General features: G+C 41.0%; 5 protein-coding genes, 3 long non-coding RNA genes, 1 other non-coding gene and 4 pseudogenes across 29 annotated transcripts; 10 read left to right on the top strand and 3 right to left on the bottom strand.

Annotated features, from left to right (window-relative positions):
• Positions 1-9,578: 9,578 nt before the first annotated feature.
• Positions 9,579-111,940, bottom strand: RNF111 (ring finger protein 111). Of its 8 annotated transcripts, none has more exons than XM_012443090.3 (14): positions 111,614-111,940; positions 76,401-77,296; positions 56,949-57,075; positions 54,053-54,216; positions 51,355-51,549; positions 42,092-42,411; positions 32,956-33,217; positions 27,265-27,613; positions 23,705-23,857; positions 22,204-22,330; positions 16,707-16,799; positions 15,219-15,314; positions 13,750-13,877; positions 9,579-11,230 (listed from the first exon to the last, which is right to left on the bottom strand). In XM_012443090.3, the coding sequence occupies exons 2-14, from the start codon at positions 77,275-77,277 to the stop codon at positions 11,113-11,115; spliced, it is 3,009 nt and encodes a 1,002-aa protein (XP_012298513.1). In that variant the 5' UTR covers positions 77,278-77,296; positions 111,614-111,940; the 3' UTR covers positions 9,579-11,112. The 8 variants fall into 8 exon arrangements, with proteins under 8 accessions (XP_012298513.1, XP_012298512.2, XP_012298507.1 ...); XM_012443089.3 differs by lacking the exon at positions 111,614-111,940 and adding an exon at positions 78,086-78,125; XM_012443084.2 differs by lacking the exon at positions 111,614-111,940 and having other exon boundaries at positions 13,750-13,853.
• Positions 85,755-85,840, top strand: LOC135268705 (U6 spliceosomal RNA; annotated as a pseudogene).
• A 53,350-nt stretch (positions 111,941-165,290) lies between the features above and the next one.
• SLTM (SAFB like transcription modulator) lies at positions 165,291-220,221 on the top strand. Of its 12 annotated transcripts, none has more exons than XM_012443100.2 (21): positions 165,291-165,566; positions 166,561-166,648; positions 182,998-183,062; positions 186,338-186,535; positions 187,447-187,494; positions 197,999-198,026; positions 199,406-199,820; positions 200,428-200,477; positions 202,310-202,428; positions 205,123-205,272; positions 205,507-205,610; positions 205,713-205,879; positions 206,336-206,421; positions 206,790-206,953; positions 209,397-209,577; positions 210,302-210,426; positions 211,481-211,651; positions 212,481-212,795; positions 212,901-213,045; positions 215,157-215,317; positions 219,169-220,221. In XM_012443100.2, the coding sequence occupies exons 1-21, from the start codon at positions 165,405-165,407 to the stop codon at positions 219,275-219,277; spliced, it is 3,051 nt and encodes a 1,016-aa protein (XP_012298523.1). In that variant the 5' UTR covers positions 165,291-165,404; the 3' UTR covers positions 219,278-220,221. The 12 variants fall into 12 exon arrangements, with proteins under 12 accessions (XP_012298523.1, XP_012298520.1, XP_064217418.1 ...); XM_012443097.2 differs by having other exon boundaries at positions 199,352-199,820; XM_064361348.1 differs by having other exon boundaries at positions 165,374-165,566; positions 199,409-199,820.
• A 26,785-nt stretch (positions 220,222-247,006) lies between these two features.
• Positions 247,007-337,843, bottom strand: MINDY2 (MINDY lysine 48 deubiquitinase 2). 2 transcript variants are annotated; one of them, XM_021666210.2, is made up of 9 exons: positions 336,934-337,843; positions 319,569-319,626; positions 306,667-306,731; positions 298,133-298,291; positions 284,058-284,160; positions 273,512-273,654; positions 257,396-257,569; positions 253,305-253,499; positions 247,007-251,954 (listed from the first exon to the last, which is right to left on the bottom strand). In XM_021666210.2, exons 1-9 carry the CDS (start codon positions 337,777-337,779, stop codon positions 251,826-251,828), a joined length of 1,872 nt encoding a protein of 623 aa, XP_021521885.2. In that variant the 5' UTR covers positions 337,780-337,843; the 3' UTR covers positions 247,007-251,825. The 2 variants fall into 2 exon arrangements, with proteins under 2 accessions (XP_021521885.2, XP_064217417.1); XM_064361347.1 differs by having other exon boundaries at positions 247,007-251,951.
• On the top strand, positions 273,835-274,823 carry LOC105710680 (cell division control protein 42 homolog; annotated as a pseudogene).
• A 300-nt stretch (positions 337,844-338,143) lies between the features above and the next one.
• LOC105710614 (uncharacterized) lies at positions 338,144-342,660 on the top strand. The gene is made up of 3 exons (XR_010337063.1): positions 338,144-338,210; positions 341,176-341,301; positions 341,404-342,660. It is a non-coding gene; the product is annotated as an uncharacterized LOC105710614 (long non-coding RNA).
• A 5,225-nt stretch (positions 342,661-347,885) lies between these two features.
• Positions 347,886-348,099, top strand: LOC135268740 (small nucleolar RNA U3). The gene has a single exon (XR_010337096.1). It is a non-coding gene; the product is annotated as a small nucleolar RNA U3 (small nucleolar RNA).
• An 8,501-nt stretch (positions 348,100-356,600) lies between these two features.
• ADAM10 (ADAM metallopeptidase domain 10) lies at positions 356,601-510,033 on the top strand. Of its 2 annotated transcripts, none has more exons than XM_012443127.3 (16): positions 356,601-356,902; positions 391,136-391,286; positions 427,961-428,079; positions 430,969-431,127; positions 447,301-447,401; positions 464,461-464,610; positions 466,803-466,895; positions 469,907-470,090; positions 476,855-477,018; positions 482,247-482,430; positions 488,867-489,014; positions 495,192-495,375; positions 496,065-496,173; positions 496,661-496,881; positions 507,534-507,660; positions 509,596-510,033. In XM_012443127.3, exons 1-16 carry the CDS (start codon positions 356,848-356,850, stop codon positions 509,688-509,690), a joined length of 2,244 nt encoding a protein of 747 aa, XP_012298550.1. In that variant the 5' UTR covers positions 356,601-356,847; the 3' UTR covers positions 509,691-510,033. The 2 variants fall into 2 exon arrangements, with proteins under 2 accessions (XP_012298550.1, XP_012298551.1); XM_012443128.3 differs by lacking the exon at positions 356,601-356,902 and adding an exon at positions 371,604-371,651.
• Positions 415,417-418,127, top strand: LOC105710666 (heat shock protein HSP 90-beta-like; annotated as a pseudogene).
• Positions 506,924-507,014, top strand: LOC135268729 (small nucleolar RNA U13; annotated as a pseudogene).
• Positions 510,034-520,742: 10,709 nt separating the features above from the next.
• On the top strand, positions 520,743-535,115 carry LOC105710693 (uncharacterized). Its single transcript, XR_001105853.2, has 4 exons — positions 520,743-524,198; positions 528,762-528,803; positions 532,109-532,542; positions 534,275-535,115. It is a non-coding gene; the product is annotated as an uncharacterized LOC105710693 (long non-coding RNA).
• A 4,275-nt stretch (positions 535,116-539,390) lies between these two features.
• LIPC (lipase C, hepatic type) lies at positions 539,391-712,424 on the bottom strand. Its single transcript, XM_064361346.1, has 11 exons — positions 712,166-712,424; positions 690,189-690,306; positions 686,094-686,221; positions 577,169-577,353; positions 564,036-564,218; positions 563,363-563,480; positions 559,834-560,067; positions 557,886-558,128; positions 546,080-546,197; positions 542,932-543,150; positions 539,391-539,537 (listed from the first exon to the last, which is right to left on the bottom strand). The coding sequence occupies exons 3-11, from the start codon at positions 686,179-686,181 to the stop codon at positions 539,426-539,428; spliced, it is 1,500 nt and encodes a 499-aa protein (XP_064217416.1). The 5' UTR covers positions 686,182-686,221; positions 690,189-690,306; positions 712,166-712,424; the 3' UTR covers positions 539,391-539,425.
• LOC135268657 (uncharacterized) lies at positions 596,669-841,391 on the top strand. Its single transcript, XR_010336955.1, has 4 exons — positions 596,669-596,989; positions 597,325-597,448; positions 826,134-826,252; positions 840,419-841,391. It is a non-coding gene; the product is annotated as an uncharacterized LOC135268657 (long non-coding RNA).
• Positions 841,392-879,110: the final 37,719 nt, after the last annotated feature.

The raw sequence follows: 879,110 nt of genomic DNA, 5'->3' as shown, positions 1-879,110 counted from the left end.
TGTCTCAAAAAAAAAAAAAAAAAAAAATCCCAGTCTCTGAGACAAACAAAAAGGAACTGTCTCATTGGAAAAGCAGACGTAGGACGCCTGTGGATATTGACAAGGCCTCATCTGCGAATGTCTCTAGACGTTTGTGCTGAATAGGCGGAAGTTGGTTGACCTTTATTCCTCTTTCGGAAATGTCGAGTTGGGATTTAGGCTGTGTCGGCCAGGGTTCAGGAACCAGCCCCTCCCGGTTGCTCAGGGCTGCAGTGTGTTAGGTGGTTGAGACGCAAAAGAGTGCTTAAAGAAAGGGAATAATGGCATTTACCCAAAAACCCAAATTCTCAAGTAAGGAAAAAAGATAAAAGAGATTTGTGTGATTCGTGATTTATGTAGTTTCTCCATGTATTCCCAGCACCTAGTACATTGTTTGTATATATGGCTGGTGCTCAATAAATATTCGTCTAATAATCAGCCTAAGCAAAGAATTCATGACTAAGACCCCAAAAGCAAATGCGACAAAAACAAAAATACATAAATGAGACCTAATTAAACTAAAACACGTCTGCACAGCAAAAGAAATAATAAACAGACAACCACAGACTAAGAGAAAATATTCGCAAACTATGCATCAGAAAAAGGACTAGTATCCAGAATCTACAAGGAACTCAAATCAGCAAGAAAAAAGAAATCCCATCGAAAAATGGGCAAAGGACATGAATAGTTATTTCTCAAAAGAAGATATTCAAATGTCCAACAAATATATGAAAAAATGATCATCACTAATCATCAAGGAAATGCAAGTTAATACCACAAGGAGACACTACCTTCCTCCTGCAAGAATGGCCATCATTAAAAAGTCAGAGAAAGGACCCAGCACAGTGGCTCACACCTGTAATTCCAGCACTTTGGCAGGCTGAGGTGTTCAAGACCAGCCTGGGCAACACGGCAAAACCTATCTCTACAAAAATACAAAAATTAGCCAGGTGAAGTGATGAGCACCTTTAGATCCAGGTACTCAGGGGCTGAGGCAGGAGGATCCCTCGATCCCATGAGGCTGAGGCTGCAGTGAGCTATGATTGCACCACAGCACTCCAGCCTGGGCAACACAGTGAGACTTTGTTTAAAAAAAAAAAAAAAAGTCAAAAAATAGATGTTGGCATGGATGTGGAGAAAAGGGAACGCTTAAAGTCTGCTGATGGGAATGTAAATTAGTACAACTTCTATGGAAAAAACTTTGGCAATTCCTTAAAGAAGAAGAAGTAGTTCTACCATTTGGTTCAGCACTTCCACTACTGGGTATCCACCCAGAGGAAAAGAATTCATTATATGAAAAAGACTCTTGCACATGTATGTTTAGAGCAGCACAATTCACAATTGCCAATCTAAGTGCCCATCGACTGAGTGGGTACAGAAAATGTGGCATATAAACATTATGGAATACTGCTCAGCAATAAAAATAAACAAAACAATGTCTTTTGCAGCAACCTGGATGGAACTAGAGGTCATTATTCTAAGTGAAGTAACTCAGGAGTGGAAAACCAAAAACCATATATTTTCACATATAAGTGAGAGCTAAGCAATGCGTACACAAAAGCAAGCAGAGTGATATAATGGACTTTAGAGACTCAGAAGAGGGAGGGTGGAAGGGGAGCTAGGGATAAAACCATACATATCAGGTAGAATGTACACTACCTGGGTGATGGGTGCACTAAAATCTCTGAATTCACCACTATATAATTCACCCACATAACAGAAAACCACTTGTATCCCACAAGTTACTGAAGTAAAATTTTTAAGTGTATTAATTAAACAATATTCATCTAATAAATGATCTTATGATGTATATAAGATTTAGGAATAAGAAACAAGGTGTGACACCAGTCTTGAGCAGAAGAGTGGGAGGATTAGCGCAGTCCAAAGAGAACAACAGTATTAAGGTTGCCCTTGTAAAAAGAAGCAGGTGAAGATCAAGACAGGAAAAGAAAGCGGAAAGGAAAAAGTGAGATTAAAGGGAACAGAAAAGGAAAAGAAGAAAGGAATGATCTAACACCCATGGCAAAGAAAGTGGAATAACTCTTGATATCAGGTTCCATTAAGAATTTGAGGTCCGGGCACAGTGGCTCATGCCTGTAATCCTAGCACTTTGGGAAGTCGAGGTGGGTGGATCATTTGAGGTCAGGAGTTCGAGATCAGCCTGGCCAACATGCTGAAAACCCATCTGTACTAAAAATACAAAAATTAGCTGGGTGTGGTGGTGCAGGCCTGTAATCCCAGCTACTCCGGAGGCTGAGGCAGAGAATTGCTTCAACTTGGGAGACAGAGGTTTCAGTGAGCCAAGATCATGCCACTGCACTCCAGCCTGGGCAAGAGTGAGACTCTGTCTCAAAACAAACAAACACACAAAAAATTTGAGTAAGCTTTCCCATCACTCTTAAGTGGTTCCATTACTTGGGTACGAATAATCAGTGTGGTTGGATGAGCCTTACATAAAGTTAAATTCCTAAATTGCCTCAATCCCTAGTGGTTGGAGGGCATCTGCCAGTTCTGAACTTATTTCCTCTTAGGTGAAACAGGAATAATTGCAGCTGCATGTTAAAAGATGTTAGCCTATCCATAATCAACCTACAATTAAAAACTAGGTATCCTATGGAAAAGTCTTGGAAAAGAAAAATCCTGTTGTAGTGCACTGAAGCTGTAAAATTTCTTTGCGTTATTTTGATGTTATCAAAAAATACAATCATAAAAGTGACAATCCTTGCTTACTCTTAGGGCTTTGTAAACATGTTATGAATGTAAAGTGCTTTCTTATTTATTTTTTTTAGTCAGTGTCTTCCTCTGTTGCTCAGACTGGAGTGTAGTGGTGTAATCACAGGGCACTGCAGCCTCAAACTCCTGGTCTCACACCATTCTCCTGCCTCAGCCTCCTGAGTAGCTGGGACTATAGGTACATGCCACCACTCCCAGCTAATTTTTTAAAATTTTTGTACAGGAAGGGTCTCACTGTGTTGCTGAGATTACAGGTGTTAAAAATGAAGATAATATTGCTTGTTTTGTACTTCTCACTGCAACTAACCTAAAACCTTACACACAAACTTCTTCTTGTTGGAGACAGCGTCTCCCTATCACCCAGGCTGGAATGCAATGGTGTGATCATGGCTCACCGCAGCCTCAATCTCCCAAGCTCAAGTAATCCTCCTACCTCAGCCACCCGAGCAGCTGGGACTATAGGTGTGAGCCGTCACGGCTGGCTGATTTGTAAATGCTTTGTACAGATGGGGATCTCATTTACGTTACTTTGGCTGATCTCAAACCCCTGAGCTCAACTGATCCTCCTGACTCAGCCTCCCAAAGTGCTGGAATGAGCCACCATTGCCCATCCATAGATTTCTTTTTTCCGAATATCACTGTGGGAAATTGAAAGTTCCTTCACTGCTGATTCTTCTGAGAATATACATCACTGTGCACATGGGCTTCTCTATATGCAAAGCTTTGATTTGGGGGGAAAAGTGAATGTGTTCAGAAAGCTTGTATTCTACTAGGTATTCTAACAAAACAATGGGGCTTGGTTTTGTTTGTTTTTTTTTTAGACGGAGTCTTGCTCTGTTGCCAGGCTGGAGTGCACTGGCGCAATCTCGGCTCACTGCAACCTCCGCCTCCCAGACTCAAGCGATTCTCCTGCCTCAGCCTCCCAAGTAGCTGGGACTACAGGCATGAGTCACCATGACCAGCTAATTTTTGTATTTTCAGTAGAGACGGGGTTTCACCATGTAGGCCAGGACGGTCTCCATCTCTTGACCTCATGATCCGCCCGCCTTGTCCTCCCAAACTGCTGGGATTACAGGCGTGAGCCACCGCGCCCAGCCAATGGGGCTTGTTTTATCTCACTGTGGTGGATTAAAGATTGCCACTTTTCTTCTTTTTTTGCTATCCCTTCTGTGAAGAGCTGTCAGCTATTTTCTCTCTCCTTAAATCTGGGCTAGCCTTATTATTTGCCTTGACCAACAGAATGTGATAGAAGTGATGCTGTTCCAGTAACAGGCTTGGGTCTTAGGAAGCAGTTTATTTCTCCCTTGGAGTCCTGCATCACCACCTTAAAGAGACTCAAGCTATTCCTTTCTAGAAACAACATCGAGATAAATGCCCAATGCATCATCGCCTGTCCCAAACATCCCAACTAATGGATCACATAAGCAAGGTGATGCCAAGTGGATAGACACTCTGTCTCAGTAGAACTTGGAGCTGAATGCAGCCACATGAGGAGCCCATCATACCACAGTAAAAAATGAGCTGCCTGCCCAGCACTGCCCAAATCACACAGCTATGAGCAAATAAATGTGTTTTAAAACCCACCCAATTTGGGGGTGGTTACAAAACAGGTAATAAATACACTTACCTGGGGGTATTCCCAATCCTTGCACCAATAAGCCTTTCATTTGCTGGAAGTCTTATCATCTTGGTTTTGTATGGTAATCACAGTTTAAGAAAACATAGCAGAGTAGCTGTGACTTATGATCATTTGTAAACTCTGAATTCTCAGTAATGTTATCCTGGTAGATTTTTCATATGGGAAATTTGAGTTGCCCTGGTCTTTTCAAGATGTTTTGGCATTTGGTTGTTTCCTGCGGGCACACGAAATCATCTGGTGTTGAACCATGGATAAGATGTAACTGAAAGCCTTGGGAAGCACTGAGGCCAGTCTGATAGAATTTTTGCCCCAAATCACTTGAGGTCAGGAGTTCGAGACCAGCCTGGTCAACATGGTGAAACCCCGTTTCTACTAAAAATACATAAATTAGCCAGGCGTGGTGGTGCATTCCTGTAATCCCGGCTACTCGGGTGGCTGAGGCAGGAGGATGACGCAGAGCTGGTAAGTCAAGATTGCACCCTGCACTCTAGCCTGGGTGACAGAGCGAGACTCCGTCTCAGAAAAAAAAAGAATTTTTGCCCACAGAAGTTTACATATTTGAAGCTGGGTCTTGACATATGGGATAAGAGTGTTTTCAAAATTTGTACACAAATCCTTGGCTACTCCTTTCTTCAAATGGTGGAACCTAGTTCACCACCTCAAGTATAGGCTGCCCTTAGTGACTGTCATTTCTAAGAAATAGAATGTGGTAGAAAGGACAAAGTGTAACTTCTGAGACTAGGTCACAAAGTGGCATTTGGCTTCCTCCTGGCTTTATCTCTGGGATCATTAGTTCTGGGTAAAACAAGTTACCCTGTTGTAAAGACATCCATACAACTCTCCGGAGAGGTTCCTGTAGCAAAGAAGTAAGGTTCTTAGTAGCCAGTGAGGAACTGAGGCTGCCTGTCAGCTAAGGCCTGGGGACTGAGGAATCATAGAAATGGATTGTCCAGACCCAGTGAAGCCTTCAGATGACTGTAGCCCATCAGCATGCAGAAATGTGGATTTTAAAAAGGTAAAAATAAAAAAATAAAAGATCTGCCAGGTGCAGTGGCTCACCACAGCACTTTAGGAGGCCAAGGTGGTTGAATCATCTGAGGTCAACAGTTTGAGACCAGCCTGGCTAACATGGTGAAACCCCATCTCTACTAAAAGTACAAAAATTAGCCAGGTGTCGTGGGATGTGCCCATAATTCCAGCTACTTGGGAGGTTGAGGCAGGAGAATTGCTTGAATCTGGAAGGTGGAGATTACAGTGAGCTGAGATCTCATCACTGCACTCCAGCCTGGGCGATAGGGCAAGACTCTGTCTTAAAAAAAAAAAAAAAAAAAAAAAAAAAGACTGCAGCCCCAACAGTCACCTTGACCTTCTTGATTAGAACCTCATGAGAGACCCTGAAGTAGAAATGCAAAACTAGGCTGCTCCTGAGTGCCTCATCCACAGAAACTGAGATGTTTGATGTGTAAAGTTACAAAGCGAAAACTATTGCATAAAAACAGGTAAGGCTTTGGGGAGAGTCTGAGCATGGTGGCTCACACCTATAATCCCAGTACTTTGGGAGGCTCAGGTGAGAGGATCGCTTGAGACCAGGAGTTCAAGGCCTGACTGGGCAATACAGCGAGACCTTGTCTCTACAAAAAACTTTTTAAAAATTAGACAAGTGTGGTGGCATGCACCTGTGGTCCCAGCTACTCAGGAGGCTGAAGTAGGGACAATCATTTAAGCCCTGGAGGTGGAGGTTGCAGTGTGCCAAGATCATACCATTGCACTTCAGCCTGGGCGACAGAGCAAGACCTTGTGTCAAAACAAAACAAAACTCTGGGGAGTATGTGGCTATGATGTTTTAAGAACCCAGATAGGGGCCAGGCACGGTGGCTCATGTCTGTAATTCCAGCACTTTGGGAGGCCGAGGCGGGTGGATCACGAGGTCAAGAGATCGAGACCATCCTGGTCAACATGGTGAAACCCCATCTCTACTAAAAATACAAAAAATTAGCTGGGCATGGTGGCGCATGCCTGTAATCCCAGCTACTCAGGAGGCTGAGGCAGGAGAATTGCCTGAACCCAGGAGGTGGAGGTTGCGGTGAGCAGAGATCGCGCCATTGCACTCCAGCCTGGGTAACAAGAGCGAAACTCCGTCTCAAAAAAAAAAAAAAAAAAAAAAGAACCCAGATAAATGTTCTATTTGCTAAGCAGATACTAATGGTACAGTAGTCTAGAGGGCTTTCTAGACTTGCTGATTGATTTCATTCTAGAAATGAAAGGCATTCTTCATTCCTTGGTTAAAGGCAGGTTGGAAGCAGTGGATAGGAGACTTGCCACATCTATTCCAACTCCCTTGTAAAACAACTTTCTTACATAAAAGTTCTTCAGAACCTAAAAAACAGGATCCCTAGAATAACAAGTTTAGAGGGCTCCATACAATATGAAGGAATTCCTAGATACGTGAGAGGTAGAGCAGGCCTTTGGGTCATCTCTGAACTGCCAGACTGAAAATCTGAGCATCTTGACTTGTAGTACCAGCTACCTAGGCAATTGCAGAAGCCAAATTCTTACTTTGCAGAACACAATATAGTTAAAATGCAACAACATAGACAGTTCAGTAGTGTGCATTTATTTAACCTCTAACAGGCAACAGGTCCCTGCATAACAGTTTGGTGGTGAGAAAAACTGGAAGAGAATGAGAAATCTTAGATGTTAATTTCCCTCAAAAAAATTAATTTTAGTTCAGAGAGGGCAAATGATTCCATAGCCTGTGCCAACTCTGATCCACTAGCAGTAGCTGCCTATAGCACAGCATTGAATGGTATTGATGGTGACTTTACTCCTGCTGTGACTGCAAGGCAAGGGAAAGCAAGCACATGTGCTGGGAATCTTCCATCCCTATAGATAATGAAAAGTTCCAACACATTAGATAAAAGCTGAAGAGATGTTTCCTTATTTAGTAATTAGTTGCTTGGAATCAGTGTAAGAGAAATTAGCTGCCAAAAACTAATCTGTGGTTCAGCACCTTGCTATACTACCATTTGTTATCGAAAGCAAAGGTATTTAAGTGGTGGGGTGAAGCCAGCATAGGAAAAACGGATATTCTTACATAGGTACTATGTACAAAGTCCTTTAAATTCATTATCTCATTTAATCCTAATCACCTGAGAAACAGGTTTTATTTCTATTTGGTAGATGAAAAAATTTAGTCTCAGAGGGCTTAATTGTAAGTTGTTCAAAGTTGCACAATTCAAACTCCAAATATGAATGACTCCAAAGTCTATATATTCTTTATACTACTCTAAAAAGTGTCTGGTCTATGAATTCTTACAGAATATAGAAAAGACTAACCTCAGTCCAGCAGGCCCAAATGACAAAATATAATTGAATATAATTGGTAACACTTTTCTTAGTAAAAACGTAATTGTTTTGGAGATATATAGATATATATATACATGTTTGTTTTTGAGAGACGGACTCTTGCTCTGTCACCCAACCTGCAGTGCAGTGGCACGATCTCAGCTCACTGCAATGTCTGCCTCCTGCGTTCAAGCGATCCTCCTGTCTCAACTTCCCAAGCTGCTGGGACTACAGGCATATACCGCCACATCCAGCTAATTTTTGTATTTTTTAGTAGAGATGGGGTTTGGCCAGGCTGGGCTCAAATTCCTGACCTCAGGCGATCCACCTGCCTTAGCTTCCCAAAGTGCTGGGATTACAGGCATGAGCCACCACGCCCAGTCTTGTATATAATTCTTAAGAAAAGATATGTCTGAGAGAAAAAGACATATCCAATACTGTGACATGTGAAGTTTTCAATAATAAAATATATATATATATATATATATATATACTGGTTGGCCACAGTGGCATGGTGGCGTGTGCCTGTAATCCCAGCTACTCTGGAAGCTGAGAGACGAAAATCACTTGAACTCAGGCGGTGGAGGTTTCAGTGAGTCAAGATCACACCACTGCACTCCAGCCTAGGCAACAGAGGGAGACTGTGTCTCAAATACAACAACATCATATACATATATATATAACAACACAGTGTATCTATAGTGTGTGTGTGACACACATATACTGTGTTTCCAGAGGTTTTGGAAGTTACAAACTAGGATGTATTTTCTACAGATTTACACTATTCCCATTAATGAAACATTAATAATAAAATGTCCTCAAGACCTTATATTTTAATTTCACTGTTGCAACTAGTTACTAACAACAGTTTTTAAAACAGAAGTAGTTTTCTCTAAGTCAACTGTTACGGTTCAAATGCTGAAGTGTGCTAGCAGCTAAAATAAAGTCACCAGAGTAAGAAAAAAGTTTCAAATAATCAGTTTATCACTTGCATATTAACAACAATAAAAATAAGGATGTGCTGACAAAAGAATTTTAGTTTTTATGTATTTGGACAGCTATCACTGACATGTTCATTTTGACATATAAGATGCAGCAGGATATGGAAGTCACCAAAACAAAGCACAAAAAATAAAAATGTTCAAAGTCATTTTCTTCCTTACTTTCTTCAATACTTATTATCATACTCTTCGGTAACTAATGGCAATAGCTTAATAAGCTCCTATATTAACAATTTAGGTTTATGTCACAAATACTTTTATTAAATAAATTTTAAAGTTAACGATGCATTGCCTACATTAAAAAAAATCAGTAGCAATTATAAAACAAGTCAACAGGTAGTCGTGCATCTAAATCTGATGTTATATTCAAAAATAGAGAAATCCACCTGTGCTTTACTTATATTTGGGGGAACATCAAGAGGACTCCATGGCATACAATTCTCCCTATCTTACACTTCTTCAATCCCTTGGCACAGATCCAGGGTTTTCTAGTGGCAAAGTACCACATCCATTGCAGGCTACTTACTTAAAGGAAGATAGGCTACTTGCTCTTTTCCCCAGAGGTCACTCACTCATTCACTCTTCCCTGACCTTCTACAGTTTAACCATGTTATGCTTTTTAAACCCATCGTACATCTGCACACATACTATGTCGAAGCATGTTAACATTGATAACTACTACAGTTTCAACATTTGTTAATATAAAAAAAGGGCAAGGAGTCATAACTGAATGCATATAAATTTCAAATTATGCAAATGTCAATTTGAGTGAGATCACTATTTTTTAATTCCAAGATGTTTAATGTAAACTGTTTTTATAAAAACTAATTATGAAACACAAAGACAATAGAAATATAAGTTATTTATTAATCAATCCACTTACAAAGCAGGTGGCTTAACGCAAGCTTATTGACATCTTCACATATGATCCATGGGAACATGTCCTCCACATACAGACAGTGATATTACTGACTGGATGCATTTGCAATCTGGGGCATATTAAGTATATTTAAACAAATAAAATTAGGCTATCCTGTATATGAAAGTATCTTGATAATAATATGCATCCTGAAGTGGATTAAAACTTCCTCCAAAGGAGAAATGTTAGTATGTTAACTTAACTTTATATTCTATATTATGCAGTAAATCTTAACTATAGAAATTAAAAATTTTAAATCAGTGATCGACTTTTGGTAATGTACGAAGTGGGAGTATATAACCATAGCAACAGTAGGTTGACAGTATAATTTGTGCCTCACAGTATCTGCAGATTTACTGTTTTCAAGTTTAGAGAGAAATAAAACAAGAGACATGTAGATTCAGCTGACTTTATTTATCTTTAAACTAATAAAAATCCCTTAAAAGTGATCCTGGGACCTTTAGATGTTCTATGGATGCACAGATACCTGCCAAAGACTTAAATTCCAAATCTTAACTTAATGTGTCTACAAAATCAATATAAGCAGATATCTTAACTTTTCGTGCTTAGCAGAAGACAACAAATTCTACATGTCTTTTTCAATTTCCCTAAAATTTTGTTAAATCTGCAAGTATGTACAATCTAGCTAATTGAAATTAATATTTAGTGTTCATCAGAGCTGTTTCACAGCAGCAAAAACTGAATCAGGGAAATAAAATTCTAAATGATGTAGGAAAAAGATAAATGCAATCAGAACAGCAGTCTAAATGTATGATATTAATATTCAACTCTCATCTGCACTCTGTTGAAAGGAAAAGGATACACCAAGAAAATTTATACTGATCACTCTGGTGATGTGACTACCACCTGCATCTGATTTAATATGGGTTGTATTCTGTTCCCAGTATCAAGGATGGTATTTAACTCAGAACTCCATATAGTAAATATACAGCAGCCATTTTGTCCTAATTAAGGAATGTCTTAATACACAATATTATCATTTTCTAGAGGATCTTTATACATTAAACTAAAGTACACGACTGATTAAATTAAAGGTTAGTAATGGATAAAAAATTCATAATTATCAAGGCTTGGTACTATGTAAAAAACAAAAAGACCACAAAATTCTACTTACTAAAGCAGCTAATCTTGCCTGCAAGTTTAGGGTCACAAGCCCATAATATGTGCAAAGAAATGCAATACAAGGAACCATGCAAAAATACAGTAAAATGATACAGGAAAAATGTCAAATCTAGGAAAAAAAGCTTTTATAAATACAACAAAATCAACTGTATACATAAACTGAAGGTCTAGCATTAGTTGTACCATATAGCAGAGCCAGCACTCTTAAGTTCAATGCTTTCAAATCTGCGCAGGTAAGTCATGCCATCTTTGGTTGACTGCAGTACCAGGAAAAATGGGAATGAGAGGGAGGGCAAGAGTTCAGAAACATGGTGTCAACTTTCGCTTGGCAGCTGGGCCTCAATGTCCACTCTGCATATGGGGCACTTCTTATTGGTAATCAACCATTGGTCAACACACACTTGGTGGAAAAGGTGCATACATGGAAGACGTCTATTATTGGCAAGAAAACAAAAAGCAAAAATTAATTTTATGATAACTGCATGCGGTATTTAAACAAATTATACATGTAATAATTCAATCATGTTTTAAGTTACTAAGCATCTTTCTCTTCTATAAAGAAACACATAGATTAAATTAGCACTCTGGGCAATCTAATATATAAATGACCAAGATAACTTTCAAAGCTACAGAACAAAATTATATAAAATCTTAAAAATTGTAAGAACACAAATTAAGGCCGGGCGCGGTGGCTCAAGCCTGTAATCCCAGCACTTTGGGAGGCCGAGGCGGGTGGATCACGAGGTCAAGAGATCGAGACCATCCTGGTCAACATGGTGAAACCCCGTCTCTACTAATACAAAAAATTAGCTGGGCACGGTGGCCCGTGCCTGTAATCCCAGCTACTCAGGAGGCTGAGGCAGGAGAATTGCCTGAACCCAGGAGGCGGAGGTTGCGGTGAGCCGAGATCGCGCCATTGCACTCCAGCCTGGGTATCAAGAGCGAAACTCCGTCTCAAAAAAAAAAAAAAAAAAAAAAAAAAAAAAAAAAAAAAAAAGAACACTAATTAAAATGGCAATTATTCCAGTTTTGTTTTGGTACAGGAGCTGCCAATGCACTGCAGTTAGTAGTACGTTACTGGCCACAGAATAATCCAAGTATATTTTTAAATATCAAATCATCACTGTATTTGTAATGCCCTTTAAAAATACATATTATCTCAAATATGTATTTATTATCTCATTTAATTGTCTCTCAAAAACATTAGAATTCATGTGGCAAATATATAGTAACTATGCTCTCCACACTAAGAAATGTCTTACTGTGCAAAGCTATTTTCTATCAAGAAGATCTTTATACATTAAACTTAAGTACATAACTGATTAAAGGTGAGTAATATTCTTTTCACGGAATAATTGTTATATACACAGTATTGTGCTACTGTTTAACAGGTAGGTTAAAAGGAGATGTAATGATTTTAGTTTGTTTGCATCATGCCAAATTATCCATTAGAAATTGAGAAATAAAGCCTCCAACCAAGACAGGGTAACATTAAATCTGAGCATTAACAGTGAGATAAAAGTTACTGACTCATGTCCATTTCTACTTCTATCAACTGTTAAGAGTTTTTATACCCTTTCAGACTTTCTAATAGTTTGCTAAAATAGCAGCTGAAGAAAGTATCCCAATTACTCCCTGAACAGTATTGTCAATACTGTAAAAGCAATTAACTTCCAAATTTATAAACCTTCATTAGAAATACAGTGTGCAAATAACCTTATTTGTGGAATGATAGACAATATTTTTTTTTCTCAGTTAACTGAAGAAGTATGACAAAATTATCTTTATAAATTAGGGCAATAATTAACACGGTTCTATTATATATGATATAGAACCCATTTCATATGGCATTATGGTACATTAAAAAAATAGGAAGAAAACAAAGAAAATGCCTAAAATTAATATAGGATTAGCACACTAACATTTTCTTTTTTTTTCTTTTTTTTAATTAATTACTTTTTTTTCTGTTTTTTTTAACATACTAACATTTTCTAAACCACAAAGGTGCTAGAAGGGAATAGTCCTACTAGTTTAGAGAAAATTTTAGGACAAAACTAGTTTATAAAAGATGCTATAGCCGCGTGCAGTGGCTAATGCCTGTAATCCCAGCACTGTGGGAGGCTGAGGTGGGTGGATGGCTTCAGCCAGGGAAGTGAAGGGAGCAGTGAGTTGAGACTGCTCCCTTGCACTCCAGCCTGGGCGACAGAAAGAGATCATCTCAAAAAAAAAAAAAAGAAAAGAAAAAGAAAAAAAAAAAGATGCTGTAAAACAAACTGCATAGGGCTAATCTGAATCCCTGTTTAAGTTTCGGAGAATACATTTTAACAACTTTCTAGGATCTCCAAAGCCACTCAAATTCTCATTTCTGCAAGATTTACACAAGACAATTTTGACTACAAAATTTCCCTGGTGAAACCTTGTGTGGCCCTAAAACAAGCAGTATATTTCCCACTCCCATGTTGGTGACACACAGACTTTTAATCTTTTATTGTTTCACTCGCTAGATGAAGCCATTTCTACGTGCTATAGATGATAACGGTATATGCAAAGAGTAATCTTTGTTTGGCTTCCAGTTTACTTTTACCCTTCTTTTTCTAGAGACTGAGTCTCCCTCTGTTGCCCAGGCTGGAGTACAGTGTGGCATGCTCATAGCTCACGGCAGCCTTAAACTCCTGCTTGAGCTATCCTCCTGCCTTAGCCTCCTGGGTAGCTGGGACTACAGGTACACACCATCGCATATAAGTAATTGTTCTAGTTTCCTTTTTTTTGTAGAAACAGAGTCTTATGTTGCCCAGGTTGGCCTCAAACTCCTGGCCTGGAGAGATCCTCTGGCCTCGGCCTCAAGAAGTGCTGGGATTACAAGTGTGAACCATCATGCCTGGTCTAATTTACTTTTCAAATAAAATCCCCTGTACAGTTTTGACAATGAATTTTAGATAATATCTAGTTACCTCACATCTTCACCTTCCTCTAAAATGGACAAACAGATAGTACACTTTTCCTCTGTGTCTTCCTCAGTCCCTTCTTCCCCATCTTGTTTGCAGTGCAGTTTCCTCTGTGAGAACCAATCAGTTGTTACCTTATTAGTAGAGATGACATTATTGAACAACTGAGTAAAGCATGTGTTTACTTGAAAAACAAAACAAAAAACAAAACCACATATTCACCCACACTTATTTCCCAGGTAAGACTGTCGTAAATAAATGGATAAATTAAATGACTATCATCAATTAAGTATACTTTTAAGATCCTCTAACAATCGGGATCAAAAGCAAAATCAAACTTAACAGAAATTCATTCCCTTGAAAACTATTACTTTTAATCCACAATGAGAATGATACCCAATATAAACTCTATTTTTATCCTATCATGAGCATAGATAAGTTAGTTTTATTTTACTAGTGAATGTTTCAAATAACATCCATTAAATTAATGTTAGTTACAGTATTTAGCTTGGACAGCTGAAAACTTGAATGTACTGGTAACACCTCAATACTCTCAGAAAATAGATGAAAAATACAAAGAATAGTAATTTTCATGCTTTATGATTATTCTCTGCATAGCATAGGGAGTCTCCAACCCCTGGGCTGCAAACCAGTACCCAGATGCACAGCAGGAGGTGAGTGGCACGTGAGCGAGTATTGCTGCCAGAGCTCCACCTCCTGTCAGATCAGTGGCAGCATTAGATTCTCAAAGAAGCATGAATCCTATTGTAAATTGCGCATGCGAGGGATCTAGGTTGCATGCTCCTTGGGAGAATCTAATAGCTGATGATCTGAGGTGGAATAGTTTCATTATGAAACCATCCACCTACCCATGGAAAACCTGTTTTCCATAAAAACAGATCCTTGGTGCCAAAAAAGTAGGGGACTGTTAACACTGAGCATTATTTGTTATAAGACACTTAGTTAACATGTCTACTCCATAACTTCCAGATATTGTATAATACTATGCAAGAAATTGAGAGTAGAGTAGAAGAAAAAACATCAATAAAATGTCCGTCAAAATAATTGCTAGTTAAAAAAATTACAGCACTGTCATATGATGGAATTCTGTATAAGCTTACAAGGGTGATCTGTGGGAGCTGATATGGCATGAAAGGCAATCTGCAAACTGTGTGGTTATCTCCTTTGTGTTATTTTTTAAAGTAGACAAACAATATATATACATATGCACATTATTAGAAAATGCTGAAAAGTATCTGGAAGAATATCTAAATCCTTAACTATGATTTCACTTCTGGGAAGAAGGACTAGGGTCTGCAGAGTAAGAAACTGCAGAGTATATATATTTTTTATACTTTCCAAATTATTTAAATAATATGTATGTATTGCTTCAATAAAAATGTCACAGCTAGACTCTACAAATTCAAAGAAGGTATATATAAACATTCTAGAAGCTTCATAGAATAAATTCTTACCTTTTTATATTTATGTGGATATGTACATCTTTCAATTGTCCCCTGGGATGCTCCACGATTGACATTTCCTAGTCTTTCTTCCAAATGAATCAGTTCCTGAAAGTGAAGCATAACTAGTAGTAAAGCCAGGACGATTATTCCTTGAACAGTATTGTCAACATTGTAAAAGAAATAAACTTCCATAATTAGAAACTTGAAATAATACAGTGTTCAAAAAAACTTACATATGACAACACAAGTGGTTATTTACATACTTATATATAAGTATATATAAAAGTTTATATGTTCCCCAGGCTGGTCTCAAACTCCTGGCCTCAAGTGATCTCCTACCTCAGCCTCCCAAACTGCTGAGATTATAGGTGTTAGCCACCATACCTGTCTTAATGTTTCTCATACACAGTAAGGCAAATGGTTGTTTATAATGTTTTCCTCAGCCAACTGAAATGGTACAGCTCAAGTTATCTTTATAAATTACAACAGTATTACCACACGGTACTACATGAGTCAGTATGTATGTATGCATGGAGAAGATAAATCATTCTAGTAAATTAAGGAAACAAATCATATAGTAGTTCTAAGTCTGCAGAAGTAATTGTGGTTGGGGGAAAAAACATGAAGAAAAAAATAAAATAAAATAAAAAGTTTTAAGTCACACTGACTCCAACTTCCAAACTGACATTAAAAAACTTTAAATCACGTTTGAATGATTGTTCTTCCTGAAAATTCAAACGAGACATTTAGCCAGAAAGGTAATTACTTAGGATTCCTTTTCTCTACCAATTTCTCTAAAAATTTAGCTGAGTCAAAAAATAGGTTCCCCCCATATTTAATGGTATGGTTATTTATCTGATATTTATATTTATTTAATACATTTTTACATACTTCTATATTAGATATTTTCATTTATTCATCTTTAAATACCTGGGTAACTTTTTTTTTTTTTTTTTTTGAGACGGAGTTTCACTCGTTACCCAGGCTGGAGTGCAATGGCGCGATCTCGGCTCACCGCAAGCTCCGCCTCCTGGGTTCAGGCAATTCTCCTGCCTCAGCCTCCTGAGTAGCTGAGATTACAGGCACGCGCCACCATGCCCAGCTAATTTTTTGTATTAGTAGAGACGGGGTTTCACCATGTTGACCAGGATGGTCTCGATCTCTTGACCTCGTGATCCACCCGCCTCGGCCTCCCAAAGTGCTGGGATTACAGGCTTGAGCCACCGCGCCTGGCCACCTGGGTAACTTTTGACCCTAAGATTAATATTACTTATAAATCTTTCTGTAACTCCTAGAATCAACCTCAGAAAATCAGATATGTTACTGCCTTGTAATTCCCAGCCACTGTAGCAGTCCTACACAATTGTGTATACTAATAGTGCATATATACTCTCTGCATTAAAAATACTGTGATATGCTTGCGAAAATGCTGACGAAAGAAAAAAAATTTTTTTTAAAAATACTGTGACAAATATATTCATTTACTTTATTACATACCTCAAAATTGCCCCTGAAAGGACCTCGGAATGATGTTCCATCCAATCCTGATGAAATATAACGGATGTGAGGATAGCCTGCCATATCAGGAACCTATTTCAACAGAGGAGATAGGCTAAATCAATTAAGAATAGACTTGTGGTTTACTGTTAACATTGAATAATTCAAAACCTTCAATGTTTACCATTTGACTGCCCATAAAATTCAATTTCAGTAAGCATATCTAACTCCAATGAAGACTTCTTAGTTTAGTTGGAGAGGTTTAGGTTTCTCTCAGTAAGCATACATAACTCCAACTAAGACTTCTTAGTTTAGTTGGACAAGATTATATTTCTCTTAAAATATAATCTAACTCTCCAAAATGCCCAAACTTAACACTGATGTTCTTAGTAGCTCAAATTTGAAAAGAGTAAAATTGTCTTAAGATCCTGTCAATTTCAGAGACCTTATTAAAACAACAGAAGTGCACACAATTTTCCAACAAAATTTCACTTCAAGTTTTTATTTCAATTCCGTTTAGCTTCCAAACAGCCAGAATACCCATGCCTTTTTTTGCTTGATTCTAATAGAGAAAGTTTTAACACTGTTTTCTAGTTTTTTGTTAGGTATAGTCAATCTTCATTATTTATGGATTACATATGCGTGAAATGACCCACGGGCTAAAATTTATTAGTATTCCCATAATCAATACTTGTGCTTTCAGAGTCATCTGAGCTTATACCCAGTGGCAAAAAATTTTGAGTTACCCAACATGCAACTCTGCTCCCAGCTGAGGTAGAATAGGGCTCTGTTGTATCTGAGCTCCTATTCTAAACCAGTGTCTTGTTTGCAGTCTGTTTAATGCCATGTTTTTCACAGTTTTGTGCTTTATGTTGGTGATCTTGTTGTTTAAAATGGCCTCCAAGCATAAAGCGGAAGTGCTATCTAGTGTTCCTAAGCCAAGAAGGCTGTCATACACCTTATGGAGAGAACAAGTTTCATTCAGGCATGAGTTACAGTGTTGTTGGCTATGAGCTCAATGTTAATGATTCTACAATATTCTTTTAAAGTTGTCTTTACACAGAAATGCACACAAAAAAAGGTCATATACTGATTTAGTTGTGAACAGAGGCTTGCAATAAAATAATTTTGTATTTCTCCTAGGAGTATGGTCTCGTATTTGCTAACTCAGAGTTCCCAGCAACTGTATACATTACAACTGCCATGCAAATTGAGAAAATTAGGAAAGGGCAATTCTGAGATACGGCACCATTATTCCATCTTTATACATAAATCTCCGACATTACTTTTTAATCAGCCTACACTGAATCACAACATACTTCAAGCAGAATTTGTAGCTTTAACGGACCCTTCATATTTGAAAAAGAATTTACCAATAACTTTTAACCTTCAATAGCCTATTACTTAAATTACTTACAACTTTTCTTATAACCAAGATCAATATTAATAAGCAGATAACCCAACCTCCTAAACATCTTCGAAGAAATCAGAAAGAAACTCCTGCATCCCAAATTAAATGAATCTTCACTTACCCTGAAAACCCTCTCCTCCCTAGTCTTATTCCTCTAGCTTTTATGGATAAGCTTTTCTCCTATTCAAACTCTATCCTTATCACCTGCTCCTACCTTCACCTGTTCACTATGGATCATGTTTAATTAATTACTCCACACCAAGTATCTCTTCGGTATCTTCAAACAATTCCTCTCTAATGGTTTTCGGTCTTCAATCTAAAAATACCTTTAAGTTTCTCCAAACCTAAATTCTCTACTAATCCTGGAATTATTGCCACCAAATTGGTATTTCCTTCATTTTCCCTTCACAGTCAAGCTTATAAAGCAAGAAGTCTGTATTCATTGTCTCCATGTTTTTTACTTTCTTACCATAATCTAAGAGGTGCCCCACCTGTAACACTCACCATTATTAAACCATTCTGACACAAGACACCAATATCCACTCTAATTACTTTTTAACACAAACTAGAAATCTGGGAGTCACCCTAAATATTTCTCAAATGTGTCCCATCATTTTTATGCCAACTATGATTGCCTTCATTCAGGCATTCACCGATATTTACCTCTTCTACTAGAATGTCCTAACTGGTTTCCCACATTTAAATCTATTTTTCCACATAACTAAGGAGGTGATTTTTCTAACTATAATCTGATTAAATCACTCTAAAATCATAAATTTGATCAGGACATTTCCCCTTCAATGGTTCCTGAGTTCCAGTTTCTTGCTAGAACAATTTCTCACTGCTGCCTGACCCTCACTCCTAGGATTAGAAACACCAGCTTACTTGGAGTTCCCAGTGCCTGTGCTGTTTGCTACATCTTTTTACATGGTGTAACCTCTGCAAGAGCACCATTCCAAAATCCAAAGTCTGCTTAGAAATCACGTGTGCCAGAAAGCTTCTCTCAAAGCTTCCCTGCAGCGCCTCTACCCACAACAACACAAAACTATTCCTTTTCTGTATCACTTATACAACAAGTATGTAATACAAATAGCAAATGCAATGTATGGTTTGCTGAACTTGTTCTTTAGCACTTACTTTACAAAATCTGAACTTGCTTAAATCAGATGTAGAGAATTACTATGATCTTTCTGCAGATTAGAAAATCAGGCTGGGTGCTGTGGCTCATGCCTGTAATCCCAGCACTTTGGGACAGATCACTTGAGGACAGGAGTTTGAGACCAGCCTGGCCAACACTGTGAAACCCCATTTCTACTAAAAATACAAAAATGAGCCGGGCATGGGGGCCTGTGCCTGTAATCCCAGCTACTTGGGAGGCTGAGGCAGGAGAATCACCTGAACCCAGGAGGCAGAGGTTGCAGTGAGCACAGATCATATTACTGCACTCCAGCCTGGGTGACAGAGCAAGACTCCATCTCAAAAAAAAAAAAAAAAAAAGGAGATCGATCCAAGATGGCTGATCACTAGCAGCTAGGGCTCGTAGCTCCCAGTGAAAGCGCAGAGAACAAGAGGACGCCACACTTTCAGACGAATTTTTGTTGCTCACGGACCAAGAGATTTCCAGCAGAGGAGCCCCACGGGTCGCCAGGGCGACTCTTGTGGCCGGCGCGGCGGTTTTGCTGGCGCCTTAGTGCGGCAGTTCTTGGTGCAGAGTCCGGAGATTCCCGGGCAGAAAAGCACCATCAATCTTAACACCGCTGTTTTGGCCGGTGCAGTGGATTGCTCAGATTTCAGCGCTGGGAATCAACAAGTTGGACGTCCGCTCAGAGACCTAGTTAGAAAGTCGGTAATTACCAAGAGGACAGAGGGATAAATATATAATGAAGGGAAGAAACCAGCCTAAAAAGGCAGAGAATACTCAAAATCAGAATGCCTCTCCCTCTACAGGGGATCACAGTTCCTCATCAGCAACGGAACAAGGCTTAATGGAGAATGAGCGTGTTCCATTATCAGAAGCAGGTTTCAAAAGGTGGGTGATAAGAAACTTCTGTGAATTAAAAGAACTTGTTCTAACCCAATGCAAAGAAACTTAGAACCCTGAAAAAAGGTTTGACGAAATGCTAACGAGAATGGACAATTTAGAAAGGAATATAAGTGAATTGATGGAGTTGAAAAACACAACACGAGAACTTCACGAAGTATGCACAAGTTTAAACAGTTGAATTGATCAAGCAGAAGAAAGGATATCAGATGTCGAGGACCAGCTCAGTGAAATGAAACAAGAAGACAAGATTGGAGAAAAAAGGATAAAAAGGAATGGGCAAAGTCTCCAGGAAATATGGGACTATGTGAAAAGATCTAATTTACGTTTGATAGGTGTACCTGAATGTGACGAAGAGAATGAATCCAAGTTGGAAAATACTCTTCAGGATATCATTCAGGAAAACTTTCCCAACCTAGCAAGGCAGGGTAATATTCAACTCCAGGAAATACAGAGAACACCACAAAGATATTCTTCAAGAAGACCAACCCCAAGGCACATAATTGCCAGATTTATTAGGGTTGAAATGAAGGAGAAAATACTAAGGGCAGCCAGAGAGAAAGGTCAGGTTACCCACAAAGGGAAACCTATCAGACTTACAGCAGATCTCTCAGCAGAAACCCTACAAGCCAGAAAAGAGTGGGGACCAATATTTAACATCCTTAAAGAAAAGAACTTTCAACCCAGAATTTCATATCCAGCCAAACTAAGCTTTACAAGTGAAGGAAAAATTAAATCTTTTGCGAATAAGCAAGTACTTAGAGACTTCACCACCACCAGGCCTGCTTTACAAGAGCTTCTGAAAGAAGCACTACACATATAAAGGAACAACCAATATCAGCCTTTCCAAAAATATATCAAAAAGCAAAGAGCATCAACACAATGAAAAATTTACACCAACTAATGGGCAAAACAGCCAGCTAGCATCAAATGGCAGTATTAAACTCATATATATTTAAATTGGATAAAAAGCCAAAACCCATCGGTATGCTGCATCCAGACCTATCTCACATGCAACGATACACAAAGACTCAAAACAAAGAGAAGGAGGAAGATTTACCAACCAAACAGAGAGTAAAAATAAACAAATAAATAAAAAGCAGGATTTCTCGCCTCTGATAAAACAGACTTTAAAGCAACAAAGATCAAAAGAGGCAAAGAAGGACATTACATAAGGGCAAAAGGATCAATGTAACAAGTAAAGCTAATGATTCTATAGATCAACGAGACAGAAAATTAACAAGGACATCCAGGACTTGAACTCAGACCCGGAACAAGTAAACTTAATAAACATTTATAGAACTCTCCACTTCAAATACACAAAACATACATTACCACCTCACACCTATTCCAAAAGTGACTACATAATTGGAAGTAAATCACTCCTCAGTAATCGCATAGCATTTTCATAGGTTTAAATGAAATATTGGTTGGCTGCTTGTTTGTTATTTTCTTCCCTTATTCCTTCCTGTCTACGTCATTAAGTATAATTATTGGTATAAAAGAGGTTTTCAATACCCATTTCTAAATTGTATTCTAGCCTGGGTAAGAAAGCAATACTCCTATTCTCTCTCTTTCTCTTCCTTTTTCTTCCTCTTCTTCTTCATTCTTTTTTTCTTTCTTCCTTTTTTTTAAAAAAAAAAAGAATTGACAGTCTCATCAACAGCTTTCAAAGACAGACAGAGAGAAAAAAAAAAAGAAAATCAAGTATGACTGCATCAAAACAGACCTATTACCACTATGGCAAAATAACTGAAGCACAGTATACTCCTGACAGTGGATAAAGAGTATCTTGGTATACCAAAAAACCCACACTTTTTTGTCATTTTGTACATTATGAGTATATTTTACAATGCAAATTACACACACAGATTTTAATACATCTAATACTTTTTTACAGCACAATTTTTAGCTAACTAGATTACTCTCAAATTCTATTACAACATCTATAATAACTAATATAGTAAAATATTTCCAATAAAATATTTTATTTAGAAAATGAACTTTCAGAACACATTCAGAATTTTGAAGATTTTCCATTTTACCATTAAAGGAAGAGCTCCTAATTGTAAGTGATGAAGTCGAGGAGGTGCGTGATAATGGGCCAAGTGAGGATGCAATGCACCAGGTGTATAAGTAGCTGCAGTCACTCCAGCTTCAATTCCCAGTTCCCTGACAAAAGGATGAGAACAGTTTAATCTTCCTTAGGGTCCCTTTATCATCAACAGAAACGGGGAATTATGTTTACACTTAAAAAAGTAATCTAAGGTTTCTTAATTTACAAAGCTGAGGAAAGATAATGTAGCCCAAAATATTTAATTTCAAATTTATTTCAGAACTGAAAGCTCAGAAAACTTAAATTTTGTGACAATGAGAAGTAAAGCATTTGTACTTGGTTTCACATCTTACAAAGGAAGGAAATACAATGGATGGCTACTAAGGTCCATCATTCTAAGATAAAAGCCTGGTCCTACTTGAGGAGCATACAACATAGCATTTACTTTTTTGGTGTATCTGAATGTTACAGATGATCTCTGGGTTTTTGTTTGTTAGATATAATCTCTTGATTGTTGACATTAAGGACAATTACAACAGCAAACTCTTCCACATTTTATAAAACAAGGGTAAACAGAATTTTAGAAGGGGTAAAACTGTTATCTGCTAAATCTTCCTTTACTTATTATCATTTTGTGTTCTGCCTCAAAAGTCACTGTGGTTCAAGATCTCAATGAATGCCTACAAACAATAAATTCGGAAAAAAAATTTAATGAAAATCTGCTTTCATCTCTCTAGGAAAGATCACAAGTCTAGGAGAATGAAGGCTGAACTTCCCTTGTCAATAGCAGGTGAGGGTGGTGGAGCAAATCTGAGTACAAAGGTGGGGGTCAGTTAAAGAAGATGTGAAAAGCAGGATCAGTCTAGGGAGTTAACTCTGGTGGCACGCCTGAAAAACGGGAAAAAAGCTCTACTCCTCTTACTGACATGAGAACTCATAAGCATGTTGTTTACCAGAGGTTGGGGAGGGGGCAGGGGCTCATGGATGAGGAAAGGGGAGATGTTGGACAATGGATACAAAGCTTCAGCTAGGAGGAATAATTTCTGATATTCTACTGCACAGCAAGGTGACTATAGTTAATAATAATGTACTGTTTATTTCAAAACTGTGAAAAGAGAAGATTTTAAACTTTCTCATCACAAAGAAATGATAAATATTTGAGGTGATAAATATGCCATTAGCCTGATTTGATCATTTCACAATGTATACATGTACTGAAATATGTGGTAACTCCAAAATATATACAATTTTTATTTGTCAATTAAACATAAAAAAAAGAGTTCTACTCCTGCTTGACATGGTTCCCTGCCCCAGCTCCTGCTCTTTCTTCTTCAAATCTCTATCTGCCCAGAGGCAGTGTCTCACAGTTAAACTAGGGATTAGTTTTCTCCACATCACCATTCTGCATGGCAATCCATCACAAAGCATCTCTTCCAAAAGTTTCACCACAAGCTGCTAAGTATTGCTTTGAAATTAAACAAGATACTGACCAGGCAGACCTCTCTGGAGCCTGTCGAGGATGTGAGGACATAGTTTGAGGCACATGAATATGATGCCCATGACCATAGTTTGGGTGCATCCTATGTGGATGGGGTGGGGGGCGTTCATGTGCCCGCCTGGAAACACAGAACACAAAAAGACCACTGGAAATAATTGAATAATTGGTTATTTCTTTTCTTAATGTAGAAAAAAAAACCCTAGTATTAATACTATAAATATCTATAGACTAGTCATAAATTTTACAACAATAAATTATGAAAAATATAAAATTATTAATAAATCAAAGAAAACATAACCTCCTCTACAAATTCTAATTGGTCATTTATTCCAATGCTTCCAACTCAAATATCACCCAAGGAAAATGGTAATTTTAACATTATCTTGTATACCTTCTTTACAAGAGATATTTTAAATAGGAGAATAATAGGAATTGAATAGAAATAAAATTTTTAAAAATTAAGTATCCCAGTCGAATGTTGCAGGCACAAATAAATAATTTTATATAAACATTAAAGCAGGAAAAATTGAAACCTTAATTTTGCTTCATTTACGCTTACAATGTAAAGACATGCAACCATTTTAATGGATGAAAGTTTAAGAGAAAAACAAATTTAACCTTGTGCATTTTTTTCAAAATACATGTAGTACATGTTAACACACCTAGGAAACTTATATTTAGCACCATTCACACTTTTTATTCTGCATCCCAGTTTACTGTATTTCCTCTTCCTAAAGTCAGCTAACAAAAGACACTAAAAACAGCTTAGTTTCACGGATTCACGTTTTGTTTTTGTTTTTTGTTTTTTTTTTTGAGACGGAGTTTCGCTCTTGTTACCCAGGCTGGAGTGCAATGGCGCGATCTCGGCTCACCGCAAGCTCCGCCTCCTGGGTTCAGGCAATTCTCCTGCCTCAGCCTCCTGAGTAGCTGGGATTACAGGCACGCGCCACCATGCCCAGCTAATTTTTTGTATTAGTAGAAACGGGGTTTCACCATGTTGACCAGGATGGTCTCGATCTCTTGACCTCGTGATCCACCCGCCTCGGCCTCCCAAAGTGCTGGGATTACAGGCTTGAGCCACCGCGCCCGGCCTCGTTTTTGTTTCTTTTTTAAGAATCTTGCTCCAGGATCGAGTGCAGTGGCACAATCACAGCTCAGTGTAACCCTGAACTCCTAGGCTCAAGTGATCCTCCCACCTAAGCCACCTGAGTAGCTGGGACTACAGGTGTGTGCCACCATGCTCAGTTAAAATTCATTTTTATAGTCTAATTATTTTCTATTAGTTTTTAACACATTTGCAGATTTTGCATATTTATTCTAAATAACAATTTGCCGGGTACTGGAGGATAAGACTGTAAACTGGCAATTTTCTATATAAAAGGTTACTTTATTAGAAAGGCAACAAGAAGCAGAGATATGGGATATAATCTTGGTTTTTTGGTTTGGTTTTTTTGAGACAGAGTCTTGCTCTGTCGCCAGGGTGGAGTGCAGTGGCTCAATCTTGGATCACTGCAACATCTGCCTCCAGAGTTCAAGTAATTCCCCTGCTTCAGCCTTCCAAATAGCTGGGACTACAGGCATGTGACACCACGCCCAGCTAGTTTTTTGTATTTCAGTGGAGACAGGGTTTCACCATGTTGGCCAAGATGGTCTCAATGTTCTGACCTTGTGATCCACTTGCCTCAGCATCCCAAAGTGCTGGGATTACAGGCGTGAGCCACTGTGCTCGGCCAAGATTTGGGATATAATCTTAAATGACAGAACTAAAGCAAGAAGTTACACGAGAGCTGGATCATTAATTAGATCAAGAGTTTGGCAAACATGTTATGTGAGGGGTAAAACAGGAAATTTTTTCAGCTCTAAAGGCCATATGTTCTCTGTTGTAACTACTCAACTTAGCCTTTGTAGTGTGAAAACAGCCACAAACAACACAAACACTTCTTCAGTTTGTTTGTTACTGAAAAAGTGTAGCTGTTTTCCAATAAAATTTTGTTTACAAAAATCAGCAGGCAGAATTAGACCAATAAAGTTTGCTGCTCTGAATACGAAAATCAGATCCTGAATAATCAAAAGGAAAAAAAAGAATTTTCATAAATTTGAAGTACAATATTTTCACTGCCAGTTTTTTAAAATTCTATTAACAGTTTTCTTCCCTCTGGTTATTAACAGTCAAATCTTTGATATCTTCAGATATTGTTCCTCAAAATAATCCATTTTAACACTGATTTTCACTATGCGATACTGCAGCAACAGACAAAAGATTAGTCTGCATCAGACCAGTCTATTATTTTTTTAAAAATTGGTTTGCATAAAGAAATTACCCTTGGTCATAGGTTAAACTGGTCAGATTTTACTAAATAATCTGATATAAACTTGTTTTCTCAATACCTACAATTCAGGAAAAGGCAGGGGAATATTCTGGCTAGCAAAGAATCAATTTTATAGTGAACTGAGGACTTGGCATAGTTACTTTTTGCGGAAGGGGAAGAGACAGGGTCTCACTCGGTCACCCAGGCTGGAGTGCAGTGGCATAATCATGGGAGGATCACTTAAGCCCAGGAGTTCAAGGATACAGTGAACAATGGTTGCACCACTGCAATCTAGCTGTGACCTCCCAGGCTCAGGCGATCCTCTCATCTCAGCCTCCCGAGTAGCAGAGACCACAGGAGTAAGCTACTATGCCCAGCTACTTTCTTTTTTTAGTAGAGACCAGGTCTCCTAATGCTGCCCAAGTTGGTCTCAAACTCCTGGGCTCAAGCAATCCTCCTTTCTTGGCCTCCCAAAGTGTTGGAATTATAGGTGAATCATTGCAGTCACCTATGTTTCGTTTTCTATTGTGTTTTGCAATCCTGGCACTTTGGGAGGCCAAGGCGGGTGGATCACCTGAGGTCAGGAGTTCAAGACTAGCCTGACCAACAAGGAGAAATCCTGTCTCTACAAAAAATTAGCGAGGCGTGGTGGTGCATGCCCATAATCCCAGCTACTCAGGAGGCTAAGGCAGGAAAATCATTTAAAACCCAGGAGGCAGAGGTTGCTATAAGCCGAGACTGTGCCATTGCACTCCAGTCTGGGCAACAAGAACAAAACTCCGTCTCAAAAAAAACAAAAGACAGGGTCTCACTCTGTCAACCAAGCTAGAGTGCAGTGGCACAGTCACAGCTCAGCTTTGAACTACTGGGCTCAAATTATCCTCCTGCCTCAGCCTCCTGAGCAACTGGGGATTACAAGCAAGACACTCACCCAGCTTACAGTTACAAGTTACAATATTTCTAAAGACTTCATAGTATTTTTTTGTTGTTGTTCTTTTTCTTTTTAAAACAAAACAAAACAAACAGTATTTCACTGTGCTGCCTGGATGGACTCAAACTCCTGGGCTCAAGCAATCCTCCCAAGCAGCTGTAACTCAAACTCCTGTGCTCAAGTCTCAGCCTCCCAAGCAGCTGTGACTACAGTTGCATGCCACCATACCCAGTTAGATTGCAGAGATTTAAAGACCAAGGGAAGTAGAAGAAAAAGCAAGCTTAATTTTCTTTTTAAAAATGTAACACGTACGTTGGATGCTGCATCATTCTCCTCCTTTGAACTTCCATCCTCTGCATCACTTCATGAGGATGCAGTCTCTGTGCTGGAGGTGCTGTGGCTGGAATATGGTGCGAAATTGGCTGGTGTGTAGGAGGAAGATGCTGAGGGATTGGTGCAGCTGTACTGGCTAAGTGAGTTGGTGGTGGGGGTGCCACAGGATGAGATGTTGCATGAGAAGATATTTGAGAATGGAAAGCATGTACAGGATGAGGAATAACATAATCCACTTGAGGTGGAGGCTGAGTCTGAGGAGGGGGATTTCCATGAGAATGAGGGCAGGCAGAAGCCTGATGATGAAGTGGCCTTGTTAAAGAGGCATCTGCAAGAAAAACATTTCAATTATGTTATATAGGTACCATGCAGTTGAACATATACTGCTATTATATATTCCTATTGTACTTTTAAAGATTCTAGCACATATTTTATTTTTATGAATACTTTATCAAGTAAAGTATTAATGAAACTGTTCAAGCAACTGGCTCTCTTCTTAGAATAATCTTGGATATCTTCCTAGGTCAATATATATTACAGTATTATATATATTAACTTCAGTATTAAATATATTAATTTCACTCACAGCTTCACAACATTCTATTATATGAATATGCCAAAATGTATTGACAAAATCCCCACTGATAAAAAACTCAAATGCTGTGATACATTTGTGTATATGGTCCCTCCTGCACTCAGTCTTTCATTTACACACACGTATACACATACATAGAGATCATTTCTGTAGCATTAATTCCTGTAAGCAGCTGTGGGACAGAAAGAAAAAATTAAATTTAGATGCCAGTTGATAAAAAATACCCTTTCCAAAAGGTTGCCATAATTAACATTTCGATCAAGAGTACACAGAAAGGGCCAGGCATGGTGGCTCACACCTGTAATCCCAGCACTTTGGGATGCCAAGGCAGGCTGAATCACCTGACGCCAGGAGTCTGAGACCAGTCATGCCAACATGGCAAAACTCGTCTCTACTAAAACTAAAAAAATTAGCCAGGCATGATGACAGGTGCCTGTAATCCCAGCTATTTGGGAGGCTGAGGCAGGAAAATCGCCTGAACCTGGGCAACAGAGTGAGTCTCTATCTCAAAAAAAAAAAACAAAAAGGAGTACACACGAAGTCCTGATTACCCCTACACTACCACTATTTTTTTTAAAATAAATGTTAATCTGAGAAAAATCTTTTATTTCTTGACCACTTGTATTTCTTCTCAGAATTATCTATTTACATGCTTAGCCTATTCACCCTTTTCTTATTGACTTACAAGTATTCTTTGCATATATGGAATTTCTATCATAAAACGGTGTAAACATTTTTCCAAACTGTCTTTCTCTCCCCACCCCATGCCGTGTTTTCTGTACTACCTTATGATGGATGCATACTTGTTTCCCAACAAATATGGAAATAAAGTCCTTAATAAGATGGCTCCCCCCATTTTTTCATTCTACATCTTTATGTTTCAAAGTTACTGCTGAAAAATCCCTCTGAGTAATACATATCTTTCTTACTCTTAGAGATCTGCATCTACTTGACATGTAAAAACAAAAAAAACAGTTTGTCTCCTTAGATTTCAATCCAAATTTCATTTTATTAGAATATGTTCTTGGAAGTCTGATAGAGAGCAACAGCCATTCTCTAGTTTAATTACAGGAGGGTTTTCTTCAATTTTTAATGCTTTTGATTCATTCAGCAAGGGCAGAAGTTAGGTATCCATAACACAACTGTATTTTCAAAGTATGCCTTTGTTAACACGTAAAGGACCAACCTTCAACAAATGTAATTTTAAAAAGTTGCAAGACAAATTTTTAAACCAATTTTCTAAGCGTTCTATTTTCAAATCAATGCTTTACTCTGCAAGAAGGCATAAAGCTCAGTAGCTCTTAATCATAAAAAATGAATCTACTATTGTTTTATGATTGTTAACTATCCTTTCTCAAATTCACAGCATTTTTCTTTTTCTTTCTTTCTTTTTTTGAGATGGAGTCCTGCTCTGTCACCCAGGTTAGAGTGCAGTGGCGCAATCTCAGCTCACTGCAACCTCCACCTCCCGGGTTCTCTTGCCTCAGCCTCTTGAGTAGCTGGGATTTATAGGTGCCTGCCCCCATGCCCAGCTAATTTTTATATTTTTAGTAGACATGGGGTTTCACCATCTTGGCCAGGCTGGTCTGGAACTCCTGACCTTGTGATCCACCCGCCTTGGCCTCCCAAAGTGCTGGGATTACAGGAGTGAGCCACTGCACCCAGCCCACAGTATTTTTTTCTAGTTTCAAAGTTTTATACTTGTGTAGTCATTATGCAAGACAATATTCACAAATATTACAAAACAAGAAGTTTTGTTTCAGAATAAGTCCATTTATTTAACTACTCTTCAGACATCATTTGAATTCACTGTTTATCTAAACAAAACAGGTTGCTCACCATTATAAAAGAGTGACATATTCTACATTACCCAAAACCCTTTCCCTTTGTCTCACATTTGTGTTGTTAACAGTTTTAAAAAAATGTTATTGATATTGCTTCGCGGATGTATAACATATCACTTGCAGATGCAATATTATGATTTGTTCCAACATTTACTCTCTACATTCCTATAGCTTTACAGGGTAGACCATTCACTTCATGATTAATCATAAGTAGCCTTACCTACATATCTTTTTTTTTTTTTTTTAAGAAACAGGTTCTCACTATGTTGTCCAGGCTGGAGTACAAGGATTATTCACAGGTGTGTTAACAGCACACCACCACCTTGAACTCCTGGGCTCCAGCAATCCCCCCTGCCTCAGCCTCCTGAGTAGCTGGAACTACAGGCTTACACTACCAAGCTAGACCTTACATATCTTATCAGTACATCTTATTAATCAGATAGCAAAACTTTTAAATGACACCATTTCAAGCACAGTTGTTTTATCACTTCATCAAGACCATAAACTTTTCAAAAGCAAGGAGATATTCTTATTGCACAAGTATTGTTGTTATACATATAAATGTACTTACGAAACAGCAAACTATTCATTTGGGTACAAGTATCACAATGTATAGCCAATAGGAATTATTCCCATTTTACAAGTGCGAAGAATGTAAGGAGAGAGATTAAGTAAGTTATCCAAAGTCACTAAGCTGATTAGTCAGAGCTGGGAGGTTAACTCAAATCTATTCTATTCAATTCAAAGCTAGTGCTTTACCACACCATACTGTCTTCCCCAGTTCATTCTGGATGAAGAAACGTTTAAGAACCACGTTTCACAAGTGAACTAAAGGATACCGGAAATGTTTTTTAAAAGCGTGCGAGAGTTAGGGAGAGAATATACACAATCCTTTAGGAAAAGAAGCCCAAAAGAGTTATCAAAATGTCTCTAACATAAAATAATACAATTTAAATTTCCTACCTTCATTCTCATTAATACTCATTAAATACCCCGAATGAGGTGTATAAACTGATACAGCCCCTTGGAGAGAAATTTAACAGTATTTACCTGACAGTTTATCCCTCTGACATAGCAATCTCACTTCTAGGAAGTTATACTATACATAAACTCAACCATAGACAACTTAAATGTCCATCAACAGAAGACTGACTTAACATACAATGGGTATTACGGGGGTATTAAAAACCAATGAGCTTGACTTTTATATGCTAATATGCAAAAATCAAGATATACTGCTAAATTTAAAAACAAAAAGCAAGGAGTATAATATGTTTGATTTCCCATTTTGAAAAGGTAAGATATATACATATTTATGTGTACGAAGAAAATTTCTAAAAGTTTTTACATCACAGTTGCTACCTCTGATAATATATTAAGAATAAGCGGCCGGGCGCGGTGGCTCAAGCCTGTAATCCCAGCACTTTGGGAGGCCGAGGCGGGTGGATCACGAGGTCAAGAGATCGAGACCATCCTGGTCAACATAGTGAAACCCCGTCTCTACTAATACAAAAAAATTAGCTGGGCATGGTGGCGCGTGCCTGTAATCCCAGCTACTCAGGAGGCTGAGGCAGGAGAACTGCCTGAACCCAGGAGGCGGAGGTTGCGGTGACCCGAGATCGCGCCATTGCACTCCAGACTGGGTATCAAGAGCGAAACTCCGTCTCAAAAAAAAAAAAAAAAAAAAAAAAAAAAGAATAAGCTGTGGGAAAAAGCTTTTAAACTCTCATTTTATATCACTCTGCACAGTCTGAATGTTTTAGAATTTAACAAATGAGTCTAAAACATTTATTTATTATAACATTTTAAAAGGAATGAACTTACTTGTAAACTGCTTCAGTATATTATTTTTAAAGAGGAGGGGCAGAAAACTACATATATTGAATTTCAAATAAAAGATGATCAATTAAAAATGAATACAATCAAGTATCACAAAATAGGCCATGCATAATATTGGTGCTCATACACAGAACTGGCCCATTTGTCAATGCTTTGTAAAAAGTGTTTCTAAATCTATTTTCCAATTTATACTCTAAATTTTAAGTTGCATTACTGAGAAGGTAAATAATATATTCCAGTTTCACTGTACAAATTCTGGGTTGATTCCAGCTGTGTTGCAGAATGCAGGTTTTTAAATGACTGGAAAAGAAAAAAATCCAAGAAGATACATAACTGAAAATTCCCCTTGCCACGTAATCAGAACAAAACACAAATTTTCTTGCTGACTTCCTACTTTATTTCAGGCATGAACTTTTGGTATTTCTTAGCAGTTTATTAAGCTCCATTTGATTATTAGCTTATGATCTAACAAAATAGTAACTACGTTACACATCCTTAGGGTGTTTATTAGTTCTTTTTTTTTTTTTTTTTTAAGACGGCGTTTCGCTCGTTACCCAGGCTGGAGTGCAATGGCGCGATCTCGGCTCACCGCAACCTCCGCCTCCCAGATTCAGGCAATTCTCCTGCCTCAGCCTCCTGAGTAGCTGGGATTACAGGCACGCACCACCATGCCCAGCTAATTTTTTGTATTTTTAGTAGAGACAGGGTTTCACCATGTTGACCAGGATGGTCTCGATCTCTTGACCTCGTGATCCACCCGCCTCGGCCTCCCAAAGTGCTGGGATTACAGGCATGAGCCACCGCGCCCGGCCTGGGTATTTATTAGCTCTTATGATATCTAACAAATTTCAAGTTCTTTAGAAAAGGCATGCCTGGTTCTATTTTATTTTATTTTTATAGAAATGGGGTCTCACTATGTTGCCCAGGCTGGTCTCAAACTCCTGGCCTCAAGCAATGCTCCTGCCTTGGCCTCCCAAAGTGCTGGGATTACAGGAATGAGCCAGCATGCCCAACCGTGGTTTTATTTTAATTGCCTGCCTCAAATGAGTATAAAAACCCTTTTATAACTGACAAAGCTTGTAGTCAGGATATTCTCTCTTATGTCTCAGTTAACTGCTTGAGAATTCTTAGAATTTACTTTACTGTGCCTAGAAATACTACTCAACTTTCACATTTCTTCAGTTGTCCTGAAGAATAAATCTAAATTCCTTAAAACTTCCATTCAATATACCTGTTTCATAGTATTACAATGGGAAAAATATACTCCATGCTTAAGCCAAGTAAATACTAAAAATTTAAGAACTGGGATTAATTAAAGGTTATTTCATGAAGGAGTATAAAATGCTTCACTGATATGACTCTAGATTTTGTGCCCATTAAGTTTATACTTACAAGGGGGTGGCAGGTAATGCCGACATGATGAGAGAGAGGGCTGTGGAGGGGGCTGGGGCTGGGGCTGTGCAACCATGCTTGATCCATAGCCATCTATTGATGATAATGGTTGACTTGGGGCAGCAGCAGCAGCCTGATGGCCAAAGATTGCAGCTCGGGAAGATGAAACAGGGCAGCAGGGGTCAAATGCAGATGCTCCATGAAAACCGCCACTTCCATGACTTCTGATACCATTGTTGCTCAGGTCTACTGGCAATGCCTGCTATAGAAAAAGGAACTATATTTTATCTTTCTAAAGTTCGGTCAAACATTTCATGCTATATTATAAAAATATTCCTAACACAACCAAGAAAAACATAACCTTTAATTTGAAAACAGTAAGATTCCTAGTGTGAAGAACTAGTGAGCACCAACAAAATACTCAGTTATCTTGTGTATCTTGGATTGTGAAAACTGTAGTGGTTTTATACTTAAAACCAATTTTTAAAAATCAAGCATAAGATTATATCACAAGATGAATAAGTGTAATATATTAAAATCTTTTTGTCTTATAACATCTACATCTTAGAAACTTTAAAATCATACTTCTATATTCTCCTTTATCCCAACATTGTGACTATTAATTTAGGACTCCTTTAGAAAACATACGATCGCACTAGTAAAAACATTAAGGTTCTAGGAAAAATCTTGTCTACCCCATGTTCCAAACTGGTTGAAGAAGCAAGAATTTAACTAAAATTCTAATAGTGTAAACAAATCTACATTACTCAAAATAACAAAGGACTAAGATTTTTCACACTAAATCCCGAATTACCTTTGCCACTTAAAGCTTTCATTTGTTTAAAAAAATAAGAATAAAAAAATTAAACCACTGCTTCCTTTGACAGGCATATTTATTACACTTTGCTTTACTATGCTTTACAGATGTTTGGGGTTTTGTTTTGTTTTGAACAAACTGAAGGTTTGTCAAGCAAGTCTATCAGGGCTATTTTTCCAACAGCATGTGCTGCTGTGTCTGTCAAATTTTGGTAATTCTTACAGCATTTAAATTTTTCTCATTATTATTTTATCTATTATGGTGATATTTGATCAGTAGTCATTAAAGTTACTACTACAGTTGCTTTGGGCACCAAAAACTGTGCCCATATAAGGCAACAAATTTAATAAACGTGTGTGTCCTTAACAGATGTTCCCGACATCCTCCTCTCGTCTCTGTGGGCCTCCCTATGTCCTGAGACACAACAACATTGAATAGGCCAATTAATGGCCTATAAGTATTCAAGTTAAAGGAAGATTTGCACAGCTCTCATTTTAAATCAAAACCGATAAATGATTCAGCTTAGTGAGGAAGACATGTCAAAAGCCCAGATAGGCTAAAAACTACATTATATTGGGGTTCAGGGGTGCCTGAACGTCCTGAGAGGACGTTTCTCCAGGTTCTTGGTCTCCTGCCCTCTCAAGAATGAGAGAGGGGACCACGGTGCAGTGCACAGTAAATACGAGACTCAAAAGTGTTTGTAGAAAGTGATTTATTTAGAGAGAGAGAAACAGTAGAAGGAGAGAGAAAGAAACAGCTAACTCTCACACTGAGTGAGAGAATCCAGAAAGATGGAATCCAGGAGAGGAAAGCAGTTTCCACACTGAGTGGAAGGCAATAGAGAGACTGTGTTTAGGAGGAGAAGACAGGCTTCCACCACAGAGTGTGGAAGGGGACACCAGATGGGAAATCCAAGAGAAAGACAGCTTTCATGAAGGCAGTGTTCGTGGAAAGAGGACCCAAACATGGAGTCCAAAGGTGTGTGGAAGAAGAGGACTTTTAACCTGGGAGGAACTCCACCTTCTCTAAGACCCCAGGCCAATGAAAGGAGTTCCCTAGAACTTCTGCTGGAATGATTGACTCTTAGTTTCTTCCCGTACCCGTGAAATTTAAACATAAACTGTTAAATCTCCCAGATGGAGAGAGATGGGAGAGGGGCATAGTGCTAGGACGTTCTTGCCCTTAAAACTATGCCCCTGTGTGGACCCAGAAAGAGAACACCTTACCTAACTGGCCTCTTATACCAGTTAGGCAAGTCGTGAATGCAAAGCAAAAATTTCTGAAAGGAACTGAAAGTACTCCAGTGAACACACAAATGATAACAAAGTGAAACAGCCTTAGAGCTGATCTAAAGAAAGTTTTAGTGGTCTAGATAGAAGATCAAACCAGCTACAACATTCTCTTAAGCCAAAGCCTAAGCTAGAAGAAGGCCCTAACTGTCTTCAATTCTATGAAGGCTGAGGGAGGCAAGGAGGCTGCAGAAGAAAAGTCTGAAGATAGCAGAGGGTAGCTCATGAAATTGAAGGAAAGAAGCTATCTCTATAAAAGTGCAAGGTGAAGCAGCAAGTGCTGATGTAGAAGCTGCAGTAAGTTATCCAGAAGATCTAGCTAAGATCATTTATGGAAAGTGCTACAATGAATAACAGATTTTCCATGTAGACCAAACAGTCTAATACTGGAAGATGTCAGCCAGGACTTTCATAGCTAAAGAGAAGTCAATGCCTGGCTTCAAAGTTTCAAAGGACTAGATGATTCCTGTTAGGGTCTAATGTAGCTGGTGACTTAAAGTTCAATGCTCATTTACAATTCCAAAATCCTGGAGCCCTTAAAAGTTATAATAAATCTATTCTGCCTGTGCTCTATTAACAAACAAAAGCCTATATTGACAATGTATCTGTTTACATGGTTTACTGAGTATTTTAAGAATACTGTTGAGACTCACTACTAAGAAAAAACAATTCCTTTTAAAATATTACTGCTTAGCAAAGTGAGCTCTTGTCTCAAAAAAGAAAAAAGAAAATTGCTGTTTTTTGACAATGCACGTAGTCATCCAAGAGCTCCGATGATATATAAGGAAATTAATGTTTTCATACCTGCTAACACAACATCCAGTCTGCAGACTACGGATCGAGGAGTAAAGTCTTATTACTTAAGAAATGTATTTCATATGGCTATAGCTGCCATAGTAATTCCTCTGATCAATCTGGGCAAAAATAAATTGAAAACCTACCAGAAAGGAGTCACCATTCTAAATGTCATTAAGAACATTTGTGGTTTATTGAAGGCAGTCAAAAAATAGCAACACTAATAATTTGGAAAAAGTAGATCCCAAGCCTCATGCATACTTTGAGGGGTTCAAGACTTCAGTGGATGAAGTAACTACAGATATTGTGAAGACAGCAAGAGAACTAGAATAAGAAGTTGGACCCTAAATATATGATTGAATTACTGCAACTCATGATAAAAGTTGAGTGAGTTGCTTCTTACGGAGAGGCAAAGAAAGTGGTTTCTTTGGCCGGGCGCGGTGGCTCAAGCCTGTAATCCCAGCACTTTGGGAGGCCGAGGCGGGTGGATCACGAGGTCAAGAGATCGAGACCATCCTGGTCAACATGGTGAAACCCCGTCTCTACTAATACAAAAAATTGGCTGGGCACGGTGGCGTGTGCCTGTAATCCCAGCTACTCAGGAGGCTGAGGCAGGAGAATTGCCTGAACCCAGGAGGCGGAGATTGCGGTGAGCCGAGATCGCGCCATTGCGCTCCAGCCTGGGTATCAAGAGCGAAACTCCGCCTCAAAAAAAAAAAAAAAAAGAAAAAAAAGAAAGTGGTTTCTTTATGCCCTTTGTTTATTTTATCTTTTTTTTTTTTTTTTGAGACACTGGCTCACTCTGTTGCCCAGGCTGGTGTGCAGTGGCACAATCTCGGCTCCCTGCAACCTCTACCTCCCAAGTTCAGATGATTCTCTTGCCTCAGCCTTGCAAGCAGCTGCGATTACAGGCACATGCCACCACGCCTGACTAATTTTTGTTTTCAGTAGAGACAGGGTTTCACCATGTTGGCCAGGCTGGTCTAGAGCTGCTGACCTCAAATGATCCACCTGCCTTGGCATCCCAAAGTGCTGGGATTACAGAAGTGAGCCACTGACCCAGCCTCATTCATTCATTCATTCCTTTCAGACAAGGTCTCACAGTGTTGCCTACGATGGAGTGCAGTGTTATAAACACAGCTCACTGCAGCCTCGACCTACCGGGCTCAAGCAATCCAAGTAGCTGGGACCACAGGTGTGCGCTATTGCACCCAGCTAATTTTTAAATTTTTTGTAGAGACAGGGTCTTGCCATGTTGCCCAGGCTGGTCTTTAACTCCTGGACTCAAGCAATCCTCCCACCTCAGCCCCTCAAAGTGTTAGGAGCAAAGGCATGAACTAACATGCCCAGCCAGAAGTGGTTTTTTAAAATAAAAGCATGCAGAGCCCCAGAGACAAGTGTTTGTTGTTGTTGTTGTTTTCATTAAAAAAAAAAAAAAATGCAGAAGTGATGTCCTGAGATGGAATCTACTCCTGTTAAAGATACTGGGAACAAGATGAAAATGACAACAAAAGATTTAGACTATCATATAAACTCAGTATATTACATTAGTACATTACATAAACTTAAAGCAGCTGCAGAGTTTGAAAGGACTGACTCTAATTCTGAAAGAAGTTCTATGGGTAAAATGCTATTAAACAGCATCATGTGCTACAGAGAAATCATTCATGAAAGGAAGAGTCGATCAATGCAGCAAACTCCATTGTTGTCTTACTTCAAGAAACTGGCACAGCCACCGCAATCTTTAAGTACCACCACTCTCATCAGTCATAGCTATCAATATTAAGGCAAGACCTTCCATCAGCAAAAGGATTACAACTTGCTGAAGGCTCAGAGGACTGCTGGCATTTTTAAAAGATGTATTAACAATAAAGTATTTTTAAAATGAAGTATTTTTAAATTGAATCATGTACATTTTTTTAGACATAACGCCAGTGTGGACTTAGTATAGTACAGTGTAAACATTAACTTTTATATGTACTGGGGCAACTAAATAATTCATGTGACTTGCTTTATTGCAATATTCACTTTATTGTATTTATTGTGGTTGTCTGGAACCAATCCTGCAGTATCTTCAAGGTATGCTCGTATTAGGAATATGATTTTAGGGAAAGCCCATTAACTAAGTTGGGAAATAAACCAGAGCTAGATTCCATTTCCACTCATCAGTAATATTTTCCTCCAAATGCTTTTTTTTCCTTTTTGAGACAGGGTCTCTGTCACCCAGGCTGGAGTGCAGTGGTACAATCTTGGCTCACTGCAACCTCCACCTCCTGGGATCAAGCGATTCTCCTGCCTCAGCATCCCCAAGAAGCTAGGACTGCAGGCACAAGACACCCCACCCAGCAAATTGTTTTTTGTTTCATTTTGTTAGAGATGGGGTTTCACCATGTTGCACTGGGTGGTCTCGAACTCCTGAGGTCAAGTGATCCACCCGTCTCAGCCTCCCAAAGTGCTAGGATTACAGGTGTAAGCCACTGCGCACTGCTTTCCAAAAGCATCTGGAAAAATCCTAAGTAAAATACTTTGAACCTCCTACTCTAGAGCAGATTACAAGGCAAGAACTGCTTCTTTGTATACTTAAATCCAAGCCTACTGCTTAGGTTCAGTGGAGTCATACTTTTCAAAATGTGATTAAAGATTGTTAAGATCTGATGTTATATACGGAATGATATACAGGAACTGTTCAATACCGGAAGCTGAAGGGCTGGAGATGAAAAAACCTAGGGTAACGCATTTGTGATAGGCCCAAGTCACCCAGCAGTCCTCAGAGGAACCACGGCAGTCTTTTTACTTTCAGTGAGCTCTAGGTTCAGGGGAATAATAGAAACAAAAGGAACTCTGGGTGCTGAAAGGAAAGGCAAGTGATGACACAGAAGATGGGAAGGAGAAAAGGAAGAGTTCCTTTCTTCTGTATTATTTATGTATAATCAAGTGTATGTTTTGTCTCCTTCTGTTGAGCTGGCAAATACAACTTCTGTCCTCAATTCAGGTAAATAAGGTTTAAGAATAATGTTGTAAGACTGAATTTATGTTTATGGTTCAAATCCTTTCCCTACTGTTTAGACCCAAATTAGCAAATGGACTAGAATATCAACATCTTGTGAAGGTGACCAAATTTCACCTTATCTTCGTCTCCAGTTGGTGACTAAGAACATTCCCAGGGTAAGGTAATTCCTAGAAGAAAGTCAGGGTAAAATTAAAGAATAAGGGAAAAAAACAATAATGAGAACCCTCTTCTTCACAATTCTAACGGTTCATTCAATTCTTATTCTCGAAAGACAATCAAGGGTAAGCAAGATGAGTATAGTGATGGGACATAATAATTGCTTTACATAGATCATAAATGACGCATCACACTAATTAAACTACTGGGCACTTACGGTACATGCCTGTAGTCAGCTAATTGGAAGTCTGAGGCAGGAGGATTACTTGAGCCCCAGAGTTTAAGGCCAGCCTTAGTAACAAAGCAAGATTCTCTCTCCTTAAAAAAGCTGGGTGGGGTGGAGCTGTAGTGGAGGATGGAGGGTACTGTGGTAGGGATAGGTAGGGATGAAAGCCATATCATATCAAAGCAAGCAGTGAGGACTATTGATATGACTACTGCATCTTCTCGGTTTGCTTGTCTAAGCACTCAATCATAAGACATCTACACAATCACAAATCTCAGGTTTCTGTTCCTCTACTTTCTGCTATGCGCAAATAGGTCTGAAGTGAAGACTATATGGTTATATTATAAGCATGTAGTTAAGTTTAGAGACCTAGAAACATCAGTATGAGTCTCAAACTGTTGTCTTCAAAATCTCACTCTCTTTACCTTTCAACCCAGTATCACCACTGAATGCCTGGGATCCTGCTGATTCTTCTCAGGTTTTGTTTGTAGTCCAAATATTTCTATTAATACTTATAGGTGGGTAAATGGGTTATATTTATTAGAACTGTAAAAGAGATCCTACCTATAATTAACTCAAGCTGAAAGAAAACATTATATACATAATTGATCTCTCAAATCAGCTGTGTTATTTTATTAACAATAAAATATTCTGCAAATGAGACTTCTGGCAGCTCTTCAATGAATGTAGGAAGAGCTGGTAGACCCACCTCTTCACCATTTTCCTACAATACTTACGAAGAGTCATTTAACCAAATTTATAGCAAAAGAACATTATACTTTCAAGCAGGTCCTTTCACTGGAAAATGTTTCTTGATGTTCCTTCATTCCCCAGAGGCAAGACAGGTCTGGACAATCCGTTAATACCAAGAAAGATAACCAACACCGAAATAATATCTAAAATCTCTTTAATCACATTTTCAACTCAATTGAAACTTCCTCTTAATAGCAGTTGCATTTTTTTAAAACAATACGTCTCCTTCTTAATTATTTTTAATCTGTCAAGATGCAGAAGACATATCATCAAAATTTTTAAAGATGAGGCAAGTACTTTAGGAAAGGTCAGGTGACAACAAAAAAGCACTACCTTGGCCAGGCACAGTGGTTTATGCCTGTATTCCTAGGCAACAAGAATGAGACTCTGTCTCAAAACAAAAAGAAAAAAAAAAACTTCGGAGTCTTTCTCTTGTTGCCCAGGTTGGAGTGCAGTGATGCAATCTCAGCCACTGCAACCCCTGCCTCTCAGGTTAAAGCAATTTTCCAGCCTCAGCCTCCTGAGTAGCTGGGACTACAGGCACGTGCCACCACATCTGGCTAATTTTTGTATTTTTAGTAGAGACAGGGTTTCACCATGTTGGCCAGGCTGATATCAAACACCTGACCTCAAGTGATCCAACTGCCTCTGCCTCCCAAAGTGCAGGGATTACAGGTGTGAGCCCCCATGCCAGCCTCTTTGACTTTTTCTGCAGCACTTTTTTTCTGGCATATTATAAGTCAAAGTTACAATTTTTCTCTGAAATTACACCTTTTGATTTTTAAAGTGTGCAACACTCAGGCTTATATCACAATCATACATGGAAGTGACATAACAGAAGTTAAAGTAGCATGGAACACTAGACTTTTTTACTCTCTGTGATCGCTGACACTAATGTAATATTATTTGACATTTCGTGAACTCACTAATAATACCAAGTAATCTACTTAATCACAATTTTTTGCTGACATTTCAATTCTCCATAAACTAAAAACCTCATCTGCCCCTGAGAAAATACGCTACAGGTCTACATCTGAGAAGGTTGTTTATTTCTAGATGAGTGAGGTTACAGTGAACTCTAGAGAAGGAGGTAAAAGGGTAAAAACTGGGAGAATTAGCCTGACACTAGAGTTTCACCAATTTGTTTAAAATAAGATCCCAAAGATCAGATTCAACTGTATTTAACTAAAAACATCAAAAACCATTCCAGAATTTGTTTTTCTCTTTTTTTGAGACAGAGTCTAACTCTGTCACCAGGCGCCATGCTGGAGCGCAGTGGCACAACCTCGGCTCACTGCAACCTCCGCCTCCCGGGTTCAAGCAATTCTCCTGCCTCAGCCTCCTGAGTAGCTGGGACTACAAGTGCGCGCCACCACACCCAGCTAATATTTTTGTATTTTTAGTAGAGAACGGGTTTCACCATGTTGGCCAGGATGGTCTCGATCTCTTGACCTCATGATCCGCCCACCTCAGCCTCCCAAAGTGCTGGGATTACAGGCATGAGCCACTGCACCCGGCCCTCCAGAATTTTTAAAAAACGATTTTTACGTTAAGTATCAGTTCTGATTTCCCACATCCATGGTCCCTTCAATTAGGTGTAATAATTTAGATCATCTGAAAATCCTGGATACTTAATTAAAAAGAAATTACAGACCACTAAATAGGCCGTTTTTGAATGTGAGAATGTGACTAATTTAGTGTATATCATCTGTCCCCAGGGATTTTTTTCCTCCTCCCAAAGCCACCACAATTAAAAAAGAAAGGTGGGATGGTTTTAACTCAAGTGGTTACTCCCTCATGCTGACTATTCCAGACATCCAAAACAGAAGGGGAAAGGAAAGGAGAGAGGAAAGGGAGGGAAGGAAGGGCAAGAGGAAAGGGAAGAGAACAAAGAAAGGAGAGGAAGAGAGAGAGGAAAGGAAAGTAGAATGGTAGGGAGTAAAAAAAAGAAAGGGAAGGAGGGAGGGAGGAAAGCAGGGATGAGAAACGGAAGGAGGGAGGAGATAGGAATGAAGGGAAAGGAAGAGAAAGAAAAGGAAAGAGACAAAGGAGGGAGGCAGGAAAGAAAGACCGATTCAAATTCCACATACCTGTTCATGATAGCTGGTACCAGAACTACTATTTGCTCCACAAGGTGCTTGTACTTGTGGAGGTCTTTCCACAGGGCAAGCAGGATCACTAAAGGAAGGAGAAACTGGGACAGCTGGGTGGGGAGTATGATGGTGGTGGTGATGATGTTGAAAATGGTGACCATGCTGTTGAAAGCAACTTGTATGAGGATGTCCTAATGCATGGTGATTCTGTGATGACCCTCCACATGGTGAGTGCTGGGGACAGCAGGAAGGTAATCTTGGCATTGCAGGAGGGCCAGTTTCCGTTACAGCACTAGATGTAGTTCTCCTTGAGTCATCTTGAAACAGAAAAAAATGCACAGAATAATCAAATCGTTAAGTATCACTGTGTAAAAAATAGGTATGGGGTATAAATAATTAGGAAATGTTTAGTAAATTCAAATCTCTGTAAATAATGTGAATGTGTCACTTTTTTTTTTTTCTGAGACAGAGTTTCCATCTTGTTGTCCAGGCTGGAGTGCAATGGCACAATCTTGGCTCACTACAACCTTGGCTCCAAGTTCAAGCGATTCTCCTGCCTCAGTCTCCCAAGTAGCTGGGATTACAGGCATGTACCACCATGCCTGGCTAATACTGTATTTTTAGTAGAGACAGGGTTTTTCCATGTTGGTCAAGCTGGTCTTGAACTCCCGACCTTAGGTGATCCGCCTGCCTCGGCCTCTGAAAGTGCTGGGATTACAGGCGTGAGCCACCATGCCCAGCCAATAGTGACACATTCTTAACATACACATTATATGATTTTATGCAGTGGTCTTCACTGAGATTTTCCTGAAACTCTAAATTCTTCAGGAGGCTCATATTTACTGTGATGTGTAAGTATGGCAATTAATCATGTCTTCCTAGAGCATAACAAATGATGTATTATCAGTAAAATGGCATTTTAAAAGTTTTAAAATACCATGAGTCCTTCCACTATATGCTACAAATCAAGTGATCTTCCCCTGAGGTCCATGAACTCCTAATATCATAAATCATTCCTATATAATGCAGACAGCTATGTACTGCTTAAAATCTTACCTTCTTAAGACACAACCACCCAAGTCAGAGTATATCTATCTGGTTGAGTCTCACTATCCGCCAACTTTTTTATTTATTTTTTAAAAGACCAGGTCTCACTCTGTTGCCTAGGCTGGAGTGCAGTGGCTCGATCTTGGCTCACTGCGACCTCCACCTCCTGGGCTCAAAAGATTCTCTTGCCTCAGCCTCCCAAGTAGCTGGGACCACAGGCACACACCACCACACCCGGCTAAGTTTTGTGTTCTTTTGCAGAGACGAAATTTTGTCACAGTGCCCAGACTGGTCTCAATCTCCTTCCTGAGCTCAGGTGATCCGCCTGCCTCAGCCTCCCAAAGTGCTGGGATTACAGGTGTGAGCCACCATGTCTGGCCCAGTATCTTTTTCCCTTCCTTTGGACTCTATAGTCAGAACCAATAAAATATAAGAAATGATCAGACTCTAATACCTGTAAAATAATATGTGCTTTATAATAATCTAATGACTTAGTGTCACATAGTGGGGAAAAAAGCATGGAGTCAAATGAATCTGGGTTCTAATGTGGGACCCTTCTTTTAGCAATGTGACCTCAGGAAAGTTATTTAACCTCCATTTCAACCATAAAATGTGGTAGTAAAATTGCCTTGCATGACTGTTTGAAAAAACAGTTTTCTAGGTATGAAACACGAGTCCTGATTATGCTGCCTGTCACATGCCCAGAATTATTTTGAAGACATGTTCTTCTATGCGAGAAGAACTGCAAAAGTGACCCCTGAAAGTCTGTCTCAGTGTTTCAAACTCATTTAAAACCCAGAAACTTTTCCTTTAACTAAATATTATATGGAAATTATATAAAAGAGATTTTTTTAAATGGAAGTTTCTGATTAAATTACAAGGGTGAAAAGCCTAAAGCCAAAGCCTTGCCCAGCTGCCACCCTTAACCCCCCCACTTTGATTCTGAGGCATCTCATCAGAATCTTTAGAATTCTGGAAAATTACTGTCCCAGCCTTGATTTTAGAGTACCCAACAGTAGGGATATCCTGTTCCCATGTGGCTCAAAGTGCCTAGCTCATCTCTTCTGGGTCAATGTATCAATTAGGAATCTTTTGCCTGTTTACAGATAATATAAAAATCCTCCAACTGCCCAACAGTATTGAAATAAATGAAAAAAAAAGAATCCAACCAAAACAGCTTAAACAATAAAGGGAATTATGGGTTCACATAAATGAATCTGGGTAGGGGGGTGCTTCAGGCTCTGCTTAGTAAGATTCCAGCAAATTTCCCTATTATTCTCCTGGCTCTGCCTTCTCTTACATGTCCTATCCTGCCTTTCCTGATTCTCATCGCTTCAAGGTCCGTGTTCTAACCTCTGTCACACAGTAGCTCTAATCTACATTTCTGTATATCCGATTTTTCCAAGCTCCTAGTCTGGCCTATGGAGGCTAATCTCCCAAACCCTTTTGTAAAGGTTCTTAACCTGGGGAACTAGAATTCAGGGTTCTGTGAACTTGGATGGAAGAAAAATACAAATTATCACTAATCTCTAACTGACCCTAGAATTAGTGCTACTTTATCAGCATCAGTTGACATGAGAAATATTGTAATTTGTAACAAAAACAAAGCCAACAAATTGCTTACTTTTTAAAACAAATAATGGCAGTTTCAAAGTCAGTTCTATAATTATGTTACTTTCATTCACTTGCATTCCAAATGTCTTGAATAACCTGGACAAAGTTAAAAGTAGCATATCAGGAACTGACCATGATCAACAGTCTCTTAGGGCTACGCTGAACCCAATATCAAAGTCAGTTCTATAATTATGTTACTTTCATTCACTTGCATTCCAAATGTCTTGAATAACCTGGACAAAGTTAAAAGTAGCATATCAGGAACTGACCATGATCAACAGTCTCTTAGGGCTACGCTGAACCCAATATTAAGTAACTGTTTCCTATAAATTATAATATGTGTAACAAATTACTCATTATTTCAGTAGCTTTACTTGCTACAGCATTTTCAAGATTTTATCTTAGTCCTTATGTAAAAGTGTTAAACAAGTCAATGTCATTTATTGTGTATTACATCAGGAAAAAAAGGTTGAAAACCTTTGGGACACTAAATTCACTCACTGGGATACACTAAATGACCTTCATGGTTCCTTCCAACTCTGACACTTTAATTTTACAAACCAAATTATTTGAGGATTACCTGAGACTCTAAAAGTCAGGATATGAGTTTGCAACCATCACTAAAGTGACAGATATGACATGTATCTGCTAAGAAATAGATTGTCTCCTTTTGCCTTCGAGGATTTTGAATATAAAAATCAGATTGAGAGAAGAGTAAGCACAATGACTATAATATATTTAAGGCTGAACACATACTTAAGGCATAAAATAATTAACAGTATGACTTCAAAAAGAAGACTGATCTTATAGCTCTACTTCCTAGGCAACAGATTTGCCTTCCAGTTAAATAGTCTATTTTCCTATTGTCCACAACCTCTTTTTTTCTCAAATAGGCTTGCATCCTCAAGTAAAGACAACCAATTAGCCTCTCATTTAAGAGTTACTACCTAAATAAAACTGCCATAAATTAGAGCTGAAATACAAAGATAACAGATTCAGTAAATAAAACACTTCTTTTTGTATGAAAATTAACCCATAGAGAGCCCAGTAAAAACGAAACAATCACAAACCTGCATCAGGGAAATTAACTCCACAGCCCAGTGACAATAATTTGGTTAAAGTCCCTCCTAGGAGTGCCTTCAGTAACTCTAGCAGGATTACTGAGATGCAGGCATGAATTTAATCATTCATTCAACAGACTTACACATAATAAAGGTGTGGAAAAAGCTCTACAAAAGGCATCGGATGACACAAAGGTGAAAATGAAAGTCCTGGCCTTTGACATAACTTACATTATCTGCCTTTGCCGTTTTTATCTCTAGCAACCGGAAACACGCTTGCACAACGTAGGTGGCTCAATAAACACTTTCTAAATTTAAGTTAAATTCACAAGGGAAAAGAGGCATGCACTCATGTAGCTAAGTGCCAAGAAGAGAAACACTTGCGCTTTGGCCCTTAAGGAGCTCATCATCAAACATGGAGACAATTTAGGATACAAATCAACCAGTATTAGAACAGAAACACCGGTTTCTAGTATAGCATAAAGCAATGCTGTCCCCAATATCTGCTAATGCCTGCAGACACTTTTGGTGCCACAATTGGAAGGGAGGTGGTGTTACTGGAATTTAGAGGCTAGAACCCAAGGAGGCTGCTAAATATCCTATAATGCACAGCCCTTCCCCACCCTCCACTGTAAGTACTATCTGGCCCAAAGTCAATAGCAGTGCCAAGATTGAGAAATCTTGGCATAACGAGGAAAAGTACAGGTGCCACGCCAGACTGCCTAGGTTTGAATTCTTCTTCCACTATCATATAACCTTGGATGTGTTACTTCACCTGTAGAATAAGAGTAATAAAATCTGCCTCATTAGTTACTGCAAAAATCAGAGTTATGACAGGTAAATCCACTGGCCAACTTATTGGCTCAACATTTGTTATCTATTGTTATCCTCTAGAATGTAAGCTCTGTTAGAACAAAAACTTATCTGTTTTGTTTCCACTGCCTGACATATAGTGTGCCATCAATAAATATTTGTTAAACAAATGAATATAAAAAAAAGAAGCAAAAAAAAAATACACAAAAAAGAAAAAAGACCAAAAAAAATGAATATATAAGCTATCATACACGCATAACACAAGGACCACATGGAGAGGTCAGGCAGATAATGAGCTATTTCTGGCACACAGAGTTTGAACTGGGTGCAGATTGGTCCAGGACAGATGTCCAAGAGGCAACTGGACATGAAAGTCTAAAATGGCCATTCGTGGTGGCTCACGCTTGTAATCTCAGCCCTCTGGGAAGCGGAGGCGAGTGAATTGCTTGAGTCCAGGAGTTCAAGACCAGCCCAGGCAACACGGCAAAAATCTCTACAAAAAAGTACATAAGTTGGCCAGGTGTGGTGGAGCGTGCCTTTAGTCCCAGCTACTTGGGGAACTGATGCAGGAGGATTGCTTGAGCCTGGGAAGTGGAGGCTGCAGTGAGACTGCACTCCAGCCTAGGTGACAAAGCAAGACCCTGTCTCGAAAAAAAAAAGTTTAAAACAAATAGGGTGGTCAAAAAACACAGAAGAGAGAGACATCAGCATACTAGTGATAGATGACAACACTTGCAGTTAATGAAATGGGCTAGAGAGAAGGGGTATGAGAACGCAGTCCCGGGAAGAAAATCAATTATGAAAAGGAGACTATTGTCAGATTTTAAAAGATCGTGTTTATTCATTATGAAAGGAGTCAGAAGCCCATTAGAGGAAAGAGTTTAGTGTGACAAAAATACACTTAAAAGTACATAGACCTAACACAAGTATACATGTGCATGTACTAAGGAAATGAAACCAGAGAAGATGCTGAAGACACGGGGAAGATCACTGTTAAAGCAAGGTTAGGACAAAGAAAAGGATAAGAGGTAGAGGACAGATAAAGGAAATGGAACGGAGAGGAAGGAGTTAGGAGACTAAGAATTAGTAGAGAAGGACAGGTAGAGACCCACAAAAGTTTTTAAGGTGTTGGAAGTTGCGGGAGTTCACGCTTAAGAACTTTATTTAGTTATTTATTTAACTTTCCCCTGGGGAATGAAAACCTTGAGGAAAAGGAGAATGTTTTGAAATAGGCACTTAGAGGCAGGAAAGGGAGCTGATCAAGATACATTAATACTATGGTGATTTCCTACAGAAAGCCCACGATTAGAACCCATAAATGTATGGAGGAACTTGGGTCCAAGTGTGAAGCTAGATGGCTTGAATGTGAGGGTTGGAAATATGCAAAAAGGTATAAGGTAAGGACAGGTTGTGGAGAAAACAGTTTAACTAATGTTCCACAGCGTCCTGGAAGAAAATGGACCTTAAGAGAGGCCCATTTAGGACTGTAGCCAAGATGCTCAGAAATTAAATCTGAGTTGTGAAAGAACAAAGATTTATATATAAATGCTTTTGGACTATTCCGAAATAAAGTTGGGATTGTATCACATAAAATCTACATAAGAATAATGCTACAGATAGGCCAAGCGTGGTAGTTCACACCTGTAATCCCAGCACTTTGGGAGGCTAACGGGAGGTGGATCGCTCGAGGCCAGGAGACAGGCCAGTGTGGGCAACATGGCAAAACTCCATCTCTACAAAAATACAGAAATTAGTCAGGCATAGTGGTGCATGCCTGTGGTTCCCCAGCTACTAGGGAGGATCAGGTTGAGCCCAGGAGGTGGAGATTGCAGTGAGCCAAGATTGCACCACTGCATACCAGCCGGGATGACAGAGTCAGACCCTGTTTCAAAAAAAAGAAAGGAATAATACTACATAAAGCTGTAACAGGAGACAGGAGTCAACGAGAAGTCAAATCCTTGCCTCAAAGATTATTATGATTTTGTTCAAGGTACTTAACTTCTCAGATTTCTTCATTTCTGAAATGGCAAGAGAAATGCCAATATCAAGAATTTTTTTATTTTTTGAAACAGGGTCTCACTCTGTCACCTGGGCTGGAGTGCAGTGGTGCCACTGAGGATCACTGCAGCCTCGACTCCTCAGAATCACATGATTCTACAGACTTAGTCTCCAAGTAGCTGGGACTACAGGTGTGTGTTACCATGCCTTGCTAATTTCTAAGAGTTTCTGGGTTTTTTTTGTTTTTGTTTTTGTTTTTGAGACACACTCCGTGGCCCAGGGTGGAGTGCAATGGTGCTGTCCTGGCTCACTGCAACCTCCACCTCTCAGGTTCAAGAGATTCTCCTGCCTCAGCCTCCTGAGGAGCTGGGACTATAGGCACCCACCCCCATGCCCGGCTAATTTTTTGTATTTTTAGTAGAGACAGGGTTTCACCATGTTAGCCAGGATGGTCTCGATCTCACCTCATCATCTGCCTGACTCAGCCTCCCCAAGTGCTGGGATTACAGATATGAGACACTGTGCCTGGCCTTTTTTTTGTTGTTTTTTTGAGATAAGGTTTCACCATGTTGTCTAGGCTGGTCTTGAATTCCTGGGCTCAAGTGATCCAACTGCCTTGGTTTCCCAAAAAGCTGCGATTACAGGTATGAGTCTCACCATGTCAATGATTTTTTTTTTTTTTAAGAATTAAAATATATACAATAACATATAAGATACCCAAGTAACAAGCTAAGGAAAAAGTATGTACTCAACAACTGAAATAAAAGCCCATTTCGTTTCTGTCTACATTTTTTCAGAGAATGTATTTAAAAGACACCCTTACTGGGTACAGTGGTTCACACCAGTAGTACCAGTTACTCCGGAGGCTGAGGTAGGTGGATCACCTGAGCTCGGGACTTCACAACTAGCCTGGGCCAAAAAGAAAGACACTCCTGGGAAATCTCCTTGAGAATGTTTCTCAATTCTGCCCTCAGTTTTCCAGAGGAGAGAGTACTTCCTGATCCATCCACACATAGTTTTCTAATGCTAAATGTAAATTATATGAATATTAAAAGAATTAAATGAGACACTATTTAAAAGCAAAAAGTGATGGAAAATATAAGATGGTTTCGTTAATAATGGTGACTTAGTCAATCCACAAGCTACAGGGTCTACAGTGTCCCTATTGGTAAGCAATTAGCAAGTTCATATCTCTGTACCATTATCCAAAAACAAAAGAAAGCTATTTAAGACTCAGTTAACAACTGATATGAAAGAGCGCTAGTGGTATCACTGCTAATTGAAACATAATAACTAGTTTGATATAAGAGCTAAAACTGTAAAGAAAACTCTGGAATAAATATTTGTGACTCTGGATTAGGCAATGGTTTCTTACATATGACACCAAAAAAACAAACAATAACCAAAAAACCCCAGAAAACAGACATCATTAAAATTTTAAAAACTCCCATCCCCATTCTCAATTATTTTGGGAAAATACCTAAGGAGCAGACTTAGTGCATCCAATGGTAATTCTATTTTAACTTTCTGAGGAACCATCAGTGTTTTCCTCAGCAGTTGCACTATTTTGTATTCCTACCTCCAATTCTCAAGGGTTCCAATTTCTCTACATCTTTGCCAACACTGATGATTTTCTATTTTTGTTTGTGTTGTAATTATAGATACCCTAGTGGGTGTCAAGTGGTATCTCATTGCGGTTTTCAGTTGCATTTCCCTTATGATTAATGATGTTCAGCACCTTGTGCTTCTTGGTCATTTGTATAGCTTCTTCACAAATGTCTATTCAATCCTTTCTCATTTTAAAATTGGGTTGTCTTTCTGTTGGGTTGGGGTTTGTTTTTACTTTTTTATTTTTTAAACATAAATAGAGATGGGGTTTCACCATGTTAGCCAGGCTGGTCTCAAACTCCTGGCCTCAAGCAATCCTACCACTTCAACCTCCCAAAGTACTGGAATTACAGGCGTGAGCCACCACACCTGGCCTGTTGGGTTGTTTTAAAAGTGGCTTTGTAGGCCAGGCATGGGGGCTCATGCCTGTAATCCCAGCACTTTGGAAGGCCGAGGTGGGTAGATCACCTGAGGTCAGGAGTTCAAGACCAGCCTGACCAACACGGACAAACCCCGTCTCTACTAAAAATACAAAAAATTAGCCAGGTGTGGTGTTGCATGCCTGTAATCCCAGCTACTCCGGAGGCTGAAGCAGAAGAATTGCTTGAAGCCGGGAGGCGGAGGTTGCAGTGAGCAAAGATTGCACTATTGCACTCCAGCCTGGGCAACAAGAGCAAAACTCTATCTCAAAAAAAAAAAAAAAAAAGAGTGCTTTGTAGATTCTGGATTCTAAAGTGCTTATCAGATATATCATTTGCAATAACTGTCTTCCATTCTATAGGCTTTCACTATCTTGATAATTTCCTTTAATACACAAAAGTTTTAAATTTTGATAAAGTACAACTTAACTACTTTTGCTTTTGTTGCTCATGCTTTTGGTGTCAGCCATATACCTCTCCCCAAGCTCTCTTATTTGAGCTATAATAATCTGGTCACATATAGCACACAAACTATGAAATCAGCCTAATTATAATGAAGACTATCTTGCTGACATATGAAGTTTATTATAAAGTAAGAATACTCTCTTATTAATACAGCTAAAATCTTAGACTTAAAAACAATACTTTTCCTAACAAAAGTAATGACGAAACATCTTCTCTCCCCAACTTTTTTACATACCTCCTATAGAAGTGCCAGTGGTACTATTGCTTGTAAGAGTAGCTGAAGTCTCTGACACTGTTGAAGGTTGGCTACTGCTGACAGCTGAAGCAGTATCAGAGGCCTGCTCAGAGGTAGATGGATTTGAATTGTTAATGGAAGCGCTAGTAGCTTGTGATTCCATTCTTGCAGAAGTGGTAGGTACTACAGTAGGTTCTACAAAATACAAAATGTCAACTTAGCATTTCAAAACAAATTAGACAAAGGGGTGTATTTTAATCAAAGCTAATGCGTTTATGATAATTAATAAACAAGCATACTTTAAAAATACAAACTCTCTAAAAACATATGGTAAAGAAAGAAGGATTTCATAAAGCTAAACTGCAATATCAAACTGACATGTTACTAAAATATTACTGCATTTTTAAAAATCTAAGACTTATAACCATATTCCAATAATTTAGGTGATAACAGTTTTCAGGTAGCTTCTAAGTAAGTTCTCTGATCTATCACAAAGAAGAGTAAAAGGGAAGTAAAAGTTCCTTGCTAAGCACATACACATGGTCACAAGTTGTCAGAACAGTGTTACAAACCACACTTTGACACAATATGGATTCTAGGCCAAGACTGTCTGGATAGTAATACTGATTTCACCACTGACAGTATGAATATGAATAAGTTAACTTAACCATTCTCCATTTCCTCATTCGCAGAACTGGAAAAGTAACAGAATTTTCTTCATAGAACAGTCATTAGGATGAACTGAGATCACATACGTCATATGATGCTTTATATAGAGTAATCACTTAACCTTAGCTATGATTTCTAATATCTGTTTTAATCTTCTTTCCATGCCTTTTTGTACGTTTTCCAAAGAAAATTTTGTAAATATTAATATTCATCAGTGCTTTCTAATAAAAATTAACATTTTTCTGTCAGAAAGTAAGAGAAATTTCAGACAGACCTCAACTTGTGAGTTAACTTTCAAAGAACTAATTGCAAAATGGTTGCTTAAAATGGAGAACAATGGGAATAAATCCATCCAAAGCATAGTCACAACAATTAAATCTGAAAAGAAGGGGCTCTCTTAACATGCTGTGGAATGAGAAGATTGACTTTCTATATAATGCAGTATGGTAAGCTAATTCCTTAGGTACAAATAGTACCTGTAAGTCCATATGGGTCACTTTACTTTCAATACTACTATGTACAAACGCATATGCGAATTGCTTATACATAAAAAAGGTGGGGGGGGAAGAACTTCTGTTTATTTGTAAATAGTTTAACCAGGGTTTCTCAATCCTGGCAATACTAACATTTTGGGCTAGACAATTCTTTGGTGGGGAGGAGATGTGCGCTGTGAGTTGTGATGTTTAACAACGTCACTGTTCTCTACCCATTAGGTGTCGGTAGCATTCTTCCCTAACTGTGAAAACCAAAAATGTCTGCAGACATTGCCAATTATCACCTGGGGGAGAAAAGTTCCCCTGGTTGAGAACCACTGGTCTCATATACTTAAGTTTTAGATTTATTTTTAGTAAGAGAGAAACTTTCCACTGAGAAAAACTAGGGGAGGAAGAGGGTATCTACTGATCACTGGAATACTTTTAACCCAGTAAAGTGTAACTTTTGGTTGAACTTACTCTAGTGAGGAAAAGCCTATACTCTATCGCCGTCTCCTACTTACTGGCTAGCAGGTGTCACACTGGAACACATACAAAAAGTTTCCAAAATAGTCACCCTGTATTTAATTAACTCTGAGTAATCATTAGTTAATCCCTATTACATTAGCCACTGTCTTACATATAACTTACGGTGTTTCAAAACAAAAACCAGAGATTGTTGAATGAAATGCAAACAGCTGTTTATCTCTTCATAAACAACTCAGTACTGGTACTCTGAAAGTTATGACCACCCAAACTGCAAACAGCCCATAAAAGAGCTGATCGCGTATGGCCTCTAACTCTTTCCACCTATCAACTCTTTCCATCTACCTGATATGTTCTTTGCCCAATTTACAGCTAACTCCCAAGCCTAACAAACTTATATATGGCTTACCATTTTCATTTAGGGAAATTATGACTGACCAATTCCTAAGATATAACTAATAACACCTCAAGATGATTCAATATGTGGGCAAATTCACATATGTATTCATTCATATATTCATGAATTCTACCACTTTTCCTAACCTCTGTATTCCAACTCTGGTTTTGTTTCCTCAGTTACTTGGGTACAGCCGTAAGCCAAAATAAAACACAAAAACTGAGCAGCACAAAAAGGTACCAATAATATTAAAGAATAACCTAACTTTTAAAAGTAAAGCTAAATATTTTAAACAACCAGTATTAGTCATTTAAAATTCAGTTATAATGCTTTTGTGTTTGTATATAAAAAGTGCTGCTTCTATTTTTCACGGCAAGTCAAAGACAATCATATTACAAATCAAACTAAACTAGTTTGAGTTAAACTCAAACTACGACTTGTAAAAATATTTTTTTTTCCTGAGAAAATAGCTGTCAAGTAATGAAACAATAACCACAAAAAATTTTAGGTAAATTTACAAGCCTAGGATATCATATCAACTAAAAACGTGAGATTAAAATGTCTGACAATTTCCCTGTAGTTAATACATTACCAGTAAGTAGTAGGAGGAGTTTCTAGCATATTAAGATTTCCTTTTATCAAATAATTTGCTACTGTTACTACTTCAATTTACCATCTTCATCAACGGTAAGGTCCACAACTTCTGCTGCATTCTGCCTCAAGGGCTGTATAACAGTAGAAATCCTACTGCGGCTCCGTGGCTCCTGTGGCCGACTTGCATGAGAACTTGAACCCTGGCTCCAATGAGATCTGGAGTGCCCAAGGGTTGAACGAGACCTTAAATTACATCAATATTCGGTTAGTAAATATAAATAAATAATTTTTAGTAACCACAAAAACCCGTAAGCCTTTCTTACTAAATGTTAAGTTTTTCATACAACATTTCTCCAAAGAAATAATGGTAATAGAATTAAAAATCATGACTAGCACAATGTCCGGCACTCAGTAAACTTTGCTGTATGAATCACCAACCAACTAACCTAAGAATATAAATGCTATGTTGTACCAATCATTAGTGTAAAATATACGATTCTGTTTAAGAATGCTACTCTCTCTTCCATGGTTACTTTGAGTATTTACCTAGGTTATAATAAACTATTTATATTTTCTGTTAATAGCTAAGATTATTCACTATAGGTAAAGGAATAAAATAACACCCTACATATTTAAAAACATCCACAAGTACATATTAGTTTGGCAGCCATAAGAAATATCACTTGCATGAGCTGCTTTATGCTTTTAAAACACGTGACTGCAAACTCTAAACATCTAACTTCATTTAAGTATGTGTGTGGCATTACACAGTTCTAAATTTACTTACAGGTATGTATACTTTTAAGGACTCACTATAATGATTTAGACTAAGGATATATAGGGATAATACGTAGAACATGCAGTCCTAAGGCTCCGAGAGAAAAAAATGTATCTTTTAGAAAGGTGAGGCCAATAAAACACAAGGGCTTTCTCCTGCTCAAACTAAATATAAAACTGCTTTTAAGTTTATTGTCAGCATTTATGGAAAAGATTTGTAATATAAAAGGTCATCGAGGGTAGGAGCTTAACTACTCAGAAGAGAACTCCAAAGGTCAAAGTGGGCTGAAAATGGCCTCCACATTTTCAGTCCAACTTGAACTTCAACAATTACAGAAATTAAGAGTTTAAAAAGGAGTTCAAATTCTAAAATAAAATTCTTAAGAAGGAGTATAAAGGTTAATTACTGAGCCACTGTCAAAACAGGATAGTACATATCAGAAACAGTTGTGGTATAGCTTGAGCAGTGATAGTAAACAAATGTCTTGGGATAAAATGGTTTCATCTGAGGACAGGTATCACCACTTAAAATTCTTGAAAAACCAAGTCTATGATAAGACTGAGCAGTCTATTATCTCTGGGAAGTGTTAATAGCTGAAGGAAGTAATAGGTTCACTTTGCAGTACTTCTGTGAAAGCATCATATTCTACCAGACGGAGCAAGTGCAAAAAAAACTGATGTATGAGGAAGTCTCAAGGAGGTATTAGTAGCCACTATGATTGGTAGCAATTATCAAATTCTGACACAAAACACTCTAAAACACAGAAATATTCTCTTAAATGAAAGGGCCAAAAGCCAGCTAAACAATAACAAAGTTAATATCCCAGATAACAATAAGGAAAATAACAATGAGTCGTGAACACTTTTGGTCTTTTTCAAGATCACTATCTATTACTCAGGTAAATGAATCTGCTTGGCATCACCATGTCCAAAAGAAGACCTCCAGCCCTGTAAGGAAAAACAGGTCCGTAATTTCAGGACTCCTTACAGCTTATAAAAATTGAGTCACTGTTGTACCAAGCACTATGCACAGCCACAGGACAAGTGTGGTATATAACGATGATTATCAGTTTTCATCAGAGTTGGGGAAAATCGTATAAAAATTAAACAAGGATATGTTATAGAATGTTCACTTCCATGCCTTTGGAAGTAGCACTTTGATGCAAAAAAGGCAGTGAAAAAGCGTGTTCTAAGTGTTTGTAACAGATGTCAGAAATACTTTTAAAATCAGTAACAACATACTAAAATGCAATCAACAAATGCCCTTTTAAATTCATTACAACACAAAAATTAAGATTCATCTGTTAGATTATTAGTTTGGTGTAGCAAATGTAACAGAGCAACTCTTTATTGCTATTATTACCAACACTTATAATCATCTAAAGTATAAGATGAATGCCGTGTTAGGAGTTGATAGCTTGAGGGGAGACTTGAAGTGATTTTGCAATAGGGCAACGTCTCTTTTCCAGTTACTTATAAAAACAAATGAGGATGTTTCACTGATGTGTTATTTCAGAGCACAGAAGAAATTACTGAGTGAAGGACAAAGAGGCAAACAGTATGTTTTGAATTACAGTGCCCTAACCCAGTAACAGCACAAATTTCACTGGTATCAATGAGTAACATCTTGAAACAAGTAGACTTAACAAAAAGGGCTATTTCAACATCAGTACTTCTTAATATATTTTTCACTTTTAATTTTAGTACCATCCCCAATATTTACGTATTATTCACATCTAAATTGCAAAGGAGATCATGAATTCTCTACATCATTAAAAAATGCAATTTTATAAAACACTAAGAAAAATTATTGTTTATTTAGAGCAACAATTCTTAACTCTCACTGTATACTTGGGGTGCTTTAAAAAGACTAACCTCTAAAGTTCCAGTTCGAGTCTGGGAAAGAGTCCAGGCAACAATATATCTTTATTTTATTATCTCTCCAGGTGAGTTTAATGCAGCCTGCTTTGAAAACCAATAATCTACACGGGCTCAGTGGCATGTGCCTAAAGTCCTAGCTACTACACAAACTGAGACAGGAGAATCACTTGAGCCAAGCAGTTCAAGTCCAGCCTGGGCAACATAAAAATATTCTGCCTCTTTAAAAATTTTTGTTTAAATGCATATATTTGCAGCACAAGCATGTTTAATATTTACATTTAAAATTTCAAACATTTAACTTAGAATTCAAATCTCACCGATAGCTTTCTCCAACTGTTACAATCTCCACTTCACTGTCAGTTGAGGTAACATTAATTTCTTCATTGGCAGTAACCTGGGGAGTGGAAGAAGCTTCTATCACCACAACATCTTCATCAATACCTCCTGGAAACAAAAAGAAACAACATTTAAAGGCATCTTCCTGTCAGCTAATCATTAGGCAGAAATTTTTATTCTGACTTTGAAGACTATGAGATTCATTAAAAAAAAAAAAACTTACCTGTCAAAATAAAAAGTTTTTAAAAAAATACACAAGGAGCAAAAAACACATAGAAAAAATGGTAATCACTGTTTTAATCTATACTTCTTTGTATGTTTACTTCCTTTTTTATGAATTTTGTGCCTTTTGTTACAAATGTTCAGTGGTTTCCACATGAATTTGTAAGATCTTATATATTCATCCTGTAAAATCTGTAGTATATAATAGATCTTGTGTATGATATTCCATTATTTAAGATATTAACCCCACAGTATCTCAGATAAAGTTATTCCAGTAGCTGTATATGATTTCTCTAAGGCTGTTTTCATTTAGGTGATATACTCTTTTAAGAAACACACAGTAGCTTTTTGGTTTTATGTTATGAAATTTGTCATTTATTTATTTATTTGAGACAGTCTCTCACTCTGTTGCCCAGGCTGGAGTGCAGTGGCATGATCTTGGCTTACTGCAACCTCCTCTGTCCCCTGGGTTCAAGTGATTCTCATCCCTCCGCCTCCCAAGTGGCTGGGACTACAGGTGCACACCACCATGTCAGGCTAATTTTTTAGTAGAGATGAGTTTTCACCATGTTGCCAGGGCTTGTTTTGAGTTCCTAACGTCAAGTGATCCGCCCACCTCAGCCTCCCGAAGTGCTGGGATTACAGACATGAGCCATCGTGCCTGGCCAAAATTTGTCATTTTTCAATGCATGTTCTTTTCTAAATTACTCTAAGTTTGGAAAGTTCGTGCTTGTTTAGAAGATGAGTACATATTAAATTAGACTTGGTTGAAGTCCTTCTTTAATATGCTTTATATTACTGTATCTAGAACTTGTTTTTGTTGATATTAGACAAGATTATATAAATAGAATCCTGCTCTGTCTCTCCACAGCTGACTAGCTACCACAAAAACATTTATTAAAAATCTTTTTTTTTTTTTTTGAGACAGTCTCACTCTGTCATCAGACTGGAGTGCAGTGGTGCCATCTCAGCTCACTGCAACCTCCACCTCCCAAGTTCAAGCGATTCTCCTGCCTCAGCCTCCCAAGTAGCTGGGACCACAGGCATGCACCACCACACCTAGCTAATTTTTTATTTTTAGTAGAGATGAGGTTTCACTATGTTGGCCAGAATGGTCTCAATCTCTTGACCTCATGATCTGCCCATCTCGGCCTCCCAAGGTGCTGGGATTACAGGCTTGAGCCACCATGTCCAGCCGAAAAATCTTTTTTCACCCCATTAACTTTTGATACCTCTTCAAATTTTCAGTTATGCAAAAGAAATATGTTCTGGAAACTTACTGCACAACATAGGGTCTATGATTAACAATAATGTATTGTATGTTTAGAAATGTGCTAAAAGGGTATATCATGTTAAGTGCTCTAATGAAAAAAAGGAAACAAAGGTAAGGGGACAGGAAGAAATTTGTGGAGATAATGGATATAAGTCTATGGCATTGATTCTAATAATGGTTTTTACAGGTGTTATACCTCTTTCCAAGCACATTAAGTTATATACACTACCTTCAGCTTTTAGTACATTAATCACACCTCAATAACGCAGTTAAAATATTTTTGATACTTCTCTGAAATAGTATGCATATTTTGGTCCATTTTGAAGCTATCTATTCAACCCCTTTGATATAGAGTCTAGTTTAAGGGTAATTCTACTTTTTAAAATAGTTTTTTTGAGGTATAATTTACATACTTTAAAATTCATCCATTTTGTCTGGCCTTTCGCAGGGAACCACCATCTTCCAATAATTCACCAAGATGAAAAATAGAAAGGAAAAGAGAAGAGGCACCTGCAATACGTTCTCTAGGGCTTTTAGAAAACATGGAGTTGTTCCTTTGGCCACAGACATAGAAATCTACAAGAAAAGTGATGCTGTAGACATCAAGAAAAAGGCTACTATTCAAAAAGGAATGCCCTACAAATATTACCATGGCAAAACTAGAAGTTAGAATGTTACCCAGTATGTTGTTGGAATTAATGTTACTCATTAATTCTTTTGGCAAGAATCTTGTTTGCTGGCATTGCTGTAACAAACAAGATTCTTGCCAAAAGAATTAATGTATATAATGAGCATATAAAGCACTACAGCTTAGATAGCTTCCCAAAACACACAAAGGAAAAAGATCAGAAAAAGATGGAAGCCAAAGTGAAAGGTACCTAGGAACAGCTGAAGCACCAACATTCTCCACCCAGAAAAGTACACTCTGTGAGAACCAATGGGCAGGAGTTTGAGCTGCTACAGAACCTATTCCCTGGAAATTCATGGCTATTAGGTGGCAAAAAAAAAAAAAAAAAATCAAAGACACCTGGACTATAAACAAAACAAAATTAAACCCGAGGGCATTATACTAAGTGAAATAAGCCAGTCACAAAAAGATAAAAAGTGTGATTCCAGTTATGTGAAGTATCTAATGTAGTCAAATTCATAGAAACAGACAGTAGAGTGGTGGCAACCAGGGTCAGAGGGAGGAGAGAGGAGTTGTATAATGGTTATAGGTTCCAGTTTTGCAAAACGGAAAAGTTCTGGAGATCTGTTTCACAACAAATATGAATACACTTTTTTCTTTTTGAGACAGGGTCAAGCTAGAATTTAGTGACACAATCACAATCATGCCCTCAATCTCCTGGGCTCAAGCGATCCTCCTAATTCAGCCTCCTGAGTAGCAGGGACTACAGGTGCACACCACACTTACTAATTTCTTTCTTTCTTTCTTTCTTTTTTTTAAGAGATAGGGTCTTAGTGCATTGCCCAGGCTGGTCTTGAACTCCTGGACTCAAGTAATCCTCCTCCCACCTCAGTCCCTCAAAGTCCTGGGATTACAAGTATGAGTCACTGCACCTGGTCTCAATGTGAATTTACTTAACACTACTGAACTGTATGCTTAAAAATGGTTAAATGGTTTTTAAAAAAGTAATGCTCCATTTCTTCTCTTGCTGTATTTTTTATAAACCTGTTGCTGAATGGCTTCTCTCTTCATTACTATCACCTGTGAATACAAATGTCAGCCAACAGTTTATAATGTCTATAATTAAGATTTTTACCATAAGCCAGGCACGTGCCTCATCTCTGTAATCTCAGCACTTTGGGAGGCCAAGATGGGCAGATCACGAAGTCAGGAGTTCAAGACCAGCCTGGCCAATATGGTGAAACCCTCTCTCTACTAAAAATACAAAAATTAGCTGGGCGTGGTGGTATGTGCCTGTAGTCCCATCTACTTGGGAGCCTGAAGCAGAAGAATCGCTTGAACCCAACAGGCAGAGGTTGCAATAAGCCAAGACTGTACCACTGCACTCCAGCCTGGGCGACAGAGCGAGACTTCATCTCAAAAAAAAGAAAAAAAGAATTTTCCCATTATGACTATAAAAAATTTCACTCATTTTAAATGTACATTTTGCTAATTTTTAGTAAACTTATGGAGTGTAATCATCACCACAATCTAGTTTAAGAACATTTCGAATAACCCCAAAAGAGCTTGCAAGCCCTGTTTCAGTCAATCATCGTCCCCTCTACCCAATATCCTTGCAACAACTGATCTGCTGTCATTATGAACTAGTTTGTATTTTGTAAACTTTTGTGTTAAGTGGAGTCACATATTACATACACTTTTGTATCTGAATTCTTTTACTCGGCATATTTATCTTGAAATGTACTCATTTGCTGTATCAATATTCATTCTTTTTTTAATTGCTGAGTAGTATCCAATCATGTGGATATAACATACTTTGTTTATCCATTCATCCACTGATGGACATTTGGGTTTTTCTCAGTTTTTGCATATTACAAACGAAGTTGCTATGAATATCCACGTATGAGTCTTTGTACAAACATGTGCTTTCATTTCTCTTAGGTAAATACTTCGGAATGTAATTTCTAGGTTCTCTGTTAAGTTTGTTTAACTTTTTAAGGAATTGCCAAATTGTTCTCCTAAGCGGCTCTACAATTTTACATTTCCAATAGGAAAACGAAGGTTTCAGGTTCTCCAAAACCTCATCAATACCTATTATTGTCTCTTTTTCATTACAGTTGTTCCAGTGGCTATCTCATTGTGGTTTTAATAACCACTTTTAAAATAAGTAGGCTGGGTACAGTGGCTCAGGCCTGTAATCCCAGCGCTACGGGAGACCAAGGCAGGCAGATTGCTAGAGCTAAGGAGTTTAATACAACCTGGGCAACATGGCTAAATAGTGTCTCTACAAAAAATACAAAAATGAACTGGGCATGGTGGCACATGCCTGTAGTCCCAAATACTCGGGAGGTTGAGGTAGGAGGATGGCTTGAGCCTGGGAGACAGAGGTTGCAGTGAGCCGAGATAGCACCACTGCACTCCAGCCTGGGTGGCAGAGCCAGACCTTGTCTCTAAACAACATAATAATAAAAATAAAACAAAACAACTAATGGTGCTGAGCATTTTTTCATGTGATTATTAGTTACTTTGGTTTTGGTTTGTTTTTGCTTGAGACAGGGTCTTATTCTAAAGCCCAGGCTGGAGTGCAGTGGCATGATCACAGCTAACTGCAGCCTTGACCTCAAGCAATCCTCCCACCTTAGCCACCCAAGTAGCTGAGACTACAGGTACAGGCTGCCATGCCCAGCTAATTTTAAATTTTTTTATGCAAATGAGGTCTCACCATGTTGCTCAGGCTAGTCTCGAATTCCTAAGCTCAAGAGATCTTCCTACTTTGGACTCTCAAAGTGCTAGGATCACAGATGTGAGCCACCGTGCCCAGCCTAAAGTGAAATGTCTGTTCTTTTGTCCATGTTTAATCTGAATTTTTGGTCTCATTATTGAATTACAAGAATTCTTGGCCAGGCACAATGACTGATGCCTGTAATCCCAGCATTTTGGGAGGCTGAGGTGGGTGGATGGCTTGAGCCTAGGAGTTCAAGACCAGCCTGGCAACACGGCAAAACCTCATCTCCACAAAAGCTATTCTGGAGGCTGAGGTGGGAGGATCACTTGAAACCAGGGGATCGAGTCTGCAATGAGCTGCGATTGTGCCATTGTACTCCAGCCTGGACAACAGAGTGAGACCCTATGTCTCAAAACAGTAATGATAATAAATGAAGAGCTCCTAAATATCGTGAATACAAGTCTTTTCTCAGACATACTATTCGCAAATATTTTCTTCCAGTCTGTAACATGTCTTTTCATTTTCTTGATAGAGTCTTTTGAAGCACAAAAATCTCTAATTTTGATGTTCAAATTAGCAACTTCTAATTTCGATTGTGATTTTGGTGACATATTTAAGAAACCTCTGCCTAATCCAAGGTCACTGAGATTTTCTTCTATGTCTTCTAGAAGTTTTATCATTTACTTCTTACATTTAGGTTTATGATCTACTTTGTAATTTCCGTGTCAGACAATAGGTAAAAGGTCCATATATAATATTCCAAAGAGCAGAAATTAGCCAGGCGTGGTGGCGGATGCCTGTAATCCCAGCTACTCAGGAGGTTGAGACAGGAGAATCGCTTGAACCCAGGAGGTGGAGGTTGCAGTCAGCCGAGATTGCGCCATTGCACTCCAGCCTGGGCAACAAGAGCAAAACTCCATCTCAAACAAACAAACAAACAAACAAACACACACCTGTTTAAAAAAGACGAAAAACTAAAAAAAAAAAAAAAAAAACACTGTAGAAAAGAATAAGCTAACATTATCAAACACCTTTTACATGGCTTATGTAACATTTTGAAATCTCGATAAATGATACAAAGCTAGCTTTGCTAATGCACGAAAATTCAATTTATATAACTTTTTATGAATACAGAGATTATGTAACTAAAAGTATAAATAGCTCACTTAGGCACTCTTATTCTATTCCTTAAACATCATTATTTTTCTAAAAAGGACTTTATGCATAACTTGAACATAATACATAAAAATTATATAACTAAAGCATATTCACAATAGGCAACATTTTGGCATCCACAATCTAATGTTTCTCTAAGAAAACAGCTATTTAAAATTTCAAAAAGGGAAACATGCCTAAAATTATAAAATTAATCTTATGAAATAGCACAGCTTAAAAGAAAATCAGGAGAATAGATCCTTCTTAATGGGTCAATTTTATTTTCATGTTATCTTTTACATTTAGAAATACTAAAGGGTAAAAAAAGAGCATGGCTAAGACAGACTGGTAGGACTGTGGGTGATTTTCTTTGAACTTTTTTTTTTTTAAGGTTAGCTAAGTTGTTTATAGCTTTTAAATCATGAGAAAAATAACATATTTCTCTGGCTACCAGGCTAGAAAGAATATGAGTAGTATAACAACAATAACGAAAACGATGGTTTCTCTGAGAGAGTTCTTTATGAACTCCTCAAAGTCCATTTCTATTTTCTGGTAAGACATCACAGATTCTCTTGGCATCAGCAATAAGCAACGTTAGCCACTATACTCTCTGATGACCTTAGTCTGTCTGTGCCTTAAGACTGGAATGATGCTAACAATATGGGTTTCCATGGCTGGGCGCAGTGTCTCATGCCTGTAACCCCAGCATTTTGGAAGGTCAAGGTGGGTGGGTCACTTGAGGTCAGGAATTCGAGACCAGCCTGGCCAACATGGTGAAACCCCATCTCTACTAAATATACAAAAAATTAGCCAGGTGTGGTAGTGTGCACCTGTAATCCCAGCTATTCAGGAAGCTGAGGCAGGAGAATTGCATGAACCCAGGAGGCGGAGGTTACAGTGAGCCAAGATCGTGCCACTGAACTCCAGCCTAGGCAACAGAAAGACACTCCACCTCCAAAACAAACAAACAAACAAACAAACGAACAAACAAACAAAAGTACACCATCACTGACAGTTAGATAAACAAAATGTGGCATATCTATACAAACAGAATATGCTGTAACTAATAAAACTAAAACTAATGCTGGGCGTGGTGGCTCATGCCTATAATCCCAGCACTTTGGGAGGCCAAGGTGGGCAGATCATGAGGTCAAGAGATCAAGCCCATCCTGGCCAACATGGTGAAACTCCGTCTCTATTAAAACTACAAAAAATTACCCTGGCGTGGTGTTGTGTGCTTGCAGTCCCAGCTACTCAGGAGGCTGAGGTGGAAGAGTCCCTTGAACCGGAAGGCAGAGGTCACAATGAGCTGAGATTGCGCCACTGCACTCCAGCCTGGTGACAGAGAGAGACTCCGTCTCAAAAAATAAATAAATAAATAAAATAAAAACTAATTACTGATACCTGCTACACATGAATTAACCTCCTTAAAAAATTATGCTAACTTAGGCTGGACCCAATGGCTTATGTCTGTAATCCAAGCACTTTGAGAGACCAAGGCAGGTAGATCACCTGAGCCAAGGAGTTGGAGACTAGGCTGGACAACATGGAGAAACCTCGTCTCTACAAAAAATATAAAAATTAGCCAGACATGGTGACATGAGCCTGTAGTCACAGCTACTCGGGAGGATGAGGTAGGAGGATTGCTTGAGCCTGAGAAGAAGAGGTTGCAGTGAGCTGCGATTGCCACTGCACTGGGCAACAGAGCAAACCTTGCCTCAAATTAAAAAAAAAATTATGCTAAGTAAAAGAAGCCAGATATAAAAGACCACATATTGTATGATTTCATTTATATGAAATATCCACAAAAGGGGAAAAAAAAAGAGGTTGATGGGAATGAAGGTAGGAACAAAGACTGACAGTAAGAAAGCAGATGGGATCTCCAGGATTGATAGACATATTCTAAAACTATATTGTGGTGATGACTACACAATTCTAAATTTACTTTTAAAAATTACCGAAATTGGGCTGGGCGCAGTGGCTCACACCTGCAATCCCAGCACTTTGGGAGACCGAGGCAGGTGGATCACCTGAGGTCAGGAGTTCAAGACCAGCCTGGCCAACATGGTAAAATTCCATCTCCACCAAAAAGTATAAAAATTAGCCAGGTGTGGTGGCATGTGCCTGTATAGTCCCAGCTACTTGGAAGACTGAGGTGGGAGAATCACTTGCACCCTGGAGGCAGAGGTTGCAGTAAGTGGAGATCACACCACCACTCTCCAGTCTGGGTAACAGAGCAACACCCTGGCTCAAAAAATAATTACCAAATTTTACACTTAAAATGAATGAATTTTAGAGTAGTTAAATATACCTCAATAAAAATGTTTTTTAAAAAACATAAAACACTCTGCAAGATACAGAACTAGACCTTAACAAATGAAAAGACAGGCCATATTCTGGAATAGGAGGACTCAAAAATCCCAAGATGTCCGCTCTCCATAATGTAATCTACAAATGCAATCCCCAAAAAAACACCATCATAGACCTCCCCTACCCCCACCCTCCATATAAACAAACTGATTATAAAGTTCACTTGGAAGAATAAACAAGCAACAATATCTAGTAAAACACTGAAGACTCTAAAGTGCTTTTCCAGTACATGGACAGACAGAGTAGTAAGACAGAGTAAAAACTCCATTAACAGGACCAAATGCATATGGGAAATTTAACATGTGACAAAGGTAACATATCTCAAGTCAACAGGAAAAAGAAAGATGTTAATGACTGGTTTGCAGACAGCTGGATAGTTACACAAGAAAAACTTCAGTTAATTTTTCATATTATACATAAACACCAAATGGATCTATGCTCTAAATGTTAAAAAAGAATTAAGTACAAGGACTGGGGGAAATGGGCTAATTCTGCTAGAACTTTGGAGTGGAAAAAGTATTCCTAATTATGACTCAAAATTCAGAAGCAGTAAGAATAAAAGTTGATAAATATGACTTGCGAAAAAAAAATGTTGGCCAGGCGTGCTGGCTCATGCCTACAATCCCAGTACATTGGGAGGCCAAGGTGGGTGGATCACTTGAACACAGAAGTTCAAGACCAGCCTGGGCAATACGGCGAAATCCTATCTTTACAAAAAACATACAAACATTATCCAAGCGTGGGGGTGTGCACCTGACGTCCCAGCAACTCGTGAGACAGCGAGCCAAGATGGCAATGCTGCACTCCATCCTGGGTGACAGAATAAGATCCTGTCTCAAAAAGGGAAAAAAAAGATTTAAAAAAATCAGCATAAAAGTATAGAAGCCAGCCGGGTGCAGTCACTCACGCGTGTAATGCCAGCACTTTGGGAGGCCGAGGTGGGTGGATCACTTGAGGTCAAGAGTTCGAGACCAGCCTGGCCAACATGGTGAAACTCCATCTCTACTAAAACTAAAGTAAAAAGTAAAAAATAAAAAAATTTTAAAAAGTATGTAAGTCAAGAAATTACTAATTAATTTGCGAAAAATGTGTATATTATAAAGGATTTGTATTGCTAATATATAGAAAGCTTCTAAAAATGTACAGAAGAATAAAGACCAACATCCTGATATTAAAACAGGCAAAAAAAAAAAAAAAAAAATGAACAGACTGATCACAGGAAAAGAAATGCAATGACATAAGGTTTTTAAAACATGTGAAAAGATACACATTACACATTTAAAAAAAAAGAAATACAAATTTAAAATGTACTGACATACTATTTCTCACCTATCAGATGGACCAAATACCCCCTGACAACAATATTCTTTTGGAAAGATTTTGAGAAAACAGGCACCCTTGCTGGTAAGCATTCAAAATGGTTACAATCACCATGGAGAAAAATGTGGCCATATTTTGCAAAATAACATATGCACTTATCCTTTATTCAACAACTCCCTTCTAGAATTCTATCCTGAAGACACACTGGCAAAAAATATGAAATGACATATACAAAAAGCTATTTATTAAAGTGCTATTTATAAGGAAAAAAAGTCAGCTAATTGTTCATCAACTGGTTGAACAAACTATGGTACAACCATCCAAGGGAGTGCGATGAAGCTTAAGAACAAAAGGAATGAAAAGAAATGAGATACACAGAGATGTACACTTTCATTCCTCTACAGTATCTCTGGATACCCCAACAAAAGTATGTATTAAGTGAAAAAAGCAAGGGACACTTTTGAGTAAGAGAAGGGGGACATATTTTGAGTTTATTTTTGAAGACAAAAAAAAAAAAAAAAGAATTAACCAAAACTAAAGTTAGACCTCACTGAGTATATCTTGTTTTAAAGTTTTGACTTCGAAGCCAGGTAAATGTTTTACACAATTAAAAAGCAAAATTAAAGTTTTTTTAAAAATACCTTAAACAAGGCCAACCCTAAAATACATGAACCTAAATGCATATGAAATTGATAACATAACCACACAGAAAACTGGCCAAGGCCAAAAAGGCACAATACAAAACAAAATACTTAAACTGTACTCATTAGAATTACTGTATTAGGTTGCTGCAAAAGCAATGGAGGTTTTGCCATTAAAAGTAAGTTTTATGTTGAAACTAGTTCACTTATGTGTATGTATTTATGATTTCTCTACAATAAGGCAAGTAAGTAATGGTTAATATTGTTAAGAATCAGGGTTTTCGGTGCAAGAACAAAAACAAATATAAAACAACCACTTACATAAAAACCCTAATCCTAAACTTGCAATGGAAATATTCACTTAAATTAATGATTTATGTTGTTCTAAAATCTTTATATTCCTAGCTTTGTCTGTTAAAACAGTCAAAATGCTAGGCATGGTGGCTCACGCCATACCTGTAATCCCAGCAACTGAGGAGGATAAGACAGGAGGATAAGTTGAGTCCAGGAATTGGGAACGAAAATGGTCAACATAACAAGATCTCATCTCTAAAAAAATTTTAAATATAATTTAAAAATTAGTGGGGCAAGGTGGCATGTGCTATAGTCCCAGGTACTCAGAAGGCTAAGGCAGGAGGATCACTTGAGCCCAAGAGGTCAAGGCTGCAGAGAGCTATGAACGCATCACTGCTCTCCAGCCTAGGAAACAAAGTGAGATCCTCTCTCTTAAAAAAACAAAACAAAAAAACTAAAAGTTAAATTCAAAAAATCCAAAAGCATTGGCAACCCAGTAGAGCAAAAAACACCTTAATTCCCAGACTTTAGTCTCTATCACTTCCCAATAAAAGAAAATAAGGAGTTCTTAAAGGAATGGCTGTTTCTAGGTCTATGGCAGGAAATGTAGACTAATCTGTGCCAACTTGATATACCAGAGAGCAGGGAAGTTATCAAAGACTATTAGGATGGCATCAAAAGAACACTGACCCAGTTTGAAGATGTTCCCGATGGCCAAAGATGAAATCATTTTAAAATTATAAAAAGACTGCAACAAACTGAAACTCATCAAATATACTAAAATTCATGCATCCATAATGATACTCAAAAATGAAAAAACCTCTTTGGATGGTGCTAGAATACTAAGACATTCTGAGAAGTGGTAAATGAAGAAAAAAAATCAAGCATTCATCTTGCCTTTCCTGTATGAACAGAATTTCAGAATAACCAATTAGCTGATGAACGAAATGTTCTTCCTTTATAGAAGAACCTCAGACAAGAAACCTAAGCAAAATGATAAAATCAGAATATCAATATTTTACAAGCCCTAATGATATAATGAATCTGGGCAAGGCCATTAATAACTGCTAAAAAAAAATTACAGCAAAAGGTGAAGGGGAACTTTATAATGGAAGGATCAAGATGCCATCTAAACCCTCTGATCAAGCTCTCGACACAACAGAAAGCACACAGTGTCACCAACAAAGTATTGCCAGAACTGATCAACCTTTTAGACCTAAGTACCAGTTTACAAAAACAATGCCATAAATAAAAAAGAATTAAACCATGTGTGTTGAAGTGTCTATGAGTAAAATGATGCCTACAATTATGAAATTCTCCAGGAAAAAAAGAGGAGTCAGAGATGAAATAAGAATGGCAGAATGTCAACAACTGAAGTGAGATGTTGAGTATTTGGGAGCTAATTTCATTCTTCTGTTTTTGTGTATGTCTAAAAGTTCCCAAATAAAACCATAAAACAAAAAAATATATAACTATCAATGCTATCTGTACAAAAAGAGGGACAGAAGTATTCACAGCTTCCGATATAATTCCTGATCCTGGAACTCTACAATTCCAAGTTATCTTTTTAAGCAAACTTTTTTAAAAAAACTTAAAAAGTTAATACAGCATGGAGTACACATGAAAAACATAAATATACAGCTACTGAATAATTTTTTAAAGTCCTACTATAAGTACAATGATAATCTGTAGTTTGAGACAAAGTTTCTAGTGATGTGTCACTCATGGAGTCAGTAAGTTCCATATCTCACACAAAGCAGATGAGGATCCTATGCTCTCAAAAACTGTGATGACTTAAAAAATGGTTCTAGCAATTATCAAGACATCTATGTCTATGATGCTGTGTGAATAAAACTATTTTCAGGAAATGTAGGTAATAATCACTAATTCTAAATTAACATTTATTCAACATTTTATATGTAAATAAGTTAATAACTATAAGACATATGACTATTTTAACAGTCTTAAAACTTTGTATTTCAAAGCAAGATAGACAAAACTTCTTTTTGTCGTCAGTGGTAAAATGGGACTGACTTAAACTCTCTTACTGAGGAGCATATTTGGCATTTACATTTCCTTCAAGACTGAAGGAGATATAATCTGTAATATCTATTAATTTTAAAGCTAACAGAATATAAGGAAGTGCTAATATCCACAATTAATTGGGAAACCTAATGCTTTAGTACTATTAAATGTTAATTACTTCCAGTAATGTTTGTTCTCTGAATAGACCCTAGATATATATCACTAAAACTAACACCTCTTCTCAAACCTAGCTTCTATTAGGTTATTTTAAATATCTGAAGTTCCTGACAAATATTATAGAAACAAAACAGAATGTATAAATTATCAGCATCACTGGCAACTGGGAAAAATTCAATGTCCAACAGGCTTGCTAACAACCCAAGTGACATATCATTTCAGCTTTCTACACACAAATAGAAAGCCCTAATAAAGTGAAATGTCAATTAATAATGGGGCAGCAAGAAGCAAACACTTTCCAGAAATCTGTTGATTGTAACAAATAAACTGGTTATGTGCAATGGCTCACACTTATAATCTAGCACTTTGGGAGGCCGAGGCAGGCAGATCACTTAAGCCCAGGAGTTCGAGACTAGCCTAGGCAACATGGCAAAACCCTGTCTCTATATTAAAAAAAAAAAAAAAAAAAAAAAATTAGGTGTGATTGCATACACCTGCTGTCCCAGCTACTAAGGAGGCTGAGGTGAGAGGATCACCTGAGCCCAGAGAGGTTGAGGCCGCAGTGAGTTGTAATTGCGCCACTGCACTCCAACCTGGGCGACAGATAAGACTCTGTCTCAAAAAGCAAACAAAACCAAACCAAAAAGAACCACATATAAACTGATGTTTGCCATACAGTGTAAAATATTGACTTAACATAACTAATTCTTAGGTGATATGGCAAAGCCAGTTAATCATATAAAACTGTCATGCCTTGTTAAGATACTAAAAAAATACTTAAAATGCAAAACATTTTTCCATCAGTTCATTACAGCAATAGCCAATAAATACTGATGCACCGATATGGTTTGGCTGTGTCCCCACCAAAATCTCACCTTGAATTCTATTAATCCCCACATGTCAAGGGTGGGGCCAAGTGGAAATAATTCAATCATGGGGGCGATTTTCCTACATACCATCTTCTCGTGGTAGTGAGTAATTCTCACCAGATCTGATGATTTTATAAATGAGAGTTCCCCTGCCCAAGCTGTCTCTTGCCTGCCACCATGTAAGATGTGACTTTGCTCCTCATTCACCTTTTACCATGACTGTGAGGCCTGCCCAGTCACATGGAACTGTGAATAAATTAAAACGCTTTCCTTTATAAATTACCCAGTCTTGGCTGCTGGGTGTGGTGGCTCACACTTGTAATATCAGCACTACGGGAGGCCAAAGTGGGTGGTGGATCTCTTGAGGCCAAGAGTTTAAGACCAGCCTGGACATCATGGTGAAACCCAGTCTCTACTAAAAATACAAAAATTAGCCAAGCGTGGTGGCACAGGCCTGTCATCTCAGTTACTTGGGAGGCTGAGGCAGCAGAATCACTTTAACCCAGGAGGTGGAGGTTGCAATGACCCAGGATCGCACTACTGCACTCCAACCTGGGAAACATAGTGAGACTCTGTCTCAAAAAATAAAATAAAATAAATTACCCAGTCTCGGGTATGTCTTTATTAGTAACATAGGAATGAACTAACACAGTAAATTGGTACTAACAGAGTGGGGCACTGCTGTAAAGATATCCAAAAATGTGGAAGAAACTTTGGAAGTGGGTAACTGGCAGAGGTTGGAACAGTTTGGACAGCTCTAAAGAAGACAGGAAGATGTGGGAAAGTTTGAAACTTCCTACAGACTTCTTGAATGGCTTTGACCAAAATGCTGATAATGATATGGACAATAAAGTCCAGGCTGACGTAGCCTCAGATGAAGATGAGGAACTTCTTGGGAACTGGAGTAAAGATCCCACTTGCTATGCAAAGAGACTGGCAGCATTCTGCCTCTGCCTTAGAGGTCTGTGGAACCTTGAATTTGGGAGAGCTAATTTAGAGTATCTGGCAGAAGTAATTTCTAAGTAGCAAAGCATTCAAGAGGAAGCCAAGCATAAAAATTTGCAAAGTTTGCAGGCTCACAATGTGAGCGAAAAGAAAAACCAATTTTCTGGGGAGAAATTCAAACCAGCTACAGAAATTTGTATAAGTTATGAAGAACCAAATGTTAATCACCAAGAAAGTGGGAAATGTCTCCAGGGCAAGTCAAAGACCTTAGGCAGCCTCTTCCATCACAGGCCTGGAGGCCTAGGAGGGAAAATGGTTTCCTGGGCCAGGCCCAGGGTCTCCCTGGTCTGTTAAGCCTCAGAACATGGTGCCCTGCATCCCAGATGCTTCAGTTCCAGCTATAGCTAAAAGGAGCCAACTTACAACTCAGGCTGTTGCTTCACGTGGTGCAAGCCCCAAGCCTTGGTGGCTTACACATGGTGTTGTGCCAGTGGATGCACAGATATCAAGAACTGAGGTTTGGGAACCTCTGCCTAGATTTCAGAGGATATAGGGAAATGCCTGGATGTCGAGATAGAAATTTGCTTCAGGGGTGGGGCCCTCATGGAGAAACTCTGCTAGAGAAGTGCAAAAGGGAAATATAGAATTGGAGCCCCCACAAACAGTATCCACTCGGGCACTGCATAGTGCAGCTGTGAAAAGAGGGCCATTGTCCTTTAGACCCCAGAATAGTAGATGCATCAACAGAACTTGCACCATGAGCCTAGAAAAGCTGCAGACACTTAACACCAACCCATGAAAGCAGCCAGGAAGGGAGCTATACCCTGCAAAGCCGTAGGAGCAGAGCTGCCCAAGGCTGTGGGAGCCTACCTCTTGCATCAGCATAACCTGGATGGGAGACATAGAATCAAAGGAGATCATTTTAGACCTTTTTCTTTATTTCTTTTTTTCCTTTTTTCTTTTTTCATTCTCTTGAGTCTTACATTTTGGAGGTTTAAGATTTGACTACCTCGTTGGATTCTGGACTTGCGTGGGGCCTGTAGCCCCTTCGTTTTGGCCGATTTCTCCCATTTGGAATGGGTGTAATTAGTCAATGCCTGTACCCTCATTGCATCTAGAAACTAATTTCCTTCTGATTTTATAGGCTTACAGGCAGAAGGGACTTGCCAGATGAAAATTTGGACTGTGGACTTTTGAGTTAATACTGAAGTGAGTTAAGACTTTGGGGGACTGTTGAGAAGGCATGATTGGTTTTGAAATGTGAGGACATGGGATTTGGGAGGGGCTGGGGCAGTTTCCCACATGCCATCTTCTCATAGTAGTAAGTCTAACAAGATCTGATGGTTTTATATATGGGAGTTCCCCTGCACAAGCTCTCTCGCCTGCTGACTTTGCGCCTCATTCACCTTCTGACATGATTGCAAGGCTCCCCCAGCCATGTAGAACTGTGAGTCAATTAAACTCCTTTTCTTTATAAATTACCCAGTCTCAAGTATGTCTTCATTAGCAGTGTGAGAACGGATTAATACACGCATATTGTAGATGATTTCGTAAAGCCAGTTAAATATACACGATTATATATGAAAAAGTTGTCCCAGAAGCTCCAGAGTAACTAATACCCATTCATTCATACAAATCATATTAACATTTAGTAAATAAGTCAAATTAAAAGTTGAGATATTCCAACTCCATCCAGAAAGCCTGAGTTCAAGTTCTACTTCTACCATTTGAATTAGCTAAAACTTTTTGCCAAATCACTTTATTTGAATCATTCAAAATACGACTAGGAAATAACCTATCTCCTAAGAATCTAAGGAAGTTAATTCTTTGAAAGAGCTGAGATTTCTTAATAATAAAGTCCCATTAATATTTCAGTTTATTCTAAAAATAGTTTTAAAAAAATCATTCCAAACTGATTTTCCAAATGCTTTATCTGTAATATAAGCATCATGATAATAGAATCCATCTCATAAGAGTACTAGAAGGATTCAATAATAATACACATAAAACAGAACATTCCTGGCACAGAGTAAGCACTCAACCAGTGTTAGGTATTTTTATTATCATCATGACATTATCAACGAAGAATTTAATGCAATCTTCTTGGAAGGCATTTTGGTAACAATCACTAACAAAATCTTAAATGCATATACCCTCTGAAACACTGTTAGAAATTATTCCTTAAGATATACTTACATACGTGTATAAAATGCAAGCAAAAGGTAACTCAATGCAGCAAAAACCCACTAACAAATGCTGATTAAATCATGGAACATCAATACAAAGGGAATGCTATGCAAATGTTAAAAAGAATGAGATAACTATACATAGTGATATTAAAAAAAGCCACATAATGTATTTATTTATTTATCCTTAAATAGGCTTTCACATTTTCTGAAGGAGATAAACTGCTAATAGTGATTACTTCTGAGTAATAGTAAGACTGGAGCATCTGAAGAAGATATAAATTTTTATTACCTATTTTATACTTACTTGATACTTTTAAAATTCCACATCATGTGAATCTTATTAAATCATTATTTTTTAAGAAACTAGTTTAAAGGAAATCACTTGTCTAGAAACCAGAAAACATTGGGTGTACTTGGTTTCAACATTTTGGATTTCTGTTTCTAATGTTTGAGGGTAATATATGAAAATAATGTAGTTAAAATAATGTAATTCTCCCAAAAAAGGCAGTAAAAAATCACATGCTGCAGTAAGTATTAAATAAGATTTTAAAATGAATTAAGTTCGGACTTCTCTTTAATAGCTGAGAATATATGAACTCCTGGCAGTGATAATGACATTCAATTACTACATTCTCATTCCCCTATAAACGTCAGTTCCTTAGAACTTACGCTCCACATCAACCATCCTGTCACACTAACTTCAAGCAAAATAGAGCTCTGGTGTTCCCGCTTCCAAAACTAGTGTATTCACATTCTGATCACTTGAGAAAAATGCGACAATTAAGCAAGACAACTGATCTCTCTTATTCTCAAGAAACTTCTGGGAATGGTTTACTCTACATTCCTCTCAGCTGGCTATACATAAGCAAAATGAACTCTTCTCAAAACAAGTATTTGTATAGGTGAAAGCTGAACCTAAGCCTAAGATATGGTAACTAAAACAAGGTTACTGGTTTTGGGGTTCTGGCAAAAATAGAAAAATAAAAATGGAAAAGGAAAGAGAGTCTTGGAAAAGAAAGGGACTCATAAAGAAGAAAAGAAGCAGAAATGGCACATCCAAAAGTAGACTAGCAGGCCCTGACCTTATCACGTAAGACATAAGGCAAAATTGGGAAAGCTTATGTTAGTATTAGAAACCATGATCCTAGCTAGCCCTTTAGAAAGCTCTCCCTAAGTCCACTCCCTTATTCCCTACTTCACAGGAAATTAATCTTTTCCCTCAGTTCAGATTTAGCTCTTCAATGTTCACTTCGACAACTCCCTTTAAATTACAGCTGTAAAGATGATGCATTATCTTAGGATGGTTCGTATACATGAAACATACATTTCTGGACCGTCTGCAAATAAACTTATTCTACTTAAATATCACATTTACTGTGTATGTGTGTGTGTGTAAAAGAGAGAGACAATGAATATGACCAAGAGCACACAGGCACAAGAGCAGTGATAGGAAATAGTCCATATTAACATATGTACTGTCAGGACTAAAAGTCTCTGAGTCCTAGTATTAGAATAAAAGTTACCACTCAAATACTTGAAATTATTTTTCAGCTATAAAAACCATGATAACAGCAAACGACAAGAATAGAGTACTTAAAGAAAAAATATTGAGAGGCCGAGGCAGGTGAATCACCTGAGCTCAGGAGTTCAATACCAGCCAGGGCAACTTGAAAAAACCCATCTCTACAAAAAAATACAAAAATAAGCCAGATGTGGTGGTGTATGCCTATAGTCTCAGCTACTAGAAAGGTTGAGGTAGGACGGTGACTTGAGTCCAGGAGGCAAAGTTTGCAGTGAGCCAAGATTGCATCACCGTACTCCAGCCTGAGCAACAGACCCACATGCTGTCTCAAAAAAAGAAAAAGTATCATTTGTCTTTTTTTAGTGACTAGAATTGTTCTTACTATGGTTGAATTCATCATACAGGTAGCTGAATAAGTATTCATAAAAGTCAAACATACTAAAGAAACACAAGGAAAAAAACTGTGTACCATAAATTAAGAACACATATAATACATAATATAATCCAGTATGTATAAAATGTAATAAATGAGGCCAGGTGTGGTGGCTCACGCCTGTAACCCCAGCACTTTGGGAGGCCAAGCAGGGGGACAGAGCATTTGAGGCCAGGAGTTCGAGACCACCCTAGCCAACATGGTGAAACCCTGTCTCTACTAAAAATATAAAAATTAACCAGGCATGGTGGCGGGTGCCTGTAATCCCAACTACTCAGGAGGCTGAGGCAGGAGAATCGCCTGAACCCAGGAGGCGGAGGTTCCAGTGAGCCGAGATTGCACCACTGCATTCCAGCCTGAGCGACAGAGTAAGACTCTATTTCAAAAAAGAAAACAAAGTAATAAATGGTTATCCGCCCAAAAATCTCTGACTTATTTTTGTCACTAGAAATTTTTTAAATTTTTATATTTGAAGTGGAGTCAGGGTTCCATACTACAATTGGTAATTTATATGGCTTAAAAATAAAAGTTAATAGAGGCTCATAGTCCTTTTATATAAAACAAAATCAGTAAGATATGAACAAAAAAATAAGCACAAATACAATGTAATCAGTTCCATGTTTTACTCAGCTTAAACATTTTTACCTGAGGGAACAGCTGGATTGTTTTGGTGGTTTTCACTGGCAGAAACAAACAAATCTTCTTCTCCTTCAGTTGATGAGCTAGATGAGGATTCACTGCTGAGGTCATTCTCACTGGAACTACTAGAACTAGGTAGCAAGGCATATTTTCTTCGAGCTAACACTTCTCGTTTCTTCCTCTGCATTAATATTCTCTCTTTTTGTTTCTGTGTCCTCTGTGAGGAATTAGATTTTACAAATCTCTTTCTGCACGGAAGTCTCCTTAATGAACTGCTATGTAAACAGGGTCTTTTCATTAACAATCCTGATACAGATTCTGTCTCAGTCCGAGGCCACTTATGAGACCGGGCACTATGGCTTCTACTTTTAGCACTCAAAATGGTCTGGGAATGTCTTACAGAGACTTCTTTATCCTCATCTGAAGTCACAGTATCAGAATCTCCAAAATGCAGACTAGATGAAGGCGAAGAAAGACAATCACTAAAGGAGGAATCATTATCTTCATCACTTGGTGTTCCCAGGTGTTGCCTCAGTCCTAATATTCCCTGGTTTTCTTTAACACAATTCTGCACATAGGAAGGGCCAGCCTGCTGGCTTTTGCGTTTTTTCCTCACAACACTTTTTTCTTGTTCTTGCTGGTTACCATTCATGTCCTTCTCTTGTTTTTGAGAATCATCACACAGGTGAGAGAATTCATTCCCCACTTTACTATTAATCATCTCAACTCCTGCAGGAAAACTTTTGGCTGCCCCAATGGGCTCTGGATGCAAAAGGATCCCTTTCAGACTCTCCTGTGTCTTTGGTGCATCAGAAGGAATCTCACTCTTCATATCCACTTTTAAGGTGTAGAGCTCGTTATATTCAGGAGTCCATTGAGACATGGGAAACTTTAAGGAAAGCCTAGAAGACAAAATTAGATATTTAAAAGACTTTTAATGTGTTTTTTACACCATTTAATTGAAGAGTTCTCAAATTCCACTGAGAAGATCCCTTGTAAAGGCAGAAGTGTCTTTTCCTCATCAGTACATTATATGTCTGTTATGAATTATTTTACTGTTCTTATAAAACATTTTTCTCTGATCACTCTACTCATGCACCCAATTTTTAGAAATACAGTAAATATAGAGCATAAGCCTACTTAAAAACTTCTAATACTCAAAAACTCATCTTATCATATATCTTACTACTTTCAGCAAAATATTTGGTTAAATCAAACAATTACTTCAAAATCTATTTCAGTAAAATATAGATAAAAGGATGAGAATTCAAAAGACTAATCAGACAACATGTTTTACTCTTGGTATGACATTTTAAAGTGGTTATTATGAAATACTTTTGTACATCTAGATGTTTACATTGGATTGAAACATTAATAATGAGCTAAAGAATATAAGCTTCTCTTTCCTATTTTTTCTTTCATACTATTGTATTAATTCTCTAATGAGAATCTGAATTCTCCTGGTAGTAGGCACAATTACTGCATTTCAGTTTTAGATACAGAAAAGACTAGAGCCAAGATCATTCAGTTAAACAACAGTACAGCAGAATATAAAATCAAACTTCCTACAGCTAATACAGTATCTAAATCATTCAACCTCTTAAATTACGAGTTGCTAAAAGGAGACCTGAATTTAAAGCATTTACATCAATGCAATGTACATATGAAAATAATGTAAAACTAGTAAATACCATGACTCAAAATGAAACGTGTTCATCAGAAAGGCAGTTAATGTGACAAACGAAGAGCTTTACTACTGCAAAATATGAATAAACAATGTTAGCATACTTTTAATAAGTTTTTATTAAGTATAGCATACACACACATAGTCTAAGTATATAGATCAATGAACACTAACAAAATGAACACGTCTATGTAACTGGGACACAAATCGAGAAACATAACCAGCACCCCAGAAATCCTCTTCCCATTACTAAAACCCACCGAGTTGTTAACCACTATTCTAAATTCTGACACCATAGAATTGTTTTGCCCTTAAAATACATTTTTAAACCAGTTCCTAAAAAGAGAGTAAAACAGCTGTTTAGTAAGCAGGTTTTTTTCCCCTCTCCATAAATGGGTTACAGAAATATATAATCTTACAGGTCTGCCACGTTACTGTAGTATATAACTTTATTATCAGAACAAATGACAATAATTAAGACACGGAACGGCTTATTCCAACAGAAAGCTATCAAAACCACTGTCTTATTTTATTCTTATTTACAAAGTGAGGCAGTGCTGTATCCAAGATCAGCCATCAAGCTCTAACTTAGGTCAGGAGGATCACTAATAAACCAGGAACACAAAGATGAGGGAACATGAGCATGGTAATCAGCAAATTACAGAAGACAGTCAGTCAGACAAGGACCACCTTCATCAAAAACAAGAAAACACAAGTCACAATGATAAAACACAGGTACATGTGATCTAACAGTTGAGCGGGGCCAAAGAGGATGGCTATAATAAAGAACACAGGTAATAACGAGTGTTGGAAAGGATGCAAAAAAAAAAAAAAAAAAAATTGGAACCCTCATACATTGCTGATGGAAATATAAAATGGCATAAGCTACTTTGGGAAGTACTCTGGCTGTTCCTCAAAATTAAACACAGGCTGGGTGTGGTGGCTTACGTCTGTAATCCCATCACTTTGGGAGGCCAAGGCAGGCGGATCACTGGAGGTCAGGAGTTCAAGACCAACCTGACCAACATGGCAAAACTCCGTCTCTACTAAAAATACAAAAATTAGCCAGGCTGGTGGCACACGACTGTAATCCCAGCTACTTGGGAGAATCACTTCAACCAGGAAGGCAGAGGTCGCAGTGAGCCACAATCGCACCACTGCACTCCAGCCTGGGTGACAGATCAAGACTTTGTGTCAAAAAAATAAATAAATAAAACAAAGAATTGCTATATGACCCAGCATTTCCACTCCTAAGTATATACCCAAGAGAAATGAAAACATATATTCATACAAAAACTTGTAAACAGTAACATTAGTCATAACAGCCAAAAAGTGGGATCACAAATGCCAATAAACTGATGAATAATAAATCCATACAAAAGATTACTCAGCAATTGAAATAAATGAAGTATGGTAGTCCCTCACTATCCAGTTTCACTTTCCACGGTTTCAGTTACTCACAGTATGAGAGAGAGACAACATTCACATAACTTTTATTATAGTATATTGTCATAACTGTGCTATTTTATTGTTGCTGTCTCTTATTCTGCCTAATTTATAAATTAAACTTTATCACAGTCATGTATTATATGAAAAAAAAAACTACATACGGTTTCAGCCATCCACCGGGGGATCTCAGAATGGTTTCCCCTTGGATGGGGGTGGGGACTACTATACTGATTCAAGCTACAACACGGATGTATAATATGCTAAGTAAGGGAAACCAGTCACTAAGATGACAGAATGTAAGATTCCCTTTATATGGAATGTCTGGAATCGGCAAATCTATAGAGACAGAATGTGGTTGCCTAAGGCTGGGGATAATATGAGGATTCAACTGTGATGCCCAAAAAGTATAGTTTCTGAGGTCTGGTAGCTCATGCCTATAATCCCTACATTTTGGGAGGCTGAGGTGGGTGGATCACCTGAGGTCAGGAGTTATAGATGAGCCTGGCAAATACGGTGAAACCTTGTCTCTACTCAAAATAAAAAATTAGCTGGGTGTGTTGGCGTACACCTGTAATCCCAGCTACTGAAGAGGTTGAGACAGGAAAATCCCTTGAACCTGGGAGGCAGAGGTTGCAGTGAGCTGAGATGATGCCACTGCACTCCAGCCTGGGCAACAGAACAGGACTCCATCTCCAAACAAACAAACAAAAAAGTAGAGAGTTTATTTTCAGTAAACTGAAAATGTTCTACGATGAAATGTGGTGCTGGGTATTCAACTCTGAATATACTAAAAACCCAACGAAATTATATCTCAATAAAACTCTTGCAAAAAAGTCAAGAGGTTAAAAAAAAAGCAAAAAAGTCATGAGGAAAAGTATCAAGATTTCTGGGCATCAGAAAAACTATACAGACTCCATCAGCAACGGAAGTCTCATGACGTATTTTGGAAAGAGCTGGGGTTCTTCCAGAAATCCATGTCAGAGTTATGTTCAGGTGGATTTCAGAGGAGGAAATCTTGGAGTTTTCACTGGCTGAAGAATTAAAAATGAGACTCCTCCCTCATCCATTATTACAAAGTCTTCATGTTGATAATGGAGCCCATGGGGCAATGAAAATTTGCCAAAAAACAGTCAAATTCTGAGAATATGAAGCCACACATTAATTTACAAAGAAGTGATTCATAGCACAATTAACTAAACCCAATTTCTTTTCCATCATTTTATGTCCCAAAGCCAAAACAATCCAATTAACTCTTTATGGTTAAATCTGCTCTGATTTTTGGTCAATCTGGTCTGTCCAATGAGACAAGGGTAGAGGGGAACAACAGGGGTGGTTCGGTGATTCTGTTATGTGTGTTTGTACACCAGTAACTTCTCTGAGTTACCATGTCATGCAGTCATTAAATGGAAAATTAACAACCCATAAAACTAAGAGGTTCCCACACAGGGAGTAATTCATGCTATCTTTTTTCTTTAAAATCCATCTCTGTATTGTATCGTGCTCTAATTTTTTTTTTCTAAAATCTACTGCTGTATTGTATCATGCTCTGTTGCAAATTGAGAAAAAGAGGAAAGTTCAAAAAGAAATAAACACAAGTATTGCATTTAACTTAAAAAGCAGCAAATATAATGAGATAATATTCTAAACTATTTGCTATTTAACAAAACATATTCTAGTCTTTTATTTTTGTAAAAATTATTGGCTGATCTAATTTACAAAGGAGGCAAATATGTACAAGATGTATCTCCTTGGTGACATTATAAATGGCTTGCTGTTATACACTGTTTCAATATTGAAACCATAATACTAGTCTGTCTTTGCATAGATCAATCCAATCATTTTATTGCTATGTCATGATGACTACATGCTAATTACTCCTGATATTAGTGTAGAATACATCACTACTGCACTAAGAAAACATGATACTAAAAAAATACTTTCTTTTTTTTTAAAGACAGGGTTTCACCATGTTGGTCAGGCTGGTCTTGAACTCCCGACCTCAGGTGATCCGCCCACCTTGGCCTCCAAAGTGCTTGGATTACAGGCATGAGCCACCACATCCGGCTAATACTAACTTTCAAAACCAAAAATTAGGTTAGAATTTAGTAATCCATATTATAAACAAGTTTAAGTAAGCAAAAGGAGGGAAAACCCATTAAGATTATCGATACAACTCTGAGGAACTCTACTTCTTTTTTTTATTATTATACTTTAATTTCTGGGGTACATGTATAGATCTTGCAGGAATGTTACATAGGTATACACTTGCCATGGTGGTTTGCTGCCTCCATTCCCCTGTCTCCCACATTAGGTATTTCTCCCAATGTTATCCCTTCCTAATCCTCCCACCCCACCACTATCCCTCCTCTAGCCTCCCAACCCCCAACAGACCCCACTGTGTGACGTTCCCCTCCCTGTGTCCATGTATTCTCATTGTTCAACACCTGCCTATGAGTGAGAACATATGATGTTTGGTTTTCTGTTCTTGTGTCAGTTTGCTGAGAATGATGGTTTCCAGATTCATCCATGTCCCTGCAAAGGACATGAACTCATCCCTTTTCATGGCTACATAGTATTCCATGGTGTGTATGTGCCACATTTTCTTTATCCAGTCTATCATTGATGGGCATTTGGGTTGGTTCCAGGTCTCTGCTACTGTAAACAGTGCCGCAGTGAACATACATGTGCGTGTGTCTTTATAATAGAACAATTTATAATCCTTTGGGTATATACTCAGTAATGGGATTGCTGGGTCAAATGGAATTTCTATTTCTAGATCCTTAAGGAATCGCCACACTATCATTCACAATGGTTGAACTAATTTACACTCCCACCAACAGTGTAAAAGTGAGGAACTCTACTTCTAAACTGTGATACACTATTATTGGTATGATGCTTCACCACCTATTATAAATATGAATACTTGGTTCAAGTTTAAATAAAAATGTAATGATTGCTTACATGACTCTAAAGAAACAAGATTAAAAAAAAAAAGTCACAGATGACCTGGCAGTTTTCTATGAAAGTTTTAGAGATTATCAGAAAATGAACTAGAAATATGTCTACCGTTTAACTATCTTTTTGATATAACTAAGTGAAAAAAATAATACTTATACCATGGGGATATCACTTGGGGTGTGTATTAAATTTTTAATTCTCTTATTTTACTATGTGCCAGCTTAAGTGCATTAAATCAAATGCCTGACAGAATATTCTCTTCTACTATCTATAACTACTACTACTTGTATCTAGATGATACAGACAATATGCTTTGTTACTTACTCTAAATAGTCAAAATTTCATTACCAAGTATTTTCCCTCAAAAGTTATCATTCTGGACCCTTAAGTGCATTAGCTCATACTAAAATTTCTCAAGAGATTTCTGCTAGGTGTATACAATCTAAAAATGTACTCAATTATGAAAAGAAGAATGGGACCCTTGATAAACTTATTACCTTTCCTGGAAGAAAGGAGAAAGTTACACTCAGGATAACGGCTATGAAACTGTAAGATAAGCTCAATTTCTGGCTGGGTGCAGTGGCCCATACCTGTAATCCCAGCACTTTGGGAGGCCGAGGCGGGTGGATCATAACAGCATTATTTGCCAACAACCCGAAGGTGGAAGCATCACAAGTGTCCACTGAAGTGATGAATGCATAAACAAATGTGATACACACATAAAATGAAACACTATTCAGTCATAAAAAGGAAACCCTGACACATGTTACAACATGGATGAACCTTAAAGACATTAGGCTAAGTGAAAGAATAAGACAAATATTATATGAGTCTACTTATATGAAGTACCAAAAGTAGTCAAATCCATAGACAGAAGGTAAAATGGTGGTTGTGAGGGCCTGAGGGAAGGGGAGAATAGGAGTTAGAATTTAATGGTTCCAGTTACAGAGTTTCAGTGAGGGAAGATAAAAAGTTGTGGAAACAGATGGAGATGTTGCACAACAATGTCAGTTTACTTAAGGCCAAATTATAAACTTAAAAATGGTAATTTTATGTTGCATACATTTTACCACCAAAATAATTCAAAAGAGATATTGTTATAAAACATTATTCTGGAAAGGCTAGTAAAGTCACTCAAACAAGAGAATGGGCATAAATATGTAAAAGATGAATATTTAATCCTATGTTGGCATCTGCTTCTCAGAGAATATGGACCAAAACACACTTCACTTAAAAAACTCACCCTCTTTTTGTCATCACTCAAACTCATATTCTGTCTTTCTTAAAGTACTTGCTACTAACCGAAAAGATCTTGTTAGCCTATTTATTACACAAAGCATCTCACTAGAATATAAGTTCCAAGGAAGACAGAATCTCATCTAGGCAGATCTCTAGCAACTAAAACAGTTGACTGGAACATAGTAGGCACTCAATGAGTATTTTCTTTAATTGCATTAATCTGTAAAAGAATAGGTAAAAGGAAGGAAGTAAAACATGACTGCTGTATTTCTAGCTTGGGTAACTAAGAATATGGTGACACCAACAGCGGAGATATAAAAGAAAATATGCAGAATGAGAAAAGCAATAATAAAATAAGGAAAATAATGTCCAAGATTTCCTGAACATACACTATTGCCCAATTTCCTTTTTCAGGTACTTTGGAGCCGCAAGATATGTATCGTATAACTGGGGGAAATCAAATCCTTAAAACAGAGAAACTGACCATAGAAAAGAACAGTAGGGAGCCGAAAGACTTTTTCCTATATAAAATTGGTAAACTCATCTACATGCTCCTTCTTGAGGTACAGTAAATATTAAGTAGGAAAGTGGTCCATCTTCCAGCAAGTCTATTAAGATCACTCCTCATGTCTATTAGGGTCTCCAGGCTCAGAGTTAAAAAGTAAGTCTTCAAACTAGAAAACTGGCAGGATTCAGCTCACAGACATGATTTGTTTGGCACATATAATTGAGGGAGAAATAAAACTGATGGTTAATAGTGAAAAACTATAGGCATTCTCATAAAAATATAGAAGAAAAAAGGTATTCACTGTTATAAAACATTGTTCTGGAAAGGCTAGTCAAGTAATTTAAACAAGAGAATGGGCATAAATATTTTTTAAAAAGGTAATTTTTTTTCATTATTTGCAGATGACACTGACAAATGAGCTCAACAGTAGAAAACCACTGGCAACAGTAAGACAGGCCAGTTACTTATATATCTACCAAAAAATAAATAAATGAAAATAACACTCCAAAAAACGATGACTTTCCTTTAAACAAACGAGTTTGAAAATACTACAGAGCAACAAAAATATACTACTTACAATAGGAGTGAACAGATTCAATATCTGCTATGAAATTTAACAAGAGAGGCATAAGACCTACATGAAAACAATTATAACAATGTCACTTACGCAAAAATTTATGGGAAATTCAATTTGATGCCAAAATACTAGCATATTCTTCCAATTATAAAACAGGGTAAACCAGTATGCTATTTCCTTACTTTCAAAGATTCTCTGTCCTTCATATTATCCACCAGAACACTATCGATCTGTTCATACTTCTGCATTAAGCAGTTCAGAAATTCTCCTTACTTTTCTCAGATCCAAAGTAAAACCTAGATACCCTCTAGGTAGAGAGCAGGAAGGACAGCAATCTCCTTATTGGATGTCTCTATGATGACATAATGAGAAGTTTCCTATTATTTGCCAATGTCACCTTGGTCAGTCTTTTGGTTGCATTTAAAAGACACTGGAAGAGGAATGATTTACATGGAGTGTGAAGAGATTAAACCACCTAAATCCAAAGACATTCACTATACTCCTTAATGTATACAGATATCCACAGAACAATGACTTGCTAAAAGAGGAACTGCACAAGGGATATCTATGTGAGGAGATTAAGGGACATCCTCTGGTCTGGATATTACTGCTAACACTATTAAGAGGAATGAAAATACAGTTAAATGGAGATTAGAACTGTCAGATGCTGGAAGTCAAAGGAAAGTTACCTTTTGGGAGATCTGTCTAGGATAACTATCTCCTCTGACAAGTAAAGAGGAACTGAGAAGTAAAGATAGAACCATGCTTACATTTAGAGTTTCAATGAGTTTATTATCTCAGCTAAGGGCTTGCTCTCAATGAAGTAAAATTCTCTGCTGCCTCTGAGTACAAAGACCTCAAAACACTTAGGTAGAGAACTAGCTAACAGACAAAACCATTAAGAGGAAATTTTCAAGACTAATTAGTCTTATAAAATATTTTTAAGTGCTTGCTTCGGCAGCACATATATTAAAATTGGAACGATACAGAGAAGATTAGCATAAATTAAAAAAAAGAAAATATATATTTTAAAAATATTTTTACAAATCAACAGGAAGTTGGGAAAAAGAAAAAATATATATTTTATAGGAAGCTTGTTCAGGTGTGATAGCTCACACTTGCAATCCCAGCACTTTGGGAGGCCATGGCGGGGGGATCACTTGAGATCAAAAGTTCGAGGCCAGCCTGGAAATGGTGAAACCTCATCTCAATTAATACAGAAATTATCCAGGCATGGTGGCATGCACCTGTAGTAGTTCCAGGTACTCAGGAGGCTGAGGCAGGAGGACTGCTTGAACCTGGGAGGTAGAGGTTGAGTGAGCTGAGATCGTGTCACTGTACTTCACCCTGGTTGACAGAGGGAGACTCTGGCTCAAAAGAAAAATTTATAGGAAGCTAGAGAAAATGAAGGCAATGCAATAACCAAAAAGCTATAGTTAATCTAAGAACCATGTGAAAACATTATGGAAAATGAAATATTCAATGCATACTGAGTGATAAAGTTATGTAGATTTTCGATCCCAGAATCGAATCACTGAGTTACAGTCTTGACTCTGCCCCTAAGTAATCTTTGCCAATGCTCCTTGTAAAACCGTTTCTAGTATAACTTATATGGAATAATAACAAGTTTAAAAGTGCAATGGAAAAAAGATCACATTCCTGAAAGCAACAAAAATAACTATAAATATACAGTTATTCCAAGGTATTAAGCCCAACAAGAACTGTGTAAAACCTATATGAAAAACACTACAAAACTGTACAACAGGATGTAACAGACAATCCCAGAGAGAGACCTCATTTCTGGATGAGCAAGAACTCCAAACTGGATCCATCACAAAATAGAAGCCAAATTTTTTTTTTTTAAACTATAAAACAAACACTACCATCAGACATATCAGGCCTTTAAAAACACTGTATTTTTTCAAATGGTTTTAATACATAAACCTAAGGGCTCATTCAAATTAATATTGTTTTCATTTTGTTTCTCATTATTTTGTTCAGTGGAACTTAAAAATAATTAAAACTTAATTTAAGAAAATAAATAAATGGTGGATCACACCTGTAATCCCAGCAAGTTGGGAGGCCGAGGCAGGTGGATCACTTGAACCCAGGGGTTCAAAACCAGCCTGGGCAACACAATTGAAACCTCGCCTCTACAAAAAAAAAAAAAAAAAAAAAAAAAAAATTAGCTGGGGTAGGAGCACATGCCTGAAGTCCCACCTACTTGGGTGGCTGAGATGGGAGGATCACTTGAGCCTGGAAGGCAGAGGGTGTAGTGAGCTGAGATCTTACACTGTACTCCAACCCGGGAAAGGCCCTGTCTTTAAAAAAAAAGAAAAAAGAAACAAATGCATAGAGTTATATGCATAACTGAGACGGCAGAAACAAAAAAAAGAAAGGTAAACTCTAACTATATTTTATTCTTTTCTTATTTAAAAAAAATATATGTTCCATAAAATAAACTGCTACGCAGCCTTTTAAAATCAGGCAGGATTTGTACAAACTGTTACAGAAAGTATGGATAATTTAAACAGACAATAAGTAAACTTGCTATCATGGGATTCTTTCTTAAACAACTTATATTAATACATGCATTTAAAAATATTGAAAAATACACACTTAACAGTTTGGGAGTGAAACTATAAGGTAGAAATTTACAGCACTGGGCTGGGGTCTTTTACCCTTTATAAGCTTTTGTATACACGGTTTGTTTTTCTAAAAAGTAACCATTTACCAATTTTGAAATTGAAGACTTTTTAAGGAAATAAATTATGAGAATATAATTTATTTTATTTTTTCACTACATTAAAACACAACTTGATAAGAGCTTTTTTTTTTTTTTTTTGAGATGGGAGTTTCACTTTCGTTGACCAGACTGGAGTGCAATGGCGTGATCTCAGCTCACTGCAACCTCAGGTTCAAGCGATTCTCCTGCCTCAGCCTCCCAATAACAAATTTCTATACAAACAAATCAAATATATGCAAGCACAATTTTTACAGGAATCTTGACTAGGCATAAAATTTCTTAGTGACCAGAAATGACCACCAATCCTGAACAACTTAATGACAGAATAGGGCAGAAAACTCAGAAATGGCAGTGACTGTTAGCAAATATGAATGGAATTGTCAAATGTGAGAAATAATTTTCAGTTACTGATATCAGTCTGTAATTCTAGGCATGTTGTTTTTGAACCCATCTTTACAAATGAATTTTAATGCTCCAAAATAGTAATTTATCATCAAACCATTTCACAAAATCTTTTATCACTAAAAGTGTGGTAATTATTATTGCTGCATTAATGGAAAGCAGTCTTTAAGAGTTCAACAAGCCGGGCGCGGTGGCTCAAGCCTGTAATCCCAGCACTTTGGGAGGCCGAGGCGGGTGGATCATGAGGTCAAGAGATCGAGACCATCTTGGTCAACATGGTGAAACCCCGTCTCTACTAAAAACACAAAAAATCAGCTGGGCATGGTGGTGCGTGCCTGTAATCCCAGCTACTCAGGAGGCTGAGGCAGGAGAATTGCCTGAACCCCGGAGGCAGAGGTTGCGGTGAGCTGAAATCACGCCATTGCACTCCAGCCTGGGTAACAAGAGCGAAACTCTGTCTCAAAAAAAGATAAAAAGAGTTCAACGAATATGCCAGGTGCAGTGGCTCACACCTGTCAGCCCAGCACTTCGGGAGGCCAAGGCAGGTGGATCACTTGAGATCAGGAGTTTGTGAACAGCCTGGCCAACATGATGAAACCCCGTCTCTACTAAAAATACAAAAATCAGCTGAGTGTGGGGGCGAGCACCTGTAATTCCAGCTAATCGGGAGGCTGAAGAAGAACTGCTTGAACCCAGGAGGTGGAGGCTGCAGAGAGCCAAGATCACATCACTGTCCCCCAGCCTGGGCAACAAGAGCGAAACTCCATTTCAAAAAAAAAAAAAAAAAAAGTTCAACAAATAATGTGACACACCTGGAAGACAAAACTTCAGGGACCTTTTGTTCTTGATAATTCAAGTAATAAATCTGTCAACTTTCAAACCTTCAAACTTACAAACTACTCTTAGAGATTTGTTATTTTAAATTCCAGTTTCCAAAACTGAACTTTAAGTAGCTTCCAGATAAAACTGAACTTTAAGTAGCTTCCAGATTTTCTTGTAGATTGGAACTCAGTGAAATGAAGAGTTCTCTCTTTTAAAATGATAGAAGCCAAACTTAAAGATAATTGATGGTTTTACAAAAATATATGGAAAAGATGTCTGCTTCAACATGTCTTTAAAATGTAACAACCTGTAACCGGAAAACGTAGAATTAAACCACATTCACAAATAAGTTCTTAAACCTTTATAGCAGCACATTTTACATTCTGAACTACTAATTTTTTTGTCAATACTATTAAATGGCTTGGTCTTTGTCTTATTAATAGGACTGTCACATATGGTGAATGATGCATTTACAATCTCTAGAAGATCAAATTTAAGAATACAAAAATAAAAATTATTGTGGCCTATACAGCAACCTTTCTGGCACCAGGGACCGGTTTCATGGAAGACAAATGTTCCGTGGACCCAGGGTGGGTGGTGGTGAGGCATGGGTGTGGTCTGAGATGATTCAAGTGCATTACATTTACTGTGCACTTTATTCCTATTATCATTACATTGTAATATATAATAAAATAATTATATAACTCACCACAATATAGAATCAGTGGGAGCTCTGAGCTTGTTTTCCTGCAACTAGACGGTCCCAACTGGGGGTGATGGGAGACAGTGACAGATCATCAGGCATTAGATTCTAAAAAGGAGCACATAACTTAGATCCCTCACATGTGCAATTCACAACAGGGCTCACACTCATTTAAGAATGCTGCCCCTGATCTGACAGGAGGCAGAGCTCAGGCGGTAATGTGAGTGACGTGGAGCAGCTGTAAATACAGATGAAGCCTCACAACCCACTCACCACTCACCTACTGCTATGCAGCCTAGTTCCTAACAGGCCATGGATGGGTACCAGTCCGTGGCCCAGGGGTTGGGGAATCCTGCTACACAGAACTCTTTGGAGAAAACAATCTCACTGCAGCAGTGAGCACATCCTTGTGAGAAGCAGGACATACTGTCTGAAATAGGTAGGACAGAACAAAATTATATGGTGGGCTAAAAAGGCAAGATGAAAAATGTTGACTGATACAGTATATGCTCAATTATTCAAATAAATACAGAATAACTACCTTATATGCTGTATCTGTGGGCAGAGAGAGAAAATATAGGGTCCTATCCTTCAAGAACCTCACAATTTAGTAGGACAGAAAGAATTATAGAATAATTAACCAAAATTGGCCAGGAGCAGTGGCACATGCCTGTCATCCCAGGACTCTGGGAGGCGAAGGTGGGTGGACTGCTTGAGCCAGGAGGTCAAGAAATGACAAAACCCTGTCTCTACTAAAAAAAATTATCTAGGCGTGGTGGTATTAAGAAACTGACATCCAAATCAAACCATGAAGGATGCACAGGGTGATGATGGGCAAAGAACATTCATTTCAAATAATGCTGAGAAATGGCAAGAAATGGCAACATCTAAATACTCTCATGCTTGTGTCTGTAGGTTCTTTTGTTCTTTTTTTTTTTTTTTTAAGTGGGGGAGAATAACCTAGGGTCAAATTATTAAAGAGTGAGGGATTACAGGTTTCTGTTTAACCTAGTTTTAGGAAGACTTACCAGAGGAGCTGAAGGGAACAGGCTAAAGGGAAAGTCAAGAAAGATTACGGAGGAAGCTCTTACAGTGACGGGGGCAAAGAGAGGTTTTTGCAGTTTTACCACATTAACATGCCAATTATGACTAACAATATTATCCCCATTTTTATTAAAATGCACATCATATTTCAAGAGTATTATAAAACTATAATGAATTCATAAAAATGATAAAAGATTAAAAATGCAGAAATATACAAAACACAAAACATGACAATATCTCTAATATGCTAGTATGCAAAGAAAGCCTTCAAACTGATAAGAAAAACATAGGTGACTTCTATCTTATCCATAATATTTATTTTTATTTATTTCCCTTTTATTTTGAAAAATTATAAAGAAAAATAACAACAAAAAAAAATTCAACTTTGGTCCTAGTAAGTACTGATCTAAAATCTAAGGCTAAATAGCAAAGGCCAAACTACAATTTTAAAATATTAAGAAATTGGGTGGTCAGGCACAGCGGTCAGCTTCATTCATGTCATCCCAGCACTTTGGAAGGTCAAGGCAGGCAGATGGCCTGAGGCCAGGAGTTCGAGATCACCCTGGGCAACATGGTGAAACCCTGTCTCTTTACACCCAACATACCTAAAACTAAAAAGACCAAAGCCACTAAACATTGGCAAAAACATTCCAGAACTGGAACTCCACACGACTCTTTGGCAGCTTCTAATAATGTAAGTTATGCATATATCTAACCTATGAGCCAGTAATTACATGCCTAAGTTGGAAAACATGGATACAAACACTTGTATATGAATGTTCATTGCTTTACTCATAATGGCCAAAAATTAGAGAAAAAATAAATCTCCAAGTGAATGGATAAATTATGTTACACAGCTACAAAGAGATATCAAACAGCAACAACAAAGAAGGAATTACTGATACATGTATTAATATGGATTAATCTAAAAAATATCAGGCTAAGGGAAAACTAGACACAAAGGATCTGTATGCTTCTAGTTATATGAAATTCTAGATCGGCAAAGCTAACCTAAAGTTAAAAAAAAAAAAAAAAAATTGAAACAGTGGTTGTGTCTTCAAAGGATGGGGAAGGACTGACAAGGAAGGGCATGAGGGAAGAACTTTTTGAGGTCATGGTTGTTTGTGTTGAATATCTTCATAAGGATTTGGGTAACAAATAGATGGATTTGACAAAACTTAAATGGTACACTTAAGATTTGTGCATTTCAAGGCCGGGTGCGGTGGCTCATGCCTGTAATCCTAGCACTTTGAGAGGCTGAGGCGGGTGGATCATGAGGTCAAGAGATCAAGACCATCCTGGTCAACATGGTGAAACCCCGTCTCTACTAAAAATACAAAAAATTAGCTGGGCATGGTGGTGCATGCCTGTAATCCCAGCTACTCAGGAGGCTGAGGCAGGAGAATTGCCTGAACCCTGGAGGTGGAGGTTGTGATGAGCCGAGATCGCATCATTGCACTCCAGCCTGGGTAACAAGAGCGAAACTCCATCTCAAAAAAAAAAAAAGATTTGTACATTTCAAAATAAAATAAAATAATAAAAAAATAAAATAAGATTTGTGCATTTCACTGTATGTAAAGTTTACTTTAAAAACTGTAAACAAATATTCAACTCTACTTAATGACATGAAGCTGTAGTTTTGTTAGGGGTAAAACGCACTGATGTAACTTTTTTTTTTTAATTTTGTAATTTTAAAACGCATAACAAACAACAGGTTTGGTTGATGCATGACTGGAGGAACAGAGAGATGGTTAGACATATCATAAAGCAAAAAAATAGCAAACTGTTGACCACAGAATCTAGGTGGCAGGGAGGTGGGCGATCACTGTACAATTCTTTCATCTTTTCTATGTTTGCAATTTTTCGTCATAAAATGCTAAAGGGAAAACATTTGATGACCAGAATATCAAACACAAGAGTAATAATAATACTAATATGAAATTCTAAAACAAAGAAACTCATCTATGATGGCAAAAATCAGATGAGTGGTTGCCTGAGGCAAGAGATGCGGGTGGCTGATGGCAAAAGAGCAGAAAGGAACTTTCTAGAGTGATGTTTTATGCCCTGATTGGGGTGGTGACTGCATGGATACACACATTTGCCAAAACTCATGAAACTATACATAAAATGTGTGGCTCATACTGCATATAAATTATACACCAAACATCAACTTGGCTGGTTTTTAAAATAAGTTCACAATATAAAATCTGGAATACACAGAAAAAGAACACAGAAAGTAAGTCCCTCCAATCCCATCACCCAAATAAAATCACCAACCTTTCCTTCTCTTGACAATGACCACACCTACTGGAGATAAAAATATACCTTACTGTTTTCCTTAGAAGGAAATATAGAAATAGTGACTTTCTAAATTCTGGAATTGCTTACTCAAGCATCTCAAAACCCACTGATTTAAATCCCCACAACCCCATCACTGCTGTGACTCTTTAGCAAGTTATTAACCATTCGGTGTCCGAATTTTCTCATGTGAAAAATTTAAGTATTTACCACAAAGGGTTGTTGTAAATATTAAACAAAGTAACTTATGTTTTTAAAGATGAAGAGTCAACTAGTTTTTAGAAATCATCCAGGCAAAGAAGTCCACAAGCTTCCTCCCCTTGAACTCTTCCCTCTACCCACCACCACCCTTTTTTTTTTAATTGGCATGCCTTCAATCCTCTAACTACACCCAAACTAGTCTAACTTATTCAACGGAACCTCCAATTCCTCTTGAAGATTAGATCAAAACCTTGAGTTGTTAAAGGCCAAAACAAAAGTTGGAGTATAACAGAATACATAAAAATCAGAAAACTAAACTAAAAAGATGACAGCTGTCCTGAGAATGAAGAATCTAATGTTGGGAGCAAAACTGCCCAAGGAAACAATTATTCCTTGAATGAAGTCCAACAAGTTGATTTAGATAAAATTTGTTTTTTATATGATATATGATTTAGGTCAGTCAAAATATGTAACCTAGAGAATAGGTTATTATTATTACATATACATTATACATTATTATATTATTATTTTATTACATTATTATATATTATTACATTATATTACATTATTATTATATATACATTACACATATTATTATTACATATAACCTAGAGAATAGGTTATATGTAACCTAGAGAATAGGTTATTATGCTGGGTGCAGTGGGTCATGCCTATAATCCCAGCACTTCAGGAGGGAGGATTGCTTGTACCCAGTAGTCTGAGATCAGCCTAGGCAACATAGTCTCCAACATGACTGTCTCCACAAACAAACAAACAGTATGTACTAAAGAAAGAGAACATGAGTTTTAAAAGGAAAACAAGGAAGAATTACTGACAGTCTAATGCCTGACAGTAAAGGCATACTGAAAGTTGGAACTTGGGAGAGAACACCTCTGGATAGATCTCGTACCCATAAAGTGAATTTGACCAGACAAGAAAAAAATAATTTAAACCATGTAGGAGATTATGCTTGCCATTCTGCTCACTGATTAAATGCCCAGAAAGAACACAAAATAGGAGATTAAATTTTGCTGCTCTCTATTGGGTCTCACTTCCCAAGTGTCTCTCAAAATGTCAGATTCTAATCTTTAAAGCCATTTATTTTTCCCACATTATAGGCTATACACACAAACCTACTCTTTTGCTGATGTTTAACAATGAAAACATAATTTATTCCAATAGTGGAGGGAAAATGGTGAGTGCTGGACTTCCAGAGACTGCATATTTATACTGTATATTTTACGGGCAACTTTAGGGATTTCCAAAGTTATCTTTGACCAAATGCCATTTTTGTATTCCTTGGATCAGTATATTCAGACAATGAAGCGAAAATTCTTGTTGCAAGAAACAGAAAATACCAAGATATTAAACAATTCCAGAATATTGGTTTGGGGAAGCCAAGAATTTACTATCCTGTATGCTGATGTCAGCTACTTTATTTAACAAACCTTTTTTGATTTGAATTTTTGCTATAAATCACTGCTCAAGGTGATAAAAAAGATAGTAAGATGCTACTAATTCCTTAAAAATTTCATATTCTAGATAAAAACAGTAATCTGAATCCTAATATGGATTCCTATATACGTTAAGTCTCATCTACACACATTTACCTGTATACTTTTTTTGCAATCTTCTGAATTTTGGTTTCAGTAAACATAAACTGCAAGTTCTTTCTTTTGGAGATTAAAAAAAAAAAAAGAGTCAACTAAAGATCAGTAAAGATAATGAGAGAGAAAAGAAGGACTATTTTAAATTGAAGCTTTTTAAAGATAAAGGAAGATAACTTAAAAAAAAAGTCAACCTTAAAACTGCTAATCCAGAACTACCATCTGAGGAAAAAAAAGTATGCATTCACACTGGAATAAAATAAATAAATCCAAGAGTCTGGGAAAAGGGTATCAAAAACATCAACTCAACTATGGCAAGGAGGATAAACACAGAATAGGTCATTCAAACTTTTTCCATCTCATTCATCTGGAACGAGAACAAAACCAAGAAATGTCACTCAGGTAACAGAAATTAATTTTACAATAGCTTATTAATATTTTAGAAAGACAAAATATCACTGCTAATATGTTAATGATCATTTATTCATTTATGGTTCTCATTCAATAAATATTTATTGAAAGCCTATAATAAGCTAGGCACTTGTTTTAGTCACTGGCATCAGTCATGAACATGACATAGAAAAGTCTCTACTCTCACGGAAATTACATGCAAATGAGAGACAAAAAAAGATAATTTTAGAGAGAAACGTGTTATTAAGAAAATAGGTCAGGCGCAGTGGCTCACACCTATAATCCCAGCACTTTGGGAGGCCAAGGCAGGCAGATCACTTGAGCTCAGGAGTTCTAAACCAGCCTGGGCAACATGGTAAAACCCTGTCTCTACAAAAAATAAAAAATAACAAACATTAGCTGGCTGTGGTGGCATGCACCTGTAGTCCCCAGTTACCTCAGAGGCTGAGGTGGGAGGATGGTTTGAGGCTAGGAGGTGGAGGTTCCAGTGAGCAGGGATCATGCCACTGCACTCCAACCTGGGGAATAGAGCCAGACCCTGTTTCGAAAAAGAAAAAGAAAAGGCCAGGAGTGGTTGTTCATGCCTGCAATCTCAGAACTTTGGGAAGTAGAGGTGGACAGGTTGCTTGAGCTCAGGAGTTCCAAACTAGCCTGATCAACAGGGCAAAAGCACATCTCTACAAAAAATTAGCTGCATGTGGTGGCACATGCCTGTCCCAGCTACTCAGGAGGCTGAGGTAGAAGGATTGCTTGAGCCTGGGAGGCAGAGGTTGCAGTGAGCTGACAATGAGCCACTGCACTCCGGCCTGGGCAAAAGAGTGAGATCTTGTCTCAAAAACAGAAAAAATAAAACAGGCAGTAGGATCCCTTGAGGCCGGGAGTCCAAGGCTGCAGTAAGCTATAGCACCTGTGAATAGCCACTGCAATCCGGCCCTGGCAACATGAGATCTTATCACAAAAAAGAAACAAACAAAACAAATGGTAAAGGTTGACCATCAAGAGGATCCTCTCTAAGAAGCTAAAGACATGAATCCTGACAAGAAACTAGCCAGCAGTCAATCAAGCCACACAATTCTGGAGGAAGAGTATTTCTGGGAGAGAAAAAATAGGAAAGACTATGTGACAAGAATATGCCCAACAGGTGCAAAGAACAGAAAGAAGGGAAGTGGTAGGATAGGGAAATGGCTCACAATGAGATCAGAGGTAGTCAGGGCCAGATCAGGTAGAGCCTATAGGGAAGGAACTGTGTGCCACATTTTCATTTCATTTTATCCTTACTAAAAACATCTCCAGGGACTAAAGACTATAGAAGTGACTTGCCTAAGGCCTAACACCAAAGCCTGGATCTAAATAATTATGTAAGTTGTTGAGTTTGGTTACTCTGTCTCTAATTAAATGCACAGTTACGAGGAATTTCACTCAGAATTTCAGTTCCCATGACTTTTACATAAAATTATGACATATGTTACTCAATCATAATTTCCTGTATTTACCATGGAGATTTTCAGGAACTTGGTCCTCACAGTAGAAGAATGTTCTCTAATAAAATGTGGTATCTGCTACAAGATAAGAAAGTACCAAATACTATGGGAACACAGAAGGAACAGCTACCAACTCTAAAGGAAAAACCTGTAAGAAGTTTAAGAACTGATCTTTAAAAGTAATATTTCAAGTGGAGAATAAGGATAACAACACATCAGAGAAATGGCACGAAGATCGTCAAGAAAACAGAATGGTGAGTTTTAACCAATACTATACAGTAGTCTCCCCTTAACTACAATTTAACTTTCATGGTTTCAGTTACCTATGGTCAACCAGGGTCCAAAAATTATTAAAACTCCAGAAATAAACAGCTTGTAAGTTTTAAACGCTTATGAATGCCTACACAGTGCCCATGTCATTCACCTCACTTTGCCATTTTATCATTTTCCGTCATCACAAGAAGGATGAGAACAATACTCTGAGACAGAGAGACCGCATTCACATAATTTTTACTGAATATGTTATAATTATTCTTTATTGTTATTGCTATTAATGTCTTACTTTGCCTAATTTACAAATTAAACTTTATAACAGGTATCCATGTTGTGGTTGTAAGCATTTACTGGGGGGTCGTGGACTGTATCCTTCATAGATAAAGGAGGACTACTGTATTTAGTTCTTTAAACGTGATTTCATAGAAAATAAAATAAAATCCCATGATAATATGTTTTGTATGTGTTCTGTAACAAATCTTATATCACATGATTTTCTCCATTTAATGAAAGTATTAAGTATTTTCTATTAAAGAACGTAGCTGTCAAAACAGACTTAGGCTTTGTAAAGTGAATTTATTCACCAAATATAGAGAGCCCAGTTCCATATCACTAATATAACTTTTTCCTGGTAAAACTGTCATAATTATCAAAAGCAAAAGTTCACATTTTTAAAAACATGGTAAGTTATACAAAACCTTTATCTCAAATCTCCCTCCAATCCCCACTAAGTTGATAGTAAAAGGAATTTTTTAAAAAATCAACTGCAAAAATAGGAAGAGCAGGCAAAGTAGAGATGGCAACAGAATCCTGTTATCTGACAGAGAATCCAAAAAAGAGAACAGAGGTAAAACATGGCTAAGAAGTTTTCAAAGGTAATCTAAGTATTTCATACAACTGAAGAACTTAATACCTCTGTTCTCAGAGACTACCATTCTCCTCCTTGCCTACTCCACTAAAGCCCCAATAGTTTCTAGGCTATTTCTCAAGCAGGTCAAGCATGCAACAGCTAGCCAAGCTGCCTTCAGTGCTCTTTCCCCAGATAACCACAAGGCTCACTCATTCACTTCCTTTACATCTGTGTTCAAATGTTTCCTTATCCATGATACCTTCCTTGACCACCTTATATTAACAGTTAACACAAACATTAAGATTTTTGCGGAAAGCCAAAAAAAATAAAAATATAAAGTTAACCCCACCCTCTATATTCCTTTTCCAGCTCATTTCCATAATCACCATCTATAAAATTTGTTTCTCCATCAGAGCAGAGATTTTGTTTTGTTCACAACTATGTGCCCGAAAGCTTAAAACACATATTTGGAAGGCCATGCGCCGTGGCTCATGCCTGTAATTCCAGCACTTTCGGAGGCCGAGGCAGGTGGACCACCTGATGTCGGGAGTTCAAGACTAGCCTGACCAACATGGAGAAACCCCATCTCTACTAAAAATACAAAATTGGCTGGGCATGGTGGCACATGCCTGTAATCCTAGCTACTCGCAAGGCTGAGGCAGGAGAATCGCTTGAACCCGGGAGGCAGAGGTTTTGGTGAGCCAGGATCGTACCATTGCACTCCAGACTGGGCAACAAGAGTGAGACTCCATCTCAAAAAAAACAAAAAACAAAAAACCACATTTGGCATTCAATAGGCATTTGCTGAATTGTTGTTTAAAATAATCAAAAATTACGACATAACTGAAAGACGGGATGAAGGGAGAATAGTGGGCTCATCTACTATAAGTCATCAAAAAACTGGTTAATTCTCTGGAGCAGCAGTTTTTTTTTTTTTGGCCCTGAGGCCCTTTATAATTTTTTTTTTTTGAAATGGAATTCCACTCTGTTGCCTAGGCTGGAGCAGAGTGGCACGATCTCAGCTCAATGAAACCTCTGCTTCCCGGGTTCAAGTGATTCTCACGCCTCAGCCTCCAAGTTGCTGGAATTACAGGTGCCCGCCACCACACCCAGGTGTTTTATATTTTTAATAGAGACAGGGTTTCCCCATGCTGACCAGGATGGTCTTGAACTCCTGACCTCAGGTGATCTGCCTGCCTCAGCCTCCCAAAGTGCTGGGATTACAGGTATGAGCCACCTCGCCCGGTCCTGAGGTCCTTTATGATCTTAAAAATTGGCTGGGCGCAGTGCATCGCTTGAGCCCAGGAGTTTAATACCACCCTGGAAAACACGGTGAAACCTGTCTCTACTAAAAATAGAAAAATTAGCCAAGCATAGTGGTACGAACTTGTAGTCCCAGCTACTCAGGAGGCTGAGGTAGGAGGACTGCCTGAGCTCAGGAGGCAGAGAATGTAGTGAGCTGAGACTGTACCACTGCACTCCAGACTGGGTATCAGAGAGAGACTCTGTCTCAAAAAAAAAAAAAAAAAAGAAAGAAAAAAAAAATCACTGGAAGGTCTCAAAAAGCTTTTATTATGTGGGTTGTATCTACTGACACTTACTAAGATGGTCTAGATCTGTGTCCTAACCCAAATCTCAGGTTGAAGTGTAATCTCTACTTCTGGAGGTTGGGCCTGCTGGTAGGTGACTGGATTATCACGTGAGTTTCTTACGGTTCAGCACCATCCCTTTGGTGCTATTCTCATTATAGAGTTCTCACAAGAACTGGCTGTTTAAAATTTTATGGCACCTCCCCCTTCTCTTGTGCTCCTGCCATATAAGACATCTACTCTTGCTTTGCCTTCTACCATGAGTAAAAGCTACCTAAGGCCTCCCCAGAAGCAGATGCTGCCATGCTTCCTATACAGCCTGTAGAACCTTGAGCCAATTGAACCCCTTTTCTTTATAAATTACCCAGTCTCAGGTATTTATAGCAGTGCGAGAATGAACTAATACCCTTACCCTATTGGGAAGTAAAACTCGTAAATGCTTTAAAATGTATTATTTTAAAACTGCAGTAACAGGCCAGGTGAGGTGGCTCATTAGGAGGCTGACATGGGCAGATCACTTGAGGTCAGGAGTTTGAGAACAGCCTGGGCAACATAGTGAAACCCTGTCTCTACTAAAAATATAAAAATCAGCCAGGTGTGGTGGTCCATGCCTGTAATGCCAGCTACTCAGAAGGCCGAGGCAAGAGAACCACTTGAACTTGAACCTGGGAGGCAGAGGTTGCAGTGAGCTGAGATTGCATCACCGCACTCCAGCCTGGGAGACAGAGTAAGATTCCATCTCAAAAAAAACACCGTAAACTCATGATATCTAATATAAGTAACTTTTATTAAAATATTTTCAAAAATTTACTAAGAAGAGTAGTAATGCTATACAGTTTTCTGCAAATCTAATGACTAGCTTAAAAAAAGAAAGCTGGATTCTCACATCGGCGTCTAAATTCAATATATCATGATACACTGTTTTGGTTAAAATGTAAGAAAATCCAGGTCCACACAAATATGTGGTTGACAAAAGAAGTAGTATTTTTAATAACCTTTTCAGGTAAGTGTGGGTGTTAATCCTCTTTGATACTACCCCAAAACTTCACAAGGGCAGTTTTAACTTAGTTAATTGCAATGTGGAATCTGAAACCTTACCAATGAAATCTTGTACCATTTCAGTGAAAAATCGACTACTCTATATTGCACTTTACATAGATCTTTCACCCATACTTGACTTTGTAACATCATGCATTGGTCATCTGAAAAATATTGTTTCACCAAATTAGGCACCTCTTTCAAACATGACACATTTCATTATGTAACAGTAAAAAAAAAAACTGTTAATAACACAACCAATCTCACTGGAAAATCTGGAGAAGCTGCCAAAATTTTAGTGACTGATAGGAGTTTTCCACAATTCTAATTTTTGCTTGACAGTCTGAATTTTATCTTGGCAATAAATTCTGTCATTTGCTTTTCTTGAAGTGAAAGGCTCACTTCATTTGAGAAAACATGTACAAATATCCAAGTTTACATAACTATAGCTTGCTTCTTTCAAGTAAAAATGTATTCATGAAAAAAGAGACTAGTTTGCTAATCCAGTTCATAACTAAATTAAACAAGTTCTTTTCTGAAAATAAGCACCATATACTGGTATGCAGCGGAAGAGCCTATAACAACCTTCCCAAGAACACATGGACACATTGAGGAGAAGAACATTCACTGGGGTCTTTCAGAGGGAGGAGGGAGAGGATAAGGAAAAATAACTAATGAGTACTAGGCTTAATACCTGGGTGATGAAATAATCTGTACAACAAACCCCATGACACAAGTTTACCTATGTAACAAACCTGTACTTGTAGCCCTGAACTTAAAGTTAAAAAAAAAAAAAAAAAAAAAAAAAAAAAAACAAGCCAGGCATGGTAGCTAACGCCTATAATCCCAGCACTTTGGGAGGCCGAGACGGGCAGATCACCCAAGGTCAGGAGTACCGGAACAACATGACCAACATGCAGAAACCCCATCTCTACTAAAAACGCATAATTAGCTGGGTATGGTGGCACATGCCTATAATCCCAGTTACTTGGGAGGCTGAAGCAGGAGAATCCCTTGAACCCGGGAAGCAGAGGTTGTGGTGGGCTGAGATCGCGCCATTGCACTCCAGCCTGGGCAACAAGAGGAAAACTTCGTCTCAAAAAAAAAAGAGAGAAAAACAAAATTTCCCATTTTGTCACATGGAATATTAAAAGTACATGTACTCAAGGATCAAAATTAATAAATTAACAATTTTTACTGCTTTTTTTTTCTGAGTAGCTGGGACTACAGGCGCATCCCACCACGCCCAACTAATTTTTGTATTTCAGTACAGACGGAGTTTCACCATGTTGGCCAAGATGGTCTCGATCTCCTGACCACGTGATCTGCCCGCCTCGGACTCCCAAAGTGCTGGGATTACAGGCATGAGTCACCATGCCTGCGCCCTGCTTTTTTTTTCTTTAACTGTAAATATGTAGTCATTATTAGTGCAGTTTTGCCGTTGTCTTGATTCGTGCTACAGGGCCAGCAGTTTAATGCACCACTGTTTTTTGCACCATCAGTGTAAATGTCAACTATGTTCGCATCAGTTACATAGCAAATGAGAACTTGGTATTATTCTGAAATAGTTTCAACCTGGGAGACCTCCTGAACACTTGACCCACCTCAAGAATCCACAGACCACACTTTGAGAACCACTACTCTGGAAGTACATATAAAATATAAGAGGAAACAGATATATCTTCAGAGAAAAGAGTCAGGTCATAGCAAGACAAGAGTGACAAGGAGCCTTGTTTTTTCCCCATACATTCTTTGTACCTTATAAATTTGATACACTTTGTAGGTATTACTTGTCTCTAAAAAAATTAACTTAAAAAAAAAGACATTTAAACTGACATAAAAACTAAGTAGAAATTAAACATACTAGTAGAAATATAAGTACATAAGTAAATATAAAGAAATATAAGCATACTACTTAGAAATATAAAGGTATATACTAGAAAAAATAAGAGCTAAAATGTTTCTATTTAGGCAGTAGAACTAGAGGATTAGGAGAGTGGCATAGGAAACCACTGGGTTTCATTATAAGCCTTTTGAAGCTGACTTAAAACCATGTACAGATATTAATTGGTTGAAAATTTTAAATCTTCGAAATATTACTTTGAAAAAACACCAATTAAGTTAGGTTGAGTAAGTAAATGAAGCAAATATCCATACACAGGTGAGAAATTGTCTGTGAAATAAACCAAGATATAATAGCAACTGCCTGGGGCAAAAAAATGTACTGGTGAGTTTTCAATCACATACAAAAATTTTGTTTTATAAAAATTTTTGGCCGGGCGTGGTGGCTCAAGCCTGTAATCCCAGCACTTTGGGAGGCCGAGGCGGGTGGATCACGAGGTCAAGAGATCTAGACCATCCTGGTCAACATGGTGAAACCCCGTCTCTACTAAAAATACAAAACATTAGCTGGGCACAGTGGTGCGTGCCTGTAGTCCCAGCTACTCAGGAGGCTGAGGCAGGAGAATTGCCTGAACCCCGGAGGCGGAGGTTGCGGTGAGCCAAGATCGCGCCATTGCACTCCAGTCTGAGTAACAAGAGCGAAACTCTGTCTCAAAAAAAAAATAAATAAATAAAAATAATTTTTTTTTCTTTTTTTAGATGAAGTCTAGCTCTTGTTGCCCAGGCTGGAGTACAGCGGCATGATTTCACCTCACTGCAACCTCTGCCTCCCAGGTTTCAAGTGCATCACCCCACCTGGCTACTTTTTTTTGTATTTTTCAGTAGAGACAGGGTTTCAACATGTTGGCCTCAAATGATCCATCTGCCTTGGCCTCCCAAAGTGCTGGGATTACAGGCATGAGCTACCATACCCAGCTCAATTTTTAAAATTTATTTTAAAGCTCATTAAAAAGCAACAATTTTCTTCAGATTAGAATGTCTCATGACTTAGTTAAAAACAGTTAATAGCAGAAACTTTAGCTTTTTAATAAACAGTTAAGTGGCCAAAGACACACACGCACAAACAATTATTTTTTCCTTCATTTCATATGATCACAACTAAGAACATATCAGAACATAACTCATGTATTTGAAAAATAAAATGAATTAAAAATCACTTTATGATAATAAACTGCTGAATCTTACATGATTATTTCATAAAATCTTCACAGAAATATAAACCTAATATCAAAAATCTAATTTAGTTTCCTAGAGATGTCCCAATCCAGAAAGAAGACATAATTTCTGTATATAACACAAACGCAAACTGGATTGCCCACTAAAAGGAACCACAGTTCAATGGAAAATGGCTCATTCCAACACTGACACAGGAAAGAAACAAGATGAGCTTGGAAAATCTCACTGTGGCAGAAAGGAAATAAGAAAAAAAAAAAGAGAGAGTATGCTAAAAAGACACAAGAACCCATGTGGAGAAGCTCCTAATGGACAAATCTGGGACAATTTGAGCATTAAAATAAAGGTAATAATGGGTTATGACCCACTGTACAGGAACATACAAATCTTTATTAATAATCAGATAAATGAATGTCTCTTCCTTATAAAAGAATATCTATTAGTGAAGAAAAAGGATGAGTTACAAAATAAACACTTACCAACCATCAGAGTTAAGATCAGTATAGGCAAGAATCATCAATGGATGCTACATGGCCCTTGGGGGATGTGGGGAGTGATGAGGAACAGACAATCTGATGAGGAGCAGAGTATCTGCACTATCTCAAAGTTATCCCCACAGATTGCTTATTAGATGCGCATTACAGGAGAATAAAGAGATATGACAACTAAATGCATTTTGTGATCCTGACCTGCACCCTATGAGGAAAATGCTATACAGGCATAAATGCTATTATTAGGACAAATCGACAAAACTGGAAAATGAACTGTAGATTAGTATTATCAAAGTTAAATTTCCTGAATTTGGTAACTGGTGCAGTGATAATGCAAAAGAATACAATACACAGTGAATATTTAGAAACAAATGGGCATAATGTAATGTAATGGGCATAATGTAAGCAATTTACTTTTAAAAGAGAGAGAGTAAGGGGCCAGGAGCAGTGGCTCATGCCTGTAAACCCAGCACTTTGGGAGGCTGAAGCAGGCTGATCACTTGAGGTCAGGAGTTTGAGCCAACATGGTGAAACAGCCTGGTCAACATGGTGAAACCTGTCTCTACAAAAATACAAAAATTAGCTAGATGTGGTGTTAGGCATCTGTATTCCCAGCTACTCAGGAGGCTGAATCAGGAGAATCACTTGAATCTGCAAGGTAGAGGTTGCAGTGAGCCGAGATCATACCACTGCACTCCAGCTTGGGAGACAGAATGAGACTCCGTGAGACAGGCACATCACTTGAGGTCAGGAGTTTGAGACCAGCCTGGTGAACATAGCAAAATCCCATCTCTACCAAAAACATTAAAAATTAGATGGCTGTGGTGGCATGTACCTGTAATCCTGGCTACCTGGGAGGCTGAGTCAGGAGAATCACTTGAACCTGGGAGGCAGAGGTTGCAATGAGCCAAGATTGTGCCACCACACTCCAGCCTGGGCCACAGAGTGAGACTCTGTCACCAAAAAAAAAAAAAAAAAAAAAAAAGGTAACAACAAATTGGGATGTCAAAAGATAGTAAAATAATAGATAAAAAAAAAGATAGTAAAATAAGTGATTTATTCAAGTGCCTTATAGTACATATGAATAAAGGAAATCACTACAATACTGATTCAGACTTGACACCTAGAGGTATAAAGAATTTCTTAACTTTTCTATTCTGTAGAAAAGGAAAAATATTTTTTAAGTCTCCAACCACATAAATGCTAAACTAAGATGCTAATCCTGTATATCCTCAGGAAAACACAGAAATCTTTGATTTTCATGTTAACACAACCCACACTGCAGAATTCTCCTTTCCAACAGCAAGCCATAAGCCCTCATAGGCAGGTGTTAAGAGCCTGCCCTTTGTTGTAACTCAAGCACTGGCACAGTGCCTGAAATACAGCACTCCTGTTTGTTGAATAACTACTGAACATTTACAAATAGAAAGAAAATACTGTATTTCATCAAAATGAAAAAGGGGGGAAGGAAAGAGACACTTAAATATGGTACTTTTACAAATTTTTTTTTGAGACAGAGTCTGTCACACAGGTTGGAGTGCAATGGCACAATCTAGACTGACTGCTACCTCCACCTCCCGGGTTCAAGCGATTCTCCTGCCTCAGCCCCCCGAATAGCTGGGATTACAGGCACCCACCACCGAACCTGGCTATTTTTCGTATTTTTAGTAAAGACAAGGTTTCACCATGTTGGCCAGGCTGGTCTCCAACTCCTGATCTCACATGATCCACTCGACTCAACCTACCAACTGCTGGAATTACAGGTGTGAGCCACAGTGCCCGGTCACTTCTACAAATTATTTTAAAACATTTTAAAATATGATTGAGCTTTTTTTTTTTTTTTGAGACGGAGTCTTGCTCTGTCACCCAGACTGGAGTGCAATGGCGCAATCTCAGCTCACTGCAACCTTCACCTCCCGGATTCAAGCCACTTTCCTGCCTCAGCCTTCCAAGTAGCTGGGATTACAGGTGCACGCCACCACACCCAGCTAAATTTTGTATCTAGTAGAGACAGGGTTTTGCCATGTTGGCTAGGCTGGTATCAAACTCCTGACCTCAGGTGATCCGCCCGCCTCAGCCTCCCAAAGTGCTAGGATTACAGGTGTAAGTCACCATGTTCGGCCTAAACAGAAATGAACATTTTCCAAAAAAAATTATTTTATTTCATTTACTTATTTGAGACAGGGTCTGGCTGTGTCGCCCAGGCTGGAGTGCAGTGGTATGATCTCGGCTCACTGCAACCTCTGTCTCCTGGGCTCAAGCCATCCTCTTACCTCAGCCTCCCAAGTAGCTGGGACTACAGGCATGTGCCATCATGGCCTGCCTAATGTATTTTTTTGGTACAGACAGAGTTTTGTCACATTGCTCAAGTTGGTCTTGAACTCCTGGGCTCAAGCAATTCACCTGCCTCAGTCTCCCAAATTGCTAGGATTACAGGCATGAGCAATTGTGCCTGGCCAAAAAAACAGTATTTTACAATACGAAAATTTTCAAACCTCACAAAGGCAGAGAACAATATTGTTAACACCCATGTACCCAACACCCCAACTCAACAATTACCCAGATTGTGCCAGACCTACTTCATCTAACTCATCTCCCTCCATCGCTTTCTTTTGGTTTTTATCTGGTATCTGTTTAAAATATCAGACATTGCTGGGCACAGTGGCTCACGCCTGTAATTCCAGCACTTTCGGAGGCCAAGGTGGGTGGATCACCTGAGGTCAAGAGTTTGAGACCAGCCTGACTAACATGATGAAACCCCATTTCTACTAAAAATACAAAAAATTAGCCAGGAGTGGTGGCATGTGCCTATGATCCCAGCTTCTCTGGAAGCTGAGGCAGGAGAATTGCTTGAATGCAGAAAGCAGAGTTTGCAGTGAGCCCAGATCATGCCATTGCACTCTAGCTTGGGCAACAAGAGCGAAACTCTGTCTCAAAAAATAATAATAAAATAAAATACCAGACATCTGCAAGTTTTCTCCCTCATTCCTCAGTCTCTAAAACTAAAAAAAAAAAAAGTGAGTATTTTCTTACATAAACATAATGCCGTCTCAGCCCTAAGAAAATTACAGTAACTCCTTGATATCATCTAATACCCATCTATATTCAGATGTCCCCCAGTGTTTCAAAAATGACTTTCTATGATTGGTTTGAGTCAGGATTTAAACAATACCAACATATTGTATTTGGTTACTACACACAAAATAATTTTTATCTTTCTGTCTACATCATCTGGCAGCAAATATGAAAAGCTTAATAGACAAACCAAACAATTAATTTACATTTGTAGATTCTCTAGACTAAACCTCATCGAATACATTTACTGTTTCTGCTATCTGTAGCAGTCTTCCTCCAAATCGTCACTATGGCTGATTTTTTTCTAGTCAATGAAGTCACAAGCCAAATTACCCTCAAAAAAGGCCCTCCCTGCCAGGCGCGGTGGCCAACACCTGTAATCCCAGCACTTTGGGAGGCCGAGGTGGGTGGATCACGAAGTCAGGAGATGCAGACCATCCTGGTCAACATAGTGAAACCCCATCTCTTTTTTTTTTAAAAAAAAGGCCCTCCCTAACCACTCCATCTATAGAAAAATCACTTCTATCCATGCCATATTACATGGTCCTATTTTCTTCGCAGCACTTACCACTACCTGAAACCATTCTGTTTATTATCTTCCCCCAAACACAACAGAATGCGAGCTCCATGAAGGCAGAGTGCCTTCACTGAAGACCAGTGACAGTGCCTAGAACATGAGACATTCAATACATGTAACTACATAAAATGCAGTAGTGCTATTTAAAATGTAAGTTCAGCAAAGTATTTGGGGGTCTTTTTGTTGTTTTGTTTTGTTTTTTCGAGACAGAGTTTTACTCTGTCACCCAGGCTGGAGTGCAGTGGCACGATCTTAGCTCACTGCAACTGCCACAATAACAATGTCTTGCCAGGCGCGGTGGCTCACACCTGTAATCCCAGCACTTTGGGAGGCCGAGGCGGGCGGATCACGAGATCAGGAGTTCGAGACCATCCTGGCCAACACGGTGAAACCCTGTCTCTATTAAAAATAAAAAATTGCCAAGGGAGGTGGCTCACGCCTGTAATCCCAGCACTTTGGGAGGCCGAGGCGGGAGGATCACGAGGTCAAGAGATCGAGACCATCCTGGTCAACATCGTGAAACCCCGTCTCTACTAAAAATACAAAAATTAGCCAAGCGTGGTGGCACGTGCCTGTGGTCCCAGCTACTCAGGAGACTGAGGTGGAAGAATTGCTTGAACCCAGGAGACAGAGGTTGCAGTGAGCCAAGACTGCGCCACTGCACTCCAGCCTGACGACAGAGCAAGACTCCATCTCAAAAAAAATAAAATTAAATAAAATCAAAAATAAAAAATTAGCTGGGTGTGGTGGTGCACACCTGTAGTACCAGCTATTCAGAAGACTGAGGCAGGAGAATCTCTTGAACCCGGGAGGTGGAGTTGCAGTGAGACAAGATTGCCCCATTGCACTCCATCCTGGTGACAAGAGTGAGACTCCAACTCAAAAAAACAAAAAGCAGTGTCTTGTGGGGTTTAAATGTTATAGAATTCAAGCCATAGGGTATTCAAGTTATAGAGTTCAAGGCATCATATCTCAGCCTCCCGAGTAGCTGGGATTACAGGCATGTGCCACCACCACACCTGGCTAAATTTTGTATTTTTTTTTTTTTAGCAGAGACAGGGTTTCACCATGTTGGCCTGCCTGGTCTGGAACTCCCAACCTCGTGATCTGCCTGCCTTTGCCTCCCAAAGTGTTGGAATTACAGGTGTGAGCCAGGGCACCTAGCCTCAGCTAAGTATTTGTCTTTAAACATTTGTAATTGACTTCTCATGTAATTATATAAATGGAATACTTGTAGAAACCTGGGCCAGCTGTTACCAAGAATCTGTAGGATGTAGGAAAGAAAAAAACCGGAGATATAAGACATTCAAACGTAACTCTGGACTTTTACTGAACAATAATCACAGGTTTCTGAAAAATCATTCAGGATGATTTTTAAAATGTTATCAGGAGTAATAAAAAAATTCATTTTTAGTACCATCTGAAAGTTATTAAAGCTTGAGTAATTAATATCTACAATGTAACAGCAATAGCAATAATATGTGGAACAACAATCAGATTTTGTTTGTTTGTTTGTCTTCAAAGAGTCTTGCTCTGTCGCTCAGGCTAGAGTGCAGTGAGTGGCATGATCTCAGCTTACTGCAACCTCCACCTCCCAGATTCAAGCCATTCTCCTGCCTCAGCTTCCCAAGCAGCTGGGACTACAGGCACATACCACCACGCATGGCTAATTTTTTGTATTTTCAGTAGAGAGGCAGTTTCAGCATGTTGGCCAGGCTGGTGGAACTCCTGACCTCAAGTGATCTGCCTGCCTTGGCCTGCAAAAGTGCTGGGATTACAGGGGGCTAGCCACCATGTCTGGCACACAGTTTCATCATAGGTTTTATCCATATACCTATCATGAGGGAACTGATGCTTTCAGTACAGCGTTTCTTTCTGGGGATTGGATTATGACGAATACAACCATGAATACCAAAAACCTACCTAAATATACAAACCATTAAATTTGGAACCTAGAGAAAACCAGAGTTATCTATTCTACAATTCTCATGTAAACAGGGAGAGCTGAAGCCCAAGGAGGGTTAACAATAAACTGGGAGATCTTATGTATAGCAAGCAAAGATAGATCTAAAATCTTTATCTCCTGTCTCTAGCCCTAAGATTCATAAGATAATGTTACCCATAGAATGTTAATGTCAAGTTATAACATATTTTAACTGCTATCATATTTTAGATGGTCTCTTTTATTTCCTATTTAAGTCTTAGCCCAAAGGGTGAGAAAAACTCAAAAGAAGAGCACACATAAGCATGCCTTAAGTAAAACATGATACAGAAACTCCTTTTTAAACTACAACAATAAAAGAAACATCTAAAAATCTAAACGGTTTAATTCAATTTGTCTCTTTCACATTTTTTATTTTAAAGTAAAATAACTACTTAGGAGTATCTGATAAGTGACTATACCTTAGCCTTATACAAGCAAGGAGCTGTTCTTTTAAACATCAGTATAGCTCTCTCTCAATCATCTGTAGAAATGGCGCACCAATGAGAAATTCGTTAAGGTGTAACCTCTGCCGTAACGCATTTTTCACCAAAGGGAAGTCACTTTGTTTATACCTTTCTTCAAAAACCAATTCTCTTTCTGGTGAAATAACTACCAAACAAGTGGCCAACAGACACCAAACAAAACTTAAAAAGTTACAGAAACCTCTACACACGATACAGCACCCGTGATAAACAAGGAGAGACTCACTCTTCCTACTTTTTCCTATAATATTGTTCAGACCAATTTATAAACACCCTCACCAATTCTTACAATACTATTGTGAATCTTTGGCCACAATCAAATGAGCAGGAGAGAGATGATAAAGTCATTTGTCCAAGGTTAAACAAGAAAGCATCCTAAGTAAAATAAATCAAGTCTTAAAAACAAATCAATTGAAGAGTATTTTACAAGGGCTTGCTTCTTATCCATCTGTTTTACCTCACAAATATAATCAAAGACTTGGGTGAAACAATGTGGCTTATATTGACATGAAGATGCTTACGAAAACACATACAGTAACAAACTATCAAAAGTAATCTTTACTGTAAGTTCAGTGTTACAGAACTTGTGTTTAGTATTCTCAAAATCACATTCAAGCATTTACAAGCATCTCTCTCTCTCAAACACACACACACACACACACACACACACACACAAATGGGAAAGGAAATGGAACCTTAGCTTATCTTATTCCTAGTTTATTCTTTTGGTTGAAGAGGTCCCTCAAACAAGAAAATTACAGATAAAATACCAAATGAAATAAAGTTTGGATTAAGTCAGGTTCAAAAGCTACAGGAACTCCTACAAAACGAAGTCTATGTCAGCTGGCATCTTACCATTCAAGAGAATTCTAAATTAATGACCACATAAATCAAGAAACAGGAAAGCTTACAACAATACACTGGAGTCACCCCACACTACACACATAAACAAATTAAATGAATACCCTATACTTCCTGGTATTTTTCGAATATCAAAACTTACACTTAGGTCGAGAAATACCCATCTGCAAAGATCTACTATAACCTATTCAAGAATTGTTGTGACAAATCTATTTCTGCAGCACTGAACAGATATTCCCACTACAGCACTCCCATTGACTCTGATAAATTATCTGAGGACAAAAGTAAAAACATCAAGCTTCTTTTTAAACGACCGACAAGCCAACTCCATACAAAATCTGACGCGTCTGTATTTCAGCTGTTCCGCGGACTACGTTTCCTTGATCACAGCAGCAGCAGGCGACTCCCTAACCGTCAGGGCTGACTTAGTGCCCTCCAACTCCCCGGGTCCCGGTTACCTTCAACACTCCATTGTCAAATCGCACTCCCACGCCCCGGTCCTCAGCCCCCATCCGGAGACTCTAGGGAGAGTCGGAAGAGGGAGAGAAATCCCCTCACCCACACTCCCTCCCTGTAGGCTGTGGGTGTGTCGGTAGACGAATGCCTGGCCCAAACACAAAACGTCTGCGGAGACGCAGACCCTCAGTCCCCACCGAGCAAGCGATAACCGGCCGGTCGCCGACCCTAGCCTTCCGCGGCCGCAGCCCTTCCTCTTTCTCCCCTCCAGCCCGGCCCCTCCACCGTTGCGCGCACGCGCGGCCTCCAATGGATCCCCTCCCCCCTGTTCCCCTCACCTTAATCATTAGCCGCCCTCTTCTCTTCCAGGGTCCGGGAATCACTGACCCAGGAAGGAAGACAGAAATGTAACGCGTGAAGAGTACTGCGTCGAGAGCCGGCTAGATGCGCCTCAGACGTCGGCCTAATAGGCCCCTAGAGTCAAGAGCAGTGTCTGTCACCGCCACCAAAACTGTACGTGCGGCAGCGCCTGGACTCGGCCCAGCTAACCCGGCGTGGGTTCAAAATGCCTAATTTGGTCCCGCAAGAACTCCTTCTCTGAAGCTGCGGGCGTTTCTACGCTGCGCAGACCGAACACCTCCCCGCCGTCGCCGCCACTGCCGCTGCTCCCCTGCCGCCGCCGCCGCCGCCGCCGCCGCCTAACCAATTGCTACCCTACCGAGGAGAGCACGACACTAGGGGCCTTTACGACAGTTCGGAAAGTGAGAGCGCAGTAGCCTTCACGCCTCCATTAACATCTGTTTGTTTCTGCGCGTGCTCGATTCCCGTTTCTCACCGTTCCGCCCCCTCGGTCCCGCCCCTCCCCCTTTGTACTGGTTTTATCAGTCTGTTGGCGAAACTGAACGGTGTCACAAAGCCCATTATTTAATTTTATTTGGTGATTATGCGTTCAACATTTAATCCAAATCCTGACTACATCTTGATTCATTTTTTTCTACATAAAAAGTTAACCAACTACAGAATTACTGACTATATATTTACAGATACACGTAAACAAAAACATAATGGGTTAGTGTCCTACGCAATATATGACATCCATATCATATGCGCTAATGACATAAAGATCACGGCACCTCACTGTTAAAACGAATTTGCTTCCGGGATCAAATCAAAAGTGGTAAGAGATATCCTGCTAACTCTGGCTGTACAATCGCATAAGCTTCCTTGTTTATTTTATAAAAGTCAGTAGATAACAAATGCTTCATTATAGGCATTAGGAGGATAGAGAGAGAATGGGCTTTAGAGCCCATCAGACAGACTTCCTTTCAAAAATCTAGTTCTCGGATTTATGAGACCCTTATAAATCTTAAGTTTCCTCCTCTATAAATTGAGATAACATATTTACCTCAAAAGCTTCTTGTCAGATTAAAGGAAACAACTGATATACAATGCTCTGAATATTACTTGCCAATTAAGTGTTCACTAAACATTAATTCCCTCCCTATGCCACCAACTCATCTGTTTCAGTGCTTTTTGTATTCACTCATATTGTCCACGTCGTTCAGAAAACAAATGATTTTGGCTGGGCGCGGTGGTTTATGACGTAATCCCAGAACTTTAGGAGACCGAGGCGGGTGGATTATCTGAGGTCGGGAGTTCAAGACCAGCCTGACCAACATGGTGAAACCCCGTATCTACTAAAAATACAAACTTCTAGGCCGGGCGCGGTGGCTCACGCCTGTAATCCCAGCACTTTGGGAGGCCGAGGTGGGTGGATCACGAGGTCAATAGATCGAGACCATCCTGGTCAACATGGTGAAACCCCGTCTCTACTAAAAATACAAAAAATTAGCTGGGCACGGTGGCGCATGCCTGTAATTCCAGCTACTCAGGAGGCTGAGGCAGGAGAATTGCCTGAACCCAGGAGGCGGAGGTTGCAGTGAGCCGAGATCGCACCATTGCACTCCAGCCTGGGTAACAAGAGTGAAACTCCGTCTCAAAAAAAAAAAAAAAAATACAAACTTCTGCCAGGCGTGGTGGTGGATGCCTGTAATCGCAGCTACTCGGGAGGCTGAGGCAAGAGAATCGCTTGAGCCTAGGAGGCAGACGTTGCGGTGAGCGGAGATCCTGCCATTGCACTCCAGCCTGGGCGACAGAGCAAGACTCTGTCTCCAAAAGAAAAAAACACAAATAATTTTTAAATTACAATAATAATCAAGGATAGCAGATTGTGTGGAGAAACTAAAAGAGCATTTGACTAGGATTTTCCTCAATCCTCCTATTTTTTCACTCTTAAACATAGAATTTGCCTGGACTATCTTATCTTCTCCCATGGCTTTAACTGTTACTGCCTCATGACTTCTCAAACCTGTATTTCCAGCTCTACCTTTTTTCCTAAAGCTTTTGACCTGTGCTTTTCAATTAGGTAGGCACCAGCCACATGTGCCTGCTGAGCACTTAAAATGTGGCTAGACTCCCTCCTCTTCTCCCTGTCCCTTCCCCTTTTCCCTCTCCCTTCCTCAAAAGGAAAAAAAAAGTGAGTACAAATTGAGAAGTGCTTTAACTGAAAAATACATATCCAATTTCAAAGGTACAATACAAAAAAAGACTGTGAAAAATGTCAGTACTTTCTAATATTTATAATATGTTGAAATAATATTTTGGATATATTGGGTTAAATCAGTGGTTCTTTTTTTTAATTTAATTTTTATTTTTATTTTAAATCAGTGGTTCTGAGGCTGGGATGGTTTAGCCACATCCAGAGACATTGCTGATTGTTACAACTCAGGGATTAGGGGTGTGGCTACTGGCATCTGTCCACTAGAATAGAGGGTAGGGATGCTGGCCTCTCCACAACAAAGAATTATTTGGCCCAAAATGTTAATAACGCAGTTGAGAAACCCCAGGTGAAATAAGAGGGTGAGGCCTCAAACCCTATTGGGGTGCTGAAGGAAAAGAGTCAGTAGAAAAAAAGAGTGGAAAGATAAAGAAAATAAAGGGATGCTCAATGGAGGAAAACACCTGCGGAGGCAGAGGCAATGAGATTCGAAGCTCAGATGGAAAGTTAGCCTTGGATAGGAGAAGGGATAGCCTTTGCACTGAAACAGGTGAGAAGGAAGAAGTGATACTACAATTTAGCTATGTGAGCTTCAGGAGGCAAGTTGAGGGCTTTGCATTGAATGATCTTGACTTCTCTGTGAAACATGACATAGGGCCATCTACTAAGATATGAGGTTTGGAAAATGCTGGGTGGAGAATGACTGGAAGAGATTTTAAAAATCAGAATAGTCACTAACATAATGGCCAAAAGGGCAACAAATCAAAGCTCAGAGCAGAAGAGGAGTGAGGTTGAAAAGACAGGTGTTATGCAGTTGTATTTAGAGGAATAATGGTAGATTATAGGGGTGAGAGACAGCTCTCACCTGAATTACACACAACAATTTTCTGATTTCTATGCTTCTCCTTCCACCGCTGTCACCACACCACCCCAAACTCAGCCTTAAGCCACAGTCAGAGCATGGCAGAAACTGACTAGACATTAAATTGCTTAAAATCTTTCAATGACCTCCATCGCCTTTAAGTTAAAATCCTTAACATGGCAAATAAAGCCCTTCAAAATCCATATCCTTCAGTACCACTTCATACGAGCCCTAGCTCCCATCCTGTCCCCTGACCCTTCCTGGGCCTCGGTGGACTTCTCAAACTTCTTGTAGTTCTCCAGGAAAATATATATATATATTATTCCTACATAACTATCAATTTTCTCCCTGAAGCTGACAGACCTGATTGCATTTGTACGATCACTTCTTCCCTCTCATGTGTTTCAATGGAAAGATTATCCCTACTCCTATCCAAGGCTAATTCTTCCATATGAGCTTTGGTTCTCATTTCCTCTAACTCCATAGGAACTTTCCTCAACCGAGCACCTCTTTATTTCCATTATCTTTCTTCTTTTTCTACTGTTTCTTGCCCTTCAGAATACCAATAAGGTTCAAGACTCACCCGATCTTAACTCCATATTCTTCTAGATATATGTCTTTTTTTCCATCACCCTGCCTTTGCAGTTATTGTCTCAAAATTCACCTGCCTCCTCCACATTTCCCACCCATACTTTATCTGCTTAACAAACTCTTATTCATCCCTCCAAGCCCTCGTCCATGAAGCATTTCCTTACCTCTCTCCCCACCCCTTGAAATGGACTTAATCCAGTTTTAGTACTCTCTACAGTCTTTAAGTATACATCTAAGGATTATGATTATTTACATACATACCTGTCTCAAAACTTAAAACCAGAGAAAATTTCTCTCATTAGTAGAAATATAGCACTCAATAAATATTTATTGAACTGTACTGAATAAGGAGATTGGGATTCTAATCGCAATTTTGCCACAAGAAACCAGAAATCCTTAATCAAATCACTTTAAATATCTGAAAATTAATTTTACTCACGTGTGGAAAGATCAAGTTTATCCAAATCCACTCCAAACCAAATTCTGCCTTCCTGTAACTGCAGCCAAATAATGTTTACCAAATTAGTCTGCATATATGGGCCAGCAGTATCTAACTATCAGCCTGGCAAGAATTTGAGGAGTTTGATTTAAACATGGAAATACTGGGCTGAATTAATGAGTCACCTGCAATAAAGAGGAATAAGAAAATTTCTACAAACTACCAAAGTCAGAAGGAAAGACTGGTATGCCCATCATGTATTTCATACTTCACAACTATATAAAGTCTGCAAGTGAGAATAACTAATTATGTGGCCAGTTTTGTGAGCTCTTTGGAAGAAATGGAGAAAAGATTTAAGATTTAATAGAAGAGTTAGGAAGATCTTGGGAAATTCTTGAAAGTATTTAGTAAACTTTTTCTTTAGATGTAAAGCTTTGGAAGTAATTGAAAGTAACTCAGAGATGAACTAGTCAGAATAGTTAGTGATTCACAATATTTTACTTTCTTGTTGGCATATGAAGATATCAGTGGAACTTGACACTGAAAGAAAAATGGTATAGCCGGGTGCAATGGCTCACACCTGTAATCCCAGTAATTTGGGAGGCCAAGGTGGGCTGTTTACCTGAGGTCAGGAGTTTGAAATTAGCCTGGCCAATATGGTGAAACCCTGTCTCTACTATAAATACAAAATTAGCCAAGCGTAGTAGTGCATGCCTGTAATTCCAGCTACTCAGGAGGCTGAGGCAGGAGAACCGCTTGAACACGGGAGGTGGAGGTTGCAGAGAGCCAAGATTGCCAGTGCACTCCAGCCTGGGCAACAAGAGCGAAACTCCGTCTCAAGAAAAAAGGAAAAGAAAAGAAAAATGCTTTAGACTACATAACTGCTGATTTAGTTAAGGTAGTACAGCTCCTCATTAAATTTTTCTATATAGACTGTGTGTGGTGGCTTATGCCTGTGATCCCACCACTTGGGAGGCTGAGAAGGGCAAATCACCTGAGGACAAGAGTTTGAGACCAGCCTCGCCAACATAGTGAAACCCTGTCTTTTATAAAAATACAAAAATTAACTGGGCATGGTGGTGAGCATCTGTAATCTCAGCTACTCCAGAGTCTGAGGCTGAGGCAGACAAATCGCCTGAGCCCAGGAGGTGGAGCTTGCAGTGAGCTGAGATCGTGCCACTGCACTCCAGCCTGGGCAACAGAACAAGACTCCATCTCAAAAAATATATATTTACATAAAAAATGTGAGTTCATGCTGCCCTGCAACCTGGCCGGGAGCCCCGCGCCCAGCCCCGCCCCCGCCGGCCTGTAGGGCCCTGGTCCAGCCCACCCTGACAGCCAGGATGCTTCTGCTGTCGAGGGGTGTGGTGACGACCCACGGGGAGCCCGGGCCCCTTCCAGGGAGGGGCAAACCCTGAAGACACCCCTGCCCCCTCCAGAGAGCGAGGAGGGGGCCTGAGATTGGACCTGGGGCTGCCTGACTTCAGAAGTGGCCCTCAGGACGGGTGACCGGGGCTTGTATCTGTAAATAGCCATGATACTAACTTTCTTCCCATCTGTGCAGCGGGGGTCCCCGGGGGCAGCTAGGAGGTCCTCCCCTCTCTTCACCACCCCCTGCTGCCCCCTTCCGGGGTGGGGTTTGGGGGTGGAGTGGGCTTCTGAGAGCTGGCCCAGAGAAGGCACCCCTGCCCTGTACCTGCAGGTTGGGATGAAGTGTGCAGACAGCCATAGAGAAGCCCGGGGTTGACACGGCCCTTGCCTCTCCCCACCCCACCGAAAGCCATAGGAGTAGTTCAGGGAAATGGGTGCCGCCCGGCCGCCCCCCACTCGGGTACTCTATCTCAGGTGTCCACAGGTTCTCCCCACGGTAGGGGCTGCCCGGCCCCCAGACCTCGAGGGTAGAGCTGGGATCGGGAGGCGTTAGGATGCCCGGAGGGGCTCCAGGTCTCGCTTCTGAGATCTGGGATGGGAGGGGGGAACTCTGGATTCTTCCAAAGAACATTTGACTCACTGGGGTAGGGAGCGGGAGGTGGACATCGGGATCCGAAGGGAATGCCAGCTTATTTATTTCTCGCTCTCCTCGGGGGTCGGGCCCCAGCTCCCCCTGTCTGGGTGGGTGGATGGGTGTTAGAGAGGCTGCAGGGGAGGCTGGCATGGGGCCTGGCCCTCCTGTCGCTGCCGCCGACCTTGGCCTTTGCGGCATCATGTGACAATCAACTATCATTTTCCGAAGCCTGCAGCCGTTGGGCCGCACTGCCCTTCCTGGCCTGCAGGTGGGGCCGTAGAGCCCATGCCCGCCGGGGTTGCCTGCTCTTCTGGGCCTGTGCTGCAGCCAGGCCTGCCCCGCTCCCCCGAAGTCCCCTCCTTCTCCTGGGTGCCTGAAAGAGGTGGGCTCTGGCCAGTGGTCGAGGTCTGCCTCGTGGACTGGAAGCAAAGGGCTGGCTGTGCAGCCCCCTGGGGTAGCTCGTTTTTTTTTTTTTTTTCTTTTGCACCGGGTAGAATATTTTTTCAGGCACGGATTTCTTTCTTCTGGGCCCCCGTGGGTGGGTGGTCTGGCATCCTCAGGGGGTGTGTGGGGGGGTCTCTGAGCTGAACTTGGGTGGAGTGGGGACTTGTCCCTTGGGGGCCACCTTCATGTCCTTGCCAGGGGTCGTCCTGCTGTGGCCTGGGTTGCATTTCCTCTTGGGGGGTATTGAGGACTCCAGCCTGGAATGAGAAGGTCCCAGGTTCCATGTCTGAGACCCAGAAAGGCAGATCCCCCCCAATGTTGGCTGCAGGAGGTTTTTGGTTCCCCTCTTTGTTCCAGAACCTTCCTGCCTCTCGCTTGGGAGCAGGGGGCCTTTGGGTGGCACTGGTGTGCACTGGGACCCAGCCCCAGCCTGGCAAGATCCAGAGATGGGGGCCTGGAGGCCTGGGGGAGGGAGGCAGGGACTCTCTTCTGGAGTTCTCTATGTTCTCTGTCCCTGGCCTCAAACCCTCCTCCGGCAGCGTTAGTGAGATGCCTTAGTCTGTGGGGGTGGGTGGAGGCCTGGGTCCCCATTTTCCTTTGTGTATCTTGGTTGGCCCAGCCCTGGCTGGGGCCTGTCTGCAGCAGGGACGGGTAGGGCTGTGCGTTCCAGAACTCTGTTCCCGGGGCTCTCTCCAGTGTCCAGGGGCCTGGAGAGACCTGTGTCCACTCCTCCACTCGCCCAGGAGCTGCTGGTCACTGGGACCTGGTTCCGGCGTTTGCGGGGAAGGTGGCTCCAAGGGACGGGTGCTTTCTGTGGGTGGTGCTCCTCCTTTGCCCTGCCTAGGATTATCCTTGTATTTAATTAATTAGGCAAGCCCTTTAAAAAAAAAATGTGAGTTCAGGTTAGGTGATTGGAAATAGAGACTTTTTTTTTTTAGATGGAGTCTCGCTCTGTTGCCCAGGCTGGAGTGCAGTGGTGCCACCTCAGTTCCCTGCAACCTCTGCCTCCCAGGTTCAAGTGATTCTCTTGCCTCAGCCTCCTGAGTAACTGGGACTACAGGCACGTGCCACCACGCCCGGCTACTTTTTTGTATTTTTAGTAGAGACGGGGTTTCACCATGTTGGCCAAGATAGTCTGAATCTCCTGACCTCATGATCCACCCGCCTCAGCCTTGCAAAGTACTGGGATTACCGGCGTGAACCACAGTGCGTGGCTTATTTTTAAAGATTATGGATGTAAGGCTGGGAGGTGGTGGCTCACCCCTGTAATCCCAGCACTTTGGGAGGGTGAGGTGGGCAGATCACCCAAGGTCAGGAGTTTGAGACCAGCCTGGCCAACATGGTGAAACCCCGTCTCTACTAAAAATACAAAATATTAGCCTGGCGTGGTGGCAGACACCTGTAGTCCCAGCTCCCCTTGGGAGGCTGAGGCAGGAGAATCATTTGAACCTGGGAGGTGAAGGTTGCAGTGAGCAGAGATCATGTCACTGCACTCCAGCCTGGGCAACAAGAGTGAGACTCTGTCTTAAAAAAAAAAAAAGAAAGATTACATATGTAGCAGATACAACATATAGTAATATATACTCTTTATTATACATACATAGAAACAGAGATAGAAAAGAGTATTTAGACACAGCCCTTTATCCTACTAAACCGTTTTGCAATAAATGCAATCATAGATTCTGAAAAACTGAGGAGCTATTTAGTAGAAGAATAACATCAAAAGACAATATACCTGTGATGAGTACTTAATTTCCAATTGTCTTTAGAATCCAACTTTCAAGATATAGTAGAAATATCAAGAGGCTGGATGCGGTGGCTCATGCCTGTAATCCCAGCACTTTGGGAGGCCAAGGTGGGTGGATCGCTTGAGGCCAGGAGTTTGAGACCAGGCTGGCCAACATAGTGAAACCCTGTCTCTACTAACAACACAAAAAATTAGCCGGGCCTGGTGACACATGTCTGTAATCCCAGCAACTTGAGAGGCTGAGGGAGGAGAATGGCTTGAACCCGAGAGGTTACAGTGAGCCAAGATCAGGCCAAACAGAGCAGGACTCTGTGTCAAACAAATAAACAAAAAAATATATCAATAATTAATACTGTCTCTGTGATTCTGTTTCTAAAAAACTGAGGTGACAAATTATGGACTAACAAGGGGACAGAGAATGCCTAGAATTTTGCAGATGAGCAAAACTTCCAATATCCTAATATGTTTCTGGTTATCAGGCCAAATGCTGGGCATGTCTGAGCCTATCTCATTCTGTAAAAGTATATTTTTAAGATAAAAGTGTAGAAAAAGGAAAATGAAAGCTACCATCCACCATTGGTGATGTAAGCCTAGAATCACAAGTGAGGAGTTCCAACTGACTGATAATCATTCTCAGAAATAGTTTAGTCTGATAATTACCAGTATTTTTATACACTTGGTCAAGGTTAGCCATAGGTTTATCAGTAAGTATTTTCATTAAGTTGCTGTTAACTCTTGGAATGCTTTTGCAATGCTGTTTTTAAAATTCAGAATTTTTAATGCACTAACCTCTATTGGCAATTTTTTTTTAAATCACAAGTTTCTGGCCAGGCACAGTGGCTCACATCTGTAATCTAAGTGCTTTGGGAGGCTAAGGTGGGACAACCACTTGAACCTAGGTGTTCAAGACTGGCCTGGTCAAAATAGTGAGGCCCAATCCCTACTAAAAAAAAAAAAATTAGCCAGAAATTATGCCATGTGCCTATAGTCCCAGGTACTTGGCAGACTCAGACAGAAGAACCACTTGAACCTGGGAGACTGAGGCTGCAAGTGAACTATGAACATGTCACTGTACTCCAGCCTGGGTGACAGAGTGGGACCCATCTCAAAAAAAAAAAAAGAAAATCACAAGTTTCTGATCTTTGAAAAGTTAGACTGGATAACCTCCAAAGTCCCTTAAAGTTCTAACATTTCATGTTTTGCCTCAGACCCAATTAGATTTATGTGAACTCTATATTATAATTTCAAGTGTGATTTACATACTATTTCCTTAGTCGCAAATTCAGAACAGGAAATAAAGACATTTTGATTCATTTGCTTGTTATTATTTATAGATCATGCAAAGTTTTCCAAAAGCATGTAAGTTTCTCTAAACTACATTAGTATTAGTTTTAATTGCACAAACTAATACTTCACTATGATTTTAAGTTACAGGATTGCAGAGACTGTGCTTTAATTAAAAGATTATATAGTACATTGTTCTCAGGAGGCTGAGGCAGGAGGATCACTTGAGCCCAGGTGCTGAAGGCTGCAATGTGCTATGAACATGCTGCAAATAGCCACTACACTCCAGCCAGGGCAACTCAGTGAGAGGATGTTTCAAAAAAAAGAAACAAAGAAAACATTATAAAGTACATTTAAAACACTGATATATTGGGAGACTATTCCAAAATAAAGATATAAAAGAAGAAAGACAATAAAATGAAAGTGCTCATGTGCTAAAAAGGAATTTTTCAAATTTATTCAACAACTTGAATTCAAACACGTTTCGTAGTCAGGGCTTCTGGTAAGATTTTAATTGTTTTTGACTTTTGACAGTATACGTCACTATTATGCAACAAAAATTTGTAAAGATTAGAGATTTTAGTTTAATATCTTAATTTAAAATTTGCTTAAGTATTTTTAAATTTTGAAAATATCAAGTGATTAAGGTTGACGATCACAAAACTCTGAAACCCAATCTATTTAAAGTATACAGATACGTAAAAGATTTCTATTTTGAACCCTTCAAACACTAATTTAGAATTGAGTTAAACTAGGAAAGAGCGCCACCTACTGAATCAAAGTTGCTTAAGTTCATTTTATAAAACCTGTAAAGCTCTAGCATTTTTCTCAAATTTAAGAGAATCTTCATACAGCAAATATTATTTAATTAATTAATTTTTTTTGAGACATAGTCTCACTCTGTCACCAGGCTGGAGTGCAGCGGTACAATCTTGGCTCACTATAACCTCCATCTCCTGGGTTCAAGTGATTCTCCTCCCCCAGCCTCCTGAGTAGCTGGGACTACAGGTGTGTGCCGCCACGCCCAGCTAATTTTTATATTTTTAGAGACAGTGTTTCACCATGTTGGCCAGGATGGTCTTGTTTTCTTGATCTCATGATCTTCCCACCTCAGCCTCCCAAAATGCTGGGATTACAGACGTAAGCCAACACGTCCAGCCAGCAAATAGTATTTTATTTAATGAAATTTTCTTTTTCAGTAAAGGATAATGGATAGGCTGGCCACAAGTGTTTATCATCCCAACATCACACTGACAAATAAGAAAGGAATGAAAAAGGTACAAAACACAAACAAGAAAATGAGAGCAGGTCATTAGCAACCGAGTTATTCTACCAAATATCTGGAAGTTAAATATCAGAGAACTAGTGAGTGCTATAGCAAAGCAAAAAAGCTACACCTAGCTGAGCGCCGTGGCCACGTCTGTAATCCCAGCACTCTGGGAGGCTGAGGTGGGCGGATCACCTGAGGTCAGGAGTTCGAGATCAGCCTGACCAACATGGAGAAACCCCGTCTCTACTAAGAACACAAAATTAGTTGTGCGTGGTGGCGCATACCTGTAATCCCAGCTACCCGGGAGGCTGAGGCAAGAGAATCGCTTGAACCCGGAAGGTGGAGGTTGTGGTGAGCCGAGATTATGCCATTGCACTCCAGCCTAGTTAACAAGAGCGAGACTCTTTCTCAAAAAAAGAAAGGAAGGAAGCAGGGAAGGAAGAAAAGAGAGAAGGAAAGAAAGCTGTACCATTACTCTCAAAGAACGCTGCACCAACAAGCAAGCTGCTATGATTTGCAGAATACAAGAAAGGCTAGGGACTCAAGCCAAAGGGAAGGGAGGCTGCAAGTGAAACACAGAAATGAAACAGGAAGAGATTAATCGTAAGTTTCTCTGAGCACAGCCCAGTCAAACCTTTTCACTTCTCTCTCGTCACATAAGGAAAATACGGCATCTAGGCCTTTAAGTCCTAGGCTAGAGACAGGGGCAGGGAGTTCTGTAAAGAAACAGATTGAACTACTTGAGGAGAACCAGAACAGCTCGTGAGACAAGCAGCGATAAATACTTCGCATTCTGTGATGTATAGGCTCCACCTGCCCACACTTGCCTGGCAGTAGGCAGCACCCTTTCACACAAACATCACACTTAGGGTTTTTTTGGTTTAGTTTTAGTTTTTTTTTTTGAGACAAGGTCTTGCTCTGTCACCCAGGCTGGAGTGCAATGGCACCATCTCGGCTCACTGCAACCTCCACCCTCTGGCTTCAAGCAATTCTCCTGCCTCAGCCTCCGGAGTAGCTGGGACTAGGGGCACGAGCCGCCACGCCCAGCTAATTTTTGGTATTTTTAGTAGAGAAGAGGTTTTACCATGTTGGCCAGGATGGTCTCGATCTGTTGACCTCGTGATCCGCCCGCCTGAGCCTCTCAAAGTGCTGGGATTACAGGTGTGAACCACCTCAACCAGCCCATTTAGTTTTCATTTATACACTACATTTAAAAAAATATTTATTGACAATCAAGAAATGCCAGATAGGGCTGGGCACGGTGGCTCATAACTGTAATCCCAGCACTCTGTGAGGTCGAGGTGGGAGGATCCCTGGAGCCCAGGAGTTTAAGACTGGCCTGGGCAACATAATAAGACCCCATCTCTATAAAAATAATAATAATGATGATTTAAGAAATGCCAGTCTGGGTGCTGTGACTCATGCCTGTAATACCAGCACTTTGGGAGGGTGAGGTGGGCAAATCACTCAGGAGTTCTAGACCAGCCTGATGAACAGGGTAAAACCCCATCTCTACCAAAAATACAAAAAATTAGCCAGGGTTGGTGGTGTGTGCCTGTGGTCCCAGCTACTCAGGAAGCTGAGGCTCCAGATTGTTTGAGCCTGGGAGGTCGAGGTGTGGTGAGGTGAGATCATGCCGCTGTACTCCAGCCTGGGAACACAGTGGGACTCCATCTCAAACAGAGACAAACCAACCCAGAAATGCCAGATATTTGAAGAAAACCTGTAACACGAAAGAGTCCAAGATAAACGTTTTTTGTTTTTGAGACAGAGTCTCATTCTGTTGCCCAGGCTGGAGTGCAGGGGCACCATCTGGGCTCACTGCAGCTTCTGCCTCCGGGGTTCAAGCAGTTCTCCTGCCTCAACCTCCCGAATAGCTGGGACTACAGGCGCACCACCACCCCCAACTAATTTTTGTATTTTTACTAGAGACCAGGTTTTGCCATGTTGGCCCAGGCTGGTCTTGAACTCCTGACCTTAGATGATCCACCCACCTTAGCCTCCCAAAGTGCTGGGATTACAGGCATGAGCCACCACGCCCAGCTGATGTTTTTAAATGACAATAGAGAATGGAGATAATTCAACAAACATAAGAGGGAAAATATTTTAAATTCTAATATCCTCAGAAATTAAAAATGATACTACTGGGGGTGGGGCGGGGGTGGGCGCTGGGAAAAAAAAATGATACTGCCTTCTTACCATAGGAAAAGGGTGTTATTTTTTAAAAGCAAGAAAGAACGTTTAGAAAATAAAATACAATTCCTGAAATTAAAATTCAAGAGAAGGGTTGAAAGATAAAAGAAAAAAATATTCCAGCATGTAAGATCAAAAGAAAAATAAATATGAAGGAAAAGAGAAAAGATATAGAAGACCAATCCTAGAGGTAAAATACCTAATAGAAGCAAGGTATAGTGGCACACACGTATAATCCCAGCTACTTGGGAGGCTAAGAAAGGAGGATTCCTTGAGCCCAGGAGTTGGAGGCCAGCCTGGGCAACAAAGAGAGAGCCTCATCTCACTTAAAAGAAAAAAAAAGTCTAATAAAAGTTCTTCAAAGGGAGAACAAAAAAAAATGGAGAAAAGCAATTGTAAAAGAAAGAAAAATTTCCCAAAACTGAAAAGGAATTCTAAAATTTCTAAATTTATTTATTCATTCACCCATTGATGGACACTCAGGCTTCCATTTTTTATGATCATAAATAATGCTGCTACAATAATTTCTATAAGGAAGGTGATATTGGCCAGGCGCGGTGGCTCACGCCTGTAATCCCAGCACTTTGGGAGGCTGAGGTGGGCGGATCATGAGGTCAGGAGATCAAGACTATTCTCGCTAACATGGCAAAACCCTGTCTCTACTAAAAATACAAAAAAATCACCTGGGTGTGGTGGCATATGCCTGTAGTCCCAGCTATTCGGGAGGCTGGAGCAGGAGAATTGCTTGAACCTGGGAGGCGGAGGTTGCAGTGAGCCAAGATAGTGCCACTGCACTCCAGCCTGGGTGACACAGAGAGACTCTGTCTCAAAAAGAAAAGAAAAGAAAAGAAAAATTAGCTGGGCGTGGTGGTGCACACCTGTAGTCCCAGCTATTTGGGAGGCTGAGGTGGAAGGAGCACTTGGGCCCGGGAGGTGGAGGTTGCAGTGGTCAATGATCATGCCACTGCACTCCAGAGTAAGACCACTGTCTCAAAAACAAAAACAAAAACAAAAGTCTATATATACTCTCCCTCTACACACACACATACCATTTGTGATATTTTTGCCTTTAACTGAAATTCTATAACATTTTTTTTTTTTTTGAGACGGAGTCTGGCCCTGTCACCCAAGCTGGAGTGCAGTGGCGCAATCTTGTCTCACCACAACCTCTGCCTCCCAGGTTCAAGCAATTCTCCTGCCTCAGCCTTCCAAGTAGCTGGGACTACAGGCGCATGCCACCACACCCAGCTACTTTTTTTTGTATTTTTAGTAGAGACAAGGTTTCACCATGTTAGCCAGGATGGTCTCAATCTACTAACCTCATGATCCACCCTGCTCAGCGTCCCAAAGTGCTGGGATTTCAGGTGTGACCCACTGGGCCCTGCCGAAATTCTATAACATTTAAACCCCACAAGACACTGCTTTTTGTTTTTTTGAGATGGGGTCTCGCTCTGTCACCAGGATGGAGTGCAATGGGGCAATCTTGGCTCACTGCAACTCCACCTCCCGGTTCGAGATTCTCCTGCCTCAGTCTTCTGAATAGCTGGTACTGTTACAGGTGTGCACCACCACACCCAGCTAATTTTTTATTTTTGATTTTATTTAATTTTATTTTTTTTGAGATGGAGTCTTGCTCTGTCGTCAGGCTGGAGTGCAGTGGTGTAGTCTTGGCTCACTGCAACCTCTGCCTCCTGGGTTCAAGCGATTCTTCCACCTCAGTCTCCCAAGTAGCTGGGACCACAGGCACGTGCCACCACACCTGGCTAATTTTTGTATTTTTAGTACAGACGGGGTTTCCCCATGTTGACCAGGATGGTCTCGATCTCTTGACCTCGTGATCCTCCCGCCTCGGCCTACCAAAGTGCTCGGATTACAGGCATAAGCCACCTCCCATGGCAATTTTTTATTTTTAATAGAGACAGGGTTTCACCGTGTTGGCCAGGATGGTCTCAAACTCCTGACCTCATGATCTGCCTGCCTTGCCTCCCAAAGTGCTGGGATTACAGGCGTCAGCCACCGCGCCTGGCAGGACATTGTTATTGTTTTTCCCATCCCCTGTTTTTGCAGTAAATATTATTTAGATTTATCCGCATAATTATTTTTTTCTTTGGTCCTCATTGATTTCTGCATCTCTGATTTTTCATGCAACATCTTTTTGCATGAGGAATAATCTATAGAATATCCCTTAGTGCTTATCTGCTATTGACAATATCTCTTGTTTTTCTTGGAAATGTATGAATTCACCTTCCTTAATGAAGTATTTCTGGAGTGATAGTTAATTCCTCACTGTACCTTGAAGATATCATTTCACTGTCTTCTGTGTAGTTTCTGTGTCCCCTTGTGTAGCTTTTAAATTGACGTCTTTTTTTTCTGGCTAGTTTAAGATTTTCTTTTTGTCTTGATTATTAAAGTTTCATTTTAATATATTCCGTAGAGCGTTTATTACTATTTTTATTCTGCTTGGGCTTTGTAGGGCTTTTTGACAATGGATTATCAGCCATCATTTCTTTAAAATATAACCTGTGATCCATTCTTTCTCTTTTTCTTCTGAAACTTCAATTGCATATGTTAGATCTTCTCACTGTATTTAGTAAACTTTTACACTTTATACTGTATTGTTTAATTACTCCTTGCTTCATTCTGGATAGCTTCTTCCAAGCTTTATTCCAGTCACCTAATTCTCTCTTCAGTTCTAACTAATCTACTAATTCAATTTTTAAGAATTTCTCATATTCTTTTGCTCCTGGAATTTTTTCCCCGAATCTGCTATGTCAGTTTTTTATAGTTCACAGTTTCCTGCTGAAATTTTCTGTCTTGATTTTGTCCCTTGAACATAGTAATCATAGTTGTTTACTAGCCCATGTCTATAATTTTCTGGAGTCCCTGTGATTCTTTTTCTGTTATTTGTTTTTCCTGCTGGTTGTGACTCATGGCTTCTTGTGTCTTTGTGTTCCTTTTTATCTTTCAATGTGGTCAGGAAACTGTGCTTGAAATATTATTTATAGAAATTATCTGAGATTTGTTATGATGTTAACTTCCTCCACAAAGGATCTTGGTTTGTATCTGTATCTGCCAGGTGTTCAAGGTGGTCAGCAGTGCAGGACCAAGGTGTGTGGTTTGCTGCACTACCACATGGTGTGAAGGAAGGCCATAATCTTTCTATCTATCTATCTATCTATCTATCTGTATGGTCAGAGTCTTGCTCTATCGCCCAGGCTGGAGTGCAATGGCACAATCTAGGCTCACTGCTACCTCTGCCTCCTGGGTTCAAGCCATCCACCTGCCTCAGCCTCCCAAGTAGCTGGGACTAACAGACGTGTGCCACCACACCTGTCTAATTTTTCTGTATTTTTAGTAGAGACAGGGTTTCACCTTGTTGGCCAGGCTGGTCTGGAACTCCTGACCTCAGGTGATCCACTCACCTCGGACTCCCAAAGTGCTGGGATTACAGGCGTGAACCACCACACCTGGCCCATAATCCATATTCTTTCTCCTAAAGGATACACATTCCTGGCCCTGCCCAAAGACGCGAGTGGGTCACCATCCTTGGTGGGAACCATATATCTACCCTCATTCCTTCGATCCAGCATGACTTCTAAAACTATAGTTTAGTTTCTCATCTTCCTCCTCAGAGTGTCATATTCCAAGGATGAACGTGCTCTCCCAGTCCCATATCTTGCCTTCTAATTCCCCACTAAATGATTCTCTGTTTCATGATTTTTAGAAGACATATTTATAGGTAGTCTATATTTTTTAGTTATGTTCAATGGGAAGGTAGGTACAAATGATCTACCCCACTATAATTTAATTTGGGATGTCCTGCCCTCAAGGTTTAGTCTTAGGCTCTCCTTTATTTCTTGCCCAGATCTTTCTTCTGAGCACGAGATATGTATGCTCAACTGCCTATTCTACATCTCCACTTGAATGTCTAATAGGAATCCCAAACTGCCGGGCGCAGTGGCTTACGCCTGTAATCCTAGCACTTTGGGAGGCCGAGGTGGGTGGATCACCTGAGGTCAGGAGTTCAAGACCATCCTGGCCATCATGGTGAAACACCATCTTTGAAAAAAAAAAAAAAAAAAAAGAATCCCAAACCTAGGATGCATAGAATTAGATATGTATCTATATGTCAATGATTATAAATACATAATTTCATTCAATTTCTATATCTTTAAGGTAAATGTTATTTCCAAAGTTTTAGTTTGTGTTTCCAAAACCTAGTGAGATTGAATACTTTTCATTTGTTATCCAGATGTATGGAAAGAGAATCAGAGAGTATAAGCAATTTTCCCAAAGTCAAAATTCATGTTTTAAAAATCCAGGTTTTGGCCAGGAATTGTGGCTCACACCTGTAATACCAGCACTTTCGGAAGCTGAGGCGGGCAGATCATCTGAGGTCAGGAGTTCCAGAACATCCTGGCCAACATGGTGAAACCCCGTCCCTACTAAAAATACAAAAATTAGCTGGGCATGTTGGTGCATGCCTGTAATCCCAGCTACTCGGGAGGCTGAGGCAGGAGAATCGCTTGAACCCGGAAGGTGGAGATTGTAGTGAGCCGAGATGGTGCCACTGCACTCCAGCCTGGGTGACAGAGCAAGACTCCGTCTAAAAAAAAAAAAAATTAAAATTAAATAAAAACTCAAGTCTCAATTTTTCTGCTTTCTGCCATGATGGAATAATAGGAAATTATTGTTTTACCTTAAACAATTAGAAAATCAGACAAAATATTTTGAAACAATAGTTTTCAGAAACTGGACAACAGATGGGACAACGGGACAAATCAGTGATCCTGAGAGAATGGAAACAAACAAGAGGAGTTCTTGGACTGCCCAGAGTGAGCTTCTAGACTGCACCATAGAGAAGGAGAATCCAAATAGACCTCAAAGGTTTAATGAGTTGATAAGACAGAGATACAAAAATGCCCAGGCAGCTAGAATTTGTAAGGCAAGCAATCAGAAAAGAAGCAGCTGCACAGAGAAAGAGGGAAAGCTCGCAAGAACGAGAGAGGGGCTGCTTCAGGAATTGACTGGGGACGGATGGGGAAAGAAACTTCAGAAAACAGTAGGCAAAACATCTCCAGAGCTCCAACAATGCTGTAAATAATTATTCCCCATCAGCTAGGAAGGAAACACCTCCAAACATGGGGCATGGAGTCAGGCTGTCAAAAAGGTATTGCCTCAGTAGTGAGGCCAAATTAGGTCCAAAATAAAGGCTTTTTGGACCCAGCTGCACAAAGCATAAAAGCAAGACTGTAAAAGATGACATTTACTCCAAGTACCTTAATGAGGTCTCAGAATAAAGTCCAAACAAAGCAATAAAAATAATCCAGCACCCTAGCATGTAAAATTCACAATGCCTCAGGTCCAAACAAGATTACCAGGCATGCAAAGAAGTAAGAAAAGAGAACCCATAATCTGGCAGAGGGAAAATTAATCAAGAGAAACAGATCCAGAAATAAAACAGATGTTAGAATTTGTTGATGAGCACATTAAAACAGTTAGTATAAATGCACTCCTTTTGATCAAGAAGATGGAGAAAATCATGAGCATGATAGACAATAAAATGAAAGGGCAGGGCATGGTGGCTCATGCCCATACTCCCAGCATTTTGGGAGACATAGGCTGGCAGATTGCTTGAGCCCAGGAGTTTAAGATCAGCCTGGGCAACCTGGTAGAACCCCGTCTCTACAAAAAAAATACAAAAATTAGCCAGGCATGGTGGCACGTGTCTATAGTCCCAGCTATTCAGGAGGCTGACAGAGGAGGACTGATTGAGCCCAGGAAGTCAAGGCTGCAGTGAGCTGTGATCATGCCACGGTACCCCAGCCTGGGCAACAAAAACAAGATCCCTGTCTTAAAATAAATAAAATAAAAGGTTAAAAGATCCAATCAAATTTCTGTAGATAAAAAATATAATATCTGAAATATAAAGTGCCCTGCATGGGATTATCAGCCGATTAGACACTACCAAATAACAGATTAGTAAACTTGAAGACAAAACAGCCACAACTATCCAAAATAAGCACAGAGAAAAAAGAAAGAAAAACAAAAACAAAAACAGAACAGTCTATCAATGAGCAATGAGAAAATATCACACAGCCTAGCGTACATACAATCGGAGTCCCAGATGAAGATATGGGGAGGAGGAAGTTGAAGAAGTAATGGCCCAGAAATTTTTCAAATTTGATGAAACATAAAAACTCGTAGGTCCAACAAGTTCAATGAACCCTCAGCGAAGAATATATGAAGAAAACCATACAAAGGCACATAATAATCAAATTGCTAAAAACCAATGAACAAATCTTTTTTGATATTTATTTTTTTGAGACGGAATCTCACTCTGTTGTCCAGACTGAAGTGCAATGGCGCGATCTTGGCTTATTGCAACCTCTGCCTTCTGGGTTCAAGAGACTCTTCTACCTCAGCCTCCCAAATAGCTAGGACTACAGGTGTATGCCACCATTCTGGCTAACTTTTGTATTTTTAGTAGCGACAGGGTTTCTCCATATTGGCCAGGATAGTCTCAAACTTCTTGCCTCAAGGGATCCACCCACCTTAGCCTCCCTAAGTGCTAGGATTAGAGGCATAAGTCACTACACCTGGTCAAAAACAATGAACAAATTTTTTTTTTCTTTTTTGAGACAGAGTTTTGCTCTTGTTGCCCAGGGTGGAGTGCAATGGTGCAATCGGCTCACTGCAACCTCCACCTCCCAGGTTTAAGTGATTCTCTTGCCTCAGCCTTCCTGAATAGCTGGGATTACATGTGCCTGCCACCGTGCCTGGCTAATTTTTTTGAATTTTTAATAGAGATGGGGTTTCATCATGTTGGCCAGGTTGATCTCGAACTCCTCACCTCAGGTGATCCTCCTGCCTTGGACTCCCAAGGTGCTGGGATTACAGGCGTGAGCCACTGTGCCTGGTCAACAGTTAACAAATCTTTAAAGCAGGAAGAGGGTAAAAAAATGACATGCAAAAAAAAAAATGACATACAGAAGAAAAATATGAGAAAGGCAGCCCACAACTCATTAGAAACAATTTAAGGGCAGACACAGTGGCTCATGCCTATAATCTCAGCACTCTGGAAGGCTGAGGTGAGCAGAATGCTTGAGTTCAGGAGTTCGAGACCAGCCTGAACAACATGGAGAAACCCCATCTCTACAAAAAAATTTAAAATTAGCCAGGCATGGTGGCTCACATCTGTAGTCCCAGTGATTTGGGAAGCTGAGGTAGGAGTATCACCTGAGCACAGGGAGGTTGCAGTGAGTTGCACTGCAGCCTGGGTCACAGGGTAAGACCACATCTCAAACAGAAAAAGGAAAAAAAGAAACAATTTAAGCAAGTAATAGTGGGGTGACAAAGTACTGAAAGAAAAAAGGCTGTCAACCAATATTTCTATACCCAGCAGAAATGTCTCTCCAAAAATGAAGGAAAAATTTTTTTAAAAAGCTGACGTGAAAGATGAGATAAGTCATCCCCTGTAAAGTGACTGTATTAGAAATGTTCAAATAATCTTTCAAGGAGAAGGAAAATGGTACTAGAAGGGAATCTGAGTGTACATAAACAGATGAATTACATCATAAGTGGTAAACAGAATGATAAAAGATTGTTTTAATTTTTTTCTCTTTAAGAGATTATTTACTGGCCAAAGTAATAGTAAGAAACATATTGTGTAATTAATTACATATTCAAGTTCAATGTATGAGAAAAAGGGGAGAGAGAAAGTAGAGGTATGCTGTTATATATAATTGTTAAACAGTATATACAATGTTTCAATATTATTTAACTTAGTTAAATATTTGTACTGTAACCTCTACATCAATCAGTAAAAACACAAAAATAAGAATAGCTACTAAGCTAATAAAGAAGAGAAAATAGAATTTTAAAATTTCTCATTTAATCCAAAAACTCAGGAAAATAGGGAAAGAAGAACAAAAGATAGGTGCCCCAACTAGAAGATGGGAAAAACAGAAAACAAAACAATGGATTCAAACTCGATCATATAATACATTCAGTTAAAATGTTTTTATGTTTTGTTTTGTTTCGTTTTGTTTTGTTTTTGAGATGGAGTCTCCCTCTGTCGCCAGGCTGTAGTGCAGTGGTGTGATCCCAGCTCACTGCAACTTCTCCCTCCCAGGGTCAAGTGATTCTCCTGCCTCAGCCTCCTGAGTAGCTGGGACTAGAGGTGCGTGCCACTACACCCAGATAATATTTGTATTGTTAGTAGAGATGGAGTTTTTACCATGTTGGCCAGGATAGTCTCAATCTCTTGACCTCATGATCTGCTTCCCTTGGCCTCCCAAAGTGCTGGAATTACAGACGTAAGCCATGGCGCCCAACCCAGTTAAAATGTTTATAGTCTACATACTCTAATTAAAAGGCGGAAATTGTCACAATGGATAAAAAACAAGACTCAACCACACAGTGCCTATGAAAAACCTACTCTAAATTTAAAGATACGGATAAAAGTAAAGGGGGACCTGGTACAGTGGCTCACGCCTGTGATCCCAGCATTTTAATAAGCTGAGGTAGGACAACTGCTCGAGTTCACAAGTTCGAGACCAGCCTGGGCAACATGGCAAAACCCCATCTCTACAAATAATACAAAAATTAGCCTGGTGTTGTGGTGTGTGCCTATAGTCCCAGTTATTCAGGAGACTAAGGAAGGAAGATGGCTTGAGCCAAGGAATTGGGGAAAAAATGATAAAAGTAAAGGGATGGAAGATGATATACTATGCTAATACTAAAGAAAGAAAAGTTAAAACAGCTATATGAGATAAAGTACATTTCAGAGAAATGAATGTTACCATATAAAAAGAAGTTCATTTTATGTTAAAGGAGTTAAATTCATCAATAGATAACAATCCTAAATGTTTATGCACCTAATAAGAGACTTGAAGTAGGTTACTAAAAAAAATGATAGGACTTAAATGAAAAATGCACAAATAATTAGTGTTAGAAATTTTATTATTATTATTATTACTTTTGAGATGGAGTCTCACTCTGGGTTTTACCCTGTTGGCCAGGCTGGTCTAGAACTCCTGACCTCAAGTGATCTGCCGGCCTCAGCCTCCCAAAGTGCTGGAATTATAGGCATGAGCCACCACACCCAGCCTAAAAATACTTTTTTTTTGAGACGGAGTTTCGCTCTTGTTACCCAGGCTGGAGTGCAATGGCGCGATCTCGGCTCACCGCAACCTCCACCTCCTGGGTTCGGGCAATGCTCCTACCTCAGCCTCCTGAGTAGCTGGGATTACAGGCACGCACCACCATGCCCAGCTAATTTTTTGTATTTTTAGTAAAGACGGGTTTCACCATGTTGACCAGGATGGTCTCGATCTCTTGACCTTGTGATCCACCCGCCTCGGCCTCCCAAAGTGCTGGGATTACAGGCGTGAGCCACCGTGCCCGGCTAAAAATATTCTTAAATGAATGAAAATAAAATCACAATTACTAAAAATTTGTGGGATACCATTAAAGTAGTGTTTTCAGGGAAACTTAAAGCATAAAATATTTATATTAGAAAAGGAGAAAGCTTTAAAATCAATCACCCAAGTTTCCATCTTAAGAAATCAGAAGACCAAATTAAACTGAAAGCAAGTAGAAGGAAGAAAATAATAAAAATAAGTCACCAACCGAGAGGCAGGGGGACTCCAACTGGTTCCTGGGCAACTGCTCAGCAGCTGAGCCAGATGCCTCTCTGGCCATTCTGTTTCCTGTGGTAACAAGAACTGGCTCAAGAAGTTTGCCAAAAACCAAAATCCCATCCAAGATACTACACTGTATTTCATTGTCATGAGACATTGTCTTGTCTCATTGTAGACTCCTCTTGACAGCCGTAGTTTCTCAAACCTTCCTTGTTTTCAATGACCTTGACAGTTTGAGGAGTAGCAGTCAGAATAATGTTTTGGTATGAAGTTCTTTCACTAGGATCTCACTTTACTAACCAACCATCTAAATTGGAACTCCTGATGAAGAATACCTTAAAGAATATTAAGGAGGACCACATATGCTTATGCTTAAGGACTCTGGATGGCCTTCTCTCTAAAGCATTGACAGATTGCAGTGCACCTCTGATGTGAAGCAAGATATCTATAATCTGAATATGCAGCTTTCCAAGGCATCTCTGACTTTAGATCTCTCAGCCTATATTAGAAGACAACTCTTTTTGCTGAGCCGAATGAAGACACCAAAGCCATCTTACAGAAGAGCACTGCACAAATGAAGCATCTTTTAATGTCTCCGCAGACCTTGAGGAATGTGCTGCCGATACAGTTTGTTCAAGACAAACAAAATGCAGCTCTAGCTGAGATTGATCAGTTACTGGCAATGGACCATCAGATGAAAAAGACTTTATGCAAAATGATTTCAGGGAACTTATGACTCTAATCAGTGCATTGTCATCTGATGCCATGGAATCTGCTGTGCACTCAGGGTCTATGTGGAATCAATCACGAGGCGCTCAACAAGCAAATCATGGGATACAACAGGAAGAGAGGATTTAGAAATATGAGCCCAGTGTGGCCAAAACAAGAGCAAGAACAGTTGGCTGAGATGGCAACGCAAATGAAAAAGAGAAAGAGGAAAGCAAAGCCCCTTGTGGTTGATGACAACTGTCCCAAGAATTACCCCAAGATGTAGAATGAGTGGTGATGATCTGGATGATGAGTACCTTCTTTGAGAAGCACACACTGAAATATGGATATGGATTACCAGAGAAGAGGAATTGGAGACTGGGAAAGAAGGCGATAGGAAGGAATAATGTTAACTTGCTACATGTTAGTAGGTTAACTCCTCTCTTACAGAGAAAGTAAGTTTGTGAGGCATCAACCTTGCTGATAGATGAACTTGTTTTGAGTGGTTAAACTGACACAGACCAACAGCTGCTAAGTCTGTACTGGGTTTATGTTTATGTCCTCTGCATTATGTGTACGCATAATATAAACTCTACTTTTGGAAACAAATATAACATTTTCATGTTTCAGATAGAAAAAAACAAGTAGCAATCAATGGAACAGAAAACAAGAACAGGCCACATGATGGCTCACGCCTGTAATCACAGCATTTTGGGAGGCTAAAATGGGAGAATTGCTTGAGGTCAGGAGTTTAAGACCAGCCTGAGCAACATCGTGAGACTTCATCTCCACAAAAATAAATAAATAAATAAATAAATTTCTGAGACTAGGCCTGGCGCTGTCCCCCAGGCTAGGGTACAGTGGTGCAATCTTGGCTCACTGCAACCTCCATCTCCCCTGGCTCAAGTGATCCTCCCACCTCAGCTCCACAAGTAGCTAGGACCACAGGTGCATCCCACCATGACTAGCTAATTTTTGTATTTTTGGCAGAGACATCGTTTCCTCATATTGCCCAGGCTGGTCTCAAACTCCTGAGTTCAAGTGATCCGCCTGCCTCAGCCTCCCAAAATGCTGGATTGCAAGCGTTAGTCACCGTGCCTAGTTTTTGCTTGTTTGTTTGTTTGTTTGTTTTAACCTTTAAGCTTTGCTGAACTTGATACAGTATCTTAAGTTTCATCTAGGTCAATCATCCTATTTTCCACTAGAGAAAAGTAAGCCCCAGAAAGGTCTAGTAACTAATCCAATATCCCACAGCAAGTTAGTAGGCAATAATAATCAACCATGCCTTTTCATCAAAGAGGTACTGTCTCCTTGAACTGACCATTAAATGAAATAGGCTTTATTCCCATTATAAATGAGAAAATTATATTTGAGACAGGTTAAATTACTTGAAAGATCAACATTAAGTGTTAAAGTGAGGGGCACACAAAGACAAAAAGGTTTACATTAAAAATATTTTCTCGAGACTCCATGTTTGGGAGTCTCTTTCTCTCTCCTGGATTTCCCCTCTGGAGTCCCCTTCCACACTCTCTCGTGGAAGCCTGTCTTCGCCTCCTAAACTCCATCTCTCTCTATTCCCTTCCACTCAGTGTGGAAGCTGCTTTCCTCTCCTGGATTCAATTTTTCTGGATTCTCTCACTCAGTGTGAGAGTTAGCTGTTTCTTTCTCTCTTCTTCTCCTGTTTCTCTCACTCTAGATAAATAAATCACTTTCTACAACAATAAATAAATAAATAAATAAATAATATATTTTCTCTCATTTTGGGCCACGTCTTTTTTTTTTTTTTTTTTTTTAGAAAATAAAAAGATAACGTTTTCAGACTGGACGAAGTGGCTCACGCCTGTAATCCAAGCACTTTGGGAGGCTGAGTCTGGTGGACGACTTGAGCTCAGGAGTTGAAGACCAGCATCAGCAACATGGCAAAACCTCATTTCTACAGAAAATACAAAAATTAGCAGAGCATGGTGGCGTGTGCCTCTAGTTCCAGCTCATAGGGAGGCTGACGTGGGAGAATCACCTGAACCCAGGGAGGTTGAGGCTGCAGTGAGCCGCGATGGCACCACTGGGTGATAAAATGAGACTCTGTCACACACACACACACATTTATTTATTGTATTTATATATTATATACATATTTATATATCATATATATTTATTATATTTATATATTATATACATACTTATATACCATATACATTTATATATGGTATATATGTATGTATGTATATATCTTTGCACAGTGCTTTGTTTTGTCTTCTGTTTTGTTTTGTTTGTTCTTTTTTTCTTTTTTTTTTTTTGAGAGATACAGTCTTACTCTGTTGCCTGGGCTGGAGTGCAGCGGCACCATCAGCTTCAGTCTCCTGGGCTCAAGTGATCCTCCGCTTCAGCCTCCCAAGCAGCTGGGTCTAAGAGTCGTGCACCATGACACATGGCTAATTTTATATTTTTTATTTATTTATTTATTTATTTATTTATTTATTTTGAGACGGAGTTTCGCTCGTTACCCAGGCTGGAGTGCAATGGCGCGATCTCGGCTCACCGCAACCTCCGCCTCCTGGGTTCAGGCAATTCTCCTGCCTCAGCCTCCTGAGTAGCTGGGATTACAGGCACGCGCCACCATGCCCAGCTAATTTTTTTGTATTAGTAGAGACGGGGTTTCACCATGTTGACCAGGATGGTCTCGATCTCTTGACCTCGTGATCCACCCGCCTCGGCCTCCCAAAGTGCTGGGATTACAGGCTTGAGCCACCGCGCCTGGCCTATTTATTTATTTTTTGAGACAGAGTCTGGCTCTGTCACCCATGCTGGAGTGCAGTGGTGCAATCTCAGCTCACTGCAACCTCTGCATCCCGGGTTCAAGGGATTCTCCTGCCTCAGCCTCCCAGGTAGCTAGGACTACAGACCCACGCCACCATGCCCTGCTAATATTTGTATTTTTACACATTGTAAATTTACACGTTTCACCACATTGGCCAGGCTGGTCTCTAACTCCTGACCTTAAGTGATCCAGCCGCCTTGGCCTACCAAAGTGCTGGGATTACAGGTGAATGAGCCACCATGCCTGGCCCTGGCTAATTTTTTCAAAGGATTTTTGGTAGAGGATGGGGGTCTCACTATGTTGCCCTCGCTTGTCTTGAACTACTGAGCTCAAACAATCCTCCTGCCCTAGCCTCCTAAAGTGTTGGAATTACAGGCATGAGCCACCTCACCTGGCCCTTTGCCCAGTGCTTTAAGAGGCCAAGGCAAGAAGATTGCTTGAGGCCAGGACTTTGAGACCAGCCTGCACAACATAGAGAGACTCCATCTCTACAAAACCACAAACAAAAGAATCTTTCATCTTTGTACCAAGACTATTTTTCACAAATTCACTTTTGGTTTGTGCAACAAAAACCAAAGTTTTAAAAATGAAAAAATGAGTCAGGCACAGTGGCTCACACCTGTAACCCCAGCACTTTGTGAGGCTGATGTGGTTGGATCACTTGAGGTCAGGAGTGCAAGACCAGCCAGGCCAACATGGTGAAACCCTGTCTCTACCAAAAAAAAAAAAAAAATAGAAAAAAAACAAATTAGCCGAGCTTGGTGGTGCAAGCCTGTAATCTCAGCTATTTGGGAGGGTGAGGCAGAAGAATCATTTGAACCCAGGAGGCAGAGGTTGCAGTGAGCCAAGATTGTGCCACTGCACTCCAGCCTGGGTGATGGAGTGAGACTCTGTCTCAAAAAAAAAAAAAAAATTAAATTGAAAATAAATAAAAATAAATTGTATTGAACAGGGTGAGTCAGTAAATAAAATAAATAAATAAATAAAAATAAATTGGCCGGGCATGGTGTCTCACACCTGCAATCCCAGCATTTTGAGAAGCCCAGGTGGGCAGATCACCTGAGGTCAGGAGTTTGAGACCAGCCTGGCCAACATGGCAAAACCCCATCTCTACTAAAAATACAAAAATTAGCTGCGTGTGGTAGCTCATGCCTGTAATCCCAGCACTTTGGGAGGCCGAGGCAGGTGAATCACCTGTGGTCAGGAGTTCAAGACCAGCTTGACCAATATGGAGAAACCCTGTCTGTACTAAAAATACAAAACTAAAAATACAAAAATAGCCAGGCATGGTGGCACGTGCTTATAATCCCAGCTACTCAGAGGCTGAGGCAGGAGAATCGCTTGAACCGGGGAGGCGGAGGTTGTGGTGAGAATGCACCACTGTACTCCAGCCTGGGCAACAAAAGTGAAACTCTGTCTCAAAAAAAAAAAAAAAATACAAAAATTAGCCAGGTGTAGTGGTGCACGTCTGTAATCCCAGCTACTCAGGAGGCTGAGGCAGAAGAATCACTTGAACCCAGAAGGTGGAGGTTGCAGTGACCCGAGATCACGAAACTGCACACCAGCCTGGGTGACAGAGCAAGACTCCGTCTCAAAAATAAATACATAAGAGAAAATGAGCTTAGGGATGCAATCTAAAGATCTAAAACTATGCCTGTATTTTCAAATGTAAAATACCAATTCCTTGCCACAAGTGCCACCTTATTTTATTTTTAATTTTCTTTTTATTTTTGAGACAGGATCTCACTCTGTCACCCAGGCTGCAGTGCAGTGGCATGATCTCAGCTCACTGCAACCTCCACCTCCCAGGCTCAAGTGATCCTCCCATGTGAACCTCCCATGTAGCTGGGATTACAGGCACATGCCAACACACCTTGCTAATTTTTTGTATTTTTGTTAGAAACAAGGTTTTTCCATGTTGCCCAGGCTGGTCTTGAACTCCTGAGCTCAGATTATCCATTGCCTTGGCCTCTAAAAACACTGGGATTATAGGCATGAGCCACCAGGTCCAGCCCACAAGTGCCACTTTAAACGAATCATCTTTTATTATATTTACTTACTTATGCAAACATGCCCAGCCCTATTCTCTAACAGTATTTGTGATAACTTATATGAATACATATAATCATTAGGGTAGAAACCTAAATGAATTAAAACCCTCGGGGCAAAATAAGAAAAAAGGATGGTGAAATTCAAACAGAGGTAACTATTAATGTGACGCAAAAACACATACCATAAAATTCTGGACAATTTCTAGGCGTGGGTCACAAATTTAGCTTTAGATTCCTTTCTACCAAAGCCAATAGGGAAATGCAATCAATTAAAGGATTCATAGTGTCAGTAAAGGAATATGTCTCAGAAGAAGCATAATTGTTACTTACATCAAGACCTTAAAGAAATATCATCAGCTGGGTGTGGTGGCTCACGCCTGTAATCTCAGCACTTTGGGGGGCCAAGGTGGGTGAATCACGAGATCAAGAGATTGAGACCATCTTGGCTAACACAGTGAAACCCTGTCTCTACTAAAAATACAAAAATTAGCCGGGCATGGTGGCATATGCCTGTAGTCCCAGCTACTTGGGAGGCTGAGGCAGGATAGTCACCTGAACCCGGGAGGCGGAGGTTGCAGTGAGCTGAGATTGCACCACTGCACTCCAGCCTGGTGACAGAGCGAGACTTCATTTAAAAAAAAAAAAATTATTGCCCGGGCGCAGTGGCTCATGCCTGTAATCCCAGCACTTTGGGAGGCCGAGGCGGGTGGATTACAAATCAAGAGATCGAGATCATCCTGGCCAACATGGTGAAACCCTGTCTCTACTAAAAATACAAAAATTAGCTGGGCGTGGTGGTGAGCCCCTGTAGTCCCAGCTACTTGGGAGGCTGAGGCAGGAGAACTGCTTGAACCCAGGAGGCGGAGGTTGCAGTGGGCCGAGATCACACCACTGCACTCTATCCTGGTGCCTGGTGACGGAGTGTGACTCTGTCTCAAAAAAAAAAAAAGATCGTTATAGCAACACTGTGTGACTGCAAACAGCATTCTCAACAACATCCCTGCAATAATTATCATCCAGAGTTTCATGAAAGGAAGAAAGCTGAGGAGATATATCACAGTGAGTCCCTTCCACAACTCCTTCAGCAAGTCTGGTAACCAGACTCCCTCTCATATTGGGCTTATCTCCTTTCTTAAGGAGTTGTCTGGTAATAAACCCTCTCACAATCTCTTCATATGTAAACTTTCTAGAAGGTTTAGGGCCATTTACTTTCTCACTGAGTCAGGACAGGAGTTTTGCAAGAAGGGTTCTTCTGCAGGTATAATTTCCTGCATGCCACCTTCCTGTCCTGCTGGTACAGCTTGTCCCAAATCCAAAGGCTAGGTATGACACAAACCATGGAGTTTTAGAACACTCTACTCCTGGTCATAGAGAGATCAGTCGTTGCACGACATAAATAATCACTGCCATTCCAACAATACCATCCACATGGGGAAACTCGTAATACATGTGAGTAAGATTTCAACAGGTTTTTCCTGAGTAGCCTAGGATAAGGTTTTTTAGAGAATTAGCCTTAAGAGGTGGGAGATATATTAACCTGAGTGGTAAGTTCATTAGGGTCTACCATATTCTCTTTCCACTTGTGAATACATTTGAAATTTTCCAAAATAAAAAAATGAGAGAGGCCGAGTGCGATGGCTCACGCCTGTAATCCCGGCACTTTGGGAGGCCAAGGTGGGAGGACCACGAGGTCAGGAGTTTGAGACCAACCTGGCCAATATACTGAAATCCTGTCTCTACTAAAAATACAAAAATTAGCCGGGCGTGGTAGTGAATGCCTGTAGTCTCAGCTACTCGGAAGGCTGAGGCAGAAGAATTGCTTGAACCCAGGAGGCGGACATTGCAGTGAGCTGAGATTGCACCACTGCACTCCAGCCTGGGTGACACAGCGAGACTCTGTTTAAAAAAACATGAGAGCTGGGCATGGTGGCATGTACCTATAATCCCAGCTATTTGAGATGGTAAAGCAGGAGGATTGTTTGAGCCCAGGAGTTTTTGTGTGTTTTTTTTTCCTCTGAGACAAGGTCTGACTCTGTCACTCTGGCTGCAATACAGTGAATGATCACGGCTTACTGCAGTCTCCACCTCTCAGAGGCCAGGAGTTTGAGACCAGCCTAAGCAACTTAGAGAGAACCAGTTTCAAAAACAAAACAAAAACCCTCAAAAAAAAAACCAAAAAAAAAAGAATAATCATGTTGAAGATCTTCAGAGATAAACAAAGTAACATTTACCACAAATAACAATTATAAAAGGCAGACAAAAATAAAACGAGTAGATGGATATAAAACCTGCCAATTAGAAATTTCAGAAATTAAAAAGTAGCAATAAAAATTTAATGGAAACTCAAAAGCAACCCAATTAAAAATAGGCAAAATATTTAAACAGGCATTTTCCCAAAAAAGATATATGAATGGCTGGAGTTGGCACATGGAAAGGTGCTCGACATCATTGGTTACTAGGGAAATACAAATTAAAGCCACGGTAAGACACCATTTCACATCTACTAGTATGACTATAATAAAGAAGAAAAGAACAAGTGTTGGAAAGGACGTGAAGAAATAGAACTCTCAAACTTTGCTGAGGAGTATGCAAAATGGTACGGCTACTATGAAAAACTGGCAGTTTCTTTAAAAATAAACACAGGCCGCACGCGGTGGCTCACGCCTGTATGTAATCCCGGCACTTTGGGGGGCCCAGGTGGTTGAATCACTTGATGTCAGGAGTTCAAGACCAGACTGGCCAACATGGTGAAACCCTGTCTCTACCAAAAATACAAACATTAGCTGGGTATGATGGCACATGCCTGTAGTCCCAGCTACTTGGGAGGTTGAGGTGGGAGAGCTGCTTGAATCCGGGAGGTGGAGGTTGCAGTGAGCCGAGATCATGCCACTGCACTCCAACCTGGGTGACAGAGCGGGACTCTGTCTCAATAAATAAATAAATAAATAAATAAACTTAAATTTCCAATCATATCAAGAAATTCCACTCCTAAATGTCTACCCAAGAAAATAAAATTGTATGTTCACACAAAGACTGGTACATGTTAATAGCAGTAACAATTGCCAAAAAGTGGAAACAATCCAAATGCCCATCCACTAGTGAAGGGATAAACACAATGTGGTACATCTATATGATGGAATACTTTCAGTATCAGGGAACAAAAAACTGATACAGGCTACAAAATGAATGAATCTCAAAGAAGCCAAGTGCATAACACATATCGTATAATTCTGTTTATATGAAATGTCCAGAAAAGGCAACTATACATAAACAGAAATATATAGAGAGGTGGGGACAAAGGTAGACTGCAAATGGGCATGAGGGATCATTTTGGTGTGAAAGAAATCTAATACTGAATTATGATGCTGGTTGCACAACTTCATAAATACGGTAAAAATCATTGAATTGTACATTTAAAACTATATGTAAAATGGTAAAGATGGTAAATTATATATGTATGTTTCACCTCAATAAAAAATAGAAATAAAATTACAAGGTATATAAATTACACCTCCGTGAAACTTTTCATTTATTTTTCCTTTTTTTTTGAAACAGAGTCTCAATCTGTCACCCAGGCTGGCGTGCCATGGCACAGTCTTGGCTCACTGCAACCTTCGCCTCCTGGGTTCAAGCAATTCTCCTGCCTCAGCCTCCTGAGTAACTGGGATTATGGGCACCTACCACCATGCCTGGCTAAATTTTGTATTTTTAATAGAGACAGGGTTTCACCATTTTGGCCAGGCTGGTCTCAAACTCCTGACCTCAGGTGATCTGTCTGCCTCGGCCTCCCCGAGGACTGGGATTACAGGCATAAGCCACTGTGCAACGCCCATTTATTTATTTTTTCTAGACAGGGTCTCACTCTGTTGCCCAGGCTGGACTGCGGTGGCATGAATTTTTGGACTCAAGCCATCCTCTCCCCTCAGCCTGCCAAGTAGATGGGACAACAGGTGCCTACCACCATGCTCAGCTAATTTTAAAATTTTTTTAATAGAGACTGGTCTCAAACTCCTGGCCTCAAGTGATCCTCCTACTTCAGCCTCCTAGAGTGCTGGGATTACAGATATGAGCCACTATGCCCCATCTCCGTGAAGCTATTTTTTAAAAAATAATAATAATGGCTGGGTGCAGTAGCTGACACCTGTAATCACAGCACTTTGGGAGGCCAAGGTGGCCGGATCACCTGAGGTCAGGAGGTCAAGACCAGTGTGACCAACATGAAGAAATTCCTTCTGAACTAAAAATACAAAATTAGCTGAGCGTGGTGGTGCATGCCTGTAATCCAAGCTACTAGGGAGGCTGAGGCAGAAGAATTGCGTGAACCTGGGAGGTGGAGGTTGCCTTGAGCCGAGATTGCACTATTGCACTCCAGCCTGGGCAACAAGAGGGAAATTCTGTCTCAATAAATAAATAAATAAAATTGGGTAAACTTAAGACCAGACAAATCTGAGTAATTAGTGAACTTGCAAGATAATACTGAAGAATACATTAAAAACACATCACAGGCCTGGTGCGGTGGCTCATGCCTGTAATCCCAGCACTTTGGGAGGCCAAGGTGGGTGGATCAGCTGAGGTCAGGAGTTTGAGACCAGCCTGATCAACATGGTGAAACCCCATCTCTACCAAAAATACAAAAATGAGCCAGGTGTGGTGATGGGCCCTGTAATCCCAGCTCTCAGGAGGCCTGAGGCAGGAGAATCTGTTGAACCCGGGAGGTGGAGGTTGCAGTGAGCCAAGATTGTGCCACGGCACCCCAGCCTGGGCGACAGAGTAAGACTTTGTTACAAAAAAAAAGGCAATAAATGGTTATATGGTTATTCCCAAAAAAACCTCTGACTTATTTTTGTCACTGGAAATTTTTAAAATTTTTATCTTAGAATTGGAGTCATGGTTTAATGGGCAACAGAGCGAGACTCTGCTTCTAAAAAAAAAAAAATCACAAAAAGAGATAAAAATATGTATGAGACAGGACAGAAAAAATTACATACAATTAATTGGAGTTCCAGAGGAAGAGACTAAAAAATAATTATGGAGAAACAGCATTAAGGTGATGTGCTCACGCCTATAATCTTGGCACTTTGGGAGGCTGAGACAGGCGAATCATCTGAGATCAGGAGTTTGAGACCAGCCTGGCCAAAATGATGAAACCCTGTATTAAAAATACAAAAATTAGCTGGGTGTGGTAGCAGGTGCCTGTAATCCCAGCTACTCAGAAGGCTGAGACAGGAGACTAGCTTGAACCCAGGAGGTGGAGGTTACAATGAGCTGAGATCACACCATTGCACTCCAGCCTGGGAGACAGAGCAGGACTCCATCTCAAAAAATAGCATTGAAAGTGATAATTGCTGAGTAGATTAAAGAACTGAAGGAACATATAAATCTTCAGATTGAAAGTGCATTTCTGCAGGATAAAGAAAAATCCTACCTTTATATCCAAACAAGTAGGCTGGGCATGGAGGCTCCCGCCTGTTATCCCAGCACTTTGGGAAACTGAGGCAGGTGGATTGCTTGAGGTCAGTAGTTATAGACCAGCCTGGGAAACATGGCAAAACCTCATCTCTGCAAAAACTACAAAAATTAGCCATGTATGGTGGTGTGCACCTGTAGTCCCAGCTACTCGGGAGACTGAGACGGAAGGATAGCTTGAGCCCAAGGAGGTCAAGGCTACAGTGAGCTGAGATCATGCCACTGCACTCCAGCCTGGACAAAAAAAAAAAAAAAGTAGCACTGAAAAATGTCAAAGCTACAGAGAAATTGCTAAAAGCCTCGTTAAGAAATTATCTATTAAAAAATCATTAGACTTATAGAAATAATTGCTTCAAATTGCTGAAAGTAAATACAGTCTTTTCTCAGTACACACAGGGGATTGGTTCCAGGATCCCCCAACACACACCGGGTGTATACCAAAATCCTTACATACGCCAGTCCCACAGTCCACCCTGCAAACCTGCATATAGAAAGTCAGCCCTCCATATAAGTGGGTTTCACATCCCACTACTGCTCTATCTTCATCTGTGTTTGGTTGGAAAAAATCCCTATAGTAGTGAACCCATGCAGTTCAAACCCATGTTGTACAAGGGTCAACTGTAATTGTCAACCTAAAAATCTAACTACAGCTAAACTATCATTCAAGAGTGAGGATGGGCCAGGTACAGTGGCTCACTCCTGTAATCCCAGCACTTTGAGAAGCCAAGGCGGGCAGATCACTTGAGGCTAGGAGTTCAAGATCAGCCTGGTCAATGTGATGAAACCCTGTCTCTACTAAAAACACAAAAATTAGCTGGGTGCACACCTGCAATCCCAGCTACTCCGGAGGCTGAGGCAGGAGAATCACTTGAAGCCAGGAGGCAGAGGATGGAGTGAACCGAGATGGCGCCACTATACTCCAGCCATGGCAACAGAGTGAGACTCTGTATCAAAAAAAAAAAAAAACTGAGGACGAAATAGCATATAAAGAATGGGAGACAGTATTCTCTTCTGAGCCTCACTGAAAGAGCTACCAAAGGGTGTGAGTCAGCAAGATAAATGAACTTTAAAGGAGTGGGATGTAAGACATGAGAGAACACAGAACGTGATAAAATATGTTGTTAAGTTTAATTGAATGTGAACTACAAAAATAATTTGTAGAAAAAACTAAAACTAAACCGAAACCCTGGACAAAAATAAGAAAATAGGGATAGCAAGTGTTTGACGGATAATTACAGTAAACAAAGGTTCAGGAGAAGGGGAGAGGTACTGAAAAGCTTTACCTTTTTGGAAATTTTTATATTTAAGTAGTGTGGTAGCCAGCCTCCTATGATGGCTCCCAATATCCTCACCTTCTGGTATTGTCACTGAATTGTGGCTTCCCAGTGTGCCCAATAAAATACAGCAGAAGTGAGAAGGCTTTCACTCCTGAGGCTACTTCATCAAATATGTGGCGATTTCCACCTCAGTCTCTCTCTTGAAGCATTGGCTCTATGGCAATGATTCTCAATTGGAGATGTTTTGTCCCCCATGCTCACCCCAAGAACCTGAGGACCATTTGGAGGTGTCTTAGAGATTGTCACAACTGGGAGCACTACTGCCATCTAGTGGGTAGAGGTCAAGGATGCTGTTAAACGTCCTAAATAGAACAGCACCTCTGGCCCCTACAACAGGGAATTATGAATTTAAAAAAAGTCAGTAGTACTGAGGTAGATAGTTCCTCTAGGGAAGCTGAGATGCCATATCATGAGAACTATCCAACAGCCGTATGGAGAGGTTCACATAGTAAGGAACTAAGGCCTGCTGCTTGCCAGCTACATGGGTCCTTGAAAGTGGGGCCTCCAGGCCCAGGGAATCTTCAAATGACTGTAGGCCAGCTGACATCTTGACAAATCATGAGAGATTCCAAGCCAGAGCACCCAATTAAGCCCCTCCTAAACTTATTACCCACAGAAACTGTGTGAAATAATAAATGTTTATTGTTTTTTGTTGTTTGTTTGTTTTTTTGAGATGGAATCTCCGTCTCCCAGGCCCGCGTGCAAGTGGCATGATCTCAGTTCACTGCAACCTCTGCCTCCCAGGTTCAAGCGATTCTTCTGCCTCAGCCTCCTGAGTAGCTGGAACTATAGGTGTATGACACCATGCCAGATGAAGTTTTGTATTTTTAGTAGAGACTGGGTTTCACCATGTTGGCCAGGCTGGTCTCGAACTTCTGACTTCAGGTGATCTGCCTGCCTCGGCCTCCCAAAGTGCTGGGATTACAAGCATGAGCCACTGTGCCCAGCCAAATGTTTATTGTTGTTTTAAGCCTCTAAGTATTGGGGTAATTCATTAGACAGCCATAGATAACTGATGCAAACAAGTAAGGATTTAAGGATATGAGTAAAAGAAGAGAAATACAGTTTATAGTTCCCAAATTAGCAAATGAAAGTCAAAGGAGAACTATAAAAAATGTTAATAATCCAACATAAAGCAGAGAAAGAGAAAAAATATGAAGAAACAAAACACAGTACCAGAATTACAAAATATACACATATAAAGTTAAAGATATTGGTAATCACAATAAATGCAAATGCATTAAACCCACATACTAAAAAGGAAAAACCCAGACATTGGATTAAAAATATCAATCACATACTTCTTACAGAAGACAATCCTAAAACAACATAGAAATATTGAAAACAGGCCAGGCACAGTGGCTCACACCTGTAAACCCTGCACTTTAGGAGGATGAGGCCAGTGGGTCGCTTGAGTCCAAGAGCTTGAGACTAGTCTGGACAACAGGGCGAAACTCCATCTCTACAAAATATACAAAAATTAACCAGGCATGGTGGTGCACGCCTGTAGTCTCAGCTACTGGGGAGACTGAGATGGGGAGATATTTGAGGTGGGAGAATGACTTGATCTCAGGAGGCACAGGTTGCAGTGAGCCAAGACAGCACCACTTCACCCCAGCCTGGACAGAGTGAGACCCTGTATCAAAAAAAAAAAAAAAAAAAAAAAAGAAGAAATCTTGAAAATAAAATGGAAGCAATAACAAATTACAGAAAATACATATAAACAGAAAGCTAATAGTAATATCAGACACAATACAATTTAAGGCAAAAACAGATATAAAGAGGAGCACTACATAAAGATGAAAGGAACACAACACGTAAGTCATAAATGTATTTGTATTAGTTATAAAACTGCCTTGAAACACAAAACAATGAAGCAAAAACTGAACTATAGAGAGAAATCGACAGAAATCGCAAATGGCAGCTATTTGCAGTTGACATTTATTGGAGAAAAGACATAAATATTTCTTTATGTATTTATTTTATGTATGCATGTATTCATTTATTTATTTATTTTGAGACAGGGTTTTGCTCTGTCACACAGGCTGGAGTGCACTGGCATGATCATGGCTTACTGCAGCCTGACCTCATGGGCTCCAGTGATCCCCCCACTGGAGTGAAAGTTCCAATTCTCTAATCATGGCTTAGTCTTTCCAGTGACTAGCCCTCATCCTGAAGTTACCTAGGGGTGGCCAGCCATCAGTCAACTTGTTAGCACACAAAAAGTCATTTATCACTTTAGAGAGTTCAAGGATTTTAGAAGTTGTATGCCAGAAAACAGGAAGGAAGACCAAATACTGTATATATTTCACAATATCACAAGCCCAAATGTCCATTACGAACAAAATGAATAAACAAATGTGGTAAATTCAAACAATGTAATATTACATAGCAATGAAAAAGAACAAATTACTAATATATGCAACAATATGGACAAATCTCACAGATTTTATTATAAACCAAACAGTATCTGAGACAGGTCTCAATGAATTTAGAAGTTTATTTTGCCAAGGCTAAGGACATTCCCAGAAGACAAGAACACAGAATCATAAAAAGTCTGTGGTCTGTGCCTTTCTCCAAAGAATTTTAGGGCTTCAATATTTAACGGGGAAAAGTGATCTGGAGGGAAAAGAAGGAAGTTATGGTAATTCACATGTTGCAAGAGAAAAGAAGCAAGTAGGGAAAGAGTCAATTATGTACTGGTCTCATGCTCAGTAAATTGGTACTTCACTTAAGATAAGATGAACATAGAGTAGCTACCCGTGGAGATATTTAACCTTTTATCTGTGGCTATCTGCTTACGAACAAAAGGAAAGGCAGCTTCTTGCATGACTCAGCTTTCAGCTTATTTTTTCTCCCTTTGGCTTAGTGAATTGGGGCTCTGAGTTTTTATTTTCCTTTCACACTATGTTGCATGTTACTGTATTTTTCACAGTAATCAACACTATCTGCCAAAACTGACAAACCTCCAAATTGTAGTGAATTAATATCACAAAAGTTTATTTCTCAGTCTTGTGACACTTCTTGTGGTTCAGCAAGACTTCCACCATGTTGTAGCTATACCATCCGAATCATGAGGCCTCTGAGGTAACAGTAGTAAAGATAAGACAGGAAGATTGCCCAAGAAGTTTTTTTAGTTTTGTTTTTGTTTTGATTTTGAGACAAGGTCTCACTCTGTCACCTAGACTGGAGTGCAATGGCACAGTCACAGCCCACTGCAGTCTCGACCTCCCTTGGTCAAGCAATTCTCCTGCCTTGGCCTGCAAGTAGCTGAGACTATAGGCATGTGCCTCTACACTAATTTTTTTTTTTTTTTTTTGTACAGACAGGGTCTTGTTTTTGCCCGGGCTGGTCTCAAACTCCTGGGGTCAAGTAATCGTCCTGCCTCAACTTCCCAAAGTGCTATGATTTTGGGGTGTGAGCCACTGCCCCCCAGCCCAAGAAGTTTTTAAGGGCTAGGGCCTGAAAATGGCTAACATCAGTTCCACCCACATGTCACCAGCCAAAATTCTAGAGAGGTTGCAACCTAACTGCCTAGGCACTCAGGAAGAGAGAAGCAAAGACACAGCATTCTCTCTCCCATGGGTATCCACTTAAAGTTATTGATTGAGAATCCATAACAACTGAGGAACTTCTCCTTAAGGACATGGCAGCTATATAAAGTAATTACAAAAATATGAACAGATGGAGAGATCCTCCCAAACTCTCACACAGAACAAATTCATATTGTTTACATGCCTGTATAGAGTAGAAATGTTCTTGACCTGTGTCCTTTCAGCTAATGCACTGTAGTAAGCTGCATTCTCACTACTACCTTTGCAAAACAGGCTAAAGCCATGACATACTGAACACTTTCAACTAGTAGGCTATTTTCTAGCATAACCATGTACTTCTGCTGCCAGAGTTGGGCTGTATCTTGCTTGCTATTAGTCATATGGATTTGTTCCACAACCTGTTTTTCCAGTTGTACATGTTATACATTACTCTAATGTAATTTAATTAAATATTCCTGAAGCCCCAGAAATATGAGTTCCAAAATTCAAAGAAAAGGCTTTTCTCCTTTGAAAAAGCATGGCCAGGTCTGATGCTCTGAAACTTCAAGTAAGCTTGTTGCAGCCATTTAAACTGTAATCCAGAGTATTAAATTATGGCACTGTAGGGATTTCCTTATATAATAATAGGGTAGACTCGTAAGCAGGGCTGTGGTTGCCTCACTGCCTCACTCCACCTTTAAATGATATAAAAGGCAGCTAGCCTACTGCTCGAGCATCCCTGACCTAGCAGATTTTTCATTTCCATGGGCATCTCAGACTGTTGACCTTTGGGTGTACCACCATGAAGAATAAAGGTAGGCTTTGGGGAACCACATTTATTCATATCTTTAGTTGTGTAAATATTTTGTTCACTGCTTTTTTACAGGTTCAGTCGTGAATAAGGAATCACTTACATGATCATTCTCACCAGTCTTTGAATCTAGTCTAGACAAGTCCTTCAGTCCAGACTACTTCAATCATACATCAAAAGATTGGCGAACACTTTCATGTTTTAAATTACTTAAAAATAACGTACTAATACTAAAACTGCAATAGAGTTGTGGCAGAGATAGACCAAAAAAACAGAAGGCAGCTGATTAAAAATCTCAGCTAAAATGTGTTGATTTAGAGTTGCCTATTCGGATAGCAATAATAAGAAAGGACAGTCTTCCCTTCCAGGAATCAGGTCGAATCATGCTGGGAGCGTGGGTATTCAGGTTCCACATCCCAGTCTGAAGCGGTGGCAGTAAGTAACAATTCTACAGCCACAGACTCTTCAACCCAGAAATCTTGGCTCCCTTGAGATGACAAATCTCCACATCCACTGTTGTGTGACTTTATAGCCATCAAAAGGCTTAGAGTAAGTTTGAAGATAATTAATTAAAAATCTTAATATTTAAGATTCAGATATTAAATATTGAATGCTTTGTCTAGAAAATGGTCTCTGTATGCTTATTTAAAATGTTACACTTAAGAAAACAGATCAGCTGGATGCAGCGGCTCACTCCTATAATCCCAACATTTTGGGAAGCAGACGCAGGAAGATGGCTTGAGCTCAGAAGGTTGAGACCTGCCTGGGCAACATGCCTCAGACATATGGCAATATGGTGAAACCCCGTTTCTACCAAAAATACAAAAATTAGCCGGGTGTGGTGGCATGTGCCTGTAGTCCTGGCTACTGGTTGGGGAGTGGGGTGCCGAGGCAGGACTGCTTGAGACAGGGAGGCAGAAGGTGCAGTGAGCTCTCATCATGCCACTGCACTCCAGCGGGGCAACAGAGAAAAACCCTGTCTCAGAAAAAAAAAAAGTAGGCACCGTAGGTATCTCTTTTGAAAAGCTTGACTGTAAAAGGAGAGACAGGAATAAGAAAAGAAGTTCAGAATTTCCGTCCCTGCCAGTTCTTTTCTTCTTTTTTCATTTTTTTGTTTATGCTAGTCTGAAACATCTGAGCCCAAGTGGTCCTCCTGCCTCAGAGAATCTGAGGCAGGTGCTCACCACTGCATCCAGCTCTCTCCTTTGCATAATCCTGAACTTTAAGATTCCTAACTTTAAACTCAATTCTTTCCTCACCATGAATCTCTTTCTTGGTTTGTATTTTGTACCTCAGGCCATGTCATGATTCCACATCCATTTGATAACTAAGTCCTATGGATTCACTTCTGCAATTCATCCCTTCCCACTCCACCTCCCTTAACACACTGGTAGCTTCCTACCTGGTCTCTCTTCCTCCTTTCTTACTTCAATGCACACGGGAAACTGCGGGCTACCTCTCCAGTCTCAGCCCTCCCACTTCTCTCCCCTTGCAGCACACTTGCAATTTCTTCACTGCCGCATCCTCTAGCACGTCTCCTTGTCCTATGTGCTGATTCTTCTGCTCTCTCCTCCATTACCACTTCTGTTCATCTCATCTCGCAAAACTCAGCTTAGATGTCACCTTCATTAGGAAGTGTCCCAAATTTATTTTAGGGCCGATAGATCTTTTCTATTTTGGTCATTGTCCGGTAGTTTAGTATTTAGATTGTATTATAAATGTTAGTTTGCTTATTTCTCCACTAAACTGTCTATCCTTCGGGGCCTCCTATGTATTCATTTCTGTATCCTTACTGCTGGTCTATACCTGGCATGGAGTGGGCATTCCAATGATACACATTGAGAGCAAATGCTGAATAAAGCCTTGTTGGAGAATCCCACGTAGACTCTTCTCAATACACAGCCCTTTCTTACCCCAGTACAACTCTGAGCAATCTCCTTTTCCTTCTCTGCTTCAGTACTTCAGCCTACTTTTTGCTCCCTTATTTATCTCTTGGAAATTCTCTCCCTCAAAGTCAACTTTCAGACTAAGTCACAGATTCTTCAGTTTCCTACCTTCCTGCTTCTTTGTACTGGTTATCTATTGCTGCATAACAAATTGCTTAGGAGTGTAACATAAAAATAAACATTTACTATTATGTACAATTTTTCTGAGTCAAGATGTTAAAAGTAGCTTAAGTGTGTGGTTCTGGGCCAGTCATGGTGACTTACACCTGTAATCCCAGCACTTTGGGAGGCCAAGGCAGGTGTATCACTTGAGTCCACAAGTTTGAGACCACCATGAGCAACATGGAGAAACCCCAACTCTACAAAAAATAGAAAAAATTATATGTGTGTGGTGCCATGCACCGGTAGTCCCAGCTACTCAGGAGGCTGTGGGAGGGTGGCTTGAGCCTGGAAAGCGGAGGTTGCAATAACCAAAATTGTACCACTGCACTCAAGCCTGGGCAACAGAGCAAGACCTTGTCTCAAAAAAGAAAAAGAAGACCGACCGGGTACAGTGGCTCACACCTGTAATCCCAGCACTTTGGGAGGCCAAGGCAGGTGGATCACGAGGTCAGGAGATCAAGACCATCCTGGCCAACATGGTGAAATCCCGTCTCTACTAAAAATACAAAAATTAGGCAGGCGTGGTGGTGCACGCCTGAAGTTCCAGCTACTCAGGAGGCTGAGGCAGAAGAATCACTTGAACCTGGAAGACAGAGGTTGCAGTTAGCCGAGATTGCGCCACTACACTCCAGCCTGGGTGACAGAGAGAAACTCTGTCCCCAAAAAAATAGAAAAAGAAAAAAAAAGTGGGCGGTTCTGGCTCAGGGTCTCTTATAGGCTACATTCAAGATATTAGCCGTGGCTGCAGTCATTTAAGGCTTCTTGGGGCTGGAGGATCCCATTTCAAGACAGCTGACTCCAAGGGATGGTGAATTGATACAGGTTGTTGTCAAGAGGCCTCAGTTCCTTGCTATGTGGACTTCTCCTTAGGGCTCTTTAACTGTTTTCACAATGTGGTAGCTGGATTCTTCAAGACCAGATGACCCAAGAGAGGGAAAGATAGAGGCCACAATCTCTTTTATGGCCTAACCTTGAACTTCAACTCTTTCATTTCCTCAACATCCTATTGGTTGCACAGGTCAGCCCTATTCAACATGGGGTAGTGCTACTTGAAGCTGTCAATACTGGAAGACAGAATGATTGGGGACCATCTTGAAGGCCATCACACCATCCTTGCAGATTAGCATACAAGTATTTATTCTTTGATAGGTTTAATGGATACCAGAAAGAAATGAGGATTAACAATGGCTGGGTACTCATTACATGTTAGACACTTTATATACATTATTTAAGTTTTAAAAATAAAAGTGTATCGCCATCTGTTAACCTCAGAAGTAGAATTTAAATTCATGATTATATGGCTCCCAAGCCTATGCTTTCAATTTTAACCTTTTTTATTATGGATATAATATTCATAGAGAAATTCTAGAAAACATAAATAGGCCAGGCATGGTGGATTAAGCCTGTAATCCCAGCACTTTGGGAGGCCACAGCAAGTAAATCACCTGAGGTCAGTAGTTCAATACCAGCCTGGCCAACATGGTGAAATCTCGTCTCTACTAAAAATACAAAACTTAGCTAGGTGTGGTGGCGGGTGCCTGTAATCTCAGCTACTAGGGAGGCTGAGGCAGGAGAATTATTTGAACCCCGGAGGCAGAGGTTGCAGTGAGCCGAGATCGCGCCACTGCACTCCAGCCTGGGCAACAGGGTAAGACCTTGTCTCAAAAAAAAAAAAAAAAGAAAAAAGAAAAGAAAACATAAATATACAGGTTGAGAAATTATTATAAAGTGAACATCCCTATAACCACCATCTGAATCAATAAAGTAAAAAAAATTTCAGGCTCATGCCTGTAATCCCAGCACTTTGGGAGGTCAAGGTGGGTAGATAACCTGAGGTCAGGAGTTAGAGAGCAGCCTGGCCAACATGGAGAAACCCAGTCTCTACTGAAAATACAAAAATTAGGGAGCCTCGGTGGTTCAGACCAGTTGTCCTCGCACTTAAGGAGGCGAGGCTATGCATTCAAGGCCAGGCTGGGCAATGTAAGAACCTCTCATTCATTTAAAAAAAAAATTAGCCAGGCGTGGTAGCACGTGCCTGTGGTCCCAGCTACTTGGGAGGTTGAGGCAGAAGAATCGCCTGAACCTGGGGGGGCGGAGGTTGCACTGAGCTGAGATCACACCACTGCACTCCAGCCTGGGCAACAAAGCGAGATTTCATCTATAAATAAATAAATAAAAATATTTTTTAAATTAGCCGGGCGTGGTGGCGCGCGCTCCTGTAGTCCCAGCTACTCGGGAGGCTGAGGCAGGAGAATTGCTTGAACCCGGGAGGCGGAGGTTGCAGCGAGCCGGGATTGCGCCACTGCACTCCAGCCTGGCGCCTGGTGACAGAGCAAGACTCTGTCTCAAAAAAAAAAAAAAAATTTTCAGCTTTCCAGAAGCCTTGCACATGACTCTTCCCAGTCCCTACCCTACACCTCCCAACTACATTAAGCACCATCCTGACTTTTATGGCAATGATATCCTTGCTTTCCATTACAGATTTACTACCTCAGTGTATATCCCTAAGTATTACCATTTGTTTTTTCTTGTATTTCAGTCATATAAATGATACGATACATTATGTATTATTTTACGTAATATAAAAGAATTTACATCATCGCATTTACATAATGTAGTTTCTTTCAACATCATTATAATTGCTTCATATTAATTATTGTACAGTATTGCATTATATGACTATAACACAATTATTTATCCATTCTGCTGTTAATTGATATTTGGGTGGTTTCTAGGTTGTGACTATTACAAATAATGCTGCTATGCATATTTGTTTTCTTTTTTTTGCCTACATGCAGATGTTTTTCTATAGAGTATATATTTAAAAGCGAATTTGGGGCTGGGCGTGGTGGCTCACACCTGTAATCCCAGCACTTTGAGAGGTCTAAGTGCGAGGATCCCTTGAGTCTAAGAGGTCGAGGCTACAATGAGCCATTAGAGCACCACTGCACTGCACTCCAGCCTGGGTGACAGAGTGCAGTCCAGTCCAAAAACAAAAACAAAAACAAAAAACAAGGAAGTGAATTTCTGACTCAAAGAATACAAAGAATATGTGGTTCTATAACTTTATAAGTCTAAACTATATGTTAAAGTGGTTGCGTCCAATTTTTTTCTCCTAGTATTAAAGAGTTCCAATTATTCCATATGCTTGCCAAAACCTAGTATTATTCTTCTGATTTAGCCATTATTCTGAGGTATAAAGATATATCGTTGCAGTTTTAATATGCAATATCTTGATTACTAATGTTTGATCACCTTTTCATGTATTTAAATTATGTGCCTGTGTGTATATATATGTATATGTAATGTTATATATACACACACACATAGCATTTGAATTGGATTTTCTCTTTGGTGAAGTGCCTTTTCAAGTATTGACCATTTTTCTCTCTCTTTTTTTTTTTTTAATACAGGGTGTCAATCTGTCACTAAGGTTGAAGTGAGTGGCTTGATCTCAGCTCACTGCAGCCTCTGCCTCCTGGGTTGAAGCGATTCTCCTGTCTCTGCCTCCCAATTAGCTGGGACTAGAGGCACGTGCCACCATGTCCAACTGATTTTTGTATATTTTAAGTACAGATGGGTTTTCACCATGTTGGCCAGGCTGGTCTCAAACTCCTGGCTTTAAGCAGTACACTGGTCTTGGCATCCCAAAGTACTGGGATCACAGGCATGAGCTAGCACTCCTGGCCTTGACCACTTTTTTTCTGGATTTTTTTTTTAATGTGTTCTTTGTATATGCTGATTATGAACCTATTGTTATCTGTGTTTTGAATACCCTCCCCTTTTGTAGTTTGCCTTCTACTCTCTCAGTGGTACTTTTTAATGAGTAGAAATTCTTAATTTTACTGCAGTTATTTATATCAATCTTTTCCTTTGTAGGTGGTGCTTTTTGTTTCCTCATAAATAAATCTTTTCCTAATCCAAGGTCCTGATAATACTCTCCTAATACTATCTTTAAGGACAAACAAATATGAGGGCTGATTTCCTCCTCTCTCTGGTAACTCGGCTCAGTATAAAAGCAAACTGGTTGGGTACGGTGGCTCACGCCTGTAATCCCAGCACTTTGCGGGGCCAAGATGGGTGGATCACCTGAGGTCAGGAGATCAAGACCAGCCTGGCTAACTTGGTGAAACACTGTGTCAACTAAAAATATAAAAATTAGCTGGGTGTGGTGGCAGGTGCCTGTAATCCTAGCTACTTGGGAGGCTGAGGCAGGAGAATCACTTGAACCCAGGAGGCGGAGGTTGTAGTGAGCTGAGATTGCATCATTGCACTGCAGCCTAGGAGACAGAGTAAGACTCCATCGTAAAAAAAAAAAAAAAAAAGCAAGCTGATAGCAAAAACTGAACTCCAAAAGATCCTTCTTTGTAAAAAAGACTATTTCCTGACCCAGGAACCTCCACTATTACACAGTAGACTGATTGCTGTCCCCACTTACTGTAGAATAACGTAGAGCATGAAGGTGGTGATGTTCTTGCCAACTGGATTCCTTTCCATGCTTCACTGTGTGTGCCCTTCTTACTTCTTATCTTGTATGTTTTTCCACTTGTATTTCCCATTTTATATTTATATACTGTGACACCAGTGGCATTATTGTTTTGCCTCATATTCATGTCTACAATCCACATGGAATTGACTTTTTGGTGTAAAGTAGTAATCCCAACGTAATTTGTTGAAAAAATTGTCCTCGCATTACTACTCTATAAAGCCAGTTTTGTCAAAAAGCAGGTCCATGGATCTGCGTTGGGTCCCTCTATTCTGTTCCATTGGTCTAGCTGTCAATCTCTTTGCTAACACCACATTTTAAAATAATGCTTGATGTATCATAGAAAAAATGCTTACATCATTTTCCTCCCTCAGAAGTTTTTGCTTGTTCTTGGTCATTTGCATCCCATGTAAAATTTGAATGAGTTTCTCAAATTCCACTCCAAAAAATGGTTAGCATTTTGACTGAGACTGCATTGACAAATATATCAATTTAGGATGAACTGACATCTTTACAATACTGAGTTTTCAAAATTCATAAACCTGATACCTCTCCATTTATTAAAGTCTTTAAAATTAATTTTCCACCAGGTGTGGTGGCTCACACCTGTAATCCCAGAACTTTGGGAGGCCGAGGCTGGCAGATCACCTGAGGTCAGGAGTTCAAGACTAGCCTGGGCAACATGGTGAAACCCTGCCTCTACTAATAACACAAAAATTAGCTGAGCATGGTGGCACATGCCTGTAATCCCAGCTACTATGGAGGCTGAAGTAGGAGAATCGCTTGAACCTGGGAGGCGGAGGTCTCGGTGAGCCGACATCATGCCATGCCACTGCACTCCAGCCTGAGGTGGACAAGAGTGAAACTCGATCTCCGTCTCAAAGAAAAAAAAAGAAAGAAAGAAAAATTTCCCACTGAGTACGGTGGCTCATGCCTGTAATCCCAACACTTTGGGAGGCCAAAGCAGAGTGGATCACCTGAGGTCAGGAGTTCAAGATCAGCCTGGCCAACACAGGGTTCAAACAATTTCTCGTGCCTCAGCCTCCTGGGTACTAGAACTATAGATGGGCACCACCACACCTGGCTAATTTCTATATTTTTAGTAGAGAATTGGTTTTGCCATGTTCTCGAACTCCTGACCTCAAGTGATCTGCCCGCCTCAGCCTCCCACAGTGCTGTGATTACAGGTGTGAGCCACCATGCCTGGCCAAGAAGCAGATATTTATGGACTAAATTAACTGGCTTCTTTACTCTTACCTCTGGCTTCCAGCTGGGTTTCACCAGTAGGAGCACTGGTAGGAAATAAAAGTGTGGAAAAAGATTGAGGTTCCTGCATTTATTGCTATCACCACCTCCCTGCCCCACGCCATGGTTTCCTTGCTGTGAAGTTACCATGGCTGTATTCCTCTGTTGAAGCCATAGGTCTGTTGTACAGCCCACTTTTTCTGTGTTCTAGAAACCATTCCTTTCTTGCCTATTGAGGCTGAGAGGCAGTAAGAACTTCCACTGATTTTAACCCAAATGCACCATTTTTTTGTGATTTCACTAAACCCTGCTCACGCCTTTGTAAATAATCCCTTTATTACACTTTTTAAAAATTACTCGATTTGAGTTTGCAATCTCCTTCCTGCCAAGACTCTAAGATGCTTCTTCAATACGTTCATTTTTTTTTTTTTTTTTTTGTCTTTCCATGGTTCATTCTTGATAGTTTCTTTGGACCCATCTTCCAGCTCTCTAATTTTATCTTGAGTTCTGTGTAACTTATGCAAAGATCGATTCACCAATTTCTTAGTTTTTTTAATATCACTTTTTACGTCTAGAATTTATAATGATTCTTCCTCGAATCTATAATAGCACTTTATATATATTTTTTATTTTTTGGTTTTAGTTGTTTGCTTATGATCTCTGTTTGATATTTTTTAAAAAACAAATTTGATTGATTTATTTTTATTTGAGACAAGGTCTTACTCTGTCAGCTAAGATGGAAAGCAGTGGCACGGTCTTGGCTCACTGCAACCTCCATCTCCCCTGCTCAAGTGATCCTCCCACCCCAGCCTCCTCAGTGGCTCCTGAGTAGGTAGTTTTTTAAATTTTAGCAGAGATGGGGTCTCACCATGTTGCTCAGGTTGGTCTCAAACTCTTGTACTCAAGCAATCTCTCCGCCTTGGCCTCCAAAGTGCGGGATTAGAGGCGTTAGCCACCGCACTGGGTCTGTATCTGATAAGTCCACTATTCAGAGAACCTAGGGCCTATGTCTGTAGTCTGCTGTTTGTGCTAGTTGCCATTCATGGGATCTTGTCCCCTTGTGAGTTTGACTGAATGCTAGACACTGTAAATTTTTTTTGTGTGTGTGTGAGACAGAGTCTCGCTCTGTTGCCCAGGCTGGAGTGCAGTGGCATGATCTTGGCTCACTGCAACCTCCACTACCTGGTTCAAGTGATTCTTTTGCCTCAGCCTTCCAAGTAGCTGGGATTACAGGTGTGAGCCACTGTGCCTGGCCTAGACACTGTAATTTAAAAAATATTTGTAAAAGCAGCCAGGTGCAGTGGCTCACGCCTGTAATCCAGCACTTTGGGAAGCTGAGGCGGGCAGATCACGAGGTCACCAGTTTGAGATCAGCCTGACCAATATGGTAAAAACTTGTCTCTATTAAAAATACAAAAATTAGCCAGGCATGGTGGTGCATGCCTGTAATCCCAGCTACTCAAGAGACTAAGGCAGGAGAATGGCTTGAACCCAGGAGGTGGAGGTTACAATGAGCGGAGATCGCTCCACTGCACTCCAGGCTGGTGACAGAGTGAGACTCCATCTCAAAAAAAAAATTGTAAAAGCAACTTGTGAACATAGGTAATAGGTAATGTGCTGCATCTCCCTTCAAGGATAATTTACATTTGCTTCTGCTAGGTAGCGGTATTAGTATGCATTAATATGACATTAATGACACCGTTAGCTCTTGGAACATGACTTTATGTCACAAATCAACATGGCTGCAGTCCAAGCAAGGGTTTCCTTACTCTAAGTTCATCTTTCCTTCTAGAGAGCAGTACTTTAGTGTCTCAAAAGTAAGTTTGTGGCCAGGCACAGTGGCTTATGCCTATCAAATCAGCACTTTGGGAGGCCAAGGAGGGCAGAGCACTCGAAGTCAGGAGTTGGAGACCAGTGAGGTCAGGAGCATGAGACCAGCCTGACCAATATGGTGAAACCTTGTCTCTACTAAAAATACAAAAATTAGCCGGGACTGGTGGTGCGCACCTATAAACCCAGCTGCTCAGGAGGCTGAGGAAGGAGAATCGCTTGAACCCAGGAGGCAGAGGTTGCAGTGAACCAAGATTGGGCCACTGCACTCCAGCCTGGGCAACAGAGCAAGCCTCCATCTCAAAAACACAAAACAAACAAAAATATCGAAAACAATAACAAAAACAACAAAAACTAAGTATAGGATAGCAAATCAGGCCCCTTCCCTTTGGCAGACCCTGGGTTCCACCTTTTGTCCCTTAAATCACCCAAAAGTGGTGCTCAAATCTCACCTGCCTTTCAGCGTTAGCAAAAACCTTCTTTTACTACAAATGGTGGGCTCCTCTCTAGATTTCAGCCTTCTCTCAAATTGTGGCCCAGTGATTTCTCATTATCTTATTTCTTGGATGGTTTTGATGTTTTAAAAAGTTTTAAAATGTTTTGTCAAACATCTTCATTATCTTCAGAGAGACAGCTATATGATTTATCTCCCTTGTCACTAAGCTATGCACTCTTCATTAAGACAAGTACACAATAATATAACTATTGCCAATAGGAAATAGTTGAGTCAAATGAAGATGTTTCAAGACAGGAAAGATTTAAAAGCCTATTTGAGCTAGGTTTGATGGCTCACACTTGTAATCCAAGCATTTTGGGAGGTTGAGGCAGGAGAACAGCTTAAGCCCAGGAATTTGAGACCAGCCTGGGCAACATAGTGAGACCCTGTTTCTACAGAAAAAAAAAAAAATTAGCTGGGTGTGCTGGCACGGTACTTGAGAGGCTGAGGGGGAAGGATCACTTGAGCCCAGGAGTTCGAGACCAGCCTGGGCAACAACATGGTGAAACTCTGTCTCTACAAAAAATACAAAAATTAGCTAGGCATGGTGGCAGGTACCTATAGTCTAGTTACTCAGGAGGCTGAGGTGGGAGGATCACTTGAGCCCAGGAGGTTGAGGCTGCAGTGAGCTATGATTACGTCACTGCACTCCAATCTGGGTGACACAGTGAGACACTGTCTCAAAAAAATAAAAATAAAAAAAAGCCTTTCGGCAGGAACCACCATCTTTCAGTAATTCACCAAAATGACAAACACAAAAGGAAAGAGGAGAGGCACTCAATATATGTTCTCTAGGCCTTTTAGAAAACATGGAATTGGGGGCCGGGCGTGGTGGCTCACGCCTGTAATCCCAGTGCTTTGGGAGGCCGAAGCGGATGGATCACGAGGTCAAGAGATCGAGACCATCCTGGTCAACATGGTGAAATACCGTCTCTACTAAAAATACAAAAAATTAGCTGGGCATGGTGGCACGTGCCTGTAATCCCAGCTACTCAGGATGCTGAGGCAGGAGAATTGCCTGAACCCAGGAGGCGGAGGTTGCGGTGAGCAGAGATCGCGCCATTGCACTCCAGCCTGGGTAACAAGAGCGAAACTCCATCTCAAAAAAAGAGAAAACATGGAATTGTTCCTTTGGCCACCTATGTGTGAATCTACAAGAAAGGTGATATTGGCCAGGCGCAGGGGCTCACACCTGTAATCCCAGCACTTTGGGAGGCCGAGGTGGGCGGATCATGAGGTCAAGAGATTGAGACCAACCTGGCCAACATGGTGAAACCCCGTCTCTACTAAAAAATACAAAAATTAGCTGGGCGTGGTGGCACGCACCTGTCGTTCCAGCTACTTGGGAGGCTGAGGCAGGAGAACTGCTTGAACCCAGGAGGTGGAGGTTGCAGTGAGCCGAGATTGCGCCACTGTACTCCAGCCCGCCACCTGGTGACAGAGCAAAACTCTGTCTCAAAAAAAAAAAAAGAAAGAAAAAAAGAGGCCAGGTGTGGTGGCTCACGACTATAATCCCAGCACTTTGGGAGGCCGAGGCGGGTGGATCACGAGGTCAAGAGATCGAGACCATCCTGGTCAACAGGGTGAAACCCCGTCTCTACTAAAAATACAAAAATTAGCTGGGCATGGTGGCACACGCCTGTAGTCCCAGCTACTCGGGAGGCCGAGGCAGGAGAATTGCTTGAACCCAGGAGGCAGAGGTTGTGGTGAGCCGAGATCGCTCCATTGCACTCCAGCCTGGGTAACAAGAGCGAAACTCTGTCTCAAAAAAAAAAAGAAAAAAGAAAGGTGATATTGTAGATATCAAAGGAATGGGTACTGTTCAAAAAGGCATGCCCCACATGTGTTATCATGGCAAAACTCGAAGAGTTTACAATGTTATCCATTGTAACACTGCCAGCAGCAATGACATTGTTGTAAACAAACAAGTTAAGGGCAAGATTCTAGCCAAGAGAATAAATGTGCGTATTGAGCACATTAAACACTCTTAGAGCGGAGATAGCTTCCTGAAACACATGAAGGAAAATGACCAGAAAAAGAAAGAAACCAAAGAGAAAGGCACCTGGGTTCAGCTGAAGCATCAGCGTGCTCCACCCAGGGAAGCACACTTTGTGAGAACCAACAGGAAGGAGCCTGAGGTGCTGGAACCTCTTCACTATGAATTAACAGCATAATAGGTGTTAAAAAAATAAAAGACCTGTGGATTGTAAAAAAATAAAATAAAATAAAAACAAAAAGGAGAGAGAGAGAATAGCTATACATCCCTAGGTATATCTCTTAGAATCTTGAGAACTAGGCTGCATGATTTTTTTCTTCCTTTTTTTTTTGAGACAAACTCTAGCTCTGTCGCCCGGGCTGGAGTGCAATGGCATGATCTCGGCTCACTGCAACCTCTGCCTCCTGGGTTTAAGTGATTCTCCTGCCTCAGCCTCCCAAGTAGCTGGGACTACACGTACCTGCCACCACACCTGGCTAATTTTTTTTTTTTATTTCTAGTAGAGATGGTGATGTTGGCCAGGCTGCTATCGAACTCCTGACCTCAAGTGATCCATCCACCTCAGCCTCCTAAAGTGCTGGCATTACAGGTGTGAGCCACCACACCAGACCTTTTTTTTTTTTTTTTTTTTTTTTTTGAGACAGGGTCTCCCTCTGTTGCCCAGGCTGGAGTGCAGTGGCCAGATCTCACTGCAACTCCTGCCTCCCCAGTTCAAGTGATTCTCCTACCTCTGTCTCCTGAGTAGCTGGGATTACAGGTGCCCACCACCACACCCGGCTAATTTTTGTATTTTTAGTAGAGAGGTTGTTCTCGAACTCCCGACCTCAAATGATGGGCCAGAAGATTTCTAAGGAGTCTCTGTATTCTAAACTTCCATCACTGTGAATCCAATATCGTAGCAGAGACAGAGCTGAATTTGGAATCAGCAGGCTGGAATCTGAACACAGCTCTGTTGTGTGAACATGGGCAAGTCATTTAATCTAAGTCTCACGGAGATTTACCTCTCGGAGTTGGGAAGGATTAAGGGGGTTACTGTATGTCAAAGTGCCTTATCAACTGTAAAGAACTACCCTAGTCTCAGGTATTCTTTCAAAATGTCCAGTCTTCCTCTTTTTGAGCCAGCCAATCAGAAAAAGTAATCTAAAGTGAGTCAGATCTCAGGAATTTAAGTTGTAAAACCAGGAAATACAGTATAGTTAATTGTGCATCATACTCACCTTGTGGAATTTATAGAATCGTTTTATTCTATCAATACTTATATTTTTATAATAAATAATACAAGGTAAAATCACAAATAGGTACTCACTTGTACAGGCCGATCCTCCATAAGAAGATGCTCACTGTTCTTGGAATCCCAAATTTTGGGGGACAAAATAGTGAACACAGTATATACGGCAACGGCAACAAGTACTTATAAGCTAGTTTTCCCATTCAGTGAACAATTTCGTGTTGGGCCATCAGGTCCACTGGGAGGATAGCAAACCCGACGGCAACACGAAAGAAGTTTTCCCGTTTTTCAAGCGAGTAGGGGCAGCACTAGAATAAACTCAGCTGCCATGGGCAGGGCAACGATGTTTTCTCCTGAGACAGTTAATGAGGCATGTGTCAAAGGCCAGCCCTTCCTATTCTTTGGACTAACAGTCCCAGAATTGCTTTGAGGTCTTTTGAATGGAACTAGGGGAATCTAGTTCATTGGTGCACACCGGCGACAATTTTTCGATTATTCAGCAGAACTGATAAAGTACTTCCCTGAGAGGTTCAGCGCGCGCACGCGCCCCCGCGGTTTGTGTTGAGTAACGCGCGCACGATGTCATGCAGTGCCTGCACATCGTTGTTGCTCAACACTCAAGACGTTGCAAGAAAATGGCTAACGAAGCGACGGGGAACGGCGGCGCGACGGACGTTGTTGCGGTTGGACGTGCCTGACCTCCCAGACCACACAAGGGATTGCACCGCCCAAGTGGCCGCGGCCCGCCCAGCGGAGCGCGCCGCGGCGGGTCCCTGCGCCAGTGCGCACGCGCGGCCGTCATCCGGGTGCTGGCTGCGGCTGCAGGTTGCGCTAGGGTGGCGGGCCGGGGGAGGGGCCAGCGGCTCATTGTGCGCAGCGCTGCGCCGCGCCGGCGGCCGCTGAGGCCTGGGTGGAAGTTGGCGCTGCTGCCGCCGCCCTGCAGCCCACTCGCTACCTCGGCAGCGCGCTGCTCTTCTAAGATGGCTGCCGCTACCGCTGCGGTGGCAGCCTCGGCCGCCTCGGGTCAGGCGGAAGGTAAAAAGATCACCGATCTGCGGGTCATCGATCTGAAGTCCGAGCTGAAGCGGCGGAACTTAGACATCACCGGAGTCAAGACCGTGCTCATCTCCCGACTCAAGCAGGTGAGGCCCGGCGAGGACCGGGAAGGACCGGGAAGGGGAGCTTAGGCCGCGCCTCGGCGCCCGGCTTCCGCCTCAGCCCTCTGCCGCTTGCAGCCGCCGGGACTCGTGGGGAGGCAGGTAGGGAGGCCCGGGGCGGCTCCCGCGCGCGCGTGGAGGACGGGGACCCATCCGCGGCGCCCCCGTCCCAGCGCTCCGGGCCGGGCCGGGCCGGGCCTACGAGGGACCCTAGAGCCGTCCGCGATCGGCCACCTCAGCCTAGCGCGCCCCCGCCTCCCCGGGACGTCCCCGCCAGGCTGCGAGGGTTGCGGCCGGCCGGCGCGGCCTCCCAAGGGCGATCGTGGAGACCTGGGAGGCGCTCGGTCCCCAGCCTTTAGCCATGGTGAGCGCGTGCATTTCTTGGCCTCGGAGGGAATGGTTACTTTGGTGACTTCTGTGAAGTTACCGTTTAATTGTGCCCAACCGTTTCCTCCCCATCTTGAGGGAGAATTGGTAGTGGGAGTCGATGGGTGGGTGACAGAGAGAGGTTTTGTTTTCCATTAGGCTTTTAGTTTTTGCATCAGCGCAATAATCTACTTTTTCATTCCTGATTAGCTTTCTGGTTTATTTGAGTGAGCGTTGGAATTGTAGTAGAGGAGCAGTAAGTTTGCATTACAGAAACTAGGAAAACGCTTTTTAGTTATTTACTTTAGTAGCTGGCAGCTTTTCTGCAGTAGAACATATTTCGATTTTTGGCCAGTATAATGTGATATTTAATTATCTTGACACGGTAGAATTTAAAACTTAACGCGATTTTGATACCTAATGATTTTTTCCCCCTGAAACTTTCTCTTACTCTTTGGTGTAGTTTAATTCCTCATTTTTGAAGTCGGTTTATGAAATGACTGGCAATTCTAATGTCTTGAGGCATGAGGTTTACTAATTTTTTTTTCATTTCGTTTTTATAAAATAAGTTTAGATAGACTGTGTAGCATATTAACTTCTCTTTCTAATGTAGGCTATTGAAGAGGAAGGAGGCGATCCAGATAATATTGAATTAACTGTTTCAACTGATACTCCAAACAAGAAACCAGCCAAAGGCAAAGGTTGTTACGAGTTATGAACATATTTTAAAATCTATTTTGGTTATATAACTTGCCTCTGCTCTTGTGCCACTTGCCCTGTTTATATAGTGCTACTCTTTGCTATTTCCCTCTGGCACTCTGCCTTCTTGGGTCAAGGAAGAAAAGTTACTGTTGCCAGGCTTTGGGTGACTTGTATCCCTTAAGATTCGACTGAAGCTGATTAGAAAGTGAAAATAGCTCCTTACTGCTTCCGAAAAAATTACAAAGTCAAGTTGTGTAATGATCTTTCATAGTGTGAAGACCTGAAGAATAGAATACAGTTTTACACGTGTCTACCTTGCCCCACAATTGGCAGAGTATTGATGGAATTCCTACCAACCTTTCACCTTGCCTCCTTGCTGTTTTCTTTAGTATATTAAAATTCTATGATCTTTATGTTTAGTACTATGTTTGACTTGGTGGACTTAATTTGCATTTATGCCATTATACATCCTAATTTTTAGTGAAATTCTAAAAGACTGACCAATCATACTAACAAGGTATAGGGAAAAATCCATGAGTAATTAGCTTTAAAAAAACTTTAAATTACAGGAATGTAAAGATTCTTATTTTGTAACTTTTAAACTAGAGCAGAATATATTTCCAGGATTTAATGATTTAGTGACTATCTAAGTCTTTTTGTTTGTTTGTTTGTTTTTTGTTTTTGTTTTTGTTTTGAGACGGAGTTTCGCTCTTGTTGCCCAGGCTGGAGTGCAATGGTGCGATCTCGGCTCACCGAAACCTCTGCCTCCCTGGTTCAAGCGATTCTTCTGTCTCAGCCTCCTGAGTAGCTGGAATTACAGGCATGCTGTACCACACTCGGCTAATTTTATATTTTTGGTAGCGATGGGATTTCTCCTTGTAGGTCAGGCTGGTCTTGAACTCCCAACCTCAGGTGATTCTCCCACCTTGGCTTCCGAAAGTGCTGGCATTACAGGCATGAGCCACCATGCCTAGCTAAAAGTGGTTTTAAATAAACATTTTGTAGTATGAAAGGAACTTAGGTTTTTAAATTATTATTATTTTTTGAGATGGAGTTTCGCTTTTGTTGACCAGGCTGGAGTGCAATGGCATGATCTCGCCTCACTGCAACCTCCACTTCCAGGTTCAGTTCAGGTGATTCTCCTGCCTCAGCCTTCCAAGTAGCTAGGATTGCAGGCACCCACTACCATGCCTGGCTAATTTTTGTATTTGTAGGAGAGGCGGGGTTTTGCCATGTTGGCCAGGCTAGTCTTGAACTCCTGACCTCAGGTGATCCCCTCGCCTCAGCCTCCCAAAGTGCTGGGATTACAGGTGTGAGCTGCTGTGCCCAGCCAGAATTTAGGTATGTTTTAAAGCTTCTGGTTAGTGAAACCTTTACTTGTATAACTGCAAATTTCTCCATCCTGTAAGGACAGTGGCAGAGGGTGGACATGATATATCTGGATTCTGGTGCTTACCTACAGTTTTCATGCAGAATTTGTCATGGACGGTTGCTGCATGTTTTGTAATCTAATTTTCTTTAGTGCTTTAAGTGATCCAAATGTTTCTTCCAACCACTGAATGATTGCAAATAAAATAAAACGAATGGATTAATCTTGAAAAGAAGGGACTATTAAATGTTGATCTTAAGCACACCTAGGCATTAGAGATGAGGACAGCTTGCTATTTTGAGTCTTCCTAGGTTAGGAGAGCCCCCTGTTTGTGCCAAAGGAAATTGAAAAGGGATAAGAAGCATTCCCTGGGAGACGTGGAGATGTAGTTTAGAGGAGTAAAAAAGTTATCTTGAAGGTGACTTTTAATGTAACTCTGACTCATTGTATCCCTTTGAGAGATACATTTTTCTGTCTTAGAGAAGCTTGTCCTGAGAAGACTGCTGACAAACTCAGAGGCTTTTTCAAAATGGAAAAGAATAAAAATTCAGAAATAAGTTTAAGTGTATCAGGAATTAACCATGTGTCTTGTAGTGATTTTGATTCCTATCATTTACCTAGCACACTGTGCTAGTTTGACAGGTACTGTGTATTAATCATAGTCCCAGGTTGTTTGAGTTGACCATTATTTTAGCATTTAAAATAAACATATGATTTATTCCGTTCTTGCCAACTTTTAATTTCTCTGTATATCTGTTTTTCAGTTTTGATTAGGAATGTCGTTTATCTTACCATTAGAAATAATTGCAGCAATATAAAATTTCAAGGAGTTTTTCAGTACATTTTATGACCTATATAGGCATATATATTGTTTGTTGGTTTGTTTTAACGGACAGGGTATTGCTCTGTTGCCCAGGGTAGAGTACAATGGTGCCATCATAGCTCTTTGCAGCCTTAAACTCCTGGACTCAAGTAATCCTCCCACCTTAGCCTCCTCAATAGCTGGGACTATAGGCACGTTCTACCACAACTGCCCAGTACGTTTTTTTTTTATTCTTTTTTTTTTTAATTCTAATTCCTGGACCACTCCAATGCCGAATACATTTTTTAATTAGTCAACATTATTTATTTTTATCGATATGTTTGTTATTTTTTTCCTTTGTGTGGGTTATACGTGAACATTATTCCATAGCTCTGATGTTAAGAGGTCTTAAGATCTTCAGTTAGAATTTGTCACAAATAATCATTTGTAGCAGACCTCATTCTAAGAGATGCATGACAAAAAGCTGTAGTCTGCCTGAATTCCAGCTATCATTGTTATGAAAATCCTGTGACTTATTCTAAGAGATACATGACAAAAAGCTGTAGTCTTCTCTGGCTAACATTGTTATGAAAATCCTGTGAATTATGAAGAATATAATGTAAATCTCCAACTCTAAACATAGTTTGAATTAATTTACAATAAAGATGCTTATTGATTCAATTATTTTATTTTTTTTATTTTTAGTATGAGAGATTTTGAGCCCAGTTTACTTTTTAAAGAATGTACTTACTTGTCTCAGATTCCAAGTGCTGCTGATCATCGTTAGATCTGGTTTTGCTTTAAATGCGTCATATCAACTCAGTTCTAGTTTTTGAGATATTTTCTCTGCCAGTTTACACAGTAATAAAATTATTTTAAGCCAGGTGCAGTGGCTCATGCCTGTAATCCCAGCACTTTGGGAGGCCAAGATGGGGGGATCACTTTAGGCCAGGAGTTCAAGACCAGTCTGAGCAACTTAGTGAGACCCTATCTCTATTTTTTAAAAATTAAGATGTTTATAGAGACCAAATTATAGCTTTTAGAGACCAAATTTGTATAGGGAAACTTATTAAACTATCAATAATGAACAGATTTGAAAACCAAGGATATATTAAATACTGTTTTAATGTGATGTCAGTTTTTCTTTTTCTTTTTTTTTTTTTTTGGAGACGGAGTTTCGCTCTTATTACCCAGGCTGGAGTGCAATGGCGCTATCTTGGCTCTGCCTCCTGGGTTCAAGCAATTCTCCTGCCTCAGCCTCCCGAGTAGCTGGGATTACAGACATGTGCCACCATGCTTGGCTAATTTTGTGTTTTTACTAAAGATGGGGTTTCTCCATGTTGGTCAGGCTGGTCTTAAACTCCTGACCTCAGGTGATTCTCCTGCTTCTGCTTCCCAAAGTGCTGGGATTACCAGCGTGAGCCACCACGCCCGGCCCATGTCAGTTTTTCAGTCAAGTTGCTGAATTACTACATTCAGTTCTTTTTGCCAGATCTTGTTTTACTTACTGGTATCTACCTTTAAAATAATTTCATCTTGGTCATGCCACTTTTCCTTCAGTGAACCTGTTTTCTCTTTTGTAAAACTGGAAATTTTACTAGTTTATCTATAAGCCTCTTTTAGTTCTGAAATTTAATAATTATATAGCCAAAAATGAAAAGAAAATGCTTTCTGTTTAACTAAAATGATATTTAAGGAAGGAACAGGTAAGCTCAGAAGAAATCAATACAGTTTTTCTTCAGCACAAATTATTAGAAAAAGAAGGGTATTACTTAGAGGCAGTTAGGTAGATATCAGCAAGATATAACATATAATAGCTTGTCAGGAAAAGAAATCATTCTTATGACAATATTAAGATAGTGAATAAAAGTTAAATGACAAGAGAGAAGCTTCACGGGTAGGGAAAAATACTTAGGTGAAACATTGAGCTTATTCTCTTTTCTTTTTCTTTTTCTTTTTCTTTTTAATCCGTTTTCTTTTTTTGAACTCTATTGTGTATCAGAAACTAGTAGAGCTTATTCTCTTATAAATATAGGATAATTTTCTTTTAAAAATGTATGTTAAAATGATTGTATTTACAGAGGTTAGAGGGAAAGGAACCTAGATTTTTAAGTTTCTCCTGGAATATTTTTTAAATGCAGCTATTACAAGCACAAACAATGTCGATAATGTTATAGTGGGTTCTGACATTTATATCAACATGTTTATAAAATCTGTTTACATGTAGTTAATATAGTGGAAGTTTGTATCTTAGAATGGTTTTCCTGAGTCTTTTCACACTTTCTTTGTTACGAACTTTCAAATAAGTAACCTAGAAGAAAGCTTTCCCCATTGAGGTTTATGGTTATATTTGGGTGTATGTTAAAAAAGTAGTAAAACAGGTAGAGCTAACTTCTCATTATGTTGATTTAGAGATTATAGATTTAAAGACTTTTGGTTTACCTGACACTGGCATAGCCTTTTCTTTTAGATTTTCAACCTTTATAGTCACCAATTAACTTCAGTAAAAGTTATATGGTTAATCAGTACAGTATTTAGAACTATATGTAATAGAGTGCTTACAAATGTTAAAACTGATTTGCAATATGTGGCAACTTTAAAAACACTAAAAATGCTGTGTAAAATCTGATTTTTCTCCTATAGAAACAAGTACGTGTTGAGGTTACAGGTTTGGCCAAACATTTAACGTCTAATTTTTTGTGGAAAATACCCCAGACTACATACTTATAATTAAGTACATGTTTACTCTGTAAACCTTTCTGAAACTTTTATCATTAAACATAGTAATCAGCCATATAAAGCATATTTCACATAACACAGTATCATAGTGTATTTAATTAGCCTTTTTTCCCCCCAACTGTAGTATATTCAGATGTTAAGGAATACTTTAATCAAAACTGTGACATTGAGGAAGACTTTGGGCATAGAATTGTTATAGGTATTTCTTAGGCACCCAAAAGGCTGAAAGCTCTGTGAAGGCCAGGACATAGTTTTTCATTTGCCTCTGTCTCTGTAATGCCTACTATAGAGGATGGCACATAATAAGTGTTCAAAAATATTTGTTGAATGAATACTAAGGGCCTTTGGGGGGCTTTCCTAACTGCTTTTATAAATACCTCTTTTGGGCCAAGCACAGTGGCTCATGCCTGTAATCCCAGCACTTTGGGAGGCGTAGGCAGCTGGATTGCTTGAGGTCAGGAGTTTGAGACCAGCCTGGCCAACATGGTGAAACACCATCTTTATTAAAAATACAAAAATTAGCTGGGCGTGGTAGTGGGCGCCTGTGATCCCAGCTACTGGGAAGGCTGAGGCAAGAGAATCGATTGAACCCGGGAGGCAGAGGTTGCAGTGAACCAAGATCTTTCCGTCGCACTCCAGCCTCGGCAACAGGGCAAGACTCCGTCTCAAAAACAAACCAACCAACCAACCTACATTTGCCTTATGAAGTTGTATGTGGGGGATTATCTTTAGCACCACAGCACTTTGCTACTTTTTTTTGCTGTTTTATCATACCAAATATGGTGTGTGGCCAGGATCCTGGAAGGAAAGTAAGTAAAATTTTCTAGTACTTGAAGACAATGTGCTTCTCCCAAGTCAATCATCTACATATTCTGAATTAGAGGCAGAAGAATAAAGATTTTTCATGGACCCATGTAAAACAAAGTGGTATTTGTATAGGAATTAGACAAAAAATCATTTTTATCAGTTGGTAGCATCAGAAAAGACTTTAATGTAGAAGTTGAACAATGGCTTAGGATTTACGGATAGAATTTATTGAGTTATTTAATCAACTGTTCTCTCACATGTTACAATAAAAGAACCTCAATGTTGAGCAGTTCCAGGAGTTCACTCGATATCATAACTGGACAGCCTGATCTGAGTAGTTTTACATGGCAATCCTAGCTAGTACATTGAAATAGTAGTCTGTAAGTATGGCTTTATAGTATTGTTTTCCAGATTATAAAAGTGAAAAGTCGGCCGGGCGCGGTGGCTCATGCCTGTAATACCAGTACTTTGGGAGGCCAAGGTGGGCAGATCACGAGGTCAAGGGATTACGACCGTCCTGGCCAACATGGTTAAACCCTGTCTCTACTAAAAAAATATAAAAATTAGCTGGATGTGGTGGCGCGCCCCTGTAGTCCCAGCTACTTGGGAGGCTGAGGCAGGAGAGCTGCTTGAACCCGGGAGGCGGAGGTTGCAGTGAGCCGAGATTGTGCCACTGTACTCCAGCCTGGCACCTGGCGACACAGTGAGACTCTGTCTGTAAAAAAAAAAAAAGTGAAAAGTTTTCATTTTAAAAATTAGGTAATCCAGGCTGGGTGCAGTGGGTCACACCTGTAATCCAGCACTTTGGGAGGCCGAGGCAGGTGGATCACTTGAGGTCAGGAGTTCGAGACCAGGCTGACCAACATTGCAAAACCTTGTCTCTACTGAAAGTACAAAAATTAGCCGGGTATGGTGGTATGCATCTGTGATCCCAGCTACTCAGGAGGCTGAGGCAGGAAAATCATTTGAACTTGGGAGGCGGAGGTTACAGTGAGTTGAGATGGCACCACTGCACTCCAGCCGGGGCGACAGAGTAAGACCCTGTCTCGAAAAAAAAAATAGGTAATTCAGAAAAGTACAAAAATGTGAAGATTACCCATAATCCCACTACCGTGAATTTATTATATGTAACATTTTATGTATAATATACATATGTAATATTTATAATTAAGTATGTGTTTACTCTGAAGCTTTCTAAAATTTTTATCCATCTAATATAGTAATCATCCACATAAAGCACATTTGATATAATACATGTTGATCTAAGGTGTATGTAGGTATGTGTGCAAGTACTCACAGGATGTTTACGTTTAAGGTTTTTTTCCCCTTTCAACTATTAAAATAGATTCACACTGTACACAGTGTTTTGTTGAAGGTAGATAGAATTTAAATTTTCTGTAGTCTCGAGAATCAAAAAACAATAACCTTTTTTCTGTATTCTTCTTAGCAACTTCTGTAGATAGATTGACTTATCTTAGTGGTTCATGATCTGCACTCTGCATTAGTCATTTGTGTTTTAAAAAATACAGATACCAGGCTTTCAGTCCCCATAGAGTTGGTTTGTGTTATGTTGGGGGCCCAGGCATCAGTATGTATTTTCTAAAAACTCCTCAGATAATTCTTAAATATACCTGGAGTTGAGAACTACTGACTTGCCTAAAGCTTGAATTTGAGCATTACTTTTATTCCTCTCTCGGCTGGTCAGTTTCTAGATTGTTTTATATACTTGACAGTTTTCGAAAAACTTCCACTTTGCTTTATTTGATTCTCACAACAGTGCTGAGAGTTAAGCAGGACTATTTTCTTTTTACTGGTAGAATAGAAAGGTAACTCATTAAGAAGCCAGTTAAATTATCTTTTATAGTCTTGTGTTTGCAGGCAGACCTGCCCTGTGTGCCAGAAATGTTTATTCTGTTAATAATAATGTTTATTCTGATAATAAATATAAGACATTTGAAAAATATACGTTTGTTGGCATTTTCCAGGTGTATTATAATGAATGTGAATTATCTTTGTAGTAATTTTTCAAAGTGTCCTATTGGCCTGGGTGGGGTGGCTCACGCTTGTAATCCCAGCACTTTGAGAGGCTGAGATGGGTAGATCACTTGAGGTCAGAAGTTCAAGACCAGCCTGGCCAACACGGTGAAACCCCATCTTTACTAAAAATACAAAATTAGCCAGATGTGGTGGTGGGCATCTGTAACCTTAGCTACTCGGAAGGCTGAGGCAGGAGAGTCGCTTGAACCCAGGAGGCAGAAGTTGCACTGAGACGAGATTGCACCACTGCACTCCAGCCTGGGCAATAGTTTTAAGATCCTGCCACAAAAACAAAACACACATACACAAAAACCCAAAATGACCTATCCTGTGACTGTTGTGTTTAAAATAATGTACAAAGCCTTTCAGAAAAATGATTTTATTAGTAAAATGTCAGTTTAATAGAAGCTAAAACACTTGCAAACAACACACGGTGTGGTCTTTGATTGTTTTAAGATGCTGCATGCAATTGGGGAGAGGTTGCTGGAAACATTTCAATTTGGCGTATTTTCTCAATCTTTCCCTTCCAACAGAAGTTTTATAACTAAGCTTTTTTTCTTTTTTTAACATTTTATGATAGCTTTTGTGAATGTTTAAGGGGAAAAGTTACTCAGCCACAAACTATTTTGGTGAAATGATTTTAAAATTTCCTTAGGCTGGGCGAAGTGGCTCACGCCTATAATCCCAACACTTTGAAAGGCCAAGGCAGGAAGATTGCTTGGGCCCAGGAGGTTGAGGCTGCAGTGAACTGTCACTGCCACTGCCCTCCAGCCTGGGCAGTAGAGCGAGACCCTGTCTTAAAGAAAAAAAACTCATTATTAAGTGGGATTTGTTTTTGTTTGGGAGGTATTTCTGAACTTGGAAAATTGCAAACGTTTATAAGGACCAGTTTGCCTCTGGAGGAAAAGGAAAATTGCAAACCCTTATAAAGACCAATTTGCCTTTGAAGGAGAAGGCCAATTTATTTCTTTACTTATTCATTATTTTTATTTTTATTTATTTTTTGCCTATTTTTAGTCAGAGTCCCACACTCTCACCCGGGCTGGAGTGCAATGGAGCGATCTCAGCTCATTGCAACCTCCACCTCCCGGGTTCAAATGATTCTCCTGCCTCAGCCTCCTGAGTAGCTGGGATTACAGGTGCACGCCACTACACCCAGCTAATTTTTTGTATTTTTAGTAGAGATGGGGTTTCACTATGTTGGCCAGACTGGTCTCACACTCCTGACCTTGTGATCCACCTGCCTTGGCTTCCCAAAGTGCTGGGGTTACAGGCATGAGCTACCGCACCTGGCCAGGAGAAAGCCAATTTATGATCCAAGATCCTTTATTCAGAATTATCAAATACAAAAAGTTCTGAAAACTGAAAGTATTTTTTTCAAGTTTGGTGGCAAAAATGAGATTATAGTCTTGATTTATCCCATTTGATGTGAATCTTCATAGATTTCATTGTACAAATTGTTTCTGTGACTAATTGTAAAATACTATTCCAGAAGCCATGGGGAGGTTTAACATAGTGTATGCAACATTTTACTGTTCTTTTTTTTTTTTTTTTTTCTTTTGAGACATAGTCTTGCTCTGTCACCAGGCTGGAGTGCAGTGGAGCAATCTCGGCTCACTACAACCTCTGCCTTGTAGGTTCAAGTGATTCTTCCACCTCAGCCTCCTGAGTAGCTGGGACCACAGGTGTGTGCCACCATGCTTGGCTAATTTTTGTATTTTTAGTAGAGACAGGGTTTCACCATGTTGGCCAGGATGGTCTTGATCTCTTGACCTTGTGATCCGCCCACCTCGGCCTCCCAAAGTGCTGAGATTACAGGCGTGAGCCACTGTGAACATTTTACTCTTCTAAAATCTGAAAATTGTAAATTCTGAAACATATCTCATAGAGGGTTTCATTGAGAATTTTTGGACGTATACGAATTTATGTTGCATAAATATTTATAGTCTCGTCTTTCTCTAATTTAGAGAAAGACATTTTTACTTTGCCATTTTACTTTAGACCCCAGAATCATGCAAATAATATTTTAGGTTTTTTTTGTAATTTCAAAATAGCCATATTACTACTATGATAGTTTAGGATGTGATAGGTTAATCTTGCTTTTATTTTTTGTTATTTAGATTGTGTTTACTGCCCAATGTATTTTATAGTTTTTTTCCTCAAAGCATAAAAGGTTCGCTTCAGGCTGGGCGTGGTGGCTCACACCTCTAATCCTAGCACCTTGAGAGGCTCAGGTGGCTGGATCACTTGAGGCCAGGAGTTCCAGACCAGCCTGGCCAACATGATGAAACTTTGTCTCTATTAAAAGTACAAAAATTAGCTGGGTGTGGTGGTGTGTGTTTATAATCCCAGCTACTTAGGAGACTGAGTCAGGAGAATTGCCAAGATCGTGCCACTACACTGCGCTCCAGCTTGGGCAAGAACGTGACCCTGTCTCCAAAAAAAAAAAAAAAAAAAAAATGTTTGGCTTCAATCTGCCTTACACTTTCAGTTAGCTCCTTTATCCTGGTCATGCGACTTTCACAGTTCTGTGGTAGTTGCTAGATTCCCTGTAGGAGAAAAGAGGTGAAACTGTTTAGTTGATTTGCTGCTGGAGCTTTGATAGCACAGGTTTAAATGGGACAGATATAAATGGTTACTTGACTGTACAAAAATGTGTTGAAGATAGTGTTGCTTGTTGGAATTTAAGGGTGATTTGGTCTTTAAAATTATTTCTTGTGTGTGATGCTTAAAAAATTAGGGACCTGTAGATGTAGTGACAGGATGTATGGACAGAATGAGGTTCCACACAAAGCTACTTGAACAGCCATGTCATCCAGTTGGGTCAAATAGAAATCTAGACCTTGTTTTCTTATTTTTAATTTTTAGAAATTATTTTTTTATTTGTTTATTTTTGAGGAGCCTTGCTCTGTCACCCAGATTGAAATGGAACAGCGCAAACTTGGCTCACTGCAGCCTTGACCTCCTGGGCTCAAGGGATCCTGCCACCTCAGCCCATGTAGTCACTGGGATGGTAGGTGCACATCACTGTGCCTAGCCAATTTGTGTATTTTTTGTAGATAACAGGGTTCCACTATGTTGTCCAGGCTAGTCTCGAAATTCTGACCTCAGGTGAGCCTCCTGCCTTAGCATCCCAAAGAGTTTGGGATTACAGGCTCAAGCTACTATGCCTGACCTGTTTTCCATTAGTGTCGTGCCTAGGACTTACTCCATTATCAGTCAGAAAATATATAATGTGGCTGGGTGTGGCAGCTCACCCCTGTAATCCCAGCACTTTGGGAGGTCAAGGCAGGCAGATCACCTGAGGTCAGGAGTTTGAGACCAGTCTGACCAACTTGGTGAAACCCCATCTCTAGTAAAAATATAAAAATTAGCTTGATACGGTGGTGGTGCGCACCTGTAATCCCAGCTATCAGCCTGAGTGACAGAGTGAGACTTCGTGTCAAAAAAAAAAAAGGAAATATGTAATGCTTGGATATCTGCTGATTTTATATATGTTATATATATATGAATTTTTATATATAATAGGTTCTGGGCTGGGTGATAGACATAGCCTTTTTTTTTTTCTTGAGACAGTTTGCTTGTCACCCAGGCTAGAGTGCAATGGTGCGATCTCGGCTCACTGCAACCTCTGCCTCCTGGATTCAAGCAACTCTCCTGCCTAAGCCTCCCAAGTAGCTGGGATTACAACGATGAGCCACCATGCCTGGCTACTTTTTATATTTTTAGTAGAGACAGGGTTTGACCATGTTGGCCACACTAGTCTCAAACTTCTGACCTCAAGTGATCCACCCACCTTGGCCTCCCAAAGTGCTGGGATTACATGCATGAGCCACTGTTTCTGGCAACACTGTAGCTTTTTAAAATGAGTTATATTTTATGTGGAGGGGGAAAGTGTTTTTTTCACAAAATAAGAAATTACAGTATAGTCAGCCGGAATCAGGAGTTCAAGACCAGCCTGGTCAACATAGTGAAACCCTGTCTTTACTAAAAATACAAAAATTAGCCTGGTGTGGTGGCGTGTACCTATAATCCGAGCTTCTTGTGAGGCTGACACATGTGAATACTTGAACTTGGAAGGTGGGGATTGCAGTGGAAAAAAGGAATTGCAATATAGTTTCTAATTTGCGATGTGTAACAAGCCAAACATTACAAATTATGAAAGCATTCCAAAGCTAATGTGAGATTTCAGTTTTATTAAATACTATGTATCGATCAGGTTATTACTCTAGTTTCATTAGTGTTTGACAATCTTGTTCTAATGGTTTTTAAGATTATAAGCTGAAACATTAATTGACCAGTGTGGTTGTATTGTAACAACTTTTGGAAACAGTATGGGACAGCAAAGTTAGGCCATTTTTACATACCCAGCGCTGCCTGTGTGTCACTGTCATCAGGCAAATGAGTGTTACATTTTAAAATTTTATACATGTGGATTTTGGATCTTCTGTTAACACTAAAAGAGATAATATTTTAAACAACTGGTACATCGTAGCTCCTTAAATATCTAATAGTTTTCAGTAGTGGAAATGGGTCTGCTTTTAAACTGAAGCACTGCCATTTACTAGTTTTGTAATCTAATTTTCAGACTTAGTTTCACTTTTGTAAAGGGGCGCATAATTGTTTCAGAGTAGTTGGGAGGGTAAAATTTAAAAACACAATTACATAAATGCATATGAAGAATTTATCCTGGCTGGGCGAGGTGCCTCACCCCCTGTAATCCCAGCACTTTGGGAGGCTGAGGTGGGCAGATCACTTGAGGTTAAGAGTTCTAAACCAGCCTGGCTGACGTGGTGAAACCCTGTCTCTACTAAAAATACAAAACAATTAGACGGGTGCGATAGTGTGCACCTGTAATCCCAGCTACTTGGGAGGCTGAGGCAGGAGAACTGCTTGAACTGGGAGTTGGAGGTTGCAGTGAACTGAGATCACGTCACCGCAGTCCAGCCTGCCTGGGCGACACAGCAACACTCCGTCTCAAAAAAGAAAAAAAAAAAGGCTGGGTGAGGTGGCTCATGCCTGTAATCCCAGTACTTTGGGAGGCCAAGGCAGGTGGATGACCTGAGATTGGGAGTTTGAGGCCAGCCTAACCAACATGGAGAAACCCTGTCTCTACTAAAAATACAAAATTAGCCAGGCGTGGTGGCAAATGCCTGTAATCCCAGCTACTCGGGAGGCTGAGGCAGGAGAATTGCTTGAACCTGGGAGGCGGAGGCTGTAGTGAGCTGAGATTGTGCTGTTGCAGTCTAGCCTGGGCAACAAGAGTGAAACTCCATCTTAAAAAAAAAAAAAAAAAAGAGGCCGGGCATGGTGGCTCATGCCTGTAATCCAAGCATTTTGGAGGCCAAGGCGGGTGGATCACCTGAGATCGGGAGTTCAAGACCAGCCTGACCAACATGGTGAAACCCCGTCTTAAAAAAAAGAAAAAAAGAAAAAAATTTATGCTAGTACCTGGATCAGAGATGCCACTTCAGTAGTAGTGACTGCTGTTTTTGTTGCTGAAGTATAATTTGATTTTCCTGTTTTTCCTAAAAAAGTGAAATTCAACACAGAGTGTGCATAGTATGTAATTTGTCATTATGCCAAAGACTGCCATTTCAAAGATAATATCTTTATTTTTAAATTTTTATTATTTTTTGAGACTGAATCTCACTCTGTCACCAAGGCTGGAGTGCAGTGGCGCAGTCTCAGCTCATTGCAACCTCAGCCTCTGGAGTAGCTGGGATTACAGGTGCCCACCACTGCTCCCGGCTAATTTTTGTATTTTTAGTAGAGGTGGGGTTTCACCATGTTGGCCAGGCTGGTCTCGAACTCCTAACCTCACGTGATTTGCCCACCTCAGTCTCCCAAAGTGCTGGGATTACAGGTGTGACCCACAGCACTTGGCCAAAAAAAATTATTTTTATTTATTTATTTAGAGACGGAGTCTCGTTCTATTGCCAAGGCTGGAGTACAGTATTGCAGTTTTGGCTCACTGTAACTTCCACCTCGGGGGTTCAGGTGATTCTCCTGCCTCAGCCTCCCAGTTAGCTGGGATTACCATGCCTGGCTAATTTTTGTATTTTTAATAGAGACGGGATTTCACCATGTTGGCCAGGCTTGTCTTGAACTCCTGGCCTCAGGTGATCCACCTGCCTTGGCCTCCCAAAGTGCTGAGATTACAGGCATGAGCCACCATGCCTGGCCTTATTTATTTATTTTACTTTCAAGACAAGAGTGTCCCTTTGTCTCCCAGGCATGATTGCAATGGGGCGATCCCAGCTTACTGCAGTATCTCCCTCCCGGGTTCAAGTGATTGAACCCAGTGCCTGAGCTTCCCCAGTAGCTGGGATTACAGGCATGCATCACCATGCCCAGCTACTTTTTTTTTTTATTATTTTTTAGTAGAGATGGGGTTTTGCTAGTGGGCCAGGCTGGTCTCAAACTTGGGACTTAAGTGATCTGCCCTCCCTGGCTTCCCAAAGTGTTGGGTTCACAGGTGTGAGCCACTGTGCCTGGCCTCAAAGACAAATTGAATTATTTCACTCCTTATTAGAATAATTAGCCACTGCTTCCTGCTGGATTTGATATTTAAAAAACTTACTTCTCCCAGAAAGGAGTCTCTTTAAGGTTTTTGTATTATGGAACTTTCTCTAAACGTAAGAGAATAATTTAATTAGCTCTTTCTTCCCCCGACCCTTTGACTTTCTTTTAACAGCATAATTAGCTCTTTCTTGTTCAGTAGTTTTCTTTTTCAGGAAAAGAACATCTTTTTTTTTTTTCTTCTTAAATAGATTAATACTTTCAGATGAACAGGCTTTCTTAGTGATTGCCCTTTTAATAATTCTAGTATTAGACTTTAGGGCAATATAATCCGACAGGTTGGTTGTTGTATGAAATTCTCATATACAAATTAAGTTTGGTGAAAAAGAGAATGATGACAGTAATTGTAAAATTAGATGCAAAGCTTTAACAAAGGGAATAGTAAACCAAAAAGTTACGTTTTCCCCAAAATACAGACATCAACATTGTAAATAGGAAGTTAGCACACCACGAAGCGCCACACTTAGTTTCTTATTTGATTTTCAGAAGCCTTCAGCTACTACTTGAGTAAAAGAAAAATCTCCACTCCTAATCTTGTTTTTTGCATACTTGGAAGGACTAGCATGTCATATCCCCTTTTATCACTCATTCGTGGAAATGACTTAGAATTGGAAGTAGATGACAGGAGCTACTGAGGAGACTAGGGAAATGCATGTATCCTAACTTGTTAAATAATTATCAATAGCTGAACCTCTACTCTGATTACTGAAGCTTGAAAGAGGGAGTAGCACTGTCTATGCTGGTTATAGGCTAAGGGAAAATTTCATTCATTGGCCTTAGAAAATAACATCCATTAAGGTTTCAAAAGAAATGAAAAAAAAAATTTTACAGTAATGTTCCAGCAGATGTGTTTTTTACACTTCTAGTACATTATGGATTTCTAAGTAGGATTTTGTGGACTAGCCTGAAAACATAATAAACTTTTTGCATTGCCTCTGGAAAACTCTTTTTTTTAAAACATGGAAAACGTTTTTAAAGTTCCAACTACCAGCCAAGGGTGGTGGCTCAACGCCTGTAATCCTAGCACTTTGGGAGGCTTTGGCGGGCAGATAACTTAGGCCAGGAGTTCGAAACCAACCTTGCCAACATGGTGAAACCCCATCTGTCTCTACTAAAAATACAGAAATAAGCCAGGTGTGGTGGCTCATACCTGTGCTTCCAGCTATTCAGGAGGCTGAGGTAGGAGAGTCGCTTGAACCTGGATCTGGGAGGTTACAGTGAGCCGAGATTGCGCCACTGCACTCCAGCCTGGGCAAGAGTGTGACTCTGTCTCAAAAATAAATAAATAGATATTCTTAAAAAGAATATTCTAACTACAAGTTTGCAAAGTTTTGAAGATGAGGGTTGGGCAGAGAAGGTCTGTAGTTTGTCTGAAAGCTATTAACAGTTTTCACTGCAGTAATTTCTACATACCTTAAATCAGTATGTTAAGTGGCCAGCACTATTTATTTTTAGGCTTTTGGATAAATAAATAATTAGCATAAAAGCACTCGCCATATTTAAGGAGTTAGACAGTACAGAGCTGTATGTAATCAATCACCTAATGGATTGTAAGATGAAGATTAAAGTGTGAGAATTTTTATTTCAGAGAATGCTTGTTGAAGAGAAGAATATAGGAAAGGCTTTGTGGGAGTTACAGATCTCATAGTTAGCTCAGGTGTCTGGCTACATATATAGTTAGTAGAATGCCATTGAAAGGCACCACAACTTCTGAGATAACTGAAGATAGAAAATTTAAGTGGTGTACAGAAAAATGCATCATATATGTCAAGTCAGTTAAGCTGATGGGTTCATATGTAGGATTATGTGCACAGTGTATTTCATTGAGACAGAATGACATAGTAAAGCTTTTTATGTTTGGGACAGCTCTGACCAGGTGGTTTATAAGCGGTTGGCATTAGCTTTGTCAGATGGTTTGGGAGCGAAGAGTGCTATTGCAGGGTAAACGCTGAATATTTTTGTTCTTAAAGTACTAAAATACCAGTTGTTAGCCCATTTTCCTTCTTCCACAGGTAAAAAACAAGAAGCAGATGAGTTGAGTGGAGATGCTTCTGTGGAAGATGATGCTTTTATCAAGGTAAAGTGTTAATTACTCAGGATAAGATGTTTCTTTTAAGCCTAGTATTTTGCATTATGAATTTTGTGCATTTTATTGAACAGTGGTCTCTGAAGTATGTAGGTTAAAGATAGAGACTTACATAATATTGACAGTATGTAATATTGTCAATCTCATTAACTCTCATAATTGAAAAATAGAGTAAATGACTTTTTAGTTAAATGAGATATAAAACTAAAAGTAATAATCTGTTTTTCCAGGCCTTTAGGTAGAAAGCTGGTCAGGGATATGGCTGCAAGACAATAGATACATGTGTTAGTTCCTGGACAAAATACCACAGGGAAGGATATTGATAATTTTTTTTCTATCTGCTCATTGCATTTAGTTTTTGTGTATAATATACAGAACCTAGATTAATGTAGACCTTAAAATACAGACAGAAAATTGCTGATGTGTTACCACTTCGTAAAGATCAAATTAAAGGTCCAGCGCTGTGGCTCATGCCTATAATCCCAGCACTTTGGGAGGCCTAGGCGGGCAGATCACTTGAGGTCAAGAGTTTGAGATCAACCTGGCCAACATGGTGAAACCCCATCTCTACTAAAAATACAAAAAAAAAAGCCAGGCATGGTGGCACACGCCTGTAGTCCCAGCTACTTGGGAGGCTAAGGCAGCAGAATCACTTGAACCCAGGAAGGTGGAGGTTGCAGTGAGCTGAGATTGCACCAGTGCACTCCAGCCTGGGTGATAGAGTGAGACTCCATCTCAAAAAAAAGATCAAATTAAGAAATTTGTTTTGCCCTTTAGAGATAAATAAGCTAGGCCTTTTGGGGCCAAAAAGCAGGGTGCATTTCAAAAGTGGCTGGCCAGAAAAATTAAGGATGTAATTTTAGTTGGGGTTGTGGCAGTTCTATATACTACAGATAGAGAACAAGCTATTTTTAATTGTAATTGGGGTTTTAAAATTTGTTTTGTTTTTATTTTAATGAAAAGTGATCTGCTGCTTATTAGGTCTTTAGTATTGTGGTATTTTCAGGAATTATTTAATATAGTTTGTCTTGAATTATGTGCATTTGTGCACCCATATATTCTGTTTTCTGGGTAAAACTAGTCCATATTGTCATCATGTCTCTTTATGTTTGTGTGTTTTACCATAGAGTCAGCTCATGTTCATTTACACAGCCATCTCTCCTGCTTCCTAGCTGTCTTCACTCTTCGCACTGCACGTGTGTGCACACATGCACGCACGCGCGCGCACACACACACACACGATGTTTTGTTGAGGAGTTAACCTGAAATCAGATAATTTTAGGAACTGTTTGCCCAGGGATCCATTAAAATTGATGATTGCGTGCCTGTAATCAGCTTTTGTTTGAGCCTTTAAATTTTGCTATTCTGTTATCCTTATGATATATGTTCCATTAGGTTTACTTTTTTTTGTTCTTATTTTCTCCAGTTGTCTTCACCAGTAAGTGTATGATTAAGTTAAGATTTTCCATAAGCTGTAAAAGCATTATGACTCAGTAAAAAATCTTTTACTTTTCAAGCATGTTTGTTTTAGCTCCTCAGTTCATAAAAATGTTGCAGTTGTTTGAAGTGTCCTAAGAAGATACATACATCTATTCAGAAGAATAATAGTACTCTCTCTTATATGTGCTGCAAAGGATGCCTTAGTGTTATTATTAAATAAAAGTGGTCATAATGTCTAGAAGAACAGGGGAGCTTTTTGTTGTTGTTTGGTTTTTGGTTTTTGGTTTTTTTTTTTTTTTTTTTTTTTTTGAGATGGAGTCTCACCCTGTCGCCCAGGCTGGAGTGCAGTGGCGCAATCTTGGCTCACTGCAACCTTCGCCTCCCAGGTTCGATTCTCCTGCCTCAGCCTCCTGTGTAGCTGGGATTACAGGCATACGCCACCAGTCCTGGCTAATTTTTGTATTTTTAGTAGAAATGGGGTTTCACCATGTTGGCCAGGCTGGTCTCGAACTCCTGACCTCGTGATCCACTTGGCCTCGGCCTCCCAAAGTGCTGGGATTACAGGCGTGAGCCACCACGCCTGGTTCTAGGAGCTTTTTTAAAAAATTCTGTTTAAACATATCTTCAGTTTATTTTTGGAAGTATCAACATATATGTGATGTATTTGATAGAAATTAAGTGAATGTATTTTTCTCATCTCCCATGGTTGATAATTTTGGAATTTATACAGTAATGGCGGGTAAATTTCACCTATTGCCTAAATACAGAATAGCATACAAATTGCTTCTGTGAATAAGTGAGGAAATTAGTCAAAGGTGGCACTTCAGAATAGGTGAGATCACCTTGGTAACTTCCCTTGATCTTTCTTGTGCCTATTCTTCTGCCGTAATACAGCTATGTACTCCATTTTAAACCCCTACCGTTCCCCCACTCATACTGTAATATGTTTGGTCAAACAAGATATTCTCTGCTCCCCAAGCACTCTACATTCCAAAATAATCATATTCCTTCTCTCTGCCCACCTCTAGATAGAAATTTCAGTTTCCTCACTGCAGTTTAGCTGTGAATGATTAGTAGTCATGCCTCTGCCTCTTTCACCTTTTAACCGAGAAACCTTTTTTTTAATCTGCTGGATTTACCATAAGAACAGGAAAAAAAAAAAAAGAAGGAATATTTATTGCTCTCACTTCTTTCTCTGCACTTAATCAGAGGAAATTAGGCAGATTGCTGATTTTGTTTTCACTGAAGTACCATATATCCATAAACTTTGAAGGACAAACAGACCAATCACAACCTATGTTCCCCTTCCTAATTGGCATTTGGCACTTGGCACAGTGGTAAATTTCAAAGCAAATACATTTCAGTTAGTTATTGGCATAGTTTTCAAGAACAGTCATTGATGCAGCAGTTAGGAGTTTCTTATTATTAGAAATAAATTTTGTTTTAATATATAAGACTTCCAAGGTCTTTGAAGTTAACTCAATCTATGGCATATGGAGAAATCAAGCCATATTTTCTGGACAGCTTCTAGAGCTGGCTTGGTAAATACTAAATAACTGGAATTTAGGGTATCTCTAGTAGCAATTCAATTATTGTGCATTTTAATATGAGAGATTTGAGAACTCAGATGCGTGTTTGATTATCTTGGTATTAGACCTCCTATTTTTAAAGACACAGTTAATATATAAGGTAAAATGATTGAACTTTGAGAATATTAAAATATGATCAAATTTGACACATTTAAAGGTATAAATTACCAAAAACGTTTGGTGGATAGCCCACGCTACTTTGCCTCTAGTTGTACCAAATTTTCTTACCATTAAAAGGACTGTGAATTGGAGAATCAAGAGGCACAAGAGCAAGATGGAAATGATGAACTAAAGGACTCTGAAGAATTTGGTGAAAATGAAGAAGAAAATGTGCATTCCAAGGAGTTACTCTCTGCAGAAGAAAACAAGAGAGCTCATGAATTAATAGAGGCAGAAGCAATAGAAGATATAGAAAAAGAGGACATCGAAAGTCAGGTCTTTAGCCAGTTTTTTTTAAAACATGACACAGATACATTAAGTTTTAAATGATAAAAAGTATTTTTTTTCCTAGTTCAATTTGGAAGTCTCAGAATTTTTAAAAGATGTGTTATTAAAGCTACTTGTAAGTCATCTAAAATCCTACCACCTTAGGCAATCTTATAAATTTTTGCTTATTTCACATAATATATATTTTTACATAGTTGTTATACAGTAAGTTGCTATTTATTCTGTATTTTCATGTAACATATAATTTCATAATTTTACTATAGTTTATTAGACTGATTTCTACATATCTAATAGATACTTCTTTAATTTGACACATTTTAAGTTTTAAGGCTTTTTCCCTACTCCACGATGAATGAATGTATCAGTTTCATTCTGGCATTGCCAACATTACTTGGTGATATGCGTTTTTCCCCCTTCTGCTACCTTAGCAGGTATAAAAGATTACTTTAATTTACATTTCTTTGGTTATATCAAGGGTGGGAAATTACTTATGAAAGTTTAATTTTAAAGCAGATAATATTTCATTTATTATCTGCTTTCACTTATAGACCATTTGTCCTGCTTTAAAGTATGTTATTACATTTTAAGGAAGTCAGTGGGTTAAGGAGTCACTAATGTTAGTATTCATGGTTAAAACACTTCCCTTCTACCTACCCTGATAAATGAGAGGCTCAAGAGAAATGTTTCTAATTCTCTAGCGACATGGCTAAATTTTTTTTTTTTTTTTTTTTTTTGGCATAAGAAGTATAGTCTGAATATTAAGCAATGATTTAGTACCCATGGTATCGTAGATATTATACAGAACACAAGGCAAATGATAAGCAGGTATAAGCATAAAAGCATTCTCATGTTACCCAGATACTTTGTAAAGCAAAGCTATTGTATACCCTTTTACTTAGGAAATTGAAGCTCAAGAAGGTGAAGATGATACCTTTCTAACAGCCCAAGTAAGTTTGCATTTAGTCCTATGAATTCAGTATTGTGGGTGGAAGGGCTTGGAAAAGGAATCTTATTTTGACTTCATAATTCTTTAATTTGATCTGTGTTAAATTTAATAATGCGTTATTTACATGACATACACAAAGTGCTTAAAACTGTTGGCAGCTGAAATTTCTGTCGCCTGAAAGATAATTGGAGTTACTGAGTTTCCCATCATATTCAGAATTTTAGAAAAAAGGCCATCCTTTCTGTAAAACCTAACTCTGGTTACTAGTCTTTTGAGAAGTCTACATTTTTCTTGATTTTTTTCTTGTCACTTGGTATAAAATAAGTCATTTAAAATCACTAATATCCTTTTCAAAGCTTTATTTAAAATTTTGTTAACACTCCTATAATAAGCATAGTCTAAAAATGATTAAAAATTTCTAGCAATTTACTTGGGGTGTGTGTGTTGAAAAATTACTGCACTTCATTGTGTAATAACATTTGTTGCTGCTATATATGATACACATAGTGTATGTTTTAAAGTGACTTACAGATGCTATAAAGACATCTATAATTTCTGCATTAAAAAATCCTTTTTTTCCCTCATATCTGTAACTAAAGAACCCTTGTTTTTGTGTCCTCTTTATTTGTTTCTATTTTTAATCTTATAAAAACCAGAGACAGTTTGGTGGTTTTGATCCAAGTTGGTTTTAATCTGATAAATGCACACATCACCCTTTGAAGGGAGTCAGTGCCTGTTGGCATGTATTAGCTCTAGAATTACTGTAGTTGGATTCCAAGTAGGAGAGGATTGTGTCCTGTTTAAATGGTGTACTTTCAAATAAACATATAGCTTCCTTTGTTTACTAGATTCAGGAAAAATTGTGATCATGTCAGTTATTTCCTCTGGGTAGTGCTGCCTAGAAGAGTACTTGGGCTTGTGTTCATGAACTAGTTAGTTGATTGCCTCTGCATGCTTTCTTTTCTGCAGCATTCTTCTTGCCTTTGAAATGCTGGTGAGCCACAAATGCTGCTGAGGCTATATATTGCCTCTCTGTGTGTTGCAGTGGAGGAGACATTGCATTTTGGGGAGAAATGTTGCTAATCATTTGAAATATTCAAGAAGGAAATGTTAGGATGGTGAATGTCTGTGGGCCTGCCCCTAAGTACATTGGTTTCCTAGTGATAAAGAATGTATAAGGAGCCAGGTGCGTTTGCTAACACTTGTAATCCCAGCACTTTGGGAGGCTGAGGCAGGCAGATCACAAGGTCATCTGGAGTTCAAGACTAGCCTGGCCAATATGGTGAAACCCCGTCTGTACTAAAGATATAAAAAATTAGCCCGGCATGGTGGTAGTTGCCTGTAGTCCCAGCTAGTCGGGACTGAGAAGGAGAATCACTCGAACCTGGAAGGCTGAGGTTGCATTGAGACAAGATCAAGCTACTGCACTCTAGCCTAGGCAACAGAGCAAGACTCCCGTCTCAAAAACAAAGAATCTTGAAGAAGATTAACTCTCAAATTGAGGGAGTATTTTTTCTAGATTACTGATTTGCAAAAAGGGGAAGTTGAGTTGTTATTTGGCAGTTAGAAATTAGCTTACATCAAGGACCATTCCTAGTTGTGCATGTTGTGATTTGTATGAAGGCATCATATCTAAGGATCCCCACTTAAATAATAAACTTTATTAGGAACATTTATTTCATCTGTTTAAACAGATGAAAATAAAGTATCTAAAGGAAGATCAATTATGTATATCTTATCAGGGAGCAAGATTTTGCCACATTGTATCAAAAGATGAGGTTACATTTTTAGAGAACTTTTCTTTAAAATAACCTTTTTCTGTTTCTAAATAATGTCTAGTGGAACATCTAGAAACATAAATGTATCTATGTTCCATTATGATCTAATGTTTCTAAACATGCTTACTGAATGTATTACTTTGTTCATTCAGGGATACTGCATAGTGTAACAATCACCTAGCTTCAGCTGCTTTCAATTATGGCCAGTCTTATTGTCCTGTATGCCTCTATTTACTTTCTCCCTTCTTTTTTTTTTTTTTTTTTGAGACGGAGTTTTCGCTCTTGTTAACCAGGCTGAAGTGCAATGGTGCGATCTCGGCTCACCACAACCTCCGCCTCCTGGGTTCAAGCAATTCTCCTGCCTCAGCCTCCCGAGTAGCTGGGACTACAGACGTGCGCCACCATGCCCAGCTAATTTTTGTATTTTTTTTAGTAGAGACAGGGTTTCACCTTGTTGACCAGGATGGTCTCGATCTCTTGACCTTGTGATCCATCTGCCTCGGCCTCCCAAAGTGCTGGGATTATAGGCGTGAGCCACCGCGCCCGGCCCTCCCTTCTGCATTATTTTGAAACAAATTCAAATATATTTCCCTTGAAAAATTTCAGTTTGTATCTATAAAAGAAAACTCTTATTTTTTACATTAGCACTCCTAAGATATAAATGTTACTATTATGAAATACACAGGATTCAAATGTTCAGTTTTCTATAGGTTTTTTTTCCCTATTATGTCTTGTTTAAATCCAGATACCAGTAAGATCTGTATATTGTGATTGATTGAAATGTTTTAGGTCTCTTTTAATCTTTAGGTTTTCCCTTCCATCTTTTTTCCTCTTACTATATTATTTGTGGAAAACATGGAATTGTTTATTCCTTAGAGCAGGGGTTGGCAAAAATGGAATCTTTTGTAGTTTGCCAGTTGCTGCCGTGGCGCTTCCAAGGCCTAGATTTGCTGATTGCATTCCTGTGTTGGTGTTCAACATATTCCTTTGTTTATTGTATTTTTTGTAAATTGGTTGTAGCATCTAGAGGCTTGCTGTCAGATTCAGCGTTAACACCCCAACCCAGCACACACACAGCCACCTCATAGGTGTAGTACTGTATTCTTCTATTTGGATGCACATAATATCTGGTTGTCTTTTTGTGATAGTACCAATCATTGATGATTCATACCCCATTAGGGGTTGCAAAGGGATGCTATTCTAATTCTGTCATTTTTTCCTTATTAGTTGGAATGTTTCTAGAAATAGAAACTTTCCCTTATTTACTATTTGGTTACCCAGTGGCATTATTTACACAGGAAAGCCAGAATATATGTTTGATTCTTTCCTTTTTATTTACCAATTTTCAGAATATTGAGCTGGTTCACTGGCTTCTCTGACAGGGGCCAGTTAGTTCTTAATTTTTCCTTTTTTCTCCCTTTAGATTCATTTTGAATTCATGGATTTGAATATATGTAATGTATTTTGGTCCATTGCAGTTATTATCCTTAATGCTTAAATTGTTCCATATAGTGAGAGCCTCTTAAAGTTGGCTCTTGAGTCCTTTCAGCATGATCCCAGTAGACTTTGATTGATTCCTTCCTTGCTAGTATGTAAAGATGTGCCATTTCCTGCTCTAGACCTATAATTAAGCATTTCTTCCTTATAGTGGTAAGTAGTATTTCAAGATAACAATCTAGGTGGTGGAGGTATTCACTGCTTCTGAGTTGTTCATTGCTTCTAGGTCTTTTCAGTGTACAGTGCTAGAGAAAATGTTGGAGTTTTCTTTGTTTTTGCTTGTTTTTACTATTAAGATCAAATAGACTTTCAATTCATATGGTACTTCCAAGATAATCATTTCCCTTATCTCATGGAACACATACAACAACTTTAGAACAATAATACACCACCAGTGTAGTTACTGAAAGTAATTTAAGATTTTTTAAGACATATTTTTCGCAAGGATGTTCCCCTCTGGGGATGAACAAATCACTGTGTTTTAAATTTGTTCTATTCTGTATGGTTGTGTCACCCACTGATATATGTCTAGGTTGATTTGTTTCATTTATTTTCAGTAGTTAGGTATTGCTTTTGAAAGTTTAGTCTGGGCCACTCATACCTGTAATCACAGCACTTTGGAAGGTTGAGGTAGAAGGATTGCTTAAGGCCAGGGGTTCAAGATCAGCCTGGGCACCATAGCAACACCCTGTCTATACAAAAAAACTTTAAAAATAGCTGGGCGTGCTGGTCCATGCCTCTAGTCTCAGCTCCTTAGGAGGCTGAGCCAGGAAGATCACTTGACCCCAGGAGGTTGAGGCTGCAGTGAGCCAAGATTGTGCCACTGTACTCCAACCTGGGCAATAGAGCAAGACTCTATCTCAGAAAAGTTAGAAAATTTAATCTGGTGGGATGTACTGGCTCATGCCTATAATCCCAGTACTTGGGAAGCTGAGGCATTCAGATAACTTGAGCTCAAGAGTTCGAGACCAGCCTGGGCAACAAGGCAAACCCATCTCTACAAAAAATACAAAAGTTACCTGGGCGTGATGGTACTCACCTGTGTGGTCCTAGCTACTCAGGAGGTAGCTTGAGGTGGGAGGATCACTTCAGCTCGGGAGGTTGAAGCTGCAATGAGCTATGATTGTGCCACTGCACTTCATCATTGACAACAGAGCAAGACTGTGTCTCAAAAAAAAAAAAAGTGTTTGTGTGTGTGTACATATATGCAGCATATTTGTATAGGGATATGTCTATTTCAAGCCAGTCCTCAGGCTTTGACTTGAAGCCTAAATCTTTAGGCATTAGCCTCTAGGCAGTTACGCTAGGTAGACTTTGGTTCAGATTCTACTTCTATTACGTAATTACAATATTGTGATTGTGGCACAGGTTCTTTATTAGTCAATTTCTGTGTCTATAAATGAATATTATAATTCTTAGCTAATGTAGGGATTAATCATAGATTCTGATGTAGTATGTGTACAATTAGTGGTCATTTGTAATGTTGTTTTACTACCTTGAACATACTGCTTACTTGAGAAATTTCTGGAGCTTTTTCTCTAAAATGTTCTTGTTTGCTAATGCTTTATTTTTATTTTTCCTTTTTTTGAGATCGGGTCTCACTCTATTGCCCAGGCTGGAGTGCAATGATGTGATCTCCACTCATTGCTGGCTTGGCCTCCTGGGCTCAAGTGATCACTGCACCTCAGCCTCAGATAGCTGAGACTACAGGCGTGCACCACAACACCCATCTAACTTTTGTATTTTTTGTAGAGATGGGGGTTCGCCTTGTTGGCCAATCTGGTCTTGAACTCCTGAGCTCAAGCATTCCACCCAACTCGGCCTCCCAAGTGTTGGTATTACAGTCATAAGCCACCACGCCTGGACTTAACTTTAATTCTTTAAAATTTCCTCTAGTCTCAAGAATCTCTTCTGTCTATGGTAACATCATGTGTCTTCCTTTTTTCTATTTGCCTTTGCCCCTAATGTTTCACTAACTTCAAAAATCTTACTTTTTTTGGTCACATGAAATCTATATACCTCTCACGGCCAGATTCACCTCTATCTCCTCCACAAAGCTTTGTTTCATATCTCTCTTTTATTTAGTGCTTTACTATTCACAGACAACTTTTTACATCCATTACCTTACTCAATTCTTGATAATATCTTACATAGTTCACATGTGAACTCCATTTTATAGGTAAATTCATCTAGATAGATTACATACCACTGAGTAAAACTGTTTCAGTGATAAAGACAGGGTAAATACCTAGGTGGTATGATGCCTAGTGTGATATTCTTTTCACTAAATAACTCCATGCCAGCAAATGTTTTCTGAGAGTTCTGTTGTACTTAACATAATGCTAAAGTTAAGCCCTTCAGATACATAAAAATCAAGCAGTTAGTTCAGTCTTTCCAGCTAAAAACAGCAGTCTTAAAGTACATTTATTTAGTAAATTCATTCAACACGTAGTTTTTGAGTACTTAATGTGCCAATGTTTTGCATATTGCCAGATAGGTAAGTAGTGGTTTAAAGTTATTTTGAAGGTTTGTTTTAAATATCAGTCTGAATAGTGTTTACATTTCAAGTCAGGGGAAAGGAGGTCATTTTACTTAGCCTATACAGGTACATAGATCATAAGATAACCTATGGGAAGCAGTAGAATTGCATATGTATTAAATACTTGGTTAACTGAAAATAAATCCTAGGCTTGTCTTTGTCTCTTATTAGTTATTGCTGCTCCTAGGATGAAATGAAAATAAATAAAGGAGCTTCATGTAAGTCCTTTAGCATTTGACTAAGGATTGCAGATCCTACTATGAAGATAAACAAAATGAGTTTACAGATACTTGCTTCTTCCTCACATGTGAAGTATTCTTTTTCAGGACAAACTTGATGGTTAATTTAAAAGGATGCTTTACATTTAATAAATTAATGCTTTACATTTACTTATTTGCTATATTCCTCATTTGGGGAAAAAAACCTGTTTTCAATGGGGGATATTGTTTTCATATAGTCGCATATCATGTCTGTGCATATATATCTAAAGATGGGAAATTTCCCATTGTATTTCTTAGTTTGTTTCCTTATTGCAAATATTTTGGGCTTATTTAGGACTTACGGTTTGTGCTATGTTTGCTGCACATACTGCATAGTAAAATAAACAGGCATTTATATGGTTCATTTTTTTCTACTTAACCCAAGTTGTTTTTGTACTTCACCCGCATTGTAATTAGTTTTGTTTTCTAGAAGCTGGGTCAGGCCATTTCCCTAGCGACATTTAAGTGTATGTCATAAAGTTTCTCTTTAAATTATGAAACCCTTCAGAAGAAATGCTGAATTGCTAAGATAAATACCTAAAAATTCTGCAGCAAGTAAGACAAACCTTACTAGTTACTTTAGCAACTCGAAATAACATTATAATTGACAGGAACTACATTAGAACAAACTGTTTTACATCATAGTATTTTTAAAATTTTACTTTTTAAAATAGCCTATGATTTGGATATGTTTTTTTTTTTTCTTGAAGCTTTCAGTGTTGCGTCTCTAAAATAATAACTTGGAAGTGGTGTGCTCTTGGGATTCAAGGTAGATACGGAGAGTCAAATTGCATTTTTTAAAAAATATTTCTTTTATTTTTTCTTAAAAAATATATTTTTTTCTAAAATACAGACAGGGTTTTACTAGGTTGCGCAGGCTGGTTTTGAACTCTTGGACTCAAGCTAACTTCCTGCCTCAGCCTCCTAAAGTGCTGACATTACAGGCGTGAGCTACCACACCTGACCACATGTTGCATTCTTTAAGTTCATTTATTCTGCTTTAAAAAGCTCAGGTGTCTCAGTTTATTTATTCCCTCAAGAAAAATTACTAAACTAAAAGAGAGTTTGAAAGAAAAAGATTTATTCATAATTCAAGCATAACTCATTCTTCCCTTGCTGTCTCTGTCTACCATTCCACCTACGTTAAAATGTTTTCCTTTCCTTTCCAAATATTGCATATTGGACACATAATGCTTAAAAATATATTGTAGTAAAACAATTTATTAAGACATTGTTAGAGGCCAGGCACAGTGGCTCACACCTGTAAACCCAGCACTTTGGGAGGCCGAGGCGAAAGGATCACTTGAGGCCAGGAGTTCAAGACTAGCCTGGCCAACATGAGGAAACTCCATCTCTACTAAAAATACAAAAATTAGCCAGATGTGATGGTGCATGCCTGTAATCCCAGCTACTGGGAAGACTGAGACATGAGAATCACTTGAACCCGGGAGGTGGAAGTTGCAGCAAGCTGAGATCGCGCCACTGCACTACAGCCTGGGTGATGGAGTAAGACTCTGTCTCAAAAACAAAAAGAAAAGAGAGAGAGAGAGAGATTCTTAGAGCACAGTATAATGGACTTATTTAGTGATAGAATTTACACTGCTATCAATTGACGATTTACTGGTTCTGGACTATTTTACTTCTTATGGCCGAGTTTTTTCGTATTTTTAGTTTCTTTCATGTACTTTAGTTGTAAAATAATTGGTCATTCCCTAGTTGGCACACTTTTAAGTTAGTCCATATATCATTTATTAATAAAATAATTTTATAGAAATTATTATGGTTGGCTGGGCGTGGTGACTCATGCCTGCAATCCCAGCACTTTGGGAGGCCAAGGCAGGTGGATTGCCTGGGCTCAAGAGCTCGAGACCAGCCTGGGCAACATGGTGAAACCCTGTCTCTACCAAAAAACCAAAACAATTAACCAGTTGTGGTGGCACACATCTGTGGTTCCAGCTACTCAGGAGGCCGAGGCGGGAGAATAAACCTGAGCCTGGGAGGCAGTGGTTGCAGTGAGCTGAGATCACATCACTGCACTTCCAACCTGGGTGACAGAGTGAGATCTGCTCTCTCTCTCACACACACACACACACAAGGTAGAGAAAGCAAGAAAAAGACAAGAAGAGAGAGTGGAAGAAAAAAAGAACTTAAAAAGAGAACACAAACACGGGAAGGAAGGGGGCGGGGAGGGAAGGAAAGAAGGATGGGAAGGGAAGGGAAGGAAAAAAGGAAGGAAGGAGGGAATTTAAATAGACAAATTATCCAAATGTACTTTTGAGCACATTGTAAAATATTTGACATTGTTAAGAAGTGCATGGTTTTATATGAATCTAAAATTGTATTATAAATATGCCATTTAAAGTTCTACTTATGTTTCAGTTTTTTTTTTTTTAACTGAGAGGTTGTCATTCTGTAAAAGCAGTAATTCTCAGTGTCCTCTCTGTACCAGCAGCATTACTATCACCTGGAACCTTGTTAGAGATGCACATTCTTAAGCCTCACTCTAGACCTTCTGAATCAGAAAATCTGTGTTTTATTTTAGCAAGCCCTCCAGGGGTTGTGATGCATGCTCAAGTTTGAGAACCACTGCTCTAAGGCTTTGTATGTGGTAATTTCACAAGTTTCACATCACCTGACTTTAAACAACATACTTCTGCTTAGTTTTTCTTTTAAAAGTTATTAAAGGCCAGGCAAGGTGGCTCACGCCTATAATCCCAACACTTTGGGAAACTGAGGTGGGTGGATCACCTGAAGTCAGGAGTTTGAGACCAGCCTGGCCAACATCCAGCTCCACAAAAATACAAAAATTAGCCAGGCGTGGTGGTGGGCGCCTGTAATCCCAGTTCCTTGGGAGGCTGAGGCAGGAGAATTGCTTGAACCCAGGAGGCGGAAGTGGCAGGGAGACAAGATTGTGCTATTGCACTCCAGCCCGGGTGACAGACCAAAACTCCATCTTAAAAAAAAAAAGTTATTAAAACACTTGGTAAGGCACAGTGGCTTGCCCTGTAATCCTAGAACTTTGGAAGGCTGAGGTAGGAGGAACGCTTGAGCCCAGGAGTTCCAGACCAGCCTGGGCAACATAGCAAGACCTCACCTTCAATTAGAATTTTTTAAAAAATTAGCTGGACATGGCAGCACACATCTGTAGTCCCAGCTACTCATGAGGCTGAGGCAGGAGGGTCGAGGCTACAGTGAGCTGTGATCATGCTGCTGCACTCTACCTGGATGACAGAGCAAGGACCTGTCTCAAAAACAAAAAAAAAACAAAAACAAACTCTTAAGCCAATCTTAAGTGGTTTGCACCTGTAATCCCAGCTACTTGGGAGGATAAGGTGGGAGAATCAGGTTGAGGCCAGGAGTTCGAGACCAGCCTGAGCATCAATAGCAAGACTCATCTCTAAAAAATAAAATGATTCTTTAATTTTTTTCACTTACTGAGATTATAATGCATATTACTTTATTCTTTATAGTCTTGTATTTGGGAAAATGTTGGTTCCATGTTGGTGTGATTACTTCAGTGATTTTTGCACTATTTGCTTGGTAGAGTAAATTAAGCCTCTCCCCTTTATGAGACTTCTATTTTTAAGCTAGCACATTCCTAATTTTAATTTTAATTTTAGTGAAACTGTCAAATATTTTAAAATTAACATCATTTTTTCTTTTTTCTTTTTTTTAATCCTACTGCATTCTTAATTTATATAAGCAAAAATCATTGTTTTTTAATGTGTGGGTTTACTTGTTTTGATTCTCTATAGCACAAAGCCATTTTAAAATTGGCTTGGCCATCAGTATATGTGTGACAACTATGAACTTTTTTTTTTTTTTTTTGAGACAGGGTTTCACTCAGTCACCCAGGCTGGAGTGCAATGGTGTGATATGAACTCATTTTTAACACATTAAAAGAATGAATAATTTGAAACTGACCTAGTAACTATTCTTCTAATGTCTAATATACTTAAAGGGAAGTGCTGTTTGTTTGTTTTGTTTATTACTGTGTCTTCAAGCACTTGAAAGTTATGTCTACAGATTATACTTCCTAGTACTATTTTGAATAAAATATATCTTAGCTAAGAGTACCTGTGAACTGAGTGACATAAAATATGTCATCGGGTCAGTCTTCTTATTGACAGCTCTTTAATATGAGTAAGAATTGGGTTATGCAAACTAGTTTTGAATTCTGAAACTAATCTAGTTTTTTGTTGATCAACCATTGATAGATATACCTGTTTTCTAAAATGTACTACACTTGTACCACGTATATCTCTACATAGACTCTGGTTTTGATTGGAATAGCCTATTTATTTGTTAGTGTTAGGTAACCCTAAATAATATTAAATTACCCACCACTTTTAACTTGGCTGGTTTTGTACTGTTACTAAAATGTAGTTTTACATGAATTCATTTTACATTTGATTATTCTTTGAATTTCAGGATGGTGAGGAAGAAGAAAATGAGAAAGGTATGTTTGATGCTAAATAGAGTTTAAAAATTGCTAACATTTAGAAAACAGCAAATTATGTGAAAATAAAGCATTCCTTTTTTGAAATCTTATTTTTGAAATTAGTTTATTTTCAGATTTATCTATTTAGTGAATTAAGTTAGCATCTTGATTTTATTTTCCAATTGGTTTTAATTTTCTTTAGAAACTAAAGATATATTCCAACTTAATAGTACATATCAGTTACTGTAGTGAACAATGCTGTTTTTTATTTAGCCCAATTTTAATTTTATTTTTAAAATTACTTCTGGTATACGGTAAGTTGATTAAATTCTTAAGACTGACACTGCAGTAACTCATATGTGCTTATTGGAGTCCTAGTGCATAACTCACCGTGAATTTTACAGCTAGTCCTAAAAATGATTAATGATCAGGAGACTGACTTTGTGTTTGCTGCTTAGAGAAACTCATACAGTCATCTGACAATTTTAGTAGTTTAGACGAGCTATCTCATTCAATACAATTACAGGGGCAACAGTAGCAATACATGTGGTCAGTAGGAGGTTATGGAAGAGTCCTGGCACAGAAGTCAAGGATCCTACATTGGACTAGAAAGGACATGAAGCAGGGTTAACCAAGGCAAATAAAAAGCCGAGAAGCAATGATGAAGTAAAGCTACTGACTGAAAATCTCACATGCCCGAAGCCTTTCTATTTTGGGGGAATGCAAGACATCTTTGAAAACAGTAATTGCAGACTGACTGGACAGGATGAAGACTGGAAATAACCAATTTCCTGAACATTACGGAGCAGGAGCATCTTCGGAGCCTTCTGTACCAGTTTTCCATACGACTCTGGACTACTCAAGTGTTGAAGAGTGGAAAAGATGGAGCCCTGAAATACTTTGAAGACTGACTGATATCCTCAGACTGTGACCTTTCGAGAAGTCACCATGGGAGTTCTGAAGGTCACTAGGGTTCAATCCCAGGATAATTTGAACATTGAACAACAATCTGCACTTTTGTCACTGTCCCGTGGAGGAACAAAATCTTCCATATGCCATTAACTTATAACCAGAAATGAAGAGCTGGTATCTTCAGGATGGAACCATTTTCTCACTATTGTTGTTTGGTGTTTGTATGTAGAAATCATTTTTTCCATGAAGAATAAGTGATCCTGGGTAAAGGATTGTTTATATTAGTTAATACCCTTGTGTTTTTTTTTTTCCTAACCTTCCATCAGTGCTAATAACTGGCTTTATATTTTCTAGGTCCTATTCTAGCTTATGAGTATGAAATTGTTTAAACTTCTTGTTTTGCCATATTTATTCCTGTTAAATCCTCTTAGATATAGCAGGTTCTGGTGATGGTACACAAGAAGTATCTAAACCTCTTCCTTCAGAAGGGAGCCTAGCTGAGGCTGATCACACAGCTCATGAAGAGATGGAAGCTCATACGACTGTGAAAGAAGCTGAGGATGACAACATCTCGGTCACAATCCAGGCTGAAGATGCCATCACTCTGGATTTTGATGGTGATGACCTCCTAGAAACAGGTAAAAATGTGAAAATTACAGATTCTGAAGCAAGTAAGCCAAAAGATGGGCAGGACGCCATTGCACAGAGCCCGGAGAAGGAAAGCAAGGATTATGAGATGAATGCGAACCATAAAGATGGTAAGAAGGAAGACTGCGTGAAGGGTGACCCTGTCGAGAAGGAAGCCAGAGAAAGTTCTAAGAAAGCAGAATCTGGAGACAAAGAAAAGGATACTTTGAAGAAAGGGCCCTCGTCTACTGGGGCCTCTGGTCAAGCAAAGAGGTTTGTTTTTCTATGTCAGTTCTTTACGATACTGAATTCCAGCATTCAATAAGATCACTCTACATTAAGGGGGTGGCTTCAAGAACATGTACAGTAATTAGTGTCTTATGATCCTGCCTATAATATTTTTGACCGTCATAAGTTACTTTTAAAAATTTTCAAGATCTTCGTAATAATGCAGTGTATTCTACTGATTGCATTGTCGAATGTCAGCATATATTTGGTTTTTTTGTTGTTTTTTGTTTTTTGTTTTTCAAATTGACAATTTTTTTTGTGTTTTATTTTTTAAAATCCTTGTGATGATGGTTAATGAACAACTATCAGTTCTAAGAACACAAAATGAAGTCAAGTCCCAGTCCTGAAATCTGGAGAAGATGGCCATATTTCCACTGAATAGAATTGTCAGAAAATCTAGATCTTCAGGCATCTTGGGGAAAATCAGTGCAAGAATCCTCAGGGAGTCATTTGCTCAAATAATCTAATCTAGGCCTTTGGAATTGTTAATTTGTATGAATAGCACTAGTTCGAAATATAGTGAGTATCAAGCTGTTCGATTTTGGGTTTTTGTTTTTGTTTTCAATTTTCTTCTGGTGATTTGCCTCTTTAGCTCTTCAAAGGAATCTAAAGACAGCAAGACATCATCTAAAGATGACAAAGGTAAAGGATTTTTTCCCCTATTTGTTTCAGTGTTGACTTTGCATATTTTCATTAAAAAGTAGTATTTGTACAGTGTTTTCTTTGACATTTAGTCCTTAAACATTTTATTGACAAACTAGAAACTTGAGATGGTCATTATATAAACTATGAAATTACATAGATTACAGAAAGATGTGATTGATGCATTACTGTTTACTTACTTTGTAAACTGGTATTGGGTATGTTAAAAACCCATTGGCTAAGGGTCTGTGTTGAATATTGATAGATATTTTCTTACATTATAATTTCAGAAGTATTTTATCTTTTGTTATTCGTTTATAACTACTATATATCATCACAACCTTTTCCTTGTTCTGTCTTTAAATAATACTTGTATTTGTGAAGTCTAGTGATTTTTTTCTTTTTTAAAAAAATTCTTTTAAGTTTCAAGGTGCAATATTTAGTTGGTTTCTGGTATTGAGAAATCTTTGGTTACCTCATGCCTATGAGCTATAGTTTCATCTTGTACATGTGCTGTGTTTACTTGAAAAATACTTATTTTCTACAAAAGCATTATAAGGGAAAATAAAACATTCAGATACTGCAAAGCTTTAAAATACCTTCTAAGTGTGTAAAGAAGAATTATGTGCATCCTCTATAGTTTATTTTAAATAGTTAGAAATTGTAAGGGTGTGATTTATGAATTGGCTGGTCTTGCTTAAAAAATACCTTTTTTTCTTATTAGTAAAAAAAAAAGTTTTTCTGTAATGAGTAAAGTATCTGGGCCCAAATGTTACTGGTAACAAAAATGATACACAAACATTGAGTTAACATTTCATAAGATCCTTGATGAATGCCTTTCTTAAGAATAGAAAAGTATCAACTATTAATATTTATAATATTTGAGCCAGGTATGTGTTGTCTTCTCTCCCTCTAAGGCTACACTGACTGTAGTTTCACAACTGTTAACACATGTAATTTTTTAAAACATCTAAAATTTTTACTCTTTCATAATGTGAAGTATAGAAATTATTCCTTTTAATTGCTTGTATACTGTTTCTTTTAAAGTTAGTAAAAATTGTTTTCCAAATAAAGTCAGGTGAATGACAGTTTCCCATTTATTACAGCACATTTAAAGAAAAGGGTGACTGGCTAGGCCTGTATCCTGATATGGCCTCTATACGTATGAAGCCATAATTTGTGTGTGACATAGTACAGAAATGGTTCATATAATAATTTACCTATTCTAAAGGATTTTGAGATCTCTGATCTTAATCTTGTAGTTGTTTTGTTTTAGAAGATTGTTCCTTATTGAATCTAGAGTTATCCAGCTGCATGTAATTCCCATTTTGTTTTACCTATTCTCTAATAGGGAATGAAGATGTACCGGTTGGTTAGATTTTGTTATTAACCATATAAGTTATTGTAAAATGTATACCTTGCTCTGACTTTTTTCTTCTTCCACTTCAATTTCTCATGATCTAAAGCCAACAGCAGATGTGGCAATTAAGCAGTCTTTTCATTTCTAAATGACTGCTTCCTAGTTGCCTCTATTCAATGCAGTGGTAGAGTATAAATTATTAAAACTGAGCAGCAAAAATTCGAGACACATATTTGATTTTTTACCCTCTTAAACTTAGAACTCATACAATAGGAAATGTACATATATTCAGATTTTTTTCATCACTAGTTATGTTGTCTGTTGTTTGATTTCATTAATAGTAAACTCTCAGGATTTTGATACAGTAATGTCATACTATCAGAATTATAGTTTCAAAAGAACATGGCCCTTACAATTTTGTATAAAAGTTCTGATTGAGGTATTTAAAAATCTGATATTAAATCTATTCTAGGAAGTACAAGTAGTACTAGTGGTAGCAGTGGAAGCTCAACTAAAAATATCTGGGTTAGTGGACTTTCATCCAATACCAAAGCTGCTGATTTGAAGAACCTCTTTGGCAAATATGGAAAGGTACATTCTTTTTACCTTTTTATCTGTCTTTCTAGTGTCTGCATTTGAAATGAGGATTGTATTCTAAATAGTATTACATAAATATCTTCTAATTTATTCCATCTCTTAGGACTGTTAATAGACATAATTACTGAGTTCTGTGGGAATAGTAGATGAGAGTTAGGGAATAAATAGTGTGTCATCTTTTAATCTCTCTCTCTCCCTGAGCCTTCGGGATCTTTGTATTCCAAACCTTAAATGTATTTAAGCCAAGAACTAAGTTTATTCGTCATGATACGTTTTAGCAAGTAGCATGGGATCTAACACATTGCTGAGCCTGATTTGGACATCTTGAAAATATATTGATATTTAGACTATTATTAGGCAGTAGGATATGTAATTCATGGGGAGTTGGGAGGAGACAGATATAATGTTCGTTACAGACTTCTAGTCCAGGCCGGGCAGGCGGATCACGAGGTCAGGAGTTCAAGACCAGCCTTGCCAACATGTTAAAACCCCATCTCTACTAAAAATACAAAAATTAGCTGGGTGTAGTGGCGCAGGCCTGTAATCTCACCTACTCTGGAGACTGAGGCACGAGAATCACTTGAACCCAGGAGGTGGAGGTTGCAATGAGCCAAGATCGTGCCACTACACTCCAGCCTGGCGGCACACGAGACACCATCTCAAAAAAAAAAAAGATTTAATGTAAAACTGGCTATACATAGATAGATACTTTTAAACTATATATAAACATATTTAAGTTTTATATATTAAAACTTAATAAAACATATTAACTATATATATGAACTTTTTTTTTTCCTTTTGAGATGCGGTCTCGCTCTGCCACCCAGGCTGGAATGCAGCAGTGCAGTCTAGGCTCACTGCGACCGCTGCCTCCCATGTTCAAGTGATTGTCATGCCTTAGCCTACCTAGTAGCTGAGATTACAGGCATAAGCAACTGCACCTGGCTAATTTTTGTATTTTTAATAGAGACGAGTTTTCACTGTGTTGGCCAGGCTGGTCTCAAACTCCTGGCTTCAGGTAATCCACCTATGTCAGCCTCCCAAAGTGCTGGTATTCTAGGTAAGCCACCGTGCCAAACCTACACACACACACATAAACTTAATCAGAAGTTGTTGTAAGTGCTGTGAAGGAAAAGTATACAGGTATTACAAAGGGGAGGCTTTACTGTGATCAGTTCATCAGGAAAAGTTTCTCTGGCAGTTAAGGGGAGACCTAAAGGAAGAGAAGGACTAGTCAGAGAATACTCAATTAATAACGAATGCTTTGAATTGTGAGCTGCATCCCTGAGGGCACTCAATACTGTCTATTTACATTGTAATTTTTCATATACATCGTAATGTACTCCATCGTTAACGTAGTCCAGCTCTGTGAGGTCAGGGACCTTATTTACTGTACTTCATGTGCACATGATAGGCTTTCAAATAGTGAAATTACTGAATTAATAACCACTATGGGTCCAAAACCTGTTCTTTTGATTTTAGGAGGGTTTTTTTTCTGACTTTAATTAGTGGGTTGCCTGAGAGTAAAGGAAGTTCTTGTAGGTGTCAGATATAGAACAATGAGAATTGTAGTCCCATGATAGGCTGTGTTATATTTTTTTGTTCTATTTTTAATAATGTATTGTTAGAAATGTGAAAACAGTATTTTAATGCTGGTATTTATTAGTAGTAAAACTATATGAGGATATCATATACTTGGTAAGAAAACCTGTGGATTTTAAAATTAAATGGCTCTGGGGCAGATCAGCCCTTCCTAGGGTTGAGGTAAAAGTTGATTGGTTGTAGCCACCCAATTTTTAAGCCACCCCTGATTTCCCTGTTCATTTCTTCCCAGCTTTATTTCTTTACTTCTCTGTTTAGCACTGGATCATTCTCTCTTGCTTTTCTTCTCACTCATCCATCCCTGCCTTGTCTCTAACTGTCCATCTTACAGAATTGAAATTATTTGTCACTTTCATAGAATACACATTTTAAAAGCACATAGATGGAACGTGTTGTCTTTCAAGCTTTAGGGTGTTTTTTGGAGGGTGCGTTTTTAAGTCTGCTTTTTTTATATGTGATTGATTCTTTATTCATTATAGACAAGGGTTAATACTCATCAATGAAATACTAGAAACTTATTTTTTCTCTAAAGATATTCAGGGTGGGCCTATGATAGGGATATTTTGATTCAAATCCAGTTTATTTGCTTTTATTAATTGTGCCATCAAGTCATTTATGAGATTGTGTTTTGGCTACATATTTGAGGGGAGAAAATAAACATAAAAAGAAGGTTAAATTGCTTTTTGGCACTTTAAATTGTTCCCCCGAATATTTATTAAGATAAGTAAGGTAGATGGTGATCACAGGAATATGAAACAGGCTGGGCGTGGTGGTATATGTCTGCAATCCCAGCTGCTTGGAAGGCTGAGGGAGGGGAATCGCTTGAACCTGGAAGGCGGAGGTTGCAGTGAGCCGAGATCGCACCACTGCACTCTAGTCTGGGCGACAGCAGGACTCCGTCTCAAAAAATATATATATATATGAAACAGAATAAGATATACCCTCAATTTTTCCTTGAGGTTGGCAATTTTAAATTTCAACTCAATCTAAGTAGTTTTATACTTTTGGTTGTAAAGTTTCACATATTTAGAAGTGTATGTAGTTGTAACATTATAAAACTTTGTAAACTATGGTCTCATTTTATAGGTTCTGAGTGCAAAAGTAGTTACAAATGCTCGAAGTCCTGGGGCAAAATGCTATGGCATTGTAACTATGTCTTCAAGCACAGAGGTGTCCAGGTGTATTGCACATCTTCATCGCACTGAGCTGCATGGACAGCTGATTTCTGTTGAAAAAGTAAGCTTACCTGTTTATCAAAGCAAGTTTAATTTGATGGCTAATTCTCAACTCAAGTTGTTAACACTAGCAAGGAATAGAATTAGCAATTATTTTAAATTTTTATTTATTTGTAGTTTTTTACTTTCCTTATAATTTTCTGTGTTTTCCCAATTTTCTGCCATTAGCACACTTGTTATAATCATAAAAATGTAATCATATGTATAAATTGTTCTTCTGGTTCGAACCTTTCAGGTAAAAGGTGATCCCTCTAAGAAAGAAATGAAGAAAGAAAATGATGAAAAGAGTAGTTCAAGAAGTTCTGGAGATAAAAAAAATATGAGTGATAGAAGTAGCAAGTAAGGATTTATTTTATTTATTTATTTGATAAGCAGATAGACTTTTTTGTTATATTATGAAGTACTCATTCTGTTTTTTTTTGTCTGGGGTGGTATGGTCAGGACACAAGCCTCTATCAAAAAAGAAGAGAAAAGATCATCTGAGAAATCTGAAAAAAAAGAAAGCAAGGATACTAAGAAAATAGATGGTAAAGATGAGAAGAATGATAATGGAGCAAGTGGCCAAACATCAGAATCGATTAAAAAAAGTGAAGAAAAGAAGCGAATAAGTATGCTATACGTCTTTTCCATCCCTTTCTAATGCATTCTGCTGCTTGATTTTTACAGTGGAAGGGAAAACCTGAAATTATAATCCAGATACATAAGCTTTGTCATTAGATGTCATTGTGGTAGGAAAGGAAGTCTAGTAGAAGGAATGGTCTTCTTTTCTATTCTGGGGAAACAGAGTGTATTCTTCCATCTAAGCTCTTTTAATATTCTTGGCTGACTTAAAATGGTCATTGATCAGTAGTATTGAGTTAGGATCTTTTGCTATCACTGAAAGAATTTCTGTTAGCAGACTGAACTGTTTCAAAAACTCTTTGCATTTAAGTTCTTGTAGAATGAGTAGGTTTTTTATTTCCTGTATTGGTTTTTGACTATCAGAATTTAGCATTTTTACCTACCTGTTTTATTTTTCAATGAAAATTTTTAGCCACTTATTTTGTATAATTTTTTTCCCTTAGGTTCAAAGAGTCCAGGACATATGGTAATATTAGACCAAACTAAAGGAGATCATTGTAGACCATCAAGAAGAGGAAGATATGAGAAAGTAAGTCTCTGATCAGGATGGTTGTATACTACTTAAGCTGTTTACAAAAGAAAATCATTGTTTTTTTCCATAACCATCTTTGTGTACTTGCATGCTAGCAAACCTAAGAAAAGAAAATGTTACTAGTCATTTGAACTTCTTAAATGACCTGCTAAACGTGGAAAAAAAAAAAAAAAGCCTCTGCTGGGCGTGGTGGCTCACGCCTGTAATCCTAGCACTTTGGGAGGCTGAGGTGGGTGGATCACCTGAGGTCAGGAGTTCAAAAGCAGCCTGGCCATCATGGTGAAACCCGATCTTTAATTAAAAAAAAGAAAAGCAAAGCCTCACATTATTTTAATTTCTAGTGTTTTTATAATTTTTTTCTATAGATTCATGGAAGAAGTAAGGAAAAGGATAGAGCTAGTCTAGATAAAAAAAGAGATAAAGACTACAGAAGGAAAGAGATCTTGACTTTTGAAAAGATGAAGGAACAAAGATTGAAAGAACATGTATTTCGTTTTGAAAGGCTACGACGAGCAATGGAACTTCGAAGGTAGGAAGAGAGTCTATTTTATACCTGTCTTTAAATATAGGTAAATATTTAACACTAGTTGTAAGCCAGATTTCTGGAAATTGTAATCCCACAGAAAACTGTTTGCCAACTTAAAGAAGTACGGTAGCTTCTAATGATTTATTAAGTTTGCATAGCACTTTACAGTTTACAAAGTGCTTTTTCATCTGTTATCTCCAACTCAACAGTTCTGTAAGGTTAGTTATGCCCATTATACAGTTGAAAAAAATGGAGGCCCAGAGAGGCTAAATGACTCTTCCAATGCCACATGGCTAACAAGTGGCAGAGTCGGGACTCAGACCCAAGTCTTCTGACTCCAAGTCCAATGCTCTTTCCTCAACACCAAAGCTGCTGCCATAAAAAACATGACTTTAAAGGAAAAATTTGAGATAAGATGGTTTCAGAGTAGCTATAGTGTTCAAATTCTGTAATCTGAAATTTTAATAACAAATTTAGCAAAAATTTATTGTTTGCATTAGTGCCTAAGAGAAGGAAGATTTGCCCTATGAGCCTAATGGTATTTAGATTGTATGCCAAAGCAAGCATTCTCTTTAAAACAAATGGAAAATATAAACAAAGCAAGATGTTTCCATTTTTAGTGACCATATCTCAACAGTTCATTATGAGGGCCACTTTACTTTTGTATATCAGTGTTTGGATGACACTTAAAATAGTCTTGTGGGTGTGTTTTATAGTGTATTTTTTCAAATGTTAACCTATGTTGTCCAGGGGTTACTTGTCATGGAATTTGATCTATTCATTCACAAGAGTGTTAGGAACTACCAGAGATACTTTTAGCAACTTAGATGATACTGTACAATAATTGCCACATAACTTTACTAAAAGTAAGTAATCTTTGTAGCACACAGAACCCATTTTCTCTTTTTTAAGATGAGGTTCAAGTGTGCCTAGCTTCCTGTTTTATTTAGTTGACAACAGATTGAGAGGAGAGTGGGATTGAGGAGCAACTAGAGCAGTGATTCTCAAACCCTATGAGACCAAAGTCCCTTTTATATGAAAAAATGTTGCAATGCCTTTACTATTCTGAAATGAAATTGATGCATAACATACTTAACCTATACTAATAATTTCCAAAAAATTTAATGTAATGGCTTAGCTATAATATAAAGGAGAAATAAAAGTAATTTATAATAAAAATATATATTCCAGATATGAATATTTAGGCATGACTTAATGAAGTAGTCAGATGTTTGCACCCCTATTTAGACTCACTGAGAATGTGACAGCTCCAAATACAGACAGGTATGTCAGTTGATACATTGTATTGGTTAGTAAATACCAGAAGTAGTGTTGACCTTATGACATGATTTCCGAAATCATGAGCAACTCTTAGTAAAGGTCTCAAGAACGTATAATTTTCCTTCTATTTATATAGAGTTGTATTATTGAAATTCTAGAATATAAAAAACCATGTCAAAGCAAACAAACAAACTTAGCATTTATTAAAAATGGGGTTGAGTTCTAGACTCAGATGTTATTTTTGCTTAAGGTGTTTGGTTGTTTTTAATGGTATGAAGGTCCATTGTGGCATCTGAAAGGTGTGAGAAGTGTTGGATGGTTCTTGTTGTGTACGACTATCCTCACTATTCCATGCATCAGTGAGATACTTAGATTCCTTTATCCTCATACACTAAACACTAGTATCTGCCCCATGGTATTGTGATAATTAAAAATACCCCATCGATTTCTGTAGAAATATTATTGACTCTTTGAGAACCACTGGGTTACTAGAGGAAGACATGCTGATAATAGACAGAAAAGGATGCTAACTACCTTACAGTAAGAAAATAACATTAAAAGTCTAATAACAGTTCAGTTCAGTGAACAATTGAACTACGTCTGACTCAGAAAAACACGTTACCTGGAGGCATCTATTATAGGATAGTAAACATTCCAAAATAGCCCTTAAGGATGCCATTTTGTTATATGTAGTATATGCTATTATTGATGTTCATTGTTATGATCCCAGATCATCAAAATAGAGTATATATTTTGTTTAAGGAGATACAGTAGAATATATAATAGGCATTAGAGCTTTTTCCATCAAAAACAAGTGTCAGAAGTTGTAGTTTTGTAAATTTGTATATGCAGATTACATCCTTCTAAAATGTCAATTGATTAATGAACTATTATAGTGATTTTTATTTAAACAGGAATCATCTAAGAGACAACTACTCTCTATAAAATTTAGCTGCTTAGTTGACAGTCTCATTTACAAATAAGTGAAAATATTGGGATCTGTTTAAAGTTTTACTTTGAATTATGTTTCCAATTACATTAAAACTACTTAGATTGAGTTGAAATTTAAAATTGCCAACCTCAAGGAAAAATTCAAATTCAAAGCTATTCTCTTTCACACAGTGCTAGCATAATTTAAGTATTTCTAAATACTGATTTTTGGTAGACGAAGAGAGATTGCAGAGAGAGAGCGTCGAGAGCGAGAACGCATTAGAATAATTCGTGAACGGGAAGAACGGGAACGCTTACAGAGAGAGAGAGAGCGCCTAGAAATTGAAAGGCAAAAACTAGAGAGAGAGAGAATGGAACGCGAACGCTTGGAAAGGGAACGCATTCGTATTGAACAGGTGCAGTCAGAAAATCTTTTCATCTTAAATAACTCACCTTTTTGAAACTCTGTGATTTTTGCCCTAAAATTTGCTTTACTCATTGTAAAGCGTCTATAGAATGAGTTTAGCTAATGAGCTTTTAAGTGTCCCTGAAAGATAATAGTGAATTAGGTGCTCATTAAAAATACAATTAGTAGTGACTTTGTTCTAGATAATTGGTAGTAACTGTAGCTCTGCAATATCCTGGCAGCCTAATAGTCTGAGCATAGGACTATGAGTCCAGAGTAGTTGTAATCCAGGCTCTGTCACTATCCCAGTCTTAGAAAATAATAACAATTTCCTTACATATTATAGTGGGAATGATTTCCCAAGGCTGGAAGGAAATAATGCCTCTCTTTGCAGAATTGCACCTCAAGGTTTTAAGGCACTTAGTCTCCATACATATTAAGAACGCTGTTTCTAATTCCCTTTAGGTGCTTTTGTTTTAGTCGAATAATTAAACTAAACTTGACCTTCCCAAATACTTGCCAACTTTCACCACCCAGTCCTTGTTATTTTTAATGTTGCAGAACAACAGCTATAGCCTAGATTATTGAAATGAAATATATGTATTCCAGGTTTGTTTTGCCTGGTCTTTGCTTATGGTGGTTTCTTAGTGACAAGGTTAAAACAAGGTTGCATGTATACTTACCTTATGTTTTCATTTTGCCTTGGTTGGTTCTTCCTTCTTTGTTGTCTGAAGGAACGTCGTAAGGAAGCTGAACGGATTGCTCGAGAAAGAGAGGAACTCAGACGGCAACAACAGCAGCTTCGTTATGAACAAGAAAAAAGGAATTCCTTGAAACGCCCACGTGATGTAGATCACAGGTAGTTACTCACTTTCTTCCTTAACAGTTACACTTGCTATTTTATTCCCTTTAGGCTAAAACTAGAGAATTAAAAAGTACAGGCTCCCATCACTGGAATAAAAGTCATGATCAACGGGGATGGGAAGGATTACAGTACTAGGGTAGACCCAGTGCATTGGCGAGTGGGAACAGTCTGCATTTCTTGCCCCGTCTGCCTTTTTAGATGCCAAATGCTTTTCGTTACGAAGTTTCATTGTTGAAATATTTTGGAAGTGACAGAGCCTGGATTACAACCACTCTGGACTCATAGTCCTATGCTCAGACTATTAGGCTGCCATGATATTGCAGAGCTAGAGTTATAACCAGTTATCTAGGACAAAGTCACTACTAATCATATTTTTCACTAATACCTAATTCACTGTTATCTTTCAGGGTCACTTAAAATACAAACACATGGAAAATACATTGTCATAGTAGGCTCCAGTAATTAAAATTAAACAGATTTTGAACGTTTGTAAAAAGGTAGTGCAGCTAGTGTAGAAATGGAAGTCATAAACTTGAGGAGATTGATAGATTCCATTGTGTGTTTGCACTCATACTTCATATAGGTTTAAAAATATAAATATGCCCATTTAATTTTCTTAACATAAATTCTGTGAAATTAAGTTGATTTTAGAAATAGAGAAATAGGTGGAGTGAATGAATTGTGCTTCTGACTTCCACTCTAACATTTCCAAAGTTAAGGATAACTGAAGAGGTTGTGAACTGCTGGTTAGAATTTTATTATAAAGTGGTTTCAAGTATTTTGTTTGTCTTTTCGTTTAATAATTTTAAGACAGGCAGTTTTTCAACTATTTTCCTCTCCTGTTTAAATTCTTCTCACACTATTGACTTTTCATAATTCAACAATTAAGTCTTTGCTAGTTTGTACTCCTAACTGAGTGTGTTATATCTTGAGTTTACTAGCCCTGTTGTGTCCACAGTTCTAACATGTGGTATGTATGACTCCAAGTAAATGTTGTTTCATTACTGTGGAAGTAATTTATGTAAATGAGCAAATATTTCTCTTCAAGGCGAGATGATCCTTACTGGAGCGACAATAAAAAGTTGTCTCTAGATACAGATGCACGATTTGGCCATGGATCTGACTACTCTCGCCAACAGAACAGATTTAATGACTTTGATCACCGAGAGAGGGGCAGGTTTCCTGAGAGTTCAGCAGTACAGTCTTCATCTTTTGAAAGGTAGATAGATATGTTGAAAATTATTATATTTATTTTATGAGACTTGCTAGTGATAACTGTTTCTCCTAAAATCTTAATTATCAGGTCAGAACTGAATGTTCAGAACAAATTACATGATTTTTGTTTCTGTTAAAGTGAATGTGATTCAGTATTCCAAATTCATTAAATAGAACACCACTAAATAGGTTGACTTTATCTTCTTATGTTTATTTTATTTTTTTTGAGACAGAGTCTCTCTCTGTCTCCCAGGCTAGAGTGCAGTGGCGCGATCTTGGCTCACTGCAACCTTTGCTTCCTGGGTTCAAGCGATTCTCATGCTTCAGCCTCCCAAGTAGCTGGGATTATAGACATGCACCATCACACCTGGCTAATTTTTGTATTCTTAGTAGAGACAGGGTTTCGCCATGTTGGCCAGGCTGGTCTCACACTTCTGGGATCAAATGATCCACCCACTTTGGCCTCCCAAAATGCTGAGATTACAAGCATGAGCCACCACATCCAGCCTCTTCTTATCTTTAAAACTGTGGGAGCACTGATTGCTTTGGATGTGCCTCAACTGTTAATAACAGTAAAGCATTCTTTAGCTTGGTAGTGACTTTGAGCGTTTGGTGTCATTTCTCCTGAATGCTAAAAAACCAACCTTTTTAGACTAGACACTTAGTTCAGTTTAAAAGAAAATGAGTTGTAATAATAACTAGCTTTTTTCCATGGCTTTGCCTTAAGTTCATTTTTTGGTTTCATCATTATAGGTTATGCAGACAAAGTTAAGAAGAATTAAGCACTCAAGTAAGCACTTCTAGGACCTATATTCTTTGTTTCTACTCAATAGGCGGGATCGCTTTGTTGGTCAAAGTGAAGGGAAAAAAGCACGACCTACTGCACGAAGGGAAGATCCAAGCTTTGAAAGATACCCCAAAAATTTCAGTGACTCCAGAAGAAATGAGCCTCCACCACCAAGAAATGAACTTAGAGAATCAGACAGGCGAGAAGTACGAGGGGAGCGAGACGAAAGGAGAACAGTGATCATTCATGACAGGCCTGACATCAGTCATCCTAGACATCCTCGAGAGGCAGGGCCCAATCCTTCCAGACCCACCAGCTGGAAGAGTGAAGGAAGCCTGTCCACTGACAAACGGGAAACAAGGTAGCTGTGTACTTTGTAATGCTCTCCTGATGTTCTAATCCATCGGGGTTAAAAAAGGTAAGATTAAAGTTTGGATCATGTATGTTTTTATGTTTTGTTTAACAGAGTCGAAAGACCAGAAAGATCTGGGAGAGAAGTATCAGGGCACAGCGTGAGAGGTGCCCCCCCTGGGAATCGTAGCAGCACCTCGGGGTACGGGAGCAGAGATGGAGACAGAGGAGTCATCACAGATCGAGGAAGTGGAGCACAGGTAAATGCTGCGGGAGGTTTGCGGCCAGCCTACACACATACATTTAGAGGATTTATGAGCTACTCTGGATATACAGTAGCATTTTGATGTGGCCTAGATTAGTTAGATAGGAAAGATTGAGAGGCATTAATTTGTAAAATGAATCTATATTTTCCTCATACTTTACTGTCAGTAGTTGACCATCAGTAGTCCAAAGAGTTAAAGTACTAGCCTTGAAATACTTACTCCATTTTTTTTTAAACTTCCCAGAGAAATTTAAGAATTGTTAATTTGGTAAAGGAGCCTTTTTTTTTTTTTTTTTTTTTTTTTTTTAAGACAGAGTCTCGCTCTGTCGCCTAGGCTGGAGTGTAGTGGTGTGATCTTGGCTCACTGCAACCTCCACTTCCTGGGTTCAAGTGATTCTCCTGCCTCAGCCTTCCGAGTATCTGGGACTACAGGCACGTGCCACCACGCCCAGCTGATTTTTTTGTATTTTTAGTACAGACAGGTTTTCACCATGTTAGCCAGGATGGTCTTGATCTCCTGACCTTGTGATCCGCCCCACCCTGCCTAAGCCTTTCTAATGATAACTTTGATTTTATTTCTTTTTAAGAAATTGAGGCTTTCAAACCGGATCCAGAATCTTTGGCCCCTACTTACGTTTCCTTCTCACGTTTTCCTTTTTAAAAAAATATTCTTGGTTGGGTACAATGACTTAAACAGCTTTAAACAGAGTGTTCACTACCCTGTTTTCCATAGTTATGAATGTATCACCTTCTAAGTGCCATAATACTAACTAGTTCAATGTAAAACAAGTTGACAACTCCTGTTTCTGTGTGCTGTTTGAATGTTGTCCTGACAGGCTGATCGTCGGCCCCACCCTGACTTGTCTTAAGGTTTTGATCTCTGTCTGTGCCTTCTTACAATCAATGTAAGATCCAAGCATTTGAAATAATGAAGGGTCAGAAAGCACTTGGATGCCAGGAAATACAGAAATATAAATTAATGGCCAGGCCTGGTGGTTCATGCCTGTAATCCCAGCACTTTGGAGGCCAAGGCAGGTGGATTACTTGAGGCCAGGGGTTCAAGATCACCTGGGGCAATATAGCGAGACCTCATCTCCATAAGAAAATTAAAAAGTTAGCTGGGCATAGTAGCGCACACCCTGTAGTCCCAGCTAGACAGGAGGCTGAAGCAGGAGGATCGCTTTAGCCCAGCATTTAAGAGTTGGAGTAGTTATGGTCGCAATGCAGTATTCCAACCTGGGCAATAGTGTGATCGTGTCTCCAAAAATCGTTAAAAATTAAAAAAAAGGAATTGGCCAGGCGCAGTGGCTCACACCTGTAATCCCAGCACTTTGGGAGGCCAAGACGGGTGGATCACGAAGTCTAGAGATCAAGACCATCCTGGCCAACGTGGTGAAACCCCAGCTCTACTAAGAATACAAAAATAAGCTGGGCGTGGTGGCACGCACCTGTATTAGCAGCTACTTGGGAGGCTGAGGCAGGAGAATCGCTTGAACCTGGGAGGTGGAGGTTACAGTGAGCCGAGATTGCGCCACTGCACTCCAGCCTGGTAACAGAGTGAGACTCCATCTCAAAAAAAAAGGAATTAAAATTTGAATCATTTCCTCCATACCCTTCCCTGAAGGCTGAGTAGCTTCTTGCTACAAAATAGATATAAACTCTTTTCATATGCTGTTGCATTACTCATCCTTTTATCTTGTCAGATGTCTTACTAATTTGCTTCTGACATTAAAAGGACACCAATATAAGTAAGTTGGTATGAAACTGAGGGTGTCGTGACTTTTTTTTTTTTTGAGACGGATTTTCACTCTTGTTGCCCAGGCTGGAGTGCAATGGAACCATCTTGGCTCACTGCAGCCTCCACCTCCCAGGTTCAAGCGATTCTCCTGCCTCAGCCTCCTGAGTAGCTGGGATTACAGGCACATGGCACCACGTCCAGCTAATTTTTTGTATTTTTAGTAGAAACAGGGTTTCACCATGTTGACCAGGCTGGTCTCGAACTCCTGACCTCAGGTGATCTGCCCACCTTGGCCTCCCAAAGTGCTGAGATTATACGCAAGAGCCACTGCGCCCAGCCAAGTGACTTTTCATATGCTATTCTTTTAGCACTATCCTGAGGAGCGACATGTGGTTGAACGCCATGGACGGGACACAAGTGGACCAAGGAAAGAGTGGCATGGTCCACCCTCTCAAGGGCCTAGCTATCATGATACAAGGCGAATGGGTGATGGCCGGGCAGGAGCAGGCATGATAACCCAACATTCAAGGTAAATAACTAACCAGTTTAGACTTTTTCTGCCAGCACACAACCAATACTTTATCCTTTCCATAAAAGTCATTATAGTTTCTTCTGACATTAATGAGAGACTGAATTGCAACTAGTGAAAACCCTAGGTCTGACCAGCATTTCCCTGTATCCACTCAAAGTTTCCAAAAGAGTGTTTGCAGAACAGCTGATATTAATGTGTTTAGTTTGTATTCTTCCTTGTAAATGAATTCAGTGACATTCTGGCAAGTTGATCTAGTTATGGGTATGTATGTATGGATGGATGGCAGGATCTAGTAGATAATGAATCCTTTTTTTTTTTTAAGGTTTTTTTTTTTTTTTTTGAGATGGAGTCTTTGTTGCCCAGGCTGGAGTGCAGTGGCACAATCTTGGCTGACTGCAACCTCTGCCTTCCGGGTTCAACCAATTCTTTCATCTCAGTCTTCTGAGGAGCTGGGATTACAGGTGTGGGCCACCATGCCTGGCTAATTTTTGTATTTTTAGTAGAGACAGGGTTTCACCATGTTGCTCAGGATGGTCTTGAACTCCTGTCTTCAGGTGATCTGCCTGCCTCGGCCTCCCAAAGTGCTGGGATTACAGGTGTGAGCCACTCCACCCGGCCTAGATAATGAATCTTAACCTCACATTGGAACCATCATCTTGTTCCCTACCTAGCATTCCTCAAATTCTTAGGAAGAAAAAACTGGAAGTGTGTTCTGTTTCCTCCCTTTTAAAACTCTTGGCAAAGCTTTTAGACATTTAACACAAAATCTGTTCATATGTTGAGAAGCGAGCTTTACTTTGTCTTCACACCAAGGTCGGGTGTGGCCCTTCACCCAACACGTCTTCAGCTTCCTCATCTCTTTCATGTCCTCCTTTCTTTCCCATTCCTCTTTCATAGGAGACTCTGTGAACCAGGTCACTACCATTCCATGGTCACACTTCTAACATCAAACTTTAGTAAGCCTGCACAAGCTCAACATTCATTGTATCTGGTTTGTAAAGGTCACAGATGACTTTTCTCTTGATAAATATAGATTCCTTTATTTTCATAGTCGTCAGCCTCCTTGGTGCTTAAACACTATTTCACACGGTCACTTTTCTTTATTTTGAGGGAGTCTGTTTTCTAAGGCACCATCATTTTCTTTCTGCCCTTGTGACTGCCTTTGCATGCTCCTTCCTATGGCTAAGCTTTAGACACTGCTGTTTCTTTTCAGTTTCATGTAGCCATTGCCATGTAAGTGCTTTTCTGTTTCCATGAATTCAAGGTCACAGTCAAACTCATTTCTTTCCTATTTCAAACTTTTGTGTCCCTTTTGTTGCCTCCAGCTTCTTTTAGTTTGATAGTGCCACCACCCATTTCACTCATCCTGACTGGAAAAACAGGGGCCTCGTCTTTACCTTTCTTCATTTCTAGCATAAATTTCTAAGTGTGGTTCTTTTTTTTTTTTGAGACGGAGTCTCGCTCTGTTGCCCAGGCTGGAGTGTAGTGGCTGATCTCAGCTTTCAAGAGATACTCCTGCCTCATCCTCCCAAGTAGCTGGGATTATGTGCATACACCACCACTTCCGGCTAATTTTTATAGTTGGCCATGCTGGTTTTGAACTCCTGACCTCATGATCTGTCTGTCTCGGCCTTCCAAAGTTCTGGGATTACAAGCATGAGCCACCGTGCCTGGCCGTTTCATTGTATTTATTTATTTATTTATTTATTTATTTTTTTGAGATGGAGTTTTGCTCTTGTTACCCAGGCTGGAGTGCAATGGCGCGATCTCGGCTCACCGCGACCTCCGCCTCCTGGGTTCAGGCAATTCTCCTGCCTCAGCCTCCTGAGTAGCTGGGATTGCAGGCATGCGCCACCATGCCCAGCTAATTTTTTGTATTTTTAGTAGAGACGGGGTTTCACCATGTTGACCAGGATGGTCTCGATCTCTTGACCTTGTGATCCACCCGCCTCGGCCTCCCAAAGTGCTGGGATTACAGGCGTGAGCCACCGCGCCCAGCCCTATTTATTTATTTTTAATGTTTCTCAGGCAGTGGCTCACACCTGTAATCCCAGCACTTTGGGAGGCCAAGGTAGGTGAATCACTTGAACTGAGGAGTTCAAGACCAGCCTGGGCAACATGGCAAAACCCCGTCTCTACAAAAAATGTTTCTCATAGCTATTCTTTCTTCCTCATTTCAGCTTCTGTCTGATCTTCCCAAATTATTCTTTTCATGCTCCATTACCCTATTTCTAAATTGTTAAAACCCCCATTTTGTTATACTATTTTACTGCTCTGAAACCAAAAAAAGCAGCTGCTGCAGGTCACAGGATCAAGCCGAAATTCCTCAGCCTGGCATTTAAGCTTTTTTATGATTTAGTTTTATTCTGCCTGAACTTTTTCACTGTTTTTTTTTTTTCCCCAAGACAAAATCTCTATTGCCCAAGCTGGAGTGCAGTGGTGCGATCTTAGCTCACTGCAACTTCTGCCTTGTGGGTTCAAGCGATTCTCCTTCCTTGGCCTCCCAAGTAGCTAGGACTACAGGCATGTGTCACCACATTCAGCTGATTTTTTTGTATTTTTAGTAGACACAGAGGTTTTACCTTGTTGGCCAGGCCGGTCTCGAACTCCTGTTCCTCAAGTGATCCTCTGGCCCCGGACTCCTGAAGTACTGGGATTATAGGCATTAGCCAGTGCACCTGGCTTTCACTGTGGATTTTTATTGTGTGGTTTGTTAATGGTTTTTTCTGAGATGGAGTCTCACTTTGTCACCTAAGCTGGAGTACAGTAGCATGATCTCAGCTCACTGTAACCTGTGCCTCATAAGTTCAAGCAATTCTCCTTGGTCCTCCCGCCTCAGCCTCCCAAAGTGTTGGGATTACAGGCCTGAGCCACCACATCTGGCCTATTAATGGTTTTTTGGGGTGGGGAGAGGGTCTGCTTTTTCTTTCTTAATAACTTAATCTGCTCTGTTGCATTACAGATAAAGATTCCAGAAATATTTCTTACATTACTTCCTATAATTTAGTTCATAAGCTTTAGCAAAAAACAGAATCACCTGGAGGGCTTGTTAAAACACAGGTTGCCTGGTCATGGTGGCCCATGCCTATAATTCTAGGACTTTGGAAGGCCATGGCCGGCAGATCTTTTGAGCCCAGGAGTTCGAGACCAGCCTGGCCAACATGGTGCAACTCTGTATCTACTGAAAATAAAAAAATTAGCTGAGCATGGTGGTGCTTGCCTGTAGTCCCAGCTACTCTGGAAGCTGAGGTAGGAGAATCACCTGAGCCCAGGAAGTCAAGGGTTGCTGCAGTGAGCCATGATTGTGCCACTGCACTCCAGCCTGGGTGAAGGGAGTGAGTGCCTGTCTAAAAATATATATATATATTTTAAAACCCCCAAAAAAACACAGGTTGCTGGGGGTCCCACCCCCAGAGTTCCTTCTCAATTGTCTGAGATGGGGTAAGAATTTGCATTTCTAACAGGCTTGTTACAACTGTTGCTACTGCTGCTGGTTTGGCGTCCACACTTAAGAGATCTACTGCTATAATCCGTCCATGTGCATATCAGCAAATGGCTTTTGAAGTAGTGGCGCTTCAAAGTGAGATTGCCCAGGTTCAAATCTCTGCGCCACCATTTTATTTGCTTTGTGACCTTTGGAGTTACTGAACCTCCAGATCTGTTTCTTCATTGGTAAAGTAGGGTTAGTAATGATTCAGATCTCAAAGGACTGTTGAAAAGAGTAAATGATTTATTTTGGATAAAGTAGCAACAACAGTGCCTGGCAAATGGTAAGTGCTGTGTAAGTATTTGCAGTGATGATTTGTTCTTTGTTCTCTTACATTTTTTTTCATTTAAACCTTTTTCAGTAACGCATCCCCAATTAATAGAATTGTACAAATCAGTGGCAATTCCATGCCAAGAGGAAGTGGCTCCGGATTTAAGCCATTTAAGGGCGGACCTCCACGACGATTCTGAAAATGAGCTCTCTGCCCTGGTTTTAAGATAATTTATTGAAAACTCTTGTAAACTTTACTTGACTACTTATGAAGAGGACCTTGACTTGCTTGAGAGTTCTGTCAGACTTTTTCTTTTTAAAAATTTAACATGATCACTTTTCTCAATTTTGGAGAAGATGTTTAAATAGTTCTGTTGTAACTTTTAATAGTTTTGTGTATCATTGAACTTTTTTTCTTGCAGCACCAAGACACATTTGAAAAGATGAAATTGAATTCATTTTGTTTAACGCTGTGTGAATATAAAGAGTAGTTTGCAGCTGTGTGGTAGTGGTTTAATTTGCAGCCTTAGCTCTGTGGTGTCTGGCTCTAGAGTTACTACTTTTCACCAAGCATTTTCAGCCTCCCTTTTGAAGGCTGTCTAAGCTTAAGAAGTCTTAGCTGTCTAATTTTTAGAGAATAAGATTGTTCTTGCATTTCTGAGTATTATGTAACCTATTTTTGCAGAAGGTACTGTTACATTATGTGCATCTGTGTATCCTGGTTTAAAAAAATGTAATCTTTTTTGAAATAAACCTTCATATTCTGTATAGTTGCTAAAGTGTTGAGAACCTTTTTAATTGTAAAATGGGAACCGATTTTCGGTTTAGTGTAGCAGCACACTTGTTCAGGTTTGCGTGGTATGAAACCAAATAGATTAATGAAACCTTGGCCATGAGGTTTGTTTCACAAGGTTCTTAGACCGAGTTGTGCAGGTAAGTGCACTTTTAGGTAATCTGCACTGTTTAATGGATAAATTCCATCTCTGGGAATTGTGTGGGTATTAATGTTTCCATATTCCCAACTATGTTGAGAAGTGGAACGAAAACCCAGGTTCTAGATGGGTGAATCAGTTGGGTTTTGTAAATACTTGTATGTGGGAAGACATTGTTGTCTTTTTGTGAAAATAAAAATCCACACCTGGAAGTGTATGTGTCTTTGTTTCCAGCGTTTTGGGTGTTAGTCATCAAGTTCTTTCTGCAGTTCAGCCCAAGGTAACTGACGAGGTATAGTGCTATAAAGGCACCTTTTGGTCTTTGTATCTCAGAAATAAATCTAGCTTAGACTCTTCACCTCATTAGCTGGGCAGCATATGCTGTTCATATGTTAGAGACTTAACCACTGATCCTATGGCTTTAAAAAAAAAAAAAAAAGGCATCTCTTTTAGGAAGGCCCTTCAAGGTAAATGCTGTTCTTTCAAAAAAGCTTCCCACGTCCCTTTATCTAAATCAGTGACGAATAATCCAAATAGTCTAGATTCTTGGTAAATTCAGCAGTCTCTATGCTTGGTACGGTCATGCCCATGAGATGGCTCAGACTTCAGAGTGCCATGGGCAACCAAGGTACTGTGGTCTCTGGCCCTTTGGACAACTGGCGCTTTGGGGACTCCTCTGGATTTCTTAGCCTTTTCTGCCATTCCCAGTCCTATAGCTATGGGAGAAGGTTGGATGTGTGCATTGGTGTTTGGGAGGTCTACTTCATTTCTTTATCACAACGTTTTGTAGAGTGGCACAGGAGAAGCCTCAGTATCCATTGGAGTGAATGTTGGTGACTTTGGGTTAGAATGTCACTTCTCATTGTTTCCTCGTTTGTAGAGAGGGACTATGCTTCTTAGAAGGGATTATCATACAGCTGCTAACATTGGCTAAGCGCTTTATGTGCTGGGTAATGTGCTAAGCATTTGACGTGCATTCACTTGCCTAATACGCAAAAGAATCCTCCTAGCCATAGGTAGGATTGCTGACCTGACCAGTTTTCAGATGGGAATCTGGATAGTAACCTGCATTTTAAACATTAGATCCTTGATTTGTTTCAGTCTTTTCTACACTTACACTGAAGGGTACAAGCCTACAGACACTATAGGTAATTATTTTTTTACTCAGGTTGCCATGGTGATGGCTTTTTTAAGTTCAGAAAACCTGACAAAACCACCTGATATGCTGGCATTGAGGTTGAGTGACCGTCCATGATCCAGGACAGCAGCTAGCAGCGATATGGCTGGCTCAGGGTCAATAGTGAAAATCTAATTTAGAGGGGGTTTGTTTTGTGTGTCTTGTTTTTAAGATAGAGTCTCACTCTGTCACCCAGGCTGGAGTGCAATGGCGAGATCTCGGCTCACTGCTGCAGTCTCCACCTCCCCGGTTCAAGCGATTCTCTGGCTTTAGCCTCCCGAGTATCTGGGATTACAGGCGCCAGCCACCAGGCTCAGTTCATTTTTGTATTTTAGTATTCTAGTATTTTTAGTATTTGTAATTTTGTATTTTCACTGTGTTGGCCAGGCTGGTCTCTAACTCCTGACCTCATGATCCACCTGCCTTGGCCTCCCAAAGTGCTAGGATTACAAGATTGAGCCACTGCACCCAGTCTGTTTAGAGGTTTTTATGAAGGAAAATAGACTTCTCAAAGCCAAGAGAATGGAGGAAAATGTGCCATTCCCCATGTGCTGGATGCACAATCCGTATGTTTTGCCACAGTGTAATGTCATCAATGAGTTAGAAGCTACAGACAGCTTATACGATGCAAAAAAGATTCAAGAAAGATAGCAGCCAGTCTTTGTAAGTTGGGCAAGATGCTGACGTCAGAAACTACACATGCCAAAAATAATTGTAAAATAAAATTAAAAGCTTAGGAATTACGTAGAAAAAAATCTCAAGTTCTTAAATATATGCAGTAATTAAAACGTTTAAAACCCTTCTGCCTGGATTGTCACTTAACTTAGTTCCTCCATACTTAACACATCTTAACAAACACTGAATCCTTATTGAAAAAACTGTCAGAGTTTTTTGCATTTATAAAGAACCTCATCCAATCCATCTCTCTACCTAAAGATGAATCTCTTCTAGTACCTCCAATAATTGCTTAATTAGCATTTCTGTCAAACACCTCAAATTTACTACGTGCAGTTACATCCAGACTAATCCTCTCAAGTAATTTAATCACCACCTTCAATTCAGTAAGGGTGCCGAAAGTAAAATTAATAATATCCCTTAAAACACACCACTCGCCAGACACGGTGGCTCACACCTGTAATCCCAGTACTTTTGAAGGCCGAGGCGGGTGGATCACAAGGTCAGGAGTTCGAGGCCAGCCTGGCCCACAGGGTGAAACCCTGTCTCTATTAAAAATAGAAAAATTAGGCCGGGCACGGTGGCTCAAGCCTGTAATCCCAGCACTTTGGGAGGCCGAGGCGGGTGGATCACGAGGTCAAGAGATCGAGACCATCCTGGTCAACATGGTGAAACCCCATCTCTACTAATACAAAAAATTAGCTGGGCACGGTGGCGCGTGCCTGTAATCCCAGCTACTCAGGAGGCTGAGGCAGGAGAATTGCCTGAACCCAGGAGGCGGAGGTTGCGGTGAGCCGAGATCGCGCCATTGCACTCCAGCCTGGGTAACAAGAGCGAAACTCCGCCTCAAAAAAAAAAAAAAAAGAAAAAAGAAAAATTAGCTGGGCGTGGTGGTGGGCGCCTGTAATCCCAGCTACTTGGGAGGCTGAGGCAGGAGAATCGCTTGAACCCAGGAGGTGGAGGTTACAGTGAGCCAAAACCGCGCCATTGCACTCCAGCCTGGGTAACAGAGCAAGACTCTGTCTCTTACTTAAAAAAACACACTACTCAACAAATACTGTTTATTTTTATCTGAAACAAAGTGTTTCCTGAAATCTTTTAAGTGCTTCTTACATATAAGCTTCTATCTTTCTCTTTCCTTTTGACTTAGCCATTCTAGCCAGGCCTTAGGTGCAGGGATCATGTAGTTCATGTTCACCGCTACTGTCTTATGTTTTCTCTCTGAGAAGACCAGCTTCCCCTCTGAGCCCTCTGGTGTCTTTCCATCTATGGAATATCTTCAGTCTTTCACCTCATTTCCTGCTACTCTCCTCCTTGTTCACTTGGTTTCCACACTGGCCTCGTCTCATGTGTTAACAACAGCATCCCATCTCAAGCCTTTTGCTTTTGCTCACTCCTTCATCTGCAGTTCTCTTCCTCAGACATCCATGTGCCTCGCTTCCTCATTGCTTCAGTTCTTAGCTAAGATGTCATTTTCTCAACCATGCCTCCTCTGATTTTATTTAAAATTGCCACACTTAGGCCAGGCGTAGTGGCTCATGCCTGTAATCCCAGAACTTTGGGAGGTAGAGGCGGGTGGATCACCTGAAGTCAGGAGTTCGAGACTAGCCTGGCAAACATGATGAAACCCCGTCTCTACTAAAATTACAAAAAAATTAGCTAGGCATGGTGGCAGGCACCTGTAATCCCAGCTACTTGGGAGGCTGAGGCAGGATAATTGCTTGAACCCTGGAGGTGGGGGTTGCAGTGAGCTGAGATCGCATCACTGCACTCCAGCCTGGGTGACAAGAGTGAGATTTCATCTCAAAATAAAATAAAATTGCCACACTCCCTTTCTCGGCATTCCCCCTCCTTCCCATCTAATCTATAATCCATCTTTTCCTGCTTGAATGTAAGCTCCAGAAGGACAGCTGTTTTTGCCTGTTTTTTATTTTCATTGCTGTATCCCTGGCCCCTGGGATACAGCACTCAGTAAATACTGGATGAATGAATAACCATGTGAAGGATTCAGAATTTTTACAACAGGGACATAGGGAGAGCAATCTGGTTGGAATGGGGGAGCCTGGGCTTTGTCTTGAAATTGCATTTGTGTAACACACTTTTTAAAGATTGAATACTTAAGCCACCCCTTGGTGCAGCCACCAGTAAGAAAGGGGATTGTTTAGGGACAGGCTGCCCAGACTAACAGCTCTAAGCCTGGAATTCATGCTGTCTCAAGGTGAGATGCCTGCCCCAGGCATAAACATTAGCCATAAAGTCATCTTGGCTCCGTGCTCACCACCTGGATTTGCCAACAGGGTTAGGAAATGAGTAGGAAATCTACTCAGTGGTTAAATTTTCATCAGCTTATGAGACTGAGCCCATCAAAAGCTCAAGCAGTAACCTTTAATTTGGACAGAGACAGTTTTCCTTTTTTTTTAGATTATATCTCACTGTCACTCAGGCTGGAGTACAATGGCACAATCTCGGTTCACTGCAACCTCCGCCTCCCAGATTCAAGCAATTCTCATGCCTCAGCCTACCAAGTAGCTGGGATTACAGGCGCCTGCCACCATGCCTGGCTAATTTTTGTATTTTTAATAGAGATGGCATTTCACCATGTTGACCAGACTGGTCTCAAACTCTTGACCTCAAGCAATCTGCCCTCCTCGGGCTCCCAAAGTGCTGGATTACAGGCTTGAGCCACCACGCTGGGCCCCTTCTCTCTCTTTTCTTTTTTTTAATTTTTTTATTTTTTTGAGACTGTGTCCGGCTTTTGTTCCCCAGGCTGGAGTGCAATGGTGTGATCTCAGCTCACTGCAACCTCTGCCTCTCAGGTTCAAGCGATTCTACTGCCTCAGACTCCTGAGTAGCTGGGATTACAGACACCTGCCACCACGCCCAGCCAATTTTTAAGTTTGTAGTAGAGACATGGTTTCACCATGTTGGCCAGGCTGCTCTCGAACACCTGACCTCAGGTGATCTGCCGGCCTCGGCCTCCCAAAATTCTGGGATTACAGGAGTGAGGCACTGAGCCTGGCCTGGCCCTTCCCTTAATGTCTAGTGATGTCCATCAAACTATAAATTCATTTCCTCATCACACTTCAGGCATTTGGGAGGTGGACTGCATGGGTCAGATATCATGACAAGAAATGGTGCATCCGTCAAGGACATGGTAATGTAAGACTAAAAATTCTAAGGAATGCTGATCCAAGGAACTAACAAACACCCTGATTTTGTAAAACTACCAAATTACCTGTTAACTTCTTTAATGACTTTATTTCCCATGGATCTGCTATCCCAGACCTCTGGAGAGGTAGCCTGCTAGGATTTGCTTCACCTGGTCGACAGCTCACTCCCTCCGAACTACTCTAAGAACAGTCAAATATGTTAGGTAAGACTGTAGCACAGAGAAGGCCCTTGTAGCTGGGACAGTAGGCAGGGGCATCCAGTCTAGAAACCATAGGCTTCAGAGTGTGGAGGAATAGGGACTCAAACTATCAGTTTGCCATTTACTTGGTGTGTTCAATTACCCGGGCAATTTATCTGTTATGTCCAGAACACTACAGTCGACTTCGCTTGTAGGACAGGGTTCGCTTGTAGTAAGGGTTTAAGTGGGAAAATATGTGCCGAATACAGAACAAATTATGCTCATTGTTACTTCTTCTAGCAAACTCATCCTGTGTTCCCTGATTTAAGACCAAAGTATTACCTAATTTGTAAAAGGTCAATGATTAAATAGAGAATTATGCCAAGGGCGATGGCTCACACCTATAATCCCAGCACTTTGGGAGGCCGAGGCGGGTGGATCACCTGAGGTTGGGAGTTTGAGACCAGCCTGACCAACATGGAGAAATGCCGTCTCTACTAAAAATACAAAAATTAGAGGGTCATAGTGGCACATGCCTGTAATCCCAGCTACTCAGGAGACTGAGGCAGGGGAATTGCTGGAACTCGGGAGGCGGAGTTTGCAGTGAGCCAAGATCGCACCATTGCACTCCAGCCTGGGCAACAAGAGTGAAACTCATCTCAAAAAAAAAAAAAAGTAAACATGAAAAAAACAAGCCAGGTGTGATGGCTCACACCTATAATCCTAGCACTTTGGGAGGCCAAGGTGGGTGGATCACAAGGTCAGGAGTTCAAGACCAGCCTGGCCAACATAGTGAAACCCCGTCTCTACTAAAAATACAAAAATGAGGTGGGCATGGTGGTGCACCCCCTGTAATCCTAGCTGCTTAGAAGGCTGGGGCAGGAGAATCGCTTGAACCAGGGAGGCAGGGGTTGCAGTGAGCCTAGATCATGCCACTACCCTCCAGCCTGGGCAACAGAGCAAGACTCCATCTCAAAAGAAAAAAAAAAAGAATTAAACTGGCATAGATACTAACTGGGCAAAATCTGAGGTCTAATGGTTGACGAGTCTGGGCCACACCCCAGAGGTTCATGGATGGGGTTCCAGCATGTTTTACCTCCAAAAGTTCTCCACAGGATTCACATGTACAGCAAGGTTTGAGAATCATTCTAGAGACAAAGCTCAGAGTAAGAAAGACTAAATGATTTTTACAAGGTGCTGGCAGTTAACTCTGTTTTTGCCAGTGGAATGAGATTCTCTGATTAGTTTTCTGGTTAAATGATGTTCAATTCCTCTGTGGAGCTGAATCACTCAGGGTGGGAGTGGGGGACTTTGCCATCAGGTTTAGGAACGTGGGTCCAGAGCTTTCAGAACTGTTCTGCTTGCCAGGCATGATAGCTCATGCCTCTAATCTTAGCACTTGGGAAGGCTGAGGTGGGAGGATCACTTGAGGCTAGGAATTTAAGACCAGCCTGGGCCAAATAGTGAGACCCTGTCTCTTTAAAAACAAAAACGAAAATGAACTGCCTTGGTTAAGCTGTGAAATATTATGTATTATTTAGATAAGTAATACTTTGTTTTGATTCTATTAAGTAGAGAATTCTGTTTAAGTAGAGAATCACCTCTGAAAGGAGTGTAAGAGGGCTATTGCAAGTACTAAAGTTTAGAGACTAGATCAAGAGTCTCATTTTGCATCAACTAAAATTTTCATTCACTAAGCAAAAATATTTCACTTTTCAGTTGACACAGTTTATTTTTTTCAAGTAGGTTTTATCTGCTTGAGTATTTTTAAAATTTAAACACAAAAGCCCCAAGTGGTCACACAGAATGACAAAAGTCAACTCAAATTCTAGTTTTCAGTGTATAGGTTTTGCCCTATCTTTAGTATTTGGTTTGATGGGATTATAAATACACTTGTTGAATTTCAGTTTTCAGTTGTTCATTGCTAGCATATAGAAACAAGTATTTTGAAGTAAAATTTTCAAATATGCACACATTTTAAGTGTACAATTTACTGTGCATTGATGAATGTAGACAGCCAAGTCATTACCACCATGATCAAGATGTAGAATATTTCCATCACTAAAAGTTTCCTTGTGCCCTTTCCCGGTTATCCTAAACTACAGCTCCAGCCCCAGGCACCACTTATCTGCTTTTTACCACTGGAGACTTTATGTCTTGTAGAGTTTCATATAAACAGGATCATACAGTAATGTCTTATTTAGTGTCTGGTTCCTTTCACTCAGCAGTGTTTGCAATTCAGCCATGTTGCTTTTTGTATTAGTCATTCCATCTTTTTGTTGCTGTGTAGGTTTTCAATGTACAGATGTATCACAGTTTTTTGTGCATTCACCTATTGATGGAAATTTGGGTTGTTGACCATTTGGGGCTATTATGAATAAAACTGCTATGAATATTTGTGTACAAGTCTTTGTGTGGACACGTTTTCCTTTCTCTTGGGTAAATAGGATTGGATATATGAGAGTGTTTATTTAACATTACAGGAAACTGCCAAAGAGTTTTCTGAAGCAGTTGTACCTTTTTGCATCAGCAATGTAAAGGGTTCAAATGGCTCCACAGATGCAGCATCATTTGGTATTATCAATCTTTTCATTGCTAGCCTTTTTTAGTGGGTGTGCTGTACTATTTCAGTGGAGTTCAAATGTAGTTTTTTTGTTGTTTTTGAGAGTTTCGCTCTTCTTGCCCAGGCTGAAGTGCAATGGTGCGATCTTGGCTCACTGCAACCTCTACCTCCCGGGTTCAAGCGATTCTCCTGCCTCCTGAGTAGCTAGGATTACAGGTGCCCACCACCATGCCAGCTAATTTTTTGTATTTTTACTAGAGGCAGGGTTTCACAATGTTGGCCAGGCTGGTCTTGAACTCCTTACCTCAGGTGATCCAACCGCCTCAGCTTCCCAAAGTGCTGGGATTATAGGTGTGAGCCACCGTGCCTGGCTCAAATGTAGATTTACACGTTCTTCTGACATGATGTTGAGCATGTTTTTTTGGTTTTGTTTTTGTTTCTGTTTTTGAGACAGAGTTTTACTCTTTGCCCAGGCTGGAGTGCAGTGGCATGATCTCGGCTTATTGCAACCTCTGCCACCAGGGTTCAAACAATTCTCTTGCCACAGCTTCTCGAGTAGCTGGGACTACAGGCGCACACCACCACGCCCGGCTAATTTTTGTATTTTTTAGTAGAGACAGGATTTCACCATATTGGACAGGCTGGTCCCAAACTCCTGACCTCAGGTGATCCACCCGCCTTGTCCTCCCAAAGTGGTGGATTTACAGGCGTAAGCCACCATGCTCAGTTGATGTCGAGTATGTTTTTACGTGCTTATTGGCCATAAATATATCTGTCTTTGTGAATTATTTAAATCTTTACTCCTTTTTTTTTTTTTTTAATAGAGACAGGGTTTCACCATGTTGGCCAGGCTGGTCTCGAACTCCTGACCTCAGGTAACCCACCTGCCTCGGCCTCCCAAAGTTCTGAGATTACAGGCGTGAGCCACCACGCCCAGCCCACTGCATGTTTTAAAATTTTTGTAAATTATTTTATTTCTTCCATGATGATTTAGAGAGACTCTTTTCAAGCCAGTACAAATATTTCATAACTAGTATGTGTCCATTTTCTAACAAATTGAGTAATTTGTTTCACAATAAGCCACCTCACATCTTTCAGCAAGAAATACATTCAATTTGAAGTAAAAACATTACACACTGAATTAGAACACAACTAAAATTTGCTTAAATATTTCTTTGGGGGAGAGGACAGCACCCTCTACTCAATAAAGAGAAACATTTTAGCAGTCCAGAGGCATTTTATTTTATTTTTTTAAAGCACCTATTATGCTGTTAATTCATAGGGAAGAGGTTCCAGCACCGCAGGCTCCTTCCTGTTGGTTCTCACAAAGTGTGCTTCCCGGGGTGGAGCACGCTGATGCTTCAGCTGAATCCAGGTGCCTTTGTCTTTGGCTTCTTTTTCTGATGATTTTCCTTCACGTGTTTCAGGAAGCTATCTCCGCTCTAAGAGTGCTTAATGTGCTCAATATGCACATTAATTCTTTGGCAAGAATCTTGTCCTTAACTTGTCTGTTTACAACAGTGCCAACATCGTGGTGGGGAACATTGTAGACTCTTCCAGTTTTGCCATGGTAATAACACTTGTGGGGCATTCCTCTTAGAACAGTACCCATTCCCTAGATGTCTACATCACCTTATAGATTCGCATAGAGGTGGCCAAAGGAACAACTCCATATTTTCTTTTTTTTTTTTTTTGAGACGGAGTTTCGCTCTTGTTACCCAGGCTGGAGTGCAATGGCGCCATCTCGGCTCACCACAACCTCCGCCTCCTGGGTTCAGGCAATTCTCCTGCCTCAGCCTCCTGAGTAGCTGGGATTACAGGCACGCGCCACCGTGCCCAGCTAATTTTTTGTATTAGTAGAGACGGGGTTTCACCACGTTGACCAGGATGGTCTCGATCTCTTGACCTCGTGATCCACCCGCCTCGGCCTCCCAAAGTGCTGGGATTACAGGCTTGAGCCACCGCGCCCGGCCACAACTCCATATTTTCTAAAAGGTCTAGAGAACATATGTCCAGTGCCGCTCCTCTTTCCCTTTGTGTTTGTCCTTTTGGTGAATTACTAGAAGATGGCGGTTCTGGCCGAAAGGTTTGCTCCATTTTTAATGGTGTTTTAAAATTTTGAAGAAGTGGGCTGGGTGCAGTGCCTCCCGCCTGTAATCCCAGCACTTTGGGAGGCCAAAATGTGTTGATCACCTGAGGTCAGGAGTTCGAGACCAGCCTGACCAACGTGGTGAAACCCCGTCTCTACTAAAATACAAAAATTAGCCAGGCTGGCCGGGCGCGGTGGCTCAAGCCTGTAATCCCAGCACTTTGGGAGGCCGAGGCGGGTGGATCACGAGGTCAAGAGATCGAGACCATCCTGGTCAACGTGGTGAAACCCCGTCTCCACTAATACAAAAAAATTAGCTGGGCACGGTGGCGCGTGCCTGTAATCCCAGCTACTCAGGAGGCTGAGGCAGGAGAATTGCCTGAACCCAGGAGGCGGAGGTTGTGGTGAACTGAGATCGCGCCATTGCACTCCAGCCTGGGTAACAAGAGCGAAACTCCGTCTCAAAAAAAAAAAAAAAAAAAAATTAGCCAGGTTGGTGGCGGGTGCCTATAATCCCAGCTACTCGGGAGGCTGAGGCAGGAGAATCGCTTGAACCCACGAGGCAGAGGTTGCAATAAGCCAAGATTGTGCCACTGCACTCCAGCCTGGGTGACAGAGTGAGACTCTGTCTCAAAACGAAAATGAACAGACAAAAAATTTCAATGAAGTTAGACCGTATGCAGTGGCTCACACCTGTAATGCCAACACTCTGGGAGGCCGAGGAGAGAGGATTGCTTGAGCTCCGAAGTTTGAGACCAGCCTGGGGAACACAGTGAGACCCCACAACTGTATTAAAGTGCTTTTCAAATGAAGTTCAGTTTATCCATTTTTTTTCTTTCGAGGTTCATTGATTTTTTTGTGGGGGAGGGATCCTAGCTAGGAAATCTTCACCTACCTCAAGATCACATAGTTTTTTTCTCCTATGTTTCCTTGTAGAACTTTTAAAGTTTTAGTTTTTATATGTTATTTTTTTTAAGACAGAGTCTCCCTATGTTGCCCAGACTGGTCTTGAACTCCTAGCCTTAAGTGATCCACCTCAGCCCCCCGAAGTGCTGGGATTATAGGTATAATCCACTGCACCTGGCCTTAAATTTAGATAAAATCCATTTCAGGCCAGGCAGAGTGGCTCAAATCTGTAATCCCAGCACTTTGGGAGGCTCAGGCGTGTGGCTCACCTGAGGTCAGGAGTTCGAGACCAGCCTATTCAACACGGTGAAACCCCACGTCTACTAAAAACACAAAAATTAGCCAGGTGTGGTGGTGCACACCTGTAGTCCCAGCTACTCGGGAGCCTAAGGCAGGAGAATCGCTTGAATCCAGGAGGCAGAGGCTGCAGTCAACCGAGATCTCGCCGCTGTACTCCACTGGGTGACAAACAGACTCCGTCTCAAAAAAAGAAAAAAAAAATCCATTTCTAGTTAACTTATGATGTATGGTATAAGTTACGGATCTATATGTGTATTAGTCCATTCTCACGTTACTGTAAAATAACAGACTGAGTCATTTATAAAGAAAAGAGGTTTAATTGGCTCACAGCTCTGCAGGCTGTACGGGAAGCACAGAGGCTTCTGCTTCTGAGGGGGCCTCAGAAAATTTACAACCATGGTGGAAGGCGAAGGGGAAGCAGGCACATACCACATGGCCAGAGCGAGAGCAAGACAGCGAGGTGGGGAGGTGCCACTTTTAAACAACCAGTATCACGAGAATAGCACCAAGAGAATGCCACAGCATTTATGAAGGATCCACTCCCGTGATCCAGTCACCTCCCACCAGGCCCACCTCCAACACTGGTGATTACGGTTTGACATGAGATTTGGTGGGGACAGATCCAAAACATATTAATACAGATATCCAGTTTTTCCAGTATTATTTGTTGAAAATACTTATTTTCCTGGCTGGGCATGGTGGCTCATGCCCGTAATCCCAGCACTCTGGGAGGTGAAATCAGGTGGATCACTTGAGGTTAGGAGTTTGAAACCAGCCTGGTCAACGTGGTGAAACCTTATCTGTACTAAAAATACAAAAATTATAGCTGGGCATGGTGGCACGCGCCTGTAATCCCAGCTACTCAGGAGGCAGAGTCAGAGAATCACTTAAAACCGGGAGGCGAAGGTTGCAGGGAGCCAAGATCGCACCACTGCGCACTAGCCTGGTGACAGAGCAAGACTCTGTCTCCCAAAAAAAAAAAAAAAAAAGACATTTTCCCATGGATTACTCTGACACCCATGTAAAAAAAAGTAAAAGTTTACCCAATATGTGTGAATCTACTTCTGGACTCTATGTTCTGTTGATCTATAGGTCTATACTTTTTTGTTTGTTTGTTTTGTTTTGAGATAGAGTCTTGCTCTGTCCCCCAGGCTGGAGTACAGTGGCACGATTTCAGCTCCCTGCAACCTCCACCTCCCAGATTCAAGTGATTCTTCTGCCTCAGCCTCCTGAGTAGCTGGATTACAGGCATGTGCCACCATGCCCGGCTACTTTTTGTGTTTTTAGTAGAAACAGGGTTTCACCATGTTGGCCAGGCTGGTCTCCAACTCCCGACCTCGTGATCTGCCTGCCTCGGCCTCCCGAAGTGCTGGGATTACAGGCATGAGCCACCGCACCCAGCCTGTAGTTCTATACTTTCACCAATATCACAATATCATACTACAGTTTTACAGTGTCTTGAAGTTAGGTAATGTACTTCCTCCAATCTTGTTACTTATGTTTTTCGAAATTGTTCTGGGGCCAAGCAAGGTGGCTCAGATCCGTAATTTCAGCACTTTGCAAGGCAGAGGTGGGAGGATCACTTGAACCTAGGAGTTCGAAGACCAACCTGATTAACATAGTGAGACCTCATCTCTACAAAAATAAGAAAATTAACCTGGCCTAGTGGTGCATGCCTACAGTTCCAGCTACTCAGGAGGCTGAGGCGGGAGGGTCCCTTGAGCACAGAGGTTGGATGCTGCAGTGAGCCATGACTGTGCCACTGCACTCCAGCTTGCGCAACAGAGCAAGACCTTGTCTCTAAATAAATAAATAGCTTTGGCTAATCATTTCTTTGCATTTGCAGATAAGTTTTTAAATCGCTGTATCAATTTCTATAAATAGGCCTGCTGAAATTTTAAAAGAGATTGTGTTGGATACATAGATGGAAGAACTGACATGTTAACAAAGACTACTGAGGCCAGGTGCAGTAGCTGACGCCTGTAATCCCAGCTAATTGGGAGGCTGAGGCAGGGAGGATTGCTTGAACACAGGAGGCAGAGGTTGCACTCCAGCCTGGGTGACAGACTGAGACTCCATCTCAAAAAAATAAAACAAACAAAACAGAGTACTGAATCTGCCAATCCATAATTAGGGCCTCTCTTCATTTAGTAGACCTTCATTCATATCTCTCAGCAATGTGTTATAATTTCATTGTATAGGTCTTACACATTTTTTTGAACTCTCACTGCATCCCTGAGTGGAAGGAATTGTTTTTATTTTGCAAGAATATACATTAAAAGCAATAATAACTATCAAGTGTACTTTTACCATCTTTTCCTAAAAGGACATTTTAATGCCAAAAACAGATGGCATGACCTCAGTGTAGTAACAGTGGCTGAAATCTACCTATATGGCACCCATGTGCCGGCTCCTGTTCTGAGGAGTCACGAAAACTAGAAAGGGGGTAACCCAGAGGCCGACCAATTTCATGTTCGTTCTCTTCCACCTCCAGTTCACCTAGCCTTTATGGCAGACAGAATAATGGCCCCGAAGATGTACATGGCCCGATCTCTAGAACCTGCCACATGCTGTCTCACAGAGCAACAGCAACTCTGGACGGGAGGGAATTAAGCATTGACACAGGGAAACTGATCCTGAATTATCCTGACGGGCCCAATGTCATCACAGTCATCCTAACAAGTGAGGGTCAAAGTCAGAGGATTGATAGGGAGACAGAAGCAGAGGTTGGAGCCCAGCACTCTGAGAACAGGTCCATGAGCTGAGGAATGCGGGCAACCTCTAGGAGCTGGAAAAGGCATGAAACAGATTCTCCCCTAGAACCTCGGGAAGGAACATGGCTCTGCAGACACCTTGATTTTGGGCCATGAGACCCATTGTGGACTTCTGACCTCCAGAACTGTAACAGACTTGTGTTATTTGTAAGCCGCTGGGTTTGTGGGAATTTGTTACAACCCATTTTGGAGAACAATGACCCGGAAGGAGGGTGAGGACAGAGAAGCCAGAGTCAGCACAGAGGTGCCGGGAAGTGGGAGCAGAGGAGGGGCGAGCTGTATCCCGGACAGTAAGAGGAATTGAGTGATTGGGGGCTGGTCAGGCTGCATGAGAAGGGAGATGGACGAGGCCACTGGGTTGGGTGGTGCAGAGGCAACTGGCAGCCTTGACAGGAGCTGCTCCCTCTGGAAGAAAGGAAGGACAGCCGGCTGCAGTGGACTGAAGGCTTTTGCTCACTTTGCCTCACCTAGATGCCACACTTCTGCTGCTACATCCCAGCACCCAGCAGGCACAAGGTACGCAGTTACGATGAACACCTGACCGCTCTGACTCTTCACCCACCCACTACTCGCCGCTAACACGCCCTCACTCACGGGCCCTTCTGCGGCTCGAGGCACCTCAGGGCCTTTGCACTGGCAGCTTCCATGGCCTGGACCACTGTTCTTAGAGGTCTCTACGTGGGTGACCCGCTGCTCATCAGCCACGGGCCACTTGAGTGCCACGTATTGAAAAGGCAGTATTTTGAAGACATTAGAGTCAATGAAGGTTATCAAAACTAAATTTACCCTTTTATTTTGACCGTTTTTATTTATTTATTTATTTATTTTTGAGACCGGAGTCTCACTCTGTCGCCCAGGCTGGAGTGCAGTGGCGCGATCTCGGCTGACTGCAACCTCCGCCTTCCGGGTTCAAGCAATTCTCTTGCCTCAGTCTCCCAAGTAGCTGGGACTACAGGCGCACACCGCCACGCCCGGCTAATATTTTGTATTTTTTTTGGTAGAGACGAGGTTTCGCCGTGTTGCCCGGGCTGGTCGCGAACTCCTGAGCGCAGGCAACCCGCCTGACTCGGCCTCCCAAAGTGCCGGGATTACAGGGGTGAGCCACCATGCCCGGCCTTCTTTTGATCTTTTTTAACGTGGCGACTAGACACCTAAGATGGCTTCTGCGGCTCACGTCACACGTCCCCCTGGACAGCGTACTGTAAGCCAGGCTGCAAGCTTCCCCTACAGGGCCAGACAGTAAATGCTTCCAGCTTCTCAGGCCCTCTGTCATAGTCAAGGTGGCAAGAGTCAGCCACAGATGACGGAATATGGATGTGTCTGTGCACCAAGACTTCACAAACAAAGGTGCTGGGCTCGGCTGGGAGGGCCCCAGACAGTGAGTCGGCCCATGACTGCTGTGTGGGAAAGAATACAAACCTGGTGCCGGGCGCAGTAGAAACCCCATTTCTACTAAAAATACAAAAAAATAGCCGGGCGTGGTGGCGGCCGCCTGTAATCCCAGCTACTCCGGAGCCTGAAGCAGGAGAACTGCTTGAACCCCGAAGGCGGAGGTTGCATTCGGCCAAGATGGCGCCACTGCACTCCAGCCTGGGAGACAAGAGGGAAACTCCGTCTCAAAAATAAATAAATAAATAAAAAATAAAGAATAATCCAAACCTCCCCAGAGAGAGGCCTGGCTTTGGCCCTCCGCCCCTGCTAAGTCATCTCCAAGCCCCTGGTCCCTCACGCATGAGGAGGGCCAGCCTGCTTGGGGGCCTCAGCCCAGCCCCACAGCAAGATGGATTTGGAGTGGAGTTTGGTCCAGGTGGTATCCTTGACCTTCGGGGGACTGGAGGCTGAGGTCAGCCGCACAGAACGCGGAGGAGTCCCCAGTAAGAACCCAGACACCAAGGTCTGAGGAGGGTCCCTGGCTGGCAAGACTCCCCGCGTGCCTGCCCGGAGGAGTGAGGGGAGACGACAGCTGACAACTGCTCTCCTGGCCCTTTTCCCAGCTGGTTCCAGCGCGTCCTTCTCTGTGATAAGCCGTGACCGTGAACATGGCTGCCAGGGTCTTGGTGCCCTCCTGACTTGTAGCTGGTGTTGGGATGGAGGGCGCCCCACGTGAACTGTCCCTCCCGCTGCGCCGTGGCCTCCCCACCGTGCTCACACCGGTTTTCGGGGGTTAAGCGGAGCTCTTCCCTCGGCTTCCTCGTGGCTTCCCCGCTCCCCTCCCGCCTCGCAGCCCCGCCAGGCTCACCCAGAGCTCCTCCAGCAGGGCCGCCGCCTCCTTCCCGCGCTGCGGCTGCCGGCTGCACACCCAGGCCTGCGTGTCGGCGGGAAGCGCGCTCAGGAACTGCTCCAGCACCCGCGGCTCCAGCATCTGCTCCTCCGCGCGCAGCTCGGGCCGCAGCCAGTCCCGGCACAGGGCGCGGAGCAGCCCCGGCGAGGAGCGCAGGCCCGGCGCGTCGCCCAGGTGGAAGCGCCGGAAGCGGTCCCGCGGGCAGCCCAGCGCCAGGCCCTCGGCCTCCTGCTTCACGGGCACCGCCACCTCCAAAGGGCCTCCTGGATGGCAGGCCTGCCCCGCATGGCCGAGGGAGCGAAGAGGTCTCAGTGAGGGGCGGCACTCACTCGGGCGGTGAGGAAAGGGCGTCCCCCTCCTGGGGTCCCACGGAGTCAAGTCCCGGCTCTGCCCCTCCCTGGGCGCCCCCGCCCCCCGCGGCCCCTGTACCTCAGTCTCGCAGCTCCTCCCGCAGCTGCCCGACAGCACTAAGGCTCTGGAGAAAATTCCAGCTCTGTGTCCTTGGACAAGGGACAAGGCACCTTTTGTAATACACTGTATCTCCATTTCCTTAGCTCACTCTCTCAGGCGAGGCCCCCCAAGCCCCCGCACCTCCCGCACATGCGCACAAAGCTCACCGGGACTCCTTACACGTTTGATTAGTCGTTGCTGGTACATAGAAACACAACTAATTTTTGTGTATGGATCCTTTTATCCAGTGACTTTGCAGACTTATTAATTGTAGTAGCTTTACTTTAGAGGACTTAGGGTTTTCCATGTAGACAGTCATGTCTTCTGGGAATAAAGGCAGCATTAGATCTTCCTCACCAATTTAAATGCCTTTTCTCCCTCTTGCCTTACTGCATTGGCTAGTTTCTACAATAGGGTGTCAAAAAGAAGCGGCAAGGGCAGGCTGAGTGCGGTGGCTCACGCCTGTAATTCAAGCACTTTGGGAGGCCGAGGCGGGTGGATTACCAGAGGTCAGGAGTTCGAGACCAGCCTAGCCAACATATCGAAACTCCTACTAAAAATGCAAAATTAGCTGGGCGTGGTGGCACATACCTGTAATCCCAGCTACTTGGGAGGCTGAGGCAGGAGAATCTCTTGAACTGGGGAGGTGGAGATTGTAGTGAGCTTAGATTGAGCCGTTGCACTCCAGCTTGGGCAACAAGAGTGAAACTCCATCTCAAAAAAGAAGAAGAAGTAGTGGGGAGAGCAGATATTCTTGCATAGTTCCCAGTTTTAGGGAGAAAACATTCAGGCTTTCACCATCATCATTAGGTGTGGTGTCAACCTTGAGTTTGTCACATATCTTTTATGAGGCTGAGGAAATTCCCTTCTATTGCTAATATGCTCGGAGTTTTTATTACAAATGCATACTAAATTCTGTCAAATGCTTTCTCGGTATCTGTTGAGATTATATGATGATGTTGACAGGGCTTTTCCATCTTTGTTCTGTTAATACGGTGAATTACATTGATATTAAAATATTAAACCCATCTTACAAGCCAGGGAAAATTGACACTTGGTTATGGTTATGTATATATATATATCTTACTGGATTTGATTTGCTAAAATTAAAAATATTTTTTTCTTTTTTTTTTTTTTTAATAGAGATGGGGTGTCACCATGTTGGCCAGGCTGGTCTCAAACTCCTGACCTCAGGTGATCCACCCACCTCACCCTCCCGAAGTGCTGGGATTACAGGCGTGAGCCACCACTCCTGGCCAAAAACTTTTTTTTCAAAACCATTTTATTGGCCTGGTGCAGTGGTGCATGTCTGTAATCACAGTATTTTGGGAGGCTCAGTGGGCTCATCACTAGAGCCTAGGAGTCAGAGACCAACATGGGCAACATGACGAAACTCTGTCTCCACTAAAAATACAAAAATTAGGTGGTGCACGTCTGTAGTCCTAACTACTCAGGAGGCTGAGGTGGAAGTCACTTGAGCCCAGGAAGTCAAAGCTGCAGTGAGTCAAGATCACACCACTGTACTCCAGCTTGGGAGACAGAGCAAGACTATCTCAAAACAAAACAACAACAACAACAAAAACAAAAACAGCCAGTGCGGTGGATCATCTGCGGTCAGGAGTTCAAAACCAGCCTGGCCAACATTGAGAAATGAGGTTTCTCAACGTTGCTGAGGTTTATCTTAATCTGGGCTCAAGTGATCCTCCTGCCTCGGTCTCCCAAAATGCTGAGATTACAGGTGTGAGCCACTGTGCCACACTTACATGGTGAAACCTCGTCTGTACTAAAAATACAAAATTAGCCGGGTGTGGTGGCTTACTAATGTAGTCCCAGGTACTTGGGAGGCTGAGACAGGAGAATCGCTTGAACCCGGGAGTTGGAGGCTGCAGTGAGCTGAGATCGCGCCTCTACACTCGAGCCTGGGCAGGACAGAGCAAGACTCCATCTCAAAAACAAAACAAAACAAAACAAAACAAAAAACAAATCATTTTATTAAGCTAGAATTCACCTGCCATACAATTCAATTTACCCACTTAAAAGTATACAATTCAATTATTTTACTATATTCTCGGATACATGTAATTATCACCACAGTGAATTTTAGAACATTTTCATCACCTCATAAAGAAACTCGATCTCAAAAGAGCTATACTCTTTAGCTGTCACTTTTTACTCTCTTCCCCCAGTCATAAGCAGCCACTAAACTACTTTCCCTATCTTCAGAATTTACTATTGTAGATATTTTATTAAATAATATAAAATGTTATCTTTTGTGACTGGCTTTTTTGCCTTAGCATGATGTTTTCAGGGGTTGTCTGTGTTGTGCTATATGGCAGTACTTCATTTCCTTCTAAATTTGAATAATGTTCCATTGCATGATCTACCACATGGTGTTCATCCATTTATCAGGTGGTGGGCATTTAGGCTTTCACCTTTTAGCTATTGTGAATAATGCCATTATGAACATTCCAGTACAAGTTTTTGTGTGTACCTGTGTTTTTATTACCTTAGGGTAATAAGATCTGGGAGTGAATTGCTGAGTCGTATGGTAATGCTATATTTACTAAAATTAAAAACTTTTTTCAAAACCATTTTATTGGCCTGGCACAGTGGTGCATGTCTGTAATCACAGCACTTTGGGAGGCTGAGGTGGGCTCATTACTGAAGCCTAGGAGTTCAAGACCAACATGGGCAACATGACGAAACTCTGTCTCCACTAAAAATACAAAAATTAGGTGGTGCACGCCTGTAGTCCCAGCTACTCAAAAGGCTGAGGTGGAAGTCACTTGAGCCTTCCATATTTACTCATTGAGGGAACTGCAGGACTGTTTTCCAAAGTGACTGCACCAATTTATATTCCTATCAGTCATATATGAGGGTCTGATTTTTGTTTTCTCACCAACACTTACCTGACTTTTTTGTTTGTTTGTTTTTTTATTTGAGCCAAGGTGTTACTCTGTTGCCCAGGCTGGAGTGCAGTGACATGATCATGGCTCACTGCAGCCTCAACCTTTCTGGGCTCAGGTGATCCTCCCACCACAGCCTCCTGAGTAGCTGGAACTACAGGCATGTGCCACCACACCCAGCTGACTTTTGTATTTTTTTTTTTTTTTGAAATATTTTGTCCCAAACTCAATTCCAGGAGTTTTATATTTCTTGATGAAATAGGGTTTCTCAATGTTGCTGAGGCTGATCTCGATCTGGACTCAAGTGGTCCTCCTGCCTTGCCTCCCAAAGTGCTGAGATTACAGGTGTGAGCCACTGTGCCCCAGTTATCTGACTTTTTGATTCTAGCTGTTTAGTGGGTGTGGAGGGGTGCTTCATTGATTTTGATTTGCATTTCCGTGATAACTAATGACATCAAGCATTTTTCTTGTGCTTATCCATTTGTATATTTTCCTTGGATAAATGTCTACTCAGATCAACTTGGCTGATTTTAAAATTAGGTTATTTGCCTTTTTGTTATTAAGTTGTGAGAATTCTTTATATATTCTAGGTACAAGTCCCTTATCAGATGTATGATTTGCAAATACTCATATTCTGTGGGTTGTTGTTTCACTCTTATGGCATCCTTTGAAGCACAAAAGTTTTTTTGGTTTGTTTTATTTTTTGAGACAGAGTCTCGCTCTGTTGCCCAGGCTGAAGTACATGGTGCAATCTTGGCTCACTGCAACCTCCACCTCCCAGGTTCAAGTGATTCTTGTGCCTCAGCCTCCCGAGTAGCTGGGATTACAAGTGGGTACCACCACACCTGGCTGATTTTTGTATTTTTAGTAGAGATGGGGTTACACCATGTTGGCCAGGCTGGTCTCGAACTCTTGACCTCAAGTAATCCTCTTGCCACAGCCTTCCAAAGTGCTGGGATTACAGGCGTGAGCCACTGCACCTGGCAAAATTTTAAATTTTAATGAATTTGAATCATTTTTCTTTTTGTTGCTTACACTTTTGGTGTCATTTCTTTTCTTTTCTTTTTTTTTGAGATGGAGTCTTGCTCTGTTGCCCAGGCTGGAGTGCAGCGGCATGATCTCAGCTCACTGCAACTTCTGCCTCCTGGCTTCAAGCAATTCTCGTGCCTCATCCTCCCGAATAGCTGGGATTACAGGCCCACCACCATGCCTGGCTAATTTTTGTATTTTTAGTAGAGACAAGGTTTCTACACTCATGTTGGTCAGGCTGGTCTCGAACTCTTGACCTTGGATGATCCACGCACTTCAGCCTCCCAAAGTGCTGAGATTACAGGCGTGAGCTACCACACTGCCTTGGTGTCATTTCTAAGAATCCATTGCTAAATCATATGTCATAAAGATTTACCACTGTTTTTTCCTAAGAGTTTTATAGTTTTAGCTCTTATGTTTAGGTACATCATTCATTGTGATACTTTTTGTATATGGTTGTTAAGGGTCAAACTTCATACTTTTACTTGTGAACAGTCGGTTCTCCCAGCATCATTGTTACAAAGGATATCCTGTCCCACAATTAATGGTCTCAGAACTTCTATCAACTATCTGTTAACCTTGGATACATGATTTTATTTTTGGACTCTCAATTCTATTCCACTGATCTATATCTCTATCTTATGCCAATATCACACTGTCTTTATTGCTGTTGTTTTGTAGTAAGACTTGAAATTAGGAATTGAAATCAGGACCAGAGTCCTTATTCATTTTTTTGTTGTGGTTCTTGAAGTTGTTTGCATCTATTTTTATGAGGAATATTCATCTGTAGTTCTCTTTTCTTGTAATATTTATGAGGTTAATGCTGACCTCATACATGTCATTAAGAAACGTTTCCTTCTTTGCCTTTTTCTGAGTTGGTATAGGATTGGTATTATTTTTTCCTTCCTTTGTCCCCAAGGGAAAGGGATAAATGGGGTGGTTGTGGTTGGAGATGCAGGATGGGAAGTCAGGTGGCAAGTTTTGGTGGGGAGGGGGAGGTAATGGTGGTGGGGAGTCAGAGTTCTTCTCCCCAGGGAGTTTCGGGGTGGACTGATAGAAGGCAGTTGTCTCCCAGAGAAAGCAATAATATCCATTTATGTTTAGTTTGTTGGTGTCCTCACTTAATTCATGTGTTGAAATTCTAGAGGGATCCTGTATTAGTCCCTTTTCACACTCAGACATACCTGACACTGGGCAATTTACAAAAGAAAGAGGTTTATTGGACTTACAGTTCATGTGGCTGAGGACATCTCACAATCATGGTGGAAACGGCAGCAAGAGAAGAAAGCTTGTGCGGAGAAACTCCACTTTTTAAAACCATCAGATCTCCTGAGACACACTCACTATCACGAGAATAGCACGAGAAAGATCCACCCCCATGATTCAATTACCTCCCACTGGGTCCCTCCCACAAAACATGGGAATTGTGGAAGTTACAATTCAAGATGAGTTTTCGTTGGGGACACAGGCATACCATACCAGATCGGAGGCGGTGGTTTCCGCCTGTAATCCCAGCACTTTGGGAGGCCGAGGCAGGCAGATCGCTTGAGCTCAGGAGTTTGAGACCAGCCTGGGGAACATGGGGAAACCACATCTCTACAAAAAAATACAAAAAATTAGTCAGGCATGGTGGCACACACCTGTAGTCTCAACTACTTACTTGGGAGGCTGAGGTGGGAGAATCACTTGAACCCAGGCAGAGGATGCAGTGAGCTATGATCATGCCACTGCACTCCATCCAGCCTGGGTGACAGAGCAAGACCTTGTCTCAAAAAAAAAAAAAAAAGAAAAAGAAAGAAAGAAATCAGATCCCCCAGGATGTGATATTATGAGGTGGGGTCTTTGGTAGATGACTAGGTCAGGAAGACAGAGCTCTTATGAATGGGATCAGTTTCCTTTTAAAAGACCCTCCAGGGAGTTCCCTTGCCCCTTCTACCAAATGAGTTCACAGCTAGAAGACAGCTAACCTCATAAGAGGCTCTCACAAGTCCCTGAATCTGCTGGCACCTTGTTCTCGGACTTCCAGCTCCAGAACAAGAAATATATTGTCATTGTTTATAAGCCACCCATTCTATGGCATTTTTGTTTCAGCAGGCTGAACAGACTAAAACACATGGGTAGTAGTAACCTCTGCAAGATTTCCCATTAGACATGGGAGTGTAGGGGTGTACATTTTGGTGGACAGCAGGGAGTATGCCAGGATTATGGGCTAGGGAAACAATGAGCTCAGAAAATGTTATAGAATCCTAATAGCAAAAGAGGAAAAGCAATAAATGTCCTGTGTCGAATTTGTTAGCACCTTAGGCAGACCATGGGCATCTCTGGGCAGTGGTCTCAGTGCCTGAGGTAATGTTGTCTCCTATGCAGGGAGCAAAGTCATCTCCAATGGTGAGGTAGCCCCAGGGTGACAAGGGTGGGTGTGTACTGATCCAGATTGTGAGAGCTCAACAAGGTAGGTGATTGGGGTGTGGACTTAATTCACTGCTCAAAAAGGGAGAACTCTCGGGGCACGGTGAATGAGTCACTATGAGGCCTGTAATCCCAGCACTTTGGGAGGCCAAAGTGGGCAGACCACCTGAGGTCAGGAGTTCAAGACCAGCCTGGCCAACATGGGAAAACCCTGTCTCTACTAACAAAACAAAAAAATTAGTGGGACATGGTGGTGCACACATGTAATCCCAGCTACTCGGGTGGCTGAAGCAAGAGAATCACTTGAACCCGGGAGCTGGAGTTTGCAGTGAGCTGAGATTGCACCACTGCACTCCAGCCTGGGCAACAGAGAGAGATTTTGTCTCAAAAAAAAAAAAAAAAAAAAAAAAAGAGAACTCACTGACCTCTTACCCAGGGCCTCACAACTGGATCAAGACATCATTTAAAACAAACAAACAGGGCCGGGCACGGTGGCTCACGCCTGTAATCCCAGCACTTTGGGAGGCCGAGGCGGGTGGATCACGAGGTCAAGAGATCGAGACCATCCTGGTCAACAAGGTGAAACTCCGTCTTTACTAAAAAATACAAAAATTAGCTGGGCATGGTGGTGCGTGCCTGTAGTCCCAGCTACTCGGGAGGCTGAGGCAGGAGAATTGCTTGAATCCAGGAGGCGGAGGTTGCAGTGAGCCGAGATCATGCCATTGCACTCCAGCCCGGGTAACAAGAGCAAAACTCCGTCTCAAAAAAAAAAAAAAAAACTCTAAAAGTTATATAAGGATCTTTTTACATATTTAATTTCTTCACTGTGTTTATGTTTTCTTTTAAAATCATCTTATCTCAAGGACAGGTAAGCAATAACTACATAATATAGGTATCTTTAGAAATTCCTGTACATAGACATTTGAGTTCTGTGCCAGTAATCATGTAATGTACGAAGAAGATCAAGATCAAGAAGACATGATGTCTGTCTTTAAAAGGCTCTTAGCCTACTTTAAATGCTATGAGGTCACCAAAATAGTATGTGGAATGGTTAATTCTGCTTAGACGGCTGGGGAGTACAAGAAGGCATCACAGAGAAACGTCAGATGTTATCTGGTTTGGACATAAAATTTTTTTATTTTTTTTTTAAATGAGGTTTCACCATGTTGATCAGGCTGGTCTTGAACTCCCGACCTCAGGTGATCCGCCTGCCTTGGCCTCCAGAGTGCTTGGATTACAGGTGTGAGCCACAATGCCCAGCCTAGACATAAAATAGGTTTGGCTTGATACAAAGAAAAAGGATCCCTTCTCAGCTCTTGGTCCTCCAAGAGGAATGACATGCCAGGTATAACAAATCTACCACTGGGTCAGGTAGTTAACTATTATATGGTTTAGAATTAACTATTTACTTCCTGGAGGTGGGGAAATTCTCTCTTTGATCCAAGTATTCTGAGTTAATCCTAGGTAAATGTGAATCAGTATGTCAATTCCCTATCTCCCCGGTCATCTTAACTTTGTAGCTTAATGACATGAATATATGGAGCAAAAAGACTTTGGTCTAAATATCAAAGTTTATTGAAATAAAATATAATCTATAATAAAAAATACTACAGGTGTTATTCACTGGTTACAGTTTTAAGTATATTAACAAAAACAGCCAACATTTTAATCCAACAATGACACTATCTTTGTGATACAATAACAAACATGGAAGTAAATTTTGAAGAATACTGAATAATTCTGTCAGAAATATTTTATACTTTCCCATCTATGTATGCCTTTTTGGGAATATCCTCCCAAAGTGAAACTTTTGAAACTGAACACATTGTTTTTAAGAATTAAGTCGTTTTAGAATAATCAGTATTTAAAACAATAAATTCATTTCACAGAAATTCAGCTCAACCCTAGCTGGGGAGATGGTTTTAGGTATCTTTATTAAAAAAAAATGTATTTCAATACTATTTCCTATGAATCTCTAGGGTTGCTCTTATTTCTTAATTGAAATTAAAGCTGGTCATAAAGTAAAACAGATGAATTATTTCAAAAGTAAAAAGGGTATTAAGATAGAAAATGAAAGAAGGAGTAAAAATAGGCACTCATATACAATTTATATATTTAAATGCTTTGAGAACTCAGTAGCCAATCTCGGCCTGGCACAAAAAGATCTTTGATATGTCCCAGCAAATTGACCCAATTAGTCCAACAATAAAGTAGAGAAAGAAAACTTGCTTCTCTTCCTTGCTATGTTTCAAGATAATTTTCCACTTGCTACTCCTCAAAATATGTGCCTCAATCCAGTTGTTCTGGACAATTCAAGGAAAAAGATTCAGATGCACTAGCTTTAGGAAATGACTTTCAGGGTACCTCTGAAGTTTCACAAGCAAACATGATCCATTTTGCTGACTGCTGTGTAGCAGTCATACACCGATCTCCTGTAATGTTGTCCTACTTGTAATGTGTGAATCTGTAACAAGTTGACATTTATTAAGCAAGATAACAAAAACCTCTGAGGGCTTTTCAAAACCTCGTCTTCAAAAATCTGTAAAACAAAGATACCCTATGTACCCTGAAAAAAATGCTTATTTCACATAATATGTGAAAAACAATAAAAATTCTGACAAAATTGAGAGACATACAAGACCGGTCTTCAAGGATTAAATACCAATGTTAGTCTTAAAATATATTGCAATTATGTTTACAATGTAAGATTTGTTAAAAATTTTTAAAAAACACATTGCATTAGTTAGAACTGCTTTGTAAGGTATTTCAGTTACAAGGCCTATTTTGACAGGGGTCACTGATTTGAGAACTTAAAATGGGAATTTCAGTTTCTTGACTTTTTTTTTTTTATTTGAGTCTCATTCTGTTGCTCAGGCTGGAGTACAGTGGGGCAATCTTGGCTCACTGCAACTTCTGCCCTCTGGGTTCAAGCGATTCGCGTGCCTCAACCTCCCGAGTAGTTGGGATTACAGGCATATGCCACCATAGCTGGCGAATTTTTTTTTTTTTTTTTGTATTTTTAGCAGAGACAGGGTTTCAGCACGTCGGCCAGGCTAGTCTCAAACTCCTGACCTCAGGTGATCCACCCACCTCAGCATCCCAAAGTGCTGGGATTACAGGCATGAGCCACCGCACCTGGCCAGTTTCTTGACTTTTTATTTACAGCTATAAAATAATTATGAGAGCCGAAGGAGCCAGGATCACCTTCCGAAACATTTTATTTTGTGCATCCCTAATTTATGAGGCATTCTTGCTTCTCAAAGCAGGATATTACAGTGCAGATTAAAAGTGAATATTAAAGTTAATGGTGACAAATTATTAAGTGGCTTGAAGAAATTCTTAGAATACCAGATAAAGTAGAGAGACTTAATGGCAGAATAAGAAGTCTACTGGGGTTCAAAGCTTAGGTTTTATATTTCTGCCATGGTATCTCAACACTTTCTCTGGGATAGTATCATCGCCTAAAAAATACCTGTATTAGGCAGACAAGTCTAAATCTCCTTTCTCAGGACAATAGGACAAAAATGAACTTGAGGCAATAGTTGAAGAATTTTACCCTGTTTTTCAAGTTTAATTTTCTTGAGATCAGAAAAGTAAAGTTAGAAACTAGAATCCTTCATGTAAAAAATATGTATGCATACCACAATTTATTAAACTCTAATTTCTAACAGCAGAAACACCAGGATTAAGTAAGAACATGCATGAACTAAAATTTAGATAGATATTCAAAATAAGTTAAATTTACCAGAGTCCTGCATTTGGCCTCTCCCATGCCATTATCTCTATTTTGCAATATGTTTTGTTCAGGAAGCCTCTGATTTTAATATTTAAAGTGTCACCTGAGAAGAGTAACCTCAATTCTTTATGTTTTCTCAACAGTTTTAGAAGTGTTGGACATCATTAACAAAAGATAATAAATTATCAGAGAATATAAGAACTCTAAGATTCTGATGAGTTCCTTTACCATTTTTAGTTACTTTCTAAAAGGTAACATCACATTGTCATATAACATTTTACACTAAAAACACAATTTATATAGCCCTAAAATAATAGTAGTTGAGAGATATAAATGAATTCGACCAATGCAAACAAAGTTTATATACTGTATTAGTAATTTGATACTACTGTACTTTATTCCACGGAGAAAAAGGCAAAGAGAATCTAAATATTTAGATCTGTGAAAGATACTAGAAAAAATAGATTTTTAAATGCTTCTGATACTCCCAAAATACTCTTAATTTTGACTCTATAGTCTATAGAACACAAAAGCAACTGTAAAATCCATTTGGGAAGAGATGATGCATACTCAAAGAAAAGGTAATTCTATGAATTTTGACAGCAGTAAGAAAAAAACGGATTTAAGATATTTTGTTGAGAAAAAAGTGTGCACATTCAAGAACACAGGATGTGTAATATTTGTGATAACTTAAGTCATACTTTGTGCTTATACTATGCCCTGTATTCAGGTGTGCAAAGCACTTAACCAAAAAGAGCATCCTTCACATATTTAAAGAGTACACTGAGGCACAGAAAGTTTGCCCAAGGCAAAATAGAAAGTCAGGTTTTTAGACACAAAATGATCTAGACTTCTTCATGTCCAATTCCTTAATATACAAATTGTAGACTATTTGTAATGCCTCCATCTTATTTTATCAAACATTAGTTACTTTACTATTATAAGTTTATACATAAGTACTGTGTGATAGGTAATGCCCATAAGCTTTTTATCATGTTTTAAAATAACTAGTGCATGGAAAGGAAAAGTTAATCAAATGTAATCAATTTGCTTTTTCCTTTAAACTTAAATAAATGAGTTATTTGAGGACAGTTCTGGAAATTCTTGCCTGGATTCTTCTCCAGCAAAATTTTAGATATGTGGTTTACATGTCAACATTAATATATGAACTACAATTATTTTCTCAAATATTTATTGGCCTTCTAGTTCTCTTTCCTCTCATGATCTGTCTCTTAGTGAACTGATTCATTGAAAAAAAAAAAAAAATGCTTTCTGCTGACAAGTGGGATGGGGAAAAAAAAAAGAAAAAAGAAAAAAAATGCTAAGAAGGTTTTGTGCAAGTACAAAATGGTTTATCTTGGGTTCAGTCAACTAGCCTCTGATATTAACTTGCTTAGTTAAGCCAAGATCAAGAAGTATGAGAAACAACTTGAAACATGAGAAATAAATTTGAAACATAACATGGGATAAGTAGTCAAAATTAGAAATGTGAGACAATAAAAACAAGACATATTCCAAAGCCTAATCCTAAATTTAAATCTATGCTTCATTCAAGTCTGAAACTGACCTTGAAACATGGAAGACGTTACTTTGCCTAAGCACACCGGACCAGTGTAAAACCAATGGCAATGTTAGCTGCCTCATACTGCTTAATGTGTATATATACACTTGTATTCTTAAAACGGTGATTCTTAAATGTGAAGGAAAGTTTTGAATTCTTTTGAGAATCTAACAGAGGTCATGAAAACTTCTTCAGAAACACACACACATAGAGTAAGTACTTTTAAGTATTGATCATGTACTATAAATCACAGCATTGTGGATGCAATGGGATTAGACATGAAGAAAAATTTTGTATTTTTAATAAAGACTGGTTACTAACCTTAAGGAATAGACTTAGACTCTGAAAGTAAAAGGAAAGTGCAATGACCGCATTTCTTCATTCATCTGCCTCTTTTTCAAATCTAATGATGATCTGGTTGATGCAAATGTGTCCCTAATCTAGCCTATAAACAATAAAAACAAAAATATTTAAGTTCTAACTTTTGTTAGCACTGTACATGTAATAATTTTCAAGTATTACAAAATAGTGGGAAGGAAAGACTTTAATATACCACTATCAAAATCCTATATACCCAAACCAGCAATGAAATGCCTGGATATATAACATGTTACCTTGGGAAAAATTTAAGAAAATAAAGACAAAATCATTCTAAATTATTTTTTTTTCAGATGGAGTCTTGCTTGCTCTGCTGCCCAGGCTGGCATGCAGTGGCGTGATCTCGGCTCACTGCAAACTCTGCCTCCTGGTTTCAAGTGATTCTCCTGCCTTAGCCTCCCAAGTAGCTGGGATGACAGGTATCTGCCACTACCCTTGGCTAATTTTTGTATTTTTAGTAGAGACAGGGTTTTGCTATGTTGGCTAGACTGGTCTCAAACTGCTGATCTTAGGTGTTATACCTGCCCTCAGCCTCCCTAAGTGCTGGGATGACAGGCATGATCTAAATTCTTTATAATCTTCAAGGACATGAATTCAGTATCTCTGAAAACTTTGTTTGTTTTAATACAATTGAACATTTCATTCCCCCTCCAACAGTAATCAAAGCAAACATTTTATCATTATTTTATCATTATTATTCTTGCTATATCCAACTAAATTCCAGGAATGTAAGAAAGTCTGACTTGGAAATATTACATAGAAAAAGGCTGAATTAACAAATTAAATTTTTTAGTTTTCTCCTTGTAAGTATACATTGACATCTACTTATCTGATAGCAGCACTGCTGGTTTTGAGTGAGTTTTGTTTTGTTTCCTTCCAGAGGGAATGCAGTATGGCAGTATTATCTTTGGAACAAATTAAGAAGATAGTAACAGATAACAGAAGAAATACTTCTACACATATATTTTCCATGGGCAATAAATAGATAAGTATATAATTATGAAAAAATATGCCTCAACCATGCTTTTTAAAATTTCTCAAGGTTTACTGGTTTGTTTTTCTTATTAAAATACAATGCACTATCACCACTATCTATCCTGGGAAAAACAAACCCTGAAGTTCAAGTTTCCTCCTTCAGCCAATAGAGTGATATCAAGAGTAAACTTGGATTGAGGTCAACCTGTTTGAGTCAACAGAGAGTTCTGTAGTATATGTGGTTATTTTACTAATGTATACATATTCTAGGTTATTATCAAGATACTCATCAAATATTTTCTATCAAAGTTTTATATCCCAAACAGGTTCTTTGATGATTTATCATGCTACCACAGGAAATTTGAAGAAATAACAAATTGTGTAACAGAACAGACATGCAATATAGAGGACATAAAAGATACAGCTTGACCCTGGATTTTTCCCTTAGAATAATTCCTTCCATAAATAAGACTTTATTTTTACATATAGATTTGTCCTATAACTGCTCTTGGATCATAAAGTTAATGACATAGTTGAAAAAATCTAGACCACACATTTTTGTGGTCTTTTGTCACGCTAGACCACACACAACAAAAAAACATTCTCCAAGTGGATGCTCAGGTCAGATTATGATGCTCTTAAATAAAGAAATTTACTGAAGCTTAGAATGTAAAGAACACAACTATTTGCAGCAGCAAGTCTTTCAAAAATGACTAAAACAAACTTTTAAATATAAGGCATATAAAACGGACTATTAAGGATAGTTTTCCAAACTATATCTAGAAATACAGGAAAATATGCATTGCCTCATAATAAAGTTAAATAAATATTATTTCTGAGTTCTATAAACACTCTAAGAGGTTATAGTTTTATTTGGTTCCCATAAGTTAAAAACTCTGATTGCTTTTACATAAATTCCTCCAAAATTCTTAGCTACTATCAGATTTTTTTTTTCTTTTAAGATGAAGTCTTGCTCTGTCACCCAGGCTGGAGTGCAGTGGCGTGATCTCAGCTCACTGCAACCTCCAACTCCTAGGTTCAAGCGATTCTCCTGCCTCAGCATCCCAAGGAGCTGGGATTACAGGCACACACCACTAGGCCTGGCTAATTTTTGCATTTTTAGGAGAGAGAGGGTTTCACCATGTTGGCCAGGCTGGTCTCGAACTCCTGGCCTCAGATGATCTGCCCATCTCAGCCTCCCAAAGTGCTGGGAGCCACTGTGCCCGGCCCTCTCAGATTTTTATTAATGTCGTTTCACAAGACACAGAGATTATCTCTAACTTCCTTTCAGAAATGTGCTTTATCATTGGTTTTAATAAGTATACTTAATTTTCTACCAATGAACATGACTTAAAATTTAAGGTTCAAGGTAATTCTAGAAAAAGGTAGACACTGAACTGCTTTCTACATCTCCATATTTACAAGGCCTAGCATCCACTGTGCTTTCCTCCATACCCTCACTTAATCACATTGTCAATAAATAGTAACTGTGGTCCAGGTTACCTATGATAAAGACTCCAAAATTCCTCAAAATTTTACACTACAAGTCATTTATACTGATTTTGATAGGTTATAAGTATGAGTGTTATGTAACTTTTTGCTATTGGAAAAGAAATACAAATCTTTATTTTTGCTATCTAAATTAAATCTAAGCTCCATTTTCAGTTCTCAAGATAATATCTAAAATGTACATTCCTAAATAAAGGTAAAGCTGTTCAAGGGCTGAACTAGTCCAATATACAATTAAGGGTTATTTATTCCTATTATTTTATTTGTTTTTGCTTTTTTGAATCCCTATATTAAGCCCGTGGTTTCTCATGGATTAGATCATAATTTAACAGTGTAAAGTTTCAGAAACTATTGTGCTAATATTTAGATTTCAGGAAGGAATCAGACTAAATCAATTACCTCCATTCATTGTTAGAACAGACGATATAATAGCTTACTAACTGATGAGTTATGAATGTCACTATGACACAAAATTTGCTGTGATTTGCTTATCTGGCTACAAGTGCAGTATTTTTTATGAATGACAACACACAGCATTTCCAACTTGTAACATGAAACTCCAGCTCATAAAGAGTGTATGGTGTGACTTGAAAGTCTGATTGTAACTAAGTAACAACTTTCCCCTGAAAAAACATGAACAAAATCCATTGGGAAATCAGGCACAGACGGTATTGATCGATTTTCTTCCTTTCCTCCTGTGGTTTTGTTTATCAAGACATATAGGTGGTTCCAGCAGAAGCCAACACTTGTTACAAAATAACACAGCTATTTTTTTCCTTTTCTTTTTCTTTATCTTTTTCTCGTGGTTCCTTCCTTTTACGTTCACTATTCCCAGATTGTCTTCCACTTGATGGAGAGGCTTGTGTTGGCTGGCCCTGCTTTAAGAAAAATACACAGGAAGAAATTACTCCAACTATTCTAAGGGACTTATTTATGGTTATCTAGAAAGAAAAACAGTGAAAGGAATCACTGATGATAAAAGAAGCTATTGGTATACAGATGTTATATTGCATGGTATCTGAGCAACTGCCTCTACCATTCTGGATATAATTAATATACTCATTATTCTAAATAAATGAAATTTTTCTTTTCTTTTCTTTTTTTTTGAAAAGGAGTCTCGCACTCCCGCCCGGACTGGAGTGCAATGGTGCGATCTCGGCTCACTGCAACCTCCATCTCCTGGGTTCAAGTGATTCTCCTGCTTCAGCCTCATGAGTAGCTGGGATTACAGGCACCTGCCACCACACCTGGATTGTTTTTTGTATTTTAGGAGAGACGGGGGTTTCACTGTGTTGGCCAGGCTGGTCTCCAACTCCTGACCTCATGATCCACCCGTCTTGACCTCCTGAAGTCTAAATTTCATACAGTAAATAACATATGATTATACTGCGTAAATCATACATTTAAGACATATTTGTTAAAACTTCAGAAAATGTTAAAAAAAAGTGTTACCTTTTGATAAAGATAGTTCTTCAAAACCTCATTAAATACCATAATAAACAGATTTTTTTTTTCTCGGAAGCTAAGAGAGGTAGAGGACATCATCTAAGGGGCTGTAACTAGGAAGGAAAGACAGGAGCAGGAAATGCAAATACACATTTATCTGGCTCCAAAGTCTGTATTTTTTTTTCTAGTCATACCTCATTCTGTCCTCTAGTTGATAGAAAGGACTTTGTCCAAATTGGCTTATTTGCTTTGTGACTATTATGAATTTTAAAAATAAATTTGAAAATCAGAACCTCAGGAGAAAAAATTTTACTCAACGACAATATTAACTTAGGACAACGTCATAAAACCCATGGGTTCTAAAATCCTAATAAAATTGAAGAGTTAATACCTAATTAAAATTTTTTTTATCTCAAGCAGAAATTTATTGCTAAAGTGATCATTACTTTTTTTTTTTTTGAGACATTCGAGTCTTGCTCTGTCACCTAGGATGGAGTGCAGTGGCACAATCTCAGTTCACTGCACCCTCTGCCTCCCAGGTTTAACTGATTCTCCTGCTTCAGCCTCCTGAGTAGCTGGGATTACAGGTGTAACCCACCATTCAGGCTAATTTTTGTATTTTTAGCAGAGATGGAGTTTTGCCATGTTGGCCGGTCTGGTCTCAAACTCCTGGCCTCAAGCAATCCATCTACATAGGCCTCCCAAAGTGCTGGGATTACAGGTGTGAGTTACCGCATCCAGCCATGATCATCACATTGAAGAAGCAGAACACTAGTTTTTACCTGAGCCTGTGTAGAAGCAGCAGCAGCAGCTGCTGCTGCTTGTTCCTGTTCCTGATAGTATTGAGAAGCCCGTCTGTCCTCTTCCTCTTGAAGTTTCTTTGCTAGTTCCAAATCACTGATTCCTTCTGGGATTTGTTCCCAATTGATCTCTTGGCTCTGCTGTTCTTGTTGTAGAGATAATGCCATAAGATAATCCTAAGAAATTAAAATATAATCATCATTAGCTATGAGATTTTATACAAGAACAAGTGACTGGAAATATAAATGTTTTATCTATAAAGCTGTAAGAGTGGCTTTAAAAATTTATACCAGGCCTGGGCAATATAGCAAGACTCTGTCTCTACAAAAAAAAAGTTTAAAAATCAGCTAGGTATGGTGGTGTGCACCTGTAGTCCTAGCTACTTGGAAGGCTGAGGCAGGAGGATCACTTCAGCCCAGGAGTTTTAGGTTACAGTCAGTTATGATCTCTTCACTGCACTCCAGCATGGGTGACAGAGATAGACCCTGTCTATAAAAATGAATAAAATAAAAACAAAAAAAGGCGGCTGGGCATGGTGGCTCATGCCTGTAATCCCAGCACTTTGGGAGGCCGAGGCAGATGGATCACCTCAGGCTAGGTAGTTCGAGATCAATCAGCCTGACCAACATGGAGAAACCTCATCTCTACTAAAAATACAAAATTAGCCAGATGTGGTGGTGCATGCCTGTAATCCCAGCTACTCGGGAGGCTGAGGCAGGAGAATAGCTTGAACCAGGGAGGTGGAGGTTGCTGTGAGACGAGACTGCACCATTGTACTCCAGCCTGGGCAACAAGAGCAAAACTCTGTCTCAAGAAAAAAAAGAAAAAGAAAAAGAAAACAAAATAATAAAATAAAAATGTTTTGGGCCAGGCGCAGTGGCTCATGCCTGTAATCCCAGCACTTTGGGAGGCCGAGGCAGGTGGATCACAAGGTGAAGAGATCAATACCATTCTGGCTAACATGGTGAAACCCCATCTCTACTAAAAATACAAAAAAATTAGTCGGGCGTGGTGGCACACGCATGTGGTCCCAGCTATTTGGGAGGCTGAGGCGGAAGAATCGTTTGAACCCAGGGGGCGGAGGGTGCAGTGAGCCGAGATTGCGTCACTGCACTCCAGCCTGGCGACAGAGCAAGATTCCGTCTCAAAAAACTTAATAAAAAATAAAAAAATAAAAACATTTTATTTTAAATATTAAAATGAAAGTTATCTTCCTAATTATTTCCCTTGGGGAGCTATTAACTTATTTCAGTGATTGTATCATTGTTTTAAATATTTTTGGAGGCTCCCCACACCTATAATCCCATCACTCTGGAAGGCTAAGGAGGCAGGCTGCTTGAGCCCAGGAGTTTGAGAGCAGCCTGAGCAACATTGCAAAACTCTATTTCTGCAAAAAACACACAAAAAATCAGCTGGGCATGGTGACCATGCCTGTGGTCCCAGCAACTCGGGGAGGCTGAGGTGGGAGGATCGCTTGAGCCCAGAAAGTCAAGGCTGCAGTGAGTTGTGCTCATACCACTGCACTCTAGCCTGGGTGACTGAGACCCTGTTTCAAAAATAAATAAATAAATAAGTAAATTGGTTTAAAGAATTAAAAAAAAAAGTTCCCCTGTTTACAAAAGAAACATATGCCTACAGACAATTCAGACAAAACTGAAAACCATAAACAAGGTTTAAATCACCATAATATCATTATACAGGGATAACTACTGTTAACAGTAGTTTATTATTTTTTCTACATTCACATACAAATTCAAACCAACCCTCTATAACTATTATAATCTGTTTTCTTTTCCATTTAGTGTCATAAAAGTCTTCTGTTTTTAAAAATAAGAATTTCCCAAGATTATTAAATATTCATCTAAAATACGTTTTTTTCTTTTTTTTTTTGAAACAGAGTTTCACTTTTGGTGCCCAGGATGGAGTGCGATTGCATGATCTCAGCTCACTGCAACTTCTGCCTCCTGGGTTCAAGTGATTCTCCTGCCTTAGCCTCCTGAGTAGCTGGGATTACAGGAATGCGCCAATGTGCCCAGCTCTGTCACCTAGGCTGGAGTGAAATAGTGCCTCCTGGGTTCAAGCAATCCTCTTACCTCAGCCTTCTGAATACCTGGGGTTACAGGCACGTGCCACCATGCCCAGCTAATTTTTCTATTTTTAGTAGAGCCAGGGTTTCACCATGTTGGCAAGGCTGGTCTCTAACTCCTGACCTCACATGATCCGCCTGCCTTGGCCTCCCAAAGTGTTGGGATTACAGCTGTGAGCCACTGCACCTGGCCCAATATTTTTTTATATATAATATAAAGCTTAGAAAAATCCTGCACATTTTTCTTAACATTTAAAAAACAATACCCTTGTATAGCTTCTGAAGGAAAATAAGCACAATGACTGTCAGAACTGTTTTTCGAAGAAAAGTCCTAGAGAGATTCACATTTGTTTGAATTAAGTATTGTTTTACGTACTTACACCTGCTCTTCAAATCGCCATTATAGAACTTAACATATAACATGAGTTAGTCAAATATCTCCCTCCCCTATAGCATCTTCAAGGACAGGTTCGAATGATTTATCTTTGTAGCTCTAGGACCTAATTATAGTGCCAGGAATACAACTCCTCACTGAACACTGGCTAACTGAACAGTCTTTGTGCACTTAAATTGTTATGAGTGAAATGTATGCCAACTGTTTAATATGACCATATTTCTGCGTCAGTCAGGGAAAAATCCACATCACCATCATACTTCTAATAATAAACAGACCTGTGACGCCAAGCCTGCCCATTTATGGTAGGCAAAAATCTCACCTGTTAAAAAAAAACAAAAAAACTCATCTGTCTTAGTTCTAAATGCAAGTTCTATTCACTAGTACATCTCTTGCTATAAATGTCTACTCCTCCTTACCTTAGGCCACCTATTCTTTTTTTTTTTGAAATGGAGTTTCGCTCTTGTTACCCAGGCTGGAGTGCAATGGCACGATCTCGGCTCACTGCAACCTCCGCCTCCTGGGTTCAAGCCATTCTCCTGCCTCAGCCTCCCAAGTAGCTGGGACTACAGGCGCGCACCACCATGCCCAGCTAATTTTTGTATTTTTAGTAGAGACGGGGTTTCACCTTGTTGACCAGGATGGTCTCGATCTCTTGACCTCGTGATCCACCCGCCTCGGCCTCCCAAAGTGCTGGGATTATAGGCATGAGCCACTGCGCCCGGCCAGCCACCTATTCTTTATACAGTACATTATTACCCTATTACCCACCTATTCTTTATATAGTACATGCTACCTTCCAGATTCTCTCTCCTCTAGTTTTTCTAACTAGTCAAAATACAGCTCAAATATGTGCTCATCTCTTCATCTCTACCCACCAAGGCTAAGCCATCATCAGCTCTTGCTTGGAATGTTCGTCTCTGCTTAGACCTGTATCCTTACTATGTATTCTCCAAATATCAGTCTTTCAAAAAGGTAAAGAAGATCACGTCACTTCCATGTTTAATACTTGACATAGCCTCCCTAGTGCAGTTACAATAAAATTCAGACTTCTCACCATGACCTTCACAGTTCAGTGTGATCTGGCCTTCGGCACCAAAGTATGTAATTAATGTACATGTAGAATGATCACCAACTGGCCGGGTGCGGTGGCTCACGCCTGTAATCCCAACACTTTGGGAGGCCGAGGAGGGTGGATCACGAGGTCAAGAGATCGAGACCATCCTGGTCAACATGGTGAAACCCCGTCTCTACTAACAATACAAAAAATTAGCTGGGCATGGTGGCACGTGCCTGTAATCCCAGCTACTCAGGAGGCTGACGCAGGAGAATTGCCTGAACCCAGGAGGCGGAGGTTGCGGTGAGCCAAGATCGCGCCATTGCACTCCAGCCTGGGTAACAAGAGCGAAACTCCGTCTCAAAAAAAAAAAAAAAAAAAAAAAGAATGATCACCAACTATTCAGGAAGTGCCAGGAAAATTTCACAAGTATATTGATGAATTAATCTTTAGTTGAAAAACTCTGGAAAACTGAATTGACATTTGAAAAAAAATGCTCATTTTAAGCACTATAAAGAAGACAATACAAATTTACCTGATCTATCTGATCTTGTTGTCCTTTGTATACAGTTTCAGGATCCGAAGGAGGCCGAAGATGAAATTCTGAGTCACAGAAATTTCCATCACCATCTACGTTGTGTAGGCTTTCCCAAACAACTTTTTCTTCAGTGAGAAATCCCTGGTCTGTTACCAACAAATACAGTTGACCCTTAATAAGAGGTAATAAAAGAAAAAGGACTGTTAAATTGATCAAAACTAGTTAATATTTAAGGAAAGTTTTATAATCTGTATCTTCAGAATATATTAAACATTTCTATTGTTTAGATATGTACAACACAATAAATAGACCAAGTAGATATTTTACTTCCTCAAATCCACCCGGCTTTGAATATAGTTTATAATTGACATACTAGACTATAACAAGAAATAAGAGCTCTTGGAATGCTCAGCTAATATATAACTTATAAACAGCTTTGGGGGGTTTATAATCTTATTTCACAAAATAGAAAAATACAAGTTCCTGAAAAATACATTACAGTCACAAAAAATGATACTATGGCGCCTGTTTTATTTTTCAATTATGCCTATATGACTAATCCAATCCATACCAGTTTTTCCTTTCTCTGTACCATTAGCTGCTCTTGTTTTATACCCTAATAATACTTTGTACCTGTTCTGTAGTATCATTGTACTTCTGTTGTATACCAGTAATAGAGATACAATGCGACTGTTCTGTACTTGTTTTGTAGCACCAAACTGCGCAGTATTGATTGCATTTTCCTGACATCCCACTGAGTCTGCGTGCATATAAATATATATATTTTTAAATTTTATATTTTGTGGATACATAGTAGGTATATGTATTTGTGGGTTACATGAGGTATTTTGATACAGGCATGCAATGCATAATAATCATGTGAGGGTAAATGTGGTATCTATCCCCTAAAGCATTTAGTTTTTGTTACAAACAATGCAATTATACTTTTTTTTTCTTTAACTTTTTAACTTCTGTTTTTTGAGACAGAGTCTCACTCTGTCACCCAGCCTGGAGTGCAATGGTGCAATCTCAGCTCACTGCAACCTCCGCCTCCCAGGTTCAAGTAATTCTCCTGCTTCAGCCTCCCTAGTAGCTGGGACTATAGGCATGTGCCACCACGCCCGGTTATACACTCTTTTTTGTTTCCTCCTACTCCTCCAATCTTAGTTATTTAGAATGTACAATTAAATTATTTTTGACTATAGTTACACTCTTATGTTAGCAAAAGCTAGGTCTCAATCATTCTAAATATACATACATACATATATATATATATATATATATATATATATATATATTTTTTTTTTTTTTCTGAGACGGAGTTTTGCTCTTGTTACCCAGGCTGGAGTGCAATGGCGTGATCTTGGCTCACCACAACCTCTGCCTCCTGAGTTCAGGCAATTCTCCTGCCTCAGCCTCCTGAGTAGCTGGGATTACAGGCACGCGCCACCATGCCCAGCTAATTTTTTGTATTGTTAGTAGAGACGGGGTTTCACCATGTTGACCAGGATGGTCTCGATCTCTTGACCTCATGATCCACCCTCCTCGGCCTCCCAAAGTGCTGGGATTACAGGCGTGAGCCATCACACCAGCCTAAATATTTTTTTACACCCATTAACCATCCATCCCACCTGCCTCCAAATAGCCATCCCAGCCTCTGGTAACCATCATTCTACTCTATCTCTGTGAGTTCAATTGTTCTAATTTCTAGTTCCCAATACCAAGAAGATGCAAAGTGTGCTTTTCTGTGCCTGGCTTATCTCACTTAACACAATGACCTCCAGTTCCACCCATGTTGTTACAAATGACAGGATCTCATTCTGTTTTATGGCTCAATAGTACTCCACTGTGTATGTATACCATATTTTCTTTATCTACTTGTCTATCAATGGACACAGCTTACTTCCAAATCTTGGCTATTGCAAATAGTGCTGCAATAAACATGGGAGTGCAGATACCTCTTTGATACACTGATTTCCTTTCTTTCAGTTATATTCTTAGGAGTAGGAATGCTGGATTGTATGGCAGCTCTATTTCTAGTTTTTTGAGGAACTTCTTAACTGTTTTCCATAGTGGTTGTACTGATTTATATTCCTATCAACAGTGTATGAGGGTTCCCTTTTCTCCACTTCCTCACCAGCATTTGTTATTGTCTGTCTTTTGGAAAAAAGACATTTTAACTGGGGTGAGATAATATCTCAAAGTACTTTTGATTTGCATTTCTCAGATGACCAGTGATGTTCAGCACCTTTTCAGATACCTGTCTGCCATCTGTATGTCTTTTTTTTTTTTTTTTTTTTTTGAGATGGAGTCTCACTTTGTTGGCCAAGCTGGAAGTGCAGTGGTGCAATCTTGGCTCACTGCAATCTCCATCTCCCAGGTTCAAGTGAGTCTCCTGTCTCAGGCTTTTGAGAAGCTGGGATTACAGGTGCCCACCACCACACCTGGCTAATTTTTCTATTTTTAGTAGAGATGGGGTTTCACCATGTTGGCCAGGCTGGTCTCGAATTCCTGACCTCAAGTGATCTGCCCACCTTGGCCTCCCAAGGTGCTGGGATTACAGGTGTGAGCCAGCACGCCCAGCCCCATTTGCATGACTTCTTTTGAGAAATGTTTATTGAAATCGTTTTCCCATTTTAAATTTGATTATGAGATTTTTTTTTCCCTAGAGAGCTGTTTGAGCTCTTCATATATTCTGATGATTAATCCCTTGTCACATGGGTAGTATGCAAATGTTTCCTCCCATTTTGTTTGTGGGTTGTACCTTCAATCTTTTTTTTTTTTAAGGCAGGGTCTCACTCTATAGCCCAGGAGTGCAGTGTTGTGATCTTGGCTTACTGAGGCCTCAGCCTCCTGGGTTGAAGCAATTTTCCTGCCTCAGCCCCCCAAGTAGCTGCAACTACAGGAGCATACCACTATGCCTGGTTAATTTTTATATTTTTAGTAGAGATGGGGTTTTGCCATATTGGCCAGGCTGGTCTCAAACTCCTGAGCTCAGGTAATCTACCTGCCTCAGCCTCCCAAAGTGCTAGGATTACAGGTGTGAGCCACCGTGCCTGGTCACTTTGTTGCATGTATCCTTTGCTGTAAAGAATTTTTTTTAACTTGATATGGTCCCATTTGTCCTCTTTCACTTTGATTGCCTATGCTCATGGGGCATTACCCAAGAAATATTTGCTCACTCCAATGTCCTAGAAAGTGTTTCCAATGTTTTCTTTTAGTCAATTCATAGTTTGAGGTCTTGGATTTAAGTCTTTATTCCATATTTTCTTTTTTGAGATGGAGTCTCACTCTGTTATCTAGAGTGCAAGAGGACTGCAAGGTCAAGAGAGCGAGACCACGCTGGCCAACATAGTGAAACCCCATCTCTACCAAAAATACAAAGCTAGCTGGGCATGGTGGCAAGCGCTGGGCATGGTCCCAGCTACTAGGGAGGCTGAGGCACAAGAATCACTTGAACCTGGGAGGCAGAGCCAGTAAGCCAAGATCACTCAACTGCACTAAAGCCTGGCTGACAGAGCAAGACTCTGTTTTTAAAAAAAGAGAGAATAAATCTCATCCTAAAGCATCATTTGGGGAAAAATTATTAATAAGATTATGGTTGGAAAATAGCCATTGTAATATATGACCTATATAAACTGTAAAACAGAGATATTATGTAATATTAAATGATATGCTGAAATTAGTTGTGATAAGTATAAAGAGAAGGGTCACATGTAGTCAGTGGAAAATTAGCTGAAAAGGAATATTTGTTTTTCTCTTAAATTATCATAGGACAAGATAGACTCAAGCTGGGTATTAAAAATATGTTAGGGGTCGGGCGTGGGGCACCACACACTTACAGGCATGAGATGCCACACACAGCTAATTTTTGTACTTTTAGTAGAGATGAGGTTTTGCCACGTTGGCCAGCCTGGTCGTGAACTCCTGGCCTCAAGTGATCTGGCTGCCACGGCCTCCCAAAGTGCTGGAATTACAGATGTGAGCCACTGTGCCCGACCAATACATTACATTCTTAAATTAATGCATATTATATAAAATGTCGATATTGTCACAATTTGCAAATTTATAAAATATTACTAAATTTGACAAGTTTTATTCCACTTTATCAATTTACAAATTGTGATGATATTGCCAGTATGTTGTTAATACAAGTAACTACTCCATGTAGAATTAATGTATGAGGGTATTTTTAGATAGAATAAATTTTCATTCAATGTTCTTTTGTAATCCAATATGGAGGAAAGCACTGGCTGAATATTTTTGGTTAACTTGGATTCAAATTACTTTAACACCTCTAGACCGGGTATGGTGGCTCATACCTGTAATCCCAGCACTTTGGGATGCTGAGGTGGGTGTATCACTTGAGGTCAGGAGTTTGAGATCTGCCTGGCCAATATGGTGAAACCCCGCCTCTACTAAAAATACCAAAAAAATTAGCCAGGTGTAGTGGCGCCTGCCTGTAGTCTCAGCTACTCGGGAGGCTGAGGTAGGAGAATCACCTGAGCCCATGAGGTGGAGGTTGCAGTGAGCCAAGATTGTGCCACTGCACTCCAGCCTGGGCAACAAGCAAGACTCTGTCTCCCCACCAAAAAAAAAAAAAAAAACCACCACCAATAAACAAATTACTTGGCTGGGTGCGGTGAGTCACGCCTGTAATCCCAGCACTTTGGGTGGGTCAACAGATTGAAAACATCCTGGCCAACACGCTGAAACCCAGTCTCTACTAAGAATACAAAAAATTAGCCAGACGTGGTGGCACGCGCCTGTAGTCCCAACTACTTGAGAGGCTAAGGTAGGAGAATTGCTTAAACCTATGAGGTGGAGGTTGCAGTGAGTGGAGATAGTGCCACTGCACTCCATCCTGGGTGACAGAATGAGACTGTCTCAAAAAAAAAAAAAAACATTGAAAATTTATACATTTCTAAGAGAGTTTCTAAAGTATTTTAAGTGCTCAAAAATGAACTTCACTCCTACTTAACAAATGTAGTCTTATCCACAAAGCACTTTCTTATCCACCCAGAGAGGCAGTAAAGCACAGTTGTTGACTTGAAAGTCAACTTAAAAGTGAACTTGAATGTCAGATTGGAAGTGTGTCTAGGCTAAGTGGTCTTGGACAAGTTACTTAGGGTCTTTAAATCTTCTCTCAGCTATAAAGTGAGAATAATAATATCCACCCCTCACAGAGGAATTGTGAGGATAAAATGAGAAAATCAATATAAAATTCTTACTATAGTGCAAGGCATCAAATTCATAAACAGAAGATGTACTCATGAGTATCATCTAAATCGATCTGAGTTTCTGTGTCTATCTGCTTCTGTCTCCTTTTTAAGAGAAAAAGATGAATCTCTCTGCTTGTACTATGGAACCACCACTTTCCTTATTCCAGTTTCCACATTTCCCCACTTTCTCCTTTCAATTTAAAAAATGACAATTTTTGATTATCAACCGCTTTAAAAATAGCTAAATTTAAAGGATTGTTACTTAAGTGTAATATTCTATAGAAAAAAATTTCCACTAGAGCCTTATAAAAGAGGAAATAGAACAAATAAATTTATTTCTTTAATTTGGTTTATCCAGAACTGTACCTCCACTTTTCACTTCTAATCCCTAAACATAAAGTTAAAAAACAAACAAAACCAACCTCATGCCAACTAGCTGAGTTTACAGTAAAAAAACAAATAACAACAAAACAACCAACCTCAAAAACCTTGGGACTCAATATACTTCAGAGAGATGTCAGTAATTTAAAACCAAGAGGTAGGGGAAACAGTCAATGACATTAATATAAAAGTTGATGTGGTAAAAGGACAACCAAGGAGGCGTAATAGGTAAAGAGCTATGCAGATATCACTTTATGAACCAAAGATCTAGAAGCTATGTGATCTAGACAGGGGCTACGTAATCTTAGTTAAGAGCAAGAAGAAGTTCTTAGAGGGTGATGAAGGAGGGCCATTAAAATGAAATGGAATAACAAGATCTAGGATATAGAATTAGGTAAGGATAGGAATCCAACAGTCATGATAATATATATAATATGAGAAGCAAAACTGACTTAAAAGAGTCTGTTTCTAGGACAGAAATGGTTTATTTACAACCCATTTTTATGCCTTCAAATTTCCTGCCTGGATAAATAGTCATCTCACTTTCTAGACCCACTGGAATAGCCCTGAAAGCACTTGCTCTCTTACGGTCTCCTCACTCTAATCTTAGAAATCAATCTAGTTATGCTGTTGAAAAGCACAGATCAGCTGGGTGAGGTGGCTCACACCTGTAATCCTAGCACTCTGGGAGGCCGAGGTGGGCAGATTACCTGAGATTGGGAGTCCAAAACCAGCCTGGCCAATATAGTGAAACCCCCATCTCTATTAAAAAATATAAAAAATTAGCAGGATACAGTGCATGTGCCTGTAATTCCAGCTACTAGGGAGGCTGAGGCAGGAGAATTGCTTCAACTTATGAGGCAGAGGTTGCAGTGAGCCAAGATTGTGCCACTGCACTCCAGCCTGGGTGAGTGAAACTTCGTCTAAAAAAATGGGGGGGAAAGCACAGATCTTAAGGCAGGGCGCGGTGACTCACGCTTGTAATCCCAGTACTTTGGGAGGCCAAGGCAGGCGGATCACGAGGTCAGGAGTTCAAGACCAGCCTGACCAACATGGTAGAACCCTGTCTCTACTAAAAATACAAAAATTAGCTGGGTGTGGCAGCGGGTGCCTGTAATTACAGCTACTCGGCAGGCTGAGGCAGGAGAATTGCTTGAACCCGGGAGACAGAGGTTGCAGTGAGCCAAGACTGCGCCACCGCACTCCGGCCTGGGCGACAGAGCTAGGATCCGTCTCAAAAACAAAAAAACAAAATTAGCCAGGCATGGTGGCGTGCACCTGTAATCCCAGCTACTTGGGAGGCTGAAGCAGGAAAACTGCTTGAACCCGGCAGGAAGAGGTTGCAGTGAGCTGAGATTGCATCATTGCACTCTAGGCTGGCAACAAGAGTGAAACTCCATCTCAAAAAAAGAAAAGCACAGATCTTCATAGAATCATGAGCCTCCCAAAGTGTTGTGATTACAGCCATAAGCCACTGTATCTGGACCCCCAAATTAAAATTATTTATAAGAAAATCATGAGGATGGCTTGGTGCAATGGCTCACGCCTGTAATCCCAGCACTTTAGGAGGCCGAGATGGGTGATCACTTGAGGTCAGGAGTTCAAGACCACAGGCTGGCCAACATGGTGAAACCCTGTCTCTACTGAAAATACAAAAAATTAGCTGGATATGGTAGTGTGCGCCTGTAATCCCAGCTACTCAGGAGTCTGAGGCATGAGAATCTCTTGAACCCAGGAGGCGGAGGTTGCAGTGAGCCAAGATCACGCCACTACACTCCAGCCCAGGTGACAGAATGAAACTGTCTCACAAAAATAAATAAATAAAATAAAATAAAATAAAAATAAAATCGTGAGGTCAATGTGTATTTTGCAAAGATGATCTGCCCAGTTTAATTGTAGAAAACCAGGTAGAAGTACAAGGAAGTAAGTGATATAAATGATAGCAGAAATCAGGGGTATTCCTATTTGTTGCCAATGGACTGGTGAGGAATAAAAAGTTTAATGAAAGGTTCATGGAGGATGTTATTACAAGTAATAACTAACAGAGATGGACTTTGTTAGTAATGAAAGAAACACAGAGGTATTTGTCCAGAATTTAGCAACAGTAAACCACAAAACTAGAAATGATAAGAGGACTTTCCAAGTCAATTAATATCTGTGGTCAGAGAGAATGTTCTGTGCAATAAAAATCATTGTTTATACTATATTAGTTGGAAGTATGAGGTTGATGGTAGATAATATTTACAAAAAATGGGTCAGTTTAATACATCCATTGTGACCCCATGATGGCAGAAGGCTTACAAAAGTCTATCAAGTTAAGGCCAGACATGGTGGCTCATGCCTGTAATCCTAGCACTTTGGGAGGCTGAGGTGGATAGATTGCCTGAGGTCAGGAGTTCGAGACTAGGTTAGGCAACATGGCAAAACCCCATCTCTACTAAAAACACAAAAAATTAGCTGAGCATGGTGGCACACACTTGTAATTCCAGCTACTCGGGAGGCTGAGGCACGAGAACTGCTTGAACCTGGGAGGTGGAAGTTGCAGTAAGCTGAAATCCTGCCGTTGCACTCCAGCCTAGGTGACAGAGTGAGACTGTCTAAAAAAAAAATAAAAAAGATAAAATCAAGTGTGTTAAAAATAAATAGATAAAGATGAAATCAGGAAGTTAATAAACAGAGAATACTTTGTCCATTGACAAGTATATACATGTTTCTAAAACTTCTATATACTTTTCAATGGTTCGGTATACTGAAACCCCACTTACTGGTCCTCTAAACACCACTTTGGTGTATAGAGGGTCACTAAAAAACCTAACCCTAGGCCAGGTGCGGGTGGCTCACACCTGTAATCCCCAAACTTTGGAAGGCTGAGGTGGTTGGATTGCCTGAGGTCAAGAGTTTGAGAACAGCCTGGCCAACACGGGAAACCCCGTTCCTACTAAAAATACAAAAATTAGCCAGATGTGGTGGCAGGTGCCTGTAATCCCAGCTACTCAAGATGCTGAAGCAGAAGAATCACTTGAACTGGAGAGGCAGAGGTTGCAGTGAGCCAAGATTGTGCCACTGCACTCCAGCCTGGGCAAAAGAGTGAGACTCTGTCTCAAAAAAAAAACAAAAAACCAAAAACAACAAAACCAGACAGGAGTTAGAACAGAGATATAGTCTTAAACAATGCCATTAATAACTAGAAAGCACATATACCTCCCTTCCCCTCTTATCAAAGAAAATTCCACAGCTCAAATACCTCTACACTTTGGATGACAAAAGATCTTAACACACACTCAAAAAAATTAAATGAATAGCAAAAAAAATTTTCATAAATAGGGTTTCGTAAATTCCTAAGGAAATTGGTACAACCAGTAAAAAAACTGGAGATGACCCTTCCTCGCTAATCATTTTTGTCCTGCCATCATGGACTTTCCTGTTTGCCTAGGTCCTGATATGCTAATGATACAATATAATCATGAATACCTGGAAGCATAAAGATCCGCTCTGAAAAGTCCTAATAAAAATTAGGCTGGGCTCAGTAGCTCATGCCTGTAATCCCAGGACTTTGGGAGGTCAATGTGGGAGATCACTTGAAGTCAGGGATTTGAGACCAGTCTGGACAATATGGTGCACCCATCTCTACTAAAAAAAATTAGCTGGGAGTGGTGGCACCCACCTGTAATCCCAACTACTTGGGAGGCTGAGGCAGCAGAACTGCTTGAACCTGGGAGGTGGAGGTTGCAGTGAGCCGACACTGTGCCACGCACTCCAGCCTGGGCAACAGAGTGAGACTCCATCTTAAAAAAAAAAATCCTTAAAATGTAGCCCCACTAGGCCGGGCACAGTGGCTATCGCCTGTAATACCAGCACTTTGGGAGGCTGAGGTGGGCGGATCACAGGGTCAGGAGTTCGAGACCAGCCTGAGGTTGTGGTGAGCCGAGATTGCACCACTGCACTTCAGCCTGGGCGACAGCACAAAACTGTGTTTCGGGAAAAAAAAAAAAAAAAAAAGAGACAGCTCCACTAACAAAATAACAGAATTATAGATATTTATGTCTGATGGCCAGTTTATTATAGACTGTCAATTTATTATGATAAGCCCCTAGTTATAAACACCACTCAGGTAGAAAAGCACTCTATCTAGATGATAAATTTACTGTTTGATGAAAGTATATCTTTTTTTTTTTTTTGAGATGGAGTCTTGCTCTGTCTCCCAGGCTGGGGTGCAGTAGCACGATCTTGGCTCACTGCAACCTCCGCCTCCCCACTTCAAGTGATTCTCCTGCCTCAGCCTCCTGAGTAGCTGGCATTACAGGCGTACCAGTATGCCTGGCTAATTTTTGTATTTTTAGAAGAGATGGGGTTTCACCATGTTAGTCAGGCTGGTCTTGAACTCCTGAACTCAAGTGATCCACCTGCCTCGGCCTCCTAAAGTGCTGAGATTACAGGCATGAGCCACCATGCCTGGCCTGAAAGTATATCTTGAATTCTGTGGGATAAAATGTATTTATATGATAGATGTTCCAAAGAGAAAGAGTTCACAGTGGTAAGTAGTAGAAATATGGAAAACATGGTGATTATTATAATTTTTCCTTTTTTTTTTTTTTTTTTTAGAAACAAGGTCTTGCTCTGTCATCCAGGCTGGAGTGCAATGGCATGATCACAGCTCATTGTAGCTTTGACCTCCTGGGCTCAAATGATTCTCCCATCTCAGCCTCACAAGGAGCTGGGACAACAGGGATAGGTGTATTGGGACAACAGCCACCATGCCTGGCTAATTTTTTAAGTTTTTTTGTTCAGAAATGTATTCAAGTGAAGTATAAAAACAGATGAAAAGAGCACAATGTTAAACTTGTTAATGTAAGTCTCATTTTTCTGTAAGCTTATAATTTTTCATATTAAAAAGTAAAAAAAAAACAAACAAACAAACAATAAAAACCACAGTGTTACTGTTTTGGCTTGCTGGTCACTAGAGTTACAGTGGCATTTTCCCTGGTAACTGGCCACCAGGATAGCTGTTCCATTTATTCCTTGTACAGGAATAAGATGATAGAGAAGAATGTTTTATTTGCTCTATGTAAAATTTATCTCTATAAATCCGGAAATATTATTATGTCCACAATACTATCTTGTCTCTAAACTCCTTTGCTCTTCTATCCTTTGCTTCACCCACTTAACAAACCCTCAAACAGAACAACAACCCAGCTAACTTCATGCCTATACTGTCATGAATACTCTTGTAGAAAAATCACAAAGTGGCATATTTATTTAATCATTACCATCCTCAACATTTCCTGGTGATCTTGATTTCTACAGTCTAAGCTTTCTCTCATGTGCTGCAAGGACTATTTTAAACATTTTTTCTTCAAATTTGGAAACATACCATCTCTCTACTACTCAGTAGATAATCTTGCCTCTCACGTAATAGAGAAAACTGAAGCATTCAAACAACAGATTTTCGACTTCCTGCCATCTACAAAAAAAGATGTGCAAATTTAACTATAGCTGTACTCATAATCTATTCCTTCTTTCCTTTACAATGAAGAGGTCCCTTTTAAAAATCAATGGTCAGGCCAGGCCCCATGGCTCACGCCTGTAATCCTAGCACTTTGGAAGGCAGATAGCTTGAGCCCAAGAGTTTGAGATGAGCCTGGCCAACATGGTAAAATCCTGTTTCTATAAAAAATAGAAAAATTAGCCAGGCATGGTGGTGTGTGCCTGCAGTCCCAGCTACTCGTGAGACTAAGGTGGGAGAATTGCCTGAGCCCCAGAGATCAGGGTTGCAGTGAACTGAAATCATGCCACTGCACTCCAGCCCAGGCAACAGAGACCAACCCTGTCTCAATAAAATGTAAAATAAATAAAAAATAAAATAAAATAAATACAAAAAAATAAATACAACCAAAGGTCAATCTCCTTTACTTATAAATTTTCTATCTTTTTTCTCACCTCCTTAGGAGCCTTCTAACATTAATTATCAACCTCTCCTGAATCTTTAACCTTTCTCTCTATTAAATATTACAATATTTAACCATGACCAACTATCTCATATTAAGAAACAAAAACAGGCCAGGCATGGTGGCGTGCCTGTAGTTCCAGGTGTTTAGGAGGCTGAGGCAGGAAGACAGTTTGAGCCCAGGAGTGCAAGGCTGCAGTGTGCTATGAGCATATCTGTGAATAGCCACCATACTCCAGCCGGGACAAGACAAGGAGACCTTGTCTCTAAAACAAAACAAAACAAAGCAAAACCAAAAAACCCTCCCAGGGTTCTGTACCTCACTAATATTATAAGTCATTATGTCTCTGCCCCCCTTATAGACAAACAAAGAGTTGCCTACAATCTGTTTCCATTCCCTGATATTCTAATCATTTCTTAATTTTTTTAAAGTTGTTTTAACATTTCACAAGTTTCCATTAATCGAATCGTTTCTTGATCATTTCTTAACCAATTCAAATTGGGTTTCTTCTGCTGCCATCATTCTTTACCCCAACCTCCACTCCTATCAGCTCCATCTCCAGCATTCTTACCTTGCCCATCTTCTTAACAGCAGTTAACAAGTGACATTTCCATCCTTCTTGAAACACTCTTTCTCTCTTGCCTTCCAAGATCCTATATTCATATTCATTCTTTCTTTCTTTTTTTTTTTTTGAGACAGAGTCTTGTTCTGTGGCCCAGGCTGGAATGCAGTGGTGCGATCTCGCTCACTGCCACCACCACCTCCCAGGTTCAAGCGATTCTCCTGCCTCAGCCTTCGAAGTGGCTGGTACTACAGCTGCCCACCACCACACCTGGCTAATTTTTTGTATTTTAGTAGAGATGGGGTTTCACCATGTTGCCCAGGGTGGTCTTGAACTCCCGCTTTGGACTCCCAAATTACTAGGCAATCCACCTGCTTTGGCCTCCCAAAGTACTAGGATTACAGGCATGGGCCACTGTGCCCAGCCCCCATATTCTTTAGATTTTTCCTCTTATTTGTTTCTCAATCTGCTTTGCCAGTTCTTACTCCCCTGGTTGATCCTTAAATGTTGGCATGCCTCACATCTCTGTCCTAGGCCTTCTCTTTTTTTCTCATACCATATTTTATCTGTACACCAAAATTGTTCCACTATCGAACAATTTATCCAACATTTTCACTTGGAGAGACGCCTCAGAAAGCAGCTCTAACAGCCCAAGGCTAATCTTACATCTTCCTTCTCTTCTACTCTTCTGTTTCAATAAACAGTTACAGCTAGGTGCAATGGCTCAAGCCTGTAATTCCAAACACTTTGGGAGGCCAATGTGGGAGGACTGCTTGAGACTGGGAGTTTGAGGTCAGCCCAGGCAACATGGCAAAACCCTGTCTCTACTAAAAACACAAAAATTAGCCAGAAGTGGTGGTGTGAGCTTGTAGTCCCAGCTACTTGGGAGGCTAAGGTGGAAGGATCGATTGAGCCTGGGAGGTCAAGGCTGCAGTGAGCTGTGATCATGCCACTGCACTCCCGCCTGGGCAACAGAGTGAGACCCTGTGTCAAACAAGCAAAAAACAGTTCCCCACCATTCATCCACATCCATAACCCAGAAATCATTCTTTATTTTTCACACCCAATCACCAAATCTGGTTGATTACATTTTCTAAATGTCTTTGAAATCTGTCTACTCTCCATTCTTTTACCATCCTAGTCCAAGTCACTTAATTGGCTCCTTGCAAGAGTCTCCTAACTAAATCCCACATTCACTTTTGGCTCAAAGTTCAAAGCACCTTAATGTGCAAGGAGCAGGAAGATACACACCACTAGTGATATACTATTTAGTCATAGACTAAAGTTTACTGAGAAAAACTTAAAAGCAGAGAAATAGCAGACTCCACACATTCCCTGAGTTACTATTATCTCTTAGAAAGGTGTTTTTAGTTTAGACTTCCCCAACCACGTAAGAAGATTGAGAATACCTAGCTGACCAGTAAAGGACTTCCTGGTAGGGGATACCATTTCAAAAGAAAAGGAAGCATTTGGAAGGCTGCATAACAATCACCAATGACAGCCAAAAACTTTGTTTCCTCACTGAGCTATCTCATTTCTGCTCACTCTTGAGCCAAAGAGAAGAAAAAGAACCAAAGGCTATTTCTCCTCTTGAGACTTTACAAGATCTAGTGCCTGCCTATCTATTTAGCCTTTCTTCATTCCTTTTATTCAGCCTCCAAAGTAGCTGGGATTATAGGCGCCCACCAGCATGCCTGACTAATTTTTGTATTTTTAGTAGAGACAGGGTTTCACCATGTTGGCCAGGCTGGTCTTGAACTCCTGACCTCAGGTGATCCACCCACTTCGGCCTTCTTAAGTGCTGGGATTACAGCCATGAGCCACTGTGCCTGGCCTCAGGTATCATTTTAAATGTTACCTTCTCAAAGAAGTGTTTCCTGACACTCCCTAAGTTATAAGTCCTGATAAAAGCAATTAAGGTGTAAGTCCTGATAAAAGCATTCACAGCTTGTGGTAAGTATCATTAACAAAACATATCTCAATAGAAATATATGAATAATTATTTGTGTAACTGTTTAGTATCTGCCCCTTGTCAAACTAGGAGGTCCTCAATAGGCAGAAACCATAGCTGCCTTGCTCATGGCATACTCCCACTACTAGTGAGCACCCAGATACGATACATTCTCAGTAAATATTCATTAAATAAGTGAATAAATCCTAGACTTGAAAGGTAAGGTTAAGTAAGAAGTAAAATAATTTAGCAGTATTCACCATGTAGCAATAATTCTGATCTTGAGGTCCTGTGGCCTCAGATTTCTGAGGAGTATGGATGACTCTGGGCCCATTTCTGACATACATCTAGCTAAAATTAAACAAATGAGCTGTTGCTGTAACTAAGACAGGAACGGGAGAGCAAGGGCTTTAGGTTATTCCTACATAAGGAAACAAATCATCATTTTATACTACTCTGTGTAATTCATCGACTAAAATGTTGAAGAAAATATGAAGATGTAATTCACGACTTTAATAAGCTACTTTCATTTGGAAAAAAAAATGACACATTTACATGGGAAGAAAACTGGTAACTGGGTATTAACCAATAAGGGCTAAAAAAAAGATGATGTAGCCAATAACAGCTACAGGATGGTTAGACAATGGTACTCCTCCTTAGCTGCACATTAAAATCACCTGAAAAGCACTGAAAATTGATGCTGAGATTCCACCTCCAAAGATTCTCATTTAATGAAGCTGGTGGTAGGTTCTGGGTATTGGCATTTTTAAAAAAAGCTTCTCATATAGTTTTAGCATACAATTTGGGTTTAGAATCACTGGTTTGAGGAGAGTAGAAGTACCTTTACTAAGGACTTAGTATTTGAAATGCTTCTTAAAGGATGGGTGAAATTTGGACAGGCAAAAAGGAATGAGAAGAGCTTCCCAAATAGGGATTAAGGAGTGAGATAAGGCAGTAAAGTGCAGAATTGAGAAGGTATAATGTGTGTATGGGATGGAGGGTTATCAGTGAATAGACACCATTTTGGCTGTAGTAAAGTGCTGGCGAATAGAACGTATCTTGTATTTTTAGTATTTTTACCCCCTATGCATGAAGTGCTACTGAACATTTTTGGTGTATTACTATGGCATCAGAACAGTATTCTACTGTACTAGTGAAGAAATCTAGGTATAAGTTGAGAAACTTCTGAACTGATAGCTATAAAAACAAAAAGGATGGATATAAGAGATAAAAAGGGTAAATCAGTAAATGTTTTTCACAGAGACATAAATGGCACTATAAGAAGAATTTAAAGCTACACATTATTAAAGAATTTACTGTCTGGTCACATTAAAGTTATCAAACTTTAATAATAGCAAACATTATCATAAAGGCAAATCATCTAAATAAATACAAAAATTTATTTATTTTAAACTCCTTTAGCATTGAAACATAAACTTCCATCATTAGACATTATCCTAGTTCTGGCGGGGTGCAGTGGTTCATGCCTATAATACCAGCACTTTGGGAGGCTGAGACAGCCAGATCACCTGAGGTCAGGAGTTCGAGATCAGCTTGACCAACATGGAAAAACCCCGTCTCTACTAAAAATACAAAATTAGCTAGGAGTGATGGCACATGCCTGTAATCCCAGCTACTCGGGAGGCTGAGGCAGGAGAATAGCTTGAACTCAGGAGGTGGAGGTTGCTATGAGCCGAAATTGTGCGATTGCACTCCTGTCTAGGCAACAAGAGCAAAACTCCATCTCAAAAAAAAAAAAAGTCATCATCCTAGTTCTGTCTCTAGGGTTTATCTTTTTATTTTCTTATAAAGAAAATAATAAAATATTTCTTAATGCAATGATCTGTGAAAAAGAATAAAAAAAAGTGATTTGAGGTAACACTTCAATTGTTAATCCATCCCATCCTTAAGTACAGTATTTAATAATTACCTTCATTATTTGATAGTTAAGAAATATTATGCTAAAATCTTTTATAAGCAGATCAGAAGACATCTCTAAATCAAGCTCTTTTGTTTTAGGATAATGATTAAATAGCTATTTCTATATCATACCTTGTATTTGGTCATGGTGCTAAAATGATTATTCCGAAAGAACACACAAAGTTCTCCTTCCTGAACCGTTGAAGTTAGTTCACATAATCCATGGTATGTCAGTTGAGTGGCTGTGTTATTTAGAAACTGCTCAGCTACAAAGCCTATAGAACCAATGCATAATATTAGATAGAAGAATAATTTCAAAATTAATAAGTTATTCTTTTTCTATTTACAGTGTATTCCAAGTATGGAAAAAAGGCAAATCATTATAATACTTTCCCTACTACTTCATGATGGCTCCAAATTGGAGATTTGTCTTTTTAATTTTGTTATGAAGTATGTGTATATAGACATTCCCATCCTGAAGAAATAGTTACATCAAATTCTTTTTTACAAACAAATGCATTTACTTATACTTCACCTATCACAAAGGATTTCAAGCAGGCTGCAGTAAAAAAGCAGACACAATAAAACTAAAACCCATCAGAGCAAATAACAGAACAGGTGTTAGCAATTTTCAAGAGGTAGGAAAGAAAAATGTCAGTTAAAGCTACCTCCCCAATGGCAAGGTATTTTCAAATTAAAAGTAGCCTTAACAAATTGAGTAGTTTAAGATTTCACAAAAATCCTAGATAGGCCCCGGTGGAGAAGCTGAGGTCAACATCAGATTTGAAATATTTAAAGTGGATACAAAACTATTTCAGCAATGCAGACAATTAACTGTGTTGTTGTGGGCGATGGTGCTGTTAGTAAAACATATCTCCTGATATCCTACACAACAAATAAATTTCCATTGGAATATGTACCAACTGTTTTTTGACAACTATGCAGTCACAGTTATGATTCATGGAGAGCCATATACTCTCTGACTTTTTGATACTGCAGGGAAAGAGGATTATGACAAATTACGACTGCTGAGTTATCCACAAACAGATATATTTCTAGTCTGTTCTTCAGTGGTTTCTCCATCTTCATTTGAAAATGTGAAAGAAAAGTGGGTGCCTGAGATAACTCACCACTGTCCAAAGACTCCTTTCTTGCTTGTTGAGACCCAAATTGATCTCAGAGATGACCCCTTTACTATTGAGAAACTTGCCAAGAACAAACAGAAGCCTATCACTCCAAGGACTGCTTAAATGCTGGCCCATGACCTGAAGGCTGTCAAGTATGTGGAGTGTTCTGCACTCACACAGAAAGGCCTAAAGAATGTATTTGACGAAGCAATATTGGCTGCCCTGGAGCCTCCATAACTGAAGAAGAGCCACAGGTGTGTGCTGCTATGAACATCTCTTCAGATCCCTTTCTGCACAGCTGGTATCAGCATCATGTTAAAAGCAATGTTTAAATCAAACTAAAGATTAAAAATTAAAATTCGTTTTTGAAAAAAAAAATCCTAGACGATTCTTAAATTGTAATCTTCTCAATTCTTGCTTTAAAAGTAGGCATAAGACTGAACAGAAAGCCATAGGATAAATGACGCCATTTTTAATGTTTTTTGATGCCATTTTTATCCTAATCTCCTCCAACATATGCCACTCATGTAGATGTATCAAGTTCAGAAATAGATATTATGCCTTCTGTTTCTGAAATACAATAAAATATACAGAAGTCATTTGGGGTATAATTTAAAAGATATATATATACACAAATGATCTTCATATACACAACTGATCCTGATTGCAGGTTCACATCTGCAAGTTCATCTACTGGCTAAAATTTATTTAGAACCCCCAAATCAATACTTGCAGCATTTTCACGCTTGTTTGTGGACATGTGAAGACTGGCGAAAATTCTGAGTGGCCCAATGTGCACATTCCCAGCTGAGGTCAAACAAGGCAACATTCTGCCTTCTTGTTTCAGCTCCCTCTCATACTGTAAACAAGTGTCCCTTTCATGGTCTATTTAGTGCCCTGTTTTTAACATTTTTGTTTTCTGTTGGTGATTTTGCTGTTTAAAATGGCCTCCAGGCATAATGCCGAAGTGCTGGCTGGTATTAAGTAGACAATAATACCATGTGCCTTATAGAGAAAATACATGTGCTAGTTAAGTTTCATTCTGGCTTAAGTGATACAAGTTGAGTATCACTTATCTGAAATGCTTGAGACGAGAAGTGTTTTGGGTTTGGGATTCTTCTGGATTTTGGAACATTTGCGTTATACTTATCAGTTGAGCATCCTTAATCTGAAAATGAGAAATCTGAAATGCTCCAATGAGCATTTCCTCTTGAGTGTCATGTTGGTGTTTAGATTTTGCAGCATTTTGGATTTGGGATTTTCAGATTAGGGATATTCTATCTGTAGTGCTGTTGGCTGTGAGTTTAATGTTAATGAATTAACAATATATATTAAATAATGTGTGTTTAACAGAAACACACACAAAACAAATTTATGTATTGATAAGCTGATGAAAATTTTGTTAACAAAGATTCCTTAGAACCTAACTCTGTATTTCTCCTAGGGCCAGTGGTTCAGCATTCACTAATTCAGTGTTCACAGCAACTTTGTAGAACATACCTAACATAAATAATGAGAATTAACTGTATATGTATTTTTTAAACTTGTATTTCTCTTCTTCTTTTCCTCCTTTCTTTGGGAGTAAGGAGAGATGTCTCAGAAGCAATGGGGGAGGAGAGAAGGGAATGCCCTAAAAAGCTTTATAAGTAATTGAGAGATATAGATATAGGGAATAAAGATAAATCTGTGGTATGAAACTAACACTTCAAAAATAAATTGAAAATAAAACTTGGTAGGGCCAGAAGCAGCTAGATAACAGGTTTATTCCACTCCCTCAACATCCCTTAGTGTCAAGCCATAGTACTTCAAGCTGCAAAGTGGTTGTAAAAAGTTACCATACTATAGTTATCATACTATTTCAAGGACTTTGTTATGATAGAGGAAGTAGAAAAATTATAAAGAGGTCTACAGCCAAAATAAATTCATAGAATACTTGCAACTTCTTGGGTTTTCATATTTAGAAATAAGAGCTTTTGGCCGGGTGCGGTGGCTCACACCTGTAACTCCAGCACTTTGGGAGGCAGAGGTGGATGGATCACAAGGTCAGGAGATCGAGAACATTCTGGCCAACATGGTGAAACTCTGTCTCTACTAAACATACAAAAAATAGCTGGGCGTGGTGGCGCATGCCTGTAGTACAAGCTACTCGGGAGGCTGAGGCAGGAGAATCACTTGAACACGGGAGGCAGAAGTTGCAGCGAGCTGAGATGGTGCCACTGAATCCAGCCTGTCAACAGAGCAAGACTGTCTCAAAAAAAAAAAAGAAAGAAAAGAAAAAGAAGAGCTTTCTCCACCTAATTTTTAGTGTTACTTTACTCTGCTAAGTCCTAAGCTACTATATACTAATAAATAGCATTTATGATATATGCTAGTAAATAGCATTTACCATTATGTAGCATTTAAAAAGTAGGCATTATGCCTGTGCTGAAAAGTACCACTGATGTGTGTAATATCCATAATACTAAATGCTCCCTTCAGAAGGATGTTTTTAAATGCCCCTTCCATACCTTACTCACACAATAACCTCTCTACAAATCCCTTTCAAAAAGATACAGAAATTCAGTGGAGATATAGCACATATCTTTCATGGCAGTATGAAATTCAAAAATTCAATACTAGAAAGGTCTTTCTCAGCTACTTCTTTTTACAGAACAAGACATAGGCTCAGAAAGAGTAAGTTACTTGCCCAAGGACATAAAACTAGTAATGGCAAAGAGAAGACTGTAACCTAGGAGAATTATTAAAGGTGTTAAGTTTTAAAATTTAGTGCAGACGAGTATTATAAATGCCACCTGAATTAAGAACTAGAAAACACAATGTTTCCTAATTCTCCTGTCATCTCATAAACAATGGTTTTAGTGGAAAAAGGCTAGTTTCAACTTTTTAAACAAATTTTAGTAAACAACTCTAAGTGTTATACAGCAGTTTATTTATCTGTAAACTTATCAGAGCATCATGATGACACTCAAAGAGATGTTATTGGTTCAAATAATCCACGGTAAAGGTAAAAAAATCTTAACATAATGATAATAAAGAGTATTATTTCTCAAAATAAATTTAAATTAAGCATTATTTTCCTGAGAAGATTACTATATTTGAAAATATTTCTTACATTCAGAAATTCAGTGATAAATTAGTTCATTAAACTGTTTTCCTCTGTTACTGGAGAGTTATTAGAGAACATGAAAATAATAAATGCCTTAAAGATGGTGACGTTAGAAAGACAGGCACTAAAATTAGGCAAAAAGGAACAGAAAGTAGAAATAGGAAGGAAGGAAACTTGATTTATTTAAAAATATTGCCTGGATGTGGTCGTGTCTGAAATTTGTCTTCAACATTTTTTTTTTCTTTTTTTACATGGCGTCTGACTCTGTCACCCAGGCTGGAATGCAGTGGTGCGATCTCATCTCACTGCAACTGCCACCTCCCCAGTTCAAGCAATTCCCCTGCCTCATCCTCCTGAGTAGCTGGGATTACAGGCGTGCATCACCATATCCGGTTTTTTTTTTTTTTGTATTTTTAGTAGAGACAGTGTTTCACCATGTTGGCCAGGCTGGTCTCGAACTCCTGACCTCAGGCAATCTGCCCACCTCAGCCTCCTAAAGTGCTGAGACTACAGGTGTGAACCATCATGCTTGGCTTGTGTTAAAATTTAAACTTACTCACTGTGTAGCTTTAAACAAATAATCAATTTTTAAGAATTTAATCTACATTTAAGTTTCAAAGATCAAATACATTATATTAATGTATTTTTTCCTCAAAAGGATGGGCAAAACAATTTATTTTAATGACAAATGCCCAGATTTTATTTGAAAAGATAAAGGCTCATATGATTCAATTCCAGGAGTTGGGTAGGAAGCCCAGAACATTTTACTGTGCCAAAAAATAAGTGCTCAAGGAAAGATGAGGACATACAAAAGAACACAAGACCCAACTTGAGGGCATCACACTGGCCATATTTAGAACAATTTAAGTATCAAAAAGAATAATGATGATAATGGATTATAATGCACTGAATAAAAAAAAATCCATGAGTTTATATTGATACCATTTTTTAATGGGGAAACAGTAAAAGGAAGAGAAGGGAAAACTGTTTTGTTACAGAAGAGTATCAACTAATAAATAGAAGAAATAACAGAAATGATAATCACTACAGTAATAACAGATTCAGGCAAGAATCAATGAATGCCAAATCTACTGGATGAAAGATTATTAAGAAATAGGATATTGACACAGTTCAAAGCATAACATCACAGATGACTTATTAATTACAAAGGGAAAAGAACATCTTTACAATATAAAAACTTGGCAGATATCTTATCATATTTGAGCATCACCAATAATGAGATAATTAGGCTTGTGTGCCCCCTGATCTGACGTACTGGAAAAAACAAAATTGCACCTATGTAGAATCCTGGCCAAAAGTATGTAACCTGAATCTACTAATGAGGAAATAATCACATGAATCCAAATTGAGGAATATTCTACAGAAAAATTGGCCTGGACTATTTAAAAAAGTCAATGTCATAAATGACAAAAAAGGAAGGACAGGAGGGAGGAAGAAAGGGAGGAAAGGAGAAAGAAAGAAAAGAAAAGAAAGAAGGAAGGAAGGAAGGGAGAAAGAGAGAAAGAAAGAGAGGGAGGGAGGCGGAAGGAAGGAAAAAGGTTATAGAACTACTCAATGCTCCTCAATTGGAGCCTACACTGAAAAAAAATTAAAAGCTGTAAAGGGCATTACTGGGAAAATGGGAGAATTCTGAATATGAATAATATATTAAATAATATTTTATCAATGCTAAATTGCTTGAGATAATCATATTGTGATTATATAGGAGAATTTACGTAAGAGAATTCCTTATTCTTAGTAGACAAATGATGAAGCATTTATGGGGAAAGTGCTCTATTTGCAATTAATTCTCACAAGATTTAGGGAAAAAAGTATGTGCTATGTGCAGAAATACAGAAAAAAAGAAAACATTCAATGTATCAACAATTGGTAAATTTAGGTAAAGAGGATATAAATGTTCATTGTGCTATTACAACTAACTTTTTTATGGTTTTGAGAATTTTCAAAACACAAGTTGGAGAAAGAAAAAGAAAAGGAAACCAGTATTATTTAATTAAAAAAAATAAGAATTCAAACTGTAATGTTCGGTGTTTATGGCACATAATGAAGGCTCAATAAATATTTGAATAAATAAATAAATACACATCCTAGAAATATTTTTATAAGCATATTTTGGCCCTAGGAACAATTGTTAAAGAAACATTCCTAGGCTAGGCATGGTGGCTCATGCTTGTAAGCCCAGCACTTTGTGAGGCCAAGGGGGGTGGATCATCTGAGGTCAGGAGTCCGAGACCAGCCTCGCCAACATGGTGAAACCCTGTCTCCACTAAAAATACAAAAAATTAGCTGGGCATGGTGGTGCACACCTGTAGTCTCAGCTACCCGGGAGGCTGAGGCAGAAGAATTGCTTGAACCCAGAAGGTGAAGGTTACAGTGAGCTGAGATCATACCACCGTACTCCAGCCTGGGCAACAGAGTAAGACTCCATCTCAAAAACAAACAAACAAAACCCACACAAACAAACAAAAAAAAGAAACATTACTGAGAGCATCTGGAATTAAATGAATAGCTCTGGTGAAGTCTGGCAGCTGGTACTATGCTTTTTCAAACTTGCTGATTTTTGCTGCCATGAAAAATCAGCATCATTATAACCAGATTCAGAGGTATTGTTTCTATTCATCATTGTACTGGAAAAGAAGTAGAAAATAAAAAAATTACTGACACCCAAAAGCAGTGTATTCTACATAAAGTAAAAGTTCTGTACCATTACTTACAAGGTATTAGCATCAAAGAAAATGTCATCTAAAAGCAGTTGAACGAATACCTAACTCTATTTGACTATTTGCTAACATTTCTTTTCCCTTAAAAAGGAATTTTAGTGAATGTATTTCCTACTCTCCATACCTTGATAGGAAATAAAATATTTGAAGTTTTAAAAAGTTATCACATGTGACCAAGATTTAATTTTTAATAAAAATTAGAAATAAGTCAGCTTTGGGATATTTTATTGATTTAAAGGGAAAGCTACAATTTGCAGGCTAAACAGAAAAAGATTACTTCAACTGAGCACCACTCAAGATAATATGGTAGGCTGAGCATGGTGGCTTATGCCTATAATCTCAGCACTTTGGGAGGTTGAGGTTGGAGGATCACCTGAGGTCAAAAGTTCAAGATCAGACTATCCAAAATGGTGAAACCCTGTCTCTACTAAAAATACAAAAATTAGTCAGGCATGGTGGCACATGCCTGTAGTCTCAGCTACTAGGGAGGTTGAGGCAGGAGAAGTGCCTGAACCCAGGAGGCAGAGGTTGCAGTGAGCTGAGATCATGCCACTGCACTTCAGCTTGGGCAACAGAGCAGATTTTGTCTCAAAAAAAAAAAAAAAAAAAGGTAATATGATGAAGAAAAATGATGAAGGAAAGCTAATTGCTACAAAGTAAATATGCCTATTATGACCTTTTATTTTCCATCACTTCTTAGTGTCTTATACAAGTAACCATTGGTGTTATTTCAAACGGACTATATAGCTGTAGTTACTTATGAACAAAAATCTAGTTTAGCTTCTTAATTATAATAAACGACACATATAATTGTTCTTTAATCTTTAATATGGAAATCTGGTATGCAGAATTTCACCATTATGAAATTTACATCTCAAGGAAGTAATCAATAAATATGCCCAGTAGATAATCTCTAAAAATTCTATACCATTTTGGAAGGTTTCTTTCTTTGCTTTTACCATGATGTTCTTCCTAAATTATCAATAACACATATATTAACTATAGTTTTTCATTATCCTGAGGAATCAGTATCAAATAAATAATAACAGTTGTGACATCAGGTTAAGGAAAAAGAAGTCGCAAACGGACTGACTTTTTTGTTCATTTTGTTAATTATTGTAATACTAAGTCCTACCCTTATTGTATTTGTAGCCTGAACTGGGAAAGATGTTAACAGCATTTCACGTAACTTCATATTCCTTAAGTCAGTGTATTTGAGTACTACTTGGTGGCTAGCATTCTGTTACCACTTTTTCAATCCTATTGTTCCTTCAAGTACTACTGAATAGCATACTCTAGTATATTGGACATTACTGAAAAAGAAGGATATAGATAGAAATGTTTAAAATAGGCTTCTTTTTGGTAATATAGCTATGGTAATAAGAGCTTGTATAGGAATGCAAACTTCTAGTGAGTAGAATTCTTCTTCCTACATTCTAGCTTGAGAAGGAATTTTGTTAATTGAGAGAAAATCCTTTGTAACAGTTTTTGTTGCTTCTTTCCCTCCTAAAATTTGAACACTGCTGCCTCATGCTGTAACGAAAGAGTTGTCAGACAAATCAGTGATCAATTAGCCTACACTGTTTTGTTTTTTTTTTTGAGACAGGTTCTGTTCAGCCCAGGCTGGAGTGTAGTGGTGGCATGATCTTGGCTCACTGCAGCCTTGACTTCCTGGGCTCAAGTGATCTTCAGCCTCAGCCTCCCAAGTACCAGGGGCTACAGGTGTCTGGCTAATTTATTTTCTAGAGATGGGCTCTTGCTACATTGCCCAGGCTGGTCTCAAACTCCTGGGCTCAAGTGATCTTCCTGCCTCAGTCTCCCAAAGGGCTGGGATTATAGGTGTGTGCCACAATGTCCAGCCTGTCCCTGTATCTTTATGTGTTTATTGCAAGCAGAAGACTAGCATAAACCTCCCAGCTTGACCAATATAACAAAACCCCATATCTACTAAAAATGCAAAATTAGCTGGGCATGGTGGCACATGCCTGTGATCCCAGCTACTTAGGAAACTGAGGCAGGAGAATTGCCTGAACCTGGGAGGTGGAGGTTGCCGTGAGCCAAGATCGTGCCATTGCACTCCAGCCTGGGCAACAAGAGTGAAATTCCGTCTCAAAAAAAAAAAAAAAGAGTAGGATAAACCTCAATTAAAATACTATGTATTTTCTTATTATTTTCCTCTTTTGCAAAAATGTGTTAAACTTCTGGATAATTAAGTAACATAATTAGTTGGGTTCTGATCAATACAAATGGAATTCATGTAGGTATCTTTTATATGCTCATATATTCATGTAGTCTTTACTTTTAATTCTTAAAAATGTGATAAATGTAATAAATGTTTTAATTCTTAAAAATGTGATAATTGTAATAAACTTTTATTATATCTCATGTAAAATAATTGTGTGTCTGAGAGAGACAAAACTCATGCCCTACTTCTCATGATTTCTCTTTCTTTTGTATACCTTTCATAGAAAGAAGAATTACAGCCTCAGTATTCGTGTGTATTTTTGAAAGAGTAAAGTGGGGAGTGGGAAGGTGTATCTACATGCTATGCCTTTTGACAGCATTCTGTTTCAAATCTCCTCTTCTCATCAGTGACTGGAACACAGCTGAAAAAACATTAAACTGATTTTGGGATTACAAATTTAGGAACTCCAGTTAGCTAAGGGTTAGGAAAACTGATTTTCAGAGGTATACTCTGATCCAGAATGGGGCTTTAATATATTGTATTATACTGAAACATAAAGCAGAGGTCTACCAAAATAGAATACTTGAGCACTATAATACTCATCTCAGTCAACTGAAGTGTTCAGGATGAATGATTAAGTTTATTCTGTACTCCTAAAGAACAAACCATTTTTTTTTTTTTTTTTGGAGACAGAGTTTCACTCTTGTTACCCAGGCTGGAGTGCAATGGCGCGATCTTGGCTCACCGCAACCTCCGCCTCCTGGGTTCAGGCAATTCTCCTGCCTCAGCCTCCCAAGTAGCTGGGATTACAGGCAGGTGCCACCACGCCCAGCTAATTTTTTGTATTTTTAGTAGAGACGGGGTTTCACCATGTTGACCAGGATGGTCTCGATCTCTCAACCTCAAGTGCTGGGATTACAGGCTTGAGCCACCGTGCCCGGCCCAAGAACAAACCTTTTTTAAAAAAGTAATTATCAGTAATCTCTGGGTACCTGACCATACCAAAGTTAGCAAGTGATTCCAAAGATTTTTAATAGAATCCAGGCCTGATTTTACAAGTAAATTGAGTTCTAGGAAAAACCTTTCACTGGCATCTTTATGAATGATTACTTCTCATAAAGTCTTGCTCTGTTGCCCAGGCTGGAGTAGGAGTACAGTGGTGCAATTTCAGCTCACTGCAACCTCCATCTCCCAGTTCAAGTGATTCTTCTGCCTCAGTCTCCCAGGTAGCTGGGATTATAGGGGATTTTTTGTTGTATTTTTAGTAGAGATGAGCTTTCACCATGTTGGCCAGGCTGATCTTGAATTCCTGTCCTGAGGTGATCTGCCCACTTTGGCCTCTCAAAGTGCTGGGAGCCACTGTGGCGAGCCTATGAATGGTTACTTCTTAAAATTCCTACAAGTAATATCACTTGTGCTTTTTAGAAATCTTATTTAAGAAATTTCAAAGATATTAACTTGTAAGAAAAATTATCTTGCCAAGAATTTAAAAAGTCAGGTAATAGCAGCACTCACCCACCTTCACTAACCAGCTCACTATTGTCTGACTGCTTACAAGAGATGATCTTCTCCACTAGTTGATTGTAGCTGCAGTTACCAACAGCTTTTACAATGTCATCAATCTAGAAAACAAATGACTGTCTCACTAATCATGGTAAGATTAGAAACGAAACAAAAGAAAGCCACACCACTTTTTAGAATTTTATTCTAATATAATACTAAATATAAAACTATTTATTTTCATAAATAATAATTTTTGAAAAACAACATCGGCACTAAAATCAACACCCAACAGTTTCCAAGTTTACAGCTCAGTATGACACATTATGAAAAATACTGCATAGTTGTATTTCAATTATGCAAAAAAAGATTAAATGGGATTATTACATGCAACTTTATTTCTTAAGGTCATTAACACATATTTAAGTGATCAAAATAAAACAAAAACTATTCCAGGAGGAAAAATGGAAAAAAAAAAAACACTTTTTTCCCCCAGCATAAAGTACCAAGCAACAGTTTTTTTAAAACTAAAAAACAAATGTTGCACATTTAAAGCAAGGGAACTTTAAATATGTTAATTTATAGGATTCATAAAATTATTCTATTTTATTTATTACTTATTTCCTAGGAAAGTATAGTGGAGATATGAGTAGAGATAACTGTTATTTTCCTGAATAAAAGTTAATATGTGTTAACCAGGGACAGTATCTGCTTCATGATTCTTATTTAATCTTTGTTTTTAGAGGTACAGCAAAAGAGTGAATTTAAACTTTTAAGCTACAGGAAAAGATAATTGGGCTTCTCTACTCTCTCTCCATTATGCTTTGCTTTGACTAGAGAAGAAAAAGAGGTTCCTACTGTCTAAACAATTTATATAGTTGCATTGGCATACATAATATATTTATATTTATTTATAAATTATTCACATGTATTGCTGTATTAATGTTACATACCCAATAAAACAAATACAAATTTTAGAATAACATAAATAGAATAAGAGGGCGAATGTTTTCTTCCTACATTCAAATGATCATCTTGAAGACTTACTCTTTGAATACCACAGGTTTCAACATATATCTGCACAAGTAATACACACAGCAGTGTTTTTCAAACTTGAGGAGTTTGTTAAAAAGATGTAAAATAATTTCAGGCTTAAGTTGGTTCTCAATTCTCTAAGTTTTCGTTCCACTACCCAGGTGATTCTGATACATGGCAACATTTGGGAACCATCATTTGAGGCTGTAATTTATCTTCCTTGTTTATGAAAAATTCTACAATACTAAAAGCCTCCTAATTCATACAACTGGGACTGATGGTTGGTTGAGACAATCAGTTAATTCAAAAAGTCAAAGCAGGAAACTGTGGAAAATGTTTACAGGCATACATATCCTAAACTTTTTTTTGTTGTTGTTTTGAGACGGAATCTAGCTCTGTCGTCCAGGCTGGAGTGCAATGGCGCATCTCAGCTCACTGCAACGTCCACCTCCTGAGTTCAAGTGATTCTCCTGCCTCAGCTTCCCAAGTAGCTGGGATTACAGGTATCTGCGACTGCAACCAGCTAACTTTTTGTATTTTTAGTAGAGATGGGGTTTCACCATCTTGGCCAGGCAGATCTCGAACTCCTGACCTCATCATCCACCTGCCTCGGCCTCCCACAGTCACGCCCAGCCAAACTTTTTTTTTTTTTTTTGAGATGGAGATTCACTCCGTCGCTCAGGCCAAAGTGCAGGGGTGTGATTTCAGCTCACTGTAACCTCTACCTCCCGGGTTCAAGTGATTCTCTTGCCTCAACCTCCCGAGTAGCAGGGATTACAGGCACCCACCACCACACCTGGCTAAGTTTTGTACTTTTAGTAGAGTCACGGTTTCACCATCTTGGCAAGGATGGTCTTGAACTCCTCAACTTAAGTAATATGCCCGCCTGGGCCTCCCAAAGTGCTGGGATTACAGGTGTGAGCTGCCATACCTGGCCCATATCTGAAACATTTCATATATACATATTTTTTGTTTTGCTGCCCTTTATAAAACCAAAACATTTTATATTAACTTAAAACACAAAAACGTATTCAATTGTCAATCTTTTGACGCAGAGTCAAATGAGTTCTTTTCTGTGTGAGAGGATCCTTGGGATAAGATTCTACGTAAATCACAAGAAAAAAATTCACAGCCGGGTGCGGTGGCTCATGCCTGTAATCCCAGCACTTTGGGAGGCCGAGGCAGGTGGATCACGAGGTCAAGAGATCGAGACCATCCTGGTCAACATGGTGAAACCCCGTCTTTACTAAAAATACAAAAAATTGGCTGGGCATGGTGGCGCGTGCCTGTAATCCCAGCTACTCAGGAGGCTGAGGCAGGAGAATTGCCTGAACCCAGGAGGCGGAGGTTGCGGTGAGCCGAGATCGCGCCATTGCACTCCAGCCTGGGTAACAAGAGCGAAACTCCATCTCAAAAAAAAAAAACAAAAAAAAAAATTCATGAGTTCCAGCTTTGATTTATTTGAAATGAGAAGTTAGATCCTTAAGAAACAATTTGAGGGCACAATCTCTTCAGATGTTATTTTCCTCAACACCTTTACTTTATAGTGCTTTCGTTAGTGACTCAACTTCAGTAAGTCTTTTCAAAGAATCTGAATTTTCAATTTCAAGAAATCCACAGAAATACAACCACAATAAATTGGGTATGGTGGCTCACACCAGTAATGCAAGCAATTCAGGAGGCTGAGACAGGAGGATCTCTTGAGGCCAGGAGTTCAACACCAGTCTGGGCAACATAGAAAAACTCCTGTCTCTAAAAATAAAAAAAATTTTTTTTAACATTTTTTTCTCACTCCATCTCCCACACTCTGTCACCCACGCTGGAGTGCAGTGGTGTGATCACAGCCCACTGCAGCCTTGACTTCCCAGGCTCAAGCAATCCTCCCACCTCAGCCTCCTGCATAGCTGGGACTACAGGCACGTGTCACCACACCTGTCTAATTGCTAAATATTTTGTAGAGACAGGTCTCCTGTTGCCCAGGCTGGTTTCAAACTCCTGGGCTCAGTGATTCTCCCACTGTGGTCTTCCAAAATATTAGGATTACAGGTATGAGCCATTATGCAAAGCCTCTAAAAATATATATACATATTTTAAATTAGCTGGATATGGTGGTGCATGCCTGTAATCCCAGCTATTCAAGAGGCTGAGGTGAGAGGACCACTTGAGTCCAGGAGTTCAAGGCTACAATGAGCTATACTCCAGCCTGGGCAATGGGGCAAGGCGCTGTCTTTGAAACAAAACAAAACCCCCCAAAACCCAACTACAGTAATAAACACAAGATCAATAGGCTGGGTGCAGTGGTTCATGCCTGTAATCCCAGCACTTTGGGAGGCTGAGATGGGTGGATCACCTGAGGTGAGGAGTTTGATACCAGCCCGGCTAACATGGCGAAACCCCATCTCTACTAAAAATACAAAAAATTAGCCAGGTGTGGTGGTGGACACCTCTAATCCTAGCTACTTGGGAGGCTGAGGCAGGAGAATCACTTGAAACCAGGAGGCAGAGGTTGTGGTGAGCCGAGATCACGCCACTGCATTCTAGCCTGTGCAACAAGAATGAATCACTGTCTCTACCAACGACCTTCTTCACAGAACTGGAAAAAACCACCTTAAACTTCAAATGGAACCAAAAGAGAGCTCGCATAGCCAAGTCAATTCTAAGCAAAAAGAACAAAGCTGGAGGCATCACACTACCTGACTTCAAACTATATTACAAGGCTACAGTAATCAAAACAGAGGTATAGACCAATGGAACAGAACACAGGCCTCGGAGGCAACACCACACATCTACAACCATCTGATCTTTGACAAACCTGACAAAAACAAGCAATGGGGAAAGGATTCCCTGTTTAATAAATAGTGTTGGGAAAACTGACTAGCCATGTGCAGAAAGCAGAAACGGGACCCCTTCCTGACATCTTACACTAAAATTAACTCCAGATGGATTAAAGACTTAAACATAAGACCTAACACCATAGAAACCCTAGAAGAAAATCTAGGCAAAACCATTCAGGACATAGGCATAGGCAAGGACTTCATGACCAAAACACCAAAAGCATTGGCAAAAAAAGCCAAAATAGACAAATGGGACCTAATCAAACTCCACAGCTTCTGCACAGCAAAAGAAACAGTCATTAGAGTGAATCGGCAACCAACAGAATGGGAAAAAATTTTTGCAATCTACCCATCTGACAAAGGGCTGATATCCAGAATCTACAAAGAACTAAAACAGATTTACAAGAAAAAAACAAACAAGCCCATTCAAAAGTGGGTGAAGGATATGAACAGACACTTTACAAAAGAAGACATACATGAGGCCAACAAACATATGAAAAAATGCTCATCATCACTGGTCATTAGAGAAATGCAAATCAAAACTACATTGAGATACCATCTCACACCAGTTAAAATGATGATCATTAAAAAATCTGGAGACAACAGATGCTGGAGAGGATGTGGAGAAATAGGAACACTTTTACACTGTTGGTGGAAGTGTAAATTAGTTCAACCATTGTGTAAGACAGTGTGGCGATTCCTCAAGGACCTAGAAACAGAAATTCCATTTGACCCAGCAATCCCATTACTGGGTATATATCCAAAGGATTATAAATCGTTCTACTATGAGGACACATGCACATGAATGTTCACTGCGGCACTGTTTACAATAGCAAAGACCTGGAACCAACCCAAATGCCCATTGATGATAGACTGGACAGGGAAAATGTGGCACATATACACTATGGAATGTTATGCAGCCATCAAAAACGATGAGTTCGTGTCCTTCGTAGGGACATGGATGAACCTGGAAACCGTCATTCTCAGCAAAATGACACAAGAACACAAAATCAAACACCACATGTTCTCACTCACAGGTGGGTGTTGAACAATGAGAACACATGGATATAGGGAGGGGAGCATCACACACTAGGGTCTGTCGGGGGGAAATAGGGGAGGGACAGCGGGGGGTGGGGAGTTGGGGAGAGATAGCATGGGGAGAAATGCCAGATATAGGTGATGGGGAGGAAAGCAGCAAATCACACTGCTATGTGTGTACCTATGCAACAATCTTGCATGTTCTTCACATGTACCCCAAAACCTAAAATGCAATTAAAAAAAAAGAAGGAAACACTGTCTCAAACAAAACAAAACAAAACAAAAAACAAGTATCAAAAACATTTATCTAGAGTAGCTAGAAATAAAAAAGATTTCAAATGTTCACAAACAGAATCTATACATTAGTATTTCACTCAAGGCCAGGTGTGGTGACTCATGTATATAATTCCAACACTTTAGGAGGCCAGGGTGGAAGGACTGCTTCAGCTCAGGAATTTGAGACCACCCTGAGCAACATAGCAAGATTCTGTCTTTACAAAAAATAAAACAAGCGAGGTACGGTAGCTCACACCTATAATCCCTGCACTTTGGGAGGCCTAAACAGGTGGGATTACCTGAGGTCAGGAGTTGGAGACCAGCCTGGCCAACATGGTGAAACCTTGTCTCTACTAAAAATACAAAAATTAGCTTGGGGTGGTGGTGGGTGCCTGTAATCCCAGCTACTCGGGAGACTGAGGCAGGAGAATCTCTTGAACCCAGGAAGCGGAGGTTGCAATGAGCCGAGATTGCACAACTGCATTCCAGCCTGGGTGATAGAGCGAGACTCTGTCTCAAACAAAAGAAAAAAAAGAAAGACAAAACTAGCCAGGCATGGGAGTGTGTGCCTGTAGTCCCAGCTACTCAAGAGGCTGAGGCAGGATTGCTTAAGCCCAGTAGTTCCAGGGGTTGCAGTGAGCTATGATCATGCCACTGTGCTCCAGCCTGGGCATCAGAGTGAGATCTTGTCTCCTCCCACCACCAGAATTCCATTCATCCAATTTATTTGGATGCCTATTACATACTACTACATACAAGGGGTGCCATGAGAGAATCTGCGGACACAGCAGTGAGCGAACTAGTTTATGCTTTCATAAAGCTTATATTCTAGAGTAAAAGCAAACAATAAACCAAATCAACAAATATATAATGTAAGGCTGTTGTATACAGTGGTATGCAGATGCCAGTTTGTTTCCAATATAATATAGTATTCTATAGAATATATCATAATGTGGTTATTCATTTGTCTTTTGATGGCTATTTGACTTGTTTGCAGTTTGGCACTATGGCAAATAATACCGCTGTGAAAAATTCTAGGACATTTATCCTGTTCCAAACATCAACAGTGTATGCCTTGCCAAATTGCTGAGTCTTAAGGAATGTTTAGCCTCAACTTTAATGGATAAATCAAACTGTTTTCCAAAGTAGATGGCCAATTTCCAACCTCATCAGCAGGGAATGAGAATTCTCTATGCTGTGCATCTTCTCCAACATTTAATAATGTCAAACTTATTTAAAAATTTTTTGTTTTTTGAGACAGAGTCTCACTCTGTCACCCAGGCTGGAATGCAGAGTACAATCTCAGCGCACTGCAACCTCTGCCTCCAGGGTTCAAGGAATTCTCCCTGCCTCAGCCTCCCAAGTAGCTGGGATTACAGGCACCTGTCACTACCCCTGGCTAATTTTTGTAGTTCAGTACAGACAAGGTTTTGCCATGTTGGCCAGACTAGTCTCAAACTCCTGACCTCATGTGATCTGCCCACCTTGGCTTCCCAAAGTACTGGGATTACAGGCATGAGCCGCCGCACCTGGCCTAAAATCATCAGACTTTTCAATGTTAGCCAGTCTGAAGTATGTACAGTGGTCTCTAACACTGATTTTCATTTGTATTTCCCTAATAACCAATTCATATGTTCACTGGCCATTTGGATATCTATTTTTCTGAAGTGCCTACTCAAGTCATTTGCTCCCTTTTTTTTTTTTTTTGCTTGGCTGTCTTTTTAAAAACTATCTGTAGGAGCTCCTACTTTCTGAATATTAATCCTTTAGTCATTTTATAAGTTGCAATTCATCTTCTACTCTGTGACTTGCTTTTATATTCTCTTTGGAATATCTTTGGATAAACACAAATTCTCAGTTTTAAGGTAGTCATGTTTACCAAAGTTTCCTTATAGTTAATAGGTTTGTATCTTGTTTTTGAAATCCCTTCCTACAGTAGTAACAGAAGATCAGAAACACAGTTTCAAACTTTTGTAGTTTTATTTTTTACAGTTAAACTGCCCCTCCCCCCACCCCCACCTCACTCCATTTATAGAGCCAGGACCTTAGTATATTGCCCAGACTGGAGTATGATGGCTATCCACAGGTGCTATCATAGTGTACTGCAACCTCAAACTCATGGCCTCAAGTGATTCTTCTGCCTCAGTCTCCTGAGTAACTAACTACAGGCATGCCACCTCACCTGGCTTTTACAGTTAAACTTCAATGTACATGGAATAGAATTTTGTGGTGTGAGTTATAGGAAACAGTTTCATTTTTTTCCTCTATGTCTATCTAATTGTCTTAGAACCTTTTATTGAAAGGATTGTCTTTCCCCATTGCTCTAGTTTGCCCTAGTTCTATCTGTATAATTGTCTTTTTAGGCCTCTACTCTCTGCCATTGGTCTAATTCTTAATCACAATATTTAAAATACTTTGTATGTGAGCCAGTCATGCTGGTGCACTGTAGCCCCAGCTACTTGGGAGGCTGAGGTCTGAGGATCCCTTGAACTATCTGAGGCTGCAGGGAGCTATGATCATGCTACTGCACTCTAGTCTGGGCAACAGAGCGAGACATCGTCTGTTAAAAAAAATTAAAAAAATAAAGAACTCAGGCTTACAGTCCTCAGACTGTCATTCTTCACAATCTAAATTATCTGTCATTGTCATGTGCCAGAATCCAACCTTGGATGTATAAATTACTGGGCATGCTGAGACTTTTCAGTGCAATTCTCAGAGTTGCTTTGCTTATAGTAAACCATCTTTTCATTCTCCTGAATCCCAGCAGCTTTTACCAATGGACAGAGATGAAAAAAAAAAGCACTGCCAAGTCCTTGCCATTATGATCTCCACTTTCCTAGAGTTAATGGATGCACACATGTATGCTGCATTTCATCAGTCAATATTAACTGAGAACCTAAGACGTTCCAGGCACTGTTCCAAACACTGAGATATGAATCCAGCCCTTATAAAACCTATATTATAGTGGGAGATGACAGTTAATCAGGTAAAGAAATAATAGCCTTTCTTTTTGAGACAAGTACAGTGGCTCATGCTTGTAATCTCAGCACTTCGGGAGTTCGAGGTAGGAGGATCGCTTGAGGACAGGAGTTTGAGACCAGCCTGGGTAACACAGTGAAATCCTGTCTCAATTAGCCAGGCATGGTGGTATGCACCTAGCTACCTGGGGACTAAGAAGGGAGGATCACCTGAACACAGGAGGTTGAGGCTGCAGTGAACCAAGATTGTGTCACTGCACTCCAGCCTGGGTGACATAGTGAGATTCTGTCTCAAAAAAAAAAAAAGCCTCCATAAATACGAATAAGGATTTTAAATCTTATTTTAATTAAACTGGATGCTTTTAAGGGAAAGAGGAGGGCACAGGGTAAAGGGAACAGTTTATTTTACGAAGATCATGCCAAGTGTCAAGATAATTCAACAGGGTAAGAATAACTTTTTTAGCAAATAGTACTAGGACAACCGGATATCTACATGCATATGAATAAAGTTGAACTGTTTCCTCAAACCATAAAAATTAACTCAAAATTAACCATATTCATAAATGTAAGTGTTAAAATTATACAACTCTTAATAAAAATAACTAAATCTTGATTTTTGATTAGGCAAAGCCTTCTTAGATAGGACACCAAAAGCATAAGGGACAAAAGAAAAAGTAGATAAAATGAACTTCACTGAAATTAAGTCCAGGCACAGTGGCTCACACCTGTAACCCCAGCACTTTGAGAGGCTGAGGTGGGAAAACTGTTTGAGGCCAGGAGTTCAAGATCAAACTGGGAGTTCAAGCATGTCAAAGAGTGACACGCTATTTCTAAAAAAAAAAAAAAAAAAATTCAACATTAAAGAATATTTCCAAGTCATATATTTGACAAGAGATTTGTGCTTAGAACACATCAAGATCATTTGCAACTCAATTACAAAAAGACACAGAACCCAATTAAAAAAATGGGCAAAGGGGCTGGACATGGTGGCTCACATCTGTAGTCCTAACACTTTGGGAGGCTGAGGCAGGAGGATCATTTGAGTCCAGGAGTTTGAGACCAGCCTGAGAGATATAGCGAGACCTCATTTCTAGAAAATAATTTAAAAATTAGCAGGGCATGATGGCATGTACCCAGCTACTCAGGAGGCTGAGGCAGGTGGATCACTTGACCCCAGGAATTTGAGGCTGCAGTGAGCTATGATCATGCCACTGCACTCCAGCCTGGGTGACTCAGCAAGACCCAGTGTCAAAAAATAAAACAAAAAAACAAAACTCAACAGTAAATAACTAATCTAATTAGAAATGGGCAAAAGACACGAGGAGACATTTTACTCAAAAGAATATACAAATGGCAAACAAGCACATCAAAAGATGTTCAACATCGGCCAGGCGTAGTGGCTCACACCTGCAATCCCAATACTTTGGGATGCCAAGGAGGGCAGATCACCTGAGGTCAGCAGTTCGAGACCAGCCTGACCAACATGGAGAAACCCTGTCTCTACTAAAAATACAAAATTAGCTGGGTGTGGTGGTGCATGCCTATAATCCCAGCTACTCGGGAGGCTAAGGCAGGAGAATCGTTTGAACTGGGGAGGCAGAGGTTGTGGTGAGCTGAGATAGCGCCATTGCACTCCAGCCTGGGCAACAAGAGCGAAACTCTGTCTCAAAGGAAAAAAAAAAAGATGTTCAACATCATTAGCTATTAAAGAAATGCAAATTGGGCTGGGCACGATGGCTCATGCCTATATTCCCAGCCCTTTGGGAGGCCTAGGTGGGTGTATCACCTCAGGTCAGGAGTTTGTGACCAGCCTAACCAACATGGTGAAAGCCTGTGTCTACTAAAAATACAAAAAAATTAGCTGGGCATGGTGGCGGGTGACTATAATCCGCCCTACTCAGGAGGCTGAGGCAGGAGAATCACTTGAACTCGGGAGGAGGAGGCTGCAGTGAGCCAAGATCACACCATTGCACTCTAGCCTGGGCAACAGAATTAGACTCTGTCTCAAAAAAAAAAAAAAAAGAAAAAGAAAAAGAAAAAGAAATGCAAATTAAAACTACAATGAAATACTGCTACCTAAGGATGGCTAAAAAAAAAAAAAGTGACAACATTAAATGCTGATGAAGATGAAGATGCAGAGAAACTGGATCACTCATGTTACTGGTGATAATGTAAACTTTTGGTACAGGTACTCTATAAACAATTTGTCACTTTCTTAAAAAAAATACACAGGTTAACTGAGCAGAGGGGTGCATGCCTGCAGTCCCAGCTACTTGGGAGACTGCAGTGAGAGTATCACTTGAGCCCAGGAATTCAAGTTCAGCCTGGGCAACAAAGCAAGACCCTGTCTCTTAAAAAACAAACCCACAAACCCACAAGCAACTACGATATAATCCACCAACTGCACTCCTGGGCATTTAAACCAGAGAAATGAAAAACGTACTTATACACAAACGTTCACAGCAGTTTGATACAGAGTCTTGCTTTGTAACCTAGTCCAGAAAGAAGTGGCACAATCTCGGCTCATTGCCGCTGCTGCCTCCTGGGTTCAAGTGATTCTCCTGCCTCAGCCTCCCGAGTAGCTGGGATTACAGGTACCCAGCTAATTTTCGTATTTTTAGTAGAGATGGGGTTTTGCCATGTTGGCCAGGCTGATCTTGAACTCCTGGCCTCAAGTGATCCACCCGACTCAGTCTCCCAAAGTGCTGGGATTGCAGGTGTGAGCCACCGTGCCTGGCCTACAGCAGTTTTAACAAAATGGCCACACACTGGAAAATGCCCAGATGCTCTGTAACAAGTAAAACTGTGGTATGTCCACATCACAGAATATTATTCAGTAATAAAAAGGAAGAAACTATAGATGCAACAATCTGGATGATGCTCTGGAGACTTATGATGAATATAAAAAACCAATACAGGCTGGGCGTGGTGGCTCACACCTATAATCCCAGCACTTTGGGAGGCCCAAATCATGAGGCCAGATCACCAGGTCGGTCAGGCGTTCAAGGCCAGCCTGACCAATATGGTGAAACCCTATCTCTACTAAAAATATGAGAATTAGCTGAGCATGGTGGCACATGCCTGTAGTCCCAGTCCTAGCTACTCGGGAAGCTGAGGCAGGAGAATCGCTTGAACCCAGGAGGTGGAGGTTGCAGTGAGCCAACATCACGCCACTGCACACCAGCATGGGTGACAGAGCGAGACTACATCTCAAAAAAAAAAGGCCAATCCAAAAAGATCACACACTGTGTTGTTTCACTTATATAATATTCTCAAAATAACAAAATTATAGAAATGGAGAAAGATTAGTGGTTGTTAGGGTTTAACAAGAGGATAGAGGGTAAGGGCGTGAGAGAAGTGGGTGTGGATATAAAAGGGCATCAGGAGGGATTGTTGTGTTAGTAGAAATGTTCTGTATCTTGACTTTGTTTATTTACCTATTTATCTACTTATTTTGAGACAGGGTCTCGCTCTGTCTCTCAGGCTAGAATGCAATGGCATGATCATAGCTCACTGCAGCATCGACCTCCTGGGCACAAGCGATCCTCCCACCTCAGCTTCCTGAAAAGCTGGGACCACAGGCATATTCCACCATGCCTGGTTAATTTTTATATTTTGTAGAGATAAGGTTTTGCCATGTTGCCCAGGCTAGTCTTGAACTCCTGGGCTCAAGTGATCCTCTTGCCTTGGCCTCCCAAGTTCTAGGATTACAGGCATGAGACACCGTGCCCAGTCATGTATCTTGACTTTATTAATGTCAATTTCCTGGCTTTGATTAAAATAATCAAATTTTAAATTTTGCAAAATTACTAAATTTTTCCATTGGGGAAAACTGGGTAAAAGGTACAAGGGATCATTCTTTATTACTTCTTACACTAGCATATGAATCTATAATTACCTCAAAATGAAAAGTTTAATTTATATAAAAGGTAAATTCTCACCTCATATTATAAAACAAAATAAATTTGAAAGGCATTAGCTGGTATGATTCCTTTGTCTTTTTCTTTTAAAGTTCATAATTAACCAGTATTATTTTGAAATCTGAATCTTACTTTATGTTGAAAAATGTAAATAAGTGAAAATAATACTAAAACAGTATAGGAGTAGACATAACAGAGATCAATGTAAAAGAAAAGACTCAGGGGGCCGGGCACGGTGGCTCACGCCTGTAATCCCAGCACTTTGGGAGGCCGAGGCGGGTGAATCACGAGGTCAAGAGATCGAGACCATCCTGGTCAACATGGTGAAACCCCGTCTCTACTAAAAATACAAAAAATTAGCTGGGCATGGTGGCACGTGCCTGTAATCCCAGCTACTCGGGAGGCTGAGGCAGGAGAATTGCCTGAACCCAGGAGGCAGAGGTTGCGGTGAGCCGAGATCGTGCCATTGCACTCCAGCCTGGGTAACAAGAGCAAAACTCCATCTCCAAAAAAAAAAAAAAGACTCTAACCTACATAAAAATTTATAGTATGTGATAGCAAAATTATTTTTTCCTTTCATCCTTCCAATTAACTCTCCATTCTTCTCTATTTGAGAGACTAACCTCTACGGACTGCAGCAACTGGAATTCTAACTCTCTAGTTATCAGTTGAATTTGGCCATTAGGAGTTAATGGAGGAAATCAGTAAGTGGGAGTCAGACAGTGGATTACCTGTGCTCTTTCCCTGCTGGGCCAGAGCTTGGTGGTAACAGTATTCCTTTCCTGAAGATCACCTCTACTGGTCAGCAGCTCTGTGCTTTAGTAATTATTTTGCTGGGTTCTGCTAACTATTCCCTCTCCTTGTCTTTTCACAGTTAGAAATGGCAATCGTTTTCTGCTGTTGCTAGCTCTAGGATGCTTCACCAACCCTTGCTTGTTCCCCTTAACTGTGCCCACATCTTTGTAAATAGTCTCTTCCTTAAACTTTTGTCAGTTATCCTTAAGTGTGTTATCTACTTCCTGCCAGGACCCTGATACCCTTAACAAGAGGAAAAATCTAGATTGCTAGACTAATATACCAAAGGTCACTGTACATTTAGAAATATACTGTTAGAGTGATGGATGTATGCGGGTGCCTTTTTAAAATAAATCTTTGGGTAATACAAAATCTCTTTTCAAAGCTGTGCAATAAAGAATACAGTCTTGCCCAAAGAGAGGTTTGACCTTTGTCCAAGTTCCTATGAGATAACCTCTAAATCTTGGCATTTACATACCAATAGGAGTGACTGTGTTATTTATCATGGGCCTTTTGGGCCACACCTGCAGTTTATACTAATGATAGATCCCTTGAACCACATAATGTCAGCTCAGCTTCCAGGGAGGGAAGGATAGGAGTCTGGGTTCAACTACATGGGCCATCAATTAATCAGTCAATCATAACTACATAATGAAATTTCAGTATAAAATCCAAAAACTAAAGGTTGGGTGAACTTCCAGGATTGGCAGTACTCCATGCATATTGTCATACATCAATTCTAGGAGGGTATGATGTCCTGAGGATCCAAGGGAAGCTTCATAGTTGGAACCCTCCTAGATTCTGCCCTACGTCTCTTTCCTTGGCTAATTTTAACCTGTATCTTTGCCCTGTAATAAACTGTAATGGTGAGTATACTAGGTTTCTGTAAGTCCTGTTAGTCATTCTGGTGAATTACTCAACCTGAGGGTGGTTTTGGGAAACCTTTGACCTTGTGGTTGGTGTGAGAAGTAAGGGTGGTCTTCTATGAGCTCTTCCCTCTAACCTTGTAGTTGGGCCCTAGCTCCTTGTAGTTGGGGTCAGAAGCCTTGGGCAGACTTGGTAGTCTGGAGGACTGTGCTCTTAACCTCACAGTTTGGCTAATTCCAGGCAAAAGTACAAAAAGAGTAAGTAACAAAAAAATATAAATTTAGAATTATTTTCCAAATTAATACATTTTTCCTGCATTTGTGTTTATATAATTTAAATTCTTCAACTTACCTGAGGGTCTACTAACCACCCATGGTACAAAGGAATATCAAGAAGATCAAATACTATGCATTCCGGTGTATACTCAAACACTCGAACACCAGTGAATCTTACATTTACATCCAGTCCTGTCTGTAATTTGTGCAGAATTGCCATGGCATCACTCATATTCTGAAAATAGAAAAGGGGAAAGTTATAATTCAGAAACATCAAAAGAAGAACACAAAAGATATTCAAGTATAAGGACATTTACTTTTAATTTTCCATTTTCTCTAATAAATTCAACATATTTTTATTGTTGATAACACTTATGCAGTGCCACTGACTACATGTTGACACCTTCAAATAACTAGCTCACAGTAGTTGCTCAGTAAATATTTACTAGATTGCTGGGCATGGTGGCTCACACTTGTAATCCTAGCACTTTGGGAGGCCAAGGCAGGTGGATTACTTGAGGTCAGGAGTTTGAGACCAGCCTGGCCAACAGGGTGAAACCTTGTCTCTACTAAAAATACAAAAATTAGCTAGGCGTGGTGGCACGTGCCTTTAGTCCCAGCTACTTGGTAAACTGATGTAGGATGGTCACCTGAACCCAGGAGGTAGAGGTTGCAATGCACAGAGATTGTGCCACTGCATTCCAGCCTGGGCAACAGAGAGAGACTCTGCCTCAAACAAAACAAAACAAAACAAAACAAAACAAAACAAAACAAAACAAAACAAGACGAAGTTCATGCTCTTATGCAACTAACATTCTATTGAGAGAGATAAACATGTATATATATAACACAATGTTAAGTATTAGAAAAACTGAGCAAGATGAGGTTGTAGAGAGTAGTAGAAATGAAGGACCTATTTTAGACTAGGAAGTCTAAAGTCAAATTTTTTAAAGTCAAAGAGGAAGGCCTCTCCTACAATTGAATTTAAAATAATTGAAAGTAGGATCTTAAAGAGATAGTGGCACACCCATGCTCATTGCAACATTATTCATAATTTTTTTTTTTTTTTTGAGATGGAGTCTTCCTCTGTCACCAGGCTGGAGTGCAGTGGCGTGATCTCAGCTCACCGCAACCTCTGCCTCCTGAGTTCAAACGATTCTCCTGCCTCAGCCTCCCGAGTAACTGGGACTACAGGTGTGCGCCACCACACCCAACTAATTTTTGCATTTTTTTTTAAATTAATTTTTTTATTTTTAGTAGAGATGCACCATGTTGGCCAGGATGGTCTTGATCTTTTGACCTCGTGATCTGCCGGCCACGGCCTCCCAAAGTGCTGGGATTACAGGCATGAGCCACTGTGTCTGGCCTATTCATAATTCTTTATCTATTCTTAGTCACAACTGACAAAAGAATAAAGAAAATTAGGTATATACATACCATGGAATATTATTCAGCCTTAAAAAAGAAGGAAATCTTGTCATATGCTACAACCTGGATGAATCTTGAGTACATCATGCTGAGTAAAATAAGCCAGTCACAAAAATAAAAATACTGTATGACTCTACTTATATGAGATATTTAGAGTTGTCAAAATCATAAAAATAGAAAATAAAATGGTGGTTTTCAGGAAATTGTGGGAAGTGAGAAAGGGGAGTTGTCTGATGGATATAGGGTGTCACTCTGTTGCCCAGGCTAGAGTGCAGTGGTACGATCATGGCTCACCACAGCCTCAACCTCCTGGGCTCAAGTGATCCTCCCACCTCAGCCTCCCATGTAGCTGGGACTACAGGTGCATGCTACCATGCCCAGCTAATGTAGTTGATATTTTGTAGAGATGGGGTCTCACTATGTTGCCCAGACTGGTCTTGAATTTCTGAGCTCAAGTAATGTTCTGCCTCAGCCTCTCAAAGCATTGGGATTACAGGCATAAGCTACTATGCCTGGCAAGTTTCAGTTTTAAAGATGAAAAAGTTCTAGAGATCTGTTATACAACACCATGAATACAGTTAACACTTCTGAACTGTATGCTTAAAAATGTTTAAAATAATACATTTTATATTATGTGGTTTTTAACACAATTAAAAAAAATAGGAATGAGCCATCAAGCCATGAAAAGACATAGAGGGAATTTAAATGCATATTAGTAAAGAAAAGAAGATAATCTGAAAAGGCTACATACTGTATAATTCCAAAAAACATTCTGGAAAAGTCAAGACTACAGAGACAGTAAAAAAGATAAGTGGTTGCCAAGGATTAGGGGAAGGGAAGAATGAATAGGTAGAGTACACAGAATTTTTAGGACAGTGAAACTATTGCATATGATACTGTAATGGTAGATACGTGTCATTATACATTTTTCAAAATCCATAGAATATACGACGCCAAGAATGAATAAATTATAGACTCTGGGTGATCATGATGAGGCATTGTACTTTTATCAGTAATAAACGTACCACTTTGGTGCAGGATGTTGATAGTAGAGAAAGTTTTGTGTGTAGGGTTAGGAGGAACCGAAGGTATACAGAAACTCTCAGCACTTTCCATACTCAATTTTGCAGTGATTACACTGGGATGGATGGATGATGGAAGAAAGGGAGGAAGGGAAGGGGGAGGGAGAGAGGGCAGTGCAAATGGGAGGGAAAAGAAGGAGAGGGAGGCAGGCCTCTTTGAAAATGACACTAGAATAGAGATCACAGTGAGCACTGAGTCTTCGGAAGCTCTGGTCAAAGAGCACTGCAAAAACCCTGAGGTAAAAATGAGTTTATTAGTGTATCCATGGAATACCATGGGGTCTGGTGTGGCTGGGACAAAATAAAAGTAAAAAGTTGTAGGAGATGAAGTCTAAGAGACTGGCAGAGGCTAAACCACAAAGTCTTGTTTGTCAAATTAAGGGATAATTCTGCCCACATCAGTTTTCTCAATAAATACAGTCATATAAATCTGGAATAAAGACTATTTTAAAATGCTTTTCTATCCTTCTATGATGGTGGAGTAAAAAAAAAAAATGATTTTCTAAACATTTTAATACATTAAATATGGACATATATATAGAGGATACATTCCAAAGAACAAAGAAAAACCAATACATAAATGTTAATACACTTTTGGCCGGGCACAGTGGCTCATGCCTGTAATTCCAACACTTTGGGAGGCCGAGACGGGTCAATCACGAGGTCAGAATATCAAGACCATCCTGGCTAACACGGTGAAACCCTGTCTTCACAATAAATACAAAAAAATTAGCTGGGCATGGTGGCATGGGCCTGTAGTCCCAGCTACTTGGGAGGCTGAGGCCGGAGAATTGCTTGAACCAAGGAGGTGGAGGTTGCAGTCAGCCGAGATAGAGCCACTGAACTCCAGCCTGGGTGACAGAGCGAGACTATGTCTCATTAAAAAAAAAAGTTTTCACACACGTTTACTGAATCCCTACTGCTTATCAGACACTGTACTAGATGCTAACAAAATAGGAACAGTAGACTACATAGAGGGGTTTGATTTTAAAAAGAGAGAAAATGAAGGAAATCTTCTTACATTGAAACTATGGATTCTCTTTCAAATTTGAAAAAGGCAAATTTAGGTTACGAAGTTCTGTTTTAAGAAATAATTCATAAAATTTCATTCTAACAGACTGTTCAGACAGTAAAGAGAAATCATTCAAATGTTTTAAATTCATGAATGATGCAATTATAATAGGATAACATTGTTATACTACAGCCTTTGACCTTTGCCAGTTTCATCTCTTCCTACTATGTATGTTTCCCCCAAACAATATATTTTCTCAACCTTCCCAAAAATTGAACCCTTAAAAACAATCAGCTTACATTTTTTCCTTTAAATGTTTTAGAACTTTTCTTAAAGCTATAGCAATGATGAATCTGAGAAAACAGTAACAATAGTAACAAATCTAAGAATTACAGTTTTATAACCACCAGTTCTTTCCTCTATTTTTGTAAATTCTTGGTTGTCAGCCACCCAATTTCCTTTAGGGGCAGTATTATGTCTAATGGCTCCAGGCTCATGCTTATACCTTCATATATTTGCTACAATTATTCCCCATTATTTAGTATTAAAACAACTAAATTAACACCATTTGATATCTTCAGATAACTTGACAAAACAGGCCAGACACAGTGGCTCATGCCTGTAATCCTAGCACGGAGAGGCTGAAGTGGACAGATCACTTGAGCCCAGGAGTTTGAAGGTGTAGTAAGCCATGATCGCACCGTGGCAATCCAGCCCAAGTGACAGAGTGAGACCTTATCAAAACAAAGGCTGGCAAGGTAGCTCATGCCTGTAATCCCAGCACTTTGGGAGGCCAAAGCAGGTGAATCACTTGAGGCCAGGAGTTCCAGACCAGTCTGGCCAACATGGGGAAATGCCATTTCTACTAAAAATAAAAAAACTGGCCGGGCTGTATGGCTCATACCTATAATCCCAATACTTTGGGAGGCTGAGGTGGGTGGATCATGAGGTCAAGAGATCGAGATCATCCTGGCCAACATGGTGAAACCCTGTTATTTTAGTCTCTCCTAAAATAAAAAAAATTAGCTGGGCGTGGTGGCACACACCTCCCAGCTACTTGGGAGGCTGACGCAGGGGAATTGCTTGAACCCAGGAGGCAGAGGTTGAGTGAGCCAAGATGTTGCCACTGTACTCCAGCCTAGTGACAGAGCAAGACTCCATTTCAAAAACAAAAATTAGCCAGGAGTGGTGGCAGATGCTTGTAATCCCAGCTACTTGGGAGGCTGAGGCATGAGAATCCCTTGAACCTCAAAGGTAGAAGTTGCAGTAATCTGAGATTGTGCCACTGAACTCCAGCCTGTGAACAGAGCAAGACTCTGTCTTTTTTTTTCCCCATGAGACAGCATCTCACTATATTTGACCAGGTTGGAGTGCAGTGGCGTGATCTTGGCTCACTGCAATCTCCGCCTCCCAGATTCAAGGGATTCTCCTACCTCAGCCTCCTGAGTAGCTGGGACCACAGGAGTGTGCCACCACGGTTGGCTAATTTTTTGGACTTTTAGTAGAGATGGGGTTTCACCACGTTAGCAAGGATGATCTTGATCTCCTGATCTTGTGATCTGCCCGCCTTGGCCTCCCAAAGTGCTGGGATTACAGCTGTGAGCCACCACGCCTGGCCAGCACTCTGTCTTAATAATAAACAACAACTGATAAATGAAACAAACTTATTATAAAGGGGTTTTAAACTCTTGCTAAGTATTTTGCCACTTTGTTCCTAATTCCAAATAATACTTAATATTATAAAATATAAATGTGAGCTATGGTTGCTTACCTCACAAGAAGGGATTACTACTGGATCCTTTAAGGCGGTAAACTGTTTCTTAAAACTCTTTTCAAAACATGGTGAAATATTTTAAATTTAAATACAAAATACATTTTAAGAATATATTTGCAGTCATTTAAAAATCTGTTATGAGGCCAGGCGCAGTGGCTCACGCCTGTAATCCCAGAACTTTGGGAGGCTGAGGCGGGTAGATCACGAAGTCAGGAGTTCAAGACCAGCCTGACCAACAAAGTGAAACCCCATCTCTACTAAAAATACAAAAATTAGCCGGGCATGGTGGTGGGTGCCTGTAGTCCCAGCTACTTGGGAGGCTGAGGCAGGAGAACTGCTTGAACCCAGGAGGCAGAGGTTGCAGTGAGCTGAGATCATGCCATTGCACTCCAGCCTGGGCAACAAGAGCAAAACTCCGTCTCAAAAAAAAAAAAAAATCTGTTATGATCTCACACACACACACACACACACACACACACATATCATGTTTTCTGGTACTGTCAGGATGTCTATTACTAGGCAATACTGGAAAAATTCACTCTATGCTTACATTACAACTTCTCGTAAAGAGTTTTAGTTGGGAATATTGCAGCTCTGTGTTGGTCTTTCTAAATTCAGGTTTGAAGAGGTCTGCTCACGTAAAAGTATACAAAAAAGAACACTATTACATCACGCTTGTGGAACATTACACACTAGCTTACACTCAGTCACATAAGCTTGACATACACTATTTTCAAAACTAATAGTAATGTAATAACAACACTGCATAGTTTCAGTCTTTATTTTAAAAGCAGGATACTTTTTGACTGATATGTTTATGAGAAATGCAAGCAGTTGTTAGATTTGTTGTTAGATTTGTTTTAACTTTGAGCCAATACTTCCAATCTCTTTTCTAGGATCCTGATCACTATAATACGAGTGTATTCCAAAACTGCAAGATGGACTTAAAATGCTGATAACATTTGCAAACATTTTTCTTTTTCTTATTTTTTTGAGATTGAGTCTCACTATATCACCCAGTCTGGTCTTGAACTCCTAGGCTCAAGTAATCCTCCTGCCTCAGTCTCCTGAGTACCTGAGTAGCTAGAATTACTGCTGCAAACCACTGTGACTGGCTACCAACACCTTTCTTTCTTTCTTTCTTTCTTCTTCTTCTTTTTTTTTTTTTTTAACAGGGTCTCATTCTGTTGTCCAGGCTGGAATGCCATGGCATGATCTTGGTTCACAGCAACCTCTGCCCCCAGGGCAGAAGTGATCATCTTACCTCAGGCTCCCAAGTAGCTAGGGTTATGGGTGTCTGTAACCATGCCCAACTAATGTTTTATACTTTTTGTGAGACAGGGTTTTGCCACGTTGCCCAGGCTGGTCTCACTCCTGGGCTCAAGTGATACACCTGCCTTGGCATCCCAAAGTGCTGGCATTACAGGCATGAGCCACCACCCCCAGCAACTGCAAACATGAAAATCCAGATTTTCTCATTTCAGTCAAGATTTTCTCAGAATTAGGCAACAAAAGTAAAATAAATTTGGAGTTTGATGTCAGACTGCAACTATCATCTACAGTCCCTAATTTTAAGTGTTATTAAAATAGGCTCATGATTTCAGTAAGAAATGATATAAATTTGATAAATATATGATATAAATTGAACCTTATCACTTTATACTTATCATGTACTGGTTTTACATATTGGAAGCTGAGATAAGATTTCATTTGAAAAGAGGTTCCTATTGCTAAAAATGTTTTAATATCACTGTTTTAAGATACAAATTCCCCTGACAAAATTTAAATGACTTAGAATACAAATTTGGCTTTAACTTTAGATTTCCTATCTTCTTCTTAGCTTCTTCTTATTATTTTTCTTATTTATTTATTTATTTATTTATTTATTTATTTTTTTGAGATGGAGTTTCGCTCTTGTTACCCAGGCTGGAATGCAATGGCGCGATCTCGGCTCACCGCAACCTCCGCCTCCTGGGTTCAGGCAATTCTCCTGCCTCAGCCTTCTGAGTAGCTGGGATTACAGGCACGCGCCACCATGCCCAGCTAATTTTTTTTTGTGTTAGTAGAGACGGGGTTTCACCATGTTGACCAGGATGGTCTCGATCTCTTGACCTCGTGATCCACCTGCCTCGGCCACCCAAAGAGCTGGGATTACAGGCTTGAGCCACCGCGCCCAGCCTTTCTTATTATTTTTTGAGACAGAGACTCCCTCTGTCGCCCAGGCTGGAGTGCAGTAACACAACTTTGGCTCACTGCAACCTCTGCCTCCCTAGTTCAAGCAATTCTCATGCCTCAGCCTCCTGAGTAGCTGGGACTACAGGTACGTGCCACTACGCCTGGGTAATTTTTGTATTTTTAGTAGAGATGGGGCTCTGCCATGTTGGACAGCTGGTCTCAAACTCCTGGCCTGAAGTGACCCACTCACCTTGGCCTCCGAAAGTGCTGAGATTACAGGTGTGAGCCACCACATCTGGCCTAGATTTCCTATTTTATAAAATGATGCAATGTAAGTTGTTGGTTTTTCAAATTCCATTAGGACTAGATTATCTGAACAAACTCAAGAAATTTTGCAATACTGAAATGAGTTATGCTTTCTTTGCAAATTTAATACTGGCGAAAGTATGTTAAAAAGGTTGCTTTGAAAGTAAATATGAAGGTTCCAATCATGTCTCTTTCTTCCCTGGCTAATACTTCCTTCCACTCTAAGAAGCCAATTTCTTCTTGCCTTCTCTTGCCAAGTAAAGGAAGAATACTGAATAAAATGAAGCTCTGCTTGCTTTTTTCCAGCACCAGTAATATTGAGCCTAGTGATACCGCCTATGTTGTGGAACAGGATCTCAAAATAACATGCCAAGAAATGTGAACACTGAAACTATCAAAAGGCAAAATTTGTCCTAATGATATACACATCAATTTGTTCAACTTTCTCCTAAATATAACTTAATTGTAAAATATAAATAAAACGAGGAAAGATGAATCAATAACAAATTCACCTGGAAGTCAATTTTTCAAGAAAAACACAAGGTTTGATCTGTCACGGAATGAGAAAAAAAAGGAAAAATACCAGGTTATCATTCTACATAAATTTGTAGAATGATAATCTGGTTGTAAGGTAAAAATGGCTTTTTTATTTTTAAAGAGTTACTAAAAAAGAAAACAAAGAATATGTAATAGAGACTGACCACATGTGTGCTGCAAAATCTAAAGTGTTTACTATCTAATCCTTTATAGAAAAGGGCTGCTAGCTAGTGATAGAGACCAATGTATATATTTATACTTTAAAATTATACTTTAACAAAAATTGTGTTGATTACCTGTTCATAATTTAAACGTTGAATTTCTGAAATTTCTTTTGGCTTTGCATCAAGCATGTAATCTCCTGTAAAAAAAAACAAATTGTGAAATTGCCTTTTAAAAACTTTTTTTTTCTGATTACAAAAATAATAGATTTTAATTATAAATGTTAAAACACTGAAGCTATGGCTGACATATAAAGTTGACTTCTCAAACCTACCCAGAGAAAATAAATGTTAACTATTTGCTATCACCTCATATTTTTTTAATGTATACACTATAGTGCTTTTGAACTTTTTTGATTTTTTTGTTTTTTTTTTTGAGACGGAGTTTTGCTCTTGTTACCCAGGCTGGAGTGCAACGGCACAATCTCGGCTCACTGTAACCTCCGCCTCCTGGGTTCAGGCAATTCTCCTGCCTCAGCCTCCTGAGTAGCTGGGATTACAGGCACACGCCACCATGCCCAGCTAATTTTTGTATTTTTTAATAGAGATGGGGTTTCACCATGCTGACCAGGATGGTCTCGATCTCTTGGCCTCGTGATCCACCCACCTCGGCCTCCCAAAGTGCTGGGATTACAGGCTTGAGCCACCGCGCCCGGCCCACTTTTTTGATTTTATAATGTATTTCAGCATCATTCCATATTATTATGTATAAAGGTTCCAAAGATTGTACCAAATTTCATTGCTGTCAATGATATAACTAATTCTGATTACCTCACCAACAACGGGTATTATCAGTCTTCTAAATGTTTGCAACCCTGAGAGGTAAAAAAAAAAAAATGCTTTGGCATCTGACTGGATGTGGTGGCTCATGCCTGTAATCCCAGCACTTTGGGAGAACGAGGTGGGTAGATAACTCAAGGTCAGGAGTTCAAGACCAGCCTGGCCAACATGGTGAAACCCCGATTCTACTAAAAATACAAAAGTTAGCAGGGCGTGGTGATAGGCACCTGTAAATTTCAGCTACTCAGGAGGCTGAGGCAGAAAAATCACTTGAACCTGGGAGGTGGAGGTTGCAGTGAGCCAAGATTGCACCACTGCGCTCCAGCCTGGGCAACAGAGCGATTCTCCACCGCAAAAAAATAAAAAAATAAAAATAAAAATAAAAAGTTTTTTTTTGTGCATTTAAAAAGATGGTATTTTATATAAAAATTTTTATTTAATATCACCTTTTCAATATATACATAACCTTTTGGTATACGTGGCAACTTTTAAATATACGTGGTACCTTTTAAAAATATGGATCACAACTTTAATACTTTTAAATCTATGCATAACCTATGTATTATCTTTCAAATTATGTATTAACTATATGTATATATTTCTTTTTCTTTGAATTCTCTACCTATATAATTATCATCTTTTCTTTTTCTTTTTAAGAGATGGAGTTTTGTCATGTTGCCGCCTCCCAAAGTGTTGGCATTAGAGGCATGAGACACCACACCTGGCTTGTCTTTTCTTACTGAACTGTAAAAGCTAAACTGGGCTAGGCACGATGGCTCACGCCTGTAATCCTAGCACTTTGGGAGGCCAAGGAGAACACATCACCTGAGGTTAGGAGTTCACAACCAGCCTGGCCAATATCGTAAAACCCTATATCTACTAAAAATACAAAAACTAGCCAGGTGTGATGACGAGCGCCTATAGCCCCAACTACTCCGGAGGCTGAGGTGGGAGAATAGCTTGAACCCAGGAGAAGAAGGTTGTAGTGAGCCAAGATCGGCCACTGCACTCTAGGCTGGGTGATGGGGAGAGACTCTATCTCAAAAACAAAAATAAATTTTATTTTTAAAAAATCTTGTCAACTGGTTAATTTGTCTCTACCCTTCCACACAACTAGTCAACTGATTTTTTTGTGAGATCTAGACTTAGTGAGGTAACTGATACTGCAAATTTTAGAAGACTCTTTGTTTTTGGTTTTGGTGTTTTTTTGAGACAGACTCTTACTCTGTCGCCCAGGCTGGAGTGCAGTGGCATGACCATGACTTGCTGCAACCTTGACCTCCCTAGACTCAGGTAATTCTCCCACTTCAGCCTCCTGAGTAGCTGGGACTACAGGCATGCACCAAACCTGGTTAATCGTCTCAAAAAAAAAAAAAATGAGCATAACTTGGAATGGCAATGGGAGAAAAAGCATCTTTTGAGGGGAAGAATGAATGCAGAAAGCACATATAAGAAAGATCAAGTCACATGGATAGCTTATACAAAGATTTAATACAAAATATTTATACTGTAAAGTAGCGGCAAACAAAGCTAAATGAGTAAACCTGAACAGATTTTAGAAAATCACAAATAATATGATGATACGTCTGGCTGCATGTGAAAGATCACAGGGATCTTTATACTTTTAAGAAGAGGAGTAAAGGATGAAACTGATCCTTTAGGAAAAGTACACTGATATGTAGGCTAACTCAGAGGACAAAGAATGATACAGTTTGCAGATAAATCAGGTTGTGAAGTATCAGTATATAGAAAGAGAAAACATTTCAAAGAAAGAATTCATAAGGTCTTGCTACTAATCGGATATTCCAGATAAACAAAAAAACAAGAAACAAAAATCTGATTGCTACATTAGGCCAAAAATTGGAAGAGGTGGTTTGGCATAAGTTAGCTTATACCAGGTGAACATTTGGAAAAAAGGAAATACAGTCAACTCTGGGTGGAATTAAAATGTTTCAACATTGACCTCTCTTTATAGCATATTTATATTCAAAAGATAAAATAATTTTTCTTTTTTTTGAGTTTTACCCTTTTTGCCCAGGCTGGAGTGCAGTGGCACAATCTCGGCTTACTGCAAACTCTGCCTCCCGGGTTCAAATAATTTTCCAGCCTCAGCCTTCTAAGTAGCTGGGACTACAGGTATGTGCCACCACACCTGGCTAATTTTTGTTTCAAACCCATCTCTACTAAAAAATACAATGGGTTGGTCAGGGTGGTCTCAGAATATAAAATATATAATATATAAAATATATTTCATATAAAACATAAAAAACATATTTTTTGGTCAGGGTGGTCTCAAAATATAAAATATAAAAAATACAATATATAAAATATTTTACATAAAATATAAAAAATACAAAACTAAATTTTGTTTCAAACCCATCTCTACTAAAAAAATACAATGGGTTGGTCAGGGTGGTCTCAAACTCCTGACCTCAGGTGATCTACCCGCCTAGGCCTCCCAAAGTACTGGGATTACAGGCATGAGCCATCGTGCCTGGCCAAGATAAAATAATTTTGTTTAAAGTCAGACAATGCCACCATCTCTACTATTTTCCTTACTTTATACTATGCCAGTCTCATCATCATACTAATTTCAGATGGGTGAAGTCACAATGTACATTCCAGTTTATGTTGTTTCATATTCCTACCCATTTCCTGCCTCTTACCTACATCTCTTCTTCACCTTACTTTATTAGACTAGATATCGTGTTTCATTCTCTGTGCCAAAGCCCTCCAAAAAGCCATGCCCATGTCTGGCTCTGCTCTCGTATTCTAGCAACAGAAATTTCCAGATTGAAACTCAATTCTTCTCCTCTAACCTTTGCCAATCAAAATTCCCATTTCCTTGGGGTACTTCAGCTAGGCATTAGGAAAGCAATTATTAGTTCCTCTTACAATCCCTTTACTAGTGTTTGCTTTTTAACTCAAAAACATCTCTTGTTTCTCCAGAGAAATGGAATAATCTCAAGAAGAGAAAATCTAAACAGCTTAGAAAATTAAGCAATTTGTTCTCGCAGGATTGGCCCTGAATAAAGTTTACTTTTTGTGTGGCAGAGCTTTTAGAATTTCTTTGCTTACATCGCTCTTGTCACTTCTCCCCAACCTCCTGTTAAAATCATATTACTTTCATGCTGACCCTAGTAGCTAAGTCCTATCACCAGTGATTCCCAAACCTCTTTAGCTACACTGGCTCTAGATATTTCCTCACCAATTTTTTTTTCCTTATTAAAATTCTCTGTCCTATGTTCTGCTTCCTCAGGGCTTTGCTAGCTAAGAGTTAGATATATTTAACATAACAAGTATGTTAACTATTTTTCTTATTACTCTTTCCAAGAAAAATACCATGCTGACATTTTTGTGGTTAGAGTACACTTTTATGCAGCGACATTGACTACTTTTTGATACCTCTAAATAACTAGCTCACAGTACATGCTAAGTAAATATTTACAGGATTGCTGGGCACAGTGGCTCACGCCTGTAATCCCAGCACTTTGGGAAGCCAAGGCGGGCGGAACACCTGAAGTCAGGAGTTTGAGACCAGCCTGGCCAACATGGTGAAACCCCGTCTCTATTAAAAATACAAAAATTAGCTGGGTATGGTGGTGGGCACCTGTAGTCCCAGCTACTAGGGAGGTTGAGGCGACATAATTGCTTGAACCCGGGAGGCAGAGGTTGCAGTGAGCCGAGATGGCAACATTGCACTCTAGCCTGGGCAAGAAAAGCGAAACTCCATCTCAAAAAAAAAAGAAAAAAAAAGTTACTGGGTTAAAAAAGCAAAAAAAGAAAGAAAAATACAAGAAGAGGAAATTTCAAATATTATATCAAAAACACTTTGGAATGGTAGAGGGGTAAGAGGGACGTATTTTTGAGTACATGAGCTTTTCATCATTCTTTAAATCACACAAGGTGCCCAGATGCAGATAGCACATTAACCCCTCTGCATGTTGGTTTCCTCCTCTGTAAAACACAGAGAAGCATCACAATTTTATGATAGTTTCATTTTTGCACCAATCTCATCCTTTGTACTATTAGTACTTCTGCACTTACAACTCTGCTTATCGGTTCTCTGCCACCACAACTGTATTTCTTCATTTGCAGAATGTGGCCAAAGAGCTCATTTTGTCTCAGAAGGTATGCAGACAAAGTCAAGTAGCATGCTAGTGATAATGAGCAGGGAGGAGGTTAGGTAAATGGAATCAACTTGTGATAGCACAGAAAGTAGAGCCAGAATGAACAGAAGAGCTATGGAGTGGCAGCATAGTTTCACTGAACACTGTCCGATGAAAATATAATGCAAGCCATGAATATGAGCTCAAATGTAATTTTAAATTTTCTAGTAGCCACACTAATAAAAGTTAAACAGGTAAAATTAATCTTTTCTTCTTCTTTTTTTTTTTTTTTTTTGAGGTAGGGTCTCACTTTGTCACCCAGGCTGGAGTGCATTCGCATACACATAGCTCACTGCAGCCTTGACCTTCCAGGCTCAAGTGATCCTCCTGCCTCAACCTCCCCAGTAGCTAGCACTACAGGTAAGCATCATCACACATCTAATTTTTAAATTTTTTGTGGAGAAAGTGTTTTCCCATGTTGCCCAGGCTGGTCTTGAACTCCTGAGCTCAAGAGATCTGCCCACCTCAGTCTCTCTAACTGCTAGGATTACAGGTATGAGCCATCAGACCTGGCCAAAATTAAACTTAATAATATCTTTTATTTAACCTAGTATATGAACATTTCAACAATCAATATTTTTAAATTTCTGATGTTCTTTTTTAACCAAATTTTTGAAATCTGGTGTATATTTTACATTTACAGAACATCTCAATTCACATTGCCACATTTCAAGTACTCGATAGCCACATATACCTAGTGGCTACTATATTCTTTAGTACAGGTTTATGTGACATATAGTAATGATCTAAGAAGGAACAGTAAATGAGTTCAGTTTGATTCATCTGCCTTACACAATTGCATCTGAGAACAGGGAAAGTAAGGTGGAGAGTGGAAGGATATAGAAGAGCTGGACAGGAAACAGGGCTCAGAAATACATGTAACTATTTAAATTATATACAGTTATATATAAATGGCTAGGTGAAGTGGCTCACGCCTATAATCCAAATACTTTGGGAGGCTGAGGCAGGCAGATCACTTGGAGCCAGGAAGTAGAGACCAGCCTGGCCAGCAAGGGGAAACCTCATCTCTACTAAAAATACAAAAAGTAGCTGGGCATGGTGGTGCATGCCTGTAATCCCAGCTACTTGGGAGGTTGAGGCAGGAGAAATGCTTGAACCTGGGAAGCGGAGGTTGCAGTGAGCAAGATTGTGCCACTGCATTCCAGCCTGGGTGACCAAGCAAGACCCAGTTTCAAAAAAAAAAAAAATAAAATAAAACTACATTTAACTTGTTACTATCCCATTTAGGAAATTAAAATAGATTAAGCATCCTATTATAGCACATTCAAACTCCCTGCCTGGCTCACAAGACTTTTTTGCCACAACCAACCTAATCCAATCTCTATTCCTCTAACTATACAACCATACAACATGCAGATTTACCAACTATAGTCAAATTAGACTCATTCACTGTTCCTTCAATATGCCTTATATATTTCCACCTCTAGCTTGAGCTTAACCCAGTTTCCACCTAGCCCTGAAACAACCTTCCCAATTCTTTACAGTAGCGTAGATGCTAACTATACTTCAAAGCCTGATACAAACAACATTTCCTATGCCTCACCCACTTCCCATACCCATTTTTACCCAAACTTCTCAAAAGTTTTCTGCCCTTGAGTCTCTACTTCTCCACCTCCCAGATACTATTCAATATCCCTTCTCCTTTCTCCTAGCAATCTTCACCTTCTCTTGGCTTCATTCTACCACTGTCTCCTGGCTTTTTTCCTATCTTACCAGCTGCGTTTTCATTATGTCTCTGTCCTCTACTTTATGCATTTTAGCAAGGCTGATGTTGCGCTTAAAGGGGCAAAAACTGGTTCTTGATGCAAAAGAGAGGGTGGCAAAAAAAAAATCTTAAATATTATAATCGTTTATAGCCTTCAAAGGGCCACACACAGTACATAAAAACACATACAATATATCTACAGTATTAAAATGTCCTGAAGTGAGCCATTACTGCATGGATGATAGGTAGAATTATCTGAGTTCTAAAACTGAGGAGTTGAGGGAGGAAGTGGGGAGAGAGTGACAGTAAGGAGCAAGTGGGTACCTATTCCATTTCGAGACTCACTGGTAAAAGAAGGATGAGAGAGAACAGAACTATCACTTGAGAGAACTGCATTGTCATCAAGACAGAGCCAAATATTCAGATAAGGTGAAGGGAACATTCAGAGAAGTTGAAAACCTAAGGAATTTGCTAATGGCAGACTCAGAAAGGCAATAATGAAAAGAAAGTTGAAACACTGCTCCACCAATCTCTGCATGCTGGGAAACTTCAGGAGACAATCCTGGACCCTCTTCTCTTTTCTCCTTATTATCTCATCAACTTCCACAGATTTAAATACTATTTTTATACTGAGGACTCCTAAATTCTTATCGTAAATTTCAGCGTTCTCTGGAACTCATAATCTGCCATTAGCAAATTCCTTAGGTTTTCAACTTCTCTGAATGTTCCCTTCACCTTATCTGAATATTTGGCTCTGTCTTGATGACAATGCAGTTCTCTCAAGTGATAGTTCTGTTCTCTCTCATCCTTCTTTTACCAGTGAGTCTCGAAATGGAATAGGTACCCACTTGCTCCTTACTGTCACTCTCTCCCTACTTCCTCCCTCAACTCCTCAGTTTTAAAACTCATATAATTCTACCCGTTATCCACGCACCTTGTTGCAGTTACCTACTGACCTTCAGGCAATCCCCTTTATTCTTAGCTCACTATATTTCTCCAACACAAATCCAGTAATTTTTGGTAATTTCAATATGCGTAGGGATGTCTCTTCTAATACCCTGCCTCTCTGTTCCTTGACTTCTTCTCCAACAAAAATATTTTATTCATATTTTATTCTTAAACACACACACACACACACACACACACACACACACACACCCCTCTTTTATTCTACTTTATCTCAGAAACTCATTTCCCTTGGTAATACAGTTTCATTATTACAAAAAAATTCCTCAGCTCTTTCAGGAATCAGGACTTAAAATCCATTAATCTCATTACATTTTCCTTCAACATGGTTACATCATTTCCTCTTTATGCAGCTTAAATTCTATGGCCTGTCATTATAATCACTGTATATACACATCTTCATACCTTAGATTCCTCCCCTCCTCCCCCAGTGCACAATTCTGGCCCCACCACTGGCAACATGTAGAGCAACATACCCTAGACTCTTTCTTCAACACATTCCTCAGGCAAAAGTCCAGCTCTGGTTAAATCCTGCCCTCCCATTATTCAGGCCTGTACTCATGGCAGCTGAACGTGAGTGGAAAAGCAGTAACACCATACTAGCTGGTCTCACTAACCTCAAAGGTAACACCCAAAAATCACACCACAGCTCTCTAATCCATTCACTCTCCCATTCCTCTAAGCAATTAGTTTATACCTTCCTTCTTATTTTCAACAACTCCTCCTTCATCCTTACTCCCAGCTGATGACTTTGTTTCCTATTTCATTGAGAAAATAGAAGCACTCAAGAGACATTCCTACCTGCATCTATTTATAATACATTCTGTCTTCCCTTCTATTACTACGAATGACCTATCTAAGGATAATTTTTCTATTTGTATAAAGTACTTTCTGTATTTCCTTTTTTCTAGTTTTCTCTTTTATGAAGTAGCTTTGAGATATAATTCACATACCATACAACCCACCATTTAAAATGTACAATTCAATAATTTTTTGTAGCCTATTCACCAGATTATGAAACTATCATCATAACCTAATTTTTAAAAAACATTTTAATTTTAATATTCTGAGATGGAGTCTTACTCGGTCACCCAGGCTGGAGTGCAGTGGCATTATCTCTGCTCACCGCAACCTCCAAATGCCAGGTTCAAGCAATTCTCCTGCTTTAGCCTCCCAAGTAGCTAGGACTACAGCCATGTGCCACCATACCTGGCTAATTTTTTGTATTTTTAGTAGAGACAGGGTTTCACCATGTTGCCCAGGCTGGTTTCAAACTCCTGAGCTCAAGTGATCCCCCCGCCTCAACGTTCCAAAGTGCTGGGATTATAGGCGTGAGCCACTGTGCCCAGCCCATGATGTAATTTTGGAATATTTTGGTCCTCCCTAAAAGAAACCCTGTTCCCATTAGCAGTCAATCACCATTTCACCCCATCCCTTCCCCAGACCTAAGCAACCACTAATCTATTTTCTGTCTCAATAAATTTGCCTATGTTAATTTTTTAAATTTTCATTTTTTAGAGATAAGGTTCTTGCTCTCTCACCCAGGCTGGAGGGCAGTGGTATGGTCATAGCTCACTGCAATCTCAAACTCCTGGGTTCAAGTGATCCTCCTGCCTCAGCCTCCCATGTAGCTGGGACCACAGGCATGCACCACCAGCCTGTTTAATGGATGTTTCATATAAATGGAATCCTACAATATGCAGTTTTTTATGACTTCGCCTCTTTCACTTAAATGTTATAGCACGTATTTGTACTTCATACCTTTTTATGGCTAATATTCCATTGTATGAATTTATATTTGCTTATCTGCTCATCATTTCCATTTTTTTGACTACTATGAATAATGTTGCTATATACATTTTTATACAAGTTGTATGGACATATGTTTTCACTTCTCTTGGGTCAATAACTAGGAATGATATTTCATGGTCATACGGTAACTCTGCTTAACTTTTTAAAGAACTGCCAAACTGCTAACCAAAATAGCTGTATTATTTTACATTCCTACTGGCTAGGTGTGAGGGTTTCCAGTTTTCTCTTGTTTCCAGTCAGGTTTTCATTCCATACACTCCTTATGACTAAATCAACTTTTAGTCTTCTTCCTGCTTCAGCTATTAGCAGCACTTGATTCAGTTCATCTCTCAATCTTCCTTGAAACATTTCTTCATTAGGATTCTAGGAAATCACAGCCTCCTATTTTTCTATTTTTCTTCTAACCAGCTGAGCACGCCAGCTCTTTCTTCTTTCCCATCGTCTAATCACTGGCATATGCCAAACTCAATCCACTGACCTTTTCTCTTCTATCTACTACATTCCTTCTCTTAATGATCTCACCCAATCTAACTACTGCTTATGTACGTTGTCTGTAAATATATATTTACAGACTTGTACTGTCTAATACAATAGCCAGTAGCAACATGTGGATATATAAATTTGAATTACATAAAAATAAAAATTCAGTTCCTTGGTCACATTATACACACACGCATATATGTATATATGCATATATATATGTTTGTGTGTGTGTGTGTGTGTGTGTGTGTATATATATATATATATATATATATATATATATATATATACACACAGGGGCAGGGGGGAGTCTTGCTCTGTTGCCCAGGGTAGAGTGCAGTGTTGTGATCTCAGCTCACTGCAGCCTCTGAATCCCAGGCTCAAGCAGTCCTCCCACTTCAGTCTCCCAAGGAGCTGGGACAGGTGCACACCACCATGCCTGGCTAATTTTTTTATTTTTAAGTGGAGATGGGGTCTCACCAAGGTGCCCAGGCTGGCCTCAAATTCCTGGGCTCAAGACAAGAGCTACATTTTAACAGTTTGAGGGCCACATGTGGCTAGTGGCTACTAAACTGGACAGCAAGATATAAAACATTTCTATCATTCTAGAAATTTTAATTGTACAGTACTGATCTAGACCTCTCCTCTGAACTCGAGATATATATATATATATATGTGTGTGTGTGTGTATATACATACACATATATAGACATATATCATATATATACACATATATATGTATGATTGCTTTCCTGATCTCTCCATTTTGATTTCAATAAACATCTAAAAACAAAAATCCTGCGATTTCTCCCTAAAAACCTTGCTCCTTCCACTTTTTCCTATTTTAGTTTTTCTACCTCCATCCTTCTCCTTGTTCAAACCAAAAACCACGGGATAACCCTTTATTCCACTTTCACTCTACATCCAACTGATGAGCAAACTCTGTCAACTCTGTATCCAGAATCTGACCACTTCTTACAAACTTCACTTACTTTACCATGTTTAAAGCCATCATCTTTTGCTAGTTGTAATAACTTCCTAAATGGTCTTCCTGCTTGTCCTTACCCCTCTCTAAGGTCTATTTTCAACATAACTGCTAGAGAATTCTTACTAAATCCAAAGTTACATCATATCATCCTCTGTTCAAAATCCTCTAACAGCTGCCCAGCTTACTCACGGCAAAAATCAAAATTGCTGTTACATCCTTAGGGCCCCATGTGATCTGACTCCAATAACTCTGATCTCATCTCCTACAACTCCCCTTTGTATACTCTCTGGCAGTCATACTGGCTATTCCTCAAAATCACCAAGCATATTTCAGCCTTCTCCATAAAATAGGAATCACTAACTTTAAGAATCACTTATCTAGCAGAGTCCCATGGGGAAAAAAATAAAAATTTAAAATAATAATAACAATAAAAAGAATCACTAAGCTAGCTTAAAAGAGGGATTTTCTTTTTAAGCCAGTTTGCAGACAACTAGGTATTCAGAGTAATCTTCCCTTAACTATGAGATCCCTAGCCAGTAAATGGGTATTACATGATATAAATTATATTTTCTGAGAATGATCTTTCTCCTTGGTGAAGTGGCTCATGCCTGTATTCCCAGCACTTTGGGAGGCCAAGGTAGGAGGATCGCTTCAGCCCAGGAGTTGAAGACCAGCCTAGGCAACACAGTGAAACTCTATCTCTATTAAAAAAAAAAAAAAAATTAGCTGGGCATGGTAGCATGTGCCTGCAGTCCCAGATATTCGGGGAGCTGAAGTTGGATGATCACCTGAGCCTAGGGAGGTCGAGGTTGCAGCAAGTCATGATCATGGCACTGCATTCCAGCCTAGGCAACAGAGTAAGACTCTTGTCTCAAAAAAAAAAAAACAGTCTTCTAAAGTTTGTGGTCTCAGTTTTATCACTAAGCCTAGATCTCACAAAAAATCAGTTAACTAGTTATCTGGAAGGGTAAAGACAAGAGTTTTTAAAAATAAAATTTGTTTTTGTTTTTGAGGCAGAGTCTCGCTCCATCACCCAGGCATGGAGTGCATTGGTGTGATCTCGGCTCACTGCAACCTCCACCTCTTGGGCTCAAGTGATTCTCCCATCTCAGACCCCCAAGTAGTTGGCACTACAGGTGCACACCACCACAGCCGGCTCATTTTTGTATTTTTAGTAGAGATGAGGTTTCACCATGTTGGCCAGGCTGGTCTCGAACTCCTGACCTCAAGTCATCTGCCCACCTCGGCCTTCCAAAGTCCTGAGATTACAGGTGTGTGCCACCACGCCTGGCCTAAATACAAATTTAATTACTGAAAAAACTGTAAGAATATGAATTAAGATTTCCTATTTGGTAATAGTATAAATATATGAATTCTTATTTGCCAGATTAGATTATAAAAGGCCACAGTGTGATGTACATGCCTGCTCTCTAAACAAGTTCAATCAATGTAGCCAGTCTACAAACTGTATTAGTAGTCTGTTTTGAAATAAGAACCTTGGACAGGAATGCAATTCAATACATTACTTACTTCAAGCAGAAACTTTTCCTATAAAAAATTACAGAAGACATAAACAGTATGCTTACTAATGTAAATATTTTACATCCTAGGACAAGATTCTATCTCACTGCAGACTGATAACTAACATTTTGCAGAGTGGCATATGTCCATGAATCACACTTTGAGTAGCACTGCTCTAAATCACCTCCTTTGTCTTTAATTCAAGTCTACCCAATATTTTTAAACACTTTGTATATGCAAAGTCAGCGATTCTGTGCCATCTCCCATTCTACAATTTATTGGGATTAAGATGTATCTTGTTTTCTAGATGTTACCTAGATTCCTTGTGTGTATTACAGAATTTTAATGCAGACCAGAAAGAAGACTATACCATCTAAGAACAGTAACATACTGATAAAAATTTTTGATTAGCAGATTCAAAACTATAATTTTAACATAGATTGTATAATAGCACTTCAGAAAGGTGAGACTGGGTAATAAACTAGCTTTGAAAACATTTGTATGAAGAGATATAAAATCCACTTTCAACACCAACCTAAATATTCCATCAGCTGCTCAGCAGTTATGATTTCCATCATTGGTGGAAGTTTCACCTGAAAAACAAAACAATTCTATAAAATTAAATGTTTTAGGTGACTAAAGTGTTTCTTACAGTCAGAAACACAAATACTTATGTATATATGTATCTACTATACATATACATTAACATTCACATATAATGGAATCTTTATAACCAGCCTTTTTAAACTATAGAAAATCAGTCCAATCACCATAAAACTTACAGAGTGACTGACCTAAGGCCTTAAAGAAAAATCTGTTTTCAAAGCCAAGTGCTATACCTTTCTCCACCCACCATAATTGTTATCAGGCACCAGCAACAGTGTCCTATGAGGTAGCAAATGTAGTTAAAGGGCAGGAAGAGGTGCCAAACATGTGATGTTACCCATGGAGCAGATTTACTGAAGACAGGCTTCAATACAGCTCAGTATAACATTACTACCATCTACCTGGCCATTTTTATTACTATTATTGTATTTTTATTATCGTGTGTTGTATTAGTGACACACTGAAGAATTTGTTGTTATTCTATTAGATTGGTGCAAAAATAATTGCAGTTTTTGCTATTAAAAGTAATGCAGGCCGGGCGCGGGTGTGGGTGCTCACGCCTGTAATCCCAGCACTTTGGGAGGCCGAGGCAGGCGGATCATCTGAAATCAAGAGTTCGAGACCAACCTGATCAACATGGAGAAACCCCATCTCTACTAAAAGTGCAAAAATTGGCTGGGTGTGGTGGCACATGCCTGTAATGCCAGCTACTCGGGAGGTTGAGGCAGGAGAATGGCTTGAACCCAGGAGGTGGACGTTGGGATGAATCACGATCGTGCCATTGCACTCCAGCCTGGGCAACAAGAGCAAGACTCCATCAACAACAACAACAAAAAAAAGGTAATGCAAAGCTTAAAAACAAGCAAAATTAAACTATATAGTTTAGAGTGGTACATATAGGAGATAAAACAATTAAGAAGTAAGAAATGGGCTGGGCACAGTGGGAGGCCAAGGTGGGCGGATCACTTGAGGTCAGGAGTTCGAGACCAGCTTGGCCAACATGGTGAAACCTCTGGCCTGGGCAACGGAGTTAAAAAAAAAAATAAGAAAAGAAATGGGCTGGGCATGGTGGCTCATGCCTATAATCCCAGGACTCTGGGAGGCCAAAGCAGGTGGATGGATCATTTGAGGTCAGGAGTTCAAGACCAGCCTAGCCGACATGGTAAAACCCTATCGCTATTAAAACTACAAAAATTAGCTGGGCATGATGGTGCATGCTTATAATTCCAGCTACTTGGGAGTATGAGGCAGGATAATTGCTTGAAGGTTGCAGTGAGTCAGGATTGTGCCATTGTACTCCAGCCTGGACGACAAGAGCAAAACTCCGTCTCAAAAAGAAAAAAAAAAGGCTTTTAAGGGGATTCTGAGGTGCTGAAAACACTCTATTTCTTGACCTTCTTGACCTGCAATGGTAGTTCCACTGATGTTTGCTCTATAATAATTTATTAAACTGGACATCTCTGTTTTATGTATTTTTCTATGTGTTATATTTCACAATAAAAAGGTTAAAAGTAAATAGATACATCATAGTGATATTTAAACTAAAAACCCCAGAAAATCCATTAAAATTAATTCAGCTGCAGAAACCCATGAGTCTAAATTAATTTTTCAAATCTGTTGTCAAATGAATGATATTAGTATTATGGCCAATGATTATAAATACTTTAACTGACATTCACGAGCACACTCCAGGGTATATTTACAGAATAGGAGAAAAAAATAAATACTGTAGGATGGAAACTCAAAGTAATTACTATACCAATGACAGAAGAATAGTAATATTGTTAAAAATTCTTCAGCAATTATTTTGTGTTCAACAAAGAAAATCCTTTAAATCAGCAATTTCTCCAACAATTACCCCAAATGTTGAAAAAGGTCCTCTAGTTGTTTATGTTGTCGAATGTAATAACGTCACGATTTTATTTTAATCAATGAGTAAAATAAGTTTTTAAAAAGATCCCTATAAAACAGAATGGTTTGAAGTCTTCTGTAATCATATATGACAGTCGATAGTTGTATTCAGTCATCCAGTAGATTTACTATTCCATAAAAACTAAGAGATGTCTTTGAGGTTTGATCATCACTTCATGCTACATATTTGTATTCTCTGTTGTATTTTCTAAAAATTTCAGGCCAGGCATGGTGGCTCACACCTATAATCCAGGAGGCCAAGGTGGGCAGATCACTTGAGGTCAGGAGTTTGAGATCAGCCTGGCCGACTTGGTGAAACCCCGACTCGACTAAAAAAAAACACAAAAATTGGCCAGGCATGGTGGCGCACACCTGTAGTCCCAGCTACTTGGGAGACTGAGGCAGGAGAATCGCTTGAACCCGGGAGGCAGAGGTTTCAGTGAGCAGAGATTGTGCCACTGCACTCCACCCAGGGTGACAGAGCGAGACAATCTGTTTAAAAAGAAATTTCAATAGACTATTTTTTAAAAGCAGTTTTAGGGTTTACAGAAAAACTGAGCAGAAAGAATACAGAGTTCCCATATATGGCGTATTTTTTAACTGAAACTCTGGCAAATTACTGTCGACTGTTTTTCTAAATAAACTTTTTTTGCAGCACAGTCACTCTCATTTGTTTATGTGCTGTCCTTGGCCGCTTTTGCACTACAATGCAGAGATGAATATGGCATGCAAAGCCTAAAATATTAGTATTCACCATCTGATCCTTTACAGAAAGTTTGCTGATCTCTGCATTAGATGATTTTTTTAGAAGCAAATACACAAATATTTCAACTCATTTATTTATAAGCAAAGTCAATAGTATATTCATTTCCTGAATCTTAGCCAGTAAAGTACTTTGGATGTTTATTAAAACTAAAAATTGTCTACTTCACACTAATACTGTGGAGCCATTCACAAATCTTATTTTTTTTAACCATTTAAGATCTTCCCAAAAGCTTGCTGCTTTTTTTTTTTTTTTTTTTTTTTGGCTTTTCTTCACCACCATCACCTCAAAAGGAAGTGCCAAGGATTTTGTTAATGACCTTTGTCTTTTTAGATGTTATCAAAGGAGAAACAGGTTATGGGACAGTTGGCTAAGAATATGGAATTAACAATTGTGACAGTCTGTCTGAATCTCTAAATTTCAAGTTTTACAGTGAAAAAAGTAACAGGCTGGGTATGGTGGCTCATGTCTATAGTCCCAGCACTTTGGGAGGCTGCAGCGGAAGGATCACTTGAGCCCAGGAGTTTGAGACCAGCCTAAGCAATATAGGGAGACCCTGTCCCTACAAAAAAAAAAAAACCCCAAAACTTAGCCAGGTGTGGTGGCACATGCCTGTAGTACCAGCTATTTGGGAGGATGAGATGGGAGCATCTCTTGAGCCCAGGAATTTGAAGCTGCAGTGAGCCATTATCATGCCACTGTACTTCAGCCTGGGCAAAAGAGAGAGACCTTGTCTCAAAAAAAAAAAAAGAAAGGAAAGAAAGAAAAAAATGACAAATCAAGTATGACCTCTTTTAGCAATTATCGGTAACATAGTGTTTATAAATAAATGAGTACTTTAAAGTATACAAAGGTACTTGGAAAGCACTTTAAGTAGTTTATTCTTCCTAAAATTTGAACAAAATACCTCAACATAAATCAAAACACAGCTCACAAAAGACGTCAAATTTTTATTATTTAGGAAAATAATATCCTACCCTATAAATATTACTGTATTAACCAAATTTCCTGAGGAAGTTATTATTATTTTTGAGACAGGTTCTCACTGTCCTCCAGGCTGGACTGCAATGGGAGGATCATGGCACACTGCAGCCTTGACCTCCCGGGCTCAAACAGTCATCCCACCTGAGCTTCCCAAGTAGCGGGGACTACAGGCACACACTACACCTAACTAATTTGTTTTTATTTTTCATCTAGCTAATTTTTGTATTTTTTGTAGAGGTGGGGTTTCACCAGGTTACCCAGGCTGGTTTTGAACTCCTGGCCTCAAGCAATCCTCCCACCTCAGCCTCCCAAATAGCTGGAATTACAGGTGTGAGCCACCGTACTTGGCCCTGGAAAATTATTTATGTAAGCACAAGAATTATTTAAACTAATAAAAGAAAATAGCTACTCCAACTCCAAATATTCCACTATAAGGTAAAACCTCAAAAATTTAGTCCAGCCGGGCGCAGTGGCTCACGCCTGTAATCCCAGCACTTTGGGAGGCCGAGGCGGGTGGATCACGAGGTCAAGACATTGAGACCATCCTGGTCAACATGGTGAAACCCCGTCTCTACTAAAAATACAAAAAATTAGCTGGGCACGGTGGCGCGTGCCTGTAGTCCCAGCTACTCAGAAGGCTGAGGCAGGAAAATTGCCTGAACCCAGGAGGCGGAGGTTGCGGTGAGCCGAGATCGTGCCATTGCACTCCAGCCTGGGTAACGAGCGAAACTCCGTCTCAAAAAAAAAAAAAAAAATTTAGCCCAATTATTCTGTCGTCCAGGCTGGAGTACAGTGGCAAATTATGGCTCACTGTAGCCTTGACCTATCTGGGCTCAGGTGACCCTCCCACCTCCACCTCCCAAGTAGCTGGGACCACCAGTGTGCGCCACCATGCTCAGCTAATTTTTTTGTAGAAATGGGGGTTTGACATGTTGACCAAACTCCTGGGCTCAAGTAATCTGCCTGCTTCAGCCTCCTAAAGTGCTGGGATTACAGGTGTAAGCCACCATGCCCGGCCCATTCTGTAAGTCTTAATCATCTAAAGAGTTACTCTTTATATATAAAGAGTATATTTGCAAATAGACTCAAGCAAGGCCAAAAATAATAACAATAAAACTGTCTGTTTAAACTGTAAGTAAAATCTTAAACCGGAATGTAAAACATCCTAAGAGTGATATGCCAAGATTTTTACACCTGTGATTTTGAAAATCCAAAGGAAAAGATAAATGCAGGGGACTCGGCAATAACTAAGAAATAAGAAGCAGTTTATATAGTTGATAGCAAGTACAAAAATTACTACTGGCCAAAGAATGTTTTTAAATGCTTAACAGTTACAACACCAATCATAAGTACTCAAGAAACACACAGTTTGAGTTCCAATACCTCTTTAAAGTTGGGAAAATATTTGAGAAAATATAAAATTGAGTATTTGCCAGTCTCTGCTCTTTAGAAAAGATAACTCAGGGGCCGGGCATGCTGGCTCAGTCCTGTAATCCCAGCACTTTGGGAGGCCAACGTGGGTGGGTCACCTGTGGTAAGGAGTTCAGGACCAGCCTGGCCAACATGGTGAAATCCCATCTCTACTAAAAATACAAAAAATTAGCCAGGCACAGTGGCAGGTGCCTGTAATCCCAGCTACTCCGGAGGCTGAAGGAGGACAATCACTTGAACCCGGGAGGCAGAGGCAGCAGTGAGCTGAGATCATATCACTGTACTCCAGCCTGGGTGACAGAGTAAGACTCTGTCTCAAAAAAAAAAAAAGTCAGGAAAAAAACTTAAAATATATTAAACATCTAGTAATTACCACTCAATTTGTATGTTACGTTAATCCCCAGCAATCCTATGAAGTAGGCATTACTACCTCCAAAGACTAAACTAAGGCTTTAAAAAATTAATTTATCCAAAGTAAGTAGAAATGCTATGATGGGAAATGAGATCAGACCCCAAAGCCAGTTACCTTTTCCCTTCTACCAATCCTCACAGACTTTTTTTTAGCAACAGCAGAACACTTTTACTCCATGAAATCTTATATAAATCGTCATCTGAAACATCTTTCAAATCAGGAATTGATAGAACTCTGTGACCAGTGAAAAGTGGAGAATGACAGAGAAAGAGTAATCAAAGTTGACTACAAGGCTCGGGAAACTCTAAAAATTAAGATCCATACGATTGATAAAAATGGAAATTTGGCAAGTAAAGATAAGTTTGTAGAAGAAAATGATGTCTGCTTTGGAAGTGTTACATTTTTAGTTTGACATTCAAACAGGGAGTTGAGTTTGGAACACAGGAGATAACATTTTTATGTAGCAGTCTATTTTTGCATTGCTTATGTATGGCAAAATGGACCAACTAAATAATAGTCAAATTTCATTAATTTGAAATATGCAGTATACATATACATGTGTGTATGTATATATCTAAAGCATTCATATATCAGCATGAATATATAATATGATTTTTTAGTTGAAATTATAAAAAAACTATTGTTTAGAAAATATAAGAAGTGGCCGGGCACAGTGGCTCAAGCCTATAATCCCAGCACTTTGGGAGGCCGAGGCAGGTGGATCACGAGGTCAAGAGATCGAGACCATCCTGGTCAACGTGGTGAAACCCAGTTTTTACTAAAAATACAAAAAATTAGCTGGGCATAGTGGCGCGTGCCTGTAATCCCAGCTACTCAGGAGGCTGAGGCTGGAGAATTGCCTGAACCCAGGAGGCGGAGGTTGCAGTGAGCCGTGATCGCACCATTGCACTCCAGCCTGGGTAACAAGAGCAAAACTCCACCTCAAAAAAAAAAAAAAAAAAAGAAAGAAAATATTAGAAGTATCATTAATGGGAATCAAAGAGAAGCTTTACCCACTTTCTTCAAAATAAGGACTCAAAAACTTATGGATTCTTTCAATATGCCTTTAATTCTGGCTCTAGCAAATCAAAATGTTTGTATTACAAGCTATTACACATCATGCTTTACATTTTAATTTCTTGTACATACTATTCATTTACTACTAATAATGCTATGCTTAAAAATACTCAAATTCAGGCCGGGCGCGGTGGCTCAAGCCTGTAATCCCAGCACTTTGGGAGGCCGAGGCGGGTGGATCACGAGGTCAAGAGATCGAGACCATCCTGGTCAACATGGTGAAACCCCGTCTCTACTAATACAAAAAATTAGCTGGGCACGGTGGCGCGTGCCTGTAATCCCAGCTACTCAGGAGGCTGAGGCAGGAGAATTGCCTGAACCCAGGAGGCGGAGGTTGCGGTGAACCGAGATTGCGCCATTGCACTCCAGCCTGGGTATCAAGAGCGAAACTCCGTCTCAAAAAAAAAAAAAAATACTCAAATTCAGACTTTTTAGTAAATCTAATTGGATTTCTACTTTCCTTCTTTCCTCCTCTGTCACCCAGGTTACAGTTCAGTGGCGTGATCTCGGCTCACTGCAACCTCCACCTCCAGGGTTCAAGCAATTCTCTGCCTCAGTTTCCCAAGTAGCTGGGATTACAGGCGCCTTCCACCACGCCCGGCTCGGCTAATTTTTGTATTTTTAGTAGAGACATTTCATGAGGTTTCATCATCTTGGCCAGGCTGGTCTGGTCTTGAACTCCTGACCTCGTGATCCACCCGCCTGAGCCTCCCAAAGTGCTGAGATTACAGGCGAGAGCAACCGCAGTCAGCGGCCATTCCATCCGTATTTCAAAACAGGAAAATTTTATGAGAAAACCCACAACTTAAAAAGGCTTTGAAACCTAGAAACACTGTCACCAGTTTTTATCATAATTTATACCCTACCCTGAGAGTACGACCAAGGCCTATTTAAAACTGTCAGAAATTGCAGAAAGTCATACATATTAAATTTGCAAGAATGTCTTATTTTATATGCACTTCAAAGTGGTTTCTTTGTTTATTCATTTATTTATTTATTTATTTGAGATGAACTCTCGCTCTGTCGCTCAGGCTGGAGTGCAGTGGCGAAATCTTGACTCACTGCAACCTCTACCTCCTGGGTTCAAGTGATTCTCCTGCCTCAGCCTCCCGAGTAGTGGGGACTACAGGCACGTGCTACCAAGCCTGGCTTATTTTTTGTATTTTTTAGTAGAAACAGGGTTTCACTGTATTAGCCAGGATGGTCTCTATCTACTAACCTTGTGATCTGCCCGCCTCAGCCTCCCAAAGTGCTGGGATTACAGGCATGAGCCACTGAGCCTGGCCTTCGAAGTGTTTTAGAGCAATAAAGAATGTTGTTGCAATGAGATTTACTAATAAAAGATTTACCTGTAGGCTGGGCACGGTCACTCACACCTGTAATTCCAGCTCTTTGGGAGGCCAAGGCAGGTAGAAAACTTGAGGTCAGGAGTTCGAGACCAGCCTGGCCAACATGGTGAAACCCTGTCTCTACTAAAAATGCAAAAATTACTTGGGCATGGTAGTGTGCATCTGCAAGCCCAGCTACTCAGGAGGCTGAGGCAGGAGAATAGCTTGAACACAGGAGGCGGAGATTGCAGTGAGCCAAGACTGTACCATTGCACTCCAACCTGTGCAACAAGAATGAAACTTCATCTCAAAAAAAAAAAAACCCCACCAAAATACCCACGTATCCCAGAACTTAAAGTATATTTAAAAAAAGAACAACAACAAAAAAGATTTACTAGTAAAAGAAAGCATTTTACGTTCAGAATTCACTGCTTATATTTAAGAAGCTCAGCAAGCTTACCAGGCTGAAAAATCTCCCCCACAAAAAAACTGTTAATAAAACTTTTACATTAACGGCTTGAAAGACAGATGAGAATAGGATAAGACTAGAGACCATTCTGAAGGTGACTGAGGTAGTCCAAGTGAGAAATGAAGGCCTGAACTAGGGTAGTGGCAGTAGAAACAGAAGTTACTAGCCGGGTGCGGTGGCTCACAGCTGTAATCCAGCACTTTGGGAGGCTGAGACAAGCAGATTACCTCAGGTCAGGAGAGTGAGACCAGCATGGCCAACATGGTGAAACTCTGTCTCTACTAAAAACACAAAAATTAGCTGGGTGTGGTGGCGTTTGCCTGTAATCTCAGTTACTTGGGAGGCTGAGGCAGGAGAATCACTTAAAACCAGGAGGGGGAGGTTGCAGTGAGCCAAGATCTCACCATTGCACTCCAGCCTGGGCAACAAGAGTGACACTCCACCGCAAAAGAAAAAAAAAAAAACGGAAGTTACTAACTAATGAAAAACATCCAAGAATTTATTTAATAAACTGCAATGGGAAAGGCAAGCTTATTCCCCATAATACCCCAAAGAGACTCTGAAATTAGAAGTGTGAGACACTTCAGAAGATGTAAGATAAAGCACAGAGGGCTAAAAATGGGAGTCTGTATAAAGAGCAACTGGTACCAGATCTGCAGGATTTGATACAAGGTATTATGAAGTCTATTTCTACTTCTCTGACTTTATCATTGGCTCTCCCACCCTGTTTTGCTCCAGACCTATTGTCCCCCAGACTACTGGTCTCTTGAACTTTATCTTCCCAATCAAGCATCCTGAGTGAGAGCTCAGGTTCTAGAGTGGGTGATAATCTTACCTTGGGATACTTATTTAAACGTTATGGACTTCAATTTTCTATATACATAAAATAAGGACAACAGTCTACATAAGGATTTCATGATGTGGCTGAGAAAACTGAAAGAGAAAACACATATTATGCATATAAAATAATGCACTGGACACAAAAATAATTGAGTACTTACTATTATTATTCAAAGCCGCTATGATTGGTAGTACCACCTGTGCTGAAATGTCCTTGATCTGGGACTCAACAGACAAGGTTGAATGGGGAGTGAGAAGGTTTTTCACTAAAAGACTACTCATATGAAGGGGAGAAGAAAAAAATGAACACATCTATCACTACAGGAGGGCAACTCCTACTGGCAGTACTTATACCCTCCTCCACCCTTATCTACTTTATCTTACAAATCCAGAGATACGACACCAATTCTAATGCTTGGAAGAGACTGGGAATTAAAGCCTCAGAAATGTTACTTAAGGCTTGTGTGTAAACAAAACCCCAAAATTGTGTGAAGTTTTCATCTCTTTTTACAGGATCTATATTTAAAAACAGGGTGGGCAGAGGCTAAGATGGAACCTTTGGCTCACCATCTGTTTTTCCTTTTTTATAAGTAACAAACACTTGGAAAACCTCAAAAGAGCTCTATGCTTACTTCACGAAGAGAAAATTTGTGTGATTACAATGTTTCTGCAAGTCAGGAGAAAAAGCATAACCTAGTTGGAGGCTAGAAGTATATATGAAAGGATATAAGGAAAAAAGTCATCAAGGAGAGAGGGAGAACTAGAGCAAAAACTCACCACTGGTGAGAGGCTCACCTTCATGGTGGCTCACTTTGCAGGTGATAATCAAACAAGACAATATGTCCATTTAAACTTTGAATTTCCTGTTAATAGCCTTTTGTTCATTTTGCCATTGTGCTGCTCATCTTTTTCTAATTTATAAGGGCTTTCTGCAAATTAAGAAATTAGGGTTGGGCATGGTGGCTCGCACTTGTAATCCCAGCACTTTGGGAGGCTCAGGCAGGAGGAATACTTGAGGCCAGGAGTTCATGGCCAGACTGAACAACATGGCAAGACACATCTCTACAGAAAAAAAGAAAAAAAATTGGCTGGGCACAGTGGCTCATGCCTGTAATCCTAATACTTCAGGAGGCCAAGTCAGGAGGACTGAGGTCAGGAGTTTGAGACCAGCCCGGCCAACATGGTAAAATCCCATCTCTACTAAAAATACAAAAATTAGCTGGAAATCACTTGAACACAGGAGGCGGAGGTTGCAGTGAGCCGAGATCACGCCACCGCACCCCAGCCTGGGCAACAGAGCAAGACTTTGTCTCAAAAAAAAAAAAAAATTAGGTGGGCACGGTAGCACACACATGTGGTCCAAGGCTATAGCGAGCTATGACTGCGCCACCAGAGTCCATCCTGGGTTACAGAATTATAGCCTATCTCAAAAATAAAAAAAATTAAAAAATAAAGTTAGTCCTTAGACATATAATCTGGCAAATATTTCCCTCAGTTTAGTGTATTTTGATTTAATTTATGGTGGTTTTTTTGGTGTTTTTTTTTTAAGCTTTTTTATATTTTACAGAATCAAATATATTAATCCTCATTTTACAGTTTCTAGGTTTGGTATTTGGAGAAACCAACTTTATATAAAAAGTTCTGCTTCAGGACCCCAGCATTCCTCCCATAACTGGTAATAGGAGATAATCTCAGCTCATAGTAAGCAAAGGAAAAAATCAGAAAAAGAATTCTCTACCTAGAAGAGGAAATGTGTTTCTAGCATCTTAAATTAGTACATTCATTTTTCTACTAAAATGCTATACAATGATCAGATATTGCAATACTCTATCTTCTCTATCATAATGTATAGTATAGGTTATATGTAAGGTTTTTTTTTGTTTTTTGGCCTCAGAACCTGTAACATTCTTTCTAAAAAAAAAAAAAAGTATAACAAAGTAGGAATTCCCTCTATTATTAAATAAATCACTTGGTGAACCAGGCACAGAGGCTCACATCTGTAATCCCAGCACTTTGGGAGGCCAAGGAGGGGGGAATCACGAGTTCAGCAGTTCGAGACCAGCCTGGCCAACATAATGACACCCTGTCTCTACCAAAAATACAAAAAATTAGCTGGGCATAGTGGTGGTCACCTGTAATCCCAGCCACCCAGGAAGCTGAGGCAGAAGAATCACTTGAACCTGGGAAGCGGAGGTTGCAGTGAGCTGAGATCACACCACTGCACTCCAGCCTGGATGACCGAGTAAGACTCCATCTTGGGATGGGGTGGTGGGGTGGGAGAAAGAAAAGAAATACCTTTTTAAACCCTCAAATATATATGTTATATTATACCTTCTAGCTTAACTTTTATAAACACCTAATTACGTGGGTCACAGACCTCAAATATACCTATAAATAACATCTTTTTTTACAGTTTAAATAAGATTTTTAAAAACTATTAAAAATCAAATACAGTAAAAAAGAAGCAAACTGAAATGTATTCTAAGTCATAACTTTTGCTAAATTTACCTGGTGTAATTTGTAATTTGAGCCTAGGAGTTTGAGACTAGCTGAGACAATATAGTTAGACCCCATCTCTCTCTATAAAAAAAATAAGAAAAATGAAAACTACAGAGGTAGATGAAACTACCTTTTGAAAATGAGACGTAAATAGAATTACAAATTTGAGCTTGAATTAAATCTTGAATCTAATAAATAGATTTCGTTCTTTCTTGATTTGTTAGCTCACTTATTTAATAGGTTTTTTTTTTTATAATTAAATTTTTTTTTCTTTTATAGAGATGGGGTCTCACTATGTTGCCCAGGCTGGTCTCAAACTCCTGGGCTCTAATAATTCTCTGGCCTTGGCCTCCCAAAGTGCTAGGATTACAGGTGTGAGACACAGTGCCCGGCCAACTATTTACTAGATTATGAATGATCATCTACTCTCTAACAGTTCTGATCCAACGCTTTCAACTCAGCCCTGTTTGATCATTTTTACTGTCCCTTATCCAGAACCACTACACTTACTTCCTTTGCTCAAATCCTCTAACGTTGTTCAGTCTATTGATTTTCTAATAATTTCACCCTCTCCCAAAAGACACGATCAACTGTTTTCACTTTCAATTCTCTAATTCACCCCCCTTACACTCCAGGTGTCAGTTCTTGAGAGAAAAGCCCAAGTTTTGCTAACTCTCACTCATCATCCTTCCTGCTCCTGTTACCAGATGTAAGAGAACGAGGGAAAGACCAAAAGGAAAGCAAATCTGATATGCTAATCATTTTTAAAGAATACCTCAGTTTATCCATGCTACTTTCGGCTTGTATCTCAAATTCCCAAGCATAATCTCCACTGAAATTCTTATTTAAAATGCAATAAACTTTTCTCACAAAATTCACCCAAACGCTTTACAATCTTAATTACTGATGAGTTCGACAGCTACTACAAACTTAATTACTGATGAGTTCAATGTTATTTTGCCAAAATGAAAAATACGAGGCTCCAATTTTCATCTACTTCTCTTTTTTCTTATTTATTTATTTTTTTATAGAGATGGGGTCTCACTATAGAGCCCCAGCTAGTCTCAAACTCCTGGGCTCAAGCAATCCTCCTGCCTTGGCCTCCCAAAATGCTGAGACTACAGGCTTGAGCCCCCACACTTGGCCTACCCTCTCTATCTTAACGTGACCTTGTCTCTATGATATTTTTCTTGTCCCATTCCTTCAACTACTTCAGAAAATATGGTTGTTGTTGTTCCTTTCCTCTGAAGAGCACTGAGGAGTCCATGCTATCCCGATTTTTCATGGATATTGTCCCTACACCTGCTATTTTTGGCAGAATCTTCTCTACTCCATCAGCTCTCTGATGCTGCTGCATTTGATAATAGTAATGGACCACGTTTTTATTACATTCTTTTTCCCTGAATACTATCATGACATTGTCCTATTTCTAGTTCTCATTCCATATCTCAAATTTTCCCTATGCTGGTTTTTCACTCTCTCACCCTTAATATCTTTCCCTTCCTCCCCCAGTTTAAGCTCTTCTTCTGTTTTCTCTCTGTCTCCTGGAGAATGAGGTAGGGGAGGAGAGGGAGTAGGAAATACGAGGCAGGATGGAGAGGATGTTTCTGCTGGCAATTTGTCACTCTCACATATACTGAGATGGAAACAAGTTGAGAACTATTGCTCATTACTCTCTGGAGAATTCATTTAGTGTCAGAACTACTACATTTACTCTATGCAGTAATTCCCCAATTTGATTTTTCCCTGTCATTTTAGCCTCTTGCAGATGGATCACCTGACATCACGACTTCGAGACCAACGTGGACAACATGGTGAAACCCCATCTTTACTAAAAATACAAAACTATCCGATGTGGTGGCACACGCCTGTCATCTCATTTACTCGGGAGGGTGAGACACAAGAATCACTTGAACCTGAGAGGTGGAGGCTGCAGTGAGCTGAGATCCATGACTGCTGCACTCCAGCCTGGGCAAGACAGAGTGAGACTCTGTCTCAAAAAAAAAAAAAAAATTTAGTCTCTTTCCTGAGACCCAGTCCATGCTTCTAGCAGTATAATGAACATTTATATTTTTATGTCCCACTAGTGGACATTTCCAATTCAACACAACCAAACTTTGGTATCAGTTTTCCCGTATGAAATAATTCCCTTCATACCTTCCCTATCTTTTGAAAGATCCAACCAATCTCTATTACCCAGGTTTGAAAAATGGTGTCATCATTGGGAAGGCCACATTATCCTCATCAAAGAGAGGGGCCAAAGAACTCTCTATCTCAAGCACTATCCACATTAATTTTTCCTGCTACGCTCACTACAATCTTACCTCTAGCCTAATAACAAACTAAAAGACCACCTTCTTCATGTCATTTCTTTATCTAGCAATTTATAATAGCTCCAATATCAGCTGTATATAAAGTCTAAACACCGGTAACAATGGGTCCTCCAAAATCTGACAACCATCTTCACACCTTATTTACTATTTTTCTCTACTAAAGCATTTCTCAAACTTGTTGTTCCCAGAGCCCTTTATAGTCTTAAAAATGATTGAGGACCCCCAATACTTTCGTCTATATGAATTATATCTATCTATATCTACCTCATTATAAATTAAAATTGAGAAAAATTTAAAACACAAAGTACAGAGGCACACATTGCATTAACGGTCAGAGTAATGTCATCACATCATGCACCCTGAAAATTTCCACGGACAATTGTGAGAATGAGAGTGAAAAAGCCAAGTAACATCTTAGTATTAATGTGAAAATAGTTTTGACTTCTAGTACCCCTGGCTCACTTAGAATATTGCTCTACTTTGCTTCTCTTATCCATCTCTTTATCAATCATTAATGATTATTTATGACTGGTTTTTGCGTGCATCAATAGGCTGGAGAAAGGAAAAACACTGATAACCAGAGATTGACAAAATAATCTCCAAATTCATCAGCATGCTCGCTCATTCACAGTCTGACAAAACCTCTCCATTTAATGTCCTACTATTATCATTTCCTTTACCTCCTATGCTGTGCACTTCAACCAAGCTTGAAGGTCCTAAGTAGAACCCTTTCCTGCTTTAGTATCTTTCAATAAACTATTCTCTTTGCCCAGAAGGTCTTCTCTCACTCATCCTTTGGATCTAGTTCAGAGGTTCTCTCTTCTACAAAGTCTTCCCTTGATGTATCCCCTTCCCAATTACCCTCTTCTCTGTGCTTCCATAGCAGATTGGAGCTACTCACATTGCACTGCAATTATTGTTTATATGTCTGTCATCCCACCAGATACTCAGCTACATGAAGACAGATGTGCATCATACTCATTTTTGCATTTCTTCTTTTTTTCTTTTTTTTGGGATAGAGTTTTGCTCTTGTTGCCCAGGATGGAGTACAGTGGTGTGATCTCGGCTCACTGCAACCTCGCCTCCCGGGTTCAATCGATTCTCCTGCCTCAAGTTCCTGAGTAGCTGGGATTATAGGTGCCTGCCACCATACCCGGCTAATTTTTTGTATTTTTAGTAAAGACAGGGTTTCATCATGTTGGCCAGGCTGGTCTCAGACTCCTGACCTCAGGTCAGTCTCCCAAAGTGCTGAGATTACAGATGTGAGCCACTAAACCCAGCCTCATCTTTGCATTTCTAGTACCTCACGCATAGTGGGAACCCAAACATTTGACTTCATTTGAATCTGTCTGAATTCAATGAGTCAGTTTAATACATATCTGTCCCCAAATACTCCAGACCACAGTACTTGCTCTTTCCTCTGCATTTCTGCAGTACTATACAGAAACTAAGAAAAAAGACTAAAGGAAAATAATAGTTATTCCTTCCTACAAAAAAGATTAGGGATTCTGGCCCATTTGAACAAGTCTAACTAACTCCCTAGTTGGGGGCCTCTATCAAGTGGTTCTTCTTCACCTTTTCAAACTTATTTTTCATTACTCTCCAACATTAACTTACCACTTCTGTCATTTAATAAACATATAAACACACAATATCCATTCTATTTTCAATCCTTCAGTTTATACTCTTCCCTCCCCTAGAAATTCCATTTCCCTGTTATTCTAAATTCTCTTCCTGAAAAGATTTGTTAAATTGCTTTAAAAGTGGTGTCTTTTACAAAAAGAAAAAAAAAAAAGATTGGTTCAACCCAAAAATTCCATGAAGCTTTCTAGGACTATGCCATACCAAAGGAAAATTTCCCCTTTTTGAATGTCAAATGAATTTCCACAGATTTACCACAATTTACCTACCACTTTTCTCACAAAACCCACTATTTCTGGTTCTTAAACAGTTTCAAGTAAGTCAATGATGCCACCTCAAACAGCTTGACAGCCTTTTAAGGGCAGGTACTGTCTTCACTCAAAACATCTCAGTGCCATTATGCACCAGATAATGGCAAGGTTTCTAATTTTATTTCTTTTGTATCAGCCCTTGCTACTGACAGGAAGATCAAGACGTGATAAACACTGTTCCCTTTTCTTGATTTTCTTCCTAACTGTTCAGAAGAATCCAGGTTATTATTTTTTTCTTTTTCTTTTAATATAGGGTCTCACTATATTGCCCAGGCTGGTCTCAAACTTCTGGGCTCAAGCGATTGTCTTGTGTCACCTTCCAGAGTAGGTGAGCTTTCGGAGTAGCTGGGATTACAGGCGCACACCACCACACCCAGTTTGGGTTATTTTTTTTTCTAGGAAACATTGCCTCCATAGATATAATTACCAATTTGAAGATAAAATAGGTGCTGTGAGATGCATCTCAGCACCCTAACACTGCAAGCTTAAATAAGACACTTCATTTTACAGGTAACTCGCTCTGGGTCCTCAACATACCTATTTTTAAGGGCCCTTCCCTTTTTTGCTCCCTCACCTTAGACATATCTTTCTTTACTTTAGTTCTTACAGTTTTAGCTCCCTTAACACATTCAGATGCATGGTTACTGGTAATAATGCCAAACCATTTAAGGAGAGCCAAAGAAATGAGGCAAGTAAAAATCATGCATAAAATGAAAACAATCTTTGAAAACCAAGAAGTTCTGGTAATTGGGTCTCAGACCAATGCTTTTCCTTAAATGGAATTTGTCTAAAGAGCCACATCTTCCCCATCACCATTCTCTTAAGTATCTACACATAAATGGGGCATTAGTTGGAAATTAGACTAAACATAACCATCAAAACTTAGTCCATGGTATCATGGATTGATGGTAACTTCTGAAGATCACTTTCTCCAATTCTTCACTTTTTTGCATACGTGATAAGATCAGTAAGAAGAGATAAAGCAGGAAATTATAGTTTAAAATAACCGTAAGATTTAGGATGCTCTAAGTCCTTTTCGTTTGTAAGTGTATCAACCACAACTGAATGTTGAACTCTTAAACACTACAAGAGAAACCTGAGGTTAGGGGCAATTCTTTTTGATATATGTACACGGGAATATTCTCTCAACATGGAAGTCTTGGAATGAATTTCATGTAAGAAGGGGACTGATGAATGAGGAAAGAAATGAAGGCATCACCTGACATGCAGCAGCTCCCTCACCCCGTTTTCCTCCACCCCAAAAGCTGTAGGTAGTAGAAAGCTGCAGAATGTACCTTCCAGGCCAGGAGCAAAACATTGAGGATGGCCAGCAAGGGGCAGGGTCCATTCTCGTTCTGGGTGATGATGGGTGTGTTCTCTTCCTTCCACTGGATCCACTTGATGTGATACACAGATTGTCCCGGGAAGCGTTCCTTGGAGGCCGCCAGCACCTGAGCGGTCTCTTCCTCCTCCTCCTCCTCCTTGCACAGAGGAACAGCCCCGGGCAGCACTGCCGCACCCTCCTCCTCCTCCTCAGGGACCCTGTTCTCCGCTCCCTCCTCACTATTGAACTCGCAGCTACTGGGGAAAGAATGCAGGTTAGAGAACGACTCCAGAGAGTCCAGGCTCGGCGACTCCCCAGGAGGGCTTGGGTCGCTGCAACTGCTGCTGAGGCCGCCGGCGCTGCTGGGTTCTTCGGAGCCGGCGGCCGTCAGCTCTGCTTGGCAGGTGCTGGCAAGATCCGGGCGGACTCCCGCGTCTCCAGCGGGACCCAACTCATGACCCACTCCGGCCTCGGCGGTCTCGGGGGAGGCGGTCACCTTGTACTGCCCTCTCAGAGGCACCTCGGCGGCAGCAGGACTCTCCAAAGCACCATCCTTCAAGTCCAAACCCGGGGCGGAGCTGTAGGGTCCGGGAGCCTCAGGAGAGCCCGCGGGAGAAGCCGAGTCCGGGAGGCTCCTCCTGGCGGCCGCCGCCCCCTGCCCATTCCCGCCGCTGCTCTCCGCCGCCCATACTCCAGGACCATCCTCAGCGGCGAGCCTGGTCTCCTGTAGCCCTTCCTGCGAAGAACCTATCCCTGACGCTGGCCCGGCCGCCACCCCATGTTCTAACGGCTGCAAGCTCTCGGGGCTGCTCTCCATACCTGGCCGCCCGCCCCCCGCTCTATGGAGACCGCGGCCACCTCTCCGCAGCCAGCGCCTCGGACGCCATGATAGCTGTACTGGCAGCAACAGCGCCCTGGCGCGGCCTCGGCCAGGCACGTCACCGGGGAGGGCACTAAGAGCCCGCTCGCGCGCGCGCTACCGCGCTCTCCGCCCACTGTGAGCTTGCCTCCGCGTGACTGCGCGCGAAGGGAAGAAGGTGAACCACTCAGCAGCCGCCTATGTGGCCCCGCCCCTTCCGTGCTCCCGCCCGAGCTCGCGCTCCAAAGGCCGGGCGTGGAGGGCGTAGCTAGGAGGGCGTGGCCGGGGGGCGCGCCCCCGCGGCTCAGCTCCAGTAGAAAAACATCCTCTCACTATGTGGCCGGAAGTTGAACTCCCGGGCAGCTTGATTGTGTGCGGCTTCTTTAAAGGCAAGGCAGGCGGCGGACAGCTTGACTGTGACTGTCTAGCGCTGGGTCGTGTGTGGCCCACCCTCGGGCTCAGGCATTGTGGGGTGGTTGGAGGTGGTTGTAGTGTTTGGAAAAGAACTTGTCCCTGAAGGGCTCAGGAGACTTGTTTTCTCAGTTCCTAATATGGAAAATGGAAGACATTTCTTACGAGATGCAGATTTTAAAGCGGGCATCTACTCGAGGGGTTTGGATTACTGCACTGCACAAATTCCAGTCTCCCTCGGTTTTTGCTGAGAAGAGCTGTGCTTCTCACGAGCTACTGGGGAGACGTTCGCCCTACAGGAGGAGTCAGTGTGGTTGTCGACATTGACCTGCGCAGCAAAAGAAAGTGGCTAATTTGCGCCAGTAATAACGAATTATTAGCTTATGTTTGAATTAGCCAAGTCTTTGCGGTTTTGCTAACTTGTCTTGGCTTTGCATGGAGTGGGAAGCGCCAGCTTCTGAAAAAGTCACTTTTTTCCCAATTAGAATGGACTCCTCTTGAGGCCATGGAGTTTTCAAAGAAGACAGACAAGCTGGACGTTTTGTTAGTAACAAATAAAATGTATGTGGGTCCTATTCTAACTTGTTCCAGAAAAGGGCTTTTTTTTCCCCATTTTTTTTTCTTTCAACATTTTCTAGGCTCTTGGGAAAACAAAAATTAACAAGACAGGTCTTCCTTCGCAGACATATAAATACCTGATACATGATTAGAATGGGATATTTTTGTAACTCCGTTGGTTATAGAAGTCATACAAAATTACAAAGTAGTATTTCATTCATTCGTTTAATACATTTTAGTACCAAGTAAGTTGCTGGATGCCATCTGGCACTGGAGATGCCGTAGTGGACCACAGAGCTTAGATCTTCATGGAGCTTATTGTCTGGTGTTGGTTTTTTTTTTTCTTATTGCTGTATTTTTAATACATACTTATATGTATTACATATAATAATGTATATTTAATACTTATATTCTTGTTTACCTGAGAATGCATAAGACTATGTCTCTCTCTTTTTTTTTTTTTTTTTGAGAACGAGCTGAGAACTGGCTCATTGTAACCTCCGCCTCCCAGGTTCAAGCGATATTCCTGACTCAGCCTCCCGAGTAGCTGGGATTACAGGCTCACGCCACCATGCCCAGCTAATCTTTTTGTATTTTTAGTAGAGATGGGGTTTCACTGTGTTGGCCACACTGCTCTCGAACTCCTGACTTTGTGATCCTCATTGACATAATACTATGGTGTATGTCCAACTCTTGGTAAATAGGAAAATTAGAAAAGATAATGGAGAGTTTTTCTAGAATGTTGAATTTAGGAGTTGTGTGTGCTTTTGATCTCCATATCAATCCATAAACAATAAATCCTGTTCTTAAATTTGAATTTTTTTTCCTAAAAAAGAACTTACATTTGCAGATGTTAATAGGTTAAAGTATATGCTGCTGCTTTAAGCACTTTACAATATTTTAGGCCATGAAGTATAAATAAGAATAATACAGATTTCAGGAAATTTAGAATTTAGCATGGTACCTCAAATGTAAAAAGGAAATCTATAAAGCTGTGTTATATGAATAAATTAAACAAATGAATTATTTATAGGCCAGTGAGCCATAGGAGAGCCAAAAATCATGGTATACACTTCTCAAATAATGGCCTTTCACCATTTTTCAAAATGTTTACTTAGATAAACCTGTACTTGCTGTGGTAGTTTTTATTGGCATGTGTTTCAAATGCTCACATGGCATCATTTAATAATTTATATGTAAACAGAAACAGAATCAGTTTTTCTTTTCATATGGGGTCAACAATTACTTTAGTCTAGATAAAGAGCTGTGAAAATGTAGGTAGATATTTAAGTTCATGAAAATGTACATAGTTATTTTTAAGAGGGGTGGGGAGTGGCATCTAGGGAGAATATCAGAAGACAAACTGATATTTTATTCTTATTTTGCTTATATGTATCTTTAGGTAAACTCTTTAAAATTGCCGTTTATTTTTTGGTTTTGAGACAGACTGTTGCTCTGTCACCCAGGCCAGAGTGCAGTGGCATGATCTCGGCTCACCTTGACCTCCACCTCCGGGGTTCAAGCGATTCTACTGCCCAGCCTCCCGAGTAGCTGGGACTACAGGCGCGTGCCACCACACCAGGATAATTTTTTTTTTTTTAAGCAGAGTTTTGCTCTTGTCACTCACACTGGAGTGCAGTGGCACGATCTCGGCTCATCGCAACCTCTGCCTTCCAGGTTCAAGCAATTCTCCTACCTCAGCCTCCTGAGTAGCTGAGACTACAGGCACGCACCACCACCCCCAGCTAATTTTTGTATTTTTAGTAGAGCTGAGGTTTCACCATATTGGCCAAGCTGGTCTCAAACTCCTGATCATGTGATCCACCAGTCTCGGCCTCCCAAAGTGCTGGGATTACAGGCATGAGCCACCATGCCCAGCCAAGATTTCCATTTTTAAGTTAAATAGTTACTATCCAAATTTAATTTAATGTATTTATTTTAGACAGGGTCTCACTCTGTCACCCAGGCTGGAGGGTAGTCGCACAATCATGTCTCACTGAACTCTCAACCTCCCAGGTTCAAGTGAGCCTCCTGCCTCAGCCTCCTGAGTAGCTGAGACTGCAGGTGTACACCACCTTGCCCTGCTAGTTTTAAAAATTTTTGTAGAGTACGTTTCCCAGGTGGGTCTTGAACTCCTAAGAGTTGGTATCCTGCCTTGGTATCCCAAAATGCTGGTATTACAGGCATGAGTGACTGCCTGGCCATTATCAAAAATTTAAAAATTATTTTTCCAAATTACAGATGTAATAGTCTTAAAAGTTAAATAGTTTATATAAAAACAAAGTAGTTCCCTGTTCTGTCCTTCCAGAACCTTGAGTCCTGTTCTTTCTAAAGAGCCTCACAGTCTCTTTCAACTCATAGCTTTTTATTTTTTATTTTTGACAGAGTGTCACCATGCTGCCTGGACTAGAGTGCTGTGGCTATTCACAGTGGCTGTTGTGGCACACTACAGCCTCTAACTTAGCTCAAACAATCCTACTGTCTCAGTCTCCAGAGTGGCTCAAACTCCAGGTATTCACCATCACACCCAGCCTCATAGCTGTATTTTAGCTCTTTGTACTCATGTTTCTGAGAAACTGACTACACTCTGGTTTCTTCATTTAACAATTGTAGGCTGGGCGCTGTGTCATACTCCTGTAATCTCAACACTTTGGGAGGCCAAGGCGGGAAGATTGCTTGAGCCCAGGAGTTCGACGCTGCCGTAAGCTACAATGGCACCACTCCACTCCAGCCTGGGTAACAGACAAGACCATCTAAAAAAAAAAACCCAAAAGACTGTATTCCATTCACTGGACAGAAAAAATAATTGTAGATATTGTTTATTGATTTATTCCCATGGAAGATGAGGATTTACTTCTTTTTTTTTTTTTACTTCTTTTCTTTCATGTCATTCTTCCTCCTATTTCTCCAATCTTCCAGTTATTTCATAATTTTTGATTAAATACTCAAAGATTAAAGCATTAGAGCTATGTAAGTATTCACCACTAAGTCCAGTATTTTACTGTGATTTATTTTTGTGTTAAACTTTTTGTCTGTCTTGGAATTAACACTTCCCTCAAAGAAAAAAAAAGAACAAACAAACAAAAAACAAAAATAACCTAGTTTCCTCAATATTTTGTCTATTTGCTTAATTCTTCACTTCCCACTAACTTAGCCACAGAGTTAGCAGTGTGATGAATCATATCAAGTTATTGCTCAGGTCCCTTTTAATGCTGGATACATCCCTCCTGGAACACTCACTTCTCTTGCTCCGCTCTGGACGTCTTCTTTTTTTTTTTGAGATAGAGTTTCGCTCTTGTTGCCCAGGCTGGAGTGCAATGCTGCAATCTTGGCTCACTGCAACGTTAGCCTCCCAGATTCAAGCAATTTTCCTGCCTCAGCTTCCCGAGTAGCTGGGATTACAGGCATGTACCACCACGCCCAGCTAATTTTTTTGTATTGTTAGTAGAGACGGGGTTTCTCCATGTTGGTCACATTGGTATCGAACTCCTGACCTCAGGTGATCTGCCTGCCTCGACCTCCCAAAGAGCTGGGATTGCAGGCGTGAGCCACTGCACCCGGCCTGACTTCTTGTTTTATAAGCCTGCCACATAAGCATCATCCTGGGATTTCTCTTGATTACTTTCTGAGGAATTCCTTCTTCTCTTGTGTTGATTCCTTTCTTTCTTGGATCTCCTGTCTTCCTTTTTCTTTAATGATACATATTTCTTTCTTTCTTTTTTTTTTCATAATAGAGATAGGGCCTCCCTCTGTTGTTCACCCTGGAATGCATGACACGATCATGGTTCATTGTAGCACCAAACTCCTGGGTTCATGTGGTCCTCCTGCCTCAGCCTCCCAAGTAGCTAGGATTACAAGCACATGCCACCATGCCTGGTTCATTAAAAAAAAATATATATATATATATATATGTTTATGTTTATATTTATATTTATATATATTATATATATAATATATATATGTAAATATATATATATATTTACAAATATATATATATTTGTAAACATAGGTTCTCATTGTGTTGCCCAGGCTTATTTCAAACTCTTGGCCTCAAGTGATGCTCCCGCCTTGGCCTCCCAAAGTGCTGGGAATATAGGTGTGAGCTATGACACCCGGCCAAATGTTTTTTTTTTCTTTTTTTGAGATGGAGTCTTGCTCTGTTGCCCAGGCTGGAGTACAGTGCCCCAATCTTGGCTCACTGCAACCTCCGTCTCCCAGGTTCAACCAGTTCTCTGCCTCAGCCTCATAAGTAGCTGGGATTATAGGCACCTGCCACCAGGCCCAGCTAATTTTTCTGTTTTTGGTAAAGACAGGGTTTCACCATCCTGGCCAGGCTGGTCTTGAACTCCTGACCTCGTGAACCACTTGCCTCAGCCTCCCAAAGTGCTGGGATTACAGGTGTGAGCCACCACACTGGGCCCAAATGTATTCCTAATTAGCTTCCTGAGGAAGAGTACAAGGGAAGTAAATTTTTGTAGACCTTGTATGTTTTTACATTTTTTAGTTTGGCTGGGTATAAAAATTAAAGGTTGGAAATACTTTTTCTTCATTTTAAAGTCATTCTTCAATTGTATTCTAGCTTCCAGGTGATTATAGAGAAGTCTGATATTATTATGACTCCAGAACCTTTGTATGTAACCTCTTACTTCCCTCTGAAGTTAATTGATCTTCTCTTATTCTTGATGTTCTGACATTTCAGTATTTATCTTTGTATGAGTCTTGCTCGATTTATTGGGCTGGCTACTTGTGTGATCACATTCAATGTAAAAACTTACGTCCTTAAGTCCTGTGAAATTTTCTTTTAATTTTTATAATTCTTTTCTCAGATTTTATACTCTTCATCATTTTGTTCTACTTTACAATTTAATTTCGAATAAATCATTCTAGTATTTTTATTGTTTAATGGCATCCTGACCTTTCATCTTTTAGAATATTGATTATAATTTTGAATATATCCTTTATATTTTTCAAAAGATATCTGAAAAATATACTTAGTGAACTCCTGACCTTCAGAAAAGTATACTTAGTGAACATATATTGATTGTGCTAGAAAGTAAGATATGGGGAATATAAGTGTAAATCATTGCACTTATTCTTTGGGAGTACAAAGTTATTTGGGGAATTAGGAAGTATGTTCGCTGAAATGATTATTGAGAATAAAAGTCACTTTATAATTAACACTAAATGACTGGCACAAACAAATGTTATAAAAGTTCAGATGAAGAAAAATCTTTTCGTGTGAGATAAGGAAGAATTAAGCTATACGGTACTTTCTTAATTAAAATAACAGGCTAATTATTATCTCAAGCTTGGGGGCCGGGCGCGGTGGCTCACGCCTATAATCCCAGCACTTTGGGAGGCCAAGGTGGGTTTATCATGAGGTCAAGAGATCTAGACCATCCTGGTCAACAAGGTGAAATCCCGTCTCTACTAAAAAATACAAAAATTAGCTGGGCATGGTGGCACACGCCTGTAGTCCCAGCTACTCGGGAGGCTGAGGCAGGAGAATTGCTCGAACCCAGGAGGCAGAGGTTGCAGTGAGCCGAGATCACGCCATTGCACTCCAGCCTGGGTAACAAGAGCGAAACTCTGTCTCAAAAAATAAATAAATAAATAAATAAATAAATTATTATCTCAAGCTTAAGAAATCCAAAAACTACATCAAAATGATTATTCTTTTAAAATTCAGTTTTTCTTAGTTGAATCATAACATTTTTAGCTATCATGACAGAAAATTTGGTGCCATCTTTGATTTTTACGCTAGTTTACTGATTATCTCATTGATAAAGTCTTGCTGATGTTATACATACCCCTTTTCTTCATTCCCTCTGGGGCCACTCCTGAATCCTTACCTCCTTACCACTAGAGTGTAGCAGCATTGTAATTATTCCACAGCCTATGTTCTCTTCCTCAGCTTATTCTGCATAAACCTACAAGAGCTATAGTTCAAACATCTTACTATGTTGATGGTGCTATGGAAAATAAATTGATAGTTCTTTATTGTTAGCTGCAGCAAAATTAACTCAGAACAGGCGATTGCACAGGTACAGGGCATATATACATTTACTCCTCCTCTTTTAGCCTTCTATTTAAGATATGTGAGAAAATTCTGAGTTAAAAATCAAAGGTTTTCATGTAACTCAAATTGCCCTGGCTCTGGACTTCAATTTCTTACAGAAACTCCAGCCTCCTGCAAAGAACATCCCCGACTCAATTATTTCTGAGAGCCCCCATGGGGAGTCCCACACCTGTTTTAGAAACAAGTCCAATCCTATCATTTTCCACCAGGTGCTGCTTCTACTCCATGCTGCTTTACCAGATGCTCATCTGTCCTGGTAATGTTAAAAATACATGATGGTGAATGGAGGGAATAATTTTCTTTTCCCTCTTATTATAGCCCTAATGTGTGACAGTATTAATGAAACAGTTCTCTCAGTTTTATTTATGTAGTCCTTTTTAACAGTGAGGCCAAAATGTGATTCCAGGTAGCTTGCACCAGAAATGCATATAAAAAATATATAATATCTTCAACTTAGAATCCCTACTCCCCTACTCTTATGGCCAATGGTTAAAGTTTTGTCATTGGATCACGTATATTATGCCTGCCTAATTCTTTCCTTAGAATTTCTCTCAGAAATACTTCTGTCCTGTCAGCCCACCAGTTTGCCTGGTATCTGTCAACTCTAGTGCTCAAAGTGTGGTTTTGGGGTTGGTAGTATCAGTATCACCTGGGAACTTGTTAAAAATGAAAATTCTCAGTGGGGCACGGTGACTTACCCCTGTACTCCCAGCACTTTGGGAGGCTGAGGCAGGCAGATCACCTGAGGTTGGGAGTTCGAGACCAGCCTGACCAACATAGAGAAACTTTGTCTCTACTAAAAATACAAAAAATTAGCTGGGTGTGATGGTGCATGCCTGTAATAGTAGCTACTCAGGAGGCTGAGGGCAGGAAAATCACTTGAACCCAAGAGGCAGGGGTTGCAGTGAACCGAAATCATGCTATTGCACTCCAGTCTGGGCAACAAGAGCGAAACTCTGTCTCAAAAAAAAAAAAAAAAAAAGGAGGGCTGGGTGCGGTGGCTCACGCCTGTAATCCCAGCACTTTGGGAGGCCGAGGCGGGTGAATCACGAGGTCGAGAGATCGAGACCATCCTGGTCAACATGGTGAAACCCCGTCTCTACTAAAAATACAAAAAATTAGCTGGGCGTGGTGGCGCGTGCCTGTAATCCCAGCTACTCAGGAGGCTGAGGCAGGAGAATTGCCTGAACCCAGGAGGCGGAGGTTGCAGTGAGCCGAGATCGTGCCATTGCACTCCAGCCTGGGTAACAAGAGCGAAACTCCGTCTCAAAAAAAAAAAAAGGAAAATTATTGATCTCGCATTCCAGACCTAAGACCTCTGGGCGATTCTGATCTTTGATAAAGTTAGAGAATTTACTACTCTAGCGTTACGGGAAGCAACCTCTTCTCACTTGCATGACAAATAAATAAACCTTAGCAAGAGACTGTGAGAGGCTTTTGAATTCATCTTTTATATTCACTGTTATTTTTCATTACTTTTCCGGAACTATGCAATGCTCCAAAATTAGTCTTTTGGCCATGTTTTCCTATACACTTTCCCTTGAGGGTGTGTGTGTGTGTGTGTGTGTGTGTGTGTGTGGTGTGTGTGTGTATAGATACTTTCAAAGTAATGTCTAAGTCTATGTTTATAATCCTGATGTCAATTTTTTTTTGTTCTTGTCTGTCTCATGTTTTTTCACATTAATATCATTCTCTCAGTCACCCAGGCTTAAAACATTCACGTAGTTCTGTTTTATTTATCTCACAGTAAGTCCTATTTTGAAATTTAATTGTTTTTTTTTTTAGATAAGGTTTCATTTTTTTGTCCAGGCTGGAGTGCAGTGGCACAATCATAGCTCACTACAGCCTTGAACTCCCAGGTTCAAAGAATCCTCTCACTTCAGCCTCCTAAGTAGCTAGGACTATTGGCATGTACCACCTTACCTGGTTAAAGAAATTGGGGTCTTGCTATGTTGCCCAGGCTGGTCTCAAACTCCTGGTCTCAAACCATCCTCCCCACTCAGCCTCCTAAAGTGTTGGGATTACACTATGACTGGCCTAATTTTGTTTTCTTAAAACAAAACCTAAGTATACCCATTTTAGAAAAACTTCTTCAAAAGCTGCTATTAAATCAATGGTATATCTTACAGTTGAGGGTATCTTAGAATCAAGGAAATATATTCTCTTTTCTACTATTTTTCTATGTTGACACTGACTTTCCAGGGTTACCTGGTCTTTCATTTTCACTATATCCCTTACTGTGTTTGTTTAAAACAGTGGTTGTCAAACTTTAGTGTAATTAACCCTCAGGTGGGAAATCTATTAAAATGGGTTTCTGGGCTTTATCCCCAGGAATGCTATTCAACAGAATTAATGGAAAGCTCAGTAATCTGTAGGGTTTTTAAATTTTTTTTTTTTTTTTTTTGAGATGGGGTCTCACTGTGTCGCCCAGGCTGGAGTGCAGTGGTGCTATCAGGGCTCACTGTAGCCTTGACCTCCTGGATTTGAGAGTCTCCCTCCTCAGCCTCCACAGTAGCTGGGATCACAGGGGTGCACCATCACATCTGTCTAATTTTTAAATTATTTGTACAGATGAGTTCTCTCTGTGTTGCCCAGGATGGGGACTCTGCGGTTTTGATAAGCATCCTAAGTTACTCTAATGCAGATATTTCACGAGCTGTACATTGAGAAACTCTGACCTAGAATGATATCAGGCAAAAACTACTTGCATTGTTGAGAAGTATAGTTGTCAATTGTTAATATGCATACAGTAAGAATTCTGACCCATTTGACTTAAGATCACAATAATGAATCTCCACAATTTTCACTGACTTCGTACGATGTGGTGCTTTGGGGCCCAAAAGAGAATATAAAGCATGGTCGTACAGAGGCAACCCAATGTAGCCGAAAGTGTGATGAACGGAGACCACAAGAACCTGGTCCTGCCACTGACTAGTTTTACAAGCTTGGGTGGAGGTAAATTCATAAATTTACTTCTTTTCAGTTTTCACATTTTGTAAAAGAAAAAAAAAAAAGGAATACTATACTTTCAGGGATAATTTCTCTAGTTCATCACTAGAGAAGTTTCTCTGAAAGTGTAGAACACCAGAAACCATGAAGAGAGGTGCAGCGTCCTCTCCTGAGTGTGAAGCTGGGTCCTGGTGTTGCTTCGCTGCAACTGCCATTTGCCATTGATGATTGTTTTTCTCTTCTCTTGGGAGAGTAAGAGGGAAGGATGCAGTCTGAGTGGTTCCTATTTAAAAAACAAAGAAACAAACAAACAAACAAACAAAAACAAGAGAAAAAAAAACCAGGAGGAAAATAGCTTGGATGATGTTGCTATGTGGTACTGTAAATGAAATGAAATGGAACTTATAATAAGGAATTTATAAATTATAAAGAGATTTTCAAGTATATTATGATTGCCACTGCCCTCAAGTTGGTCACAATGTGGTTAGGAAGACAAAACCTAAGTATCTACAAGTAAAATAAAAATATGACCCCTATGGGTCATGCTTAAGGGCTAGTATGAAGTGCTTCTCAGAAAGATGATAATTAACCAAATCAACAGAATGAATCAGCTTAGCTTTTTTTTTTTTAGATGGAGTTTTGCTCTTATCATCTAGGCTGGAGTGCAATGGCTAGATCTTGGCTCACTGCAACCTCCATCCCCTGGGTTCAAGCAATTCTCCTGCCTCAGCATGCCTGGCTATTTTTGTTTTTGTTTTTTTGTTTGTTTTTTGAGACAGAGTCTCACTCTATTGCCCAGGCTGGAGTGCAGTGGTACAACCTTGGCTCACTGAAACCTCTGCCTGCCAGGTTCAAGTGATTATCCTCCCTTAGCCTCCCAAGTAGCTGGGACTACAGGCACTTGCCACCACACCCGGCTAATTTTTTTTTTTTTTTTTTGAGACAGAGTTTCACTTGGTTGCCCAGGATGGAGTGCAGTGGCACCGTCTCAGCTCACTGAACCTCCACCTCCTGGGTTCAAGCAATTCTTGTGCCTCAGCCTACCACAGTAGCTGGGATTACAGGTGCCCACCACCATGCCCAACTGATTTTTTTTGTATTTTAGTAGAGGTGGGGTTTCACCATGTTGCCCAGGCTGATCTCAAACTCCTGAGCTCATGCAGTCCACCCATCTCAGCCTCCCAAAGAGCTAGGATTACAGGCATGAGCCACTGTGCCTAATTTTTTATATTTTTGGTACAGATAGAGTTTCACCATATTGGCCAGGCTGGTCTCGAATTTCTGACCTTGTGATCCACCCGCCTCGGCCTCCCAAAGTGCTGGGATTACAGTCATCAGCCACCGCGCCCAGCCTAATTTTGTATTTTTAGTGGAGACGGGGTTTCATCACGTTGGTCAGGCTGGTTTCGAACTCCTGACCTCAGGTGATCCATCTGCCTTGGCTTCCCAAAGTGCTGGGATTACAGGTGTGAACCACCACACCTGGCCAGCTTAGCTATTTGTAATAGTTACCTTAGAAGATAGGAATCATTCCGTGTTTAAAAGAAGTGAGGATAAGGCTGGAAATAGAATCAAAGTCTGAATAAATGCAAAAAGAGTGGTCTAATCAATTATATTATTCCCAAAGGAAGGATATAATAACAGGAAAGGAGATGGTGGTCTGCATGGAGTCCAGAGACTATCCCACAACATAAGGGTTTGTTGAAGTGTGCTCTGATCACCATCTATGGTGGAGGTCCCCTGGCCATGTGAATGGTCTGGTACCTACATTCCCTCAATAGATTCTATTGTGGCATTGTAAGTTGAATAGTTGGTTGAATTAGCCAGTACAATCATTCAGTTAATTTTTTCTTCAGTGATGCCTTGCTTACTAAGCCACTTTGAATTATTATTCAGCTTCTCAACTATTGATAACAAATAATGTATTGACTTGCTAACATCAATATCTAACTCATAAAATTATAAGGTGACATTTAAAGACATAAGTCCCTTGAGAGTTTAGCTCCTATGAATTAGTCCTTGTCAGTTGATTAAATCAGGTTGCACTCAGAAAATGTAGCTTCCGGCCCTTGAAAGCTAATAGGTAGGTTCTGGACCATGGCAATGATAATAAGGATGGATTTACCCAGTAATTTAAAAGACTAGGCTACAAATTTGGAGTGAAACAAACCTGAGTTAGAAGCCTGGTCTGCCTGTTTCCTCATCTGTTAAATGAGATATATCTACTTCATAGCATTGTTACAAAGAGTAAATGGAATCATGTAGGTAAATTTCTTATCAAGGTGCCTGGAACCACGTCAGGAATATTGTTTTGGTAATCTGGAAATCCCCATAGTAGGAACAAAGTAAGTACTTGTCAAATGAATGAATGATTATTATCATTGCCACCCTGTATGGTTTTGGGGTTCCCTCTGCTTTGCTTCAGAACTTTACTATCTCTGCTCTCTTTAACACTGGCATAATAATGAGAATTTCCATAAAGTAACACATGATTAATTGCACATGACAGATATAAATAATGGGTGTTTCAGACTAAAATGTGATTGAGATTATTATGGCGAGGGGGATCTAGGAAAAAGCTTCAAGGACTATTTGGAACTTGCTCTAGTTTTTAAAACAGGGGTCATAAACTCAAATACTAACAGGGATAACTAGGCTGGGGTGAGATTAGACAAACCCAGTCCAAAGAGGGCAGCCTCTACTCAGTTTCTGCCAATTGATTCTGTGCAAGAATCTAGGTCTGCTTGACCTTTCAGTTTTCACAGAAAATCTAGAATCTTTGTTTAGCCATGAAAGCTTCCAATTATTTAATATTGATGAATACTTGAGAAAAAAATTTTGGCCAGGCACAGTGGCTCACTCCTATACTCTCAGCACTTGGGGAGGTTGAGGAGGGACAGTCATTTGAGCCCAGGAGTTCAAGACCAGCCTGGGCAACATAGTGAGATCCTGTTTCTATATTAAAAAAAAAAAATTAGCCAAGCATGGCAGTGCATACCTGTAGTCCCAGCTACTCAGGAGGATGAGGCAGGAGGATCACTTAAGCCCAGGAGTTTGTGGCTGTGGTGAGTGCCACTGTACTCCAGCCTGGGTGACAGAGCAAAACCATGTCTTAAAAAAAAATAGAATAGGAATATTTAAAAAAATACAATACAGTTTGATAAAGCTATATTAGAAGTATATAAATGGTAGATATTGAAGTCAGGAGTTTGAGACCAGCCTGGGTAACATGATGAAACCCTGTCTCTAGTAAAAAAAAAATACGAAAATTAGCCAGACATGCTGGAGCGTGCCTGTAGTCCCAGCTACTTGGGAGACTGAGGCAGGAGAATCACTTGAACCCAGGAGGCGGAAGTTGCAGTGGGCTGAGATGGCACCACTGTGCTCCAGCCTGGCCGACAGAGCAAGACTGTCTCTCAAAACAAAACAAAATGAACAACAACAACAAAAAAACCAACTCAATAATACTCAAACTAATAGCTTCAAACAGCTCACAGTTAAGGAAGCTATGCTGAATGGTTTGGTGGCCACTGAGGTGTGGATGTGATTTTCTATCCAAGAGCACACTGGGAAACATGGCATCCTTGGCTATAATCTTTGAAGACCAATCTTAAATACCTGATTGTATTTCATTTATTTTTGAGTATTCTTGGACTATGTGTGATCAGACTGCTATTTGTCCAAAAAAAAAAAAAAAAGAGGAGTGGTAAAAGATGAAGCTGGCAATTCTCCTGCCTCAGCCTCCTGAGTACTTGGGATTACAGGCATGTGCCACCACACCCAGCTAATTTTTTCGTATTTTTAGTAGAGATAGGGTTTCTCTATGTTGGTTAGGCTGATCTCAAACTCCCAAACATAGGCAATCCACCTGCCTAGGCCTCCCAAAGTGCTAGGACTACCGGCGTGAGTCACTGTGCCTGGCTAAAGGTCTTGTATTTCATCTTGCAGATAAAAGGACCTATATTTTCAAAAGACTGGTAGGAGGTCAGGCAGTGGGTATGTGAGACAGGAAGACTAAGGCTTGGGCTGTGGCAGTAAAGGTAGGTAGAGGGACTTCATACGATGGAGAATAAAGATGACTTGATGATCTGTCTATTGGGATGGGAGTTTGCGTAATTGAGTGGATGGTGTTGCCAATAACCAAAATAGGGAATTTAAGAGGAAGAGAAGGTTTGGGTGGGTTGATGTAGGGGTTTTTTTCAGTTTGGGACATGTTACTTGGTATGGCTGTGTAATTTCAGGTAGAGGATAACTAATAAGAGTTGGATATGTAATAATAACAACATCTAAAATATTTTATAATACTAATTATGTGCTATGCATTGTTCTTAGTGTTTTACACCTGTTACTTTATTTGACCCTCATAGCAACATTCTGAAGTAGGTACCACTATTTTCCCCATTGTAAAGATTAGGAAACTGTGGCACAGATGCCTTAACTTACCTAAGGTCACATGGCTAGGAAGTTGTGCAACTAGGATATGGGTTTTGGCCTTGGAGGCATAGGAAGTGTCCCAAGAAAATGTGATTGGAATAGTGTTCCAGGAAAAGTGCTGATAATGTGCTAGGCATTGTCAAGACAGACCAAACCTTTGTTTTCATGGAGTTGATAGCCTAGTGAGTCATACACATTTGGGGGTAGCAAAATATCATCATGCAAGTGAAAATGAGAAGAAAGCCAAAGGTAAAATCTTGAGGATCACTAATATTTATGGGGTGAAGAGAAGATAAAGTTCCAGGAAAAAGATGCAGATGAAAGTGTAGTTGAAGGTAAAGAAGAAAGTCAGGAGTGAGTGAAGGTTTGGAAACTATTATAAAGAGGGAGTTTTGAGGAGAGAGTGTTGTCTGAAAGGTCCAGAAAGATAAGGAGTGTAGGTGTATAGTGGTATCGATCACTGACAGGTCTTTGATGTCTTTGATGACCCCAGAAAAAGTATCCTCTTACAAAGCTAGGTGGAAACAAATTGCAGTGGATTAACAAGAAGTTTGAAAGCAGGACCAAAAAGAAGAGAGACTAGAGTAATAGATATAAGTTAAGAGTTCTGCAGCAATCTAAGCAAGATAAAATATTATAATTGAAGTAAAGCAGTGGTCCAAATTTGTAACACTGGAATACCCTCAGAGTGAAAGCCAATCAGAGCGACAGCAGTGTAAAGGGGAGAATTAAAGGCACAAAGACATTTTTAGGAAAGAATCAATATGACTTGGTGACAAAGCAATAATCTAAAATGATTCTACTTTTTTTTTTTTTTTTTTGTAAATAGAAACGAGATCTCACTATGTTGTTCAGGCTGGTCCCAAATTCCTGGGCTCAAGTGATTCCCCAGCCTTGGCCTTCCAAAGTGCCCAGGCTAAATGGTTCCAGGTTTCTGGGAGAGTGGTAGTGCCAGTATCAGAGATAAGAAGTTAAATATATTGAGTTTGGCATGACAGTGGGACACCCAGCAGGCAGTTTAGTAGAAGTTGGAAATTCACAATGTAATTGTTGAAATGTTTACCAGCATTAGCCTTTGTTCGGTGCCACAAGCATTCTCCTCTAGTAGTACTTGTCTAGTATACTGTATGTGTATGATCATTTGCTTACAAGCTGAATATCCCATTACTGAAACTTGAGGATAACTTTAATTACACTGGTAATATCAAAACTGTATTGTTTCTGAGGAAATAATGCTATTAAAATAATGACTGCTTTCAAGTGGATGTTTGCGTGTTCATGGAGTGACCATGATATTTATATATTTTTTTACTTAATAGTTATATATCAATTATTATATGCCAGGTATATTGTTACAATTGCTTTACAAATATTAACTAATTTAAATGTAATCATCAAAACAATCTGCTGAGGCAAATATTTTTTGTCATTTTATAAAAGAAATATTGTGGCCAGGTGCAGTGGCCCATACCTGTAATCCCAGTACTTTGTGGGGTCAAGGTGGGCAGATCACTTGAGCCCAGAAGTTTGAAACCAGCCTGAGCAACATGGCAAAACCCCATCTCTCCAAAAAATAAAACAAATTAGCCTGGTGTGGGGCCCCCCGACCTGTAGTCCCAGCTACCTGGGAGATTCAGGGGAGGAAAACCTCAGCCCTGGAGGCTGAGGCTACAGTGAGCTGTGGTTGTACCACCACTGCACCCCAGCCTGGGTGAGAGAGTGAGTCCGTGTCTCAAAACAAAACAACAACAACAAAACATACAAAAAAGAAAAGAAAAGGAAAATATTGAAGTTAGAAGGCAAAAAACTTGGTCAAAGTCACAGGGTTTATGGATGGCAGTGCTAAGAGTCAAACCCAGGCAGTCTTTGATAGTAGAGATGCAGACCTTTAACATCATCAGTTCCATACATTTGCAAAATATCAGTAATGAAGTAAGTTAAAATAGTGGTCCAAACACTGGAGTACCATTCATTATGATGCTGGTATGTAATGCCATTTGTGCTTTACAAATAAAAAAAATACAGTATTTCTTTTTTTTTGAGACAAGGTCTGTGTTACCCAGGCTGGAATGCAGTGGCGTGATTACAGCTCACTGCAACCTCAACCTCCAGGGTTCAAGCAGTCGACGCACCTCAGCCTTCTCAGTAGCTGGGACTACAGGTGCACACTACTGCCCTGGCTATTTATTTTTTTATTTGTAATTAATTAATTAATTTTTTTTTTGAGACAGAGTCTTGCTCTGTTGCCCAGGCTAGAGGGCAGCAGCTCCATCCTGGCTCATTGCAACCTCCGCCCCCCAGGTTCAAGCAATTCTCCTGCCTCAGCCTGGCGAGTGGCTGGGATTACTTGCCTCAGCCTCCGGAGTTGCTGGGATTACAGGTGCACTCCACCACGTGCAGCTAATTTTTGTATTGTTAGTAGACTAAAATACCATGTTGGCCAGGCTGGTCTCAAACTCCTGACCTCAAGTGATCTGCCAGCCTTGGCCTCCTAAACTGTTGGGATTACAGGCGTGAGCCACCGTGCTTGCCCCCCCCACCCCCCAAAAAATGCAGTCTTGACCGGGCGCGGTGGCTCACGCCTGTAATCCCAGCACTTTGGGAGGCCGAGGCGGGTGGATCATGAGGTCAAGAGATCGAGACCATCCTGGTCAACATGGTGAAACCCCGTCTCTACTAAAAATACAAAAAATTAGCTGGGCATGGTGGCGCATGCCTGTAATCCCAGCTATTCAGGAGGCTGAGGCAGGAGAATTGCCTGAACCCAGGAGGCGGAGGTTGCAGTGAGCCGAGATCGCGCCATTGCACTCCAGCCTGGGTAACAAGAGCGAAACTCCGTCTCAAAAAAAAAAAAAAAAAAATCATTTGTTGACAGCGCTACCACGAGAGATTAGTAAAAAGCACAGGTGATATGCAATGTAATGTCTGCAGGTAACTGTTTCCTAAGTCTGAATCTTTTAACGAAGGAAATAAAAAACCATTTGTGAAATTCTGCCATCACTCTGATGATTCCACATATCTCATATAGGACACAATTATGATGGTTTTGAAACGTCTGTTTTGAGCTTATTAATGTTGCAGTAAAACTGGAATCATTCATTTCTCAAACTGAGAAAGAATACTCTTGATTCATGTTAATGATAATAAATGGTATAAAATATACAAGGTAACAGTCCAGGAATTATAGTATTAATAATGTTAAGGCCGAGCCTGGTGGCTCGCGCCTGCAGTCCCAGCACTTGGGAGGCTGAGGTGGGAGGATCGCTTGAGCCTGGAAGCTGGAAGTTACAGTTAGCTATGATCACACCACTGCACTTCAGCCTGGGCGAGACAGCAGAGACCTTGTCTTTAGAAAACAAAACAAAACAAAACAATTTACACACACACTTCCTAATTCAGCCTACTCAAGCATGATGCGAAATTGATGAAGAATGTCTAATTAAATGTCATAAAAAGTTCTAGTTCATGACATGAATTTTTTTTTTTTTTTTAAAGATGGGGTTTCACCCTGTTGGTCAGGATGGTCTTGAACTCCCGATCTCAGGTGATCCACCCACCTTGGCCTCCAAAGTGATGACATGCAATTTTAAAGACTCAAAATGAGTTACCAGAAAACAAATACAAGCTTTAAGAAGCTGGGAGAAGATGTACAAGGATTCTCTTCAGACATGTGACAGAGAGAGAGGAAAGAGGACATTTTCTGGACTGGAGATTCAAGACTGTCTAATTCAGGCTGCATGCTTTTGCAGAGGCTAAGGCCTTAGTCTGTGACATAAATTTGAAAAGAGCTCCGAAAAGTACATCTCGGACATGGTGTCTTTTCCGCCCGCCCCTTGAAGGTCTGCATTTATGTTCCGATCACTGAGGCTGTGGCTGTTATAATTACTGCTCGTTGGGACTTTGCTTTTGTTTACTTCGTAGCTGTGTTGCACCAGGAGAGGCAGAAAAAGAAGAAACAGAACCGCTGTTACTTGTGACGTTAAGAAGTGGAAAGCAGCCCCGCTTACATCTTTCACGGTCTATTTTAGCCCCAGGGATGGTCCTCAGCAGCTGTAACACGTAGCGGAGCACTATCGCCGCGTAGGAGCGCTCCCGCCCCGGGGCGGAACCAGGACAAACCCCGCCTCCCAAGTCCAATCCCAGCTCTCCGCCGGCGGACAGGAAGCGGCGGCAGGCCCAGCAGCACGGAAACCGTCCCCTGCGCGCATGCGCGCGCCCCTGAAGCGCCCAGGGGACGGATATGGGCGGGAGGTAGGGGCGCGGTTCCGCGTGCCTGTTGGGTGTCCGTGCGTCACGTGATGAGGAAGGAGGCGGAGGTCCGAGTTTCGAGGGAGGGGGGAGAGAAGAGGGAACGAGCGAGGGAAGGAAAGCGGGGAAGGGAGGAAGGAAACGAACGAGGGGGAGGGAGGTCCCTGTTTTGGAGGAGCTAGGAGCGTTGCCGGCCCCTGAAGTGGAGCGAGAGGGAGGTGCTTCGCCGTTTCTCCTGCCAGGGGAGGTCCCGGCTTCCCCTGGAGGCTCCGGACCAAGCCCCTTCAGCTTCTCCCTCCAGATCGATGTGCTGCTGTTAACCCGTGAGGAGGCGGCGGCAGCGGAAGATGGTGTTGCTGAGAGTGTTAATTCTGCTCCTCTCCTGGGCGGCGGGGATGGGAGGTGAGGCACGACTGCGCGCGCCGGGGGCGCCGCGATCACGGCGGAGCAGCGGCCGGGCCAGGCCGAGCCGAGCCCAGTCGCGCCTCGCTGCGGGCGCGTCAGTCAGCCCAGCCGGCCAGCGGCGCCACTCTGGCGGGCCGCGCTCCCCGCTCCCTATTGTCCCCCGCGCCCCGACCGCGTTCCCTTCGGTGGCGTGCCGAGGAAGCTCCCGAGCCTCTGGCGAGGCCTTCCCCACCCCCCACCGCCCTGGCGGCCCGGGAGGCGGGGGTCGCCTCCCAGAGAAGCGAAGTCGGGGCATCCAGGTCGCCTGGCGAGAGCGGTAGAACCCAGGCTAGTGGCTGCATCCCTCCAGTCTGCTCGGCGGGCGCCGGTGCAGGCAGCCGCAGCGGGGCTGGCGGTCTCGCCGTCCTCGTTCAGCGCTCATCGGGCTCACCGTTCTTATCCCAGCCCTTGCCCCGTGGCGGATTCCGAAGTCCTCTCTGCCGCCGAGACCCGCTGCGCAGACTCGTGGGAAGTTGTGTTGTTTGTGGCTGGGCTCGTGTATTGTTCTTTACCGGGCGCGTCGATCCTGACCGACCCCATTCTGCAGAGGGGCCGCCCGTGGAGTGGCAGCAGTCATCACCAGCTTGTCTGAGACGAGTGGCCTCGGTTCTCCCTGTGTCCTGTGTTTGGAGAGAGATCACAGGAGGGTGTGTTGGTATTCAGAGAAAACGTTCTGTAGCCCAGGGGAAAGGGTTTGGCCGGGAGAAGGAGAAACCGTTTGGGGATGTTCTTTGATTTGTAGACTGGATTGGGTCTCCTAGAGTAGAAGTTCGGTCCCTGGGTGACCCAACTTGAAGAGTTTACTTAAACTCTCAGGTGGAGTAGACGTGCAGTGTAGTTAGTGGATTGTCAAAACAGTGCCCCTTCCACCCTACAAATGAAAGTTAAATTTGCTAAAAGCATGTAATTTATTGATTCTGGGTTTGAAGGCAACGATTTTTATTTCCGGTGTATCCTAGGACCAGCTGCTTCGTTTTCTTGTGTAAAGTGCTTTATTTTAGGTAAGCTTTTTGACTTGCCCCAAAGTAAACTTAAAAACCTCAAAGTGTGTCTAAAAGCAGCAAATTGAAAAAATTTGAGAAATGCTTTGGATGAGTGTCTGTAGACTTTTATAATTAAGAAAGTATCTGACTGTTTCATGAAATGGATTGTTTCTGTTTTTTTCTTTGTCAGTTTGACTTAAGACTGCAGGGCCAAGTGTAATTCTGTCCTGTATTCTACCAAGTCTTAGGGTAGTACTGCATAGACAGACTTCTGTTATAGTTTGTAGTGTTCATTTTTTTGATATGCATTTTATTTTTTCAATCCAAGTCATCAGGTAAAGAAATTTTAGATTAAGAGCTGATAATAGATGTTTGGCTTTAAAAAGGATTATGTGCCGGAGACCCTCTGTTAGAGCCTTTTCATCTGACATTTGTTATTTCTGTTCTAAACGTGGCTTCCAACAAGTCATTATCCTGTCTATTTTCACTTTTTGTGAATAAATTCAGAAGTTAAGACACTGTTATCTGTAAGGTAATAAGTAAGACAAACATATGAGGCATTTCACTGAGCAGTAGTATACTAAATATTCTTTTAAAAATAATGAAAACAGCAAACAAAAGTGATGTAGTCTGATGTTTGAAGAAAAAAAAAATCGAATAACATAATGTTTGTGGGTTAAAGCCCTTATACAAAGATTTTCTTAACTCAGATTTCTGGAGTCCTTTATTGCATTAAGCATTGATTAAAAGGCTACTTTTTGGTGTTTCTGTTAAGCAGAACTTTTTCAAAAAATGTAGGGAAAAAAGTATTTTAAGATTAGTATCAAGAGTCTAGCTTTTGGGTACTTAGACATATTTGTAATTTTATTGTAATTATGGGACATTTTTCGTCTACTGATCTGAGCTATTTTTGGTCATTTGTAAGATCTTTAATGATTATTTGTAGACATCAGCACTTTCAAATTGAATATATATTTGCTTTTGCTTATGAGAGAGTGAAGAAATTTGTGTAAATTAGAAGTTGTAGTGGAAATTTAAAGTATAAATTATTTTCAGAGAGTTAATAAACCCTTTTTGTTGTTTCCACTACTCCAATTTGTCAATCATGTTGTGTTTGAAATTTTTCTTTACATATTACTAGGAAGCAGCTGGAAGGAAGAATTAAAGTGTTTAGAATCATAAAACATAAATTTTCCTAATGGTGTCCATTTCTAGCACAGTCCCATCCTATGTTGTAGTTGTAGGCAGATACCATATTTTTTAAATTAATTGGTGTATTTGAGAGGACAAAAGGTATTTCAGCTGTAGCAGTAAATTAATCCCATAGTGTTTTGGTTTGATGGAATCATATATGAAATGAACTTTGGAGTATGATACATCTTTTATATTTAAAAATCTGTTGTAAGTGCTTACCTTTGTACCATACACTCAATATAAATAAGTTTTCTGGAAACTTGACCAGAAGCTTTAAAAGTAGTAGAGCTTACGCAATGCAACTATTTCTCTGACTCTGACTCTGAATCTGCCAGCAAATAAGAGTCTATGAAATTAATGAAAGAGACAGACTAATTTTGTCTTTATTCTTAAGGATCTCTGACTCTTCATCTTTTTTTAACATGACTTAGTCCAGTTAACTCCATCATCTTCTTTTTTTAAAATTAATTTTATTTATTGTAAAACATAGAGATGGGGTCTCAGTCTGTTGCCCAGCCTGGTCTCAAACTTCTGGGCTCTAGCGATCCACCTACCTTGGCCTCCCAAAGTGCTGGGATTACAGGCATGAACCACCCCAACTGGCCAATTCCTTGTGTTGTTAAGAATTTTTTCTTACTTTCCATATTACCTAGGATGGGAAGCTGGAAAGAATAATTAAAGTGTTTAGAATCATAAAACATAAATTTTCCTAACGGTGTCCATTTCCATCACAGTCCCATCCTGTGTTGTAGTTGTAGGAGTATATCGTTGCCTACATTAACAGTATTTTCTGTGTATGTGTATACAGCCTCTCCCAGCAGTGGTTAAGGGGAATGGACATGACAGGCACTTCTCTGATGTGCTTTAATAAGTTTTTTAAGATCTTCAAGAATGTGTATTAGCTGATCTCTTTAAAATTTTTTAAGGACCTTAAGGGTTGTGGGAGGTGGGGCAAATGGGACATTTCTGTGATATCTTTTGTGTGTCTGCTACTGTTAGGAGTTTCACTTTTCAATAGTTAATGGGAGAGGGGTGATATGCAGTTGGAAAAACAGACCTGAAAAGATAATTTTTCTAGCATCATCCACAATGTAGTGGTGAAGTAGACATTCAAACTTAAGCTGGTTCGACCTTAAACCATAATAAGCTCTTTGTCTATTGCCCCCTCATACCTTTTTGAAAGCAGCTATTAGCTCAAAGGTGGCCTCTGGACTAAACTGCCTTAGAGATATGTTTTATTTGCAGTGTCTTTAAGTTTGAGCTGATGATTAACTTTGAAAAATTGGGATATTTGCCAATGAAATTCATGGATTTCTGGTTTTTATGGGAAGACTTGGAAATCCAGGTACTGTGGGTTATCTTACCATTGTTCAGAGCTGAGCAATAGGGCAGTAGCTGCCCTTTTTTTTTTTTTTTTTACACGAATAGACGCTCAGCCTTTTAATTTTTGTTTGTTTGTTTTCTTGAATTTTTAAAAATATATATTTTGGAAAGCTTTGCTTGTCACTACATGCAGATCTGTATAATTTTTTTTTTTAATTGCATTTTAGGTTTTAGGGGTACATCTGAAGAACATGCAAGGTTGTTGCATAGGTATACACATGGCAGTGTGATTTGCTGCCTTCCTCCCCATCACCTATATCTGGCATTTCTCCCCATGCTATCTCTCCCCAACTTCTCACCCCACGCTGTCCCTCCCCTATTTCCCCTCGACAGACCCCAGTGTATGATGCTCCCCTCCCTGTGTCCATGTGTTCTCATTATTCAACACCCACCTATGAGTGAGAACATGCGGTGTTTGATTTTGTGTTCTTGTGTCAGTTTGCTGAGAATGATGGTTTCCAGGTTCATCTATGTCCCCACAAAGGACACGAACTCATCATTTTTTATGGCGGCATAATATTCCATAGTGTATATGTGCCACATTTTTCCTGTCTGGTCTATCATCGATGGGCATTTGGGTTGGTTCCAGGTCTTTGCTATTGTAAACAGTGCCGCAGTGAACATTCGTGTGTATGTGTCCTTATAGTAGAACGATTTATAATCCTTTGAATATATACCCAGTAATGGGATTGCTGGGTCAAATGGAATTTCTGTTTCTAGGTCCTTGAGGAATCGCCACACTGTCTTACACAATGGTTGAACTAATTTACACTTCCACCAACAGTGTAAAAGTGTTCCTATTTCTCCACATCCTCTCCAGCATCTGTTGTCTCTAGATTTTTTAATGATCACCATTCTAGCTGGCGTGAGATGGTATCTCAATGTAGTTTTGATCTGCATTTCTCTAAGGACCAGTGATGATGAGCATTTTTTCATATGTTTGTTGGCCTCATGTATGTCTTCTTTTGTAAAGTACCTGTTCATATCCTTCGCTCACTTTTGAATGGGCTTGTTTTTTTCTTGTAAATCTGTTTTAGTTCTTTGTAGATTCTGGATATCAGCCCTTTGTCAGATGGGTAGATTGCAAAAATTTTTTCCCATTCTGTTGGTTGCCGATTCACTCTAATGACCGTTTCTTTTGCTGTGCAGAAGCTGTGGAGTTTGATTAGGTCCTATTTATCTATTTCAGCTTTTGTTGCCAATGCTTTTGGTGTTTTGGTCATGAAGTCCTTGACTATGCCTATGTCCTGAATGGTTTTGCCTAGATTTTCTTCTAGGGTTTTTATGGTGTTGGGTCTCTTTAATCCATCTGGAGTTAATTTCAGTGTAAGGTGTCAGGAAGGGGTCCAGTTTCTGCTTTCTGCGTATGGCTAGCCAGTTTTCCCAACACCATTTATTAAACAGGGAATCCTTTCCCCGTTGCTTGTTTTTGTCACGTTTGTCAAAGATCAGATGATTGTAGATGTGTGGTGTTGCCTCCGAGGCCTCTGTTCTGTTCCATTGGTCTATATAGTAGCTGCCCTCTTTAAACTGGCCATGTGCTTACCACTTACTGCAGTCCTCATTATTCCTGATGGTAATACACCTGGCCTGTTTCACTCGTTTTTGTTATCTACCTGGATACTGTGGGTTTGTTGTTCACTTCTTTGCCTCAGCTTTATCTTGTATAGATGACTCCAACTTTTAAAACAGTGTTTGAATATGACCTCTTATCCAACTTCTAATATTTTTTTGCAGTGTTTTTTTCTATAGTCTTAAAAATTTGTTTTTTAAAAAAACATGGCATACACAGTACTTCTTATTCAGCATTAGGTTATTAGATTTTTTTTTTTAAAATCTGTTTTTATTAGTAGTAACAGTTTGAATGTCCTTAAGGTAGAATGATTGTTGCAGTCTCTCTACATGTCTTTATCTAAATGAGTAAATAAGAAACATATTTTTCTCTACCAGAATGAGAACCACAGAAAAAATTAGTGTAGGGTCATATTATTAAAAACCAATTTAAGAATGGGATACAAACATAAACTCTGCTTTTGAAATTAAGATGTGAAGTGGAACAGTAACTTTAGCAATAAGCTACATTTTCCTAACATTGTTGGGAGATCACTGGTTCAAATATGAGACGATGTCTGTATAACAAATCTGGGAATATACTTTTAAATTTTTCGTTTTTTTATTTTTTTTCCTGGTCTTGGTTAGAGATGAGGTCTGACTAGTTTGCCCAAGCTGGTGTTGAACTCTTGGCTTTAAGCAGTTCTCCAACCCTGGCCTCCCTAAATACTGAGATTATAGGTGTAAGCCATCGCGCCTGGCCAATTTTGGATGTTTTTGATGGAAGTTTTTCTAAAATGTAGAAAATTTGCTGTAGACACCTTTACTATCTCCTTAAAACGGACTGAATTTAATCTTAAATGATTGAAGTTTAATATGGAGAACAGTTGTTACTCTGGGTTCTATTGTAGTTTCTGTTTTTAATTTTTTCAGAAATGATTGAAGTGGCCTAATAGCTTATTATTTTTCTAAATTTATTCTAGATGACGGTGCATTTTATTCTTGGATCTAGTTGTAGCGGTATTTCCAACTTTTTGTTTGATTTCTTTGCTTTCTTGTAAACCTTGAAGATGTCACCTTCTAATTAGTTGTTTCTAGTATGTTTTGAGTAGGAAAACTAAATAATTATTCTTAACAAACACATTTGCATGTGAAGTGAAACAAATAAGTTCTAAATTTTCTATGGAATAAAGTACATGGGCTTTGGGTAGTTTTTCTTTCTCCCTGCCCCACAACGCTACTCCTCACCTTTCAGTATGTGTAGTTTGGCTTTGTGGAGTTTAGCACTAAGGTTGCCTGGCTCTCAACTTTGTAAACAGTTGGAGTGATGTGATACTAATGTATTTTGCTAGTTACAGTTAGGCAGGGAAGAATGGAGAGAAGAAACTGGTGAATAACCAGGAAGGTACAGCAAATAAAATGTATACTCATTTGGTTGCAGATACATCGTGTTATAGAGCTAAATCCTGAGTACTCTAGTTTCATACTGATACACTAGATTATTGGTATTAAACATACTATAAAATGTCCAACTGTAATATTCTCTACAGAAATAGAAATTGTGAATTAAAAAGTATTTTATTTAAAGGAAAGTCAGTGAAAGATGATAGAGGCTCATGGTACTATGCTTGCTTGTAGTAACTAGCTGTGTTACATTAACTGTGTTACCAGTTTGGTGATTTTTACATTTGTATGAAGTTAAATTTCTTGTCTGTCTTTGATTGTATTACATTATAATAGTTAGAAAAAAATTGCCAAAGTTAGGGCATAGTCTTGGAAGGGTCTAGCTCAAAATATGGTCTATGTGGAGTACCAAAAATAATGTCTGTGTGGAGAAGGTTGAGGGCAAGGACAGTCATTGGCCACTGCTGCCAGTTTCAGTGAGGGGCCTATGTGAAATAAATTGTGGATAGGAAAGGGAATGGACAGAAAACTGCATAATGATTGCAAATCTGAGCCCCCAAGCCGAAAATCACAGGGGCGAGCATTCCAAATTATAGGAATGATTTGCATTTGGTTTGATTTTTACATGGGCAACTCTGTGTGACACACTGGGGTAAAGATCTCCAGGTTTTTGTTGTTGTTGTTTTGTTTGTTTGTTTTTGAGACAGGGTCTCATTCTGTTGCCTAGGCTGGAGTACAGTGGTGTGACCTCAGCTCACTGCAGCTTTGACCTCTCTAGCTCAAGCGTTTCTCCCACCTTAGCCTCTCCATAGCTGGGACTACAGGCACGTGCCACTGTGCCTGGTTAATTTTTTGATTTTTTTGTAGAGATGAGGTCTCACTATGTTGCCCAGGCTGTGTTGTTCTTTTTTAAAGGAGTAATTGATTTAATTAATGGTCATTAATGATCTTCCAAGCAACCCAAAAAGGTCTGCTTCTTCTGAGCAAAAATCTAGCAGTTGTAGTTTTAACTAGTCTAGCTGTTGATTTTTATGTTAGGAAGAAGGAAGCAATGTTAAGGATAAGTGAAAAAACTATGAAACCCTATCACTTGGATTCCTATAAGGGCAGTAACGTTGCTGTACAACAATGTGAAGATTTTGCCTTAGTGTTAGTGAGGATAGTCTGACCCGGCTAGGTTGCAGGAAATAGCAGTGCTGAGAATATTTCTTAGGGAATGTAGTCTCCCTTTGATGTTGAGTGAATTCATTTTGAAGCTACTACAGATGCTCCTTGACTCATTGTAAGTTCAAAATACCGTAAGCCGAAAATGTATTCATTGTTGGCAAGAGAGATGATGGTTCTTCGTATAATTTTTTCAACTTTATGATGGTGAGAAAGTGATACACTTTTGGTAGAAAACTGTACCACTGCCGGGCGCGGTGGCTCACGCCTGTAATCCCAGCACTTTGGGAGGCCGAGGTGAGTGGATCACGAGGTCAAGAGATCGAGACCATCCTGGTCAACATGGTGAAACCCCGTCTCTACTAAAAATACAAAAAATTAGCTGGGCATGGTGGCGCGTGCCTGTAATCCCAGCTACTCAGGAGACTGAGGTAGGAGAATTGCCTGAACCCAGGAGGCGGAGGTTGCGGTGAGCCGAGATTGCGCCTTTGCACTCCATCCAGCCTGGTTAACAAGAGCGAAACTCTGTCTCAAAAAAAAGAAAGAAAACTGTACCATTGTAAGTTGTAAGGAGTGCTTTTCCACTTAATGATGGGGTTATGTCACAATAAACCCATCGTAAGTTTGAAAAATCTGAATCATTGTAAGTTGGTTACTACACGTACAGTCCACCTGTACTACTCCAGGTAAACAATGTGAGATGTGTACAGTGAGAACATTGTTGTTTAGTCACCAGGATTTATTATGTGTCTATGACTGTTAGGAGTCATGAAGCAACAGTATTGAGTGAGAAGAAAAGTAAAAAATACTGAGTTTGTTGGAGTAGATGAAATGCCAAAATATAAAAATAGACTTTCAATTATGTATTGTACTTGCACTTGAGGATTTGTTAAGCTTGAGGGATATCAGCAATTGGGGAAGGCTTTTTCAGGTAGAAGAGAATGGCATATAAGATGCTTGTAGGTTTACTTGCTTGGTATTGATAGTCTGTGTCAGGAAATAAGGAGAATTGCTAACTGGGCCATGATAACCGGGACTTTCATTATTCTAGGCCACAATAACTATGAGATAGAATATTATGGAATGTTGGTTGGAGTACATGTTGAAGAGTTAGGTTATGGTTGATGAATTAGGTGATGGAGTCTTGGATTAGAATGATTGTAGAAATAAATAAGGATAGAACAAGAAATGACATGGAAGAAAAACTGATAAAACTGGGCAAATGTTTAATGTGAAAGTAACAAAACTTAGGGTTCACTCTGTTGAATTTAAATCTTAGGCTGTTTTATTGGAGGGAGTGTGGTCTTATAAAACGTTGACGACCTCAGTCTTTGAAGTTAAAAATGTCTAAGATTTTGAGTCTAGATAGAAGCTTATAGGTTGAGGTGGGTGTCAGAGTCTGGGATTTTATCTTATTTGCATGCTAATACTTCAGAACTGGATAAAACTTTGCACAGATGTTTAATCTCTGGCTAGTTATTTGGGAAGCAGTGCTCTAGGTAGTTGGGTTATGGAAGTTTAGTGAATCTGGAGTAGAGACAGAGATTAGGTTTAAAGATACACTAGCACATCTTTTCTTTCTGTAGTTGGAATTAGGCTATTCAGTTCAAAAATATGATTGACATGTGAACTTGATTTCATGTGAACTGTGAACTTCTGTTTCAGAGACAAATGGAGAATAATGTGATCTTTCATTTTAGGGAAATGTGCATAAATGATTTTTGGAGTAGAATTTGCTTTCCATCTGTTTTTGCTTGTATTGATGATGGCAGGACACATATATACGTACATTTGAACTTTGAATTTAGCTTTCCAATAATCTTTGCATTTTAGGCAAATGTGTATATATGATTTGTGGAGCAGAATTTGCTTTGCATCTGTTTTTGCTTGTATTGATGATGGCAGGACACACGTATATATACATTTGAACTTTGAATTTAGCTTTCGAAAGAACACAGATAGAATCCTATACTTATGAATTGATAGGGTATTAATTTACTACCCCTTTTCCTAGGAATTAAGCGGGATAATTTGTAAAAGTGCCAAAGACTTTTAAGTATTATACAAATATTATTAAAATTATGTTGTTTCTAGATCTACTTTATTTGGAATCTATTTGGAATCTAGTTACAAAATACAGATGGATAAAATCTACTTTTAGTAGTTAGAATATTAGAATATCATTACCAAACATTAGAAAATAGAATTGAAGAAAATTCATAATTTATCCTCCAACACAATTTGATCACTTTTTAATATTAATCATTTAGTCCTTTAAAATACCTATTATGAATTTACATTATAGTATTTGTGTAGTTCTGTATACCTTTAAAAAAACTAATGTATAGTTAATGGTTGGGTGTGGTGGCTCATGTCTGTGATCCTAGTACTTTGGGAGGCCCAGCTGAGAGGATCACTTGAGGCCAGGAGTCTGAGACCAGCCTGGTCAACATAGCGAGACCCTATCTCTATGTTAAAAAAAAGAAAATGTGTGTATGTATATATATATATATATATATATATATATATATATATATATATATATATTTATGTTAATATATATATTTATAAATATATATTATATGTATGTTTATATATATGTAAATATATATAAAATAAACAAAAGAAAAACCTAATGTATAGTTAAAATGCATATGCAAAGCAGACACTGAGATATTTATGAGTAGTAAAAAATGAAATCATGTCATTCCTGTTTATACCATATATTTTCTATTTTATAGATATTGCTGTTCTGTTATTTTTCTCCTAGAGACAGATTCTCGCTCTGACACCCAGGCTGAAATGTAGTGGTGTGATCCTGGCTCACTGCAGCCTCTGCTTCCTGAATTCAAGCATTTTTGTGCCTCAGCCTCCAAGTAGCTGGGACTACAGGTGTGCGCCACCATGCCCTTCTAATTTTTGTATTTTTAGTATAGGCGGGTTTCACCATGTTGGTCAGGCTGGCGTCAAACTCTAGACCTCAAGTGATCCTCCTGCCTCAGCCTCCCAAAGTGTCGGAATTACAGGTGTGAGCCACCATGCCGAGACTCAATATTGCTCTTCTTTATTTCAAGCTTTGTAGTTATGTTACTCATCTGTATCTTTACTAGAATAGGAATGTTAAGAGGGAAGTAACTTTATTCTTAGTCTTTATGTTTTAGGATCTAGCACAGTGTCTCACATTAGGATTTGGTAATAAGTATTATTAAGACCACAGAATTGTTAAATACATTGCTTGGTGAGTGGACTGGACTTCTGGATACATGTTATACACCCATTTTCATGCAGCAGATGTTGGCATTAGTGAAGCAGCCTTCATAGTACTGGCTGTCAGCTATATAAAGGAAATAGTTTCATTACATGAAACTGAATGTCATAGTGATTTCTGTTAAAATTGGAATATTGGTGTAGTAAAATTAGAAAGTGACCTTCTCCAATTAGTACAGTATATTATCAGAACCCTCAAATGTATATTATAAAGGTTAGGTATTCTAATCTAGCATAACTAAGAGGACACTTTTGTTGACAGCTTTGGAGATGAATTGGCCCTGATACTTATAAATTGGTTCAGAAATCAGAATTTAATTTTGGCAAAAATTTATAAAATAATTTTCCTGGTAGCCCATAAAATTCACTTGTACCCATACAGTAGCAGAAGTCTCTTAGTAACTCTAAGATCCCTAAGAACAGTAGGCCATTTAGTAGGGAGGAGCCCTTTTTCTTTGGTGTAGAGCAAGCTCTCGCACAGTGGTTCCCAACTAGGAGGCAGAGGCAGATGTTTTGGGATACCTTGTGGGAGAAGGATGAGTTAATGACAGTGGGTTTAAGATGAGATGCAGGGTATGAGACAGATGTGTATCAAAAGTGGGGTGGTGGCTGTGTGAGTGTGAGTGATGTAGGTAGGTTGAAAGTCATATTCTCTTACTGTCTGTACTTGTGTCTTATTAGAGATTTTATAAAAGATTTAATATAACTCGTAGGTTCAGAAAAAATCAAAGAAATTGTATAAAAGAGTTTCACATCAGCATAGAAATCTTTCTTATGTACACATTTCAATTTTTTGATTTTTAAATTGTATTTTGTAAGTTAGTGGTAGAAATTTAATACATTCAAGAGATTTTAATCATTCGTGCTTAATTTATAAAACAAATTTGTTTTGTATAATTTTAAAAATTATACAATTTAAACTCTGGATTTGTGTATAATATATAAAAGAGCTGCTTTGACTTCTGAGCCAGCTTGTGTTATTTTTACTTTAGAGACTAGCTAATTTCAAAAATTGTGTGTCGAAATACGCTTTTAATTGTAGACACACCCTCCTATCTTGAACTTTCACTCGTAACTGTTAGGTGTAGATGTTTGCTTCTAGAAGATGATTTGACTTGTTTCTAGTGAAGAAATGGATACTGGGTTAAGTTTTAAGTCACATTATAGAAGTAGCTTTTCAGAGAGTGCATTAATGGCCCTTAAATATATTGCTGAAATATAGGGCATGATAGTTCCTGGAAGCCTACCCTTGTCATACACGAGAACGGTTTTGTTAGTGGCATTTAGTGCCTCAAGATTTGAGCAAATATGTATATCAAATAAAGGAAGCATTGGTCAACACAGTATGATGCCTATGATGTAGTTGATGACTCAGTAGGAAGGAAATATACTTTGATGTTGGGGAAAAATGCTCTTGGTACCTAATTTTGAAATTATACAAATGAAAAGTCTGTTGAAACAAGTTGATTACAAGTAATTTTTTTTGACGAATGCAAATATGCCAGGCTTAGCTTACTCTTACATCCTTTCATTTATTGTAATTGAGTTTTTCTGTAAATAGGAAGATCTGTAATATCAAAACATCATTGTAGATTTTCCTCTCCCATTCTTAAGATTGTACAATCAACTTTTTGGATATATATAGGAAGAAACTTTTTTATTTGTTTTACGATATTTCTGTCTCACATCAAGGTGATGATGTTGACCCACCATCAGTAAGATTTTTTTTTTTTCTCCTGATGTTAATGAAATTTTCATTCTGTATTTTTTTTTTTTTTTTTTTGCCCATTTCTTTAATTTAGATTGGAACAGAAGATTGTAAGTTTTGCATTTAAGGATTGGGAAGGAAACTAATGCTTAGAAGCATACTTGGAAAGTGAGATGCTACCTACCCATGGAATATGGAAAAAATCATAATGGCTGGCATTTGTTGTGATACTTAATGCCAGGCATTGTTGTTAGGTTGTTTTGTGTATCATGTATTAACTCAGTCTTCACAACGTCTCTATGAGATAGGTGTTGCTATTCTCATTTTATAAATGAGAGAGGAGAATCAGGGAGGCTTCCTTATCCAGAGTCAGGAAAGTCAAATAGTTATCAAGGGAAGTCAGTATTTGAATATAGTCAGTCTGGCTCCAGAATCCCTCCTCTCATACACTATACTGTCTCTAAGAAACATACCTCATGCTTTAAAAAGTTTAGTTTGGTGGGATGATTTATCATTCTTAGATCTTGCCTTTACTTGTAGGTTTATTTTACCCTCAAAGCATAATTTAGGCTCTTTGTACTTAAGTGTTTGAGCCATTTGCCTTTTAGTCAGTCAAGTTCTTTATAGAAGGTATTTTATTTTTTGGACGTGAAAAAATATTTACAATTGAGGGGAGAAAAGCACCTTACAGAAAGAACATTATGCATAAAACCATTTCAGTTTTGTCATAGATAAATACGTATGTGGGCCGGGCGCGGTGGCTCACGCCTGTAATCCCAGCACTTTGGGAGGCCGAGGCGGGTGGATCACAAGGTCAAGAGATCGAGACCATCCTTGTCAACATGGTGAAACCCCGTCTCTACTAAAAATACAAAAAATTAGCTGGGCACGGTGGCGCACGCCTGTAATCCCAGCTACTCAGAAGGCCGAGGCAGGAGAATTGCCTGAACCCAGGAGGCGGAGGTTGCGGTGAGCCGAGATCGCGCCATTGCACTCCAGCCTGGGTAACAAGAGCGAAACTCCGTCTCAAAAAAAAAAATAAAATAAAAATAAAAAAATAAATATATATGTAATCATTTTTAAAAGTCTGAAAACAGATATCAGCTTTCTGGGTGGTGAGATCCATAATGCACTTTTGTAATCAGAAAAGTAATTTTTTAAAAGGCAGATTACCTTTAATAAATAGCAGTATCCTGGTGATTTTGAGAAAAGTTATGGGAAATAAAAATACTGTTCTTAAATTGCGAAAAGGGAGAGCTCCCCTAAGCTCTCCTGTGGCAGGGAGGCCAAGTTATGTTTTCTCTGTTTTTTAGAACCTACTGGTCATTTTTCTACCACTCTTGCATGTGATTTTTTGGTATTACATTACTTAGTTTTTCCCCCTTTTTGAAAAAAAAAAAAAAAATAGAGATAGGGTCTTACTATGCTGCCCAGGTTGGTCTTGAACTCTTGAGCTCAAGTGATTCTCCCAAATGATAACTTTCGGCCTCCCAAAGTGCTAGGATTACATAAATTTTGATAAATGATCTGTTTTCTCTATCTCATAGATCCAATTTAGTTATTTTTCTGGTAATTTTTACATGTAGTCTTTGCTTGATATACTGTGTTTCTTTTTTTAATCTTGAAACTTTTCATACTTTCTGAAAGGTTGAGGGTATACATAGTAATTAATATTTGTATGCCTCTCACCTAAATTTATTAATGGTTACCTTTTACCACATTTCCTTTATTTCTCTATTTAATATATGTTCTTTTTCTTCCTCTATCATTTGAAAATAAGTTGTAGTCTAAATACTTCAGTATGCTTGCATTTCATAAGAGTAAGGACACTGCTATGTAACTAAGGAGTTTTTTTTCTTAAGTTTGGAGATGTTCAAATTTCGCATGGGACTTATAAGTGTTAGGTACCATGTGACTGTAGTATATGCTTTGTGAAGCCTAGCTTTGTGGCAACTGAAACTGAGAACAAGAAAGTAAAATGCTGTTGGTGCATTTTTCTGTGTAGGTGAAATAAAGTAACAGAAGAAAAAGAAGTCGACCTTGATACTGCAAAGTAAGTACCCTGTAGGGTGGAGCTATTTTATGTAGGAACAATAGCACAATATAGCCTTGAGCTTATTGCATCATTATGGCCCCTTCTGGTGAAGATGTTAATAAGGATAAACCTGGCTTAAGATGATGTTAAAGTAGGAGGAAAATTAATAATCCATCAAATAGAGAGAGATTTAGCAAGATATAATTACCTAGAAACTGTCCTTAGTGGAAGCTGTCATTTTCCATTGATGTCAGATTAGTAACATTTTATTGTCCTCTAGGTTGAATGTATTTTATTTTCATCATTGTCAGGTAACATCTATTTCTCCACTGCTGAGGTCTTTATCTAAAAATGCCTTTTGTAAGTACACTTGACACTCTGTATCTGTGAGTTTCGCATTCTTGGATTCAACCAACCACGAATGAAATATATTTTAAAAAATAAAATTGGGTCTGTACTGAACACATACAGACTTTTTTCTTTTTATTATTTCCTAAACAACATAGTACAACAACTATTTATATAGGATTTACATTGTAATATGCATTGTAAGTAATCTAGAGATTATTTAAAACATGCATGGGTATGTGCATAGGTTATATGGAAATACTACATCATCTGATGGATCAAATCCATGGATTCTGATAACTGTGGGAGGTTCTTGAACCAATCCCCTAGGGATACCGAAGGACAACTGTATTCTATTCTTTATCAGAAGGGATAAAATTAGGAATTAAGATTGGCATTCTTTGAGTCCTTCCCTGTTGTTTATTTTGTCCTGTGTTTGTATAATATATCTTATAGTGATGAAAGAACCCGGACTGGGAGAGTCTAACAAGTAGTAAGGATCAAGATAGAGTAGGTGTTAAGGAATCGGAGTAGACTATTAGGCAGCTTGAAACTAGGGAATCAGGAAGATCTGTACAACAAGGAAAGATTCCCACATTCGAAGGTGAGCGGGTCAGAGGCCAAGCTCTGTTCAGATAGAGATGGGTGAATAGTTAGTATGTTTCAGTGAGATTTGGTGATACCACATGCTCTGTCTCTGCTTTTTGAGCTCTTGACTGATTGCTAAAGTTTAGGAATAAATCTCAGTTGATAGGTCCAGTCTCTGCATGTGGGAACAGGCAATTTAGTGGTAGCTGACTGAGGTAACTAGTACAAGGGTTGAAGATTAGTCAGGGCTCCTGTGGAGTAAACTATGCCTATTTCAATCACTACCTGTGGAAATCAAGGGTAGGTATATATATATACCTATGTATATAAACAGGTATATATATATATAGGTATATATATATATATATATACATATGTATATAAACATATATGTATATATATGTATATATGTATATATGTATATAAACATATATGTATATATACATATATGTACATATAAACATATATGTATATATGTTATATATGTATACATGTATATAAATATAAATATATATATATATTTTGGTCTATAAAAAGTGTATTCTTCTTTGGTATTTCATTACTTGTTTTCCACATCTGAGAGGTAGACATCAGTTTAGTTTTTGAAAGGTTTTTTGCCATATGCTGTATTTTGATAATTTTTTTTTTCTTTTCAGTTTTTCTTTTTTTTGAGACAGGGTCTCACTTTGTCACCAGGCTGGAGTGCAGAGGCATGATCTTGGCTCATTGCAGCCTGGACTTTCTAGGTTCAAGCAATCCTCCCACAGGTGCATGCCACCATGCCCAACTAGTTTTTGTATTTGTTGTAGAGATGGGGTTTCACCATCTTGCCCAGGCTGTCTTTTCAGTTTTTTGTAGTCATATCAGAAATATGGTGACTTACCTTGTTTATGATGAAGGTAATTCGACTCCTTGTAGGTTATCATGAAATCAGTGAAATCAAAATTGCATTCTTGGCTTGCCTCCTATTTGCTATATGACATTGGGTTTGTTACATGTCACTCAAACCTCAGTTTTCTTCAAAATGGGCTAATTGCTCTCACTTGATTGGATGGTTTAAATGAAAAAATGTATAGCAGTACAGAGCCTGGCAGATAAGTGCTGTATACATTTTAATTATCATGACATCCATTTCATAAGCATTATTGTTTAATCTTAAACAAGAAGTTTATGTAATCAGGATATTTTTTCTGTATATAGTAAGCTTTCAGGGTACATTTAAAAAATTAGGATACTTTTTAAGGTAAAATAGGCATATATAGTTTGGGATTTTTAATTTTTCCCTTTATGTGAAATATGAAACTTAAAACATCATTAAAAAATGTTTAAGCCAGATTTTAATATGAATTTGAATATATTGGATTTCTAAAATGAGAATGAGTCGCAACAGCCTTAGTGTAATATTGTGAATCTATTGTATAATCATAAACTCAAGATATCCTATTAAAGTCAGGGACAGAGTAAACATGCCCACATTCACTGTTAATCAGCGTGGTTTGGTAGTCCTAGTTAGTGTAGTAAGTTAAAAACAAAATTATAAATAGATGAATAAAAGATTTAAATGTGCAAAGTAGAACCAATAAAAGACCAAGAAAAAAAAATAAAGAATATTTTTGGAATTATGCCTGCAAAATCTAGGGGCTCATGAATCCCCTATAGAGGTTGTGTGTTTTCTCCCTTGGTATCTGTGGATTCCATGAATCCAAGTCCGTTATATAAAAAGGCATAGTATTTGCATATAACCTATGCACATCCTTCCCTGAACTTTATTTTTGTTTTGAAGGGTTAAACAATAAAGCCTTTATCTGAACAAATCAGGGTAGAATGAGGCAGGCAGTTTCAGGATTGGCTGATTCAGAAACTGGCTGGACAAATCCATCTCAACTACCATGTGGAGAGCCAACATTGTCCACCAAAAAGGGGGACCTCTGGAAATCCACTGGAGACCCCAGCTCAGGTCTTTTGGGCAAGAGCTGGGTCATTTCCACACAGAAACCCTTTTGAGGGAGGGGACGAAGAACTACCAGCTTTTCTTCACTCATCCAGTTACAGTGGATCTGTCCATCTACATTGTGGATGAACAGAGCAGTTCAGCTACTGGCTGACAGCTCACTCTCAAAGGTCACTGTCAGAACTCTTCTCTTTTATATTCAGCTGTGTTGAACACTGAGACAGCACCTTCCATGCACTCTTTTTTTTTTTTTTAAAGATAGGGTTTCTCCGTGTGGGTCAGGCTGGTCTCGAACTCCTGACCTCAGGTAATCTGCCCGCCTAAGCCTCCCAAAGTGCTAAGATAACAGGCATGAACCACTGCACCTGGCCTTTCCATACACTCTTAAGGACCTTTCTCCATTGTGAACCCTGATGCTTAATGAGGTTAGGCCTTGACTGTATGCTTTTTTACATCTGCTGCACTTCTACACTTATAAGGCCTTTCTCTGTGTGAACTTTCATGTGCCAAGCAAGGTGGAAGTGTCTGCTTGCCCATATTTCCTGAATACATAAGGCCTTGTTCCATTTTGAATTCTCTTATGTGCTGTAAGATAGAAATTGTGGCTGAAGAATTTTCCTCATCTACAACACTTAGAAGTCTGTTTTCCAGTGTGAACTTTCTGGTGCTCAACAAATGTGTCTTTACAGATAAAAAGACTAGCCACATGATCTGCACTCATAGGCCTTTCTCCACTATCAATTCCCTGGTGCTGAACAAGATAGGATCTTTTGATAAAGAATTTATTACATTAAGCTCAGTCTTTTTTTTTTTTTTTTGAGATGGAGTCTTGCTCTGTCATCCAGGCTGGAGTGCAATGGCATGATCTCAGCTCACTGCAACCTCTGCCTCCCAGGTTCAAGCAATTTTCCTGTCTCAGGCTCCTGAGTAGCTGGGACTACAGGCACATGCCACCATGTCTGGCTAATTTTTGTCTATTTAGTAGAGATGGGGTTTCACTATGTTGGTCAGGCTGATCTTGAACTCCTGACCTCAGGTGATCTGCCTGCCTCGGCCTCCCAAAGTGCTGGGATTATAAGCGTGAGCCACTGTGCCCGACCTTAACCTCATGATCTCTTTGGATTGTGAGGGTTAGAGATGGAGCCAAAGAATTTCTCAGAGCTTTTCAAGAAGTATTTTCCACCCTTCCTGCAAGTGAAAACCTTGGAGATCTGCAGATCTTCACAAACACGAGGCTCTTTTCCTTCTAGAAGATTTCTGCCTGCTGCCTCTGGATCTGGTCAAGGTTATAATGAATCAGAAGTCTCCACCACATGACTTCCATGTGTGTGGTTGCTACTCAGAGGATGTCCCCTTTGTCCAGCTAGATGGTAAAGTGTCTTTCAAGACCAGGCAACACTTGTCATAGGGGTGGGCTTTCTTTTCTTTTTTTTTTTTTTTTTTTGAGATGGAGTTTCGCTCTTGTTACCCAGGCTGGAGTGCAATGGCGCGATCTCGGCTCACCACAATCTCCGCCTCCTGGGTTCAGGCAATTCTTCTACCTCAGCCTCCTGAGTAGCTGGGATTACAGGCACGTGCCACCGTGCCCAGCTAATTTTTTGTGTTTTTAGTAGAGACGGAGTTTCGCCATGTTGACCAGGATGGTCTCTATCTCTTGACCTCGTGATCCACCCGCCTCGGCCTCCCAAAGTGCTGGGATTACAGGCTTGAGCCACCAAGGGGTGGGCTTTCTGACCTGCCTTAGGAGTTCTCACCTGTGACACCTCTTAAAGAAACACCCTGCTTGGAAGGTGTGTGTTCATCCTCCACTCCATAGCATCTGCCTTGGGTGGGGTCACCTCAGGGTGGTTTGTTGCTTTCTGAGCCTCACCGCAAAATGCCCTCTCGTATACTTTAATTTTAATTTTTTAATTTTTTTGAGACAGGGTCTCACTTTCTCACCCAGGCTAGAGTGCAGTGGTACAATTATGATTCACTGCAGCCTCGACTTCCGTGTCTCAGGTGGTTCTCTCACCTCAGCCTCTTGAGCAGCTGGGACTACAAGTGTGTGCCACCACACCTGACTAATTTTTTGTAAGCTTTTTTTGTAGAGATGGGGCTTTGCTATGTTGCCTAGGCATGTCTCTAACTCCTGGCTCAAGCAGTCTGCCTGCCTCGACCCCCCCAAAGTGTTAGAATTACAGGCATGAGCCACTGCACATGGCCCCTCCCATACACTTTAAACCATCTCCAGATTTCTTACAGTACTTAATATAATGTCAGCACATTACTTCATTTGTGTGGATTCAACACAGTACTCAGTGCACAGCGAATTCAGGTTTTGCCTTTTGGAACTTTGTGGAATTTTTTTCCCCTTCAATATTTTGAATCCACAGTTGGTTAAATTCAATAATGTGGAACCCATGAATACAGAGGACCGACTATATCAGTGAGGGTTTTCCAGAGAGACAGAACCAGTAGGATATGTATATGTACAGGTAGATACCTGAGAGAGGATTTATTAAGGGAATTGACTTAAACGATGATAGAGACTGAGAAGTCCCATGATAGGCAGTCTGCAAGTTGGAGACCCTAGGATGCTGGTAGTGTGGCTTATTTTAGTCTTAATGTCTGGGAAGCAGGGAAGCTGATATTTTAACTCTGTCTGAGGCTGAAGCCCATAGAGCCTGGAGTCCTGATGTCCAAGGGGAAGGAGAGGGAGAATTTGCTTTTCCTCTGCCTTTTTGTTTTTTCCTGGTCCCTAGCCAATTGGATGGTACCTGCCCACAGTGTAGGTAGATCTTCCCGTCAGCCCACCTCTCCACACACCAGCCTTTCCTGGAACCCTCAGAGACACATCTTGAAATAGAGCTTTACCAGCTCTCTAGGTCTTCCGTAATCCAGTCAAGTTGACACCTAAAATTAACTACCACAGACGTCCGTGGATCTCAGGTTAGTAGTCTTCTTGTAGAGGAAAATAAGGTGGATTACAACCAAACACGGATGAAACTAAGTGTTGAAGTGACTTACGCAAGATTTGATACCTGTTCTGTAACATTTTGTAATACTTTGCTTATTCATCTCTGCTGTTGTGTGAAAGTAGAGATAGAAAATATGTAAATAAGCATAGCAGTGTTGTAAAAACAGCTGGAACTGGCCTTTGGATAATAGTTTGCCAACCCTTGTTCTGCATTATTTGGAGACTTTTTCTACTCAGTACATTGCCTGAGATATCAGTTGAAGTATTTTTTGCTTAAATGGTAGCCCCCATGGTACCTATCCCTATTAATGTGCTGTTAAATGCTCACATTAAAGCAAGTGTATAGAAGAAAAGAAATACAGGTTGAGTGTCCCTTATTTGAAATATTTGAGACCAAAAGTGTTTTGGATCTTTAAATTTTCACATTTTGGGAATATATGCATTATACTTACAGTTTCCTAATGTGAAAATCCAAAGTGCTTCAATGAGCAATTTTTTTTTTTTTTTGAGACGGAGTTTCGCTCTTTTTACCCAGGCTGGAGTGCAATGGCGCGATCTCGGTTCACCGCAACCTCCGCCTCCTGGGTTCAGGCAATTCTCCTGCCTCAGCCTCCTGAGTAGCTGGGATTACAGGCACGCGCCACCGTGCCCAGCTAATTTTTTGTGTTTTTAGTAGAGACAGAGTTTCACCATGTTGACCAGGATGGTCTTGATCTCTTGACCTTGTGATCCACCCACCTTGGCCTCCCAAAGTGCTGAGATTCTAGGCGTGAGCCACCATGCCCAGCCCTCAATGAGCAATTTTTTTTTTTTTTTTTTTTTTTGCAACAGAGCCTCATTCTATTGCTTAGGCTAGAGTGCAGTGGCGCGATCTTGGCTCAGTGCAACCTGCGCCTCCTGTCAAGTGATTCTCCTGCTTCAGCCTTTCGAGTAGCTGGGATTACAGGCGTGTGCCACCACGGCTGGCTAATTTTGTATTTTTACTAGAGATGGTGTTTCGCCATGTAGGCCAGGCTGTCTCGGACTCCTGACCTCAAGTGATCCGCCTACCTTGGCCTCCCAATGTGCTGGTATTACAAGCGTGAGCCCCTGCGCCTGGCTGAACATTTCTTTTGAGCATCATGTTGGAGCTCAAAAAATTTTAGATTTTGGAACATTTTGGATTTTAGATTTTTGGATACTCAACCTGTATAGCTACTGGTAGAAGTCATGAAATTTCTGAATGAAGAAAGGTTACAGTGCTTCTTAAACTTGAATTTGCATACAGATCACTCTGGGGTAGTCTGGGGTAGAGCCTAAGTCACTTATGGGGTCAGTTCTGCGGGGAGTCAGATTCTGCATTGCTAACACTTTCCTTGGAGATTTAACCTATGCTGTTAGTCGCTGAAACACGGTTTGCATTAGCAAGGTTCTGTGTTCAAGAAATTGCAAAATGCTAAACATGGAAAAAGATTTAATTGGATAAAGACTTAAACATCCATAAACATAATTTCCAGTTTCGGTGGTAATAGTTGAAAGAACTTGTTAGTTGAACACATGGTGAGTAGTAGGCCTCTATATTTTCTTTTCTTTCTTTTCTTTTTTTAAAAAAATAGAGACAGGGTCTCAATGTGTTGTCCAGGCTGGTCTCAAACTCCTGGGCTCAAGCAGTTCTGCTTCAGCCTCCCAGAGTGCTGAGATTACAGTTGTGAGCCACTGCACATGGCTCATATTTTATTTTAGCCTCAGTGTTGAGTTGGACCTTCAGGTCTTTTAAGAAGTTCTTGAAAATGGTTTAGTTGCTCTTTTCTCAATGAATATTTTTCCTTGACGTTGGTTTCCCCCAGTGTTCTTTTAGTACCTGTAGTCACTGGTTGTCATTTAATCTTTTATTTCCCCATCTCTTACTAGTTGTGTCCTATTAGCAAACTACAGTTATGTAGAAATACTGAATCATGACAGGCTGCTTAGTATTGGAAGTGAGTAGAAGGCTAAGTTCATTTATTTTACTAAGAAGATAAAGTGGGAATATTTTGATTTGTCTTTGTTTTCGATTCTGGATTTTAAAAAATTTTGTAACTTAGGGAAATTTTGTAACTTTTGTAACTTTTATAAATGTTACATCTTAGGGAAAAAGTAGAAAGACCAGAAACCCACTTTGATGCAACTTTTCTTTTTTCTTTTTTTTTGAAAAATAGAGATAGAATCTTGCTATGTTGCCCAGGCTGGTCTCGAATGCCTCACTTTAAGCTATTTTCCTCAGCCTCCGAAAATGCTGGGCTTATAGGTGTGAGCCACCGCACCTGGCCTCAATATTTTTATTAAAAAAAAAAATCATCTAGGCATGGTGGCTCACGCCTGTAATCCCAGCACTTTGGGAGGCCAAGGTGGGCGGAGGTTGGGAATTCGACACCAGCCTGACCAACATGGAGAAACCCCGTCTCTACTAAAAATACAAAATTAGCTGGGCATGGTGGCATATACCTGTAATCCCAGCTATTTGGGAGGCTGAGGCAGGAGAATCACTTGAAACCCAGGAGGTGGAGGTTGCAGTGAGCCGAGATAGCACTGTTGTACTCTAGCCTGGGCAGCAAGAGCAAAACTCCATTTAAAACAAACAAAAAACAAATAAAATCTAGTCAGCTTTATTGAGGTATAGTTTATATTCAGTAAAATTCAACTATTTTTTAAGTTTACAAATTTATAAATTTTGAGAAATGTATTTACTTATATAGCTACCTCAATAGTCATATATAAAACACTTACATCAATCCAAAAAGCTCCCTCTGCTATTTGTAGTAAATTCAGAATACTTTCTAAGTTCCTTTTGATTTCTTCTTTGACCCATGAAGTATTTAGAAATGTAAGTTCCCAATATTTGGGGACTTTTCTGCATATCCGTTATTGACTTAATTTTACTTTAGTCAGAAAACATACTCTAAGAATTTATTCTTTCAAAATTTATGGAAACATGCTTTGTGGCCTAGGATTAAGGTCTGTCTTTGTGACTGTTCCATGTGACCTTAAAAAGAAATACATTCTAGCTATCCAGTCAAATTCTTTGTGCTTAAGTTTTTAATAATCTTACTAAACTTTTTGTCTAGTTATTCAGAAAGGAGTGTTAACAATTTCCAACTCGAGTCACAAACTTTTCTGCTTTTTTCTGTTCTATCAACTTTTTCTTCACCTACTTTGAAGCTCTGTTATGTACATAAATATTTATGCTTGTTGCATTCTCTTCTTGAATTATGAAATGTTCCTCTTTATCCCTTATAATTTTTTTTTGTTTTGTTTTGAAGTTTACTTTTTCAGATATTACTGTAGCCACTCTAGCTTTCTTTGGATTAGGGTTTGTATGTTTCATATTTTCCCATATTTTTTACTTTAATTCATCTTTATTTTTGTGTCTGTTAGCATATATTTACATTTTCCTTTTTTAAAAAATAACAAGACTGCTGTGTCACCTCATGCCTGTAATCCCAGAACTTTGGGAGGCCAAGCCAGTAGGATTACTTTATACCAGGAGTTCAAGACCAACCTTGGCAACATAGCGATAGAAAAACAAAAAATAAAATAGATTAGCCAGGCTGGGTGTGGTGGCTCACATCTGTAATTCCAGCACTTTGGAAGGCCGAGGTGGGTGGATCACCTGAGGTCAGGAGTTTGAGACCAACCTGGCCAACATGTTGAAACCCCATCTCTACTAAAAATACAGAAGTTAGCCGGGCATGGTGGTACACGCCTGTAATCCCAGCTGCTTGGGAGGCTGAGGCAGGAGAATCACTTGAATCTGGGAGCTGGAGGTTGCGGTGAGCCGAGATCACGTCACTGCACTCCAGGAGACTGGGCGATGAGCAAAACTCCGTGTCCAAAAAAAAAAAAAAAAAAAAAAAAGATTAGCCAGGCATGGCATAGTGATGCATCAGTTTCCAGTTACTTGGAAGGGTAAGGTGACAGGGTTGCTTGAACCTAGGAGGTTGAGGGTACAATGAGCTATAATCATGTCACTACACTCCAGCTTGGGCAACAAGTGAGACCCAGTCTTTTAAAAAACAAAAAGTGAAATGACAGCTTTTGCCTTTTAATTATGTTAGATCATTTACTTTTCCTACTACTTCCCCTTCCTTCTCTTCCCCTCCCGCTTCCCCTTCCCTTCCCCTTTCTTCTTTCCTTCCCCCTTCCCCCTTCCCCCTTCCGCTTTCCCTTATTTTGGAGATAGAGAGGTCTCTCTCTGTTGTCCAGGCTAGAATGCAGTGGCCATTTACAAATGTGGTCTTAGTGCATTGCAGCTCCAAACTCCTGAGTTTAAGCAGTCCTCCCACCTCACTATCCTGAGTAGCTGGGACTACAGGTGCACACTACTGTACCTAGCTAGATCATTTACTTATTTTTTTTTTTGAGACAGAGTTTTGCTCTTGTTACCCAGGCTGGAGTGCAATGGCGCGATCTTGGCTCACTGCAACCTCCGCCTCCTGGGTTCAGGCAATTCTCCTGCCTCAGCCTCCTGAGTAGCTGGGATTACAGGCACTCACCACCATGCCCAGCTAATTTTTTGTATTTTTAGTAGAGACGGGGTTTCACCATGTTGACCAGGATAGTCTCGATCTCTTGACCTCGTGATCCACCTGCCTCGGCCTCCCAAGATCATTTACTTTTAATGTAATTATTCATATGGCTGAGTTTTAAACTATCATCTTTCTATTTGTTTTCTGTTCCATCTGTTCATAGTTCTTTTCCCCCTTTTCTTGCATTCTGGGGAGTAATATACTTTTCTTTCTTTTTTTTTTTTTGGAGACTGAGTCTTACTCTGTCGCCCAGACTAGAGTGCAGTGGCACGATCACTGCTGTCTCCACCTCACTGCAAACTCCACCTGGGTTTAAGTGATTCTCGTGCCTCAGCTTCCTGCGTAGCTGGGATTACAGGCATCTACTACCATGCCTGGCTAACTTTTGTATTTTTAGTAGAGATAGGGTTTCATCATGTTGGCCAAACTGGTCTTGAGCTCTTGACTTCAAGTGATCCACCCACCTCAGCCTCCCAGTATATACTGTTAAAAATGATTCAGTTTTATCTCTGCTGTTGGTTTTGTGATATACTTGTTGGATTTTTTAGAGGTTGTTCAGAGTGTACAATATCTATAATTTATCACTGTATACTTAAAAATATTTCACTTCATATAGAGTATATGTACACTTCGTTTCTCCTCTTTTCTGTTGTGCTGTTATTGTTACACATTTTAATTCTGTGTGTCGTAAATTCCATAGTACATTGTGTCTTAAAAAATATATTCACTCTGAAAGAGATTAAAAATTAGAAAATAAATCCTTTTTATTTTCTTATATATTCATTATTTCTGTCACTATTCTTTGCATCAATGCAGATTTCCATCTGATATTATTCCTTCTATCTGAAAAACTTTACTATTTCTATTAATGGAGGCTACTAGTGATGCATTGTAAGCTTTGAAACCCAGAAGGGCCTCGTTTCACCTCCTTTTCCCTCCTTCATGTGTGCAAGTTATTTTCACTGGGTATAGAATCTGAGGTTGATAAAGTTCTTTTTTTCTTGTAGTACTTTAAATATGTTGTTGCATTTTCTTTGAGTTAACAGAGAGTGTGCTGTCAGTTTTATCTTTGTTTCTCCTTATAAAGTGTGTCTTTTTTTCTGGCTCCTTTGGTGCTTCCCTACCCACAGATGATTTTAAGGTTTTTTTCTCACTAGTTTTTATAGTCATTAGCTTATGATATGGCTTTATGTGGTTTTTGTTTATATTTTTAATTTTTAAATTTTTTTTAGAGATAGGGTCTCACTTTTTTGCTGAGGCTGCTGTAATCATGGCTCACGGCAACCTCAGACTCCTCGGCTCAAGCGAACCTTCCGCCTCACGCTCCTGAGTAGGTGGGATTATAGGTGTGCAACAAAAATTATGCCTGGGTAATTTTTACATTTTTTTTTTTTTAGGAGACAGGGTTTTGCTTTATTGCCCAGCTGATCTTGAACCTCTTGGCCTTTAACAATCCTCCTGCCTTAGCCTCCTAAAGTGCTGGAACTGCAGGCATGCACCACTATACCTAATTTTTTCTTTTTCTTTTTCTTTTTTTGTTGTTATTGTTTTTGTTTTTAAGATAGAGTCTCGCTCTGTCTCCCAGGCTGGAGTGGAGTGGCATGATCTCCGTTCCTTGCAACCTCTGCCTCCTGGGTTCAAGTGATTTTTCTGCCTCAGCCTCCTGAGTAGCTGGGATTACAGGCATGTGCCACCAGGCCCAGCTAATTTTTCTGTTTTTAGTAGAGATGGGGTTTCACCATGTTGGTCAGGCTGGTCTTGAACTCCTGATCTCGTGATCTGCCTGCCTCGGCCTCCCTAATTTTTTATTATTTTTTATATTCATATAATGAATACTTCATTTATTTATTTATTTTTGAGATAGGGTCTCGCTCTGTTGCCAGGACTAGAGTGTGGTGGCATGATCACGGCTCACTGAAGCTTTGACTTCTTGGGCTCCAAGCGATCCTCCCACCTCAGCCTTTCAAGTACCTGGGACTGTAGGCACGTGCGACTATGCCCAACTAATTTTTGTATTTTTTAGTAGAAACAGGGTTTCGTCATGATAGCCAGGCTGGTCTTGAACTCCTGGGCTCAAGCAATCCACCCACCTTGGCCTCCCAAAGTGCTGGGATTATAGGCATCAGCTACCGTGCCCAGCCTCTGTTGGCTAATTTTACCCCACTAATAAGGTGTTATTTTTCTGAGTGCTATAGCAATGCTCCATATATTACAAGATCTTTCTTCCTTCAATGGTAGGAATATGAATATTTCCCAGCCCTTGTGTGAGCTTTGAGGATTTTGTTGTTTCCTTCTAATGGTGGTTCATTTTTTCTGAGGTGGGATAGTTTATTCTCTCACATGTTTAGATCAGTAGTCATCCAAACCCTAAGGGAACCCCAACTTGAGGTGGCTGGAGCTATCTCTCGGTTTACCTTCCTCCTTTCTGTTACTCTGGCTCATAGATTCTAAATACCTGATCTCTCTGAACTCAGAGGTCTGTCTCAGTTAAGTGGAACCTTCAGGCTCTTGGTTGCTCTTCCATGCTTTTGGCCTGGAGACTGCTTGCAGACAGTAAGCTGGGCCAGTTGTAGTAGATCTCACTTCATTTGTTTCTCTTGTCATATCTTTTGTCCAGTTTTCTAATTATTGATGGTGGTAGGTTAAATTCAGTCTCTTTTACTCCTGAAGTGGCTACTGATTTAATAATTTGCATCTTTTTTCTTTTTTACCCCGCCTCCCCCCCATCCCCCGAATCACTCTAGTGTGAGTTATGGCATCATGTCATTTTACCCCTAAATATTTAAAATGTACCTTCCAAAATTTAGGACCCTCTCCTTTTCTATAATCACAATATTGTTGTTTTGAGGAAAATTAATATGAATTTCTTTTTCTTTTTCTTTTTTTTTTGAGATGAAGACGGAGTCTTACTCTGTTGCCTAGGTTGGAGTTCAATGGCATGATCTTGGCTCACTGCAACCTCTGCCTCCCGGGTTCAAGCAATTCTCCTGCCTTAGCCTCTGAAGTATCTGGGATTATAGATGTGCACTACCACACCTGGCTAATTTTTTTTTTTTTTTTGTATGTTTAATAGAGACAGGATTTCACCATGTTGGCCGGGCTGGTCTGGAACTCCTGACCTCCAGTGATCCACTGGCCTCAGCCTCCCAAAGTGCTGGGATTAACAGGTGTGAGCCACTGCACTTGGCCAACATAAATTTCTTAATATCATCTAAGACTGATTCCACTTTGCCTAGGTTTGTTTCCAAATGTTGTTTATTTTCTTCTCAATTGGATTCTTTTTCCATTTTCCTTTTATTGTTTCTTTCATGTTGTTTTTTCTCTAGTATGATTTTACAATGTTACGTTCGTGGTTGTATGGCTCTTCTCTGCCCAGATGTTTTTATTTCTATGATATACAGTGGGTGACTTCTTTTTTCTTTTCTTTTTGTCTCTGAGACCAGTGTATTTTTTTCCCTTCAAGTGATAGTTTGAGGGGCTGATTATTTTGTTTTATTCACTTTTCTGCAGTCATGAGGCCATGATCATATATAATTTTTTTGAGAATTCCAGAACTCTGTTCTCCTGAGATTTTTAAATAAGTGAATTGTATGGCATCTAAGGGTTAGCGGCAGCATCAGAAGTCCAGTGTGCCATGCTCTTCCACATTTTCATTAAAATATTGTTTCCTTCCTTGGCTGCCTGTTTGATAGATTATATTATTAGGTTATGACCAGTGTTGTATTTAACACACTCTTTTGAAAAAAAGAAAAAAATCCTCTGATTTGACTGGGTACAGTGGCTCACACCTGTAATCCCAGCACTTTGGAGGCCAAGGCAGGAGGATCACTTGAGCCCAGGAGTTTGAGACCAGCCTGGGCAACACAGTGAGACCCTGTCTCTACAAGAAATAAAAAAGTTAGCCAGACATAGTGGTGCGTGCCTGTAGCCCCAGCTACTGGAAAGGCTGAGGTGAGAGAATCACCTGAACCCTAGAGGTCAAGGCTGCAGTGAACCTTGGTAGTGCCATTGCACTCCAGCCTGGGCAACAAATTGAGACCTTGTCTCCAAACAAACAAAAATCTAATTTGTAGCCTTTTCAGTGTTAGTTTCTGTGATGTAAATACTCCTCTCATGGCTGATTTCAAGCTCCCAACATAATGTTATAGAGCGTGAAGTTAGGAAGGGAATTGACACTCAGAAGAATGTATCAACCAAATTGCTTATCCTTTTTTAAATTTGATTTCAGTCCTTTTTCTTTCTTTTTCTTTTTTTTTTTTTTTGAGGTGGGGTCCCACTCTGTCACCTAGGCTGGAGTGCAGTGGCTGTTATCGTAGCTCACTGTGGCTTTGAACTCTTAGGATTAAGTGATATTCCCTTAGCCTCTTGGGTAGCTTGGACTACAGGTAAATGCCATCATCCCTGGCTAGTTTTCATTAATTTTATTTTATTTATCTATTTATTGAGACAGAGTTTTTGCTCTTGTCACCCAGACTGGATTGTAGTGGCATGATTTTGGCTCACTGCAACCTCTGCCACCTGTGTTCAAGTGGTTCTCCTGCCTCAGCCTCCTGAGTAGCTGGGATTACAGGCATCCACCACCATGCCCAGCTATTTTTGGTATTTTTAGTAAAGATGGAGTTTCACCATGTTGGCCAGGCTGGTCTCGAACTACTCATCTCAAGCGATCCACCTGCCTCGGCCTCCCAAATTGCTGGGACTATAGGTGTGAGCCACTGTGCCCGCCGCCTGGTTAGGTTTAATTTTTTTGTAGAGATGGGCCTTTCTATGTTGCCTAGGCTGGTATTGAACTCCTGGACTTAAGTGATCCTCCCACTTTGGCCTCCCAAAGTATCTGTATCTGACCTGATTTTTCAGTTCTTCAAGGTTGTTCTTTGTGTATGGAGTGGGAGCGGAGGGACAGGTAGGCTGCTTTGTCCTCTACCCATGGCCCCCTTATTTTCTTCTTCATTAAGTACTAGGGAAGAGAAATTATGTAATTTGATTTTAATACGTTATCTTAACGTAAATTTTTTTTCCACAATACTGAGATTACACAGTTACTGATCTTTAGACATAATTAAGATAAACATTCATAGTTCTTATATAGAAGATGATATGAGATGGACTTGGTAACTGTGTGTCCCTGGGAAGTGTTTTTAACTTTCCCAATTAAATCCTGTGAATCATATTCTATCTCAGTTATAAAGATTGAGAAAATCATTACTCAGGTCTTTTGCCAGTGAAAGTGAACATTGTGTTGCTTTATAAAATTTGTATGTGGAACAGAGAAAAGATGAGTTTGTTTAATAACTCTCCCAGTAGAATTTCAACTGTGTAAATAGTTGAGCTTTTGTCGTGAGTGCTTCACCAGAACAGCAATAGTTACTGTTTTAATTTATCAGAAGTGACAAAATCCATTATCTGAACTGACTTAAAAGCTTGACTGTTTCCTGATTTAAGCACCAGAGACAGAGATAAAAACCAACTTGGCCAGGCACAGTGGCTCATGCCTGTGGTCTCAGCACTCTGGGAGGCTGAGGCGGGCGGATCACGATGTCAGGAGACCATCTTGGCCAAAATGGTGAAACCTCGTCTCTACTAAAAATACAAAAATTAGCTGGGCATAGTGGCACCTGCCTGTAATCCCAGCTACTCAGGAGACTGGGCAGGAGAATTGCATGAACTCAAGAAGCGAGGTGGCAGTGAGCCGAGATCGTGCCATTGCACTTCAGCCTGGTGACAGAGAGAGAGACTGTCTCAAAGAACAAACAAGAAACCACCTTGAGTCCTTTAGTGCTGAAAAAGGAGTGGAACCTACAGTTTTGCAAAGCCAAGCTTGTGCTATGGCAACTCACACCACTTAAATTCAATTAGTAATCCAATGGAAATTTTCAAAATGAAAGAAATTATTCAAAAGTTCTCATACTTCCCCATTCTTGATTTCTTCTTTTTTGCTAAACTCATGTATACTACATTTATAATTAGGTTTAAAGGATATAGAAGATGCATTGATATATTTGATTCCATTATTTTGTTTTAATTTTTTAAAAGTTCTGTGCTAGTGGTTTTTATTATCTCTTAGCCATTGGCTTCACTGTAATTTCTTTGCTAGTTGTGAAGATAGTTTTGGACTCATTCCTCTCACCTCTCTTGGGAGGAGTGGGTTCAAGAGGAGGATGAAATAACTCATTATGTTTTATGATCAATATATCTGTCTACTGATGCAAGCAGTTTAAGTTGAATGGTCCTTTTATGCCATTCTTTGTGCTCATAAGCATTTTGCATGCATTTAAGGTAGACACTGTTGTCTCCATTTTACAGGTTAAAAAAAAACCACCTCCTGAGATTTAAGAAAGTTAAAAACCTAATTCATGTGTTTATGGCTAGGAAGTGTCAGAATTCAACCCAGTTTTGTTTTTTATTCCTGAATTCATTGCTTTGGTATGTGTATATTGGACTGAAAGACAAATGTGGGAGAAGGAAGAAAAGGAAGAGAGGGGGAAGAGATGATGATGATGGATAATTTTTTTTTTTTTGAGACAGAGTTTTGCTTTTGTTCTCCAGGCTGGAGTGCAATGGCACAACCTTGGCTCACCTCAACCTCTGCCTCCCGGGTTCAAGCAGTTCTCCTGCCTCAGCCTCCTGAGTAGCTGGGATTATGCTACTACTCACGTGCTACCACGCCCGGCTAATTTTGTATTTTTAGTAGAGATGGAGTTTCTCCATGTTGGTCAGGCCGGTCTTGAACTGCCGACCTCAGATGATCCGTCCACCTTGGCCTCCCATAGTGCTGTGATTACAGACGTGAGCCACCATGCCCAGCGATGATGGACAATTATTGAACCTTTTTTGTTTTGTAGGCACTCTAATTTTAATTGTCACACATGGTTTAAATCATTTTATCTGTGATAATTTTTTTTTGAGATGGAGTCTTGCTCTGTCGCCGAGGCTGGAGTGCAGTGGCGTGATCTTGGCTCTCTGCAACCTCTGCTTTTCAGGTTCAAGCAGTTCTCCCATTTCAGCCTCCCGAGTAGGTGGGACTACAGGTGCCCACCACCACGCCCAGCTAATTTTTGTATTTTTAGTAGAGATGAGGTTTTACCATGTTGGCTAGACTGGTCTGAACTTCTGACATTGTGATCTGCCCGCCTCAGCCTCCCAGAGTGCTGGGATTACAGGTTTGAGCCACCATGCTCGGCCTGTGATCATCTTGAGAGAGAGCTACTCTAGTCTCTTCATTCTGTGGATAGGAGACTGAAGCTGAGTAGTTTCCTATTCCATCTGGGAAACAACTAATAACTAAAGATAGTGGTATTCAAACCCAGATAATTTTTTTTTTAATTCTAGTAAAAAATGCTTAAGGTAAAATGTACTGTCTTAAACATTTTTAAATATACAGTTCAGTAGTTTTAAGTATATTCACACTGTTGGCCAACAAATTCCAGAAGTTAAACCCAGATAATTTGACTTCAGGGTTTGTGCCCTTAACCTCATAGTGTATAAACAGAAAATTTAGTGTTGGATCACAAAATTTAGTTTTGGATAATAGATGAACCATTATCATTTTTCAGAAAACTAACTTGTTTTATAAAAGAGGATGGTTTTCTTTAGTTAAGAATTTTACTTGATTTGTTGAAGAATCACTTTTTTTTTTTTTTAACTCCTCTTGAAGATGGAGAAATAAGGACCAAATTTACTTTCCTGCCTGGAAGGAAACAAGGAAACCAGGAAAAATACAGAGAAACAAAGTGTGTGTGTGTTTTTTTTTTTGAGACCGTGTTTCACTCTTGTTGCGCAGGCTGGAGTGCAGTGGTGTGATCTCGGCTCGCTGCACCCTCCGCCTCCCAGGTTCAAGTGATTCTTCTGCCTCAGCCTCCTGAGTAGCTAGGATTACAGGCATCCACCACCACGCCTGGCTAGGTTTTGTATTTTCAGTGGAGACGGAGTTTCACCATGTTGGTCAGGCTGGTTTCCACCTCCTGACCATAGGCAATCCACCATCTTGGCTTCCCAAAGTGCTGGGATTACAAGCGTGAGCTGCTGCATCCGGCAAAACAATGGTTTTTAAGGCATGATCATCAGGTAGTGAGGGCTCCTGAGAGGGGAAACAGTAAGATTGGCTCTTTGATTGTGCCAGCTTTCTGCCTTGAGAGATTTCTGGATTGGATTTGTAGTGCTATGAGAGAGAACCTAGGTAGAGTTCAGTGAACTCCCTCAGTTGAGGAGATGAAGCTGAGAGTCAGGGGAGACCAAAGTGGGTGGAGTTCACAGACGGAATATTAGGATGAAGAGAGAGCTGCACGGAGGATTTCTGAGATATGCAGAGCTCTAATCAGCCAATGTGAGGAAACTACTTGAAGCTAGAGAAAAGAATCATCCCAAAAGATTATCTTGAACAGTACCTGGTGCTCATATGGGGCTATGAACAGTGCCTTTTCTTACCAAGTAGACTGGAAAAACTCAGTTCATGGAGCCTTGGGTCTGAGATAGGTCTAGCCCCAGTGGGAATAATTAGCCCCAGGCTGAACACTCATTCTACATAAATTTGTCCAGAAAATTGAAGAAGAGGTAATACTTCTGAGTATATATTTTTAACCCTGATATCACAACTTAACAAAGCTGGTATAAGAAAACTGTAAGCCATTATATCCCGTGAACACAGATGACAAAATTCTAAACAAAATTATAGCAATTATTTATTTTTTATTTTTATTAGAGATGAGATCTCATTGTGTTGACCAGGCTGGTCTTGAGTTCCTGGCCTCAAGCAGTCCTCCCATCTCAGCTTCCTGAAGTGCTGGGATTACACGCGTGAGCCGCTGCACCTGGCTCTGATAGTTTTTATCAGCAAAATTTGAATAGAAGAGAACTTGGTCAGCCTGATAAAGGACATCTAAAACAAATATATGGCTAACATCCAAACTTGTGTGTGAGGTTGAAATTACCATCATGATAAGTTTTAATAATAAATATGTTAATATTAACGAAGAATTCATAATATTAGTGCTGGGATTAGGGAGAAGTTGTTTCATACATATTCATAGATATTTGAATACTTAACGGCATCATGTTAGAACTAGAAGAGGTCTTCAAGATGATACTAATTCAGACTGTTGTTTATTTTTTATAGGTCAGTATGGGAATCCTTTAAATAAATATATTAGACATTATGAAGGATTATCTTACAATGTGGATTCGTTACACCAAAAACACCAGCGTGCCAAAAGAGCAGTCTCACATGAGGACCAGTTTTTACGTCTAGATTTCCATGCCCACGGAAGGTGAGTAAATTTATTGCTGACTATGTCTGAAGTTCCCCTATATTTAATTTAAGTTAAAGGGGAAATTTATACCCTTAATTTTCCTTCTGTAATGCAAGGTCTTTATTTGGAAATTCCATTTCCATTGGAATTTGGTATATGCATTAAAAAATGACTTATTTTAAAATGGATTGCCCTTTTGTATTGTGGAGGAAACAGTCAAATTTAAATGTTTTTGAATATATGAATCAGATCTTACATTAGTAAAAGATAGGTCTTTAAAGAAGATTCTGTGTTCATAGTTTCTGACTACTTTTTATATGTTTTATGGTCAATATATCAGTCTACTGGTGCCAGCAGTTAAGGTAACTACTTGTATGCCGTTGAATACATCATTTAGTTTCTCATTAACTCAGTTTTACCAGTTCTAAAATGACAGCTGGTAGACAGATTACCTGCTGTATTGTTTAGTTCTTAAACAGAATTGTTAAGTGATAAAGGGGAGCCAAGGGAGAAAGGTTGAAAAACAAAATCACTTATTGAGTACCTGTTGTGTTCTAGATGCTTTATATGCATTTTCTTGTTTAATCTTCTTGACATCCAGACAAAGATAAATAGCTTTTTGTATCTGAGGAAGCTAAGGCTCAGAGAAGTTAAATAACTTACCCAGCACTGATTTTACCGAGACCTGGCTACACAACCCTTATTTTTTCTCTATCTATTACAGAATCTTGGAGATCTTTGTCAAGCCCTTGCTGTCTTAGGTGTAATTAGTAAATCTATTGCTTTTGTACTTTTTCTACTGATGTAACCCTGATTAATTACCGTAGTATTCACTTTCTAATAGGTTTCCCAGCTTCCACTGTGTTTATCATTAAAATTATCCTACTGCTATGAGATGACTCTTGTCTACTTTTTTCATGTCAGCTTATTGCTCTAAAGTCTTCAGTTAATGATTGTTAGTCAGATTTTCTTAATTTGACTTTTAAGTTTCTCTGTAAATTAATCCTATCATTCTAAACTTAATTTCTTTTATTTCCCATCATCAAGTGTCTGTTTCACCCACAATGATCTTCTAGTCTCTGAATATACCACATAAACTTTGTTCTCTGTGTCATCGGTCCTAAATCATGATAGTCTTTCAATGTGCAATTCAACTTCTGTCTCTTAGACACTTTACTTTTTAATTCCCTCTAAACTTTAAAATTACTTATCTTAACCATTGAAATCTTCATTTTGTGCTCTCTCTTTTTTTTTTTTTTGGTGAGTCCTTCTTATTTCTTTTTCTTTTTCTTTTTTTTTTTTTTGAGACCGAGTTTTGCTCTTGTTACCCAGGCTGGAGTGCAATGGTGCGATCTCGGCTCACTGCAACCTCCGCCTCCCGGGTTCAGGCAATTCTCCTGCCTCAGCCTCCTGAGTAGCTGGGATTACAGGCACGCACCACCGTGCCCAGCTAATTTTTTGTATTTTTAGTAGAGACGGGGTTTCACCATGTTGACCAGGATGGTCTCGATCTCTTGACCTCGTGATCCACCCGCCTCGGCCTCCCAAAGTGCTGGGATTACAGGCGTGAGCCACCGCGCCTGGCATTATTTATTTTTCTATAGCTGTGTTTTCTGTTCCTCACAGGCAGGCATCCTGGCTAGTGTTTGGTATTATTCATTATATTGCACATGTGGTACATGTGCTTAAGAAAGATTTTAATGGTTGAAAAATGAGATAATTAGGAACGCTATGAAACTTAAAGTATTTTGTACATGGAAATAAATGTGTTCCTTAAATTAGTGTATTTTCCATATTACAACAGTAATGATTATTGTTGAAAAAATTACTTTCAGGTTATAAAATCTTCTTTGATTTGAAGGAGGAAAAAAGATTTATTTCAGGGTCTTTTCTTGTAGATAAACATTTTAGTGGCAGCAGTTTATGTAAATTTTTATGACTCTTAAGATACTTTAAAATTATTCTTTATTAGTATGTACTGTGAAATAACAAGCAATCATTAGTCTTCCTGTTTTTAATGAGCATCTCAAAACATACTTAGTATTATTAATTATTTAATATACACCAAATAAGTTTTGAGTGTCAAAAGGAAAAGGCGAGATTCTAGCTGCTTCTGGCTTGAGTATCTATTCCTATTATATAATTAGATTTTTGTTAGATATGTAATTCATACTGAATAAGTGGCAAAACTGAATCCTTAGCTCTTTTGTGTGTGTGTGAGTGAGTGAGAGAGAGAGCAGGGAAAGCAAGAGACTGGGCATGAGTGAGAGGGCTGCCACATGGTTGTCCAAAAAGTGTTTATTAACTGCTAGTGAAAAGTTACTGGCTGGGTGCAGTGGCTCATGCCTGTAATCCCAGCACTTTGGGAGGGCGAGGTGGGTGGATCACCTGAGGTCAGGAGTTCAAGACCAGCCTGGGCAACATGGTGAAACCCTGTCTTTACTAAAAAAAATAAAATAAAATAAAATAATCTGGGCATTATGGTGTGTGCCTGTAATCCCAGCTACTAGGGAGGCTGAGGCAAGAGAATGGCTTGAGCCTGGGAGGTGGAGTTTGCAGTGAGCTGAGATTGGGCCATTCCAGCCTGGGTGACAGGTGATAGATGGCACTCTGTCTCAAAAAAAAAAAAAAGATACTTAGTGTAGGATGTGGGAGATTGTATAAGACACATGTCATATGTTACATTACAGATAAAATGCTGTAGATATTCAGAGGCGGGAGAACTTCTTGCTGAGCCACTAAACAAAGGACCTGAAACTAGGAAATCTTATGTAATGTGGTCTCTTGTATACTGGGTCATTTTTGGGTAGTTCTTTTTTTTTCTGAAGCAGGATCTTGCTCTGTTTTCCAGGCTGGAGTGTAGTGGTATGATCTCGGCTCACTGCAACCTCTGGGTTTAAGTGATTCTTCAGCCTCAGTCTCCCAAGTAGCTGGGACTACAGGTGTGCCGTCATCATGCCCGGCTAATTTTTGTATTTTTAGTAGAGACAGGGTTTCACCATGTTGGCCATGCTGGACTTGAACTCCTGACCTCAAGTGATCTGCTCACCTCTGCCTTCCAAAGTACTGGAATTACAAGCATGAGCCACCATGCCTGGCCCATTTTAGGATGCTTTTAACACAAATCTGTACAATTAACTATACAAACTTGCTGTATTTTCTAGACTTCGTCTAGTTTAAGATATTTTATTTTCCCAATTTTTGTATATTCACACTGTCTCAGAATTTATGCCGTAAACCTTGGTCATTGTAATTACCTTTTAAAATACTTTACGTAAAAATGTAATGGTCTGATGATCTTGTTTTTCCCTTTCCTTGAAAATATACCTACAAAATAACTGGGGGGTAGTATAATTATGGATTTCTTGCTAGGTCTTTCTTCTCCTTCTATCATGTCACAAATATTAGTCTTGGTACACTATAACGCCTCCTAACAGGATTTCTATCTACATATAAATTTATTATTTGGTTAATAACGATTTGTAATAATTTGTATTTTATTTATTTTTTTGAGATGGAGTCTTGCTTTGTTGCCAGATTGGAATGCAATCGTGCAATCTGGGCTCACTGCAACCTCTGCCTCCCGGGTTCAAGTGATTTCCTTGCCTCAGCCTCCTGAGTAGCTGGGACTGCAGGCACACGCCACCACACCCAGCTAATTTTTTTTTGTATTTTAATAGAGACAGGGTTTTACCATGTTGGCCAGAATGGTCTCAATCTCCTGATCTCGTGATCTGCCCACCTTGGCCTCCTAAAGTGCTGGGTTTACATGAGTGAGCCACTGCACCCAGCCTGTATTTTATTTTTACAAATTTTTGTTTTTTTGTGTTTAATATGAATATAAATTTATTTATTTATTTATTTATTTGTTTTTTTGTGAGATGGAGTCTCTCGCACATTGTGCAGGCTAGAGTGCAGCGGCGTGATCTCCGCGCACTGCATCCTCCACCTCCCGGGTTCAAGGGATTCTCCTTCCTCAGCCTCCCAAGTAGCTGGGATTGCAGGCGTGTGCTACCACACCCGGCTAGCTTTTTTTTGTATTTTTAGTAGAGACGGGGTTTTGCCGTGTTGGCCAGGCTGGTCTTGAATTCCTGATCTCAGGTGATCCACCTGCCTCAGCCTCCCAAAATACTAGGATTACGGGTATGAGCTACCGTTCCTGGCCAAATATAAATTTTATTTTTATTTTTAGGTAGGTTGGCTTATTACATAGTGAATATAGCTTTGAAATGACTTTGGGTTAGAGTTACTTGTAGTCCAACCTATAAGATGTATACTATCTTATAGCCCAGTGTATAAAATGTTTACTATCTTATACATTGTGGCTAGAATTGTTATTTGTATTTCACCCTTTAAAAAATATCAAGTAGAGTTTTTTTTTCATTTACATAGTAGACTTTAGTCCCCTAGAATCTGATCAGTATACTTTAACACATAATATAATATAGTAAATTTTGTGCATTTAACTTATACATACGAAGAAGAATATACTTGGAAAAGGTTTTGCTTATATAGTTATGACTTACATTTCTGTCATAATGTGACAGCCTCTGTGTGTACGCATGCGCATGTGTATGTATGTTTTAGTATTAAAGTAGTTTTTTGTGGTGTTTATATCCAAGCACGTGAACACACTTTCAACCTGGCTTCTATGTTTTCTCAGTAACTAAGGGTATATTATATGCCATGCTTATAGATGTTACTGTTAAATGAAGAAACAGTTAGCTTTTTCCAAACCAAAAGTCCATTTTTTTTTTTTTTTTTTTTGAGACGGAGTTTCGCTCTTGTTACCCAGGCTGGAGTGCAATGGCGCGATCTCGGCTCACCGCAACCTCCGCCTCCTGGGTTCAGGCAATTCTCCTGCCTCAGCCTCCTGAGTAGCTGGGATTACAGGCACGCGCCACCATGCCCAGCTAATTTTTTGTATTAGTAGAGACGGGGTTTCACCGTGTTGACCAGGATGGTCTCGATCTCTTGACCTCGTGATCCACCTGCCTCGGCCTCCCAAAGTGCTGGGATTACAGGCTTGAGCCACTGCGCCCGGCCCAAAAGTCCATTTTTAAGAATCCTATCGCCAGGTTCAGTGTCCCACGCCTGTAATCCCAGAACTTTGGGAGGCTGAGGTGGGTGGATCACCTAGGTCAGGAGTTTGAGACCAGCCTGGCCAACATGGCAAAACCCTGTCCCTACTAAAATACAAAAATTAGCCAGGCGTGGTGGTACCTGTAGTACCAGCTACTTGGGAGGCTGAGGCACAAAAACTGCTTGCACCTGGGAGATGGAGGTTGCAGTGAGCTGAGATTACACAACTGCACTGCAGCCTGGGCGGCAGAGTGAGACTCCGTCTCAAAAAAAAAAAAAAAAAGAAAGAAAGCTATGAAAAACTGCTGCTCTTGAAATAAAGCTTAAAGTTGTTTTAAAATAAAAGTACCATTTGAGCCAGTGCCACAGTTGTTAAGGAAACAACTCCAGTAATACTTATTAGAATATTAAACTATTTTTATTGTAGATATTAGGCTAAAATGCATCTCTTAGCTTTGCTCAGAAATTAAGAATCAATTTTCCAGGTTGCAGAAATTACTTCACTTGAATAATTTCTGATGAATTGCTCACTTAGCAATGCAGTGCTGTATATATGTTAGTTATGGCATTTATCACATTATATTATAACTTTACATGTATATAACCTCTGCTTCTTGTGAACTTGAAGTGCAGAGTGAGTCTTATTCACCTTTTTACATAGATGATGGTCATTTTAGTTATTTTGAGTGAGTGAATTGCTGGACGTGGTGGCTGGTGCCTGTAATCTTAGCAATTTGGGAGACTGAGGTGAGAGGATCACTTGAGCCTAGGACTTTGAGACCAGCCAGGGCAACATGGTGAGACCCTGACTCTACAGAAAAATTACAAGAAACTTAGCCGGTGTGATGGTGCATGCCTATAGTCCCAGCTGCTTGGAAGGCTGAGGTGGGAGGATCACTTGAGTCCAGGAGGTTGAGGCTACAGTGAGCCATGATTGTGCCACTGCACTCCAGCCTGGGCGACAGAGCAAGACCCTGTCTCAAAAAACAAAAAACACTGCCAGCCAAACATTTAAGTACATAGATATTAGGAAACAGATTTTCTTCTTAAATATTTTATACTGTATATCATCCCCTTTGGTAGTTGTTCTCAGTGACTAAGTAGTAGGCAGATTTGTCATATTGTGGGATGCTAGATTTTTGTGGGAAATTTGTTTTCTCTCTCAGTCCTCATGTTCATATGAAGGTATGTGATGTATCAGAGACTGTCTATTGTAATTTCCCTTCTCTTATTCTTAGATACCATGCTGTGTCCTGCTACTCCTGTCTTTTTTTTTCTTCTTTTTTTCTTTTTGAAACAGGGTCTGACTCTGTTGCCCAGGCTAGGGTATAGTGGTGATATCTCAGTTAACTGCAACCCTTGCCTCCTGGGCTCAAGCCATCCTCTTACCTTAGCCTCCTAGGTAGCTGGTACTACAGGCATATAATACACCACCATGACTGGCTAATTTTTGGATTTTTTTTTTTTTTTGGTCGAGATAGGGTTTTGCCATGTTGCCCAGGTTGCCTTGGCCTTCCAAAGTGCTGGGATTTTAAGTGTGAGCCACCGTGCCCGGCTATTTCTGTTTTAACCATCATGTACTTTGTAATACCAGCATACTGTAATTTCAGCAGAAATTTTGCTTAGGTGGTTTTTGTAAAATGCAGGTTAATATTGTTTATGTCTCGATGCTATAGTTGGAATATTACTGTGTCACCTATATTGATATAGGTGAAAATTAGAATAAATATCTGTCTTAGAGTTAACCAAGGCTATTAATGTAGCATGAGAAAAACTTCATTGCAAGATTGTATAGTAATGATCCCTTTTATAGCTTATAGTGCGATTCTTATATTGTATACATTTTTTAATTTATGCCTTTTGTTTGTACCTGTCATTGAAGAGAAGCATAAGGGATCATTCCACTCTGTCTTCTTCCTAATAGAAATTGGGGGAATTTTCTGAAACACCCTTTCAAAGTGGTAATTTAAAAAAAAAAAAAACAAGTTGGCTGGGCAAGGTGGTTCATGCCTACAATCCCAGCACTTTGGGAGGCCGAGGCAGGCGGATCACCTGAGGTCGAGAGTTTGAGACCAGCCTGACCAATGTGGAGAAACACCATCTCTACTAAAAATACAAAATTAGCCGGGCGAGGTGGTGCATGCCTGTAATCCTGGCTACTTGGTGGGTGGGGAGGGGAGGCAGGATAATTGCTTGAACTGGGAGGTGGAGATTGTGGTGAGCCAAGATCTCACCATTGCGCTCCAGCCTGGGCAACAAGAACAAAATTCCATCTCCAAAAATAAAGATGAACTATCTGAGACCTCTTATTTAAAACGATTGTCTGTTATGATATTCTTTATCTTTTTGGTAGGAAGTATATATACACTATTATGTTGAATTATTTTTGTTGTTGTATGTATATGTATGTTTAAACATTTTCATTCTTCATATCTTGTTTTCCAGATTATGTACTTTGGGGTAGGCATCTTGTCTTTATTTTCTGTTTTTCTCACTACTTTGCTAACTTGACTGTCTTTGATAGAGTTGGTAGTTCACAGCCACCAACTTTGCATTTGAGTAGGAAGCCACTTAGTAAAGAATTACATGATTTTATATATGTATTGGAGTAGTCGTAAACTGGGTAGAGGAGGAGTAGTGTGGTTACTTCAGACTAATTGACTTTCCTTCTGACTTGACATGAAATCTAGAGATGTTTTCTGAGCCTCAGTTTTCTCATCAGTAAAACCTTGACGTTTAGGCAAGATAATGTTTAAGCTCTTTTCTACTTTAAAATTCTACAAAATATATTAGTATACTAAGTTTAAAACATTAAAATACTATCTACTCAGTAATAAACTGTATCTTTCTGCCTGTGTATTTATTTGGGTACGTCAGTCCATATATCAAAAATGATTTTTATCTAATACGTGATTTGTATATAGTATAGAAGAAACCAGAAACTTTCCTTAAGTGCAGTGTAATTGTTTGAAGAATATATGTTTGGTTTTTTTCTGAATTGACAATGTAATTCTTTCTGTAGCCTTAACAGTAAGTTTCCAAACTAAACAAATGATTAGATATTTGGTTGGAAGTTTTCTTTGTGGTTTGGGATTTGAGTTCTCCCTACTCTTGAAATATGAAGGTTTCAAGAATATGGCCCAGGTAACCTGTAAAAGGCATAAATATTCTCTTCACTGTTTTTTGTTTTTTGTTTTTTTTGAGATGGAGTCTTGCTCTGTCACCAAGGCTGGAATGCAGAGGCACAGTCTTGACTCACTACAGCCTTTGCCTCCCGGGTTCAAGGGATTCTCCTGCCTCACCTCAGCCTCCTGAGCAGCTGGAACTACAGGCATATGCCACCATGCCCAGCTAATTTTGAATTTTCAGTAGAGATGGGGTTTCACCATATTGGCAAGGCTGGTCTCGAACTCCTGACCTTGTGATCCACCTGCCATTATAGGAGTGAGCCACTGCACTGGCCCTTCATTGGTTCTTAACTGGAGTTGGGTTAGTCTGGAGATGTCTTGGACTTTATCTCTGTTACATCATGAGTCAGGTAGCAGAAACCTAGGGCAGTTTTAAATCTGTAGACAAACCAGCAAACTTTGAGAAGCAGAGGTAAGAATCTAGAACGCACAAATGGATGCCTGATCATAAAGAAGAGCCAGGGAATAAATTTGGATGGTATAAAAATGCTGTTGTTATGGATGGGTAAAAACAAATTTTAAAAAATACTGATGGTAGTTAAATCTCTCCTAACAAAATTTGAGCAAAAATTTCCAAAGGAAAATAGTATTTATTTAGTACATACTTTGTGTCAGGTATAATGCAACATACATTAGTTAGTTTAGGTATATTTTACACTGCTTTTTGTCTCTGTATTGGATTTTCTAGGATATGGTATTTTTTATTTTTGCCTGTTTCGTCTTTATACAGAAATGAAAATTCCAAGAAAGCTGTTTGTAAAGAAATCTGAAGGGATAATGGCTACTTCAATTACTTACTGAAGCATAAGAAATAGGAAGAGCTGATCTGTGTTCATGTTATTTTCGTATGACTAAAAGAAACTGTAATATTTCTGACAAAAGGGTATATGAACTTTATGTGACTCAAGGTTATTAGCTGATCATTGCTTTGAGTTTAGTGTCTTAGATATAATTTTAATATGAAATACCAATTTCATTTTGCATTTTTTTTTTTTTGAGACGGAGTCTCACTTTGTCACCAGGCTGGAGTGCAGTGACATGATCTTGGCTCACTGCAACTTCCACCTCCTGGGTTCAAAACAATTCTCCTGCCTCAGCCTCCCGAGTAGCCGGGACTACAGGTGAATGCCACAACGCCCAGCTAATTTTTGTATTTTTAGTAGAGACGGGGTTTCATCACGTTGGCCAGGATGGTCTCGATCTCCTGACCTTGTGATCCGCCCTTCACTTTTTTTTTTATTGCTTTTTCGAGATGGAGTCTTGTTCTGTCACCAAGGCTGGAATGCAGAGGCACTGCCTTGGCTCACTACAGCCTCTGCCTCCCAGGTTCAAGGGATTCTTCTGCCTCACCTCAGTCTCCCGAGCAGCTGGGACTACAGGCACATGCCACCATGCCCAGCTAATTTTGTATTTTCAGTATAGATGGGGTTTCACCATATTTGCCAGGCTGGTCTCGAGCTCCTGACCTTGTGATCCACCTGCCTCAGCTTCCCAAAGTGCTGGGATTACAGGAGTAATCTCAGGGTCAGGAGCTCGAGACCAGCCTGGCCAATATGGTGAAACCCCGTCTCTACTGAAATACAAAATTAGCTGGGCATGGTGGCATGCGCCTGTAGTTCCAGCTGCTCAGGAGGCTGAGGTGAGGCAGGAGAATCCCTTGAATTCCTCGAACCTTGGCCTCCCAAAGTGCTGGGATTACAGGTGTGAGCCACTGCACCTGGCCTATTGTACATGATTTTTGTTTTTGTTTTTGTTTTTAAATTGTACATATTTTTAAGCACTACCCAGGACTTACCTGGAAGGGAGGGAATAAGTTTTTTTTTTTTTTTAAATATAAACTTAGCTTTCTCCCTCCTCCTTTGAAAAGGGAATGGAAGTAAGAGTGTGTAAGTATTTTTCTGGCTGTTTTTAATTCTTTGGAGAAATTGTTTCCTCTAAAAGTTAACCTAAAAACAGGCTTATATCTGATGGCTTATTTAGTGGTGTAGTTTTTAATAGTAGCAGGGTTTCTAGAGTTGGTGACCTAGACAGTGATGTCAGAAATTAGATATATGTCTAGTAGAAAATCCTATATATTGTTTTCCTTAATTATGTTATATTTCATGCTAAAATGCTACATGTTCAGTTGGGTCTTTTGTGAGATAAGTACCCTAGCTCAGATTTCATCCCGATTCATAGTCAACCTTGTTTTTTTCTGTAGTTCAAGTGGTTAAGCCCCTTGTAAAGTTGTTGTGGCCTTTTCTTAAAGGTGCAGCAAGGATTTTATGTGACTAAAGGTTATTTAAATATTTATCCTGATTCGTTATATCTGAAAATCATTTATAGTAACCGTATTGAATATGTTCAGTTTATTGGTTTTATTTTAATATGCTTGTTTGGTTTGTTTTATCATCAGGGAAACTTTATAGTATAATAGCTTTAAACTGATGAAAAATTCTTTGGTCATCATATATACAGTTCCTTTTTGACATAGCTTCTGAATACTTGTTCTTCAGTTGATTGTATTATAACATCTTTAATTTCTTAAAGTTAATCTGTACCTCTGCAGGTTGATATGTATTTTTGATAGTTGTATACAGGAATAAAGTTAAGTTGTTAATTTGTGTGCATCTCTGAAATCTGAAATTATAATCACTTTGTAGTAGTAAGTTCCCAAAATAGTCTATACTGAACCAACAAATCAAGTATAAACATAAGGTCTGGCAAATCAGTAGTCTTAGTTATTATGGTGTGGTACAAATAGTTGTGTTATATGCCAGTATTAATTGCCAGGTTGGTATTTTATTATTTATTTAGGATGGAATGAATGACACGGTCTTGCTGTGTTGCTCAGACTAGCCTCAAATTGCTGGGATCAAGCAGTCCTTCCATCTCAGCCTCCTGAGTAGCTGGGACCATTCGTGTGTGCCACCATGCTCAGCTAATATTTAATTTTTTTTTTATAGATATGGGGTCTTGCTGTGTTGCCTAGGCTGGTCTTGAACTCTTGGGCTCAAGCTATCCTCCTGCCTCAGCCTCCCAAAATGCTGGGATTACTGGTATAAGCCACCATGTACAATTATTTTTTTAAATCTGTCACCAGGAAGATGTTCAGCATTTTGTCAATTATTTTTTTAAATCTGTCACCAGGAAGATGTTCAGCATTTTGTCATCCTAGGGGCTCCCTTATATATCCTAAGCAAGGAACTGTTTGGTGTGATGGAAAGACTTGGTTGTCTAATTGAAGACCTTGGTTCAGATTTAAACTCTAATTTTGTGTGCTCTTGGTCAAGTCAATCTTCATCAATTTGTTAAATTAGTAAATTTAGGGGATTATTATTTTATATGTTTGGTTTACAGTAGATATCTGAACCATGGAAGTCTCCTTCTATTCTTAAATCCTGTCATTGTTTTAATATTTTTGTGTGTGTGTTTATTTTGAGACATGAGACAGACTCTCACTCTGTCACCCAGACTGGAGTGCAGTGGCACGATCTTGGCTCACTGCGACCTCCACCTCCTGGATTCCAGTGATTCTTGTGCCTCAGCCTCCCGAGTAGGTGGGACTATAGGCTCCCACCATGCCTGGCTAATTTCTGTATTTTTAGTAGAGATGGCTTTTCCCCATGTTGGTCAGGCTGGTCTTGAACTCCTGACCTCAAGTGATCCACCTGCCTCAGCTTCCCAAAGTGCTGGGATTACAGGTGTGAGTCACTGTGCCTGGCTCTTAATGTTTTATGTACAGTAGTTTACTTACCAGTTATTTAATTACATAGTTGCATGAGGTTGGAAAGTATTTATAAAAACCTTTTTCAAATAGAGAAATCTACTTATTCTGTAATCATGTATAATATGTATAATCATGTGTTCTGTAATTATGCCATCATGACAGATTCTTCCCATTGGCTCTCCTTTATATGAGACTCACGTTGTTGTTCTTTTTGTCTTACACAGGATGAAGTTACTTATTTTGGCTTAAGTTACAGTTTTACTTTTGTCTTTTTATCTCTTCCTTAGAAACTCTTGTAGATTTGTGTTTATGTATTTTTGCTTATTTTGAGGTAATTTGTTTTCTTCAGGGACATCAGTTAAGCCTGGGACTGTGTTTTTTGTTTTTTTTTTTTGAGATGGAGTCTTGCTCTGCCACCTAGGCTGGAGTGCAGTGGTGTGATCTCAGCTCGCCACAGCCTCCGCCTCCCAGTCCAAGCAATTCTCCTGCCTCAGCCTCCTGAGCATCTGGGATTACAGAGGCGCACCACCACATCTGGGTAATTTTTGTATTTTTAGTAGAGACAGGGTTTCACCATATTGGCTAGACTGGTCTCGAACTCCTGACCTCAGGTGATCCATCTGCCTCAGCCAAGTGCTGGGATTTCAGGCGTGAGCCACCATTCCTGGCTAAGCTGTGTTTTTTTGTTTTCCTCTGAACTTTATAGCCCTAGAATTTCCTTTTTTTTTTTTTTTTGAGACAGAGTCTTGCTCTTTCACCTAGGCTGGAGTGCAGTGTTGTGATTTCGGCTCACTGCAACCTCCACCTCCTGGATTCAAGCAATTCTCCTGCCTCAGTCTCCCGAATAGCTAGGATTACAGGCGCATGCCCCCACACCCTGCTTTTTGTATTTTTAGCAGAGATGGGTGTTTCACCATGTTGGATCAGGCTGGTCTTGAACTCTTGACCTCATGATCCGCCCACCTCAGACACCCATAGTGCTGGGATTTATAGGCATGAGCCACTGCGCCTGACCGAACCCTGAATTTCTGTTGAAGATGCCTCAGGTACTGCCTGGTGGGGTGTACACTGCCTGACTTTCTACCCTTTTCCCCTTTCCCCTCTGCAGACCTGTTCCTTTCCCTTCCCATTCTCCTCCTTTTCCCACTCCTCCTTCCCCTTGCCTATGATAACTTGAGAAAAGGACTTTTCTATTTCAGAAAGTATACTAGTGGAAGATAATTGACTCAAAATAATATTTGATGTTAATATTGACAACTTACCTTAAAAAGTAATTTGAATGGAGACTTTCTTAAGCATCTTAATTAAGAAGGTGAAAGTTAAGAGGAAATGGGTATCTGGAAACATTAGAGATGCCTTAGTTAAGTACAAGTAATCACTAACCTAGGCCTGTCATAGGCCTGCTCCATTTTAGATATGATAGACACCTATTTAGATATGATAGACAAGCACTGTCTCTACCTGAACCTTCTGGATTACTCTGATAGTACCTTAAAGCAAGGTTTGTGTCCTCAGATTTCCTCTCTGTATTACCAGCGTTCTTCATTAGTTGGGGCTTTATGTTCCATTATGACTTCAGTTAAAAGGATGCACCCTTTATCTTGTTTTCTTCTGAGTATTAGAATCATACTATCTTTAGGTAAAATAGCAATCCCATGGGAAAAGACAACTTCTTTTTAATGTACAATAGTCCATCCTTGTTTGCAGAGGATGCGTTCTAAGATTCCTTGGTGAATGCCTGAAACTCTACATAGTACCAAACCTTAAATATATTATATTTTCCTATACATAAATACCTATGGTAAAGTTCAGTTTACAAATTAGGTACAGTAAGGGATTAGCAACAATAACAAATAATAAAAGAGAACGGTTATTACAATTACTGTAATGTAAGTTAGGTGAATGTGGGCTCTCTGTCAAAATACCTTATTGTGCTGTACTTACCTGTTTTCAGACCACGGTTGACTGTGGGTAACTCAAACAGTATGGGTAAGAGGGGACTACTATCTATTCCAACTATTCTAACGTATGGAAAGTATCTCTGTATATAAAGATGTAGAGGGTCCATAACCTTCCTGAAAACTTATGGAATGACATCCTAACGGAATTTATTTTGTTGCTCTGCACCTAAGGTGGTTCTGGTACCTCTATTATTTGTCTGGTTTGGAGGTAAAATGCTTTTCTAAAGCCTGAGAAAGAAAAACCGGCTATTACTACCACATGGTAAAACTGCCTATGCAGAGCGCTGAGACTAGGGAATCAGCATCTGTTTGATGTATTTTTAAAAATTGCTATCAATTGTTAAACTGATTTCATCCTCCTATAACTTCACTCCATTCTTTATAATTTTACTGTAATCTCAACACCAAAAAAAGAATTATAATAGAACTACTGTAATCAAGTTGAGAAACATACTATTGATTCATAAAATCAATACAGTGGTTAAATTGAGGGTAGGAATAATATTCTTTATACAGGACATCTTACCTCCTCAAGGAAATCTAAAGTTTATTTTTGATGACAGGGTAATATATCATAAAATAATAAAAGGAACTAAGCTTGCTGAAAGAAACATAGTAAAAAGTGGACAGAGTTTAGCCATAGTCTTGAAAGTAGCTCAAGCGTTAAAAATCAGAGTTTTTTGTGGTAATGTTGTAAAGTAAAATTTTCAGTGAAAGCCAAATTAGGTTATAATTTTCATTTCTATATCTTACTTACATTTGTTTATATTTTAAAAGGTGACTTGCTGGAGGCTAATGATGTTACATTAAGACTACTACAACACTCAGCATGTGTTAGCTTGACTTTCCATCATGTGCTTGAGAGGCATTCTTGATACGATAGTAAGAGCAATATGCAGCAACTAAATGCCAGAGTTCTAGTCCTAATTTTAGTCTTATGACCTTGAGTCATACCTTTTGATTAAAATATTTATTGTATCTAATTTGTACTGTTACTTTGACGGTAAGATGCAGTAATATATGTAAAAGTGCTCTGAAAACTGCAAGCCTCCATACTGTATACATTTAAGAAGAATGTTGTAATCTCATCATTATCTTCACATACCATCATCCCACCCACATCCCTTGAGACTTTAACCATTATGAAAGACAGCCACACAATTTGATTTTATACCCCAGCTTTTTGGAATGCAATGATTTTTAAAAATTTATTTTTATTGCAGTAAAATAACATAAAAATTACTATTTTAACCATTTTTAAGTGGTTAAAGCAAGGTTTTTGCCCTCAGATTTCTCTCTTTCTATTGCCAAAGGTCATTAGTTGGGGTTTTAGGTCCCATTATGGCATTAGTTAAAAGAATGCATTAAATGGCATTAAGTACATGCACAATGTTGTGCAACCATCACCATATTCATCATCACAAGCAGAAAGTATGTACTCATCAAACAGTTACTCCCCATTTTTCCCTCCCTCCAGTGCCTGCCAACCAACTATTCTATCTGTCCCAATGAGTTTGCTATTCTAGGTACCTCATATACTTGCAATCATGGAATATTTATGACTGATTTATTTCACTTACTGTATTAGTCCATTTTCACATTGCTAGAAAGGACTACCGGAGGGTGTGAGGGCAATCTCCAGGGTTGATTCAGCTGTTCTGGCTGGCTAGACGGGTGTCCCTTCCTCCCTCACTGCTCCATGTGCGTCGTTCCTGAAGCTGCGTGCTCAGTTGAAGAGGAAGACCATCCCCAATAGAGGAAGACTGGTCTTTGGTCAAGGGTATATGAGTAGCTGTGCTCCCCTGCTAGAACCTCCAAGCAAACTATCAAGAACTACCTGAGACTGGATAATTTATAAAGAAAAGAAGTTTAGTTGGCTCATGGTTCTGCAGGCTGTACAGGAGGCATGGCTGGGGAGGCCTCAAGAAACTTAAAATCGTAGCAGAAGGAGAATGGGAAGCAGGGACAGTCTTCACATGACGATGGGAGGGTGGGGGGGGAGAGAGAGAGAGAGAGAGAAAGAGAGAGAGAGAGAAGGGGGAGGGTTACATGGTTTCCAACAACCAGATCTCATGAGAACTCACTATCACAAGAACAGTAAGGGGGAAATCTGCCCCCATGATCCAATCACTTCCCACCAGGTCTCCCTGCAACACTGGGAATTGCAGTTCAACATGAGATTTGGGTGGGGACACAAAGGTAAACCATGTCACTCACCATAATGTCTGACTGACTTACAGTGTTTTCAGGGTTCATCCGTGTTGTAGCAAGAATCAAAGTTTGATTACTTTTTAGGGCTGAAGAATATTTATTGTATGTATACATACAGACTTTAAAAATATTGATCCGTGAACATTTGAGTTTTCATTTTTTGGCTGCTGTGATTAATGTTGCTGTGAACATTGATGTGCAACTGTTTGAGTTTCTGCTTTAAGTTTCTTTGGGTATATACCTACAAGTGGAATTGTTGAATGATATGGTAATTCTGTGTTTCTTTTTTCTTTTATCTTTTTTTTTTTTTTAGTGGGGGGACCACCAAATTGTTTTGGTGGAATACAGTGATCTTTTTAAGGCAACATATGCTGCAGTTTTTCTGACTGTTGAGCCGAAGACTAGACAATTAATCTGGTTATGTTTTCAGATAGCTTTTTATTGAGGGCTTGTTAAAAAACTAAAAAGGTAGTATGTGGTTGGGTTGTTCCTTTCAGCTATGTTTTAGTATTATTTCATAAATGTCATCCAACAGGAATATTGCAAATAATTTGCTTTTTTTTTTTTTTTTTTCTTGAGAGACAGAGTCTCCCTCTGTCACCAGGCTGGAGTGCAGTGGCACAATCTTGGCTCACTACAACCTCCGCCTCCTGGGTTCAAGCAATTCTCCCACCTCAGCCTCCTGAGTAGCTGGAACTACAGATGCATGTCACCACGCCCAGCTAATTTTTTTATTTTTAGTAGAGAGAGGGTTTTACCATGTTGGCCAGGATGGTCTCGCTGTCTTGACCTTGTGATCTGCCTGCCTCAGCTTCCCAGAGTGCTGGGATTACAGGCATGAACCACCGCACCTAGCCAGAATTTGCATTTTATAAAATGCTAAAATAGCATAAAGGTGTGAACTGTCAAACAGATTATAGTAGAATTAAAATTAAAAAGTTATAATCCAGTGGCTTGGTTAACGGAATAAATTATGTCCAATTCCTGATTATTCATTGTGGTTTACTATTTTATGGGTTGTGACAATCTTTAATCATTCTGGCTTCTTTCTACTATTTACCTGCCTGCTAGGCTCTCCCTCATTCCTTCTTCTGTTCATGTATGTTTTAGATGCAACTTAATTTTGATGGTAATAGAAGCAGTGAATTTTGTTATGTGATTTAAATTTGATTTTTAAATGATCTGTACTGCTACTTGACTGCATATATAATTGAGAACTGATTTTATATATGGTTATAATCCAATTTAAATCAATATTGGGAATGTTTTGTATCTTAGACATGATTTTATTTTTAAAAATTTAAAGTAAATGGACAATAATTATACATATTTATGGGGCACACATAATATTTTGTTACATACAATGCGTAATCAAGTCATATTTGGGGTGTCTATCACCTCAGGTATTCATTATTTCTATGTGTTGGGACATTTCACATCTTTTTTTAAGCTATTGTGAAATATACAATATATTATTGTTAACTATAGTCACCCTGCTCTGCTCTCAAACATTCACAGTTATTCCTTCCATCTAATTGTATGTTTGTACCCATTAGCAACCTCTCTTCATCTCCCCTCAAGCTCCACCCACACCCTTCCCAGCCACTGGTATCTGTCTTTCTGCTGTCTTTCATGAGATCAACTTTTTAATCTTACCCATATGAGTGAGAATATGTGATGTTTGTCTTTTTGTGCCTGACTTATTTCACTCAACATAAAGACCTTCAGTTCCATCCATGTTGCTGCAAATGATGAGATTTCTTTTTCTTTTTCTTTTTTTTTTTTTCGAAACAGAATCTCACTCTATTGCCCAGGCTGGAGTGCAATGGCATGATATTGGCTCACTGCAGTCTCTGCCTCCTGGGTTCAAGCATTTCTTCTGCCTCAGCCTCCTGAGTAGTTGGGATTACAGGTGTGTGCTGCCACGCCCAGCTAATTTTTGTATTTTTAGTAGAGGTGGAGTTTTGCTGTGTTGGCCAGGCTGGTTTCAATCTCCTGGCCTCGAGAGATCTGCTTACTTCGGCCTCCCAAATTGCTGGGATTAAGGCATGAGTCATCGAGCCTGGCCTTACTATTATTGTTTTTTAATGATCAAACAGTACTCCGTTGTATATATATGCTACATTTTCTTTAAACATTTATGTGTGATCGACAGTTAATTCCCTATCTTGGCTATTGTAAATAGTCTTGCACTAAATATGAGAGGGCAGATATCCCTTGGACATACTGATTTCTGTTCCTTTGGATAAACATCCAGTAACGGGATTGCTGGATCATATCGTAATTCTGTTTTTGGTTTTTTGAGAAATCTCTATCCTGTTTTCCATAGTGGCTGTACTAATTTACATTATTACCAACAGTATAGAAGAATTACTGTTGCTTCATATTCTCTCCAGCATCTGTTATTTATTAATAACAGCCATTCTATTTGGGGTAGGATGATATATTGTGGTTTTGATTTGTATTTCCCCGATGATGAGTGATGTTGACCATTGTTTTTTATACCTTTTGGCCATTACTATGTCTTTTCATCTTTATTTTTTCATCTCAAAGGACACAAACCAGCATTTCTGTCTTCTTTTGAGAAATGTCTGTTCGTGTCCTTTGGCCACTTTTTAATTGGATTTTTTTTTTTTGAGACAGAGTTTCGCTCTTGTTACCCAGGCTGGAGTGCAATGGCGCGATCTCGGCTCACCGCAACCTCTGCCTCCGGGGTTCAGGCAATTCTCCTGCCTCAGCCTCCTGAGTAGCTGGGATTACAGGCATGTACCACCATGCCCAGCTAATTTTTTGTATTTTTAGTAGAGACGGGGTTTCACCATGTTGACGAGAATGGTCTCGATCTCTTGACCTTGTGATCCACCCGCCTCGGCCTCCCAAAGTGCTGGGATTACAGGCATGAGCCACCGCACCTGGCCTTAATTGGAATTTTAAAAAACTGTTGAGTTATTTGAGTTCCTTTTATATTCAGGATATTAGTCCCTTGTTGGATGAATAGTTTGCAAATATTTTCTTCTGTTCAACAGACTGTCTCTATTTTTTTCTTGATTAGCAAGTGGCCATTGATTTTATTTATCTTTTCAGAAAACAAACTTTTGGTTTTGTTAATCCTTATTATTGATTTTTGAGTGTCTTATTTAGTTGAATTCTGCCCTGTTTATTTTTAAGTTGGAATTTTGTTCTGTCACCCCGGACTGGAATGCATTGGCATAATCATAGCTCACTGCAACCTTGAGCTCCTGGGCTCGAGCAGTCCTCCTACCTTAGCCTCCCAAGTAACTGGAAACTGCAGGGCTATGGGCTGTAATTGTTATATTTTTTCATCCTCTCAGGGTGCTGGGCTTTCAGGCATTGAGTCACTGTACCTAGCTCCTTGATTTTTTTTTTTTTTTTGAGATGAAGTTTCACTCTGTAGCCCAGGCTACAGTGTAGTGGTGTGATCTCAGCTCACTGCATTCTCCGCCTCCCGGGTTTAAGCAATGCTCCTGCCTGACCCACCTGAGTAGCTGGAATTACAGCGTGCACCACTGCACCTGGCTCCTTGATTTTTATTATTTATTATCTTTTAGTAATTTTGGGTTTGGTTTGTTCTTGCTTTACTAGTTCCTTGATGTGTGTCATTATATTGTTTATTTGAAATCTTTCCATATTTTCTGATGTAGGCATTTATTGCAGTAAACTCTCTAAGCACTGCTTCTGTTGTATCCCATAGATTTTGGTATGTTATGTTTCAATTTTCATTTGTTTCAAGAAGATTTTTGATTTCTTCCTTAATTTCTTTCTTGATCAGTTTGTTGTCTTTAAGGAAAATGTTGTTTAATTTCCGTGTGTTCATACAGTTTCCAAAGTTGTTCTTGTTATTTGTTTCTAGTTTTATTTCATTGTAGTCTGACTTGATATGATTTCTGTTTAAAAAAATTTGTTGAGACTTGTTTTGTTTCCTAACGTATGGTCTGTCCTGGAGAGTATTTCATGTGCTGATGAGAAGAATGTTGTGTGCTCTGTACCTGTTGTATGAAATCTTCTGTAAATGTCTTTTAGGCCCGTTTGGCCCACTGTGCAGTTTAAATCCAATGATTCTTTTTTTAATTTTCTGTCTAGATGATCTGTTTAATGCTGAGAATGGGGTGTTGAAGTCTACCAACTCTTAAGGTATTGCAGTTGATCCCTCCCTTTAGATCTAATAATATTTGCATTATGTAATGGGTTCTCTGTTGTTGGGTGCATATATATTTAGAATTGTTCTATCCTCTTGCTGAATGATCTCTTTATACATAATAATAACTTTCTTTGTCTTTTTTTTTTTTTTTTTTTTTTTTTACTTTTTTTGACTTAATGTCTGTTTTATCTGATGTAAGTGTAGCCACTTCTGCTCACTTTTGGTTTCCATTTGCATGGAATATTTTTTTCCATCTCTTTACTTTCAGTCTATATGTGTCTTTACAAGTAAAATGAATTTCCTGTAGGCAACATATAGTTGGATCATGTTTCTTTTATCCACTTAGCCAATCTTTATCTTTTAAGTGGAAAGTTTAATCCTTTTACAGTCAAGGTATATGAGGGCTTATTCCTGCTATTTTATTAATTTCTGGTTGTTTTATATATTTTTTGGTTTTCTTTGACTTCTTTTGAGATGCACTCTTGCTCTGTTGCCCAGGCTGGAGTGCAGTGGTGCAATCACAAATGGCTCACTGTAGCCTTGACCTCCTAGGCTCAGGTGATCCTCCCACCTCAACCTCCCATAGTTGGAACTAAAGGTGTACACCACCATGCCTGGCTAATTTTTAAAATTTTTTGTAGAGATGGGGTTTTGCCATGTTGCTCAGGCTGGTCTCAAACTCCCGGGTTCAAGTTACCTGCCTATTTCGGCTTTCCAAAGTGCTAAGATTACAGATGTGAGCCACTGTACCCAGTCTGTCTATTCTTTGTTCCTTTGGTGGTTTTCTGTAGTGGTAACATTTGACTTCTTTTTCTCATTTGTGTATCTGCTCTCCCAGTTAGCTTTATACTTCTGTGTGTTTACATGATGGTGATCATCATCTTTTTGCTTCCAGATGCAGAATTCCCTTGAGTATTTCTTGTACAGTTGGTCTAGTTGTGACAAATTGCCTGTTTTTGCTTGTGTGGTAAACTTTCCTTCGTTTCTGAAAGATATTTTTCCTGGTTGTATTCTTGGCTGCCAGGTATTTTTTTCTTGTAGCACTTTGAATATATCATCTCATTTTCTCTGGCCTGTAAGGTTTCTGCTGAGAAATCTGCTGTTAGTCTGATGGGGTTTCCCTTGTAAGTGACCAAATGCTTTTCTGTTACTGTTTTTAGAATTCTCTCTTCATTTTTGACTTTTTACAGTTTGACTATAATGTACCTTGGCAAAGACCTTTTTGAGTGTATCTATTTGAGAGTTTCTGAGATTCCAATATCTGGATGTCTAAATTGCTTTCTAGACTTGGAAAGTTTTCAGCTCTTACTTTGTTAAATAGGTTTTCTATCCCTTTGGCTTTTTCTTCACCTTCTGGGGCACCGAAAATTTGAATATTTGGTCACTTTATGGTGTCTATATGTCATATATGCTGTGTTTATTCTTTATTTTTATGTTATTGTATATTTCAAAATACCTGTCTTAAAGTTCTTAAATTCTTTCTTCTGCTTAATCTAGTCTGTTGTTGAAGCTTTTGAAAGTATTTTGTGTTTCATTCAATGAATTCTTTACTTCCAGAATTTTCATTTGATTCTTTTTTATGATATCTATTTTTTTTTTTATTTGAGACAAGGTCTCACTCTGTTGCCCAGGCTAGAGTGCATTGGTGCAATCTTGGCTCCCTGTAACCTCTTCTTTCCTGGCTGATGTGATCCTCCTACCTCAACCTCCTGAGTAGTTGGGACTGTGGGTGCATGCCACCACACTGGGTTAATTTTTTTATTTTTATTTTTGTAGAGACAGGGTTTTGCCATGTGGCCCAGGCTAGTCTTGAACTCCTGGGTTCAAGTGATCTGCTTGCCTCAGCCTTCCACAGTGCTGGGATTACAGATGTGAGCCAGGCCCTGTGATACCTGTCTTTTTGGTAATTTCTCATTCATACTCTAAATTCTATGATTTCTTGCTGTTGTGTCTCTGTACTGTATCTCACTTAGCTTTTTAAATGTTATTTTGAGTTCTTTTTTGGGATCTCATAAATTTCTTTTTCATTGGAATCTATTGCTGCAGAATTATTGTGTTACTTTAGAGGTCATATTTCCTTGCTTTATCAAGTTTCTTGGGTCTTTAGGTTGAAATCTGCACATACAGTGTAACAGTCACTTCTTCTAGTTTTTTGAATTTGCTTTCTTAAGGGAGAGCCTTTTCCTGAGAATGTACTTATGATGTTGGTTGGGTAGGTCATTTTGGCATTGATCTGATGGCTGTAGGTAGGGGATATCAGTGAACTTTAGGGATTTGGAGATGGAGGGGCTGTTTGGCCTCAGGGCAGGATGCAATCTTGTTGGGACTTGGCTCTCAAAATGTGCTTTGCTGTAGCTGCTTAGGACTTAGGAGTGGAGGGGACTCTTCATGAGCTCCCTCAGTGAACCAAGGTTATCATGTAGTCTCCAGGCAGCTCCCTTTGTCAGTATAAGATGATTTTCTTCTTATGAAATCAGTATCGGCCAGGCATGGTGGCTCATGCCTGTAATGCCAGCATTTTGGGAGGCCGAGGCGGGCAGATCACCTGAGGTTAGGAGTTCGAGAACAGCCTGGCCAACATGGTGAAACCTCGTCTCTACACAAGTACAAAAATTAGCTGGACATGATGGTGGGTGCCTGTAATCCCAGCTACTTGGGAGGCTGAGGTGGAAGAATCACTTGAACTTGGGAGGCAGAGGTTCAAGTAGGCAACTCCTCATCTGCTTCCTATCACTGTAGACAGATTTTTACTGTTCCAGAATTACATATCAATGGAATTAGACTCTGTACATTCTTTTTGTGTCGTAACCAAAGTGCATATTTTCAGTAGTTGGCTTTTTTTTTTATTGCTGTATAGTTTGACATTATATGAATACATCTTTATTTCTCTTTACTTATTGATAGATATTTAGGTTATATTCAATTTTTGGCTATTATAAATAAAGCTGCTGTGGACATTTGTGTTCACTTGTTTGTGTGGTTATATGCTTTATGTTTTCTTTTTTCTTGGAGTAGAATTACTGGGTCATAAGGTTTTGTTTGTTTGTTTGTTTGTTTGTTTGTTTTTGTTTTGAGATGGAGTCTTATTCTGTCTCCCAGGCTGGAGTGCAGTGTCGGGATCTTGACTTACTGCAGCCTCCTCCTCCCAGGTTCAAGCAGTTCTCTTGCCTCAGCCTCCCAAATCTTTGAGATTACAGGAACCTACCACCACACCTGGCAGGTTGTTATATGTTTAGTAGAGAAGTGGTTTCACCATGCTGGCCAGGCTGGTTTCAAACTCCTGACCTTCAGTGATCTGCCTGTCTCGGCCTCCCAAAATGCTGGGATTATGGCGTGAGCCACTGTGTCTGGCCTGGTTTTTGTGTTTGACTTTATAAGAAAGTGCTAAACAGTTTTCCAGAGTGATGTTGCCATTTTGCATTTCCATCAGCAACTTATGAGTTCCAGGTACTCAACATCCTACTAATTTTTGGAGATGTCATTCTACCAAAGAGTATGTGATAATATATTATTCTAGTTTTAATTTACATTTCTCTGTTGACTAATGGTGTTATCTAGGTTTCCATATGCTTGGTTGCCACTTGTATATCTTTGTGAAGTATTTTTTCACATTGTTGGCTGTCTTTGAATGATCGACTTATTGATTTGTAAAAGGTTTTTAAAAACATACTCAGAATATAAGTTCTTTTTCAGACCATATGTATTGCAGATGTTTTCTCCCAGACTGTGGCTTGCTTTTTATTTTTTTACTATTTCTCAGTGAGCAGGAAGTTAAAAAAAATTTTTTTTTAACACCAAGTCTTGCTCTGTCTTCAGGCTGGAGTGCAGTGGCTCGATCTCGGCTGACTGCAACTTCTGCCTTTCAGGTTAAGCAGTTCTCCTGCCTCAGCCTCCGAAGTAGGTGGGACTACAGGTGCATGCTACCATGCTCAGCTAATTGTTGTATTTTTAGTACAAAGAAATCCTTTTAATGAAAGAATATTTTTCTATTATGGTTTTTGCTTTTGTTTCTTAAGAGAGCATTGACTACCAAGGCCATGTCAGTTTTCTTCTAGATGTTATAGTTTTACATATAAGTCTGTATTCCAATTCAATTTAATTTTTTCAATGATAGAGGTAAGGGTCAAGGGTAATATTTTCACATATATATCAGTTTTTTAGCATCATTTTTTGAAAAAAGTATTCTCCATTGAATTACTGTGATCTATATGTTGAGACCTATTTGTATATTCTTATGTCTTTCATTTCATTGACCTATTTATATTTTCATGCCACTGTTTGATTACTGTAGCTTTATGGTACATGTGGTAAGCAAGGTCCATTTAGGAGGCAGAATTTATACAGTAATTTGAAGAATGAAATTTTAATAAAAGAATTAGCTCTTGAGTCCCCCCCCCTTGCAGCCCTGGTACTGCTTGCATTTTGGACATCCAGCCCTCTTTGCTTTCTAATACCTGTAAGCCTTTTTCCTTTTAAGATGCCTGAGGAGGTGTACCTTGGAGACAGGGAGGTAGAGACTTTTGTCTTTTAGGCAGAAATTGTCCAACTCATTTCTTTCATAATCAATACAAGGAGATTTTCCTTTAGGAGTTGATCTCTAATGCTTCTGATGGCCTAGACAAGATTCGTTCTGAGAGCCTGACAGACCCTTCTTTGGACAGTGGTAAAGAACTGAAAATTGACATCAATGCCAACCCTCAGGATTGCATCCTGTCTTTGGTGGACACAGGCATTGACATGACCAAGGCTAATCTCATAAATTTATAATTTGGGAACCATTGCCAAGTCTGTTAGTAAAGCATTTATGGACGCTTTTCAGTCTGGTACAGACATCTCCGCAATTGAGCAATTTAGTGTTGGCTTTTATTCTGCTTACCTGGTGGCAAAGAAAGTAGTGATCACAAAGCACAATGACGTTGAACAATATTCCTGGTCATCTTCTGCCGGGAGGTCCTTCACTTAACATGTTGATCGTGGTTGGCAGGGATACCAAAGTGATCCTCCAGCTTAAAGATCAGACAGAGTACTTAGAAGAGAGCTATGTTAAAGAAGTAGTGAAGAAGTACTCTCAGTTCATAGGTTGTCTCATTGCCCTTTATTTGGAGAAGGAACGAGAGAAGGAAATCAGTGATGATGAGGCAGAGGAAGAGAAAGTGAGAAAGAAGAGAAAGAGAAAGATTATGAAGAAAAGCCCAAGATTGAAGGTGTGGGTTCTGATGAGGAGGATGGCGTTGTTAAGAATAATAAGAAGAAAATGAAAAAGATCAAGGAGAAAATACATTGATCAGGAAGAACTGAACCAGACCATGCCTGTTTGGACCAGAAACTCTGATGACATCACCCAGGAAGAGTATGGTGAATTCTACAAGAGCCTCACTAGTGCCTGGGAAGACCACTTGGCAGTCAGGCACTTCCCTGTAGAAGGTTGGTTGAAATTCAGGGCATTGCTATTCATCCCTCATCGGGCTCCCTTTGACCTTTTTGAGAACAGAAGGAAATGAACAACTCTGTGTCCATCATGTGTTGATCATGGACAGCTTTGCTGAGTTGAGACCAGAGTATCTCAGCTTTATCCATAGTATGGTTGACTTTAAGGATCTGCCCCCAAATTTCTCCTGGGAAATGCTCCAGCAGAGCAAAATACTGAAAGTCATTTGCAAAAACCTTGTTAAGAAGTGCCTTGAGGTTTTCTGAGCTGGCAGAAGACAAGGAGAATAACAAGAAATTTGATGAGGCATTCTCTGAAATTGCATGACTTGGAATCCATGAGGACAACTGGTGACACCTGTCTGAGCTGCTGTGGTCTCATACCTCCCAGTCTGGAGATGAGAAGACATCTCTGTCTTCTTTTGCATGAAGGAGACACAGAAGTCTATCTGTGATCATATTTGGAAGCAGGGCTTCTAGGCAGTATATATGACTGAGCCCATTGATGAATACTGTGTGCAGCAGTTCAAGGAATTTGATGGTAACAGCCTGGGGCTCAGTTACCAAGCAGTGTCTGGAGCTACCTGAGAATGAGTAGGAGAAGAAGAAAGTGGAGGAGAGTAAGGTAAAGTTTGAGAACCTCTGCAGGCTCATGAAAGAAATCTTAGATAAGGTTGAGAAGGAGACAATCTCCAGTAGGCTTTTGTCTTCACCCTGCTGCACTGTGACCATCATCTACGGTTAGATAGCTAATACCAAGTGGATCCGAAAGCCCAGGCACTTTGGGACAACTCTATGATGGGTTGTATGATGGCTAAAATGCACCTGGAGATCAACCCCAACCACCCCATTGTAGGACACTGCAGTGGAAGGCTGAGGCAGACAAGAACAACCAGGCTGTCGGTGACCTGGTGGTCTACTGTTTGAAACCATATTGCTCTCTTCTGGCTTCTCCCTTGAGGATCTCCAGACCCATCCAGCTGCATCTACCACATGATCAAGCTAGGTTACCTGTTGATGAAGTTGAAGTGGCAACAGAGGAACCCAGTGCTGCTGTTCCCAATGAGATCCACCTCCCTTAGGGGTGATGAGGATGTGTCTCGCATGGAAGAATTAGATTAGGAATTTATACTTGGAAACTTTGTGCCCTTTTATAGTGTCCCCATGGCTTCCACTGCAGCATTGAGTGGTCTTGTCCCACCTGGCCCTCTCTGTTGATATCTAGTATTTTTTCTCTCCTATCCTTGTGTCTAAGGCAGGAAACAACGTTGTCAAGCCCTGTTTCCTCCCTAGTTTGACAGAAGGATTGGATGTTGTATATGATTTTTTTTGTTGTTTATTTTGTTCTGAAATTAAAGTATGCAAAATAAAGAATATGCTGTTTTTATACTGTTAAAAAAAAACCCACAAAGAATTACTTTTTCTGGGGATTAGCAACTAAAAGAGGATGAAGGAAAAAAATTCTATAACATACCCTAGAGCTGAGAGAGATTTATCAAAGAGACAGATTTGGATAGGGATCCTTTCTTCGAGGTTGGGATTCAGACATTACTGGCAAGGATGCAGCAGCAGCTCATCAGAGAACTTCTTTCCTGGGTCAGAGCTGGTCCACATTTGGTAGGCCAGTATTGGTAGGCAAGGAACCATCAGTTAAAACTGGCAACAAATTTTGCTGAAAGGTGAGTGCCACAGGGTATACCACTTATGTCTCTGGCAGCTGGAACAGAAGCACCCTGAAACCAGAAAGAAAAGTCTACTTCAGAGCCATCTGCTGACAAAGCTTATCACTAGCTGACAAAAGACACATATTTACAGGGTCCAAGAAGGCAGTGAAGTGTAGATTAGGAGGAGCCCAGAGGCGATAAATTGATAACTGGCACACTGTCTTGAAATCAAATAGTGTAGTCATCTTTTTTTTTTTTTCCCAGAGTTGTTTTGCTATTCTAGGTCCTTTGTGTTCCCATATGCATTTTAGAGTTCCTTCTCAGTTTCTATAGTGAAACCTGCTGGGATTTTGATTGAGATTATGTTGAATCTGTAGATAACTTGGGTACAGTTGACATTCTGATACTATCGAGTCTTCAAATTCATGGGCATGATGTATCTCTCCATTTCTTTAGGTGGTCTTTAGTTTCTTTCAGAGTGTTTCATTGTTTTCACTAGAGACATTGATCATCTTCATTCTTAAGTACTGTAAAAATGCTATTGTAAATGAGATTTTTAAAACATTTTATCTTCCAGTGCTCGCTGCTAGTACACAAAAATATTATTTTATTTTTTTGAGACAGAGTCTTGCTCTATCACAGAGGCTGGAGTGCAGCACCATGGTCATAGCTTACTGAAGCCCTGATCTCCTGTCCTCAAGCGATCCTCCCACCTCAGCCTCCTGAGTAGCTGGGATTACAGCTACAAAACACCATGCCCGGTTAATTTTAAAAACTTTTCGGAGAGACAAGGTCTCACTGTGTTGCCTAGGCTTCTCTTAAACTCATGGATGGGTTCAAGTGATCCTCCTGCCTTGGCCTTCCAAAGTACTGAGATTATAGGTGTGAGCCACCACACCCAGCTGTACTGTTTTATTTTTGTTTGTTAGTCTTATATCTTGTTATTTTGTGTTAAACTCATTCATTCTGGTAGATTTTGGGAAGATTTCTTAGGATTTGCTACATAGAAGATCATATTGTCTGTTAATAAAGGCAGTTTTATTGCTCCATTTCCAAACTGTGTCTTTTATTTATTTTTCTTGGCTTATTGTGGTAACTGTAACATTGTACTGAATGTTACAGAGTTGCATAAAAGTGGCAAAGTGTGAACATCTTTGCCTTATTCTCAATCTTAAAGGAGAAGTATTGGTCTTTAACCCTTAAGTATGATGTTAACTGGAGTTTGTAGATGCATTTTATCAGGTTAAGGAAGTTCCTGTCTCGTCTTAGTTTGCTGAGAAGTTTATTGTGAGTGAGTGCTGAAATTTGTTTTGTGCTTTTTTTGAACCTAATGAGATAATTTTGTGGCTTTTTCCCCTTTGAATATGGTGAATTACGTTGATGATTTTAAAATGGTAAACCAGCCTCTTATTACTGGAATCAAGTTCATCTGCTTATGATGTATTGTCCTTTTTATGTATTGCTTTGTTCAGTTTTCTAAGTTTTGGTTAGATTTTTGTGTTTATGTTCATAAGGGATATCAGTCTTCTTTTTTGTTGTTGTTGTTGATCTGTCTTTGGTTTTAGGATCAGGGTAATATGAGCCATATAAAATGAGTTGAGTACTCTTCCCTCCTCTTTTCTTAAAATAGTTTCATAGGACATCAGGGGAACCATCTGGTCCTGGTATTTTCCTTGTGGAAAAGCTTTAAATCATGAATGTATTTTCTTCAATAGATAGGGGCTTATTCAGATATTCTACGTTTTGTGATAGTTTACATAATTTATACCTTTTAAGGAGTTTATTTTATCTAAGCGATTGAATTTATTTTAATTATGCTCATAATATTACTTTATCATTTTTAATATCTACAGTACTATAATGATGTTTTCTCTTTCATTTCTCATTGACAATGTATTTTTGAATGATCTTTTTTATTTGCTATAGAATTTGGATTGACTTTGTTTTTCTTTCAGCATTAAAGTTACTCCAATAATTTCTGTCTTGCATCATTATTACTATTACTATTATTATTATTATTATTATTATTATTGGAGATAGAGTGTTGCTCTGTCACCTAGGCTGGAGTGCAGTGGTGCGATCTCAGCTCACTGCAACCTCCGTCTCCCAGGTTCAAGCAGTTCTCCTGCCTCAGCCTCCCAGGTAGCTGGGACTACAGGCACACACTGCCATACCCAGCTAATTTTTTGTATTTTAGTAGAGATGGGCTTTTACTGTGTTGCTAAGGCTGGTCTTGAACTCCTGAGCTCAGATGGTCTGCCTACTTCAGCCTCCCAAAGTATTAGGATTACAGGTGTAAACAACTGTGTCCAGCCTGCTTGCATTATTTCTAATGTTAAATCAGCAGTTATTCTGCATATAATCAGTGTTTTTTGATGGATTTTGAGATTTTCCTCTTTAACACTGATTTTTAGCAGTGACTGTGGTGTGTCTTGTATGTTTTTGATTGTGTGTATAAGAAAGATACATAACAAAACACAAAGAAAGGGTGTTTGTTGAGCTTCTTAGACTTGTGTTTATAGTCTTATCAATTTGGAAGATTTTTATCATTTTATCAAATATTCTTTTTCTGTCTCCTCTCCCTTCTTTATTTGTTTACTGTCTCATAGGTTACTGAGGCTCTGGATTTTGTTGCTGTTGTTGTTCTTGTTGTTTTTTTAACTCTTTATCCCTCTGAACCTCAAGTTGGATAGTTTTTGTTATCCTGTCTTCAAGTTCACTGATACTCTTTTTTTGCAGTATCTCATCTGCTCTTAAGTCAGTCTAGTAATATATATATATATGTATTTTTTTTCATTTTAGAAATTCTGTTTCCCAATTCTGGAAGTTTCCTCCCCTCTCGTCCCTTTCCCTCCCCTTCCTTTCCTTTCCCTCCTCTCCCTTCCCTGCTTCTCCCCACCCCTCCTTGCAGTTTCTGGTTTTTCCTCATTATGCTTATGTTTTCCCCATAATTCTTTAACATATTTACAGTTTATAACATTAAAATCCTTGTCTGTTAATTCCATTATCATTCATTCTGAGTTTTTTTTAAGACGAATTTTCTTCTTTTTTGTCACATTTCTTTATAGTGTTTTTTTTTTTAACCCTTCTTGTTTTATTTATAGTTACTGGTTTTTAATTGGATATTTCACATTTTGACTGTTGTAATATTTAGTGTCTTTTTGTAGTTGTTGTTTGTTTTTTTTTAAATTTGAGATGGAGTCTTGCTACATTGCTCAGGCTTGTCACAAATTCCTGGATTCAAGCAATCTTCCCACCTTGGCCTCTCAAAATGCTGGGATTACAGGTGTGAACCACTGTGCCCAGCTGTGGTCCAGATTTTTAAAAAGCTTTTGATTTAAAAATAATTGTAGATTCACACAAGCTTGTACTGGGAAGTCCTGGACATCTTTCCCCCAGTCTCCCTCAGTGTTCACAATTTATATAACTATATTACAACATCAAAATGAAGATTGATACTGCTACAATGCATAGGGTTTATCTGGAGTTCACCAGTTTTACATGTATGTGCATGTGTGTTTGCTTGTGCGTAATTCTGTGCAATTTTATCACATAGTCTTGCGTAATTTATCCCTACAATGAAGATACTCAATGGTAGCATCACCAGATTCCCTTGTGTTACCCTTTTATGGCCACATTCATCCCCTCCCCCATCCATAACCCTTAATAACCATTGGTTCTTCGTATCCATAATTATATTATTTCATGATTGTTACATAAATTGTATTATGTGAGAAGTATCTTTTGAGATTGACTTTTCCACTCAGCATAATTTTTTTGAAGTTTGTACAAATTGTTGTGTTTATCGATAGTTCCCCCCCCTTTTTTTTAACCAGATTCTATCCTATTGTTTGGATATGCCACAATTTAACTGTTTGGGTTTTTTTTTTTTTTTTTAAAGGGTGGAGTTTGTTTGTTTGTTTGTTTTTTGCTAGATAGTTGGGCAACTTATGGCTCAGCAGGACCCTTTTGAGCCTTGTTTTTAATCTTTGTTAGGATAGTTTTGTAGTAGCCTTTATTGTAGAAATAGTTTGTTCCTAATTCTAAGGAGTGGCTTTTCTGGGTTCTCTATTAAATGACAACAATCAAATGTATTTGTCTTTTGTCCTTGATCAGAACTTGAATGTATCCTTGTCTCTGCAAGATCCAGTAGTTGGTCAACTAACAGCTCCTCACTAGTTGTTTTTTGGCCCACCCTTGTGGAGTCTCTCTTTATTCATCCATCATAGTATTTAACCAAAGACTACAGGTGAATGCCTGTGCAGATTTCTGGAGTTCTTTTTCATTGTTGCACCTTCCTTTTTTCTTAAATCACAGTCTTTCACTGCTTTTTGTCCATTGTCTGAAAGCAGTTGTTTCATTTATATAACTGGAAAACTGTATTTTTAAGATGGGTAGGCAAGTCCAATAATGGTTTCTTCACCATTGTAGACAACAAAACTTTTGTTTATTTCCAAGTTAGTAGTTTGAAAGTCAAAATTGATTCATCTGTCCAAAGAGCAGTAATTTTTGTTTTATGTCTTAAGATGTTATTTTAATTTACATTTTTTGAGTAAGAAATATGTTCATATATTTAAAAATTTAAATGGCACAAAAGATATACAATGATGTCTCCTTTCCTCCCTTATTTCTCAGTCACCCACTTTCCATTCTTGGGGACAACCAGTGTTACTAATTTTTTGGGTTTCTGTCAAGAAATTTGATGTACCTTCTGATTAAATGTATTTTACTCAGAAATTCTCTACACAGAAATGTGGAGATATATATATATTCTCCTTCATATCCTTGTTTTTTAAAAAAGGTATCATACTATATTCCCTTTTTGCATCTTTTTTTTAAATTAATATAACAGAGATCTATGATTTGATTACATGTAAATATTTTACATTGTTTTTTTCAGCTTTGTGGTATACAGTTAAATGGATATACCCATAAATACTATTAATGTACCATAGGTAAATTAACTTGTTCTGTTGTTACTAATCATTTGCTATTTCAAATAGTGCTAAGGTGAGTAATCTTTCTGGGTTATTTTCCAGCACCAGCAACCAGTTCTCTGATTCTACAGACACCAAATGGGTGTTCAACAATTCAGTGTAATTCAGTTCTTACAGTATATGTCTGGAGCTAGTGCAGACCCCACAGCTTAAGGGCCTATTCCTACAAGACCACCCTCCACTTCAGACACCATTTGTAAGTCCTGGGCCACCTGTACTTCTGACCATCTGCTATAAATTGGAGGTTCCCTCCACTTCCTCCTAAGGTTTTGCTAAAGTGGCTCACAGAACTCAGGAAAACAGTTTACTTACTCTTGCTGGTTTATTATAAAGGATACAACTCATGATCGGCCAAATGGAAGAGATGCATAGGAATGTGGGAGGCAGTGCAGAGTTTCTATGAGCTCTCTGGGTGTACTACCCTCTAATCAGCTCAGTGTGTTCACCAACCCTGGAAGCTCATCAGAGCTCATTGTTTAAGAGTTTCTATAGAGCTTCATCTCCACTCTCTCCCACCTCACTTTCTGGAGTGGAGTCATTGGCTAAGGCTGCAATTCCAGCCCTCTTATTATTTGTTCTTTCTGGTGACCACCTTCATTCCAAGGTCATCTAGGGGCCCCGCTCTTAAGTCACGTCATTAGCATAAACTCAGATGTGAGTGAAACAGACTCATTGTGACCCTAGAAGAAAATCTAGGCAAAACCATTTAGGACACAGGCATAGACAAGGACTTCAGGACTAAAACACCAAAAGCATTGGCAACAAAAGCCAAAATAGACAAATGGGACCTAATCAAACTCCACAGCTTCTGCACAGCAAAAGAAACAGTCATTGGAGTGAATCGGCAACCAACAGAATGGGAAAATTTTTTTGCAATCTACCCATCTGACAAAGGGCTGATATCCAGAATCTATAAAGAACTAAAACAGATTTACAAGAAAAAAACAAACAAGCCCGTTCAAAAGTGGGCAAAGGATATGAACAGACACTTTACAAAAGAAGACATATATGAGGCCAACAAACATATGAAAAAATGCTCATTATCACTGGTCCTTAGAGAAATGCAGATCAAAACTACATTGAGATACCATCTCACGCCAGTTAGAATGGTGATCACTAAAAAATCTAGAGACAACAGATGCTGGAGAGGATGTGGAGAAATAGGAACACTGTTACACTGTTGGCGGGAGCGTAAATTAGTTCAACCATTGTGTAAGACAGTGTGGCGATTCCTCAAGGACCTAGAAATAGAAATTCCATTTGACCCAGCAATCCCATTACTGGGTATATATCCAAAGGATTATAAATTGTTCTATTATAAGGACACAGGCACACGAATGTTCATTGCGGCACTGTTTACAATAGCAAATACTCGGAACCAACCCAAATGCCCATCGATGATAGACTGGACAGGGAAAATGTGGCACATATACACCATGGAATACTATGCAGCCATCAAAAACAATGAGTTCGTGTCCTTTGTAGGGACATGGATGACCCTGGAAACCATTGTTCTCAGCAAACTGACACAAGAACACAAAATCAAACATTGCATGTTCTCACTCATAGGCGGGTGTTGAACAATGAGAACCCATGGACACAGGGAGGGGAGCATCACACACTGGGGTCTGTGGGGGGTGGAACTAGGGGAGGGACAGCAGGTGCTGGGGAGTTGGTGAGGGATAACATGGGGAGAAATGTCAGATATAGGTGATGGGGAGGAAGGCAGCAAACCACACTACCATGTATGTACCTATGCAACAATCTTCCATGTTCTTCACATGTACCCCAAAACCTAAAATGCAATAAAATATATATTATGAATAACAGCGAAGAGACACCTATCACTGAGGATATTCCTTGGTTTTAGGAGCTCTGTGCCAGGAACTGGGGACAAAGGTCAAGTATTTGGCCCTCTGTATCCGTGGGTTCTGATCTGCATCTGTAGATTCACTCAACCTTGGATTGAAAATATTTTTCATGGTTTCATCTGTACTGAACATGTTCAGACTTTTGTCCTTGTGTTATTCCCTAAGCAGTACACTATAAAAACTAGTTACATAGACTTTACACTGTGTGAGGTATTATAAGTAATTTTGAGATGCTTTAAAGTATAAAGTAGGATGTATATATACAATTATTATACAAATACATTTGTTAGATACAAATACTATGCTATTTTGTATAAAGGACTTGAGCATTTGTAGATTTTGGTATCCATTGGGGGAGGGGCCTGTAACCAATCCCCTATGGATACCGAGGGATGACTTTATATTTCCTTTTTTTTCTCTTTTTTGAGACGGAGTCTCATTCTGTCACCCTGGCTGAGGTGCAGTGGTGTGATCTCGGCTCAGTGCAACCTCTGCCTCCCAGGTTCAAGCAATTCTCCTGCCTCAGTGTCTCCAGTAGCTGGGACTACAGGTGCAAACCACTACGCCTGGCTAATTTTTGTGTTTTTAATAGAGACAGGGTTTTGCCATGTTGGCCTGTCTGGTCTGGAACTCCTGACCTCAGGTTATCCACCCGCCTCAGCCTCCCAAAGGATTATAGGCGTGAGCCACCGTGCCTAGCTCTACTTTATATTTATTATTATTCCGCATTCTTTGTAGTAAGTAATTTCACTTACGTACAAATATATATAAGAGAAATTTCTAGAAGTAGAATTCTTGTATCAAAGGCTATGTACATTTGTAATTCGGATTTTTAAACTAGTTTTCCCACCATAGAGATTGTACCAGTTTATTCGTGTCACAAATGTATGAAGTGACGATATATTTTTCCATACAACTTACTGTGTTACTTTTTTTTTTTTTTTCTGAGACAAAGTCTCACTCTGTTGCCCAGGCTAGAGTGAGTGGTGTGATCTCGGCTCACCACAGCCTCCATCCGAGGTTCAAGTGATTCTCCTGCCTCAGCCTCCCGAGTATCTGGGACTACAGGCTTGTGCCACCATGCCTGTCTAACTTTTGTGTTTTTAGGAGAGAAGGCATTTCCCTATGTTGGCCAGGCTGGTCTCAAACTCCTCAACTCATGATCTTCCTGCCTTGGCCTCCCAAAGTGCTGGGATTACAGGCATGAGTCACCGCACCTGGCCTTGTGTTACGTATTTTTATCAAGTATTTTTAAAAACAAGATTCTTGTAGTACTCTGCAAAACATGTATATGTAAAAAAAAAAAAAAAAAAAAAAGGATGTAGTACTTTGTTGTAATTGTCTAAAAAATTGAGAAGTTGCGTTATGTTCAGACTTCTGTAGCAATTATAAAAGACTTGATGTACTTTTAAAAGAGTTAATGTTAGCTAATTTGTTGCCATTTTATCATGTATCTCCAATGTGTCAGGTACTGTGCTAGGAATTTATATACATTACAAGCTCTAATATTTAAAATAATTTTACAAGATTATATATTAAATTATATATTATAATATATTATAATTATATATAAAATAATTCACTATTTTATATTATATATAATTAATATATAATTATATCTATGTCATATATAATAATATAATATATAATTATATCTATGTCATATATAATAATATAATATATAATTTATTACCTTTATTTCACAGACAGAAACCTGGGCTAGTAAATTCTAGGCTTAAGATTTGATCCCAATTTGATTCCAAACTCCAGATTTTTGTCATATCTTCAATTAATTTTACTTCAGTATTTTTATTTCTCCCTTTTTTATGTGGGGGGACTAAAATTCCTCTGATTTCAGCCATTATCCTGGCCTTTCAGGGTTCCCAAATTGAATTGAGGAAGATTTCTATAATTTGCAAGAACTAGAAGTCCCAGGGTAAAACAAAGAGCGTACACACTTGTCTTTCTGAGAAGAGATGTTAAATACCTAATATAGATGCTGCTTTCCTGTGTATTTTCTTATTTGAGTTTTAGGAAGTAGGGGAGAATAGTAAAGCTGCAGAATTACTAGACAGAGAAGACAGACAGTGGCAAATAATAGTAATTGGGTCAGGAAGCTTGTTTTTATCTCCAAGTAACTTAGTTGCTGTTTGAATATCTTGTTTTACCTTGTAAGAATCAGTCTATATGCATTTATTTTTAATATCCTAGACAGTTACTGTTTAATTTTATCTTATTTAGAGTCCCACCACAGCTACTAAGTTGACTTTTAGAGCAGAATATTTATTTAAAAATCTTGGTCAGCATATTTTGCCAATAGACAAACAGCCCACATTTTGTAGATTTTTTAAAATAAAAAATGATTATTTAAAATTTGGACCTTTTTAATTTCAGTTTTTCCCCCTTCCCATCCCATTTTACAGACATTTCAACCTACGAATGAAGAGGGACACTTCCCTTTTCAGTGATGAATTTAAAGTAGAAACATCAAATAAAGTACTTGATTATGATACCTCTCATATTTACACTGGACATATTTATGGTAAGTTGGACCTTAACAGAACCCTTTTCTTTCTTTTTTTTTCCTACACAAAGATACATATTTTGAAGTGTAAGCAAATATTTCAGAAAAGGTTATAAATCCAGAGGAGATTGAATTCATCATGAAGGGTAATGGTCTTTGAGAAATGAAGTAATGTTTGGACCTATCTTTGCATGTATGTTTAATAGTGAATTATGAAATATCTGGATTCTGAAAGGTATGAAATTTTGACTCAGTACCTCTAAACTGTTAGAGTTTTCAAAAATTTTAATGACTTCTGTAATATTCTGATTTTTCAAGCAAGAAATTAATAGTAACTTTGCTGTGTTTTATATGAAAACAGGAAAAGCCTAAAAGGAAACCGTAAAGATATCTTAGCCAAAAATAATGTGACAAAGTCATCTGTAGGGAAATCCTCCCAAGACCCTCCTTCCTCAGAATCTATTTGCTTTATTCACAGTTCTAACAAATTTTTCTTACTGTGTCAAATTAAAAATGTGTATTGTGGGCCATGAGTGGCATACTTAACCCAATAGAAAGTTACATTTACTAGTAGTTTGGAAAGAACAGAACAGTTATAGAAGTCATAAAAAAAGCTTAAGCAATGAAAATCTGGGGGCATTGGAGAGAGGCAAAATGTCATTGTTTTATAACTCTATATTAGTAAGTACTCAAGATGATTCTCATGTAATACACTGTTAAACTGTTTGAGATTATTTCTACACATGAGTGATTGCTACTGAAAATAATAACATGAAAAATTAAGTGATTGAAGAATTTTTTCTCATTTTTTGATTGTGCCAGATAAATGAGGCATTTCTATACTTAAACTTTCTTATTTGTAGAATAAACCTAATTATTAAATTCTTTAGCTTGTTTTTACTCTTACAGTTCAGTAACCAAAATAAAGCAAGCATTTATTCATCAGTCTAGATTTTTAATGTTATGCTTTAATGTTCTGTTATCTTCTTGATTATTTATCTTGTTGGGCAAATAACTTAGTAGTTGCTCCTTTTTTATTTTGCTAGGTGATGATTAAGAAAAGTACAAGACTATAAATGAGTTTGCAGATAAAAATCATGTTATTTAGGCCAGGCATGGTAGCACTTACACCTCTAATCCCAGTGCTTTGGGAGACTGAGACAGGAGGAGTGCTTGAGACCTGGAGTTTGAGACCAGCCTGGGCAATATAGTGAAACCTTGTCTCTAAAAAAACATGAAAAATATTGGTTGTGGTGGCATACCTGTAGTCTCAGTTACATGGGAGACTGAAGTAGGAGGATTGCTGAGCCCAGGAGGTTGAGGCTACTGTGAGTGCCACTGCACTGTAGCCTGGGTGACAGAGAGAGACCTTGTCTTTTTATTTAAAAAAAAAAAAAAATCACTTAAAATACCAGTGGCTTGGGCTCTTACCTCCAGTCTATGATTAATTCAAAGCCAACAAATTAATGTTACTCTGCAACTTAGAAATTGTGGAAACTTGATTTTTATTTTAATGAGAGAATTGTAATTGGTAAATTCAAAGTTTAAAGCCCTCTCCCTCTGCTTTCACCCTTTATGTCATTTTATTTTGGTGCTCACCTTTTCGTTGTGATTTTATTAAGAACCAGAAGTACCCTTTTTTTCCTATTATTTCCTTTCACTAGAGAAGTATAACTGATGAGATAGTATTACAAATCTTTCTCCAATATTTTGAAAAGTGCTATTGGTTTATTTTTGTTCAAATTGCTTCTGAAATATTTGACACTGTTCTATTTAAAAATGTATTTATAGGCTGGGCGTGGTGACTCACGCTTATAATCCCAGCCCTTTAGGAGGGCGAGGCAGGTGGATTGCTTGAGCCCAGACCAGCCTGGGAAACATAGCAAGACTTCGTCTTTACCAGAAATACAAAAATTAGCTGGATGTGGTGGTGCATGCCTGTAGTCCCTGCTACTAGGGAGGTAGAGGTGGGAGGATTGCTTGAGCCCAGGAGGTTGAGGCTGCAGGGAGCCATGAGCTTGCCACTGCACGCAAGCCTGGGTGACAGAGCGAGACCCTGTCTCAAAAAACAAACAAACAAAAACTAAACCCACGCATAGCACAGAAGCTAAAAGGTGTGACCCATGCACAATATATCGGACAGGAAGGAGCTTTTTTCCTGTGGTACTTATAGCAAAATTTTCAAAAGATGCTTTGGGTGTCTTTATTCTGAAAGTGTATATTCTATCATTGGGTTTGCTTGCTTGCTTTTAAGTTAATTTAACAATTAATTGTTTTGTTTTGTTTTGAGACAAGGTCTTGCTCTGTTGCCCAGGCTGGAGTTCAGTGGTGCCATCTCAGCTCACAGCAACCTCCACCTTCAGGGTTCAAGTGTTTCTCCTGCCTCAGCCTCCCAAGTAGCTAGACTAACAGGCATATGCCACCAAGCCCAGCTAATGTTTTTTGTATTTTTAGTAGAGACAGGTTTTCACTATGTTAGCTAGGCTGGTCTCAAACTCCTGACCTCAAGTGATCTGCCTACCTCAGCCTCCCAAAATGCTGGGATTATAGGTGTGAACCATGCTGTGCTGGGCCAATTTAATGATTGTTGATGACTGCTGTATACCTGCTAGGCACTGAGCTAGGTGCAAGGAATGTGGTTGGTAACAAGGCAGATACTCTATTTTTGATTGCTGATAGTAGTAATTGTATATGTTTTAACTAAATACTAGTTGCTGTTCACATCTCAAATTCTGCTTGATGTATTTCATGTGAAAATTTCCATAATAAATTTATATTCCAGATTTAAACATATATATGTGTGTATATATGTATGTGTATTTATACATGTATATATACATATATATGAACAAGTTTAACATTCGTGTGCAAATTAAATTGTCAAGAATTTGTTGCTTTCATTAATAGGTGAAGAAGGAAGTTTTAGCCATGGGTCTGTTATTGATGGAAGATTTGAAGGATTCATCCAGACTCATGGTGGCACATTTTATGTTGAGCCAGCAGAGAGATATATTAAAGACCGAACTCTGCCATTTCACTCTGTCATTTATCATGAAGATGATATTAGTAAGTACTTAAATTTTATCAAGTAGCCTTTTTTCAAAAGGCATATGAATAGTAAAAACTGTGTGGAGACAAATGAAGCATTAGCTGTTTTCTTTCCTGAGCAATTAATCAGGCTAGAACATAGTTTTTACTAGCAATTCCTATTAAAGGAAAGGTAGATGTATGTAACGAAGCAATTTCCTTGTCAATCTATTGCCAGTACTACTTTGTGGATATGACACAACTAATTCTATTTGAACTGTGTGAGTCAACGAAATCTGACTGAACTGGACATAGGATATTTTGACATCAGCCAATCTGTGTGATGCTAATACCTTTGTGTGTGTGGCCTACTGAAGGTGGAACAGCATTATTACTTCTATAAATTTCAGTGTGTATATTTGTGTAGTGTTTAAGAAACATTTTAAGTATTTTTGTAATTTTTAAGTCCTCTGAGTGTTTCTTTTTGGAATCTTAAAGTAATGACTAGACCTCAAGAGTCCAAGTTTGTCATGGATTTTGTTCTCTGCCATCATGTTTATATGATGATAATTTGTTGGGAGAAGGGTTTTTTCTGTTTTAAGAATAGAAAATGTATTCACACTTTACCTGTTAATTCTATTGCGTGTATATCCACAGTTAACCAGCTATTGGGAATGCTGCTTTGAAATACCACAGGAATACATACCTCTAATTTATATAACTCTTGAATACCCATTTATTATTTCTTGACTGTAATTAGACTAGTCTCTCTATTTTTGTCTACTTCCCTAACTTGGCTGTTTCCTCCTACAGAACGTTTTCCTTTCTTTAGACAGAAATTTATTGTCAGTGATTTTATTCTCACCCCTAGTAATACATTGACAAGCATTAACCATTTTGACTTTTTGCTCCATCAGCTCTCATAGTTTCTGTACTTCATCCATCCAACTGCTTGTTACCTCTGCTATTAGCTTACTATAGAAAATAACATAAGTATTCTAGGTAGGATGCACTTACGATTTTGCCTACTTGTTGAATCATAAGCTCATTAATGCTACTTGTCTATATTTTCATTCATCTCTATTTGATTCCTTTTCCAGTTTTAACTCCTGATATTTCAAACTCTACCTTTCTTTTCAAGCTCCAAACAAGCGGGAGTGTGAATTCACTTGCATTCTTTTCTTTCTGCTGACAGGATTATTTACCCAGTTTGTGTCTTGCTTTGTAATTTTCTTAGTAATTTAACCATTTTTTGTAGGTTTACCTCCCCTATCAGGGTATGTAGGTTCTCCAGATAAGTTTCTGTTTCTTTTGCTCCTTTAATATTCCAAGTATTATTTGTCTGTGCAGCAGGCTTTTCATAAATGAAATATTGGAATATTTTTCTAGAATGTTTTATAAAAATCAAATAAAACCTTGTGAGGAAGGAAAGAGAGGAAAAGGGTAATCTGTGAGATTATCTTTTCCTTTCTGTCATATTGTAATCTTACTTTCTTCATTGCTTTGTACTTCCTATCAGTGCTCTCTACTTTATTTGTTCTGCCTGTTTTGACTTATGTTATTGTGCTTCTCTCTCTTGTTTTCCTTCTTCTCTTACCTACTTGTGTGTAGTTTAAGCATATTCTTTTTTTTTCACTTTCATTTATTTCTTGTAATATAATCCCCACATTGCATCCAACAGTAATTTCCCAATATCTTAATAGGTGTCAGTCGTTTTTCTTCCTCAAAGATGGTAAGTGAGCTTGGAGGGTGAATGACATTGGATGTTACTTGGTTTTCTGTTCTTTTTGGCATTTAGCTTTACCATGAATTTCAGCTGTTATTTTATACTTGTTTAAGTAGATGTATGTTGGTGGTAAGGAGACCTTTCTATGTTCTTTTTATGATTAAGTATCAGTAGTGGTGTTAGAACTTAAAAGTAGCGATCTTTGAGGTGATTTTATTTGTAACTTCTTGAGTAATTGAAAATGTAGGATATGAGGATGAGAGTATGGAAGTAATTGCCTTAACAAATTTAGACAATTACTTTTGAAAAACTATCTAAAAATCTGTCTAGTGAACGAACCATGGTTTAAGACAAGAAAACACCCATGTATTAGCCTTTTAGTCTAAATAGTTGCTATGTTTATATTCTAGACCACGGTTGGCAAATTCTCTGCAACGGGACAGATATTAAATATTTTTGGCTTTGACAATCGTATGTTTTATTGTAGCTACTCAGCTCTGCCATTGTAGCACAAAAACAGCCAAAGAAAGACATAAATGAATAAGCATGGGTGCTTTTTGAAAAAAACTATTACCTATTTATTTATTTTTTAGAGACAGAGCCTTGCCCTGTTGCCCATTCTGGAGTGCAGTGGTGTAATCATAGTTCGCTGCAGCCTCAACCTCCTGGGCTCAAGTGATCCTCTCACCTCAGCCCTCCAAGTAGCCTGGGACTCCAGGTGTAAGCCTCTGCTCCCGGCCAGCATGGCTGTTTTTCATAAAACTTCATAGACACTTAAATTTTAATTTCACATATTTTTCATATGACATAAAATATCATTCTTTTGATTTTTTTCTTTAACCGTTTAAAAATGTGAAAACCACCCTGAGTTTTTGTGTCAAACAAAAACAGATGGGAGAGCTCACTAAATTTAATAATTATTTTAATTTTTTCTTTAAGTTCTCTGTGTAGAATATGACAGGTTCTAGATGTAGTAGCAGTAGCAGTAGGAAGAGTGATTATTATGGCTTAATGAATACCTGACATTGTATAAAATTCTTTACTTGCATTATTGAATTGAATTCTCACAATGACCATATGAGATACTGGCACACCTGTTATTCCCACTTTGTAGGTGAAGGCTTAAACTGAGGCTTAGAAAACTTGTATCACTTGATTGTGGACCTCGTGTTCTTTCCCCTGTGCTCTTCTGCTTCACTCATGGAAGAAAGCTGTATATTCTCACTGCCTTTACTTCAAGGATTTCTGGGGCTTTTCTGAAATCTGTAAGCCTCTCTAAAATCATACATTTGCATCTATTGCTGTTCTAAGCCAAACTCTCTCCTTAATGTATTTAGCAGTGTTTATTTTGTAACTAACTAAAAGGGAAAGGATGCCCTTTAATGTATATTATTTTTATATAATTGGTTTAAGTGCCAATAATTTATTTTCAGAAGTAAAGTGCTACATGATTATATCACTGTGTATGTTCTTAGGTGGATTTGATATCCTTGTATGTTTTATCCTTACCTAAAAAAAACAAATGGAAGGGGAGGCATACTAATCTTGGATATAGCTTCTGATGAGAATTTGGCTACCCTCTTCTTAATACTGTTTTTGCAACTGAAGGCATAAATGTATAGAACCACCATGAAAAGTGATACTGCTTTTCCCCAGAACCTTAGGAAATGGCTTCTGAGATGGTACCAGAACACAGAGATAGTTTTCAGTGAAAATACTTAATAATTACTCTAGATATGATAACGATAACTACATATTGTTATCAACATAAAATGCATACTTAATTCTGTACTTAGGTAGTAAAAAACACTCTCTACCAGGACATAGAAGTGTGAACAGTTAATGACAAGGTAAGAATACTACTTAGTCCTCTGCCCCTCAGCACAGTTTATTTTAAAGAAACTGAGAAAAACATTGTTCCATAAACTAGAATAGTAATGTTATTAACATGAACAGGTTTTAGGAATATCTGACTATATGATTACTTGGAATTATTTGTGTAATAATTCCCTTGCATCCTTTTTATGTACTACCTATCCAAGAACTAAAGGTCTGAATAATTTTTCCATGCTGTGCTTGTAAATACTTAATCTCCAAATTAAAAAGAAATTTTTAAATATGTATGTAAAGCTGCAGAATAAGTTATTTGGGTTTATTGCTTTCATTTCAGATTTACTATTTATTTTCCTGTGTGTGGTATAGGAAAGTCCAGAGAGCTTGAATTGTCTATACCATTTTTTTTTTTCATTTTTAATGATGGACTATCGCTCTGTCACCAGTCTGGAGTGCAGTGGCAGGATCTTGGCTCATTGCATACTCTGCCTTCCCAGTTCAAGCTATTCTCCCGCCACAGCCTCCCAAGTAATTGGGACTACAGGCGTGCACCACCAAGTCCAGCTAATTTCTGCAATTTTAGTAGATAGGTGGTTTCACCATGTTGGCCAGGATGGTCTCGGTCTCTTGACCTCATGATCCTCCCACCTTGGCCTCCCAAAGTGCTGGGATTACAGACGTGAGTCACTGTGCCTGGCCTGACTTTGCCTATACATTATAGTAGCTGGGCACCCCTACTTTTAAAATGTGTGTTAGCCCTACCTATGCTTATTTCTTCTTTCTCTTGTGCTTCAATGGAAAGACCTCCTATTTCTTGTTCTGAAAAATTAAGATTGTTAAACTTTACCATTTCACGATGGAGGCCTCCTCATTCATGTAGAAGCTTCCTCATTTGTGGCAATGTCAGGGTGTTGCATGTAAAACTGTGAAAAGTCAATTAGTTCCATATTGTATTTTTGAAGTTGTTTTGTGTCACTGTTAATGACAGGGAGAGACAAAAGGAAGGAGTGCAAGAGGGAAGAAATAGTTGAATTGATAAGTATTGATAATAGCTAGCATTGTTTGTATCATTCTCATCTAACAGGAAAATTGTCTTACAATGTGTTCTGGCTATACTTAGGTCTAGTCTGGAGATTGGAAATCTGCTTATGCTTATTGAGTTGTGACAAATTATGTGGACAATTGGAAAAGCTGAGGTGTGGAGTGCTCTGATTGAATTCTGAACTCCCACAGTGCATACAAGTGTATTGGTTAATCTCTCTACCATGTGTTTTAATTTATATGCTTTACTTAGCATTGATGTTAAATGCTGAACTTACTTAAACACTGTGACAGTGTTTGAAAGAAATATAAAAATTTCGTGGTATTGTTGACTCTCTTTTTTCTGAGTTAATCTCTAGGGAAGTATAAATCAATTTTTCTAAGCAACTCACAGGCACAAAAGCAGAAAAGTTCAAAAGACCACAAGATATGGGAGTTATTTTAAGAATAATACTTAATTAGAAATGTAGGATACTAAATTGGAAACTTAAAAAAATCATATAAAAAGAGACAGTGAGGGGCTTATTTCTTTTTAGCAAAATCTGGAGAAAACATGCTTAGGCTTTTCGTATTATGCATTTTATATTATATAACTTTATATAAATAGGATAACAGTTGAGAAAATTTTAGATCAAATTGTTTTCTGATTGGTTATCATATATATCTATGTGAATATATACATGTATATTCATATATATTTTATCTTAAAACATAAATAGAAAATATTTTAGCTATAATGAAATACAATAAATTATTTCAGAAATACAAGATTTTTAAAAATAAATAGTTATTAGAAGCATTTACAGCATCAAAAAACTGCAGCTTTTTTCCGGCAGTTACGGAGTGGTATTCAGTTAAGAGTAATACTTTGTATAAGCTGCGTCAGAGAAAAATGAAGATGAAAAGCCTACCATCTCCATATATAACTTATCTGTGCTGTGCACCAATCAGAACCTGCTTTAGATTTTCATGTCAGCTTACAACTCTCATACTGTTTCAGGCAAAGTTAGTGGCTAATGAAAATACCACCAGGATGGGCTGGCTCTCTGTCGGCCTGCCTCTCCATCCATCTGTCCATCTGTCCTTCCATCCGTCCATCCATCTGTCCATCCATCCATCAGTACTTTTTTCTTTTTGCTCTCTCATCCACCAACTCTAAAGGATGGGCTATCTAGAGACACATTCGGTAGTGTGGTTAACTGTTCGTGTATTAACTGTACAGTTTAAAAACAAAGCCTTACATTTTAGGTTTTTTCTTTAAAAGGAATGAGTTGTGACAGGGGTGTTAAATAGTGTATAAACAAGGAAAAACAGTGTGCTAGAACCAACTTATTCATCATGATCATCTTGTTCATCTTCCTCCTCCTCTTCATCTTTTTCATATTCACCTTCCTCCTTTTCCTTATTCAACTTCCTCACCTTCCTTCTCTTCCTTTATTTTTTTCAGCATTGACATGTCCTTTTTCTTTTCTTTTCTTTTCTTTTCTTTTCTGCATCGGGCCTTCCTTTATCTCAGTATGCAGCAATATCCATTTCTTAGGTTTTTTTCAGCTTCACAGGCTTCTTTTCATATGGCTGCTTGTTATATGCACCATATCCACATCTTTCCCAGTTTCTTTGCAACATCACCAATGGATAGGTTGGGATATTCTCCTTAGATTGGGCCGTACTGAGAGCAAGATAGAAAAAGACCGAAGGAGCCCTCTTAGGTGCATTGGGATCCCTGAACTTTTTTGTTTTTTCTTTAGGAGGGATGTAAGTTTTCATTTCTCTTTCATAACTATCCTTTTCCTCCTTTGCCACATCTTCAGATTTTCCTTTCTCTTTAGCAGACATGGTTTTCCACCTCTCAGCACTTTTAAGGAAATTCCGAGAAGTTAACTGAAACATGAGTGCTGCTTTTTGTTCTCCTCCTGGCAAGTTTGCACAAATCATGCATATGATGACATTTTACCTCTTGGCTTCTTGGGATCTTCTTTTACCATGTTTAGTTATTTTTCCTCAGAGAAGCACAGAGTCACCCAGTGCTCATCTGGCTCTCACTTGCCCCAGCACTGTCTCTATGGAGGTCAGTGTACTGTAATGGCTATTAGAAAGATATGATTATTTGAAATTAACAATGCTTTTATGTTGTAAAGCAACTTTGAGACTCATTCTAACAAGTAAAATTGTATTTGAAATTTTTGTTTTTTTCTTCTGAGAACTATCTTCTCATGATTTTGTAGTGTTTGAAATGTTTTACAAAGAAGTTGAATAAGAAATTTTATAATATTGGTATTGTAAAAGGCACTAGAATTCAACACTAAAGATGACAGAAACTGAAGCCTAGAGTTATAAAACTTGTGCAGTATGACATGGATCCATGTCTTTTGGCTTCCACTCCAGAGCTTTGTTTCTCTTACATTCTGAATTAGGAGAGTTTAAAGGTTGCTAAAAGGCAAGAACTTAATGACAGTAGAGACTATGACAGAAAGGATTAAAAAAAGAGTTATTTTTGGTATCATTGATTTCAAAGATTAGCCATATTTACTACTGAAAAAGCAAATTTATATTTTAGGTTCAATTAAATATATATCTATTTCTCACTATTTTTATTTATATATATATAAAGAAAGATTTCTATATACATATAGATAGGTACTCTGTATATATAGAGGTACTACACAAGGGTATATATATAGAGAGAGAGATATCTATACAGATACAGGTATCTATAGATAGATATATCTATATAATATAGAGATATCTATAGATAAATATATCTCTATAGGTATCAGTATTATATAGATATCTCTATGGATATCTATCTTTGTCTATAGATATCTATAGATACCTATAGATATATAGATCTATATAGATCTATATATTATATAGATTATATAGAAATCTATATAGATATCTCTCTCTCTCTCTCTCTATATATATATCTATATCTATATATATACCCTTGTAACAGTACCTCTATATTATATAGATATCTGTAGATATCTATCTGTCTATCTGTCTATCTATCTATCTATATGTATATATCTCTCTGTATGCCCTTGTAAGAGTACCTCTGTATATATAGAGAGAGTACCTATCTATAGATAGAGAGAGAGAAATTGAGAGATGAGGTCTCACTATGTTGCCAGGCTGGTCTTGAGCTCTTGAGCTTAAGTGATCCTCCTGCCTCAACCTCCCAAAGTGCTAAGATGACAGGTGTGAGGCACCATGCCTGGCCAAGGCTCAACTCTTAATGAGTGATAAGTTACAGAAAAACTAGAAGAAATAGCATTTAGGAGTATGTGTATGTGTATGTGTATGTGTATGTGTATGTGTATGTGTATGTGTATGTGTATGTGTATGTTCTAGGAATACTCAGAGCTAAACCTCAGTCTTTCACATCTCTTGTAGCACAATTCAAAGATTAATGTTTGTACTAGTGACCTTGTAAGAATACCTGAGGACATTGGTCCAGGACTCTGGCCCTTGGAAGAGCTGCTTCTAAAGAGGCATTGTGAGGTCTGGTTTATTATAGAAATGTTATATTCTGTTGACAGTTTATAAATTGGGGAATTAGATAATCTCCATAAGCAATCTTGCTATCTTGTGTTTATATTTGAATGTAAGTCTAGAATTCACAGATGTGGATTTTATTGGTTTCAGCTTCTAGAGACTTCTTAGAACCATTTTTTTATGGCAAGCTGATAGATATACTAGTTAAAACTTTTTTGGCTTTAATTCATTTGCTCAAGATCATACAAGTTAGTGGCAGACTTGGTAGGGAAAAGGATCAGGAGGTAATATATCAAAGAATTGAGGCATGACATATGAGAAGAGTGAGAAATAAAATCAAGGTGATAGAATAGCTTTATAATCTTATACAGGTAATGTACTTTTTCTTGGTCTAATTTCCTTCAGGTATAAAATGAGGGTGTTAGATCATGGTGCTAATATTATCTCTTCTGAAAGTTAATGGTTCTGAAGTACTTTTCCTTTAAAGGTGAAAATACCTTGATTGATCATGGCTGAGATAAATAAAAAGTAAAAATAAAAATATTTTTGCTTGTGCCAATTACCAAAAGACTATATATATAAAAAGGTTATTCTTGTATGTAAATTAAGTAAATTTAGTATTTTACTTAAGTAAATTAAGTATTCTTATATGCAAATTAAGTAAATTAAGATAAAATGTGTCCACAACCATTAACATTTTTGTGAATAGACCTTCAGATCTCACATACCATTTTAAATTTCATTTACAATATATCATAGGTCTCTTTCTGTGTCAATAAATATAGCTCTACATTTTCCCTTTAATAGCTACGTAATACTCTTGTTTTATTCATAAATGTATTATTTACCAACCTATCAACTAATGAATGTATAGATTGTTTCCTCTTTTTTTACTGTTAAAAAGTGCAACAGGTAACATTTTAGCATGTTTTCTCCCCTCAATATTTTTATGGTTATTTCCTTAAGATTAATTTTCTAGAAGTAGCATTGTCAGACATTGACATTTTGATATATAGTGCCAGATAACGCTCTAAAAAGGTTACAGAGATTTATATTCTTAGACCTATAAATTAAATATTGACTTAACAATATCTTTGTGTATAGGCTGTGGACATACTTCCTGAATTACTTGACAAAAATGTCTCCTAATTTTTTTTTTAAATACAGGATTTAATCGAGATATATACATTGCCTTTGTCACATCTCTGTAGTCAGTATTACTCTTTTAATAGCTTACTTGAGGAAAAATTGATAACAATAAACTGCTCATGTGCTCTTTAAGAAAATCTGGCTTTAACTCAGCATAAACATTTTGGGAGTCATCCTTTTTATTGATAAATAGTAGTCTGTTGTGTGGATACTATAATTTGTTAATACATTTGCCTGTTAATGGACATTTGGGTTGGGTTATTACAAGTAAAACTACTATAATGTTTTTTGTTTGTTTGTTTGTTTTTTGTTGTTTTTTTTTTGTTGGTTTTTTTATTGCATTTTAGGTTTTAGGGTACATGTGAAGAACATGCAAGATTGTTGCATAGGTACACACATGGCAGTGTGATTTGCTGCCTTCCTCCCCATCACCTATATCTGGCATTTCTCCCCATGCTATCTCTCCCCAACTCCCTACCCCCCGCTGTCCCTCTCCTATTTCCCCCCAACAGACCCCAGTGTGTCATGCTTCCCTCCATGTGTCCATGTGTTCTCATTGTTCAACACCCGCCTATGAGTGAGAACATGTGGTGTTTGATTTTCTGTTCTTGTGTCAGTTTGCTGAGAACGATGGTTTCCAGGGTCATCCATGTCCCTACAAAAGACACAAACTCATCGTTTTTTATGGCTGCATAGTATTCCATGGTGTATATGTGCCACATTTTCCCTGTTTGGTCTATCATCCATGGGCATTTAGGTTGGTTCCAGGTCTTTGCTATTTTAAACAGTGCTGCAGTGAACATTCGTGTGCATGTGTCCTTACAGTAGAACGATTTATAATCCTTTGGATATATACCCAGTAATGGGATTGCTGGATCAAATGGAATTTCTGTTTCTAGGTCCTTGAGGAATCTCCACACTGTCTTCCACAATGGTTGAACTAGTTTACACTCCCACCAACAGTGTAAAAGTGTTCCTATTTCTACACATCCTCTCCAGCATCTGTTGTCTCCTGATTTTTTAATGATCGCCATTCTAACTGGCGTGAGATGGTATCTCAATGTAGTTTTGATTTGCATTTCTCTAATGACCCTTAATGATGAGCATTTTTTCATATATTTGTTGGCCTCATGTATGTCTTCTTTTGTAAAGTGTCTGTTCATATCCTTCACCCACTTTTGAATGGGCTTGTTTGTTTTTTTCTTGTAAATCTGTTTTAGTTCTTTGTAGATTCTGGATATCAGCCCTTTGTCAGATGGGTAGATTGCAAAAATTTTTTCCCATTCTGTTGGTTGCCGATTCACTCTAATGACTGTTTCTTTTGCTGTGCAGAAGCTGTGGAGTTTGATTAGGTCCCATTTGTCTATTTTGGCTTTTGTTGCCAATGCTTTTGTTGTTTTGGTCATGAAGTCCTTGCCTACACCTATGTCCAGAATGGTTTTGCCTAGGTTTTCTTCTAGGGTTTTTAAGGTGTTAGGTCTTATGTTTAAGTCTTTAATCCATCTGGAGTTAATTTTAGTGTAAGGTGTCAGGACGGGGTCCAGTTTCTGCTTTCTGCACATGGCTAGCCACTTTTCCCAAAACCATTTATTAAACAGGGACTCCTTTCCCCATTGCTTGTTTTTGTCAGGTTTGTTCAAAGATCAGATGGTTGTAGATGTGTGGTGTTGCCTCCGAGGCCTCTGTCCTGTTCCATTGGTCTATATCTCTGTTTTGGTACCAGTACCACACTGTTTTGATTACTATAGCCTTGTAGTATAGTTTGAAGTCTGGTAGTGTGATGCTTCCTGCTTTGTTCTTTTTGCTTAGAATTGACTTGGCTATGCGGACTCTCTTTTGGTTCCATATGAAGTTTAAGGTGGTTTTTTCCAGTTCTGTGAAGAAGGTCATTGGTATCTTGATGGCGATAGTGTTGAATCTGTAATTTACTTTGGGCAGTATGGCCATTTTCATGATACTGATTTTTCCTAACCATAAACATGGAATGTTTCTCCGTCTATTTGTGTCCTCTCTTATTTCGTTGAGCAGTGGTTTGTAGTTCTCCTTAAAGAGGTCCTTTACCTTCCTTGTTAGTTGTATTCCTAGGTATTTTATTCTCTTTGTAGCAATTGTGAATGACAGTTCATTCTTGATTTGGCTCTCTTTAAGTCTGTTATTGGTGTATAGGAATGCTTGTGATTTTTGCACATTGATTTTGTATCCTGAGACTTTGATGAAGTTGCTTATCAGTTTCAGGAGATTTTAGACTGAGACGATGGGGTCTTGTAAATATACAGTCATGTTGTCTGCAAATAGAGACAATTTGACTTCCTCCTTTCCTATTTTAATACCCTTTATTTCTTTTTCTTGCCTGATTGCTCTGGCTTACTATAATGTTTTTTATATTAGCTCATCAAGTATTGGATAATTAAAGAGAAGATAAATTTTGAAGAGGCAAGGGAATGAAATACCTGCTAAGTTCCAAAAAGTCTTGCTGTGTTGCCTGAGCTCTAGAGAGAGGGCGTTTTGGAAACAAGAGAACCTTTGTGGAAACAAGACAAGCAAATGCCCAAAGAATTTTCATTTAAGCTGGTAGCATACACATTCTCTCTCCTCCAAGCTGATAGTTTCCTTCAAAATACAACTTAGGTGTGACTCCTAGAATTCTTTCCTGACCTTACAGTTCTGGGTATCCTCTTTTTACTGCTGTTCATGTATTGATGAGCCCTCCCTATCTTTTGAATCTGGTAGTTTACAGGTCTTTGGTCATATGACTGACCTTTGGCTGGAAGAGTAAATTAAATTCAACCAACGTTTAATAAACTGTGAATGATTGCAGGGAGACCTTAACACTTGACAAAGTTGGTACTTAAATGCCTTGCTTGTTTACATGTTGGACACCTCAGCTAGACTGAAAGCTTTTGAGAGTGCATAGTCTATGTTATTTATTTTTGTATCCCTGTTCTTTGGTAGATAATAATTTTTCTTATTATTTGTTTGCTTAATAAATTAATGCAGTTAAAATAACATTGACATATGATTAGGAAATTTATACGCACACAAGTCTTAATTTTCAATGTGTTGTATGTTATAGTCAGTCTGTAAAGTAGTTAGGAATTCAGGTCTACGGTTAATGGATGACCTTTAAAAAGAGGCATGGAAACCAGATGCTGGCTGAAAAATTAAATTCGACAAGTATTTATTGGTTTGTGAATATACCGAAAAACGAATTTTAAAATTTCCCTGAAAATTAAAAACCTTCAGGGGAATTTTCAGTAATAGAGAGTCAGAATGTGGTAAATGCTATAACAAAAATATCATCAAAGAACTGAGGGTAGTGTATACTACCTCAGTGAGGGAGCTTTAGGGAGATTTAGGAAGACTTCCCTGGGGAGGTGGAATTTGACTTGAACCTTGAAGATAAGGTGTAGACTTTTGATTTCTAGAGAAGAGAATCTGTGATCACAGGAGAACAGTCAACACTGTTACTTTGGCTGCAACAATATTTCTTTTTAGTTGTCACAGCTTGAGAACTAAAGAAGAGAGTGTGTTCCTTGGCCTGGAATCACGCATCTGTGTATAGCTTGTATAGTTCCTAGTCAGATAAATGTAAATAATGGTCACTTAAAGTTAGTATGTTACTAGTTTTCATTCCAAGTGTCAGTTAATAAGTTTTATAGGTTTAACAACTATTTATTAATAAACATTATTTGAGTGCCTAATTTGTATAAGACACTTTTAGAAACTATCAATACAGAGATTAATAGGGCGAACTTTCTGCCCTTAAGCACTTTAGAGTCTAGTAACTTCTATTTGTAATTGATCAGAATAATAAAGCAACATTTCTCTGGTTGACTTGACTCCCATTATCCCTTTGACTGCCAGTACTAACCCTTTCTTTCTAAAACCTGTGAGGCGGGGAGAGACATGCCTGGCCCTCCTCCACATCTCTGTTTCCTGAGAGATCAGTGTTGTAAGAGCATGTGGAAAGTGGGGTCATCTTCAGCTTCCTCCTCTTCCTAGGGACAATCACTCTGTCATTTTCTTATGCCCACTTGCTCTCTCCAAACAGAAATTAGACATGGGAATTAGAAAGACACGAGAATTGGTACTGGGGAGAAAGGGCCTCCTATCCACTGGAATTAGGAGGAAGAACATTTGGAGTTCTTTCCTCTCTCTAAACTTTTCATTTCTTCTCAAAAGAAAAAAAAGTCTATTCTTTCTCCTACTCTCCCTTCAGTTAATCCTTGTTGATGTTGGCAACTTTGGGAATAAATGGCAATTTTCAAGGACATGGATCTCACCCCATGATACTACGGATATTAACAAATTAATTTTTATGCATAATATTATATGAAGTTGTTCTATTTTAAATTCAATTAATGTAGATTTTTAACAATTGTATTTGGTGATTCATGGCATATTATTGGAGGGATTACCACCCAGTTTTGACTATTAGAGAATCAATTTATAGCCATGGCCTTGGACCTTACAATTAAGTTTCTGAGCTGCCAGTCACATAAGGTGGAGGAATACCCTGCTGGATGTAGTGAGGATGCAAAAAGTGAGTATTTTATGCCTGGTTCTGTTGGACAGAGAATCTGAGCTGTAAATATTTCTCCTCAAAGGAGTGGGTGATTGAGAGTTAACTAGAGCTATTTCCTGCTTGAGATAGAGTCACAATATATGTACTATTTATATTTGTGTCTTGAGCAGCAAAACAAAAGCAAGAGGTTGGCCTGCAGAGGAACTGGAAGAAAGGCAATAGATCTAAAGCTGATCTTTGTTTTAAATAGGCTGGATATTCTACACCCGTGACTCATTCTTTGTGGAAGAATATGCTGTTTGGCCTTTTCAGGGGAACTACAGTGCATCCTATGATTTGGCATCTCAATGAGGGCTTATTCATTAGTTGAACAAAGGCTTTTTTTAGAAATGAGGATTATATTGTTAGTAATTTTAGAGGGAAAATGTCATTGTCCATTTTTATAGTTAATGTAGTGACCAAGGAAAACAGCCTCTTTTAGAAGTTCTGAAAGTATATGGAAAAAATTATATGCTTGACTCTTTCTATTGGGAGAGTTTTGTGCTGACAGAAATTGAAGTTTATGTAAGTACTGTTTTGTTGCTTTGGAAATATTTTTTTACCCTAAGTTTCAGGCTTTCAAAAGGAATTTATATTTTAAATTTATGATTCATAAAATTCAATTTATGAAGTAATAAAACACTAATTCTTTTAAAATTCCAATGTTTTAAGTAACTGTACTAAATAAACATGTTTTATTATTTTTTTGTTCCCCTATACATTAATAACCAATGGTAAGTGAGTTTTAGTGTTTTGAGTTTTTAAAAAGATTTTAAAGGTCATAGAACAATTGTAATTCCCCCCCCCCAAGACCCCCATTGATATTAAGATCATCTTGCATAGTTTCAGCTTGTATGGTCAGTTTTATGACTGGCACATACTGCTGTGGCAAAGCGAGGACTGCCTGGTGTTAACTAGGTGAACAAAATTGAGAATAGACTCTGGAAATTCAGTTGCTATTTGTCATTGAGGAACCGCTTGAGGTTACAGATCATGACTTTTGAATGAGACTGGTCATAGTTACTAGATTTTCTTTAGCCCCATTCAGCTTCAGTAGGAGCTTATCATTTCCATAGCTACACTTCTGAAGTAAGACACCACTGCATTCACCATCAATTCTCTTCAAAGGCATTGACATGGAGGACAAGGGATTTGATGGTGAATGCAGTGGTGTAATTATAGTAATAATTGACTGTGGGATTTAAACTGAATAAGGAAGAGAAAGAATATCTGGTGATAGGCAATAAAGTGGTAGCGTTGGTGGACTGAAGGGTTTTACTGATGTTAAAGGGTTGTTGGACCCTAGAGGGAATGTGCTGAAAAGATAAGTGGTGGAAAGAAAATAGAATACTAGAAGCTGAGATTATAAAGTGCTTTCAGTTATCAATAATGACAAGTTCAGAAGTATAACTATGGAAATGAGAAGCTGAGGTAGGAAAAGATCATTGGAGAAAAGCGCTGAGTATATTGGAAGGATCATCATCATAATGATGAGGTGGTGTCAGAAAGACTGACAGTAAGTCAGGATCTAAAAATAAGGAAATAAGGGCAGTAGTGACTTGAATGACAGCAATAAGTTGGGGTAGTCTGTGATATATAGTCTCATGACAGTAAAAACTGAGCTACTATCAGAATAGTCTTAGTGGTCCTAAGGGAGAAAGTGGTAGATAGTTGTGTTTTGTAAAATGAGAGGTATCTTCCCAAGAGTTGGAGGAGTTCTGGAGTTCTCCTTGATTTTTGCTTGAGTCCTCTACCCCGGTCAGATGATGGACCAGAAACATACTCTCTTGATGACAGCCAAATTCAGTGTATTGTTGATAGGGTTAGAATAATGAGTGATTATTGATTGTCCTGTTTTAGAATTCACAAATCATCCATATGACAAAAAGCTAAAGACCAGTAATTTTTATTGAGGGGGATCTTAGGAACCTGCTAGGTTTTAAAATTAAAATAACTGCATAGGCCGGGCGAGGTGGTGCACGCTTGTAATCCCAGCACTTTGGGAGGCCAAGGTGGGCGGATCATGAGGTCAGTAGATCGAAACCATCCTGCCAGCATGGTAGAACCCAGTCTCTACTAAAAATATAAAAATTAGCTGGGTGTGGTGGGTGCATGTCTATAATCCCAGCTACTTGGGAGGCTGAGGCAGAAGAACTGCTTGAACCTGGGAGGTGGAGGTCGCAGTGAGCCGAGATTGTGCCACTGCACTCTAGCCTGGTGACAGAGAGACTCCATCTCAAAAAAAAAAAAAGGACTAGCGTAATTCCTTTTCCATAGGTACTCAGTAAGCATTTATGGTTTTCATTAATTAAGACAGTTAAATTTTCATTTATAAGATAATTCTCATAATTGGTTATATGTAAATATATGACAGTAACGATATTTGTTCTTTGTATTTTAGACTATCCCCATAAATATGGTCCTCAGGGGGGCTGTGCAGATCATTCAGTATTTGAAAGGATGAGAAAATACCAGATGACTGGTGTAGAGGAAGTAACACAGGTAAGGATTTTAACACTAGCTGGCATTTAGGAAATGGAAATGAACTTGAGCATGTGTATCTACATTTAAAAATGTATGTTCTAGAATTTCTGAAAGATTTATACCGCTATGGGAGTGTTTTTTAATGCTCAAAGAGGCCAGGTAACTTGCCAATAATAAAGAGGTTGCACTGAGGTTTGAATACAAATGTATGTGACCCCAAAAAAAAAACTACTAAAATATACTGTCTTTTACATGTTTTGTTATAACAGAAAACAAATGTTTTATATAAGTGTAAATATTTATATTAGTATTAAAGTGACCACTTGCCCTGGTTTGCCAAGGTATTCTTCATTTTTAACACTGAAAGTTGTGTGTCCATAGATAATCTGGTTGGTCATGTTAATAAAAGTCTCAGGGCTTTTCATATTTTAATTCTTCTTTTTAGTTTCCTCCTTTTTCTTTAGTCATGGGTGACAAATTATAGTTATTCAAAACATAAGTTCAAAATGAGAAAACATTTCTTTTATAATAAAACATTTATATTTTGGGAATCCTTTTTAAAAATAGTATGGTAGAGTAATGTTTCTTGAGCCATGAATATTTGTATTCGCCTCTATTTCTTGATCTGTAAAATGGCATAAACAATTCTGTTTCAGGTGAGTGTTTCTAGTATTGAGTGAGATTTTATTCTTACCTGTATTGAACACATACATACTGATCTTCTGCCATGTGTCAGAGACTGTGGAAAGTTCTGGGAATATGTGGAGATTAAGATGAAGGCTTATTCTCAAAAGTTTATGGTTTAATTGGAGCTACAGAGAAACAATTTAGGGTAGTAGGAGAGAGAAGAGGATTAAGAATAGGATGATATTCTACACACAAGAGGAATAGCTAACCTAGCCTCGGAAGTATTCGAAGGCAGTAATCAGAAACCTTAAGAATAAGTAGGAGTTAGGTTAGCCACGAGAATATGAAAACATTATTCCAAGCAGGAGAAACAGTATATATAAAGGCCAGGGAGACAGAAAGATCAGTAAAGAATTTTTAACCTGGGGGGTAGAGTTTAAGACTGGAGTTTAGGAGACTAATGAGAAGTTGTAGCTATTCAGTTGAGAAGTGATAGTGGCTTGTACTAATGTATTGCCAATGTGGATAGACGGGTTGAGATTACAGACTGTTAGATATGATAGAATTTAGCAGGGTGGCTTGATAAAATATTAATATACAAAAGTAGGTTGCATTTATTTATGCCATGAGTAGACTACCAGAAATATAGTGAAAGAGTGGATATTATTAATAATAATATCAGAGTATATTATGTATTACAGAATAAATGTAACAAAGAATTATAAGACCTATATAAGGAAAATCAAAACGTTATTAAAAATATTAAGGAAGATTGATTTTAAATAAATGGAGAGATATATCATATTAATGGGAAATAATATTATAAAAATGTCAGTTCTCCCTGTATTGATTTGTAGATTCAATACTAGTTCAATACAAATTGCAATAGGTTTATTTACAACACTAATCAATGGGTCTAAAATGTTATATGGAAAAGTAAGGACTGAGAAGAATTAGAGCCCATTTAAAGATGGTGAACAGGAAAGAGGGTTTTACCCTAGGAAGTACTAAGACTTACTATAATAATTGAGATTATGATAGCACAAGGATGGACACATTGACTAGTGGAGTAAAAATGAGTGCTTAGAAAAAGACCCATGCATGTATGAAACTTTTTTGTGTGGTAGAAATGCAGTCTCAAATTAGTAAGGAAAAGTTGGGACCATTAAATAAGTGGATCCAGAAAAAATGTTTATCTACTTGAAAAAAGATGAAGTTGGATTACCATCTTATACCCTATTTACAACAAAAAAGTCCAGATAGATTGAAGTATTAAATGTCTAAAATGAAAACTTTGAAACTTGAAGATTTCTCTTTCAAGCTGTGATAGAGTAACTCATATCTAACATCAATAAAGTAAGGAAAAGTCGGGACCATTAGATAAATGGATCCAGAAAACATGTTTATCTATTTGAAAAAAGATGAAGTTGGATCCCATATTTACAACAAAAAAGTCCAGTGGATCGAAGTATTAAATGTCTAAAGTGAAAACTTTGAAACTTGAAGATTTTCCTTTAAAGCTGTGATAGAGTAACTCATATCTAACTAGGCTTTCTACAATAAACAACTGGAAAACTGAAAAAAAAATGTGAAACAGTTATTTTCACATTTTCAGCAATGTTGTTAAGTTGAAGAGTTAGAAGTCAGAGTTCAGGAAGACTGAGACCTCCGGACTTAGGGCACAATACCTGAGAGGAGAGAACTGTGTTGAGAAAAAGCTCCAGATATCTCCACAGGTGTTGCCTTCCTTGAGACTTAGCTGAATACTAAGCTGTGCCTGCACAGGATGAAATTCTATGAGAAAACTGTGAGACAAAGAAAAACTACTGGGACTCTATGAAGTGAACAACTATCAAAATACCTGGGCCAGGTGGTGGTTCATGCGTGTAGTCCTAGGATTTTAGAAGGCTGAGGCAGGAGAATCACTTGAGGCCAGGAGTACGAGACCAGCCTGGGCATCCTAGCCAGATCTCATCTCCATAAATTTTTTTTTCTTTCAATTAGCTTTGGTGGTGAGCACCTGTGGTCTCAGCTACTCTGGAGGCTGAGACAGGAGAACCACTTGAGCCCAGGAGGTTGAGGCTGCTGCAATCCATGATTGTGTCATGGCACCCCAGCCTGGGCAGCAGAGCGAGACTCTGTCTCTAAAAAAATTACACATAGTAGAGATCCCAAGCCATGGTAGCAGGGCTAACCTAGCCCTAGGGTAGAAGCTACTCCAGACCTGCCCTTCCTAAGCAGAAAAGCCTCAAAAATCTGAAAAACTGCTTTTCAAATAAATTAGCTGTCTGTCAGAGAAAAGCTCAATAATATTTGATAAAGGAGGACGCTAAGTTCAGATACTCAACAATATAACATTCACAGTGTTAAACATTCAAAGAACATTACTAGATGACAGAAAGCTGAAAAATGTGATTCATAATAAGGAGAAAAGCCACTTAAATAGAAAAACAACCAGTAATTATAGGCGTTAACAGGCAAGGACTTTAAGACAACTATTATTACTATGTTCAGAGAATTAAAGAAAGACGTGTACACAAAAAGGAGAGAATAGAAATTCTAATAAAGAACAATATGGAACTTCTAGGCTGAAAAATGTATTACCTGAAGTAAAAAATTTAGTGGATAGGCTTAAAAGAAAATTAATTACTACAGAAGTCAACATGAATATACTTGAATAAAGGAAAATAAAACAATAGTATCCGTATCTAAGCACAGAGAGAAACTAATTGATGTCCAAGGGGAAGAGATACAGAAAAAAATATTTTAAAATTAATGCTTCCAAATTTTTCAGATATGAAGAAAAATTTCAACTTATGGTTTAAACACAAAGAAAACCATACCAGGGTATATTATAATTAAATTATTGGAAACACCTGAAAATCAGAGAAAACTATAAAAGCAGCCAAAGAAAAGGAGGTACATTTGCATACAGGGGAACAAAGATTAGTATAACTGGTGAGTTCTCATCACACAGTCAAACTGGAAGACATAGAATAACATCTTCAAAGTGTTGAAAGAAAACCTGCCAGACTAGAATTCTGTATTCTGTGAAAATAATCTTCAAAAACAAGTGCAAATTAAAGATCTTTTTAAAATAAAAATTGAGAGAATTTGTCTGTAGGAAACCTACACTGTAAGAAACATTAAAGGAAGTTCTTCAGGTAGCAAAAGATACCATATGGAAACACAGGTATACACAGAGGAGTTAAGAACATTAAATAGTAACTATATAGATAAATGTTAAGCAGTTTTTTTCTCATTTAAAAAAATCTTCAAGAGATTATTACCTAAGTCAAAATAATAAGGTGTAAAGGCTTTTGTAGTATACAGAGAATCAAAATTGATAACAGTAGCACAAAGGACAAGAGAAAGAACAGAAGTATATTGTGTTTCTTAAATAATTTGTGAAGTGGTGTAATTTTGACAGGTAAGCTGTGCTGTGATAAAGATAGATATTGTAAACCTTAGAGCTGGAGTCAGCAAACTACAGCCTGTGGGCCAACTGTTTGCTTTTTTATTAGCACCACACTCTAACCAACTGAGCTAACCGGCCAGTCGATCAACTGTTTGCTTTTTAAGTAAAGTTTTATTCGAAAACAGCCACACCGATTCACTGATACATTGTCTATGGCTACTTTTACATTATAGTGGCAGAACTGAGTAGTCGTGATAGAGACCATGTTGTCCAAAAGTCTAAATATTTACTATAAGGCCTTTTAAGAAAATGTTTGCAGGAATGTCCTCTGCCCTGGAACAACCATTGAAAAAAGAAAAGTAAACAATTTAACAGGTTAATAAAATAAATCAAATGTAATTAAAAACAGTTAATTCAAGAGAAATAGAGAAAAAGGAACAAAAAACAGATGGGACAAATAGAAAATAAATAGCAAGATGATAAGTTTAAATGTAACCATACTGATGACTGCATTAAATATAAATGGACTGCTGAGGCATGAAGATTGCTTAAGGCTGAGAGTTCAAGACTAACCTATTCAACATAGTGAGACCCAGTCTCTGTTTTTTTTAATTAAAAAAATATAAATGGACTAAACACATTAATTAAGAAACACATTAATTATTAATATGTACAAAGAATTAAAGACATGAACACAAAAAGGAGAGAATAGAAATTCTAATAAAGAACCAAATGGAACTTTTAGGCTAAAAAATGTATTATCTGAAGTAAATGTTTAGTGGATAGGCTTAAAGATTTAGAGTGATTACAAAAAAAAAAAGTCAGAACAAATTAGTCTAAAAGAAATGCAATTTAAAAGTAAAGACACAGTTTAACATTTAAAGAACTAGGTGAGATGGTTCACTCCTATAGTCCCAGCTAGTCAGGATGCTGAGGTAGGAGGATTGCTTGAACCAAGAAGGTTGAGGCTGCAGTGAGCTGTGATTGATTACGCCGCTATACTCCAGCCCAGGCCACAGAGTGAGACCCTGTTTCAAAAAAAAAAAGTTTATTGTTTTGCATTTGGGTCATAAAATGATGGAAAAGAAATTGGTTTTAGTTAATTATGCTATGAATTAATTTATGGATCCATATTCTTAGAGTTTATCCTTAAGGACAGTCTTGAAGTCCTTAGGAAAACAAGAGGAAGCTTCATAACACATCTTATGAGGCCAGTGTTACTTTGATAGTCATACCAAACAGAGACATTAAAGGAAAACTAAACTACAGGCTAATATTCCTCATGAAAGTAAAAGTAAAATTTCTTAAAATGTTAGCACATGAAATCCAGCAACATAAAAGTCACACATTATGCTCAAATGAAGTTTATACCAGAAATGCAGAATTGATTAATAGTATAACATCTGTGTAATCCACCACATAAGCATAATAAAGGATGAAACCCTTCTGATTATCTCAGTAGACTAGTAAAAAAGTAGTGCCAAATTTCAACACCTAACATTTGGCAAACTAAAAATAGAAGGAAAATTTCTTAGGCTAGTAAGAGCTTTTGTAAAAAACCTATAGCTGACACCATGCTTAAAAGTGAGAGACTAAGTCCTTTTCCTTTGAACCAGGAATAAAAACTTTTTTTTTTTTTTGAGACAGAGTCTCACTCTGTCGCCCAGTTTAGAGTGCAGTGGCGCGATCTCGCCTCACTGCAACCTCCACCACCTTGGTTCAAGCAATTCTCCTGCCTCAGCCTCCTGAGTAGCTGGGATTACAGGTGTGCACCACCATGCGTGACTAACGTTTGTATTTTTAGTGTATTTTTGTGTTGGTTAGGCTGGTCTCAAACTTTTGACCTCATGATCCACCAACTCAGCCTCCCAAAGTGCTTGGATTACAGACGTGAGCCGCTGCGCCTGGCCAAGGAATAAAAACTTTTACTCAGCATTATACTCAAAGTCTTAGTCACCATAATAAGGCAAGAAAAAGAAATGAAAGACATACAGATTATAGAGGAAGTGGTTAAAGGTAATACAAGAGTAAACCTAGAAAAAGTTCCTAGAATCAACAAGCATACTTATCAAGGACATAGACTTAAAGTTGGTATAATCAATTGTATTCTTTATACTGGCAATGAATATTTAGAAAATGAAAAAAAAATAGCATCAAAATATAAAATACATAGAATAAATTTAACAAAATATGTGAAAGATATGTACATGAAAAACTGGAAAACATTGCCAAGAAAAATTAAAGACCTAAATAAATTGAGAAATGTACTTCATTTGTGGTTGGAATGCTCAATGTTAATATGTCAGTTCTCCCCAAATTGTTCTGCAGGTTCAGTGCAGTCACTATCAAGAATTCCAGTGGACATTTATTTAGTAATTGACAAACTGATTCTAAAAGTTATACTGAAAAGGAAAAGATCTAGAATAGACGAAACAATTTTCAAAAAAGAACATGGCTGGAAGATTTAATAGTATTTGATTTTTAAGCCTTAGTATAAAGTTACAGTAATCAAGATAGTGTCATTTTGGCCTGGGCGTGATGGCTCACACCTATAAACCTAACACTTTGGGAGGTTGAGGTGGGCAGATCATGAGGTCAAGAGATTGAGAACTTCCTGGCCAACATGGTGAAACCTTGTCTTTACTAAAAATGCAAAAATTAGCTATGCTTGGAGGCGCATGCCTGTAGTCTCAGCTATTTGGGAGGCTGAGGCAGGAGAAACACTTGCACCCAGGAGGCGAAGGTTTGCAGTGAGCTCAGATCGCATCACTGCATTCCAGCCTGGTGACAGAGTGAGACTCCATCTCAAAAAAAAAAAAAAAAAAGATATTCCATGCCAGTGGAAACCAGAAGAGCAAGAGTAGCTATACGTATATCAGTCAAAATAGATTTCAGGACAGAAACTGTAAGAGACAAAGATGGTCACTATATAAGGATAAAGGGGGCTGGGCATGGTGATTCACGCCTGTAATCTCAGCACTTCGGGAGGTGGAGGCGAGCCGATCACCTGAGATTGGGAGTTCGAGACCAGTCTGGCCAACATGGCAAAACCCTGTCTCTAATAAAAATACAAAAATTAACTGGGTATGGTGGTGGGCACCTGTAATCCCAGCTACTCAGGAGACTGAGACAGGAGAATCATTTGAACCCAGGAGGTGGAGGTTGTAGTGAGGTGAGATTATGCCACTGCACTCCAGTTTGGGTGACAGAGCGAGACTCTGTCTCAAAAAGTGTGTGTGTGTGTGTGTGTAATGATAAAGGGGTGAGTTCAGCCAGAGGATTTAACAACTGTGAGTATATACTGATACAGTTTGGATATTTGTCCCTGCCCAAACCTTCTGTTGAATTGTATTCCTCAGTGCTGGAGGTGGGACCTGGTGGGAGGTGTTTGGATCATGGGGGCAGATCCCCCATGGCTTGGTGCTGTCTTCGTGATATGAGTTCTCATGAGATTTGGTGGTTTAAAAGTATGTGGCACCTCCCCCCCAACTTTTGCTTGGTCCTGCATCTACCATGTCAAGTGCCTGTTCCCCGTTCACCTTCTGCCCATGCTTACAAGCTTCCTGAGGCCTCTCTAGAAGCCAAGCGGATGCTAGCACCATGCTTCCTAGAAAGCTTGCAGAATCATGAGCCAGTTAAACCTCTTTTCTTGATAAATTACTCAGTGTCAGTTATTTCTTTATAACAATGTAAAAATGGCCTAATACATAAATGCACCCAACACTGGGGCACCCAATTATATAAAGCAAAATATTATTAGAGCTAAAGAGAGATAGACTTCAATATAGTAATAGCTGAGGACTTCAGTACCCCACTTTCGGCAATGGATAGACCTTCCAGACAGAAAATCAACAAAGAAACATCAGACTTAATCTGCAGTATAGATTGCAGACGGACCTAATGGGTATTTATAGACCATTTCATCCAGTGGCTGCAGAATATACATTTTTTTCTCCTCAGCACCTGGGTCAGTCTCAAGAATAGACCATATGTTTGGTTATAAAACAAGTCTTCAAACATTCAAAAAACTGAAATAATATCAAGCATCTTCTCTTGACCACACTCAAATAAAACTAGAAATCAATAACAAGAGGAATCTTGGAAACTGTACGATCACATGGAAAGTAAACAATATGCTCCTGAATGACCAGTGGGTGAGTGAAAAAATTAAAAAGGAAATTGAAAAATTTCTTGAAACAAATGATAATGGAAACACAACTTACTGGCCAGGAGTGGTGGCTCATGTATGTAATTCCAGCACTTTAGGAAGCTGATGTGGAATGATCATTTAAGCCCAGAGTTTGAGACCAGTCTGGGCTGTATAAGTGAGACCTTGTTTTTACAGAAAGTTTAAAAATGAGCCAGGTATGGTGGTGCATGCTTGCAGTCCCAGCTTCTTGGGAGGCTGAGGCAGGATGACTGCTTGAACCCAGGAGGAAGAGTTGCAGTGAGCCAAGATTGTGCCAGTGTACTGCAACCTAGGCAACAGAGAGGGAGACACTGTCTCAAAAAACAAACAAAACACAACGTAAGATTGGGATACAGTAAAAGCAGTACTAAGAGGAAAGTTTATATAGCTATAAGTGCCTGCATCCAGAAAGAAGGAAAACTTCACATAAATACCCTAATGATACATTTTAAAAAACTAGAAAAGCAAGAGCAAACCAAACTCAAAATTAGTAGAAGAAATAATAAACATCAGAACAGAAGTAAATGAAATAGAAATGAAGAAGACAGTATAAAAGATCAAAGTAACAAAAATTTGTTTTTTTGAAATCATTAACAAAATTGATAAACCTTTAGCCAGACTAAGAAAAAAAAAACAGAAGACCTAAATAAATAAAATCGGAGATGAAAAAGGAGACATTACAAGTGGTACAGATGAAATTCAAAGGATCATTAGTGGCTACTGTGAGCAACCCTACGCCAGTAAATTGCCAACTGTAGAGGAAATGGATACATTCTTTTTTTTTTTTTTCCAAAAACTCATTTTCTAGGAAATTGATACATTCTTAGACACATACAACCTACCAGGATTGAACTGTGAAGTTCAAAACCTCAACAGACCAATGACACACAAGTAATGAAATTGTAGCTTTAATAAAAAGTCTTCCAGTAAAGAAAAGCGTGGGACCCAGTGGCTTCACTGTTGAATTCTACCAAACATTTAAATTATAACTAATGCAAATGGTACTCAAACTATTCCGAAAAATAGAGAAGGGAAAAATTCCAAACTCATTCTAGGAGGCCAGTATTACTCTGATACCAAAACCACATAAAGACACAGCAAAAAAAGAAAACGAGTGGCCATTATGTCTGATGAATATTGGTGGAAAAATCCTCAACAAAAATACTAGCAAACTGAATTGAACAATTCATTAAAAAGATTATTCATCATGACTAAGTTGAATTTATCCCAGGGATGCAAGAATGGTTCAACATAGGCAAATCAGTCAATGTGATACATTATAACAGAATGAAGGACAAAAATGATAATGATCATTTCAGTTGATGCTGAAAAAGTTGATAAAAGTCAACATTTCTTTATGATAAAAATGCTCAAAAAATTGAATGTAGAAGGTACATATGTCAACATAATAAAAGTGATAAACAGCAGACCCATAGCTAGTACCATACTGAACACTTTCAGCAAAAACTGAAAGCTTTTTTCTAAGATTGGGAACACAAGAAGGATGCCTACCTTCACCTCTGTTACTCAGCATAGTACTGGAAGTCCTAGCTAGAGCAATCAGAGAAATGAGAGAAATGAAGTCCACCCAAATTGGAAATGAAGAAGCCAAAATGTCCTTGTTTGCAGATGATATAATCTTATATTTGGAAAAACTTAGATTCTACCAAAAAACTATTAGAACTGATGAACAAATACAGTAAAGTTGCAGGATACAAAATCAACATACAAAAATCAGTTGCATTTCTGCTGTTGTTTCCAACAACAGTCTGAAAAAGAAAAGCAATCCCATTTACAGTAGCCACAAATAAAATTACATACCTAGGAATTAACCAAAGAAGTAAAAGATCTCTACAATGAAAAGTATAAAACACTGATCAAAGAAATTGAAGATTACACAAAAAATGGAAAGGTATTCTATGTTCATGTATTGGAAGAATCAATGTTATTAAAATGTTAATGTTACAAAAAGCAATGCAATTGTTAACAAAATATCAATGTCATTCTTCACAGAATTAGAAAAAAGCCATTTGAAATTTTATGGGGAACCAGAAGAGATTCAGAATAGCCATGCTATCCTGAACAAAAAGAACAAAATTGGAGGAATCATATTATCTGACTTCAGATTATACTATAGAGCTATAGTAACCAAACAACATGGTACTTGCATGAAAACAGACACATAGACCCATGGAACAGTATAGAGACCTCAGAAACAAATTGATACGCCTACATTGCATTTTTTGCAATGGTGACAAAAACATACATTGAGGAAAAGACAGTCTCTTCAATAAATGGTGCTGGAGAAACTGGATATAGGTATGCAGAAGAACGAAACTAGACCCCTATTTCTCACCATATACAAAAATCAAATCAAAATGGATTAAGACTTAGGTCTAAGTGCTCAATTTTGAAACTTCCACAAGAAAACGTTGGAGAAACTCTCCACTTTCGCGTGGACAAAAATTTCTTGAGTAAAACCCCATAAGCACAGGCAACCAAAGCAAAAATGAACAAATGGAATCACATCAATTTAAAAGCCTCTGCTCAGCAAAGGATACAGTCAACAAAGTGAAGAGACAACCCACATAATGGGAGAAAGTATTTGCAAGCTATTTATCTGATAAGGGACTAATAACCAGAATATATAAGGAGCTGAAATAACTCTATAGGAAAAAATCTAATCTGACTAAAAATTGGGCAAAGGAGCTGAATAGACATTTCCTAAAAGAAGACTTACAGATGGCAGAGAGGCATATGAAAAGGTGCTCAGCATCATTGATCATCAGAGAAATGCAAATAAAAACTACAATGAGATATCATCTCACCCTAGTAAAAATGGCTTTTATCCAAAAGACAGGCAGTAACGAATGCTGGTGAGGATGTGGAGAAAAGGAAACCCTCATACACTGTTGGTGGGAATGCAAATTAGTACAGCTACTATGGAGAACAGTTTGGAGGTTCCTCAAAAAACAAAAAACAGAACTACCATATGATCTAGCAATCCCACTGCTACATATATACCCAAAGAAATAGAGAGATAGCTGCACTCTTATGTTTGTTGCAGTACTGTTCGCAATAGCCAAGATTTGGAAGCAGCCTAAGTGTACATTAAGATGAATGGATAAAGAAAATGTACATATATGCAATGGAGTACTGTTTAGTCATAAAACAATTAGATTCTGTAATTTGCGACAGCATGAGTGGAACTGGAGGTCATTATATTAAATGCAATAAGCTAGGCACAGAAAGACAAACTTCACATATTCTTACTTATTTGTAGGAGCTAAAAATTAAAACAATTGAATTCATGGAGATAGAGAGTAGAAGGATGGTTACCAGAGGGTGCCATGAATATTAGAGCAGTGGTGGGGGAAGTGGGAATGGGTAATGGGCACAAAAACATGTCAGAATGAATAAGACCTAGTATTTGAAAGCACAGCAGGACAACTATAGTCAATAATAATTAAATTGTAGTAACTAAAAGCGTGTAATTATATTTTTTGTAACACAAAGGATAAATGCTTGAGGCGATGGACTCCCCATTTAACATGATGCAATTGCATTCCTGTACCAAAGTATCATATATCTTATGTACCCCATAAATACATATATATATATACCTATTATGTACCCACACAATTTAAAAAGAAAAAAAACTAATAGATAATGGGCAAAACATTTGAAAAGATACTTTGTAAAAGGTGTTATTATAAGATATTTTGGATTTTAATCTGGAGAAACATTTTGAATATGTAAGACTTTTCAGTATAAAGAAGATGGATATATTTCACTATATGAATATTAAAAATAAAAGATACCTTAAAGTGAAGACGTTATAAACTTTGTATAAATTTTATGTATTCACAATGTATAAAATTAATAAAAAATTATTTTTAAGAAGTAGAGAACAACTGATTAGTACAACTAATATAAAGCAACCTGGCCTGAAAATAAAAATATTTTTTAAATATATATGTATGTGTATCTCCATATATGTGTTTTGTATATTTGTGTGTATTTATTTGAAGGCATTGGAAAGATAACATGACTGTGAAGAAGCATGGGGCCAAGATCTCAGAAAAAAGTATATTCCTAAAATGGTGATCCTGGTATTTGGCTCTTCCTTTTCTCCAGGTGTGTCTATGAATTTCTGAGGAGGTAGCTGAGAGACTGAGAGGGACAGTAGAACTGTGGAGACTCATAAGGCTGAGGATGAAAATACTATTTAGGATCTGCCCAGAAGAGCTTTTGGTTGGGAACTTGAAGGACTGCTCCCTTAAGAAAAAGGGTATAAATCATAAAATGTTCAACCTTTCCTCACAGGGATGAAAGTTTCACACCACATCTCAGTCCTTGATTGGATTAAGGTGATCCAGGATTATTTGTGCACCAAGCCTAACTGTGCTTACCAGAAGTGAAAGTAAATCTATTGGAGAAAGATGTCAATCACAACTTCACATTAAATCTATGGTTATCCATATACATAGCCTGGCACTCAGTTCAGCATACCCAGTATATGAACAAATAAAACAACATGATCAGGCAGAACAAGAGAATCAATCAACAAAGGAAATGATACCTGGATAATAAACTTATCCAACACAGACTTTTTTTTTTTCATATTAAAACATTCCAACACAGACTTTTATATATTCAAGTCATAAAGACTAAGTTTAAAATTTTAGCAGAAAATTGAAAATTAATAAAAGAACCTAATGGGAAATGTGGAATTGACAAATGTAACAACAGAAATTAGGAATTTGGTGGATTTAGATTTGGATAATATAAGAAAGTAGAGAAAACTGCTAAGAAGTAAAAGAATGGAAAATACGAAAAGAGCATAAGAGACATAGATGATACATTCAGAAGGTTTAATATATGTATATTATATAATTTATGTCCTTGAAGGAGAAAAATGGAGAGTCAAATAAGAACAGGTAATGGCTAAGAATTTTTCAAATGTAACAGAGAGCTATCAAACAACAAATTCGTTAACCCCTGTAATTAGGGCAGGATTAATACGTTACAGTGAAAACAATACTATAGCACATTATTTGAGAAGCCAAAGATATAATCTTAAAAGCAGCCAGTGAGAAAAAAATGTAATCATTGTTAAAGAAGCAACAGTAAACATGGCAGCTCATTTCTTATTGGAGGCAGTTGAAACCAAAAGACAGTAGAATATGCCGAAACAAAGAAACTGCCATCCTCTAGGCTGCTGTACTCAGAAAAATCAATAAAAGTAAAATCAACACATTTCAAATTGAATATATACCTATCTGACACACTAAAAGTTTTTTTCCTGGTGGAAAGATTGTAGGCTCAAATGCTAATTTGCAGATGAAGTATTGAATAAAGAACACATTAGATAATTTTAAGTGAATATTGACTGTATACTACAAAGCACTAATAGTAAAGACTTGTAGGGGATATATATTTGTATGTTGTATATGTGGATATAGAGGGAGTTAAAATGGGAGTGAGAAAAATAATTAAAGTATTCTGAGGTTCCTTTCTAGGATTGAGTAAATGTTATGATTCATATTTGATTTTGGTAAGTCAAGTATTAGTAAAATACATAACTCACAAGCTAATGGAGGAATGGATAAAATAATAAAAATCCAAAAGAAGGTAAGAAAGGAGATAAAGAAGAATATTGAAGAGGCAGGACAAATAGAAGATAATAAAATTGGATATTTAAATCCAAAAATAATCTGTAATGATGTTAAAGGTAAATGGATTAAATACACTGATTAAAATATAATCAGGTTGGATTTAACAACAACAAAACTCCACAAACTGTTTTACAAAAACTGTTCCTAAAATATAAGGATGCAGAAAGATGGAAAGTAAAGGAGTACAAGATATAAAATTTGCTGACTCTAATAAAAATATATCTATTCATATTAAGTAGATTTTAAGGCCAAAAAAGCATTACTGAAATAGATATGTCATAATGACAAAACGTTTTGTTCCCCCTTATGTTATAGCAGCCTTTTATTTGTATGTCTGTAATATTATAACTTCAAAGTATGTAAGGCAAAAATTGACAAAACCTAAAGGAATAATAGAAAAATTATATGATGAGAGATTCTAGTTCAGTTCTCAATAAATAAGAGAACAGTCATACAAAAAATAAAACTTACTAAAGATATGGGAGATCTGAACTACTTGATTAATAAACTTGGAACACCTTTATGTTAATGTTTCTGCTTGAAACACTTTTTCATATTTTACACTGATTTCTTAATTTAAAACTTTCCTTTAAATAGAATTTTCACATGAAAGCATCCAGTTTTGGTTTTCTATTTTGGTCTGGAGTTGAAAATCTTTCATATATAAAACTTCAGCATTAGCTAAGAAACAAATTCCTTTTTGTGTGGAATAACTGCATTTCACAAATACGTGGATTTGAAATACTTCTCAGTGTTTGAGTCATTTACAAACTTTATAAACTGAAACCCGGAGACCATCTAAATGAAAATCCTGAGTAGAATAGTATTCAAGGTAGGCCTAAGGGACAATTCCCCCAAATGTTACACTATTTCAGTAGTGTAATCTATAATATATAGTACAAATATGCTATTTATATTACTATATTTTAATAATTATGTAAATATATTAACATATAAAAATATTTATATCAAATATATATGTAATATATATTTATATATAATTGTATATGTAATTATATATAAATATGAGTTCCCCAAAATGTAACACTATTTCAGTAATCTATAATATATAGTACAAATACACTATATATTATATAGTTGTATAATATATATAACATATATATAAATATAACATTTTTTGGTAAGTCAATACATAATATATCTTATATAAATGCAAGATATATATCTATAATACAAATTGTTTTAAAAATAAGTTTTATTGTGTATATTTCAGGTGTATTACATGATATACGATACATACAGATAGTCAAAATGGTTATTATCGTGAAGCAAATAAACATTTCCATCATTTCACATAGTTACCCTTTTTTGAGTGTATAGTATATAATACTAGTTTTTCATTTTGTGTTTGTTGACGTGGAATTTTTAAGGGAGAAGGAAATGTCAAGGAAGAAGAAATTGTGGCTTAAAATTCAATTTGGGGCCGGGTGCAGTGGCTCATGCCTGTAATTCCAGCACTTTGGGAGGCCAAGGTGGGTGGATCATGAGGTTAGGAGTTCAAGACTAACTTGGCCAATAGGTGAAACCCTGTCTATACTAAAAATGCAAAAATTAGCTGGATGTGGTGGCACCCCCCTATAGTCCTAGCTGCTCAGCAGGCTGAGGCAGGAGAATTGCTTGAACCTGGGAGGCAGAGGTTGCAGTGAGTTGAGATTGAGCCACTGCACTCCAGCCTGGGCAACAGAGTGACACTTCGTCTCAAAAAAAAAAAAAAATTAATTTGAGTTTTATATTACTGTGCCATCAGAATTACTTAAGATGATCCTTTTAGGTGTTAACAAATGTTTGAGTGCTTGGATTCAATAGCAGTGGTAATTCTTTGAAGAAATACTTACTGAGGCCAGGCACTGTGGCTCATGCCTGTAATCCCAGTATTTCAGGAAACAGGAGGATTACTTGAGACCAGAAGCTCACGACCAGCTTGGTCAGCATAGTAAGACCCCTGTCTCTACAAAAAATAATTAGCCAGGCGTGGTGACACATGCTTATATTCCCAGCTACTTTGGGAAGCTTAGGCGGGAGGATTGCTTAAGCCCAGGAGTTTAAGGCTACATTGAGCTGTGATCATGCCACCACACTCCAGCCTGTAATAGAGCAAGACTGTCTTAAAAATAAATACTTACTGTCTATTCTTTGCTGCCAAGTCTGTGTTAGGTGATAGCATTACAGTGAGGATCAAACAGAGATAATTTCTTCTTTCCAGAACCTACATTCTAGTGAGTAAAGTGGGATGTGGACAGAAATTAAATAATCACATGAATAAATGTAAGGTTGCAATATGTAAGAGACATTGGTACATGGTTCTGTGGAGTGGTATAATGGATGAAGTGGCCTTCTCTAAGTCTAAAGGAAGATATTAACAAGTTCAGAAGAGGTAGTATCAGCATGTGCAAAGACCGTGGCAGGAGAAAGACTGTGGAAAGAAAGCTTATGTAGCTGTACCACAGAGAGCTAGAGTTGGGTAATGTAGTAGGGTCTTTTTGTGAAGTAATATGGAATGAGAAGAAGCTGGGTAGGTAAGTAGAGGCTGTGCAATGCTGATATTTAGGAGAACATATAAAGAATATTGTGCTTAATCTTTAGAGCAATAGGAAGTCACTGAAATACTTTAGTGAGGTGGATAACATATTCAGATTTGCATTTTGAAAAGATTGTAGTATGGAGAATAGATCTAAGGCCATTCTTGGATATTGGTTGATTAAATTGACCTTATCGCAGTACTCTAGGTAAGAAGTAATGGTAATTTGGGCTAGAGTGGTGGAGCCAGAGATAATGGATAAAAAACTTAGGTATTTAAGAGAGAAATTTGACAGAACTGGATGGTAGATGGGTATTAGATGTGAGGTAGAGAAGATACCAAAGTATTATAAGCTCTTATAAAACTTGTTTAGATTTAAATGAATACATTTTAAAATATATGTTTTGAAAATGTTTAAAAGTGAAGGAGTTTCTTGAATAGATAGTAAGTCATCTATATGGAGAAGATATGAGACAATGATTTTATGAAGTTTTAATAGCAGCAGAAATACCTATGGTGTTATATAAAGTAGAATATGAAATTGTTTATAGTATTTATTCATAATTAGATAAAATGATAGTAGTAAAGCATGCTAATTATCAGAAATGACTCTTTTTGACATATAGATACCTCAAGAAGAACATGCTGCTAATGGTCCAGAACTCCTGAGGAAAAAACGTACAACTTCAGCTGAAAGAAATACTTGTCAGCTTTACATTCAGACTGATCATTTGTTCTTTAAATATTATGGAACACGAGAAGCTGTGATTGCCCAGGTATTTATGATTACGCACTATTTTAGTAGTACTCATATTGTTTTATAATACCTATACTTTTCTTTAAAAATTTAAATTAGTGAGTGTATTTTCTTTTTGGGAAAAAGTATGTATTTTCAGTTGTGATAAAATGTGTAAGACAAGTACACTGATAACTGAAAGACCAGTTAGGATATTTTAGTGTCAAAAGAGAGGTGGTAAGACAATGATTTCCTGAAGGAGGTGATGACACTGAAGCTTAGCTTTGGAAAGAGAGCTGAATTCTCATTATTGGTCTTAAAGGAGGGAAAGTTGGAGGAATCCTTCCAACTACAAGTATTTAATTTTACTCTGTATTTTTATTGTATGTTGCAGTTTCTAAGTTACATTATTATTATTTGCACTTGTGTCTTCTTAACCCTCATTAAAGTATAGATATTTTGAGAATACCCTTCAAAATGTCCTTCGTGTTGAAGATACCCAATAAAAATTTGATGAATGAATTTTTGACTCAGGGGATTTGAAGTGGAGAAGATGGAGTTACCACTAGTATGAATGATTCATTTTGGTGATGGGGATGAACTTATTTTTAAACATGTATAAGAGCCAGGTAATCCTTCCCTTAGGATTTGGAAAATGTGGAACTAGAGCTTGAGGGCAGGGTAGCCTTGAGAGATTGAATGTGGAAAGAATGAACTCAAAAGAGAAGAAATTGGAGCTATCTGTATGTGGTGAATAGGATGAGGAAGAGAAGCTAGTGAGGAAAAACGTAATAGTTAAAGAGGTAGGCGATTATATAGGACTAACCAAGGAACAAATAAATTTCAAGACAAAATAGCATGAATTTATAATGAGCCCCATAAGCACAGTTAGGAATTTCATTAGCAGTGTTTGGCAGCCCGGGCTACCTTTGAAATGAATATTATTATGCTTTTACTTAACTGTCTTGTTTTATGTTTTTACAGTTTCCTTGAAAATAGTTTTGAGAGTATACATATATGTTTTCACATAAATGGTAGCAAGAGTACTTTTTGTAAATGAAGTTGAGAAAGTTGTCTACACAGTAGTTTACCAGCTAGAGAGTTTAGCTGGGAGTCAGCTTGGTAAACAGATGCTTTTGGGTTTATCATCATTTATCTCCTTGTAGAATTTAGCAAAATGTGAATGTATATTTATTATATTTGTTTAATCTTCTTCCTTTCCTCCCCTACTAAGATAAGCCTCTGTAAATTTATAGGGACCTTCTGTATTTTGTTCACCACTATATCCCCAGCATCTAAAACAGTGTCTAGAATATAGAAAATGGTCAACAAAGCTTATAGAATGTGTACTAGTGCAACAATAGTAAGATTAAAGTCAGGGAATGACTGAGTGTCCTGAACTGTCAGGGAAGTTCTTATAGAAAATATTTGAGCTGAGTCTGAAGGATATGTTGAGAAAGATACTCTAGGTGTAGGAAATATGTGAAAATGAATGGACATGTGACATTGTAGGACTAGATTGAAAAAACAAAATTTTTATGTGACTGAAACAAAAGTTTATGTTTGGGCTGAGTGAGGTGGCTGATTCCTGTAATGCCAGCTTTTGGGAGGCCAAGGTCAGTGGATCACTTGAGGTCAGGAGTTCAAGACCAGCCTGGTCAACATAGTGAAACCCTGTCTCTACTGAAAATATAAAAATTAGCTGGGCATGGTGGTGGGCACCTGTGATCTCAGCAACGTGGGAGGCTGAGGGAGGAGTATCACTTGAACCCAGGAGGCAGAGGTTGCAGGGAGCTGAAATTGCACCACTGCACTCCAGCCTGGGCAACAGAGCAAGACTCCGTCTCAAAAAAAAAATGTTTGTTGTTGACCAGAGGAATCTGGAAAAGCAAGTAGAATCGGCCGGGCACAGTGGCTCATGCCTGTAATCTCAGCACTTTGGGAGGCCGAGGTGGGTGGATCACCTGAGGTCAGGAGTTCGAGACCAGCCTGGCCAAAATGGTAAAACCCCATCTCTAAATTAAAAAAAATAAAAGAAAAAAAAGAAAATAGAATCTCCCCTCTCAGTGCAGCTCACTAATCTTTTTCATTTTTCTGTCCAGTATATAATGTTGACATTTTAAAATTTGAGTGTGGCCTGATATGAATAATTATTGATTTTGGAAATGGAAATTTATAATCTTTTTCATATTTCAACATTGCCTCTAAAATGTTCTTTTTTTTAAATTATAGATATCCAGTCATGTTAAAGCGATTGATACGATTTACCAGACCACAGACTTCTCCGGAATCCGCAACATCAGTTTCATGGTGAAACGCATAAGAGTAAGGAACTTAAATAATTAAAAACACTTAAAAAGTGAAACAATCAGAATCATGTTTACAAAAAAAAAAATGCTTACTTTTAATTTTATCTTCATGAATTAAATAGTTTAAATTGTATCTATTAATGCAGTTTTTTACTGTTGGCATTTACGCGCGTGCGTGCGCACACACACACACATACATACTTGGGTTTATGACTTAAGAATTAAATATATAAGGCCTTAATCTGGACTATAATAGAGGAAAAGTGTGTTTTTAATCTATATGATTAACATACTATTAAGAAATCTCTTACCTTTCAATAACTACGGATGTAGTACTTGACTTGTTTCCCCCAACGTTATCCCTCAGTTTCCTAAAATTTACCTTGTGCAATATTTTTCAGTATGTGTCCCATTTGGTGTTCCAGGGGAGAAAAAGGATAAATGCAATGTTTAAATAAAATTGGAAGTTGGAAAAACACTTAGTACTATAATCATCTTGAAAATTCACAGCTCACAGTAACATATATCAAGTTTTGAGAAGTTTTTCAAGAAAGAAACCCAATTTTTCTAAATTCTTAACCATGAAACTTTTTTATTTTTTATATGTTAACATCAACAGAACCCAGAATACTTAAGGTATTTTGAGAAATGCTGGTCCAGAGCCATATGGTAACTTATTATTAGTTTTAATGTTATAAATTACAGGTAAATAAATAAATATTAAATTACTGACAAATTTAGGCTATTTAAAAAAATTTTCTGAATATTCTAAATATATATGTATAGCTTTTTAAGAAACAGTATTTATATACTAAACAACCAAACTTTAAAAAATTATCCTTTCACAAAAGTATTTGCCACAGGGTTCCTTAATATTTATGCTCTCCTATTTTTCTTCAAATATGGTTAGATAAAAATGTCTATATACTAGAAAATTTTAGTATATACATTCAGTCACATAGCTGTAGGTAGTCCTTAAATTTAGAAGTAGTATGATTAAATCTTAAATTGGATTTTCTTAAGGTGAAATATGGTTTGTTAATTTACAGTATAAGAAGTGTTCATAATTAATTGCTTTCATGTATTCTGAGAGCAATATAAATCCTAAAATGAGCAAGTAACAGTGATAAGAGGTATACGTGTTGCTGTCTAGTAGGCAGAGCAATAAAATGTAAGTCATGAAAAGTAGAGAACACCTGAACACATTTTAGTGAAACACTTTTTTTGAGGAAAATGATTTCTCTTGTGAAGAAATGCATGTATATAAGTGAATAATGTGGTAGTTGGTTGTTTTCAGACCTTAACTATTATTAAAACTTTAAGTTTTATCTGTTGAAGATTGTTCATGACCTATTAATTTAAAATTTATATTCTGTCAGCAAATATTAATAATCTATTTAAATAGAGGTAATTAAAATTCAGATGCTTTTTTTTTTTTTGAGACAAGTCTTGCTCTGTCACCCAGGCTGGAGTGCAGTGGCTTGATCTTGGCTCACTGCTGCCTTTGCCTCCCAGGTTCAAGTGATTCTCCTGCCTCACCCTCCCGAGTAGCTGGGATTACAGACACCCGCCATCATGCCTGTCTAATTTTTGTATTTTTGTAGATACGGGTTTCACCATGTTGGCCAGGCTAGTCTTCTCCTGACCTCAGATGATCCGCCCTCCTCAGCTTCCCAAAATGCTGGGATTACAGGCATGAGCCACTGTGCCTAGCCTTAGATGCAATTTTTATTTATAGCCAGTATTAGAGAATTACTAGGAAATTTCATTTTTATACTTAGTGGGAGAAAGGCATCTACAGCTTGTCTTTAAGCATGGACTATGTATAACATACAGTGTGCTTGCTTTTGAATTTTTTTGTTGTTAAATGGCCATAATTGATTGTTTTTGGTTAATTGTTAATGGATAAACCAGATGTATCTGTTCTTAAGCAGTTGCCCTTGATGGTGGTTTTGCCTTCCTGGTTCTTAACCTCTTGGTTTTACTGGAGAGTATGGATCATAAAGAGACCTATAGTACCTATAGTTCTTGTTGTATCATTATATCATCCCCTTACTGGCAACATTTTCCGTTAGACTGAGGTTTACGTTCCCATAAATACATTTACTTTCATATTGTAATTTCTTGGCTTACCTGGAGAAAGCCAAATTGTTCTAGGACTTCAGAGGAGACACACAGGTCTCTGGAAGGATGCAGGGGCTAATAAATAAAAGCTTTTGTTTAATAGAAGTCTGGTATTAGAACAGAGTATTCTTCAGATTCTGAAGGAGGAACCTGTAGTAGGAGTATAGTAGCTAAGTATCAAAAGAAACATTCTGGAAGAACTCAGCTTGAAATAGTAAAAGAAGTGAGTTTAAATTAGAAAGCAAAATTCTTGCCCATGTTCAGGAAAAAAAAAATAAGCTTGCAGTTAGTTTGGCTTGGCTCATGTGACTCTCTAGGCAAGGAAAACCAGGAAAATGATTTGCCTGCTGAACTGACAATGTTGGGTTTGATATCTATTTATTATTATTTTTTTTTCCAGGAACGTCAGCAAAGGGGATTTTTAAAAATTATTATTATTTTTGATATCTATTTTATAGTCTGATAATTTGCTAAAATATAGGGTTTTGTATCCTTATAAGTATCACCATATGTAGGAGATTAGGACTAAAGGAGACTTGTTCAGATGATTAAATTTGAGAAACTGTACTTCCTTTACTAGAGGTTTTAAAAGCAAAACTTGTTTTTTTCTTCCCAGGTGTTCTCTGTTCGGGAATCTGGTGCATACTTGCTCAGAAATTTAACATCTTCAATTTTAATTTCCCTACCTTGCCTTTCTTTTTTCTTTTATTTGTTGTTATCCTTTTGCCTTCTGTGATTAGCTGAGGGATGTGGGCAGTGGGAACAACCTTAGAAGCCTTAATTCAGGCCTCATTTCTGTGGGACCCTGAGCATATTGTCCAGGTGTATGCAGAAGAAGGTGAGCAGAGACTTACACTAAGATTCTGCTAACATTACTTACTAAATTGTTGTTTTGGATTTTAGATCAATACAACTGCTGATGAGAAGGACCCTACAAATCCTTTCCGTTTCCCAAATATTGGTGTGGAGAAGTTTCTGGAATTGAATTCTGAGCAGAATCATGATGACTACTGTTTGGCCTATGTCTTCACAGACCGAGATTTTGATGATGGTGTACTTGGTCTGGCTTGGGTTGGAGCACCTTCAGGTAGTTTATCATATTAAATATGCCTTAACTTACTACTTGAAACAAAGAGGAGTTTTCAGGGAATATTGAATTTTCAGAGTATAGGAGAAAGTGAAGCCTGTACAATATCTTAATTTACACTACTTGAGTTAGGCAAGATTCATAAGCATAAAGTAAAAGGCACAAGAGATGAAGGAGGTTTTTATTTTGAAATGTGTAAAGGGAAATATACTGACATTTGATCCATTTGAATAGACCAAATGAAATAAATAATTTTATGGCAAAAAGTGGTAATTCTGAAACCCAAAGGGAAATTTAATTTTTCATAAAAGTTAATAAATGTTACTTATTTATTAACTTTTTTTTTTTTCCAAAATAGGATACTTAGAATCCAAAGGGGAAAACTGTGTCTTGCCCTCTCTTCTATAGTGAGATAAAGAACAGAGAAATCCTCAAGAGCAGCAGGTAGAAAGAAAAGAAAGCCTGCCTTTATTATTTAATTTCTAGCCTTTATTTTAATAAAAGAGAAGCACTGCCTGAAAGAGGTGTAGTCAGGAAGCCCCTGGTACCCACAGTTCCACTGACATCATCACCTGGGTTCATACTCTGCCAAGTCTCTGCCTTAGCCATCTGAAAGCTATTGTCACTGATAACGTTGCGATGGGACCGTCCCCTTCCTATTACAGTGGGGGTGGGGTGGCGTGGAGGATCTGTGATTTACTGTGTAAGTTTGGTTGCCTAGTTTAGAAATCCAAATTTATTAATTGGAAGATGAGTGGAAAGGACCCCAGGCTCTTTGAATATAAATTGTGCCAAGTAGAGTTTAATTAGTAGTATATTGTCTTCTGAACTATATACAACAAGTTCTCCTTCTGATACTTCATTTCTATCTTTTTTAAAAAAAGAAACTTCTGCTTTAATCCAGAGTAAGAGAAGCTTTTGTATTCCCATTCTTATTAGTTTAATCTTTGATTTGTTTTATATATTTTAATATCTTAGTACGATATTTTCCTTTATATTTTTCTTTTTTAAAAGTCATTATTTAAGTCATTATTTTTTATAATTTCCATAGCTTCTTTTGTTTTTCTTCTGTGTTTTAAAGTGTACTCAATTTCATGATGTCAGTGAAGTACAACTTTATGTCATGGACTGCATATTATAGTGCAGTATTTTTTGATATTTGTCTTTTATGATAGTCTTTGCTTTCTTTGTTACTTGGATTGGTCAGCAGATTGTACAGCTCAGTCTTTCCTATGATATTTCATGTTTGAAACTTTCATACTCCGAAATCTTTTTGCTTCTTCAATGGTTGGATGATTTTATCACAAAGTTTATGATTTATTCTCCCTATTCATTACTAAGTACTATTAAAAACTCAGTGTCTCATTTGATTTTTATTTATATATTATCCAACAATACAGTAGTTCTGAAGTCTAAAATAAATAAGTGGTTCTCAAAGGATGGTCCATGGACTAGTACCATCAGCATCACCTCAGAACTTCTTAGAAATGTAAGTTGATAGGCCCTACCCAGGTCTCTTGAATCAGAACTCTAGGTGTGGGGCCCAACAGTCTTCCACATTAATATTTTTGTCTCTAAAGCTTGTTCACAAAATGCCTCCTGGGTAATGGAGTGTATGGTCTTAAACTTAAAAACTTCCTGCCATTTTGCATTTTCAGTTTCACACTATTGTACTTAAGGATGTAATGGTTCTGTAGAAATTTGATAAAATTCTTCCTAAATCTTCAGATATTGTCATGTCTTTAGATTCAGGTACTCAATTTTTTTACAAATAGGCTTTAATATTTAAAACGGTTTTAGATTTACAAAATATTGAACAGATTAGGTATTCTCCAATCTCCATCCTCCCTCCCCTGATAATTATGAGGAGTACTGGTCAGGTATGTTTTAAAATGCTCCACTATTTAGAATCTGTCTGATGTTTTCCTCATGATTAACATATAGTTATGGGTTTTTGGGGACACTTAGTGTTTATGTCTCATTGTTTGTGATATTTGAATCACCATTTGTGATGCTGTTCATTTTCCTGAGGTGGGCAGAGTTCTAAATTGAAAATGGTGGGACATATTACTTGTATTTTCATTATTAGGTTCTTCGTAAAGGTGAAACAAGATTCTTCCTGTGTACTTCATGAGCAAAACTACAGTATTTGGCAACCAAAATAGCAAAATAAGACTACTATTGTCAATGTTCGATCCCCATTTTTTTTCTCCCTCTACTCCGTTTTTTTTTTTCTTTTATATGATTATATCTCTTCTTTATTTCAGACATTAGATGTTCTCTTCCATTACTCTATGTTAAACCCCCAACTTCAGCTCTTGGAAGCCATCTTCTAAGAGCTAGTGGGGAAGGGCTAAGCAGGGACAGAAGAATAGAGGCCAGAGTGAGAAAGAAAAGGGATCTTTGTTCCTTTGGCCCAGTTTTTTAGTGTAGGTTACCTCCCTTGAAATAAAACTGCCACTTTCTTCTTCACTTGTCTTTGCCCTTACTACTAGCTGAACTGAGTTTCAAAAAGACAACGAATGTTATATATTTAGTCTTGATTATTTCAGTACTCTTATGAGGTGTGGGTATCATTGTCTCCCTTCTACAGATGAGGAAACTTGTGTTCAGAAACTTTGTTAACAACCTAATATCACACAGCTAGAGGTGGAAAAGGATCTAGAATCTGGACCTTTTGAGTCCAGATTCAGTTCATTTGGTAATTATATTACTAGGTATTTTATATATATATATGTGTGTGTGTGTGTGTGTGTGTGTAAATAATATATATACACACACACACACACACACACAGAGTAACATCCTAGCCTTTTCTCAGATATTTCAAATAAGAAACTGAAATGTCTTCTGCTTCTTAGTAGAGGTTATATAGTGGTGGAATTTGTTTTCTTTCTTGAGAGAGAAGAGTTATAAAATCATACTAAGCTGTAATATTTTGATATAATTTTGACTAATTGTCATGGCATAATAGGAAGAGCAGTGGATTGAGAGCTGGGAGAAAGCGTTCTTGTCTGTTCTCTGTAAATTCAGGAAAATCATTTTGCTTCTGGTTGTTTATTTTTCATTGTAGTTCTGTCTTTGCTCTTCCTTTCAGACTTCCTGTTTCTACCTATAGATCTTATCAGTTAACTGAATGAAGATAGTCTCAGCTCAGCCTGGTCATTGAATAAGGCTGGCTTTCGAATTCATCTCTATAGTTAGTCCTGAAACCTTCAGTACTCCTCTATTTGTGAAGAACATTTTTTGAGACATTTCATTTATTAGAAATAGTCTCTTTTGTTTTTTTTAGATTAGATGTTTTAGTTTGATATTACATATTAAAATTTGAGAGCATACAGAGCTTAACACAGGGTTCTCAGGATGACCCACAGCTCATTGAGTTCTTAACTCATAGTTTAAAAGTATAATATGAAATGCTGGGAGAATTACATCATTAGAATATTGCAATAGGACACTTGCTATAGGCGTTTTGTGCTTGTTTGGACCCCTTGAATGTTTAACGTCTTTGACCCCTACCCATTACATGTGAGTAGTGCCCTCCAGACTTGAAAGCCAAATGCCTACCCTCTCACATTTCCTTGCAACACTTCTGGGAGTAGTACTGTGGTCTGGTCCAGAATTATTGCTCATATTAATATTGTATGTTCAGCATGTTACTATTGATTTTTGGCCTCCTCACATCAAAACTGTATTTATGGAATCTGTTAAGATGTTATATTACTCTTATGTTTTTTTCTAAGACTTTTTTGGCGTAGGGGTGGGGTAGGGTGGGGTGGGTCTGTTTTGAAGTTTAGGACAGCTGCTCTGTGACTTTAGCTCTCAAACTATCCCATAGATAGAAAGTTGCCGTGGTGCTTGTTGGCTCATTCATCAGTAATTGCTTTTGACCTGAATTTAAAACAAATCACTCTTCTCATTGTTATTCACAACTTAAATTTGTCAATGATGAATATCTGTGTAATAAAATCTTAAATTCAAAATATATAGTAGTTGAGTTTGAGTTAATGGTTTAGGTGTGGGTATATACGATATCTGAGTTTTCTGGCATATCAAAACTAGTTGCAGTATTTAAAAATTAAACTATAACTTAGAATTACAAGTATTTCTTCCTGTATAATCATGTTTCTCCAATATATACTATTAGTCTGTAATAAATATTAAACCTTTTTTTTTTTTGAGACAGTCTCCATCTGTTGCCCAGGCTGGAGTGCAGTGGCATAATCTTCACTCACTGCAACCTCTGCCTCCCAGGTTCAAGTGATTCCCCTGCTTCAGCCTCCTGAGTAGCTGGGATTACAGGCATGCACCACCTCACCTGGCTAATTTTTGTATTTTTAATAGAGACAGGGTTTCAACATGTTGGGCATGCTGGTTTCCAACTCCTGATCTCAGGTGATCCACTTGCCTTGGCCTCCCAATGTGTTGGGATAACAGGTGTGAGACACTGGCCGGCTATACTTCCATATAAGCAATCATCATAAAGCCCAAAAGCAGTTGTTTAATAAGTTAAGCAAGATATAAATTACAAAGATTATATTTCGGAAGAGTATATTCAAATTTATGTATACTCTTCTCTTAAATTAGCCAGACCCTAAAAGTACAGAAAAATTTATATTATCAGAGATTTAAAAATATGCCTATTTACTTTTTTTTTTTTTTAACTGATAATGATTTGAAGTGTGGAGTCTTCTATGCTTAATTCAAGTTTGACAGTACTGCATTGGACCAATTTGCACATGACAAATCTTCACTAAGACAGGGTATTAATTTACTATTTGTTTAAAACTATGCTGTGTGTACAATAATTATTATATGTAAAATACTTATTTGTATCTTTTCTGGTTTCTAGCAATAATGATGTGATCTTCAGGACTCAGCTCCAAAAGTAGAACTAGCTTAAGAAAATAGATTAAATATTCACAGATCATTTGATATTTTCTCTCTATTCAGTTGTCAATGTAGAAAAGGTAGTTAATTTTGAATATCATAAAGGTTCTCAACCCCTTAATGAGTTAAATTTGCATGTGGCTCAGTCTTTTAGTTTACTTTTCTTTGAAGCACATTATTCATTTCAGCTTTCTGAATTATGTAGTAACAGTAATTCAAATCTGTGTTTTGTTGCCATGCATTTTCTTGTATTTAATGGGAGCAAGGCAACAGTCATAGTATCATGCTATTCTTCCAGATCTGTTTTGAATTGCTTTTTATTTTATGCTTTATTAGGGATTCTGAATATTAGGCTTATTTTTGAAGCGGGGAGAGTGGGAAGGGGAGGAGAAGCAATATTAGACCTTTTTTTAATGGTTTAGTAACTTTGTTGTAACTTATGTATAGAAAGCTAATTTGAGCAGTTACCATAATACCCTTATCCATTTGATTGTATTTCTTTTAAAAACCAAATAGGGAAAACTTTTAAGTATGAATATAAACTAAATAACTTCTCACTGAAAATCTTATAATAAAGTTAATTAAAAGAAAGCATGATCTTATCAGTGTAGTGTCTATAATATAAAGGCATGAATTGACCAGGCGGTTTCTGATTTTCCTGTTGTTCTTTTTCTGATTTCTTATAATTGATTTTAGCTGTGAAAGCACTGTCATTTTGCTATTAAATTCTAAAGTTCCTATTCATGAACAGATGAAATAAAAAATGATAAAAATATTTAATATAAGTAGAAATATGGTTTTTCTTTTAAAATTTGATAGTGTCCTAAAGACACATTGGAGTAATCATAATTCAGTTTTTAAATTTATTTTGAAATTTTCAAGCCTGTGGAAAGGTTGCAAGAATAGTACAGTGAATTCTTTTTTTTTGTTTGTTTGTTTCAGACACAGTCTCACTGTGTCGCCCAGGCTGGAGTGCAGTGGTGCAATCTCAGCTCACCGTAGCTTCCGCCTCCCGGGTTCAGGCATTCTCCTGCCTGAGTAGCTGGGATTACAGGCATACACCACCAGGCCCGGCTAATTTTTGTATTTTTAGTAGAGATGGAGTTTCAGTATGTTGGCTGGGCTGGTTTTAAACTCCTGACCTCAAGTGATCCGCTTGTTTCAGCCTCCCAAAGTGCTGGGATTACAGGTGTGAGCTACTGCGCTCAGCAGTGGTGAATTCTTGATAGATTAATTATTAACCTTTTGCCACATATGCTTTCTATCTCTTCCTTCCTCTGCACCCACCTTCTCTCCTTCCTTCTTTCCTCCACCCCCTCTTTTTTTTTTTAAAGCCTTCTTGACATAATTATTTTCTTCTTTTCAAATACATTATATGTTACATCTCAGGACAGGGAATCATGTACTCCTGTGCATCACTGCTTTTTACAGAAGTGACTTTCTCAGAATCTTCTTGAGGATATTTTGTGCAACTTCCATTTAACTTAAGTCGTAAGATTTCTTTTTAAAAGATGAAAGTGTACACTTTGACTTAGTATAAATATTGATATATTCAAATTGAAAGGAAATGTAAATACTTGTTTTCTTAAATTAATGGGAACAAAGATTTGGGGACATTTTGATTATGAAGAACATTTTGTAAAGGCTGTGTACTCAGTCCTGGGAGTTTCTTTATGAGGGTCATTAAAACTTTTATTTGAAGTGACTTCTTAGTTTTGGACCAAAGAAACTTTTGAGTATTTCATATGTTTGAGTAACAGTTTTATTTTAGATTGAAAATATAAACTGTTTTCATTTAATACAGCATATATTACCTTTTTAGGGGGTAAGGGAAAATAGATACTAATTTAGCCATTTTTTTTCTTCTGAATTAGGAAGCTCTGGAGGAATATGTGAAAAAAGTAAACTCTATTCAGATGGTAAGAAGAAGTCCTTAAACACTGGAATTATTACTGTTCAGAACTATGGGTCTCATGTACCTCCCAAAGTCTCTCACATTACTTTTGCTCATGAAGTTGGACATAACTTTGGATCCCCAGTAAGTATTGTCTAATTATTAGCTTAAAATATATTTATTAATCTAATTTTTATGTTGATTGATTAATTTTAAATTTACAGTGAAAACAAATGTACTTATGAGTGTTTAGTTTTTATGTCAGAACACAGTAATGTTTTTGACCATAATGGGGGAGGAAGATAGAACATTTGTGATTAAAATAAGAAAAGTAAGCATAACAATGCCAAAATTCTGTGAAGGCAAGGAATTTCATCTGGCTTATTCAGACAAAATAATATCTATATCTCCTGGCCCTAGAACAATGCCCAGTACATAATGTACTCAATATCTTTTGAATGAGAATCATTATTCATTGTTTAAAAGTGTATTTTGAATGTTCAGCAGATTGTGAGAAATTCTTTGTTTTGTTTCTGTTAAAGCATTTTTGGGGAATGAGATTAATATTTTAAAATCTTTACTGTGGAATGAGATATTTTAAAATCTTTCATTATGAAAAAATTCTAACATACACAAAAGTAGAACAGATAGTGCAACAAAGCCTTATATGCCCATGATTCAGAACGGGGATTAGCAAAATATTTTGGGCTTCAGGGCAGTATTTGGTTTTGTTGTATAGTCTTTGTTGTTTTTACAATTTGTTAGGAAAAGCCATTCTTAGTTAAGCCATATAATAACAGGCTGCTGGCTACTTTGTCAACCCCTAATTGAGAGCCAATAATTGTGAAGATTTCGCCATATCATCTATCTCTATTTCTTTCTTTTTCTTTGCTAAGGTATTTAAAGCAAATTTATCTATTCTTACATATTTTAGTACACATTCCTGAAAAACATAGACGTTTTCTTATATAATAACCACAATGTGGTTATTACACCTAACAAAATTAACAGCAATCTTTGGTATTATCTAATACGCAATCCATTATATTGATCTTTTAAGTGACCTTAAATATAAGTGCAACATAGAATATGAAATACTGAATGATAATCTGTCTTTGTGATTTTGGTAGAGCTTATTAAAGATAACATTTTGGAAATTTGCACTTGAAAACTATATGTAAATTCACTTTACTTTCACCTTGTTACTTGCAAAAATGTAAATTTTTATGGTTTTAAAAATAAGTTGTGTACTTGTAGCTTAAAATCCCCAAATGTACTTCTCTCCTTTTCCCATGTTTGTAAAACATGTGCCATCTCACTAAGTTGCCAGTCTTTCTTCTTCTAAGTCCCAATCAGAAATTGATAGATTATTATTAATGTTCCTGGATAAGGTATTTAAAATGTGCCTAATCTCTGAATCCCTTGATTGCTTTTGTGATGTGTTCTTAAAAGAGTACTTGGAATTTTAGAGATGAGCAGAGAATTATTGTTCAAAGTTGATTTGCATTTTCAAGAGCAGATAAGTATCCTCTCTTTCCAGTTCCCCTGGTTCCAGACCTTACCAGGGGAATTTCAGTACCCTTCCAGCTACTTGTCTGGCTTATAGTCTCAGGTCTCTCATTTTAATGTGCTTATATATCACCTGAGGTTCTTAAAACACAGATTCTTTTCTAGTAGGTCTTTGACGGGGCCTGAGCTTCTGTATTTCTGACATATTCCCAGATAATGCTACTGCTGCTGGTGGTGCTCATCTGTGAACCACACTTGAAGTAGGGAGTCTAGATCATTCTCTTTTCACTTCTTGTCTAACATGTTTCCTACCTAGCTGCCAGTGAGATGTTTTTATTACATTAATGTTATATTACTGCTTATTATTTAATGGAGAAATTGGTTTCCCATTCTTTGCCTACCATGCTCAATTATACCCCATTCTTTTGTACATGTTGTTAATTGTGCCATCTGTACTCATAGTAAATGTTCATCTTCATCTGTTTTGTCTTGTTATAAGGGAATATCTGAGGGTAATTTATAAAGAAAAGAGATTTATTTGACTCATGATTCAGTAGGCTGTACAAAAAGTGTGATGCTGGCATCTGCTCAGCTTCTGGTAAGGGCCTCAGGCTGCTTCCACTCATAATAGAGGGCAGTGGGAGCTGGTGTGTGCAGAGATCACGTGAGAGAGTGGGGGTGGTGGGAGTGTGGGATCGGGGAGAGAGGAGGTACTAGGCTCTTAACAGCCAGCTCTTTCAGGAACTAAGAGAGTTAGAATGCACTCACCCACCCACTTCCAACCCTCCAGGGAGAGCATTAATCTATTCATGAGGGATCTGCTCTCATGACCCAGACCTCTCTTGTTAGGCCCCACCAATAACATTGGGATCAAATTTTGCAGGAGCAAACATCCCAATTATAGCAATGCTTAATAAATATTTGTTGAATAATTTAATAGTAAGAACAGCCAGAATCATAAACACCTGAACCGGTCTCCCTTGACATCTTTATCTGAAATCTGTTTCTCTCTTACATTTATACTATGTCAGTGTTACTTTTTCTGAGTGGTTCACATTATTTCTTATATTTATTTATCCTATCTGAAATATTTATTGTTTACCAATTATAAACTACTTTATAAACTTTGTTGTGGGAAGTTGTAATCATAAATAATACAAGGTTCCTCTCTCTCAATGTGTAAATTCTAATATGTACCTGCTTTTACCAGATTTCGTCTTTGTGTAAATATATTTCTAATAATGCCACTTCTGCTTACAAACGTACTTCTACTACCTGCTAATATTGCTGATACAATTTCCTTATCTTAGCATTTAGGGTGTTTGATAAATTGGTGTTTAAGTATATTTCTAGTGTTATCTCCCCTCATTTGTCAAATTAAGTAATTCACAGACCTTTAAAACTTTCTTCTGCTAGGAAGTCAGTTCCTTCCCATGTCTGCCTGTTGAAAGCTCGATTCATGTTGTTATATGATGTAAATGTATATGGCCATTAATAAAAATTAAGAAAATATAACCATTGTAGTTTTATTCATGATACCAAAAAGTTTTAGCAGCCTAAATGGCCCTGCAATGTGAAAATACCATGGAATGCTCTGCAGTCATTTAAATATGAAGTTTTGCAGTGCTCATTTTATACTGTTAAGCTGAAAGAAAGGTGTATATAAGTGTACACATGGAGACTGGCTGCGGTGACTCACACCTGTAATCCCAGCACTTTGGGAGGCCAAGGAGGGCAGATTGCTTGGGCCCAGGGGTTTGAGACCAGCCTGAGTAATGTGGTGAAACCCCATGTTTACCAAAAATACACACAGATTAGCTGGGTGTGGTGGCCTGCACCTGTAGTTGAGTTGGGAGAGGATGACTTAAGCCTGGAAGGCCGAGATTACAGCGAACCAGGATTGCAGCACTGCACTCCAGCCTGGGTGACAGAGCAAGACTCCGTCTCAAAAAAAAAAAAATTATAAGTGTACACATGGTATAGTTTAGATTTTATATTAAAATATGATATAGCTAGATATGTCAGATAGGAAATATATCAAAAATGTAAAGTTATGCATGGTAGATTATGATTGAATTTTCCTTTATGCATTTTTTATTTTCTTAATTTTCTTTCTTATGGTTAGAAAAATTTTTCTGTTTTCTTGTCAAACAGATTATGGTTTCTTTGTGAAACCCTTCTCCTGATTTGAACTCTCTATACTTGTGGGCGTCTGGTCAAGATGGCCTTTATGTTCTCTTTTATGTTTTGCTTATTCGTGTGCTTGTTTTATTCCTTATCTGAGGATGGCAAATAGCTGTCATGTTTGCTTACAACCTGTTCCCACTTCCATTCCTGTTAATGATGATCTATTATAATATCCCCTGGCCTAGTAAAATAATATTTGATTAGCAATGTCTGTAATGGATTTATGCAGCAGCAAGTCAGATTAGGTAGATAACGTCAAAATTTGCTATCATTTAAAAATAGAATGTAAGTGCCTTGAAGGCTAGGGATAATACTTTTCTCATCTTTATATGTTTATATTTTAGTGCCTCCTTGTATAACACTGGATACTCATTAATGTTTATTGAATTGAAAAGTCACAAGATATTCTGTGGTGACATCAAAAGTTACACAGAACTGGGATTTTTTTTTTTGTTTCCTTTCTCAAGTTCTAATACTGAGAATAATTCTAGTGCTATAACTTTTCCAGAAACTGAATTGAATTTTGTAGGATGAAAACATAAAGCAAGATAATATTGGAGAATAGTACAGAGTTGTTAAATGCTGAATCTAGATTCAAGAGAAAGGCAAGAGGTATCAGGAAGAATAAAGGTGATAATAGAGAACATATTTTTTAATTTAACAGTTGCCTCAGAATAGGGAGTGGAAAGTGAAAGTAACTTGGGCTCTAGGAAAAAACAGAACTCCTTTGGGCAGTCTTTTTCTTTGTTGAGAGTGGGGTTGTTGGGTATTTAAAGCAAGATTTTAATTAAATAGCATTATTACTCTAGTGCCCAGTGTTTTTTGCCCCTTCTGATATGCTGTGAATTGTTTGAAGAGGATTGTGAGGGTTGTTTGTTTTAGTGCATTTCCCCGAGGATGGCAGGGGCTGCTGGGATCTGGTAGTGTTCTCTTGCTTGATTTCGTAAGCATTACTTTGAGAAAATTCAGAGAGCTATGCTTTGGTATTTTTCTGTATGTATCTGACCCTTCAATAAACTTTATCAAAACCAACCACCACTTTTGTGCATTTATATGTTACATGTACACAGAACTCTGTTTCCTGTTTATTCAGCAAAGCAATATTTTGGTTTTCTCTTGGCTTTTACTGTTTTTCATTTAAAAATACATCCTTGTGTTTCTGTTCCTAGTCAGCATTTTTACTTATCTTTCTTAAATACTGGCTGTTAAGTTAGCTGTCTTAGATTCCTTTTTTGTGTGTACTTAGCCCCATACCAGTCTATTTTGATTCTTTTGTCTTTCCCCACCTCTGTCTTCTCTGAACTAGTCATAACATGTAATTTATGTTAGAGACTATTTAGTCATTTTAAAGTAGTTTATTTTACTGTTAGTAGTTTTAAAAGTAGGTGAGCTTATTTTTAATAGACTTTTATGACAGTCTGTCCTCAATTCTAGTCCTTACTTACAAAGCTATAAATTGTGGCTAGACTTCCACTGATTTTCCATCCTTTCTACGACAGTGACCCCTGAAAGAGCAAATTCTTTTCCTACTAAAGTGTAAAACAATGATAAGATCTTTTTTAAAGGAGAGTCCACAAGCTTCCATTGTTTTCCTGATGAGAACATTACATTTAATCAGTTGACCGGAAAACCTTATTTTACTTCCTGTTTATGTAACTATATATTCTTTTTGACAGCATGATTCTGGAACAGAGTGCACACCAGGAGAATCTAAGAATTTAGGACAAAAAGAAAATGGGAATTACATCATGTATGCAAGAGCAACATCTGGGGACAAACTTAACAACAATAAATTCTCACTCTGTAGTATTAGAAATATAAGCCAAGTTCTTGAGAAGAAGAGAAACAACTGTTTTGTTGGTATGTATATTTTCCCAACATTTTGTTATGAACATTTTCAAATATTCAGACAACTTGAAAGAATTCTATAGTGACTACTAATGTAACTACCACCTGCATTTTGCTATTGTTAATACTTTGCTGTATTTCCTTTATCTCTTATTTCTTAGTCTTGCCATCTCTCAATTCATGTTTTATTGCAGTTTAAATAACTTGCAGCCATGAGTATATGTCACACCTAAACATTTTAGTCTACAAATAGTTAACTAGAGTTCAAAATTGTTTATAGTTCTTTTTCTGTTTTCTACATAAGTAAAATGCACAAATTTTAAGTGCATCATTTGATGAGTTTTGACAGATGCATTTACCTGTGTAAACTAAGTACCCATCAAGATACAGGACATTTCTGTCACCCCAGACCTGTCTTTTATTCTCCTTCCCAATCAAGCTCTGTCCCAACACATCCTCAGAGGCAACCACTATCTGATTTATTTCACTATACTTTGGCTCTGTCTTCATATAAGTGAAATTATGTAGACATGGGCTTTGTCTTCATATAAGTGGAATTATTTAGTTTTGTGCATAATTTGTGCATAAAATTTTGTGCATAAAAGTTTCCGTTTTGTGGAAGGCTGTTTAACTCAGCATACCGCTTTGAGATTCATGATTAGTATTTTACTCCATTTTATTGCTGAGTAGCATTACATTGTATGACTATATCTCAGTTTGTGCATTTTTCCTGTGATGAATACCTTGGATTTGGGCTAATGTGAATAAAGTTACTATGAAATTATTTCTTATTTTAGTAAAATATATATAACATAAAATTTGCCATTTAAAACTGATTTTAAATGTACAGTTCTGTGACATTAATTATATATACAATGTTGAGTGTGAATGTAGTCAATTACATTCACTATTCATTTCCAAACTGTTTTTCATCATCCCAAACAGAAATTCTGTAACCATTAAGCAGTAATGCTCCGTCTTCCCCTCAGCCCCTGGTAACCTCTAATCCACTTTCTGTCTTTATGAATTAGCCTGTTTTGGGTATCATGTAAGTTGGGACATATGATATTTGTTCTTTTGTTCCTGGTGTATTTCACTTAGCATAATATTTTCAAGGTTTATCTGTGTTGTAGCATGTATCAGAGTTTCATTCCTTTTTATAGCTGAATAATATTCCATTGTATGTATAGACCAGATTTTGTTTTTCCATTCATCTCTTATGTCTTCCTTGTGGCATTGAACATACTCTAAATATTTACTTTGTATTAGGATTTTTGTGGTGTGTGTCCTTGTCCTATTTCACAAGGCTATAGGTTTCTTAAGGGTGAACACTGAGACCTCTTCATCTTTGTACATTAAGAGCACTCAAAGAGGAGTTAAACGTGACAGCAGTGAAGAAAGAATTGAGGAAGTTTTCCAGATAAGCATGGCATTTTGTTTTTATTTGAAATTTTGTTGAGATAATTATAGATTTGCATACAGTTTATAAGAAGTAATAGGTTCTCTATACTCTTCACTCATTTCCCTCCAGTGGTAATGTCTTACAAGACTGTAGTACAGTATCACGACCAGGATATTGATATTGAGAAAATCCACAGATCTTATTCCAATTTCCCTAGTTTTTCTTGTTCTCACTTCTCTTTTTGTGTATTTAGTTCTATATAATTTTATTAACTTGTAGTTTATGTATCCACCATCACAGTCAAGAGTCAGAACAGTTCTGTCATTACAAGGATCCCTCATTGTTGAGCTTTTATAACAAGACTTACCTCCCTTCTGTTGTGCCTTCCTCCACCCTAATAACCTGTTCTCCATATGGAAAGTTTTGTCACTTCAGAGAAAGTTATATAAATAAAATCATACAGTATACAACCTTTTGGAATTGCCTTTTTTCACTCAGCATAATTCCCTGGAGCTTCATCTAAATTGTTGCCTTTATCAATAGTTGGTTCTTTTTTATTTCTGAGTAGTATTTCATGGTATGTATGTAATGCAGTTTGTTTAACCATCCATTTGAAAGACAGCTGGGCTGTTTCCATTGTTTGGCTATTATGAATAAAACAGCTATAAGCATTTATGTGCAGGTTTTTTGTATAAACATAAGTTTTTACTTTGAGATAAATGCCCCCAAATCCAATTGATGGACCGTATAGCAATTGCTTGTTTTGCTTTGTACAAAACTGTCAAACTGTTTTCCAAGGTGGCTGTACTATTTTATGTTCTCACCCGCACTGCACAAATGATCCAGTTTCTCTGCGTCTTCACTAGCATTTAGTGTTTTCATGATTTTTTATTTTACTGTTCTGATGGGCGTGTTGTGATATCTCATGGTTTTAATTTGCATTTCTCTGGTGGCTAATGATGCTGAACATCTTTTTATGTGTTTATTGGGCATTTAGAAATTACCTTTGGTGAAATGTCTATTCATACTTTTTGGTCATTGCTAATGGGATTTTTTTCCTTTTGAGTATTGAGAGTTCCTTATATCATCTAGATAGTAGTCTTTTGTCAGATACTGGTTTGCAAATATTTCCTCCGTGTCTGTAGCTTGTCTTTTCATCCTTGTCACAGTTCTTTCTTGGAGCAAAAGTTTAAAATTTTGATGAGGTCCAGTCAATCAGTTTTTCATTACATTCATTGGCCTTATCTTTTTTTTTTTTTTTTTTTAAGATGGAGTCTTGTTCTGTTGCACAGGCTGGAGTGCAGTGGTGCAATCTGAGCTCACTGCAACCTCTGCCTCCCACGTTCAGGTTCAAGTGATTCTCCTGCCTCAGCCTCCCAAGTAGCTGGGACTACAGGCGCCTGCCCAGCTTATTTTTTTTGTATTTTTAGTAGAGATAGGGTTTTACTGTGTTAACCAGGATGGTCTTGATTTCTTGACCTCGTGATCCGCCCACCTTGGCCTTTTAAAGTGTTGGGATTACAGGCGTGAGCCACTGCGCTGGCCAGCCTTATCTTTTAAAGCCTTCTCTTTCTTTTAAAAGGGCAGATTGAAATTACATTGATGTTGTTATTTTTGTTATTGTTACTATCAATGGTTGTTTTTCCAGTGCTTCTTAATGTACAGGTACATTAAGATTCTTCATTTGTAAACTGAGTTTTCACAGTAAACCTGATATAATTTGATTTTTTTAAATGTACATATTGCTTTATAGGTATTACAGGAAAGAAGATTTTTTTCTTAAATTATAACAAAATGTGTACCTATTACAATTTTTGCATTTAAACAGTATTTTTAGGCTGGGTGCAGTGGCTCACGCCTGTAGTCCCAACACTTTGGGAGGCTGAGGCAGGCAGATTGCTTGAGGCCAGGAGTTTGAAACCAGCCTGGCCAACATAGTGAAACCCTGTCTCTAGAAAAAATACAAAAACCAGCCACATGTGGTAGTGTGCACCTGTAGTCTCAGCTGAGTCATGAGAATCGCTTGAACCCTGGAGGTGGAGGCTGCAGGCACGAGAATCACTTCAACCCCAGAGGTGGCTGCAGTGAGCCTAGATTGTGCCACTGCACTTTAGCCTGGGTGATAGAGTGAGACTCTATCTCAAATACACAAACAAACAAAAATACAGTACTTTTACTGTTGTTTAAGCTGTTAGCAAGTATCTAACTTGAAGTACTAATTTTATATGAAATAAAAATTAATATGTAGTAAATAATGTATCTAACATTTTTCTGACTTCATTTTTTGTTTTCTTCTATATTATGTCATGTGAATTATACACTTATTACTAGACTTATAAAAATCATTATTATTTACCTAGTATTATATGTGCAAATGCAGACTTCTAGTTTTTTTTTTTTTTTATTTCACTTTAAGTTCCAGGATACAAGTGCAGAACATGTAGGTTTGTTACATGGTGGTTTGCTGTACCCATCAACCCGTCATCTAGGTTTTAAGCCCCACATGCATTAGCTATTTGTCCTAATGTGCTCCCTCCCCTCGCCCCCACTTCCGGACTGGCCCTGTGTATGTTGTTCCCCTCCCTGTGTCCATGTGTTCTCATTGTTCAACTCCCACTTATGAGTGAGAATGTGTGGTGTTCTCATTGTTCTCATTGTTCAACTCCTGCTTTTGAGTGAGAACATGTGGTGTTTGGTTTTCTGTTCCTGTGTTAGTTTTCTGAGGATGATGGCTTCCAGCTTCATCCATGTCCTTGCAAAGGACATGATCTCATTTTTTATGGCTGCATAGTATTCCATGGTGTATATGTACCACATTTTCTTTATTTAGTCTATCATTGATGGGCATTTGGGTTGGTTCCATGTGTTTGCTATTGTAAATAGTGCATGCTTCTAGTTTTTGAGAACAAAAAAGATGGTTTAAAGTGAAACAGGGATGAAGCTTCAGTAACCTCGAAGATTTTTAAAAATAGTCGATGTGGTTAAGAATGAACTTTCTGCTTTCACCCAGGCCAGTTCGGTTCTGGAGAGCAGGGGCCTCCATGGCAACATCCCTGGGGGCCCTGAAATCGGGGTTCAGCTAGGCACCTGTGTGCTCTGAGGGTCTGGGGTCCCAGTCCTGTTGCCAAGTGGCTTTGTCCCGGCTCCTTCCTTCTGGGCTGGTGTGAGTGTGTGTGTGTTCATACCAAGCTTCTATTTTATATTGCAGATATAAATAAAGGAAGATGATTTACCATAAAGAAATAATTGTCTGAATATAAAGCCAGTGTTTCTAGAACATTTTTGATTTAGATGGGCCTCATGTTGGGTTCCTGTGTTGAGATGTATGTGTTCCCTAGTACTTACTCAATTCTTAATTTAAAGCCTATATGATGACTGTTTTCCACATTGATTTGGTGTAGTGGAAAGAAAAGAGCACCAGATTGTAGACCTAGAAAAGCCTAGGTTTAGTCTGTATTTTGCCCATACTGGAATATATGGTCTCTATCAAGTTACAAACTCCCTGGAAGTTAGTTTTCTTTCCTAGAACATTTAAGGCATTTTATTTTTTATCATTCTCTGCAATTGCTGAAGCTCTTTGATTTTATGATCTTACAAACAGGAGCATTTTTATTCAAATTTTAAATTCCATTGACAAAAATCAAAGAAGAAATTTTCTAAAATTATTCACTGTGCTTAGATGAGACTGTCTAATCTTAATCAATCTAGATCTGACTCAATACCGTTAGGGTGTGTGAGAATACAGAAGATATAAATGATACATGTTTGTTCCCTTAAGGAGCTTGGTTTAGCTCAGCAGCAAAACTAATGTACATTAAAAAAAATTACTTGGTGACTCACGCCTGTAATCCCAGCACTTTGGGAGACCGAGGTGGGCGGATCACGAGGTCAAGAGATCGAGACCATCCTCTCCATGATGAAACCCCGTCTCTACTAAAAATACAAAAATTAGCCGGATGTGGTGGCATGCGCCTGTAGTCCCAGCTACTCGGGAGGCTGAGGCAGAAGAATCGCTTGAACCCAGGAGGCGGAGGTTGCAGTGAGCTGAGATTGCGCCACTGCACTCCAGCCTGACGACAGAACAAGACTCCATCTCAAAAAAAAAAAAATTACTTATTGTATTACAGTCAGCTAAGTAGAATATGGGACATTTCAAAGACAAATCACCCAACTTCTTTAACAGGTCAATGGTGTAAAAATAAATAAAAATAGGGAAATCTATTATACATTGAAAGACCGTAAGAGAACTGTCAGAAAGCAACCATGAGGGGAGGAGTTGGGGTTAAGAAAACCTTGTTTGAAACTTGATTCACAGCAATAAATTGTAAAGAGACAGTTGAGGAAAGTTGAACATGACTTGGCCGTTAGATGTTATTAAGCATGTTATTAATTTTGTTAGACGTGATCATGGTTATTATAGTTAGGTTTAAATAAGAAAAAATCTTCATGTCTTAGCAGTACATCCTGAATTATTTACAGGGACAATAATATGTTAGGTGGGGTTGTTTTAAAATACTCCAGAAAAAGATTGTGAGAGTAAATGAAACAAGAACAGCATATTGTTGATAGTTGCTAAAGATGAGTGTTTGCTACATGGGAGTTCATTGTATGTATTCTTTTACTACTTTTATGTATGTTCAAAATTATCTGTTGCAAAAAAGCTTATTTTTTTTTTCTGGTTAATGAAGCACTAACTTGATTTATATTTGTTTGATATAAATAGTACAGTCAATAAAGCTCAATGTAGCATGGCTTAAATAGCAAGTTACCACTTCTGGAAGGGACCCTCTGTCAAATCCTCTCACTATACAGATTAAGAAACTGAAGGTCCCAAAAGGGAAATCACTTGCCTAAGATCTCATTGCTAGTGAGTTGCAGAACCCCTGTTAGAATTAAGTCTCCTGATTGCCAGATTCCTGGTTTGCTCTACTTATTCATCAAAGTTTTCCTTTATCCCTTTGTTATGATGCTCTAAAGAATTTGTGAATTTTAAATAAAATTAATGTGTGCATACAATGTTTACCTTGTCTTGTTTATTTTCCCCAGAATCTGGCCAACCTATTTGTGGAAATGGAATGGTAGAACAAGGTGAAGAATGTGATTGTGGTTATAGTGACCAGTGTAAAGATGAATGCTGCTTTGATGCAAATCAAGAGGGGAAAAAATGCAAACTGAAACCTGGGAAACAGTGCAGGTACTTTGCTAATTTCAGTGATATTAATATTCTTGTAAAGTCACCTGACTGCAGTTAGGACAAATTTAAAACTGAGATTAAGAGATGCGTATGGTTCTGAAACTTTGCTTTTATTTGTTGTTTGTTTCCTTTTTCTGAAATAGTATTGGTTAGTGCTTTGTTACTGGCAGATTGAACTGCCTTTTTTTTTTTTTTTTTTTTTTTAAGATAGGGTCTCACTCTCTTGCCCAGGCTAGAGTGCAGTGGTGTGATCTTGGCTCACTCCAACCTCCACCTCCTGGGCTCAATTGATCCTTCTGCCTCAGCTCCCCGAGTAGCTGGGACTACTGGCATCTGCTACCACATCAAGCTAATTTTTGTATTTTTTTGTAGAGACAGGGTTACACCATTTGTCTAGGCTTGTTTGGACTACTTTTAATAGTAATTTGTATGGTGAGTGTAAAAACAGGACATACTAAAAAGAATCCTAAAAAATATGTATTCTTTAGTTTCTAATTGTGAAAATGTAACTATCTTCCATATTTTAAAAATCTTAACTTTAAATATTTATTTAATGTGGAATCCATATACTTTTGCAACTTGGTGAAATACAGTAATTTCACTTGTCAGATTTACTTTGGTAGCAATGTAAGCAATTGTTTGTACAATCCTTTTTTTTTTTTTTGAGATGGAGTCTCACAGTCGCCCAGGCTGGAGTGCAGTGGCATGATCTCAGTTCACTGCAACCTCTGTCTCCTGGGTTCCAGCAATTCTCCTGCCTCAGCCTCCTGAGTAACTGGGACTATAGGCGTGTGCTACCATGCCTGGCTAATTTTTTTTATTTTTAGTAAAGATGGGGTTTCACTATGTTGGCCAGGTTGGTCTTGGATTCCTTACCTCAAGCGATCTGCCCACCTTGGCCTCCCAAATTGCTAGGATTACAGGTGTGAGCCACTGCACTCTGCCAAAACAACATTTTTTAAATGGCTGGTGTGCGTATCCTAGTTTGATTTTAGTATGAAAATGTGAAAGAAAATCACAAATCAACTAATGTGTGATGTAACTGAAAAAATACTGATAAATTGCCTAATATTAAATCTATTTTCTGTTATAGCCTTTTACTAAAGGCAAATAGGGCAAGAATGTCGAATGTAGTACACTTGACTATAAAAAAAAAAGACACTTAAACACTTTATTCTTGAATGTTTGGTTTAGTAGCTTCTGATTCCATTTTTTTTTTTTTTTTTTTGAGACGGAGTTTTGCTCTTGTTGCCCAGGCTGGAGTGCAATGGCGCAATCTCGCCTCACCGCAACCTCTGCCTCCTGGGTTCAGGCAATTCTCCTGCCTCAGCCTCCTGAGTAGCTGGGATTACAGGCACACGCCACCATGCCCAGCTAATTTTTTTTGTATTTTTAGTAGAGACAGGGTTTCACCATGTTGACCAGGCTGGTCTCGATCTCTTGACCTCGTGATCCACCCGCCTCGGCCTCCCAAAGTGCTGGGATTACAGGCGTGAGCCACCGCGCCCGGCCTTCTGATTCCATTTTTAATTGATACATAATGATTGTACATATTTAGAGGTACATGTGATATTTTGGTACATGCATACACTGTGTAATGATCAAATCAAGGCAATTAGGATATTTATCTCCTTAGACATTTATCATTTCTTTGTCTCGGGAACATTTCAAATCTTCTGTTTTGACATTTACAATTAATTTTTGTTAATTGTAGTCACTTTACTGTGTTATGAAACACTGGAGCCTCATTCCTTTTAACTGTATGTTTGTATCCATTAACCAGTCTCTCTTTATCCACCTCTCCACTACCCTTCTCATCCTCTTGTAACCACCATTCTACTCTCTACCTCTGTGAGATCAACTTACTTGGCTCTCACATATGAGTAACAACATATGCTATTTGTCTTTCTGTGTCTGGCTTATTTTACTTAACATGGTGACTTATATTTCCATTCATGTTACTGCACATGACAGTATTTTGCTCTTTTTTGTGACCAAATATATACCACCTTTTCTTTATCCATTTGTCTGTTGGTGGACACTTAAACTGATTCTGTATCTTGGCTATTGAGCATAGTGATAGAGTAAACATGGGACTATAGGAATCCCTTTTATATACTGACATCCTTTTCTTTGACTGTATAGCTGGCTGGATCATATATATAGTAGATCTCTTTTTAATTTTTATAGGAACCTCTCTCCAGTTTACACAGTGGCTATACTAATTTATATTCCTACCAGCAATAAACTAAAGCTTCCTGATCTCCACATCCTTGCCAACGTCTTTTTTTTTTTTTTGGTCATTTTAATAATGGTCATTTTAACTGGATATATCTCTCATTTTGGCTTTGATTTGTGTTTCCCTGATGATTAGTGATACTGAGAATTTTTTCATATGCTTGTTAGCAACTTATATGTCTTCTTTTGAGAAATGTTTATTTAGAGCATTTGTCTATTTTTTAATGAGATTATTTAGTTTTTTGTTGTTGAGTTATTTGGGTTTCTTGTACATTCTGTGTATCAGTCCTTAGTCAGGTGAATAATTTGAAAGTTTTTTCTCCCATTCAACAGATTTTCTCCTCACTCTGTTAATTGTTTCCTTTTCTGTGCAGAAGCTTTTTAGTGTATGTAATCCTCTTTGCCTATTTTTGCTTTTGTTGTCTGTGCTTTTGAGGCCTTACTCAAAAATCTTTGCTCAGACCAATGTCCTGATGTGTTTCTCCTGTGTTTTCTTCTAGTAGTTTCATAGCTTCAGGTCTTACATTTATATCACATTTAAAAAAAATTTTTGTATGTCATGAGACATAGGAGTCCAATTTCATTTTTCTAGAAATAGATTTCCAGTTTTCTTATCACCATTTATTGAAGAGTATCCTTTCCCCATTGAATGTTCAGAAATCACCTAAATGAAAAATCAATTGGCTGTAAATATATAGATTTATTTCTGAATTCTCTGTTCTGTTTCATTGGTTTAGGTGCCTGTTTTTATGTCTGTATCATGCTGTTTTAGTTTATAGCTTTGCAGTATATTTTGAAATTAGGTAGATGGATGCCTCCAGCTTTGTTCTTTTGGCTATTGGAGTCTTCTGTGGTTTCATATGACTTTCAGGATTGTTTTCTCTCTATCTGTGACAAATGTATTGGTATTTGGATAGGGATTACATTAAATCTGTAGATCACTTTTGGGAGTATGGCCATTTTCACAGTATTTATTCTTCCAGTCCATGAACATGAAATGTCTTTTTTTTTGACTTGTTCGATTTCTTTCACTAGTGTTTCAGTTTTCCTTGTAGCAATTTAATAAACTCACCTCCTAGAGTTTATTAAGCTTACTCTTTTTTGTAGCTATTATAAATGAGATTGATTTCTTTTTCTGCTGTTTTCTTGTATATAGCAATACAACTGATTTTTTAATGTTAATTTTGTATACTACAACTATTCTGAATTCATTTATGAATTCTAAGAGTTTTTGATGGCACTTTAAGGGTTGCCTATATGTTTAAGATTATGCTGTCTACAAACAGGGACAGTTTGACTTCCTCCTTTCCAATTTGGATGCCCTTTATTTTTTTCTCTTGCCTAATTGCTCTGGCTCAGACTTCCATTACTGTTTGAATAAGAGTGGTGAGAGTGGACATTCTTTTCTTGTTCTAGTCTTTTTTTTCTTATTTATTTTTCCTGGTGATCAGGAAGTATTGTTCTAGTTCTTACAGGGAAAACTTTTAGCTTTTCCCATTAAGTATAATATTAGCTGTGGGTTTGTCATATATGACTTGATTGTGTTGATGTGTGCTCCTTCTGTACCTTAATTTCTGAGGGTTTTTTTTTTTTTAAATCTTGAGGTTATGTTGAATTTTAATCAAATGGCTCAAATGACTTATCTGTGTCTATCGAGATGATTACCTGGCTTTTGTCCTTCATTCTGTTGATGTGATGTATCATGTATTTTAGTTTGCAGATGTCGAACTTGCATCTCTAGGATAAATCTCATCCAACCCTGGGAATGATCTTTCTAAGGTGCTGCTGGATTTTATCTGTTAGTATTTTTGGAGGATTTTTGTATCTATGTTCTTCAGGAATATTGGCCTTTAGTTTTCTTTTGTTTTGGAGACAGTCTTGTTCTGTTGCCCAGGCTGGAGTGCAGTGGCATGATCTTGGCTCACTGCAACATCCTCCTCCTGGGTTCAAGCAATTCTCATGTCCCAGCCTCCTGAGTAGCTGGAATTACAGGTGCGCACCACCATGCTCTGCTAATTTTTGTACTTTTAGTAGAGATGGGGTTTCACTGTGTTAGCAAAGCTGCTCTCGAACTCCAGACTTCAAGCCATCTGCCTGCCTCAGTCCCTCTAAGTGCTGGATTACAGGTATGAGCCACCACACCCAGCCTTAGTTTTTTTATTGTTGTGCCTATGATTGGTTTTGGTAGCAAAGTAACACTACTCTTGTACAACTTGTTTGGAAGAATTTCCTCCTTTTCAGTTTTCTGAAAGAGTTTGAAAATAATTAGTATTCTTTTTTAAGAGTTTGTTAAATTTCAGCAGCGAAGCCATCAGCTCCTTGGCTTTTCTTTGTTGGGAGACTTTTTTTTTTTTTACTTACTGATTCAATCTCGTTACTTATGATTGGTCTGTCCAGGTTTTCTGTTCTTATTTCAGTCTTGGTAGGTTGTATCTGTCCAGGAATTTATTAGTTTTTATTAGGTTTTTCCATTTATTGGCATATGTGGTTTCTTGTAGTGATTTCTAATGATTCGTTGTATTTTTGTGGTATTAGTTATAATGTCTCCTTTTTTGTATATGATTTTATTTGGGTGTTTTTTTCTTCTTGTCTAATTAGTTAATGGTTTGTTGATTTTACAAAAAACCAACTGTTCATTTGGTTGATTCTTTGTATTTTAGTCTCAATTTTGTCTATTTCTGCTCTGCTCTTTATTATTTCTTTTCTTCTAATTTGGTTCTTGCTTTACTGGTTTCTTGAGGTGCATTGTTATGTTGTTTATCTTTCTACTTTTTCTATGTAGATAATTGTTGCTATAAACTTCCCTCTTAATACGGCTTAGCTGTATCCCATAGTGTTTGGTATGTTGTGTTTTTCTATTTTCAGTTGTTTCAGAGAGCTTTTAAACTTCATTTTTAATTTCTTCATTGACTCATTGGTTTTTAAGAAGCAAGTTGTTTAATTTTTATATATTTGTACACTTTCTAAAGTTTTCCTTGTTACTGATTTCTAGTTTTATTCCTTTATGGTCAGGAAAGATGCTTGATATGATTTCTGTTTTTAAACATTTGTTAATATTTGTTTTATAGCTTAATATGTGGTCTATCCTGGAGAATGATTCCTGTGCTGATGAAAAGTATGTGTATTCTGTTGCAGCTGTTGGATGAAATGTTCTGTAAATATCTGTTAGATCTATTTGGTCTAAAGTAGTTTCAATCCAGTGTGTCTTTCTTGATTTTTCTGTCTAGATCATCTGTTCGGTGCTGAGAGTGGGTGTTGAAGTCTCCAACTGTTACTGTATTGGAGTTGATCTCTCTCTTTAGGTCTAATAGTATTTGTTTTATATATCTGGGTGCCCTGGTGTTAGGTGCCTATAGATTTAGAATTGTTATATCCCCTTGCTGAATTGATCTTTTTATCGCTATATAATGACCTTTTTTTTTTGTCTCTTTTCACAGTCCTTTTTTGAGACAGGATCTTGCTCTGTCACCCAGGCTTGAGCGCAGTGGTGCAATCTCAGCTCACTACAACCTCTGCCTCCCGGGTTCAAGCGATTCTTCTGCCCTGGAATGCACAGTTCCTCAGCTTGGCCAAGGCACTGTTACCTGAAGGAGCAGTGTGCTGCTTTATCTCATGCCCTTCAGGGTGTGACTTTTCTGTGTAGGCCCAGGCACGGTTTCCTTGGGAGACATGGCTCCACCAGTACACTCTTTCCTCAGGAGGCAGTGTGCAGTTTCAGTTTTTTGAAGTTGTATACCAGTAACATACTTACTTAAATGATGAGATTTATGATTTAAAAGTTGGTACTCTGTGTAATAATGTGGATCTAATCTAATATGTAATAGTATCTAGGAAGTAACTAGTTGCCAGAAGGTGCAAACAAACAAACAAACAAAAAAGGAGATAATTAAGGAAGTAACTAGTGATTTACTTTGTTTAATCAGTTAATGTTTCTTCTAGTCCAAGTCAAGGTCCTTGTTGTACTGCACAGTGTGCATTCAAGTCAAAGTCTGAGAAGTGTCGAGATGATTCAGACTGTGCAAGGGAAGGAATATGTAATGGCTTCACAGCTCTCTGCCCAGCATCTGACCCTAAACCAAACTTCACAGACTGTAATAGGCATACGCAAGTGTGCATTAATGGGGTAAGCATTTAACTTTATATGTTTTTAAATTTTATTTTAGAAAACTTGTTTTTCAGAATAATTACTGATGCTTAAAGCTACATAAAATAAGTAATCTTGGTCTCTGTTTAAGTAATATCCCTATCTATTCCCCAACAAAACCATGAATATATTATGTGGCATATAATTAGCTACTAACTTGTCTTTCATATTTTCATGTACACGTGGTTGATATTATCTAGAGAAACATAGTTGTGCTGCTCGGCATGTGACTTGTCTATAATATTTACGTTTTATAAAATATTTCAGTAGCCTAAATAAAATTACTCTTTTGGTCATCTTCTCTGAATATGAAACCTTTAAAGCTTTTTTGGCTGAATATCACTTTGCTCTATGTGAAGAAAATTAAATTTTTCTTAAAATTAAACCATAATAACCAACATAAAATTGGTCTCATCTCTTTCTGTTTTTATTTTATTTTTTAAAGTTGTCATTGCTTTATAAGATTTACTATGTTGCTTGCATTTACTGTTTTTCAAATGTTTTCAAATGTATGCAGTTCAGTTCTGATACTCATCTGTGTTTGTTTTTCACTTTTATTTCCATTTAAATATTTTGACATTGGAAACTTACACTTGCTTGTCTATTACTATAAACAATAGGTTTGACTGTATAGGGATTAAATAATTTGTCTTTTATTTTTCTTCTAGCAATGTGCAGGTTCTATCTGTGAGAAGTATGGCTTAGAGGAGTGTACCTGTGCCAGTTCTGATGGCAAAGATGATAAAGAATTATGCCATGTATGCTGTATGAAGAAAAGTAAGGCTTTTAAAAATACAAGAGTATAAAATCTGCCTCCACCTATTATTTTCTCCTAAATTTTAAGTGTTAAACTTTGACCTATAGTTTGGCCAGATAGTATCCAGCTAAATCTGTCCTCTTGAGGAAATTACAGATGTAACAGAGCATTGTGTCTCTATTATTAGGGTCTCTACAATGTTTTAAAAATGATAAACTAGACAAAACATTGCCATCTTTACAGCAGTAATTTATATAAACACTGTCAGAAGGTTTTAAAGTCATTGTGGACACTAAATCAAGACTTGCTGGTTGCTTGTTTACTTTGCAACATTTAATGTGAATTACTAATGGTGTTATCCAGCCTAACTAGAAAAGGTCTATATAACATGTTATGGTAATGATTTTAGACAGTATTTTTCCCCTTTGTATTTCCCCAACTAGAAATCTGATCTTCAACTTATATTTGAATCTGATCTTCAGCTTGTATTTGGCATTTCTTTTCCAGTGGACCCATCAACTTGTGCCAGTACAGGGTCTGTGCAGTGGAGTAAGCACTTCAGTGGTCGAACCATCACCCTGCAACCTGGATCCCCTTGCAATGATTTTAGAGGTTACTGTGATGTTTTCATGCGGTGCAGATTAGTAGATGCTGATGGTCCTCTAGCTAGGCTCAAAAAAGCAATTTTTAGTCCAGAGCTCTATGAAAACATTGCTGAATGGATTGTGGTAAGTGTGTTTTTTATTTACAAAGAAACCTTAACTTAAAGCAGTTTGATCTTAATTTTACTTGGCCAGAAGTCATCAATGTTATGAGAAAACAACCTTAACTATTTATATTAGAATTACTTTATGTGAAGATTTTTAAAGTTCCAGTATCCCTGGTTATTATTTTATTCTGAAGTGATCAGAATCATGTGTATTATTCATAGATTGCTTAGTAGGTGATGGCAGTCATTCTGTTTTTCTGTGCTCCTTAGTTCATCTCCTGGATGTGTTACTTCTTTCAGTGCATATTATTAGGGCATTTTCATAGGACTTAAAATTTTCATTTTATTTTATTTTCAAGAAAACTTGTTTGCCCAAATCATGGACTAATTGACGATTTTTCCTGATCTTTCAATATAATCTCTGTGTCTTCATCTTGTTTATAATAGGAAATGTTGAACAGAGTAAGATCAGATACACAGGTAGATGTACTAATGATTATGGATGTTCATCCAACAGTAATCCACTGAATGCTTATTTTTAAGCCCACGTTTCTCCAAGTTGTATGAACACTGAATTACCTGATATTTTCTTAAAAGATTTCCAAGAATGACTATCTCAACTTAAGTGTTCATGCTTTAAAAGTAATTACATTAAAATATCTATAGGAAACTTGCAAATGATCCGTTTGAGATTGTGCTATAATTGAACTGAATGTAGTTTGCTTTGGAAATTGATTTAGAACTCAGATTCCCCTTTCTCAAATTACTTTTAACATACGTGTGTGTGCGTGTGTGTGTGTGTGTGTGTGTGTTTTCAGGACTATGGATACTGTAAAGCACAAAATATTTATTGGTGTGGGAGGTCAGCCTTTTTTTTGGTATTCTTCTAATAACATTCTAGAGTTAAAGTTTTATAGTTACCTCCAGCATTAAAATGATGTTTACTGTTTCTAGGACACATTAGAATGTGTGGTTTTTAGATATGTAATGATCATGTAGTAGAAGGATTATTGAAATTGGATTTAGGAGATCTACTTAGGTTTCAAACTAAATAGCTGAGCAGTTGACTTAACTTAGGTTTCCTTAAAACATGTTACTCTTTTTTTTACTCCTATGCTTGTTGCTTAATAAGTTCTAGTAAATACCTGTCAAGCTGAAGTTCTCATCTGGTACCATGGTGTAGTGGAAAGAGCACAGGTTTGAGAATCATGTAGGATTCAAGTAATCTTTGGCATTTATCAATTCTGTGACTTCAAGCAGCTTACCTTTCTTGCCCCTTCTTTATTTTCAACTCAACTATTTTTTTTTCTGATTATCTCTAATAAGAAATGTTGAAATTTGGTATACTTATCTACTATAGAGGACAGCGTATACAGAAAAGGAAAGGGGATCTCAGAATTACATTCTGCTGAGTAGATATTGTGCTAGATATTTTAGAGTTTGGGCGTACTAAGTCATATCATCTAAATATAGTATTTTTTCACTTTCCTCTATTATCTCTAATTTTGACTCATTAAATTATTTAGAGTTTCAAAAGCTCATTTATTTTCACTTTAAAAATATTGAATAGACATGATCTTCTAAGTTTTTTTTTTTAACCTTTTCTCCCCATATTTTAGATGTGAGGATTGATGAAATGCTTCATAATGAATTGGCAACATGATGTCTTTTCTTGTGCTCTGGAACTAATTAATCAGACACTTTCAAGTTTGTAGACATTGACTTTAAGTGTGTGTGGAATAGAACATGCCTTTATTTTGTATCATTGTTGACAGTCATATGCCAGTTCTTTCGAATAGCATGCACATAATGTGTGAAGAGTACCACTAGGCCGTTGGTGCATTTGTGGGCATTAACCACGTCAAGCAATAAGATAATAAACATCCACTTCTTTACAAGCTACTTGTCTCGTTTGCTTATGTGCATAGTTTACTTTATCATGTCAGGGAAGTGCCCTTCCAGTTGGTTGATGATCAGGATGCTCTGGTGTAAGAAGCTGTGAGAGAAGTGAGTTGTTAGTTCCATTACTTTCCTTTGCAGTGGTGCCTGCTGGCCTTTTGTCTTCTCTCTGTGGTACACTGTGGCAGCTTTTCTCCTCATGCAGGGTAGAGTAGGAAGAACCTTCACAATTTAGAACTTCAGGGCATGGGTTATTGACTACTGCTACTGGACCATGGAAATGATTCTTTTCTGTGTTGACAGCTATAGTTTGATTTTTCCAAATACATTCACTGTGTTTACTGAGTGCCGACTGTGTGTCTGGACAGGAGATAATGATGAACATCCTTTGGATTTACCAAAGAGTCATCTAGCTCTTGAAAAGTTTAAGAGCATTCATCAATAAATCTGTTGAGACCTTGTTTCAGCATATCTTTTTCTTTAATTAAGGGTTGAGGGCATTGATTCTTTTCCAGTTTCTTCTGTAGTTGATGTGTTCTGATTTTCTGTAACTTTCATGTTAGGCTTGACGTTGTAGAAAACTGTCTTTTACCTTGACCTTCTTTTTTCAAATTTATTGTGTTTCTCCTCCCTTTAAAAATTATTGCCTGATATTTTGTGGCTTTTTTCTTTTTAATTTGTTCAGATTTATCAGGAGTTTGTATTTTTTTATTGCTAGTTTATCAAGAATCACTTTCTCATTTTAAAATTAATTTCTGCTCATATTTTGCTATAATTTTATGCATCTAAGTATTAAGTATCTGCTATTCTTTATGAATGAAAGATTTAGAGCACTGTTTCCCAAATGCTTAACAGAACACTAGTTCCATTAAGTGTTCTAGGACTTTGATGTTCAAATGAATCTGGAAAACACTGCTCCAAACTGTAGCCCTTTCTTGGAGATGTGTGAGAAGATTGTGAGAAGTCCTGCAATAAATAAATCTTTTAAACTTCATTTTACCAACTTACCTAACCCCAGAAATTTTTATCATGAAAGGACTAAGTCCTAAATATCCTCCTTAGAGGTCATTTGGGAAAATATTGATTAATACCAGTAGTTCTCAATCCTGGTTGTAGTCCAGAATCACCCTTAGGTTTGGACTAATTATCAGAATCTCTTGGCTTTAAGTATCTGGGTCTTTTAAAACTCACCAGTTAATTCCGATGAAGAGCCAGGGTTAGGAACCACTTATCTAGAACAGGGGTTGGCAAACTATGGCCTGTGGGCCAAATCCAGCCCATGCCTACCTATTTCTGTATGGCTCAGAAGCTGAGAACGGTTTTTATGTTTTTAAATGATTAGAAAATTTTTTAAATTATCAAAATGGCATTCTTTTTTTGTTTGTTTGAGACGGAGTCTCGCTCTGTCGCAAGGCTGGAGTGCAGTAGCGTGATCTCAGCCCACTGCAAGCTCCACCTCCTGGGTTCGAGTAATTCTAATGCCTCAGCCTCCTGAGTAGCTGGGATTACAGGCATGCACCACCACACCCAGCTAATTTTTGTGTTTTTAGTAGAGACGGGTTTCACCATGTTGGCTAGGATGGTTTCAAACTCCTGACCTCGTGATTCACCCGCCTCGGCCTCCCAAAGTGCTGGGATTACAGGTGTGAGCCACCGCGCCCAGCCTCAGAATATCATTCTTTTAAAAATAATATGAAATTCAAATTTCAGTATTGATAAATAACATTTCATTGGAACGTGGTCCCACACCCATTTGTTTACACGTTGTCTGTGGCTGCTTTTGTACTTTGATTAACTGCAACAGTGACTGTATGGCTCCACAAAACCTAAAGTGTTTATCTGGGCTTTTATGGGAAATATTTGCCAACCCTGATCAAGAGCAGTGATCTCAAAGTGCATTCCCTTGACAAGCAGCATCGGCATCACCTGGGAATATCATAGAAATGCAAATTCTCAGGTTCCATTCCAGACCCACTGAGTCAGTAGGTGATGGTGTATGCTTAAAAGTTTGTCTGCCATTTTTTTCCATCTCTGCGATACAATGACTCCTTTTTAAAAAGACTTGTAACAGAAATTTTCCATTTTGTCATCCTGATATGTTGAAAATGGAAGGTGGTTGTGGATCTCTAGAGTCCTTCATTGCTTTGTGGAACAGACCACATAGATTGCATAGCACTTACAAAACTTTAATAACAAAGGTGTAATATTATCACAGAGTTTTTAGCATATAGTGAGGGGACAGTTTACATCTGCTAGATGAGGGAAGCAGATTTCTCGAATGTGATAATTTATATGGAAAAGAGTGAAAATTGTGTATATTACCTTAGCTTTGAAACTGGAACGTTTTTGGGTTCCTTTTAGTGGTGTTTTATCCTGCTTGTCCAGGCTGAGCTTAAAGTAACCAAAAGTTTAGTAGCAAGTTGCTTTCGGCTTGGCAGATTGTTGCTTCTGCTGCTGCTGCTGGTGGTGGGAGTTTGAAGGACAGAAGGAGTATATAGTCAAAGTCTAGATTATAGTATTATATCTTCTGACAAAATGAAAGGAAACTTTCTGCTCCCATAGGGATGACATAGTATCATGACAAGGAGCTGTGGGCCCCACATGGTCCTGTGACCCATGGGAAGTTCAGAGTGCATTTGCTGAGAGTGATGTCTTCTCTTTGTCCCTGAAGTTTTGCTTAACATCCTTGTCTCTGACATAGAAGACCCTGACACAGAGTTTATACTCAGTAAATGTTCATTGAATGAGTGGCAACTCTCCTTTCTTTCAGACTAACAGGTGGACAATTTTATCTTTTCTTTTGAGATGAAACACATATTTTACGTTGACTATCCTAGTTAGTATTCCTTCCCCTGATTTTATAGTATATTTAAAGGAGAAAGCATGCACCTTAGCATTTAATTCATTCTCTTTTAAAAAGAAAAACTCTCAAAGGTGGCCATACTTATTAATATTCTCAGATACACCATTGTTTTGTTTAGTTTTTCTTGCTATCTTACATCCATTGCCATATTCCATTTCCTCACACACTGAATTCATAAAAGCTACTATCACTGCCACTAAAACATCTCAAGCATTGGGCTTCTAAGATACGCAGTTACCTGAAAAAATTTAGAAGAAAGCCAGGAACATTGTGCTAGAAAGAACTGGAAGTTCTCAAGGGCTTGAGTGCCATATTATATATGTGTTGATCTGCGCTGGAACTAGGTTCTTCTTACCTTTGTTTTATACAGTTTTAACCACTATTAAATCTGAGTGTGCTCTCTCCAATCTGCCTTTCTTACTGCCATAGTGCATACTTGGATGGCGCTTTATTTAAATCTATAGGCCCGTTAAGTAGCTTACACCTTTAATCTTAGCACTTTGGGAGGTTGAGGAGGGAGAATCACTGGAGACCAGCAGTCGAAGACCAACCTGGACAACCTAGCAAGACCCTGTGTATACAAATAAATATATAAATGAATTCGCGGGGTAGTGTGGCATGCGCCTGTAGTCCCAGCTACTCAGGAGGATTGCCAGAGCCCAGGAGGACAAGGCTGCAGTGAGCCATGATTGCACCACTGCATTCCAGCCTGGGTGACAGAACAAGACCCTATCTCTTAAAAGAACAAAAAAAAGAGTGTGTGGGTACTAAAAAGATTATCATTAAATCTATCAAAACCAGTTACTGTCCTATCTCTGTTGTAACAGCCTTGTCACATTATTTGTATGTGTTAGGCAATCTAGAAATAATAAATGAGCTGTTAGTTATGTGTCAAGGTCAGTACTTAAGTAATGACTTACCTGTAATAACTAGTTCAACAGGTATTTGTTTTGTTGGCTGGGTATTGAGGTAGTAGGATATAAGTTCAGGGAGCTCACAGGTCAGTTTGGGATAGAGAAGACAGGCCAGAGAAACATATTTTCAGTCTTTATGGTGTTTTCACAGAAACTAGGAGAACCTATTAGGGGAAGCCTTTAAGGAGGTAGTGCCAGAGCAAAGGTGGTTTTTTTTTGTTTGTTTGTTTTTGAGACGGAGTCTTGCTCAGCCGCTTAGGCTGGAGTGCAGTGGCACGATCTTGGCTCACTGCAATCGCTGTCCCCCAGGTTCAAGTGATTCTCCCATCTCAATGCCTACTGAGTAGCTGCGATTACAGGCACCCACCATCATGCTCAGCTATTTTTTGTATTTAAGTAGAGGTGGGGTTTCACCATGTTGGCCAGGCTGATCTTGAACTCCTGACCTCAGGGGATCTGCCTTCCTTAGCCTCCCACAGTGCTAGGATTACAGACGTGAGCCACTGCACCTGGCTGAGCTAAGTTCTTAAGAACTGGTAGAAGTAGAGAGTACAGAAAGGTTTTATGGGGACAGAGCATGTAAAAAAGTCACAGAACTATGAATTTTCCAAAACAAACTTTTTTTCTAGTTCTTTTCTTTTGAAAACTTTGATTATTCTTTTTTTAATTGACAGAGTAATACATTCGAAAGTAGGCTTTTTTTTTTTTTTTTTTTTTTACCCTGGACCCCTAGTCTTTCCAGGATGGATTTCTTGTGTATTCTTCAGAAACTCTATATCACTCTTAAAGATATATACCTTTAAAAAAAATGGAATCATACACACTTTGCTGTACTTTATCATGTACTCAAGTTTTTGCTTTTGCTTTTTTTCCTCTATCCTACGTAATGGTCTATCTTGGAAATATTTGGTGGGAAGCATTTGAAGAGGGGTTTGACATAAAGGAGTGACATGGTGAGTTCCATATTTTAGGTATCCATAACACTGATGGCCATATTTTCATAAAAATTAGAGATGAAGGAAGGAAATGTGTTCAAGATAATAATGAATGTTAGGAATAGAAGTGTATCTCCTGTAACATAACTTGCCCATCAACCTGAGAAAGCTAGTAGGAAAGCTCTTAACCCTTTGCACTCATGGATTGGCTCACATTAGAGGTGTTACTGCTTCCCCAACAGGTGTTTTGGAAATGTACAGTGATTGTCAGAGGAACTGATGGAACTCTGCTGGCATTTGATGGATGGAGCCCAGGGATGCTAAACTTTTTGCATTACTCAAATGGTCTTGTACTGCTTTCACAGACTGAGGGTAGCCTTCTACCCTGTCTTGCAGTAAATAGCAGGTCAATTATTTGAGGATGAATAAAAACAAAAACTAATAGGAGTCTATGGAAAACATATGTAATAGATGAATGGGAACATCACTCTAAAGACTAACAAGGAAAGCATAAGTCTGAACATGATTTTTATAGACCACAGAATAAAAATTTTAAAAATCTGGCAGTCTCAAGAAATGGCTTTTAAAAAGTTGATTGTAAAGTTTTAATTTCTAAGCCAGATTCAGTCCCATCAGCATGTTTTGTATATTCTACACATTGTTTTGAGAAATTTCTTACAAGTTTGCCAGCATCTAAAAACAGATTTTAAATAAAAATTCAGATATAGTGCTTCTCTTGAAAAATCAGATCTTTAAGCAGTAAGGTTGAATTGTATTACATCTTACCTGCCATGAAAGCATTTGAGTTTGCAGTCCCTGCCATAACAAGCAATGTGAGGGACAACCATGATACACTTTTTACAGATTGAACAATAAAAATGAAAATAAAGAGAAGGAAGGTGTCTGTGGGACTCTTCTGCACAGAGATCTAATCTGAGAATTAAATAAGCCTGAGAAATGACACAAGTCTAAATCATTCTAAATTTGCTTTGAAAATTGAATATGTGTGTGTATGTGTACATACATATGTATGTATGTATAGCTCTCTTTCCCTTTTTTTGTTTCCTCTCCTTTTTTGAAACAGTTAATTCCTAAAGCCATTAGGTGAGCCCAAGGAAGGTAGGCATCCACACCAAATTTGGGGAGCTGTAGTGGCACAGAGCAGAGTGTTGGAACCTGACCAGGTTTGGAAGGTGTGAGATGGGGAAGACTACCAGTGTGGGGTTTCAGAGCCTGAGCAGGATGAGAAGTGCACCTCTGTGGGGGAGTGAATGACATGGGATGTCAAGAGTGCAAGTGAAATGAGGAAGGTGTCTACATAGGAGGGATAGGACTAAAAGAAACCAGATCTCTTTGGAGAAATGGCTGATTCCAAGGCTGGAGTCGGGAAAGAATGAGATAAATCAGAAACTTCTTTTTGGTCCAGAAAGTAAGAAAGTGCTTAAAGAATAATGAGGACATGTCCAAAAAATGAAATAATGTCAGTAATTGATATATATATATATATATATAATAGGAAACCATGAGGGAATAAATAAATAAATGAATACATTGAAAGTTTAATGAAGAACAGGATATTTACATACTTCCATATTACATCCCTACAAAATATTGTCTACAAAAGAGAAACAAGAATCATGGTAAAGTTTGGCAGATAACACCGTGATCCAGTGAGCAAGTTAACATTAGCAGTAATGAAATCAAAATCATGTGTCACCTGATAGGATGCAATGAGAACCCAGCATCTGTGTTATTTTTACCAAAGATGTATGACCTGAATTTGATCACAAAGAAACACCAGAGAAACCCAAATTGAAGGACATTCCCCTACAAAATAACTGCCCTGTAATCTTCAAAAGTATCAAGGTCATAAAAGCCAAAGAAAGACTGCAAATTTTCCAAATCAGAGGAGACTAAAGGAATATGGTAGCTAAATATAATACAGGATTCTGCACTGGATTGTATTGGTACAAATGGCAAAACCTGAATGGGGTCTGAGGATTAAATGTTAGTAATACACCAGCACTGATTTCCTGATTTTGGTGATTGTCTTGTTACCTAGGAAACCACCCTTATGTTGTAGAAATCATAAGCTAAAATGTTCAGGAGTATCAGCATGATGCTAGCACCTTACTCTAAGGTGCTTCCAGATTTTCTAAAAGTTTTTTTTAATTTGGTGGGTCAGGGGATGGAGTCTTACCATGTCGCCAAGGCCGGAGTGCAGTGGTGCCATCTCGTTTCACTGCAACCTCTGCTTCCCAGGTTCAAGCGATTCTCCCCTGTCAGCCTCCTGAGTAGCTGAGATTATAGGCACCTGCCATCATGTCTGGCTACTTTTTGTATTTTTTTTGTAGAGACGGGGTTTCACTCTGTTGGCCAGGCTGGTCTCAAACTCCTGACCTCAGGTGATCCACCCGCCTTGGCCTCCCAAAGTGCTGGGAACCACTGCGCCCTGCCGCAGATTTTTAAAAGGTTTTTGAATTGTACTGGCAACTTTCTTTAAGTTTGAGACTATTTCAAAATAAAACAAATTTTTAGAAAGTAGGAAAGTCTTTATGTGCACACAGAGAAAGTGGCTTGGGAAATTTTGCCACAACATGCCTTTTAATTTTAGCATTACTTTCATTGATGCTAAAATTAGTATTACCTTAATTATATAAACACTGCTAGAAAAAGTAAACAGTGTAGAATGTGCCTTTTAATTTTAGCATTACTTTCATTAATGCTAAAATTAGCATTAGTATTACTTTAATTACATAAACACTGCTGGAAAAAGTAAACAGTGTAGAAATGGTACCCAGTTTGTTGTAAGTCCCTAAGTCATAAAAATCTTCCTAAATGGTAGTTTTGCTGGAAACATTTAGTATTAACTATATATGTGTTACAATAGTCTGTGTTAAATAAATGTGAAGGTTCAGTTTTAAAATTTTAAATATTTTGTATGATGTTTATTAGTACATGTGGTCTTAAAACAAAGTTTGAACATTTGGAATTGTCAAATAAGACTTTAAGACTAGACACAGTAATTTTCCTATAAATTTATCAATAATTTTTGAAGGTTTTTTTACTTGACTAATTGACTTGTTTAATATAGGTCAAGTTAAAAGTGAAGTTTTGGTTTCTTCTAAGACTGCATAAACTTTGCCTGCTGCTAATATATATATTTTCTTCCACTTTTCATATTTAAAAATATAATGTAATGAAAACTATATGTGTGTAAAAATTAATTTCATAACAGTAGTCTGAGTTTCAGTTCCAAATGAAATGAAAGAGGAAAAGGGGGTCTCAAAAGATAGAATTTCAGTCTTAACTTTGGTAATTAGAAAGCAATATAGGTTAAAGAATAATTTTTTAAATCTATTCATTAGTAGAATTTAAAGCAAGTTACATGCTTTCTAAGCCATGGGAAGTATAAAAGCAAACAAAACTTGTATACGAGTATAAGAGGAGATCCTTTTGTAGTTCATAAGTGTGATGATTGGGTTTTCACAGTCATGTGTGACATGTGCCTCCCTCAAACCTTGTTCTCCCCCATTTGAGGGGGTAAAAATAATAAGGGGGGGGAAAAGGAAATATTTAAGCTAGAAAATATTTAATAACATGGGGAAGTACAATGTAACTATATGCAAGATGACCCCAGTTTAGTATTTGTGTTCATGTGTATGACAGATGTTGTTATATACAGAAAAGAGACTGAAAAGAAAATCAGATTGAGTAGCTTCCTCTAGGAGTTGAAATTCTGGGTGATTTTCATTTTCTCCTTTAAACCTTTATTTATTTTATTCATTTATTTGATTTATTTTAACAAGAATAACCACTTTATAAACTTTACAATTTAAACATATTAATAATAGATATGTGCAGATATCTAATATATGTATACAATTCCTAACCAACAAATGCTCTTTAAAAATTTTAATATTCTATTCTATGTTTATATACTATTATTCTCTTCTATGTTTTGTATACTGTTTTTCTATTCTATGTTTTATATACTGTTAAAAATATTCTAAAATATTTTGTAGATTTTTTTCAGTGGAAAAAATCTGTTTATTTTTAGGCTCATTGGTGGGCAGTATTACTTATGGGAATTGCTCTGATCATGCTAATGGCTGGATTTATTAAGATATGCAGTGTTCATACTCCAAGTAGTAATCCAAAGTTGCCTCCTCCTAAACCACTTCCAGGTAAGTGTATTTGAGCAAGATACGTAGTTATGTAACTCAGAATTGTTTAGCAGGTAGAATTGAATTATAAATGAGTCTTCAGTAATTAATGTTTTAGTACTTTCTCCCTAAGAATGGGATTATTGGATGAATGATTTAGTTGATATTTGTGTGCTTTTTGTCAATCCAGTCTAGTCAGTGATTGCTCAATTAATGCTAATTTGTCCAAGTGTCTGAAAATATTCAAAACTGGAAATTTTAATTTTTGCTGTTTTCTTTTTTTTTCATATTCTAATATATTCTCTTGTTTTGATTATGGTAGTTAAACTACTTTAAAATTATTGATCTTGCTATTCTAATAGTTGTGCTTCTCATATTGTTGTCCTTCCTTCCTCTTTTCTTTCCTTCCATGTTCCCTTCCTCCCTCCCTTCCCTTCCTTCTTTTTCTTTTTCTTTTTTCTCTTTCTCTCACTATGTTGCCCAGGCTGGATTCAATCCTGAGCTCAAGAGGCCCACCTGAGCCTGCCAAGTAGCTGGGACCACAGGCGCGTGCACTGCACCTGCCTCTCTTATTATTTTTAGTGTTTGTTTGTGCTCTTGAAGTATTTTCTGGTACATAAGCTCATTTTCCACCAGAGTGATGCTTATGGGGAAATGCAGATCCCAGTTTGTGGGAGAGTCTTAGGGTAGAGGATTCATTCATCAAATAAGCACAGTCAAGTATTCTCCATCCCTGAAAACAACTCTTTAGTTCTTGTCTCCACCCTTTACCTCTCAGGAGACATAGCATGAGGAAGGACCCTCTTTAGATTAGCTGTGGGCATTGGGAGAAGAAAAGGATAGGAAATAAACCCTTCATATTATTTAGTTCCCTCTCTTTATACCTCCCCCTCTCTAAGGTATTTGTGGCTATTCTCCACAGGTGTGGGGACAGACATTGTCTCAGGGCAATGGCAGGGGAGAGCCAGAGGTAAATGACAGCAGTTCCCTCTCCTACAGCTTTCAGACTTCTCATGAAGTGTCTTGCCTCAGGCAAATACACTACCTTATACAAAGTAGTTCAAAACTAGGTTTCTTAAACTTTTTCTCTGTTTTCCCTCAGTTCACCTGCATTTACCTGTCTGGGGCAATACAGCCAGTAGTCATGCTAGGACAGTATCTTAGTGAGAATTACAGGATATTTGATTTTTATATCATTGCTTTTCTTAAATTCACAATATTAGTTAGCACTCTGGAACTTATATTAGTATTTAAGGATTTCTAAGGGCCACATGACACTTTTTAGATACTATTATTAATTATGTTCTCATTCATTAAAACATTTTGTGTATATTGATTTCATTTTAAGTAAATAGCACCTTTAAAAACTAAGAAAACTAGCTGTCATTTATTGAACCCTTAGAAAAAGTGTTAAACATTTTTATATGAATTATATCATCTTTACAACAGACTATATAAATTAATTATCATCCCTGTTTTGCAGTCTAGGCATCTGAATCTCAGGTTAAGGCATTTGCTCAAAGACACTTAGTAATTCCTCATGGATTCTGTCCACAGAATCTGTGATATTAATCTAAATTAATATAATATTTGTGGCTGTTGAGCACTGAAGTGTTGCTAGTTTCCATTGAAATGTGCTGTTTTAATTAAAATACATACCAGACTTTGAAGACTTAGTATAAAAAATATTTTGTTAGTAATTTTTTATATTGATTACATATTGAAATGGTACTTGGGCTATGTTAATTTAAATAAAATTTAAAATATTATTAAAATTATTTCACTTTTTTAAACCTTTTTTGTTATGCCTATCTGAAGATTTTAAATTACATTGGTGGCCCATGTTACTGAACAGCATTGAACTAAAACCTTTCTTACTGAAACAGCAGCTTTGTTTTTAAAGATTACAAAGCTCATGATCAATAAATCTGTTTTGCTTTTGTTTGTGGCTCACAGGCACTTTAAAGAGGAGGAGACCTCCACAGCCCATTCAGCAACCCCAGCGTCAGAGGCCCCGAGAGAGTTATCAGATGGGACACATGCGACGTTAACTGCAGCTTTTGCCTTGGTTCTTCCTAGTGCCTACAATGGGAAAACTTCACTCCAAAGAGAAACCTATTAAGTCATCATCTCCAAACTAAACCCTCACAAGTAAACATGAAGAAAAAATGGCAAGAGATCATGTCCTCAGACCAGGTGGAATTACTTAAATTTTAAAGCCTGAAAATTGCAATTTGGGGGTGGGAGGTGGAAAAGGAACCCAATTTTCTTATGAACAGATATTTTTAACCTGATGGCACAAAGTCTTAGAATATTATTATGTGCCCCGTGTTCCCTGTTCTTCGTTGCTGCATTTTCTTCACTTGCAGGCAAACTTGGCTCTCGATAAACTTTTACCACAAATTGAAATATATATATTTTTTTCAACTGCCAATCAAGGCTAGGAGGCTCAACCACCTCAACATTGGAGACATCACTTGCCAATGTACATACCTTGTTATATGCAGACATGTATTTCTTACGTACACTGTACTTCTGTGTGCAATTGTAAACAGAAATTGCAATATGGATGTTTCTTTGTATTATAAAATTTTTCCGCTCTTAATGAAAAATTACTGTTTAATTGACATACTCAGGATAACAGAGAATGGTGGTATTCAGTGGTCCAGGATTCTGTAATGCTTTACACAGGCAGTTTTGAAATGAAAATCAATTTACCTTTTTCTTATAATGGAGTTGGTTTTGATACTTATTTTTTCTTTATCACATGGCTGCTATGGGCACAGATGACTATGCTGAAGAACACTGTTAAGTGTTGTGCAAACTGGATATAGCAGCATACTACGTCAGAGTTCATTATGTAAATGTCTGGTTTCTGCTTACATATTTTAAACTTTCTAATTAAATTCCATTTTTGAATTGGTAGGTGAAATTTTATTCATGCTTTGATAGAAATTAGGTCAATGAAATGATTCTTTTTATTTGTATTTTCCATATTTCTGAAGTATGCTAATTATGTTTTCTGTCTGATACAGAAAAGTTGTGTCTTTATCAAAATATTTGAACAGTTTTTTCAGCATATCATCACTGATCATTGGTAAACCACTAAAGATGAGTATTTTGCTCAAGTAGTAGTTAAGATTGTAGATAGGCCTTCTGACATTTTTTTCCCTAAAATTTTTAACAGCATTGAAGGTGAGACAGCACAATGTCCCATTCCAAATTTATTTTTGAAACAGGTGTAAATAATTGGCATTGTAAAGAAAGAGAAAGCAAAAACATTTAATGTATTAACAGGCTTGTTGCTATGCAGGAAATGGAAGGGGCATTACAAAAATTTAAGCTTGTGACATTTATTGTTTCTGTTTTCCAACTACATCACTTCAATTAGAAGTAAAACTATGATTTTCCTGACTTCACATAGGAGACAAATTTAGAGATAGTTGAAAAGATTTCTGTGTTTTGGCTTTTTTTTTTTTTTTTTTCTTTTTTTCTTAAGAGTATAAGGTTTACACAATCATTCTCATAATGTGACACAAGCCAGCAAGGCCAAAAATGCTAGAGAAAATAATGGGATCTCTTCCTTGTAAACTTGTACAGTGTGCGGTGACTTTTTCAAAATACAGCTTTTGTACATGATTTAGAGACAAATTTTGTACATGAAACCCCAGATAGACTATAAATAATTCTAAACAAACAAGTAGGTAGATATGTATGTAATTGCTTTTAAATCATTTAAATGCCTTTGTTTTTGGACTGTGCAAAGGTTGGAAGTGGGTTTGCATTTCTAAAATGGTGACTTTTATTCTGCAAGAGTTCTTAGTAACTTCTTGAGTGTGGTAGACTTTGGAACATGTAAATTTTTTGCTTGTAATGTTATCCTGTGGTAGGGTTTTGGCAGGTACACACACTGCCCTATTTTATTTTGAATCTAAGTTAAATGTTTTCTGAAAAGAGATACATGCACTGAACTCTTTCCACTGCGAATCAAGATGTGGTAAAATAAAAGGATCAAGACAAATGAGATCTAATACTACTGTCAGTTTTAATGTCCACTGTGTTTTATACAGTATCTTTTTTTGTTCACTTTGGAAATTTTTACTAAAAATTGCAAAAAATAAAGTATTGTGCAAAGATGTAAGGTTTTTTGAAACTTGAAATGCATTAATAAATAGACTTGATTAAATCAACTTGAAGGTTCTCTACTCTTTGAACTCTGAGAACTATCACAAGAGGCTTCCCACCAGACAGCGTTTTCTTACTAAATGAAAGAGATTATTAAGCAGAAAGAGAGTTGTCTCTTCCTACAGAAGTATGGATTATCTTTATTCCTATTAATACTTTGGAGTCCATGTAGAAAATTTCCCATTAGATACTTTGTGTGCACACAATAAACCTTTTTAAAACACCCAACTAATGCATTACATTGTTTCTAATCAATATTCAGTGCTTGTTTTGGTGGAAGACCTGAGTCATTTTGAAAACTTATGGTCTTGTTTATCTGTGTTTTTCAAAGTTTTGAATGCTAAGTACCTCATTTATTTTAAAAAGCCTAGTTTAATGATAAGTCTATTTAAAATTTTGAGCCAACATTTTTCGGTTCATAGCAAATATGGAGAGAATTGACATTTCAGTGTTATCTAGAAAAGGAATTGTAAGCCCAGAATAGTTCCCTGCATGGGGTAATCTGCTTCAAATTCTTTTTTTAGTCAAGGTCAGCTATAAGTAATGCTTATTAAATGAGTAAATATATAATACTTTGAGAGTTACTTTGTTAATTTAGGACCATCATCAAATGTATATTATATTTAGTTATTTATGAAACTGTCAATATTAATTTGGGTAATTATAGTTATTTTTACTTGTAATTGACTGCTTAAATTCTGTTGACAGTCCCTTCCTCCTTCCTTCCCCCCCACGTCTCTTCCTCCCCTTTCCCTCCCCAGTTTTATAAATGCAGGCACCAATTCACAAACAAAATCAGAAATAAAATAAATGTATTAACCGCTTCTGAATTTAGCGTTCCCTGTAGTGTCAGGCAATGTCATGCAGTTTGGGGAAGCGTTTATTTAAGGAAATGACAACTTTCTCTGATCAGTCTCGTTTTGTGAGATGTTTTTGGCACTGTGCTTTGGGTGCCTCGTTTTTGTCACAGCCACTGACTGGTGAAAACTGATTTGTCCAAGCTGAGCAAACTACTTGACCCTAAGTCCTTGTCTTTGTCCCTGTAGTAGGACCTCATTATTACTATTTCTACAAAGATGGGATTGGTGTCCTTGGCATCTATGAAATTTTGGGGGCTTGTGCATGAGAAGGCCTTTCTTATTGAAGGTATCAGCGTCAAGCATTATAAACCTGGACAGTTCACTTTCAGGAGTACAAGAAGAACTATTCATTATCCATATTTAAAGGGTCAAGGTCTCCCAAAACTAACTGCAAGCCGAATGTGCTTATAACTGCTGCCAGGGATGGTTCATCTTTAGAGAAGTCATTAAAGTTGTAAAAAATTTTACTTTCCCCAAAACCACGTTCAACTTCTTAGAAACTAGAGAGGTGATTGGTTTGCCCCACAGAAAACAACTTCAGCTTCAGCATCTCTCATGTTATGTTCCTGATTAAAAACAACTTCCATTTGATACACTTTTCCCTTTATTACCAGTTTAGTTTTTTTTTTTTATTTTGTTGAACCATTACATTTTGGGTCCTTTTTTTTTTTTTTTGAGATGGAGCTTTGCTCTCTTGCCAGCCTGGAGTACAGTGGTGCAGTGCAACCTTCACCCAGGTTGAAGTAATTCTCCTGCCTCAGCCTCCTAAGTAGCTGGGATTATAGGTGTTCGCCACCACACCCAGCTAATTTTTGTATTTTTAGTAGAGTCGGGGTTTCACCATGTTGGCCAGGATGGTCTCAGTCTCCTGACCTCGTAATCCACCCGCCTTGGCCTACCAAAGTACTGGGATTACAGGCATGAGCCACCTCGCCTGGCCCTATTACCAGTTTAGTTTTTTTCATTATTGTTTCTGTATTCAACTCTGTATATGATTAGGATATAAATTGAGCCTTTTTGTTTTATATTGCTGTATTGTTTATGTGTTTTAGATATATACATGTATGTACTATTTTCAGTTAGAAATGCACATATTTTATAGTTGATATGCTCTTCAGAGCAGCTCTTCTCTTATAAAAAACAACAAGACATTAGGTAAAAACAGAGGGTTGAGCAAAATATTAATTAGTGTCTGCTTTTTCCTGAAATCTCCACTAAAGTAATAGGGTCTAGGGGTAATCGAACAAGGACAAGGTGAATTGAACAAGAACAAAATTTTGGAAACAGGGAAGCAGATAAAGGAGTAGTACTGATTTGACAGACCCAGAGAAGTCAAATCCTAAACCAGCAGTGGAAATACAGAGAATGGTGTAGTTAGCACTGTTAAGATTTGAATACCTGGCAGGGCCGGGCACGGTGGCTCACACCTGTAATCCCAGGACTTTGGGAGGCTTAGGCGGGTGGATCACTTGAGGAGAGGCTGAGGCTACAGTGAGCCACAATTGTGCCACTGCACTCCAACCTGGGTAACAGAGTGACACTCCATCCCTAAAAGAAAGAAAAAAAAGATTTGGGTACCTGGACTTCATGACTTTTTTCTATGTGTGTGATAAAAGCATAATACACTTTTGTAACCCACCTTTCTTATTTAACAGTGCATTGATACTGTATATCATATTAATGACTATAAGTATTTCTATGGATGCATTGCATGGTTTTTTAAAATTAATTTCCCATTGTTTGGACATTATTGTTTATTATTTTAAACAATTCTTAGGAAAATCCTTACCCTAATAATAAAATAAATTTCTAAAAGTGGAATTGTTGGAATAAAGGTTTTGTGAGGGTCATTGATAAAAATTATGGTACTGTCTCCTGGATAGATGTACCAAGTCTTACGCTCACAATTAAAATATATGTATTTTTAAAAAAGCAGAGTCCCATCCTTAGAAACCCACATATATGCAGCCACATGAATTTATCAGAAACAATAATAGAAGCCTCATGCTTAATTAAGTTGATAAGCTTTAGACATAATCCAAAGGAAAGTCAGATTTAGTGGCCGAGTTGTGGTCTCTAAATACCATTTTCTTCAAAGGAACCAGACTCCTTTGAATAAATTACTAATTCCAAGTATAAGAAAGAAATGTACAAGAAGAACCTAGGAAACATTCTTTTGTACTAGAGCTCTATCAGAAAGATTAAGGAGGCACCTTGAAGCTACCACTGGCCAAAACTGAGATAACTTTAGCATCAGCAAGGATAATACCAGCAAGAGATTGAAACTCATTGTATTATGTTTAACTCTATGAGTTAATAATGGTAGTGGACAGAATCTTAGTTACCTTTGGGCTATGCTTTTAAAGACATTCCAGCTACTAAAGAGAAATGACAGAATTAGGATAGCACCATTTTACTCTCCAACAATTGGTGATCTAGACAATAATCACCAGTGACTGCTAACCTCATGAAGAGTGAGCAGTCAGATTTTGTGCCTCCTAATGGAAGTACATATACCACCTAAGAAGCAGTTCTGCCAAAGTCACATCTGATCATGATTAAGCCTCCAGCTCTAACTACCACTTCATTAGAAATACTGGGAACAGAGAGACAAATGTTATACAAGGGACTCAATCAGCAAAACCCAGACTCTGGAAAACTACACGACCAATGATGGCCCTGCTTCTTCAACAACAGAAATGCAAGGAGAAAAGACAGTGATGGGTTAAAGGAGACTTAAGAGGTATGTCTATCAAGATGATTTATGGGCTTATTCGGATACTGATTTAAACAAACTGTTGGCACCATAGGAAACGTGAAAATTAGATATTTGATATTAAGGTTTTTAATAATTATTTTTAGGTGTGATGGTAGTGTTACATTTTTAAAGGACCCCTTTTAGAGATGCAAATTGAAACACTTAAAAATGAAATGATGTATAAGTTTTTGCTTAAAAATAATCGAAGGATTGAAGTTGGCTAGTGTGTGTGGATATAGCTGAAACAAGATTGCGAGTTAATAATTATTGCAGCTGGTGTTGGGCACTGGGAATTTATTTTACTATTTTCTCTACCTGTGTTTATATTTGAAAGTTTCCATAAAAGTTTTAAAAATGTGGCCGGGCATGATAACTCACACCTGTAATCCTAACACTTTGGGAGGCCGAGGTGGTAGGATCACTTGAGTTCAGGAGTTAGAGACCAGCCTGAGCAAAATAGCAAGACCCCATCTCAAATAAAGAAAAAAAAAAGTTTTAAATGTGAATCAAATTCATATAGAAGCTGATATATTACTCTTTTTATTTTAGCAGTAATTCATGATAACGACCTGTATTCATAATGATTTTCAGAATGATTGTTTTAGTGGAATTAAACTTGAACCAGTCAAGCTAACATAATTAATTATATTCTGCTCTAGTTACAATGAATAATTAATTGATTGTAACTGCTAGGGTGAACTCTTGAAGCTATCTGTCATCCAGCAATCTTAGCGAGCAGACCATTGGGTCTCTGCTTTCTCTCTCTGTGTTGTGGGGCTACTAGCTACTTAAGTAAAATATTTGTTTTCTCTTAAACATGTCAGGGAGTGTGGTCAGCTTATGCACATTAAGTCTGTGTGTGCCATGTTGGCATAAATGTTCAGTAGCTCAGTACAGTAAACTAGATTCTTCTGCCCTTGTTTAAACGATCATGTTCCCTGGAGGTGGAAATAGATCTTTAAAAAGATATCCTGTAGTTGTTTGTTCTCAGTGTAAAATGAGAATAATTTGATAGAGTGTAGGTTGTCTTACATAAAAAGTGCTTCCATTTGCATGAGATTTAGAAATCATTTTGGAAAAATGAAGGTTATTTGGTTATACTGAGCAAATTAAGCAATTTTATTCTTTGTTTTCAATGAATATTTTACTATGTTTTTCTTCCCTTGTCCTTTGGGTATGGGAATTAGCCTTTGTGTTTCTAAATACAACAGGCCGATTTTTATAAATTAAGGTGTCAATATATTCTTCATTAGTTTTGTGATTGTGGTTGGTTTTCATTTTTCTTAAAAGCATCTGTAATTTAAGTGAACTGACTTGTTAACCATTTTCCTCCTTCTCACTTGAAACGTATCAGAGATGTTTGGAATTCTTTGGCTCTTACAGTGTGTGTTTTCTGATATGCATTGACCAGTTACCTTACTCATTCGACAGATACTACTTAGACACTTAATTGTGCCAGGGTTTTGGCTAGATAATAAGAACTTAACAATGTTCCTGCCCTGGTGAAGCTTATGGTCGTGTGGTGAGACAGATATCAGATAATCATGTGAATAAATTTGCAATTTCAGCTGTGATACATGCTGAGGGGGAGGAGGTGTTGGGTGATCCAAGAGCTGTTAATGCAGAGGTAGGACTGAGAAAGGAGGGTGGGATGTTGCCAGGAAGGTCAGAGAATTCTTCCTTGTGAAAAAGATGCTTGAATCAAAATCTGATTGGTGAAGAGAGTTTAAATAGGTTGCATAGAATTTTTAATACTGTTGATTGGTTAAATACTGGGCACTGATAGCTAATTTTTCTTTGGGGAAAGGTATGTTTTTGCTCTCTATTATATGTCAGCCTAGTCATTGAGATTTGGTTTTTTTTTTTAATGATTTTATTTTTTGCTTTGCATTTTATTCATTTGCTGAAGAGCTGGCTTGAACTTTGGGAGATATCATACTTTGGTTGTTCTCTAAGGAGGACAACCAAAATATGGTATCTGTTATTCTCACCGAACAGTCTGGGAGTTGTGAAAGGCACTTGGATTTTCAGACCTGGGCCTCTGTATCATGACTATTATAAATTTAGGATTAGGACATCTAGCCTCCTGCCAGGGTGAAGGAGGTGTCCCTGTGATCTGCTGCTCCCTGGAGTTCTATACATCTTTCTCTCATAGCACAAACCACATTGCAATATAATTCTGCTTCATCCAAGCCAAACACTTGAGAGAATCATCTATACTCAGTGGCTCCTTCAGCTCTCATTCACTTATCAACCTACTGCATTTTGTCTTCACAGCTCCCAAAGGACTGCAGTCCATGCCTTCAGGGAGCTCAGAGTCTAGTGGAAGGAAAGAGACTTGCAGTTACAATACAGAGGGCTTTATGTTGGAAACGCTACAAACACAGGATGCCCTGGTGGCTTAGAGGAAATGCAGATGGAACATGGTAGGTAGTAGGGAGAGCCAAGATGACTTCCCAGAGGAGAAAACCTGAGCTGAGTTCTGGAGTTTTGGTAAAAGTTTGCTCTAACTAGTCCAAGCAACTGTCACAGGCTTTTAGAAATGATGTAACCATTGGCAGTTGACTGTTTCATGCTCTTTCCTACTTTTGTGACTGTGGATTTGCTTTTCCTTTTCCCTGAATTGCCCTTTCCTTCTCGAATGTTCTGCAGGACTGGGCTTTATTAATCTCCATTTTCTTGAACTTGGCTATATATAGTAGGTGTTCAATAAACATTTGTGTTGTTGTATGCTTTGTAAGTAGGCAATGAAGCTCATTTCACAAGACAGGCACAAAAGTTAGTCTCATGACAACACATTACCAACGCTGTATTTCTGACTTTTAACATACCTCATTCTAAATCCCGTGGCAGCATGACCTCCTTCCCTCATCCCTGGAGAGAAACTTTCTTTCAGAATCTAATGTGCATTGTATTTATAGAATATGAAACATACCCACCATGTTTCAAATGGAAAAGGCATAACTTAGCTTTCAAGCATCTAAGTAACAACAACTGAAAGAAGAGGAAATGTATTCAGAAAGCTCAAATTGGAAATAGAATGGGAGGCCCTAGCTTTGTGTTTCATTCATCTGGATGAATGTTTTCTTTAGCTAAATCATTGATGGTATTGTTTACTTGACTATTTCATAGTGAAAGGTGGAAGTGAAATGTTTTGAAGATGACATTTTCCTGCAGTAAGCCTCCAGATTAACATTTTCCAGTTTTCCACAGAATTCTAGGTGTTTTTTTAAAAAATAACAAATAGGTTTTTAGACATATTCAGGAAAAAACAGGAGGTATAAATTCCAGGGACAAATGGAAATGCTGAATTACATGGGTTTTTATTTTGTTTTATTGATTGTTTTTTTTGATGAGATACTTCTTAGAGCCTCTAAGAAGCTAGCACTGATTGTGATATGTAAACGCATCTTATAGTATGCATTGCTCCCAAACTAGTGAACTCTTCTGCTGTTTTCTCCCCTGAAGACTCTGAGTTCTGCAGAACACACTGGGTATTACTGCTTAGATGGCTGATACTATGTAGCGTTCCCTGCCAGGGACAGGTTCTCCTTACCTAAGCAATTCTCACTGGGCTGGGACTTCCACATCTTGTTAAGACACTTGGCACTGACAGTGGGGTTGCAGAGATTCTCAGGACAAGCTGGTTAGCCTACTCCCTCACTCTTAAAGCAGCTTTGCTCTCTGGGGCACTTATCAGAATTGCTTGGCACAGTGGTCTCCAACTTTTTTTTTTTTTGAGATAGGTTTTCTATAGGCCAGGCTGGAGTGCAGTGGCACCATCATGACCCACGGCAGCCTCCACTTCCCATAGTTGGGATTACAGGCACATGCCACCACGCCTAGCTAAAATTTAAAAACAGTTGTAGAAGCAGGGCTCTTGCTATTTTTCCCAGGCTTATCTCAAACTCCTGGCCTCAAGCAATCCCCTGACCTTGGCCTCCCAAAGGGCATGAACCATCGCATGCAGATGGTCTCCAACTTCTTTGATCTTTTAGCTCATATTTTAAAATCTTGAGTAGACACTCCTAATATGGAAATATTTATTTATAAATGATATGAATTATTTATTATGTTTTAAAGTTTGCTATTATTATGTTTTAAAGTTTGCCACAATTTTAAGGGATAAGATAAAAAATTAATGGAAGTCACAGTATTTCTTCCCACATTTTAGTAGGCATTTTGTACTCTCTCATGTGTATGCAATCCACTTTGTAAGCCTCAGGCTTTTGAGATAGAATCTACTTATCTTATAAGCCAACTAGCTCTCACCCTCCCTGCATTCCTGGGTCAGGTTTGTTTTCCAGTGAAACACTCTGCAACCATCGAAGAATGCAGACCGCCTGCAGGCATTTGCTTCTAGAGAAGTCCAAGAAGTACTAAGTGGAAGAAGCAAGTATTAATATATATTTGTGGTCTGATTTCTTCTGTGAAATTTTCTTAGATTTGTAAAAATGTATAATTTATTCAGAGAAAATCTCTAGATTGATACATTGAAAACTGTTAAGTTATTTCTGAGCACTGAGATTAAGGGTCTTGGGAGAGTAAGAAGATTTTTATTTTTTACTTTATACCCTTCTGCACTGCTTGAATTTTTAATGAACTGGATTCTTTTTATAATAAATAATTTTTAAAGTCACTAAATATATTATGATGTCAACTATGTCACAATGCATTGCCAATGTTGATTGTTGAAGCTGGGGGATGGGCATGTTGGGTTTCATTATATTCTTCTCTATTTTTATGTGTATTTGAATATTTCCATAATAAAAATTTTAAATAAAAAACACATTGCAAAAGAGTCTATAGAAATACACTACATAGTTAACAAATGGTTATTTTAAGGGTGGGAGGACGGAAGGAAGTTTGAGTAGAACTTCAGATATCTTCTGCCTCAGATGTTTTATAATGGGAAAAACCACTGATACATACACACAAACACACACACACACACACACACTGCAGATCCACCAGTGCAAAGAGTTTCATGTGTAGAAAGGAGTAGAGAATACTTGATTTCCTGGATAAATGTTAGTTCCTCAGGGAATTTACAAAATAAATGGGCAAGCCAAGAAGAGTGTTTAATATGTAGGTTTTGGCTGTTCCATATTATGATCTCTTGTTTTTTTGAGACAAAATCTCACTCTGTTGCCCAAGCTAGAGTGCAGTGGCACGATCTTGGCTCACTGCAACCTCCACCTCCTGGGTTCCAGTGTTTCTTCTGCCTCAGCCTCCTGAGTAGCTGGAACTGCGGGCTCCCGCCACTATGCCTGGCTACTTTTTGTATTTTTAGTAGAGACAGGGTTTCACTATGTTGGCCAGGCTGGTCTTGAACTCCTGACCTTGTGATCTGCCTGCCTCTGCCTCCCAAAGTTCTGGGATTACAGGAGTGAGCCACCGCACCTGGCCCCATGTTAAGATCTTAAGACTTGTTTTATAAAAGGATTCTTGGGCTTGTTATATAATTAAACAATGGTGAACCTCCACAGCATAGCCAAATGCCTCTGCACAGTCTCAGCAGCAGCAGGGAGGGCACAGCTAGTCTGCCATGAATGATTTACGCTTTTAGCTGGTTACCAGGCTCCATAACATGAAAAGACAGTGTCTTAAAGTAGAGGACCTAATTATAGCTCTCACATGGGGTCCAAGGGAGTTAATATGTAAAGGACATTTTCTGTTCCTGACTGCAATGCTAGGCTGCATTCATAGACACATGGAATCTATAAAGAGGGAAATGATGGTCCATTAGCCGTGTGACCTTGTAAAAGCTAAGCTCTAGGTACCTCATCTGTGAAACAAGGATAATAGTATTAGCCACCTCAGGGGACTGTGATGAAGATTAAAGGAGAATGTATGTAAGGCGCCTTGCATACGGTGAACACTCAAATATCGGCTATTCTTGTTGTCACGTGAAAAACTGCTTACTGAACTGGAGCATTTAGCTGGTGAGCAGGTGTCCCCTGATTTTAAGTATCTTCTCAAACAGACGTGGTTAGGGATGCTTGGTCTGTAATTAATTTCATTACCCTTGCCAAGTTTAGGAATGGTCATGTCACCTAATTTTGGCCAGTAAGATAAGAGGGGCTGTCTTCTGCCTGGACTCCAGCCTGGGCAAAAAGAGCAAAACTCCATGATGTCTATTTTCCATTCTCTGGATGTTACCGTGTCCGCTGTTGCAGTAGGCAACTTGCTAACAGCCTGAGGATGAAGCCAACATCAAGGATGGTGGAGCAGAGAAAATGAAAAAAAAACTGTATCTTCATGACATTACCAAGCGGCCCAGTCAACTCTCCCTGAAGCCCACTCTACCTTGGAACTTCCTTTTTTTGTGTGAGATTTAAAAAAACAAAGCAAAACCAACCAACCAAAATCATTATTTAAGCCAGTTAGAGTTAGCTTCCAAAGGCATCATAATTGATGGAACCTGCACCAGACAGGATTTGAGGTAGGGGTGGTAGCATTTATTCAGTGATATTTATTGAGCACTTTAGAATGCAAAATAAAGATGTCAAGAAGTGCTGAGACATGAGGAACTCAGGATTCTGGAAAGAAAGCAGCTTGAACTCTTTTCTACTTGCAGTTTTAACCCATCTGTATCTCAGAAAAGCAGCTGCTGGGGCTTGCAGGGGACAGATAAGGCCTGGGATGTGAATGAGGCTTCAGACCACAGCAGAATCCTATCAGAGAGCTGATGCAAGACTGTCTTCCCGCCTGGGAACCCTATCAGAGAGCCCTAAGGAAGGGACCCGGGGGAAGGTCCTCACGAGCGTTCGGGTCTCCCTGGTTCTTGAGGAGCTGACCAGATGGGTTATCTCCACTGCTGTGAAGGTGTCAGAGAGAGGTGAGGCGACTAGAAGGGGGCAGAGAGGCTTCCTCCTAGTCCCTTGCCAGAGAACTGGCAACCCATATGCTTCTAACCTTGAGCCTGGGAGGCTGAGACTGCTTTTCCTTCTATCAGGCTGTGAGTGTTGTATCTTCTGGTACCTCAGTATCTGGAACAGAGCCCAAGTGAACAGACAAAGGAAAAGAAGATTCCTAATAGAGTCCAGTAGCCAGGGAGAATTATAAGCAGAACCCTCAGTACAGAAATAGCTGCTGGCATAGACAACTTGGACCAAAAAATGAGAAAAGGAGATATAAGTGCAGTACAATAAAACTGATTTTCTGGAACCAAAAAGGGATGATATTGAACCAGAACTTTTAAAAGATAAATGGAAGAAGAAAGTGGTGACTGTTGATGTCTGAATTAGTGTCAGAGAAAGATGTATCTGAAAGCATCGCGCAAGATTACAAAGAGATAGTAAAAATCCAAAATGGAGGTGAAGGATGTAACAGAAGAGAGATGTGACCAAAAATGTTTACAGAGTTTCTGAGATGAAGAGAGAGACTTGTCTCTCACAGTTTCAGAAGCTGGGCGTGGTGGGTCATGCCTATAATCCCAGCATTTTGGGAGGCAAAAATGGGAGGATAACTTGAGACCAGGAGTTTGAGACCAGCCTGGGTAACAAAGTGAGATCCTGTCTCTCAAAAAACAAAAATGACAACACAGAAGATTTCCAGGAAGGACTGATGATCAGAAGACATGCTTCTAGGCATATTATATCTCTGAGCTACAAGAATAAAGAAAAATCTTGAAAGTTTCTTTGAGGTCCAGGCACGGTGGCTCATGCCTGTAATCTCAGCACTTTGGGAGGCCAAGGTAGGTGGATTACTTGAGGTCAGGAGTTCGAGACCAGACTGACCAATGTGGAGAAACCCAATCTCTACTGATAATACAAAAATTAGCCGGGCGTGGTGGCACATGCCTATAATCCCAGCTACTCGGGAGGCTGAGGCACAAGAATCGCTTGAACCTGGGAGGCAGAGGTTGCGGGGAGCCTAGATTGTGCCATTGGACTCCAGCCTGGGCAAAAAGAGTGAAACTCTGTCTCAAAAAAAAAGAAGAAGTTTCTACAGGGAAGAACAAGCTACTTCTAAAGAAGAAAGAGTCATCCTGGCAATGGATTGTTTACTTACAACACTGGAAGCTACGATAAGGAAAATTGCCAACCACTGAGGGAAAAGGACTACATGGAAATTAACCTAGGCAGACCTGCAGCTTGGCCCTCCATATCTTCAGTTCACTCTTTAAAAAGCATCCAAGAATATGTTACCAGTTCCTTTTACTTGGTGAAAAAATAAACTGTTAAAGTCTTCAATAGAGTTAGGAAGGACCAGAAGAATATAAAATCTTAGAATTAACAGTAAAGGGGATCATCACCCAAATGAAAATGTATTACCAGCTCCTGTATACTCAAAGGCCAGAGAAGCTCATCCTTCCGCTGTGAATGTTACTGGGTCCACCACGCTGTAAAAGTCTATTCTTTTTCTGAGTTGATCACATCACCATCTGCCTTGACGACTCTTCTAAAAACAGTCTGGTGCTAAAAATAATAAGTGAATCTCAGCAAATCTGGGTATCAGAGGTGGGTGGGAAGGAGGGAAATGTTCCAAAGTTCTCATCTGGGTAGTAGCTGTGCAACTGGTAGGGGAAGTGAAAGTATTCTAAAGTTTGGGATGGGGAGTGGAAGCAGCGGACAAACAGCGTTTGGTGGGAGAAGTATGCGTCTGGTTTTTATATGATGGTAAATAAACATGTATCTGATTATGAGCAACAGGTAAGGGAAAATAGCTGGAAGAAGAATGAAAGTCTACAAGAGAAGTATCATCAAGAAGATGGAAAGGGGACTATCAATGATCAATCTGCAAAAATAAGGGTAAGTAAAAGCAGAAAATATTTGGTAAAGTAAGCCAATAACTAAGATAGTAAGAGTCCAATCATTTCACTAAATGTAAATGGAATAGATTTTCTTATTAGAAGTCAGAAACACTTAGTTTGAGTTAAAAATATAAATAAGCTAGCTATACTCTGTCTAGAAGAAAAATATTTAAAATTTTTAAAGAAACTAAGTATAAAGAAAAGTTAAAAATAAAGAGATGAACAAATATACCAAGAAAATACAATGCAAAAGAAAATGAGATTAGCAAAATTAATTGTCAGACAAGGAGGAACTAAATGTTAGAAGCACTATAAGAGGAATGTTATCTAACAATATAAGGCACATTTTGTGAAGCGGAATTACCATTAGTAAACTTATATGTACCAAACTCTGTGAATATAAACACAATTTGATCAAAATGGAGTAGGTTTTAAAACATTTTTAAGAATCATACCTAATATACAAAAAACAAGGCTATAGAAGAATAATACAGTCAACATACTTAGTTTAATAGATATATAATCTTAAATTTCTCAAGTAAAACACAGAATTTTTTTACATATCCAACAGAATGTTATAAAAATTGACTATGTACTTGATCACAAAGAAAGGCTTAGCAAATATAGAAATGAGAGATTTTTGTAGCCACATTCAATAAAACTAGAAATAAATAATTTAAAAGTGATCAGAATAGCCTATTTATAAATGGAGGAATACTTCCTGGATGCTCTTTGGATCAAAGAGCAATATAAACCTAATACTAAAAAACTACAGTGAAAAGAATGCTTTATATTAACATCTGTATATTACAGGCTGACGTACTATTATCAATAAAGAAGAATGACTAAAAATAAAAGTACTAGTTGCTTTTCTATGGAACAAGTTCTATGGGAAGAAGAAAATAAAGCCAAAGAAAATAAAGAAGGAATAAATTAATATAAACAGAACTGGGACTACAGAGAGGCAAGCACGATACCTAGGGCACGAAATTAAAGCAATGTCGTGCAAGTGCCAGCCCTGGGACCCAGGCACCCCACTCCTTAGGAAGCACCTGATCTCGCGGACGCATTAAGGGAGCGGCTGGCACTTGTGCAGTGTGGCTTCCTTCAATTTTGTGACCTGTGTGCCTTGCTTCTCTCACCCTAGTTCTGGCTGACTAGAATAGTAAAAGCTTCCCTCCTGGGGAGGAAAGAGCATTTTCTTCTTCTTCTTCATCTTCTCCCTCCTCTTCCTGCTTCTCTTCCTCCTCCTCCTCCTCCTTTTTCTTTTCTTCTTCTTCCCTCATTCCTTCCTTTTCCTTCTCTTTCTCCTCTTCTTTTTTTTAAATTAGTAAAACTCATAATAACCTAGATGTAATTTATACTTATTATTGTGATCTTCGAATTTTACTACTGTTATCCCAGCCTAGAAGACAGGGAGCCAAAACAGTTCTTACAAAAATAACTGTTAACCTGCTAAACGTTTGGTTTTAGAAACTCCTTTTTTAAAAAAGTACATTAGATCTCTTACTTTGTTTTATATTCCTAAGTCAATGGTCCTATTTTATGGGCCTACACATGTCATTATATGTCATTATTGAAAAATACAAATAGTAATAAGACTATCTGTACACGTTTTTTGTTTTTTGAGGCAGAGTTTCACTCTTGTTAGCCAGGCTGGAGTGCAATGGCGTGATCTTGGCTCACTGCAACCTCGCCTCCTGGGTTCAAGCTATTCTCCTGCCTCAGCCTCCTGAGTAGCTGGGACTACAGGTGTGTGCCACCACGCCCAGTTAATTTTTGTATTTTTACTAGAGATGGGGTTTCACCAGGTTGGCCAGGATGCTCTCAATCTCTTGACCTTGTGATCTGCCTGCCTCAGCCTCCCAAATCACTGGGATTACAGGTGTGAGCCGCCATGCCCAGCCAGACTATCTGTACATCTTATTTCATTTAGAATGTAAAGCTACACTGGGTGCAGTGGCTTATGCCTGTAATCCCAGTGCTTTGGGAAGCTGAAGTGGGAGGATCACTTGAGATCAGGAACTTGAGACCAGCCTGCGCAATGTGGTGAACCCCTGTGCCTACTGAAAATACAAAAATTAGTTCAGGGGTGGTGGCTCATGACTGTAATCCCAGCACTTTGGGAGGCCAAGGCGGGTGGATCACCTGAGGTCGGGAGTTCGAGACCAGCCTTACCAACATGGAGAAACCTTGTCTTTAGTAAGAATACCAAATTTTTAGTCAGGTGTGGTATTGCATGCCTGTGATCCCAGCTGCTTGCAGGGCTGAGGCAGGAGAATCGCTTGAACCTGGGAGGCGGATGTTGTGGTGAGCAGAAATCGTGCCACTGCACTCCAGCCTGGGTAACAAGAGCGAAACTCTGTCTCAAAACAAACAAACAAACAAACATAGGAAAGAAAGAAAGAGAGAAAGAAAGAAAAGAAAATACAAAAATTAGCCCAGCGTGGTGATGTGCACCTGTAGTCCCAGCTACTGGGGAGGCTGAGGCAGGGGAATTGCTTGAACCCAGGAGGTGGAGGTTGCGGTGAGCCGAGATAGCACCATTGCATTCCAGCCTGGGCGACAGAGCTAGACTCCATCTCAAAAGAGAAAAAAGAAAAAGAAAAAGAATGTCAGGGTATAAGGTAGAAAACAAACAAATGTGGGCTATTTGGTGATCATCCACCAGGCAGGGAATGAACCTGCCAATTACCCAAGAATTGAACAAACTTAAAATTATTTTAAATGTGCTTTCTAAACAGATTCCATGTAAATATGCTCTTAAGGAGAATATTGCTAGAAATTAGAAGGAATATTATCATTCTCCAACGTAGTTTCTCTTGATCGTAAACTGAACTATTGAGCATTTCAGTGTTTTTCCCTTTTGTGGATTATACCTAGATTTAATGTTGGATAGAGCGCTACGTAGCATTTCTGTAGTTTATCCTGTTTTCTGTGACAAATGTGTCCATTGTTTCAACTACCCTAGAAGAATTATTAGAAGTTTAGAGTTTTCTTTTGGAGTTTTGTCTGTGCTTTAAGGTTACATCTTCATTTACTCATTATTATGGTCTTATATAACTTTGTGCCTCTCTTGCCTGAAGATATTTCACAAAAATAATTTTAATAAATGTTATATGCAAAAGCCAAGTAAAAGCTGAAAATCTAAGAATATTACATGCAAAAGCACAAGGAACAGATGGTTTCACAGCTGAGTTTTAAAAAGATTTTTAAAAAAAAGATCATCACAATATTATCTAAACTATTCAAGGCCATAGATAAAAGCTGTAGAATATCAAAGCATGAAATGATAGACTTCCTAAAAAAGGTGTGGATTAATTTCATTTATGAGGCCGGGCACGGTGGCTCAAGCCTGTAACCAGCACTTTGGGAGGCTCCGGCACGCAGGATCACTTGAGGCCAGGAGTTTGAGAACAGCATGGCCAACACGGTAAAACTCCATCTCTACTAAAAATACAAAAATTAGCGGGGCCTTGTGGCCGGTGCCTGTAATCCTGGCTACTCGGGAGGTTGAGGCACAAGAATCGCTTGAACCCAGGAGGTGCAGGATTCAGAGAGCTGAGATCGCGCCCCTGCACTCCAGCCTGGGTGACAGAGCAGGACCCTCTGAAAACAAAACCAAAAATTTCACTTATGAAAATAAAGGCAAAATTCTAAATAAGAGCAAGGAAAGTCCAGCAAAGCTATGCAAAAAAAACACATGGTAATCAAGGAAGGTTTACTCCAAGAATGCAAATGTGGCTCATCAAGAAGTTATGAATAAAGAAGGAAGAGGCCGGGCGAGGTGGCTCGTGCCTGTAATCCCAGCACTTTGGGAGGCTGAGGTGCGTGGATCACTTGAGGTCAACTTGGGTTGCCAGTAAGCGGGAAAAAAAATGGAATAAACAATATAAACTGTGGTGATTAGGGATGAAGTGGTTGTACAACGTAAGATTCTAGTATAACAAAGAACAAATAGAATGAATATCAATAGTTTGATAAGGTGGACAAGTACAGAATAAACAACCAAAAGCTGTTCTTTTTTTTCTGAGACACAGTCTCACATTGTCACCCTGGCTGGAGTGCAATGTTGTGATCTCGGCTCACTGCAACCTCTGCCTCCTGGGTTCAAGTGATTATCCTGTCTCAGCCTCCCTAGTAGCTGGGATTACAGGTATCTTGCCACCACAGCTGCTATTTTTTTGTATTTTTAGTAGAGATGGAGTTTCACTATGTTGGCCAGGCTGGTCTTGAACTCCTGACTTTGTGATCCGCCTGCCTTGGCATCCCAAAGTGCTGGGATTACCGGCATGAGCCACCACGCCTGGCAAAGCTGTTCTTTATAAGGTGTTCTTAATAAGCTCCATAAGATAGAAATGGAATGGAACGAAAGGTTCCATCAAACTCACGACAAAAAATTAAAATACTTAGAAAAAAACACCATGAGCTTTTATTGAAGGATATGAAATAAGATCTAAACAAATAAAAAACATACAATATCCCTCTGGATGAAAAGATTTCACATAATAAAAAAGTTGGTTCTCTTTGTACAACTTTCTTTTTTTTAATTGCATTTTAGGTTTTGGGGTACATGTGAAGAACCTGCAAGATTGTTGCATAGGTGCGTACGTGGCAGTGTGATTTGCTGCCTTCCTCCTGTTCACCTATATCTGGCATTTCTCCCCATGCTATCTCTCCCCACCTCCCCACCCCCCGCTGTCCCCCTCCACTCCCCCCGACAGACCCGTGTGTAGTGCTCCCCTCCCTGTGTCCATGTGCTCTCCTTGTTCAACTAATTTCTATATTTCATGTGACTCCCAATTAGAATATTTACAGAGATTTTTAGCAAAATTACTGTAAAGTCCATATGAAAGACCATATGCTTGAAAATATGCTATAAATAAAACCACTGTAAATGGTAATTTAAAGACTTTGAAATCAATTGAATGTGATTAGAATAGAAATAAAGAGATCAATGTGGCAAAACAGAGAATTAAGAAATAGTTCACAGGTACTTTAAATTTATGATAAAAGTGGGACCTCAATTCAGCATGAAAAAGTTTATTTAATAAATAATGTTTGCTCTACTTGTATCCATATAGAAGAAAATAAAGTTGTCATTCTATCTCACACCATATACAAAATAAATTTCAGATGAATTAGGGCTTTTGAGGGACAAAATGAAAAATCTCAGAAGAAAATATTTATTTTCAACAATTTGCATTTCAGTGGTGACTTTAAGTCAGAAATTCCACATAATAGAAATGTTAGATTTTTTTGACCTCAAAGAAATTTGACTACTGTACAGCAAAGAATGCTGTAACTAAAATCAAGATTGGGTGCAACGGCTCATGCCTATAATCCCAGCACTTTGGGAAGCCAAGGCGGGCAGATCACTTAAGGCCAGGAATTTGAGACCAGTCTGTATGGGAAACATGGTGAAACCCCATCTCTACCCAAAATACAAAAATTAGCCAGATGTGGTGGCGCATACCTGTAATCCCAGCTACTCTGTAGGCTGAGGCAGGAGAATCACCTTGAACCTGGGAGGCGGAGGTTGCAGTGAGCTGAGATTGTGCCACTGCCCTCTAGCCTGGATGACAGAGTGAGACTCTGTTTCAATACCATAATAAAATAAAATAAAACAAAATAAAATAACCTATAACTAAAATCAATAAAGGAATTGACTTAGAAAGTTATTTGCAAAGAAGCTGAAAGATAAAAGGTTAATATATGTCATAAAACATGTAGTTGTTGCAAACTGGCAAGAAACAGAAGTATTCTAACAGAAAATGGAATTTGAGCAATTAATTCACAGTAAAGCAAATTCAATAAACATATGGAAAGATTCTCAAACGCAGCAGTAGGTAGGGAAATGTAAAGTCACAATGAAGTCACCACTTGAACCCATTAGACTGGCAAAAACTAAAATGAGCAATAAATATTTCTGCCTTGGAAAGAGGTAGAGAGTGGGGAATAGGTGTCATACACCGCTGGGGGAGCTGCAAATTGTGGTAACGTTTTAGGAAAGCAATAGGGCAACATTTATTTGATTTAAAAATATATATCATTTGACATAAAATTCTACTAGTAGAAATAGGTCCCACAAATGGGTATATAGGAACACATGTATAAGGAAGTTAAATGCAGGCTTTTTCAAAGAGGCGAAAAGCTACAAAAAGTGGAGGCTCATTAATAGGAGACTGACAATAAAATAAGGTAACTCTACAAAGGGGAATATTATGCAATCAGCAAAAATAGCGTGGCTGGGCACTGTGGCTCACACCTGTAATCCAAGTGTTTTGCTTGAGGCCAGGAGTTTGAGGTTGCAGGGAGCTGTGACAAGGCCACTAAACTCCGGTCTGTTCAGACTGGAGTTCTAAAAAACTATTAAAAAATAATAAGATCTGTAACAATTGATCCAGAAATATTTCAGGACATATTGTTGAGTGAGAAATCAATTTGCTGAAAAGAATGTTTGTGAAACGGACATTACGTTTGTGAAAGAGAAACAAGTCCTTTCTCTTTGGGAATGTGTGTATATGTTAGTATATATGACTATAGAAATGTTTCAGAGACATTTCTAGGGATGAACATGGATCAGGGGAGAGGGCATTGACCCAGGTAAAAAGAGCAGGAAAAAGATTGCAAGAGCCCTTCCAGCATGTATAATCCTATTTATATAAAAACATTGTATTGTAGGCAAACAGAAATTAGAAAAAGATCTGTTACCTTTTGACAAGTAGGGATACTAATAAGTCACTAAGAAAAAAAACAAAAAAAACAAAAAACCCCAAAACCAAGGAAGTTGAGCAAGTTGCCGAGTAATACATATACTATGATTCCACTGTGAAAACAGTGAACAAAAGCCTTGAGCGTGTATAAATGCTTGTACGTGTTTGAAGAAATAACGTTGCCAGGCTGTTACCATTCTTCACTTGGGGTCGCTGGGGTGGGGAAGAAGGTAAATGCAGGGGATGGATGAGCAGCTTTCTCTTGTTTTTAATTTTTGAGACAGAGTTTTGCTCTGTCACCCAGGCTGGAGTGCAATGGTGTAATCGGCTCACTGCAGCCTCCGCCTCCCAGGTTCCAGCTATTCTCCTGCCTCAGACTCCTGAGTAGCTGGGATTACAGGCACATACCACCACGACCAGCTAATTTTTGTATTTTTAGTAGAGATGAGGTTTCATCATGTTGGCCAGGCTGGTCTGGAACTCCTGACCTCAGCTTCCAAAGTGCTGGGATTACCCTTGTGAGCCACCACGCCCGGCCAAGGTTTCTCTTTACCTTCACAATGTTGCACTTGCTGCTTTTTTTTTTAGACGGAGTTTCACTCTTGTTGCCCAGGCTGGAATGCAACGGCCTGATCTCAGCTCACCACAACCTCTACCGCCTAGGTTCAAGGGATTCTCCTGTCTCAGCCTTCGGAATAGCTGGGATTACAGGAGGGTGCCACCACACCCAGCTAATTTTGTATTTTTAGTAGAGACAGGGTTTCTCCTTGTTGGTCAGGCTGGTCTTGAACTCCCGAACTCAGGTAATCCACCCGCCTGGGCCTCCCAAAGTGCTGGGATTACTGGCACGAGCCACCGCACCTGGCTGCACATGCTGCTCTTACACCATAAAATATCTTTAAAATGAGAAACGTGGGCCAGGCGCGGTGGCTCATGCCTGTAATCCCAGCACTTTGGGAGGCCCAGGCGGGTGGATCACTAGAGGTCAGGAGTTCGAAACCAGCCTGTCCAACATGGTGAAACCCCGTCTCTAAACAAAACAAAACAAAAATAAAATAAAATAAAATGAGAAACATAAAACAACCACATAGCAAAACCTAAAAATACGTTACAGCTTCTGCCAAGGGGCTCACAGTCTCCGGCAGACTTTCTTCAGACAGCTGATGTGTTTGATTTGCTCTCTGGCCTCCAGGGAAGAAAGCTGGGGGAGAAGGCACAGCAGGGTAGGGAGCTCCTTCCCTGGCACTGCTCGGCCACACCTGTAACATCCTCTTCGGAGAAAGGCGTTGGACTCCGTCAGTGTTGCCCCAGTTTTCTGAAGAGATGAATTTCCCTAGGTACTTGCCGAAAATAAAAATCTTTGGGATCCGTCCTTGACCAGCTGAATTCGAATCTCCAGGGGAGGAGTCTGGGAAGCTTTACTTTTTAGAGCCCAGGTGATTCATATCGTCGGGGAGAGCTGGGAAACCCTGGTCTACATCCACGCTGCTCAGCGTGTCCTGGGGACCAGCCGCAACGGCGTCGCCCGAGAGCTTGTCAGGAACGCCGGCTCTCGGGCTCTGCCCTGGACCCACGGAGTCAGAAATGCCATTCGACAAGGCGCCTGTGAACAGAATGCGTTCAGAGGTATGTGGTACCTGACCCCTACGGATATTCTCTAATTCTATCTTACTTGGCAGGAAGATATCTTCAAGACCCTAGAAAATTATTTTTGTGATAGGCATGTTTGAAAAATAAAAATTGGCTGGGCGCGATGGCTAGCGCCTGTAATCCCAGCACTTTGGGAGGCTGCGGCTGGCGGATCACCAGAGGTCGGGAGTTCAAGACCGGCCTGACCAACATGATGAAATCCCGTGTCTACTAAAAATACAAAATGAGCTGGGCGTCTTGGCACACTGCCCGTAATCCCAGCTGCTTGGGAAGCTGAGGCGGAGAATCTCTTGCTGCCATGAGCCGAGATTGTGCCATTGCACTCCAGCCTGGGCAACAAGAGCAAAACTCCGTCTCAAAAAGAAAAAAAGTAAAGTAAAAATTTATTCAAGGAACACAAAAAGATTTTGATGAACTGACTTAGGCCGAAACTGAGCCAAGATAAGAGGAGGCCAGCAGCTGGAAGGAATGAGGGAGGGAGGAAGTCAACCCCTAGCCAACCTGGCTTTGTTTCTAAACTGAATGAGGAAGCAGTGAACTCCATCTTGGACAGGTATGGTAGCTGAAGCTTCCGGTTTAATCAAGAGACAAAAAATACTGCTAAGAAGAGATGACTGTCACTTATTAACTCAACGAGCATTTACGGGATGCCGACTCTCTACCAGGTGATGGGCTGGGCACTGAGAATAATGCAGTGAACAACTAGAGCCTCTCCCTGGGTTCACCAAGCTTCAAGGCCAGTGGGGGAGAAGCAGTAAAGAGGCCGCTTCACACATCAGGCCTAGAGCTAGGGTAAAGCCAGTGAAGCACTTGCCTTGCGTGCAAAATTGTAAGGGGGCCCCAAAAGCTCAGTTATCAAGATAATTTTTTTTTTTTGAGATGGAATCTCTCTATCGCCAGGCTGGAGTGCAGTGGCACGATCTTGGCTCACTGGAACCTCCACCTCCTGGGTTCAAGCGATTCTCCTGCCTCAGCCTCCCGAGTAACTGGGACTACAGGCGCCCACCACCAAGCTCAGGTAATATTTTGTATTTTTAGTAGAGATGGGGTTTCACCATGTTGGCCAGGATGATCTTGATCTCTCAACCTTGTGATCCACCTACCTCGGCCTCGCAAAGTGCTGGGATTACAGGCGTGAGCCATCACACTTGATAATTTTTTTAGTGCAAAATTTTTTTAAAATGCAAATGAATGCAAGAATCTATGATTCATAAAATATAAAACTTTTGCTGTCACAGTGGTTCACACCTGTAACCCAGTGACTTGGGAGGCTGAGGCAGGAAGATTGCTTGAGTCCAGGAGGTCGGGGCTGCAGTGAGCTATGTTTGCACCACTGCACTCCAGCCTGGGTGACAGAGCAAGATCGGGCTGGGTGCAGTGGCTCATTCCTGTAATCCCAGCACTTTGGGAAGCTGAGAAGGGTGAATCATTTGAACCCAGGAGTTCAAGACTAGCCTGGGCAACAAAGGGAGACCCTTGTCACTACAGCAAATACAAAAATTACCAGGCCGTGGTGGTATGCATCTGTAGTCCTAGCTACTTGGGAGGCTAAGGTAGGATGATCCCTTGAGCTCAAGAGGTTGAGGCTGCAGTGAGCTATGATCATGTTACTGCATTCTAGTCTGGGTAGCAGAGTGGGACCCTGTCTCAAAAGCAAATATGTAAGTAAAGACAGGTTCACTATTACTGATTTTTCCTTTTGCCTCAGGCTGCAATATGGCACTGCCTGGCATGGCCACAAATCATTTCACCAGAAGAATAGAAAAATGTTGACTATGAATGACAGGGGGAGCTTCTTGAAGCCTGGATAGGATGAGATCATTGTTAAATAATCCCTGAGGCGGTAACACCCAACTTGGAGCTACAAACATGCCATGGACAACAGGTGGGCGTGTAAGCAACAGAATGGGCCAAGGAGACAGCTTTGTGCTTTTGAAGGAACTGAGATGGCCAGTGTTGTCTAGACCTGTGGTTCTCAAACTTAGTGCATATTAGAATCACCTGGGAAGCTTTCAACAGTCTCAATATCCTGGCCCTGCCGCAGTCTAATTAAGTCAAAAATCTCTAGGTGTGGGGCTGAGGCGGGGCTAGTTTTTAAAGCTCCTCTGGCATTTCTAAAGTACATGCTAAGCCTGGGTGATGTAGTGAGACCCCTGTCTCTATGGAAGATTTAGGAATTAGCCAGATGTGGTAGTGTGCCCCTGTAGTCCCAGATACTCGGGAGGATCAGGTGGGAGGATTGCTTGAGCCCCGGGAAGTCAAGGCTGCAATGACTGAGATTGCACCACTGCACTCTAGCCTGGGTGACAGAGTGAGACTTCATCTCCAATACATACATAATAAATAAATGAAAAATAAAGTGCAGGCTGGGTGGAGACTCCGTGGGTGGAGCTGGACAATGGCCTAGTGAGTGAGAGACAGAGAGAGAGTAGTGGGAAGCAAGACTGGGAAGAAAAGTAGGGGCTTGACTGGGGGTCTTGAAGACCAGGGTAATTGTTTTGGATTTTTACCAAAAAAAATTCGGGAGGTCATTGGGAGGGCTTGTTGCAGAAAAATGACATAATTTTTTTTTTTTTTTAAAGACCACTCTGGTCACTGTGGGGGGAAGGGATTGAGAGGGAGAGGGTCTGGGGGATGAGTTGGAAAGTTGTTGCGAAAGTCTCGGTAAGCGATAGTTTGCCCTGGGCTGGGCTGATGGCAGTAGAGGTGGAGAGACATAGACACACTTAAGAAATAAGAGTAGAGTTCGTGGGATATGGTGATTGTTGGATTGTGAGGGGCCAAAGAGGAGGACACGTGATGGATGACTCTCCAGAGTCCAGCAGCAGCAACTGGGTGGGTGGTAAGGACATTCAAGGCGATAGATGACAGAGAGAATAGGGATGAGCAGGTTGCAGGGGCAAGAAACAGCATGCGTTCATTTCTGGACGCAGGAAGAGATGACATGGGGGAACTGCTGAGTGGACAGTTGCATAATATGTGGGGATAAGGCTCTGCAGAGAAGACCCAGGCTGGAGCTCTAAAGTGAGAATGGTTGTCCTGTGTGGCTGGTCATAAATAAAGCCATAGGAGCGAGTGAGATTGCCTATAAAGAGAGAACCATGTGAACAGGAAAGGGGACCTGGGATTCCCTGGAATTGTTGAATGGAGGGCAGGGAGCAGCGTGGAGGTTGTGAGGAGGGTGGGAGGTTGGAGGGCAATCCGTGGGGCACAAAAAACTAAGGGCTGAGTGGAGGGTGGAGAGCATCACTTATGTGACTGCCAGGCGCTCAGAAGACAGAAAGATCTCCGTGGGCTGGCCGGGCTAGGAGGCAGCTAGTGAAAATACTGGGCCTGGGTAGATAAATAGGACTTGGTTAGGCAGAGAAACTCCAGAGGAGAAAAGAAAAGGAGGAAGGGATAAGAGAAGGGAGAGAATAAGATGTGTTGGGAGCCATTAGTCGTGTACAGATCATTGGGATTCAAGTAGAAATATGTATTATAAGGAAAGTTTAGCCAGTGAATGGTCACTTTGGGGATTGACTTTCTTTAGTTCATCTTGTTGTCTATTTTCCATCCCTCTGCCTTTCCTCTAGTCCAGCCTCTGTGGGAGTGCAAACACAGCACTGGGCAGCTTTGCCCCTTGCCTCGCCACCCCACAGACAGGTACTGCAATAAAACCCTTTGCAATATTTGCGACCAACATGACTCAAGGTGAACACTGAGGACAGGGAGCTTTGCGATGCAGCAGAGTGCATTCATTTTAATGTTGAATGGAGTGCTCATTTCCTTCTCTCTGACTTACTCACCTCAAAGAGCCCAGCTGCACTGTAATCGACATTCCATTTCTTTTCCAGTGCTCTCTTACACGCAGAAGCACAAATGAGCTTTTGCCTGAAAGGCAAAATGCTAGTGTTGTCTTTCCTGAGTGGGCTCATAAATGCAGATTCTTTGGAGAGAGGTGTGTATAATCAGTTCACTAGCCAGCATTTTGCATGTGCAACGAACAGATGTGCCTGCATTATTCAGTTTCCCAATTTGACTTCCCTACTTGAATATACTTAAGAAAATGTGATGTCGATGAACACATCCCTGCAAGTGAAAATAATCCACCGGCAACAGAATTGGCAACCAGATTTGGACACGCCACGAGGAGTTTCAGACGTTCCAGTGAACTACTGCTCATGTTGGGTGCTTGCTGAATTCTCTGCCCAGAATGTGACCGTGTATTGTGGCACTTCAAGTTTTCTTACTAAAGATGAAATAATTTCTAATTATATTGCTTGTGAAACTGTTACTTTCGAAACATATCACACTATAGTAGAAACATGTTTGTTGAACTCTGCCCTTTATTTTCACTTTTTTTTTTCACATTGTGAAAGGTGACGTTCGTACTAAAAGTGCATGAAATGTGGATGGAATGGAACAGTTAAATCAGTGAACGTTTGTGTACCCAGCACCTGGAGTGAGGAGACTTTTGCCGGCACCTGGAACTGCAGGGCGGCTTGCTCTTCCCTGGGATTATCACAGCCTCACTTTTGTGATGGTGATTTTGTTTCGCTTCCTTTTCTCTTTGTTTTTTGAAACAGAGTCTCATTGCCCAGGCTGGAGTGCAATGTCAAGATCCTGGATCATTGCAACCTCTGCCTCCTGGGTTCAAGGGATTCTTGTGCCTCAGCCTCCCAAATAGCTGGGATTACAGATGTGCACCACGCCTGGCTAATTTCTGTATTTTTAGTAGAGATAGGGGTTTCATCTTGTTGGCCAGGCTGGTTTTGAACTCCTGACCTCAAGTGATCTGCCTGCCTTGGCCTCTGAAAGTGTTGGGATTACAGGTGTGAGCCACTGCATCCGGCCTGTTGTTGCTTTTATTTAGAGTTTTACCCCCTGTTTACCCATCCCTAACAATATAGGTTGGTTTTGTTTGTATTACACTGTATCTATTTTTTATCTCTTTGTGCAAAGGCAAAATGCATGAGTGCTTCCTTAAATGTTGCTCCCTAGATGCGTTGCTGCCTCACGCTGGCCCCAGCCGTGTTCTTGTGTGTGTGGAGCTTTGGTTCATCTTACGGCTGTATGACAGTCCATTAGCAAGACTATGCCCCAGTTCATTTCTGCCTTGCCCTGGCAGACATTTGGGCTGTTTCTGGTTGTGATGATTTCAAGGCTCACACACATGTCTCCTGGAATACATATGCATGGACTCTGTTGTATATGTAGCAAAGAGTGTTTCCCTGTTGTTTATTGAAAGTAATATTTTAAATTCCTTCTGGATTGTTAATGATAAAACCTTGCAATCCAATGCAAACATTTTATTGTAAACCTTAGTATTTCAGACATAATGGAAAATATTGTTCATTTTAGTATCTATCAATTTTAGACACATATTCATGCACAGTCTCTAAAAGTGGGGACAAATACTTTTGCAGGACAGAATGCTTCATTTGGAAACTTGGACCACCTTTTCCTCCTATCCCTCCACCCCAAACTTTTTAGATTTCTAGGTCTTTCAAAGGGAAATAAAAGTGAATCATGCAAGTTAATTTTAAATTGATTAGTCAGAGGCAGACATCTTTCCAGGATATTTGTTTTCATGAGCCCCCGTTTACCCTGCTTTGGTGAAGGGTACATGAATTATGGGCTGTATAGAGCTGAGCCGACGTGCGTGTTAGGTTAGGTTGTTTAAGGTGCATGGCATGTTCCTCTCTCTGAATTATGTAAAACACATATCTAACTGATTACCATATTTAGTACCTGTTGTCACCACATGCTTTGTGATAGAATTTGGTGATCAAAACATTATTATTTCACTTGTTGGACAGTTTGAAATTTGACATCTAACTCTCTCAGTCAGTTCAGGCTTCTATAGCAAATTACCAAAGACTGGATGGCTTAAACAAGAAACATTTATTTTGTACTGTTCTGGAACCTGGTAAGTCCAAGATAAAGGTGCCAGCAGATCTGGTAGTCTGGTGAGGGTCTGCTTCCTGGTTTGCATATAGTTGCCCTCTTGTATCTGCACATGGCAGAGAGTTCTGGTCCTTTATCCCCTATAAGGGCACTAATCCCATTTATGAGGGCTGCACCCTCATGACCTAATCACTTCCTAGAGCCCCACCTCCAAATACCATCACACTGGGGATTAGATTTCAGTATATGAATTTTGGGGTGACTCCAACCTTCAGTCCATAGCAAACTCTGTGAGATATTCCAAGTTTTTTTGTTACCTTTAGTCATGAGCATTAGTAAGAGACAATAATTATATTTATTTAATTTGTAAAATGACCAACTGTCCAGCTTTCACTGTTATCACTAGTAGTTTTAGTAGAATTCTACTTTTAAGTGCTTGGTTCTGTGAAATGATTATATGATTTGTATAACTATTAGAATACCTAGAATTTTTCTTTTATGATCTGTATTGTCTTAAAGGGTATGTATTTTGGTATACATAACTAGCGGTGATTAATTAAGAATTTGCTTTATTGGAACACTAGTTACCTAATAAAAAAGTATCTTTCTAGCATGGTTCAAAAACTGGTCAGAATAAACTAGCAAGGAAATGTGGGAAACTTGACTTAATTATGAAAGACATTGTAAATTAGAACAACAGACCTAAAATGGCTCTTGCACTTGTACTGATTTGCATATATTAACATTTAACTAGAGATAAAATTGGGAAATTTTTAGTTGTACTAATACTGGAAAATAGTTCTAGTTTTTAAAAGCTCAGCTTGTGAGACTGAAACATATCCCCCTTAAATCTAAATTTTATTTAAACTTTATGTGAGATTCTTTATGTAATTTTGGATTTTAAATAAGGCAGCCATTCCAGATAAGGAATAAGATTCATTTATTCTTTACACTGGGTCTTCATTAAATCTCATCTGATATTTTGCTTTGATTTTTTAGACTTTAATTCACATTTCACGAAGATTTTCTCCTGGGTTGGGTGAAGTTGTAGATCATCTGTGTTTTCTGAGCAAAATGTCATTCTGAATAGAAAACAGAAAGCAAACATAGCATTAAGTATTAGGTGGAGCTTATCGAAATGTTTCATCTTTTATCAAATACTACTCAATTTATGTAATGTCTTTTTTTTTTTTTTTTTTGAGATGGGTTCTCTATCTGTTGCCAGGTGCCAGGCTGGAGTGCAGTGGCACGATCTTGGCTCACTGCAACCTCCATCTCCCGGGTTCAAGCAATCCTCCTGCCTCAGCCTCTCGAGTGGCTGGGACTACAGGCGCATGCCACCTCACCCAGCTAATTTTTGTATTTTTAGTAGAGACGGGGTTTCACCATGTTGGCCAGGATGGTCTATATCTCTTGACCTCATGATCCACCTGCCTCGGCCTTCGCAAATATTTTTGTAACTTCAGAGAAAAACAAAACCCAAGACAGTGAAAGCAATCAGTATAAGACTTCCTGGGGTTCTGCCTGGGGTGATTTCAGTTCTGTAAGAATGAAAGGGGCCAGGTGCTGTGACTCACACCTGTAATCCCAGCACTTTGGGAGGCTGAGGCCGGCTGATCATGAGGTCAGGAGTTCGAGACCAGCCTGACCAACCTGGTGAAACCCTATCTCTACTAAAAATACAAAAATTAGCCAGGTGTGTTTGCGTGCACCTGTAATCCCAGCTACTCTGGAGGCCGAGGCAGGAGAATCGTTTGAACCCAGAAGGTTCAAGGTTTGGAGGAGGTGGAGGTTGCAGTGAGCAGAGATTGCACCACTGCACTCCAGCCTGGGTGACAAGAGTGAGACTCCATCTCCAAAAAAAAAAAAAAAAAAAGAACAGCATTGACAAACTGGAGCTTGTCCAAGGAGGGAAGGCTGGGGAGGTAGGATTGCCTTGGGAGAAACGGTTAAGGAGCTAAAAATGTTTGCCCGGAAGTCAAGGCAAATGTGGTCAAGGAAACAATAGTCACCCTCAAACCTTCCACAAGCTGTCACAGGGGAGAATGAAGGAGGGCTGCCCCAGCACTTTCATTCCTTTTTTTTTTAATGGAGTCTCACTCTGTCTCTCAGGCTGGAGTGCAGTGGCGAGATCTTGTCTCGCTGCAACTTCTGTTGCCTGGGGGTTCATGCGATTCTCCTGCCTCAGCCTCCTATACCCCTGATGCCTGTGTATGTTAATATCCAGCACTGCAACTCTGCTAGATTAGACTGAGAACATTCAGATTAATGGAACCAAAACTAATGGAAGAAGGAATTGTTGGAAACAGTACACTGCCAACGGATGGGTAATTAATCAGACAAATTCTAGTCAAATCTGGACTGGGACAGTTCTGAGCCATGTCCTCAAGCTGTGTAACTTCTGTGAGCCTCCGGTTCCTACTCTGCACGGCCAATACTACCCATTTCAGGATCACAGCAAAGATCACATGAGATCAATGCATGGAGCGCCTAGTTCAATGCCCACCACATGTGGGAGCCCTGAAAGCGCCAGGCCCCTCCCTCTCCTCATTTCTTCTTCAGTACCCCATGGGTGTGCCCCAGTGAAGAAGGTAGTGCTGTGCTTTAGACAACCTTTCAGCTCAAGCCACATGGGATTGGCAGGGTGAACAGCCACCCAAACTGAGGAATTACTCTCCGGCTAAGAGCGTGTGGGCAGGGGCGGAGCTCAGAAGCAGCACTGCTCTAATGGGCCAAAGAGTCGTGTGAGAAGAGCTCCATGCAGAAGAGGAGTGAGCAGTTTAATCTTCCCAAATTGATCATGTTGGGAGATCTGTTGGCAGAAGGCAGGGTATGCTCTTAGTAATTGCCAGGGAGATAAAATCTGAGAGTGTGATTGTTTAAGGGACTCAGGGGGCATAAATCTGCCACAGGCCGGCTCCTGGCAGTGAAACCCAAGGGGTGGTTCAGAGATTAGAAGCCTGCTGTTTTCTCCCTCTGTGAGGACAAGTCAAAGAGAAACACGACGTTCGCAACAAGGGAAGATGGGAGACTAGAGACCGTGTCCTGAATAGAGAAAGGAGGAGACAGGAGAGGGCCCTGGGAAGCCCGGAATTCTGCCATGGAGAACCATGGATGACAGAAAAGCACAGTCACTGTGGCAGGGTATGTGGGGCAGCCCTTTGCTCTGCTGGGAGGATTTCAGGAGCACTGGATTGTCCTGTCTTTTCTCTTTCTTTCTCCTTCTTTCTCCTTCTTTCTTTCTTTCTCTTTTCTTCTTCCTTTTTCTTTCTTTCTTTCTCTCTCTCTTTCTTACTCTTTCTCTCTCCTTCCTTCCTTCCTTCCTTCCTTTCCTCTTTCTTTTTTGAGACAGAGTCTTGCTCTGTCACCGAGACTGGAGTGCAGTGGCGTGATCTCCACTCACTGCAACCTCAGTCTCCTGGGTACAAGCGATTCTTCTGCCTCAGCCTCCCGAGTAGCTGGGATTATAGTCATGAGCCACCACACCCAGCTAATTTTTGTATTTTGGTAGGGATTGGTTTCACTGTGTTGGCCAGGCTGGTCTTAAACTCCTGACCTCAGGTGATTGGCCTGTCTCGGCCTCCCAAAGTGCTGGGATTACAGGTGTGAGCCACCGCGCCCGGCCTCTTCCCTCCTTTTCTTTACTCCCTACCCCAACACCTTCTTATCCCTGGAGACTTTGGGGCCATGGGGGATGTTAAGTCAAACACAGCAGCATTTCTTATCTCTTAGTGCTCTTATTCAACAACAGGCATCCTGGATCCCTTCCCAAGACCACCGTGAATCAGAAGCTATGCAGGTTGGTGCAGGAATTCTGCAAATGTGTTAGGCGTCCCAATTCTTTGGCATCTGACATTTGAAAGATACCACCACAGAGAGAAAGAGAGAGATACATTGGGATTTTTGAGATTGTGATCTATTAAAAGCAGTTCTTGGCCGGGTGCAGTGGCTCACGCCTGTAATCCTAGCACTTTGGGAGGCTGAGGTGGGTGGATCACCTAAGGTCAGGAGTTCAAGATCAGCCTGGCCGTCATGGTGAAACCCCATCTTAAAAATAAATAAATAAATAAATATATAAAATAAAAGCAGTTCTTTGGTCAAAGAACAAAAAAGAGATGTTGCATCTACCACAGCACCTCGGACCGGCGGCGCTGACATCGCAGGGTGGTTCACCTGCACTGAAGCTTGAGAGGCCTCTGGCTAGTGCGGAGGTTCTCAGCCTCCAGGGGCAGGTAGCATCAGCCATGGGCAGTGGGGAGACGCTGGTGTGGGATCCGAAGACCTGGGTGTGAATCTTTGTCCTTGCACCTATGGCTGTGTAAAGCTGGGATAGTCACTTCACCTTTCTGAGCGTCTGTACTCCCTCACTAGGGCGTAATAATACTCCACATGATGAACGTGAGCATTCAGTTGTGAAACTGCCTGGCACAAGTGGCTGCTTAATAGATGTTAAAAGCAGATTGAAACAGCAGTCACCTTTGCTGGGTTTCTCCTGCTTTGACTCTGATCGTCTTCAGAAGGAGGCCGGAGTGGCGGGGCCTTGTGCCCCACGGGATGATGGTCTGGACCGTGTTCCACACGTCGGCCCACACTGCGCTGCTCTCCCACTTGAACTTGATCATGATCAGCTCACCGATATCCACTTCCAGCGTGATAAGAAAGGAATACGTTTTATTACTAGCAATTCCTTTGTCCCTTGAATATACAAAGAAAATCAGACACAATCAGTTTCGTTGTAACAGCAAAGTGTTGCTTACACACATTCAGGATGTGTTATGTTTGCTTGAGTGACTTGGGATTTTTGGTGCATTTCCCAAACTGGTGTTCAACAGACTATTGTTAGAGCTAGCAATAGGTGTGCCAGGACAAAAAGGGGAGTTCCAGATAATAAAATTGGGAAAACGATACTATTTTCTGTGTTAACACATAAAAAAATCTCTGAGAAGTCCAGCTATAACAAATGTAGTTAACTTTCTTTACCTTTGATTTTTTTCTTTTTTTTGAGACAGAGTTTCGCTCTTGTTACTCAGGCTGGAGTGCAATGGCGCGAGCTCGGCTCACTGCAACCTCTGCCTCCTGGGTTCCAGCAATTCTCCTGCCTCAGCCTCCCTAGTAGCTGGGACTATAGGCGTGCGCCACCATGCCTAGCTAATTTTTGTATTTTTAGTAGAGACAGGGTTTCACCACGTTGACCAGGATGGTCTCGATCTCTTGACCTCGTGATCCACCTGCCTTAGCTTTGATTCTAGGGAGAAGCCCCCGTGGAGACAGGGGGGCTTCGGCAATGGCGTCTGGACAGTTCAGCTTTCTGTAGGTTTAACACAGTCTGCCTCTCTCCCGAGTAACACAGTGTGCCTCTCTCCTAAGTAATGCTCCTCCCCCCATATAAGTAGAAATCTCTGTTAAAACAGTGAAGCAGAACCATAATAGAAAAAACACACGTAAAAAGGATGCACCGATTTAGAGCAAGATTAAAATGCAGACTCTGAGGTATCATTATCAGCTTTACTCACTCATCTCCAAGACATTGAAATCTCCCAACATTGACAGAGTGGTGAGATGCCCTTTCCACTACTGAGAACCATCCTCTAGGAGAGATTTTAGGCAGTGCAGAGGCAGCTCTGGATTTAGGGGAAGGCAGCCGGATGGAGGGGTCCCTTGTGTGGCTTGGCATAGCTCTTTCTGAGTGTGCTGTGAAGAGCTGTTTAGGAATCCCCTGCCCTGCCAGGCTGTGAGCCTCCAGAGGCTGGGGTCCTCGGTATCATTAGGTAGGTGTTGGACAGAGCACCAGCAAATGCTTCCTGAATGGCTGAATCAGTGTGATGATCAGAGATCCAAAGCTGGGGGCAATCTTTGAGAAGCTCAGGGCCATCCCTGAGTGGGTGAGGGGCTACTGTCACTTCCCAGGGAGAGTCCATGCTGAGGGCTGAGAGGCCAGAGAGGCTGGGGAGCCTCAGAGTGAGCAGGTGGGTAATAGGGTGAAGGACAGATGGGGAGGCTGGCAGAGCAGGCTGATTGAAATTGGAAATCTGTGCCAAGTCAAAAGATACCACTTTAATTTCTGGGTTATGAACTCACTGGAAAGGCTCTGGGGACCTTCTTGGGGACACCTGCTCTGCCCGTCACCACTCGCCTCTACACTGCAGGTCCTGGTGGGGCCACCCCTGGCTTCCCTGTCTGCTCAGCCAACAGTGAGTAACATTAAGCAGGTGGTAGGAGGGAAAAGGAGGGAAAAGTTTGGATAGACAGATATAAAAATGTTAACCACATTTTTTTGCTCCTAAATGGTGGTTTATCTTCTTGTTTTTCCTTCTCTGTATTTCCTGAATGTCTATACAGGACTTATATTGTGTAGAAGGTGAGCAGGGATGTGAGCGCCTGGGCTTGGGTGGATGTCCTCTCTGACCAGCTTGGCCACGTGGGATGAGCTGGGCTTACTAAAGGGGTTGTCTCTGAAGCCCCAAATATTTATTTATGTTTACAAGAAGAACCAAATACTAAGAGTTGATTTGTGGACCAAGAGTTTTCTGCTTTAGGTAAGAGCTAGCTCAGGTAGTATCTGGCACCTACCACAGTGTCCTGTACATGATTGGTGTTCAAAAGCTCAAGCCTGTGTAAACTATAAATTAAATTCTAAGTCCCCAAACCATCTAATGGACCCCTCCTCTCAGCCAAGGGCATTCCGAAGTTAACTTGAACAATGAGTTCAGGCCATGATGAGAAGAGGAGATGGGGGACGTCATTATAGTCTCCTCCCGTTGGAATTCAGGCACAACTGACCAGCATTAACATTAAAACACAGATTTTAAGACTGATGAAGCAGACTTTTTGTGGCAGTAAGACAACAAATTCCAGCCTGAGTGTAGTATTAGCATCACATGACAGACAGCAGGTCCTGAAAGAAATTAAACTATTTTACCCTAAAATATATTTCCTTGACATATTTTGAAAGGACCCTGAACAGCTGTCTCTTGGGGAGAAAATCTACCTTCTGTAGAGAATACCCTTCCCTTTCCAGGTCTTTTCACTGATCCAGGAGAGAATTAACTAAGTCTGGGACTTTTTTAAGTCTGATAAGAAACATTTACAATCAATTCTCTCTGAAGCGGTTACCTGAAGGCTTCATCTGAATAATAAGAACCTTGGTCTCCACAACTCTTTATCTTAATCAGACACTCCCTTCTATTGATTCTAGATCTTTCGATAGACTCATTCAACCAATGCCAATCAGAAAATCTTTGAATGTACCCAGGACCTGGAAGTTCCCCTGCACTCCCATCCCCAAACCACTTTGAGTTGTCCCACCTTTCTGGACCAAACCAGCGTACATCTTACGAGTATTGATTGATGTCTTATGTCTTCCTAAAATGTATAAAACCAAGCCGTAGCCTGACCACCTTAGATACAGGCCATTAGGACCTCCTGAGGCTGTGTCATGGGTATGTCCTTAACCTTGGCAAAATAAACTTCTAAATTGATTGAGACTTGTCTCAGATGCTTTTTGGTTTACATCTGGAATAGAGTAGCTGTGGCTGTCCTGATCCTTGAAAATTACAGAGTCCATTTATACTCGGCAAGAAAAATAAGCGTGTCATCACCCTAGGGGGCTACACCTCCTACTCACAGAGTGACGGGAATTTTCTGCATTTTCTCTTTCGTTCCGAGTAGCGACATGGTAAAAGTTGTTTCTATTGGCTTCTCACTTTGGTTGATGAAATGGATCTTGAAGTTGTAATGATAAACTAGAGAGAGGGAGAGAGAAAGAAAGAGAATTTAAGCAGAGATTTTAAATTTAAAAATCTCATTTCTTAAAATTTAAACATCTAGAGGGAAAAGTTTGGATAGCTAGATATCAAAATGTTAACATTTTTTTGCTCCTAAATAGTGGTTTATCTTCTCTGTATTTCCTAGGTGTCTACACAGGACTTATATTGTGTTTGTAATGTAATTATGATAAATATTTGCCAACAAAAGAGGGCAGAATAGGAGTATAGGATATCTGACACTCTCACTGATTTCTAGATGCAAGTTCTGTTGTAATATGTTGTGTGTTTGGCAAGGGTCTCCTTTCATAAGTCAAAGAATATATGCCTTTTGGGCATTTGACAAGGCAGGAGAGAATACACTGCCATTTTCCACTATTGCCTCTGTCTGACGGGGTGTGTTTCAGGGTGGGGCAGAGCTCCAGCTAAGCAATATATGCCCTAATGACCAATGTTTATATTGTGGCAGTTCCTGGAAACAAGCTCTGTAAGGTTTAATGAGCACATTTCCTAATGGAAATAACTTCGGTTCTAGAACTTGGGCCTAAAAACTTCCTATTTTATCAAATGTCCAGAATGTCCTCCTACTGATGGGTTGGTTGGAAACAGATAATTGTTTTTTATTCTTCTTTACCTAATAAATTCTACATTTAGTTGTGGAAAGCAAATGGCTTACTATTAGACAGACATTGGTAACTACATTGCATCATCTCGTTTACTTACCACAGCCCTATGATGTAGGCATTGTTATTATCACTCCCATTTTATAAATAAGAAAACTGGAGCTCACATAGATGCGAGTGACTTCCTCGAGGTCAAATAGCAGCCTGTGTGCCCTTAGCGTCCCTCACCCTAGATGGTGTTGGCTTAGCTTGTGTGGTTCATAGCTATGGAGCTGTTTTGAAAATTATCCTACCTCATTTCTAGATGACTGATCCTGCTTGGACTTCCTTCTCATCTCCATATTCTCCCCAGGGTTGGATACAGGGTCCAACTTCCAGACCGGGATGGGTTTTTGTTTTTGTTTTGGGGTGGGGGTGGTTGAAACAGGGTCTCTCTCTGTCACTCAGGCTGGAGTGCAGTGGCACAATCTCAGCTCACTGCAACCTTGACCTCCTGGGTTCTTTTGTATCCATATTCTCTATAGCTCCAAGATTGCAAACAGGTTTAATATGGCATGTTAATTCCATTTGATTGATGATAACTGCCTGGAGCCCTGTGTTGAGATGGATTCTGAGGCCATGTCCAGGCTTGTGGCAAGATGAGTGTCTCCCTTGGGCAAAGGATAAGGGGTTTATGGAATCCTTGCTATGTATTTGCCTTTCCTGTTTTGATTAATCCACGAATCCTAACAGTGCCTTGCACACAGTAGGTGCTTAATAAACGCTCGTGGGATGAATGAACTGATGGTTTTGTTTGGGAGTGACATATCATAATGTGCATGAACATCTAGATGGAAATCACCCGTGAGGATTCAAGACCTGAGTTTCAAGCTTTGTTGTAAGAGAATTTTTAAAAATTAGATCATGGTAACTAGCCAGGTGACCATTCATCCCTTTTATCCAGCATGTTGAAATTCATCTCTTCATCAATCAATCTACTAACTCCCAAGTGGTACCATTTCTACTGGAGGTTGGTCTCTATGCAGCAAGCCCAGCGGAGGGTAGGGCCAGTGCTGTTTTGCTAACATGCCAGCTCCAGTGTCCTGGTACACCTGTATTGCTTAGTTTCTAGATTAATTATGCAATCCTATTGGTAATTAATTGGCATACACTAATCTTCCCATTTGAATTTTGTGCTTAATTTACTCATGTGAGTGGGGATATCTCTTGGGTTTACTAAAGGGGTTATCTCCGAAGCATCAGATGTTTATTCATGTTCACAGCAAGAGCTGAATGCTGAGTTGATTTGTAGGCCAAGAGTTTTCTGCGTTAGGTAAGAGCTAGCTCAGGTAGTATCTGGTACTTACTCTAGTAACCTACACATCAGCAGTCCCCAACCTTGTTGGCACCGGGGTTGCGTTTTGTTGAAGACAATTTTTCCACGGACCGGTGTGGGGGTAGGGGGGATGGTTTCGGGATAAAAGTCTTCCACCTCAGATCATCAGGCAACAGCTTTTCATAAGGAGCATGCAACCTAGATCCCTATCATGTGCAGTTCACAATAGGATTTTTACGCTCCTATGAGAATCTTCCGCCCACACTGCTCTGACAGGAGGCAGAGCTCAGGTGATAATACTTGCTCACCCGCCACCCACCTCTAGCTACGTGGCCCAGTTCCTAATGGGTCACAGTTCGTGGCCGGGTGTTGGGGACCCGTGCTGTAATACAATAGGTGCTCAAATCCCAAGCCTGAAATAAAGTAATTTGATGCCCTCAAGATAACAAAAGAGGCTGTGGGTGGAAAAGAAGAAAAGAGCTATAGGCACAAGTCCTGGGAAGGGTCCCTAAACTCTTGGGTGGCACCACTGGAGAAACGGACTTAGCCTGTCATCCCAGAAGCCTCTGGAGAGGTCTTAAACCATCTAGGAGTTTGTCAAGGAAACCGTAACAAGCAAACAGTGTTATAAGTCAAAATGAGACAAAAAGGAAGGTGCTTTCCAAAGGCAGTTTCCAAAGAAAGAAGTTGCCAAAGGCTCTTTCCAAAGGGTGGAAGGGGGTGAGATGTGGAAGGGCTGGCCTTGGGTTAACCTCCTTATGAGGAGGCAGGACATCTTCCAGAGAACTCAAGGAACACTCATAGTAACCGGTCTTCGTTCAGTTTCATGTGATATGTATTAACTGGCGGTCTGCTGTGTGTTCAGCCTAGTGCCCAGTGCGTGTAAAAGCATGTAATTGGCAGTATGCACGAGGTGCTTTGCGTCTATCATCTCACTTAACCCGCCAACAAATGATACTATTATTTTCTCCTTTTAAAGAAGAGGAACCCGACGCACAGAGCAGTTAAGTGACTTTTCTGGGATCACAAACTAGTAAGTCGTGTTTGGCTGGGACGTCAGCTCACGCAGCCTGACTCCAGAACTTGAACTTCCATGTGTTTATTCCCAGGACCGCCAGCTTTATATACTCTAAGGAAAAAGTTGAATTGTGGAAAGAGATTTAAGTCAAAAAATGTCCTAACATTTGTTTAAAAATAAACTGAAAACACCTGAAATATTCAGTAATAGAGGGACGGCTGTGAACTAATAACAGCAATTATGGTAACTACCATTTAGTGCTTTACTATGTTCCCGACATGGAGCTAATAGCTTCACATAATTATCTCATTTCTCTTTACAACAACTGTATAAGATGCCTGCTTTATTTTCCCTCCCACATGGTTTTACAAAGGAAGAAGCGGAAACTCGGAAAAAGTAACTTGTTGTCACGTGGCTAATGACGGATGAAGCTGCGATTAGAAGTTAGTCTGCTGATTTTCAGTTCATAGTCCCAAACATGTGATTTACTCTTACGAAGCCATTAAAAGCTATTTTTGGAATGATTTCAATGCTTATGAAAGAAGTGAAAAAGAAAACAACAAAATTGACAAAAAACCACAGGTTATGAAATTGTCTAGTGTGAGGCCAACGCTGCAAAACGGAGTGCACAGAAGCAGAGGACTCACAAAAATGTTAACAGTGCTCATCTCTGGAGAGGGCACAGTGGTAATGTCATTCTCTTCTTCACGTTCTTCTGCAAGTTTCATGTGTTCTGCAGTAAACGTGTATTCTAATTGGAATCCAACTGGAAAAAGAAAGAGCTTTTACAAAAGTATTGAAAAAGAAAAAAGGCCGGTGCGGTGGCTCACGCCTGTAATCCCAGCACTTTGGGAGGCCGAGGCGGGTGGATCACGAGGTCAAGAGATCAAGACCATCCCGGTCAACATGGTGAAACCCCGTCTCTACAAAAAATACAAAAAATTAGCTGGGCACTGTGGCGCGTGCCTGTAATCCCAGCTACTCAGGAGGCTGAGGCAGGAGAATTGCCTGAACCCAGGAGGCGGAGATTGCGGTGAGCCGAGATCGCGCCATTGCACTCCAGCCTGGGTAACAAGAGCGAAACTCCGTCTCAAAAAAAAAAAAAAGAGAGAGGAAAAAAAGAACTAGAAACTGAGGTCCTTTGAGGCCTCTGCTATGTCTCATGGGCATCTATGTCCATGTCCTATCTCCCCAAAGGCAGTCACAGAGCCACGCTACTGCTTGTATCTCCACAAGGACACAGCACACACTAGGCGTCCAAGGAGTACTTAACAGGCTTATTGAGTGAAGAACAACGTGGATATATAACTGCATTAAAGAGACCAACAATGATACAATAGCTTCCATTTGTTGAGATCCTACTATGCATCAAGCTACATACTAAGTGTTTTACATACATCATTTTTGTCCTCATAACAGGCTTAATAATGTTGACCTGCTGGGTACTGTCCATCTATGCCCTCTACCCCTGCTGTCCTCATCCACTCTGCCCTCCACTGCTCAGCCCTGAGCCCCAGGATGGGGTCCCTTAGGCTGCATCTGCCAGGCTCCGTTGTCGATTGGTTTCTGGTTGGGTGTGACCGCTGGAGGGAGAGGCACTAGTAGGAGGTCAGGTCAGAGGAGAGAGAGGCCAGGGCGTTATCCCTCTGCTCCCCCGTGCTCTGGAGCCTGACTGTGCAGTCTCTGCCCTTCCACGGTTAGCAGCAGCCCCTCCTCCACGGCTCCTGTTCTCCCCGGTGAGTCCCTTCCCTGGCTCCATCCATCCTGCTGTTAGAGGCAGGGTGCAGCTTGCCCCTTTGTAAGGAGGCCTACTTGCTTTCTTCAACTGGTCCAGGCCAGGTGTGTCTAATTGCAAAAGACCCTTTCTGTATCTCCTGGTGCTTTGGTTCTGCAAGCTGAGTCTGTCCCTTGAAAGCAAATGGCCAACAGCCCTTGAAGAAAAGTTGTGGTCAACACCTGCTTCCAATGAAGCCACCAAGACAAAGTGCCTGCCAGCTCCGACCCCGTGACATCCATCCTGGGCTATCACTGCCACAGAGTCCCCTCTCCTGTCTGCTAAATGTCTGGTCCCTGAGCCCAGAAAAATATTACATGCCCTTGTCTCGGAGATGCCATTTTTCTTCCCTTTTTCTTAAATTGTGAGTAGGAGGAGATTGATTTCTGCCTTTGAGATGCTATGGTTCCAGGATTTTAGGAGAAGGTGCTTGTGTAAAACTCAGGAGTCAGCTGTAGAGGATGCAAAGGCCCCTTTAGCTTGCATATCCTATGAGTGAGAATTGCCTGTCTCCGCAACATGTGTGCCTAGAGTAGCGCCTCTGCGGGAGGGCGGAACCTGCCAAGGTGTGTGGGCTGCAAGGAGCCAAGCCAGCATGCTTTCTGAGGCTCACGAGGGAACAGGCTATGGAGGGAGCCTGCACTGATGGCTGAGGCATGTTCGAGTCTGCAGGAGCACTCCTGAGAAACGCCATGTCTGCACAGGGAATCTTGCCTGACTGTACTTTTTTAGAGAAACCTTGAAATGAAATTAAATATACAAGGGTCTTTCATGCTCAGAACCAGTTATTACTTCTTCCTCCTCCCCTCCTCCTTCTCTTCTTCTTCCTTCTTCCTTCTCCCTCCTACTCCTCCTTCTCCTTTTCCTTCTCCACCTCCTCCTCCTCCTCTCCGCCTCCTCCTCTTCCTTCCTTCTTTCTCTTTCTTCTTTCTTCTTCTTCCTCTTCTTCATAGAGACCAGGTCTACACAATCCTCCTGCCTTGGCCTCCCAAAGTGCCGAAATTACAGGGGTGAGCCAGTGCACCCAGCCCTAATTATTTACTCTTATTTGGATTTTTGTAAGTATTTTTCTTCAAAAGAAAATATAAAAAAGGAAAGCTAATTTGCCTAGCATTCTACCCTGCCACCCCCAGTGCAATGATGCGGTTACAAAGATTAAGGAAAAAAGTCTGAGTGATTTTGCTCACTTTACCTTATGACATGTTTAATAAGGATGTTAAAAAATGATTTGGGGAAAATGTTTTTGATCCTGTGACTGCAAAGAGACCAGTACAACATACTCCCAAGTTCTGGCAGGATAAATTATTTCAGGTCTTAAAGATGAAAGGCATGAAATCGTCCATTGACCTCGAATGTGATCAGGGAAACTCCATCAAGAGCAGAAATCTGAGGCCTCCGGAGATTCTCCTCACTAGGAAAAATCCTGGATTGTAACCCTGTGTGGAACCTGCTGGTGCCATTTAAAAAAGAAAAACTTACATTTCTTTTCACAAGATCAGGTTATGGAATTTATGAAAAGAGAGAATATATTTCTTTCTATTTTTTGCCTCCCAGAAACAATGATTCTCCCTTTGCAAACATGAAAGAGGGCTTTTTTTCCCCTCAGTGTATGGATTTCTCTCATGGAGATGGTAGGAATGAGACCTCTCGTGTTTTCTCCCAAGCCCAGAGGGCTCGTTCCTAGACCTGAAATGCCTCTTAACTCAGAGGGAAGCTGAAGATCACAGGACTGAGGGTCCAGGATGATGTTGTCCAGGGTGTTGCTGTGCAAACAAGGCAGCCCGTGCCAGCAAGGCTGAATGAAAATGAATGAACTCAGAGCAGGCGCACGAGAAGCAGCAAAGGGAAAGTGACTGTGTGAGGCTTTATATATAATACCTGTGTGCGTGTGTGTTTTCATGGCCACATTTGGGCTTCACAGTACGGCCCCATTTATGTGATGCCCTGTTGTTACGAGACTGGATGCTTGCCCCTTTCTTTTTTAAAGTAAATTGATTTCTTTCGAAACAGGGTGTCACTCTGTCACCCAGGCTGGAGTGCAGTAGCACCATCATGGCTCACTGCAGCCTTGACCTTCTGGGCTTAAGCAGTCCTCCCTCAGCCTCCCAAGTAGCTGGGACTACAGACATGCACCAAATACACCTGGCTAATTTTTAAATCTTTTGTAGAGATGGGGTGTTGCTTTGTTGTCTAAGCTGGTCTTGAGTGCCTGGGCTCAAGTGATCCTCCCACTTTGGCCTCCCAAAGTGTTGGGACTCCAGGTGTGAGCCACTGTGCCTGGCCAATGCCTGCCCCTTCTGTGGGGGGTCTGTTGCTGTCTGTGAGCTGTGGAGATGGGGGAGTTTGTGTGTGTGTGTGTGTGTGTGTGTGTGGTCAAGACTGTTGTGCTGACTGGTATCCTGTAGCCAGCTCTTTGTGCTGTGGGAATAGTAAGGGTCCTCAACGGACAGACAGAGCCCGGGGTTTGAGTCATTTCTGCCATATGCCACCTTGTGATTTTGAGACTGCATGGCCTCTCTGGGGCTCAGTTTCCTCATCTGTGAATGTGGATTGAAAACTCTCTTGTAATGTTGCTGTAAGAATGTGACAAGATGGTGATGAGAAAATGCCTGTCTTCCAGAGGTGTTAATCGGGTGTTACCTACTTCCTTCCTCCACACTGAACTGACCGGGCCAGGTTTTGAGACCCACCTGCAGGCCCCATGCCAGTGGCTCATCCCCATGTCTGTTCACGGCCCTTCCTTGGTGCTCACATCGGTTTTGTCATTAGGTCAAGGTCACATAAGTGGTTGGCAGGAAGGCCATCTTGACACTCCTTATCCCAATCCCAAGCCTATGCTGTCTACGACACCCCCTGTTTCTTCTGGAACTCTCCCTGAAGTCAGTGGAAACCTTCCAAAGAAGTAGCTGAGAAAAGCCAAAAACAGAGCGCCCGAGTCACAGGTTGGCTCATCCTCTCGCCGACCAGCAGGATGGAAAGGGAGCTCTCAGGGCTGCAGCCAGCAACAGAAGCAAGTGACCCTCGCCCCGGCCCAGGGAACCTAGAGTGCAGGGGGAGTTGCAGCAGGGGGAGTTGCAGCATGGGGAGGACGGAAGAGCGGAGGAGAGCTGGAAGAAGGAGTGTGGAAGGAGGGCAGAGAGGAGGAGGCGGAGACATGCAGCTGGAATGCCACAGGAGGGAGTGGCACTCAGTGGAGGGGCCTTGGTCCTATGCCACCCACCCGAGGAGGCCCCTCCAGGAGGCCCAGTTAAGTGAAGGGAAATAAAGCTGCAGAATCCGGGCCAGCTGGGATTCAATGCGGTGCTTCCTGCTCACAAATTGCATGACTTTGCCCTGACGGTGTCTCTCCGTCTGTGTATCTGTCTCGGGGTTGCTGTGAGGATCGAATGCGAAGTGAGCTAACGTGTACAACACATCCAGCCCAGTGCCTGCGCGAAGTGCTCCCCGAGAGCCCCTCTCTCCCCACCCCTCCTCACCTCATCTGACTGCTCTGAGAATGAAATGAGACGAGGCTCTGGAGAAACAGGATTTACTCCGCACAGATCAGTTTCCCTCCCCCTCCCTTAAAAACAGGCTCCCAAACTGGTAAAGGTTCCTCGTGAGAGAGTGAGAATGGAAGTGGGCGATAAATTGCCTCGTTTCACTCAGCGGCTGTTTCCCAGTTACCTCCTGCTACTGCTGTACTCTCGCAGTTTACCCGAGTTCTGGCGCACGGTTGTAGAAAATAGATCCTTTGATGGTTTTGTCGAAATATCTTGGGAGCCAGAGGAATTCGGGCCAAGTTAGTCATCCTTTGTGAAACTACAATCAGGAGGCGATGTTTATCTTGCCCAACCAGACCCTGCACTAAAATATATAGTACAATTAGATGTTTTTGAAAAATAGGGATTGCGGTTTCTCTGTAGGCCGGGGTTGGGCAAGTCTGCTGTTTTAAGAGTGTAATATGTGTTCATCAAAATGCTGGAGGTGGCTGGTGAAATAGGCTTTGGGGGCCCAAGTCAGCAATGATCACAGCCGTGCTGGGCGGGGAGTGGTGTAGCTGTGGTGGCCTAGATTAAAGTCTCCATCCCAGCACCATCAATAGAACTCTCCGCAGCAATGGAAATGTTTTATTTCTGTGCTCTCTGATGCAGCAGCCACGTATCTGAGCACTTGAAAGGTGGCTTCTGTGACTGACAAACGGAATTTTTGGTTTTATTTAATTTAAAGTAACTGAGATGTGGATTTAAATAGCTACATATGGTTTGTGGCTACCATATTGGACAACAGAACATTATACAGATAGCAGTATCCCATGAGCAGCTGCTTCAAACAGGCGAGCCTCACATGGGTGCGCTCTCAGCCATGCCCAGGGCTGCTTGATGTGACCTCAGAGAGGTTGCTCTCCACTAGCAAGTGAAACTGGGTTGATCGGGTGAGGACTTTGCTCACTGGAGGGGCTGAAGCAGAACTGGGGAGAATTTGAAAGGTGACAGAAAAGGAGGGGGTGTGGGCTGGGCGTGGTGGCTCACGCCTGTAATCCCAACACTTTGGGAGGCCAAGGTAGGCGGATCACCTGAGGTCAGGAGTTCAAGACCAGCCTGGCCAACATGGCAAAACCCCGTCTCTACTAAAAATACAAAAATTAGCTGGGTGTGGTGGTGGGCGCCTGTAATCTCAGCTACTTAGGAGGCTGAGGCAGGAGAATGGCTTGAACTCGGGAGGTGGAGGTTGTGGTGAGCACTCCAGCCTGGGTGACAGAGTGAGACTCCGTCTCAAATAAATAAATAAATAAATATAAATAAATAAATAAATGGAGAGGGTGTGGTGCAAGCCACAGCTCAGCACTGGAACCTCCACTGGGGCTGGGAGTTTCGGTTCCTGACCAGTTTCAGGTAGTCCTGCCTTTAGCCTCCTCCTCACTGGATGTCCCTGGAGCAAGATAAGATGTTCATAGTTGGTGATAAAGAGACACAAATGTGGTCTCCAAGGGACTCATTGCAGGTTGGTCTCCACCGAGACCCGTGAGGGTAGGACTGTGTTTGAAGAATACACGGATGGATGAGTACATTGGTTTTGGTGGCTGGTGGGTAAGATAATGATGCCCTAATGCAATTCTTTGGTCTTCCTTAATATGAAAGGGATCCTTGTGAGCTCACACCAGCAGTGTGAGCACTGGGGTCGTTGGCAAATGGGAGAAGCCCGGCCTGGCTCATGCCCACTGCTCTTGTTTCCCCTTCTGTCGATGGTTCCCTTCCTCCCCCATCTCCAAGCCCCCAGGAGATGTTCCCAGGCTGGGCCAAGCCCCTCACTTCAGATGAAGTACCCACTTCAGCCCTGGAAGATGAAAAATGACCTCTTTTCTTCCCAGCTGATTTCAAGAAGAAAGCAATCCCTCTATCCTTCTCTTCCACCTTCCCTCTCACCCCCACAAACAGAACAGGGGTAGGTTAGGGAGGTAAAAATCACTCCATTCACTGTTTGGAGGCCCCGGGTCTAAATGCCAGGTCTGCCAAGAGCTTTTTGCCTCTGGACAAATCGTTTTCCCTGCCTCGGCCTTGGTTTCCCCGTCTGAAACATGGCAGGGTTGAAATGCTCCTCAAGATGCAAACATTCCATGATTAAACTAGATCCAGAGAAATGTGATCATCTAAGAGGCTTAACTTGAGGCAGCATGTCATTTAAAGGAGCTGGTTAACCCAAACGAGTCTCTAATTGACAGCCTGCAGGGGGAGCTCCCCCCAGCCCGGACCCCAAGCAGGAGGACTTCCAAATTCCCTCACCTGCGTGCTGCCATCTCCTCCAGCCCTAAGGGATAGACATTGGAGGGACCCTTTGGCCCAAAAGATCCTGCCCTCACACCAACTACTTTTAAATGCTATGTGCACCCACAAGAAATTTCTGTCATTCCTGAACCTGCTTGACTCACGGAAGGGAAACCTGGCTGGAGAGTGAAAGTTCAGGTGCAAGAGGGACCTTGTGCCTCAAAACTAAGCTGCCTGGGAGTTTGAACTCACGACAGGGAGTCAGGTGGCCCTGTGCCAGGTCTCTTTATAGCAGTACAGCTGTTGGCTGTGAGTTTTGGCTTCCTCCTCTTTAGAATGGGATAATAACCAGCCCTGCTATCCTCGCCCGGCTGTTGTGAGAACCACGAGGAGTCGATGGCTGCGTCGAATGTTTTGTGTAAAATGCTCTCTGAAAGCAAAGTGAGGTGGCGGCCTGTTCACGTTCTCCAGATACAAATATCTGCATAGTAATGGTCAAACAGCACGACACCAGCTTGCTTCTCCCAGCGCTGCAGAGGCCGTGCGATGAAACTGTAAGATGCTAAATCACTCCTGAGCTGTTTTAAGGATTAGGCAGAAATGTTAATGGCAACAGATGTCAGCTTGTTCCCTCCAGGAGGATTTAGGTTTCAGTGGAGTATTTCTTTGTTGGCCTCAGCTAAGACGTGGCCACAGCCCTTTCTGCAACCTTCCGTTCAACCCTGAGAGTTACGGGGCCCACTTTCTGCCCTGAGGTTAAAAACCTGGCTGGGAAGCATTGGGAGCTGAATCTTGTCTTGGGAGTGCCTCAGGGTGACAATAATATCCTCTAAGATCAGCTGATGCAAATTTTAGGGGGAATGAAATGCACTCTGGAGCCATGAACAGAGATGAAAGAACTGGGTTCTAGGCCCAGGTGAACTGCGTGCAGTCTTGCAGATCTAACATTCCAGGGCACCGTGAAAATGGATAGAGAGGCTAACCCAAGGATCGTTTTAGAAATCATCGAGGTTTCTCCTCCTAGCTCTTGGCAGTAAGGTGGCCACGCTCTTGGGAGAAAGGCTGTGTCATCGTCACTGTCTGGAGCCTGCAGAGCTGAAGCACCTCCAGGAAAAGAGCCGAGGGGAGTTCTGAGCCCCTTGGACAGGGGGCTGCATGCTGCCCTTCTGAAGGCTCCCCGGCTCCACACTCACCTTTGAAGGGGGACTGGGCTCGAGTCACGAGGAAGAGCCTCTTGCTCTGGCTCCGTGGCTCCTGGCGGACGTGGTAGCCCAGCGTGTTGCAGCGGCCCTTCTTGCAGCTCAGGCACAGGCCCTGGCTGAAGCTGTCCATGTCCCTGCACAGGTAGGCCGTGCTCTGCGTGCCAGCGTGCAGCAAGGAGTCAATGAAGAGGTGCACCGATCGTTCGTGGGAGCATTTGATGGCCTGGGTGATGGCTGGAATACAGGGCAAGAAGGACATTATTACCCCTTAACCCAAAGCAGCCTCAACTCAGAGGATCACCTTGGTTCTCAGCCCACAGGAGGTTAGCAGTAGCACACAGGACAGGCAGGGATGGGCTTGTCAAGGCGGATCCCCCGACAACAGCGGGATGTGACAACTGACGGATTCTAAGGAAAGGAGACCCTCTGGGTCACGTAGTGTCAGGCAAGATCCCAGGCACTGCTGGGATCCTCAGAGCACTCCTCTATGGCAGTGTGTTACAGCAGGTGTTTGAATAGGCACCCAAGTCACTAAGTAAATTCATTACGAGAACAGGTTAGTGTCATTTATTATAGAAATATTTCTATCTACTGTGGGAGGCGGAGGCAGGTGGATCATGAGGTCAAGAGATCGAGACCATTTTGGCCAACATGGTGAAATGCCATCTCTACTAAAAATACAAAAATTTGCTGGGCGTGGTGGCGCATTTCCGTAGTCCCTGCTACTCGGGAGGCTGAGGCAGGAGAATCGCTTGAACCTGGGAGGCAGAGGTTGCGGTGAGCCGAGATCGCACCATTGCACTCCAGCCTGGGTAACAAGAGCGAAACTCTGTCTCAAAAAAAAAAAAAAGAGCAAGTGGCAATGATTGGTCAGGGATGTGTTTACCAGGCAAATAAAGCCCATGCACCATCCTGGTGGTCTCCACCGAGCTTTGTGGGGGTGAAGTTTGGGATGAGAGCTGGAAGGTCAGCTGGGAACTGCTGGTGGCTGGAGGGGAGGTGATGGGGGGTGCGGAGGTGGGTGGGGGATGTAAGCAATGAAAGGGCAAGTTCCCAGAAGGCTTTCTCAGGCCTGGGCGGTGGAAGGCTAGGAGTCCAGCCAAAATGAGGTGATGCGGAGTGTGAAGGTCATTCTGATATTGGAGAGGCGAGGATGGTGTCATCACAAGAGAGTGTGTTCTCACCTCAGTGTCAGATGATCAGGATGAGGTGGCTTGCGGGGGTAGAGGACTCTAGCCAGCTTAGAGTGATTGGCATGTCTTAATCAGGATGATATTTTATAACAGTCAGAAATTTGGAATGCCCGTGGAATGTGCTGCTTCTGCTGACATTTTTGTTTTTAATCCTGTGCATGTTATCAATGTGCATGTTAATATTTCGGTTTTAGGACTTGAGAGAGAAGTGGGATCACAACCCAGATAATGGCACATTCTGTGTCTGCCCCAAGGTAAAGGGCATAACAAGGACATATCTGAAGCTGAATTTCCCGTTGGGAGAATCTGAGTAATGTCCCCAATTAAACTAATGGGGTGGGATGAAGGGTGAGAGCAGGGTTCAAGAAGCCACAACCTATTAAGTAGATCCTCATGTGGCTCAGAATAGAGGCAGTCCCTGATGAGGAGACTTCTGGAGAAGGGAGAATAACCACAGGCATCCAGACTCAGCTCTCAGAAGAGCTGGTACTGGGGGAGAGGCTTTGCTCAGGCACGTGGGGCCAGGGTGAGAAGTGGGGGTTCCTGTCGGTACCCTCTGCTCATCCTCAGCGTGTGGCCTTGCCCACTCCCATACTCCTCTCTGGGTGGGCTTGGTGACCATACGACCTTGGCCCCTACCCTTGCTGAACTCTTCCCCGAGTCCCACATGTTGGTAGATTCCACTGAATTCCAGAGGGCCTGTGGAAGTGTAGGCTGGTGCTCTGGCCCCATGACGTCTTTCTTACCATTGAAGCCGTGCTGGGCGATATGTCTGTAGAGCTCTAGGAAGTGGCAGCCAGGCTGGAAGGAGCCCCCATTGGGATAGAAGTCGTAATGCCCGATGGGCTGTTTGATGCCCACACTCAGGCCCATGTACTCCCGGGTAAAGGTGTGAATGGCATCCACAAAATTGGCATCATCTGGAGAAAGACGATCGCTGGGTGAACTTCCCTCAAACAGAGGGCCCGCGGGATCCAGCCCTAATTGGAAAGCAGGGGTAAGCGTTAGGTGGGAGCAAGGAGAGGGGATGAGAAATGTGCTTTTTAGCTTTTTCATTTTATTGTACATTAATGAGCTAGCAGGAAGAAGAAACACCCAGGGGATAATCCTTCTCTAGAAAACCTTGCCATAACCTTTTCTCAGTAAAACCACAGTAATTCATGGTGCTAAGAATGAGACACAGGCTGGGCATTAGCTAGAGGGGAAGAAGTTTGCAGAACTGTCCAGTGGTAGACAAGGTTATGATGCTTGAGGCCGGGAGGCCTGGGCAACGTAGTGTGACCCCATCTCTAAAAAAAAACAATACAAGGCTGGATGCGGTGGCTCACACCTGTAATCCCAGTACTTTGGGAGGCTGAGGCAGGTGGATCACCTGAGGTCAGGAGCTCGAGACCAGCCTGACCAACATGGAGAAACCCTGTCTCTACTAAAAATACAAAATTAGTCGGGTGTGGTGGCACATGCCTGTAATCCTGGCTACTCGGGAGGCTGAGGCAGGAGAATCGCTTGAACCCGAGAGGTAGAGATTGCAGTGAGCAGAGATCGCGCCACTGCATTCCAGCCTGGGCAACAAGAGTGAAACTGTCTCAATAAAAAAAAAAGAATACAAAACTTAGCTGGGTGTGGTAGCATGGGCCTGTAGTTTCAGCTACTCGGGAGGCTGTGGCAGGAGGATTACTTGATCCCAAGTGTTTGAGGTTGCAGTGAACCATGATTGCACCACTGTGACCCAGTCTAGGCAACAGAGGGAGATCCTGTCTCAAAAAGAAAAGAGGGAATGCTTGAATTACTTAAGCAAATCAATTTGAGTACCTCTCAAGCTTCTTTCAAGAACATCTGTTTGCATCCATAAAAAAAGCCAATATGCTCATTATAAGTAGTTCCAACCTACCTATCAAAGAATGAAATTTGTTTGCCTGCATGTTGTCAGTAATTTCCCTAAACAAGCTAATTTTTCTCCTACAATGTCATTTTGTCAGAATGTCCAGAACAGCCTCAGGACGCCAGCGTACGGGGTGAAAATGTGTGCAAGCAGGGTAGCTCAAAGCTCTGGGCCTCAAGTGACAGATGTATGTGCATGAAGCACGGTGGCAGCCCCCGGCTGACTGTGGTTGCGTAATATTTATGTATTCAAGGTTTTTCCCTGTTTTTCTTCCTCTGCCTTCTCTGGAGGACCCTCTGGCGTCCCACCCCAGCCTTGGTTTTCTTCTCTACTATGAGGGGCGAAGGAATTGAGAGTGGGCTGTGAGATTACCCATTCTCCAGCCCCACTCCCAGTGACAAATGAAAAATGTCCTTGGCCAGGCGTGGTGACTCACGCCTGGTAATCCCAGCATTTGGGGAGGCCAAGGTGGGTGGATCACCTGAGGTCAGGAGATCGAGACCAACCTGGCCAACATGACAAAACCCCGTTTCTACTAAAAATACAAAAATTAGTCAGGCGTGGTGGCAGGCACCCGTAGTCCCGGCTACTTGGGAGGCTGATGGAGGAGAAAAACTTGAACCTGGGAGGTGGAGGCTGCCGTGAGCCAAGATTATGTCACTGCACTCTAGCCTGTGCAACAGAACGAGACTCTTTCTCAAAAAAAAAAAAAAAAAAGAAAAGAAAAAATGTTCTGATGTCATTTCCATTTACTTTTTCATCAGGCTGATAAGATGGCAAGAGGGTGTTGAGCCTTCCTGCTGTCTCTGAGGCGGGTGGGCCCGGCTGACACGCCCGATGGGACCCACAGCCCTGGTTGGATGGAGAGGGTTCTGGTCCTTGGGCCTCTGCCCTCTGGCCCTGCTTCTTCACTGGGAGGGCTGCTCACCCCTAGGTGACTGTGGCTTAAATCCACGGGGCCACATGCAGGACCAGGCTCCCCCAGTCACCAGCAAGATGAACAAAAAAGCATGAGGAAATGAGCTCTCATAATCACAAATGTATTCCGTTTACATGTCTGCCATTATCTGCATTCTTTTTCATGTTAAAACAAATTCTTTTATAAAGGAATGGTGATAGTAGATAGTTGTTTTTAAAATTGCCCTCTCGATAAAATATAAAGTTGCAACCACTCTGTTACTGGTCTCAAATACTCTCTGTTGTAGCCTGTGAAATATGGTTTGAGCCTGCTGGGTCCTCCAGGATGAATAGGAGTTTGCTGGTGTGAGTGGTGGGGAAAGGGAACAGTGCGTGGAAAGACCCAGAGGCACAAGAGGCCATGGTGTGTTCATGAAGTGAAGAAAAACCTTATGTTGTTGACGCCTAGAGCTATGGAAAGGGATGAGCAGGAGGAGAGGCTGGGGCACTCTGGGGCTTCCACACTGAGAAGGGCCTTGCCTGTGCCTCGTGGGTTTTATGCCTGTGGTATCAGTGGGCCTCAGACTTGGACTGGGGAACAATCTGACCAGCTTTGTGTTTTTGCATCCTAATCCCTGGCAGTGTGAAGGATGGGGCTGGTGTCAGGGAAGCCTGGGAGGAAGACCTTTCTTGCACGTGTGCCGACATTCCCGCATATCTTGGGGCATTTCTGAGTGGGTACGGAGTTCGGGGTGAAGTTTTTGATGCAGATCTCCCTCCTTCAACCCCAATGGGTCCCAGAATAAAATACACACGTTTCAGAAATGTGGGAACAGAGGCACTAACATGGCTGATGAGTTACAGCAAATTAAGGCTGTGATTCTTCACTCCTTAACTCACCCAAATTGGACTTTGTAAATTATAGATTAAAAAATAAGGCCCTGGTAAGTGCGGTGGCTCGTGCTGGTAATCCCATCGCTTTAGGAGGCTGAGGCGAGTGTATCATGAGGTCAGGAGTTCAAGACCAGCCTGAACAATATGGTGAAACCCTGTTTCTACTAAAAAATACCAAAATTAGCTGGTTGTGGTGGCACATGCCTGTAGTCCCAGCTACTCGAGAGGCTGAGGCAGGAGAATCGCTTGAACCCAGGAGGTGGAGGTTGCAGTGAGCCGAGATTGCACCACTGCACTCGAGCCTGGGTGACAGAGTGAGACTCCAACTCAAAAAAAAAAAGACCTTCTTGCTAGAAGAGTCCATGTTTTAGTCCCATCTACATGAGACATTTGTTTGAGTTGAGGTTGTAATTTGCTCTGAATTCTCTGGAACAGGAGTCCATGACATTTGTCATGTTTGAGAGAATGTTATAAGTCCTCCTATGAGCTCTGGTCTTAAAAAGAGTTGGGACATTTTAATGATGAGCCTGTTGGAAAAGCAGGTCCCTGCTGGACGCCCCTGTGTAGTGGAGATTGCAGTGTGAGTTATCAGGCATGGTTACCTGTGATTCTCCCGATCTTGCGCGTTCCCCCGATGGAACTGCCGGCAAATCCTGACACGTGTGCACCCAGGCTGTAGCCAATTAGATGAACATGGCTTCGAGAGAATTGAACAGATTCCTGGAAGACAGCAGGGGGATGGGGGCAGGAGAAGAGATACCTTTTGTGGTCCAGTGCGTTCTGGCACCCACCCTGTTCTTCATGCCTGCCCAGAAATGAGGTGCCTTATTCGCACTCCAAACTGAAACTCGTCTCTTGTCTGGCTGACTCTCCTGGGGCTCAGGTACCTGGGACCTTACCTGGTGGCTGCTGCCTCCTGCCAGCCTGTCTTTTCCTGGACACTAATGTCCTACAGAAGTCATCCCACTCATTTGTGTGGGGACCTGATAGCTTACAGGGTGTGTTTGGATCCCTTTGTGTGTCTAAGGCGGGGTGAGCGTAAGAGGGATAGTGGATGAGGATCGCGGAGAAGATGGTTCCGCAAAACAGGGGTTCAAGGGAGGCATCTGAGAGAGCCCTGAGGTCTGGTCTCGCTCCTGGCCTTCTCATTCCTTTGAGCTGAGCGTTAGTGCTTCTCCTGTCTGGGCTGCGGTTGGAAACCAGCTTAATTCACTCAGTCTCAGAGGAAGGGAAAGAAGGGAAGGGAGGTGAAGGAAGGATGGGACAGGTCGGTACCTCCAGCCACCGGAGAAGAGCCGCGACCTCCTTGCCTACGAGGCGCGTGTTGCGGACGGCGATGGTGTAGTGGTTCTGGGCCAGGGTGATCCAGTCCACCAGCCCCACGTTCACTGGCTGTGCTGGCTGAGACTTCAGTGCGGCCACCAGCTGCCAGATCCAGTTTTCTAGTATGCCATTCACCTGAGGAGGTGACAGAGACAGGGTCACACTCGTTTCCTCTCCCTGCTGACACTTCTTTCTTCTCCAGCTCTTGGATAATGTTGGATCCTTCCCTGCAAGAGGAAAGGCTTGCGACAGGGTTTCTCAGCCATGCATAGTTGACATTTTGCACCAGAGAATTCCTTGCTGTGGGGGCTGCCTTGTGCTTTGTGCGACGTTTAGCAGTGTTCTTGGCCTTCACCAACTAGATGCCAGCAGCACCCACACACTGCCCCAGGTTTTGAAAACCAAACATGCCTCCAGATTTTTCCAAACGTTCCCTGCCTAAAAATGATTATCTTAATGTTTTCCTACTTTGGGACTTTCTAAACCTTAAAACAGTGGAACAATGTGTGTAAATCAGATCCTGGAACCTGACCTATCCCTTAGGGGCATTTGAACGTCACCTCCTCCTCCTCCGTGAGGCTGCCCCACCTCAGCCCTAAACCCACAGCTCCGGCTCTGCCCCTGCAGACTGGGTGATGCTGCACTTAGGGGGATGGGCACTGTGAGCCTGACATCATAGGAGCTAAAAAATGTTTACAGAGAATTGTTCTGTGTGTGTGCCTTGTTTGAGAACCAATTTGCAGGGCACTCCTAATGGATTCACAGACAAAGACATTTGTGCTGGGTCTTAAAGGATCAATAGGAGTCCACTAAGAAGAATATGGACGGGGGCCAGGCACAATGGCTCATGCTTGTAATCCCAGCACTTTCGGAGGCCAGGGCAGGGGGATTGCTTGAGTCTATGAAATTTGAGACAGCCTGGGGAAACATGGGGAAACCCCATCTCTACAAAAAATATAAAAGTTAGCAAGGTGTTATGGTGTGTGACTGTGGTCCCAGCTATGCGAGAGTCTGAGGTGGTTGGATGGCTTCAGCGTATTAGATCGGATCTGCAGTGAGTGGAGATTGCACTGCCCTCCAGCCTGGGAAACAGAGTGAGACCATATCTCAACAAAACAAAACAAAAAACAAAATAGAGGTGGGCAGGTGAATGTGGTAGTGGTGAGGTCTAGGGCATTCCAGGCAGAAGGAACAGTGTGTGCAGAGGTACAGCATCATGGAAGGGCAGTATGGTAGGTCAGGGTAGAGGAGAAAAGTTGGAGGAGGTGAATGCTAGACAACAGGAGGTGAGAAAGAGACAATAGGAGGTAATGGCTAGACAATAGGTGGTGAGGGCTAGACAATAGCAGGTGAGGGCTAGAAATAGGAGGTGAGGGCTAGAAATAGGAGGTGAGAGCTAGACAATAGGAGGTGAGAGCTAGAAAATAGGGGGTGAGAGCTAGACAATAGGGGGTGAGGGGTAGACAATAGGAGGTGAGGGCTAGAAATAGGAGGTGAGAGCTAGACAATAGGAGGTGAGGGCTAGACAATAGGTGGTGAGGGCTAGACAATAGGAGGTGAGAGCTAGAAAATAGGGGGTGAGAGCTAGACAATAGGGGGTGAGGGGTAGACAATAGGAGGTGAGAAATAGACAATAGGAGGTGAGGGCTAGAAAATAGGAGGTGAGAACCAGATAATAGGAGGTGAGAAATAAATAAAAGGGGATGAAAAATAGAAAATAGGGGGTGAGGGCTAGACAATAAGAGGTGAGAACTAGACAATAGGGAGTGAGGGATAGACAATAGGAGATGAGAACTAGACAATAGGAGGTGAGGGCTAGACAATAGGTGGTGAGGGCTAGACAATAGGAGGTGAGAGCTAGAAAATAGGGGGTGAGAGCTAGACAATAGGGGGTGAGGGGTAGACAATAGGAGGTGAGAAATAGACAATAGGAGGTGAGGGCTAGAAAATAGGAGGTGAGAACCAGATAATAGGAGGTGAGAAATAAATAAAAGGGGATGAAAAATAGAAAATAGGGGGTGAGGGCTAGACAATAAGAGGTGAGAACTAGACAATAGGGAGTGAGGGATAGACAATAGGAGGTGAGAGCTAGACAATAGGAGGTGAGGGCTAGACAATAGGTGGTGAGGGCTAGACAATAGGAGGTGAGAGCTAGAAAATAGGGGGTGAGAGCTAGACAATAGGGGGTGAGGGGTAGACAATAGGAGGTGAGAAATAGACAATAGGAGGTGAGGGCTAGAAAATAGGAGGTGAGAACCAGATAATAGGAGGTGAGAAATAAATAAAAGGGGATGAAAAATAGAAAATAGGGGGTGAGGGCTAGACAATAAGAGGTGAGAACTAGACAATAGGGAGTGAGGGATAGACAATAGGAGGTGAGAGCTAGACAATAGGAGGTGAGAGCTAGACAATAGGTGGTGAGGGCTAGACAATAGGAGGTGAGAGCTAGAAAATAGGGGGTGAGAGCTAGACAATAGGGGGTGAGGGGTAGACAATAGGAGGTGAGAAATAGACAATAGGAGGTGAGGGCTAGAAAATAGGAGGTGAGAACCAGATAATAGGAGGTGAGAAATAAATAAAAGGGGATGAAAAATAGAAAATAGGGGGTGAGGGCTAGACAATAAGAGGTGAGAACTAGACAATAGGGAGTGAGGGATAGACAATAGGAGATGAGAACTAGACGATAGGAGGGGAGAACTAGACAATAGCGGGTGAGAACTAGACAACAGGATGTGAGAACTAGACAATAGAGGGGGAGAACTAGACAATAGAGGGGGAGAACTAGACAATAGGAGGGGAGAACTAGACAATAGAGGGGGAGAACTAGACAATAGGAGGGGAGAACTAGACAATAGAGGGGGAGAACTAGACAATAGAGGGGGAGAACTAGACAATAGAGGGGGAGAACTAGACAATAGGAGGGGAGAACTAGACAATAGAGGGGAAGAACTAGACAATAGGAGGTGAGAACTAGACAATAGAGGGGGACAACTAGACAATAGGAGGGGAGAACTAGACAATAGGAGGGGAGAACTAGACAATAGGAGGGGAGAACTAGACAATAGGAGGGGAGAACTAGACAATAGAGGGGGAGAACTAGACAATAGGAGGGGAGAACTAGACAATAGAGGGGAAGAACTAGACAATAGGAGGTGAGAACTAGACAATAGAGGGGGACAACTAGACAATAGGAGGGGAGAACTAGACAATAGAGGGGGAGAACTAGACAATAGGAGGGGAGAACCAGACAATAGAGGGGGAGAACTAGACAATAGGAGGGGAGAACCAGACAATAGAGGGGGAGAACTAGACAATAGGAGGGGAGAACTAGACAATAGAGGGGAAGAACTAGACAATAGGAGGGGAGAACCAGACAATAGAGGGGGAGAACTAGACAATAGGAGGGGAGAACTAGACAATAGAGGGGGAGAACTAGACAATAGGAGGGGAGAACTAGACAATAGAGGGGGAGAACTAGACAATAGGAGGTGAGGACTAGACAATAGAGGGTGAGAACTAGACAATAGGAGGGGAGAACTAGACAATAGAGGGGGAGAACTAGACAATAGAGGGGGAGAACTAGACAATAGGAGGGGAGAACTAGACAATAGAGGGGGACAACTAGACAATAGGAGGGGAGAACTAGACAATAGAGGGGGAGAACTAGACAATAGGAGGGGAGAACCAGACAATAGAGGGGGAGAACTAGACAATAGGAGGGGAGAACTAGACAATAGAGGGGGAGAACTAGACAATAGGAGGGGAGAACTAGACAATAGAGGGGGAGAACTAGACAATAGGAGGGGAGAACTAGACAATAGAGGGTGAGAACTAGACAATAGAGGGGGACAACTAGACAATAGGAGGGGAGAACTAGACAATAGAGGGGGAGAACTAGACAATAGGAGGGGAGAACCAGACAATAGAGGGGGAGAACTAGACAATAGGAGGGGAGAACCAGACAATAGAGGGGGAGAACTAGACAATAGGAGGGGAGAACTAGACAATAGAGGGGAAGAACTAGACAATAGGAGGGGAGAACCAGACAATAGAGGGGGAGAACTAGACAATAGGAGGGGAGAACTAGACAATAGAGGGGGAGAACTAGACAATAGGAGGGGAGAACTAGACAATAGAGGGGGAGAACTAGACAATAGGAGGTGAGGACTAGACAATAGAGGGTGAGAACTAGACAATAGGAGGGGAGAACTAGACAATAGAGGGGGAGAACTAGACAATAGAGGGGGAGAACTAGACAATAGGAGGGGAGAACTAGACAATAGAGGGGGACAACTAGACAATAGGAGGGGAGAACTAGACAATAGAGGGGGAGAACTAGACAATAGGAGGGGAGAACCAGACAATAGAGGGGGAGAACTAGACAATAGGAGGGGAGAACTAGACAATAGAGGGGGAGAACTAGACAATAGGAGGTGAGGACTAGACAATAGAGGGTGAGAACTAGACAATAGGAGGTGAGAACCAGACAATAGGAGGTGAGAACTAAATAAAAGGGGATGATAAATAGAAAATAGGGGGTGAGGGCTAGACAATAAGAGGTGAGAACTAGACAATAGGGAGTGACGGATAGACAATAGGAGATGAGAACTAGACGATAGGAGGGGAGAACTAGACAATAGCGGGTGAGAACTAGACAATAGGAGGGGAGAACTAGACAATAGGAGGGGAGAACTAGACAATAGAGGGGGAGAACTAGACAATAGGAGGGGAGAACTAGACAATAGAGGGGGAGAACTAGACAATAGGAGGGGAGAACTAGACAATAGAGGGGGAGAACTAGACAATAGGAGGGGAGAACTAGACAATAGAGGGGGAGAACTAGACAATAGGAGGTGAGAATTAGACAATAGGAGGTGAGAACTAGACAATAGAGGGGGAGAACTAGACAATAGGAGGTGAGGACTAGACAATAGAGGGGGAGAACTAGACAATAGGAGGTGAGAACTAGACAATAGGAAGTGAGAACTAGACAATAGACGGAGAGAACTAGACAATAGGAGGTGAGAACTAGACAATAGGAGGTGAGAACTAGACAATAGAGGGGGAGAACGAGACAATAGGAGGTGAGAACGAGACAATAGGAAGTGAGAACCAGACAACAGGAGGTGAGAACTAGACAACAGGAGGTGAGAATTAGTCTATAGAGGAGGAGAGCTAGACAATATAGGGGCAGAACTAGACAATAGGGGGTGAGAAGTAGATAATAGTAAATGAGAACTAGACAATAGGAGGGGAGAACTAGACAATAGGGCATGAGAACTAGACAATAGGAGGTGAGAACCAGACAATAGAGGGGTAGAACTAAACAACAGAGAGGGAGAACTAAACAATAGAGGGGGAGAACTAGACAATAGGTGATGAGAACTAGACAATAGGATGTGAGAACTAGACAACAAAAAGTGAGAAGTTGACAATAGGAGGTGAGAACTCGACAAAAGAAGGGGAGAACTAAACAATAGAGGGGGAGAACTAGACAATAGGTGATGAGAACTAGACAATAGGATGTGAGAACTAGACAATAGGATGTGACAACTAGTCAATTGAGGGGCAGAACTAGACAATACAGGGTGAGAAGTAGACAATAGGAAGTGAGAACTAGACAATAGAAGGAGAGAACTAGACAATAGAGGGGGAGAACTAGATAATAGAGGGGGAGAATTCGACAATACTTGGGGAGAATTAGACAATGGGGGTGAGAATTAGACAATAGGAGGTGAGAACTAGACAACAGGAGGTGAGAACTCGACAATAGAAGGGGAGAACTAAACAATAGAGGGGGAGAACTAGACAATAGGTGATGAGAACTAGACAATAGGATGTGAGAACTAGACAATAAAAAGTGAGAAGTTGACAATAGGAGGTGAGAACTCGACAATAGAAGGGGAGAACTAAACAATAGAGGGGGAGAACTAGACAATAGGTGATGAGAACTAGACAATAGGATGTGAGAACTAGACAATAGGATGTGACAACTAGTCAATTGAGGGGCAGAACTAGACAATACAGGGTGAGAAGTAGACAATAGGAAGTGAGAACTAGACAATAGAAGGAGAGAACTAGACAATAGAGGGGGAGAACTAGATAATAGAGGGGGAGAATTCGACAATACTTGGGGAGAATTAGACAATGGGGGTGAGAATTAGACAATAGGAGGTGAGAACTAGACAATAGGAGGGGAGAACTAGACAATAGGAGGTGAGAATTAGTCAATAGAGGAGGAGAACTAGACAGTATAGAGGCAGAACTAGACAATAGCAGGTGAGAAGTAGATAATAGTAAATGAGAAGTAGACAATAGGAGGGGAGAACTAGACAATAGAGTGGGAGAACTAGACAATTGGATGTGAGAACTAGACAATAAGAAGTGAGAACTAGACAATAGGAGAGGAGAACTAGAAAATAGGAGGGGAGAACTAGACAATAGGGGGTGAGAACTACACAATCAGAGGTGAGAACTAGACAATAGGAGGTGAGAATAAGACAACAGGAGGTGAGAACTAGACAATAGAGGGGGAGAACTAGACAATAAAGGGGCAGAACTAGATAATACGGGGTGAGAAGTAGACAATAGGAAGCGAGAAATACAATAGAAGGAGAGAACTAGACAATAGAAGGGGAGAACTAGGTAAGAGAGGGGGAGAATTCGACAATACTTGGGGAGAATAAGACAATAGGAGGTGAGAACTAAACAATAGGAGGTGAGAACTAGACAATAGGAGATGAGAACTAGACAATAGAGGGGGACAACGAGACAATAGGAGGTGAGAACTAGACAATAGGAGGTGAGAACTAGACAATAGGAGGTGAGAACTAGACAATGGTGGGTGAGAACTAGAAAATAGGAGATGAGAACTAGACAATAGAGTGGGAGAACTAGACAATAGGGGGTGAGAAATAGACAATAGGAAGTGAGAACTAGACAATAAAAAGTGAGAAGTAGACAATAGGAGGTGAGAACTCGACAATAGAAGGGGAGAATTAAACAATAGAGGGGGAGACCTAGACAATAAGGGATGAGAACTTGACAATAGCAGGTTAGAAATAGACAGTAGGAGGGGAGAACTAGACTATAGGAGGTGAGAACTAGACAACAGGAGGGGAGAACTAGTCAATAGAGGGGGAGAACTAGACAATAGGAGGGGAGAATTAGACAGTAGCGGATGAGGGCTACACATTAGGAGATGAGAACTAGACAATCGAGGGGGAGAACTAGACAATAGGGGGTGAGAAATAGATAACAGGAAGTGAGAACTAGACAATAGGAAGTGAGAATCAGACAATAGGAGGTGAGAACTAGAAAATAGGAAGTGAGCACTAGAAAATAGGAGGTTAGAACTAGACAATAGGATGTGAGAAATAGACAATAAAAAGTGAGAAGTAGACAATAGGAGGTGAGAACTAGACAATAGGTGGGGAGAACTAGAAAATAGGGTGTGAGAACTAGAGAATAGGAGGTGAGAATTAGACAATAGAGGGAGAGAACTAGACAATAGGGGGTGGGACAATAGGAAGTGAGAACTAGACAATAGGAGGTGAGAACTAGACAATAGGAGTGAGAACTAGACAATAGGAGGTGAGAACTAGACAATAGGAAGTGAGATGAGAACTAGACAATAGAAGGAGAGAACTAGACAATAGAGGGGGAGAACTAGATAATAGAGGGGGAGAATTCGACAATAGTGGGGGAGAATTCGACAATAGGGGGTGAGAACTAGACAAAAGGAGGTGAGAACTAGACAATACGAGGGGAGAACTGACAATAGAGGAGGAGAAGGAGACAATAGAAGGTGAGAACTAAACAATAGAAAGTGAGAACTAGACAATAGGAAGTGAGAACTAGGCAATAGGAGGTGAGAATTAGTCAATAGAGGAGAACTCGACAATATAGGGTCAGAACTAGAAAATAGGGGGTGAGAATTAAACAATAGTAAATGAGAACTAGACAATAGGAGGGGAGAACTAGACAATAGAGTGGGAGAACTAGACAATAGGGCATGAGAACCAGACAATAGAGGGGGAGAACTAGACAATAAGATGTGAGAACTAGACAATAGGAGGTGAGAACTAGACATTAGGAGGTGAGAACTAGACAATGGGAAGTGAGAACTAGACCACAGGAGGTGAGAACTAGACAATAGGAAGTGAAAACTAGATAATAGGTGAGAACTAGACAATAGGAAGTGAGGACTAGATAATAGGAGGTGAGAACTAGACAATAGGAGGGGAGAACTAGATAATAGGAGGTGAGAGCTAGATAATAGGAGGTGAGAACTAGAAAATAGAATGTGAGATCTAGACAATAGATGGGGAGAACTAGACAATACAAGGTGAGAACGAGACAATGGGGGTGAGAACGAGACAATAGGAACTGAGAACTAGACAATAGGTGGTGAGAACCAGACAATAGGAGGTGAGAACTAGACAATAGGAGGTGAGAGCTATACTACAGAGGCGTACAACTAGACAATAGTGGGTGATAACTAGACAATAGGCAGTGAGGACTAGGCAATAGGAGGTGAGGACTAGACAATAGGCGGTGAGAACTAGACAATAAAGAGCGAGGGGTAGAGAATAGGAGGAGAGAATTAGACAATAGTGGGTCAGAACTAGACAATAGGAGGTGAGAACTAGACAATAGGAGGAGAGCACTAGACAATAGAGGGGGAGAAGTAGACAATAGAGAAGGAGAACTAGACAATAGAGGATGAGAACTAGACAATAGGAAGTGAGAACTAGAAAAAAGGAGGTGAGAACTAGACAATAGTAGGTGAGAACTAGACAATAGGAGGGGAGAACTAAACAATACAGTGTGAGAAGTAGACAATAGGAGGTGACAACCAGACATTAGGAGGTGAGCACTAGATAATAGAGAGGCAGAACTAGACAATAGGAGGTGAGAGCTAGACAATAGAGAGGGAGAACTAGACAACAGAGGGGGAGAACTAGAAAATAGGTGAGAACTAGACAATAGGAGGGGAGAGCTAGACAATAGAAGGTGAGAACTATGGAATAGCAGGTGATAACTAGACAATAGAGAGGGAGAACTAGACAACAGAGGGGGAGAACTAGAAAATAGGTGAGAACTAGACAATAGGAGGGGAGAGCTAGACAATAGAAGGTGAGAACTATGGAATAGCAGGTGATAACTAGACAATAGAGAGGGAGAACTAGACAACAGAGGGGGAGAACTAGAAAATAGGTGAGAACTAGACAATAGGAGGGGAGAGCTAGACAATAGAAGGTGAGAACTATAGAATAGCAGGTGATAACTAGACAATAGAGGGGGAGAACTAGACAACAGGAGGTGAGAACTACACAATAGAGGGGGAGAACCAGACAATAGGGAGTGAGAACTAGAGAATAGGAGGTGAGAACTATACAATAGGAAGTGAGAACTAGACAAGAGGAGGTGAGAACTAGACAAGAGGAAGTGAGAACTAGACAATAAGAGCTGAGAACTAGACAGTAGGAGGTGAGAACTAGACAATAGAGGGAGAAAACTAGACAATAAGGGGTGAGGGCTAGATAATAGGAGGAGAGTATTAGACAATAGGGGGTGAGAACTAGACAATAGGAGGTTAGAACCAGACAATAGGAGGTGAGAATTAGACAATAGGAGGTGAGAACTAGAAAACAAAAGGTGAGAACTAGACAATAGAGGGGGAGAACTAGACAATAGGGGTGAGAACTAGACAATAGGGGGTGAGAACTAGAACGTCTCCTATTGTCTAGTTCTTCCTCTCTATTGTCAAGTTCTCACCTCCTATTGTCTAGTTCTCACCTCCTATTCTCTAGTTCTCACTCCCTATTGTCTGGTTCTCCCCCTCTGTTGTCTAGTTCTCACCTCCTGTTGTGTAGTTCTCACCCCCATTCTCTAGTTCTCCCCTCTTATTGTCTAGTACTCACCTCCTATTGTCTATCTCTCATCCCCTATTTTCTAGTTCTTACATACTATTGTCTAATTCTCCCCTCCTATTGTCTAGTTTTCACCTCATATTTTCTTGTTCTCACCCACTATTGTCTAGTTCTGCCCCTCTATTGTCTAGTTCTCATCCCCTGTTGTCTAGTTCTCCCCCTCTATTGTCCAGTTCTCACCTCCTATTGTCTAATTCTCACCCTCTATTGTCTAGTTCTCCCCTCCTATTGTCTAGTTCTCATCTATTTTCTATCTCTCACCCCTTATTTCTTAGTTCTCACATCCTGTTGTCTAGTTCTCACCTCCTATTGTCTAGTTCTCACCCTCTATTGTCTAGTTCTCCCCCTCTATTGTCTAGTTCTCACCTCCTATTGTCTAGTTCTCACCCTCTATTGTCTAGTTCTCACCTCCTATCGTCTAGTTCTCACCCTCTATTGTCTAGTTCTCACCTCCTATTGTCTAGTTCTCACCTCCTATTGTCTAGTTCTCACCTTCTATTGTCTAGTTCTCACCTCCTATTGTCTAGTTCTCACCCTCTATTGTCTAGTTCTCCCCCTCTATTGTCTGGTTCTCACCTCCTATCGTCTAGTTCTCACCTTCTATTGTCTAGTTCTCACCTCCTATTGTCTAGTTCTCACCCTCTATTGTCTAGTTCTCCCCCTCTATTGTCTAGTTCTCACCTCCTATTGTCTAGTTCTCCCCCTCTATTGTGTAGTTCTCACCTTCTATTGTCTAGTTCTCACCTCCTATTGTCTAGTTCTCACCCTCTATTGTCTAGTTCTCCCCCTCTATTGTCTGGTTCTCACCTCCTATTGTCTAGTTCTCCCCCTCTATTGTCTAGTTCTCACCTCCTATTGTCTAGTTCTCACCTCCTATTGTCTAGTTCTCCCCCTCTATTGTCTAGTTCTCACCTCCTATTGTCTAGTTCTCCCCCCATTGTCTATTTCTCTCCCTATATTGTGTAGTTCTCACCTCCTATTGTCTAGTTCTCACCTCCTATTGTCTAGTTCTCCCCCTCTATTGTCTAGTTCTCACCTCCTATTGTCTAGTTCTCCCCCTCTATTGTCTAGTTCTCACCTCCTATTGTCTAGTTCTCACCTCCTATTGTCTAGTTCTCCCCCTCTATTGTCTAGTTCTCACCCCCATTGTCTATTTCTCTCCCTATATTGTGTAGTTCTCACCTCCTATTGTCTAGTTCTCACCTCCTATTGTCTAGTTTTCATCTCCTATTGTCTAGTAGGAGGTTAGAACTAGACAATAGGTGGTGAGGGCTGGACTCTAGATGATGAGGACTAGGCAGTAGTAGGTGAAGGCTAGTAATAGGATCTAAAGTGCTTAGAACATTGTCTGGAATATCGTAAAGACTGAAGAAAAGTTAGTTACTGCAGCCATTGTTGTTACTAGTAGTAGGAGGAGACATGTAGTAGATTGGACAGAATTTTGATAATAAAGAGTGCATTTTGCTAATAGGATCCTGGTAAGAGGCTCATGTGGTCTTCATGTTGCATTTATGAACAAGACTAATTCATTTGATCTTTAATTCAATTAGCAAACAGTTTGGAGCACTGACTACATAATGGATACTGGCCCACAGTGGTCAATCAGACAAGAATAGGACAGAATGCTTCCCAGGAAGAAGCTTACAGCCTAGCAGAGCAGAGAAACGCAGACAATTAGAAAGCCAAGCTGCAAAGCAGTGCTGGAGAGTGCCCAGGGCCGCACGGGACTCCCGGTGATGCTGAAAGTCTCTGCAGGAGTGCTAGGGTGATGGCAGCAATGGCTTGCAGGAGGACCTGTTTGGGAGTGTGTCTTACGGGAAAAGCGGGAGTTAATCAGGAAAAGAGGAGGAGAAAGACTACTCTAGGCAGAGGGCACAGACTGAGGCAAGACCAAGAAGAGAGAAGCAGGCACATGGGGTACGGAGGAAGCTATTAATACAAGCAGTTGGATGCTGCTGGAACATCATATGGGGGCAGGGAGGGGTGAGGGGAGGCAGGTGATGGAAGCGCTCATTTTACTCTCCAGGGTAGATTAGATGGGGGTTTCCGAGTACTTTCCAACTAGATGGCAGGGAAAGGTTTCTAAGTCATGAAATAGACACCACCTCTCTGGAGGGTTCAAACTGTGAACTATGCTTGAAATCATGGGTGGGCTAGAAACTGGGGAGGCAGGATTTCCTCTTGGAGAAAAGTCGTCACAGAGTGTGACTTCACCCCTTGCCGACAATATGCTTCCTCTCCTTCTTCCACGGTAGTATAAATTTTAGTATCACTAAAAGGCTACATTTTCTTTAAGAGCCTATACTTTTCAGCCACCTTTCCACTTAGGTATGGTCAATGGGTGTAACTGGGAGAATTTCACAGACGCTCTGGGATACCTAAAAAACACTCTTTTATACCAAAAGCCATTGAATTATACATGTATGCTTTGTAAATTATATCTCAATAAAGCTCTTTGTAAAAACCTTGCTTTTGAACCCTTTGCATACATCTTTTACTACATTGTACTTCCTGGAACAAAGATGTGATGGCTAGTGCTCTAGCTGCCATCTTGGACTATGAGGATGAGAGTCAAATCCCAAGATGGCAGAGCAGTGAGCCGGAAGGAGGCATTGCCTGGAGAACTTCATTGACCAAAGCTGTCTAGCCAGTTTTTTGGATACATATACCTTTGGAATATTTTGTGAAATGAAAATAAATTTGTTTTATTTGAACCACAGCTAATTTGAATCTCTGTTATTTGCAGTAGAACTTAAACCTTACTGATACAGCATTTCATTGGGAGTCCATTCTTCCGGCTTCCTATGTCCCCCCATGTAACCCCATGTAACATGGAGATTCAGGAGGGAGGCTTCCTCCTACATGGACTGCAATCCCTCGTGGGTCCTAATGAGCTGTGACCTCTTTGAGCCACATTCTGTGGAACATTCTGAAACATGGAGATAATTATATTTTCTCACCCTGCTTACTCATGGAATTGAGATAATCGATGAGATAATGCACGGGGAAGCACTTGGAAAATTCGAATGTGCTTTATAAACACTGTGCGTGGAGTTATCACCAGCTCCCTATATTTTTATGAACATTGAACGCACTAGAAAGAAGAAAATGTGAAAGCAGAGAGAAAAAAGGCATGTCAGCATTTCCTACCGACCACCCGTGGATTATCATCACCAGAGGCAGGGAGGAGTTGAAGCCGCACTCCTGTAACCTGTCCAGACGATTGATTTGAATCTGACAGCCCCGATTGGTTTCTCGAAAGAGCAGGAATCTGGTCTTTGTCTCATGCAGTGTTTTGTTTGTTTCAACAGCTCGAGTTCTTCTTCCAAATGGCTCTGGAATATAAGATTGGGGATGGTGCTTGGCTTGGCATCTGGTCCACGTGCAGCCCTCTGTCTTCTCAAAGGCTGCTTCTGCGAGCACAAGCCAACGAGGTTACTGGGAGACGCTGGAGAACAGAGTGAGCCACAAATCTGGGGAGTCCCAAAGACTGTTTCCGGTGGAATGGCCAAGTGATGGAGGATGGCCTAGGAGGACCCAACACAGAGGTGGAGACTGTGAGATCCTCTCTCCTGTCATCCCAGTGACCAGCCAATCAGGCACTAGAGTTACCCTCCAGGTCAGAAGGAATATGGGTAAGGCAGTTTTGGAGGCTTGGTGGTCAAGTACCTCACCCCAAATCACACTGCCAGAAACTGAGAGAGAGGAGATTTGAACCCAGGTCTCACTGTCTCCAATTTCATCCCTGCATCGCTACATAGGGAGACAGTGAATAGAATGTCTTAATTGGATGACACTATGTATTAGCTCCTGTGACTCAGCTTGTCCTCACTTGCAGACACATTATATCAGGTAAGCCTTGCAGGGACAAGGTACAGGGTTGAGGGTGGGGCAAGGTTGGGGGAATCACAAAGGGAGTCCTGGATGTGCCTGAGGGAGGGCGTAGCATTTAGGGAGGGCTTTTCAGGGAATGTGATGTTGACCTTGGCCTTGCAGGATGATTGAGTGTGTGTGTGTGTGTGTGTGTGTGTGTGTTGTTGTGGGGGTGGGGGGTGGCTGAGGGAGCAACACGAGTTAAGGCTCAGAGGCATGCAACCTTGCTTATGTAAAGAGGCAGGAGATAAGGCCAGGCAGGCCAGTGCATGGAGAGCCCAGGGATGCTGAAGGGTCTTCTGGGCTTACTGCTCCAGATGCCAGGCTGCTGCTAAAGCATTAGAGAATATCCATTCAGAGGCTTTCCAAGGCCGTGGGAGGTGGAAAAGGAGGGGAAGATTGTTTTTAAGATCTCACTTTCTGTTGTTTGAAGGGTCTTACACCCTCTCTTCTAGGGGAGCCTCACCATGACCCACTTTGGAATGGGGGTGGGTGGTCATCCAGCTCTGTCAGGCAGCCCAACAGCTGTCCTGTCTGTAGTGCTGGACGAGAGACAGACACCTCTGCAAAGGTGCCCGGCAGAGCCTGAGGAGGTGGCGCGTTTCCACAGGGTGGCATGTCAAGATGGGCGCATCTTTTCTGCCAAGATTTAGGATCAGGCCAAGAGCTGGGAGAGGAAGCTCTCATCCCTTCCTTCTGATAGAAGGTGGGCTCCCCTGTGGCTGAGGGGCCGACATAAGGCCACTCTGGCATTTTTGGTCAGTGAACTCAATTCAGCCCAATTACTAAGGACCCCGATCATTCTTTCTGAGCACAAAATCATTCAGGCTTCTCGAATAATAAGTCTTGGGCTTTTGGTTTCAGGGGATGGCAGGACCAAGAGCTGATGAAACTGCAAATCCAAGGGGAGGTGTTAATGAAACCAATTTTCCTACCCAAAGTGTATTAATTCAAAAGGTTATTAATTCTCAGCAAAGGGCAATGATTTTTCACTACGATGACAGAATGAAATGCATCATATTTTATTAAAAGGAGATGTGAGCAAGAATTTGAATAACTTTTCTGAGATAATGAAGAACATTTCTGCTGCCCTGTTTGGCTTTTCTGAGCTTATAGAGGGTCTCAGCTTGCCCTTGCTCCTGGAAGCCTGCTTCTAACCTAGCCTTTTGATTTCACTGGGTGCCCTCCTGACTATCTAAGTCAGGAGCCGGGGTGTCACCTCACACTGCTATGCCAACCTCTCGATTAGTCCAAAGCTTCAGGCTTCCTAAATGTCCCTAGAATCCTGTGCCTTAGTTCCTGTGACACTGTATCTTGCTTGGTTTATCGCAGCAGCCTCCGAACTGGTCCTTCTCTTTTTGGCCTCTCCGTCCTCCTGCACACAGCTGCTCAAAGAGTCTAGAACAGAAATGACTATAACCGTTAGTGACTTTCAGCTTCTTGGTATTGCAGCCAAGGCCATCACCTGAATGATGATCCCTCATCCCCCACCTTCTCCTCTCTTTTCCATCTCCTGCTACCAACAGCTCCCAAATGCCCTTTTGGATGCCGGTATCTTTGCACCTCACCTCCTGCTCTGTCTCTGCTGCTCCATTCATTAAAATGGAACTGAGACTTCACAGCCTCCAAGAAGCCTTCTCATCTAGTCAGAGATGATTAGTCCTTCTTGCTCCCAGTGCTGTACTGCCTCCCTGATCCTGATGTACTTGCCCTGCAGCTGGGTGATTTATTTGTCCAGGTGTGTGCTTCCTCCACCTGTCTGTGAACTCATGGCGAATAGCACTGGGTACAATAGTGGTGGCTGCTGAATAAATGTTAGTGAGCGGTGAGGTGTCCTGTCGGATTCTGACCTCAGATCAAAGGCTGGCGTTCAGTCTTCAGGCTTTTGTACATTGGGCCTAACGTAGCTCATTTTCCTTCATTCGGAGACAGAAACACTCTACGTTTCTTCGTTTTAGGACAGCTGCCTCGAATGTTAAGAGGATCGTATGAAAATAAAATAGGGATAAAAATAGTGCCTATCTCATGAGATTGTTATGAGAAATAAGATGTTTGTGAAAAGCTCAGAACAATGCCTGGCATGTAATTAACATGTATAGAAGAGAGTGTTGTTAGAATAAGTACCAATTGGAGCATCTAGCATCTTGCATTTCTGATCAGTGAAATCCTTTCTTTCTGTGGAAATTCACCCCAGTTGTCCTCATAGGACCAATTCTGTCTTGTGTATATTTACTCTGGATTTAGCTCTGAGATAAGCTCCTGCCCAGGTGCCTGAGGCTTCGAGGCTGTTCAGGAGAGACCATGGAAAAGAGTTGTCAGATGGAAAGCCCACAAACAACTGAGCCGAGCAGGCCCTCTCTCTTCTCCCATCCTGGGGGCTTTAGCTCTCTTTAACATGTGTATGAGGGAGGAAGTTGTGTATACTGTATACAGGTATGTGCTCATTCATTTATTCACTTCTTCAACAAACATTTATTATGCACGTATTATGCCCCAGGCCCTGGCTAGGTACTAGCTGGAGGCAAAGAGGGCCGTGGTTCCTGACTTTCCGGAGTCCCCAGGCCCATGTGGGGTGGGGGGAGGTGGTGCAAGCATGAAAACCAGCTATTAAAAGTGGTTGCTGTGCTCACGCCTGCAATCCTCGCATTTTGGGAGGCGGAGGGGGGTGGATTGCCCAGGAGTTTGAAACCAGCCTTTGCAACATGGTGAAACCCTGTCTCTACAAAAAACAAAAAATTAGCTGAGTGTGGCAGTATGCGCCTGTAATTCCAGCTACTTGGGAGGCTGAGGCAGGAGAATTGCTTGAACCCGGGAGGCGGAGGTTGCAGTGAGCCAAGATCGCACCACTGCACTCCAGCTTAGGCAACAGAGCGAGACTCTGTCTCAAAAAAAAAAAAAAGAAAAGAAAAGAAAAGTGGTTGCTGTGTTGCAGTGGAGGAATACCCTGAGTGGGGGCTTTAGGGAAGAGACCAAGAGAAGATGAGGCATCAGTCAAGTCTAGATGGATGAAAGATTCTTTAAGAGCTCACATCTATGAACAATTGTTAAAGAAAGTGGGGCTCTGGTGCCTATAAAAATAAGATTGGGTGGATGACATGAGAGCTGAAGGGCTGGTGTGGAGAAGATAGACTAGAATTATTTTGTGTAACTTCGAGAGTTAGGAACAAACAGAATGGGTGGTCATGACATGGAAGAACATTTTTAACTTGAAGTAGTTGGCAAAAATTCATAGTTGAAGAACTTGAGACAAAGAGAAAATAAGGGCAGTACAGCAATAAAGATAGACGTGTTAATATTAACACCCTAAAATGTGCACTGTGTGATACTACAAGGCTGCTGAAGACAGGCCGCAGATTTTTTTCTGAGCTTCCTGTTGGCCACATCAAAGAGGGAAGTAGGACCAGTTATAGCATTCCTGGTGACTAGAGGCTCTCTCTTTCCTGGTCCTGAAACCCAAGATGGTTTCCCTATGTGTCATTGCAAAAGGAGGTTACCGGGTGAGAGAGGGAGTGTTGTCTTGAAACCATCCCTACCAAATATATAAAAGCAAGTTTTGTGTGGTTAACTCTGAAAGCCCTGTAATCTTCAATGAAACAGCAGCCACAGCACCAAATAGCATTTAAGTCACAGAAAGTCTATGAGAGATTCTTCACCATAATTGAGCAGCAGTCCCTATGACTGACGGAGGCAGGGGCCGCTTCAGGTCACATTTAGGGCTGGAATGAATACAGCCCTGAACCCAAGGGTCTGAGTCTCCATGAGAGCAGAGTCTGTTGCTTATTCGTAGAACACTTAGAACCTTGGGCATCTTAAGGGAAGCCTGTGCCTTAGAGGACTCACTGCTGTGCCGACCCTCACACGTTTACTGCAGTTTCTTTCCCCAAGCTTTAGCTTTGCATATCACCAGCTCTTGACTGGGCATCTCTGCCTGGGCACCCTTTGGGCACTGCAGACTCAGCAAGGCCAAACAAAATGTATTTTCCTTCCTCTCACCCCATTCTTCTTCCTCTCTTCCTACATTTCCTGTTGTGGTTCATAACACCATCATTCATCTCTATGTTCAAGCCAGACAGCTTAAAGCTTATGCCCTCTCTTCCTTCTCTACTGGGTCACCATATACTGAGGACTCAACTTCAGATTTATCTTTTTCCTCTGCCCAGTGGCCTAGTCTAGGTCCTTAGCCTGTTTTTCCCTTCAAATCATAGGGTTGCAATAGACTTTCAACTGTTTCATATTTTATTTTACTTTTTTGTAGAATTAAGGCATACTCATTGGATATAGGCAATTTGCATAATGCTGAAAATATTATTTAGAAAAAAACAGAATATTTAGGGTATGTCTTCATAATCTTATGGAGATATTTGTTCCATAGACAGTTATTTGCAGTGTCTATAATTGAGATCATGTTACATGAATGGTTTTAAATCCTTCTTCACTTATTATCATTTTCTCATACCACCAAAAATTCTTCAAAACATACTTGGAAAAAGTGGCATAATTTATTTACTTGTCCCACTATTGTTGAAAGTTTATATGTTGTTTCAAGGTTTTCTTTGCCCTATGACAAACAATTCTCTGACGATAACCTTTAGGTATTAATATTTGTCTGAATCTGTTAGTATTTTCTTAGCATAGTTTCCTAAAAGTAGAATCAGTTCCTTAGGTATGATCCTATTTATGTCTCTTTATATACATATATATTTTCAAATGGATCTTCAGCCTTTTTTAAAGCTGATATATACTGAATGCTTTCTCCGTGCCCAGGTAATTTTCCAACAGTCTTATTCGTATCGACTCATTTAAACCTGGCAACTCTACGATAAGCTGTGAGGAAAGGATGTGCTGTAGTTAGGAGTGAAGAAATTGGTTCCATATTGGATGAGCTAGAAGCAGCACATTCTCCAAGCATATCTGCTGAAATTGGAACTTTTCTCGTGTCTTCAGAAGAGGTAAAGTCACACCAGTGATGAGAATCTGGGGATGACACTGTGGTTTTAGGAGGGGGAATATTAAATTGAGGTAAGTGATCAAATCCATTAAGGGATTCAGCCCCTGTATCCAGGAAAAGGGCTTGATGGGCTAGGGAGGCTTGGCGTTGTCCTCTGTATGACAGTAAGTTACTAGAGGAGCGAGACGATCCTTAAAATTAGTCAGAAGGAGACGCTGGGTCCAGCCATTACATTTCTAATGTTATTTCCTGCAGCAAGTGATTGTTCTACTTATAGTCAACTCCTAGGTTTGAGGGTTCCTGATAATTCATACAAGAAGAAATTATTTCATTTTCTTTTGGGTAAGGACATCAGCAGATGGGTGACTGCAGGCAACTGAGGTGGGCCACCTTCCATGGGAGCGAACTAGGGGTTCTACCGTAGGAGACCTGGTTGGAGTCAGGATTTGCCTCCTGCGCACGACGCCTGGGCTAGAGGCTGTTGCTCAGCTCAGCATTTGTTGAGTCCTTTCCATGTATTTGGCTGGTGCTGGGCACACAAGTGCATAAGAAAGAAGCCTCAGGTATTGCTATGTCCCGACATGCTCATGTTTCGTACGACGTGCATTCTTTAATCTGCTAATGTGTGTGTGTGGACTTTTGCTTTGTAAACATCTACTGCTGAAAATATTCCCAGACCTGGCAGGGGTCCTTGGAAGACCAAAATTTCATAATTGCCTTGAAAGCCCTCCAGGCCACGTCCTCTGCTCAGGGTGGAACAATCCTATGTGATAAATGTAGCCGCGGCTCTGTCCCTGGCCGCTGTGGTCAGGCCACGTTGACTTCAGAATTTCTTTCACTGTGGAAGGATGGAAACATTTGTGTGGGAGTTTAGTCGCTGCTGGACCGTAGGAATTCAGCTGCTGGCTGTTGCTGAGCTTTGTTCAGAGATAAGCAGATTCTGCCCAAGGCCACGGTGAGGAATGTTTCTCCCACTCCCGCAGTCTCGAATTTTGCCCTGACCTGGACACCCCACCCTCCCATTTACTTATTTTCTTGAAAATATTTCAGGAATTTCTCAATAGTTACTAATCTTTGTATTTTCCTTCACCTCCGGCGACACCCTAGCATCACTTCACTATAATATTGAACCTCAATTACCCAAGGTATCCATCGTCCCTAAGGAGTGAATGACGTGCTTTGTAAAGCCATGGTAATTTTTCAGGTCATTAAGATGTTGTTTTGAACCCAGAAGAAATTCCTAAAGTTGTCTTGAGTGGATTTCTTTTACAGCTTTAGGTTCTAAAGCTGCCGAAATCCATTGATTACCTTTCGGAGGGTGCCGTCGCCCCGTCATTTTTCGCATTCTTGTGTCACCTGTTCTTTGTAGTTGTGGTTTCTCTTTAACATTTTGTTGTCAAACAAGAAAATGAGATAAGGATGGGAGGAAAGCTCTCTCTGATCTCATTTTCAGGTCTAATTTATTCTGTTTTTTTTTTTTTTTTAAGTCCGTTTTTGCACCATACCACTGTAGCCTGACGCCACAATTTCTTCTTTTGTGGATGACAGGGAATAAACTAACTAGAGTCTTTTTTCTTGCCAAAAAGTGTTTTCTTCTAGACTTTTCTCTTAACTTGTACTCCACTGCACTTCTGACTAGAATCAGAATGATTTTTTTTTCTTTTAAGAAATCTGGTTATGAAAGAGTATGCCATTCAGAAAAGCTTTCCATTTGGACTGGAATCCTGTCTGGGGAAAGTGGGGCTTACTTTCCCAAAGCTGTTCCAAAGTCGTGGGCACATTCCACCCTTTGTAGGTTCAAGGTGGGGTGAGAGAACTGAACAGATATCCTTAAAAGAAGATACACAAATGGCACATAAGTACAAGAAAAGGTGCTTAACATCTTTGGTTATGGGAGAAAAAATGCAAATTTAAAATACAAAGGAATATCACTTATTTTCCTCTAGAATGGCTAAAATTAAAGACTGACAAAACCTGGTAGATCTCCTTATAGATTGCTGGTGAGAAAAAAAATACTTAACTTTGGAAAATAGACTGACAAGTTCTTTAGAGGTGAATATACACTTGCTATAGGACCCAGTAAACTCCAAGTCTAAGTGTTTACTCAAGAGAAATGGAAACATATGTCCACATAAAGATTAAAATGTTCATGGCAGCTTTGTTCATAATAACCCCAAGCCTGAAACAACCCAACTATCTATCAACTGGTAAATGGATAAATAAATTGTGGTATATCCATCCAGTGGAATACTACTCACCAGGAAAAAGGAACGAATTACTGATACATGCAAGAACATGGATACATCTAAAATGCATAATGCTAAGTGAAGGAAGCTAGATTTAAAAAGTTGTAAATTATGTGATTCCACGTATGGGACATTCTGGAAAAGCAAGACTGTCATGATCTAGAGCAGATCAGGGATTTCCTGGGCCCAGGGAATGGGGTGGGGATTCACTAGGAAAGGCAAAAGGGAATCTTTTAGAGAAATGGAAGTATCCTACATCTTGATGGTGACCTTGTTTACACAGGTGCACATTTTAAATTATTGTTGGAATAATGCACCGCAGTCAAGTAATAATGTGGCTTCTCCACATTGCCCTGGATCCTGGGCAAGCGGCATAGGCTGGGCAGCAGGCCTTCTGCGGTGTTACTTGTACAAGTCACGGCTGGGGCTGGCTGCTCCTGGTTTGCAGGCCTGAGAGGACAGGCTGTTTCTGAATTCTCTGGAGGTTGGGGTCAAGTGGCAGAGATAGCTCCACGACTGACTTTGAACCGAAAGACCAGGTCAGGGAGGGAGCCAGTCCTTGTGGAGCAGGGTCTCGGGGAGACTTGGCATGTCCAGAAGGCCTTCCCAGATTCCTTCATGCCGGGGATGGCCAAGGGTTTCCTGGGGACTACCCTGTGGAGACCAACATGTCCAGTGAGAGGGTTAGAAACACAAGAGGTCTGGAGACCAGGCAGCGTCATAGCACCCAGCCTGCATTTCAAACAACCTGTACTTATTGAGGATAATTCATTTTCCTTCTCTTATCAAAGAAGGATATAGATAACACCACTGATCTCCACTTCCAGTTCTCTGGAAGAGAATTCCATAGGGAAGCAAACAAAGTCAACATTCCGTTGTCTTGTGCGATATCATCTTTTACAATTTGTTGGAAAATAGCTGGGCGATGCCCTTCTCCCACTCGAACCATTGCTCCCCAAGGTCAGAAACCTCTTACTGGTAGTGATGATCTAGTCTGCCTTCCTTATGTCACAGAGGAAGAAACTGGGACCCAGAAAGGCCAGCTGACGTATCCTAGACCATGTATCCAGGTAGCAGCTGAAGCAGAAACACTGGGCTCCCCTGACATTCAAGCCGGCATCTTTCGACTATGCTGGAAGACAGAAGTTCTGACTCTCTTCCCTGCCATGTTCTGGGACTCTCCCTATCTCTGGTAAAGCTCAGAGGGCTTACATTCCATGCCTCATAAAGGCCGATGCCTCCAAGTAAGGCCCCTGGTCGGCACAAGAGGAAATGGGTCTTGAATCACAGAAGACAGTTGACTGGGGTATCCTCTTGCCTATGGGAAATACCCCCAAACAAGTGGGGTCCCCAGGGTAGTAAAAGCAAAGAGTCCCATGATCCTCACCTATTAAACATCTGGCAGAATCGCTGTCTGCTGGTCTCATCCTCAGACCAGACTTTTTCGCCCTTCCCTCCCAGAGATTACTCTAGTAGAATCTTTACTCAGCTAAGGGGGCTGTGATGCTGGCGTCTGACCACAGTTAGGCTGGGGGAGTCGCCCCAGGAGCGGGACAATCACAGGCCCCTCAACTGCTCTCACTGTGGGAAGTATTGTCTTACAGTCAAGTTGCCAAGTGCTGTTTCAATTGGCAAATTAATCCCATTGCGTTCTTGTTCCGAAACTTTATTTGATGTATCATGACTATCTAGTTCCTGGGTTTGAGCTTCATTTGACCTTATCCTTCATTCTCGTATCAGACACAACTACATAATTGCCAAGTGAAGCTTACAAGGAATAGAAGCATGGGTGGAGGCGGAGGATCTTCGACATCACAGTCAAGGAATCTCGAAATATGCAAGTCCTAGCTCAGCCCAGAGCCACGCACCTCATGAAGTTACTGCTAGCAACAAAGATCGTGGGTGCCCAGGCAGGTGGGGACAGGCACCGCTTTAATATTGGCAGTGCTGGTGCCCGTAAAAGGAAAACGAGGGCCACTCCCTCCTCCAGGTCAGCTGCCTGAAGATGAATTGGGTGCCTTATACTCAGATGAGAAAAGAAGATTGCTGCTTCCTTTCCAGTCTGGACCCATGGATTGAAGAGACTCAAGATGGACCCACATCCTGAGCGTGGCTTGTTACTGCACGGCAAGACACAGTGCCATGTAGCGGTTAGGAGCCTGGGCTAGCAGGGGATGGTGGTGCATGCCTGTAGTCCCAGCTACTCAGGAGGTTGAGGTGGGAGGATCACCTGAGCCTGGGAGGTCAAGGATGCAGTGAGCAGTGATTGTGCCACTGCGCTCCAGCTGGGGTGACAGAGCCAGACCCTGTCTCAATAAATAGATAAATAAATAAATAAATAAGAGGCACCTGAGCTCTGGCGCCAGATTGCCTGGCTTAAATCTCAGCTCTGCTAATTATTAGCTGTGTGACCTTGGTCTAGTTACTTAACCTGTCTGTGTCTCAATTATAAAATAAGACTAACAGTAGTACCTACCTTATAATTATTATGAGTGACAGCTATGCCTCCGAGATGTGTTTTTAGGTCAGAGTTAATCAGGCAAACAGAAAAGTGAGAGTGAGAGCAGAGGTGACCTGGGAACGCCTGCCTGTTCTGCAGGAATGTTCCCCTCCCTGGAGCTGGAATCTGGGCAAAGATAAACACTTGCAGCATGAGGAAGGCATTAAGCATTACCATGGCCAAACAGCCCAAGGTTATCCTTTTTTTTTTTTTTTTTTACAATGGAGTTTTGTCATTGTCACCCAGGCTGGAATGCATGGCGCGGTCTCGACTCACTGCAACCTCTGCTTCCTGAGTTCAAGTCATTCTCCTGCCTCAGCCTCCTGAGTGGCTGGGATTACAGGCAGTAAACCGTGGGTGGGGACTGTGGGCTCAAGGACATGGGATGTGCTCTTTGGGGCAGAGGTGTGGGGGCTGCCTAATGAGGAAATGGGCCTGATCTAGACCCTGAACCTCCCTACGGCTTCCCCGTGTGGGGTCCTGGGGCTGAGAGGGCTGTCTCTTGGGTATGCTTTTAGAGACTGAAGGTCCACCATGATCCCATTCATTCTTTTATTCATTCATCCACCAAACATTTATTAAGCACGTATTACGTGGCAGGGATTGTGCCTAATATTGTGATATCTAACAGTGAGTAAGACAGAGCATGCTTTCAAAAAGCTCATGGTCTTATGGTAGAGGCAAGTAAATAGACAACTGTCACACTGGAGAGTGTTGTGCTGGCGGAAGAATCAGAGCGCACCTACCCAGCCACAAGGTGGCTGGCGGAAAGGCAGCCGGATCAACTCCATTGGTGGGTGGTGCTGCCAGCTCCCCAGATAATCTTGGGAATTTTAATCAAAGGCTGGTCCTGATGGGAGGGAAGGACTATGAAATGTCGGGGGAAGATGAGCTTATGTGTGGTCAGTATGGTCATCTCTAGACTCACAGAGGTTGAGGTCATGGCTGCAGCATGCACCCTGGACCTTCAGCTTTCCCGAGACCCTCAGTGTTTCTCATCTTCTCTGAGACTTGCCTGACTCTGGGATCTGCAGCACAGCTGTTCCTATCCTATGCATGTTAATTTCCTCATGAAGAAATAAGGAGGGGTTCAGTGACTGCCAAGGGCCACACTGGCTAAAAAAAGCAAACCAGGACCAGAATTCAATTTCTCCATACGTCTAAGTTCTGAGACTATGCTCCATCTCTGGGCATGTGCACTCTTCCCCTAAGATATGCCTTTGGACTCTTATCTTCCCCTCACCACCCATATCTGGAGGCCCACTTGACTGCTGCTCACCCACTTCAGACCACAGGCAGGTATGCCAGCAGTTTCTAGGTTGCCATGGGGAGCAACGGCAGAGGCAGAGTAGTGGGGTGGGAGGGCACTGGCTTTGGAGCCGGTTGGCTCTGTGTTTAATTGTTTAACACTTACTGGCTGTGTGACCTTGGGAGCCTTGCTTATCCAGTAGGGTCTTCAACTTCCTTCTCCTACATTGGAAATAGGAAGACTGTCTCATGGGGGTGGTAGTGAGGATGGATGAAACTCGGTGAAATGTCTAGTCCAGGGCTTGGCATTCAATGCACTGTTTCCCTTTCCTTTCAAAACCTGCCTAAGGACTCTTGTTCTCATGTCTCAACCTAACATAGTTCCTTCCAGATACTTGTTGGTACTCATCCACCAAGGTCTTTGCCAGCCTCTTTGGTGTCTCTCTGTGAATTCTGTGCACCGGCTTTAGGCAGCACGCTGCCTTAGCTGTGTGGCTTGGTGCTGTGCCTTTGAGCCAAGAAAAGGAGCCCCTCTTTGGAGTGAGGATTTCAGCCTCCCGTCTTCCATTTGGCCAGGTTGTTCTGGGCAGAAGAAATCTGCTGGCCTTAGTTGGTAGCTCTGGAGCCTACTTAGCTGAGTCCCCGCCTTCACCAGCTAGGGTGCTCCAGTGTGGGGTGCTCTATCTGAATTAGGCAGCTCAAGGAGCCAAATCAGGCTTTCTTCTAATGAGGAAATCAAGGTCTGACTGCAAAACACAGCAGCGAGAGTTCTGCCCTTTCACCACTGCTAAGGAAATACTCATCCTCACAGCCTTCCTGATATATTACCTAACCTTCTACATTTGTGAGCAGTGGCTCTCACGTATTCACGTGCTGGAGATGCAGACTCCTGGGCGCCATTCCCAGAGCGGCTGATTCATTAGGTCTGGGAGGCCTGGGAATTTGCATCATCCCAAGGTGGCAGATCATTCTGAGAAGTTGCCCCGTGGTAAAGCATGTGAGTTTTGGAACCAGGCTGGGATCCAAAGCTTGGCTCTGCCACTAATGAGCCACAATTCTGGGCAAGTTTACAGATGGTTTCCTCATGGGGTTGTAAGTAAATGAGATAAACGTGTAAAGTACCTCCCACAAGGCCTGGTATATAGCAGGTTCTCAATGAATAAAGGTGGCCATGGTGGCATCGGTGGTAGTAGAAGTAGGGATTGATGTTATTATAACATCTTCTTCCTTGAAGGGTTCTTCTGCATCTGATCAGTAACAGATCATGAGGAGACAGATTATCCGACAGGATGACTCTTTATATCGCGGTTATATGGGATCACCTTCATTTAAACAGATTAGATGGACCAGAAGGTCAGTGCTGAGAGTCTTCAGGGCAAAGTCCGAGCCTCTACGAAGGCAAAGGTCTCCTATTTGGCCTTTCCCCAAAACACCGGCCTCAAAGAAGTACATGGGAGTGGGCTGCTGGGACTCTCCCAGAAGGCCTTGCACCCCTGCCTCTGCCTTGTCTGGGGAGTGGGCTGTGCTTGCCTCTTGTGCTGGTTGGATGCCTAAAGGCATATGTTGGCCTCCTTGTAGGAGAGAAGAGAATAAAACATGACAGTGAGCAAAGAGAGAGTGCCAGTGACAGAGCTCAGCTTGCCAGTAAATGGCCGGGGAGCTCTCAACTGCAAAGGACTATGGGGGAAGAACTGTCCTATTTGATACTAAAGCACACCATAAAGATTCAGTGATTCAAGCTGTGTATACAGGAGCATGGATGACAGACCAAAGAAGCAAACTAGAAATCCAGAACACCCAAATGCATAGATTTGAATGTAGTATTTGATAGAAGTGACTTCTCAAATTGGCCAGGTTGTTCTGGGCAGTGGAAATCTAATCTCTCAAAGTGCTGGGGTAAAGATAGACTTCAAAAAACAGTATTGGGAGATCTGGAAAAAGATAAAAAGATATAAGACCTATCATCATACGTCAGGAAAAACTCCAAATGGAGCCAATTTTTAAGTGAAATAGTAGAAATCATAAAATGACTAGAAGAAAGTATGGGCTAATTCATTTATAATCTTTTGAATAAGAATCTCCCTCTGTGATTCAAAATTCAGAAGCTGTTAAAGATTGGTAAATTAGACTACATGAAAGCAAACAAAAAACTACTGTATGACCAACTAAATGAGAAAAACACCATAAGGAGAGGCAAAAAATGAACAATCAAGTGAGAAAAAATAATTGCAACCTATAAGGCAAAGGACTAGTCTCCTTGATATCTACAGAACGCCTAGAAATCAAGGAGAACAAGACCAGCAACCCACAGAAAAATGGGCCAGCCAAGGACATGGGGAGCCATTTCACAGGAAAAGGAATACAAATGGCCCTTTAACATATGAAAAGATCCTCAGCCTCACTTCGAAGATAAAAAATACAAGTTAAAACTATACTGAGACACAAGTCGCACCCAGCAGATTGGTACACACTAAAAAATGTGACCGCACACCTTGATGGAGACGCTGAAATGGAAAATGGTGCAACTCCAACGGAGAGGGATTTGGCAACAGCCATGAAACTTACAAATGCATTTTCTGTTTACTCAGCATTTCCTGCATGGGAATCTGCCCTATGGCTATATCTGCACAGATATGAAACTAAATTAATACAAGGTCATTCATTGCAGGGTTGCCTGTAATTGTAAAATTGTAATTGTAAACTGAACTGGGACATATCCCTCAATGAAATACTTTGCAGCTTGACTAAAGAAACACTGTACTGATTTGAAAATATTTCTAGAATGTACTGCTGAGTGGCCGAAGTAAGGTGCAGAATGGTATCTAGAGTGTGATACCTTTTGTGGAAGGTCGTAGGGGCACAAGTAAATACTCCATATTGGCTTTCAGCTGCATAAAGAAATGTTGGCAAGACACAGGTGAGATGAAGAGAAGTGGTTACCGATGGTGGGAGGCGGGAGGAGGGCGTGGATACAGACATCACGGGGTGGGGGTAAGATTTTGCAAATCTTCTATTTTATAGTCTTTTAATTTATGAGCCATGTGAGTATTTACTCCCTTAAAAATATTTCTTTCCTTGGTGGGGCACGATGGCTCATACCTGTGATCCCAGCACTTTGGGAGGTCAAGGCGGGCAGATCATGAGGTCAAGAGATCGAGACCAGTCTGGCCAACATGGTGAAACCCCGTCTCTACTAAAAATGAAAAAAAAAAAAAAAAAAAAAATTAGCTGGGCGTGGTGGCGCACACCTGTAGCCCCAGCTGCTCAGGAGGCTGAGGCAGGAGAATTGCTTGAACCTGGGAGGCAGAGGTTTTAATGAGCCAAGATTGTGCCTCTGTACTCTAGCCTGGCAACAGAGTGAGACTCCATCTATAAAAAAAATTCTTATTTTAATTTCTTTATATTTTTAGAGATAAGGTCTGGTTCTGTTGCCTGGGCTGGAGTGCAGTGATCCATAGTTCACTGCAGCCTTGAACTCCTGGGCTCAAGCAATCCTCCCTCCTCAGCTTCCCAAGTAGCTGGGATCACAGGCACATGAAACCAGCACTCCCTCCACTAGCTAATTTTTATTTTTTATTTTTTTCATATAGATAGGGCCTCATTGTATTGCTCAGGCTGGTCTCAAACTCCTGGCCTCAAGTGATCCTCCTGCCTCAGCCTCCCAAAGTGTTGGGATTATAGGCGTGAGCCTCTGTGCCCAGCCTAAAAAATAATTTTAAATAAAAAAGATCCCAGCTTGTTTCCTGCTTGCACTTCCCATGGTATCCACTTCTCTGGATGCTGTTGACCTACCCCTGCAGCCCCTTCATGCCCCAGAGAACTCTGGGAGTGGCTCTCTTGCTGTCTGACTGTGGGGCCAAAGGGTCTGCTCACCTTGCCTGTCTTTTTTGGCTTACCTGTCTGCCTAGCTAGATGCTGACCTTTAGCCACACCTTCATCCACCTGGGCCCTAGTGACCCTTGATTTCAGCTATTTAATAGGTCAGGGGGTCAGTTTCCTTCTGAGAGTAGAGGTGACCTGAGAGAGAAAAGGTGGGCCCCACAGAGAACTCCCCACCTAGGCTGCTTCCTCTCTGGCAGAACTGAACTCGGCAGATGGCAAAGTGCTTGGAGCCACCGGGAGCCAAGGTGCAGAGAATTCTGTGGAAGGAAGCTGGCTTGGAGCTTGGAAGCCGGGCAGCGAGGTGCCCGCTCATTTGGCAGGGGTGCCCAGTGCGAGAGGAAGCCTGGCTCCTCAGAAAGCTGTGCCAGACACCCCCCTCCTGCCCCAGGGCTTCTCGGAGGCCCTGGAGAGTCTGATGCCTCCCCAGCAGCCAGTCCATCTGGGCTGGTGTTCAGGCAGCTCTGGGAGCGAGGATATTTTAGATGTGTCAAAAGTGACGAATGTTGGAAAGTGCCATGGGCATCTCTGGGAGCTCACAGTTCATGCTGGCAGCTAAGATGTGCCAAGCTTTTTGGAAGAAACTGAACTCTGGAGGAACTTGGGCAGTCTGCTGTCCCAGATGTGGGTGGCAATGGGATGGGCTCTGCCAGAGGACAGAGCCCTGACGTCAATAAAGACGGGGCTGGGCTATAGTAATGCCTGAGGTCTTGGTAGAAGGGAGTGGCATTCTGAGAGGCCAGCAGGGGCAGGGAGGAGCAGAAGTGTGTAGATTTAGAAGCGGGCAGGGGCCTGAGGTTGGAGTCAGCAGCATTTGCAGCGGGCAGCAGCGGGGACCGTGGAGCTCTGGCCTGTTCAGTTCTGCTAGCCAGGATGAAACAGAGGCAGCAGCCGGAGCCAGCCTGAGGCTGGAGGTGAGCCCGGGGCCTTCGCCCACAGTGAGGCTGGAACAAGGCTCCAGTGTGTCTGCATGTGAAAACACCGCAGGGAATGTGTTACTAGAATTCAACATCTACCCCGAATATAATGCATCCTAAGAGGAGGGTGCCTTGGTGTTCTGTTTGCAGCATGGCCCTGGTTTGCGTGTAGTGTCATTGGTTCTCTGCCTCTGCAGGGAGATGGCTCATCCCAAGCTACCCAGCCAGGGAGGTGGCTCATCCCAAGCTGGGGTTGGAGGAAGCTGAGGCAGTGGCCAGGATAGGCTGTGTAGGATCAGGTTTAGGTGAGTCACAGGGAAAGAAGGGAGTCAAAGAAAAGGGATCGTAAATATGGACCAGTAGGGTTGTGGGGTGGTGGGGGCACAGGACCCAGCTGGGCAGCCCAGCCTGTCTTCCGCTGCTGATGCATGGGGCTGGGGTGTCAGGGATGGATGGAGAAGTTAGCACCAACTCCACCTGCCCCAGGTGCTTTCTGATGAAGACACAAACTCGTCTTCTAATTATTGTTCTTCACCACCTCCTGCCTCCCTGCAAACTCCCACAACCAGGAAGGAAAGAAAGAGAGAGAGAGATGACAGAGAGAGTTCCTAGACATCTTTGTCATCCTCCCTATCATGATTATGATCATCGTCATCCAGGCCTCAACTTCTTACATAACCTGCTTAACTTGTTGAGGACTGAACTCATCTTTCCACCTCCTACCTCCAACCAGCTTTTGCTAACTTCCTCATTCTGCTCACACATCCCTCTCTTCCAGGCACTGGCTCACCCCCACTGAGTCATCTTCCACTCCCCCTTCCTCTTTCTTCCCTCCTACTATCAGCAATTCTCTGTAGCATGAACGCCTGCAACTGCTTCCCGGGAGGATCCATCGCTTCCAGTCCCCTCTGTTCACACGCTCTCCATCCTGCAACACGTGGCTCCAGCCATGGCTCCTCGCAGGTCCCAGGTGCCTCTGTGCCTTTGCTCCTACAATTCTCTCTGCTTGGAGCCTCTCTTCTCTTCCTACGCCTTAGATCCCAACCTTGGAGGAACAGAACGTGTAGACAGTTTTCCTGACAGCTGGTCAGGGGAGGGACCCTTCTCTGTGCTCCCCAGTCCCCTGTGTAGACCTTGAGGGTGGGACTGTTTGTTGACTTGCCCATTTCATGACTGGGCTCTAAGCTGTTCATATCTTATGCATCCACGTGGTCCCATCACATGGCCTGCACAAAGGTGGGTTATCTGCTGAAGTGATTTAACAGGATAATTCATTTTTCTGCCCTTTCCAGGGAAAGATTTGCTACAGTGAGGCCATACCAGGGGGAAGGGGAGAACAGAGGCCGGGCCTGCCCTCTTCACTTCTAACACCCACAGTCCCCTTCATACGGTCAGGAGCCACTGGCCAAGAACACGCAACCCTGGCCTCTGTCTGCCCTCTAGGATGAGCTGAAGAAAGGCACCAACAGATAGCAAGCGAGTTCTGGGTAGTCTTTGGAATCATGACGGTGGTCCTTGCTTCGCCCTCGTGGTAAAGCCCTCTAGAGCCCAAACCAGCGTCCTTCTCCCTCTTCCCTTCCTCTTCTAGACTTCCTCATTTATTTTGAGCCTTGTAACTCAGTCTTTAAAAACTCCCTTTGTGAAGGCTTTTCTGATCTCAAAGTGTTTCTTGTGATATTAATAGGAGTTTCGGGGAAAAAGGAATTTTGTGGCCAAATAAATTTGGGAAATGTTGTATTAAGCAACGTTAATCAGGCTTCCTGCTGGCCTGAGAGAAGAAGCTACTGTGCATTTAATCTCTGGTAGGGGCAGATGATATACAGAGGCTCTCAAACTCAATTACTTTGAAGCAAGCCGCCCCTACCCTCTGTATTTCCCTTTTTCGCCAAGCATCTCTGGGACTGATAGTCCATAGGGCACTGTTGAGGAAATTCTATCTGGGTAGCTTTTCAATGGCCTTGTACGCTGTCGAGCGGTGCCTGTAAGGCCGGTTGCCTCTCCAGGAGCTCAGACACGCCCACCCCCCCTCACACAGCCTAGCCCTCTCTTAAAGAACCCTGCCAAAATGCAAAAGAAGTCTTGTAAATCTACCCAATAGCATTCGAGTCTTAGTTACCCAATAGCAGTCGAGTCTTGTAAATCTACCCAATAGCATTCGAGTCTTAGTTACCCAATAGCAGTCGAGTCTTGTAAATCTACCCAATAGCATTCGAGTCTTAGCTACGCAGTAGCAGTCCAGTCTTGTAAATCTACCTGCCAATAGCAAGCTTGCCCTGCTCCCGATAAAACCCCACATCTGAGAGGAGTCCCTGCGACTTCTCCGGCCCCTCCTGTCAGACCACAGAACCTCGCCCGGGAGCTGAATATATTCGCATTGGATCTTCTTGTGCTGGCTTCAGTTTCTTCATTTTAAACTCGGCAAGGACCCAAGGACCCTTACAGCGCCTGCAGTCTCCTCTGTGTGCTGGGGTTTCGAAGGCTAGTCCTCGCTGCTCTAATGGAGGGCAGAGGCCCGCGCACTTTAAGAGCAGGAAATGAGTTTCTAAATAGGTACATCTGATGGTTTAGACATAGTGCTCTAGGACCCCAAGTCCAAGGGTCTTGTGGAGCGACTTTGGGGGCTGCTATGGGAGATGGGAGAGGACACAGAGGATGAAAGGGTGGGTTCCTGACTGCCCACCTCGTTTCAACCCAAACAAAGTTGCTTTTAGGTTTTAACGTTTTCTGCTTGAGATTCTGTTTGTAGGAAGGTTTCCACGGCTGACATGCATTCAAAAACCACAAATCTAGACCAATCACTTCTTTTAACAGATTAAAAAAAAAAACAAAACAGCCTAAAACCTGAGGTGCCAAAAAGCTAAAACACACATCAATCAATCGCATAACTAGATACTGGTTCTAGAGTCCAAGTTTCTGGACACGCCGTCTAATGCCCTTTCCACACACTCGCGCGCTTGTTTACTTCCTTTTGACTCGGCCAGTTTCAAAAGAGAATAAAAGATAGCCGGGAGCAAATAGCAGTGAAGAGACCAGGATAAATCCACCGAGAAATAGTGGGGGAAAGGGAAAGAGAAATCCCATCTGCCCCGCTTCTGATCTGTTTCGCTGCAGTTCTTCTCATGCTCCACCTTCAAATGTAAAGAAACGGATGCTAAGAGCAAGGGCTGCTGATGCCCAGAATAACTCTGGAGGAGACACAATACAGCACCGCAGCCTCCAGTGAAATGAACTGTTTAATCCAAACCGCACTATTCTGTAAATAGTCAGTCTATTGACGAAGAGCTCTGCAAACGGGCAGCTCCTAAGCAAGCCGCCGGAGAGAACCTGGAAGGAACTGAAGAAGACAGAGAAAGATGGCAGGTGTGGCTGTCTTCATGGGTGGGTGGGAGGACTTACATATGCACTCTGTGTTCAATGCATGGGAGGTGAGGCGGGGCGGGGGGAGGGCAGCAGAGAAATTCAGAGTAGCTCTCTTCATCCTTTGCTTTGCCTGGCTGGCTAGAAGTGTAGTTCTTTTAATTATAATGATGCAAATACTTATTATTCCCTTCCTGCATGTCCTGTGTAGTTTATGAACCGCTCACAAAATGCTCTAAGGTAAACAGAGCCATCCTCAGGGCTGAAACTTAAACCCAGACAATTTGGCTCCAGAGTCAACATTTTTTCTTTTTCTTTTGTCTTTCTTTTTTTTTTAGGTGATGAATCCTAAGTGCATAGCTCTGTGAGTATCGTGAGTGTCCAGTGTAGCCACCATCAGGACAAAGGCAGAGAACATTTCTGTTCTCTGAGACCTGTCTCCAGGCAACACCATCATAAGAGGTAACTGTTCTGACTTCCATCACTGGAGATTAATTTTGCCTGCTCTTGACCTTTGAGTCAGTAGATTCATACAGTAGGTGCTCTTTTGGGCCTGGCTCTTCTCACCCAGCACTGGGTGAGATTCATCCATGTTGCTGTATGCGCAGAGCCTGCATCTGAACTCCTCTGCCATTCTGCCTCTCATCACATTAACGAATTCTATGTTGCCTTCCAGAAATGTTTCCTTGGAAAGTGGCTTGGGTTTTGCAGAGTTGACTGAGCCTGAAGGAATGGAGTGAGAACACAAAAGGTTAAGTTCGGAGGGTGGCCTGGAAGAGAGCTTTTTAGATAATTCTCTGGGGCTGTTCTGTCTCTCACAGCCAAGTTCCAAGGTCCCAGACTCACTGCCATCAGCACACGTGCTCTTTTGATTTTGTTTCTCCTTTTGCAGAACTAACTTATCACTGCTGCTTTCTCAGACGCGTGGACAGCATTCTCAGGTGTCATTTAGGGCAGTGGTTTTCACTTGAGGGGTGAGTTTGCTCTGCTGTTAATCCCCCCACCTTGGGACATTTGGCATCATGGCAATACCTGGATATTTTTGGTCGTCAAAACGGGGCAAGGAGAGTGCTACTGGCATCTAGTAGGCAGAGGCCAGAGATACTGCTAAACACCCTTCAATGCACAGGACAGCTTCTCACAACTAAGAATTACCCGGCACAAAATGTCAAGTGTGCCGCTATCAAGAAACCTTGGTCTAGGGTCAACACAGGAAGTTGGTGGCTATTCTCTTTTCCGATACAGTAAGAGAGGAGGCAGAGCAGAATGAAAAGAGCTCTTGGCCAAGAGTCAGAAGATCGGGTTCAGGGCCCCGCTTTGCGCCGACTAGCTGTCTGACCTTGTTAAGACGATTTATCCTCCACAAGGCTGATTTCCCCATCTGTCACTTAGGAGCTGTGAAGCCTGCCTTTCTTACTTATAGGCTTGTTGTCAGAATCACAAGTGAGAATGTTAGTGGAATCTCTTTGAAATGCTTACATGTTGTTATTATATTTGACTGTGACGACAAATCAAACTTATATGGGTGTTTCTGTGTCTAACGTCAATGGAAGAATAGTTTTGGCAGGGTTTCTGTTTCCCTGTGTTCAAGTTCCAGGGTCATAGCCTCCTTCTCACATTGTGTGGGAAAGGAGCTCCTATACAAAGGGTGTTTCCTGGAACTGTGGGCAGGGCTTCAAACGTCTCTGCAATTCTCTAAGCCTGCAGCTCTCCACACTGAACCTTGTCGTCTAGAAATTCTCTTTTAAATTCTTGTGAGACCTCTGACGGGGTTTGCTCCAGAAAAGCAAGGCATTTTTAGCGCTGAAACTTGGATTTTATTTTGTCACTCACATAAGAGGCCTAGCGCTGTCGCCCCTCCTGGGTGAAGATATGCAGTGTTACAGCGACGTCAGTCTGATGGAACGTTGTTGAGCTGGATGTGCTGTGTCACACAGTGGAAAGGGGGCACAACTCTCTGTGAGAGGCAAGAGCCCCGGTGCTGTGCAAACTGGCACCACAGTACCATTAGGTATTTGTTTAAACCTTGGGGACCTTTGCCTTGTGAATTTGAGAGTGAGCTGAGGCGGTAAACAGCTGTACCCCATCACAGTTGTGGAAGGGAGAGTTAGTAAGGAATAGTGTGGGACATGGATATTTTGTCATTATATCGTAACCATTAACAACATAAACAGTGTTGTTTGGAATCAAGGGGCAAATTTGCGCTACACTAAAGGCTGTTCTGGTCCCATCTAACAAAGTTGTTTTTAGGGTTTTTTTTTGAGACGGAGTCTCCCTCTGTTGCCTAGGCTGGAGGGCAGTGGCGCAATGTCAGCTCACTGCGACTTCCGCCTCCCAGGTTCAAACGATTCTGCTGCTTCAGCCTCTGGAGTAGCTGGGATTATAGGCACATGCCACCATGCCAGGCTCATTTTTTGTATTTTTAGTAGAAATGGGTTTTCACTGTGTTAGTAGGATGGTCTCGATCTCCTGACCTCATGATCCGCCTACCTTGGCCTCCCAAAGTGCTGGAATTACAGGCAAAGTTTTAAAGCAAGCCTCAAAAGGGTCAAACTGTTTCTAAATAATTTAACTGCACCCCAGGACAAAGCTGAAGAACATTTAAAATAATGTAGGCATATCCAGCACCAATTAGGTAAAATTCACAATGTCTGGTATCTAGTCAAAAATTACCAGGCATGCAGAGAAGCAGGAAAATACAACACATAATGAAGAGAAAAATCAATCAATCAAAACCAACCTAGAATTGTTACAGATGGTAAAATTAGTCAACAAGAACATCAAAACATTTCTTATATTTCGTTTGTTCAAGATGGTAGAACATGTAAGCATGCTAAGAAGAAATATGGAAGACATAAGAAGTCTGCACTGAACTTCTAGAGATTGAAAAAACAATGTCTGAGAGATGAAATCCATTGGATGGGATGAATAACAGATTACACATTGCAGAAGAAAAGATTAGTGGACTTGAAGGCACAGCTGCAGAAACCATCCATATGAAACACAGAGAAAAAAAGACGGAAAATAAATTAACAGAACATCAGGGAGTTGTCGGGCAATTTTAAGAGGCCTCATATACGTGTCATTGAAGATTCCAAAGGAGACAAGAAAGAGGCCAGAAAGTATGCCTAAAGAAATAATGGTGGAAAACTGTCTAAATCTGATGAAAACATTAATGCGGAGATCCGAGATGATCAATGATCTTGAAACACAAACAACGTGAGGGAAACAAGGTACAGAATAATCAAATTGCTGAAAACCAGTGATGAAAAGAAACTCTTGAGAAGAGCCAGAGTAAAAAGCCCTACTGCATACACAGCAACAAAGAGAAGAATTCAACAGACATCTCCCCAGAAAGACGGTCTACTAGAAGACAGTGGGGCAGCACCTTTAAGGTTCAGGCAAAGATGCGCAGCAAATCCCATTGCCTTGGGCTCCTTGTAGGTTGGTGGATGTTGGAACAAAAATCTCATCCTCAAAGCCTAGCTAGGTGTCAGCAAGAAACATGGAGCACTGATATGTAGTGGTCCAACAACGATTGCAGCCTCGTGTTTGGACTTATGAGAGAATATAACAGGAAGCGAGATGAAGTAATGGAAAATTTCACAGTGATACCAGGAAGAGATCTGAGTTCTAGAACACACTGAATACATATTTTCCCTTAAAAGTGACTTCCTCAGTGTGGCGATTCCTCAAGGACCTAGAAATAGAAATTCCATTTGACCCAGCAATCCCATTACTGGGTATATATCCAAAGGATTATAAATCGTTCTACTATAAGGACACATGCACACGAATGTTCATTGCAGCACAGTTTACAATAGCAAAGACCTGGAACCAACCCAAATGCCCATCGATGATAGACTGGACAGGGAAAATGTGGCACATATACACCATGGAATATTATGCAGCCATCAAAAACGATGAGTTCGTGTCCTTTGTAGGGACATAGATGAACCTGGAAACCATCATTCTCAGCAAAATGACACAAGAACACAAAATCAAACACTGCATGTTCTTACTCATAGGCGGGTGTTGAACAATGAGAACACATGGACACAGGGAGGGGAGCACTATACACGGGGGTCTGTAGGGGGGAAATAGGGGAGGGACAGCGGGGGGTGGGGAGTTGGGGAGAGAGAGCATGGGGAGAAATGCCAGATATAGGTGATGGGGAGGAAGGCAGCAAATCACACTGCCACGTACGCACCTATGCAACAATCTTGCATGTTCTTCACATGTACCCCCAAACCTAAAATGCAATAAAAAAAGAAAAAAAAAGTGTCTTCCTGTACTATGTGTCCCCAGCTCGATGAATGACATCCCTAAGCCATGAACTTTAGGCACCCATGACCCCTGCATTTCTCCTACCCATTGCCAGCCAGCTCACTGATTTTTCTTGAAAATGCATCTGTTTACTTTTCTTCCTCTAGATCGAATTCAGACCCTCACAACCTCTCACAAACTCCGTATTTGACCCTGGGAAAGTTATGTTACTCCTCTGGGTCTGAGTTTGCCCCTTTATAGAATAGGGATTGGCTGATGGTCTCCAAAGCCCCTTTTTGTTTTTTAAAGTCTGGGTTTCAGAGATATTTTGTGATATATATGTAAAGACCTATTTTGTATCACGCTAATGAAGCTTGATTCTGATGTGAGGAGGAGGTTATAAGTTATAAATGCACCCTACGCATAGGAGCTGCTCTATGGTATTTGCTGAGTAAAGAAATGAAAGAGTTTAAACCAAAGCAAACAAACAAAACCCCATTCCTGCTCCAGATAGCTATATTCTGTAGAACAGGATCAAGTTTGTGGTAGGCTGAGTAATGACCACCTCCAAATTTGTCCACATCTTAATCCCTAGAACCTAGAATATGTTACCTTATATGGAAAAGGGACTTTGCAGATGTGATTAAGTTAAGGGTCTTGAGATGGGGAGATTACCCTGGTTTCTTTGAATGGGCCCAATGTAATCACAAGGGTTCTTATAAGAAAGAGGCAGGAGGGTTAGAATCAGAGAGAGAAATTGGAAGATGCTATGCTGCTGGTTTGAAAGATATAGGAAGGGGCCACAAGCTAAGGAATGCAGGTGGCCTCTAGAAGCTGAAAAAGACGAGGAAATGGATTTTGTCCTCGGAGTCTACAGAAGAAACACAGTTCTGTCTGACACCTTAATTTTAGGACTTTTGACTTTCAGAACAGTAAGATAGTGTCAATTTAAGTAATTAAATTTGTAGTAATTTTTTACAGAAGCAATAGGAAACCAGTATACAGCCTTATTTCTGCATTAACTTTTTAATTTTTTTGAGATGGAATGTTGCCCAGGCTGGTGTGCCGTGGCATGACCTTGACTCACTGCAACCTCTGCCTCCCGGGTTCAAGCTGTTCCCTTGCCTTTGCCTCCTGAGTAGCTGGGACTACAGGCATGCGCCACCCGGCTAATTTTTGTATTTTTAGTAGAGACGGGGTTTTACCATGTTTGCCTGGCTGGTCTCAAATTCCTGACTTCAGGTGATCTGCCTGTGTTGGCCTCCAAAGTGCTGGGATTACAGGCATCAGCCGCTGCACCCAGCCTGCATTAACTTTTTATACTTACTAGGAAAGACGTTTAACCTTTCTGAGTCTCTGGTCTACTTTCAATCACGTAGTGTTAAAAATGTCTTCTATATGAAGTCAGGGTACAATGAAATAGTACATAATCCTAGTTGAAATAATATAAAATACTCCTTATAATACCAATACTTCTACTATTACTGGTACTGCTAATGCTTTGCAAATGCCTTACAGACATGGTTTGGCTTTAATCGCTAAACAATCTTATGGAGTGGTGATTGCTACCCACCTTCAATAGATGCTAAAGCAAGACTTAGGGCAAGAAGCGTGCTCAGCCACACAGCTACAAAGTGGAGGAGCTGGAATCCCCATTCCAAACAGGTGTTCTGGCTTTTTTAGTTAGGCCGGCGATGATAAACTTGGTGCCAATGGGGGCTTTTATGATGATGTTTATTACTGTACCACTCTGTTCTCATCCTCTCCTCATGCCTCTTTCCTGTAACAACATCTGATTGCTTCACTCATCATATTCCAGCCTGTCGCCAGCTCATCACAGAAATGATTGAAATGCTACTAGTTCTGCATTACAGCTTTCTGCCTGGTTGAAGTTGGCAAAGGCTGTGGAGATGTTTGTGTATCTAAGAGCACATGGCCCCAAGGTTTGGAAATGGAAACACCCTTCCCATCACACCCAAGAGAAATGTGCATGGTGAGGAGTTCTGGGGTTCTCAGCCTCTTGTGAGTGGGGCCAGGATGTAGATGCCAGCTGCGTTGGGGTTTCTCCAGAATTCTCAGCTGCACAACAGTGAACTGAGGGGGCTACTTTGAGGCAGGTGTGGCATTGCAATACCTTATCCTTCTATTTGAGGGATCTGCTTAAGGTTTAAGTAGTCAGTTTTCCAATCCTCATCATCCTTCTTTCATTTACCCGTTTCCTCTTCCTTTTTCCTCCCCTCACCTTTGATTCTCAATGTTTCCCTCCAGTGTTCTGAGGTCTGTTTGTTTTTAGGGGGCTGGCTTGGCTAACAGGAGTTAGGACCAGAAGGGCCGGCTCTGCATGAGCTCTGCTTTCTGCAGCCCAGAGCAACGGCTTGCTTTGAAGATCGTTGAGAATATTTGGATTAATAACAGTTGTTCTAATATTTTTCCTCATTTCTGATCATCAAAGTGCTCGGAAGGTTTGAGCTGGTGCAGAGTTTCTTCTAGTTTGTCCTTGGGAGCAAGTGTCTGGAACACGGTTGATTTAAAAATGTTTTCTGAAGGCTTTTTAATGGGGCAGGCTGCAAATTCACATCAAGGGAGTGTCATCTTTCAAAACAGCTTCTTGGCAGAAGGGGATGTGGAATTTTAGAGAAATCTGAATCTGTTAAGCTTCCATTAAATGAACTCCTTGATTCCAGGCTGTGCTGAGTGGAATCTGGGGACCGTGGGCTGTGAATAATTGACTTCCTCAGTGGCAGGATGCCTGAGAAAGGTCAAGCGTCCTTTGGGATGAAACATCCATCAGTTTGGAGGAGGGTTTTTGCTTTTCTGTATTCCTCTGTGTCTCCTTTTCTATGGACTTTTACTTTTTTTTTTTTTTTTTGGTTGATGCTTTGCGTTTTGCCCAATATAATGGAGATGAAAGCCCGAGCTTTTGTACCGGGGTCTGGAGGATGTGTGTGGAACGACCCTCATTGTCACAGGTCATCATTTGATGGCTGTCATCCTTCCTCACATTGACTGTAAGTACCTTGAGGAGAGGGGTTAGGATTTTACGTTTCATCCCCTTTCCCCGGCTCTACCTTCTTGTTCCAGTAGTGCTGTTGCTCAACCCCTATTTGGCAACTTATTCCAGGGTGCCTCCGTCTGCTGAGGCTCTGTTCCTATGACCAGGCCAGTTTAAGATGAGCGGGACAGGTGTGAGACTCCATCTGCCTTCCTGAAAGACTGCTGGATCTGGAGATATTACCCTGTGGGCTGTGATCCCTGTGACTTTTCCAGGTAGTCTCACAGACCCAGCCGGCCCAGGCCATCCTTCTCACTTTCTCATATTGCCCCTAGTTCAGAGGCCCTGTCCCCATTTTTCATATCTATTCCTGCCTCTGACTGGGATGGACTTTGTCTCTTAAAAAGCAAAAACAAACAAACAAAAAGCAAAATAGAACACTGTGGAAAACTTAGAGAAAAATGACCAGGTGCAGTGGCTCATGCCTGTCATCCCTACATTTTGTTAGGCTGAGGTGGGTGGATTAACTGAGGTCAGGAGTTCGAGACCAGCCTGGAAAACATGGTAAAACCCCATCTCTACTAAAAATAGAAAAATTAGCCTGTAGTCCCAGCTATTCGGGAGGCTGAGGCAGGAGAATTGCTTGAACCTGGGAGGAGGAGGTTACAGTGAGCTAAGATCACACCACTGTCTCTAGCCTGGGGCAACAGATTGAGACTCTGTCTAAAATAAAAAAAAAAAAAGAAAAAGAAAAAGAAACTTTAGAGAAAACGCCAAAAAACACCAAAGTAACCAACATAACCTGTATTCCCGTGATCAGAGATAATGATTGTATTATGGTTATGCTTCCTTCTAGGTTTTAAAATGTAGTATATGTCTCCATGTGTACGTTTGAGCTTAATTTTGTGTGTGTGTGTGTGTGTGTGTGTGTCTATCATTTAGAATCCTGATTTTTTTTTTTGAGACAGAGTTCTTGCTCTTGTCGCCCAGGCTGGAGTGCAGTGGTGCACGATCTCGGCTCACTGCAACCTCCACCTCCTGGGTTCAGGCGATTCTCCTTCCTCAGCCTCTCCAGTAGCCTGTCACGCCTAGCTAATTTTTTTTTTGTATTTTTTTTTAGTAGTGATGGGGTTTTGCCATGTTGGCCGGGACGGTCTCGATCTCTTGACCTCGTGATCCACCCTCCTCGGCCTCCCAAAGTGCTGGGATTACAGGTGTGAGCCACTGCACCTGGCCAGAATCCTAATTTTATAACTCAATGTTTTGTCTTGAACATTTCCCCATGACATCAGTAATTGGCAAGAGAGAATTCTAATGTGTGGTTGTATCAGAATTACAATATTTGATCAACCTTTACTACTGTAATTTAAGTTAAAACCACTGTTTTTTTCCAAATGTAAAACACACCGTGATGCAATCCTATTCACAGACCTTTCTCTACATCCCAGATTAATTCTCTTTGAATGAATTCCTGGAAATGAAATTACTAGGTTAAGTGACATCAACTTTTAAAAGACTCTCGATACCTATTGCCAGTTGTCTGTTATTGCCAATCTAGGCTTTGCTCATGCAAACCAAAAGGGTGCCCTTGTCTTCTGGACACAGTGGATCCTACCAGTCATATGTATAGCTCTCCCCTGAGAACTTGCCTGGGACCTAATCCTTGGAGTGTGATATTTATCATTCATGTTCCTGCAGCATCTGACGCCATTCCTGGAGAGCCCCATGGTAAATGCAGTGGAATGAATTATTGCCTACATCTCCTTGAGTTAGGGCCTGACGGGTAGTGAGATTCAGTATCTCCTTTCAACCACACTCCCTCTGCAGGCAGATCCCTGAGACTGAGAGGAAAGGATAAGAGAACTGAAGGATGCCTTTGAGTTGAGTGAACAGCTGATGAGTCTTAGCTGGATACATGCCAGAATTACTCAAGACTGTGGATAATCATTTAATTTGCATTTCGTACCATTTCACGTAGCTGAGAAGAAAAACACAGGAGGTGGAGTCATGAGTCCTGGATTCTAGTTTTGAGTATTCCAGGCATTAGCTGAGTGATATAAGGGAAGTCTCTTAAGCTATTTGAGCCCCAGTCTCTTCATCCATAAATATACACAATAATAATGGCTTCCAGGTGTGGTTGTTGAGCTGCTGACATGAGACATCATCATGTGTCAGCACTTTGTATACTAAAGTATTTCCAGAAGGAAGTGCTGTTATCCTCACCAACTTCATGTGGAACAATGTGCATTACTTGGCAATGTGTCATTCTTGCTGAGAGGTCCTTTCAGGACGTATAATGATCTTATCTTTTGCTTACTTGTTTATTATAGTATTTCACTGAATCTAATATACACAAATAGCATGCTATACCATTGTTTAACATACCAGTAAAAAAGAAAAAGGCACGTTACAAGTTAAACAGCAACCCGATGTCTTAGTGATAGTCTTGTGTCACATGCGAGTTGGTCACAGTGCCTCTCATTGTTCGGGGATGTCTTTCCTGTACTTTAGCGTTTGGCAGTTTCTTCTACTGTTAGTTGTTTTGCTTAGAGCCTGATGAGCAATCCTTTTGCACGTGCACCAGTAAAGCACAGCTTCATATATTGTGATTATGTTTCATAAAACACTTGTTACTTTGTAAGAAAACATAAGATGATGATCACTCTAATGATGAATATCAAATTTATGCTTCACCTCTCTGTGCCTTTTTGTGTGCAAATAATGAGTGAGTCTTTTCAAAAACCTTCTGAGTGGCAATTAAGCTCAAGCCATGCAGTGCCACCCAACAATCCACGCAAGTCAACCGAAGTGATGGCAATAAGAGCACTTTTTATCAATGTCACAATCGTGGCCTAGCCAATAGCCTTTGTAAGATATATTCCAAATTCAAAGATATTAAATAGGAACAACAGTGGACATTACAACTGAACAAATAAATTTCCTATACAGGAGGTGAGTCCTCGTCATTTGTGCCTGCCACCCTATTCCCAGCACCACAATGTTGGCATTAAGAAGGTACTCAGTACATATGTGTTGAGCAATGGAGAAAGCAATACAATTCTGCACGTGAACATTGTATTAACAGTGGAACTGGTTAAAGTCTTATGGGAATAAAATAGTATATAAGTAGCTTCTTTTTCTAATCTCTTTTTTTTTTAATGATCCAATAGAACCAATGGTATAAAAATGTATCTCTTCTAAGTTTGTTTAATTGGTGATACCAGTTATAAGAATTAAAAATTTGACTGGTAAATATAAGAATAGACATCCATTGACAGCACTGCTTTCATATTATGTAATTTTGTATAACACTTGTCTGTTTCCAAGTACAGACGTGAAATAACTAGTAGTAGGGACAGAAGTGGTTCTTGGTCACCAAGCAGGGTAAATTTGGGAGTACAGGAAACAATTTCATCCATGTAAATGATGTGGCAAAACTCTGAGTATACAGAGAGTCCTGGCTTACTGAGGAGCTGGTAAGCCATAGTATGGCTATTATACTTTAGAAAGGCATAAAAGAATATGGACTGTGTTGGTGACATGGGAAGTGAATTTTGCAGGGAAAAATGGAAAAATATATGCACAGAACACCTGGTAGGTTAGCACATGGTCATTAAATCCTCACAGCAATTCTTGGAGTAGATAGCATTGGTTCATTTTGCAAATGGGGAACCTGAGACTCAGAGAGAGTAACCTGCCTGTAGCTAGTAGGTGGTTGCTCCAGGATTCCAATTTGAGTCTTCTTGATTCTACAGCAATTGCTTTTCCAACCACTCTATGCTTACTCAGAAAACCTGAGAGTTTCGGAACACCTAATAGGAGTTAACGAACACTTAGGAAGACTGGGACCAGCCCTGGAATTGCAATGGAGAATGTGGCTCGTCATCTGAGGAGAAGTCAAGCTGGTGAACTTGACTGATCCTATTCTATCTAAACCATTCACAGAGGATTGATATAATTCCCAGACAACATTGAGGAGAATGTGTGGATTTGGGTACAATCGCAAGAGAGGATTCTGATGATACGTTCCCCACCATTCTCTGCCTACATATCCTCTTCATTTTGCTTCATTTGGCTCGGTTTTGTTCCTTCATTCTTTTAGCAGTTGTTAAATTTTGAGCTACTGCACAAGGTCTGCTTTGATACGGGACAAATACATTGGGATGTTGTGAATGAGGGAGCTTTGTCTACAAGGGTTACTCAACAGCGAGTCTGGGTGAGAAGCCTGGGAATGAAGAAAGGAGGGTGTAGAGAAGAATGCTAAAAAAAAAAAGTAGCAGGAGTAAAGGGTTGAAAAACCCATAGCCTTTTCATCATGGTCAGGTTCTTCCCACACAGTGCTGGAGAGGGGAGAAGGATATGAATGGGGAGGAAAAGGTCTCAAAACGAACAAACAAACAAACACACACACAAACAAAAAGCTGGGACTAATGAGACCTTGTCGGGAACTATGTCAGCCATAAGGGACTCTCCCTCAGCCCTCAGCACTGAGTTTGGGGATGAATACATTTTTGTTTCAGAGCAAAGTTGATACATCCAAAATGTTCCCATATTAATGAATTTGTTAAGTTCAATACCAATAAAGGGATGGGGAGTCGGCCTGCAGGAGAGGAAAAAAGCCAGCTAGGAAAGGCATTTTGTATTTTATCAAAGTATGCGGATAAATGATCTCACCACTTCCAAAATGACCTCGGCGAGTAACACTCACTGCATCCTGTGTTCAGGTCACTTGTCATGAAAGGAACTGGACTGGACCAATATTGCAGTGTTGGATGATCGGCTTAATTTGACTATGGGGTGGCTGTTGTTAGGGCTCAGCAACTGTTACCCCAAAATATGGTGCTTTGACATGCTGAACTACAGAAGAGCCTCAGGGTCTCTCGGATCTTCACCCCCACCCCCCACCCTCAGCCCCATCTCTCAATTATTCGTCTCTTCCAAAGCTCTGGATGAAGCTGTTCTCTTCAACCCTTATCTGCGTAAAGTCTGGACCCATCAAAGAAGAAAACAGTTACCTCTAGTCTCCTCCCTGGGTTTTCATTAACTGAACCCATCTCACAGGAAGAAAGACTGAAGTCTGTCCACACACCTGGAGAGCCTTTTGTCACGAACCATTGCCTTCTCTTTTGGTGCCATTCAGTATTTTAAAGGGATTCATTTATGAGCCATTGTTTGCTCTGTGGTCCCAACAGACTGTCTGAGGTCACTGTAAGTTCTACAAGTCCACTTATCTCCCCTCAAAAATAATTTACCATCCCTCAAATTGCCACATTTCCTCCATCTCCCCTTCCCCTATGAAGAAGGGTTATTGGGTAATTGTTCTCTATGGATCCTTCAGTGCTGTGCATGTTAAAATAAATTCGTATGCCCTTTCTTTTACTAATCTGTCTTCTGTGAGTCGATTTTTGGTGAACTTTCAGAGGGTGAAGGGAAAGCTTTCCCTTGGCCCTTACATAGTGCCTGGTGGAGTATGGATTTTAAAGTCACTAGCCAGCTACCCTTTCTGCATTCCAGAATTGTAGAAGCTGAAATTTGTCTTACAGGCCACTGTCCCCTTATTATAAGAGGGACCACTTTAGTGAGCTCTTTTGGTTTTCCAAAGTAAGGCAAGTACTGATTTGTGTGTGGACGGGGGAATCCTTAATTCAAAGAAGTAATGCAATCATAGATATGTCACAAGACCTTATGCAGATAAATGATCACATTCCAACAAGGGGAATTATCCTATTTGTATGTTTAATAATGAGCTAAATCAAGCCAGTTTGACCTACCTTCCTTCTCTCCTTCATTCTCTTTCCTTCCCTCCCTCCTTCCTCCCTCCCTCCATTCCTTCCTTCCTCCCTCCCTCCTTCCCTTCCTTCCTTCTTTCCTTCCTTCCTTCCTTTCTTCTTCCCTCCCTCCCTCCTTCCTTTCCTTGCCTTCCTTCCTCAAAAAGAAAAGTATATTTCTCTTTCAGTTAGAAATATTCTCGAGAGGATAGAGAAAGAAGGAGGAATTCCAAGCAGTTTAGCCATTGTGAAAACCAATTTTATTTCCTGAGCTGATCCAGACTGGCAAATGTACTTCCTGGTGCTCTCCTGGTTTCCCCCTTGATATGATTTGCCTGTGTCCTCACCCAGATCTCATCTTGAATTGTAGTTCCCGTAATCCTCGTGTCCTGGGAGGAACCAGGTGAAGATAATTGAATTACCGCGGCGGTTTCTCCCAGCCTGTTCTTGTGATAGTGAGTGAGTTCTCATGAGATCTAATGGTTTTATAAAGGGCTTCCCCCGCCCCTTCACTGGGCACTTCTCCTTGTTGCTACTGTGTGAGGACGGACGTGTTTGCTTTCCCCTTCTGCCACGACTATAAGTTTCCTGAGGCCTCCCCAGCCACGCTGAACTGTGAGTCAATTAAGCCTCTTTCCTTTTATAAAAGCCTGTGTCTTCAGGGAGAACACTGGTGCTTTGTTAGGAGAGCCTCTCAGCTGTCCGGGAGAAGGAAAACTTTGCCGTCTGCACGGGTATCTCAGAAGCTCGGGCTCTGGGTTTGGAATGGTGAGTGGAGTTGGTAGGGGAGGAAGAGGGAATAGGCAGTGTGGCCTGGGCCACCTTTGCTGTGCCTTTGTCTTGCCCTGCTCGAGGGGCTCTCTTCTGATCTGGACTGTCCTGGAACAGGGGTCAAGTGCCTTCTGTGGGAGGGTGCACTTTCAGTCATGGCAGGAGAACTGAGCCCATTCAGCGTGCCCATGCCGAAGGCGGCTGGGTGTGGCTGGCTTCTATTTCTGTGCTCCAGCATAGCTGTGGCTTTAGAGATCTGGGGAAGGAGCAAAGCAACACCCTTGCCGCAGCGAAGCCATGGGAAGTGCAGCCATATCCTTTCTGAGCAGCCGCTCCTCTCCTGGGCTAAGGAGAGCTCTGTTGTGAAGCGTAGTGCTTGGAAGGGAGCCCCACAGGTGTGTGTCTGAGACAAGAACAGGGTGAGGGGAGGTACTAAAGGCGCCCGAGCACAGCCCAGGTGGGGCACACACCACGGAGACGGCGTGGGGCGGGGAGGCGGCTGCCGTCCGCTCTAAGGAAGTTCCTCCAAGTTGGTAAGGATGAGACACAAGCAATGGAATTCCTCTGTCCAAGGACCAGGAGCTCTGGCAGAAGAAAGCAACAGCCACCTCCTGTGAGGAGGGAGCTCGTGGGAATGTGTGGTGCTGGCTCCCCAGGGCTGACTGGCAGCCTGCAGCCCCGTCGATGCAATCTGCAGTCCCCTGATGAAAGCAGGATACTCAGCTCATGAGAGCAGTGATGGCTTTGGCCTTGGGATGTTGGCTTGGGTGGGAACTGGCTTTAGAGATAGTTGTTTAGCGACTTGAGCTTGTTCCGAGGAGGGTGACTAGGAGTGTGGGGACTGGAAACCATACCATTTGAGGACGTGTTGAAGGGAGACTTAGCCCAAAGAAGGGAAGGGCTGATTGAGGTTGGGTGAAACATGAAGGAAACAGATCTTGGTACAATAAAGCGGGGAGCGTGCCAATGGCAGTAGATTAGTATCGTCTGAACAGCCTAACTTCCTACTCATGAAATGTTCCTCCCACCTCACAGGCATCCCATGGCAGACCATTCACCGCCACCACCAACACCAATGCTGAGCCTCGTTCTCAACACTTTTCTGTATATTAAATCATTTGATCGTCACAACCCAATAAAGTACATGAATCTTTATTATGCCACCTTTTAAAGATGAGGAAACTGAGACATGGGGATTATTCCACTTGCCTGAGGCCGCACGGCTGGTGAGTGGCGGGGCTGGGACCATATGCAGCAGAGGCTGTACCAAGATCCATTTTCTTCATGTTTCACCCAACTTCACCAGTATGCGGCCTCCGTCTGCCCCCGCCAGCCCTGCTGTAGCCCAGCACCCTGATGGCTGCCTGTAGAGTGAAGCCTTTCCCCATAGACCCTGGCCTATTTGTGGACTGTCGTCCTCTCCCAGTGCTGTCACATCAAGTTTCAGATGCCCCAGAAAACTGGGGAGCTGTGCTGTCTGGCATAGGGAGCTTCCATTCTCTCTGCTTTTGTGGTTACTCCAGCTCTGCCTGACTGTGGTTTTTGTAGCTTGGTTTGAGGGCATGTATTTGGCCTCATGAGTTCTATTCTTTCTCTGGCTATTCTTGGCATCCCCAGTGCCACATAGGAACTGGGAGATTACTTCTTTGCCGCCAGAAGCTTGGCAGGCCGTATAAGACAGGGTACAGTGTGCGCAGCAATCCTTGAGGTAGGATAATGGGCCATTTGGGTTTACACACAGCGGGTCGTGCTTAGAGATACGATACCCTTCACGTGCTGCTGTCTGGTGAAGAGAACACTAGTGTTTGAGGATGGCCTGTAGTTTCTGTCTTGTTTCTGACAATAATGGTAGAAATTTCCTTTCTTCGACATTTGAGATTGCTGAGAGAAGAAAAAGAAATCCAAATTTGTTCTTAACCACTGAAAAGCTACAGAATGAGTTGCTGAAAGTGGGAGAAGCCAGGTGATGCTGGGCCTCAGGCTGGAGGTAGCAGTGGGGATCTCAGGCCACTCTCTGCTTTGCCTCGGCCTGTTGAGGGCTATTCCTGGCCACCTGGAAGATCCCCTTATTCATATCGGGGCGGGGGGTGTTTGCAACAAGATCATTTTTCAAGCAACAAGAAAAAAAACAAGAGGGGAGGTGTTGACACCTGTGATGAGGCTGGAATTAAGCCTCAGGAAAACACCAGGAAAACAAATAAAATTATACCAGGAAAACAAAATCTTCGTTTTACCACTTAAGAGGCTGTGGAACTCTGGGAAAGTTAACCTTTCTGTGTCTCAGTTTCCCCCTTTTTCACATGGGATTAGCAACACTCTCTCATTTAGTTGTGTGACTTAAAAGAGATTATCTCTAATAATAGATCATTATCCATAGCTCAGTTGTTATGGAGCTAAAGTGAGTTAATATTTATAAAGTGCCTATACATATTTATAATATGTATATGCTATTCTCACTGATGCATGGCTCAGCTGATAGAAGTATTTGTTTAAAAAAAAAAAAGCCCAGGGCTGGGCACGGTGGCTCACATCTGTAATCCCAGCAAGTTGGGAGGCCAAGGTGGGCAGATCACCTGAGGTCAGGAGTTGGAGACCAGCCTGGCCAACATGTTGAAACCCCATCTCTACTAAAAATACAGAAATTAGCCAGGCTTGATGAAATATGCCTGTAATCCCAGCTACTCGGGAGGCTGAGGCTGGAGAATCACTTGAACCCAGGAGGCAGAGGTTGCAGTGAGTGGAGATCACCCCATTGCACTCAAGGCTGGGTGGCAAGAGCTATACTCCCTCTCAAAAAAAAAAAAAAAAGGCCCAGGTGCAATGTGGCAGCACCTGAAATGCCCATTGAATGACTGGAAAAGCTCTACAGGCTGAGAGTTGCTTGGGGGTGGTGATAACCATGTGTTCTTCATCCGTTTGCCTCCCCAAAGCCTGACAGGCTGTCTGGCACATGGAAGTGCCCTAGACATTGCTCTTTCACTATATAAGTGAATGAGTGAACATGCTTTACTCATTTTGTGCCTTCTCTTCAGCATTGGAAGCCTTAGTTTTAGAAAACTTATTTCTGATTTGGTAACATTTTCCTCCTGTTAGACATTAAGGAGATAATTAGAACTCGTAAGGGTGGGGCCTTAACCCAACAGAAATGGTGTTCTTGGACGTGACTTGGAGTTAACCACTTTGACATTTGTGATCTCAAAGCAAGAGTTATGGCCAGCTAAATGATACGTTTTTACAAAAAACTAAAACAAAAGGAGAAAATGGCATGGAATTCACCACAAGACTTGTAAACCAGTCCCAGGGTAGAAGCTAAGTAGCGATGCGACACCATCTTTTCTTTGTTTTGAAGGAATATCTGCTTAGCACCTGCGTGTGCCAGGTACTCAGGATGGCAGCTACGTCACAATCCTGCTGTCCCGGTGCATCCAATCTGGTGGGGAGGGTGGGTTCTATAGCAGCACAGGAGTGGAAATGCTTCTTGAGCAGAGGCAAAAGAGCTGTGGGACTTGTGTGGAAGGAAAGAACGGGCTGAGAATTGGTGAGGGGCATCTGGGGAATGGCAGAGAAGGAAAGAAAATGAGAAAATGTCACAGTGTGCCCACTTCTTCCTGTCCCACTCTGGGAGCTGTTGTGTCACTAAGTTCCTGCAAGGCTCTCCCTCCCTGGCCTTGCCCCTCTGCTCACTAAATCACCTCCAGGTCCAGCCTCCAGCATCTTTGGCTGCAGCCTCACCCTCAGCCCACAATCTCAAGCATCCCGTTCAATTCTAGCCTCCCCAGGAGTGTGGGTGAGCTGGGATTTCACTCCCACTCCCTAACATCAAGAGACATAACAGATGTCTGGTTTTTCTTTGCATCTTCAAGTTTCTCTGCCTCCTTCAGGCTGCAGAACTTTCCTGAATGGGGAGAGGCACAGACTCCAAGATAGCATCAGTGTCTGTCCTCAGGCCACGGTGTCAGAGCCAGATGGACTGAGTTAGGCTAAGAAAGAAATTTGGGTTTGCTTATTCTAAAAAAAAAATCTTGGTAGGGTAATTTTCTCATAAGAAAATTGGCTTCTGTAGAGGGTTTTAAAAATGGTATTGTAAAAACTGGCAAATATATTCATGGCAAGTTAATGTACCCTTCCTTGTGATTAGGCCCAATCAGATGTCACATTCCAGTTCATCCAGCGCCGATGGAAGTTCTTATAAAAGCTAAAGCTAATTTCCCTCTTCTTCCTCCCCACCCTGCCGCCAACCATGATTTCTTTGTTCACTGACGCAGATGTTAAAAATACATGGAAAATGTTTCTAAGTTTTTTGTCATTTTGGGAGAAGATCTGTCATCACCAAAGAAATACTGGAGTGTGGAACTGGACAACAAAAAGGAATAAACAAAAAAACTTACGGCATTAAAAAAAAAGGGTGAGTGGCCTGTAGGTAACGATCACATTAGGACTAGGTAGAGACGTTCAATATCCACAGGCTAAGCCGCCTTACACCCTTTCTGGAAAGAGTCTAGCCATATAGGCGAGAAGACCCATTAGGGAGTCACTGCAGTGGTATGTGGGGGAGATGACAAATCCCTGTGAGGCGTGTGGCTGTAGAGATGCAGAGGAAAGGGTGCACAGGAGCCATTTAGAGGTGGAGCCAGCAGGACACAGAGGCCGATCCAATGAGGCGGTGAAAGGAGAATAGAAGGGTCTGGGAGTAGATTTGCTAAGGTTTCTCAGTGATGCCCTTCCAGAAAGATGGGAGAAAAGTGGACGGGCTGCGAGAATGGTGAGGCTGCGTCACTAGTGGGAGGGATGCACCCAGAGAGTATCAGGGAATGGTCTGGTGTGTCTTCCAAGGGGGTGGGGGTTCCTGTGGTTTCACGTGGCTTGACATGGCTTTGTCTTAGTCAGGAATTTTGTCATTGATTTGGATAATAATAGAGAATGAGTTCATCACATTTCTGGTGTCAAGAAGCTAGAAGACATACTAGAAACAGAAATCTAAAAATGTCACAAAGGATAAGGAGGAGGGGGTGGGGGAGAGAGTTGGGGGAGAGAGGGAGGGTGGGAGGATGATAGGAGAGAGAAAGAGACCGAATCTGAAACGATAAAATTTAACAGGGCTACACATGGATCCCAAGCCCATCTGCTCGAGGTCGGGGAGTGGTGGCTTAGTAGCAGCACATATGAAAATACTCAGAGGCTTATGGATTATCATTTTCAACAGGAGTAAATGTTGTTCAGCATCTTCTCCCAGCCCTCATGTCACTGTAGACTGTGCTGTCTGCAGGATGTGTTTTAGAAAAGGAAGGTGACAGTCTCGTTCAGTTCTGTGCTGGTTAAGTGGCAATGGATCATTGCAGTTGCTTCTGGATACAAAAGCAACGTGGAGACATGGGAGCATGTTCAGACGAGAGCAAGCGTGACAGTGAAGGCGCTAGAGTCACCTGATTCCAGCATCGTCATCACCACCATCTGTTGGGTGCTTACATCTCACTAAATCATCCCACAGCCTATGCAGTAGACATTCTCATTCCCATCTTAGGAGGAAACTGAGCCTCAGGGGAGTGACATCACTGTGACATCACTGCTCCTGGTGCCACGGTTTGCATGAGCGAAAACTGATAGCCAAACCCATGCTCTTCCCACCCCTTATTACTGTGTGCTAAACCTCACCATTTGAGGGACTATATAGGGATGTGGGGATCCTTAAGTTTCAGTTGGAACCAGCCCCTGCCCCATGCCCTGTCTCTGAGGTCCAATATACTTTGTTCTGTCTCTCCCTGCTCTAGCTGGACACAAGTTTGGGATCTCTTGTACCAAATTAGACCTCCCCAACTCATGTCTTGTACTGAATCAGACCTCCCCCATTCACGACCCTGATGTCCACTTACATTGCAAAGGGCTGCTGCCTAGGACACCTTGACCACATCCTGTTTATCACTTAACCTCCTCTCCAGGACGCAGGTGGCTTAGACCACTTCTGTTACCCATCCTTGCTTAGACCAAGGATATATAGTTAGGATAATCCGACCTGTTCACTAAGAAGACAACTTTAGCATTCGGAGTGGCTCCTGGGCTGGACAGACAGAGCTGGAGCCTGGATAAGAAATGGAAGCCCCCAAGAGAGATGCAGGGATCAGGTCCTAGGTGCTCAGAGAAACTGGAGCAGAACAGCTGACCCACTGGGATCAACCTATCAACCTATAGGGTTCGGTGGCTGATTGGACATAGAGTTTCTGAGGAAGAAATGGGATTCTGGATTAGAGGTAGAGACTATTGGTTCCTATTGGCTCTTTTCAGGTCGATGGTAGAAGAATTTTTTTCTTTTTTTGAGATGGAGTCTTGCACTGCCGCCTGGGCTGGAGTTCAGTGGTGTGATCTCAGCTCACTGCAACGTCTACCTCCCAGGTTCAAGCAGTTCTCCTGCCTCAGCCTCCCGAGTAGCTGGGATAACAGGCGCACACTACCACACCCAGCTAAGTTTTTGTATTTTTGGTAGAGACAGGGTTTCACTATGTTGGCCAGGCTGATCTCGAATGCCTGACCTCATGATCCACCTGTCTGGGCCTCCCAAAATGCTGGGATTACAGACGTGAGCCACCGTGCCTGACCAGAAGAATTATTAAAGCTCGTCTCAGGGAAACACAGATCTTCCCTTTCCTGTTACATGCTCGTTGCTGATGAATCCTCATTTAAGGCCTGGGAGATTGGACACATAGTAACAGAGACAAGATGTGCAACCCAGGAGTCTGGCGGTCCCCCTTATGTGTGCGTCTCCGTTTTTGAGCCAGCATAACGTTAAAGTAGACTCAGCCTCTCTTGGCTCTACCCCAAATAATCTGCTGTCCCCAAAGGCATTATTTAGAGGCAGATGACAAAGTATAGAATTCTTAGGGGTGGCGAAGGAGTTTATATAGCTGCCCCTGAGAACACTTGCCCAAATCAGGACCCACGTACATGTTGCATGGTGTTCTAGCCCTGCCCCAGCCTGTCCCTGGCAGCCACTGTCTCTCCATCCTTCCCACCCCAGCCTGGCCTCTCTTGTGCCAAGTAATCCTGCTTGGCCTGAAACGTGCATTTCTACACTCAGCGAATCGAGGCAGTTGACAGGCCCAGCCTCCGCGGGAGACGGTTTCATGCGCTGCTCTTGCTACTCAGCCGTGCCCTTTGGGGGTCGCGCTCAGTCCTATTCCTATAAACAACCCACTAATGTATCTCTTCCAAGCGTGCACAGCATTCTCTCGCAGGTAGTTTTGGTGGTTGTAACTTTCTCTATTTCAGTACAGCAGCTGAAGTGGGTGTGGGTGGGATGGCCTGAAGTTATTGCAGAGCTAGGATTTGAACCTGGGTTTTTTGACTCCAAGTCTAATGCTTCTTCCACAGTATCAGGTATGGTGTGGACTCTAGGTCACTGCAGGTGAAGGACTCTGGCTCAGGCCGCTGGGGACTGAGCACCAACGAGGTACTTGGGCCAAGTCAGTGTTTCTCAATGTTTTATCATTATTGCCCTCTAAAGAGCCTTTCTAGACACCTTTTTCCCTAATTGTCTACCCATGAAGTTTTAACACCAGGGATATACTGCATACCTGATTGTGTGCTGTATATATGTGTATGTGTGTATATATACATATCTGCCTTATAATAAAAAGAATAGGCCGGGTGCAGTGACTCACGCCTGTAATCCCAGCACTTTGGGAGGCTGAGGCGGGTGGATCACCTGAGGTCAGGAGTTTGAGACCAGCCTGACCAATAAGATGAAACCTACCTCTATTAAAAATACAAAAATTGGCTGGGCATGGCAGGGTGTGCCTGCAATCCCAGCTACTTGGGAGGCTGAGACAGGAGATTAGCTTAAACCCAGGAGGCAGAGGTTGTAGTGAGCCAAGATTGCACCATTGCACTCCGGCCTGGACAACAAGAGCGAAACTCTGTCTGAAAATGAATGAATGAATGAATGAATGAATGAATAATTTTTTGTCACCCACTCCAAGAACCAGTTTCACCCTCTTGGGGGCAATATGGCCCCTGTTGATAACGCATGGGCTCACAGTGATTCTCAGTGTGGGCCTCAGACCAGCAGCAGCAACATCACCCGGAATTCGTTAGAAATGCAGATCCTGAGTCCTGCTCTAGACCTACTGAACCGTATCCTTGGGAGATGGGGTCCAACTGGCTGTGACTTAAACCCTCCAGACAATCCTGGATTTGAGATAGGGGAGACTATTGGCTCTTTTCAGTTTGACAGTAGAGGAAGAATTATTAAAGCCCGCCTGAGAGAAACACAGATCCTCTCTTTTGTGTTATATACTTATTACTAATTAATGGTAATCATGGTTGGGATCTATTCTTTTCAATCCTTCAGCCCTTATTAAATACCTAATATGTGCAAGGAATGTTGGGCTCTGTAAACATCATATTTTGGCAGGAAAGAGCCGGGTCCTTTAAAGCCTGAATCTTAGATATAATTTGGAGGTCCTCTTTAAGAAAAAAACCACAACATCACGAACATATGATGAGGTGTGTGTGCGCGCGCAGTGGGGAGGGTGGAAAGGGGCTGTGCAAGTAAAGGATTTTGAGCTCCATTGGTTCCACGGCAAGTGAGCCCACCGCTGAGCCCAAGGGAGGACCCTGAAGGTGGCTGCAGAACAAAGACGGGTAGATGGGCAGGGCTGAGGGCCTGCCAGCCAGGCATGTGAAGGTGTCTGCGATGGAGACAGGTGTGCAGTTGGGGAATAAAGTGGGGAGGGCATGGTGCCCACCTGGAGCCTGGGAGAGGCATGCCGTGGGATGCATCCTGAGGGCTTTGGAAGAGGTGTACCAGTGGACGAAAGAAGGGCTTGGGAGAACTGCGGAGAGCATTACTTACAGGAGGGAGGAAAATGTGAGGATGTTTCCATCTGATGGTTTCAAGGCATTTTCTAGATGCTTCCCATAGCTTGACGAGAGCAAAGATGAGCACTGCTCTCCCTGACTGGTCATTGAGTGTTATTTGCTGCAGAAGATAGGAGCTGCATTTCCCAGGAAGGTCTTTGGGCCCAGAGACCCCTTCTCCTTGCCCAATAATCACAGCCTGACTTCCCTAGCTTCCCTATGCATTCCTGAGAATTAGTGGCTGCTGACAGATTGTCCCACCATGGGTGGCAGGGGAGGGGAGGAGTGGTGCAGCACCTGCCAGCTTGCTCTGATGGGCGAGCCATTTGTCATTCGGTCGGGGGTGAAGCATGAACTGCATTTGGAGATTTGATTTTACAACACACTGACCACTCAGGCCAGCCTTCCTCTGTGACTCAGCTGCCTTGGAGTGAGAGTACTGCAATTTTCCCAGTGGACACCTCCAAGGAACCAGTTACTTTTTTTAAAAGGCAGTACATTTGTACCTCACTGACTTCATCATGTCCATCAATCAAGATTACTTTAAGAGGGCCAGGCGCAGTGACTCATGCCTGTAATCCCAGCTCTTTGGGAGGCTGAGGGGGATCGCTTGAAGTCAAAAGTCAAAAGACCAGACTGGCCAACGTTGTAAAACCCTGTCTCAACTAAAAATACAAAAAGTAGCTGGTTGTGGTGGCACACTCCTGTAATCCCTGGAGAGATCGCGCCACTGCACTCCAGCCTGGATGACAGAGTAAGACTGTCTCAAAAAAAAAAAATAATAAAATAAAAAAAGATTTACTTTAAGAGGGGGAAATCTTCTGTAGCAGAGGTTGGGTTCTCTGCTCAATTCATTTTGTGAGTATTAGCCTAAATTGTGCTGAAGCATAATTAAGGTATTCAGAATTAGTCTTCTCTCTGGAACGATATGCAAGAATTGTTTTCAAACAGTTGTCTTCTGTTTTATGAACGGAGGTCTTCATTTTTAGGGTTGGACTTTCTTTGCCTGGCAGGAAAACCTGACAACTTTTTCTGTCATTCTCTTCCTTTTCTCCCTCTCTCCTTCCTTCCCTCATCTTCAGCTCCCTCCCTTGTTCAGGGAGCTTTCATTATATGCCAGGTCCTTCGCTGAGCACTGGAGCCACGGATGAATAAGACAAGGTGTCCAGCTGTAGACGACAGCTTGTAAAGATACAGAAACAAAGAGCCTTAGAGGAACTGGCAAATCCCACAGAACGTATCTCTCAACTTCAGAGTGATTGATGGTTTGGGCCATTTCTCTGTTTTGAAGACTGTCTGGTGCCTTGCAGGACGTTTCACAGCATCCCTGGCTTCTACTCACTAGATGCCAGTAACATTCTCTTCTCCAGCTGTGCCAAGCAAAGATGCCCCCAGATATTGCCAAATCTCCCAGGGGGTGGGTGAGGTATCGAAATCATCCACTGGCCTAGATCTAATTCCTGATAGGGACCCAAGGCCTGGGTTTCTGTCCTGGTTCTGCAGCAGGGAGGTGTGTGGTCAGAAGCAACTTAGTCTCTTCAAGCTTTCCTTTTCTTATGTGAAAAACAAGAGTTGAGAAAAATTCCTTCTAAATCCTGTGGGTGTAGGAAATCTTGGTTTTGTCTGCTATACTATGTCAGATCATATGCTCTGGAAAGGGAGGGACAGAGTTTACGTTTGACTGTATGCTTAACGTACCTAGGACAGAAGCCTGTCATCAGTCAACAAATACAGATGCTGACTGTGCCTAAAATAAAAAAGGTCTGTGATTAAGAGATTTACATTATTCATGGGGAAAGGAAATCTAGTCCCGAGACAGCCTGCTGGGGTTCCGGACTGCCTGTGCTTCAATCCTGGCTCTGCCTCATGCAGGCTGGGTGACTTTGAATTAAGTTGCTTACCCTCTCTGAGCTCAGTTTCCTCATCAGTAAAATGGGGATGATAATAATGACCTCTTTAGGACTGCTGTGAAGTTTTAATGAGGTAGAACAGTGCCTGGCACACAGAGCAAGTACTCGACAAGGTTAGTTAGCTATGGTGAATGGGAAGATGAAGCTAAATTTCCAGCACAAAAAGCTGTGCTGGTTTTACACCCAGTGCCTGGAACATATAGTTAAGTCCTGCCAGTGCTGAGAAGGAAAGAAGAGCCCACAGGGAGAGAAACAGATGTATGAGGAGTATCTATGAAGGTTGCATAGACTTTGTTTTTGGCGGGGAGCTGCAGGGAGGCAAGGGAGGAGGCCATAATAGAAGGCCCATAGGTGCTCAGTGAATTGTGGGTAGAATCATCCGGTCTTTAGTAACCAGAACTAAATCGCTTAGAGCCGTGAAGTGACCTGCCCAGGTCATGCTGCAGTTAAGGATGAAAGTCAGGATCACCACTCCAGGTCTTGACTCCTGGTCCAGTGCTCTTGTTACATGATGAGCATTGTGGAGATTTTAGAAAGAGGTATTCCCTGGTGAGAAAGTCCTCTGTATTCTAAATGCCGGAGGTAAACAGGTCTGTCTTGAGAGCCCTCAGGGCATGGTAAGGGGGAAGGGGAGGGAAGGACCAGTGGGAGGGTTGAGGTTGGGATCAATGACACCAGGGCTGAGTGTTTTGGAACCTGTGATATCCCAGAGAGGGACTGGACCACTACTTAATTTTGTATTGTCAAAGAAAATAGAAAACCAGCGTTGCTAAGGAAATCAGATAAAGGGAGGACATTCAGATGAAGAAACAGATCATTTCCAAGCAAGACGCAGCAAGAACTCCAGACTCCTTATGTGTATTCAGGTAAAAGGCTAATTATAAATCAGCTTTAACAGGCCAGTAAAGAGATCTCGCCCAAGCTGTATTTTGCAACACTTGACTATTTGACACTGGGTATTGACAATGTGAAATACACACTGGCACTGATTGATATGGATGGGTCAGGCCTGTTAGCTCAACAGAATAGGAGTCCTCACAACTGTGCTGCTGTACAACAATCAAAACCATGTTGCCTTACACTGGCAGCACACTTCCCTTTGTTCAGTGTGGTTTCGTAGGCATCGCCAAGCCCTGATGAGTCTGTTATTCTCATTTTCCATAAGTGCAAACAGCCTAAGTGAGGTTAGGTGACCTGCCCAAGGGTCTGTGGCTGCCATCTGGGCACCTCCATACGTGTGCTTACCATGCTGTACCTGCTGGAGTAACCACCCTCGAAATGGCCCAAGGGCCCCCGCCCCCCAGGATTTGTACCCTGTGTGAGCCTCTCCCACACTGCACCAGGGTTGGTCTGTGTGACCAGTAACATAGCAGAAGTGATTGATGTATCGCTGCGGGGATTAGATTGTGAAAGACTAGGCCTTTCATAGTGGAGCCTGCCCCTCCCTCGCTCCCTCCTCCCCATCCCCTACCCTCTCACTGTGGGACAAGCCAACTGCCATGTTGGGAGCAGCTTTATGGAGAGGCCCCCATGGCAAGGAATAGAAGCCTCTGCCCCAGCAGCTGCAAGGATGTGGGGCCTACCAATCTCCTCTTGAACATTTTTCTCCAGCTTTGGTGGAGTCTTACCTCTGTACTAGGAGGCAACGTGACCTCCTCTAGAACCCCTCCTCTCATCTCTCAAAACCTCTCTTACCTAGAGTTGTAGTGAATGAAGCTCCCCCACAAGCAAGTCATTCCTTTAGATTAACCATTGCCGTCTTCATGTGCATCTCATAAAAATGCCCCTGGGAGATGAAGTTCATGCTTAAGGAGGTTTCAGTTGCTTTTATAGTGAGCCATATAAATGTATATTAATGCTTATACATGTTTACATATATTATATTTAAGTATATATGAAAATATTTCACATACAAATATATACTAAATAATTTTTAAATAAATTTTATACATTATTTTGTATATATATGAAATATATATAAGTTCATTTATTTCATGTGTATATATTCGTGTGTGTGTGTGTATATATATATACACACACATACACACACAAAATAAATAGGCTGGGCGTGGTGGCTCACGCCTGTAATCCCAGCGATTTGGGAGGCTGAGGTGGGCAGATTACCTGAGGTCAGGAGTTTGAGACCAGCCTGGCCAACATGGCAAAACCCTGTCTACTAAAAGTACAAAAATTAGCGGGCGCCTGTAATCCCAGCTATTCAGGAGGCTGAGGCAGGAGAATGGCTTGAACTTGGGAGGCAGAGGTTGCAGTGAGCTGAGATGGTGCCACTGCACTCCATCTGGGTGACAAGAGTGAGACTCTGTCTCAAAAAAAAAAAATATATATATATATATATATAAATTAAAAAAAAATGTGAATGGCAGTATCTAATAAGTACATCCTGAGCCAAACTCAGGTATGGGCCAGGCGCATATGGAGTCTTTATTGCTTGTCTGTTTTCCTAGGTTCCCTATGATGCCCCAATTTTGTGACATCGTTTCAGTGGAGTTAAAGATCCCAGAGCAGCAGCTGCTAGTCTAAATGAGCAGACAGTAGCAGGCTGTGATGGAGTGCAGGGGAGAGGAGGGGCCGGCACAGAGAACCTCCTTGCCTCGCTAGTCATGTGGGCTTCCTCATCAAGTAAAGTTTATTTTGCTGATTCATCATTGACGAGAGTATGGGTTCTTTTGGTCTGATGATGATGTGAGATATCGTGGTGGCCCAGGGGAGATTGGAAGCTTCCTAAGTATGAGTTTACTTATTAAATCAGTTTTCTTTATGACAGCAAGAAAGTTCTGGATCACTGAGAGAATGGAAGAGCACCCGGCACCAGGATTTTAGCAGAGATATGATTTAAGAATCCATCAGGAAGGGAAGAGCGTGTAGAAAGCAGAGGGGTATGTGGGGGCAAATGAGCTTTGATGTGATCCCCCAAATTTGCCCAGGCCCCGCTCTCCTGCTCTTGGCCAGCTGTCTGGAAGAAAAGGCTTTGTGAAAATGACGCACCTGTTTGTGAATTTCCATCCTGTCCCAGGGATATTTGTGTTTAAGGAGGAAGTGAAGCTTTAAAACAAAAAAACACAAATAGAAGAATTCCCGGCACCTGGTGGAGATCTGTGGGGCAGAGCCTTAGATTTGCTTGTACAACTCTGCTGCTGGCTGGATTGGCTTGTGGGTTTGGGTGGCCACATTTGCAGAGCTGGGTGGCACAGCAGCTGAGAGAACAGGCCTGAGTGGACCGTGTGGCCTTGGGCAAGTAACTTAGCGTCTTGGATTGTCCTTGTCTATAAAATGAAATTCAATGAGTTTGTATCTAATATGTTTATGGGGAGTTTAGAGTGGGGCAATGCTTAGTACAGACTTGCCACATAGTAGAATTAAGATTAGCTATTACAGCTTTATAATGTGTTTATATTATGGATATGTATATATAAAACTATATTATAGTAACATTACAATAATGTTATAATATATGGTGATATAGTAACATTACAATAATATCAATTGTAGTAATATTAACATATTACAGTTATGTAGTAATGATAATACCTGGGAAGCCTCCATGGCCGTAGCAGAGAGCGTGGTTTAGGTTCGATCCACTTGCCCGACCTTTCCTACCTGCCCTTCGCAAACAGCAAAGCAGGCAAACCTGAGGATCTGGCGGTAATGGACTGGAGTGGGCCGCAGGCCACCAGGGGAGGTTGCATGGTTGGGGAGTCTCCCTGCTGCCAGAATCTGGGTGGCACCTCTGCTTGGCAGGGACAGTCCCTCTGTGGGGCTGGAGAAGGCTGTACAGTGGGTGCTCTGTTGCTTGCTGGGACCATGTCAAGGTATCCACCTGGGTCAGAAATGCAGCTACGGAGCATGGGCCCCCGGCTCCAGGTCTTGTGTGACAGTGTAGGCAGAGAGACCTCCAGCCTCCAGGCCTGTTGGCGTCCCGGGAAGGACCAACAGGAATCATGTGGCAGGCAGTGTTTCTGGCACCCTGAGCTCTCAGTGGGATCAACAGTCCTGTGGTCTCCCAGCCGTCTTAGGTCAGGCCTGGGATGAGGGAAGGGACAGTGCTGTGTACTTGTAATCAGGCATTGGTAGGTTCCCACTAAAGCCTTATGACTCGGATTCTTGTCACGGAAGTTTCACCACACACTGAGTACCGCAGGGCTGTGAAGCTGTTGATGCCTGACAGCTGGTTACAAAACCATGCCCTGCCCAGCGCTTGGCACTGGAATTTAGCAGAGATACTGTTTAGGAATTCATCAGGAATTTGTTCTCTGTGATATGACAATGAGGTAGGCAAAGAGAGGGTGGAGAGGGATGGTTTAAACTAACTTTATTTTTTTTGAGAGACAGTCTAGCTCCGTTGCCTAGGCTGGAGTGCAGTGGCGCAATCCTGGCTCACTGCAACCTCCGCCTCTTGGGTTCAAGCAATTCTCCTGCCTCAGCCTCCTGGGTAGCTGGGATTATAGGTTCCTGCCACCATGCCCAGCTAATTTTTGTATTTTCAGTAAACACGGGGTTTCACCATGTTGACCAGGCTGCTCTTGAACTCCTGAGACCTCAAGTGATCCTCCCACCTCAGCCTCTCAGAGTGCCGGGATTACAGGTGTGAGGCACCACACCTGGCCAGTTTAAACTAACTTTAGCCCCTCTTACTGTTCTAAGTAGACTGCCAGGCAGTTGACAATCATTTGGTCTTTCAAACCTGGCAACCAGGAAAGTATTAGGATTATTCCCACTCTATAGGCAGGAAACTGAGGCTCAGAGAAGCTGAGTGACTTGCTTAGATAGCACATCTGGGAGGAGTAGAGTGAGGCTTAAAGCCTGGCACTGTCTGGTTGAAACTCCCGCGCTCCGATCACTCTAGGGCACTGCCTGGTTAGACTAAGACTTTTATTTTCCTCTTGTGTTTGGCAGGTGTTGTCGTCTTATGAAAGGCCAGTCTCTCTGCCTCTGACTCTGGGGCTTGCTTTAGCGATGGGGCAGGCGTGTGTGTACAGGATGTCTGTCGTTTTGTGGCCTGGCTATCGGGAGCTTAGAATTCAGACCGGGCTCCCTTTACCTGTTCTTGTACCTGAAGGAACAAGGTCGCTTTTGTTCCTTCAGCTCCAGATTTTAGGAGCTAAATATGAGAATGACTCTAAGGCTATAATCTAGAAATCGAATCCCCTGTGAACTCCATTCCTTCCCAGCTATTTAATGGGCTAGCTCTTTCCTTAGGAGGTGAGCCGTGGCCAGGCTTCCACCTGGGTGTAATAATATTCCTCCACACTTCTCCCTCTCTGGGCTCTCAGAGACCTGACATTTTTGCAAGTGCTGCCCCCTCCTCCCTAATAATTGGTTGGCAGCCATTCATCAGAGCTGGAAGTGACTGGGTAGCACTTCTCACTGCCTCCCTTTTCCTGTCCCCTGGGAGAAAAATCAGGGGCTCCACCCACTCCCAGCCCTGGGTTCAGAGAGCTGGAGATGATGGGAGAAAACATTTCTCCATATCTCATTGTTGTGTTTTAATTTGTATTCACTAGAGAGTGGCAGATCAGAGGTTGTGAAACTATGAGGGGAAAACAGCTTCTAAAAATAAAGTGTTGCTGGCGTGACGGGCCAGATTTGGAAGGAGGGCGCTTTGCATTCTCTCCCGAGGTGAGACGACAGCAGGATAATTACCCAGGGAACGGTGCTGGCTCTCAGTGGAGCAGCGGGGCCAAATGTTCGTGATGCCTGTTCCCCGACTCAGCTACAAAGGGGCATTCAAGAGCCCTGTAAGAAATATGTTCAGATTAGCCAGAGGAGATACGCTGTTTTAGAAAACAAACAGCATGCCCGTTCTTTCCTGGCAGAAGCTCTGCCTGTATGGAGGTGACCGGGTCATCTGGGTGCCAGGCTAGAAGAAGTTAAGTAGATGGAGTGTCGCTGGCTCTAGGGTATCTCCCCTGGCCTGATACCCTGTGCCTGCCACCTTCCCGACCCCACCCATGTTGAAGTCCTAACCTCATCACTTACTTGACCCTTTCGCAAGTTTGCTAAACTTCTTGGGACTCGGTTTCCCAGTTTTAGAAATACACTGAATAGTAAATCCTGTCTCACAGACTGGTTTGGGATAAAAAGGAATTAAGTAAAGAAACTAGAATATGCCTAAGGCCCAGTGAGTACAATTTTTCTTCACAGTATTAGCAGGTCACAATTATGACAGTAAGAGAAATCTGACATGGTTGACTCCATCTTGCTTTAAACCTCCAAGCTGTCTTTGGTTTTTCCTGGGTGTAGTCCAAGCTAACTTTCAGAGGAATTTAGTTTATAGTTTAACCTTAAGACAAGGATAATAGTCACTCCCCAAATGAAGCCACCTTTGCAAAACCAATGAAAGGCCAGAAGGTTAAGATTATGAAAGAGGCCTGAATTCTGCTAAGATACAGGCAAATTTTCTATCATTCCTTACTGCTCAGGGATCATGTGCCAGAGGTCACAAGATTTGTGACTTCCCCAATTGCTGCTGTAGATAACATCAGTATTGTAGAACCTAAGATTGGCCTTTTTAGATTTTTTAGACTGATTCTATCCAGACTTGAGACTCATGACTCAGCCAGTCTTGGGTCCCCCACCCAGAGGCAAACTGAGTTCAAGAGGACCATTTTCCACACCCCTGTGATTTCATCCCCAACCAGTCAGCAGCACCTATTCCCTAATCCCCTGTGTATCAAACTATCCTTGAAAAACCCTGACCTCTGAGCCTTCAGAGAGACTGGTGGGAGTAATAACTGTCTTCCATGTAGCAGGCCTTGTGTTAATTAAACTTTCTTTACTGCAGTAGCATGTTCTTAGCGAACTGGTTTTGTCTATGCAGCAAGTGGGAAGAAACTGTTGGGTGATTACAACAGCTGAAATGGTGTTTTTAATAGAGTACTCATGAACCCTGAGAAGCTTGTAAGCCCCACAACAGAATGAAGCACTAATGGTTGAATTTCAGGCCAGAGAAAAGATACTTTTGTACAGGTGAAACTTGCTGGTGCTATTCAAATTCTACCATGGAGGCAACCATCTGTTCAGCTAATTTGTAAGGTCAGCTCAGTATTGTTGTGAAGTGGATGAAGGCCAAGAGAGAACCACAATTATTATTTTTGCAGTTTGCAAAGCATATGCAGATGCACACTCTTATTTGTCCCACAAATGGCTTTATCAAGTAGCCATCAAGACTACTTGCCTTTTGCAGATGACAAAAGGAGAAGTCAAGATTAGGTTCATTTAGTGATTGTTAAAACCAGAACTCCCAAATCCTGTTTTTCTCCCATCCTGAGATCTAACAGGGAATTCACCCCTAGATTGTCAGAAAACACTAGGGTATGGCCCTTTATGGGAGTGGTCTTTGGGTCATGCCAAAGAGAAATACTAAAGGGAAGAAATGTGCTCATCTGTACAATTTTTTTACCATAAGCCTGGATAGTGGGAGGCCAGGATTTCTTCATTCCTAACTTCTCCCTCTCCCAAGACTTTCTCCCTTTGTGCCGAAGGCCCCATGCCTGGGTTCCACTTCTCTGACACTTTTCAGAAAATAGGGCATTTCAGAGAGGCTGCCCCCAATGATTCCAGGTACAGAGAGGAAAGAAATGAATGTGATATGAAGTATTTTCCTTCCAAGGAGGCTGCCTCTGGAGGTGAGGGCATTCCTGCAGGTTGCTGAGATAGGATAGGCCTGAGAGTGACTCTTCCAAACACCTAGCACAGTACCTAGTGCCTAACAGGGACTAATACTTAGCTGTTGGATGAATGGTGTAGTGCTTCTGTGTATTTCAGTGGCCAGCCCCGGTTTGGACACCAGATTCCTGGGTTGAAAGGCGTCATAGGAATTGGGCAGACTAACTTCCTTATTTTATTTATTTACTGAGATGGAGTCTCAATCTATTATCCAGGCTCAGGTGCAGTGGTGTGATCTCGGCTCACTGCAACATCCTCCTCTTGGGTTCAATCCATCCTCCTGCATCAGCCTCCTGACTAGGTGGGATTACAGGTGTTCACCACCATGCTCCACTAATTTTTGTAGTTTTAGTAGAAATGGGGTTTTGCCACTTTGGCCAGACTGGTCTCAACCTTCTGACCTCAAGTGATCCACTTGCCTCAGCCTCCCAAAGTGGTAGGATTACAGGGGTGAACTATGGTACCTGGCTATTTCCTTACTTATTGATGAAGAAACTGAAGCCCAGAGTTGGGTAGTGACTTGCCCCAGACCATATGGCTACTTGGTGGCTGAGGTGACTTTCCTGACTTCAGCCTCCCTGCCACACGCCCACCAGGCTCCTGGCAACAGGATTTCATGATCTATCCATGGCCGGCACAAGATGATCCATGACCTACAAGTACCTCTGCTGAATTTCCTTAAAATAACTATTGTGATCAGTTTAATGTGTTAGAGGTACCAGGGGTGGGTTGGGGAAAGGAAATCCTGTTAAACTTGCTAATTGCCTGTTAATTTCAGTCTCTACTCTAGAGAAAGCTGTTTCTGGATGATGGTATGTGCTCTGGAATTGCAATAATTAGTCAACTTGTTTGGGCCAGAGCAAGACCATCAGGTAGGAAATAATATGTCCAATAACTGAGAAACAAAAATGCAGTCAGTTTTAAATGACAAGCTGTGTGGAAGCTATTTATTAAGGGGCTGTATTTTGCTTCAGCAACCTGGTGGAATGCCCAGATTAGCTACACAGCTTTAAGTGCCAAGTAAAAGCAGTGCTATTACCACCACTAAAAATCATAGGTTTGGTTTATTGAGCCCTTACTGTGTACCAAGCGCTCTGCTAAGTGTTGAGCATGCGTTTCCTTCATTTAATCCTCACCGTGAGCCTGTGAGGGACAGATATTATCCCACATTTGCCCACCAGGAGAACAGAAGCTCTACAGGGTTACGTCATTACCTGCTTAAGATCACGTAGTTACTAAGGTGCACAGCTGGGACTGAAGGTCTGGGGATTCTAAAGTTAGTGTGTAAGAACCACCTTTGAAAATCTCATGAGCACTTACAAAGTCTAGGGTTCAGCCAATATTTTTCCCAGTTGATTATCGGATAAAGACATTTCCTTAAGTTCAGGGACCAGGTTGCATGAAAAATAAGTGACGGTGTACACCAGAACCGTAATCATTCTAGAACAGCGTGAGACACACATGCAGGAGGGAAGTGGTCCCCGCTGTCACACCTCACACCCACTGTGGGCCCGTGCTCACCATGTGGCACTCCTAGTGCAGCCATCCTGCCATCTAAATTACTTCCCACTCTCTTGGGCCTTGTTCACTGTTTGATTGTTTGCCAGGCACCTATAGTTGAATTATTTCAGGTTAAACGTATCTGTGAAGGGATTCCACTAAATTATCCCCCAAGCTTCCGACTGGCAAATGAAACACACAAAAAGCAAAGCCAGTTCTTTGGCATCTGTGGGCCAGGGTTCAGTTTTTCTCAGGCCCTGCGTCTTGCTCATTAGCTGCTGTGGTAGGATGCCCCCTGCCTGCGTTGCCTCCTCTCTAACTGCTGGGTGGTGGGAGCCGTCTTCTAACATACTCACTCTGAGTCTGGGCGTGTACATTCATTGCACAGACTTTGACCACACACCTGGTCTGTACCAGGCCTAGATGTTGAGAATACAGTGATGAATAAAGCATAGGGTGTCATTTCACAGTCACATCTACTTATGGGGAAGGAGCAGAGGACAGAACCAATGAGTACAAGACAGCTTGGACACTTGCTGGGCTTGCCATAAGCAGAGGCAATCCACGTGCCTGACTAGGGTGACCAACCATCCTGGTTTGCATGGGAGTGCCCTGATTCGGCACCCAAAGTGCTACAAACCAGAATGTCCCTTAGATGCAGGCATACTAGGACAGCTTGTCACCCTCCACCCAGCCCGAGGAGATGGGGGAGGGATGCTCTGGGTGGGACTTATTGAAGGAGTAGGGACTCTCCAGCCAGGTAAGAAAGAGGAAAGAGGAACCGGGCACAGGGACAGTGGCAGAAGAGAGTGGCGTGGTTAGAATAGAGGGTCTATGTCAGAATGGCAGGACAGGAAGCAGAATGGATTCAGCAGGGAGGTAGAGGCACAAAGCTTGTGCCTAGTTACACTGTGGGGTGTCTGTTCCCTGGAACTTACTTGTAGGAAGAACAGGGACACCCTAGATGCCTGAGGCTTGGGATGTATGTGCTTTACTAGATGAATTCTAGAGGTGAACGGAGGGGCGTGTTCTGTGGTGCACACCTACTGTGGTTCCAGCCACCTTCCTGTCTTCCCTTGCCTATGTCCTCACAGCCCACAGCATGTGCTCCGAACTTCTCATCGTTCCTCAATTCTCAACTCTAATCTGCAATGCCTTTGAGAAGAAGGGGCCCCAACGCCAAGCCCACCTCCACCTCAGTGTGGCTGGGAACACAGCACTGGCATGTCAGTGGGCGCTCTCGCTTATGCCCCAAATGACAGGTCAGCTTTGGAACATCTGTCTGATTCTCAGTAATGCGTAAAATGGGGATGGCAATATCTTCTTTGCAGAGATGTTGTGAGATCCACTTAAGTGCCTGGTCCAGTGTCAGTGTGTGATGTGTATGAATTGAGAGACTTTCAAGCTGAATGTCATGGTATGAAAGGTCTTCAGTTGAAGGAGCGAAATGGCTCTTAGCCTGAGGTCATCACAGGCGAGGATCTGGAGCCCTGAAGCAGCCTGACAGCGAGGGGACTGATGAACATTGTGTATGGCTGTTGCATGGGACTCAACAAACCTGTGACAAGCAAGTGCTTCCTGACCCTGTGAATTTGACTCCTCCCTCTCCTCACCCAACATAAACATGCACCTGTTGATCCCGCCTCCTAAAACTCTCTCTTGAATCCACTTTTATCCACTGCCAACCCATCCAAGGGATCATCAACTCTTTCCTGGCTGCTGCGTCCCCCGGAGGCTCCCTGCTTCCACCCCGTCCTCTTCCAGTGCATACTACACACCAGCCCAGGTGATAGTGAATGATGGGCAACTGATGCTGTTACCCCGCCAGAGCTGTTAGACAGATTCCTATCATCCTTGCAAAACTCAACCCCAGAATGACCCTTGGCCTGTAGCAAGGGTGCTGAATGCTGTGGCCACTGCTCATGTTTCGGCCTCTCGTTAAACTGTTTTCTTCCTCCTGCTCCTCCACACTCCTGCTCTGGTGGCCTTGCAGAGTCACCTTCCCCACCCAGAACCACGGCTTGCAACCCACTTCCTCTGCTGTTAGCCTGGCTAACTCCTGTTCCTCATTCAGGTTTTAGTGCAAACGTTACTTCCTCCACGTGTTCTGTAGCATTTCCGGTCGGCATACTCTATTTGCAAGTGATTTTAGTAATACATCTTTGAATTTGGCAAGAAAGTGTGTTGCGAGGCAGTGTGGCCCAACGTTGGGAGTGTGGGCCCTGGAGTTGTAGTGTGTGGACTCTAGGGCCCGTGTCCCATGAGCCCTACCTGGGGCTGACTGGCTGTGTGACCTTGGGCAAGTTACCTGCTCGGTGCCTCAGTTTCCCCATCCGTACAAAAGGATAAGAATAGTATCCATCTCAGTGGTTTGCTGTGAGGATTAAATGAGTTAATATCATAAAGCCCTTACTAGCACCATGCCTGGCCCATGGTGAGTGCTGTAGGAGCATTTGTGACGTGAATAAAAGGAGTTATCTCTGCGCATTTTGCTCACATCCCAGATGCGGCCTCCATCATGTACCATGTAGTGAGATGTGCTTCTGTCCACTTCTTCTTGATCCCAAGGCCCTTTTGAGGGCAGGGACAATTGCTAAGGCATTTTTCTGTATGCCAGTGCCCAGAAAGGTGCCTGGCACACAGTGCATTCTCAACAAATGGAGTAGGAATGGAACAACGAGGTGAAAATAAATAATGTATGATGCAGAAGAGGTGAAATGCCAAGGAGGGCCTTGCTATAACCAGATATCAGAGATAGGCCTGCATGCTTGACCCCGTCCACACCTGTGTTAGGATGGGAGGCCAAAAAGAGCCAGAGGGTCAAACCTTTCAGGTTTTAATGAACTGTCTTTTAGGGAAGACTGAACACTACTGGTAGATTCACCCAAAATTTCCATCAACATTTTCTGAAACATTTCATTCCTCAGGAGGAGAGCCCATGTTGGACATAACTTTAAAAACAGACAATAAACCTCAAGGAATAATTTGGAAAGACTTGAAAAGTCACTTTAAAATGTCCCCTTTAAGTATGGAGGGAATTAAGATATTTGATTAGCAGACAAATCTCCCAGAGAATAAATTAGAAAATACTCAGTTTTCTTGCTTCAGAAGCACTTTTTGCAGAGCTATTAAATTATCAATACTAAGTAGGAAAAAAGAGGTCTCATTAAAAAAAATTGATTTAGGACAACTTGCTGAGAGCTGTTTTTAGTCAATGAGCGTGGTATTCTTGCAGACAGCTGTGATCTTTAACTTCTTAGATTTATTTAAAAAATAGATGAAGAAGCACGTTTCTACTTTGTATCTGTGGTTTATTTTGGGGAATGGAGTGTGAATGCTGGATGGTGATACGGCAAGAGAAACAGGGTGAGGGGATAGAGGTTACCCCCTTCTACCCTCACAGCAGCCTCCCCTCCAGCCTCATCCACATCCTGCAAACCTCTGCCAGGAGCAAAATCTTCTACCCATGGTCTTGATTATGAGCTCCTCAAGGATCATAGGAATCACTTTGTAAATTGCAGGGTCAATGTGCCAATTGCTTACTTGCCAAATATCTGATCTGAGCCCCTTGGAGTTGGAAGGAAACTTAGAATGGTTCTCCCCACTTGCCACATAACTGGTCTGCATTGGTAGCTCTTGTTATCAAGGGTCATTTCTTAATCCCTGTGACTTTAATAACCTGTTTTTGACAGAGGGAGGGTTATTATCTCAACTCTAGATAACCACTGTGATTTACGTTGAATTTCAGTAATGCTAAAAGTGAATTAAAGATAATTTAAATAGCCACTCCCATTTTGAAGAACTTAAATTTGTTACCTTTAAGAATTTAGTGTGTTCTATGAGACTTAGGAATTCTCTGATTGAAAAAAAGAATTTAGTGTGTTCTATACCCATGCCATTTTCTGTCCATGGTAGGGAGATGCTAGTTTAGGCTGGAAAACACACCTGCTGTCGAGAGACTCCCCCAGCTATGCTCTCACTGAGTGCAGGGCTCCGCTAACACATCCCTGACTGAGGCTACGAGGCTGGCCAGGTTCTGGGTCTCAGGAATCACCATCCAGTCTGTGCAAGGCTTAGGATGAGAAGTGAATCATGCCAGGAGGCTCAGTTAATGGCAGAGTCAGGCCTCAGATACAGGTTTCCTGATGTCTAACCCTGGAATCTTTCAAAAGCCCCCAAACCCAGGGAGGACTGATCTTGATCATGAGCACCTCAAGGTGTTCTGCTTGCTGTAGAAGTTTATTGTAAAGATTACCTCAGAAATATGAGATGTACTTCTCAGAGGGTTAGAGGGACATCCAGGGGTCCTGTGGTCTCCAGCTGTCTCTAGGAACACCGCTCAGTGAGGATGGGTTCCAGCCATGGAGGGCGCTGATGCCCAGAGCTTTAGAGCAACTGTGGCAAAGTGACCCGTGTGCTTTTCATGGACTGTTTCTTACCCTTACAACAACCTAAGAGCCAGGTGTAAATTGTCTGTTTTACGGATTAAGCAATAAGACTTAGAGAGGTTAGGTCAATTATTGAAGATTCAGGTTTGCCTGACCCCAAAGCCCAAGGAACTCTTTTCACCACCTCTTACAAGTAGACAGCCCTGTGTGAAAGCTTGACTCTGCTCTGGAGAAGAACAGAGCATAAGCTGGAGAGGCTGGTGAGGTCAGTGGAAGCTTTATTGCAGTTCATTTTATTGTGATTATTTTAAAATAAAATATCTGCAATGCATGGACTGTCTGTAAAAACGGCAGAAGAAAGGACTCCTATTAGGTGCCTCTAGGCTGGAAACTGGGTGGCTGGGGACAGGGCTGAGAGGAAGAATTTTTACCGTATACCATTTTGTACCTTTTGTGATTTTGTACATGTGACTTCATCATCTGATTAAAAATAAAATTTAATAAAAGAAGAGATAATGCAAGCACTTGATAAAAAATTTAGTCCGTATGAATGAGGATACAGAATATAGTGACAAATCTTCTGCTTCTGACCCCCAGGCCCTCTTTCCCTGCTGCCCCAAGTCAGCATTGCTATTGTTCTGGAGACACTACAGGCACATACAAGCGCACATCTCCCTTTTTTTTTTTTTTTTTTTTGAGACGGAGTTTCGCTCTTGTTACCCAGGTTGGAATGCAATGGCGCGATCTCGGCTCACTGCAACCTCCGCCTCCCAGGTTCAGGCAATTCTCCTGCCTCAGCCTCCTGAGTAGCTGGGATTACAGGCATGCACCACCGTGTCCAGCTGATTTTTTGTATTTTTAGTAGAGACGGGGTTTCACCACGTTGACCAGGATGGTCTCGATCTCTTGACCTTGTGATCCACCCGCCTCGGCCTCCCAAAGTGCTGGGGTTACAGGCGTGAGCCACCGCGCCTGGCCACATCTCCGTTTTGACATAGCTGGATGAAGCCATGCTTAACTCTTAGCACCTTGTCTTTGCACTTATATCTTGGAGAATATTCGACATGAGTACATACAGTTCTTCATTCTATTTATTTATTTAGAGATGGAGTCTTGCTATGCTGTTCAGGTTGGAGTGCAGTGGCGTGATCTTGGCTCACTGCAACCTCTACCTCCAGGGTTCAAGTGATTGTCTTGCCTCAGCCTCCCGAGTAGCTGGGATTACAGGCGTCTCCCACCGTGCACAGCTAATTTTTGTATTTTTTCGTAGAGACAGGGTTTTGCCATGTTGGCCAGGCTGGTCTTGAACTCCTGATCTCAGGTGACGTGCCTGCCTCGTCCTCACAAAGGGCTGGGATTACAGGTGTGAGCTATCATGCCCAGCCAACTTCATTGTTTTTATAGGCTGCATAGTGTTCTTCGTCCTGGATATATACTGATTTATTTATCCAGTTTCTTGTTAATAGTCATTGGTTTCCAGTCATTTGCTACTACAGATAACCCAAAAGTGAATATTCTAATGACGTTTTTCCTACATGTGTAGATCAGTCTGTAAGATAAACATGTATGGGTGTAATTGCTGGGTCAAAGGACATTTGCGTTTTTTAAATCTTCTAAAATTGTATGTGCAGTTTAAACTTTGAGAATCATTGTCACTCTGTCCCCTGAAGAGGTTGTATAATTTCCCTCCCACCACAAGTCATGAGGATATCAGTTTACTTACAAATGGGAAGAGATTTAACAAAATGGTGCAAACTTTGTACAGAAGACAAGTCTTCAAAGGCCCAGTGTAGCCCACTGAGGGCTGCAGAACCTGTAATCACTGTGGCCTCTCCGGGGCATCTGCGCATCTCCATGGGAATTGGACATTCCCCCGGTCAGTCAATCTGTGGATGCTTACGGAACATCTGTTGTGTGCCGTGCTCTTTACCAGGGGCTGTGGAGATTGCCAGGAACCAAAGTCTCTGGACCTGCCCCCAAGAAGCTTGTGATAGAATTGGGCAGCTAAGAAATCCTTTGAGAAGAGAATGAACAGTACAAGGCCATGAGCCCCAAGTTCTTAATCAGGGCTGTGCAATCTTTTGATTTCCTGGGCCACATTGGAAGAATTGTCTTGGGCTATACATAAAATATACTAATGACAGCTGATGAGCTATAAAAAGAAAACCACGAAAAAAATCTTGTAACGTTTCAAGAAAGTTTATGAGTTTGTGTTGGGTCACATTGAAAGCCGTCCAGGACCAAAGCTGTCCTGGGCTGTAGGTTGGACAAGCTTGTTCTAAATGAAGCTTATAAGCTGGGAACAGTGGCTCATACCTGCAATCTCAGCACTTTGGGAGGCCGAGTAGCGGTGCGGATCACTTGAGGTTGGGGGTTTGGGACTGACCTGGCCAACATGGTGAAACTTCATCTCTACTAAAAATACAAAAATTAGCCGGATGTAGTGCTGGGCACCTATAATCCTAGGTACTTGACAGGCTGAGGCAGGAGAATCACTGAAACCCAGGAAGCAGAGGTTGCAATGAACCGAGATCGTGCCACTGCGCTCCAGTTTGGGTGACATAGCGAGACTGTCTCAAAAAAAATTAAAATAATGAAGCTTATGGACAACACATGTCTTAGGAGTTTCGGGAGACACATCATTTTTAGTTGGTGTGCTCTTGGGAAGGTTTCTCAGACAAAGCAGTATTTGATGTTAGCTTTGAAGAATGGCTAAGATTTTTACCAGGCCAAGGGGAAGAAGATGAATGTTACCGGTGGGGAACAGACTCCTAATTTTTAAGCTACCATTAATTGTGCTGATCACATGCCAGATACCATGCAAGAAATTCCCTCACTTTCTTAAGCAACATGTACTGTGTGCCTTCTATGGGCCGGGCATTGTCTTAGGAGCCTGGGGACTTAGATGGGAGGTGCTTTCATAGTTTTCTGCTTCCTTTTACAGAGAACCTAACTGAGGCTCCCGGAGGCTAAATAACTAGCTAGGGAATGTTCAAGCTGGGGGTTTAATGTTGATTTTCTGATTCTAATTTTTGTACATTCTATCACCAACAGCTGGAGACCAAAGATACAGAAGGAGAAATGTACAAGGCACATTTAGGAGACAAAATATAGGTCAGTCTACAAAAGATGAATTGCTCAGGTCTCTTCTGATTGTCCAAGCTGCATACCCTTGTAACAAAACAATTTTGTAAGAAAAGATGGCCTTTCTGTGGTCTGAAATTTACGACTCATGCAAGCAGTATTTTTTTCCTACAAATTACAATATGCATTGACATTATTAAGGAAATCACAAGAACCCAGTATAAAATGAAGAATCCAGTTGATTATTTTTATTGCTATAAAAGAGCTTTGTAGGCGGACCGGGCAGAGACCCAATTTCATTTGCTTGTGATACTGCAAACACTGCTAATTGCCTGACTTTAGTAAAAGATAGAGACAAAGGAACAATCAAAGGTATTTATTAGACATTCTGTTTGGACAAATCAGCTTCACATTTCAGTGGCCTTCGTCTTAGTGCAGAACACCAGAACTCTGTGCTTCGGTAAATAAGAGTCATGACATCACCTTTCCTACTGTTCGTACAGTTTTCGACAATGTCACTACAGTGCTGTTGCATTGATTATTTTCAGGCTGATTATTTTTTTCCTGCAGAGGTTGAGCTATCAGTAGATTGCCATTCAGTTCAATTTAGTAGTTATGACAGTTGGAATAACTACATTGCATCTTAATGTGTGTGTCTCATGCATAAATCACACTGTTTGCTGAGCAATAATGAACAAAGAAGCAGCTGGGAGAATGTGAAGCAGTCCTCAATAGAAGACCCTGTTTTCTAGGCTGGAAAGTGGAAATTGACTGTACATCTGAAAATCCAGTAGAGCCTGGCTTCAACTCTGGGGGCCTAGAGCCCATCAGAATGTGGGCCACATGGTTGGTGCTTAATGCATCTTTGTTGACATGGCATCCTTTTAATGTTTATAAATGTTGCCTTAACTCTCTAGTCTGGGTATTTTTCATTCATTCATTCATGCATTCATTCCTGGTGGCTCAGTGTTGTGGGGGGTATGAAGAATCATGCATGGCCTTTGCCCACTGAACTATAGTTCTGTAAATGTTACAGGTGCACAGTAATTCTAGTAGTTCAAGGTGCTGTTGGGAAAGGCAGTATGAGTTCAACTCTTGCCTCTGATACTTCTCAACTATATGACCTTGGGCAACTTGCATAACTTCCCTAAGTCCCAATTATCTCCTCTATGAAATAGGGATACATCACAGTAATACCTATATTATAGGGTTGTTGGAGGATGAAGTTGAGAGTGAGCTGGCCGTGTGCAGTGGCTCATACTTGTAATCTCAGCACTTTGGGAGACTGAGGTGGGTGGATCAGTTGAGGTCAGGAGTTCAAGACCAGCCTGGCCAACATGGTGAAACCTTATCTCTACTAAATATACAAAAAGTAGTCAGATGTGGTGGTGTGTGCCTACAGTCCCAGCTACTTGGGAGACTCAGGCAGGAGAAGAGCTTGAACCCAGGAGGTAGAGGTTGCAGTGAGCTGAGATCGTGCCATTGCATTCCAGCCTGGGTGATGGAGTGAGATTTTGTCTTAAAAAAAAAAAAAAAAAAAAAAAAGAGTGGTCTTATGAAGTGCCTGGCTCTTAGCTCAAGAAATATGAGTTATTTATTCTGAGACTTCAGTCATTACTTCCAGCTTTGACCAAGAGGTTGTGGTGGGGTTATCAGAGATGGCTTTAGGAGGGGCCAAGCTTGGGTACCCTGAGCTATGGTGGGAGGTAGGCCTTTTTGGGGTGGGAGCTGAAAGCCAGAGCCTGGGACAGGTGGGCATGGGGTGGGTATAGGGTGCAGGTCTCCCTGGCTGGGGAGGAGGGAGATAAGATGAGACTGGGAAGATAGGTACTCGGATCACGGAGGGATCTGCAGGCCCCTGCAGACTGCCATGTTTCTCAAATTTTCCCCAAGAATCAGGCCAGTCACCTCAGGTCTAGGGGGAAACGACATGGTAAAAATCAGTCTATTGAGGCTTGCTTCCCTGGAGGTCAAATATTTTATCCTATAAATGAAATTCGGTCACTTTTCAGTTGAGCAGTTACTTAAATTAAGGCAAGCAGGAAACACGGGCATTTTCTAACTTTTCTATCATCCGTCTCTAAGACTCTGTGGGAGCCTCCAATGGAGGACAGAGCGAATGGAGCTGAAAAACAGAGCCGTCTTCTACAAGCCTAAAGAGAGAAGCACTCCCAATTATTTTCAGACCCTTTCATTTTCCTCTGTGTTGTTATGTGCCCTTTAAAATGACATGGCAAATATTTTCCCCCCAAATGATTAGACTTCAAAATTGCTTTGGCTCATAGAATGTCTGTAAGCTCCACCCACACTTCCTCCCTCTTGCTTTTCATTTCTGTCCCTACCAGCCTGATCTCTTGGGGTCAAACTGCTGTGCAGGCATTCTGCAAAGCTGGGTTCCAGTCCTGGAACTGTGGCGATCTCGGCTCGGCTTCCTCTTTCAATTCTCTCTTCAGCTATGACAGGGCTCACGTAGCTTCCCTTAGAAGCGCTTACCCCATCCAAAGATCTATCTTGGCAGAGAAAATCAAGGCAGATTTTGTTTAAAAAGGTAGGAGATAGCAAAGCCGCTTTCCTCCCTGGAAGAAAGTCTATATACAGACAACCTGCTAGCTTCATCCTCCAATGCCTGTGGACTATAGTCGAAGGGAAAATATCTTTAAAAGAAAAATGTGGCTGCCTGAAGGAGCTTGTTGGGGAAAGAGCCCACCCAGCTTGGCAAACATGGATGAAATGAGAATGCAGCTCAACGCCATGGTGGTGCAAGACTGGTTTGCTTGATCTGAGTTAGGATGACCCTGATTGTTGTCAGAAGGCAGGAAGTGCCCTGGGTACAGTGCAATCCAGGGGAAGCAGACAGGTGAAACTGAAACTCTCTTTCCTCTGAGCTCTCTACTAAGGGCGGCAATTGAGGAACATTTTACAGCTTCTCAAACGCAGAGGCACATTCTGACCACAGCCGTGTGAGGAATGAGCTCTCTGGCTTGTTTTATAGGTGGGGAAACAGACTCAGAGAGGCCAAATGGCTCGTCCAAGATGTTCCAGAGCTAGCACCTGGCAGAATTGGGGCTTCTGGAGGTCCAGCTGCACACCTCGTGTTTTTTTCTGTCATTTGGAACACAGCCGGCCGGGTGAGGTCCACACCGCTGGTGGACTGACCTGGTGCCTGAGCTTTGTGTGGGTGTCTTAGCTCCTTGTGAGTAACTAAAACGGTTTTGGCTTTCGTTTCCCCAGCTGCATGCAGGAGGGGACTGACTGCAGCTCACACCTTTCCAGAAGGAGGGTGTAACTACGTGGCACACAGGGGAAATCAGGAGGAACCAGACTGCATGGCTTCCTGCGAATTCTGTCCCTCGGAGGATGGTATGTTAAATGTGATATTAGACTAAATGGGACAGAAAAGGAAGCCTGCCAGTCCCACGTGTTTCCCCTGGATATTTCATCAGTCTGTGCCTAAAAAACCTGGCCTGCTTCCTTCTCGACTGGACTTTGGCACCCTGCTGTACCAGAGACTCTGAGAACCTGGGTGCCAGAGCAGATGGATCGGGGATGGAGGACCAATTCCACTACTTCTGAGCTGAAGACTTTCAGCAGATCGCTTAGCCTAGCTGAGACTTGGTATCGTTTTCTGTAAAACGGGGACAAACAGGACTGCCCTCTTCCCAAGGTTGTTGTGAAGAGTGAGACAATGCATGGACTGTGCTTGGCATGCTGCCTGGTGTGAACTGTCCCATAAATGACCTGTCAGTTTTCTTGCTAACGTGTTCAGTGCTCACACTGTGCCAGGCACTGTGCTACCTGCTTTCCATAAATGAACACGTTCAATCCTTTTTAATGACAGAATCCAGGTAAAGAGCTTCACGTAGTTCCTGGGACACAGGAAGTGATCAGAGTGGTGTCTGTTGCTAATGGAATGTCCTGCACAGTTAAGCCTGCCCAAGTCTGGGCCCTGCCCTGAGCTGCTGCTTCCGTGGGAACCAATTGCCATGACTTAGCTCATGTGATCCTCAATGGCCCCCTTTGTTGCAAATCCATTCATTGCTCAAGGCCCGGCTCGGGAAGCCACTTCTTCATGGTTTAGTGGTTTGCTGGTAGAGACAGATGTGTGAGCCAGTGGTTGCAATGGTAGTGTTCTAGGAATGCCTGAGCAGGGGTGAGTGGAGGAGGGTGTGGGGAACCAGAGGGGACGCCTGAGCAGGGGCGAGTGGAAGAGGGTATGGGGAACCAGAGGGGACAATCACCTTTGGCTTGGTTGGGGGAAATCAGGGAAGATCTGATGGAGAAGAGGTAAAAGTCGAGTTGGGTCTTGAAAGAAAAGAAGTGTGGTTGGGCAGAGGCAGGCAAAGGACATCTTCAGCACACACTGTAGGTCACTGGAGATGCTAAAGGGCCTGGGTGGCTGGGCTGTTTTCCTTTTCTCTGGAGGCCACAGAAGATTTAGATAGATCTTGAGCAGGGAAGACACATGATTACCTTTGCTTCTTAGAAGGGTCACCAGGATTGTGGTGTGGAGGATGGTAGGGGAGAGGGCAGCCAGCTTTAGGCCTCTGGTGGGAACACAGGCCAGACACTGAAGAGGGCAGTGGCCATGGAGGGGAGCCGGAGGGGACACGTTTGAGAGACAGACAGGAAAAAAGGTCTGCTGGACTTCCTGACCACATGAGGTGCGGGAGGGAGAGACAAGCCCACAGTGACTTCCAGTGTGAGAAATCCTGACTTGAGGAAGGCCTCTCAAGGTGAAGGCTGAGAACAGGCCACCAGAGGTGGCATTTGAGAACTCACTGGTTTCCTTAGAAAATAGGTGGAGAGATGGTAGCTGGAGATATGTCCTTCTCTCCTTTGGCCACTGGACAGAGGCCCAGGATCCAAGGGGACTTAGAAGCAGTTCCTGGCTGGCCTTGGGCAGGTCAGGAGGCTCACTGGCTGTTCTACCTGCCTCCATGTGGGAGTAGTTTTGAGAAGCCAGGGGCAGCTGGGAGGGCCATGAGTGGAGAAGAATTGTGCACTGAGAGGAGAGCGGAGGGACCTGAGGATGTTCAACCCGGGCAGAGAGGCCGGGGGAGGGACCACCAAGGCTGTCACCCTCGGTAATCCTGCGCACCTCCACGCAGGAAAGCTCATTGTGTTCCCCAAGGCCAAACTGGATTTGGGTTCAATGTAGGGCAAACCTTGTATCCTCCTCTACAAAAAGCTGATCAATTACCGCGTCAAAGATGTTGGGGGGTGAAATGTGAAATTCATGGAAAGCATCTCTTATTTTTCTGAGACAGGGTGGTGCTTCGTTGCTTTATTGCGTAGGCTTGAGTGCAGTGGCACAATCGTGGCTCACTGCAACCCTGACCTTCTGATTCTCCTGCCTCAGCCTCCCGAGCAACTGGGACCACAGGTGTCTAACCATGAAGCCCAGCAAAATTTTGTATTGTGTGTAGAGATAGGGGTCTCTTTCTGTTGCCCAGCTGGTCTCGAACTCCTCGGCTCAAGTGATCCTCCTGCTTGGGCCTCCCAAAGCGTTGGAATTACAGGCGTGAGCCGTAGCCAGCCCATGTAAAGTCTGTCTACTGCCCCCAGCACAGAGGATGCACTTCCCAGTGGTGAGATGACCCTGAAGGAACTGTCCCCTCTTCCTCCACCAAAGGGCAGGGTCCCCTGGAAAATTTGGCAAAGGAGGGTTGGTTGCTTCATGATGGATGTAGAAGGGCTTTGGATCAAGTAACTTAGATGTTGCCTTCCCACAATACATCTCTGCTGGGCGGGCGCGTGTACCGATGTGGCTACAACGTGTTTTAGCTGAAAATGAGTCACTAATAAAAAAAGGTGGGGAGTTTCTTTAACCTGGTTTGCTTTGACACAAGATAAAGAATACAAAGTAGCTGTAGTCTGCCAGGAAAACGGGACTGACTGGACCTAGGTTGGGGATGGTTACGATTCTTGATCATATTGGAGGCAGCTTGGTACGTGGGAATGAGTGGAAGATTTGGGATTAGGGAACCAGGGATGGAGCCATGTCTTTGTCCCTTCCCAGCTGTGTCACCTTGGACAAGTCACTTAGCCTCCAAGACTCTTTCCTCCTTCATAAAGTGCTGTGTAAAAGAATGTAGGAGAGTGAGGTAAGCAGCGGCCCCTAACTGCCTGGCATCTAGTAGGTACACAGGGAATTTTAGCCAAATCTATAGCTGAACCAGCTGATGCCAGAAAGATATTAACCGGAGCAGTTTCTTCTCCTCCCACCTCCCTGCTGCATCTTCGGATGCGTCCCCAGACATGTCCCCTGGAGTTCTGTCTGGGGGTTGTCATTTTGCCTGCCTGCCTTTCATCCTCTGAACATCTTGTTAACCGCACAGGAAGTGGGTGGGTAATGGGCTTCTCTGTTGTTCCTCTGGCCTCCCAGTGAGTCTTACTGTTTTGCTTTCCTCACCATGGGAGCTTCTCACGCCCTCTAATGACTGTTTTCCTTTCGGAAATGGCATATATTTAGACAAGAAGCATTTCCTGGGGCTCATCACCGATTCCCTGGCAGATCTCTTGACTTCTCAGCAAATTTCCCCGCTTCTCTCTTGTCACATAAAACCCACCCCAGCAGCATGAGCACAGGAAATGCAGGAACCACAGGCCCCCAGCAGCCTTCTCTGCTCTAAGCCAATACCCAGTGCTGGAGACCAGGACCCAGGCTGGGCGATCCTTGGTTGAGGCATGGGGGTCCCAGCTGCTGGGACTGCAGAGACGGTTGCTTCTGGCTGCTGTCCTTCTTCTCCCCAGCCGTCCATCTCCCCTCTGCCAGTGTTAGAGGGTAGGGTGGTGGTGTTTTCAAAGTTGCCAGAACCATGTCCCTTTTTGAGTCAAACCCAATTTCAGATGATTCCATTCTCCTCTTAGTAACAGCTGTAGTCACACACACCTGGGTTTGAGTCATGGCTTAGCCCTTGGCTAGCTTGAACGCTCTAAGCCTCAGTTTCTTTATTTGTGAAATGGGGGCAGAATCAGTAAACCCCACAAGGCCATTGTAAAGACGACACGGAATACAGTGGGTGAGCACAATGGTTAGCACCGTGTCTGGCACTTAGTTGCTCTTATTCTTTCTGATCTAAATAATCATGATGATTTAATTATGATTATATTTTAAATCTATAAAATTTATTGTTTCACAAGTATTTTTTTTTTTTTAAGACAGAGTCTCACTCTGTCGCCCAGGCTGGAATGCAATGGCATGATCTCGGCTCACTGCAATCTCTGCCTCCCGGGTTCAAGTGATTCTCCCACCCCAACCTCCCGAGTAACTGGGACTACAGGCGCCTGCTACCACGCCTGGCTAATTTTTTGCATTTTTAGTAGAGACAGGGTTTCACCATGTTAGCCAGGATGGTCTCGATCTCCTGATGTTGTGATCTGCCCACCTTGGCCTCCCAAAGTGCTGGGATTACAGATGTGAGCCACTGCACCCGGCCATAATTCTTTAAATACAATTATTTATATTTATGTTTTCCCTCTCCCATAAGCTGTGAGCCCCTTGAGGGAAGGGGCAAGATCTTCATCTGTCTCAAAAAAAAAAAAAAAAAAAAAAGCCTCATTCTCTTGCCCAGGAATGCAGTGACACAGTCTTGGCTCACTGCAACCTTCATCTCCCAGAGTGAAGTGATTCTCATGCCTCAGCCTCCTGAGTAGTTGGGATTACAGGCGCATGCCACCACACCTGGCTAATTTTTGTATTTTTTGGTAGAGACAGGTTTCACCATGTTGGTTGGTCTTGAACTCCCAGACTCGTGATCTACCTGCCTTGGCCTCCCAAAGTACTGGGATTACAGATGTAATCCAGCCAAGATCTTCATCTCTTAATACAAAATGCAAGTACCCAGTAAATGTGTACAGGGCTGAGAAGGGTGAACCAATACCTTTAGGGCCCCAAAGAGCTGGGTGCCCTGCCCTCAGGGAGCTTCAGTGGGGAGCCCAAGGGCCATTGAGAGAGGGGGAAAGAGAACGTGGCTGGACTGGCAGGGCAGTGAGGAAAGAGGTGTTTGGATGAGGTGGGAGGAAGGTGGAGGAACTCCAGGCGCCTGCCATTTCTAAGCTTCTCTACATAATAAAGAATGAGTAGTCATGCCTTTCTATTGGGTTCTATTCATTTATTCTGTTGATTCATGTTTTGATAGCACTGCCTTTAGAAGTTTGTTTTAGGCAAATCTCCATTCACCATTCAGCTAACCCCTAGATCGCTGTGAAATGTGTGGCACTCAGACTGCCTCTTGGTGCTCCCGTGACCATGACAGATATAGCTAATGGATGACAGCATTCTGTCACCCTGAGTCTAGAGTCATCTTAAAGTTCTTCTGCATAAAGCAGCCATTCCTGATGGAATAGAATCCTCACTTGGGTTTAAAGCTACTTATCAGCCCTGCACAGTGGCTCACGCCTGTAATCCCAGTACTTTGGGAGGCTGAGGCTGGTGGATCATTTGAGGTCAGGAGTTCGTGACCAGCTTGGCCAACATGATGAGACCCCATCTCTTCTAAAAATACAAAAATTAGCCATATGTGGTGGTGGGCTACTGTAATCCCAGCTACTGGGGGGGATGAGGTAGGAGAATCTCTTGAACTTGGGAGGTGGAGGTTGCAGTGAGCCAAGACTGCACCACTGTACTCCAGCCTTGGTGAGAGAGGGAGACGTCGTCTCAAAGAAACAAAAACAAGAAGCAAAACAAAACCTACTTAGAATACCATCTTTGGCCTAGACCTTAGATCACTGGGTACGTCCTGATGCCTCCATAAATTTCAAACGTTATACTTTCTCCCTCAAAAATATTACCATGTTTCAATTTTCTCCACCTTTCTTTTTATTTTATTTTATTTATTTTTTAAAAAGATGGGGTTTCACCATGATGGCCGGGCTGATCTTGAACTCCTGACCTCAGGTGATTCACCCACCTCGGCCTCCCAAAGTGCTAGGATTACAGGCGTGAGCCACCGCGCCCGGCCTCGCCACCTTTCTTTATGGAAGCTCTTCTTACCCAATTACTAGAAAGATTAGAGAGGTGTTAGGTATTAGGAAGAGGAAAAGCAGGCGGACAGAAGGATGAGTGTCCATCTTTATATACTCATACGTTCAAGGTGTTTGGAAAGATCTGAAGTTTTGACTTGAAATGATGGAGTTAAATGCAATTGTTTCTGTGTTTTTGCCTTTTCCAATTCTGTATTAAGAATGTACTACTTTTCAAGGTAGTTAAAATGTATTTTATAAAAATGGAGTAATTTTCTAAAAAAGAAATTTTAAGTTACATTTAAAATTGAGTGATTTTATTAAAATTTTTATTAAGTTTTATGAAAATGCATTTTACTTGAAAAACTTCATAAAAATTTCTCAGACTTACTGCCCTTTCATACCTTTGTGACTATAATACCTAATAAAAAATTAATGGCCGGCACAGTGACTCATGCCTGTAATCCCAGCGCTTTGGGAGGCCAAGGCGGGTGGATTACCTGAGGTCAGGAGCTCAAGACCAGCTCGGCCAACGTGGTGAAACCCTGTCTTTACTAAAAATACAAAAACGAGCTGGGCTTGGTGGCGCGTGCTTGTAATCCCGCTACTCAGGAGCCTGAGGCTGGAGAATTGCTGGAACCCGGGAGGTGGAGGTTGCAGTGAGCCGAGATCACGCCACTGTACTCCAGCCTGGCGCCTGGCGACAGGCGACAGAACAAGACTCTGTCTCAAAAAAGAAAAAAAAAATTATTTGAGTATGTGCCTGTAGTCCCAGCTGCTTGGGAGGTGGAGGTGGGAAGATTCCTTGAGCCTGGGAGGTTGAGACTGAGTAAGGCATAATTGTACCATTGCATTCCAACTTGGGAGATAAAGGGAGACCTTGTCCCAGAAAAAAATGCATTCCATGATGATGAGGAAGGTGATGGAATGTTGTCCAGCATTGGGAAGAATGTGGCATGCCCCTCAGCTCCTCTGTTCTCTTTGGGGAAGTACTTTAGTAGGGAGGTCCTGTTTCTCTATCTCTTTCTTGCTTCTTCCTAATGAGCTTTATTTGTTAATAACGAGTCCACTGGGCCGTGTTTTTATAAGAGGGCAGGGTCACTTCACTCTGTGAGTTCTGCAACAGCCACAGTTTTCCCTGCTCTGGGCTGTAAAACCTGGTGGCCAGGCTTCCTGAGGGCAGGCCTGAAGGTCCCAGTTTCCTCCCCTGTCCATCTGCCTGGTGACTGGGTGAATGGGCAGCCCCCAGCTTCTCAGCCTCCCTGCCTGAACCAGGTGGGAAAGTGAGGGTGGCCTCTTTTTGGGAAGCTGGTCATCTTCAGTTTAAAGGGGGTGGGGCAGAAAGCATCACTATGGCTTTAGGCCCAAGCCAGATCCCCTCCTCTATGGTAAAGAAGAGGAGAAAAGCTGATATTGTGCTCTTTGTGATCAGTACTCTGGATGGTTGTGACCCATGTGGGCCAAAAGCTGAGCTGAGACTTCTGAATACTCTAACATGCTCATAAAACTCTTTTCCTTAGAGTGGTTATGGTGCTTCATGCCTGTGATTCCAATACTTTGGGAGGCTGAGGCAGGAGGATTACGTGGGTCAAGAGTTTAAGGTTACAGTAAACGATGATAATGCCACTATACTCCAGCCTGGGCAGCAGCGTGAGATCCAGTCTCTTAAGGCGCACACACACACACACACACACGCACACACATACACACACAAACTTTCCCGGAAGCCCTCTAAGTTACTGGAAAAACATACCTATGGTGGGCTATTGTTGAATGCTTACCATACCTCATCATGATGTTTTTGAAAAACAGAACTATGATGAACTAATATTTAATGCTCACCATACCTCCTTATGACGTTTTCAGATCAAGCAGGATAGCTCTGGGCAGTGGGCTGAGGTATATTAAGTCAATACTTCATGAACCTTAGCAGCTGTGCAAACAAGTAGGCGGGGACTTGACCAGCCAGAGAGTCCAAGGTTCACAGGGAAGAAAGGAACCAATTTACTGGAACTGGATTATGAAACGCATAAACCTTAATGAGGTAAAAATAATACCAACCTAGCAGAGTTCTGTGGAGTCTGGGTGGCAGCTCTGTAGTTCTGTGGCTGTCAGTCCAGGCTGTCTTTAGATCTGAACTGTCTGGGGTAGGTCTTCGGGTTATTTTATAAGTTCCCTAAATGATTCTAATGAGCTTCCAAGGGTGAGAACCGCTGCCACAGTTAAATGGTCTGAATATGTGTTAATCACAAATCCCCTGATAATGTCCCAGGGTTGGAAAGCTTAACTCATCTTAGGGATCCTATTGAAATTGAAGGACCATCCATCTCACTAGTGGGTGGCAGGGTTGGATCCAAAGGCAAATTAGTATTCCACGAAGCCTTGGTTCTCAAACTTGGGTGTGCATCAGAATCCTCTGGAGGTCTTGCTAAAACCCAGATGGTGGGACCTTAATCTCAGAGTTTCTGATTTACTAGGTTTGGGATGGGACCCTAACATGTCTGACAAGTTCCCAGGTGATGCTGATGCTGCTGGTTTGAAGACAACACCTGGGGAATCACTGTTGTGGACACAGGTCTTGGCTCTGAGAGGCGCTGCTGGGGAAGCAGAAAGACAAAGATCTGGGAGGAGGCGGGACCTGGGTTCAGGTCCATGGTTCATGCAGGTGCAGTGTAGACGAGGGTCGCCTTGTGACCTTTTTTGAACCCAGTACTCTTATCTCTAATCTGGGGGAATATTAGCTGCTTTGCCTTTCCCTAAGCATTGAAAAGTATTTATTTTATTCATTTATTTTTAATATTTTATTTATATATTAAAGTATTTACATCCCAATAGTGGGATAATCAGTAATCACTGGACTCTTACCATTTACTGAGCATAATAATAAACACATTATTTAAATGTGTTTTAAAAACACATTATTCCCATTAATCTTCTGAACATTTCTAGGAAGTGCTTCATATTCTTATTTTATAGATCCAGAAACTGAAGTTTAGGAAGCCTCAGCTGTTAAGAGTTGTCCTTGTGTTAGAGGCAGTTCTGGCTGACCCCAGAGTCCAAGCTCTCAATCGTTGTGCAGTCCCTGAGCCTCAGTGGGAAAGCCCTGTGAACCCTGAGACTTGCCAAACAACTTCTAGCTGTGGTTTTCCTAAGTGGCGGGCAGGATTTGATGTAAGGGATACCTGATGGGTAAACCACTGTGCAACAGGGAGCAAATCCCAATTAATTCAGGTCTGGGCAGAGTGGGAAGTTTCCAAAAGAAAACACAGCACGTTAAAGACTCAGTTACTTCATTTGAGAGTGGGCCACTCTGATAAGATAGAGGCATTGATTAGGAGGAAAAAGTAGCCCAGCAAATGTCAGCAGGAAGGCCAGGAGGCTCTTGAACAGCCTGACGTAAGCCCAGGAAAGCTGCTTCCCAGAAGGCCTGGTACCACATGAGAAACTCTGCAGCTGACTCATTAACCCGGTAAAAGTAGCTTCAAAGCTCTCTGGGAAAGGACAGCTTTGAAGAAAGGAAAATATTACTCCTGTGAGGGGACCAGAAGAAGCCATGGAGTGGGACCTAATATGTGCAAATCAGGCACTGTGAGCTCAAGAGTGGTTCCAAGATCACAGACAGAAGGAACCCGTAAACAAGGTTCTGCTTCGCAAGCAGGAAGCACCTGAGAGAGATGGACCTTTTGGTCACTGTGAACAGGATCCTATGGTCAGGGATGAGTGGGACAGGTGATCACTGAAGTCTATTTCAGCTTTTAATTCTAATCACCCTCTGAGTTAGAGTCTGCTTCAGTGGTCTACCAGATTTATTTTCCAGGGTCAGTAAACATTTGGATAGGAATACAATGAATGAAAACCAAAAACTATCAGAAAGAATCTGATGAAACGTCATGCCAAAGTTTATTAGGAATAAAAAATTGTTACAACTGTTATATATGAGTAGGAATGCTGTATGATTTATAAAAAAAGAGGTTATGAGGATTCACATGAGACAATAGATATCTGAAAATGTTTTGAAAACTGGAATTGTTCAATTAGAATAAAAGTATATGGAACAATTGGGAGAATTTTCTGGATGAAGATGTGAAAAACAACTTTACTGAATAATTACAATAAGTACCATATGAGCATTTCATATGACCTGGAAAGAAAAGGGAACCATGAGCTTTCCAGGAGGTAAAATGCTCAGCTGACTGAGATGCTGGAAGGTCTGATGGGGTCATATGAAGGAGCAGGAAAATAGAAGATGCCCTTTGATGCGGACAAAGTTATTATGTGCTTAGGGAAAAGTAGCCCAAACAACGTATAAAGTGGTTGCCTTTGACCTAAAGCACATAAACCAGAGAGGAATTTTGGCCTTTGAAATTGTTTCTTTTGTTTCTTATCTGTGGTGCTAGTTTGGTCAAGATGGTTAACCAAGTGTTTAAAATATCTAGTCATCTTTAGAATAAAGGAGCCATAGAGATCATGTGATCTACTGATGGCTTTAATTTTATAGATGAGAAAACTGAGGCTTAGAGAGGTAAGTGGCTTGTTCAAGGTCCTATAACTACTTAGAAAATATTTTGTGTACTAGATGGAAAAATGGAAAACATCAGTCTTCCTTTCACAAAATCTAAGCTACCTGATAAAGGCTGCCTTAAAGAGGGTGGGGGAATTTCCAGAACATTTTTACTTCTAATCATTCTCTGAGTCATCTGCTAGGAGTTCTAATTGTGTCTCCATTAGGTGGAAAGTTGACCCAATGCTCCCTCCACACGTCCCATTGCATTGCTGTAAAAGTCAGATCATTGAGATAGATGGATAGACTAGTAACATTTTCCATATAATCTTACATAAATGATTCCTAATAAATTACACAGACAGGACTTCACAGTGATATCACAAATGAGTTTAGTACAGGCATAATGATGACAGCCCAAACATCTGTTGGTTTTGGGAGTAAGTCTTCCTATTTTAGAACTGCCATTGAATCATCAGGAGATGGGGCTTGACAGAACTTCAGAGGAATGTTAGATCTCCACCAAAAGATCTAACTCCTCTGCTCTGTGTTAATTAGAAATGATAGACATCGGGGGCCATGCTCGTCTCCCTAGTTTCCTGTGTACCTATTCCTACTTTGACAACACACTACACAGAGTAGAGAAGAGAGGTCAGAGAGCTTTGGTGCTCTTAGTGTGACTGGTGATGACCGCCCTCTTTGACTCTATCTTCTCAGGAGGAGTCCAACCTTTCTGGACCCCCGAGCCTTGTCTGGGCCTTCCTGCCCTAGCTGACTTCCTAGGCCCATGAAAGCCTGACCCAAGTGCTTTACCTGCTCCCTCCAACCTCCTGGATCCACTTGGGACTCCATCCGTTAGGATTCTGATATGTAACCTATACCCCGCCTCTGCCCTTGGTTGAACATTTGGTCTTTGTCTCTTCCTTGCAGCCGAGCCCTACCTGTCAGTCATTTCCTACAATCTGTATTCAATTGATCACTTTAATGTCCCATTTAAAACTTTCTCCATTGTTCATGTGGAATTTAACGGAACTTTTTTCTGTAAATGTGAATTTTAAAAACCTTCAGTCTGCATTAAGACTATGGAAGAGCACAGCCTGTGTTAAAAGTCAGATATCAGAACTATTGGCTTTCATAAGAGGTACCAATTATAAGTAAATAGCCATCAATCGATAAACACATCCTGCTCCAAAGTGCAAAGATTAGGGAGCAGTCAAGTGGGGGAAATGACGGGTTCTGATTGGAAGAAGGGGGTGACATGGGCAAACGAAGAGTGCATGTGCCAGAGAATTTTCCTTTCCCCTGGTTCCTGAAACCCAGAACATCAGAAAAGTCAGGTAGCAGTGATAGGGCTTTCTTTTTTCCCTCCGGCGCAAACCAGTCATAATATTCTTTTATATGGTCTTTATATGAGAAGCCCTATATGTTTTTTTTTTCTGAGACAGAATCTTGTGCTGTGGCATGATCTTGGCTCACTGTACCCTCCACCTCCTGGGTTCAGGCGATTCTTCTGCCTCAGCCTCCTGAGTAGCTGGGACTACAGGTGCATGCCACTACACTCGGCTAATTTTTATATTTTTAGTAGCGAAGGGGTTTCACCATGTTGTCCAGGCTGGTCTTGAACCCCTGACCTCAGGTGATCTGCTCACCTTGGCTTCCCAAAGTGCTGGGATTACAGGCGTGAGCCACCATGCCTGACAGCCCTATGTGTTTTGCTGCGTGGTGAAGTCACTGAAATTTCTAGTAAAGCAAGGAGCCTGGGGAGGACTCATCCCAAGGAAGTCGAAGGTGAGTTAGAAAATTGCCTTCTACTCAAGTATGACAGAACTCAAGGACTGGCATAGGCTGTCATTATTAGCAACTAAAGAATGGAGCTCTGATGCTTAATGTTCATATGTCTTTAAACCTTGCTTTAAATAAAATGCTTTATTTGTACTAGTTAAGTATTTGTTATGATACGCTGTTTTAATGAAAACGTCTGTTGGACTCTAGTTATGTGGGAAAGCAGGTGGGGCTTTGACTGGATTAACCACGTAGATGGAGAGTAAGGCTCTTTGGAGCCAAGTTGGTTCACACAGGTGGCACTGCCCACCCACAGGCGTCCATTGCATCTGGGTTACGAGTACTGCTCCTAGGAAGACACGAACCAGGCTCTGGGAGCACCAGCTCTGGAAACTCGAGCCAACAAAGTCACCACAAAGACCACAGCACTTACAGAAAGGGGCAAGGATAAAGGGGGATGGGAGGGTAACAGGTGTATGCTCCTTTCACCTTTTTTTTTTTAAACACAGAATACATTGCTTTTGGCAATTTTTTTTTTTAAATGAAAGCTTTGGATTTTTCAAATGGGGTTATTTGCCTTTCATCTGTGTTTTCCCTACTGTTCTATTTTCTGACCCATTACTTTCATCTTTGAAACCTGTTATTGTGACTCTTGTATCAATGTAACTATCCGTTAAAAGGCCTTTTGCTTTTTGGGTCAGAAGTGTTTAATATCAGACAATTGAAATGATTTTATTTCTATTGACCTCAAACTTGAGAGTTATGCAAGATGGACTGTAAAATCAAATATTCAAACATATGAGTGCCTTTACTGGAGTTTTTGATGAGGAGACAGGTCGAGGGGCCCTACGGGAGTGAGGAAAAATGAAAAAACTGACCAGGACCCAATGCCTAGGTCCCTGAGGAACAGGGCAAGAAAGGGGCCAGGGAGATGGGTGGAGAGGATGAATACCTGCGCAATCTCAGGACACAGAAAAGACCCCATGGATTCTTTTCTTTCTTTCCTAGTTAGAGGAGGGGCATGGCTGACCCAGGCTGGCTGAGGGCCTTGGATGGGATAGTGGAGCTGGGGCAAAAGGGTGGGTGCTGTCGGTTAGAGGGGAGCAGTGGGCGGACAGCTGAGTCAGCCTGGGCTGGTACACGGTGGATGCAGCACAGCACGCGAGGGTGGAGAGGAGTGGGACAGTCAAAGAGCAGAGCAGGTTCCGATAGCTGGTTTGGTCTGGGTCACAGACTCCTGTAGAGCGGCCAAGCCCTTTCCCTGAGGTCACAGCGCTCATTGAAACTGGAACCTCAGCTGCAGGCCCTACCGACATTCTTTGCTCTGAGCAAGTGACCGTAAGGACCCTGGAGTGAATGACACGTGAGTTCCCCTCCTACCTCCGGGGTCCACGGAAGATGAGAACAGAGCAGTCGGGCTGGGAGGCAAACCCCATCCCAGTGTGCAGGTGTGCAGTGGACGCACAATATCATCTTTCACCAGGGATCTGGCCCTTGGCTGCCACTCTAACAGCCAGACACCCCCAGTGCTGCTCTGGGGGAATCCATGCTGGGAAGAAAGATATTGGAATCAACTTCTTGGAGACTCTTGCAATGACTTCAAAAGCAGGGATGAGTTTGTAGTGTTCTGGGGACCACTTAGCAATAAAGGAATAATCCAGCAGCTTGTGCAGTTTTAATAAGCACCAAGAATAACTCTGCCAACCTGTCTCTGCAGGCAGGGCCCGGCGGACCAGCAGAGCTCGACTGGTCTTGGAAAGGGTTCCTCTGGCCTGCTCCCTTCACCCAGAGGCCAGAGCTCAGCCAATGGGTTCCCCTCAGAGGCCAGAGCTCAGCCAATGGGTTCTTCACCCAGAGGCCAGATCTCAGGCAATGGGTTCTCCACCCAGGGAAGCCAAAGGATCTCCACCTGGGAGGAGAGGATTGCCTGGAGTAGCCTGTGAGTCAGGGCTGTGCTCCTCCCACACAGGAGGAGGAAGCCAAGGGCTGTGTGCAGGTGAGCAAACCAAGCTGGCAGCAGCCTGATTTCTAAGGTGTTGGCTTTGGTTCCTCTCACGCTGAGGATTAATTTGTCTAAGTAGGAATAGAGCAGGAGAGGGAACATTTATTTCTCCGGCTTTGGTCTGGGGTCCAGTCAGGGAAAGAGAGCGAGAGAGAGTGAGAGAGAAAGATCGCATGTATGAGTGTCTAAACCAACGGCATGGATTAAGGGAAGGGCAGAAAGTGGACCAGTGGTACCAACTCTTTAAGAAGGTGCTGAAAACGTTTAGCATAAATACTAAATGTAACACTGTTTAGGGAGACAGGATGGGGTTGGTGCCAGAAGCACCCTTTCCTGGATCCCGATGTTTATTTACTCTTCTGGTCATTCATTTGATCCAGTCAATCAGTCACGTCAATTCGGTCATCAACATTTGTCCGGCATTCACTGTATGCCATGTGCTGCACACAGATTGGACTAAGGCCCAGCCTCTCTCTGCCTTCAAAGCACTCACGATCCTATCGGGAAGGGGGAAATAGGAACAAGCAGGCAAAAATAGACATAATGGACACAGTGTCATACATGTGAGAAATGGGAAAATAGATGATAGAAGCAAAGAGGTGGGCCTCACTCAGACATGGCGGGGTACGGACATGTGGCCTGTAACGTGGATGATGTGGTGCAGACGGGTGGGAGTGGGGACGAGGGAGAAAACGCATTCCAGGACTTCCAGGAACAGGCTTGACCTGTGCCCTTACTGGCCCTTTCTGGTTGAGTGACCTTGGACAAGTGATGTCACCCTTCGGAGCCTGGGCTTCTCAGTCATTGAGAGCAAGCTGATGCTAAGAGCTCCCTTGCATGGTGAGAGTGAGGGTGGGAGAAGTGATTATTACCTAAGTGAAGGGATTGGTAGAGTGTCTGGCACACAGTATAGGGCTGAGATGTTGAAGCCCGCTCTCTGGGAGGAGGTGGTCCCGGCCCAGGAGCCCATCTTGGCTGTGCCCACGCTGCCTCCCATGCAGCCTTCACCTTCCTTTTCCGCATCCACATCCTACGTCAGCCTCAGCCCCTCCTTTCCCCAGGAGCTGTTCTTTGCTTCCTGAATTCCTCAAAGTCCTACCTCACTGCCTCTCCTGTAGAGTTGGAACTCCAGGAAAAAGCCAAAACTTTGATTCAGAGCTCTGTTGTAAACATCCTTAAAGACAGGCGCCAGGCAGTGGGTGGGGCCGCGGCCCGAAGAGTGGCGGGGCTTTGGGTGCGTTCATCTGCTTGAGCGGCGCGGGGCTCGTTGGGAGCTGAAAGGACTTTCCGAGCAGAGCCCTACAGGGTGCTCAGGCCGGGACCGCACAGCCTTCCCCGGGGGCCTCCAGGGTGAGCCTCGAGAGTCGCTTTCCCTTCTCAGGAAAAAGGGAGAGGTCGGTTCTTGTTAGGCGTGAGCCTGCTGCACCCACCGACTGGCTGCGGGGCTCATCTCTTACGAGCCCAGTGGCCCCACTTGAGGCCTCCCAGGGCCTGTCAAAGAAGGAGGAAGCCCGAGGAGTGGCCGGGACTGCGAATCCCTAAGATACCTCTGTCCTTCCCCCAGGGAGAATGGAGCCCGCATCTGCTCCTGTGCAGGCATCTTTGGGGAGGGGTGTGGATTCCTTCCTGTGACAGCTGCGGAAGCCACCAGAACACTGTGCAGAGAGCACGAGGCTGGTTGTCCATTCCAGTGCAGGCCACGCCCTCTGCGGGGCGGAGCGGGGTTGGGGAGTATTTACTTTTCCATAGATGTAAAAATTGCTTCATATGACTCCAGAGAATACTAAACACCTGTTTGCTGGTGGACTCTATCTTGTTTATTTTTTCTGTTTTCAGGAGCGGGTGGGACTTCCTCCAGAAACTGCTGGTTTCCTGAAATCTGGATGAAGCCTGGGACTTTTCATGTACTTTTAGCTTTGATGTGATTTATGTCTTTATTGTGAGCTCTCTAAGGGACCTCAAACGGGGGAAAAAAAAGGAGTCTTTCTCGAAAAGATTGTTTCACTCAAGCTTAGCAGGGGACGAAAATACAACCTCACCGGTGAATATTTGCCCCTGATTAAGCATTCTCCAAAGTGAGGTCTCTAAGAACACATCCTCTGTGTCACTTCCTGCTAGCTGGGAAAAGTCGAAGGTTCGGCACTAGGCTTTGACTAGACTTCCCAGGGTCGTCTTGCACAGCTGGAGGCTAGCTCCTCCTGATGTCCACTGGGCCTTTGGCTTTCAGTGACTGAAAGCTGTTTTTGTCGCAGCAGAACTACAAAATACATACCTTATCTAAAAAATAGGAGGCATGGCTACGGTCTCTAGCTCTCGGAATGTATTGCACCGATAGCCCAGGGGTGATGCATAGCCTTCCCAACATCCTGTGATCTAACACCTTTTTCTCTTAACTATTCACTGGAAAAATAAGAAAGCCATGGACATACTCTGATGATATTATCGATGGCAGCTTTTGAGGTTGACCTAATGCACTTTTTCCCGACAACGCCCAACTTAATCACCTCGTGAAGACCCAAGCGAGGGTGGCGAGAAGTCCTTTGCAAAACCTTTTTCATATTCCACTGGGAAACCAGGATCAAGGACAAGGGACAGGAATGGTGCAGGGACAGGGGCCAGTTGTATAAGGTGTATAATTTTGGGGGGTAGAGGGGAGACCAGATTCTGCTGGCAAGGGCTGAGAAACGGAGTTCTTTGGTTTCCGATGGGGAAAGAAATTATAGACTGGTATTCAGCCCTGGTGGAGAGCTGGTCTCTAAAAATGGAAAGCACACAAGATAACGGGGATAAAGATGGAAAAGTGTTAGAGGTGGGAAGGGTTAGAGGTGACAAAGCCTTAAATGAGACTTATTCCTGGGTGGTGTCATCCTAAATGTTTTGACTTGGAGGAAAGAGCCGGGGATGAGGACAAAATGTCTCTGCTGTTAATTAAAACAACAACATATGCACCAACATAAAGAAAAATCCCATTTAAGAAAAATCTGCCTGGGCAGTGCTTTAATTGCACGAGGTAGAAGGACGTGGTGGGGAGGCTCAGCTGCTGATCTAACAATAGCATCCGCTGGCCTGGCTTGGGGGAAGTCCATTGCTAGACTTCAAAGGTCAGTGTGTGAACTTCACATTTAGTAAGCACTTCCTGATGACCTTGTTTTTAATTTTATTCTTCTTCCAAGAGACAGTACAGAATATATGGGCATACATTTTTTTTTCCTCCAGCAATTTCCCTGCTTCTGTAGGAGTAAAAAGCGGAAACAGGTGCTTATGTATTTATTTTTAAATCTCTCCAGCTACTGAGGACAGCAAGGACTTTTGCTGTTTAATTTTTTGTTATTATCCAGCTCATGAAAATGCATTTCTTAATCCTCTACATACGTTCCTGATTAGAAAAAGTATAAACTGGTATGTCCTCTGCACTCTAGGAGCACATGATTTAAGACTAACCACATGGCATATACACAGAAAGCCATGCAGAAAATGCCTGAAGAGACAGCATCGGGGGCAGGATGGAGACATGGACCCCGGACAGAGTGGAAAGGGAATCGTGCGAATCACGGAGGAAGAAAAGTGTTTCTGTACGAGACAGAATCCTTACCATATATCCAGATTAGTCAGGTTTATGTGGAGGAAATGACCAAGGTGGTGCTACTGGCTCTGTTGAGGGATTACCTGGTTGGTTTAGGGGGAATAAACATAATAACGGGGAAGATAATTGATGACAGAATGACATGGCTGAGCCATATAAGGCTTTATGGATAAGATAGCATCTGAAGGTCCCATTCAGCAGTGGGTGTGGCGGAATGGTCTTATGTGCTGAGGGGGTGTGGTGCACAGAGAAAAAGAAAGCTCCGCCCCGAAGAAGCCAAGTGGCGTATAGTAAACTGGGTGCCTCCTAGGCACTGCTGCTGTCCACAGGCAAATTTGAGGAGCGATTAGAAGACGTCATGCCTTCGAAGCCAAGGCTGCGTAGCCTGCATCGCCCAGTGCTGAGTCCTGCACTTGCCCAGCAATACCTGCGTGCTGAGAAAGGAGGAGCCCGCCCCTGGGTGTCATCTCTGCTGGAGCCTAGTTCTCACTTAGCTCTGTGCCACTGGGTATGCCACTTGACCCCCTTAGTCTTTATTTTCTTTTTAGTGAAATAAACGAGTTGAGCAAGATCTTCTCTAAGATAACTTCCACTTTTCCAATACTATGCATGGTAAAGAATACTTAAAAATATATCTATTTCTTCATTTGGAAAAACAGCAATGATGAAGCCCTAAAAATATAGAGGAACTCTAATTTTTCCCAGTTTGTTTTTCCTTTATGAATGTGATGGGTCTTTTAGGCTGACTGGCAGCGTGATGGATGCCATGGCAATCCCTGTGAACCACACGTACACGAGGCCTCCCAGAATTAGGAAATCTGAAGTAACTGGAAGACCATGAAAAGAAGAAGAATAATCAACCCCTGAGGCACCTAATTAGCTTGAGACATTCTTCTATTGTTCCTTACTTGATATGGAAAAAATTGCCTCACTTGATAAGGCAATTGGACTTTGCAACCAACCTTGGTCAACCTCCTAACTCCAGATGCTTGGATCCCCTCCCAGCTTGCAAAATACCACCTGAAACTGTAACTTCTGTAACTTTCCACTGCCTACCCCAAACCTAGAAAGCCAACTGCTATCCCACCACCCTCCACTGACTCTGTTTTTGGACTTAGGCTGCCCGCAGCCAGGTGATTAAACAGCCAGGTTGCTCACACAAAGCCTGTTTGGGGGGTCTCTTCATTCAGAGTGTGTGTTTTAACAATGGGTGGGGGGAGCTTTGCAAAGGAAGAACAGACAGGCAGGGGGCAGATCCCCTGTGTGGACAGGGCTGCTCAGGCCCATGGGGGCAGAAGGCCTCAGAAGTGGCTACCCAGGTGCTCTGGCAATCCTCCCAGGAGGGAGCCACACCCCTAGTCTCTACTCCGGCCCCTCCCTGCACTGCACTGTGGAGATGTGCCCTGTCCTCGGCTATGGCTTCAGGTTTGGCTCAGTGCTTTATGCTCTGCATACTGGAAAAGCTTATCTTTCCCCAGGAATATCAAAGTAACACGCATGACTTCAGAACAATAGGAAGGTACAGGAAAGCGTTGAGGATGAATACATAATCAGCTGTCATCCTGTCACCCAGAGCAATTTATTTAAGTGCATTTTCTTCTAATGTGTTTTTTCCTTAATGCAAATGTAAAATTTTGCGTTCTGCTTTTTCTTCCTTTGGCTCGACCTCATAGCGTGTTTGTATGCCATCGTATATTTAACCCCACTCCATGCCCACTGCCTCCCTGTGCTCACCCTCTTCTCTGGGTGTCCCTGACTTCAGCCTCCCCTCCTGCACTCACGCTGTGTGCCTGGCTGAAGTGCAGCCATTCTCCATATGTCATTTGGGCCTGCCATGCTGTATGGCTCTCTGTCCCCCATGAAGCTTTCTTGGACCACCTTGGAGAACTCTCCCAATTGTCCATCCGTCCCTGACTCCCTTCCCTTCCTTGGGGTCTGGACCATGCCTTGGGTCCTTAACAAGTGCTGCTGTAGGCTGTTAGGACTCTTTTTATGTAGACACCTCTCAGGCAGTGGTGCGTTGGTAGATACTTAGCAACTGGCTCTCTGGAAGAAAATGTATTCATATATATACAGGCAGGCATACATGGATATGTTTATTGTTTTCAAGATGAGTATTATGCAATTTATAAATAATAATCAAATATACACTGTTCTTTATTGTGAACTCCAAATAGCCAGTTGATCTTCATAGAACACTTTTGCTAATTTTTGTTGGACACTTGTCTCACTAGCCAACCTATGGTGGCAACTGACAAATACAGGTTGGCTCATAGGTTTATTTACGTGAATGAAGAAGACAAAAATGAAATACAGACTTACGGTGGAACTTCAGTCACTCAACAATGACACGAATTCTTTCTTCAATCAAATCATTGTTTTTGAACATTGGAAGAATATTTCTTAAATGTTGTTTTGTGCTAGTTATTTATTTATTTTTGAGACAGAGTCTTGCTCTGTCATCAGGTGCCAGGCTGAAGTGCAGTGGCACAATCTCGGCTCACTGCAACCTCTGCCTCCCAGATTCAAGCAATTCTCCTGCCTCAGCCTCCCGGGTAGCTGGGACTACAGGTGCACACCACCACACCCAGCTAATTTTTGAATTTTTAGCAGAGACGAGGTTTCACCATGTTGGCCAGGATGATCTCAATCTCTTGACCTCGTGATCCACCTGCCTCGGCCTCCCAAAGTGCTGGGATTACAGGCATAAGCCACCGCGCCCGGCCTGTTTTGTGCTAGTTATAATTGAAACAGCTACAGACACAATGTAGTTGTGAGGTTAATCTTATTACTAACATTTTTTTCTATGACTCTCTTAAGTCTAGATGAAGGGCCAGCAATCTATGGCCTGACAAATCCGGTGTGCCACATGTTTTTGTGAATGAAACTTTATTGGAACACAGCCAGGTCCATTTGTGTATGTATTGTCTGTGGCTGCTTTTGTGGTACAGTAGTGGAGTTGAGTAGTTTTAACAGAGACCTGTGGCTTACAAAAGGAAAAATATCGACTGCCTGGCCCTTTATAGAGAAAAGTTTGCTGACCCTTGCTTTACGCAGTCAACGAAACAATACATCAAACCCTAGTCTGTAATGTTTGTCAATTTCCATGTGTAAATACAACCGTCATGGCTGCTGTTAAGCTCCCAGTGTGATGTTATTGAACACGGAGTTGGGAGGAGATTCCCTTTGGGTGCACCATTCTATAGTATTTCCACCACATAGTACAGCAAATACAAATAACCTTAATGACAGAGACAATAATAACATGATTAGGAGCAGAGGAGTTCTGAGTATTTATTACTGTAATCATTAACGTGCTTCATTGTAAGATTTATAGTTTAATTTTAAAATAATGGCTGTGGTTAAAAACCAGCTTGCAAAATTCTTGAAAATTTAGCATATGGCTTGTGAGAGGCGAGGGCTTTCATCTTCACTGGGGAAAATGTGATCTCAGCCCATGTGGTCACACATCTCATCAAACCCTAGGCCCGGGGGTAAGTTCTGCACGTGTTAAGGGCCTGGGAGGGTCTTGTGAGCATCAGAAGTCTGAAACTTGAAGAAAGAAGCCTCTTGTGTGTGGCAGAGGCTCCAACCCCATCTGTTGACTAGAAAATTGCCATGCACTGTGGTCTCTGTGTGGGAGTAAGACCGTGAACTTCTACTCACCACAGGCAGAACTGAATCACTTAGACAGACTCATCTAGAAGGTATAGATGGCACCCTGACCTCATTTGACCTGAACTGGGGACTCCATGGAGTTCAAGGTCAGTTCTGTCAGATCCAAACCCCAGCTTTCTGCTTTGGAAGTACCAACTTACATCCCCACCCTTTCCTCCAGCCCAGGAAAGGAGTAAAGCCAGTGGGGTTCCAGGGGAACATATGACCTTGGCCTGGGAAGATAATGGTCAGGACCCATGTGAATGGGCATGACTGACCGGAATGAGTTGGTGTTTCCTCTAAGGAAATCACGTGCCCCAAACCCTCTCATGCCAGCTGCTCTGTGGCCTTGGAGACAAGCTATTTGCTCCAAGTTCACCCAGAGCTGGATGACAAGTGTGGCTGAGGTGCCTGCATGAAACAGCAGGGAGAGAACAGGAGTTCGGGAGCCACTGGGCTGGGTTCCCATCCCACCATCGTCACTGTGTGCGTGACCTCGGGCTTGTCACTTAACCTCTCTGGGCCTGTTTCCTTGTAGCTTAAACGCCTCACAGAATGGCTGTGGGGTTAACTGAGATAGTGTATGTGAAGGCATGTTGCAAATGAGAGAACAGTGAACTTACTGGCACCGGGACCTCTGCTGAAACACCAGGTGCCAAGGAACCCACATTCTCTCCCCCTTTATTTGAGAGAGGGTCTTGCTCTGCGTGACCATGGCTCACTGCAGTTTTGCTCTCTGAGGGTCAAGTGATTCTCCCACCTCAGCCTCTGCAGTAGCTAGGACTATACCAGGCCTGGCTGATTTTTGAACTTTCAGTAGAGTTGGGGTTTCACCATATTGCCCGGGCTGGTCTTGACCTCCTGGGCTCATGTGATCCATTTGCCTCAGCCTCCCAAAGTGCTGGGATTACAGGCATGAGCCACTGTGCCCAGCAGACCCCACATTCTGTAATGGGAATGGCAGCAATTGGGCCAAATTCTTCCAAGTCGGAGGCTCTCAAAGAAGCAGTCCCTATTCCCATCACCACTTTCCCCCAGCCCATGTAGACAGACAAGTGGGAGAAGGCGAGTAGGAATTACTGGGAGAATGATTTAGTTCTGTTCTCTCATTGTTGGTCTCTTGAGTTCAAGTTGAGGCATCTATTAGAATCATTTATCAAGAAGGCAGGATGAGGGTGCCTGCAGGAGGCAGAAATGGTCATATTGTTCCAGGCTGGATGCTGGCTGAGATGTTGGTATTCTAGGTCCCATCTGGTGCTGGGGATATGGGGATGGAGTTCTGGAGAGAGATTGACCTGTATCCATAGGAGTTTGTGGGGCTGTTTGGGAACACGGGGGCTGTGCCTCCTTTAGCCATCTGAAGAGAGGAGGCTCAGGCACATGGGGAGAAGCCCTGTGAGGTAGTTTGCCTGAGAGGATGGGTCCCCACACCTCAGCTCCCACAGTCCTCAGAGGTGAGGACGAAGACCCGTCATTTCTGTGGCTTTGTACGGGATGACAGTAGGAGGAGCATAGACCTTTGGAGAAGCCCAAAGGGGCCATAGCTGTCCTTCTCAGTGACAGATGGAAGTCATTTCTGAGGCTTTGTATGGGATGACAGAAGGAGGGGCATAGACCTTTGGAGAAGCCCAAAGGGGCCATAGCTGTCTTTCTCAGTGACAGATGGGCTGGGGTCACACCAATAGGGCCCTCAGAAAAACATATCCACTGTGTTCACAGGCCAAGGCCACCAGCAGCAGATGGGACCACAGTGAACCAGAGCAAGAGCAGACCACACTCAAGAGGTGAGGACCTCTGTGTCCCCCAGCTGTACCCTCAGTGCCAGCTCCCAGCCCCATGGGGGTTTGTACACTCAAGTTTGAGAACCAGGCCCTGAACAATGTGGGGCAGCAGTTCCAGGATAAGGCCTCGCCTTTCCTCCCACCCCACCCCGTGGTGCTCCAGAGAAGAGTGAAACAGCACAGCTCTCCTGTCCCCGCCCCACTGCAGATTGCATCCCCTCCCTGAGTGTAGCTGGTGAGAGAAGGGAAGAATGTCAAATCAGATGTGAGACTGAGGCTTTAGAATAAAATAAGATAACATTTAGTAAAAGAACTGAGCAGAAGTTAAAGGAATTTGCCCCAGATGCTATTAAGGGATGGAAGCGTATAACTTGATAGTGCATGGCTGAAGGCAGGGATGGGAGAGATAGAAAACAGGTTTACGTTTCTACTCTTTTAAATTCAGTCTGCTGGATAAACCCCGCATGTAAGACTTCGTTTCTATAGTAGGTGGTTCTTTTGAACTTGATGGATCGGATCAAATACATTTGTAGAGCAGACGTTCTCAAACTTCGGTGCCTGTATCAGAATCACTCAGAAGGTGCATTAAAACACAGACTGCTGGGCCTCATACCCAGGGTTTCTGATTCAATAGGTCTGGGGTGGGATGGAGAATATGCCTCTCAAACAAGTTCCCAGGAGGTGGCGATGCTGCTGGCCTGGGGACCGCTGTTTGAGAATCGCTGTAGAATAGATGAAAGCATCACTGAAATGTGTAGTTAACGTACACAGCCTTGAAAACAGGCCCCCGAGCATCCTAGGATACCAGCGAGAGTGCTGGTTTTATTTATATCACCCGTCTGCTTCCTCTGGGAGGAGCAATGCTTGAGCATCGTGTTGGTCCTCCTGCGTGTTACAGAACTAACTGAAAACCCCTTTGTCCTACAAATGAGTCTGTTATGCCACCCAGGATTTCTCTCACACTCACAAGGTCTGCTCTGCCCAGGTAGATTAGCTACGACAGCACACCTTCAAGTGGGGCCCAAGGTGCAGAGTCAGGGCTGTGTGAGCAGGGCAGGAACATCCTCCAGCCTGCCCTGTGGAAGCGGGGACTGCTCTTGCCTCGGGCTCATCCTCGTGCCTCACAGCCAGTCCTCCTGCACGGTCTGCTGGCATCTCCTCCTCCAAGGGAGCAACCCTCGCGTGTGGAGCCTGATCGGTCTGGTTTGGGCAAAGTTGATCCTATCCAAGGGGTGGATAGGATGGTTCCCTAATCAGGCCAATTAGAGATCTCATTCTCCTGCCTTTGGCCATCTATTCTGGGGTGGGAACCTGGCCAGAGTCATTTCTGGGCATTTGCCATAGGTATATGATAAAGTAAGGTCCCTCTGGAAGTTTGAGTCCTGAGGACTGAGAAATCTGGCACTTGCAAGTGTTACAAAGGAAGTGGGTGGAGAGCAAATGAAGAGACTTGGTGACTTTATTAAGGTCATAGATCCACCTGCCCCTGAAGCTTATAATTTGGACCTACCTTTTATGTGAATAAATAAATTCCCCACAAGTTAATTTGGGTTGGATTATTATTCTTGTGACCCAAAGTCTCAACGAATACACTTACTTACCTGCCTTTTGCGTATCTCCAAACATGTTGGCTTTCCTCCACCCCACTGCTCTACCTGAGCAGGCCTGAATCTCAGTGACAGCCTCCCAATCCCGTGCGAGTCAGGGGCTTTGATTGCTCGGGGGACGCATGCCTCTAAGTAATGAATTCCAACTGACAGCTTGCCCAGTCCACTAGACTTTGATGGGGAGGGTTTGGGTAGCTTCGGTAAACAGTGATCCTGCCTAGCACATTTCCCGGGGGAAGAAGGGAGCACTGATAAACTGCAATTGCAGCGTCATGGGGACTTATAATGCAAAGTCCCACTGCAAAGAAAAAGTTGTCATCTGCCTCCAAAGACCTCTAGTGTTCATCAGGAAACTTCCAGAGTCTTTAGACTGTACCCCTTTATTGCCCTGGGCCCAGTTTTATCTGCAAACCCTGACTGCTGCAGGGAAAATTGCTTAGGGACCGCTGGTATAAACTGGCACAGTGGGCTCTGTTATCAATACCAGGCATCTCTTACCACTTTCACCCAATAAAGTTAGCAAAACATCCGCGTAGCAGGAATGTGACCTACTCAGTACCTTGACCTTCCTAGTACCGAGGTATAGGAGACCACCACTAGGCAGCTTGTGTGATCCCAGACACATGTAGCTTTTCAATGCGTTTCTAAAACACATAGATCTCCATATTTATGGAAATTGACCTTTAACTGTAGATTTCATAGAAAAGGATTTAAATTGCACATTGTCCGGTGAAACTGAATAAAATTCCGTTAGACAGTGCTGTGATCTTTCCCAAGTGCCAAACACTGCCAGCAGCCTAATCGCTGCCACGATTGGCCTCTAATGCTTCCCACTCTTGTTCTGAGGCAGTTCTTCAGGTGGGATGCAGGACCAGCATCAGAATTAGCATCACCTGGGACATTGTTAGAAATACACATTTCTGGGCCCCACGCTAGGCCTATTGAATCAGGAACTCTAGAGTGGGGGCCACGATCTATTTTAAAAAGGTCTTCAGTGAATTCTGATGCACACTTGAGTTTGAGAACCAGTGACCTAATTGATCGAGCTCCTGCATCAGTTTCTACACCACACCCAGCAACACAAAAGATCAGAAGGGGCCAACGGGGACTACCTATTACTCCTCAAGCAAGCTCCTCGGGAGTCTTGACTCTGGCCCCAGATCATGTATGAGTGGCATCACTCATACGTGGGCAATTAAGACAGGGGCAGTTTTTCTACCAAGGTGAAAAGTGTCTACATTCTGTCACACTGATGGCTCTGGACAGAGGACAGGCCGGTCCCTCTGGTGTTTGTTCCAGAGCCTCGGAGGACATTACAATATCTGATGGCAGGGACAGGGTGGGGCTCACACCAGCAGACAAAACAGAATAAAGCAGAATAGAAAGATCTCCAAGGGAAGAAACAAACGCATTTAAAACCCAAGGCTGGGCCAGGTGGATCACACCTGTAATTCCAACACTTTGGGAGGCTGAGGTGGGAGGATCACTTGAAGTCAGGAGTTCAAGACCAGCCTGGCCAACATGTCGAAGCCCTGTCTCTACTAAAATACAAAAATTATCTGGGCGTGGTGGCACATGCCTGTAATCCAGCTAGTTGGGAGGCTGAGGCAGGAGAATTGCTTGAACCTGGAGCTGGAGGTTGCAGTGAGCTGAGATCGCACCACTGCACTTTAACCTGGGTGACAGAGTGAGACACTGTCTTAAAAAAAAAAAAGAACAAATGCATTTAAAACCCATTCCTCCCAGCAACCCACATGGATTACAAAGCCACATTTATCTTTCAAAGTAAATAGCAATCAGTCTCAAGCAGCAAGGAGACTCAAATAATGGCCAACATGTGTTGGTACTGACAGTGACCCATAAATCTCAATTTCTTTGGCAGAGAATGTTGGGTGCCATTTTAATTCCAGGCCATCAGATGAGAAGGAGAGAGATGCACCTCTGCCATGGATCTTAGCAGAGCATCCTTGGAAATACAACCCAATGAGCATAGAGTTTAGCACTAATCGATGGCCGCCAACATGCTTTGTAACACTCCATTACCCAGATGGGGTGCGTGGCGGCTGAAGCATGGAGCAGCTGAGCCTGGGGTGCTCAAAGAGCAGCATCTGAGCAGCCGTCTAGGAAGGACAAAGGGCACTTGGAGCCTCCTGGGCATGACTAATTGCTCCCTCTGCCCCTGGGCCCCCACCTCCGTTTGAGCCCCCCACTGCCCCTGGTGTGCACCGAGAGCACTTTCCACCCTGCCAAACCTTCCTCCAAAGTCTCCCCTGCTTCTCCTCTTGGTGATTTTCTCATCATGTGTGGCCGGTCCCCAGCCTGGTTTTTGTCTTTCAGGGGAGATAAGAAACCTTTCTCCCACTCGTCAGTTTTTTTTTCTGTCTGAGAGTGGAGATGAGTGGCCCTCACTCCCTGTTCTGTCATTTGAAAAGGCATTTTAGAGCCGGGTAGAGTGGCTCATGCCTGAAATCCCAGCACTTTGGGAGGCTGAGGTGGGGGGATCATCTGAGGTAAGGAGTTCAAGACCAGCCTGGCCAATGTAGCAAAACTCCGTCTCTAAAAGTAATGAAAAAAAAAAGGAAAGGCATTGTAGTTAACCTTCAGTTACTAGTCGCCGCTCTGCTAAGTGTTTGGCACACATTTCACTGAATCCGTATTAGCTGTGTGATGTTGGGCCAGTCATCTGACCTCTTTAAGCCTATTAAAAAAAATTTTTTTTGTTTTATTTTGAGATGGAGTCTCTGTTGCCCAGGGTTGAGTGCAGTAGCACCATCTTGGCTCGCTACAACCTCCGCCTCCCAGGTTCAAGTGATTCTCCTGCCTCAGCCTCCCGAGTAGTTGGGACTACAGGTGTGTACCACCATTCCTGGCTAATTTTTTGTATTTTTAATAGAGATCTGGTTTCACCATGTTAGCCAGGATGGTCTCGATCTCCTGACCTTTTGATCCGCCCACCTTGGCCTCCCAAAGTGCTGGGATTATAGGTGTGAGCCATGGCACCTGGCCAATTTGTTTGTTTTTTTGAGACAGAATCTCGCTCTGTTGCCCAAGTGGAGTGCAGTGGTGTGATCTAGGCTCGATGCAACCTCTGCTTCCCAGGTTCAAGCAGTTATCCTGTCTCCACCTCCTAAGTTGCTAGAATTACAGGCACATGTCACCATACCGGGCTAATTTTTGTATTTTTAGTTGAGACAGGCTTTCACAATGTTGGTCAGGCTGGTCTCGAACTGCTGACCTCAGGTGACTCACCTGCCTTAGCCTCCCAGAATGCTGGGATTACAAGCATGAGTCACTGCGCCCAGCCTGTTTTTCCATTTTTTGAATGGGGACAACGCTAGCATTTTCCTTTCAGGGTTGCTGGGGGTTAAGTGGAATCTTCCAGGGAAGTTCCTAGGCAGGCCTGGCATACGGTGAAGCCCGCTTAGGCCTGCCGGCCTCTGCCAGTGCTGGGTGAGGTGCTTTCTTCGCACCCTGAGAGCCTGAGCCAGCCACGCTGCAGGGTACCTGTGCTCTGTTTTGGGTCTCCTCCCCAGGGAGGGAGTGCATCTTACTTACCTTTGCCTCCCTAGTCCTGAGCTCAGGTGATGATGCAGAGTATGTGCTTGATAAATGCACGTGAAGTTAGGAAGGAAAGGAGGAAGACTGTAGGTGAGCCCCAGAAAGCCCTGGTCCTGAGCTAAGAAGAGGGGGCTGGGGGACCCTGATGGGGACGTAACACATGCCTTCACCTGCTCCATGGGAAAGTTGCAAGAAACTGCTTGAAAACTGCTTAGAAACCTTTTGGCAGACAGGAAGGGACTTGAAGAGCTCCCAGCCCTAGTCCAGGTGGGTGGAGTGTGATTCATCCAAAGTCACACGGCCATTTGGTGACAAAATTTGGACCCTAATTTATGGCTGAAGTTTACGAGCATGGGAAGTATTCGATAGCATGTTAGGAACTTGTTGCAAAGGGCTTGAGCTTCAGCAGGAATAGACATTACTAGAAACAGCCGGAAGACCCTAGGGAGGCAGCTGGGAGTAATTCTGGGTCCTACTTCCCCTTTCTGGTAGTTATTAGGAGCCTTCAGCCTGCCACCCCTCCCACCCTTTCCCCACGGCCACTGCCAGGTCTGCTTCAAGGCCAGGCTGAGCAAGGTAGTTCTTTCACCCCCCTTCTCCATCAGGTCTGGGCACTTGCTGGGAAGTGCGTGAGATCAAGTGTCGGGTGCGTGCAGAACAACACTGGCCTCATTTCAAACCTCACGGCATTCTTTTACTAGTTGGGAACATGACTGTTAGGCTGTGTGAGCCCCAGTTTCCTCATATGTAAAGTGAGAATAACAATGTACACTTTATAGATGGCAGGTTATTGTAAGAATTCAGCCGACTTAAGCAAAATGCTAGATGTCGTATAAAGGGATATCTGGTTGGATTTGAGTCAAGGGCCTGTGTCTTATTCTTCTTTGTATTTCTTCCCATTTCCTTGTTCCTCCGATGCTAGAACACTGCCTTATGTTTAGCTGTAGGTGCTAATTATCAGTTCCCGGGAGAAATGAGAAGTTATTTTGTGACCTTTAGAACTTTGCTTCTCAAAGTGTGTAGTTCAGGGACCAGAGGCATTGGCGTCACCCAGACCACTTGTTAGAAATTCAGGATCTTGGAGCTCATCCCAAATCTACTTTAAAAATAAAAATACAAAAACAAAAACCAAAAAACCGTGGTTGTATCCAGCTCCCCAGGTGATTCACAGGCATATTAAACTTCGCAAAGCTCTGCAGTGGAAAGCACAATTTGAAGCGGGGAGAACTGAAAACTCTCATTAAGGTGCTGAGCATTGTGGTGAAGTGATATGCAAGAAAGCTACGCAAACATGAGGGCCGGGCGCGGTGGCTCACGCCTGTAATCCCAGCACTTTGGGAGGCCGAGGTGGGTGGATCATGAGGTCAAGAGATCTAGACCATCCTGGTCAACATGGTGAAACCCCGTCTCTATTAAAAATACAAAAAATTAGCTGGGCACGGTGATGTGTGCCTGTAAGCCCAGCTACTAGGGAGGCTGAGGCAGGAGAATTGCCTGAACCCAGGAGGCGGAGGTTGCGGTGAGCCGAGATCGCGCCATTGCACTCCAGCCTGGGTAACAAGAGCGAAACTCCGTCTCAAAAAAAAAAAGAAAAGAAGAAACAGAAAGCTATGCAAACACGATATGCATCCCCCTCTTCTCACTCTTGCTGGTCTGGAAGGGGTTTCGTGGTTCCACAGAAACTCAAGGACTTAGAATCACTTCTATAAGATCCATAATGGGAACACAGCCAACCTGTGTGTGTGTGTGTTTTCCAGAGAAGACTTGTGGTCTGGAGGGCAGACCTCCCTCTCAGTTGCTGCTCCTGTCACAGATATTGAGGGCAGACTAGTCAAGAGCCCAAGCAACTTCAGACCCCAAGTGGTCGCTTCTAGATGGGGAAGTAGGGCAGGGTCTGAGTTAGGTCTCCCGGGCCTCTGGGATGCCTTTCCGTTATCTCTGGCAGGGGTACAGAATTTGTCAGATGAAATTACTTAAAACTCACTTTTTTCTTTTTGAGATGGAGTCTTGCTCTGTCACTCAGGCTGGAGTGTGGTGGCGTAATCTCAGCTCACTGCAGCCTCCACCTCCTAGGTTCAAGTGATTCTCCTGCTTCAGCCTCCCAAGTAGCTGGGACTACAGGCACTCACCATCATGCCTGGCTAATTTTTGTATCTTTAGTAGAGAAGGGGTTTCACCATATTGGTGAGGCTGGTCTCGAACTCCTGACCTCAAGTGATCTGCCTGCTTCTGGCCTCCCAAAGTGCTGGGGTTACAGGCATGAATTACCACACCAAAACTCACTTACTTTTTAAAGGTGTATGTTACTTAGCCCTGTGATGAAGATTCAAACATGCAACAGCCATTTGCCACATGCCTGCTCCATGCTGGGCCTGTGTGGGTCCTGGGAAAACAACCATAGCTAAGACCGGCCGTCGCCCTCACGGTGCTTATCCTCCAGCAGGGAGAGAGGTGTGTGAGCAGCTAGCTAGGCACAAGGAGCTGGCGCCATGGAGAGAGGTCCGCAAGGGGCCACGGGCCAGTGCGCAGCACAGATGAGTGTGAGCATTGGCACCAAGCAGCCGAGATGCTCACAACCTCAGACCCAGGGGAGACAGGACAGAGACACAGCAAGCAAGGCAACAGGAGGATGCTGAGTGGATCCCGGTCTGAAAAATGCTACAAACAACAATCTTGGGGCAACTGGGGAAATTGGAGTAAGGTCTGGATATTGGATAATATAAAATGATCTTTAGTTTTCTTAGCTGTGGTGATGGTACTGGGCTATGTAGGAGAATGTCCTTAGTAAGAGGACATTCTCAGCCTCCAGCTACTCTGGAGGCTGAGACATGAGAATTACTTGAACCTGGGAGGTAGAGGTTTTAGTGAGCCACGATCGTGCCACTGCACTTCAGCCTGGGTGATAGAGTGAGACTCTGTCTCAAAAAAAAAAAAAAGAAACATATACTAGCTTATAAATATTTAGAATTGAAGTATCATGATGTCCGCAACTTGCATATGGAATATATATGTGTATTTCTTTCTCTTTCTTTCCCTCTCCCTCTCATCTCAACTGGTTTTAAAAGTGACACACTCATAAATATGCACACAGATATAAAGCATATATACCAATATGCAAACAATTATTGAGTCTAACCTGTAGGGGATATGGAAATTCATTGTATCATCTTTTAAACTTCTTTCTGTATTTGAATACTTTTGTAACGAAAAGTAGAGAAAACCACTGGGAGTCGTACACGAATCGGGTGAGTGTTATAGTGTGACCGTTTAGGAAGTAGATGCCCGCTCGTGTTAGTTTCGTGGCCAGCGACGGATAGTTTCCAAGTGCGTTCACTTACATGGTCTTACTTCACCCTCAAAACAGCCCAGGGGGGTCTTTATAATAGTCGTCATCTCCTTTTTTTTTTTTGAGACGGAGTTTCGCTCTTGTTACCCAGGCTGGAGTGCAATGGCGCGATCTCGGCTCACCGCAACCTCCGCCTCCTGGGTTCAGGCAATTCTCCTGCCTCAGCCTCCTGAGTAGCTGGGATTACAGGCACCATGCCCAGCTAATTTTTTGTATTTTTAGTAGAGACGGGGTTTCACCGTGTTGACCAGGATGGTCTCAATCTCTTGACCTCGTGATCCGCCCGCCTCGGCCTCCCAAAGTGCTGGGATTACAGGCGTGAGCCACCGCGCCCGGCCAGTCATCATCTCTTTACTAATGACTGATCGAGGTCTGCAGGCCTTGAGTGATTTGTTCAAGACCACGTGCTGGGAAGTGATGGAGGTGGGACTCAGGCCCAGGTCTTTCGACTCCAAATCTAGGTCTCTTTTCCCACCCAGAGTCTCCCTCAGGGACCCGTGGTTTATTTCCACTGTACCAGGAGCCCCTGTTGATGCCAGGACTTGTAGCCCAGACATGAAGAGGAGCTCAGGAGTTTGTCCTCCCAGCCCCAGCTCTGTCCTCAGGCACCGGCCATCATCCCACCCTTCCATTTGGGCTTGGCGGAGTGAAGGAAGGGAGGCAGGCACATGACGGGAAAGTGGCAGCTGGCCTTGGCCCTTCCCCTCATCTGAGGCCTGGGCCAGTCGAGGCAACCGCCTGGCTGAAGCCAGCTGGTAGGGGAGAAACACCTCTCAAAGCCAGAGGGAGGGGCTCTGGGCCCACACTGAGCACATCCATGCAGAGATGATGATTCCTTAAGGTGCGGAGCCATAGGGTGACTTTTATCGCTCGTTCGTGCATGAGCCAGCTAAACGGTGCCTTCTTGGTCTCTTGCCAGTTATTACTTATGCTGCCAGAAAGTCCCCATCACTCTGTTGAAGAGGGCAGGTGCCCCTCCCTAGACCAGGCTCCCTGGGCCCCCCCACTCCCCCTCCCACCCGGCTAGCGGCCAGCCGGCTCCTGTGTGTCTCAGCTGTGCTGCTGCTAGGAAGCAGGCCCAAACAGGGGGGTCTGTGCTGTCTGTACCTCCTCAGCATAGACCGCCCCCGTTTGGGCCCGGTGTGGACTTCATACTCTCTTTCTAATCTCCTGTCTATTTGTAAGCCTCTTTTCTAACTCGGAAGCCTCCTGGAGAGTTGCTGGAGCATCCAAAAGAGATTTTCGGTGTTCACTGTATTCCCAGGGCCTAGCCCAGGACTTGGTCACAGCAGGGCCTGGAAAAGTGTTCGGTGGGTGTTATGGGCTGAATTTTGTGTTCCCTCAAGTTCATGTGTTGAAGTTTTTTTTTGAGATGGAGTTTCGCTTTTGTTGCCCAGGCTGAGTGTAGTGGCACGATCTTAGCTCACTGCAACCTCTGCCTCCCAGGTTCAAGCAATTCTCCTACCTCAGCCTCCCCAGTAGTTGGAACTACAGGTGCGTGCCACCACACCCGGCTATTTTTTTGTATTTTTAGGAGAGACAGGGGTTCACCATGTTAGCCAGCATGGTCTCGATCTCCTGACCTCATGATCTGCTCACCTCGGCCTCCCAAAGCGCTGGGATTACAGGCGTCAGCCACAGAGCTCAGCCTCATACGTTGAAGTTCTAACCCTCAGTACCTCAGAGTGAGATTGCTTATGGAGGCAGAGTCTTTAAAGAGGTGATTCAGGTGAAATAAGTTCACTGGGGTAGGCTTTAATCTAATATGACTGGAGTCTTTCTACGAAGAGGAGATTGGACACAGGAACAGAAAGAAGACCGTGTGCAGACAGAGAAGAGAGGCAGACATCAGAACACAAAGAAAGGCTGGGTGCGGTGGCTCACGCCTATAATCCCAGCACTTTGGGAAGCTGAGGCAGGCGGATCACTTGAAGCAAGAGTTCAAGACCAGCCTCACCAACATGGTGAAGCCCTGACTCTACTGAAAACATAAAAATTAGCTGGACATGGTGGTACACACCTGTGATCCCAGCTACTGGGGAAGCTGAGGCAGGAGAATCACTTGAACCCTGGAAGCGGGGGTTGCAGTGAGCTGAGGTCACGCCACTGTACTACAGCCTGGGCAACAGAGCGAGACTCAAAAAAACCCAAAAACAACCCCCAAAACTAAAATGACATCTCTCCGAAGGCTAAGATATCCATGTGGGCTCCGAGAGGGACACCAGCACCACCAGGAGTAAGCATCAGTGAGAATCACAGGACCTTGGGAGGCTGCTTCTGCCTGTTTGCCCTTCAGCCAAGCCCATTTCAGCTACAACAGAGATGAGATTTCTCTGGCTTGCTGGAGAGCTGTGAGCTTGGAATCAAACAGGCCTGGATGGGAATCTTGCCTTGGCCACTCACTAGCTGAGTGGTCTAAGGAGAGTTTCTTCAACACTCTGAGCCACGATTTCCCCATCTGTAAAATGGGGATAATACCTATCTCACAGGGTGTTTTCATGGATTAATTGACATAAGCAGGCAAAGAAGTTGGCGTATTTAAAAATTCTCAAAAGTAATGGTGTCTTTCTATATATCTTAGTTCTATCCAACTCAAGAAATGTAAAAGTATTCTTCCAAACATCATCAAATATCTATTTTCACTGTCAGCACTTGATCAAAAACTGCTGTGCGTCTGGCCTTGAATAAGACGGTACTGGACAAGAAATGGCAGCATGGTCATTGCCTGCTTTGGCTGTTCTCACAGAATCCCATCTTTGTTTTCCTGGTATCTGAATTGCCGGAATCTTCCTGGAATCTTTGAATTGCTCATGGCAATGGAGTCAATTAAGGTTCAGTTAGGGTAAAAGGTCACATGCTTAAAATGAATAGAACTTTGCTTCCACATTTCTCTTTCCTGATAATGTTTAAATAGCTGATAGCAGGGGAGGTAACCCCGCAGATCTCCAGGCACCATGATGACCATTCTCATCAGCCCAGTTGATGCCCAGATACCAGTGTGGAAGGGACTCTATGACTCCTGAGAGATCAGAGGAGGTAAAGGGCGTTACCCAAAGTTGGGCAGCTAGTGCATAGGTATTAGGAGACCTCAAAGGCATTACTGGAGATCCTTTGGGTGAGACAACACGAAAACACAGCACAGCAATAAAAACCAGCTCTGACATCAGCCAGACCATGATATTCACAAATGAATGGAGACAATGCCCACAGAATAGAAAGATGTGCAGCACAGACCCTCCTCATCTGTGTTTGCATCGAGACAGGGAGGAGGCCACTCGAAAATCAAGAAACATGACTAAACGCTTCCCTCTTCTGACTAACAGGAGTGACTTGTGTCCTGTATCAACGCCAGCTCAGCCCTGTTTTTATTTTCTCATTTGCTAGATCATTTATTGATTACATTAAATCATAATCAGTGATACTTAGTTAACTGTTAAATTATTGCGATGCCTGATCATTGAATTGCCCTCCTTTTTAACAGAATCCAATCCAGAATTCCCCTTGCCTTCCCACCCTTCCTTAGACTCATCCAGCACGAGCCCATGTGTGGGGAGTGAGCTCTGGCTTGCTGCAGTAAGCCACAGAAACTAACTTGCAATTGATGTCAGCTGTGTTCCCCATGGTCTGAGGATGGTGAATGTTCACATCTCTAAAATGGGAGTCAGAATTCCTACCCAATATTCTTTACAGGCCTATTGTAAGAATCAAGCGATATAATGCAGGTGGGAATGAATTTTTAAAGTTGAAATTGCTGTAGTCCGTAAGTGAGTGTGATGTGGAATTTCCAAATGGTTCTCTTTTCAGATGTAGAATAAGACATTTTTAATGATGGAAGATTCCTATTAAGCTTCTGTTATGTGTTCCTGCTTCAGTTTCATGGGTGTTAATCTTTCCCATGATTTAATGTTAAGTGTAGCAATTAACAGGAAAATTTAGAAGGGACTTGCCCAAGGTTGAGACCTGCCTTGGAGGAAAAGCTGAGTGTTTGTGGGTGCGGAGCCCAGTGAGCTTGTAAAACTGGTCCCTGCTGGGCCCAACCCCTTCCCTTCCCTGCTGGGAACCTCGCTTTCTATCAGGGAGTGGCCAGGCTTTTAGCCAGGCTGAGAGATAAGGCTATCAACCTATCTGGGAAAGGCAGCCTTTTAAAAATACCAGCCTCATCAGTGGTCTGCCCTGCCTCCAGGATCAGGACAAAACTTCTGAGGCTGGCCTTTTTGGTCCTTCCCTCTGGCCACTTCTTTTTATGCACCCCATCCCGGGCCTCCCCAAAGTCTCAAGAATTCCCAACTTCATTCTCCCTTTTCCAGCCTCCAAGTCAAGCAAGGCTGGTTCATGCTTTTTTCCTCTGTGTACAATGTCCTTCTACTTCTTGAAGGAAAAGTCAAGGTTCAACTCAGACATCACCTCCTCTATAAAGGCGTCTCAGCTAATCACCTCTGCCCCAGGGCTCTAGTAATGTTTTGTACATAATGTTATTTACAAATGTATTGCATTGTGTTGAAATTATGCCCGTCTTTCAACTTCCGACCTCCCTTTCCCCACCCCGTAAGGGACTAGAGACCCTGGCATAGGGGGAGGTCCTTTTTCAGTTCTGTACCCTCGGGGATATACTTTCCTGGTACACAGGAAACAGCTGCTGTGGATCTTGTTATGTTTTTAGACTTTAGACTTAAAGCAGTTTGTTTTCTTACCACTTGGGTTTCTCTTGGGACAAGGAAGCTGGAACATTTGTCACTGGAAAGTTTTTAGCAGTCATGGAAAGGGCATTCCTAGTCAACAGAGAACCCGTAGCTCTGCCCAGCTTTGGTCATGCCCTACTCATAGGAAAATAATTTTCTTGATCATATTTTCAGGCCTGCCAAGGAGCTGCTCAGGGTGGATGGTTAATTAGCTTTTACAGTGATTATTTTTCCACCAGTTATAAGTAATGTGTAGCTTGGGAATTTTTCTTCATTTCAAGGACTGCTTTCTTGTTAGCATGTAGATATTTTATTTTGGATGAATACATTTTCATGAATGTCTTGTGGTTTTTAGTATTATTTGGGTTGTAGCTACTAGGGAAGAGATCAGTATCTGGGAGCAGTACATGTTAATTCTCACCCCCTCAACCCAGGAGAGTCAGAAAGGAAGTGAGCTTCGCCCTGTAGCCTCTTCTTGTTCCTGTAGGGAGCACCCTAGCCTGGAAGTCAGTGGCCTACATTCAAGTCTTGGCTTTGTTTTTTCTAGTGGTCCTCTGTGGTCCGCACACCAGCAGTATCATTTGGGAACTGGTGATAAATACAAATATCCGAGGCTCACTGAATTAGCAGCTCTGTAGTTAGGGCCCAGAAACTTATTTTAACAAGCTCTTCAGGCGCTTCCAATGCCCAGGACGGTTCCAGAGCCACTGATCTAGTCAAACCCCTTTATTGTATCATTTTGTAATAAATTTATTTTCTGATCGTGTAAATCGTATACCATATCCATACAATAACATGACATAAAGAGTGGGAGAGACAAAAGTTTAGATAGAAACTCCACGTATAAACATTTTCATGCATTTTCTTCCAGCACTTTTTCTCAAACACACGTATTTTCACACAGTTGCAATCACAGGACACACACAATGAGGCCTGTTCCTCATGTTGGAACATAAGCGCTACTCAGTGTTGCCACCTACACATCTTCCTAAGAACTATATATATATGTATTTTTTGAGACAGAGTCTCATTCTGTTGCCCAGGCTGGAGTGCAGTGGTGCCATCTGGGCTCACTGCAACTTCCGCCTCCCAGGTTCAAGCGATTCGCCTGCTTCAGCCTCCCGAGTAGCTGCGATTACAGGCACGTGCCACCACGCCGAGCTAATTTTTGTATTTTTAGTAGAGACGGGGTTTCACCGTGTTGGCCAGGATGTTCTCGATCTTGTGATCTGCCCGCCTCGGCCTCCCAAACTGCTGGGACTGCAGGTGTCAGCCACCGCGCCCGGCCCCTAAGAACTGTTTTTAAGGGCCACTGCCGCTCCACTGGAGAGCCCTGTCAGAACTGACCTCACCAAGCCCTGAATGTGAACCTGCACGCGTGGAGGAGAAAATGCTGTAGACAAAGAGGCCTCTTGCATTCCATGCATTTGATTATCTTCACTTTTTCCCCATGCCTCCCCACCCCTAGCCAAGCCCCACTGGGGAAAAATGGAAACGAGGGATGCTTCTGGAAATAGAGCCCTAAGTGGGGAGGGAAAGGAAGGTTAGCTAACTGCCCCATCTTCCAGTCATCCAGAAACTCAGTTCTCCCAAGCTGGAAACCCTCTCCTGAAACCCCGAAGCAGCTGAGATGTCACTGCGCTGCCTTGTGGCCATGTTTTGAAATTGCACCTTCAGTGGAGCAGCCAGGCGGGCTCCCTGACTCCTCCAGGGCTGGAGTGACTGAACTTGGTCTTCTCGCCCCACGTGGATGCCCGAATGTGAGCCCGGACTGCCTTTCTTACCACAGCTCCACCACCCGCTGCAGGACAGACCAGGCTTGGCCCCCTTCTTCTAGTTAACACCTTGGGGCTGAAGTCCAGCCTTCTGGGCAGAAATTCGGAGGTACTTTGGGCTCCTAGTCAGCCCATTTCTTTGGTGGGCTGAACCCCAATTCCCGGATGAGAGCGCCCCACTCGAAACAGGTCACCCTCCTGGGGACCAGTGCTTAGCACCTTCCTGGCTGTGAGAACTGCTATGGCCTCTGTTCTATGTGGAGCCCGTGGCTGTCAGGGACACCCATGTTGAGGCCAGGGTGGTGACACTCCTGCGATGATGAAATGGGGACTGTTCCACCCTGTCTCGGGCCCGGCCTCTCTCTGCCTCTCTCCCTGCTGTGCTGCCTGTGAGGACCCAGTGTGCCCGCAGCACCGTGGCAGCTGGAGTGGAGAGGAGGGCGGGGAGAGGCCGAAGTGGGAAGCCAGGCACTAGATTCACTTGGTTTTTGGCTGTGCACTTGTTAGGTGATTCATGTTTTCAGGTCAGCTTACAGACCCTATGCCTTCAACCGGCAGCCCTGCAGTTTCTCTCTGCGGCTCAGAATGAAAGAATATGGGTTCCAGTCCTGAGTCCCTGTGAGAGGCAAGCAAAGTGGAGGACGGGCTGCTCTCCTCTGGCCTCTCCAGGGTGAGCCGTTCAGCAGGACCACACACCCGCTCAGCTGTAGGGCTAGGAAGGCTGGCCCTGGATGAGGGAGGGCCTCCTGCAGAGGAAAGAAAGAGAGCCTTTCCCTGGCGTGCTGTGGGCTGGCCCTCTGCTGATCCCAGGACTTTGTGCACTCCTGGGAGAATGAGTTTCATCTCTGGATTCTCCCTCAAATATTAGTCATGGATGACGTTCCGTATAATTGTGGAGGCTTCTCAGAAATCTGACAGACACTGCTGGGGTAGTGGTTTTGAGTGTGGCTGAACCTGCAAGGTTGGGTGGAGGTGGCAGGTGGGAAGGGACAGTGGAAGATTCCTTTCCCAGGGGTCGTCTTGGGATGAGCAGTCTAACTGTAGCTGATCAGGGCCATTTTAATTTTATTTTTCTTGTACATTTAAGTACTTAAAGTCCTTCAAAACCTTAAACCCCTTTATATATCTTGAAATATACTTAGAATCTCTAGCAATATGCAGCATGTGTCCACAGTTTTTTTTTAAAATTATGATTCAATGTGTAGATTCTTTAGTCCTGTTTTTTTCTCCCTACCTTATTGCATATATAATTCCTTTCCTTCTTCCCTTGCTTCCTTCTTTCCTCCCTTCCTCTCTTTCTATCTTTCTTTCAAGACAGAGTCTCACTCTGTCACCCAGGCTGGAGTACAGTGGCGTGGATGTCAGGTCACTGCAACCTCCGCCCCCCTCCAGGTTCAAAGGATTTTCCTGCCTCAGCCTCCCAAGTAGCTGGGATTACAGGTGCCTGTCATCATGCCCAGCTAATAATATTTGTATTTTTAGTAGAGACAGGGTTTCATCATCTTGGCCAGGCTGGCCTTGAACTCTTGACCTCGTGATCCACCAACCTCGGCCTCCAAAAGTGCTGGGATTATAAGCATGAGCCACTGCACCTGGCCTGACCTGCATATACAATTCTCTTATACTTGTTTTTCAAAGCTACAATTACTGAACTTTTTCAGAGGTCACAGGTCCCTTTGATAATTTGCCGAAAGTTATGACCTCTGCCCCCCACTCAAAATGCACATACACATAGCCTTGGGCACCATATCAGGAGGTGGGAGGACTCTCTGAAACCCATCCTCTGCGCTAGGTTAAACGGTGAGTGCCTAGGGGCCAGCAATAAACTTCTGTTTCTGGACTTCATCATTATTGCCCCCAAAAGTTCTGTGACTTTTAGTAATAGATATTCAAAACAAAGCCTGTTTGGAGTTGGACTTGGCAATAGCTGGAGTCCGTGACTACCACGGTTTGTGCTTGGGCATTCGAATTGTTTCCAGCTTGTGTTGCTATCATCACCGTTGTATGGGTGTTTTTTTTTCTTTTTCTTCCTAGATGGTCTATTTTTTGGAAGGTATTTGGGCTTGAAAAGCACACGTACTTTATGAGCTGTGTACCTCTGCTAAGGCCTCCTTCTCTTCTGTCTGGATACCACCCTTCGAGACCGTACTCAAATGCTGCCTCCTCCCAGAAGTCTTCCCTCCACTTGGAAGTAAACTCTGAATCTGTACTTACTCCTCTCTCGTGATGCTCATTACACGCCATGTTCTAGTTGATAACATTTACATATGTGACTCAGTGGTATACCTCATGTATTGTGTTTGACACAGAGAATGGATCATTTTAATGATCCTCTGCTCCGCCTTCTGGGTTCAAGCAATTCTCCTGCCTCAGCTTCCCAAGTAGCTGGGATTGCAGGTACCCACCACCATGCCCAGTTAATGTTTTGTATTTTAAGTAAAGATGGGGTTTCACCATGTTGGCCAGGCTGGTCTCAAACTCCTGACCTCAGGTGATCCACCTGCCTTGATCTCTCAAAGTGCTGGTATTACAGGCGTGAGCCACCGTGCCTGGCTGACGTTCTTTAGAATTGTGACAATGACAGGGAGATCAGCTTTTGGTTATATTATTGTATTTACATTCTTTGTGGGCAGTTGCTCTTTTATGGCCGGCACATCCTCCCTTCAGCCCGTCCCATGGCCCCTTACTTCCCCCCACTGCCCCACTCCTGCCCCATTTGACCGTAAATTCCTGCAAGACGGGGACAGCCGTGCAGCCGCCTGTTGTCCAGGGCCCACAGCACAAGGGCGGCAGTTCGCAGGCCAGGGCCCCAGCGAGATCGCCTTAGAATGTCCTCCCTTTTCCTCTGTGGGAGGCCAGATTTTCTTCATACATTTCAAACAAAGCAACACATCACAACAGACTGGATACAGAAAGAGGTAAGGGAACCCAGCCATCTTTTGTGAAGCCAGATATTAGAGAAATTTGCAACATTTCTTTGTAAAACAGTGTCACTCTTCTGCCTCATTTAAAAATTACTTGGAAAATACAAATTATTTTTCATAAAATTAGATTATATGTGTGAACATGGAAGGGTTTATTGTTTTAGAAAGCATTAACAGATTGTAAAGCTTTCTCAGTTTTAATTTCTAATGTCATACACATTGCTATCTCACAGAATGAACACTGCGGTCCTCAGTGATTATTATTATTATTTTTGAGACGGAGTTTCAGTCTTGTTGCCCAGGCTGGAGTGCAATGGCGTGATCTTGGCTCACCATAACCTCTGCCTCCCGGGTTCAAGTGATTCTCCTGCTTCAGCTTCCTGAGCATCTGGGACTATAGGTATGCGCCACCATACCTGGCTAATTTTTGTATTTTTTAGTAGAAATGGGGTTTCACCATATTGGATAGGCTGGTCTTGAACTCCTGACCTTGTGATCTACCCGCCTCAGCCTCCCAAAGTGCTGGATTACAAGCGTGAGCCACTACGCCTGACCTCCTCAATGATTTTTAAGAGTAAAAGTGTCCTGGGAACAGAGAGTGTGAGTTGTCCTCAGGCACTGCCTTACGTATGGCAGATGCTCACAGATGCTTGTGACATTCACGAGGGACTGACTGAACAGGTAGCTTTCCACTGCTCCTAGGATTTGGAAGCTGAGGCTAGGGTGGAGGGAAGGGAGAAGGCGCCTGTTGATAGAGGGCCCAGTGGAAGGTGGGGCTTGTCAGGGTCTGCGAGCAGCAGCTGCTCTTTGGAGCCGTATTGGCTCTGATGATAATACCGGTTGGGGGACCTGGGTCTCAGGCAGTGGGGGCTGGGCGTAAGCGTGACTTGCCATGGGGGCTTCAAGCAGCTCACTCTGTCCAGTCCCCGTTAGTGCTGACGGCAGGAACAACTGTCTGAATCTGTCTCTCTGGGAGAGGAACTGAGCAGAATGTTTTTCTAGAAACCTCTCTGGCTGTCAGATCACTGGATGTGGGCTTGACAGAGAGCGTTGCGGCCTCAGAAGAAAGATTGAGTCTACAGGAACCTCTCCCTGCTCTGCCTTGACCAGTCATGCGCCCGCCGGTGAGGCACTTAACTGCCAGCTTACTCAACCATATGGTGAGGACGAGGTAAAATGTCCGTGGAGTGCCTGGCACATGCTGGGTGCTCAGTACATTAGTGACTCCATTAGTCAGATGTCATTAATAATAAATGCTCAAAAGAAGGAGGCTGGGAGGAGGGGCTAACGAGGAAGGGTCCTGGAGGGAGTTCTTCCTGGTGCGGGATGAGTCGCAGTGCGGCATAGGTGATGGTTTCTCAGCCTCTGCACTCATAACCTTTTGGGCTGGATAATTTGGTTTTGTGCAGGCTGTCCTATGCATTGTAGGCTGTTCAGCGGCATCCCTGGCCTCTACCCGCTAGATGCTGGCAGGAAAGCCTCTCTCCCGGGTCTTTACAACCACAAATGGCTTCAGACATTGCCACGTGTCCCCTGGGGGGCAAAATTGCCCCTGTTGAGAGCCACTGGTGTCGAAACTCACCTGACAAGGGCTCACCCACAGGACACCGGCTTTCCTGCGGTTTCCCCAGAAAGACATCACACCAGCCACATGCAACAGATTAGGCTCACTCACTGCGGAAGAATTCTGCCAAGAGATTCTGCTTCCAAGAGAACAAGAGGCCTCCTGACTCTGATCCTCTTTCCCGAGGAACCCTCTTGCTAATAGCGGCCATTTCCCTCAGCAGTTGTGCAAACTAGGCCCCGGGGAAAGAAGCAGGCTGACCAGGACAATGAGCTTGGTCAAGGAAAATCTGGACAATACCCAGAAGCCTGGGGGAGGCCGTCCCTCCCTTCAACCTCGACCTCAGCATGGCGTGCTTCCAATTCCCACGCTGCAAAAACTGTCTGGGCCAATCGACAAGTAGAATGGATAAGCTACACCCAAAATGCTACAGCAGTGAGAATGAATGAACCTCAACTCCATGAAACTCCGCGGTTGACTTTCACAAACGTCAGGTCGAATGAAAGAAGCCAGGCGCAAGAGAGCAACTGATGTGTTTCTCTTAACAAAAAATCTCCCCAAAGGCAAAATCATATATGTTAAGGTTCAAAGGGCACACAAGGAAGGCTTTGGGGACTGGTTCAGTTTGCGAGGATTTATTGAGGATTTATGATTTGGCCCTTTTCTAGATATATGATATAAACTTAAAAAAAAGTAAACAAATAAACACAACATTCTTGGCCAAAAGGCAGGAAAGGCCCTTTAGCAAAATCACTATGAACCAAGGGAATAAAGATTTCCAGCAATTTTACCTGTATGGCTCTAAATTATTATGTGGGCCGGGCGTGGTGGCTCACGCCTGTAATCCCAGCACTTTGGGAGGCCAAGGCGGGTGGATCACAAGGTCAAGAGATCGAGACCATCCTGGTCAACATGGTGAAACCCCGCCTCTACTAAAAATACAAAAAATTAGCTGGGCATGGTGGCGCATGCCTGTAATCCCAGCTACTCGGGAGGCTGAGGCAGGAGAATGGCTTGAGCCCCTGAGGCAGAGGTTGCGGTGAGCCGAGATCGCGCCATTGCACTCCAGCCTGGGTAACAAGAGCGAAACTCCGTCTCAAAAAAAAAAAAAAATAATAATAATAATAATAATAACTAAGGGTCATTTTTGGATGTGGCCTTATAAATGACATGATGTATCAAAAATAATTAATATAGTGCTTGGCACAGAAAATACTTCGTGAGTGGTAATAATTAATGCTACTCAATTATTAGCTGATCTCGGATGTAAAAATAATAGTCAAATATAAAGGAACAGCCCTTTGTCTTAAAGGGGGAAAAAGTTTCTGAAATTTTTAGGTACATCCCCTGTTGGTAAATTTCTTATTCTCAAAGTTTTCAGAGCTCTCTCCAAACTTAGTCTTAGAGAAGAGAAAAATCTACCTTTGCGTTACTAGCTCCTGACCAGTGACCAGTACGAAAACGAAGTCCCTAACACCTGTCCGGATTGGCCAAATTGTTCAATTAACTGATCCGTCATTTATTGGTCCACTGGTTAGCCTGGAAGCTGGGCTTCACTCTCCCTGCCTGATCAGGCATTTGATCTGTCTTTGGCCACCAATCTCGTTTATGAATTCACAAACAAAACAGGCGGGACTGCTGTTGGATTCTTCAGCCTCAGACGAAAACACTGGCCAAAAAGCAAAGTCCAGAAATTGTGCAATGATAGCTCTACTTCAGACCTGACCGGAAATGGAACTCTTACAAATTCCCCTCTCTTCTGAGAGAGCCAGGCAATTAGACAACCCCAAAACGACAGAGCATTTCATTGCAAGCCTGGCTCCCTGGTTGCAAATTAGATGCCACATTAACTCTCAGGAAGATCGGAATCGCTTTCAGATCATTCTCCACGGAATAACTTTTAGTATGACTGTTTCCATATCAGATATGCAAGAGACTTTACAGCTAGCTGCAGGCACTCTTAGAAGACTTTTAATCCCAGGATGATTTTCTGAAATTTCATTTCTGTTTACAAACGGCTATGTGTCCCTGTGAACCTGTGAAGTCACGTATAGAACGTGCTCTGAAGCAAGCTCTGTCTCATACAGTCAGAAAACCCTGGATTCTTTGTGACACACATTTTGAAAAGAAAAATCCATGGCCATCTATGGAGAAAAGTCAGGCTCTTACCTGGTTTCAGGCTTTGTCCACGGGCATTTGATTGGATAAAGATGGATAAAACCAAGAGAATGGTGACACTCAGGCGACTTGTGTCCATTTCTCCGTTTCACCCAGGGTCCAGGCTTTCTGGCTAATTTCTGAAGCCAAAGAGATCAGAATGCCTATTAGATCGTTTGTTAGGGGAGACTGCCCATTAATAATTAACCTCTCAACATGCTATCTACTGCCCCCCAACCACAAATCTACTTATATTTATTTTAAAAAGGTTGATTTAGCGAAGTGCTGCTTATCCTAACACATTTTGAGAATAAATACCTTGGTATGTATTCTTACCTTCTGGGGCCAAGGTCAGAGTTCCAGATTAATCAATTTAAAGCTACTGTGTTGTATTTGGAAATTCTGCCAAAGTTCAGGGGTAGGTGGCTTCCACGTGGCTGCCTAAGCCTCCCCATGACGGCGCTGCAAGGGGTGATGCACGCTCAGGAGAGTGGCTTTTCAAATTGCAGACTAAGCCCAAAGAAGACGGAAAGGGCCCTACTATGCGGAGAGCCCCCGGAGGGGCCAAATTTCTGTTAGGTTCAGTGAAATTGGTGATGCTTGTGGTCAAAATGTGGTGGGGCAACGTTTCTACAGCTGAAAGGGGCAGAAAATCCTTCACTCCGTGTTAAAAGGAGCTGACGGAGAAGCACAGATGCCCTTGCCAAGTGCCCCACTGAAGGGTGATCCCAGAGTAGACACACCTCTTCCCCTCTGTGTTCATTCATGTTCCAGCCGTGTAGAGGACTGAGGAGTAAGACCACCCAGCAAAGTCAGGTAGGGAACAGTCGACTGTTGACGGCTTTCGTGATGTTTTCGGGCCTCTAGTTTTATTTTAGCTTTCTTCATTTGTTCAACATTTACGTATTTTGGCACACCTACTATGTGCCAGGCCCTGTTCTAGGCATGTGGGATGTACAAGTCCTTCTGTGCCAGTGGAGGTGGGAGGAGTTGGATAATGGATAATAGGCATAATAAAGAAGAATTTTATGTAGACTGGTGGACTGTAATGAGAACCACAGGAAAAGCAGGGTTAAGCAGGTTGGGGAGAAGGTAGGGATTTTAAGCAGTGTGGTTAGAGTGAATTGCATTGGGAAGTTAAACTTTGAGCCAAGGTTTGAAGGAAGTGAGGGAGTTGCCCCTGTGGAAGTTCAGAGGAGGAGAGTTTCGGGCAGTCAGTGCAAAGGCCCTGAGGTAGGAGTATGCCTGGTGTGCTCCAGGAACAGTGAGGAGACCAGTGAATGGGGAGACATTATAAGGACTTTGACTTTTATACGATAATACACGGGGAGCCACTCGAGCAGAAGGGTGATATGATTTGTGTTAGAGTTTTAAAAGATCACTTTGGTTTGCAAGTGAGCCAGGTGCAAGTGGAGAGATCTGTTACAGTGACCCAGTGACAGGTGATGGTGGCTTGGCCCAGCGTGGAAATAGGGCAACTGGTGAGTATTGGATGGGTGCTGGATATATTTGGAAGGTAGAGTCAACAGGATTTTCGGACTGCTGAGATGTGTGATGTGGGAGAAAGAGAAGAGTTGAGGATGACTTCGAGGTTTTTGTCTTGAGCAAGTAGACGAATGGGGTTATTGTCAGCTGAGAAGGGAAAGCTGTGAGTGAAGCAGGTTTGGTGCGGGAAGATTAGAGATTCCACGTTGGCCAGGTGGGGTTGTGAGATGGCTTTTAGCTATCCAAGTGGCAGTGTTAAGTGGGCAAAATGAGATAACATGGTAATTATTGCCTGGACAAGCCTCATTGAAAGGGCCTTCTGTAGTGATGAGCAGACTTGGACGAGCTTGACCCAGCCCAAAGCCTGTGTTCTGGCCTGTGACTGCACCTTCCTCCCAAGTCCTGCAGCTTCCACACCATCCTGTCAGATAAACGATTGCTTTTTTTTTTTGTTGCTGTTGTTAAGACCGAGTCTTACTCTGTTGCCAAGGCTGGAGTGCAGTAATGCGATCTCAGCTCACTGCAACCTCCGCCTCCCAGGTTCAAGTGATTGTCACACCTCAGCTTTCCTAGTAGCTGGGACTATAATCGTGGGCTAGCATGCCTAGCTAATTTTTGTATTTTAAGTAGAGATGGGATTTTATCATGTTGGCCAGGCTGGTGTCTAACTCCTGACCTTGTGATCTACCTGCTTCAGCCTCCCAAAGTGCTGGGATTACAGGCGTGAGCCACCACGCTTGACAGATACACAGTTTCTGAGCAAGGGCTTCTGCCCTGAATACCTGGCTGGCTCCTGCACAGTTAAGCAGGATCTGAAAGTTCCACTTTTTTTCCTGTAAAGCTGGCACGTAAAACCAGCTGGCTACCCACCTCAGGCTCCTCTGTCCTGGGCCCACCCTCATCTCTTCCCCTCTGGGTACTGCCAGTAATCACCCCCACTCCCCATTTTATTCTGGCCATGAACTCATCAAAATACCCCAGTGAATCTAAGTGCCTCTGAAATACCAACCCTGTGCCCCCGCCCACCCCCCAAATTTCTGCAGAGTATACTTTCTTACCGCTTTCTACATAGGAAGAGGCCTTCAACGTTGTTTCTAGCTCCTGTAATTCCATTACTTGCACCACCCGAAATTCCTCTACCATCATCTCATGTCAACTCAAATTCTATGAGGCTCTCCTGGAAAATGACAAGGAGGAGTGGATCTCTGTCCCCTTTCAGGCTTTCAGGGGTGGTGTCTGCTTTCACCTCTACCCAAGCTCTTCAGGCCTGCCCCATCACCAGATCCCACCTTCCAGTGATGGTTTTAATGCACAAGTTCTGTTGTGTGTTCTTGAAGCTGACCAGGGAGGCTACTGGGAAGGAAGAGGGGAGGACTTCATAGAGTATGAGGTTTCTTGAACTGGGGGGGTCCTCAGCCTACTACTTGCTATGTGTAATATTACATAACCTTAATGAGTTCCATCTCCTCACCTATATAATGGGGACAGCATGTACCTGAGATAATATTTTGAGATACCAACTTCTTATTTTTCTCCCAAACTGTCTCCCTTGTTCTTCCTTCCACTTAAGGGGCGCAAAGTAGAGAGAAGACTACAAATCTGTTGTCTTCCAAAAATATAGGACCTTAGGGCAAGTCAATTTTATTTTATATTTTGTCTTTTTTTAATTTTATTTATTTTTGGAGACAGGGTCTTCCTATGTTGCCCTGGCTATTCATACACTCCTGGCTTAAGTGATCATCTTGCCTTGGCTTCCCAAAGTGTGGGCAGGTGAATTCTAACCAACAAAGAAAAGCAAAAGGCTAAAATACCTTGAAGGGATGTGAAGGGGGAGGAAACCCCTCACCTTCTCATCACTAGAAAGACAATATGTTGGGCTTTGCAGGTGATGTGGAACGGGGAGGTTTGTCTGTGGGTGTGACAGCAGAGGGGACAGTCCCTTGCTTCCCAGAAATCCTGCTGGAAGAACCCCGAGAGGAAATGGCTGTGTTGGCCAATGGGCAAAAGATATACCTGGCTTGATGTAGGGAGGGAGGGTGGTGAGCCTCTGGGGCCAGCAGGTCGTGCTGATGGGAGAATGGGCCCCTCAGTGGCCGCCAGTGTGGACTGGTGACAGAGAACTGGGTCACACTGCCCTGACCCCATGCCTGGCTGTTGTGTTGGTCCAGAACTATGGCAGAGCTACTGGGGTTGCGGATGGGGTGGGAAGAAGAAATCCAGAAGGCCTGAAAATAGGGATTTGGAGTCAGTAATTTAGTTGGGTTACAGAGATTAAAGAAATTGATTGTACATCAGAATCTGTGGACTGAAATTAATACCTCGACAAACAGAGGTAAGCTATGAATATTAGAAATTTGTGTGTAAGGTGTCCAGCCAAGTACCTGGTTCTGGCAGAGGGTCAATAAATTGTAATGACCTGTTCCATGGGCTGTATACTTAGCAGTCAAGAGTCCATGCTTTGAGGCTGGGACAGTGGCTCACACCTGTAATCTCGATGCTTTGGGAGGCTGAAGCAGGAGGAGCGCTTGAGGCCAGGAGTTTGAGACTAGCCTGGGTACCATAGCAAGACCCCATCTATACAAAAATAAAAACAAAAAATTAGCCTGTTGTGGTGGCACACACCTGGAGTCCTAGGTACTCGGGAGACTGAGGCAGGGGGATTGCTTGAGCCCAGGAGGTGGAGGCCAGTGAGCTATGATCATACCATTACGCTCCATTGGGTGACAGAGTGAGACCCTATCTGTAAAAGAAAAAAAATTAGGGTACAGCCTTGGGAGTCAAACAGATGTAGGCTCAAATTCCTGGTCTATCCCTTGTACTTACTAGCTGAGTGACCTTGGATAAGTCATTGTGACTGAGCTTTAGTTTTCTTAATCTGCTTAAGGGGACTAGTAATACCTCCCTAGTCTGATTAAGTGAGGCAATGCATGTGAAGCCATCAGCAATCCTAGACCACAGGAAATAATTAATGATAGCTACTATTATTATTTTTTATGTTTAAATTCACTGAGGGGATCAGGAGGCTATCCAGGAGGTAGATAACAATAAGAACACAGTGATATAATTGTAGCAAAAAAGGTCGGGGCAGGAAAATACAAGGGTCTGGATTGGTGGCTCCAAAATCCAACTGAGCATCAGAATAAGAGCCAGTGGGGAGGTCAGACAAAGGACAACTAACTGGCCCATCCCAGCAATACTGAGTAATGGAATCAAAACTAGGGTCAATGCCTGGAGAGCCTTCATTTTGAACAAGTTTCCATGTGATTCTTGGTCACACAAAGTGTGAGAACCATTGCCTCAGAATGGCGCTTGAGACATCTATTGGGACGCAAGAAGAAAGTAATATAGACCTTTCAGATTTTTCTTTGTATTACCTTAGACGATTCATATTTGTTCTTGTATAATGTTGATAGTATATAAGAGAACTATATAATTATTTATAAACAAGTAACTATATATTGCGGGGAGCGCTCCAATTAAAAAAAATACCGATAAAGATGTGTTATCAAAAAAAGGGGGAAGCCTCTGCCTTAGAGGGACAGAATGGCTCATAGGGCTTCAAGACCTGACTGTCATGTGCTTGACTCCAGCTATGCATCTGAACAGTCAGTAGATCCATTCATAGAGTCTTTGGTCATTTCCACGCCCAAGGAAGCCCAGCAGTTTCTTGAGGCCTCTTCATTTCCTAGATGCTGAAGAGGAGGCGAGCCTGAACCTCTTAGAGGTTGGAGCCTCCAATGGAGCGATCAGCACAGTGCGTGTTAGCAGAGCCCTGTGGCTTCTTCCTGTGCAATTCTTTTTTTTTTTTTTGAGATAGAGCCTCACTCTGTCAGCCAGGCTGGAGTGCAATGGCACGATCTTGGCTCATTGCAACCTCTGCCTCTCAGGTTCAAGTGATTCTCATGGCTCAGCCTCCCAAACAGCTGGGTTTATAGGCATGTGCCACCACACCAGACTATTTTGTTTTACTTTTTGAGACGGAGTCTCCTCTGTTGCCCAGGTTGGAGTGCAGTGGCGCGTTCTTCGCTCACTGCAACCTCCGCCTCCTGGGTTCCAGCAGTTCTCCTGCCTCAGTCTCCTGAGATCATAGCATCTACCACCACACCTGGCTAATTTTTGTATTTTCAGTAGAGACAGGGTTTCACCTTATTGGCCAGGCCAGTCTTAAACTCCTGACCTCAGGTGATCTGCCTGCCTTGGCCTCTCAAAGTGTTGGTATTACAGGTGTGAGCCACTATGCCTGGCCTATTTTTTTTGTATTTTTAGTAGAGATGGGGTTTCACCATGTTGGCCAGGCTGCTCTCAAACTCCTGACCTTAAGTGGTCTGCCTGCCTTGGCTTCCCAAAGTGCTGGGATTACAGGCACGAGCCACCATGCCCAGTCTCTTTCTTTGCAATTCTTTAAAGACTTTTCTGTTTGGGGCGACACTGCATTCTGGTCTGCAAGCCTCGGTCTAAAGTAATAACGGTTTTGTAATTAGATTTTTAAACATTGCCCAGTTCTTGCTTTCTTTTAATATGCAGAACTTCTTGAAGAAATAAAGATTTCAAGAGACTGGCATTTCATGATCTGAGAATGACCTTTTTCTTTAGTGTCACGGTGATAAGAAAGTTAATTAGGAGAGAAGAAACAGATATTTTACAAGGATAAAGCAAACAAATCCCAAGAGGAAGAGGCCAGGGGACCAAGGTGAAGTTCACTGATGACAGAAACAGAGTTTTATACCCAGAATCAGGTTCTCTTGTTTTCATCTTCAGGAACTGAGATGTCTTACCTGAGAAAGGCAGGCTTTTGTTGGTGTCTAATACAATACTAATTGAAGCAATAAAATTTGGATCAACACTGTTATTTTCCTAATTCTGCAGTTGAGATTTAAGACGGGCCAGTCGTGGTGGCTCACGCCTGTAATCCCAGCACTTTGGGAGGCCGAGGCGGGTGGATCACGAGGTCAAGAGATCGAGACCATCCTGGTCAACACGGTGAAACCGCGTCTTTACTGAAAATACAAAAATTAGCCAGGCATGGTCGTGCATGCCTGTAGACCCAGCTACTCGGGAGGCTGAGGCAGGAGAATCACTTGAACCCGGAAGGCAGAAGCTGCAGTAAGCAGAGATTGTGCCACTGCACTCTAGCCTGGCGACAGAGCAAGACTCTGTCTAAAAAAAAAAGAAAAGAAAAGAAAAAAGAGATTTAAGAGTTTAAGACTGGCCTGGCCAATAAGGTGAAACCCTGTCTCACCAGTAAAAGGAAGAGAGAGGAGAAGTCAGGGAATCTGAGGCCAGGTTCTGTTCTCTTAACAACCACAAATCTGGCCAGGTGCAGTGGCTTGTGTCTGTAATCTCAGCAATTTGGTAGGCCAAGGTGGGCGGATCACATGAGGTCAGGAGTTTGAGACCAGCCTGGCCAACGTGGTGAAACCCCGTCTCTACTAAAAATACAAAAAATAGCTGAGCGTGGTAGTGTACGCCTGTAATCCCAGCTACTTGGAAGGCTGAGGCAAGAGAATCGCTTGAACCCGGGAGTCGGAGGTTGCAGTGAGCTGAGATCGTGCCAATGCACTTCTCCTTGGGCGACAGAATGGGACTCCGTCTCAAAAAAATAAATAAATAAAATAAAGTAAGATCTAAAAAAAAAAAAAACCCAGAAATCCTTAATCCCTGTATATCTCACTTTCCCTAAGACTGAATCAGGCTTCTCTGCACATCAGCCTATTCCATTTCTAAGATGAAATTTATGGATTTCATTGGATCATGTTATAGGAAAATGACTGTCCTCTTTTACTCCTGCTTGGGGCCAGGCTGTCATCGGGAGAATGACCAGGTTTTTACTGGGTCACTGACTGATCTGTGTGGACATTCATGCACCATGTGGGAATATGGCAAAACAAGTAGGTAAACCTGATTAGTTTGAGTTAGCCAACAACATGTCCTCATTTGAAAGGTGGTTGGACTGGAGTGTAGCCTTTTCCTTATCTGTGTTAGAAAAAAAAGACCCAGTAAACAAACGAAGGGTGAAATTAAGATTGCAGATGACATTTTAGACTATTTGGAAGAATGAGGTATTTCAGGCATTTCAAATAGGTATTTATTCACCCAAGATGATCACGCCTGGTGACTAGGGGGTATCTTTGCATCGGCTCTGCCTCCAATTAGTTGCGTGACCTTGGGCGGATTCTGTAACTTGTCTCTGCCTCTGTGTGTTCCCCTGTCAAATGGGATTATGAAGGTTAAATTATTATCACATGAAAATGCTTATAACAGCTCTCTGCATAATCAGGCCTCATTTGATTTTCTTAACAAATGAGGTAGGAATTATTTTCCCTATTTTACAGGTGAGAAGAGTGAGGCTCAGAGATTCCTTATGCAGGGTCACATATCTAATCGATATTAATTGGATGTAAGGACCCTAGGTCCCTGGAAACTCTAATATTCTGATTCCCAAAGTCTCAAGTTATGGAGCTAGGAAGCAAAGAGTCAAGATCTCTTTTCTTCTTCTTTTTATGTTTCCTGGTCTGTGTTGGCCCACAAACTCTCCTTTTCAGGATTTCAGCTGTCAGATTGTAGAACAATTGGGAAAACCCTCAATAAGAACAGCAACACCCTAGAACCACAGCAGTCTTTTTCATGACTAGATAATGCGGAACCGATAATGCATTTTATGATCTTAGAGGTTCCAGTAGAATGAAAAAGCTATTTTCTCTCTTTGTATTATGGAAGCAAAAGGAAATAAAGATTTAAGTTGGCTTTGAACACCAGGTAGATAGTGAATATGGTTGGCTTCATAAGGTTTGCCCAGGGTTTTCCCCTTTGTGGGGAAGAAGGGGAGTATAGACCTGAATTCATGATGTGTCTACTCTGTGCCTGCTTCCTCCAGCTGCTGGGGTGCTGGTCAGGCTTGGTGAGGGGTGACCGTGCTGGCTTCTCAGGGAGACTCCCCCTAAGCCATGAACTGGACTGGCTGCTTGCAGCAAGCAAGGGCACAGTTTGGGGAGGGGGGACCAGCACACTGGCTCTCTCTCTGGGTCCCAGTGCTTCCAATCATGGGGTGTCCAGGGACACAGTCCTCAGCCTGGGTATCAGGCAGGGCTGGGCACTGGTCAGATCACAATGGGCCCAGCCTCCCTGCAGAAGGATGCCACATCCTCGTCTCACAAAGGCTTTCTGAGTTTAGCCCATGGAATCCATAGCTGCGGGAAACCAGGAACTAATTCCCATTCATTCTCTTCATTGCCAATGATGTGTTTCAAGTTCTGAACAGCCACCAATGAATCATCATTTTGCCAAAGACAGGGAATCTTGCTGACATGGTTCATCACTGATTCCTAGGCAGGCCTAAAAGTCAGGAGTTAACAATTCAGGAGCCGACGTCCAAAGTGCTTGCACAGTGCTAGAATCTCCATGTGATCTCATTCACACTTCAGGAAGAATCCTATGATGTAGGCATGATTTTTCCCTTTGAATAGAGGGGAAACTGAGGCTCAGGGAGGTTACTGAATTGCCCAAATCCATACTGTAGTAAATGGTGGAATGGGACTTGAATGATGCTTCTTTGACCTTGAAGTCCATACAACAAAAAGTAGTTTTGCCAAGTATACTAGGGATTGGCTGTGAGATTTTTGTGTATCAAATGCTTACAAAGACGGAATTGTGTCATGCTCTTGCTCTGTGTATAAAGACATATATCATGTGTATTTCATATATATATGAAAGGGAGTTTATTAAGGAGTATTGACTCACAATCACAAAGTAAAGTCTGCAAGTTAAGGAGCAGGGAAGCTAGTGGTGGGTCAGTCCGAGTTCCCAAACCTCAGACGTAGGGAAGCCGAGAGTGCAGCCTTCAGTCTGTGGACAAAGGCCCAGGAGCTCCAGACAAACAGCTGGTACAAGCCCACAGTTCAAAAGCTGAAGAACTTGGAGTCTGATGTTCAACAGCAGGAAGCATCCAGCCCGGGAGAAAGATGAAGACAGAAGACTCCACCACTCTCCTCCTTCCACATTCTTCTGCCTGCTTTATTCTAGCCAAACTGGCAGCTGATTAGGTGGTGCCCACCCAGATTGAGGGTGGGTCTGTCTCTCCCAGTCCACTGACTCAGATTTTACTAATATCTTGACACCCTCACAGACACAGCCAGGAACAATACTTTGCATCCTTCAATCCGATCAAGTTGACACTCAATGTTAACCATCACATCACTTTTATTATCATTATTAAATGTTCTCAAGCCTTTTCTCAGCTATTTAATGGAGATAGCTCTGAGATAACCTATGAGATACAGCAGAAGATAGAAATAATGAAGACATTATAGTGGGACACAATCATATAATTTATATCCCAATTACTTTTCCTCAATCAACAGTAAAGAAGACCAGCCAGGAAGAGGGGACCGGGGCCTTTGGCTAGGATGCTTTGTCCTGGACAGAGAAGAATGTTTGAAAGGAAGTTGACAGGATAAGGCTGTGCTCCCCAAGACCTAACTTAGACCATCCTCAGTTATTCAGTTACTCCTGAAGCCATTTATTTGAGTGAGATCATGCCTGGCGTCCTTCAGAAAGTAACAAGCAAGATGCTTTTGATAGGCTTTCATAAATCTGTTAAGAGATAATTTTTTTAAAAGCAGGTAAAATCATGACTCTCACCTACAGAAATGGATACATGTTAATATTTTACTTAACTAATTAATGAGGAAACTGGTAAGGGTGTTATAACCAGTTCAAAGCCCAAAAACCACACAAATTTATGTGAGTAAAGAAATGTTGCAATGAATGTACAAATGGCAAACGGACGCAAAACTAGCTTTTTCTACAGTGTGGAAGTGATCGGTGGACCTTTTACAGGATAGGACAGAATTTGCATTTTGCATTGCTATTATTTATCTACAATTTACAGAGTTGTAGAATGCCTCAGGGGCAATGAAAGCTAGAATCAGATAACCCAGGGAAACTGTGCTGTATGTAGACAATGCATCCTTTTCCATGGAAATACAACATTTCCCCGTATTTAGTATTGTTACAAAATGATAAAGGAAGTATTTAGCTACAGAATTCTGATAGCAGGGTGAGGTTCTTTCTGGAGGAAAAGCTGTCTCTTGTGGCATCTTTGCCTCCTGAGTAAAGACTCTATGATTGCCGAGAACTGAATTTACAGGCTTCGTTTCTCCCTTTTTTGTCCCATTAAGTAGGCAGATTATTTAATAGCTGGCACCTCAATTTCCTTATTTTAAAATAGGGATAATACAGTTATTTACCTCTCAGGCTTGGGGAAAGATTAAGTGAAAGAACAATTGTGCATACCGTAGTACCCAGCACAATAGTATCAGCTTTTAGTGTTTTTATTTATTACTGCAGTTTTTCGGCATGCTTTTTATATCTGCCATCCCTCACCTGCTCCTTCCCTTTCTTGTTTCCTGTCCATTTAACTGAAGTAGTAAACAATAGGAGACTTATTTACAATGTTTTAAAGAGGGTATAGAGCCTTTGCTTCCTGTTCTTGATTTTAAAATTAACTGCCTAAATTGTTACGTGTTCCTTTCTATTTAAAAAAGAAAGGAAGCTACGTGTGGTGGATCACGGCTGAGCCCAGGAGCTTGAGACCTGCCTGGGCAGCATAGTGAGCTCCTGTTTCCGTAAAATATTTAAAAAAAAATTAGCTAGTGTGGTGGTGCACAGCTGTAATCCCAGTTACTTAGGAGGCTGAGGCGGGAGGATGGCTTGTGTCCAGGAGGTCAGACTGCAGTAAGCTATGATCGTGCCACTGTACTCTAGCCTGGGCAACAGAACGAGACCCTGTCTCTGTCTAAAAAACAAAACAACAATAACAAGAAAGTAAAGAAATAAAGAGAAGAAAGAAACAAAAGAAAGAAAAGAAAAATAGAAAGCAGCTTTACCCCCAGTATTTGCTAACCCTGAATTTAAACAAGTGATTCATTTTCTCAGGTTATACAGTTAATCACCAGAGAAAACAGACTGAGAGAGTGGGAAGGGCCCTCCCTGGGGTCTTCCCAGCACAGCTGCGGACAGGAGGCCAAGGCCAGGAGGTGGCACATTGGAGCCAGGTCGTCCAGAGCTCCTTGGTGAGCCTCTCCCCCATCTACCTTCTCAGCCCCCGGGGGCCATGTCCATGAGCCAGAGAGCATGTGAGCAGCACGTGCACAGCACCAGGGGATGCTCCACTCAGCCTTGCCCAGAGGAGTTGGTACAAACCTGCCTTTGAGAAGTTTGTTTTTCACCTTTAGGTCTGATGGAGGGGGAATTCTTCAACCTCAGAGAGGAATTCCTGGCTGTCTAGGGTCAGGGTGCCTGATGGATTGACCCTATCAACTCTGCTTTCAATTCTGGCACCCCAAGAAACTTCCAGATGATTCGGATGAAGCCCCCAGGATCTCCCCCTTTGCTAAGCAGTCTGCATTCTTTGAGGAAAAAGAAGGCATTTGTGCAAGGGTTGGGGAAGAAGTTTTGCCTCTGGGCAAAGTTCAGAGATAGGAGGACAAAGCTATCTCTGCATTTAAGTTTCCTTTACATGTATGAAGCCTGGATTGACATGTGGAGAGAGCCATCTTCACTCTGCAGTTCCATCGCTATCACCAAATCTGTCAGGCTCTGTGGAGGACTCCTAGAGAGCAAAACATACTTTCCACACATTAGAAAATAGCATGATTAGATCTCAGGCATCCGCCAGGAATAGGATACAGGCAGAGACACACAGGGCTCCCTGCCTCCAGGACTATTTCCTTTTGTTATACCATCTCTAAAGCAAAATTGCTTGTTTTAGCTCTTGATAGAAACGTAACTTCCCTTGTCCATTTTCAACAGGCAATGCATACACAGGGAAGGAAATGGCAGGCTGTTCACATGTGGCAAGATCCACACTTGGCCAAACCTGGGACCACAAAGATGGACATGGAATTGAGGGCAGAAGGTCTGGGTTTCGCTCAGTGCTGCTTTAGCTAAGTTGTAACCTTTATACAATGGGGATAATGAAACCTGGGATGCCTGTCTTAGAAGGTCATGATGAGAAGAGATGAGGCTAGGCGGTGGCTCATGCCTATAATCCCATTACACTAGGAGGCCGATACAGGTGGATCACTTGAGGTCAGGAGTTCCAGACCAGACTGGCCAACATGGTGAAATCCTGTCTCTACTAAAAATACAGAAATAGCTGGTCAGGGCATCTCTGAAAGAAAGGCAGCAACCCCAGTCAGGGGCTTATAGATAAAACTCTTATCTCTCTGGGATACAGCACCTGGGGGAAGAGGCGACTGTGGGTGCAGCTTCAGCAGACATAAATGTTCCCGCATGTTGGCTCTAAAGAGAGCAGTGGATCTCCCAGAACAGTGCTCATGCTCTGCTAAGGGACAGACTGCCTCCTCTAGTGGGTCCCTGACCCTCATGCCTCCTGATGGGGAGATACCTCCCAGCAGGGGTCAACAGACACCTCATACAAGAGAGCTCTGGCTGGCATCTGGCGGATACCCCTCTGGGATGAAGCTTCCAGAGGAAGGAACAGGCAGCAATCTTTGCTGTTCTGCAGCCTCTGCTGGTGATACCCAGGATAACAGGGTCTAGAGTGGACCTCGAGAAAACTCCAGCGGACCTGTAGCAGAGGGCGTGACCATTAGAAGGAAAACTAACAAACAGAAAAGAATAGCAACAATATCTATAAAAAGGATATCCACACAGAAACTCCATCTGAAGGTTACCAACGTCAAAGACCAAAGGTGGATAAATCCATGAAGATGAGGAAAAACCAGCAAAAAAAGGCTGAAAATTCTAAAAACCAGAATGCCTCTTCTCCTCCAAAAAATCACAACTGCTCACTAGCAAGGGACAAAACTGGACAGAGAATGAGTTTGACAGATTGACAGAAGTAGGCTTCAGGAGATGAGTAATAAACTCTTCCAAGCTGAAGGAGCATGTCCTAACCCACTGAAAGGAAGCTAAGAACCTTGAAAAAAGGTTAAAGAAATTGCTAACTAGAATAACTAGTTTAGAGAAGAACATAAATGACCTGATGGAACTGAAAAACATAGCATGAGAACTCTGTGAAGCATACACAAGTATCAATAGCTGAATCGATCAAGTAGAAGAAAGGATATCAGAGATTGAAGATCAACTTAATGAAATAGAGCGTGAAGACAAGATTAGAGAAAAAAGAATGAAAAGGAATGAACAAAGCCTCCAAGAAATATGGACTATGTGAAAAGACCAAACTACATTTGATTGGTGTACCTGAGAGTGACAGGGAGAATGGAACCAAGTTGGATAACACTCTTCAGGACATTATCAAGGAGAACTTCCCCAACCTAGAAAGACAGGCCAACATTCAAATTCAGGAAATACAGAGAACACCACAAAGATACTCCTTGAGAACAGCAACCCCAAGACACATAATCGTCAGATTCACCAAAGGCTGAAATGAAGGCCAAAAGGTTAATGGCAGCCAGAGAGAAAGGTCAGATTACTCATAAAGGGAAGCCATCAGACTAACAGTGGATCTCTCAGCAGAAACCCTACAAGCCTGAAGAGAGTAGGGGCCAATATTCAACATTCTTAAAGAAAAGAATTTTCAACCCAGAATTTTATATCCAGCCAAAATAAGCTTCATAAGTGAAGGAGAAATAAAATCCTTTACAGAGAAGCAAATGCTGAGAGATTTTGTCACTACCAGGCATGCATTCCTGAAGGATGCACTAAATATGGAAAGGAAAAATGAGTATCAGCCATAGCAAAAACATTCCAAACTGTAAAGACCATCAACACTATGAAGAAACTGTGGTCTCTCAGACCACAGTGCATGCAATCAAATTACAACTCAGGATTAAGAAACTTACTCAAAACTGCACAACTATGTGGAAACTAAACAACCTGCTCCTGAATGACTACTGGGTAAAGAAAGAAATTAAGGCAGAGATCAATAAGTTCTTTGAAACCAGTGAGAACAAAGACACAATATTCCATAATCTCTGGGACACAGCTAAAGCAGTGTTTAGAGGGAAATTTATAGCCCTAAATGCCCACAAAAGAAAGCGGAAAAGATCTAAAATCGACACTCTAACATTCACAATTGAAAGAACTAGAGAAGCAAGCGCAAACAAACTCAAAAGCTAGAAGACAAGAAATAACTAAGATCAGAGCAGAACTGAAGGAGACAGAGACACGAAAAACCCTTCAAAAAGACCAATGAATCCAGGAGCTGGTTTTTTGAAAAGATTAACAAATTAGATAAACTGGTAGCCAGACTAATAAGAAAAGAGAGAAGAGTCAAATAGACATAATAAAAAACAATAAAGGGGATATCACCACTGATCCCACAGAAATACAAACTACCTTTAGAGAATACTATAAACACCTCTATACAAATAAACTAGAAAGTCTAGAAGAAAAGGATAAATTCCCAGATACATATACCCTCCCAAGACTAAACCAGGAAGAAGTCAAATCCCTGAATAGACCAATAGCAAGTTCTGAAATTGAGGCAATAATTAATAGTCTACCACCAAAACAGTCCAGAACCAGATGGATTCACAGCCAGACTCCACCAGAGGTACAAAGAAGAGATGGTACCATTCCTTCTGAAAGTATTCCAAACAATAGAAAAAGAGGGACTCCTCCCTAACTCATTTTATGAGGCCAGCACCATCCTGATACCAAAACCTGACAGAGACACAGCAAAAAAAGAAAATTTCAGGCCAGTATCCCTCATGAACATTGATGCAAAAATTCTCAATGAAATGGTGGCAAACTGAATCCAGCAGCACATTAAAAAAAAATCCATTACAATCAAGTCAACTTCATCTCTCAGATGCAAGGCTGGTTCAACATACACAAATCAATAAACATAATCCATCACATAAACAGAACCAATGACAAAACCACATGATTATCTCAATTGATGCAGAAAAGGCCTTTGATAACATTCAATACCCCTTCATGCTAAAAACTCTCAATAAACAAGGTATTGATGAAACATATCTCAAAATAATAGGAGCTTTTTATGACAAACCCAGAGCCAATATCATACTGAATGGGCAAAAGGTGGAAGCATTCCCTTTGAAAACCGGCACAAGACAAGGATGCCCTCTCTCACCACTCCATATTCAACATAATAATGGAATTTCTGGCCAGGGCAATTGGGCAAGATAAAGAAATAAAGGGTATTCAAATAGGTAGAGAAGAAATCAAATTGTCCTTGTTTGCAGGTGACATGATTGCATATTTAGAAGACCCCATTGTCTCAGCCCAAACTCTCCTTAAGCTGATAAGAAACTTCAACAAAGTCTCAGGATATAAAAATCAATGTGCAAAAATCACAGGCATTTTTATATACTAGTAATAGACAAACAGCCAAATCATGAGTGAACTCCCATTCACAATTGCTATGAAGAGAATAAAATACCTAGGAATACAACTTACAAGGGATGTGAACTTCACAAGGAGAACTACAAACCACTTCAAGGAGAACTACAAACCACTGCTCAAGGAAATAAAATAGAACAGAAACAAATGGAAAAACATTCCATGCTCATGGTTAGGAAGAATCAATATCGTGAAAATGGCCATACTGCCCAAAGTAATTTATAGATTCAATGCTAATCCCCATCAAGCTACCATTGACTTTCTTCACAGAATTAGAAAAAAACTACTTTAAATTTCATATGGAGCCAAAAAAGAGCCCATCAAGACAAGCCTAAGCAAAAAGAACAAAGCAGGAGGCATCACACTACCTGACTTCAAACTATACTACAAGGCTACAGTAACCAAAACAGCATGGTACTGGTACCAAAACAGATATATAGACAAATGGAACAGAACAGAGGCCTCAGAATTAATGTCACACATCTACAACCATCTGATCTTTGACAAACCTGACAAAAACAAGCAATGGGGAAAGGATTCCCTGCTTAATAATTGGTATTGGGAAAACTGAAACTGGACCCCTTCCTTATACCTTATACAAAAATTAACTTGAGATGGTTTAAAGACTTAAACGTAAGACCAAAAACCATAAAAACCCTAGAAGAAAGCCTAGGCAGTACCATTCAGAACATAGGCATGGGCAAAAACTTCATGACTAAAACACCAAAAGCAATGGCAACAAAAGCCAAAATAGACAAATGGAATCTAATTAAACTAAAGAGCTTCTGCACAACAAAAGAAACCATCATCAGAGTGAACAGGCAACCTACAGAATGGAAGAAAATTTTGCAATCTATCCATCTGACCAAGGGCTAATATCCAGAATCTACAAGGAACTTCAACAAATTTACAAAAAAGAAAACCAAACAATCCCATCAAAAAGTGGGCAAAGGATATGAACAGACACTTCTCAAAAGAAGACATTTATGTGGCCAACAAACATATGACAAAAAGCTCATCATCACTGGTCATTAGAGAAATGCAAATCAAAACTGCAGTAAGATACCATCTCACACCAGTTAGAATGATGATCATGAAGCAACAGGTGCTGGAGAGGATGTGGAGAAATAGGAACACTTTTCGGGAGTCTAAATTAGTTCAACCATGGTGGAAGACAGTGTGGTAATTCTTCAAGGATCTAGAACCAGAAATCCCATTTGATCCAACAATTCTATTCCCGGGGTATATACCCAAAGGCACGTGAACACGTATGTTTATTGCAGCACTGTTCACAATAGCAAAGATTTGGAACCAACCCAAGTGCCCATCAATGATAGACTGGATAAAGAAAATGTGACACATATATACCATGGAATACTATGTAGCCATCAAAAATGATGAGTTCATGTCCTTTGCAGGGACATGGATGAAGCTGGAAATAATCATTCTCAACAAACTAACACAGGAACAGAAAATCAAATACTGCATGTTGTCACTCATACGTGAGAGCTGAACATTGAGAACACATGGACACAGGGAGGGGAACATCACACACTGGGGCCTGTCGGCAGGTGGGGGACTAGGAAAGGGATAGCATTAGGAGAAATAAATAATGTACATGATGGGTTGATGGGTACAGCGTCGTGTACACCTATGTTCTACACATGTATCTCAGAACTAGTGTTAAAAAAAAGGTCTACAGGACTCTTTGGCTGGGCACAGTGGCTCACACCTGTAATCTTAGCACTTTGGGAGCCTGAGGCAGGAGGATTGCTTGAGCCCATGGGTTCAAAACCAGCTGGGGCAATACAGCAAGACCCAGTCTCAATTAGTAAAATTATATTTTAAAAAATACAAAAATAAGCTGGGTTTGGTGGTGTGTGCCTGTAATCTCAACTACTCAGGAGATTGAGGCAGGAAAATGACTTGAACCTGGTAGGTAGAGGTTCCATTGAGCTGAGATCATGCCACTACACTCCAGCCCCAGCAACAGAGCAAGACTCTGTTTCAAGGGGAAAAAAAGAAGAGACGGTAGATTTCCAAACATACTTAAGCAATGGAAGGACACATGTGAAGCAGAGGCCCTAGGCTGGGATGAGTGGATTAATATGTTAGTGGAGCAAACAGATATTGGGACTTGGGACCCAAGGAGTTCGGCTTTCTGGCCTCAGACGAGGGTGTACCTTCTTGTCCCAGATTCCCAGGGTGACTACCAACAGAGGGACAGCTCTGGCTCCTGGCAGGGCAGGGCAGGGCAGGGCAGGGCTCTCTGAGATACCCACCTTCACTGGTTTTAGGCTTCAGCTGTAATGTGAGTGGGCTGTCTCACAATAATTCCTTCAGGCTTTGGAGATGGTAGTCAGGGTTACCTGGGATCTGGTGGCCTGCAGGTGAGCTCAGGGCTACTGCAATTAAGCAGTTCCTGGGGACCTCCCTGGTGAACCTTGGCGGGTCTAGCCTGGATGTTTTGTTATTGCACAGGGATTAATATTATGATGAAGCTCACCTTAGGCCTCTCTCTGATTGTCTTTGCTGGTCTCTCTTTCCTTCATTGCCCTCTCTGACTGAGGTCAGAGTCCTTGAATGGCCCTCAAGTTACCCCTACCCTATTCCTAGGGAAACCTCTGCTGTGGCTGCCTTTCTCCCTGGAGCCCATGCCCAGAGAGGCTGCAGCTCCCGTCACCTGCGTAACTGGGTGAGATCCTCCACACACTGCCTGTGGGTGGAAAAGAGAAGGTGTCAGGGAACTGAGCCCCGGGTGTTCGAACATTTAGAAGTCATCTTTCTGCCTTAGCCAAGTTATTTCTTAAGAATTAATTCTTAGTAGTAACATTTCTGTTAAAAGGACGTGAGCAATATGGTTGTAAATGAATGTGTGGATAAATTTCCCGGAGCGCCACTATCAGTGGGTATGAGCATTTGACATTTTTTTCTGCTTGTTCCTTTAGAATATGCAAACTGGCATCTCCAGACTGCTTCCATTTTCATTTCTTTGATTTCTGGTGAGAATTAACATTTCCCCACTATGTTTATCTAATTTTATGTCCCTTATGGGAATCATCCTGTCTTTGACCCATTTATCTTTTGGAATCTTGACATTTATTTTACAAATTTAAATTAGTTATTTATGATGGCTCTTAATTCTTTGTAATGTTTAATAGAAATATCTTCCTTCTTAAAAAACCTTTAGTAATGCTAATTTTAATACTGTAATCATTTCAGTTGCTTCAAAGCTGAGAAAGTTAAAATTCCCCCAGAGAGCTGATAAACTCTCTTTTCAATTGCAAGTTCTTTCATAATTAGATTTTATGTTTAAATCCTTAATCAACCAAAGCTTATTTTGTTGCATGTTTTAATTCTTTTCTATTATAAAATCAATAAACGTTTATTATTGTAAAATAGGAAAATCAGGAAAAACAAAAAGAAAAACGTAAGTAGATGTGCGATTTCACATTTGGAGAACTACTGTTGGCATTTTGATGTGGATATCCCCAAATCATTTTTCTATGTGTACATTTATTTAAAAAAATACAACTGTAAACACACTGTACAAACTTTTTAAATACCTGTGTATTAACAACACATTAATGGCGTATTCCAGGGGCACTAAATATTCTTTTAAAACATTACTTCAAATAGCTACAGAGTACTGTCACACTCTGTAGATGTACCATAATTGGCTTAATTCCCTATTGTTTTTTCATTACCTTTATTTAAGATATCACTATTATGAACAATGCTACTATAAACATATGCATAAATCTTGTTCCACATGTATGATTATTTTCTTTGTATGAATTTTTTTTAGTAACTTAAAAAAATTTGAGATTCTGAGGGTACATGTGCAGATTTGTCACGTGGGTATATTGTGTGATGCTGAGGTGCCAGGACCAGCTCAGCCTTACAGACCCTGACCCAGGTGGTGCTGCAGTAATTAAGAAACAGACACAGAGATAGATAGCAGAAGGTGGGTTCGGAGAGTGAGGCACCAGGGGTCTCCCAGCATCTCCAGCTGAGAGCCCAGAGCAGACTCTGACCTATGTATTTATTGTTTACTTTCCAGTGACAAGTTTTTCTAGTGGATGCTCTGTGTTCTTTGATTGGTTAAAGGTAAACTAACCAGGCAGCTAGTGTGTGTTTACTATAGGTTAAAGACAAACTAGAAAGCGCTCTTTAGAGAGAACAAAGGAAAGAGTCACATATCCCGTGTTCAAAGAACTAATTCATCTGGTGTGAGACATATTCATATTAGTTACTGTTTTATAACGCTCTGAGCAGTTTTCTGCTTTGGGGGGCCGACTAGGGTTTCCTTGCCACCACCCTCAATATGATTTCTCTCACATGTCGGAATCTGCTCTCAACACTGAGGTTTGAGCTTCTAATGGTTCCATTGCCCAATTAGTGAATATTGTACCCAGTAGATTTTTTTCAGCCTTTGTCCCCCTCCCTTTCTTGCACCTTTGGGAATGCCACTGTGTCCTATTTCCGTCTTTATGTCCACATGTATTCATTGTTTAGCTTCCACTTGTGAGAACATGCAGTATTTGGTTATCTGTTTTTGTGTTAATTTGCTTAGGATAATGACCTTCAGCTGCAGCCATGTTGCTGCAAAGGACGTGATTTTGTTCTTTTTTATGGCTGTGTAGTATTCCTTAAAAATAATACTATACATCATATATGTATCACATTTTCTTTTGTATAAATTTCTTAAAGTTGAATTTCTAAGGTAAAGGTTTTCTATCTAGGTATCTATCTATATATTTTGCCTTTACTTATATACTGCTACATTAAGTAAATTTCTATCATTTTAAGTTCTCATTAACAGTGAATGTACTCCTCTTCTGTTCTATCCTCCCCGCTTATTAACATTAGTCTTATAATAACATTTTGGAAATTTTATGCTAAATTGATAAGCCAAAATGGTATGTGCATTTTTAAATCTTTCTTTAAAACTAGTGGGTTGAAGTTGAATTTACCACCACTTCCATTTTTATTGCCTTTTTTCTTTCTTTATGAATAATCTGTCCATGATTTTTATACATTTTATGTACTTTATATGTTTTTATAGTTTTTGTATATTTTTAAAATTGGAGTGCTTTGATTTCAAACACACACATAGGTATAATGCATAGTTTTGAATACCACCTGCTTCCCAGCTCCATCAAATTCTAACATTTTTGCCATATTTGCTTGCTATTTTTGCTAAAAAGTAGAGTGCTATACCTGTATACCTGTGTATCTCTTCTCGAGCCTGATCTTATTTTTCCTGTCTCAGCGGCAACGCCACCCTGAGTTTGATGTCTGTCATTCTCACGTCTGTTTGTAATGTTTGCAGCGTATGTATGTAGCCATGAAATATATATGATAGCTCCTCAGTATCTGTGGGGCATTGGTTCCAGGACCATCTGCCGATGCTCAAGTTCCTGATACAAAATGGTGTAGTGTTTGCATATAACCTATGCACGTTCTCCAATATGCTGTAAATCACCACTGGATTACTTATAAAACCTAATACAGTGCCCACACATTGCTTCATTTGCCTGGTTTTAACATGGTACTCGGGATGTGGCACATTCAAGTTTTGCCTTTTGGAACTTTTTGTTATTTTTCCCCCCAATATTTTTCATCCTTGGTTGGTTGAATCCATGGATGTGGAATCCATGGATATAGAGGGCTGACTGCACCATTATTTTGTATGTTTTCAAATTTTATACTCTACACATCAATCTGCAACTTGTTTTGTCACTCAGCAGTGTATTTTCAAGATTTATCTCTGTTGATAGAACAGCTATAAATGGTCCCATTGTATGAATGTATCAGAATTTTTTCATTGGGTTGATGGATACTTGTGTTGTTTAGATTTTTCATTTTACTATTACGATATTGCAGTAGACATTGCATCGTCCACAAGTGAAAGCTTCTGGAATTTACTCCTAGAAGTGAAATTGCTGGGTTATAAGATATATGTCCTGTCAGAGTTAGTAAGATGCTGACAATTTATTCTTCAAAACGGTTACCCCCGTGAACATATTGTTGGAAAAACGTGAGTGTTCCTTCCGTTTTTCCACATCATCACCAACGCCTGATAGTGTCAGATTATTTAATTTTAACCAGTTTTATGGATGGAAAATGGTATCTCATTGTTTTAATTTTAAACTTTCTGATTACTGGTGAGGTTGAACATTTTCTTATGTGTGTGACTGTTCATTCAAATTTCTGTTGCTGAAAATAGCTTATTCATATCTTTTGCCCATATTTCTATTAGTTCATTGCAAATATCCTCCCAGTTTGCATTGTCTTTCATATCACCTGTGATGCCTTTTGTTTCATAGAGTTTTACATTTTTGGGTAATGAGATTTACTGTCTTTTCCTTCAGGAATATCCTTAGTGTCTTCATTTCTTCCATTTCACTTTTTAGTCTTACACCCTACCGTATAGTAATTCTTTCACAGAAGATATTCTGTGATCATTACAATCTTCTGGCATTGGTAGAATTTACCTTATTCAGTCACTACATGCTATTGTTTTAATTTATAGCTGCGTTTTATAAGCTCAGTTCAAAATGATTTTTCTGCCTATGCTCATTGAATGTTCCTTGGATCGATAAAATGTATCGATCAATAAAATTTAGCAAATAGTATGCACAAGCCATTCCTGCCTTTCAGATCCTTAGTAGATGTTGCTAATTGCTTGCATTATTTTCTTCATTCGTGTATTCATATATTCGCTTATTCAACAGCTGTTTTGGGAAAATCTGCTAATGTCCTTGAGCCTGGTTCTAATCATTTCCAGACAGTTTTATTGGAATTGGCACTTGTGCACATTTGCCATCCTAAGACTGTGACTTTAGGTGTGTGTGTGCCTGTGTGGTACTTTTCACAGGTTTGTGGTTGGGGATAATACTCACCTCTTAGAATGAATTGGGTATCAGATCTTGTTTTTCTGTGATTTGGAACTGATTATATAATATGAAAAAATCTGTTTCTTAAGTATGTAGTAACATTGTTCAGTAAATCTGTTGAGGTCATAACATTTCTTGTGGTGGATGAGATAAATAATTTTTCCTTTGCCTTCATCATTATTTTCACGTTGTCTACATCTTCTCCCGCTGGTTTTGTATTTTGTGTTATCCATTTGACTAAGCATTTCAAATTGATTATCATAAATTGAGCATTGCAATCATTTGTATTTTAAAATTATTTATATCAGTCTTGTTTTTAATTTTGCTGATTTATACTTTTTCTTTTGTTTATTATGTCTCCAAGGGGTTGATCTATCTTAGAATCTTTTTACAGAATGAGCATCTAAATTTATTATTTCCACTGATTTCCTCTTTTCTAGTTTATTTCTGTCCTTATTTTTTATTATCTCTGTTTTCCTTTACATTGACTGTCTTCATAAGATTTTAAGTTAAAAGCTAATTTCATATTTCTAAAATAAAAGCATGTGGATTTATGCCTTAATCTCTGGGCCCTGATTCATGCAAAGCCCCCTCACTTTTGATACATAGTATTTTCAATTTTATAAACATCTCAAAAGTTATTACCATGTTCTTAATTTTCTACTTCAGCGGTCTCTAACCTTTTTGGTACCAGGGACCAGTATCACGGGAGACAAGTTTTCCATGAATGCGGGTGGATGGGGCATGGTTTTGGGATGATTTGAGCATATTACACTTACTGTGCACTTTATTTCTATTATTATTACATTGTAATATATATTGAAATAATTATATAACCATAATCTACTCACCATAATGTAGAAACAATGGGAACCCTGAGGTTGTTTTCCTGCAACTAGATGGTCGCATTTGGGGGTGTTGGGAGACAGTGACAGATCTTCAGGCATTAGATTCTCATAAGGGCCGTGCAGTCTAGATCCTTCGCATGCATAGTTCACAATAGGGTTTGCGGTCCTATGAGAATCTAATGCTACCACTAATCTGACAGGAGGTGGTGTTTAGGCAGTAATGTGAGTGATAGGGAGTGGCTGCAAATACAGATGAAACTCCGCTGCTCACCTCCTGCTGCGTGGCCGGGTTCCTAACAGGCCACAGACTGCTACCAGCGGTTGGAGACCCCTGTTTTACTTGACCGTGTAGTTTAGGAAAGGTTTTATTGTTGTTAGACATTGATACCCATTAATTTGTTGCTGCTGTAAATTTTTATTAATATTTCAATACAATTTTAAACTTAGAGAAATGTTAAAAGGCTAGTATGAACTCCTGTACGCCCTTTACCTAGGTGCACCATTTGTTTATATTTTTCCCTAGTTATTCTCACTCTGTCTTTATGTATATGTGAATGTTTTTCTTAACAATTTGAGAGTAAGTTGCGTGTCACCTAAATACTTCAATGTATATTTCCTGAGACAAATATTTTCTTTTAGAAAATTCAAGAAATTTAATCAGGAAATTTCATATTGATACCATATGATTATCTAATCACATAGCCCACATTCAAATTGTCAGTTATACTGATATCATGTTTTGTGTATATATATATGTGTATGTATATATGTGTGTGTGTGTGTGTTTTATATATGTGTGTGTGCATGTATATATGGAGAAAGAGAAATTGAGAGTATTTTAGAATTTACAATGACAGTCAAGCAACAGAGATGGCTGCATGCCTACAGCAACCACCATCTGTAGGCCACCCAAGTATAAATATTTATTTTCTTCTTGTACTCCATTTTTCAAAAGTTCTTGTTTATTTTCATATATACTATTTTTTATTCACATACTATATATTCATAGTAGAAAAGATAAAGCAATATAACAAAAATTGGCAGAAATATCAGTACATAGAGATAAACACTATTAGTATTTAGATGAGTATTTTATAGACTTTCGCTTTCAAAAAACAAAAATTCTAGACTTTTTTTCTAGTTAAATATAAGTACATTAAAAATGGAATCTCACTGTACGGCTTAGGGTTTTAAGTCTCTTTTCAGTCTTAGTTTATTTGACATACTTCATAGATAGTCTTCATAACAGCTTTGCAAAGTAGAGCCACATTTTTAGATGAGGAATCCAAGGTTCAGAGAGGTTCAGTAAACTGCCCAGGTCACACTGCAGTAAGGAAGGGAGTTTAAAATCTAAACCCTGAACTGTTTGTGCAAAGGCTCTTGGTTAGATTATTATTTTGCTCAAGGCTTCTTTCTTTGCTTTTACTTGTATTATTAACATTTAGTTTTATTGCATGTGGTGAGAAAATATGTATTTTTTTTTCTTGATTCAATTTTTGGGGCCTTATTTGAGAATTAGTGTATATGTGCCAATGCCCACATAGGGAAACAAATGTGTAATCTATGTTGTATTGAGTTCAGTATATGTTTGTTTGTTCTAACTTCTCAACTGTATAACACTCATAACCTCTGTTGTCTATTTTGTCACATCTTAAATGTCTTCTAAATTTTTGTCTACTTATTTGTCTTTATTTTTTAATATTGTCTATTTTCTTAGCCTTGAAGTGAGTCAAACCCTCCCATTACAATTGCTCATTTTTTATTCTAGTTCTTTTTGCATTTCTAACTTTGGTAATCTGTCTTCACAGTTGATTTTATATTTTTGATCATAATCAGGAGCTTCTTTGTACCCTCCCTCTATGTTTTTGGCTCCAGAATCTCTTTTATATGCTATCAGCTTCACCAACTGTTTTCTTTTTGTTGTCTGAGTTTTCTCATTAAAGCTTTTTATTTTAGCATTTCTGCATTTTTTTTTGTTACAGGTTCCTAATTTTTAAGCAACATACATATTGTTGGATCTTATGTTTTAATCTAATATGACAATTTGTCTTTTTAGAAATGAATGGCCTAAGTATATAAAGTTCTTCGGGGTGAAGGTAGTGTAGTGACATGAGATGGGCTCCCAGATACTGGCTGTGTACTTTCTACAAGTCCCGTAAATACCCTGTGAGAAAGCAACTTACAGGTGTCTTCATCTGTAAAATTGTGTTAATAAGCATACCAGCCTCACAGAGTTGCTTCGAAGATTAAATAAGATCAAGAGCACTCAGAAATAGAAGCATATTAAAGCATATTAAACTGATTATTTGTAAAATGCAATTGTCAATATTTGCTATTGTAGATATTACGTCTGGAAATACCATTCAAAGCAAGTTTCTTGGCAATTATAAAGCAAGTTGGTTAAATGATGATCTATGCTCAAAATGGGGATAATCAGTTCTATACTTTTCTCCAACCGTATTTTAAATTTCTCTTTGAGATGATGGGAGTAACTTACAAGAAAAACTGCTGAGAAGCAGTGGTCCAAAGCCCCTCAGAAGCTCTCAGGTTTCAGTTCATGTTGTCCATCTCCATTTCTGGCTGCCCCTAGAGCTTCACAGCTTGACTTAAATTCAGCCATGTCAGGAATCATTCGCTGCCTTGCTTTCCGTTTAGTTAACCAAGTGTTTAAGTTGTGCGAATAAGTTGTTTGCTCTCAGGATGGGTATGGAAGCTGCAGGCTTCGCTGTGCCTTGGCAGTTCTCATCAGGCGTGGAAAAAGTGAAACTAAGAAAAACCAACCAAGCAATGATAGCTTTTTTACTTCCTGGATTGTGTGACTTGCTCATCCAATGAAAGGCAATGAGGGGAGGGGGTGATGGTGGCAACCAGAGATGAGGACTGATTCTCAGCTTGTGGTTCTCCCCAGCAGCCCTCCAGCCCCTCTACAGCTGGAACCTCTGCACCGGTGAAAGCTGCTAGGAATTCAAAGTGCGTTCACATTCCCTTCTGCTCCTCAGGATCACAGGCAGTGAGGAAAGCTAAAAAAAATCTGAGGTTTAAACTGGAACCCATTTTTAACTTTTCAAATGTTCTTGGTATTTTAGGATCCAGAAAACCTTAAATCAGACAATGCCGTATGACCAAACTGAAGAATAAAGAGTCTATAATATCATAATCTGATACACCCCAGACTGACCTGATTTATTTTTAGTTGTATGAACTTCAAATCTCTGATGGCTCCTATTTGATCACTCAGAGGAAGCTATAGGTTCATTTCCTATCGCATGCAATAGAGACTTTTTTTTTTAAAAAACTCTTCTGATTATAATCATCATCTGGTGTCTTGTTAAACAAATATTTCCAAGTCCCTCCCTGGAGATTCTGATTCAGTGGGTCTGGGATGGGGCCTCAGATTTGTGGTTTATTTTCTTTCTTTCTTTTTTTTATTTGAGACAGAGTGTCACTCTGTCATCTAGGCTGGAGGGCAATGGTGCAATCTCGGCTCACTGCAGCCTTCGCCTCCTGGGTTCAAGTGATTCTCCTGCCTCAGCTTCCCACATAGCTGGGACTATAGGCACACACCACCATACCCGGCTAATTTTTGTATTTTAGTAGAGATGGGGTTCCACCATGTTGGCCAAGCCGGTCTCAAACTCATGACCTCAAGTGATCCACCTGCCTTGGCCTCTCAAAGTGCTGGGATTACAAGTTTGAGCCACTCTGCCTGGCCAGATTTGTGTTCTTAACATTAGCTTGGGAAACAATGGAGTACCCTGAGGGGATAGGTTCTGCTTTTAGAATCAGACAGCCCTGGGCTCAAGTCCTGGATCTTTTACTTACTAGTTGTATGATTTTGCACAAATTACTTAACCTTCCTCAACTTCATCTGAAAAACAACTGGAGATAAAAATGTGTATCTCAAAGTGTTGTCAAGAGGATTAAAATAACTCTAACACCCTTGATAGCAACCGTTTTTCTCAGTATTGCTAAATCATTTCTACCTGGGTTAATTTGAAGATTGTGAATTTATTTAGCACACAAGCATAATGTTACTTATTTTCCCTGTTTATTTGCTATATATTTGTAAAGCTTTGGCTGTGTGCAGGACACTGGTATTTTTAGAACCCACGGGGCACCTCTCTGATACCTGCTCATACAGTCCATCTCAAGTTGTGTGTTTGTTTTTTGAGACGGAGTCTCGCTCCATCACCCAGGCTAGTGTGCAGTAGTGCAATCTTGGCTCACTGCAAACTCCATCTCCCAGGTTCAAACAATTCTCCTGCTTCAGGCTCCCAGGTAGCTGGGACTACAGGCATGTGCCATGATGCCCAGCTAATTTTTGTATTTTTGGCAGAGATGGGGTTTCACCGTGTTGGGCCAGGCTGGTCTCGAACTCCTGATCTCAAGTGATAAGCCCGCCTCAGCCTCCCAAGGTGCTGGAATTACAGGTGTGAGCCACCACACCCTGCCCATCTCAGATTTTTGAAGGTACTGCCCGACTTTCTTGTGTGAACAACTCTACCTGGCAGGCCCCTGGTTATTCGCGGAGCTTATTGGATTAGGAAGGCCATGTCCTTATTCCTCCTTTGTACCAGAAATTCAATTTTTCTTTAATCATGTGTATTTTTTTTCCAAAGGAAAATTTATGTAAAATTATTCAATTTGATTTTACACAGAGTACGTTCTAGGTACTTTGCATTACGTTAACTTGTCCCTTTTTGGACATAAAAACCTTTGTACTTTCCCCCTTCCCCTCCTAATAGCAAGAATCCAATGGATTTTTGATGATTATACCTATATTTTCCTTATATGTAGTTTAGCTTCAAAATAATTTAAAGCACTTTAAAAAGATACAAATAGGCCGGGCGCGGTGGCTCACACCTGTAATCCCAGCACTTTGGGAGGCCGAGGCGGGTGGATCACGAGGTCATGAGATTGAGACCATCCTGGTCAACATGGTGAAACTCTGTCTCTACTAAAAATACAAAAAATTATCTGGGCACGGTGGTGTGTGACTGTAATCTCAGCTACTCAGGAGGCTGAGGCAGGAGAATTGCCTGAACCCAGGAGGCGGAGGTTGCGGTGAGCAGAGATCGCGCCATTGCACTCCAGCCTGGGTAACAAGAGTGAAACTCCGTCTCAAAAAAAAAGATACAAACCATGCGCGACATTAAGAGGAAAATTTAGGTGGCAAAAAAGGGTGTGAAAAATAGAGTGAATTGATAAATGAAATTACACTTCAAATACTTGTATGGTCCTTTATACTTCCCCCTGGTGGGCCAGATATTTGGGCGTGAACTCTCTAGCACTCATTGCAAACCCTCTGCAGACAAAAGATGGAGGTGATGATTCTCAAGCCATTTAGATGGTTATTGGGATCATCATCTATATGAGTCTTGAACTTTGTTTTAACTTTTCCACTGGCCCAAGACTTTGGGTCCTAATCAACATTAGGGTCATTAAGAGCCTGCAGAAGGGTCGTAAGTACCGTGGAAAACTATGTGTTCTCCAATCTTCCAGCCAAACACAAAATAGATCAGGGAATAAGGAGGCCTCTTGCTGTGGAGGAGATGATACCCGGGTGGAAGAGCTGGGCTAAGGATCAGCCAGTCTTCTGGTCCAGAAACTGTAGCCATGGCAACAGTAGTGAAGGCAGCTCTGTTTCCATCAGCAATGACACCCTTAACAGGTACCGGCAAAGAGAGAAGCCTGTTATACGCCTGGGTAAGGCTCTAGGTGAGGGAAGTTCATGTAATTTTAAAGCATAATCATTGGGAGAAAATAAACAGCCTCTTTCATGTTAACCTTGCAAACTCAAATAGACCAAGTGAAGGCAAATGACTGGCTGTACTGCCTGGCTGAGGCTGGGTATGAGTGCCTTGCATAGGAACCTGTAGCCTGCCTCAGGTTTGCCTTTTGTTCTCTTTACTTTCTAGAAACAGTGCTCACAGGACTTTCAATATGTAAAGCCCAGAGGAGGAGAGTTGCTTTTGAAGCCTCACTCTTGTCTGCCTCATTCATTTCAAACAGAGGCACTTCTGAAAGAGATGAAGGCCTGTGTACAAACAACAATGCCCACTGCATTCTGTTGCCTTCAGCTGTGATGTGGTGGCTTTTGATTCTACACAGAAGCTTCCTTGTTTCAGACACTGATTGATGGGTCTTCTGAATGAAGGAGGCAGCAAGAACAAATGAGCAAGGCTCCTGGTGAGGCGAGGTGCTTTGAGAGGATGGGCTGGAAAGCACTTAAAATAAAAGGTAAACACAAGCCTCCACAAAAGCAAAAAACACCAAGGCACTGAGCGCTGACTGGGTGGTAATTTCTAGTTCTTAAGGATTTCCACACGTTTGTGCAAACACATATAAGTTCCTTGGAGACCTCTGACCTGGAATTTCAGACTTTTCGGTGGAGGAACCAAAAGTTAAACCCAGGTAGATGTCATAAAACAGGTAAAACTAATTGAAATAAAGAGCACTGGTGGTCTGAGTCTGGTTTGAGGCAGTGAAACAGAAAATAATGCATTGAAAGAACAGGTGGTGAAACATCGCCGTCTCAGCGGGGTGGGGGGTGGCTTTAAAAAATTTTTTTTGATTTTATTTATTTATTTATTTATTACCAGAAACATATGCAAAGCCACAGAAAGGCTCACTTTAAACACCATGGACAGTGTCAGGACCTGCTGCGAGGGAGCTGTAGGAGATGTGCCTCCTTCCTCCAGAAACCCTCGTCTTTCTGTATTGCCTGTTAAAAACCAGTGAAAAACCCATGTGAGAAATCTGGCTACACTAAGTACTTTTACATGAAAACACTATCAAACTCCCTGTGAATCCACATTCTTCATATCCATGGGGGAGCATGGTGGAGGCTGAGGAGATGGGGTGGGGATAGTGAGGGTGGAGGGAGAGGAAGGGAAAGTTAAATGAAGCAGCGATCCTTGTCCTGATCAGTGGTTTATATATACCAGGTTCTTATAAAGAGTAATCACCAGCCTGATGATGCTCTGCTGTTTAACTACATTAGGGATGTTAAAATAGAGATTATAAGAACGACAGAATGGACTCTTGTGGTAAAAATATACGAAATCATAAACAAGACCCAAGGCCGTGCCAGGTAAGGGTTAAGTCACACCTCCCAACACTTAGAGAGTAAACTAGGCTCTAACAGCTGCAAGGTTTTTCTTTTTCTCTGGTAGCTAAACAAGCACTGGCCTTCAGGGAAGCAATATTGAAACAATTGCAGCTCATCAGCCACCAGACGCTAAGCGATCCCTCTCCCTACCCCTTTTCTGCAAGCCATAACTACTACTTTGATCGGATCAGAGACTGATTTCAGTAACTCTCTCCTGGTAAGTGTCCACTGATGGTAGACTGGTTCTGGCCAGTTTATAGATGCTTGCACTGAGTGCCTTCCTGTTCTCTGCTTCACCATTTGACACATAGGACCTAACTGCAAAGAGTTTAAATGTTGTCTCCACCCCAAAGTGAACATGGGACACATGTAACATGCACGTTTGTTCTTAAGGATTTCCACATGTTTGTTCAAACACATATAAGGGAGGCACGTGTGTACCTCCCTTCAGGAACATTCGCAGCTCTTCCTATAACCTGTTGAATATGTATACCTAGGCCACCCATTCAACACAAATTCCTTTTCCCCGTTTCCTTCCTTGAAGTGCCTGCTTTTGGTTTCTGCTGGAGGCTGTGCTTTCAAGCCTGTGGGATTTCCAGCCTGTAGGCTTCAACCCTTTATAAAAAATAAACCTCTCCTCTCCAGTATTATAGCTCTGTGAATTTATGTTGACAGGTAAATCACTCAGTTTCATAGAAAATAATTAATCAAATCAGACACTCTGGGTTGCCCACCCCCCATTGTCTCCTTAAACTTTTCACTTGCAGAGCCCTAGTTTTGATTGGCAGTCCTCCTGTCCATGTCGTGACTGACCCTATTCGCAATTCCAGAAATAAGCCCCAATTACGTACTTTTTAGTGGTGAGTATGGTAGATAAAATTTTAAGATGGTCTTATAATCTTTACCCTCTGGTGCTACATCCCTGATTATGGCAAAAGGCTTATAATCTAAGCACATGAGCCCTCTTTGGCTGGTGGCAGAAGCAGGGAAGTCAGAGAGATTCCAAGTATGAAAAGGACTCAGTATACTGTTGCTGGCTTTGAAGACGGAGGGTGCCAGGTGCCAGGACTGAGAGTGGCCTTTGGCATTGAGACTGGTGCCTGGTTGGCAGCCAGCAAGGTCATGGAGACCTCTGTCCTACCATTGCAAGGAACGGAATTCTGCTCACAACCTGACTGGGCGTGGAAGTGAATTCTTCCCGAGTCTGTAGATGAGAGGTTGGCCCTACCAACACTTTGGTTCTAACCTTGTAGGTACATGTACAGAGAGCCCACTTAAGCCTTCCTGGACTTCTGGCCTATATAGAAACAAGTGGGAATTGTGTTAAGCTGCTAAGTCTGTGGTTATTTACTTCGCAGTAACAGAAAACAAGTAGGGCAACGTGTAGATAGTGTCAAGAAATCCAGCCCGTATTTCTGCTCAAGAGGAATTCGTTTTCAGCTCTGACTCTGACCAGGAATCAGAAAGTTATCCGTGGCAGAAACTGCGGATTAGCTATCCAATAACCACTCTTGAATTTTTTTCTTATGCACACACCACACACCCACTATGAAGGCCACAGAGACTGGATTCTTGCTTTCCCAGCCACCCTTGCTGCGGGCGTGGTCATGTGACTGGGATATGCCTTTGGCCACAGACCTGTGAGAACACTAGACGGGAGCTGTCGTGGCCATTTTATAGCCATGAGGCCACAACCCTAAGGATGGTAGAGTGGAAAGAAAGGAAGGTCTTGTTTGTTTCATGACAGTTTTGAGCTAAGGTGCCATCTTTGGAATTGCCTGCTTTCACATCTTTTGTTATATAAGATAATTAAATGTCTTTATTGCTTAAGTCTATGTTAGTTGGGTTTTCTGTTGCTTGAGGCTAAGCACATCCTTACTAATACGTTACCCTTCCCACCAAAAAGTGTAGAAGGCAGAATGCAGAGACATCCGAGGTAGAGCAACTACAGATTTGAGGATCAGGCTTTTCGCACAAGTAAAAATTGCATAGGTATTCAGGGGCGTGAAGACAAATAGCCCTTGGGTGACATCTAGAACTATTAAAAACAAGTGAAATTGACACACATTAGGGAACTTCCATCTCAAGATGTTCTCTGACTATTTTCTATTTTCTGAGATTCTTGCTCAATGCAGAAAAGTTCAGTGGTCATGGACTGATGCTATACTAAGCTTTAGTCTTACAACCTTGGATCATTCATCTGACCCCACTGAGCATCAGTTTACTCATCTGCAAAGTGGGGATAGGATAATAACTCCTTGTGTCACTTGGTTTTGTGAGGATCAGATTTGACTATGTGTGTGAACTCGCTTTGGAAGTTTTAAAGAACAGCTTGGGTGTGATGTCAGAACCTAGCTTGGTGCCTGGCACATAGTAGGTGTCTCATTACGTATTTGCTGGATATTGTGCTGTGTCTATTTGTCTATCCCAGCTTTGTTTGTACTGCACCATGAGCTTGCTGTCTAATTGCTCCATATAGCACCTACCCTAGATAAAACTTAAAAGGATTTCATTAAATGCTTTCTTCTTGACAGTGGTATACGAGGTATTGCAGCCTGGATGGAGAATTCAGCATTTGTTTTCTATGTATTTTCCACTAAATGTGCCGTGACAAGATGTCTGTTTTGATTAGGGACATGGTCAATTACTCCTCTCTCATCCCGACTTTATGATGTAGGGTGTGAAGATGTCTGTTGGCTTTAACCTATCACTGTTGTGTGAGATTCCTTGGCTTCACTCAACAGGACTGTGTCCGGGGCAGGCTGGCCCCCTGTGAACTCCCAGGCTGCCGAGTCAGTCATCCGCCAGGTGACAGGTGGTGCCTTTGAGACACTGGGGAGCAAAAGGAGACATTCATACCTGGACTCTTTCAAGTCTTCCTCGTGCCAAATAAACCAGGAAACGGCTTGCATGTCTCAGGCTTGCCCCCTGTACCGTCAGCTACTTTCCCATGTCTTCATCTGTGACTCACATTTCGCGGCATCCCTTCACAGGTGTTGTCAACTTTTGACCTTTCTCAGTTAGACTCGTGGCCTGCGGCTTGCTGCTGGGGTCTGACACTAAGCTCTCCCTGGTTTCTGTCTTGTTTTGCTCCGTGCCACACTGGATGTGCGACGTGAAGACACCGCTAGCAGTGGGCCCACTGGCATCTGAGAAAGACTCATTTTAGGTTCCTCCCGGAAGGGGATTATTTTGGAGCAAGACCAGCTGCCTGGGAGCTAGAAAACCTCAAACTGTAAGATTGAGACACTATTGCTCTCTATGATTGAATAAGTGATGAAGTTGAACATAATTTTTAAGAACTGAGACACAGACGGTATAATGCTGGTGAAAATAAAATGAGCGTGTAGGGTTAAGGGAGAGAGCACAGCCAAGATGAGGAGCAGCAGAGAACATTTTGATAGACGGACGGTGAACCATGGACGCAAGCAGTGCGGTTTGGTGTAGAGAGAACAGGCACTCCCGTCAGAAGCGGGAGTTGGAGACCTGCTCTGTCTCCCACTCTTTCTGTGATCCAGGAGCCCATGTGCCCCGGTCTCCTCATATGTCAAGGGCCACCCCAGGTTCTGGGCTTCCAGGGTTACTGTATGTTGTAGACAAGCTGAAAATGTCCATGACAGGAGAGAACCCTGAAAAAAATGTATGTGGAATTATCCTGGGTAATTGGTTTATTTCCTTATATTTGTTCTAAAACACGAGTGAGGAGTTTCCTTCATTTTCAGTCCTGAGCTGCTGCCTCGTCTTCTCTGTGACAGTAATGACAATAAATGGCATGGCCTTGAGGAGGACATAAAACAGCTCTTGGCTGAGGACATATCTTAGAGAGCAGCAGGGACGGCAGCAGCTCCTTAAAGCGGGTCACAGGAGCGTTCCCCACCGTCACTGATGCTTCCGAAATTAAGTCATGCATAGTACTCAGGGTTTGAAGAGTGGGGTTAAAAACCCCATAATGAAGCTGGTCTTAATCTAGCAAATACTTGACGCCTGCATGAATTTACTACCACAGACAAAACTGACTGCTTGATGTGGGCAGCGTGGGGATGTGGAGAGTTGGGAGGGGGCAGCAGGCAGCAGGGCGTGTGTCCACATGTACCACGGGCCTCAGAACTGAGATTATTTAGGCTGCTGGAAAACCAGCTGCTTCCATCTCCCTCTCCATGTCCCAGCGTGGGCAGCTGGGCACTGTGGGGAACGAGAGGCAACAGAAAGGGATCCGAACAACGACGAGAAGCTTCCTGTTCCCATGCAGCTTACCAGGCCTGATGTGGGGCACGGCCCGGTTCACTTGCTTTTCTTTCCAGGTGTCACTCTCTGTGGTGCCAAGGTCCGGTGGCTGTCAGCCCTGCTGGGACCCGTTGGAGCTTTTCTGTCTCAGCCAGTTCGAGAGGAGAGCCAAAGAGCGTGAACCCTCCCTGCCCTGCCCTCACCCCACCAGACATACGTGCCATTTCCTAAGAGAAAACCATTTTTGTCACTATCAGAGTTGGACTGGTACCATCGAAGTGTTCAAAATGACCTTTAGTTACGTGTCTATTTTTCCCACATTGGTAGAAAAATGTCATTACTTTTTCATGAAAATGGAAAATAATGAAGAAAAACTCAGAATAAGATGAGGATGGGCAGGAGTCACTGATGTCTCAGAGATGGAAGCAACTGGCTTTCCCATGGCCAAAATGATTTCAGTTGTGAGGACAGTGGCACGGGTGGACACACACCCAGCTTCCCGCCTCTCCCACCCAATTCTGCACCCCATTCTCCATCACCAGCGCCTCCCCCCATCCCTGGCCCCACAAAACTCAGTTGTTCCTGTGACCACTGTGAGCAGGGCTGTCCAACACGAGCCCAGATGGCTGCCTTTATGACGGCTCTCGGCCGCCTCTTTCCCCGTGTTGTGTACTGTGATGTGGGCCACTTGTTAAAATACCAGTGTCTACTGTGCGAGGGTAATAGATTGGGCAGTTGCTCTCTTTCTGAGCAGTTACTCAGGCTTGCCATCTGGCAAATCTAGTAGCCAGGTGGTAACCCTAAATAACCTCACTTTGATGGGGTGGGGGGGGTAGAGGGGACCCCAGTTGGTTCTGTTTTTGCCATCTGTGACCTCCTTCTTTTGGAGGGAGATGTCCAGAGCATCTGAACCATGCGATTTCTTAAGCAGCTATTTGCCTTGAGAAACACGGCCACTTCAGGTGTGCAGAACTCTGCTCTCCAGCAACTCCACCAATTTCGAATAGACTCAGGAACCAGAAGACAAACTGAAAAAGGCTGTGTGCAGCTGAGACCGCCGGGAAGCTCATGTACCACAGCTCATGTGCCTTCCTCTTGGGAGACTTCCTTGAGCTTTGATTTGGAAAATACTTACTCTCACTTTACATTCAGTGATAATCATAGAGGTCCTCTGATTTCTAAGGATTCAGTGTATTGGAAGCCACAGATTAGAAGAGAGTAGACAGCATGTAACAGCAGATGCTTTGACAGATAATGTGGACCCCCTGAAGATGCTGAAACTAAGCAGATCTGAGATCCAAGAGCCAGGAGCACAGCAAACCGGGGTCATTGAGTGAGGGGCAGAGTGTACTACAGCCCTTCAGTGTTACCCAAGGACACCACAGTACAGTAATGGAATCTGGAGTTACAAGCCTGTGACGTCAGCACCGTTAATTATGATCAGTAGAGACCCTTTCAGGGGCAGGGACTCTGTCAGACGTTATAGAGATGTCCTCTCCACATGGGTAAAATGAAAAGATTAGACACACAGGAAGGCAACAGTTGTTTGAGAAAAATCATGTATCCAGGAGTAGAGTGAATTAAAGTATTACATAAGACTTTTACAAAGACCTTTTTTCATTATCATAAAATAAGGTAGGCGTATTGAAGAATATTTCAAAAAAAGTAAGGAAAAAGAAAATAAAACACAGCTATAAACCTTACTTCAAAAATGTAACCCGTGTTAGCATCTTATTGGCTCTCTGGCTCTCCATATATTTGTGTATTGATATCATTTATCCATCTGTCATCTGCCTGCATATCTATCTATAAGTAGTTGTTGGAGCCACATGTAAATAAGTGACGTGAGTTTACCCTCACTTAATACACAGACAAGAAACTTCACGTGTTAATAAGTAAACACCCCCAGCCTCATTTTAGAGGCTATATTGTTTATATTTCATAATATGGATAGTCATCCAAGGGGCTGTGGTAATTGAGTGATTATAAAAGCATATATTGCACGAAATATCTGGAAAATAAAAACGTCTGTGATCAGTATGAGCCAAAGGGGCCTGGTGAATTCTAATCATTGCTAGACAGTTTCGCTGCAGTATTGAAAGCTGCAAAGCGGGGCCATTTTGCCTTTGTGAACCATAGTGGTTGCTTGTCTCTTGTTTGTGAAGGAGTCTAGAATGTGCCATCCCAAAATATGCCACTTTGGCATAAAGATTATTTTGAGCAATTGTGAATCAACAGATACGGGAAAAGTTGTTTACTTTCTTGTTATCTGCCTAAAAGCAGAGCATACCTTTCCTCCCCTCTTGTATACCACGATAAGGAGTGCAACCCTTATCACTGGAAATGAAGAGCTGGCACCAGAGTGAGTCTGCATAAACATACCTTATTAAAATAACCCTTATCTTTCCTTAGTTTCCCCCACGTGTTTCCTCATCACTTTCCCACAATTTATTACTCCCATTTCCCAAACTTTATCGGCCCTCTTTTCTTTGTCTCGTCACTTCTCCACAATTTATCACCTGTTGTTAAAATGATATACAAGACCCTGAGCCTAACTGCTTCTTTGGATTTTTCACCACTTTTCTGTGAAGACGCCATGCATGTGGAATGAAAAAATATGAATACGCTTTGTATGCCTTTTCTCCCATCAATCTGTATTTTGTCAGTTTAATTCACAGTGGGTCTCTCCACTCTCCCCTCCCCTTCTGGACTTTAAACAGGATTACGGTTATACTGTAGTAAATGCCAGCTGTTCGCTCCTCATAGTGCAGAGCTTTTTAATTCTTAAACTTTAATGTGCATACAAATCACCTGGAGATGGTAAAATGCAGATTCCAGTTTGTGAGGTCTGGGGTGGAGCCTGAGAGTCTGCATTTCTAATCAGATCCTTGGCAATGCTGATGCCACTGGACGGAGTCCCGCATTGAGTAATGAGGGTGCAGAGTGTGCCTCAGAGTCGCCTGGGGGGCTTGTTAAAACCCCGACTGCTGGGGTCTAGGAACAGAGTGTCTGATTTAGTAGGTCTGGGTTGGGGCCCAAGAATTTGCATTTAATAAGTGCCCTCTTAGTAATGCTGATGCCGCCGGTCCAGGGAGCACACTTTGAGAACCACTGGCTTAGAGGCAGTCACCAGAGCCAGGCAGACGAGCTTCGCACCTAGAGTCTCACTTTGTGTCTCTAGCCTCAGTGAGTTGCTTAACGTCTGTACCTCACTTTCTTTAAGTCAGGGATAATATCACCTATGTTAAGTGACTTTTGTGAAGCCCTGCGTATGCTCTATACGTAGGCACTGTGTAGTGTTATCATTGTTTGCCATTCCTTTCAACTTGATCAAGGATTAAAATGTGCACGTTTGCTGCTCTTCAGAAAATCTTTTTGGGGTGAGGTCTTCCTCTTATCCAGGCATATCCAGAGAACCTCTCTCCTTTCACTTATGCCATAGATGGTAAAAAGTCCCCTCATCTACTTTTGTACCCTGGTGTTGATTCTTCAGTAAGCATAGGGCTGCTGGGCACTGCCTGCCTTTAACCTGGGTGCACAGGAAATCCTTACAAAAAAAGAATGCAGGCAAACCTAATGAGAACAACATAATCTCAGGCTGCAGCAAGGAGGTTCCTCTCCCTCAGCTTCCCTGGGAGGACCTGCTCTCTGTGAGCTCAAAGCCTATTCTGCCTAGCATGGATTAGAAAGAGCGGTTTCCAGCATCCCAGGCAGCTCTCTGTCTAGAGTGTCTTAATCACAGGCAAGGCTGAAAGTCAAAGGAGGTAAGCAGCCCCTGCAGCCAGGTTTTTTACCTGCCTGAGGAGGCTGGAGAGGGAGCTTAGGGGGCTGCTGAGCATTTCAGGCAGAGCAGCTACCAGAACCACAGACACGAGGCAGGAGGCTCATGGCACAGCCATGTGCAATCCAGCATGGCTGAAATATGGAGCGGGAGGCCAGGCAGGGCATTAGGATCACACAGGGCCTCCAATGGCATGTGAGATGGAGGGTCCCACAGGTAACTGAGGGAGGGAAGTTGTATAGGATAGTTTGATTACCAGTTACATACACCAACTGGCCTTAGCTTATGCTGAAAAAATACTTTATTTTAGGAATTCAGTCTGTTTCACAAAACCCAAGGACAGGCTGCCGCAGTCCCGCAGGAAGAAGCTAGAACGGGGTGCAAAAAGCCATCCAGACACTTTCTCTCCTCACTGGCATGCTGCCCTTCATGGGAACTTTCTCTGCCTTTTACAGTCCACGTGGCGATAGCCTATCCCATTGCTCCCAAGCTGACATGCTGACATGTTTTTGATTTTACCAACTTGAGAGAGACTCTTAGTCCCAATTTCAAATGTCCAGGCTCCAGCTGGCCGTCTTGGGTCAGGTGCTCAGGCCTGGTTCAATCCAATGCTGCCATGGCGGGGAGCAGAGACACATTGTCCAGAATGGCTTATGGAGGCCCTCAGGGGTGGATCAAAGAGGGCAGAGCTGGGCTTCTTCATGAACCAGGTAGATGGTACATGGGCTACCTCAGAGAAGGATGAGACAAACTCTGGGGTCGCTTCCCACCCGAGGTGCTCCGATTTGACCTTTCTGTTCTACGTTTATCCTCTCCCCATCAGCAGTGTAGGGAAAAGCAAAGGTAGAGTCTGGCTGTGGTTGTAGGTTTGGGCTGAGGATGTGCCACCTTACTGTGACAGCTTTGGAAACAATATTGAGCTCGGGAAGGTGACACAGTCCATAAATAGCAACGAGATCAACCTGGCTAACACTATTTTGGAAGCTGAGAAGATAAATGACAGCAAACTGCCAGGCAAACAGTTCTTCCATAAAACATGACGAAATGCGTCCCTAAAAGTATCATTTTTAAACATAAAACAAAAAGCAAATAGTGGTAATCAAAATACAAGGAAAGGTGACCCACCTGTGATCTCACTCTGCTTTCTTTGTCCCCTCTTGCCTTTCGGCTTTTGTTCAGACGCCTGCAGTATCTTACATAGTTTTAGAGATCATAAACAACATTTTGTGTTCTGTATTATGTAACAACTAATTTCCATGCTGCCTTGTCATCTTCTTAACTATCTTTATCAGTATGCCACCCTTCAAATTAAGTATGCTATATTTACTTAGCACATAATTAAGATCTGATTTTAAATTTGAGACTGCAAAGTGAGAAGCAATCTTAGGAAATCATTGAGTCCAAGGAAAGTGAACTTAGGAGAATGCCTTCCCTGCAAGACCACAAAACTGGTTAATTCCAGACCCAGGACTCCATGTCATTCATTTTTTTCAAACTTATGTTTATAATTTCCCACTTGATGCCAGATAGTGCTGCATGGTTTCATCTCACTTCATGACTCTTTCCACCACATTGTGTGACCTAATTAACATTTGTTAGATAGAAGTCATTTCTTATTTTTCTTAACAGAAGTAGGAGTGCTTTTTCAACTCCCTGTCTTGAAAATAAAGGTTGTGTAGCTGAAACGAGTAACAGCAATTTTAAATCAGACTGGTTTCGTGACTGGTAGATAAGTCAGCATGCAAAGACATTTATGTTTCCCAGGTTTGGCTGGCTTTCGCAATGCCCTTTGCAAACTCCACAGGGATTTTAGGCTTTAAGTCTGGTTATAAGCTTATGCAAGCTGTTAGTCACCTTTTTAGATGAAAAGCACCACAGGCTTATGCTTGAAAATGTTCTGTGCTTCACTAGGATTCCTTTTGAGTAATTCAGCTATAGTATGATTTCGAGGGAGAAATGATGGAACAGATACATTTCAAAACACATTTGCATTTAAAAACGGGAGTTTATCAGCTGAAAGAACTTATCTTGAAAGGTACACAGGCAGGACAAATTTAGAACAAGCAGGACAATTTAGACATGATAGCTATGAATTATCCAACAGCTTAAAGTACTGGGGGTACTTGATCGTTCAGAATCCCAGACATGGGCTGAATCATGAATGTCTGGTGTTTTACTTTGGAAAACATGTTGGAAAAGGAAATCTTGTCACTGCCATATTTTCACAGATGATTCCAAAACGTTCTGAGTGTGCATCCACACAATTGTCAACACACGTTTGACCAGAAACAAACCAGCGAAGTGGCCTAAGCCTTTGGTACAGTGAAGAAGACTCTGGAGTCAGGATGCTTCGATTAGTATCTAGATTCTATCACTTACCAGATATGTGAACTTGGCTGGATCTCAGCTTCCTCATCTGCAAAGTGAGAGAATTGTCTTGAACGGACAGAATTGTCGAGTTAAACTGATGATGTTAAATCATGTAATGTAGCACCTCTCCAACTCTAACGAGCACGAAAATCACCTGGGATCACGTTAAAATGGATTCTTATTCAGTAGGTCTAGGGAGTAACCTGTCACTCTGGATTTCTGATAAGCTCTGGGTGATGCCTGCTGGTCTTGAGGCCACACTTGGAGGATGCAAAGTGCCTGCCGTGTGAGAAACATTTCCTAGTGCTATTGCTAGCCTTCAGATGGATCTCTCCCTCGCTTTCTTTCCTATCACGTGACCACCTAATTGTCTTCCTTCTTTCCTTCTGCTTTCAAAGTCTTCCAGCTCTTTCTGCCCTAGCTGCACCTTGACAGGCTCTCATGATTGACTGCAGATGAACTAACAGGGTGTGTGTGTGTGAGGGAGTCGGTGGAGATGCTGCAGCGGCCACACTCAGATTTGGAAAGGCCAGTTCCATTTCTATCATGCCACACACTGTGACGTATTCTTGCGGTTTAAAAGCAACTCAGTCTTTTCTAGGTTAAGATGGCCTTTGTAGCAGTGAGTCAATTTGCCGTTCAGGCTTCCTGTGGGTGCTTTCAGAGGGTCTCCCCTCCGGCATTCCTCAGTGGCTTCAAATGAGAAGCTTCTGCATCCTCTCTGCTTCGGGGAGAGGGTCCTGGTGAGAGTGCTGTGCGTCTCAGCTTCCTCTGAGCTCCAGCAGGACTCTTTGTGGCCACGACCTCTGTCCTTGTGTATCTGCTACTGACGCATTCACAGTGGCGTCCCTTGAGTGTGCTCTCTTAGCTTGGTGGTTTCTTTGTTGATGTGATGTCCATACAGTGGCTTTATAGAATCTCCTGCAATCAACTGTGTCACTTGATGGCGCACAGCAGCTACTCCAGGCTGGCCCCTTGCTCTCAACTCTGTATCCCTCACTAGTGCATTTGAGAACTCCGGACACTTCTACAGCACCTGTGAACAGAGATGTTCAGGACCCCTACTGTGGCCCTCTCCTCTCACACATGCTGCCCTGTCATTCTGACCTGCTGTGGCTGCCTTGTGTTGTTGGTGCAGGGCAGCATGAGATGGTCTCCCTCTGGAATTCCAAACGGGAAGTGTCCTGGGTCCTCTTTGGTGTTTGACTTTCCCTTCATCCTACCCCAGAATTCCATTCCGTCCTTACTCCCTGCCCTGAGTGAGGCTCGGAGGAAGGACAGGGACGTGTCAGGAAGCTCCTTCTTCCCAGTTCATCCTCTCCAGAACTCTTCACCTGCTCTGGAGAAGGGTTCTACGTCCCCTTCTGTCTGCTGGAAATTGCCCTGCATTCTATCTTTCTTCTTCCTTACTCCATAGTCTCTTTGTTCTAGAAAGATCCAGCCGCCCCTTCCCTGAGGCAGTAAATCTCATGCCCTAACCATAATGAGCGAAAGGAAAGAATTTTGCTTATTGAGAAGGAAAGTTAGATTGAAAATGTTTTTTTTTTTTTTGAGACCGAGTTTCGCTCTTGTTACCCAGGTTGGAGTGCAATGGCGCGATCTCGGCTCACCGCAACCTCCGCCTCCTGGGTTCAGGCAATTCTCCTGCCTCAGCCTCCTGAGTAGCTGGGATTACAGGCACGCGCCACCGTGCCCAGCTAATTTTTTGTATTTTTAGTAGAGACGGAGTTTCACCATGTTGACCAGGATGGTCTCGATCTCTTGACCTCGTGATCCACCCGCCTCGGCCTCCCAAAGTGCTGGGATTACAGGCGTGAGCCACCGCGCCCGGCCCCTGAAAATGTTTTTAAAATACTATCTTTACATACAGCTGCTGCACATACAATAGAAATGAAAAGCGGGCCTCCTTTGCTCTTTCCTTTTGTCCTTAGTATTACTAACTGATCACATGACATAGCCTCGGCAACCTCCACACAGCGGCCCAGTCATCCACTAACAATCACAGGAGCTGGCCTTGGAGATGGAAACGCTTTCTATCACTGGTATGGAGTCAAGCCTGGGGAAAGCAAAGAAAAGAAGCAGGATCTACTCCTCACATCCAAATAGGCAATATGTTTTAAATTTGGAAACTATATAATTGGAATTGGCTTTAATGTCTGAAATAATTACTACATCCCTGCAAAATGGTCACGTAGCCTCTTGCTTGCATAACTCTAATGATGGGAAACTCACTACTTGACAGTGGATTATATTTTTAGACTGTTCTAAGCAGCAGAAAAACATTTGGTAGGTTGCACTGAAACCTGCTCTCTGCAACTTGCTCCTACACATAACATTTCATTTCTGTCTACACTGTCAGCCCTGCAGATATTTGAAGGCAGCCACTCTGGGCCCTATTAGCTTCTCCTCCCTAGGTTCAGTCTACCCAGTCCTTTTCAGTGGCAGAGCCTCCAGCCCTTTCACCATTAAGCATCCTCTGGATTCTTTCCCATTTAATGAGTGATTAAAAGTCAGGGAGGTAACTTCGATGGAGGAACCACCCGCCTCATTTTTTTAAAACTGGAAATAAGTTGCACGTAAAGGTGCTGATTGCTGGGAATTGGTAAAGTCCCTGAAGCCTGCACTGTGTTCTCAGAAACTCTGGGTCATCGTGCTGTGTATCTTGCATTTTTTTTTTCTCCCTACAACACGCACACACACTCACACACACACTCTCACACACACCCTCCTTGGAATCATTTCTCAGCTGGCACTCAAAGCAGCGGCCTGCACACGCTTGCTTTATTGCTTCCTTGTCCAGACTACAGATTTAACAAGGAGGCTGCAGGGAAAAATGTTTGCAGCTTGAGTGGTGACATTGAAATTCTTGAGTTTTGTGAGATCTCTGAAAACAGGCTATTGAAAAGAGTTGGGAAATTCCTACAAGGGGCTTGCTATGTTGGAAATACCCCGCCATGAAGAGTTCAGAAGCAAGTTTTTCTTTACTCTTCTTCTGCTCTCCTGTCTTAGTCTCGTTCTCCCCCAAGGCTAAATACAGAAACTAGCTTCTTCCCCAAGGCAGGTCATAGAAACCAGAATCCCCTTTCCCCAAAGGCACCTAAAAATACTACCCTGACTCCTTCCTTCCCCTCTACCCGTGTTTCTACATAAAAACTGGCCACAAAGATCTACCTTGTTTGACTGTAGGCCATAGACCCCAGTTCCAGAGAAGGCCCTGTCCCAAACCTGGCTGGAAGGAGCGTGTGCTCAGAAGGGCTAAGATGATTCAGACAGACAGGCCTTGCTGGGTTTCCCCACTCAGTCTTTTCACATTAGCTCATACCCTTCTTGTCCAATCATATTTCTACACACTGTCCATACTCTGTTGAACCTAAGCGTAAAAACAGACCATTTCCCCTTTATCTTTGGGTCCTTTGAAGGCTCTTGCGTCATTCAAAACTCTGATCAAATAAATTTTATATGCCTTTCGATGAATCTGCCTTTTGTGAGTTGATTTTTCAGCAAACCTTCAGAGGGCAAAAAGGCAGTTTTCTCCTGGGCTGCTACGCTAATTCTTCTTTTATTTTGCCACCCCCAGATGAGTCGATGCTGTTTATTCAGGTGGTAAATCCAGCAGAAACTTGCAGGCTAGGGTTAAGGAACCTTCATTAAAAAGGATGACGATAGTAAAGAACAGCCAGCATGACTGAGCGTATTCTGTGTGCCCAGTCCTGTCCTTTCTGCTCTACCTTTACAAGCCAATTTAATATTCACAAGTCCAGTCCCTGTCCAAGGTCATGAACTGCTGAGTGGTGAAGTCAGCGTGAGTCCGTAGTAGACTGTGAACTGGTTAGTGGTAGAAATACCCATCAGAAGATTTCCCCGAGTTCTCCCACACATCCAGAAGAGTGTTTCTCAACCAGAACCCATGCTGTAAACACCACGGGATACCATGCATTAGCAGTATCGTCTATCATAACACCCAGCTCATGTTAAAAGGTGTCAGTAAGCAGATTTACCAAAGTATTAAGCAAAAACATTCTCCAGTTTATGGTTAACGTCTCCATGTCTCATTGCCTTTATCTGTAAGATGGTGCTACAATAAATCAACGGCGCTATTTATGTAAATATAAATGGTGCTAAATAGAATCTTTTTTCCTACTCCCTTCCCCAAAACATATAGTCATTTTTGAAACAAAGCTCTATTATTCAGTCACATTTTGTACTGAGTTCTATTCTACTAAGATCTCCTTGGCCTGAGGGCTCCTAGGCTTTGCCAATGAGATCAGTCTTCTTGGACCTCTCGTGAGTGGTGTAGTTCTGTAGCTGTTCCCTTTCTGAAATGTATCCTGTTCTCCTCCTTTCTGCTCACCCAAGTTCTACCCATACTTCCAAGTGTCCACTATGCCCATCTCCTCCGTGAACCACCTAACTACCCCACACCCCTCTGAGTTCTCGTTTGTCTTCATGTGAGCACGAGCCGGTTGTATTCCATCAACAAACATTTCGATCATTTATTATGTGCCCAGAATGATTCCAGATCAGAATTTCTCCACCTCAGCACTATTGACAATATGGGCCGGATAATCCTACGTTGTGGGGACTGTAGGCCATAGAAAAGAACCTAAAAAGCACCAAGCATTGTAAGATATTTAACAGCATCCTGGCCTCTTCCCACTTGATTGCAGTAGCACCTACTATGACCCAGTCGTGACCATCAAAATGTGTCTGGACATTGCCAAATGTTCCCTGAATGCAAAGTTGCCCTGACTGAGAAACACTGTTCTGAATGTGTGGGAGAACACAGGAAAAACTCCTGATGGTGTTCCTACTGCTAAGGGTCTCGTAGTCTACTTGGGAGTCAGCATTAACAGTCATGAATCAATATATGGACATTTAAGTACTAAATTGTGAAATACATCGCAATCTAATTTTTAGCAAAACTTGTGATTTTCTTTTTTGAGCGGAGGGGTAGAGAGAAATGGAAGCAAAGTCTATTAGAAAAAGAAGATTGCTTTTATTGGAGAAGGAGAAGCATGTGGAATATTGGAGTAAGAAGAATTGTAGTTGCTCTAACCGGTTTGTCCTGGATAAGTGCAATTCTTACGAAGTTATTACCTTTTGAGTCTTGAAAGGTTCGTTAATGGGAGAAAGATCACCCATATATCTCAGCTCTACCGACTAACTCTAATGAGCAATAGATCTTCTGTTTAATTCCACCTTTAAATTCAACTTGAGTCCTGATAGTTTTGAGGAATTAAATAGTTCTTCAAGTGGATCCATAACCCACTGTTTCCCTGGACATATTTAAGAGCAGATTCTGGGTGTGTGTGATTAAGAGACACAACCCTTCAGTCTTTTCCCAGTTTTATTACTAAAATGGTTAATGCATTGGAAGTCATTGAAATTGATCGGTAGTGATTTATATTCCTGGCAGACGGTGCTTTTTAGGTTCTTTTCCTTAGTGGGTCATATGAATTGTTCAATGAAAGTTGCCAGTTCATTGAAAATTTTGTCCCATTCTGTAAGAAATTCACAATCCTGAAAACATTCTAAAGCCTGCAGAGAGCTGAGAGGTGACTCTGGATACTGGTTTCAGCCAACTGTACGTGGCTGAATATATAATGCAATAAAGCTAATCTGAGACACAATGCGACAATCAACAGCAATTCAATGTGTGCTGAACGAAAGATTTAATATTAGCTTAGCGTTGCAACAAGAGGCAAGACACAGGTCAATTTAGGGATGGAAGGCTTTCAACTGGATTTAGCAACAGCGTCATCCAAAACTGGACGCTAGAGCTGGCAGAACTCAAAGTTGGGCTCCAGCCCCTCTGCTCCCCTAGTGTCCGTTGTCATTTGTGAAGTGGGGCTGATGTAAGTTAAAAAGTTTATTTCTGCCTTACTAAGTTACAGAGCTGTTGAACTGGAAGGGAGTTGGGAGTTACGTGGTTGAACTCCCCATTTTGTGGGCAAGGAATCGCAGGTCAAGAGAGATGATGTAATGATTATAATAATAAAATTAATGTACACAGAGTGTTGTTGTTTGCTAGATTCTCCGATGAGTGCTGTACAGACATCGTCTCACTTTATCTCTAGGAAGTAGCAAGTATTATGAGCCTATTGTGACAGATAAGAAAACAGGATCAGAAATTTTAGTCACTTGCCCAAAGTACACTGATACCTGTTTGACCGTGTGCTCTCATATTTTGGTTTAGAAAATATTAATAGCACAGCAAAGATGTCAATTTGTTATCTCCCAGTGGCTGGACTACGGATGCCTGTTTTTCCTCAGGTAGCAAGAGACTTGAGACCCTGAATAAGCCATTACGAGGCTGTATGGTGAGCAAGGACGCAGTAGAGCTATCGGCTGATTTACTTAATGTCTTGTTCTGGCCTGTTTCTGATACCTGGGTTTATCTGTCTGGGTTCAAGGAATTCGCTCATGCAATTGTAGAGGTTGGTGTCTGAAACCCATAGGGGAGGCTGGCTGGCTGCAAAGTCTCAGGCAGCAGTGAATGTTGTGGTCTTGAGGGAGAATTTTTTCTTCCTCAGGGAAGCCTGTTTTACTCTTAAGACCTTTCAACTGATTGGACGAGGGTAATCTCCCAACTATAAACCCAACTATATTATTGAGGGTAATCTCTTTTACCTCGAGTCAACTGATTGTAGATGTTAACCGTAACTACAAAATACCTTCAGAGCAACACTGACATTAGCGTTTCATCAAATAGTTGGACACAATAGCTTAGCCAAGTTGGCGCATAAAACTAACCATCGCAGAGGGCAAAATTAGAACTGCTCCAGCTTGTCCCTAGAGGATCGTACAAGGCACAGTTAGTGGATCTGGATGTATCCTAGTAAATAAGGAAGCAGGATTACCCTGATAAACTTCTGTTTTCATCCCAAAGAGAAGCAGCCATAGCCCAGTTGACCTGCTCGTTAAATCCAAAGTGTTAAGTGAGTGAAAAGCTGGGAAGTTCCCCTATAAGGGGATTGCTGCTTTTTTTCTTCCAGGGGAGAGGTGTTGGAGTAAATCCTCCCCATTCTCTACAACATCTCCTTCCTGTCCCATGGGAGGGGGGTCCTGATCCGATTCGTGTTGGAAGCAGCAATCTACTGTGGGCCCTGAGCAGCTTTATGTGTTCTTCTGCATATGCCACGAATGTAAGACTGTGAGTGCCCTTTCCCCAGGCCATTTCCAAGTTTGCATTTTCAACAGCAACCTTGAGAGAGAAGGTCATATCTCTCTCTGGACAAAGAGCAGGCTTGCCTCCACCTGCTATAAAAGCAGTGAACCACCTAAGTAGAGACTTTCTCCCTTGTAACACAACTCTGCGTGTTCTGGGTCCATCTAGGGCCACGTATATTGTCCCTATGGGACCTAATAAGAGGAAATAGGAAACCGGTGTGACCATCAAACTAATACTAGGGCTACTGCATTTGCTGTGAGTAACAAAGTCATTTGTCTCTGACTCAGGAGTCTCGTGTCTTCTGCTCACATCCATAAAACGGTTACAAGCTCCTTGTTAGCTTGCAAGCAGGCTGAAATCTCAGTCCCTTCACAATTATTGACAGAGGCCTTGATTCCCTGCAGGTGACAATATTTGTTCTATACTCCCAGCTTCACTGTCCCCTCCATGCAAGCATGCTAGCTGAGTGGGATCTGCCCTAGAGACCAAACTCTCCCTACTTGAAGATCTCACTGGGGAAGGAAATAGTAAAAACTGTTTTTGCTTTCCACTCTATGCTCTTCCAGAAACCCTAGCATGCATGGATGTCAAGTGATAAGCTAGGATCTGGGGATGCCATAGTGAAACAAAAAAAAAGGTCCCTGCTCTCTCAGAGCTTATAGTTTAATGGGGGTGTGAGTGGGGGTGGCACAGATACTAAGATAATTACACTGTGCTGAAGAAGAAGACTGCTTGCTGGCCGTCTCTTTCCTTCTAACATTTTTTCTTTCTAGTAACTCTCTAAAGTCACATTTTAATCATCTTAATTGGATTTAGATGATTCCTAAGTTTGTAACAGCAACATATTTACAAACTAGCTCTTGGGAAGAGTTATTTCTACAAGGTTAAGCTCATCATTATATGTTGATTTGTACCAAGCTCATTCACAGAGAGTGACATATCTTGACAATTTTGGAGCCATTTATGTTTTAGCACTACCTTATATAATAATCCAGTGAAACAGAGAATGCAGTATTAAAATTTTAAGTGATAATGTGAATATTTAAATTACATGAAAATAAGTAATGCATACACTAGATCTTTAAGTTCAACTGTAAATTCTACTTTCATCATATTTTTTAGCAAATACACTCAAAACGAAGTGGAAACTCTGGAATCCATGGATCAGTCTATCAGTCTATCCACTCATGAAATGTTGCCAGTCTGCCAGTCACTGTGGCAGGTACTAGGGATATAGGGTAACTGAGAATTAACTTTTCAAATTGTCTAGTTTCTGGTCAGGCGTGGTAGCTCACACCTGTAATCCCAGCACTTTGAAAGGCCAAGGTGAGCAGATCACTTGAGGTCAGGAGTTCGAGACCAGCTTGGCCAACATGGGGAAACCTTGTCTCTACTAAAAAATAAATAAATAAATTCAAATACTCCTAAAGGGAGAAACGTAGTTCAGTCACACATATAAACAGAATGACTAAATTCTGCAGAGGTTGATTGGTACTTACTGCCTAGTTGCTAATGCAATAGCCCTTAAGGTTATACCAGTCTTGGAGACTGTAAGCTTTCTTTTTGATAGCTTAAATGCAGAAACAAACCCCTATACACTCATGTAGGAACTGATAACCCAAAAGTAATGGATATCCAAACACTGTTTGTATTTTTGCCATGATCTATATACATTTCTGAAATTAAATTTGTAACAGAAAGCATAATTCAGTTTCGAAGCATTTACTGAGTTTCTATTATGCACAAAGACTTATGGTAGATTCTGTGGGGGATATAAGACAAGATCCATGCCCTTGAAGAATTCGAAGACAAGTGAGGATGTAAATTATGAATTTATGAGTCTGCTTGCCAAGCAAGGGTCTCCCTTGTCAACATAATGACTTTTTATGGCTTTTTGTGATGTTTTCATCAATAGCCTATTGGCTAAAGTGTTTTGATATTAACTCAAATCATCATTTAAGATATCCACATTGCAGGAAATGAACAAAAGGCTAAAAGGGAACGGTGACGAAGGAATGGGAGAGAAACTAACACCTACGCTGGGCACTTCATTATCTAATACAGTCACAAAACAATGCAGGAATTTTGTCATCATCATCGTCGTCATCGTCGTCTTCTTCCTCTTCCTCCTCTTCTTCCTCCTTCTCCTCTTTCTCCTCCTCCTCCTCTTCCTCCTCCTCCTCTTCCTCCTCCTCTTCCTTCTCCTCCTCTTCCTCCTCCTCCTCTTGCTCCTCATCCTCTTCCTCTTCCTCCTCCTCCTCTTCCTTCTCCTCCTCTTCCTCCTCCTCCTCCTCTTCCTCCTCCTCCTCTTGCTCCTCATCCTCTTCCTCTTCCTTCTCCTCTTCCTCTTGCTCTTCTTCCTTCTCCTCTTCCTCCTCCTCTTCCTCCTCTTCCTCCTCGTCTTCCTCCTCCTCTTCCTTCTCCTCTTCCTCTTGCTCTTCCTCCTCCTCCTCTTCCTCCTCCTGTTCCTCCTCCTTTTCCTCCTCCTCTTCTTCTTCCACCTCCTCCTCTTCCTCCTCTTCTTCTCTTTTTAGCAGGTGATGACATTAGAGCTCAAAAATGTTAGAACATTTCTTTAAAATCTGGCAGAAAGTGGCAGAGCTTGGATTTTAGGTCCATTCAGCACAAAGTTCAGGCTTTCTCTCTTACACTGTACTTAACAGTCATCCAAAAATGTATGTGTGTGTATATTTGTGTGTTTTCAGAAGTGAGTAAGCAAATAAGCAAGTGAGAACTTAGAAAGCAGTGGGTGAGTTTTCTGTCACTGGGCATTTAAAAATAAGCTGAACAATCACTGGCAGAGATAAAGAGGGGTTTAAAACCTTGAGTAGGGGTTAGATCATTATATCAAAATCCCTTTCAACACTGGGATTCCACTTCTGTGATAACAGAAGTAGAATTTGCATGTATTTCCCTCCTCATGGAAGTCTTTGCAACATATGCTGTACATTGAATGGAGAGAAGCATCTGCGTAGATAATGGGAAAAGCAAGGTCCATGCCTTACCACTCCTCCATAGCTTAACAACCTGTGCAGCAATTCACCTGGCTGAAGATTTAACTTGTGATACGTGTGTGTTTCCATTTATTTGTTCTACAGAGGGAAGTTTCTGCAAGTTATATGTCAGCTCTGGAGTAACACCAGTCTCCTTTTAGCTGCAAAGACATTCCTTCCTCCAGGGGAAGAGACAATCAAGTTTCAGACTTGGTTATGGACAGAATGTTTGTGTCTCCCCAAATTCATATGTCGAAGTCCCAACACTAATGTGATGGTATTAGGAGCTGGGACCCTTGGACATGACTAGGTGTAGATGAGATCATGAAGGTTGACGCCCCATTATGTGGTTAATGCCCTTACAAGAAGAATAAGGGAGACCAGAGCTGCCTCTCTCCATTGTGTGAGGATACAGTGAGAAGGCAGCCATCTGCAAGCCAGGAAGAGAGCCCTCACCAGTAATTAAATCTACTGGAAACTTGATCTCAGACTTCCCAGCCTCTAGAACTATGAGAAATAAGTATCTGTTGTGTAAACCACCCAATCTGTGGTATTTTGTTATAGCAGCCTGTGTTAGTTCATTTGTATTGCTATAAAGGAACACCAGAGACTGGCTAATTTATAAAGAAAAGAGGCTTATTTGGCTTATGGTTCTGCAGGTTGTACATGATTGGCACCAGCATCTGCTCCGCTTCTGGTGAGGCCTCAGGAAACTTTTCCTCGTGGCAGAAAGTGGAGGGGGAGCAGGTCTGTCACATGGTGAGAAAGAAAGCAAGAGAGAGAGGGATGTCTATCTCTTTTTTAAAACGAGATCGAACATGAACTCATTACCACTGGGAGGGCACCAAGCCATTAGTGAGGGATCCACCCTCATGACCCAAACGCCTCCCACCAGGCCCCACCTCCAACATTGGGGATCACGTTTCAACATGAGATTTGGAGGGGACAAACATCCAAACTATATCACAGCCTAAGCTGAGTAAGAGAACTCCCTAGAGGCTGTCGCTAGAACCTATCCTTAAGTGTTTGGCTGGTGGTTCCTTTGTTTAAAGAAAGAGACCCTTTGTGATGAGACCCTTTGAGTTTCAGGGATTGAAAAGAAGTGTGATTCCTTGAGGATGGAAAGGCAGAAAGGGAAGGTGAGGAGAGTGGTGAGAGTCTCTGACTTAGAGGGATAGGGCAACTAGCTTCTTGGCACATAGGTGTGGCATGGGGCTGGGATCGCTGAGCATTGGGAGCTGTGATCTGGGAGCCTGAGCCAGCAGCCTCACTGGCTGAGTTTAGCTCTGTGGGAGTGCAGGCTCCTCTCCAAGTTCTGAGAACCACGTTTGTTGGGATTCACTCAGGGTGGCTAGCAAAATATTAGGGAAATATTAGGGAAAGTTGTAAGATTGTAGTCTCAAACATTTTGGAAGCCTGAAAGGCTTTAATGGAAGGAGCTGAAGGCAGCCAGTTCTAATGTTAGAACTTTAAGTCATAGGGTAAAGATTAGAATAAGAAAAGTTAAGTCTGTTTCTTCAGTTAACTCTGTTTACCCCACATTCCTTTGTCTCTGCTCTGTTTACTCATGTAAACTTTGTGCTGGATGGCCCTCCCAGGGGAGGTCAAAGGGGAATTATGTTGATTTAGAACCTCTGTTATTAAATCTATACTGAAAAAATGTGAGGAGGAACAGCGGGTGATGGTCGGTTAGCAGCAGTCGCCCTCTGAGAGCAGCTAACAACCTCCCTAGCCCACTGGAGTTCACTGTACTCTGGTGTGTGAGAGTGTATTTCATTCTTCTGTTGCTGAATCAGGGTCTGCAGGACAGACCTCCACAGGTGGTCATCAGTGACGCATGTTCAATAGTATCACTAAATGGCAGGGAGAAATAGTGATGAGGTAGACTCACTGGACACCAGACCTCAGCTTGGGACTGGAAAATCAGATGTTCCTGTCTGCCCTTTGAACTGTGTACATCTCTAGGGTTTTTTGTTTGTTTTTAAAACTATTCATAGGAAAGAGGAGACTCAGGAGCTAATCCAGAAGGCAGGGCCTGAGCAGGGTGCATTCGAGTAAAACTCAGTTGCTGAGATTTGTATCAGGAAATACTGGAGCAGTTGATTCCACAGAGCAGCCAGGGTCCCTTCTTTCCTGGGTGGTAGAGACCAGCTGAGGCAGATGGCATCAGCCATTTCAGCCATATCCAGATGCTGTACAGTGGCTGGACAGCCACAGTCTTTGCAGAAAACTCAATACCTTTATTTCACTTGGTCTCAGAACTTGCAGACTTGGCATCTCAGGAAGAAAAGAAAATTCTAGATGGAAACCTCATTTAAATTCTGAAGAGTAGTTATACTTCGAGGCACAGTGTTCAGATGTTTGGAGATTTGTATATTTGGCACTTACAAATGGCAGCAGCCGTGACAACAACAGGGACACGTAGATCTAAAGGTTTAATGTTTAATGTTTTGTGTTTTGTTGTTACAGAGACTTACAAGGCAAAAACACAAACAAAACCCCCAACCAGCCCTGTGGTACATGTTGTGATTGAGTGATGGATCTTTGTAAGCTACCAGGGAAGTTCTCCTGGGGTCTTAGAGGGAGGGAAATGAGATGGGCTAGGGAGAACCAATGGTGAATAAAGCCCCTGCCTTCAAATACCCTCATTATTTGGCCTGCCATCTGGTTTGCTGCAGAATTAAGAGCAAGTGCCAAGGGTAGGGATGGAGGATGTCATTTTTCCCTTACAACTTACTAGTTACTCTCTTCCTTTGGGGCCGGCACTGAGTTTCATTCACGTCTGACAGATGCTCACCAACCATGAGCAGGGGTCTGGAGAAAGACCCAGGGGCCTCAGGTCTTGGACACACAGATGCTATCTTTGTTTTCCCAGCCCCTTCCTTCAGCTTCCCCTGAGTCTGGGGCAGGCTTTGTCTTCCCTCTTCCTCCAAGACTATTTCAGAGACCTCGTGAATCTGACCATCAGCTCCAGAAGTCCCTCCACATAGGGTGTAATCTTAGAGCTTCCCCAGGGAAGGGGCTGATGGCTGTTCAGTGAGATCCCACCATCCTCGGGAAAGAAGCTCTGAAGGTTCTAAGGACACATGGTTTCTTTCTGCTTTGGGCCACCCCTTGCCTTCACCGGGTGACACCAATTTTACCGATTCTTTCTCTGAAGCCATTGCTGACTCTCCTTCCCCTGCCTTCATCCAGGCCTCTCTCACCTCTCCCCTGTGTAACAGTGACAGCATCATAGCTCCTCTCCCTGCCTTCAGATTCCTTTGGTTCCAGTCTGTTTTCTACATAGCTACTCAAGAAATTCCTCTAAAACACACACCTATATTTGTGTCATTTTGTTGCTCCCAAACTTTCCTCAGAACTTTTGTCTATCCACTCCTTCTCCCTGGAGTGCCCCACCCTCCCTCCTTCCTGGAAGAGGATTCATCTTTTGTCACCTCCTTAAGAAGGCTTCCCAGACCCCTCTGGGTGGAGTTAGTTGCTTTTAGTCATTTCCTTATTCGTGCTTCCGTTGCATAATAACTGAGATGCCTGAATACTGAGCTCTCTCCACAGGCTGAGAGCCAGCCAGACACCTTGCAAACATTGTCTCATTGATCCCCACAAGAGGCTTATACAGTCTATACTTTCCTTATTTACATCACAGTTGAGGAAATGAGACAAGCTGCCTAAGCATATTTGAAGTTGTGTGTCTAGGCAGCGATGGAGGCAGCATTTGTATCTGAGTAGACCGGCTCCTGAGCCCATGTCTCACCAGGGTACACTGTTCTGAACCTGTGTGTCTCTGCGACAGCACTTACCACATTTTGTTATTGCTTATTTACATCTCTCCCTTTCATTAGACTGAGCTTCTTGAGGGCAGAAATACTGTGTTTTTAATCACTGAGACTAGCACATAATAGGTGCTCAGTAAATTCCTGAGGGAGAAAGAAGGAAGTGTTACCATGATTATATCAATAAGAACATAGAAATAATTCAGGAAAATGTTCAAATTCCCTAGGGTCAAGACCAGGCCTATGTTACCTGTGTTAAGGAAATAATTTAGTCTATGAAAAAGGTTAAATAGTTTTGCTATAAGTAAAAATCTGCTGTTCCTAGAAAGTTTGGGCCAAAGATGGATCAGCACAGAACATTTGTTTTAAAAATGAAATAAGTAATCACGATCATCAGACACTTTTTTTTTTCTTTTGGGGATGGAGTCTCACTCTATCACCCAGGCTGGGGTGTAGTGGCCCAATCTTGGCTCATTGCAACCTCCGCCTCCTGGGTTCAAGCGATTCTCCTGCCTCAGCTTCCTGAGTACCTGGGATTACAGGGTCACATCACCACCTCCAGCTAATTTTTTATTTTTAGTAGAGATAGGTTTTCACCATTTTGGTCAGGCTGGTCTCAAACTCCTGACCTCAAGTGATTTTCCTGCCTTGGCCTCCCAAAGTGCTGGGATTACAGGCGTGAGCCACCACGCTCAGTCATGAGACACTTATTTTGTAAAGAACTTATTGAATTCACTCATACGTGGTCTGTGTGGATATAGTCTGGATTCCAGGTGAGAACTGATGGAGTATTTATGGAGAAATGGCTGATTCTAGGACAAAGATTCCTAAATGTTCACTGATTCCTTTGAGGGCTGGTGAAATCAGTGGATTCTTTCCCTAGAAAATTGCACACACCTGCTCTAGGAAATTGACTAATATTTCCAAAGATTTCCTGTTCTCCAAGCCTAGGAAACAGCTGGGGTGGAGCCGAGTCTCAGGCTTGCTCAGGGCAGAGCGACTCCTCTATTTCACTTGTTAGATGTCCTAAACCGTTTTGTCCCATGTTATTGATGCATAATTGGTCATTGTGATAGTTAATTTTATGTGTCAACCTGACTGGGCCATGGGTGTCCAGACTTTTGGCTCAACATTATTCCGGTTTGTCTGAGAGGATGTTTTTAGTTGGGATTAGCATTTAAACTGATAGACTGAGTAAAGCAGATTGCTCTCCCTAATGGGGCTAGGCCTCATGCAATCAGTTGAAGACCCGAATAGAACAAAAAGGCCGAGTAAGAGGAAGTTCCTCCTGCCTGACTGCTCTAGCTGGGACATTCTTTTCTGCCTTTTGATTCAGACTAAAACATCAGCTCTTCTTGAGTCTCAATCCTGCTGGCGTCTGGACTGAAACTTACACCATCTACTCTGTTGATTCTCAGGCCTTCAGACTGGAACTGGAACTGTACTTTGATTCTCCTGAATCTCCAGCTGCCTGACTGCAGATCTTGGGATTTGTCAGCCTCCATAATCTTATGAACCAATTCCTTATTATGTGTGTGTGTGTGTGTGTGTGTGTGTGTGTGTGTGTGTGTATAGTCATGCACTGCATAATGACATTTAGGTCAATGATAGACTGCATATATGATGGTGGTCCCATAAGATTATAATATTTTACCTTTTCTATGTTTAGATACACAAATACTTACCATTGTGTTACAGTTACTTCTAGTATTCAGTACAGTAACATGCTGTACAGGGTTTTTAGCCTAGGAGCAATAGGCTATATCATATAGCCTAGTTGTGTGTTTGACTATATCTTGTAAATTTGTGTAAGTTCACTTTATGTTGTTCCTTTAACTGAAATGCAGCTTGCTCGCCGCTTGCAGAGTCCGATTAACAAGAGGGAGGTCTGGTATAAAGAAATGGCTCTACGTTCTATTATAAACACACATGCACATGTATGTTCATTGCAGCACTATTCCCAATAGCAAAGACATGGAATCAACCTAAATGCCTATCAATAATAGACTGGATAAAGAAATGTGGTACTTATATACCATGGAATACTATACAGTCATAAAAAGGAATGAGATCATGTCCTTTGAAGGGATATGATAGAGCTGCAGGCCACTATCCTTAGCAAACTAATGCAGGAACAAAATCAAATACTGCATGTCTCAATTATAAGTAGAAGCTAAATGATGAGAACACATGCACACATAGAGGGGAACAACAGACACTGGGGCTTATCAGAGAGTGGGGGTGGGAGGAGGGAGGAGATCAGAAAGAATAGCTAATGAATGCTGGGTTTAATACCTGGGTAATGCAACAATCTGTTCAACAAACTCCCAGGATACAAATTTACCTATATAACAAACCTGCACATGTACCCCCAAATTTAAAAGTTAAAAAAATTCTCACGCCTGTAATCCCAGCACTTTGGGAGACCGAGGCGGGTGGATCATGAGGTCAAGAGATCGAGACTATCCTGGTCAACATGGTGAAACCCCGTCTCTACTAAAAATACAAAAAATTAGCTGGGCATGGTGGTGCGTGCCTGTAATCCCAGCTACTCAGGAGGCTGAGGCAGGAGAATTGCCTGAACCCAGGAGGCGGAGGTTGCGGTGAGCCGAGATCGCGCCATTGCACTCCAGCCTGGGTAACAAGAGCGAAACTCCGTCTCAAAAAAAAAAAAAAAAAAAAAAGTTAAAAAAATTTTGGCTGGGCGCGGCAGCTCACGCCTGTAATCCCAGCCCTTTGGGAGGCCAAGGCGGGCGGATCACAAAGTCAAGAGATCAACACCATCCTGACCAACATGGTGAAACCCTGTTTCTACTAAAAAATGCAAAAATTAGCTGGAGTGGTGGTGCACACTTGTAGTCCCAGCTACTCGGGAGGCTGAGGCAGAAGAATCACTTGAACTGGGAGGCGGAGGTTGCAGTGAGCTGAGATTGTACCACTGCACTCCAGCCTGGTATCAGATCAAGACTCCATCTCAAAAAAAAAAAAAAAATTTCCAATCTATGAGCGTGAGATGTCTTTCCATTTATCTATGTCTTTTAAATTTCCTCCATGAACCTTTTTTCAATGTGTAGATCTTTCATCTCTTTGGTTAATTACTAAGTTTTTTTTGTTGCTGCTAGTATAAATGAGATTGTTGTTGGTGTATACCATCACCATTCATTGTTTGTCTTGATTTTGTATCCTGTGATGTTAATAAATTTGTTTCTTAGTTCTAAAAAAAGTGGTTTATTTCAAAGCTAGCTAAGGGGAAGAAGTACAGGCTTCTTGCCTTGAGGGTGGCAGGTGCAGAAAGTAGGAATTATTTTAAAAGAAATTATTTTAAAAGGGGGCTTGGCATGAATGGCGTGCAGGGGAGGAAGCAATTGGGTGGAGGTTCGCATAACTCGCTTCAGTGCCTCATCTACCAGGCCATTGAGCTGGCGCCTTCATGGGCAGAACCAGGTTTTAAAAGTGTCTGAAACTCTCCAGGTGGGAGAATTTTGTAGTGGGCATACCTAGTTTTGTAAAGTGACTGTTGCCTCTCGAGGCAATCTTCTGGTAAGGGAGAGTTCCACTCTGGAGCCTCTAAGCTTATAGTTAGATGAACTTGCCCTGCAGGGAATGTCTGGTGATGGGGAGGTCTAAGTAGGAAGTGAGGGGCAGGGAAAAGGAGAAAAAGAAAAGAAAAGAAAAAGGTAAGTGATTCTCTTTTTCTTAGCTGAATGGCAGTACTTGGTTACATTCCCACAGTGACAAGGCTGCCTACGTGACTCATTTCTCAGAGCACAGTCCTGCAGTTAAGCAATGCATCACTGTATCTATCTATCTACGTCTCCTATTGGTTCTGTTTCACTGGAGAGCCCTGGCTACCACAATTGTTCTAATTATTCCTCATTTCCAATGTGCTTTCCTGCTTGACTTTCATTATGGGTGGAGCAGGCTCTGTTGGATTCTAAAATTATCTTAGGAAAAGATAATGAGATAACCACCACAAAATTGCTAATTTTTTGATGGAGGGAGGCTGTTATGTGGATAAAGGATTAGTGTTAATATTCAAGTTAAATTATTAATAAAATCATTGAATTTTTATGGAGCAGCTACTATGTAGTAGGGCTATTCGAAAGAAGCAATGATTTCTTCCCACATGTGCGTACGTTTTATTTTTATTTTGAAATTATTATTATTTTTTGAGGTGGAGCCTTGCTCTGTCGTCCAGGCTGTGGTGCAGTGTTGTGATCTCGGCTCACTGCATCCTCTGCCTCCTGGGTTCAAGTGATCCTCCTGCCTCAGCCTCCGGAGTAGCTGGAATTACAGGCACCTGCCACCATGCCTGGCTAATTTTTGTATTTTTAGTAGAGGCAGAGTTTCGCCATGTTGGTCAGGCTGGTCTCAAACTCCTGACCTCAAGTGATCTGCCCTCCTCAGCCTCCCAAAGTGCTTGGATTACAGGCGTGAGCCACCACGCCAGCTGTGCATGTCTGTTTTAAACAAGGGATAGAGACAATAGGCATGATAAATAAGTCTAACTATATTGTATGTTAGAGAAAAATAAAGCAGGAAAGGGGAGTGGGGAGGGGTTCAGTTTTAAATAGGAAGGTTCTAAAGGGCTGCATCGAGAAGCGTATTAGAAAAATGACCTGTAGGAAAGTGTATTAGCTTCCTATTGTTGCTGTGACAAATGACCACAAAGTTAGTGGCTTAAAACAACACAAATTTATTCTCTTATAATCCTGAAAGTGAAAAGTCCCAAATTGGTCTCCTGGGGCTAAAATTAAGATGTTGGCAGGGCTGTGTTTCTTTTGGAGGCTCTAGGAGAGAATTCATTTCCATGCCTTTTCCAGCTTCCCTATGCTACATCCTCGGCTTGTGACCTCTTCCTCCATATTCAAAGCCAGCATTGCCAGGCCAACTCCTTACACTGTCACTTTTTTGGTTCTTGTTCTTTTGCCTCCTTCTTCCATTTATAAGGACCCTTGTGATTACTTTAGGCCCACTTAGATCTTCCAGGATGTAGAAGACCAAAACTATGCCACTCCAAAATATGACTGTAGGAGACCAGAATATGCCACTCCAAAATACGCCTCTTTAGCATACGGATTATTTTGAGCTAATTATTTTGAGAAACTGTAGACACCAGAGTAACTCTCAAAACAAAGAGAAGTTACCCTTTTGTAAGGGAAATGTATTTTCTAAAGGAAATCCCCGTTTGTAAGGTGGCTCCTCTGTACCAGAAAGAGAAGAAATGCTCTGAATCATTAGAGACTTTTCTCGATGGAGAAGTCACTGAGTTAATCCACAGGAAAAACCTCACTCTTATTACTGGGCTTTTCCTGACCTCCCCAAAACTGGCTTCCTCCCACCCTTCTTTCTTTCTTTCCATTGAAGCTGATAGTTGAACCTGAACTAAAAACCATTTCTTGGAGATTTACTCACATGGAAACATGGATATCTTTCTTGTATACATAAAGTATACATGTTAATAAATTTCTTTTTGTCTCTTGTTAATTTGTCTTTTGTCACAAGGGTCCAAGCCAATAAAAACTCAAAAAAGGTGGAGGGAAATTGTTTTTCCTCCCCCGTAAGGGTAATCTCATCTCAAGTTTGGCTAATTACGACTATACCAGGTTGTTGGGGCTGCCATAGCTGAGTACCACAGACTAGATAGCTTAAACAACAGACATTTGCTCATAATTCTGGAGGCTTAAAGTCTGAGGGCAATGGATTGGCAGGGCTGGCTTCTTTGGAGGTCCCTCTCCTTGGCTTGTAGATGGCCATCTTCTTCCTGTCTTTACAAGGTTTTCTGTGTATGTGTTTGTGTCCTCCTCTTCTCTTCTTATAAGGACCCCAGTCATACTGGATGATACCCCTCCCTAATGACCCCATTTTACCTCTTTAAAGACCCTATCTGCAAATCTAGTCACGTTCTAAGGTCCTGGGGGTTAGGACTCCAATATGAATTTTGGGAGAAGGGACACCTGATTCAGCTCATCGTACAGCCTCAATTGCATTAGGAATTAAGTTCTGCTAACTGTCTTCCCTTTTGTCACGTAACCTAACGTATTTACTGGTTCTGGTGATTAGGACAAAAATACCTTTGGGGGCCATTACTTTGCTTAGCGCAGAGGGAGCCATGCAGACATCTAGGGAAGAGGAATAGCTGGAGCAAAGGCCCAGGAGCAGAGGTGTGTTCATTGTACAAACAGTAAGGAGACAAGTGAGGCTGGAGCTGGCTGAGCGAGAAGAGCACAGGATAAGAGGAACGGGTTTGCACAGCCTGCAGGCCACCACATGGACTCTGGTTTTTACTCTGAAGGTTTTGAGTTGAGGAACCACATGATCTGACTGTGTGTTCATGGGACCTCCCAGGCTGCTGAGTGGAACGTAGATTAGAGAGGGCTGAGGGTGGCAGCAGGAGACCAGTTGGGAGGTGACTGGCATAATCCCGGAGAGAGAGGGGGATGGCTTAGGCCATGGAGGCGGTGGGGGAGGCCTAAGGCATGATTGGATTTTGAACGTTTTAGGAAAGTCATTAGGATTTTCTCTTGAATTGCTGTGAGTGAAAGAGAGGAGTTCAGAGTTGACTAAGTTTGTTTTTGTCCTGTGTAATGGAAGAATGGAGTTGACATGTATTGAGATAGGGAGACCATGGGGAGCTAAAAAGTTTCAACCTTGGACATATGGGAGATGACTAGTTAGACACCCAGCTTCAATGTGAATGGCTAGCTTTTATGTTTTAAAAGTCAATGTTCAAATTTTTTAAATTACATTTCTTGCATGATTCTTATTAGAAAAAAAAGAACAAACACTCTCACTCGTTCCTTGACTTTCAATTAACTCACAGGCACAGATTAAAATTAGTCCCATCTACAAACTTAGTTAATTACATTCTCTTAAACATCTTCAACAACATTTATAAATTAAAATGTTTGCTTTTTAAACATTCACTTGCCTGGCAGGGTAAACTTAACAATATTAATAAGCAAAACCCTCTTAAGCATTTAAATTACTCTTGCATCCAGTAAACATGTAATTATAGTAAATCAAGTTCTCTTAACAATACCACAACTATTTATAAACTTAAAAATTCTCCTATACTCGTCTGCTAAAAATTTATGTAAAAAATGTCATAGTCTCTTAAACATGACACTTCATAGTTTTTGTTTTTAGATTGTCAAGTAAGGGTGCGATCACTGCTGTCCATGGTTAACTTACAAGAATATTTTGAAGACAACACAAAAAGTTGTGCTTTGGCAATTAAAACAAGCTCTGAAAATTTAAGGTGCTGTTTTCATTCCAGGAGAAAGCTAACCTCTGTTAAGGACACACTTGAGTTATTCCCTGAAAAGTTAGGAAGAGTTTTCTTCTTGTTCTCTCGCCCCACCCCCAAAGAAAAGCTGACTCTGAAAAAGAGCAGATAATTTAAGTGGGGAGTAAGTGACTAACAGAGTCCTCCTGTTCCTTATCTTCCAGAGATAGAATATTGACATTGTGATGTTGGGGCTCAGAAAACAATATCCCAAAATGAAATCCTCAGAAGCCGAAGTTTTTCTGTGACCTCCTGTCTTGTCTCTTAGTCCCATTTCCCCCAGAGGCTAGCCATGGAAACTAGCCTCTTTCCCATGGCAGGTTTCCCAGAACCCCCTTTCCCCAAAGGCAGCCAGGAAAACTAAAAATATTACTCTCTCTCCCCACCTTTCTGTGTAAAAACTGGGCGCAAAGAAATTATCTGAGCTACGCTGTTTGGGTGTAGGTAATAGGACCCCCATTCCAGAGAGGGTTCTGCCCATACCCAGAAGGAAGGAATGCATGCTCAGAGGGGCCAAGAAGAATCCAGACAGGTAGGCCTTGCTGAGTCCCCCCACTCAGTCTGTTAGCATTAGATCATGGCCTTTTTGTCCAATCATATTTCTACACTGTCTGTACTTTATTGAACCAAAGCATAAAAGCAATTTCCCCTGTATCTTTGGGTCTTCATTCTAAAGGCCCCTGTGTCATGTAAAACTCTGATCAAATAAATTTGTGGGCCTTTTCTATTAATCGGCCTCTTGTCAGTGTTTTTCGGTGGACCTTCAGAAGGTGAAGGGAAAATTTTCCCTTGGCCCTGACAGTAATAAAGGATCTCTTTGAAATGTGAAATTCACAAATCCACCTGGTAAGAGTCAGGGAGCCTTCTAGGGACGGGGGCTGGCACAACCTAAGGCATTGGTGTTTGTGATCAAATTGGATAATTGAATAAAGACATAGGCAGCCACCACTCTGCAAACTCTGGTCTCATCTTCTCTCCCTTGGTCCATGCAAAGGTTAGCATAGGTAGAAAAATAATGACAGCAAGTGGCAGTAACAGTTAATACCACACATGTCCAGAGAGGGGCTGTGAGGAATGGGTGTTTTGCAAAGTCCATGTTATATGTAAATTTTTCGTGCTGCAAAAGAAGTAGAACTCAAATATAAATTTCCTCAGCAAGGCAGTTTACTTCTCTAGAAGGGTGCATCTCACAGATGGAGCAATGGTAAGCATACACCTGAACAAGGAAGGGGAATGGGTTTTTATCCCTGATGCAGGTAGCGCTGACTGCTGTGGCATTCCCCTATTGGCTAGGGTTGGACCACAAAGTGTAAGCTAATTCTGATTGGCTATTTTAAAGGGAGCAGGAGTATGAGCCAGAGTGAGCAGTTGGGCAGGAAAGACAGTTACAGACCAGGTAGCTAAAGGTGACTCAGGTCACAGCAGGTGACCAGGGTGACTCAGGTCAAAGCAGGTGATCAGGGTGAGTCAGGACAGAGCTGGTGACCTGGGGAACAAATGTGACCTACTGATTAGAACTGGTGGAAAAGGTCATTTACTGAAACTATGAGGAAGTTAAATTTTAGAATGGAGGACAAAGAATTGAACATACTGACATACTGATTCTTTGAAGAGAAATTTATAATTCATTGTATCCAACATCTCCAGTATATTCTCCTGTTCAATCCTGGTAGAATAAGGGTATCCTTCTGGGAATCTTGACAAGGTCTTGGTAGGGTAACTGTAGGGAGAGCTTTCTTTAGACAGTCTTGCTTCTCAGAAAAGAATGTCGCCCTCTTCAGCAATTTGGCTGGTTAATCTCTAAGTGTCTTCTAGCCAATGATTTCCCCTGGGTCAACTCTGCCAGCACTGCCCCTCTCCTGGAAGTAGTTGACAGCTTCCTACTATGCATGATGTGGGCCTAGAATCATGGAAAGATCCCAACACTCACTGGACAATGAGGGCTGGTGGCAGGCTTCTTTGCTTGCAATTTATTGGCTCAAGCAAATGTGCAATAAATTTAGGTCTGGCTACTGAATTATGTCTGGGCTGTCCCAGCCAACATTCTGCTTGACAGATGAGACAGTGGGGTTATGGGTTTGGTGATGGTGTGAAAGAAAAAATAAAATCTTGGGACCCTAAACTCACTATGCGAAAGGGAAAGTTACACTTGGGAACTGATTCCAATTACACAAAAACTACCTTCCTTTTGTTTCCAAACAGATAGCTGTAATTTCACATGCTTACATTATCTTATGAGGAATGCAGATTTACTTGAGCTTGAGATGAATGCATAATTGACTTTTCCCCCACTCCCGTCTTTTCACATGTAAAATGTAAATTCACTGAGCACTAATTAATACCTCACAAGAATGTAACCACTTGCCTCACTGCCTACCTTCCCTCCTTTTTTTTCCCTCTCTGCCTCTCATTTGCCCTTTACCCTTCAAATATTGAAGTTCCCCAAACCCTCTTTGGAAAAAGCACAAGTTACAGATCCTCAAGCTGTCCACAAACTTAGGGTCTTTAGATTTGAGCCTTTAGAGGCTATGATGAAGCCTAGCTTCAGGCACTGACATTTATACTGGGCCTTACAATGGATACATGATTAAAATTCCTATCTAGGTTTTTCACTAAAAATAAGAGTTACTAATATTTAACATTGAAATCAATATATATATTTAAAAGTACTAGATATGAGAAATAATTCTGCATGCAAAATATACAAAAAAAGATGTAGTTTCAGTAAAAGTATTATAAAAAGACAAGAAAATGTAATTTCTGTTAAAGGGAAAGTAATTTTCTCTAGACCAGAGGTTTTAAAATATTTTTTTTAATTGAAGGAATAAATAAAACTGGTTGGATCTAGAAAGTTGGAAAAAAGAAAATAGAAACAGATGATAAAATGTTATAAAAGGTTTATGGAAATCTTATAGTCAAACTGAGATTGGATGGATTTGTTTACAAGATGTTATTTTAAAAAATAACTTTAGCATTAATAATTCACTATGCAAAAGTAAAATCTAGGTGTAAGGCCGGTTTCCTCGCCGGGAATTCGGACGCACACTGCCCCCCACTTTTTGTCTGAAAGCTCGGACATGCTCGGGCATGTTCCCTTCTCCCTTTCTCGCACAGCCTGGCTTTCCCTTAAAGAACCCAGTATGCAAGCAGGGTCTTGTGATTCTAGCCAATAGTAGCCAAGTCTTTCTAGCCAATAGCAGCCGAGTCTTTCTAGCCAATAGCAGCCGAGTAATTCTAACCAATAGCAGCAAAGTCCTGTATGCAAACAAAGGCTTGTAACCTTATACTCCCTATAAAACCCCACGTCTGAGAGGAGTCTGTGCAACTTCTCCGGCCCCTCCTGTCGGACTGCAGAACCTCGCCCGGGAGCCTGAATAAACCCTTCATATTGGATCTTCTGGTGTTGGCCTCAGTTTCTTCCTTTTAAACTCGGCAAGAACAAACCTTACACTGGGTTTCTCTTTTGGGCAAGATTTTCATGTAATTTTAAGAGATAGTAAAAGATTTTTGTTTACCTTTTGAGCAAACTGCAAAAAAAAAAAAAAAGAGAGAGAAGAGTCAGATTCAGTCAGCTGTCTTTATTGGATCTTATTGTTTGGGAAACTGAGTCTCCTTTCTGTCAAAAAGTAAAAAGATTTTCTTTAAAAAATCTTTTGAATTATCATTTTGGCTAAATGAATGACTTATTTTACTATGACCTGTGATCCTATTTTGCATATCAAGTGTTTTAAACCTTTGATATTTGACAATGTTTTCAAAATCAAAATTTCAAGTTCTAAATTTAGTCTTATTGACTTCATTAACTTCTTTTTAGATGTTAGATCCCCTGAAGTCCAAAAGAGATATATTTAGCTTACTTGATATGTTAAAATCACACAAATATTAGATGGCGTTTAACTTTCTTTGAATTTTATTTATGCAAATGTATTATTTCTGAAATTATATGAGATTTCTATAATTCTGATATGTCTTAATATATGTCATCAATAATAATTATGATTGTTATGCTAAATTGTTGTATGCCATAGAAATTTCCTAATTTCTTTGTCAATTGTGTCTTTGATCATGGCCATCCTAAGACTTTTTTGATCACCTCTCTCTGTTGTTTTGCTTTTGTCCTTCTCAAAAAGTGATATAATCAACTATTGTCCAAAACTTGCTTCTTCAGAGAAGTTCACAGAAAGGATTCTGTTGGGTGCTCTTAAAACCAGGTATCTCATAACCTTGGAGATTGTGCCATTGGACTAGAGGAAAACAAAAACTTTCCGGAACTGTCATTGAAGAACCAACGTGTTCATGAGGTTCACTAACCCCAATATCGAATGGAACAAGTTAACTGCATGTGACAAAACTAATAGAGGACTGAAATAATTTTTATCACCTTTTTTCTTTGTCTTAAACATTGTCGGTTCTTTTTGTTTGGTTTCTCAGAATCAAAGTTTTTTTTTTTCTTTTGAGCCATTTAGTTTTTAATAATTGAGTTAAAAATGTGAACAAAATGTGAAAATATTTCTCTCTACATGATTTCTCCAGAATTTAAAAACTATTTGTGAGTATTCTTAATTTTTGGCTATATATTTATTTGCATAAGTCCAATAACAGTCTTTTCTTTTGCAATAGGACATAATTGGAGACACTGGTTATTTTACCAAGACTTTGACTGGAATGGCATATTTTCAAATATGAACAGACTGCTTTGAGGAATTAAAATTGACTTTAGGGAGCTAATAAAAGCCCCTCAGAACTACTGCCTCATACTTTGTCTATATAGTTCCTCCACAGGGTTCCTCACCTGTGATAAGGAAAGAATGTCGCTTTCTGACAGGCCCAGGAAACTCTAGCTATTTTGGGATCTTGAGAAGAGAGGAATTCACCCATTTCATACAGGAAAAGATAAATTCTCAGCTAGACTTGAGAGGCCTTTAAAAATCCGAGATTCCTTATGGAAAAGTTCCAGCAAAGCCCATTCAACAAGAGTCTATTGACCAATAATTATTCTTGCCCCATTGTATGCAAATAATCAGGCCAAGTATAATAAGACTACAACTTATTTTGCAAATAAACTGGTCCTACTATAATTTATCTTTGGTAAAAATGAGGGACTGGAGAGAAAAAAATTACATTTCAAAAGAAACTATAGTAAACCTGTTACTAGATTCGAGCCTTGTCTGTTGTTTTTCAGTTTTTATTATTTGCCTACATTTTATCTGGACCGGATCTTGAATTCTTTCCTAACTACAAGTCTCCAAACTAACATTTGCAAATTATTTTTTCTTCCATTTTTCTAACTACTTGGAATCACTAGAAATTATGACTGTGCTTTTCTTACTTAGACTTTGGGAGACATAACAGATATATATATCCTATCCATCCTATATATATGTGTGTGTGAATGTGCGTGTGTGTGTGTGTGTGTATGCATTTATTTATTTATATCACCTTCCTGCCTGCCTACAGATATATGGACTTCTTGATAATACAGCCTGATTGGGTTTTCAGGATTGCTTTCCCTTTGTTGCTATAATCTGGCCTTTTTGTGCTCTTCTTTTCCTTGCTCTTTTTTCTTTTTTTCTTCCTCCTTCTGGTTTTCTCTGCGGGACAGGAGACTTCATGTTCTCTTAGTAATAAGACTTCCTAGCCATGTGAGACCTCACCTTCTAGGAGTAAACCATTCTAGTGCTGAGGGATATGACTGAACCCATCACCAGAGAATCATTTTCTTCTACAATGCATTCTCCAAAAGATTTTGGAGAACTGGTGGGAAATGTGAAAGTAAAATAAAATCTCAGGATCCCAAACTCACTATGTCAAAGGGAAAGTTAAGCTTGGGAACTTTTTTGGATTCACACAAAAAACTACCTTCCTTTTATTCCCAAACAGATATCTGTAATTTCACATGCTTATTTTATCTTATGTAAAATGTAGAATTACTGAGCATAGGGTGAATGTATAATTTACTTTTCCCCCAACTCCCTTCTTTTCACTGAGTGCTAATCAAAGCCTTACAAAAATTTGACCACTTGCCCCATTTCTTACCCCACCTCCTCTTTTCCCCTCCTCCCCTCCTGCTTGTTCTTTTGCCTTTAAATATTGAAATTCTTAAAATTCTCTTTGGAGAAACTACAGGTTTCAGCTCCTACTGTGACTTGTGTTTCTTTTTCTTGAGAAACATAATGCATCCTCAACCTTGTCAAAATAAACTTCAAATTGATTGAGATCTGCTTCAATCACTCTTTGATTTACAGTGACAATACCTTGGCATGACCAAGATTCCCCACTTGAGTAATGGGCTTTGTTTAAAACCCTGTGTTTGGACTACTGCTGATGTGATATGCTGTGCCTCTTCCCTTCCCATCCCTTCCTTCCCCTTCACTCTGAGGTCTGTGGGTGATTACACTGTTCTGTGGAATGGTATCACTCTAGTTGGACTTCATTATAACTCAGGGTACATCTGCACCTGCAGATATAGGAAACATCAAAGGTTTAAGACTATTCCTCTATTTTATCTAACCTACCTACATCCCAGGAAGTATAGTAAACCATTAGGTACAAATAAAGAGGTTTAGAATCATAGCTGTCAAGGAATACTCTCTGGATTATGCAGCAAATCTGGTCTCTAAATGTGAAGCTGAAACTTGAACCCAGGGCTTCCATATTCCTGTTATTTCATTTCTACCACCCTGTGTTTCCACCAACCAACCCATCTACAAACATCTTCAGGAATATACTGAATTGCAAGCTGGGTACTTTTGCAATTCAGTAGATTCTGAATCAAGCAAGTACTGAATTGAACTGGTACTTTTCTATTCTTTTGTTTGTATCCCCTCCCATCCCAAATGTAGAGAGAGAGGAAGAGAAGGGGAGGAGAGGTGGGAGAGTGTGTGAGAGTGAGCTTGCTCACTGGGGTGGTCACAGAAGCTTGGGATAGGCCTAGGAGGATTCAGTTCATTACTCAGGTAACAAGGATGTGGTGAACCAGGATCTGCGCTGGGTACAAGAAAAAGGCTACATTCTTGCAGATATCGTTGGTCTAGCTGGAGATACAGATGAACCAACAAGGATTACAGTGAGCATAGCAAGTGCTACTGTAGAAGCCTGGGGTGCTGGAGGGCCCCGGAGAGAGGTGATGGACCCAACTGAGCACCAGGAGGAAGACAGAGTTTAGTAAGATAAAAGAGACAGTGCAGTGATAATATAAGGAGGTAGGTAGATCTGTAGAAAGGGCACCATGAGGGTCCAAGTCAGCGGGAAAGAGGCTGGGAGAGAAGTGGGCTTGGGGGCTTAGGACACAGGGACTTCAGAGACACATGGGATATGGGAGAATTTGCCTTGAGACTCTCACAGTGTCTTTCCAAACCTGTTATATTTCACTGTATCTTTAGCATTTCTTTTTTTTTTTTAATTTAAGTTCTGTAATACATGTGCAGAACATGCAGGTTTGTTACATAGGTATTCTTGTGCCATGGCGGTTTGCTGCACCCATCAACCTGTCATCTACATTAAGTATTTCTCCTAATGCTATCCTTCCCCTAGCTCCCCAACCAGGTGTGTGATGCTCCCCTCTCTGTGTCCATGTGTTCTAATTGTTCAACTCCCACTTATGGGTGAGAACATGCAGTGTTTGGTTGTCTGTATTTGTGTTAGTTTTTTGAGAATGATGGTTTCTAGATTCATCCATGTCCCTGCAAAGGACATGAACTCATCCTTTTTTATGGCTGCATAGTATTCCATGGTGTGTATGTGTCACATTTTCCTCATCCAGTCTGTCATTGATAGACATTTGGTTTGTTCCAAGTCTTTGCTATTGTGAACAGTGCTGCAATAAACATATGTGTGCATGTGTCTTTATAGTAGATTAATTTATAATCCTTTGAGTATAGACCCAGTGATGGGATTGCTGGGTCAAATGGTATTTCTTGTTCTAGATCCTTGAGGAATCGCCACACTGCTTTCCACAATGGTTGAACTGATTTACATTTCCACCAGGAATGTAAAAGCATCTGTTGTTTCCTGACTTTTTAATGATCACCATTCTAACTGGTGTGAGATGGTATGTCATTGTGGTTTAGATTTGCATTTCTCTAATGACCAGAAATGATGAGCTTTTTTTTAGCATGTTTGCTGGCTGCATAAATGTCTTCTTTTGAGAAGTGTTTGTTCATATGCTTTGCCCACTTTTTGATGGGATTATTTTTTTCTTATAAATTTGTTTAAGGTCTTTGTAGATTCTGGAAATTAGCCCTTTGTCAGATGGATAGATGGCAAAAATTTTCTCCCATTCTGTAGGTTGCCTGTTCACTCTGATGATAGTTTCTTTTGCTGTGCAGAAGCTCTTTAGTTTCATTAGATCCCATTTGTCAATTTTGGCTTTTGTTACCATTGCTTTTGGTGTTTTAGTCATGAAGTCTTTGCCCATGCCTATTTTCTGAATGGCATTGCCTAGGTTTTCTTCTAGGGTTTTTATGGTTTTAGGTCTTATGTTTAAGTCTTTAATCCATCTTAAGTTATTTTTTGTATAAGGTGTAAGGAAGGGGTCCAGTTTTGGTTTTCTGCATATGGCTAGCTAGTTTTCCCAACACCATTTATTAAATAGGGAATGCTTTCTCCATTGCTTGTTTTTGTCAGGTTTGTCAAAGATCAGATGGTTGTAGATGTGTGGTGCTATTTCTGGGGCCTCTGTTCTGTTCCATTGGTCTACATATCTGTTTTGGTACCAGTAACATGCCATTTTGGTTACTGTAGCCTTGTAGTATAGTTTGAAGTCAGGTAGCATGATGTCAGGTAGTCAGCTTTGTTCTTTTTGCTTAGGATTGTCTTGCCTATGTGGGCTCTCTTTTGGTTCCATATGAAGTTTAAAGTATTTTTTTTTCCCCCCATTCTATGAAGAAGGTCAATGTTAGCTTGATGGAGATAACACTGAATCTATAAATTACTTTGGGCAGTATGGCCATTTTCACAATATTGATTCTTCCTAACCATGAGCATGGAATGCTTTTCCATCTGTTTGTGTCCTCTCCTATTTCCTTGAGGAGTAGTTTGTAGTTCTCCTTGTAGAGATCTTTTACCTCCTTTGTTAGTTGTATTCCTGGGTATTTTATTCTCTTTGTAGTGATTGTAATTGGGAGTTCGCTCATGATTTGGCTCTCTGTTAGTCTGTCATTGGTGTATAGGAATGCTTGTGATTTCTGTACATTGATTTTGTATCCTGAGACTTTGCCAAAGTTGTTTATCAGCTTGAGGAGGTTTTGGGCTAAGACTATGGGGTCTTCTAAATACATGATCATGTCGTCTGCAAATAGGGATAATTTGACTTCTTCTTTTCCTAACTTTAATTCTTTTTCTTGCCTAATTACTCTGGCTAGAACTTCCAATACTATATTGAATAGGAGTGGTGAGAGAGGACATCCTTGTCTAGTGCCAGTTTTTAAAGGGAATGCTTTGCCCATGTAGTATGATATTCGCTGTGGGTTTGTCATAAATAGTTTTTATTATTTTGAGATACATTCCATGGATACCTCGTTTATTGAGAGTTTTTAGCATAAAGGGTTGTTGAATTTTGTCAAAGGCCTTCTCTGCATCTATTGAGATAATCGTGTGGTTTTTGTCTTTGGTTCTGTTTATATGGTGGATTACGTTTATAGATTTGCATATGTTGAACCAGCCTTGCGTCCCCAGGATGAAGCCTACTTGATTGTGGTGGATAACCTTTTTGATGTGCTGTTGCAATCAGTTTGCCAGTATTTTATTGAAGATTTTTGCATCAGTGTTAATCCTGGTTATTGGCCTGTAGTTTTCTTTTTTAGTTGTGTCTCTGCCAGGTTTTGATATCAGGATGATATTGGTCTCATAGAAAGAGTTAGGGAGGATTCCCTCTTTTTGTATTGCTTGGAATCATTTCAACAGGAATGGTACCAGCTCCTCTTTGTACGTCTGGTGGAATTAGACTGTGAACCCGTCTGGACCTGGACTTTTTTTGGTTGGTAGGCTATTAATTGCTGCCTCGATTTCAGACCTTGTTATTGATCTATTCAGGGTTTCAACTTCTTCCTGGCTTAGTCTTGGGAGTGTGTAAGTGTCCAGAAATTTATTCATTTCTTCCAGATTTACTGGTTTATGTGCATAGAGCTGTTTATAGTAATCTCTGATGGTAGTTTGTATTTCCAAGGAATTGGTGGTGATCTCCGTTTATCATTTTTTATTACATCTGTCCAATTCTTCTCTCTTTTCTTTTTTATTAGTCTAGCTAGTGGTCTGTCTATTTTATTGATCTTTTCAAAAAACCAGCTCCTAGATTTACTGATTTTTTGAAGGGTTTTTTATGTGTCTATCTCCTTAAGTTCTGCTCTGATCTTAGTTACTTCCTGTCTTCTGCTTGCTTTTGAGTTTTTTTGATCTTGCTTTCTAGCTCTTTCAATTTTGATGATAGGGTGTCAATTTTAGATCATTGCTTGTTTGTCATGTGGGTACTTATTGCTATAAATTTCCCTGTAGACACTGCTTTAAATGTGTCCCATACAGTCTGGTACATTGTGTCTTCATTCTCTTTGAATAACATTTTTATTTCTGTCTTCATTTCATTGTTTATCCATTCATCATTCAGGAGCACGTTGTTCAGTTTCCATGTGATTGTGCAGTTTTGAGTGCTTTTCTTAATTCTGAGTTCTAATTTGATTGCACTGTGGTCTGAGAGACTGTTTGTTATAATTTCTGTTCTTTTGCATTTGCTGAGGAGTGATTTACTTCCAATTATGTGGTCAATTTTAGAGTAAGAGTGATGTGGTGCTGAGAAGAATGTGTATTCTGTGGTTTTGGGGTGGAGTGTCCTGTAAATGTCTACTAGGTCCACTTGGTCCAAATCTGAGTTCAAATCCTGGATATCCTTATTGACTTTCTGTCTTGTTGATCTGTCCAATATTGTCAGTAGAGTGTTAAAGTCTCCCACTATAATTGTGTGGGAATCTAAGTCTCTTTGTAAGTCATTAAGAACTTGCTTTATGTATCTGGGTTCTCCTGTATTGGGTGCATATATATTTAGGATAGTTAGCTCTGCTTGTTGCATTGATCCTTTTATCATTATGTGATGCCCTTCTTTGTCTCTTTTGATCTTTGTTGGTTTAAAGTCCATTTTATCAGAGACTAGGATTGCTACCCCTGCTTTTTTTTTTCTCTCCATTTGCTTGGTAAATCTTCCATCCCTTTATTTTGAGTCTATGTGAGTCTTTGCATGTAAGATGGGTCTCCTGAATACAGCACATCATTGGGTCTTGACTTTTTATCTAGTTTGCCAGTCTGTGTCTTTTGATTGGGGCATTTAGGCCATTTACATTCAACGTTAATATTGTTATGTTTGAATTTGATCCTGCCATTTTGTTCCTGTTGGTTGTTTTGCCCATTAGTTGATGTGGTTTCTTCATTGAGTCATTGTTCTTTACCATTTGATACATTTTTGCAGTGGCTGGCACTGGTTGTTCCTTTCCATGTTTAGTACTTCCTTCAGGAGTTCTTGTAAGGCAGGTCTTGTAGCAATGAAATCTCTCAGCAATTGCTTGTCCATAAAGGATTTTTATTTCTCCTTCACTTATGAAGCTTAATTTGGCTGGATATGCAATTCTGGATATGCAATATGAAAGTTCTTTTTTTAAGGATGTTAAATGTTGGTCCCCACTCCCTTCTAGCTTGTAGAGTTTCTGCCAAGAGATCCTCTGTGAGTCTGATGGTCTTTGCTTTGTGGGTGACTTGACCTTTCTCTCTGGCTGTGCTTAGGATTTTTTCCCTCATTTCAACCCTGGTGAATCTGATGATTATGTGCCTCGGGGTTGCTCTTCTTGAGGAATATCTTTGTGGTGTTCTCTGTATTTCCTGGATTTGAATGCTAGCCTGCTTTGCTAGGTTGGGGAAGTTCTCTTGGATCATATCCTGAAGAGTGTTTTCCAACTTGGATTCATTCTCTTCATCACATTCAGGTACACCAGTCAAGCGTAGATTAGGTATTTTCACATAATCCCATAGTTCTTGGAGGTTTTGTTTGTTTCTTTTCACTCTTTCTTTTTCTAATCTGGACTTCTCATTTTATTTCATTGATTTGATCTTCTATCTCTGATATCCTTTCTTCTGCTTGATTGATTTGGCTGTTGAAACTTGTGCATGCCTTGTGAAGTTCTTGTGCTGTGTTTTTCAACTCCATCAAGTCATTTATGTTCGTCTCTAAGCTGGTTATTCTAGTTAGCATTTTGTCTATCCTTTTTTCAAGGTTCTTAGTTTCTTTGCATTGGATTAGAACATGGTCTTTTAACTCAGAGAAGCTTGCTATTATCCACCTTCTGAATCCTGCTTTTGTCAATTTGTCAAACACTGTTTCTGTCTTGTTTTGTTTCCTTGATGGTGAGGAGTTGTGATCCCTGGGAGGGAAAGAGGTGTTCTGGTCTTTGAAGGTTTCATCCTTTTTGTGCTGTTTTTTCCCCATCTTGGTGGATTTAATGCCCTTTGATCTTTGAAGTTGCTGATTTTGGAAGAATTCTCTGAGTGGATGTCCTTTCTGTTGCAGTTGGAGCTATATCTTTTTTGGCCTGTAGAGGCGCTGCTGGGCTCCCTCGGATTCAGTCAGGTTGCTGGGTGGGTGGTCTTCCCCTGGGGTTTGTTTGCAGGTGACATTAGCCCTGCCTTCACAATGGCATCTCTCCTTCCCTAAGCTCAAACTTCCTGGTTGGGGGTCAAACTGGTGTATTCGCTGCCAAGCTCTCTGGTGTGTGGGCTTCAGTTTGAGTTTTACTGGGGGTGCTGCCAGGCCTTATGACCTGTTTCCCTGCTTTCAACTCTGCCTGTTTCTGTGGGACAGGTTGTTCCGTTCTGCTGGCGTTAGTCCAAACTTCTGCCCAGGTCCAGCCGACAACTTGTGGCACCAGGCAGGAGCCATCGCTCAGATTTGCATCAACAACCCATGGCGCCTCTCAGTCTGGTGTGGCCCTCATGGACCGTGGGTTGCAGGAGGGATGAGGTTAGCAGAGGATCTGAATTGGGGCACCAAGGAGGTGAAGACCCCTGACCCTCCTAGCCGGCTGCATCTTCCAGGTGGGGATGCTCCCTGTGCTGTCTTGGTTTGTTCTCCCTCAGTCGCTCTTGCCCTGCTTTGGCTCCTTCCCTGGACTATTTTCAGAGTCTTCCCAGTCCCCCCAAAATGAACCTGGCACCTCACTTGGAATTGTGAAGTCCTCTAGCCTTCTGCATCTTATTTGCTGGGAGTTGCCTTCCCGTGTTGCCTCCTTTTGGCCATCTTGGTGCCGCCTCCCTTTGCTAGTTGTTTTAATGTGATGTTAGGGTTTTGATTTTAGATCTTTTCTGCTTTCTCCTATGGGCATTTAGTGCTGTAAATTTCCCTCTAAACACTGCTTTAGCTGTGCCCAAGGGAGTCTGGTACATTATGGTTTTGTTGTCTTTGGTTTCAAAGAACTTACTTATTTTTACCTCAATTTTGTTATTTACCCAACAGTCGTTCAGGAGCAGGTTGTTTCGTTTCCATGTAGTCGTGTGGTTTTGAGTGAATTTTCTTAATCCTGAGTTCTAATTTGGTTGCACTGTAGTCTGAGACTGTTAGTTATGATTTCCATTTTTTTTGTATTTGCTGAGAAGTGTTTTACTTCCAGTTATGTGCTCAATTTTAGAATAAATGTACTGTGGTGCTGAGAAAAATGTATATTCTGTTGATTTGGGGTGGAGAGTTCTGTAGATGTCTATTAGGTTCACTTGGTCCAGAACTGAGTTCAGGTCCTGAGTATCCTTGTTAATCTTCCATCTCTTGATTTGTCTAATATTGACAGTGGGATGTTAAAGTCTCCCATTATTATTGTGTGGGAGTCTAAATCTCTTTGTAGGTCTCTAACAACTTGCTTTATGAATCTGGGTGCTCCTGTACTGGGTGTATGTATATTTAGGATAGTTAGCTCTTCTCATTGCATTGATCCCTTTACCACTATGTAATGCCTTCCTTTGTCTTTTTTTTTATCTTTGTTGGTTTAAAGTTTATTTTATTAGAGGCTAGGATTGCAATCCCACCTTTTTTTTGTTTTGCTTTCCATTTGCTTGGTAAATCTTCCTTCATCCCTTTATTTTGACCCTATGTGTGTCTTTGCATGCGAGATGGGACTCCTGAATACAGTACACCAATGGGTCTTGACTCGTTATCCAGTTTGCCAGTCCGTGTCTTTTAATTGAGGCATTTAGCTCATTTACATTTAAGGTTAATATTGTTATGTGTGAATTTGATCCTATCATTATGATGCTAGCTGGTTATTTTGCCTGTTAGTTGATGCAGATTCTTCAGTGTTGATGGTTTTTATAATTTCATATGTTTTTGCTGTTGCTGGTACCAGTTTTTCCTTTACATATTTAATACTTCCTTCAGGAGCTCTTGCAAGGCAGGCCTGGTGGTGACAGAATCTCTCAGCATTTGCTTGTCTGTAAAGCATTTTACTTCCACTTTGCTTATGAAACTTAATTTGGCTGGATATGAAATTCTGGGTTGAAAATTCTTTTTTTTTTTTAAGATTGTTGAATATTGGCCCCCACTCTCTTTTGGCTTGTAGGATTTTTGCAGCGAGATCTGCTGTTAGTCTGATGGGCTTCCCTTTGTGGGTAACCCGACATTTCTTTCTGGCTCGCTTCACAATTTTTCTTCATTTCAACCTTGGTGAATCTGATGATTATGTGTCTTGGGGTTGCTCTTGTTGAGGAGTGTCTTTGTGGTGTTCTCTGTATTTTCTGAATTTGAATATCAGCTTGTCTTGCTAGGTTGGGGAAGTTCTCATGGATAATAGCCTGAAGAGTGTTTTCTGACTTGTTTCCATTCTCCCCATGACTTTCAGGTACACCCATCAAACATAGGTTTGGTCTTTTCACATAGTCCCATGCTTCTTGGAGGCTTTGTTTGTTCCTTTTTATTCCTTTTTCTCTAATCTTGTCTTCGCACTTTATTTCATTAAGTTGATCTCCAATCTCTGATATCCTTTCTTCTGCTTGATTGATTTGGCTTTTGATACTTGTGTATACTTCACAAACTTCTCATGCTTTGTTTTTCAGCTCTATCAAGTCATTTATATTCTTCCCTAAACTGGTCATTCTAGTTAGCAGTTCTTTTAACCTTTTTTCAAGGTTCTTAGCTTCCTTACATTGGGTTAGAACTTGCTCCCTTAGCTCAGAAGCGTTTGTTATTACCTACCTTCTGAAGCCTACTTTGTCAATTCATCAAACTCATTTTTCAAACCCCGGTAGCACTTGGAATGCCAGTGAGACAGAACTGTTAACTTTCCTAGAAAGCCAGGGAACCAAGTGGTCTAGCTCAGTGGATCCCACCCCCAAGGTGGTGGAAGTGCAAGGGGTCAGGGAACTCCCTCCCCTAGCCAAGGGAAGCCATGAGGGACTGTGCCATAAGAAATGGTGCACTCCAGCCCAGATGCTACGCTTTTCCCACTGTATTCTACTTCCAGGGTGAGGTGATGCCCCACTCTGCTTCGGCTAACCCTTTGTGGGCTGTACCCACTGTTTAACCAGTTCCATTGAGATGAGCCAGGTACTTCAGTTGGAAATCCAGCAATCACTGGCCTTCTGCATTGATCTTGCTGGGAGCTGTAGACTGTTCCTATTTGGCCATCTTGCCAGCCCATCTCCCTGCATTCTTTAAAAATACAGATTCTCTCCTTTTACTATAAGATTCCAATTTTCAGCAGGTGCTGTGGTTTAAATGATGGTGTCCATTCCAAAATTCTTGTGGTAAATTAATCCTCAATGCAACAGTATTAAGAAGTGTGGCCTTTAGGAGGCGATTAAGTCATGAGGGCTCTGCCCTTATGAAAGAGCTGGAGGTTGAAGGGAGTGCCCTGTTTCCCTTCCATCTTCTGCTATGTGAGAACAGTGTTCCTTCCCTTGGAAGATGCAGCAACAAGGTGCCAACTTGGAAGCAGAGTGGGGGCCCTCCCCAGACACCAAACCTGCGGGCACCTTGACTTTGGACTTCCCAGCCTCCAGAACCATGAAAGAAATTTCTGTTGTTTATAAAGTACCCAGTCTGAAGGGTTTTGTTAGAGAAGCACACACAGACTGAGACAGTAGGTAGGGGATCTAGAGGTAGGCGCCAGGTGTCTGTATTTTAAGTGCATCTCAGGTTCACTCAGGCTTACTCACCAGTACTTAGAAACCATTGTTTTAAACCAAAGCTATTGATTGTCATTCTTTTGTAGTAATTGACTTTTTAAAATTACACTTGCCGGGCGCGATGGCTCACGCCTGTAATCTCAGCACTTTGGGAGGCCGAGGCGGGTGGATCACGAGGTCAAGAGATCAAGACCATCCCGGTCAACATGGTGAAACCCCGTCTCTACTAAAAATACAAAAAATTAGCTGGGCACGGTGGCGCGTGCCTGTAATCCCAGCTACTCAGGAGGCTGAGGCAGGAGAATTGCCTGAACCCAGGAGGTGGAGGTTGCGGTGAGCTGAGATCACGCCATTGCACTCCAGCCTGGGTAACAAGAGCGAAACTCCGTCTCAAAAAAAAAAAAAAAAAAAATTACACTTTATATTTTAGAGCAGCTTAGGTTTACAATAAAATTGAGAGGAAGGTACAGAGACTTTCCATGTATTGCCAGCCTCTACATATCCACAGCCTCCCTTACTGTCGAACCACACAGCAGTGGTGCATTTATTAGAACTGATAAATTCACATTGACACATCTGTATCACTCAACGTCTATAGTTCACATTAGGATTCCTTCTTGATATACATTCTGTGGGTTTTGACAAATGTATAATAACACTTATCGACCACTACAGTTATCATACAGGGTAGCTTCACTGCCCCAAATGTCTCTATGCATGGCGTTTTCATCCCTTCCTCCTTGCAACCCCTGGCAACCACTGATCAGTTTTAGTAACTGACTCTTCCTCTATTTGGGCATTTCTGGACATTTTGCAATAAGACTTGCTCCTGGTGGCTGGTTCCTCTGCTTTTTCCTACTAGGAGATGTTGGTTTTCTTTGAAGGGGACAAGCCAGAACCAATAATGTCATTCCTCTGAGGCCCGACGAGGAAAACCAAACTCATCGGTCTTTTAACCACTGGAGGAGAATCCTGGTGGGAACGCTTTGTAATTTTAGATCCTAAAAATGAACGGTGTTGTGTAGTAACTGTTAACATATGCTGCAAGATGTTTATGATTCCCTAGGGCCAAATGTGTAAACATTCTTCCAAGTTAAGCTGCAGGAGATAGTCAATTTCACAAAGAGGTACTTTCTCCATTTATATAAGATGACTGAGTAAGAGAAAATATGGGGTGCGCAGAGTGAAACTCTTTGTCTAGTGCCTGGGGTGTAGGCACATGCATCAGGCGCCATGTGTGGTGGGCAGATGGCTTGAGCTGGAGACCCGGGAAGAGAAGTTTGGGCTATGACCTGAGCCCCTGTGGAGGTTCATGTAGTCTCTCTTTTGAGACAGGGAAACGTCCATGTTGGGGGTCTTTTCCCTTCTTGAGAGCAGATGAAAGAGAGACAGAGGTGGTTTTTGGAGATAGCCTTTAAAGGCACTGAGCTTGCTGGATACCTCCAACGTCAGGAGATTAAGGCGGATTAGAAGGATTCCTGTGTGGAATCAACTCAACTCACAAATCAAATGGACAGAAAGGGACACCATTATAGATTGAATCTTTTCCTCCTGGAAAGAGATGTTGAAATAGAAACACCAGTACCTCAAGTTAAAATGAGATCATTAGGATGGACCCTAATCCAGTATGACTGGTGTCCTTCCAAAAGGGGAAATTTGGACACAGAAACAGACATGCATGCAGGGAAAACACCATGTGAAGATGGAAGCAGAGACGGGGCGATGCATCTACAAGACGAAGAATGCCAGTCATTACAGAAACCAGGGGAGGGGCGGGGAACAGGTTCTCCCTCACAGCCCTCAGAGGAAACCAGGCCTGCTGGCACGTGGTTTCGGATTTCTAGTCTCCGTAACTGTGGGACAATATGTTTCTGTTGTTGAGCCCACCGAGTTTACCGTACTTTGTCATGGTGGCCCTAGCAAATGAGTACAAGCACTTTATCGCTCTTATTATGGATAATAATTATTTTCATGAGGACAGGAATTACGTGTTGTTCATGGCATGTTTCCAGTGCCAAGAAAAGTGCCTGGCACATAGTAGGAGCTTAATGAGTATTTAGCCCAATGCCTGGGTCTTTTTTGGGGGGGATATAGAGAGGTTATTTGACCCAGGGGACACAGACCGGTAGCCACCATGTATTCAGCACCTGCTATGTAGATGTGATACTTGGTGTTATGAAGGTCATCTCTAATCCACAATGTAACCTGCAAGGTAGGCCTCATTTTTCTTATGTGACAGAGTGGAAACGGAGGTTTAGAGAGATTAAGAAAATTGCCTAAGGTAACACAGCTGGGAAGTGGTGGACTTGGGGTTGTAGCTCAGGCCTGTCTGACTCTGAAGCCCTTGCTCTCATCATTAGCCAGGACAGCCAAGGGAACCAGGCAGGCAGCTGGTGCCAGAGTGCCCTGGGAGCAGACCTCAATTTAGCAGCTTGAGGATAGATCTCTAGACCCCGGAGAGTGCAGTGCCAGAGCAGTCATGTTAGGCAGAAAACTAACTCCCCAAACAGGGGACATGAGGATGGGCATGAGGCTGGGGGAGGAAGAACGGAGGTCTGTGCAGAAGTCCTTGGTCACAGCAGCAGGCTCTGGGTTACATGGATGTGTGTGTGTGTGTGTGTGTGTGTGTGTGTGTGTATGGTAGGGGTTACCAGAAGGCTCGATGCAGTGGTATAGATGTGGATGAGGCTGACTTGACTTGGACTTTAGGGAAGATATGCTGCAAGAAATTCTGCGTCTTAAATGGCTGCTGTGCTGCTGGCTAGACAGCAGGAAAGTGGACATGTTGGCACTTCCAAATTGGCCACCATTCCCCGTGCAATTTACTGTCTGAGATTGAGGCCATACTCAAGGTCATGAGACGCAGTTTTAGGACCCTTTTAAGGTTGTGTTTCCCGATATTCCCTTCAGGGCCACCCTGGAGAGGAGCTCTTTCCTTTTCTACCTCCTTCCTGGGAGGTGCCCCATTCTGAAGGCTTTTCCAACCTAATCTCTAACCCGTGGGCTAGAGAAGCAATTCTGAGGCTCTTATATACTGAGCCCCACTTTGGGATGCCATGCCATTTTCTCATCATCTGTGCTAGCACAATGCCTGGCACAGAGCTCCTTCAATATGTGTTTGTTGAAGGAAGAAAATGAGAAGCACGTCTGGGCTGGAATTTGCAGGACTATGACACCATAGAAGGAGCTCCAAGAGCATGATTCTCATTGCCTTGTGATGGGGACTGAAGGGCAGGGGACCTCTATGGATCAGTGGAGATCCCTGGCTGAGGAAGTAGCACCTCCAGGGCTCTGTGACCAGGAACAGACAATCTTCCTTGGTTAGCACAGACCTGCTGCTCCAGCTCCTTGCTAAGCTTTGAAATGGGGTGGAAAAGGGCCTCTGGGGGTATCCAGATTGATGTCTCCTCAATATTGTGGTGGTGATTATTGTTATGGTCTCAGAACTGTGTGAGCCAGCTGTACTTCTAGACCATTGTCAGGTACATGAATTGCCTAGAGGGTGTGTTTAAAGTGCAGATTCCTAGGCCTTTCCACTGCAAATCCAGCTTCGGCCACTCTGGGGTGGAGGGACCTCAAGAATCTGCCCACAGGTGGTACTGATGCCACTGGCCACAAGATTATACCTTGAGAAGTGAATCCCTACATTTTCTCACCCGTTAAATGATGCTCTCAGATATCATTCATTTGGAAAATTCTAGAATTCTTTCCAGTACTGTGAAATGTAAGCACAAAGAGCTGCGTTTGTGCTGTCAAAGGTTTAGCTCTGATGCCAGAGCTTGATTGCTAATAGGCTTCCGGAAGGCATTTATTTCACTGGTCCACATGCTTACCTAATTTCCAGGTATATGTGAGAATCTATGCCCTCAAAGCAGGAAGGAGGCAATGAGCTGGAAAAGATGAAGCTGCCAGCACAAATTAGTGCAGTATGCCTCCCTCTGCATCCCCACAGATCAAAGGGGTGCTAATGTAGGGGAGCATGCATATTTTTCAGACTCTAGCTCCCTGGGTGGGTGCTTTCTTTTATGTCATGATAAATAACATGAAAGAAGAAAACCCTTGGCTTTGGATTGGCCTCCTGCTGTGGAAAGTCCCAGAGATGTGAAGTCTCATATGAGGGCTTTCCATGCACGACCTGAGATGAGAGTAAGATTGGATGGAAGGGGCTGGCCCTTCCTGGAAATACATCTGATACTGAAGGTGACTAAGGTACCTTGGGCCCTGTTACCCACAAAAGATCTCTGCACTTCCTGGTTGACCACGGGCTAAATGGCCCCATAAAGAGCAGGCCTGTTGATGCTTTGGGAAGCCTGGAGGCTTTGGCTTTCTGTCACAAAGAAGTGCTGAGGTGGCATAGAGTATCTGTGAATAAGGTATCACCAGTCAGCCCTGGGACAGACGCCTGTGGAATAAGCCTCAGGCTCACCCTGGCTAAGATAAAAAGCTTGACTTTCTGTTCTGCAGATGTTCTCAAAGCAATAGAGTGATGTCAGGTGACTGAAGTTCAGTGCAGAAAAAGAGAGAGAGAGAGTGTATGTGTGTGTGTGTATATGTGTGTGTGTGTGCAGGTGAGTGGTGGTATGATGGGGGAAAGAGGAAGGGTCTTGATTCTGGATCCTGGGACTTAAGAGGGCTTCCAGGACCTGAATGGCGATCCATTTTTGTAGGAAAAATTCTTGTTATATCCCATGATGTCATTCAGAATTGCTGCCCTCCTGTCCTCGTATCTGGCCTTATTTCCCACTGCCTTGCTGTAACCCTAAATGTGATGCAAGATTTGGGAGCTGTTCGTAAGGTTCGGCTTTTGCCATCTCCTCCTGGAGCCCCAGGAGGGTGCACTGCCATCCCATGCTGGCCCGGGGTTAAATGGAACTCAAGCCAAAGACCATCTCCATTCCGTATTGAGAATAGAGGACAAGATGGGGCAGCACTGGACACCCACATTTGTCCTCATAAGGTGCTAAGGCTCATACCAATACCAGTACCGATTCCACCACAAATACCCATAGTAATCCTAACCCTGATCCTAATCCTAGTTTTTCCATGTATTCCTTAGGGCTACCTCAGGAGCAGATGAGTCAGTGTTTGCAGGAGTACTGTAATATCTGAGTCTCCTTCCCATCTCAGGGCCCTTTCCCTTCAATGAATACTCCATAAAATTGCCCACCTTTCTCTTCCTTGGAGGAGAAGTGAGTTCCTAAGAAGATGGCAAAGCTTTGGAGCTAGAGAGGAGGAGAAAGCAGTAAGATGGCCCTGAAAAGTGGGACCCCACATTCTGGCTCGTGGGTTGGAGAGGCAATCCCCCCTTCTTGCCTCTGTGAGGTTGAGGCAGGGTCAGAGCCCCTGACCCGCCTCTGTGAGGTTGGGGCAAGTTCAGAGCCCCTGACCCACCTCTATCTGATGGAGAGGCTGTAGGCTGGGGAGGGGTGCTGTGCCTGAGGTAAAGAGAACTGGATGGGTGCTCCTCCCTAGCTCCCCTCCTTCCTTTTTTTTTTTTTTTTCCTCTGCAACAGAGTCTCACTCTGTTGCCCAGGCTGGAGTGCAGTGGCATGATCTCTGCTCACTGCAACTTCTGCCTTCCGGGTTCAAGTAATACTCCTGTCTCAGCCTCCAGAGTAGCTGAGATTACAGGTGTGTGCCACCACGCCTTGCTAATTTCTGTATTTGTAGTAAAGATAAAGTTTCACTATGTTGGCCAGGCTGGTCTCGAACACCTGGCTTCAAGTGATCTGCCTGCCTTGGCCTCCCAAAGTGCTGGGATTACAGGTGTGAGCCATCACATCTGGACCCTAGCGCCTTTCCTCATGCCGGAGAGGACAGCTCTAGCATTTTTATCTGGTGCAATCCCCTCACCATGGACAGCTGCTCAGGGCCTCCAGCTGCAGGGCCATGTGCTGGCTCTGCTCTTGGCAGGAGCCACCTTCCAGACTAGGTTCTTCCCACTTGTTGGAAGAAAGAAGAACCAACCACACATGGTGAAACCTGCCTCTTAGTGTGTGGGGGAGAGGCGGAGGGAAATGCAGCGGGGATGGCGTGTGGCTGATTTGTTCTGTCATATAATCAATATCGGCCATCCATTTGTGCCCAGTCCAGAGGATGTGGAGTGTGGTTTTACTGCTTTCCGGGAGGATGGAGGGTCATGACTCTTGCCGCTCAGCCTTTATGGTTTGTTGTTAGTGGTAGCCACTCCTTACTCCATAGAAGTCTCTAATCACATTGCTCTCCGGGGCATTCTGTTTTACAACACGCTCCAGTTTGCTGAGGGGTGAGGCGCTGAGGGTGAGGTGCCGTCTCTTGCAGGTGTGCCTGCTGTCTTTGCTGGCTGGCAGTGCCGGGCAGGGTGGCCTGGAACCTGGATGGAGGCCAGCGAGGCAGGCGTAAGCTCCCTGCTCCTGCCAGTGCTTGCTCTTCATCGCCAGAAGCTGAAGAGGCCTTGAGTACCAAAAAACCCCCAAGTTCTGGGTTCTGCTGCAGCCGCTTAACTTCCTCCAGCTTTACATTTCTTGTCTGTAAAATGGAGCAAACACCTGCTTCCTTTCCCCACTGAATGATGTTGAGTCAGAGGGATGATGGAAGTGAAAGCACATGAATAGGAAAGCGCCCTTGGAAATGCTAGCTGTCATCATTATTATCTTCCACTCAATCAAGTGTTTTTACTCAATGGATTTGCCACTGCAGCTTGCGCTGACCCTTCTCACTGTACAGACTCTCTAAAAATACTGCTTCTTTTGGGCAGGGAGCAGGCAGGGCTCTGCGTGCTCCTGACCAGGGCTGCGAATTCACAGAGCAGGAGCTGAGTTATATACAGGGTGTCCTGGGAATTGCCTGGACCCTCTATCAAGTGCAGGCAGGCGTGGGGATCTCAGGGCTGCAGGTAGAAAGAGAATCTGTAGGGAAGAGCCATGAGAGGAAGCATCGGGGGAGAGCAAAGCTGGGGGCTGGGCACTGTGTAGTGGCCGGTGGGAGTGCTTGGAAGACATCAGGTGTGGGGACTTGGGCTTCACTCTTGAATAGGTAGGGATCTCCAGGGGTTGCTAAGCTCAGGGGAGGATCCTTGAAGGCAGACGGGCAGTGGAGTGGGGTGCACAGCCAGGGAAGCCGATCCATGCAGTAGCAGCACCTCCTTAGCCTGGCCTTCGCCTGTCTGTGAGGATGGAGACGGAGGGGTGGGGATGGAGGCCTCAGTCTTGCTCTCGGGGGCTGTGGTGAAACAGATGACATGGCTGGGTGGTGATGGGGTGAAGAAATGGATTGGGGAGCATGTTCTAGTCCCTTTTCTCTCTTCCCTGAGCTTCTCTGGATGAAACCGTATTCTCTTTGAGTTGGCTTCCAGATGTGCCTAACTAAATCACTTGGTGATGTTTTGTTCACTTGGTGGGTATAGAAACTACATGTTTTATTTGTGTTTTTTCTATCCAATGAAAGTGGGATAAAACAAGTCTGCAGATTTCTTCTTCAAAATAGAAGCTCTTGTTTGAAACTCTCTGCTCCTTTGAGCTTTGTTTGTCCAGAAGCGTGGCTGATTATCTGCTCCCCCACCAACCACATCAACATCTGCTTCCTGAATGCCCCTTTTATAGACCAAGGAGTGGAAGGTAACTGCCGATGGCTGGGAAGTCTGCACGGTTAAGGAGAGGAGCCTGGTATCAACTTGTAAACCCTCAAGAAACTTTCACACTAGCCTGCCTTCCAAGTTTTCCCTTAACTCTTTTTTTTTCTTTTTGAAATGTAGTCTCAGTCTGTTGCCCTGGCTGGAGTGCAATGGCACGATTCTTGGGTTCAAGCAATTCTCGGGTCTCAGCCTCCCAAGTAGCTGGGTCTACAGGTGTGTGCCACCATGCCTGGTTAAATTTTTTATATTTTCAGTAGAGACGGGATTTTGCCATGTTGTTCAGGCTGGTCTTGAACTCCTGACTTCAGGTTATCCACCTGCTTGGCTTCCCAAAGTGTTGAGATTGCAGGCGTAAGCCACTGTGCCCAGCCTATTTCCCCTGAACTTTTAAAACCTTAGCCACACAATCAAATGTGTACTTAGCTAACCAAGGCCTGCCTTTCCAGGGACAGAAAGAAGCTCAAAAATGGTTCTCTTTCACATCACTTTAAACCATGCATTTTAAAATTGACAAATAATACATCAGTGTGCTCCTCTGCCCCCGCTGTAGACATCACATTTTGTTCGGAGAGGAGGACTACAAAATCTTTTATTTAGATTTTAAAACCATAATAAATGTCGATATTTCAAAGACAGTTTCCTCTTCAATGTTTTCCTATTCATTGTCTTTTTGTCTTTCCATGATCCTCCTTGGCTCTGTGTTACAGTTGAGGAAAGGAAGGTGAGAGGTGTGAGCAGGTTGTCCAGGCCAGATGGTTGCTAAGTGGGGAAACCAGAGGTCAGAACTTCTGACTCTAGGGCCATCACACAGCACTGTCTTTAAGTTGTTCAGGTTTGGTTGTGGTGTTGAAGGTTGTAGGAGTTCAGTTAGGGTGGGGGAGAAATTGTAGGAAAAGAATGCTGGAAATTATAGGAAAATGTTCTTGGAAGGCTGGGAGGTGTTTGCAGAAGCCTTGGGAAAGAGGTTATGGTTGAAGGCAGCCTGATCATCTGTCCTTGAGCAAATAGCTGTAGAGCAGATACAAAGAAATGCAGGGGAGTTTATCTAAAGAGCTTGTTTACTTACGTGGTCCTAAGACCTATCTTTGAATATCTGCAGGTGCATGACTGCTGCGGATATTCAAAGGGGGGTGGGGGGGGTGGGGTGGGGGGGTGCCGGTCGGTGAAGTTAATTACCCACAAATGGTGTTTGCTTTAGGCCTTTGTCATTAAATCTGTACTAAATAAAGGCTGGCACAGGCTGGCCTCTTAGGGCCTCAGCTGCCGACTCTTTACAGCACCTTCCTCGTTGTCTGTGAGTGGCCTGGTCCCCTAGCCCACTCTTCCACAGGATATCTGTGTCTGAGTGCATTTGTCCATCTGTTGCTGGGTCAGGGTCTTCAGGTTGGACCAACAGAAGGTCCCTTCAGCTTTTGAGTAGGGGAAAAACCATGTGCTGCTGGAAACCAGCAAGGCAGGTGTCTCTCCATCCCCTAGAGCCTCCTCCAGGGGCAAGTTGCAAATAGCCTAAGCCTGCAATGATGGTGGGCACAGTGCAGTCCCAAAGCCCCTGGTGCAGAATGGGCTGCTATAAAATGAAACTCTACTGGAAAAACATGGAGGCTGCATGGCAGTGACTTGGTAACAAAGAAAGCAAGTGGTGATCAACAGGAGTTCATAAAAGTGAAGCTGCAAAGCCCATAAACCTAGGAAATTATGGAAAACCCTCATACCACTTTCCAAATCCTAGACTTGGTATAAATGTACAGTACTGCTAGGACTGATTATTTAAAAAGGCCCCAGTGCCCGTTAGAGTGTTTTCGAAACCACAGTGTAACAACTTATCTTCCCAACTGCCTTGTTTTACCATGTTCCGCCTCTACACACTGACTTAGAATTTTGTGGAGGATTTGTTTCAATTTTTTTGTGTGTCACAGCTGATGAATTATTGTTCATCTTTCTCCCAGATCCTTTGCTCTTTGAGGCCAGAATCCTGTCACCCTTATTCACATCGCTTGCGTGCCTAAAATAGTCATTTGTGGACAGTAAATGTAATATATGTTTGCATAACTGATTAACCCAAGACGCTACTACAACCACCAAAGCTTGGACAAGCTTGAGTGTCATGCTTTCACCGCAGTATTTCTTTTCGGATGTAAAACACTGGTTTGCAAATGAGTCCTCAAAATGAGCTCAGATATATAACAAAAGCCTTTAAATGTTTCTATATTTTGGCTGCTCTGTTTATGGAGTAGCCATTCTTTATTCCTTCTTTGTTAATAAACTTGCTTTCACTTTACTCTGCGGATTTGCCTCAAATTCTTTCTTGTGTGAGATCCAAGAACCTCTCGGGGTCTGGATCTAGACCCCTTTCTGGTAACATCTTTCTGGCAAACCAGGAAGGGATGATACAGAGACCCTCAACCCAAAGGAAATAGACTGCAGCAATGATTGGCCAACTGTGGACATCACCTTTTGTCAGAACTCAAGAGTTATGAGTGGCCCTTGATATACCAACACTTTCTGACTGAGTTCCTCTCTACCCTGAATACAAGAGACCCTCATAGTTAGGCAGGAACATCATCACCCCTATTCAGCCTGAAGAAGTTCAGAAGATGGATCTTCGTCCCTCTACAACCCTTAGAATTAAGGGTTGTCTTATAAAAGGGTAGGGGGAGATGTTAGAGGCATTAGAACCAGAGTGACTCCATGTCGTATAGAGGGTGGGTAAAATAAGGCTGAGACCTACTGGGCTGCATTCCAAGGAGGCTGGGCATTCTAAGCCACAGGATGGGATAGGAGGTTGGCACAAGATTCAGGTTATAAAGACCTTGCTGGTAAAACAGTTTGCAGTAAAGAAGCTGGCCAAAGCCCAGCACCATCAGCATGGTGATGGGTCATCCTCACAGCTCATTATATGCTAATTATAATGTATTAGCATGTTAAAAGACGCTCCCACCAGTGCCATGACGATTTACAAATGCCATGGCAATGTCAGAAAGTTATCCTACATGGTCTAAAATAGGGAGGAACTCTTACTTCCAGGAATTGCCCACCGCTTTCCCAAAAAACTGATGAATAATCCACCCCTTGTTTTGTATATAGTCAAGAAATAACCATAAAAATGAGAAGCAGTGATCTATGCCACTGCTTTGCCTATGGAGTAGTCATTCTCTATTCCTTTACTTTCCTTCTGTCTTTTTTTTTTCTGAGATGAAGTTTCACTCTTGTTGCCCAGGCTAGAGTGCAATGATGTGATCTTGGCTCACCGCAACCTCCGTCTCCCGGGTTCGAGCGATTCTCCTGTCTCATCGTCCTGAGTAGCTGGGATTACAGGTGTCCACTACTATACCCAGCTAATTTTTGGTATTTTTAGTAGAGATGGGGTTTCACCATGTTGGCCAGGCTCGTCCGAACTCCTTACCTCAGGTGATCTGCCTGCCTAGCCTCCCGAAGTGCTGGGATTACAGGTGTGAGCCACTGTGACTGGCCTATCCCTTTAATTTCTTAATAAACTTGCTTTCACTTAAAAAAATGTTTATATGTTTACCTCAGTTTTACTCTTGAGAATGTAAGGAAACAACTAGGAATGCAAACATATTTATGCACATGAAGCTCATAATAGTATTATTTGTAATAGGTAGAAATTGGAAATGAATCGCATGTCTGATACTTCTGAAGGAATGAAATTAAATAATAGTTTGTCATTTGATAAACATTTAAAATATGTTTATTAAGGCTTTATGAGGGGCTAGGGAAACGCTTATAATAGAATATTGTGTAAAAAAGCAAGAATTCAAAACCACATGTAAAGCTCAGTGTAAGATGATCTGAATTACGGAAATTGAGAATGGAAGAATTGCAAGGAAAAGTTAAGAACTTCAAAGTGGAAACATTTGAGTGGTTATTCTTCTTTATATGCTTCTGTATATGTGGAGTTTTAAAACTAAAACTAAAGTAATTCTTAAAAACCCAACACATAATATGTTAAAAGGGATGAAACCATTTAAAAAGTCAAGAAAGCAACATATATCCTAACATTTATTACCAATTAATAAGAAAAATTACAGGTGAAACAAAAGGAAAAATGGGCCAAAGTATGTGAATAGGTAATAAAATAAACACTTAAGAACGTTCTCATCCCGTAGTCCTTGGGAAAATGCCAATTAAAAGAGCACTGTGATAACCAATTTTTCACCTAATGATTGGCAAAATGAAAAAGAGTTCTGTTGAATTACCTACTCCTCTCAAGTTTGTTTTACAATAATGATGAACACGACAATTCTGGGAAGGTTTAATTATAATCTAGTAAATATAGAGGTATACATGTGTGGGGTCTTCCTTTGTCAGACATGTCAGTGGGAGAATCAGCCCACTAAAATCAAAAGAAGTTTATGTCACAAATTCTGTAAGCTGGATTCTCTGAAGGAGCACTGTGTGGGACTTCCTTTCTTTTAAAATGTGCGTCTCATTTCTGGGTTGCGTGAGAAGCAGTCTGAGACAGAGACTGGCCTGTGGGAAGTTTATGTCCACGTGTGGTAGTCTCAGGCAAGCTGTAGCAGGGACTCTGTGGGAAGGTCTAAAGATGGGTGACCCTGCAGAACTATCCTAAGACTGGAGAACCTGGCATTTATACCCTTGTGTCAAGCAGGGATATGACTTGACATTGAGGATGGACTTTTTGTGCAGCCGAGGCGTCTCTCCAATGGCTGACTGCAGGGGCTGGCCTCCATGTCACTTTCAGAAGTTGGGGGACAAGGTCTTTCATTCCTGAAAAAAGGATCTGGGGCTGCATCATAGGGTCCACTAAAAAATATCCACTTGAATTCCTTTTCTTTTTTTTTTTTTTTGGAGGCAGGGTCTCGCTCTGTCAGCCAGGCTGTAGTGCAGTGGTGTGATCACAGCTCACTGCAGCCTCGACCTTCTGGGCTCAAGTGATCCTCCCACCTCAGCCCCCAAGTAGCTGGGACTACAGGTGTGTGCCACCACACCTGGCTAATTTTTGTATTTTTTTTGTAAAGATGAGTTTTGCCAGGTTGCCCAGGCTTGTCTTGAACTCCTGGGCTCAAGCAATCCTCCTGCCTCGAAATTCCAAAGTGCTGGCATTACACCATGCCTGGCCTTGAATGGCTTTTCAAACTTCTGGAAAGATGGTGGGCCTTGGGTGATATTTGCGTGTAAAGAAGCTGGTGAAGCTGATGTGCTGCGGCCTGGGGTGGAGAGGTAACCCCCTTTCTTACTTTTCCCTGGGTGCAGATTCTTTAGAAAACAGCCAAAGTAATAATGAAAGGGGAGTGCTGATGAAGATGTAGGAAGACTGACATTTTTATGTTCTGCTTTTGGGGGGTGGGTTTCTAATTTCGGAAAGTCATTTGGTAATATCTATTTTAAAAAGAACACATCTCCATTTCCAAGCAGTTCATTTTTGTACGTTTTCTTCAGAAAAGAAAGGTCCCTTGTGTAAGAATGTATCTATAAAGATGCTTAATGCAGTAATGTGTGTAGTGGCCAAGGCGTAAATTAAATAAATAAACCACAGCACACCAGAAAGTAATTGGAGTATTCATTAAATTGGAAACAGTGGAATAAAGTATCAAGTTCACAATACACACTGGGGTGTAGCTACTTGAAAAGAGTTCGGTCTGGGGAGCCGCAGTGGCTCAGGCCAGTTGTCCTGGCCCTTGAGGAGGCGAGGCTATGCGTTCGAGGCCAACCTGGGCAACACGAGAACCAATCATTCATTTAAAAAAAAAAAAAAAGGAGTTCGATCTGTATGCATTGACTTGGAGGAATTAAACTGAAAAAGTAGAATGCAAAGTCATAGGTATAGATAACCCTGTTGTAAAGAAAATAAAACCATATGCATTTAAGGAAAGATAAATATCAACATTTGTTTCCATTGTTGCCAAAAGCGTAGGTTACTTTACTGATTAAAAATTTAAGACTGGGCATGGTAGCTCAACGCCTGTAGTCTCAGCACTTTGGGAGGCTGAGGAGGGCAGATCACCTGAGGTTAGGAGTTCGAGACCAGCCTGACCAACATGGCAAAACCCTATCTGTATTGTAAAAAACAAAAAACAAAAAAATGAAAATTAGCTGGGCGTAGTGGTGGGCGCATGTAATTCCAACTACTCAGGAGGCTGAGGCAGGAGAATCACTTGAACCTGGGAGGTGGAGGTTGCAGTGAGCTGAGATGGTGCCATTGTACTCCAGTCTGGGTGACAGAGCAAGACTTTGTCTTAAAAAGAAAAAAGAAAAGTTTTAGGTGGGGCGTGGTGCCTCATGCCTGTAATCCCAGCACTTTGGGAGGCTGAGATGGGTGGATCAGGAGGTTAGGAGTTTGAGACCAGCCTGGCCAATATGGCGAAACCCTGTCTCTACAGAAATACAAAAATTATCTGGGCATTGTGGCATGTGCCTGTAATCCCAGCTACTAGGGAGGCTGAGGCAGGAAAGTCACTTGAACCTGGGAGGCTGAGGTTGCAGTGAGCCAGGATTGCACCACTGCACTCCAGCCTGGGCAACAGAGTGAGACTCCATCCTCCATCCTCCCAAAAAAAGAAGGAAAAAAGAAAAAAATTTAAAAAGAACAAAGAAAACACCTTGTTCCTTCAAGGAAAACAAAGGGATTCATCAATGCAAACTGAGCCCTGGAGTTTCTGGGAAATCTGCAGTGTTTAACCATGAGTGGGTGTCCACGGCTGGACGCCTGAGGCTGGGGCAGTCAGGGGCTGGAGCTGCCCTTCTTTGGCTTTGACTTCTCCTCACCTTTGAGGAGAAAGTTCTCTTCCCTCCCCAGATCCCAGTTCGTGAACATTAGAAAGATATTCTTGACTGTAGTTAGAATATTTGACATAGAATTAAATTGAAAAAAATTTAAAAAGAGAATCTCTGGCAATGTATTCCCCTTCAGTGATCTCAGTTACTTCCTGTTTAGCACCTGCTACTTTATCCTGTATCGTATAGCAAATTTGATCTTGTTTGCAAACAACCCAGCCAACCTCATCTTACCTCATCCTGGTGTCCCCTGTCTCACCTCACCTGTGTTTAGAGCCTCAAAAAGACAAACGGCCCTGGCTTGATTTAAAGAACATATGACACAGAGCTTGATTGCCATAGAGTCAATCGGGAATGAACCCCTGTGCCCGCTGAATATTCCACCCAGCACTATAGAGGTCTCCTGTAGAGGCTGCACCTGTGGTTGCTTCCATAACTCTGGCCTTCTCTTGGCCATGTTCACCACTTTTGAGCACAAGGTTTGTCTTAGAGCATTTAACAGCAGTCGTTCTGGTTCTTTTTCTCAGGAATACTTTGCATTATCTCTGTTTTCTGCTATCAACAGGTGAAGGCCAGAGGCAGGGAGCTTCTCAGCATAGCACAAAGCGGTAGCTCTTGCAGAGTTGTGGCAGGGAGGGAGGGTCAGGTGCAAAGTGTTTATGACTCTTCTGTGAGTTCATCTTTCCACGGTAGAAATAGCTCAGGGAGTGGGGGAAGGCGGCAACACAGGGGTACTGAGTAGGTAGCAGCAGACAATGTGAAATACCGGAGTGAGAACTTGAGGCACAACATTGAATCTGGAGTGTAGAAGGCCTGGACTGAACCTGGGCAATGCAGATGTAGGAATCTTAGGAGTGCAGCCCTGGAAAGGTTCCCCATGGGCATGGAGGATCCTGATTATTCAGTTGCTTTGGGTGCCACCTCGACATGATACCTACAAGGAGCCCAGTCCTACCCTGTTGCAGCGTGGAATTTCCAGGAAGCACAGGCAGCCCCAGCAGCGCTGCAGGCCCTTGGGGCATAGCCCACACCCCTTGCAGCTCCTCCCTGCCCTCTACTTGCCTGCACACGCTGCAGGAAAGGCGCCCTGGGTATCTGCAGCTTGGCACCTCTGTGATGGTTAATTTAAGCCATCAACTTGACTGGGTTCAGTGATACCCAGATAGCTGGTAAAGCATTATTTTGGGGAATGTCTGTGAGGGTGTTTCTGGAAGAGAGTGGCATTTGTATCAGTGGACCGAGTAAGTGGAATTCAGCCCCACCCCATGTGAGTGGGCACCGTCCAATCGGCTGAGGGTCCAGATAGAACAAAGAGCCAGAGGAAAGGCAAATGCTCTCTTCCACTTTTTCCTGGGGTTAGGAAATCTTTCAGCTCTCCTGCCCTTGGACATCAGAGATCCAGATTCTCTGGCCTTTGGACTCTGGTACTTGCGCTGGCATTCCCTGGGTTCTTAGGCCTTCATCCTTGGATTGAGGGTTACGCCATCTCAGTCCTCCATATTATAGTCAGCCTCTATAACTGCATGAGCTAATTCTCCAATACATTCCCTCTGATCTCTCTTTCTCCCTCCCTCCCTCCTTCTCTCTCTCTCTCTCTCTTTCTCTCTCCATATATATATATATACACACACACACATATACACACACACACGTATATGTGGCCTGTTGGTTCTTCTTCTCTCTGGAGAATCCTGACTGATACAGACTCCTAACTCTCCCTGCTCTCCCCCACGTTGTTCAAGTCACTAACTCTTTGTAGAGGGCGCAGCTTCCAGGTTTTCCTCCCCCATCCTCTCCAACGCTCAGCTTTGGCTCTTGAGACGCCAGACTCAATCCGAGGCTTCCCGTCCTTTGGGTGCTTGATGTCCTGTTATTAGCAGTAGAAGAGATTCAAGTTACCCTCAGTTGCCAGTGGGGAATTTGTACATGTCTGCAGCAACTTCAGTTCTTTCCTCCTCAGAAGAAAGAAGTCGACTGAGGGACATAAAGCAGAAAAAGAGACCAAGACAAGTTCCGGAGCGGGAGTGGAAGTTTATTAGAAAGGCTTTAGTACAGGAGAGAAAAGAAGGAACCCTTGGAAGAGATCCGAGTGGGCACTTGAAGGTCAAGGAGAGGAAAAGAAGTTTGAGTGCGCCTTTTAACTGTGGTCCTAGTACTTCCGTGCCACAATTCTTCCCTTAGGGTGGCTTTCCACATGTGCAGAGTCCTCCTTACCCTTGGGAAGTGAGTGCACCCAGTGTGTTAGGAAGTCTTATGCACGCCCATCTGAGGCTTTCTTCCTTTTTCTGGTGGAGCGTAGCTGGAAGATCATACTTTGCCATTTTTTGTCTCTAATGTGCATGTCCAAGAAGTTTCTTCTCCCTGGGGTCTGTCTTTAATTAACACTTTAATGTTAAAAGGTATGGACCATCAGAAAATGTCCTCTTCTGGCTGGCTGCCAATTTATCACCTTTAGAGAGGTAATGTGATCATTGCCAAACCATCGCCTGACATTTGAAGTGGAGGGGAATACAGCCTGCTCCTGCCACGCTCTTGCCTAACTACCTATGACGCTATTTGAGTGTTTGCCTATGGACTCATTTATTTATGGAAGGAAATAAAGTATACAGTGGTCCATTTCCATGATAAAGTGCCTTGAGTTGGCTTAGGTCAGCAAACTACAGAAGAAACAGGATACACTAGGCCCCTGCTTGGACAGTCAATGTGGGCTTGCCGGGCGCCCCTGCCTTAGCTGCCTTCACACAAACTACAAAACTTCAGTCTAAAATGAAAGTTTACCAGCCTGCAGAATAGCTCACTTTGTCTTTCCTTATCAGCCTGCTCAAATACCTAGGTCATAACTCAAATACTTGAAAAGCCCCTGTGTTAACTAGGATTGCAATGCATTGTGGGCTGCAGCAAAAAGCAGCAAGACAACCCTTAAAAAAAAACACCTAAAGCCCCTACTCAACAATCAATAGGTGACGTCTCGGAAGATCGTGACCCCCATAGTATTCAGCCTATGAGGAACCGGGGGAGGGGCCTGCGCACTGGGGGATAAATTGCTTGTTGAAACCTGTGCTGCGTGTGTCTGCCCAGCAGACACCGATCTTGTAAGACCGTCATTTAGAAGCCTCACTTCTGCTGTTCGTCGGGTGTCTGAGTCCATTCTTTGTGTTAGGAAGGGTAAGTTTGGTTCTCACATTTATTCATAAGCATTCGGAATATGTCCTATGTGTTTAGCACCAGAGGCTGAGGATATACAGATGACAAAGATATGCATCCCTGCCCTTGTATTACTTACAGCCTAGTAGGACACTATATAAAAAAAGATGGGTTAGGAAATCTTTCTAGCTTTGGGGCTGGCATATCCCATGCTTCATCCTTGTGGAAGCTTCGAGACTTTTGGTGATCCAAGCTCTTTGACCATGATCATTTCAGATTACCTGGTGCTTTTTCTCAGTTCTAGCTCCAGGAAGCCTTCGTGCTTCCAGCAAATAGATTTAAAACATTACAGCCTAACCCCATTCTCCTGTTCAGTCTCTCATTCTCAGCAACAAGCCTTCTTTCTCATATTCTTACCTTATTTTCCAGAGATAATCTACTTTGCAATTTTCTCAGGAAATTTGCAGAGAGGAGCCAGGGATCTCCCACTTCTTTCTGTGCAGAATTCTTTCCAGGAGATGGTTCAGAATAGGTGTGTATATTGAAATAGAGTCCCCCCGAGTCTTCCCTCCCACCTGCCCCGCATCACACCTGACATTGGATGCCTCAGACTGGACAAGGTATACGCTTTCAAAGACCTGGACACATTACACAGAACACGGATTCCCTTCATTTTGGCCATCATGAACCCGTTAGAGGAGATTGAGAGCTGAATCACACTAGAGCTACTTAGGGAAGAATAATGAGAAGGAATAACGGAAGTTCCTTGAATAAGGTGACATGAAGGCTCCGGGAAGCGTCTCCAGCCTCCTCTTCATTAACAGGTTTTATTCTGTGCTTTTGCCTCACTTTGCATTCCAAGCTTCTGACTTTATATCAATAAAAAAAAGCCCTTAGCTTTGCTTTCGCTTGTGCTGGGAGCTTTGCTGACCGTAGGCTTGGAATCTTTTCAATTATGAAAAGCATTTTTTGAAGTTACACTCAAATGATTCTTGGAAAGCTCAGAGGTTAACAACCAGGGGGAATAAAACCAGATAAAACAAAGTTAGGTTCACGGGAAGGACTCAAGATTGGAAGACAGTGCCGGAATTCTGAGCTTGTTTGAACATCCCATCATCATCCCATTCTAATCCATTATTTGTTTATTCATACACTCATTTATTCAAGCATTTAAAACACTTCTGATGAGCTATTTATAGCAGGTAAATCTTTCCTTTGCCCCGAGATAGGAAATTATTTAAGGAAAATGCTGTAAATAATTTCATTTTCCTCATATTAAAAATTGTGAAAGATATGCAGAGGCTGATTGATTTTTATATGGTATACATAGTGTTTACTATGTGCCAAGCACTATTCTGAAAGCTTTACCCACATTAACTTACTTAACTGTTTTAATAGCCCTTTATGCACATTCTATTCTTATTCCCATTTTATAGATGAGACAAATGAAGCATTCACAAGGCCACTGAGCTGGAATGGTAGACTGGGATTTCAGTGTGTTCAATTTGGCTCCAGGGTTCATTCTTTTAAACATTCACCACATTCCCTCTGTGAAGTTGATGGAGAGTGTGCCATAAGAATGGTGCTTCTGGGGGCTCCGTCAGGCACAGCAATTGCAGGAGTATGAGGGAAGGGCTGGGGCTACAATTCAGGATCCTGGAACTCCGCATGGGTCACAGCTGCTGAAAGGAAGTATGAAGGGCTGCAGTCCCTGATTTGTGATTGCTACTGAAATGTCAGAGTTTGATTATGGTATCATGATGGGCTAATTCCTCAGTAAAACACACTGTGTGTGGGTGTGTGTGCGCGCATGCGCGTGTGTGTGTATGTGTAAGAATCATAGAGAAAGGAGATCATGGGGCTGAAAAAAAACGTGTAGTCCAATATTTCCTAAACGTTAGTGCACACATGAATCATATGAATCACCTAGAGTGGGGCTGAGACCCAACCTTTCTACACCATGCTGAGATTCTGCCTCTCAGAGGAGCAAGGGAATAGAGGATCCGTGGTTGGTTTCAAACTCTTAAAGAAAAACAGTGAAACACTTTCTTCCAACTAAATCTTATAAGGACTTCCAATAAGTAAAACGTAAAAGTGGAGTCACCATGGTTGAAATGAAGGGGCTGCCAAGCCTCATTCAAAATGCTGCTTCTCCCCTCCAAACTCTCGGAACCTCAAGGAAACACAAGGCCCTACTCACTGGCCTGGCCCTTCTCCCTGCATCTCACTAGACCTGGGCCATCTAATACCAGTCACGGTAGCTATTGAGCATTTGATATGTGGCTAGGGTGACTCAGAAACAGAATTATTAATTTTATTTACATTAATCTAAGGTAAAATCTGAAGCGGTATCAAATATTTTTCTGTTAGACACAACTTTATTGTTTTGATAGGACATTTCATTACATCGCCTAAGATCTTGTAGTCAACACAGACAGCTCACTGATCTAGTGGGTGTCAGGCAGTTAATTCAGTTTGAATGATTTCTTTCTTTGTATCTGATATAACTTGTGTTTATTTGAATATTTGAATATTTATGCAGGCAACATGTTACAGTGCAAATCATAATTAGTAATAACTTCTGACTTTTAAACATTATTACATTTAATTGTAATATTATTAAGTTAGTTTTCTAGTTAAGTGTAGATACACAGAAGTATAGGTACAGGTAAGCAGAAACTAGTACTGCGACTGGAACGGTAAAAAAAAAAGTTTAAAGCAAATTTTAGATTTCAGGGCAGTTTCAGTTTGCTATGGCAGAGCAAAATGAAAAAGCTATTATTTTATAAAACATTTAAAAATAATAAAATGAATAATATTCAGAGAAATTTGCAGCAAACGCATAGGGAATTTGATAAGAACTTTCCTCCGAACAGCCAAAAAAGAATCAATGAACTCAGACACCTGAAATAAGAAGTAAATGTTCAATAAAAATTAAAAAAATTTTCAGCATTATCTGAATGTGTGACTTTGGTTTTCTATCAAATGGCTTGGATTCTTGAACAAAAGAAGAGTCAGTTTTAGGTGGACAAAAAGTAAAATATCTCAGTTATGCAAATTTGTTGGAAATGATAAAGGAAAAGACTAAAAAACTGAAAGATCTTCAATTAAGCCACCAAATAGTTGTTGGTAGAATATAAGACCGTTTAATAATATCAGAGATAAATTGATTCACATTTGAAAAACTGCAAATACTTTTCTTTAGCTTTAGATGAGCTCAGTGATGTAGAAGACACTGTCCACTTAGCACTTAGAGATGTTTTTTCTCAAATGACTTCCAAATTTACAAAGAAATGTCAATTTGTGCCCTAAAAACTTAAATTCAAAGCATGAATATCTTTGAATCTCTTATATCTATCAAAGAATTTCATCGAGATATGAAAAAATTAGTTTCTATTATGATTCACTGTGATCTGGCCACATCAGTTAAAAAATTTAGATTTATTGGGCTGGGTGCGGTGGCTCACGCCTGTAATCCTAGCACTTTGGGAGGCCGAGGCGGGCGGATCACGAGGTCAAGAGATCGAAACCATCCTGGCCAACATGGTGAAGCCTTGTCTCTACTAAAAATATAAAAAAATTAACTGGGTGTGGTGGTGCGCGCCTGTAGTCCCAGCTACTCAGGAGGCTGAGGCAGGAGAATTGCTTGAACCCGGGAGGCAGAGGTTGCAGTGAGCTGAGGTCAAGCCACTGCACTCCAGCCTGGCGCCTGGTGACGGAGTGAGACTCTGTCTCAAAAAAAAAAAAAAAAAAAAATTTAGATTTATTGGAATTTTGTTGAAATAAGAGATTGCTGTTTCCTTTAATTCTTAATTCCATGATGTAATACATATTACTGAAACTATATGTGCTCAGTTTTCTGAAGGAGACTATGAAAAGCATTATGGATGTAATTGTTAAGATTGTTCAGTGTATGTGCAAATGCTATGAATCATCACCAGTTTGTGGAACTGTTGGAAGAAATAGAAGATGATGAATTTAATGATCCTGTTTTCTTTGCCAATACTGGTTGATTGAGTTGTGGAAGAGTTTTACAAAGATTTGCTGTATTGTTAGGTCCAATTCAAGATTTTCTTGAAACAAAAGGAATGCTTGCCAAATAGTCAATAATCAAAGACACAAAATGGCAGTGTGATTGGTGTTTTCTCATCAGTATTACACTGCATATGAACAAGCTAAATTTGAATTTCCAAGTAAAGGAAAAACTTATTTGTGACCTAATTAGAAAGGCACAAGAATTTATGTTGAAATTGAAGACTTTCATAATCCAAACCAATGATAACAATTTTACATCTTTTTTCTAACATAAATCAATTACAGAAGATTTAAATTGTAACTGAAAGTACAGGGGCGAGGTGCATGCCCCATGCTTACAATCCCGAACTTTGGGAGGCTGGAGTAAGAGGATTACTTGATACCGGGAGTTCAAGACCAACCTGGGCAGCACAGGAAGACTTTGTCTCTACAAAACAAACAAAAAAACACCCCCCCCAAAACAATAACAACAACAACAAAAAACCCCAAAATACCAAAATACCAAAACCACACAACAAACTAGCCAGGTGCAGTGGTGCATATCTATCTGTAGCTCTAGGTACTCAGGAGGCTGAGGCGGGAAGATCTCTTAATTCCAAGAGTTCAAGGCTGCAGTGAGCTATGATTAAACCACTGTACTCCATCCTGCGTGACAGAGCCAGACTCTGTCTCTCTCTACAAAAAACAAACAAAAACCTACTAAGAGGATAGATCTCATGGTAAGTGTTCTTGCCACAAGAAAACAAAATTTAAAAACCAAAAGGAAAGTACAGTTGGCCTGTATTCTCAGGTCGAACCCGTTCTTACGATGCCATCTGCAGATTCAATGGACTGTAAATAGAAAGTATTTTTGAGATAATAAAAATAACAATACAACAACAAAAAGTAATACAAATTTAAAAACAATACGACGTAAAACAACTATTTGCAAGCACTTGCATTGTATTAGGTATTAAGTAATGTAGAAATGACTTAAAGCCTACGGGGAGATGTGCGCAGGTTGTATGTGAATACTATTTCATTTTATATCAGGGACTTGCGCAGCCATAGATTTTGGTATCCTCTGGAGGGTCCTGGAGTACTGTGTAAATTGGTTGCAAAAACAAGAAAAACTGAAAGACATTCTGTTTGTATTGATACATTTAGACTTGTTTTTCTATTTATTTACATAGCATCTCTTTGAACTCATACCAGTGAGACTGAACTAACCCAACAGTTAGCGAATTTACCTAATTTGGACAAAAGTTTATTTAAAATGGATACACTTTTTCTTCTAAAAAGGGATGAGCTGTTGGCCAATGTAGATGCAAATATTAAAAGAAAATTGGGTCCAGGCATGGTGGCTCACACCTGTAATCGCAGCAATTTGGGAGGTCAAGGCAGATGGATCATCTGAGATCAAGAGTTAGAGACCAGCTTGGCCAACATGGTGAAACCTCTTCTCTACTAAAAATACAAAAACAATTTAACAGGGCATAGTGATGCATGCCTGAAATTCCAGCTACTCAGTATTCTGAGGCAAGAGAATCGCTTGAACAAGCGAGGTGGAGGTTGCAGACAGCAGACATCATGCCATTGCAATCCAGCCTGGGTGAGACAGTGAGACTGTCTCAGAAAAAATAAAAAGAAAAAAATAATTTTGGTATTTGATTGAATTATTTGGAAACTTTTAAATATGTTTAGAACACTTTGGTTATATGAATCTATTTTTTAATGGTTAATTTTATAAAATGTAAATATAAATTTAGTAATTCTGTTGAAAATTTGGTGTTCAGATTGAGATGTCCTGTAAGTGTAAATTAGCCACCAGATTTTGAAGGCTTAATATGAAAGAAAGAATGTAAACTATCTTATTGATTGATTTCTTATGTTTGATTATATGTTGAAATAATATTTTGGATATATTGGGTTAAAGAAAATCTTCAAAGTAATTTTTCTTGTTTTCTCTTAACTTTTTAATGTAAATACTAGACAACTAGACAATTCAATGTTATGTATGTGGCTTTCATTATTCACTCCTCTGTTACACTCTTAAGATATTTGTGCATGAAACTTCTTCATGAAAGTAGTGATCATCTTTGTTCTTTAATTTTCTTCTCTACTGCTGAATTCTTGCTTAGCACATAACACGTACTTAATACATTTTCGTTAAATGAGTGAAAAAGTTTAATTTTTTTTTTGCATAGATATTTCTCTGTCATCAACATCTTTGCACAAGTTGATGTATGAGTGTATTAAAACTAGTCTAGAAATGGTTTAAAGTATACAGGAGGATGGGCATATATTGTTCTCTCAGAACAAATTCCAAAATAGTTGTATACAAAGGCATGGACCATTTTATTGCTGTTAAACATTGCCAAGTTAATCTCAGAAAAGATTGAATCAATTAACAATGCCATCAACACTGTAAATTGGTTCAGAATATCGGTCTCCCAATGCCAACTTTTAAAGGAATGTAGAGTGATTAGCAATGTGACACTGGGCAAGTTAACTTAGCTTTCAGAAACTCAATTTCTTTAAACTATAGAATAGAGATAATAACATTAGGCAGAAAATTAAGTGAGAAAATGCATAGGCAAATACCCAATACCTGCCTCACGTGAGTTAGGTTTTAACTGTATAATTCCAGGTGAAAGAATCAGAGTTTCATGGTACTTTCTTACATTAATCAAGGCCATGAGTGGTGTTTTCTGCTGAGAATAGACATGGCCAGGAGAGGGTGGACAGTTGCTACTTTGGAGAAGGGGACAGAAGAAATCGGACTCATGTGCCAGGGAACTGCTAGAGCTGTAGAATCAGACATGTTTGCGAAAAGAAAATAGCCTCATAGTTTTGTACACTTGATTAGCTACAAAGACTTATTTAAAGAAACGATGGGAGTGAATATCTGAAATGTGCCTAAAAACTCAATCCAAGGAATATTTTATTTCAAAATAAATATTTTACATTTCCTAGCAAATGGGAAAAAAGTCTTGAATAAAAATCCCATTGGGTAATGATTTGACAAATTCTACCGTGGGGGTAGGTGTAGCGCTATAACCAGTTTAGGGAAACACCAGGAAATAGCTTGTCAGATGCTCCAGATTCAAATACTATTTCTCAAACCCAGGAGTACCTAGATCTGCACTGTTCAACATGGTAGCCACTAGCCACATGTGGCTAATGGGCATTGAAAGAAATGCAGCTTGTCTATAGACTTCGTATAACAAAAAAGTAAGATGTTTTACCGGTAATGCCTAAATATGGTTATATGTTGAAATGATAATATTTTTGATGCATCAGGTTAAGTAAACCATTATTAAAATTAATTATTACCATTGTAATAATTAAATTATTAAAATGAAGTTGATTTGTTTTGATTTCCATTTTTTAAATAGGGACAGGGTCTCACTATGTTATCTAGGCTGGTCTCAAACTTCTGGGCTCAAGCAGTCTTCCTTCTTCAGCCTCCCAAAGTGCCAGGATTACAGGAGTGAGCCACTGTGCCTGGCCGCCTTCGTCCTTTTTCACATGTGGCTACTTACTCAGGCATATCTCAGAGATACTGTGAGTTCAGTTCCAGGCTATTGCAGTAAAGCAAATATAGCAATAAAGTGAGGGACATGGCTTTCTGATTTCCCAGTGCACACAAAAGTTATGTTTATACTATACTGTAATGTGTTAAGTGTGCAATAGCATTATGTCTAAAATAACAATATATATGTATACATTTTAACTTAAAAATACTTTATTGCTAAAAAATGCTAATGCTCATCTGACCTTTAGTGAGCTGTGATCTTTTTGCTGCTGGAAGGTCTTGTCGTGATGTTGAGGGCCTTGCTCTGGATTAGGCTTTGACTAACAGGCATGTTGTGGCTGGTTTGATCTTCTATCCAGACCACTGAAACTTTCTCTATCTCAGCAATACAGCTGTTTTGCTTTTCTATCATTCATGTGTTCACTGGAGTAGGACTTTAAATTTCTTTCAATAACTTTTCCTTTGTATTAATAATTGACTAACTGTTTAATGCAAGAGGCCTAGCTTTTGGTCTGTCTCTCCTTTCGATATGCCTTCCTCACTAAGCTTAATTGTTTTCAGCTTTTGACTTAAAGTGAGAGATGTATGACTCTTCCTTTCACTTGAACACTTAGAGGCAACTGTAGGGTTATCAGCTGGCCTAATTTCAATATTGTGTCTTAGGGAATAGGAGGGCCTGAGGAGATGGAGAAAGACAGGGAATGGCCGGTCAGTGGAACAATCAGAACACACAGAACATTTATCGATTAAGTTCACTGTATTCTATGGGTACAGTTCATAGCACCCCCAAACTATTATGATAATAACATCAAATATCACTGATCACAGATCACCAAAACAGATATAATAATAACGAAAAAGTTTGAAATACTGTGAGAATTACCAAAGTATGACATAGAGACAAAACGTGAGGACATGGTGTTGGTAAACTTGCACCAATAGGCTTGAGCAGGACTGCCACAAATCTTCACTTTGTAAAAAACACAGTATCTGCAAAGCACGATAAAACAACGCACAATACGGGGAGGTGTGCCTGCATTTTCCTCAGTGGCTCACATTACATTTCTGCTGGGCAGTGGTGGTCCAGGTCCCTCCACTGCCTGTAGCACTTCTTCCCAGCAATCTTCTATAACCACTTAGAAACTTGAATACGCATTGACAACTCGTATTAGCTCTAAGCTTGGAATTTACAGCCAGGAAACGAAACAGCTGAGGTGTTTGCTTTAGATAAGGACCTGTGAAAGCAGATTGGCAACTGCTAAAATAAAAACCAGAACTCAGGCCAAGACCTCACCTTGATTCACACCAGCAAAATGTCAGAAATTCCCTTTATGTTTTTGTTAAAATCAACAATTAATGAAGCCAAAGTCTGACACTGATAACTGAGAAAAAGCATTTTTTTTTTCTTTTACTTTTGGGATATCAAGTCCAGAAAGACAAAGATATAATGAACTAATAATCTGGCCCTTTCGTAAAAACAAAACCACTTAAATTAGCAATTATGCCAATTTGGATCCTCTGAGAAGCAGATGCCAAGACGGGGTTGGTTTTGTTAGAGATGTATTGGGAGAAAAGACGGTGAAGGATAAGGGGGTGGCAACAGGAAATGGCAGACAGCCTTCAGACCGTAGTGCTGGTCTACCACCTGTGGTAGGAGAGGGGGAAGGAATAACTGCAGCTCCTCATTTTTCAGAGGATCTTGGCCAGGTCCAATGGAGTCCCTGAATACAAAGGCTGCTTGTTGGAGGCAACCTATATCCAGCAGGAAGGGGCGAGCCCTCGTTCCCACCACAGTGCTCAGCTGCCAGCCAGAAACAGCCCAGGGGAAGTGTGGCCTTGATATCAGCAGAGAGGCAGGTTCCAAGGACGCTAACTGGGGCTGGCACCCCTTTGGCAGGTCCCCTTAGAAGAGAGCTAAATGGTGCCCTGCCGTACTACCAGAGAAATACCAGTCTCCAATATTGGATATTGAGATTTGAGGTTAAATTTACAAGCCCATATTCCTTGTGTTTTTCTCCACACTATGTGATTTGGTGAAGAAACTGGGTACTTATGTAAACCGATGTACTGACCGGAGTCACACCACCAGAGTCTTGGCTCTGCCACCCTCTAGACACTTCACTTAAGGCAGCCTCAGTTTCCTCATTTGTAACATTATTGTGGATAATGATAGCCACCTTGTGAGGTTGTTGTGATCATTAAAAAGATAATACGTGAGAAAGTGTTTCACAAAGCTAAGATTGTTCGACTACCTTGTTCATATCCTGATGGTCCCTCCTGATTTCCGGAATGCTAAAGAATTTCAAAGGCAGGTAATGCCATGTTAAGTTTTCTCAGCTATCAGCAACACTTGGCTTGAAAATTGTATCTACCTAGGAAAGGCCACCTTAAACTCATTCTAGTTGATCCCGTTTGCACATCAGTCAGGGCTTTCTTGCAGTCATTTCATCTTACAGCAGCCGCTGCAAACATGTTCAAGGAGGAGTGAAGGAGAACATCCTTCACTGCACTCCAGGCTCTGCTCGCTGTCCCCTCCTAGGCCCGCCTTCGCCAATAGCAGCTCTGTCACCTTTTGCCCTCGCCTTGCTTTGCTTTCCTTCAGAGAGCATATCAGTTCCCGATGCTACAATGTTTGACTATTAGTCGATGTCTGTCTTCCTTAGTAAAATGTAAGCTCCATGAGAGGAGGGCTGCTTCTGTTTCATTCACTATTACATCTTTAGAATGTTACCTGGTGTCTAGTAAGGAATGGATTTTTTTGTAACTGAATGAAATTCACTCGTGGTTTCCAAAAGGACTGAAATGGCAAATGAGGAATTGTTCATGAATATCCTGGTCTACCTTAATAGTAAGCAGGAGAGGAAGAAAGCAGCTAATCGTAGAATACCTCAGATGGGTTTGGCCTCTTCCTGAGTCAGACCTTTCACCAGAATTGCTGGCAAGAAGCAGATGGGCAGGTTTGGCACTCATCTTTTTTCCTTACTCAGTTTTTCTAGGGGAGGTGGGCAAGGGTTCTGTAAAGACTCCTGGTAATTGTATGGGAACATGAAATTGAGTAACAGCCGTGTCTAGCCTGCCAACAGGACACTCACGCTTTGAGGGTCAAGAATGGTTCTATCTGTTTTAGCTTGTCCTGTAAGTCGTGAGCAAAGACACAAGTTGTGGTGCAAAGAAGAGAAAACACTTGCTTTGTTTTGGCCTAAAGGGCAAAACTGGCATCACAGAATGGCTGACGCCTGTTGCTTGGGTCTGTCCAGCAGCAGAAGGGGTTATCACAGAGGGAGGAAGAGTTGTTTATCCTTCTCAGCGTTCAAGCTGAGGGTAGGGTCAATCTAGAAATGTTGTGGAGGTGGTTTCCGGTTGAGTGTAGGGGGTTCAGACTAGAGGAACTTTGCAGTCCTTTCTCATTTACTGATGATACGAATTTGAGTCTCCTCTGGGCTAACAAATTGTTTACTTAGAAGGTCAATAGAAAAAGGGAGATGGAGTCATTGAGCACCCAGATGGAATGTAATAAACTCTCATACGTGTTTATTTAAGAACAACTTGCTCTGGTCTTAGCTAAGAAGAAATAATCTTTGGATCATCCTCAGTTTGGAACTGCCTTCAGAGTGATCTATGTTTTCTGGGAGAGAGGAATCTTAACCCCAATCCCCCAGGACTCCAGGGATCCCTGCAGGTGGAGGGGAGACAGTCTGTCAAACACAGAACCCATCTGAGAGAAGAACAAAGGGCAAAGCTGAAATTCCAGCAGTCATCTCTCCTTAAAGGTTGCCCTTCTTGCCCCCATTTATGGAGGAAAGAGTTGGCCCCATTCATTCAGGAGCACAAGTCTAATTCTCCTAATAGTGTGGTTAGTAGACTGAGCAGAGGGCTGGGAGGCAGAAGACTTGGGTTCTAGTCCCAGCTCTGCCTCTAATTCACTTTATGACCTTGGTCATGTTGCTGGACCTCTCTGGGCCTCAAATTCTTTTCCATAATGAGAAGATTGAGTTAAATGATCTCCAAGGCTCCTTTATGTGTATGTGAAAATGCGTTTGGGAGATTCAAGGAAGGCTGGGCTCTTGTTCCCTTTTAGAGCTCTCTCTGAGATGCTGGTTAGCATTTGGCACTGGGGGTGGGAAACAAAACAGAGAATCAGCCTGGGGATGTGACAGACCTGTGGGCTGCCTGTCCTGTCTCCCTCACCGGGCTCTGGGGCGTCTCTCATTTCCTAGAGTGTAGCTGCCTCGTGGAAGAGGGCAGAAGGCCTGGTGACAAAGCAGCAGATGTTGTCAGCTGACTCCCCTGCCTTCCATCCCCCCACTGACCTGGGAGTGCTGAGTCACGCTTCATCACCCAAGTGCCTGGCAGCAGGCCCCACACAACTTCTTCAGCTTGTCAACACCCAGGATAGAATAAATCATCAGAGACCCATTTTTAGCCAAGAGTGAAAGATGAAGTCACCAGGAAAAGCAATTGAAGATGCCAATTAGGAATGCAAGTAGGAAGCCAGGGTTTGTTGAAGGATGAGGCTGTCTTCGCAGGAGCCAATCCCAGGAAGGCTTCAGGCTCCTGGATTTGCAGTCAGCAGACTCGCAACATCTGGTGAGGAGGGCTCTGGGAAGAGGCCCACAATTGGGTGGGAGTAACCACAACCCTTCCTGCTCTCTTCCACTTTCAAAACCACATCAGCCAGCGGAGGGATCTTAGCTTCTTCTTGCTCCAGGAAATGGGTCTTAGATTTATAACATCACAGGGAAGTAGGAGAGAGATGCTGAATTTTCTAATCTAGTGACTTTCCTGTCTTTTGTTCTGTTTTATTTTAGGAGCAGAATAAACAGGGAGAGGAGGGTTTGCAGCCTGTGGGCTGAGCCTCCCTCTCTTTTCCTTCCCTACTCTGAGCCAGACTAATTTGTCTCAAAGGCTCTTTCACTTGTACCATTCTGTACTTCATTGCTGGATTTGAAAATAACACATTCCAGCAGTGCTGAGCATGTGGGCAAATTCTGATGAAATAACACCATTTCAGTAAAAAGGAAGAAAACCCAGTTCTGTCACTTTTATTAGCTGTGGGATCATAGTTAAACTTCAATTTCCCTACCTGTAAAATGGAGAAAATCATAGTACCTATCTCAGAAGGTCTTTGGGAGGATTAAATTAAGAAAAAAAAAAGGTAAAGTCTTCCTCACCACAGTCCCTGTCCATAAACCTAGGTGATAGTGTTGCTGAATGGAAAATAAAAGCTGGTGGGAACCAAGGTCTCCTAGGAAGACAGGAGCTGGGTGCTGTTCCAAAGTGTGGGGGCCCATTCTATGATCTCTTGGTCTCCTGAAGGGACTCAGCGAGTTCTTGGAGGAAACACCTTGCAACACATTCCTGTGCAAATCTTGCAGGAAATCTAGAGGTTTCTCCCTAAACTTGGGTTGGCTTTAACTAACCCCTTCTCCTGGCCTTATGTATGCCCCATATCAGGAGGGAGGACAGCTTCAGAAAACACACTAAAATCCAGAGATGGAAGTAGCAACTTGTTTATTCAGCCATTCATTTGTTCCTTCATTCAACCAGCAAAGACTCTGTAGCCATCTATGCCTGGCAGTGCACTCAGGGCTCAGCTTCCTCAGGGCTCAGCTTTTTTCTCATTCCCTCCTCCCTCCCCTGCCCATTAGCTTTGAGATTTGGTGATTTTAACTTGAAAATAATCCTTATATTCATGGGCCTCTTTCGCCTGGGCTGCTACTTGAAACCCCAGAAGTGGGTGAGATTGTCAAGGGACAGAAGGTCCAGAAAAGAGAATTTACATCAGTGTGAAATCTTGGGAAACATGTACATATGGAGGAAGGTTGCAGAAAAAAAAGGCTGTGGAGGGGGCAGGCACTGGTGCATGTCTGGGTGTTGCACAGGGGTAGGGGAGCCCAGCTGAGGTTGCTGGAGGATGGGTAGCCTGTTGAGCAGCACACAGGAGCAGGTAGGTTTGTGCTTTTAAGAAAAGGGGACTGTCTAAGCAGGTGGTCAGCCTCAAGTTGCAGATAGGGCAGTGGACAGGGCTTGGTGGTCAGAAATTCTTAGGGCTGGATGATTCTCAGAAGTCCAAGCCGGGTAGCAGCATCAGGTTTCAGGCTCCTGCCTCTGGCCAGATCCCATTCCTGGCAATGAGGTGGAGTTCTGCCAAGAACCAGGCAGTTTCTAGTTCCAAAGCGGTGGAACAGGATAAGGATTCGGTTTCCCACACTGGGCATTCGGTTAGGGCCAGCCCAGCAGAGAGGGGGCTGGCCTGCAGGCACGGATCTGGTGACCTCAGCTGGGGGAGGACAGGTCTGGCAAGAGTTGGGAAGTAGGCTGGGCTGATGTTCCCAGAGAAAGGTAAACAAAAGGAAGTACACCGGGGGTGGAATTGATTAAGTGGGTTGTTGGGCTAGATTGATTGGAAGATTGCGACCCTTGCCTTTGATACTATCATAGGCCAACCACAGGGAGGATCTTCTCCTCATTCAGACACAAGTACATAGACTATAGCCCCTCCAAACAATATTTTACAATTGACAGATATCTATGTCTGTGATTCATCTGGTCCTCATCACAACCTTGTGCCCTAGGAAGGGGTTGTCACATTTTCTCCCTTTTGCAGATTAAGAAACTGGGTCACGGTCAGAGAGGGGAACTTGCCTGAGAAGGCAGCTGTGGGCCCGGAGCCAGGATGGGCATCCAGGGCCAGGCTCAGGCTGCAGTTCCCTGAGGCTTCTCCTGTCTTTTTTTTTTTTTTTTTTGGCAAAAGGAGGATAGTGGTTGAAGGTAGATTTCAGGTCCTGCCCCTTTCCAGCTTGCACGATCTGGGCAAGTGGCTTACTCTCTCAGGGCTTCCATTTCCTCATTTTTAAAGCTAACTAGTTAACAAAAAACACATAAAATTGACATGTAATAATTATACATATTTATTGGGGATAGAGGAATATTTTATACATATGTATGACGTATAATAATCAAATCAGAGTAATTAGCATATCCATCGCCTCAAACATTTATCATTTCTTTGTGTTAGGAACATTCAAAATTCTCTCTTCTAGCTATTTGAAAATATACCATAGATTTTTATTAACTACAGTCACCCTACGGTGCTGTAGAACACCATAACTTACTCTTTTTTTTTTTTTTTTTAAAGAGAAAGAGAGAGAGAATAGGAAGGAGGAAAAAGGAAGAGAAAGAGAGAGAGAGAATGGGGAGGAGGGAGAAGGAAAAGAAAGAGGGAGAGAGAATGGGAGTATTGCTTTCTTGCCCAGGCTAGAATGCAATTTAGTAATGGGTATTGAAAACCTCTTTTATACTGATAATTATACTTAATGATGTAGACAGGAAGGAATAAGGGAAGAAGATAACAAACAAACAGCCAACCAATATTTAATTTAAACCTATGAAATACTATGCGATTACTGAGGAGTGATTTACTTCCAATTATATAGTCACCTTTGGAATAGGTGTGAGGTGGTAATGTATGTTTTGTGTTTTTGAAGTGGAGAGTTCTATAAATGTTTATTAAGTTTACTTGTTCCGGGTCCGAGTTCAAGTTCTGAATATCCTTGTTAATTTTCTATCTCGTTGATCTATAGAATCGTTAGCTCTTCTTGTTGCATTGATCCTTTTGCCATTATGTAATGTCATTCCTCGCCTCTTTTGATCTTTGTTGCTTTAAAGTCTACTTTATCAGAGGCGAGAATTGCATCTCCTGCTTTTTGTTTATTAGTTTATTTTTACTCTCTGTTTGATTGGTAAATCTTCCTCCTTCTCTCTGAGTCTTTGTGTATTGTTGCATGTAAGATGGGCCCGGATGCAGCATACCGATGGGTTTTGGCTTTTTATCCAATTAAAATATATATAAGTTTAATACCGGCGTTTGATGCTAGCTGGCTGTTTACATACTCTTATATCTAGCTATAATTTTGTGTCCATTAACTAAACTTTCTCTATTCTCCCCTTCCTCCTACTCTTCCTACCCTCGGAGAACCACAGTTCTACTTTCTGCTTCTAAGAGCTCAACGTTTTTAGCTCACACATATGAGTGAGAACATGTAATATTCATCTGTCTGTGCCTGACTTATTTTTCCTAACATAATGTCCTCCTGGCTCATCCATGTTCCTGTGAATGATGAGATTTCATCCTTCTTTATGGCTGAATAATATTTCATTATATATATATGTGTATGTATGTGTGTATATATATATGCACCACGTTTTACTCATGTGTTTGTCTGTTGATGAACACAGGTTGATTCCATATATTGGCCACTGTGAATAGGGCTACAAATAAACAAGGAGCTCTTTGATATACATATTTTCTTTCCTTTGGGTAAAAACCCAGAAGTAGAATTACTGAGTCATACAGTATTTCTATTTTTAGTTTTCTGAGGCACTTTTGTACTGTTTTTCATAATTTTTGTACTAATTTATATTCCTACCAATAGCATGCAAGACTTACCTTTTCTCTGCATTCTCACTGACATTGGTTATTTTTTGTCTTTTTCATAATGTCCATTCTAATTGGGGTGAGATGATATCTCATTACGGTTTTGATTTGCATTTATCTGATAGTGATGCTGAGCTTTTTTCATATAGTTTTTAACCATTTGTATGTCTTCTTTTGATAAAAATATCTCAGATCCTTAGACGACAGGATCTTATATATAGAAAAACCTAAATACTCTACTAAAACATTTTAAAAAGCCAAAATTATACCAGTCATCCTCTTGGACCACAATGGAATAAAAATAGAAGTATACATCAGGAAGATCTTTCAAAATCACATAATTACATGGGAATTAAACAACTTGTTCCTGAATGACTTTTGGGGTAAACAATGAAATCAAGGCAGAAATAAAGCTCATTCTTTGAAGTAAATGAAAATAGAGACACAACATACCAAAGTCACTGGAATCAGCAAAAGTAATGTTAAGAGGCAAGTTTATGGTGCTAAATGCCTATCTCAAAAAGTTGGACAGATCTCATGCTAACAATCTAATATTGCACCTAGAGCAACTAGAAAACAGGAGTAAACCAGCCCCGATGCTAGCAGAAGAAAAGAAAGAGCTAAAATCAGAGTGGAACTGAACGAAATTGAAACTCCAAAATCCCTACAAAGTATCAATGAAATCAAAAGTAAGTTTTTTGAAAGGATAAACGGATCAATAGGCCACTAGCTAGATTAACAAAGAAGAAAAGAGAGATTCAAATAAGTGCACTCAGACACAACAAAGGTGACGTCATAACTAATCCCACAGAATTACAAAAGATTCTCAGAAACTATTATGAACACCTGTATGTCACAAATCTAGAGAAAATGGATAAATTCATGGAAATACACATGCCCCAAGATTGAATCAGAAAGAAATTGAAACCCTGAATAGATCCATATCAAGTTCCAAAATTGAATGAGTAATAAAAAAACCTACAAACTAAAATAAGCCCTGAATCAGATAGAGTCATAGCCAGACTCCACCAAACTTACAAAAAGAGCCAGTAGCAATTCTACTGAAACCATTTCAAAAAAATTGAGGGGAGAGAATTCTCTCTAACTTAGTCTATGAAGCCAGCATTACCCGATACCAAGACCGAGCAAAGATACAACAAAAAAGAAAACAATAGGCCAATATCCCTGATGAATGTGGACACAGAAATCCTCAACAAAATACTAGCAAACCATATCCAGTATCACATCAAAAGTTAATTCACCATGATCAAGTAGCCTTCTTTCCTGTGATGCAAGGTTCGTTCATCATTGGCAAATTAATAACTGTGATTCACCACATAAACAGAATCAAAAACCAAAACTGTATGATCATCTAAGTAGATGTGGAAAAAACCTTTCAATAAAAGTCAACATCTCTCATGATTAAAACCCTTGAGAAACTAGGCACTGAAGGAACATACCTCCAAATAATAAGAGTCAGCTATGACAGACCCACAGCCAGCATCATACTGAACAGGCAAAAACTGGGACCATTTCCCTTGAGAACTAGAACAAGACAAGGCTGCCCACTCTCACCACTCCTATTCAACATAGTATCCAAAGTGCCAGCCACAGCAATCAGGAAAGAGAAAGAAATAGAAGGCATCCAAATAGGCAAAGAAGAAGCCAAACTACCTCTTTTCATGGACAATATGATTACATCTTGAAAACCCTAAAGACTTCACTGAAAGGCTACTGGAACTAATGATAACTTTAGCAAAGTTTAAGAATACGAAATTAATGTATAAAAATTAGTAGCATTTCTGTATACCGATAATATTCAGACTGAGAGCCAAACCAAGAACACAGTCCCATTTGTAATAGCCACAAAAAAATCAGATACCTAGGAATACATCTGTATACCCTGGAATACAGATGTATTCCTAGGCATCTGATTTTCTTTTCTACAGATGTATTCCTAGGTAGAAACATCTGTAAAAGAACTACAAAACACTGCTGAAAGAAATCACAGTGACACAAACAAATGGAAAAACTTTCCATGCTCATGGATTGGAAGAATCAATATCACAAAAATGACCAAACTGCCCAAAGCAATCTACAGATTCAATGCTATTCCTGTCAAACCATGAATGTCACTTTTCACAGAATTGGAAAAAACTATTCTAAAACTAACAGAGAACCAAAAGAGAACCTGAATAGCTAAAGCAATCCTAAGCGAAAAGAACAAAGCCAGAGATTCAAACTATAGTTTAAGACTACAATAACCAAAACCGCATGATCCCAGTCCAAAAAAAAGACAAAGACTAATGGAACAGAATAGAGAACTCAGAAATAAAGCCACACACCTGTAGCCATCTAAACTTCAACAAAGTTGACAAAAAATAAGAAATAGGGAAGATTCCCTGTTCAACAAATGTTGCTGGGATAGCTGGCTAGCCATACACAGAGAATGAAAGTGGACCCCTACCTTTCACGATATATAAAATTTAATTCAAGATGAATGAGAGATTTAAGTGTAAGACCTTAAATGATAGAAGAAACAGAAACATTTTAGATATGGGTCTTGGGAAAGAATTTATGACTAAGTCCTCAAAAGCAATTAAAACAAAACCAAAACCTGACAAATGGAATGTGATTAAACTAAAGAGCTTCTGCACAGCAAAAGAAACTATCAACAGAGTAAACAGACAACCTACGAAATGGGAGAAAGTATTCACAAACTATGCATTTGACAAAGGTCTTATATCTAGAATCTATAAGGAACTTAAATGAGTAAACAAACAAAAAACAAATAACCCTATTAAAAAATGAGCCAAAGAAATAAACAGATACTTCTCAAAAGAAGGCATACGCGTGGCCAAAAAGCATATAAAAAATGCTCCACATCACTGATCGTCAGAGAAATACAAACCAAAACCACAATGAGATACCATCTCACACCAGTCAGAATGGCTATTAATAAAAAGTCAAAAAACTACAGATGTTGGCAAGGCTTGGAGAAAAGAGAACTCTTTTACACTGTTGGTGTGAATGTAAATTTGTTCAGCCACTGTGGAAAGCAGTTTGGAGATTTCTTAAAAAACTTAGAACTACAGTTTGACGCAGGTATATATCCCAAAGAAAACAAATTATTCTACCAAAAAGATACATGTACTTGCATGTTCTTTGCACCACTATTCACAGTTGCAACATCATGAAATTAGCTTAGGTGCCCATCAACAGTGGATTGGATAAAGAAAATAAATGTGGTGTGGAGTACTATGCAGTCGTAACAAAGAATGAAATTATGTCCTTTGCAGCAACATAGATGCAGCTGGCGGCCATTATCCTAAGTGAATTAATACAGGAACAGAAGGCCAAATACAGTATGTCCTCACTTGTACGTGGGAACCAAACATTGGGTACTCATGGACCTAAAAATGGCAAAAATAGACATTGGAGACCACTAGCAGCAGGAGGGAGGAAAAACGGCAAGGGTTGACTAGGTAACTGTTGGCTACTACGTGCAGTACCTGGGTGGCAAGATCATTTGTATCCCAAACCTCAGCATCACGCAATATACCCAGGTAACAAACCTGCACGTGTAGCCTCTGAATCTAAAATAAAAGTTGAAAAAGAGAAAAAAGTTAGAAATACTCAGTGAGATTTTTTTGAAAATAACTTTCACATGCCTTATATAAAAAATAAGAACTGAAAAAAGCAAAACTAGACAAATGGGATTATATTTAACTAAAAAGCACCTGCTCACCACAGGAAGCAATCAACAAAGAGACAGTCTGTAGGATGGGAGGAAATAATTGCGAACTATTCATCCAACCAGGGATTCATATCCAGAAAATGCAAGGAACTCAATAGCAAAACACTTTCCTCATTTATAAAGTGGGATAGCAGTGCCAACTCTTTCTATTCTTGACCTCAACTCACCAGCAATTCCTCAGGGCTCAGTTCCAGGTTCTCTACTCCTCTCAAAACAATCTCCCATCGTTGTATTCACAACTGTTACCTAAAAACATGTGAACTCTGATGTAACTCCAGTTTGAAAGATTCTTATTAGCTCTAGATCAGGCCCGTCCAACCTGTGGCCCACAGGCCACATGTGGCTCAGGACAGCTTTGAATGTGGCCCAACACAAATTTGTTGGGCCAAATTTCTTAAAGCATTATGAGATTTTTGTGTGTGTGATTTTTTTTTTTTTTTTTTTAGCTCATCAGCTATGTTTAGTGTTAGTGTATTTTATGTGTGGCCCAAGACAATTCTTCTTCCTGTGTGGCCCCCAGGGAAGTCAAAAGTTTAGATACCCCTGCTGGGATCTGTATTTTCAGCTGCCAACCCAACTTTTATTTTTGGATCTTGCAGGTGCCTCAAACCCACTCTGTACCAAATGGAGTTTTATTCTGTCTTCCTCCCAAAAGCTCCTTCTTTAGAGTTCCCTGGATCAGTAAATGGCACCCCCAGCCACTCAGTTGTTCATGTCAAAATCAGTAAATTCCCATTGATACCTTTCCTTCCCTCAACTTCTAGACTTCATCACTTACCAAATTCTGTGGATTCTGACTCTTAAGTATTCTTTCCATCTCCTCTGCCTTTTAAAGACACCTGCTGTCTACTCAAGTCTAGACAAGTCTTCTTCCCCTCCCACATGGACATCTGCAACATCTTCCCAGACTTCACCTGATTCACTCTTGCATGCTCTCATTCATTCTTTCCACAAAAGTCAGAGCAATCTTTAAAAAAAATCCTAATTGTATGGTACCTTCCCATAGCTCAACTTTAATGGCTTTATTTATTTATTTCACATAACGTAAAATGTACTATCCTAACCAGTTTTAAGTATACAGTTTAGGGGTATTAAATATATCCACATTTTTGTGCAACCAATCTCCAGACCTTTCTTATCTTGCAAAACTGGAACTCTTTACTAATGAAACAAAAACTCCCCATTCTCCCTCCCTCCAGCTCCTGGTAACCACCATTCTACGTTCTGTCTCTATGAATTTGAGTACTCTGAGTACCTCATTTAAGTAGAATCTTTCAGTATTTGTCTTTTATGACCACCTTAGTTCACTTACCATTATGTCCTCAAGGTAATCTATCTTGCAGCGTGTGTCAAAATTTCCTTCCTTTTAACGGCTGCATAATATTCCACTGTATGCATCAAATACATTTTATCTATTCACCTGTGGATGAACACTTGGGTTGTTTCTGCCTTTTGGCTGTTGTGAATAATGCTGCTATAAACATGGTATACAAGTCACCCTTTGAGAACCCTGCTTTCAATTCTATTTCATATATACCCAGAAATGGAATTGCAGGATTATGTGATAATGCTGTTTTTGCTCTTCTGAAGAACTGCCATACTGTTTTACAAAGCATTTGTACCGTTTACATTCTCACCAATAGTGCACCAAAATTCCACTTTCTCTACACCCTTATCAACATTTGTCATTTTCTGTTGTTTTGATAGTAGCCATCCTTACAGGTTGCAGCATTTATAGATTCCATTGTTGATTTTCAACACAGACAGTCGCTTTGCCCTCCACATTAAAGGCGATTGTGCTGTAAAGTGGTACCTCACTGTGGTTTTGATCTCCGTTTCCCTAGTGATTGGTAATGTTGAACATCTTTACATTTGCTTATTGGATATTTGGATATTTTTTGAGAAAGGTTTCTTTAGGTTCTTTGTCGATTTTAAAATCGTTGTTGTTGTTTCGTTGTAGGAGTTCTTTACGTATTTTTAGATATTAACTCCTTACCGGATATATAATTTGCAAATAATTGCCCTGTTTTGTGGTTTGCCTTTGCACTCTGATAATTGTGTCCTTTGATGCACTTCAATGGCTTCTTCCTAGTCCTAAGATAAAAGACCCAAATCCTTCATAATTCAGCTTCAGTTGACATCTCTAGTTTCCCTTTTGATTGTGAGGTTGCAACCACTGGCCTTTTAAGCTCTTTACCTCTTCTGTTTGTTTGGCCCTTTGCCTAGGGCATCTGTAATTTATTGGTTATTACCTGAATATCTGTTCAAAGATTGCCTCCTCTACTAGACAGCAGACTCTGTGAGGCAGGAACTATGCCTGGAGCCAACTTACTCATTAGCATAGTAGGCGCAGTGCCTTGGGCTATCATCTTTTCAGGGTCCACAAAAATGTTTTAATTTCAATTGTTAAAAAATCAGTTACAAAAAGAATATAACAATAATAGAGAATAAATACAGCCTGGATTATGTTTGTTTTTATACCAGCACAGTTGTAAAATACAAGCTTTTTTTTTAAATAAAGGAAGGGACCAAAAATGCTAAAGGGCTTAAGATCCATACAAGTTAAAATGCAACCTTGATTGTGCCTGCTTTATTCTTGCCTGCATCCCCATTTGGACTATTATAAGGCCTCACAGGCACTAGACACTCAACTAACATGCATCAAATAAATGGAGAAATGAAAATGGCAAAAAGGAGGTATCTGCAGTAAGTGTATAGAATCTCTCTAACACTGATTCTTTGAAATCATACCACAGCTCTTAGTTCTAAGAGGCAAAGGACACTGAATTTCTTTCTGTCTTTGCCCAAGGGTGCTCTATTCTGTTGGTTTTGAAAGATTTTAGAAAGAGATCTACAGAGAGCCAACACCTAGCTTTAACACATGAATTCAGCCTGAGTTGCCTATGGTTCTTTAAAAACTGAGCCTGCACATTCTGGAAAGGTCTGATACCCAGGCAATGCTTTATCCCTCTTTTTCTTTTCTTTCACTCTCTTAACATTTTTAAACCACAGCTTGATTGAGGTATAATTGTCATGCAATACACTGCACATATTCGAAGTGTACACCTTGGTAAGTTTTGATATATGTACATGTCTCCGAAACCATGAAGATAATGACATATCCATCACTCCCTGAAATTTTGTTTGAAGTCAGGTGATTCTTTTAACTATTTGTTCTTTTTCAGATTTGTTTTATTCTAGATTCTTTAGAATCGGCTTGTAATTTCTTCAAAGAAGCCATATGGGATTTTGACTGGGATTGCTTTGAATCTGCTTCAATTCTAGGAGAATTGATATCTTAGCAATATTATGCCTTTTGACTTATGAACATGATATATCTCTCCATTTTATTAGATCTCTAATTTCTGTCAGCAATATTTTTTATCTTTTGGTGTACAGGTCTTTCATGTAATTTTTCAAATTTATCTCTATTTTGATTGTGTTGTAAATGATAGTTTTTAAATTGTGATTTATGATTCTAGCTTGTATATAGAGATTCAGTTGGTTTTGCATATTGGTCTTGTATCCTGCAACCTTGCAAAACTCGCTTATTAGGTCAAGTAGCGTTTGTAGATTCCATTGTTAATTTTCAACATAGACAATTGTTTTGTCCTCCACATTAAAGGTGATTGTGTCGTCCTCCTTCAGATTATCTTTGCTGGGAGTTCGGTCTAAATTACATACTGTGCCAGAACCTGAAAATCCAAATGATGTTTTCCTCAGTGAAGAGAAGGAGCTTAGTCTCATCTGTGTTTGAATCAATAGCTTCCAGTCCATCCTTTGCCCATATGTGTAGGCCACAGTGATTTTGCAGCTTCCCACCCTGTCACTCTCGGCATTTTGGTGCCCAGAGAGCTTCGTGCCATTTGTATAAGTGCATTTCATTGTGCAATCTGTCCTCCAGACTCTGTATAAATGTCAGATATTATTAATCTTAGCACTTTTAACCAGCTTAATACATCGCTATCTACATGTAGTTAAGTTTTCATTTCCCATATTCTGAGATCACAATATCGTAGCACCTTCATCTGAAGGTGATTCGGCTTTAGTAAAAACCTGTCATGAACCTATGCCTTTTTTCTCTGTATTCACTGGCTCCTTCCACACTCATCTCAACTCCTTTCCGTGATCTTTCTCCGACTTAACGCTTCCTTTTTTTAATTTTTAACATCTTTTAATTTTTGGGTGCTGGAAGGTTTAGAGTCGACCCTTAGCAAGGGCCTAGAACTTTATGATATGCATTTTTGTATAGGCCTCATTCCTGGCTCTGTTTATGTTCCTGTCTCATTTTCCCTTTGTCTCATCTTTCTTGCCTACTATTGATTTATGTTCTTTTGATATATTTTGCCTATTTTTGTGAGTCAACCTAAATTCTTTCTGAAAAAAGGAAAGATATAAATTGCAGTTGGCCCTTGAACAATGTGAGGATTAGGGTTTTGACCCCCTGTACAGTCAAAAATCTGCATAAAACCTTTGATTCTCCAAAAGCTTAACTACAAATAGCCTACTATTGACCAGAAGCTTTACTGATAACATAGTCAATTAACACATATTTTGTATGTAATATATATTACATATTGTATTTTTTAATAAAAAGCTAGAGAAAAGACAATGTTATTAAGAAAATTATACAACCATCAGAGAATGCTGTAAACACATCTATGCACATAAATTAGAAATTCTAGAAGAAATGGATAAATTCCTGGACACATACACCCTTCCAAGACCATACCAGGAAGAAATTGAATCCCTGAATAGACCAATAATGAGTTTTGGCATTGAGGCGGTAATAAATAGCCTACAAACCAAGAAAAGCCCAGGACCAGATGGATTTACTGCTGAACTCTACCAGAAGTACAAAGAAGAGCTGGTACCATTCCTACTGAAACTCTTTTGAAAAATTGAAAAGCAAGAATGCCTTGCTAATTCATTCTTTGAGGCCAGCATTATCCTGATACTAAAACCTGGCAGAGATACAACAAAAAAAATAAAACTTCAGGCCAATATCCTTGATGAACATTGATGTAAAAATCCTCAACAAAATACTGGCAAACTGAATCCAGCAGCACATCAAAAAGCTTATATACCATGATCAAGTAGGCTTTATCCCTGGATGCAATGCAGGTTCAACATATGCAAAACAATAAATGTGATTCATCACATAAACAGAACTAATGACAAAAACCACATGATTATTGCAGTAAACAGAGGAAAGGCCTTCAATAAAATTGAACATCCCTTCATGTTGAAAACTGTTAATAAACTAAATATTGAAGGAACATACCTTAAAATATTAAGAGCCATTTATGACAAACCCACAGCCAATATCATACTGAATGGGCAAAATCTGGAAGCATTCCCCCTGAAAACTGGCACCAGACATGGTTGCCCTCTTACCACTCATATTCAACATGGTATTGGAAGTTCTGGCCAGGGCAATCAGGCAAGAGAAAGAAATAAAGGGTCTTCAATTAGGAAAAAAGGAAGTTAAACTACCTTTGTTTGCAGATGACATGATTCTGTACCTAGAAAGCCCTATTATCTCAGCCCAATTCTTAAGCTGGTAAGCAACTTCAGCAAAGTCTCAGGATACAAATCAATGTGCAAAAATTGCTAGCACTCGTATACACCAACAACAGGCAAGCTGAGAGCCAAATAATGAATACACTCCCATCACAACTGCCACAAAAAGAATAAAATACTTAGGAATACAGTTAATGAGGGAAGTGAAGTATCTCTTCAAAGAGAACTACAAATTGCTCAAAGTAATCAGAGATGACACAAACAAATGGGAAAACATTCCATGCTTATGATTAGGAAGAATCAATATCATGAAAATGGCCATACTGCCCAAGGCAATTTACAGATTCAATACTATTACCATTAAACTACCATTGTCATTCTTCACAGAATTAGAAAAAAACTATTATAAAATCCTATGGAACCAAAAAAGAGCCTGAATAGCCAAGGCAATGCAAGCAAAAAGTGTAAAGCTGGAGGCATCATGTTACCCAGATTCAAACTGTACTACAGTCACCAAAACAGCATGGTACTGGTACAAGAACAGATAAAAAGACCAATGGAATAGAATAGAGAACCGATAAATACGACTGCACACCTACAGCCATCTGATATTCAACAAACCTGACAAAATCAAGCAACAAGGAAAGCATTCCCTTTTTAATAAATGGTGCTGGTAGAACTGGCTAGCCATACACAGAAGAATGAAACTGGACCCCATCTTTACGCCATGTACAAAAATCTAGTCAAGATGAATTAAAGACGTAAATGTAAAACCCCAAACTATGAAAACCCTAGACAAAAATCTTGGCAACACCATTCAGGACATTGGCACGGGCAAAGATTTCATGATGAAGATGCCAAAAGCAATTGCAACAAAAGCGAAAATTGACAAATGGAATCTAATTAAACTAAAGACCTGCACAGCAAAAGAAACATCAACAGAGTAAACAGACAACCTACAGAATGGGAGAAAATGTTTGCAATCTATGCATCTCACAAAGCTCTAATATCTAGCATCTGTAAGGAACTTAAACAAATTTACAAGAAAAAAACAACCCCATTAAAAAGTGGGCAAAGAACAGGCACTTCTCAAAAGAAGGCATACTTGTGGCCAATAAATATACAAAAAAAGCTCAACATCACTGATCATTAGATAAATACAAATCAAAACCACAATGAGATGCCATCTCACATCAGTCAGAATGGCTATTACTGAAAAGTTAAAAAAACAGCAGATGCTGGTGAAGTTGTGGAGAAAAAGGAACTCTTTTACACTGTTGTTGGGAGTATAAATTCGTTCAATTATTGCTGAAGACAATGTGGTGATTTCTCAAAGACCTGGAGGCAGAAATACCATTAGATCCAGCAATCCCATTACTGGGTGTATACCCAAAGGAATATTAATCATTCTGTCACAAAGACACGTGCATATGTAGGTTCATTTCAGCACTATTCACAATAGCAAAGACATGGAATCAACCTAAATGTCCATCAATGTTAGACTGGATAAAGAAAATGTTGTACATGTATACCATGGATTACTATGCAGCCATAAAAGGAAAGAGATGATGTCCTTTGCAGGGACATGAATGGAGCTGGAGGCCATTATCTTTAGCAAACTAATGCAGAAACAGAAAACCAAATACTGCATGTTCTTACTCATAAGTAGGAGCCTAATGATGAGAACACATGGACACATGGGGCGGGAAGCAACACACCCTGGGGCCCATCAGAGGGTGAGAGGTGGAAGGAGGGAGGGGACCAGGAAGAATAGCTAATGGATACTGGGCTTAATACCTGGATGATGGGATGATCTGTGCAGCAAACCATCATGGCACACATTTACCTATGTAACAAACCTGCACATCCTGCAGATGTACCCCCGAACTTAAAATGAAAGTTGGAAATTTAAAAAGAAATCATAGGAGAAAATATATTTACTATTCATTAACTGTAAGTGATTCACCATAAAGGCCTTCATCTTTGTTATTTTCACGTCGAGGAGGCCGGGGAGGAAGACAATGAGGAGGGGCTGGTCTTGCTGTCTTGAGGGTGGCGGGGCAGAAGAAAATCTGTGTCTAAGTGGACCCATGTATTTCAAACTTGTGTTATTGAAGGGCTAATTGTAATTGAGTAAAATTATTCTTAAGAGAGTATTTTCTGGCTGGTTTGAGTGCTGCTTTTTAGCAGTAAATATAGGGAGAGGGTCCTTTTTTCCTCTACAGGGCACGCTTCCTTTTCTCAGCTGTTTCCACTCACATTCTGAGAGTCAACAGTGAGACTTTTTTAAGCTGCTCACAACAATATAATTTGTCGCCCTTTTAAAAACCTTTTCCTTCTTGCAAGTTTCCTGCCCTCATGATGGCACTTATAACTTCCTGCCACCCAAATTTGACACCTCAAGCTTCAAACTAGTCTCCTCTATATAAATATTGATTTTTGTTAATTCTACCCTTAAAACAGCTTCTACATCCTCTCTCCTCGTTCATTTCCTAGGCCATGACCTAGGCTCAGGTTTTTCTTTTTGTTGTTGTTGTTTTTTGAGATGGAGTCTTGCTCTGTTGCCAGGCTGGAGTGCAGTGGCACGATCTTGGCTCACTATAACCTCCACCACCCGGATTCAAGCAATTCTCCTGCCTCAGCCTCCTGAGTAACTGGGATTACAGGCATGCGCCACCACACCCAGCTAAGTTTTGTATTTTTCATAGAGATGGGGTTTTACCCTGTTGACCAGGATGGTCTTGATCTTCTGACCTTGTAATCCACCTGCTTTGGGCTCCCAAAGTGCTGGGATTACAGGTGTGAGCCACTGCACCTGGCCTGGCCCAGGATTTTAGCACCTCAGAACCACACCTGCCCACAATGAGGTCTCTTTATTTTCTGTGTATAATTTAGAAACCATCTCATACCAGTGTCAGCTTATTCTTTTTGGAACATCAATCTCATCATGATGTCATCATTATGTCTGTGAGTTTTAGATTTTAATTTTCTAAATTTTTCATGTTGTACCTGCCCGACGCTAAGAATTTTTTTTTTTTTTTTTTGAGATGGAGTCTTGCTCTGTTGCCCAGGCTGGAGTGCAGTGGTGCGGTCCTGGCTCACTGCAACCTCTACCTTCTGGATTCAAGTGATTCTGCTGTCTCAGCCTCCCAAGTAGCTGGATCTACAGGTGTCCACCACCGCTCCCCGCTAATTTATATATTTTTTGTAGAGACGGGGTTTCACCATTTTGGTCAGGCTGGCCTCGAACTCCTGACCTCAAGTGATCCTCCCGCCTTGGCCTCCCAAAGTGCTGGGATTGCAGGTGCGAGCCATTGTGCTTGGCCAAGAATTTTTTAAAAGATTATTTCCTAAAAGCAGGAAGCTCATTCTGGGATAGCCCACAGCTGATTTATGATCACTCCTTTGAAGCTGCGTCCTTCAAGCTCTCTGCCCCACTGTTCCTCTGTGCTGAGCCTCTGTGCGTTGGGAGGCTGGGCTCCTAATCCCAACACACACTGTCTTCTCCTCGCAAGTGCTCCTGTCAGGGAAGTGGCTGTGCTGTGGCACCCTGGAAACCCTGCACATATCCGCACGCGCCGAGACTTGACCCGCACGCGCCGAGACTCGACCTGCACGCGCCGAGACTCGACCCACAGCAGATCTGGGTCTTGGCAGAATGCCTGCCTCTGGCTGTCCCTGAACACAAGAGCACAGGACAATTGCAAGGAGCTGCTCCAAGGACATTTCTCACTCATTTCCTTAAATATACCAAGGGGGCCGTCCTGAGACGGCTGCTCATCTCCCCGGGTTCTGATGAGCTATGAGGCCTCCTGCCTCACCCCTCAGGATGAGCTGCAGGCCATAAAGCTGCTTAGCTGCAGAGGGCATTGGCTCCTTTACAAGAGCTGTTGTTGGTGCTTGAGACATCTGGCCCCTTTTACTCTGGTGTCACCCTGCACGAGGGCCGCAGGGACCTTGCACCTTTGGCTCCTTCTCCTTCTCTCACTCTCTACACAAGTGGTAAATGGAGTCTGAAAGGGCTTAGCTGAATCCTCTGTCAGGCTTGGCCTTGGCTTGTGCTTGGCAGTTGCAAGTACACATCTTTGCTGATTCCCTAGGGCTGCTGAAACGAAGCGCCATGAGGTGGGTGGCTTTCACAATAGACGTCTACTGTCTCGCAGCTCTGGGGGCCAGAAGCCTGAGAACAAGGTGCCAGCAGGGCTCTGAGGGAAGGATCCACGCCAGGCTGCTCTGCTAGGTGTGTGGGTGGTGTCTCCTCTGTCTCTTCACATGGAGTTTCTGAGTGTGCGCTGGCATCAAAATTACCCCTTTGTATAGGACACTGGTCATACTGGATTAGGGCCTGTCCTGACGACCTCATCTTAACTAATTCCATCTGCAGTGACCCTATTTCCAGACAAGGTCGCATGCTGAGTTACTGGGTGTTAGACTTCAACATCTAAATTTGGGGAAAATACAGTTGATTCCATAGCGACATGTTTGTCCCCAACTAGACTGTAAGGTCCTGGGTCAGGAGAGCCTCAGTAAGTGCTGGGCAAGTGTGGTCGGTAACAAAGAGAAGAAAGGGAACTGAATAAGTTCTTGTCAGGAGATACCTGTGGAGGGCCTGGGTGGTCTTACCCCAGCGATAGTCCCTCAGCCTTGCCACGACCTGGAACTGGCAGGGCTCAGAAAGATGGATGAAGGTTGTAAGGAAGACTCCCAGCTTACAGACTCACAATGCGGACATCCCTTTTAGCAACAGGATAGCTTTTTTTATCCCAGCCATGGCATTTGTTACCTTTTCGGGGGCTGGACTCCTGGGCAGCCATGCTGGTCATCCCGGGTGACAGCCTTGTGAGGGGTGAAGATGGGGCCCCTGAAGACAGTTCTCCCAGGTCCTGGGGGAAGCTGAGAAGGAAACAGATGATGTCATCCATCCGCAACATTACAGGTAAGGAAACGGAGGCAAGAGACTGAGTGAGTTGTCTACTTTTGGTGACGGGGTGACAACTCTGTGAGGGTTAAAGTTGGGACACAATCAGGTGTCCTGACCTCCTGCTGAGTGCTTTTACCATGCCGAGATCTTCAGCCAGCAGTTCACCTTCCCTCAGACTCACTGTCCTCAGAATAGTGGAGCACATGCCTTCATGCCCCTCCTACACCAGGTGCTGCCTGGAAGCCGTGTTCCAGAGGAGGAGCGCAGGCTCCAGGAGCTGATCAGAGAGGAATCTCCCAAACGCCTTGCTCTGCCATGGACTCTGCTCACCCCAGAAGTGGGAAGATTCCCTAACGTGTTTATATCCAGGCGTAGAATTTACTGTGGTCTTTGCACACGTAGAGCCAACTTCCAGTCGAGAGACCAAGAGGCCAAGACTACTTTTCACACTCAGCACTGCCTCCTATGCTTTGTTCATGATTTAAAAAAAAATCCACGTACAGAGGCTCCTTGACTTATAATGGGGTTACATCATGATAAACCCATTGTAAGTTGCAAATATTATCAGGAACACACATTTAATATACAGAACTTAGTGAACATCATAGCTTAGCCTAGCCTACCTTAAATGGACCCAGAACACTGACACTAGACTACAGTTGGGCAAAATCATCCAACACAAAGCCTGTTTTATAACAAAGTGTCGAAAATCTCATGTAATGTATTGAATACTGTACCAAAAGCGAAAAGCAGGATGGTTGTATGGATATTTGAGTATGGTTTCTACTGAATGCCTCTTGCCATAGTAAAGCTGAGAAATTGTAAGCAAAACCATCACAAGTTGGGGACCATCCGTACCTGTGTATATGGTGTAAGCTCCTTTGAGAACCTTGTCCCTCACCTTTGTATCTGATTCCTCTCATCCAGTTCCTGGGTTGTATAGATGCTCAGTAAGAACATAGATAGACAAACACACCAATAAACTTGTGGGAGAAGTTTCTACCTGGCAGGACGATTGGGTGGGAAGGGGAGGGGTCAGAATTGATGTATCCATTTCTTTTCTCCTCTACGCACATCTGCTCTTAACTTTGCTTTTGGAATGCCTTTTCCTTTCTCCTGGCTTGCCCTCCATTCGGCTCCCAGACAGCACACCTTGAAAGGGGGATGTTCTTTAGGGAAAACTTTTCATTAACTCCACATATATTCCCAGGATTGTCAGTATTTTTTCCAAAGTCTCTATTTAGAAATATCATAGGGTTACTCTTTTTTAAAACAATAAATTATCACTCTGAGCCAGCCCATAAAAAGAAACAGTGGGAGGGAAGGTGAAAAAAATGAAAACCAACCACATTTTCAATGGGAAAGACTTTCCCATTGAAAGTCTTACTGGAACACCCACTTTACCTTACGGGAATACTGAGGCCAGCAGGACCAAAACTGTGCCATTTGGAAGAGTTCATTAGTGCACTTGGGAATGTTCCAAAGGAAGTTTCAGGGAATCAGAGGCTTCTGGGAAATGCATGATTCATAGTGAAGGGATCTACTGTTTTCTCACTGAAGGCTGATGCTTCACTGTCATAACGTAATCTCCAAGTCATAGCTTAGTCTGATACCTTTCAAGATCTAGCAAATATCAGCAAGCCACTTTCTTGGGTGCTCAGTGATGCATAAAGAGAGGCTCTGACCCTTGGTCTGACCGTTTAAGGAACATGCATGTCTATTCAGGACTGTTCTCAGCGTGTGTTTCTATTATACTCTCTCTCTTTTTTTTTTTTTTTTTTAAAGAATGTGAAGGCAGAGTTGAAATAAACCACAGGGATTATCTGGACCCATCCATCTGTGGTGTTATTTCAGATACTGCCTCTCCTTGAGGTCTTTCCTAACTCAGCAACCAAACTAATTACTCCTTGCTCCGAGCTCCCATGCACCTTGCATAGAGTCTGTTACAGCTTTTCCCAGAGTGCTTTATAATTATTTGTTTGCATGTCTGTCTCCCGGGCTCCCGGGAACCAACATCATGTCTTATTTAGGTTTGCATTCCGTGCTAGCTCCTAGAAGAGTTTTTGGAAAATAGTAGCTGCTCAACTGATGTCTGTTAAATGAGTTAAAAAGAACTCACTTTCTGCAGACAATAAAGCTGGGGACTCAGAGGGATGAGGCACTTTGGGTAACATAAAGATTTTTATCACTGCTTATATTCTTCTGCTGTTAATTACGAGCGAGAAGGAACAATAGTGCAGCATGTTGCCTCCGTTTCCTGTATTTACTATCTCTGACCAGATTTACAGAGGCCACGTGCTTCTAGCTGGTCCCTGCATGTTGTTTGATGATTCTATTTCATGTGGTTTACTCTGGCTAATGAGGGAAAGCTGCAGTCCCCTCTTCTTTGCCCCAGAGAGGACAGAAACGCTTTGCTCAAACCTCAGACTGGTTGGGCCTGCTCTTTGTATTACAGGAAAAAGCAGTTGGTTGGGAAGTGTGAGATCATTTCCTGGGTCTTTCTTTTCCCTTTATTTTCTTTGCGTCTTTTGTTTTCTTTGGACAACTCATGGAGTTCACCTGACTATGGACTTGGTACATTTGAGAACAAAACAGATTTTGACCTCAAAGTCCCAAGTGGTCTCTTGCAAAAACTGAGCAAAGGTCCCAGTTTGCTGTTGGCATTACCAGTTAGTATCAGCATGGTGTACAGGTGGGGTGGGGATTTTCGACTTTCTGTATGTCATGCTCAGAAAGCTCTTTGCCCAAAATCTTCTTTCAGGCTCTCTCCATGTGCACTGAAGTATTATGAAAAGGGAATGAGCATTGAAACTGCTAGAGATGATTTTCAAGGTATTTAACAACCTTTTTAGCATGTAGGGCCAGAGTCTTCCAACTCTTTAATTGCTGGGTTGAGGGGTTTTGAGGAGAGGCTGGGGAGCCAGAGAAAGGAAGTGAAGTTGTTGGGGAGAACAGGGGTTTGAGGCAACAGCTGTACACCAACTAATATGAAGTTTGTTCAAAATCTGCACAATTGATGTGGCCATGTGGATATGTCTCAGCAGGCCATCTACCCAGAGAGTAAGAAGGAACTGGTGCCATTATCATCTCCCCCAACTAATTTCCGATGGTGGTTCCTAAATCCTTCCCATAATAGAATCCCTGGAGGATCTTTTAAAAATGCGGAAGCCCGGGCTAGAATCTCTGGGGTGGGACCCAGAATCGTTGAAGCTCCCCAGGTGACTCCACTGCGCACGCAAATTGAGAACCCTGCCCTATGACATTCAGTCATTTTGTCTTTTGAGCATCAGCTTCCTTTGCAGTAACAAGTGGACAGCAAATACCCGGCTCATCAGCTTTTTGGGAAAATCAAATGAATATGTGCAGTGTCTGACATACAGTAGGTGCTCACTAATAATTTTCCTTCTTTTTTTCTCATTGGAATTCATTATTTTCCTTTGTTCTTGGAGGGGAGGAAACATGTCTTTTCCTTCTACCCATCTTATGTTCATTAGAGCGGGCTTCTGTGCCAAAAGACAGAGTAACAAGAGAAAAGCACACAAACTTATTTAACGTAAGTTTCACATGATGTGAGAGCCTTCATAAGGAAATGAAGACCCAAGGAAGTGGTTAAACCTAAGTGTTTTTATTCTACGTTTGATGAAGAGTAGAGAGTTGTGGAGAGACATGGCAGGACAAAGGGGGCATGAGTTAAGGGTAATAAACTGGGAGAAACTTAGCAAGGCCCACTCATGCAATTCCTGTGTCCCTTTGTCTTCAGAGGTAAGGATGTTCCTTTCTTCTGGGTATAAGGAGGTCGCCTCTCATATAAATGTCTAATGATCTGCTTCAGGGAAAGTTAGAGGGTCCTTTCTGCATATGTGGTTCTCAGATTCCTTTAGCTTAAAATATTCAGTGTTGAGAGTAAATTCTGACATATGTGAGAAATCATATTGTTTGCTGATAAATCATATTGAGGGTGGTGGCAAGGAAACCCTAGTCAGCCCCCCAAAGCAGAAAACTGCTCGGAGCGTTATAAAACAGTAACCAATATGAGTATGTCTCACACCAGATGAATTAGTTCTTTGAACACGGGATATGTGACTCTTTCCTTTGTTCTCTCTAAAGAGCGCTTTCTAGTTTGTCTTTAACCTATAGTAAACACATACTAGCTGCCTGGTTAGTTTACCTTTAATCAAAGAGCACAGAGCATCCGCTTGAAAAACTTGTCACTGGAAGGTAAAGAATAAATGTGTGGATCAGAGTTAGCTCTGGGCTCTCAGCTGGAGATGCTGGGAGACCCCTGGCGCCTCACTCTGAGCTCAGCTTTTGGTTTCTGTCTCTGTGTCTATTTCTTAATTCCTTCAGCGCGGCCTGGGTTGGGGTCTCCACGGCTGAGCTGGTCTCGACAATCCACTATGCCAAGGTGCCATATTTCAAGGCTATCCTGAACCCTCTCATTCTGAGATATCGCCAGTTGGATAAACATTCAGCCACTTTCACAAGAAAGCCAGAAGAATGAGTTAACCAGGATATAATCCTCATTATCAAGAAACTACTTAGAATGAAAATTTTTACAACTCTGTTTTAGGAGAACTGACATAAAATAAACCAGACACATTTTAAGTGTGCACTTTGATAAGTTTTGGCATATATATACACCTGCAAAACAATAAGATGATGTAAATAATTAATTTTTCCAAAGAAATGAAAACAAATTTCTAAAATCCTATTAAAAGAGAGTACTTACGTGAGTGTATATGTATCAGTAGGCATTCAGCTTTGGATTTTGGCAAATATATTAGAGGAACAGGATCTTTTGAACTTTCAGCAAAATTATTAATCACAAGTCACATATTTTACAAATGATTCTTTTTATATCATTTCCATTTTAGTACATGAGTTTTGAATTTTAATTGTGTTTATAATTTAGTAAAATGTTCGCATGTATTATCATATACTTCTGGTGTGATTTTATTCTCACCAAATCCGTGAGTGTTCATTATCATCATCTCCATTTTAAAGCTAAAGAATGTAAAAGGACTTGGTTAAGATCATACAGTTAGTGCAGTGACAGCTTTTAATAAGTAATTCCCAACTCAGTGTTCTCTGTAGCTCACTCTGTAATCATGGGCAAGAGAGAGAGGAATGAAAAACCAAACATTTAATTTTTAAAAAGTCTTCAAACATTCTTGACGTTTATTTGTTAAATGAAGATATATTTCACCATGGTACGCCATCATTTTTGCATCACTTGTGAATAAATAAACTTTGGCATTAATGAATTCTCTTAGAATCTTGTGAAACTTTCATGCATGGCCAATTAGCTTAGAAGGGGAAAGGTATCAATCATATCCAGACAATTTCAATTTGTTTTATTTCACTTTAGGGGGATTTAAGACTTTTTGAACTGAATTCCTTTTCCTTCCTTTTTTAAATATTTGAAAATAGAAGTTGTAAATAATGAAGTATGATGACAAGTGGGAGTCTTTTTATATACTACTGTAACATTCTGGGGGAAATGAGATGTCCATCTTTAGTGTCTGAAATGTAGAAAAACTAAGAAGAACAAGAAGTTGCAACCCTGAAAGTAATAGGATCACAGGATTTTAGAGTTGCATGATCCTAATAAATTGGCAGAAAATGTTGGAAGCTGGAAGGAGCCTTCACAATTATCTGGTTGAACCTGCCGATCTTACAGAGCACAAAACCGAGGTCCAGAGAGAGGAGATGGTTTCTCCATGGTCACGTGGCTGGTTACCTAGCTGCAGAGCCAGATTTAGCACAAAAGTCTCTGAACTCCTGGAGCCCCTCCCACTGGACCAGCAAGGGTCCAACCTCCTTCGAGTGTGAGGAACCCTTTTGGAAGTCAAAATTATTTCACAGACACTTATATAAGTCTTGTTTTGGTATGATTGGTTGAGCAAAGATATAATGAGAACAAAACAATGGTAGATAATTAATAATTTTAGGTTCTCTTATATGGTGCTGTCACTTTCCATAATGAGGAAAAAAGATCCAGGAATCTCTGGGTGGAGGCAGGGATGACCCATTCCTGTTTTTGCCTGATGATGAATCTCATCATGGCCTGACCGTAAGCATGAGTCTCGTGTTTATGCCTGATGATGCAGCCTCCGCATTGCAGCTGAACTCTGCTGGTCTGGAAGTTTCATTACCCAGCAGAGAATACTTCTACTAATGGACATGATAAAAATCCTTTAGAAGAAGGAACTGCCATAAGCAATTTGATAAACGCTGGGCTACAGGGTACTAGCAAAGGAATTTATTGTTGATTATCAAGGGAAGGTCCTATTGTAAAATACGGTGCAAGAGACTATAAAAGTTAGCAGAAAACTGTGAGTATACAATATAGGCCAGTCTGCTATCTACGCGGTTATTTCCTTACCTCTTTCTTGCTCATTTTGTTTAGGGGAAGGTTATTCAATGTGATCCAGTTAAAGAATCGCATTAGGTTTATGCCAGTATGACTTTCCCCTCTCTCTTGCTGGATATTTGAATTCACAGCCTTGAAAACAGTAAGAAGTGGTGGTGTGACCAGTTTGGGCCTGGAAGATGGAAGGAGAAGCTTACTGGAAGCTCCTAGGAAAGCTTTGCTTTTGCTAACAAAAAGTCCGGATGCAGCTGGTGTCAATCCCTCATCAGTCAGTCTTCCTGCCTTCAACATGGCTTAGACGGCTATGATGGCCATCTTGTGATTAGGAGGCAAAGGGGGAGAGCAGAACAGAGGTGTGACCCAGAGACCCGCATTACTGCTAAACCAACACCAGAAATTGCTTTCGACTTCCTGTTATATGAGAAAAACAAATCTCTATTTGTTTACGCCACTGATAGCTTTTCTAGTATTTGCAGTTGGATCCAATCATTGTTCGGTTTTCTATTATTTGCAGCCAAAAGATTTTCTGACAGCAAAAGTTAGAGTTATTCCTTTGGGCGAAAAACAAAGGGAACATAGAAGAGGGGAAGAAGAGAGTTGTAAATGGTAGCTACAGCCTTAGGATCGTTGTAGAAATAAGAGCATTGTCCCTCCCTCTTTTTCATGTGAATTTTCCCTTCTCTGCTAAAGTATCTGACGACTGAATAACACTACTCCATTCCCTCTTTCATTAAAAAGCAAAATAGATGTTATTATTTTTGTTATTGCCAGCTTAAAAATGGTCTCTTTGGGCTGGGCGCGGTGGCTCATGCCTGTAATCCCAGCACTTTGGGAGGCCGAGGCGGGTGGATCATGAGGTCAACAGATCGAGACCATCCTAGTCAACACGGTGAAACTCCGTCTCTACTAAAAAATACAAAAAATTAGCTGGGCATGATGGCGCGTGCCTGTAATCCCAGCTACTCAGGAGGCTGAGGCAGGAGAATTGCCTGAACCCAGGAGGCGGAGGTTGCGGTGAGCCGAGATCGTGCCATTGCACTCCAGCCTGGGTAACAAGAGCGAAATTCTGCCTCAAAAAAAAAAAAAAAAGCTCTCTTCACCTTCCACCATATTTATCAGGTGTGTTGGTTGTGTCTACGTTCACCATTTGCCCCAAGTTTGCAGAATAGAGAGGACCGATCTCTAGAAAGGGTTGCAGAAAGAACATTGGAGGAGTGAGTATTATCAGAAGATCATGGGCTTGATGCAGAAAACGGTCCACATGACTTAGCCATTGTACTTACTACCTGCAGAACACGTCTTTGGTTGCCTTCTTGCTTGGAGCAAGTGAGTTGTATATAGCTATGTAATACTCATTACAATGAATAGGATGTATTGAAAGCTGTGAAGAAAGAAGAGTATGTTGCAGGTATATAAGCAAGGAGTGGAATATCTGTCATGGGGCCTGCTATGTTCAGCATTCTCTTTGATCTAAAAGTCCTTGGCCTCCGTAGTATCTGCATACATGTATGAAATAGTGTTTCATAATAATGGCAGGCATATTCAGTCTGCAGTAAATGCTTGGCGCACATATGGTTTCTTAGACCCCTGAAATATCTTCACATTCCCCAGGAACGAGGAACCACAGGTTGACGTACTCTGCCTTGAATATTGGATTTAATTAGCTGTGTTTGCCCTGCACACTAGCAGGGCAGGAAGGGGATGCAATGCTCAGGGACATAGTCCAGCTCTTCCAGGATTGTTTGGTAAAACTTGTTTGACCTTGCACTGACTTGTGAAGACAGTGAGCAGCCAAAACCTTGGTGAAGTAGGCAGGAGACTTTGTGATATAATATGTAAGGTGTCCAAAGACACTCCAGTTCTGAATTCTTCCTTATGCCTACCACCTATGGAAGAGGCTTCTTCCACTGGAAATAAGATTACTGCCTCTCCTGTCTAACCCTCAAATGGTCCTTTATTGTACTCTGCCCTGGTCTGTAATTGCCTGTGCTGCCCAGATCACTTGTTTTTTGTTGTAGATTTTGTTTTATTTTGTTTTGCATGTGTCTTGTTCTCTGATTTTTATGCCTGCACAGAATGCGGGAAGAAATGATCGCCAATGGCAGGCTGGCAAGCTGAAGGAGGAGAGGCAGGGCTAGGGCATGGGATGCTTCCCTGCCTGGGTGGTGATCAAGTAGCAGACACTAGAATAATTCTGGTAGAAGGACAGAGATAGATACTAGGGTGTGGGAGGAATAGCCACCAGAGGACAAGGGCTTAGGAAGACCAATTTTTTTGATTTTATTTTATATCCCTTTTTGGCCATTCAGGAGGCCAGATCATAGTTTTAGGTTCGATTACAATACCTACACTGAGTATAATCACTGGCATTTTGGTTTTTGGCCTCATAGCTCTTGTTTACCTTTTTAAACAATTTTATTTCATTAAGGGAAAATAAGACAGCCTGGACCAGTGGGGAGAGTCCACGTTTCGGAGTCAGACTCATTCATATGCAAAACCAGATTCTGCCACACACTGCCGCTGTGTAGCACTGGATAAGTCACTGAACGCATCCAAGTTTCATCTATAAAACTATGATAGTGTAACACCTATCCTGCAGAAACCTTAGTAGGCTTTCACGGAAAATATATGTAAAGTTCTTCCCTTGGCGTCTGGAAGGTCCTTCCCCCTGCTAGCACTGTGTAACAGCCGCAGTGTATGGACCCTTGTTAGGTGCCAGGAAGTGGACTCAGGACATGAGCTCATCTGACACTGATATGGTCTGGCTCTGTGTTTCCCCACCCAAATCTCCTCTCAAATTGTAATCCCGATAGTCCCCACATGTATGGGACTTGGTGGGAGGTGATTGGATCATGGGGGCGGTTTCCTCCATGCTATTCTTGTGAAAGTGAGTGAGTTCTCATAAGATCTGTTGGTTTTATAAGGGGCTCTTCCCTCTTTGCTCTTTTGCACTCTCTTCCTGTTGCCATGTAGGACATGCCTTTGCTTCTTGCTTACCTTCTGCCGTGATTATAAGTTTCCTGAGCCCTCCCCAGCCATGCGGAACTGTGAGTCAATTAAACCTCTTTCCTTTATAAATTACGCAGTCTCGGCTAGTATCTTTACAGCAGTGTGAAGACAGACACAGAACCAGGTCCCTGGGGCCTCCATCCTCTGCACTCGTTCCCCAGCATGTTCTCAGAGGCCTTTCTAAGCAACTTCTGTGGTTTAAAAACCACTGCTGTGAAGGAAACAAAGACTTCACTCCTCTCCTTTGGAGCTGATGGCCTGTCTCTGGCCCTGGCTGGGCTTCACAGAGGTCGTTTCTGGAGGCCCAGGGTGTGAAGAAGGCAGAGCCAGGTTTAGTCAGTGATCCAGAGAGAAGCAGAGGTAAACTAGGGGGAAGTTGCCTCCCAGGGAGTCCTGAAATGGATGAAACTGAGTTGTGAATCAGGGCCCACAGCTGCTCAGGGGCTCTCAGAAAACTCACCACATTCTTCTGGCATGCTTCTAACTGCTTCTGGAGCAACTTCTGCCCCGACCTATGAGGGTGGGGGCATACCACGAGTGAACAGTGCAGACTCACAAAGCCCTTCAGAGCTTGTGACTGTGAGCACCAAGAGGGAGGTCTGGGCTGAGCCCTGGTGGGAATTATATGGTTGCTCCTTGGGAGGGATCCAGTGCAGTTAGGAGGACTCAGGCCAGAGGCCTGGAAGGACTAAGTTGATGATGCAAACCTGCAGCCAGAATCCATCAGGGAGGGACAGCTGCTGCCCTGCTGGCCCAGAGTGATCAGGTGTCTGTTGCTGAGAAACATCTGTGTTGGAATTTCTTATGCTTAGACCCACCAAAGCTAAATTTCTTAAAAACAGCTTCTTTCTGCTAGATGGCTTCAGGACCCTTGGAAGAAGTGGATGTGTAATATATATATATATATATATGTGTGTGTGTGTGTGTATTATATATATATAGAGAGAGTGTGTGTGTGTGTGCACATGCTTGTGTGTGCATGCATGTGGAAGTGGGTGGCATTCTCAATCTGAGCTTCCCCTTCTCCAGCACTCTGCCCCTTCAAGACTCTTCCTCAATTAAACTGTACTTCTTGCTGGGGAGGAGACATCTTGAAGTTTTCATTGAGGGTGTTCTGTGTTGGAGACCATGCAGGATCACTTAGGTGATAGCATCCTGTGGTGACTCTTGCTTCCAAATATTCGTGCATATGGAGTGATGTACATATGAAGTCCATGAATAGTCCCCATGCCTAATTCAAGCCAGAGAAGCCCTCCTCCCAGCCCTAACCTGCTTCTACAGAGTCCTAAATCAAAAGAGATTGGGTTTATTCAATGACCAGTTACAAACTCAATAGTCTTAAATCTAAACACTAAAACAAATTCACATTTTACACAGGAAGAAACTGAGGATCGATTTTAGGGAGATAAATTGCCCAACGACATTCAGACGTGACTAGTGAGATGACAACTGTTTCTTGCCCAACATCTGTTTTTTTCTGGGAAAGTGAAACCACACAAAGTGTTCTGGCATGAACCAAGAGAGAGAGGAAGCTGTTCAAGGCAGCCCCTGGGTAACAACTCACAGAGGGGTGGTCCTAATCGTAGTGCTTTATCAGAACACCTGGGGATGCTTGACAAAATAAAAATGTAGGGGCCTCACCCCAGGCCAACTAAATTAGAATTTCTGCTTGAAAGGTGCTGGATATATTTTGAACCCACTCCCTGTGTGTTTCAGACAGGCAGCTCAGGTCAGACCTGTGATGCTAGGGAAACCGTTTTCCCTGAACAATCAAATGTGGGCCCCATTTCTCAAGCAGCCAGGTCTTCACTAGTTGCTTTTTCTCTGACAGAGATAGCACAACAGAGAGGCTAAGAATCTGTGCCCTGGAGCCCAACTGACTCCCACTTCCAACACATTCTTTGGAAAAATTATTTAACCACTTTGCCCTTCAGTTTCCTCATCTGTAAAATGGAGCTAATAATAATGCCTGTGTCAGAGGGTTATTGTGAAAATTGAGGTAATGTGTATAATGCATTTAGTGTTTGGTAAATGACAATAAGCCTTACCTGGAAACATTAGCTATTATTATCAATGCATTTGCCATGACAGTTTCAAACCTAGGTTAGAATCATCACTCTGGGAGTCACTAGGGCAGGTAGACTGGCATGCTACTGGTTTTTCTCCCAGTGAGCTCCATTTGTTTTCCTCTTCGGAAATTCTTCTTAGCTAGAAAAGGAAGGCACATTCATGCAAATTGGTTCAGGTTCACAGGTGCAGAGCAATCTGGAAATTAGCTTTGGCTAAAAATAAACCAGTTCGACTATTTCTGTTTTCAGTGATACAGTGAATTAGATAGCCAGAACATTTTCCCTTCCAAAGCAACTGAGATGCTGAATAGAGTAAATGTTCAAAAATTTAAAAAATACTTGGTGAGCTTCTGTGGAAGTAAGAAATACTACTTTCATCCTGGAAATTTCCACCAAATGCCAGAGCCTTGGGATTCTTCCTTGGAGATTGTATAGGGATAGGAGACAAAGTGAAAGTCCAGAGCGTGACCAAAGTAGAGTACCTCATAGTAGAATCTTAAATAAAGCTGGGATCCCAAAGGAATACACGTTTTTGGTGAAAACAGAAAAAGATCCAAGGAAAGTCTTTCTGAGTTCAGAGAATCACTGTTGGCACAGACTACTTTGCATTCGCAGTTCAAATTAATACCACACATTTGGTCCTAAATATTTAACTCTGAAATTTTAAAATGTTCCTCAGTTTGGTACTACCTCACGTGACCAACTGAATAAATACGAATATATTCTGGAGGAATCAGAATTTCCACAGATAAATGTCCAGGGAAAATGAGAAGCTTATAATCAACCATTACAAAATACATAGGGAAATAAAATATTATGAATGAGAGAACCAGTAGGAAAAAAAAAAACCCAGGTAGTGAAAATAGACCAGCAAGAGCTTCAAATACTGGATTTATTAAATACCAAAAGTAAAATAACTATGCAAAATATGTTTGACGATGTAAACCGGAATCTTGAAAATTCGAGTAGGGAGAAAGTAGGTTTGAAAAAGGACCAAACATAATTTCTAAAAATAAAAATATAATAATTGAAATTAAAACCTCAATGGGTGGAGTAACCTGAAAATTAGATATAGTTCGAAAGAAAAAATGAAGATGGATGCAATGAAATTATCATGGTTATAAGTTTGAGAAGTAAGTTAAAAATATGAGAAAAAGTGAAAAAAGAGAGAAGAAAAATGAGAAGTTTCAGCTAGATGTGAAGAAGGGATTTTATTCTAAGTGGTAATGGTTGAGAATTTTCCAGAACTCTTGAAAGATGCTAATTTTCAACAGATTTGAAGGAGGATAAATAAAAGACAAATATACCTAGGTATATCATACTTAGATATATTCATACTAAGTACAGAGTAAATAAAAAGAGATGATCCTAAAAGCAGCCAGAAAGAAAAGATGGACCCTCTACAAAAGAATGGCAATTAGTGTTACTGACGACTTCCCACCACAGTAATGGAAGCCAGAGGGCAGTGGAATAATATCTTCCATTGAGAAAATAATTCCTAACAAAAATTCGGTATCAAGCCAAACAGTGTTGAAAAATGAGGGCAAGATCAAGGTATTTCAAATAAAACAAACAAGTGAAACATTCTTTATGACCAGAGGTTTCCCACTAAAGAAAATTATGCACAGTATACTTCAGGCAGGAGGAAATGGTCCAAGAGGAAATATCTGAGATACAAAAAGGGATAATGAGCAGAAAGATGATATGAATGGAGAGAAGATATTTGCAATATATAACCACAAAGGACTTCCAAAATATAAAATAATTCTTATGAAGCAAAAAACAACAAAACAAAGGATTCTTTTGAATAGGGGACAAAAGACATGCACAGGCATTTCACAGAAAAGGAACACACGTATGACTCAGAGTCATATAAAAAGATGCCCAGTCTTACCATTAATCAGGAAATTACCTGTTAAAACTGCAATGAGAAACCATCTTCAACCACCAAATTGGCAAAAACCACCAGAAAGTTGACAATTTAGAATGCTTAGGAGGGTGTAAAGCCATGGAGATTCTGCTAGTATAAATTGGTAAGCCACTTTGAAAAACAGAGTAGCACTACTTAGTATTGCCTAGTAAAGTTGAACATTCACATGTTCCATGACACAGCAATTCTACCCCTAACTGAAGACAGTCTTATACCTGTGTTCCAGGAGACGTATGCAAGAGAAATCCATGGCTACATCACTCTTAATGGCTCCAAACTGGAAACAACCCGATGCCCATTAGTGATAGAATGAATAAATACATCGTGGTATATTCAATTTAGTGTGTGAAGGAATATGATACAGCAGTGGCAATGACTGAGCTACACACAGCTGCACATGTGTGTAGTGCATGGAGATACCTTAAAAACATAAAATTAATTACAAAAAGCAAGTAATAGATGAATTCATAAGGTGGGACTGTTTTGGTCTGAATAGCAAAAACAAAATTTATCTATATATTTTTACAGGTACATTTGCAGGCGACAAGAAAAGGCAAATGAGAACAGTTAACACACACATCAGGCTAGCAGTTAGCTCTCCGAGGAAGGAGGAAACAGTGACCAGAATGAGACGTGAGAATTCCAAGGTATGGTAAGATTCTCTTTCTGTTCCTGAAAGGTAAATACACTGGCGTTCGTTTTATTAGTAGTTTCTAAACTGTACATAAGCTTTTTATACATGTCTGTATGATATGGTTTGCAATTAAAACGTTTTAAAACACGTAAAATGAATGCTTTCAACTGAACAAAAATTCTGGGAAAAACGTAAGGGATTCAGTAATGGAGAATCCAAAGCTATGCAGCCAAGCGCCGTGTCTCCAACAAGCCTGCGTCACCCCGTGCCCAGGTCTATATAGTAGGAGAGTCCTCTCTGACCCACCCTGGCTCCTTCCTGATGCCCTGTGCTCTGGTGAGAAAAAGAAAGGGGCCTTTTTCTCTCTTTTTCCCTTTGTGTTAATGAGATTGCAAGTCTGGGTCAACTCCTTTGTCCAAGGTCATGCAGCAAGTGAAGGTTCCCAGTCCACCATTCATCTCACCTATTATTATGCAGTGTTTTATTTTATCCTTCCCGGGAGGGCTTCAGAGAAGAGAATATTAAAAGGCTACAGTAATTAGCCTCACATTGTAACACCCTTGACTCCAGCCTAGCTTCTTCAGCAGAGAAGGGATAATTTCATTTTGCTCTTCTCAGACAGGTCTGAGATTCTGGTTGGAAAGCAAGAGAGGGTTTCCTGAAGATGCCCAAGGGTGTCTGGGATAGAGTTGGGTCACTGTTATTCCCAGTGGTCTTTGAGCAGTAACCGTGGATACCATGGAAGGCAAAGAAATTAGGTCACATTTGTGGAGGATAAGTAGTGTGGGTGATGGAGTAGGATGAACAGGTTTTCAGCATGTGAAATTTCTTGTTCCATCCTGAAGATTTCACTTGCTCCTTGGTATTAGTTTCTGACCTGTGAAGCAGAGCTGCAGATGAACAGGTGAGAGTTGCAGGTGAGCAGGTGAGAGTTTCAGGTGAGATGGTGATAACAGCAGGTGAGCAGGTGAGAGTTTCAGGTGAGATGGTGATAACAGCAGGTGAGCAGGTGCGAGTTTCAGGTGAGATGGTGATAACAGCAGGGGAGCAGGTGACAGTTTCAGGTGAGATGGTGATAACAGCAGGGGAGCAGGTGACAGTTTCAGGTGAGATGGTGATAACAGCAGGTGATCAGGTGACTGTTTCAGGTGAGATGGTGATAACAGCAGGTGAGCAGGTGTGAGTTTCAGGTGAGTAGGTGAGAGCTGCAGGTGAGCAGGTGAGAGTTTCAGGTGTGATGGTGATAACAGCAGGTGAGCAGGTGCGAGTTTCAGGTGAGATGGTGATAACAGCAGGGGAGCAGGTGCGAGTTTCAGGTGAGATGGAGATGGTGATAACAGCAGGTGAGCAGGTGCGAGTTTCAGGTGAGATGGTGATAACAGCAGGGGAGCAGGTGCGAGTTTCAGGTGAGATGGTGATAACAGCAGGGGAGCAGGTGCGAGTTTCAGGTGAGATGGTGATAACAGCAGGGGAGCAGGTGCGAGTTTCAGGTGAGATGGTGATAACAGCAGGGGAGCAGGTGCGAGTTTCAGGTGAGATGGTGATAACAGCAGGGGAGCAGGTGCGAGTTTCAGGTGAGATGGTGATAACAGCAGGGGAGCAGGTGAGAGTTTCAGGTGAGTAGGTGAGAGCTGCAGGTGAGCAGATGAGTGTTTCAGGTGAGATGGTGATAACAGCAGGGGAGCAGGTGTGAGTTTCAGGTGAGTAGGTGAGAGCTGCAGGTGAGCAGATGAGAGCAACAGGTGACAAGGTGTGCATCGGGGGCTCCTTCCACTGCCCTAAGACTCTGCCTTGTGTTTTTGTAGCTATTTCAAGGAAACTGCCTTGTAACTCTTTCTAAGAATAGTCCCTTTCTCTTCAAACATACGTAGGGTATTGAGAAGTGTAAAAGGTAACCCCACCTAGGGTTTGGCATTGTTGGGGTTGCCAGGCTAGTTAATGACTAAGCTTCAGAACTGTGATCCTTTGTTGCCAGCAGGGAGGAGGGTGGTGGGGATCGCTTTTCTTAACTGCTGTCCTGGTGATCCATGCCCTTCCAAGGTTGTTTCTGCTTTTCTTTTGTTGATTATCAAGATCCTCACTTGAGAATTTGACAATAATTCGAAGATCAAGAAAGTTTGAAGAGAAAATTGTTCAGTACTTCACATTGTGTCTTGACGGAATGTTGTAAAGGTTTGTTAGGGCCCTGATGGATACTTAACCCTGCAACCTGGCTAAGAGCTGCTGCCGACATGCCCATAGTGCAGGTGCAATGCCTGGGGAAGCTGGTCCTCCTACAGCACGTGCCTTGCAAAGCCCATTGCACTCTCCTCATTCCAGGCTTTCCTGGACACAAACATGCATAGAAGGAAGATGATATGAAGACACAGGGATAAGATGGTCACCTATAAGCCAAGAAACTGTGTCTGTGTGTGTCTGTGTGTGTATCTCTGTGTGTATTTGTGTGTGTGTGTGCATGTGTATATTACATAACCTACTTATTCTGTGGCTCTGTTTCTGTGGCAGAATCCTGACTGGTGCATAGTGGATGATATAACAGCACTGAGGGGCTTGGGGAAAAAAGAGGAGGTGACTTAAGTGACTTTGGAAAAAGTTATTTTAGCTAGAAACTGTGAGGCTAAATTCTAAAGGAATAGGTTAAAATGAACTCTGTGCTCCTGGATTAAAGACTGTCAATATGCACTCAGGTTTAGCTTAATATATACAGATATAGAAACGATTATAGAGAGGTATGTATACATGGGTTAGTATGCACATGTATATTTCCTTGCTCTGTTCATGGAGAGGGCCCAAAAGCAATGAAACTACAGTAGCATTGAGCACACAGCATCCAGGGCCTGGTTTCCAATGCTGTCCTCCAACAAAAGGAACTAGGGCTACTGGGAAAATGGCTCAATCTAAGACTTGGGCAGGAGATATACAAGATGAGGCTGGAGTGTCTTGTGGTACCAGAAAATAAGAAAATATTAAAAGGAAACAAAAAAATCCCAACCACATTGATGGTAGTATTTCAAAGGGACACAGGAGCCAACCTGAAAGCACCCAATGGCCAAAGTTGGATAATTTGAGTGACAATAAAAAACATGATATTGGACTATAACACCAAGTAAAAATAAATATATGTGTGTCCTTATTGTTATTTTAAATAACTGACTTAATAAAATAATGAAGAGACACACTTTCCTTACAGAAGAATTCTAGTAATATATGTAGCTACCCCTCACTCCAGAAAGTGAAGTGAATTCCCTTCCCCTTTTCCAGAATGCATAGACTTAGCAATTTGTTTCCAAAGATTACAGATGTGAGTGGAGAAACCCGGCCAACATCACCTTAATCAAGTGATGAAGGGTGCCATCAATGGTCACATCGTGTTGATATCATGTACCCCGATACGACGTGATGAGAAGGGCACTTCACATTTGTGACCTTCCTTCCAAAATCTCATAACCCCAGTCCAATCATGAGCAAGACATCACACAAACTCATATTGAGAAACATTCCTACAAAATATCTGACTAGTCATTCTCACAAATGTTAAGATCATGAGAAATAAGGCAAGCCTGAGAAACCGTCACAGAGCAGAAGAAACTAAGGCAACAACATAATTAAATGTACTGTGATATCCTGGGGCGCTGGGACAGGAAGAGGGCATTAGTAGAGAAACTGTGAAACTCAAAGTCTGGCATTTTGGTCAATATTGGTTTCTTCATTTTGCCAAATGGACCATGGTCAGGTAAGATATTAACAAATAGGGGAGCTCTGTGGTGGGTATATGGAAACTCTCTGTATCATCTTTTCAACTTTTCTTTGAATAAAAAATTATTCCAAAACAAAATGCTTTTTTAAAGGCATTCTGGATCTGATACTTAGCAGCTGTGTAACCTCAGATGAGTTCTTGAATCTTTCAGTGCCTCAGTCTCACGTTTTGTGAAATGAGGGGTTAATAGCAAAACTGCCCATAGGGTTGTTGAAAGGATTAAATGAATTAACATATGACTTGCTTAGAACAGTGCTTGGCAGAAGGTAAGTCGTTAATAAGTGTTGGCTCTGATTATAATAGTTTCTTCTTTTAAACACAATTTTATTTTCCATGGCTACTTGCTCAGTGTGAGATAAGTCACCCCATAGACCAGTGTTCTCCAAAGTGGTGTGCAGTTGGGGTTGCATGAGACCCACTGAAGGGTAAAAGGAGAAAGTAGAATTTTTTTATACTATTTTTATACTGTATTTATTTCATCCTTTCTGTTTTCCTGTATGTGCTGAAATGCGTATCTTGATTAAGTAGATGAGAATATGATTTATAAATACATATATAAAGTCGGGTACACAACCGTTTTTATTGATATGGTAAAGCCTGGGCACCCTTGCTGTGTTGTTGAGACAGGACACACTCTTGCATCTGTGTGACCTTCTTTGGGCTCAAAGACGCAGCCACTTAGGCAAACTAATTTTGCATGAAGCCCTAATGCCTGTGCCGTTTAAATCTGCATGAAAATATTTTAGTCCAGAAAGCTGAAAATGTTGAGGTTCATTCAATATATATTTACTACCCAGTGTTCCTTCAGCATGGATTGTTGCAATTTGTTCTATTACTGGTCAAAATCTCTCCACTTACTTCTGAGAATCTAAATTTTCCCTCTGGCTCCTACTTGACCTTATTTATTAGTTCACAATAGCCTCTTCCAGTTATTTTAGGCACAGTACGTTTAAGAGTCTAAAAAGCATTTTGGATCTAGATGGTGATATTTATAGCAAGATAGAAGGTATTTTCTGCGGCATGGGACAACGTAATGACATTCATTTTAAGTTTTGTATGCATTCATTGCTTCACAATCGTTTGTTGAAATACTGGTTTTATGTTTTTTTTTGTTTTTTTGTTCGTTTAAATCCCAAGTTCTTAGAAACAGCCAGACCTAGGTTCAAATCCTTTCTTAATCAGCTGCATATCCTTGGACAATTTCTGTTTCAAAACTCCTTTACATTCATTTGCTCATCAGAAAAATGAAGATAATGTTGGCCTTGCAGAGTTGTGGAAAGAGTAACAGTAATGTATGGAAAACACTTTATCATTATTGTTATTTTATTGTTACTGTACCAATTACTAGGATAGACCTAGGAAAACAAAGCTAGATGAGGTATGGTTCTTTCTACAAGGAAAACACGCATACACACCCTCTCTCTCTCTTTCTCACACGCACACCTAAAAATATTATTGACACAATTGATTCACTTTCAAAAAGTGAAATAGCATAAGCAAACTTATAATGAAAAGCATGATTCTCCCGGCCTAACTCTTCCAAGCCGTAGTTGCATTCCCCTAAGGAAACTTTTACTGGAAGTTTCTCTTTTTCATTCTTCCAAGGCTTATTTCATAATCCAGAATAATATGCGTGTATTCCTGTTTCCTAATTTCATCAGCTTTAGAACATTCTATGGACTTCTGGTTATAATAGGAGAGGATTTATGTCACGTGACCTTGTACTCTCCTACCTTTTCTCTTCCTTATGTTTCAGAGTGACTTAAATAGTTATAACTTTAAAAAAAGTGATTTAAAAAGTTGTAACCCATCAAGAAAAGCATTTACATTATTATAATCAGTTAATCGTTGCCCCCTACAGGGAGGGACAATATGCTAGGATTCCATGTTTCTCTTTACAGGTCTAATGTCGGGAGTGACTTGAAAGAGAGGAGGCACAGTAACTTCAAGGTCAAATGGTTTTTCTTTTCTTTCTATCCGTTGCTTAAAATCATGTCACATTTTACTTTGCCATGTATTTGGATTACTGTGTTCTTGTTCAGGATTTGGTCTTCCTGACATCTGTTGCCTTTTTTCTTTTTCTTTCTTTCTATTCTTCTTTCTTTCTTTCCTTTCTGACAGAAAAAAGGTGGGAGGAGAATGTGCTTTGATTACAACTTCAGTTTACCAAGCCTCTCAAGCCTATCAACAATTACAGAGTCCCTATCTGTTTCCTACCTGAGTTCTCAAGTTCTCCTACCTTAGATTGGACCTGTTGCTTTCTCCTATACAGCTGTCTTTCTGGGATTTTTCTGTACGTATTGTCTAGGTTGAACCCACTGTTTCTTGGATTCCAGTCTTTCTCTTTCTGGGTTGTTCTCATCCACTTTTGATGGAGTAGATCTCAAAGTAATTTGTTAAGGAAGTCAGAAGTGGTTTTTTGAGGGCTTGTTTATCCAAAAATGTCTTTATTTAGGTCAATCACATTTGACTGACAGCTTGTTTGGCTATACGATCCTATCTTCAAGAAATCACTTTCCCACCAGTTTCTACTCACATCCTATGTTGCTTATGAGAAGTCTGATGTCAGCATATTTCTTGTCTCATAAATTACTCTGCCCCCCACTCAACATTATGGAAGCTTTTTGTATTTCCTTATTCTTGGTATCATGTACTTAGTTGTGGAGCTTTCAAAAATTTTATTTTACTGGGCAAAAATCATTCTCTGATGACATCTAACTTTTATTTAGGGGACATTTTTCTAATATTTCATTTTATTTTTTTTTAAATTTAATTTTAAGTTTCAGGATACATGTGCAGGATCTAATATTTTAAATATCTCCCTTCTCTCCACTTTCTTAATTTCTCTGTAACACCTATTAATTAGATAATAGGCCTCCTATATTGATATATACTCTATTTCTGCATTTCATCTTTTTTGCCATACTTCTCATTCATTTGTGTTTTGGCTTCCTGTTATGAAAACTCACGTATACTTTTGCCTTTAGCCCTATTATTAGAATTTTAATTTATCTTTCTAAAATTTCAAACCTTTTAGCAGGGGTTGATGGCTCATCACCTGTAATCCCAGCACTTTGGGAGGCCAAGGTGGGCAGATTGCTTGAGCTCAGAGTTGAAGACCACACCGGGCAACATGGTGAAACCTCATCTCTACAAAACAATATAAAATATTAGCCAGGTCTGGTGGCGCATGACTGTAGTCTCAGCTACTTGGGAGGCTGAGGTGGGAGGATCACCTGAGACTGTGAGGTTGAGGCTGCAGTAAGCCAACATCCCACCACTGTACTCCAGCATGGGTGACAGAGAGAGACCCTGTCTTAAAATAAAAATAAAATAAAATAAAATGAAACTTTATACCTTCTTGTTTTTTGACTGTTCCTAAAGAGTAGCATAACTTTTAAGTATGTATATTTTTATATTTTTCTGTAGATATTAGGTTTTATCTTCTCTTATTATTAGCTTTCTTACTTGCTTGTGATATAATTTCTCTTCCCTGAATTATCTCTGTTTCTCCAAACCAAGTTTTCTTTTAGCTTTGTAAGTTTTCATTTTTTTTTAATGTTGTTGATTTTCACAGAGGCATTCCTATTGAGTCTTCAAACTTTCTAACATGCTTCCAATACAATCCGTTTCTGCTCCATGAGTCTGCCTTAGTTCTGGGCCAGGAAGAGCTCTGATTATTTTGTCTCATATTTATCCTACCTCATGAGGCAATTGTGATAAAGAAGCAGATCTAAATAGTTTGAGAATGCCTGCAAGGCTGTTCTTAATGTTACTCTTGACGCCACCCTACAAAACCGTACATGTTCAGACCAGCTAGAAGAAAATCTAGCCTGAATTACTCAGAGATGTTTCAAAATACGGTTCTATTATTTTCCATTGCTATGAGGAACTTACCTGAACTAAGAAAACATTGCAGATGAAGCCCACTGGAGATTGAACAGATAAGAACAAGTTCTATTCAAATGGTGCCTCTAACACACTTACACTCTCTCTAGTGTTTTGTGTGGGACAAATATGGCTCCCACAGTCTTACAAATTTGCATTCATTACTTGATAGGCAATGATCTAACTGAAGTGCTATTATTATTTTGTTTGATAGAAATATAGATAAACTCTAGCCCAAATCCTAATCAGAATTAGATTTATGGAGAAGAAAAGTTGTCATGAACTTTGTATTCCTAATGAGAAAGCATAAGAAGATCTATTTTTATATCCATACATATATGATGTAAGTGGCCTAAAATTCAATGGAAACATATCAAAAGGCAACAATGGCACTTCTATTAGATCATTGCCAGATTCAAAAGGGAAATAAAATTTTATAAATCTGTTCTACGTTCAAACCAGCAGAAAGATGTACTGAAATCAGGTTTCCTTTTGGAATTGCTTTACTGGTGTCAACACGTCATATAATTTCTTCAGAAAAAAAGCAGTTTGGTCTGAGAACACCTGCAAGTCTCTAGAACACTCATCCTAGCATGCTACTGTAAGTTTTTAATAAGTTTAGATGTTCTCACAGATTGTGACATACCTTTGTATTATGAGCAAACAGTATCTGTGTATTTAGAATCAGCCTGAAAGGGAAATACGTGGGCTCTTTCAACACACACTGGCAATCGTTGAGGTCAGCGACCTACAGGGACTTTCAGCCCAGCACCTTGTAGGATTTCACTAACTCTGACATTATATTGGAGGAAGAGACTAAGATGGAAAAATAGAAGTTCTTATTTTGCTTACTTTATTTTATCTTCCTCTCTGGTGACTCCCAGAGAGTAAGTCTACTCATGAAGGAGTCATCTTTATCTCCATTTGCTGCAGAGGTCTCAAGGGACCAAGTTAAGTCACCCAAAGCCCCACAGCTAGGGAGCACATTGTAGGAATTCCAACATATACACCACACTGCACATGGAGACATGGCGTATTCGGATGTGGCCACGGGGCCTGGTCACTCGAGGGTAAGGGTGATGGTAACCAGGCGAGGGAACCCTGAAGAGGCTTGAAGGAGATTTAGAGAACAGTCCATTTTTCCTTTTGTCCAAGCCCAGACCTCATCTGGATCCAGCTCGTTTTTCAGGGCTGCAGAGCTGTCCTTCTCTTACATGACTCCCTGGCTGACGCTTTCTTGGTGAATGATTAGGTGAGGTGCATCGATGTTTCCCTGAACCGTGTTGCCTCTGCAATCATTAACATGGCCCTTTATCTCCTCTTGTCATCCCATCTTCTCGCCTCTGAAGCCAGTTGTGAAAGAGAGAATGTCCCAAGCACTACATCTCAATCCTAGGTCTTCCCCAGCACGTGTCAGCATTGATTTAGTGCAAAGGTGCCCCGCTTTCTACCTTCTCTGGAAGCTGGGTCTGGGCCACACGGGCTCCCCACATCTAGTCTGTCCTCAGCAGCCTTTGCCCCAGGCCTACCAGAGAGCCCTCGCCTTGACCGGGTCCCTTTCACGCTCAAAGGCTTTGTAGCTCTTCACTGACTCCAGAACAAGGTCTGCATTTCTTGCTGGGGACACCTCAGAACACCTCTAGGAGAGTCTCTCTGCCTTTGCTGACCTAGCTCCTATGCACCCTCCAGGAGTCAAAGATGAAGCTTCGCCACTCCCTGAACACACTGTTTTCCTGCACTGTGCTTCCTACCCAGGACGCCCTAGCTTTCCCTCTGCAGTCTAAATGCTGCTTCTTTTCAAGTCTGGATCCAATACCAGCCCCTCCATCCAGTCTTCCCTAGCCTCAAAGATGTGGCTCCCATGACAATATGAAGGTTCATGCAGCCCTGGGAATGAGCCATGTACCCTTCTGAATGCTTTACCTGGGTGACTTCACTTCCTCCTCCCAGCTGGTGAGGCAGGGACTAGTCTCAGGTGACGAAACTGAGGCTTAAATAAGGCAGCTTCCCTGAGGATCTGACCTAAGAGTGCCGAGCTGGGATGGGCACCTGCGTGTGCCTGGGCTCACGGCCCTGGCTTTCCACCACTCTGGGTTGCCGCAAGACCCTTCGTGATTCGTGTCACTGGCTGTCCGTCCCACTGTAAAAGCCTCTGATGTCCTGGTAAGCAGGAGACTGGCCCAACTCACGTTTGCTCTCCCAGCTGATTCTAGTATGGATTGGGCGTGGAATAAAAGTTAGAAGAAAAGGTGGGGTTCTTCTACATGGAAGGGCAGAAGCATTTGTGACAGGGCTCCCCCTGTGGCCTGCTGGGCTGTAGGGATTTTTCCATCTCTCCTTCTCCTTTGCCCCAGGGCCTCCTGTCCCTCTCCACTTGAGCCCCCCACCACTGTCCAGTGGCCACAGTGCTCACGGGACCTGCAGCCCTCTTCGTGCTTCTTTTCTTCCATCCAAGCTGCCTTGAACTCCTCACTTCCATGTGTCTTTCCTTGTCTGGGCTCCTCTGGGTTGGAATATTTGTCTTCCCTCTTTGGCACTGTGACTTAGAAATGAAGCCCAGCCTCACTGCCTTAGCTGAGTGCAACCAGCTCCTCTATCTCTGCTCTCTGATGCTTCCAGCACTTGCAGTCAGTCCTGTGTCCAGGCTCTGAATCATGGGCTGCCAGGTAATTGATCCATTCCTCCATTAGCACATATTTATCAAGGTCTTATATTGTGTGGGGCCTGGTAGGGCTGCAATGAACGAAGAGTCATGGTCCCTGCCTCCCTACAGTCCAGTGTAAGGGCTATAATTGGTTAGTGGGTGTCGTTCTGTCTCCTCACGTAGACTGCCAATTCCTTGCTGGCAGGAACCTATTTTCTGGTTCTTTTGGGGTCTCCACGTGGCTTAATACAGCATCCAGTAGCAACAGGTAATATATAATGAGTTATAAAACATTTACAGTTTAAGAAGTATTTTTCACATATATGATCATATTTTTAAACTGATTCTTTAGTCTCGTGGAGTGGGGAGAATATGACTGAAGATTGTGGGTTCTGAGTAGCTTAATGATCTTATACTTCTTAAAATCCATATTCAGTAAATGTTGTTCAGCCTTTATTAAGTGAGGATAGGGAAACTGTCTTTTTGTTTTTGTTTTTATTTTTTTGTGTCCAGAGCAGGGGATTTATATGCACTGACTGACTCTTACATGATGTTAGAAATGTTAATTTTTATAAAACATGGACGTGTTTAAAAAGAGTCCTATAGAAGGACTTAGAATGAAGCAAAACTGTGTCTCTATTCTTTCTTACCCCTGGGATGGTTAATTTCATGTGTTAAATTGACAGGGTCAAGGGATGCCCAGGTTTTTGGCTAAATACCATTTCTGGGCATGTCTGTGAGGGTGTTTCTGGATGACATTAGAATTTGAATTGGTGGGCACCACCTACATCACCTGTTGAAGGCCTGAATAGAACAAAGAGGCAGAGGAAAGGAGAATTCACTCTCTGCTCCAGTTGGGACATCAGTTTTCTTCTGACCTTGGACGTAAATGCTCCTGGTTCTCAGGTCTTAAGTCCTGGGCTCACACCATTGGTTCTCCTGGTTCTCAGGCTTTCAGATTCAGACTGGAGCTTCACCACCAGCCTTCCCGGACCTCCAGCTCACAGACAGCAGATGGTGAGACTTCTCAGCCTCCATAATTTTGTCCGCCAATTCCTTTTAGTAAATCTCTTTATATATATATATATCTCCTGTTAGTTCTGTTTCTCTGGACAACCCAGAATAATATACCCCCATTCTACTTCCCGGAGAGAACCAATTTTAACTTCCTAATGTTTCTTTGAGAGAAATGTAAATAATTGTGGGCAGAGGACAGACCATAGTAGATTGCAAATGTGGAAAGTCCTCCTAACTGGTTTTGTTCACCACTTGGCAGCATCACTTTGGGGCTCCTCCTCCCCCATCGGGAGGCAGAATTTCCCCAACCTTTGAATCCGGGCTGACCTTCTGACCTCCTCTATTCAGTAGGATAAGGCAGAAGCAACATTTTATAAAGTTGGAGGTTAGGCCTTAAGAAGCCTTGCAGCTTCTGCTTTTGAGCTTTCGGGACGCTGTCTTGAGACTGTCGTTTAAGGAAGCTGGTCTAGCTTACAGAAGAATGAGAGGCCACACAGAGGAGAAGTGATATGTTTCAGCCATCAGCCGGCATCAACCACCAGCTATGCTAATGAGACCCAATTTGAATGTCCAGCCCAGCCATATCTCCAGCCGAATGCTGCGTATGGTTGAGCCCAAGCAAAATCAACAGCCAAGGAGGAGCTGCCCAGTTAACCCACAAAATGATGAGAAATAACATAGTTGTTTTAAGATACGAAGTTGTTGTTTTTTTTTTTCATTTAGTTTAGGCCTTATTTATTAATTTCCCTCTATGACAAATGAAGATTTAGTTCATTGCTTTACCCTGTTCTGCCACATACCCTGATTTTGTAACGCCAGTCTTGATTTCCCCATTCACCATCTTTGCCACCTTGAAATAGTTAAGCTTACATTTCTCGTTCCATGAATAATAATATCTGTCGACTCTCCACTTTCTAAGATGAAAACGTTATTGTGCCCTTCCTTCTTTCCACCCGTGCCATCCTCTTTTACCTTCCAGTATCTTCGGGTTTTACATTTTCTTTCCTGCTTAAGGAAGCTTTTAATTGAAGTATAATTACACTTTTAAAAAAGTGCAAAAACCGTAAGTGTGAAGCTTAATCAGTTTTTGCCAAGTGACCACACCTCTGCAATCAGTACCTAGCTCTAGAAATAGAACTTCATCCCCACTCAGAAGTCCCCTAGTTTCCCTCCCACTTTCTACGTTCTACCAAATGTCACCATTATCCTGACTTCTAACAGTACAAGTAAGTTTAGCCTGCTTTTGAATTTTATTTAAATAATTATTATACATTATGCTCTCTTTGGCAGATGGCTTCTTTTGTTCAACATGATGTTTATGAGATTTATTCCTATTGTTGGTATACTCAGATGTCATTCCTTCTTATTGATGTACAGTGTTTCATTGTATGAAAAGGTTACACTTTAATCATCAGATTGAATGTTGTTGGACGCCTAGGTCTTTCCAATATTTAGACATTAGCAATAGTACTAAAACAGCATTGCTATACATATTTTTTGATGAACTTATGTATATATTTCTGTTGAATACATACCTAGAAGTAGAAGTGCTAGGTCATAGGGTGGGTGTATGTTCAGCTTTACTAGATAGTGTTAAATAGTGTTCCAAAGTGGTGGTACTAATTTGCACTCCAGCCAGCAGTGTGTGAGAATTGTACTTGCCTTCATCTTTGCCATCATTTGATGTAATTTGATTTTTTGTTATAGTATTGTGGTGGGTGGGTAGTGGTGTAAAACTGTGTTTAATTTGCGTATATCTGATAGTCTGATTTTTTATGCTCCTTTAATGGAGTCATCTAAAATTGTTCACATTTTGTTTGTTTGTGCTGACATATGAAATAAGCAGTGTTTTATATATGTGACCTTGCATTCAGTGACCATGCTAAATTTACTTAACAATTCTGAAATTTGCCTTTGGATATTTTTAGATTTTTATGTCCATAACTATATCGTTTGTGAATAAAGTAGTAGTATTTTCTTCTTCATAATCCTCATGATTTATTTTCTTGCCTCAATGCATTGGCTAGAACCAGTGCAATGATGAATGAGAGAGAAGATTCTCTCATCCTTCCATCCTTGACCCATTTCTCATCTCAACATTTTACCAGGAAGCAAAGTGTTTGCTGTGGATTTTTGTATAGATACTCTTCAGCAGACTGAAGAAGTTTACCTTTATACCCAGTGTAAAAATGAGTTACTATCAATTGCTTTTCTGTATCTTTTGAATTGCCATACATTCCACCCAACTATTTTTGTTGTTAATGTGGTGAATCAAATTAGTTGATTTGCAAGTATTAAACCTCCTTTGAATGACTAGCATAATCCCTATTTGACTGTGATGTTTGATCTCTTTGGTATGTCACTGGGTTTGATTTATGAATATTTTGTTTAAAATTTATGCCTCTTTGTTCATGAGTGAGACTGGCTTGTGGGACTCCCAAGAGCCTAAGTGTGGTTACTTTTATCTGGAGAAATTCTGCATGCCAGGGATATTTCAGCCCCCTTTAAGAGTCCTCACTCATCTCTACTAAAAATACAAAAGTGATGCAGGTGTGGTGGTGCGTGCCTGTAATCCCAGCTACTCCGGAGGCTGAGGCAGGAGAATTGCTAGAACCTGGGAGGTGGAGGTTGCTGTGAGCTGAGATTGCACCACTGCACTTCAGCCTGGGCAACAGAAGAAAAACAAAAACAAAACAAAACAAAACAAAAAGTCCTAGGTCAATGGTGGGTGACTCTCAGATTTAGGTCACTTACTTTTCCATGGGTCGGGGTTTAGTCTTCAGAAGGCAGAGCTGTTACCAAGTTTTGCCTGTGGGTCAATTGTGCCTTTGCATCGTCATAATGCCTCTCTTATTTTTTTTTTTTTGTAACAGGCAAATTTATATATACGAGATAAACATGCAAAGGGACAAAATTACCCAACTAGAAATTGTGCTTGCATACCTGCAATCTCCCCACATTTTGACTACGCTTTGTGCTTGCGTCAAGCACCAGTTTAAAAATGAGAGTCACCGTGCTCCACGTACTGTCTCACGGAAGGCCACACAGCACACACAGCCCTCAACTCTTCTCTTCCCCCAGTTTATCCGTATAACCTACAAGTATGTATTACACTGTTCTCCCAAGCTTGTATATGTGTTTTAATCTAACTTTTTACGAGAACATTCCAAACGTGATGAAACATTCTGGTTATATGACTCCACGTAGTAAACCAACAAAGGAAAGCTCTGAAGTGTTGTAGAGAAGCTTGGAGTTATGATTTAAAAAGAGACAAGTGAACACGGGGTAGCCAAGAAACGAAGGCGCCCACGTTGCATGCCACCAGAGACAGCAATGAAAATAAACGCAGCGAGGAGGGGTGATCACATCCCAGTTATCATCGGTGCTAACTGGGACTGGGAAGTGTCTGCCGAGGATTGGAGCTGCAGACTCCAGTGCTCAGAGCAGCAGGATGGCACTTGGTGTCTGGCCGCCTTTGGAGGTGCACATACAGCTTCTTTATGAAAGGAAGAAACTGGACGGCAAAGGTAGGGTTCTATTTTAAGCCAGAGCAAAAGAAAGAAATGAGGCAATGAGCCACAACCTTCCACCTCTGGGGTCACCACATCTTAGCCTGAGAATGACATTGTCCCTCCTTACGACGTCTTCTCCAGGACTCAGAAGCTACAGCATTTGACCACAGCAAGCACACTTAAATATTTTGTCTATGATTACAATACTATTTATTTATAGAAAACAAAAAATGGCAGTAGCATTTATGTGTGTGTTTATTTACTTTTGTTATTACAGTTCGGTAAATTTTTTATGAGACTGTACAGGTTTAGAGCGTTTTCTCCAATCCCAGCCTCCCTGTATGTCCTGTTCTTTTTTTTTTTTTTTTTTTTTTTTTGAGACGGAGTTTCACTCGTTACCCAGGCTGGAATGCAATGGCGCGATCTCGGCTCACCGCAACCTCCGCCTCCTGGGTTCAGGCAATTCTCCTGCCTCAGCCTCCTGAGTAGCTGGGATTACAGGCACGCGCCACCATGCCCAGCTAATTTTTTGTATTAGTAGAGACGGGGTTTCACCATGTTGACCAGGATGGTCTCGATCTCTTGACCTCGTGATCTACCCGCCTCGGCCTCCCAAAGTGCTGGGATTACAGGCGTGAGCCACCGTGCCCGGCCTGTCCTGTTCTTTTTTTATGCCGCACAATTCCATTGCTTGTTGGTTTTAGAACCGTATACCGCATGAAGGATGAAATGTCTTTAAACCGATCACTGCTCACTCCTCTGTGTTTGGCACACTTTTCCTTTTTCTTTCTCTTTTCTCCCTCCTTTTCCTCCTTCATTTCTCTTTTTTTGGCTTTTGGTTTTTGGAGATTTCCCTCACTTTCTTGTGATCCCAGCAAGGCATTTAAAGTTACATTTGTTGTAATTTATGCAGGATTCAGTTTTTAGCTGCAGGACCTTTGAGAATATTTAATCTCCTATACTCCCAGAAGTGAAAGTCTCTCTCCACCTTTCCTCTTGCCTAAGTCTGTGGAAATCTCTCACCCATCGATGGTCTCTTCTGAGTCTCGTCATTGTCGTTGACTCTGTCCCTTTTCATTCCTTCAGTTTCATCTTAATATGGTCTCTGGAGGGAGAAGAGACAAATGTATGTGTGTTCACACATGACTCGGAGCCACAAACCAGAACTAGCTTTTTCAAACTTAAGATTTAAATATGCTCCACTTTGTTCATTAAAGGTTTTAATTGTGTGCAAAAAATGACACATTAAAAATGAAATATCAAACTGAGCTCTAAGGAAAAAAAATATCAGTTAGTTAATGAATTGCAAAGTAGTGAAAAAAATGTAACATTTCACAAAGCAATTTGCAGATTTTTAAAGCTATTTTTTTTTCAAAAGTAAGTCTGATTTGTTGTACGTAGGGGCTACATGTCTACATATTTATTTATTGTTATTTGTTTAAATCAATAATATCAGAAGGTAGCACTTTATCTTGAGATGATCTTTAGGCTTTTGTAACATTAATCTTATTCACTGAAGATAGGGGTTACTCACATGGTCATGGCAACAAAGCTTTTTTAAAAATAAGTTAGAGGTTGCTCTTTTCTGATTTCAGTGTCTGAAGAGTCCGTGTTCTGAGCAGTATACTTCTCAGTTGATAATAATACCTATGCATTCATTTGAAATGAACATTTAGAAATTCTCTTTCAAGTATGTCTGCAAAAATAAGATTTCCCACTAGCAGTATTTGTATAATTCAGCTCTGTAGAAAAATCGTGGTTAAAGGAATCTCCAGAATCATTAAACTAGCTTGTTTCTGCAACATACCTTGGCAGTAATAGTTGTTACTGTGTTCGCCCCTGAGTATCAAAGATATTTCCTTACAGTAGCCCAAATTGTTTTCGGGGCGACAGCTCTCCTACAGAAATTGAGAGGTAATAAATCAATGGCAGGCTCTTCCTCTTCAGAATCTAAAGGCTTTGTTTGTCATATTCTTCAACCCAAACCTAGTAACGGAAAACAAGGACGGACGCCGATGCCTAACTACTAAGTCTCTCTCTTTCTCACACACACATGCACACACACCCACACTTGGAACTGTGAATTTGGGCTGCAGTGTCACAAGGAGGAGATACATGATTGGAGTCATTTCATCAGTCCACGCTCTGCTAAGGACGTTGGGCTATTCTTGCCACTAAAATCTTTGAAGATGTCTATTTCTGCCTCTTTCCCACCTGGTTTCTTCAGTCATTCAGTCATTTGATCTTCCTTTCCCTACCTAGTTATCTTTGTTAACTATGCTAATGTCATTCACCTTATGACACAAGGTGTTTGTGGGCCACAGGCCACCAGTGATACTGTAAGTGATGTCAGTTACATCAGTCACATCTGCTTAGCTCTATAAGCTGGAATTGTATTAAATAGTACCAACAGCACACTTTATTACTGTTAGTGTTCAGAACCATAAAAGAAATGATCTGACACAGCAAAATCAAATATCACTCCACTTTGATTTCATTTCCACAGTTGGAATAGGAATCAGATTCTGCACAAGAAACTTATTGGAAACAGAACAACAACTGGCCAAGCCACGAATTCCCCTCGTCTGCCTCACCAGAGTAGAGGGTCTGCACTCATTTGATTAAATGATTTCTACTTTCCTATGGTTTATGTTACCTCTTTAAATTTTGAAATACTTTTACTTCTGAGACATTTCACCATAAGTGAAATAATATAATAAAATAAATGCATGGCCGGGCACAGTGGCTCACTCCTATAATCCCAGGACTTCGGGAGGCTGAGGCTGGCAGATCACCTGAGGTCAGGAGTTTGAGACCAGCCTGACCAACATGGTGAAACCCTTTCTCTACTAAAAATAAAAAATTAGCTGGGCGTGGTGGCACATCCTGTAATCCTAGCTACTTGGGAGGCCGAGGCGGGAGAATTGCTTGAACCCAGGAAGCAGAGGTTGCAGTGAGCTGAGATCATGCCATTGCCCTCCAGCCTGGGCAACAAGAGCGAAACTCTGTCTCAAACAAAAACAAAACAAGACAAAAAAATCAAAACCAATGCGCTACGTGGAAGTGAGTTCAGGAGCTGTAACAGAACAATGAAAAATAGTGGTTTAAAAGTTAATTTTTTTGACCATAACAAGAACTTGGGAGGTAGGCAGTGTGCAGCCAATGTGGTATCTCGGAGCGGCCTCTGGGACCAGGCTGCTGCTTCTCACCACTTCCCCACCGTCAGCATCACCCAAGGCAGCTTCCATCCCCATGGTCTGAAGAAGACTGTGCCACTGTCGGGCAGGAAGCAGACAGGGAGGAGGCCTTCTCCATACAAAAAACACGGTAGTTGTTTTAGTGCATCAGGAAGCACAGTCAAGGGACTTTGCCTACATCTCTTTGGCCAGAACTATGTGATATGGTCCCTCCAGACTCCAAGAAACTTTAGAAAAGTGACATTACCAATCTCATCAAAATTGGGTTTTGCTAACAAAAAAGAGAGTAGATATTGGGCAAACAGCTCACGAAGGTCTGCTGCTGCCTACTATTAGGGTTTAATAGATGTTAACATTTTGCAAATTTGCTTCAGAGCCTTAGTCTTGTTTCTTTGAACTAGGGTCTCACTATGTTGCCCAGGCTGGTCTCAAACTCCTGGGCTCAAGTGACCCTCTCTCCTTAGCTTTCTGAGTAGCTGGGATTGAATTACAGGCATGTACCACAATGCCCAGCACAGACACTTGGTTTCTTTTAAAGATGTGAAACATTACAAATAAAGCTAAAGATGTATCTCCATCTCTTTTTTCTCTCTTCTACCTCACAGGTAACTATTAACCTGAAGTTGGTGTGCATAACTCCCAGATAATAGTTTTATACTTTGACTACATATATAAATTTGATTTCTGATGATGTCAGGCTAGGTACATCAAGCCCATCCTCATGATAAATATACCTAAATTCTACCTAAACTATACATGCATAAATATACTTTTTTCTAAACTATATTTAAAATCTTACCAAAATGTTATAGAACTGACAAGGTCATAAAGAGCTAGCAGGCCAGAATTTAAGGAGCAATAGGAACTAGAGAGGGTAGCTGAACACCAGCTGCACTGGGACTGAGGCAACCCAGACTCCAGTGTCCTAGGGTTAAGTTAGGGGCAGATTTACTTCTGGTTTACCTTACCCTGGGAGTGTAGTCTTCTAGGATCAGCCTCATATGTAAGAGGGCCTCCTATTAGATTCCTAGTCTCCTGTTGAGCCCTGGACCATTATTTGTGTTTTGCCCTTAAGGAAGCTGAAGTCAGGTTTGCCTATATCAACAAAAGCCCTCAGGGCAAAGCAGTTTCAATGCTCTGATGTCCAGCTTGCACAGATGGGCTATTGGTAAAGGCAAGGACAGTTAACACTAGAGAAGCTATTAGCATTCACAACTTCTCAGGTACGTTTCTCCTTAATCTTATGATTTTCTTCCTTCTATGTTTTTAAAATGTGTTGTTTTTCTTTCTCTAATATCTTGCCTCATTGGTTTATTGAAGTCAATATAGTTTTTAAAGTTGTGGATTTCTTTTCTATAAGTACTACTTTACATTCCCAACGTTTTAATATATGGTGTTTTATTATTTATTTATAAAGCATTTCTAGTTTGTTGACCCAAAAATTGTATATAAATATACATATTTTTATAAACATATTTATTGAAATATATGATATATTTGAAAAGTATATAATCATAAAAGAATAGCTCTATAAATATTCACAAAATGAACGTATCCATGTAAACACCAACCAAATCATGAAATAGAACAAAAATCTGAGAGTCTTTGTCTTTTAATTGAATTGTTTAGTCCATTTACATTTAAAGAAATTTTTGATGTGTATAGATTTGAGTTAACCATGTTATTTTCCATTAGTTCTTTGTATCCTAATTCCTCCTTGATTTCTTTGTGAATAACAAATATTTTTCATTTTATTTCCTTCCTGTAAAACTGTTTAGTTATACGGCCTTGCATTATTCTTTTAGAAAATACAGTAGACATCCTTGACTTGTTAGAGCCTAACTTATTTTAACAGTTTTACCACTTCCCAAGAAATGCAAGAAGCCTGGAACGATTTAACTACATTCACCTCCCTCTTGCCCCTTGTGATATTGTTACCATGTATTTTACTTCTACGTGTGTATAAACTCCACAAGACTGTGTTTTAAATACTCAGTGTTATTTCTACTTATCTACATATTTGCTCTTTCTGTTGCTTTTCATGTCTTCTTACAGTCCCATGTTTCTACCTAGGATCTTTAACTTATCAATTATAGCTTATTCATTTATTTGTTTATTGAGATGGAGTTTCTCTCTGTCACCCAGGCTGGAGTTCAGTGATACCATCTCTGCTCACTGCTATCTCCACCTCCTGGGTGGAAGCGATTCTCCTGCCTCAGCCTCCTGAGTAGCTGGGATTACAGGGGCGCATCACCTCCCAGGGGTAATTTTTGTATTTTTAGTAGAGACGAGGTTTCACCCATGTTAGTCAGGCTGGTCTCAAACTTTTGACCTCAGGTGATCTGCCCACCTCGGGCTCCTAAAGTGCTGGGATTACAGGTGTGTGTCACCTATTTTAAAGTCTTTGCATCTTAACATCAATATTTGAATTACTTATGGGTTTGTCTCTATTGCTTGTTTTTCCTCCGAGTTATTGGCCTCTAATACTTTGTTGTATGCCACTGTAGACATTTTTGAAAAGTTTAAAAAAGTTTCCAGAATGTTATGTTTTAACATAAGGAGTCCCTTCTTCCTCTCTTAGGCAGATAAGGCAAGGAGCTAATCATCTTCCAGTTATGCTTTGTAGTGGTCAGGGATGAGTTGAAGTTTTTCTAAGACTTGTTCCGTACTCCCAAGCTTTTGATTGTGAGCCTGATGGGTTTCTGCCTTTTTATTTCCTGAAAAACTGCAGGAGATTCAGCTCCACCACTCCTCAAAATCTGGCATATATATTGAGAAAGAGGTTGACTGTGTGTTTGAGGCAGGCCCGCTCTCCAGGGGGACTTTGTCTCATATGGACTGGGAGACTAATGGAGATTTCATTCTGGTTTTGGAAGCCCTTGGCCTAGCTCCTTGGCTTTCTGTGGGTTAACCAGGACTCGATAAATGTTCCATGGAGAACACCAGTCACATGTTTGGGGCTTGGGCATCTAGCATCACATGACTGCCCAAATCCAGTAGATTCCCTCTGCGTGGGCCAAGCCCAATCCTCAGTCCATACACAGAACTGGCAAAAAAGAGGAGAAAGCTGCAGGCAATTTTCAACTCATTCAAAAGGGCTTTTTAAAAAAGTCTTTCCTTCTGAAAATCAGAATAATCTAGTCATCATGGCTTCCAGTACTTGCTAATATCTTAAAAATGCATTTTTGTAATTTACCCAGGTTTTCTAATTGTTGAAGTGAGAACATGGGGCTGCCACTATCTGCTACATTCTGCCCAGGAGCAAAAGTTGACTACCCTAACAATTTAAAATATGCAACATGCATACTAAAAAATTTAAAATTGGTCAATGTCACTTCTCTTCCTTTGAATGTTATAAAAACTTTAGAGGAGTAAAACTAACATTAAAAAATACAGGAATGGCAAATACACAAGCGGCCACTACCCCTAGGACTGAGGCAGGTTCACATCTAGAAAACGGCCTTCTCCCGGGGCGAAAGTCAGATTTTACTGAAGGAGGTGTGGTTCAGGCCCCCTGCGTGGTGGAGAAGTCTGCTTAGGTCCCACAGTCTGGGTCTGGTAGACAGGCAAACTCCCTGGTAGAATGCTGGCAGCACCACCAGCTGACAGTCTGTTAGACTGCTGGTGATGAACTTTCTTGGACCCACCCACTGTGTTGCAGTGGAAGTCAATGGGAAGCCACCTGCTGGGGTGCCCGTAGAACTTGCTGGAGACTGTGCACTACGTGTCTTTTACATGCCACTACCAGGGAACTGGCCCCTCACCTGCAAACTGCCCAGCGGCCGCCACAGGAGCCAGAGAGTAAAGCAACAGAACCAGAAAGAGAAGCTCCTTCCTCCTGCTGGTCCTTCCAGGGCCCTCTACTGTCAGGGACTAACATTGCACCAGCTGGGGTCCAACTCTCCATCCCAAAGGAGGGCACAGAAGTATGGATTAAAAGCTGAGAAGACTACATGGATAATTGGCACAGATTTTCTTTTGCTCACCCCTGCTACGTGCACCCCATCCTCCCTGTGTTCATAGTTTGATTTCTGAAGTACGTCCTTCAGTAATTATTTTAGCAAGGGGCACTGAATAAATTTTCTCAGCTTTGTTCATCCCAAATTGTCTTTATTTTACCCTCCTCCTTGAATAATAATAATTTGGCTGGGTATTAAATTCTACACTGGCTAGTTATTTTCCTATGTTTACAAAAATATTATTTCATGTCTTCTTTAGCTGTTATTAAGATTTGTGCTCTTAGTTTAATTATTTGTAGGCAATCTGACTCTTTTTTTTTTTTGAGACGGAGTTTCACTCTTGTTACCCAGGCTGGAGTGCAATGGCGTGATCTCTGCTCACCGCAACCTCCGCCTCCTGGGTTCAGGCAATTCTCCTGCCTCAGCCTCCTGAGTAGCTGGGATTACAGGCGCGTGCCACCATGCCCAGCTAATTTTTTTTGTATTTTTAGTAGAGACGGGGTTTCACCTTGTTGACCAGGATGGTCTCGATCTGTTGACCTCGTGATCCACCCGCCTCGGCCTCCCAAAGTGCTGGGATTACAGGCTTGAGCCACCGCGCCCGGCCCGGCAATCTGACTCTTGATTTAAAGGTTTTCTCTGTTTTTTTTCTGGTCTAGAGTTTCTTATCAGTGTTCCATGTTTTTATCTTATTTGGGAATCTCTGTTTCTTCAATCTGTGGAGTCATTTTCAGAAAATTTCTAATTCACTCTGTTTTGTCCTCCTGGAACTCCTGTTATCTGCATTTCAATGCTTTTAATTCTTTCTCTATGTATTTCATGAATATTTTCGCCTAACTTTCTGTGCTGAATTCCGTGCAGATTACTCACTTCCTCTTGTCCACTATTTTCTCTACAGCTATGTTTAATCAGCTATTAAACTCATTCTTTGAAGGTTTGTTTTTTCATTTGTAAAAGATTTATTTGCTTATTTTTCAAATCTGCCTGTTCTTGTCAAGTCTTTCCTTTTTCTACTAATGTACTAATTTTCTTATAAGCATACTTATCATGTTTTCTTTTGGATCATTTTATTATCAGCATTTACTTTAGTTCTAAGCCCATTCTAAGTTCCGTATCCTGAGTATTTTCGTTCTAAGCCCATTTAGTTGTAAGCCCAGTTCTAAATTCATCATTGTATTTTACTGTATATTTGACAATACTTAAGGGTTGTTTCCTTGTGAGTTTTTAAATTTTGAGTTGGATGTATATTCAGCATTTTGCTTTTTGGAGAATGCCATGCAACCTTGGTTGAGGAAATAACCCTTCATAATGCTTTCGTGTTTACTCACGCTAGGTAATATAAATTTGTATCTTTAATAGCATAGGCCAGAGATTTTCGATGTCTCAGTGGTATCAGTCTGGGTCTAATCAGGAGACAGAAACTGTAGCAGAAGTGGCTGAGAGAAACAGACCTCTCGAACACCGAACTGGGAAGGAAGAAGTTTATTATTATTATTATTATTATTACAGCCGGGAGCCGGGTGACAAATTGGACAAATTGTTTAAGTGACCCAGCTCAGCTAACAAAGAAAAGCTCTGTCTTATATAGGCTCACACTCTAGATATTACACATGAAAGGATCTTAGGTTTACAGCCTTAGAAATCACACATGAAAGGGTCTTGGGTTTACAGTCTTGGAAATCACATATGAAAGGGTCTTGGGTTTACAGTTTTGGGAATTACATGTGAAAGGTTTCTGGTCTCTGGATGGAGGAGTGGGGTAGGGGTTTGATATTTTTTAAGTAAAAACAATGTCTTCCGGGGAGACTCCCCCACACCATGCCTACTATTTACAGGAAGGTGATTCAGGAGGCGCCAGTTGGCCAGCCTTTTCTTCTATTGAAATGCAGTGTGGAAGTCAAGGGGGAGGTGATCCTAGATGCCTGGGTCTCCTTCCTCAAAACCACACATAATAATCTAAATAAGTTTACTATAAGGCATTATTAAACTATGATAATAGAGCAACTAAAAAGATGAAAGGGAATGCTACATTGGGACTCTAGGGCTGAGAAAGAATACCCAAGGAAGGGCACATTTGGAAAGGATGGGGCCCCCTGAGGCTGGGGTTCAAACCTCGTTGGCAAAGATGTGGTTGCAGCTCACAGGAAGGAGAGGAGCTTCCCGCGGCCCATCCACAGTTGCTGGGCAAACAGGAAACAACCTCCCGGGTATAGCCACACCAAAGTGTGAAGTCTGGACCATGGAAAGGTGATCACAGGCCTGGCTGGGACGGTGAGGTCACCGAGGGACTGTGCAGAACACCACTGGATGTCCCCCTTCACCCGTCCTGCTGACCAACCATGCAGCAGGGCCAATTAAAAGCCAAACCCCACACACAGGAACCAGGAAGAGAAGCCCCTTTCCTCCTGCAATGTCCCTCTAGCGCCCTCTGCTGACAAGCGTGGTATGATGCTTACTGCGAAGGAGAAAGGCTTCCAGTGTTCAGACTATGATCACAGACCAGGTACTAGAAGTTCCAAGCTGAGAGGCAACAATAAATTAATAAATGCTTCAATTTGTCATTCCATCTGGAATGGTATTTTTCCTTCTCCAGAATGTGAGCAAAGACACCCTTGATCTATGTGCCAGTAAATAGATTATTGTTAGTCCATCTGCAGGTGCCACCCTCTGAGAGTTCAGGCTCTAAGCAGCGGCCCTATCCCCACTCCCTACCTCATGCGGACTCAAAGACTCCTTTCCTGTTCCCACAAGGGCATTAAAGCCCATGCTCCAGGAGACTGATTTCAGTATCTCCTCGTCCAATTTGGCAGCTGTTCATCACTTACTACTTTTATGTTCTCTTTTCATTTTCATCACTTGGGAATTTCCCTTTCTTGGTTGTGAACCTCAGCTATGCATTAAAAGCAAAGTGACATACATTATACCTAGCATTTCTACGAGGTCTTAGAGGGAAGATTTCAGTCTCTATGCCTCTGGCAGCTTAACAATACTCGTTCTCTTTTGTGACTTTCTGGGTCAGATACTTTTTTTTTTTTTTTAAGAAAAGGTCTGGCTTTATTACCCAGGCTGGAGTGCAGTGGCATGATCTCAGCTCACTGCAACTTCTGCCTCCTGGGCTCAAGCAATCCTCCCACCTCAATCTCTTGAGTAGCTGGGACTATAGGCATGTATCACCATGCCCAGCTCATTTTTGTATTTTTTGTAGAGACAGGGTTTGGCTAAGTTGCCCAGGTGGGTATTGAACTTGTGAGCTCGAGCGATTCACCTGCCTCAGCCTCCCTAAGTGCTGGGATTATAGGCGTGAGTCACTTCGCCCAGCCTTAGGTGAGATAACTGCTTGAGACATGTGCTAAAAGATTTAAAATGTGAATAAAATAACCCTCACTGCAAGTTGCATTATTTTATTTTAGCATATCATCAGACCGTGGCTGCTGGTTTAGGTGATTAATGAGCTAGACTATCTCAAGCTTGGTGGAGTGGCTTCTACTGTGGGTGTCACATGTGACTTTCATATGTACATTTTAAAAACACTGTGGAGATGGATTCATGCCAGCAAGAGGGATTTTAATTTCCATCTGAGGGCTCTGCATACTTTGGTGGGTGTGTAACCAATTTCCATTTCATTAGTTATGTAAGATGTGACATAACTCATTAACTGGATCCGATCCACATTTCTGATTTATTTCGGCAATGTATTAGCACAACATGTAGATTAAGCTATGCATTGGCCTTGGCCTTCCCTTTAGTTTAATTTTGGAGGTTGGTGTATTGTTTTACTGGAGAAACTTGTGCCCTAGAAAAAGTAAGGAGACTTTCCTCGGAGCTTCTGACGCATTTTGCGTACATCTAGACTACAGTGCCTGTCAATTGCAATGTAATTTTTGTTTACTTGCTGACATTCCCTTCAAATTAGATCTTCGAGGATGAGATCCTCTTATCTGCCCCAGGGCCTCGCACAGCTACAGAAAGGAGATAATTAAATAATTTTTGAATAAAACACATTTTGCCTAGGATCATACAGCTAGAGGTAACTCAGCATAATTTGTGTGTGCAGCTACTATACTCCAGTACCTTAACTGCAGCAAAAGGGATGCGAGGGAATTGTGGCTGGGTAGGTAAGCAGAGTCCAGACCTTGGAATATTTTGTATACCATGCTTGGATTCTTGAGTTCTCTTAAGGCCGTGGGGAACCATTCAGGAGTTTCTATCTGAAGGGTGAGATGATGAGAAATACATTTGGGGAGATCAATTTCTTGGTTTTATGTAGATCATATAACCATATAAATAGCTCTTATGAAATATCGGTGGAATGAGAATGGTTATAAGAATGAATCAGGAAGTGCACCTTGGCTCTCCACAGTACACTTTGGTTCTGTTGTCTGAAACAGAATGCTGTCTGGGAGGTGTGATGGATTGAATTGTGGCCCCTCCAAATTCATATGTTGAAATCTTAGCCCAGGACCTCAGAAAGTGACAGCATGTAGAGATACTAAAGAGATAATTAAGTTAACATGAGACCATTAGAGTGGGTCCTAATCCAATCTGAGAGGTGTCCTCATAAAAAGAAAAGATTAGGACACAGAGAGAGACACTAGGGGTGAGCATGCACAGAGGGAGAAGCCTGTGAAGAGGCAGCAAGAGGGCGGCCATCCGTGAGCCAGGCAGAGCGGCCTCAGAGGAAACCAGCCCTGCTGGCACCTGGATCTTGGACTTCCAGCCTTCAGAACTGTGAACGAAGAAATCTCTGTTGTTTGTCACCCAGTCTGCAATATTTTGTTATGGCAGCCTTAGCAAACTAATAGAGAAGTCTTTACAGGCTGGCTCGGTGTGGTCATTCCTACCTACTTTGGAGTAAAAGCTGTAGGAGTGATGGTGAAGAGGTGTTTTCACGGGAGGATTCAAGAGAGGTGGCAGAATGCAGTAGGAGGACTTTCCATTAGGCATAAAAATACTTCCTCAAGCGTAGGAGATGAAGTATTAGAATGTCTGCCCAAGACCTTCCAAGGTTTAAAGAGAGGGTTGATCAGATTTTGGCAGATTCCTGCCTGAAAGTAGAGGAATTCATTAAGTGGCACCATGAGATATTTTCTAGCCTTCTGGATTTTTATTAATTACTTTAATTATTCATTAAGCATTTATTAAACATGCAAATGTACTCTGCATTGGGGCAAACAGCCAGGTCCTATTCTTGAAGTTTATTAAGTAACCCAAGTAATTAATTAGTTAATTAATTTCTACTGGTTAGACATAGACCTTGCCCTCTGCAATATAAGTTTGGTGAAGAAAGACAGACATGAGGCTCATGCCTGTAATCCCAGCAGTTTATAGGCCGAGGCAGGTGGGTCACCTGAGGTCAGGAGTTTGAGACCAGCCTGATCAACATGGTGAAATCCCGTATCTACTAAAAATACAAAAAAATAGCCAAGCGTGGTGGTGTGCGCCTGTTATCCCAGCTAATCGGGAGGCTGAGGCAGGAGAATCACTTGAACCCAGGAGGCAGAGGTCACAGTGAGTCGAGATCGCACCATTGCACTCCAGCCTGGATGACAGAGCGAGACTCCATCTCAAAAAAAAGAAAAAAAAAGACAGCCATGAAAACAGGTAATTACAAAATAGCACAGTCAGGGCTATAACAGGGATATTATGATTGTGCTGTGGAACACAGTGTGCCTGGGGAATAAGAAAAGGCTTCCCATTGGAGGTGATTTTAAACAGGGTCTTAACGTGTGTATAGGAGCTCAACGGGCTAATAAAGACACCAGGAGAGGAAAAACATTCTAGACCATGGGAAAAGTGGGCAAAAGCTCGGGGACATGAGAGGGCATCGGGCTTTTGTGGATCAGTGAGAACTGAAGAGGGACAAGAAGCATACGGTAGGAGCAGAGAGCCATGAGCAATGCCACTGGGAAAGTAGGCTTCTGCCGGCAGTGGAGGACCTGGGACTCCTTGCTCATGCCCCTGACGCTAATCTTCTAGGCAACGGCGATCAGGTGGGTGAACAGGATCCCTGTAGCCACTGTAGAGGGACCCAGCTCTCCAGTGCATCGTCCTTGCCACCCATTGGCTGTTTCTAATGTGACCATGTGTTTGGCCTTTTGGCCGCATTGCATGCTGCCTTGACTCTCTGGGTTTCTGCCCCTTTTCTGAGTTTGTCTCTGAGTAGAGTGAGAGGGATGAAGTAGGAGAGGAGGTCAGACTGGTGAGAAGGGACAATCATGTAGGCCTAGATGGCCACCGTGAAAATTTGGCTTCTTCTCTGAGTGACACTAGAGCTTTTGGAGAGCTTTGGGCAAGGAGTAGAAAGATAGGTCTTAGGTTCGAAAATGATCATTCTGGATGCTCAGTGGAGAAGAGACTGTGGACAGCTAAGAGTTGAAGCGGGAGTTCCACAGATGCCAGAATGATGGTGTTCCTTTGAGGAGGGCTAAAGACATTTTCGGTTGCACGAAGGAGGATTGCATGGCTTTAGGTGAGAACACCAGGGGAGAGGGTGGCTGGGAGAAGTGAAGTAAGGAAGCAAAGGCACACTTGGGGGTTGGGAAGCCGCGGGACACTGATTAAGGTGGACAGTTCTTTGCTTTTCTGCCTAGTGTTGAATTCTCTCCCTACTTGGGAGGGAAGAGAGCCTGTCATTGTGTGTTGCAAGGCAGAGCTGCAGCCTCCTTTAAAGTAGCTCTTGACAGAGGATGTCAGAGAGAATGGGCTGAGGACCTAGGTGAAGCCAAGTGGATTGGATGTCCACACCCAGAACCCTCCATCTCACTGGAATAATCCACAAAAGATATTCCATCAGCTGAGAAATTCTTTATGACTGCAACAAGGCAAGGCCCCTGCTAGCAGCAATGATACCTGAGGTGGTATCTCCAACAGACGCCCCTTGCCCTTGGCCAGGCTTCCTTCCTCTCTCTCATCCTGCCCCCTACAGGACTGGATGTCCTGGCTTTCCCAGTCAGTGCTGTTGCTTGCAACCAACAACCCTGCAGATCCAATGGTGAAAGGCGTTTTTTTTACCCCAGAATTTTGCAGAGTACTACTTTTTGAAGCAAGTCAGTTCTAATTAGAGCAACCCTCACTCAAGATTAGATAGGGGGTGAGAAGAGGTCACAGAAGCTATTCAGTATAAAATTGTATTTATACAGGAGGAGAGCGGGGGTGAGAACAAAGGCAGATGCAAGGATGACATGAAACAAATTAAAATGTCTTATGCGATCACTTAGAATACCTCAGTAAAATTGACACACGATTTTTGTGACTTTTTTCTTTTAAATTTATTTTAACAATTCTTTTGAAGAGAGCTACTGATTAAATATTAATTTGTTCTTAGTTGAGTGTTCTGATTATGTAGAAATAGTTTCCTATGGACTAGAAAAGTTGAGCACACTTTTCACGGTTCTTTGCATCTCATCAGCTTTCCTAAGTGGAGGGAGCCTGATTTTATTATCAATTAGAAGCTTCAGTTCCAAATAATCATTGTGGTTAAAGCACTGGACTGGAGTCAGGAGTTTTTAGCTGTGAAAACTCAGCTTCACTCCATGCTAGTAAGGAATTTGGAACAAAGGATCTCCAAAGCTTCCCACAGTCCTAAAATTTTGATTCTACCTGAAGCTATTAAGATCTCATTAGGGCATTTTAAACATGCAGAAAAGTTTAGAAAATTAAGTAACAGACATGAATATATCTATTCTTTAGCTTTAATAAAACAGTTTGCATTATTTGCTTCTGACTTCTTAGTTTTTTAAAAAATTGCCATTTAATAAAAATTGGCTTTTTTTGGTGTACAGTCCTCAGATTTAAGACATTTTTTATTGTGGTAAAATGTACATGAAAGTTGACCAAGTTAACCACGTGTAAGTGTCCAATTCATGGTGATAAGTACATCCACATTGTTGTACAACCATCACCACCATCCATTTCCGGAACCTTTGCGTCTTCCCATACTGAAACTCCATATCCATTACGCAGTGAGTCCCTTCCCTCAGTTCCTGGCAACCATCCATTCTACTTTTCTTTGTGAAATTTAGTCCTGTGAATTTTAATGCACGTGTAGATTTGCATTACCGTCACCACAGCTGGGATACAGGAGAACCGCACCACCCTGGCGCACTCTAACGCTTTATAGTCCAATCTTCCTCCTGACAACCACTAATCTATTCTTCATCACTATAATTTTGTCTTTTCATAAATGTCACAAATAGAGTAATAAATTACGTGACCTTCTACTACCAGTTTCTTACACGCAGCACGATGCCTTCAGATTCACCCAAGTTGTGCCGTGAGGGTACCTACGTTTTTTTCCCATTTATTCCTCCCTGTGCACCTCCCTTCCACCCCAGTCCTCTTCCTCCCTTGCCAAAGGGAACCCCTGCCCTGAAGTCAGTGTGTTAGAGTCTCATGAATATTTTAATAGTTTTAGCTACGAAACAACCTATGTTTTTTGGTTCCTTAAGTTGAAAATGTAAATGAATGACGTTATAACCTACAAACCATGCTGTAAAATGTCTCTGTAACTCACCATCATGTCTTTGAGGAATATCCACATTGGTGCCATGTTAATGCCGGGTTACGAACTTCACCACTCTGTAATATTCTGTTATATGACTACATCACGTATTCATTCATTTGCCTGTGGAGGAACATGTTTTTCCCTGTCTGTCTCTCTGTCTCATTACCTCATTCTAAAGAGTAGTATTTGGTTTCCTCCTCAACCTCACCCCCTTCCCCAGGGCCTCCAGTCCCAAAGCAGGCCTTCCTGATGGTTAGACGTACCCACACTGGGGACAAATCCCAAATCTCATCTCCAAGCTGGCTGCTTGCTTGGCTGAGTACCTGGGCGGAGTCTGTGTCTGGATCCATTGACCCTTAAGTCCAAGGTGTTAATGAGGTTTCAATCCTGGATGTATGTTGCAATCTCCAAAGGACTCCCTTTAAAAAAGAAAGAGGGAGAGAGAGAGAGAGAGAGAGAGAGGGAGGGAGGAAGGGAGGAAGGGAGTAGGAGGGGAAGAGAGAGGAGTAAGGGGAGAAAAAGGAGAAGGAGGAAAGGGAGAGGGAAACACGGGGAAGGAAAGGAGAGAGAGAGGGAGAAAGAATTAAGTCAGAATTTCTGGGCAATGTTATTTTTCTAAGAACTTGCCAAGTTAAAGATACAGCCAGGGTAACACATCCTTGATTAAAACAAACAAAACAATGTTCCAGGCAGCGTTTTCTAGCTTTCTAGAAAGTTTGGGAGCCCCAACCCCTGAGTCTCCACTCCCTCCATTCCCTACCCCTTTTAGCCTCCAAGGCCCTGTGGGAGCCACCATCTGAGCCTGTTTTGAGAACCAGGCTCCAAAGCCCTGGCCTTGGTCCAGCTCCTGGTGGGCTTTCTTGTCGTTTCTGGTACACAGGGATGTTTATCCGGTTTCTGAGTCTCATTACAGTGTATACATCTCCTCCGTTTGTTCTTTATCTGGTATTTCTATATGTCGGAGCAAAGATGTTACCTGAGAGCATGAACTTACAGAAATGTTTCCTATCTCACTTTTGAAAGCACACTTCACCCACTGAAGGGCTGCTATTGTACCTTCAAAGGGATTCACGCTGCCACCTTATAAATAGCTTCTTTTTGTGTTTTGACTTTTCAAAATGAAAAGTGATTGCTTTTTCTCATTTCAGAAATAATTCATGCTTGCAGTAAAAAGTTCAAACGCTATGGAAATGTATAACTTAGAAAATAAAAGAGTGTTCTGTAATCATCTCCCCACAGATGATTACCACAAATAATCTTGAGTCTATTTTTCCATATGTTTACCGTATACATCCTAACTTTAAAAAAAAGGAAATTACATTGGAGAACTGTAGGACAAATTGATCTTTGCACTCAGTGTATCGTGGAAACTTTTCTGCACTTAGATAACTTACTTCATTATTTTTAATGGACACATGGTGTTCCTTTGTTTCGTTGTACTGCAGTGCATTTACTGAGGGCCATTTGAGATGTTTCAGTTTTGGCATCACAGATGATGCTGAATTAAACTTTTCTATATACATCTCTGTGCATTTATGCAAGGTCAAAAACTGCTTTATCTCTTGGAACACAAGTGAATGCATTTGCAAGGGGAAGGAGACAGCAGAGGGAGGTTGGTGCCCTTCTCAGCAGTCAGAAGGCAGTAGATGCTTGGGGCTACTTTAGACACTTGGTCCTGGGAGAATATATCTCCTGAGTCTCGAAACTGTAAATGTCATACACACTATGACAGATTCCCTTCACTCCACCCTCTCCTGAACCTTCTGGATTGCAGATGTCTCCAGAAGGTTAACTTGGAAAGGTTAGTGCAGTGGGGGGTTTTGTTTGTTTGCTGGATCTCTAGATTGCTTATAAAGTGTAGTATTTTTCAAACTGCAGACCTGTGACCTATTCACGGATTAGGAAATAAAATTAGAGGATTACAAACAAGCAATTAAAAATAATAAAATAGTACAGAAAATAAGAGTGCATCACGTGAAGTAAGTGTCACTACTGTTTACTCGAAATTTTATTTCAGGGGCGTGTGTGTGTGTGTGAAGTTTCCCTAGAAGCAGAGCTCAAGAAAAGAGATCTGGTGTATGTGATCTGGAAAAGAGAGGGGAGCCGGCTGGGGCAGGGGAAGAAGCTGAATGAGAGTGTGTGCTCTCAGCCTGACTTCTGGGGCCCTGAGGCTTGAGTTGTTCCAAAAAGCCGGTGCCGCCTGAGGAAAGGGGCCAGCCTGTGAACCCCCAGGTCCACTATCAGTTGTGGGCTGTGGCCTGATCTGCGGAGGAGGGGTGCATAACCTTCTGGAAAGTCAGCTTCTATTCTGCAAGGACAATTCTCCAGAGCAGGAGGCTGCTGTGATCTTCAGGTGCTGGGGATGAGTGCACCAGCCTGAATAAGGTTGCCAATGGGTCCATTACTGTAAGTGACAGACAACGTATTCCTTCTTAGTGTGGGTCACAGCAAACAAAGTTGGAGAAACACTGGATCAGAAGAACTTAGTCTATCAGTCTGCGGTAAAGAAAATGAGGCCTTGTCACCACGTTTTCCTGATTTCATTAGACAAAGGCAAGTTCATACATATAATTGGAATTTTGTCCCCATGAGAGAAAAAGAGTCACCACAATTCCTGAATGAATCCAGAGCGGGAAAAAAATGCAGAAGATGTTCTTAATAAGTTAAGCTTAAGCCTTAAGGCCCAGCAGATATCTAAGGAGGCTTAGATCCTCTCCTGGCTTGGAACAAACCACCCTGGAGGTGAGGTAGGTGGGCCCTTAGGGGGACTGTGAAACCCACAAGAAGCATGACATGTGTTCAGGAAGCATTAATTTTACTCAGCTATACGTTTTAAAACTTGGGTAGTTGTTTTTTTTTTTTTTTTTATGACCATGAATATAAGATGCAACAGAATGTGAAATTCACATGAACTTTTCAGGTGAAGAATAAAATTACAAAGACATTTCAGATTATAGGTTGCCACTTTGGACTACTCTGCTAGACTCTCAGACGTGCTCATTCATTTGCCTCTGTAGTTAGGCAGTCAAGGAAAAAATTAAGAAAAGCAGTGGTTAGAGTCATTATCGTTCTCCTTTCAGGAGAGTCCACTTAACTTGGTAAGCTGGGCCCTGAATCCTCCAGGCTCTGAACAGGTGACATTCAGCCAGTAGACAGTCTTGGTCACCAATCCAAAAATACCAGAACCATCTAGTCAGTCAAGATAGAGTTATTAAGCACCAACGAGGTGCTTGCATTGGGGTTAAAATGACAAAGAAGACAGACTGTCCTGCTCTGATGGACCATTCTGGTGAAGGTTTATTTAAAACCAAATAAACACTGTGGTAGTCGTTAGAACTGCACACCAAACCTTTGGGCTTCCTGGTTGCTGACATGAGTTAGGAGGATACATCGCTGAGGTCCCTTGTGGGTGGACCCTTAACCAGTTCTGGCCAATGAGTGGTGAGTGGAAGTGTGGTGCCCTTCTGGGCTGAGCAGTTCGCGCAGTGCTCTCTAAAGCTCTCTTTTCCCTCTGGCATCGTGACCAGGGCAGCGCTCCTTACGGTCACTGCCCATCAGCCTAGTGCCTGAGCTGAGCCTCTTGGCCAGCCCACAAAGCACATGTGGTATGAAAAAGCTAGAAACGTTTACTGTTTAAGCTCCTGAGATTTGAGGGTTATTACTGAGCTTTAGTCTAGACCACCCTGCCTGATACGAACGAACAAATTAAAATAAGTTCTGATAGCTGCTATGAATAAAATGGACAGGTTGCTAATAGCACATGACAGAGGGTGGCCTACATGGTCAGGAAATGCTTCTGTGAAGACATGAAATGTAAACTGGGACCTAATCGATCCAGGTAATGTGTATTTCCATCATTGTTTTGCTCTGTTACTGAGAGGAGTGAAGTTGCCCTTAAGTCGTAGAACCAGGACACGTAGGAACAGGAGACATAAACTTGCTCAAGGGTGCGCAGCTAATTGCTGGCAAAGCTGGTGCTTTAAGGGCAGGATCTGGGCTTGGGTCCAGGCCCTTTTCACTGGAGCTGCCCTGAAGGCAAGTGAGGTGTCTAGAGTGCAACGCTGAAGGACACACACTCTCTGGGCCCGCCCTGCATTTGCATGACCTGAGAGTCAGTGCCTCCCTAAATGTTGTGCCCTGGAGACTCATTCTTAAGCAGGCATGCATCCTCAGGGTCACACAAGGGTGAGGAGGACAGTGAAAGAGTGCCTCCTTAAATACTGCACCCTACACACCTTGCTGGCCTCACCTCGTCCCAGCTCTGTCCACACCATTCTTCTTTTTTTTTTGAGACGGAGTTTCGCTGTTGTTACCCAGGCTGGAGTGCAATGACGTGATCTCGGCTCACTGCAACCTCCGCCTCCGGGGTTCAGGCAATTCTCCTGCCTCAGCCTCCTGAGTAGCTGGGATTACAGGCACGCGCCACCATGCCCAGCTAATTTTTTGTATTTTTAGTAGGGACGGGGTTTCACCATGTTGACCAGGATGGTCTCGATCTCTTGACCTCATGATCCACCCGCCTCGGCCTCCCAAAGTGCTGGGATTACAGGCGTGAGCCACCACACCCGGCCCACACCATTCTTCTTAGCGACAATAACAAGCACACAACATTCAGGTGACTGTGGCTGTGTCCTTGGCATTCTGGGTATGTCTGCTGATCTGATCTGAAAATAGCACTACCCTCATTGAGATCCTGTGACAGCACAGCAGTGACTTCAAAGGCAAAGTGCAGTTTTTGATCTGTCAAAAATTGGCTTTCAAAGCCATTGGTGAGCAACCGAGTAAGGAGATGAGGGGGTGAGTTTCGGGAGTTTTAGGAAGATGGAGACTGGCCTGTGCCCATCTTTCCCCTTGGCAGGGTAAAAAGCCTTTCATCTACTCTGAAAAGGATGGTTTCCATTGTAGAGAAGGGATTGAATGAAATGCATTCCCACAAGGTGTCAGTGACTCACAGCAGCCTCTGTCCTGGAAGCCCGTTTGGTAAACAATAGGAGAGGCTAGCAGATGGTCTTTGTAGAGCAGCTCCTGTATGCTGACACTGGGCTGGTGCTTTACAAACATTTAATCTTATTTATGCCCATTGGCACAATGAGGTTGGTGGTTGGTTTTATTATCCCCACTGTATCCGTCCATTTTTACGCTGCTGATAAAGACATACCCAAGACTGGGAAGAAAAAGAGGTTTAATTGAAGTTACAGCTCCACATGGCTGGGGAAGCCTCAGAATCAGGACTTCTTCACTATCACAAGAATAGCATGGGAAAGACCGGCCCCATGATTCAATTACCTCCCTCCAGGTGCCTCCCACAACGTGGGAATCCCGGGAGATAAAAGTCAAGTTGAGATTTGAATGGGGACATAGCCAAACCATATCACCCACTTTACAGAGGAAGAACCTATCTCTCTGGGTCTAAATAACTTACCCTTTGAACATGTGTGCCTGTTACCCACTTCAGGAAAACGGGCACAGAAAGGGTGAAAGCACCTGACTGGTGGCTAGAAGTGCTAACCTCGAGGAGAGGAAAGAGAACAGAAGACAGACGAAGCCACCTACTTTACCAGGTTGTCAACCCCAGGGTAACTTCACCCTGACTAGGGTAAAATTTACCAGCTCCACCACCTTCTGGACCATTGTTCTTAGGAATTCTCTGCCAAGATTGGTGAATAAGTGGTTGTGTTTTTAACAAAAACCAATGTTTGCATAAACTTTCAGAGGCAAGGGAAGTCACCATTTTGTCACAATCTTATTGCATCCAATTTTACCAAGATAAATCATGGAACTCACCTGTTGTGAATGGACGATTTGGGGTAAACTTACACAGCTGTGCAGTCATCACCACTCCATCACTCCGCAAGTTCCCCATAGCGCTTGGCACTCCCTTTCCTACCTGCCCCTCCCCACCCCCACTTCAGTACATTTCTGCCTTCTGTATCTATAGTTTTGCTGTCAGTAGAAATTTCTGATAATGGAATCACATTATACATGGCCTTTTATGTTTGGTTCTGTCGCACAGCGTAATGCTTTTGAGGTTCGACCATGTCGTTGCTGAGCACTGTTCCACTGTGTGGATATACCACATGCTATGGGTGGAGTGTGTTGTCTCCTTTAAAATTCATGTTGAAACTCGATCCCCCATGCAACAGTATTAAGAAATTGCACCTTCAGGAGGTGATTCAGCCATCAGGGCAGAGCCCTCATGGTTGGGATTAGTACCTCATACAAGGGCTAGAGGGAACTAGATAGGCACCTTCCCTTCTTTTCTTCCTTCCACCGTGTGAAGACACAGCATTCATGCCATCCAGAGGACACAATGACAGGGTGCCATCTTAAAAGTAGAGATTGGGCCCTCATCAGACACCAAATTCTAGCATCTTGGTCTTAGAATGCCAGACTCGAAAAATGTGAAAAATAAATTTCTGTTGTTTGTAAATTACTCAGCATCAGATATTTGGTTATAGAAGCACAAAGGGACTAAAACACCACATTTTTTAATCCGTTCACTGACTGATGGACATTTGGATTGCTTCCAGTATTGAACTATTATGCATAATGCTGCTGTGAACAGTCATGTACAGATCTTTGTGTCAACATATGTTTTTGTTTTTCTTGGGTACAAATCTAGGAATGGAATTCTGGGTTGTATGGTGGATGTATATTTAACTTTTAAGAAACTGGCAAACTTTTTCCAAAGACAGTGCAACCATTCCACATTCCTACAGTGTGTATGAACATTCCGGTGCTTCCACATCCTTGCAAACACTTGGTACCATTGCATTTCTTGGTTATAGACATTTAGTGGATGGTCTCTCAGTGTGGTTTCAATTTGCACGTCTCTGGAGTCTACTGGTGTTGAACATCTTTTCACATTTTTATTAGCCATTCATACATCTTTGGTAAAATATTTCTTCAAATCTTGACTATTACATTTTAAGAATTCCTTTTTTTTCGGTTGGTTTTTGTTTTTAGACAGAGTCTTGCTTTGTCTCCCAGGCTGGAGTACAGTGACATGATTTTGGCTCACTGCAACCGCCTCTCAGGTTCGAGTGCCTCAGAGTCCCAAGTAGGGAAGATTACAGGTGTGCTAATTGCCTGGCTAATTATTATATTTTTGGTAGAGACGGGGTTTTGCTGTGTTGGCCAGGCTGGTCTCAAACTTCTGAGCTCAAGCGATGTGCCCGCCTCAGCCTCCCAAAGTGCTGGGATTACAGACGTGAGCCACCACATCCAGCCCAATTTTAACAATTCTTTATATGTTTTGAATATAAGCCTTTATCAGATATATAAATTAAAATTTTTTCTCCCAGTCTTTGGCTTATGTTTTAATTTTTTTTTAAATTAAAATGAATGGGAGGCATCTTTTGAAGGCCAAAGTTGTTTAATTTTGAGGCAGTCCCATTTATCATTTTTTTCTTTTACAAATCATGCTTTGGTGACATATCTAAGAACTATCTGTCTAAACCAAGGTCATGAAGATTTTCTATGTTTTCTATTTGAAGTTTTGAATTTTAGCTCTTAAATTTAGTTCTCGGATTCGTTTTGAGTTAATTTGGTGCAGCCATATCTTTTGAACTCTCCTCTTGACACATGAGGAAATTGACACAAAGGAGCTTGGCTCAGATTCTTTTTATTTTTTTAAGAGACAGAGTCTTGCTCTGTTGCCTGTGCTGCAGTGCAGTGGTATGATCACTATTCACTTCAGCTCAACCTTCTGGGCTCAAGGGATCCTCCTGCCTCAACCTCCCGAGTTGCTGGAACTACAGGCATGTGCCACCACACCTGGCTAATGAAAAAACTTTTTAAAAATAGAGACGAGGTCTCACTTTGTTACCAAGGCTGGTCTTGAACTCCTGGCCTCAAGCAATCCTTCCTCCTTGGCCTCCTAAAGTGCTGATTCCAGGCATAAGTCAATGTACCCAGTTTCTCGGGTTCTTAGGCACACTAGTGGCAGAACTAAAGTGTGGAATTGTTAGGGTCCCTCTTACCCAAAGTTTGCTCCTATGGAGTTTCTTCTAGTCCACATCTTCCACCTTTAAGGCTGCGTGATTGTTGTCTCTCACCTCTCCTGTGAGAAAGCCCTGTCTAGTGTTTGAGCAGATGCTTCTTGACAGCTCAGGTTCACTGCATCTGCTCCGTGACTCAGTGGAAGCAGTTGCTCAGTACCAACCTTCATATACTTGGAAACAGCTGAGCTCATGTCACCTCCGTTTCTTCTAGCTAAATAGCTTTGGCTCCTTTTCCTCCCGGGGGCTGTCTCTGCCCCTTTCAATGCTTGCACTACTTCCTGACACTAATGTCCTGTACATGGCGGGTGCCACTTGGTATCTGAACATTATTACAGCTTTGAAAGCAGGGGATGGCTGGGAACATATCATTGGATGGATTTCCCAGAGGATGCTGGAGGGAAAACCGTTGCTGACTTCCATTCCAATTTGTCAAGCAAGACAGCTGGAATTGTTAGGCCTTTTGTTTCCCAGGAGTCTCTTGGGGAGAGGACCAGGGCAGAGAGGATCTGTGAGAAAAGGCTAGGCAGGGGGAACTCAAAAATCAGACTTGTCACTCACTTATACATGCACAGAGCTGACACTTTATCCTCTCGTTGTACTTTTTGCCAGGTCCTGAAAAGATTGCATCAGCCCTTTAGCAATTACCTGCCTCTTGATGAAGCATCAGAGCAGGTGTGCACACACCTGCCAGCACAGAAAAACCTTAACATAAAGTTGAATACAAAAAGAAAGAGTCTAACAGAATACCTGAGGCTGGGTAACTTTAAAAAAAAGAAAAAAAAGATTCAAAGTAAGATCTGTAGCCTAACATGTAATAGGAATAAAAACACAATGTCTTTTACATAACATAAAAATACTATGTATTTTACAAGCGAACGTATTTGTACTCAGATCATAGATCAACCATAAAACAGGTGTTTCATGGAAGGTAGGAAATTGGACTGGAGGTAGTTTTCTGTGGCTGCTATAACCAAATTACTACCAACTGGGTGGCTTAAAGTGACACATGTAATTTTTCACCGTTCTGAAGGCCGGAAGTTTGAAATCTATTTCACTGGGATCCAATCAAGTGTTGGCAGGGCCGGCTCCCTCTGGAGGTCCTAGGATAGAATCCATTCCTTGATTCCTCCGGCTTCTGGAGGCTGCCAGCATTCCTTGTGTGGTGGGCCACATCACTGCTGTCTTCATGGCCAGCATCTTTAACTCTCTCTCTGCTCTGCCTTCACACGGCCTTCTCTGTATGTGTCAGATTTCTCTCTGCCTCCAAAATTTCACCGAACACACCAAGAATCATCCAGATATAAAATTCTAGGTTGAAAGTCGTCTTTCCTTAGACTTTTGAAGGCATGACTCTGTTTTCTAGCTATAAGTGTTTCTAATGAGAAACCCAATGAGATTCTGATTTTGAATCTTTCATGTAAACATTCTGCCCCCACCCTCAGAAGGGCATAAAATCTTTCTGTCTCCTTTGCCTTAAACTTTCAGACGATATGTCTTACTTCAGGTCTTTTTTCACTCATTTTGCTGACACTGGATGAGTACAGTCAATTCATGCCCTTCACTTCTAGGAAATTCTCTAGAAATTCCTATTTAATGATGTTCTCCCTCCCTCTTTTCTTATGTTTCTCTATCTTGGACGTCTAGACCGATTCTTTAGGTTTCATATTTTTCTCCTATATTTTTCATCTCTTTGTCTTTTTACTTTGTTATGTCTTCAGCTTTATTTTCCAATCCTTCTACTGTGCTTATAATTTCTGATATCATATTTTTATCTTTAAAAAATTGTTTTTGTTCTTTAACATTCCTTTGCTAGAGCATCCTGTTCCTTTTCACAAATGCAGTATGTTATCTTCCTGAAGTTACTGTGACAACTTTAGTTGTTGAAGTTTTCTTCTTTCTGCATAGTCTCTTTCCTCCAAGTTGTTTTAAAATCATTTTGGGAGGCCATATTTCAGAGGGAGAGTTTCCTCAAACGTATGCTGATTCTTATCCCACTTTCAGAGTGGGACATTGAGAAGCTGGTCAGATTTCAGTCTCCAAATGGGATGTTTCCAATACCATGCCTGGAGAAAATAAACCTTGACACCAGGTTTGGGAGCTGAGGAGAGGAAGAGAGCTGGAATCTGGCATTCACAACATAAATGTCCATTGGATTCTATGTTTCGGTTCTGTTGCCCATCTTCAGCAATGCCTGGTGGTGTTCCATGTAGAGACTGTATGTTACATCCTTTTTGGGCAAAAACCACTGGTCTTTTGCTGGGGAGCAGCAGTTGTCTGGCTGGTCAAAGAGGGATGCAGAATCTGGGGTTGTAACTGTTTTTTGAAAAGACTTAAATCTGTTTATAGCCTCCTGTTGAACCCAACCTCTAGATCTACCTGGTACCACTAATTTCTGAGCCTTTGGGGGGTTTTGCAGAACAGATTAGGCTGCTACTTGCCTTCACACTGATGGCTTAGGATTTAGCCTTCTCGGGACAGCTCTGTGAGGTACCACCTGACCATTTGCTTTCTCACGTCAACACACCCGCTGCTCTTTTCTCCTCTCCTCTGTCCTTTGTCCTTGTGAGTTCATGCCTCCTTCTGCCCACCCTTGAGCATCTTTTCAGTGGAGTTTAAGTAGGAAAGGCCACTGCGTTCATTCAGAGTGCATGGATATTCGTTTTCTGTTGCTGTCGTAACAAATTTTTACAAATTTGGTGCCTTAATACAAATTTATTATTTTACCGTTCTGAAGTAGAAGTCCAACACGAGTCATACTGGACTAAAATCAAGATGTTGGCAGGGCTGTGCTCAATTCTGCATGAGACTGTTTCCTTCCCTTTCTCAATTTCTTAAAGCTGCCTACATCCCTTCGCTTGTGGCCACTTTCTGGGTCTTCAGAGCCATGGATAAGTCATTCTCACATGGCGTCACTCTGACCTCTTCTGCCTCCTTCTTCTACTTGTAAAGAGGCCTGTGATTACATGGGTCCTGCCTAAATATTCCAGGGTAAGCTTCCTATCTGGAAGTCAGCCGATTAGCAATCCTCTTTGCAATCTTAACACCCCTTTGCTGGGTTAGGAAACATGCTCACAGGGTCCAGGGATTAGGACATGGACATCTTTGGCAGGGCATTATTCTGCCTCAGACGGCATCATTAACTAGAACTGAGAAATTTGAAATTCAGTTATCAAAATTACCAGGATGAGTTTATTTGCCTCTATCTTCTATTGAGACTTAAAAGGATTCTAGGTTCCAAAGACACTTAAATCCTTGACACAATCCACACTTCGTAAATGTTGTATTATTTGAACTTCCACAGATAAATGGAAAATGAACAGTACTTGCTTTGAAGTCATTTCATTCTTAAAACACAGTAGTGGGAAATATTTTGTTTGAAGAACTCAAAGTAATTGTCATGGGTTGAATAGTGTCATTCTCCAGAAAGATATGTTCAACTCCTAACCCCTAATACCTGTAAATGTGACCTTTTTTTGGAAATAGGGTTTTTGTAACTATGATTCACTTAAGGATCTCAAATGAAATCATCCTGGATTTAGGGTGGGCCTTAAGTTCAATGACTGGTGTCCTTGTAAAAGAAACGAGAAGGAGATTTAAGACATATAGAACAGAGAGTAAGGCCATGTGAAGATGGGGGCAGAGACGATTCATGCAGCCCCAAGCCAAGGAGCGTCACAGATTATCAGCAGCCACCAGAAGCTAAGACACAGGAGATGTTCTTTCTCAGAGCCTCCAGAAGGAACTGCCTCCTCTCATACCCTCATTTTGAACATCTAGCTTTCAATAATTGTGGGAGAATAAATGTGTGCTTTTTTTTTAGCTACCCAGTTTGTGGTAATTTGTTGCAGGAGTCCTAGGATACCAATGCAGCAATCTTTAAGCCACCTCCTTCCATGTGATAAACACGCAGATCTTATTGACTTCATTTTGCTCAGAGAGGCTGTTTGTTCTCTGTTACGGCTGCCCATGTGACATCTGGGACATCTAGAGGCCATGTCCGTAGAGGTGAAATAAAATGGAAATTTGAGATCATCCTTTGGTTTCTACAGAAAAGAAAATCTAACATTTACTGAGCTGGCTCTGTGTTAAATGTTTCTGGTCATTATTTTATGTAATTCTCATAACGTCTTTATGAGGAAGGTACTAAGGTAATCTCTGTTTCATAGCCTTGGAAATTGCAGCAGAGAGAGGTTAAACAGGGCAAAGATTCTAACAAAGGTCTTTCAAAACCCTAAGTGTTTATGCCTGAAGATCCAAACTGCAAGTTGAAACTGATCACATCTTCTAAATAATTGTTCAAATTTCCCCTTTCCATTGTCTGTGTAGAAAAAGCTAGAAAGTTCACGGGTTTCTGTGGCCAATTAATAAAGTTAAAAAAATGATGAGTTGAATAAATACAGACTATTTCTTCATATTCATATTATACCCAAAGGCTTTCTCCTGGGAGAAGCTACTGAAGAATCAAGTCATTAAAAACTATGTCAGAAGCTGCTGCGTGGATCTCACTGATACTCATTTGATTACAAAAATATTATCTTTCCCCACAGCTATGCTTTTGTCAGGGGTACAGAAAGATAACTGAACTGGCAGGCCAGAGGCTCAGAGAATTCATTACCGAGATAAATAGAAAAAAAAGGAATTTCAAGAGGCTCTTAAGAGACTTGTAGGGGTTGCCAGGGCAATTATTCTTCTTGGTGTCTCCAGCACATCCTGGTTTTGTTCAGAAAAATGAAGACAATTTGAGAAGCCCACTGCTTAGGAGGCGATCTGGTAGGTTGTTTTCATGGGTAACATCTCGAGCATGTTTCCTTCTAATTTTTTTTTTTTTTTTTTTTTTTTTTTTTTGCAGGCTGGTTTTAAACAAAGTTAAAGCTAAAGCCAGTGGCTGGCCATAACCCAGATCCCAGGGTTACTGCTGTGTTACCAGTCTGCGTGGAAAATAAGCTCCTGTCTCTTTATTTCTCACTATTGAGATGCCATCATTTTTTTTTTCACTCCTAGAACCCCACATTCTGCTGATAACTCTCAGGGCTTACTCAGTCCAAGCCAGTAATCCTTGTTATAATCTCCTTGTGAAGAGAAAGCAACACATTTGGATCCTTCCTTCTTGTCCTTTTTTATCACCTGCTGTTCTTGTCAAAACCCAGGCCAACGAGCTGCTCTAGAGGTGGCCTTGACTTACTTGGTCACTGTAGGGCGCAGAGCTCACAGCTGATGGCGAGGTCACTTCCCGCTCTGTGTTGACGTCACCCTCCCAGCTAGAGTACAGGTATGTGTGGAGGGCACAGTGCTGATGGAACAGGGTGGGTAAAGCGCGGGAGTGCTGGTGTGCCCTTGCCCAGGCCTGTCTCCAGAGGCCTGTGGCTCTTCCCCTCCAGTCTCTGTAGCCTCACCTCAACTCCTCCATCCCTTGGAAGTTCTTTTTCTTCCCTCATCAAGGACCGCCCCTGGGCTGGGCTTCTGGGCTGACACCAGTTCACCAGTACTCCTCCCAGGGTATTGGCCGTTTAGACCCATCCATGAGGGATGAGACCTCTGCTGTCGGCAGGACAGTGGTAGAAGATAAACTTGGATGGGCAGGGTGCAGCCAGATGATGCAGACCTGAGATGCTTGGCCAAGGCTTCTGGGAAGGTTGAGAGCTGGACGCAAATCACCTGCCCTGCAATCCCAGCTGCATTTCCAGCCCCTGCAGCCTGTGTCTCAAACATCTGATTTTCTTGGAGAGCATCCCTGGGTAACCAGGCAAATGCGCCCACCCCTTCCAACTCATCATGGAGTGCTTTTCTTGGAATCTCTTCCCTCCAGTCACTTGTTCTCTTTATTTCAAATTCTGTGAGTGAGCTGGAGAATTGGGTTTGATGGACTGTTTCATTAACGTTTGGGACTTTCTCCCCACTTGCTGCACCTGCTGACTAGAAATCCTCACGTCCCTTCTGTTCTTCCTTCGTCCACAGTTCCAGCTAGGCTGTGTGCGAGGTAAAGGTGGCGTTTGGAAGAAATGCTGCTTCACAGATCTTCTTTCCTTTAAAGCAAGCTTGTCCAACCTGCGGCCCATGGGCCGCACACTCCCCGACACAAATCCATGAACTTTCTGAAAACGTGAGATTATTTTTGTGATTTTTTTTTTTTTTTTTTTTTTTTTTTTTTTTTTTTTTGAGACGGAGTTTCGCTCTTGTTACCCAGGCTGGAGTGCAATGGCGCGATCTCGGCTCACCGCAACCTCCGCCTCCGGGGTTCAGGCAATTCTCCTGCCTCAGCCTCCCGAGTAGCTGGGATTACAGGCACGCGCCACCATGCCCAGCTAATTTTTTGTATTTTTAGTAGAGACGGGGTTTCACCGTGTTGACCAGGATGGTCTCGATCTCTTGACCTCGTGATCCACCCGCCTCGGCCTCCCAAAGTGCTGGGATTACAGGCGTGAGCCACCACCCCCGGCCTATTTTTGTGATTTTTTTTAAAGCTCATCAGCTATCGTTAGTATGAGTGTATTTTATATGTGGCCCAAGAGAATTCTTCTTCCCTCATGGCCCAAAGAAACCAAAAGCTTGGACACTCCTGCATTAAAGCTTTGTGAGGACAGGGTGCGGTGTGAGATGCACGCCAGACTGGGGGCCGAGCTCCGAGGTCTGCGGCTGGGCTCTGCGGGCTCACCCGGCAGTTCCCTTACCAGGACTCGGTGTTCCCATCTGTAACACAAAGGGCTTCCCCAGGGGCACATTTAGCCCTAACATTCTGTGACTCTGGGTTTTGTAACCCTGTTTACTCATTTTCTGTTATTTCCTGAAAACTTGGTGTCCCAGTTGCAGTTCTCCCTCCTTTCCATACACTGACGTTACAGAACGGCATTTTAATCATCCTGGCACGGACGTGTTTTAGAGCATTTTTTATCCCAGTGATTCTTCTCAGTGATACACAGAGGCACAAGCTGGGTGGAATGTCTAGTGTTTAACATAGCTCCTCCCTGCCTCCCTCTTCACCTCTTCGGCAAGCGACTCGCCAGTCTCTATCATTCATGTGCCTATGAGTTAGTTTATACAGGTCCCAAGCACATTTGATTGCTTGAAGCTCAAGGGATGCAGGGATACAGCTCCTCTGAGTTTGCTGGATGCTTCTGGAACTAAGCTGCAACTCTGCTCGCTGCTTCAGAGGAGAGGGCGGGGAGTCCTCCCGGATCCCAGCAGCTTGCTTTTCTTTGAGTCTGAGATCTCTTGGGAGCTGCCTCTGCCACTTACTGGCTCACTTACTGGGTGACCTTGGGTGAGTTACCCGACTTTACTGTGCCTCCATTTCCTCTTGTGTAAAATGGGGATCATAATAGCATCTTACAGGGTTGTCGAGACTCCCTGCTTCCAAATAATCTGACGTTCTTGTCCAAAATTCAGATTCCTGGCCCCAGTTTAAACTTGCTGAGTCAGCATCTCTGGTCTGGGGTCCAGACTCTGTACTTAAACAAAAAATAGGTTCTTGGGGGAACGGGTGGTGTTTGGTTACTTGGGTCAGTAAGTTCTTTAGTGGTGATTTCTGAGATTTTGGTGGACCCATCACCCAAGCAGTATACACTGCACCCAATGTATAGTCTTTATCCCTCACTTCCTCCCCACCTTCCCCCAACTTTCCAGGTCCATTATATCATTCTTATGGCTTTGCATCCTCATAGCTTAGCTCCCACTTATGAGTGAGAACACACGATGTTTTGGTTTTCTGTTCCTGAGCTGCTTGACTTAGAATAATGTCTCCAATTCCATCCAGGTGGCCGCAAATGACATTTGGAGGTGAAAGACCTCTACGAGGAAGACTATAAAACACTGCTGGAAGAAATCATAGATAATAGACACAAACAAATAGAAACACATCCCATGCTCATGGATGAGTATCAATATTGTAAAAATAAGCATACTTCCTAAAGCAGTCTACAAATTCAATGCAACTCCCATCAAAATATCATCATTATTCTTCACAGAACTAGAAAAAACAATCCTAAAATTCATATGGAACCAAAAAAGAGCCTACATAGCAAGAGTAAACAAAAAGAACAAATCTGGAGGCATCACATTATCCGACTTCAAACTATACTACAAGGCTATAGTCACCCAAACAGCATGGTACTGGCATAAAAACAGGCACATAGACCACTGGAACAGAAGAGAGAACCCAGAAATAAAGCCAAATACTTACAGTCAACTGATTGCAGCAAAGCAAACAAAAACACAAGGTGAGAGAAGGGTACCCTATTCAACAAATAGTGCTAGGATCATTGGCAAGCCACATGTAGAAGAATGAAACTGGATCCTCGTCTCTCACCTTATGCAAAAATCAACCCAAGGTGGATCAGAATCTTGACTTTTAAGAGCTCCTCTAAGCCACGATTCTGTATACTGCATTGAGAATTTGAGAACCTGTTTCTGTTTTTTTCCTTTTTTTTTTTAGATGGAGTCTCCCCTCTCTTGCCCAGGCTGGAGTGCAGTGGTATGATTTTGGCTCACTGCAACCTCTGCCTCCTGGGTTCAAGTGATTCTCCTGCCTCAGCCCTCCTAGTAGCTGGGACTACAGGCACATACCACCATGCTCAGCTAATTTTTTATATTTTTAGTAGAGACAGTGTTTCACCATGTTAACCAGGATGGTCTTGATCTCTTGAGCTCATGATCCACCCGCCTCAGCCTCTCAAAGTGCTGGGATTATAGGCATGAGCCACTGTGCCTGGCCGAGAACCTGTTTCTTAAACATATGATGCTTCCCAGCTCACACAGTGTTTTAACCTGTGTTGACTGCATTTAAATATCACCGTGACTCTGAGAGGCAAACACAGCAATCTCTCTTTCCTTTTATATATAGGAAACTTCTGCTGAAGGGGAAAGCACCTTGTCCAAGGTCACCAAAGGCTCCCAAACTCCAGCACCCACCATCCCTTTCCATTTTCTCTTCTATTGCTGAATCTTCTGACAGAAAAGAATGCTAATATGCAACCTGTCACAGAATTTGGCTTGACTTCCTTTCTTTTCTTCTTTCTATTTAGTGGGTGATTTTTTTTTCTCCTGGTAGGCAGATAGCCATCGTCTCTTTTTATAAATATTTCTATCTGCTGCCGCTTTTATCTTATCAGACCCACAGTACGTCTTTGTCTTTCTGCTCCTAAAGATAATTCCTACTTTGCTATACGTCATCGGTGTCATCTCAGTGACAGCTCAAAATAACAAATAGATTAGTTTCCAGTGTGGAAAGAATCTGGGTGAGCCCTGTTTGGAGAGAGCAAGACTTCTGTGCATTCACCCTTCTGCACCCGCCATGCCCTTTAAAGGACTTGGCTGCACCTTTGAGAGATTCAGAGAACCCATGTCCCTGGTATCTTAGAAGGAGTGATGTTTAGTGCCTCAGTGACCTGCACACATGAGAGCAAATTGGGAGAAAGTGAGGTGCGGCTGTCTGGACAAGTTGGGAGTGATCTCTCAGAAATGCCTATCATTGAGAGGCAAGAAACATGCCGGGTGTAGGGTGGGTTATAGTCACCTCATCTGCAAACTGAGTAGCCCCAAAAGAGAGTGAACCGGCTCTTCTGAGAGGAACAGGTACTGTTTGTTTGTTTATTTATTTATTATTTATTTGAGACAGCGTCTCACTCTGTCACCCAAGCTGGAGTTCAGTGGCGCGATCTCGGCTCACTACAACCTCTGCCTCCTGGGTTCAGCTGATTCCCCTGCCTCAGCCTCCTGAGTGGCTGGGACTACAGGTGCCTGTCATCACACCCAGATAATTTTTGTATTTTTTTAGTAGAGATGGGGTTTTTACCATGTTGGCCAGGCTGGTCTCAAACTCCTGACCTCAAATGATCTGTCTGCCTCAGCCTCCCAAAGTGCTAGGATTACAGGCGTGAGCCACTGCATCCGGTCTGTATTTTTTATTTGCTGTATATTATGATGTTTTGACATCTTAAAAAGCCTTTCTAGCTGGGGAGAGACGACCCCTCCCAGGACTAGCCAATTCTTAGACACTGTGAATGGACCAGCACAGACTATATCTTTGATATGTAGACTTACCAGTCCAGAAGCTCACCTTCTAGGTCTGGCCCAGACAGCCAGAGGCAACATTCCTCTGCCTTAATCATGCTGGGGCCAGGCACCAGGCAACCAGGGACCACTCGTAGAGTTTAGAGTCTGCCGAAATTATTTAAACTAGACAATCCAAAGGCTCACCATCCCCTGCCTTGCGTTTCCCTCAGAAACCCCAATAAAAGCGTGGTCGGCAGTCCCTTCTCCCCAGCTCTGGTGTCTTTCCCATGTGGCCCTAGGTGCCATGCCTCCTGTCTGTAGGACCTGTGAGCATAACACTGTCTTTCCTGTGTCTCCTCTTGTGGCCACACCTGGTTGACCATCACATTAAAAGATTACAAAACAAGAAACGTGGTCCCCCACTCAGCGCGTGACTTGGGGCACTTGGTTGTTTGCAAGAGATGTCAGCTTTGCCTGCGGGAAACCATGTGAGTGGAGAAGCCCTATTGGCCGGGGCTAAGGATGCAAAGGTACTTCTTACATGCCCTGTGACATTGCAGAGCAATCACTGTGGGACAGGGAGAGATGACAGGAGGCGTGGCTGCGGGGGTGTGAGGGTGAGAAGCCAATAGGCTTCACTATTACCTATTATTAGCTGATGACACAATGGATTGCTGTTTATTTTTTCTTTTAATAAAACTTGCTATGGTACACAGTGGCCGGCACATACTTGCATGCCAGGGCCCAGTTCCCAGGCCTGGCTGCCCTCCAGGGCATGAGAACTCCATCGTGTACTGCTTTGTGGATAGACTTAAATCAGGGCTCCATATCATGGCAACTCAAATATAAGTTTTCCCAAAGGACAGTGGGCTCCCATTATAATTTTGCCATAGACCAGGGTTCCTCAGCCTCAGCACTACTCAGGACTAACTGAGTAGTCCTTTGTTGTAAGGGGTGTCCTGTGTGCTATAGGATGTTTGGTAGCTTTTCTGGCCTCTGCCCATTGGATGCCAGTAGCACCCACACCTTCTCTACCCTGACTCTCAGGAGTGGCGAGCAAAATACCTCCAAACGTTCTCAAAGTCGCCCCTGGTTGAGAACCACTGACATAGATGAGCAAGAATAATATGTTAATTTCCAGATGCTCTGGGGCTCAGATACCTTGTGAAAATGCATAACCTTGTCTTGAGGGTCTGTGCCCAGAGCTACCCGAGAGGTGCTGAAGTTAGCACAACCTCTTCCTCATTTGTTCAGGTCTCAATGCCCCTGGAATGGCCAGACAGGGCCTCACCAGAATTACCCCTCTCACCTGCAGCCTGACCTCGTTCTGTCCCCCAGGCTGCAGACTGCCCTCCAAGGCCTCCTTCTCCAGCTCTTGCCCCTGGAGTCATTCCAAGTGCCACCTACCATGCAGCCTAATGCCCTGCCTCTGCTGGCCTATATTCTAGAACGAGTCCTTACATGGATTACTCCTGGGGTCTCTCAGCTGCTGTCCCTTCATGGTGCCCACCTCGGTCTAGAAATCGCCCCTTCTAGCTCCTCCAGAGTCCAAGGCACCGCCCAGCCTGCAGGCTACCTTGTCACATGCCTCCAGGGTGTGCCTCGCTGCTGGGGAGCAGCCTCCCCATGTGCAGCTCTCTGTCCCCACTGTTAGGCGTGTTGCTCGAGTAAAGAGACCACCAGGCAGGCTTTGTGTGAGGAACATGGCTGTTTACTCAGCCGGGTGCAGGTGGGCTGAGGCTGAAAAGAGAGTCGGGGAGAGCGGTGGGATAGGAGTTCATTTTATAGGTTGGGGCAAGTGGTCAGTTAAAGGTGGTAATCTGTTTTAGGGAGGGGAAGGGTGTCACAGGATGTATGATCACAAGGCTAGGGGTCGGTAATCTATCTTGGGGAGGGGAAAGGCATCATGGGATACATGGTCACAAGGATAGGGATCATCTATTACAAACAGGCATGATCATAAGGGTGGCGGTTATCAGTTGCAAGCAGAGGGGAGGGTGCAGTAAATTACACAGTTACAGAGTAGGGGTCCTGAGAAAGCCAATGTCCGGGGAGGGGAGATTCTGCAAGGCTGAGCAGGAACAATGGTTTCAGGTTGCAGGGGGAGAGCAATTAGTTGAGGCAGGAACAAGTCATTTCACTTCTTTCTGTGGCCACCTCGTTACTTGTGGTTACTTTAGATTTCCTGGCACCTGGGGACTGTCCAGAGGTGTTTGTATCACCATAGTTTGGGTCATCATATTTTTTGACCCAAACTAATGACCCACCATAGTTTGTGTCATTAGATTTCCTGCCACCTGGGGACCGCCCAGAGGTGTTTGTGTCATTATAGTTTGGGTCACCAAGGCTATAATGGCCAGGCTTGGACTTGGAGGCCTGACACCCACCACGTGTGAAGCATCCTTGACCTGATTGTGCGGCCACCTTGTGGATCCAAACCTACCCTAGCAATTAGATCATTGAGTTGCTCATTAGAGGTCCAGATTCTGGGTCATACCCCAGGATAGCATAGGCACTGGGAATCTGCTTTTCCACAAGCATCACAGGTGGCAGGGGAGCACTGAGGTCAAAAGAGACCTCCAGTCTGAACGTGCTTCCAGCACTGGGGCCTCCATTTCTTCCCCAAGGCCTTCCTTTTTGACCTGCACTTGCTGATGTAAGTTCTAGTCCTGCGTTTCCTTCTTCTCCTTACATGTATTCTTGAGTTGACGAATCCTGGAGAAATCTGAAATCAAGTAGCAGATGTCGAAGTAGGTTGGACCATGGGTTCAGGGGTGACAGGGGAGGGCCCAGGGTCACAAGTCACATTTGCAGATCGCTTCCCTCTAGGACCTTCCCTCTGTAATTGGTTAAATGGAGTTAGACAGAAACCAGGTTGCAATAACTTTTTAAAGCAATGGAATTGTATCCCCCTTCAAATGGAAGCTTACTTGAAACTAAAATATAAAAAGCAGTGAAAGCTCTATTTGAAGAGGAGAAAGCCCTCCAAGTTCCATATTCTCAGCCTTCTCTGTGTCCCTTCCTGTGCCTGAGACTCCACTGTTGGAACATAGGGGCCTGCAGATGCAAGGTGAGGCCTGCGGGCCTGGTCTCTGTTGCCACGACGTTTATGACTGGCATGCCCAGTGCCTGGCTTCTGCACATGAGCAACCACGACTTCCTTTCACACCTTAAAGTCTTTTCAACGAGAGTACTCTTCCCACCCCTGGGAACGAGCCTCCAGGAGGCCCACACTTGGCCAGTACACTCTCTACATGGTCACTTTATCACAAAACACAACCTCAGTTCAACATGTCCATTCTAGGAGATTAACTAAAATCCAGAACTTAACTTTATAGCAAATCATTGCCACCTTTTTTTTTTATAGCCACCTCTCATTCCAGGGTCCGAGAGGAGGGAGAAAGGTGTGGTAAACAAGGTGCTGGCAGTGTCAGGAGCTGGCCTCATGCCCTCTGGGTTGAGAGATACTGAATGCTGCTTTGCCAAGAACTGTTTTCTTGGGCTGCTTCAAGGTTCTCCTTGCTGGACTCTCCTGCAGACCTCTTGCCCTGGTGGGTGCACCTCCACCCAGGTGACTGCTGGTCACTGCTTCCCCCAACTGAGGTCAAAAGAAGCCTAGAGGCTGACCACGCTCCCCAGCGCCTGGGCCTCCGTGTGTCACCAAGGCCTTCCTTTTTGACCCCGCACGTGCTAATCTAAGTTCTAGTCCTGAGTTTCATTCTTCTCTTTACATTTATTTTTGAGTTGACGAACCCTGGAGAAATCTGGAATCAGGGAGTAGCAGGCCTGAGCTCACCTCTGGCTTCTTGCTACTGAGCTGGCTCTGCCCCTTTCAGTTGTCCTCGCTGGCCTTTTAGGCAGCCCTTGCTCACTGCCCCCAAACTCTGGGAGTGAGTGAAACCCAGTGGGGTCACCTTGATTTTCTGCTGCTGCTTTCTGAGGCATGAGTTAGATGGCAGCCCTCGATATCTCAGCTGCAGGGAGTGCATAGCAAAGCTCTCTGGAGGATTCCGTGGTGGCCCATCACCAGATGGGAAGTAAAGGAGGAGGTGGGGACACGTAGCTCAGTGCATCTCCCTCCATGGACATCTCTTGACAAGTCTCTCTTTGCTTCACACTCTGACCCCTTGATCTGGCCAAGTGGTCCAAGAAGGCATCACTCAGGGTCTAGCCAGGAAGTCAGAGCTCCTCTGAGCTTCATAGAAAAGGAACATATTCTATGAATTAGACTATACTTGATGGTGGGAGCTATCCCCCTTCAAATGGAAGCTTATGTGAAACTCGAATATCAAAAGCAGTGAAAGCTCTGTTTGAAGAGGAGAAAGCCCTGCAAGTTCCATATTCTCAGCCTTCTCTGTGTCCTCTCCTGTGCCTGAGACTCCACTAGAGGAACCTAGGGGCCTG

The sequence above is a fragment of the Aotus nancymaae genome, unplaced genomic scaffold, assembly GCF_030222135.1.
Source record: "Aotus nancymaae isolate 86718 unplaced genomic scaffold, 86718_ANA_hifiasm-v0.15.2.pri h1tg000041l, whole genome shotgun sequence".
NCBI classification, from domain to species: Eukaryota; Metazoa; Chordata; class Mammalia; order Primates; family Aotidae; genus Aotus; species Aotus nancymaae.
The sequence above is the reverse complement of the archived record's forward strand: the minus strand, read 5'-3'. Positions and strand labels throughout refer to the sequence as shown.

What these genes read in the sequence shown, in the direction of transcription:
- SLTM (XM_012443097.2), top strand. Translation starts at nt 165,405, where the DNA reads ATGGCTGCCGCTACCGCTGCGGTGGCAGCCTCGGCCGCCTCGGGTCAG. An exon ending in TCATCTCCCGACTCAAGCAG is followed by an intron (nt 165,567 to 166,560) that starts GTGAGGCCCGGC and finishes TTTCTAATGTAG; the next exon opens with GCTATTGAAGAGGAAGGAGG. An exon ending in AGCTGATTTCTGTTGAAAAA is followed by an intron (nt 205,273 to 205,506) that starts GTAAGCTTACCT and finishes CGAACCTTTCAG; the next exon opens with GTAAAAGGTGATCCCTCTAA.
- RNF111 (XM_012443089.3), bottom strand. Translation starts at nt 78,111, where the DNA reads ATGAACACGTTTCATTTTGAGTCATG. An exon ending in ACGTTTCATTTTGAGTCATG is followed by an intron (nt 77,297 to 78,085) that starts GTATTTACTAGT and finishes TTTGTCTTCTAG; the next exon opens with GCTTTCCTTAAAGTTTCCCA. An exon ending in ACAGTTGGAGAAAGCTATCG is followed by an intron (nt 54,217 to 56,948) that starts GTGAGATTTGAA and finishes ATGTAATTTAAG; the next exon opens with GTCTCGTTCAACCCTTGGGC.
- ADAM10 (XM_012443127.3), top strand. Translation starts at nt 356,848, where the DNA reads ATGGTGTTGCTGAGAGTGTTAATTCTGCTCCTCTCCTGGGCGGCGGGG. An exon ending in GAGAAACAACTGTTTTGTTG is followed by an intron (nt 482,431 to 488,866) that starts GTATGTATATTT and finishes TATTTTCCCCAG; the next exon opens with AATCTGGCCAACCTATTTGT. An exon ending in ACATTGCTGAATGGATTGTG is followed by an intron (nt 496,882 to 507,533) that starts GTAAGTGTGTTT and finishes GTTTATTTTTAG; the next exon opens with GCTCATTGGTGGGCAGTATT.
- MINDY2 (XM_021666210.2), bottom strand. Translation starts at nt 337,779, where the DNA reads ATGGAGAGCAGCCCCGAGAGCTTGCAGCCGTTAGAACATGGGGTGGCG. An exon ending in GGTGGTTAGTAGACCCTCAG is followed by an intron (nt 284,161 to 298,132) that starts GTAAGTTGAAGA and finishes TTTGTTTTCTAG; the next exon opens with ATTGATGACATTGTAAAAGC. An exon ending in TAGTGAGCTGGTTAGTGAAG is followed by an intron (nt 273,655 to 284,057) that starts GTGGGTGAGTGC and finishes TTGGTTCTATAG; the next exon opens with GCTTTGTAGCTGAGCAGTTT.
- LIPC (XM_064361346.1), bottom strand. Translation starts at nt 686,181, where the DNA reads ATGGACACAAGTCGCCTGAGTGTCACCATTCTCTTGGTTTTATCCATC. An exon ending in TGATAATCCACGGGTGGTCG is followed by an intron (nt 564,219 to 577,168) that starts GTAGGAAATGCT and finishes TCACCTCCTCAG; the next exon opens with GTGAATGGCATACTAGAAAA. An exon ending in GCAGGAGAAACCCAGCAAAG is followed by an intron (nt 539,538 to 542,931) that starts GTGACTGCTGTT and finishes TTTTCTATTCAG; the next exon opens with AATGACATTTTGCTCAGAAA.